This window comes from Ambystoma mexicanum, chromosome 7p, assembly GCF_040938575.1.
Source record: "Ambystoma mexicanum isolate Mex_15411 chromosome 7p, UKY_AmexF1_1, whole genome shotgun sequence".
Taxonomy (NCBI): domain Eukaryota; kingdom Metazoa; phylum Chordata; class Amphibia; order Caudata; family Ambystomatidae; genus Ambystoma; species Ambystoma mexicanum.
Genome location: NC_090939.1, coordinates 662120240 through 663216191, shown reverse-complemented (window position 1 = coordinate 663216191; position 1095952 = coordinate 662120240). Strand labels below are relative to the sequence as shown.

The following is a 1095952-nucleotide window of genomic DNA, read 5'->3' as shown; positions in this document are numbered from 1 at the left end:
GTACCCCAGCACCCCACCCCCTAGCAGTGCAGGGCACCTGCCAGCAGGCCCCACCTCATGTCCCCCTGCATCCCCACCCCTCCAGCAGTGCAGGGCACCTGCCAGCAGGCCCCCACTCCATGTCCCCCCAGCACCCCCACCTCCCAGCAGTGCAGGGCACCTGCCAGCATGCCCCCACTTATGTCCCCTTGCACCCCACCTGCCAGCAGGCCCCCAAACATGTCCCCCAGCACCCCCACCCCCCAGCAGTGCAGGGCACCTGTCAGCAGGCCCCCACTCATGTCCCCTTGCACCCCCACCCCCCAGCAGTGCAGGGCACCTGCCAGCAGGCCCCCAATCATGTCCCCTTGCACCCCCACCCCCTAGCAGTGCAGGGCACCTGCCAGCAGGCCCCCACTCATGTCCCCCAGCACCCCCACCCCCCAGCTGTGGAGGGCACCTGCCAGCAGGCCCCCACTCATGTCCCACTCATGTCCCCTTGCGCCCCCACCCCCCAGCAGTGCAGGGCACTTTCCAGCAGGTCCCCACCTTTGTCCCCTTGCACCCCCACCTGCCAGAAGGCCCCCAAACATGTCCCCCAGCACCCCACCCCCAGCAGTGCAGGGCACCTGTCAGCAGGCCCCCACTCATGTCCCCTTGCACCCCCACCCCCCAGCAGTGCAGGGCACCTGCCAGCAGGTCCCCAATCATGTCCCCCAGCACCCCCATCCCCCAGCACTGAGGGGCACCTGTCAGCAGTCCCCCACTCATGTCCCCCAGCACCCCCCCAGCAGTGCAGGGACCTGCTAGCAGGCCCCACTCATGTCCCCCAGCACCCCCACCCCCAGCAGTCAGGGGTACCTGCCAGCAGGCCCCCACTTATGTCCCCCAGCACCCCCAACCCCCAGCAGTGCAGGGCACCTGCCAGCAGGCCCCCACTCATGTACCCCAGCACCCCCACCCCCCAGCAGTCAGGGGTACCTGCCAGCAGCCTCCCACTTATGTCCCCCAGCACCCCCAACCCCCAGCAGTGCAAGCCACCTGCCAGCAGGCCCCCACTCATGTACCCCAGCACCCCACCCCCTAGCAGTGCAGGGCACCTGCCAGCAGGCCCCACCTCATGTCCCCCTGCATCCCCACCCTCCAGCAGTGCAGGGCACCTGCCAGCAGGCCCCCGCTCATGTCCCCCAGCACCCCCACCCCCAGCAGTGCAGGGCACCTTCCAGCAGACCCCCACTCATGTCCCCCAGCACCCCCACCCCCCAGCAGTGCAGGGCACCTGCCAGCAGGCCCCCACTCATGTCCCCCCAGCACCCCCACCTCCCAGCAGTGCAGGGCACCTGCCAGCATGCCCCCACTTATGTCCCCTTGCACCCCACCTGCCAGCAGGCCCCCAAACATGTCCCCCAGCACCCCCACCCCCCAGCAGTGCAGGGCACCTGTCAGCAGGCCCCCACTCATGTCCCCTTGCACCCCCACCCCCCAGCAGTGCAGGGCACCTGCCAGCAGGCCCCCAATCATGTCCCCTTGCACCTCCACCCTCCCAGCAGTGCAGGGCACCTGCCAGCAGGCCCCCACTCATGTCCCCTTGCACCCCCACCCCCTAGCAGTGCAGGGCACCTGCCATCACCCCCGCCATCACCCCCACCCCCCAGCAGTGCAGGGCACCTGCCAGCAGGTCCCCAATCATGTCCCCCAGCACCCCCATCCCCCAGCACTGAGGGGCACCTGCCAGCAGGCCCCCACTCATGTCCCCCAGCACCCTCCAGCAGTGCAGGGCACCTGCCAGCAGGCCCCCACTCATGTCCCCCAGCACCCCCACCCCCCAGCAGTCAGGGGTACCTGCCAGCAAGCCCCAACTTATGTCCCCCAGCACCCCCACCCCCCAGCAGTGCAGGGCACCTGCCAGCAGGCCCCCACTCATGTCACCCAGCACCCCCAGCAGTGCAGGGCACCTACCAGCAGGCCCCCACTCATGTCCCCCAGCACCCCCACCACCCAGCAGTGCAGGGCACCTGCCAGCAGGCCCCCACTCATGTCCCCCAGCACCGCCACCCCCCAGCAGTGCAGGGCACCAGTCAGCAGGCCCCACTCATGTCCCCCAGCACCCCATCCCCCAGCAGTGCAGGGCACCTGCCAGCAGGCCCCCACTCATGTCCCCCAGCACCCCCACCCCCAGCAGTGCAGGGCACCTGCCAGCAGGCCCCCACTCATGTCCCCCAGGACCCCCACACCCCAGCAGTGCAGGGCACCTGCCAGCAGGCCCCTACTCATGTCCCACTCATGTCCCCCAGCACCCCCACCCTCCAGCAGTGCAGGGCACCTGCCAGCAGGCCCCCACTCATGTCCCCCAGGACCCCCACACCCCAGCAGTGCAGGGCACCTGCCAGCAGGCCCCTACTCATGTCCCACTCATGTCCCCCAGCACCCCCACCCCCCAGCAGTGCAGGGCACCTGCCAGCAGGCCCCCACTCATGTCCCCCAGCACCCCCACCCCCCAGCAGTGCAGGGAACCTGCCAGCAGGCCCCCACTCATGTCCCACTCATGTCCCCTTGCGCCCCCACCCCCCAGCAGTGCAGGGCACTTGCCAGCAGGTCCCCACTTATGTCCCCTTGCACCCCCACCTGCCAGAAGGCCCCCAAACATGTCCCCCAGCACCCCCAACCCCCAGCAGTGCAGGGTACCTGTCAGCAGGCCCCCACTCATGTCCCCTTGCACCCCCACCCCCCAGCAGTGTAGGGCACCTGCCAGCAGGTCCCCAATCATGTCCCCCAGCACCCCCATCCCCCAGCACTGAGGGGCACCTGTCAGCAGTCCCCCACTCATGTCCCCCAGCACCCCCCCAGCAGTGCAGGGACCTGCTAGCAGGCCCCACTCATGTCCCCCAGCACCCCCACCCCCCAGCAGTCAGGGGTACCTGCCAGCAGGCCCCCACTTATGTCCCCCAGCACCCCCAACCCCCAGCAGTGCAGGGCACCTGCCAGCAGGCCCCCACTCATGTACCCCAGCACCCCCACCCCCCAGCAGTCAGGGGTACCTGCCAGCAGCCTCCCACTTATGTCCCCCAGCACCCCCAACCCCCAGCAGTGCAAGCCACCTGCCAGCAGGCCCCCACTCATGTACCCCAGCACCCCACCCCCTAGCAGTGCAGGGCACCTGCCAGCAGGCCCCACCTCATGTCCCCCTGCATCCCCACCCCCCAGCAGTGCAGGGCACCTGCCAGCAGGCCCCCACTCATGTCCCCCAGCACCCCCACCCCCAGCAGTGCAGGGCACCTGCCAGCAGACCCCCACTCATGTCCCCCAGCACCCCCACCCCCCAGCAGTGCAGGGCACCTGCCAGCAGGCCCCCACTCATGTCCCCCAGCACCCCCACCTCCCAGCAGTGCAGGGCACCTGCCAGCAGGCCCCCACTTATGTCCCCTTGCACCCCCACCTGCCAGCATGCCCCCAAACATGTCCCCCAGCACCCCCACCCCCCAGCAGTGCAGGGCACCTGTCAGCAGGCCCCCACTCATGTCCCCTTGCACCCCCACCCCCCAGCAGTGCAGGGCACCTGCCAGCAGGCCCCCAATCATGTCCCCTTGCACCTCCACCCTCCCAGCAGTGCAGGGCACCTGCCAGCAGGCCCCCACTCATGTCCCCTTGCACCCCCACCCCCTAGCAGTGCAGGGCACCTGCCATTACCCCCGCCATCACCCCCACCCCCCAGCAGTGCAGGGCACCTGCCAGCAGGTCCCCAATCATGTCCACCAGCACCCCCATCCCTCAGCACTGAGGGGCACCTGCCAGCAGGCCCCCACTCATGTCCCCCAGCACCCCCCCAGCAGTGCAGGGCACCTGCCAGCAGGCCCCCACTCATGTCCCCCAGCACCCCCCACCCCCCAGCAGTCAGGGGTACCTGCCAGCAGGCCCCCACTTATGTCCCCCAGCACCCCCAACCCACAGCAGTGCAGGGCACCTGCCAGCAGGCCCCCACTCATGTACCCCAGCACCCCCACCCCCCAGCAGTCAGGGGTACCTGCCAGCAGCCCCCCACTTATGTCCACCAGCACCCTCCAACCCCAGGCAGTGCAGGGCACCTGCCAGCAGGCCCCCACTCATGTCCCCCAGCACCCCCACCCCCCAGCAGTCAGGGGTACCTGCCAGCAGGCCCCCACTTATGTCCCCCTGCATCCCCACCCCCCAGCAGTGCAGGGCACCTGCCAGCAGGCCCCCACTCATGTCCCACTCATGTCCCCCAGCACCCCCACACCCCAGCAGTGCAGGGCACCTGCCAGACGGCCCCCACTCATGTTCCCCCACACCCCCACCCCCCAGCAGTGCACAGCACCTGACAGCAGGCCCCCACTCATGTCCCCTAGCACCCCCACCCCCCCAGCAGTGCAGGGCACCTGCCAGCAGGCCCCAACTCATGACCCCTTGCACCCCCAGCCCCCAGCAGTGCAGGGCACCTGCCAGCAGGCCCCCACTCATGTCCCACTTATTTCCCCTTGCACCCCCACCCCCCAGCAGTGCAGGGCCGCACACATGTCCCCCAGTACCCCCACCCCCCAGCAGTGCAGGGCACCTGCCAGCAGCCCCCCACTCATGTCCCCCAGCACCCCCATCCCCCAGCACTGAGGGGCACCTGCCAGCAGACCCCCACCCATGTCCTCCAGCACCCCCACCCCCCAGCAGTGCAGGGCACCTGCCAGCAGGCCCCCACTCATGTCCCCCAGCACCCCCACCCCCAGCAGTGCAGGGCACCTGCAGGAGGCCCCCACTCATGTCCCCCAGCACCCCCAGCAGTGCAGGGCACCTGCCAGCAGGCCCCCACTCATGTCCCCTAGCACCCCCACCCCCCAGCAGTGCAGGGCACCTGCCAGCAGGCCCCCACTCATGTCCCCCAGCACCCCCACCAGTGCAGGGCACCTGCCAGCAGGCCCCCACTCATGTCCCCCAGCACTCCCACCCCCCAGCAGTGCAGGGCACCTGCCAGCAGGCCCCCACTCATGTCCCCCAGAACCCCCAGCAGTGCAGGGCACCTGCCAGCAGGCCCCAACTCATGTCCCCCAGCACCCCCACCCCCCAGCAGTGCAGGGCACCTGCCAGCAGGCTCCCACTCATGTCCCCCAGCACCCCCACCCCCCAGCAGTCAGGGGTACCTGCCAGCAGGCCCCCACTTATGTCCCCCAGCACCCCCAACCCCCAGCAGTGCAGGGCACCTGCCAGCAGGCCCCCACTCATGTACCCCAGCACCCCCACCCCCCAGCAGTCAGGGGTACCTGCCAGTAGCCTCCCACTTATGTCCCCCAGCACCCCAACCCCCAGCAGTGCAAGCCACCTGCCAGCAGGCCCCCACTCATGTACCCCAGCACCCCACCCCCTAGCAGTGCAGGGCACCTGCCAGCAGGCCACACCTCATGTCCCCCTGCATCCCCACCCCCCAGCAGTGCAGGGCACCTGCCAGCAGGCCCCCACTCATGTCCCCCAGCACCCCCACCCCCAGCAGTGCAGGGCACCTGCCAGCAGACCCCCACTCATGTCCCCCAGCACCCCCACCCCCCAGCAGTGCAGGGCACCTGCCAGCAGGCCCCCACTCATGTCCCCCAGCACCCCCACCTCCCAGCAGTGCAGGGCACCTGCCAGCATGCCCCCACTTATGTCCCCTTGCACCCCACCTGCCAGCAGGCCCCCAAACATGTCCCCCAGCACCCCCACCCCCCAGCAGTGCAGGGCACCTGTCAGCAGGCCCCCACTCATGTCCCCTTGCACCCCCACCCCCCAGCAGTGCAGGGCACCTGCCAGCAGGCCCCCAATCATGTCCCCTTGCACCTCCACCCTCCCAGCAGTGCAGGGCACCTGCCAGCAGGCCCCCACTCATGTCCCCTTGCACCCCCACCCCCTAGCAGTGCAGGGCACCTGCCAGCAGGCCCCCACTCTTGTCCCCCAGCACCCCCACCCCCCAGCAGTGGAGGGCACCTGCCAGCAGGCCCCCACTCATGTCCCACTCATGTCCCCTTGCGCCCCCACCCCCCAGCAGTGCAGGGCACTTGCCAGCAGGTCCCCACCTTTGTCCCCTTGCACCCCCACCTGCCAGAAGGCCCCCAAACATGTCCCCCAGCACCCCACCCCCAGCAGTGCAGGGCACCTGTCAGCAGGCCCCCACTCATGTCCCCTTGCACCCCCACCCCCCAGCAGTGCAGGGCACCTGCCAGCAGGTCCCAAATCATGTCCCCCAGCACCCCCATCCCCCAGCACTGAGGGGCACCTGTCAGCAGTCCCCCACTCATGTCCCCCAGCACCCCCCCAGCAGTGCAGGGACCTGCTAGCATGCCCCACTCATGTCCCCCAGCACCCCCACCCCCCAGCAGTCAGGGGTACCTGCCAGCAGGCCCCCACTTATGTCCCCCAGCACCCCCAACCCCCAGCAGTGCAGGGCACCTGCCAGCAGGCCCCCACTCATGTACCCCAGCACCCCCACCCCCCAGCAGTCAGGGGTACCTGCCAGCAGCCTCCCACTTATGTCCCCCAGCACCCCCAACCCCCAGCAGTGCAAGCCACCTGCCAGCAGGCCCCCACTCATGTACCCCAGCACCCCACCCCCTAGCATTGCAGGGCACCTGCCAGCAGGCCCCACCTCATGTCCCCCTGCATCCCCACCCTCCAGCAGTGCAGGGCACCTGCCAGCAGGCCCCCACTCATGTCCCCCAGCACCCCCACCCCCAGCAGTGCAGGGCACCTTCCAGCAGACCCCCACTCATGTCCCCCAGCACCCCCACCCCCCAGCAGTGCAGGGCACCTGCCAGCAGGCCCCCACTCATGTCCCCCAGCACCCCCACCTCCCAGCAGTGCAGGGCACCTGCCAGCATGCCCCCACTTATGTCCCCTTGCACCCCACCTGCCAGCAGGCCCCCAAACATGTCCCCCAGCACCCCCACCCCCCAGCAGTGCAGGGCACCTGTCAGCAGGCCCCCACTCATGTCCCCTTGCACCCCCACCCCCCAGCAGTGCATGGCACCTGCCAGCAGGCCCCCAATCATGTCCCCTTGCACCTCCACCCTCCCAGCAGTGCAGGGCACCTGCCAGCAGGCCCCCACTCATGTCCCCTTGCACCCCCACCCCCTAGCAGTGCAGGGCACCTGCCATCACCCCCGCCATCACCCCCACCCCCCAGCAGTGCAGGGCACCTGCCAGCAGGTCCCCAATCATGTCCCCCAGCACCCCCATCCCCCAGCACTGAGGGGCACCTGCCAGCAGGCCCCCACTCATGTCCCCCAGCACCCTCCAGCAGTGCAGGGCACCTGCCAGCAGGCCCCCACTCATGTCCCCCAGCACCCCCACCCCCCAGCAGTCAGGGGTACCTGCCAGCAGGCCCCAATTTATGTCCCCCAGCACCCCCACCCCCCAGCAGTGCAGGGCACCTGCCAGCAGGCCCCCACTCATGTCACCCAGCACCCCCAGCAGTGCAGGGCACCTACCAGCAGGCCCCCACTCATGTCCCCCAGCACCCCCACCCCCCAGCAGTGCAGGGCACCTGCCAGCAGGCCCCCACTCATGTCCCCCAGCACCGCCACCCCCCAGCAGTGCAGGGCACCAGTCAGCAGGCCCCCACTCATGTCCCCCAGCACCCCCACCCCCCAGCAGTGCAGGGCACCTGCCAGCAGGCCCCCACTCATGTCCCCCAGCACCCCCACCCCCAGCAGTGCAGGGCACCTGCCAGCAGGCCCCCACTCATGTCCCCCAGGACCCCCACACCCCAGCAGTGCAGGGCACCTGCCAGCAGGCCCCTACTCATGTCCCACTCATGTCCCCCAGCACCCCCACCCTCCAGCAGTGCAGGGCACCTGCCAGCAGGCCCCCACTCATGTCCCCCAGCACCCCCACCCCCCAGCAGTGCAGGGCACCTGCCAGCAGGCCCCCACTCATGTCCCCCAGGACCCCCACACCCCAGCAGTGCAGGGCACCTGCCAGCAGGCCCCTACTCATGTCCCACTCATGTCCCCCAGCACCCCCACCCCCCAGCAGTGCAGGGCACCTGCCAGCAGGCCCCCACTCATGTCCCCCAGCACCCCCACCCCCCAGCAGTGCAGGGAACCTGCCAGCAGGCCCCCACTCATGTCCCACTCATGTCCCCTTGCGCCCCCACCCCCCAGCAGTGCAGGGCACTTGCCAGCAGGTCCCCACTTATGTCCCCTTGCACCCCCACCTGCCAGAAGGCCCCCAAACATGTCCCCCAGCACCCCCAACCCCCAGCAGTGCAGGGTACCTGTCAGCAGGCCCCCACTCATGTCCCCTTGCACCCCCACCCCCCAGCAGTGTAGGGCACCTGCCAGCAGGTCCCCAATCATGTCCCCCAGCATCCCCATCCCCCAGCACTGAGGGGCACCTGTCAGCAGTCCCCCACTCATGTCCCCCAGCACCCCCCCCAGCAGTGCAGGGACCTGCTAGCAGGCCCCACTCATGTCCCCCAGCACCCCCACCCCCCAGCAGTCAGGGGTACCTGCCAGCAGGCCCCCACTTATGTCCCCCAGCACCCCCAACCCCCAGCAGTGCAGGGCACCTGCCAGCAGGCCCCCACTCATGTACCCCAGCACCCCCACCCCCCAGCAGTCAGGGGTACCTGCCAGCAGGCCCCCACTTATGTCCCCCAGCACCCCCAACCCCCAGCAGTGCAAGCCACCTGCCAGCAGGCCCCCACTCATGTACCCCAGCACCCCACCCCCTAGCAGTGCAGGGCACCTGCCAGCAGGCCCCACCTCATGTCCCCCTGCATCCCCACCCCCCAGCAGTGCAGGGCACCTGCCAGCAGGCCCCCACTCATGTCCCCCAGCACCCCCACCCCCAGCAGTGCAGGGCACCTGCCAGCAGACCCCCACTCATGTCCCCCAGCACCCCCACCCCCCAGCAGTGCAGGGCACCTGCCAGCAGGCCCCCACTCATGTCCCCCAGCACCCCCACCTCCCAGCAGTGCAGGGCACCTGCCAGCAGGCCCCCACTTATGTCCCCTTGCACCCCCACCTGCCAGCATGCCCCCAAACATGTCCCCCAGCACCCCCACCCCCCAGCAGTGCAGGGCACCTGTCAGCAGGCCCCCACTCATGTCCCCTTGCACCCCCACCCCCCAGCAGTGCAGGGCACCTGACAGCAGGCCCCCAATCATGTCCCCTTGCACCTCCACCCTCCCAGCAGTGCAGGGCACCTGCCAGCAGGCCCCCACTCATGTCCCCTTGCACCCCCACCCCCTAGCAGTGCAGGGCACCTGCCATTACCCCCACCATCACCCCCACCCCCCAGCAGTGCAGGGCACCTGCCAGCAGGTCCCCAATCATGTCCACCAGCACCCCCATCCCTCAGCACTGAGGGGCACCTGCCAGCAGGCCCCCACCCATGTCCCCCAGCACCCCCCCAGCAGTGCAGGGCACCTGCCAGCAGGCCCCCACTCATGTCCCCCAGCACCCCCACCCCCCAGCAGTCAGGGGTACCTGCCAGCAGGCCCCCACTTATGTCCCCCAGCACCCCCAACCCACAGCAGTGCAGGGCACCTGCCAGCAGGCCCCCACTCATGTACCCCAGCACCCCCACCCCCCAGCAGTCAGGGGTACCTGCCAGCAGCCCCCCACTTATGTCCACCAGCACCCTCCAACCCCAGGCAGTGCAGGGCACCTGCCAGCAGGCCCCCACTCATGTCCCCCAGCACCCCCACCCCCCAGCAGTCAGGGGTACCTGCCAGCAGGCCCCCACTTATGTCCCCCTGCATCCCCACCCCCCAGCAGTGCAGGGCACCTGCCAGCAGGCCCCCACTCATGTCCCCCAGCACCCCCACCCCCCAGCAGTGCAGGGCACCTGCCAGCAGGCCCCCACTCATGTCCTCCAGCACCCCCACCTCCCAGCAGTGCAGGGCACCTGCCAGCAGGCCCCCACTCATGTCCCCCAGCACCTCCACTCCCAGCAGTGCAGGGCACCTGCCAGCAGGCCCCCACTCATGTCCCACTCATGTCCCCCAGCACCCCCACACCCCAGCAGTGCAGGGCACCTGCCAGACGGCCCCCACTCATGTTCCCCCACACCCCCACCCCCCAGCAGTGCACAGCACCTGACAGCAGGCCCCCACTCATGTCCCCTAGCACCCCCACCCCCCAGCAGTGCAGGGCACCTGCCAGCAGGCCCCCACTCATGACCCCTTGCACCCCCAGCCCCCAGCAGTGCAGGGCACCTGCCAGCAGGCCCCCACTCATGTCCCACTTATTTCCCCTTGCACCCCCACCCCCTAGCAGTGCAGGGCCGCACACATGTCCCCCAGTACCCCCACCCCCCAGCAGTGCAGGGCACCTGCCAGCAGCCCCCCACTCATGTCCCCCAGCACCCCCATCCCCCAGCACTGAGGGGCACCTGCCAGCAGACCCCCACCCATGTCCTCCAGCACCCCCACCCCCCAGCAGTGCAGGGCACCTGCCAGCAGGCCCCCACTCATGTCCCCCAGCACCCCCACCCCCCAGCAGTGCAGGGCACCTGCCAGGAGGCCCCCACTCATGTCCCCCAGCACCCCCAGCAGTGCAGGGCACCTGCCAGCAGGCCCCCACTCATGTCCCCTAGCACCCCCACCCCCCAGCAGTGCAGGGCACCTGCCAGCAGGCCCCCACTCATGTCCCCCAGCACCCCCACCAGTGCAGGGCACCTGCCAGCAGGCCCCCACTCATGTCCCCCAGCACTCCCACCCCCCAGCAGTGCAGGGCACCTGCCAGCAGGCCCCCACTCATGTCCCCCAGAACCCCCAGCAGTGCAGGGCACCTGCCAGCAGGCCCCAACTCATGTCCCCCAGCACCCCCACCCCCCAGCAGTGCAGGGCACCTGCCAGCAGGCTCCCACTCATGTCCCCCTGCACCCCCACCCCCTAGCAGTGCAGGGCACCTGCCAGCAGGCCCCCATTCATGTCCCCAGGACCCCCAGCAGTGCAGGGCACCTGCCAGCAGGCCCCAACTCATATCCCCCAGCACCCCCACCCCCCAGCAGTGCAGGGCAGCTGCCAGCAGGCCCCCACACATGTCCCCCAGTACCCCACCCCCCAGCAGTGAGGGGCTCCTGCCAGCAGGCCCCCATTCATGTCCTACTCATGTCCCCTTGCACCCCCAACCCCCAGCAGTGCAGGGCACCTGCCCGCAGGCCCCCACTCATGTCCCCTTGCACCCCCAGCCCCCAGCAGTGCAGGGCACCTGCCAGCAGGCCCCCACTCATGTCCCACTCATGTCCCCTTGCATCCCCACCCCCCAGCAGTGCAGGGCACCTGCCAGCAGGCCCCAACTCATGTCCCCTAGCACCCCCACTCCCCAGAAGTGCAGGGCACCTGCCAGCAGCCCCCCACTCATGTCCCCTTGCACCCCCAGCCCCCAGCAGTGCAGGGCACCTGCCAGCAGGCCCCCACTCATGTCCCACTTATTTCCCCTTGCACCCCCACCGCCCAGCAGTGCAGGGCACCTGCCAGCAGGCCCCCACACATGTCCCCCAGTACCCCACCCCCCAGCAGTGCAGGGCACCTGCCAGCAGGCCCCCACTCATGTCCCCCAGCACCCCATCCCCCAGCACTGAGAGGCTCCTGCCAGCAGTCCCCCACCCATGTCCCCCAGCACCCCCACCCCCCAGCAGTGCAGGGCACCTCCCAGCAGGCCCCCACTCATGTCCCCGAGCACCCCCACCTCCCAGCAGTGCAGGGCACCTGCCAGCAGGCCCCCACTCATGTCCCCCAGCACCCCCAGCAGTGCAGGGCACCTACCAGCAGGCCCCCACCAATGTCCCCTAGCACCCCCAGCAGTGCAGGGCACCTGCCAGCAGGCCCCCACTCATGTCCCCCAGCACCCCCACCAGTGCAGGGCACCTGCCAGCAGGCCCCCACTCATGTCCCCCAGCACCCCCACCCCCCAGCAGTGCAGGGTACCTGCCAGCAGGCCCCCACTCATGTCCCCCAGCACCCCCACCCCCCAGCAGTGCAGGGCAACTGCCAGCAGGCTCCCACTCATGTCCCCCTGCACCCCCACCCCCTACCAGGGCAGGGCACCTGCCAGCAGGCCCCCACTCATGTCCCCCAGCACCCCCACCCCCCAGCAGTGCAGGGCACCTGCCAGCAGGCTCCCACTCATGTCCCCCTGCACCCCCACCCCCTAGCAGGGCAGGGCACCTGCCAGCAGGCCCCCACTCATGTCCCCCAGCACCCCCACCCCCCAGCAGTGCAGGGCACCTACCAGCAAGCCCCCATTCATGTCCCCCAGGACCCCCACACCCCAGCAGTGCAGGGCACCTGCCAGCAGGCCCCTACTCATGTCCCACTCATGTCCCCCAGCACCCCCACCCCCCAAGCAGTGCAGGGCACCTCCCAGCAGGCCCCCACTCATGTCCCCTTGCACCCCCACCCCGCAGCAGTGCAGGGCACTTGCCAGCAGGCCCCCACTTATGTCCCCTTGCACCCCCACCTGCCAGCAGGCCCCCAAACATGTCCTCCAGCACCCCCACCCCCCAGCAGTGCAGGGCACCCGTCAGCAGGCCCCCACTCATGTCCCCTTGCACCCCCACCCCCCAGCAGTGCAGGGCACCTGCCAGCAGGCCCCCAATCATGTCCCCTTGCACCTCCACCCCCCAGCAGTGCAGGGCACCTGCCAGCAGGCCCCCACTCATGTCCCACTCATGTCCCCTTGCACCCCCACCCCCTAGCAGTGCAGGACACCTGCCATCACTCCCGCCATCACCCCCAACCCCCAGCAGTGCAGGGCACCTGCCAGCATGCCCCAATCATGTCCCCCAGCACCCCCATCCCCCAGCACTGAGGGGCACCTGCCAGCAGGCCCCCACACATGTCCCCCAGTAACCCCAGCCCCAGCAGTGCAGGGCACCTGCCGGCAGGCCCCCACTCATGTCCCCCAACACCCCCATCCCCAGCAGTGCAGGGCACCTGCCAGCAGGCCCCCACTCATGTCACCCAGCACCCCCAGCAGTGCAGGGCACCTACCAGCAGGCCCCCACTCATGTCCCCCAGCACCCCCACCCCCCAGCAGTGCAGGGCACCTGCCAGCAGGCCCCCACTCATGTCCCCCAGCACCTCCACCCCCCAGCAGTGCAGGGCACCAGCCAGCAGGCCCCCACTCATGTCCCCCAGCACCCCCACCCCCAGCAGTGCAGGGCACCTGCCAGCAGGCCCCCACTCATGTCCCCCAGCACCCCCACCCCCCAGCAGTGCAGGGCACCTGCCAGCAGGCTCCCACTCATGTCCCCCTGCACCCCACCCCCCAGCAGGGCAGGGCACCTGCCAGCAGGCCCCCACTCATGTCCCCCAGCACCCCCACCCCCCAGCAGTGCAGGGCAACTGCCAGCAGGCCCCCACTCATGTCCCTCAGGACCCCCACACCCCAGCAGTACAGGGCACCTGCCAGCAGGCCCCTACTCATGTCCCACTCATGGCCCCCAGCACCCCCTCCCCCCAGCAGTGCAGGGCACCTGCCAGCAGGCCCCCACTCATGTCCCCCAGCACCCCCACCCCCCAGCAGTGCAGGGAACCTTCCAGCAGGCCCCCACTCATGTCCCCTTGCGCCCCCACCCCCCAGCAGTGCAGGGCACTTGCCAGCAGGCCCCCACTTATGTCCCCTTGCACCCCCACCTGCCAGCAGGCCCCCAAACATGTCCCCCAGCACCCCCACCCCCCAGCAGTGCAGGGCACCTGTCAGCAGGCCCCCACTCATGTCCCCTTGCACCCCCACCCCCCAGCAGTGAAGGGCACCTGCCAGCAGGCCCCCAATCATGTCCCCCAGCACCCCCATCCCCCAGCACTGAGGGGCTCCTGCCAGCAGGCCCCCACACATGTCCCACTCATGTCCCCTTGCACCCCCACCCCCTAGCAGTGCAGGGCACCTGCCATCACCCCCGCCATCACCCCCACCCCCCAGCAGTGCAGGGCACCTGCCAGCAGGTCCCCAATCATGTCCCCCAGCACCCCCAGCCCCCAGCACTGAGGGGCACCTGTCAGCAGTCCCCCACTCATGTCCCCCAGCACCCCCCCAGCAGTGCAGGGACCTGCTAGCAGGCCCCACTCATGTCCCCCAGCACCCCCACCCCCCAGCAGTCAGGGCTACCTGCCAGCAGGCCCCCACTTATGTCCCCCAGCACCCCCAACCCCCAGCAGTGCAGGGCACCTGCCAGCAGGCCCCCACTCATGTACCCCAGCATCCCCACCCCCCAGCAGTCAGGGGTACCTGCCAGCAGCCTCCCACTTATGTCCCCCAGCACCCCCAACCCCCAGCAGTGCAAGCCACCTGGCAGCAGGCCCCCACTCATGTACCCCAGCACCCCACCCCCTAGCAGTGCAGGGCACCTGCCAGCAGGCCCAACCTCATGTCCCCCTGCATCCCCACCCCGCAGCAGTGCAGGGCACCTGCCAGCAGGCCCCCACTCATGTCCCCCAGCACCACCACCCCCAGCAGTGCAGGGCACCTGCCAGCAGACCCCCACTCATGTCCCCCAGCACCCCCACCCCCCCAGCAGTGCAGGGCACCTGGCAGCAGGCCCCCACTCATGTCCCCCAGCACCCCCACCTCCCAGCAGTGCAGGGCACCTGCCAGCAGGCCCCCACTTATGTCCCCTTGCACACCCACCTGCCAGCAGGCCCCCAAACATGTCCCCCAGCACCCCCACCCCCCAGCAGTGCAGGGCACCTGTCAGCAGGCCCCCACTCATGTCCCCTTGCACCCCCACCCCCCAGCAGTGCAGGGCACCTGCCAGCAGGCCCCCAATCATGTTCCCTTGCACCTCCACCCTCCCAGCAGTGCAGGGCACCTGCCAGCAGGCCCCCACTCATGTCCCCTTGCACCCCCACCCCCTAGCAGTGCAGGGCACCTGCCATCACCCCCGCCATCACCCCCACCCCCCAGCAGTGCAGGGCACCTGCCAGCAGGTCCCCAATCATGGCCCCCAGCACCCCGATCCCCCAGCACTGAGGGGCACCTGCCAGCAGGACCCCACTTATGTCCCCCAGCACCCCCAACCCCCAGCAGTGCAGGGCACCTGCCAGCAGGCCCCCACTCATGTACCCAGCACCCCCACCCCCCAGCAGTCAGGGGTACCTGCCAGCAGCCCCCCACTTATGTCCCCCAGCACCCCCAACCCACAGCAGTGCAAGCCACCTGCCAGCAGGCCCCCACTCATGTACCCCAGCACCCCACCCCCTAGCAGTGCAGGGCACCTGCCAGCAGGCCCCACCTCATGTCCCCCTGCATCCCCACCCCCCAGCAGTGCAGGGCACCTGCCAGCAGGCCCCCACTCATGTCCCCCAGCACCCCCACCCCCCAGCAGTGCAGGGCACCTGCCAGCAGGCCCCCACTCATGTCCCCCAGCACCCCCACCTCCCAGCAGTGCAGGGCACCTGCCAGCAGGCCCCCACTCATGTCCCCCAGCACCTCCACCCCCAGCAGTGCAGGGCACCTGCCAGCAGGCCCCCACTCATGTCCCACTCATGTCCCCCAGCAACCCCACCCACCAGCAGTGCAGGGCACCTGCCAGACGGCCCCCACTCATGTTCCCCCGCACCCCCACCCCCCAGCAGTGCACAGCACCTGACAGCAGGCCCACACTCATGTCCCCTAGCACCCCCACCCCCCAGCAGTGCAGGGCACCTGCCAGCAGGCCCCCACTCATGACCCCTTGCACCCCCAGCCCTCAGCAGTGCAGGGCACCTGCCAGCAGGCCCCCACTCATGTCCCACTTATTTCCCCTTGCACCCCCACCCCCAGCAGTGCAGGGCACCTACCAGCAGGCCCCCACACATGTCCCCCAGTACCCCCACCCCCCAGCAGTGCAGGGCACCTGCCAGCAGGCCCCCACTCATGTCCCCCAGCACCCCCATCCCCCAGCACTGAGGGGCACCTGCCAGCAGGCCCCCACCCATGTCCCCCAGCACCCCCACCCCCCAGCAGTGCAGGGCACCTGCCAGCAGGCCCCCACTCATGTCCCCCAGCACTCCCACCCCCCAGCAGTGCAGGGCACCTGCCAGGAGGCCCCCACTCATGTCCCCCAGCACCCCCAGCAGTGCAGGGCACCTGCCAGCAGGCCCCCACTCATGTCCCCTAGCACCCCCACCCCCCAGCAGTGCAGGGCACCTGCCCGCAGGCCCCCACTCATGTCCCACTTATTTCCCCTGGCACCCCCACCCCCTAGCAGTGCAGGACACCTGCCAGCAGGCTCCCACTCATGTCCCCCTGCACCCCCACCCCCTAGCAGGGCAGGGCACCTGCCAGCAGGCCCCTACTCATGTCCCCCAGCACCCCCACCCCCCAGCAGTGCAGGGCACCTACCAGCAAGCCCCCATTCATGTCCCCCAGGACCCCCACACCCCAGCAGTGCAGGGCACCTGCCAGCAGGCCCCTACTCATGTCCCACTCATGTCCCCCAGCACCCCCACCCCCCAAGCAGTGCAGGGCACCTCCCAGCAGGCCCCCACTCATGTCCCCTTGCACCCCCACCCCGCAGCAGTGCAGGGCACTTGCCAGCAGGCCCCCACTTATGTCCCCTTGCACCCCCACCTGCCAGCAGGCCCCCAAACATGTCCTCTAGCACCCCCACCCCCCAGCAGTGCAGGGCACCCGTCAGCAGGCCCCCACTCATGTCCCCTTGCACCCCCACCCCCCAGCAGTGCAGGGCACCTGCCAGCAGGCCCCCAATCATGTCCCCTTGCACCTCCACCCCCCAGCAGTGCAGGGCACCTGCCAGCAGGCCCCCACTCATGTCCCACTCATGTCCCCTTGCACCCCCACCCCCTAGCAGTGCAGGACACCTGCCATCACCCCCGCCATCACCCCCAACCCCCAGCAGTGCAGGGCACCTGCCAGCATGCCCCCAATCATGTCCCCCAGCACCCCCATCCCCCAGCACTGAGGGGCACCTGCCAGCAGGCCCCCACACATGTCCCCCAGTAACCCCAGCCCCAGCAGTGCAGGGCACCTGCCGGCAGGCCCCCACTCATGTCCCCCAACACCCCCATCCCCCAGCACTCCCACCCCCCAGCAGTGCAGGGCACCTGCCAGCAGGCCCCCACTCATGTCCCCCAGCACCCCCACCCCCAGCAGTGCAGGGCACCTGCCAGCAGGCCCCCACTCATGTCACCCAGCACCCCCAGCAGTGCAGGGCACCTGCCAGCAGGCCCCCACTCATGTCCCCCAGCACCCCCACCCCCCAGCAGTGCAGGGCACCTGCCAGCAGGCCCCCACTCATGTCCCCCAGCACCTCCACCCCCCAGCAGTGCAGGGCACCAGCCAGCAGGCCCCCACTCATGTCCCCCAGCACCCCCACCCCCAGCAGTGCAGGGCACCTGCCAGCAGGCCCCCACTCATGTCCCCCAGCACCCCCACCCCCCAGCAGTGCAGGGCACCTGCCAGCAGGCTCCCACTCATGTCCCCCTGCACCCCACCCCCCAGCAGGGCAGGGCACCTGCCAGCAGGCCCCCACTCATGTCCCCCAGCACCCCCACCCCCCAGCAGTGCAGGGCAACTGCCAGCAGGCCCCCACTCATGTCCCTCAGGACCCCCACACCCCAGCAGTACAGGGCACCTGCCAGCAGGCCCCTACTCATGTCCCACTCATGGCCCCCAGCACCCCCACCCCCCAGCAGTGCAGGGCACCTGCCAGCAGGCCCCCACTCATGTCCCCCAGCACCCCCACCCCCCAGCAGTGCAGGGAACCTTCCAGCAGGCCCCCACTCATGTCCCCTTGCGCCCCCACCCCCCAGCAGTGCAGGGCACTTGCCAGCAGGCCCCCACTTATGTCCCCTTGCACCCCCACCTGCCAGCAGGCCCCCAAACATGTCCCCCAGCACCCCCACCCCCCAGCAGTGCAGGGCACCTGTCAGCAGGCCCCCACTCATGTCCCCTTGCACCCCCACCCCCCAGCAGTGCAGGGCACCTGCCAGCAGGCCCCCACTCATGTCCCCCAGCACTCCCACCCCCCAGCAGTGCAGGGCACCTGCCAGCAGGCCCCCACTTATGTCCCCTTGCACCCCCACCTGCCAGCAGGCCCCCAAACATGTCCCCCAGCACCCCCACCCCCCAGCAGTGCAGGGCACCTGTCAGCAGGCCCCCACCCATGTCCCCCAGCACCCCCACCCCCAGCAGTGCAGGGCACCTGCCAGCAGGCCCCCACTCATGTCCCCCAGCACTCCCACCCCCCAGCAGTGCAGGGCACCTGCCAGGAGGCCCCCACTCATGTCCCCCAGCACCCCCAGCAGTGCAGGGCACCTGCCAGCAGGCCCCCACTCATGTCCCCTAGCACCCCCACCCCCCAGCAGTGCAGTGCACCTGCCCGCAGGCCCCCACTCATGTCCCACTTATTTCCCCTGGCACCCCCACCCCCCAGCAGTGCAGGGAACCTGCCAGCAGGCCCCCACACATGTCCCCCAGCACCCCCACCCCCAGTAGTGCAGGGCACCTGCCAGCAGGCTCCCACTCATGTCCCCCTGCACCCCCACCCCCTAGCAGGGCAGGGCATCTGCCAGCAGGCCCCCACTCATGTCCCCCAGCACCCCCACCCCCCAGCAGTGCAGGGCACCTGCCAGCAGGCCCCCACTCATGTCCCCCAGGACCCCCACACCCCAGCAGTGCAGGGCACCTGCCAGCAGGCCCCTACTCATGTCCCACTCATGTCCCCCAGCACCCCCACCCCCCAGCAGTGCAGGGCACCTGCCAGCAGGCCCCCACTCATGTCCCCCAGCACCCCCACCCCCCAGCAGTGCAGGGCACCTGCCAGCAGGCCCCCACTCATGTCCCACTCATGTCCCCTTGCGCCCCCACCCCCCAGCAGTGCAGGGCACTTGCCAGCAGGTCCCCACCTATGTCCCCTTGCACCCCCACCTGCCAGAAGCCCCCCAAACATGTCCCCCAGCACCCCCACCCCCAGCAGTGCAGGGCACCTGTCAGCAGGCCCCCACACATGTCCCCTTGCACCCCCACCCCCCAGCAGTGCAGGGCACCTGCCAGCAGGTCCCCAATCATGTCCCCCAGCACCCCCATCCCCCAGCACTGAGGGGCACCTGTCAGCAGTCCCCCACTCATGTCCCCCAGCACCCCCCAGCAGTGCAGGGACCAGCTAGCAGGCCCCACTCATGTCCCCCAGCACCCCCACCCCTCAGCAGTCAGGGGTACCTGCCAGCAGGCCCCCACTTATGTCCCCCAGCACCCCCAACCCCCAGCAGTGCAGGGCACCTGCCAGCAGGCCCCCACTCATGTACCTCAGCACCCCCACCCCCCCAGCAGTCAGGGGTACCTGACAGCAGCCTCCCACTTATGTCCCCCAGCACCCCCAACCCCCAGCAGTGCAAGCCACCTGCCAGCAGGCCCCCACTCATGTACCCCAGCACCCCACCCCCTAGCAGTGCAGGGCACCTGCCAGCAGGCCCCACCTCATGTCCCCCTGCATCCCCACCCCCAGCAGTGCAGGGCACCTGCCAGCAGGCCCCCACTCATGTCCCCCAGCACCCCCACCCCCAGCAGTGCAGGGCACCTGCCAGCAGACCCCCACTCATGTCCCCCAGCACCCCCACCCCCCAGCAGTGCAGGGCACCTGCTAGCAGGCCCCCACTCATGTCCCCCAGCACCCCCACCTCCCAGCAGTGCAGGGCACCTGCCAGCAGGCCCCCACTTATGTCCCCTTGCACCCCCACCTGCCAGCAGGCCCCCAAACATGTCCCCCAGCACCCCCACCCCCCAGCAGTGCAGGGTACCTGTCAGCAGGCCCCCACTCATGTCCCCTTGCACCCCCACCCCCCAGCAGTGCAGTGCAGTGCTGGGGGACATGAGGCCCCCACTCATGTCCCCCAGCACCCCCCCAGCAGTGCAGGGCACCTGCCAGCAGGCCCCCAATCATGTCCCCTTGCACCTCCACCCTCCCAGCAGTGCAGGGCACCTGCCAGCAGGCCCCCACTCATGTCCCCTTGCACCCCACCCCCTAGCAGTGCAGGGCACCTGCCATCACCCCCGCCATCACCCCCACCCCCCAGCAGTGCAGGGCACCTGCCAGCAGGTCCCCAATCATGTCCCCCAGCACCCCCATCCCCCAGCAGTGCAGGGCACCTGCCAGGAGGCCCCCACTCATGTCCCCCAGCACCCCCAGCAGTGCAGGGCACCTGCCAGCAGGCCCCCACTCATGTCCCCTAGCACCCCCACCCCCCAGCAGTGCAGGGCACCTGCCCGCAGGCCCCCACTCATGTCCCACTTATTTCCCCTGGCACCCCCACCCCCCAGCAGTGCAGGGAACCTGCCAGCAGGCCCCCACACGTCCCCCAGCACCCCCACCCCCAGTAGTGCAGGGCACCTGCCAGCAGGCTCCCACTCATGTCCCCCTGCACCCCCACCCCCTAGCAGGGCAGGGCATCTGCCAGCAGGCCCCCACTCATGTCCCCCAGCACCCCCACCCCCCAGCAGTGCAGGGCACCTGCCAGCAGGCCCCCACTCATGTCCCCCAGGACCCCCACACCCCAGCAGTGCAGGGCACCTGCCAGCAGGCCCCTACTCATGTCCCACTCATGTCCCCCAGCACCCCCACCCCCCAGCAGTGCAGGGCACCTGCCAGCAGGCCCCCACTCATGTCCCCCAGCACCCCCACCCCCCAGCAGTGCAGGGCACCTGCCAGCAGGCCCCCACTCATGTCTCACTCATGTCCCCTTGCGCCCCACCCCCCAGCAGTGCAGGGCACTTGCCAGCAGGTCCCCACCTATGTCCCCTTGCACCCCCACCTGCCAGAAGGCCCCCAAACATGTCCCCCAGCACCCCCACCCCCAGCAGTGCAGGGCACCTGTCAGCAGGCCCCCACTCATGTCCCCTTGCACCCCCACCCCCCAGCAGTGCAGGGCACCTGCCAGCAGGTCCCCAATCATGTCCCCCAGCACCCCCATCCCCCAGCACTGAGGGGCACCTGTCAGCAGTCCCCCACTCATGTCCCCCAGCACCCCCCAGCAGTGCAGGGACCAGCTAGCAGGCCCCACTCATGTCCCCCAGCACCCCCACCCCCCAGCAGTCAGGGGTACCTGCCAGCAGGCCCCCACTTATGTCCCCCAGCACCCCCAACCCCCAGCAGTGCAGGGCACCTGCCAGCAGGCCCCCACTCATGTACCCCAGCACCCCCACCCCCCAGCAGTCAGGGGTACCTGACAGCAGCCTCCCACTTATGTCCCCCAGCACCCCACCCCCTAGCAGTGCAGGGCACCTGCCAGCAGGCCCCACCTCATGTCCCCCTGCATCCCCACCCCCCAGCAGTGCAGGGCACCTGCCAGCAGGCCCCCACTCATGTCCCCCAGCACCCCCACCCCAGCAGTGCAGGGCACCTGCCAGCAGACCCCCACTCATGTCCCCCAGCACCCCCACCCCCAGCAGTGCAGGGCACCTGCTAGCAGGCCCCCACTCATGTCCCCCAGCACCCCCACCTCCCAGCAGTGCAGGGCACCTGCCAGCAGGCCCCCACTTATGTCCCCTTGCACCCCCACCTGCCAGCAGGCCCCCAAACATGTCCCCCAGCACCCCCACCCCCCAGCAGTGCAGGGCACCTGTCAGCAGGCCCCCACTCATGTCCCCTTGCACCCCCACCCCCCAGCAGTGCAGTGCAGTGCTGGGGGACATGAGGCCCCCACTCATGTCCCCCAGCACCCCCCAGCAGTGCAGGGCACCTGCCAGCAGGCCCCCAATCATGTCCCCTTGCACCTCCACCCTCCCAGCAGTGGAGGGCACCTGCCAGCAGGCCCCCACTCATGTCCCCTTGCACCCCCACCCCCTAGCAGTGCAGGGCACCTGCCATCACCCCCGCCATCACCCCCACCCCCCAGCAGTGCAGGGCACCTGCCAGCAGGTCCCCAATCATGTCCCCCAGCACCCCCATCCCCCAGCACTGAGGGGCACCTGCCAGCAGGCCCCCACTCATGTCCCCCAGCACCCTCCAGCAGTGCAGGGCACCTGCCAGCAGTCCCCCACTCATGTCCCCCAGCACCCCAACCCCCAGCAGTCAGGGGTACCTGCCAGCAGGCCCCAACTAATGTCCACCAGTACCCCCAGCAGGTCCCCAATCATGTTCCCCAGCACCCCCATCCCCCAGCACTGAGGGGCACCTGCCAGCAGGCCCCCACTCATGTCCCCCAGCACCCTCCAGCAGTGCAGGGCACCTGCCAGCAGTCCCCCACTCATGTCCCCCAGCACCCCCACCCCCCAGCAGTCAGGGGTACCTGCCAGCAGGCCCCAACTTATGTCCCCCAGCACCCCCACCCCCCAGCAGTGCAGGGCACCTGCCAGCAGGCCCCCACTCATGTCACCCAGCACCCCCAGCAGTGCAGGGCACCTACCAGCAGGCCCCCACTCATGTCCCCCAGCACCCCCACCCCCCAGCAGTGCAGGGCACCTGCCAGCAGTCCCCCACTCATGTCCCCCAGCACCCCCACCCCCCAGCAGTCAGGGGTACCTGCCAGCAGGCCCCAACTTATGTCCCCCAGCACCCCCACCCCCCAGCAGTGCAGGGCACCTGCCAGCAGGCCCCCACTCATGTCACCCAGCACCCCCAGCAGTGCAGGGCACCTACCAGCAGGCCCCCACTCATGTCCCCCAGCACCCCCAGCCCCCAGCAGTGCAGGGCACCTGCCAGCAGGCCCCCACTCATGTCCCCCAGCACCCCCACCTCCCAGCAGTGCAGGGCACCTGCCAGCAGGCCCCCACTTATGTCCCCTTGCACCCCCACCTGCCAGCAGGCCCCCAAACATGTCCCCCAGCACCCCTACCCCCCAGCAGTGCAGGGCACCTGTCAGGAGGCCCCCACTCATGTCCCCTTGCACCCCCACCCCCAAGCAGTGCAGGGCACCTGCCAGCAGGCCCCCAATCATGTCCCCTTGCACCTCCACCCTCCCAGCAGTGCAGGGTACCTGCCAGCAGGCCCCCACTCATGTCCCCTTGCACCCCCACCCCCTAGCAGTGCAGGGCACCTGCCATCACCCCCGCCATCACCCCCACCCCCCAGCAGTGCAGGGCACCTGCCAGCAGGTCCCCAATCATGTCCCCCAGCACCCCCATCCCTCAGCACTGAGGGGCACCTGCCAGCAGGCCCCCACTCATGTCCCCCAGCACCCCCCCAGCAGTGCAGGGCACCTGCCAGCAGGCCCCCACTCATGTCCCCCAGCACCCCCACCCCCCAGCAGTCAGGGGTACCTGCCAGCAGGCCCCCACTTATGTCCCCCAGCACCCCCAACCCACAGTAGTGCAGGGCACCTGCCAGCAGGCCCCCACTCATGTACCCCAGCACCCCCCAGCAGTCAGGGGTACCTGCCAGCAGCCCCCCACTTATGTCCACCAGCACCCCCCAACCCCCAGCAGTGCAGGGCACCTGCCAGCAGGCCCCCACTCATGTCCCCCAGCACCCCCACCCCCTAGCAGTCAGGGGTACCTGCCAGCAGGCCCCCACTTATGTCCCCCTGCATCCCCACCCCCCAGCAGCGCAGGGCACCTGCCAGCAGGCCCCCACTCATGTCCCCCAGCACCCCCACCCCCCCAGCAGTGCAGGGCACCTGCCAGCAGGCCCCCACTCATGTCCTCCAGCACCCCCACCTCCCAGCAGTGCAGGGCACCTGCCAGCAGGCCCCCACTCATGTCCCCCAGCACCTCCACTCCCAGCAGTGCAGGGCACCTGCCAGCAGGCCCCCACTCATGTCCCACTCATGTCCCCCAGCACCCCCACACCCCAGCAGTGCAGGGCACCTGCCAGACGGCCCCCACTCATGTTCCCCCGCACCCCCACCCCCCAGCAGTGCACAGCACCTGACAGCAGGCCCCCACTCATGTCCCCTAGCACCCCCACCCCCCAGCAGTGCAGGGCACCTGCCAGCAGGCACCCACTCATGAACCCTTGCACCCCCAGCCCCCAGCAGTGCAGGGCACCTGCCAGCAGGCCCCCACTCATGTCCCACTTATTTCCCCTTGCACCCCCACCCCCCAGCAGTGCAGGGCACCTGCCAGCAGGCCCGCACACATGTCCCCCAGTACCCCCACCCCCCAGCAGTGCAGGGCACCTGCCAGCAGCCCCCCACTCATGTCCCCCAGCACCCCCATCCCCCAGCACTGAGGGGCACCTGCCAGCAGGCCCCCACCCATGTCCTCCAGCACCCCCACCTCCCAGCAGTGCAGGGCACCTGCCAGCAGGCCCCCACTCATGTCCCCCAGCACCCCCACCCCCCAGCAGTGCAGGGCACCTGCCAGGAGGCCCCCACTCATGTCCCCCAGCACCCCCAGCAGTGCAGGGCACCTGCCAGCAGGCCCCCACTCATGTCCCCTAGCACCCCCACCCCCCAGCAGTGAAGGGCACCTGCCAGCAGGCCCCCACTCATGTCCCCCAGCACTCCCACCAGTGCAGGGCACCTGCCAGCAGGCCCCCACTCATGTCCCCAGCACTCCCACCCCCCAGCAGTGCAGGGCACCTGCCAGCAGGCCCCCACTCATGTCCCCCAGAACCCCCAGCAGTGCAGGGCACCTGCCAGCAGGCCCCAACTCATGTCCCCCAGCACCCCCACCCCCCAGCAGTGCAGGGCACCTGCCAGCAGGCTCCCACTCATGTCCCCCTGCACCCCCACCCCCTAGCAGTGCAGGGCACCTGCCAGCAGGCCCCCATTCATGTCCCCAGGACCCCCAGCAGTGCAGGGCACCTGCCAGCAGGCCCCAACTCATATCCCCCAGCACCCCCACCCCCCAGCAGTGCAGGGCACCTGCCAGCAGGCCCCCACACATGTCCCCCAGTACCCCACCCCCCAGCAGTGAGGGGCTCCTGCCAGCAGTCCCCCACCCATGTCCCCCAGCACCCCCACCCCCCAGCAGTGCACGGCACCTCCCAGCAGGCCCCCACTCATGTCCCCCAGCACCCCCATCTCCCAGCAGTGCAGGGCACCTGCCAGCAGGCCCCCACTCATGTCCCCCAGCACCCCCAGCAGTGCAGGGCACCTACCAGCAGGCCCCCACCAATGGCCCCTAGCACCCCCAGCAGTGCAGGGCACCTGCCAGCAGGCCCCCACTCATGTCCCCTTGCACCCCCACCCCCCAGCAGTGCAGGGCACCTGCCAGCAGGCCCCCATTCATGTCCTACTCATGTCCCCTTGCACCCCCACCCCCCAGCAGTGCAGGGCACCTGCCCGCAGGCCCCCACTCATGTCCCCTTGCACCCCCAGCAGTGCAGGGCACCTGCCAGCAGGCCCCCACTCATGTCCCACTCATGTCCCCTTGCATCCCCACCCCCCAGCAGTGCAGGGCACCTGCCAGCAGGCCCCCACTCATGTCCCCTAGCACCCCCACTCCCCAGAAGTGCAGGGCACCTGCCAGCAGCCCCCACTTATGTCCCCTTGCACCCCCAGCCCCCAGCAGTGCAGGGCACCTGCCAGCAGGCCCCCACTCATGTCCCACTTATTTCCCCTTGCACCCCCACCGCCCAGCAGTGCAGGGCACCTGCCAGCAGGCCCCCACACATGTCCCCCAGTACCCCACCCCCCAGCAGTGCAGGGCACCTGCCAGCAGGCCCCCACTCATGTCCCCCAGCACCCCCATCCCCCAGCACTGAGGGGCTCCTGCCAGCAGTCCCCCACCCATGTCCCCCAGCACCCCCACCCCCCAGCAGTGCAGGGCACCTCCCAGCAGGCCCCCACTCATGTCCCCCAGCACCCCCAGCAGTGCAGGGCACCTACCAGCAGGCCCCCACCAATGTCCCCTAGCACCCCCAGCAGTGCAGGGCACCTGCCAGCAGGCCCCCACTCATGTCCCCCAGCACCCCCACCAGTGCAGGGCACCTGCCAGCAGGCCCCCACTCATGTCCCCCAGCACCCCCACCCCCCAGCAGTGCAGGGTACCTGCCAGCAGGCCCCCACTCATGTCCCCCAGCACCCCCACCCCCTAGCAGGGCAGGGCACCTGCCATCAGGCCCCCACTCATGTCCCCCAGCACCCCCACCCCCCAGCAGTGCAGGGCACCTGCCAGCAGGCTCCTATCCATGTCCCCCTGCACCCCCACCCCCTAGCAGGGCAGGGCACCTGCCAGCAGGCCCCCACTCATGTCCCCCAGCACCCCCACCCCCCAGCAGTGCAGGGCACCTACCAGCAAGCCCCCATTCATGTCCCCCAGGACCCCCACACCCCAGCAGTGCAGGGCACCTGCCAGCAGGCCCCTACTCATGTCCCACTCATGTCCCCCAGCACCCCCACCCCCCAAGCAGTGCAGGGCACCTCCCAGCAGGCCCCCACTTATGTCCCCTTGCACCCCCACCTGCCAGCAGGCCCCCAAACATGTCCTCCAGCACCCCCACCCCCCAGCAGTGCAGGGCACCCGTCAGCAGGCCCCCACTCATGTCCCCTTGCACCCCCACCCCCCAACAGTGCAGGGCACCTGCCAGCAGGCCCCCAGTCATGTCCCCTTGCACCTCCACCCCCCAGCAGTGCAGGGCACCTGCCAGCAGGCCCCCACTCATGTCCCACTCATGTCCCCTTGCACCCCCACCCCCTAGCAGTGCAGGACACCTGCCATCACCCCCGCCATCACCCCCACCCCCCAGCAGTGCAGGGCACCTGCCAGCAGGCCCCCACTCATGTCCCCCAGCACCCCCAGCAGTGCAGGGCACCTACCAGCAGGCCCCCACCAATGTCCCCTAGCACCCCCAGCAGTGCAGGGCACCTGCCAGCAGGCCCCCACTCATGTCCCCCAGCACCCCCACCAGTGCAGGGCACCTGCCAGCAGGCCCCCACTCATGTCCCCCAGCACCCCCACCCCCCAGCAGTGCAGGGTACCTGCCAGCAGGCCCCCACTCATGTCCCCCAGCACCCCCACCCCCTAGCAGGGCAGGGCACCTGCCATCAGGCCCCCACTCATGTCCCCCAGCACCCCCACCCCCCAGCAGTGCAGGGCACCTGCCAGCAGGCTCCCACTCATGTCCCCCTGCACCCCCACCCCCTAGCAGGGCAGGGCACCTGCCAGCAGGCCCCCACTCATGTCCCCCAGCACCCCCACCCCCCAGCAGTGCAGGGCACCTACCAGCAAGCCCCCATTCATGTCCCCCAGGACCCCCACACCCCAGCAGTGCAGGGAACCTGCCAGCAGGCCCCTACTCATGTCCCACTCATGTCCCCCAGCACCCCCACCCCCCAAGCAGTGCAGGGCACCTCCCAGCAGGCCCCCACTTATGTCCCCTTGCACCCCCACCTGCCAGCAGGCCCCCAAACATGTCCTCCAGCACCCCCACCCCCCAGCAGTGCAGGGCACCCGTCAGCAGGCCCCCACTCATGTCCCCTTGCACCCCCACCCCCCAACAGTGCAGGGCACCTGCCAGCAGGCCCCCAATCATGTCCCCTTGCACCTCCACCCCCCAGCAGTGCAGGGCACCTGCCAGCAGGCCCCCACTCATGTCCCACTCATGTCCCCTTGCACCCCCACCCCCTAGCAGTGCAGGACACCTGCCATCACCCCCGCCATCACCCCCACCCCCCAGCAGTGCAGGGCACCTGCCAGCATGCCCCCAATCATTTCCCCCAGCACCCCCATCCCCCAGCACTGAGGGGCACCTGCCAGCAGGCCCCCACACATGTCCCCCAGTAACCCCAGCCCCAGCAGTGCAGGGCACCTGCCGGCAGGCCCCCACTCATATCCCCCAGCACCCCCATCCCCCAGCACCCCCACCCCCCAGCAGTGCAGGGTACCTGCCAGCAGGCCCCCACTCATGTCCCCCAGCACCCCCACCCCCAGCAGTGCAGGTCACCTGCCAGCAGGCCCCCACTCATGTCACCCAGCACCCCCAGCAGTGCAGGGCACCTGCCAGCAGGCCCCCACTCATGTCCCCCAGCACCCCCACCCCCCAGCAGTGCAGGGCACCTGGCAGCAGGCCCCCACTCATGTGCCCCAGCACCGCCACCCCCCAGCAGTGCAGGGCACCAGCCAGCAGGCCCCCACTCATGTCCCCCAGCACCCCCACCCCCCAGCAGTGCAGGGCACCTGCCAGCAGGCCCCCACTCATGTCCCCCAGCACCCCCACCCCCCAGCAGTGCAGGGCACCTGCCAGCAGGCCCCCACTCATGTCCCCCAGCACCTCCACCCCCCAGCAGTGCAGGGCACCTGCCAGCAGGCCCCCACTCATGTCCCCCAGAACCCCCACACCCCAGCAGTACAGGGCACCTGCCAGCAGGCCCCTACCCATGTCCCACTCATGGCCCCCAGCACCCCCACCCCCCAGCAGTGCAGGGCACCTGCCAGCAGGCCCCCACTCATGTCCCCCAGCACCCCCACCCCCCAGCAGTGCAGGGAACCTTCCAGCAGGCCCCCACTCATGTCCCCTTGTGCCCCCACCCCCCAGCAGTGCAGGGCACTTGCCAGCAGGCCCCCACTTATGTCCCCTTGCACCCCCACCTGCCAGCAGGCCCCCAAACATGTCCCCCAGCACCCCCACCCCCCAGCAGTGCAGGGCACCTGTCAGCAGGCCCCCACTCATGTCCCCTTGCACCCCCACCCCCCAGCAGTGCAGGGCACCTGCCAGCAGGCCCCCAATCATGTCCCCTTGCACCTCCACCCCCCAGCAGTGCAGGGCACCTGCCAGCAGACCCCCACTCATGTCCCACTCATGTCCCCTTGCACACCCACCCCCTAGCAGTGCAGGGCACCTTCCATCACCCCCGCCATCACCCCCACCCGCCAGCAGTGCAGGGCACCTGCCAGCAGGTCCCCAATCATGTCCCCCAGCACCCCCATCCCCCAGCACTGAGGGGCACCTGTCAGCAGTCCCCCACTCATGTCCCCCAGCATCCCCCCAGCAGTGCAGGGCACCTGCCAGCAGGCCCCACTCATGTCCCCCAGCACCCCACCCCCCAGCAGTCAGGGGTACCTGCCAGCAGGCCCCCACTTATGTCCCCCAGCACCCCCAACCCCCAGCAGTGCAGGGCACCTGCCAGCAGGCCCCCACTCATGTACCCCAGCACCCCCACCCCCCAGCAGTCAGGGGTACCTGCCAGCAGCCTCACACTTATGTCCCCCAGCACCCCCAACCCCCAGCAGTGCAGGGCACCTGCCAGAAGGCCCCCACTCATGTACCCCAGCACCCCCACCCCCCAGCAGTCAGGGGTACCTGCCAGCAGCCTCCCACTTATGTCCCCCAGCACCCCCAACCCCCAGCAGTGCAAGCCACCTGGCAGCAGCCCCCCACTCATGTACCCCAGCACCCCACCCCCTAGCAGTGCAGGGCACCTGCCAGCAGGCCCCACCTCATGTCCCCCTGCATCCCCACCCCGCAGCAGTGCAGGGCACCTGCCAGCAGGCCCCCACTCATGTCCCCCAGCACCACCACCCCCAGCAGTGCAGGGCACCTGCCAGCAGACCCCCACTCATGTCCCCCAGCACCCCCACCCCCCAGCAGTGCAGGGCACCTGGCAGCAGGCCCCCACTCATGTCCCCCAGCACCCCCCCCTCCCAGCAGTGCAGGGCACCTGCCAGCAGGCCCCCACTTATGTCCCCTTGCACACCCACCTGCCAGCAGGCCCCCAAAAATGTCCCCCAACACCCCCACCCCCCAGCAGTGCAGGGCACGTGTCAGCAGGCCCCCACTCATGTCCCCTTGCACCCCCACCCCCCAGCAGTGCAGAGCACCTGCCAGCAGGCCCCCAATCATGTCCCCTTGCACCTCCACCCTCCCAGCAATGCAGGGCACCTGCCAGCAGGCCCCCACTCATTTCCCACTCATGTCCCCTTGCACCCCCACCCCCTAGCAGTGCAGGGCACCTGCCATCACCCCCGCCATCACCCCCACCCCCCAGCAGTGCAGGGCACCTGCCAGCAGGTCCCCAATCATGGCCCCCAGCACCCCCATCCCCCAGCACTGAGGGGCACCTGCCAGCAGGATCCCACTTATGTCCCCCAGCACCCCCAACCCCCAGCAGTGCAGGGCACCTGCCAGCAGGCCCCCACTCATGTAGCCCAGCACCCCCACCCCCCAGCAGTCAGGGGTACCTGCCAGCAGCCTCCCACTTATGTCCCCCAGCACCCCCAACCCACAGCAGTGCAAGCCACCTGCCAGCAGGCCCCCACTCATATACCCCAGCACCCCACCCCCTAGCAGTGCAGGGCACCTGCCAGCAGGCCCCACCTCATGTCCCCCTGCATCCCCACCCCCCAGCAGTGCAGGGCACCGGCCAGCAGGCCCCCACTCATGTCCCCCAGCACCCCCACCCACCAGCAGTGCAGGGCACCTGCCAGCAGGCCCCCACTCATGTCCCCCAGCACCCCCACCTCCCAGCAGTGCAGGGCACCTGCCAGCAGGCCCCCACTCATGTCCCCCAGCACCTCCACCCCCAGCAGTGCAGGGCACCTGCCAGCAGGCCCCCACTCATGTCCCACTCATGTCCCCCAGCAACCCCACCCCCCAGCAGTGCAGGGCACCTGCCAGACGGCCCCCACTCATGTTCCCCCGCACCCCCACCCCCCAGCAGTGCACAGCACCTGACAGCAGGCCCCCACTCATGTCCCCTAGCACCCCCACCCCCCAGCAGTGCAGGGCACCTGCCAGCAGGCCCCCACTCATGACCCCTTGCACCCCCAGCCCCCAGCAGTGCAGGGCACCTGCCAGCAGGCCCCCACTCATGTCCCACTTATTTCCCCTTCACCCCCCCCAGCAGTGCAGGGCACCTACCAGCAGGCCCCCACACATGTCCCCCAGTACCCCCACCCCCCAGCAGTGCAGGGCACCTGCCAGCAGGCCCCCACTCATGTCCCCCAGCACCCCCATCCCCCAGCACTGAGGGGCACCTGCCAGCAGGCCCCCATCCATGTCCCCCAGCACCCCCACCCCCCAGCAGTGCAGGGCACCTGCCAGCAGGCCCCCACTCATGTCCCCTAGCACCCCCACCCCCCAGCAGTGCAGGGCACCTGCCAGCAGGCCCCCACTCATGTCCCCCAGCACCCCCACCCCCCAGCAGTGCAGGGCACCTGTCAGCAGGCCCCCACTCATGTCCCCCAGCACCCCCAGCAGTGCAGGGCACCTGCCAGCAGGCCCCAACTCATGTCCCCCAGCACCCCCACCCCCCAGCAGTGCAGGGCACCTGCCAGCAGGCTCCCACTCATGTCCCCCTGCACCCCCACCCCCTAGCAGTGCAGGGCACCTGCCAGCAGGCCCCCATTCATGTCCCCCAGGACCCCCAGCAGTGCAGGGCACCTGCCAGCAGGCCCCAACTCATGTCCCCCAGCACCCCCACCCCCCAGCAGTGCAGGGCACCTGCCAGCAGGCCCCCACTCATGTCCCCCAGCACCCCCATCCCCCAGCAGTGCAGGGCACCTGCCAGCAGGCCCCCATTCATGTCCCCCAGGGACCCCCAAACCCCAGCAGTGCAGGGCACCTGCCAGCAGGCTCCTACTCATGTCCCACTTATGTCCCCCTGCACCCCCACCCCCCAGCAGTGCAGGGCGCCTGCCAGCAGGCTCCCACTCATGTCCCCCTCCACCCCCACCCCCTAGCAGTGCAGGGCACCTGCCAGCAGGCCCCCATTCATGTCCCCCATGACCCCCAGCAGTGCAGGGCACCTGCCAGCAGGCCCCAACTCATGTCCCCCAGCACCCCCACCCCCCAGCAGTGCAGGGCACCTGCCAGCAGGCCCCCACTCATGTCCCCCAGCACCCCCACCCCCCAGCAGTGCAGGGCACCTGCCAGCAGGCCCCCATTCATGTCCCCCAGGACCTCCACACCCCAGCAGTGCAGGGCACCTGCCAGCAGGCCCCTACTCATGTCCCACTCATGTCCCCCAGCACCACCACCCCCCAGCAGTGCAGGGCACCTGCCAGCAGGCCCCCATTCATGTCCCCCAGGACCCCCACACCCCAGCAGTGCAGGGCACCTGCCAGCAGGCCCCTACTCATGTCCCAATCATGTCCCCTTGCACCGCCACCCCCAGCAGTGCAGTGCACCTGCCAGCAGGCCCCCACTCATGTCCCAATCATGTCCCCTTGCACCCCCACCCCCTAGCAGTGCAGGGCACCTTCCATCACCCCCGCCATCACCCCCACCCCCCAGCAGTGCAGGCCACCTGCCAGCAGGTCCCCAGTCATGTCCCCCAGCACCCCCATCCCCCAGCACTGAAGGGCACCTGCCAGCAGGCCCCCACTCATGTCCCCCAGCACCCCCCCAGCAGTGCAGGGCACCTGCCAGCAGGCCCCCACTCATGTCCCCCATCACCCCCCCAGCAGTGCAGGGCACCTGCCAGCAGGCCCCCACTCATGTCCCCCAGCACCCCCAACCCCCAGCAGTGCAGGGCACCTGCCAGCAGGCCCCCACTCATGTCCCCCAGCACCCCCAACCCCCAGCAGTGCAAGCCACCTGCCAGCAGGCCCCCACTCATGTCCCCCATCACCCCCCCAGCAGTGCAGGGCACCTGCCAGCAGGCCCCCACTCATGTACCCCAGCACCCCACCCCCTAGCAGTGCAGGGCACCTGCCAGCAGGCCCCACCTCATGTCCCCTTGCACCTCCACCCCCCAGCAGTGCAGGGCACCTGCCAGCAGGCCCCTACTCATGTCCCACTCATGTCCCCTTGCACCCCCACCCCCAGCAGTGCAGGGCACCTGCCAGCAGGCCTCCACTCATGTCCCACTCATATCCCCCAGCACCCCCACCCCCCAGCAGTGCAGGGTACCTGCCAGCAGGCCCCCACGCATGTCCCCCAGCACCCCCACCCCCCAGCAGTGCAGGGCACCTGCCATCAGGCCCCCACGCATGTCCCACTCATGTCCCCCAGCACCCCCACCCCCCAGCAGTGCAGGGCACCTGCCAGCAGGCCCCCACGCATGTCCCTCAGCACCCCCACACCCAGCAGTGCAGGGCACCTGCCAGCAGGCCCCTACTCATGTCCCACTCATGTCCCCTTGCACCCCCAGCAGTGCAGGGCACCTGCCCGCAGGCCCCCACTCATGTCCCCTTGCACCCCCAGCCCCCAGCAGTGCAGGGCACCTGCCAGCAGGCCCCCACTCATGTCCCACTCATGTCCCCTTGCATCCCCACCCCCCAGCAGTGCAGGGCACCTGCCAGCAGGCCCCCACTCATGTCCCCTAGCACCCCCACTCCCCAGCAGTGCAGGGCAACTGCCAGCAGCCCCCCACTCATGTCCCCTTGCACCCCCAGCCCCCAGCAGTGCAGGGCACCTGCCAGCAGGCCCCCACTCATGTCCCACTTATTTCCCCTTGCACCCCCACCGCCCAGCAGTGCAGGGCACCTGCCAGCAGGCCCCCACACATGTCCCCCAGTACCCCACCCCCAGCAGTGCAGGGCACCTGCCAGCAGGCCCCCACGCATGTCCCCCAGCACCCCCATCCCCCAGTACTGAGGGGCTCCTGCCAGCAGTCCCCCACCCATGTCCCCCAGCACCCCCACCCCCCAGCAGTGCAGGGCACCTCCCAGCAGGCCCCCACTCATGTCCCCAGCACCCCCACCTCCCAGCAGTGCAGGGCACCTGCCAGCAGGCCCCCACTCATGTCCCCCAGCACCCCCAGCAGTGCAGGGCACCTACCAGCAGGCCCCCACCAATGTCCCCTAGCACCTCCAGCAGTGCAGGGCACCTGCCAGCAGGCCCCCACTCATGTCCCCTTGCACCCCCACCCCCCAGCAGTGCAGGGCACCTGCCAGCAGGCCCCCATTCATGTCCCACTCATGTCCCCTTGCACCCCCACCCCCCAGCAGTGCAGGGCACCTGCCCGCAGGCCCCCACTCATGTCCCCTTGCACCCCCATCCCCCAGCAGTGCAGGGCACCTGCCAGCAGGCCCCCACTCATGTCCCACGCATGTCCCCTTGCTTCCCCACCCCCCAGCAGTGCAGGGCACCTGCCAGCAGGCCCCCACTCATGTACCCTTGCACCTCCACCCCCAGCAGTGCAGTGCACCTGCCAGCAGGCCCCCACTCATGTCCCAATCATGTCCCCTTGCACCCCCACCCCCTAGCAGTGCAGGGCACCTGCCATCACCCCCGCCATCACCCCCACCCCCCAGCAGTGCAGGCCACCTGCCAGCAGGTCCCCAGTCATGTCCCCCAGCACCCCCATCCCCCAGCAGTGCAGGGCACCTGCCAGCAGGCCCCCATTCATGTCCCACTCATGTCCCCTTGCACCCCCACCCCCCAGCAGTGCAGGGCACCTGCCCGCAGGCCCCCATTCATGTCCCACTCATGTCCCCTTGCACCCCCACCCCCCAGCAGTGCAGGGCACCTGCCCGCAGGCCCCCACTCATGTCCCCTTGCACCCCCATCCCCCAGCAGTGCAGGGCACCTGCCAGCAGGCCCCCACTCATGTCCCACGCATGTCCCCTTGCTTCCCCACACCCCAGCAGTGCAGGGCACCTGCCAGCAGGCCCCCACTCATGTCCCCTTGCACCTCCACCCCCAGCAGTGCAGTGCACCTGCCAGCAGGCCCCCACTCATGTCCCAATCATGTCCCCTTGCACCCCCACCCCCTAGCAGTGCAGGGCACCTGCCATCACCCCCGCCATCACCCCCACCCCCCAGCAGTGCAGGCCACCTGCCAGCAGGTCCCCAGTCATGTCCCCCAGCACCCCCATCCCCCAGCACTGAAGGGCACCTGCCAGCAGGCCCCCACTCATGTCCCCCAGCACCCCCCCAGCAGTGCAGGGCACCTGCCAGCAGGCCCCCACTCATGTCCCCCAGCACCCCCCCAGCAGTGCAGGGCACCTGCCAGCAGGCCCCCACTCATGTCCCCCAGCACCCCCAACCCCCAGCAGTGCAGGGCACCTGCCAGCAGGCCCCCACTCATGTCCCCCAGCACCCCCAACCCCCAGCAGTGCAAGCCACCTGCCAGCAGAGCCCCACTCATGTACCCCAGCACCCCACCCCCTAGCAGTGCAGGGCACCTGCCAGCAGGCCCCACCTCATGTCCCCTTGCACCTCCACCCCCCAGCAGTGCAGGGCACCTGCCAGCAGGCCCCTACTCATGTCCCACTCATGTCCCCTTGCACCCCCCACCCCCAGCAGTGCAGGGCACCTGCCAGCAGGCCTTCTCTCATGTCCCACTCATATCCCCCAGCACCCCCACCCCCCAGCAGTGCAGGGTACCTGCCAGCAGGCCCCCACGCATGTCCCCCAGCACCCCCACCCCCCAGCAGTGCAGGGCACCTGCCATCAGGCCCCCACGCATGTCCCACTCATGTCCCCCAGCACCCCCACCCCCCAGCAGTGCAGGGCACCTGCCAGCAGGCCCCCACGCATGTCCCTCAGCACCCCCACACCCAGCAGTGCAGGGCACCTGCCAGCAGGCCCCTACTCATGTCCCACTCATGTCCCCTTGCACCCCCAGCAGTGCAGGGCACCTGCCCGCAGGCCCCCACTCATGTCCCCTTGCACCCCCAGCCCCCAGCAGTGCAGGGCACCTGCCAGCAGGCCCCCACTCATGTCCCACTCATGTCCCCTTGCATCCCCACCCCCCAGCAGTGCAGGGCACCTGCCAGCAGGCCCCCACTCATGTCCCCTAGCACCCCCACTCCCCAGCAGTGCAGGGCACCTGCCAGCAGCCCCCCACTCATGTCCCCTTGCACCCCCAGCCCCCAGCAGTGCAGGGTACCTGCCAGCAGGCCCCCACTCATGTCCCACTTATTTCCCCTTGCACCCCCACAGCCCAGCAGTGCAGGGCACCTGCCAGCAGGCCCCCACACATGTCCCCCAGTACCCCACCCCCAGCAGTGCAGGGCACCTGCCAGCAGGCCCCCACTCATGTCCCCCAGCACCCCCATCCCCCAGTACTGAGGGGCTCCTGCCAGCAGTCCCCCACCCATGTCCCCCAGCACCCCCACCCCCCAGCAGTGCAGGGCACCTCCCAGCAGGCCCCCACTCATGTCCCCAGCACCCCCACCTCCCAGCAGTGCAGGGCACCTGCCAGCAGGCCCCCACTCATGTACCCCAGCACCCCCAGCAGTGCAGGGCACCTACCAGCAGGCCCCCACCAATGTCCCCTAGCACCTCCAGCAGTGCAGGGCACCTGCCAGCAGGCCCCCACTCATGTCCCCTTGCACCCCCACCCCCCAGCAGTGCAGGGCACCTGCCAGCAAGCCCCCATTCATGTCCCACTTATGTCCCCTTGCACCCCCATCCCCCAGCAGTGCAGGGCACCTGCCCGCAGGCCCCCACTCATGTCCCCTTGCACCCCCATCCCCCAGCAGTGCAGGGCACCTGCCAGCAGGCCCCCACTCATGTCCCACTCATGTCCCCTTGTTTCCCCACCCCCCAGCAGTGCAGGGCACCTGCCAGCAGGCCCCCACTCATGTCCCCTAGCACCCCCACTCCCCAGAAGTGCAGGGCACCTGCCAGCAGCTCCCCATCCATGTCCCCTTGCACCCCCAGCCCCCAGCAGTGCAGGGCACCTGCCAGCAGGCCCCCACTCATGTCCCACTTATTTTCCCTTGCACCCCCACCGCCCAGCAGTGCAGGGCACCTGCCAGCAGGCCCCCACACATGTCCCCCAGTACCCCACCCCCCAGCAGTGCAGGGCACCTGCCAGCAGGCCCCCACTCATGTCCCCCAGCACCCCCATCCCCCAGCACTGAGGGGCTCCTGCCAGCAGTCCCCCACCCATGTCCCCCAGCACCCCCACCCCCCAGCAGTGCAGGGCACCTCCCAATAGGCCCCCACTCATGTCCCCCAGCACCCCCACCTCCCAGCAGTGCAGGGCACCTGCCAGCAGGCCCCCACTTATGTCCCTCAGCACCCCCAGCAGTGCAGGGCACCTACCAGCAGGCCCCCACCAATGTCCCCTAGCACCCCCAGCAGTGCAGGGCACCTGCCAGCAGGCCCCCACTCATGTCCCCCAGCACCCCCACCCCCCAGCAGTGCAGGGTACCTGCCAGCAGGCCCCCACTCATGTCCCCCAGCACCCCCACCCCCCAGCAGTGCAGGGCACCTGCCAGCAGGCCCCCACTCATGTCCCCCAGCACCCCCACCAGTGCAGGGCACCTGCCAGCAGGCCCCCACTCATGTCCCCCAGCACCCCCACCCCCCAGCAGTGCAGGGCACCTGCCAGCAGGCTCCCACTCATGTCCCCCTGCACCCCCACCCCCTAGCAGGGCAGGGCATCTGCCAGCAGGCCCCCACTCATGTCCCCCAGCACCCCCACCGCCCAGCAGTGCAGGGCACCTGCCAGCAGGCTCCCACTCATGTCCCCCTGCACCCCCACCCCCTAGCAGGGCAGGGCACCTGCCAGCAGGCCCCACCTCATGTCCCCCTGCATCCCCACCCCCCAGCAGTGCAGGGCACCTGCCAGCAGGCCCCCACTCATGTCCCCCAGCACCCCCACCCCCAGCAGTGCAGGGCACCTGCCAGCAGACCCCCACTCATGTCCCCCAGCACCCCCACCCCCCAGCAGTACAGGGCACCTGCCAGCAGGCCCCCACTCATGTCCCCCAGCACCCCCACCCCCAGCAGTGCAGGGCACCTGCCAGCAGGCCCCCAATCATGTCCCCTTGCACCTCCACCCTCCCAGCAGTGCAGGGCACCTGCCAGCAGGCCCCCACTCATGTCCCCTTGCACCCCCACCCCCTAGCAGTGCAGGGCACCTGCCATCACCCCCGCCATCACCCCCACCCCCCAGCAGTGCAGGGCACCTGCCAGCAGGTCCCCAATCATGTCCCCCAGCACCCCCATCCCTCAGCACTGAGGGGCACCTGCCAGCAGGCCCCCACTCATGTCCCCCAGCACCCCCCCAGCAGTGCAGGGCACCTGCCAGCAGGCCCCCACTCATGTCCCCCAGCACCCCCACCCCCCAGCAGTCAGGGGTACCTGCCAGCAGGCCCCCACTTATGTCCCCCAGCACCCCCAACCCACAGCAGTGCAGGGAACCTGCCAGCAGGCCCCCACTCATGTACCCCAGCACCCCCACCCCCCAGCAGTCAGGGGTACCTGCCAGCAGCCCCCCACTTATGTCCACCAGCACCCCCAACCCCCAGCAGTGCAGGGCACCTGCCAGCAGGCCCCCACTCATGTCCCCCAGCACCCCCACCCCCCAGCAGTCAGGGGTACCTGCCAGCAGGCCCCCACTTATGTCCCCCTGCATCCCCACCCCCCAGCAGCGCAGGGCACCTGCCAGCAGGCCCCCACTCATGTCCCCCAGCACCCCCACCCCCCAGCAGTGCAGGGCACCTGCCAGCAGGCCCCCACTCATGTCCTCCAGCACCCCCACCTCCCAGCAGTGCAGGGCACCTGCCAGCAGGCCCCCACTCATGTCCCCCAGCACCTCCACTCCCAGCAGTGCAGGGCACCTGCCAGCAGGCCCCCACTCATGTCCCACTCATGTCCCCCAGCACCCCCACACCCCAGCAGTGCAGGGCACCTGCCAGACGGCCCCCACTCATGTTCCCCCGCACCCCCACCCCCCAGCAGTGCACAGCACCTGACAGCAGGCCCCCACTCATGTCCCCTAGCACCCCCACCCCCCAGCAGTGCAGGGCACCTGCCAGCAGGCCCCCACTCATGACCCCTTGCACCCCCAGCCCCCAGCAGTGCAGGGCACCTGCCAGCAGGCCCCCACTCATGTCCCACTTATTTCCCCTTGCACCCCCACCCCCCAGCAGTGCAGGTCACCTGCCAGCAGGCCCGCACACATGTCCCCCAGTACCCCCACCCCCCAGCAGTGCAGGGCACCTGCCAGCAGCCCCCCACTCATGTCCCCCAGCACCCCCATCCCCCAGCACTGAGGGGCACCTGCCAGCAGGCCCCCACCCATGTCCTCCAGCACCCCCACCTCCCAGCAGTGCAGGGCATCTGCCAGCAGGCCCCCACTCATGTCCCCCAGCACCCCCACCCCCCAGCAGTGCAGGGCACCTGCCAGGAGTCCCCCACTCATGTCCCCCAGCACCCCCAGCAGTGCAGGGCACCTGCCAGCAGGCCCCCACTCATGTCCCCTAGCACCTCCACCCCCCAGCAGTGCAGGGCACCTGCCAGCAGGCCCCCACTCATGTCCCCCAGCACTCCCACCCCCCAGCAGTGCAGGGCACCTGCCAGCAGGCCCCCACTCATGTCCCCCAGAACCCCCAGCAGTGCAGGGCACCTGCCAGCAGGCCCCAACTCATGTCCCCCAGCACCCCCACCCCCCAGCAGTGCAGGGCACCTGCCAGCAGGCTCCCACTCATGTCCCCCTGCACCCCCACCCCCTAGCAGTGCAGGGCACCTGCCAGCAGGCCCCCATTCATGTCCCCAGGACCCCCAGCAGTGCAGGGCACCTGCCAGCAGGCCCCAACTCATATCCCCCAGCACCCCCACCCCCCAGCAGTGCAGGGCACCTGCCAGCAGGCCCCCACACATGTCCCCCAGTACCCCACCCCCCAGCAGTGAGGGGCTCCTGCCAGCAGTCCCCCACCCATGTCCCCCAGCACCCCCACCCCCCAGCAGTGCACGGCACCTCCCAGCAGGCCCCCACTCATGTCCCCCAGCACCCCCACCTCCCAGCAGTGCAGGGCACCTGCCAGCAGGCCCCCACTCATGTCCCCCAGCACCCCCAGCAGTGCAGGGCACCTACCAGCAGGCCCCCACCAATGGCCCCTAGCACCCCCAGCAGTGCAGGGCACCTGCCAGCAGGCCCCCACTCATGTCCCCTTGCACCCCCACCCCCCAGCAGTGCAGGGCACCTGCCAGCAGACCCCCATTCATGTCCTACTCATGTCCCCTTGCACCCCCACCCCCCAGCAGTGTAGGGCACCTGCCCGCAGGCCCCCACTCATGTCCCCTTGCACCCCCAGCCCCCAGCAGTGCAGGGCACCTGCCAGCAGGCCCCCACTCATGTCCCACTCATGTCCCCTTGCATCCCCACCCCCCAGCAGTGCAGGGCACCTGCCAGCAGGCCCCCACTCATGTCCCCTAGCACCCCCACTCCCCAGAAGTGCAGGGCACCTGCCAGCAGCCCCCCACTCATGTCTCCTTGCACCCCCAGCCCCCAGCAGTGCAGGGCACCTGCCAGCAGGCCCCCACTCATGTCCCACTTATTTCCCCTTGCACCCCCACCGCCCAGCAGTGCAGGGCACCTGCCAGCAGGCCCCCACACATGTCCCCCAGTACCCCACCCCCCAGCAGTGCAGGGCACCTGCCAGCAGGCCCCCACTCATGTCCCCCAGCACCCCCATCCCCCAGCACTGAGGGGCTCCTGCCAGCAGTCCCCCACCCATGTCCCCCAGCACCCCCACCCCCCAGCAGTGCAGGGCACCTCCCAGCAGGCCCCCACTCATGTCCCCCAGCACCCCCAGCAGTGCAGGGCACCTACCAGCAGGCCCCCACCAATGTCCCCTAGCACCCCCAGCAGTGCAGGGCACCTGCCAGCAGGCCCCCACTCATGTCCCCCAGCACCCCCACCAGTGCAGGGCACCTGCCAGCAGGCCCCCACTCATGTCCCCCAGCACCCCCACCCCCCAGCAGTGCAGGGTACCTGCCAGCAGGCCCCCACTCATGTCCCCTAGCACCCCCACACCACAGCAGTGCAGGGCAACTGCCAGCAGGCTCCCACTCATGTCCCCCTGCACCCCCACCCCCTAGCAGGGCAGGGCACCTGCCATCAGGCCCCCACTCATGTCCCCCAGCACCCCCACCCCCCAGCAGTGCAGGGCACCTGCCAGCAGGCTCCCACTCATGTCCCCCTGCACCCCCACCCCTAGCAGGGCAGGGCACCTGCCAGCAGGCCCCCACTCATGTCCCCCAGCACCCCCACCCCCCAGCAGTGCAGGGCACCTACCAGCAAGCCCCCATTCATGTCCCCCAGGACCCCCACACCCCAGCAGTGCAGGGCACCTGCCAGCAGGCCCCTACTCATGTCCCACTCATGTCCCCCAGCACCCCCACCCCCCAAGCAGTGCAGGGCACCTCCCAGCAGGCCCCCACTTATGTCCCCTTGCACCCCCACCTGCCAGCAGGCCCCCAAACATGTCCTCCAGCACCCCCACCCCCCAGCAGTGCAGGGCACCCGTCAGCAGGCCCCCACTCATGTCCCATTGCACCCCCACCCCCCAACAGTGCAGGGCACCTGCCAGCAGGCCCCCAATCATGTCCCCTTGCACCTCCACCCCCCAGCAGTGCAGGGCACCTGCCAGCAGGCCCCCACTCATGTCCCACTCATGTCCCCTTGCACCCCCACCCCCTAGCAGTGCAGGACACCTGCCATCACCCCCGCCATCACCCCCACCCCCCAGCAGTGCAGGGCACCTGCCAGCATGCCCCCAATCATGTCCCCCAGCACCCCCATCCCCCAGCACTGAGGGGCACCTGCCAGCAGGCCCCCACACATGTCCCCCAGTAACCCCAGCCCCAGCAGTGCAGGGCACCTGCCGGCAGGCCCCCACTCATGTCCCCCAGCACCCCCATCCCCCAGCACCCCCACCCCCCAGCAGTGCAGGGTACCTGCCAGCAGGCCCCCACTCATGTCCCCCAGCACCCCCACCCCCAGCAGTGCAGGTCACCTGCCAGCAGGCCCCCACTCATGTCACCCAGCACCCCCAGCAGTGCAGGGCACCTGCCAGCAGGCCCCCACTCATGTGCCCCAGCACCGCCACCCCCCAGCAGTGCAGGGCACCAGCCAGCAGGCCCCCACTCATGTCCCCCAGCACCCCCACCCCCCAGCAGTGCAGGGCACCTGCCAGCAGGCCCCCACTCATGTCCCCCAGCACCCCCACCCCCCAGCAGTGCAGGGCACCTGCCAGCAGGCTCCCACTCATGTCCCCCTGCACCCCACCCCCCAGCAGGGCAGGGCACCTGCCAGCAGGCCCCCACTCATGTCCCCCAGCACCCCCACCCCCCAGCAGTGCAGGGCACCTGCCAGCAGGCCCCCACTCATGTCCCCCAGAACCCCCACACCCCAGCAGTACAGGGCACCTGCCAGCAGGCCCCTACTCATGTCCCACTCATGGCCCCCAGCACCCCCACCCCCCAGCAGTGCAGGGCACCTGCCAGCAGGCCCCCACTCATGTCCCCCAGCACCCCCACCCCCCAGCAGTGCAGGGCACCTGCCAGCAGGCTCCCACTCATGTCCCCCTGCACCCCACCCCCCAGCAGGGCAGGGCACCTGCCAGCAGGCCCCCACTCATGTCCCCCAGCACCCCCACCCCCCAGCAGTGCAGGGCACCTGCCAGCAGGCCCCCACTCATGTCCCCCAGAACCCCCACACCCCAGCAGTACAGGGCACCTGCCAGCAGGCCCCTACTCATGTCCCACTCATGGCCCCCAGCACCCCCACCCCCCAGCAGTGCAGGGCACCTGCCAGCAGGCCCCCACTCATGTCCCCCAGCACCCCCACCCCCCAGCAGTGCAGGGAACCTTCCAGCAGGCCCCCACTCATGTCCCCTTGTGCCCCCACCCCCAGCAGTGCAGGGCACTTGCCAGCAGGCCCCCACTTATGTCCCCTTGCACCCCCACCTGCCAGCAGGCCCCCAAACATGTCCCCCAGCACCCCCACCCCCCAGCAGTGCAGGGCACCTGTCAGCAGGCCCCCACTCATGTCCCCTTGCACCCCCACCCCCCAGCAGTGCAGGGCACCTGCCAGCAGGCCCCCAATCATGTCCCCTTGCACCTCCACCCCCCCAGCAGTGCAGGGCACCTGCCAGCAGACCCCCACTCATGTCCAACTCATGTCCCCTTGCACCCCCACCCCCTAGCAGTGCAGGGCACCTTCCATCACCCCCGCCATCACCCCCACCCGCCAGCAGTGCAGGGCACCTGCCAGCAGGTCCCCAATCATGTCCCCCAGCACCCCCATCCCCCAGCACTGAGGGGCACCTGTCAGCAGTACCCCACTCATGTCCCCCAGCATCCCCCCAGCAGTGCAGGGCACCTGCCAGCAGGCCCCACTCATGTCCTCCAGCACCCCACCCCCCAGCAGTCAGGGGTACCTGCCAGCAGGCCCCCACTTATGTCCCCCAGCACCCCCAACCCCCAGCAGTGCAGGGCACCTGCCAGCAGGCCCCCACTCATGTACCCCAGCACCCCCACCCCCCAGCAGTCAGGGGTACCTGCCAGCAGCCTCCCACTTATGTCCCCCAGCACCCCCAACCCCCAGCAGTGCAAGCCACCGGGCAGCAGGCCCCCACTCATGTACCCCAGCACCCCAGCCCCTAGCAGTGCAGGGCACCTGCCAGCAGGCCCCACCTCATGTCCCCCTGCATCCCCACCCCCCAGCAGTGCAGGGCACCTGCCAGCAGGCCCCCACTCATGTCCCCCAGCACCCCCACCCCCAGCAGTGCAGGGCACCTGCCAGCAGACCCCCACTCATGTCCCCCAGCACCCCCACCCCCCAGCAGTCAGGGGTACCTGCCAGCAGGCCCCCACTCATGTCCCCCAGCACCCCACACCCCAGCAGTGCAGGGCACCTGCCAGCAGGCCCCCACTCATGTCCCCGTGCACCCCCAACCCCCAGCTGTGCAGGGCACTTGCCAGCAGGCCCCCACTCATGTCCCCTTGCACCCCCACCTGCCAGCAGGCCCCCAATAATGTCCCCCAGTATCCCCACCACCAGCAGTGCAAGGCACCTGCCAGCAGGCCCCCACTCATGTCCCCCAGCACCCCCACCCCCCAGCAGTGCAGGGCACCTGCCAGACAGCCCACACGCAGGTCCCCCATAACCCCCACCCGCAAGCAGTGCAGGACACCTGCCAGCAGGCCCCCACTCATGTCCCCTTGCACCCCCACCTCCCATCAGTGCAGGGCACTTGCCAGCAGGCCCCCACTCATGTCCCCTTGCACCCCCACCTGCCAGCAGGCCCCCAATCATGTCCCCCAGCACCCCCACCCCGCAGCAGGGCAGGGCATCTTCCAGCAGGCCACTACTCATGTCCCCAAGCACCCCCACCCCCCAGCAGTGCAGGGTACCTGCCAGATGGCCCCCACTCATGTCCCCCAGCACCCCACCCTCAAGCAGTGCAGGGCGGTGTCCAGTCAACTCGTCGAAAAAAAACTGGTCGACTGCAATTTGGTCGACGCAATTTGGTCGAAAACCATTTCGTCGAAAAAAAAATTTTATTTATATATTTATTTTTTGGGTTTTCGTTTTGTTAAAAAATGGGTTTTTAGAGAAAAAAAGGGGGTTGGGGGGGGACCCCCCCAAAAAAAAAAAAAAAAAGGGTTAAAATAGAAAAAAAAAAAAATTCGACGAAATGGTTTTCGACCAATTTGATTCGACCATTTGTCTGGTCGACCAATTTTTTTCGACGAATTGACTGGCAACCGTGCAGGGCACCTGCCAGCAGGCCCCCACTCATGTCCCCCAGCACCCCCACCCCCCAGCAGTGCAGGGCACCTGCCAGCAGGCCCCACTCATGTCCCCCAGCACCCCCAGCAGTGCAGGGCACCTGCCTGAAGTCCCCCAATCATGTCCCACTCATGTCCCCTTGCACCCCCACCCCCTAGCAGTGCAGGGCACCTGCCAGCACCCCCACCCCCAGCAGTGCAGGGCACCTGCCAGCAGGCCCCCAATCATGTCCCACTCATGTCCCCTTGCGCCTCCACCCCACAGCAGTGCAGGGCACCTGCCAGCAGGCCCCCACTCATGTCCCCCAGCACCCCCACCCCCCAGCAGTGCAGGGCACCTGCCAGACAGCCCACACTCAGGTCCCCCATAACCCCCACCCCCAAGCAGTGCAGGACACCTGCCAGCAGGCCCCCACTCATGTCCTCTTGCACCCCCACCTCCCATCAGTGCAGGGCACTTGCCAGCAGGCCCCCACTCATGTCCCCTTGCACCCCCACCTGCCAGCAGGCCCCCATTCATGTCCCCCAGCACCCCCACACCCCAGCAGTGCAGGGCACCTGCCAGCAGGCCCCTACTCATGTCCCACTCATGTCCCCCAGCACCCCCACCCCCCAAGCAGTGCAGGGCACCTCCCAGCAGGCCCCCACTCATGTCCCCTTGCAACCCCACCCCGCAGCAGTGCAGGGCACTTGCCAGCAGGCCCCCACTTATGTCCCCTTGCACCCCCACCTGCCAGCAGGCCCCCAAACATGTCCTCCAGCACCCCCACCCCCCAGCAGTGCAGGGCACCTGTCAGCAGGCCCCCACTCATGTCCCCTTGCACCCCCACCCCCCAGCAGTGCAGGGCACCTGCCAGCAGGCCCCCAATCATGTCCCCTTGGACCTCCACCCCCCAGCAGTGCAGGGCACCTGCCAGCAGGCCCCCACTCATGTCCCACTCATGTCCCCTTGCACCCCCACCCCCTAGCAGTGCAGGGCACCTGCCATCACCCCCGCCATCACCCGCACCCCCCAGCAGTGCAGGGCACCTGCCAGCAGGCCCCCACCCATGTCCCCCAGCACCCCCCCAGCAATGCAGGGCACCTGCCAGCAGGCCCCCACTCATGTCCCGCAGCACCCCCACACCCCAGCAGTCAGGGGTACCTGCCAGCAGGCCCCCACTTATGTCCCCCAGCGCCCCCAACCCCCAGCAGTGCAGGGCACCTGCCAGCAGGCCCCCACTCATGTACCCCAGCACCCCCACCCCCCAGCAGTCAGGGGTACCTGCCAGCAGGCCCCCACTCATGTCCCCCAGCACCCCACACCCCAGCAGTGCAGGGCACCTGCCAGCAGGCCCACACTCATGTCCCCGTGCACCCCCAACCCCCAGCTGTGCAGGGCACTTGCCAGCAGGCCCCCACTCATGTCCCCTTGCACCCCCACCTGCCAGCAGGCCCCCAATAATGTCCCCCAGTATCCCCACCACCAGCAGTGCAGGGCACCTGCCAGCAGGCCCCCACTCATGTCCCCCAGCACCCCCACCCCCAGCAGTGCAGGGCACCTGCCAGCAGGCCCCACTCATGTCCCCCAGCACCCCCAGCAGTGCAGGGCACCTGCCTGAAGTCCCCCAATCATGTCCCACTCATGTCCCCTTGCACCCCCACCCCCTAGCAGTGCAGGGCACCTGCCAGCACCCCCACCCCCAGCAGTGCAGGGCACCTGCCAGCAGGCCCCCAATCATGTCCCACTCATGTCCCCTTGCGCCTCCACCCCACAGCAGTGCAGGGCACCTGCCAGCAGGCCCCCAAACATGTCCCACTCATGTCCCCCAGCACCCCCATCCCCCAGCACTGAGGGGCACCTGCCAGCAGGCCCCCACTTATGTCCCCCAGCACCCCCAACCCCCAGCAGTACAGGGCACCTGCCAGCAGGCCCCCACATGTAACCCAGCACTCCACCCCCCAGCAGTGCAGGGCAGCTGCCAGCAGGCCCCCACTCATGTCCCCTTGCACCCCCACTCCCCATCAGTGCAGGGCACCTGCCAGCAGGCCCCACTCATGTCCCCCAGTACCCCCACCCCCCAGCAGTCAGGGGCACCTGCCAGCAGGCCCCCACTTATGTCCCCAGCACCCCCACCCCCCAGCAGTGCAGGGCACCTGCCAGCAGGCCCCCACTCATGTCCCACTCATGTCCCCCAGCACCCCCACCCCCCAGCAGTGCAGAGCACCTGCCAGCAGGCCCCCACTCATGTCCCCCAGCACCGCCACCCCCCAGCAGTGCAGGGCACCTGCCAGCAGGCCCCCACTCATGTCCCACTCATGTCCCCTTGCACCCCCACCGCCAGCAGTGCAGGGCACCTGCCAGCAGGCCCCCACTCATGTCCCCTTGCACCCCCAGCAGTGCAGGACACCTGCCAGCACGCCCCCACTCATGTCCCCCAGCACCCCCACCCCCCAGCAGTGCAGGGCACCTGCCAGCAGTCCCCCACTAATGTCCCACTCATGTCTCCCAGCACCCCCACCCCCCCCAGCAGTGCAGGGCACCTGCCAACAGGCCCCCACTCATGTCCCCCAGCACCCCCACCCCCCAGCAGTGCAGGGTACCTGCCAGCAGGCCCCCACTCATGTCCCACTCATGTCCACCAGCACCCCCACCCCCCAGCAGTGCAGGGCACTTGCCAGACGGCCCCCACTCATGTCCCCCAGCACCCCCACCCCCCTGAAGTGCACAGCACCTTACAGCAGGCCCCCACTCATGTCCCCTAGCACCCCCACCCCCCAGCAGTGCAGGGCACCTGCCAGCAGGCCCCCACTCATGTCCCCTTCCACCCCAGCCCCCAGCAGTGCAGGGCTCCTGCCAGCAGGCCCCCATTCATCTCCCACTTATTTCCCCTTGCACCCCCACCCCCCAGCAGTGCAGGGCACCTGCCAGCAGGCCCCCACTCATGTCCCACTCATGTCCCCTTGCACCCCCACCCCCTAGCAGTGCAGGGCACCTGCCATCACCCCCGCCATCACCCCCAACCCCCAGCAGTGCAGGGCACCTGCCAGCAGGTCCCCAATCATGTCCCCCAGCACCCCCATCCCCCAGCACCCCCACCCCCCAGCAGTGCAGGGCACCTGCCAGACGGCCCCCACTCATGTCCCCCAGCACCCCCACCCCCAGCAGTGCACGGCACCTGACAGCAGGCCCCCACTCATGTCCCCTTGCACCCCACCCCCCAGCAGTGCAGGGCACCTGCCAGCAGGCCCCCACTCATGACCCCTTGCACCCCCAGCAGTGCAGGGCACCTGCCAGCAGGCCCCCACTCATGTCCCACTTATGTCCTCTTGCACCCCCACCCCCCAGCTGTGCAGGGCACCTGCCAGCAGGCCCCCACACATGTCCCCCAGTACCCCCACCCCCCAGCAGTGCAGGGCACCTGCCAGCAGGCCCCCACTCATGACCCCCAGCACCCCCACCCCCCAGCACTGAGGGGCACCTGCCAGCAGGCCCCCACCCATGTCCCCCAGCACCCCACCCCCCAGCAGTGCAGGGCACTTGCCAGCAGGCCCCCACTTATGTCCCCTTGCACCCCCACCTGCCAGCAGGCCCCCAAACATGTCCCCCAGCACTCCCACCCCCCAGCAGAGCAGGGCACCTGTCAGCAGGCCCCCACTCATGTCCCCTTGCACCCCCACCCCCCAGCAGTGCGGGGTACCTGCCAGCAGGCCCCCAATCATGTCCCCTTGCACCTCCACCCCCCAGCAGTGCAGGACACCTGCCAGCAGGCCCCAACTCATGTCCCCTTGCACCCCCACCCCCTAGCAGTGCAGGGCACCTGCCATCACCCCCGCCATCACCCCCACCCCCCAGCAGTGCAGGGCACCTGCCAGCAGGCCCCCAATCATGTCCCCCAGCACCCCCATCCCCCAGCACTGAGGGGCACCTGCCAGCAGGCCCCCACTCAGGTCCCCCAGCACCCCCACCCCCCAGCAGTGCAGGGTACCTGCCAGCAGGCCCCCACTCATGTCCCACTCATGTCCCCCAGCACCCCCACCCCCCAGGCGTGCAGGGCACCTGCTAGACGGCCCCCACTCATGTCCCCCAGCACCCCCACCCCCAGCAGTGCACGGCACCTGACAGCAGGCCCCCACTCATGACCCCTTGCACCCCCAGCAGTGCAGGGCACCTGCCAGCAGGCCCCCACTCATGTCCCACTTATGTCCCCTTGCACCCCCACCCCCCAGCTGTGCAGGGCACCTGCCAGCAGGCCCCCACACATGTCCCCCAGTACCCCCACCCCCCAGCAGGGCAGGGCACCTGCCAGCAGGCCCCCACTCATGTCCCCCAGCACCCCCACCCCCCAGCACTGAGGGGCACCTGCCAGCAGGCCCCCACCCATGTCCCCCAGCACCCCAACCCCCAGCAGTGCAGGGCACTTGCCAGCAGGCCCCCACTTATGTCCCCTTGCACCCCCACCTGCCAGCAGGCCCCCAAACATGTCCCCCAGCACCCCCACCCCCCAGCAGAGCAGGGCACCTGTCAGCAGGCCCCCACTCATGTCCCCTTGCACCCCCACCCCCCAGCAGTGCAGGGCACCTGCCAGCAGGCCCCCAATCATGTCCCCTTGCACCTCCACCCCCCAGCAGTGCAGGACACCTGCCAGCAGGCCCCCACTCATGTCCCCTTGCACCCCCACCCCCTAGCAGTGCAGGGCACCTGCCATCACCCCCGCCATCACCCCCACCCCCCAGCAGTGCAGGGCACCTGCCAGCAGGCCCCCAATCATGTCCCCCAGCACCCCCATCCCCCAGCACTGAGGGGCACCTGCCAGCAGGCCCCCACTCATGTCCCCCAACACCCCCCCAGCAGTGCAGGCCACCTGCCAGCATGCCCCCACTCATGTCCCCCAGCACCCCCACCCCCCAGCAGTCAGGGGTACCTGCCAGCAGGCCCCCACTTATGTCCCCCAGCACCCCCAACCCCCAGCAGTGCAGGGCACCTGCCAGCAGGCCCCCACTCATGGACCCCAGCACCCCACCCCCCAGCAGTCAGGGGTACCTGCCAGCAGGCCCCCACTTATGTCCCCCAGCACCCCCAACCCCCAGCAGTGCAGGCCACCTGCCAGCAGGCCCCCACTCATGTCCCCCTGCATCCCCACCCCCCAGCAGTGCAGGGCACCTGCCAGCAGGCCCCCACTCATGTCCACCAGCACCCCCACCCCCAGCAGTGCAGGGCACCTGCCAGCAGGCCCCCACTCATGTCCCCCAGCACCCCCACCCCCCAGCAGTGCAGGGCACCTGCCAGCAGGCTCCCACTCATGTCCCCCAGCACCCCCACCCCCCAGCAGTGCAGGGCACCTACCAGCAGGCCCCCACTCATGTCCCACTCATGTCCCCTTGCACCCCCACCCCCCAGCAGTGCAGGGCACCTGCCAGCAGGCCCCCACTCATGTCTCCCAGTACCCCCACCCCCCAGCAGTGCAGGGTACCTGCCAGCAGACCCCCACTCATTTCCCCTTGCACCCCCACCCCCCCACCCCCCAGCAGTGCAGGGCACCTGCCAGCAGGCCCCCACTCATGTCCCACTCATATCCCCCAGCACCCCCACCCCCCAGCAGTGCAGGGCACCTGCCAGCAGGCCCCCACACATGTCCCCCAGCACCCCCAACCCCCAGCAGTGCAGGGCACCTGCCAGCACTCCCCCACTCATGTCCCACTCATGTCCCCCAGCACCCCCATCCCCCAATAGTACAGGGCACCTGCCAGACCGCCCCCACTCATGTCCTTTTGCATCCCCACCCCCCAGCAGTGCAGGGCACCTGCCAGCAGGCCCCCACTCATGTCCCCCAGCACCCCCACCCCCCAGCAGTCAGGGGCATCTGCCAGCAGGCCCCCACTCATGTCCCCCAGCACCCCCACCCCCCAGCAGTGGAGGGCACCTGCCAGCAGGCACCCACTCATGTCCCCCAGCACCCCCACCCCCCCAGCAGTGCAGGGCACCTGCCAGCAGGCCCCCACTCATGTCCCCCAGCACCCCCACTCCCAAGCAGTGCAGGCACCTGCCAGCAGGCCCCTACTCATGTCCCACTCGTGTCCCCTCACACCCCCACCCCCCAGCAGTGCAGGGCACCTGCCAGCAGGCCCCCACTCATGTCCCACTCATGTCCCCTTGCACCTCCACCCCCCAGGCAGTGCAGGGCACCTGCCAGCAGGCCCCCACACATGTCCCCCAGCACCCCCAACCCCCAGCAGTGCAGGCCACCTGCCAGCAGGCCCCCACTCATGTACCCCAGCACCCCACCCCCTAGCAGTGCAGGGCACCTGCCAGCAGGCCCCACCTCATGTCCCCCTGCATCCCCACCCCCCAGCAGTGCAGGGCACCTGCCAGCAGGCCCCCACTCATGTCCACCAGCACCCCCAGCAGTGCAGGGCACCTGCCAGCAGGCTCCCACTCATGTCCCCCAGCACCCCCACCCCCCAGCAGTGCAGGGCACCTACCAGCAGGCCCCCACTCATGTCCCACTCATGTCCCCTTGCACCCCCACCCCCCAGCAGTGCAGGGCACCTGCCAGCAGGCCCCCACTCATGTCTCCCAGTACCCCCACCCCCCCAGCAGTGCAGGGCACCTGCCAGCAGGCCCCCACTCATGTCCCCCAGCACCCCCACTCCCCAGCAGTGCAGGCACCTGCCAGCAGGCCCCTACTCATGTCCCACTCGTGTCCCCTCACACCCCCACCCCCCAGCAGTGCAGGGCACCTGCCAGCAGGCCCCCACTCATGTCCCACTCATGTCCCCTTGCACCTCCACCCCCCAGGCAGTGCAGGGCACCTGCCAGCAGGCCCCCACACATGTCCCCCAGCACCCCCAACCCCCAGCAGTGCAGGCCACCTGCCAGCAGGCCCCCACTCATGTACCCCAGCACCCCACCCCCTAGCAGTGCAGGGCACCTGCCAGCAGGCCCCACCTCATGTCCCCCTGCATCCCCACCCCCCAGCAGTGCAGGGCACCTGCCAGCAGGCCCCCACTCATGTCCACCAGCACCCCCACCCCCAGCAGTGCAGGGCACCTGCCAGCAGGCCCCCACTCATGTCCCCCAGCACCCCCACCCCCCAGCAGTGCAGGGCACCTGCCAGCAGGCTCCCACTCATGTCCCCCAGCACCCCCACCCCCCAGCAGTGCAGGGCACCTACCAGCAGGCCCCCACTCATGTCCCACTCATGTCCCCTTGCACCCCCACCCCCCAGCAGTGCAGGGCACCTGCCAGCAGGCCCCCACTCATGTCTCCCAGTACCCCCACCCCCCAGCAGTGCAGGGTACCTGCCAGCAGACCCCCACTCATTTCCCCTTGCACCCCCACCCCCCAGCAGTGCAGGGCACCTGCCAGCAGGCCCCCACTCATGTCCCACTCATATCCCCCAGCACCCCCACCCCCCAGCAGTGCAGGGCACCTGCCAGCAGGCCCCCACACATGTCCCCCAGCACCCCCACCCCCCAGCAGTGCAGGGCACCTGCCAGCACTCCCCCACTCATGTCCCACTCATGTCCCCCAGCACCCCCATCCCCCAATAGTACAGGGCACCTGCCAGACCGCCCCCACTCATGTCCTTTTGCATCCCCACCCCCCAGCAGTGCAGGGCACCTGCCAGCAGGCCCCCACTCATGTCCCCCAGCACCCCCACCCCCCAGCAGTCAGGGGCATCTGCCAGCAGGCCCCCACTCATGTCCCCCAGCAACCCCACCCCCCAGCAGTGCAGGGCACCTGCCAGCAGGCACCCACTCATGTCCCCCAGCACCCCCACCCCCCCAGCAGTGCAGGGCACCTGCCAGCAGGCCCCCACTCATGTCCCCCAGCACCCCCACTCCCCAGCAGTGCAGGCACCTGCCAGCAGGCCCCTACTCATGTCCCACTCGTGTCCCCTCACACCCCCACCCCCCAGCAGTGCAGGGCACCTGCCAGCAGGCCCCTACTCAAGTCCCACTCATGGCCCCTTGCACCCCCACTCCCCGGCAGTGATGGGCACCTGCCAGCAGGCCCCCACGCATGTCCCCCAGCACCCCCACCTGCCAGCAGGCCCCCACGCATGTCCCACTCATGTCCCCCAGCACCCCCAGCAGTGCAGGGTACCTGCCAGACGGCACCCACTCATGTCCCCCAGCACCCCCACCCCCCCAGCAGTGCAGGGCACCTGCCAGCAGGCCCCCACTCATGTCCCCCAGCACCCCCTCTCCCCAGCAGTGCAGGCACCTGCCAGCAGGCCCCTACTCATGTCCCACTCGTGTCCCCTCACACCCCCACCCCCCAGCAGTGCAGGGCACCTGCCAGCAGGCCCCCACTCATGTCCCACTCATGTCCCCTTGCACCTCCACCCCCCAGGCAGTGCAGGGCACCTGCCAGCAGGCCCCCACTCATGTCCCCCAGCACCCCCACCCCCAGCAGTGCAGGGCACCTGTCAGCAGGCCCCCACTCATGTCTCCAGCACCCCCACACCCCAGCAGTGCAGGGCACCTGCCAGCAGGCCCCTACTCATGTCCCACTCATGTCCCCTTGCACCCCCACCCCCCAGCAGTGCAGGGCACCTGCCAGCAGGCCCCCACGCATGTCCCCCAGCACCCCCACCTGCCAGCAGGCCCCCACGCATGTCCCACTCATGTCCCCCAGCACCCCCATCCCCCAGCAGTGCAGGATACCTGCCAGATGGCCCCCACTCATGTCCCCCAGTGCCCCCAGCCCCCAGCAGTGCAGGCACCTGCCAGCAGGCCCCCACTCATGTCCCCTTGCACCCCCACCCCCCAGCAGTGCAGGGCACCTGCCAGCAGGTCCCCATTCATGTCCCACTCATGTCCCCTTGCACCCCCACCCCCCAGCAGTGCAGGGCACCTGCCCGCAGGCCCCCACTCATGTCCCCTTGCACCCCCAGCAGTGCAGGGCACCTGCCAGCAGGCCCCCACTCATGTCCCACTCATGTCCCCTTGCACCCCCACCCCCCAGCAGTGCAGGGCACCTGCCAGCAGGCCCCCACTCATGTCCCCTAGCGCCCCCACCCCCCAGCAGTGCAGGGCACCTGCCAGCAGGCCCCCACTCATGTCCCCTTGCATCCCCAGCCCCCAGCAGTGCAGGGCACCTGCCAGCAGGCCCCCACTCATGTCCCACTTATTTCCCCTTGCACCCCCACCGCCCAGCAGCGCAGGGCACCTGCCAGCAGGCCCCCACACATGTCCCCCAGTACCCCCACCCCCCAGCAGTGCAGGGCACCTGCCAGCAGGCCCCCACTCATGTCCCCCAGCACCCCCATCCCCCAGCACTGAGGGGCACCTGCCAGCAGGCCCCCACCCACGTCCCCCAGCACCCCCACCCCCCAGCAGTGCAGAGCACCTGCCAGCAGGCCCCCACTCATGTCCCCCAGCACCCCCACCTCCCGGCAGTGCAGGGCACCTGCCAGCAGGCCCCCACTCATGTCCCCCAGCACCCCCAGCAGTGCAGGGCACCTACCAGCAGGCCCGCACTCATGTCCCCTAGCACCCCCAGCAGTGCAGGGCACCTGCCAGCAGGCCCCCACTCATGTCCACCAGCACCCCCACCCCCAGCAGTGCAGGGCACCTGCCAGCAGGCCCCCACTCATGTCCCCCAGCACCCCCACCCCCCAGCAGTGCAGGGCACCTGCCAGCAGGCTCCCACTCATGTCCCCCAGCACCCCCACCCCCCAGCAGTGCAGGGCACCTACCAGCAGGCCCCCACTCATGTCCCACTCATGTCCCCTTGCACCCCCACCCCCCAGCAGTGCAGGGCACCTGCCAGCAGGCCCCCACTCATGTCTCCCAGTACCCCCACCCCCAGCAGTGCAGGGTACCTGCCAGCAGACCCCCACTCATTTCCCCTTGCACCCCCACCCCCCAGCAGTGCAGGGCACCTGCCAGCAGGCCCCCACGCATGTCCCACTCATATCCCCCAGCACCCCCACCCCCCAGCAGTGCAGGGCACCTGCCAGCAGGCCCCCACACATGTCCCCCAGCACCCCCACCCCCCAGCAGTGCAGGGCACCTGCCAGCACTCCCCCACTCATGTCCCACTCATGTCCCCCAGCACCCCCATCCCCCAATAGTACAGGGCACCTGCCAGACCGCCCCCACTCATGTCCTTTTGCATCCCCACCCCCCAGCAGTGCAGGGCACCTGCCAGCAGGCCCCCACTCATGTCCCCCAGCACCCCCACCCCCCAGCAGTCAGGGGCATCTGCCAGCAGGCCCCCACTCATGTCCCCCAGCACCCCCACCCCCCAGCAGTGCAGGGCACCTGCCAGCAGGCACCCACTCATGTCCCCCAGCACCCCCACCCCCCCAGCAGTGCAGGGCACCTGCCAGCAGGCCCCCACTCATGTCCCCCAGCACCCCCACTCCCCAGCAGTGCAGGCACCTGCCAGCAGGCCCCTACTCAAGTCCCACTCATGGCCCCTTGCACCCCCACTCCCCGGCAGTGATGGGCACCTGCCAGCAGGCCCCCACGCATGTCCCCCAGCAACCCCACCTGCCAGCAGGCCCCCACGCATGTCCCACTCATGTCCCCCAGCACCCCCAGCAGTGCAGGGTACCTGCCAGACGGCACCCACTCATGTCCCCCAGCACCCCCACCCCCCCAGCAGTGCAGGGCACCTGCCAGCAGGCCCCCACTCATGTACCCCAGCACCCCACCCCCTAGCAGTGCAGGGCACCTGCCAGCAGGCCCCACCTCATGTCCCCCTGCATCCCCACCCCCCAGCAGTGCAGGCACCTGCCAGCAGGCCCCTACTCATGTCCCACTCGTGTCCCCTCACACCCCCACCCCCCAGCAGTGCAGGGCACCTGCCAGCAGGCCCCCACTCATGTCCCACTCATGTCCCCTTGCACCTCCACCCCCCAGGCAGTGCAGGGCACCTGCCAGCAGGCCCCCACTCATGTCCCCCAGCACCCCCACCCCCAGCAGTGCAGGGCACCTGCCAGCAGGCCCCCACTCATGTCTCCAGCACCCCCACACCCCAGCAGTGCAGGGCACCTGCCAGCAGGCCCCTACTCATGTCCCACTCATGTCCCCTTGCACCCCCACCCCCCAGCAGTGCAGGGCACCTGCCAGCAGGCCCCCACGCATGTCCCCCAGCACCCCCACCTGCCAGCAGGCCCCCACGCATGTCCCACTCATGTCCCCCAGCACCCCCATCCCCCAGCAGTGCAGGGTACCTGCCAGACGGCCCCCACTCATGTCCCCCAGTGCCCCCAGCCCCCAGCAGTGCAGGCACCTGCCAGCAGGCCCCCACTCATGTCCCCTTGCACCCCCACCCCCCAGCAGTGCAGGGCACCTGCCAGCAGGTCCCCATTCATGTCCCACTCATGTCCCCCAGCACCCCCATCCCCCAGCAGTGCAGGGTACCTGCCAGACGGCCCCCACTCATGTCCCCCAGTGCCCCCAGCCCCCAGCAGTGCAGGCACCTGCCAGCAGGCCCCCACTCATGTCCCCTTGCACCCCCACCCCCCAGCAGTGCAGGCACCTGCCAGCAGGCCCCCACTCATGTCCCCTTGCACCCCCACCCCCCAGCAGTGTAGGGCACCTGCCCGCAGGCCCCCACTCATGTCCCCTTGCACCCCCAGCAGTGCAGGGCACCTGCCAGCAGGCCCCCATTCATGTCCCACTCATGTCCCCTTGCACCCCCACCCCCCAGCAGTGCAGGGCACCTGCCAGCAGGCCCCCACTCATGTCCCCTAGCGCCCCCACCCCCCAGCAGTGCAGGGCACCTGCCAGCAGGCCCCCACTCATGTCCCCTTGCATCCCCAGCCCCCAGCAGTGCAGGGCACCTGCCAGCAGGCCCCCACTCATGTCCCACTTATTTCCCCTTGCACCCCCACCGCCCAGCAGCGCAGGGCACCTGCCAGCAGGCCCCCACACATGTCCCCCAGTACCCCCACCCCCCAGCAGTGCAGGGCACCTGCCAGCAGGCCCCCACTCATGTCCCCCAGCACCCCCATCCCCCAGCACTGAGGGGCACCTGCCAGCAGGCCCCCACCCACGTCCCCCAGCACCCCCACCCCCCAGCAGTGCAGAGCACCTGCCAGCAGGCCCCCACTCATGTCCCCCAGCACCCCCACCTCCCGGCAGTGCAGGGCACCTGCCAGCAGGCCCCCACTCATGTCCCCCAGCACCCCCACCAGCGCAGGGCACCTGCCAGCAGGCCCCCACTCATGTTCCCCAGCACCCCCACCCCCCAGCAGTGCAGGGTACCTGCCAGCAGGCCCCCACTCATGTCCCCCAGCACCCCCACCCCCCAGCAGTGCAGGGCACCTGCCAGCAGGCTCCCACTCATGTCCCCCTGCACCCTCATCCCCTAGCAGGGCAGGGCACCTGCCAGCATGCCCCCACTCATGTCCCCCAGCACCCCCACCCCCCAGCAGTGCAGGGCACCTGCCAGCAAGCCCCCATTCATGTCACCCAGGACCCCCACACCCCAGCAGTGCAGGGCACCTGCCAGCAGGCCCCTACTCATGTCCCACTCATGTCCCCCAGCACCCCCACCCCCAAGCAGTGCAGGGCACCTGCCAGCAGGCCCCCACTCATGTCCCCTTGCACCCCCACCCCCCAGCAGTGCAGGGCACTTGCCAGCAGGCCCCCACTTATGTCCCCTTGCACCCCGACCTGCCAGCAGGCCCCCACTCATGTCCCCTTGCACCCCCACCCCCCAGCAGTGCAGGGCACCTGCCAGCAGGCCCCCACTCATGTCCCCTTGCACCCCCACCCCCTAGCAGTGCAGGGCACCTGCCATCACCCCCACCATCACCCCCACCCCCCAGCAGTGCAGGGCACCTGCCAGCAGGCCCCCAATCATGTCCCCCAGCACCCCCATCCCCCAGCAGTGCAGGGCACCTGCCAGCAGGCCCCCACTCATGTCCCCCAGCACCCCCACCCCCCAGCAGTCAGGGGTACCTGCCAGCAGGCCCACTCTTATGTCCCCCAGCACCCCCAACCCCCAGCAGTGCAGGGCACCTGCCAACCGGCCCCCACTCATGTACCCCAGCACCCCCACCCCCCAGCAGTCAGGGGTACCTGCCAGCAGGCCCCCACTTATGTCCCCAGCACCCCCAACTCCCAGCAGTGCGGGCCACCTGCCAGCAGGCCCCCACTCATGTACCCCAGGACCCCACCCCCTAGCAGTGCAGGGCACCTGTCAGCAGGCCCCACCTCATGTCCCCCTGCATCCCCACCCCCCAGCAGTGCAGGGCACCTGCCAACAGGCCCCCACTCATGTCCCCCAGCACCCCTACCCCCCAGCAGTGCAGGGCACCTGCCAGCAGGCCCCCACTCATGTCCCCCAACACCCCCACCCCCCAGCAGTGCAGGGCACCTACCAGCAGGCCCCCACTCATGTCCCACTCATGTCCCCTTGCACCCCCACCCCCCCAGCAGTGCAGGGCACCTGCCAGCCGGCCCCCACTCATGTCTCCCAGCACCCCCATCCCCCAGCAGTGCAGGGTACCTGCCAGCAGACCCCCAATCATGTCCCCAGCACCCCCACACCCAGCAGTGCAGGGCACCTGCCAGCAGACCCCTACTCATGTCCCACTCATGCCCCCTTGCACCCCCACCCCCCAGCAGTGCAGAGCACCTGCCAGCAGGCCCCCACTCATATCCAACTCATATCCCCCAGCACCCCCACCCCCAGCAGTGCAGGGCACCTGCCAACAGGCCCCCACGCATGTCCCCCAGCACCCCCACCCCCCAGCAGTGCAGGGCACCTGCCAGCAGGCCCCCACTCATGTCCCACAGCACCCACACCCCCCAGCAGTGCAGGGCACCTGCCAGACCGCCCCCACTCATGTACCCTTGCATCCTAACCCCCAGCAGTGCAGGGCACCTGCCAGCAGACCCCCACTCATGTCCCCCAGCACCCCCACCCTCCAGCAGTCAGGGGCACCTGCCAGCAGGCCCCCACTCATTTCCCCCAGCACCCCCACCCCCCAGCAGTGCAGGGCACCTGCCAGCAGGCCCCCACTCATGTCCCCCAGCACCCCAGCAGTGCAAGGCACCTGCCAGCAGGCCCCTACTCATGTCCCCCAGCACCCCTACCCCCAGCAGTGCAGGCACCTGCCAGCAGGCCCCCACTCATGTCCCCTTGCACCCCACCCCCCAGCAGTGCAGGGCACCTGCCAGCATGCCCCCACTCATGTCCCACTCATGTCCCCTTGCACCTCCACCCCCAGCAGTGCAGGGCACCTGCCAGCAGGCCCCCACTCATGTCCCCCAGCACCCCCACCCCCCAGCAGTGCAGGGCATCTGCCAGCAGGCCCCCACTCATGTCCCCAGCACCCCCACACCCCAACAGAGCAGGGCACCTGCCAGCAGGCCCCTACTCATGTCCCACTCATGTCCCCTTGCACCCCCACCCCCCAGCAGTGCAGGGCACTTGCAGCAGGCCCCCACTAATGTCCCACTCATATCCCCCAGCACCCCCACCCCCCAGCAGGGCAGGGCACCTGCCAGCAGGCCCCCACGCATGTCCCCCAGCACCCCCACCCCCCGGCAGTGCAGGGCACCTGCCAGCAGGCCCCCACTAATGTCCCACTCATGTCCCCCAGCACCCCCACCCCCCAGCAGTGCAGGGCACCTGCCAGACGGCCCCTACTCATGTCCCCCAGCACCCCCAGCAGTGCAGGGCACCTGCCAGCAGGCCCCCACATGTCCCACTCATGTCCCCTTGCACCCCCCACCCCCCAGCAGTGCAGGGCACTTGCCAGCAGGCCCCCATTCATGTCCCACTCATGTCCCCTTGCACCCCCATCCCCAAGCAGTGCAGGGCACCTGCCCGCAGGCCCCCACTCATGTCCCCTTGCATTCCCAGCAGTGCAGGGCACCTGCCAGCAGGCCCCCACTCATGTCCCCTTGCACCCCCACCCCCCAGCAGTGCAGGGCACCTGCCAGCAGGCCCCCACTCATGTCCCCCAGCACCCCCACCCCCCAGCAGTGCAGGGCACCTGGCAGCAGGCCCCCACTCAATTCCCCCAGCACCCCCATCCCCCAGCACTGAGGGGCACCTGCCAACGGGCCCCCACTCATGTCCCCCAGCACCCCCACCCCCGAGCAGTGCAGGGCACCTGCCAGCTGGCCCCCACTCATGTCCCCCAGCACCCCCACCCCCCAGCAGTGCAGGACACCTGCCAGCAGGCCCCCACTCATGTCCCCCAGCACCCCCACCCCCCAGCAGTACAGGGCACCTGCCAGCAGGCCCCCACTCGTGTCCCCTTGAACCCCCACCCCCGAGAAGTGCAGGGCACCTGCCAGCAGGCCCCCACTCATGTCCCCCAGCACCCCCACCCCCAGCAGTGCAGGGCACCTGCCAGCAGGCCCCCACTCATGTCCCACTCATGTCCCCTTGCACCCCCACCCCCCAGCAGTGCAGGACATCTGCCAGCAGGCCCCCACTCATGTCCCCTTGCACCCCCACCCCCAGCAGTGCAGGACACCTGCCAGCAGACCCCCACTCATGTCCCACTCATGTCCCCTTGCACCCCCACCACCCAGCCGTGCAGGACACCTGCCAGCAGGCCCCCACTCATGTCCCCTTGCACCCCAGCAGTGCAGGGCACCTGCCAGCAGGCCCCCACTCATGTCCCCCAGCACCACCAGCACTGACGGGCACCTGCCAGCAGGCCCCCACTCATGTCCCCCAGCACCCCCACCCCCCCAGCAGTGCAGGGCACCTGCCAGCAGGCCCCCACTCATGTCCCCTTGTACCCCCACCCCCAGCAGTGAAATGGCGACCTCATGACACAAACCAAAAGTCAGCTATGTACATCAACACATGTTCGCCACACTAAGGCAGGTGGTAGCGTCCCTGCGCATTAAAAAAATGTACGCCTTAACAAAAAGCACGTATATACAGCTCTGATTAATGTCCCATACTGTGGCCCTCTAGGACAAATGACGTGCAAAGAGGTACGCGACGGACACCTGCTGTGTCAAAAATAGCGGGCATTTCGGGGGTGCGCGGGAAGTTACACACCGATTGGGCCTGGGCGAGCGGGGTATGTGTATTTCAGGGGCTCGCAGGAAGTTTTACACGCGATTGGGCCTGGGCGAGCGTGGTACGTTTATTTCAGGGGCTCGTGGGAATTTTCACATGCGATTGGGACTGGGCAAGCCGGGTACGTGTATTACTGGGGTGGGCAGGGAAGTACAGGAGGCAAATGCGCGGCACGCCCACACGCACGCGGCAAAAAAGACACGCTAATCCGGAAACACGTACGCCAGCAGGAAGCAGGTGTACGTGGACCCGTGGAGCATAAAAGTGCGCGCAAACAACATGCAAGCTCAGACGCCAGGATGAACATACTGTTCCTAGCAGAAGTGGTCGTGGGATACCGCAGGAGGAGGAGGATAGTCAGGCCCAGAATTTTCACACCCAGAACCAGCCTTTTTGGGATGCCTGATGACCAGGTGTATGGGAGGTACAGGTTTCCACCTCACATAATACTGAACCTGGTCAGTGAGTGGGAGGATGACCTCACATCACCCACCCTCTGCTCCCAAGCACTCAGCCCCCTGGAGAAGGACCTCAATGTACTGCACTTTTTGGCCACTGGATCATTTCAGCGGACAAGTGCCATAGTGGGGGGGTGGTGTCGCAGTCACGCTGCTTACACCAGGTCTTGGCCATCATGACTGTACAGGGGCCCTTTGGACCGTGTCCTGGCGCCAGGCTCATGAAGGGTTTCAGTCCCGGCGCCATAGGCGCCGGGCTCATATTGATAAACAGTGTAATAATGCTTGGGTGGACTTACCTGAGGCAGACCATGCTGCATATTTACCCAGAACAATCCAGTCTGGTTGAAGTCCCCAGCCATCAGGGCTGGGAGGAACTATTCCCTCCATTCAGGAACTCTTTTCTTACCTGGGTGGAACCGGTGGAAGAACACACACTCGAAGCACTTCTCTGCTATTTAAACCACGCCCGATGGAAAACACGTGCTTCCCGTTATTCTGCAGCAGCAGCAGGACGCTCACCGAGTCGGCTCCTGCATTCCAGGTCCAGAGTCATCTTCAGCTTCCGCGCAGCAACCTGTGGATGAAGAAAGACACAGAACAATACTTACCAGATCCCGGAATCCAGTCACCGGCAAAACCTGCAAAGAATAAACATAAGGTTAGAAAAGTGCAACTCGCTCGCAGCCGCGCCTGCTTACCTGATCCATCCGTGATTGCAACGGAGCTAACCGCGGCCTTCTCTTCAGCAGCTTCTCTGCACCTGAAAGGCAAAGGACATAATTAAAAATGGGTTCGGGTGAAGGCAGTCACATTCATCTGAACTTACCAGTTTTTGCACGCGCAGAAGCGGCCGCATCAACCGCAGCATTCCGGCACCTGAAAACTAGAAAAAGGACATTATTAGAGGTGCCATTAAAAGCGGCCAATGAACATTATACTTACGTGCATCGGCACGTGCAGCGGCAACGGAAAACTACGCCCACAGCATCCCGATGCCTGAAACAAAGGAAAAGGGACATTATTGAGGTGCCCATCTTTTAAAGCCTATAGACTACAGTATACTTACAGGCATCCGCTCGTGCAATAACGGCGGCATCGCTCTTCGGCATCCCAGCACCAGTGCCACAACTAAGGCCGCAAAAGACTTGAGCCTCAACACTGAACTCATCCAGTGACGTAACTGGAATCCACGCACCCCTGCACCAGACGCAGGATGGAGAGCTCAGCATTTATACGCCTAAGGTGAGAGCTCGCCGAGACAAGTAGAAAGCTAGGCTGTGGGAGAAACTGGCGATTGGTGGGAGAAGGAATCCCATCAAACGGTGATTAACCCTTTTTCTTCCACCTGCAGAAAACTTACCCTGCAAGTCAGACATTCGATAAGAGTAAGCCCAGTCCTGAGAGTCGTCCGAGCTCTACGCTTCTCAATTGAAGAAACGATAGCAGCCCAGCCGGGATCAGCGCCTCCGTGGGAATCAGGTGAGCGTTACATCACCTCAGTATATGCCAACTATCCAGGGTCCACCCACGACAGTTTCATTTACAGAATGTCAACCCTAAACCGGGACCTAGAAGCTGGGCGGCATGGCGATACATGGCTGCTTGGTGAGTATAAATGCCACAGCACATGCATGCATGCCAGATACTGAGTAATGTCACAACCTTACTAATGATAACCATCACCACCTCCCCAGGGGACAGTGCCTACCCTCTGAGCACCCACATGCCAATTCGGAACCCCACCACGCCACCCGAGGTAAGATACAACACAGCCCATATTGCAACCCGGGGCATAGTGGAGCGCACATTCGGAGTGCTCAAGTCACGCTTTCGCTCCCTTGACCGTTCTGGCGGGCAGCTGTTATACGCTCCCCCAGTAGTGTGCATAATCATAGTGGCAGCATGTGTCCTGCACAATGTTGCAACACGCCGGGGCCTGTCGGTGGACATGGTGGCGCCCCCGCATCCCCAACCACATGCACGCCTGCTGCGCATGGGAGGGGAAAGGGCACGGGGTGAGGCAGCCCAAACACAGCTGGTGGCTAATTACTTCACTTAGAATCACACCCCTGTGGAGTGCACACAGCCCTGCCACATACCAGCTGACAATCAATGATGACACAAGGGACAGTCAACTGTCACAACCATACCAGCCTGAGATTGGTCACCTGGAAGTGTCACAATGTGTCCATCCCTACCTACAGAAACACCACCAATGCTGTGTCATCAATAGACACATATGCTGTTAAATGCATTACCCCCTTGCAAAATACAACATGAGAACAGTGCCATGTCACCCAACCCCTCCCCAGCACCACCACCCAACACACCATGGCATGTCATGCTATGTGAGAGCAAACAAAGCAATCCCGAAAACCTGACACAAGTGTCACAAAGTACAGTGTCCCTAATGGAAACTGGCCACACACAATATGCTCCCAGTAATGTTGAACAACACACACAACCAAATACTTACCAACAATACAATGCAGCTACACAAGCTCAAACATAACTAAAACATGACAGTACTAAGTTAGAGTAGTCGTAGGCTTACAACCTGAATATGCCACCACATCGCCCCCTTCCAACTGTAGTCTTGCAGGCTTCAAAACATGTCTGTGTACTGCATACAACAAGAACTCCATCTCCAAAGTAGATGGCTTTGTGAAGACATGAGGAATGAACCTGCAAATTTTGAGGGAGACATGGAAGCAGAAGCATAAATAATTACAACATGCAGTGTACAATACAACAACAATATACACAAGGAATGTCTACACAGTATTGACTACAGACTGCCCAAACAGCTCATGGGAGTCCAACGTCACTGTGTAAGTCACTGTCACTTGGTCATACCCTTTGCAAGCCCATGGAAACGGGAAACAGGAGGGGTGTGTGTCTCACGAACCTAAGCATCTAACCCAAACTCAGGACAAACCTGCATGTGCCCAGCCGGAATACAGTGGATGCCCACGGGAGCCACACAAAGCAACACACTAACAAAAATCAAAAATGGCCATGTGGGGGCCAGGGGGGGTGGGGGAGGCCACCCAGGAGGTCCGAGGATAGGATGCACACCAACAGCCACCTGTGTGGATGTTGGGAAAAAAAACACCTCCATGGGCTCATGGCCTGCACGGCTACGCTATCGTGAGAGAATCAGAATCGCTGTGGTCGCTCTCATCACCCTGTGCTGCTGTCGCCACAGGAGATGGTGGTGCTATGGGAGGCAGCCCACGCAGAGCCCTAGTCTGGTCCTCCATGGCAGCAGGCATGCGGGTGTGGAAGGTCTCGTTCTGGAGGCTTATAGTGCGGAGATCCCCATGTACCACCTGACGTGATGCCCGGACCTCCTCCCGAGTTGCCTGCATCTCAGCTGAGAGCGTACGTGTGACCCGCTCCAGCTGCTGTTCAGTCCTCAAGTTTGTGGAAGCCTCAAGGTCAACAAGAGTCTCCCTGAGGTGATGGAGTTCTACCCTCAGGGCTTCCCTGTGGCCCTGGGACTCTATAGAAATGGCTTTCTGCAGAGTCCCCAGTGCCGCCCGTCTGTCCCTGTTGGACGCCAACATGTCCTCCCTGAGTGATTGGCAAATGGAGTCTGTTGCCTGCTGTAGTTGCTCCATCTGCCTTTCAGGGGGGACAATGGAAGTGGCCACCCTCTCCATTGCTTGAGCCATCATCTCAGATGATGCTGCCTGTTGTTTTGCCATACCGTATATGGATTGCTCCCATGCGGTATTGCCTGCTGGCGTACGGCCACCGCGTTGGCGGGCACCACACCTGTCTGGGGCAAGGCGAACTGCGCCTTGCTGTGCCGGCACTGCCTGAGGCTGCAGGACTGCATTCCCCCTCTGATCTGCTGGCCCAGGAACAGGATCATATGTTGCGGAGTGTGACCCTGCATCCGTAACCACCAAAGGCGGACCTACCAACACTGATATCCCCATAGAGGGTTCTACCCCTGCTGCAGGTGGGTTGGACAGAACAGAATCCCTGCCAGGAATAATTACCTGCGACGCCACATAGGTCTCATCATCCGAATCGATACCTGAATAGAGGTCTGGGGAGGTGCACCCAGAGACACCCCTGGAGAGAATGGTCTGCAGCAAGAGTGGGTTCTCACCTGCCACCACACCATGTCCCCCACTGGTGCCTGGTCGTGCCTGAGATCCCTCCTGGGTCTGCACCATCTCCTCAACAGCATCAAGTGCGTCATCCCCTGCAAAAATATGAAAGACAATAAATGGACACAGGCATTAGCACCATGGCACACAATTAGGCCTCACAAGCTACAGAACCAGTACTTGATTGACACATGTCCCACATGACTATAACCCTCCCATGCATGCACTGTCACTGAGTTTGAAGGGGAGGCAAATGGAAGACACTGATGACACCAAGATGGAAGAGCAACACATTAGCTGCATGCTGGCTAGCAGTGCCATCACACATTGGCCTGTGAGTGGCATGTCCAATCCACATAGATGACACATGCTATCACACAGATGGCATGTACCATAGGCATGTCACATATTGTTTGAAAATAGGGCTGAGAAATGCATAGTAAAAGTGGGGGAATTGAAACAATCAGCCTGAATGAACACTGTAAAATATTGAACAATGTTGTTGCAAGATGCCACTTCAAGGGCAACTGGCGTGATGTTGCGCAAAATGTCTACTGTGGGCAGAAGGGATACTGTAATACCCAAATCCAGAGGCGCAGAATGTTTTGGATGAAGCACATGGGTGACCCAAACCACTCAGGCACACACACCCTCACCTGGCACTCAATCCGAACCCCTCACACACACAACATACACATGGATCACACACACATGCATGTGCACTCACCGGACAATGCCTCGTAATCTGGCAGTTCTCCCACACCTTGGATCTGTTCCTCTGTGACGTAGGTCCCAGCAACATACTCATGTACAGTGAGTTCAATGTCCTCTGGTGGAGACCCACCACCAATTTCCAGAGTAGCGGCATGACTTGAGGCCAGATTTTTCTTTGCCCTGCGTTTAAGGTCATTCCAGCGCTTGTAGCAATCACCAGCTGTGCGCCTCACAAATCCAAGGCCACTTATGATGTCCGCGACGGTCTGCCAGTGTGCCTGACGTTGAGCAGGTGTGGTTTTGCACCCTGCAGTTATCAACATTTCACGGTCATGTGCGGACACATACTGCACAAGTGCATCATTGAAGCTAGGCTTCCTTGGCGTGCCAGACGGCGTAGCCGTGTCTGGGGTATCAGCCTGTAGTGGATGAGCACTCTTCCTCTTTTCTTTTGGAAGGTGGTGGGGATCGTGAGTGGCTTACGCCGCTCCGGTCACTAGGGGCAGGAGCAACGGTGGACAGGGTAGTACGAGTGTGTGAATGCACACTGACCATAGGACTTGGTGCAGGCATTGGCTGGAGTGTGATGTTGGCAGGGGGAACGTCAGTATGATGGACCGGGACCGACACTCCCCTGGCTGGGAGAGTCAGAGCTGGGGTGGATGGAGCTGCAGCTGCCCCTGCAGCCTCCCCACCCTGCCTACTCGGGGCAGCAGATGACATAGCTGCCCCAGATCCACGTGGCCTGGTGACACCAACTTGCACTGCCACACGTGGCCTAGACTTGCTGCCCTGGAAGTCAGCCTGGGAGTCTTCCTGTGCCAGGTCAGATGCCATAATGGGCCGGACCAACAAGGGCTGAGCTGGGATGGTGTCAGCCACGTTTCCCTCAACCATGGGGGGGCATGGGTGTCCCTGATTGGTCCTCCACACATGGGAGGATAGGGGCACTCTGCAAATCCCAGCCACGTCCCCTACCGCGCCCACCACGCCCACCTGTTGAAGCTCGGCCACCTTTGCCTCCCTTACCGCTTGCTCGCCTCCCAGCCATGGCACTGATGTTGTTGTGCATATGGGAGTTGCAGTAAACTATTGTCCTGGGCAATTGGGGGTCAAAGGGGTAGGGTACTAGATGGAATTCGTACCCTAGTGCACTAGCAAGGCTGTATGTGACCCCTGGGGGAAGATGACGGGTCATGCAACGTACAGGCACCCCAAAAACAGAAAATAACATGCACGCAACCCCTCGTAGACCACGTGCGTGGAAAAATGAACCCGCACTACGCTGTGGCACCCAGAAACACAAAAATAAGCGTACGCGTGTTACACGCAGCCTACAATGACCTCTGAAGGGGTACGCGACACACGGGGCAGCACAGTTGGTAAATACGTGCGTGACTCTGCCTGGAAAAAGAGCATGAAAAAGACGCGCGTGTGCGCGTTGGCAACACCCCCGCCAAAAGAAGAATTGTACGCTGTCTGAGGAGACAGGACAAAAGAAGAAGTGAATGCTGTTTGAGGAAACAGGCCCAACAGAAAATCAGAAAAAAGCTGTCAGAGGTAACAGTGAGTACAAACTAGAAACGCTGTGAAGTAAATTGCGTGTGAACCGACAAGAAGTACAGAATTCACCCACTCGCTCTCCACGAAAAGCACGTACAAGGAAATGACATCCTACACGTACCTTTTAAACCGGCCCACACATCCAACGTCACTTCCGCGTATATGCGCTAAGGCCCTGTTCCTCAAATTACACGAGCTGACACTCGGACGTGCAGTTCTTGGACGTGTAACATGCACCCATGTTCAGGGAAACACCCGTGCGCGCACGTCACAGACGCGCTTACGCGCTAAGGGCCTTTGGTCCAATGAAATCGCGTACGTGTGCTGATGCGCTTACGCACTAAGGGCCTTTCCTCGAATTACACGCTGACGTGCAAGATTTTCACGTGCCAAATCACTCCGTATCAAGCTGGCCACGCGTTCACACACGGAAGACCACGCTCCTGCCCAGAAGGCCGAATTACTGCCCCCAGAGCCCTGAGCACGCTCCCACCTGCCATCTGCTGCTGCCTGATTGCCTGCTGCCCACGTGCCCTGCCATTTGCTGCCTGCACGTCAGCCAGGGGTGCTGTTGCTGTGACAACCCCTGCTGGAACCGAAGACTCCCGACTGGGATTCCATCACTCCACAGCCCAGCCCCAGGACCCAGTTGCCCACCCACTACTGCCTCTGGGGTTGCCATGTCCAGCACTACACCATCTGGCGGCACTGGCAACCCCCAGCCAGAGGGGCAGAGGGCCAACAGCTTCACTGCCACCGAAGTTGGTGTCCTGGTGGAGCAAGTCCTGGGGCAGTATGATGCCCTCTTCGGAAGGTCGCACGCCAACAAGGAAGGACGGACCAGGATCTGGACGGACATCGTGACTGCCATCAACGCGGAGGTGGTGGCAGTCCGCGAATTCCATCATGTCAAGAAGCGCTGGGAGGACTTCAGGTCCAGGACCCTCAACGAGGCCCGGCGCCTCTTGAAGGCAGCGGATGCTAAGGGGCGCCGGGGCCACCTGTCAGAAGACCAAATGAGGGTCCTGGAATGCGTATGCCCACCGCTCCACGTCCTTGAGAGGCACACCCGTCTGGAGTCCAGCGGTAAGTGTACATTCATACTGATTGGAAGCTGTGCGTGTGGTGGTGTGCCAGTAGTGTGCAGGTTGCACATGTCGTTTTGTAGGGCCATGTATGGATGTGTATGTACAGGGCCGTGAGGCAGCACATGCGAGTCCTTTCATGTGTGAGACACATGAATGGTGTATTTGTAGGTAAGCATGCAGGCCAAATGCAGATGTGTGAGCACACATGTTTGAATGACTGTGTATGTCAGTTGTCTAGGTTGTGGGGTCACACATGAATGTTGGTTCCAGCTGCATGTATCTGCACTGTGAACATGTGCATGTATGTGTATCTGACAAGTGTGCAACTGTCATACAACATGTATTCATGTGAGACTGATATGTAGAAGACTGATTGCCAGATGTGACATTGATGCCGATCTCATCACTGCGACACTTGGTGGAGGTGTACACATGCATGTAAGTGTGGTGGCATGTGCGCATGTCTAGTGCACTCCCTGTGTCTCGTGATGTCTGGCTCACCTTTGCCTGCTCATGCTGTTGTATGTGTATGGATGGTGCTGGCTGTTGCGATATGGCTGTGGAATAGCTCATGTGTGTGATTTGAAATGACATGTGTGTTGGGGATTGTGATGCCATGTCTGAAGTTTGACAATGACACTCGTGGCAACTGTCATGTGTGTATGAGTCCATTGTACAGTGCCCTGATGCCTGTATCCTAGCTCTCCCTGTCTGCAGCGTCGACTGATGAAGAGGGCGAAGAGGGTGCTGTGGAGCACAGCGGCAGGGATCGCACCCGCCAGCCTGAGATGCAAGGCCCGGCTCCCCTCCCAGGTTGTCATCTCGTCGGGGAGTGAGGAGTCCGGTGCTGCGTCCCAGGTCGCAGCTGCCGAGGGGAGGTCCAAGAGGCAGAGGTCAGAGTTGGACTCCTCGGCAGCAGAAGGGGCAGCTGAGACACCACAAGGCCCGACGGAGGAAGATGGCACAGCGTCATCCAGGTTGGTGGGGGGTTTGGTGGAGGAGGAGGCCGTGCAAGGGACAGAGACTGGGTCTGGAGGTGGGGATTCTACTGGTGCTAGTGGTGCAGTGCAGGGGCAGGGACAGGAGGCAGCACAGGCTGCCGCAGAGGTGCCTGTGTGTAATCCTGTCCCCGATCCTGTGACTGCATCATCCTGCACCAGCAGGGATACCTACGTCCAGATTCGTTTTCAGGCAGGGGATGAGCTTACGAGAACTGGCCTTCCTCTGCCTGCGGACGTGGCTATCCAGGACCAGGTTGAGCCTGTCCTGGGTGGTGTGGCGTTGCGTCAACGGGCCATGCGATTCGAAATGCAGTCTTTTCATGGGGAGACTGCATGTCGTCTCGAATGGCTCATTGACCACGTCGACCTACTGGGACAGGTCACCAGGGCCGGATTACTCCGTTTGCTGGGCCTTGTTCCGACCCCCTCCTCAACTGAACCCCTTATGCGCCAGTCGTACTCCGTGCCATCTTCCCACCCATGTGTCACCTGGGTGCCCTGTGGAGCTGCCCCTGACCCTGCGGCCAGGCTGGTGGAGGACACATCCCTGCCACAGTCGGGAGTTGGACGTCCAGCAGGGGTGGCCACCTCAACAACTTCACCCCAGCCAGAGGAGGATGTGCAGGCAGCAAGAGCCAGGGCACGGGCAGAGGCACAGCAGCAGCAGCAACAAGGTGGGAGCCATGATAGCTCGGGGCCTTCGTCATCGGAGGGGCAGGCATCGGCCAGAGGGCAGGAGGACCCAGGACGGGAAGTGTCTTCTGTGTGGCAGCGGTTAGGCCATGCCATAGATGCGGAGCGGCAGCAGGCAGAAGAGGCACGGCTCACGATGGTCAGGGCGGAGAACTCCATGCGGAGGGCCCTGAGGGGGGCCGAGTGCCTCTAGGCAATTCGCAGGGAGTTGGAGGGGAACATGTCGTCGTCCTTGCGAACCCTCGGGCCATGGAAGAGGACCACCTCCGGGACATTGAGCAGGAGTTCGATGATGCCCTGGCCCGGGACATCCAAAAGTGAGCCGTCGGACTAGCCCGCTGCCCTTGTAAATAGTTAGATAGTGTTAGGTTTCCTTTGGTTTTTTCTTTATTTTGGTTGCGCTTGGACAATGCACCACGTTTCTGTATATAGTTTTTCATTAGGTAGTATTTTTGATAGGTTTCATTTCTTCAGTTGGGATCATGGACCCTGGATTGTTCATCTGTATATAGTTCACTATTGGATTCATCTCTTTTTTTTGGATTTCCCCATGGAGCAATGGTTTTCAATTTTATTTTTCCCTTGGATTTGCTTTGTTGGACTGTGACTTTGGACACCTTTCCTTTGGATTATGATTCATGTTGCGTTTAATACATTTTTTTCTTCATACTTCGATGTGTGGTATTATCTCATTGGTTTCGTGCATGTCATAATATGGGTTTTCACATTCACTTGCAACCATTGTTTGTGTGTGACGGACATGTGTTCATTTACATACTTGCCATTGGGGTTGTATCATGTAATTGCCTTTCCTATCTGGGTGGATGCAATACTTGGTTGGGTCTTTGGGCTGGGGAGGCTGGCCATAAGGGCCATGATTGAGGATCGTCATGACCTGGGGGCAGGGGGACATGAGTGGGACATGAGTGGGGGCCTGCTGGCAGGTGCCCTGCACTGCTGGGGGGTGGGGGTGCATGGGGACATGAGGGGGACATGAGTGGGGGCCTGCTGGCAGGTGCCCCACACTGCTGGGGGGTGGGTGTGCAACGGGACATGAGTGGGACATGTGTGGGGGCCTGCTGGCAGGTGCCCCTGACTGCTGGGGGGTGGGGGTGCTGGGGGACATGTGTGGGGGCCTGCTGGCAGGTGCCCCTGACTGCTGGAGAGTGCTGCGGGACATGTCTGGGGGCTGCTGGCAGGTGCCCCTGACTGCTTGGGGGTGGGGGTTCTGGGGGACATGTGTGGGGGCCTCCTGGCAGGTGCCCCACACTGCTGGGGGGTGGGTGTGCAAGGGGACATGGGTGGGGGCCTGCTGGCAGGTGCCCTGCACTGCTGGGGGGTGGGGGTAGAAGGGGACATGAGTGGGGGCCTGCTGGCAGGTGCCCTGCACTGCTGGGGGGTGGGGGTGCTGGGAGACATGAGTTGGTGATCATATTGCAACGTGACATGTGGCTTGGCTGGGGGGCATGCCCATGGTGGATGGGCTGCCTGCGGGACATGGCCAGGGGTGCAGGGTAGTCCCCTGTGGTATGGGCTGCCTGCAGGGGCCGTGGAGGGGGTAGAGGGGACACCTGGGAGGACCCACACTGCCAATTCACGTGTAGGACTCCCCGCGCACCCCTGAAATACACGTAACCAGCCCAATCGCGTGTGAAACTTCCCGCGCACCCCTGAAATACACGTATCCAGGCCAATTGCATGTGAAACTTCCCATGCACCCCTGAAATACACGTAACCAGCCCAATCGCCTCTGAAACTTCCCGCGCACCCCTGAAATACACGTACCTAGGCCAATTGTGTGTGAAACTTCCCATGCACCCCTGAAATACACGTACCCAGGCCAATCGCGTGTGAAACTTCCCGCGCACCCCTGAAATACACATACCCAGGCCAATCATGTGTGAAACTTCCCGCGCACCCCTGAAATACACGTACCTAGGCCAATCACGTGTGAAACTTCCCACACACCCCTGAAATACACGTAACCAGCCCAATCGCGTGTGAAACTTCCCGCGCACCCCTGAAATACACGTACCCAGGCCAATCGTGTGTGAAACTTCCCACGCACCCCTGAAATACACGTTCCCAGGCCAATCGCATGTGAAACTTCCCGCGCACCAACGTAATACACGTACCCCACTCGCACAGGCCCTTTCGCGTGTGAAAGTTCCCACGAACCCCGTAATACACATACCCTGCTGAAATCGCATGTGAAACTTCCCGCGAACCGCAGTAATACACTTACCCCACTCGCACAGGCCCTTTCACGTGTGAAACTTCACGCGCACCCCAGTAATACACGTTCCCCGCTTGGCGTTTGCCGTTTGACAGCCCTGTAACCTGGTCCAGGGTTAGTGCAGCCCTTTGCGCTGAATTGGGAATTATGATGGCTTTTCCTTGCGCAAGAGCGTTCTTGGGGGCGTAACTGGCGCTGCTGCAGGGTCGCTGCGCCACTCTGCTCCACGGCTGGTTTTGGAGGCTAAAATTCATGAATACGCTATGCACGGAAATCGATTTTAGCGCACGCGGCTGGTGCAGACATTCGCACGCGCACACTGTGCGCCAGCCGCGTGCGCCACTTTTGTGAGGAATTCTATGAATTACCCTCAAAATTGGCATTTGGATCAGCTACAATGCTACCTAACTAAAGATAGCATTAAGTCTTAACAAATGAGTTAGAAAGTAGGAACACATTTATACGGGATGGCTAGTCATGTGTTCAATAGTTCTGGAAAACTGCTTTTGATCTGCTGCCAGAACGCAAGAAAACTGTGAAACAGGCCAACTTGTGCAGCTTCAATGTACATAGGCATCTTATATCAAAGGCTGTTGTGGCCTCCAACTCACTAACAGCCCAGAATATGGCAACTCAAGTTGAGCACTGGAGATAGATATGGGGTCCCTCATGTTTGAAATGGAGTCACTTTCCAGTCCCTGGATCATAACATGGACTACTTAATCAGTAAGGTTGAAGAGTCTCTGCATAAAATAACCAAGTTGTGAAGAAGGATGTCGGAAGCAGAGAAATGCATAAGCTATGGGGAGGATGTAATTCACAAACTGGAAAGAAGTATGGCTAAAGTAAAGAAGGCATGGCCCTAGTGTGAGCAACAGAAAAATGAAGACTTGTAATCAAGATTCAGGTGCAACAATATTAGTATTGTGTGTGTATTCCACAACAGTTCATCAAGGGTGTGATGGAGAAAAAAAACATACCCGAGATCTTGGGGCACTTGGTAGTGTTCTGAACACTTTACTTATTTGATAAAGTTCTTTACCTCCAATTTTAAAAGTATTGATTCCCTAAAGCCTCCAACCGCCCGCCTGGGACAAGAAACACACAGGGTTGCCAAGGTGGTCTATTTATTGACCCCTTAGCTGCCAAGGATTCCCCACCCCCAGTGCCAAGGCCTTTTTTGGTGATTTTGGTATGTCGCCATTGATTCCCTTGTAACATTTTTGTTACATGAGATATCTGGCCAAATTTGGCCCTTTTCTTCCCACATGTAGGCGGTCATAACGCCATCAAGGAATCCTAGTTTGCTGTATGGGGGTGAGAGAAAATTACCAGAAAGGGAGCACATTTTGTGTTTTTTTCAGAAAATGCCAATACAATTATGTACAAAGAAGCTTGTGGTTTTTTCCTTGTAAGAGCTAGGAACAAATGGTTTGCTGTGGTGAATTCACCACTTTCCACGCTTTCAAGAACAGGTTGAGTGGAAACCAAAAAAACATTTTTATATGGTTAGCATCTGTTTTGTGAGAGATAGGCGATTTTGCCCTTTTTTCCAATAGGACATGCATGGACGGAATGGAAGAGGAGGGTAGGAAAGCTGAAGGGTAAGACAGAAAGGCATACACTTCTGAAAAGTAGACACAATTCCAAGTTTAGGAAGGGGTGATTTGCACAGGTCAGGTGTTAGGGAGAATCCTCCAAAATGGCTGCTTTCAGTCCCTCAGCAGCTTTGCTGGATTTCTAGGATTTATATTTTCACCTGGTAAGAGTGTGAGCTTTTTTCCCACTCTTACATGTGTTTTTGCTGTGTGTTGTACATTTTCTTGCTCATGGGCTATGGAGTCTCACCTACTCCATAGGCATCATATTTTTAATGTGTGTCACACAGCACCTTTAGTGCAGTGACACAGGGTTGTCTTTTTAGACTTCCCACTTTAAACTCCATTTTCCGGGACTGACTACTGTCTCCCAGAACATGTAAAGTTGCCATTGACTTTACCGGTCTTTTTAAATGTACAGACCCAGTACACCCTATCTTCCAATAGAGTACTGGAAGGGTTAATAGTTATCCCTTTTTGTTTGATTCTCATGGAACATAATTTACTTCATGTTTCTCTAAGATTTGGCTGGTGGCAGTCGTATCTACTATTTTTATTCTACCGCAAGCTATTCAAATAGCCTCGGTAACGTTAGAGGCTATGGTGCTAGCCTCAAACTCTAACCCGCTGGACCCCATTTATTTTTATTTGGTTTCGGTCGGGTTTATTCACCATTTCTTTTTGTAAAGGTCTTTCTTGTGTTTTACTCTGCGTGCCAAACCAGGTTTGGTTCCTTTGTTCACCGTCCTTTGGCAGGCGTAGCTCCGAAGCGCTCATCAGGTGCCTGAGTGTCTGGGTGGACAGGATGTGAGGAGGGGTTTGAGGCCCTCTGCACAGCGTCTCCTTGGTGACCCGAGTCACACTCGAGTTTGATTAGCTAGGTGGCTGTCCTACCAGGACAGCCACCCTGCTTTGTGATTGACAGCCAGGCTGTGTGAATGGGGGAAAACTGCGTAAAAGCAGGTCTCTGGGACTTGGAAGGCAGAGTCGCCACTGGAACGAGAGAACCAACGAGGAGCTGAAGGAAGATGACTGCTGGAACTACTGGACATCCCGGTGAAGCTTTGCTGCAGGTCCGAATCGCCCGAAACTCCGATGACAGAAAATATCTGGAAGGAATCTTTGAGCTTGGTGGGATCAACCAGCTCGCCAAATACCAAACGCTGGCCTCCCTCTCCTGGTCGAATTTGCTGTGCATCACTGCAATGAACCGGATAGCCAGGAGGAACGGAACCTGTTTGGGTTTTAAGGAGCTCACCTTTTATTCAACGCTTTGCTCTGCTGCTGGCTTCTTCCCTGGGCAGTGCAGGACCCTCCAGTCTTCTTCTTGTCACCACGACAGTCACTTCAGGAACCGTGAGCCTACAGGAACTGCCAGGAACAACCGCCTCAGCTACAGCATTCTTCTTCATTTAAGGTCCTGTGCAAATCCGGTCGTTCGTTCTGTCTGACCGCAGTGAAACTGTTTGAAATCTTTCGCCTCTCCGAAGGCTTGTCCTTCTCTACTCTTGAATATTTTTTCCTCTGACCAACTTCGTTTTGAACTCTTGGCAAAGACTTCACCGCGAACTACTTTGAACTGTGTGATCCTCTGCAAAGAGACTGAACCACTAACATTGGCCCAGACCCATTGACTTGAATCCTAGTTGTAGTACCCTTTTCTACATTGCCCTGCCTATCACTTGTTGGTGTTGTTGATTTTGAATAACCTTGTCTTTCCTCCGCTTTTAAATTACTGAAATGCCATTTTGTTCACACTTCCTTTTGAGCTTAACTTGTCCAGAATTGATTGGGTTTTGTTGTAGTGTATTAAGACTGTGATTATCTGCTGCTTTATAATAGTGAACTGTTTTATAACTGATGGTGTAAATAAATGTTTATTCTTTTACTCAGAAACCTTGAATCAGTGTTTGTTTGAACCATAGTAATTGCTGTCCTTTGTGTAACTTCTTGTACTGCTCACTTTACTCTTCAGATAAGTCTGGCTGCTCAGCCATCGCTACCACTTTACCGTGTAGTACAGGCTTGTACCAAAGTTGAAATTGTACTTACACTTGTAGTCTTAATTGTGTGTGGTGTTCCCAAAGGGTACTGCATATGATTCTGCCTAACATCAGGTAACAACCATGTAGGGAAAATTCCCATAGTTTGCGGAAAAATGACAGATAAAAAAGGCATCTGGTGGACATGGTTGCCCCTGTAAGGCAATGGCTTCTGTGAATCTTGAGAATAGCAATGCCCCACTACATTCCCCCGACTCTTCCAGTTAAGAAATCATGAATTTTTCATAATGTTTCACAAAACAAGCATTACCACAAGCCAAAAACGGAGCCGTGGTACACAGGATTTTATGCTTACGGCCTAAACAGACATACTGTGTAAATAAGGAAAACAAATGTGGTGTGGAATGGCAAGCATACATGTTTTGAAAGAGCCCAGACAGACCTTTTGAAGGGTAGGTGACAAGTGTATAGTGCCGAAAGCAGCAACGAAATGTATGTCACATTTGGGAAATTAAAGGGTTGTGTGACAAAGTGCAGCAGCAAACGTATGAAAACTTTATGAAAACCAAGCAAACACAACTAAAAAATGTCCTACTTTTACCGGGTTCCCACAGGTGTCCCGATAAAAACAGTACCTCACATGTTTGAGTGCACCTACCTGGGCACAAAGGGAAAAGGCTAAACCACTGATAACCCCAAGTCTTTTGGCAGAGCAAATTTTGTGGGATTTTGCTCTTGTGGACAACCTACAGATTTGGGCCTGGGGTGTCGCAGCCACCAAGGAAAACAGGGAACTCCATGCATTTCTGAAAAGAGGACTCCCGCGGGAATCCACAGACTGACTTGCACGAATCGCCCCGGGATTTATTACCCACAAACCCTGGCAAATTCCTAATATGGTGAAAACCCCCACCATTTTCATACATTTCCCACCACCAACCCACCGAAACACACAGCCAACAACACATGTCTTACCTTCCCACGTTCCCACAGGTTCCCGACAAAAACGGTACCTCACATGTGTGGGTGCACCTACCTGGACTCAAAGGGAAAAGGCTAAACCACTGCTATCCTCCAAAGGGTTTGGGGAGCCAACCTAGAGATTTGGGCCTGTCCTGTCACAGCCACGACGGAAAACAGGGAACCCCATGCATTTCTGAAAAGAAGACACCCGTGGGAATCCACAGAGGACTGACTTGTGCAAATCGCCTTAGAATGTATTACCCACAAGTCCCGTCAAACTTCCAAATTTAGGAAAAAAACAGATTTTTCAGACATTTCCCACCTGGAAACTACTGAAACACGCCGCCAACACCACATGTCCTACCTTCCCAAGGGTGTCCAGATGAAAAAAGTACCTCACATGTGTGGGTGCACCTACCTGGGTGGAAAAGAAAAGGTGTCGACCATCAACAAGTCCAACTGCAGTCCCAGGGAGCCCTGGAAGGGTCCTCGTCCATTCCCCAAGGGAAATTCTGTAATGCTGCCTAGCCAGAGCTCCAGGATGGTGGTGATGTCCCTGGCCTTGGGTGTCTGTCCCTCATGTTGGTTGACCATCCAAAAGTGAAGCTGCGGTTTCAGGGATCCTCAGCAGGCTCCCCTTCCTTTCCCAGAGGGAGATGGTCTAACGCAACCCAGCCAGAGCTCAGGGATGGTCGGGGTGAAGTCCCAGGCCTTGGGCACCTGCCACCCATGTGGGTCGACCATACCCAAGTCCAGCCTGGATCTCTGGCTAGGCTGCGTCACAGCTTCTCCCTCCGGGAAAGGTTGGGACCCTGCCGGGGCCCCATGGGACTGCCGCTGCACTTAGGGATGATTAACCCACATGGGAGACAGACGCTGAAGGCCAGGGACATCACCCCCGACCATCCTGGAGCACTGTCTGGGCTGCGTTACAGAATTTCCCTCAGGGGAGGGTATGGGACCCTGCCGGGGCTCCCTGGAGCTCTCACTATGCTTGGGGATGGTACACCTACATGATAAACAGATGTCCAAGGCCGGGGACATCACCTGCAACCGTCCTGGAGTTCTGGCTGGCCTGTGTTACAGCTTTTCCCCACCAGGGAGCCACAGCACTGTGTCAATACCTCCACAAAAAGAAAAGCTGTAACGCAGCCCAGCCAGCGTTTCAGGGTGGTCAGCGGTGATGTCCCTGGCCTTGGGCGACTGTCTTCCATGTGGTTTGACCATCCCCAAGCCCAGGAGCGGGTCCAGGAAGCCCTGGCAGGGTCCTTGACCTTCCCCAGAGGGAAAAGCTGTAACGCAGGCCAGCCAGAGCTCCAGGAAAATCAGGGGTAATGTTCCTGGCCTTGGGCGGCTGTCTACCATGTGGGTAAGCTAGTGTAGATACAAAAACAAAAAACACGGACAAGCCGTTGAAATCCTTTCAACCGTTAACAGGACGAATGTGGTATCACAAAAAACAACGGTTTTGTAGGACAAAAGTGACTCAAATGTTCTGTAGATGAAAGAACAAGGTTCTAAACCACTCGAACAGACTGGAGGGTGGAGGGGGAAGAGGGAGAGGGAAGGTTGGGCAGGGGATGATCACCCAACTCAGCGTGCCTGTCTATAAGGAAGGGCACCCTGTCCTTAGCTGGAGTGCCTGTCCCTAGGAAATGTGTGTGGTGGCGCCTGTCTAACAGAGAAAAGAAAGGAGGGCTGCCCCTGATATTCTATACTGGTGACCAACGTATGCAATGGAAGCACCACTCAACGCACGAAAAGCTAAGATTTTTATTGAATCTTCAATCTTGTAGACAGTCTTCAATACTGTAGGCATATCCAATTTTGTTTTTGTACAGCAAATTCCAGAACTGTGGATTAGATTCTGTGGCTGGCTGGGTGTAATTGGAAAAACCTGAGAGCAGGTCAACTGTATGTCTTCCTTCTTCTGTGTTCAATTTTTTATTCTTGTCCATAGGTCGTATAAGAATGAGCCACTATCAGTTCAATAATTGGAAAAGCCCAGGAACAGATATAGGTAAAAAGGCCAGGAGGCCTTGGGGTGTAAAAGAGGGTCTTATAAAAATGTATACACTTTCACCATAAGTGCGCGTAAGAGCAAATGTGTGAAGCAATATCCTTTTCCTCTTGTTGGGGTTATTTGTATTGGGTCATGAGAGCCCTCATGACCTCTGGGGTCGACCGGTTTCAATTGCAAGAGTAGATGGAGCCATCTTCGTCAGGACCGTGATTCCATGTGCGGAGCAAATCCGGGGGTTCAGAGTGACTGAACTGGATCAATCGTCTCCTGCAGGGACACAGAAGGGGAAAGAGCGGAAGCTAGTTAGGGGAGCGTAGGCACAAACGACTGGCCTTACGGCAGGAGGGAAATCTCTCCACTCTGTGGGAGTGGGGTATAAAAAAAAAATAAAATGGTCATGCATTTCAGGAAATTTAAGGTGCCTAGTCACAGGTGCAGTCTAACTCATCATAGGGATGGGGGTGGGGGTGAGAGGGGCTGGGAGAGCGTGGGTAGTGCTGGGTCCCGGCTCCCTTGTGGCATCATGCAGGTAGTGGTAAGGTATTAGAAGACAAAATACCTTTGTGCCTCGATGGGCGATGGAGGAGGTGGTCAGGTCTGGTAATGGCAAACAGTGCTGGTAAAGAGAAAGTGAGTGTCATCACGCTGATAGGCCAACAGAACAAAGTAAAAAGTAAAAATGTGACTGTGGGGCCACAGCGTGTGGCTGCACAACTGCTGGACCATACCTGTTGGAGTATGCTTGCAAGAGCGCCGATCGGCGTTTCCAGGAGCTCAGGAGCGTTGTGCTGCTCCAAAACGCGTTCAATCGCTGAAGATGCCCGATCGCCTATAAAAACATGCGAGCAGCGCGTCAAAATGACATGGACGGCCGTCAAGACAACGCCCGTTGAAAGCGGTGTATGCTGTGGACTGGGGGGTGTGTCCAACTGCCTCTCGAAATAGCGAGAGAGCGCATCAGGGACCACTTGGTGTGCTGTGGGCTGGAAAGTGCGTGCAATCGCCTCACGAAACTGCGAGAGAGCGCGTCGTAGCAGTAAATGCTGTACATGTTATTTGGACCATCAAGAGGTGTTGGTAACACAGTATGAGCATGAAAGGAGGGTACGGGGGGTGGGAGTTGGTGGGGAAAGGAGGAAGGGGAACAGGCAAATGGAGTCGAGGAGAGGCAGAAGGACCTCAGTGGGGATGGCCCTCTGGGGACAATCACCACCTGGGGCCCGCAGAAGGAAAGAAAACCCCTCAGACTCGGTAAAGTTCAGGGGAAGGAAAAATAGAAAGACCCAATGGCTTGGATCAGGGTGCTAAGCAAATGGAACTAAACTGGAGGCAAAATCAAAGGAGCAGTGGCAGCCGAAAAAGGTGGCCAGATGACAGGAGCCGTTTGAAGGCAAAACTCGAGTGAAAATGGTGGAACCTAACAGGAGGGAGCCAAAGATTCCAAGCACAAGAATATTGAGCCAAAGAAATGGCAAAAAAGGCAAATCAAAAAAAGATCAAATCAAAAAGATCAAAAAGGTCAGCAAAAAGGGCCTGGATGGGCCTAGGTGAGCACGGCTAGGTCGTGCCACTGGATGTTTTCATTGAGGCCTTTAGAACAAGTGTTCAGTCTGAAAATCCATTGCTGTTCTCATCTGAAGAGGATGTTGTTGAAGTTGCCCCCTCTGGCAGGCGGTGTGATTCTCTCTATGATGGTCCATTTGAAGGTATCTGCCGTGTGTCCTTCGGCTGAAAAATGTTGTACTAGCGGGGCTGTCAGCTTGTTGGTGCGTATGCAGGAGCGATGTTCGATCATCCGTATGCGGACTGCCCTCATTGTCATGCCTACGTATCTCAGGTTGCACGGGCATGTGATCATGTAGATGACTCCCTTGGAGTTGCAGTTCGTAAATGTGGTCTGTCTTCACGGGTTTTGCCATCCTATGTCTATCTCAATGGTTCTTGCTGTCTGGCCACACATTGAACAATTGCCGCAGGGGGTATGGCCTATAGCAGGTGATGTATTCCAGAGGGTCCGTTGGGTCTGTCCCATTGTGGTTGTGTTCTGTGTCAAGGTTTTGACTATTTTGTCTCTTATGTTGGATCGTCTTTTGAGAGCGAACCGTGGGACCGGTATGTCCGTGTTCCCTGTGTTAAGGATTGGCCATAGTCTTTTCACTTCTCTCTTGGTTTTGTTCAAAAGGGGTGAATAGCTGAATACTGCTGTGAGCCCTGTGATGTTGTCTTGTTTCGTGTTCTGTTGCAGGGCGACAGACCTGGGGATGTTCCTAGCTCTTTTGTAGGTGTCTTTGTTGATCCTGGTGGGATAGCCTCTGTCTGTCAGCTGTTGGCATATCAGCGTGATGACACTCACTTTCTCTTTACCAGCACTGTTTGCCATTACCAGACCTGACCACCTCCTCCATCGCCCATCGAGGCACAAAGGTATTTTGTCTTCTAATACCTTACCACTACCTGCATAATGCCACAAGGGAACGGGGACCCAGCACTTCCCACGCTCTCCCAGCCCCTCTTACCCCAACCCCATCCCTATGATGAGTTAGACTGCACCGGTGACCAGGCACCTTAACATTTCCTGAAATGCATGACCATTTATTTTTTTTTCATCCCCCACTCCCACAGAGTGGAGAGATTTCCCTCCTGCCGTAAGGCCAGCCGTTTGTGCCTACGCTCCCCTAACTAGCTCCCGCTCTTTCCCCTTCTGTGTCCCTGCAGGAGACGATTGATCCAGTTCAGTCACTCTGAACCCCCGGATTTGCTCCGCACATGGAATCACGGTCCTGACGAAGATGGCTCCATCTACTCTTGCCATTGAAACCAGTCGACCCCAGAGGTCATGAGGGCTCTCATGACCCAATACAAATATCCCCAACAAGAGGAAAAGGATATTGCTTCACACAATTGCTCTTAAGCGCACTTATGGTGAAAGTGTATACATTTTTATAAGAGCCTCTTTTACACCCCAAGGCCTCCTGGACTTTTTACCTTTACCTGTTCCCAGGCTTTCCCAATCATTGAATCATTGAACTGCTAGTGTCTCCTTCTTATGCGACCTATGGGCAAGAATAAAATTTGAACACAGAAGAAGGAAGACATACAGTTGACCTGCTCTCAGGTCTTTCCAATTACACCCAGCCAGCCACAGAATCTAATCCACAGTTCTGGACGTTGCTGTACAAAAACGAAATTGGATCTGCCTACAGTATTGAAGACTGTCTACAAGATTGAAGATTCAATAAAAATCTTAGCTTTTCGTGCGTCGAGTGGTGCTTCCATTGCATACGTTGGTCACCAGTATAGAATATCAGAGGCAGCCCTCCTTTCTATTCTCTGTTAGACAGGCGCCACCAAACACGTTTCCTAGGGAGAAGCACTCCAGCTAAGGACAGGGTGCCCTTCCTTATAGACAGGCACGCCGAGTTGGGTGATCATCCCCAGCCCAACCTTCCCTCTCCCCCTTCCCCCTCCACCCTCCAGTCTGTTCGAGTGGTTTAGAACCCTGTTCTCCCATGTGGATTGAGCATCCCCAAGCCCAGCAGTGGATCCAGGTGGCCCGGCAGGGTCCCCGACCTTTCCCATAGGAAGAAGCTGCAACGCAGGCTAGCCAGAGTTTGGTCAGTCCCGCTTACTCGGAGTCCCGGGAATCTTCCAGCAGCTCGGGTCCATCTTAAAAGTGATGCACTCCGTTTGGTGTTCCTCTCCCTGGCACTTCGATTCCAGCAGCAGTGGAAGTACAGCCAGCTCTGAGAGGATGTACAAAAAAGTTCACTTTGGAGTTGATTGGTCCTGCAAACTCAAAGGGAGAAGTCGTCCTTGCAGGGCTTCTCTAGTCGAAAGGAATTCAGAGCTTCAGCCCAGCAGCGGGGCTTCACCGGGCAAACCAATGGTCCAGAAGTTGCAACAGGCGGCTCTTCCAAGTTCTTCTTCGGATTCCATCGTCCAGTAGTCGACTCTGCCTTTCAAGCCAAAAGTCTCGCCTTTTATGCAGGTTTCTCCCATTCATTCCAGCCTAGCTGTCAATCAAACAGCAGAGTGGCTGTCCTTGCAGGCCAATCACCTTTGGGTTCATTCCTGTAACCAAGGGGATTAAGCACAGGGACTTTTGGGCACCTCCCTCACTTCCTGCCCCTGCCAGACATACTGGAGCCACAGGCGGGCTTTACTCGTGAATGCTGCCAAAGACAAAATGAACAAAGGGACCAAACCTAGTTTGGCACGCAGAGTAAATCTCAAGAAGGACCTTTCAAACAAGAAATGGCAAAAAAACAAGATCGGGCCATTTTGACGAAATGGGCACCCATGGGTGTCTTACTGCAGCTGCAATTGCAGCCCACGGTAAAAACACACAATGGTAGTAAAAAGTAAACCACTGCCACCAGCCATTAATTGTAAAAAGGGTAACATACAATTGTTACATGAGAAACTAGACAAAGGGGATAATAAGTAACCCCTCCAGCCCCCTATGTTATGATAGTGTGTGCTGGGTCTAGAAAGTTACACAATTTAAGTAAAGTCAATTTCACTTCACTGCTCTTGAAAACACTAGTTTTACCAATAGAATGTATTTTAACCTTTGGCAAAACTAAGAGACTTCCCTGTGCCACTGCACTGAAGGTGCTGTGTGTTACAATGCAAAGATGATACCTATGGAGTTCCAACGTCAAAAGAAACATAGGGTCCAAATCACAGAAAAATATATGAGAGAGTAGGAAAAAGGTCTCACTCTCTCCAAGTAAGAAATTAAAAATCCCTAAAGTCCAGCAAATGTGCTGGGGTCTCTAAGGTAGAGGTGAACTAGCACATTTCTGAGAATTCTGTGTAACGCCCGTCTAGCATTTCTTTTTCCATTGCATCTATGTGAAAAACCACACATTTTGGGACCGCCCTACAACATTGCCCCCCCCTTCATAAAACCTCACCAGGATCAATCTGACAGGGTCATATACTATACTTTTTCTGCAAAGTTTCATGAGGATTCGTTCGGGGGGGGGGGGGGGGGAGAGAAGTTATAAGCTGGCCAAAAAGTACTCTTCCTATGGGTTGAGCAACTTAACCATAACTACAGGGCCACTACCGCAGGCACTGTAATATATATTTAAAAAAACAGAAAACCATGCAGAAGCATATCACAGATACACTCCTCCACCTCTCAATCAATAACAGGAGCTACTGCATCCAGAACATTGGCACACAGTCCTTCATTAGCGGATCCCTGAACAGGGAAGACACATGAAGCTGGATATTCAGCATTTTGCAACAACCACATTATATATATTTATCAATTATAGAGTGGTGGTTGCCAGCCTATAGTTAAGGTGAGTCGAACTTACATAGGTAACCCAAAAAAATGAATTGCTAATAACATTTGACTGGTACGATGAATTTGATTGAAAGTTTGTATACAATTTTGTATGTGCGGCCTGCCCATTTCCCCCCCACACTGCATATTTTGCAAAAGATTACTTACCAAATAAAGGTTTTAAGAAAAATAAAATGCTGTTTCAGCCTATTCCACGTCCATTTTTCCATAGATGAAAAGGGTCAATTTCTGCTCTCCGAATGTGAAAATCGCTGGACAGATTTGGGCCAGGTTTGAAACAACTTGGGCACGGAGCATTGACTCGCATTCCTTTTGTGGTTTGGGGTTATTCCGTCCAATACTTTTTTCAGTAATTGATGGAGAAGGGGGTGCCTCCTTCTCCAAAATAGATAGCTATATATTCCTGGATACATTGGGTTTCCAGGTGTTTGGGGTATTTACAAAAATGAAAAAGCAGCCATCTTTTTATGTTCTCAATGCAATTGGTAGCCTCGGTTATACCCCATGTTATAGCCGAGGGTGTCGGGCAAGTAAAATGTAGAAAAATGCCATTTGCAGGTGACAAAACATGTAAATGGCATCAGGCTAGAGGTGGGAGGAGGCAAGAGGACACCATGTGAAATTTGGGAGTTGGAGGGGGGCTAGGGACTATGTTTGGAAAACAAGTCTCAAATATTTGTCACATACCCTCTGCTATAACCTGGGGTATAACCGGGGCTACCCGCCGTTACAACTGAAACTGCACCATAGAAACAGGTGTTGTGGGGGGAATGGAAAAGGGCAGAATGGGTGAGAAGGTCTTCAGGGGAGTTGGCAAAGATGTAGGGGCACTTGGTGAGGGGCAGGTAGGAATTTCTTTCTTACTGTTTTCCCCAATACCCGCAACTAAAATGATCACAAAGACTCAGTGTTATTGGTTGCTGGCGTACACACAGGTATTCAGCATAGCCACGTTAATGCACTGCACCACCTTAATGCTTGCAGCTGTTGACACAGCGATGTTGAATAACCGCGCGTACCCTATTGACCAATCGGAATTGCGCGCTGCGTTTATTCGCCTACACATGACACAGCCACAACAACAGGAACAACCAATCAGACTGCGTGACACGTTAACGTGGCTACACCCAGGTACAATGACGTGTTCACGCGTACACCAGCGACCAATCCAATCATGACTTTTGTGGCTGCTGCTACGGGTGGCACACTTTCACTTTTACGTGGATACAGATCACGCTCTCTGATTAGTTGTTTGTAGCCGCGGCTATCTGCCACTCCCAAGGACAACTCCTTTACATTTCGTCATTGCCTTTTATTCTTTTTACTGCTCATGTTCTCAGTCAAGTACAGGATCTTTTCAAAGTCCTCATAGTGAAAGATACCCTAGCAGTAAAACAAACCCCATCATCTATCGGAGATAATGTGGACTCTCTTGCAGTTAAGATTACTATCTCGCCCACTCAACCATTGCTATACATATAGCATAACTTCCGCCATGCCCCCTATCTGACTTCCATGATAACCTAATCCATCTCCTTGGGGAAAATCTGAAAAAACCACCAAGTTCATCCTCTTGGGGGACTTCAATCTGAGCTTCAATGATCACAAAGATAAACAAGCAAAGGCCCTATCCAAAGCTCTCCTCGACTTTGGCTTCCAGCAAAAAGTAATCAATCCCACCCACTGCAAAGGTCACATTTTAGATTGGGTAGCAGACCACAACTGTAGTGTGGACACCAGCTCCAATACACCGTCCCCGTGGACTGACCACCACCTTATCCACTTCTCCAACCCTACCTGCAGTAACTCACCCAAGTCTTGCATTCCTGTCCCACCTGCTCCAGCAAGATGCTCACGAAACCGAACCAAAGACAGGATCCGTCCCTATCTAGAGATTCCAGCTCTGAAAGCCCTGCACTCTTCAGACCCTGCTGTGCTGGCTGAACTCTATAACACCATGCTTAAAACGGCAGTGTACGCCATTGCCCCTCTAGTTAACAAGAAAGCCAAAACAAAAAAACATGCTAACGCCTGGTATACTACTGAACTCAAAGAGCTACGTGCCCTCAAGCGCTGAACAAATGGCAAAGGAACACACAGGACTGCACGCTAACTGCCTATAAAACACTGGGGGAACAATACACAAAAGCCATTGTTCTAGCAAAATCCTCAGCATATAACGATAGGATCTCCAACGCCACTTCGGAATCAAAAGAGTCTTTTGCCATCTTTAAAGAACTGGCCGCACAGTCACGAACACACAGGACGTCGTGAAAGACCTATCCTAGTGCACTATTGTCCAAACAACCATGATCAATTAAATGTAACGACTACAGAAGATCAATGGCTACCACTAAGCCCTATCCAACGAAAATGTGCCTGCGTCCCATACGACCAGAACAGACACCACAGATAAAACACTTTTCTCTTTCAGAGAAGTAACTAAGACAGAGGTACTGGACATCATTCAGAAAATCAAACCGTCCAATTGCAAAGGAGCTGTTTGCCCAGTCAAACTTGTCAAAGAGTGTGCGTTCACATTAGCCCCATTCTTGAAAATGTTCTTTAATGCCTCCTTCAACTCAAACACCGTCCCCACATGCCTTAAAGAGGCGTGGGTTCGCCCTCTACTAAAGAAACCCTCTGTTGACCCAGAGTCACCAAACAACTACAGACCGATCACCACGGTCCCATTCCTTCTTAAAATACTGGACAAAGTAGCATATACTCAAATCCAGCAGTTTTTGTAAATTAATAGCATCCTGGGTAAGAGGCAATCTGGCTTCCGCCCGGACCATGGGACAGAGTCTGCCCTTCTTGACCTAAAGATACAACCTACAAAGGCAAACCAGCACTTCTCCTGCTATTAGATCTGTCGGCTGCCTTTGATCTTGTTGACCAGGATACCTTATACAAACAACTCAAAAATGCCACCCATTTCTCTCCTGAAGCCACTTCCTTAAGGTGAGATGTACGAGAGTCTTCTTGGACCATGCCTGTGCAGCATCCACCACTATTCATTGTGGTGTCCCGCAAAGATCGTGTACCGCACTAACCTTATACAATATCTTTACCCTACCGCTCTTCAATGACTTAGATGATCGCGGCATAGCTTATACAAATTATGCCGACGACACTCAAGTCCTACTCCCTCTCATGGGCTCCTAGGAACAGGACGCAGCTGCCCTAGCTAACCTATACACAGCCATACAGACATGGATGGCAGCGAATGGCCTATATCTCAATGGAGAAAAAAACCGAGCTCCTCTTGATAGGCACCAATGACCCGCTCAATAAACTTCACCCGCAATATAGGACCTTCAACATTGATAATATGCCTATGACACTGTCATTATCAGTTACAATGCTAGGGGTCTTCATTGACTCATCATTATACATGACACACCAAGTCAGTGCCATTGCATCCTCCGCGGCACTCACTACCAAAATCATCAATGCAGTTAAACCTTTTGTGTCTACAAAAAACTGCCTTGCAACAGCCAGGGCTACCATTGGGGCCAAACTTGACTATAATTAATGCCCTTTTCCTGGATACTTCATCCAAAAACATTAAAAAGCTACAAGTCACACAAAAAATGCCCTCAGAGCTGCATTGAGCATCTCTAAAAGGGAACATCTCTCACAAGTAAGAAGAGATGTGCACTGGCTGCCAACCAAGGAGCGCATCCTATTTAAATCCATGGCCATCACACTCAAGTGCCTCTCTCGCACTGCCCCCTCGATCCCCCCCACCTAGCTGACAAAATTATTACTGTCACCTCCCCTAGGCCCATTCGAGTACACCACTCCAACCAGATCCACGTCCCCAATTTCAAAAGAGATAAAGCGGGAGGCTCCAGCTTCCAACACCTAGCTCCCAAGGACTGGAATGTCTTGCCCACATCACTTAGAAACTAAGCCCAGTACACCTTCCTCCGCAAACCTCTCAAGACCAAACTCTTCAACTAGCATATGTGCAGTTTTCCGGAACCACAGTTAGCCTACATCCAAGTACTGCCTGTGCGGCTGATCGGGCTCCTCTGTAACCACGGACCCATCATGCCCTAAACCTGCTACTGCCAATGTAAATCTATTGTTTTCTCATTATTTTCCACTTTGCTTTGTATTCATCCCCACTGCACAAACCACCAAGATATACTTCCACTGTAACTAAGGAACACCTAGCCAACTCCAACATGTAACTTTAATCCTGTTCTGAAGTATTATCCATGATTGTAACATTCTCATTATTGTGTATTCCTTCGCAACTAATTAAGGCTACTGTAACAGCGCCACGATGCCCAAGGGCCGCTTGTGCGCTTTATACATTTTAATAAATAAAATAAAGCAAACTTCCCATCCTTTTTTGCCCTGCTTTGTCCCTATACTTCTTTCCTTTGTCCTGTTATTTGTTGTATTTGTCTATTCTATATTTTAGTTTGACATTTTCTTTGTTTTTCTTTATAAACTTTTTTCCTTTGAAGTGGCAGAGTCCTTTTTGTCGTGTGTTTTGTATTATTACATTTTCCTAATTGGTCAGACATCACTCACCATGTCTGGCCACGGGACTAAAAAGGATTAAAGAAGGAGTCAAGCCTTGATTACAAAAAGCAAATTACTACGGGGTGCCAACATCAGGATGATAAGGAGCTCTACATGCGATGATAAACTCAATAAAACAGGCAGAGAACAAGGACAACGAAAAGATTGCTATCGATATTTTAAAGAAAAAGGTGACCACCTTAAATTTCATAGATTTTTTATAACGTGCTTCATCCTCTAAGTGCGCTACTCGGAGCTATCAGCACTTTGCCCCTCAGCTATCCTCCCGTGCCTTCACTAGAGTTCAGGCTGAATGGGGCTTGACAGTTAAATACGATTATCAGCCTCAAATCTAAACGTTACAAAGTCAATTCGCAATTCCTTCACTGGGCATTAGACTGTACCAAGGTTAACCCACTTAAAGAGACTTGTGTCACATTTGTTTTTCTTTTTAATGTTTTATTGGTTAAACAGATTAAACCTTTAACATTTCTCCATCTTCCATACTGTCGCATCAAATAGATGTCCATTCTTTATTGATAATTATTGATCTTTTCCTGTGTCGGTTTTAAGCGAGGGAGTGCTGTGTGCTCACTGGAATTTCTTCCTCTTCAGATCCATTTTCCTCCAATTCCAATTTTAGGGATTCAACAAATTTTAGGGCATTTAATGTTCTGCCAACTTTTTCAACTGTCAATTGTCTCTCCCAGTATTCCTCCTCCGTCTCCAGTGATATGTTGGTAGTATAGCTTCCCATAGCTACCTGGCGGTTTTCGTGCTGTCACTTCTGTCACAATTGTGCTTTTTCTCAAAGTGAAGGGCAACAGGATAGTTGGAATCCATTTTTGTATTGCCCTGAGGCACTCCAATATCCTCGGTTCAACTATGTATTCTAATCCCTGTGTATACATTTGAAGAAGGACAAATCCAACCATATACTTATAAACTCAGTGTTGCACTTCGTGTCATATTTGATAAAGTGACGCCATTTCACATCCAAGGTTACAAGCTAAATTACCTTTAACGTAATGTTACTGCCATGAGGTTTCTAGGACCCGATACGGCCATGGCAACGTGGGACGCATAGGACGAAAAAGACTCCCTGTTCAGAACGCTCTGCGGTCTTTCACAGCCGGCTGTTTCATCGCTGGAAAACACAGCGGCAGTATCTTCCAGCCCGCGTCCAAAAGGAGAGTATATCGAGTCTGAATTTGGGACCGATGCAGTGCACATCCCGGTGGGGCACTAAGAGACCATCCCTAGATAGGAGCTGGGACTCAACTTTTGTGTTTTAAATGCATAAAGATCTGTACTAGACACAGATGCCCTAAGAAATTCGAGTGCGGGAGGACTCATACATTTATCGAAGTTCAGGAAGTGGTGGTTACTGAAGAACCACTTTTCTGCAAATTAAGAAAGAAGCACAAGCGAGAATAAAGCTGCTGTGCGCTCACGCCTATATGTGAATATAGATGCTATTCTAATATTTGGGGACACAAAAAGCAATTAGCACATTTGGAAGAAATATACCAGTCCTGAAGAAGGCCATAAGACCAAGGGTTCGACAAACACTAGGGATAGTGCCCAACTCTACCCAAAGGCCAAAACATGTCGACTATTGTAGAAGACCAAAAAACAATCTGAGTCTTATATCTAAACTGCTACAATTACATGTGGTGTGTTGTTTTTGTGACAAAAAAAAACCATCACAGATTTAACTGTGTTTTTAACAATGTTTAACTGTACCTGTCAGGAATAATTATTCTGTTTTCATGTATTAAGATATTTTGTAAAGATTGATTAAAAAGTATTTTGTGATAAAGTAAATTGTGGAGAGTGGTCCATCGGGTGTTTCTACCATGGCCTGGGAAGGTATGTGATTTTTATGATACAGTCCAGTGCCTTGAAGAAAGTATGATGTCTTGTAGTGTATAAGTGAAATTCTCACACAACCCTACACATATAGGCGGAGAGAGGGGTAATCTGTTTCTTCTTTTTTGTGATATTTATGAGGTTTCTTGAGCCATTAATCGTTTTCTTGGATACAGAGAAACAACTGTTGTGAAGAATATTTCCTAAATTCCTTCCCCATTTGAAACAGGCACTAGACCTGTCGGCAGCATACACTATGGTGTTAAGTACCCATTCCACAGGCTATATCAGGGGTTGGGGGTAATGGCCCTGAGACATAACCCCCTATTATAGCCTGTGGAACGGGTACTAAACGATATTAGTACCAGTTCCACTGGCTGGAACTGGGCTAATTTGAAGTATTTTCTTTCCGTGAATGCGTTGCCTCATGGCATCACGTTAACAGAAAGAAAATACTATGCCAAGATGGCCGCCCTGGATTGGGAAGGGGGGGCTCCATAAAGAGCCCCTCTTCCATTTCCATAGCAGCCTCACAGAGTGGAGCTGAAGAAGCAGCTGCAGTGGTGGCATTCGCCGCCGCAGGAATGAGGTAAGTGGGGATTGTAAAAAAAAAAAAAGGGAAGGGAAGGGAGGATGGTGGAAAGATGGTAGGCCGGGGAACCGGTCATCAGGTGGCTCGGAATACCAGCTAGATTGGCAGTATCAGCCTGCATTTCTAGCCTCCCGATTGGTTGGCTCCGCCCGAACCCTTTGCAGGGTGCTAATCATATTTTGAAAGACTGAAAACAATAGGCGGTCAGTAATCTTACCACCTCAGTAGTATTGCTCTGCTTATCTTTTCACACACAAAGAATTTCTTGGGATTCCATATTGTATTGCAAACTGGACTACTGATCAAGCCTACTTCTTCTCCTTTCTCCCTCTAGAGAGTCTTCATCTTTGCTATCCACACACTCTACAACCTACCCAGATCCTAACCCATTTCAAATTACGGACAACATGCTGATGGGCTGCTAATGCACAACATCTCCCTTCTCAAATCCCTTCGAGTAGTCTACAAAGCTATCACACATAATTTTATTTGGCAAAAAGCCATAAAAGACAAAGAATAAAACATCAATGACAAAATAGATCGGTTAAATACATTCAGCTTCTTCAGTAGTTAATCAGATATAGAACAAAGAAACTCAAAATGCATGCATACAACAGATTCATATGGGTAATTTCTTTTATTTATTTGCATTTATAAAGCGCACAACAGCCCTTGGGCATCACAGCGCAGCTACAGAAGGCTTACTTGGCTGCATAAGTGCTTTTTGAGAGGATACATGTTGCCTAACCGCATGGTGCAGGGTGGCTTACTTAGTTACAAAGCATACATGTTGTTAGGCAGAATCATATGCAATACCCTTTGGGAACACCACACACAATTAAGATTGAGTGTAAGTGCAAATTCACCTTTGGTACAAGCCTGTACTACACAGTAAAGTGTTAGCGATGGCTGAGCAGCCAGACTTATCTCAAGAGTAAAGTGAGCAGTATCAGAAGTTACACAAAGGACAACAATTACTATGGTTCAAACAAACACTGATTTCAAGGTTTCTGAGTAAAAGAATTTACATTTATCTACACCATCAGTTATAAAACAGTTCACTAATATAAAGCAGCAGAACATCACAATCTTCATACACTACAATAACCCCCAAACAATTCTGGACAAGTTAATCTCAAAATGAAGTGTGAGCAAAATGGCACTCCAGCAATTTAAAAGGGAGAAAAGACAAGGTTATCAACAATAAAGCAGCACCAACAAGTAATAGGCATGGCAATCTAGAAAAGGCTTACTACAACTAGGATTCAAATCAATAGGCCTGGGCCAATGCTAATGGTTCAGAGTCTTTGCAGAGGATCACACAGTTCAGAGTAGTTTGTGGTTAAGTCTTTGCTGAGAGTTCAAAACTAAGTTGGTCGGAAGAAAAGTTATTCAAAGGAGAAGAAAAGGACAAGCCCTCGGATAGGCAAAAGATTTCAAACACTTTCACGGCGGTCGGACGGAAAGAATGACCGGATTTGCACAGTACCTTAAATGAAGAAGAATGCTGTAGCTGAGGCGGTTCTTCCTGGCAGTTCCTGCAGGCTCATGGTTCCTGAAGCGACTGTCGTGGTGACAAGAAGGAGGCAGACTGGAGGGTCCTGCACTGCCGAGGGAAGAAGCCAGCAGCAGAGCAAAGCGTTGAATCAAAGGTGCGCTCCTTAAAACCCAAACCGGTTCTGTTCCTCCTGGCTATCCGGTTCACTGCAGCAATGCACAGCAAATTTGACCAGGAGAGGAAGGCCAGCGTTTGGTGTTTGGCAAGCTGGTTGGTCCCACCAAGCTCAAGGGAAGAAGATTCCTTTCATATCTTCTATGTCGTCGGAGTTTCGGGCGATTCGGACCTGCAACAGGGCTTCAACGGGATGTCCAGTAGTTGCAGCACTCCTTTTCCTTCAGCTCCTCATTGGTTCTCTCGTTCCAGTTGCGACTCTGCCTTCCAAGTCCCAGAGACCTGCTTTTAAGCAGTTTTCCCCCATTCACACAGCCTGGCTGTCAATCACACAGCAGGGTGGCTGTCCCGGCAGGACAGCCACCTAGCCAATCGAACTAGAGTGTGACTTGGGTCTCCAAGGTGACCCTGTGCAGGGGACTTCAAACCCCTCCCTCACATCCTGTCCACCCAGACACTCAGGCGCCCAGGTGTGCAGAAGCCAGCCAAAGGACGGTGAACAAAGGAACCAAACCTGGTTTGCCGCGCAGAGTAAAACATGAGAAATACCTTTACAAAAAGAAATGGCGAATAAACCCGACCGGAACCAAATAAAAATAAAAGGGCTCCAGCGAATTAGAATTTGAGGCTACTACCATAGCCTCTAACAATAACAAGGCTATTTTCGCAGCTCGCGGTAGAATAAGATTGGTAGATACCACTGCCACCAGCCAAATCTTAGAGAAAGGGGAACGAAATAATGTTCCATGAGAATTAGACAAAAGGGATAACTATTAAACCTTCCAGTACTCTATGGGAAGATAGGTTGTACTGGGTCTGAAATTTAAAAAGACTAGTAAAGTCAATGGCAACTTTATATGTTCTGGGAGACAGTAGTCAGACCCAGGAGATGGAGTTTAAAGAGGGAAGTCTAGAAATCCAGCAAAGCTGCTGAGGGAACTCAACAGGTAAGGGAAATTAGCCATTCTGGAGAATTCTCTCTAACACATGTTGCCTAACCCCATGTTGCAGGGGGGCTTACTTAGTTACATAGCATACATGTTGCCTAACCCAATGTTGCAGGGTGGCTTACTTAGTTACATAGGTGCATGAGATGCCCGTTGCCTAGCCCCATGTAGCAGGGCGGCATCGGCACACAAATGTGATCTGTAACAAATGCATACAAAGGACATAAGATGAGGCATGTACAAAAATAGGAAAACTCGGCTCTTGTTATGGGGGCTGCATCTAAATTTCATACATTGGATAAGATAAGAAGTGGCATATACGAGATAGGAAGCTCGCTTCGTGTTATGGGGAGCTGCATCAAAGTAGCATACAGCGAGTAGAACGTGTGCAGTGTCACAGATAACAATAACGACATTAATGATACAAACATAATGAGTACTGGAACAGTGCACCTGGAATGCTATAGGCATTACATCAAAATAAAGCTCTATGATTGATGATGGTGAACAACTTGGGAATGCGGTGTTTGGGATGAATTGATGTGCAGTACAAGAGTTAATAGTTCGTGGCGACGTTGGGTAAGCCCTGCGTGGCGCATGAGCTACCGAGACGTTTGCGGAGAGTTAGAGTAGGTGTGGTTGTATAGGAGGTCCAAAAAGAAGGCGGGCAGACTTAGTACGAGAGAGCGATGCATAGAACGTCAGGGTTGCATACGCATGAACAGTGGATGTAGGGAGGAAGGCTGGAAAGAGGGTTGTGTAAGTTTGGACCAAGCCTAGGTACAAGCAATCAGCAGATTTACAAGGTGCATGTGTGGCAGAGTGTACCACTCACCTGGAGAAGGTGCATGGCGCGCAGCATAGGAGATTAGATGCTAGGAGAGTGCTGAATATTTGCATACGGAGTAGACGATAGTGCTTTGCCAGGTAGCCATGGAAGAGACAGGGCCCTATCCACGTGGGCCTTCGCTACCGGTCCCGGCTTTCCCTCACGGCTCAGCCGAGTCCTGGTATTTGTTGTTGTTAGACCCAGCCGATCAGGCGACTCCATGGGGGGGGTGTACCTCTGCTTCTCCGGGCATCTTGAGAGGCTAGTCACAATTCCTAAAATCTTAAACCATAAAAGAAAATACATCCTTAAATCAAATCTAGGAATGGCAAAGGGCGAGAGAACTCACAGCCTCTACATAATCCAACTACCATGCAATTTCAACACCCCAATGTATTCTACATACTCACTAAGTATGAACCAAATCCACATAACTGTTACAGACAAGATTCCCAGGTTGTTATACTGCTATGCATTTCAATCTCAGCAACCACGCCTGAGGGATATACCTCGCAGTGAGAGGAACAGTATTTCTTGCTGCTAGTACTTCTGCAGAATGCCTAAAGCTTGTACTGCAATTCGGATACTGGAGGCTCAGTGCATTGGTTTTAAATAACAACTTTGGCATGCTTAACCGAGGACATCAAAAAATAAAATCGGTAATTGTTCCCTCCGCTAATCCGCACAAAGGGCTTTTGTCCAGACCTATGCTGTCCCATGAATTAGTGACTGCTCAAACCTTAGGGTGCCCACCCTAAAGCACAAAAACAATGAACGAGCATAAAGGGGGCGGGAGGTTGATTGTGCCAAGGAAGGTTTTGAACCCGAATTCTGGTTTTATTACTTAATAACTAGGACCAATTGTTAGTTTAGTTTTAGCTGGCTTCCTCCATTTTGGTCCTGGAGTGCATAACAAAAGTTCTCCTAATCTTGGTAACCATCATATTATTTCCATCTACTGGGTTCATCCACAATGCGGGTTAAGTTAAGACACTCAATGTGTTACTTGCTTAAGCCAGGGAAGGCTCTTTCCTCCATCCAGAGTCAACAAGTGGGCCAAAGCTTAACGATATTTCTCAAGGCCCTTCGTATGGCAGAGCCTTAACCAATATAGAACCGTTATGAAAGAAGCCCCCCCCCCCCTGTTCAATATGGAACACATCAGTTTCCAAGCGAATAAGCGCATTTGGTGATCCCTGGGGTAGTATTGGTAAACCTTTCAAAACCATTTACAATTGTCGTCAAGTTAGTCGCATTGGCATAGCCCTATAGTTCAACCCCACAAAGAGAAGACATGCTTGCCTGTTTTTTTGTATAAATCCCCAGATCAGGGAATCTGTGCCCCTTCCATGTTTGTTAAAAAAAAAAAAAGCCCTTCCACGCTCCACTGTATTTCTCCAAAGTGGCACTGGCTTTTCCTATTTGGCCAGTCCAAAGAACATTCTCATGGAATCTTATCCCAAGATAATCATAGAGTGCCACTTGTTCAAGGGTACAACCCTCTATTTTCATGTCTACATTAGATCTTTTGGTAAACATGGGCTTGACAACCATGGACTTCTCGGTATTCAGAGTTAATTTCAAATCCCCACATATCTTCAATAATGATGCTTGAGTAGCTCGGAGCCCCTGCAGTGATGTTGCTATAAGTGCGCCGTAATACGCAAAGAACTAGACCAGATATTTTTCTTGTCCCATTTTTGCGGGATCCAAGCACTCCAGGAAGAAAGCGGAGATGACCTCCTGGTATATACAAAACAAAAGAGGGGCAAGGACACAACCCTGCCTCACTCCTTTGTTAACTTGAAACTGCTCCGATACCTCACCAGATAAACCATATCTGACTGCCGCCTTATTCTCAGAGTACAGAGATTGCACAATAGTGATCAACTGAAGGGGCATTTTTTGTTTGCTTAGAATGTGCCAAAGTAGGTTGCGGGGCACCCAGTCAAAAGCAGTCCTGAGATCTACAAAAACAGCATAGAGCTTAGCCTTCATCAAGATGGAATGCTTTTGTATAGTTAGCTACAATTGGAAGGTTTGATCTAGGGTGCTCTTCACCTGTTGGAACCCATCTTGCAGAGAGTGAATGATTTCATTATCATCAACCCATTGTTGCATATACCTCAATGTCAAACAATATTGGCCGATAATTAGCCGGCTCGTCTCTTACCCGTTTTTTATAATATGGAACGATCACAGCTGATCGCCATGATGCAGGAACTGAGTTCGTGTTAATACAGGCATTATAATGTTTACACAAAACTGGAGCCCAAACCAAGGGTTCATACCTCAAGATATCAAAGGGAACTCTATCCGGGACCGGAGTCTTCCCACCTTTCTGTGAATGTATGGCCTCATATACCTCCTTCAATCCTATCTGAATCCCCTTCCCCCATCATCCAGTACTAATCTAATACATTCTTCCTCTCTGCCATCATAGAGTCTAGAAAAATGTCTATACCAGGAATCAGAAGTGACATTACAGTGAATGGCCACATCACCCTTGACCTGGCACCACTATCTTCCAGGAGGCTGCACGGTCATGGTTTTCATGGGCTTCCAAAAGGCGGTTTCAGTCAGGCTTTTAAAAAAAAAATTCTTTGTAGTTCGCTGTACAGAACCGCAAAAGAGCTTTATCCACTGGCGGTCCAGAGGATAAACTGACAACCAATAGTCATTTAGCTCATCTGCAATCCTGGTCATACCAGTTTGCTTTATGAAGCGTATGATCCCTCACAGCCCTCCTAGGACAAGTTACATAAGGAAGGATGCCATTGACCAGGCCACTAAACTCATGTAAAACCGCTTGGTCTGTGCTCCCTTCCATACAAATTCTTTCTATACATGACAGAGCTGTCCCATAAACCCTTGGTTTTGCATCTCACTCCATGAGATTGGCCCATTTAATAGATCGCTGAACATGTCCGATCACAGTAAAGGCCTGCGTGTTATCACTAGCCGTCCTTTGGGCCTCTAAATTACACCAGATGTTAATGGGATTAAGAAGGGTCTATGATCGATTTCGCATTGTTCCACATTCTCAAAATGAGTAACCATTTCCCAATCTCTGACACAAGGTTGTACTCAATGAGTGAGGAACCACTCAAGCAAAATAACGTTCTACCAGTCAGTTGGTCTTTATCGTGCAGCTCAATACAAGCTCTCCGGTCTAAGGGATAAAGGACTCGTGCAGTGTCCATGAAGGTATTTCAAAAGCTTTGTCCTGGTCCTCCCATAACCCCTCCAACTCTTTCAGGGACTCAAATTGAAGATTAAAAAGCTATCAACTTTCTTGCTCCTCAGTACCCGTCTGATTGTATCTCTGTTCTTTCACAATCTTGTTGCCTCTGATTCTCCTCTGCACTTGACCTCACTGTCACATACCCTTCCAGTGTCTACTCATTTCTGCTCTTTCTCCCTACTCACCTAGCTCCACTGGAACTTCCTGCCCATCACAATCAAAGCCAGCCCAACTGTGGCTTTCTTCAAAGCTCGGCTTAAACTTCACTTGCTTGCTAAAGTGGGATATCACTCTGCTCTCGGGGGAGAGGGAAGAGTGATATCCCTCTTTAGCAAGAAAGTGAAGTGATCCTCTCTATCTGACCCCACCCCTCCAGCCAGTGATGCGGGATGTAATTTAGGAGAGACCGCTAGAGGGTGAGGACTTGCATAGCCCCAGAACCTCTGAGTTCCCGCTCCCTCTATAAACATGGAATGATCTAGAGCTTTACAGTTGCACCTGTGATGTGATTGAAATTGGCAATGGGTCCTAGAAGGCAATAGGCTAGTGTGCAACAGAGCCACCCCGAGGACTGGCCATGGAAAGGCAACGCAAGGACTGAGGCCCTTCTAAAGGACAAGACCTAGGGGATGCTGTGGCTCCATTCATTAGGAGTGGCCGAGCACTTAGGAAGGGATGCGGCCAGAGAGGAGCAGCGAGGCCATGGCCTGGCACCCGACCCGGAGCCACCACAGCAGAGAGGAGAGACACGAGCAAGGCACCCGCGTGCTGAGGAAGAAAATATGAGCTGGAGTCAGATTGGCGGCCAGGCTGCATAGGGAGCCTTTGTGCCGGTCCCTTCCTTTGAGCCCTAACGTGAGGGCCTTGGGCCACAGTGACGACTTCTGAAGATTGGAGGTCATTGAAAGGCCACAGGTGGGAGAGGACAAGGGATTGAGTAAATATATACGAGTGACTCAGGTGTAGGGAAGCATTGGAGTGGTGCCTGCAAGCCCCAGGGCAGCACAGTGAGTGAGACACTGGTGACTGTGCCCAGGAAGGTGAGCTGCCGAGTGCTGCTAGTGAGAGTTTGCATGTGAAATACCATTACAAGAGGTGTGGAGGCTGGACTGGACAGTGAGTGCTTGACGGAGTACAAGTGGAGTGTGAGGGGGAGCTTTTGTTGCTAGGGGGGGTTCAACCTATCTGCTGATGAGACCCTGGTTAGGCAGTCTCTGGGGGGCTTGCAGGTGAAGCCAGCTACTGGCCTGGGAGGGGGGACTAAAGGGAATTTTTAAAGTGAGAGGGCTAACAGATGTATGGAGGATCACTCACCCCCAGAAAAGGGCCTATACTTTTTACTCTGCCCATCACAAAACCTTTACTAGGCTTGACTATTTGCTCACGGAACGAACGTCTGGACGTAGGGTGAGCCATTTCGAGATTCGGCCAGTTGAATAGTCAGCCCACAGAGGGAATCCGGATGGCGGTGTAATGATTCACTATGGCATGACCAGCTGTTTTTGGAGCAGCTGGATCAAGAGATCTGAGACTATTTTGAAATCAATGATACAGGCAAAGGGGATAGACGTGTGGTCTGGGAAGCAGGGAAGGCCACGTGGAGGGGCCTTTTGATGAGAGAGGGGGCTTGGAATTAACAGGCTCTAGCTGAAAATGCGCTTAGGAAGGATATCAGCATCCTGGAGCGGAGATTGCACCAAGGACCTAAACAGAGCAGGACAATATAGTCCTCAAGCATAACCATGTAGAGTTGACATCACTGGCAGTAGGGGATACAGTGAGAAAGTTGCAGTTCTCGAAGCAGAGGTTTCACGAAAAAAGGGATAACGCTGACACTCTACTGGCAGTGCGTCCTATGGCACAAAATGCTGAGAGCAGGGTAGAACCTTTGGGGGAAAGGTGAAGGGAGGGACTGTGACACTCCCAACAGCATTGTTGGCTATTTTGCACAGTTCTATGAGAAACTGTATGATAGGGCTGAAGGTAGAATGAGAGGGGAGATGATCAACTACCTGAAGCCTATCCCAGGAAGAAGCATGTTTGGTGGACGCACCAGTCGCGGCTGAAGAAATATAGAAAGCAGTGGATAGGTTACAGACAGGCAGTGCACCGGGTGAGGATGGTTGTATTATAGGTTTTTACAAAAGCTTTGCAGGACTGCTGCTACCACACTTCATTAAACTTTTCAACATCATGGACACGGGATTGCTGCTCTCATGCTTAGTAAGTGATTAATATTGGGGATACCTAAAGAGGCTAGAGACCCAACGATGTGTCAGTCGTATTGTCCAATATCCCTGTTAAAAGTGGATACATTTTCTTTCTTTACCAGAGTCTTGGCCACACGTCTCGATGCCTCATATAATACACCCGGACCAGGTGGGCTTCATTCAGGGAAGACAGGGAGCAGATACACTTGGAAAGACACTGAACCTCATGGAAGCGACAAGGGATGGTGGAGGGGACACGGTACTGTTAGCCCTTGATGCAGAAAAGACATTTCACAGAGTAGACTGGGAGTTTTTGTTTGCGGTCCTACGTTAAGTTGCGCTTCTGAAAGGGGATTTTAAAAGGGATAGCTGCATTGTATATGAATCCAATGGCAAAGGTTGTGGTTAACGGGAAGAGTTCACTGCTATTCCAATTGAAGAGGGGAACTAGGCAAGGCTGTCCTCGGTCGTTATTTTCTATTTCTAGAGCACCATTGGCAGTGAAAGTGCAATGCGAAAAGGGGGTGGATGGGTTGTCAGTGGGGGGGCACAGAAAACAAACAAGGGATGTACGTAGATCATATTCTCCTCCACCTGCGCAATCCGGGGACATCGATCCCAGCAGCCCTGTGCATCATAGCAGAATATGGTAGCCTGTCTGGACTTAAGGTGAACATGAAAAAGTCAACTCGCTTCCCATATGGTAGAGTGCCTGACTACTCAGTAGAAGACATGAGGTCGTTCAATAAGACTATTCAATGAGATCATTTGAAATACCTGAGGGTTACGGGTACCTTAGTGAGGGTTACGCGTACCTTAGGGGAGTTATATGAGACAAAACTATCCCCCGCTGTTGAGAACTCTATACAGGGTTGGAGGAGTGGTCTTGACTGGCTTTCTCCTGGATGGAAAGCCTGAATTCTCTCAAAATTACTGTTTATGTTTGTTTCAAATGCTCCCATCAGTGCCCCAAGGGGGATGTTTTCTGAGCTGAATCCTAGACCCTGCAGTTCCTCTGGCAGTTAAAAGCCTAGGGTGGCGTATGACATGTTCATCATGACTAAGGGACAGGGAGGGGTGGGATCCCCAGATATGAATAATTAACACTGAAGAACTATTGGTCGAGTCCAGCTACTGCTGGTGAATGGTTGTGGGTGCCAAAGGACGTGCCAGGGAGGGTGCTCAACCATGCGATATTAGGCCTCCTTTGTGCTCTCTGGGGGAGGCTTAGTGAGCTGCAAGGAGTAACTACGTGGCCCTCCTCTCCAAGTCATCTTGGGGGCCCCCCAGTTAGAGATGATATAAGAAATCTTCTCTATAAACTCCGATATCAAAATATCTCGGCCTTGAGAAATGATACAAATCCTGCATAGATTAATTCCCTCACTTCAGGTAACAAAATTCTGCTTGTGCATTTTCAATTGATCTTACAACTGCCGCTTGCACCAGCCATGCAACAAAGTTCTTTCTTAAAGTATCCCATCCCAGAGGTAACGTTGAGGGCTATCTGCCGCCTTCTCTGATGCATATCATCCTAGGGGTTTTCACCTACAAATGCAAGTCCCACCTAAGTACCTCATCCTGTTGCCAACAGTCCCCCATGTGCAGCTTACCGTTGCCAAGGCCCGCCAAACCAATTCAGCAGTTTTCCATAATGCCGGCAGCCCTAAGGCAGAGGCCTCATAATAATGTCTGCTAGGGCTACTGCTTTTCTCTAAGGTTATTGTTCATGCTAAAGAGGAAGAATAAAACGAATGATTTAATAGTCCCACTGCCCCCGCGGCCCCTTTTGCGCTTCTTGCAGAGCAACCTTTTTTTTCAAAACTAGCTCATGTATTTAATTCCCAGTTACACTGATGTTTGATTAATGTGAACCAGAACAATGAGGACTGACCCTTATTATTCTCCCATTACAATGACTAGACATTCATTTTCATCAGGCACTTAATTTCAATGTTTAACTCATCTATGTCATCAAGCATAATTATATAGTTAAATTACTTGTGTGTAATGCATTTCAGGATTTTTGGCTGCAGTAAATACAAGAACGGATCCTTCATTAGTACAATGCCCGCAGAAACAATAAAACACTATCGCTATTACTATGAGCATCGTCACCATCGTAGCTCCTTATGAATGAAATGGTGCCTTCATTATTCCTTCTCATGCTACAATATGTCAGAAGCAGTGTACAAAATGGCTGACTGACATGCAGTTGCAAATGCATTCCTTTCAGTATCATTAATAGCTTCTATAATGTCTTTTTGCCTCCATCAGAAATCTTTTGGACTTGGCCCGTAACGTTAAGGAAGTTTAGGAAACACTGTGGGAAAAGATAATAATAATAATAATTTAGCATTTATATAGCGCTATGAACCCTCAGGTATCTGAGCGCTGCTTATTATTACCCACAGCTGCTTAATATTACCCACAGTTTGTGGTGCTCATTTATCGACCTCGGAAGGATGAAAGGCTGAGTTTGGCCCTGGCGGGATTCGAACCTGCGTCATCAGGCTCTGCACAGATGTCAAAGCGAGCGCTCTATTCACTGTGCTATCGGACCAACTAAGTTAAATGGTGTTTCATAATCAAGACTGACCAACCTTTTCCTTTAAGCCGGCCAAAAGATGGTGTGCGTGTTGTATGGGAGGACAGGTCGGTAGGACTCCCCTCACCTATATCGCCCACCTGCGTGAAGAAGATGACTCGTCGGCAGCCCCCCATGCACTTGGGCCCAGGAGGCAGGGCGGCTGCGGATCGACACATGAAGCTGCACGAACAGATAACTTGGTATAGCATAGACACCATTTTGAGATGAGCAAAACTCCATTTTGTTAAAGATGCTAAATCCCAACACAAACAGAACAACTCACACACACAGAGCTGCAGCTTGGCCCCCGCTTGACTGCACACAGAAGAGGCCTGCATGTCCCCCAGCCTCCACCTCATGGCAGATCCGCTGAAGGCCCGTTCTCACGAGCAACCAGACGCAAACAAATAACAAAACAAACACTGTATCATTTACCTTCCGCAGTACATCATTGCCCCAGCTATGACCGAACTCATGGCGAGAGCCTGGAGAGTAACCGAGACCATCCCAGCCCTACTTGGACCGACCCTGCTGTTAACTTCCAGGGCTTGCGATCCATGGAGCCTGTGACCCCCTTGCCCACCCCAAGGCATCGTGCGCTTTGATATGATTACTTAAAAATATGTGTTGTGTTGACTAACGTTTGCTGCTATTGTGAAAAGGCTGGTTAAGAAGCAATAGGTAAAGCACCTGTATATGCTGTGTAAAAACACATGCCTGTAGTACAATCGAACTGATAGGTAAAGCACATTGCTCTCCTTGCTCCTAAGCACATAACCCAACCTAACGCTACCTCATGTTTGTATGTCAACAGCTGATATGTAATGTTTGTGCTAATGACAAATCTTTGGCATTTGTGACTCTACCAATGTAAACACATGCAAATAACCTTAATGTCCCCAGCTTTAACACTCACCCCATATTAGAGGCACGGTGCACAGTCCTGTGCATGAAGACGCACTCAAAGCTGCAAGGCCATTTCCCCCCCCATCTCCCGCCAAGGGCCGCCGGGGCTCGCTGGTGTTCGGACAGCACAGCCTCGCCTCCCCACATTCTTACTGGACCCGTTTCAAGTATTTACCTCCCCCATGTCAGCGGCCGCCACGGCTTGGCCATGTGAATTATGAGCTACCTGATCCTGAATCCCACCACCTCCAGGGCACCAGTTACATGCCCCCCATGATCCACTGCTATTTTTGTTAACCCCAAGTTAATGAGCTTTGGAGTTAAGCATCCCTCCTTATACTAACATATCATAAAACCATCCCCCACTGCATCCATCAGGATAGAGTGACCGCGCAGCCTAGCCTGTGCCCCTTGTTGTGACACCTGGACTCGTGGGATCCTGCCTTTTTTATCAAGGGTGCCATTACAGAAATGTATTACTGACTTTCCAAGTGCATATCAAATGTCTGTCTCCCTTCCTGATCCTAGGCCAATGTATGCAGGGTTTACAGGACACCTGAAATTGTATAGTATAACAAATGATTGTGAGTGTGTGGCCACAAGGGCAAAGTATTAGTACAGCCACCAATCATCAATACAAGTTGTGTCCGGCCTGACAGCTCCACCCCGAAGAGCCCAGCTGACCAGTCTACCCCACGTGGCACCGCACAGACATCCACCAATCCTGGAGCAGCACATGTATACAATGTATATAGCTTAGCCAACGCCACCCAATCCCTTAAGACTATGTGCCCCCTATAGCTTACATCATGGGTGACGTAGTTTTGTAATAAGTAAGACTGTCTTTGCTATTGTCAGACAGAGTGCTCTCGGGGTTTGCAGAGTCCTTTGCATGCCCTATATCGAATTAGATAAAAAACCCTTTTACTTCGCCTGCACTTGGTCGTGGTCTCATTCCCTTCTGGGGTCTGTCCTTTATTGCCTCTCATTAAGGGGGTGCCTGTGGGGGACGTTTACATTCAGTGTCCTAGTGCAATTTTGTAGTGTAAATTCAATGGCTTGGGAATGTATCCATATAAACCAAATGCAGCTCTGTTGGTGCTATAAAACTCTGCTCCCACTTAGGAAACCAAAAACCTACCCCCACTATGCTGATCTGACCTGGTTTTATCGTTCTGATGGTTCCATGTGTTAATATCCCGCATAAATGTTGCCATACAAGAATGGTGCCGTTTTTTGGTGGCAATATCATATGGAACCTGCAGGGGACACTCCTGCAACTTCACCTCCCATTTACCCCATAAATGATCCCAATAAATAATGTCGCCTACGCCATTTCCTGGCAACTATATGTATAGCGACATTATTTATGGGGATATTATTACCTGATATGGTTCTGATGCACTGCAGTTGGGGAGGTTCCAAAGGCTAAGACTGCTTTTACCTCTCCCTCTAATCTACTCCTCTCTGCATAGTTGTGCATTTCAAAATATGATGGGTGATTTTGACATCCTTCAGTCTTCTACTGTACTACAACTACCCTTTGGATCGGGAGACTAGTTTGCTTTCTATGGCATAGCTTGGTCCCGCTCTCCCTCATAAGAACATTTCCTTCAACCTACTGCCACTGAGCTTACCAATATCTTGTAAGGCCACACTAATCTTACCACGAACACCATCATGTCAATATGTACATGCACTACAGATCTACTGCTCCATGGTATAATCTCGGCACAATAGAAGCACTGGGATTGAGGAATGCCATGATCATCAACACTTACACAAGGGAGGTATTGCTAAGGGCCTGTAAGATTCTATGGCTCTTGCTCCTGCCCCCACAACGGCCAAACCCCCAACTATTGCCTTTATCCTTGGGGCGCTGGACTACCACGAATCTCATTGCGGGTGCCAACAGCCTTGCGGTTTAATTAGTCATTCTCCCTCTCCTTTGCCACGTTGCCTCACTACCGTCAGCTTATTATAAAGCGTGGCTGTGTTGGCCTTATGATCTGCAAGGACACCTCAGCAAACCATCTCCCCCTCTGATTTCACCACCACTTCATTTGAGCCATTCTCTGGCCAACTTCTTGTTCCCAGCTTTTACAATCCCACGCATCTACCTCCCACATGGCACTCTCAATCTTTTCTTCTCTGAAGTTTCCCTAATACTCAAATCTGTTCTGACTGAAGTCACCTAGGTTATAGTAGGGTAACAACCTTTCCACTTAACCCCACCAGGTAAGGCTCACCCCGCTCTTTGACCACTCTCTAGTCAATCTATATAACCTTCCAACTCCCAACTGGTAAAATCCCTTGACCTCCTATCGTCCACCCTCAACTCCTCTGTACTTGCCATCAATCCCTCTCCTTCTGATCACTACTATTCATTCACCATCTCGGTTTACCCTCCACTCTCCCCTCAGCATCAATCATGTAAAGTTAGTTTGAGCCGGACTCCATGGCCCCATACCTGGACTAGATGAAGTTGTACCTTCAAGCACTCTTTCCTCCTGTTGCCCCCTCCACCAAACCCTCAATTAGAGTTTTCAGTAATGGTTGTCCATCCTCTCTCCACTGACTACTTTGCCTACTTCCCCCTCCAAAATCAAGATTGGTGGCACGTTGGACTCCCTACCTGTCCCACAAGTCCTCCTTCACTCCACATGCTGTCACTGCCACCTTCTCCTCACCAACACCCTTTTCTGCCCACGTCCCCCTCCAAGCTATTACTCACATATTGGCTAATAACGCTGCCTTTTCTCCCATAAACCAATTTGCACCACAAACAAAATACCCTGGCCCATTTGCATTTGCTCTCTACACCACCTTTCTTGGAAAACTTATCTCACCCTTTGGCTTTCACTACCACCTCTTTGCTGATGAGACAGATTCCCATTTCCCTCCTTCAAACCCTGCTACCTGAGTGAAATACGAGCTGCCTCGCAGCCATATGTTACTGGATGGTTTTACATTGACAGATGCTTAATTGCTCCAGGACAGAAGTAATCTTTCTTCCTGTTTCCACTGCTCACTCCACTCAACTGCCTTACCACATCCCTCTCTCTGGACCCGCTTACTCCTTCACACAATCCTCCAACAGCCCCACTTTCCTCTTTAAAAATGACCCACGACTCCAGCACTTCATCACACCTACTGCCACTTGTACCGGGATCTACCTCCTTGTTCAATGTAAAATCTGCACCCCACCTCACTCGCCATCAAGCCAAATCCCTAATCTGTAGCCCTGCGCTCACCAAACTTGATCAATGTCCAAACCTGCTCCTTGGTCTTCCCCTCTACCCCTGCTCTCTATTCTGAATTTCACCACACCCATTTTGAAGCCTACGAAGATCCTACTCCATGTCTGTATACCAACACTGCATTGGATGGCCCACCGAGCAAAACCGCTCTCAGGAAATTCTCACTCGTCTACAGACCCATCCATGGTGTTGCCCCCAACCATCTTGCACACAGTACTGCCCTCTACTCTTCTCCAGAACCCTACGAGCCCCCACCCCATTTACCTCTCTCACTTCTGCTCATTCTCTCTGCTCACCCCTCCACTGGAATATCCCCAACAACCCACTTGGACATTAAAGGCAGCTCATTAATGGAAGGGCTCAAGGCCACCATAAACTCCACTGACTAATCAAGGAAGGATCCTCTGAATCCCTTACAACCCCTTACCTCATCCCAGCCAATCCCTCCTACAGATGGCGCACGCATTAGCCTAATGTACACCTTTATATTCATCACCTTATGGAAATAGGCCAATTTTGCTGAGCTTTTTTAGGTCTGTCACCAGTCTATGGGCCTCATTACGAGTACGGCGGTAGGGGTTCACTGGCACCAGTAAGGATGCTGGTGCCGTTCACCCCCTACCACCGCATTCCAAGGTCCCTTAGCGGGTCCCACTAGGGCCGGCTGGTTTTACCAGCCCTCATAGCGGGACCCGCTAAGGGACCAGGGAGCTAATAACGGGCCCGCTATTACCGGGCCCGTTATTAGCTCCTTCCCCTTTCCCATTGAGCCCTATGGGAATTGTTTTTAGAATGGGGATTTGCCGGGACCCCCAAGGTTGGAATGACCCGGTAAGTCCCCATTCCGACTAGCCGGATCCGGACACAGGTTTGGAGGCAGCTAATAGCACCATGGCTACCTCCAAACTCGTAATGAGGCCATATGTCCCTGGTTTATGTCTTACGCTGTAACTCCTAAATCAACAGGATTCCTCTCACCCACCCTCTTTCAAAGTTACCCTACCCAGGGAATGTCTGCCATCTGTACTGCTTCCTTTGTAAATCATTTCTGAACGAAATTACACCTCTTATGCACAATAAATACAACATACAGTACAAGCTTTCCTCCATGCCCAGACAAAAAAAATAAAGTGATTGAATGCTAACAAGCCTATTTATAGCAGATCGTGAGGTAGCCCATTAGGACCGAAATATGTGCTAGATAACACTGGAGCAGGCATGATTTTTTTAAATATTCATATAAGGAACTAAATCTATAAGACTAGTAGTTGATTTCGGGTGCTTGAGCACATTATGCAAGTACAGAAAAGAGAAACATACTGGGTTTCTAGGTGTTGCTTCCCTCAATGTGAGCTGGGAATGGAGTAGCACACTGCAGTGAGTGTCGTGCTGTAGCAGTCATGCAGTAAGCTCAATACATTTGGGGAGTCATTAGTCGTGCCAGGAGCCAAAAGTGAAAATGCCACTGCCGTGTCTAGGTTTAAGTCCCGATCCTTCGTTTTACGGGTTTAAAATCTAATGAGTCTCAATGCATAGTATTCCTTTGGTATAACATTAGGCACAATCTTGCTATATTGGCAACTTGTTTGTTGTCCACACAGTCAACTTTCTTTTTGCTACTTTCCGCCATTTTTAACAATGGTGAAGCATGTATTGGCTGAAGTTAGTGGTTTCGTTTTTTGGGCCGCTGTTAAGTTGTGGGGGAATGCATGGTTCGGATTCTTTGGGGGTGATGAGCTTAACCTCTTAAACAGGCTTAACCACTTTGGTCCCTTGTTTTGCATTGCAATCCTGAATAATGAAGCTCATAGTGGTACTTGCGTTCTTCACCCGACAAGGACCCACACTCTTCAACCTACTTAAAGGCCTCAAAGCCGAGATCCTGCTAAATGCCCTACAAAACCAGATCAAGATTTGCATATTTTGGGCATTTTGGCAAAAAGCCTTCGGCAAGGTGTACACATGTTGTGGGCCCAGGAAACACTGGTTAAAGCTAAGACATGTAGAAAGCCACTACAGGGATCAATATCGCTTACCACATAGCTAATGTCCCAAACATTATGTAACTCACTTCATAGGTCTTTTTTAAAACATTTGTTATTAAGGCCATTTGGTTACTTTTATGACCTTTTACACTATTAACATGAAATCCAATAATTTCATGCAACAAATTAATAAAAAAACGATAAAATGAACTTCATTTTGCCCCGTTAGTGCTTCCATATATACCAAAGTTAAAACTCATACAACTAGCTTAAAATTACTCTAGATCTAAAATTTAAAAATCTTTATAACTCAAGTGACAATTTTCTGGATGCCAACTGCCATATATGAAAGGCTTCAGAAGTAATCGCCAGCGAGGCAGTGCCAAAGATTGTGCTCCAAAATTGATGCGAAGCGCGGATAAAAAAAATGTACTATATGCTTTGTCATACTCTGTGCTGAGAGCGTCACATGGTGTCAAAATATGTCGGTGTTTCTACCTGTTTATAGCAAAGTCTACATAGTCTATCGCCCCTAGGGAGTCCCACCCAAGCCCCTGTAATTTCGAAACTGGGGAGGGGGTACAATCGAACCGAGAGAATGAACCTAATCAATGCAGGTAACCAGAGCTTTAGAAGATAAGACTTTGGCGGCCCAAGGAGAACGCTTGCTGCAAATAAATCTCAAACCTATGCAGTTCAGCCAAGCGATCCAGAGCTTGGCCCGCATCATGGAATCTGGCCTTCTCCTCTATTTTTGCTAAGTTAAAGTCCAGACATGGTTCGGGGACTCTATGCAGACCAATTTCAATAAAGTAATCCTTCACCATTACCTCCACATCCTTAAACCATGTACTTTTGGAAAATCTTCTAGAATAAATGATTGCCCGACTAAATAATGCATCATCTCGCAGGCAATCATAATGCAAAACAGAAAAAATGCATTTTAGCCCAAAGCTTGCAGGTGGAGACATCCCAAAGTGATAGGAGGGAAGGAACTCACAGTTCGAGCATCATCGCTTCCACCGGAACCCTGCTAGGTAGACTCAATAATGTTGCTTCAAAGTTTGGTATCCAAGTGATCGCCCTGGCTGGGAAAACCTCCAGGGCATATAATATACCTGGAATAATTGAAGACCTATAGGCAATCATTTTTGCGTCTATAGAGCACCTGCCATATGAGCCTTATAATACTTTTAATTGACAGCCACTTACACCAGACCCTATGTGATATCCATCCTGCCAAGTCAGGTGGGTTGGTGGAAGCTCTAATGCAAATGCCCAAATACTTACACTAAAAAATCTGCTCTAATTTTGCCACACCTATCTTTCAAACAACTGAAGGTGCGCCGTAAACCCCTTTCCCACACGTCATTATTTTGGTTTTTGTAGCGGTACACCTAAAACCATGGTCACAGGCAAAATCATATAGGGCTTGGAGCGAGTGCTGTAGGCCTACTGGTGTACGATCTAAGACCACCATATCATTTGCATATGTCAGGCAGGAAATGGAGTCTCAGCCATACCATGGCAGATTATTATTAACAGACTTCAATGCTAAGGGTAACTCCTATACATAAAGATTAAAAAGCAAGGGTGCTAATGGGCAGCCCTGTTTTCACCCTCGGTTAGTGGTGAAATATCTGGATAACACCCCCTCCTGGGATAGCCTTACCCTGACCCAAGTGTCAGTATGTAGAGCCTCGATGTAATACAGAAGGGCTGTCAAAAGCAGCCGAGTAATCTACGAAGCACTGATCTAACACCTTTCCCGGATAACTGTCAGAGATCATGGTTAAAAGGGTCCAGATTGTGTGGGTGGTCCCACAACCCTTTCTGAATCCTGTCTGATGAAAATTCAGCAGACCCTTCCCCGTAACCCAAGAGGATAGCATCTCCAATAGTACATTTACAAATATCTTGGAGCTGTAATCCAACATTGCTAAGAGCCTATTATTTGAAGGTTGAATGTGTGGCCCTTTCTTATGAACTGGAATTAGGATGGAGGATTTCCAAGAGTAGGGGATACTCCCAATTTCACATATCTGCATAAATAGCTGCTGTAAAAGTGAGGTCCAAAATGCTGGTCGCCCTTGAAGACCATATTGCAAAGTCCATTGGGGCCGGTGGCCGTAGCAGCCTTGAATTTAGCAAAACTGGCCTCTAAATCGGCCTCCCTTATATGCGCATTTACCAATGTATCACACATGGACTTAAATTCGTCACACACACTGGGTTCACCCTCCCGCCCATACACATTCTCTATAAAGAGACCCCACTGCACCTCTGATAAACTGGAGATCTCCTTAGACCGATCGCCTGCCCAATGTCTGCGTATAAGGTACCAAAATGTCAGAGTCATGTCTGTTAATCAAATGGTTTGCACATTTCCAAATGGCATTGTTCGCCGTAAATCTGTACCCCTTCGGCCACCTCCTATATCTTGCCCTGGCAACTATGATTTTGAGTTTCTCCCTCCCAGTTAATGTACAACTTCTCTTGGTTTTCCGCACCACCACATTCAGCTCTTTTCTTTTTAGATATTCCATAATCGAAGATAGCTCCCGGTTTAGCTGAGTGATTGTTCTTGAGTAAATATCTATGGTCCACGAGTCCAAATAAAACCTGGAGCTTCCCCAGATCCCCATTACATTTGCTCACGATTGCCTCTTCATTATAACCACATCGCCCCAGTGAGGCATTACATTTTTCTATTTTGCGTGCTGACCAGCACAGTCTATTCCCTTGAATATTAACCATAGGGTTTATGAATCAATCTGTCACTAGGTTTTGCTTGCAGTGCCAGGTTGTTCATAAACAGCATCACTTGATCATTAGCCATTGTAGCCCCGGTTACAAGCTCAGGATTATATCTGGCGATTTGGGAATTAGTACATTTGAAGTCGATACAGCTATTGTAGAGTCTGTTGGACCACATACTCCGAGCTTCTCCATCATTAACCGCCAAAGGAATAAGCTCACACTCTTTAAGTGCCCTCCTCTATTCCCTGGCCTTATACCCAGCTTTCCATCTCTAATATATTGTCGACTGCATACAGTCGACAGAGTCTCCCGTCCGAAAAATTATACCCATGGGAAACTGTATGCCAAATTCTGAGAGTCTCTACCACTACTTCTAATAACTCTGCTGTCATATCACCGCCCGGAGGATCACATAGGGTTGCCACCAGGATGACCTTCTGGCCACTCCATAACTTATTAATAGAAGCAGACGGGCAGTTCCATGGTAAATACAAGGGAGATATTCAAAGATGTTATGGACCGCTTTGGATCCAATACACAGTCCACCTTCTGGTTGGCCCCAAGTATGGGCGGAATAGTACTGTGTAACCATCCAGATTGAAAGATGATCTTAATCACATCTCCTGTAGACAGAAGTACTGGACCTTCAATAAAACCGCAAGGGACCCAGAGTTAAGAAAAGAATTATAGCCACTGGTGTTCCAGGACAGCAGGCGAATAGTGCCAGCCTCCTCCAAAGGCGCTGGCCAGCGGGATTGCTGAACTACCTGGGACCATTGCCCCTGTTGCCTCGGCAGGTCCTATTCCCCGTCAATTAGTCTTGGCCTCCTTATGGGATTTATAATCTGAGGAACTACATTGGGCAGAAGATTTTGCCTGGTGGAATGAAATACTAAAGTTTAGAATCCCAGTTGATGTTAGGCCTCTGCATTGTTACAGATACGTTCTACTACCAGGAGATCAAAGTTACCAATGACCAATTATCAGCATTCTCAATAGTAGGCAGTTCCAGTTGTTGAATGTCCTTTGACGAAACAGTGCAGAGGTCCGGGATGAGATGCAACAGTTCCAGTAACCATGAGCAGTTCAGAAAGGGGTTAAAGGCTGTGGGATTTATTTCCACAAATGTACCATGCAAAAGATCAGTAAACCATGAGGAGTCCGATTGAAGCCCCATGTTGTCTACGGTTTTAGGTCTTAGTGACTCAACCAATTCAAGCCAAGTCTCCCGTTTAGAAGGCACTTGAGCTTCAGTCATCCAAGTAGCAGCCAGGTGGACTGCCTCCAATGTTCTAACCTTCTTTGTGCCCCCTCGCCATACCCTGTATTTGCCTCAGAGGCAACTTCCGACAATTACACCAAAACGTTTGAGGAGGGGAGGAATGTCCATTCTCTCTTGAATTGGAGGCACACACAAAGGAGGGAGGGGCGTGTTATTATTTAGATCCAGAGAAAGAGCAGGCTGTGGGGATGAAGGCTTGGCCCAGGGTGATGGGAGCCAGACAGCATCCAAGTTAGCGGGAGGCCGCACAGGCCCCGTCCTTGGTTGTAATTCCAGTTCCGAAGCAGGCTGACAAAGCTCCCCATCCAAGCGGCCCTGTAGACAGACCGGCCTCACCTCTCCATTTCCCACACCTTTTGTCACGATCGTGCCCCCCCCCTTTAACAAGCAAGCATGACAAACCCCATTTTCTCCCGTCTGCTCATTCGATTTTTGGATTGCAGCTCCCGATGGTATGTGACCCTCTTCTTACACTGCTTACATTTTCAGATAGGACAAGGACTAGGAGAGCTGTTTAGGTGTGATAATTCGGCACAAATTGCCTCCAATGCCCCGCTCTCGGAATCCGCCACCACATAAGCTTTGCTGGGACCCACCATGCAGTTGCGAGGACATCGCCCTTGAAGAACCCAAACCTGCCGCCCTGCATGACATTTTGGGCTCTTTATTAAGGGGGGCCGGAGGGTTATCCTCAATAAACAAGGCAGCTGTACACCCCATGGGCACAGAATGCTCCGCCCACTGATTATTCGGAGGGTCATGCTCAGAACTGTCATGCAACATTACGTCAATCACTTTGGCCAAACCCTCTAACACACAACTGCGCTGCTGCCATATTTGAGCATAACAGGAAAAGAGCATCCATTTTTGCCTCCCGGCGCCACCATTGAAGCTTCGGCGTGGGTAGATGAATTATGTAACTCATAGGGAGGGGTAATATTCACAGCCAATGACTCCTCCGAGTCGCTATCACTGGCTAGAGACTCAGAATTGGTTAACAGATTTTCCAAATCGGGGGTAGGGGAAATGTTTGATGGCAAGATATTGTACGCGAAATCCACAGTTTCCACCAAATTCCTTTGTATTCCATGGCAGAGCTTTAGAAGCAAGCCACTGTCAATGGAGCTGTCTTTGTCTGTACACACTTCTCACGATTTTCAATAGGAGTGTCCGGTGCCACGTCTCCTTGTGCTGCCGGCAACTGCATTTTCCCCAAAAAGTATTTATTTTAAGTAGGGAATGATCCACTGAGGGCATTGCTTGCCGTATCATATTTCTACTGCCAAGCGAAACGTGAGGTGCAATTGTTACTATGAGCACTCTGTGGACGTTTTCCCCTTGATCTGGTGTCACTACGTAGTGTGGCTCTCTGGGGATCTTTTGAATTCATTAGTCTTTTGAGTGGTATTGCCTGTGCCCGTGTTGAGAACTTACAAACAAGTTGTTAAAAACAAGTAACATCTGGTGTAATGTATATATCAAAGTACTGAGGTGGGGCAGGGGACAAAGGGCAGTAGGCCCCTGATGGCAAGCTCTAGCCACCCGGACCACACAATCGCTCCCCACCTTGCGCTCCAATGATCAGCATATATTATGAACCATTTTGTGACTCACCACTTCAGCAAAGGCTTTGTCCTGTGTATTCTTTCAGTCCATCCAAGATCCTAGGACCACAGCCCCAAAGCACCAAACACTCTGGCTCCACATTTTGCGCATCGCTCGGATTCCGGTCTTTTGAGGGATCTCAGTCTCAAAGGGGCATTGCACCAGCAGATTGCAAGTAGAGTAGATGCGTCCCCCATCAGCAAAAACTCCACACTCTGTGCACTTCAACTAGACTACTATATCCGCTGGAACCCGCACGGAGAAACAGCCCTTGTGCAAATTGAAGAGCCCGCACTTGGGAAGCCAAGATCACTAGCAGTTTAAACCAACAACAGGATTAGAACCTTTGAGGAACCCGACCAGTGAACCACTAACATTAATGCATAGATTACTGCAAGTATCTAAACCATTTAGCAACCAGTTATCCAATTTCACGCGTCTACACCTTGTACAAAACCATGGATCCCAGAAACCAGCAGACCAACCCCAAGCAGGGGACCACGTATTGAATCCACCTTGCCTTGATAAAGACCCACAGGTTGAAACACGTGTTGGTTGTTCTGTTCCTTTGCCAATGTACTGTGCCTGATTATAATTGTAACCTGTCACAAGGACAAGTCAGATACTGACGTGGCACTACTTGTATTTACTGAATGAACAAAATCAAACACTGATGTACTAACTGTAACCATACTCTTAAGTTTTAGCGCCTTGATGCCTCCGTGCTAAGCACGCTGTACAAATGCCAAATATATAAAAGATAAATAAAAAAAAAACCACAACACGAAAACCAACTTTGGTGAAATCTTAACTCACTCACTTTTTGGATTGTTGTTAATGTGTGAATGGGTCAATAGTATTTTGTGTTGAGTTTGCATGTGCGCTTGTTTGTACTTGGCATGTTGTTCGTATTTAATTGGTGTGAAGTGTGGAATGTCGCTATTAAAAAGATAGTGATTTAAGCAATCGTGGGTGTATGTTTTGTGGTCATTTAATAAAAGGTGCTATTGTCGGTTGTTTTGAGGTCACGTATTGCATGGTGTGTATTGTTTTTTATTAATAGAATTGTGCATTTTCAGAGTGTACTACGTGCTTGTTATGGATGCAGCTTTGTTGGTGTACCTTGTAAAGGCATACTTATGTGCTGAGTTTTCTTTCTTACTCCTCTTTTGAGAGGATGAGTTAAGGGTCTAACAATGTTGGTTTTAAGTTTAGTGCTCATGTTGGTTTTATGTTTAATTTTTTTTTTTTTCCTATGGTTTTATGTTTAATTGGTTAAACCTTAATGTGGGCATCCCCAGCAGTTCTACATTTCAACCTTTTATAAACTTTAAAAAGAAAATATCCATCTTTAAGGCGAAGCTGTATTTTTTGTAAAGTTTATTTTAGTTTCCCCCATGTACTAGTTTTACATATAGGTAATTACTAGCTTGCTAACTGACGAGCGCAAGTTCATCTGCTGTTGATTGTGTTCGAGGATTCCCATATTATATGGTGTTTACAAATTGTACATAAGAGCAGGTCATCAGTTAATAAGATACTCACTAGACGAGATGTTTGAGCTGGTAGAGAGGAATTATTATTTTCCTCGGACCCGGTCCTCCTTCATACAGCTATCTGGATTGTTTCCTGTGTTGCTGCTAAGAGCGCTAACAATCTTGCCATGCTTATTAGCCTGTATTTTGCTACGATTATCATTTTTTAAGGTTTGTTTTTTATGCCACAACTACAAGAACCTACCTTTGCATGCAGGCTGTCAAGTTTGTAAATGTAGTTCACCATGCAAGACACCTTATGTAGCAAGTAAACATTGTGTTGTCTAGCTACACACTTATGCATATTGCAATACTCCATGTAAAGTTGGACTGTCGTAGTTCTTTTACAGCTTTGTGCTAGATTTTTAGGTAACCTGTCCATTTTAGATACAAAATGTATTTATTTTTTTGGCTGCATGTTTTAATGGACCACACAATGCCTGTGCCGGCGGGCGTCTATATGAAGTGGACATTTTGTGAAATTTGACCGTAGCTAAAAACAGATCTTTTCGGTTTATGGTTTACAACAGAAAGAGGGACGTTTTTGGTGTGCGTCTCTTATTTTGAGGCTTGACCATTCATTATGGATTGTGTTAGGATGTTTTCAAAAGGTGAGCATGTGATTGGATGATTGGAATGTTCTGGAAATGCACGACTTATTTAATGCTGAGCTGCATGTCAGATGCGTACAAGTTCCCACTCGGTTTGCTTTCCACATTTTTTAGTAGTTGTGCGCAGTTTGTTTTTGATATGTTAGGAGGGTGTCAAACATGTGTTCTAAGGATTGCTGTTGTATGCTCGTGTTTTCTGCATAAGTATTGCATTTGTTTGTATGATGTGGGACTTGTTGCAGTGTTTTGGTTTTTAATTCATCGTGTCCCTTAGACTGTGTTCCTGTGTCATATTGCAAATTATTGAATAGGTTTGTTTATATTGGGGGCTACGGATCGTTGAGTTTTGCAAAATATATTTCATTTCACTCTATATTTTTCATTTGGTTTGGTTCCTCAGAGAGAGTGTTGGGTGCGGCCCATCACCAGGGATAATTTAGATTGGTATTGTATCCTCTACTCCTAGTGCCCATGACTGAATAAGGAGGGTGGGTGAGTATGCAGCAGATATTTGTGCATTTTGCATATTTTTTCACATTCCCTTTTGCTCCAGCATCCCTACTGCCTGGAGTATGGTGCTAGGAAATATTTTCTTTTCACTGCTTTCCTCCCATAGACTTGTATGTGACAACCTTTCTTTTTACTTAGTTTTGAACCCTGTCCTGCTTTTTTTCGAGGCAAGTAAGGCCCCCTGCTATACTTCCCTTGCCCTTCTGTTCGTTATTGCACAAAGCTCCAGAACCTAGATCAATAAGATCCAAGGGAGAGAACAAGCATCACCATCCCCATTTTATACGATAAGTCATTTACAACACGCCTTGTTTCTAGGCGCGACAAGACATGGTAGGGAAACAGAGGGAGGACAAGACAAACAATCTTACTAGGCCTTGCGTCATTCAGATCGTGCAAGTGCGACACTGCAAAGTGCAGGGAGAAGGGAATGGAGAAAAGTGCCAGGCAAAGGGGGAGTGCAACAGGACAGCATTACTCTGAGTAAGTGCAGCTAGGGCAGCGCGGCTCTGGGTAAGTGCAAGGAGGCAGGGGACTGTAGAGGTTACAGTTATAGTCCCCCCCTCCCCAAAAAGCGCAGTAGGCCCGGAGGCAGTGCAGGGAGGACTGGTCAAAGCCTGGTACCTGGCGATACTCGGAGGGTAGTCAAGTGACCAGTCGATGCTGCAGACAGGTCAGCAGGGGAGGGAGAGCGAGAGAAGGCAGAGGTGAAAAAGAAGCTCTTGAGCTGCCTCCGGAACTTCAGGTGATCTGGCTCAAGTTTGAGATGGGCAGAGAGGCCGTTCCAGAGAGAGGCAGCTGCAGAAGAGCGATCTACCACTTATTCTCTGCCTGGAGAAGCGTCCGACAATCAGAGTTGGAGATAGCAGAGCGAAGGGCTCGAGAAGGAAGGTATTTTGGAAGAGAGTTAGAGGTAGTGCGGGCCCTGGCCCCAGAAAGTCTTGTGGATGATGCAGAGGGTCTTGAACTTATCCTTGCAGCCGCAGGGAGCCAGTGGGGAGATTTCCGGGCTGGAGAGATACGGTCCCTGGGCTTGAGGCCAAGGATAAGTCTTGCAGTTATGTTCTGGATCAGTTGCAGTGGGCGGATTGAGGAAGAGGCTTTTGCAATATTCCAGCCTAGAGAGAACCAGGGCTATGGAGACAATGGGCTTCTGGGGGAAAGTGAGAAAAGAAAGAGTACCTCTGAGGAGGTGCAGCTGGTTGTGGGCCTTCTTTCCAATGTTTGTGATGTGCGGAGAGAAGGAGAGTCGAAGAGGACACCAAGGTTTTTTGCCTCATTAGAAGGCAAAGGAAGAGGGCCCGAAGAGGGCCCAAAGCAGGCGGAAATAGCGAGAGAGGGAAAGAGGGAGCAGGGATCCCAATGAGAAGGATCTCTGTCTTACTGACATTGAAGTAAAGATAATTGGAGGCACATCAAACCTGAATCGCAGATAGACAGACAGGCATGAGCGAGAGAGGAGGCTGAGGGGAGCCTGAAAGAGAGCTGAGTGTCATCCGTATAACAATGAAAGCTAGAGGAGAAGGTAGGGATCAGGTGGGCCAAAAGGGCCAAGCAGACATTGAAAAGCCAGGGTGAGTGTAGAACCCTCGGGGCAATGTGGCGGAGAGACAGGATCCAAGTCTGTCCTTTGAGGGTCGGTCCAGGAGAAAGGAGGTCAGCCACTCCAGGGCCTGATCAGTGAAGCCCAGAATTTCACGTAGTAGATTGATTAGTATGGGATTGACTGTATTGAAAGAAGAAGAAAGGTCAAGGAGGATGAGGACAGAAGGAAGCCTGGAGTCCAGATTGGAGAGCAGATCTTCATGGGTGTTCAGGAGAGCAGTTTCCATGCCTCTGCCTGCTCTGAAGCGATACTGACAGTCATGGAGACAACCAACAGATTTAGTATGGAGAGCAAGCTGGGAGATGGCCGAGGGTGCAAGGAGGAGGTAACAGGAGGTGGTATAGCAGCCGGAGTGGAGGGGGGAAAACCAAGGAGGCCGAAAAAGAAGGGTTAGACAGAGGAGCCAAAGAGGTGCTAGTAGGAGTAGCAGGACAGGGAAGAAAGTTTGAGACACTGGAGATGCCCATCAAAAACGAGGTGATTGGGCTGAGGGCCCTGGACCAAGACCGTGCCGTTCAGGTAGACATTAATGATGGTCTAAGAGGAATGAAAGGACTTTGGTGGAACAAGTTTTAATATGTGTACACCCGATCTTTGGAACAATTTACCAACATGTCTTCAAGCATTGCCTAGTGTACTCTGTTTAAGAAGACAGATTTTTTCTTTTTACTCTTATGATTGATTTGTACCCATGGTACTGTTATGATTTTCTGGTTTCCTTATCTTTGCTGCCTGACTTTTTTTGCTGCCTGACTTTTTGTTCATATGGTCTGTCTGTCCTTATATGTGCACACTGATGCCTGCGGGCGAGCTACTCATAGTAATAAATAATTCTTATGGGTAAACTAATCAGTTGCTAAGACTATCAGTGCTGATAGACTGTCTTTGGTAATTTCTTGTATTGTTACAATTGCACACGACCTTAAAGCGAAGTGTGGTTAGACTACTTTTTATCCTCACAATATTTTCTTTATTGGCTTTTTGGTTACTTTTACAATGTGCCTAGAACGAGCTGGTGTCATTAGTTCTTTTTCTACCATGTTTAAGTAATTTTGCTCATGCACTTACCACAAATGGCTACTATGGGTGGCTAGCACGCTAAAATGGCAGTGCCATGAGGTTTTTACAGTGGTCCGTTGGCCATATTGGCTTTCTTCCTGCCTTCTCCGGTCAGGAAATGCCACATATGGAATGCCCTTTCCCAGGGATTTGCAAATTATTTATCTCTGTAATGCTCTTTTTGATTGACATTCCTCCCATGAATTCCTCACCAATACCTCCCAGCGCAGCTGCTCTTCAGAAAACCTTTACATTGCCAGAGGGCACAGCATGGCTCCGTCCTACACCTCCATGTGGCCCAGCACCAAACATGACATCGAGTCAGTATATATAGAGGCTCTGCGCCCTGAGTTCCAACATTTTTCCCTAGCACAGTGAAGCTGAGGGACCACAGAACCAAGATGTACTAGCTTATCCAAGAGGGCTAGGGAGGGTGATGAGGAATCCGTGGGAGGAACGTCCAATGAGAAAGAACATTACCGAGAGTTAAGCGATTTGTCCCTCTGTTGTACTATTCCTTCCCATGGATTCCTCATTTACAATACTCCCAAAGCAGTACAATGACCTGGAGGAGTGAGGGTAGCAAGGACACGACTTAAACCAGAAAACTCTGAAGGACAGCTCTGCCAAAACCAGTATCCTGACCAGGCATAGAATCCAAACAGTAATCCTTAGCAAACATGTGCAACGAAGCCCACGTAGCCATTTGGAAAATATCCAGAACATGCACTCCATGTTACAGAGCCGAGATGGCGGCCAACCCTCTGGTGGCATCAGCCCAGACACCCTCAGGGATCTCCTTGCAGGCCAGATCAGAGAATCCCAAGATCCTATGAATGATTTACAGAGAAAGGGTCTGTTTGGTGACAGCCCTAACAGGTCAGGCACCCGTGTAACCGAGAAAAAGTTGGTCATCTGGTCTAATTGCGCTTGACTTGGAACTTGAGGGCCTGCACCAAATCCAGCGGAAGAACACTCCTCTAGCATGGACGGATGAGGCCGAGGAAAAAGACGAGCTGGTGGATCTTGAGAGAGATGGAAATCTGACACCCCCTTTGTAGGCAGGAGGGTAGAACTCTCAATGTCACCTTTTCCTTGGTGAAAACGAAGTATGGAGGATTAAGAGACAATGACTGGAGCTCACTCAACTGTCTAGCAGAAGTGATGGCAACCAAGAAAATCACCTTAAGGGCAAGCAGTCTTGTTGACCAAAAAAGAAGGGGCTCAAACTGAGCACTCATTAAAACAGGCAACACTAAATTTAAATCCCATGCCGGAACAAACTGGCATGGGGGAAACATATTGGAAAGACCCTTCAGGAATTGAATGACCGTGGGGATCATGAAAAAGGAGTCTTGCCCCGGGGTCCGCTAGAAGACTGAAATGGCCAAAAGATAACGTTTTACTATAACAATCTGCAGGCCCGTCTGAGCATAAAGACAGAAGAAATAACAGAGGGAGTGGAGCAAGTAAAAGGAGCCCGATCCCTCTCCCGGCACCAAGCCAAAACCTTACAACACCTGCAGGCATACATTAATTTGGTGGCAGGTCTAGCTGAGAGGAGCATGTCCAGAATGTGCTCCGGCATATCCCACTCCTTATACCTTAGCCTTTCAGCAGGCAGGCATCAAGGTTCCAGAGACAAGGGCTGGTGGCATGGGAGGTGGTCTGGAGGGCGAGAGGCAAAAGGGAGGCAATATCCCTGCTATATTACCTGTAAGGCCCAGGCGTCTGAAGTGGTAGTTTGTTTTCCATTCCTCAGCAAACAGGGATATTCTATCTCCCACAGAGGATAGATGGCTGAAGTCTACTTCCAAAGGGCTATGTGCCGGGAGCTGCAGAGGGAACAGTGGAGGTGGAAGCACCTTTTTTTTAGCTACACCCCAACCTGTATCCCTGTAGGGACGCAGCTGCCTTGGCCTGCCAGATGGTGCTTGACCTCTACCCTCTTTGGGCACAGGTGGTGAACGGGCAACAACCCCTGCCTGCTTGGCTCCCAGGTTGCTGTACTAATAGGCCCGGTGACTTGGCAGTAGCCTTAGAACTTCTGAAGCAACTGGTCTGCCTTAGATCATGCCATCGAAGGGCATGTCCAGAAGTATCTCTTGGACGTCAGTAGCAAACACTTATGTGCTTAGCCAAGAGAACCTTTGCAAGACTGTGCTAGTGGCCATTGCCCTTGCAATGCAGTCTTCGGTGTGTCCAAACCACATTGCAGTATGGGATGGGAGGCCTCTGCCATCCTTGATGAAGGCTGTAAAACCTTCAGCATCTCCCCTTCGCGGATGTGCTCCGATGCCTCAGCCATGATCGACTATAGGCCAAAGGACAACTTGGCCAGAGCGCAAGGGGAGTCTGTTACCTGTAACTGTATTTCTCCAGCATTGGTAGCTTTCATAGATTCACATGCTTGAATATTCCCAGTTGTCAGACTGGGAATCCTCAGTAATATAAAAATAAATATATATACAATCTTATCCCATTTGAAAAAAAGAAAATTCAGATTGCCCATTAAGCCTCAAAAGGCACTCACTTTTCTAGTCCCTCCACCTCATTTTGGTCCTTTCTGTGTGGCCAATGAGGTGGCAGGGATTAAGTTCCACAGCAGGCAGCCATCTTCAGATTTCTTTGAGCCACAGGCTGCTTGTATGATGACTGACTGGCCTTGGAGCAGCCTCTCTGGGGAGGCGAGTGGGCACATGTGAATCTAGGACAGATACCAATGCTGGAGAAATACAGCTACAGGTAAATAACAGACTTCTCCAGCATTGAATCTTTCATAGATTCACATGCTTGAATAGACTACCAAGCAGTGGAAGCATGCCACTTTATCAATCACTGGAACACACATAGGTTAAACAGCACCACCAAGTATACTTATACCCTATGCATGCTCGTCAACTGATGGGAAGGAGGGACGAACAAGAGCTGCTCCTACCTTATGTAAAGTGGCGACAAAGGACCGCTTGTGTGACCGCTTATTTGTTCTTGGCATCGTCCTCCATACAGTAGGGTTTGGCGAATGTGTGTGGCGTTCCCCAGGTCGCCACTCTGCAGATGTCCATTATCCCCACTCGTGCTTGGAAGGCCGTAGTCGCCTCCCTTCCTCTGGTGGATTTCACTGTGGCCAGACAAGGGAGAGGTTCACACTTAGATTGGTAGAATTGAGTGTTGCCAACCGCCACCCAGCGTGCAAGGCCTAGCTTGGAGATGTTTTGCACCTTGGTGGGCCCTGAGAGGGTGACAGTCTGGAGGAGGTACGAAAACTACTGGTGTATTGCAGGTACAATTTCAAAACTGGAGAAAGGTCTAAGGAATGTAGAGCACGTTCAGTGCTGGAGGAATGCTTTCTGAAGAAAGATGGGAGACCCATGTGTTCTGATAGTGTTGTTTCAGATACCACCTTGATAAGGAAATTCGGGTGTGTCTTAAGTATGCCACGATCTGTATGGAAGACTGTGAAAGGCACCTCTGCAGCGAGCGCTTGCAGTTTGCCGATATGCCGTGCCGACGTTATTACATGGAACTGACCCGTACATGTCAGGGATAATGCATCCCCCAGCAAATTCTTCTCTGGGTAATTGGAAGCAAAACAAGGGCACTTTGCATTTACGTTGGTTGAAAATACGTTGATGGCCCCATTTGTGGAAGATTCGGTTGATCGATCTCTCTTGTATACCTCCCTCTCGTGGGAGAGGCATAAATCCCTGCTCATCTTACCTGCAAGGGCATTGCCCTTCCCTGGGAGGTGTTATGCCCCGATATAAACCTTGTGCTGGAGTGCTCACTGCCAGAGCTTCTGTGCTTCTGCAGAAAGCATTGCCTACCTGGTACCTCCCTGCTTGTTGGTGCAGTTCATGGAGGTAGTGTTGTCCATCTGAATCGTTACCACTTGCCCTGCAAGGACTCTTAAGGATTTCAGTGCCCACATGATGGCTGATTCTAGCACGTTAATGTGCAGTAGACTTTATCTGACCATGTGCCCTTCGTTTGTAGCTCTCCCAGATGCGCTTCCCAGCCTGACAAGGAGGCATCGGTCGTGAGAAATAATGTTGGGGTTTGTGCTTGAAACGGCATACCTTGATCGAGGTTACATTTCTTGCCCTACCACTGCAACGCCATTTGGAAACGAGGTGAGAGATGAACAAGATCTTCTCATAGGCCTGCTTGATCCGAATGCTGATCTAAGGCAGACTGGATTGTTCTCATTTTCAATCTGCAGTTGGGGGATGAGCAATATACAAGAGGAGATCTTGCCTATGAGGTTCTTGAATTGAGGTACCGTGAAGGACTCCGAGAAACCAGCGGACTAGTTTTAACATTGCTGCTATTCGCTCTGTGGAGGGCCACACCCTGGGAATGTGTGTGTTTAGTTCTTCTCCGAGGAATAGAGCGGTTTGCGGGCGGACTTGGCCTTGTTGATGGAGAAACAATTTATTTTTATTTATTTTTAGTGTGTGCTCCATTAGCTTGACGGCTCTGGCTGGTGGTTTCCTTTTATTTGCCTTTATTAGTCAGTTGTCCTGGTACAGAAAAACCTCTATTCCTATGCGCCCGAGATGTGCCGCCGCTGGGGCTAGGTTTTTCGTAAAGACCCTCAGGGCTGAAGTAAGTCCAAAAGGAAGCACGCAGAACTGGAAATGCATGTCCCCCACTGCGAACCTGAGGTGGCATCTGTGAGCTGTGTTTATGGGGACATGGAAAAACGCATCTTCCAGATCGAGTGTAAATCGAGGAAGTTGTGCTTCTTTAGCCACAGTAAAACCGGTTTAAGTGAGGTCATTTTGAATTGTATTCGTCTCTCAAACTTGTTTAGCACCATTATGTCCAATATTGGGCACCACTGTCCGTTTTTTTTCTGACCAGGAAGAAACGGGAATAAAACCCCTTCTCTTTTTCGTTTATGGGCAACATTTCGACGGCAGCCTTTTGGAGAAGCTTGGTCATCTCCGGCTTGAGCTGTGCCAGGGATGTTGGCGGTCAGTCCATAAATTCAATGGTGTGGCCGTTCTTCATGACCTGAAACACCCATTTGTCTGAAGTTACGTTCAGCCCGTGGTGGAAGTGTAGGCTGATCCCTCCCCCCCACCCAGAGGGGGGGGGGGGAGAATCGTGTTCCTGTCAATTATGCTTCAACTGGGCGTTGTATTGGCACAATCCACGCCTGCCTCTGCAAATTGTACCTGGTGCATGACTGTTCATACCGGTTTCCAGACTGGAAGGAAGGGGACCTCTGCATGGTGTATGCTTTGTTATACCCTCTGTACCTTGGGGATGAATCCCAAAAGGAGCGAAATGGACACCACTCTTGATCTTTATCCTTTAGAGAGCTAATGGCCCTGGCTGTGTCCGTCTTTATCCCTTTTAGATAGTCATCTGCTTTTTGCCAAAAAGCTCCCTCTCGTCAAACATATCTAAAACGTGTACCTGTACTTGAAGCCTGAAATTGGTAGCTTTCATCCAGGCCTGCCTTCTTAGGACAGTGCAGTGGGCAATCTGTCTGAAGCCAGACTGCCACATTCACTGCGGTGTCACCATCAGAGATTGCCTTAGCCTCTTGAAACTTTGAGGGGAGGCATTTAGTGAGCTTGAACACCCTGTCCCAAAGTTCCCTGTCGTACTTAGCTGACATAGCCATATCGTTTGCTGCCCTGATGGGAAGATGCTGCAGACGACACCTTTCTGCAGACATCTTCGAGCTTCCTCCCATCTTTATCCGGCGGAGTAGTTAGCAGCAATGCAGGGTTTGCCAGTTTCTTTCTTGCTGCCACAGTTATGACAATCAGGCTTGGAATGCCCCTTGCAAACACAAAGGCGCGCTGTCTAGGCCGTTGCACTTCTTTTCGGGCTGGGCAGCCAAGGCAGGGGTGGAACGTGGGCTAGCCAGTTTTTTCTCCCCAGCGTCCCAGATAGTGTCCAGGATCGGGAAGGTTGTAACAGTCATCCTGCGCATGTCCCTGTGTTCACTTAAGATGTTCTCTACACCGGCTACCTGCAGGTTGAACTACTCATCTGCTTTAGCTACGATTGTGTGGAAAGAAGCTACATCATCAGGAGGTGAGGCACCACGGTGGAGTCACATCTTTGTTTTCCGATGACATACTTATTGCCCATTAATGGGGTAGCCGTGGATTAGAGGTTAGTAGTGGACGAGCAGTGCCCAGTTGACGAGAACTATTTCACCGTGGATGAGGCATTAGTCAACTGGGATCTCTCAGTTGATGGGACTCTTGTCATCGTGCATGTGGCCTTCCCCGTGGACAAGGATATTTTGGAAAAATCAAAAAGCTCCCGCATGGACGGCTTAAGTGTCGACAGTGTCTCATGGTTGGCAGCGTGGAGTATCCTTTCGTCGAGTGGCTTGTAGATGGGGTGCATATTTCCATCGTTTGGGCTGGAGAGGAGCTTGTTGTCCCCCGGTCTGGGGATGAGGACCCCGTGGGCGAGCGTCTCGTGGATGCGGCTTTGGTAAATGGCTCCTTACCTTTGGTTTTTGACCCTTTTGCCTCCAAATGACGACATCAGTGTTCTTTGGATGCCTGCATGCTTGGTTATGCCTCCTTAAGACTCCTTTTCTCTGCCATTGTGGGAGGTAGAGAAGCTCTAAACTGAAGCTCTCCATTTAGGCGCATGCTTCTCAGTGGCCCTGTGTGAGGAAACTGCGGCTCTCTTCACAGATGCCTCGTCTGAAGAAGTGCACTTGCTAGCTAGATGAAGGAGTCGTCTGAGTCTGTCTTTAAGGGTTTTCTGAGAAAAGGTTTGCCAAATCTGACATTTAATATGGTCATGTGGATAGAGGCAGTGGATGCACTCAATATGTGGCTACCTGACAGAAATAAGCCTCTTTCTGCATCTATTGCGGTCCTTAATCATAGCGGTCTTCCCTTTGGAGGTACCTTCAGAGCCTGGGCCTGCGATGAGATACCTTGTGGTGATCTTTCCTCTGACTATTTTAGACCCAGCAAGGAGGGTCTGTGCTAAAAAAACACAGGATGTGTAGAGCAGTTGAAACCCTCTCGAAAAACATTTTCTAAATGACAAAAGACTTGAGACTGGATTCAATTGAAGAAAGCTCAGAGAGCTGATGAGGATTCCCCTATTCTGTAGACTTTGGTGAAATATCAGAAGATGGCTGCCTGGGGTGGTGCTTAAGCCCTGCCACCTCATTGGGTAAGGTCACAAAGGACCAAAATGAGGTGAAGGGACATATATATATATATATATATATATTCGGGGAAGCATCAGCAGAAATGAACAGAGTCAGAGGATACAGGCATGTGCTTTTTAGCCAGGTTGCGGTCCACCAGGAGAACTGAAGCCAGTTTGGCTCTTAGTTCCATCAGTGGCCTCTGCACTGCCTGATTGAAAAGCCAGAAAGTTTCCTTTTTAGGACCCTCGTACAGAATGTCAGTCAGGTCATACTGCACCTTTGGATGCTTCGCCATCAGGTGCTGAAAAGCGGCCGTGGCTTACCAGGTGTTGCAGCAGGGAGCAGGTCTACCTCTGGTGAGGTCTCCAGACCTCATGCAAGCCAGCCGCTGTGTCCACCAAGTAACCCTGTTCCCTGTGAAACAACAACAGGAAGTCTCTCACTTCTCTGGGATGGAAGGCTTCTAGCCCAAAAAGGATCCCCTTCCTCAAACATTAACTAAATGTGTTACTAATTCTCTTCTGGGAGCAGGAGGAACTCTTTCGCAACTCGGGTGTTGGTCAGTGCCACTAGAGAGGGACCTGAAGTCAAGGGACCAACGTCTCGAGATTGAAGGTTGTGCCCCTTTGCTGTGATCTTGTTGCGTCTCATTGTGGAGTCCCTCTGGGTCATGCAAGCGCGGTTGGATCTGTCGGCTTGGCTGAAGCGATCTGTCCCGGGCGAACAGTGCCGATGCCATGGCTGCTGGAGCCAATAGGGTCTTGACGAAGATGTCCAGCATCTTCAGCCTGAACACCTCATTCCTCTGGGGTAAAGGACTGGGTGGAAAAAGGCACCTGTAGGGTCTCTGCCTCTTGGTGTGTCTTTGAGTGGTGGCTCCTTAGAAGACTAAGAAAAATGATGCTCCAAAGAACCACCAGGGAATCTCAACCTCTTGCAGGGTTTCTTCTTCCATTTGTCCTTTCAGAATGGGGACCGTTCCTTGGTGCCGGAGTCGACACCCGGCGACCTAGAACGGATCCGCGTAGCACCGTTTTCCTTGTGGAAAAAGGCGAACATTTTATCTTCATGCTTGCGAAGCGTCTTCAAATGCATTAGCACAACGCGCAGTTCTATGCGTTGTGGCTTTCACCAAGGTAGTAAAGGCAAATGCGGTGCAGATTCCAACACGGACATTTGACGGCCACAATCCATGCAGGGTTTAAACCCCAAAGTCCTTGTCTGTTGATGCATTGCAACCTTGTCTGCTGATGCATTGCAACAAATTCAAAAACATGCAGAAAACATAGAAGAAAATGTTAAACAAGAGCAGTGTTCCTAAAGCGAACACAGTGCGCAGAAAAAAGGAACGGAGGTCACAGGCATGATGCTCCTATATAGATATTGGCCTGTCATGTCCAGCACGAAGAGTCATCCCTGTCGTTGCAAATGTTTTACAAATAGCAGCTGGGCTGGGAGATAGATATCAGATGAGGAATCTGGGGGAAGGAAGGAGTCCATTAGAAAGCTGCTGCTTTCACAGGATAAGGGGTGGTTTGTGTTTTACCCTTGATGTGGTGGCTGCGATGGTCTGGTCCCACAACACAATCAAGTGCATGAATGTCTACTGCTGGTAAATGTCATGATTGGATAGCCACTGCCCGTTTGAATGGTGCAGATCCTTACCATTGCTGGGCTTGGGCATGCTCTCAGCCCCTATCTTAGCTAAAAAGAGGGCTCCTGCAGCCATTCGAAGAGATTGTTCAAGCCAGTTCCTTTACAAAGTACAGTAGCAGGTTGACCAACATTTACTCCGGTGCTGTCCTGGCAAAGCCCTGCTCCTATGCCTGATCTCGGGACAACCCTTCTCAGTGCTTAGACCCCTGGACCGGTGGGAACAACCAGTCTCAACCCCTGTTCGAGGATCCACGCTTTGAACATTCAGACGTATCCCTGGCCCAAACGGTGAACTGACCAGCTCCCTCTCCTGAGCTACCTTGCTGCAGCAGTAGCCATTCCTAGTGCATCCTCAGAACTTTCAGGATTTTCAAAATATGTAACAAGACACCTACTCCTGCATATTCAGTCTTTTACCATCAATGGAAGCTGTGCTGGGTCTGCTACTTTGTTCGCCCATTGAAGATCGCTTGTCGCTGCCCAAATGTGGAGTTTCCCATTACAATACTCCTCCTTTGACCCCTGCAGGTATCCCGAGGTGGCTTTGTGGGAAATAAGCCCGAGTCATCAAATGGGTAGATGAATGGCATTTTTTTCTTGTTCTTTCTCATACCACAATTAATTTGATTGCAGTCTTTTTGTCCTTGACTAGGCTTTTCCCCTGCCAGTCTGCTTCTAGTTCCTTCTTTTAGAACTCTACTCTTCCGATATGGATTCACTCTTTAATATGTCTAGGTGAAATGCTGCTCTTCTCACACCACCTCCTGTGGCAAAGGCTGGCAAAAGAATGAATACAGCCGTAATTACAGGCTGTTCCTTTAAAGCCCCTCCCCCAATTGGGTGATGACCCAGGAAGTTACCTCCACACGTAGAAAAGAGCAGTTCCTGACCCCCTTTTCCCTTTACAAGCAGCCTGTGTGGTTTTGCTGTATGCATTGTCCTGGAAAGAAACACTGTGTATTCTTCCGTTTGAAGTTCCATCTGTGATGCAGGGTATTGGTTTTGGTGGAGGTATTTGGTTTGTGGACCCGACTTCGGGCATATTTGTTGTGCTGTTAAGCAAGTTCGGGCCAGACTGCCTTCCCATCTGTGTGGCGAATGCCTGCGTCTGGTACGGCGTCCCTTCTGCCGAGCCCAGCATCCTCCGCCTTGTGTGTTTTATTTAATATATTGCAGACTTCATTTGAGTCTTCGGAGTCGCTACTCCAATGTTGGTGACATTGTGTCTCCCCCAAGGCTCTGTCAGTAGCCGCTATGGCCGCATCTCCATTTCTATTAATGGGAGATGCTGTACCATTGGCCCGAGACCCGTTGCCGGTGGCCACGTTACTGGCCTTGGCCCGGTCAGCTGCCGGGAATGCAGCGGCAGCTGTAGTTTCCCGGGCTCGGTTGGATGTGGCAGCAGCTGCCATTTCACAACCCCCATCAAGCCCAGACATTGGGGCAGGGGAAAGGAGCAAGACATAAAATCCACCTGAGCCAACCGGTGTCTGAGAACGTGAATTGGGTTAAATGAAAACGGTTGCAAAGACAAACCACTGTAGAATCCTGGGATTTGTGTCCTTATGTCGGGCCAACCAGATCAACGGGGCATGATTGGTAAGGAGCATGAAGTTTCGTCACAGTAGGTAATAATGAAATGACTCCATAGCCCATTTTCTGCGAGAAATTCCTTCTCGATGGTGGCATATCTGGTCTCTTGTGGCAGTAGCTTACAACTGATTAACAAAATGGGCTGCTCGACCTCACCTTGCCCTTGAACGAGCACGGCCCCAGTCCAACAAATGAAGCATCTGTTTGCAGAATAAAGGGTTCAGAGAAGCCTGGGCAATGCAGGATAGCTCAGGTTGTTAGGATGGTGTTCAATGCCTGGAAAGCCGCCCTGGCCTCTCTTTCAAGGCCCACCAGATGAGACCATTTCTTCAGCATATCCTTAAGAAGGGTCACCATAGTGGCAACATGGGGAATAAACCTCCGATAATACCAGACGAATCCCAAAAAGGCTCTCATCTGTCTAGGAGTGGTGGTAAACAGGATGTGATGGATGGTGTCCACCTTATCAGTTTGTGTCCTTACTGTACCATTGGCGACTTGAAACCCCAAGTATTTGGTCTGCAAGGCAGCCACTGTGGTTTTTCTCGGATTGACATGCAGTTCTGCTGACTGTAGGGTTGCCAAGACCAAACTCCAGATGACAGATGCTTGTTCCATGAAGAGCTGTGAATGACTATTGTCTAAATATGCAGCTGCATAGGCACTATGTCCACCTAATAGTTTGTCCATCAGTCTCTGAAAACTTGCTGGGGCTCCGTGTAGACCAAAGAGTAATACTGTGAATTGGTAAAGCCCACTATGGGTGAAAAAAGCAGTCTTCACTTGGTCTTCCTTACTTAATGGTCATCCGGCAATACCCTTTGTTCAGGTCAATGATTGTGAGAAACCAGGCTCGACCTAATCATTCCACGAGATCGATACGTGGCATCGGATAGGCATTGAAGCGAACTATGCTATTCAGAAATCTGAAATCCATGCAAAAGCATATGGAGCCATCAGGTTTAGGAACTATCGCTATGGGATTACACCAGTTATTGGTGGATGGCTCAATTACCCCCAAATCTAACATGGATTTCACTTTGTCTTCCACCACCTGGATTTGTGCCTTGGAATACGGTATGGTCTCTGTTGAATTACCTGATTGGGTATGGTTTGTATCACACGATATGCCTCAGTTGTCTTCCCAGGTTTTGCCGAAATGCATTGGTTACACTTGTACAATAGACTCCAAGTCATCTTGTTGCTTGTCAGCATGGGGGTTTTGTCATGATGCCTACCTCCAAGGAGCCAGGTCCGACCCAGCAACCCCAGAGGCAGGCATAATTTCCCCCAGGGGAGTGCCAGCGGGCCCAAGCTGGGGCCCTTTGGACGCAGTCCTGGCACCTTAGGCGCCAGGCTCATGTTGGACCTTAGGCGCCAGGCTCGTAAAGCTAGACATGTGTTCAAGTGTTTTAATGTGCACTTACCTGATGCAGACCATGCTGCCACATCCAGGCCCTCTTGAGGCCTGAATAGGAACTACTTTACCTGTGGACTACTTTCCACTCAGGTGTGGTCGGGGAAGGATACATACCTGATCGGAGGAAGGATACACACTTGGAACTTCTTCCAAAGCTATTTAAACCACACCCGATCAGCAACTTACGCTTCGCGTTGTTCTGCTCCTCGCAGCTGGACGCTCACCGTGTCAGCTCCTGCATCTGGACTTCAGCCACGCCTGTCAGCATCCTGGGTCACCTGCAAAGGGAGACAAGAGACCTACCAGCTAATCTGCACCACGGAGACATCACCGACGATCCTGAAAGGGAAGACATTTTTAAAAGCATTTCGTTACGATCGCTGCAGCGCTGCATTTCACTCACCTTTCCTGGGTTCCTCCATCTTCAGCAGCGATCATCCGGATACACAGCCACTTCCCAGAGCATAGAGAGAAAGACAAGAATAAGAGGTGAGAAGGAAGGGAATAGGAAAAGCCCAGTTTCCTTCTAAGACTTACCTGTTGGGTCATTCCCATTTCATTTCGGGTCTTGCTGCTTCCAAGCAGGACCCCGGCCCCTATGGGGAAAAAAAGACAAAGACATTAGATGAGCGAATGCAAAAACATCACCCGAGCGCTCATCTAGGACTTACCAGATCTTTACTGGAACTGCACGTTTCACTTCGGGTCGGCGCCATATTTCTGGCATTCCGAACTCCGGCCCGTATGGGGAAAAGACATCAACATCAGCGCTTTGTTGCAAGAAGTCTCCAAAGGAATCTTCATTCATCACCTGAAAAAAGACAATGAACATTATTATTTAAAGCTTGAACTTTTGAACTTGCAACAGAACTTTTACAGCGCCTTACCAGTATAAATCAAGCTTACCTGAACTCCCATCCAACCTCAATCTAGTGAAGTAACTGGGTTCAACGCGCCCCTGCATCAGAAGCAGGATGGAGAGCTCGTCCTTTCAGACCCTAAGGTGAGACTTCACGGGGAATCGTGGAAGGGTATCGTGGAGGGTTGGAAGAAAGTGGGAGGCTTGAGCATAACTCAGTCAGTAGGTAATACTCCCTTTTCACGCACAGGGGAATATTCCTGCGAGCCGGAGAAGCCAGAGTAGAGGGCCCTTCCTGTCCAACTTCAGAGTCCTGCGCTTCACCATTGAAGAAGCATCAGCACTCGAAGCCAGACCTGCGCCTCCGTGGGAATCAGGTGAGCGTTACAGGTTTATATGTAAATCCTGGATACCCTCAGAAGGCTGGGGTGCATCTCACCCGGGTCTGTGGGTTCAGGCATGAATGTTCTCTCTCCTGGAACTTCAGGTACAATGAGAGCCACTACTGGCAGGAGTTCTTGCCATTTTATTTTTTAACTAAATTCACATGGTAGGTTTGAAGAGCAGGATGTGTGTTGTCTTGGCGCAATTGATAAGTGACAGTACCTACGGCCTTTTGTAACACATACCGCCCTTTCATGAGGCCAGAAGTTTGATTTCAGTTGTTGGAAGCAGAACCATTACTTTGTCGCCCGCCTGGAAGGTGCATAGATGCATTTTAAAGTTTAGTACTGCTGGAGTTTGACTCTTTGTAGATTCACCGGAGCGATTACTTGTAGAGATTGAACATGTTTCTCTAGGTTCTCCACATACTTTGTCATCGTTATCGCTTGGGCTGGCTGGTCATCTCATTCTTCTTTGAGTAGGCCAAGCGGGTTGTCTCCCAAATAAAAGTTCCAACAGGGAGAACCCTGTGGAAGATTGTGGTCATTAATATCAAGGGTGCCACTCTGCCACAATCCCGGCAGGTATTGTTCAAAGTTTTTTGCAACATCTTTTTCATTGTCTGGTTGTATCTCTCCACTAGACCATCTGTTTGGGGGTGATAAACAGATGTCTTTAGGTGCGAGATATGCAGGACCTGGCAAACCTGCTGTACTAGGCGTGACGTGAAGTTGATACCTTGATTGGTTACTATTTCCTTGGTTATACCCACCCATGCCATAAAAGGAATAAGGACAGCACACCTTGTGTTGCTGTTATGGTTCATAACAGAAAGGTCTCTGGATATCTGGTAGCATAATCAACGCGCACCAAAAGATGTTTATGGCCCCGGCTGGATGCCTCCAACAAGCACCCAATGTCCATGGTTATCTGCTGGAAGGGTTCTTGTAGAAGGGGCATTAATTGTAGTGGAGCCTTGGGTACAGCGGCTCGATTTTTTCATTGACAATCTGGACACAGTTTACAGAATAAGGAGATTTTGCCATGTGTCCCTGGTCAGTAAAACCTCTGCAAGACCTTTAAGGTGGTTTTCTCGGCTCCTTTGTGTCCTTTCTCCCACTTGATTGTGTGATGTCTCCATTACCATACTCCTTTACTCCAGAGGCATGCAGAGTTGTTTTATTGGCTCCTTGTTGTCTTCTATTGCCACTCTATAGAGATATTTTTCTTTCCAGTAGTGGGCACCTTCGTCTTGTGGTCTATGGGAACCGATGGATTCCAGAGCATGTCAGAACATAGGGTCTTGTTCTTCGGCCATTCAGAAGCCATCTCCTATGCTGTCGATCCTCCAGTCTACGGCAGGTAGACGCATGGTTTTGCTATTCCATTGGTGCTTCTGCCTTCTCTTAGTTTCCTGTTTTCTCTGTTTTTTGGGGGGGTTTATATCCTCTTAGGAAAATGAATCTCTTTCCACCAATCCTCTTACAATTCGTTCACGATGTCCTTAAAGCCTGGGGCATTAGAACAGACTACCAGGGGTTCCGGAAGGAAGGGTAGAACACACGTTTCTCCACTTAACTGTTATGTGAACCCCTTTAAGCAGATATGGTTTAATATTCCCACAAATGCATCTTATAGATTCCGCTTGTTCCCTGAGGTTCATTGGTCCGACCAGCTCACTGCTTACAGAAGTCTGTAGACTTCCAGAGTCTACCATGGTTCGGGTAGGCGGACCATCCACTTTTGCTTCACAGACATAAGGATATTTGTGTATGCCCGTCCTTGTCATTCACTCGGCACGCTTGTCTGGAGGATCATCATAAGCCTATATCCAGGGGTTCTGGCTTCACCTTCTCACAATTCCAAGGTATGTGTCCCCACTCCCTGCATTCACAGCATTGAGGTCTCCGGAGAGAGGGTGGCGGGGAAACTCAAGACAGCATCACCACACTCTCCATGGACCTCTGTTTCCATGCTTCCCCTTCTGCCCTGCAGGCGTATGTCCCGGTAGGTCGGCTTGGCATGGACTTGGAATCACTGCCAGCGACTCTTTGGAGCTTATTTGCGGTCATGAACGTCATTCGCCCAATGCCTGCCTTTTGATAAGCTGAAGCAATGTTGACAGCCTCCATCGGGCTGGGTTGGTGATTTGCTTAACCCAGCGTTGCATAGGGGGAAAGCAGAGCCTCTGAATTGTTCCAAAACGAAACTCTCTGCAATGTCTGCTTTGGAAGAAGTGGCCATTTGTAGCCAACATTCTGCCATGTCCTTTTCTCTATAAAAGAGTTGCCTTGAAGCTTCTACGGGATTCAACCTGGTCTCTCTAAACTTGATTCGATAGATATCTACATCATTGCCCATGCGCTCCAACATCGCTTGCTTTATGTCATTATATGGAGTAAACCCATTTGAATTTGCGGCCTCATATGCACTCTGCATTTCGATCATAAGGGGCACTATAGATTGCCCCCACAAAGCCGCTGACCAAGCTACATTGCGATTAACTTTCAAAATTGACAAAAAATGTGAGGGGTCTTCCCCTGCAGCATAATTCTGTAGCACGGTTGCAGGGGCCTGCGTAGTCTGTCGCTGTGCCGCAGCGTCACTTAGTTGGGCCTGCTGAAATTCCAGGCGGTCTGCATGTGTCTGTTGCCCTTTGCATTTGTAGGGCTTGTTGTAGCTGCTGTTGGACTTCGGTCAAAGCCTTCAGTAAGTTTTCCATGGCGTTAGTCGATTCCACCACTGCCACCACTTGTGGGAATATGGCTTCATAAATAAGCCAATGTCACCAAATGGATAGATGAATGGCGTGTTTTTCTTGTTCGTTCATATACCATAATGAATCTCATTGAAGTCTTTTTGTCCTTGACTAGGCTTTTCCTCTGCCAGTCTGCTTCTAGTTCAGTCTTTCAGAACTCCTCTTCTGATATGGATTCACTCCTGAATATGCCCAAGTGAAATGCTGCTCTTCCCACACCACCTCCTCGGTCAAAGGCTGGCAAAAGAATGAATACATGCATAATTTACAGGTTGCTCCTTTAAAGCCCCTACCCTCCCCTGATTGGGTAATGACCCAAGAGGTTCCCACCCCCTCCACGCATAGAAAATAGCAGTTTGATCCCCTTTTCAAGCTGTCCGTGTGGTTTTGCTGTTTGCATTATCCTGGTAAGAAACTCTCTTTGTATTCTTCTGTTTTAAGTTCCATCTGCGTCTGTTATGCTCATCTGGTCTTTGCGGAGGCGTTGGAGCACATTTGCAGCCCTCCCTGAATTTGAATTACCCCCTTCAGACCTCTCCCTCAGTAGAAAAGCTGTGAGCGGTGGTACGTGGTGATACTGCTCATGCATGGAGATAACAGTGTGAGTGCGCCAATCTGTGATTGGTGTACCGCTCGAACCCTTCACCCCAAAGTACGGTTTCTGTGAGCATACGCCGGCACATAAAGCTCACCTGTGAATTATGGAAGATAAGCTCTCCGTCCTGCTACTTCTGGCAGGGGCGCGTTGAATAGGATCTAGTTCCTTCACTGATCCCTGATAAGGATTAGTCCAGGCCAGCTGCGACTGCTTCTCCTTATGATTGGCAAGTCTTTCTTGAGCTCTAGTGATGCTGTTTATTCTGTTTAATGTCTTTATATGTTGCTCCTATTTACGCCCGCAATAATGTTTCTCTTCTGTTTTCTTCCCTTATATGGAAATGCGGCCTCAATGCAGCTGTGAGACGCGGCCGGATGGAAGATGGATGCTACCGCAATGTTAAACAGCAGGTAAGTGATGGTTTAAGGAAAAGCGTGAAGTATGGCGACGCGCAACCTTAAACTGAATGTTTTTTCAATGTCTAACATTGTCTTCTGTTTTTCCTTGCAGGTGCTGCTGTCAACGATGGAGCGTGCCGTGGTGCCAAGATGAAGATTTCAGCGTTCAGGAAAGTGTAAAGATGAATACTTGGTTTGCCAAAGAGATGTACAGGTAAGTACGCTGGCAGGAAGCAGGATGCCCAGGAAGCAGGATCCTCAAAGGTAAGTCTGACCTCAGGCGACGGTGAGCGTTACGCTGCGTGCAAATGCAGAATAACGCGAAGCGTCTGTCTTGAGGATCGGGGCAGCTTCTATAGCTGAGATTGTGGGCACGCCCATTAGGGCCGGTTTACCAGCCACACCCTGACACTCCTAGAGAGTGAGCATGTTGAAAGGCAATCCATTAGCAGCCACACCCAAGATTACACTTGGGGCTGCTTAATGGATGGAATGTTCAAGGTTAATGCATCTGAAGTGCTATGTCCATAATAAAAGCTTTTTGGTGTTAAATGGATGTTATTGTTTACTTTTGTTTATGAGCCTGACGCCAAAGGCACCCGGACAGTGTCCAGCCAGGTCTCCTGTGCATGCGACCCCTGCATGCCTGTGTCCCTGACTTCATGACCATGACAGCATTGCAGGGTATTGGTTTTGGTGGAGGTCTTGGGTTTGTGGGCCTGACTCATGGAGACTTGTGCTGTTAAGCAAAGTCGGGCCTGACCGCCTTCCCATCAGTGTGGCTAAAGCCTGTGCCTGGTGTGGCGTCCCTGCTGGCAAGCCCCGCATCTTCTGCCTCATGGTTTTTTTATTTAATATATTAGCCGCTATTGCAGACTACATTTGAGCCTCTACTGCGACGTTGCTGGCGTCATGAGCCTGCCTACGCTCTCCATCAGTAGCCGCTACTGCAGCATCTCCCTTTCTATCTGCAGGAGACGCTGTACCATCAGCCACAGTCCTACCTTGGCTCAGTTGGCTTCAGGGAATGCTGTGGTGGCCGCGTTGTCTGACCCTGCTCTGTCGGCTGCAGTGGCAGCTGTCGTTTCCCCAGCCCCTTTGGCTGCGGGGGATGTGGCGGCAGCCGTTTCACAGGTCTGCTCCACAAAAGTCTTCCTTTGGGCGTTCTACTGAAAGCTGTCTGGGATCAATTCCTAAGAACTGCGACCAACCGAAACTAAAACCTACATCCAAAATTGACATCTGCACTTGCGACCCCCAAGCCTTCCTCAATAGAACCAAGCACGGAAGAGTGTTTGCAACGCATCCTGGGAACAACTGTAGTGGCCTCTGGAGACATCAGAGGTGAGGGGGCGAGGCTTGGGGGGAACGGAAACATATCCAAGTCTGTCCCCCTGTCCTCCATAGAGTTCCATGGGTGTAAAGCCTGGTCTCTAAACTCTTTCAGGACTTTGGCCGGAGGGCTGGGTCGAGGATCCTTTCCTTGGGCTATCCTAAGGCCTGGGATTGAGTGAGTTAACTTGGGTGAACTTTAACTTTTTGACTCGGATTAGAGGCGCTATACAAATGAAAAAAACTACTGACATGGTCAATCGCTTACGAAACCTACCTGTGAAGTATATACTTTGGAAATTGTGGCTTTTGGGTCTAAGGCCACAAACCATTTCAGGGTTGGACGTAAGAGCTAGGGAAGCTGATCCATGATTATGCTGAAGATTCCGTCACATTTCAAAATGCATCCGAGTACATATGTGTTTTACACTCATCATTGAAACAAATGCTATTCTATTCCTGATAAGTGTGAATCTATATATATGTTTAGTGTTTGTGTTTCAATATTTCACTAGAGGTTTTACTTGCTTAGTGTGCATTTTAAAGACCTAATAAACGATTGTATACTTTTATGATTACTGTGTTTGGGTAACCTCAGTGTCTTCTCTCTTCCCCACAATAAGGTGGCCCCCCAAAATAATCCTCTTAAGGCTGATTTTTAATTTTTATTTTTAATATTTTTATTTACTTGATTTAATCAAATTAATGATTTTTACAAGACGAAGAAAAGAAAACAAGAAAAGAAGACTAGACAAAAGGAAAATAAGTTTTTTTTTGATGCAGTAAAAACACGCCTTCACTGATTCCCTAATTCTGAAGCATGTCTGGGCTCGCTTGCTGGTTTTAAGGATCTGCTTCAGTTTCTGTGCGGTAGCGATTGTTCAAGTAGTTCTTTCACCGCTGATAAGTCTCTCCCGCCAGGGATAAGGCTGATTTTGGAAAGCAATCTTAAATTGGTGGCAGCAGTTTGATATGGTCGTAGGCACTCCGTGTAGATTCACTGCAGTGATTCCACAGTTCTTGGTACACAGAACTCAAAGCTTTAAAAAGGTTTTAGGCCGGTAAAAGTTAAGTAACCCATATTTCAGTACGGAGACAAACACTAGTGATACTCTTGCAATGCACAAAGTTGAATATCCGAAGTTATGTGCAGAGAAGGGTTTACCCGTCAGTGGTATTAAAGCTGATCTAGTACAGATAGTAATAGATTAGAAGATAGGAAAAATGCTTTACCAGTTGATAGTGATGTAGAAGATACTGGGGCACGGCTAATGGTCCCGTTATGGATAGAGAAGATGGCGCAAGTTAAAATGAAGAGAGTACTTCTCAATCATCTATTACCACATCTGAAGCTGAAGTTATTTTTAATTTAAGAAAGGATGAACCTAGGCACAAGGTAATGGAGATCAAATACAACATAGTAAAGATGGAGTCAAGTTAGATTGAGAAAGAAGGACAGAGCAGATTAAATGGGTCTTCATGCTCCTCCAGAGGGACTGGAAATCGTTCTGGGTCCTCCTCTCATCCAAGATTTCCTAAGGATCTGATTAATATTTTCTTTTAAAACATCTTTTTATTCGTTTTGTCAAAAGACCAAAAATAACACTAAGTCATACACATCAGCTTGATCCCATCTTGCATCACAAACCCATACAACAAAACCCAATTGTCTAACCATGCTTGCCAATACAGCACTACAATGCTCCATCGCACCTTGCATTCAGTGTAACCCTCTGCCACACACTGCTTGAACTACCTATATGCCTGGATCAGTTAATAGGAGGCCTTTCCTCTGCTTTCTTATCCTGCGAGATCCATCCACAAGGGAGCATCTCATCTGAGGGGCAAACATTATTTGTGTCAGCACATTCCAAGCAGATACATCATCGCATACTTCTTTCTGACCTTTGTATACCGCCCTATGCCATACAACTGTTTCAGGCATCGCTGCCGGCCCCTCCACCAGATCTGTTGAACGTTTGAGAAAAAGTACATTATTGATGGATTAACTGCATTGGCGTATGCTTGTGATGTACAAGAGGTGAGTGAGTCTAAAAAGATAGTTTGGCTTTTCAGTAGACTTCCAATAATGGTTGCAGGGCTATTATGGAAATGTCAAAGCCAGAGAGAAAAGATTTTGAAAAATTAAAGCAGGCTCTGCTCCTAAAGCTTGTGAAGACGCCTCCTCCATACTCGGACATTTAGAGACCACAAGAAAAAAAAAAAAACCAAGTGGGTAACTTATTTTCTTTGGATCTTTGAAGAACTGGTGTGATTAGGTTGAAGGTCATAAAGTGTTCACTTTTGAAGGCATGATTAATCTTGTTACGCTTGAACATATTTTTGCTTCCTGTTCCCCCGAGCTGAAACTGAATTTGACAAATTCTAAGGAGTATGATCCAAAGAAACTGGCCATTGCTGCTGATCTATCCTTTTGGGACACCCATAGGAGTGCTTCTCATAATCATGAGTAGGTGAAAAAACAAAAGAGGGTGGGGTCTGCTGAAAAGCCTGTAACCCATAAGGTGCACAACATGTATCATAAGGATAATACACACTTGGAGAGAACGTAAAGGGTAGTGGGACTTACCATTACAAGCAATGTAATGGCCACAGTAATCCTTGCTACAAACAAAGGTTGCCAAGATCTTGTGGAGCAAGAGACATGTAAAGGGGGACTCCAAGTGTAATAAGGTTAAGACCTTGGAAGGTCATCCTGTGAATCTGGCATTCCTTTATAAAGAGGGGGAGATACAAAGGCCCCCTTCTCTTCCGACTCCCTAACCTGTGGTCTGGGATCTGAAGTAGTATTAGTGTCCTGGGAACCCACAGTTGAAGCTTCTGCTTCCATCCTTGAAAATACCAAGTTTTTATTTAAGGATAGTGTGCTGGTTGATAGTGCAGGAACCTCTGCTATCAGGGACACTGGCTGCCAAAGGACTGTGGTGGATTCCACACTAGTAAACTCAGAGGCTCTGACCAGCTCTACTCTGAAGCCCACCAAGTTGGCTGATGCGCGCCCCCCCCCCCACCGTTTGCCTCCCGGTAAGTAATGCTCATCACTCTAGCTGTAAATGGAAGAGTGGTGAGGACTCCTGTAGGTGGTCAGAGCTAAGTTCCAGCTAGAAGTCTGCTGAGAAATGATCAAGGTTTTAGGACTTGTGAGTTATACAGCAGAAAGCGCATGTACAAGGTCTCAAACAAAGAATACTACCTTAGCCAAGCCTAAGGAGAAACCCAGGCAAGGGGAAACCCAAGGCTAAGCGGTCAAAGGTTCCTAAAAAGGGAAATAAAGAGTTCCTCCACTACCTTAACTACAACTGAGGTTGAGGTAACTGACCAGACCGTTGAACATGACAAAGAAGAAGGGTCGTCTTAATTCTTCAATCCCCATGATCACCTGAAACGGCAAAGTTTACTTGCAGAGGCAGGGCCGTCTAGGGATGACTTTAGTCAGGGCCAGAGAGAATGTCCATCTCTGGAAGGCCTTAGGAGACGAGCCTGTTCCCGGTTTGGTGGGTGAATTCCTTGGGAAACCATCTACTGTAAAGGTGGGTTAAGGTATAGTGAACCCATAGAGCCCACCGGAAGAAACCATAGGAGGTTGGTGGTGCTTCAATATGTGAGACACTTCCCACTGCAGGTGGTGCAGGAAGTCCCCCTTGCGGGTCGTCTTGGTATTAAAAGGAGCAATTATCCATGCATTTCTATTGGTCATAGATGGGGGATGAGGGAGGGTGTCCAGCTAGATCACTGCAAGAGTTGCACTGCTCGTCAATTGTCTGGCAAAAGTGGAAGCAGGATGCAGGCTACATTCGTACCACTTCCTGTAGTGCATAGATCTGAGAGGGTAGGGATTAATATTGTTGATACCCTTTATTCTACATCCTCTGGCATCAGGGTTATTCTGGTGGTTGTTGATCATGCCACCAGGTATCCTGATGCCATCCCAATCAAAACAGTGACTACCAAGTCAGTTGCTTGAGCAAAGAAGTTGTGGCTGACAGAGGTGGCTACTTTATGTCCAATTAAATGCAGGCTGTGGGGGCGGAGTGTGGGGTGTCATACATGTTCATCCGCCTACCATCCACAAACCAATGGTCTAGTTGAGAGATTCAACAGAACTTTCAAATGCATGATTGGAGCTTGAGGAGGCCAGAAAAGGGGGAGGGGTGGTCTTATGCTACAATGCTCACCTTTTGCCTACAGAGAGGTACCTCAAGAGGGTTTGGCTTTGGCACCTATGAACACCATCAGGTGACCCTTACCCATAGTGAAGGAAGTATGGGAGTCACCCACTCCCCCTACATCCTTAAATGCGGTGGGGAACGTGCTAGGACTAAGAAAGAGGATGGTCTTTTAATGAATCAGGTCAATGAAAAGTTGAAGGCTGTACAAACACTAGTGAAACATTGGTATGACCAGAACGCTTCATTTTGCCCCAGGACAAGAAATCCTAATCATGATTCCTATAAGGCCTAGACCGCTGGCTGACAAATGGACAGGTCCTTACTGGATAGTTGAGACCAGGTGTGGTGAAATATTTAGACCTTGGAAGACCTAACCAGTCTCTAAGAGGTACATGTAAATAGATTGAAGGTGTCCATCCCTATGGTTGAATTGGGAGCTCTGCTTCTGGATTCAGATAGGGAATAAGAGGAATCTGAACCTTTCCCTGATCTGTTCCAAGGAAGTCCTTCATAGGGCTCCATTTAGGGCGTCAATGTGTCCCCTTAACTAACTCTGCAAAAACAAAGGCGCGGTGCAGATTTTGCTAATGCAGTTTGCCTCCATGTTTTCATCATCCCCAGGCTTGATGCCTTGGTGCCAGCATGACCGATATTGAAGATAGTGTGCCTACCAAAAGTAGGAGTTAAATAATTTCAGACAAGGGGAGACCACACCAAGTCTGAGGTAAACAAGATTTTGGATCTAGGGGCAATAGAGTCCATGGTCGGGTCCATTGGTATTGGTACCAAAGGCAGGCACCTCAGATTTGAGGTTTTGCATGGAATATAGAACTCTAATGCTGTCACCAATACAGGTGCTCATCCCCCCTTTACAAAACTCATGAGTTAGTGGACAAGGTTGGCCCTGCAAAGTATCTCAGTACACTTGACCTTACTGCAGCGTATTGGGAAGTATCTGACAGAAAAAGCCTAAGCGAAAACAGGGTTCAGCATCAGACCTTGACGGGACCAAGCACAGATGATTGTCCCCCAACAGATTCTGGATTACCAGCAGTGGTCTCTGGAGAAAAGCAAGTCAGGGGAAAAGTATACATCCCTGTTTCTGTCCCCCCTGTCCTCCATAGGGTTGCATGGTCAGAACGGCCTGCCCCCAAATTACTCATTCCCGACTCTAGTCGCTGGTGGCCTGGTCAAGCATCCATTCCTAGGGCTATCCCAAGGACTGGGACTGAGTGAGATAACTTAGCTGAACTTTACGTTTTTGGCTCATTTTAGAGATGCTATACAAATGTAAAATCACATCCACTGGCATCACCAATCTCTTACAAAACCTACCTGTGAAGTACAAACTTTGGAAATGGTGACTTTTGGACACAAGGCCCCAAACCATTTTAGGGTTGGATTTAAGACCGAGGTAAGATGTTCCATTATCCCGAAGAGTTCTTTTTATTTGGAAATGCATCAGAGTACTTACCAACGCTATTCTATTCCTTCTAAGGGTGAATGTAAATGTCTGATTTATAGTGTTGGTGTGACAATATGGGATAAGAGGTTTTACTTGCTTAGTGCACATTTTAAAGTCCTAATAAACTATTGTAAGTTTGTATACTTGCCTGTCTAACTGGAAATATTGGTGTTGCTCTGTGTGGACTCTTTGTAACACTAGACCAATCTCGCATCCTTCCTGAGACTAAGCCTTGCCACTCTGCTACCTATCTTGATTATGTTTGGCTAAACTAACTGGCTTTCCTGCTCGCCATAACAGGGTATGCTCCCAAAAATCCTCCCCTCAGGTCGGATTTTGGAACTCCATCTCAACATATGGCCAATCCCATTGTGGGCTGTTCAGTATATTTTTCTTTCGGCATTACATTTTTCATTATGTTTTGTCCCTCCGACTGCCATGTGCATGACTAGTTAGGGGTGTGTATGCTGGTGGTTGGGGATGTTTTTGTGAGTTTGGCAGATGTGTTTTCATTCCATTTGTGCCAGGTTTTAAAAAGAATAGACCTCTTTGGCGTCAGAAAGTAAATCAGTTGCATTTGGGTAATACGATTGTATACATTCTTTTGGCATGCACTGTTCCAAGTCCAAGTCTTAGAAGTATTTTGAGATCACCTGGGCTAAAAAAAAAAAAAAAAGAAAAGTTCCATACACTTGTTTAGCCTGAAAAGGATGAACTCCCCAAATTTGGCACGAATGCTCTGGCCAGATTCGTGGCCTGCCATATTCAGTGACCTTTCAAAGATAGGAACACAAGTTAGTGGAAAACATGTGCACATTCGCTATAGAGTTGCAATTGTGGCCCAATAATATATGTACAGATTGCTTACATGTATGTGCATATAAGGGATCGTGGTCCAACTCTAGTAACCTGGTTCACTTTCCCTTAGTAATCAAAAAAGCACTTTATTAAATTGTGGTGAAAACAGCGGTGTCCCAATTGATCAGATCTGGATAAAATAAACCTATCTAAAATAACGAAGCAATACAAAAACCACAGACAACGCAACAGTTGTGATGAGAGTGAAGTTGGAGGATCTTGATAAAACCCTTGAGAAACATTGCCTTTGAAATATTACAAGGTCATATCCATTGCTGCAAGCAATACACATGCCTTTAATGGTGTGTCACAGTGTGGGCTTAATAGCTAATCAGATTGCAAACACTGAAGTGCTGAAACATATGACATTGGCCGTATTTTGCTTGCTCAAAAGCAGAATAGATTTACAGTAAAGATTTGAAAACTGAACCCTTAAGGGAAGTATAAACAAATGACAATTTTGAGGTCCAGAAAAATTGAAAAAAAATGTCAAGCCAGCAGGCGTCATTTTCTTTTTATTTAAGGAAAAAATGTGGGAAAAACAGAATTTCCATAATACATAAGTTAGATAGCACTGCAACAAATAAAACATAAAAAAAGGTAAAGGCTGGACCTGTTTACATGTCACCAGTCTGCTTTGCAGACCTATAGTTAGTAACTTTAATGCAGTTTGTCATTTCATCATCTTATCAGCAGTGTGTTGGATTATTAATCACAAAATGTATATTACTGATATTAATATGAAAACCAAAATAGAACACAAATCACTTTTTAAAACCCATAAATATGTAATGCGCATTAGTGTAACAAAATTTCTGTAAACATTTTTCCAACATATGTGCATAAGATAAAAAAAACAACACTGCAGTCATACAGTTAGGGTTACTTCAACTTAAAAATACAGAAAATAATAACTAAACCTAGAAACAGATCTCCCTTACAAAAGCATGGTTCTGAAAGAAGTAATTACTTAATGTATAGTGGTTTTCTGTAATACTGTTCTCATTTGTAGTTTTGACACATTGGCACTTCTGCAGATGGGAACAGTTATTGGTCAGTGAAGAGGTTGGCAAGCACTCTTGTCCTGCTCCACCAACAGACCTGAACCTCTGAAAAACGAGGCCATTCCTAAACCATGTAATACGCCCTTGCTTCCAAACCAGTCAGAAAAGGGCTAGATTTCAGCCTATCGATGCACCGAAAGTCTTAAAGAATTCAACTTCGTAGGAATTAATATGAAACGGCTTTATAAAGAAAGGATGTCGTAGGGGGGTGGGAGGGGCAACTATACTTCTCGTTAGACAAGATATATATTATGATCTTTTATGTCCAGCACAAGCAACTCTATGCAAATGTGCATCCACATTGGAGTTCTGTGTTATTGGAAAGTAACAATTTCAGTACAAATAAAGTTTCAAAGTACTTTTAAAGCATATTTGTAAGGCTTTCCCAAGTTGTAGATCTTTTATTTAAGTTTGTGTCTAAGCAAAAGTGTGCCTACACAAATCCTTGCTAAAACAAATCAAATGTTTTAAACACTTGTGTAATTAAACCCATAAGAGTAATTTGCAGTACTAAAGAAATGGATACCCCTAGCCAATTTTTTTCAACCCGCCCCACCCCGCCTCACCGCCCTGCACAGTTTTTGCATTTAAAGAAATGTCCTTTTGGCAATCAAGTATCCATTCAGAAAATTGTCAATTTGATTGAATTCAAAACCGGGGAAAGGTCAATTTCATGCCATGGACATTCGGGAGCAGAAAACCAAGTCTGTACGAGAGAATAAGAGAACGAGATAGAAATGGACACTGTTCACAAAATGAACAGCTTAAGGCAGCTGTCAACAAAGTACCCCACAAAAAATGGCTGACTCTTCAAGACAATGTGCATTATTACATCACCAATAGATTATACACTCAAGGAGTCTCAAGTAATTAACATGTAGCCATTAAACAAAGGTATTATTGTTAAGACATTTATTACAAATGCCCAAACTTTTTCACAAAATTAAAAAAAAGGACCATTTCATTTACGTTTTTATAAAGTCAGACCTGGGATATCCCGTCTAAACACAAGTATGCTGTTTTTTTTTTAATGAATAAGCAGTATTAACTACATTCTTAAAATAGTTTTAGTGCATTGCATTCTTAAAAAGGAAATCCGCCTCGCCCACCTTCCCGCGAACATCCTACAACATTTGCAAGAACCGACCTAGTAGCATAGCGCCTGCCTTGTTGCTCAATCCAAATTTCTTAGAATGAAATTTCCATTTTTTTGTGTTTTTTTATTTCTGGCAAAACGTATCAATCTGCCACTGTTGATATTTTGGTAAGAAAAGGAGGAAAAAAACAGTTCCTTCCCCACTCATGTTCGCATTTTAAGTTCATCGTCTTGTCAATATCTTAAGGCCATTCCACCGTCACAGTGGTCACCCACTTTTCCTGCGCTGTAACAGTCGAGCGCTTCCATCCGGATGATTTGGTTTTAATTAAGATTAGACATTAGTGTTTCCAAGAAACATACAACAAAACCACCTCTTATTTTGTGTGTTAAAAACAATGAGGTAGGCACAAAAAAGAAAAAATACCAACAGGCTAGCCTGGATGTTTTCCCCCACTCACAAGTGCAGACTTTATTTTAAAACGATTGTTGCGCTTTCAGGTTTAAATAAAAATTAAACCATTGACTGAGGCAGTGTTAATACTGTCACAACAAATCCTGGATCTATACAGAATCCTTTTGAAGAGATTCAACAAACATTTTAATCGTCTGCATGTCTTTTAGGCAAAAACTGGTGCAACAGAAAAAAACAAAACAAAAAAAAACACAAAGGCCCAGAGATTTTGACCATGTATTAAAAAAATATACAAAAAGGACACCCACCCTCCCAAAAAATACCTTTCTCCCTCACTCAAAAAAATATGAGTTTTGCAAATCTCTTTCTTTCACATTTTATAAATATCAACTTCTTGACCTGCTCCTTCTGGTTTGTCCACATTATGCCACATCACAGTAGAGAAATGTCCACTGGGTATCCTGTTTAAACAGTACTCCAGATATTCTGCTTACTCCTGCGAGTGTGCTCGTGCACCACCTGCGCTTTCCATCTTCGCTTGCTTTTCCACTCCAATCAAAACATCAGCACGTTCAAGATAAGTTCCTTTGACGGACCGCATGCTTTCCCAAGCTTCCCCTGCTAACCATCAAGTGTCATTCACAGTCTAGAAAATTCCAGAGTTGAGGGGCGGAGGAAAAAACAAAAAAGAAAACCTGTTTTGCTTTGAGTGATTCCAAATCTAAAACATTTGTAGCACCTGACAGTCACATCTCGACAGCACCAGCTGCATTGCAGCCTGAACGATTAAAACCAAAACGAACAAGAAAGGATCCCCGATGGCCAGGTGCATCATTCCGTGAAGGGTAGCATCAGTGCGCAGGTTGCACTCCAGTTGCAAATATTCAAGTTATGAAGATCCTGAGGACTTCGATGTGCCCGCAGCTCCAAATGATATTTACCAACTTAGAAGAGAACTTCGTCCCAAGGTCATGAAATAAACCTGGCTGCTGCCCCCAGACCTTACAGAGGCGAAGAATACCTATAGTGGGAGAGAGAACATTGGTAAATCAAGTGCTCCATTCTGTACAACACATCACTAGACTCAATTCTCCAATTAACACCCATGCCCCCACCGCGTTATCACCATTCACACAAGAAAACAGATGATTTTCTTGTTCTGAGCGCACCATGGAAGGTTTGGGCAGAAATGCATTTCAATGCAGGAACTGGCTGTGCTTTGAACATTGGTAATTAGTATCTGCAAATGGTGTCTTTTCACCAACATGTATATTGGTTCAGTAAACGTTGAACCCACTCAGATTTCTGAGGTCAAAGTAGATGGATTTGGTGGCGGAAAAACACAGGAATGTATAACACATACTTTCCACAGACAAGTTACTAAAAACAATATTCAGAGCACATTCCTATTTAAAGCATGTTGTGGCTCATTGTTCCCACTTCTAAGCACTCCGACAATAGGCGTAATGACCCAATATCTTGGTACTCAAAAGAGGCGTTGATATGTGGGGGGGCCTCAGGGGGCTATAGCCCTGGGTCTTTCGGTTGTAGCCCCAGATAGAAGTTCAGGGCCTCCAACCAAACAGCTAGCTAGCCCATCCCCCCCACCTCCTCCCAACAGTCCCGACATTAGAGTAGTCCGGGATCTTTTCCAGACCTAGCCCTAGCAACACCCCTGGTACTGAATGTGTCTACTTCCAAAGAATGAGGGACAAACCTGACTTTTCCAGCGTCCAAATCAAGGCTCTCCATGGGTGAACAAAGACGTGTGCGCTTAACACGGGTGAAGTACAGTCCCCATAGGTGAACTCTAGCCCTCAATAGTCTGAGATTACAATGCCCGAAGAACCTGCAGATCAAATGCTCCTGCCAAGCAGTTAATGGCAGCCTGATGCACCGAGGGCACATGCTCGGCAGGTTTAATATTTCCTGCCATCATAAAAGAAAAATGCACAACTAGACGCTATTGTTTCCATGAAAAACTTCCCAGGTGTTCCCTTCTACACGGAACAGATGTGCACATAATGTACCAAAGCATTTTATCTGGTAATTGTATTGTGTTTATTGTTGCAAAAAGACACTTCACTCTATACTAATCTGTACTGATCCTTAATGCAAATGCATTTCTAAGTCGGCATCGGCCAAGCCTACAGAACCTCACAAACCACTCCCGTCATATTTAAAAAGTGATGTGAACTGACAATTGTTGGTGGTATTCTGCTTCCCAAGGAGGCAATACTGAAAAAGAAACCCACTGCACCCCTCGGGTGCCATCTGTTCACCAACTACCAACTTTTCAGTGACTTGCACATCAAGTAAACAACCGTAGTAGCGCTATGGCACCACAGAACCCTCTAGAACAACGTTTAACTATTATGCTCCAAAGCATATGGACACACCTATGTACGTTATGGAGATAATTGTTTTCTACCCTGCACCAACGGGATATATGTGTGGGTTTTGGGCAGACAGCTTACCCACCACCCGGCACCCACCCCCCACTCCGTAGCAGATACACACTATGATGGAATGGGACAACAACAAGTACACAGTGCGGATTTTGGAAGCTACCAACAATCACAAGGCCGTCTTACAGTGGAAAAGCTATATTGGCACAGTCATTTCTAAAGTCAAGTATGCAAATTCGCAATTTGTGAAGAGTGGATCAATCAGTTTAATACCCAGTGTTTATCTGACCTACACAGACAAGCTCCTGTGAATCGTTGGCCACCAAAGACAAATATTTAGCTTTTTACATTAAGACAATATGCATAAGGCACAAAACACTTCTGCCTGGGGCTAGACATGCATGAACACGAGGTTCACACTAAACATATTGTTACAACTATGTGGCAAAAATATATGAAGACTTTTCTCTAGGGCAAGCCCACTGATTATTTGAAGACACAAAGTTCTTAACAACGGTGCAGATACTGGTCGCCATCAGTACATAAACATCAGACATCTCATGTTTTTCTGCTGCAGAGGTACGTGTAAAAGGGCGCTGCAAAGAAAAAAGCTGTGCGAGGTAGCAGGCTCTTAATAGTAAATGCTATGTTCAGCCAAGCGAAAGAGTGCCAAGAAAACTGCTTAGGGACACTAATAATGTGATCGCCTGCCACCGCTACTAAACAACCAATTAGGCAGCTGCTGGAGACATTCAGGGTTTTGATTGGTGCTTATTCTGCAAGATTACTGGTGAATTAATATGAATCACAACCCACCAGAACAGCGTCAGAGTATCCTACTTAAACTGGAACATGGAGTATAATTTTCTTTGCAGGGACCACATTGGATTACTTATGGGGACCATTAAAAGGGTCAGCATGATGAATACCAGAGGCCAAAGAACAGCTGGAGCCACATTTTCCTAGTTTAAATGAAAATGTAACACATTAAAATCGATATTGGTGACAAACTTTCCAGGAAAAAGCATACCTTGTCATTCCGTTCACACAAGAACTTCAGTCGTTGTGCCCTTTTGTGCATAAACACACCATCCAAGTGCCCAGTTTCCACTGATCGGATCTCTATGGCCTTTTCGCCCCAGCCCATGATCTGGTTTGATCGAATATAAGCTTAAAAAAACAAAATTAGCAAATTAAATGCAAAATATATACGGATTAACGGGTGCACACACAAGAAAACAACATCCACGGTGGAAAAACCCTACAGCAGGACAAATAAATACTTTGATAGTAATGAAAGTATTACACTTAACACCCACATTCTGAAGGGAAGATTTTAACATTCAAAGTTACTAAAATAAAAAAAATGATTTCTACTATCCACCCTTTTACATACACATGTGAAAGTGTTCTTAGTACCAGATTTGAAACCTGAATATTATATATTTCTGACAGGGAAACTTATTTCAGATCTAGCCACTAATCCTAAATGTACGTGAAATGACGGATGAAACCATACCTGTAGACACCAGTCTTTCATTCATGTATAAAACCTACTGAGCCCTACGCTCCTCTAACTCCTACTCTTTGACTGTCAAACATTTCTCCAAGCAGAGATCGGGGGATGGGGGCGCTGGTCTCTCTCCTCGGCTGGCGCCTCCCTTTGGGACCGGCCCTCTCAGACTTTGGACCTCCTTGAGTTGCAGAAAATGCTGAAAGCTCTGCTGTTCTCTACCTCTTTCCCTCTTGCCTTTCCCTGCTAATTGGCCCACTGCCGCTGTGTCCAGTGGCCTGATCCTCATGAACCTCACAGGATTGCAGGGCCTGCTTCCCAGTCCATACTTGCACCCCCCAACCCCCTGCTGAACTGCCCTTGCCGGCCACGCTTGGCAGCTCTACATCCCACCCTGGGGAGTCGCCTGCACTAGCACTTAGCTTGAGGTTCTCCTCCTTGGCTCCCCTTAGCACTGTCCTCCTGGGCCCTCCACTAGCACTGCCCACTCCTCTGCTCCCCCACTCCTACCTCCCCATCTCCTGCACCTCTCCTCATTGCACTTGCACGTATGAATGCCACAAGGCCTCGTAGGACCATTACTGTATTTAACGGTTGATGCCACAGTTATTTTTTCCCCTGTTCCCTTCCCATTTAGCCTTGTGGCGCTTTGAAACACATTTCTGTTGTATAAGGTGCCTAACAAATGCTCAATAAAATTAATACAAATAACCAGTAACAATTTTTGTAGGATGAAGGGACGGCACTCTAGAAAGTCAGATTCCAGGGAAAAGCGACTAAATTGGGCATATACTCTAATCATGCATGGTCTGTGCGCAGAAAGCGTGTAAACATGTGCATGCCTTTCAAACTTTGGTTGGCAATATAGATCACCACATGAATGCACTACAGGAATCGCACTACATTTCCTCCTCATAGGAGACATGGGTCTGACGGGGGAGCAGGAGAAAGGGGATGCAGGGAACCAGAAGGCTAATGGCATCATAGGCCAGTGTGTGCCTTCTGAATTAATCGCATTTAGTATCAATGCCTACCGCTAGGAAATAGGAATTGGATTTCTTTTGTTTACAACGTTTATTAACTTCTAGAAGGTTAAGGTTTAGCCAAAAGCATGTTGGCATGTGTATAACGCATACATTTCCTTTCTTGGGTACATTCAGGCAGTATGTAAAGTGTATCCCTGTTACAGTTGAACTCCAAAGCGCGCGCACACACAACGTATAATGGATTTGTGCAAAATTCATAGTCAGCTTCACTTTTACAGAAATCTGTAACTGCTAGTGTCACCCTTTGTTAACCATTTTCCGCTTAAATACAAGAGGGAAGATGAGACTTCGAAATCAGTGGTGACCTGTAGGAGAATATAAAGACTTTAGTATTTCTGTGCCCCCATCATGTTCCAAAGCATTGGTCTCAACACGTGTGAAAGGTTCCCTCCCAAAAATCACAATATTTGAAAGTCTAGTGAAGATCGTTAAATGCAAGCATTTCAAAATTTGGGATGGGGGTTTTATGGGACCCCGAACCTCTCCCCAACCCCTCGTGGGTTTTCTGGCATCTTTGACTTTGTGGTCAGAGGAGCTTCCACTGAAGTCCTCCTGCCACTGCAACCGTTTTACTATATTGTCCACAGGTAGCCTATTTGGCCCCTAGGACAGCCCACTGTGGCCATAGGGTGATTATATCTCCATACAATTGTGCTGTGTAGTAGGCTGGTGGCAGCTGTAATTTAGTTTTGGGCACACCACGATTGAAGTCCATTTTACAGTAATAGTAGCCCACTATGTTTGTGATACACAATGGGGAACTAATGTATGTAGTCTCAACACTTGTTTTGGGCGATCTTTATTTGGAGAAACCACAAAGCAGGCTTAAAATGGCTGTTGAGCAAACAAAGGCTCGTCTGTAGCCAAGCCCTGCATCCTCTTAGTGGTTTGCACTGGATTAGACTGGTCCCTTGAGCTAGACAGGTTAATACACCAATAGTGCAGGTGGACGCAGTGTTTGGCAGTGTTAATGGCCAGCTTGATTAGCTGGCCGACAAAACCTCAGTCTCCGACTTTTATGAGATTATAGGGCTGGTTTAGGCCTGCCCGACAGTGAATGTGCATATCTAAGGGAGACCTTGGGCAGTCCTCAAGTCTTATGGGATTCTGCTGGCTTACTTACCGGCATTTCTGGAGGATGGTCACCAGGCTGTGGTGCTGAATTTTTAGACCGAGGCTTAACAAACTAGCTAGGCCAGTGTCCTGAAACTCATCTCACTTATTTTTTGGCTGCTAGATGACGGCTGTTGCTCATCCTCCACCTGGTCTTCAATGGATGGGCTGGCTGTCCTGTGTTAAGACTGTTTCTGGGCTATTTTTTTCACATACTTCATCTTGTATCCTCCCTGTCGTAGCACATCAAGGTATGAAGCCACCATAGCCCAGAAGTAACAAGTTACTTACCTGTAACTGTTCTCCAGCATGGGTCTGGCATGGATTCACATGCTCATGAATATTCCCCATCGTCAGGCTGGGAATCCTCGGTAAAGAAAAAAGAAGTCAGTATCAGTTTTGTTTCTGATCTGTCTTTCATAGTAGTAACCAATCACTGGTCTCTGGGTCATACTGTCCCCAGCCAATGACTGCCCTCTCCATAAGCCCCGCCCCTGGCAGCCATCCTCAGATTTGGTAGCACTTAAAGTGGCAGTATGACCAAGTGAAGAGCCGCAGAGGGGTAGGAGGGAGGGTTCGCATGTGAATCGATTCCAGACCCATGCTGGAGAACAACAGTTACAGGTAAGTGACTTGTTCCTTCTCCAGCATGGGGTCTGGCATGGATTCACATGCTCATGAATACAAGAATACATAGCAGTACACACATGCACAACCACGGGAGGTGGCAAAGGCTCAACATTAAGCATCACATATACTCAACATTGGCATCTCTTACCTCCTCACCAGGCCCACCTTCAGGCGAACAGGTTGCGCAGCACTGCTTGGCCGACTCTGGACTCCTCCCTGGAATCCTGTTCGACGCAGTAGAATCTCGTGAAGGTGTGTGTCGACCTCCACGTAGCAGCCCTGCAGATATCCAGCAGGGGCACACCAGACAAGAACGCCGTGGTAGCAGCGATCGCTCTGGTCGAATGGGCTCTCAGATGGCCGGGCAACGGTCGGTTTGCCAACCAGTGACAGCGCATGATGCAGCCGGAGAGCCATCTTGAAATGGAAGCCTTCGAGAGGGCCTCCCCTTGGTTCACAGGTCCAAAGTTCACAAACAGCTGTGACGTTTTCCGAAAACTCTTTGTGCGGTCCACGTAGAACTTCAGCGCTCTAGCTACATCCAGCGAGTGCAAAGTCCTCTCGGCCGGCGACGAAGGCGACGGGAAGAAAACTGGCAACACCAAGGGCTCGTTGAGATGGAAGTCCGATGGCACCTTGGGCATAAAGGAGGGGTGCATCCTCAGCACCACCCTCGTCTCGTGAAAAGTCAAGTATGGAGGCTTGCAGGATAGGGCCTGGATCTCTCCCACTCGTCGCGCGGAGGTGATGGCCACAAGAAATGCTGTCTTCCACAACAGTAACTTCAACGGTGCCGAATGCAGAGGCTCGAATGGCGCCCCCATGAGCCTGGTCAGCACCACGTTGAGCTCCCACGCCGGGGCCGGAGCCTACACCGGCGGGAACGATCGGAACAGTCCGTTCATAAATTCCTTCACCAGGCGATGAGACCACAGGGATGACCGTCATGTAGTTCTGGTGTATCGGGAAATAGCTGCCAGGTGCATCTTGATGGAAGCATGCGCTAGTCCCGCCTTGGCCAGCGACAGTAGGTACGGTAGCACTTGAGGGGCCGTGATCCGTAGAGGGTTAATCTTCTGTGCACGGCACCAGACAGAGAACCTCTTCCACTTATGTCCGTAGCACTTGAGAGTTGAGGACGCCCTGGCCTTTGCTAGAACCTCTTTGCAGTCCGCCGGGATGTCGTACCCTCCAAACTCTAGTGCTGCAGGAGCCAGGCATTCAAGTTCAGCGACTCCGGGTCGTGATGAAGAATGGCGCCTCCTTCTCTGGAGAGAAGATCTGCGTCCGTTGAAAGTTTGACTGGTGGGGACGCTGACAAGCCCAGAAGGTCCGGGAACCAGATCTGTCTCGGCCACGCCGGTGCGATGAGGATCATCCTGCACCGGGACCTCTTGAGTTGGTTGATGAGTCGGAGCAGCAACTGAGGGAACGCATACAGGAATAGGCCGTCCCAAGGGAACGAGAAAGCATTGCCCATGCTCCTCAGCTGGGGAAACCTGCTGGCAAACCTCTGGCACTTGGAGTTTGTCGCTGTCGTGATCAGGTCGATCTGGGGTTTTCCCCTTCGCTGGAAGAGCGGATCCACTTGATCCTGGCGTAGTTCCCACTCGTGGCACGAGCACAACTCCCTGCTGAGTGAGTCGGCGATGGTGTTTTTTATCCCTGCTAGATGAAAGGGTACCAGAAACATCCCCTGGGCAACGGCCCAATGCCACAGCTCCTGGGCTTCCTTGGATAGGGCTGGGGATCTGGTTCCTCTCGGCTTCCGGATGTAGAACATCCTGGTGGTGTTGTCAGTGAAGATCACCACCACCTTACCCTTGAGGGACGGGAGGAACGACCCGAGGGCCCAGAACACTGCTCGGAGCTCCAGTATGTTAATGTGGAGCAGCCTCTCCTCCAGGAGCCAAAGGCCTCTCGCATGAAGATCTCTGGTGTGCGCTCCCCACCCCTCTAGGGAGGCATCCGTCGTCACCGTCACCTGGTGTGCTGGGGTCTGAAAGTCCATGCCCGCCGCGAGATGCGTGCCGGTGCCCCACCGCAGAATTGCTTGGCGGAAGACCTCATTGAGCGAGATCTTGTCCTCGAAACTGCCTGCCGTTTGCATCCAACGGGTGTTGAGGAACTCCTGTAGAGGACGCATCCGAAGCCTGCACAGGCACACCAGATAGATGCACGAGGACATCATCCGAGAAGGGACTTAATGGACCTCAACTTGGCCATGTCCGTGGCCAGCAGACGCTGCACCTTGCCCAGGGATGGCCTTCGTCCTTTTCTCTGACGGCGAGGCCAATCGCGCGATTCTGTAGCAAGCTTGGCTCCCAGAAACAGTGCGACCTGCGACGGAACCAGGTGGGATTTGGGGAAGTTGATGGAGAATCCCAGGTCCGTGAGCAGCCGGACGGTCTTCGCTGTGTGTTCGACGGCGAGTTCCCTTGTTCTTGCTCGGATGAGCCAATCGACCAGGTAGGGGCAGACGTGGATCTCCTGCAGGCACAGCCGCGCCACCACAGGTGCTAGACACTTGGTGAATACCCTGGGCGCCAACTTCAATCCGAATGGGAGGGCCTTGAAGTGGTATTGCTGTCCCTGGACTATGAATCTGAGGAACTTTCGGTGTCCTTTTAGAATGGGGATGTGCAAGTAAGCATCCTCCAAGTCCAGCGACGATAGGAAGTCGTCCTCCTCCAGCTGTCCCAGCACGTGCTGGAGGGTGACCATCCTGAACTTTTGCGCCTTCATGTATTTAACCGCTGCAGGTCCAGGATGGGGCGCCAACCGCCTGTCTTCTTTTTGACGAGGAAGTACCTTGAGTATACTCCGGAGCCTCTTCGGCACAAGCTCGATGGCACCTTCCTTGAGCATCGCCCTTACTTCTAACAGTAGTTGAGGGATGTGATTTTCCTTCCTGGCCACTGAGGAATGCGGGGGCACTTTTAGAAATTCGAGACTGTGCCCGTGGGCCAGGGCATCCAGCACTCAACAGGCGGTGGAGTTGGACTCCCACACGCTGACGAACTTCACCAGCCGTCCTCCCACCGGGGTGCTCAGGTGGGGGCCCGATGCTACAGCCAGTTCAGTCCTGCTTGGAGGCGGCCTTGCCACCTTGGCGACGAGACCCCCCCCCCTGACTTGCTGCATCCTCTGTAGGCCTCCTGGGATGAGGAGCGGGCTGCCTGGCGGTACGTCGAGGAGCCGCCGGATCCCTTGGAGGCACCTTGTCTGCCTCTGGCGTTCCGAAAGGGCGGCCGTCGTTGCTGCAACACTCCCAAGGCCCGAGCCGCCTGTGTTGGTCTTGATGGCCTGAAGTGATTCATCCACTGTTTTCCCAAACAGATTGTTCCCGTCGAAGGGCATGTCCAAAACTCTGGTTTGAAAGTCCTGGCGGAAATCCCCGGCGACAAAGGCAAACACTGTTGCCCAACTGGCGGAATACGGTGTCAGCGATATCCGTGGCCACCGTTATGGCGTGGTCCGACGCCACCTCACCTTCCTGTAGGATCTCCAGGGCCTCCAACCTCTTGTCGTCCGGTAGGAAGTCCAACAGGGGAGCAACCTTGTACCACAGCTCCCTGTCGTAGCGGGCCACAACCGCTAGGGTGTTGGCCGCCTTAATTGTCGCCGCAGACGAGATGACTCATCCCATGGCGTCCAGCTTCTTTCCCTCGCCATCCGGTGGGGAGGTCGAAGTTGAAGATGACGCCCCAGCTGCCTTCTTTGCCGCCGCCGAGACAACCAAATTCGGGGTTGGCTGTGCCCTACGGCACAAAGGGGCGGAATCGGGGACCCGGCACCACTTCTCTTAACGGTCCCTCTTGGCAGGCGTGGTGGACGGGTTCTTCAGGAGAGCAAGTCCCTCCTCTCAGATGTCGTCAATCAGTGGTACCGCGAGGACAGTCTTCCTCTTGGCCTTGCGCCGCTGATAGTGGAAACCTTCCTTCTGTTCCTCCGGGCAGAGCTGAAAAAGCTCGGATGCCTTGGCAATCATGGCGTGGAAGGAGCCAATTTCGTAGGGCGGGGAGGCCCCAAGGAGTGGTGATGGAAGGCCCATTCCGTCGTCATCATCCGTCCCCGTCGTGGCCGTATCCGTTCCTGTGTCATCCCTAGGCTCAGGGGAAGGAGGTGAAGGCTGAGCGGGCCGCGAGGGCTGGAACGGTGGGGGGGATGGGGGAGGAACTCTCCTCTGCTTGTTTGGAGGGCTTCCTGACGGGCCCGGTTCCGTCGGGTCGTCCGTTGGGGTGAGGGGCAATCTCGTCCATCTCTGTGCATAAGGTTTGGATTGCCATCGAAATGGCCACTGAGTTGTCCTGAGGCTCGGGCACTGGCTGCGGCGGGTGTGACGGTTGCTCCTCCTCCACGGGAGTCTCGTCGGCGCCACTGTCGCTCTCTTCGTCCGCCTCCTCGGGGTTACCCCCCGTGGGACCGGATCTCCTCGAACCTCTTGTTGAGGACCTTCACAACTTCAACCAGCTCCTCCTCAGAGGCTGTATCTGTGTCCGTGACGGCCACCGTCCCCCCCCCCCTTTTTCTACCAGGGTCTTCACAGGGGTCTGATCGATGGGCTGAAAAGAGGATTCCCTCCGTGGTGGCAGGGAAACTCTGGGCCCTGAGGTCGCCTCCACTGGGTTAGCCTCCACAGGCTTCGCCAGGGCCGCCGCAACTCCCTCAAAAGAGGCCTTCACTGGGTGGATCAAGGCCTTCACCACCTTGGGCGCGCTCGAGGCCTTCCCTTGGGGGAGGGGTCACCGTCTCGCTCCCCCTCGGTTGATCCCTTCGAGATAGGCCAGGGCCTCTCCAGAAGCTTAGGATTTTCTCTTGCCCGAGCCAGAGCATTGGCTCATGGTTGATGGCGTCGGTGAGAGTGCGCCCTGCCTGGCAGCCAAGGAGCCCGACCCTTCGGCGCTCCCGGTGCCCACGGACTCGCGTTGCTTTGCCTTCTGTTGGGCCCCCGTCGCCAGGGCGCCCTCACAGGACTTAGACCGCTCTGACTTCTTCTCACCTGCTGAGCCATTCTTCAGCCAGCTGGCAAGGTGGGTCCGACGATCCCTCAGTCCGTTCCGACAGGTTCTTGCAAAATGCACAGTCCTTTTCCACGTGCGTCTTGTCTTCGTGAAGGCAATAGAGATCTCGAATGCTCATCTTCCTTGAAAACATTCTGTAATCCACATCCAGGGCAGTTCCTAAACAGCTTGAATCCGGGTGTCGAGCTTCCCTTGTCCTGGGCCATGTCCACAAGGTAGGCCTCAGATCTTCTGGAATCCTCCAAGAAGCGGAAGTAGAAACGGTGGAGCTTGAGGCTCGATTGACCAAAAAAATTAGATAAAACTCTGAAAAAACGCAAAACGCAGTAAAAGCTCGAGAGCTATAGCACGAGGACTCCCAACACTTGAACGTGCGGTACAAATCTGAGGATGGCTGCCAGGGGCGGGGCTTAGGGAGAGGGCAGTCATTGGCTGGGGGCAGTATGACCTAGAGACCAGTGATTGGTTACTACTAAGAAAGACAGATCAGAAATGAAACTGATACTGATTTTTATTTCTTTACCGAGGATTCCCAGCCTGACGGGGAATATTCATGAGCATGTGAATCCATGCCAGACCCCATGCTGGAGAAACCATCCTAGTCTGCTTGGTCGGGTTCATATGCTTTCTTGCTGCCTTCTCTTTTGTTGCTTCTGCTCCTGGCTGAAGAGTCATCCTACTGGGAAGGCATTCATTTGGGTCGGCAATGGCCCGGGGTTCAACTCCCTAGGTACCGGATCCTTCAACAATGCCATGGAAGAAGCCCTTCTATTTATGGGGTTGTTTCACTGTTCGAGTCAAGTCCTCAAACTGGCACTGTGAGCATTTACTCCTGGGTTGGTGGGCAATTTGTTGGATTTCCTTTCAGGTGGTCTCGGGGTTAGTTGGTGATGGGGTTCTGCTCGTCACACACTATTGCAGTTTGTCATTGACTTATATTGGCCGAAATCCTTTTTTGCTTCCCTTCTTCCTGCAGTATCTGGGTCTCGAACCTAGATCTGGAACTCTTGCAGAATGTCTCCTCTGGTGCTTCCTAGTGTGGGCTTCTGTATTTTCTGCACATGTGGGGTACAACAGACTTACCTGCCTTTTCACATCACTATAGCTGTGCCTATTTGATGTGCCCAGTTTATTCCTATGAGCAACATTTACCAATTCTACAAACTCTTTTAAAGTGACTTCGGAATTTACTTACCTGAACACCAACACTTCTCCTGCGTCCATGGAGTTTTGTACCAACAGATGAATTGTAGCTTCTACCACTGATTTGCCATGCATTTGAAGATAACCATTACATTTCCGACTACTGAACATCACAAAGTTACTTTGCATCACTTTACTTTTGGATCTAACTTCGAATTGTGAAATGAGACCGTATGGTATTTAGAGGCAAATTCTAGCCTGTGTTTTGGTGGCCTTGTGGTGCCTGTTGGCTAAGTGTCAGCTACTTTTCCCTCCTAGGTGCTAGATTTAGGGAGGGCTATACATTTGTATCATTCATTCTCCTATGTACTAGACGTGTGGCGAATTGTTGGGACTAATGTGTTGGCATTCTGTGTCCCGATCATGATTAGGTATATGTGCTTTACTTTCGATTATGGTTCTCTTTCTCCACACTCCATATTCTTAAATGTATTGGGCCTACACTCATGTAGCAGGCATATATTTATCTTGGAAGTGGTCCGGATCTCCCATGATCCTTTACTGTGTTTATACATACACTATTATATTGTCTGTTTAACAAAACATACCTTTCACCTTATAGATACTTGCTATATCATTTCATAATAAACGTCGCATTTTTCAGTATATCTGTGTGGTGTATTCTCTAGGGGAAAATTACTGAAAATAATTGTACTTCACTACCAACTTACACTTGAGCTAAGCAGGTCTGCTTTGCCATAACTACTGTAGGCCCATCTTTCAGATGAAAATCCACGCCTTGCCTTAAGTTTAGATGGCTTACAAATCTCCTTAACAATCACAAAAATGACTGACGTTCAAAACACAACAACCACTCCCCTCTAGCGTTACGCGTTGCATACATACCAACTGATGTTGGCATCTCTCCCCACTGCAGAACCACATCTTTGGTGATCCTCCCATAGGTGTTGACATAAACCCCTTCGTCCTCGTAACAGACTAGCAACTCCATGCCATCTGTATTGGGGAGGATGATGATTGCGTGGGGTTGGATGCTGCTCTGTATCTAGAAAAGGCAAAAGAAAACACTCAGATGTTGCCAGCCATATTTTCCCAAAGCAGGAGTGGGTAAGAACCCATTTATCAGAATATTTTTGCACGCATAATATTCCAATCAATCTCCTCCCTGGATGATGCAATGATGGGGTAATTAGGTTAGTTTGTCACAAACTGTTGAGTTGATGGCTTATGATGTATGTTAGGCAAGATTGTATGTAGTAACCCTGTGGGAGACTACACCAGCCTTGTCCTCTTGGCAATAGGTAACCAACTATTGGTATAAGTCTGTACTACACAAGTTGATAGAGTGACTGAGCAGCCAGACTTGTCTCAAGAGGGGTAAATGTGAACTGTAGAGGTGCAACACTGAGATTCACAGTTACAAGTATTCAAATAACACGTATACTGAAGGTTTTCAAGTAAAACAATTATTTAACGGTTGGTTTTAAATGAGCATTCTCTAGAAAGGTCAACAAGTAACAATACACTTCACAAGACTTCTTCAGATTTAAGTTAAGTAGATACCCCTTTGGGATGTCACACACACACTTCCTACACCAGGAGGTGACTTCAATTACTAGGACACTGTGGATATGTATATATCACTTTTGACACTTGATGCAATACTGAGGCTGTGGAAAAGGTTAGGAAAAAAGGTGAACAGGTTCTCAAAACATGTGACTACTTTGCAATCTTTCCAATGAAGTCTAGGTCAGACCTTTGCCAGCAACACAAGTAACTTCTGCACCATCTATGAGGGACAGTTAAAACCAAAGTCAATGGGTCAGAAGAGTCTGTAGGGAGCCAGGGCAGCCAAAGTCAATTGAACGTCGTCTCGGGGAGCAGATAGCACAAACGTCTTGCACAATGTTATTAGAGTTTGTAGCAAAAAGAATCACTGTAGGACCACAAGCTGTAAGGCTTGTGAAAAGTAAACATGCGAGCAACTCTGCAACGGGCAGCTACTGCAAGTCTCCAGTGTGAACAAGCAAGCTACAGACAAAAGAGGCAAGTACCCCCTTCTGTCAAGACAGTACCTTAGGTTGGAAGAAGATGATTCAGCTGGCTTCTGTTCAGGTTGCAGTCCTGCAGTTCCTGGGCCTCAGTCGTGGACACAAGAGGGAGGACATCTGGAGGACTCCTGAACTGCAGTTTGCATTGCAGCAAGGCTTCACCTGGCAAACCAACGGTCCAGGAGGGTGCAGCACGCTTCTCTGTTTCTTTCTTTCTTTGGATGTTTCGTCCAGTAGTCGACTGCCTTCTATTCAAGAGACCTCCGCTTTTATGCAGGTTTCTTCCATTCATGCACAGCCTAGCGGTCACTCACACAGCAGGGTGGCTGTCCTCCAAGGACAGTCAGCCAGCTAATCATGACTGGGTCCATTCAGGTAACCAAGGAGATTAAGGACAGGGAGTTTCAGGCAACCCCCTCGCTTCCTGCCCTGCCAGACACAGGAGCTGGATTTCAGCACAGAAACCCACCAAAGGCAAAACGAACAAAAGGGTTAAACCTGGTTTTGCGCACAGAGTAAAACCCAAGAAAGGCCTCACAAGCAAGAAATGGTGAAAAAAAGACTGGGGTAATTTTTACAAAAATGGGCATCCATGGGTGCAATACTGCAGCTGAGGATTCAGCCTGCAGTAAAAACGCATAATGGTAGGAAAATTAAACCACGGCCACCAGCCATTAAAAGTAGTGAGGGTAACAAAGAAATCTCACATGAGTAAGTAGGAAAAGGGGCTACTAAGTAACCCCCCCACCCAGTGCTTCCACATAAGATGGGTGTATTGGACTACATAGGAAAAACAGGCAAGTAAAGTCAATTTCATTTTACTACTCTTGGGAACAGCAGTTTACCCAAGAGAAGGTATTTAAACCTTGAGAAATCCAAAGCACTTCTTTGTGACATTGCAATGAAGGAGCTGCGTGTCACAATACAAAAAAGGTGATTACTGGAGTTTGTCAGACTCCAAAACCAAAAGAGAAACAGAGTCCAAATCATAACAAAAATATGAGAGTGAGAAAAATCTCACTCACTCCACGATAAAAATTAAATGTCCTAAAGTCCAGAAAAAGAGCTAGGGGTCTCCAAGGTTGAAGGGAATTAGCACAGAATTGAGAATTCTCCCTAGCACTGCATTATGCCAGTTATGAAGTAGGAACTTGTTACGAGAGAATAGCAACATTTGGCAGCTGCAAAATGATGAAGCAAAAACAAAGTACTTGGAATTGTTGACAGACAATATAAGACAGACAATATAAGAACTCGTTTTCAATTAATTATAAAAATAGACTTCCAATTTGGCCAATTAGTAGATTGTTTGGGACATTTTTCTTTTTGCAGATTTCCAGCCAATGATTTAAAAGGACCCCTAGCAGTGTAATGGCAGTGAAGATGCTGGCAACAGGTAAGATCTACATGTAGCTTTATTGAATATAGGAAATATGCATGGGCAACAGCCCCCCCTCCCCCCAACCTCCTACCATCCCCAAGAGCTTTCTGGATACTTCTCTTTCTCCTGCTCCAACCGCTAGGCTTGGAACCCCTTCAGCTTCCAGAAGCTGAACATCTGCTGGCATTTTACTCAAAAGAACCATACCTCACAGAGCTGACAATATGGCTTTAACAGGTTCACCTATAACACACCTACCCTCCCAAACATGTGACTGAAAGAACTATACCCACTTCCCTTGTGCATGTCTTCCTTGGCATTCCCTTGTTTCATACTTTCCATCTTCGGTGACCACAGCATCCTCAAAATACTCCCAACACCTTTTGCAGCCACCAAACGCTATTAACCTCTTAAAGAACTATGCCACACTTTTTCACACACACCAGTTCTCCTTTATTAAACTCCTCCCTTCAGGTTTCCTTCAGTAAAGCATACATTTTCTTCATCCCTTGTGCTTTACTCCTCAACGCTTCCTTAAGGCACTGCTTGTCCCACTCCACAAAGTGAGCTCACTCCAATCACAGGGGGCACACTGCAGTATGAGGTTTCCATCTCTGCAACACTTTGAAAGGAACTAATCCCATGGTGGCATGCATGGCCAACCTGTAGGAACATATTCTCTTCTATTTGGCCACGGCCTAACTGTGGTCCGCACGGATTGCCATCCAGTCTGCCTGCATGAGGGTATGTTCCATTTTTCTACTACCCCACTACTTCGTTCTTTCCCCATCACACCATCCAGGCTCCTCAGTATGTCAAGAGCAACATTCTCCCATGGTAAACTGGGCAGTTCCAAAAGTTCCCAACCGCTGGACACAGTTCTTCAAACCTTTATCAGACTTATCACAAATTACATTTTTCACCATTTCTTTCACTTCAATGTCCACCTTCAACCACTAATTATTTCCCCCAATCTTTACTTTGGTCTGTCATGGCTATATGTCTTGTGTCCCACCTCCAGTATCCTTTTGCGTACCCCTACTGGGGGGATACTACCATGCCATCTTTAAACGGGTACCCATTGTCCAAACGTAATCTGACCTTGTAGAATTGCCTCAAGGTTTCGCCCACAACAGATTCTCTCCAACCCTGATCGACACACCCCACTACTTCATTCAAAACATTATCTTGTCTCAACGCTTCCTCGCAGTCGTTCTTGCAGATTATGCCTCCACACACCTGAAACACCCGTTTGTTGTTGTCATGCCACTGCTCTTCCCAGTCTTGTTCTTGTCCCTCCAAGCCTGCACAGGATAAGAAATCTGCTACAACATGCTCCTACCCTGGCACATTCTAATTGAGAAATCATGCCCCTGCAACTAGGTGGCCCACCACATTATTCTGCACAAGACCCCTTGTAGCCCTCTAGTCACAAACACCCCCACAAAAGGTTTGCGATCAGTATGAATTAGAAACTCAACCCACAAGAATCCACAAACTTTGACGACAGCCCACACTACCCCAAGAGCCTCCTTCTCAATGACAGAATTTAAGTTCCACACTTCCCAAAGATTCAGCTCGACCACATCCACGATGTGGGGGATCTTGCCATCCTCCTCTTACTTGACCTCTTGGCGGCCTTTGGTTCGATTGACCACGGGATCCTATGAAGCCACCTCACTGCCACCTTTAACCTATCCACCAAAGCGGCTAATTGAATCAAGTCCTTCCTGACTGGACGATCCTCCAGGGTCTTTGCGGGGGCCAAAGCAGCTGACCCCATCCCAGTCTCCTATGGTGTCCCACAAGGATCTGGTCTCTCACTTACACAGTACAACATGTACACCACAACTCTGACTATTGGACAGCCTAAACATCCCCTACACAAACTTTGTAGACGATACGCAGGTTCTCTTCAAACTCACTGGAAATCACAAACTTGATATGGCCAATATTAACCACATTTACAGCATCATCCAGGCCTGGATGGCTACTCACCATCTCTGCCTGAACATTGACAAGACAGAGCTCCTCATTGTTGGCTCTCCACACTACCTCAAACACCTAGACCCCGCCTTTGCCTCTTTCTGCACCGATGCAAACATCACCCCTGTATCAACCCATGATAAAACACTGGGAGTATCTCGGCCCAGAGCTAAACATGTCAAGGCGGTTGCCTCGTCTGCGGCCTATTCAAGGAAACTCAACCTCTTCAGGAAATTCCTTACCACCAGCAACTGCCTCACCCTATCCTAGGCCATCAGAAGTAAATTGGATTACTGCAATGCCATCCTTGCAGGAATCTCTAAAAATAAAAAAATAACCAACAAATTACAACTGATCCAAAATAACACCCTCAGGTCGAAGCACAGTGGCTGCCAGTTAAGGCGCGTATTAAGTTCAAAATCCTGTCCATCAATTATTGCTGCTTTCACAACACTACTCCCGTACCTCACCCATCAAGAATGCCCAAACTACGCAGCTTGCGCTCCTCCTCACCAATTACCCCCAGATACAACTGGTGGATCTAGCTTCGCAATCATTGCCCCCTCCCCCCCTTCCCCACCCTTTGGCACTCCCTACCACCCTGCATCCAAGATAAACCCTCTTACCTAATCTTTTGAATAAAAAGTAAAAACCGCATGGTTTAATATTCCTGAACAGACTGGACGGCCTCACCAGATAGGTGTACCCGTTGTCAAAAATGAAAGACTGCACCAGAATTGTACTGCCTGTAACAAAAAAAACCCGTTAAACTTTGCTACCAGTATTGTAACCTCCCTAGTGCTGCGATACCTCCAGGTCTGGGCGCTACCAACAAATGAAATGACATACATTACTCACCGTAATCTTAATACAAAATAAAGCTCTCGACAGATGCACCACTACTGCATCTACCCAGTTTTGCTTTTGTAGAAGTATGGCCCCCACACCTATCTCGCTCTCATCAGCAATGATCCACGTCTCTCAGTGCGCATCAAAATGGGCCAGGGCAGTGGCATTTGCGATAGTCTTCTTGAAATCCTCAAACTCTTCCTCACAATCTTTCGCCCATTGGAAGTCCCATCATTTCTTTCACAGTTGAAGCATATTCCTACACCTCTTCACAAAGTGATTGACAATTTAAGCAAAGTATTCCACCATTCCTAGGAAGGACATGAACACCTGCGAGTCTTTAGGACTGTCAAGATTCACCATGGCTGCAACTAGGTTTCACTTAGGGTCTACGCCAGCTATGCTCAACTTCCAACCCAAAAACACAATAGACAAAAACATGAAATTACACTTCTCCCTCCGTAAAATCAACCCTACCTACATTTCCAATTCACTTGCCAATCTCTGATCTTTCTCAGTTTTCCACGTGACCAGTATGCCATCTTGAAAACAATTTCCTATCAGTCCTTAAACAGGGTGTGCACTACCAGACCTACCAGAGGTGCTTCATCCCATATAAGACTTTGGCCCATTGACTTTGGCTTAGCCTATTGTATTGAATGACTCTTTCTGGGGGGATCCAAAAGTATTTGCCTGCTTAAGAATATTTGTGATCTCTTGTTTGTTCTAAATAATCTTTTCCTTTGACATCTTCCTCCATGACTCTAAATGCAACAGTGATATATTAATGTCCCCAGCACCCTAGCAATTGAAGTCACCTGAAGGTGTTGGTAGTGTCTGTGGGCCATCTCAAAAGGGCATCTACTGATATAGGGTTATTAAGCGTGTGTATTTCATGAAGTGTATTTGAGTGTTACTATTATATTGCTCCCTTCTGAAGAAGGCTTATTCCAACTAACTGATAAATTAATAATTGTTTATTCAAGAAACCTTGTGTGTAAGAGATTATTTGAATACTTGTAACTATAAATATCTGTGCAACTCCACTACAGCTCACATTGACCCCTCTTGAGATAAGCCTGGCTGCTCAACACGCTACCAAACCTGTGTAGTACAAGCTTATATGAAAGGTTGTGTTTCCTATACCTGTAGCCAGAGTTGTTTGTAGTGTTCCCAGAGGGTACGGCATGCAAACGTTGCCCAACACTGAGCATAACACAAAGTAGCCTTAGGACACTGTGTGTAGTAACTGCCTTCCTGGGAACCATGCTGAAGAAAAGTGCTCGGCATGCAAACCTTTTTCATACTAAAGCCTTGAAAGCGTGCAGGGTCAAACGCTTGGCTGTTTATTCTATGCAGGCCAAAGCGAGCGCAGGGTCACCACCTCGAAATAGGTCAAGGAGTCCATTAACTTGGATGACATCAGCCCAAAACATTCACTGGTAGAGGTTCGGAAAAGAAAATCCTTGCAGACAGCCCTCAGCTACTAACGGTTCGCTTCCGGATGGTTTACTGCTCAGCCTATGTTACGCTGCGAGAGCTTTGAAAAACAGTGTGAAAAGTCCTTGCTCACTACCTAGTTTGGCCTCTCAGAACACACAGGACTGGTTCTGATAATCCCTCCCAACATTGATCTATCATTATAAAAGTAAGTGTGTATCACTGCTAGGTTGAATATTTAGATAAAGGGGTCCAACATGCATTTGAGTCTTGTTCACACAGTAGCAAAAAATAAATGACTCTTCCTAAATCAGGGTTAAGCAAATACAGTTTTTGGAGTTGGAACTAGACTGACAGCTGGACAAATTGATTACACAGGGCAACACCAGCATTCACATTAACACGAGTGGAATGTTCATGTTTTGATGAGGAGTTTTGTACTTTAATCTTTTATTATGCACATAATAAAAGATTAAAGTACAAAACACATCATCCAAACATGAAAATTCCAGTCTTGTTAAAGATAAATGCTGGCATTGCTCTGTGGAGTCAAATTTGTCCAGCAGTGAGTCTAGTTCCCTGCCCCAGTACAGCATTTACTTTAATTCTATTTTGGAGATGATTGACTTTAAAAGACCTAAAAAAAATACATTCTGAGAAAAATATGGAGTTTATTCCTGGCTTTTGTACATTTGAGGTTTCATCAGTTGTGGATGAATTGTTCATGTACAATACCCAAGCCAATAACCAAGCATATACAGAAAGAATATGAAACGTGTACGTTATTTCTCCAAACAGAAACAAAAAATCATGTTATGCTCTTACATGTGTTGGCAGATAAATATCATACACGGCTCCAGAGTCCACATCCACTGCATGGAAGCCAGCACAAGAACCATAGATCACCTTCAGCCTCTGGCCTTCTTCCACTGTAAGATCCACCAGAAGAGGCCTGTGCAACAACTCTCCAAATGACTGCAAGACAAAGAGAAACCAGAATGAGCTTGGTCTGAACACCAAGTACACATTTCAGTACACAATGCTTTCACAAACTTGAAGAAAGAATATGCACGATATGGACTTGCTTAACGATGAAGTGAACTAACAGACTGATGACTGGGCCTTGCATTCCAAAATAAATGTTCAATTTACACCCGAAATTCCACTGCAATTTCAAAGAGGAAGATCTTAATGTAAAGGGCAGCCAAAGAGGCACACTGATTTTGCTTTGGACTGTGCAAAGCTCACATTTACTGAGTCAAGCCTGTCCATTATTGATGGAAAATCCCAGCCATCTGAATCATGGCTAAGGAAATATTCTGTGTACTTAACCATACATAGCTTCAGGCTAGCTCAGATCCACTCAAGCAAAATTGGCTCATCTTTTCTTTTACCAATAAGGTACCCAGCAGCAATGCACCCTTGCTTCGAACCAGGGACTAGTAGAGAAGTTGTTTTACTGCTTTGTTAGTCTCATTCTGCAAAATGTCCAGCATATCTGCTAGCACTTTAGTTTTTTCAGATCTTTTTGTAGCGCGAGGTCCTTTTATACTTTACTTGGCCTTTTCTCTTTGAAGACTCCGATTCTTGGGACATTACTGGTCAGTCTAACGCTGGGAGTACAGGGAGAAGCTAGCCTTCATGATCTACTTTTTTGGTGTAGCAATACTACCTGTAAGGAAGGCATGGTAGCAAACCGTAAAACAGACACAAGTGATCACAATTCAAGGGTGTTCATTGAACTTTCAAGTGCATTGGTAAAACGATCTAATCCCAAATCTAAAGATGGGAGCAAGCTACGAGCATCAAAAAATAACTCAATCCTAGTTGAGTCTGTCAAAATAAAGGGACCTATACTAAGAAACCTATTGCCAATCCTTACCTCTGAATATAAATAGTCTGGGAAACAATGTTATGCAAAAGAAAAGTGTTCAAGAAATGACAGGTCAGGATATCTGAGCCATTGGCTCTCCTTCCCCACGTTTTCAGCGTGGGACAAGGTGCCACACTCGAGCTTAGCACACTCTCTGGTTTCTTTAGAACAAGAATGCAGTTCAAAATCTCAGCATCAGGGCCTTCTGTGCCAAAGTATCTTTGCCATTCAAAGTCTCTTATTTCAGAGGGTCCGATGCGACGAACATTAAAGTTCCTTTCTTCTTAGGATTTCACAGGTACACAATTTCTCAGGTGATTCACCTCGGGTCCCCCTCCACCGTGCTCAGACCCACCTTAACACAAAACCTTCAATTAGTCTCCCTCTGCCGGGCTCGGACCAACTTATCTACTTTCCAAACTTTCTTTACTTTATCAAAATCAAAGACTTTCGACTGTCTGCAGGATCTTTGCTTGACTCGTCGCAGGACCACTTATATTCACAACTCTTCATAGACATAACTCATTCATCTTTCACTTCTGTCACTTCTCAGCTGGATACCTTACAGAGACCTTCGATTGAGCACCCACAGGGTGCCAGACTACTCTGTCAAAGGTATTGAACCTTGGTTTCAAAGTTCAATTGCTCATCAGCAGTTCAAGTTCACTTGCCTCCTTTATCACACATGTTTTAACAATGTTTGCCATACTATGTTGCTGCTTGCAACCTTGGCTTCAACACAGACCGGTCTTGTATCGGTCTCCCCAACTCACCGGCTGTGTTGATTTCACAGACGCTCCTTTGTTCTTGGATCCAAGGACAGTACCACAGTGGCTGGTGATTCTCCCCGCCTGGATTAGTGATGCAGGAAAGCCTGGGTCTCTTGGACACACAATGCAGGATTTTTCATCCTGTTTTCCCGGTCTTATGCTTTTTATTAAGAATTTTGGAAAGCAACGGTTGTTTGTCGAAAAGGTCAAGGGAACCTCCCTCCTTGTGATCCCCTTCGTTTTTGCAGTCTTTCGTCTCTCATTCAGCTGCCGTCTCGAAACTGTTTCCACGCGTGATTTACCTTGCTCAGAATGTGCTGTCATACTTCGCTTTTATCCGTGTGGGGAAGCATAATGGGAGTCAAGTGCGAGATGTCAGTAATTGCCGGACCTCACTTGACCATTGCATTGGGACACGTCAGGTATACTGCTCGGGTGTTCGTCTGTTTTCTCTCATAGGGGGCTGTCCATGAGAAAGTGTTTGTATTGTAAAAGGGGTTGGGGGTAGAGTTTCTAAATATCCTACCTGGTAGGATGGGGTAAAGGTGTTAAATAGAAGGGGATACCAAGTCTCACCATCCAGCATCCACTCCCGGAAGACCCCATTACCCAGTTGATCCTCCCACACTGGTCCACCCCCTGGGACTGTATCCAAAAGTGATGGCAGTGTCCTGGCTGGGTGAGACACCTTCTGGTTTCTCACATACCCTACTTAAGAGTAGGAATGCAGGGGAAACCGATTATCCTTTGTTTTACTGTAAGTGGATTTTACACTTCTACAGTGCGCTCCAACCAAAAAAGTTGGCAGTGTAACCAGATTGATATTACTTTGCACCATTATTTTTACAGCAAAGTTGCCATTTGGCAATTACAGCTAAAATGGCTTCCCCTTTGTTTAAGTACTCTCTGCAAGTTCGCGAAAGGCAGTGGAGTGCGTGGAATTAGTGAGGACAGGTTTAGGGTGTACAAACCATAATCCAGATCCTCAACTTGACTGGCGTGTTGAGTGTCTGAGCTCGTTAACCAAGACCAGATATCCCCTCAGATTGAATGATGCATACTCCCCAATAGATGGGTTTGGGTCACCTCCAGCCCAGGGAGAGAGACAATGAACTGGAGCGGGCACCGCTATTACTTCTTGTTTCTTCAAAAATCGTTTCCAGATACTGCTGTATTTTGGGGTGCAGCCCACTAAATCATGCTACCATGCGTCAGCAGGACAAGAGTGAACTGTGTGAGAAAAAGACCTAGGCAAACTTGCCTGCGGTGTGGGCCGCACCGCCTTAAATCCCAATTGGGTTTCAAAAAGAGTTCAGTGCTCTGTTAGTCAACATTAATGAGTCGTTGATTCTTGAGTTTGGTGGTTTATTTAAAGTGCCAGTAAGCAATCATTTTTGTGATGGGCAACATTACCCAAAAATGGCCAATGCATTTCGGACTCAACAGTCCTTCATCGGGGCCTATCTAATCAAGATTTTTTTGCCAAACATAAGACATAAGTGTCAGTTAAATCAATCGTGCAAAAGCCAGCATAGTCCAAAATTAACCACGTTATAACACATAAAATGAAAAATCAACAGGGTCCCACATACACAGAAACAAAGAAAAACAGAAAAACAGAAGAGAGTCAGCAAAATAATACATAAACATTTTCACATAAACATTGTGTTGTGCATATTCACATTTGACACTGTTTCATGCGATTTTCTGTTATGCCAGTACCTAAATGTCCATTCAATGTTAGAAATACTGATACACCTTGTGTGTTAAATGCTCTACTAACAAGTAATGGCTGTCCTGTGGTATCTAATATTGATTAAACCAGTCAGATTTAGAATTCCCGTTGACCCACTCAAAACGAGTGCTTATGCTCATATTACTGTGTTTAGAATACATGCGTGATGATAAAGTGCCTATATTGTGAACAGATCAAAATTGCTGACCTTTGTTGGCTTATCCAAACTCAAAAAGCTTTTAGTTCAATGAGCGGCGCAGCCGTTCCAGAGCACGTACACAAGTCAGCCTGTATCAAAAAATTACATAAAATCGAGTGTGCCGTCAATCCGTTTGTATCTGCTTTTATACTCTAAACCTTTCTGCAACGTGGATAAGCTAGTCTACCATTTAGAGCTTACCTTGTGTTTAGTGCTGCAGCGCGGTAGACGTGCCTCGCTGAGTCATGATACTCTGTCAAATCACTACCTAAGTAACCACTAAGCTGAGGCTTAGGTTACTATGGTGATGCCTCCTCCAAGATGGAGTCCTGTCTATGTAAAAGACGCCATCTTGCTTGGGGCTAATTCTAACTGTAAACAAGTGGATGCTGCATGCGATTGGACTATTGTGACATGCTGCAGACATAATGTCTGGCAAACAGTAAAAATGATGATTATGTTTACTATATTGGTACCCTTAATTATATTGAAAAATCAAGAAATAAACAAATAAAATTTACATGATAATGAAATTGCTGCAACATGATAAAATAGTCATATAAACATGTGAAAAAACACATTATATAAAGAAACATTACAGAAACACACAACTAATTAGTAAGTCAGCTTGTGCTGATCAGATGTCGGAATATCGTCCGTAGGGAATGTTCTCAACCTCACTTCTGCATGCAGTATGTGCTGGTCCTGCTTGTTCAATCACTAATACCATGGTGTCTACTTATAGAAAACAGTTCAAATCCAATTCATTGTTCATTCCCCTGGGTGATAAACTGTCCAGCCGATCTATCCAGTACGCCTCTCTTTGTTGACCTCTTCTTCGCGGATCGATGCCTGGTTGCTGGTTGCTTAGTAATTCCAATATTGCTGGACTCATTTGGATTCTTACCAGTCCTCCTGATTGAGGGGGAAACTTTTACCACACTCATTCTTTTACTCTTCCTTTGCGATCCTTTTTCAACCCTTTTTGTTGCATCTTTTTGGAGTCATGCTTTCCTCCAACTTTTAAGGCATCTACAATTTTTATTGCATCACTTTCTGTGCAGTGTTGCCTTGAGCTGCCCTTTCACTTTTCGATGCAATAACAGACGTTACCAATGATGGGGGATACCTTTTACCCTACCTACACTTTGCTTTTGTGTGATAGTGCTGAGGGGACACATTGTATCGCTTTTCTCACTTCTCCTGTAACTTTCTAGTTACAGTGACAAGTCTGAGTGGCTAGTGGCAGTGTGCGATTTTCTACTGATTTTGTGAAACTTACCTCGCGGGCTGTATTCACCATTGATCTAAAATGGTACCAGTATTCTTTTTTCACCAACTCACGACTTATCCTGTCTTGATCCTTTTTCTGCCGACCTGGGTGAGGGCAGTGCTGCTCACTCTGGTCTTTGACAGGCTCTGATAGGGAAGCCCACCAAGTGGCGCAGGTGTGTCTGGGAGGACAGGAAGCTGGGAGTACACACACTTCTCAGGTATTTGTCCTCCAGTGTGTCTGCTTGGATCCAGTTCTGACTGGGTGCTTAGCTGTCCCCTTAGGACAGCCACCACCTGAAGTTTAAATGTAGAATGCATGTTGAGTGGCTGTGCTCCTGTATATAAAGGCGAGGGTCTTGATGCAGAAGACAGTCAACCACTGGAAGATACATTCCAAAGCAGAAGAAAAAAAAAAAGGAAGACACCTGCAGCCACCTCCAGCGACTGCCAAAGTAGACTGAGCTCTAGCCTTTTCTGCTGTGTGACAGGGAAGAATCAGACTAGATAAATACCTCCCTTGCAATTGGTGGGCCTAACCAGTTTCGAGACAAGCTAGTTTGAGCCATCCCACGGCGAGCTGCGACATTAAAGGCCTGCAATCTCTTAATACCCTGGGACCTCTAGCACTGTTGCGGTGCATCCTCTCGTGAAGTGCGGTTCCGGCTGCAAATTTGTGGGCATTTGTCTGGGCCTACAGAGACTCCAACCCAATCATAGAACTCCCCTCAGCCGAATCCTGGACCGAGAGAAGGAAGAAAGTCTCGCCGGTTGTCAACTGTCGCTTCTACAAAGCCGGTTTCTAGCTTCCACCACCAAGTGCCAGAAAAGTTAGTCTGCTGGGCATCCCTGTGACAGAGTCGGACGACTGCCTGCTCCCGTCAAATGCTAATTCTTCAGCCACCAAGACCAGAAACCCAAAACCGGGGCTGTTGCTGCACCTTGGGGACCTGACCGGGACATCACTGTTTTCACTGAAGGTACTGTCTCACTCCTGGGTACTTACATCTGGGCAGTTGTGTTGCTGTTTGCTCCTTCTAAGATGAAGTCACCTTCGGTGGACAACCCAACCGGGTTCTCCTGTATCTTAGAACATCAGTCCTAGAGGCAGAAATCCTTCATAGGGCGCACCTAGCCCCCATGAACCCTCAAAAAGCTTCTCCCAGGAATGTATCTGATAAAATGTAAAGTACGTGTGTTGGAGATTGTTCAAGAGATGGAATGCAGCAAAGTTACCGCTAAGTAAAAATGTTTTCTTATCTTTCATGTTACACTGCTCAGGTGCGACTACCAAAAAGCAGGAGAATGGAAGGATACAAAGAGACTTGTTCTCAATGGTATCATGAAGGACATGGGGAGGAAAATGCTTTGCGTTTACTTTCCCAGACTGCGATTATCCCAGAGAACTGGGTGGGTCGACTGGGTGTCACTGGAGGTTGGATTTCCAGTCATTGGTTCTGGCGAGAGGTGCCCAGGAGCTGCAGGTGCAAGAATTCTTCCAGTCGGGCCAAAGAGCAAAGGGCAAAGGGCAACGCTTGGTGACAGAGAAATGCAGAAAGCACAGATGCAGACCTCTTCAGGACACTTCACAGAATGGGGGGAAGGACAGTTCCAATGCTGGTCACTGCGCACACATGATGGCAGGCGTCCTTCCAGATGCGTTGAAGAGGACCTTCAAGAGCAGGATCCCTTGAAGATGGGAGGCTGAAATTCGGCAGAGGGGCAACTTGCACCACTAGCTGGTGACCACCAAAGCTCCGGCTCCAAATGCAGAATGGCAACAGTTTTAGCGAGACAGCCCACTGGAGAGCTGGTCAGTCCAAAAGGTGGTCCAGGGACACATCTGAAGGCTCAGGACGGCTAGATCCTCGAAAATATGTTGAAACTGGTTGGTCCCACCAATTCAAGGGTTGAAGCACTGCACATGTCCTTCGCAGAACAGGTAGTCCAACAGGGCTTCTCCGGACCAGACACAGGAAGGGGTGCTGGGCCTCTTCAGGAGTCGTCTTCGGATCTTCAGTCGGCTGTTCTGCTAAACAGGATTCTTGGATCAAACACTGATCTCCAGAAATGGCTGCAGGAGTCTTCTTATTCAAAGTGCAGCCTGGAAGCAAGTCCAAGCCCACCAATGGTAAGGATCTGCACCATTCAAAAAGCCAATTAGGAAAAAGTTACTTACCTGTAACTGTTCTCCAGCATGGGTCTGGCATGGATTCACATGCTCATGTATATTCCCCGTCGTTCAGCTGGGAATCCTCTTTAAATTTTAAAAAAAAAAAAATCAGTTTAATTTCTGAACTATCTTTCTCCTAACAACCAATCACTGAACTCTGGGTCGTACTGCCCCCAGCTAATGACTGCCCTCTACTCTACCCAAGCCCCTCCTCTGGCAGCCATTTTCAGATATTTGGTAGCACGTAAAGTGGCAGTAGGACCAAGAGATGAGCCGCAGAGGGGTAGGTGGAAGGGTTTGCATGTGAATCCATGCCAGACACATGCTGGAGAACATCAGTTACAGGTAAGTAATGGTGACCTGCGGGGTAGGTTGCCGGAAGGGCTTGCCCAACCGAAGGTTGCAGTCCCTGGACCACCATGTGAGGTTCGGGTGAAGTGATGGGGGAACATTGAGGAACATTGAGGATCTCTGACTGAGCCCTGCTCCTGGTTCCAAGGGGCTGCACAGTGCAGCTGTATCCTCCTAATCTCGAGTCTTGTGTGGGGGCATCCAAGACTGCTGCCCTGAGCCTCAGTAGGTGTTGGTACCACCAGGATGAGGTCACTTCTCTGCTGAGGAAGTGCACAGAGGCCCTCTTGAGGGCTGTGATCTTGTCCTCCGAGGGAAAAACTCGGAGCATGTGTCCCAAATGAGACCCAAGAAGGTCAGTCTCTGCGTGGGCTGCAGCTGCGACTTCTTGAGGATGAGTGAAAAGCCCAACTTGTGCAGTGTGTTCATCATAGCATGGGAAGTATGGTGCACTGCTTCTGGAGATGTAGTCCTGACGAGCCAGTCATCGAGGTACGGATAGATGAGTCCCTGCGACCCGAGGAGGGCCACCACTGTGTTCATCAGTCTGGTAAAGACCCTGGGGGCCCAGTTGAGGCCAATAGGAAGCACTTTGTATTGGAAATGGCAGCCCATGATCATAAATCGTAGAAACGAACGATGAGGCTGCCAGATCGGGATGTGTAGGTACGTGTCCTTGAGATCCAGGGAGAACATCCAGTCTCCCTTGCACAATGTCTCCGCTATCAAAGCTGGCGTAACCATCTTGAATTTTTGTAGAGGTAGGGAGAGGTTGAGGGTGGAAAAGTCCAGCACAACTCTCAGGCGGCCCACCAGGTTCTTTTTCTGAATGGCGAAAATCCTAGAGTAAAAGCCCAAGCCTTGCTCGGAGGCTGGGACTTCCTCCACTGCTTGGTTCTCAACGAGCGACCGGATCTCTGCCAAAAGGGTTGCTGTCCCAACGTGTGGGAGTGGAGGAGGGAGGAGAGGCTGGGATGGGGAGGCGGTACCCCGTGGATACTACGGAGAGGATCCAGGAGTCCGCGAAATTCTGGTGCCAAAAATGTGCATGAGAGCAAGCCTGCCCCCCACTGGAGACACGTGGACCCGGAGGGGCGTGTCATGCCTTCTTTCCCTCTGAGGCTGTTGCGGAGGAGAGGGACTGGAAAAAGCCTTTACTCCCCCTTCCCCATCCCCTTTTTGTGGTTTGCACTGATGTGGAGTTGGCGAACGGTCAGGCTGCCTGGACCTCCGCTCTTGGAAGCCGTGGAACCCTCCATATGTACGCCCCTGGTCGGAGCGCCGCTGCTGTGACTGGGTGTATCTTTTGAGCGTGGTCTTTGTCAGAATGGATAAAGACTTGGCTGTTTGTGAGCTGTTTTTCTTTTTGTCCAGCTCCGCGTCCGTTCTGGGGTGGAAGAGGTCACCCCTTCAAACAGAAGATTTAGGATGTGTTCCTAGACATCTGGGTTGAATTTCGTAGCACGGAGCCAGGCCGTTCTTCTCATGTCCGTGGCAATGCAGATGGCATGGCCAGAGGTGTCTATGTGGGCCAAGGAGGACTCCATGACGTCCTACACCACCATCTCGGCCTCTGCCAATCCTGCCTTGAATCGTGATTGGCTCTGTGCCGGAAGCTCTGGGAGGAAATCTGCAATTTCCCGCCAGAGCCTCTGGTTAACGGCTGCCAGCAGGACATGTGCGTTGACTTGACTAAGGTGCAAGGATGCGTTGGAATACAGATTCTTCCTGTATGCCTTCAAGATCATCTTCTTGCCTAGCAGCGCAGCGGACTAAAAGGCAGAGGACGACTGAGGCGTATAGTGATGCCGCAGGGATCACCAAGGAGTGCGGCTGAGGGTGGGCCGATAGCAACAGTGTATCCCCCTCCATTTGCCTGTACTTTGCGTCCAGGCGTCGATTGACCGGCTGGACAGAGTGGGGCTTGAGCCAGCCCTTTTTGGCAAAGGCCACTACGTCCTTCTGCATCGGGATCCCCGTTCTCGTAGCGCGAGGCCTTCGGTGAGGACCCTCTCTGTTGGTAGCTTGACCTTGGGTTGATGAAGGCCCAAGTATTCTGCCAACCCCGCAAGACATTCATGGAAGGCATTGGTTGATGAGGGTGTGTCGGGGTCGTCCTCATCTGTGTCCACCTGAGGGTCCAGCACCGGTGGAGGGGTGCCGGGAGCCAAAGGCTGGGGTGTGGAGACCGGAGCCGGAGGCTGGTATGGAACTGCCTGCACTATCGGTTGGGGGGCCGGAGCGGGCGGCAGAGGCTGAACAGGGGTCGGTGACGCCTGAAATGGGGCCTGCCGTGCCAGAGCAATTATCGGGAGCACGTCCCTGATGGCGTCCCGGAGGATGACCCCCATCTGAGGAGATTTCATGAGCCAGAGGAACCGCTCGAAGAACCTGTCCTTGCAGGCCGGAGTGGTGGTAGGTGATATTGACGGGGTAGTGAGCGGCTGCTGGAGCCCCTGCGTGCCCTGCCCATATGGGAGCAGCGGGAACCTGCCTTGCGCGAAGAAAGGCTAAGCTGTAGACCACATACCTGGTTGACAACAATCAGACCTTGACATGTTACTCCACCTGCTGCCTTCCACGGAGCGTCGGCCAGATGTCTGGACTTTCTGGCACAGCAGCCATTTTGTCGAGGTGCCTTCCACATGCCTGCATCGTTTTGCTTGGCTCACTGGGTCCTGACACGTCCAGGACTCGAGTGTGGATCATGGGGCCTACCCTGTTCCTCAGGCCGAGGCCTAGCAGAACTGCGTATAGGCACCCCCTCGGACATGTTGCCGGTATTGGGGCGTAGCCACTCGGGTGAAAACCCGGTAAAAGAACCTTCTGGTCCCTCAGCACCATCACCAGGACTGAACACCTCGGCCTGGTTCAGTCTCGGTAAAAGGACCTGGGCGGTCTCTCCCGCACGGGTGAGTCCTTGGGAAGGAGTCCCCCTTGCGGGGTGCAATGGAAAAGAGCAGCCCTACCTTGGGCCTGGATCGATGGAAGACAAAGTTCTTTAGGTCCTTTGGAGGTGATCTCTGGAAGAGCTCCCTACACCTGGCTAGTCTGTTCTTCAGCAACCTCGAGGAAAGTGCGTTGCACGTGGAACAAGCTTGCAGAGGGCGTGGGGGGTCTTTAGTCGGGAAGGGCCCGTCGCAGGATGGACAGCTGCTGAACCCTGTAGAAGTCGACATGAGCCAGGGAGGAGCGTGATGCCTGAGGACCGAGTACCTGAATGATAAAAAGACAAAGACAGAAGAGAAGAAGTATTCGCACGTGGAATTACATGGCGGAAGCCAAACCCAGGAGTGCTGGTGAATTCGGCCCGTTCCCGTCAACACGGAAAAGGGTACTGTGGTGTGGCACCAGAGGGCGGAGTCAGGGCAGCGCCTGCTCCCTGTGCCGTGCCTCTAAATTTAAAGGGGAAGAAGGTTTTTTTGTGGTGAAAAAGGTTTGGTCTCCCGTCCCTTGGAAGAGACGCCCATGCAGTATGGAGGAAAGGGGACTGGACAGAAGAGTATTTCATGAAGGTGTAAGTCGACCTCCACGTCGCAGACCTACAGATGTCCAGCAGGGGCACACCAGACAGGAACGCCGCTGTAGCAGCGATCGCTCTGGCAGAGTGGGCCCTCGGACGGCCAGGCAGCAGTCGGTTTACCAACCGGTGACAATGGGTTATACAGCCGGAGAGCCACCTGGAAATGGAAGCCTTGGACAGGGCCTTTCCATGGTTTACAGGACCAAAGTTCACAAAGAGCTGAGAGGTTTTCCGGAAACTCTTCATGCGGGCCACATAAAACTTCAGCGCTCTAGCCACATCCAGCGAGTGCAACGTCCTTTCAGCCAGCAGCAAAGGCATCGGAAAAAACACAGGTAGCACCAAGGGCTTGTTTAGATGAAAGTGGGACAGCACCTTCGGCATGAAGGAGGGGTGCGTCCGCAGCACCACCCTCGTCCTGTGGAAAGTCAAGTTAGGTGGTTTACAGGAGAGGGCTGGGATCTCCCCCACTCGTTGTGCAGAGGTGATTGCCACGAGAAACTGATGGCCACGAGAAACGCCGTTTTCCACGACAAACTTGAGTGGAGGTCCCATGGGCCTACTAAGCACCACATTGAGCTCCCACGCCGGGGCCAGAGCCTTCACCGGCGGGAACGAGCAGAATAGTCACTACACAAATTCCTTGACCAATCGGTTTCGACCACAAGGATGGTCGTCCTGGGTTTCTATTGTAGCGGGAGATAACCACCAGATGAACCTTGATGGAGGCATGGGCCAGTCCCGATTTGGCCAACAGCAAATATGGAAGTACCCGAGGAGCCTTAACCCTCAGTGGGTTGATCTTCTGGGAACGACAAATAGCAAATCTCTTCCACGTCCGTAGCATTTCAAAGTAGACTATGCTCAAGCCTTGGCGAGAACTTCCTTACAGTCTGCCGGGAGGTCGTAGCCACCGAATTCTAGCGCTGCAGGAGCCAGGCCTTCAGGTTCAGAGACCCTGGATTGTGGTGAAGAATAGCGCCTCCTTCCCGGGCAAGAAGATCCACGACCTCTGGCCGCTTGACTGGTGGTGCTGTCGACATGCTAAGAAGGTCCCGGTACCAGATCTGCCTCGGCCACAACGGGGGCGATGAGGATCATCCGGCACTGACACTGAGTAGATTGATGACTGGTACTTTGCGTTTATCGCCGTCGCAAACAAGTTGAACTGGGGATTGCCCCATTTACTGAACAGATTCTCCACTAGGTCCTGCCGAAGCTCCCACTCATGGCACGAGCGAAGTTCCTTGCTCAGAGAGTCGGCGACCATGTTCTTGACTCCTGCCAGATGAAACAGGATGAGGAACATCCCCCTGAGCGACAGCACAATGACATAAGTCCTGCGCTTCTTTGGAGAGCGCTGGGGACCTGGTGCCCCCTGCTTTCTGATGTAAAACATTGTGGTGGTATTGTTGGTGAAGACCCGCACCACCTTGCCCTTGAGGGACGCCAGGAACGATTTGCGAGCCCAAAACACTGCCTGTAGTTCCAGCACATTGATGTGTAACATCTTCTCTTCCGGCAGCCACAAGCCTCTCGCGTGAAGACTGCCGGTGTGGGCTCCCATCCCTCCATGGAGGCATCCGTCGTTACCGTCTTCTGATGTGGTGGGGTCTGGATATCCATGCCTCCGGTCAGATGAGAGCGAACACCCACCATCTTCTCGCCCGACGGAACCCCTTGTCAAGAGTGATCTTCTCCTGGAAGCTTCCTGACACTTGAATCCAACGGGCATCGAGGAACTCATGCAGTGGCCGCATCCGTAGCCTGCAAAGTCAGATGAGGTAAATGGGTGAGGACATCATACCAAGCAGAGACTTGATGGCCCTCACTGTGGCGATCTTCAGAGCGAGCAGCCGTTACATCTTGCCCAGGATAGCTGCCACTCTCTCCTCCGAAGGTGACGCCCGGCACAACACTGTTGAACCGGTATCCCAGGTACAGCGCGTCCTGCGATGGAGTCAAGCAGGACTTTGCATAATTCACTGAGTACCCCAGATCAGTCAGTAGGTGGACAGTCCTCGCCCTGTGGTTGACGGCAATGCTCCTTGGGCTGGCCTGGATGAGCCAGTCCAAGTAAGGGTAGACCTCCTTGACAGTATCCTAGTCATCGTCACCGACCTCGTCGTAGGGCATGATCCTCCTGGATGGTCTGAAGGTAGACAATCTCCTCCGAGGAGGTATCTGTGCCCTGGAGGACCTCCGCGCGCCTCCCCGCCACCCGTCTTGACGTCCAGAGGGGACTGTCTTGGTGTTTGGGAGAATTCTCATAAATGTGCAAATACCCTTCACCTTAGAGACCACCAGCAACTTTGCTGGATTATGCAGACTTGAATTTTTTTTTACCTGGAAAGAGTGAGCTTCCCCCCCGCCCCCCAACTCATGTATTTTGATGTGCATTTTACTCTTGTGTTCTTTGATTATGGAGTTTTATATAACTCCATAGGCATCATCTTTTCATGTGCGTCACACAGCACTTTCAGTGCAGTGACACAGGGATGTCTTTTAGACTTCCCAAAGGTTAAAATACCTTCTCTGGAATAAACTACTGTTTCTCAGAGAATGTAAGTTGACATTGACTTTACTAGTCTTTTTAAATTCCCAGACCCAGCACACACTATCTTCTTATAGAGTGCTGGAGGGGTTACCTAGTATCCCGTGTCTAGAAACTCACGTAGCTGTCAAATGCTACCCTTTTCGAAATGGCTCGTGGCATTGGTTTTACAACGAACTACCACGATTTTTCCCAACCGCGAACACCTGCAGCTAAAAATCACGGAAGTCATGTTTTTCAAGATGGCACCTAAAGCCCCTTTGTTTAAACAGGTCCTGGTCTTTTTTCGCCATTTCTTTTTGGAAAGGTTCTTCTAGTGTTTGTCTCTGCGCGCCAAACTAGGTTTGGTCCCTTTGTTTCTATGCCTTTGGCGGGCTTCAGGACGGAAGACCGTCCTGGCGCCCGAGTGTCTGGGGTGGGCAGGAAGTGAGGGAGGTGCCCGAAACTCCCTGTGCTTAGTCTCCTAGGAGACCCAAATGCACTCTGGCGTGATTGGCTGTCTGACTGTCCGGCAAGGACAGCCACCCGGCTGGGTGAGTGGCAGCTCTGCTGGAATGAAAGGGAGAAAACTGTTTAAAAGGCAAGTCTCTTGGACTGGAAAGCAGAGTCGACCACTGGAACGAAAGAACCGAAGACGAGCTGGAAGAGGACTGCTGCTGGAACTCCTGGACAATTGGTTTGCCCGGTGAAGCCCTGCTGCAGGTCCGAATTGCCAAGTTCATCTCGACAGAGAAGCCCCTTCAAGGACGACTTCTTCCTTTGAGTTGGTGGGACCAATCAACTCGTAAGCCACCTGGATACCATTTAAGAAGCTGGTTAGGATTAACCAGGGAGAGGGACACCAGCTTGTGTGCTTGAATTACAGCTACTGGAACTGAAGTGACTCCATTTTGTCTGCGTTTTATGACGATCCCGTGCAGTGCAGGAGTCCCCGACGTCCTCCCTTTGGTCCCCACGACAGAGGCTCAGGAACAGTGAGATCTTCAGGAACTGCCAGGAACCAACGTCTTCTGCTGCATCTTGTTCTTCATATTAAGGTACTGTGCCAACCCGATTGAGAGAACTTACCTCTCGCGGTGAAAGTTTGTGGAACTTTGCCAACTTGCAGGCCTAATTAGCTTGTGAAACAACCTATGATTATTTTTCGTACAAACTACTTCTGAGAACGGTATGCAGTAATAAAATTGCGTGCAAAAAAGTCACCTGTGCAAAAAAATGGTGGCAAAAATGATGTGGTTTGACCTGGTAAAGGTGTAACCCGTTACACCATTTAAGGGGAGCAGGGGTTGAGGGGGTGTCCCCCGCATCCTTTACAGGGATTGTGGCGGCAAAACCACACCCTTTTTGCCACGATTTTAACACACAGAACCCTGAGAACTTGGCAAAGACTTTACTGTTTACTTCAAGAACTGCTCTTTCTTATCCAAGACACTAGTCCGTTTACTTTGGCCTAGGCCTATTGAACTGAATCGAGTTCTCTAGTGAAGTAAAACTTTTTGCACTGCCTAAGAAGGTATTTGTGATCTATTCTGCTAATTTGTGCCTTTGTCCTCCTATTTAAAGGGACTGAAATGCCATTTTGATCCTATTTCAGGGGAGCCTAATTTACTTAGAAACGTATTGGTTTGGTACTGAAGTGTATGTGTACGATATTAAGTTGCCTCCTTCTAGTGAATGTTTTCTAAATGACTGTAATAAATTGTTTACCAAGAAACCTTGAGTACAAGTGCCTACTTGAACCACTGATTTTAAGACCTCTGTGTAACCTCTTTTACTACTCACATTCCCTCTTGAGATAATACTGGCTGCTCAGCTCGCTACCACAAACTGTAGTACAGACTTATACCAAAGGTTGGTTTTGCTTACACCTGTAGTCATAATTGTATGTGGTGGTCGCAGAGGGTACTGCATGCAATTCTGCTCAACACTCGGGGAGATGACCGGCATCTTCTCCGGGGTCTTCTCTATGGGCTAGACTCCCTTCTGGCAGGGAGGGACACTCGTTTTTGGTGGTGCGCCCTGCGGGTCTGCCTCCCTAGCCTTCGAGAGGGATGCCACCACCACCTCGATGGAAGGCAGGGCCTTTGCCGGATGTACCTGGGCCTTCACACACAGGACCGGTCTCTTGTTCTGCTTGGCCTTCTCCTTAGGGGGCGGGTCAGAGCCTTGGTCCCCCTTGGCCTTCTCCGGCAGGTTGGTCTCCAGCTTCTCTACCTCGAGTTTGCCCGGCTGGTCCAACTTCCTCTTGGACGACGATCCTGAGCACTCAATGGTGACTGGAGACGTTGGACGTGCCTTGGCCATTGAGGAGCCTGCTGCAACAGCGCTCCCGGTGGCAGTGGACTTGCGTTGCTGAGCCTTTTGTTGGACCCCCGCGGGAGGGGCGGCCTCAAAGGACTTTGAAGCCCACTCAGCCATCTACGCTGATCGTTCATTGTGCGAGTCGAGAGCTCCTTGTGCGTCGGGTACAGGCAGTAAAGACATTGGGAATGTTTATCGTCCATATAAACATTCCGCAGACCGCAGTTGGTACAAAGCTTGAAAAGTGGGGGATTCCTTCTTCTCGTCTGCCATGATGCATGCAATGTAAGCCTTGAAGAATCTTCTGGAAGCCTCTACGAAGAAAGACGAAATTTGCCATTGAGGGGCGCTGAAAAATCAGAAATACGGATCCCTGTTAATCGGAAAGTTGATTGATGGAGCACATGTTTCTGATTGACCGAAAAATAGAGTAAACTTTTATAAAGCGAAAACGCAGAAAAAAGCTTGAGAGCTAAGCACAAGGACTGCCAACACTTGAACGTGCAGTACAAATCTGAAGATGGCTGCCAGAGGAGGGGGTTAGGTAGAGTCAGTCATTGGCTGGGGACAGTATGACCCAGAGCTCAGTGATTGGTTGTTAGGAGAAAGACAGTTCAGAAATTAAACCGATTCTTTTTCTTTTACAGAGGATTCCCAACCTGACGACAGGGAATATTCATGAGCATGTGAATCTATGCCAGACCCAATGCTGGAGAAAGTCAACATCCTTTTGGGAAGCTATGACAAGTCCATCCTTATGTGGAAGGCAAGGCACAATCAATAAACATCATAATTACCTTAAAAGCCATAAATTTGTGGTAGGGCTTTGGGGCCCAAGCATAGACTTCCACAGAGCTCTTCAATGCAATGACCAGGAACTTTATTCTTTCATATTTCACTGAAATGCAAAGGGAAAAAGTACTGAGTAAAAAAAGAAAACACGTTTTTACTGTAACAGTTGAAAATAATTCAAGCATCCATTACCCTGCATAGTTAAATATTCAACACACCTAGCATTACATCAATCCAGCCATAGTATGGAAAAAACAGTCTTATTGAAATCCAAAAACATTTTTTGTATTCCTTAATTGGTTGAAGCCCAGCAGCAAGCTTCTTGGTGGAGATAAAAGGATGAGTCTATGTTGGGGTCCCCAGCAAAGGATAGCGGCACAAGGAACGTGGATGATGTTGCTGAGCTTAAAACAGAACAAGATAGTGGGATGAGTGCTGCTAGTTCCATATCAAAATTTGTACCCTGGGTGGACAATGCACTTCAGGTGGTGTCCCAGCGGTTCAAATGCATGAAAGAAGATTCCGTTCCAGTAGAAAGTTGAGGACACTGACATGAGTCGCAGGCACAGGTAGGCCAGTTAAGTGGCAAGCAAGAGCAATTCAGCAGAGACCTAGAGGTAGGGAACAACTGTGCCTGTCGAGTCAAAAGCACTGGCATTGTTCCCCCTCTGGTCCTAGAATTATGTCCCAGCAGTACTTTGGCATTAAAGTAAAGTTCAGGAGTACCTCCTATTCCTAAAGTAAATTCGTTTTCCAGCTACTTCAGGATGAGAGCCAGTGCTTGACAAATGTATAGTCAGATACTATTATATGGTGTAAGCCTATAGTCTTTGGGGGCTGCATGCACAACCAACCTCCAATCAAGCAAACTATGACATTAAAACATTCCCATTCAGGAATAGTTAACCTGTGCAAACTTTCCAGGGCAAAGGCTCAGGATGTTGATTCAGCAGAGAATCCCAGAACACCCATACAAACATTTGCCAGATCTGGTCGTGGCTACCCTGAGCTCCCAACCTGTGACCCCATGTATGGTCATGACCGTACATCGAATACCCCTTTGGGATTTAAAGTGTTAACTGATCATGGGGTTTCCAGTTTTAAACCCCCAAATCTAAACACTTGTTTTGGAACACCTGAACCTGTGACCATTTGAGTCTGACTTCACAAAACCCTAAACCCAATTCCTAAAATGTTATCTACCTTTCATATACTGTGTTTTTCGCTTTACATAAAATTAAATAAAGACTACATTTGTATATATTGTGTGGTATGTGGCCGTTCCCTTATTGTGTGCCATATCTTAGACCATAGTTCTTCCCAACAACATTAAAGTGTTAACTGCTTGCTAGGCAAGATTGTATGAAGTAACCCTGTGGGAGACTACACCAGCCTTGTCCTCTTGGCAATAGGTAACCCAACCTTTGGTATAGACCTGTACTATAGAAGTTGGTAGAGTGACTGAGCAGTCAGGCTCATCTCAAGAGGGGTCAATGTGAGCTGTAGGGATTGCAACAGAGATTCCAAGTGGCACGTATTCAAATAACCTTATACTCAAGGTTTTGTGATTAAACGAATTATTAATTTAAGTCCGTTTTAAAATAAGCCTTCTTCAGAAGGGGAGCAATTGACAATTAAATACACTTTGAAAAATACACTTTCAGTTTCAGTTAAGTAGATACCCTTTTGGGATGTCACACAAAAACACTTCCTACACCCTGAGGTGACTTCAATAGCTAGGACACTGTGGCCATTGATATATGACTTTACACTTAAAGGCAATACTGGAGTTGTGGAACAAGGTAAAGGTTAGGGAAGAAAACAATGGTTAACAAGTTTCTCCAAATAGGTAAGTACATTACAGTCCCCCCCAATGAAATACAGGTTAACCCTTTCCCAGCTATACAAGTACCGCATGTATGACTTATTGAGGTAAAGATCAACAACGTCAGAGTGTAAGAAGAGTCTACAGGGAGCCAGGACAGCCAATGTCAGTTGAGCAAAGTCTAGGAAAGCTGGAGGCACTTTTTGAAGATAGCGCAAATGTCTTGCAGTGTTAACGAGAGTTTTGTAGCAAAAAAAAAAAATCACTATTGGGCCAGAAGCTGGGGGGCTTGTGAGAAACAAAGATGCAAGAAACTCTGCAAATGCAGGTCTCCTGTGAGAACAAGCAAGCTACACACAACCAGTGATAAGTACCCCTAGTTAAACAGTACCTTGAGTCTCAAGAAAGGGATTCAGCAGGCTTCTGTTCCTGTTGTAGTCCTGCGGATCCTGTTGTTCCTGGGCCTCAGTCGTGGGGACAAGAGAGGGGATGTCTGGGGACTCCTGCACTACGGTTTGAAGGTCGGTGGCAGCAATGGGCACAATTTAGATCAGCGGCACTTCACAGTTTCAGCTGCTCGCAAATAGCACCACCGCGTTCTTGGACACCGTATGGGCTCCCCTTGCTTCTGGGTTCCAGCACTCTGAGGTGGCTAAGGCTTGGGTAGTCCTGCTTCGAGGGAGTACGGAGGATCTTCCTGGAGCTCGGGTATGGCTTAAAAATGATGCACTCGATTCTGGTGTTCCTGTCCCTTGGCACTCGGTTCCAGCAGCAGCGAAAAAGTACAGCCAGCAGGGACAGGGGTTCCAGTCAAGTTCGTCTTGGGGTCAGTTGGTTCCACCAACCCAAGGGAGAAGTTGTTTCCGGGCTTCTCTAATCGATTCTAAATTTGGAGCTTCAGCACTGCAGCAGGGCTTCACCGGGTAAACCAATGGTCCAGGAGGGTGCAGCAAGATTCGCTTAGTTTCTTCTTCGGTTCCTTCGTCCAGTGGTCGACTCTGCTTTCTTTGCAAAAGACTGCGCCTTTTATGCAGGTTTCTTTCTAGCTGTCACTCACAGTGCAGGGTGGCTGTTCTCCAAGGACAGTCAGCCAGCCAATCACCTTTGGGTGCATTCCTGTGACCAAGGAGACTAAGCGCAGGGAGTTTTGGGAACTTCCCTCGGTTCCTGCCCAGCCAGACACACTGGACCCAAGGGCGGGCTTCACCCATGAATTCTGCCAAAGGCAAAATGAACAAAGAGACCAAACCTGGTTTGACGCGCAGAGTAAATCTAAAGAAGGACCTTACAAATAAGAAATGTTGAAAAAAAAATGATTAGGGCCATTTTTACAAAATGGGCACCCATGGGTGCTTTACTGCAGCTGCAATTGCAGCCCGCAGTAGAAACACTCAATGGTAGAAAAAAGTAAACTACTGCCACCAGCCATTAATTGTAGAAAGGCTAACAAGAGCTAGGGGTCTTGGGTAGAATGGAATTAGCACAGAAATGAGAATTCTCCCCAACAGGTAGGAACATTAAACCACTGCCACCAGCCATTACTTGTAGTAAGGGTAACATACAAAAATGTTACATGAAAAGGTAGACAAAGGGGATACTAAGTAACCCCCCAGCACTCAACATAAGATGGTGTGTGCTGGATATATAAAGAGTAAAAAGTAAAGTTGATTTCACTTTACTACTCTTGGAACAGTAGTCTATCCAAGAGAAGGTATTTCAACCTTTGAGAAATCCGAAGGACTTCTCTGTGACACTGCACTGAAGGTGCGGTGTATCATTATACAAGAAAATTATACCTATGGAGTATGAGAGACTCCAAAACCAAAAGTAACAGGGTTCAAATCAAAGAAAAATACGAGAGAGTTAGAAAAAGTCTCTCTCACTCCAGGATAACAATTAAAAGTCCTAAAGTCCAGCAAAAGCGCTGGGGGTCTTTAAGGTAGAAGGGAATTAGCACAGAAATGAGAATTCCCCCCCCAACGCTGCGCTGCCACTTTCACTCACAGGCGAGTTTAGGGAGAAGCCCTGCAACCTTGGCTTTAGTCTTTCCACTTAGGAAAATACTGTTTACTGGGTAAGAGGATAAAAAGCACAAGAAGCAGAATTTTCTGTTTTTGGTGAAACGCAGATGAGCATATATGCTTCCATAAGTGTCAACTAGCAAAAAAAACTTGCCTTTGGGGGGTATAGCTGTCATACAAAGGGCCTGCACATTAACCTGCACGACAAACTTTCCTTACAGAAGTGATTACTAGCTAAAAAGATCACCATTTCAAGTGGCAAGACTGTTTTTCTGAAGTCCAACTAAGGGCTTAGTAAATCCATTCAACTGAGACAGTAAACGACTTCACGCTTAGTATAAGGCTGTACCACCTAAGTATATGGTAATGTAGAGAGAGCAACCAAGCTTATTTTAAGAGGGAGAGAAGGCTGCAGGAAAGTAAACTGAACCTGTAGTACACCAAGGTTTCAATAGAAACACTTACAATCAGAAGCATTATAAAAAATAAATGTTTATTTTAAATACAAGTAGGACAAGTTAAGTCTTGGGGTAAGTAGTGGTCAGAGTCGAACACATTTATAAAAACAAACCACAATGCATGAGGGCACACAGACCGAAGCATAAAACCTTCAGAAAACCAAACAGTAAAGCTAGGGACGTCAGACCTTATCATACATATTTAGTATAGGCCACACGTATTCATGAGGAGTAAACCCATAAGTTACTTTCAGATTACTTTACAGTAATTCAAGGGTAGTAGAGCCTGCCAGTTATGCAGCGACACAGAGGATAAATCACAATCAAACAAACCTGTTACCAGGATACTTTCTGAATCGTGGAACACAGGTTCAAGGAACAGTATATACCTATAACTAATTCAGGATAACCCAGTTATACTAGGTGAGTAAGGCCTTTAGGTGTAATATTCAATTACAGTTGCTTTTCAGCTCAGTGGAACACAGTCTAAAATAAGCAATAACTAACTTATTTTGTAAGGGCACACATCTATATCAAGGTAAGAAAAAGGAACAAGTTACTTACATGTAACTATTGTTCTCCAGCATGGGTCTGGCATGGATTCACATGCTCATGAATATTGCCAGTCTGGCAGGGAACACTCAGTAAAAGAAAAACCAGTTTCACTTTCACTTACAAACTGTTTTTCTCCTCTAAACCAATCGCTGTCCGCTGGGCCATACTTCCCACATCCAATGACAGTCCTTTCCTTAAGCCCCTCCTCTGGCAGCCATCTTCAGATTTGGTAAGCACGTAAAGGGGCAGTATGACCAAGAAGAGCCACAGAGGGGTCGGAGGGAGGGTTTGTAAGTGAATTCATGCCAGAACCATGCTGGAGAACAATAGTTAAAGGTAAATAACTTGTTCCTTCTCCAGCATGGGGCCTGGCATGGATTCACATGCTCATGAATAACAAATACAAAGCAGTACAACATACACAACCACGGGAGTTGTCAAGGCTCAACAGAAGCGATAAACTTACCTCTGGAGCCGACTCACCTCAAACAAACAGGTTACGTAGCACAGCTTGGCGGACACCGACTCCTCCCTGGAATCCCTGTCGACGCAGTAGAACTTTGATGGAGGCATGCACCAGTCCAGCCTTGGCCAATGATAGCAAGTACTGAAGAATCTGCAGGGTTGTGACCCTCAGAGGGGTAATCTTCTGAGACCATTACGACATTGCGTAAAGTTTCCATTTGTGACCCTAGCACTTCAAAGTCGACAACGCCTTGGCAAGGACCTCCCTACAGTCCGCCGGCAACTCATATCCTCCAAACTCTAGGGCTGCAGGTGCCAAGCCCCCAGGTTCAGCGATCCTGGGTTGTGGTGAAGGATTGTACCTCGTTCTCTGGTCAGAAGATCCAGAACCACTGGCAGTTTGACCGGAGGCAATGCCGACAGGCTGAGAAGGTCCCGGTAGCAAATCTGCCTCTACCACGACAGGGTGATGAGTATCATCCTACATAAGCACTGTCCGAGTGTGTTGAGTCAGAGGGCGAGGCAATGGAGGAAACACCTACAGAAAGAGGCCTTCCCACGGGAAGAACGCGTCCCGCAGGCTCCTCGATTGGTTGAATCTGCTGACAAACTTCTGGCATTTGAAGTTTGCTGCCGTCGCAAACGGATGCATTTGGGGCCTGCCCCACTTGACGAAGATGCAGTCCACCTGGTCCTGCCGAAGTTCCCACTCATGGCAGGAGCACAATTCCATGTAGAGGGAGTTTGCAAAGGTCTGCAATGTTGGTCTCGACTCTCGCCAGGTGAAGAGGAACAAGGTCATCCCCGGGCCAATGGCCTAGTGCAACAAGTCCTGCGCCTATTTGGAGAGCGCTGGGTATAGGGTGCCCGCCCTGCTTTCGGATGTAGAAGATTGTGATGTTGTCTGCGAAGATCCTCACCACCTTGCCCTTCAGAGATGGGAGGAATGTATTGAGGGCCCAGAACACTGCCCGTAGCTCTAGGATATTTATATGGAGATCCTTATCCTCCAACCACAGTCCTGCAGACATCTGGTGCGGGCTCCCCAGCCTTCCAGGGAAGCATCCGGGTTACCATCTCCTGGTGTACGGGTTTTTGAAACCCTGTGCCTCGGGCAATGTTGGCGTGAACGCCTCACCACCTTATCGCCCGATGGAACCCCACCAATCGAGCAGGATCTTGTCCGCGAAGCTTCCGGACACCTGTATCCAGTGACCATCTAGGAACTACTGAAGAGGTTGCATCCGTAAGATGCAAAACCGGATAAGGTAGATGCAAGACGACATGCCGAGCAGCGACTTGATGGTCCGTACCAAAGCGGTCTTCATTGACAACAGTCGTTGCACCTTGCCCTGAATGGCTGCTACTCTCCTCCGAGGGCGACGACACGTAGACTGTATGGAGTCTGGCTCCTAGGAACAGCGCGTTCTGCAATGGTGTCCAGCAGGACTTTGGATAATTGATGGAGAATCCCAGATCAGTCAGCAGTTGGACGGTCACCTATATGTCCGGTCAAATCTCGCTAGTGGGACCGGATGAGCCAGTCGTTGAGGTACGGGCCCAGATGTATCCCCCGTAGACGCAGATGGGCCACCACCAGCACCAGGCACTTCGTGAACACCCTGGGGGATGACTTCAAGGCGAAAGAAAGGGCTTTGAACTGGTAGTGCTGTCCCTGCACTATAAAGCATAGAAACTTTAGGTGTTTCGTGTGAATGGGGCAGCGACACCAAGAAGTCCCCTTTTTCCAGTTGGCCGAGCACGTGCTGCAACGTGACCATCCTGAACTTCTGGGACTTGGGGTACTTGTTCAGAGGTCGCAGGTCTAGAACGGGCCTCCAGCCCAAAGTCGTCTTTTTGACTAAAATTATCTGGAATGGACTCCAGAGCCCCAGAGATGTTGGGGAAGGAACAAGTTACTAACCTGTAACTGTTGTTCTCCAGCATGGGTCTGGCATGGATTCACATGCTCATGAATAAAGAATACATAGCAGTACAACAACCAAGGGAGGTGGCAAGGCTCAACAGAAGCAATTACTCTTACCTCCAGAACAGGCTCACCTTCAAGCAAACAAGTTGCGTAGCACTGCTTGGCTGACCCTGGACTCCTCTCGGGAATCCCTGTTGATGCAGTAGAATCATGTGAAGTGTGCGTGGACCTCTACGTAGCAGCCCTGCAGATGTCCAGCAGGGGCACACCAGACGCGAACGCCGTAGACGCAACGATCGCTCTGGTGGAATGGGCTCGCGGATGGCCGGGCAGCAGCAGGTTTGCCAACCGGTGACAGTGCATGATACAGCCAGTGAGCCACCTAGAAATGGAAACCTTGGACAAGGCTTAACCATGTTTCACAGGACCAAAGTTCACAAATAGCTGAGACGTCTCCCGGAAACTCTTCGTGTCTGCCATGTAGAACTTGAGAGCACGCACCACATCCAGTGAGTGCAAAGTCCTTTCAGCCGGTGAAAAGGGTTTTGGAAAAAAAAGACACGCACAACACCAAAGGCTCATTGAGGTGGAATTCCGACAGAAACCTAGGCATGAAGGAGGGGTGCATCCTCAGCACCACTCTTGTGTCGTGAAAATTCAGATAAGGCTGTTTGCAGGACAGGCCCTGGATCTCAACTACCCTCCTGGCAGAGGTGATGACCACGAGAAAAGCGGTTTTCCACAAAAGGAACTTGAGAGGGGCTTGATGCGTAGGCTCAAAGGGGGCCCCCCCCCATGAGACTCGTCAGTACCACATGGAGTTGCTAAACCGGGGCAGGCGCCTTCCAGAGCAGGAACGATCAAAACAGTCTTTGACTAGACAGTGTGACCAAAGAGAAGACGGTCCCGGAGACCTGGTGTAGCGGGAGGTAGCCGCCAGATGCACCTTGATAGAGGCGTGCGCCAGGCCCGAAAAGGACAACAAGTACGGAAAGATCTGCAGGGCTGTGACCACTCATAGGGTTGATCTTCTGGGTTTGGCACCACGTTGGGAAACGTTTCCATTTGTGCCCATAGCACTTAATAGTCAGCGATCTGGGCCTGGCAAGGACCTCCCTGCAGTCCGCCAGCAGCTCGTAGCCTCCGAACTAAGGCCGCAGGAGCCAGGCCTTCAGTTTCTGCGATCCTGGTTCGTGATGTAGGATTGCGCCTCCTTCTCTGGCGAGCAGATCAGCGACCACTGGCAGCATGACCAGAGGTGCCACTGACAGCCTAAGAAGATCTGGATACCAAATCTGCCTCAACGACTAGGATCATCCTGCATCTGCACCGTTTGAGTTGAGTGATGACTCGCAGCAGGAGAGGCAACGGAGGGAACGCGTACATGAAGAGGCCTTAACAGGGGAAGGAAAACGCAGCCTCCATGCTCCTCGGCTGGTGGAACCTGGCTGGCGAATCTCTAATTTGGAACTCATCGCCGTCGCAAAAAGATCGATCTGGGGCCAGCACCATCAGAGGAAGAGGCTGTCCAATTGATCCTGAATAAGTTCCCACTCGTGGGAAGAGCGTAGCTCCCTGCTGAGGTAGTCTGCAATGGGGTTTGACTCTCGCCAGGTGAAAACGAATGAGGAACATCCCCTGGGCGACGGCCCAGTGCCACAAATCCTGCGCCTCTTTGGAGAGCGTTGGGGATCTGGTGCCTTCCCCCCTGCTTCTCAATGTAGAACATTGTGGTGGTTTTGCGATGAATACCCTCACCACCTCGTCCTTGAGGGACGGAAGGAACAACTTGAGGGCCCAGAACACTGCCCGCAGCTCCAGGACATTGATGTGGAGAGGAGTCTCCTGCAGTAGCCACAAGCCTCCGACGTGGAGACATCCGGTGTGGGCTCCCCAGCATACCAGGTCTGGTGAGTCTGCTGGTACGGGGCGCTCTGGAAATCTGTTCCCCCGGCGATGTTAGAGCGCACGCCCCACCATCTTATTGCTCGATGGAACTCCTCGTCAAGAACAATCTTGTCTGCGAAGCTTCCAGACACCTGGATCCACAGCACATCCAGGAATTCCTGAAGGGGTTGCATCAGGTAAATGCACAACATAATGCCGAGCAGCGACTTGATGATCCGCACCGTGGCAATCTTCAGTGCCAACAGCCGTTGCACCTTGACCAGCATGGCCGCTATTCTCTCTTCCGAGGGGGCCACCAAACAGGAGACCGTGTTGAGCCTGGCCCCCACGAACAGCACGTTCTGCAATGGTATCAAGCAGGACTTTAGATAGTTCACAGAGAACCCCAGATCCACCAGCAGCCGGACGGTCCTTTCCGTGTGTTCGACGGCTACTTCCCTTGACTTGGCACAGATGAGCCAGTCGTCGAGGTATTGGTACACATGTATCCCTTGTAGATGCAGATGGGCAGCCACTGGTACCAGGCACTTCGTAAACACCCTAGCCGCCAACTTTAGTCCAAAGGGAAGGGCCTTGAACAGTTAGTGCTTTCCCTATACTATGAAGCGCAGGAACTTCCGATGCTTCTCATGAATGGGGAAGTATGCGTCTTCCAGATCCAGCAACGTCAGGAAGTCTCCTTTCTCCAGTTGGCCGAGCACGTGCTGCTGCGTGACCGTCCGGAATTTTTGGGACTTGATGTACTTGTTGTCTTGCCGCTGGTCGAGAATGGGCCTCCATCCCCCGGTCTTATTTACCAAGAAGTTTCTGGAGTAGACTCCGGAGCCCCGGAGTCGCTTTGGAACCAGCTATATCGCCCCTTTTCTTATGGCCCACGCAGGAGCTGAGGGATGTACTCCTGCCGGGCCACCGGTGGTATCCGCGGACACTTCTGCTGGAATTCTAGAGTGTGTCCCTGGGCAAGAGCGTCCAACACCCATCGTTCGGTGGAGATCTTTTCCCACTCGCTGACGTAGCCTGCCAGCCGGCCTCCCAACAGGGTGCATGGGTGGGGGCCTGACGTCCTGGCCGTTTCAATCCTGCTTTGGGGCCTGTGTGCCGCCTTGGGAGAGACAATGACTTTGGCCACCTCTGAAAGCCTTGGAATGGCCCCTGTAGGCCTCCTGGGTCGTGGAACGGGAGGGCTGGCGGTAAGAGGATGATCCCCCCCAACCAAACCTTTGATGACCTGCTGGGTTTTCCCGTTGAGGCACGAACAGGACAGTGTTGCTGAAGCATGCCAAGGGACTGTCAGCCTTAATGGCTTGCAGAGATTCATTGACAGACTTCCCAAAGAGGTTGTCCCCGTTGTCCAGAACCCTCGTCTGAACTTCCCGACGAAAGTTGGTGGCTTTCAACCAACCACGACGACAGAGGCAGACACTGTCCCCCATTTGTCGGAACCCAGTGTCTGCAATGTCCAGGGCCACAGTGATGGCATGGTCCGATGCCACCTCGCCCTCCTGGAGGATCAAAAGCGCCTCGACATGTTTGTCTTCGGGGAAGAATTCTAGCAGCAGGGCCATCTTATACCACAGCTGTAATGCTCACCTGACTCCCACGGAGGCGCTGGTCTAGTCTGGGTTGCTGTGGCCTCTTCGAGTGTGATGCGCAGAACTCGGAACACCGACTGAACAGGACCCTCAAATCTTGCTTGTCTGGCCCGTAGGAATATCCTTCTGCAGATGAGAAAGGGGATTAACAGTCTGCAGAATAGTGTGCTTGCTCCCACCCCCCCCCCCTTCGTTCTTCTCTAACTTCCTCCGAAATCCCCGGTTGAAGTTCACCTTATGGTTTGAAAGGATGAACTCTCCATCCTGCTTCTGGTGCAGGGGCGCGTGTTTGTCCAGTTACTTCACTGGTTTTCAGAATGGCGCTGGCAAAATCCACTTGAATTTTCCGAGCGGAACGCCGTAAGTATGAAGATTACAAAAGTTCAAGTGTAGAGCCTCCTTTTCTGTTGCCTTCCTAACCTGTGATCTGTCCTTTATTTCAGGTGCAGAATGAAGGCGATGCGCTGAGGGATTGAATTGCCGATGGTAAACTCAGGTGAGTTAGCGATGGGGGCGATCCCTCTTAATGTCTTTATATTCCTCCAGTAATGTCTTTTGTCCTTTCCCCATAGGGGCCCGGGTGCGGTACCTGCTAACGAAGCGGCGCCGACCCGAAATGAGGAATGGTCCACCAACAAAAGACCGGTAAGTGTTATGGCGGAAAATTAGGCTTTCCTCATATGTTCCTTCTGCTCACCTTTTGTCTGTTCTTCTCTCCCCTAGGCACAGAGATGTGGCGACCGGTGCAGACAGTCGCGGTGGAGCCAGAAGAACTCCCGGGGACAGGTGAGTGAAGCGCGGCGCTGCAGCGAGCAACGCGGTGCTTTTAAATGAAAGTCTTCTCAGGAACGCTGGCGTGAAGGTTCCGGATGCAGGTAAGAAGTTTGATAAAATTCTTGGTTTTCACCTTTCTCTTCTCTTTCCTTACAGGTGTTCCAGGATCGAGGTGGGCGTGGCTGGAGACCAGGAGCAGACACGGTGAGCGTGAGCTACTGTCTGGGCGTGTCTTAAATAGCCCCCAAAGTAGTTCCAGGTAAGTATCCTTCCCTGGCCACGCCCGAGTGGCAAAATAGTCCCAATGAAAAAATAGTCCCTTTCAGGTCTCAGGGAGCCCTGAATCTTGCAGCATGGTCTGCATCAGGTAAGTGCACAAACACCTTCCTTTATGAGCCTGGCGCCTATGGCGCCAGGACTGATGTCCAACATGAGCCTGGCGCCAATGGCACCAGGACAGAGTCCAAAGAGCCCCTATAAGGGGCTGCTGGGCTTTTACCCGGGGGCATGATGCCTGCTCCCGGGGGTGCTGGGCCTGGCCTGGTGCTCCGGGGGTAGGCATCATGACAACAGCTCCCTTTCGTAGCTGGCCAGGATCGCAAGAGCATTCACTGCCTTGACTGTGCGCAGAGTAGATCACCTTCCTGCCCAGAGCGTCCAACTTCTTCCCCCCCCTTTCCGGGGTAACGGAGGCTGAAGATGAGGGATTAGAGGACTTATTCCTCACAGCCGCCAAGTGTAAGGGAGAATTCTCAAAAATGGGATAATTCCCTTTGTTAGGGAGAATTCTCACATTGTGCAATTCCTCCCACCTTGGAGCCTTCCAGCTCTTTTGCTAAACTTTGGGACTTTGAACTTTTTAATTCTAATTTGTTTTCTGTGTTTCTTTTTGGTTATGGAGTTTTAGACAACTCCATAGGCATCTTTTCATGTGCATCACACAGCACCCTCAGTGCAGTGGCACAAGGAAACCTTTTCAGGCTTTCCCAAGGTTTAAATAGCTTCTCTGGGATAAACTACTGTTTCCCAGAGTAAGTAAAGTGAAATTGACTTTACTAGTCTTTTCAAATTCCTAGACCAAGCACCCCCTATCTTACTATAGAGTGCTGGAGGGGTTACCTAGTATCCCCTGTGTCTAGAAACTCATGTAGCAGTCAAATGCTACCCTTTCCTCTCAAAATGGCTGGTGGCAGTGGTTTTACAACTACCAATATTTTTCCCGATCGCGAACACCGGTAGCGTTAAATCTCGGGAGCCATGTTTTTCAAGATGGCGTCTGAGCCCCCTTTGTTTAAACAGGTCCCGGTCTTCTTTTTTCACCATTTCTTTGTGGAAAGTTCCTTCTAGAGTTTTGCTCTGCGTGCCAAACCAGGTTTGGTTGCTTTGTTAATTCGCTTTTGTCAGGCTTCAGGACGCCGCCACTGGCGCCCGAGTGTCTAGGGTGGGCAGGAAGTGAGGGAGGTGCCTGAAATTACCTGTGCTTAGTCTCCTAGGAGACCCAAATGCACTCTGGCGTGATTGGTTGGCTGACTGTCTGGCAAGGACAGCCACCCTGCTGTGTGAGTGACAGCTAGGCTGGAATGAATGGGAGAGAACTGAATAAAAGGAGAGTCTCTTGACTTGGAAGGCAGAGTCGACCACTGTAACGAAAGAACCAAGGCATGTGCGGCGGTTGATGAGGTGGCATAGGGTGCCGTTTCCTCTTCTTTGCTGGTGGTGGGCCGGTGCCAGAGGTGCTGTCCGCAACCTCTTCTGGATCTCAGACACCACTTTGTGGAGAGTTGAAAGGAAGTCCAGCAATAAGTTCCTGGAGGTGTCAGAGGGGCAGGCTTGCTGGGCCCAGCGTCCCTGTAGTCTGCATTCCCGTTGTCCCCCTCTGTGTTTCTGTCGTCGCTCCCCATGTCCTCCGGAACCATTTGAACAGACACCAGGTCCTCCTCATCGGAAGAATATCCGTGCCCTGGAGCACAGTTGAGGCCTCCACTCCCCCTGCACACCTTTTTCACATCCCGAGGGGTCAGTCTCGGGCTTAGGGATGGCATCTTCTCTGGCGTTTTCTCCACTGGCTTGGCCGAAGCCTGCTGCCTCGGGGGAGAGCCACTCTGGGCGCCGTCTGGGTCGCCTGGACCAGGTGTCAGTCCCTTACGCCTTCAAGAGGGCAGCCGCCACCAGCTCTATGATCGAGGATGACTTCACCTGGACCACCTCTGCCTCCAGGGGCAGGTCGGACACCTTTCCCTGTGCCTTGGTCTTCTCTAGCTTCTTCCTCAGCTTTCCTGGGTTAGCAGATATCCTCTTTGAGGAGCAGCTGGAGCAATGACTGGAGATACAGGCAGGCAGTGAAGATGAGCGTGCCCTGCTAATCTTGGGGCCCGCTTGCATGGCAACCCAGATGGAAACAGACTTGTGGTGCTTGGCCTGCATTGGGCCCCCACAGGTTGAGCGCCCTTAAAGGACTTCGAAGCCCGTGCCTCCGACTGGCTTGTCCTGGGTGAGGCATGCCCCTGCTTGCCACATGGGTTAGAGGCCTTGGCGTTGAGTCATGCCCCCAACCTACTGTGACGATCCTCGATGTTGCGTTTGGAGAATCCAAGGCAGATTTCACACTCCGCTTCCCTGTGGTCCGGATGGAAACCGAGGCACTGAGTGTTTGTCCTCCACAAACACGTTCCTAAATCTGCAGCTGGAGCAGAGCTTGAAGAGGGAACCTCCCTCCTTTTCCTCAGACATGGACCGCCGGGCGTGCGGTGTAGGCCCGATGGCCTTCTGGAATTTATGATGAAACTAGACGATTCTTGCCCTTAAGCGGCGTTGAGACGCCGACAAACTGCTCCCTGCTTGCTGGACAAAGTAGCGAAAGAGCACACAGGCTCCATTTGACAAAAATAGGAACTTTTTATCGAAAAAGCGCAAAAACGCAGAAAAGCTCTCATAGCAAAACACAAAGACTCACAACACTTGAATGTGCGTTAAAAATCGGAAGATGGCTGCCAGAAGAGGGGCTTAGGGAGAGGGTAGTCGTTGGCTGGGGGGGCAGTATGACCCAGAGCTCAGTGATTGGTTTATACGAGAAGACAATTTGCAAGTGAAAGTTAAAGTTTTCTTTTACCGAGGATTCCCGGCCCAACGACGGGGAATATTCATGAGCATGTGAATCCATGCCAGACCCCATGCTGGAAAACTAGCTCCATCGCCCCTTTGTGCAGCATGGCCCGCACCTCCTCCAAGAGCTGAGGGATGTGCTGCTCCTATTGGGCCACAAGAGGGATCCATAGACACCTGTGCTGTAACTCCAGGGGTATGTCCTTGGGCGAGAGAGTCCAGCACCCATCTGTCGGCGATCTTTTCCCACTTGCTGACAAATTCCATCAGCCGGCCACCCACTGGGGTGGCACAGGTGGGGGCCCGATTTCCTGGCCAGTTCAGGCCTGATTCAGCGCACTGCCTTGTGGGCGACAGCGGCGCTGACCACCTCCACCGCAGGCCTGGGAACAGCCTCTGTAGTCTGAATCGTGGACCTGGAAGGCTAACGGTAGGACGGGGAAAATCCTTTTGATGTCCTGCTCGACTTCCCTCTGGAGGAGTGGAAGGAAGAGCAGTGCTGCTGGAGCGTCCCCAGGGAACGGCCTGTCTCCGTATCAGCCGTGATGGCCTGCAGTCACGTCTGTCGAAAGGCATGTCCAGTAACCTCGCCTGGACCTCCTGGCAGAAAACTTTGGCCTTCAACCAGCCTTGACGACATAGGCAGACAGTTCCCCATCTGCTAGAACCCAGTGTCGGCAATGTCCAACACCACTGTGGTGGTGTGATCCGAGGCTACCTCTCCCTTTTGGAAGAGGGCGATCGCCTCCATCCTCCTGTCGTCGGGGAGGAACTCCAGAATCGGGCCCAGCTTGTACCACAGCTCCCTGTCCTAACTGGCTAGGATGGCCAGTCCGTTGGCCACCTTGATGGTGGAACACTGTAAATTACCTTCCTTGGCGATGGTTGTGAGCTCAGGCACTTGGGTGCAGATTCAGGCACCTGGTACTTTTTCAGCCTATCCCATTGGGCTGGAGCCGTGTAAGGGTACAAGCGGGCCAGGCCCTCCTCCCACACATCGTCCAGAAGGAGCACCGTCATGACAGCCTTCCTCTTGGCCTCGCGCCTCTGGTACAGGAAACCCTCCTCCTTGGTTTCAACGGGCACAAGCTGGAAAAGCTTGGAGGCTCCAACAACCATGGATTGGAACGACCCCACCTCGTTCGGTGGGGACGCATTTGGCTGCGGAGACCCGCCACGACTATATCATCGTCCGTTGTCGCCGTGGGCGTATCCATCCGTGTGTCCACTGGTGGAGAGGGCGCCCGAACCAGATGCGGGGGCATGGTATGACGCTTCCTCTTTGCCGGAGGCTGATCAGGGAACTGGGGGGCCGTAGGAACCAGGCCCTGCGGCATCCTCTTCTGGCTCTCCGACACCCAAGTGTGGAGGGTCGACAGGATGTACAGAGATACATCCCTCGGCTGAGTTGGCATGATCGGAAACACTAGACACTGCACCGCTGTCACTGTCGTCGCCCTCCTCCTCCAGGTCCTAGTCTGTGGACGAGAATTCCATAACCTGGGGCCTCCTTGTCCCACCCCTTTTCTTCCACCTTGAGGGGTCCGAGATGGCATCCTCTTTTCCAGCATGCCAGCAGATGTCGCCAAAGTCACTGCAGCGGTTTCTACCCCGAGAGGCAGGGACACCGCCTGTGCTGTGGGGGCTACCTTACGGAGGAAGCCCTTTTTGCCTTTGTGAGATCAGCCGCCACCAGCTCCATCGTAGACGAAGACTTCTTCTGAGCAGATTGGGCGTTCTTGGGAAGTTCGGATGTCTTCTCCTCTGTCCCTGGTTGCTCAGGCATCTCCCGCATCTTAGCCGGTTTGAATGATTTTCTTTGAGGAGGAGCTCGATTGCCAGCCAGCAATCGAGGTAGATGGTGATGTTGATCGTGCCCCGTTCATCGCGGGACCAGATTGCGCGGTGACCCTGGTGGACCCGAACTTGCGGTGCTTGGCTTGGTCTTTGACCCCCATGGATGATGCGCCCTCAAAAGACTTAGAAGTCTGCTCTTTGGTCCAGCCGGACCTGGGTGAGGCATGACCCTGCTCGGAGCACGGGGCAGACGCCTTGCCGTTCAGCCACGCCGCCAGTCTACTATGCCTATCCTTAGACGTCTTCTTGGAGAGGCTGAGGTAGATCTTGCACACTCCTCCCTTGTGGTCAGGATGAACAAAAATCGAACCTTTTTCCACAAAAAAACAGAAGTAGCTCACAGAAAAAACTTGGACTCCCAACACTGAAGCGTGCGGTAAAAATCTGAAGAAGGCTGACACAGAGAAGCAGCTTAGGGAGGACTGTCATTGCATGGAGGCAGTATGACCCAGAGGACAGTGATTGGTTTAAAGGAGAAATACAGTATGTACGTGAAAGTGAAACTTTTTTCTTTTACCCAGGATTCCCGGCCTGACGAGGGGGAATATTCAGGAGCATGTGGATCCATGTGAGACCCCATGCTGGAGAAGTAAGAGTTTCTTTGGGCTGATGTATTGCTTGGGTCTATTGCACTTCGCTATAGCTCACATACTCTTCATAGGATAAGCCTGGCTGCTCTGCCATTCTACCAATCCTTCGGGTAGTACAGGCTTTTACTACGAGTTGGGGACCAAAATACCAAGGGATAGTTTTATAGAGTCTTACCTCCATGTGGACTTTGTGAAAACTCTCCTAACACCATTCCCAAAAGCTTGAGAAGTGATTGCTATCACCAAAAGGAGTGACCATCGGGAGAGTGCATGATCAGAGACAGAACCATCCAGATACACAGCCACTGAGAATGAAGTAAAGGTGGTGCCGGTCTGGAGCCCCTTCTCACTAGTGTTATGCATGGTTAAGTTGCTCCATCAAAATGCATGTCCTTCTGCAATCCGACGTGTGCACTGTTCAAATTAACACTGCACAATTTGGGCTATGAAACAGTGGGCTTCATTACGAGTAAAGCAATATTTCTGCAGTAAATACCATCATTTACTGTTACAGTCACTCGCTTTGGCAGTAAATTGGCAAAATTACAAGAAGCGGTGTGGGTCACTATTACCCACACAACTCCATTGGGTGTGTAGCATTTACCCTATTTAAATCAACCATTTTACTGGTGGAAAAATCTCAAGTTTAGTGCTGAAGGTTTTCCATCCAAGAAGCCTCAATTGTTGCATTGTGGTATAAGGGGCCCTATTTGTAAAGAGGGCCAATGTTAAAACTGCACATATGTGGGTGACTCACTGATGCTTAGAGACTGATAAATGCATAATGTATAATGAAACTCCATCCCATCATAAAAGATGTAGGGACTTGGATTTCGATCGGCGGGTTATGGTAGTCAATGGTTTAAAAAAAAAAAGACCACCATGTTAGGGAGGATTCTCAGTTTAGTGCTAAATTCGTCCCACCTTAGAGACCCCTAGCTCTTTTGCTGAACTTTGTACTTTTAATTCTATGTGTTCTGTGTTTCTTTTGGTTATGGAGTCTGACAAACTCCATAGGCATCATCTTTATATTGTGACTCATAGCACCTTCAGTGCAGTGGCACAAGCAAAAGTCTTTCAGAAGTCCCAAAGGTTTAAATACCTTCTCTTGGTAAAACTACTGTTTCCAAGAGCAGTGAAGAGAAAATGACTACTTACATTTTTTAACTTTCTAGACCCAGCACACACTAGCTTAACAGAGGGTGTTGGAGTGGCTACTTAGTATCCCCTTTGTCTAGTTTCTCATGTACCATTTTTTATGTTACCCTTTCTACAAATAATAGATGGTGGCAGTGGTTTACTTTTTTACAGCCATTGTGCGTTTTCACCGCGGGCTGCATTCAGAGCTGCAGTAAAGCACCCATGGGTGCCCATTTTGTCAAAAAGGCCCTGGTCATCTTTTTTTGCCATTTCTTGTTGGAAATGTCCTTCTTGAGATTTAGTCTGCGTGCCAAACCAGGTTTGGTCCCTTTGTTTGTTTCGTCTTTGGCGGGATTCACGAGTGAAGCCCGTCTCTGGCTCCAGTATGACTGGCAGGTGCAGGAAGTGAGGGAGGTGCCCAAATCTCCCTGTGCTTAGTCTCCTAGGAGACCTGAATACACTCTGGTGCGATTGGCCGGCTGGCTGTCTGCGGGTTGAGTGCTCGCTGCTGCGATCTGAGCATGATCTGCAGGTTCGAATCCCGGCAAGGCCAACTCAGCCTTTCACCCTTGCGAGGTTGATAAATGAGTACCAACTTCGGTTGGGTGATATTGTATGTAAATAGGTGCACTGTAAAGCGCTTTGGATTAAGGCGCTATATAAATAACACATCATTATCATTATTATTACCCAGCTGTGTGATTGACAGCTAGGCTGGAATGAATGGGAGAAACCAGCATAAAAGGAAAGGCTTATTGGCTTGGAAGACCGAGTCGACCACTGGAAGAAGGAATCTGAAGAAGAACTTGGAAGAGACGCCTGCTGCAACTCCTGGATCGTTGGTTTGCCCGGTGAAGCCCAGCTGCTGTGCTGAAGCTCTGAATTCTCCTCGACTAGAGAAGCCCTGCAAGGATGACTTCTCCCCTTGAGTTGGTGGGCCGAATCGACCCCAAAGTGAACTCGTTTGGACAGCCTCTCGAAGCTGGCTGTACTTCCACTGCTGGAACCGAAGTGCCAGGGAGAGGAACACCAAATCGAGTGGATCGCTTTTAAGTCTGACATAAGCGCTAGGAAGATCCTCTGGACTTCCCCGATGCAGGACGGACCAAGCCTGAGCCACCTCAACAGAGTGCTGGACCCCAGAAGCAAGGAAAGTCTGAAGTGGTATCCGAGAACCGCAGTGTTGCTATTTGCTGTCAGACGCGAGGAGCTGAAACACTGAAGGACCGCTGAATTGAAGTCTGCACATTGCTGCCGCTGACCTTCCCATTGCAGAGTCCCCAGACTTCCTCCCTCTTGTCCCCACGACAGGCTCAGGAACAGCAGGATCTGCACAGCTGTACAGGAACAGAAGCCAGCTGGAACCATTTCTTCTAACCAGACGTACTGTAAAGTCTAAGAGAACATACCTCTTGTTGTGTAGCCTTGCTTGCTCTCAGTTGAGACCGGTCTTAGTTACCTTGCAGAGTTGCTATAGCTTTGCCCCTCACAAGCCTCTGAGCTTGTGGGCCTTCAAGGGTTCCATTTACTACACACATTTCTAAAAACATTGTGCAAGACCTTTTACCTACCTGCAAAGAAGATCTTCAGCTACCCTAGACATTGTGCAATTAACATTGGCTGTCCTGGCTCCCTGGGTGACTCTTCTTACCACCGATTCTGCTTTATCTTCTCCCCAGGAAATAATTAATTTACTGAACATTGGGATTTCAAAAGTACTTGCCGGTTTATGAATTATTTGTTAACCTTTGTTTTATTCCCCTATCTAACCTTTGCAACAAACTCAGTATTGCTCTAAATGTACCAGTGATAAATCAATGTCCACAGTGTGCTAGCTATTTAAGTCACCTGAGGGTGTAGGAAGTGTCTGTGTGCCATCTCCAATGGGTATCATCTGATTTAGAGAAACTAAGTGTGTTCTGAAGCATATTTTAAGCGTTACATGTTTTGTTCCCTTCTGAAGAAGGCTTATACATCTGACTGAAATAAATTGTTTTATCAAGAAACCTTGAGTGTGTATTTGAATAACTGTACTGTGAAACTCTGTCACAACATTACTGCTCACATTGACCCCTCTTGAGATAAGCCTGGCTGCTCAGCCACACTACCAACCTGTGTAGTTCAGACGTATACCAAAGGTTGGGTCCCCATTGCCAGGTGGTCAAGGTTATTGTATTGCACCCAAAGGGTACTACATACAATCTTGCCTAACACCACCATTTTTTTAAAATCTGCATTAGGTATTGTACACATGTCCCATAAAGGTTGTTCTTACTCACCAACTTTATAGTGCACACAACCTTCCAAGTCTCCCACTGTTGTCCAGCCCTGTTTCTTCTCCACTTCTGGGTCATTGCGCAAAATTTTATTTCTCAGCCACGACAAGTAATATACCCGCAACTTGTTCTTCTTGCCTAAAGAGAAAAAGGTTTCGTAAAATGTGCAAAAGCGTAGTATGTTTAAGTAACAATGTCGTCTTCTGACATTTTCGTCAGTTAACATGCATTTGATTGGAGATTCTTGAAAAGATAACTAATCCATTGTCTATAGATCAAGGTACATAACCAGTGTTCAGATTGTATTCAAAAGTAGGTTCTCACTTGGTAACAATAGCACCTCATAGTAAGGTATCCTGCCGAGGTAAAAAAAAAAAAAAATCAACTAACCGCTAGTAAGTAGAAAACAAATGGGTGCCTTATGACTGCCAGAGTTCACCTGAAGGCTTATGTCCAGAAGAATATGGACCTCCTCTTATACCATGGAGCAAAATGGTTCTGCAAACAACCTATCCAAAAGGAGTAAACACTGGAAGGGGCATCAAGGGTAGGGTTTGTGCAAGGTGTGAGGAGATGACCATGTAACAGCTTAAATGATCCATATAATGGCCTCTTGACATGAATGACCTTTAATCCGATACATAAGCAGAAAAACAGTCAAGGGTGAGAACCAGCGAAATTGTAACATTTAACAATACAAAAACCAGCAGGATACGCTCATAAGCAAAACTGTAGAGACAGGCTTTTGGACGTCTAAACTTATTAACAGTTGTCAATCCCTGCCTTTAAACTGTGTGCAAAATAATATTTGAAAGACAAAGCAAGACATTGAGCAAATGAAGGCTCATTTTGCAGAGTACATTTGAGGGCATCCAAAACAGGCCGAATTCTTCAGCTCCTACTTCGAATATAATCAGTTAACAAAAATTGTAAACGGAGAATACTTGCGAAGGACAACAGTGCAGAAAGCGCAAAAGCCAAGCAGTGCACTAGTTCTCGTTGCTGTGACCAAGTGAAGTGTTTAGCGTGGGACAACAGAGCAACTCTACTCTATTTTACACAGAGTGATTGATTACCCAGCCGCATGCACCAATTTGAGGTCATGACAGCTGCACATTGAACACCCAGAAACGTCTATGGTGGTCTGTCAACAAGGGCAGAGTGGTGGGCAGTGTGAACTGGCATTACAAGAGAAAAAAAAGGGGATGGGGTGGAAGGAGTCCACAGCCAAAGGAATTTGGATGAAAATCCATTCACTGTCTCACAAGGTATTACCCCCACCAAAAAACGAGTCCCAAAAGAAATTTCTTTTGGGTCGAATTTCACAGGGATTTTTGTACCCTCACTTAATGAATAGATGGGGAGTGGGGTAAAGGCATAAATAAAAGGTAGGAGAAGCGGGGGGGAATCCCCCCCCATCCCTCAAAATATAAAAAAAAAATGCTAAAGAAAATCTCGGCATTCGACCAAAAAACAGACTTTCGAGACTCGTTATTTTTTGCCGAAAAGTTCAAATGCATTCGTCTCATGAGGGGAGCGGTTGATAGGATGTGAGCTTTTAGGAAGTGTAATGCAGTTGGAGAAATCAGTTCCGAATTCAGATCCAATGGATGTGTATTATCAGGGATTCTGAATATTCCTTGCTGGGAAGAATTGCGAATGTGGGATGCGTGCATAATCACGATAATACACATTTGTACAATAAGCAGGGGGGTGCAGGGTGAAGGGGTAGAGCAAAGGGTTGCAACCTCTGGTTCTCCCAATGTTTGGGCTACAACTCAGATCAGTCCTAGCATGCAAGTCTGAACACGCAGGTCTCAGTCCAAAACATCTGGAGAGCTACAGGCTGCAGTCCCCCTGCTGTGGAAAGAGGTGAGGGGTATCAGTGTGGGGAGTTGGAGGGGGACAGAGCAGGCCACCCACCCCATTCAAAATAATCAAATTCTGCAGATAAGAAATAAGTAGTTTTAAATGTGGGCAGAAATTAATTGCGTTCAAAGGACACTGAATTTGGGACAGAATCACGCCGAACTCAACACTGAGTCTATCGCAACAAACCGGGGAAAAGGAAAGCTAAAGGCCACACCCTGAACAAATCGGTGCCCTCTTACCAACCAGACCTTCGATGAATGGCACTAGAAGAAATGTGGACCCCTTCCAACATTTATAACTAATGGGAAAGCACAGTCTGAACAGATCTTTTAGAATGATTTTTCTAAACCACCACTGGTGGTGGGCGGAGGGGGGGGGGGGTTTAGAGATGCCAATCTATAGTGGATCTGCAGAGGTCCACCACATGTTACACCAACTATCACTGGTAAGTGTTAGGAAATGTTTATTTTTTCAACTTTCCTTCCATAGATTGCTATGGAACCCCATTCATTTTGTTCCGTTTTTGAACCTGCTGTCTTTTTGAGGCAAAGTAAAGCATTCAGCTTGCGTTCCCCTGGGCCAGACTATCATTACTGTGAAACTATTTACCTTTTTACCCTTTACATTTTTGTAACTTCTTAACTTTGCACACCGTATCTTACAATAAAGTGGGGCTACTTTTGTTATCACCCTAGCTTTCTACACTTGGGATTTTGGTTACTTTTATATGTGCCTAAAGACAATCTGGTGGTAGCAGATGTATTTTTACCTTGTTTGCGGTATTTCTAGTGTGCACATTCACTTTGTGTGCATGGCTACTAAATGTGGCTAGCGCCCTGAAATGGATGTGCCAAGAGATTTCCACGTGTTCTTTGGCCACAGGGATGTTGCTAGGTCTGGAAAAGACCCGGGGCTACGCTGTGGTCGGAACTGTCGGGACTGGGGGCTAACTAGCCTTTTGGTTGTAGCTCCTGAGATTCTATCTGGGGCTACAACCAAAAGACCAGGGGCTATAGCCCCCTAAACCCCCCTCTAGCAACGCCTCTGTTTGGCCGTATTATAAATTTCCCCTTCTTCCTGCCTTGCCAGGCAATCCCAGATAAGGTCATGCTCATTTGTGGGCCAGTGTAGCCTGTATGTGTGTGGCCCAGGAAGTGAGTGGTACCGTCTAGTCCCATTACACATCTTGGGGACAGAGTGTAGGTGGGGGACATGAGTGAAAACATTTGTGCCCGATTGTACAAATACTGGCTGTTTGAATATTGCAGATCCATAACTTTTGTCAGCTTTGACTTGCGTCCAGGCTGGATTTTGGTTAATAAGAGAACTCCTGCAGCCCCTTCAGATCAGCGCTGGAGCCAAGAATCCGTTGCAGACGAACAGCCGACTGAAATCCAAAGATGACTCCCGAAGAGGTCTAGCATCCCTTACTGCGTCAGGCCCAGTGAAGCCCTGTTGGATTATCTGATCCACAAAGACCCTGAGCGGTGCTTAAGCCCTTGGACTAGTGGGATCAACTTGTCTTGCCGCCTTAGAGGATCCAGCCATCCTGAGCCGTCCCTGGACCAACCGGTGGACTGACCAGCTTTCTCGTGGTCTACCTCGCCAGAAGCGTTGCCATTCCATAGTAGGCTCTGGTCACTGGCAATCGTCTTGGCTGCGTTTTCTTTATCTTCCTCTTCGGATTCAGCTCCAGTGTTCAACTTGTCAGCAGCTTCCAGGTTCAGATTTTGTATCAGAAACTACAGCACAACTTCTGCATTCTCTTCCTGCATTTTACAGCAAGGGGCGGTCTGGGGATCCAATCAGTACATCCTGCCCCCCACTTGGAGTTTGTTCCTTTCAGGCAAGGTGAAACACAACAGGATGCAGAGTTTTGGACTCCTCCCTCACTTCCTGCATTTCTAGACACGCTGGAGCCTGAGCGGGGAATCCACACGATTCCTGCCAAAGACAAAACAGTCACTGAGGTTGTTCCCGCATAGAATGGCAGGGGAAGACCTCAGAAATAGGACGCACACAATAAATGGTGAAAAAAGAAGGAGCCCACCATTTTAGGAAAATGGTGGCTGTTAGGGAGAATTCTCATTTCTGTGCCAATTCCCTTCAACCTTACAGACCCCAAGCTCTTTTGCTGGACTTTAGGACTTTTTCATTTTAACCCTGCAGTGAGACCTTTTGCTCAGTCTCTCATGTGTTTTGAACCGATTTGGATTATGTGTTTCCTCTGTTTCTGGAGTTTGACAAACCCCATAGGCATCTACTTTTTGTATGGTGACACAGCACCTTCAGTGCAGTGTCAGAGAAATCTTTTAGATTTCTCAAAGTTTAAATAACTTTTGAGTGAAATAATGTTCCCAAGAACAGAAAAGTGAAAATGACTTTACTTACCTTTTTTCTATGTACGTCCAGCACACACCAACTTGTGTATTGCTGGGGGTTACCTAGTAGCCCCTTATCTTACATTTGCATGTAACATTTTTTGTGTTACCCTCACTAATTTAAATGGCTGGTGGCAATGGTTTAATGTTCTTACCATTGTGCTTCTTTACCAGAGGCTGAATCCTCAGCTGCATTATAGCACCCATGGATGACCATTCTGCCCGAAACTCCATGTGCTTAGTCTCCGAGGAGACCCAAATGCACTCTGGCATGATTGGCTAGCTGACTGTCTGACAAGGACAGCCACCCTGCTGGGTGAGTGGCAGCTAGGCTGGAATGAATGGGAGGAAACTGGATAAAAGGCGAGTCTCTTGCCTTAGAAGGCAGAGTCGACAACTGGAACGAAAGAACCGAAGATGAGCTGGAAGAGGACAGCTGCTGCAACTCCTGGACCATTGGTTTGCCCGGCGAAGCCCTGCTGCAGGTCCGAATTGCCAAGTTCATCTCGATAGAGAAGGCCTTCAGGGACGACTTCTCCCTTTGAGTTGGTGGGACCAATCAACTCGTAAGCCACCTGGATACCATTCTCGGAGCTGGTTGTATTTTCCTCAGAGTGCTGCAGGAAACCGAATAGCCAGGGAGAAGGACACCAGTTTGTTTGCTTGACTACAGCTACCGGAATTGATGATTTGCCTTTGCCAGCTTTTTTGACCAGTCCCAGTGCAGGAGTCCCAACATCGTTCCTCTTGTCCCCACGACTGAGGCTCAGGAACAGTGAGATCTGCAGGAAATGCCAGGAACAGATGTCTTCAGCTGCATCTTTTTCTTCATTGTAAGGTACTGTGAAAACCCAACCGAGAGAACCTACCTCTCACTGCGAAAGTGCTTGAAACTTTGGTAACTTGCAGGCCTAGTCAGCTTGTGACCCGACATATGAATCTTTCTTTTACGAACTACTTCTGAGAACTTTGGCAAAGACTTTTCCGTTTAACTTCCTGAAATGCTTTATCCTATATAAGACTTTAGCCCATTGACTTTGGCCTAATCTATTGCATTGAATCAACTCTTCTGGGGAATGCAAACTATTTACACTGCTTAAGAGTAACTAATATCCGTTTTATTAACTTCTGCCTTTTTGCTCCTCCTTCAAATGCTCGGAATGCCATTTTGATCCTCGTTCAAAGTAGTTGAAATGCCACAGAACCTGATATTGTGAAGTACTGAAGTGTATTTTTGTGTGATATAGATTGCCTCCTTCTAGTGAATGTTTTAGAATTGACTGAAATAAATTAATATGCGTTTTACCAAGAAACCTTGGGTATAAGAGTCTATTTGAATACTTCTAATTATAGACCTCTGTGTAACATCCTTACAGCTCACATTCCCTCTTGAGATAAGCCCAATTGCTCAGCAGCGCTACCACAAGACTGTGTAGTATGGACTTATACCAAAGGTTGGTTTTGCTTACACCAGTAGTCCTAGTTGTGTGCAGTGGTCCCAAAGGGTACTGCATACAAACTTTGCCTAACAACGTGTGAATCCCGCCAAAGGCAAAATGAACAATGGGACCAAACCTGGTTTGGCGTGCAGAGTAAATTTCAAGAAGGACCTTTCCACAAAGAAATGGGGAAAAAAGAAGACCGGGGGCATTTTGACAAAAATGTCACCCTTGGGTGCTTTACTGCAGTCGTGAACACAGACCACGGTAAATGCACACCAAAGTACTTAAAACGAAACCACTGCCACCAGCCATTCAGTGAGGAAAGGGTAACATTTTTTTACATGAGAAGCTAGACAAAGGGGATACTAGGTAACCATCCAGCACCCTATTGTAAGATAGTGTGTGCTGGGTCTAGAAAGTTTACAAGTGTACGTAAAGTCAATTTCACTTTACTGCTCTGGGAAAGAGTAGTTTAACTCAGAGAAGGTATTTAAACCTTTGGGAAACCTGAAAGACTTCCACGTGTCACTGCACTGAAGGTTGTGTGACACAATGTAAAAGATTATGCCTATGGAGTTTGTCAGGCTCTATAACCAAAAGAAACACAAAGCTCAGAAATCACATTAAAATACATGAGTGGGGAAAAAGGGCCTCACCCTCTCCAGGTTGAAAAAATCAAGTCCTCAAATTGCAGCAAAGTTGCTGGGGGTCTCTAAGGTGGAGGGAATTAGCACATTTCTGAGAATTCTCCCTAACAGCCCTTTGTTCATTTTGCCTGTCGCCGGCTTCAGCCCTGAAGCCCGCCTCTGGCTCCAGTATGTCTGGAAAGGCAGAATGTGAGGGAGGTTCCCTAAACTCCCCTGTCCTTTGTCTCTAGGAATGCCTGAATGCAACCAGTCGCGATTGGCTAGCTGGCTGTCCTTCAAGGACAGCCACCCTGCTGTGTGATTGACAGCATAGGCTGCGCATGAATGGGAGAACCCTGCTTAAAAGGAGAGGATTTTGGGACTAGAGTCAGAGTCGACCACTGAGCGAAACACACGGAGAAGAAACTAAACGAAGCTAGCTGCATCCTCCTTTGAATTTCCCAGTGAAGCCCTGGTGCTGTGCTGAGACTCCTTTTTCTGATCGACAAGAGGAACTCTGGAAGGGACGACTTCTTCCCTTGGGTTAGTGGGACCAACTAACCCTGAAACGAACTCCATTGGACCATCTTCCCCAACTGGCTGTACTTCGCTGCTGCAAGAACAGAGTGCCAGGGTTCAAAAAATCCATAGTAGAGTGCAACATCTGAAATCGGGCCAGAAGCTCCAGGAGTCAAAGGACCCTCCAGAAGCAGGACGACCAGAGCTCGAGTCCCAACAGAGTCAAGGACCCAAAGAGTGAAAGAAGCCCAACCGGTATCCAAGATCAGCGGTGGTTCTGTTTACCGAGCACTGAAACCGTGAAGTGCTGTAGATCCGAAAAAAAACCTTAGCTGCCATCGACCTCCAAATTGCTGCTGCAGGTGCCCTCCAGACGTCCTCCCTGTTGTCCCCACGACTGAGGCCCAGGAACCCAGGGTCTGCACCGCTGCAACAGGACAGAATCCAGCTGGACCACTCTTCTTCAAACCAGAGGTACTGTTGAGACATGGGGAACTTACCACGTTGTCTCTTTAGCTGTGGTCTTCTCATTTGAGGCTTGCATTGGCTTACTTTTTGGAGTTGATTCCAACTCTGCTTTTCTCAAGTTTAACAGCTAGTGACCATACAAGCGATTTCTACAAAATTCCTTAACTTTGTGCAAGACTTTTTCTAAGAAGTGCCTCTACTCCATAGACTCTGCTCCAAATGACTTTGGCTGGCATGGCTCCCTGCAGACTCTTCTAGCCCATTGACTTTGATATTTCTGTCCCTCAGAGGTGGTAACTTGTTTTAGACCGTTATTGCTGGGAAAGGCTTGTCTAGGCTTCATTGGAATATTAAAGTATACTTGCATGCCCTGCCCGTTTAACCTTTTTCCTTCCTTTAACCTTTGCTTTCGGCAAGCTCAGAATCTGCAAAGTATAACTAGTGATATATACATGCCATTACTGTCCTTATGAATGAAGTTGCCTCCAGGTGTAGGAATTGTGTAAGAAGCATAGCCAAAGAGTCCACTAACTTGTGCCGATTCTGTATTTTTTTAAAGTATATTTGATTGTTACATACCTTGCCCTTTCTAAATAAGACTTATTTAAAAATTGATGTTAAATAAATAACTATAATGGAAACCTTGAGTGCAAGTGTTATTTGGCTACTTTTATTTGGGAATTTCATTGCTACAGCTCTACAGCTCACATTTACGCCCCTTGAGATAAGTCTGGCTGTTCAGTCACACCATCAACTTGTGTAGTACAGACCTATACCAAAAGGTGTGTTACCTAGTACCAAGCAGATAAGTGTTTAGTCTCACATGGTGTTACTACATCAATTCTTACCTAACAGTGGCGCTTCTGTGCATTACCTAGGCTGAATTAAGCGAGGAGGCAGGAAGCGAGGGAGGTGCCCGAAACACCCTACGCTTAGTCTCCTAGGAGAAAGGAATGCACCCAAAGGTGATTGGCTGGCTGCCCTTGGAGGTCAGCCACCCTGCTGTGTGATTGACAGCTAGGCTGCGAATGAATGCGAGAAACCTGCATAAAAGTCAAGGCTTTTCTGCTTGGAAGGCAGAGTCGACCACTGGATGAGGGAATCCGAAGAAGAACTTGGAAGAGATGCTTGCTGCAACTCCTGGACCGTTGGTTTGCCCGGTGAAGCCCTGCAAGCACGACTTCTCCCCTTGAGTGAGTGGGACCAATTAACTCCAAAGTAAGCCACCTGGACATCCTCTTGAAGCTGGTTGCATTTCCACTGCAGTTGCTGCTGGAACCGAAGAGCCAGGGAGAGGAACACCAGATTGTGTGTAAGTCGGACCAGAGCATTAGGAAGATCCTCCGGACTTCCCGGATACAGGACTGACCAAGCCTGAGCCACCTCAACAGAGTGCTGGACCCCAGAAGCAAGGAAATTCTGAAGTGGTATCGGAGAACCGCAATGTTGCCATTTGCTGTCAGACGCGAGGAGCTAAAACACTGAAGAACCGTTGAATTGAAGTTTGCCCACTGCTGCCACTGACCGTCCCATTGCAGAGCAGGAGTCCCCAGACAGCCTCCCTCTTGTCCCCATGACTGAGGCCCAGGAACAACAGGATCTGCAGAGCTGTACAGAAACAGAACCCAGCTGGAACTATTTCTTCTAACCTGAGCTACTGTAAAGTCTAAGATAACTTACCTCTTGTGGTGTATCCTTACTTGCTAACAGTTAAGACCTGTCTTGGTTGCCTTGCAGAGTTGCTAAAGCTTTGCCCTTCACAAGCCTCCCAGCTTGTGGCCCTTCAAGTGTTCTATTTTCAACAAACATTTCCACAAACAGTGTGCAAGACTTTTTACCTACCTGCAAAGAAGATCTTCAGCTCCCCTTCACATTGTGCAATTAACATTGGCTGTCCTGGCTCCCTGGGAGACTCCTCTTTACCTCTGACTTCGTACTTTGGAAGGTGTTCAAAAGTACTTGCCTGTTTTTGAGCCATTTGTTAACCTTTGTTTTATTCCTCTATTATCTTTTTCACCTAACTCAGTATTGCTCTGAATGTACCAGTGATAAATCAATGTCCATCGTGTCCTAGCAATTTAAGTCACCTGAGGGTGGAGGAAGTGTGTGTGCCATGCCCAATGGCTGTCATTTGATTTAGAGAAACCGTGTTTTGAAGTATATTTAAGTGTTACATGTTTTGCTCCGTTTCTGAAAAAGGTTTATATAACGGACTGAAATAAATTAATATCAAGAAACCTGGAGTGTGTTTATTTGGATAACTGTACTGTGAAACTGTCACACCATTTCTGCTCACATTGACCCCTCTTGAGATAAGCCTGGCTGCTCGACCACCCTACCAACCTCTGTAGTTCAGACGTATACCAAAGGTTGGGTCCCTATTGCCAGGCGGTCAAAGTTATTGTAGTGCACCCAAAGGGTACTACATACAATCTTGCCTAACAGTGCCCGTGATATATGAATGTCCACAGTCTCCTAGTTATTTAAGTCACCTCAGGGTGCAGGAAGTGTGTGTGCCATTCCAAATGGGCATCTACTGATTTATTGAAACAGTATTTTTGAAGTATATTATTGTGTTACATATTTTGCTCCCTTCTAAGGAAGTCTTATTCAACTGACAAATAATTGTATAATCAAGAAACCTTGCGTGCAAGTGTTTATTTGGATACTTGTCACTGTGAAACTCTGTTACAACCCTACAGCTCACATTGACCCCTCTTGAGATAAGCCTGGCTGCTCAGTCACTACCAACTTGTGTAATACATGCTTATAGCAAAGGTTGGGGTTAACTATCGCCAAGAGGACAAGGCTGGTGCAGTTTCCCACAAGTTACTGCATACAATCTTGCCTAGTATGAATTTAGCGGCAGCTAGACAGAAATCAGAGAAGAAAGCAGAAAGAGGTGTTCTGTAACAAAATGTAATTATTGAGACCCCCTCTCCACTCTCCCCACTGCAAGGCTGAAGCCTGGTGAAGGCTGCAGCCAGACGTCGAGAAGGAGAAATGTGTTGAAGCCTCAGATGGTAATCAACAGACGTTGGAATATCAATCGTAGAGGCGAATATCAAAATATAAACAATAATAATTATTTGTTTAAATGCAATCTCTCTCTGTAGATAGGCTACGAGCTCAACATATGCGACTGACCACTGTTGGGCAAAGTTTGTATGCAGTACCCTCTGGGTACACTACAATCATGACTACAGGTATAGACAACCCAACCTTTGGTATAAGCTTGTACTAAACCGTTTTGGTAGCGTGTTGAGCAGCCAGGCTCATCTCAAGAGGGGAAATGTGAGCTGTAGTGGAGCTACAAAGATTCACAGTTACAGGTATTCAAATAAACTCAAAGTTTCTTGCATAAACATTTATTAATTTATCAGTCAGTATAAAGCCATCTTTAAAAAGGGAGCAATATACTAGTAACGTACAAATACACTTCAATATTGTACACTCTGAATTTCTGACTCAGACGAGAACCTTTTGGGATGGCCCACAGACAACCTACACCCGCAGGTGACTTCAGTAACAAGGATGCTGGGGACATTAATATCTTGCTGTTGGTATTCAGAACACTCTTAAAATGTTGGTAAAAGGCAAAGGTTATTGGAACACAAGAAATTACAAATTTTCATAAGCAGGGCAAATACTTTCTACGCGCCAAACCAGGTTTGGTTACTTTGGTCATTCGCCTTTAGCAGGCTTCAGGAGTGTCTGGCGTAGGCAGGAAGTGTGGGAGGTGCCCGAATCTCCCTGTGCTTAGTCTCCTAGGTGACCCAAATGCACTCTGTGACGAGTATGGAACAAGTTACTTACCTGTAACTGTTCTCCAGCATGGGTCTGGCATGGATTCACATGCTCATGAATATTCCCTGTCATCAGGCTGGGAATCCTCGGTACAGACAAAAATCAGTATCAGTTTAGTTTCTGATCGGTCTTTCCTAGTAGTAACCAATCACTGATCTCTGGGTCATACTGCCCACAGCCAATGACTGCCCTCTCCCTAAGCCCCGCCTCCGGCAGCCATCCTCATATTTGGTAGCACGTAAAGTGGCAGTATGACCAAGTGAAGAGCCGCAGAGGGGTAGGCGGGAGGGTTCGCATGTGAATCCATTCCAGACCCGTGCTGGAGAACAAGTTACAGGTAAGTGACTTGTTCCTTCTCCAGCATGGGGTCTGGCATGGATTCACATGCTCATGAATATAAGAATACATAGCAGTACACACATGCACAACCACGGGAGGTGGCAAAAGGCTCAACATTAAGCAACTCTTACCTCCTCACCAGGCCCTTCAGGCGAACAGGTTGTGCAGCACTGCTTGGCCGACCCTGGACTTCTCCCTGGAATCCCGATCGACGCAGTAGAATTTCGTGAAGGTGTGCGTCGACCTCCACGTAGCAGCCCTGCAGATGTCCAGCAGGGGCACACCAGACAAGAACGCCGTGGTAGCAGCGATCGCTCTGGTCGGATGGGCTCTCGGACAGCCGGGCAGCAGTTGGTTTGCCAACCGGTGACAGTGCATGATACAGCCGGAGAGCCATCTGGAAATGGAAGCCTTCGAGAGAGCCTTCCCTTGATTCAGAGGTCCAAAGTTCACAAAAAGCTGTGACGTCTTCCGAAAACTCTTCGTGTGGTCCACGTAGAACTTCAGCGCTCTAGCTACATCCAGCGAGTGCAAAGTCCTCTCGGCCGGCGACAAAGGTGACCGGAAGAAAACTGGTAACAAGGGCTCGTTGAGGTGGAAGTCCAACGGCACCTTGGGCATGAAGGAGGGATGCGTCCTGAGCACCACCCTCGTGTCGTGAAAAGTGAAGCATGGAGGCTTGCAAGATAGGGCCTGAATCTCTCCCACGCGCCGTGCGGAGGTGATGGCCACAAGAAAATCTGTTTTCCACGATAGGAACTTCAACTGTGCTGTATGCATAGGCTCGAAAGGGGTCCCCATGAGCCTAGTCAGCACCACGTTGAGCTCCCACGCCGGGGTTGGGGCCTTCACACGCAGGAACGAGCGGAATAGTCCCTTCATAAATTCCTTCACCAGGCGATGAGACCACAAGGACACCCGTCCTGTTGTCCTGGTGTATCTGGAGATGGCAGCCAGATGCATCTTGATGGAGGCGTGAGCTAGTCCAGCCTTGGCCAACGACAGTAGGTACGGCAGTACTTGAGGGGCCGTAATCTGTAGAGGGTTAATCTTCTGTGCCCGGCACCAGACAGAGAACCTCTTCCATTTGTGTCCATAACACTTGAGAGTTGAGGACGCCCTGGTCTTTGCAAGAACCTCTGCAGTCGGCCGGTATATCGTATCCCCCAAACTCTAGTGCTGCAGGAGCCAGGCCTGCAAGTTCAGCGACTTCGGGTCGTGATGAAGAATGACGCCTCCTTCTCTGGAGAGAAGATCCGCATCCACGGGCAGTTTGACTGGTGGGGACGCCGATAAGTCCAGAAGGTCCGGGAACCAGATCTGTCTCGGCCATGCCGGTGCGACGAGGATCATCCTGCACCGGGACTTCTTGAGCTGGTTGACGAGCTGGAGTAGCAGTGGCAACGGCGGGAAAGCATAGAGGAATAGGTTGTCCCAGGGGAACGAGGAAGCATCGCCCATGCCCCTCGGTTGTGGGAACCTGCTGGCGAACCTCTGGCACTTGGAGTTCGTCGCCGTTGCGAAGAGATCGACTTGGGGTCTGCCCCACCGCCTGAAGAGTCAGTCCACTAGATCCTGGCGTAGTTCCCACTCGTGGCACGAGCGCAGCTCCCTGCCGAGTGAGTCGGCGATGGTGTTCTTTATCCCTGCCAGATGAAGGTACCAGAAACATCCCCTGGTCAACGGCCCAGTGCCACAGATCCTGGGATTCCTTGGACAGGGCTGGGGATCTGGTTCCTCCCTGCTTCCTGACATCATGGTGGTGTTGCCGGTGAAGATCCTCACCACCTTGCCCTTGAGGGACGGAAGAAAGTACCTGAGGGCCCAAAACACTGCACGGAGCTCCAGAATGTTGATATGAAGCTGTTTTTCCTCTGGGAGCCAAAGACCTCTTGCGTGGAGATTTCCGGTATGCGCTCCCCACCCTTCCAGGGAGGCATAAGTCGTCAACGTCACCTGGTGAGCTGGGGTCTGAAAGTCTGCGCCCGCAGTCAGATGAGTGCGGGTGCCCACCACCGGATCGCTCGTCGGAAGGTCTCGTTGGGCGGTATCCTGTCCTCGAAGCTGCCCTTCGCCTGGATCCATCGTGCGTCGAGGAACTCTTCAAGTGGACGCATTCGAAGTCTGCACAGGCGTACCAGATAGATCCAGGAGGACATCATCTCGAGAAGGGATTTGATGGATCTTACCCTGGCTACGTCCATGGCTAGCAGGCGTTGCACCTTGCCCAGGATGGCTTTCGTCGGACGGTGAGGCTAGCCGTGCCACTGTGTCGAGCTTGGCTCCCAGAAACAGGACAACCTTCAAAGTGACCAGGTGGGATTTGGGGAAGTTGATGGAGAACCCCAGGTCTGTGAGTAGCTGGACGGTCTTCGCTGTGTGTTCTACGGCGAGCTCCCTTGTCCTTGTTCGGATGAGCCAGTTGTCCAGGTAGGGATAGACGTGGATGCCTTGCAGGCGTAGCCACGCCGCCACCGGTGCTAGGCACTTGGGGAATACCCTGGGTGCCGACTTTTATCCTAACCGGAGGGCCTTGAACTGGTAGTGCCGTCCTTGGACCACGAACCTGAGGAACTTCCGGTGTCATTTTAGAATGGGGATGTGGAAGTAGGCATCCTCCAAGTCCAACGACGACAGGAAGGGTGCGTGCTGGAGGGTGACCATCCGGAACTTCGGAGCCTTGATGTACTTGTTCAGTCGCCGCAGGTCCAGGATGGGACGCCAACCTCCTGTCTTCTTTACGAGAAAGTATCATGAGTAGACCCCGGAACCCCGAAGTCTCTTTGGGACGAGCTCGATGGCACCTTTCTTGAGCATAGCCCTTTGGAGATGGACTCCCACACGCTGACGAACTTCGCCAGCCGGCCTCCCACCGGGGTGCTTCGGTGGGGGCCCAACGCCACGGTCGCTTCAGTCCTGTTTCGAGGCCGCCTTGACCTCCCTGGCGACTACGGCGGGAACCTCCAGACTTGCCCCATCCCTTATAGGCCTCCTACGAGGAGGAACGGGCCGCTTGACGGTAGGGAGGAGCCACTGCCGGAACCTTTGGAGGCCCATTGCTTGCCTCCGGTGTTCCGAAAGGACGGCCGTCATTGCTGGAGAACTCACAGGGCCCGGGCTGTCTCTGTGTCCGTTTTGATGGCTTGCAGGGACTCATCGACCGTCTTCCCAAACAGGTTGTTCCCGTCGAAGGGCATGTCCAACACTTTGGCTTGTACGTCCTGGCGGAAATCCGTAGCCTTAAGCCATCCGCGCCGTCTGAGGCAAACACCGTTGCCCAACTGGCGGAAACCGGTGTCAGCGATGTCCGTCGCCACCGTTATGGGGTGGTCTGACGCCACCTCGACTTCTTGCAGGATTTCCAGGGCTTCTGCCCTCTTGTCGTCCGGCAAGAAGTCCAACAAGGGAGCGATTTTATACCAAAGTTCCCTGTCGTAACGGGCAACGATAGCCAGGGCGTTGGCCGCCTTAATCGTCGTCGCAGCCGACGTGATGACTCATCGTCTCGTCCCATCGAGCTTCTTTCCCTCGCTGTCCGGCAGTGAAGTCGATGTCGATGCCCCCCCGCCTTCTTCCTGGCCGCCAAGACGACTGAATCCGGGGTCGGCTGTGCTCCAAGGCATAGAGGGGCCGCGTCGGGGACCCGGTACTTCTTTTCGTATCGGTCCCTTTTTGCCGGCGTCGTGGACGGGTTCTTGAGGAGGGAGAGCCCCTCGTCCCAGATGTCATCCAGTAGCGGTACCGCGAGGACCGTCTTCCTCTTGGTCTCTCGACGTTGATAGAGGAACCCCTCCTTTTCTTCGGGGCAGAGCTGGAAAAGCTTGGATGCCCTGGAGATCATCGCATGGAAGGATCCAATCTCATCAGGTGAGGAAGCCTGGGGGGGTGGTGTCACGCCGGGAGGTCCACCCGGCCGTCGCTGCCCTCGTCGTCCGTGCCCGGGTCATCCCCGTGGACTGGGAGGAGGGTTGAGCAGGCCTCGAGGGCTGGAAGGGTGCAGGAGGATGTGTTCTCCTCTTGGGTGGTGGACTTCCCGACGGCCCTGCCCCTGGCTCCTCCGTCAGGCCTGGCTCCGGCTCCTCCGTCGGTGGTAAAGGCAATCTAGACCTTATTCCAGAGCATAAGGATTGAATTGCCATCAAAATGGCCGCCGAGTTGTCCTGCGGCACTGGCTGCGACAGGCGAGACGGTTGGTCTGGGGTACCGTCGGCGCTACCGTCGTCCCCCCGGGATGCCTCTCGACGGGCTGGCCCTCTATGCCCGCTTCGTGGCTCTCAGGGACTTCGACAAGTTCCCCCTCGGAGGTTGTGTCTGAATCCACGACGGCCACTGCCCCCCCCCCCCTTTCTCCGCCGGGGGCTTCGTGGGGGTTCTTTCGATGGGCTTGAAAGATGCCTCCCTCCGAGGTGGCAGGGAGACTCTGGGCCCCGAGGCCGCTACCACAGGTGTAACCTCTGCAGGCTGCGCCAGGGTTGCCGCGACCTCCTCGATAGAGGCCTTGGCTGGGTGAATCAAGGCCTTAGTCACCGACTGCGTGCTTGTGGCCTTCACCTTGGGGGAGGGTTCCCCGCCTCGCTCCCCCTCAGCCGAAATCTTCGAGATCGACCAGAGCCTCTCCAGAAGCTTGGCCGGGTTCTCGGATTTCCCCTTACCCAAGCCAGAGCATTGGCTCGTAGTCGATGGCGCCGGGGAGGATGCGCCCTGCCTGGCAGCCGAGGAGCCTGACCGTTGGGCGCTCCCGGTGCCCACGGACTCGCGGTGCTTAGCCTTCTGTTGGGCCCCCGCCGCCGGAGCGCCCTCACAGGACTTAGAAGACAGCTCGGATTTCTTTTTTTTCTTCTCACCTGACGGGCTCTTTCCCTCCAGCCAGTTGGCGAGACGAAGATGGTGGTCCCTCATGGTCCGCTCCGAAATGTTCCCGCAAAACGCACAGTCCTCCTCCACGTGCATTTTGTCCTTGTGAAGACAGTAGAGGCATAAGGAATGCTTGTCTTCCTTGAACACGTTCTGCAGCTGGCATCCAGGGCAGGTCCTGAACAGCTTCCGGGGCGTCGAGCTCCCTTTCTCCTGGGCCATGTCCGGGGTAGGCCTCAGAAACTTCTGGAATCCTCCAAAAGCGTCGTTTGACGAAATCTTCACCCTTGAGGGGCATAGAAACTTCCGAAACGGGTCCCCGTTGATCGGATGTAAAGACGGTGGAGCTTGAGGCTCAATTTAACCGAAAAATGAGAAATTCTCCTTGACAAAGCGTAAAAACGCAGCACAATCTTGAGAGCTATAGCAAGAGGACTCCCAACACTAGAACGCGTGGTAAAAATCTGAGGATGGCTGCCGGAGGCGGGGCTTAGGGAGAGGGCAGTCGTTGGCTGTGGGCAGTATGACCCAGAGATCAGTGATTGGTTACTACTAGGAAATACTGATCAGAAACGAAACTGATACTGATTTTTTTCTGTACCAAGGATTCCCAGCCTGATGACGGGGAATATTCATGAGCATGTGAATCCATGCCAAACCCCATGCTCGAGAAATATACTCGCCTGACAGGACCTAGGCCCCTATATACGGCCTAGGTCCTGTCAGAAGTTGGTGTGCGTTTTAAGACAAGTGGATATGCAGTGTGGGGAGGAGAGAAAGGTTGGAGAAAATGAGGAGAGAGTGGACGAGGTGAAGTTGGGAGAGCAAAAAAGGGACAGAGCAAAAGGAAGAGACAAATAAGATGGAGGTGGTAAAGTAGGATTTTAGGAACACCAGCTTGGGAGCAGTGCTCAGAGGAGTAAGTGCTGAAGAAGAAATTCAGTACTATTCTAGAGGAGAGTAAAGAGGATCTGACTATTGAGATGGGTTTTCGTAATCAACCCTGGGGGTGGATTCCGAGAGGCCACACGAAGAGACCGAAAGAAATCAAGGCAGAGAAGCAAAGTGCAAGACTTTGCCTCAGGAGCGGGTGAGAGCTCTAGGGCTAGAATGAGACAAACCAGTCCAATAATTCAAGTTACACAGAAGACTAACAAAAATATACAATTATTTATTATGCCTTTGAATACACTAAACAATGAAAATGTCAGCATTGTCACAACTATTAAACACATATGCATTCACAATTGGGGGTTCTGCTAACATAACACCAACACTATACCTTTCAAACAGTTCTGCAATAGTTAACTAATGTGAAGAGCAAAACTAAGTAACAGTGTATGGTAAGAAAAGTGAATAGAGAACATGGATTAAAGGCCCCAATTCATTGTATGTCCAGACTTGCTAGGAATTGGGTCCTAGAGTCCAAAGGTCACCAGTTCCATGATATATAGACTTTGTAGGAGGAGGAGATGAAGACCTCCACAAAACAGGCGACCTCCATGATATGAAGGTGGGTAACAGGGGGAGTAGGGGGTCACTACGATCAGGCAGCAACAGGCGATTCTCGTGGAAAGAACAAACTAGTAGGCCATGCACAGCTATTCTCTGTCTAGGAAGGCTGAAATTGCAGGGTCAGGTGACTTTTCCCACACGCTTAAGATGTGTAGAGGTTTCTATGTCATTTCATGAAAGAAATGACTTTGCTGTAATTTACTTTGTGCATATTACTTTGATTTTTGGGGGGCTCCAACCCCATGCCCTCCCTTACTCTTCACTACCCCCCAAAATCCTTTCCACCCCCCCCCCCCCTTAAGCCATGAACCCGCAAATACCTACGAGAATTCAAAGTGATATATATGAAGTAAATTGCTACAAAGTAATTTACTTCATGAAAACAACGGGAGTCCCTGCAGAGTTCAGAGGCCAAACTCTGAACAGCATCTGGCGCAGCAAGGTAGCCAGGAAAGAGCTTGCCAGTCCACTGTGTCGTCCACGGACACTCCCGAAGGCTCAGAAGGCACAGATCCTTGAGCTTGGTTTGGGACAGGTTGTTCCCACCAGTTTAGGAATCAGAGCACCAAACGAGAGCCTTTTGGAGATCACGAGAGGAGCATGGCTTCAGCTGGACTTGCCTGGAGGCAATGCTGGCCAGCTGCAACGTCTCTCCTTGGGTCGTCAGCAGGAGTCCTCCATTGACCCAGGATTTGCCCCCAAGTCCACCAATGGTGATCTGTAAAATAGCTGGGGCTGTCCAATCATGAACAGCTTCTGGCTTACACATCTGCCCAGCACCAGACTGTGGTACAGATGTGGCCTGGGTCCTAACAACTCAACCCCCACATCTGGCTACCCTCAAATACACAACTTTGCCCGGGAAAAGGGGAGCTTTACCCAGGAAATTGCTTTCCATGTTTTCCAGACCAAGAGGCTAGGAAGAAGGCCAAGGCACACAATGGCCAAAGGACAGGTGAACAATGTCATTCACATGGGCATTTTAGAGTATACAGTACACTAAAAGGCATTGTGCAGTAAAATCAAAAAGTGGCTGCTGAAAGTTAAAAAAAACATGGAATAAAATGATCTGCTGCCACCAGCCTATCCCTGGATACATTGTCTGTTGCTCCATTACTGTTAATGACACAAAGTAAGAGGGATACAAAATAGCCCTACCGCACTTCCTATGGTGAGGCGTCCCCAGACAGGTCAGAGTGAAGCAAGGGCCTCAGCGAGGGTTGAGGCCCCATTACCAGCCAGGTACGCGCCCCCCACCCCCTCCCGAGCCCCTTGCCCCAACACCTCTGCGGGTGACTGGTGAGCCCAATCTCCAGTGGGGAAAACCTAAAATAAAATGGCTGCCACCATAGTTAATAGAAAAGAGTCTCAGTTCCTTTTCTATCTCTATGGAGGAAGGACGAGGACGGAAAGGAGCAGCAGTGCTAGGAGACCAAGAAGGTACACTGGATGGAGATGGAGGCGGAGGGTCTTTTGGGGAGGAGTCGGGGTAAGGCGGAGGTGCTGATCGCAAAAGAATAAATGGCAGGCACCTTGGTTGGTTGGTAAAACGCAGGCAGTATACTGGAATTTATCGCCTGCGTTTCCAGCCACCTGATTGGGCTAGCAACTGTTCCTGGATGCAACTACACCTACTTCCTTCGCCAACTAAGGTCCGCTGGAGCCTCCACTAGGCTTACATAGTCTACAGCCCATCCCCTGCGGTCAATAAAAACAGGGGACATTGTATATTAATAGTTTCAAAAAATGCTTAAACCAGAAACTCATCCGATGCCTAACATTCACACTGAATCCTTGTTAACCAGCCAGGACACCAAATGTTAATTTCAAATGGGTAACTTGCAAAACCCATTACAAACATGGCTAGGAATACAGCAGCCAGAACAGAGGTAGATCTCCAAGGTAATGCGTTGAAGAGGACGCCATACCTGATATCGTAACCAAGATATTGAGGCCTTCAAGTACATCCATCTGTTGAAATCTCCTCCTATTAATGAGTGGGTAAACTTTACCCTGGCCACTTCTGTCCAGCAACATTAAGCCACTTTCGGTTCCAACCAACAGATTAACACCTACAAAAAAGAATTAAAAAGAAAAACAAAAAACACATTTGAAAATCTTGTGCAACTTTAATTTCCTACGTTTTCAAAATGGTGTACAAGTTTAAACAGAAAACAATATGTTTGTTATATCCATAACTAGGATCCTGTGGAACCAAAAAGACAATGAAGCCACAGCAGCCAATCTTCCTTCCCAGTTGTAAAAATCTAATGTTGAAAGCTGCCTCAAGGCACAAGTGGTACCTTACCACATGCCACGTGTAGCTATGAGTTCTCTGTAAACACAAAAAACATGACCGCATGCACATGTTCTTTTCAACATGTGTGCTTATTAATAAAGTATCTAGTATCTTTAACTCATTCACGTGGACATTCATGCGAGTATGACTGAATTTCATAGACTACAAAATATATTGCAACATATTAACCGGAAATATGAGCACTAACAAAAAAAAAGTGGGTCAGGGATAAAGTGTTCAGCTGTGACTCAAATGAAGCCCTGGTCATTGCTGCCCCACAATTCTAAAATTTCTTAAGCAGATAGTCCCCCATCCAGGGCCTCACTGGCGATCTAACGTAATGTATGTATCCCTGCAGTGTCTCCCAAAGGTACCCTCAAGTCTGTTTCTCAGAGCAGGTGACCCTGCACGGCCTCTTGTATTAACTCTCTGGCTGGTGGGCAGTACTTTGCTTTTTTAAGAGTCTACCTACTGCCTTGTTCGTAAACAGAAAACAGGAACACAGGCTGGTTTCCTTTTCTGCAGGTCCCCATTAAAACGTTCACAAGGAGGCTGTATTTACCTGGTAAGCATGGAAACAAGTGTTCACTATATGGGCATGGCTGTTCTGAGACTCCAAAGTTTGAAGCTCTGACCTGCCATGAACAGATCTAGCCAAATGTATGAACGAATATCTGGAATTAACTTATGAAACTTCGCCCTGTGAGATTGGGAATAAACCCAGGGTGATTTGAATGTTGCAACCACTCTCGATTGTGTGGCCACCAAATGTTTGAATGGTACAATGTGTCTGACTGGGGGACTGGATGTACAGCCAGCCTCCAAGATCTTAATAGAAATCTGTGTTTTGGCACCACCATTGCCATGCGCTGGGGACTCTGCTCAAAGCAGCTGGTGGAAGAAAGACTCAAGAATCACAAGGCAGAAAACTACTGCTGGAACCTTCATGCCCATACGTTACTTGATTAGAGAAAACCACACTGATGATGGCTTCCCTTGACATGGAGTGATACTCATCTGGACTCTGGGTTCCATGAGAATAGCACTTACATACTTAACACGCACCCAGTGTTAGGGCAGGAGTCCATTTTTGGTGGTCTCTCCGTCCCATTTGTCCAAAATACCTTCAGCTATCCCTCCGCAAATACCTCCCCTCTCGAGCTCTTCGCTCCTCTACCTCCAACTCCCTCAGGGTCAGTTTTTCAAAGAAACAAGCTGGGGGTAGATCTGTGTCTTCGGCTGGGGCCTCCCCCTGGGACAGCCTCCCTGCCACTCTAAAACTTGAGCACCATTTCCGGTTCCGGAAGCACCTCAAGACCTTCCTCTTTTCTTCTGCCTTCGCTCCCCCTCTCCCCTGCTGATCTGTTCTCTTGGCACCATGCACCTGCCCACCCTCTGTCCTTCGGGCCCAGGTACCTGCTCACTCTGCCACCCTCCCGCACTGCCTCCGGGCCACCCCTTGCACTGGGGTCTGTATCTGTACCCATACACCCCCCCCCTTTCTTCCTGAACTTATCAGACCTATCCTGTCTGCTGCCTTAAACCTAGCAATTGCAAATTGCTGGCTGCACTACCAGTTTGTTGCCTCTATTTATTATTATCTGTTTCTCCTCTGCTTCGCACTTTCCATGCCTCCCCCTTCCATGCACCTTTCCTCTCCCATGCACTTGCGCATTCTCAATGTCACTGGGCCTAGTAAGATCGCTGTTTTGTTCTCCCCTGTTTCCCCCTCCCTTGCCTTGTCACGCTCTGAAACACTTGTGTACGAGCGCGATAGAAATACAATATCATATCATATTTAATGGGGCCCCTAGACTGATTTTTCCAACTATGGTTTTCTAAGTTTTGACATTTTTGTCAGAGGGACTTCTACCGAAGTCCTCATGCCACTGCAACCCTTTTTACCATTATGTCCTATGGTAGCTCATATGGCTCATAGTACAAGGGGGATTCAAGCACCCCATTTTGGACCCAGGATGATTATGTACTGGCTGGGTATTGTACAGTTCTTATATATTTGGCTGCTGGGTGCCCTTCCTTGCCTGTTGCTAGCCTTCATCCTGGCCTCTCTCACTGAATGGGTTTGTTGTCCTGTGCTGGGACTGCTTTTCCCGCCGACTTATCTTGTCCACCAGTTTGTACCGCACTGAGGTAGGAAGCTGCTGTCGTCCAGAAGGGTGGTGGAAAACCACTACCCCATTTCTGCTTTCTCTGGGTCCCCTTATGCCCTCACAGGACTGTTTCTCAATGGCTGGCTGCTCAGTCTTGCCCGCCAAGCTATACAGAATCTCTTGGTCAGGTTCTCAAGTCTGCCAGGTGCCTGGTCCGTCTTATAGATGGGTGAGCAAAGAAAACTTTGTCCACATGGTTAGATAACTCACAGGTGACCCTCAAAGAGCTAGTCTGGACAGCAGCAGTGAGGAATCACAATGGCGAACCTTTAACAGATCAGAGGAGGAGCTGGTCAACAAGAGACTGCAGGTCTGAGTGTCAGGATGGTTCCTCAAGGAAGGACAGCTTTTGAAATCCAGTCCAAGGCGTGTTGAGAGCATTTGTGAACAACAGCAGCCTACTTGGCTTCCAGCAGGCACCACCTCTGCCGCAGGTGAGTACACAGTACTGGAGCAGGTTCTAGTTATTCCGTCTGGATCAGAGGGAGTAAGAGCCCAAATCAGGTAGGATGATGGACAGAAGAAAGGTAGAGCTTCCCTCAGGAGTCAGCCACAGAGCTTCTGCAAGTTGTGTCTGGCCATGTCTGCATCACTTCAGCAATTTAGCATTGTTCCAGGTAGATTCTAGCGAATGGGATCCGACACACACACACACACACACACACACACACACACACACACACACACACACACACAGGGTTGTGGGTGACCACAACCCTCCAATAAACAACCACTCATAAAACGTAGCGACAAACACAGAATCTGGCGAGACCAGTAATTCCACTTCTGCAGGCACAAACAAAGTAAACGTGGCCAGAGATGTGTGGAAGACCCACATCCAGCCTAAACAAGACATCTCTTTGGGTGTTCACATACAGAATGGCCAAACGTGGCATGCCTCTTGTAACAGAGCTTAAAGGACCATGACCAGGTACTGGGACAAATATTACATGGTAGCAATATTTCTCCCTTTCAGGAAGCAAGTGCTACTAATACTGTAAAAATGCTAAACTACAGTTCAAACCAAATAACAGTACACCGCTTCAACCGGCCCATGTTGGACCCAAAATGGAGCTCTTTATAGCACCAGTGCCCTGCTTAGCACATGGGGTAGCAAGGGCAGCACATGAACATGCAGTGTCCCTCTTCAGCGAAACGTCTGAAAAAGTGTCACTTGAAACAAGAAGTCAGGACAATGAAAAGCCAACAAAAAGTCTAGTGACCACCAAAGTTAACAAAAGGAAAACCAAAAAAGTATTTTCCTGGTCTAACCACCACCCTGGCAAACGCAGGCATCCACTTGAGTCTTGTGTTTAATACATCACTAAAATAATAAAAAGTGCTGAACTGTACGGCCCACTTCATTTGCAACAATATACTTACAAATCACTTTACTGCAGGCTTCAACTACGATCCAAAAATTCCTCTTAAGTGTATGAAGCAGTGCAAAGGTCAGCTGCAATCCAGACTATCACCTATCAGTCACCCATATACCAACGGTCAACCACACAAACAAATCCTAAAAAAGTGCACCAACCTCTCTCAGACTTGTTAAAATATGTGGTCAGAAGATCCAGCTGTTCCAGTGTTGCAAAATGTAAAGTTTTGTTTTTGAAAAAAATTGTTCAGAAGCAGCCATGACTTCATATAACATACAAAATAAAATGCAACACCAGTCTATGGTAGCATTCTCTAGTACACAATGCAGAGGTCACCTTTCACAGGCACTTCAAACACTGGACATCATTCAGGAAGATATAGCTGAAGTGATAAGAAGTCAAGTGATATAGGGAGAGGAGCTGTGCAGGCAGGCAAGGCAAGAGGCTATTACGTACCCCATAAGGCAGCACATAAAATCTCCGAATTGAATCTCTTTTTGTACTTTCGGATTTCTGGGGTGTCACTTTGTGGCCGTGGATTTGTGGGATTAACATTGACGAATGATCCTTTCCTTGTAGGATCTTGCCTCATAGCATCAGGCCTGAGTGCGTCACCGGAAAATCCCACTAAAATAAAATTAGTATTTTTAAGGTTAGCTTCCAATGTGCGCATGTATGATCCTGAAAGAGATAAGCAACCATCATTAGTTAACAACAGATCTCATATTATTTTCTAGATATAAAGTGGAAAGCAGAGGGAAAAAAGGTGTATGCAACATGTACAACTAATTTCATAACATCATGCAGACATAAATTGAAACAGATACACAGTAAGATGACAGCCACACAAATACGATCTGTAATATTCTAAATGAATCACCAGTTATTCTTTAAGTGCTATTCCCAAATGAATGCCTAGTGGACACTAAGAATCTAGTCCATGCAAGAAATTGGTAGAACATGCTTTTAACCTCAAAATAGCCTACCTGCTCGTTGAGGGATGGTATTGGAGTATTTTCACAAGTCTGATGAGATGTAATGGAAATGAATGTATTTGCATTTATTAATTAAAAATGAAAAGTGCGCTGCCAAGAAGCACTGTTCAAAGGGCATATTGATGAGTGGGTGAGGATTGAGGGTGGTGGGAGGCAGCAAGTCCTACTACTGGGTTCTTTACATTGTCATAATATGATAGTTAATACAAGGGTCATAGGGAACGTGCTGGAAAGAGGAAATGGGACAACCCAACGCAGGGACAGAATTAATCTTCATTATTTTAGTATGTACGACACAGTTATGCAATGGAGAGGTGACTGGGTTGAGGATAGTGGGAGTTTGGGGAAAGAGAAATTAGACTCTGGCACTCCTTCGTAATACAGAATATGGATTTTAAGGAAGAATGCGAGGCAGGTCACCGTTTACAGCATAGAGAACGAAGGGGAAGTACATTAGTAACCATCTTTCTTAAAAAAAATATGAACGGTTAGTGGAGAATTTTTCTTTGACTCACGGAGTCGAACAGATTTGCTTCTCGGCTCGATCATATACAAGTTACATTATTATGAACTCCACCTGGAACGCTGTTTGCCCTTAGAAAGAACATCAAGTTTTAGACATGTGCGCCTTTCTGGATGGAGCTTTCATATAAGGGTTATGGGACTTTCTGAGCAATGTTTTCATGGCGCACAAGGCACATAGGTGTCTGCGCCAACACTTCCAATTTAAAGAGTTGGTTGGCTTGCCTAAAAATACCAGAGCAGCCTGCCTGCTACCAGTACACTGGATGTGAGCACACAAAGTGCATCCATAAAAGTGAATCTAAACGAAGTTTGTTAGAGAGAATTCTCATTTATGTGCAAATTCCCTTCAACCTTGGAGACCCCCAGCTCTTCTGCTGGACTTTAGGACTATAAATGTTATCCCGGAGTGAGACCTTTTTCTCACTTGTGTATTTTTTTAAATCTGATTTGGACTTTGTTTTTGGAGTCTGACAAACTCCATAGGCATCTACCTTTGTATTGTGACACAGCACCTTCAGTGCATTGTCACAGAAAAGTCCCTGGGATTTCTTATAAGGTTTAAATACCTTATCTTGTAGTAAAGTGAAAGACATGTATTACTTACAGTAAAAGTATTAGACGATTGCATCTGCTTAGATTCACATGCTGTGCATATGGTCCGACATCAGTGGTAACCGCGGAGTATTGCATCTTGTCTTTTGAAAATCGAAAGGGGATGTCGACATGGGCGTGCCTGTAACACTATCCCTACGTGACCTGTAGTGTACCCAAGATCCCTCATGAGTCTAGGTCCCTCAGATTGTATTTTTTCTGCCAAGAGGGAGCCTTCGGACCATCGTGCGCGAGTACAGAAAAGAGAGAGAAAGTGGTAAGACGTCTATGTTCCTTCCATCTGAGGAGGAAGGAGGAGGAAGGGTGGGCGCATGTGAATCTAAGCAGATACAATCATCATAAATGCTTTTACGGTAAGTAATTCATGTCTTCTGAGGTTTGTTAATCTGCTTAGAATCACACGCTTTGCATAGACTAGCGATCAGTACCTGGAGTTGGAGGCGGGTTGTGAGAAGGAACAGTAGTAAAAAGATGTCTTAGTACTGCCTGTCCCACCTGAGAATCAGACCTAGAATGTGTGTCTAGACAATAGTGTTTTGTAAAGGTGTGTACAGAACTCCAGGTTGCCGCTTTGCAAATGGATTCAAGGGGAACATTTGCAATGAATGCTATTGACGCCCCAGTGCCTCGAGTGGAATGTGCGCTAGGCTTGGAGGCCAGCTCTCTCTTAGCAAGAGTGTAGCAGAGTGTAATGCATTTAACAATCCACCTAGAAATGGTGGATTTGGAGACTGCGTCTCCTCTTCCTGCTGCCACCGAAACGAAAAACTGATTAGTCTTTGTAAATGGTCGAGTTCTTTCCATGTAGAACAGGACAGCTCTGCGTACATCCAGTGTGTGCAGGGTTCTTTCTCCAAGGCTTGAAGGATTCTGAAAGAACGTTGTTAGTTCGATTGACTGGTTCACATGGAACTTGGAAATTAATTTAGGCGCAAATCTAGGGTGAGTGCGCAGAACCACCTTGTCTTTGTAAACTATTATGAAGGGATCTAGGATCGAGAGCGCTTGTAGTTCACTTACCCTCCTAATGGAGGTAATAGCTATTAAAAAAAGCAGTCTTAAGGGTGAGGTCTTTAAGACTTGCCTTGGTGCATGGGCTCCAAGGGAGCCCCCAAAAGCCTGGTCAATACCACATTTAGGTCCCACCCGGGAGCTCGGTTAGAAATGGGAGGGGGAATTCTTTTCACTCCCTCCATTAAAGCTTTAATAACTGGTATCTTCCACCATGACACATTCTGTTGCGATGTAGTGTAGGCTGAAAGTGCAGCTAAGTGCACCTTGCTGGAGTTGAAGACCAGGCCTGAGTCAAGTAAATGAGTTGAGTATAACACAATGTGTGTGGGAGAGCAGTTAATTGGGTTAATGCTCTTTGAGTTGCACCAGATGACAAACCGTTTCCATTTACTGGAATAGCAGTATCTGGTGTTTGGCTTTCTTGCTTGCCTGAGAATGTCCATACATCTCTGAGGGAGTTGCAGGTGTCCAAACTATGACCTCAGGAGCCAGGCCGCCAAGTTCAATGTCTGCGGGCATGGGTGAAGCTTCTCCCCTCTGTCTTGCGACATGTTGTACGGGCAAGGCAGTTTGACTGGAGCAGATGGGGACATCTCCATAGATGAACGAATCAGGGTTGGCAGGCCCACATGGGGGCCACCAGTATCATTGTGACTGGTTCCTGGTGCATCTTGTGTACAATCTTGTTGAGATGGGGAGTCAGGGGGAAGGGGGTAAAGCGTAGACCAATTTCCGTTACCATGTTATCCAGAGTCCATTCCCATTGGAACGGTTCTGGGGTACCTGGAGGCGTAATCTTGGCATTGAGCGTTCTCCAGAGTTGCGAACAGATCCATCTCTGGGAAGCCCCATTCTGCGAAAACGTTGGAGGTCTGTGTAATCGCCATTCCTACTCCATTGGCAACAGAAAGTCTCTGCTGAGTATATCTGCCAGAAGATTGAGTTCCCCTGGAACATGTTGTGATAACAGGAACATGTTGCGTCTGAGAGCCCACTTCCAAATGTTCTGGGACAGTTTAGACAGCCCTGGAGAATGAGTGCCCCCTTGTTTGTTCAGATAGTACATGGCCGTGGTGCTGTCTGAGGATTTGGATCGTTTTCCCCTGCAGTTGTGTCTGGAAAGCTTTTTAGAGCTTAGAACACTGCAAACAGTTCCAACAGGTTTATGTGGTTGGATGCTATGTCTGACGACCAAACTCTGTGTGTTGTTTGTTGAAGCAGGTGAGCTCCCCAACCTGTAAAACGCGTCTCGTTAGACTGGCTTCCACTGCTGGGGTGGTAAAGGATTTCCCTTTCAAGAGGTTGTCCCTCGACCACCACTGCAGCGAGAGAACGAGGGCTGGCGAAACAACGACTAGATCGTCCCACTGTCCGCTGGCCTGACACCACTGGCTGTTGAGCCACTCTTGCATTGGGCGCATGAGCAGGCGCGCATGAGGAACCAAGTAACTACATGACGCCATCATTCCTAGCAGTCACATAGCCTTGCATACAGTCACCTCTCGACTGGCTACATACTGAGGTATCTGAAACAACATGTTTGGGACCCTCTCGTTGGAGGGGAAGACGAGGCCGCCCTTTGTTCTAATTAGAGCCGCTAGGAAGTGTTTGACCTGATTGGGGTCTAGATTGGATTTCTTCTCGTTGATAGAGAATCCCAGACTGAATAAAAGATCCATCGTCTTTTGGGTATTTGACAGACATTTTTCGTAAGAGTCCCCAGTTATGAGCCAGACGTCAAGGTAAGGATAGACCGGGATGGATTCCCTGCGCAGATGTGCTGCTGCCACCGCTTGTACCTTTGTAAATACCCTGGGTGCAGATGCTATCCCGAAGGGTAGTACTTTGAACTGATCATGTTTGTCCTGTATCATAAATCTGAAGTGTTTTCTGTGCACTAGCAACATTGAAATATGAAAGTATGCATCTTTCATGTCCAGTGTTGCCATGTAATCCCCGTGAGAGCAGTGGAATTACTTCCTGTAGTGTGACCATGCAGAACTTGTGGCTTCACAAACTTGTTCGCTGGGCGGAGATCTAAAAACAGGGCGCATGGTTCGATCCTTTTTGGGTACAAGGAAGTACACTAAATAAATAGCTTCTTTTACCTGAGACAGAGGTACGATTTCTATGACTCCTTTTTTCTGTAGTGTCTCTACTTCCTGCAGAAGAATGCGAAGATTGTCTGGTGTCAGTCATATTGCTCATGGAGGTCTGAATGTTGGGGACCGGTTGAACTCTATACAGTATCCGAGGGTCACGGTCTTTAGCACCCACTGCTCTGTAGTTATTCCCTCCCATGCCTGAAGAAACGATGTTAGCCGGCCCCCGACCGGGGAGGCATGGAAGTGGACCCGAAACGTGGGGTCATTTCGAACCTGAGGCTGGGGAGCCTCTGGGGTAGAGATCCGGCCACTTCCTTTGCCACGGCGTTGACCCCTTTGGGGATACGGGGTGGTGTATCCACTATTTCCCTGTGTAGAATTCCAATACTTTCCCGATGGGTATTGTTGTTGAGGCAAGCGTTGGCCACGAAAAAGCTGTTTGGACCCAGATCATCATCTTGTAGAGGGGTCTTTGTGTAATCTGGTCCAGTGTTTTTAAGGTGTCATGTTCCTTTTTTGCGGTTTCGAGGGTCTCATCGACCGCTTTCCCAGACAGGTTGGATTCTTTCACGGGTTTATTAGTGACGCTTGCATCTCTGGCTTGAATCCAGAGTTCCGTAGCCACGCATGTCTTTTCAGGCGTGTGCCCTGAGCCAAGGATCGACCAGCAGTTTCTGCAGAGTCCAAAGTATTCTTAAGAATGCTCTGGTTCACCTGTCGGCCTTCAGTGACAGTGGTGAGGAGACTAGTATGTAGGGGTTTGGGAACCTCCTGTATGCCTTCCTGTAGTAAAGCCCACTGGGCATCGGCAAACCCCTCACCGCCTTTTTGTTACTTGAACCGATGCTGGGTCAGCGAGCGGTCCGGCTGCCTGGACCTCCGCTCTTGGAAGCCGCGGAACCCTGCTTATGTACACCCCTTTTCCGAGCGCTGCTGTGACTGGGCGTACGTTTTGGCCGTGGTCTTTGAGGATGGATAAAGACTTCGATGTTTGTGAGCCGTTTTTCTTTTTATCCAGCTTCTGGTCTGGAGTGGAGAGGTCATCCCCTTCGAACGGCAGGTCTAAGATGCGTTCCTGGACATCTGGGTTGAATTTCGTAGCACAGAGCCAGGCAGTTCTTCTCATGTCGGTGGCGATGCAGATAGTCCGGCCAGGTGTCAATGTGGGCCACAGTGGACTCCATGATGTCTTGTGCCACCATTTTGGCCTTGGCCAGTCCCGCCTTGAGTCGCGATTGGCTCTGCGCAAGCAGCTGTGGGAGGAAATCCACAATTTCCTGCCAAAGCCTCTGGTTAAAGGCTGCCAGCATGGCATCCGCATTGGCTTGACGAAGATGCAGTGACGCCTTGGAATACAGCTTCTTCCCATACGCCTCCAAGATCTTCTCCCCGTCTAGCAGTGCCGCGGATGACTGAGGCTTGGAGTATAGTGATGCCACAGCGATCAGTGAGGAGTTTGGCTGAGGATGGTCCCATAGAAAGAGTGTATCCCCCCCCCTCCATCTGCCTGTAATTGGCGTCCAGGCGTTGATTGAGTGGTGCTTGAGCCAGTCCTTTTTTGCCAAGGCGACGACGTCCTTCTGCATTGGGATCCTCGATGCAGGATGTAGCGTGAGGACTTCGGCGAGGACCCCCCTGTGATGGTTGCTCGACCTCGGGTTGAGGAAGGCCCAGGAACTCTGCCAGCCCTTCAAAACGTTCATGGAAGGCCTTGGCTGTCCACGGTGTGTTGGGGTCGTCGTCCTCATCTGTGTCCACCTGGGGGTCTGTTTGGTCAGGGAACCGGTGGAGGGGTGCTGTGAGCAGAGGGCTGAAGTGTGGAGACCGGAGCCAGAGGCTACAGCGGAGGCTGGTATGGAACTGCCTGCACCATTGGTTGGTGGGGTCGGAGAGGGCTGAGGTGTGGAGAATGGGCCAGAAGGACGGTAGCCGATATCGACGGGGTAGCGGGTGGCTGCTGGAGCTGTTGCGCTGCCCTGCCCCTACGGATGCAGAGGGAACCTGACCTGTGCAAATGAAGGATAGGCTGTAGGCCACATACCTGGTTGACACCAATCCCACCTTGACACTCGTTCCGCCACTTGCTCGCTTCCTTGGTGCGGTATTGGGCAGGTGTCTAATGTCTGGCACAGTGGCCATCTTGTCGAGCTGCCTTCCACATGCCTGCGTCGTGTTGCTTGGCTCATTGGGACCAGCCTCGTCCAGGACTCTTGAGCATGGATCATGAGGCCTACCCTGCTCTCCAGGCAGAGACTTGGTAGGCGCTTCACCCTCGGTGGATCTGCCTGTAGAGCTGCGTATCTTTCAGAACATGTTGCCGGTACTAGGGCGTGGCCCCTCCGGTGAAGACCTAGTAAAAACCCTTCTGGACTCTTCAGCACTGTTACCAGGAGGATCCACTGACCCCTCGGCCTGCCGGCCGGTAGCTAGCTTAGCCTCGGTACTTGTGCTGGTATGAGAACCTGAGTGGTTCCTCCCACGCAGGTGAGTCCTTGGAAAGGAGTCTCCCTTGCGGGGTGCGCTGGAAAAGAGTGGCCATACCTTGGGCCTGGATCGATGATTGACAAAGTCCTTCAGGTCTTCTGGAGGCCATCTCTGGAAGAGCTCCCTCCACCTGGCTAGTCTGTTCTTCAGAGACCGAGGCAATTGCGTTGCACGTAGTACAAGCTTCCCAGCCGTGGTCTGGGCCAAGGCAACGTAGGCAGAGGGCGTGGGGATCTGAAGTTAGAGCCAGTTGCAGGATGGACACCTGCTGAACCCTGTAGAAGTCGACATGTGCCGGGGAGGAGCATGACGCCTGAGGACCGAGCACCTGAATGATAAAAAGACAGACAGAAGAGAAGAAGTATCCACACGTGGAAGCAAAACCCAGGAACGCTGGTGAGTTCGGCCCATTCCAGTCGATGCAGAAAAGGGGACGGAGGCGTTGCGCCGGAGGGCAGAGTCAGGGCAGCGCATGCTCCCAGGGCCGCATCCTGATGCGCCTCCAAAATTAAAGAGGAAGCAGGTTTTTTCTGGTGAAAAAGGTTCTGTCTCCTGTCTCTAGGAAGGGGCCCCCATGTAGTATGGAGGAAAGGGGACGGGAAGTAAGAGTACCATATATATTCTTTTCAGAATAGTGCAACACACATTCAAAGTAAGAACTTTTGTAGCTGTTCACTCAAGAGTTAGAGTTGCCAACCAACATTTTTTTTTAAAATGTTTATTTTTATGTATTTTTTTTTTGTTTTTTTTTACAAGCAAGGACAAACAGATTGTCTTTGTCGAAGGGCATGTCCAGCACCTTCGCCTGAAAATGTGTAGCCTTCATCCATCCCTGACGATGAAGGCACACTCCGTTTCCCATCTGCTGGCAACCCATGTCAGCGATGTCCACTTGCCACCGTAATGGCATGGTCCGATGCCACCACCCCTTCCTGAAAGAGGACGAGAGCTTCCATCTGGACATCGTGAGGAATTTCAGGATCTCGCCCAGCTTGTAACAAAGTTCTCGGTCATATCGGGCCAAAATGGCTGCCTTGATCGTGGATGCTGCCGTGTAAATCACTCTTTCCCATAGCTGCCATTCTTTCCCTCGCTACCCAGGGGAACTGATGATGAAGCTGGGGTAGCCAAACGTTTCCTTGCGGCAGCTGACACTACCAAGTCTGGCAACGGTTTTGACATCAAGTACTTGGGGCAGAGTCCGGCACCCTATATTTCTTCTCCAGTCTGCCTTGCTTGGAGCCGTGCATGGATTCTTCATGTGGGCTAGGCCTTCCTCCCAAATATCGTCCAGGAAGGGCACCACCATGATAGTCTTCCTCTTAGGCTCTCATCTCTGATACAAGAAGCCCTCTTTCCTGGTTTCTTCAGGCACCAGCTGGGACAGCTCAGAGGCCCTGGAAAACCGAGATGAATGATCCCACCTCGTCTGGTGGAGAGTCTCTAGGAGGGGCGTCCAGGTGCAGTGATTTGTCTGCTACGACAAAGTCCTCATCTTCATTGTTTCCTGTGGCCGTGTCCGTACCAGTGTCCGTGCCCGGGTCTGCTGGTCGAGTCAGGGCCTGGCGTGGTGGAGGCTGATGTGGAGGCGTCGGATGATGCCTTCTCTTTATGTGGAGGATGGTCAGGGGCCTGCGGCACCACAAGTGCTGGGGGCAACCTCTTCTCAACCTCCATCACCCAGGTGTGGAGAGACCTGGATATGTCCAATGGTTGTGAAGGGAGCAATGAATTGATAGGCCCTTCACTGCTATCGTCCTCGTGGACCGTATGGACAGACTCGTGCTTGTCATCGTCCGTGGATGAGATGTCCATCGGTTGAACGTCAACCCTGGAGGGCTGTTTTGAGGCCTCCACACCCCTCCCCCTAAAGGGTTGTGGACCTGGATTTTGGCCGGTTTTCCCTCCCCTCCCCCCAAATGGTGCCTGCAGCCTTCGCTGCTGCCTCGGTGGCCGTGTCGCACCTTGGAGGTTGGGAATCCGTTTGGGCTGTAGGAGCCACCCTAGTAGGGTCAGCACCTTCCGCGGTCATCGCAGCCGCCTAAGTGGCCACTGAGGACTTTGGCTGCGCTGGTTGAGCCTGCTTGGGCTGTGCAGTCTTGTTAGGCAAGATTGTATGCAGTACCCTGTGGGAGACTGCACCAGCCTTGTCCTCTTGGCAATAGTTAACCCAGCCTTTATTAATTTGTCAGTTGAATAAGCCTTCTTTAGAAAGGAGCAAATATATGTAACACAATAATATACCTCAAAACTACACACGCTCAGTTTCAGTACATCAGTAGATACCCATTTGGGATGGCACACCGACACTTCCTACACCCTGAGGTGACAAATAACTAGGACACTGGACATTGACATATCACTGGTACATTTAGAGCAATACTGAGTTTAGTGTCAAAAGGAAAAGAGGGGGATGAAAACAATGGTTAAGAAATATTCTTAAACAGGTAAGTACTTTTTGAACCTTCCAATGCAAAGTAAATTAACCTTTCCTGGGAGCCAGGACAGCCAATGTCAGTGGAACAAAAGTCTAGGTGAGCTGGAGCACTTCTTGCAGGTAATTAAAGTCTTGCACAATGTTTTAGAAATCGTTTTAGAAAATGAAAATCACTGTAGGGCCCCAAGCTGGGAGGCTTGTGAGGGGCAAAGCTGTAAGTAACTCTGCAAAGGCATCCAAGACAAGTCTCAACTGAGAGCTAGCAAGGCTACACAACAAGAGGTAAGTGCCCCTAGTTTTACAGTACCTTTGGTTTGAAGAAAACTGGTTCCAGCTGGCTTCCGTTCCTGTGTAGGTCTGCAGATCCTGTGTTCCTCAGCCTCAGTCATGGGGACAAGAGGGAGGACGTCAGGGGACTCCAGCACTACGAATGGAAGGTCAGCGGCAGCAATGAGCAAACTTCAGATCAGCTGCACTTCCGGTTCCAGCTGCTTGCGGCTCTCGCAAACAGCACCACTGCGGTTCTCAAATGCCTTTATGGACTTTCCTCGCCTCTGGGGTCCAGCTCTCTGTTGAGGTGGCTCAGGCTTGGTCAGTCCTGCTTCATGCGAGTCCGGAGGGTCTTCCTGTAGCTTCGGTCCAACTTAAAAACTATGCACTCGATGTGGTGTTCCTATCCCTGGCAATCGATTCCTGCAGCAGCAATGGAAGTGCAGTCACCTCCGAGAGGATATCCAGACGAGTTTGCTTTGGGGTTGATTGGTCCCACCGACCCAAGGGGAGAAGTCGTCCGTTGCAGGGCTTCTCTAGTCGAGGCGATTTCGGAGCTTCAGCCATGCAGCAGGGCTTCACCAGGCAAACCAATGGTCCAGGAGTTGCAGCAAGCGTCAGTTCTTCTTCGGATGCCTTCATCCAGTGGTCGACTGCCTTCTAAGCAAAAAGCTTTGCCTTTTATGCAGGTGTCTCCCATTCATTCGCAGCCTAGCTGTCACTCACACAGCAGGGATTACGCACAGGGAGTTTTGGGCACCTCCCTCACTTCCTGCCCTGCCAGACACGCGGGAGCCAGAGGCGGGCTACACCAGTGAATCCTGCCAAAGACAAAATGAACAAAGGGCCAAACCTGGTTTGGGGCATGGAGTAAATCTGAAGAAGGACCCTTCCATCAAGAAATTGCGAAAAAAGGAGACCGGGGCCATTTTCACAAAATGAGCACGCATGGGTGTCTTACTGCAGCTGCAATTGCAGCCCGCGGTAAAAACACACAATGGTAGGGAAATGTAAACAACTGCCACCAGCCATTAATTGTAGAAAGGGTAACATAAAAACATTACATGAGAAACTAGACAAAGGGAATACTAAGTAACCCCTCCAGCAACCTATTGTAAAGATAGTGTGTGCTGGGTCTAGAAAGTTACAAAATGTAAGTAAAGTAAATTTCACTTCACTGCTCTTGGACACAATAGTTTCACCAAGAGAAGGTATTTAAACCTTTGGGAAATCTAAGAGACTTCCCCTGTGTCACTGCACTGAAGTTGCTGTGTCTCACGATGTAAATATGATGCCTATGGAGTTTGTCAGACCCCAAAGTCAAAAGAAACACAGGTTCCAAATCACAGAAAAATACATGTGTGTGAAAAAGGTCTCACTCTCTCCAGGTTAGAAATACATTAAAAGTCCTCAAGTCCAGCAAAAAGAGCTGGGGGTCTCCAAGGTAGAAGGGAATAAGCGATTTCTGAGAATTCTCCCTAGCAGGTATTCTTCCCTTCCTCCGGCCTAGGCTCATTTGATTTCTTTCGCAACTTGGCATGGGTGGACGACTTCTTTGAGGAGGAGCTTGATGGCAGGTTGGCTACAGACGCTGAAAGCAATATTGATCACAGCTACCAACCTGGGATCCCCATCAGCGGCGAACCCAGTGGAATCAGACTTATGTTTCTTGGCCTTATTTTGGACCCCCACGGATGGGGTGACCTCAAAGGACTTAGATCTCCTCCCAGAGGGAGACCACTCTTGACCGGCCGGTCATGGGCGAGGCATGACCCTGCTCAGAGCATGGGGGAGAAGCCTTGTTCGAGTTGAGCCATGCTGCCAGCCTGCTATGCCGGTCTTTCGGGGTCTTCTTCAAGAATCCCAGGCATATCTCACACTCTACTGCCTACACCCAGACCACAAGGAGGTAAAGACATTGTAAAGGTTTGTCAACTACAAAGACGTTCCGTAGACCGCATTCGGTACAAGGCCTGAAGAGGGTCCTTCCCTCCTTTTTCTCTTCTGTCATGGTCGGAGGGTGCGAAGTAGGCCCAAGACTGCCTTCCAGAAACTTTGACTAATCTTTGTCCTTGAGGGGGCGCAAAACTTCACGACAACGGGTCCCCGTTGCCGGACGATTAAGAAAGAGCACACAGGCTCTGGTGGAAACAAAAATCAAACTATTTCATGAAAAAACAAGGACTCCCAACACTGAAGCATGCAGTAAAAATCAGAAGATGGCTGCTAGAGGACGGGCTTAGGGAGAGGGCAGTATGACCTAGAGGACAGGGATTGGTTTAGAGGAGAAGAACCGTTTTTAAGTGAAAGTGAAACTTTCTTTTTTTTTTAAACAGAGGATTCCCAGCCTGACGACAGGGAATATTCATGAGCAAGTGAATCCATGCCAGACCCCATGTTGGGGAAGTGCTGCTCGTTCTTGTGTTCCGCCTTGCTCAGTGAGTCTGTAGGTTCTGCCTTTTATCCGTGTGAGGAGAGATAATTGGTATTAGGTGTATGCAATCAAAGTCAAGTGCCTGACTTTGCCTGATCCGATTAACGGGACATGTCCAGTAAAATGTTAGTCTTGTTACTCTCAGAGGGTGGGAGTTGGGACCTCAGACAATCATAAAAAATAAGATGGGTTAGATGAAGAAAAAAGGGGGGGAATACTGTGCCTCACCATCGGCTGCCTTACCCATACCCCCGAAAACTCCTCACCCAGATGATACTCCTGCACTGGTCCAAAGGCTGATGACTGGGCCCTAGCCACGTGAGAGATCCCCGGGGACTAGCTGGTGAGACGCCCTCTGGTTTCTTACAGTACCCATAGCAGTTCCAGAAGGATGATGTGGTTCTGGGCTGTGATCTGTGTCCACCGCTGTGTGGTGAAGGTAATGGGCTCCCCATCCGGAGAGTGAGTCGTCTGTTGTAAGTATCACTTGGATTGGCGGATTGTGAAAGGTTTTCCCTTTAACAGATTTTCCTTTGACCACCAACAAAGTGCTTGTACTAGGGTTAGCAAAACAACCACCAGATCGTCCCACTGACCGCTTGCCAGAGACGATGGTTTAGATGACCACGCCTGCATTGGGCGCATGCACAATTGTGCGTGTGTGAATAGATAAATGCTTGAAGCCATCATCCCAAGCAGGCGCATTGCTTTGCGTACCGTTATTTGGCGACCGGCAAGATAATGAGGTATTTGCAGCAGTATGTTTTGAACTCTTTCGTTTGAGGGGAAGACTTTTGTCTTTATGATAGCTCCTAGGAACTATTTGTTTTGGCTTGGAACAAGACTTCATTTTTTCCCCCCGTGGATTGAAAACCCCAATTGGAACAGGAGGTAGATTCTTCCTTGGGTATTCTGCTTGCAAATTTGAGGGGATTCCCCAGTTATCAGCCAGTAGTCCAGATAAGGGTACACTGGGATAGATGCTCTGTGTAAGTGCGCCGCCACTACCGCCAACTTCTTGGTGAATACCCTAGGTGCTGAGGCTATGCCGAAGGGGAGCACTTTGAATTGGTAGTGTTGATTTGCCATTTTGAAGCGCAAGCATTTTCTGTGCACTGGGAACATTGAAATATGAAAGCATGCATCTTTCATATCCAATGTTGCCACATAGTCCCCCTGTTTTAGCAGTGGGATTACCTCTTGTAGCGTTGTCATGCAGAACTTTTGTGGCTTGACATGTGTTTGCAGGATGCAGGTCTAGCATAGAGCGCACTGTGAGGTCTTTATTTGCCACAAGAAGTACGTTGTATAAATACCCTGGTTTGCCGGGATGATCTCTATAGCGTCCTTTTCCAGCAGTGCTTTGACCTCTTCTACCAGAATGCGTTGCTCCTCCTGCGTTTTGTCTGTCTTGGCAGGTGGTTGGTCTCTGTATGAGTTCTATGCAATAGCCTCCCGCCACGGTGGAAAGTACCCACTTGTCTGACGTGATCCCCCTCTCATGAGTGGGTGAACTGACAAATGCAACCTTCTACTGGAGAGGCATGGGAGGGGACCTGGAGCTGGTGGTCATTGCTTTGGGGGGTGGAGGCTCTGCTTGAGAACGCTCTGCCTCTACTCCTAGATCTTCTGTGCCCCCTTTGAAAATGTTGCTGGGAGGACTGCCTCTGGATGGACTGCAGGAGTGGTATAAACTGTGCTGCAAACCTCTTCTCCCCAAGGATGTCCTCTACAAAAGAATCATTGTTGAATTGTGCTTCTTGGGTATCGCTCTTAAAATGTTCAGTAGCCTTTAAAAGGAGCTCATTATACTGCAGCCGATCATCCACAGGGGAGTCAGCCACGGGTTGGTCATGATGGTCTGGAGATTGTATGATGTAAACGTCATCATAATACTGATCGGTGTCATATAGGCCCCCTTTGTCTGCAATTGAAACAGGATCTTGAGAGCCTGAAGTGTCAATATAGTAGACTTCTTGGGACATGTCCTGCAAAGTACTTGGCTGAGCAATGTCTATTTGTGGTCTTTTGGCAGCAGGTTTGTCTTTAGCTGCATCCCCCTCACAGGCCGTTGGAGTGGACAGTTGATCAGAGTGACTATCAAAGAAGTCAACAAAGCATGACATTCTTCGCATTACTCTGACAAATTTTACAGGGGTCCATTGGATGGAGCTTGGAAAACCTGTGGGAACAGGGGTAGAGTTGCTCTCTGATGTAGAGGGCTGTTTAAGCTGCATGGCTCCTGAAAGGGTGTCACTAGAGGCAGAGGGTTTTTTAGCCTTTAAAATAGGGGATTTAGGGAGTAGAGGCGTCAAAGATTGTGAGTTTTTCGATGCTTTGGACTTGGAGTGCGTCTGGGACATGTTTCTTCATAAACTCCCTCCTATTAGAGTTATTGGAAAGGGGTGTCAAAGCATCTTCTGATGCTTGTTCGCCGGTACCCGAGAGTTTGTATGGTTTATTCGCAGTGTTGGGAACAGACACAGCGTTTGTTTTGTGGGCCTGTCAGTCGCGATGGCCCAAAGGACAGGGATTTTTTGGACCTTCCCTTCGACACTGTGAGGCTTAATGGTCGACGAAGCAGTCGACTGTCTGCCATGAGGGGTGTGCTTTGTGTACCATGCAGTGTGGGTGCTTGAGCCGCCGGTTGTCTCTGTAGCAGAAATGGTGGCCTGCTGATGGATTCTGAGCTCACACGCAGGAAACGGTTGGGTCCTGATTGCCCTTGGCTCCCTATCACTGTCACATGCAACGTCTACGCTGCCATCGCTGGAGGCTCCCTGATCGTCCATACCGGTCTCTGCCTGCATGGCGTGATGGGCCCAACGCTTATTCTCACGGTCCTCTATTGTTTTGGGACAAAAAAAGTTTGCAGAACATGCAATGCTTTTTGTGTGGTCCCTTGGGAGGCAGACGTTACACACCCTGTGCAAGTCCTTCCAGGGAAACTTCCTGTTAGAGGAAGGGCAACACTTAAATGGTGTGTTTTCCATATTATGGAACGATGGCATCCTGGCAATGGAAAAGGAAGAATAGGGAAAAAAGCATCATTTAAAGGAAAAAAGTTATCGCACCCTGTTAGGACAGTTTTTCCTGAGTCCAGTAAAACCATTCAACTCAGGCAGTACATGACTCCACTCTTAGTAGAAGGCTGTACCACCAGAGTGCATGGTAGTTTAGACAGAGCAGCCAGGCTTATCTTAGGAGGGAGAGAGGGCTGTCGAATCAGTACTAATAAAATGTAATACAAATCGTCCAAAGAAACACTGAAACACTGTGTATTTACATAAACACTTTATTTTTACAATACAAATAGGCCCAGGTACATCTTGGGGGAAATAAGTACTATCACAGAACATATAAACACATTATAGAAAAACAAAACACTGTGCTTTAAGGTACACAGACCAAAGCATATAATCTAATTTGGAACACCAAACGGGAGTTCTAGGGAAGTCAAACCAATAGTTACTTTTTAGATTACTTTCAGTAATATAGGAGTAGTAGACCTTAGTTTTACTGCGACTCTCGGCAAGAAATCACTTAGTAAACCAACTGGACAATATACTTTTTGTGAACAGTGGAACACTTATTCTAGGTACAGGAAACACCTATAACTTCTTTTGTGATAACCCACAGTTATACTATGTGAGTAAAACCTAAGGATGTAATATTCTAGGGGTGCTTTTGAGGTCAGTTAAACACAGATTGAGATGAGCAATAACTCAATTTATTTTAGGATAGCAAACAGCTACCTCCAGGTAAGTAAACCCTACACACTTTTTAAAGGAGCCATCAGCAACTGAAAGGAAGGTAAACCTCAGACTGTCTGTCTAAAAGAGACCAGGGAAAGCAAAACCCACTGGGACACTTTATGAATGACTCAAGGTTATTCTAGGTAGGTATGTTAAGGAAAACTTTCATTTCTGTGCCAATTCCCTTTGACCTTAGAGACCCCCAGCTCTTTTGCTGGACCGAGGGTTTATTAATTTTAACTCCTGAGTGGGACTTTTTCTCACCCGCATGTGTTTTTTCTGACTAGGATATTTGTGTTTCTTACTGTTTTATGGAGTCTGGTAAACTCCATAGGCATCTGCTTTTTTCATAGTGACAAGGCACCTTTTGTGCAGTGCCACTGAAGTCCCTTGGACTTCTCTTAATGTTTAACTACATTTTCTTGGGTGAACTACTGTTCCCAAGAATAGTAAGATGACTCCCATCTTACCTTGTCTTTGTGGGTCCAACACACACCACCCTATGTGGAGTGCTGGGGGGCCACATAGTAACTCCTTTATCCCACCTCTCATGTAACATTCTGTTACACAAATTTGAATGGCTGGTGGCAGTGGTTTCTTTTTTACTACCTTATGCCATGCATCTGCAGGCTGATTCTTCAGCAGCAGTACAGCACCCAGGGGTGACAATTCTCTGAAAATAGCCTCAGTCTTCTTTTTTTAGCCATTTCTGGTCTTTTACTCCGTTTGATTCAGGTTTGAGTGCTTTGTGTATTTTGTTTTTGGCGGGCTTCAGCCTTGAAGCCCGCCCAGGCTCCAGTGTGTCTGGAAAGGCAGGCAGTGAGGGAGGGTCCCGAAATTTCACTCTTTGTCTCTAGGTGTGCCTGAGTGAAACCAGTTCTGATTGGCCGGCTGGCTGTCCAGGAGGAAAGCCACCCTGCTGGGTCATTGACAACCTAGTGATGTGAATGAATGGTAACTTGCTTAAAAGGAAAGCTTTGGGGGGCATAGGTAGGCACGCCATCACACAGATGGCTGCCTGTGTCTCTGGAGTCGAGGGGACAGAAAGAAACATCACAGTCCTCTCCTAGCAACCCAAACTGTGTAGGGATTGTTAGGTAAGAATAAGTGCAGTCCAACTGGTGTGGGACTACCCAAGACTTCTCTCCTTGGTATTAGACCCACCTTTTAATATAGGCCTGTACTACACACGTTGTTAGTGTGACTGAGCAGCCAGGCTCATCCTAAGAGGGGTAATGTGAGCTGTAGAGCTGTGCAATGAAACTAGTAAATCCAAGTATTCAATTAAACACTTACCCACTGTTAGGGAGAATTCTCAAATGTGCTAATTCTTCTCTACTTCTTCCCTACGAACAAAGGGACCAAACCTGTCTTGGCGCGCAGAGTAAATCTCAAGAAGGACCTTTCCACAAAGAAAGGGCGAAAAAAGACCACAAAAATGGCACCCTTGGGTGCTTTAGTGCAACTGCGAAAGCAGCACGCGGTAAAAGCACACCACGGTAGTTAAAATTAAACCACTGCCACTAGCCATTCGTCTAGGAAAGGGTAACATAAAATGGTTACATTAGAAGCTAGACAAAAGGGGATACAAAGTAACCCCTACAGCACCCTATTGTAAGATAGTGTGTGCTGGGTCTATAAAGTTAAAAATGGAAATAAAGTCAATTTCACTTTACTGCTCTGGGAAACAGTAGTTTATCCCAGAGAAGGCATTTAAACCTTTGGGAAATCTGAAAGATGTCCCTGTGTCGCTGCACTGAAGATGTTGTGTAACACAATGTAAAAGATGAGGCCTATGGAGTTTGTCAGACTCCACAACCAAAAGAAACACAGAAAACACATGGAATTAAAAGCAAAATGTCCCAAAGTTCAGCAAAAGAACTGGGTCTCTCTAATGCAGGAGTAATTTAGCACTGAACTGAAAATTCTCCCCAACAGTCCCACTCCATCAAGATTACAAATTGCTTGAGTTTCTGGTTCAATGAAAGCCCTTTTCGCTTAAATTTCCATATTCGGTTCCATGCTGGGTTTACCACCAAATTTGTGTGTTGGGATTTTCTATTTGAAATACTGCATTTTCTAAAACATTTTCTAAGAGAGCATCAGCACTTTGAACTAGCTCATTGACTTTGCCTGTCCTGGCTCCCTATAGGTCCCCTTATGAACCTATTGGCTTTGCAGTGCTTGTTCCTGTTAGGCAAAGTTTGAATGCAGTACCCTCTGGGAAGACTACAAACAACTAGGACTACAGGTATAGGCAACCCAACCTTTGGTATAAGTTTGTACTACAGAGTTTGGGTAGCGTATTGAGCAGCCAGGCTTATCTCAAGAGGGCGGTCTACTGCAGTTCAGATTTAATAAATGTGCAGTTAGTGTTATGATACACTTGAGTTTGTAGAACATAGGATATTCAATATTAAAAACATACAAGGTGTAGTACCAGAGTTAAATAAATCAAAAATTTTGAAATACCAACTTCTTTTGCTTTTACATTCTATGAGTTCCTTGGGAAGGAAACTAGAGAACCTAGTGACGTAATAGTCAGGTGGACAGCACAATTGTGCGGAAACAATCTATAGTTGAAACAACAAACAAATAAGTCAACACGACAGTGTTTCGGCCATTTTCAAGATAAGCTTGGTAAGCTATGGTGGTGTAGGCCTTCATCAGGATGGGGCTTTCTTATGGAAGAAGTATCCTATGCGGTCTGTTGAGGTAAACAGACAGAATATGTCAGGAGTCAATTAGTTCTAAAATAGTCTAGCAGTAGAGATGTATCTAAATACATAGAGAGGACAAAAAGATTCCGGTGCTTACCGGATGTAGGTAGCTCAGTGGCTCAAGGCATCTGATTGTCAATGTACACTGAGGCAGATAGGAATTGCCTCTCCATAGACTATGAATTTGCCTGTCAAAAGAGATTATGGAATGCTCAGTAGGGCTATAATTGGCCATATACAATTAATATGATGGTGCCGGTAAGGTATCTTACCTATCGGAAGCCTGTTGAGGAGATCTACTCAAGGTGGCGTATTTAATAAGGTGATTGTTACAGCAGCGGCAGCAAAGGAGGGGAATCCTCACTACGGATACAGTAAAAGAAAATGACTCAATGACGAGCCCAACGTGTCCTACACGGTGATCAGTGCGGTAGTGAAAAGCCTGTGTAGGACTGTGCTCATGCTGTTATAAATGCAGCAGTGGCGTACAGGGCGCTAATCAGTAGGAGTGCTACCAGTGTTTTGGAAAACTAATGGCGCCATTTGTTCAGGATGACTCGTGAAAACAGCGGATGATAGTGGTGGCAATGGTGCCCATGAGGTGCGCGGCTGGGAACCTTGGTGCCTAGTTGTTGGCCGCTATTTCATTACAAAACGTGGTAATAATTGTGCCAACACGAGGTGCACGGCCGGTGACTGTTGGAGTTATCGGGCGTACAATTGAATCCTAACTTTTGGGATTCATGTTAGTAGTAGTTGCTGCTTTTTAAAGATTGTCTAATTCCTTGTCTATATATAAATACATATATATATATATATATATATATATACATACTATAAGTTTCTAAGTGTTTCCTTGGATACCTGTATTTACTATTTTCATTGTACAGCTCTACAGCTCACATTACCCCTCTTAAGATAAACCTGGCTGCTCAGTCACACTACCAACGTGTGTAGTACAGGCCTATATTTAAAGGCGGGTTACCCAATACCAAGAGATAAGTCTTGTAAAGTCCCACACCAGTTGAACTCCCCATATTCTTACCTAACAAGGTAAAACCTAATAGACTTATTCTGGGCAGGCTAACAGCAAGTCAGGGGAAACAAGACCTAGTTGGGAAACGTATACAACTCTTCTGACAGAAATAATTGGTGAAGCCAACAGCATTACTTTTGGGAAAGCGGCACAGCCAATTTACAGGCGAGTAAAATTATCTACTTTCGATCAGAATGGCGAAACACATTCTAAGGAATGAAAGAGGTTACATTTACTTTTCAGAATGGCAGAACATTACTAAGTAATAACCTTACATATACTTTCAGAATGACAGAACATTTCTAAGGTAAGCAATACCTTTGTAACTGTTCACTCAGATTTACAGTTAGCAACCAACTTCTTTTGCAAGTAAGTAACTTTTAAACAGATATTCTCTTTTCTAGGCAAAAGGCCCAATCCTTAGAAGTATTCCCCTTATTCTTGGAACATTAGTGTTCAGTGGCAGAAGGGGGGTCCCTAGGGTTTAGTGTCCAACAGGCAGGTCAGGATAGGTTATTAAGTAGCAAAAGTCAGAGTTCCTAAGGAAGACTGTTAGAATAAGTAAGTATTTTACTTTTAGAGTTAGTTGAGGGTCCAGGGGCTTCAGAGAAGACACCCTAGGAGGATTAGAGCAGGGGCATGGGGGCAATGAACGAGAGGAATCCCAATCACAGAAAACAACCCAAAACTAAACAGGAACCACAAGAGACTTAAGGTAAGTAAATACCCAAGCCAGCACAGAAGATTTTGCAGCAGGACAACTTTAGGATCTACAGCCACAAACTGGAAGGACTTTTGCAGCAAGGATCACAGGGAAGGCTCTAGGCAAGGTTTTCCTCTTGGCTGGATGTGGCACTGTGGATTTGGAGCCTTTTTCAGTAGCACAGAAGACAATATACCGCTGGTCGGATTCTCGTTGTTTGCCGGGTCCAGCACTCTGGTGAGGTGACTTTTCGGACTGGAATCGTGCCGCTGGAGATCCAGCAGGATGGCCATGAAGTGTCTGTGGGATTCAGAATTCCGATGACCCTGCACCACACGATGGCTTGAGGTTGCAGGGTATTGGGGTATTGCAGCCCCGCAAGGTCGCAGCACGATGTGGGATGGCTCAAAATGCAGGTCTTCTTGAGTCTGGTGGGTCTCACCAGGCCCTGGGTGGGGGTTGTCGTTTCGGAGTACTCAGGTCGATTGGAAGGAAGCTGTAACAGGCTCCAGGTTACACAGCAGGCTCTCCGGTTGCTGGAAAACGTTTCAGCCATTAATTCTTCATCTTCCTCTTCGGTTTTGTTCAATCAGCCTTGCAACATTCAAACTTGGGAAGTTGACAGTGCTTTCAGGACAGTCAGCCATGCAGTTTGAACTGGATTCTCGCAATCAGGCGAGAAGACAAAGGTCTGCTGAGTTTTGGATTCCTCCATCGTTTCCTGCCTTCAGACACTCTGGAGCCTGGGAGGGAAATCCACAGGATTCCCGCTGAAGATGAAGTTAACACAAAGGAGTTTCCGCTCTGTATGTCAGGGGAAGGAACAAGAAAGGACAAGGAATGCTGCTGAAATGGTGAACAAAGACGACAGGGACCATTTTGGTAAAATGAGCACACATGGGTGCCTGTGGAAACAGCCCCCGGCAAAGGTGCACCGAATTAATAAAGTTCACTGCCACCAGCCATTAAAGTGTGTCCTTGTAATAGAGGTTGCATTTAAAATGAGACAGGGGATACTCAGTATCCCCCTCCAGCACTCCACATAAGGTGGGGGTGCTGGTATCACCTAATCAAATGTAAAAGGGATCCAAAGATCTTTTCTACACTTGGGAACCGTAGTTCTCACAAGTTAGCCAGGGAAAGTTAAAAGGGGAGCCCCTAGGGCAACCCAGCAACAATGGGCACTTCTTGCCAAAAAGTTGTCAAAGAGGATAACTTTTAGACGACACTATGGAGTGCCTTAAAAATGACACCCATACAAAGACCAAGAGACTGAATGTGGAAAAAGATTCCCACTCACTGAGGAATAGGGAAAAATAATCTGCCAGTCTAGCAAAAAGTTCTGGGGTTGACACAGGTCAGGAAGATTTATCATTAATATAAAAAACGTACCCAACACTCGCCCCACTTTGAAGGGACGAGGCCCGTTGAAGCCTACCTAGGCCTCAGTCAAAGTTTGTCGAGACTGTCCAAGTAGACGTTGTCGACAAATCTGTCCTTGCAAGTATAATCAAAGGCGTTAGCCAGAAAGAAGGAACTCCGCAACTTGCATTGACTATGATGGTGGAAATAAACAATCTGAGGGACCTCAATGCGTGAAGGACCATGTGTACAGTGGACTGTCACACTAGGGAACATATTAATGGAACGCCCTGTCAACGTCCCTTTTCAAGTTTCGAAAACAAATGTAATACTCTGCGACTACCACTAGGATGCATAGCATGTGATCTAAGCAGATACACAAGCCTCAGAAATATATATACATATATATGCGCTTAAACACTTACAAATCTAAATGGTTTTGAACTTGCAGCATCTAAAAGTGCATGCATACATTTATCAACTTTTGATATGCCTACTGGGATCAGAAGACAACAAAATCACACTACCCCAGTGGTCACTAAGCTGCAATGGCTGGCGTTGCAAGCCAGAATTGGATTTAAAACTGCTTGCCCTACTCATAAGGCTGTGTATGCCAAGTGTCCTATCAAAAGGACACAAACAATCAAATTGCTGGTGATTACAGGGATTTCCAAATCAGGATCAGATTGGTCTGAAACGTCTGACATTAAGCACTCCCCATTCTTCACCATTCCTTTTCATGCGCTGAGGTCATGTGTTGAGCACTTTGAATTTTTCTGCAAACTCAGGATCTTTTATTCTTTCAAAGTAAGCTAAAGACCTACCTTTGGTTCCAAGATTTCTGCTAATTTGGTTCTATTTGTTTGGTTCGGGTACTGGTATGTATCCTTCCCCTGTAATACATTCCACGATACCAGCTGCAGTGAAATGCTAGGCATTTCTATGTCACTATTATTTTAAAAATATCTACATACATGAGTCTTCAAACTGGTGGGCTCAAAGGTATTAAGAGGACGTTTTAATATAAAAAGGATTCAAAGGACTGCTTTTAATTGCACGCAGGTGCCATGTTTGCACTCTAGAAAATATTTTACTACAATAAAGACCTCGAGCGGTCCTGCCAGCAGGGCCTATTGATATTTTAAATAGAGGGAAGCTGAGTAGCTATCAGCTATGCATTCTACCAACACACAGGTCGTTAATTGAGGCACCGTTTGCACAAATACTATGTGTGAAGGCAAAGCAAACAGGCAGTGGACAGAAGTACTAGACTCTTCTCCTAAACGCAGTCGATGCAAGTCTCGAGTTTTCAGTCGAACTCTCAAATCCAGAAAACAAGAACTGCTTCGTTAAAATATAGTGCATTGTAAAGGTCTACGATATTAGAAAACAAAATGTAATATTTACAGTTTGGCTTGTTTTTTGTGGAAAAGTTCAACATTAGTGGATGGCTCTTGGAGCATTGATGTGGGACATTTAAGAGTACCAGTGTGTGGCGAGGATGACAAAATACAAAAATGCATCAAAATTCTGGAATGAAAAAGTAGATTTATATACCGAAATGGGTATGGTCAATGAGGTTCCCTGAAGCTGTGCCAAGTTTGCAAAGTTCAATTGCACTGTAGACTAAGGTCTGACTACGATGACATACATTTGGGAAATCACGGAGCAGCCTATGCCCAAACTATGCCTATGCCCAAACTGCACACCTGCCTGCACATCCCAGAAATCCTCTACAGTTACAAAAAAAGCAGGAAGCACTTTGTATTGTAACTGACTTAAATGCAACGATCAGCTAGACAGAGTATCTTGGCATAAATTAGATAAAAAACAAAACTACTGTTCTTGAAAAGGGCTGCCCAGCCATTGCCATTCTAGCTGTGCTAGGCACAGACTTCTCCATGATGCTTACAGGTACACACTTGCCCCTTGTGCCATCCTGTCCCACACGTGATTTACTATGCACCAATTACTATGCACACAGTATCAGGCATGTGTATGCAGATCCCCATGCTTACTGGTTGAAGTTTCCTCTGAGCTTGTGTACAACAGAATTCTATATCAACCCAATGCTTGATCACGCTGTGAAAGGCACACCCCTCCCCCGTACAGCCCTGGCAGAACAGCTGATGGAATACGTTTTAATGACAAAAAGTAATGCAACATTCATGTGTTTGCCTTATTCCTCCATTGACTTACCCACTGAAGTGACAGTCGTGCCACCAGAGATCTGTAGTAATCGGGGGTCAATGAAAGGTGTAAATGAGGAGGAAGATTTGTGTTTCTGAAGAGTACTACTGGCAGATTGTGTCTGTAATGCAAATTAACATTTTGTTAAAACACATCAATTAATAACACAGGGCAATTGTCAATTCATGGGACTGTTAACATGTAAAAGCTACAGAGTTAAAATGCATCTTACATGGGAGTTAGCCCAACCTGTCTGCTTAGCACCGATTACACGAGTCTCAAATCTATTAGGAAACCAGCAAACTACTGATGCCAAACGTGGATTCTGATTTGTATGGCTAGCTGTGAAACCACCTTAAAGATTCCACATTTTAGGTCATGCCACGGCTCACTCTGGCATAGCCTAGCCTGGTCTAATGGAGCACAATTCCCAAACTGGCCCTTACACCAAGCCTCAAACACAATACCCTTGAAATTAAACTCAGCACATCGTTTAATGTCATTGACACTGATCCGAACAGGACAATGTTTCTCTTTCAAAAAATGCACCTTGCTGCCACCTATTGTCACCAGCCACCATAGTAGTAATTACCAGACTACATGCCTCACGCCTTCTATTAAACCAATGGATTCCAGCTGTGTTAGGAAAGACTCCTCCCTGCCACTATTGGCTAATGACCTCAGATCACTGCAAACGATAACTTGCCAAGTCACGAAAGCCTTCCCCTAGCCTGCCATTGTGACATTATCACCAGGTTTATTAAAGGGGAGGAGTTAAGAAAAAACTATTTAAGAGTTAGGACAATTCCCTATTTTGTTTGACGTGGAGATGGTGCTTGCATTTTCCTGCACAAGTATTACGTGTTCTGGAATTTTAAATAAGTTACTGTCTGTGAAATAACTGAGAATGTCCGCCTTGGTTGTACAGGGTTGCAACTCTTAGGATTGGCCTGAACCACAAAGGTTTGGTAGAATGGCTGAGCAGCCAGGCTTAGTATAGGAGGTGAGAAGGGCTGTAGGAAGGTACAAAATTCTGAGCATACACGTATCCAAGAAAACACTAACACACTGAAAGTTATATAACAGAAAAAGGTAAGGCACCCTTAAATATTTGCAAGGTACGCAAGTACTAAAACACAGTAACGCATGTACAACACATTTGCACAATTGTTTCGTAATAGGCCTTAGGTATAGTAACTTTCAGCCTAACTTAAACAGTAACACATCTCTTAGGAAAACCATTTGAAACATATATTCAAACTTTTCAAACTTATGATAAATGTATATAACTGGTCCAACCTGTCTTAGAGTGTCCAACCCTAGCTTACGAGAGTCTCCCAATGTTCAGATGGGCAATAGGCCCCCAGAGGTTAGGAGTTGGGCAGTATAGGAAGGATACAGTATTTAAAAGTGGCAGAGTTCAACACGATTTCTTCTGGACTTGCAGGTAGGTAAAGGTAGGGTTTTCAAGCCAAGGAAACCCAGGGCTTTCCCTGTGAAGTTGTCTCAAGGACAAGTGTCCTAAGGTAGGAGAGAGCACAATGGGTTGTCCACCCCAATGTATCTCTGTGGGAGCCCTGGAGGGGTACGAGATGTACCAGGAATACAGGAGTAGCAAGTAAAGCACTGGGTAGGTTTTACAGGGAGCAGGACAGTATCTTGGGATGAAAAGCATGTTGCTGCAGGACGGTGTTAGGGAGAATTCTCAGGAATGTGCTTATTTCCCTTCACCTTAAAGTCCCCAAGACTGAGGCTCAGGAACAGCAAGACTTGCAGGACCTGCAAGGAACCAACGTCTTTATTTGCTCCACTTTAAGGTACTGTGTCATATGGTTGAGAGATCCAAACTCTCGCAGTGGAAGTTCGTGAATCTTTCCCAACTTGCAGGCCTAATTAGCTTGTGAGTCGACAAATCTTGCTTGATAGTTTAAACTACTTCTAAAAACTTTCACAAAGACTTCTCCATTTGTACCAGAACTGTGCTGTCCTATCCAAGAACACTAGACTATTGACTTTGGCCTGGCCTATTGAATTGAACTGACACTCCTGGTACATTGAACCTTTGCATTATCTGAAATAAGTGTTTTCTAACCCTTTGTACAAACCTATGCTTTTTATTCCTATTTAAAAGTACTGAAGTGCCATTTGGCTCCTTTTTTAGGGTAGCGCAACTGTCTTTATAACTTAGAGTTTGATACTGTAGTATATTGGTGTTTAATAGTGACTTGATTTCTACTAGTGAAAGTTTTCTAAATGACTATAAATAAATGTTTAAGTATTTTTTACCAAGAAACTTTGAATGTAAGTGTCTACTTGAACCACTGTGATTGTGCTACTTCTATGTAACTTCTGCTACTGCTCACATTCCCCCTTGAGATAAGCCTGGCTGCTCAGCTCGCTACCAAATGTGTGTCGTACAGACTTATACCAAAGGTTGGTTTTTGCTTACACCTGTAGTCCTAATTGTGTGTGGTGTTCCCAGAGGGTACTGGCTGCAATTCTGCCTAACAAACGGTTCCAGTGGAGACAGGTCACAGGTTTCTCGGTTTTGGTGGCAGAAGGAGATTTCGGCGGCTCTGGCAACAGCTTTTATGCAGACAGACACGCAGCAACGGATCTTCACGGTTCTGGCTTGTTGGCACCTTTTCCAGTCTTGGGTGAAGGACAGATGTCGACTCTTCTTTTCTCAGTCCTTGTCTCGTGTGAGGTGACTTTGGGTAGCTGGATCAAATCTCTGCAGGTCAGGAAAGATGCCCACAAAGTTCCAAGTGGATTTGTTCTTCAGGCGACTATGCACAGCACAGTGGCACAGGACCCCGGGTATTGGTGAATTGCAGGCAATGGGGACAGCCAGCCACCCAGTCAGAACTGGTTTCCATCAGGCACTCTGCAGGATAAGACTGCAGGATTTCGGTTTACCCTCCCAACTTCCTGTCCTGCCAGCCACTCCAAGACCTTTCAACTGTTTTCCAAGGGAAGCACGTGAAGACAAAGGAATTAGAGGCACCTCCCCCACCAAGATAGGTACAAGATGACCTAAGAAAGGACAAGTCATCTTGTTCAGAAATTTAAAAAGCACAGCCAGCATTTTGGGTCAATGGTGGCCCTTGTGTCCGACCATGGCAGAGATGACAGGCTGTGATAAAAGTTTACAAAAAGTCAAGTAAAAGGTACACTGCCACCATCCTGAAAAGAGGGGCTTGGAACAGTAACCAAAATGGTGGAGAAAAGGGATATAATGTTTGCCCTCAGCATTCCACATAAGGTGGGGTGTGCTGATCTCACAAAAGAAATTACAGGTAGGATAAAAAGTATGCCTCAGCCAAGGTTTTAACGAAGGGAAAATAAAGAAACATAACAGAGGAAGTTCAAGGAGCTTCCAGTAACATTGCACAGAAAGTGCTGTGTGCTTCAGTAAAATGTAGATGCCAGAAAAGATGGAGGAAAGCACTACTCCATATTCCAAAATATACAACAACAAAAAAAAAGAGGTAAAAGGGTCTTCAAGATCAGATTAACAGAATGAGTGAGTGTGGAAAAACTTTCCCAGTCGGGAAAATCAGACTAAAATCCAAGCATCCAGCAAAAAGTGCTGGGGACTCACAGGTGGAGAGAATTTCACTCAAGAAGGAAAACCTACTGCAACAAAATGCCACATATAAAAAGGTATTATGATCGAATCTGTGATAGGCTCCATTTAATACCTAGAACCAATGCATTGGAACTGCTTGCTTCTCCATGGTGGCATCCTCGGAAATGTGTATGGCACCTTCCGGTTGACCAAACAAACCACCAAGGCCTCAAGTCAACAGACTATAAAGATGTAAACTTTGGTAAAATGAAGCACTTCTTTAGGATTTATAAATGAGAACCCCACCTGACATGTGGGACCCTTATATAGAAACTGAACCCTGGAAACAAGAAACTTCCTTAGATGAAATGTGTGTTGACACCCTCCATTCTTTGATTCCAAAGCATGCCAGATTAAGCAAAAAATATAGTAGCAAGCAGATTGTTAGGACGGATTTTCTATACTCTGGCCTGGTGGACAGATTTATAGAAGGCCAATTTATTTGGTGACAGGGACAACTCTGGGAGCTGTAGCCAAACCAGTTCAAGGTAGAAAAGCGAGTGGACTAGGCGAAGTCTCACTAGGTGATGAGATTGTAAGGGGTCCACCAAGAGCACACACAGTGAAATAGTCAAGTATCACTTAGACAATCTGGTATAAAAATGATTCCTTACTTATGGCCAAATAACAGTGAAAAATGACTAACGGGTAATATCACTCAATACTACAAATTAGATCCATATATACAATACTCTTATGTCCCGTTCCCTATCCTCCATACTGCATAGGGTCCCTTCCTAGGGACGGGAGACGGAACCTTTATCACCAGAAAAAAAAAACACCTTCCCCTTTAAATTTAGAGGCGCGCAGGGGTGCGGCCCTGGGAGCATGAGCCACCCTGACTCCGCCCACCGGCGCCACATTTCAGTCCCCTTTTCCGCGTCGACAGGAATGGGCTGATTTCACCAGCGCTCCTGGGTTTGGCTTCGGCCATGTAATACCATGCGCTCTTTCCCAGATTCTCCTTCTGTCTTTGTCTTTTTGTTATTCAGATACTCTGTCCTCTGGCATCACGCTCCTCCCCAGCGCATGTCTACTTAAGCGGGCTTCAGCAGGTGTCCAGCCTACGAGGGGCTCTTCCCTACATCCGACCCCCACGCTCTTCACGTCCGCTGCCTTGGCCCTGACCATGGCTGGGAAGGTTGTACCGCGTGTGACTCACTGACTTTACGTGCTCCGAATAGGCTAGCTAGGTGGAGGGAGCTCTTCGAAAGGTCACCTCCAGAAGACTTCAAGAACTTTGTCAAACATAGATTGAGGCCCAAGGGAGAGCCGCTATTTTCCAATCGCACCCCGTAAGGGTGACTCCTTCCGGAGGAAACGCCCAAGCGGGAGGAGCCTCTCGGGTTCTAGTACCAGCATGCACACCAAGGCTAGTTCAGCTACGGGCCTCACGGCTGAGGGGTCATCAGATCCTTCCGGAATCACTGCTGAGGGACAGCAAGGTTCTTTTACCGGGTGTACACCCGAGGGGCAACACCCTAGTACGGGCTCAATGTCCGAGGGGGCGCCAGCATGCAACACCACCAGCGACAATGCAGAGGGCAATACCCCTTCCAGGCCTAGACCTGAGGAGCAGAGTAGGCCTCATGCTCCACCACCAAGAGTCGTGGAGGAGGCCAGGCCCAGGGAGCCATGCACCACGACTTGGCACGTGGCATGCAGCTCGACAAAATGGCCACCGTGCCAAACATGGCCACTCATCCAATGCCACTCCTAAGAACAGAGAAGGCGGGTGAACAAGTTTTAAGGTGGGACTGGTGTCAACAGTTTACCCATCAGCAGGGCAGGTTTCCCCTGCAATCCAGACAGAGGCGCTCCGGCCCCAGCAGCCCCCAGCCACTCAATGTCATCTTCCACCTCTTCTGCCTCCAAAGACAGGTTCTTCGAAAGGTTCCTGGCGCTGATGTGAACTCCTCCCTCCCTCCCTCCCCCCAGATGAGGGCCATCCTGCGGGATGCAGTCAGGGACTTGCTCCCTCCGGTCACTCCACTGGCGCCCATAGTAATTCCTCCCATGGCTCCGGCGCCGCAGGCCCCAGCCCAGCCCCCGCTGCCCCTTCGATTCCAGCTTCCCTGCCTCCTACAGGCGGTTCCACACCAGCATCTGCAGCAGCCCCCGGCTCCGGTCTCCACACTGCAGCCCATGGTGCCCAGAACCCCTCCACCTGCTCCGGATCAGCCGGACACTGGGGGACACAGATGAGGAGGAGGACCATGCACGCCATCAGCAAAGGCCTTCCACGACCGGCTTGCAGGTTTGGCGGATTATCTGGGCTTTCCTCAACCTGAGGTTGAGCAGCCCGAGGAGGGGGTTTTAGCAGAAGTCCTCACCCTACCACCCACTACCAAAACGGGTATCCCGATGCAGAAGGACATTGTCCCCTTGGCCAAGAAGGGGTGGCTCAAGTCACACTCGGCCCAACCTGTCAATCGGCACCTCGATGCCAAGTAAAGACAGATGGAGGGGGATCCACTCTTTCTGTCGGCGCACCCTCAACCGCACTCTTTGGTGATTGCTGCAGCATCACTTTACTCTAAGCCTCAGTTGTCCTCGGCCACCTCATCCTCGGCGCTGCTAGGCAAGGAAGAGAAGATCTTGGAAGCGTACGGGAAGAAGCTGCACTCCAATGCCTCACTGCACCTGCGTCAATCCAACTCGGATGTCATGCTGGCAGCCGCTAACCAGAGGTTTTGGCGGGAAATAGACTTCCTTCCAGAACCTCCGGTGCAGAGCCAGGCACGCTTCAAATCGGGTCTAGGAGAAGCCAAGCTGGTAGCGCAGGACATCATGGAGTCCACTGTGGCCCACATGGATACCTCTGGCTGGGCCATCTGCATCGCCATGGACATGAGAAGGATGGCCTGGCTTCGGGCTACTAAATTTAACTCTGATGTCCAGGAACACATATTGGACCTTTCCGTTCGAAGGCAGCGACCTCTTTCACTCTACCACTACCGAGGAATTCGATAAAAGAAGAACAGCTCACAAACTGCTAAGTCTATCTATCCTAACTAAGGCCAAGGCGTACACCCAGTCGCAGCAACACTCGGACAAGGGGCGGTAGTTCGGCAGGTTCCGGGGTTCCTATTGCCAGGAAGTCAAGGTTGCTGTAGTCTCCCAAAGGATACTGCACACAATCTTGCCTAACAAGTATCCTCAGGGTACTCCACTCCACTCAATTGGGACGTAAACTATGTTGACGGAGATCCGGTTGCTTGTAGAGAGCCGGCCCTGGCACAAATCCCAGCCTCCCAGAGAGGATTGGGCTTTTAATCCAGGATTTGCGCCATACAAAACTATCCATCCTCAACCTCTCCCTCACTCCCTCCCTCTTCAGAAATTCAAGATGGTAGGCACTGCTGCGCGGATAAGCAAAATGGCCGCTGTCTGAGAAGCTCCGGCCGAGGCACTGACATCCTTATAATTATCCTCGTCTTCTGGGCCCGGATATCCCTCCGGAGATCACAAGCGGCAATATCTACAGATGGGGCGTCTCCTGAACTGGAAATTCTTTTGAAACTGCCTTTGGGGGGTGTGGTGCGAGACACGGTTAAGCTGCGGCCTGCCTGTCCGCGTGTGCTGGCAATCGGACTGGAGATGGGGCAGGCGTTTGCCGCCCGATTCCCAGCTGCTCCCTGCTGCCTTCGCACCCATCTGCAGAGTGAACGGCTGTGCGAACTGCTGGACCTGCGACCGTTCTAGCAATACAGTGCTGGGGCCAGATGGAGCGGTGGGCGCTGCCTCTGCTACGCGGCTGCCGGGGACATCTGCGGTGCAGGGTTGTTGCGGTCCCCCAGCCGCTGAACCCGACATGTGTCTGGACACCTGCGAGCGGAGTACCACGCGGAGGGATTGTGGACCGGGAAGCTGCCCCAGCAACTGTTCATACCGGGCTCCCTGCCTCGCACTCAATATATCTTCACTGGTCTCTAACCCTAAGAGGAGCGGACTCCATTGTAGGGGCGGGGGGCTGGTCTTCACCCCCACCCGAGGGCGCATCAGCGACACCGAACTTTACTTGCCGGGTCCCCCCCATTGTCCCTGCTGAACCACATCTGCAGATCTGATAGCTGCCACAGTGGTGTTTCACAACAGCGCTCTGGTGCGGCTCCCCTGCCTCAAACGTGGGACACAAGAGAGGACCGCAAGGTTGAGACGGTAAGGTGTCTCCTGCTGTTCATAGTGCGAGTAGTGACCTGGCCACAGCATATGCAGGCAAGTCCAGTCTGTCACCGTGTTGCTCTGCAGTGGGGACCCTGACCGGCTGTATTTCTGTGAATGCGGCGCTTCCGGATATTAGCCGCCTCGTACCAAGCTGGCTGCCTCAACCTCAATGCTGATGTTATAACGGGAACTCTCCCTTCTACTTGCACAAGTTCCTGGGGCTCAGATGGGTGGCCAGGTTTGTGCTGTTTGACGGGCCATCTGCGCTGCTGTGCCCAAAGAGTGCGCTGTACAGGACCCCTCTTGTTGAGGCTCGGATTGCCGTCCTCAACATCCTGATCATTATCCTGTGGGCTGCCTGGAGCAGAGACAGGGGATGGTAGAGCTGTGCGTGCGGGAAGTGCTGGCGGAGTTGACTCACCCGAAGACAGCCCATTGAATGAACTTGTTCCTGCCTTCCCAGGCAACTACCCCTGCCTCTTGCATCCGGTTATTCTATGAGCATGGTCGGCTGGAGGGGAGGTGTGGGGCTCCATAACTGAACCGTTCATCCGGCACTTCCTGATCAGGTTCCGGGCACCCCTGCCCTCGCTGGAGTTAGTCCAAGCCTGCACTACAGACTATTGGCTCCTGACTTGGCTGCGTAGCCGGGAAGTAATATAGAGAGTGTCTCGGAGGACCAGCCCATCCAACCACGTGTCCAGCCCGTACAGTTAGCAGACCCAAGGGGTTGACATTAGTGTTCCATCATATCAGTACACGCTTTCCTGCCATGCGCCACTCCAGCGGTCCGGGACGTCTTCCCTAACTTGATAGACGCCACCCCAGCAGCTTATCACCCTGTATGCTACACCACCATGGGTAATCACAAAAAAAACAGGATAAAATGGACCAATTTGCCTGATCTGACCAGCCTTCATCCCCACCTTCACCTTCTTCGAGTCAAGTCAGATGGATGTTACAGCTCTGAACCAAACACACCTAGCTCTCAAAAGCAGCACAGATAACTTGGGTGCCAAAATCGACGCCCTTACATGCAAAGTGGACATTTCCGCTATACAAAATGATAAACTATGCAGACGCATAACAGAAGCTGAACAACGAATAGGGGAGGGGGAAGATAAAGTGGCGGCACTACAGCAAGTCGTTAAAAAGGTGTCAGCAAAGAATGATGACTTGGAAGGGCGTTCCATAAGTAACAATATGCGTATACTTGGAGTTCACCGCCATAGATAACATGGAAAAATTTGCAGAAAATTCTTCTAACTGAAATCCTTGACCACCCTCCGCTGACTCCGATGTTCATGGTGGAGAGGGCCTCAGAGCGCCCGATCATTGCAAAGATCTTCAGTTATCATGACCGGTATATTATCCTCCGCACCGCAAGAGAAAAAGGAGAGCTACGCTGGGGATCCGCTGTCAGACCGTTCCCAGACTTTAGCCCAGCGGTCCAAGACCAACGAAAGACGTTTCAATCTGCTAAGAATGTGCGTCGTAGAAAGGGCGTCAAATATGCAATGCTGTACCCAGCTAAACTCCGGGTGCAGCACAACGGATCCACTGTCTTCTTCACCTCCCTTGAGGCGGCGGAGCACTTTGCCTCGAATCTCCCAGAGCCTGGTGGATCCCCAAGGCATTCACCACAACATGCCTAGAGTGCCTGGACAAGGAAGTTGCCCCCTCTGTGTTCAATTAAGTAACGCACATTGGTGATCTCTGGACCCCTGATGGCAGGTCCCAGAGGCAATTATACACTGCCTCGGCCGCTTGGAGCGCGCTGGCCGCCCTTAGTGCTCGACTCCTGCAGGCTCTGCGGGTCAGTTTGGTTAAGTTTTTGGACAAGTTGTGATAGGGGTGGGATGGGGGAGCCGGTAAATTATGTTTTCTGGCGTGGGTGGGCTCGGGGAGGGAGGAAGGGTGCTGGTTGGGGTCGGGAGTAAGCATGTTTATGGTATGGGAGGGGTCGGGGGGGAGAACATTTCGGATAGCCGTAGTCTCCACAATGCTCTTACTGCCCTTCAAGACTCACTCTATCACATTACTGCCAAGTGATTTATGTTGCTCCATACACCTCCATTCCAGATATTCCGCTGAGCCTATTGTCCAAATTAGAACGACAGGGCGGCTGCAATAAACGGTGAGCATGGGCCGAGTCTGACTGTGCTGACCTGGAATATACGAGGGCTGACCAATCAGAAAAATACTTGCTTGATAGCCAACTTTAGCAGGAACCACAGGGTGAATGTACTATGTTTACAAGAGACATCTGGCCAGGGGTGCTGCTCTTCCTGGGCGGGGCACCCACAGGTACGACTCCTCATATTCATCCCATTCCAGGAGGGTGGCCATCTATATCCACAGGACATTGCAATACAGGTTACATGAACAGATTCAAGATGAAGAGGGTAGATATTTGATCTTGGTCGGTGAAATGCTTGGTCTCAGGCTCCTAATAGTGAATATTTATGCACCGAACACAGATTCCCCTGAGTTTTTTCATCAGTGCGCTAGAGAACTCCATAGATTTACAGGGTATGAGAGGATATGGGCTGGCGACTTCAATTTTGCCCTGACGTTGGCAATGGATAGATCCGCTACGTCACATCTAACCCTCCCACAGGCGGTCAAAGCATGATCTAACATTTCACAGTGCTATGACCTGCATGACATGGTTTATAGTCATAATGTAGAAAAAAAAATGTCGATTTACAAAAATGTAGAAAACAATAATGTTGAAAACCTATACATATAATGAAGAGTCAATTTTTAGAAAAAAAATGTCGAAAAAAATGTCAACTAGCACTATCAATAAAGGTTGCCAGACATTTGGTCGAAAAAAATTGGTCGACCAGACAAATGGTCGAACCAATTTGGTTGAAAACCAAATGGTCGAATTTTTTTTTTTATTATTTTAACCCTTTTTTTAATTTTTTTGGGGGGTCCCCCCAACCCCCTTTTTTTCTCTAAAAACCCCTTTTTTTACTAAACGAAAACCCGAAAAATAAATATATAAATAAAAAAAAAAATTCGACCATTTGGTTTTCGACCAAATTGCGTCGACCAAATTGCAGTCGACCAGTTTTTTTTTCGACCAATTGACTGGACACCATCAATAAATACATAAACAAGAAGAGTATCATTTACTAGGGGGGGCCCTCCCCAACCCCCCTCACCCAACAACCCCCAGCCAACAACCCCCAGCCACCCCCCCACACCCCCACCATCCTCTCACCCCTCATACTCAACACATTTTAATTATATATATATATATATATATTTATTTTCGAACAAATGTAGAAAAAATTCGACATTATTGGTCTGACATTTTTTTTTTATAGAAAACAAAGACATTTTGACTTTCGACATTATTGCATTCTACATTATGACTGACCACCGCATGACATATGACTGAGGCTCCATCCTGCTGAGAAGGATTACACGTTTTTTTCTGGGGTCCATGGTAGCTCCTCAGAATCGATTACGTGGTGGACTATCCTCAGAGCGGTAATAGATGCCACCATCCTTCCTAGGACCCTGTCTGACCATTCTCCAGTATTAGCTGGAATCTGGTCCACAGTGCGTCCCCCCCCCAGCCAGCTTTGCTGGCGTTTCAGAGCCTCCGCCCTGCAGGATGTGGTATTTCGCATGGAAACAGAAAAAGATATACAAACAGATTTTCAAACCAATGTAGGTTCGGTTCCTAATCCGGCCATAATTTGGGAAGCCTTTAAAGTGTACATGCGGGGATGCTGCATCTCAAGGGAGGCGGGCGTATTGAAGGCGCTTAGGGGATCCATGAGGCGGCTGGAGGAGGCCTTACGCGAGGGAGAAAAACAGCAGTGTGTCTTAGACACCCCTGAGCTACGACAAGAGCTTAATATGCATAGGGAGGCACTGCGCGAGCTGGCTAATAATGAGGAAAGATACCTAGGTGATCCAATTCTAGCTGCCCAATATGGAGAGGGGGACAGACCTAGTAAAACCCTGGCTTGGGCCATCAGGAGGGAGCGCCTTTCCACCAGCATAGCTGAAATTGAGGATCGACATGGAACCCGTATAAGAGATCTGAAGGGGATTAACAATTAATTTAGAGTATTTTACGACCAGTTGTACGCCTCGCGTCCCACTCCTGGACATGACATATTGCTACATTATCTAGATGAGGTTGCGTTGGGATGGTTGGACCCCGAACAAGGTAGCGCTCTCAACGACCCCATCACTGAGGATGAAGTATGTAAGGCTATAAACTCGCTCCCCAACGGAAAGGCCCCCTGCCTAGATGTTATTACGGCCTAATCTTATAAGGCTTACGCAGACCTGGTTATCCCCCACCTGCTTATAATGTATGACAGCGCCCCCTCCAGTGGCACCCTCCCGGAATCCACGAGAACGGCATAAATAATGCTTTTATTAAAACCCAGGAAGGATCCCCTACAGCTTTCCTCTTACAGGCCGCTCTCGCTTATAAATACTGATAATAAAATATTGGCTAAAATTCTTGCCGATCGATTACTCCCGCGCATGTCAGCTCTAGTCCTACCAGACCAGGCAGGATTCATCGCCCAGCCACTCCACTCAGAATAACTTACTGCGCCTCTTCACCCTTATACATATCAAACCGGAAATACCAATGGCAGTCGTCGCCCTAGATGCCGAAAAGGCGTTGGACTCTGTTGAGTGGTACTTCCTTTTTGAGGTGCTCCCGCGGCCTGGTCTAGGCTTGATTTATATTAAATGGGTTAAACTTCTATACACGGCACCACAAGCGGCTATATAAACACAAATGGCGTCACTTCTACTCATATATATCCTACATGTGGCACCAGATATGGATGCCCCTTCTTCCCGATTTTATTTGCACTTGCGATTGAACCCCTGGCCTGTCATATTCGAGATCTACATCCGCAGCGAGGGATCCGCACATGCATGCATCTGTCCATCATATCTATATGCAGATGATGTCCTTCTCCATGTTAAATACCCCGCCAAAACCTTCCTCCACTGATGCAAGAGGTGATTAGATTCGGGGGAACTCTCTGGGCTCAGGATCAACTGGAAGAAATCTGAGGTCCTCCCCCTAGCTCCGGCAGTTCAGAGAACTGAAGTGGGCAATACATTTCGATGGTGCCCACAGGGCGTATGCTACCTGGGTATTACAATTTCAACAAGTAGAGAGACGGTGTATAAAACCAACCATTAAACAGTTTGGAACAGAAGGTGGAAGCTTGGATCCTGCTTCCAATATCTCAGGCTGCTCGCTTAGCACTGGCAAAAATGGTAATACTCCCAAAACTTATGTCTATAATAACATTCAGATATGGCCCCCAGTAAGGTATTGGTCTCTGGTCAGGAGAATGTTAACAAGGCTGGTATGGGCGGGTAGACAACCTAGGATTGCATACAACATCCTGGCCCGACCTTTTGAGATGGGTGGTCTTGAATACCCAGATATGTACCTCTACTTCCTGGCCGCTCAAGTGCAATATATATCTGGATGGAGTTCTCCCAGCCCTGACTCCCCCCACGTTCAGATAGCCACAGCCATTGCATATCCGGATGCTTTGTTGGGTATGTTATGGAGCGACAGAGGCTCGGTTCCTAGGGATGAGATCCAACCCACCGCTTTAAGGAGTGGGAAAAGAGAAATCAAATACTCTGAACATCTCCTTTTTTTCTACCAGAGTTGCCAATGTATAATATAGTAGGAATCCCACTCACATACGACAGGTCCTTCAGAGAGCGGTTTCAATCACTGGGGGTGCACACCATGGGGGACCTAGTAAAGGATGGCCGCTTTGTATTAGGGGATGAGCTGAATCCTAGAGGTGAACAGGATGCTGTTACTCTACTTCACTACTACAGATTGCAGTGTACCCTTAGGACCAAATGGCCAGATTTTCCACGTGCCCCATCCCCTCATCCAGCCCAGTGTTACAAAATACACCCTACGTCTTCCAAGAATTTAGTATCCACCATTTATGAACTGGTAAGGGGTGGGAGGGTGGTGCAGAATCATGCATACAGAGCTACGCAGGAGGCATCCTGGGCAAAACATTGAATGAGGAACAGTGGAAATCCATTTGTGTCCAGTCACAATATATTTCCCTTAATTGCTGCTACAGGTTGCTTTACTATAAGTATGTGCACCAAGTTTATTACTCCCCTTTTACATTAAGCAGGTTCTACCCTCAGAGCACTTTCTCTTTTAAAAGGTGCAATGCAGAACGGGCAGACTTCTATCATGTTAGTTGGAGTCGTCCTAACATTAGGGCCTTCTGGGGTAGTGTAGAGGAGGTAAGGTCTGAGATGTTAACCTCAACGTGAACATTTTCACCAGAACCATGGCTATTGGCTTTGATCGAGGAAGGCACCCTCACCGAAAAGAAGCTCCTGGGCATGGCCTCAGTAATTGCCAGGTATTTAGTGGCCAGAGCCTGGGGGAAGGCTAACAATTCACCCCCCCCCCCACACCAACGTTTGCAAGGTGGTTGGAATGTATGGCCCTCTGTGAATGCAGAGAAACTATGTTTGCCTCTACACTTCCGAGCACTAGCTGCCCATTTGACTATTGGCCTCCCTTCCGGCAGTATCAGCTGGATAAAGCACAAGCAGCACTGTCCCCCAGCTCTTTTCCGGGCCGCGTCACCAGGCGATGTGGGCCTGCCTTCAATAGCTAAAGCGGATCAAAAGTGACTTTGTTAGTACTGCTATGGATCTGGCATATGTTTAATTTTGTACTGTGTTTGCTTCTGGAGTGTATATGAACTTTGGCTGTGCAAACGAATATCAGATGTAAATTGTGAGTCTTTTGAGGCGAGTTGGGGGACAGGTGGGAACACGGTTGGGGTAGTTGAATACCCAAGTGGGTAACTATTTAATGCAAACTAATAAATAAAGATTAAAAAAAAAAAGAAATTCAAGATGCTTACGCCAGCACTCATTGCGGAGACACTAGACAAGGACGATTGGATGTGCTCCCTGGATCTGAAGGACACATCTACACGTCCCGATTTGGCAACCACATTGCTCCTTCCTGCGTTTCAGGATCATGGGCTGCCATTTCCAGTACAGGGTGCTACCCTTTGGCCTCGACTCAGCCCCCAGGGTATTTACCAGACTCCTGAATCCAGTGGCAGCTCTCCTTAGGGCCCAGGGCCACCACGTCTACCCGGACGACTGGCTAGTCAGGGCGAGATCTCCAGAGGCGGTTATCCACACTTCCTCTGCACTTCTGAACACACTCCATGACCAGGGGTTTACCATCAACCTCAAGAAGTCTCTGCTGTAGCCCACACAGAGCGTCACCTTCCTGGGCCTCATCTGGGATACAAGCTCTGAGAAGGTCTTTCCCTCGGAGGACAAGATTGCGGCCATCAAGAGGGCCACTATGCACTTCCTTACCAAAGCAGTAACATCGGCCTGGTGGTACCAGCACTTACTGGGTATCATGGCAGCGGTCCTACTGGCCGTGTCACCCACGAGACTCTGGATGAGGAGGTTACAGCTGCACTTCGCATCCTCATTGAATCAGGAAAAGGGCTCCCAAGTGGAGCTAATCAGCATACCTCCATCTCTCCACTCAGACCTCACTTGGTGGTCCAGGGACTGCAACCTGTGGACGGGCAAGCCCTTTCAGCAGCCATCTCTGCAGGTCACCATCACTACGGACTCCTCCCTAGACGGCTGGGGAGCCACTTTAGACAGCCACAGCGTCCATAGAGTCTGGACACAGCAGGAGTCACAACTAGCTGGAACTCGGGGCCATCTGGCTAGCTCTCCGAGATTTCCTTCTGCACATTGGGGGCAAGTCTATCCTTCTCCAGACCAACAACTCCACCAGCATGTACTATGTCAACAAGCATGGTGGTACCAGGTCCCCTCCGCTGTGCACCCTAGCGGTCAGCATGTAGGAATAGGCCCTGAAGAACAACATCTACCTCGTGGAGGTCCACCTTCCGGGGAGGCCAACTTTGAAGCGGACAGGCTCAGCAGACTGGGAGCAGATAATTACGAATGGCAATTGAACGACCAGGTGCTGATGGAGTTCTTCAGCAGATGGGGGCACCATCAGGTGGATCGGTTTGCCTCCTAGAAGGACAGGAAGTGCCATCAGTTTGCGTCGTGATAGGGGCAGGGCCCAGGCTGCCTGGGCGACGCATTACAGATACGGTGGGACGGCATGACGGCCTACGCCTTTCCTTCCACACCCCTGGTAACCAGGGTAATCCGGAAGATAAAGGAAGCTTGTCACCTCTGTATCTTCCCGATAGCTCCCTGGTGGCCAGCGAGACAAAGGTTCTATGAACTGCTCAGCCTCTCGGACAGACCTCCCATTCACCTTCCGCTGGGGCCAGCCCATCTCCTGTCCCAGCAGGGGGGCAGGGTCATATACCCCACCCTGTAGAAGTTAGCCCTCACAGCGTGGTTCCTCAGCAGGTCTCCCTCAGGCACCTGAGCCTATCACAAGTTAACATGGATATCATTCAGGGCGCCAGTGTTAGGCTAAGTTTGTATGCAGTACCCTTTGGGACCACTACACACAACTAGGACTAGAGGTGTAAGCAAAACCAACCTTTGGTATAAGTCTGCACTACAAAGTTTCTGTGGTAGCTTTGCTGAGCAGCTAGGCTCATCTCAAGAGGGGAATGCGAGCTGTAAGGATGTTACACAGAGGTCTACAATCACTAGTATCTAAATAAACTCTTACACTCAAGGTTTCTTGGTAAACACAATGCATTTCACAGTCAGTTATAAAACATTCACTAGAAGGAGGCAATCTATATCACACAAAAATCTACTTCAGCACTTCACACTGTCAGGTTCTGAGGCATTTAAATTACTTTGAAGGAGGAGTAAAATGGCATTCAGAGCATTTGAAGTAGGAGCAAAAAGGCATAGGTTAATAAAAAGATTACAGTTACTCTTAGACAATGCAAATAGTTTGAGGTTGCCAGAGGAGTCAATTCAATGCAATAGGTTAGGCCAAAGTCAATGGGTTAATGTCTTGTATAGGATTGGCAGTTCTGGTAGTTACACTGAAAAGTCTTTGCAAAAGTTCTCAGAAGTAGTTCGTAAAATAAAGATTTGTATGCTGGGTCACAAACTGACTAGGCCTGCAAGTTTCAAGCACTTTCGCAGTGAGTTAAGTTCTCTCGGTCGGGTTTTCACAGTACTTTACAATGAAGAAAAATATGCAGGTGAAGACTTCTGTTCCTGGCAGTTCCTGCAGATCTCGCTGTTCCTGGGCCTCAGTTGTGGGGGCAAGAGGGAGGACGTTGGGGGACTCCTGCACTGCACAGGGACTTGTCAAAAAAGCTGGCAAAGACATCTTCAATTCCGGTAGCTTTAGACAAGCACACACACTGGTGTCCCTCTCCCTGGTTATTCAGTTTCCTGCAGCAATCTGAGGAAAATACAACCAGCTCTGAGAATGGTATCCAGGTGGCTTAAGGGTCGAGTTTATTGGTCCCACCAACTCAAAGGGAGAAGTCGTCCTTGAAGGGCTTCTCGGTCGAGATGAACTTGGCGATTCGGACCTGCAGCAGGGCTTCACCAGGCAAACCAATGGTCCAGGAGTTGTAGCAGCCGTCCTCTTCAAGCTCGTCTTCGGTTCTTTCGTTCGTGGTCGACATTGCCTTGCAGTCCTGGAGACTCACCTTTTAAACAGTTTTCTCCCATTCATTCCAGCCTAGCTGCCACTCACCAAGCAGGGTGGCTGTCCTTGCCCGACAGTCAGCCAGCCAATCGCGACCAAGCACAGTTTCGGGCACCTCACTCATTTCCCGCCCACCCCAGACACTCAGACCCCATGGGCGGACTTCAGTCCTGAAGCCCGCCAAAGGCTCACAAACAAAGGGACTAAACCTGGTTTGGCGCACACAGTTAAACACCAAAGGAACCTTTCCACAAAGAAACAGCGAAAAAAGATGACTGAGCCAGTTTTTACAGAGGGGTCTTGGGTGCCATATTGAAAAACATGGCGGCCCCGATTTTTAGCTACCGGTGTTCGCGGTTGGGAAAAATCATGGTAGTTCGTTATATAACCAATGCAACCAGCCATTTCAATAGGAAAGGGTAGCTTTTGACAGCTACAAGAGTTTTTAGACATAGGAAATACTAAGTAACCCCTCCAGTACTCTATAGGAAGATAGTTTGTGCTGGGTCTATGAATTTAAAAAGACTAGTAAAGTCAATTTAACTTAACATTCTCTGGGAAACGGTAGTTCATCCCGGAGAAGGTATTTAAACCTTGGGGAGTCCAAAGGACACCCCTGTGCCACTGCACTAAAGGTGCTGTGTGACAACAATAAAAAGATGATGCCTATGGGGTTATCTAAAACTCCATAACCAAAAAACATAAGAGTAAAACACACATCAAAATACCTGAGAGAGTGGGGGAAAAGGCTCACACTCTTTCCAGGGGAAAAAAACAAGTCCTCAAAATCCAGCAAAGTTGCTGGGGATCTCTAAGGTGAAGGGAAGTAAGCAAATTTCTGAGAATTCTCCCTAACAGGCACAAGTGGAATTGGCGGACTTCAACGCCATACTCCCCACAGAAAACACTGTGTGCCCAACCGTCGAAGCGCTTGTCGTCCCTATCGGGAGGGATGGCAGGGTACACCGCCTGCCTCGAGGCGGCCGTAGCCGCCTGAACCACAAAACTCTCAGGAGTGGGGTGAGAGGAAAGGTAGCTGGAGTCGCTACCGGAAGGGCAGTATTTTTTAGTTAATGACTGGTTAACTGCCGGAAGAGATTCCGGTGACTGCCAAGCAGCCGCCACCCTTTTCTGCAAGGTCAGATGAATAGGTAAGACTGGATCAGAGGACAGACCTTGATCCAAGATATCCATTAAGTCATCCTGAACAAAAGCTTCAGGAGAACTGGACCTGGCAAGATACACCGTGACTCTAGCTATGAGCCTCCTGTAAGACGACTCAGCATGAGCCCCGGGCTCAGGCCTGGCAAATTCCACCTCTGGAGAAGTGTTCAAGCCACTAGCATCATGAAGAGACTGCCTCAACTCTTCCAATTGACTGTCTCCAGAAAAGACAGGAGCCACATCAGGCTCAACAGGGTCAAGATCGAAGTCTGACATCGCCGCCTCCTCCTCATAGATGTAATTCAGAAGGAGGTAAAAGTCCTGCCTTGGGACAGAAGCGTGTCTGGAGTCCATAACAGGCCTCACAGACTTGGAAGTAGCCTTCCTTGGAGAATCCACAGTAGCCGGGATCTCCAGCGGTAAATTCCGACCAAATGGCCCCGAAGGCATTGAGGGCTTCGATGTCGAAAGGGCCGACTGCTTTGATGTCAACAACTTCGACACCGGTGCCAAGGGCTGGTACGAAGGCAAAGCTTCGACGTTGGTATCCGACAGACACGCCACCGAGCTCGAGCCATTACCAGGCTTCTGCACTCTCGCTTGGGGTGAGGACCGAGACCTGGAAGCACGTCTCTTGCGACCATCCTGAGCCTTGTCCGAATGGGACCTTAAAGGTTCCTGATGAGTTGCACCGAGGAGCCACTGATCGAGACCGTTCCTTGCCGGCTTCTTCCAAAGGCAGCCCATTCCTCTGGAGTCGAGGACTTAGTCGGACATGCCACTTTCCTTGCAGTTCCATCCTCCGAGGACGACGGGGAAGGCGACCGGTGACAGCGCTTCCTGGAATGCCGAGATGAGGACGAATGGCGGGAACCACTCCGGGACGGAGATCCCCGGGACTCCCGACGCGCAGAGTTGCCCCTCGAATCATCGGTGGACATACCCTTAGAAGTTTTACGAGACCTGCTGGGTCTAGAACCCCTACCTACCCGAAGTTTCCCCTTAAACTCCTGCAAGGCCTTAGCAGTCTGACTGGCATTTGGAACAGTCGTCTGTGTCATGACTCTCGCCCAGGCACCACAAACAAATGTGATGCGGGTTGGTGATCGACATTTTAGACTTGCAGTCCCAGCAAGTCTTGAAACCAGACCGCAGAGTTGGAGGGGTCAAAGAAGAAGACATTCACAAGGAATACAGGAGGCGCGCCGAGTCATCAAAGCAACACGTTTGCGGAAAAAACTGAACTGAGGCTAAGGCTAAGGGTGCCGTGCGTCCTATTTATAACATCCAGTAAAGTCGTTCTCAACGGAGGCCTTCGAGGGACATCGACCCAACGCCATTGACGCAGGACGCCCTCGGCGGAAAAAAGTTTCCGAAGTACACAGCTGTGGACATCACATGTCAAACATGTGGAATACGTTGGAGGACACAATCCATTCAAAATTATATGTTACTCAACGTAGTGACTAATGTACTCTTAGTCCCCTTTTCTCCATATGTCGCACCATCCTCCCCCCGAATAATACTGGTGTCATTAGGCAATGTTAAATATTGTCGACGTGTCAATGGGGACTGAGGTGTGGCGCCAGTGGGTGGAGACAGGGTAGCGCCTGCTCCCAGGGCTGCATCCCCATGCGCCTCTAAATTTAAAGGGGTAGAAGGTTTTTTCCAGTGAAAAGGGTTCCGTCTCACGTCCCTAGGAAGGGACGACCATACAGTATGGAAAAAAGGGGACTTTGGATTCCTTCGTCTAGTGGTCGACTCTGCCTTCCAAGCAAAAGACATCACCTTTTATGAAGGTTTCTCCCATTCATTTGCAGCCTAGCTGTCAATCACACAGCAGGGTGTCTGTCCTCCGAGACCTCACAAACAGAAAATAGCAAACAGAAGACAGGGGCCATTTTGACAAAATGATCACCCATTGATGCTGTACTGCAGCTGAAAGTTCAGCCTGCGGTAGAAAAGCACAATGGTAGGAACAATTAAACCACTGCCACCAGCCATTTAAAGTAGTGAGGGTAACATAAAAATGTTGCATGGGAAAGTAGGATAAGGGATACTAGGTAACCCAGCCCACAGCACTCCACATAAGATGTGTGCTGGACCTACAAAGAGAAAAAGGTAAGTGAAGTTCATTTCACTTAACTATTCTTGGGAACTGCAGTTCACACAAGAAAAAGGTATTTAAACCTTATGAGAAATCTAAAGGATTTCTCAGTGACACTGCATTGAAGGCGATGTGTGTGACCACACAAAAAGCAGATGCCTATGGAGTTTGTCAGACTCCAAAAACAGTTAAAACACAGATATATATCCGGTAAAAACACGAGAGGGAGCAATAGGGCTGGGGGTCTCCAAGGTGGGAGGAATGTTGCACAGAAATGTAAATTCTCCCTACAATCAGCAAACAAAGGACAGGGGAGTGTTACACTCCTCCCCAGCTTCCTGCCTTCACAGACACACTTGAGCCTAGGTGGGGACACTGTGTTCCTGACAAAAGGCAAAACACACAGACCTCCCCCTGCCAGAATGGTCGAAGAGCCAAGAAAGGACAACCACACAAGAAATGGCGAAAAATAGGTGATCCCAAAATGCCTAACCGAGGCTGCGAATACAGTCTGCAGTAAAGAAAATAGCACAATCGTTGGTAGAACACATCCACTGCCACCAGCCATAACTTTAGCTTTGTCATGGACTAGAAAGTCACAGGAGCAGAGAGAAGGGGGGTATCCCTTAGCAATCCACATAAGGTGGTGTATGCTAATCTCTCATAAGTAAAGTTTTAGGAAGGATACAAAGTATCCCTCTTTCCTTAAAAACAGTAATTCTAAGGATATATAAAATGCATATAAAAAGGAGACCCCAGAAGGCTCCCAGCAACACTGCACATAGGATGCTGTGTGCTGCAAAAGGGTAACATATGCCTTTAAGAGATATGGAGGAAAGCAGACTCCATAGGATAAGGTAAAACAAGAAAATAGTTTGAAAAAGTGACAGCAAATAGTAATGAATGAGGGGAAGAGGGCTCCCCTCATTCAGAACAGAAAGAAAAAGGTCCAGAAGTCCAGCAAAAAGTGCTGTGGGTCTCACTAGGAGAGGGGAATAAGCATAAAACTGATATATCTCCCCAACTCACCAGCTGAATTCCAAATGCACATATTCAATAGCTGCACTCCCCATAGATCGTGTAACACTAAACAGTGTCATGAATTGAAGACCATGCCACTTAAAATGCAGCTTATTAAGCGAAGAGCAAGTGTTCCAACTACGAGACACATTTTGTTGAATCAAAAGTGCCTGAGCAATACTGCCCCACAATACCTCTCCCAGAAACTCGAGAGCGAACTCCATCAGACCAGTCAGGTCTTGCTATGCTGACCGACTCACCCTTCCAAAAGTGAAAAAAGCAAAAGGAGGTTGGGTAAGCTTCTCGACTGTTGCTGCCAATCATTGGAATGCCCTTCCCCAGAACTAAGATCACAAAACTCCTACTGGTCCTTACGTAAGGCCTTGAAAACATGGCTGTTTGGACATGGGCTGCAATAACCATGATAACCATAAATATGCCATTAACCTGCACGGTTGTTTTTATATGCAGGAACATATCACTTTAATCAATGCCGTTCTTAAGTTATTGTGCGTCGTGTAGCTAGTCTAGTAACAGCGCCCTGGTACCTCAGGATTTGGGTGCTTTACAAATGAAATTAATCAAATAAAAAGGCTACATTTATAGTAAATATATGCATACCATGGTACACCACACTTCGTGAATTGTATCCAATTAAAGGGTTATATTTGTACAGTGAGATGGCATCTTGCTGCACAAACATTTATTAAGTGCTCAAAGGAGCCTTCCGGCATCGTGGCGCTGTTATATGCAGGCTTACTTAGTTACAGGAGCCAAAAAGAAGTACAGCCTGTCTGTGGTTCGTGGTTACAGTGAACCTAATGCCCGACGGGTAACAGGTAAGCGTGAAATGTTTACAGAGGAAGAGGGGCTGTACGGTTCAAGGGTTACAGTAGAACCGGTTACACTAGTACCTTATGAACACAGGTATCAAAGGGGCAAGCCTGGAGGTGTAGAGTGAACTAGTTGAAGAGGCTTGTTTTGAGGGCTTTGCAGAAGCACAGGCGAGAAGTCTCATTCCTTATGGTATTTGGGAGGGCATTCCATTGTTTTGGGGCTATGAAAGGGAAGCTGGTGCTGCCCGCTTTGGCCCGTTTGATAGTGGGGATGTTCAGTTGGTTGGAGTAGTGCGAGCGTTTGGGTCTGGAGGAACTAGCCAAGACTACTTTCTCCGAGATATAAGCAGGGGCTGTGAAGGAGAGGCATTTGTGGGTTAGCGTTAGGGTCTTGAAGATGATGCGTTCTTTAACAGGGAGCCTGTGTGCAGCACGCCTAGCATCGGAGATATGCTCCCTCTTGGGAATGTTTAGGGCTGCTCTGAGCGCATTATTTTGAATAATTTGCAGTCTGTTGAGATTTTTGGTAGATGTACCAGCAAAGAGCACATTGCAGTAGTCCAGTTTTGCACCTATGGTGGCTCTAGCTATTGAGAGACAGTTCTGCGAAGAAAGGCAAGGTTTGACTGCATTGATCAATATCGTTGCGAAAGATGCTGATGAGGCAATAGCGCTAACTTGGCATGTCATGGAGAGTGTGGAGTCGAGGTACACCCCCAAGGTCTTTACTGAGGGTGAGACAGTGATGTTTGTTGCCAATGGTGAAGGAGCTATATTCTTTATGAAGTTTTTTTAGGGTTTGCTTGGGGCCGACTAGGAGGATTTCGGTTTTGTCCCCTTTAAGGCAGAGCCCGTTGGCCGTCATCCAGGCTTGGATGGTGGTATAGGTGTTGTGCAGTGTTTTGGAATCATTTTCGTATGATCCAGAGAGTGGGAAGAGGACTGGAGTGTCGTTGGCATACTTCGTGTATGCTATGCCGAGAGCTTCCAGCTCGTCTAAGAGACGTTCAGTAAATATATTAAACAAGGTTGGTGAGGTACAGGAGCCCTGTGGTTCTACACAGTGAATGGTGGTGGGTGCCAAGCAAGCCTGCTCGGACAACACGTTCATGGCTCTTCCTTCGAGGAAGGAGGTGCTCCAGGTAGTGGCTTTGGGAGTGAATTGAGCTGGTTTAGTGAGATGTCTGCAGAGACTCTTATGGTCCACTGGGTCAAACGCTGCAGATAAATTAAGGAGTGCTGGTTTGCCTTCGTCCATGATTTCAGCGCATTGGTTTTTTAGGCCCAGTAAAGCAGATTCAGTTCCGTGGCCAGGGCGGAAACCTGATTGCCTCTTTCCTAGGATGCTGTTGTTTTCAAGGTAGTGCTGGATTTGGGTGTATGCAGCTTTGTTGAGAACTTTTAGCAGAAATGGGATTGGTGATGGGCCGGTAATTGCTGGGGGAAGAGGCGCAGCTCAGTCTGATGATATTGGCAGGGCAGATATCACCTTTGCATTGGGAGGGTTTTATGTTTTTGAGGAGGGCCAAGACTTTGGTCTCTGAGACGCCTCTGAAGGAGAAGTGTGTCTTGTCATGGGAGAGGGTGATAGAAGCAGGCGAAATTGGCGGGTCGGTATTGGTCAGGGAATTCTGGAGGGATCAAATTTGTTAAGCATAGCTGATTGAATGCCTGCGCACCAGGATTCTTCTTTAACTATGTCTTGGGGCTGGTGTAGCTAGTTCCCTGAATATGGCAAACATCTATTTGGATTCTGATTTGGCATTAGTGATTCTCATGTTGAAGGAGGTGGATTTGGCTAGGATAATGGCTTTTTTGTATTTGGTAGATAGTTTATTGACTTCTTTAGTGGAGTCTTGAGGATTATTTTGCGACTTAGTGAGCGCGATACGCTTGAGGGTGCGTAGTTCCTGAAGTTCTGATGTGTACCAGGAGTTTGCATACCTGGTCATTTTGGCTTTCTTTCTAGAGGAGCTATGGTGTTGACTACATTTTTAAGCGTGCAGTTGTATCCTTCGGCTAGAACTTCAAGGTCATTGGAAAAGGAGGTTTGAAGGCTGGATACTCCAGATAAGTTAGGAGGTTGACTTTGGTTAATTTACGGGCGCTCCTGGCTAGTGCTGGTGGTGAGGGGGTGGTAGGCTTAATGGATGTTGGGATGGAGAAATGAATGAGGTGGTGGTCGGTCCAAGGACATGGAGTGTTGGCGCTGATAGCGGCTGAACAGTTATGGTCAGCTAGCCAGTAGAGGATATGTCCTTTAGTGTGAGTCGGGTTAATGACTCGTTGCACAAATCCCATGTTATGTAGTGGTTTGGCTTGCTCGTCTTTGGGGTCATTAAGGCCTAGGTTTAGGTCACAAAGTATGACATACATACATGTAGGTACGGCAGAATAAGCCCTGGAGTATCATGAATTTTGTGAAGCAACCTTTTACTTTTTCCCTGTAAACAGTGTAAAATACATGTTATTTTTTTTAGGATAAATAGGGGGTGAATCACAGACTACTACTCCTTTTCCTTGTAAAATGTATTGCCAGAAAACTGGTTACAAATTTTTTTAAAAGAAAATCAGTGAAGAAACACTAACCATAACTCCTCCATTGGGGGCTCATTTTGATGTTGCCTGGGTCTCTGGCCTAGTCAATATTTTAAGACTTACTGAAATTAAGAGTGCTTACAAAAGTGTGAAGCAACTTTCTGTATGTGTATGCTTTGCAGCTAGTCTACATATTCCAGTAAAGTATATGCCTGGTCTTAAAACTCAGCCTGCGACTAGTTTCAACTTTAGAAAGAGAAATGCATCAGCATGATGTAATGTTTGAGAAAAATAATATTTCAGAGGTGGGCGATACAGATTTCTTCCACATCGTCTTCTGATAACCCCACTTGAACAACAATGCATTACAGACTGAGTTTTACACAGGATTGTCAATGGAGGGCATGCCTGTGCGTTTACATGACCTAATAAGATGTGAACAGCCCACATATCACATATAATATTGGTTGCCACACATCGAAATATGTAATCTTAAATGCTATATAACTATGGCTATATAAGGGACTAGGCATTGTCCTAGTGTTAAAGCACAGAGCTAAAATGAGCACTTGACTGACAGGGGCTCAGTAACATTGCTTAAAGAACACAGTTCAGACTATTTCACAATTCTTTTAGATTTCCCCTCTAGCATTACATTCCTGTGCTGATCAATGGCTTCAATAGTTAATTATTGACTAGCAGTACCAGAAGCCATAGTGCTCAATAACATTTGCACACAAATAAAGGCCAGGAAAGTCCATGCTCTGGGTGGCAACATCCACCGATGAACTGCAACTGCTTCCAGATTAGCGCGCTCCAATCAATGTTCTCACAGCATCAGCAGAAAAAAACACTAAGGAACAGTTACTTAACTGCCCTCTCATGGTGCTTCAAACTCGTGCTAAAGGTTAGCCAGTGGGGCTTGACGCTTCCAGTAAGAAATGCATTTTTTGGTTAGCTCTACTACAGCAAAACATTAAAAGAACACATGTCACACAAAATAATGAATTAATTTCAATGGTGGCTCTTATAATCAGTTTGGTTTAGAAGACAAAGCCATGCAAGTAATGGGCTACATGAAGAGTAGAAAGAACATGAAATCAGAAAAGCTGGTACAGGTTCAACGTTACAGGTGTCTATGTGGTTAAGGGACTCCTACAGAACAGAAAAGTGTTATTGGGGTGAAGGGACAGTAAAAAGCAGTGACAAAACGACCAGAGGTCCTTTGGAAAGTAGCCAACACTGGTATATTCCTAAGAAAGCCGCCAGTTGTGGTGCGTGACATACCTCATTAGTAGTTAGCTTGTCCTGGGGTGTCTGTGGGGACATGGTGGGTGTCGGCTGGCTTGAGGATGGGGAGGAGGTGGTTGTGGAGGAGGAATGACTTTGCTGCAAGAGATCTGGCAAGAGGTGAATGCGACCGGCAAAGCCATTGCTCTCATGATGGCCGGCACGCTTTTTGTCAACTGTAGTCTGCAGAAAAAACAGGCACACCTGTCTTGCTCAAATGCCTACAAACCCTAATACAGATTTATATATTTACTCAAAACATGTGTCAGGAAAACAAAGGAAATGACGGCCAAAACTGCCCAAATTCACTTCATGACTCGATGCCAGAATTCGAGGTAAAGGGTGCAAAGCCCAAAAACAAAAAGAAAACTTTGGGTATGCACTATTTTTGGCTAGCATTTAATTTTTGATGCAAAGTTTTGCACAAAACTAGCTTATTACATAAAAACTATGCTGACACATTGGGAACAAAATTAAGTTCAAGATTATTTTTTTGCAGGTAGTTTCATGACTGGACAGATGTCAGTCAACCTGATAAGTGAAAAAACCCTTACCTATCTATTTGAACATCAAGCATGAAGTCTTAAAATCCCAAGTTAGCAAGCACTAAAGACTTAATCACGTCAGATTTTGTAAAATGGACCAGACTATTGAAAACAAGTCAATCATTTATAAAGCACCCAGAAAGAGAAGTTAGTGTTAAATGCAAACGGATTCGCTGTCTAATAGAACATCCAAATTACAGAGTTCTCTTGGCTTCTCGTACAAGGTTTGAAAGAGAACAAAGCCTGGACCTTTCGCCAGATTAGATATCTACATATTCTGTCTGCAGGGTTTCCCCAATTGCAACAGACTTTAAGGGACTCTGAAAGTTAGTTTTCTGCAATGGGTAATCATGGCAAGCATGCAAAACAGCTAAGTGACAATTAGGCATGGGTGTCCCTAGACACATGCAATCGCATGTGCTGCTAGCTTCTGTCTGGTTATTACATGGACAATTGTTACAATGCAGTGACAAACAGCAAGGATGAATGAGGGTTAATGATCAAAGAGCATTAGCAAGCAAGAGATCTAAAAAGCTATACCTGCCGGACAATTAACGTGCCCTCCTTGGAAGGGGTCATGGTTGGTTCGCTCTCTACATCATCGTGAACGATCATGGTCTTCACTGACTCAGTCTCCCCATTGCTAAGATTCAACGATGACCTATTGGGCAAGCAAGAAGGCAGGTTCAGGTAAGGTTCGCTTCTGTTAATCACTTCAGCAAAGCTATACTGACTTTAGACTGTTTCAACAATGTTGTTCCATCTTTTCATACAAACCCAAGAAATCCCAACTTTGAGTATTATTCCCAAAACAAACTTGGATCACAAGTAATTTCCGCTCACAGTGCTCGTGTATCCTCTGGCCCAGAGGTGGATTCGTCTGCCCCCTCCTGCTCCAGGTCCTCATCGTCCTCATCAGTAGTTCCAGATTCTTCACTCGATGAGGAATAGTCGGTTACTTTGTGAGGTGGTCGTACATCCTCCACTGCTCGCAGTTCCTTTGCTAATGCAGTCAAATCCTAGGCAATAGGATAACAAAAGTTAAATAGGTCTAGAAGGCAGTACATAAATCAAAGGAAGGAGTGAAAGTAAAATAGGTAACAAAGGAACAAAAAAAACTAACTACTCAACGAAGGCCAATGACCTGAGCAAACCCACAGCACAAACATTTGAAACACACTATGCAGGTTGACAGCTAACCAGAAGGAAATATTTGATAAACACCATTAAAATCTCATTGTTCAGTATCGAATATATTGGAGGAATTAAGAAAGGTTTTCTTCACTTTTGGGTAATACTGTAAGAGTTTAAGGTTTGGTGCCAATCGTACAGCACTGCTCTTTGAACATCATCTCAAAGCAAGTGATAGCATTGGCAGCTGAGAATTTTGGAGCAGTATGTTCTCACATGTAGGACATGGGCAAAATTCAATACAGAGATTGTCATGCAAGCCTGTTATGACAATCTAAAATAAAAATGTAGAAATAAAATCAGCAGCCATCAACTAACATATTAAGAAAATAACGGAGACTTAAAACAATTGGCGTCCACATAATACTATACCACACAACTAGGCGATTAACGACGTAGGTTTTTCAGTAAAGTACAACCATGTCCATCATTGGGACTAAACTAGGATTACACCCAGATGTCTGGCTCACTACATGGTTTTGAGCCAGCAAAAAGGAATTGGCTTCTATAAAACACACAGTATCTTCCCCTTTAAATAATGTGACCCTATAACAGCACTGATGAACACATACATGTCAAACTTGCACCAAAGGATTAGAGCTATTACAATAAGATAGAACGTATATGGTGCCAAGTGCCATTACCTTGCAGCTAAGAATCAAAGCACATACATTTTACTTTACCCAACAATAGCAGACTCAGGATGCAGAAGAATCAATGACTGGTGGTGCACAGGGATTTAAACCTGCAACTTGCACAATTAACTCAGCTCCTGATACTATGAAACCCTTTTTAATTTTATGTTTTTGCAAAATTGACCCAAAAACAGATTCCCCACATGCTGGCAGTAGGGTTACTTTCCAACTTCCCATTTCTGTCTGAAAGTGTGTTTGGGGTCCATTTTTGAGCTGCTTCCATGTGAACAGTCAACGGAAAGGCAAAATGTTTTCTGAGATTCATAAGCACGTCCACTACTTTATAACCAGAGTCTTGGATGTGGTGGTCCACATCATATTGACATGACAACTGTTAAGGAGATTTATCATTTTTATGCTTCATCCCCTCTCCTAATGAACCCCCCCCCCCCCCTCCCCCGCCCAAGCACCTTTTGCTGTACTTCTGGACCTTTTTCTGAAATCCTGAATGAGTGGAGCCCTTTTCCACTCAGTCACTATTATGGGTTCTGCCTTTTGGAACTCTTCTTTGTTTTGTACCGATCCTACAGAGTCTATTTTTCTCCATAACTCTTAAAGGCATCCATATTTTACTATTGCAGCACACAGCTCCTTACGGGCAGTGTTGCTGGGGAACCTTAGGGTCCTCCTTTGGTATTCTTTTTTTTATCCTCGAGTAACTACAGTTCTTTAGTATATCTCCAAAAACCTTATAGTCTGAGAGTTTTGCCGACAACACCTTATGAGGAGTGCAAAAGGGATACCTAGTATCCCCCTTCTCTCTGCTCCTGTGATCTTTTAGTCCCATAGACAATCACCTAGTTATGGCTGGTGGCAGTGGATGTATTCTACCAACTATTGTGTTATTTTTCTACTTCAGGCTATGTCCATAGCCACAGTAGTGCACAATAGGGGCACCCAAGTACCAACTTGGGGCCTCCCTTTGTTGTTCTTTGTCAGCCCATCTACCATTCTGGGAGAGGGAGGCCAGTGTGTTTCTAAAGCTGCGGAACATCAATACCAGGAGACCTTGTTAGGATGAACCCCCAAGCAGGCAGAGCCATGCTATGAGTCTGCGGATGCCGAACTCGTGGAAGGCCTAACTTTTTCCTCTCCCCAAAGGAACGCAAGGTCCACCCAAGTAGCAAGGTGCAATTGAGGTTTATTACAGCCAACAAACCACAGATTACATGCACGGAGGGAAGTCCAGGCACATCTTGCTGCATTCAGGCTCCAGGCCTGTTTTGGTGGCAAGTGGTGTCACGATTTGCGTCACATTATGGGGCCCTTCTCCAAAAACCTACCGCCACTCTGGATAGGTCACAGAGTGGTAGTTCCCCCTATAGGAGCCCATATAGAGGTTATTTCATTGGACCAGTGGCGTCAGTTCGTAGGTTTGGACCATCCCCGAAAACTGACACCATTTGTTACAGTATGAACACAATGATTGGTCAGTGGCTTTAATTACCCACCCCCAGGGCCATGGATTTCGATTGGTCAGGCCGCAGGCCCCCTCAAGCCTGGGACGAACTTGGTTCCCAGTCCGTAAGACACGTTTTCATGGTGCATATGCAATTATGTGTCCGTATAAGTCAGCGTTGCAATCGTGTATAGACTCTTATTGCCATGAGCACGATCCTTTCCCAGCGCACAACTGTAGCCGGAGTGTAACAATTTTGTTGTGACGATTGTCTGGTCCATGAGACGGCTGCTCTTCCCAGCCACCAGATCTTGGCCCAGGGTCAGCTCGGCAGGGTCACTTGTTTGGAAACCGCATTTGTGAGCTCAGAAGCTCTATTTAGTATGTGATACGAAATGGCCTCTTCTGCAGCTGGTGTTACTTTGGTTCAGGATGAAGAATGTCGCTTGCAACATTGTGACCTTGGCTGTGGCATCACTTCCAACGCGGTAGTTCTGTTTGCACAGCCTTCTGTGTGGCTTTGAATTTCTCAAAGACGATCATGGCCTACTGTTAGGACAGTTTCTCAAGTCCAACTAAGGGCTTATTAAAACCACTGAACTGGGGCAATACAAGTCTCCCCTCTTAGTTGAAGGCTGTACCACCAGAGTTCATGGTAGCGGAGACAGAGCAGCCAGGCTCATCTTAGGAGGGAGAGAGGGCTGTAGAATCAGTACAAGTGAAATTGTAATACAAATGATCCAAAGAAACACTGAAACACTTTGTATTGTAAAAATAAAGGATTTATTTAAATACAGGTAGGCCCATATAAATCTAGGGGGAAAGTAAGTACTAACATTATATGAACTCACAATATAAAAACAACACTATACTTAAAGGTACACAGACTACCGAGTACAGACCTTATCTCAAATATCTAATAGTAGTTCTAGGGAAGTCAAAACCTTTTCATACACATTCAGTATAGGTCAAGCCTATTCTCGGGGAGTAAAAACAAATGGTTACTTTTCACAATTACATTCAGTAATGCAAGGACAGTAGACCCTTCCAGTTGTATAATGATTCTCAGAACAAAATCACATAATCAACTGGGAAATATACTTTTGGTGAATAGTGAAACACTTATTCTAGGTGCAGTAAAAACCTATGACCACTTTTGTGATAACACACAGTTATACTAGGTGAGTAAAACCTAAGGATGTAATATACAATTACAGGTGCTTTTGAAATCAGGGAACCCCAGATTGAGTTAAGCAGCAACTCTTGTAACTTATTTTAGGATGGCACAAAGCTAACACAAGGTAAGTCAAACCAACATACTTTTAACCTCACAATGAAGGGGAAAGTAAAATCCAATGTTACACTTTACATGAATGACTCAGTTATTCTAGGTAGGCAACAACCTAATGCAGACTTATTCTGGACAGGCTAGAAGCAAGTCGAGGGAAGCAAGACAAAGTTGAGGGACACTCATCCAATTAATCTGGTGATACCAACATTTTACTTTGGGGAAGAGGCACAACCTAATCACAGGAGAGTAAAATACCTTCACATCTGCTTTCTATTTAGACTGGGAAAACAGCTGCTAAGGAAGAAAAGATGTTAACCATACTTTTAAGAATAGTGCATCACACATTCAAAATCAGTAAGAACTTTTTTTTTAACTGTTCACTCTTAGAATTCCGGTTACCAACCAACTCTTTACAAGTAAGTAACTTTTAAACACTTATTTTCTTTTCTAGGCAGAAGTCCCAATCCCTTGAACACCTTTCCCTTATTCTTGGAGCAGGAGTGTTCTCAGTGGCAGAAGGGGGGTCGTCGCTAGGACTAGTGACCAACAGGCAGTGTCAGAATAGGTTATTTAGTAGCAAAAGAAAACTGGGCAAACAGGTGAGTACTTTAGAGTTAGAAAAGGGTCCAGGGGCTTCGCATAAGACACCCTAGCAGGGGGACTGGGTGCACTGGATGAGAGGCCTCCCCATCACAGAAAACAACCCACAGCTACACAGAAATCCTAACAGGCTTAAGGTAAGTACATACCCAAGACAACACAGTACCTCAGCATTGAACAAGATTTTGCAGCAGGAGGACTTCAGGGTCTGCAGCCAAATACACGGTCAGTGGATTCCTTGTCGTGGTGACTGAAAAAAAAAATACCTCAGTAGGGACTTTGCAGCAGGGATCGATGAAGAAGGCTCTAGGCAAGGTTTCCCTCACGGCTGAATGCGGTTCTGCGGATTTGGCGCCTTTTCAAGGAGCATAGAAGAAGACAGAAAATCATGGTTGAATTCTCATCGTTACAAAGGTCCAGCACCCTGTTGAGGGGACTTTTCGGACTCAATTTGTCTCTCTGGAGATCCGCCAGGATGCTCACGAAGTTTCAGCGAGATTCAGAATTGAAAGTGCACTGCACGATGGCTTGAGGTCCCAGGGTATTGGGGTATTGCAACAGTGCAAGGTCGCAGCAACGCGTGAGATGGCTCAAAATGCAGGTCTTCTTGAGTCTAGTGGGTCTCACCAGGCTCTGGGTCGGGGTCGTCAGTTTTCAGAGTCCCCAGGTCGATTGGAAGGAAGGGCTACAGCAGGCTCCGGTTACACAGAAGGCTCTCCGGTCACTGCAAAGCGTTTTTCATCTTCCTCTTCGGTTTAGGTTCCAGTGGACTTTTCTTCCGCTTCCAGGTTCGCAATATTGATCAGGAATTACAACACAACCTCTGCATTCTCTCCCAGCTTTTTACAAGAAGGACAGCCAGCATCAAGCCACCCCCCTCCCCCCACTGGGATTTGTCCCCATTCAAGCAAGGCATAAGGCAAGGGGCTGGGGAGTTTAGGACTCTTCCATCACTTCTTTCTCTCACAGATAGACTGGAGTCTGGGTGGGGAGTCCATGGAACTCCCCCCGAAGACACAATTCACACAAAGGAATTTCTCGCCCTGGATGTCGGGGGAAGGAACAAGAAACGAAAAGAAACACTAAAATGGTGAAAAAAAGAAGACAGGCCATTTTGGTAAAAATGAGCATCCTTAGGAGCCTTTACTGCAGCTGTGAACACAGCCAGCGGTAAAGGTGCACCATATTAATACAAGGTATCACTGCCACCAGCCATTGAAGGTAAGCTTGTCACTGTACCAGAATTGTTACAGTTTTAATGTGAAAGGGGATACATTCCATCAACCCAGCACTCCACATAAGGTGGGGTGTGCTGGTTTCACTTAAAATGTAAAAGGAATATAAAGATCCTTTCTACCCTTGGTAACTGTAGTTCACTCAAGGTTAGCACAAGAAAGTTAAAGGCGGAGCCCCTAGGGCAACCAAGAAACAACAAGAACGTATTGCCAATACGTTTTTAAAGAGGATCACTTTAAAGAGAGACTATGGAGAGTCTTAAAAATGACATCCATAAAAAGAGTTAAAGATTATGTGAGTGTGGAAAAAGGTTCCCATTCACGGAGGTATTAAATAAAAATATCCCACTAGCAAAGCAAAAAAGTTCTGGGGTTGACCCAGGTCAGGAAGATTTACCAGCTCTGTGCAACTCTTACCTAACACCTACTATGATTTCCTAAGCCATGGTATGGCTTCTACTGCATATGTCCTCTCACGGTATCCATGGGTTAGGGTGTTCTAGCTGGTCAGGTCCCATGGGTGCTCCTGTCATTCCATAAGGTTATTTGCATGTAATCATCTGCAAGCAGTTAGACATGCTCTTCTTGCGTTCCTGTGTTGCTGCGGCAAGCGAATGGAAAAAATAATAAACGTGCAGACAGTATGTATAGGTCACTGTCCTCTAGCTCATAGAACTGTATGCATGTATTCTTCGTGTAGTTGGGTGTGTCTCTCGAAAGTGCGGATGGCACGTGTGCTTCGTGTCTGATGCTGCTATTTTGTCGCAATATCTCTAAAGGCTTGAGGCATGGCTTCTCAGTGCACTAGTCAATCCTGTCCAAATAGCAGTCTCCAGCTCATTCTTGTGCGTCCTCGTCTACTTTGGGTAATGTTCGCACTACTCCAGGGCTGTCAGTTCTAATGAGGGAGGAGACCTCTCGTGGTAGTTGTCCATTGTGGAAGCAGTGGGGAAGGATGTGAGCTTGTACGATCAGCAGTCGTTTTGCCTCTGGTGCTTCTTCCGGTTGGAGGGTCTTCCAAGATGAGGGGCATATTCAGACCTTCCCTCTTCAACATGCTGCCCATTTCGAGTGCATTGTATTGGAAAGGCTGAATATGCCCAAGTCCTTGGTGTGCTTTCAAGGACACTCCAGAGCCAAAATCCAACCTGTCCAGACCCCATCAGAGCGTGGGACTGCAGGAACAGAAAAAGTTTGACCGGAGGAATCGAGTACTTTGTTGGTGCTGCAGAAAAAGGTGCCAAAACCACAGAGTAACCAAAGAAATTGATGAAAGCCATGCCAGAGGTCCTCCCTCGAACCTACTGATGAAAGATCCAGTCCAATGTCCTGCCTTTCATCAGATCAAGGAACCTGGAGGTCGGGTCGAGTGCTGCAACATTGCAGAGCATCCACCACAAACGTTTTCTTCAAAACCTAAGGTACGGTGGGGGAAAAAGGTATTGTTTACCTGATGCCAGAAAGTCGCTCCAGAGTGTTGGAGTGCATGTAGGGGTGCCCAGAGCATACCTTACCTCCGACTCAAGCCACTGCTTGTGTCCCTTTAGTGAGTCCATTAACAGGATCTTTAAGTCTGGTTAAATCTTCTTGTATCTTTTTTCCTTCACACTAGAAAGTATCCACAGGAACCTTTGACTTCCGCTGCGTCTGCGTTCTGCCATATTTCAGAAAACCAATTGCTTACGGATAAAACCTCCTGTATACAAATTTGCTATTGTTAGCCAAGAATTGATGTAGTAACCCTGTGGGAGACTACACAACCGTTGTCCTCTTGGTATTAGGTAACCCACCTAATGGTATAGGTCTATACTACACAAGTTGGTAGTGTGACTGAGCAGCCAGGCTCATCTCAAGAGGGGTCAAGTGTTAAAAGGAAAAGGTTAGAGGAGAAAGCAATGGTAAACATGGTTCTCAACACTGGTAAGTACTTTTTAACCCCTCAATGCAATGTAAATTAACCCCTTCCCAGCTATACAGTAGCAAAGTAAAGAATCTGACTTTTTGGAGGGTGTTAGGCAAGATTGTGTGTAGTATCCTTTGGAAGACTACAGCAACCTTGACCTTCTGGCAATAGGAACCCAACCTTTGGTATAAGTCTGCAGTACACAAATTGATAGTGTGGCTGAGCCTCCAGGCTTATCTCAAGAGAAGTCAATGTGAGCAGTAGTGAGGTTACACGGGGATCCACAGTGACAAGTATGCAAATAAACTCTTACACTCAAGGTTTCTTGATTAAACAATTATTAATTTACCAGTCAGTTATATAAGCCTTTTTCAGAAGGGAGCAAAACATGTAACACTTCAAAGTACACTTAGTTTCTCTAAATCAGATGATACCCACTGGAGATGGCACACAGACACCCTACACCCTCAGGTGACTTAAATAGCTAGGACACTGTGGACATTGATGTATCACTGGTACATGTAGAGCAATACTGAGTTTGGTGCAAAGGTTAGATAGGGGGGAAAAACAAAGGTTAACACATACTTCATAAAACTGGTAAGTACTTTTTCAACCCTCCAATGCAAAGTAAATTAACCTTGTCCTGGCGAAAGGTAAAGACACAAAATCAGAGGTAAGAAGAGTCTCTCAGGGAGCCAGGACAGCCAATGTTAGTTGAGCAAAGTCTAGGGGAGCTGAAGATCTTTGCAGCTAAGTAAAAGTCTTGCAAAGTTTTTAGAAAGTTTTGTAGACATAAAATCACTTGAAGGGCCACAAGCTGGGAGGCTTGTGAGGGGCAAAGATGCAAGTAACTCTGCAAGGTTAACCAAGCGAAGTCTCAAGTGAGAACAAGTAAGGCTACACCATAAAATATAAGTTCTTAGACTTTACAGTACCTTTGGTTAGAAGAAATGGTTCCAGCTGGCTTCTGTTCCTGTACAGTTGTGCCGATACATGTTTTCCTGTGCCTCAGTCGTGGGGACAAGAGGGAGGACGTCTGGGGGCTCCTGCACTGCGAAGGTCGGCTGTAGCAATAGGCAAACTTCAATTCAGTGGCACTTCACGGTTTCAGCTCCTCGCGTCTGACAGCAAATAGCAACACTGCGGTTCTCTGATACTACTTCAGATGTTCCTCGCATCTGGGGTTCAGCACTCTGTAGAGGTGGCTCAGGATTGGTCAGTCCTGCTTCAGGGAAATCTGAAGGATCTTCCTGGCGCTCTGGTCCGACTAAAAAGCGGTCCACTCTATTTGGTGTTCCTCTCCTTGGCACTTCGGTTCCAGCAGCAGAAGTACAGCCAGCTCCGAGCGGATGTCCAAACGAGTTCACTTTAGAGTTGATTGGTCCCACCAACTCAAGGGGAGAAGTCGTCCTTGCAGGGCTTCGCTATTCGAAATGCATTTGGAACTTCAGCACAGCAGCAGGGCTTCACCGGGCAAAACAGTCCAGGAGCTGCAGCAGGCATCTCTTCCAAGTTCTTCTTTCTATTCCTAAGTCCAGTGGTCGACGGCCTTCCAAGCCAAAAACCTTGCTTTTTATGCAGGTTTCTCCCATTCATTCCAGCCTAGCTGTCAATCACACAGCAGGGTGACTGCCCTTGCCGGACAGCCAGCCGGCCAATCACCTTTGGGCACATTCCTGTAACCAATAGGATTAAGCACAGGGAGTTTCGGGCACCTCCCTCACTTCCTGCCCCGGCCAGACATACTGGAGCCAGAGGTGGGCTTCACTTGTGAATCCTGCCAAAGACAAATCAAAAAGGGACCAAACGTTCTTTGGCTTGCAGAATAAATCTCAAGAAGGACCTTTGCAACAAAAAAGACAGCAGCCATTTTGATAAAATGGGCACCCATGGGTGCTTTACTGGGTCTGCAATTGCAGCCTGCGGGTAAAAACACACAATGTTAGTAAACCACTGCCACCTACCATTAACTGTAGAAAGTGTAACATAAAAATGTTACATGAGACACTAGACAAAGGGGATACTAAGTAACCTCTCCAGCACCCTATTGTAAGATAGTGTGTGCTGGGTCTAGAAAGTTACAATGAAAGTAAAGTCAATTTCACTTCACTGCTCTTGGAAACAGTAGTTTAACCAAGAGATGGTATTTAAACCTTTGGGAAATCTGAAAGACTTCCCTGTACCGCTGCACTGAAGGTGCTGTGTGACAATGTAAAAAGATGATGCCTATGGAGTTTGTCAGACTCTAAAACCAAAAGGAATAGAGTTAAAATCACAGAAAAATACATGAGTGAGAAAAACGTCTGTCTCACTCCGGGATAAAAATGAAAACGTCTGAAAGTCCAGCAAAAGTTCTGGGGGCCTCTAAGGTAGAAGGGAATTAGCACATTTCTGGGAATTAACAACTCTGACCCCCCCCACTCTCACTCTCCTGAGAATAGCATGACTGTTCGCCATGTTTACCTTGATTGAGTTTTGGCTAACCTCTCAGAGTTCCCTGTTCACCAACTAGGGTGGCCTGTTAAAATCAGTCGCCAGTACATATTCTAAAAAATCCATCTTAATATCCTCCAATGCAAAAAGTATTCATAAATGGATTCAGAAAATTGCTTGCAGGACCAAGCCAAACAATCCGAAAGCAAGGCCTCAATATCCAACGAGCAGAGGAACTGCAGGGACAAAACTTCATGCCAAAATATATACTCATCACAAATGCAAAGAAAATAAATGACTATCAACTTTACAGTGAGCTTCACTTCTAATAAAGTGAGAGTGCAGTTTTTGCATCAAATCGTTGGGTTTCAAAGGAAACCCCAAGGGCCTTTAGGGGCCAGATATGTTAAAACTGGATACAAAATATTATTTGTTTCTTTAATACATAAAAGCATTGTATTGTAAAATCGGACAGCTTACCACTTCACCCTGGAGAATTGATCAGACAAGTCACATAATGATATTTGTCATCATTGGTCCAGCACATGAGTCACATTTTGCAGAGAAACAAACAAAACAAAAAAAAAAAGATTAAGTCGAGAAATGGTATACAAAGTGCAACCTTTCTTTTAGCTAGTTTACTGCTTGTATATTTGAAAGAAACTACACATGCAGGACCCTGCTCGAAGCTGAACTAATCTTTACATTTCCCACGTGGGAAACCAGTATGCAAAAACATTCAAATAAATCCAGTTACGGGAAGATTACTACCACTCCATTTATCTTACAAACACGGCCTATAAAACCAGTATTTCTCCCAAAACATGCCACTCATTGTCAGAGGATATCACTGAAATGCTAGTGAAGGCAATTTCATAATCTTACAACAGGCTTGATGGGTCTGAAGACTTCCTTCTTCTCTTCTGGTTTTTTGGTTGCATTTTCTAGACGCTGAGACGGCGAGCCTTCGGATTTAGATGATGCTGCAAATAACCGGGCGCCACAAAAAAATAAAGAAAAGGCGATTATGATGCAGGTTCTCTTTTGAAATTCAGTAAATCAAAGCCAGTAATGAAGTGCCCAAAGCTTAAATGAAAATTATAGGTGTTTTCTTCAGTAACCTTTGCCCCACCATTCCAACATCAAGCAAACTCCATCAAGTGTTTCATCAAGAACCCGAGAGGCATCGAGGTGCTAGTATCGGGAACATCCATGTCTTTATCACCTTTTCAGGAATCATTTAAACAAAAATGTCTCGAATTGAAAAAGGGAGAGAGTTCCAGAGTGTCAAGACCTGGACAGCAAATGTGCAGCCACCTTATTTATGTTTTAAATTTGGTGTTAGTCAAAGGTTTAGAAGAGGCAGATCTAAGAGGTCTCCCAGGAACATTGAGAAGGGGTTCCTGGTCCGCGCAGAACCGTTTTGTCATAAGCCTTATGGGTAAGGCTTGTATTGAATCATTTGGCCACTGGTAGCCAAATGCAGAGAGCAAAGAGAGGGCAATGCGGTCACATCTTTTAAAATGAAAGATCAGTCTTGCAGCCACATTTTGAATGCGCTGCAAGTTAGCTAATGATTTTCTACACAGCCCTAAGTAAATTGTGTTGCAGTAGTCAAGGAGACTATAAATTAATGCAATCATTCGCTGTACCTTCTCTGAGAAAGAAAATAGCTCAGGAATTGATGTAGTAACAGAGTACACAACACGTATCTGCTTGGTATTAGGTAACCCACCTTTTGGTATAGGTCTGTATTACACAAGTTGGTAGTGTGACTGAGCAGCCACGCCCCTTAAGAGGGGTAAATGAGCTTTGGAGCAGTAGCAATGGAATTCACAGATACAAGTAGCCAAGTAACACTTACACTCAAGGTTTCAGTTAAAAATAGTTACTTAACTTCAATTTTTAAATAAGTGTTCTTTTAAAAAGGGCAATATAGGTAACAATCCAACATACTTTAAAAAAATACTTTTCCAGAATCAGCACAAGTTTAGTAGATACTCTTTAGAGATGCTTTTTACACACTTCCTACACCCGGAGGTGAATTCATTCACAAGGACATAATGTCATTTATATATCACTAGTTATAGATTCTGAGGTTGCATAAAGGAAAGGTTAAAGGAAGGGAAAGGTTAAAACAGGTTCTCGCAGCATGTGGGTATACTTAAATCTTCCAATGAGGTCTAGACAGGCCTTTCCCAGCAATAACACTCTAAAACCTATGAGGGACAGAAATATCAGTCAGTGGACTAGAAGTGTGCAGGGAGCCTCGACAACCAAAGTTAATTGGAGCACAGTCTATGGAGCAGAGTCACTTAGTTACTCTTTCAAGGACGGCTTCTCCCTTTGAGTTGGTGGGACCAATCAACTCAGCAAACGCCTGGATACCATTCTCGGAGCTGGTCAGAGCTGTTCAAGGTTAACCAGGGGGAAGGACACCAGTTTGTGTTTGGAAGCCACAGCTACTTGAGCTGAAGTGACACCATTTTGTTTGCTCTGGCGACGATACCGTGCAGGAGTCCCGACATCCTCCCTCTTGTCCCCACGACTGAGGCTCAGGAACAGCGAGATCCGCAGGAACTTCCAGGAACCAACATCTTCAGCTGCATCTTTTTGCTCCACTTTAAGGTACTGTGCCATATGGTTAAGAGATGCCAGTTAGTGAAACGTACCCAACTCGCAGGCCTAATCAGCTTGTGAATCGACACATCTTGCTTTATCGTCTGAACTACTTCTAAAAACATTTACAAAGACTTCTCCATTTGTACCACAACTGTGCTGTCCAATCCAAGAACTCTAGACTATTGACTTTGGCCTGGCCTATTGAATTGAACCGGCCCTCCTGGTACATTGAAACTTTGCATTATCTAAAAAATGCAAATAAAAAAAGTGTTTAACCCTTTGTACAAACCTATGCTTTTTAGTCCCATGAAAAGTACTGAAGTGCTATTTGGCTCCTTTTTCAGGGCTGCACAAACTGTCTTTATAACTTAGTTTGTTACTGTAGTATATAGGTGTTTAATATTGAGTTGATTACTACTAGTAAACGTTTTCTAAAACACTGTGTAAATAAATGCAAGTATTTTACACCAACAAACCTTGGTTGCAAGTGTCTACTTAAACCACTGTGATTGTGATACTTCTGTGTAACTTTTTCTATTGCTCACATTCCCTCTTGAGATAAGCCTGGCTGTTCCGCTCGCTACCAAAAGTGTGTGGTACAGACTTATACCAAAGGTTGGTTTTTGCTTACACCTGTGGTCCTAATTGTGTCTGGTGTTCCCAGAGGTTAATGCCTGCAATTCTGCCTAACAATAGCACACAAAGCAAACACCCTGAACACTATAAATAATGCAAATTGAACTCCAAAGACATTTTCACCATTCTCAGAGAATTGGAAAAACCGGTCCCGTCTACCACCCCGATCAATTCTAGCAAAGCTTGGTGTACCACTATACAGAATGCACTTGTTTCAAAAATAGACATGCCCCAAGACAAAATCTTAGCCAAAAGAAAATTACTAGCTAGCAAAAGCTCACCTCCCCCAGTTATGGGCACAGATCGTGAAAGCATAGTATTGCAATTCAGTCTCACAGGTCAGCCAAGACCAGGTTCTGGACACTATAGCCATGTTAAAACTATCCAATTGCAAAGGAGATTGCTTCCCCACCCACCTAGTTAAACTTTGCGCACTCACACCAACACCTAACATTACTAAATTTGTCAATGCTTCCTTTTGCACTAACATTGTCCCTGCTAGCATTAAAGAAGCATGGGTTACCCCACTCCTCAAGAAACCATTGCTGGACCCTACTTTACCTACCAATTACCGCCCATAACCACAGTTCCTTTTCTGCTGAAAATAATCGATAGAATTGCCCACTCTCAAATACGAAACCATCTTGAACAGAACCACCTCCTAGGAGCTAGACAATCTGGCTTCCAGGATAGTCATAGTACCGAAACCGCATTATTGGACATCAAAGTCCAGATTACTCCACAAGAGACTCCGGTAATCTTTGTATCCTACTCAAATCCTTCCTTTCAGAACGTACCTCAAGAGTAACCATTGGAGAGGAAGCCGCAGAGCCCATACCAGTCTCCCCTATGGGTACCGCAAGGCTCATGCCTCTCTCCCTCCCTCTATAATGCTTATACGAAGCTGTTATTTGCAGCCCGTGACGCTATGGGTGTCATTCTACACTAACTTTGCAGATGACACCCAGATTCTCATCCCCATCACTGGCAACCATGAGCAAGACACAATCACTAAACAAAATGTATGCAATAATCCAAAACTGGATGGCCACCAATAGCCTGTCTCTCAACGATGAAAAAAAACAGATTCTCATTGTGGGTTCCCCCGACAAAATCAAATCTCTCCACTCTGATTATTCATCCATCACCATTGAACACACATCCCAGTCCTCAAGCAGGAGTCCACTTGGACACTAACATAACAATGACCAAACATGTAAATGCTCTCTCATCAGTCACTTCTTATACTTCCAAACTTATCGCCTTAAACCGTCAATTCTTGACCCCGCAAAATTGTATCACACTTGCCCGTGCTCTCATTTTGTCTAAATTAGATTACTGCAACGTACTGCTTCTGGGCTCCTCAAACACAAATCTGGCCAAATTCCAACTGTTGCAAAATAAAGCGCTTCACAGCCCTTGGCTTAAAAAAAAAAAAAAAAAAAAAATCTGACCACATCTCCAATACTAGGAGGGAAGCTCACGGGCTCCCTGTTAAAGCAGAATTTTCTTACAAACACTCTGCCTCACCCACAAATGCTTTGCCAAGACTGCTCCCACCTACGTGTTAGGGAGAATTCTCATACATGTGCGAATTCCATTCATCTTAGAGACCTCCAGCAACTTTGCTGGATTTTGAGGACTTGATTTTTCTACCTGGAGAGAGTAAGCCTTTTTTCCCTGCTCTCATGTATTTTGAGGTCTGTTTTACTCTTGTGTTCTTTGATTATGGAGTTTTAGACAACTCCATAGGCATCATCTTTTCAAGTGTGTCACACAGCACCCTCAGTGCAGTGACACAGGGAAGCCTTTTTGCCTGTCCCAAGGTTTAAATACCTTCTCTGGGATAAACTACTGTTTCCCAGAGAATGTAAAGTTAAATTGACTTTACTAGTCTTTTTAAATTCCTAGACGCAAAACACACCATCTTACAATAGAGTGCTGGAGGGGTTACCTAGTATCCCCCCATGTCTAGAAACTCATGTAGCAGTCAAACGCTACCCTTTCCTATCGAAATGGCAGATGGCAGTGGTTTTACAAAGAACTACCATGATTTTTCCCGACCGCGAACACTGGTAGCTAAAAATTACGGGAGCCATGTTTTTCAAGATGGCGTCTCAGCCCCCTTTGTTTAAACAGGTGACGGTCTTTTTTCGCCATTTCTTTTTGGAAAAGTCCTGCTAGAGCGTCTCTGTGTGCCAAACTACGTTTGGTCCCTTTGTTCCTACGCCTTTGGTGGGTTCCAAGAGTGAAGACCTCCTCTAGCACCAGAGTGTCTGGGGTGGGCAGGAAGTGAGGGAGGTGCCCGAAACTCCTTGTGCTCAGTCTCCTAGGAGACCCAAATGCACTCTGGCATGATTGGCTGGCTGACTGTCCAGCAAGGACAGCCACCCTGCTGGGTGAGTGGCAGCTAGGCTGGAATGAATGGGAGAAAACTGTTTAAAAGGCGAGTCTCTTGGACTGAAAGGCAGAGTCGACCACTGGAACAAAAGAACCGAAAACTAGCTGGAAGAGGACGGCTGCAACTACTGGACCGTTGGTTTGTCTGGTGGAGGCCTGCTGCAGGTCCGAATCGCCAAGTTCACCTCGACAGAGAAGCCCCGTCAAGGACTTCTTCCGTTGAGTTGGTAGGACCAATCAACTCGTAAGCCACCTGGATACCATTCTCTGAGCTGGTTAGAATTAACCAGGGAGAAGGACACCAGGTTGTGTGCTTGAAGAACAGCAACCGGAATCAAAGATTTGCCCATTTGCCAGCTTTGTGATCTGTCCCTGTGCAGTGCAATAGTCCTCCCCACGTCCTCTATCTTGTCCCCACGACTGAGGCTCAGGAACAGCGACATCTACAGGAACTGGCAGGAACAGAAGTCTTCAGCTGCATCCTTTTCTTCAATATGAGGTACTGTGAAAACCCGACCAAGAGAACCTACCTCTCACTGCAAACAACTTTGGCAACTTGCAGGCCTGGTCAGCTTGTGACCCGACATACAAAACTTTCTTCCATGAACTACTTCTAAGAACCGTGGCAAAGACTTTTCGTTTTTAATACCAGAACCGTTTTTACTTATACAAGACACTAGTCCATTGACTTTGGCCTACCTATTGCATTGAATCAACTCCTCTGGTGAACTATTTGCACTGTTTTAAAGTAACTAATATTCGTTTTATCAATTTATGCCTTTTTGCTCCTACTTCAATGCTATTTGGCTCCGACTTCAAGTGAGCTAAACTGCTTAGTAATCAGTATTGTATAATTTTGGTGCGATATTGGTTGCCTGCTTTAGTGAATGCTTTCTAAATGATTGTGCAATAAATTGATAATTGTTTTACCAAGAAACCTTGAGTACCAGTGTATCTGAATACTTGCTATTATAGACCTTTGTGTAACACCATTACAAGCTCGCATTCCCTCTTGAGATGAGCCTGGCTGCTCAGCTTGCTACCAAAAAGAGTGTGGTACAAACTTATACTAAAGGTTGGTTTTGCTTACAAGTGTAGTCATAGTTGTGTGTAGTGGTCCCAGAGGGTACTGCATGCAAACTTTGCCTAAAACTACATGAACAATGCCATTACCCACAACAAGGCCACAAGAACACTGAGATCCAACAATAGCACCCAACTCTTTATCCCACGTTTAAAATTCACAAGGGCAGGGGGAAGCAGCTTTCCAGTAATGGCACCCAAAATCTTGAACTTCCTCCCCTCTCATACTAGAATTGAGCCATCCCACCAGAGATTCAAGAAGACATTAAAAATCTGGCTTTTTAATAAATACTAAATCAGTGGAAGGTCCTCTTGACCGACTATCTACACAAGTCTCGGTTAAACATGATTCATCTCCACTTCCCCGACCTATCTGTTCTTTAATTGTATCCGAGGTTTATTCTGCACCGTTAACAAATCTGTTCGAATTGTAACTATATTCCTCACTGTAACCAAATATTCAAGCCTGTAACAAGCTGCGTTTTTGTACATGCAACCCTAACATCTGTATGAAATGTAAATATTTTTCTCACTAATCAGAGATTCAAGCATTCTGTAACCAACACCGTGATACCACCCCTCCCCCCGGGTTTGGGCATTATTACAAATGCAATAAATAAAAATAAATGGCCTTTCACTAATAGTAATAATTAACGTTCAACGTGACTACTAATTGTACCAGATCCTATTCCCATTCCTCATGGAATTGCATGCATATAACAGGAGTTGCTTAAGGGGGGTTATGTTACATGTAGCAACTGCATCTTCAAACTGGCCGCGCAATCATAGCTGTGGACAGAAACTGGAGGTGCAAAGCGCGCCCTCGTTGGGGAATAGATGGCTCCTCCACCTCTGCATGAGGCTCAGCATTTGCATCCTGGTTTCTACTAGGCAATTTAGAAGCAAAAAAAGAAACATTATCTATTGCTCACATCTCACTCTGAACCGTTCTCCAGATCCACTCTGAGACCCTGGATGGGATCCTGGCTGAGACCCAGAGTTGCTTGAACCCGAGGAGCTTCCACTGCCCGGTCTGGGCACAAGCTTTTCTACTCTCTCCCATAGTAGCCGTGGCTCTATATTGCTGTTTTGAGGGGGAGTAAGGGGAAAAAAGTTAGATGGGAATAAATCACATTAGGTCATGTTAGAAAAATTATATGCAATAAACATACATTCTGCTCCTACTCAGTCCATCCTAGAAACCCTAGGTCTGCTGGAATAAAGAAACTGAGTGAGGAGAAGATAAGAGTATGCGAAAGTGGATAATAGATGCTCTGGATACAGGAAGGGATATAGAGGGGGAAGGTTTGTGATAGCATGCATATGCGTGTTAGGGCAATGTTTCTGAACTCAAACTAAGGGCTTAGTAAAACCATTCAACTGATAGAGTACAAGACTCCATTCTTAGTATAAGGCTGTACTACCTGGGTCCATGGTAGCGTAGACAGAGCAGCCAGGCTCATCATAGGAGGGAGAGAAGGCTGTATGAAAGTACACTTAGCTTGTAACACACCAAGGACTACATAGAAACAGTGGCAACCAGAAGCATTATATATAATAAAGGTTTACTTTAAATACAAGTAGGCCAAGTTAAGTGTTGGGGTAAGAACTGGTCATAGAGCCAAACACATTTATAAAAACACACCACAATGCTTGAAGGTACACAGACCAAACCATAAACCCTTCTTCAGAATACCCAATAGTAATTCTAGGGAAGTCAGAGCTTATCATACACACTTAGTACAGGCGACACCTATTAATGGGGAGTAAAACCAATTGTTACTTTTTGATTACTTTCAGTAATACAAGGGTAGTAGCCCTTAGCAGTTGTACTGCAACGCTCAGCAAGAAATCACATTGTAAACCAACTAGACTATATACTTTTCTGAATAGTGGAACACTTATTCTACCAAAAACAATTACCTATAACTGATTCTGAGTCTAAGATCAGTAAGAACATTTTACACTGAGAATTGCACCATGCATATCAAGGTCAGCTACACCTAATGAACACTTTTCAAGAATGGCACAGACCAATTCTAGGCAGGTAAAACCTATATACTTTTAAAAAGGAGCCATCAGCAACTTAAGGATCAGTATAAGCTAAGGCAGACTTATTCTGGTCAGGCTAACAGCAAGTCGAGGGATGCAAGACCCAATTCAGGGCACTGATACATTTATATCCTAACAGGAATAGTACAGTGCAACCAAAAGCATAACATTTTTTTAGAGGGGTATCCAATTCACAGGTGAGTAAATTAACCTATCTACTTTGTTAGAATGGCGAGGCAGTTTAAGAAAAGTAGAATGGTATACTTTTCAGAATGGCAGAACATATTTAAGGTAAGTAAAATAACCTTACATACACTTCTACAAGTGACAAAACACTTCCAAGGTAAGTAAGCTTCTGTGACTGCTCACTCAAGGGCAGGTACAAACAAACTCTTTTACAAGTAAGTAAACTTTTCAACACTTGTTTTACTTTTCGAGGCAGACCCCTTAAAGGTATCCAGCCCTTCCCAATTCTGTTACATGAGCTCTCTCAGAGGCAGAGTTACCCTAGTGGTCTGGGAGCCAGCTGCAGGCAGGCTACAATAGAACTCGGTTGCAGGCAAAGTCAGCGCTCCTGATGAAGACCGTTCAAACAAAAGGTTTATCTTGTTCAATCGCTTCACTTGCATTTCACCAAAAAATGGATTACTTGTGCTGTACACCAGTGCGCATGTATAGCCTTGACATTTTGGACAATGAGGTATGCTAGGGATGTGGGAAGGAGAGGAGGACACTAATTCATATGGTATGGAATTGCTCTAGATAAACTGGTTTGGGGGGGGGAGTGATATATTGACAGCTTGGACACAGTACTATCTATAGACTTCCCGAGGACACCCTTTTCTGCAATTCTCTTGTCCGAGAGGGGAAGATGTGCCATTGCTAGGAGATATAGATGTTGCATTGACACAGCTTTAATGGTGGCAGTGAAACAGATCTTGAGATTGTGGAAGACTAGGAAAAAAAACATAAGTGGAGAACTGGGTTAGCGATGTGCAGTTATCAGATTTTGAGAAATGTATCACAGGAGATATCAGGAACATGTCTACTTAGGTCTTTGGATGCCATTTAATGATCTAAATGGTCCATAGAAATAATTGTATGAATGAAGATCCGAACAAGAAAATGTGAATGCATGTTCATACATTTTGGTGCATGTGTGCAATTTATTTGTTGTTTTTTTCTTTGTTTTTCTCCATTTTCCGGGACTCAGTTAATATACAAGTACAATACATGTGTTCAGACGGTTGGTAGCAGTAGAGTGTTGATAGTTTTGTTAGTTAACTGATAGATATCTATAATTGTTTATGAATTAAACTATTTAAATGATCAATTTATTGTATATGTTAGTATTCAAGTTAGGTTATTGGATACAATGATACAAGTTACTGAATGTTGATGAATATCTGAAAAATTAAGTTTACACACAAAAAAACAAGTATTCTACTTTCAAAATTAGTTGAGGATCCAGGGACTTCAGAGAAGACACGCGGGGCCTGGGTGAATTGGACAAGAGGACTCCCAATCACAAAACACCCCAAAGCTACACAGGAATCACAAGACACTTCAGGTAAGTAATACCCAAGCCAACACAGTACCTGGGCACAGAAGATGAATTGCAACAGGAGGACTTCAGGATCTGCAGTCAAAAACCCAGGCGCTGAATTCCTTATGAAGACTGGACCCTGGAAGGGCTTTTTCAGCAAAGATCTACGCAGAAGGCTACAGGAAAGAGTTTCTTCACTCCTGGATGCGGCTCTGTGGTTTTGGCACCCTTTTCAAAGCCAGAAGACTGAATATCGGCAGTTGGATTCCTGTTGTTTGCAAAGTCAAGCACTGTGGTGAGGGGACTTTTCGGACACTATTCATGCTTCTGGAGGTCCAGCAGGAGACACAAAGTTTCAATAAGATTCAGAAGACCATGCACCGCACAATGGCTCGAAGTGACAGGGTATTGCAGCCCTGAAAGGTCGCAGCACGAGGTGGGATGGCTCAAAACGCAGGTCTTGGTCTGGTTGTTCTCCCCAAGCTCTGGGTCGTCGTTTTTCAGAGTCCCCAGGTTGATTGGAAGGAAGGGTAACAGCAGGCTGCGGTTACACAGCAGGCTCTCCGGTTGCTGGAAATCGCCTCACCAGAGTTTGTCATCGTCCTCTTCGTTTTTGGTTCCAGTGGTTGACTATCTCTTTAGCTTCCAGGATCAGACTTTTATGCAGGAACCCAGCCAATCAAACTGCCTTGCAATATTCAAACTTCGGGGGTTGGCAGTCCTTTCAGGACAGTCAGCCTTTCACTTTGAACTGGATTCTCGCAGTCAGACTGGAAGACAAAGGGCTGCAGAGTTTGACACCTCCATCGCTTCCTGCCTTCTCAGACACTCTGGAGCCTGGGTGGGGAATCCACAGGATTCCCCCGAAGATAAGATTTAAAAAAATTAAAAAATAAAATCAAAGGAATTTCCTTCCCTGGATGTCAGGAGAAGCAACAAGAAAAGCAAAGAATGCTAAAATGGCGAAAAAAGAAGACTGGGGGGCATTTTGGTAAAATGAGCACCCATGTGCGCCTTTAGTGAGGCTGTGCAAACAGCCCGTGGTAAAGGTGCACTGAATTAATAAAAAGTTTAATTGCCACCAGCCATTAAAGTTACGTTTGTCCTTGTAACATAAATGTTACATTTAAAATGAGAAAGGGGATACTCAGCATCTCCCCAGCACTGGTGGGGGGTGCGGTCTCACCTAAAAATGTAAAAGGGATCTAAAGATAGTTTCTACCCTTGGGAACTGTAGTTCTCGCAAGGTTGGCCAGAGAAAGAGGGGAGCCCCTATGGCAACCCAGTAACAATAAGCACTTATTGCCAAAAACTTGTCAACAAGGATAACTTTTAAAAGACACTATGGAGGGTCTTAAAAATGACACCCACTGAGATATAGGAAAATAATCTACCAGTCCAGCAAAAAGTTCTGGGGTTGACACAGGTCAGGAAGATTTAACATTGATATGAAAATCTTACCGAACAGGGTCAATGCCATGGGAGCAGAAAAGAAAGCAAAAACAGTGGTAGTATTCAATGTAGGGATACCACATTGGTCTCTGGGACAGCATTTAGCTTCGGAGGATAGGAGTCTGCTTAAAAACCCCCAAGGAAGAACAAATGTTGAAGAAAGGTTGAAAAGGTCCCACCAGAGAGGAGCCAGAAATGGAAGGACTATGGGAAAGGCAAAGTCAGCAAGGTCTACCCGGCCCTTCCTCTGGCCCTTCTGCGGTCACCCCTCCTCCCTCTTTCTCTGCCTTTCCACCTTTCTCTGCTGACGAGGTTTCCAGACAAGTCCGATCTATGAAAGTCTCGTCTAAACAGGTTCACCCCTGTTCCTCCAAAACTATCAAGGACCACATCGACTCCCTGGCTCCTGCCCTGGCTGACTTTTGCAACCACTCCTTCGCCTCTGGAGTCTTCCCTTCCCCCCTCAAGCACTCCCTTGTGCACCCTCTTCTCAAGAAACCCTCTTCCGACCCCTCCTGCCCGGCTAACTATCGCCCTATCTCCATCACTCCCTTCCTGGGCAAGCTCCTGGAGAAACTGGCCATCTCCCAGCTTAACCTCCATGCTGAATCTGTTGGTAGTCTTCATGACCATCAATCTGGCTTCAGAGCTGCCAGAAGCACGGAAACTGCTCTCCTGAACATCCGTGAAGACCTGCTCTTGAACCTTGATTCCAACACCCCGTGTGTTCTCATTCTGCTCGATCTCTCCTCTGCCTTTGACACTGTCAACCATGCCATCCTGCTCAACCGTCTCCGGGAAAACCTGGGTATCACTGGTCAGGCTCTGGCATGGTTGACCTCTTTCCTTTCAAATCGACCCTCCCAGGTCCAACTGGGGTCCTTCCTCTCCGACATCTTTTTCTCCACCTGTGGTGTCCCCCAGGGATCTAATCTCTCTCCCTGGCTGTTCAACCAGTATCTGGCACTCCTTGCCCACCGCATCGCCGCTCTCTGCCCTAATTTCCAGTGCTATGCGGACGATACCCAGCTCATTTTCAGGCTACCCTCAGCCTCCCCCTCTCCTTCCCTCATCTCTGACTGTCTGCTATCCAAGAATGGTGTGCCGCCAATGACCTCTGCCTTAATGCCAGTAAGACTGAGATTCTACTCATCGGTACTCCCACTCCCTCCTTCCCTGTAGATCTCTGGCCTGCCTCCCTTGGCCCCCTCCCTGCTCCTACCTGCAAGGCAAAAAACCTTGGGGTCATCTTCGACTCCACACTCTCCTTCTCTCCTCATATTTCTGACGTCGCCAAGAGGTCACACTACCAGCTGCACCTCCTCAGAGGTATTCTTCCCTTCCTCTCCTTCCCCCAGAAGCTCACTGTCTCCCGAGCCCTGGTTCTCTCGAAGCTGGACTACTGTAACAGCCTCTATCTTAATCTGCCTGCCTCCACTCTCCGCCCTCTGCAACTCATCCAGAACAGAACTGCGAGACTTGTCCTTGGCCTCAAGCCCGGGGACCGTATCTCTCCAGGACTGAAATCTCTACGCCGCTTCTCGAAGCAACGAGCTGGGGGTAGATCTCTCTCCGCGGCAGGGGCCTCCCTCTGGAACAGCTTTCCTGCCTCCCTGAAACTTGAGGAGAACCATCTCCGGTTCCGGAAGCACCTCAAAACCTTCCTCTTTGCTTCTGCTTTCCCTCTCCCTCTCCCCTGCTGAACTGCTAATTAATTTTCACTGAAACTGCACTGATCCTGCAACTGGACCACTCTAAACGGCCTCGGTCATGGGCCCTGCCACTCTCCACTTGCACTGATGCCCTGGAACCCCTTTGCACTGCGGGACTGTCTCTGTATCCCTACAGCCACCCCCTCCCCCAGCACTTGTTCTGCACTTACCTCACACTAGCCACCAGCTGGTCCTATTTATTTATTACGTACGCCACTTACCTTGTACTGCACTTTTCCCCCTCCCCTTCCCCCTGCACTTTTTCCCACTCCCCTACCCCTGCACTTGCGCGATCTGAATGACACCTGGCCTAGTAGGATCGTTGTCTGTCTCCCCTTGTCCCCCCCCCCTCCCTGCCTCGTCGCGCCTTGAAACACTTGTGTATAGGCGCGTTACAAATACCATATCATATCATAACTGGAAGCACCACAGGCCTCTGGAGCTTCCCAGTTGTGGGGAGGTGAAACCGGGGCAATTGCCCGATGTCCTGGGATGAAGATTACGGGTCAGTTCAACAAAGTATATGGAGACCTGCTAGTAAAGGAGAACCGGAATCGAAGTCTGGCCATACATGCATGGTCAGCAACATCAGTGAGACTAGCCCTTTGAGTAGAAGCTGTGATTCAGTTTTAACCGCTAGATCAGGGGAAAGGTGCACCACTGTGGATTCCTTCAGAGCTTTGGCAATTCTTCGAGCAGGCCTTCCAGGGTGCAAGTTAGAATTCCAGGGACTGACGAGGCAAGTCAACAATATTCTGCTTCATCTCCCTTTGCAAGCAACGAGTCAATACCACACCCAATCACGTAACATCGTTCCAAACCCACTCATGCCAACAGGAAGGGTTCTCACCGGAACTAATGAGTCCACACTGTCCAGACAGGCATTTTATAGCAGTCAGAACTGGTTTCTGGCTGGCTACAGCCCCCACCCCCCTGTCCTCGGTAAGCGGGGTGCACATACAGTGGCCAAAGCCAGCCACATCCGCTAGCATACACAAAGATGTGACCCCCCCCTCAAGTCTTCGAGGCAAACAAATACGACCTCTATTTTAATGAATGGAGAAGGTTTTAAAAAAAAAAAAAACACCCAGAGAGGTAAAATGCATTTTACAAAGGCAAAAAAGCCACAGGCATCCTAGCCACATGGCTAACAGAGTGCTCTCAGGGAGACTAAAGGGTACCTTTGGGGTACCCCAGCCTTAGGAGTCAAAGTTCCTTATGGCAAAGCAAATAAATCAAAGAGCCACTCTCAGTCAGGCTTAGGATTAAGGCTGCCAAGAGAATAAAAAATCCAAAACCGAGTGAATTCAGCAAAACGTACAGGGAGCCAACACATGGGGTAAAAAGTGGACTTTCTATCTAAAATAATGTTTTCAGCTCATCGCCTCTTGGGGCCTCAAGACGCAACTTTGTGCCTGTATTGGGGGCATGGCTTTGTTGCAGACCTCTGCACATGCAGCTTAGAACTGCAGTACTCTGGTTGTTGTCAAAGCTCCTCTATGCAGCCTCCAGTTCAGTGTTGCAGTGGCTCTACTTCAGTAACTGGATCTCCTCAATTGGGTCTCCTCGGTTGTTCTTTGGCCTCCTCTATTCAGTGGACCTTTGTGTGCAGACCTAGGCTGCTTCCTCACACTTGCATTGGGGCCATCGCCACTCCACTCTTTATTGTAAAAGTAAGAACTAACATTTTGGTTGTGAGAATGTGATCGGAGAGGGGCTTGTCACCCTCACTAACGATCCTGCTGGACTGTTGGAATCTGAACATTTTATGGCCTTTAACGGTCCTATTATTTGAAAGGTTTTCCATTACTAAAAAGTACGTTTTTAAAAATCCTTTTCCTTCAATATGTTTTCACTCAATGCTGCCAAGTCAGGCTAGCACTGAATTAAATACTGGAAACAAAGGTTTTATCTAACTCCCTAGCAGTTGGCCTTTCGTCCTAGGTGGGAGACTCTGGACTAGTGGGATTTATTCACTATATTCAAAGGTTTGGTAAGTGTGGTGTTTTTGAGACTCTGGCATTCAGTCTGTTATCAGGACCCCAAATCAACATTTGGTAGCAAGGGAATCTAACGCAACTTGGTGAAGTTGGGTTATCAAATTAAATTCCGGTAACTCGTGTCATTTTTATTCATAATTTGTTTATTAGTATTCTCATTTCGGCATAACCCCAAGGTCCACATCTGTTACAACGCAGTCTCCAAAATATAAGTAGACCAACCCTCAGCTCCCATTATGGGCCACCACCCTACACATTAACAAGCTCAGGCCTCATCACTGAAGAACATGCCATACCAATTTAGCCTCCCTTCAATTGCATCCATTACCATCTTCTAATTAATCCTTACAAATTTCGTACGTTTTTGGACATTCCCTGGGCTGATGAATTTTTTTTTTTGTAAATTCCATATTTGTTCATACACATCACCCATACTTTCACAGTCTGCAGTTCAGGGTTTGTCCATTTGTAGTGGCGATGAAACAAGCAGTTGATACTAACACTTAAGACCTGCACCAGAGTTCGAAATTGATGGAGCCATTTAGCTGCTGCTTCTAGCATAGTAGAGCCTGGTTAGCTTGAACCCAACATACCAGGAGCTACTTTTGGCTCCTAGGGCCAACTGGTGCCTTCCAAACATGTAAATGTGACATTAACTGAGTATTTGAGAATGTTAATAAAGAAGAATTAGACCACATCCAATACATATTTAAACACAATGGTTCATACAAACTGGACAAAACGTTAAAGGCGCATCTCTGGTAGCTCCTACCTACAGGGTGATGCCCAACACCCATGAGCTGTTTTTAGCTTATGCTCATCGAATCTCAATTTTGTACCCTGCCTTCACAATTCTGAACCGCTAATTAAAGCAGGACCTTTTCCAACTCGCCACCCCCACAACCCACCTTACGACTGCGTCTATGCCCTAGAAAAAGCCAGGCAATTCTCCACAAGACCACTAGAGACAATAGCATCCAATTGCACTTCTCACACAGTACACTAAATAGTCTTGATTAGAGATTCTAAAGAGCGTAACCATCATATAATATACCCCGTCATATTTGCACCTGTATGGTTATCACACCTCGCGTGGTAGTAGCATAATCAGCTGCCACTAATGTTCTAAGGTGCTCAATTTTTTTCCTTTTTTCTGCAGAAAGACAAGCTACATGTTCAAATACAACTACTGTAAAAAATTGCCACAACATCAAAAAGTTTACAAGTAAAAGGTCCAGCAGAATCACAAAGTGAGCAAATCGAGGATAGTATAACCTACATCTGGCTTATCACGAATCCAGTGATGGTGAATCAGTTTCTATTGCAGCTAATGAAATGGCACAGCTCTCTAATGAGCCAGTGAGGCCGTAAACTCAGTTTGACTACATTTTTAATATATAATAATTAGTATTGGAAACCAAAATCACTCCAACCAGGTTATAATTATGATGCACTATGGATAAAATGTAAAAGGCAGATTTTAAATGCATACCACTTGGGTTGGCAGAGCAATATTAATCCATTGGTAGTCAGTTAATGAGGGTGCGGGGGGAGGCACATGACCCAAACATCCTAACACTACTGCGAATAAAACCACATAACAGTAGCAAATTATAGAAGACTGTTGGGGAGAAGTTTCATTTCTGTGCCAATTCCCTTTAACCTTAGAGACCCCCAGCTCTTTTGCTGGACTCGGGGCTTTTTCATTTTAACTCCCGAGTGAGTGGGACTTTCTCACTCATGCGTTTCATATGACTAGTATTTTTGCGTTTCTTACCATTTAATGGAGTCTGGTAAGTTCCATAGGCATCTACTTTTTGTATTATGACACACCACCTTTTGTGCAGTGCCACCGAGAGGTCCCTTGGCCTTATCTTAATGTTGAACTACATTTTCTTGGGTGAACTACTGTTCCCAAGAATAGTAAGAGGACTTCTGTCTTACCATTTTCTTTTGTGGGTCCAGCACACACCACCCTATGTGGAGTGGTGGGGGATTTACATAGTAACTCCTTTATCCCACTTCCCATGTAACGTTCTGTTACACTAACTTGAATAGCTCGTGGCAGTGGTTTCTTTTTTACTACCTTGTGTCATGTATCTATACTAATTCCTCAGCTGCAGTACAGCACCCAAGGGTGACTATTTTCTCAAAATGGCCCAGTCTTCTTTGTTTGCCATTTCTTGTCAGTTAGTTCCTTCTGTCTTTTACTCTGTTTGAATCGGGTTTGAGTCCTTTGTGCATTTTGCCTTTGGCAGGCTTCATCCCTGAAGCCCGCCCAGGCTCCAGTGTTTATTGAAAAGGCAGGAAGTGAGGGAGGGCCCCGAAACTTCCTGGTCCTTTGTCTCCAAGTGTGCCTGAGTGAAACCAGTTCTGATTGGCCGGCTGGATGTCCAGAAGGACAGCCACCTTGCTGGGCGATTGACAGCCTAGGACTGTGAATGAATGGGAACTTGCTTAAAAGGTGAGGTTTTGGGGACTGGAGGCAGAGTCGACCACTGGAGGACAATATCCAATGAAGACGTGACGAGACGCCAGCAGCACCCTCCTGGACCGCAAAGTACCCGGTGAAGCCCTGCATCTGTGCTGACCCCGTTTTCGTTTCGACTGGGAAGACCCCCTACGGGACGACTTCCTCCCTTGGGCTGGTGGACCAAATAGCCTTAAGCCAAGCTTCCTTTTGGCACAACACCGACTTGCTGTAACTTTCCAAGGCTGCACAATCCCAATGCCCCGGGGGACCCCTGACCATCATTAAGTGCATTGCCTTCGGAAGTGCGAATCCGGCCAAAACTTTGTGGGCATCCAGAGGACCCTAAACAATCAGGAAATCTTCATCCAGAGTCCAGGACAGAGGGGTCAAGTAACTTCTAACTGGAGCCGTTTGTTTTTTGGCATGGAATAAAGGTGCCAAAACCACAAAAGTCCACTGAATTAAGGCAAATCCATTGCTGCAGAGCCACTCTCTCGAATGCTGCCCCAGAAGCACACCAGATGTCCTCCCTTTCGCAACCACGACGAAGGACCAGGAACAAGGGTCTGCTACACTGAAACAGGAAGACATCCAGCTGGTACAAATTCTTTAGTTTACAGGTACTGTGGGGCTTCGGGTACATAAAGCTTTTGTCAATTGTGGTGCTTCCTCCCTTGGGGAGTGCTATTTTACCCTCTTTAGAGTTAACCTCAATTCTCGTGCACTGGCCTTGCAGCTGGTGCTTCAAGTGGCTCCTCTTGCGTGTCTGATTTTCTCTTTGAACTACTGATTTCCTTAAAAATATTCTAAGAGCGCATCAGAACTTTGAACTAGCCCACTGACTTTGGCTGTTCTGGCTCAATAAATGCCACCTTCTGAACCTATTGGCTTTTGCAGTGCATGTTCCCTTACAGGTTTTAATTTTTGAATTATTGCTGGGATAAAAGACTGCTTATATCACTCTGGGAGAATCTGTTTCAAAGTAAGTTCTGATCCACCTATAACCTTTCCCTCCTTTATTGCAAAGGCGATCATAAATAAGTGTTATTACTGACCTCAAATGACGTCACTCAATGGGCTGGAAAACGTATAACATGAAGTTACTCAACTCCTTCATTGCTCTTGTTAAATTTTAAATTGAATCCATGCTTTTGGGATTAATGTAATTAGTAGTTGCTGCTTTTTAAAGATAGTCTAATTCCTTGTGTATATATAAATAAATGTATACTACAGCTTTAAGTATGTAAGTGTTTACTTGGATACCTGTATATACTGTTTTCATTGTACAGCTCTATATCTCACATTACCCCTCCCAAGATAAGCCTTGCTGCTCAATCACACTACCAACTTGTGTAGTACAGGTCTATATAAAGTCCCACACCAGTTGGACTCTACAAATTCTTACCCAACAAAGAACTGCATCCTTCAGTGGGGCAGGTGCATGGGACAATGGCAAGCTTTCGAAGAATGGGCAGAAGTGTTAGGCAAGATTGTATGCAGTAACCCTCATGGAGACTACACCAGTCTTGTCCTTTTGGTATTTGGTAACCCAACTATTGGTATAGGTCTGTTCTAAATAAATTGGTACAGTGACTGAGCAGCCTGGCATATCTCAAGAGGGGTAAATGTGAGCTGTAGCGGTGTATCATCAAAATCCACACATTTAAGTATCCAAATAACACTTGCACTCAAGGTTTTCTAGCAAAATAATGACTTAATGGTCAGTTTTAAATCAGCCTAAAAGCCAGTAGATATTCGTTAGATATGCTTCATACACACTTCCTACACACTGGGGTTACTCCAATTACTAGGACAGTATTGGCATTTATAGATCACTTTTTGTTCTTGGTAAATTCTGAGGTTATGAAAAAGGCAGGGTTAATGGAAAGAAAAAGGTTAACAGGTTCTCGGAGCATGTGAGCACTTTTGCAATCCCCCAACGAAGTCTAGATAGAAACTTTACCCAACAATAACAGTTTCAAACAAGTTACCACCTATGAGCGACAGTTATAATCAAAGTCAATGGCACAGAAGAGTCTGCAGGGAGCTAGGACAGCCAAAGTCAATTTGAACAATCCCTATGGAGCTGAGAAAGTTCTTAGAGAGCACAAATGTCTTGCAGAGTTAGAGAGGTGTTGTAGAAAATCACTGTTGGGCCACAAGCTGTTACCCTTGTGAAAAGTTAGAGCTAGAATAACTCTAAAAAGGCAGCTACTGCCACACATTTCAGCTCAGATAAGCAAGCTACAGACAGAGAGGCAAGTACCCCTTAGTCAGAACAGTACCTTAGGTTAGAAGAAGAGGATCCAGCTGGCTTCTTTCCTGGTTGCAGACTTGCAGATGCTCTGTTCCTGGGCCTCAGTCGTGGGGACAAGAGGGAGCACGCCTGGAGGACTCTTGCACAGCAGCTCGGAGGTCGGCGGCAGCTACGGGCTCTTTTCAGGTCAGCAGCACTTCGCAGTTTCAGCTACCGGTAAATAGCACCACCACGGATCTTGGACAATTGATCGACTTTCTTTGCTCCTTGAGTCCAGCACTCTGGTGCGGTAACTCGAGCTTGGGTCCTCCCGCTTTGGGAGGGGGTGGGGGGAGGGTCCTCAGGATCTTCCTGGAGCTCTGGTCCGGCTTAAAGACTATGCACTCGACTACAGATCTCTCGACCCCTGGCACTCGGTTCCAGCAGCAGCAAAGAAGTACAGCCAGTTGGGGAAGGTCTTCCAGCAAAGTTAGTCTTGGGGTTAGTTGGTCCCACCAACCCAAGGGAAGAAATCGTCCTTTCCCGAGCTTCACTAGTAAATGCGGAAAAGCAGTCTCCGCACAGCAGCACAGCGTCACCAGGCACCACAAGGGTCTAGGAGGCTGCAGCAAGCTTCTCTTCACGATTCCTTCGTCAGATGTTTCGTCCAGTGGTCGACTGTCTTCTGTTCAAGGAGCCTCGCCTTTTATGCAGGTTTCTCCCATTCATGCACAACCTAGCTGTCAGTCACAAAGTAGGGAGGCCGTCCTGCAAGGACAGCCTGCCAATCACGACTGGGAGCATTCAGGTTACCAAGGAGTCTAGGGACAGGGAGTTTCGGGCACCTCCCTCGCTTCCTGCCTTGCCAGACACAATGGAGACAGAGGTGCGTTTCAGCACTGAAGCCCGCCAAAGGCAAAAGCAACAGCAAACAAAATGGTTAACCCTGGTTTGGTGCGCAGAGTAAAAACCAAGAATGACTTCACTAACAAGAAATGGAGATAAAAAGACAACCAGGGCTATTTTGACACAATGGTCACCCATGGGTGCTATACTGCAGCCGAGGGTTCAGCCTGCGGTAGGAAAGCACAATGGTAGGAACATTAAACCACTGCCACAAGCCATATAAAGTCATGAAGGGAACATACAATAATCTTACATGAGTAAGTAGAAAAAAGGGGCTAATAAGTACCCCCACCCCTCCACATAAGATGGTGTGTGATGGATCTACAGAGGGAAAAGGTAAGTAAAGTCTATTTCACCTTGCTATTCTTGGGAACAGTAGTTCTCACAAGAAAAAGGTATTTCAACCTTAAGAGAAATCTAAAGGATTTCTCTGTGACACTGCACTGAAGGTGCCGTGTGTCACCATAAAAAAAGTAAAAGCCTATGGAGTTGGTCAGCCTCCAAAAACAAATCAAAAACCGAATCCAAATCAGATCAAAAAAATAAATGAGTGAGGAAAAAGGTCTCGCTCAACTCCAGGATAAAAATTAAAAGTCCTAAAGTCCAGCAAAAAGTCTGGGGGTCTCTAACGTTAAAGAGAATTGCACCAAATTGAGAATTCTCCCTAACGGGTAAAATAAGCAAAGCATCAGGGGAAGGATGTTGCACAGTACAGACTCCCTTCCCAGTGAGTAGTGTCTGGCTTCTTGCTCTCCGTGCAGTTAGCGTTATGAATTGTGTACATTTGTCTGGGCATGTTTTAGCTAGATGGTTAACTTTTATCTTCTATTACCATCAGAAGGAGCTAACGACATATGGCCTGAATGTTTTAGTGTCTGCAAAGCACAAAGTACCTGTAGACAACACAAACACCGACAATCAGCACTGATGTGCATACATATGTACCATCTTAAAAACAAAACAAAACGATAAATGTGGGTAGCATTTGTGCGGGAAACGAACATGCAGACATCACAAAAACAAACCTTGTTGAGTTTCTCTGTCCCGCTTGATTGTTTTGCTGCCCGTTACCCTGCAGCGGGGATTCTCGCCGCGATAAGACAGGTGACCGGGAGGTGGTTCTTACAGGAACCTTACACAGAAAAGTCAAAATACATTAAATATTTAGAGATTTTCTTGCAGTTTTAAAGACTTTCCTTCATTGTTCACAATTAACTTTTTAGACTCATTTGTTGGGGTGAAATGTACTCTTGAAATAACACATTTAGTTCATTATACTAGAAATACTCCATTTCTAAACAGTTGAGCACTAAGAAAAGTTGCAAGAATGATTTATGTTAAAGTATACATTTTAAGCAGATTTTAGAGGCAAGTAGGCCTTTCTATCTTCAGATGAATCCATTCCAACCCCACTAATGCAAAGCCTACAGACGTTTGTTGGGCAATATTGTATGCAGTACCCTGTGGGAGACTGCACCAGCCTTGTCCGCTTGGCAATAGTTAACTGAACCTTTGGTTTAAGCATGTACTACACAAGTTGGTAGAGTGAGCAGCCAGGCTCATCTCAGGAGGGGTCAATGTGAGCTGTAGGGTTATAACAGATTCACAGTGACAGGTAGTCAAATTTACACTGAAGGTTTCTTGATTAAACAATCATTTCTTAAACAGTTGTATAAGCATTCTTTAGAAGAGCAAAAACATGTAAAAGATACTTCAAAATACACACTGTTTCAATAAATCAGTAGATACCCTTTTGGGATGGTGCACAGACACTTTCTACACCCTCAGTTGACTTTAGTAACTAGGACACTGTGGACATTAATATATCACTGGTACATTTAGAGCAATACGGACTTTGGTGTCAAAAGGAAAAGGTTAGAGGGAGAAAACAATTAACAAGTTTCTCAAACTGGTAAGTACTTTAGAACCGCCCCCCCCCCCCCCCCGACCTCCAATGCAATGCAGGTTAACCCCTTCCCAGCTATACAATTAAAGAATGTATGACTTTTGGGAGGGACAGATCAAAACACAAATTCAGATGTTAAAAGAGTATCAGGGAGCCAGGACAGTCTGTTACTTGAGCAAAGTCTAGGTGAGCTTATGTTCTTCTTGAAGGTAAGTAAAAAAAAGTCTTGCACAACGTGATAGAAAGTTTGTCGCAAAAGAATTCACTGTTGGGCCACAAGCTGGGAGGCTTGTGAAAGGTAGAGCTGCAAGCAACTCTAGAAAATGCAGTAAGGCAGGTCTCAACTAAGAGCAAACAAACTACACAGTAAGAGGCAAGTACCCCTTAGTTCACAGTACCATAGGTCTGAAGAAATGGGTTACAGCTGGCTTCTGTTCCTGTTGTAGTATGGCAAATCCTGTTGTTCCTGGACCTCAGTCGTGGGGACAAGAGGGAGGATGTCTGGAGGACTCCTGCACTATGATTGGAGGGTCAGCGGTAGCAATGGACAAAGTTCAGATCAGCGGCACTTTGCGGTTTCAGCTTCTCGCGAATAGCACCACTGTGGTTCTTTGACACTGTTTGGGCCTTCCTCGCTTCTGGGGTCCAACACTCTGATAAGGTGGCTCAGGCTTGGTCAGCCTTGATTCTAGGAAGTCTAGAGGAAGAGTTTGTCTTGGGGTCGATTGGTCCCACCAACCCAAGGTGAGAAATCGTCCTTTGCAGGGCTTCTCTAGTAGAGGCGAATTTGGTGCTTCAGCAGGGCTTCACCATGCAAACCAATGGTCAAGGAGTTGCAGCAGGTTTCTCTTGCAAGTTCTTCGAATTCTTTCGTCCAGTGGTCGACTGCCTTCCAAGCAAAAGACCTTGCCTTTTATGCAGGTTTCTCCCAATCATTCCGAGCCTAGCCGTCATTGACAGGAGGGTGGCTGTCCTCCAAGGACAGACAGCCAGCCAGCCAATCACCTTTGGGTGCATTCCTGTAACCAAGGGGATTAAGCACAGGGGGTTTTGGGAACCTCCCTCGCTTCCTGCCCTGTAAGACACGCTGGAGCCAGAGGCGGGCTTCAGCAGTGAACCTCCGCCAAAGACAAAATGAACAAAGGGACCAAACCTGGTTTGGCGCGCAGAGTAAATCTCAAGAAGGACCTTTACAACAAGAAAAGGCGAAAAATGAAGATCGGGCCTTTTTGACAAAATGGGCACCCACGGGTGCTTTACTGTAGCTGCAAATGCAGCCCGTGGTTAAAACACAATGGTAGTAAAAAGTAAACCACTGCTACCAGCCATTAATTGTAGAAAGGGTAACAAAAATGTTACATGAGAAACTAGACAAAGGGGATACAAAGTAACCCCTCCAGCACCCTATTGTAAGATGGTGTGTGCTGGGTCTGGAAAGTTACAAATGTAAATAAAGGCGATTTCACTTCACTGCTCTTGGAACAGTAGTTTAACCAAGAGAAGGTATTTAAACCTTTGGGAAATCTGAAAGACTTCCCTGTGCCACTGCACTGAAGGTGCTGTGGGACAACGTTAAAAGATTATGCCTCTGGAGATTGTCAGACTCCAAAAAGCAAGAGAAACAGTTCAAATCAAAGAAAAATACGAGTGTGGGAAAAAGGTCTCACTCTCTCCAGGATAAAAATTAAAAGTCCTAAAGTCCACCAAAATAGCTGGGGGTCTCTAAGGTAGAAGGGAATTAGCACATTTGAGAATTCTCCCTAACAACGTTCAAAGTGAAAGAAAAGTTTTAAGGTTTTGAACTAGGCCAAGACTTCTTTATTGTGAACAAAATGCATTTTTTGTCAAATATGGCACGAAGGTATAGAATATTTGAGCTATAGTTCCCCATCTTAAATGTCTAAAGAACCACCAGAAAGAAAAAAGTGGTAATACATTTTATGGCTGGGCATATATATTGTTAGCGAGATATTTCTGTCTGTGCTAATTTGCTTTAACCTGAGAGACACCCCAGCACTTTCGCAGGACTCTGAACTTTTTAAAAAAAATTTAACCATTCTTTTTCTCTGACTGGGATTTTTTTATTCTTACTGTTTTAGGGAGTCTGGTAAGCTCCCAATGTTTAATAAAGGCATCTGCTTTTTTGGCGACTCCCAGCACACTTTGCTGTGTCGCTGGGGAGTCCCTTGGACTGTATGTTTAAATACATTTTCTTGTGAGAACTACAGTTCCCAAGCCTAGTAAGATAACTTATCTTACTTATTCTTTTGTGGGTCCAGCACACACACTCCATGTGGGGTGCTGGGGGATTTGCATTTTAACAACTCCTCCCACTCCTCACTTCACATTTTCTTACACTGACCAACTTAAATGATTGGTGGCAGTGGTTGCTTTTTACTACCTTGTGTGCAGGTTACTAGCAGGCTGATTTCTTAGCTGCAGTACAGCACCCATGGGTGACCATTTTCTCAAAATGCCCCCCCCCCCCCCGACTCTGCCCAGTCTTCTTTTTTCGACATTTGTCAGTACCTTCTGGGCTTTTCTTCTATCATTTGGAGTAGATTTTAGTCCTTGTGAGTTTTGCCTTGGGGGCAGGGGCACCTTCGGCCCTGAAGCCCACCCAGGCTCCAGTGTGTCTGGGAAGTGAGGGAGTAACCCTAGACTTCACTGTCCTTTGTCTGTAGGTATGGTTGGCTGAAACCAGTTCTAACTGGGCAGCTGGCTGTCCAGGAGGACAGTCAACCCCAGGTGATTGACAGCTCTACGAGCGTGAATGAATGGGTTCCAGCATATTAGGTGAGGATTTTCGGATTACAGGCAGAGTATTACTGTAACAAGGAATCCGAAGCAGAAGATGAGCAGGGACGCCAGCAGCACCTTCCAGGAACGCGGAAGCACCAGTGAAGTCCTGCAACTGTGCTGACCCGGTTTTGAAATCGACAGGGAAGACCCGCCAAAGAGGACTTCCTCCCTTAGGCTGGTGGGACCAACTAGTCTCAAGACCTTCATTTTTGGCTATCCTGCGACTTTCCCGGGCTGCAGAACACCAATACCCTGGGTACCTGGACTATTATCGAGTGCTTTGTCTTCCGAAGATCAAATCCAGCTGAAACTTTGCAGACATCCGTGTGGACCTCCACAGGCAGAACTGTTCACCAAACACCCCCTCACCGGAGTTCAGACACAATTAATCGAAGAGAATACAACCAGAGATACCTGCTTATAAGGCAAGGGTTTTGGGACTGAAGACAGTCGACCACTGGGAAGAACAACCCAACGAAGAAACTGAACAAAGCTTGCTGCCTCCTCCTGGACCTTTGAACTGCCTGGTGAAGCCCTGCTGCTGTGCAGAAACTTCTTTTTCTGTTCGACAAGAGAAGCTCCAGAAGAGGCTACTTCTTCCCTTGGGTTAGTGGGACCAACTAACCCAGCGACGAACTCCACTAGACCATCGTCCCAAACGGTTTGTACTTCTTTGCTGCTGCAGGAACAGAGTGTCAGGGATTGAGAAATCCATAGTCTAGTGCAACGTCTGCTATGGCCATAAGCTCCAGGAGTCTCCCCAGGACCCTCCAAAAGCAGGACGACCAGAGCTTGAGTCCCCTCACCAGCATGCAGGACTCCAGGAGTGAAGGAAGCCCAACAGGATCCAAGATCCGCAGTGGTGCTGTTTACCACGTGCTGAAACCGTGAAGTGGCACTGATCCGAAAAGAGCCCGTAGCTGCTGCCGACCATCAAATTCCTGCCGCAGGAGTCCCTAGACCACCTCCCTCTTTATCCCCACAACTTAATCTGCATCACTGCAGCCAGACCAAAGTCAGCTGGACCACTCTTCTAACCAAAAGGTACGGTTCTGACTTGGGGCACTTACCTCAGTGTCTGTAGCTTGCTCTTCTCAGTTGAAACTTGCAGTAGCTGCTTTGCTCGAGTTGATTTCAGTGCTAATGTTCACAAGTGTAATCGTTTGTGACACTACAGTGATTTTTCTTCAAGCTACCTTTGTGCAAGACCTTTACTATCTAAAAAGTGCCTCAGCTCCACAGATTTAGCTCCAATTGAATTGATATTTTATTTATATCTTGCTCATACACAAGTGTTTCAGAGCCCGACAAGGCAAGGTAGGGGAATAGGGGAGAACAAAATGATCTTACTAAGCCCAGTGACAATGGACTGGCTTTACTGGCAGCTCCCTGCAGACTCTTCTATTCCATTTGACTTTGATTCTTACTATCCTTCATAGGTGATGCATTGGTTTTAAACTAATATTGCTGGGAAAGGTTTTCATCTAGACTTCATTGGATGATTTAAAGTGCTCACAAGCTCCGAGAACCTGTTTGACCTTTCCTTCTGCCAACCTCTGAATCTACTATAAAGTAGTGATATATAAATGCAATTACTGTCCTAGTTAATGAAGTCACCTTCGGGTGTAGGAAGTGTGTAAGAAGCATCTCTAAAGAGTATCTACTAACTTTGTGTTGATTATGGAAAAGTATTTTAAAGTGTATTTTATTGCTACATATATTGCCCTATTTAAAGAATGCTTATTTAAAAAACGACTGTTAAATCCATTTTTTATTACAAAACTTTGAGTATACATGTTTCTTGGCTACTTGTATTTGCGAATTTCATTGCTACAGCTTTACAGCTCACATTTACCACTCTTCACATAAGCCTGGCTGCTCAGTCACACTACCAACTCGTGTAGTACAGGCCTATACGAATAGGTGGGTTACTTAATATCAAGAGGACAAGGGTTGTCCAGTCTCCCACAGGGTTACCACATCAATTCTTGCTTAACATGTTGCAGAAAGGAAATGTATAAGGAAGGAAAAAGGTTAAACAGGTTCTCAAAATAGGTGAGAGCACAGTTTATGGAGCTGAGGCAGTTCTTAGATAAAAGGTCTTGCGCACAGTTTGTAGAAATCACTTGTAGGGTCACAAGCTCCCGGGAGGATAGCACAGTGGCAACGTTCTCGCCTTGGGAGCAAGACGACACGAAGCAACACAGGTTCGATCGCCGGGTCCGTTCTAAAGACCTCTGGGTATTTAAGCGCATAATAAATACGCAACTAGGACAAAAAGAAAAGCAATTACGCAACTAAAACGAACAATTCCAGTAACAGCGCATCGATACCTGCGGACTGGGTGAGCGCTTTAAAAAAATATGAAATACAAGCCGTGAAGCCTGTGCAAAGCAGAGTTGTAATCAACTATAAAGGTAAGCTAATGCAATTCTCAACTGAGAAAAACACAGCTAAAAAGACACTGAGTTAAGTACCCCAAGTCTTAACATACCTGGTTAGAAGAAGAGTGGTCCAGCTGGATTCTGTCCTGTTGCAGCGATACAGACCCTGGGTTCCTGAGCCTCAGTCATGGGGACAAGAGGGACGTCGTCTGGAGGGCTCTTGCGGCAGCAAATTGGAGGTTGTCGGCAGCTATGGGCTCCTTTTGGTTCAGCGGCACTTTGCGGTTTCAGCGCTCGGTACATAGCACCATCGAGGATCTCGGATACCGGTTGGGCTTCGTTCAATCCTTGGGTTCTGCACTCTGGTGAGGAGACTCCAATTCGGGTCGACCCTCATCTGGAGGGTCCTTAGGAGACTCCTGGAGCTTCTGGCTGCATTTCAGTTGCACTCTACTATTGATTTCTCGACCCCTGGCACTCGGTTCTTGCAGCAGTGAAGAAGTAGCGCCAATCAGGGAAAATTGTCTAGTGGAGTTCGCCTTAGGGTTAGTTGGTCCCACTAACCAAAGGAAAGAAGTCTTCCCTTCCGGAGCTGCTCTGTCGAATTGAAAAAGGAGTTTCAGCACAGCAGCAGGGCTTCACTAGGCAATTCAAAGGTCCAGGAGGATGCAGCAAGCTTCATTCACGGTTTCTTCGTCAGGTGTTTCCCCTAGAGCTGGACTGCCCCTAGTTCCAGAACTCTTTCCTTTTAAGCAGGTTTCTCCCATTCATGCACAGCCTAGGCTGTCAATCACACAGCAGGGTGGCTGTCCTAAAAGGACAGCCAGCCAATCAGGAGTGCTTACAGTCATGCACTCCTAGAGACAAAGGATAGGGGAGTTTCAAGCCTGCCGAGTCATGCGTTTGGAGACAGTGTGTTGGGCTTCTGGAGCTCTGAATGACTAGGAGTAATTATTCACATTTACTGCAACTGGTGTTACTGTACTTCAGGGAATGTAATGTCACTTGTATCTGGTGGCCTTGTCGGCTGGTTAAGTCCCACGCGGTTGCTCTCCTGTTCAGCTTAGCTCTTACCAAGACGCTTGTGGCCTACTCTGATTTTCCTAAGCCATGGCATGGCTTCTACATGTTCGTGTTATTCTACAGTCTCTGTAGGCTAGTTATGCGTGGTTCTGTCAGCTCCCATAGGTGCTCATGGAGCTCCATAAGATGAATTGCATGTAAGCATCTGCAAGCTTCGCTCGGGCTCTCCTGCTTCATGCGGTTTCTGAGTTGCTGCGGTTAAGCGAATGACAAAAAAAATAAAGTCAAAGACAGTATGTATATGTATCTGTCCTCTAACGTATAAAACTGGTCCGCATGTGTTCATGTATTCGGGTGCGTTTTGTGTCTGAATGTGCAGATGGCACAAGTGCTTCCTATCGCTGCTATGTCGTGGTGTCTCAAACAACGTCAAACATCGCTTCTTGCCATTTTAATAAATGTTGTTGATTTGAAGTCTCCCTTGTGGCACCCTGAGGCTCCTTGTCCACGCTAGGTAGCGTTGGCACTGCTCTAGGGCTGTAGGGTTGGCTGAGTGGGTACCTCTCCGCGTATTTGTCCGTCATTGGAGGATTAGGGATAGGTCCGAAATAGTATGGGCGATAGCGGTATCTTCGGTTATTCTTCTGTGCCTTGCATTTTATGAGAGGGGGCGCGCGGGTGGAATTCGTCCATCCCTCTTCAGAGACCATCAACTGCGCACAAAGGCATAGTCAGAAGCCCTACCCTCGTTGATCCATGCCACCGACCTTGTATGATGGTCCCTCCGCGTCAGAGAAAGATAGGCCTAAGCCAAAGTCAATGGGCTAGTGTCTTGGATGGGAAAGAGCAGTTCTTGTAGTTAACAGTAAAGTATTTGCCAATGTTCTTAGAAGTAGTTTGTAGTTTGGGTCACAAGCTGATTAGGCCTGCAAGTTGGGAAAGTTTCACGAACTTCCACCGAGAGAGGCAAGTTCTCTCAATCGGGTTGGCACAGTACCTTAGTATGAAGAAAAAGATGCAGCGGAAGACGTTGGCAAAATGGGAGATCTTTGGTTCGAGTAGCTGTCATCAAGCACAGAAGCTGGTGTCCTTCCCCCTGGTTAATCCTAACACGCTTCGAGAATGGTATCCAAGTGGCTTACGAGTTGATTGGTCCCACCAACTCAAAGGAAGAAATCGTCCTTGAAGGGGCGTCTGTTGAGATGAACTTGGCGATTCCGACCTGCAGCAGGGCTTCACCGGGCAAACCAATGGCCCAGGATTTGCAGCAGCCGTCCTCGTCCAGCTAGTCTTTGCTTCTTTCGTTACAGTGGTCGACTCGGCTTTCCAGTCTAAGAGACTCGCCTTTTAAACCGTTTTCTCCCATTCATTCCAGCCTAGCTGCCACTCACCCAGCAGGGTGGCTGTCCTTGCCTGGACAGTCAGCCAGCCAATCACGCCAGAGTGCATTTGGGTCTCCTAGGAGACTGAGCACAGGGAGTGTCAGGCACCTCCCTCACATCCTGCCCACCCCAGACACCAGAGGCGGTCTTCAGCCTGAAGCCTGCCAAAGGGATAGAAACAAAGGGACCAAACCTAGTTTGGCGCGCAGAGAAACTCTAGAAGGACCTTTCCAAAAAGAAATGGCTAAAAAAAGAAGACCGGGACCCGTTTAAACAAAGGAGCTTAAGGCACCATCTTGAAAAACATGGCTCCCGCGAGTTTTAGCTACAGGTGTTCCCGGTCGGGAAAAATCATGGTAGTTCGTTGTAAAACCACTGCCACCAGCCATTTCTATAGGAAAGGGTAGCATTTGACTGCTACATGAGTTTCTAGACATAGGGGATACTAGCTAGCCCCTCCAGTACTCTATAGGAAGATAGGGTGTGCTGGGACTAGGAATTTAGAAAGACTAGTAAAGTCAATTTAAACTTACATTCTCTGGGAAACAGTTTATCCCAGAGAAGATATTTAAACCTTTGGGAAGTCTAAAAAGGCATCCCTGTGTCACTACACTGAGGGTGCTGTGTAACACACATGAAAAGATGCCTATAGAGTCATCTTAAAACTCCATAATCAAAGAACACAAGAGTAAAACACATCAAAATACATGAGTGGGAAAAAGAGGCTCACATTCTTTCCAGGTAAAAAAAAATCAAGCCCTCAAAATCCAGCAAAGTTGCTGGGGGTCTCCAAGGTGAAGGGCATTAGCACATTCATGAGAATTCTCCCTAACACCCAAGAAGGAATGCGCCCTGCAAGGCCTCGCTGCGCAGATTAATCACAGCCAGGCCATCAGCAGACCTCCAAACCCCCACCCTGCCCTCCAGGAATAATGGCATCCACAACTGACCCAGTACAGGACCCCTGAATTCCGCAATAGGAGGTGATCTCAGACCACCAACCATAAAACCTGTGGTCAAACGATGTGAACGAACACTACCATTTCACCTTATCCCATATTGACACTTTGTAGTATGAGGTACAGGGAGGAATACATTACAGTCCAAAGCAAGGGTTGAAGCCTTGGGTGCAGAGAGTTCGATATGAACTGAGCAAAGAATTTGTGGGCCAGCATGATCGTGTTCATGCCCCTGTGCCAGTCGCCGGGTTTTCCAGGTGCATGCCATAACGAGAGTAGTATTGCATTGCAATAGTATCTCTGTGAGAGGAACACAGCCCAGCTAACACCACATGAAGGAAGACGGCCGAACGAGACTGTAACCAAGTGCAGCCTGGCAGCCCCTATGGAGCAGGGGCATGTATAGGGCCTCACCAACCAGCCGTGCAGATTTTTACTAGACAGTGATGATGATGTGATGCCTTATGAGCTTCTCCTTGTAATGCTTTTCGGAAGACCGTTCGAGCAGCAGAGTTATTTGCTTGCACCCTTTTTTTGTGCGATTAAAACTTGTTATCCTTGCAAGAAATCTCCTGGCCTTTTACCCTAGTGGGTATTTTTTCTGGCGTGAGCATACAGGGGAGTGCCTTCAGATCCCCCAATTGCTGCAAGTCACACAGTGAGTGATGGAATTTTTTTAAAATCAAATCTAACAAGGTCTTCGAAGAGCGAAACTTAAGGACTCCCGACACGAGAACAGAGTAATCATCAGAAGATGGCCACCAGGGATAGAGCCAGGGAGGACGAATGTCAGTGGATGGGGCAATATCACCCAAAGTGACTGCAATAGATGGGACCTGCAGTTTTAGCTTAAGCCAAGTTATTTTTTATTACCGTGGATTCTCAGCCTGACGATGGTAATATTCATGAGCATGTGAATTCATGTACGACCCCATGCTGGAGAAAAGTAGTTTTTAGCAACAGCAGATCATTCAATGTCTATTTACAGAGACCCAACTGTTAGAAAGGATAAGCATGAGGCAGAGGCTGGAAAAAAGCAAGCAAACCACATGCAGGAGAAGCAACTACAAGCAACACTAGATGTTCAAAAAAAGACTAATTTGCGCAAGAGTTATCCAAATGAATCAAAGTTTCACCACTTTAATGGAATTTTGTGAATGTGTTAAATTAGGACATGTTTTAACAGTTAGTAAAATTCGGTAATAGTTCTTCATGACTGTTTGGCAACCTATCACCCACCATTTTTAAAGTTTGAGAATATACAGTATTAAAAAAAGTGATTTACTGGCAAACATGTATGAACATATTACATAACCATAACTAACCAATTACAAATTGATTTGAAACTCCAATTACATAACACCAGAAACAGAGCAATAGATGTGAAACATTACAACATGTAAGTTCCTTGAAATTGCCTCAACCAGTCCAACTCATGAAATATTTTTGAATTATTATAGCAGCTGTTATAATTGGATAAGTAGTTATTTCAGATGATACCATTAGTTTGTAGTATCAGAAAGAATTTAAATAGATGGCCATAATTGCCACCTGTGAAATGTCTAAATTGACATTTTGGCCGTTTGGGAACCCCACTTAGTTCCTGGTGGGCAACCATAATTGCACATTAATTTTCCTCCAGAGCATAAAATCACAGATAAGATCAGGATTGACTACTTATTTTCAGGTTGCCATTTTAAAACAAAAATGAAAGCGATTTCATGTTTTTTTTATTAAATCCACGATGACAACTTTGCATAGGAGATTTTACCATCATTCACATGGACAATTTCACAAGAGGAGTAATTGATCAGCACACTCAAATTTTGCAATTTTATGAAGTGCAAAATTCACATTTGGCCCCATTCCATAATGTAACATTTGCACTACTCTAGAGGTATACTGTGGGTGGGGTGTACATTTTGTGTGATAAAATGTGTGTTAGAGTTTGAGGGGTTGCTAGATTTTGTGGTACATTTACCAGCTTATGGGTGTGGCGGGATGAAGACATGCTCTCACCTTCTTAGTTATCCTTCAACTGCAATTAATGAAGGCCATGTCAACCTGAAAGCCTCCACTGCCAATAATGTGATGAGGTACCAGAAGAAGCACTAGTCCATTCACATGCACTTGAGAGCTACATAGCATGAGCTTCTCCCCATGGAAAATCTTATGCAGTACATTTGTCATCCGAGGGGTCCATATATACGAAAACCAAGTAGGATATTGAACAATTTATAATGAACTAACTTGTCAAACATTAGGGTACGGAGGATTAAACTCAACAGGTCAGCATAGAGGTTTGAAAGAAAAATGCTTGAGGAAGATAGGAATGGTTAATCAGGCGTACAAAACACCAAATTATTAATTGATAGGAAAAGGCACACTTTAACCTACATTGGTAAAGTGAATATTAACAGAAATCCACTGCATCATAACTTTGCATCGAAACGCTCTGTGGGGCAAAGCACTGAGAGGACATAAATGCCCTTTAAAAATCAGCCAACTGACATTCATCTTCTCTAACCCCTCTACTATGAAAATCGCACACACGTCTACTGGGCCACCTAATTGAGGTATACCAGCCAGAGGTGCAGATATAGCAGATGAGACCAAATCCACACACAGTTTGATACGGTGGGTAGGAACCAGAACAACCTTTCCAAATGTCCAGAACACTAAGCTTCTCTTCATCTGCCTAAACGGGTCCGAATTGGAGATCCTCACAGTAGGCTTAGTTATAGATATATCCTTCAAATGGCCCTCCTCACTAGGAACAGTGCCAATACCAACATCCAAGGACATTTCTTTGGATGAACTGTTCAATTTAGAGCTCAGTTTCCAACCACGGATCACTGCACATTTCAAGCTATCCCTACTCGGAAAGAGCCTATACCACCACCTTCCAAAGAATCACCAATTTGAGCTAAACAGATCTCCGGCAATGACTGGCTTGACTATTATAAAGTGGTAGATGCCTTCCTCCTTAAGAAATTGACAGACCCGATTACAAAGAGAAGCATTTCTTGCAATGAACCATAAAAGTTAACTGTTCACATTAAGCGCCCCTCTAGCTGCCTGTAAACTATCACATTGAAACTGGCCCTACCCTAGAACCTTTTCACCCTCATGACCCCCTCACCAGATTATCATATCCCAAAATATCTGCATTTATAAACAATGCATATCATATGATCAAACATCAAAATTGTGAAGGTAAATCCATAGTGGTCTACAGATCTCTAGCGTGAGTACCAGCGCTGAGAAAACAAACTTGTCCAACCTGCAGAAAAATGCTGAAAACAGAGCTGTTAGCTTTGGACTGGCAACATGTTGATGGGATAAATAAAGTATCCTTCAGCTGGAATCTACTCTTAAAACAAGAGACTAATGCCTTTAATCCAGTATATATCCCTCCTTCACCTTGCACCCCTCCCGCCCCCCACCCCCAATTCCTTCCCCTAGCCTCTAGAACGAGTGTTCAGTAAGAATTAGTGCAGTCCAACTGGTGTGGGAGTACACGAGACTTCTCTGGGTATTAGGTAACCCACCTTTAAATATATGCCTGTACTACACAAGTTGGTAATGTGACTGAGCAGACAGGCTTATCTTCAGAAGGGTAGTGTGAGCTGTAGAGCTGTACAATGAAATCAGTAAATATAGGTATCCAATTTAACACTTACATACTAAGTTATATAATAAATTATTTATTTATACACAAGGATATTTAAAGCATTCTTTAAAAAGCAATAATTAGTTGTAACATTAATCCCAAGCTAGGATTCAATTCAACAGTGAACAATAAAGCAGTTAATTCATTCTTATGTTACACATGTTCCAGAACCCTAAGGTGATGTCATTTGAGGTCAGTATCGCATTTATATAGTATCACCTTTGGAATATTGAGTTATCAAGGAAGGAAAGGTTAGGGTTAGACCAGAACAGACTGATAGGTTAAAAGAACAGTTTAGATTCTCCCAGAATTAAAGTGTTCCACATTTAAAACCTGTAAGGGAACAAGCACGGCCAAAGCTAATGGGTTCAGAAGGAGGCATTTGGAGAGCTGGGACAGCCAAAGCCAATGGGCAAAGTCAAAGTTCTGATGATGATCTTAGAAAAATGTTCTTAAATAGTCAGTGTTCAAAGGAGAATTCACAGCAACTCACGAGCCTCCTTTTGAAAGCACAAGCTGTAAGGCCAATGCAGGTAAGTTGAGGTCAACTTAGTGTAGGGTTAAATTGCAGTGTTAGGGAGAAATCTAATTCAAATTTAGAGACCCTGAGCTCCTATTCTGGAGTTTAGGAGTGAGATCTTTTTCCCACTCATGTATTTTTATCTTATTTTGATCATGTATTCTTTGTTTTTGGAGTCTGACAAACTCCATAGGCATCTACATTTCTATGGTGACACAAAGCACCTTCTGTGCAGTGTCAGAGCATTCCTCTGGATTTCTCTTAAGGTTTAAACACCTTCTCTTGGGTGAACTACTGCTCCCAAGAATAGTAAAGTGAAAATGACTTTACTTAACTTTTCTCTCTGTCGACCCAGCACACACCATCTTATGTGGAGTGTTGTGGGGGTTACTTAGTAGCCCATTTTTTCTACTTACTCATGTAACATTTTTTAATGTTACCCTCCCTAGTTTTAATGGCTGGTGGCAGTGGTTTAATGTTCCAACCATTGTGCGTTTTTACTGCACGCTGAACCCTCAGCTGCAGTATAGCAACCATGGGTGCCCATTTGATCAAAATGGCCCCAGTCTTCTTTTTTCACCAGTTCTTGCTTGAGGTCTCTTTTTCCCTTCAATCTTAGAAACCCCCAGCTATTTTGCTGGACTTTGGGACTTTTTGATTTTCTATCCTGGAGTGAGCGAGATCTTTTGCTCACTCGCTCATGTATTTTGTGATCTAATTTGGACTCTGTGTTTTTAGGATTGAGGAGCCTGACTAACTCCATGGGCATCACCTTTTGTTTTGCTACACACAGAACCTTCAGTGCAGTGTCACAGAAGTCCTTTAGATTTCTCTTACGGTTTAAATATCTTCTCTTGGATAAACTACTGTTTCCAAGAGTGGTAAGGTGAAATTGACTTTACTTACCTTTTTCTCTTTGTCGACCCAGCACACACCATCTTATGTGGAGTCCTGGGGGTTACTTAGTAGCCCCTTTGTCTACTTGCTCATGTAACATTTTTATGTTACCTTCACTTCAATTAATCGCTGGTGGCAGTGGTTTAATTTTCCTACCATTGTGCATTTTTACGGCAGGCTGAATCCCCAGCTGCAGTATTGCACCCATTGGTGCCCATTCTGTCGAAATGGCCCCGGTCGTCTTATTTCGCCATTTCTTGCTTGTGAGGTTTTTTGAGTTTTACTCTGCACACGAAACCAGGTTTGGTCCCTTTTGTTCTTTTTGACTTTGGCGGGCTTCAGTGCTGAAACCCGCCTCTGGCTCCTGTGTGTGTGGCATGGACAGCCATGCTGCTGTGTGAGTGACAGCTAGGCTGTGCATGAATAGGAGAAACCTGCATAAAAGGTGAGGTTTCTTGGACTGGAGGCAGAGTCGACCACTGGATGAAGAATCCGAAGAAAAACTGGAAGAGAAGCGCGCTACACCCTCCAGTGAAGCTCTGCTGCAGTGCTGAAGCTCCAAATTTTGCATCGACCAGAGAAGCCCGGACTGGACAACTTCTCCCCTTGGGTTGGTGGGACCAATCAACCCAAGACAAACTTTCCTGGAAAACCTCTCCCTGCTGGCTGTATTTCTTCACAGTTGCTGGAACCGAATGCTAGGGGTCAGAAAAATCAGAATCTAGTGCATCCTCTTGAAGCCGGACCAGGACTCCAGGAAGATCCAGAGGACCCTCCTGAAGCAGAGCTACCCAAGCCCAAGGCACCTCACCAGAGTGCTGCACTCCAGAAGCGAGGGAAGCCCATCAAGTGTTCGAGATACACAGTGGTGCTATTGACTGGTATACACAGTGGTGCTATTGACTGGTAGCTGAAAGCGCAAAGTGCCTCTGAATTGGAAAGAGCCCATTGCTGCCGCCGACCTTCAAACCGCAGTGCAGGAGTCCCTAGACAACGGAGGCCCAGGAACCCAGGATCTGCTCGACTCTATATAACATTATGCAGGACTTGTGCTATCTACAATAAGTGCCTCGGCTCTCCTAGACACTGTTCAATTGACATTGGCTGTCCGGGCTCGCTGCAGACTCTTCTGACCCATTGACTGTGTTTACCTGTCCCTCATAGGTGGTACATATGTTACTTGTATTGCTGGGCAAAAGTTATCCTATACTTCATTGGTGGATTGTAAAGTACTTACCTGTTCAGAGAACCTATTAACCTTAGTTTCCTTACTTAACCTTTTTCCTTTGCCACAAACTCAGTATTGCATTTAAGTGTCAAAAGTGATATATCAATGGCCACAATGTCCTAGCAATTGAAGTCACCTCAGGGTGTAGGAAGTCTGTGCCATCCCAAAAGCGTATCTACTTACTTGAAGTGGAAACTGAGGAACTGTATTTTATTGTTGCACCTTGCCCTTTCTAAAGAAAGCTTATTTTAAAAATGACTGTTCAATAAATCCTTCTTTTATTAGACAACCTCGAGTAGAAGTGTCACTTGGATACTTGTAACTGTGAATCTCTATGTTGCATCTCTACAGCGCACAATTGCCCCTCTTGAGATATGTCTGGCTGCTCAGTCACACTACCAACTTGTGTACAGACCTATACCAATAGTTGGGTATCTATTGCCAAGAGGACAAGGCTGGAGTAGTCTCTTATAGGGTTACTACATACAATCTTGCTTAACAGTTGTTTCCATACATAAAACCATTTTTTAATCTATGGTAAATTCTCGGTTTACCTGGAAATCACATTACTCAGTAAGTGCATTGATAAATAGCACAAAGTGATAGTGACTTCTGAAGGCTCTGCCACTGTCAGTTTGGAAAGTCACTTCACATTCAAGAACACGTCCCCCATGTTAACATTGCAACCTGCAGCAAATGGGTGTACCTGGCAGAATACAGAATCCCGATTATGCAGAAAAATAAAACCATCTGTTAAATGGAGCCAATAGTCATGTGCTGTTCACTGCTTCAGTGCTATGGACATGAGAGTTCACGCTTTTGGCCAGTTTGCTAACTCATACAGAGCATTAGAATCAAATGGTGTACAATTCTTCCTGGGATTAACCAATAGAGGAATTGCTATTATACTATAAAAAAAATGGATTGTATGAAACTCGAGTCTACGAGTATCTATTAAAATTAAAGGATGTTACAAAATTATGTAAGCCATTGGGATTCACTAGGAAAATTAGAGACTGAGTGGTAGTCTCCCATGTAATGATCGGAAAACCTGCCTTTTTTACTGAAAAGGCTCAACCGAAGAAACATTACACCACTGCATCCTTATTTACCAAACTGTTCCTGAATGCCTCTAAAGAGTTACTCATTTTGACTGAGAGGTTTAGCGAACCATGGATGAGGTTAGACATCCATGGACCTTTGTCATTGGAAGCACTAGGTGCATTGTTGTCCTCTGCTGCAGACAAAGGCTTGCTCAGAGACTGCCAGCAAATGCCACACTTCACAGCACATTGGAAGTTTTGTGAAGGTGGTGTCAAGGCTGTGGCAGGGGGCCTGAATTTATTCTCCATTGAAAATCAGATACACAGGTTTGCTCATAAAAGAGGTATGTGTGCAAAGAATTAGGTATTGAATTGTTACCAATTGAAACACTGGTTCACGATCACATTTCTAGGGAAAAACAGCTGACTAAACATCTAGATCTAGGTCTCTGAGGGGATCTCCAGCCCCTGCAAGAACGGCCATGCAATAAAGAGCATTTGCACTGACTACAGAACAACCATTCAAACCTACCCATGACACACCCAAGTGTGTACTCAGTGTCTTCAATCTTTGAATTTAATAATTTCTTACAAATAGTGGAGCATTACAAAACAATGTTCAGAGCAACCAGGAAAGGGAGCTATAGTGGCAACATCCAATAAACTATAGACTCCCTTGTGCACTTAATGAAAGTAGCTTCAGAACACAAAGGTTTAAAAAGAATTACTAAGCTACAATCTGTGCAGCCAGCTCTTTCATTGCAATGGCTTTTCTATAGGGGAATGGAGTTCCCTTTAAAAGAGAAATTCATAATGCAAGGTTTCCTGTGCTTGGGGCTTCTTGTATACTTAAAAAGGTGGCAAATCCACTTAATTCTTTCAAAATGAACAAATGTGTGTCTGCTTCTTACCCTTGGAGGCACCTCCTCACTGTCTGACCGAACCCACACCTTTTGGGTGGGGTCAGGCACCTCGGACCTACATTCAGAGTTCTGACTTAACACCTCGCTGCGTGGAGGTGGCTGTGGGTCCTGAGAGCGCTGCTGGTGTTGTGGAAATTTGGGAGAAGGGTCACTGAAGGAATGGGATCGCGAGACAGGGGAAACATTGTTCTTGAGAGATGCCAGGTGGGCCCACTGTACCTTACAAGAAAACAAAACATAAAACAATCAATGCAATTCTGTGGCACTGGACTCACAATTAATAGCAAATGTACAGGTAGGTGATAGACTAAAACAAAAACCCAAACGCAGGTTACCGTGCAGTGATATTAAGGCTAACAAAGGAGCAAGCAGGGAGACAGGAAGGAAAACACAAGGGCTGGAAAGACGCATTAAACATTGAGAAATTATTGTACAGGCGAGCAGACAAAAAGCAGTTAAATAACAGGTGGCGCTATTCAGTTTAAATGCCACCTTTGGTTATTTCATATTGGTTTTATCCTAAATAAAACCAATATATGACATATGTCTATATAGGTACGTTAAGGTTATAATGCCTCAAGTGACATGCTCTGGCAATTATGGCACTAATACAACAGTAATGCGATGAAAACATGGTGCTCACTTCTGGTGGTTGGGTGTGGTAGAACCAGGTTTAGTTCAAGTTGTTTCAGTATCTTAACTGAACTGTGTCACGATAAAGGCTTTGTAACATCATTGTAAGCTTTCACACTGAATTTCACATTTTTTTTAACAAATCATTCTTCAAAATTTGGTGAGGTTTTGTTTAGTAATTGTTCCAACCAGCTTCCGAAGGTCCCTTTTAGGCTTGAAGGGAAATTGCACTTAGGGACTCCTATGTGACTCAAAGGCATCCCACAACCATCAAGAAACTGGACAGAGCGGGCCAGACATTTAACATTGAAAGTTTGGTGCAGAATGGTCCAGATGGGTTAAAGTTACAGGCCATCATACAGAAACAAGCTACTTAACTCGATTTTGTAGCTTGAAAGCCATTCTAATTTCCAAAGCTGTGCATTAGCCTGCTATCTGGTGGTTGGATTCAAAGATGTTGATAGCATTTCTAATAAAGTACCATATTGCGGGTGTTGATTTAGAGGGTCTATCAATTCCCTCCTAGGACGTAAACCGAAAACTCATAATTAGTCCACTCCTAGCGGACATCTTCAGATTACTTTGCAAGCTAGGCCTCATCCTTCAATAGATTCACTATCCATGTAAGTATTTTAGGACATCCTATGGAGGTTGTTCGGCCGCTGGGAAAATTCCATGCCATGGAATCTTCTTTATATGGATTGTTCTCCCACAAATTCCTCAGCTTGATAAATTCCCTGCAGCGGCAGCGGTTTGTGGAAACCTTCAGTTTGGGAAGTAGAGTAGTAGCTTGGCTGAGTTATATCACCTCAGATGGGCCCCTTCTATGATCCAGGAGCTGGCATTCTTCACATACGCAGAGCAGAAACACAACCCCTGTCCTCAGTTTCCCCCCCCCCCCATGCTCAGCCGCTAAGGAAGTGTCTCAGTAGGGACAATTTAGGAAGTGAAACAAATGTCCTGTATTGTATTTTTTTATCTCCGCTTTTGCAAGAGGGGCAGTGTTAAGACAAACATTTATTTTTGGGGAATTCTTTTGGGTCCCGTTTAGGGTCCCCTAAGCAATTTGCTTTTTTGTTTTTTTTTTGACTTGTGAAAAGTATAGGGTCCCGCTTAAGCACACCCCATTTGTTCCATAGCTGTAATTTACTTTTAGCTTCATCAGGGGTGCAAGCAGATTTACTGCATTGTTAACCAATTCCTGATCTCTATTCAGGGAAACCACGAAGCAGGGCCAAAATGGCCATTGTACACACGTAAGCTCTTTGCAAGTCCATCCAAACAACCTGATGTAGACCAGTTCCTGTACCTGGCCAGATCAGATCATGTTGGGTGGTCTGGGGTGACCAGCGTATTTAGGGTCCTTACCAGATTGGCTGGCCACCTAACCCTTTTCCTTTTCGCCAACTAGTGTTTAATTGGCTGCGATAAGCCTCCCTGTGTGTGGGAATAATTAGGGGAGACCCTGGGCCTACTCCGGTCTAACTGAATTTTCTTGGAAAGAAGATAACTCACTAACCTGCAGAAGATTACAACCTATGCTGCATTTTAAGGACCAGATCTGGTCATATTGTCTGGACCCTGCATGTCCTGGGCTGATCTCTGGTTGTCATTTTCTGCTGCTGAATGACCTTTCTGGGCATCCTCCATCCACCCGGTGGCTTCCCATTTCCATGCTGGGACAGTCTCCTTGCTGTTTTACCACCAGCTTCCTGTGCTACCACTGTAGTCATTCCACCTTGATGTAATTTTGTAGCTGTCGCCTGGAAGGGTGTCGAGGCCACAAACCCCACCCCCTCATCTGCTCTACAGGATAGTCCTGGGTCACCCCCACCTTAGCCTTTGCCCTGGGATATTTTCTCTACTTAGATTATCCTCCTTTGTCGATGTCCTACTCCTGCGAAGGGTTCTTTAAATAGTTTGTTACACTGATCCTCTTGGTTCCAAGGAAACAAAAGCAGATGGAGTTTTAGACCGAGTTTAATATCATTAGCATCCGGGGCAGGGGGGGGGGGGGGCAAAGCCAATCAGGTTCTGCAAAACGCGGACTGAATTCTCTGATCTTAGGCCACGTTCCACGGAACAGCAGGTTGCCTACCCCGCCACGGGCCATCATCTTCCCTATTCGCCCTGCCGTAACTTTTTATTTTTATAAATGCCACCTCCTCTCCCCAGCCTACTCAACTGACTGTTGCGACAGCAGCCCGCCGCGCCAGCTTCCCTTTTCCAGCTGCCATGGTTGTACGGAGCCCCGCCTTCTACAACCATGATGGCCATTTTGTATTTTCCATCTTTTAACAGGACGTGCGCAGCATCCAGTTGAATGAAGGAAAATACTTTTTTTAGCACCACCGTCTACTTCTTTGGTAATCTGAGGTGCTAATGGCGTTAATCCCCTGTTCCAGGGACTGGGGAGAATGAGACAAGGGGGGAGGGGAGGTGCAACAGCCCAGTCCACTCGTTATAGGCCCTTGCTGCACTTGGCCCAATAGTTTGAGCTACCAGGTCGTTACACACACAACCCCCCTCCCCCCATTCCAGCCCTTTTAACATCATATTAATACTTAATTAGTGTAGTTAAATGCAGAATCAATCTGCATGGTGTAGAAAATCCGCTTGAATTCCACAATTTTACTTTTAAAGTGGGCTCAGGCTAGTTTGCATTTAAGAATATTCTCAGTACTATGGATCCTCCGCCAGTGTCTGTTGGTATGGGTTTCTAGAATCTGGCCTGGTCGCCAAATTTTGTGAGGCCTCCCCAGTTATGGTGAGCAGGGAGCTCAGAGTTTAGCAAAAACCCAAGAAAGGTAGCAATGGACGTTAGGATCGTTTTTCTGAAGTCCAGCTAAGGCCTTAGCAAAACCATTCAACTGAGACAGTACATGACTCCACTCCTAGTATAAGGCTACACCACCAGAGTATATGGTAGCGTAGACAGAGCAGCCAGGCTTATTTTAGGAGCGATAGGGCTGCAGGAAAGTACACAGAACCTGTAGTATACCAATGATTCAACAGAAACACTGACAACCAGAAGTATTATAAAAAACTAAAGGTTTATTATAAACACAAGTAGGTCAAGTTAAGTCTTGGGGTAAGGACTTGTTTTAAACACATTATAAAAACACCACAGTGCTTTAAAAAGGTACACAGACCAAAGCATAAAACCTTCTTCAGAATACCAAAGAGTAAATTCTAGGGAAGTGAGACCTTATACACATTTAGTATAGGCAGCACCTATTCAGGGGAGTAAAACCAATAGTTTTTTTTAGATTATTTTCTGTAATACAAGAAATCACATATCAACCAAACCTGTTACCAGGATACTTTTCTGAATAGTGGAACACAGATTCAAGGAACAGTATATACCTATAACTACATTTATGGTAACACAGCTATAACAGGTAAGACCTTTTGGTGTACTATACACTCAACGTTACTTTTCAGCTCAGTGGAGCACAGTGCAAGTTAAGCAAGAACTCTTCACACTAATTTAGGATGCACCAGGCAGACCAAGGTCAGCTACACCTACAGTACATTTTTTAAGAATGCCACACAGCTCTTCTAGGCAGGTGAACAATGTTGTAATCTACTATTACAGTTGTTTTTCAGATCAGTGGAACACAGATTGATGTAAGTAATAACTCACTTATTTTAGAATGGCACAGAGCTATTCAGGGTAAGTAAAACCTATGTACTTTTTTTTTTTTTTTTTTTGATACAACAATTTTTATTGTTTTTTCACACAAAGAAAACACACGTCTCGCACAGCGAGAAAACAGTTACGTTCCTCCCCCACCCACCAACAAACACTTTTCACCTATCCATTACTATAATGCTTCTAGGCGTTGTCAACTGTCTTTATCGTGCCTGTAGCGTGTAACTCTGTAATATCCGTTCATGTCCTTGGGTGCTACCTCCCTGCCGAGCAGGGGGCATCTTTCAGTGTAAGTCTTCCCACTTTTGCCAAATTTTCGGGCCTTTTTCAGGGCATCCCCTGGCCGTGTAGATCCTTTTCTCCATTGCGACACAAATGCTCACGTCCGTGGTCCATTGTTCATATTTTGGTGCTGATTCAGAGCCCCAGAGTTGCGCTATGTTTCTTTTGATTAATGCACTGGCCGTGAACAATAGCACTTTTTCGTACCGTGACAGTTCAATCTCATCATCTATCCCCAATAATAGCAGTTTTGCATTTCTGTGAACCTTTTTGCCCAAAACCCTTGAGAGATCGTTGCAGCACTGCTGCCAATAGTGTCGAATTATGGTGCAGTCCCATAGAATGTGAAAGAAGGTGCCCTCATCTCGTTTGCATCTCAAACACGTGGAAGAGGAAGCCCTACCCCATTTGAAAAGGGCAACTCTCGGATAATATATTCTATGCAGTATCTTTAGTTGTACCAATCTCAATCTGGAGGAGATCGCTATTTCTCTAGGGAACATCAGGGCAGTTACCCAATCCTCAGGGAGCATACTACCTATGTCCCCCTCCCATTTCGTTTTCAGGTTCGTCAGTTCCTCGGTGGCAAATGACGTTATGACACCATACATGGTAGATGTGACTTTACTTTTAATCATGTCTGGGAATAGGTTACGTTCCAAAGGGGTGTATTCCGGCATGTCAAACATCTCAGGAAGATGAGTTTGTATGGCGTGTTTGAGTTGTGTGTAACGATACTGCTCTTTAGTTGTCAGACCGGAGTTGGCGATTAGATTCGCAAGAGGTACCATTTCGTTACCTTGTATTACATCGCCAATTTTGGTGATACCCGCTTGGGTCCAGGAGTGCCATTTTGGAAGTTTGTTCACTTCCGGAAGCAGTTTATTATTCCATAAAGGTTGAGCTGGGGTCAGCTTATTATCCCAACCTAGGTATCTGTGCACGTTCGACCATGTTAGAGATAGGTGTGAAAGCATGGATGGGGGGTAGTGGCTCGATTTTTTCGTCGATAGAGGCATCGAAGTATGGGCCGTTCTTTTTGGGTAGGGTCTGGTTCTCTGTTATGTGGTAGTGTCATGTCTGCGTGGAGTTTGTCGTTTACTATTGCCATTTGACTGGCCCAGTAATAAGTTTGCACTCGGGGCAATCCAATCCCACCTTCCCATACGGATCTTTGTAGCGTGGTTAGTGCTAAGCGCGGATGACCTCCCTTCCATAACAGTTTGCGTAGCGACTGGTCTATTTTCCGAAATTCGTTAGGAGCTATGGGTAGCGGTGCATTTTGAAGTATGTAAAGGAAGCGGGGGAGTGCCAGCATCTTAAACAGTGCGGCTCTGCCTAGTAGTGTCAGTGGTAGGGACATCCAGTGCTGGACGTCTTCTTTGAATCTCGTCATTATTGGATACAGGTTATTGGGCACATAGTCTGTCAGGTTGTTCGTGACTTGTATGCCTAGGTATCTGAACTTCTCCTTCTCCACATAATATGGACAGTCATCCGGTACCGCATTGTCTATGTGTTGCAGTGGAAACAATCTGGATTTATTCCAGTTGACGCGAAGACCGCTGAATGCGCCGTATTTAATTAATAATCGCGTCACTATGGGGCAGGATGTACGTGGGTCTTTCAGGTATACTAACAGATCATCTGCGTAGAGGGATACCTTGTCCTCCCAGTTGTCTGCCCACCTAAAGCCACTCCATGTTTGCGTAGATCGCAGTAGAATTGCTAGGGGCTCAATTGCTATTGCAAAGATTAGGGAAGACAGGGGACACCCTTGTCTCGTGCCTCTGCCTAAATAGAAGGGGTTGGAGACGTGTCCATTTACTTTTGTGGCTGCTTCGGGGCGGTTGTAAAGTAATTTGACCCAGCTCATGAAGTATGGTCCAAAGCCCATGCATTGCATGATCGCCCATATTGCCTCCCAATAGACTGAGTCGAACGCCTTCTCGAAGTCTACAGCGAGTAAAGCCAAAGGATCCTGAATCTCAGGTGTTCTCTCCAGTGCAGTATGCAGCCTGTATATGTTTTGTCTAGTAGACCGCTGTGGCATGAATCCACACTGGTCGGGATGTATGAGTGTGTGTATGACCCGTTGGAGGCGGTTGGCTAGCACCTTGGCCAGCACCTTGGCTTCGCAGTTTATGAGAGAGATGGGCCTATAGGAGCTGCACTTGTCGGGTGGCTTGTCTGCTTTGGGCAGGACCACGATTGTGGCTTTCCTTAGATCAGGGGGGAGACAGCCCTGTGAGTGAGAGTGCTGTAGTGCGCGAAGTAAGTGTGGGGAAATTATGTGTGCACCTATTTTTTTCCATGTTTCAATGGGGAAGCCATTCGGGCCCGGGGTTTTACCTGATTGGATTTCTGACATGGCTTGGGTCAGTTCGCCTTCAGTGACTGTCTGTTCTAACAGGGTAGACTGTTCTGCACTTAAGGTGGGGAGGGCAATCTCCTCTAGGACATTCATCACGGGTGGTGAGGCTGGTGCCCTATATAGCTCAGCATAGTATTTTGCGAAACCCTCCGCTATGTCTGCGTCCTTCACCAATGGGTCTGATTCTCCTGTTGCTAGTTGCCTGACCTGGCTGGATCCCAGGTCTTTGCGTTCCAGCCATGCCAGCATCTTCCCGGCTTTATCCCCCGTTTCGTATATCTTTGCACGCATTGCGGTATGCGCCTGCTTTGCGTTATCTAACGCTATGTGTTGGAGTTGCGCCTGCGCCAGTTGTAGTGCACGGTGCGTTTCCAAGTTGTCATGGGCTAGGTGTTCGGTCTCTGCTTTCTGCACGTTTGCTTCGGCATGGTGTATTGCCTCTGTTTGTTTCTTTTTATGGGCTGTGATCCAGGCTATTATTTCCCCTCTAAGTACTGTCTTGAACGCCTCCCACAAGGTTACCGGGCTATCCACTGAGTTGGTGTTCCTTTCAAAGTATTCTTCAGTGGTCTTTTGGATGTGTTCAACCAGCTCTGGGAAGCCTAAATAGTAACTGTTCAGTCGCCAGCTGGGTGGTGGGATCGAATTGTCGGTATTAAGTGTTGTCACAAGCGGGGAATGGTCTGATATGCCTCTGGGGAGAAAGTATGCCTCACGGACCTCGTGCATGTTGTTCAGTGGCAATAGGAGGTAGTCTAACCTAGACAGCGAGGCATGTGCACCGGAATGGTATGAGTATTCCCTTGTGGCGGGGTGTAGCGTTCTCCACACATCCTGTAGTCCCAGTGCGCCCACAAATGTGGCGAGTTTTGTGCGTGCATTCGGATTTCTAGATCTTCTGTGTGTTCTGTCAAGGTCCACGTCCATTACTTCATTAAAGTCTCCCCCGATCAACGTAAGGTCTGCAAGGTTGTTCATAATTAGAGGCGTAATATCGTTAGTCAGGGGGGTCAATAGGTTAGGAGGTGCATACACCGCCATCATGGTCACTGAACGCTCTCCAATCGTGCCTGTCGTGAGTACAAACCTCCCTCCCGTGTCTTGCGTGGTGGATTTGGGGACAAAGGGAAGTCTTTTATGTATGAGGATCAGTACCCCTCGTGACCCCATGGTGAAACCGGCGTGGAATGCTAGCCTGTAGTTGGTGCGTCTAAAGAATAAGCAGTTGGTACCGGCTAGGTGTGTTTCCGTCAGGAATACTACATCCGGGGAGTGTCTATTCAGCGTTTGCAGCACTAGGCGTCTTTTAATGCAATTGCCGAGCCCATTGACGTTCCAAGTCAACACTCGGATTGTTCTATTTCTGGTCACGTTAGTGATTCCAGCTATTCGTCATGTGTTTCAGCGATAACAGGGTGCACTAGTCCCCCGATAGCACTGTGGCGTTTCATGTTGTAATGAGGACAGTCAGGGTTGAAACCAGGCTGGTGTTTTATCGGGCGTGATTCCATTTGTGATGTGTAGAGTGCTAGCAAGTACGGATTGACAATTGGTGCGTTAAGGGTGGTGTAGTCTTTGGCATTACAGGTGGCGTGGTATCTCGGAACATAACTAACTTGAAACAAATCCCCATCCCCCCTCCCTATACTCCTCCCCAACATGAAGTATCTGTCGCCCTAACTCTACTGGCTACAAACAACTATATCGCCAGATTCAACTTAATGTGAGCTGTTTACACCTTTCTCCCGACTTACTGTTCTTATGCAAGTCTGGTGTTCCAGGTCACAAGTCTCGATCTGAGGGCGTGGCTTTGGCCGATGCAGTGAGTGCCCCCGTGCTTCCCAGGCCGCGTGCCTTACATAGCACGGTGTGATCTAATAGTTCGTTAGGTATGTCGTGGCCGAACAAAATGCCTCATCAGTATCAATGTTTCAGTCCATTTCCTCTTGTTGTGGTGGTTCCTGCACCGGGGGTTGTGGAGCTGGGCGTCCTCTGTCCGGTGGTGGGCGGCGGTTTCTGTTTCTGCCTCTGTTGTTTGCGAGTGTCCAGTCGCCTGCAATGTGCTGCTTTGCCCAATTCCATGCTTCTTTCGGGTCTGAGAAATGTATTGTTGTCCCACCGTGGTAAATTTTGAGCTGGGCCGGATAGAGCAGGCCGTATTTAACGTGTAAGGATTGGAGTTGCCTTTTGAGCTGATCAAAAGATTGCCTGGTTCTCTGGATCTCCCTTGTGTAGTCAGGGAAGAATGTCACTCTGGATCCATTGAAGGTCAGTGTGCCTTTGGCTCGCGCCGTCTGGAGTAGCGCATCTCTATCTCTGTAGTTCAGCAGTCTTGCGACTATGGTGCGTGGCGGGGCGCCGGGTATCGGTTTTCCAGAGGGGACACGATGCGCTCGTTCGATTGAAAAGAACTTCGAGAATGTCTGGGGCTCAAACATGTCGGTGATCCATTGTTCTAGGAACAGTTCCATGGAAGGGCCCTCCGTTTTCTCCGGTACGCCCAGGATGCGCACGTTGTTTCGTCTCGATCGGCCTTCACTGTCCTCGGCCTTCTCCTCCAGTGTTTTCAAACGCGCCACCACTCCGGCCATCCTCTGTTCCATGGTGCGCAGCCCATCTTCATTCCCAGAGATCCGCTGTTCCGCTTCTCCCGTGCGGGAGGACAATTTCTGGAGATCATGACGGAGAAGCGAGACATCTGTACTGATGCTGTCCATCTTTTGTTCCATAGAGGTTCTGGAGTTAGTTATCGCCGCCATGATGTCCTTTAGGGATATGGCTTGTTCTGTTTCTAGCATGGGGTTCGACTGTTCGTGGTCCGTTTGTGCGTTTGCTGCGGCCGTGGTGAATTGATCTATCCTACTTTGGCTGGTCCCTCTTTTTGTTTTGTCCTTCCCCGTAGTGGCCGGCATGGTTTGTGGCGTTTAAACGGTACCGTCCGGGGCAGATGTTTCGTTGGGCAGCGTCGTTCGGGTGCGGTCCGCTGGACACTGTAGTAGGGTTTAATACGCAGTTGGGTCTGTACGGTGTCCAAAGCCGCGGCCACCAATCATCGGTGTCTCGCCGTGAGTAGGTGTGCCGTGAGGTAGTTTCACCTCGTATTCCGTTGTCGACGGTTCTCGGGCAGCGGGAATGGGCAAGGATGTAGATCGGTCCCACGGGGTCCCTGTGCCCCAAAATGGCGGGTTCCCGCTTTCCCTTTATCTCCCTCTCCGTACCGCAGGATAGAGGTGGTAGTCGTCCGGTGACGGGCAGGGGTCCCCTCAGGAGTTCAGTGGTCGCTCCGGTGGCATCTGCAGGCCGCGGCCGCATGTGCGGGAATATTGGTGCGAGGCCGTGTGCCTACTATCACTGACTGTCGACGCCGTGTCCAGGGGCGTATCCCTTCCGTTTCACGATTTATCCTCGAAGTTAGGATCCTTCGTTTGCCGTGCGGTCCGGCCCGGCTTCGACCCCGTCGGCCGCCGGTGTTCAGGCAAAATTCAGTAGTGCTTGTTGGTGACCACGGCACCCTTTGTTCATCCGCGGTTCGCGGCGGCCATCTTGCGAGCTCCGCGGCGCGTCCGCTCGCTTTCAGAAATATCTTACTAAGTGGGTTCCGCGGCACCGATTTCCTCCAGGAACCGGTCGGGACATTCAGCAGAGGTTCCCACGTCGAATAGACGCTTTTTGGTTGTGCAGGAAGCAGGATTGTTTCAGGATACGGCTAGCGGCCCGGGAGCGAAGCGATCTCACGTCCTCATCGCTCGGCTGTTGGCCACGCCCCGCCTTATGTACTTTTTAAAGGAGCTACCAGCAACTTAAAAAAGTATAAAAATACTTTTTAGAATGGCACAACACACATTCAAGGTAAGTAAGAACTTTTGTAACTGTCCACTCTCAGAGGTAAAGTTACCAACTAACTCCTTTACAAGTAAGTACACTTTTAAACACTTGCTCTCTTTTCTAGTCAACAGGCCCAATCCTTAGAACGTCTTTCCCTTATTCTTCGAGCATGAGTGTTCAGACGATCCGAAGCAGAAGACTACCAGAGATGCCTGCAGACCGTTCCAGTAACCATGAAGCAATCACTGCTGTCCTGACCCCGTTTTCATATCAACAGAGGAGCTCCGAAGAGGGCGACTCCTTTCCTTTGGCAGGTGGGACCCACTAGCCTCAAGGCGAACTACAAAGCGAGCCATCTTCTGAGGTCTGTAACTATCCAGGGCTGCAGACCGCCAATACAATAGACCTCCAACCCAATTGCAGTGCAACATCTTGGCGAGGCCAAAGCTGGCCATAACTTTAGTGCGCTCCAGCTGGACCTCCGGAAGGCACAATCCCACTCATCTGAGTCCCCTCACCAGAGTGCAGGACTGCAAAATCAAAGATCGACCAGGCGATAACTGTCCTGTGTTGGCACGGATAAAAGGCGCCAAAACCGCAGACCAACCAAGGAGAGCGAAATGTGTGCCAAGGGTCCTCTCTCTCGAGACAGCTGCAGTGACATCCAATTCAGAGTCTGTCCTTTCGTCACCATATCGAGGAATCAGGAGACAGGGTCTGTCACTGCTGCACGGGAGAGAATCCAGCTATGTTTGCTTCTTCTAACCTAAGGTACTGTGGGGCTGAAGGGAGAACTTGCCTTGAGTCGAAGAGTCGCTCAAGTGTGACTAGGGTACGTTACAAGGTGTCCGGGTGTCCACCCTACCTCTGGCCTAGGCTTGACAACTTGTGTCCTATTAGGGAGTCCTTTGCAGAGTACCCCACTATGTGTTACATTACTAAACATTTCTATTTGTGTGACTAAAACTTTACCTGTTCTGCTGCTATATAATACTTTGGTTCCGCTCCTACAATGACTTTTGGTATAGTTAGGGATTGAAATTTAAAAGCATTAGAATCCTTGAAGTGGCACTACAACGTAAAGATTTGTTAAAAAGTCTATATAACCAACTATTCTCCTTCCAACAAACTTTATTTGATGTGGTTTTACTAAACAAATACAATAACTGTATATGTTGTAAATCAATGTGAGTGCGCAGAAGTACCGATATTACAGTAGAACTGTCAGTGTCATTTTCTGTAACAAATGCAACCACAAGCCACTACTATTGAATCAATCACTCTAAAATGTATTGCTATTCATTCCTATGTGTGAAGTTTTTATCTACAGTCGTTGTGTAAACAAGAACACATGTATATTTTTTAATATAACTTCCTGCGTAAGAGTTTCTTTGGACTATTGTATTTACTGGGTTCAGTGTACTTTGCAGCAGCTCACATCTTCCTCCTATGATAAGCCCTGCTGCTCTGCATTCTACCAAGATCCTTTGGGTAGTACAGACTTACTAAGAGTTGGGGATCTGTATGACAGAGGATAGTTTTATAGAGTTTTAACTCAAGTGGACTTTAGGAAAACTCCCCTAACAGAGCTGGAGGATGGGAATATAGAGGGATAGGCCAAACTTAGCAGTCTCGTTTCCCCAAGTGCCTTGGGCCATCGCTTGGCAGGAACCACACTGCTAGATGACATGATCTATACTGAAGCGCCAGAAAAAATGTTGTGCGGATCCTTGATCGACATCTCAGCACAGTCCCGGCAGAATTCAAAACCAGATGGTTTAGGGGTATCAAGCATGGGTATCAGGTAATATTTATTATCCCCATATATATGGTCGCCGTAAATAATATCGCCGGGAAAAGGTCGTGGCGATATTATATGGGGGACCATATATATGGGGACAGGGGCAAAAATGTACCATGCAATAATGTCGCCACAGAAAAAGGCCATTTTTCTGCGATATTTTTGCATGGCGAGATTTTTGTGGCAACATTACATGGAACCCAGGCATGATGGCACAGTAAAAAAAACGTTTTATCGTTCGAAGAAAAACAGTGTGCAGAAAAAAGGAACAGCGGTCAAGTGGATTAGTGTGCTCTACTTCTATGTGGACTTCAAAAGAGACGCTGCTGAGCTACAGTATGCCCCTGCTGAAAGTTTATAGAATTGAGGTGGAGTGACCTTTGTATGGCTAGTTTGTAACTTGAATTTTGCTCCCTGGCATAGATGACGTTATGTGCTAAGACTACAAAATACTAGCCCTTTTGGAAAGGAGTCAGACAAGAGGTTGAAACGGTATACCCTGCATGTCTCTACTTGGGCACTAGGTCTTGAATTGGAGTACTGATGCATTTGTAACTCTGTGCAAGTGCTCAGCACATCCTATAGACCACTACAGAGAAAAGTAGCTGCTGTGCTTCTAGTAATATGTGCTGTATCCTTACCAGGTGTGTTATCTGCCAACTGGCAGCACAACCGCATAATCAATCTGCCCACACCCAACCAATGGAACAAGAAGTGCTCTTGTCTTTCAGAACTCTTTGCAACCCATGTAATATCTCAATACCCTTCAAACATCCTTTTGGCATTACAGCAGACTGGGGTCTTGGATAATTTCCTGTATGCATATTCCAGCATTGCCATGAGTTCTGCGAACTAATTTTGCATTGGTTATGTTACTAAAATAAACTTTGGTTACAGAGTTTGTGAATTGCCTGTGAAGTTTAAGCATCCAAGGAAAACATGAAAACATGTTTGTGGAACGATTTGGGGGCCTGAATGGTCTAGTCCCAGTTCATATTCTGACCAAATGTCATTTGGTTGCTGGGCAGATGTGGTGGTCACGCCACTGCCAGTTTGAATGATGCAGATCCTTACCATTGGAGGGCTTGTGGCGACTCCCACTTGAACCTGGCATGAAAGGACTCCTGCATCCTTTGAATAGATTGTTATTGGAGCCAAGGCCACTTCGAAGAGAAGCATCCTAATGATGACTCAGAACTTATTATTGCAGACAACCAGCATGGACTACGACCATCTCTGCAAAGCTGTGCTCCTTTAAGGATCACCAAAAGGTATTTCTCAGCTCTTCAACCCCTGGATAGGTGGGCCATCTTCAGCAGCAGTTCTGTCACAAGTCTGGTAAGAATCTCAGGGGAAGGCACAGGTTATTCCATAGATAAAACATTCACACAGAGGCTGGCCTAAGCCAGTCCTGCAGTCACAGCCCAGGTAGAGAAAGTTTGGCAGCAAGTCAAATCAGGATGGCCATAAGGGCTGCCTAACACACCAACCCATTCACACAGCCTGGGTAAGTCTGTAGACCGCACGGCAGTCTAATCAAATGTACACCAGAAACCAAGGGGGCAGGGGTGGGCTCAAAGTTAACCAAAGCCAGCATAAGGCCTGCTTTGTGGTCCGCACAAAGGGATGGTTCGAACCAAAATAGGCAGAAACAGGGCTTGAAATAATACATTAGCACCCCAAAAGCAATCTCTCTGGTGCACTAGGATACTGAGGCAAGAATGACTGCACCCCTAGTGAAGCCAAAACTAAATTACACCAGATCCCCACCATCTTACTACACATCACACACAACTTACGATGATAGAACCACTATGGGACCATAATGGGTTGCTTAAAGGGTTGCTCAGCGCCACAATGCCCAAGGGCTGTTGAGCGCTTTAAAAATGCGAATAAATTATACATTAAAAAGCATCCCCTGCCATGTTAACCACATATATAGTAAAACTAATAAGGGCAGCACACCTCAGAAAAAGGGCTTCAGTGTCAGGGGCACCTCAGCAGAAGCCTGTGGTCGCAACACTTGAAAAACCCAAGAAGCCAGCAAGCGGTTTGAGGGAACTCACCGACTGGATCAACCTCCAAAATGGCCTCCTGCCATAACACCTACCATCCAGGAACCAAATGTCAAGAGGGAAAACTACACTTTAGAGAATATGAATTTAAAGGGGGGGCAAAGTCCTCCTGCACTATTCTCCTTAAGGGAGTAGTAGTCCTAAACAAGGTAAAAAGGGGTCAAGGTTTTCCTGTACTGACAGCTTTAGGGGTGACCAGTGCTTCTCTGAAGAAGAGTTGCAAAGGCAAGTGGGTTGGAAAACACACCTTGCGTGTCAAAAGAGTCTGGGAAAACGAAGACAGCAAATATACTGAGGAGTCTCATAAAATGAAGCTGAAAAGCAGCAAAAAGCTAAATCTTTTCTAACACTAACCATGCAGCAACCATAGTGTGGACAATACCAGGCTATTCTGTTGAAGTGATCTTGTTAGCAGACTAAAGCTAACAAGCCAATGTGCATTTTTCGAGCCTGCTGTAATGTGGTGTGCTGCAAATGCCATGAAAGCATTTGAATAGGATTTGGGTCTAATGAATGCAAATATGTTTGGTTTTGAAAGGATTTTTTGTACCAAACTTCAACAGTTGAGATTTTTTTGTAGATGCAATACTGTGCCGTGCATATGCGGGAATGAATTGCGGAGCGTCAGAAAAAAAAAATGATATGAACATCAAGATGGCTCTCACCCTACGCAGGATGTATGCTGTTGTGCCCCCTCACTTAGGTGTAAGATCAATCAGTTCAAGAGAAAACCTCGACTTCGTAAGCAGCCTTGTAACAAATTCTAGATTTAGCCACAGAAGAATGCCATCATATATCATACAAAAGACATGCTGTAAAAACCTTCAACATTCAACAGCCCCACTACGTGCTCCACGGTCTCTCCCCTGGACAGTCATGCAGCATTGGTACCTGCGGTTCAATCGGCCTCTGCATCGCGGGCTGGACAGGCTCAGAGTTACCATTGGAAAAGGACTCGGAACGCGAAGGCACGGGTGGCTCCAACAATTTGGCCGGTGCTGGTTTCGTCTGCGCTTCAGGGGAGCCTTGATTCGTTTTCCTAAACCTTTCCTCCACCTGCATCCATTTAAAGGAAGGGGCAATTAATAAATGTTCAATATTGGATGAAGGTCACATGCCTATAACGGCCACTTGAGAGCAACATCGGATTAGAACATGCAGAGACTTTGCACATAGCAAACCAAAGCCCTTTTGCAGGGCCTCCTTGTGCCGGGTGACCAGGCCACTCATTCTCTTTCAAACACAACTTTTGAAGTCAAGAGTTCATTTAACAAATATATTCTGGGACTTTTAGTCTTGGTTATAATCAATTAAATGGCAGACTGGATATAAAATTTTGAAACCCATAAAAGTTAGTTTCCAGACAGTCATCTGATTAACCTGTTCATGAAACTCAAATCGCCAATCTGAGCAATATCATTGCAACCCTTTATATTGCATTTCATTACTGGAAAGGCTTCTAATCTGTCATTTCTTGAATTTGGGAAAACGTGGAACATTACATTCCAAACTACATGAGTAGGATTGCTCTGCAATTAAAGAATCACACTTCTGCCACTTACTGCCAACTACTCTTTAGTAAATCAACATATATACCCTTATAGAGCACAGTATGGAGAGGAAGCCTTCTTTAAGCACTGTACTGGGAGATGTTGATTCTTTATATATAAGCCTATCCCAACCCATTCTCCGCAGCTATAAGACGAGCACTACCAAGCAGGATCATATCCTTTATTCACAAAAAGCTTCTCAACTTCAGGCATGGTGGAATTATTTTGTTCAATTTTTCTAGACTGGACCACACCAAGATGTTTACCATACTCAATGTCTAATATCATTCAATTAAGACAGACATATTCAAAGATTACATTTTCATGAGACGAGTGATGGTAACTGAGCAGGAAGCACAAGAATATGAGTCCGACTGCACACAAACATTGACTGGTGGAAATGTCATTGCGTTCAGTATCTATATTTTAAGGGGTGGAAAAGCGCAGAGCCTGGTTCCTAATGGTTTACGCCTTTCTAACTCTCCGGTGTATTCCATTATGCAAGCCCCAAGAGCTTCCCAGGTGGGGAAAGATGAACCAGGACACGTGTGTTTTGTCATCGGATGAAAGCTCTGCATGTAGTGCCTTCAGAGATCGGACAGCAAAGAAGGGAGTCTTGCTTTTGGGTCTGGTTATGCTTGCGTGGTCAGAAGCTTTAGAGATGAGGACTCCAAGCAGGAGCTGTGATCCAGTTGTCAGGGGGAAGGATCACTTTAGTCATTATGGTCTTTTTGTAGAGGCAGGTCTTTGCAGTCTGATTCAGTGAAGCGTGCAAGTATGCAGGTGCAACCATTCAGTCCTTAATGGAGCAGGGCCTTAATAGAATGTAGGTAGTGTTCCAGTTGGAGACTGAGTGGATAAGCGGTCTCTGCTTTTATCCCCCTCAGGAGGCAGTAAGTGAACACCACCTAAATCAGACCAAGAATTATTAAAGGGGTGGTCAGTCAATGGCAGACCATCCCTTCAAACAAATCCATGCACTCTGCAAGTGTTCCCACAAAGGAAGTGAATGTAGGCTATAGCAGACGGGCATCAGTCAGTCAGTCATAAATGGTTTCAGGCCGACTGCAGCCCCAGGTCCTGGGATACCGGCATCCAGTGGCCAACAGTGACCACCACCTCATACACAAACTCTAGAAGGGACTGAAACGGGTACTTACCTGGACTGCGACATGTCACCCTGACCCCTTGGGGAACTCAAGTTTCGTTAATGATTAATATACTTGTAGCACTGCAGTTCACCCCTTGTACATTACTTAGAATATTTTTATGGTAGCAAATGCAGTTGCACGTTTGCTACTGGCCTTAAGGGTAAACCAAGACCCATTTAGGCCTGGCTCTTTAAGCCTTCATTGCCTTGCTAAATGTTGCCCTTTTGGGTTTATTTCCAAAATGTCTAACCCACTTTCCGCCTTCTTTTTTAAAACCAAATAGGTCTAGTGTGTAGTATAGTTTCTCTATACTGGTTTATGGAGTGAATCAGTGTTGGGTAGATTTTTCAGATTGATGCCAAATCTCCTCCACCTGTGAGACCCGCCAGCACTTTATGAGTGGGAACCTTTTCCCCCCACTCACCCCTTCTTTTAATCTGGCTGCGGCAGTCATTTTTGTGTCTCTCCATACTTTATTTCTGGACTCCCGCTTTCCTCCAGCGTTTTAGGATCTGTAATTTACTTTTGCAGCACACAGCGCTATATGTGCAGTGTTGCTGAGGAGCCCTTTGGGCTTCCCTTTTTATTTTATTCTCCTTGTAAAAACACATGTTCCCAAAGGCAGAGGGATACTTTTTATTCTTTCCATTTTGTGCGATCAGCACACACCACCTTTTGTGGAGTACTGAGGGGTTACACTGTATCCCCTTTCTCACTGCTCCTGTAACATTTCTGTTACAGTGACAAGCATACTTAAATGGCTGGTGGCAGTGGACGTGTTCTAGCGATGTGTCATTTTTACTCACAGGCTGTTCTCACAGCTGCAGTAATGCACAGAAGGGTCACACCATTGTCCCAAAATGGTGACAGTTCTTCTTTCACAATTTTTTGGTTGCTTGTCCTTTCTTGGTCCTTCTGCCATGCTGGGTGGGGAAGGTCCTGGTTTGAGTTTTGTCTTCAGCTGGAATCCTTTGTGAAGCCTGCCAAAGGCTCCAGAATATCTGAGGATAGAAAGCAGGGGAGGATCCTGAAACTCTGCTGTTCTTGGTCTTGTTTACTTGTTAGAGGAATTCTCTGGAACTCTATTATTCTACAGCTTCTGCCTTATCCTGTCCCCTGCCGACAACTGCCCACTAATGCCCAGTGTCCCCCTTCTGAATATGAAACAATGTCATACATAGATGGGAGGGACTTGTAAAGCTTAAAGCCTCTCTAAAGAAATGTTCACAAGTTTTTGAAAAGTGCTTTCCTGCTTATGTTGGTCTTGTACATTCATTTTATTCCTGAAACAGAATATTCTACAAAGTTGACTACATAGTGGTTTTTACTTACCTTGAATTGCATACTGCCATTCTAGGAGTCTTTTTACACTGGTTTACGCACCAGAAGTATTGTATTGGTGTTCTATTGCGTTTGCTTATTGCGATAGTACTTGCCTTTCTGAGGATTTCCTTTTGCCTGTGTGTCTGTGTATAGAGTTTGTAAGTGTTTCTTTGGACCTCATGTATTCTACAGGTTCTTTGATCCTTCCTACGGCCCTCTCCCCTCCGAAGATCAGCCTCGCTCCTCTGCCATACTACCAATCCCTTGAGTGGTACAGGCCTATACCAGAAGTTGGCATTCTGTATTGCCAAGTATGGGGTATTATAAAGCCCTAAATAGCTGCACTTCAGAAAAAAGCTAACAATCGGGAACAATGTACACAACTTTGTGTTTCTATACACAAGTTTTTATGGCAAAAGTGTATCTTCTCCCAAAATACTTATTTTACTGCTTTTAATCTTCATATAATACTAAAATGGTAAAAGGTTATTTGTACCGTGCACTATCACCACCGAAGTGGGCCCCAGGCGCTCTGGCGGATCTGACAAGGCGGTGTGAAACAGGGAGGTGTAGTGTACAGACCTAATTGAACTTTTGTATCAGCCCAGCCCCTTCTTAAGAGTAAAGGCTGATTGCTCAGCGCCCCTACCAAATGTGACAGTTGGCACTAGAACACCCTGCTTTTTCACCAAGGATAGCTCTTCCTACATCGCACATCAGAGGTCTGTCGAAAAGCCTTTATAACATCTACAGTAAAGTAAGCCAGGCCTCTCAACTTAACCTTCTATGCAAGGGGTGACCAGCCTCGGACTCCGTTCACCCTCACAAAAAGCCACATACCTTCCATAGACTTGCATGCTCTCCCACCCAGGAAAAATTATCCAGCAAATGTTTCAATTTCTCACCGATTGTAGAGTCCTGGTGCACCAGGGCCACATTTCTGTGCAGTATTGACATTCATTGTTTGTGCACAGTACAATAGGGGTTGGTCTGTTATGTTCTAAGCCGTCATGTGATATCAGTTAAGTGATAAAGAAGCAGGTGATGCACACAAAACAGTCTATTGAGACTGGGGAGGACTTTCACAACCTACTGTTCATGGGCGAGAGACCCATCACATTAGAATGGCATTTCGCAAGAGACACAGGTCTAGAAAACCAGAGGTAAAGCATCCAAAGAAAATCCATATCTGGGTTGGGGGGATGGGGGGGTTGAAGGATAGGAGCAATTCCAAGAAAGCCCTGATGGCTGTCTTGGAAGGAAAAACTTAACAGACTTTATGGAGCACATTGTCTGCGGGGCACTGGTCTGGAATGGGCAAAGGATTTATGCCTAGGACACCTAAAACTGTGGAAACACCAGGACTATAAGGAAACATTGAGGTCTATGATAAGAATGTGAAAGTATATATTTTACAGGTTTACACAATCACTGGGTTATAGCTGCAGCAGTATGTTCAGAGCGGGCATTCTAATGGATTGTTTTATCAGGGGTGTAGAGGGAAACGTCCATAATGGTGTCTCATCTCTTTTGCAGGATTATTTGAGAAAATGATGGGTCTATTTCCTTCACACTGTTCCCTGAAAAGTTTTCAGGAGGTCAGGCAATTCCTGTCCAAGTGAAGTGCTGTAACCACCCACCCTTAAAGAGAGCTGGCTGAGATGGTGATTCTACCCAAAATGCTAAGATGAGTTTTTGAAGTGTTACGTTTTGGGCACACAAGTCTTGTCCATTCTGCTTCAAATTTGGATAGCCTTTCCCACCTACTGGTGGGTAACGGGGGGTGTTGGGAATGAGAAGCCAGAGAGAAGGGTGCATGTGTTTATAGGTAAGGCATGTTTAATTGGAGCTTGTCGCTGTTGGAAGTCAATTCGGTGCAGTCTATGGCCTGAACGGTAGCCCCGTTGTCTAGTTTGGAAAGCTCACTACAGGTACTGGCAAAGGCTGTGCTCAGTATAGGTATAGCATGAGTGATAACTGGGGTATGAACTGAATTAGCTGCATTTGGCAGCATGTACTAAGACTTCCCTAATAGAGCTTATGCACTCTGGAAAAAAACTGTAAATGGGGGTTGTGGGGGGGGACTAGATTTTGTTCTGCTCGTCTCTCCTTTTGTCTTTTCTTACCACATTTTTTGCTTTTTACCTCCTACTTCTTGTTTTTCATGCTCTTTAAGCCCATTTCCTTTAATCAGATTTGTTACTTTTATTTCTATCCTTCGCTCTGCCTGGCTTTCTGTAAATCATATCAATTTCATTAGGGCATTACAGTCAACTTTTCATTTTAGGAGCAAGCAGTGACATCAGATATCGGTACAGATGCCGATGCTGCAAACATTAACAGTGCAGATGTGATGTGGGCCTTTTGCCAGAATCATCATCAGCATCACTGGGACAAAAGACAGGGGTCAATGACGCTTGTAACCTTAATTCCGGTAAAACTAATGCCAGTGACAAATTAGAACAGCCCACTGGTAGAGTGGAAAAGGGATCTCATTGCAATATACACCTACCAGAGGTTGGTTTCAGATGTAGAGGAGAAATCGCTGTTTCAAGGGCAGGTTTTGTACAGAACAACGTTTTTCAGCAAAGGTTTGCTTTTCTTTGGTTTTGCAGAACACTTACAGTCCTGGTCTTTGCGGGGACACTTTGGTAGATTTTAGTTGGGTATGGGTATAAGATTATTCTGTGGTAATGGTCTGAGATTTTTGGCCACTACTCAGACAGCCTACTCACCGGAGCGCATTCAATCTGCCGCAAACCACAATGACCCTCCTCTCTCCCAGCGCAGTCAGGAGTCTAATGCATTTCCACCCTGCAATTGCCTTGAGCACCTAGACAACTTGCCGACTTACAGCACCAGCTTCTACAGCTATAATGTTATGCCCAACCATGCGGACCATTTGGGCCAGGCTGCAGTCTCTTTTCACTGCTGCGAGTTCAAAAGTCACGGATCCCCCAGTAAATCTGCTAACTTCGCCCTCTCACAACTTGTGTCCTCACTACCAGCACTACCGATCCAACATTTGGCCTCCCGACGGCTCTCTCCACAAAAGCATCAGCTGCACGCACTCACTGCCTCCTTGAGAACCCACGATAAGAGCCTCTGCTGCTCGCATGCCGTCCTATCCTCACAACCACCTCCAGAATGCCCTGCAAGCACACAGGCGCTAGTCTCACTACCACCCCCAGAATGCCCTGCAAGCGCACAGGCGCTAGCCTCACTACCACCCCCAAACACCACATCTGGACATAGGCCGTAGGTACGGCGAAACATCCATGCCCCGTAGAATACAGCTATGGCTATGCTCATCCGGTCTAGCAGTGCACATAGCCGTCCACACTGAAACACCTGACGTACCGCAACACCTCTGCCACTAGCATACACCGACTGCCAACGAAAGAAATTCAGTATAGCTGGCCACATTGACTCTTTCAACAATGGCACTCTAACGCAAACCTCCAACAGCACCCACCCACTTGCCTGACCTTTCTAGGCTGCTTAGTCAAGCCTAGCCAGACACCCAAGTCCTAGACCGGTGAAAATGCACACATGCATCTCCGAATCTAAAACTTAGAACCTCCAGCACACCGACTAGAGTCACGGAGGGCGTTCCAACCACAAAGCGCATTGAGGCCATATAAATGGGGAAAGAGTGCTATATAAATAACCGAATACAATACTGACATCCCCGATTTCTCTTCCAGCCTCGTCACCTCCTATTATCCGATTTACCCATCTTCTACACACTCACCTATGCTTTTGCCTCTTCCCCCTACAGCACTTTGAAACGGCCTGACTGGCAGTCTGAAGCTTTATACCAGAAACCTATATACTGTTGTATATTCCCTGTGACTACTTAAGAATACCAGAGGGGAGAGGGTTTGGGGGAAGTCAAAGATTACATGTGGAATCAGGGGCCAACAATTGGTGGGGAGGTAAGGGACGGGTTGAATGTGGGCGGTGCGGCATAGGGGCTGGGATTGGCATGGGGGGCTGGGGAGGGCATGTAACTTGCAACAACAAGGTGCTTTGTCTTGAAGGGGCACAGCATCTGACAAAAACCTAAGTAAGCTGTTATTGAGGAGCGTTGGAAGAGGCAGAGGAAGATCGCACAGGTAGTTGAGATGGCGAGCTTGTAGGGGGACTGGGGAAGGCAACAAAAAAAGAAAAAAAAAGAAAGGGGGAGTGGCAATGGGGTCCCTGATCAGGGAAGGGTTTGGAAGGAGGGCCCACCCCAAGGCCAAGCAGGATTAGTACTGGGAGCCAAGGTTGGGGGGGGCCCTAGGTGGAGGTTGCATGTGGTGGGTGGCTCAAGATGTTGAGTTAGAGTGTGCCCCGGGGCATTGGTGGAAGTTAGAGCAGGCATTGTCCTATGCACGCCACTTTTTTTCAGCGCTAGCAGGTGAATGTTTGCCTTCCCCTGGGCCCTGCTTGATTGCATCCAACCCTTTTCCCCCTTATTTAGCCCTTCAACCCCCCTCCCCCGCCCCCGATCGCGCTCTCCTCTCCTGACCCTCTTCCCGGTCCAACTTCATTGCTTCCCAGCCGCCTCTCAGCTCGTCCCGTCTCCTGATTGGGCATTAGAAACCCACTTGGAGCACACTTCCAGGGCAGCCACTGCCCGTGCAGCCACTGCCCGTGCAGCCCCCGCGGTGAAGGACCCGAGGTAAAGGACAGCAGCTCCTGAAGAAGTAGCTCTAGACCGTGTTGGCCTGTGGTGCCTGCAGCCATCTACCAGCAGCGACCGACAAGGTAGGAGACCCGCACATGCTGCTCCCCAGTAAATTGTCCAAACCCATCGAAATTCAATTTAACCCCACCTGTTGCGTCCTATCACACTTAGATTTAGCCAATAGCCAAACAGCCCCTACTCTTTCCGATTACTGCCGGCCTCTTGAGTTACCGTTGCAACCACTATTGCATTTACTGTTCCCCTGTGTTAGGCCCCTTCATCCTCTATCCAGGTGTCCCAATCCTAGCCGCTGTTATTGCATTTACTGTTCCCCTGTGTTATACCCTTTCTTCCTCTATCCAGGTGTCCCAAACCTAAGTGCTGCTATTGCACTATAGCTCAGTACACTTCCTGCCATCTTATTCATTAGGTGCCATGACCAAGACTACTCGTTCAGTCCTAGCCCTCTGGACGTGCAGCTACTCTCCGACCCCCCACATCACTCAGCTCCTGATCTGCTCCATCCCACAATCATGACCGACCTCCCCTCCCTCCCTGATGGATACCTAGACAACAAAGACCACTGCTGCGCCCCCTCAACCCTGCCCCTTCTGCACCACACCCACCCGCCATAATGCACCGTCCCCAGCGCATGCGTCCCGTACTAGCGCCCTCTTTCAGGAACCCCCACCTCTTTATCCCACATCGACTCACCTCCTCCGACCACTGTACTCGATCGCCGATACTCTGCCCCCCCCACCTCTTGCTCACTTGCTAATCACCATCCCGCAACTGAGATCAGAGGAGCACTCTGGCATGCCAAACCCTGTGCACCTCATACCACATATTTCAGCCCGACCACGCAATTTCTAACTCACAAGCCAGAGTACCTCTCTGGTGCTCCAAACACGTGTCCGACCAAATTACACTGCATAGGTGCACACCCAGGACCTCATCCCCCCCAGAGCAACCCCACCCACCCACCCACCCCAGCACTCCCAGCCCCTGCCAAAGCCCTCTTGGCACCTGCACTAGCACCCACCCACTTGCCTAGTGCTCTACGTCACACCATCAGCGTCAACCCTCCACCAACATGCACTCCATCCACGCCCCCTACATCAGCCCCACTCCTCCTCACCACCTACTCTTCCTCGAAAATGCAGCATCCCCTTGACATAGGCATCACAAAGATAACCGCACTACACAAACTCCGCACAACTCAGAACCCCCACCTCTTTACCTGCATAACCCTCTCGCCCTACCTCCCACACTGCCCTCTCCCCACCCTCAGCTCCCTCACGACCCCCCCACTCACCGACCTCCCCCTTCAAACCCTTTCCTGTCTTTCAAAGTAGCACGTCTTGCCCTTTCTATAACCGTCACCTCATCCCCCTTCCCCTTCCCCTTTGACCCTCTTAACCTCCCCCACACCCCCATGGCAGTCAGACGCAGAAAACACAGAAAAGGTGACCGGCCTTCTCCCTCGACTCTCCATACCTCACCACTTCATCGGTCCAACCGCTCACCCCCCCACCCTCTGCCATCAGGCCCTCCCTTCTCTCCCACTTGAACTCTACCTCCTAAACCCTAAGCACCTGCCAAACAAAGCCCAAACAATATGCACAACCCCACATACCTCACATGCACCACTCTCCACTCCCCACCCCTCCAACATACTTACCACCACACACCTACTCTTCCCGCACATCAACCTGACCCACTCACCCCTGCCCCAAAGAGTACCTATGTCCTAACACCCATTACCACCCCTGTCAGTCAACTAGCCAGGCTAATCCGACTGATCTATGTTCGCCCACCACCACCGTAATTACAAATCAGAGATGCGAAAGGCCAAAAAGGCCCATTACAATAAATGAATTCTGAAATCCGGCAGCAGCAGCAAAGAACTCCACAAGATCATCTCCGAATTCGTGAAACCTAATTGCACCTCTGCCCTAACCATCCTCACGCAAAAGCTCTGCGATTCCCTCTCGCTACACTTCTACAACAGTGCACTTGACAAGACGGCAACCCTTAACACCAAACTCTCCAACCTCACCCCTTGCCCCCACACCTAGACCCTCCCGATCCCATTGCCCCGACGACTGCAATGCCAGCCTTCGACTCTTTCCAACCCATCTCGAGAAACGAGTTCCTAGATAAATCCGGCAGCAGACCCTACGGATCCCACTTGACCCCTGTCCTGGCTCTCTTCTGAAAGATTGTCTCCTCTACTTGGGCAGGAGAACATGCAAGGTCCATACTAAACTACTCACTCACCTCTGGCACCTTTCCAGAGGCCTTTTAAATAGCGCATGTCAAACCGCTTCTAAGAAGCCCTAAGAATTACAGGTCGATACACAACAGATGTCTTGCAAAACTCATTGACTGGGCTGCATACTCCCAGCTCAACCGCTTCGTAGAATCCAACAAACTACTCGACCCTGCGCCATCAGGTTTCAGGCCACGCCATGGAACAGAAACCACTCAGATCTCAATCTGGGATGATCTCAAGGTCGCAGCAGACTGAGGGTTGCGCAACACGGATTCTCCTTCATCTGTTGGCAGCCTTTGACACAGTAAACCATTCTATCCTCATTGACCGTCTCCTCTCCCTAGGAATCTGTGGCTCAGCACTCAAATGGATTGTCTCCTTCCTCAGCAACAGGAAAGACCGCTTTTGTCTCACCTGCTCGCGCTGTGAACAGTGGAGTACACCAAGGCGCCTGCCTCTCTGCTCTCCTTTTCAACCTCTATCTGAACCACCCTACCAGTAATCATACGCGCGCACAACCTCTCCTGTTACAACAACACCGACAATACCCAGATGATCCTAAGAATGCCCAAAACAAGCACCAATGCTCATCCTGACCTTGAAGCTTGCCTCACTGATTGACCGATGGATGACAAGAAACCACCTCCTTCTGAACCGAGATAAAACTGAAATCATGGTGTGCAGCAATACTGCCCTTCTCCCGCACCCACTCCCATTGCCCCCCAAAAACCTTAGCTGCACTATGGACTCTGGCCTAACCCTCTCCAGTCAAATCAATGTATCAAAATCCTGTCACTACCACCTCAAACTCCTTAGACGCATTTTCCTTTACCTCACCTAGCCCAACAGACACGGCGCTGTTATACCGATTGCTATGTCAAGACTTGACTATGCCACCTCCTTATACCTGGGAGCACCGGCATACCAACTTAAACTCCAAAGAACCCAAAACGTTGCCGCCAATCTCCTTCTCGCCCTGGGACACAGACCACATCTCCCCCACTCTCCGCACCCTTCACTGGCTCCCTGTAGGACGAAGAGCCACATTCAAAACCCTATGCATTAGCCACTGAGCAGTGCACAAGACCGGCCCAACATACCTACAAGTGAATATTAAAGCCTACCTCCCATCATGCTTTCCTAAAATCAAGCACTGCCCTCTTACTAGTGATTCCAACTACCAATTCAGTCAGGATTGGAGGATCGGCTTGGCACCAATTCTGTGGAACTCACTGCCCCCACGACTACATGGCCTTCAACAAAGCTCTAAAAACCTGGCTCTTTCCGTAAACCTGAATAAGACCGTCTGAGGCCGCTGAAACCCTACAACATGGACCACAGCCTCAATGACATTACACTGGAAAGTAACCACAGTCTGCGGACAAATGTTCAAGGAGATACCAAGCAATACACCACCGAAAGCGAATAAGTCAAGACAGAATCAGGAAACTTACCATAGATGACAACCTTCGCGTCCTGCAGCCGCTAGATATGACAGCCACTTCCTGAGTCTACTACATATGCCTAGCTGCCTCCTGTCCCATCTCCCTCTGAGCGCCGCTATCGCACTCCAGACACTCACCTCTCCTATCACTATGCTCACTCTCTACTCTACACCAACACAATAGAGCGCAGCTACACCACTATCATTTTCTTTTTTTTAAAACTTTTCTTTATTGGCAAGAAGTAGTAGCCGGCATATCACAAGTTACAATCAAACCAGAACACACTGTTCACATTTAACTCATGGATGAAAAGCACAAACACTACAGAGGGTCATATATAATCTTAGCATAGGTCAAATACAATAGAGGCATTCATCATGTGATGCGATCCAACCCTTGGTCAGGAGAAGGGGGAGATGACAAAAGCTCCAGGTCCACTTCACGGTTCAGATAGCTACAAAACTCCGTCCATATGTTTTTAGGGCGAGCATTACTGGGCAACATGTTAATGTAGTAGTCTTCACAAGATTGCGTCCAGGTGAGGGCTTTCAGCCACATTTCTAGGGAAGGGGGGGGAATCTGCGCTTCCAGCATTGCAGAATGCACTTCTTGGCCACAGCCGCCGCCACATTCAAAAATTTAGCCTCCCGTTTCGCCTCAGCTCCCTCCCAGAGCCCAAACAAAAGAGACAGGGGTTCGGGGTCAACACAGAACCCCACTATTCCGGAGAGGGTCTCAAGCACCGCATTCCAGAACGGGGCCAGTGTCCCATACGACCAGAACATATGGGCGTGGTCCGCATCGTTAAATCTGCATCTTTGACAAGGGTGGGATTGATCCCGGGCAAATTTCCCAATCGCATGGGGAGTGTAGTACAGGCGATTGAGTAGCTTGTATTGAACACATCTAACTCTGGAGTTAAGAGAAACCTTGCGTGTATGCATGCACATTTTGGTCCACATAGCATCCGTGATGTCTAATCCCAGTTACCTGCTCCAGGCATCCCTAGCAGTGCGGGGGGGCTCTGCAGCTCGCTCCATCAACATTTTATAAATGGAGGATACAATGCCCCTACCCCGAGCAGAATTGGAAATGTAGCAGACCTCGGGGGACTCAGGGGGTTCGTCCGGATATGAAGGCCACATGTCTTGGACCGCCGCCCTAAGTCGAAAGTATTGAAGCATCTCCAGAGAGGACTTGGAGTGCCCCGGCTTCCACGTATCTGGGGTGATGAATGTCCCGTCGGGGAACAGGTCGGAGAGTGATCTGTAACCCAAGTCCGACCAGTGACGCATGAGGAGCTTATCTTATCTTGTGTGGGGGTGAGGCCAGGGAAAGACCAGAGGGGGAGCCATTTGTAGTACGGGGGGAGCCAGAGCCAGGCTTCAGAATCTGCCGCCACACCCTTATAGTGGAGGCCACTGGGTCAGCAGGAGCCTCCGAGCGGTACGAGTGGATCAGGATCAATGACATGACATTCACCCCCTCAGTCGCCAGGATTTCAAGCTTAACATGCGGGGGGGGGGTGTCCTGGAGATGGTACCAGTATGTGGCGTGCTGGGCCCGAGCGCGGCTATCCTGGGTGAGATCAGGTGCACTGAAGCCACCCCTCTCATACGGAAGGGTCATATGCTGCCACTTTCTATGCACGGCCCCAGAATGCCATAGAAAACGGGTGCATCCTGCATGCAGGTCTGCAAAGTACTGTTTCCTGGGACATATGTAAAGGAGTTTCGGAACTATGATCATTTTTATTAGGGCCAGTCTCCCTGATAGTGACAGGGGGAGGTTACGCCATCTTTCCATCCTGGCACCGGCATATTGCGCAGCGGCCCCATAGTTATCGGTCAATAATGAGGATTTTGAGAGGGATACCTGGACCCCTAGGTATTTGATGCCCCCCGGTGCCCATTTGAGAGGAAATTTGCATGCAGGTTGGGGGTGTGAGGGGTAGGATTTCTGATTTAGTGTAATTTATGGTGAAGCCCGAGAATGTGCCAATTTTGAAATAATTTGACGCATGATCGGGTCAAGGTGGACTGAGGGGTCTCTAATGTATAGAAGCACGTCTTCAGAGTACAGTGATATAATTTCGGGGGTATCCCGGAGACGAATACCTTTGCGCATGTGGTTGTTTCGTACACTATCCGCCATGGGCTCGATGGCCATCGTAAATAGCAAGGGAGAAAACGGGCACCCCTGTCGAGTTCCCCTGTGGAGGGAGAAGGGAGCCGACAGGTGAGAGTTAACTAGGACCCTGGCCACGGGGCTAGTGTATAGGAGTTTGATGCAGGACAACATGTATGGGCCAATCCCCATCTTCTCGAGCACCGCCCACAGATACTGCCACGAGACCATGTCTAACGCCTTTTGGGCATCCAGCGTCACGGCCACAGCGTTGGCTTGGGGGTCTATTCTAGAGATGACGTTAAATAGTCGCCGTATGTTTAAGGCAGTGGAGCGGGCCAGGACAAAACCACTTTGGTCTGGGTGGATCAGGAATTTCATGATGGGGAGGAACCTATTTGCGATGATTTTGGCGAAGATTTTGGTATCGGTGTTCATGAGTGACAAAAGTCTATAGGACCCACATTCATCCAGCGGCTTACCCGGCTTGGGGAGCACAGTGATAACTGCTTCGTGCAAGGACCGGGGGAGGGCAGCAAGATGCAGCGACTCCTCCCAAACCTCGTGGAGGCGCGGAGCAAGGAGGACCACATGTTCCTGATAAAACTCGGCGGTCAGGCCATCCGGACTGGGGGCTTTACCCTTAGGGAGAGCCGAAATAACAGCAGTGATTTCGTCAAGGGTGAAGGGAACATCTAATTGTTCTTTGGTGGCTAGAGATATAAGGGACATTGGGATGCGGTCTAGGAGATCGTCCAGATCCTGCGGGCTGTGCTCCGGTTGCTGGGCGTAGAGGGTTGCATAGAAATCTGCGAAGGTCTCGAGAATGGGCCTGTCAGACCAGTGACGTACCCCGTTGTTGTCTATGATACTGTCAATTCGAGCTCTACCACCCTCGGCCCGGGTGAGGCGAGCAAGGGTACAGCCCGGCCTCTCTCCTTCACCATACTTCCGGGCCGCAACGGGCCGGGCAAGGTATCTAATCTCACTGCGAGCAAAGGACTCAAATGCGTCCAGTTCGGTTCTTATCTGTGCAAGCTTGGGTGGTGAGGGGTTGGTCGCATAATCACGCTCCAATTCCCCAAGTTTGGACTCTGAGCGGCGCAGGGAATTTCTAATATCTTTCAGGACTCCAGCCTCCCTGGAGATACACATGCCCCTAATGTAAACCTTAAAGGCCTCCCATCTCACCCCATCTGTTGTGTCATGACGTTTATTATCAAAAAACGAGGTGATATCTGCGAGGATGTCAGCCTTGAAGATAATATCATGCAGTGCGATGTCCAGTGTGATCGGGGCGTGATCAGATAGGGTGCACTGCAGAATCTGTGTGGTGAGTGTTTTGCCCATGAGCCCTGCGGAGAGAAGGAAGAGGTCTATCCTGGAGTGACTGTCATGGACAGAGGAGTAGAATGTAAACTCTTTCGACATTGGGTGGAGTTCTCTCCAGGCGTCTACCAGACCGGCAGTGAGCATATGCGCCTGGAGGCGGTGAGCGGCTCTGGACAGCGTTCTTGGTGCAACACCCGATCCATCCAAGTCGGAGTCCAGGGTTAGATTCATGTCCCCCCCAGATAATGGGAACCCCCACATACCCTAGGAGGATGTCAAGGATGTGGTCAAAGAAATCGGGTGCATCAATGCATGGGGCATATGTGTTAACCAGAAGGCACTCTGTATTAGCAAGGAAACAATGGAGAATCACATATCTAACCCGGGCATCAATATGGTTGGTGCGAAGGGAGAACTCCAAGGACTTGTGAATCAGGGTGAAGACTCCTCTGGACTGTGAGGAGAACACTGTGTAGTATCTGTTGGGGCCCCATGCCGGAGCAAGAGAGGCCGAGAGGTGTGCAAGTGCGTGGGTTTCCTGTAAGAAAAGTATTTTGACCCCGTGCCTCTGGACGTCAGCTGTGATCCTACGTGACTTTGTGAAATTGCTGAGCCCTCTAATATTCCATGACATTAGCCTAATGGCCATTCAGTAGGGCTCTAGGGGGGATCAAAGTACTGTGTGCTATAGTTTGTCGAACAATTGCCAGCCACTAAAGCAGTGGCCAGATACATCATACCGGAGGCCACCACTGTCTCACCATTTTTGTTAAAACAGTCCCCAACTGAACCTCCCCCCTCCCTCACTGCCTTCCCCAACACAGCAGTGTCCAAGAACCCACCCAAAGTCTCATGGCTTTCGTGCCACGCCCAACGGGGCTGGCCGAGCCCCCACACCCAACAGGGGAGCAACCAATGAACCAAACAAGCCAAACTCGGCGTTGCAACTGCAGTGGGGGTAGCTGCTGCCGTGAGCCCGACTAAGATAATTGACGGTGGAGTACACCAAATAACTAGCAGCGGTAGCTGAATAAAATTTTCAACGAGACAACATAGTAGAGTACGATGAGTAGGGGGTATACGAGTAGAGAATCACAGCTTAAGTGCAATGAACCGTAGACCCTACGACATCGACCAGCATTGCGTTTCATGAAACTGCACAATGAGTTACAACGATGAGTGAATGCACAAAGGTAAGGATACATGGGATTACAAGAATGCATATGACAAGAGTGGTAACGATACCAGACGGATTCAAGTAATGGGTACAGGGAAAGCCAGTTCAACCCTCATCCACCGGGTCACCCGCCGGCCCAGGGACCGGAATATGGGCCTCAATGAATTTCACCGCCTCCTCTGGGACTGTGAAAAAACACAGTTTGTTGTGGTGGGTGAGCTTCAGCCTTGCAGGGAACAACATGGCGTATTCCACTTTCCTTTCTCTGAGCAATTTCTTCACACCATTGAACTGTCTGCGCTCCATTTGAACACTGATCGAGAAGTCGGGGAAGATGCGGATAGTCTGGGACTCAAATTTCAGTTCCCCTTTTTCGCGGGCCAGACGAAGGATGTGGTCTCTATCCCTGAAGCTGAGGACCTTGGCAATAATTGGTCTGGGGAAATCGCCCGGCTTGGGGCGCGGGGCCAGTGAACGGTGGGCGCGCTCAATAGTGAAAAACGGGGAGAGTTGAGGATCACCCAGGAGGTCTCTAAGAAGGGTCTCGACTGCAAGTTCCATTTTGCCTTTGAGGGCTGTCTCCGGAACCCCAACGATGCGGATATTATTCCTGCGGGACCTGGACTCTAAGTCGTCGCACTTCGCCTTGACCTGCTTCATATCCCGCACCAAGTCAGAGACCGTATTCGGAGCACATGTACCTCATCCTCAGTGGTCCCAATCCTGGTCTCGGCCTCCACCACCTAGTGCCATGCTGATCCAATTTGGTGCGCAGTGAGGCCACATTGGCATTTATGTCATCCAATTTTTCATGGAATGCTGCAAAGTTTTTGGCCATCGACTCCATGAGTGTCGTAAGGTCTGGCTGCGGAGGGCATGAGGATGCATCCAGGTCGTCCTGAGGGAGGGCAGTTCCACTCTGGTCTTGTTTAGCAAGTGATTTAGCAAACTTGTCCATTGCTCTAGCCTTGTTGGCCCCGCATGCTTTGCCAGACATGTTTGGGGTATACACCAAGGATAACAGGGTGTGTAGTGCAGAAAGGCAGTTATGTGGCCCGGGGGGTTTATAAAGGGACCACAGCCCAATCAGCAATGAGGCAATAGCTGCTCGGGGGACAGGAGTGAGGAGCCCTCGCAGGAGGTGTGTTATACGGCACTGGGTTACTCCAAGGGGGAGGCCGGGCGTCGAGGCAGCAGTGCGACCTGGAAGGGACAGTGTCCTGTGGCGCCCGTCCCGGAGCCAGAAGGAACCAGTAATGAAGGGCGGCACCGTCCAAGGCGCCTGGTGCGCCCGGGGCGCAGCAAATAAGTGGACAGTCCGGGGAGAGGAGAGAGGTGCAGCGCCCAGAGCCGCGCCGGCGGAAGAAGAAGGGTTGCGGGGGAGCCTGGTGCAATTGGGGGCCAGAGACACTCGTGGAATGGGGCAAGCGTAGCACGAGGATAAGGCTGAGAAATAGGTGCAACTTGCAGCGCTCCACACCCCCAATCTCCTCACCTCAGAGCTTTGCAGGCCAATATGTGGGCGGTGGTCCAGGCAGGAGCGGGCCCCCACTCATGGTATTGTGCTCCGGGAGGAGCTAGCCCGGAATCAGTAGCTAGAGGCCGAGTCCAGGACGGCTCCAGCACTGCAGCTCAGCCACAGCCACACCACGGGGCCAGCGGTGTCGTTGGCAGCCCACCAGGCAGGCAATTCAGGAAGTTCACTGGATAGCCGTGTTAGTGGTGGTCAGCAGTGCAGGCGGCGGGCCGCTGGGCAGGAATTGCAGGATGTCCGCGGGACCAGCGATGCCGGCGCCTGGCCGCCCGGCAGGAACCGCGGGATGTTATGATTACTGGGGGCCGCTCCGGCGGTCCCCGCGATATTGCGGAGAGATTCGGCCCGCCGAGGGGCCGGCGCCACCCTCGCCGCGCAGGGGCGGGCAGGCGCGGGAAGCAGCGCCGAAGGTCGGGAAGGCCGGGCGCGCCCCCTCCGGGGACAGCAGGGGCGCGAAGGACCACGGCGCTCGGCTGCGCCGGATAGTAGAGTCTGGGGCGGGAGGGCGGAGGAGGGGGGGGGACCCCCAGGCGGTCGTGCCCCGCGCAGGCAGCTGAAGGAGCTGGGCGGCCGGCAGCCGCAATAGAGCGGTTCTCCGAGGGCGAGGGGGGGATGGGCCACCAGGGGATCACGCGGCGTAGGAGGCCTCAGCTGGCGGCAGAGCCGCGAGACCGCTCCGGTTCCGGCCCATACCCGGTCCGGACGGTGCTGAGGCGCTGGGGAGCAAGTGCTCAAGTTCCAAGCTCCAGGGAGTTCATAAAACTGCTGATTGAAGCAGATTAGTTGCAGTCGGGCCGCGGAGCGTTTAGATTAGGCAGCCATCTTGCTGGCTGCTCAACAGCGCCCCCACCATCATCATTTTCGGCCTAACTGCTCGCATATGAACAATACTCCATGAACACCTCAACATCCTACTATAAAACAACTATACCCCACAAAAGAAAACGGCCTGGCTCACACAAGCATCCTACACAGGCCTAATGCCGCCAGAATGCAGTCTCAGAGACCACCACCAGATTGTACACATTCAACTGATCTCTCAATACCACACCTAATGTTAGGATGCAGCTACCATCAGGCAATCGCATCAGCTGCTCACATAATGAGTGCACCCAAGCACCCTATAATACCCTACTCTCTCGACTGACCTGGACTACGGTCTCCAAGGGCATACCCACAAGCGCTTTGAGGTCATACCAATGATCTATAGAGTGCTATATAAATGCCAAATAACATAACATTCCCCACAGAACTCTTCTCAGGCAGGTTAATTTCAGAACTAGACATACTTTATATAGAGCAGGTTGCTCCCATCACACACAAATGTGTTCCTGCTGCTAAGCAAGGTGAGTAAACACCATAAAGCCCCATAAAGTTGTACAAAAGCTCCAAATGAGAACCCCCAAAATTCAAATGAAACAGAAAATATGAAGATCGGTGTTAAGGGTGGAGTTATAGGATCTGCAGGGCTGAGACAGTTGGGATAAAACAAGCCTTACTGGCCTTATAAAATACCCTATATACACTAGTCCATATACATAATGTTCATATGTATTGTAGTGGGTCGGAAGAAGGAAGCGGATGCTTTAAGGACAGTGTGTGTTTTTAAAAAAAAATAATGAGGCCCATCTTTCCCTATTGGTAGAGGGGTTTCGCAGCCTATAATAGCTCCAGGTGCGAATCAGTCCTCCGGAAGTCCAAAATTAAGATCTCTTCCATTCAAAACTAATTCTAACTGACCCTACCACTATTGGACTAACTTAAACTATACTAGGAAAATGTCTCTCCTTGTTTGGTATCCTCTTACAGTAATATCTCTTATTTATTCCTTCGTTCTAGTCGGTAAGGTATCTTCAGATAGTCTCTGGTTACCTTCTGGACAAGATCCTGTAGCTCTTTTAATGCACTTCGGTTTGCTCTCCCCTCTTGGAATAGATATTCCATAAGACTATGTTTCTCTTACCCTCTCACAGGGTATGCCTTTCTGATCTCTGTAGAGCTGGCCTTTTTAAGTTGGCTATCCTTTGTAGCAACACAAGCCTTCCCTTTCCTAACGTGGTTCAGTTTGATCACTCCTCTGCTCTACTTCACTTGACTTCAGTTCCCATTTAGATTCCCACCCTTCCTCCCAGGGTTTATCTCCACTTCTTAACTTCTCTTTCAGGTTTATTCACTATTCTCAGGATCACCTTCATACAGTTCGACTTTACTAGCTTTATTTAGGGACTTGTCACTTTCACTGGGATTAGTTTCTTTGTATCCATTCCTTGATACCTTCTCTCTCGGTGTTAAGGAGAATTCTCAGAATTGTGCCGATTCCCTCTACGATCCCCAGCAACTGTGCTGGATTTTGAGGACTTGATTTTTTTGCCTGGAGAGAGCGAGACCCTTTTTTCCCCCACTCTGTCCTGTATTTTATTGTTGTTTTGAACGCTGTTTCTTTTGGTTCTGGAGTCTGACAAACTCCATAGGCATCCTCTTTTACATTGTTTCACACAGCACCTTCAGTGAAGTGGCACAGGGAAGTCTTTCAGATTGCCCAAAGGTTTAAATACCTTTTCTTGGATAAACTACTGTTTCCAAGAGCAGTAAAATGAAATTGACTTTACTTACAATTGTAACTTTCTAGACCCAGCACACACTATATCTAGGGGTTACTTAGCATGTAGCATTTTTATGTTACCCTTTCCTCACTGAATGGCTGGTGGCAGTGGTTTATTTTTAACTTCCGTGGTGTGCATTTACTGCAAGCTGCGTTCGCAGCTGCAGTAAAGCACCCAAGGGTGCCATTTTTGTCTAAATGGTCAGTGTCTTCTTTTTTCGCCATTACTTTGTGCAAAGGTCCTTCTTGAGATTTACTCTCAAACCAGGTTTGGTCCCTTTGTTCACTTTGCCTTTGCTAGGATTCACGAGTGAAGCCCGCCTCTGGCTCCAGGGTGTCTGGTGGGGGCAGGAAGTGAGGGAGGTGCCCGAAACTACCCCTCCTTAAACTCCTAGGAGACCCAAATGCACTCTGATGATTGGCCGGCTGACTGTCCGGCAAGGACATCCACCCTGCTGGGTGACTGACGGCTAGGCTGAAATGAATGGGAGAAAGCTGCATAAAAGGCAAGGCTTTTTGGCTTGGAAGGCAGAGTCGTCCGCTGGACAAAGGAAACGAAGAAGACCTTGAAGAGGATGCCTGCTGCAACTCCTGGACCGTTGGTTTGCCCGGTGAAGCTCTGCTGCTGTGCTGAAACTCCAGATTTGTATCAGCAGATAAGCCCCTGCAAGGACGACTTCTCCCCTTGAGTTGGTGGGAACAATCAACTCCAGAGTAAACCACCTGGACATCCTCTCGGAGCTGGTTCAATTTCCACATAGTTGCTGATGGAAACCAAAAACGCCAGGGAGACGAACACCATATTGTGTGCGTTGCTTTTAAGCTGGCCAAGAGCTCCAGGAAGAAGGTCTGACCGGGCCTGAGTCACCTGAACAGAGTGCTGGACCCCAGATGCAAGGAAAGTCAATCTCGACAGCCAGAAACTGCAGTGTTGGTATTTGCGGAGGACGCGAGGAGCTGAAACACCAAAGTGCCACTTGTTTGAAGATTGCCGGTTGCGGTCAGTGACCGTCCCATTGCAGTGCAGGAGTCCCTAGAAGTCCTCCCTCGACTGAGGCCCAGGAACATCAAGATATGCAGAGCTGCACAGGAACAGAAGTAATCTGCTTCACTTTTCTTCAACGTAAAGGTACTGTAAGGTCTAAGAGAACTACCTCTTGCCGGGTAACTGCACTTGTTCTCTGTTAGTGAGACTTGTCGTGGTTGCTCTGTAAAGTTGCTGACAGCTTCTTTACCCCACAGGCCTAAACAGCTTGTGGCCCTACTTTGAATTCTTCTATCTACAAAGACGCTTAAAACAGTGCTTCAGTTTCACCTAGACTTTTGCTCAATTGACTTTGGCTTAGCCTGGCTCCCTGAATTACTCTACTTCCCTCTGCAAATGTGTTTGCTCTTCCATCCAGGAAAGGGTTAACCAACTTTGCCTTGTTTGGAGGGGGGGGGGGGGGGGTGGTACAAAAGTCCTTACCTACCTGCTTTGAGAAATATTTGTGAGATCTCGTGTTGTGTCATAATAACCTCTCTTTGACAAACTCTTAAATCTGATTCTAACAGCACCCTAACTATTGAAGTCACCTGAGGGTGTCGGTAGTGTCCGTAGGCCATCCCAAAAAGGTACTTACTGATTTAGAAATATTAAGAATGTGTATTTTTGAAGTGTATTTGAGTGTTACTGTTATATTGCCCCCTTCTGGAGAAGGCTTATTCTAACTGACTGATAAATTAATAATGGTTTATTCAAGAAACCTTGTGTGCAAGTGTTTATTTGAATACTTGTCACTGTGAATCTCTGTAGAACTCCCCTACAGCTCACATTGACCCCTCTTGAGATGAGCCTGGCTGCTCAACACGCTACCAACCTGTGTAGTACAAGCTTAAACCAAAGGTTGGGTCCCTATTGCCAGGATGTCAGGGTTGTTGTAGTGCACCCAAAGGGTACTGCATATAATCGTGCCTAACACTCTGGCTAATTAGTTTTTCTCGTGGTTACATTCATACAGCTTCACTTAACTGGCGTGATTTTCAGTATCTCGTTAGTTCCACTGTTACACTGCCATGCCCCGGTGCCCCCCCCCCCCCCCACTACTCTGTTTTTCCTAGTTAACTCTGCTTGCAGGGGAACACTTTCAGGCTCACCGCTCACTCTGGTTTTCTTCCTCTATTCTCCTCCTAGTTTTCCTCCATGGCGCCGGTATCTCTCACTCGGTTTTCCTCTATGCGACCGTGCCGGACTACTGGTCGCAGGGTCTCTTCTGGACTCAGGGCAGTTTTTCTTCAAGTCACTTATGGTACGACTTTGTAGAACTATCCCCTTTGTATACAGAGCCAAAACCTCTAGTATAAGTCTGTACTGCTCAAGGTTTTGGTAGTATGGCAGAGCAGCCAGTCTTATCTTGACAGATGTGAGCTGTAGTTAAATACAAAGAACATATAATATACATAGGCCCAAAGAAACACTTATAGTTATAACTAGATAGTTATTTATTTTATATGCACAAGGCATAGATAAATCAAATGGGCAAGTACTGTTTCAAAGCTAAAACAATAGAAAAGCAACGCAATAATCCAGGTAGTAAATCGCAGTGTAAAACTCTCCAGATTGATTAAGGCAATTTAAGGTATGTAAGGCCACTATTACAGCAACTTAAAATATTCTGTTGTAGGAATAAAATGTATGGACAACATTAGCAGGTAAGCACTTTACAGAGGCCTTAAGGTATCTAGTTAGGCGTTATTCAAAGTCAGATTGGAGGGAAAGCAGTTCAGGCACAGCTGTAGAAAAGGCAAAGTTCCAGTGGATTCTTCAATTACAAATAAGTAGCAAGCTTTTTTTGTTCAAAAAGAGCTCAGGGACCTCAGGAAAGGCTCCCTGTATGCGCACAAGCTTTAGGCTTGGGCAAACATGTATGAGAAAACACCTAAACACTGGAATAGGCACTCCAACAACGAAGGAGCAACAGAGTGACTCTAGGTAGGTATTACCTAGAGTCCCAAAGTACCTTAGGAGTGATGGAGATGCAGCTGGACTCCTTCATGATACAGCAGCAGTGAACCTGGTCCCTGTTCTTTGGTTGCAGTGATGAAAGGAGGGACACTGGAAGGGATTTGGCAGCAGCAGTCAAGGCAGGGGCTCCCAGCAAATAATTCTTCATGCTACACACCGGCCTGTGGTTTTGGCACCTTTTCACAGACTCCAATGAAGAACGATTCTCGTCTGAATTCACCTTGCTTGCTCAGTCCTACACTCTGGTGAGGGGACTTTGATGAGGAGGATCTTGCCTCTGGAGGTCCGTAGGGACTCCGCTAAAGTTTCGGGAGAGTTTGTTCATGGCAAGACGATGCACTGCACTCAGGCTTCAGATTCCAGGGTATTAGCGGTTTGCACCGCAGGAAGGTCGTACCTCGTCATAGGATGGCTTGAATTGAACGTTGTCTTATAACTGGTCATGTCCACCAGTTCACGGGAGGATGTCCTCTTCGGAGCTTCCATGTCTATTTGAAAATGGGGTCAGAACAGCAGCAGTACTTTAGCAGGGTTCTCTGGTTGCTGGAAGGTGCTGCAGGCGTCTGTCATCTTCTTTGGTTCTTCTGTTGGTTTCTTTTGCCTCAGGATCCACACCAGTTATCCAGGAACCCAGCCAATCAACAGTCATGCAACATTTATACTTTGGGGGCTGGCTGTCCTGTCAGGAGAGCCAGCCTTCCAGTTGGAACCGGTTCCAGGCAGGCATGCCAGAAGACAGAACAGCAGAGGTTTCAAACTCCTCCCTTGCTCCCTGACCTTGCAGACACACTGGAGCCATGGCGGTCTTCACACAGGATTCCCACGAAGACGAAAGTCAAACCAGGTCCTCCCCCCACCCAGGATGGCAGAAGGAGAAGCAGGCAAGGACAAGCACACATGAAAGGGTGCAAATCGAAATGAGCCACCATTTTGGGTCAATGGTGGCCCTTTTGTGCATTACCGCAGCTGTGAACACTGCCAGGGTAGGAAAATACACAAATGTCTGTAGAACACATCCACTGGCAACAGCCCTTCAGGTATGTCATTAACAGAAATGCTATAGAACCAGTGAGAAAGGGGATGTTAGGTAACACCCTCAGCACTCTACCTAAGGTTGTGCGTGCATATTTCACAAAAGAAAAAGTTATGAAGGATAAAAAAAGTACCCCCCCCCCTATCCATGGGAACAGTAGTTCTCACAAGGAACATAAAAACGCCCAGCAACACTGCACAAACAAAAGTACATTGTAGATGTCATTGAAAACATGTAGGAAAACAGGACTCCATACAAATAAAGTACAACACAATAAATAAGGGTCCCCATGGTCAGAGCAGCAGAATAAACGAGTGGGAAAAAGGCTCCCACTCATTCAGGAGAAAAGAAAAAAATTCCAGGAGCCCAGCAAAAAGTGCTGGGGTCTCACAGGTATAGGGGATTTGGCATACATATGCTATATCTCCCTAACAGACTTTTGCTTAGTGGTTCCGGCGCTGCCCACCATGAACTCATTGTCACGCCACCACGGGGAGAAGGCTTCCCTTCTTCGTTGCCCTCTCCTCAGATATGTCAAGCGCCTGTGTGCCAACCCCAAGGGCATCATCTGATTCAGAGAAACAGAGTGCGTTTTGAAGCGTATTTTAATTTTTATACATATTGTTCCCTTCTGAAGAAGGCTTATACAACAGTGAAATAAATCAATAATTGTTATATCAAGCAACCTTGAGTCGAAGTGTTTATTTGAATAACTGCTACTGTGAAACTCTGTCACAACATTACTGTTCACATTGACCCCTCTTGAGATAAGACTGGCTGCTCAGCCACACTAACAAACTGTGTAGTTCAGACTTATACCAAAGGTTGGGTCCCTATTGCCAGGAGGTCAAGATTGTTGTAGTGCACCAAAAGGGCACCGAATACAATCTTGCCTAACAGCTTGGGTGCCCATAGAAACCTTTCTGAATCTCCCAGAAACCTTTTTGACCAACAAAAGCCCTTTACTTACTTGTAATTGAAGAATCCTCTGGAACTTTGCCTTTTCTGCATTTGTGACTTATCTGCTTGAACTCCAATCGGACTTTGAAGAACTCCTACCTAGATAGGGATGGACTGCTAAAGCCTTATGGCCTCTGAAAAGTAATAAAAGTATTTTAAAGTGCTGACCTGCTATTGTTGGTGTTGCTTAACCTTTTTATATGTACAACTGAACATTTTCTGAGTTGTTTAACAAGTGATTTTACTTACCTTTGAACTGTGTTCCATTCTTAACTTATGGTTTACACGTCCGGAAGTATTGCATGGTTTTCTATTGTGTTTATCAGTCTGAAATAGTACTTAGTTACTTCAATATAACTTTACCTTGTGTATATAAAATAAATAACTATTTTACTATAACTACAAGTGTGTAAGTCAAAGCATGTGGCCCCCACACACACACACACACACATACACACACACCACCCCACCCTCCTGTCGGCTCTGGTTAACAGTCATTTACAACAAATGTAACACTGGCATGTACAATATGTACAATTCTCAGATCTTTGGTTTGAGAATATGTACGCCTTGAACCATCAGGCATTGATTTTACCAAAACTTGACTGTATAATATCACCAAATAGATGTATAGAATGATCACCTCTCGCACTCGGTCAGGCGGTTCATAGATGGGTTTCGGTTCAGGAGTGTGAAAACTTGGCTTGGTCCTCTCTGGCTGCGGCTGTGGCACCTGTTGAGGTTGGGGCTGCTGTGATGGCAGTTGCCTGTGGTCGTGCTGCAAAGAGAGAAGATAAGCCTGCTCCTGTTGCAACTGTCTCTGCAGCCGCTCTGCCTGCCGATGCTCCTCCATCTCCCGCCATCGGTATTCCTTCGAGAGAACCGGTGGACACTAAATATACAATGTGTGCAAATGTCTCCATTTAAATTAATTCATCTGGCGGAAGCGAGAATAAGAACATGCCAAATAATACAGAAGAGGTTAGTGTTAGAGTAACAGGCATATTTAAGCAACGGTTAACACTCAAATTGTATTAGAAAGCCTCCAAAAACAAAAAGCCCCATCAATGCAGTATTTGCAGTTTTTAAAAACATTCTACAATTACGCTTTTGAAAAACACAAATCACTGCATCACACAATTTACACAAAATGTGGTTCAGGTTAGTGGGAGGGATTTGTCATGCTCCCTAGCATGGACCAACATCAGATGCAGAAACTTGACCATAAGTGAGTATCCTCACCATGTATGTCAATGCAGTGGCTGTAGGGCTCACAGCCCAGGGACTAAACCGATAGGTCATCTAGCATGAAAGCTTGCCATATACAGCATATATTGTTGGCTAGGCCATCTGTAAAGACTATCTTAGTAGATGGAAAGTGGAAGAGGAGGAGCCAGCCATGCAGAAGACCATGTTTAAGAGGTTCACAGATGTTTTCATGGAGAACCTTCAACCAGATAGGAGACAAAGTGAGTGCATTCTGGATCTTCCAACTATATATATGGTTTAACGTTTAGTTTTAAGAAATCAGGTCTACCCAAAAACAAACTCGTGCGTCAGGTGTCCCAATCTGAAATGTGCTGGATGACCCATTGGCTGGCAGTGTAGACATGCGCTAGTGAAAGTCATATGGCCCCATTTCTGGAGACCTCATAAGCCCACCAGAATAAGAATGACTTGCAGGTGATACTGAGGGCTACTAGAGAACCTGCTGTATGAGCTATTCCAGTAATTGAGTCAACATGACTGAAGACAGTTCATCAATGGCCAGTCTTCTTTTGGAATCCTGGAAGGAGGCCTTTTAAATGTATCTTTTGATCAGACAGTGTCTACAGGTGAAATTTGCTTTGGTGGAGGCAGTCTATGGCCAGCACACTACTGTGACACAAATAAAATAAAACCACTACAATAGATCAACGGACCACGATCGCTAAATTTGGTCTCTTTGTAAGCAGTGTGCTACTTTGGTGCACTGTGCTTATGGCTGCTAGTAGTATGCCCCAGGATCTGGTCCAAGATTATCTGGTTTCTCAAAATTGAAGGAATGAGCTTCAAGAGTAACAAAACAAAATTTTTAAAAAAGGTAAGGAAAAGAAAAGCAGTGCATTCATGCATCTTGTCTGGCTGCCAGTCCACTGATCCAATACATAGCCTTTAAAACCTCACTATTCCTACCGCAAGTGCAGCAATGGCTGACACAGGACAGACTTAAAATTCGCCAGCCACATAAACCCTCCGAGCTACAGGGACAACATAGATAACAGTTTTACCAGTAACATGGCCTGCTCCTGGAGCAGCTGCTGCTGTAGAATTTCCAAGTGCCGCTGCTCTTCTTCCAGCTGCCGTCTGATATACTCCTGTCAAAATTACCCAGCAGTAAATTCCTTTTCAGAAGTACATGGCAGATCAACCTGCACAACACGGGCTCAATTCACTGGATAACTAAAAGGTGTTATATACTTGATAATGCATGACCCCCTTACAGCTTAACAAACCTTTTTTGCTCCAAAAAACCATCCCTCCAATTCCTGTGTCAGCGCTCAAAAATGTAAACTTTAAATCCCACACACATACCCTCAACAAGCATCAAGAAAGGAAATCCAATAATGGTTTTCAGAGGTTCCTAATCAAGGATACTAGTGAAAACATCGCCCACCACCTTCTGCATACTCAAAATCCTCCAGGAAACAATGTTCTGCCCCGCTCCTGCAGCCAACCCCAGGCTGTCAGCGAGCAGAAGAAAACCAAGCCCAGCCAAGTGAACCCCTGTCCTTGCCTCACCCCATTATCACAACAATGCTGAAAAAGATGCAGCAAGTCCTTGCAGTGGGGCGATGTGGTGCAAAGGCAGGGAAGGTTTACAGAAGAGGATGCAAAGGGAGTATAGAAAGGGGATGGTAGGAGTTAGACATGTGTCATGAGTCATAGGCTGACCATCCAAAGTCAAGAGTCTAGAGAACAACTTCCCTTGTTGGGGGTGGTAACCAAAATGAACAAATGGAACCAAGGCCTGGTGACTTAGCTTTATTAAATAATCAAAAAGAAATCAGATTGTGTTGGCTACATTTGAAGCCACGAGGTAGCATGGGGTCTGTGTACAAAACAGGACACATGCTTCAGGCCTGTATGCAGGTCTGAGTGAGAGAGAGTGAGAGAGAGAGTGAGAGAGAGAGTGAGAGAGAGAGTGAGAGAGAGTGTGAGAGAGTGAGAGTGTGAGAGAGTGAGAGAGTGAGAGAGTGAGAGAGTGAGAGAGTGAGAGAGTGAGAGAGTGTGAGTGAGTCTCTACTACCTCGGGATCTTCATCCAGTCTTACTGGACCGAGGACTTGCCTAGAAATACTTCTCCAAAGGCAAAATAATGTTCAGCATACCAGGACCATTCTATGGGTGACCCTGAAGTCTCAAAGCTTTAAATGTTTAGGTAAACAGCCACAACTGGCCTATTCTAAAGAAATGGAAAATGTTAACAGCAAGGTTTATTTGGCGGCACGCAGGATTCCAATCTGTAATCCCTACCATGTATCAACAAAACTATTTTATTCAGTGTCTTCTCATACTTATCCCATAGCCTTAAATGTACCTTTTGGGATAGGATCCATTCCCCCTCTACAAGAACTGTTCCTCTATACTGACCATCGACTCAGTAACGGGGATTGCCAAATAAAGTTCTAAAGTAGCGAACAAAACTCTAATCTTTTGGTGCCATGTATATAACCAGAGTTGCTTTCCTGCTCTAAATGCTATGTGCTTCAGGAAAAGAGTTGAACTCAAAGCCCTCTAAAGAGCTGTTGACTACTGTGTTGAAATGCAACAAGACACACAAAAAAAATAATAGTCTGCATTCTAATTCTGGACCTCACCAAAGAAGCATGTGTGCGCCCTTGCAGACAGTGCATGATGGGCATCAACAGCACAAATCTTTTTCAAAATGGAATGCAATTGATGTGGTCAGTAGAAAATAGATCTCCATCCTCCACCAGGGAGATGTGGGAATTTTTTCACAAGGTGAGTCTGGATTCCAATGAATGTCTTTTAGCCTGACCCAGTTTAAAGCACAGGCAATGCCTTACACTGGGTGCTTCAGAAAATTGTGATATCTAGTAAAATGGGGCTGGGTCAGCATCATTGTGTGAATAAAATCAAGAGGACCGTCCCAATCATTGAATTTAAACATCCCCACCCCTTCACTGTGGCAATTATGCAATGTATGAACACACTTCATTACATATTGGCACTCCTGGACCCACCTGCTCCCTTTCTACTCTTCTCTTCTCCTCCTCTGCTCTCCTTCGCTCTTCTTCCTCTTTTCGTCTTTTTTCCATCTCTTCCATTCTCTTTTTTTCCTCTTGTTCTCTTCTCCTCTGCTCACGTTCTTGCTGCCGTCGAGCTTCCCGTTCTCGTCTTTGTTGCTAAAATGAAAACAAAAGGAAGCTTAGATTTCACAAGACCTATCAGGGCTCGCTTTTTTCTTGGATTGACAAAATTCTGCCCAGCTTTAAATAAAAGTATTCTCCTGGAACCTCTATAATTAGCAAAATGTAAAGAGTATGGATTGCAACTCGCATCAAATGGTTTAGAATGCTCTTTGCAATGTGTTCTCTGTGCAACAAAACCTCCACTCAGACTTGTTTTACAATTTATCTGGCTTCTCAGGAGCAGATTTCTCTTTAGGTACCTCTAAGCCTGCTGATTTTACTACTTCTCAAACCTCTCTCGCATTGCCCCTCTTGTATCAGGAGCTGATGGTGGTGCAGCCATTTTATTTTTCATGGATCCCTCTTCCAGCCCCCCTTTCCAATTTCCCCTTCCTTTGAATATAGTTCTAGTTCTTTATCCATACCTTAGTCTGTGTCTAATTGTCATCTTTCTGTGACTATATTGCTTCTCAATTGACTCCTTCCCTGTGAATCCAATCACCCTCCTTTCTCTTATGTGCCTCCAATCTTCATTCATCCTGCTCCCTTCTTCCCATTGACTCCTTGAACTCATCTCAACTTTCTACCCACTCACATGTTCAATCCCCCCCCTTGATCTAGTCCTTTCTATTCACCCTTCAGATACTATTTGTGCATGTGCCTTTCTTTCCACTATCATCTGTTCAAGTACTACTTTTATACTTCATTACTGCACCTTTACACTAGCACAAATCTTGGACATGGACATATATTCTTACAATTGAAAGTACCAGCATTATGTGGCACAGCCAGCATGAAAGGTGTCCTTACACTGGCAGAATACTGGCATATACTGTGGGCAAAGGCACCATGAAAATATGTTAGAAACTGCTGGAGTGCTGTTTGTGACCTTAAATTACAGATTTTCTCATGTGTAACCCTAAAAAATAACTAACTAAATTGTATGGCTTTATACCAAATTGTTCACAAAATGTTTGCAGTAAAATGCACCATTTCATCCTAACATTTTAGATTGGTTAGTTTGGGGTTCCCAGTTATGCTTGCTCACATGTATGGGAAATGTTTCACCCGTCAAAAACGTTGCTGATGGCTTAAGGTCATCTTTAAAGGGAATAAGAAACACGTTGCTCTTTTGAACTCTATGGTTTTTGCCTTAGCATCTACTGATCGCTCCTAGGTGCTTGGTGTAAATGGCCAAGTGGCCCTGAAACGGGTTCCCTAGCTTAGTCAGTTAAGGAGTTTGCGTTCAAGGACAACACAAGAATCCAAAATACTAGATCTCCCTCTGACCCTACCTTTTTTCTGAGGGGAGCCATCCTCCCCTCCCCCAGGCAGCCTTCTCTCATTCCACATTTAAGCATATGGTAAGCTAGCCATACAAACTAGCTGTGCATTTAGCCCATTCATTTGCCAGCAAGGTTTCCCCATCTCATTTTGTCTACCAACAAATGGTGAAATTGAAGCTTTGCAGCTCACAAGTCGCAAATAACTGCCAATATAACCACTTTTACCTGCTGTGGCAAAAACATTATCTCAGAGGCTGATGAGCCAGGAGGTCTGGCACCTGCAGAATGTTAAGTTGTACAAGTGGTTGTGGAGGATGCAGTTAACACAGCCTAGTCCCAGTACCCCAAGCAAAAAACGCTCCGACTTAGTTTGTGATGGAAAATGGGGCCTTAAATATGGTCAAGCACAAGAGCTATGTTAGGGTTGCTCTAGTTAATGTCAAAGTTGCTGTGTTTAATAATTAGGCAATGCAAAAGGAATGTGGTCACGCATAGGGAGACGTTTAACAAGCAGGAAAGGGAATTTAGGGTTACTGATAGTATTAATACCAGATGACGGTCACCAAAAAAAGTTACAAAAAAGATCCAAGCCGGATCATTCCTTTTTTCAAATAATTGCAATGTAGTTATTTAATCCACATAGTTGGGTTGATGTGGAGCCACATGTCACCTTCTGAAACGTATTTGGAAATCACCTTTGTAAACACTAACCTCAATTGCTAGCCAAAAAAGTTGCCTCGAGTGAATGAACGGTCTGGTTGTGTTACACACCTCTCCATGAGGAATGAAGGGTGATAGGAGACTGCAAGTTATGGATCTGCAACATTTGGCTTTGCACAAGTTTTGGACTACAACTACCATCAGCCGCAAATGTGAAAGTTCATAGAACTCTAGTCCAAAACAGGAGAGCTAAAAGCTGTAGACCCCCCCCCCGTTGCAATCGGAACGGCTATCCAGACAGTTTAATCCAAATACAAGCAATAAAGTAAGATGGAGGAAAGGATATGCTGCTTGAGAAAGAGTAAATTAAATCAAAAGGAGAACTGGGACAGACCGGTGACAAAGGATACTATGTAAGAGACTGGTTAGGATTTCTGTGGAGGGACGCAATACCAATGTAGGACTGCAGGGGTGTAGACGATCTCCCCTGCCAGTTTGTTGCATCTCGAATCTGCAATTAAAGCAGCTAACTAGTGACATGAAGTCCAGTACTCTGCTCATACCAGCATCACCCAAAATACGGATACAACTACTCCGTTTGATGTCTGGTAGGGTTTTAAGATCTGCTTGAATATGGCAAGCACCTGAATGCTTCCGGTTTGGTCAACGAACACCACGAAAACAGACAAGACTTCATTAGCCAATTAGAAATGTAAAATTGTTGTAACTTTACATCTGAGCCCACAACTGCAGGGATGGACAGAAGGGGAGTATCCAGCATTACAAGAGTGAGGGGACGAGCGACGGAAAAAGTGCCTGCAACGTGGTGCTCCGCCCACTGGGCCCGGCCTCGTCCAAGACTTGTGTGTGGATCACAGGCCTAGCCTGCTTCTCGAGCATCTGCCCGGTAGCTGTGACACTTTCGACCCCAGGGGCCGGTAGAGCTGCGTTTAGGCGCCCCCTCTGACATATTGCCAGTATTGGGGCATAGCCCCTCGGACGTATTGCCGGTGTTCGGGCGTAGCCCCTCAGCTATGGTGCCGGTAAAAGGGCGGAGCCCCTCAGGTTTAGACCCGGTACAAGAACCCTCCGGTCCCTCGACACTTTCCCCGGGAGGATCCCTCGACCCGAAGCTGCAGCAGCCTTGGTGCACGTGCCGGTAGAAGGACCTGGCCGGTACCTCCCGCGCGGGATAGTCCCTGGGAAGGAGTCTCCCTTGCGGGGTGCGCTGGAAAATATCGGCCCTACCTTGGGTCTGGTTCGATGCTTCACGAAGTTATTGAGATCCTCTGCAGGCGACCTCTGGAAGAGCTCCCTCCACCTGGCTAGTCTGTTCTTCAGCGCTTTCAATGACAACGTGTCACACGCCGAACATGATTACCAACCGTGGTCTGGGCCAAGGCAACGTAGGCAGAGGGCGTGGGGTGTCCGATGTTGGGAAGAGCCTGTTGCAGGATGGACACCTGCTGAACCCTGTAGAAGTGAACATGCGCCCGGGAGGAGCGCGACGCATGAGGACCGAGCACCTGAATGATAGATATGACAAAAAAGACTTACATGCTGAAGCAACACCCAGGAGCGCTGGTGAATTCGGCCTGTTCCCGTTGATGCGGAAAAGGGGACCGAGGTGCGGCGCCGGAGGGCTGAGTCACCCCCTGCGCATCTCTAAATTTAAAGGGGAAGAACGTTTTTTTTTGTGAAAAAGGTTCCGTCTCCCATCCCGTGGAAGGCATGCCTAGACAGTATGAAGGAAAGGGGACAAAAGTCCCTGCTAATAGCCCCCTCCCTCCCATCAGTGCCTAATGGCTCACATTGGCTCACAGAGCTCCTTTGGAAATTGTCCTGGCAGCGGGACACCTCTCGCGTTCGGAAAGGGTAAGGTGTCCTGCTGCCAGGACAATGAGTTTGCTGAGCAGGAATTGCTCAGCATACATTGTCCTCCCAGCGGGACACCTTTACCGTTGGGCATCCCGATTGAGGTGCCGAACGGCAGAGGTATCTCAGTGACAAAAATCCCGATCAGGCTCTCAAAAGAGCCTGTGGGGGCAGCGTGCACCCCCCCTGCTCCGTAGACCACAGAGCAGGGGGCAATATGTTCACCAATACAAACGCAAAGCGCATTCTGTGCGAAGCAGCACGATTGGGCGCAGATGCTTTGGTGCCGGCAGTTAAGGTAGAGCTGCTTGGGTGCAAACCTTCTTCTGGCAGGGCATGGAACTTAACGCTTTCAATTTTCTTTTTCATTTGTAAGCAACATACGGAAACGGATATTTGGGATTTGGAATAGTTTTATGTCGTTAGAAAGTCATTATGCAATATGTTTAAACCCAACAACCTGAGATTGTCAGCAGGTCTCCTTGGCCGCATCGCACAGCAGGCCTCCTTGGGCTCAGGTCCCCCATTCCCCTCCTACAGCAGGGCCCAGCTTGGGGTACCCCTGCCCAGAATGCGAGACGCCAGCCTCAGGAAGTGGGTGGAAGGGAGGGAAGCCCAAGGTGTAAAAAGGGGCAGTATATGTGGGGGGGGTAGAGGTAGCCCATCACTTTTTAATGTCCTTATGAACTCCTCCCCCTCCCCCCCACACCCCCCCCCCCCCCCAAGGTGAGCAATGCAGCCTCATTCCCGGATCAGCGATAGCAGGAAGAAATACATGTCCTTGTATCCAGTTTCCAGTGAATGACGGAGTGTGTGAAGGGGAGTCGGGGGAAGCTCTAAGAAGCAAGAGTTAAGAGCAGAGGCAGTGACCCGTTGTAACGGCTGGGAGGAATGCGATGCGTTGTATAATTGTATGGTTTTGAGGTTGGTGTTGGAGGACGGTCCGCTGCCGGCGAGTTAAGGGTAAGGTCGCAGTATTGGGGGTAGCGTGCTTATTGGGTGATGCCCAGCCAAGGCTTTGCGCATGATTTAATGGGGTACGAGTAAGGTGGTTGCGGTACAGCAACAGGCAAAGAATAAACACAGGGGTGGGGGAGGGGAGCAAATCTCTGGGCTAATGGCGGGTGGGGGAAGGAGGGAAGGCACAGGCGGCGGTGGGAAGGGGGGGGGCATGGCAGTGCACTAGGAACCATAACATAATGAATGGGGGGTGGGGGGGCTGAGTGCACAGACCAAGGGATAAGGGCGGCCGTTGTTAATCTGTGTGTGCGTGTATGCGGGAGGAACATTAGGTCACTAGGGAGCATGCAGTTGTCAGCCATGGGTAACAGGTTCCACACATGTGGAGGTGCTTGCGAGGTAGTGGTAGGGTGCGCGCGCCAAGGAGTTTGGGTCTGGGGGCAAGGTGAGGGCCTCTCGGACGGTGTTGGGGTAATGGGTTAAAAACGAGTTGGGCTTTCGGCGGTTGGCTTATCAAAGCACATTATGGGTGGAAACAAATGTTCCTCGTGCAGGTTTGGAAGGGTGTGCCGTAGTAGAGGTATTGTGCCATAGATGGATTGTGCCGGCATAGATGGTTTGTGCAGAGCGGGTGTGTTATGGGAAGGCCTGCAGCAAATGGTAGTAGCGCACTTGCCGTGGGATGCCGAATTATCGCAAACGTGTAAGGTATACTGGGTACAAAGATAGGTAGTGGGTGGATCGGCGACAAGCCACGTGGCCAATGACAGCCGGGATAGAGGGAAAAGGGTCAGGTGCGATGGGAATGGTGTCCCTATGGCGGAATAAGTAATGAAAAATGCGATAATGTGCATGGGAATGAGAAGGGCGCACAACATTCTGTGGGTGGGTTGCTGGTATGATAGGGTGCGGGAAGTTGGATGCAAACTTAATTTAAGGGATCACGCAGTGTTGAGCCACAGGCAGCAGAGTAGGCTGAAGAGTGAGTACGGGGCCGGGGGTCGAAGCGTGGGAGGTGTAAGGGTAAACAGCATTGTGTTTTCTATGGTCTGAGGCAGTAACTTAGTAGCAAAGAGGCACATGGTGTTGGGTGATTGGAGGGGATACGTATAGCTACGCAGGAGGGCAGGATGATGCATGGGTCGCAAAATGATGTTGGTTTAAACCGATACAGGCTGTAATAAATTATGTTAAGTGTACACTGGTTATGTAACACGTGTGTTGTGAAGTTATGTTCCATGAAATGAAGTAGGAAATTATGTTATGGTATGTCCAGCGGAATTAAAATGTTTAGTCAGGTTTCAAGGAATGAACGTACGTCCACATGGTGCAGCAGCAGTTCAATGGAGGCTAGAAGGGGTACCCTGGATCTTAATGGGAGTACAGGGAAATGCAGTGGGGTGGGGCAGCATGGTGTGGGTTTTAGTGCCAGGGTGCCTAGTTTTGTCCGTATGCTGACCATGGAACGGGGACACAGCTCGGCTTGGGTGCCGGTGTGGGCCTCGTGTGGTCATGGGGTGGTGGGTGGCACGTGGTGGCCCGCGGACTCGGGCGAGCTGCAGACACAGGGATGTGTAGTTACAGGAAGGTTGGAATGGGCTCTTTGTTAGGGAGAATTCTAATGAATGTGCTAATTCCCTTCACCTTAGAGACCCCCCCAGCAACTTTGCTAGATGTGAGCACTTGATTTTTTTACCTGTAGAGTGTGAGCCTTTTTTCCCCACTCATGTATTTTGATGTGTATTTTACTCGTGTTCTTGGATTATGGAGTTTTAGACAACTCGATAGGCATCTTTTCATGTGGGTCACACAACACCCTCAGTGCAGTGACACAGGGAAAGCCTTTTTAGGCTGTCCCAGGGTTTAAATACCTTCTCTGGGATAAACTACTGTTTCCCAAAGAAAGTAAAGTTAAATTAACTTTACTAGTCTTTTTAAATTCCTACACCCAGCACACCCTATCTTACAATAGCGTGCTGGAGGATTTACCTAGTATCCCCCATGTCTAGAAACTCATGTAGCAGTCAAATGCTACCCCCCTTTCCTCTGGAAATGGCTGGTGGCAGTGGTTTTACAACGTACTACCATGATTTTTCACCTGTACCGTTAAACAGCGGGAGCCATATTTTTCAAGATGGAGTCTCAGCCTCCTTTGTTTAACGTGGTCCCGGTCTTTTTTCATCATTTCTTTTTGGAAAGGTCCTTCTAGAGTCTGTCTGTGTGCCAAACTAGGTTTGGTGCCTTTGTTCCTAAGCCTTTGGCGAGCTTCAGGACTGAGGACTGCCTCTGGCGCCTGAGTGTCTGTGGTGGACCGGAAGCGAGACAGGTGCCGAAACTCCCTGTGCTTAGTCTCCTAGGAGACCCAAATGCACTCTTGCATGATTGGCTGGCTGTCCGGCAAGGACAGGAACCCTCCTGGTGACTGGCAGCTAGGCTGGAATGAATGGGAGAGAGCTGAATAAAAAGTGAGTCTCTTGGATTGGAAGAGAGTCGACCACTGGAACGAAAGAACAGAAGATGAGCTGGAAGAGGACGGCTGCTGCAACTCTTGGACCGTTGGTTTGCCCGGTGAAGCCTTGCTGCAGGTCCGAATCGCCAAGTTCATCTCGACAGAGAAACTCTTCAAGCATAACTTCTTCCTTTGAGTTGGTTGGACCAATCAACTCGTAAGCTACCTGGATACCATTCTCGTAGCTGGTTGTATTTTCCTCAGAGTGATGCAGAAAACATAATAGCCAGGGAGAAGGACACCAGTTTGTGTGCTTGACGACAGCTACCAGAATAGAATATTTGCCGGTTTGCCAGCTTTGTGACCAGTCTCCATACAGTGCAGCAGTACCGACATCCTCCCTCTTGTCCCCACGACTGAGGCTCAGGAACAGCGAGATCTGCAGGAACTGCCAGGAACAGAAGTCCTCAGCTGCATCTTTCTTCAATCCAAGGTACTGTGAAAACCCGACCGAGAGAACTTACCTCTCACTGCGAAAGTGCGTGAAACTTTGGCAACTTGCAGGCCTAGTCAGCTTGTTACCCAACATATGAATCGATCTTCTATGGACTACTTCTGAGAACCGTTGCAAAGACTTTTCCGGTTTAACTACCAGAACCGTTTTACTTATACTAGACTCTAGCCCATTGACTTTGGCCTATTTATTGCATTGGAACAACTCCTCTACTATTTACACTGTTGAAGAGTAACTATATTTGTTTCATTAACTTGAACATTTCCTTTTTGCTCCTACTTCAAATGCTCTGAATGCCATTTTGCTTCCCCTTCAAAATAGTTTAAATGCCTCAGAACCTGATAGTGTGAAGTACTGTAGTATATTTGTGTGCGATATTGATTGCCTCCTTTTAGGGAATGTTTTCTAACTGACTGTGTAATAAATTAAGAAGTGCTTTACCAAGAAACCTTGAGTATAAGAGTCTATTTGAATACTTGTGATTGTAGACCTATGCGTAACCTCATTACAAACTCACATTCCCTCTTGAGATAAGCCTGGCTGCTCAGCTGGCTACCAACAACTGTGTGGTACAGACTTCTACCAAAGGTTGGTTTGGCTTGCACCTGTAGTCATAGTTGTGTGTAGTGGTCCCAGAGGGTACTGCATACAAACTTTGCCCAACACTCTTTTCAGCATAAACATAGTGCAGTGCCAGGGTTTTTCCTTTCACAAGCATGAAAAGATAAGAACGATAAATAGTGAGTAACAAAAGGGAGAAACGATGCTGCATGGACTATATAGATTCGAACAGCAATTCACACGAAGCGTGCTTCGTCCCCAATGGTCATGTTAACTTGCAAGGAATGCAATTCTGTGAGGGTTCTGGTGAACGTCTGACATGAGCCAGACGTTTAGCCTGCGGTGAGTGTGGCCAGCGTCACCATCCCTCCGAAACTTGACCCGGGAACCAAACTTCCGCCCTGAGGTGTTTGCGGTCTGTTTTGTTTGCTGTCTGTCAACAGGGCAAACATGAAACGATTCACGGGGGAGAGAAAGGGAGGTGTGCAGCCGCATGGTTAAGGGATATTATAGTGCAACGGGGCAGGGTCTCACTGCTCGGCGTATAGAAAAGCACGCTAAACAATATTGCTAAAGAGCAGGGAAAAGATAGGTCGGCATGGCGTGAATTGGGTCCTGTTTTTAGGGTAGGACGTTAGCAGACATAACAATAAGTAAGGTGAAGTTGACAGTGGTGCAGTGGGGAGGGCAGCGCATTGTCCGAAATGCCTGCATCCTTTGGCCAGCTATGCAGTAGAGTAGGAGATTGGGGCGGGGTGCAGCATTTGGATTAAGGAGTGGTATCCAGGTACAATGGCAAAGCAGGCTGTGATTCAATACTTCGTGCATCACCGCACTTTGGGAGCAGGGGCGGTTCGGCAAATGGGCAACCTGGGAGGAGGAGGGACTCGACACGTAGGTGCGAGAGCTAACTTTTTCAGAGCATTCCGTTGACCCTCACGCAGACCGATTAGGGATTGGCGCCAGAGTCACGGGCGGAGGTGCAAGGGAGGCGAATCGTTGAAGTGAGCATTGGACAGCAATTGTGTCATAGATCTTAATCATATCCCACTGTCCCTTAGTGGGCCATTGTTGGGGTAACAACAAAGATATTAAAGGGGTTGGTGCATCCGTGAACCCTTGTTACAGCCGGGGGGCTTAGCGGATGTTGCTCGTAGTTACACAGCACCGGGGCAGGCTGCCTAAATACGACAGTAGGCTGCAGGGGCAGCAGGAGGTATGGTGGGCGTGAGGAAAGGGGGCACAGTTGTAGAACCACAAGTTGCTCCACAGGATTAGGAAAAATTAGGTTATGATATGACAGTTCACACCCAATGGTGCATTCACTGAGCATGCGCAGACAGATACACAAAAAAAAGTTTCTGCAAATGTCTCGCTTGATGGCGTCAGAGTAGGCTAGCCGACTTTTTGCAGGACCTATCAGGACATCTGATGCTACAGCTGAACCTTTGTGTTTAGAAAAATGTTCCTTTTTAATGGTTTCAAAGCCTTGTTCTGTGTCAGTCTCCAGAACACTTTCTTGCTCTTCTTAACAGAATGACCCCACCCCCCCACACCTATCTAGATAGTCAGAGGGCTTCGGCAGAGCAGACTTGTCCAGGTCGGGTTGCACCCGAGCTTAATATAACCAATTTAAGGGCTTATAAAAATCGTACTACTGATGAACGCTGACTTCTCAAAAAATAACTACTGGGCAATGTGCTGGTCTTGGAAGCAAGACCACGCAGAGGAACAGTTTTGAATACAGGATCCGCGCTTAGAAACCGAACTCTGCTTTTAAGTGCATTATTTTTAAAAAAGCAATTAAAAATACATACATTTGGGTCAAACTAGATGCAATCTAAATAGCATTGAGCCAATACTACCCCCACAAACCTGTAACAGACCCAGGTATGTTATTTCACCAAAATGCCAAGGGTAGTGGAAGTGACATCACACAACCCTTGACATCTGGCATCACAGAAAGTGATGTCATTTGACCCCACCCCAAGTGACATAACAGGAAGTGGTGGCAAACGACCATCCGATTTTCCAGATGCATATAAGCACCCGTGTCTCCAGGTGCTCTCATTTCAGCGAGATATAAGAACTGAGGCACAGTGGTAGGCGTGATTTGTCCACGATCACACATTTGGGGAATGTAATTTTACAGATTAGACGTGGGGTTTATATGTAAAACATACATAATGCAGTACTCGTAACAGGATAACCAAAATAAATAATTCAGGCTACAGCTAGTGTAGGAAACATCTATAGATCAGTTCTCGGTGGCGTTGCAGTGTTAAACAAGCCAAAAAAGCACTAACCTGGGAGGCGTGTGCTGCTGTCTACCCAGAAGAAAAATGCTGCACGAGCAAGGCCTGAAAATTAAATCATTGACCAGGATTTAGTATCAACAAAAATCCCTGGTTCTAAAAGTATCTATGAGTCAGCTACCACAACGATAGAAGAAACATATTAGACTGGTCTGCATACACACAGAGGAGTGCACCCGATAATGTTATCTTGTTGGAGTATACTACCTTGGAAACGTTCTTTCAATGTACCCAAGACCCCCACAGATTTTAACTAAGCATAATACTGGGTGCCAGAGGACTTTAAAAGCCCCCACCATTTAATGCAATATCATTGCTGCACACAAATCCGTGGCACCAGTTATATTTAATTGAAAACACCCATAAGTTGCTTCCCACCCGGTGACTCACTGGCAGACTTCATGGCGCACACTTCCCCTTTGTCCGACAGAGTGGTGCTCAAAGGCATAGCACAGAATATGGGGGTCTCCCTGCGAGCCGTGCTGTCCCGCCCATTCCCCCAAGCTCCTTAAAGCACAGGGCATGCCACACCCCAGGCCGGCCCGGACAACCACATTTGCGCAGTGTCCATGATGATTATGCCGCTGCAGAGGCATGCACTACTGCAAGTGAAAGAATTATTATTTTTTTAAATCAAAGCTTAAATGTTTCAAGTAGCGTAGAAAGAAGGGGGCAGTGCCGGGTCCACAAACATACCTGCCGCTATGTGGTTGGTGAGTTAAATCTTCTTGATCCCCTGAGCAAATGTTTTGAATAATGGGTTAAAATGGTGCATTGCACAGCACACTTTCTGTGAAAATGTGGGTATAAGGCCAACAATCGGTTTAGTATGGTAAATCATGAAAAAAGTACAATAGCTACAAGTCAACAAAAATGCACAGGGCATTTCCCAATGCACCGTCATGCCGGTCCCTGCAATATATGCCAGTATAAAAAACATTTTCATGCTGGCTTCACCAACATCTGCTAGTATTCCCATATAAGACCACACTCATGTTTGCTTAAAGATTTTTTTTTTTATAGGATCAGTACTGGCACTGGGCACAAAAATGGCTCTGCCAAAATATGCCAGTACTCGTATGTAATAACATAGTCCTGTTGGTTTGGACATTAAAAGTGACATGTCACAATATGAAAACCTGTCCAAACTGGTTCCAATGTAAGCCAGTATAAACCCATAAGAACTCCTAGTCTGCATGATTCATCATAGATGCTCAGTTAATAAAACGTCATGCTTCAGGAAAAAATACACAAAACACTACACCAAAACATCAGTCTAGCGATGTAATACTTATCATGCTTGCTTTTTTAAAGATGCCGAGTAAGAATTGTCATGCCACAGTAAAATAGCTGAACTGACTGCACCAACATGCCAGTCTAGCCAGGTAATGACACGCATGAACTTGGCTCTGCCTGAAAATACCATTAAAACATGCAAAGTCAATAAAGGATGCGGCAAAACTGCTCCAGTGATCGCTATTCTCCCAGGACCACACACACCTTGCACCGACCGGTCACTCACCCATACATCTCCTCTCGCATTCATTAACACTGCATTTACCACACAGGCACACACCCAACACCCACACAGAACATTCAATACACTACCACATTCATACTCTTTCACCCACCAGTCACTGACACCTTCTCTTACATCCACTCATTGCATTCTCTACACAGGAACCCACACACCCAGAACATAAAAAAAATAAAGCACCTTCAAATTCATACTCATTCACCCATACACCTTTTCTTACCTCCACCCATTGCATTCTCTACACAAGCAAGCAAACCGAGAACATTCAAAAAAACTCATACCATTACTTCTCATTCGACATCCATACATCCAACATGTACTTCACACATGCAAAATACACTTTTTGAAAAATCCTTCTTACCTTTTTCTTGCAGCTTCGGTCTGTCCTTTGAGGCCACTCTTGGCTCCTGCGTGCTGCGCACAAATAGGAACCAAGAAACAGGGAAGAGCTTCCGGGTTCATGTATGTGAGCTGTGAGAAAGCAAAGGGAGAAGGGGTTGGAGCTGAACGTGGCATGTGACAGGTGCCACATGTCATGGTCAGCTCTAACGCCAACTCCTACTGAGCGCCTCAACGGCCCAGCCTTCACCCTGGTGGGTGAGGACTAGGCCAGAGACCAACCATACCTGGTGAGATGCGGGGGGGGGGGCTCCCTGCACCGGCCGCAGCTACACCAGGAACTTCCTCTTGAAAGAACATTTCTTTTTTTCAGTTTTAAACATTTGGGGTCGAAAGGGAGTCCTCCCAGGGGTTGCAACTGAATCCTCAGGGGTTGCAGCTGCGTCCACTGGTGACCCCAAAATGATGTCCCTGAACAGACCGCTCTAATCATGTTTCTGGATGGCAACCAAAGCCATTCTAGCGAATAGCGCCTAACGCATTTACACTTCCCACTACACATACCCTCTGTCTATCCCCATATCTTGCCTGAATGACTGCTCTAAAATTTCCTACCACCTTACACTACACAAACGAATCCCTCCCACACAGCAATGGCATGCCTGTCAGATACCACAGTATTATTATAAAAGCTATGACAAAGCTCACTTTAGCTGTATCACACAACTGCCCGCTCCCCCCACTGTTGGTTTTTACCAAGATCCACATGCACTTTATAAGATCTCGGACTACCCCCTCGGAATAAACACCCAAGTGTCACCGCCAAAACTGTTGGAAGAATGGTACTCATGATTAGGATACTTCCGTCCTATATCTATAAACAGCCCAGGTTTTGTAGGTGCCTCTCCCTCCGACAACTCCCCCACCCCCTTCTCACAGGGACACATAGGCTACTGCAATACAGCAGGGAGCTTTACGATATCCATTTTAATTACAAGAAAAGTGCTTTTTCCACTCAATTGTGGGCAACAATGACTTGCCCTCATTATTGACGGTGCAGGAGGACACTGACCATTTAATGTTATCGTGGGGTTTCTTCCCCAACAAGGCAGTGTGTTCCCGACAGCTCATGTTAACATGATTTTTAAATGTTTTAGGTTAACTACTGTGCGCACCTTTGTGTTTTTAAAGCAAGATCACCTCTTCTCTACTAGGCCAAAATGGCGACCTTGTGCGTTGAGCCCAGCTTTTCTACAGGAGAAAGACAAACAAAGACAGTGGTACCCAGAGACAGGAATGGCCACCTATGGTCATGCCTTATCAGAGGCTCAATCCAGGGCCCCAGAGAGCACCTGCCAGCTTTGAACTGGTGTGGACTGGGTTGGGTTTCTAAACACCCTAATCTATATTCTGAGTGATGTAATGGATGGCTCTGAACTGGTTATCCTAGCTTAATACCTTTGCGGTCAAATCATCCTTATTTGCAAAGTTCTGGTCTCCAACTCCTGAAATAGCATCCAATTTGTGGATTTATAATGTCCAGATCCAAATTTATAATGTCTTAGAAATGTTTAACATGGACAGGTATCTCTTGAAATGTATGCGAGACTCCCTGCATGATGGAGCACTCTTTAATATATTAGCAAGCGCCTTGCTTCAGTGCATACCAATTGCTTTGGATATTCAGATAATTTTTACCTTGTGGTTACTTCTATTCCTTTACGAAAGACCCATTTTTTTTCTCCAAATTATTCAGTTGAGGCTATTCACCTTCAACAAGCCCAATGGCAAAGTCTGCAGCAATACCAGCATGAAAATGATCCCTGCGGGGATCTGTGTCAAATAGAATTTAGTTTGTGACCCAAGGCTAGTGTCAGTTAAGTCGATTGATGCCGATTACCCGTCTGTTAGCATTTATATACTTGTAGCTACAATGTTTGACTTTAGGTACAAAGTTCAATGAGGGAGGAGCCCACCTTCCACTGTTTTTGTTTGTGATTTCGCCCACTCTAGAATCTGTATAGTGTATATGCTTGTCAACTGTATAAAACCACCTAATGGTGTGTAACTCATGAAGGTTTACCCAAATATGTATGTATGCAGAAGTTTATTACCTTAGCAGTTTCTAACTTAATGCAACACTTTTAAATATAGTATTTTTGTACTTGCCTCTGTTACTCATTAATCTATTCTGTTAGCAGTACTTCACACCAAACCTACTTCTTCCCAGGTCCTGGCCCAGCTGCTCAGTCAGACTACCATTTGGAGGTGTAAACTTTGTGCACCACAAAGTTGGCTTCTCAGAACCCCTGAGGAGCTAAAGTGTACGCTGGCTGGAGGAGCTGCACAGACAAGGGAGTGTGCAAATATGTGACCAGGTGGAGTTAATGACAGAGGAAATCACCAAAATGTCGCCCTCATAATTCCAACTTGCGAAATCCGACTTTTTTCCCTAACCCCCCCCCTTACACCACATATATATGTGGGGGGTATGGTATATATGTGGGGGGTATGGGCTATTGTTGTATGGGGAACTGCGGGGGTCTCCCCCACATATATATGTGGTGTAAAGGGGGTTGGAGAAATAACAGATCCATGACAAAGCATTTAACCATTACACTAAAGCACGTCGCAGTGCGTGGCTGTGTCACTGCTTTTGGAGCCATTAGGGCTCGAAGGGGTGCCTCTGTCAACCAATACTTAGACCGGTTATTGGTAAAAGCCTGCAAGCTATGGAGGCAAGTGCCACTTTGGACCAGGGGATTTGGTGCCAGTGAAGCAGTGTCTAGGGATGTCATTCACCCTCGTTCGTACTCAATTGCCCGTAGAGCAGGGCCACCGAGTTTACAAGATGTGTGCAACTGAGTCGTCCATAAGTAAACCAGAGTGTTGGTTGTAGAGTGGAGTCCACAGTTGTGACAAGAAAGTATGCGTATTTCAGATTCTCCCTCTTATCTATACATCTCCCAGTGTTATTGTCCACTTTGCTTCTGACCCCATATGCTTGATTCAAGCAATGCTTTTTTTTATTCAGAACAGTTTACTTATGAATGGTTAAAATTTCCCAGACGGCAACACATTAAGTGGAATTGGTCTACTTAAATAAAATGAAAAATACAAGATCAGTTGCCAAGTCACATGTCTCCATCTAACACTCCTCCAAATACAAAGTATGTGCCTACAGTGAGCAAGCTGGGCGAAGATTGCATTTATCATAGTCTGAAATATGAGATCACTATTCTGGAGATTGTGCAATGTAATTGGTCAAATCATAACGTATCATTGAACAATTTCTCCAGAAGTCATTGTTTCTCAGAGCAGTTTAAGGAGTGTATTATGTGTATACTCTAATCATGAGGAGGTGAGACGTAAGATTTGGAACAAGTTACTTACCTGTAACTGTTGTTCTCCAGCATGGGTCTGGCATGGATTCACATGCTCATGAATATTCCCCGTCGTCAGGCTGGGAATCCTCGGTAAAGAAAAAACCAGTATCAGTTTCGTTTCTGATCTGTCTTTCGTAGTAATAACCAATCACTGGTCTCTGCGTCATACTGACCACAGCCAATGACTGCCCTCTACCTAAGCACCGCCTCTGGCAGCCATCTTCAGATTTGGAAGCACGTGAAGTGGCAGTATGACCAAGTGAAGAGCCGCAGAGGGGTAGGCGGGAGGGTTCGCATGTGAATCCATGCCAGACCCATGCTGGAGAACAACAGTTACAGGTAAGTAACTTGTTCCTTCTCCAGCATGGGGTCTGGCATGGATTCACATGCTCATGAATAAAGAATACATAGCAGTACACACATGCACAACCACGGGAGGTGGCAAAGGCTCAACATTAAGCATCACATCAACTCAACATTAAGCATCTTACCTCCTCACCAGGCTCACCTCAGGCGAACAGGTTGCGCAGCACTGCTTGGCCGACCCTGGACTCCTCCCTGGAATCCCGGTCGACGCAGTAGAATTTCGTGAAGGTGTGCGTCGACCTCCACGTAGCAGCCCTGCATATGTCCAGCAGGGGCACACCAGATAGGAACGCCGTGGTAGCTGCGATCGCTCTGGTGGAATGGGCTCTCGGACGGCCAGGCAGCGGTCGGTTTGCCAACCGGTGACAGTACATGATACAGCCGGAGAGCCATCTGGAGATGGAAGCCTTCGAGAGAGCCTTCCCCTGATTGACAGGTCCAAAGTTCACAAAGAGTTGTGACGTCTTCCGAAAACCTTTCGTGCGGTCCACGTAGAACTTCAGCGCTCTAGCTACATCCAGCGAGTGCAAAGTCCTCTCAGCCGGCGACGAAGGCGACGGGAAGAACACAGGTAACACCAAGGGTTCGTTGAGATGAAAGTCCGACGGTACCTTGGGCATGAAGGAGGGGTGCGTCCTGAGCACTACCCTCGTGTCGTGGAAAGTCAAGTACAGTGCCTTGCAGGAAAGGGCCTGGATCTCTCCCACTCGTCGTGCGGAGGTGATGGCCACGAGAAAAGCTGTTTTCCACGATAGAAACTTCAACGGGGCCGAGTGCAGGGGCTCGAACGGAGGTCCCATGAGTTTGGTCAGTACCACGTTGAGCTCCCACGCCGGGGCCGGAGCCTTCACCGGCGGGAACGATCTGAACAGTCCCTTCATGAACTCTTTCACCAGACGATGAGACCACAAGGACGTCCGGCCCGTGGTTCTGGTGTATCGGGAGATCGCAGCAAGATGAATCTTGATGGACGCGTGTGCCAGACCAGCTTTGGCCAGCGTCAGCAGGTACGGCAGCACTTGGGGAGCCGTAATCCGTAGAGGGTTAATCTTCTGTGCGTGGCACCAGACAGAGAACCTCTTCCATTTGTGTCCGTAGCATTTAAGAGTCGAGGACGCCCTGGCCTTTGCAAGAACCTCTCTGCAGTCGGCCGGTATGTCGTATCCTCCAAACTCTAGCGCTGCAGGAGCCAGGCCTGCAAGTTCAGCGACTTCGGGTCGTGGTGGAGGATGGCGCCTCCTTCCCTGGAGAGTAGATCCGCGTCCGCCGGCAGCTTGATTGGCGGGGACGCCGACAAGTCCAGAAGGTCCGGGAACCATATCTGCCTCGGCCACGCAGGTGCGACGAGGATCATCCTGCACCGTGACCTCTTGAGCTGGTTGACGAGCCGGATTAGCAGAGGCAAGGGAGGGAACGCGTAGAGGAACAGGCCCTCCCAGGGGAACGAGAAAGCATCGCCCATGCTCCTCGTCTGGGGAAACCTGCTGGCGAACCTCCGGCACTTGGTGTTCGTCGCCGTCGCGAACAGGTCGATCTGGGGTGTGCCCCACCGTCGGAAGAGGCGATCCACCAGATCCTGCCGTAGTTCCCACTCGTGGCACGAGCGCAGCTCCCTGCTGAGTGAGTCGGCGATGGTGTTTTTTATCCCTGCCAGATGAAACGGCACCAGAAGAATCCCTTGGGCGACGGCCCAATGCCACAGGTCCTGCGCCTCCTTGGACAGCGCTGGGGACCTGGTTCCGCCCTGTTTCCTGATGTAAAACATGGTGGTGGTGTTGTCGGTGAAGATCCTCACCACCTTGCCCTTGAGGGACGGAAGGAAGGACCTGAGGGCCCAAAACACTGCACGGAGCTCCAGGACGTTGATATGCAGGGACTTCTCCGTCGGGAGCCAGAGTCCCCTTGCGTGCAGATTTTCGGTGTGCGCTCCCCACCCTTCTAGGGAGGCATCCGTGGTCACAGTCACCTGGTGGGCTGGGGTCTGGAAGTCCATGCCCGCCGTCAGATGCGCGCGGGTGCCCCACCACCGTATCGCTCGTCGGAAACTCTCGTCGAGCTTGATCCTTTCCTCGAAGCTGCCCGTCGTCTGGATCCAGCGCGCATCCAGGAACTCTTGCAACGGGCGCATCCGGAGCCTGCACATGGGAATGAGGTAGATGCAGGAAGACATCATCCCGAGGAGGGACTTGATGGACCTCACCTTGGCCGCGTCGGCCACCAACATCCGTTGCACCTTGCCCAAGATGGTCCTGGTCCTCTCCTCCGACGGGGAGGCCAGAAGGGACACTGTGTCGAGCCTCGCTCCCAGAAACAGTGCGACTTGCGCGGGCACCAGGTGGGATTTGGCGTAGTTCACGGAGAATCCCAGGTCCGTGAGGAGTTGGACGGTCCTTGCCGTGTGGACCACGGCGAGCTCCCTCGTCTTGGCGCGGATGAGCCAGTCGTCCAGGTAGGGGTAGACGTGAATCCCCTCGCGGCGCAGCTGCGCCGCCACCGGTGCGAGGCACTTGGTGAAAACCCTGGGTGCCGACCGCAGTCCGAAGGGAAGGGCTTTGAACTGGTAATGACGCCCTTGGACCACGAATCTGAGGAATTTTCGGTGCCCCTTTAGGATGGGAATGTGGAAGTAGGCATCCTCCAAATCCAACGACGATAGGAAGTCTCCTTCCTCCAGCTGACCCAGGACGTGCTGGAGGGTGACCATCCGGAACTTCTGCGCCTTGATGAACTTGTTCAGGCGTCGCAGGTCCAGGATGGGGCGCCATCCTCCCGTCTTCTTCTTCACGAGGAAGTAACGCGAGTAGACTCCGGAGCCCCGAAGCCTCTTTGGGACGAGTTCGATGGCGCCCTTTCTGAGCATCGCCTTTACCTCCAGGAGAAGTTGAGGGACGTGAAGTTCTTTCCTGGCCACGGGGGGGACGCGCGGGCACCTTCTTTGAAACTCGAGCGCGTGGCCCCGGGCCAGGGCGTCCAGCACCCAAAGGTCGGTGGAGATGGACTCCCACACGCTGACGAAGCCCGCCAGCCGGCCTCCCACCGGGGTGCTTCGGTGGGGGCCCGACCCCACGGCCGGTTCAATCCTGCTTGGACGCGGCCTTGCCGCCTTGGCCTCCTTGGCGACGACGGCGGGGGCCGCCAGACTTGCCTCGTCCTCTGTAGGCCTCTTGCGACGACGAGCGGGCCGCTTGACGGTAGGAAGCGAAACCGCCGCCGGAACCTTTGGAGGCGCCCTTGCCTCCGCCGCTCCGAAAGGGCGTCCGCCGTTGCTGCAGCACTCCAAGGGCCCGGGCCGTCTCAGTATCCGCCTTGATGGCCTGAAGGGAATCGTCCACTGTCTTCCCAAACAGGTTGTTCCCGTCGAAGGGCATGTCCAGGACCCTGTTCTGGACGTCCTGCCGAAAGTCCGTAGCCTTGAGCCATCCGCGACGTCGAAGGCAAACGCCGTTGCCCATCTGGCGGAACCCAGTGTCGGCGATGTCCGTCGCCACGGTGATGGCGTGGTCCGAGGCCACCTCACCTTCCTGCAGGATCTCAAGGGCCTCCGCCCTCTTGTCGTCCGGCAGAAAATCCAGCAGGGGAGCTATCTTGTACCAGAGTTCCCTGTCGTAGCGGGCCACGATAGCCAAGGCGTTGGCCGCTTTAATCGTCGTCGCCGCCGACGAGATGACTCTGCGTCCCATGGCATCCAATTTCTTTCCCTCGCCGTCCGGCGGGGAAGTCGACGTGGAGGCCGCACCCCCCCCCGCTTTCTTCCTGGCTGCCGCGGAGACGACGGAGTCCGGGGTAGGCTGCGCCCGGAGGCATAGGGGGGCCGAGTCCGGGACCCGGTACTTTTTCTCGTACCGGTCTCTTTTCGCTGGCGTCGTGGAAGGGTTCTTGAGGAGGGAAAGGCCCTCATCCCAAATGTCGTCCAACAGAGGCACTGCGAGGACCGTCTTCCTCTTGGTCTCGCGCCGTTGGTAAAGGAAGCCTTCCTTTTTCTTCTCCTCAGGGCAGAGTTGGAAAAGCTCGGATGCCCTGGCGATCATTGAGTGGAACGATCCAATCTCGTCGGGCGGAGAAGCCCTGGGGGGAGGCGACGACGGAAAATCCTCGTCGTATGCCTCGTCGTCCGTACCCGTCGCTGCCGTGTCAGTCCCCGTATCATCCCCTCGGGTGGACGGGGAGGAGGGCTGGACGGGGCGCGATGGTTGAAAAGGAGGCGGTGGATGGATCCTTCTTTTCTTGGTAGGGGGAACACCAGAAGGTCCCGGTTCTGGATCCCCCGACGGGAGAGGTTCCTCCGTCGGTAACGGTAGTCTCGTCCTTATCTCGGAGCATAAGGACTGTATAGCCAACAAAATGGCCGCTGAGTTGTCTTGCGGCGCTGGCAGAGGGGAATCCGACGGGCGAGCAGGGGCCCCGTCGGTATCCTCGACGATGTCGTCGTCGTCACCTGCGTCGGGGCCCATTCCGACGGGCTGGTCTTGTTCCACGCCTAGGCCGTGGCTTAAGACCTCGATCAGTTCCTCTTCTGAGGTTGAGGCCGAATCTACGACGACGCCCTGCCCCCCCTTCTTCCCCACGGAGGGTTTCACGGGGGTCCTATCGATGGGCACGAAAGAAGACTCCCTCCGAGGAGGCAGGGAGATTCTGGGCCCCGAGGCCGCCACCACTGGTGCAGCCTCCACAGGCTGGGCCAGGGCCGCCGCGACCGTTTCGATAGAGGGCTTGGTCGAATGGATCAAGGCCTTCACCACCTTAGGTGCGCTCACCGCCTTATCCTTGAGGGAGGGGGCACTGCCACGCTCCTCCTCTGCCTTAGAGCTCGACCGGGGTCTCTCCAGGAGCTTCGCCGGGTGCTCGGCCTTCCTCTTACCCGACCCAGAGCGTTGGCTCGTGGTTGATGGTGCCGGGGAGGGTGCGCCCTGCCTGGCGCCCGTAGAGCCCGACCGTTCGGCGCTCCCGGTGCCAGCGGACTCGCGGTGCTTGGCCTTATGTTGGGCCCCCGTCGCCGGGGCGCCCTCAAAGGTCTTAGAAGACCGCTCAGATTTCTTCTTCTTCTCGCCAGACGGGCTCTTACCCTCCAGCCAGCTGGCGAGACGTTGATGGCGGTCCTTCATGGTCCGTTCCGACATGTTGCCGCAAAACGCACAGTCCTTCTCCACGTGCGTCTTGTCCCCATGAAGGCAGTAAAGGCAGAAAGAGTGTTCGTCCTCCTTGAAGACGTTCTGCAGCTGGCATCCAGGGCAGGCCCTGAACAGCTTTCCGGGCGTCGAGCTTCCCTTCTCCTGGGCCATCTCCGAGACCGGGCCTGAGAAGCTTCTGGAGTCCTCCGAAGTGTAGCTCGACGAAATCTTCACCCTTGAGGGGCACAGATGAATCCGACACGGGTCCCCGTTGATCGGATGTAGGATCGGTGGAGCTTGAGGCTCTTTTGACCGAAAGAATCGAAGTTTTTGTGAAAAAGCGCGAAAAAATAGCACTAACGCTCGAGAGCAATAGCACGAGGATCCCAACACATGAACGTGCGGTAAAAATCTGAAGATGGCTGCCAGAGGCGGTGCTTAGGTAGAGGGCAGTCATTGGCTGTGGTCAGTATGACGCAGAGACCAGTGATTGGTTATTACTACGAAAGACAGATCAGAAACGAAACTGATACTGGTTTTTTCTTTACCGAGGATTCCCAGCCTGACGACGGGGAATATTCATGAGCATGTGAATCCATGCCAGACCCCATGCTGGAGAAGAGGATGGCATCAACTCCTGCTCCTCCTCTTGCTTGCCATGTCATGCTACTGACCTTGGTGAAAGTATTCGACATGCAGTCTTGCTCAAAGACATTAAAAGGAGGCCAGTGGTCGGGGAAATTATGACCTAGGTGAAAGAAATTCCTTATGTCTCAAAGAAATTACGTTTTACAAAATGTAATGAGTTTTAATTGTGAGATTGATATTTCTTGGTTTCTGGATTTACTTATCCAAGAAAACAGATCCCAAAAGAAGGAACAATTTACTTACCTGTAACTATTGTTCTCCAGCATGGTTTTGGCATGGATTCACATGCTCATGAATATTCCCCGTCGGGCTTCGAATCCTCTGTAAAAGAAAAAAAAGTTTCACTTACAAACTATTTCTCCTTTAAACTAATCACTGTCCTCTGTGTCATAATGCCCCCATCCAAGGACAGCCCTCTTTAAACCCCTCATCTTGCAGCCTTCTTCAGATATGGTAAGCACTTAAATTGGCAGCATGACCAAGAAGAGCCGCAGAGAGGACAGAGGGCGTGTTTGCATGTGAATCCATGCCAGACCCATGCGGGAGAACAATAGTTACAGGTAAGTAACTTCCTTCTCCAGCATGGGGTCTGGCATGGATTCACATGCTCATGAATAACAAACACATAACAGTACAACATTACACAACCACGGGAGACGGCAAAGCTCAACAGAAGCAATCAACTCTTACCTCTGGAACAGACTTGCCTCAAGCGAACAGGTTGCGTAGCACTGCTTGGCCGTCTCTGGACTCCTCTGGAATCCCTGTCGACGCATTAGAATTTTATGAAAGTATGCGTGGACCTCCACGTAGCTGCCCTGCAGATGTCCAGCAGGCACACAACAGACCGGAACGTCGTTGCAGCGATAGCTCCGGTGGAGTGGGCTCTCGGACGGCTGGGCAGCGGTCGGTTCGCCAACCGATGACTGTGCATGATGCAGCCGGAGATCCACCGTGAGATGGAAGCCTTGGACAAGGCCTTCCCATGGATCACATAACCAAAGTTAAAGAACAGTTGAGAAGTCTTCCGAAAACTTTGTGGGCGTCACGTAGAAATTCCAGGCACGAGAAACTTTCAGCATGTGCAAGGCCCTTCCAGCCGTTTATGAAGGCTTTGGGGAAAAAACAAGTAACACCAAAGGCTCACTGCGGTGTCCGACGGAACCTTCGGCATAAAAGAGGGTCCACAGCACCACCCTTGATTTGTGGAAAGTCAAGGATAGGGCCTGGATCTCACCTACCCTCGTGGCAGAGGTGATGGCCACAAGGAAAGCCTTTTCCATGAGAGGAACTTGAGAGGGGCCTGATGCATAGGCTTGAAGGGGGCCCACATGAGCCTCGTCAGCACCACTTTGTGTTCCCACGCCAGGGCAGGCACCTTCACCGGCAGGAACGATCGGAAATGTCCTTTGAGGAACTCCTTGACAAGTCGATGAGACCAAAGTGAAGATCGTCCTGGAGACCTGGTGTAGCAGGAGATAGCTGCCAGATGTACCTTGAGAGGCGTGCGTCAGTCTGGCCTTGGCCAAGTATAGCAAGTATGGAAGAATCTGCTGGGCCGTGACCCTCAGAGGGGTAATCTTCGGAGACGGCGCCACTTAGCGAAAGACTTCCACTTGTGACCGTAGCACTTCAAAGTCGACGCCCTGGCCTTGGTGAGGACCTCCCTGCAGTCCGCAGGCAACTCGTATCCTCCAAAATCTAGGGCTGTAGGAGCAAAGCCCTCCGGTTCAGTGATCCTGAGTCGTGGTGAAGGATTGCGTCTCCTCTGGTGAGAAGATCCGGAACCACTGGCAGCTTGACCGGAGGCAACACAGGCAGAGGAGGTCCGAATACCAAATCTACCTCGGCCACGCCGGGGCGATGAGTATCATCCTGCATTGGCACTGTCAGAGTGTTAATGACTCATAGCAGGAGAGGCAATGGAAGAAATGCATACAGGAACATCCCTTCCCACAGGAAGGAGAACACATCCCCCCCAGGCTCCTCAGTTGGTGGAATCTGCTGGCAAACTTCTGGCATTTGGAGTTCAGCGCCGTCGCAAACAGACCGATCTGGGGCCTGCACCACTTGGCGAAGATGCAGTCCACCAGGTCCTCCCGCAACTCCCACTCATGGCAGGAGCGCAATTCCCTGCTGAGGGAGTCTACGATGGAGTTCTTGGCTCCCGCTAGGTTAAGAGGGACGAGGAACATCTCTTGTATGAAGGCCCAGCACCACAAGTCCGGCACTTCTTTGGAGCGCGCTGGGGATCGAGTGTTCCCCGTTTCCTGATGTAGAACATGGTGGTGGTGTCTGTCAAGATCCTCACCACCTTGCCAATCAGAGATGGAAGGAACGACAGGGGCCAAAATACTGCCCGTAGCTCCAGAATGTTGATATGGAGATCCTTCTCCAGCAGCCAAAGGCCTCTGGTGTACTAATGGCGGTTATTGATACCCTGTGCCCCCAGCGATGTTGTAGCGGACGCCCCACCACCCCATTGCCCGATGGACCTCCTCATCGAGCTGGGATCTTGTCCGTGAAGTGTCTGGTCACGTGTATCCAGCAAGCGTCCAGGAACTCCTGAAGATTTTGCATCTGCAACCTACAGAGCCAGATGAGCTAAGTGCAGGACGACATCATGCCGAGCAATGACTTGATGGTTCTTACCATGGCGGTCTTTAAACAGCCGCTGCACCTGCCCTTGAATGGCCGCTACGCTCTCCTCCGAGGGCGACGCCAGGCAGGACACCGTATGGAGTCTGGCTTCTAGGAATAGAATGGCCAACTCACACGAGCGGGCCCGGATGAGCCAGTCATCGAGGTACGGGTATAAGTGTATACCTCGTAGACGTAGATAGGCCGCCACTGACACCAGGCATTTTGTTAACACTGTGGACCGACTTGAATCTGAAAGGTAGGGCCTTGAACTGGTAGTGCTGGCCCTGCACCATGAACTGCAGAAACCTTTGATGTTTCTTGTGAGTGGGAACGTGGAAATAGGCATCCTCTAGGTCCATCGACGTCAAAAGTCTCCTTCCTCCAATTGGCAGGGCATGTGCTTCAACCTGGCCACCCTGAACTTTTGGGACTCAAGTATTTGTTGAGACATCGCAGGTCTAGGATGGTCCTCCAGCCCCTGGTCTTCTTTCTGACTAGAAAGTATCTGGAATAGACTGCGTAGCCATTGAGGCATTAGTTCAATCGCCCCTTTTCGCAGCATGGCCCATACCTCTTCTCGGAGCTGAGGCATATACTGCTCCTGATGGGTAACCGGAGGGATCCACGGATGCCTGCGTTGAAACTCCACAGTGTGTCCCTGGGCGAGAGCGTCTATCACCCACCTGTCGGTGGTGATGATCTTCCACTCGTTGACGAACCTCTGCCGGCCGCCCACTAGGGTACACGCGTGGGGGCTCGAAGTCCCGGCCAGTTTAGGCCTGTTTCAGAGCCAGCGTTCTGCACTGCAGGCGACGGCGTCGCTATCCTCCGCTACCGTCGGCCCGAGAACAGCCTCTGTAGGCTTCCTGGGTCATGGATCTGCAAGGCTGATGGTCCGAAGAGGAGAATCCTTTGGAAGACCTGCTCGACTTTCCCCTGAAGGAGCGAAAAGAAGAGCACTGATGTTGGAGTGCCCAAGGAACGGGCCCTCTCTGAATCCGCCTTAATGGCTTGGAGGGACTCGACAACCTTCCCAAACAAGTACTCTCCTTCGAAGGGCATGTCGAACACATTCGCCTGGACCTCCCGACAGAAATTCATGGCCTTCATCCAGCCTAGTCGACGAAGCCAGACACTGTTCCCATTTGCCGTAACCCTGTGTTGCCAATGTCCAACGCCACTAATGGCGTGATCAGACGCAATTTTCCCCCCACCTGGTAAAGAGCGATTGCCTCCATCTCTTATCGTTGGGAGGAACTCCAGAATATGCCCCAGCTTGTACCACACCTCCCAGTCATACCTGGCTAGGATCGTCAGTGCGTTGGCTGCCTCGATAGTGGACGCCACGGTGTAAATCCCTTCCCTTCCCATGGTATCCTTCCCCCTCACTGTCCGGAGGGACCGAAGACGACAGGTTAGCCGACCATTTCCTTGCAGGCGCCGATACCACCAAATCCGGCAATGGCTGCGGCCTCAGGCACTTGGGTGCAGAGTCCGGCACCCAATACTTCTTCTCCAGCCTATCCAGTTTGGCTGTAGCCATGCAAGGGTTCTTCATGAGGGTCAAGTCCTCTTCCCATACGTCGTCCAGACGGGGCACTGCCATGATTGTCTTACTCTTGGCCTTGTGCCTCGGGTACAAGAAAAACTCTCCTTCCTGGTTTCTTCGGGCACATGTTGAAAAAGCTTGGCGGCTCTGGCGATCATGGAGTGGAACTACCCCACCTCGTCCAGTGGGGACACCCTAGGCGGCGCATCCAAACGAGGATACACACCGTCCGCTGCCACGATATCCTCGTCATCTGTAGTCGTGGCCATATCCATTCCCATACCGTGTCTGGGTCTGATGGGGAGAAGGGGCCCGACGTGGAGCCTGATATGGGGGCGTCGGATCACGCTTCCTCTTCGTTGGATGCTCAACAGGGGCCTGGGGGATCACTGGAACCAGGCCTGGTGATCGACAGAATGTCCAGAGACATACCTCAGCTGGCTGGCAGGATCCGAAAACTAGGCCCATACCATAGTCTATGACCTCCTCTTCCATGTCCCCCTGGACTGTGTGCAGGGACTCCTGGATTGGCCATAGCCTGGCAGGGCTGTTTCAGGGCCTCCTCTTCCTCCCCCCCCTTTTCCACCCTGCAGGCTTTAACTGGAGCCTGAGCCGGTTTCCCCCCTTCTGGCGTGCCAGCAGACTTTGCCAAAGTCACTGCAGCGGTGTTGAGCCTTGGGGGCAGGGATACCTTCTGTGCTGCAGGGGCTACCTACCCTTAAGCCCTAGTGAGAGCAGCTGCCACCAACTCTATCGTCGACAAAGTAAACCTGTGCCGATTGGGCCTGCTTGGGTAGTTCGGCCTTCTCTATCCGCGGCTTCTCTGACTTCTCCCGCAGTTTAGCCAGGGTAGATTTCCTTTTTGAGGAGGAGCTTGATTGCCAGCTGGCAATGGAGGCAAAGGGTGATGTCGATCGCACCCTATCCACCTTGGGACCCGCTTCTGCGGCAAACCCGATGGAGGTGTGGTTCTTGGCCTTGTCTTGGGCCCCCACGGATGAGGTGCCCTCAAAGGACTTAGAATACCGGTCCTCAGACCGGCCGGTCCTGTGCGAGGCATGACCCTGCTCGGGGCACGGAGCAGAGGCCTTAGCGTTAAGCCATGCTGCCAGTCTATTGTGCCTGTCCCTCGTCGTAGTCTTGAGTACTAGAGGCATATGTCACACTCCACCTCCTTATGGTCTGGGATAAGGCAGTAGAGGCATTAAAGGTGCTGGTCTTCCACAAACACATTCTGCAGCCCGCACGTGGTGCAGGGCTTGAACGGGGACCTTCCCCTCCTCCTCCGTCATGGTCGGAGGGCGCAAAGTAGGACTGATGGCCTTATGGAATGTTCGACGATCTTCGCCCTTGATGTTGGTATTGTTCTTTATGTCCTATTTCAGGAGCACCTTATATTTAGTCAGCTGCCCTGAGGAGGCCCTTCATTGGTTAAAACACACCTTGGCTGATCCTTTCTTCGATAATTAGTCTCTACCAAATAAAGCAAATTATTTATGAAACAATCCGAAATTGGATGGATTGGTCTTGGAAATATTTATTCAAATTAGATATAAAGTAACTATAATGTGAGCGCAGGTTGATAGAAACTAAACTAAACCATTTCCAATTTTAATTTGGTGACCTAGGGCCAAGGTCACTGCCATCTTTTATTTCAGCAGCTCTCCATTTTCATACATTTAAAAGCTGATTAGCTCGACCCCTGGAATAGCCTCTCCCAACTCCCTCTTTTCAGACAATAAAAGAAAGCTTTTCTGAAAGTCTGGGACACAAACACATGTTAGTTGCTTCTAAGATACTTGCCAACTAAGTGCTCTTCCCATTTTGCCATGTTACCTTATGTGAAGTACTTTCCTGATCATGTTTAAAGAAGATTCTCTATGCTCTTTAGATTAAACCAACTACAAACTTTTACAGTGTCTGTGGAACTTGGGCGGTCCTGGTGTCAAAAGATTCTGTAGGTTGTGCAAAGAGGTCAACTTGGAAACTGCAAATCCTCTATATGGAAATGGTCCAGCTAGAAGCAAATAAAATGTTTTTTTATTTTATTTATTTTTGTAACAATAGCAGTCTGCTGAATATGGAGGTGCTATGACGACAAAGGCAGCTGGGAATGAAACCAACAGTTTGTGTGGTTGAATTCCGGTTGTGACTTAAGATTCGATTGGGAAATAAATTCAATTTACATATACATTGTTTTTATATAGCTTTAAAATCCCAACAATGGTTTATTGTACGAATTATTTATTATTACGATTATAAAGATTTAAGAATACGAAAAGAAAGAGGATTTAGTTTTAAACCAAAACCTCACACTTGATGTTCAGTTATGCAATGACATACATAATTAACTAAATACAAATAAATTAGGTTTTGCAAAAGCATCCTGACAATGTTTTTTTAGGTTTGGGCTCAGAGGTACCACAAAGGAATAATTTGTACAGCAAAAAGCTAAATGGCACGAGCGTCAAGAAGGGGGAAGTTCATTCAGTGCTTTGGCCATATCCTCACCCTTTCCACGAATGGCATACAGACATCTGCCATTGGCGCTTTTAGACTTTTAAAGTACAAGCTATTGAATAAAGCAGTGTTGCCGGAATCCCCCTTCTCCAGTCCGACTCTCATTAACTTGATTTGTGAGCTGCAGAAGTTTTGCAAGTAAACCTTTCTGTATTAATACATTTGCCCATTTATTGCTTCTCTGTAGAGGATTCATTCTTACACTTTATGATCTTTTTATCATTTAGCCTCCAACTATGGTCAGTGTTTATTTAGTAATCACTTATGGAGCAGCTTGTTGGGCGCACGCAAGGTTTGAAGCCTTATGATGCTTGCCAAGTAAACCATACATTTGGACACTTGCCGATCATACGAGAAAGACACTGGTTCCAAATTAAATATATTTTAAGATCATTAGCAACTAACAGTCTGAGCGCATAGTTTGAAAATATTGTTTTGAAATATGGGAGAACAACAAAGTGAGATTTTTTTAACAAATGTGTCCGTTACGTTGGCACGTCTTTGAGTCGATTCTATTAATTTCAGGGACTTTTTGATGGAGAAGTAATGCACACAGGGGAAAGCAAATCGTAATCAGGATTTCCTTATTTAATGTGCCCCTAAAAAGGTCATGTGGCAAGCCCATTTTACAGCTAGTTTACACAGACGCTGGGAAAAGTCAAATGGCTGCACTAGCTCACTGAAGACGGGGTTTACATAAAATATAAGCTCGTTATTTAGTTTATGCGCAATATATTTCATGGAACTCTAATGGATCCAATTGTTGACATGGGTGTCTGTACATCACCCGAATTGCAATAAAGGGAATTGGCAGTCGATGTTATGATCCCAATTTAATTTAAATTTTCAAGGATTACCAGATGGAGGCGGGTGGGGGTGGAGACAACTCAAAATAGCCCTAATTTGTAGATACATATGCTTGGGCTTAATTTCTTTCCACCTCACACAAACTCAAACCAGTCACTCGCTCACGAGCTGCAAAAGGCCCTCCTCTTCCACAGACTGCGAACACCACACAATCTTTACACTTCTTACTCCAAGTACCACTCAGAGCCCCTGGCAGAAGCATGATCACACTACAAGCATGAGTGTGCCCGTCTCGACAGAGCCCTCTAGGATTTCTCCACTTTACAGCTAGATGCCTACAGGCACACCACGCTCAGGGTACTTCCGTTCTCAAAGCACCTCAATCCTGCCTTCAATTCTCCTAACAAACCAAGCCCACAGACTCCCCTTCAGATCCCCCAGAGGGCCCATAGACCATGCACATTTTGCAGCAGTGATCCCAAGAACATGGCACAGCCACATAGTGAAGATAATTTGCATTGAGTAACACATGCTACACATAGTGGACATTAAGTCACTTAAATGCCTACCCATGCCGTAATTGTATATCTAAACTGCTATGGATGATGTTTCATCATTGATCCCCATGCACTGCACCATCCTTTCCTCCCTTCCTCTTCCTTGCTACTCACCATCCCTACTTGCCCTCTGTATAGCAGCGACTGCAAGCACTGTTGGTATTGTAAACATATAGGCATTTAAAACTAGAAACGTGAGATAATGGAACATACACACAAATTAGTTGGCTGGTTGGCAGGCAATGAGATTAGTTTATTCCTCTGGCTTGCTTGGTTAAAATAGAATTATGAAAAAGATTTACATTTGAAAAGTTAAGTATTCGCCATAGATCATAGTGGGGAGGTTATATAGTAATGGGCTCCCCGTAGAACTGCACATGTGTATCTATTTGGAAGTTTTATACAGTGCATTGAGGCATTTGAGACTGCTCGACACACACGAGTCAAAAACTCATTAGCTTTGCCAATGTTTGTTTCATTTGCAAAAAAATGAACTTTCCACGAATCCACTTTTCCCTCCATCCATCTCTGAATTACACAGCCTTCTGGGAGGAGATACCAAGCATGGCCCAACGGCTCCAGTGCAGCTAGGCACTCAGGCTATTCTGAACATTAATTCAGCTTTCTATAAGCCAAGGCTTTAGTACACTGCTTTTCAAGAACTCCAGATTCAGTCTTTCGTCTATTTTCCCTGACTGAAATTTTTGCATTAGGCGTTGTTCCGCAAAATTAACTAAATTAAATATCCGGCGAATTTATTTTGCCTATAGCAGTTGGAATAATGCTGAGCAATCTGTTGTGCGGCTTCTTGCCCATCTTGTTCGCTTACTCTGCAAGGCGATTATTTCTATGCAGAGCATGGTCCCTTGTCTATGCATGGACGTTCAATGCAGACAGAGGCAGGACAAGGTTTCACACTATTCAGAAGCCAAACCTGGGTGTCCCGCTCCATTCACTCCTTGCCCCCTAAACTGCTCATGCACATTAATGAACAGGATGCAGCGGTATGGGAACCTTTCTGCTCATGAAGTGCACTATTCCTGAACATTATTTGACTTTCCCATTACTTTCATTTTTCAGTTTTTTTCCAACATCTTTATGATGCTCCAATTGTCCCAAGAACCTGACAGCCATCAGCAATATACTTTGTTAAAAACAGTTTTGTACAATACAATCATGGCTGAGAGCGTAGGCCACATTGCGAAAGAAGAACCGCACATAAAGGCATACTTATCTGAAGCTAGGAACTCAAGCAAAAGGGAACCTCTCGTCATGGGGTTCTTCCGGAAGTCTTCCAGATGTGCAACCACATCAAAGGGGCCATATCTCACTCATCTTTTGGTTTCCTTTTCCCCTGCAGCGCCACATGGCGAGAGCCACATGTGGGATAACGTGGGTGGAGGGGCCACAAAAGGCACATACTTCCAAAACTATGAGGACACTACACTTCAATTATGACCAACAATCATGATTCCCAAGGGCGTGTACGATGTACAGTGTGCATCATGCTAGGCACTATGCCAAACAAGAATTTTATGTACAGGCCATATGCTATTAAAGCACCACAAGCTGAGCGCTGTTAAGCAGTCGCTGGCAGCACTCTCACCAGTTACACATTTAGTGATATACACAGTTCCCCATGCCAGTCATGTTGGGGGTCGGTCTCAATTGGCTGGACACACCCGCTCCTCAACAGTTGCCACATAGCTTGTTTTGCTTTATTGTTTCCATTTACTAACTAGCAAGTTTACTGCAGAACTTGCATTTAGTTTACTGGTATTTCTGTAGTGCACATCTGTCATTAGTTTGCCTTTGTAGCAGTGTGGGCAGTAGGGAACGTGTGTTTCTCCAGCAGTTTGGGTTTTAATGGGATGAGACTCCAGGAAGTAGAGGTCTGAAGCAGGTGCAGGCTTTTTGAGTGCCTAAAAGCATACATTGTATCACTGTAGCCCTGTAGTGGTCCATGTTGTGAACACGGGGAGAGCCTTCGCCTTGCATGTGTTAATAGTTCACTGTTGATCAGTGGATGCTACTTGACTGCGTGATGCGTGCAAGGGGTTGAGTGCGTCAGTGTATAGAGCGGAATTAGACAGTGAATCCAATTGGTTTGATGCTATTGAATGCCACACAGTTTCATGTTGACCCTCTACAGTCGATAGTGAGCGCATTTTCCCATGGCACTATTTAGGGGCAGTTCTAGTGCTCCATCTAGCGTGTCAGTGGTGTGGATCTGACAGAATATCATCAACGCAATGCAGACTGACTCATGGGTAACATTGCTGCGACCGCTTCACTCTTGGGATGTACAATTAGTAATAGGTTCAGAGGAAATGCAAATAGAGTGAACAGACCTATGAACATAGTACTATGGTGGACTACATTAACAATCCCATTTACTTGCCACCGGGAATGTATGCCCAAATAGAATATTGATCATGCGAGAAAGGGTATCTGCCTGCGCCACCATTCCTCCATTTTCAGCACAACTGGATACTTCCTTTACTGTTCTACGGCAGGCTGGGGCTTGGGGGTCGGTGTGAGTTGCAATGTTTTGGCGAGTTAAGGGTGTGTCTGGAAAGGTAGCTCAAGCTAGGCTTTTCTAGTCCGGGCTTGCACTCACCTTGGTGCTGGCGTCTGTACACCTGAAACGAGAATCAGCCCATGCCCAGCAACCGCACAAGAGGCAGAAAAACAGACAGTAACTAGGGGAACAACAATAGTGAATGTCATTGTTTATTAGGGGAGCCCAGGCGTCTCCAAGTCTGGCTCTCAAGAGCCTCAACCATACCAGATTTTCAGTATATATCATTGGATATAACTGTTTATGGAACTTTTTAGATGCATCTGTTTGAGATTCAACATACCGTGGACAAGCAGAGATGTGTTTCGGCGCTTGTTTTTTGGCATGAGAAAGGAAACACTTTAGGCGCAGTGTCTGTAGTTATTTTGCCCGGCGCTTCTTGATGTTGTTTGTCATGCGGCAATCGAGTAGGCGAGGGCCCAGAGGACAAAGAACACTGAGCCTGAAAGGTGTCTAACACTTTCTTGTGACACTGTGTGGTCATGTTTTTCCGATTAGTCATTGTATGGCTTGAGATTGTGTGCTTAGTGCGAATGTGTGCCTTCATCGCAAAGTGTGGTCTCCATCATAGGACCGCCGGCCTGCTTTTTGGAGGCAGAAACTGGCACTGGGGATTAGGCAGAAACCATGTTGTCTTCAACACCACTCTGCGTGCCATAGCTGCCTTGTTGCCCCTCAAACTCTTCCGCGCCCGTTGGGATATCAATGAAAGCCTCGGTCTGCATGGCATGGGGCTGCCCAACATTTTGTACAGCATGTCTTTTTATTCTTAGATTTAAACCCTGGATCTCCAGCCGGTAGCTCGCATGAGGCTTCCCAGTAACTCCTCGCATCAGACACCCAAATGAGAACCGTTTATTTTTGTGTCTGAAGTCCCTGGGCCTCTTCCCTTGCCCTCACCCTCTCCTCTTCCTGCAAATCAAACAGTCAAAAGTGGTGTGCACAGTGAGGGGAGGGGCTGCGTATCGGCTTGGGGCTATGTCCCAACAAGGGATTAACCATCAATAACAAAAGTAAATGGGAAACGTATTTTGTGGCTATTGCCACCAAGAGGTGCAAATGCCAGCTGATTAGAAAGGGAAGGTGTGAATACATCTGCATGCCATGTGAAACAAAGCTAGGGCACGGATGGTTTCAGTCTCACTGTTTCTTTAGATTTATTTTGGTTAGCATTACTTAGCAAGTTGGTAATTGTAGGCTTTCAATGAGAAAGGGGAACAAAGCTACAGCTGTCATCATTCTTTGCTCAGTGTGTGTGTACAAAAAAAGACAATCCATGAGAGTCCCAGCTTGCAAGAAAAAAGGTAGATCTAGCGTTACGTGTTGCTTTTCATGGTAAAACTGTACTTTTTTTTATTTGAAGATACTGAGCTCTGTTTTCAGGCAGTAGTACCCCAACTATTTTAAAGGTTAAGATGGAATTTGCTGTGATATGGAGGACCCACATCTATTCATATCCCAATACAAGAATTCAAGAGCGAATGACACTTTTACATTTAAGTAAATGTGGAAAACTATTAGCTGTACTGCATTCTGGTGCTTGTCCACTTACATTTATAGAACTAAATTGGAACGTAACATCACGTGTGATCAATGCCAGTACTTAAACATTATTTTAGAGTTCTGTTTCAGCCTATGCTTTACGAATTAAGTAATAAGGTTGAAAAAGTGAGCAGTGGTTTGTATGTATATATTTTGTTATTTATAGGATTAATATAGTTTAAACCTAGTTACTAAGTAACAGCGCACTGTACAAAACAGGGTGGTGCATACAAGGAGTGAACATTGAGGAGAGGCATGGGCTGGGAGAACAATTACTAGGGCTAAACGCCAGGAGAGATTCGTGCAAAATCTGTATGCTAAAGAAATTGAGCAAAAAAAACATAAAATTTACAAGTAATTCTCTAAAAGATGGAATATTTTAGGAGATGCCTGGTCACCAGCAGTACGCGGGATATGCCGCTACTGCCACTGCTAAACACATGTTGATTCCTTTGCAAACAATATGTACCAATTGTCCATTTTAAACCATTTTAGTGAAGCTGCAGCCCTCAATTTGTCTGTGTGATCTGTACATGGCAGTCAGGCATGGCCCATTGGTAACACCAGAATTACCTGCATGATTCCTGCAGGGCAAGACAGCAACCCTGTGTGCTAATGAAGTCACGCCCCTGTACGCTCAAACCAGAATACAGCCCGCCAGGGGAAAAAGGCCCAAGACACGCCTGCAAGTATAACAAGTATTTCTACAAAATAGAAATGCATCAGCAAAGAACTCTGCTGCCGCCGAAAGTTCTGGGTTACGCACGCATGTGCACTACATTGGAAGCACAAAAGATGTGACTAATGACGTTATGACATAGTACAATTCAACATTACGGATTGGAGGGACCCTATACATGTAGGTCCTGCTCCATATGGGATGCCAGGCCATTGATCTTCATCTGTATCTCCTTCCACATGGGCACTGCTGTGCTCGTCATCCGAGGTGAAGTTGGCCTAACAATGAATTAGCTACTAAAACAAACAATGTTATTTTATTATTTTAACAAGCACCTGAGAGATACAGGGTGGGCTTGTGGGGAAAGCTGAAGTCACACCAACTTGCATGCTTCACTCGCTCTCAGACCTGCAACTCCCAAGGTCCTCCACCTTTGTTTTTGGCTATATTTGTTGCCACTCACGTGACCCAGTTGTAAAAGCATGATAGCCTAGTCTTCTGATCTTCGTTATCGAGGGGGTAAATGTTTTATGGTCGGTGATCTGGGTTTGGATCGTCTTGTGGCAGGGGTCTCAGGATAAAAGCATTAAGAAGCTGTGTTTCTTGCGGGGGGATCATTTGATGCAAGAGGGACTTGCCATCTGTCCCGTGGGATGCTACTGCCAAGAGGCACTCTGCTTCCTTATCATGACCTTGCAGGGTGGATGCTTCCAAGGGCACGAGGGCATGAAACATCTAGGAAAATTGAAGATCTTTTAGACTGAGACATGGCAGGTGTGGGGGTGGTGTTCGCGCTCTTGCAAACGATCTAATACTAACACACAAAATGCTGTTCGCCGCGCTTGGGCCTAAATTCTAAGATGGCTGACACTCGCCAAGATGGCATTCACACCTACATCTGCCATATGACTTGTAAAGCATTCATTAAGGCCATTGTGCACCTTCCTTTATGTGCACCCTCCACGCCGCCGCTCTCAGGATGTGCTCTATTAGCGTTTAGTTCTTGTACGGTATCGCTTAGGGGGTGGGAAGGCCCTCTCTCCTTCCCAACATTGTTCTCTGTGATACTGCCTTCTTCATAAAGGGCAGACGAGTGGCAGGCCGCCACACATTATGCAAAAGTAGCCACTTGCTACAACCATACTAGTTGCTCAAAATGTTAATATAATGATTCATTTATCGTATGGTTTGGTGTTCTATGATTTGTGCACGTTTTAAGTCATTGCTGTAAAACTGAATGTTATTTTAGCCCTGTGGTTTACATTGTTTGCATATAACTTGATCAAATGATTTCCAAATGTTCATTTTGTCAGTCATGCCAATTATTTTTACCATGAAAACTTGTAAGGGTAGTCAACAAAGTAGGCTTTGGCTTACTTTTCCTTGGCTGAATTCTGTAACTTGCCATGTGAGCAATGTTAGGCAAGATTGTGTGCAGTACCCTTTGAAAGACTACAGCAACCTTTACTTCCTGGCAATAGGAACCCAACCTTTGGTATAGGTCTGTGCTACACAGGTTGGTAGTGTGGCTGAGCAGCCAGGCTCATTTTAGGATTGGTCAGTGTGAGCAGTAGGTTGTAACAGCGTTTCACAGTGACAGTTATTCAAATAAACACTTACACTCAAGGTTTCTTGATTAAACAATTATTAATTTGTCAGTTATATACGCCTTCATCAGAAGGGAGCAAAACATGTAACAATTATAATATACTTCAAAACACTCTAAATCAGATGACACCCATTGGGGATGGCACACAGACACTTCCTACACCCTCTGGTGACTTAAATAGCTAGGACACTGTGGACATTGATTTATCACTGGTACATTTAAAGCAATACTGAGTTTGGTGCAAAGGTTAGATTGGGTAATAAAACAAAGGTTAACAAATAATTCATAAACAGGTAAGTACTATTTTAAACCTTTCAATGTCAAGTAAATCTTAACCCTTTCCTGGGGGAAAGGTAAAAGGCAGAGCGGTGAGAAGTGTCTCTCAGGGAACCAGGATAGCCAATGTTAGTTGAGCAAAGTCTATGGGAGCTGAAGATTTTCTTTACAGGTAAGTAAACGTCTTGCACAATGTTTTTAGAAAAGGTTGTAGAAAATAAGATTCAGTTGAAGGGTCACAAGCTGGGAGGCTTGTGAGGGGCAAAGCTGCAAGCAACTCTGCAAGGGCAACCAAGACAAGTCTCAGCGGAGAGCAAGTAAGGCTACACAACAAGAGTTAAGTCCTCTCAGGTTTACAGTACCTTTGGTTAGAAGAAATGGTTCCAGCTGGCTTCTGTTCCTGTGTGACTCTGCAGATCCTGTTCCTGGGCCCCAGTCATTGGGACAAGAGGGAGGACGTCTGGGGACTCCTGCAACACAATGGGAAGGTAGGTGGCAGCAATAGGCAAACTTCAATTCAGCAGCACCTTGCGGTTTCAAAGCCCCGCTGGGATGCTGGAAATGCAGCGGAAGGACAGGGCCTCCGTATCCTTGTCCTTTACTGCTTTTTATTGTGTGTTCTGTCGTGTTTTCCGCACAGGAGTTCATGTGGGACTCCTGGCGGTACAGCTCTCTTTTGGTTTGGTGAACGGACCCGTGGGATACCCTTATGGCACCCATGGGTGGGGGGTACAACCCTGTGCCCCTAGTGTATGTTTTTGGGCACCTGTGTGTGGCCCACAGAGCAGGGTATGGGCTGGTGGCAGCTCCATGCTGAATTTGACAGGTGCTCAGAGTATCCTCCATTTTGGGATACCCAAGCCCTGCCATTGGAATCAGTTGATTCCTGATAGGACACAAGATGGCCTCTGTGGCCCCTTGATTTCTATTGCCTGTTACCTTGTTTTCCCGAAGTCCTGGGAGGCCCTGACTCTGTCCTTTCCCCCTGACCGGCTGTTGGGTGGAAGTTCCATATATGGTGTTGTTGTGAAGTCCAGGCCAGACTGGCTGGAGCCTTCCCAGTGACTGTATGTTGTACACCCTGTGGGTGGGACCTGGGTGAAAGGAGTGTGTGATGAATACGCATTCTGTGTTGCGGATGTCTAGTATCTGGTGTTTGACACAATGACGAGACAGCCCTGCCCGAAACTGGTATGAATGTAGTGTGGAGTTTTGAATGGATGGGTACTTGTCCCAATACACACATTGTTGCGAGTGTCTGGAGAGGAGTGAATGGCCTGAATGCACTATGCACCTGATTGGATGCCTGCCTGCATGAATGCCCTTCTGACAGATTGGTTGCCTGAGTGTGACCCAGCAGAATGAATGGGAGATCAACTAGTATATCTGGGGGCCTCTCACTGCTAGAACTTGCGTTCAGAAGCTGAAGAGAAACAAGAGTTGAAACTGAAGCTTAACCTTGAAGCCCTGCTGAAAGAGAAGTGTTGATGCTGCTCTACTTCATCAATCTGAAAGCTGCTGTGTCTCCAAGGACTGACCCAGAGAGGACATGTAAAGGCGCCCTCTTCCCGAGCTACGAGGCACCATCGTGCACCAGCTGATCTTTGCCAAGGCTCCCTGGTAGACAGACCGCTGGTAGACAGACAGGCTGCTGACCGTAGACAGGGACTGCCGCGGAAACCCAAAGAGAGGCGCCCGGACTGTTGTCCGCCACCGCCAACCGCCGTCTCCATCCAGAGCCGACATGCTCCCGTTGCCCAAGAACTTCATTTGATCCAAGGACACTCACGCCTGCACCACTGCCCGCCTTATCCCGTCGGAGAAGGCCAGGCCATCGACGCGTTGAGGAGCATCTGCCGGTGGGTTTCCCACCACCCAAAGACCACAGAGACGCCGACGACTCGACGCCCTTGCTGGGCTACAGTTCTTCAAACTCTTTGCGGTCCAGAACTATCGGCAGCGAGGTGCCCCGCATGCCTTTTCCTTGCAGGACCTCTACGCTTCCCCGTCGACGAGCACTGCTAGGAACAAAGCTGCCACTTCACCGCTGTAGTTCACCGTAGTTCACTGGGTTCATCGCCGGATGTTCGACGACCCGTGGCTCCTGCCTTAAAGGGAGTGCACTCAATAAGTGCCGTTGATTTCCCAACGAGGAACTCTACAACACCAGGTACTTTGGGGTTGCTGAACTATTGGAAAGACGCTTGTGAACAATATATTGTCTGGGCTTGTGATATATCTTTATTCTACAGGTTGCCCATGTTTTGGGGGGGTTGGGGGCGGAGGATCTCCACACAGAGCTGTGTCTAGGTAGCAGGGCCAGTATTCTGCCAATTGTTCTAACCAACTGCTTTCCTCTTATATCTATTGTTGGTTTCCTTTACAAACTGATGTGTGACATTTAACCATAAAGTTGATGCACTTGAAAGATCTAATAGTAATGGTGTACCACGTAGAACTGTATATTTGCCATTATAGATAACCGAGTACAAAGTGAGTTATCGTGATATTGTACATAGCCTTGAATATTAATTATATAAAGGCTGTTTTAACTAATACAGTGTGCGGACATTCCTTTGTGGGTGCTTGGGGACTACACTGTACTTAAGAACCAGCCTGCATCACCTCCTGAGAAGCTAGGAACTTGATTGCTCGACCATGTACCAATAATAGAGAATCTTGGATGGGGTCCTCTGTTCCTCTCCTCTACCATATAGAGAGCAGAAGTACAGACACCCCCCCTCCAGTCTTTACACCTGCGTCTACAGTAAATGGCAACATTGCAGTTCTCGGATACCACTTCAGACTTTCCTCGCATCTGGGTTCCAGCGCTCTGTTGGTGGCTCAGGCTTGGTCAGTTCTGCTTCACGGAAGTCCGGAGGATCTTCCTGGCACTGGGGTCCAACTTAAAAGTGATCCACTCTGTTCGGTGCTCCTCTCCCTGGCACTTCGGTTCCAGCAGCAGCGGAAGTACAGCCAGCTCTGAGAGGATGTCCAAACGAGTTCACTTTGGGGTTGATTGGTCCCACCAATCCAAGGGGAGAAGTCGCCCTTGCAGGGCTTCTCTAGTCTAAACGAATTCGGAGCTTCAGCACAGCAGCAGGGCTTCACCGGGCAAATCAACGGTCCAGGAGTTGCAGCAGGCGTCTCATCGAAGTTCTTCTTCGGATTCCTTTGTGCAGTGGTCGACTCTGCCTTCCAAGCCAAAAAGCCTTGCCTTTTGTGCAGGTTTCTCCCATTCATTCCAGCCTAGCTGTCGATCAAACAGCAGGGTAGCTGTCCTCCAAGGAAAGCTAGCCGGCCAATCACCTTTGGGTGCATTCCTGTAACCAAGGGGATTAAGCACAGGGAGTTGCGGGCACCTCTCTCACTTCCTGCCCCTGCCATACATACTGGAGTCAAAGGCGGGCTTCACTCGTGAATCCTGCCAAAGACAAAACGAACAAAGGCACCAAACCTGGTTTTGCGTGCATCGTAAATCTCAAGAAGGACCTACCCAGCAAGAAATGGGGGAAAAAACAAGACCGGGCCATTTTGACAAAATGGGCACCCATGGGTGCCTTACTGCAGCTGCAAATACAGCCCACGGTAAAGACACACAATGTTAGTAAAAAGTAAACCACTGCCACCAGCCATTATTTGTAGAAAGGGTAACAAAAATGTTACATAAGAAACTAGACACGGGATACTAAGTAGTCCCTCCAGCACCCTATGGTCAGATAGTTTGTGCTGGATCCAGAAAGTGACAAAATGCAAGTAAAGTCAATTTCACTTCACTGATCTTGGAAACAGTAGTTTTGCCAAGAGAAGGTATTTATGCTTTTGGGAAATCTAACAGAGTTCCCTGTGCCACTTCACTGAAGGTGCTGTGTGTCACAATGTAAAGATGATGCCTATGGAGTTTGTCAGACTCCAAAGTCAAAAGAGAAAGAGTCCAAATGACAGAAGAATACACGAGAGAGTGGGAAAAAGGCCTCAATCTCTAAAGGTTAGAAATTAAAAAGTCCCAAAGTCCAGCAAAAGTGCTGGGGGTCTCCAAGGTAGAAGGGAATCAGCACATTTCTGAGAATTCTCCCTCACAAGCAATTTGCATGAATTTGGGATATGCTAAACTGGCAGGGGATTTAATTTGACAAAGCAGAACATGGTATTTGCTGAAAAAACTCCCTTGTTGAAATCCTGTACGCAGATCCACCATCCAACAAAAGGCAAAATATGTACCATTTCCATCCAGAGATGAAGACCAAATTTATTTCTTCCAGCCTCAAATGAAAATGTGCATCTTTAATCTACAGTGTCCAAGTTACAGTGGGGAGAAAAAGTAAAATTGAAAGGGATTTTGCAATAATACACACATTATGAAAATAATGTTCCCAAAGAAATCTGAGATCTTAAAAAGTAGGCAAACTAAATGCTTCAATGCCAATGTTGTTACAGAGGCATCCTTCAAAGTTGCTAATTATTTGATGTAAAACTAATTTACTGTTACAGATGGTGCAATTGTGAAGTGTGCAGTGACTGTTGTAAGAGATTTTAAAAACTGTCCTGAATTAATGTTTGCCATGTTCGGTGGTGCAAACATTATGGCAAGGAGGGTATCTGCACTAGCAGCCAATATTATTGCCTTTCTCTGTAAATCTGGCCTTTTCAGCCATGAACTTCCAGAAATCTTAACTTTGATTCCATCTGACAGCATCTGAATGCCGTTGCCGTTTCAAGGTACGCACCAGATTACTGAGCCTTGGTGGACAGCATGCAGTGTCAGCCTTCACATTGAATATACCAATTGGTTTGCTACATTCCGATTTGCTTTAGCAGTTTTAGCAGTACCAATAAAACATAACAAAAAGATGTTTTTGAAGGTATTAATTTCATGCTAAATGCATATGTTATTCCTTTTTTATATAAAGTGCAAATAAACCTTGGTACAAATTCTCATGGACATCAGCACCATAGTATCTCCTGCCTATTGGCTATGAACTGAAAGTAGCTCTTGTCAACGTAAAGGTTGGAGACCCCTGGTAAACCATGTACACGATTTACAAAGTTTTTCTGAATGATCTCTGGGGAGACCATAATTACACATACGTGTGTCCTTTCAAGGGTATCTATGATTGCAGGATGGGCAACATTTAAAAAGGTTTATTTTCCACTATGTGTGCAAAAGGCGACTAGTGTAAATGGGAGAGGCAATAAAAGAAAGTTTGTGTGAATGCAGTATATGAACACCCCCACTCCCTCTACTGTAACAGGGCAAGGCCTGGTGTGGGCCGAAAGCCAACGGGTCGTTGAAAGCTTTGGATGTTCATCTAAAGCCGCTGAATGAAACAATGAACAGCGGACGTGAACTAAATAGAAGTATAATAAAGTCTATAATAATGGCGTTAGCCAAGGAACTCCACAAACAGTGAGCAGCTTTGATGGCAGAAAAAAACAATCTGAAGGACCTCGACACGTGAAGGACCATGGGTACAGTACATGCCACACAAGAGAGTAATAATAAACAAACCTAGTCAACGTCTTTTCAAATTTCAAAAACAAACCATGCAGTACTCTGCACTACCACTAGATGTCAGCCTATGCACACCATGCGATTCCAAGAGTGGCGGCACTCCTCCAGTTAGTTTGGTAATGATCACCGACTCCTGGAAACTCTGATCAAAGTCCTTTTTTGTACATGATTCGACAAGAATACACGGAAAAAAAACTATGCGGTTCACCCTGGCATGCTTCGTCAGATTGTGCGAATCAGTGTATGTGCAGATCTCTTTACATACATTTGAGAGGCCATTTTCCCTTTCTAATGTCTAGTGCGTATCATGTAGGCTTAACATGAATAACGCTGCATGCCATGTTGGGCTATATTACTCACCATAATCGTATTTCTGATGCTTGTATCTGGTTAAATTCACATTCTATGCATAAGCCGACAGCTAGTGGTAGCCGCAGAGTATCACAATTTTTCTTTTCGAAACTCGAAAAGGGACGTCAACAGGGCGTGCCAGTAATACTATCCCTAGTGTGAAGTCCACTGTACCCATGGTCCTTCACACGTCAGGTCCCTCAGTTTGCTTTGTTTCTGACATGAGGTAGCATGAAGTGTAGGGTAAATACAGATGTAATAAAGCTGATAAGAGTAGATAAGCCAGAAAACATCTATGCACCTTCGACTCCACAGGGGAGGACGGGTGGGCGCATGTGAATCTAAGCAGATACGAGCATCAGAAATATGATTAGATTGAGTAATGTGTCCCTTCTGAGGCTTGTGGATCTGCTTAGATCACTGGCTATGCATAGATTAACAAGCAGTGTCTACAGAAAGTGGTGGGTTGTGAGAAGGTAAAGCGGTAAATGGATGTTTTAGCACCGCTTGTCCCACCTGTGAATCTGCTTTAGAATGTGTGTCAATGCAGTAATGCTAAGTAAAGGTATGAATAGAGCTCCATATAGCTGCTTTGCAAATGGAGTCCAGCGGGACGTTTGCAATGAAGGCCAAAGTAGGTCCTATACCCCTGGTAGAGTGAGCTCTTGGTATTAAAGGCGGAGTTTTGTTTGATAGAGTAGCAGAGCTGTATGCATTTCACTATCCATCTGGAGATGGCGTTCTTTGAAACGTGATCACTTTCCCTGCTGGGTGCTATGGAGACAAATATTTGGTTGGTTTTTCGTAATGGTTTTGTCTTGTTTACATAATAAAGAACCACCCTCCTTACATCTAGTGTATGAAGGTTTTTCTCAGCTGAGCTTCAAGGGTTTTGAAAGAAAACGGGTAGTTCAATGGACTGTTTGACATGGAACTTTGATATGAACTTAAGTGAAAACCTACGGTGTGTTCTTAGTACCAACTTGTCTTTGTGGATAACAAAGAGAAAGGCTTGCACTGACACAGCTTGTAGTTCGTCGACTCTTCTTATGGAGGCGATGGCCACCAGAAAAGCTATTTTATATGTTAGGTGGTTAAGGCTGGATTTGTGCATAGGGTCAAAGGGGGGGTGAGGGGCTATGAGCTTTGCAAGTATCACATTTAGATCCCCACCCTGGAGCGGGTTTGAAAGGGGGGTGATAAAGCCTTTTTACTCATTCAATGAATGCCTTAATGACAAGCACTTTCCACCAGCACACCTTGCTTTGAGAAGTGGTGTACATGGAAAGAGCCGCCAGGTGTACCTGATTTATTGCATTTGATAGCGCCCTAGACCCGGCGGCATCACGGTGCTAGTAGAATTACAGAAAAAAGGTACAGTATAATTTGTTGAACTTTGAGGTTATAGTACGAAACATTGGGTGTATGGTATGAGGTACAAAAATAAATACCATATGAAAGGTGTGGTATCGGGTGGTGACATTTATACATACAATCAGATTACAGTACTTTTATTGAAGCATGTATATATATATATATATCTGAGTCAGTTTATGCATATTTGTTGAACAGGGCAGTTTTCAATTTCTTACGAAAGGTGGAATAGGCGGGTTAGTCTTGGAGGCCTTTGACTGAGCTGAATACTAGACCGGAGTCTAGTAAGTGTAGAATGTAATGAAGAATGTGTGAATGAGTACATTTGATCGGGTTTACATTTTTTTTCACTGGCATCAAATTACACATTTCTTCCATTTTTTAAAATAACAGTGTTTGGTTTGCGTGCCTCCTTGAGGATTTCCATACACCTTTGAGGTAGTTTTAAATGGCCAAACTCCGACTTTAGGAGTCAAGTTAATGGATTGAGGATGTGGGTGTAACGTTGTCCCCCATGCTGGGTGAGCATGTTGAAGGAGCACAGCAGTTTGTTTGGATTGCACATCACCAGTTAGTACAGATGCGGAAACCAAGGTTATCTCGCCCAAATGGGAGCAACCAGGATTAGCGCCATAGGTTCCTGGTGCAGTTTATTCACTATTCGGCTCAGTAGCGGCATTGGAGGGAAAAGCATAGGCAAATTTCCCTGACCAGCTCATCTATAGGGTGCTTCCCTTGGACCCTGGTTGAGGAAACCTGGATGCAAAGTCTGGGCATTGTGTGTATAGGCTGAATGAGTCTGCCAGGGAATTGAGTTCCTTTGAAACAAGTTGCGATACTAGGAACATGTTCGGCTTGAGTGCCCACTTGCAAATTTTCTGTGCTAACCTAGACAGACGGAGAGTGTGCCTCTCTGCTTGTTTTTGGAAAACAGGGCAGTTGTGCCCAAGGGCGTCATTTTACCAAAATGCCTGGGGTAGCGGAAGTGACATCATACGACCGTTGACCTCTGATGACATCACAGGAAGCAACGTCATTTTAAACCCCCCCTTGAAGTGACATGGGAAGCGGTGGAACACAACCTCTAAACCCTTGACAAAACAGGCAGTGACATCACATATTGTTCCCAAGTACACAACGAAAAATATGGTTGTGATATCACTATAATGTTATATACATTTCATACAAGAATGGATTACCATGTGTCACATTAATATCAGTGTGTATAGGCCATATTAAATTACTGTGAATGCAAGCTGACGTCCAAAGTCAAATGATATAGTATGGTATTATACAGCACTTGCGCTCAAGCGCTTTATGTAGAACAAATCTACAATATCACTCAACCTGTGCTGGTACTCATTTATCGACCTCCGAAGGGTGAAAGGCTGAGTTGAGGTGTTTAAGGGCTAAAATCAGCGACTTCCCTCAAGAAGTTTGCCTGGAAATAAACCTTTATGAGTTCATCCATTTTTGGATAGAATTCCAGAAAGAAAAATGATTTGTTATTCTTATTCTTTCTTATTTAGGGTCACTGTTCTAAGTATTACACTTGTGGAACCATCTGTTTTTTAAAAAAGCCTGAACAAGAAAGTAAGAAAGTCAGCCACTTTAAAACTAAAGAGCCACATGACACTGGCCACAGCCCAGGAGTTTGCATTTAAAAATAAAAGGTTATAAAAAAGATTTTTTTCTTCTAGGGGTAGCAAGGGAGACCACAGGGGTAGCAAGGGAGGCGACACCACAAATGACGTTCCTGCCTGTGCCGTCTGTGAGGATTTGTAATATTTGACATGACAGATGCACTTGACGAGTGTAGGGCATTGAGCACTACTAGTAGCTGTAAGAGGTTTATGTGATTTTGGGCTGTGATATGGGTCCACAGGCCATGTGCTGTGTGGTGGAAGTAGTGGGCTCCCCACCCAGTGAGAGATTTTCCTTCGTTCACCAGCATAGCGCTTGAACTAGGGTTAGCAAAACAACCACTAGATCGTCCCACTGACCCCTTACCTGAGACCACTGTTTCGCTAACCACTCTTGCATTGGGCGCAAGCGTAGCTGCACGTGCAGAACCAGGTAAATGCCAGAAGCCATCATCCTGAGCAAACGCATTGCGACCGGCTAGATTACTGAGATATTTGCAGCAGTATGTTTTGCAATCTTTCGCTTGACCGAAAGACTAGACCCTCTTCTGGTGTTAGGACAGCTCCTAAGAACTGTTTAGTCTCGCTTGGAACAAGGCTTGATTTTTTCTATTTGATTGAGAATCCCAATTGGACCAGAAGACTGATTAGTCTTTGGGTATTTTGCTTGCAAATTAGGGGGGAGGGGGAGTTCGCCTGTAGTCAGTCGTCCAAATAAGGGTACATAGGGATTGATTCTATGCATAGGTGCGCTGCCACTACCGCTAGTACCTTGCTGAATACCTTTGGCGCAGGGGCTATGCCAAAGAGTAGTACCTTGAATTGGTAGTGTTGGTTCGCCATCTTGAAGCGCAGGAACTTTGTGCTTTGAGAACATTGAAATATGAAAGTATGCATCTTTCATGTCCAAGGTTGCCATGTAGTCCCCCGTTTTAGCAGTGGGATTACTTCCTGTAGCGTTGTCATGTGGAATTTCCGTAGCTTGACATAGGCGTTTGCAGGGCGCAAGTCTAGGACAGGGCACATTGTTAGGGCTTTCTTTGGCACAAGGAAGTACATTGAATAAATACCCCTGTTTAACTGGGGTGCTGGGACAATTTCAATGGTGTCCTTTAGTAGCTTCTTCTAACATGAGTTTTTCTTCCTGTGTGGTTTGCCTTTGTCTTGGCGGGTGGTTGGCTGGTGTATCAGGTCTATGCAACAGCCACAGTGGAAAATAACTACTTGTCCGTCGTCATCCCCTCCACTCCCATGCGTGGGTGAAGTGTGAAATACAGCCTCATACAGTAGAGGCATGGGAGGGAACCTGTAACGGTTGGTCATTGCTTAAGGGGGCTGGACCTTCTTTGGCCTCTGAAAATTCTGTTAGGAGGACTGGGCCCAGTTAAGAGCCCCAGGACGAACTCTGTCCACCCTGGTTGTAATTGGAGGACCGCTGGGAGTTTTGTCCTCTAAACTGGCAAGTATTTCAAACTCCTAGCTGCCCAAACTGTTTGTTAGTGAGTTGTCCCAGGGATTTGAGGGTGTCGCATTCCTCCTTCACACATTTTTATGCGTCCTCGACCACTTTGCCAAATAATGCATTAGGCTCGATGGGCATGTTTAGAAGAGTAGCCTAGGTCTCCAAGTTGAAATCTGATTGAAATCATGCATGGCGTTTGATGAGTGTACCCTCCGCCACAATTGTCTGCTACATCTAAGTTATTCTTAAGAATGCAGCTTGCTACTTGTCTCCCCTCAGCAATAGTTTCACCTCAGGGTGAAACCAGGTAGGTAGTTGTCCTGACAGCCTTGCAAATGTCTGTCTCGGGTTGATTAAGTTATGTATGAAGTAGCACTGCCCGGTTAGACAAAGAATTTCCTAGAGAAAAAGGTTTCCATTTGAGCTAATTTGCATACCCACAATGCCTTGCTGTTGTGGCACAGTGATTGCTACTAGGTGTCATTGTGCAACTTGGCTCAAATGGATTATAAATCGGGGACTGCGGTAGCAGCCCTGTAGTTGAGGTTAAGTTGGTCTACTCATAGAAAGAGCACTTTTTTGGCGGCTTATAACTCTCACCCCCCCCCCACCCTCCTCAGGCGAATCCTCGCCAAACTGCGCAAAAATAGCATATGGCCCCCTCAGAATGATTTCATGAAGTTCGGTGTGGTTTCGTTCAGGGGAACAGAGGGTAGAGGGGGGGCAAAGTGATGGGGGTCCCAAAATGTGTGGAAATCTTCAGACGCAATGGAAAAACATTTTTGCTTGTGCCTACATCCCAAACAGATGGACGGATTTTCACCAAATTTGTGGCTGAAGTGGCAGTTTGGTCCCGAAAGCGTGCCTTTGTAAATTTGTTGCAAATCAGTCCAGTACTTCTTTAAAAAAAAAAAAACAGCCAAAAAGTAGGCATTAAAAATGTGATAACTGGTTCCGGTCGTGGACTCACTTCCTTATTCGGTCTGTGGACACTCCCATGGACCAATCAGGGGGCGGTGTGATGTCAGCAGACATAGGACGTGCCCGCTGATTGGATGGTGAAAAACATGAGCTGCGTCAGATATTTTTAAACTGTTCCCATGTTGGATTCGCGGACAGTCGCTTTTGTCCATGGACATTGCGTTAAAAACATTTAAAAAACCAACACTGCACTTGTCAAACAATTGGAACAATCTCTGGGGAGGGGAGCAGTGCTTACAATGGGATATGGCGGCAAAAAAAAAAAAAAAGGGGGGGGGGTTTTCATCTCTGAAGTCCACGAACAGTCCAGATGTTGGCGCCACTCAATGAAACTGCAGGTCAATATTATTCTAGACCTGACCCTGAAGGATTCTGCAAAGTTTGGTGCTGTTTTGCCAAGATGGAGCAAAATTAAAGGAGGGTCCCAAAATATTTGAAAGCCTTTTACATTTGGTGCCATTTGACAAATCAGCACAAAGGTTTGCATAAAGATTCTAGACCCATATTTTAATATTTTTTCAAAGTTTGGTGGGATTTTGTCAAGAGGGGGATAAATTAAAGGGGGGGGGGGTCAACATTTTTAGATGGCTTATAACTTTGTTGCCGTTTGACGAATGTGCACAAAAGATTATAGACCGAACCTTGAATGTTTGTGCAAAGTCTGAATGGATGTTGTTAAGTGGGGGCTAAGTTATAGGACTATTTTATGCAAGTACACTTTCAAAAAATAAAACATGGAGGATTTGCAGCAAACTTCTGCAAGCAGCATTGGCAAGGACCTGAAAGCATGGTTTTGCAAATGTGTCAGTTTTACATTTTTTTTAAACAATGTAGGTGTTAAGCAAGATTGAATGCAGTACCCTTAGGGTGCACTACAACAACCCTGATCCATTAACCCAACCTTGGGTATAAGTATGTACTACACAGGTTGGTAGTGTGGACGAGTAGCCAGACTTATCTCTAGAGGGGTCAATGTGAGCTGTAGGGGAGTTAGAGGTTCACAGTGACAAGTATTCAAGCAGACACTTATACACACGGTTTCTTGATAAAAACAATGAATTTATTTACCAGTCAGTTAATATAAGCCTTCTTCAGAAGGCTGCACTGCAAAACACCACACAAATGCACTTCGAAATTACACAACCTCTTAATTTAGAATCAGTAAATACCCATTTGGGATGGCATACAGTAGAGACCTACACCCTCAGGTGACTTCAACTGATAGGGTGCTGTTGACATTAATAGATTACTGTTGGCATTCAGTATTAGTTAAGAGCAAGTAAAAAGGGAAAGATGATTAGAGCAAACAAGATACCACAAATATTTCTTAAGCAGACAAATACTTTCAGATCCCCCAATACGAGTCATTCAGTTAAAACATGTTAAGCCAAAGTCAATAGGCAAGAGTTTATATGGGCTGAAGAACTTCTTTGTAGATGGATAGAAAAGTCTTTCCACAATGTTTCAGAAGTCTTTAAAGAAAACGAGGAATCAATGTAGGGCCACAAGCTGTTAGACTTGTGAGTAGTAGAAGAGGCAAGCACCTCTACAGTAAGAGGCAAGTTCTCAGACTTTGTACTGTACCTTTAAAATGAAGAAACATGCAGCAGATGACTCCTGTGCAGCTCTGCGGATCTCACGGTTCCAGGGCCTCAGTGGAGAGAACAAAAGGGTGGACGCCGGGGGACTCCTGCACTGGGACGGTCAAAACTCACAACTGGCAAACTTCACTTTCAGTGGCTGTTCAGTGTTTCAGCTCCTCGCATCTACCACAAATAGCAACACTGTGGTCCCTGGCTATCGAGATGTACTTTCATTGCTTCTGGGGTCCGCACTCTGTTGAGGGGGCTCAGGCTCGGTCAGTGCTGCTTCCTGGGAATCTGGTGAATCTTCCCAGAGCTAACTTAAATGCAACACACACAAACTTGTGTTCCTCTCCCTGGCTCTACGGATTCCAGCAGCAACTCTGTGGAAATTCAACCAGCTCCGAGGTGGATGTCCAGGTGGCTTACTTTGGAGTTTGTGTTAGCCTAGAAAAATACCCTACCATAGCATAGACGGTATATTATGTTGGCCGAAAACCAACCGCATCATATGCCCAGCACCGCAAGTATAGAATCGTCAGCATAACCATAGAGCGCCCATTTTGTACCAACAGAATTCGCCATTTGCTTTCTCTTGCTTTTCTGTTCAAAAGCTTTGCAAAAATGAATTCTATTTCGTTCTGCCCCTGCACAGAGCAAGGCCACAAGTTACATGTTGAGAGACTAGCCCAGACAGAAATACTTTGCTTTCATTACTCACGAGTCCTTGAAGGCGAGCAGAGAGGCATTTAATCACAAAGCAGGTGCCAGCCAGTCTCGCTAAAACCGCATAAATAGACAGCTAAAGGCCTGAATTAAGCTCTCTTCAGCAGCCCCCCCCTTTACTGATCCCTTTTGGATCAAGCTGACCCCTAGCACACGAATAGAAACTAAAAGATAGCATGCTTTGGAATGTGCCTCTCCTACGAACGCAGCTTGCACACAGAACAAGAGCAATATGCGCTCTGTAACAAAGAATAGTGTCTGCGCTTTCGCAGATAGCAAACTGTTGATGAATAAATGTCTTAGAAGGTGTCATACTCATCATTGTCAACCATCAAACCCCTGCTATAGAACATTTATGGGCGGTTTTGATGTGTCACTAACTGATAATATGCTGATCTTTTTGTATATATGTAACTATTGAATGCTCGCGGTCTCATCTCACGAGGTCTGGGTAACACGTTGTAAGACGTGAGATCCGGTCGGCCAACAGACTTTTTGCTTTGCAATAAACCCTAGATTTTGGATTTGAACCGTGTGTCTGGCGTATCAGTTTGTGTATGGTGATTGTGCCTTGTTTCTATGCACGAGGGTCCCCCAGGGTCCCAGTCAATTATTCCCACCAACACAAAGGGAGAAGTCATCCTTGCAGGGGTTTTTCCATCGATGCGAACTTGGCGTTTCACCACTGCAGCAGGGCTTCACCGGGAAACCAACAGTCCAGGAGTTGCAGCAGGCGTCCTCTTCAAGTTCTTCAGTTCCTTCATCCAGTGGTCGACTCGGCCTTCCAAGCCAAAAGACTCGCCTTTTATACAGTTCTCTCCCTTTCATTCCAGCCTAGCTGTCACTCACCCAGAAGGGTGGCTGTCCTTGCCGGACAGTCAGCCACCCAATCATCAGAGAGTGCATTTGGGTCTCCTATGAGACCAAGCACAGGGAGTTTCGGGCACCTACCTCACTTCCTGCCTACCCTGGAGCCAGAGGTGGGCTTCACTTGTGAATCCCACCAAAGGCAAAATGAACAAAGGGACCAAACCTGGTTTGGCGCGCAGAGTAAGTCTCAAGAAGGACCTTTCCACAAAGAAATGGGGAAAAAAGACGACCAGGGCCATTTTGACAAAAATGGCAACCTTGGGTGCTTTACTGCAGCTGTGAACGCAGCCTGCGGTAAATGCACACCACGGTAGTAAAAATAAACACACTTCCACCAGCCATTCAGTGAGGAAAGGGTAACATAAAATTGTTACCCGAGAGGCTAGACAAAGGGGGTACTAGGTAATCCCTCCAGCACCCTATTATAAGATAGTGTGTGCTGAGTCTAGAAAGTTACAAATGTAAGTAAAGTAAATTTCACTTTACTGCTCAGGGAAACAGTTCAGCCCAGGGAACATAGTCAAACCTTGGGAAATCTAAGACTTCCCTGTATCACTGCACTAAAGGTGCTGTGTGACAATGTAAACGATGATGCACATGGAGTTTGTCAGACTCCACAACCAAAAGAAACAGTGTACAAAAGACCATCACATTAAAATACGAGAGTGGGAAAAAGGGTCTCACTCTCTCCAGGTAAAATAAATCAAGTCCTCAAAATCCAGCACATTTTCTGGGGGTCTCTAAGGTAGAGGAATTGGCACATTTCTGAAAAAATAGTGATATACCTTTGGTGACTGAGGTATAGCCTGTGGCCATGGCAGTGGCCAGATTGTCCGGGTCATGGCCAAAGGCCATGATGCAGCCAATCTGGCTATGGGCCATGACCATGAGGGACCGGCAATGGGGCTTAAGTGTGCATGGCCACCAGGGACCGGCTATGTGGTAAAGATTTTCGAAATCGGGTTAGGTTTAAATGGGAAAAGAAATTCTGCTTGTGGCTCCAGCCAGAAGTACTGGATGGGATTGCAGCAAAAATTTGCGAGGAGCATCAGCAAGGACCTCAAAGCATGGTTTTGCAAATTTGTCCCAGGTTTTATTTTTTCTAAAGTGTCAAAATGCAAGTACAAAAAATAGTTCTATAACTTTGGTGCCTGGGCAATGGGCCTGAGGAAGGAGAAATGTGTACTCCGATTTTCATATTGGGGCATGTGGCATGGCCGAAGCCTAGCTTTGAATGGGAAAACACATTCTGCGTGTGGCTACAGCCTGAATTGCTGCACTGGATTACAACAAACCTGCGCGAGGAGCATCAGCAAGGAACTGAAAGCATGCTTTTTGCAAATCTGGCTTGCGTTTTATTTTTCAAAATTTTCCAAATGCAAGTACAAAAAAATAGTGATAAAACTTTGGTGCATGGACAATCGGCCTGGCCATCAGCAATGACGAATGCCTAATGCCTACTCTGATTTACTTAGTGGGGCATGTGGCATGGCCGAGGCACTAGGTTAAATTGGGAAAGAAAATTCTGCTGGCTGCTGCAGCCTGAAGTGCGGCACAGGATTACAGCAAACATCCGCGAGGAGCATCAGCAAGGACCTGAAAGCATGCTTTTGCAAATTTATCCTGCGTTTTACTTTTTGAAGGGTCAAAAATTAAGTACAAATAAATGTGATATAACTGCTACCTGGCAAGGACAAATGTCTACTCTGCTTTGCCTATTGGGGAATACGGCATGGTCGAAGCCCATGGATTGTGGAAACTGGCCATGGCTGCAAGCATTGAACGCTGGCCATTGGGCACATTATGAGGGTATAGAGGATACTGAACTAGGATGCAAGGTAGGTGCAGTGGATAACTGGGGTGGTTTGATGGGGCTGGGTCATGCTCGAACCTCATGCCCTAGGCAATTCAACCATGACTTGCATCCTGAGCATGCGCTGTTGATAACTACACACAAATCAGTATGCGTTGCAAAAAATATGTTCATTAAAGGAGACTTGCAGTACTTTCATGTATATTAAAAGAGGAATTATTAACGTATATACAGTGATGTAACATGAAAGATTTTAATTCATAAAAACCTATGAAGTTCACAGAAAAAACATTAAGGGACGTTATGGCTACAAGTAAAACCAAAAGGAACGGCAGGAATTCACCAGTTATGCTAAGCAACCATAACTCGTGGCACCATAACACCCCGGACATCAAAGATGACCTCACATATGAAATACATTTTGATGAAGTCCCTACAAGGGGTTGTGACCTATCATGAACTACTTAATATATTAAAGAATGTACTCATCTAAACCAAACATATTGGAGTGTTAATACAGAACCTAAACATACATACACATAGGCAATGGCTGCAGCATGCACCATAGTATTTTTAATCTGGTATTTTAGATAGTAAAATAATGAATGCTACCTTATTAGAGTTTTGAGTAAAGTTCAACATGAAATAAATAGCTAATCATTCAAGACTGTCTACATATTTGTGTTAGTACAAAGCATACATATGAAGACCCACAATGCATACAAATCAGAGGCACATACAAGGAAACTAAAGGAAGAAAGAAACACCACCGGAAAATGTCAATAACATTAAAGTTAATCATCATGTAAACAAATGAATTGTGTATTTGAGGCCTGCTTATTGCCCCATATATGTGCACCCTGAGCCGAGATCAAACCCCAAGGAAAGTACTTCCCCCCCCCCCCGCCCCCATTTCTGGCTATCACTGAACACAACCGCCTGGCTTAGATATGTCAGTGAACAAAAACAAGTGGCCCAGATATGTGATGTCAATGACATTTGTGATGTCATCTTTATGTCCTGGGTGTTAGTCTTAGCAGTGCATGGTGGGTGCTTAGCTTACCCTAACTGACGAATTTCTGAGGGGCGGGAGGGGGTTCGGTTTTAGTTGTAACCAGAACGTCCCTTTAACAATGTTTTTGCACTGAATACACAAGGGATACATTACTCACCGTAATTGTATTTCTGATGCTTGTATCTGCTTAGGTTCACATGCTCTGCATAGTCCGACATCTAGTAGTAGTCGCAGAGCATGAAAAGGTTTGTTTTCGAAAGTCGAAAACAGACGCCGACAGGACGTGTTAGTAATATTATCCTCTAATGTGACGTGTACTGTACCCATGATCAGATGAAATCCATCAACGGAAATGTGAACATTCTAGGCCATAGGACTGACCAGAAAGACATTTTTTATAAATGTAATGTGGCGCCCAAGGCCCTAAAAGCTGGAAAATTGCATGCAAATCTGTGTTATAGTTCAAAAGATCTAAATGGTCAAAGTAAGGGTACGTTTTTAACTTTTCCATTAATATTCCCAAAGGGAAAATGTACAATTTTTGCACGAACAAAGAAAAACAAATCTCTGGAAATTTGTTTGCTGTACTGTAAATCCGTCCAGTGGTTTGTTTAATTTGGTGTACAGCGTGGTGTCCCTGAAAATCTGCCACTACACAATTCAAGATGTCAATTTGTTTTTGGAAAGTGCCCTAAAATGATTTAAGAGATGTAGGTAGGGTAGGTTTGAGGCTAAAGAGCATCTGGGTAGGGTAAGAAAGAATATAAGCTTTGGGACTAGGGGATGGTGATTTTTTAACGTTTTGCAGAGATCTCGAATTTGTTTCGAGTGGCAAAAAAAGGGTAAATGCTTCAAAACTAGTATATATACTGTGATGTGGCGATCACTTACTGACGTAAACGAGTGTTTGATGATGGCATATATAGCATAGCTTCCAACACCTGCAGAATTTAGGAGATTTGTTGCAATTAAACAGAAAAAGGGTTTAGCTTTAAGATTGGGCAGGAAAACTACTTGGCTCAGAAAGCTAACAATTTCTCTCTGCCACATCTTCATAAATCCATTACAATTTCTCTATTATATGTAAAGTACTCTACCTCTTCCAATCGCCTCCTTTGCTCCTTCTGTTGCTCTATACGTTTCTGTCTCTCTGCGAGCAGCTGCCTCTTGTACTCCTCCTGCTCCCTGAGCTGCTGTTCCTGCAACAACTGCTGCCTCCTTAGGGCTTCAGAGCGTTCCTTGTTTTCTTGTTGAAGACGGAGAAAATCCCGGCGAAGGGTAGACTCCCCAGGCACGTTAACTATAGAACTACAAATACAAAATGTTTATAACAATCAATCCAATGCTCTACTCCAAGAAATAAAAGATGCAGCCTGAATATTTATCACAGCTACTTGGCTGTATAGAGACAATCCATTTGAAGTTATTTAATCATCATACAGATACACAAAGCAAGATTGTTCCCTACTCTCACACACACTACAAACCAACTTCCACACAATTGTGTTTATTTTGGTATTCTTTGAGGATGAAGAGATTTGGAAGCTGAAGCCCCCTGCCGCCAAACACATAAATATGAACTTAACCGGTTTACCAGTGAACACCAATCCAGTCTAGATGGCTTACAAGTCTGGAATCAAGGCTCAGAAGATCCTTGGCCTCTCAGCTCTAATGGACAGCAGTGATGTTCTGCAACAGTTCTGTCTGTGTGCAATACAGAATCCTACCCAATGTCTAGAATTCACAAACCGATCTCAACAGGGCCAACATGTGCACTCACCACAAGCCTCTGGCTAGTATGAATAGACTCATGGCGAGTAAGAAAATGTGGTCTGTGTGTATTTGCAGAATTGAAATGATGAGTTAATTAATGCCTAGCTGGTAGCGGTCAACTTGAATGTTGTTGCCCCTACTTCTAAACTACAACAGATTTCCAGCTAGAAGCGGATCAGATTATAAGTCACAGTCAGCAGTGACTCAGCCACCAACATCCCCAGTCCCCTGGAGAATCAAATTTCCCTTTCGCAAATAAGAAACAAATCTGTTGTACAGTTTTAAAGACTGCAACAGGAACATCAAAACGAACCAAAATTGTAACCTCCATGGAATGGGAAAACCTCAAGAGATACACAGTATCAATAAGACTGCTTCAAGATTGCCCAAAAGATTGACTTGCTCTCTGAAAGGCGACCTGGCGACATACAATGGGATAATTGAACCCTCACCAGAAAATCTATGGGGACGTATCTTATGCGAACCAGGGGGCAGGTGTCTTGACATGAGGGGGAGGAGCTTCTTCCTCTGTGCAACTACCTTTTGTTAGGCAAGATGTGATTTAGTAACCCCTGGGAGACTACACAACCCTTGTCCTCTTGGTATTAGGTAACCCACCTTTTGGTATAGGCCTGCACTACACGAGTTGGCAGTGTGACTGAGCAGCCAGGCTTTTCTCAAGAAGGGTAAATGTGAGCTGTAGCCACCAATACAAGTAGCCTAGTAACACCTATACTCAAGGTTTTTGTTATAAATATTTCTTTAACAGTACTTTTTAAATAAGCTTTCTTGAAAATTGACAATATATGCAGAAATGTAATACACTACAAAATACTTTTCCAGAATCAACAAAAAGCTAGTAGATACTCTTTAGAGATGCTTTATACACACTTCCTACACCCTGAAGGGACTTCACTAATTAGGACAGTAATTACATTTATAGAGATCACTAGTAGACTGTGTAGATTGAGGTTAGCAGAAAGGAAAGGTTAGAGGAATGAAAAAGGTTAAACAGGTTCTCAGAGCATGTGAGCACTTTCAATCTTCCAATGAAGTCAAGATAAAAACCTTTCCCAGCAATATTAGTTTAAAGCCAGTGCATCACCTATGAGGGACAGTAAATATCAAAGTCAAATGGAATAGAAGAGTCTGCAGGGAGCCAGGACAGCCAAAGTCAATTGGAGAAAAGTCTATGGAGCCGAGGCACTTCTTAGATGGTAAAAGTCTTGCACAATGTTAGAGAGTTTGTTGAAGAAAAATCACTGTAGGGTCACAAGCTGTTACACTTGTGTAAGCTCGAGCTGAAATCATCTCTTAGCAAAGCAGCTACTGCAAGTCTCAACTGGGAATAACAAGCTACAGACACCGAGGTAAGTACCCCAAGTCAGAACAGTACCTTTGGTTACAAGAGTGGTCCAGCTGGCTTCTGTCTGGTTGCAGCGATGCAGATCCTGTGTTCTTGGACCTCAGTCATGGGGACAAGAGGGAGGACATCCGGGGGCAATGACGTGGCAGCAATTCGAAGGTCGGCGGCAGCTACGGGCTCTTTTTGGATCAGCTGCACTTCGCAGTTTCAGCGCTCGGTAAAGAGCACCACCGCAGATCTTGCATACCGGTTCAGCTTCCTTCACTCAGAGTCCTGCACTCTAGTGAGGAGACTTGAGCTCTGGTGGTCCTGCTTCTGGAGGGTCCTGTGGAGAGTCCTGGAGCTTTTGGCCAGATCACAGATGTTGCACTAGACTACGGATTACTGATTTCTCAAACCCTGGCACTCGGTTCCTGCAGCAGCAAAGAAGTACAGCCACTCGGGGAACGTCTCCCAGTGGCATTCGTCTCAGGGTTATTTGGTCCCACTAACCCAAGCGAAGAAGTCCTCCCTTCCGGCGCTTCTCTAGTCGATTAGAAAAAGGAGGTTCAGCACAGCAGCAGGGCTTCGCGGGGCACTTCAACTGTCAAGGAGGATGCAGCAAGCTCTTCGTCGGGTTGTTCTTCCCAGTGGTTGACCATCCTCAGTCCCAAAACCCTCACCTTTTAAGCAGGTTTCTGCCATTCATGCAAAGCCTAGCTGTCACTCAAACTGCAGGGTGGCTGTCCTGAACCAGCCAGCCAATCAGGACTGGGTGGATTCAGGCATTCCTAATGACAAAGGACAGGGGAGTTTGGGAATCTACCTCACTTCCTGCCTTTCCATACACACTGGATCCAGAGGCGGGTTTCAGTACTGAAGCATGCAAAAGGCAAAAGGAACAAAGGGCTCAAACCTGGCTTTGTGCACAGAGTAAAACCCAAGAAAGACCTCACAAACAGAAAATGGCAAAATAAGAAGATTGTAGCCATTTTGACAGCATGGTCACCCATGCGTGCTTTACTGCAGCGGAGGATTCAGCGTGCGGTGGAAAAGCACAATGGTAGCAACATTAAACCACTGATACAAGCCATTTAAAGTAGTGAGGGTAACAATGTTTTACATGAGTAGGTAGGATAAGGGGCTACCAAGTAACCCCCCCCCCCCCCAACACTCCACATCAGATGGTGTGTGCTAGACCCACAAACGGAAAAGGCAAGTCAATTTCACTTCACTATTCTTGGGAACAGTTCACATAAAAGGTATTTAAACCCTTATGAGAACTGTAAAGGATTTCTCTGCGACACTGCACTGAAGGTGCCGTGTGTCACGATACAAAAAAGTAGATACCTATGTTTGTCAGACTCCAAAAACGAAAGGAAACACATAATCCAAATCAGGTCCAAACACATGAGTGAGAAAAAGGGCTCACTCACTCCAGGGTTAAACTTAAAAAGTCCTAAAGTCCAGCAAAAGAGCTGGGGGTCTCTAAGGTTGAAGGGAATTAGCACAGAAATTAGAATTCTCCTCAACACCTTTCCAATAAAAAGTCATGGGTAAGAGCCAGCTCCCCTTAACAAGGACTAAATGGAACGGATCATGATTGGGACAGGCACGCAGTCGCATTCCATTCAATGGCCACAAATGCCCTCAAATGGGAGAAGCCTCTTTAAAAACAAACAAAAATGTGTGCATGATCTAGGCTTCCTGTAAAACCAGCACATTAAATTGGATCCGCAGGTCAATGCTTTTCTAGGCATCTGAATATTTCAGAACTATCTCCTAAAATTCTCATGATTTTCTTCTATCGAAATACACAACCATCACTGGTGGGCCCATTATCAACTCCAGATATTACTAGGCCAATCCCCTCTAGACCAGTCATCCCAACAGCAACCTCTACAAACTCGAGCATGTGGTTTTAAGACGGGTGAGGGCTATACTATAACGAAGAGCCATGTCTCTGGCTACCAATCAAAGAAAGCATTTTCTTCAAGCGAGCACTTAAGCGAAGTAGGCAAATGGCAGAAATCTAAGCAGTACCCTTTATTGGCATCCACATAATGCAATCCCCAACTTTTCTACCCGCTTTACCAGGCTCTCTCCCCCAAGGTTCTGGAGCCTTTGTCACATTCTGTGTGACATAACTAATCCTACAACACACTTCTTGCATTTTAATGTCTAGAATCTTCCTTCTTGACAGCCAAAGGATCCCTTTCTTACCCCCCGATGATCTCCTTGCACCTCTGGTCAGCCTAGATTGAATACCTCTCACTTTAAACGGAAAAGTAAAGCAAGGAGGTGGTTTGAAGGTTAGAAACCTTGAGACCACCTACCCAGTTTGCTTCGGCACATGAAGGTGCTAACTGGGTTCTGGGAGAATCTTAACCTGTTTCTATTCCAATAAGCAGAGCTGGCAGGACCCCAGCACAAAACACATGTGATCAATGTGTGCTATATAACTGTATCTTACAATGCAATATTACACTAAAGTCTACGATGTATAGCACATCATCCTTAACATACTTTTCCAGAATTCAAATTAATATTCATAAACCTGCCACCTTCCCATCCACCACCATGTATAAACCAATTTAACATGACCCATTGCAAAGCACTCAGTAAGGGAAATGCTCATTACCTCTTGGACTGCGATTCTGATGAAAACACTGTTCTTCAATACACACAAATACAATAGAACCTTTAAGGAGTGCCTTTTAATGAAACACAAATTTGAAAAACCGGGTCACCAACTTTAGAATCTTTTATTCAGGGAGCATCCCAATAACCCGAAATATTCAAATCCAAGCTGGAGCTATACTCCATATTTAGCAATATTCATACACATACAAAGCCAGCTTTCCATTTTGAAAAGCAGAACCAGCACCACAACTTGGCTTGATTTGCAGCAACTGGATATTCCAATGCATAGATATACACACTGATCCGGATAAGATTTTGAAGTGGAAGTATTTTACTCCCTAAAAAAATAATTGCACTCTAAACTTGAAATAGGAAGCCCCATTCAAAATAGTAGTAAAAATAGGTTTTCACTGTAAAACAAAAATGTTTAGAATTAATATATTTCTTTGCACCAAGTTATTCATGCAGATTAAAAGATGCATTTTTACCTCTGAGTTAGGCAGTAAAGATAGTTTCTTCCTGTGGTACTATGCGCACTACTGGCCCAAACACATCCATGGCGCTCTGTGGGTGAAAGCAATGGGACAAGCTCCTATGTGCGTTTCCCATTTTTTCTTGGGAGTATTGTTACTGCCCCTTTTTAGTTTTGGGCGTATCTGCCAGTAAAAGTGGCTGATACATCCCTTATCTGTAGGGCTGGATATAAACTGCAAAGGCAGCCACGGAATTAATGAAATTCTCTAGGTGTCCTAACTCAAGCAGGCTTTCTTGGGCAGATTCTTTGCAGGTTAGACATTTGCAACTTCAGGTGTGAGCAGATTTTGAGTCTTTAGAGAGGCTGGTACATGTTGGTGGGGACATTGCAGATGTGTGTACATCAAGTTAAATTTGGTTCATTAACTGCAACGAGCCTGGCAAGGGAACTTGCGCTGTTCACATTCTCATGCAAGTAGAATTCACAATTGTCATAAGAATCCTTAAAAGCAGTGCAGTGCTTTCAGCATGCTGGATGTGCGTGCGTTATACAACCCCATACTTGCATAATTCCCTAGTGACTAAACATAGCCTCCAATTCAAACTCAAGTAGCAACCAAATCTTCACGCTGCAAACTATTTTAAGGGCTATAATTTGGAGGTTCAGAAAGGGCAACAGATGTGGGAATCTATTGTTAGACCCCAAGTGACACATACAGAGCAGCACATTGTGACCTTTGCAGTTCGGCTTACTGAATGTTTCTGCAAGAGACTAGATTAGTGGATATGTTCATTTCAAATCTCAGAAGTAAAAGAGATGGTCTCTTATTCAAGAGTCAGTCCTGCAGGAGTACGTGGTAAACTAGCTGTCTGACCAATGGGCGACATGTATAGATAGTCCTTCTGACCCAAGGGTAAAACCATAATAGGCCCCAATGTGCCCAAGCGCAGACATTGCACATCACAGTCAGTGGTGTGTGATGGCTAGAAAGCTACCAATCAGAAACCACACCAGTTTGACCGATTGAAAGTTCCACCAGCAGCCCTTCTTACAATTGGACGAGTTGAGAGCTGGCTGCAAGCAGACAAGACGTTGCAGAAGTTATCCAGTCATTTTATCGGAAACTAAAATGAGTGGTACATAAGTGTGACAATAACACAGAAAAACACAAAGATTTAAATAAATATATAAAGGTTAGCGGGGTAAGGGGTAAATTGGGTCAGGTGGGGTGGCTTTAAAAGGGTGGAAAAAAAGGGGGCGCGTTTTGTCCGCGATGAAATGTACCACTCTAATTGTGGTCAGTAAGATCACATAAACGTTGTAGAATGATAGTCTGACTGGTGGATTAGTGATGATGCTCTATGAGGTGGGTTACCTAATACCAAGAGGACAAGGGTTGTGTAGTCTCCCTCCGTGTGACGGGGAGGAATATCTGGGTTTCATAGAGGAGAAGATTTGTGTGGGAGCAAGCACATTCAAAGATATTTTTCTCAGTTAGTTGGGGCTGGAAAATATGAAGACCCTGAGCAGGAACTCGGGTGCAAGATATTGACCCTGCTAGAAGATAACGAGGGGGCTGAAGCTCGCGACTTAAGCAAGGTGAGAGCAATGATAATCCAGATCACATGACAGACCGCTCAATGAGTGTCTGCAGTCAGTCTATTATTTTGAAGAACATTTTAGTAGAGTGTATGGAGGACTCCAGCTGCCATTATCGTTTCTGGTTGGCTGTCAAGACCATCATTTTATTAACGTTTCTTCAGTCGTTTTAGTATCTCCATCCATGAGGTGTGGATACTCAGTCCTACACAATCTCTTTCCTGCAGGCCACACAGAGGAAACCCAGTCATCACCAGTCTGTTCCAACACACAGGATGTTCACAGCTAGACTCTTAACCGTATTTAGCTAGTAGGGATACTGAACAAAGCCAATTCTTTCGCTGGGTTGAAGTGCAAGTCTAATGCACACGAATCCACCCAACGCAGCTCCAGTTTATATGAGGGTAGCATTCCCATGATAACCTTAGAAAAGGAGCCACGTTTCCACACTGGGCATCCTGCACCCTCCTTTTATTGAACCGGAATTTCCAAAAGTAGAATGCGCCAGTTAACATTTGCTCCAATGGGGCAAATGTTACCACAGTTTCATTAATGGCTCGCTTTCAGAGACTCCCTTGGCAATCTGTCTTCATTACTGGACAAGCTGGAGTCACTCGTTGTGGCGACTATTGTACTACTCGCTTTTAGTATGCGTTTTTGGAGATCACTACATCCAAAGGTAATCTCAGAGCCTACCCATTCCTCAGACATACATCCAGTTCAGCGGGAGGCGGGCATAGCAAAGGTCTTTGATCTTTTAGAAATTAGAAGCCTGAAAGAAAGTATTGACTCATCAAACTCAGGATTCAAGCCATCCTCTCCCTCCCAAACTTGCAGATTCAGAAGACCTACAGTAACCTTGTGGCAGGTGGGTTGTATCTAGGAAGAAACTACAACAGAAAACTTGCTACGTGAATTACTATTACACTACCCTTCTCTGTTGATGGGAAGATTAAAAAAATACCTCTATTGTGCAACACCTTCACCCACTAGTTAATAGGAGTGTAAGTGCGACACATGTCAGTGTTTACCTTTAGGCCGCTTGCAGGGCCTGGTTTCTGAAATGTAGATTCCTAGTAAGTAAATAATTTACTGCGTTACACAAGGGTTTTGCAGCACAACAGGGTAAAGCAAAATCAGTTCCAGAAGGTGGGAGGGGTAATCCAATCCAAAGATTGGATGGTCGGGGTATGCAGAGGAGACGGTGATCAAACTATTCTCTAGAGGTTTCTTTCGATGGTGTAAAGCAGAGTTTTCTCCCACTACTTCTGCACCAGAAAGCTAAGTGTCTATGCTAAGCAAGTCAGAGATCCTCCGTTTTATGTAGTGCACAGCCCTCCTCCCTCTACCAGTGCAGGGAAGGGGTCCCCTCCCCATGCTACCACAAATTAATGGCATTGCTGTAAATCATTGGAGACCCAACGCAGACAGTGTTAGGGAGAGAGTTGTGCAACAATCTATCCTGAAGGCAGAACAGGATTTCTCACCAAAATGAAAGACCCAATGGGGTAGCTGCAGCAGAGCAGCCAGATTGCCACAGTTGTATAAAGGAATACTGAAATATATGCACTTAATAAAATCACATCTGCAGAAGGACAATACACATACTATGAACACTACTTAAAAAGGCAGCAACCAGCCTTCCGCACCAGGGCACATACACAAATGTTTTGGCAACGAGCCAATCAGGTTTCCTCATGGTTTCCTGAAACAAAGCTACCCTCCCCACGCCCCAAAGGAATTGCACAGCAGGACTGAAATACATTAGTACCCCAATAGCTACCAAAAGGGTACATTGGGCTACTAATGCAGTAAATAAGCTAGCAACGGTGGTGAAGCCAGAACTAAGCTACAGCTACCACCAGCATACCTCTTTGAAACCAGCGTAGGGTGACCTAATCACCCAAGGCCAAAATGGGGTGTTCTGTTCCACTAGTCATATGGGCTACCATAGGACCATATACTAAAAAGGGAAGGTGTGAAAATGGGATTCTGCCTTAACATACTGTCTAGGATTAATACCTGGCCTCGGCAAGGCGCGTGGGGGCAGCGACTTGTACCCAGGACCGAGTCTGGACAGAGGACTATGTGCTAAAAAGTGGATGTGCTTTCTTGGGCTTCCACTCTTCATCTCAGAAACCTTGGTGTGGTTGTGCCTTACCTATTACCCTTCTTAACACCCAACCATTGTATTTCAACACCAAAGGGATCTGAATGAGGCAGTGCCTACAAATGTTTCTCAATTAGTAATTCCCAATTCCCAATTCCTTCATACAACAGAACACGGCTGAGCCAGCCCCACATGAAACCAATTTGTGATCTCCCAAAGTAGTATGGAAAAACAGCTAGGATTCCCTCAAACTATTACTTCGTCCTAAGGTTATAAATATTCAAGCCAGAAATCCCCTCACATTTCCCTTCATAGGTGTAAGCTGAAATGCAGATCTCCACCAGCGATCTAAACCCAAGTTTAACAGTCGTGATCTCATGCAAGTTACTCGACTTGCCAGTCCAAAAGGATTTTAAAGATTTTTAGAGGCCCTTTGGGGCAGTCCATGTTTCACTTTTGGCTAAGCTACTGTCACAGATGGTCTTAATTCAGTCCCACTGAAATCTTAATGGTTTACATTGTCAAACTAAAGATGTGATTACGTTTATAATGTGCCGATTGTTCACTATTAAAATAGGCAGATTTGTTCAGTGGAACGCACCGGGCTAGTAAAGGGGCAGGGGGCTCGCTAAGGGACATCAATCTTGTTTAGTGTAGGCCATTCCTCAAACCCAGGATAGTGTCTACTGATCAGTAAACCCTACTGTCTAAATTCTGTTGATCTTTGTCGTGATGTCCTAAAGGCAAATACCTCCTCTAATCTCCCGCTGGGAATCATCTAGGTTGAGCCTGCTTAGTGTTCCACAATGAACTTTAAGGAAAGAGTTGTGCCTTCCAGACACTGCGGCCCCACTGGGTCTTATCCTTCTATGCTCGAGTTACTCCTCCCTATGCATCTCTATTGCACTTCCTGAAGTCACCCACCATCTCTCCTCACACTCCGACACTTTGTCTATCACTCTGTTACTCTTTCCCTGTGTTTAACTCCACCGTCTGATGTTACTCACCACTACTCTCCTCTCTCCAATTCTACTACTGCTACTCTCCGGTCTCTGCACCACATTTACTGCCCCATATCCGCACCAGATACTGCCCCACTCATACTGCACCACAACTCCTCCCCCCTCACCGCACCACAACTCCTCCCCCCCTCACCGCACCACAACCCCCCCCCCACCTCCATCATACTAACTCTCACCCAACACCCACTCCTTTTCACTCTACCGATTGCCTTCAATCCCATCTCCCACTTCCACCATCACCTTCAGGAACATTATCTCATTCACTGCTTCATTCTCACAAATTGGCACCACAATCGCTCAAATACCCCACCTTGTACACTGCCAGAGTTATGCACCACCATACTCTGCACCATTCATCCTCCGCCTGGTTCATTGGTCTCATTCAGCCGCCTCCGATTTCACTTGAACAACCCATGTCTTTCATTCTGTCTCCTTATATACGGTGGTTTCGCTGGCTCGGTCTCTGCTTCTTCCTTCTATTGGCTGCATCACTGCCCTGGCCAAGAACCAATCAGCGTCCGTCTTTGAACTGGGCAAAAACTGAGAGGCTTTAAAAAAACCCAAAGCAAGCCCCTCCTACTTTTCCAGCACTGTTTTTGTAACAGTCTAATGGCTGCTCTGCCTTTTCGTTGGCATGCTGTGGGGGGGAGGGGTGCCGGGGGGCTGCACAATCTCTAGTTGTTATTGGTTTACAGTCCTTAGTTGCAGCATTTCAGGTTTTCAGCTAGTTTGCTTCTGGTCCGCCTTTTTTGGCGTTGTGGTCTCGAAATATGCTGGAAGGCATTTTGCGACAGAGTGGCACCATTAACCGGCATGGAAAATGAGGAGGGCGGGGGTCTCAGACTGTGGTGCCATCTGCCACGACCCCACCATCGCCCCCCTTTTCCTTCTGACAGGGTTATGGCCCTGACCCGTTCACGACACTGTCCACTCTACAGTGTAACCACCATGTCAGCCACTCACTTCCTGAATAGGATGACATTACTATAAAATGCAATTTAAAGTCCTACAGCCAAGCCATGTTTTGCTACTCTGCATAGGCAATCACTTTTCACAGCACGACGGCATCTCTAGATGAAGCGGATCTGGTTTAGACTTCATGAGGGTCTCCTAGATGACTCAACCAACATCTGTGAATGTGTGGCTTTGCGTGCGCCCACAGTGGTGACAGTTGAGCTTAAATGGCCAATCCCAAGTGAGTGGTCAATAAAACTTTGAAAGTGCACAGGTGTGGATTTGCTGGGCTAACCCCCAGTTCCTTAATGTGTAAGAACTAGGAGACCCGGTCCATTCTGGAATTACATACCTTTAAGCTTGATGGAAGATGCAGCGTAATTAAAGATTTGGGGCTGGCTCTGCAGCTCACACCTGATCCTCCGGATGAATCCCTGCCTCTGCCGGCCCCTGGAAAGGAGTTTCCTGCTCTCGCTCTTCCATCCAGCGGTAATCACTGGCATCTCTGTGGCATGTGCCTCAGATGGCCCCTGAAACTTCCTGGACGTGTAGTACACAGAGTAGAAGTAGGAGTCTTTGCCATCTTGCTGGTATCAATAGCGTTGTGCTGCTGTTCAAACCCACATGCCTTTTCACAGGATATCTGGTCTTGGGCCACTGCAGCCGCTCCTAGTGGCATCCTACATGCTGCCCTTAACCGTCACATAAGCCTCTGGGGACGTGCTTTAAAAGGTCACTATTGTGATGCCCTGCTTCATCATTGTTGTCCAGTTCCTCATGAGTCATGTGCAACCTGCTCAACATCGTCAGGTTTACCATCCAAATTCAGGGGCCCTGCTTGCAGACCCCGTCACACTAACCACACAGCAACCACAACTTAAGTAGACCAAATCGACCTGAATCCCTGTGACTCCTGGGTTTCCTCGATTGCTTCTAACACTAACAGTTACGTTCCCATTCCCAGAGTCTTCTGACTTTAGATCCATTGCTGGGTTAATCTTCTTGGATGGTGGGGCTTTTCCTGCAGTCCTGTTTCAAGGCAATTGAACACAGCACTTACTGAAAGAAAGCTCTTGCTCCAGTGCAGCAACCCTGCTGTACTTTTATCCCATGCATTACATTAAATTACTTTATAAATGACATGCAATCCGTTGTTTCGGGGCGTCTGGTTGTTTAACATGGGCCTGAAAGTCCTATGCTGGGGTTCAATAGCTTCTCAGGCCAAAGGTTGACTCGTCGGAAGCTACCGAAACACACTAGTAACACCTAGCTTACTTTTCATTATAAGCGTGTCTACAGACTGATCCATTAAACTATATGGACAATCTTTCAGACTAAGTAAAGACTGATTTAATTTACCTGGTAAAATGTACAGAATACCTGTCTTAATAGGGGTTTCTGTTTTGTGGGATACTGTTTAGACATTTCCCTTTGATTTTTTAAAAGACTGGTTTGTTTTTGTTACATTTTCCAACATTTGTAAGACTCATAAAATACCTCATGCATCCTACCCATAAAACTGTGCTACTGTTCGCAAATGTGTCTCAGATGTCGGAGATGTGTACCTTTGTTCTCGATGCATGGCAAGCTCGGAATCCAGGTCTGGGCATACCCTTCCCACTCGAAAGGGTGGGGGGGCTTTGTGGGGTGATATAGCAAAACAAAGATCCAAGAAGATGGGCCTAACAATGGATCGAAATCAGAAGACTCCAGGACAGTTGCCCAAGAGCTATGGCTAATTTGAAACCTTCAAACCATCTCCCCTTTTGTTTTTTCAAAATACGGGCCAGAATCTTGAAGGCTGAAACGAGGTAAGTGGGGCAAAGCTTGAAGAAGTACAAAAAATAAATAAAGAAGAAAGGAGCTACCACAAATAGGAGCACACTCTTTGCTGCCTCTCTTTCAGGGAGAACTAGCACTCTGGCTCCCAGGTTTAGAAGCTTCTGAACCTTTTTATAAATCATCTGTGGAGTACAGGGTGTGTGTGTGCCGGTGGAGGGTGGCTTCGTTTACAAGAACAGCGGTGTGTGCATCCATAAAGGTGGAAGAGTGTGCATAGAGGTGGGCTGATGCGTGTGCAAAGGATGGCGGATGCGCATGGAGGTGGGCGGATGCGCATAGAGGCCTCATACAGGAATAGATGTGTGTTGGCAAATAGAAAGTAAATGGCCCAAATGTACTTTATTCATCAGTATGAGCTCGAACTGTGCATAGACACCACGCCCGACAGAACTGTACACTTTCTTAAAATAAAACAATTGTGACAAAATGTGTTAATAAATTGGACAGCCACATGTTTTTCGGGTTAGAACATTGTAGCATAATCATATGTGCTGGTACACAACGAGACAGAGCATTCATTCAGGTCACTGCTCAGTAACTAGTGTGTGCATTACTACAACCTCCCAATGTGCAGTGGAAAAATATGTTGTGGAAGTTCTATTCCATGTATCTACTTGTGTACACACATTTAAACCAATGTAATTGTTAAAATATTTGTTTAGGTCGTCAATGCATTGCAGTATCCTCCAAGACAGCATGGCATATTCGAAAACTTAAAGAGTCACATTTGGCTTGTACTTGTCCTTTAACTATCCCACCCATCTCATTACACAGTTCCTACAACCTCCCCCGCCCCCCCAGGCACTCAGCCTACCTATGCCCATCAGCCATACTCCGCATTCACCTCACCTCCATAAGGTAGCCATCTTGTAACCAGTCACATCCAGATTAGCATGCACCACATCTAGACAACATTGTGAAGATAATCCTGCATCACATCTGTATAGAATTGTGCAAATTAGCACGCCTCACATCTAGATACTGATGCCACTAAGCAGCCCTACTAAAAATCTCACCCTCTCCATACACCTCTAACTAAACACAACCATGCCTCTAAAGCACAACAAACTGCATGCACTTCACCACAACAACAAAACGGCACAGCCTCGCACAACAGCACATGACAGCGACCAATCGAAAAAAACACCTAAGCTCAGCGAACAGCGTTAACCGAACTGAGGCTGCCAACAGCACATCACAGCTCTCTTGCTCTTTTCCCACTCAGTCCTACTAACCCACCCGACCCTCTTTCCCTCTCAGATCCGCCAGAGTGCCAGGGGACCACGCCAGTGGTAATAGTTTGCAGTATAAATATCCATTAACATCCTTTGAGTAAATTTGATGCCCCAAGCGTGCATCTGTTGCCTTTCAGGTCTCACCCTGTGTGTTTTCGCCTTTCCGCCTGTCCCCCTCTCACCCAATTGGCCAAGCTTCTCATAAGATTCGTATTGCCAAGGCAACCATCTGCCTGTTGCAGCCCCTGTGGCTAGGGGCCCTATGGCAAAGGGCTTCCCCTACAGGCGGTGCCAGCAGGTGTCAGCATGGAAACAAGCTACCTCCCACCAACAAAAAAGATATATGTCAATCGCTGCCACCTAACCCCACCCACATATTCTACCTGAGAACCCACTGTAACCCTTCCCCCCTATGCCCGGACCCCACCCTACACAGAGCTCAAGCAACTGGTAAAGAAGTGCTTGCACCGTACACCGAGCTGCAGTGGCAAACCGCGCCTATTGCCCAAACAGCTGCCAACAAGCGCCCTTACTCCCACCTCGCCTTAACTGGGTGGTTGCCAAAAAATTCCACCAACGCACAGCATAAGCAGCTTCGGATAGTATCCACACGTGCCAAAAGAGGATCATACAGCCGTCAACCAGCATCAACAGACAAGGTAGGGAGAACTACTAGTAGTAATTGCCAGGTTAATGCTCACCCACCCCATCCTAAACCACCTCCTCCTGCAATAAGCACTTCACTAAACACACACCTAGAACACCCTCTGGAGAATCAAGTGTGAACCCAATTTACATGTTTACATTGAAATGTCCATTGTATGGTAAAACCCAGGCCTTCTCTTCCACCATCTAGGAATCTCAAATCTAGCCATATTCTCCCTTTATGAACCATTTTGCGAAACCTAGGCCCTCCCTGAAAGCAAGCCACTACAGCCAGGTCACTGCCCAAGTTAACCAGGAACAAGTCTACTTCCCCATTTCCAACTGCGCTACCCTCCACGAACGCGCAGTATCCCGCCAGCGCCTCGCTTAGACCGTCCATAAATAGATAGAGGAACACCAGAACCTAACCCACAAATTGGACAGCCACCCATAGAGGGCATCCAGCTATCAGAGTGCAAGAGAATAAGACTCGAAATCACCCAAACTAAACAAGGCCATACAGGCAGGCTACTGCCCCAGTTTCCTCAATTCCCAAACCACCCTACTACCAAAGACCACAAAATGCCCTGACACAGAGCTGGACGCGTGCCAAAGAGAATCGGAACAAGAAACAAACTGAACAGACCCACATACTCACCCACCTCCAGTTGAAATTGTCACAAATAGCAAACACACCCCAAACAGCCAACAGAACAAACCTCATGAGAAGAGAAAAATCCCTGCATCTCACACTGTACTTTGCAACAACCGCAGCACCTCGACACTTCAACGCCACTGACATGTCCAGACACACAGAGCCCAAAGGAACCCTGAAAAAAAAGAAAAAAAAAAAAAGGAGGACCCCAGAAGAGAAGGGTATGAAACCTACATCCTCACTCTGTATATCACAAAAACACAAAGGCACTGCCAGCAACCATATCAAAACATAGAAGATGATGAAGCTGAAGAATTCATCTGATGAAGCTGAAGAATTCATCTGATGAAGCTGAAGAATTCATCAAACAGAGTGCCTCAATGATGTAGCAGACTCCACGGATCACCAAATCTGTGACAACACAGAAGCACTCCAACTGAACAGCAGCAAGACAAAACTAGGATCAAAAAACAAACTTAATCATGTCAAAATGATTAATTGCAACCTAATCAACGCTAGATCAATGTCCAAATATGCCACCGAGATCTACAATCTCCTATGCAACGGAGGTATCAACATCTTATTCATAACCGAAACATAGCTAGACGACAATTACAAAAACACTCCACAACGGCCTCCCTGACAACTTCAAATGCTCACAAGCAAACAGGAAAAACAAAAGGGGAGGAGGACTGGGGATAGCATACAAGAAACACCTGAAAATTAAAAATTAAGAACCACTAAACATCGAAAACTGCGGATCCTTAATGAGAAAATAACAGTCTTCCATCCCAAAAGAACGCTCAGATCAAGCAATGATATTCACGTAGAACCAAAACCATACAATAACATTCAGGAGGATTACCTTTCTCTCACTGGGCAGCAATAACCTGGAATGACCTGCCAAAAACATACGCAACACAAGGGATCATCAGGAATTCAGAAAACTATTCAAAACGTGGCTCTTTGCTCAAGAACCAGAGGAAAACTACTGGGAAGCATAAACCCAGCGGGAAACAAGATTCCCAGGCAGGAACCCATGACCTCTAACTTGAGCTTCCCTGACCAGAAGGCGGGGGGTGGGAGGAGGGAACACCCAGACCACTCATGCCCACATACCGCTAGCCCACAGAGGAAACCTAGGTAGGCAAATACCCAACAAGCTGGCCACACTTATTTATTTTATTTATTTTACTGTTGATCCTATGCATTGCACTGCCCCTTCCCCCTCTTACCCTCACAGTTCTCCCTTTCCCCACTCCCCTGCACTTGCGCGAGCTCAATGTCACCTGGCCTAGTAAGATCGCTGTCTTAGTCTTCCCTTTGTTCCCCCTTCCTTGCCTCGTCGTGCATTGAAACACTTGTTAATAGGCGCGTTACAAATGCCATATCACAACACCGGATGGGCAGGGAGGGACAAGAATCCTCCAACCTAAACATCGCCAACCCCAGGGCGGGGGAACATGCCTGCATCAGTCAGGTACACCTACCACTAGAGTAACAGAAAGAACTACCACTACTCAACATGCCTGCCAACTAGGAGAACTACAATACTAAACGCACAGGATAATCACAGATGTTGATCACAGAAACGCAGACAAAGAGGTAAGGAAAACCAGGTAACCCAACTCAAAAACCTATCCACATAAAATTCTCCTACAGAAACTCGCACAGCTACCTCTGCACAGCAATCCGCACATACTTCACCACATTGCAACAGACCAACACCACATAACCCGGCACAACAGCACATGGGAATTTGCACTGACCCAAAAACCACAATTCAGCTCAGCGAACTGTGCAAACCGAACTGAAGCTGCCAATAAGCCATCACAACTCACTCTCCAATTCCCACTAAACCCTAGCACCCCCCTCACTTCCCTCTTTTTTCACACCCTCCTTTTCAGATCCCCCAGAGCGCCTGGGGACCACTCGGGTGGTGACGGTGCGTGGTACAAATACCTTTACATTGAATTGGTTTGAGATTTATAAGCACTTTGCAAATACAAGCCTCACAGTAAGGACACTGAGGGATGAAGGCAACTTTATCAACAAAAAAGAAGGAAATGCTACTTGAAATGTTTTACCTAGGCTCCCCTTCTTGTTCAGGCACTTCTTCCTCCTCTTCCTCGCTTCCGCTGTATTCATATTCCGTTTCATCTATAGAGGGAGAGGGCAGTTACAAGGATTAAACAGCGCTCCAGAATAGACAATGGCATTTAGTACCATCCTATTGAATTACAGGGGACACGCATAGAAGGCAGATCTCTCTCTATTCTTCCCTCTGGCCCAACTCACCCTGCAGGGCACACTCGATGTTCTGATCTCCTCAGACATCCCCCCTCTCTAACCCTCTCACCACGCCTCTCTCCTGGAGTGACCACTTACTCCTCTTATCTCTCACTCTACCGGTCAGGATAATCCTACCCCCACGCAGCCCCCCCCCACCATCTCAGTCATTCGACCCATGAAGCGTGTGTCAGTTGAGGCTTTTGACGGATCTTTCTCTCTCCCGCCTGCACCATCCTGCCGCAGTCTCTACCTGTCCTGTCTCCTCCCAGGCCCTCTGTACGGCCCTGGCTTCTCACTTCATCTCTAAAACCCAGGACATCCTCTCCACTCTTGGCCTCTCCTGCTTCTCCATTCACTCTCTCCTCTTCCTCTGGCCCCCCTGTGGCCACCCCCTTCCCTTCTCTGCCTTTCCTCCCTTCTCCCCCGACGAGGTTTCTAGACAAGTCCGATCTATGAAAACCTCATCAAAACAGGTTCTTCCCTGTTCTTCCAAGACCATCAAGGACCACATTGACACCCTCGCTCCAGCATTGGCTGACTTCTGCAACCACTCTTTCGCCTCTCGAACCTCCCAAACCCCCTCCCCCACCCCCGAAACACTCTTGTGCACTGTCTTCTCAAACCCTCAGCTGACCCCTCCCTTCCGGCTAATTATCGCCCGATCTCCATCACTCTTTTCCTGGGCAAACTCCTGGAAAAGCTGGCCATCTCCCAGCTTAATCGTCACACTAAATCTGTTGGTTGTCCCCATGAATATCAGTCTGGCTTCAGAGCAGCCAGAAGCACGGAAACTGCTCTCCTGAACATCTGTGAAGACCTGCTCTCTAAGCTTTATTCTAATCTCCCCTCTGTCCTCATCCTATTTGATCTCTCTTCTGCCTTTCACACGGTCACCTACGCCATCCTGCTCAACCGGCTCCGTGATAACCTAGGTATCGCTGGTCAGGCTCTGGCCTGGCTGACTTCTATCCTCTTTGATAGACAATCCCAGGTCCAACTTGGGTCCTTCCTCCCTCCTCTCTCCCCACCTGTGGTGTTCCCCAGGGGTCTAACTTTTCTCCCTGGTTGTTCAACCAATACCAGTCACATCTCGCCCACTGGATTGCTGCTCTTTGCTCCAACTTCCAGTGCTATGCGGACGACACCCAGCTTGCTTTCAGGCTCCCCTCTGCCACCTCTTCTCCCCCTCGCATCCTGAATTGTCTAATCCAGGAGTGGTGCGCCACCAATGATCTCTGCCTGAATGCCAGTAAGACTGAGATCCTTCTCATTGGCACACCTGCACCGCTCTTTCCCGCCACTCTTGCCGGCCTCCCTTGGCCCTTTTCCTGCTCCCACCTGTGAGGCCAAGAACCTTGGGGTTATTTTAGACTCCACACTCCTCCTCACATTTCTGACGTCTCTAAGAAGACCAACTACCAACTGCAACACCTCAGAGATATTCTTCCTTTCCTCTCCTTCCCCCAGAAGCTCACCGTCTCCAGAGCTCTGGTTCTCTCTAGACTAGACTACTTTAACAGCATCTTTTAAAATCTGCCTGCCTCTACTCTCCATCCTCTGCAACTGATCCAGACCAGGACTGCAAGACTTGTCCTCAAGTCCAGGGATCGTATCTCTCAAGCACTGAAATCTCTCCATTGGCTCCCAGTGGCTGCAAAGATCAAGTTCAAGACCCGTTGCATTGTCCACAAGGCCTTCTGGGCCCAAAATATCTCCAGCTTACTATTCGGAAGTATCTTCCTACTCGAGCTCTTTGCTCCTCCACCTCCAACTCCTTGAGAGTCAGTTTTTCCAAGGAACGACTTGGGGGAGGGGAGGGACGATCTCTCTTCGGCAGGCGCCTCCCTCTGGAACAGCGTCCCTGCCTCTCTGAAACTTGAGCAGAACCATCTACGGTTCCAGAAGCAGCTCAAGACTTTCCTTTTTGCTTCTGTCTTCTCTCTTCCTCTTCCCTGTTGATCTGTCTGATACTGCACGCACTGGTTACCTGGCTACCATCTGAACCACGGGCCCAGGTCCCTGCCCTCCCAGTTGCACACTTGCACTGCCTCCTGGCAACCCTCCACTTGGGGCTGTAGCTGCAACCCTACAGTCCCCCTACCTGCACTTATCTAACCCTTGTTGTCTGCACCCCTGCACTGCCACCTGCTGGCCGCACTTCTGTTTCAATTTGTTTTGATCCTATGTCTTGCATTTACTCCCCCCCCCCCTCCCCTGGCACTTTTCCACTTCCCTCTTCCCTGCACATGCGCAATCTCTACGTCACCTGGCCTAGTAGGATCGTTGTCTTGTCCTCCCTTTTTTCCCCTCCCTTGCCTCGTCGCAGCTTTAAACACTTGTGTGTAGGTGTGCTATAAATGTCATATCATAATTGCATTGGATACCATTTGTTGTGGGCACTTAATAAGTTATCGATTCCAATCATGTTTGCATGCATAGAGATGTTCCAAAGAAAAAAACCTTCCCTCACCTGGTGCAGACTAACACTTTGTGCTCATCCTTTTTCCATATGAAATCAAATTCTACAAAAACCGTTGATTATACACAGAGTGCCCCTCCACTTTTTACTTGCTTTTAAATGGTGTCCTATATTTCCCCCACTGAAACAAACCAAGACTTGCAGGGTGAGGTTGAAGTGGGGGCATGAAGGGGGGGAGGGGGCTGTAATAACCCCCATGTGTGTAGCCCTAGGGCAGGGGTCAACAACCTTTGGATCGCCGGGTGTTTCCAGACTACAGCTCCCAGTAGTCCTAGCCAGCCTAGTCTATGGTGAAGGATTATGGGAGTTGTAGTCGAAAAAACTGGAAAGCCACAGGTTGCAGACACTGCCCCTAGTGGGGCCCGTATGGGTCCAATGTGGGTGTTACAACAAAGGTGCACTATGGTTTCCCTCAGTTGGTACCCTGAACCAGACAGTTGTACTGGTTTGAGGTAGTTGGCCTCAAAATGCTGGTTCAAGAGATGTAGCAAATTGGGCTCACAGAAAGACATTTAACCCCTTAAGTGCGAAGGACAAGTATGCTGGTCCTTTTTGCATAGGCTTGCATAATAGCCTGGCAGTTTTGCCTATATGGTTATAAAATGCAGCCACTAGTGTTGTGAAATTCACTTACCAGCCATCTACACTGTTGTCCTTGTGTTTTGTCGAAGAGCAGAAATGACCATGTAGGATTGTTTCCATGTTGTGAGCACCAGAAATGGACAACTCAATTTGTGGGGCTACCCACAGTGATGTGGAAGGGTTGGCTACCTGGGGTACCTCATTTAACAAACCCCCGGAATGTGCGCAGGAGAATGCCTGTGAAGGTTTGTGGTGGCCAGCCTAGTTGGCTGACCTCCGGAGTTTATTGTAGCATGTGTAGGGTTGGCGTTGGGTACATCCTCAACCGGTAGAACATAAACGCTGACGCACTGCATCAGGATCTATGTTGTCTGCTGGCATTCGATCCTGCATCCAAGAAACAGGTCTAACCCAAGGACAACTGCAAAAGCTCTGCACTAGTAACTCTTGCGACCTTGAAATTCACACTGCGTAGCGATGCCTCCACGGAACAGAATGTACCGGCTTGTGTGTCTTACCTGTATTTCAGTCAGGACAAATGGATCCTTTCTTCAGGAGGAGTTTTTTGTGCAGACTTTGGTTCACTGGGCCCTTGTATATCTGTCCTCTTAAAGTGGAGATTTCCACCGACGTGGTAAACGGCACTTCTTCCGAACCATGACTTGTGACTTTTGGCCAAAGGGTCGTCTCTGTTGACATCCAGCCTGAAATCACAGTTGCTGTTCCATTGCCTGCATTTCTTCAGTGGGTTCCACAGGCCTCACCTTAGTGTCCAGGTCTGTTTCTCTAGGGTCAGTAGTCTGATGTGCAGGATTTTTAATCTGGCGACATCCATTTCAGGGACACACAATTTTCATTTATTTGATGACGTTTTTTATGAACCTGGGATCCCCCCCAATTTAACAATATTGATTCCCTATAGCCACCCTCTCCTTTCGGAACAAGAAACACAGGATTGCACAGAAGCTCTATTTTATTCAACAAATGGAAATAATGGAATCAATTTCAACACATTATACATCTATGAAATGTCAATGGTGAAGAATGATCAATACACTAGTCACCTCAGTTTTCTATGCTACATTTACATGCAGACTTTGGTAACACGCACACACACCATATACCCATTTTGTTTATCCAGCAGGCACTTAAACAGATAGAAAAATGCATGAGTGTCCAGGATAAAGCTTTCATTTGCTAAAAACCAACTCAGAACATCGCTGCCTATCTAAATCGCTCTACTTTGCCTTTATTGAACATAGATACCGTCCCTTTATTCAGACAGACATGTCACCTTATATACACACCATAGAAGCTATTCCATCAAATATATCATTCCAGAAGCCCATAGACTTCTGAAATATACTCCCACCCATCAGTACTTACAAATGACAGGGCACTGTGTTTAATCAATTTCACTCCCCTAAGGATTATTTCTTTTTTAAATTATACTTTTATACAAATTTCCTTTTAGCTGTCTCAGAAAGGTGGGCACCCTCTTAAGAGCTGGTTCCATTCTCCACTTCTAGGAACTGGTGGGCAGTCATCCAGCAACACGGGGTCCATTTCCCTCCACACCACTTCTGCTGTCTCCTCAACTGAAAGAGGCCTGGGACTTCTAAGCTTCATACAGTGCTCTGCCAATAATAAAAAAATGGGTCCAAAAGGAAAGCAATCTATTCCATTCTCCTTTCTATTATCAATCCTCCCTCCTCTTTCCAATCTGTCAGTGAGTGACCGAGTGTCTGTCCAGAATCTATGGGTTTGAAATTTTATAGCACAGAAACCACACCCCATTAACGTATCCTTTCCCTAACATAATTGGTCAATGTTTGCGATTGGACAGTGTTTGAAAAGGGACATCTCACTAAACCAACCCCTACATATTCCCTGGGTAGATTAATAAAGAGGGCAGTCTGATGGGAGTAACTTCTAAACCAAGTTTCCCTTCCATTTGATAAAATGTCATCTTAGAGAATTCTGCATTAAACTATTGCAACTTCCTAAACCTGTATATTCCACACCTGTATCATATTACTAATAACTTCATCATATTGATCTCGGTTAGGCAAATCAAATAATGCAATTTTCATCTCGACACTACTTATGTTGGATTATTTATACATTTTGGCTTTTTACACCCCAATACTTATACACAAATATTTTTCATCTCAAAGTAACAGGCTTACCAGCACAGACTCTAGGATTTATCAATCCACCCCCTCTGTATGTCCTTTGGCCAACCAGGGCTTGTATTTTGAGAGGCTCATGAACGTTTTGTTTTTTCTAGGGCCGGCTTTTCTGAAAATAAACTAATCTTTGTCGAGTAGGCTTGCCTGCAATTCCAACTTAAAACCTGTACCCCGAAGACATGGGTGGTGTTTTGCTATTGATGCACCAGCAACTTAATGGTCCATTTCCCCTGCACCCAACACATTAATTACAGCACTACATTGATGAGTGAGTCTAGCTCAGCCCACAGTTTTATTATAGCGTGCCATTAATGCTGCAGTCAACAGAAGGTAATTTCCAATATTGTAGGTGGTAGTGAACCACCAGGGAGTCCAGATGCCCTTAGATATATGTAGTGATGGTCCAGATCCAATGCTGCCAAAATGGGGGCCCAAGTAACGTGGCGACGTCACAAGTAACGTGAGGGGTAACATCAGTGGTGAGGCAGTCTGAACGTGGCGCTGCTTCCATAAAATAAACCGTGGAACCCAGCTGTTTGGGTCCAATACATTTGAATTACTTCTCGATTTGTGTACACTTTCTTGGGAATACTTTTTCATCCCGGGGATTACTTTTGACCGAGATCCCCTTGTACATATGCATGTAGTCTGACAGATTGCTTCTATTATTTCTCTACGAGTGGGTTAACAACCTTAGTTGTTGCTGTTCAGAACAGGGAGCCTGGCAAAGCACTGTTGAACATATTTAATAATGAGTATAAGAGAAACTGATTTTTACTCCGCTCTTCAAGAAGGTTCTCTCTAAAATTCATATAATAGTCTGACTGATCCTTGATGCCAAACCTACCCACTACCCTTTTAAGTAGCATGGTATACTCTGATCTTCTGTAGGGGAGGTTGTGCTGGTAGGTTCCAAGTCTTGTGTAGAGTCTAACTGCACTCTCCTTGGTGGCCTAGGTCCTCCACCCTTTGTGTGATTTCTTCCACCAGCTTATCGAGATACTCCTAATAATCTTGTGAATCTACTTCCAGGAGAACAGAATCCATTAGTTAATCCACCTGAACTCGCGTTTTAGTTTGGGCTATTGGGTGGTGCTTATGCCACCTGTAAGTCGAAACAATTGCATTAGGGCACATATAGGGAGAAATGGCATATGCTGAGGAACAGCTTTGCTCACACATTGATTGCCCATGGGCATGCTAAGTGTTCGGAAGGATTTCTCTTTACAGCACATTTCCTTCAACATTTATGGACCCCCCCGCACCCCAAATGTTTTGCTTTCAATTTTCTATTTGGACCTGCTGTTTTTGCATTGCAGTGAAGCATCCAGCTTCACTGCGCTGGCTTTTGCTCATTTGTCATGGGTATACTAACATGTCCTTCAGGCTGTCAGTACTGGGAAAACTTGTTCCCTTAGTATTACTTTGTTGCTACTTTGTGTTACTTATTACTTTGGTAACTGTTTATCATTGTACAATGTAGTACAAAGTACACTTTTTTTTTACCCTAGACTAACACTCAGGCTACTCATACATCCTGTCCCCTTTCCTCCATCCTTGTGGGCAACGCCCCCCCCCCCCCCCAACATGGGGTTGGTACCAGAACCTTTGGCTGCAAAACAAAATAGAGCTTCCGCTTTAAATTTAATACAGCATGTGGAGGCCAAGACCCTGCCCTACGGCAACTTCACATTAGTCCCAGTTTTTTTTCGCACGGACGGTGTCCGATCTGGTAGCTAGGCGCAGGAACTTATTCAGCTTTCTGCATGCTCCCTGTTCTTTCTTTAACTTCACCTCCCTTCAGTGCCTTGCCTCCTCCATTGCATTTCGGCTGCAGGAGGCTTCATGAGATGCGAGACCGCCATGCGCTCTGTCTTGAGTGACTAGGGCCAACCACCGCTGGGAAACGTGCGCGGCTTGCAGCACTCTCGGTCAATGGGCCTTGAATTATCGCCTTTCCAGCTGGAGGAAAATCTTCCATTCGTCTCCTCCAGGTCATCCTAAACAGTTTGTCGCCAGGACCCCACATCAAGACAAAGTAGGTTCTTTGTTTAATAAGGCCCCTCAGCACAGAGACTCCTTCCCAGGGTTTCCACTGGTAAGGGTACCTTGGATTCTGGTTCTAGCAGACCCGAGGCCATTAAGGCTAACGGATTCTAAGCTGAGGAGCCCAGGGGCTCTTCCGAGCATTCTATCGACAGACCCGAGGCCAGCAAGGCTACCGGCTCCCAAGCCTAGGGGCCCAGTTGCTCTTCCGGGCAGTCTACAGAGGGACGATCCAGTTCGTCATCTTCTGCACAGCGTGCAAAGGATCATCGTGTTCTACCTCCAGGCGTCAGTTCGAAAGCACAATCCAAAACGACTACCAATTCCATAGCGGAGGGCACCCAGCCTACCACAGCTACCTCAGAGGTTGCTGTGGAGGGCGATTTGACTACTGGCCAGTGGGCTCCAAGCCTACCAGAGCCATTTCTGAGATTGTCGCTCTTGCTTCAGGGTCTGGGGGCCCTTCTATGTATAAACCAGCATGTGGAAAAGGGTCTACATGTCCGCCCTCCCTCCCAGGGTGTGGCACCAGGCCCAAAGAAGGTTGACAAGCATGTGGCAGAGTCTGTGAGGCCAGCAGCCATCTTTGATTCAGAGCCTCTCCCAGATCCTTCACCCAGGAAGCAGCCTACCCGATGGTGCAGGTGGATCATCCCCGCGGGTTTACATCTACTCCTGGCGGCCTTACGGTTAGACGCATCAGGCTCCTAGACGCTTTGATCAGGAAAGGAGGCCCAGCACTGTGCCCCTCGCGATACGGCAGCCTGCGAGGATCACTTCTTAGAGCGCTTCCTCATCCTCATGTTCTCCTCAAGGGCATTGTCAAGGAAGTGATCCCACAGGTCATGCCTCCTAGGCCTCAGAGCCCTCCTGTGATTCCTCCGGCAGTGCCTGTGCCACAGCCCGTTCCTCGTAGGGTCCAGGCCCTGTCGGCACTTCAGAGCCCTCCTCCTGCACCACCAACACCCCCCCCCCCCACAGTCACCTGTGGATACCCAGCCACCTTTGGGTGCAGGTCAGGGGGGGTGGGATGCCTGCTGCCCCTGGACCCCAGGACCCAGACTGCACTCTGTCTTGGACAAAGGGTGGGGGGGGGATGACGACGACACCGCCGCCCAGGACGAAGAGCCTTCTGCATCAGTGAAGGCGTTTCAGGACAGTCTTCAGGGCCTTGCAGAGTTCTTGGGGATCACCCAGCCAGAGCATGCCCCACAGGAGTCAGGGGTGTTGGTGGAGGTGGTGCCTGGCGTGCCACAAGCCATTTCGGATATTCTCCTCCAGAAAGATGTCCTGAAGGTCTGGCACGCCCAGGGCCAATGCCCAGATGAACAAGAAATTGGACAGCTGGTTCAGGCTATTGGATGGGGCACCAGTCCTCCTGGGCTCCCACCCTCAGACGCATTCAGTTGTGGCAGCGGCTTCCTTGTATTCCTAGCTATTGTCTTAGTCTTGAACCACCTCCAGTTGTCTTTCCAAGGACGACAACGCCCTTGAGTCTTTTGGCAAGCATTGCTAGCTCAACTCTGGGCTGCACTTGCAATAGGCCAAAGCTGACGTTGTCCTAGCTGCGGTGAACCAGAAGCTGCGGCGAGAGATTGGGGATTTCCTGGCCGTCCTCCACCTGGAGAGAGGCCTCCTTCAAAGCCGGGCTGCCTCAGGCCTGTGTGGTTGCGCAGGACCTTGTGGAGTCTTCGGTCTCCCACATTGACACAGAAGACTGTGCCTGGTGGTCAAGATGCAACGGTATAGATGTATGGCACCAATTGGCACTTCTCCTATGATGTGCAGGAGAGGATCCCGGATCTTCCTTTTATGGGGTTGGATCTTTTCCATTCGTCCACGGATGACGAGAGGACAAAAGAGACCTCTAAGCAGACTGCTAAGTCCTTGATCATCTGGACTAAACCAGGGTAGGACCGACTTAAAACCCTGTGCTTTCAGCAGCTTCAACAGGGTTGCAGGACTGTCGTGCGGAGAACAGGCAGGTCTCCCAGCAACCACATAGGAGAAAACAGCGTGGTCTTTTCCGCTCCCACCTCAGATGACAAAAATGCAAAGACACAACGGTCCTGGAACACAGCTCACCTGTAAGGGGCGGCTCGCTCTCCACAGAGAGCTGGACGCTTGTTTCAAGAGTCCTTGGATACTTTCTATGGTCTCCACAGGCTCCAGTCTTCCTCTTCCTTTTCCTCTAGCTTCTTCTCCTGCCCTGCTTTAGATAGCATCCCCAGCCCTTTTACGGGAGATCATCTCTTTTGGAAACGCAGGCAGCGGAGCTGGTTCCTCAGTCAGACAGGGGTTCCGGTTTGTACTCCAGGAATTTCGCAGTACCAAAGAACAGCCAGACTGGCCTGAGAGTAGTCCTGGAACTGTCATTCATCAACCTATCTTTACCGCTCGAACGCATCAAGATTATTACTCCGGCGCATATAGCAGAGTCTCTATGCGCCGGGGACAGATGTGTTCCCTAGACCTCAAGAATGTGCACCTTCATTTCCCCCCATCTTCCAGCCGCATCGCACATTTCTGCGGTTCATGATTATGTCGTGCCACTTCCAGTACAAGGTGCTGCCTTTTGGCAGCAATTCAGCCCCTTGTGTTCACAAAGCTAATGTATGCAGTGGCTGGTCTCCTACGGCTGGAGGGCCATCACTTATATCCCTATTTGGACAACTGGCTGTTAGAGCCAGCTTGCAGACAAGGCAGTGAACTCCTGCCATTCTTCACCAGCTCGTGTCCACACTCAACCGGACGATGTCACAGCCGACTCCTGCCCAGGACCTGGTGTTCCGTGGAGTGCCCGAGGACAGCCGTGCAGCGGGTGTTCCCCACGCCAAGGAGACTCTTGTCCCTCTGCAAGGCGATAGGGCACTTTCTGGCCAATTCAACCTCGGCATGGTGGTTCTAGCACCTTGTGGGCCTGATGGTGTCTTGTGTTCTCACAGTTCAGCACACCCTTCTCAATATGAGGCACCTCCAGCTCCACCTGGCGATCAATTGGGTCCAGGAAACGGGGTTGCAGTCGGACAGATTCCAAATCCCCCGTCCCTCCTCTTCGATCTTCGCTGTTGGCTGGACTGTAACATGGGAGCCCCCTTTATTCTACCAAAGCCCATTCTGGTGGTAACAACGGATTACTAGTTTTCTGGCAGGGGGGGCTACTAGATTCGGTTCCATGTAATTTCATCGCCAGGCTTTTAAACATGCACATTCCATGGAATGTGCTCTTTTTTTGGGGGGGTCCCCCCTAAACTCCCCTTCCGCACCTATTTACTATTGGTCACCCGCCCAAACCCTTATTTGCCCTTTCCCACCCACCCTAAAAAAAAACGATGAGCACATTCGATGGAACGTGCACGTTTAAAAGCCTGGCAATGTAAAAGCAGGTGATGAAAGGACGTCGTACCACTAGATTCATGGTGCATGGCCCAGGGCAGAGGCCCTCCTGCACATCAATCTGCTCGGCTCAAGCTCAGGGCGGTGGACCTGGCTCTTAAGGCCTTACTGCTGCTCATCAGGGTGAAGGCGGTTCTCATCAGGACCAACAATTCCACAACAATGTTTTACTTGAACAAGGAGGGTGGCACTTGTTTCCCCACTCCTGTGCATGGAGGCAGTGTCAATATGGGCATGGATCCTGTCGGGGGATATAGATTTCCTTGGTCCATCTCCCGGGGACAGCAATACAGAAGCAGACCAGCTCAGCCACTTGGGTTCAACACCTACGAATGATCGTTACACATCCATGGTTTGTTGCCCCGGTTCTAGAGATGGGGTGTCTGGATCTGGATTTATTTGCATCTCCTCTGAATTCCAAGTTCCCTCCGTTTGCATCATGGGCAGAAGGGTGGTCCGGTTTTAATTTTTTTCCACAGGTGCTATGTGTTTCCTCCTCCTTGCTACATCAGACCCTCCACAAGGTCCGGCGTCGGTGGGCTTCAGCCTCACCCAGATTGCCCCCCCCCCACTGGCTGTTCTCAGAACTGCTGCAGTTGTGCTGCCAGGGGCCTGTCCACCTTCTGATCCCAGCAGGGGCTTCTTGACGCAGCAGGGCGGGGGAGTGATGCACCCGGACCCAGCCAAGCAGGCCCTAGCAGCCTGGTTCCTGACCAGCCGTGACTGCATCACGCTCAGTTCTCGGAGGACAAATGGGACATTATACAGGAGGCCGTCTACACGATCTCAGTACAAGCGCAAATAGACTAGATTTTGCCACTGGGCTCACGACAAGCAGCTGGAAACCACCACGCCCCTCTCCTGCTCCCTGGACGACGTGCTGGCTTTCTCCGCACATCTGGCTTAGTCCAGTGTTCAGGTCGATAGCTGCCACACCTATCTGGCGGCCATCGGGGCTTACAAGCATTCCCCAGCGCAGGTTTTATCAGCAGTCAACCCGGTAGTTAAGGCCCACGTCAAGAGGTAGTCCAGACCCTTTCCCCTGGTACATAGGCTGCATCTAGTCTTGGACTTTAATGTGGTGGTTGCGGCCTTGCAGCGCAAGCCTATCAAGCCGATGGTCTCAGAGGACATCTGGCTGATGACACTGAAGGCCTTGCTATTGGTGGCACTTGCTTCAGCATGCAAGGTCAGCGAGCTGCATGCTCCTTCGTCATGCGGGCCATTCACCACATTTCATAACAAGGTCATCTTGAGCACTTATCCAAACTTCTTGCACAAGGTGGTCTCCATTCGATTTGATTCAGGAAATCCACCTGCCCGTGTTCTTTCTGAACACGCAGTCGAAGCCCCAGAGGGCTTTGCATTCTTTGGACCTCAAAAGGGAACTCAATTTCTATCTCTCACAAAAAATCCTTCAGGAAGTATGAGGCCTTGTTCATCACCTTTGGAGGCAAAGCTCCCAGCACCTAGGCTTCCAAAGGCAGATGGATGGTCCACGCCATTTCAGAGGTGTATACAGCCATGGGGAAGCCGGTTCCCGTGGGGAATCATGCCCATGCGGTCAGAGATAAAGCCACAGCTGTCACCTTTCAGAGACATACTTCTTGGGATGTCATCAGCAAGGCGGCTACTTGGGCCACACTGAGTCCTGTAAGCACTATTCCTTGGATACCAGCTTCAGGTGGGATGCAGGGTTCTGTGCTTCTTTTGAGCTACAGGGCAGGTTGTCACAGCTCCACCATATGGTCTTGATCAGTGGAATCACCCACAAGGATGGAGGAACGGGGACCGGACGTATGAGTAAAGTTACTCACCGTAGTGACTAGAGTACTCCGTCCTTAGGCCCATTTCCTTCATACGTCCCAACCACCTTCACCCACTTGTATGCCAGGGGCTAAAATATTCAGCATAGCCATGTATTAAAGTGTCCAATGTGTTAAAAGGGTACCGAGGTGGGTGGCTGAGTTTCTGGGGGGGCAGGTGGGTTGTCCCACGACCGGGGCCACAACCCTGAGCGCTGTACTAAATTTAAAGAAGAAGCTCAATTTTTCCACTGCCAAAGGTTACAGTACTGTCCCCATTTTGGGGGACGCCCACAAGGATGGAGGAAAGGGGACCAAGGACTAGGAGTACTCTAGTGACTATGGCGAGCAACGTACATTTTTTGGTTACTTTAGGTGTGCCTAAGGCTCAAGTTGGTGGCAGCAGTTACTTTTTGCTATTTCTTTGTGTAATTTACTTTAGCCTTAGCGTGTTTGGCTACCAAATGTGTCTAGTGTCCAAATTTGGCCGTGCCACAGTTTTCAGTTTGTTCCTTTGCCATCTTGTCACTAACCCTATCTTGTCACTAACCCTTCTTCCTGGCCTACGAGGCCAGGAAAACCTTCATATGGATTTCCAATGCCCGGGAAAGCAGAGGCTTCTTGCAGATCCTGGAAGAAACTGAAGGAGCCAAGTATCCTTTCCAGCTGCAAGAATTGCAAGGAGACTATGGACCCGTTGGAAGAAGGCCTCGCAACCAACTTCTGCTGCTGTCCTGGAAGAGCCCTGTCTTGTTGAAGATCTCCAGCAGTCATGCATCCATTCTCGACGTCAGCTCCGAGTCCTGCGAAGAAAAGCCTTCAGAAGCGCCCCTGGACTGCCCAGTGTCTAAACAGCTCAGAGTTTGGGCTACCATGCTGCAGACATCGCCGCTCCGAGTTGAGGCCTGGAACTTGAGGGAATCGCCAGCTTATGCTTCAAGACTCACCTCTGCCAAATTTCGTGCGTCCAGCATCGATGGGATACGAGACAGGAGGCAAAGTCCTACCATGGCAAGTCCCCGCCCCCCCCCCCCCCGTCGGTGGTTTTGCCATCCTCATGCTCTACATTGGAAGTGTCACTGCACTTTTGTTTTGACAGTTCAACGCTTGTTGGGGAAAATGTCTTTGGATGTTCGGACTGTCGTTTTCAAAGTTAACCCTGATCTTTTAGCGCTCCCTGAGGAGGGTACCGGCTTTATTCTGTTTGGGCTTATAATTTGAAACAGTAATAGTTGTCAGGGGTTTATTATCAGTTCCTCAGTAGGACACTGGCCTTTGGAGCTGGGGTTCGTCTCGAGGATTTCCCATTGGGAATCTATGTGGTACCTGAGGATGGCTCCGACCTTGGCATTTGATCGCTTGACCTTGGTAACCTCACCAGAGGCCAAGGTTTCGCCCTGCGCAGACTGCCTGCATGACATACGCCGCCCAACACTTAATTATTCACTACTTAAGTGTCTAATGTTTCAGGCGCTTGCAATTCAGACACTTGTTCTCACCATATAGCAATGCAAACCAAGAGAATTTCGTGTTGCAACTTAAACAGTGCTCTGCATTGGTTGTCTGCAAATCGAGGACAGCTTCAAGTACAATGAAAACTAGGTTCAAAGGCAATCTAATGGAGATGGACAATGACCCCCCCCCAAACTCGTGCTACAATACACCTCATCAGTGGCAGTGTCCGACAAGCAGTATCAATTATCCATCTCGGGCTCTGACTGATGTGGATGCTGCAGTGTTTTTTGGCTTAAAGGAAGCGGTAAAACAGCTTCCAGTGTATTGTTTTTCTACTCTGCTCCCATGCGACCAACCAATGCAGGAAAGAAACCAATCTGAGGACCACAATGTATGAGGCATCATGGGTACCTGCACATGTAGAGTAACAATAGCATGACTAGAACGCCTCTTGACACCACATTTATGATTCTGAATAAGCAAAGTAATATTCTGAACCAACCACTAGATGGCCTATACAAAACATGCGAATCTAAGCAGATTCCCAAGCCTCAGACATGATAAACATTCCATAACCTGTAATCTTTCGGATTCTTGAATCTGCTAAGATTCAAATGCTTTGCACAGGTTGACATCTAGTGGTTGGTGCAGAATATTACATTATTTCTTTTTGAAGTCAAAAATAGGACATCGATGGGGCATTCCCCTAATACTATCCCTTGTGTGATGTGTACAGTATTCATGATCCATCACATGTCAAGGTCCTCAGATTGTTATTTGTATGGCCTGAGGCTGCATGAAGGGTACAATGAAATGAGTATATGAAACAAACTCCCACGTTGTCTGTGATACCCTAAACTCCAAATATGAGGATGGGCAGGCACATGTGAATCTAAGCAGATACAAGCATCAAAGACGATTACAGGTAGGTTATGTTTGCCTTCTGAGATTTGTGGATCTGCTTAGAAACACATGCTGTGCATAGGTTAGCAAGCAGTGCCCGATGAAAAAACAAAGATGTTTTAACTCTGCCTGTCCCACACGTGAATCATTTCTGGCTTGTGTATCAACACAATAGCATTGTGTGGAAGTGTTCACTGAGCTCTATGTAGCCACATTGCAGATAACCTCGGGTGAATTTGCAATAAAAGCTAGAGTAGCCCCTGTGCTATGTGCATCCTGTGCCTTTGGTGTAAATGGAAGTGACTTGTTTGAAAGGGTATAACGGTTCACCTGGTAATGGGTACCTTTGAGACAGGATCCTTCTCTTGAATGCTCATAGTTCAATGGATGGTTGACAAGAAACTTAGATCTGTACTTTAGTGAAAATCGCGCGTGTGTTCTTAAGACCGCTTTGTTTTGATCTGCTTTGACAAAAGGTTCAGTCACTGATAAAGCCTGAAGCGCACTCATTCTTCGAATAGGCATCACGGCAATAAAGATCGCCAATTTGTAAGTGAAGTCTTTGAGGGATACTTTGTGCATTGCCTCAAAAGGTGGTCCTAACACAGCATTTAAGTCTCAACCCGGTGGTGGATTAGCAACCAGAGGGTACATTGTTTTGCTCCCCTCATAAACGTGTGAACGTCTGAATTTTCCAACACGAAACCGTGTTTTGAGATGTTTATGCAGATATTTCAGCTGGATGGACCTTTAATGAATTTAAAACCAGCCACAAATACAACTAATGTATGAGATAATGCAGTATGTGTGTTGTCTTCAAAAGGCACGTTTAATGTCACTGAGCCACTGGTCTAAATCCAGAGCCATTTACCCCTGCAGGTCTTATAAGGCAAGTCGCTTCAACAGCTATCTCTGCGTCTTCCAGCTGTCTCAGCAGCATCTAGAGTATTTTTAATGACAGCATTAACGGTTTACTTGCCCGCTGCTAAAGCCTTCAGGATTTGCTACCTTAGCTGCTCATGTACGTTGTGAGGGAGATGCTCTATTTGATATTATTGTGCCCTGTTAAAGCCAGCCATAAGGGCTGTATTGCTGGCAATAAGCATTTGGTAAACTGCTGATGTCGCTATCAACGAAGTCTGCATCTTCCTCTGACTCATGAGTTTCTATTTTAAAGAAATCAGCAGCCTTGTTTAGCAGATCATTATGTGTTCATCTAGGGTGACAAAGATATTGGTCATCTAGAATGTCAGAGATGGTAACTGGAAGTCATCAGGGTCGGTGCCTGGTTCTTCAAAAGTGTCTCCCTCATCCGTTAAAATCTCAATTTCAATGGGGTCTTCAAAAATTTGTGTTGGTCCTGTGAGGGGTCAGCAATGCAAGGCGGATAACTGTTTGGCGATTGTTCATAACATGCCATTTCTTGTATTGTGGAATAGAAGCTCAGCCTCCTAAAGACTGACGCAACTGTATCCCTATATACTCTTATTTGTTAGCTTAACGGGAAGCAGTGACTAAAGTGCTTTTCACGGGAAGTTAAATGCACAATAGCAATTCATTTCGTAAAACCACACGAAAAGTTAAATCTGAATAGACTGAGTAGTCTATTTTATCTGTAGCGGCTTGCAAGTTCTTGAATACACCTCAGAACTTGGATTGCTGTGTTCTCTGGCACTTATTGTGCCGCAGGCACACGAGCCCGCACAGCCAGGACTACAAGTCCCAGAGTGCTCTCACGCCCACATATGGAAACGTCAGGCGCTTCAGCGCCGGCGCTTCTGCAACGAAGCCGGTCTACGCCGGTCCACGGCGTCCGACGGCTCACGGCCCGAAAAGCTGCCATTTTCGACATAAGGGCGACACAGCAAGAAGTAAGGTATCGGTCGCCCAAATCTAACTGAGCTACTGTCCCGAAATACAATCTTACAGCAACTAGGATTAGTTCAAAATTATCTCAGACACAGACAAGAGATAACACCCACTAACGCAACATCGACAAGTAGTACTACACCCAAAGCAGCCCTCAACACGAAACCCGACTTGGAAATAGAAGATGACAAAGTTCATCTCAAAATTGCACTATTAAACACCAGGTCCATGCCTAAACATGCACAAGAAATCCATGATTACATCACGGATGAAAACTTAGACATCCTATGCCTTACAGAAACTTGGCTACATGAGCCTGTTGGACCCACGATAGACACAGCAGTACCTACAAACTACAATATCTACACAAAAAATAGAGACACAGGAAAGGGTGGAGGTGTGGCGATCATCGCAAAAAATTCACTCAAACTCTTTGCCTCTCCTATTCAGTGTTCAGGTTGTGAGGTCATTCACCTCAAACTCACACCCACCCCAAATAACTGCATCAATATAATCACTATCTACAGACCCCCATCTTTAGTATCAGATTTTAACGATGAGATCGTGACCCTACTTAACAACCTTAAATCAACCAACACAGAGACCATAATGTTAGGCGACATAAACAGATGGAGGGGGAACATACAGGACCAGCATGCCATTACCCTAGAAGAGGACTTAGAGAACAGCGATTTCACCATCATCAATAAAGAGCCTACCGCAACTACAGGGAATCAACTAGATTGGATCGTCACAAACAACCCCAAAGTAACTATACTCGGCACTTACCCCTGCATATGGTCAGACCATTTCAAAATTGAAATCTCTCTACCACTGAAATTCAATAAGGGAAAACTAACTAACTTACCAAAACCAGTTATGGCCAGAAACCTGAAAAAGATCACGAGTAGTATGCTCTCTGAGGAAATGCAGAAAATCATGAGCTCCACTAAGGACGAAGACCACAGTAAACATATAATCTTGACTTACAACCAAGGCATGTCAAAACTGTTAGACACCCATGCCCCCCTGAAAGAGAAAAAAGTTAGACCCAACCCAAAACACCAAAAATGGTTCACTGCTGAAGCCATTAAGCTTAAAAAGGACAAAAGAATTCTTGAAAGGAAATGGTTAAAAGATCCCTCCGAAACTAATAAAAGCAACTGGAAGACAGCAGACCACTCATAAATTAAAACTAGTGGATTTGAAGAGAAACCACTATAATGATATAATAAGTACCGCGGCAAACTCCACTGGAAAACTCTTCCAAATCCTTAAATCCATAGATAAGCCTACAACACTCACACCACCGTTCCAGCCAACCGAAACAGACAGAATGTTCAGACTGCATTTCAAAACAAAATTACCAAAGCCAGAGAAACTATCATTAACTGCCAGACCACAAACACGCAATTAAAACTTACCTCATAGAACACAACATCGAGACAGAAACCCCTAAATTCCAATTCCGACCCACCACAGTTGATATTATGAAGAAAACGCTATCCACCATGAGGTGTACCTCGTGCTTAGAAAATGTTCTTCCCCCTAAACTTATTCTTGAAAACCCCGATATCTTTGGTCCCTTTCTCACAAGAATGGTAAATGCCTCATTCAGAGACCATACTGTACCCAACATCAAAACAGTCACGGTCACTCCTTTACCAAAAAAACCAGACCTTAACCAACAGGACCCTGCCAACCTCAGGCCCATCACAAATTGCAATTTTCTGTTGAAAATTATGGATAAAATAGCTACTGATCAACTTCAAAGCTTTATAGACGAAAACAACTTACTTCACCCACAACAATCTGGGTTTAGATCCAGCCACAGCACTGAGTCGGCGCTATTAGACCTCCAAACTGAAATGCTCTCCATTCTGGACAGAGGCAAATCAGGGCTACTGATACTACTGGACCTCTCGGTGGCGTTTGATTTGCTACATCATGTCAAACTCCGTGAGGCCCTCAAAAAATCTGGCAATTGCTCAGAAGGAGCCATCGAATGGATTGCCTCATTTCTGCAAAACAGACAATCCAAGATTGTTTGGGGAGACAAAGCATCTAACACCAAATTAGTCGACTGTGGGGTCCCTCAGGGAGCCAGTTTCTCCCCCTTACTTTTTAACCTCTATATGCGATGCCTTTGCACCATGCTATCCCAGATGGGTATATTTTTTGCCAATTTCGCTGACGATACCCAACTGGTATTTGAACTCAGTGGGAACTACCAAATAGACAATGATAAACTTTCTCTCCTATACAACACCATCGAACACTGGATGAAAGAAAACTGGATGTGTCTAAATGGCTCTAAGACTGAGCTCATGATCTTCAGATCTACACAGGCCAGAAAAAAATTGAGCCCTGCCTTTAACTCATTTACCATCAAAAACATCCAGATTCCAATATCAGCAAAAGTAAAGACCCTAGGTGTGTATCTTCAAGCCTCTCTAGGCGCTGAAGCACATACAAGCTACCTTAAAAAAAATGTCAGTACCATCAGATTCTCCTTAAAAAGATCAGGCCATTGCTAGACCAAAAGAACAGCATCATCATCGCTAGGGCCACTATATTGTCTAGATTGGACTACGGAAACTCCCTACTCTTGGGAGCCAATAGTAAGTGCTTGAAAAGATGTCAAACCATCCAAAACAACGCCATCAGAACGATCGCTGGAAAATCATGGAGAGAACACATTTCCGGAGAAAGGAAAGCCCTCCATTGGTTGGCTATGGAGGAGAGAATCTCCTTCAAGTCTCTTACCACGGTACATCGCTGCCTATATGGCGCAGCCCCGGCCTACCTCAAGAAACAGTTTAAATGGTACGAGCCACCCAGGAGCCTCAGATCATCAAATACAGGCAAACTACAAACCATTATAACTAAAAAATAACATGGCCTTGGCAAGGCCTTCCCGACATTAGCCATCGGAAAATGGAATGACCTACCCACCTCATTAAAACTTGAGCCTAACTACCTCACCTTCAGGAAAAAACTGAAAACCTTACTTTTTAAGTAAATCCTGGTAACATACTGAATCCATTTGAGTTAACTTAGGCCTTCTTTCGCCTAGTCCTGTCTCTTTTTCTGTTGTCCAGTCTATATGTAAGCGTTCTGATGCCCGCGGGCTTTAACGCTATATAAACAAATAAATAAAAATTAAAGTATAAATGACATTAAATGCCTCACAATCTGTACTCTGCTGAGTATTTCCCTGCCTAACCAAAATTAAAAGTAAACACTAATACAGGATGTCTGGCCCTCGTACTAAACATCAAATACAAGGAAAAAAATATATGGCAATTCAAATAACCAACAACATTCACATTTTCTTGATAACCTCTCAACGTGGGCGAATTCCCTTCCCCAGGATTCATTGTGAATTCAACTCTAATATTCAACATTAGAAAGACATGTGCCTAATAGCATCACTCTGTCAAAGTTTGAATTTAGAAAGTATGCCAATATCATCGCTGTGCTAAATGCTGAATCTAGAAATCGTGCCCAATAGCTTAACTGTGGTATTGTTAAACTTGAAATTGTGCCTAATGCACGCCCCCCTGTCCTGCTTGATCGCAGGCGCTTTACTGATAACCACCATATCACACTGCTAAGCTTACTCTCCCCTATACACCATCATTCAACTATAACACAGCTGCACTATGACACATTTGGTCTAGCTGTTCTCATAACATGACCCCACATCATCCTAATAAAACACAACTAGCTGAGCACATTTCGGCTAGCTTAAGCATCTCCCCAGGCCTAACACAGCCAGAACTCAGTCTGGGTGTCCACCCTCCAGACTGAACACAACTGATTTCCTAAGCACCACACCTACCGCTAAGAAGAAGCTATCATGCAACATACCACACTCTCTCTCTCTACTGACTGAACTGCGGTTCCTGAGGGCGTTCAACCTACCAGCGCTTTGAGATCATACCAGTGATACTTGGCATTTATATAGCGCCTTATGTAACATAACATAAGTAAATCCCTGTAGGTAAGATGGTCTCAGCTCAGTTCTGAGTGTTGGGGTGAACATTATAAAATAATTCATGTCATATGGAATTGCATTGTATGTTACTGTGTTATGGCAAAACCTATCACTAGCTATGAACCGCTTGATTGTTAATTACTTTAGAAATTTGAATTTGCACCTGATGAAGGGAGGGTTTTCCCGAAATGCACTGTGCCAAAATATAAAGGAATGCCTTTTTATCAAATTGGATTGTGTTTGAATTATATTGTTCAAATATTGTCAAACCAATTTATGACATTTGATTGTAAAACTACAATATCATTGCCTACATTTTGGCTGATTTATTTAGCAATAAGGTGTGCAGGGGATGGGAATGTCCGATAACTTTGGATACTTTTCGTTTGCCGACACTTGTATCTTTGGCAAGGGTAAACTATTAGGCTCACAGTCTGTTAGCTGATTTTCTGGCTTTAAGAAAGGCTGCTTTCAAGCTTATTAGGGAAATCCTCTTGGCTTGAGCAATGCTTGCTCTCTCCAATAGCAGAAAACATTAAATCACTTGACATTTATTTGTAAGCGACTGTATTTTGGCTCACAGTAAAGAATAGACTTTTCTACTACTTCAGTGTTATGTTTTCGGTTTAACAATGGATTCTCAAGTTAACCCCCACTTGAGAATCATTTTAGCCATACGCAACTGCTGCTTCATTAAAAGTACAATGAACCACTTCAGTTCGCTTCTGCTTATACTTGAGTGAAGATAGGACTGGATACTGTTGCCTGCCGTGCTTGCTTAAGGAATCTGAACGCCAGGTTTGACTCACTGGCACTGTGATCGTTGTTCTGCAGGTTGCACGACTTCTGGCACAACGTCTACTGGTTCTAGCTTCACAGAGACCTACAACCTTCCTCGCTGAAGGGGTCTACAGTCCAGCCACCTGACAAAGGAGGCCCCACTCGTTCCCGAGACCCACACGTGCCCGCAGTTTATCGCCTTGGTCTCCTGGGGTGGCGGGGGAGACCCTCACAGAACAATTATGTGAAATCTGCTGTATTAACGTTCCAGCGTCCCTTTGGTTCTCCCACTTCTGCCTGGATTACCAACACTGAATTCTTCTTTCTGCCTCTGCTACTACAGCACGTACTCCAGTCACAGTTCAGCTCCTCCTAATTGCCTTCACCTGAGGGGGCCAATTATGCCCCCCAGGTTCCTTCAGGAGAAGACTGTTGGGCTTAATTGCCTGACTACTGCTACAGAATACCTCTTCAGTCATCTTCCTCGTCCCAGTCCTTAAGGGATTATGGGACTGGTAGTCCTCAACAACAAAATTAGTTTTTAAACTATTCTTAATTTTAAGGGTAGATTTATTTCTCTTAGAACCACTAAAAGATGAACCTTTAGAATTGGTTGTTACAGGGGAAGACAACTGACTCAAGGTAATATTGCTAGATCCTTTTACATTATACCTTTGGGAGTAAGGAGGGTTTTTATCCGGAGATACCTTGAAAGATCTTTTTTTTTTATTAAGGTTTGTTCAGGTTTCATTGTATTTGTGCATACAGCCACAGATTCTATGTGGTTCAGATGAACAAGTTACTTTCTTACCTGGTAACGTTCTTTCGATGGGATGGTCCAACGACGTATTCCATATCTATGACATGTAATCACCACAGCTGTGCTGCTTCGGAAACTTTTTCGGCGTCTGCGTCCTGCGTCGATGACGTCGATGCGCCGCCGTCGAGGACCTCCTCCGACGTCCGACGTCATCCGATGTGATAAGTAGGACGCACGACGCCAGTAGCCTCAGTTGTAGTTTTTTCCCCCCAGAACGTGTGACATTAGTCAACTGCCAGTCCGACACAAAGCCTTGCGGAACGTAAGCTGCAATCGCAACAGAAATTCTGCAGCGGGGAAGGCAGGGTGGGAGCGATATGGAATACGTCGTCGGACCATCCCATCGAAAGAACGTTACCAGGTAAGAAAGTAACTTGTTCTTCGAGGGGATTGGGTCCTCCGACGTATTCCATATCTATGACAGACTCCCAAAGCAGTACCAAATCAAGGAGGAGGGAAAGAATTTAGAAACAAAATTTAGAATAGCCAATCAAATAGAGCAAAGGACCGCCTTGCCAAAGGCCAGATCCTGCCCTCTGATGGAATCGAGGGAATAATGCCGTACAAATGTATGTACTGAAGCCCAGGTGGCAGCATCACAGATGTTGCGAATAGGAACACCCCTCTGCAGGGCAGTAGATGCAGCCACGCCCCTGGTAGAATGGGCCCGCAAGCCAGCCGGTGGGTCCTTACCCGCCAAGCGGTAACACTCCGAGATGGCCAAAATAATCCAGCGTGACAAAGTCTGTTTCGTCACAGCTTGCCCCAAGCGCTTACCAGCGTAACCAATAAAGAGTTGATCGTCCACTCTGACCCGGGACATGCGAGAAACATAAAAGCTCAAAGCTCTCCTAGGATCAAGCCTATGGAGCCTCTCCTCTTCCTTACCAGGATGCGGAGGAGGATAGAATGCCGGAAGAACAATCTTCTGGGCCAAATGAAATACCGTCACTACCTTTGGAAGAAAAGAAGGACGAACTCGAAGGACAACCCTGTCCTTGTGAAACACAGTGAAGGGTGGCTTAACAGAAAGTGCCCGTAACTCACTCACTCTGCGAGCGGAAGTAACCGCAACTAAAAACACAGTTTTCAAAGTCAACAGCCTCAAAGGGCAAGAATGTAAAGGCTCAAACGGAGCACCCATAAGAAACCTAAGAACAAGGTTTAAATCCCAACCGGGCACCAGGAAAGGCGACGGAGGGAACACATTTAGTGAGCCCTTTCAGAAACTGTGAAATTAAAAGGGATTTTAAAGTAAGAACATTCTTCAGATGAGCGCTTAAAGATGGACAGCGCCGCCAGGTAACCTTTAATGGTACCCACTTGCAAGCCCCTGTGGGCCAAAGAAAGCAAAAAGGACAGAACCATGGGGATGTCACATGCAAAAGGATCCACATTCTGAACTCTGCACCAGTCGCAGAACTTACGGCAACGGTACAGAGACTTAGTTGCGGGCCTTCGGGCCGAAAGCAACACCTCCATCACGTCTTCAGGGAGGTCCCAATCCTTCTACCTCAACCTTTCAGAAGCCAAGCGTGAAGGTTGAGGGATCCGACCTCTGGATGGAGAACCTGACCCCCCTCCCGTGAGAGCAGATCGTCTCGGTAGGGAAGACGACGTGGAGGGCAGATGGACAAGTCGAGAAGGTCCGGGTACCACGTCCTCCGAGCCCACGCCGGAGCAATGAGGATCATCCGGGAACCGAACTTCCGTAACCTCCGCAGCACTTGCGGGATGACGGGGACTGGAGGAAACGCGTACAGCAGCGGGAATGACCACTCCACCACAAACGCGTCGCCTAAGGCTCCTTTCGGAGGAAATTCCCGCGAGCAAAACCTCTCGCACTTCCGGTTGACACTGGAGGCGAAGAGATCCACTTGAGGGGTCCCCCAAAGGGTGAAGATCTCCAGGAGAATCTCCTGAGCCAACTCCCACTCGTGAGAGATCGCGCTCTGCCTGCTCAGAGCGTCCGCCGTCACGTTTTCGTCTCCGGCCAGATGAACTGCCGAGATCGAAACTTCCTGCCGGATGGCCCAGAACTCGAGCTGCATCGCCTCCCTGCACAGAGGAAGTGACCCTGCCCCCCCCTTTTTGTTGAGGTAGTGCATGGCCACAGTGTTGTCCGTCATGATCAGGACAGCCTTTCCTCGCACAGTCGGCAGAAAAGCCTTCAGGGCTAGCCTGACGGCCCTCAGCTCCAACAGATTGATATGGAGACTGGACTCCGACGGAGACCAACGACTGCTGACTGTCAGCCCGTTGGCATGAGCTCCCCATCCCGTGAGGGATGCATCCGTCACGATCGTCACCTCCGGCCAGGGTAGCCAAAATGGAGCCCCCTTCATCAAGTTGCCTTCGACGGCCCACCACAGAAGGTCCCGGGCGACCGAGGGCGGCACCTGAACCGGGTCCGACATCCTGCCGGAGGACTGCGACCATTGCGTCTTGAGTGCCCACTGCAAAGATCTCATCCGCAGGCGAGCCTCTGGCACCAGAAGAATGCAGGATGCCATGAGGCCGAGCAACCTCAAGAACTCGAACGCCGGGAGCGTCTGGGCATGCTGAAACTTGTGCACCATCTGCTGAATGTGAAGAGCCCTCACCTGGGGAGGAAAACACTGCCCCAGGGAAGTGTCGAGCACTGCTCCGATGTACTGGAGCCTCTGTGTTGGCGTCAAATGGGACTTCTTTAAATTGAGGGAGAAGCCCAGCCTGTGAAGGGAGTGGCAGGCGACGGACAGATGATCCAGGACTTGCTCGGGAGAGCACCCCCTGATCAACCAATCGTCCAGGTAGGGGTAGACGTGAATCCCCCCTTGCCTGAGATGCGCTGCCACCACCACCATGAGCTTGGTGAAAACCCTCGGGGCGGAGGTCAAACCGAACGGCAGGACCCGAAACTGAAAGTGCGAGTCGCCAACCGCGAACCTCAGGTACTTCTTGTGCTTGGGATGGATCGGCACATGGAAGTAAGCATCCTTGAGGTCGAGTGACACCAACCAGTCCTGAAGCTGAAGGGCCTGGAGGACTTGAGAGAGAGTAACCATCTTGAACTTGTCCTTCCTGAGGAGTTTGTTCAAACCGCGCAAGTCCATGATGGGTCTCAATCCCCCGTCTTTCTTCGAAATCAAAAAATAAGGGGAATACCATCCCTTGTTCCTCTCCGCTACAGGCACCAGTTCTATGGCGCCTTTCTCCAGCAGGGCTTGAATTTCCTGCGCAAGGAGCGGATCCGGACACTTCAAAGAGAGGTTCCCCGGTGGATTGTCGCGAGGCCTGTGCCGAAAGGGAAGACAGTAGCCGTGGGTGATGATCTCCAGAACCCACACATCTGAAGTAATGGCACGCCACTCTACAAGATGCTGCGCCAGCCTTCCCCCAACCGGCGAACCATGGTACATGGCCTCATGACTGAGTAGGAGCAGCTGCGGCGTTACCTGAGGGCAAAGAGGCAACTGCCCGAGCGGCCTTGGCACCACGGGTACCTTGTCGTCCACCTCTGGTACCCCTGCGTTGGCCCCTTTGACTGCCAGCTCCTCTCGCTTTACCAAAGGACGAGTAATAGCGAAAGGAGCCACCCCTCCACTGCTGTCCCCTAGGACGAAAAGGCGGAGGTTGGCGAACTGCAGCGCCCAACGACTTCGCTGCAGCTTTTGAGGTCTGCAACCTCTCAAGGCTCTCGTCAGCCTTGCTGCCAAAAAGATGTTCACCATCAAAGGGCATGTTGAGGAGCCGGGACTGCACATCAGGAGCAAACCCCGACTTCCGCAACCACGCAAACCTGCGTATCAAGGTGCTCGCCGCCATGGACCTACTGACGCATTCAGCTAAGTCCAAACCCGACTGAACGGACTCACACATGGCATCCTTACCATCCTGGACCATAGCAAGGAAACCATCCCGTTCGTCCCCTTCGGGAATATGTTCAGCCGCTAACGCAACACAGTTCCACAGAGTGTGCGTGAAACGCGACAAGGCACAAATGGAGTTGGCCGCCTGAAGCGCCATACCACCAGAAGAAAACACCTTCTTCGCCCAGCCATCAAAACGTTTGTCGTCCCTATCAGGAGGGATGGTAGGGTACGACGCCTGCTTTGCCGGGGCCGTGGCCGCCTGCACCACCAAACTTTCCGGAGTGGGGTGCCTGGACAAGTAGCAGGGGTCGCCACTGGCTGGACGGTATTTTCGCGACAAGGATCTGCCCACTGCCGGGAGACCTTCCGGAGCAGTCCAAGCCGCCGCCACCCTACGCTGTAAAGCCATATGGAACGGCAGTACCGGGTCAGTTGGGGGACCAACATCAAGGATGTCCGTCAGATCATCCTGCACAAACTCCCCTGGGGGAGCAGACCATCCCAGATACTCAGACACCCTAGCCATAAGGCGCCGGTATGAGGAATCGGCACGGGAGCCAGGCTCAGGCCGACCAAATTCCACCTCCGGAGGTGTGTCCAGTCCACTGGCATCATGCAGCGACTGCCTCAAATCGTCAAATTGACTATGGCCCGAGACAATGTCATCCGGCACCTGACTAGGAACCAGGCCATCCGAATCCTCATCCGCCTCTGAAATATAATCCAAGTGGTGGAAAGGCACCCGAGAGTGCCTGCTCTTAACCAGAGCCTTCCTAGGGGGAACACCCGAGACACGGGGCACCTCCGACACGAAAGGCGTCGAGCAAATCGGCGCCGACGTCGAGAAAACCGGCAACGGCGCCGAGAGGATCGGCGTCGACGTCGAGGAAATCGGCGTCGAGGAAATCGGCGTCGACGTCAGATGCAGCGCCTCCAGTATCGGCGGCGTCGACACAGCCCTCGAAGCCGGAGCCCCGAGCGTGTCCCTCGACGACCTGACCGTCGACTTCGACGACTTCCTCGGAGCCGGAGCCTCGAGAAAGCCTGTCGACGCCCTCGACGCCTCAGACGTCGATGTCTTCCTCGAAGACATCACAGGTGCACACGGTCTCGATCGCGTCGAGGACCGGGACCTGGAACGGGTACGGCGAGAACGAGCCCCCTTGTCCGAACGGGACCTCTCCCGTGACTCGCGCCGACCACTCTTGCGAGCGGTGGCTCTCGACCTCTCACGGCCGACCCCACTCGGGGGCGCGGACGGTTGAGTACCCTGCGACTCAAGAATCGCCAACATCTTCTTCCCGAAGGAAGCCCATTCCTCCGGCGTCGCACGGCTGGTGGGGTAACCGACGTGCCGGGCAGAGTCCTCTGAAGAGGACCTGGAAGGCGACCGGTGTCGGCGCTTCCGAGAATGCCTCGAAGAGGCTGAGGAGTGGCGAGACCGACTCCTAGAAGAAGACCGACGAGACTTCCGACGATGACGCGGAGAGTCACCCCTCGAATCATCCGTCGAAAGCCCCGCCGACTTCGACTTCCGGGGCTTGGACACCCGACCTACCGACAATTTCTTCTTACGTTCGCGTAAGGCCTTGGACGTGAGCGACAGGCAGTCGACACAGTCATCCGTGTCATGGGCCTCCCCGAGGCACCAGAGGCAGGCATCGTGCGAGTCAGTCACCGACATCTTGGACCCACACTCCCCGCACTTCTTGAAGCCCGGACGCGGGGTTGAAGACGAAGCGGAAGACATCGTCGAAGGAATATTCACAAACGAACAGGTTCGAAGAACCAGAAAGAACAGAACTCCAATGAGTCGAGGCTAGAACCGAGAAACACGAAGCAACACGTTCGCGGAAAAAACGGAACTGAGGCTACTGGCGTCGTGCGTCCTACTTATCACATCGGATGACGTCGGAGGAGGTCCTCGACGGCGGCGCATCGACGTCATCGACGCAGGACGCAGACGCCGAAAAAGTTTCCGAAGCAGCACAGCTGTGGTGATTACATGTCATAGATATGGAATACGTCGGAGGACCCAATCCCCTCGAAACGGCGTAATGGCAATAAGCCATTACCTGCTTTGGCATGCTTGAAAGGTGTAACGTTTCAATGGACCCATACCGCCTCTAATGTTCAATGTTTTTCTAATAAATCAATAAAGGGGGACATTTTGTCTAGGGTTTGTTCAAAACTTAGTTTTGTCCAAGTAGATGGCATAGTAGGCAAAGGGAAAATATTGTCATCCTCCTGATCTACCTGCTCTTCTGTGTGTTGTTTTTTTTCTTTTTTAATGCCGCTGCTAAAGGGCAAGTACTTTTGGTATGGCTGGCTGTCTGTTTTTCTACAGTCTGTCGAAATAATCTGTGCCTTAATGTTGATTTTGGTGTCAATGTGGTTATTTTCGGCAGCTGTGTCATTTTTGAAACGTGCATGAGTGAGAACCACTTGGTGTTGAGGTTTTTCCTTCTGTCTTGTTTTTCAATTAATGCTGCATATTGGGCATGGAGTGTTTGTGCAGTTTTCCTTGCTTGGATTTACTCAGCATCCCGGTTTCGAGTGACGTCCCTGTCCCATGGGTGTGTTTTATGTGTTTGGCCTAGTCGCCAGTGGAGGCCTCTATAAGAGAGCTGGACACCTGCTGTTAAGAGATAAGGACAGCACATGGGAAAGTAACCTGAAACTATCGGATATCTCCACAGCGTCGCTAGCGAAACAAGGACTGTCTTGCTCTGCCTCAGACTCGGCAATGCCAGCAGGGTGTTCTGCAGATGCCTGAGCCTGCAAAGTGGCCCAGCATTTTGACCGCCGATCATTAAGAGTCTTCTGTTTGAAGAGCCTACCTGCTCAACATCTATCCTCCTGGTGGTCTCTTGGAAGACAAGACAATAGTTACACCCATCTTCAGAGGGGAATTTTTTGTTGCATGCAAGGCAAAATTTGAAAGGGTTATTTTCCATGGTCGAAGATGTTGGACAGTGAGACAGTTGATATTAAATGGGATATATACAGAGACATTCTCCTATAAAATACAGAAGTGTATATGTTTCTCCTCCCCCACACCCCACTCTCCTTACTATGTAGGCTGAGGGACATCGTAGGCCATCGACTGCCAATCATCCTGAACCTCAAGAGCCGAATGTGATCCACTCTGCAAACAGCAGGCTCCATCAAGCGGCTTTCGCAAGGACAGCAGCGATGTATATAGTAAGTATATATAAATAGTAAGTATATTTAAATATAAAGTAACGCTCGATCACAAGTTAATACTATAGTAACTGAACTCTGCGTAATACGACCAACCCAATGGTGGAAATAAAATCTGAGGACCACGATGTGTGAAGGCTTAAGGGTACTGTACATGTCACAGTAGGGATAGTATTACGGGAAAGCCCCATCAGCATCCTATTTTTCGACTTTGAAAGGAAATTGTGTATTACTCTGTACTAACCACTAAATGTCGGCCTATGCAAAGCATGTGATTCTAAGCAGAGCCACAATCCTCAGAAATAGATGCATCTTTTCAGTGTGACTACACAGAAAACCAGATGAGATTTTAACCGCAACATGCACAATACCATCCAGCACTGGAAGTAAATATGTTCTGTTTTCAAAGCAAAGCAGCCATGATATTTTGGTCTACAACCCAAACTAAAGATCGCCCTTCAATTTAAACAGTGGGATTATGAAAATGTAGTGATGCCATCAGGCCTGTATTAATTCCGGTGGCCCAGTCCCTCTTTAGCATATGTCCTCCTTGATTAGTTGACTTATACATATCCTGAAAAGGGACAGGGGTCCTTGTTGGCATGATATTTTAACAAAGTAAATGAACACATATGGCCACTAAGGCTTCATGGGGCCTAAAGTGAACCGAGAGTACAGAGGGCAAAAGAAACAAAACCATGCAATATTAGATGTAAGGTCCCATTGTTCATAAACTACATTACCTACAGTACAGGATCTCCAACTTTGGGATCTTAAATTCTTACACTTTAAATGTTATTATGGAACAAGCAATACCTAAACCCTCAAGCTGAACATTGATGTTGTTTGGCAGCTTCTCTACTATCCCTTCTAAAGTACTATACAATGAGGAAGATGATCAATCCATCACAGTGCACCACCATCCTTTCATAAATGCAATGTGAGCCGATCCTTCTCACACCACAGAAGACATGTGCGGTCCAGTGCACTCATTAAGCATTTTTTATCGATGTCCCTATTCCAAGTCACTTCAACTTCAAGTCCAGTCATCTCAGGGGGTTTGCTATATCATTCATTTCTCTACCAGTGCTAGAAAATATGCAGGACTTCAAAGAGCTTTTTTTTATTATTCTGATTGCAAAACAAATTGGAGATGGTTTGCTGCGTTTATCCAAGTTGAGGAAACTCCAATTATGCAATACACTGGCAACTTCCAGGTGTTTAAGGTGGGTGAGGGGGGACTAGAACATAAGACCTCCATGGCCTCACCAACTGCCATACCTACTGAGCAAAGTAGGGAATATTCCCTAACAGGGTCGGTCTTCTTGACTCCAAAAACGATGGAACTTTATTTATAATGTGCCTTATTCATCCAAAACGTTATCACCAACAAGTTTAAACTTCTTATCATACAAAAGAAGACTGCAGAAGTATCTCCTGCGCTACCATATTTGTTAATTTGTTCAGAGTTCCTGAATACCATTTTTTGCATAGTATATGCCCTAGGGATTACACATACGCACTGAGTCCCAGAAATTCATTCTGAAGTGAAATCTCATGTTCGTAAGTGTTAATGCAATTGTGTCCCAGAGCGGATTGACATGAATGATATAGGTACGGTACAGTAGAAGGTGTAATATGTAGCGTCCATCGAATCCAAAGCATATACTAGTTTTACACGTTGTCAATTACTTGACATGTCAATTCAGATTCCAGACGCATAAAACAGCTCATTATCCCATGTCTCCTATTTGAGGCCAAAAAGAGACCGACAATGATCAAAAACCTAAACCTAGTCTACCGATAGTGTAGCCCTAATGGCTACTGACTCTTTCTGCACAATAAGAGTTTGTGAACTTTAAATTGGCAATATTACAAGAATTGTGCATCATTTAGTTTAATTGAAACTTTTTTAAATATTGTATACCTAAATTACTACTTCTACAAATGGATTAAATAAAATGTGTGGAACTCAACACTTGTGTTTTCACCTTAACACCCCGTCCCTACTTTTCCATCATTGACACTTACATTCTCAACTAAACAGCACAACCCGATTCATCCGCTTCAATTTCCTCTATAAACTAACGTGCTCAGTTAACGAAGGATTAGGATTGCAATCACATCAGATGTGTCGTCACATGGACTTCGGCGACCTGAACAAATGATTTCCCCTTAATATTCCTGAATTGTGTAACTGCCAAACCTAAGGGTTTACTTGGAGAAGTTCTAACAACGCCCTGTGTAAATAAGGACACATGTATTTAAATAATCTAAAAGACTGGACAACCTAATGTCAGAAATGCAACCAACAAAGGTGCCCTATCAATCCAGAGATTTATAATGCATAGTATCCTTTCATAAAACAGATTCTTTTGGATCAACCTTATCTGAATGTTGAGGTTTTCACAAACTAAACATATTAGCACACTGAATAAAATAGCATTATAAGACTAATCCGAAATGATCATATACTTACACATAGAATTGAATACCAACCTCTAGCTGGATTAAAAAATAAAGGTCTCACCTTTCTCACCCCTTTTCTTCCTAGTCCGATCGATATGGTCCTTGAGCTGGATTCGAACCTGTCTTTCGTTTGGCTGATCTCGTATAAACGGATGCTTCAGAAGTTGTTCCGTGGGGGGACGCTGTGTGTAGTTCTTCACTAAACAGCCCTCTATGAAACTAAAGAACTTTTTGGACCTGTGAAAAGATTGGTTTTTAAAGAAAACATTTTACTCTTCAGAGACTGGTGTAAAAGTGTCCTAATGTGGAACCTACAAAAAAAGAATGCAAGGATACTCATGTGGCCAACACAGTTAAATGCACAGGCCATTATGTAAACAAAGATCTATCTAGGTAATGAGCAGCAAAGGAACTGGCGTATGATGGGTTCTCCCACTACTTCTATGTTTAATAGATCTTACCATTCATTTTCAGTTGCTGAATACAAGAAACCTTGAAAAATAAAGCCCTTATGCCATATAAAGTCTACATCCCACCTTCTGACTCCGGTCTTCAAAAATGCTAGTGTAAAAGCCAACTTGTTTACCCTTGCTGCTCCATAAACAGATAGAACCTGGGTACAGGAAAAGGAAATGTTTGAAGAGGTGTTAAATCCTCACTACATACACGTATTATGCTTCACACTCAACTGTAGAGAGGTTGGAGGGTAACGCAAGACTCGGGCCTTCAGGTGCCATTGGCAGACTGCCAGGTCTCCGCCAGCCCTGGAGTGGAATACACCCAGACAGTTGGGTGCCCCAGGAGCTGGGCACTTCTAAACTGGCAGACTGTCTTGCTCTGCCTCTGTTCCACTTTCTTCGATACCTTGCAATGACCAGAGCATCACCTCGCTTAGCTATGCAGAATCATACCTCCTTCCTCCTCTCCAGACTATTACTTTCCTTCAGACTCTTTCTGCATTTATTTCCCTTCTGTGCAGTAATTTTGGAGAAGGTTGGAGATAGTTTATTGGAGAATCCTCTGTTCGGTCTCCTCCAGTTTCAGTAATTCTTCTCCAATATACTCCGGTCTCACCTACCCTTCCTCTTTCTCCGGCTCCAACAACTTTTCTACAATCTCCTCCGAACTTTCCATCTCTCCTTCAGCTCCAGCAACTTTTCTACAATCTCCTCTGAACTTTCCATCTCTCCTTCAGCAACTCTTTTCCGACCTCCTTTCCTCTAGAGGTGAGCAAGACAGACAGGGATTCAGGCTGGTCAAATCGGTGGACTCTTCTTGAGCGGTGAGCCACTGCCTGGCCAAATCACAAGTCGAGTCCAGCCTGCTCACCCTACTGTTGAGAGGTTTTCTTTTTTGTGCATGTTTCTCTGGGATGCAGGTGGAGGTCTCCTGCTGTGGGAGGGCAGAAGGAGATTGGCAGGACAATCATAGGCGTTGTGTGAGGTAGCATGATGGCAGATAGGATTTTTGTGCTATGGGTGGACTGGAGAGGGGAGACGATGCCAGGTTGGGTCTTAAGGAGGGGGCCAATAGGAGCCTTGGCTGTTGGGGAAGGGTTGAAGGCGGAAAAGAGGGGGGAAAGGGGCGGTGGAAGACCAGATATCATCTTGTACTGGGAAGACAGTACGTCAGGTACAGTTCTTCAGCTGCTCAGTTTTCTTTTTGTTTGCACATTCATGGAGTCACGGAACAAGCCTTGATAAGGCCAGTCCGTCACGGTCTATGTCATACTTGTGTTACTGTTGTAGTCCCAGTAGACACATCCAGCTTCCAGGCTCATGGGCGTATGTGACTGACATCAAATAGGACCCTTGGGGTGGGCAAGTACTGTGCCTCTTACCATGATTATGGAATCTCGAGTTGGGTTTCATGCAAGCATGAAACCTACAACTATTAGATGCACACTCAAAAAACCGTCATCTCAATTAATCACCTGACACATTAATCAACAGACAAGGTGAAATATGAACTTGCAGCAATGAATCCATTGGGGCAGATGATGGAACACCAAAGTCCGATTTATTTTCCGCTAGCAAGCTGTGAAGGACTGGGAGTCAACCAGAACTTGTAGGAGAAGTGTTACTTAGGCTAAATAAGAGTCCATTTTACTAAGCCATAAATTTAAGGTCAAAGGAGTAGACAAATATGAAGAAAGAAAACCTTTAAAGTTAGTTGCTTGAATGTAAAAGTATACTATGCAACAAGAAAGTAACATAGCAATGCTAAAGCGTAGTCAAAATAAACAGGTGATAAAAAGCTGTGGTAGGAAACCAAGGACAAAAGGTGTCAATTGGAAATCATTAAAGGGTTGACCAAAACCAAGTTGTAGAAGAGTTAAAGAGGGCAGCTGCAGAAAAGGCGCTGCTATATGAGGCAAAGTCTAAGGAAAAAGAAAAACCTGGTTAGCCTGTAAAAGAAGGTTGAAATTACATAGATAGAATATAGGCTCAAATGTGGCACTGGTACAAAAATAGGAGATTAGCAAATCCTCAAGGCATTCTATCAGCATTTATATAAGGCAGAATTGGCAGCTGAACAAAACACCTAAAGATTGAGTTTTTGGAAATTAAATGGTGGTGGGGAAAGGAGAGCAAATAGTAAAGCTCTGTGTGAAAGGGTGGGGGTAATTGCCTAAGCATGGGTGTCGGACTGTAGAATACAGTTTGTTTTTAGGATCTGGCCATAAGAAATATGGGTTTTCAGTGGTGCCGCATTCTCTGTTGCATCCGAGGTCACTGTCCACCTATCGAGTAGGTCTGGTTTCTTACATGTCCATCTGCTTTGCTGTTTGGTTTTTCATTTTGTTTCTCCCGCAGGAGCAAGGGTGCTTGATAACGTCCATATTTCTAATGTCTCCCTAAAGTGATGGTATAAAGAGCAATTCGCCTTTCCCTCCTCAGACTGGGGTACCTTGCGTATAGTTGGGTCTTTCTACGTTATCAAGTATCCCCTGTACTACTAATGTAGCTGAACTAAAAATCATGGTTATGAGGCACTCGTGTCCTGTTCCATCCTTGGGATAAATAGTCTTGATATCAAATTGATTTTGTAGAGCAAGTCCATTCTTTCTTGCTGTTAAATAGAATGTGTCCAAATATTTGTAGCTAATTTATAACAATTTAGAATTTGTAATTGAGTAATTTTAGAGTTTCCCCTGTGTTGCTGTTTATAAGGGTTTTATCAGTAGCTTTAGACTTCTGTACTTCGTAATGGCAACTTTAATATTTTGGAATTTTGAATTTGTCATTACTCCACTCTTATTCAAGAGCTCTACAGACCCATACTGCTCTAGCAGTTTTTGCAGCCCTACAGATGAGTGGTTTGTCAGCTTCTTACAGCCTTAAATCAGGCACATACTCAAAACAAGAAACAAAAAGGGTGTAGAAATACTCAAACAGGAAACAGGCACACCCTTTCCCACCCACAGCCCCAAACAAAACGTTTGGATCAGTGATAGCAATAATGACATGGGGGAGGGTACAGAAGGTAAAACTGGGCCCTCTTGCAGAGCTTGAAAGGGGTTTGAGGAGGAATGAAGCCACAGTGGGAGCAGGGCAGTGGATGAAGTGGGCCTGCCCGTTACCACAGGAGCCCACAAACAGGCTCATTAGTAATTAACACACTGCAGCTAATGCCTGAGCTGTGCAACAGATCATGGGCCTCAGTAAAGAGGTGGTAAGCCTCCTGCAGCCCAGCAAAGGAGCTCCAGTATAGGTCAGATGAGTTAACTGTGTAAAATGACCTCAACTCCTCAAGGGAAGGACTCTTGGGAAGTGGTAGAAGTGTACCTAAAAAAGTAGTGGAACTGTGGTCTCGGCAGGGGAGAGGGTAGGCGGAAGCATAGCGCAACATGTGACAAGGTGTTTCCGCCAGGGGATTGCAATAGTCTAAGTGACTAGTAACTAAGCTCCCATTACAACTTCATCCTTGCACAGGGACATGAATGGAAAAATCCTTAGAATGACGAATATGGTACAAAAAAAGTAGAGGAATGGTAAACAGAAAAAAATACAAGTAATGGAAAGCTGCTGCTGACCGTTCCCGCTCACTTCGATCACTGCTCTTGCGTGGACTAGGTTTAGTAATTTGGTCAACTGGTTCATGTACTGGAAGTCAGGGAATTGGGCATAGAGACCTCAACAATTTGTAGGTTTAGAAATTCAACTAGACAAACCCGGATTGGCCACTCATGTGGTATGCTCTCATCAATCTTTTCACAAAGAAGTTGGGGGTAGGGGTATTTTTAGATACTCCCTACAGATATTGGCTGAAAGCACTTCTCAGCTCCTGAAAGAGCTTCTTGTGAGTCATCCAGGGAAGGCAACACTTTTTGGGGCAGGATTGTCATGCTAGATGCACCCTTAAGGGGAGCTTCAGGTCTAATAGAATGGAGTCCTAACCCCGCTCCTCCCACTCACAGGCAGAATGTGATGGGAGAACTGTGTAGACCCTCTCTCAGGTAAAGAAAAACTGAAGGGCGTAGTAATGTTGGACAACTGCCAGAACGGATCGCCCAAGTGAGATGCAGGCTGCATGCAAATTCTAATTTGTCTAAACCGTTCTATTTGAGATGCCTAAAATAGATTATACTTCCATCAAACAGGTGAGTATCTTGTAATCCCGAGACGTCCAATGTCATTTGATAATGAACTGTTGCTGTGTATCACTATCCTCTCCTGAGCCCTCTGCAGTAATTAGCAGGTAGGCCCCAAAAGCACTCACTAAACCTTAGTCAATCCATACGAGCTGTGTGTGGTGCTGCCAACATCAAGAGTAGTTAACGCCTACCTTTCAAGAGGGACTACTAACCATCACGGCATGCCTTCACAAATGTTACATTTTAGCCTGGATATTAAAATCCATCTCTTCCAATTACACCAAAGAACCACTGTTTGTATCCACGTCACAAACAGTGCCAATAATAGGATGTCGCTCAGACGCCAGTAAAATGGCTTTCTTTGATTTGCAACCATAATTATGGTACAGTACAGCAAACATTTCAATTGTACTGAACTTTTCAACTGCAACAAAAATGCACACGGTGGCAGTTTCTTTTTTCAGTTGTCAGTCTTGCTATTTTTAGCTCCATTGAGTCAGAGGGTTTTATAGATTTCAGCAGAAGTCAAGGTCTTAAGATGCTTCCACACTGGTGAACGCTCTGCTTCCATTGCATCTCATTTTTCAATATTGGGGGATAAAAAGGATGGAGTGAAAAGTGAAAAAAAGAAAGAAAATCAATAACTCATGTTCTTCTCCCATTCGGGGGCTCAAAGAAATGAATGAAGTAGAGACAATCCAAGATCAATCATTCTACAATTTCACAAAAAAAATCAAGGGAGCACACAGGTCAAGATGATGACTGGTTAGAAAATGGAATACGATGCACTTTACTAAAGTTATGAATGTATTAACTTCTGAAACAAAGATTTGCACCTACCATTTTTTGGATTTGAGTCTGGGTGGCGGGTTCCTTGGGATGAGGAAAAGAGCCCTCATTGGATGCATGTCGCACAGAGCTGGAAAAGTAGTTTGATATGCTCAGTCATTTCATTACATTACGTTATTCTATTAAAACTCCAACATGAACATAAAACTATTTTCAAAAGATTAATTTAAAAATAATCCCCACTCCCTTCCAACCAGTCCCTCCCCTTTAGCACTGGAATAACTTTAAAAAAAAACTTCCTTCTCTAACGTCACATATTGGGAACAAACCTGAATCTGGTCAAACAATTTCTAAATGAAAGGAACGTAGATGCTACGCAAAAGAAAGGTCTCGGTATTCTTTTCTCACACTCTATAAACTGATTCCATACATGTAAACAATTTTAGACTGCTTTTTTGCTTTAAGTGGTGAGTTTCGCCATAGCCAAGACGCGCCAAACGTTCTTTGGCTGCATATCCAGTGAGGGAATATTACTTTCATCAATCGATGAGCAGATTTGCGACAAGTAGCAGGTGCGTGACCAATCGATCATGCCCGATTTGCAAGCCATCTCGCTTTCATATTAGTCACCCAAAATAAAAAACAGCGGTTCCAGAAGAATGGCTAGATCTAGCATCAGCCCAATTTTAGAGCCATTTCCTAACCAAAATGTTTGCACGGCAGGACAGACGTACGAAATATGAAGTAAGGAGCCCTTTTGGCCAATGTTTCCAACAGCACTCCCATGCATAAGAATTATATGCCCGACATTTGTCCGGCACGAGACACCATGACAATATCTTTACCTGGGTTTCTGCCAGTTGTGTACAAAGATGCAGTCTACTCAATTTGTTTTTTCTCACAATGTTCATCTTCAATACTAGAACATACATTCCCCTCCCCCACTCCCCGCAACTTTTCTGTGACCTCCTCTCCGCCTTTGCCTCTCGTCCCTCAGTATAGCAAATAGTTTAGGAACGAGCCTGGTGTTAAGTGGACGATGACTGGAAAAGGGGTACTAGATTGATTGCTAGCAGCATGTTCCTTCAGCAAAGAGCCCAAGACCCAGATTTGCAGCTCGCAATATCTGAATCCATCTAGCTCTGGCAAGCCAAAGTCACTTTTGTATCTTTCCTCAATCTTTAATTCGAAAATAAAGCATTTTCTATAACTATTCCTTCATGGCCGACACTCCCCTAGACACACTGATACGTTTATGAAGAATGTTTACCTTCATAGACCTTGGGTCAAGCTGAATAGAAAATGAGCACTTATTACATAGCAAGTACCATAGAGATACTTGGACAAAAGAAATGTGTATGATGCATTATTTCAGGCACAGAATCCAATTGATGTGCACATAACCAGCTAAAGAGCTATCCTGATGACACCCCAGGAGGGCATAGGGCAAGTGACCTCAGGAGGTGAACTCTAAGTGAGGATGTTTAAGCAAGGTGAATAGAGTAGAATGTTTGTAAAGCGGTGGTAATGGAATTGCAGGTCTACTCTAACGATATGCGCTTTTAGCTACCACTGGACATGGGACTTGGTCGGTAATGGATCCCTTTCCTGGGGGTTGCTTACAATAGGGCCTGGGTCTTCAACCTGGGACAGATGGCAGCTGCATGATTAAGAGGTTTTTTTTTTCTATGAGGAACAAACGTAGTGCAAAGCAAGAGTAATCGCCAGTGAAAGCCAGAACAGCAATGTTGTAGGTAGGCAGCCTCATTTAATGGAGTACCTGGTGATTAACCAGTTCATAAAAAGGCACTGAGAGTTGCCTTCAAGGAATTGCTCCTCCTTTATAACTAGGTGCACACCCTGCACTCCCCCTCCCCCACCCTACCCGAGAGTCTGATCTGCTCCCCACTGTCTTACCCCATGCTGCCAATTGCCCACCCTCCCACGTTTGTTCCCCGCTCTATTTTTCTCTGCTTTGCTCACTGTGTTCTTCCCCCTATGATTGTAAAGCACCCAGTTGATTCTCGAAGTTAGGTCCACACTCAAATACCCTAATAAGGCAAAACCTTTTTCTTAATAGGATTAAGACAACTACCATTTGAGCTGCGTCATGAATGACGAGCTTTCATTAGACCAGCAATGAAGATTAGCTTAGCCTTTTTAGGACTACAGACACTATTTCAACGCATTTCATCTCCACTTTGGGAATCCAATGATGGCACACCATCTCAAGCATTTGTTAAGGGCTTGACTGCAATGGTAGGCAATATTAACAATAATCTTCTCTACGTTCTGCAATCTTGCCATCTGTGGATTCCAGAGAGGCTGTTTGACAGAATCAACAGCCCATAGGCAAGGAACAATTATATGAAAGAAGGAAGATATGAGCAGAGCTTGCACGCAGGGGAGTTGCTAGGTCTGGAAAAGACCCGGGGCTAAGCTGTTGTCGGAACTGTTGGGACTGGGGGATAGCTAGTCTTTTGGCTGTAGATCCTGAGATTCTATCCGGGGCTACAACCAAAAGATCAGGGGCTATAGCCCCCTTAGCCCCCCCCCCTAGCAACGCCTCTGCTGGCACGTATGGAAAATAATCTGCACCTGTTATGTTGTGTCTGGCTGCAAGGCCAATGTTTCTAACTATAGGTCAATAAAAATGTAACTCGCAAATGAGCCTTCCGAGGTCTCCCTCCACCATCCAGGCCCAGCAGAAACCCCTTTACCTGGCTCAGCACAGCGGGACAAATAAAACCGAGATCCCAAGGGTCTGCCACTCCGGCAACTCAGCTAGAGGTGCATAGCATTTCCAGATTCCAAAATGGCACCTCATTAGACAGAAGCAAGGCAAACAATTGGGCTGCCATTGCAAGCGAAAGTGTGGTTATGTCACTTCCTGTTGCAGCACCACAAGAGAAAGAAGATTGCAATCTTAGCAATATTGGAATCACACTGTGCCACACAGATTCGACTGGTCTACACATTGACAGCACCCACAACTCGAAACGGACAACACCAGGAAGATAATACAGCAAGTCATTGGTTAGCTAGAGACCTTCTCCTGGTAACTCACCAGGATCCATTAATCAGGCAATTAAATACTTCACGAATTCAGCGAGGCAAGTGGAACTGACAACTTCAGGCTCTTAGAACATTTAGAAGAGCAAGGAATGGAGTGATGACCATTTGTGGCGCTGGACTTTTCCTGGCCAGAAAACTGAGGCCGGCCTTAACCAAGACCGGTGAAGTGATGTGTGGCGTTGTGGACAACATGCCATTGTGTGCCATTCCCCCTTGTAGCAAGGAAGTTAGACCTGCTGTTCATAGGACCAATCTGGTGATCCTTGGAACGGTTTCAATTCCCCTTACATAAGATCACCATATTTAATGTTGCCAATGGTTTTTCCCGGCGACATTATGTATGGGGACATTACCCGATAAACTTGCCTAGAAAGTTGCCCTTAATCGGCTATAATTTGGTGTAGACAGCAGAAATGGCCTTTTCTGTAACACCCCTCTCGCTCACACAGCACACACATCTCGCCAGAAAAGAGACAATTCCATTCAAGCGTAACCGTGAAAGACAAGCCAATGCGCTGGCCAAGCATCAACACGTCATGAGAAGTGGAAACAGTTACTTACGGGGAGCACCTTCTGCCATTTCGATCGCAGTTATACCACAGGACCAGAGATCACTCTGCAAAACGAAGCAACGCGTGTTAGCAAGAACTCAGCCAGAGAAACTTGTGCTACGTGCATAGACAGCGTTTCAAATCCTCCTCCCCTTTCGAGCAAATTCACACCCAGCAGAATGACTTTCCGTACAAGTTTTATCACAATGACTGCCCTAAAAATTCGGGTAAACATCGTTTATGAGGAAGTACGCTTTGCAGAAGGCTGTTGCCACCATTTTCAGTGCAATCAGCGCTTTTTGAACAGCTCCTTGCTGCCCTCCCCTTGCCTTCATGGATACCTCCTACAGCCCACCGCTCCCCGGTATCCGATTGGGAATGCTCAGGATCACATGAACAGGAATCCCAGGAGGCCCGTACCCCCAACAGGAACGTGCTTGCACTTCCTTCTACAATCCCAAGCCCTCAGCTGCCCGAGGGAATTGCTGTCCCGACCCACTACATAAGGACATAGCTTACTACGTTTTCAGGATAATCCGGCCCAGTCCAGACTCTGCCACGTCAGGTGAGGCACAACAACCCAATTACCACAGACATAGGCTATCCCCAACAAGCCCCAAGCTGCCGCAAGTTTCAACCTGTTTCTACATGGTGGTCCCATATTGCCTCACATCAGTCTCTCCATAGAAAAACCGCTTGCATGGTTGTGTATTGGGCTCTATATTGCTGTTCCCCACTTCGGTACTCTGACAAGCGGAGAGCATGGTCTCTATACTGACCACTAAATTGTCTCGCATCTAGGTACACTTTGGAACTGCATTACATTCTTCTAGAGGATGCCCTATTGTGTCTCAACTAATTATCCCCAGAAAAGCTAACTGCACTATCCACATATTGTGCCCAACAAGGGGTCTCGCACCTGGAGATACTCACAGCAAAGCGCACTGCATTGTTCTATATTGCACTCTATACTGCTTCTCATGCCCAGGCGCCCCTGTGGAAAGCACATTACATTGTTGTACATTGTGCCCTATTCTGTCTCCACTACCTCACACCTAGGCATCTTCAAGAGTGCACATTGCATGGCTCCATAGTGACTTCGATTGTGTTTTCCTATCACGGTAGCATGTTGCATTATGGCTATGCTGTGCTCTATTAATGTTCATATCCAGGTATCACTAAAGTGTATTGCATAGTTCCTTAACAAAGCACATTGCATTGTTCATATGGCCCTTCATTATGTCTAGGCATCCCAAAGAAAGCGCATTGCATGGTTACTATTTGGCGTTTCAATGGTAGTCGCATCTCTAGATTGTGTTATACTGTGTTCACATGCATGTCTCCCTAAGAAAGCGCATTGCTATGCCTGTATATTATGCTATACTGTGTTCACTATTTTTACACTGTACCCCATTGTGTTCACGTTGTGATCCCCAAGAAAACTCATTGCATTATTACAGTGTGCACTTCCTTAGGGATACCTAGAAGTGAAAGATAACGGAGCACATTGTCCCACATTTATTCACATCTAGGATTCACAGTAGGAAGCCCTGCAGTGTTCTATATTCTGCCTTACTGCTTTTCATATCCAGGTAGCACTAAGAAACAACAAAACATTTCAGCCACCCTCCCCAAAGGCAGACTAATCACTCCAAAACTGTACATCTCTCCAATCAACTTGCAAACTTCAGCATCCTACCAAAGCCCCCCCGACAGTCCAAACACTTGATGTCTGCTACCTGGAAACAAAAACACCTAGTGTACAAATCAATACCCACCTACAGAACAGACGCCAATTGCTTCTGGTTTTACACTCACCCGCATTTAAGCACAACTCCATGTCTTTTCACTCTGTCCCTACAAGCCCTCACTTGCTCCTTCAGGTACAGGAGCACCTGGAGACCATGCAAATGGCAGCATTGCACGATAACAATCCAACATCCTAGTAAACAAACCGTGGAGCAATACCAGCAGAACGTGTGTCTAGGTTGCTCAGGTTTTTATTTGTTTAGGTCATCCACTCACCCATCAGAGGAAACCGATGACTAAATTCCTCTTTTGTGCTCGTTTGTGATGGGAAAGGCTAGTGTAGCCGGCTTCCTGATCAGCATGCCCGGCATTAGGGCCTTGCATGCCTCTCAATTGAAATGGGCCCCCACACCTTGGGGGCAGCACTGTGACTCTGCTGACGAAAGCGTAATAGCTGAATGACCATCATTGTTCTGTGCAGTGGCCCAAGAAACCTGCCCTGTAATAATGCGCAGCTATAAACTCTACCATATTTTGCTTTCACTAGGACTTAGTCACATAACGAAGCCATACATTCGGAATGATGGTCTGCACAATCCCTAAGTAAGCATCAATCTTCAAAAACCAAAGGCTGTGTCACGTGAAATGTCTATTTAGCAGCCAAAGACGCCTCTCGCAAAAGCATTCAATATCAGACCTGTTTGCCTCCGATTTCAGCTCTTTGGTATGGAACATGTTGACGAGAAATTAGAAGTTACTCACCATAGCGACTAACGTGTTCTTAGTCCCCCTTTCCTCCATACTGCATAGGCATCCCTTGCGAGGGATTGGAGACGGAACCTTTGACCAGAAAAATCTTCCCCTTTAAATTGATAGGCGGGCATGGGTGCAGCCTTGGGAGCATGCGCTGCCCTGACTCCGCCCTCTGGCGCCACACCTCAGTCCTCAGACGCGTTGACAATAGATTAACATTGCCCAATGACAGCAGTTTTTTGGGGGGATGGTGGGACGTATGTACCAAAGGAGACTAAAAGGTATGTTAATCATTACAGTGAGTAATTTATATTACTCTTGCGTCTTGTCCCTTTCCTCCATACTGCATGGGCGATTACAACTGAGTGTAGCCCCAGGGTGGAGAGGAGACCCTCCTAAGGCAAACAGGTTCCTCAGAACCGCTTGTCCGAAGGCCGCGTCTGATCTAGACCTGGCATCCAAACAATAGTGCTTGCAGAAAGCCAAAGGGGTGACCCATGTGGCCACTCTGCTTATGACTTGCCAGGAGACATGCCGGTGGAAATTGATGGCAGTTGCCTTGGCTCTGAACGCGTGGGCATGCATGTTGGCCAGAAGTGGCTTATGCTGTCCCTCGTAAGCTTCTTTGATGGCCGAGACCATCCAACGTGCTATGGAGTCCTTGGAGTCCTGATACCCCAGTCTTGATCCGCCAAAGATCTGTGGTACTGTCTAAGTAGAATTTCAGGGCACACCAGACATCAAGGCAGTGCAGAACTCTGTGCCTCGTTTTTAGGCTCAGCAAAAAATGTAGGCAGCACTATTTCCCCATTGAGATGGAATGCAGAAGGCACCTTAGGTAGGAATGCTGGGTGTGTCCATAGAACTACCTTGTCCTTGTGAAACGAAGTGTATGGCTCCGAGGTGACCAGCACCTGGCTTTTGCCGATTGTGAGCCGAGGCCGTCTAACAAGGCCATCTTAATGGTGACCAGCCTGATGTCCGCAGACGCCATAGGTTCAAATGGTTTGTGCACCAGAGCACCCAAGACTATGTTGAGGTCCCACACAGGGTGCAGCCTCTTGATGGGCATGTAGAGCCTGGCAAGACCCGTCAAATGTTTGACAATCAGGTTGGAAGAGGAAAAGACCTTAGAGTTGCTGTAAGCCCCAATGGCTGCCAGGTAGGTGCGGCAAGTGTCAACCTGCACGCCTGAGTGGGCAAGGTGCGCCGAGAAGGAGAGCACATCACCCAGGGTACAAGCCAGGGGGTGGATACCCCTAGGGTCTACCCAGTGGCCGAACCTGGTCCACTAGCTCTCATACTGGGCCCTGGTAGACTTGCTCCTGGCGCCCTGTATGATCTCTAGATTAGCCTGGGAGAGGCTGAGGTGACCTAGCGTGATCTGCTCACAAACCACGCTGTGAGGGCTACTCTCTCTGGCGAAGGGGTGGATGACCCTGCCACCCCCCCACCCCCTGCTGCACCAGAAGATGTGCTGGTCCCGTTGGAAGGCGAATGTGCGGCCTCTCAGAGGCCGAGCAGCCCCGAGAAACATGGCCTGGCTGGCCACCATGGAGCTATTAGAATGATGTTGAAGTGGCGCGACTCCTTGATCTTGCATATCACCCTGGGAATCAGCGGTGTGGGCAGAAAGGCGTATGCGGTCATTCCGATCCAGCGGATCTGGAATACATCGCCCTGGGAGACTGGGCTCTGACCCTGCCAGGAGGCAAACCGTTGGCACTTCCTGTTGCCCCAGGAGGCAAAAGAGGTCCACCTGAGGGTGTCCCCATTCGTAAAAGATCTCCTGCAGTTCTAGGGCGTTCAACTGCCACTCATAGTTGTCCGCTCCCAGTCTGCTGAGCCTGTCTGCCTCCAGGTTGGATTCCCCCGGCAGTTGGACAGCCATGAGGTAGATGTTCTCCAGGGCCCACTCCCACATGCTGACTGTCAGCCTGCACAGTGGGGGGGATATTGGGGAGTGGGGACGGGGATCTGGTACCTCCCCGTTTGTTGACATGAACATGCTGGTCAAGTTGTCTGTCTGAAAGAAAACGACCTTGCCCTCGATAATCGGAAGGAAGGCTTTGAGAGCCAGCCAGATGGCCTTCATCTCCAGCCAATTAATGTGGTACTTCTGCTCCTGTCGGGTCCAGGTGCCATGGACGCAGTGGTTGTCCGGGATGGCCACCCAACCCGAGAGAGAGGAATCAGTGGAGATGGTGACCTGTGGGGTAGGTTGCCGGAAAGGCTTGCCCATCCGCAGGTTGCAGTCCCTGGACAGCCATATGAGGTCCGGGTGAAGCAACGGAGGAATGTTGGATCATCTCTGATTGGGAACCTCACTCCTGGTTCCAAGATGCTGCAAAGTGCAGCTGTATCCTCCTCATCCTGTGTCCCGTGTGGGGGACAGCCAAAAGGACTGCTACCATGAGACCCAGTAGGTGTTGGTACCACCAGGCCGAGGTCACTTCTCTGTTGAGGAAGTGTGCTGTGGCCCTCTTGATGGCTGTGATCTTATCCTCTGTGGGGAAAAAATTTCTCTGAGCACGTGTCCCAAATGAGGCCCAAGAAGGTCAGTCTCTGCGTAGGCTGCAGCTGCAACTTCTTGAGGTTGAGTGAAAACCCTAGCTAGTGCAGTGTGTTCATACGAGCGTGGGAGGCGTGGTGCACCGCTTCCGGCGAGGTCGCCCTGACGAGCCAGTCGTCGAGGTATGGGTAGATGTGGTGGCCCTAAGCCCCGAGGAGGGCCGCCACTGTATTCATTAGCCTGGTAAAGACCCTGGGGGCAGAGTTGAGTCCGAAAGGAAGCACCTTGTATTGGAAAGGGTAGCCCATGATTCTGAATCATAGAAAGGAACTATGAGGCTTCCAGATCGGGACGTGCAGATACGCGTCCTTCAGATCCAGGGAACACATCCAGTATCCCTTGCACAATGTCTCCGCTATCAAAGCTGGCGTAACTATCTTGAATTTTTGTAGAGGTAGGGAGAAGTTGAGGGTGGAATGGTCCTGCACAACTCTCAGGCCCGCCTGGTTCTTCTGAATGGTGAGAATCCGGGAATAAAAGCCCAAGCCTCGCTGGGAGGCTGGGACTTCCTCCACTGCCTGGCTCTCGACGAGCGACCGGATCTCTGCCAAGAGAGTTGCTGTCTCAACCTGTCGGAGTGGGGGGGGGGGGGGTGGGAGGAGAGGCAGGGATAGCGAGGCGATACCCCGTGGTGACTACCGAGAGGATCCAGGGTCCGCAAAATTCTGGTGCCAGAAATGTGCATGACGGGCAAGCCTGCCCCTCCCTGGCCCCCCTGTAGACACGTGGATCCGGAGGGGCGTGTCATTATTTCTTTCTCGCTGAGGCTATTGCGGAGGGGGACTGGAAAAAGTCCTTTCCCCTCGGCCCCCTTTTTGTTGTTTGCGCCAATGTTGAGTCAGCGAGCGGTCAGGCTGCCTGGACCTCCGCTCTTGGAAGCCACGGAACCCTTCGTATGTAAGCCCCTTGTCCGAGAGCTGCTGTGACTGGGTGTACGTTTTGGGCATGGTCTTTGTCGAGATGGATAAAGACTTGGCCGTTTGTGAGCCGTTTTTCTTTTGGTCCAGTTCCTCGTCCGTTGTGGAGTGGAAGAGGTCACCCTCTTCGAACTGAAGATCTAAGATGCTTTCCTGGACTTCCGGGTTGAATTTTGTTGCACGTAGCCAGCCCGTTCTTCTCATGTCCATGGCAATGCAGATGGCATGGCCAGAGGTGTCAATGTGGGTCACGGTGGACTCCATGATGTCCTGCGCCATTATCTTGGCCTCTGCCAATCCCGCTTTGAATCGAGATTGGCTCTGTGCCAGAAGCTTTGGGAGGAAATCTGCAATTTCCCACCAGAGCCTCTGGTTGACGGCTGCCAGTATGGCATCCGCGTTGGCTTGACAAAGGTGCAAGGACGCGTTGGAATATAGCTGCTTCCCGTACACCTCCAAGATCTTCTCCTCCTTGCCTAGCAGCGCTGCAGAGTAGAGGGCGGAGAACGACAGGCTTGGAGTATAGTGATGCCGCAGCGATCACTGAGGAGCGTGGCTGAGGGTGAGCCGATAGCAAGAGTGTATCCCCCTCCATCTGCCTGTAATTGGCGTCCAGGCGTTTATTTATTGGCTGTACCGAGTGAGGCTTGAGCCAACCTTTCTTGGCCAAGGCAACTATGTTCTTCTGCTTTGGAATCCCCTCTCTGGCCACGGGACGTAGCGTGAGGACTTCCGCAAGGACCCCCCCTCTGCTGGTTGCTCGGCCTCGGGTTGAGGAAGTCCCAAGTACTCTGCCAGCCCTGCAAGACGTTTGTGGAAGGCTTTGGCTGAAGATGGTGCGTCGGGGTCCTCATCTGGGTCCACCCGAGAGTCTGGTTGGTTCGGCACCGGAGGAGTGTTGGGAGACGAGGGCTGAGGTGTGGAAACCTGAACCGGAGACTGTGGCGGAGGCTGGAGCGAAACCGCCTGCGCAACTTGTTGGGGGCCAGAAGCAGGCTGTTGAGGCTGAACAGGGCCAGGAGGTGCCTATACCGAAGCCTGTGGCGCCAGAGCCATTGCCGGGAGCATGTCCCTGATGGCGTCCCTGAAGAGGACCTGTCCTCACAGGCTGGGTTAGTGGTAGGCGATATTGACGGGGTAGCGAGCGGCTGCTGGAGCCATTGCATGCCCTGCCCATATGGACGCAGTGGGAACCTGCCTTGCGAAGTAAGGGTAAGCTGTAGGCCACATATTTGGTTGACGCCAGTCCCACCTTGGCACATGTTCCTCCACCTGCTGCCTTCTTTGGAGCGGGGTTGGCCGGATGTGTGGATTTTGTCGAGCTGCCTTCCACGTACCTGCGTCGTGTTGCTCTGCTCACTCGGCCCCATCCAGGACTGGATCATGGGGCCTACCGTGTTCCTCAGACCGAGGCCCGGTAGGCATTTCGCCTTTGGCAGATCTGCCGGTAGAACTGCGTATAGGCGACCCTTGGACATGTTGCCGGTACTAGGGCGTAGACCCTCGGGTGAAGACCCGGTAAAAGAACCTTCTGGTCCCTCAGCACGGTCACTGGGAGGATCCACTGAACCCTCGGCCTGTCGGCCGGTAGCTGATTCAGTCTCAGTACTTGTGCTGGTACGAGGACCTGGGTGGATCCTCCCACACAGGCGAGTCTTTGGGAAGGAGTCTCCCTTGCTGGGTGCACTGGAAAAAAACGGCCCTACATCAGGCCTGGATCGATGATCGACAATGTCTTTTAGGTCCTTTGGAGGCGATCTCTGGAAGAGCTCCCTCCACCTGGCTAGTCTGTTCTTTAGCGACCTCGAGAAAAGCATGTCGCACGAACGGTTGATGTGAGGTTGCCTTTGAGTGTGGATGAGGCGAAGGCTGTGGTGGTGAGACGGGTCATGGATGAGTGGCAGGAGAAGTGGGTGAGTGGGGTGAAGGGCAGGTGGATGTTTGGTGTCCGTGGGAAAGTGTCGGTGAAGGTGGATGCGGGAAGTCTGGAATGGGGGAGGAGGTGATGCTGAATCGGTTGGGAATAGGGCATGTGGGGCTGAATGACTATCGAGTGGGGAAGCGCTGGGTGGGTCCGCCCACGCATTCAGTAATTAAGAAGAAGCAGCTTGCCAGTCATGTTCTGGGCCGGTTTATGGTCTTTGCATCGAATATTTTCCATCAAGGGTCTTTTCCACGGAAAAATTTGCATCAAAGCATTTTGATTTTTTTTATTGGGGCCCATACCCTGTGTTTCTTACCCTTTAAAACACCCAAAAAATAAAATTAACCCTTTAAAAACAGGCATTCATTGCTTATTTTTTTATGCAAATTCCTCGATGAAAAGTCCATCGATGGATTCACCAGATACCGCCTGGGCCAAAGCACTGTAGGCAGAGGGCATGGGGGTCTTTAGTCGGGAAGATCCAGTCACAGGATGGACACCTGCTGAACCCTGTAGAAGTCAACATGCACCGGGGAGGAGCGTGACGCATGAGGACCGAGTACCTGAATGATAAAAAGACAAAAAAGACAGAAGAGAAGTATCCGCGCGTGGAATTACATGGCCGAAGCCAAACCCAGGAGCCCTGGTGAATTCGGCCCGTTCCCATCGACACAGAAAGGGGAGTGGGGTGTGGCGCAGGAGGGCGGAATCAGGGCAGCGCATGCTCCCAGGGCTGCACCCCTGCGCGCCTCTAAATTTAAAAGGGAAGAAGATTTTTCTGGTGAATAAGTTTCTGTCTCCCGTCCCTCGCAAGGGACGCCCATGCAGTATGGAGGAAAGGGGACAGGACGTAAGTATAATTAAGTTCAAGCTGTGGCAAATTTTATTCAATCTCAATGACAATGCCAGATTCAGCCATGGCAATTTGTCTCAAGAAATATTCTCCATCACAGCCTGCACCGCACATCAGCATCTCCTGCAACTAACTTATTTTAGCTAGGCTGTCGTGAATTCTCTTCCCATCCCTTATGACATTTCGATCAGGTATGTACGCCAGGGATACAAAACTGCCACAACTAAACCAGCTTGTAAACCCGAAAAAAATGTATTTATGATTTTTCCACTGCCCTGTTCCCACCAGATCAGTACATTTTTGTTTTTAATGTATGCAGACAGCAAGGGGGCCGACAATCTTAAAACGGCCCTGTGACAAATTGACTTCTGCTCTCTAGGACTACAAGGATGAGTAGAGGCTAAACATCCCACTCGGGACTCAAACTTCTACTAACCAAGAACCCACACAATCAAAGATAAAACAGGCCCAATCAAGAGATATACCTCCTTTGCTTTTTGTGGCAACGTCGGCCGAGGGAAGGCTATACTCTTAAGAGGGGTGTGAATGTCATTAAGTAGCAACTCAAACAGCGAAGTATAGCAGTCCAAAACAAATTAATGTCCAATCAAGTTCCTATCAAAATATGCACATTAATTAGGCACACTATGTACAATACTAACTAGAACACACTGAAAATCCACCCCAATGAAACAGAATATGTAGAATAGATTCAACACTAGGTGATGAGACAAGGAGAGAAAGGAGTTGAAAAGACCAATGTTCAAACGGATATATTCTCAAATTGCAAAGAAAGGATAAAAATGACTTAGCCAGTCTTTAGGGCCCAAAGATGGGCCAGGTGGCAGATATCAGTCAAATACCTTCTGCAAATGTCTTAGGGGGCAGGGGGTGATTGACCGCTTCGGACCAGTTCTCAGCATCGACCGCAGTTTCTGCTTGGGCAACAGATGCAGCAGTCAATGGTCCAGCGGCAAGCTGGCGTCTAAGCAGGGTCGAACAGAAGGGAAGCTGCGGTCTCTAAGTGCACACTCGTGCTGTGCGGATCGGGTGGTGACCAGGTCTGGTTTGGCAGTCGAGGATGGAAGCTAGTTTGAGCTGGTACCAAAATGCGCAGGCGAGTTAGTTCAATACAATGGCTCGGAGGTCACAGTCGGGTTGGACGACTCACAGGAGCGGTGTTGAAGAAGCTGGAGTTTCGGATGGTGACTCGAGCAAGGAAGCAGCAGTTTGAGCTGGGGTAATGATGCACGTTTGCTGGTGTGTTATGGCAGCGTACTAGGTCGAACAGCGGTTCGATGGACAATGGACGTCAAGGGGTCCTACCGATCTCTCTGCTTTGGGGCGTGCTCAAATTACGATTCAGAGGGGGTCAACAACAGGGATCTCGGCTTTCAGTATCTAGGAGTCCTGAGGGCCAATGTCAGTACACTTCTCGGGCTCCCAAATATGGGCCATGTTGGCACGCACACACCTTTAGAAGACCTGCAGCACGGTGCGGTCTTAGGCAAAGGGTGGCTGGCAGAGAGGCTGGCGTATGGTCCAGCAGCAGTGTTCACACCCAGTGTTCCCTGGGTATGTTTAGGGAGAAGACCATGTTTCTGCCTTTGGAACATCTACCTCCATCTCACAACTGGAGGACTTCATAGAGAAGTGAATTTCCAGCATGGTCAATTGAAATCTTCAGGATGGGTCAAGAGAAGTCCAGATGGTTCAAAGAAGTTGTAGGAGACCCCTTCTTTTATAGGCAAATGTCCACAGGGGAATGCACTGAAGTTAGCCTGCTCTAGGAGTCCAATCCCTGTTCTTCAAATGAGTGAACTTTGCCCTTATGTCACACCCAAAATGCTTTGCTCCAGAGGAAGTGGAAGGGGTACGAAAGAGAAACAAGCAGAGAATCAAGATGGCAGAGCCCTCCAAATACTGTAAAGACAGACTATGGCTATCATAGCTCTGCCACTCCCTTTCTCAATAGGATCAAAGGGCTTTAGAAACGCAGCACCCTGGTGCGAGGCCTAGCTTTCTGTGAATGGGTGTGCCTCTTGGTTTCTGCACCCATGCCAGCGTCCTGCCTGTGAAGTAGCTTGTCCCAGTGAAAATGGCGTTACCTGCCCTTACAAAGAAACAAAGAGGCCCCCACCAGGCTACCTTCCTGCCAGTAGGGCAGATTCCAATCAATACAAATAGTTCCAAATTGCTGCTTTTATCATTTTTAGGATCCAATCCTTTTTATTCTAGTGTTGGTATCCATAAAGCGGATATCCCTTCAAATGTATCCCATTGTGTACCTGAATGTAAACATCAATACAATTAAAAAATTTGAAAGTAGGGCAGGTTGCAGCCTGTCTCATGGGTTGGAGGGGGGGAATATACAAACCCTCCACAGCTGAACGGGGCCCACAGGGCCGACGCATGTGCTATATCAATTTGATGTGGCTGGGATAACACATGATGGCTTATATTTACAGTTTCATATGCCACCAGGATAACATCTTGAGAGTTAGGTTTCTAAAAGGGTGCATATTTTAAATGCAGCCTGTGCGCTGAAGACTTGGTGTCCCTACACTTGTCTAGAGGGCACCTGTGGCATCTGAACCTGCTCTGTGCCACTGGTAGAGCAGGTGCTGCAAATCAGGATACTGATGCAGCCAGGCACAAGTACACACTAGGCTTTTGGCATGCAGCTTATTAAAAGGGAATTTGATTTGCAGATTTCCCTTCCAGAGACTAATTACCTGCATCATTATTTAATAAAAATCAAAAAAGCCAGTACTCCCACACCCTTGTCAGACGGAAATGAATCATGCTCCCCGTGCATCCGCCAGCCCTGTACATCTGTCGGCCGGGCGGACATTGCAGAGAGCAGAAACACCAGGCTGAGAAGATGACACTAGCCAAATGGCACCGGCTTAATTTCCTCGAAAGATAGCATTATCACACGTGCACACACACACCTTCTCAACCTACTCCCTCAACCTTCTTTACAGCTGACCATCTCAAAAGGCCACACCAAAAAAAAAAGTTTGTGCCACACGTTACTGTATTCACAAGATTACAAGAACCAGTCATCACATTTGTAGCTTCTCATCACTGATGCCAGTCTATAATGGTGCAAAATAGAACCCGCACTCTCAATAACAGTCGCAGAGGAAATCAAATATGGCTGCTTCCAAGTACGAGATACTTTATATCCAACTCGGAAAGAAAATTCAAGGTTTAAGTTATGTACCATACCATTGTATATGCAATCTTCGAACAATGAGAAATAGGTTTTAATTTCAGAAGATCCTCCCATGGATGCAGTATGTTTTGTGTTTGCTAAGCATTACAAACATTGACTGCAGGGAACAAGGAATTTTGAGAATGGAACCTGAAAAATATGGTGGCGAAGAGTATTCCACAAGGCCAATCACCAAATCTGGCATTGGTCTGATGTTCAGAGCCCAATTAGTAGGTTTGGAAAGTCAGGCAATCCATCCTGCCACCTTGAAGATTTTGCAGTTTAGCATTCTCTGAAGTAGGGCAAGGTTTTCAGTACCGGTTGTTGGCAAGATTGGAGCATTACTAACCTTCCATGTAATGTGTACTTAGTGGTATCATTCTTCATATGCGCACAGCTACCCCTTCTCAAACCTTCCTGGTCTCTTCTCTTATTTATGTAGACGGGCATTGGTCATGCTGGAATTCTTAACTTTAGCCTGCGTCGCATCTAGATAGAAATGTGAATGTTAGCATACGCCACACAGGGAATCGTGATCACTAGCCTACATCACATCTAGATAGGATATTTAAGATTAGCAAGTGCCACACTCTGATGGAATAGTGAATGGGTGAGGCATGCCCCTGCTCGGAGCATGGGACAGAGGCCTTGGTGTTCAGCCAGGCCACCAGTCTACTGTGCCAATCCATTGTTTTCTTGGAAAAGCCAAGGCAGATCTCGCACTCCCTTTCCTTGTGGTCCGGATGAAGACAGTAGAGGCATTGGAGGTATTTGTCCTCCACAAACGCATTCCGTAGTCCGCACTTGGTGCAGGGCCGGAAGAGGGACCTTCCTTCCTTCTCCTCCATCATGGTCGAGTGGCGCGAAGTAGACCCAATGGCCTTCTGAAAACTTTGACGATCTTCGTCCTTGAGGGGAGCTGCAATTCACTGACAACTGATCTCTGCTGTCGTTAGTTGGAGAAAAGAGCACACAGGCTTTTTTATTAAAGAACAAAATGGAAAGTTTTTCTTTTGAAAAAACGTAGAAGTTGCTTGCGGAGCAAAACTCGAGGACTCCCGAAACTGAAGCGTGCAGTAAAAATCATGAGCATGTGAATCTATGCCAGACCCCATGCTGCAAATGCCAGCATCCCTACATAACCATAGGGGGTCGAGTTTATGTTTACAACTGGATAATTATTCTTGAATCTCTCTCCAGCGTTAATACTTGGAGTCATTCTCGTCTGGCCTTTCCCACAAGGAAAGTAAACAAATACGGTAGTCAAGTTCCAAATTCAGAAGCAAGGTCTAAAACTAGTAGAGTTTGGGAGCAAAACCTGGTAAGGTAGTAGAGGGCTCAATTTTTTTGATTATCGATTAATCAAGCCGGTCATGATTACATAAATCACAACTGTTGTGCTTAAAAGGACACCCCAAATTAAACCATCAATCGGTAAGTTACTTCGGAAAGTCTCCATTGTACAGAGGAATCCAGGTTTTAGAAGCATTTATTGTCCACATGAATAACTGCAAACAATTCAAAACAATTCCATCGTTAGAGCGAAAGAAAGTAGCAAGGGCAAACTGTTACTTTATCTGATCAGACCACCTGCTTAATCAGGTTATCGTACCTACACTGTCAAAGAGGTAGCGACAGAAGCATCTGATCAACGCTCCAAATTGCCCATCTCGCGGCACTAACATTGTCAACTTCTACACGATACAAAAAACTAAACCGGTCACACAGCATTTTAATCTCTCCCCCAAAAACAACAAACAAAAAAACTGCAATACCCTACAATCAACTTTGATACCAAAGCCTGTGCCAACACATCTCTGCACAATAGCACAAATGGCACCCCTCTTGTTCACAAATGCACTTGACACAGCAAACCTAGAAACTGGCCATTGCATAGGGCTCAGGGTACTTCCGGTCTGCACAATCAAAAAAACAGAAAAGCTAAGCTATCTTACATTTTCCCTCGTCCCCCTAACCAAACCCACCCATACCACTTTCAGATTCATCAGAGAGCTAGGAGAACATGCAAACGTCAGAGGTCACGGTGTAAATTCCAGTAACAAAATAAATGGTTTCCTTTCTTTGAGGTGACCATCATAAGGATGGGTGGACCTACAAAGCTTAATTTGAAATATGGATCCAATCATTTAAATCATGAAACTTTCTATAGAGCCAACACACAAGAGGATTGAAAATGAGCATTAAACTGCTACACACCTAATCGAGCACAAGGTCTATCAATTAAAATTTAATTCAAAGCCAAATATCAGAGTACAATCAAATAAAAGTAAATAAAACCTACATAAAATTCCCACTGAAATCAAAACAAGTTTAATGAACAGAAAAAACGGTCAGAATATCAAACTTTGTCGAGCCACCAGCTACTCTTACCTATAGAGCTGGTCAAATCAAGGCTTCAGTCTTTTGGATGATTTTGTCATTCAACTTAAAATAGTTCCAATGGTTCAAGCCGATATGAACCCCCAATTGTTCAGGTTATGTTTGCGCTCTGCTGCCATTTGCATGGTCTCATCGCACTCAGATCTCCAAGACTTGCAGGTAAGGATTGTCTGGAAGGGTTCCGAGGAGGTTGCTTTACCATTCTGTTAATGCTTCACTGCATCTTGATTTGCCAGGTTGATTCTGATTCAAGTGGTTTGATTTCTAGAAAATACCTCTTTACCGTGTTCCTGTAAATTATTTTAGTAAATCTCGACTCTAGCAGATGTAAACATTTTATGTTAAAAATGGTAATTGCCCATCTTTGAACAAGAATAATTGTTAAGGAAGCATTGTATTTAATACACTGAAATGTTTTGTTTTCCATTAATTGGAAAACCGATTACTATTAGGACAGTATATATTTGTTCATATACGTTTGCTATTAGGTTTAAAGGCATTTTTACACACACACGCTTGGGTAGGTTTCCGTACTCCCCATATGCAATTTATCCTAGTTAGATTGCCCGCTGCTGCCCAAATGGCAAATTGCACATGGGTATGTTTCCATACTCGGCTGATGCAATTTATCATTGTTAGGTTGCCCGCTGCTGCCCAAATGGCGAATTGCACCTCTCTGCTCGCTTTCAATTCAACAGCTATCATTTAAACTAACGGAATGAGCATGGTTCTAAGCATTCACCTTCGACTATCGCAAACATTCGGAATAATATCAAGTTACTTCTTTCCACCCCCACTTCTCTTCACGCAAGGCACAGTGGTTCCACGGTCAATGAACAGTTAACTACTGGCTCAACATTTCAGTCTCCAAAGAGAGACGCTGTAAGACAAATGCCTCCTCGCAAGCTAAAACTGAAAGTAGGTGCTGTAATTATGCTACTAGGCAATCGTATGCCATCACAGGGACTCTACAATTGAACAAGATTGGCAATTCAAAGACATCATAGAGGCCAGTGTAATAGATGGAACTTATGTTCTGATACCGCGCATACCTCTCATTCCATCTGATACAAATAGGCCTTTCAAATTCAAAAGACGACAGTTGCTTATATGTTTAGCCTTTACAATGACCATTAATAAGTCACAGGGACCTATGCCCCTCCGCCCCCTTCATGGAAGCGATAGGTGGTAATTGTGATATTCAAGAAGGGGGACAGAAGTAACCCTATGAATTACCTACCAATATTGACCTTGATATGCTAGAACAGCGTATGTTACACCGGGAATGGCTAGTCATTTATAAAGATGGCATGTATATTTTCTATTCTTTGTTCCTCCCGATGCATTCATCATTTTTTTTCTTGTTGTGTATATATCTTTTTCCATTTCAGAACTTTTGCTACGAGGGTAACAGTTGTAATCACAAACCTCAAATCATTTGTTGTAAGCTTCACCTTTAAAAGACTTCTGGAGAAAGTTGAAACATGCACTTACCCGGTAATCATAGGTGGCATCCGGATTCTCATCACAGGCGATAACTTCAGGTGCCATCCAATAGGGAGTTCCAATGAAGGTGTTCCTCCTGCCAACAGTCCTGTCCAACTGAGCACTGACCCCAAAATCCACTGTTTAAGGGGGAGAAACAAATTAGGAAACCTTTGACAACATCTACTGCATGATGGAAGCCAAGTGTAATGTTTTGAAACCAGACACTGTATGTGCACAAGACCTCTTGCACAGCATACTTTTGTTAACCGGGTGGAGAACATCCCACCCCCGCCCCCCAAATTTGTAGGAATTCATTAAATGATTAGATGGATAAACACTATGTACAACAGTAAGAGTTGGCCTATTTGGCCAGACCAGGTAAACTAAATCAGACAGCAGCAGAAAGGTTAAAACATGGCATCAAGGGTTTCAGACTTAAAATATGTAAATATTGATAATTTAGCCATAGTACTTGGCACTCTAGCTTCAAATTCAATAATTGGATGGCTATGCTTTGAGATAGTTTACATTGTTTTTGATTGTACCACTTTACTACATTGCGCATCCCTACACCACAGAGCAGAGAACTCAGTGATGAGGAAAATGCTCATCAGCCCGCAAAATCATACCAGAATGGAAAATAAAACCGACATTAATGTGATATGTTTTTGGAGGAGGCTTTGAAAAGTCTGCATACTAGTTTAGTTTATTATTTGATAATGCGCTCCAAACCCTAGGGTAGCCGGGCGCAGCGGTAGCAAGAATACTTGAGCTTAGTTACATACAGTGGATACATTACATGTTATTACAGTATTTACAGTACAAATATACGAGCTGTGGTACATCACAACACACAGGAAGAGTAGAGATGGTCTATAGTACATGTTTCAGGATATTACAGGTTTCAGGATATTTACAAGCAGAAATCCAGAGTCCAATGCAGGGGAGCAGTTTGGTGGGCGTCATTGGTCCGGAGCCAACTTTTCACTTTGCATCTGAATCTAGAATAGGGCTGATCCTCTGAGTGCAGTCGGGAGTGCATTCCAGGCGCGGGCAGCTCTAACGGGGAAGCTCGCACCGCCTGATTTTTTTTGTCTAAATCTGGGAATTTCTAGCAGGAGATGGTTAGAAGCTCTGGTGTGGTGACGGGGTGATTTTCTGGTCAATCTAGCTGAAATATATGGTGGTGCAGTATTATTCAGTCCTTTATAGGTGATAGATAGCGTTTTAAGGAGTTTTCTGTCACTAATTTTTAACCAGTGGTGGTTTTTCCTGATATTAGAGATATGCTCTCTTCGGGGTATGTTAAAGTTAAAGGACATTTGTACCGCGCACTATCACCACCGGAGTGGTCCCCTGGCACTCTGGCGGTTATGAAAAAGGAGGGGAGGACGAGTTAGTGGGACGAAGCAGGAAATGTGCAAGCAAGCAGTGATGTGCTGTTGGCAGCCTCAGCCCGGTGGGTCCGTTGGCTGGGCCTGGGGTGTTTGCGGCAGATAGACGTCATGTACTGTTGTGCACGACTATGTGTTTTTGTTTCGTTGTTGCAGTGTAGTGAAGTGTGTGCGGTTTGTTGTGCTGTAGGTTTGGTTGAGTTTGGTTTGGCGTTTGAGAGGTGTATGCAGAAAGGGAAATTGTTAGTAGGGTTGGTTAGTTTGCGTCTCCATCCTGAGTTGAGACGCTCGGTTTGCGTGGTCTCCCCTGATGCAGCTCTGTCCAGATCTGGGTCCGACTGGCATATAAGGTTCATTACTCTTCAGGCCCCCACCTCTAACATGCTCTCAGTGCTCCCCTTATTCTCCTTTAATACTCCTGTAGGAAGTGCATCTGCCAATGTCAACCTCTTAGGTAGTGTGGTGATTGTCAATATCTCGTCAATTCCATATCACTATGGTACTTGGTGGTAACTAAGGGCAGGCGAGGTGTTGGTGGGATTGTCTGGGATAGTTCACTCAGTCTCAGTGCGCGCCGTCTGTGTTTGTCTGTCCGGAGTCACCCGTCCAGGTGTCGTGTGAGTTACCCTCTCGGTCGGGGATGTATGTCTCCTCTCCGGTTTAGTCACCATTTTTTTTGGTTTTGGTTTCCAGATTTAGTCTGTGGTGTTGAAGAGCCAGGTTTTTAGTGATTTCCTGAATTTTAGGTGATCTTCAGTGTTTCTTATTTCGTTTGGGATGTTGTTCCAAGGCTGCTCTAAGACCATTGTTCTGCAGTATTTGCATTTTGTTTATGACTGTTTAATTGGCACCTGTGTATAGGGCGTTACAGTAATCCAATTTAGACATTATTAGGGTGTTGGCTAGTGTGATAGTTAGTTTTGGAAAGGTAGGGTCTACAGGCCCCAATTAATTTGCTGGTGTAAGCTGTAGAAGCAGCCAGGGAGTTGACTTATTTTTTAAGAGCTAGTGTGGATTCTAGGTAGAAACCTAGTGTTTTTACTTCGGTTACCACCTTGATTATATTACCATCTATATTAAAGGCTGTGTAGCTGGTGCTGAGTTTTTTGGGGTTAGAGTCGGAACCCAAGATCAGTATCTGTTTTATCGTCATTCAGGCAGAGGCTGTGGGAGGCCATCCATGCTTGAATGGAGGTGGTAGATCTTATTTACTAGAGCTGTGTCTACGACAAAGTTGCCAGATAGTGGTATGAGGATCTGCGTGTCGTCCGCGTAATTCGTATAGGTTACCCCCAGTCTGTCAAGTTTGTCGAAGAGTGGCTTAGTGAAGATATTGTACATTATAGGGGAGACACAAACCTTGTGGGACACCACAGGTGATTTGTATAGGATCCGCTGAAGCTAAGGGGGAGAACACTCATCGTACGGTTGGCTAGGAAGAATTGTACCCAGGCTATAGCTTCACTTGAGAAATGGGCGGCAGACGCTAGATGCTTGCATAACACTGCATGGTCAACCAGGTCGAAGGCCGCCGATAACTCTAGGAGGAGCAGCATAGCTGTTTTACCTTTATCCTTCAACTCGTCAATTTGAGTCTTGAGGTCAATTAAGGCTGTTTCAGTACCATGTTGTGGTTTGAATCTAGATTGGCGTGATCCTAGTAGTTGGTTTGTCTCCAGATAGTTTTGGATCTGGAGGTAGGCTACTCTCTCAATGATTTTAAGAAGGAACGGGACCGTGGGAATGGGCATATAATTAGTAGGGATAGTTGGGTCAAGGGTCTGTTTTTTAAGGAGAGGCAGTACCCATGATTCTTTAAGGTTCGTGGGCACAGTACTTGTGCTGGGCAACTGTCGCCTTGGCAGTTCGAGGGTTTCAAGGAAGATATAACCTTTTCGGTTTCCAGTATGGATATGTTGGTAAACCTAAATGGTTTGCAGCTATTTAGTACACCTGTACTTGCCGTATCTGTCAGAGGGGTAGTGTGAGTTCCTGTGGAACTTATGGTAGCTTTTTTCTTTGCAATTTTAGACTGTAGCGTGGTTATTTTGTTTGCTAATGCATTTTGGATGCTGGTGCACCACTGTTTGTCCTTGGCGGCGACATCCGTGTGCGCAATTGGGTTTTCCATTTCCCAGAGGATAGAAAATAGTTCTTTAGAATTAGCTTTACTGATTCGCTCATTGAATGTTTTTTTTGGTTTGGATTATTTCTTTCTTGTATTTGTTCGCAAGGTTAGCAAGTAGAGTTTTATTCTCAGCTGATGAGTGCCTGCAGATTGCTTGGAGTTTACGTTTTTGGGTTTGTAATTCTTTGTGATGGGGGGGGTGAACAAGGAATCAGGGTGAGATTCTGGTTTACTTTTGCGTAGTTTGATAGGGGCAATGGTATCCAAGGCTTTGGACATAGTGTTGTTAAAAGTCTCAACTAGAGTGTTTGGGTCAGAGTTGTTAGTGCTAGCAGTGAGAGCTGGAAGGAGGGGGTGGGGGGGTGGAGTAGTTTTTCAGCAGTAATTTCTTTTTTGCTTCTAGTTGTCAAGGGTGATGCTATTTCACGAGTACCTACTTTTAGGGGTTCTAAAGAGGATAAGAAGCAGATAAGGTGGTGGTCAGTCCAGGTTTGTGGTGTAATATTAGAGATGGTGGTAGCGCAGTTCAAGTTGGCTATCCAGTCTAGAGTGCGTCCTTTTATAGGAGTGGGAGCTAATCTAAATCACATTTTGTCTACATAATTAAGATTCCTTTTTTGGTTTTTAATAGTTAGCATTGTACCGCTGGATTTGGGGGTTACAGCCAAACTCATGATGAGGCCCTAAGTCTGTTACAGCGTGATAGTTATCAGTGCTATGCGGACGATACCCAGCTCATTTTCAGGCTACCCTCGGCCTCCTCCCCTCATCTCTGACTGTCTGCTATCCAGGAATGGTGTGCCGCCAATGACCTCTGCTTTAATGCCAGTAAGACTGAGATTCTACTCATCGGCACATCCACTCCCTCCTTCCCTGCAGCTCTCTGGCCAGCCTCTCTTGGCCCTCTTCCTGCAAGGCAAAAAACCTCGGGGTCATCTTCGACTCCACACTATCCTTCTCTCCTCATATATCTGACGTCTCTAAGTAGTCGCACTAACAGCTGCACCTCCTCAGAGGCATTCTTCCCTTCCTCTCCTTCGCCCAGAAGCTCACTGTCTCCCGAGCCCTGGTTCTCTCGAAGCTGGACTACTGTAACAGCCTCTATCTTAATCTGCCTGCCTCCACTCTCCGCCCTCTGCAACTCATCCAGAACAGGACTGCGAGACTTGTCCTTGGCCTCAAGCCCAGGGACCGCATCTCTCCAGGACTGAAATCTCTACACTGGCTCCCAGTGGCTGCGAGGATTAAGTTCAAAACCCTCTGCATTGTCCACAAGGCCTTCTGGGGCCTGGGGCCTAAATACCTTCAACTCTCTTCCTAAATATCTTCCTTCCCGAGCCCTTCGCTCATCTGTCTCCAACTCCCTCAGGGTCAGCCGCTTCTCGAAGCAACGAGCTGGGGGTAGATCTCTCTCCGCGGCAGGGGCCTCCCTCTGGGACAGCCTCCCTGCCTCCCTGAAACTTGAGGAGAACCATCTCTGGTTCTGGAAGCACCTCAAAACCTTCCCCTTTGCTTCTGCTTTCTCTCTCCCCTGCTAAATTCTTCACTGAAACTGAAACTGGGCCACTCTCTCCGACCTCGGTCCTTGGCGGAGCCACTCTCCACTTGCACTGCCTCCCTGGCAACCCCTGCACTGCGGGACTGTCTCTGTATCCCTACAGCCCGCCCCCCAGCAATTGTCTGCACTTACCTTGCACTTGCCACCAGCTGGCCCTATTACTTATTTTTTATTCTACTTACCCTGTACTGCACTCCCCCCCCTCCCCTTCCCCTTGCACTTTTCCCTCCCCCTACCCCTGCACTTGTGCGATCTAAATGACACCTGGCCTAGTGGGATCGTTGTCTGTCTTCCCCTTGTTTCCCCCTCCCTGCCTCGTCGCGCCTTGAAACACTTGTGTATAAGCGCGTTACAAATGCCATATCATATCAATGCCATTTGTTTCCTTCATAATGGATTAGTCTTCCTGGGGAAAATTAAAAATAATTACACAGGAAGTGGGATAGCAGTGGAAAATAAACTATCGATTTTCCTGCATAGAAATCATTGTTAATTTAAATGTCTTGGTTTAGGCAAGAGCACCTTGAGAGAACATGTTCGTAAAAATGATATCCTTGGTTTTCACAACCTCAGCATTGCCAATTGAAAAGAATTTAAAAAAAGGATTCTACAGTCAAAGACACATTGTACATTTCTTTCTAACAAATGTTGCAAAATCGATTCTAAAACATCCCTTTATTTAACTTCAGGCAAAATAGATAGAATGAACAATTGAAGCCATGTGTGCCACTGCATCCCAAAACCACAAAGCATCTCGTTTACAAGAATGGGTATTTCGCTTAATCGGTACAGAAGGGAAAAATATTTTCAGGCAAGACAAAAAAGCATGCAGCCCTTACTTTAGACAGTTTATGCCACATTATTCCTCGTACAACAAAATCAGGACAAAGATTTCTACATACCAAGCTTCACCTCCGCATTTTCTGTAAGCAACACATTCTGCCCCTTAATGTCTCGGTGTATCACATGGTGGGCGTGGAGATGCTGCAAACCCTACACAAAGAAGAATAACCAGATTAAACATTAGCTTATACCCTCCCAAAGGACTAGGTAGCAACTAACTTTCCGGTTGGAGAAAGTCTGTAAATTGTCCTGGATCATTTTTACTGAATGAAGACAACTTGATCGAAAACAGCATGCATGGAGTGTAGCACCCAGTACCCTGGCGATTTGAACCCCTTAAGTGCGGAGGACGAGAGAGCGCGTCTGCCACACTACTCACCTCTGCCCCCCCAGAGGGGACGGATGCTGCCATGCGCTCTCCCCCCACTCTGCCAACCCCAGGCTGTACATTTCGCAGACACGTCTGCTCGGGCGTTTCTAGCACAATTTGCTTTGAGTGAGGGCTCGTTGGAAAGGAGAGACTCTCCCCTTTCCAACGAACCCTCACTCAAGAAGATTGCTGGGTGAGAATCATTCGATCATCGACCAGCAATGCACTAGACGGGCTACTAAACTGTGGTGTGGAAGGTTGCCCACAGCAATGCCAGTGGTTCACATTCATTCAAAACCTTACACCTATCACTTTTGTGGCACTAGACCACCAGGACTGATTGATTTTGGGGGTGGCCCCCCACCGTGCCCAACAGATCCCCTCCACCCATTTTCTTTTTAATTGGCACAATATTTTGCCTCCTTTGGGGGCAGATGGGCGCTGTTTTGTACCCATTTGCCCTAGGCAAAACATTACACTCCACATACAGTGGAATTCATGGGGGTATCAGGGGGCTGGCCCTGTGCATGTGGGCCAGCCCCTCAAACACCATTTTGCCACCCCACGGAAGGACCACTAGAACACCAGGGATATGATCTTATGTGGGGGCATAATGTTTTGCCTTCTTTGGGGGCACGTGTGCAGTTTTGCACCCAAGGAAGGCAAAACATTACACTCCACATTATAGTGGAATTCTTGGGGGTTTCAGGGGTCTGTGGGCCAGCCCGCTTAGTGTTCCCCCTGCTGCCCGCACCCAAGGATGGGCAGACCTTGCTGCTTCCCTCAGGGAGGAAAAATTGGGGTTCTGGCCCTTTTTTGCCACCCTGTCGAAGCAGAAAGATCTACTAGGTCACAAGCGATATGATCTTGGGGGGGGGGCTCTCCGAATGGGCCCCTACCCCGAGGGCAATCCGCCTCACACCCAAAAAATGCCAACTAGATGACAATGTTATTTAGCCTTCTTTGTGGGCAAATTAATACTGTTTTGCACCCATTTGCCCCCAAGGAAGGCAAGACATAGGGCAATTGTGGCAGAGGCACACTTGGGGGCATCAGTGGGCTGGTCCTATGCTTGTAGGGACAGCCCCCTCAGGAATCCCCCATGGAAGGGCAGATCCTTTCCGCTTCCCTGCAGGGGAAAACTTCAGGATCTGGTCCGATTTTGCCAACTGTGGGAAGCAGTAAGAAGCACTAAGCCACCAGGGAAAAGATACTGGGGTTGGGGGACTGTTTCGCCTGTAGCCCGTTGCAGTACCCCCTGCGGTACTGGAGCTCTGGCTGAGCTGCATTACAGCTTTTGCCTCCAGTGAGGGCTGGGGATCTCTGGACCGTTGCTCGACTTGGGGACAGTTAACCCACATAAATGGTAGAAAGGCACCCAAGACCGGGGGCAGCAGTCCCAGCCGTCCTGGAGCTCCTCTTTGCCAGATTCTAGCTTTTCCCTCCGGGGCGGGATGGTGAACCTGCAGGGCTCCATTGGACTGCCACTGGACTTGGGGACGGTTGACACACATGGGAGACAAGCGCCCAAGGACGGGGACATCACCCCGGACAATCCTGGAGTTCCGGCCTGGCTGTTACAGATTTTCCCTCCGGGGAGGCACAAGGACCCTGCCAGGTCGCCCCATGACTGCTGCTGAAATTGGGGCCGGTCAACCCACACAGGCGACCAAGGCCTGAGGCAGTACCCTCCGGCCATACTGGAGCTCAGGCTGCGCTGTATTACAGCCATTTCATCCGGGGTGGGATGTGGTCCTTGCTGGTACTCGCTGGGACTGCCGCTGGGTTTAGGAACAGTCACCCGCATTGGGGACAGGTGCCGAAGGCCGGGGGCAGCACCCCAGGCTATCCTGGTGCTCTGGCTGTGCTGCATTACAAATGTTCTCTCAGGGGAGGGATGGGGACCCTGCTGTGGCTCCCTGGGACCGCTGCTGGACTTTGGGAGTTGATGCCACCTCAGAGATGCCCAAGGCCGGGGTCATGACCCCCAGCTGACCTAGAGCTCTGGTTGGGCTGTGTTACAGCTTTTCCCTGCGGGGAAGGATAGGGACCCTGTTAGGGCTCTGTGGGACCCCCGCTGGACTTTGGGACCGTAAACCCTTTTTCTTTTCCACCCGGTAAGCGCTCCCAGCCATGTGAGGTACTGTTTTCGTCGGTGCACCTGTGGGAACGTCAGAAGGTCGGACATGTGTTGTCGGCATGTTTTGGGGATTTTCTGCTGGCAAATGTCTGAAAATTGAGTCCCCCTGCCCCTATATTTTGGTCTTTGCCGGGTCTTGTGGGTTATAAATTTGTAGGGCGATTTGCGGCTGTCAGACCTCTGGATTTCCACAGGTGTCAACTTTTCAGAAATGTATGGGTTTCAGTTTTCCTTGGTGGCTGCTACACCCCAGGCCCAAACCTGTGGGTTGTCCACAAGCCAAATCCAGTCTTCCCCAGGGTAGTCGATGTATCAGTGGTTCAGCCTTTTCCCTTTGTGCCCAGGTCAGTGCACCCACACATGTGACATACCGTTTTCATCGAGACACCTGTGGGAATGTGGGAAGGTAGGACATTTGTTTTCTCTTGGTTTTGGTAAAGTTTCCATACATTTCCTACTGCACTTTGTCACACAACCCTTTAATTTTCCAAATGTGACCTACATTTAGTTGCTTCTTTTATGCACTATACACTTTTGTAACCTGCACAAGTCACCCATCCTTCAAAAGGTCTGCCTGTGCTCTTACAAAAAAATGAAAGCTTGCCATTCGCCACCACATTTGTTTGCCTGATTTTCAAATACTATGTCAGTTTAAGCCATCAGCACAAACATCCTGTGTACCATGGCTCTGTTTTTGACTTAGTATTGCTTGTTTTGTGAAACCTTACAAAAATGTGTAATTTCTCCACTATTAGAGTGGGGGGAATGTAGTGGTCCATTGCTTTTCTCAATATTCACAGAAGCCATTACCGTACAAGTCCAAACATGTTACGCACATACTTATTTTTCTGTCACTTCCAATTTTTTCACAAACTATGGGAATTTTAGGTACATAGTCATTGCCTGACCTGCGCAAATGACCCCTTCCTGACAGTATGCCTTTCTGTGTTCCCATTGAGCTGTCCTACCCTCCTCTTCCATTCCATCCAAGAATTATGTATTTAAAAAAGGGGGAAAATAGTCTACCTCTCAGAACGGATGGTAACCTTATGAAAAATATATTGTTTCCACTCAACCTGTTCTAAAAAGCTTGAAAATGACAAATTCAGAACTGCAAACCATTTGTTCCTAGCTCTTACAAGACAAAAACCACAGGCTTCTTTGTACATCATTGTATTGCCATTGTCTGAAAAAAGACAAAATGTCACTTTGTTGTTACTTTCTCACACCCCCCTAGAGCAAACTACTAATCCCTGGTGGCGTTAAGACCGCCTACATGTGGCAAGAAAAGGGTGCAAATGTGGCCAGGATATCACTTGTAACAAAAAAGTTAAAAAGGGATTGAAAGCGGCATACCGAAATGTCCAAAGGCTCAGCACAGGAGCGAAAACCCTCTGCAGTTAAGGGGTTAATAAAAGAACCATATGTTCGTTTTTAGAATGAGCGCAAAACAGAGCAATACATCGAAGGATCAATTTGCAAGTCTTGTGCAAAATGTAGTCTAAACTCCACAAGCTGACATTATTAGCCAACGCTTCACAAGATAATCCCCTATGTTTCCCAATTAACCAACTAAGCAGCATCCCCAGCCCCCAAGGACAGTTTGAAAGTGAGCCGGTGACCTGTCCCCTTGCCACAAGAAACCCCCCTTCAACAAGTACCCTCTCCAGAAAAAGATAGCTGGTTTCAAGCCAATGTGGCAGATGCAGCTGGGGTGCGGATCCTGTTCCTGGGCAGACAAAGCGATCCACTGCTTGGAAGTTTACTTTGACTGGTCTTTGCCCGTTGGTACGGGAGATTTTAAGAGGCCATGTTTACCCATCCTGTAATCCCTACTCATAAAAGAAAAAAATGGATTTCCAGATTCTTTGCAGCCCCTTGAAACATAGTTACACACAAACCAACAATTATTGTTGAGCATTGAAAAGGGCATTTGTGGTAGGACACCAATACATTTGCTTCAGCAAGTGAAATAGTAATTCTATTTTCTACTGAACATTTAAATATTCAAGAAACTTGGTAGTTCTTTCCATTTACTCTGCATGAAACGTGTTCCTTGGCTGAAAACTTTGTTTTGCCAATTAGAAGGTCGATGAAAAAGGGATGTCCTGCCATCGCAAAACATGCAGTCTCACAAAGGAAAGCACGATGCACGATTGGTATAGACACAGATCATACAGATCAGGGGTAAGAGCAGAGGAAACGTGTTTGGCTCTTGCTGACATGTCAGAGGAAGAAATCAGAAAAAGGAGGGTGGTTACAGCGTTAATGCCAGAACGATTGAAAAACAATGCCACAATGGGATGGAAGAAGTAAAACCGGTATGGGCGAAGACAATAGGTTCACCTTTGCAAACGTAGAGGGTACGCTTTTGTTCTGTTGAGGCTTTACTCAAAATAAAGCTCTACATTAACATAGCAAACGTATGGCTATGCCTTTGCCTGTTATAACCGTGGCCGTGATAGATTGTAGGTATAGTAAAGATTAATATATATGACTGCCATTCTGGTATGGCTGCATTCTTGGACTTTCACCACAGACATTGACAATCGCCACTGTAAAAAGTAATATACAGAATATAATGCAGCACAAAAGTATAAAACATCAATGTACCAAGCAGCAGGGAACAAAACAGGCTTTTAAAAGATGTCACCATGATGCATCACAGAGCTGGTGAACAACAGGGCCCGTCTCTTCTAGAGCTCTGCCAGAGAAGAACAAGTTACTTACTAACTGGTAACATTCTTTCGATTGGATGTTCCTCCAACATATTCCTCATCTTAGATGTATTCCATCCAGCTTTAGCTGCTTCGGAAAAATGTTCTCGGCAGAGGGCGCCGATGTCGTCGAGTCGATGGTCCCTCAAAGGCCTCAGTCGAGGGTGACGTCAACGGGTATACAAGTAGCACGCGCGGCGCCCGTTGGCCTCAGTTCTGTTTTTTCCCCCCCTCTTGCTCTACTGTGTAGATTGTGCAGGTAGTCAGGTATCAGCCTTGTGAGAGTTGAAGTGGCAATAACCTGGAAAATCTACAGAGGAGTAGGATGGGAGGGGGATGAGGACTACGTTGGAGGAACATCCAATCGAAAGAACGTTACCAGTTGGTAAGTAACTTGTTCTTCGAATGGATTGTGTCCCCCAACGTATTCCTCATCTTAGATAGACTCCCAAAGGAGTATAGAAAAATCTCTGGAGGAGGGAGTAGATTTTTGATACCATTATAAGGTGCAATATAGCACTGCTTTACCAAAAGCAAGCTCCTCACACTGGGAAGCATGCAGACTATAGAATTTTGAAAAAGTGTGCAGCGATGACCAAGTTGCTGCTTCACAAATGGATTTTACGGGAACACCTCTTTGAAGGGCTGTCGAAGAGGCAATGCCTCTGGTGGAATGGGTCCTTGAGCCTTCTGGTGGGTCTTTTCCCACCAATCTGTAGCATTCTGAAATGCAAAGCACAAGCCAACGTGATATGGTTTGTTTTGACACAGATTAACCCAATTTCCTTCCGGTGTAGCCAATGAAAAGTTGATTATCCACTCTAAGCTTGGAATGCCTAAAAATGTAAAAGCTTAAAGCTCCTCTCTGGTCCACCCTGTGCAATCTTTCCTCCTCCTTACTAGGATGAGGTGGAGGGTAGAATGCGGGTAGAACAATTTACTGATTTAAATGAAAAAATCGGACAGAACTTTAGGTAAAAATGAGGGTTTAACCCTTAATACCACTCTGTCCCTATGGAACACAGTATAGGGTGGCACAGAAGACAGTGCCTGCAATTCGCTCACTCTTCTTGCAGATGTTAAAGCAACTAGGAAAGCGGTTTTCAATGTTAGTAATCTTAATGGACAAGTGTGCAGGCGTTCAAAGGGGGCACACATTAAGAATTTTAGAACCAGATTAAGATCCCAAATTGGTACTTGCTAGGGGTAAGGAGGAAACACATTGGTGAGCCTCTTTAAGAATTGTACTATTAAAGGAATTTTGAAATACGAGCATTCTTCCGAAGAGCGCATGGAAATGGAAATCGCTGCAAGATAGCCTATAATGGTCCCAACATTTAGACCTCTATGTGCTAGGGACAAGAGGAAGGACAACACTTCTGAATGGAACATAGAAAAGGATCAACATTCTTTTCCCTGCACCAGTTGCAAAACATTTTCCAACAGCAACGGTAGAGATTTTGTTGCTGGCCTTCTTGCCGAAAGCAACACCTCCACAATGTCATCTGGAAGGTCCCAATCCTTATATATCAGCCTTTCAGATACCAAGCATGAAGGTTGAGAGTCTTGACCTCTGGATGGAGAACCTGGCCCTCGATTTGTGAGAGAAGTTCCTCTTTCTGAGGAAGACATAATGGAGGCACGATGGACATGTCTAGAAGGTCCGGGTACCACGTTCTCCTAGCCCAATCCGGGGCAATTAGGATCATGCGGTTTTCAAACCGTCTCAATCTCCTGATCACCTGAGGAATGACAGGGAACGTATATAATAGTGGGTAGTTCCACTCCACCACGAACGTGTCTCCTAGGGCTCCTCTCCGGGGAAATTCCCTTGAGCAATACTTTTCGCACTTCTGTTTGCGACCGGAATCAACCGGGTCTACTTGAGGGGTTCCCCAAAAGGCAGAGATCTCTTGAATCACTCTGAGCCAGTTCCCACTCGTGGGACACCGTGCTCTTCCTGCTCAAAGCGTCCGCCGTCATATTCTCCTCCCCGGCTTAATGAACTGCTGTTAAGGAGATTCCTTCTTGAATTGCCCAATACCAGAGCCACATTGCCTCTCTGCACAGAGGTAGTGACCCTACACCACCTATTTTGCTCTAAAAGGTTGATGAGTAGTATGGACTCCGATGGAAACCAACGACCGCTGATTGTCAGATTGTTGGCATGAGCTCCCCACCCCATCAGTGAGGCATCTGTCACTACTGTAATCCCTGGCCATGGTTGCCAAAACTGTTGTCCTTTTAGGATATTCTCTGTGCAAGTCCACCACAGAGGATCCTGCCGAACCTTGTTCGGAATCTGAAGAAAATCCGTCATCGGACCTGAGAACTGGGAACATTGAGTCTTTAGAGCCCATTGAAGGGATCTCATCCTCAGGCGTGCCTCTGGTACTAGGAAGATGCAGTATGCCATGAGGCCGAGCAAACTTAAGAAGTCGTAGGCCTGGAGATTTTGGAATTTGGAAACCATCTGAAGAATGTCTTGAGCCCTGGACTCGGGAAGCAAGCTCTTTCCCAAGGATGTGTCTAGTACAGCCCCTATGTATTGTAGCTGTTGGGAAGGTGTCATGTGTGACTTCTTGAAATTGAGGGAGAAGCCCAGTCTGGAGGAAGTGGCAGGTGACTTTCAGATGATCCAGTGCTTGTTCGGCAGAACGTGCCCTGATCAACCAATCGTCCAGGTAGGAGTAGACGTGAATCCCCCCTCTCCTGAGGTGCGCTGCCACTACTACCATTAACTTGGTGAAGACCCTCGGGGCAGAGGTCAATCCGAATGGCAGGACTCAAAACTGATATTGTGATTCGCCAACTACGAACCTCGGGTATTTTCTTTGCTTGAGATGAATTGGCAAATGAAAATAAGCATCCTGGAGGTCCAATGACACCAACCAATCCTGAAGTTGAAAGGCCTGAAGGATCTGAGAAAGAGTAACCATCTTGAACTTGTCCTTCCTGAGGAGCTTGTTCAAGCCTTTTAAGTCCAAGATGGGTCTCAATCCTCTGTCCTTTTTGGGGATTAAAAAGTAAGGGGAGTACCATCCCTGGTTTCTCTCCGCTACAGGTACTGGCTCTATAGCACCTTTCTCCAGCAGGGTTAGAACTTCCTGCTGTAGAAGCGGGTCTGAAAACTTCAAAGGGTGTGTCCCTAGTGGATTGGTTTGAGGTTGCGTTAGAAAAGGAAGGCAGTAACCTTGGGCTATTATTTCTAAAGCCCAAACATCTGAAGTAATGGCTCGCCATTCTTGCAGATGCTGCGACAGCCTGCCTCCCACAGGCGTCTTGTGATGCAAGTCCTCAAAGTGGTTTTGTGGCGGTTGCTGCGGCCACTGATGGCAAAGAGGCTGCAGCTGGAGCTGGCTTTGCACGTTTTCCTCGTCCACCACGAGTGGCCTTTCTCTGACCCCCTTTGACTGGCCATTCCTCTCGCCTTTCCATATGAGGAGTAGTAACGATAGGATCGTCCCCTCCAAGATTGTCCTGACGCACGAAAAGGCTGAGGTTGTCTAATAGCAGCTCCTAAAGATTTGGCAGCTGCTTTTGAGGTCTGCAACCTCAAGGCTCTAGTCAGCCTTGTTGCCAAAAAGGTGAGACCCGTCAAAGGGCATGTTCAGAAGACAGTTTTGCACATCTGGTGCGAAACAGACTTCCGTAACCACGCAAATATGCGCATTACTGTGCTAGTGCCCATGGATCTGCTCACACTATCTGCAGTGTCCTATCCAGACTGAAGGATTCCTGCATGGCCTCTTTTCCATCTTTAACAATGGCTAGGAATCCTTCCCTTTCATCCCCTTCTGGTATGTGCTCCGCCGCCATTGCAATGCACTCCCACAGAGTGTGCGAACATGTTGCCAAGGCACATGTGGAGTTGGACAATTTTAACGCCATACTCCCAGCTGAAAATACCTTGAGTGCCCAACCATCCACACGCTTGTCGTCCCTATCCGGAGGGATAGAAGGGTATGCCACCTTATTTGAAGCTGTGGCTGCCTGCACCACCAGAATCTCGGGAGTGGGGTGTCTAGACAGATAGCCGGGGTTGCTACTGGAAGGGCAGGGTTTTTTGAAGTCAGGATTTTATTTACCGGAGGAATAGAGTCAGGAGTCTCCCAATTTTTAGCCACCCTATTTTGCAAGGCTACATGGAAGGGTAAAATCAGATCTTCGGTGGGACCATGATCCAATAGATCGGTCAGATCACCCTGGATGAATTGAGTTGGTGGTCTAGCCCATCCTAAATAAAAGCGACCACCTTCGTCATCAGTTGATGGTATGAGGGGCTGGCATGTTCCCCTGGTTTTGGCCTGCCAAAATCTGTTTCAGGTGAAGTATCGAAGCCACTTGCGTTATGTAAGGTTTCCACCAGGTCCCTCATCCTGCTTTACTCAGAAACCAGGCATTCTGGGGTATTGAGTGCCATATTCCAGTCTAAAAGGAACATTCTCCTCATCAGATTTTTCCTGTTCTTCAAATATTGAAGTTAAGGATTTGAAAAATTCTTTCCTTGGGAGAGGTTTAAAAACCTTTTCTGGGAGAAGTTGGAGAGGTATCAGTGGAACCTTAAGGCATTACAGCCTTTGCAGCCTTCGCTTTTGCTGTTATTTTTACAGCTTCTGGCTGAGCTGGCTGAACTGGAGCCTTTGGAATATTTGGCACAGAGGGCTTCGTCAACAAAGGCGTCGATGAAATAGTGGTTGACGGAGTGGGCTTCGAGGCACTCTTCGAAGACTTGCCCTTTGAGGTGCGTCGGTGACCTCGAACGGTTGACTCTACTCGAGCGGTCTTTTTCACTCAGTGCCCTGGCTTCCTCCTTCGATCACCCGGGCTCGAGGGCGCACGAGTGTCGGAACGATAACGCTCCGGGCCGGCTTCCGAAGAAGGCGCGGACAGAGGCTTAGCTTTTTCAAACACCTCCATCATTTTTACCCTGAATGCTTCCTACTCGGAGGAAGAATGTTTTGTGGGGCATTTCATCCTTTTTGGGGATTCGTCCAAGGACGAGGTGGAAGGGGCCCAGTGGCGTCTTTTCTGGGACTTTTTCATCAAAGACGAAGAGCGATGAGAATCACTTCAGGACGTAGACCGATGCCTTTCACGTCGAGGAGGTTTCTCCTCAGGGGACCGCGACTCGACGCTAGAGGCTTTTCGGTCGGGTTTACGATCTACCTGCAGTTTTCCCTTCTTCTCTCGGAAGGCCTTCCCCGTCATCGCCCGACACTTCGTACAGGCCTCCATGTCGTGGCCTTCCCCGAGACACCACAGACATTCCCGGTGCGGGTCCGTGATGGACATTTTTGAACCGCAGGATTTGCACATTTTGAATCTCGATCGCGGGGTCATAGTCGGGGTCGACGAGGACATATCGAATATCTTCAATTTAGTGCATCACAGAACTACTCGAGGCACGCCGAGTCTCCGAAGCAACACGTACTGCGGAAAAACAGAACTGAGGCCAACGGGCGCCGCGCGTGCTACTTGTATACCCGATGACGTCACCCTCGACGGAGGCCTTCGAGGGACCATCGACATCGACGCACAGCGCCCTCTGCCGAGAAAAGAATTCCGAAGCAGCTTAAGTTGGACGGAATACATCTAAGATGAGGAATACGTTGGAGGAGACAATCCATTCGAAATAAAGATTTCCCTCGGCAGACAAAAAAAAGTAAAAAAGCGTACAGGTCTTGGGCTTGAGCTGCGCCTGGGATCACCTACCTGCAATCAGAGGGAGCAGAGGATGGAAAAGGTGATCGGAAAAGCAGGTGGTCTTACTCTATAATAGAAGAAATGTTTTGGTTGTTTGGCAAAATGGCTACTTTTTTGCCTACTTTCGCATCAATAAAAAGGATTTTAGGTTCGCAATCTAAAAGACAGCCAAACCATAGGACAGCTTGAAAGCCGATGGTGCCAAAAAATAAATAAATAAATAAAAAACGGCAAGAAGAGAAGGCATACATCTGACACAAAAACCGCATTAAATCATTCAGGCAGCAACATTTTGGTGAACATTTCAACAAGGTGCAGTACATTAAAATCTTTTCGCATTAAGAATAACGTGAACGTAAGAAATAATTAGTCTGAGTGGTAAAATTCAGGTGTGTACCGAACAGAATATTTAGTAATCTGGTAAATAGTTTGTCGAGAATTCTGCTTATGAAACTGAATAGTTGATTTAATAAATCATGTACCAAACTTTAAAAACACTTAAGAAAAAAACGTAAAGCACTATTTGACATATGTTCCTAGGTTTCATTTATTTCTCCTTATTTTAACCAATATTTGAATTAACATTGTATTAATCTAAATTTACTACGCTGACCATAGTCACAAAATAACAGGATTACAAATTCCAATACATTTTATTAATCTTATTCTATTCGCATGGTAACCAAGCATTACCATGTCAATAGAATACAAATCGGGATGCAATTAAGGATTCTACCACATCTAAATGGGCCACTCTCTCAAGTAGTTCACATGGTAAACATCATACAATATTGAGGATGTGGTCTCTCCAGTCAATGTTATTGAATGGATCTAGAATACGAGACCAAAGCTGAAATAGCGAGTTTGGTAGATTCATGGAAGTGCCAGATATATAGAACTCCAAATAGCATCATACCGGATAGTCTCTAGCCTATGAATGGGTTTTCCACAGTAAGCTATTGCAGAGTGCAAACAGGGACATTGGATCAGTAGATGTCTAGTTGGTTATATCGTATGATGTGAGGGGCATAATCTACAAAATCGCTCAGCTCTAGCGATACGAATCTGGAACTATAGCCGATATGTTAGGAGTAAAATAAAATTATGCAATCCGCTATTAATGTGCGTTAACAAACGTTTGTGGAGACAAATTTGAAGCTTTCATTTGCGTAGACTGCCAAGCTTTGCTTGGTGCTTAAGCAGTGGCGTTGCTAGGGGTGGGAGATTGGGGGGCCAGTGCCCCCCCTCTGAAATCATGTGCCCCGTCTTGTCCCCGCCCCCTACCTAAGACGAGCAGTGACAATGTTCTCCGTTTGTGGTGTTATTTGTAACACTCACGGAGGCAAATGCCTGCATATCACACAGCAGGTACTCTCCTTTTGTCTCAAAGCTAGTAGTGATCGAACAGATTGCAGCCCCCCCCATTAGAATGTAGCTTACGAAACTGCTAATGATGGGCCATTAATCACTGAATTGTTTCATGCCTGCATTCCGATGGGAGGGCAGGTGCAGTTGGGTGTGGGTAGTTGGCGTGCACAAAAGCCCCTCTGCAGGAGTGCTTGTGACGTCACATTACCTTTCATATGCGCCCCCCTCCCAGTTTTGTCTGTGTCCCCCCCTACTTTTGTCTTTGGCCACCTCTAAGTTCCTCCTAAATTTGATTCCTGGCGACTCCACTGTGCTTAAGTAGTTCACATTGAGGCCCAATCCCAGAAGAAAGCCTTTTTCTTCAATCTTTAATGAGGGACACCATTCCCTCAAATGGCGCAAGTAAATCAATAGATCCATGAACATCGGAACAAGATTTACCTAATTTAGCTAAAGCATTACCTTAGTTAGTTGGCTGTGTGAGCAGCTTCCCAGGGTATATAATCTTCTCTATCATATAAAAAATCATGAAATATGCAACACTGCGTTTCATCTTTAGAACGATGCTCAAACAAATGAGACCTAGCTCAAGACGTATGGCCTGTATTGGTTATAGGTCAAATGTTCGAAAAAAAAAGGCTTGAATGCCTTTTTTTCGACAGGAAAAGGACCGAAAAAAGGATCGATTTTTTTAATGGGGGGGTGGGGTTCACCCCCCAGCTCCCCGTTTTCTTTTATAAACATTTTTTATACATGCTAAACTAAAAAATATATAAATAAATTTAAAAAATGAAAAATAAAAAAAATAGATCCTTTTTTTCAGTCCTTTTACTGTCGATCAAAAGGATCATTTTGATTCGAAAATTTGACTGGACACCGCCTGTATCAGTATCCCTTGTTGCAGACCTAGAGAAGTCTGCCAGATTACGATACTGGAAGTGCTTTTGGAAGGATAGGGCCGCCGCCTTCTTCTCCTTTCAATTTTCTGGGTGTTTTTCTGCACACGAGTCCAGTTTGGACCCCTGGCAGTGCAGTTCTTCATTTTTACCTTTTTGTGAACAGTACCCATGGGATACTGTTAGGGTGCCCATGGGTAGGGATACACACTCTAGTGTATGTTTTTGGGCACATGTGTGTTGCCCACAGAGCAGGGTATGGGCTGTGCCAGCTTCACGCTGCCTGGACAGTGGCTCTGGGTTTCCTCCATTTTTTGTCTACCCAGGCTACACAAAGGCAAGATGGCATCTGTAGCCTCTTGATTTATTTTGCCTTTAGCCCTTGTGGCTCTGTTCTCTGCCCCCGAATGGCCTCTAAGGTGACCTTCTGTCAGATTGGGTGGAGTCTTTCCAGGGTCTGCTTGTTGTGGGTACACCCTTGGGGTGGGACCTGTATGAATGGGGTATGGAGTCAAATCACATTCTGCGTTGTGGGTGTGCGGTTTTGAGTGAATGGCCTAAATGCCTGTGAGCCAGATTGGGTGCTGCCTGCATGAATGCACTTGGGTGATTGGCTGGCTGAGCCCGGCTCCGCCTCGGGGAATGGGCAGTGTTTTGTATAACAGGAGACCTCACACTCACCTCCTTGTCAGAAGCTGAAACAAGTAACCTGAACCAAGAAGATGAAGTCATCTTAAGGTTGTATACTGGGTCCAGCTGGAGCAATACGTTTGCAGCTGAAACTCCATTGAATCCGAAGGCTGCTGTGCTGACTCAAGCATTGAACCAGAGAGGACCTTGATAGCTGACCCTTTCCTTTAGCTACGAGGTGACATTGTGCAGCTGCTGGCCTGCACCCGAAGTGTCCTGCTAGCCAGTCCTGTGTGCCTGCCGTCCAGAGAAGGGAACTTTGAGGGTCCAGAAGAGGAGTGCCTGGAAATCTTGAAGCCAAGAAGCCCATTTGTGTCGCCCAGGGTCCAGAAGAGTGTTCGTAACAGCTGGAAGCCAAGCTGCCGAGGATCACCTGGAAGAGGGGGTACCCTGGCATAGTGCTGCCCATCACACGGAGCTGCAAAAGCTCCAAATAACTGAAGAATCCTTCAAGTGGCAATGCAGCCATGACATCTATTCACTTTTCTGCGCCAGAGAAGATCCTATTCAGAGGGCGGGAAAGCTTCAGCAGGCACAGCCGAATACTGCAATGAACTGGATCCACTCTGCTGACTGTATTTCCACACTTCTCTTGCTCTTCTACATACGTGTGTAGGAGGTTTTACGTCCTCAGAAGGTGGGCTAGCTTCAGCAGGTACAACCCAATATCGCAATCAACTGGATCCTCTCCGCCAAGTAAGAAGCTGAATGAGAATGGGCAATTCCACCCCCCTGCAGCCCAGCAATATAACCAATATATTATCGTTCTTTAAAGCAAAGTTGCCAGAAAAGAACAGAATAACAAAAATACAGGAACCCAACGTACGGAATGTTAATTTATATGCAAAAATCAGTGCTATTCAAAGTGGCAGGCTTAATGACTGCAAGTGCTAGGTTGCAATGAAGGAAATAGATACTGCAATTCACCACTGCGCATCTCACAACCCAACATATCCTGAAAGTTCTAAGTTAGCTTAGATGGAAGGTAAATTGAATTAGAAAGAACTGGAGCTTAGGTGCTTTTTTCCAACCTTGTACGGACTTCTAAATCACAAACTATAAGCCACTAGAGGGGCGTACAATCAAATTATCTGGAACCTTGTTCTCTCTTTAAGTGGTAGTATTGTGCAGGGTCTTTGATAGAGGTGACAGAATGGCCATTTACCAGGCTACTATAAACTGAACTTTTTACATAAAATGGTGCTGGTAATTGTGCCACTGTGAATCAAACCCCCCTTTCATAAATTGGTCCCCGATAAAAAACATAGTGCACCCATGGTGGTACTGCCCATAGTGGTACTGCCTTCAGACTTTTCCAGCCCTGGCTGCAGTGGCAGCAGGGTAGCGTCAAATGTCATGCGCATTTTTGAGTATAGTCTGCTGGCGTCAAACTAAGCATGTGTGGGATGGTCTTTATAGTCTAATACTCTTCCGCCAAGATGACAAGTCTCAAAAGGGCTCGCAAACTTTAAATGTAAACCCTTGCTGGTATTGCAGGGTGGATTTTGAGAACAATTATAAAGCCACAAAGGAATTTTGGTGTCATATTTGTTAAACTGCCTGAATCACACTCATCCTTGGCAGGACTTTGCTGATTCAGGTTATTCTGGCCTGGAGCCCACCAACACCTCTTCTGGTTAGGAGTGGGTTAGTGTCCCTTTTGATGCTCCTGGGAAGGAATGTCACTGCCTCTCCCAGGACAGAATACCTTCTTAAGGGGTGGGCTGGGATCTCAATTCAAAGACATGCCTGCCAGGATGCAAGAGGCACAGGTTTAGCAGAGAAGATGGGGCAGAGTTAAGACTACCCACGGACAATAGTACAGTTCACTGAGGGGTTCACCACTTTGGATTCCGTTAGGCCCCCGTGAACATCCTGCGTCCGCCTCCCCACTTCCTACAGGCCAACCAACCTGGATATAAAAATCAGAGGGCAACTGATAGTTGTTAAAGCAGCCTTGATTGGATCCCTGACAACAGGCTTGCTTTGGACAAATCGGCTGTAGCATTTGGTCTATAAAAAGAAGGCGAAGCCCTTCCCTACTGATTCATCTTTGTACTCCAAGAAGGATTCACTGGAAATCTGTTGGGAATAAGATCCATTTCAAAGTCCTCTGTCATAGATGTGAAGACAGAAGGATCCAAGACAAAGGCAAGCTCTGCCCCCTAACCGATCACAAGGGCATATTTGGAGTGACCAGTTTGTTGGACCAGGCCTACTGAAACAGACCCCATACCCAGTACCCTGCTCAATGGAAGTGGCAGAACCCAGCAAGTGTGCTCTACACTCTCCTGGCTGGGAGGTGGAGAAATAAATGACTCGCCTGGCCCACAGAGCCTAGAGAGGGCCTTTGAGCAAGCCAGAAGTCAGGGATCAGCTCTGGGCCCAGATTCCCACATTGTACAGCTTGTGAGCTGCACCAACACAAAACGTGCCTGCCCCAAGCTTCTACATGCCACGTACGATTACTGCTCATCAACAGTGCAGTGTGTACAACCCAGTCATCCAGCTCACCAATCGGATGCCAAATGACAGTTCAAAGCACATAGAACCTTGTCTTGAAGCTTTTGAACTGCAAAATCATTACTAAACTATGCTACTTGACTCAGGTTGATTTATCCTCAAGGCTATTCAAGCCTTCGACTTCATATTCTCTCTTACTTCCCATGTGTCTGCTTTTGCTGCAAAATTGTTTCTCTGCTCGGTAGAGATATATTCCCCTAATGACTCAGTCCTTCAAGTATCTCAATCTCCCTCTCTTGTATGCAGATCATTCACATTCATGAAACATTGACGTTATGCTTTTCTCACTTTGTTTCGTCTTTCAGGATACTTTAAGCTTACATTGCCTTACATTTGTACAGTTCAGGGTCAAGGAATTCACATTTCCCCTAGACTCCCCTTCAGGGGATTGTATTGTTTTCTCTCAGTCTGTTAAAGTTCTTTTTCAACAAACTTCCTCACAGCTTTCTCTGCATCACTGAGACAAGCAAGCAAGTTTAAATGTTCCTTCTGAATCTTCCCATGCCTCCCCAGTTTCCAGTTACCTTCCTCTTTATTGGAAACCCTCTCTGGGCTGAGGTTCCCCAGGGGTCTAACCCCCTCACCCTGGCTTTTTAACCAATACCTGGCAACTCTTGCTCATTGCATCGGCATTTACTGCTCCCACGTTCAGTGCTGTGCTGACTACAACAAATGTTCAGGCTTCCCTCTTCCACCGCCTCTCCTTCTCTCATCTCTTGATTGCCTATCTGCCATTCAGGATTGGTGTGCCACCAATGATCTCTGCCTGAATGCCAGCAAGACGGAGATCCTCATCGGCACACCCTCCTTTCCTTCACTGCGTCCGACATCTACTCTTTGTTCATCCGCAAGACTGTATGGTAACTGGGAGCTGTGGCTGCCCAGTGGCGATACCAGTGCTTTTGTATGGGCCTGCTGCCCACCACTATTCTCCTGTGGTCACACCACCACCACGTCACAAAGCCTCCCTCGGTTTGCACCATTTCAGGCACTCTGCTTTGTAAACCCCACTCTGCTTCTTCCTTCTCAACCTTGCAGCTATGCTGGCTTCTCAGCGTTACGTTTGCTGCCTCCCAGCAAATTTGTATCTAGTGGGTTCGGCGTCTCCTTGCAAATCCACCTCCTCTGCATCACATAACCAGGGCACATCCACTGCTTGGCAACTACAACTTCTCTCGCTTCTCATCCCGCTTCATGTCTGGCGAGTCTTCATATTTCAATCCACTCATCTCTGGATTGGATACTTCGGCTTAAAGAGACAGTTCCATTTCCTTCCAAATAATAGCATCTGTTGCCTTCTTCCTCGTCACAGTTTTGATAGATGTTCTGGTTTGACAGTCCCATATAGGCCATCATGTTTTCTGGTGAACGGAGGTCATCACAGGAATGGGAGACCGTGTCCCCCAAGGGGGAATTTTTCACGTTGAGGTCCCACTTGATTCGACCCATCGGAAAGGTGTTGGAGCAGACTCTTCTCCCTAGCCTCACGGGGGGGGGGGGCTTCCATTTTGGGAAGAAGGGACGAATACCCTACCATCACACCTCCCTTGGCTTTAGGGTCCCTCTTTGATCGGCAGGGTTTCATGGCATTGCTGGAAACCCAGGTAATCTCTTGCCTCATGGGTATGATCTATATTTCCTTATACAATGCCAGCAGTGTCCACTCAGACTCCTACATGTGGCCAGAATACTGGCCGTACCTGTAACAGCAGTTAAGAGAGAGGAGCTTGCAGATTTTCAATGTACTGCAACGAGTCAGAAGAAGGGCGTGGACTCTGAGGACCTCTTAAATAGGGTTTTATTAAATAAAAGTCAGAAAGCCTTTGCCATCACTATGGCTATGGGGTGTTCCCTACCGAAAGAATAACTAAGGTGCTCATCCGTCGTCTTTTCATCAATGTCCAAAAAGAATCTATCCACCATCCAAAAATATCTGGCCCATTCACTATCGTAACACAAAAAGGCAGGAGAATGACTCCCTTCTCCTGCTCGGCTTCCAGCACTTGTCTTCTTGGTATAGGTTCTCTTCTTTGGCAACTATCAGTTCCGATAATTCCTTTCTCACATGCAACAATTTGTATTCCACTTTAGGCATGTCGTTGCTTTGTTTAACTGGTTTGCTTGTATAGACCAGGTGGGCCTTTCATTTCTGATATTCTCTCTTTTACTCAGTGTTTACATTCATTAAGGGTGGCCTTGGGCTTCTCTCACTTTTATTCACCCCGCCCGCTTTGGTAACGTTATTCTTTCTGTCATTGTATCAAAAGAGTTCACTTTTAGCAAGCGTATTATATTTCTACTTCCATCCCCTCCAAGTAACAGTCTTGTTCTTTTCACCAAACTGTCACAATTACAATGATAATTCACTTTTATTCAACTCTCCTTCAATGAGCGTTATGGGTTTTGTGTTGGTTTCATCACAGTTCCATTTTAGTAACTTCTTTCTAATTTGTACTGAGGCGAGTAATTTGTTCTATTCTCCGTTATTCTTCTCGTGCCTCCCCCATTACCGTCATTCTGCTTAGGAAACTGTCCATGGACTCTTACAGGTTTGGTGTTGGTTCAATCTCTTTGCTGCACTTGTGAGACGCTCTCCTCAGTATCCCTAGCCTGCGGTCCTCATACTTGTGCTTTCCTTGATATCCCACCGGAGCCACATGCTTGTAGTGGCTTCCCTCGGATGGTCTCAGCATTGTGCGGGTTGGCCGCCCATCCTGGTTCTCTCAGGGTCATGTCACAACCAATTCTTCTATCAGGCACTGGAAATACATAGACCATTCAAGCATTGGTTCTCTGGCTTCCCAACAAGTTTGGAATTTGCAAATTCCACATCCCTGGAATAGCTCTGCCTCTCTCCAGGCCCACATCAGCAAGGAACCTGCGCTGCTTGGAGATCCGCTCCTCCCTCACTCATCCTTTCAGTCTACATGACGAGTGTTCTGCTTTCAATCCACTAATTTCAGCGGATTGGTTACTTTTCCTTAAAGAGAAATGTTCTATACTTGACAAAATTTTTTGGTAGTCCCATGTATGCCATTAAGTTCGCTGGTGTAGTGAGTTCCTCACAGAGTGGGCTCCCCATTGGGGAGAAGGGACAAATTCCTCACAACTCCTAAGTAGCTACCTTTGATATCCCTTTCACTGGCACGGTGGGGTGCATATCAAGAGGGACCTGGAAAGGACACACCCCAGATAGGTGTGTCCTGAAGCAGCCTCCAGGTTAAAGACACGTAGGTGGCTGCAAAGCAGGAGGTAGACAAGGAACAAGGCAGACAAAAATGACTACAAGGCTAGGATGACTGAGCTGAGCTCTGCATTCTACGAAACTGCAAGGATCTAAATTAAGATTAGATAATCAGGAGCTAAAAGCAGCGCCTGGGTATCTGGCATTAAGCAGCAGCTACCAGTGGGTAGCCAGGAGCTTGCTCATAGAGTTCCACAACTCTAACTTCAAAAAACATAACACTGTCTAATATTTATGAGCCCTTATGCTTTAAATGGCATACAAAACACATCATAGTACTCCTTTCAGATCATCCCGAATGCAGAAGGTTAATGTGACATAGGTATGCTTGTCTAGCATCAGTTGGCCTGGGGAGCCAAATTTAGCTCCTGATAGGCTCTTCTAAGCTACAAGCAGAAGCTGAATAGCCCCCAGCTCCCCTCAATTTTGCACCCCGAAACTGTGCAAAAGGATACAGAGTGCCACGATTTTGCAAAGGACAAGATATTGGTGTTTCACAGGCTGGAAGGTGGATTCTGCTTTTCAACCAAGAGAAACTGGTCCATTTCTTCTCTTTGCTATTCTGTGTTCTCGTGATAATCACTAAATCAGTGGCAGCTCTTTTTAAAAAAAAAATATTGCCAACACAACTCATTGGTCATTACATGCTAACATTTCACTATTTTGAAAAAACTGCTTGCCAGGTAAAGAAAGTAACGAACACTAGTTTTCAACCTCCCAAAAAAATCAATAAAGGATTAATATCCTTTCTGGGGTTGTTATTCTTGTCATGGGTTCACCCTCTAAAAAAGGAAAACAATCAACTATTTTATGAGACCAGGGGTATCATATGACTCCAGGGGTATTTTATGACGCCCCTGGAGGTGACACATTTAGGATCACTCAGGATCCTCTAGCCCCTCCCAGTACAACCATCCAGTGCCCAGAAATCACTGCTGCACATCCCGCAAAAGACAATGTCTCATGAGGAGTAAATGAGGGTGCCAACTCATGAGGAAAATTATATTGTGGGGGATGAAACCACAAGAATATTTGTCACAGGAAATGTTTGTTATGATTACATCACATATGGCAAATGGGTAAATAACACCAGGAGTGAACACCAGCACCCAACCGCAGATCCAATATTATAGCAGGTCTCTATACAGAGGGCTCCTGAGATACACAAACCCTGGGACAGCACACCATAACTCCAAGCGTATACACTCAACTTGCATAAGCTCACAGAGAAGAAGAATTAGCAAATAGGTCACACTAAGACAAGTCGGCAGGAGAGATGTCAGAAAAGGGTCTGCTGGAGGCCTCGACTCAGAATCTAGCAGATGCCAAGGAACCCTAAAAAGTGAGCTTGAGAGACTCCTGCGGGGGTGATATGCCAGAGTTGAAGAACACGGACCTGAAGAACCAGACCATAGCCTGTAATCGCCTGAAGCCCAGGAGGGTTATCCAGCATGCCATTAACCTGAAAGTTCTATTAGCAGGCACCTGCCAATGCCGCCAGTACTGTCCCAGTTCATGAAATGCCGGATAGCGTTCTGAGGCTGGATAACCAATATTTCGGATAGCAGAAAGCCATTTTTGCTATGTTTTTCATTCTGCGATCAGGAATACAAAGATTCGGTAATCTGGCGCCCAGGAGACCACATTGATGCCTGATAATCAAGCCTTCGCTGCATGTGTGATTTCTAGTTATAGTTGTATTTTGTAATGTAGTGGTACTATAGTTACTAGAACATTTGACCCTGTTCATCGAATCTCACCAAATTCTAGACAAGCCTAAGTTATGGCACATTAGAATGCACACAAAGTCTGGTGCATTTTCATATTTAAAAAGCAGAGTGATAAACACCCATTAATGTATTGACTGAAGGAACTTTACCTTAGACATGAGGGAGAAAAAAACAATCTAAAAACTCACCACTTTGATTTTTTTAACCTAGATTTCATGGGGAACCAAGGAAAACTAAACTTTGTTTTTAAACTGCAATCTGAACCATCCAATTATATGCATTCAATTTTGAAATTCTCAAAATACATGTACATTTTGAGCATGCACACAACACCTGAAAAATGCACGATAAGAAACACTTTCCAGAGGACTGAAAATAAACCAAATTTTGAAAAATCTGATAAGCTTTCCGAGACCGACAATAACAAAATGTTACAATTTTGAACAATCGTAACATTCTGCAGAAACGTAGGAGTACAAATCTTGAGCACAGCAATAGCGGAAAACCAGTTTCAAGGCACTATACATTAAATAAACAACAATTATACATCACAATGATGAACACATATACTTAATACATCTAAACCACACTGCACAAGCAGAATTATACAATACCAAACATACTAATAAATCCACCCTAAGACTTCAGATCATCCTAATCTATAAAGCGGACTGCATTACTTCAGGATACTCATAGTAGGTGCACATCTTTCACACAGCACTAAAAGTTCTCAGCGGAAGAGGAATCCCCAATATGTAAGGGCAGTCTATTCCCAAGCATCCTTAGAAGCTCCCACCCCCCTTCCCAAGGCACAATCTCTGAAATGTACCCACAGGGAGTAACTTCAGTGCCGTGGATCTAAGCGTTTTCTTACGCACAGGAAAGTCAATGATATTAAACAGGTAGTTTGGAGCAAACACATACAGGATTTTCCACATTTGCAGCATAGCTCTTGCATAAATTATTTAACAAAAAAAAAACAAAAACTTGTATTGCCATTTTTCAACTCAACCGGCACGCAGTGCCAACATTAATAACACCCCCAAGCACACTGGTAAATACAGTACAGGGAATCAGTGTCACATTTTGCTTACATCCACTTAAATTTGTATGCACAATTCCTTAACACCACAGATTATGTTAATGACATGTCACTTCGCCTGAATCCTAGCATCTTGGGCTTTTTGTGTTTCATTTATCATTTTAGGTTCCCTAGTTTCATCAAGGCTGTGATGGGTCCTCGCCAGCCTCTTTAGGATCAGACATCCGGTGGTTAATATACGGTACCCATGTCATTTGTACCAGTCTAAGTGTTTAGTAGACCACTATTTCGCATCCATGTCGTTACAGTACAGGATGTCTGCCCGCCACCGATCTACCCTTGAAGATTGTGTTCTCCCCCTCCCCCACACAATTGCTACTCGTCTCTTAGCCAAAAGTAGAAGCAGTCCTATACATTTCCTTATCCCTTTTTGTAGGAGTCTTGTGTATCCTAGCAGTGCTACCAGCGGACTCCGCTTCAATCCTCATCCAGTATCTACAAAACATGGTCCCAAAAGGACAGAATATGGGGGCGTGCCCATGCTGCATGTAAAAAGTATGTAGTGGCATCTCACGCATTCACTAGAGGCTTCTGGAAAAAAATCTATGGAGTTGATTTGGTGTATAGTAGAATTGGTGCAAGTACTTAAATCGGATTAACTTGTATCTGGCAGTGGCCACTTTCCACGACCCCTCGCGGCAGTACCTCCATGTCTCATCTGAGATCCGACATCCCAGCGAGCGCTCCCATTTTTCCCTGGATGAGAGTTGTCCCACTCGTGACACTGAGGAACATACATGGCAGAGACCACCGTTAATGTGGCCTCCCTGAATCACCTTGTCAAGTATAGGGGCCACCTCCGGCTGTATGGGAAAAGCAGGGTATAGTTGCTGTATGTAGATTCACAGTCTAGTATAAAAACACATCTAAGGCATTAAGCTCTCCCTTTGCCTTCATCTCCATCAGTGTTATGAATTGTCCATTCTGGAAAAGGTCCCTGTAACAGGTTACCTTTAGCCCCTTCATGAGGGTGACAACTTTGTTTGCTAGTCAGAGGGATCCCGGGTGTATATGACCGATCACTCGGGGGAGTACATGCAAATGCTCCCAGTTTTATGTACAATGCGTGTCCACACCCTGCAGGTCAGTTCCACCATAGTCCTAGCACATGCTGCCCTGTCGGGTGCCATTAGTATAGTCAGCCATAACAAAGATGGTGCCGCCATTGCCTGTTCTAACTCCACGTACGTTCTATCCCCCCAACCCCCTCTCGCCGAACCAATAAGAAAGGAAGCTTGCTTGAGCTACATTAAAATACGTCTCAAACTCTGATAATGTTAGGCCCTCTCCCTGTATAGGCGCGGTTTGCCCGCCCCACAAGATTCTGGCCTGCTTCCCCACCCAAATGGACCTCATCGTAGCAGATCTTAGTTCCTTGAAGTATTCACTAGGTAGAGTCAGCGGGACATTGAGAAAAATGTATACAAACGTGGGTAGCACCATTTTAATCAGGGAGACTCTACCATAGAGATTAAGGGGCAGATTCCCCCCATCTATCCATTGCAGATTTGGCTGCTCTAGCACCCTCCGATAGTTGTTCTTGCACAGGTTAACTGGTTCCCAGCGATGTGTACCCCCAGGTATCGGGTATGGTCCATATGCCACTGAAAGCCCAACCCATCTGCGTATTGGCCCACGCTACCCGTTAACGGAAAAAGGATGGATTTTGCAGCATTAACTCAGAGCCCCGAAAAGTCCCCAATAGGAGAACATCACGCATAACTGGGTCTAAATTTTGTTTGGGATAAGTGACAACACCATATTGTCCACGCAGAGGGAGCTCACCATACTGTATAGCTGAGCCCCTCTATGCAGGTGGTTCTCCCATATTCTTTTTGCCAGCAGCTCTATCACCAGCGCAAATAGCAGTGGTGACAAATGACATCCCTGCTGAGTGGTTTTATGTTCGGTGTAACCTGACCATTCACCCTTATCCAAGCCGTCGGTAATGTGTACAGTAATGACACCATTGAGATGAACTGCTCCCCCCATCCTAAATAGCAATGTAAACTGGTAGGGCAATTCCACAGAGTTAAATGCCTTAGCTGCCACCAAAGGTTCATCCTATTGCATTGCGGCCATCAACCTGAACATTCACCGTATTACGCGTGAGGTGGAGCGTCCCGGAATGAACCCAGACTGATCCGCTTTTACCAACTTTTGCATCAGGGGGGCTAATCTAGAGGCCAGGATTTTATTATCCAATGTAATAAGCGATATAGGCCTATAGGAGGAGCAATCATCTGGGGCTTTATCTGGCTTGAGTAACACCACAACCGAATCCCTCGGATTCCGGTAGTTGGCCATCCTGCAGGCTCTGGTGGAACATCCGCAGTAGGTACGGAACAAGCTTCCCCAACTCTGCTGTAAATTTCTCGGGCCCAGGGGATTTCCCAGATGTACGGGATCTCATAGCCCAAAAGCACCTCCTCCAGGGACACGGGGTGACCCAGCCACTCCCTTTATTCTTTTGTGCACCAATACAAGGCCACCTGAGCCAAGTAACCATTCCCCACCTGTTGAGGCCTGGATGTGGGAAGAGTACAGCCAACCATAGTTCAGGCATTCTGTCAGTTCTATCTCCACATCCGCAAACTTCTCTACCCCTCAAGTGTGTGTTATGGATAAAACTTGGTCCTTAAGATTGTCCATCTTTGCGGCGGCTCTTGCCAGTAGTTCACTGGGTTTCCGTCCCTCCCCATGCTGCCATACCGCAGCTTTCCTCAAGAGGAATTTGGCTTCTCTATGCGCCAGTTTATTAAACAATTGTAGATATTGCTTGATCTCTGCCTGTTCCGGAGGTGTCGGTGCTGGTGCATCCGATTGCAGTTCCCTAATGTGGGCCTCAGTGTCAGCTAATTCCTCCCTCATCTGTCTCCGTAGCCACGATTCCCTTGATATGCACTCCCCTCTAATTACGCACTTGAAGCTTTCCCACAGGACCCCAGCTCATTCCAACGATCCATCGTTGATCTCAAAGAACAAGTCAATCCTCCAGATAGACCTTCTCTAAACAGTACGTCCGTCAACCCCTTGCTTTTAAATACCCAGGCCGCTCTCACCCTCCCTTGGTTCATTAGTTCAATCGCTAGTAATACTGGGGCGTGATCTGACAGTGTGCGCACCGAGATTCTCACCTTTGGCACTTTGCCCATTAATGTGTGGGAGATCAAAAAGAAATCCAGCCTTGATGCCGAATTGTGAACCGAGGAATGGCATGTATACCCCAGTGTATCTTGAGTCCTAATTATCCATACAGCATTAACCGCCCATGTTAGACACATACCCTGCAGTTTACCAGTCCCCCTGGGCACCTGACAATGCCCCTGCCCCCCCCCCGATACCCAACCCCTCCACCCAGTGGGATCCCGATCAGGGTCCATGACCAAGTTGAAATCTCCCACCCAGATTATTTCCCCAGGTGTGAGCATTCCCAATAGGTCGATCCAGTCTTTTGTATCTGCAGTATCCTGGTTCGGACCATAGTAGTTGAGCAAGGTGTACCGCTTGCCCTGTATGGTACCCTGTGCTATCAGGCTCCTTCCCTGCGGATCCTTGACTGAGGAGATAATTCGGAACCTAATAGATTTGTGGATGAGGGTACATGCATCCCTGGCATATGAGTAGGAGGAAAATTAACAGTGCCATCCCCATTCTCCCCCAAATTTTGATTCTGCCTCCTGCCCAGATGAGTTTCTTGCAAGAACACTATTCCCACCCGATGTCGCTACACAAGTAATAGGTCTTTGCGACACTTAAGCAATTCAGCCCCCTCACATTGCATGTGATATACCCAAGTGACCCAATCATTACTTTTCCATGTCAGCAGTACTGTGCCTGATTGCTTAGCTTGCAGGACATGTCCGCGTGTGGTATTGCATATCTCAACATTGCAGAATGACACTTGATTCTTCTGTACATCCCCAACCCCTCCACCTTCTCAGTCGGTCAGGGAAGCTACCTGACCTCCAGGTTTCTGTCCCAGCCCATTGCAAAATCCCAACTTCCCCCTCCCTCCACTCCCACTAGCAACTCCAACCTGCCAGTTCCCCCCAATCCCCCTACCACCCTCCCTGCGAACATGCTCACGCTTGGGGATTCACTAGGGCCCAGTCACCCCTACAACCCTACCATAATAACACCCCAGCCACCAACACATATCAAGGACCAATATTATTCTGTTCGGACGTGGCTTTGTAAGTGGTCCTTTTGGGTTGTCCCCCTTAGTCATTGTTACCCCTTCCTCGTGGTGCACTATGTAGGGCCTCAAGAAAAGAGTTTGCCTCCTCTGGTGGAAGGAAAAACTGCACTCTTTCATGCTCAATGAACTTCGATGGGTAAAGCATAGCACACTTTACGCCTCTGTCTCCCAGTCTCCTCTTCAGGTCTATGAAGGTTTTCCTGGACGACTGCACCTTGTCTGAAAAGTCCAGGAACATCTGGATCTGTGCGTCATGGTATCTTAGGGAGCCTTTTTCTCTGGCTTTCTTCAATGCCATATCTCTGTCGCGATAGTTCAACGGTCTGGCTATCAATGGGCAAGCGCGAGCTCCAGGTATCAGTTTCCTCCCACTCGGAATGCGAGGCGCCCGCTCTACAATAAACCCCGCCGAGAAGTCCTCATCACCTAGTACCTCCTTCAGCAGGTTCTCCACCATTTCCTCCATGTTGCGCTGGTCAGCAGCCTCCAGTACCCCCATTATCCGCAGATTGTTACGATGGGATCTGGACTCGAGGTCATCCTGCTTATCTGTAGGTCTTTAACTGCCCTTCTGAGTACTGCCAGGTCCCTCACTGCAGTGGTATCTCCATCGTCCACCATGTATATTTTCCGTTCAGCCTCATCCAGTCGCTCGCCGTGTACATCTAGTCTAACCTGCATATGGTCCACTTTACAAGTCAGGGTGTCTATTTTGCCATCCAAGGACTGGATGCATGCCTGCACCTGACCAAGCATCTTTTTAATGTCACATAGTACCTCGCCTCAGACATTCGTTCAGGTGAGGCTCCCTCCTGGGGAACCCCATCTGGTGTGGGAGTCTTTGGCAGTCTAGTGGACTCAAATTGCAGCTTTGACTTCCGTTTGCCCGATTTTCGTGCTTTGGACATGTGGGCAGTGGATCTTTAGCAGGACATGAGTCAAAGACATGGTGCGGCTCAACGGATGTCAGAACAGATCAGGCTCTAGCGTTTGAATTGTCCCCCAAGACCTCCTTTGCCTCCCCTGCCAGCAAGGACCTGTGGGCTCTGGATCCCTGCGGGTGCGCCCAGTCTTCCACAATCTAAGTCTGCAGCAGGTGCCCCCAAATAAAGGGCCATTCAATGGGCACTGCTACCAGGGCCCTCGGTTGTCTGTTCAGGTGCATCCTCCGTGCCCTATCCATATCAGGCGGCCCTCACCCACACCATCACTGGAACCCACCTTACGAGATCAGTTGTAAGACTTTGTCTGCTAGCTGGTGTGGCTCTGCTGCTTTGATGGTGCCACTGGGCAAGGCTGTGTTGCTCAGTTACTGCTGCCCCTCCCCCAGCAGCAGCAGGTGCCCCTAGATTGAGGACCACTCGTACACAACCACCAGGCCATCAAATTGTATGTTCAGGTGCCTCCCCAAAGCCCTCTCCACATCAGACAACCCTTGCACGCACGCTCCGCCCTTGGCACCCACCTTCCGAGGTTGCTTGCTGGTCAGTGTGCCAGCTGGTGTGGTTCCGCTACTGTAATTGTGCCACAGGGCAACGCTTTATTACTGAGCTACTGTGGGTTCTCCCAGCAGCAGCGTGGCAGGGAGCTGTGTGCTCACCGCTCCGGATTTACCTTCCGAGGGGGTTCCTTGCTTCCTGCATGGAGGAGGATGATCCCGTGTTGTGAGCGGCGAGGGCAGTGTTTCTGCCGTGGGGGAGCTCATGTATGCAGCACAGTGCTTCCTTGCTTCTCTGCATACACCACACCGATCCATCACTCTGTCCTTTACTGTAGCGGCCTAGCAGTGTTCACCTGCATGCCTCCGCAGTGCTGGTTACGGCGATTCTGGCCGCTCCTGGTGCATATGCCCTCTGGCACACCTGGAGAGGATCGCTGGCCTTGCAGCCCCCACCGCAGCTCTGGCTTTCCTTGCCACGCATAGTCCAGCTTGGAAGGCTGGGCTGTCCCTCACGGCATCTGCCATCCCTCGGCTTTAGCTCCTCTCCCCGGGCTTTCCTGATCTCCAGATTCTTCACTTCAATGCAATGGGGTTCCCAAGTCGGTTTGACATTCAGATTACATGTTGCTGTACGGCCGAGGACAGGATAATGACCAGATGATTAGAGGTTGATTAGGCGCTAACGGCCCGCTGCCATTTTGACTGGGCTCTCTAGCACACTCTCCCCTTGCATGAATTTGATACTCAATCGACAACCATCCCAAGGATCGTTGAGGTAGTGATACATGGCCGTGGTTCCTTAGTAACAAAATCACAATAAAAGCTCAAAAGTACTGCCTGCACCATAGTATTGCGGTTGCTCTCTTCTAGCAGATGATTACATGTGAAAATGAGTCACCTTTACCACGGCTTCCAACTGAGGGGAAAGAGAAAGACAACTATCAAATAGAACTCGTAGGTTCTGGACTGACTTCACAGGTTTCAGTAGCGAGCCAAGTGGAGAGCGAAGTGATACAGGCCAATTTAATGGAAAAGCCAGACTAGGAAAAAATCCTGTTAACATTACTTCAGTCTTCGCTCCATTTTGACAGAGGCAGTTGTCTTGCATACATCATGGAACAATCCCAAGACATCCTCCACCCTCTGTGCATCATAAGAGTCTCATGAAGATCAACCAGGAATTGTGCGTCATCAACATAGATCCGACACTCGCACCCAAAGCTTTCCACTAACTGAGCGAGTGGGCGCCTATAGATATTAAAACAAGGGAGAAGATGGTGGAGAACCCTGTGGAACCTCCACAGGAAATCAAGCCACTGGGAGAAATAAAACTGCCTATTCTCACGGACTGCTAACCTTCAGAAATTAAGCAATTCAAGCATGTTCACGACCCTTGATCTTCATATTGTTTTGCAGCTGATAAATTAAGATAGTGTGAATCACAGTATCGAAAGCTGCCAATAGATCCAATAGATTTAGAGTCACCAGCCTTCCTGCATCACTGAGATAAAGACGTTTTTTCCTGGGTAAACAGGGTGGCCGTTTTAGTACTCCTGCCAGCACAGAAACCTGACAGGATGTCCATGAGATGAGGTTCTTTTTCTCCGGATACCCGGATATTTGAGCTGTTACCTAACTTTCTTAAACTTTAATAACAAAAGAAAAAGTTTAGAAATCCATCTAAAATGTGCAGGCATTGAAGTATCTAGATGAGGCTTTTTCAAAAGCGGGGTAAATGGACCGTCATTCAATGGACTCTGGAAAATGCCTCTTTACCGAGTACCATCAATAACATTTAGGTGATCTGCTAAAATCAAAATAAGATTATATTACTTTTCATTACTTTGGCAGGATAAGTATCTAAGAATGAAGAGGCTTTTTGTTTTTGAACCAATTTTATAACACCCAGCCTAGATAAAAATGTAAAAGCAGAGAACCCAGTGGCCAACTCGGATGGTCCTACCACAAGGGTGTCATTTACCCTTAGCTCTGCTGCAATTGACCCCCAAAGGGACCTGAAAGTTCTTGATAATTGTTAAAATGTTCTGCAGAACATGAATGAGCAAAAGAGATAAGAGAAGTAGTTTATTTTGGCAGGCAAAATTGCTTTTTCAATAATTTAAACAATGTTCCATGCATTCCGTTTTATCAGACACTGACAATGAGCTTCTCCATTGCTGCTTTAGCCTTCCACCTTCTCTTCAGTTCCATAAGGTCAGACGTAAACGAACCATTTTGAGAACATGCATTTGATTTTTTTCCTTTTTCTTTTTTAACTGGGACTAATTTGTCTAGAATAGCTGTAATCTTGGAATTAAAAGACGCAAACTGATTATATGGGGATTAAGTTATTTCAGTAATAGTTGGAATGGAAGAGTACCTAGAATTAAACTCCAAATTTATTGAATGACATTTCTGATGTAGAAAAACATGGTTTTAAAACTATTAGGAGATTGGAAGTTTTATCACTCTGCTTAAAACCTTTGAATCTAGTAAAATAAAGTCCTGCACTATGACTGAATTTATATTATAAAGATGCAAGTTTAAATCGCCAAGAATTGGATTCCTGGGAGCAAGGAATTTTAGCTCCTTGCATAGCAATTGAAATAAAAATCAAACAGTTGCTTAAATAAAAACAATCAACTCCTGTCGTTAACTTTAATGTTAGAGGTTCCATGTTGACCAGGTTCGGGTTTGGACTATTGGTCCTTTTAGTTTATTAGAACAGATAAAATCCATCCCTCCTCCCTGTTGCTCAACTAGAGTTTTACAGAAAGGCGAAAAATACTGAGTTAATCCTAATTGTAAATTACTGGACGATAATGTCAGTTCAGGTCCTAGAAATTTAAATAAGGTCACAAAAAGCAAAAACATCTGACTGTTACAAACATGTGGAACATGCATGCCCAGAAACTTTTGAATATTCAGAATACCTTTGCTCCCTAAAAACAGGCATATCCCCCACAACAAAAATTGGAGAGTACAAATGCATTCAAAATATAAAAGGAAACGGACACGAGTCAGTTCATCCTGCTTCCACAGACAGCTCTGTGGATATGTTCGGAGGGCTGTCTGTCAAGGCATCAACAGAACTTGGAGCAAAGGTCACAAGGTTCAATGGTCTTTACTAAACTAAAATGTTTAGGGATTACGCATAACTGGAAAAAAGGTGTGGGAAATCAACAGAAGAATTGGCTTTCTATAGGAAAGTAGTCCTTTCCCACTCTCCCTTAGATTCTGCCAGTTGATGGTCTGAAAGTGACAGTCTTTTGGGATGTAAGTACCCCAGAACGTCTCGACTCTTGTGGTTGAATGCTTGGCTTTCATAGAAGTTATGAGGATGTCCTCCATGTCAAAACTATCATCACCAGACCTCATGATCTGGGTCATCTGGACTTGGGACAACAGATATCCGGTTTCTCTGAATCTCAGCCAAGAAAGTGGTGGGCCTTGAAACTATTAGATTTCATCCCATTGGTGGTGCTTGAAGACCTTGTATTCGGTCCCAGCACTTGGGTCTCAAACAGGCCCTCCCATCTCTCAACATGCTTGTATCTAGGCTCATCCTTTCCCTTTACATGTATTTCCTCAACATCACACTACACTTTGCGCCTTACCATCTCTCTTCAATTCTAGTGGTCACCACAACTGGTTCTCCTCTCCTTTAGATTTCATACCATCACCTGCATGCCATTGTAATACCTGCAGCTGGTAAGATAGCTCAGCGGGTTGTGCGCTCACTGCTTATCGCAGGTTTGAATCCCGGCAAGACCAACACAGCCTTTCATCCTTGCGAGGTCGACAAATGAGTACCAATTTCGGTTGGGTGATATTGTATGTAAATATGTGCTCTGCAAAGCGCTTTGGATCAAGGCGCTATATAAATAACATTATCATTGTCTTCGCCCACCTCCATCTTTGTCCCTTTTTTCAGCTACTCCCTCAGCTTTTCTTGGATATCTGCCAAAGGTTTTTTTTATTCCTTTTCCTTTGCCTCCTTCAACCCCCATCTTCCTGCTTATACATGCTGCTCTCGAACCTCAACTTTCAAGAGGGAAACAGTACTAATTTTCTTATTTTCCTGAACTTATTTCAGGGACATTTTGCTGCCTTTGTTTTTTCTAATGTGGAAACCTTACCACAAATCAGGATAACGTGAACTCTGCATTCCTTCATTGCCTTTTGAGTTGATGGAACGAGATGGCAAAAGACTCTTGCCATGTCCCAGTCAGATGGTGCTCCTCTCCTCCACTGAAATTATGGGAAAAGAAGGCAAGTCCTATCAGAACCAGAGCGATTTCTTTGAGCCAGTGAATGAGCGTCCCTCCACTCCCTTATTTAAAATGAACAAGAACAGATCCTGCAAAATGTTGATAATTTCACCTTCATAATGGATCCTTCCTGGACCACTCATCTCACTGAGGAGTATGCCTTTATCATGTTAGTAATGGACAGGCATCACAATTGCCCCCAAACTCCTTCTACAACGGTTTTTCACTCGCGAATCCAAACGTCACAACTTCACCGTCCTTGATCATAAAGCTCAGTCTTTTTCACAATAGTATCCACTTCTTCCCAGGACACCCTTCCCTTTCAGGCCATCCAAAGAAGCAAAGGTTCAATCTTTTTCTCTAGTCTTAATGCCAAGCACCTTACATGCAATTTCTTTTTACCCTTCACCCAAGTTCAGAAATGCCTTGAGGAAGGAGTTTGTGTCTTGAGGAAGACGACCAATTGGTTCATTTCCAGCGCTAGGACAATTTTTTTACTTCTTCAAACCTTGTTGATCTCTGTGATGGGTCCTAAAATCTGTTCATAGTTTATAATTCTTTCAAGATTCCTCCAATATCTCATTTAGTAGCAGCCATTTCAACCACTTTTTCAACAAAATTTATTTCCTTCACCCTGATTGGGAGGGAGCTCCACCATCTTGTAGCAGCCTTCTTGATTTATTATGGTTTCTCTCCAGCTCTTCCAGCAGTCTGAGCACAGTACTGCCAGTAGGAGGCAGAAACAGATCCAACCACTAAGCTTCCATTCCTTTGCACTGCACTGGTCGCACATCTCTCATATGAAGCAGCCATTGTGTTCAATCTTTTCCTTCGTCCCTCTAAATGTAGTTGCTTGTTTTTATTTGTACACTCTTTGATTTATGTTGTGTTCCAGTTTATTAGTGAACTGGGTTCAGTGAGAGGCGGTCCCCATCAGGCATCACCCAGCGTTGACCGCCCAGTGCGCTCAGGCCACTTCCTTCGTGTTGGTGTACTTTTCTTCAGCAGTCTGGCTGGCCTCAATATCTTTGGCTAGCTCAATTATGAGCTCCGAGAGCACACCGAGACTGCCTTTATTTGAACTATAGGCTGTGGATCATAGCTTTTGCCCACAAAAACACGACCATCGAATACACAAGGTGGGCCATGCAAAGGGCAGGCCACAAAAAGCACCAGATAAAATAGAAACCAACTAAGGGATGCATTTAAATCCAAGCCTGCCCTTTAATTACCTTGTCAGTCTACTTGGACACTGTTCTTGCCACACTCACTGGGCTCCAGTCACAGACAGCAGTGCCAATCATGGGCATTTGTGCATGGCACTCCCCCTTCCCCTGAACAAAAACACACGCGAGCGCGCAAACGCACACTAACACACACTAACACACACTAACACACACTAACACACACTAACACACACTAACACACACTAACACACACTAACACACACTAACACACACATCCAAGTCAGCCTCCAGTAGCCCTGCAGCCTCATAACCGGCTCAACCTATGCCAAAGATTTTCACACCCCAAGCATCGGGGAATGCAGAGGGGCCGATGGGGTAGGGTTGCGCTCAGCACAACAGTGGATGCTCGCGCTGGTCTGCCCTGGTCAACAAGTCTCTGCGATCCAGAAATCCAACGGAGACAATGGGATGGCAGTTCTTTCCCACAACATCATATTACAAGCTGTATTTATTCCACACTTCGTATGGTCACTCTTCCTGGAAACTAGGTTGAGTAGGGGCAGGCGGACCGGGGGGCGGGAGGGGAAGACAACCAACATGCAAACTTTCCTTATGCAGCTTACCTATTTTGTACATTGAGTCCAAGTCGGCTTTTACCGCCATGTTTCCCTGGTTAATGTACATTTGGAAAATGCTCAGAGTTGCATATATTGGTTAATACTTTAAAAACTGATCTTAAACACTAGCTCTCCCTTTATAAGTTACACTCAGCTAGGTAGGATGCCAAGCCAAGTACTGTAACTAGGTCCTGCAATCCATTCAGTACAGCTAGGAATGCTCACCTTTTGTAAATTGTTTCCATAACAAAATCTGGAAACAATATTTGCCAACGTTCATCAATACCGTTTTTTGCACGATGTCTTCTTGATGTTTTGCTTGGAAAATCCAGCAGCCAGGACACCTTCTCCCCCTTCCCACAAGGGCGCTTCTCAAAGACTTTGCCAGAACGGCTCCATTTCCCGTCATTTATCGCCATGCTATCAGAATTGGTGGCATGCAGCAGAGGAAGGCACCACAGGACCATGTTATGGCACCCACCATCTTGCAAGCACTGCCACTCTTCTTTTCATCACCAGTAACTAATACTGTGTATTGATAGTCTCCACGTTACATGGTCATTGTAATTCCTCCTCAGAAGTATCCTTTGCAATATCCACCATCACCACCTTCCCTGGGACAGCGAAATTAGCATTCCTCGAACAATTGAATTGAAACCATGTTGATCAGAAGCCCAAGTGTGCCTGTGAAAATGAGGTAGGTCTTTCAAACAATTGTATTGTAAAAAAAGGGGGGTTTCTACCATCCAACTCTTTCTGAGCTTTTCCTCGCCCTGCTGCTGCCATAATATGCCTTGATCATACCAATTGTACCATTATGCAGTCAGTATGCTATCTTCTTGCACTTTGCGCTCAGCAAACACCCAAACTACAAAAACCTACAGCGCCTGCCTCTTTTTTTGGCCTGAGATATTACGACCACATCAACCCTAAAATCTTTTTATTAGCTCACAAAAGTCGCATCTAAAACCTTCCAGTTACCACACGAAGTTATGCCCAGACATGATCATGCTTAATTCACAAAGCTATCCTTACCCTAACAGCTAACTAGACATTCAAGGTTGGTCTGCCTCAAATGTTTCATTCTACCAATGAGGTACAAACAAAACGTAGGAAGCCCCTTGACACAAAGCTCTCCCCTCAGGAAAGCCATCCAACTAAAGTTTACAATCAAAGCCAACCTCATTAAATATCGCAATGGACTGAGAACTAACCTCCTGCGCTCACCACATTGGCTGGACTTGCATTATCCTCCCCTCAGCAATGGCCAGAGGAACATTTGAGACTGATCAACACGGGGCATGATAAAGACCCTAGCAGGCGAAGGGTTAAATGTCAAAGCACTTGAGGACCAGCTCCCCCTGAGCCATCTTACTATACCTTCTCGAAGGCTAAATATGTTCTACTTACTGGCACTTTAGAGGAGCAGGAAAGGGTTCCGTTTCTAGCTGTGAGAAGCAGGCAATGATACATTTAATGAGAGGATCTTGTGCTGGAGGTGACTCTTTGATAAAGCTATTGTAACAAAATAGGATCGATTTCTTTAAAAGATCAATAACGACATCACCGAAAATTCTCGGGGACTGATCTTTTCATATCAGAAATCTTGGTGCATTGTACATTGCTCAGTTGTTATAAGCAGTGCTCTATAACGGCAATCCCTGAAAATCAGCAGACAAGCAGCATTCTCCTCCGAGTCACTTCCAGGATCAGAAAGTAAAGGATGTCAATCACCTCCGAGATGGTGGGTGAGAGGTTCAGCACAAAAATCCTGCCATAATTCCCCCAATTAAAACCTCAAAATCTTCCATTAGCCACAGCGATACCCCCTCGATTTACTCCAGAATGAAAGATCTGTAATTTCTGCGAATATACAGGTCGCAAATGGATCTGCCAAATATTTTACTCTACAAAGCTGCCGACTGGCCCCATGTAATGAGGGTCCCCTACATTGAATCCAGTTTTGTTTAGCATTTTGCATGATTGGACTCATTGGCCTACACACCCAACAGATAAAATGGGACACCAACAGAAACGGGGCAAAACACAGCTAGACAGCCAGGACAATAACGTTGTGACCATCATGCCATGGAACCAATTGCCAGTAGGTCTCCCTTTCTTCCATGCAGCTGGAATATGACCTTGTAAACATTGTAGCTCCACAGGTATGCATTACCAAAACCCAGGTGTTTACTCACCCTGAGAATCTCACGTGATATATAAGCAATCCAATCTTCTTTCAGAGTGTTTCCCTTTGTGTTTTTCACAAGGTCTGTGATGGAACCAGCACCACAGAACTCCATAACAAGCTGAAAAGTGAAGAGAGAGACACTGAATACCAAGCATCATACAAGAATCAATTCATGTTTTTTAAAGCATTAAAATCCCTATTGCTCAAGGGGCCACCAAACACTATTCGTTTTACTTTCATCTTCTAATGTTCTAAAACCAACATTAGAAGACAGCAGCATAACAAAAGAAAAGGGCATTGAAAGGTGTTCCGAAGAGGGAGAAGCTTGCATGCCTCTAGAACATGGAGCAGAGCATTTCACACAGCATAATCCCCAGTGGCAACTTGTGCACACATGTGGAGGCAGTGGCCAAAAAGACTCAAAACTAAGTTTTCCATTTTTGCAAACAGTGTCCAGTGTCAGCATTTACCATTACAGAAGAATTGTGACTTCATACAGAAAATAGAACTTGTAGAAATTAAGAATTGCCGATCTTGTGTACAGGTTGAAGACTGAAGACCTTCTTTAGACCCATTTCTCCTCCCACCCCACACACCAAGCTCCTTTTACACTCCGAATGTGTGTCACTTCTTTTTTTTTTTTAAGTTCAAGACCATCATCGACAATTGTCAACAAATGCAAGATTAGGATCCTTTCATTAGAGCGAAAAGCAAGACAGGCAGGGACAAAACGAAGAAAGGCAGGTAAGGGCACACGTAGAACAGATATCTTAGCCTGCATCCCGTTTGTAAACTTTATTGCAACAAAAACGGACGTGCATGACCCGAAGCTGGAGTATACATGTAAACAAAATATTTGTAGTGCTGAATCTCAGTTGATAATGGCATAGTACTGCCGGAGGACGGAGAATTCACCAGAAAAGCTTAAGTACATGCACATTTAAATGCATTTCATAGATCAGAGAAGTCCCACCCTCTCCACCCCAATCAGCATCTGAAATTGAGGATTAAGAACTGATAGAACCTCTTGCGTTTCTGAATACCTTTTACAAACATTTGGCTGTACTTGCAGTGCTTAATTTGTGGGGGTGGTTGCTAGGGGTCAGCACCAACACTAATATCCGAGTCCTGCCACTTACCGTCACAAACTCAGTTTGGTGTTTTGGCAACTATTATTTCAACTGTCAGTCGCAGTCAACAGTGTACAATGGCTAGGGTCTCTGCATCCTGGGCCAGCTCATTGTTATTCATGAACCTGACGATTCCGGTGGGGAGGGCAATGCTAGTTAACCATTTCCAGAAAGAACAAGGAGTGGAAAGGTGGCAGTCAAACCTCTGTGCTTGTGCTTGCCATGATCATATAGTGATCCAGTCAACCTGCATAACATTGGTGCACCTACGTAACTAATAACCAGCAGAACTGCCAAAGCACTGTGGGTTGACAACAGGACGGTGGCCATGCCAGCAACACCAACACAGCGGAAAGGACAGGGAAAAGGTCAACTCTGAAGACCAGCGCCGGCCAGGAGACAAAAAAAATAGCTGCAGGGAAGTTAAATTAGTTCAGTTATGATTTTTCCTGAATTTGCTCATCAATTTTCTATAGGAGGGAAGCACAGTTGATCTTTCTCTGTGAATAGTCAACATGTTCCACTTGCCACTTATAAAATCAGAGCCACGTGTTAACAATGATGCGTTTTAAAAAAGCGCTTAAATATTTTTCTTCAAGACACAACTAGCATGTTGAGTTATTTTGTGTTAGATGGACTGATCTCTGTAAAAAGCACATATGCCTTGGATAGTGTAGCCATCAACCCTGATGAGCCGTGAGAGTTACAGCTTTAAGCCCCAACATGCAGATACTGTGGGAGAAGCCCATGGGTGGTGGCAACAGTGGACTGGGAGCTGGCCGCCCCGATGTTTAACAGGCGTGCTCGGAATTATTTGGGCACTGGCACTTATTTTGTTTGCAAATTAAGCACTGGCTGAACATGAGTAGCCCAGGGGCACAACACATTTTTAAATAGCATGTGATGCAGGACCACCTTCGGGCCCGCTACTTTGGTGTAAAGCAATCATGTCATTCATTTTAATCAACTTCACTCACTGTGAAGGCTTGAAAAACCTTAATATGCAAACGTCCTTTATGTCAATTGTCGAAATGCTAAGTGTAGTCGATACATTTCATGGAATAAACTCCACTCACTGCATTACTCTTTAATTTAAATGCCCCAAAGTATTTTCTCTTCTGCTTTCACAAAGCCATTCATTTTAATTGTGCAACCAACATGGACTATCGGATGCTTTCAATCTCATCAATAAAGCACATGAAAATCTTCCCAATTGAGCAAGTCATCTTTAAGGTTGTACCTTTGATGCTTCAATGTAGACTGGGCCAGTGTTCACTCCGACTGCTTCCAGTTATGATTCCACGAGAAATATAGCTCAAATTAAGGATCATGTAATCTTGAATGGCCAAGAATTGGCTCCTAGATAGCCCAAATCTGATTACCTTAAGTACTGCATTTGTGGGGTTTGTATCAGACCATAGCCTGTGTTAACCAACGGTAACTCACGCTGCTGAAAGAATCCCCCAGCATGCTACTGCGGGCCCCCTTTAGATTTGTTTGAAGTCTAGGCCAATACAGTAATCAAAATTGCTTCTTGTTGGATTGTCAGTAACTAAAGAGCTGCTTAACGTGGTCTGTAGAAACAATATAGTGACTTGTAGTATTTTAACACTCTTCAAAGTGAATTAACTCCAGGTGCTTAATATCAAGAGTCGACCGTCAGGATTCCAAGCAGTTCTATTCAGGATACACAGGGCTATGGAGGAGAAGCATTAGCACACTGTGCCAGCTACTAGGAAACCACTGTATAGTAATAATTAGCAGCACTGGTGATGAACTGCTATTGGGCAAGGGTGTAGTAGCTCTGCCTTTTTAATTTTTTATTAAAATTAATAAAATGGTGTGTATAATACCATCTCTGAACGGGAAATCTGCTGATCAGATTCCCCTTTCATAAGCCCAATGCCAAAAGAATAGTGTGTACATGTGTCTTGCTGCATCAGGACCCTGATATTCAGCACCTGCCTTATCAGTGGCTCAGAGCAGGCTTAGAGGTCGCGGGTGGCGATTTGATAGCTACTGTGACAGTCGAGTCTCTGCAGCGCAGTGGCTGCATTAAAGATATGCACCCTTGTTCCAAAACTCTATAATTATGTTTCTACCTCCTGGTGGCAGAATAATCTTTAAATATAAACCATACCAGAGTTAGGGTATGTTGGATGGTGTACTCATAATTCTTACAGTCACATCCAATTTGCAATCGCCCGTCCGCTCCTGTGAGTCAGCTCAGCAGCGTAAAGTGATGTGCATTCTGGCCAGATGGACTGAGCCTGCCAAATGACAGGACAAGAACCTGAATGGCCATGTGAAAGGGTGTCGAAGAAGGAAGCCGACACAAAGGTGGCATGGTGGTGGTAATAATCTTATTTATGGAAAGAAGACCCTCACTATCCCCATCTTCTAAGAGGGGCTTCCCTGCCTCAAACCAATACTAGGTTCCGTCAGAATGTCCGTCAACATCTACCTCCGCCGTCCTGGGTCAGAACCTACTTCTATCCCTTACCCTACAACTAAAGAATAATCCAACAGAAAGTTCCTTCTGCTGATGTACAGATAGTGTTCAAAGAAATGTTCTCTTGCACAAAGGGCGCCAGGAGTAATGACTCCCATCCCCTGGTTTGCAGGTTCCACGCAATCTTTGCACAACTCTATGTTCTGGACCAAGCAAATTACTCCCTTCTTCTGGTATTGGTCCGTACAGTTCACAGTCAGTGCAGGGGGAATGACTCCCTTCGCCGGGCATCTCCAAGTTCCAAGGGCTTTAGATTCTTCTCCAGGTGAAGGACTCTCTTCTCCTAGTGCTTGAACAGTTCTTTTTTTGCATCTTTCCACTTGGCATATATCTTGCCACACTCTCTCGGTATTGGCAAAGTCGCAAACCCTTCTCTGGTGATCCACGGACATGTTTGCGACTCTAGCGAGGAAGTCCTCCTTGGATGCCCCAATTCCTCTATGTAGGAAAAAGGTGTGCATGCACTTCTATCCTCTTATGTGGGTTTCCAGCAACTGGGACCTCGCCTCCGAGCAAGCTAGCCTCACCCTGGGGATTGGCTGAGAGAATACTCTGCCAAAAAATGTACTTTAAATAATTAAATGTCAGAATTGGAAAAAGAAGCCTTTTTGTTGTCCCCAGAATTGTGCGGTGGGGTTGTATGTCAAGGACCATTAAATTAAGGCTTGACCAGTTAGTGGGAACCAATTCAAGATAGTCTATATCTCCTACAATCTAAAAAAAGCCTGATGTTCCTTAGATGCAACAAATCAATCCATGAAATGAGACTGGTGAGTGAGACTTGTATTGATATGCTTTATACTGTGCCAAATCACCACCCTTGGTAGATCCAGAGCGCCTAAGCTGGTCCGTGGCATGGCGTACTATGCCTGCTCGGGGTATCCAACCATTAATCTGCTTGGAGGTTAGAAAATGAGTGTTTAAAATACAATGGTGCCCGCACAACCTGAGACACTTAGAAGTTGTGATGCAGTCAGGTCAGGGGATACTAGTTGTAATGAGGGAAGAAATGTATGATTTTCTGCTGTCCAATGGGGTGGGGGGGGAGAAGGGTTTCTTTGTCATTGTTCATACTGCAAAAACCAATAAATAGAACTAAAAAAAAAGAAAATGAGTCAATGGAATGCAAGAGGATAGGAAAGCAGTAAATAGATGCAGCAAACAGGGCGAAAAGGATGGAAAGGGGGATGAATGGTCTGTGTTTGGTGGATGACCGTTCGGCAAAAAGGAGGAGGCAGATATGTTAAGTTTTGGGATAATTGGGTGGATTTTCAACGCAGATTTGGATAACTGAGTTAGTACACGGTGTAGTACACGGTGTAATGTTTGATGCATGAGGGGCTCTGGTGTATGCCCAGACATTCCCGGAAGTTCATTGCCTTGTTTGCCCAGGCATCTCAATAGGTTGCACCCCAGAATGCATGCTAATTCTGTGATTGACGAGAGTGGCATAGTCCAGAATCGTGTGCGTATAAAGGTGATGGTTGTTGGTAACATGAAATGGAGTGGTGAAACTAGTAGGGTTACATTTTTAAAATCCTAGCCGTTTGATAAAGGTGTTTAAGAGTGTTGCATTTCATATTAGACTATTTCACCTTACAGTTTGACAGGCTGGTGCCTTACTTGGGAGTGGGACTAATACATAGCCATGTTGAGTCAGAAAATATAAACTGAGCAAGCGGTGTCAATAGGCTGTGGGAAAGGCGTAAGTGAATTTGCAACAAGCAAGGTAGGTAGGAAGAGATTGACAAGATGCTAGTTATTCTGTAGGCTGGGACAGCCCAACACCCTTCTATTAGGTGATGTGAGCTTTTTGATAACCTATGACAAGATGTACTGCTAGTACACCGCTTTATGCCACACTAAGCCCACCTTACAGGACTGAAGAAAAGGGGGGGAATTGTATAGGCCGCAAGCCTAACAGCAGTGTGTTCAGAGCTCAGCACTGAAGAGCTCCTCAGCCAGCCAAAGTGTACAGAATAAACATGAATCAGAAGTGGATGTGCTCCAAAACGGGGCCACAGGGAAGGGCAGTGTTGATCTGAGGAGCTTGTACACTTTGAAGCCCTTTTAATTACAGAAGGGAGTGGCAGTATTTCAGAAATATAGCAGAGGCTCAGCACTTCTGTGCGTTAACCTGCATAATCCAAACTAGTCTTCTCAGCCTGGGCTGCAGTTCCCCTTTTCTGTTAGGGGGCGCTTGAAGCTCTTGGGTTCATGCAGCCTACATTTGCATGCGTCTATGTCACGCTTTATGGCCACTTTCATACACTGAATGCTGCTTCGGTCTTAGGTTTGGGAGTGCTGCCTGCCACCTTATAGATGCTGTGTGTGCGACAACGGACACTCATGTGAAACCGCATAGAAATATGACAACACCATTTCTGCTGAACCCATGACGATGTTCTGAGGTGGTATGAAATGTACGTTTTGATTTACCACAGAAGACATCATGTGCCTTGCCTCTTTTTCCCCTCTCCTTCTCTCCACCCTTTCCCCTCCACTGTCCTGTAACAGTGCGTAGATTTATCGCTAATTGATTTTCTTTAAACTGTTTCATTAGAAATTGCTAATGAGTCTAAGAGCTAAGAGCAACAGTTGTATTGTTACACTCGTTAAAAGGAAGTCCCGACACAAGGAGATTAACCAGCTTTAATCCTATATGCTTGTTTGTTATTGAAGTATAATTTTTGTGATCCGAAATTTCATTAAAAGAACTTTGAGAAAAAAAAAAAGAAATATGACAAACAACCCAACCAGGTAGTAGAACTAATCCGGCATTCTGTCACAGAAAATAAAAAGGGGTAAACAATGAAAGTGAAAAATGAGCACTTCTCCTAAAAACCAAGAAATTTAAATTCGATTACAATATCACAATTGGGAAGGGAGACAGGCTATGCCAACATGCTTAGAAATGCCTTTTGGGACACAATCAAAAATAAAACCATGTAGCAAGTCTACTGCTAGAAAAAGCCGGGTCTAGTCAGACTGTCGTCAACAGCAGAAATCAGCAAAGCATTTAGGAACTTTGCAATACATCTTTGGAGTAATAAATCGTCATAGAAGGAATCCAATTTGAGACAAGTTTGCATATTCATAGGTTCCACTGAGCCCGACTTGCTGTGAAACTCGGGGGCCATCAGCGAGGGCCCCCTTGGCCTGCATGATGGTCTACACGTTGCCAAAAAAGGATTTCAATATTTGCACATTTTCTATTTCCAAGAAAGAGCCACTAACTTGGCAAAATACAACCTTTCGTTCATTATTTGAGGTAATTAGTAGCTGCGATTACCAAATGAGGGTCGGGTTTAACACCCAGGTTAATGCTGGAAACGACTGATGCCTTTATACAAAACACTACAAAACCCGCCGATCGCCCCAGGACTTGGTGTCCCTGAATGAATGATCCGGTCTCTCTGCAACCCCCTTTCTCCCCCCCCCCCCCCCCCCCCCCCCCAGCTAACATGCAAGCCTGCCACGGCCACATCTTTTAATTAACTGAAAGAAATTCCATTCATCACCCATCAAGTCACAAGGCAGAAGAATGGCTTAAAGGCCACCAAGTCACACGCCGGGTGAATGCAGCCCGCGGTGATTCACTGCCCGAACGCGTTGCACACACGATTCTTTCATCTTCGCGTAGTGCACTTGTCTGCATCCACGTGAACAGTGATACCAACTTGAAACAAAGATACGCTTTATGTCCAGGGTTCAAAGGCATTCCAGGGGACTAAGGCTAGGAACCTTATACTTCGCCAGACACCTCGACCACACAGCAACGCACCATAAACCAGTAGATCTTGACACGTGTAATACTACACGACATGGGCGAGTAAGCGCTAATCTAAGATTATATTACAAATTCATTAAAACAAAAACGTTAGTGTAACATAGGTTTCGTCTATAAAATTAGTGGCCAAGTCGATTCGTCGCAATTAGGGATCCTTGGAAGGAAAGAAAGAAGGCGACAAAAGGAATGAAAAGGCAAGCGCGTTAGTGGACAGGCCCACGCCTGCAGCAAGCAGTCAGGTGATACCACAAGTTCACACCTCAAAATCACAGTTTGCCGTCCAGAAGCATTTTTTAATTGATTTTTGCATTTATTTACAGCGCACATAACCCATAGTTATATAGGTGCTAGTTTCATTGTTGAAGGGTGGGCTAGGTATAACGCGCTTTTTTTCTCTCCCAACTGCGGTCCGGGATTCAAACCTGTGTTTACTCAGCGTGGTCTTGCTTCCAAGACCCGCTGTTGCCACAGAGCTTTCCTCCCAGCATTGAAGTCCGGGAGAGTTGTGTGGATCCGTTACTCAGCAGGTGAACGAGCACTGTCAGGAATACAGTTTGGCCTTCCTTCAAATGTGCGACTGATGAATTTGCCACTCTTGGGTCCTCGAAACACAAAGTAGCCACTCAAAAAGCATGAGGCTCTGAAACATAGCATGTCCAACCCGGACAAGCAAAAACTGCAATGAAGTTCAGAAATAGTGTGCCAAAAAGACCAGCACACCACCATGCTGCTCCGCGGAAGAGGTCTTAAATCTTCAAAGGGGCTTTTTAAACTAACAGCAGGAAGAGCAATGGCTTCAGTTGGGGACCATTCTGACAAGTCTAGTAGTCCATTGCTGGTAGCAGTGAAAGCTGCTTCAGAGACTACCTCCTGACCACAGAAAACCACCAAATCATTTTTGTAGTTCCTGTACAAAAAAAAAAACGGATGCAGTCACAAACTTCTTAAGTTCCTATTTTAAACAGGGTCTTGAGGATTAAGAATGATAGCCAGAATTGGCCATCACCCATCCCTCCAAGGCTGAATCCCATGGATGGCAACCTCTATGTGCTGATGGCCAGAGGTGATTAAGAGGGGAAGGGATCATAAGGAAGAGCGGTGACAGGGGTACAAGTAGTCACTGAAGTAACATTGCATGTTACTCACCGTAGTGATTCACGTACTCCTAGTCCGTAGTCCCCTACTGTATGGGCGTCCCTCGATAGGGACGAGAAACAGTATCCTTTTCACAAGAAAAAATTGTCTTCCATTTAAATTTAGATGTGCGCGGGGGCGTGGCCCTGGGACTATGCGCTCCCTGACTCTGCCCACCGGCCCCACTCCTCAGTCCCCTTTGTTGCGTCGACAATATTACAATTGCCCAATGACACTGGTTTATTACGGGGGGGGGGGGATGATGGTGGAACGTATGGAGGAAAGGGGACTGGACTTGGAGTACATTTGTCACTACGGTGTGTAACAATAACTCCTACGTCCCCTTTCCTCCATACTGTATGGGTGATTACAACCAAATGCAGCCATTGGGAGGAGCTTTGCCCGCCTAAGAAAACAATTTTCTTAAAACTGCCTGGCCAAATTCTGCATCCGATCTGGTGCAGGCATCCAAGCAGTAGTGTTTGCAAAAGGCTGATGGGGAATCCCAAGTAGCCCCCATGCTGATCGTCTTCCATGGAGCGGGTCTGATACAATTTCTCCAACAAACAGGTGTGGCCTAGGATCTGATAGGGGTGGGCATCCATGTTTGTGGCAAAGACCTATGCTGCCCCTCATACGCCTCCTTGATGGCCATCACCATCCACCTTGCTATTGAAGCCTTGGAGGCTTGAAATCCTGGTTTTGACCTGCCAAAAGCGATGACCAAGGCATCCGATGCAGAGAAGCTTTGTCCTGTCCAGGTAAAATCTTAGAGCACACCTGACATCCAGACAGTGCAATACTTTGAGCCTCATCCTTTAGATCTGCAAAGAGTGTTGGAAGTATTAGCTCCTTGTTAAGGTGAAGGTATGTCACGACCTTCGGGAGAAATGCAGGATGCGTCCTAAGCACAACCTTGCACCGGTGAAATGTGGTATAGGGCTCTGAAGCCACCAGCGCCTGAATTTCACTGATGCAGGGTGCTGTGATAAGGCCAACCAGTAGGGCAGTCTTTATAGTAACCAGCCCGATGTTTGCTGACGCCATGGGTTCGAAGGGTTTGTGGGCCACGGCGCCCAGCACAAAGTTGATGTCCCAGACCGGATGCGGGTGCTTGACCGGAGGATACAATCTGGTCAGGCCCTGAGGAGAACATGTTATCTCCAGAGTTCTTCTGGGCCCCTATGTCTGCTAGATATGTACAACAGGTGTCTACCTGCACACCAGAGTGAGCCAGATGCACAGAGAAGGATAGCACATCGTCCAATGAGCAGGTCAGCAGATCTATCTTGTTGGTCTTGGCACAGTGACAGAACCTCGTCCACTTGCTCTTGTACGGACTCCTGGTGGAGTTGGCTCTTGCCCCCTGGATGATCGCAAGGTTGTCCAGTGACAGGTGTAGATGCTCCAGGGTGACCTGCTCAGGAACCAGGCAGCCAGGGCTAACTTCTGCAGAGCCGGGGGAACCACTGTGCCCTCTTGCTGGGAGAGTAGGTGGGCTGGACCCAACAGGAGGTGTACCTGAGGCCGATACCCAAGTCGGAGGAGTTTGAGAACTGAGGCCTGGCTGGCCACCATGGCACTATCAAGATGAGTCAAAGGCTCTGTGACTTCCTGACCTTGCATATGACCCTGTGAATCAGCATAGTAGGGGGAAAAGCGTATGCATTCATGTCGTTCCACGTGATCTTCAATGCGTCCCCCAGTGAACCCCTGCCTCGCCCCATCCAAGAAGCAAACTGGCAGCAACTGCTGTTGCTTGTGGTGGCGAATAGGTCTACCTGTGTGTGGACCTAATCGTTCAACTGCCACACCTCCCTGCTTGTTGATGTAATACATGCAAGTGTGGCTGACTGTTTAGATGCAGACTGACTTGCTGCCGACTATGGGGAGGAAGGCTTTGAGCGCAAGCCAGGAGGCCATAATCTCAAGCCAACTGATGTGTTCCAGTTGTTCCTGCCGTGAGCAGACTCCATGGACACTGGTTGTCCAGTGTACCCCACATCCCTCTAGGTAAAATGGTAATGGTGATCTCCAGTAGGGGCTGCCTGAACGGCCTGCCCGCTAACAGGTTGGTCACTGCACTCCACCACAAAAAATCCTGGTGAAGTTGCAGTGGTATGCAGACTAGAGCTGCTTGGGTGCCAGTCTCCTGATTCCAAGAGGCTGAGAAGTGTAGCTGCAGTCTCCTCATTTTGAGTCGTGTGAGTGGAACAGCCAGGAGACAAGCTGCCATTATTCTGAGCAGGTGCTAGTATTGAATTGATATTTTATTTCTATCGCGCCAATACACAATTTTTCAGAGCAAGGGAAGGGGAACAGGGGAGAACAAAACAATCTTACTAGGCACAGAGAACGCGCACTTGCTAGGGGGAGGAGAGAAGTGCATGGAAGGGGGAGAAAAGGGAGAAAAGGAAAGTGCGGAACAAGGAGAAAACAGATCTGGATAAGTTGCAAAGGGCGGAGAGTAGAGGCAGGTAGATTTAGAAAGAGGCTGTTGCAATATTCCAACCTAGACTGAACCAGAGCTTGGGAGACAGTGAGCTTCTGGGGGTAGGAGGAAAGGAATACCACCTCTGAGGAGGTGCGGTAGGAAGTTTAACTTTGAGACATCAGCGAAGTGGGCGGGAAAGAAAGTGTGGAATCAAAGTTGACCCCGAGGTTCTTAGCCTCGCAGGTGGGTATAGAGGGAGGGCCATGGGAGGCCAGCCAGAGAGTGAGTGGAAAGGATGGTGAGCCGATGAGGAGGATCTCAGTCATGCTGGCATTCAGACAAAGATAGTTGGCGGCACATCAATTTTGAATGGCAGTTAGGCAATCTGAAACGAGAGGTAGCGGAGGTGGCAGAGGGCAGCCTGAAAAGGAGTTGAGCGATACCGCATAGCACTGGTTGTTTGAGCAGAAAATGGCAATGCAGTGGGCGTGAATTGCCAGGTATTGGTTGAAAAGCCAGGGCGAGAGGTTAGACCCCTGCGGAACACAACAGGTGGAGGAAGACAGGTGAAAGGAAGGAGCCAAGTTGGACCTGGGAGGGTCAATCAGAGAGGAAAGAGGTCAGCTAGGCCAGAGCCTGATCAGTGATACCCAGGTTATCACAGACAGTTAAGCAGGATGGTATGGTTGACAGTGTCGAAGACAGAGGAGAGATTGAGTAGGATGAGGACAGAGGGAATGCTAGAGTCAAGGTTGGAGAGCAGATCCTCATGGATGTTCAGGAGAGCAGTTTCCGTGCTTCTGCCAGCTCTGAAGCCAGACTGATGGTCATGGAGTAAGCCAACAGATCGGAATGAAGATTAAGCTGAGAGATGGCCAGCTTTTCCAGGGGTTTGCCCAGGAAGAGTAATGGAAATTGGGCAATAGTTGGTTGGACAAGAAGGATCAGCTGTGGGTTTCCTGAGAAGTGGATGCACAAAGGAGTGCTTAAGAGGGGAGGGGAAGGATCCTGAGGCAAAGGAGTGGTTGCAAAAATCGGCAAGGGCCGGAGCGAGGATATCAATGCGGTCCTTGATAGTGTGATGAACAGGGATAGACCTGTTTTGATGAGGCTTTCATAGATCGGACTTGTCTAGCGACCTCATCACGGGAGAAAAGAGCAAAGGAAAGAGAAGGAGGGTGGGGGGGATGGCTAAAGGAGGGTCAGCAAGTACAGACGGAGCAGGGAGAGGAGATGAAGTGGAAGAGAGGGTGGACAGAATGTCCTGGGTTTTTGTGATCAAGTGAGAGGCAAGGGTATTGCAAAGAGCCTGAGGCAAGAGGAGGGGTAGAGACTGCAGCAGGGTTGCCAAGCTCCTTGCAGATTTTAAAGAGTTTGGACGAGTTGTTAGATGCTGCAGAGACACAGGCTTGAATGTGGACTCTTCTTGGTAGGGACAGAGTCGGTATTGCCTTTGCAGTAGGCGACAGGCCAGTTTGTCAGAGGATGAGCAGGAATCCCTCAATTTTCTCTCAGCCGCCCTACACTTCCGTTTAAGTGTAGCTAGGTCGGAGTCATACCAGGAATTGCACTTGGCTTTGGACTTCAAGCGGATCCTCATGACAGGGGCAAGAGTATCAGAAATAGAAGAGTAGAGAAGAGACAGGGCTGTGGCAAGGTGCGAGTCAGCCAGAGGATGGGGGCAGGGAGGAGACGGTGGCAGTGAAGGCCTCAAATGACACGCTTCATGGGCCGGGCGGATCTGGGTGCAGCGGGGATCTTATAGCCATCAGGAAGGAGTGTGTCAAAGCTCGTGACAGAGCTGGCTGTGAACCAGGTCTCCATAAAACCAAGAACATCAAGGTCCAGTTCTTCACAGAGGTGCCAAATGTCAGAGGAGTGTTTGACAGCAGAGCGAGTTGAGAGTGGCAAGATCAAGGTTGCCAGCCTTAAAGACCTTCCGGGTAGGGGTACAAATCAGAGGTACACCCTGCGGAGGCAGACCAAAGTGGGGCAGAGGAAAAGGGAAGAATGGGTAAGGTAGCCAAGGAGTGGGAGGAGGGGACAGCCGGAGATGATAGAAAGTTGATAGGGCGAGGGAACAGCCTAAGAGGAGGAGATTGGCCTGGGGACCTTGGACCATGACAGTGCCATTTAGGTAGACATGAAGGATGACTATGGAGTAGTCGAAGGAATCCATGAAGACTTCCCAGCAAGTGCCACCATTAATGGGAGATGAGGAGACAGGACAGAGCACAGAGGTATGCGGGGTCCATAGATCCGGCGAAGGGGCGACAAAGAGGATATCGGTGAAGGCCTGTCTGGAAGAGGCACTGGAATAGGTATCAGCGATAAGGAGACCTGGGTTGGAGGCCAAGATATCCTTTTTAAACTTCTTTCCAGACTTTGTGAGAAGGGAAGGATAGTTGATAAAGAAGCAGTTGGAATAGATGGGGGAAACAGAAGGCGCAATGGGTGGGAAGAGGAGGCAGAGGGAGGAGTATGCAAGTAAAGTGGAATGGAACAGTCACTGGGCTAGCAGGTTACAATCAATGGCCAAAGTCAAATGCAAAATACACCCAAGTTTCACTTTCAAAGTTAAATAGAAGGCCAAGTAGTTATGGAAATGAAGTGGGAATCCAATGTTAGAGGCGAGTACAGAAAAATGACATTCATTTGAGTACATAACAGGGAGAGCTGAGAGTACAAGCAGAGAAGGGAGTACAGGAGCCAAGGGTAAAAAGGGCAATCAGAGGGAGGGAACTAACCCATGGTGCATGAGGTAGGAGAGTCCTGCTAGTCCAGTAGTCCAGGGATAGCAACCTCAAGGAGGGTTGGGTTGTGGGAGAAGTCTCAAGAAGCGGCCTGTCAGCGGACAGGGAAGCAGACAGGGGCCTTTGTGTGGGCCTTGGTGCACTGGGCAGGCTCCCGCCTCCCGGTTGCTGCGATTGGTCAATGTCGACCAGTGAAACCAATAGGAGGGGAAGACAGTGGCAAGCCCAACGCAGCTTACAATTGAAAGGATGTTGCGCTATCTTGGAAGCAGGAAAACACCAAAAATGGAGCACTTAACCTGTTCGAAGCACTAATGATGGTGAAATACCACCATGCAGAGGTTACTGGTCGGCTGAGAAAATGCCCTGTGGCCTTGTTGATTGCTGTGAACTTGTCCTCCGAGGGAGAAGATCCTCTCTACCCTCAGATCCTAAATTAGCCCCAGGAATGTTGAGGCCTGCGTGGGAAGTAACTAACTTCTTGAATTTGATTGAGAACCCCAAATCGTCTAGTATGTGCATAAGTGCCGAAGCTGTGCGTTGTACTCCCTCGGGCGACTACACTCAGACGAGCTAGTCATCAAAGTATGCATAAAGGTGGTGGCCCTCTGCCCTGAGCAGGGCCGCTACCTTGTGAAGACCCTCTGAGCCGAAGTGAGGCAAAAAAGGAGGACTTTGTATTGCAAATGAAAGGCCATGATCCTGAACCGTAGGACGGAACGATGGGCCTCCCAAATCGGGATGTGTAGGTATGCATCCTTCAGGTCCAGGGAGCACATCCAGTGTCCCCCAGACAGTATCTCCGCATTGAGTACTGGAGTAACCATCTTCAACTTTTAAACGGGTAGGGAAAGGTTCAAGGAAGAAAGGTCTAGAACTCCTCCCAGGCAAGCCGGTTTTTTTTGTGTATGGTGAATATGCGAGAATAGAAGACCATGACTCACTGTGAGGCTGGAACCTCCTCCACTGCCCGACTCACAATGAGCAATCAGATTTCCGCCAGAAGAGTTGCTGTCCCAATCTGTGGTAGTGTAGGCGAGGAAAGGAAATTGAGTGATCGGCAGACGGATGCCCATGGAAACTACCGCGAGAATCCACGGTCTGCGAACCTTGCCTGCCAGGAATGGATGTGAAGGGCGAGCCTGCCACATACCGGAGACTTTTGGGATCTGAATGGCCCAGTCACAGTTTTTCCTTCTGAGGATGGTGCCTGGGAGGTGGACTGGGAATACAACTTGCGAGAATTTTTGTGTTGCTTGAGCCTGTGTTGGCTGGGTGACCTGTCAGGCTATCTAGCATGGCGCTCTGAAAACCCCTGAAGCCACCGAAGATAGGACCTCTGTTGCAGACTTTGGCTATAGGCCTTGGGCGCAGATTTAGTCAAGATTGACAATGACTTATTCGTAGGCTGCGTGGAATGCGGCTTTACCCAGCCCTTCTTGGCCAAGGATTTGACATCCTTGTGTAGAGGAATGCCAGTTCTTGTGGAGGGGCGGATGGACAGTACCTCTGCCAAGACCCCCCCCCGCCTCAGGTTGTTCAGTTTGGGGCCGGGGGATTCCCCAAATACTCTGTCACCCCCGCCAGCTCCTCGTGGAAGGCTTTACCTGAGGGAGTATCCTGATCCTCCTCTTTGCCCGTGTCACCAGCTGTCTTTTGCAGGTCAGGAGCTACTGATGAGTGCTGGGTGCAGGCAGCTGCGACGTGCTGACCGACAGTGCGGAAGGCTGCAGAGGGGCCATGATTACTTGCAGCTGTGGAAGCGCGGCAAACCTGGACCTGCACAAGAGCCGGCGTCTGAACCACTGTCGGCGCTTGAGGTGGTACCAGAGGGAACGTCATTGATGACCCCTCCCCCCAACCCACCAGAGCATGTTGCCCATCTGAGTAGACTTGATGAGGGTGATGAACTTTTTTTAAAAAAGATCCTCACATGCTGGTGAGGGGTTTGGTTGCGCTGAAACCGGTCTCTGAAGCTGTGCCTGCTGTGCTCTTGCCGCACTAAGTCGGTGTCTGTGAAGGCTTCATTGTTCCAGTTTAGCCTGTGATTTCATAGCTAACCTTATAATCCCCGTCATGCTCCGAGACACGCACTATGTAACTTCTATACGTTGGCAGATGCCATTAAGAAGCAACCAATTTACCAACCCATTCCCCCTTGCTGCGCCTCCAACATAACCACTACATTTGACTAGGGGCTAGCCACACTACACAAACACCAACAATCTAAGGCTCACACCCCACCATCTCAGATTCTGGAAGCAAATTTAGAAGGAACTCCCCGGCACCGTCCATAAATCCATCAACACTACACAAATCCACACCAGAACAATAGATATCCATACACCTAACAGCCATACGAGACTGTGGACCCCTTATGGCTACAGCAGCTAACCAGTGCGCACAACCACAATCCACCGAACATCACACGACACACCAACACAAACACTAGCACACATCCAAGGCACCGAGTACTACCCATACGGTTACAACGCACAGGGCCTCCCAAACCAATTCCCACAAGCAAAACAATGCTCACAGGTGCCAGTTCCTCCTGGTTCTAAACCTATCCTATCAACCTATCCCCACTCACACACCAAGCACTCCCCTCTTGCAGAGCCAGGTGAGCCCCTGGAGACTGCCCTTGGGTGGTAGCAGTGCATGGTACAAATCAACATAACTTTGCATAGCAGGATGAGTTGAATGAGATGGACCTGGTGGGCTGGAAAATGCACTGCACCTCGATAGACTGTTTGGGGGAGGAATTGTATCACACCCAGATGGAATACATACGGGTGAGGAATGTCGTATCAGGATGGATTGCAGGGGAGGAGAGATGCGCCACACGTGTAACAAGCAAAGGGCAAATATGTCATTGGGACGTCAAGCCGCCTGCTGTAAGGCTAGTCTCCGCTGCCGATTTGTCACTTTTTGGCAGATGCGCCGAATCATGAGCCGAGGGTGTAAGGAGTTTGTGTGCCAGCGCCTTGAGGGGCGCCATCCCCTCCTTGTGCTCTTGTCACCAGAAAAACCCTCCATATCAGTGTGGGATGCCTGCCTTCCGGAGCTGGGGACGAGCACTCTGGAGTCGTCAGTCTCCTGTCTCTCCAGTGTCACTTATGGCAAGAGGACTGTTTTGTTCAGCCTTTGACTCCTCCACGCTGGCGGGGCATTCCGACGATGCTTCACCTGCATGGGAAATTTTCAGTTGAAAGGTGGCCAAAATTTAAATGGAGTTTTTTCCATTATGTGCTCTGAAGAAAGCGAGATGGAAAGGTTAAACGAAGGGCAATGTGAATGGAGGCATTCTCCAAATTATAGTGTAAATGGTATTGCCCCCACTGTCCCTACACTGCAGGCTGAAGCCTGAAGGAAGGCCGAAGTCTGGACGTCTGGCAACTTTGAGCTCTGCTGCAGTTGAACGAAAGCGCAGGAACTAGCAGCAAGTGATATGCTATAAATAATAAATAAGACTTGGCGACTAATACAACTATAGCAAGGAACTCCGCGAAATGTGACAAACGCTGATGGCAAAAAAAAAACCTGGACACGTGAAGGAGCAGGAGTACAGTACACAGCACAGTATGGATAGTATTAAGCAAACACCCCATCGACACCCCTTTCTGATTTAGAACACAAGTCATGTAATACTCTGCACCAACCACTAGATGTCGGCCTAGGCAAAGCATGCGATTCTAAACAGATCCACAACCCTCAGAAATGTAGAGGTGATCTTATTTACTGCAACAAAACCCTTGAAATTCAGCGGATGTGGGGAGTGAACATAACTCGGCACTCCCCTATTGAAGACCCCCTAGGATCTAATGATGTTTTATTAATATAGTGCTTACGCCGAAGCGTTTTACATAGAAGACATACATACAAGATCGCCCAACTGGAGTTGGTACTCATTTATCAATCTCGGAAGGATGAAAGGGTGATTTGGCTTTGCCGGGATCCAAACCTGTGACCTGTAGATCAAACAGATCTCAACCGCGAGCGCTCAAACCACCACGCTATCTTGACGGCCTCTTATTTGTCATTGTGAATCCCATCTGTTATGCATATGCGCATGGGCTTTGCAACAGGGGGACACCCTCAACTTTCTTCACAGCTCCACCCCAGAGACGTCTCTGGGGTGGAGCAAACTCAATGCTCCAACTCCTGGGCCGCAGCCTGGCTCGCATGGCAAGGGAGGGTTTCAGAAAGGCCTATATCACCGGCCACAAAGCGGGCCAACTGAGGGCATGGCCAAGCAGCTGATTCAGGCTGCCCCCTCACATGGCCTGGGCTGGTCGCCATATCTTCTGCCTGGGTAGATCTACATATGCTGCCCAGGACCTTGAATACTCCTGGGCTCGTCCGGTCTAGTCCACTGGCAGGCAGACACCCATCACAGCCCTGTGGGATGCCGAACTGCCCTTACCAAGCAGCTCAGCCTCACGGTTATGTAGAAATGTGGAAATAGTCTCAGCAAGTGGATGCCTATGATGTTTGATATATGTTACTTGTATTTTAATGCATTGCATGACTTTTCATTTCTACAAATGGATTTTAATTGCTGCATTTCAATGTATTCAATGCTTACCACCCCAGGCTCATCTAACAGCTGCCAGTTTTACAACCAGTGAATCACCTCTTCCTGAAGAAATCCTGCCCAGTCCCTGCATGCATACCCAGCTGCCCCCATTCTGTGACCTCCCCCTCGGCTGTTGCATGGAATTTCCTGCTCCCCCAGGGGGACTACCTATGCTACACTCCGATTCCTGCCCCTTTCAACCTGGACTCATGAGAAAAGATGTCACCACAGGGGTGGTTGAGGGGAGCCCTTCCATCTAGTTCCTTTGCTGTTGTCCCATGACGTTTGCCGCCTCCGTCATGTTCCCGCCACTTCCTCCTTGGTCGCACCATCCCCTTCGTGGGGCAGCTGTTGAGGGGGCTGTGCACACATGTGTCACGCTAACCCCCCCCCCCCCCCATTCCCCCTGGCCCCTGTGAAGCAACACCCTTTTTCCTTTCACTTGGACCCTGTGAAATATTTTTACCTCCCGGGAAACTTCTCCCTTATGGAAGGTGGAGTGGGAGTGTGACAGCTGTGGAGGGGGACCTGTGCTTCAATGTGTCGCCCTACACCCAGTCATAATCCTGCCTACTTCCTCCTTGGATCCTGTGGGCAGGCTCTGCAGGGGTGGAGCAACAGCCTTGCAAGTAGAAAGAGAACCAGGGCTGGGGTCTTTCTTGGCTGCAGTGGTGGGCGTGCGGGTGGGTGCAGGGGAGCTAGAGAGACCCAAGCAGGTACACTTTGCCCAATATGGCATACTCACTTTCCATCCTTGTCTGCCTGTGCCCCACTCTCCTTCTGGGTGTGCAAAGCCAGTATTCCTCTCATCGATGCCCCTCATTCTGCCCACAGACCCATACAGACCATCCATGTCTAGTGTGCCTAACTTACTCTGCTCGCAATGAGCCTACTTCCTAGTCTGTAATAAATGCATTTCCCGATTTCTGCAGAGACCTTGGTGCCTTCTTTTATGTTGTCACTTTCTTGGGTAGCCTGCCTGTTCTTGCCAGAGGGGGGACCCAGTCCACATCCACAACGCACCTCTCACCGGGGTCTGTCAATTCTCACCCAAAACTGTGCTCTGCCTGGGGTGGGAGGGTACCGCTTGAGGCAGCACCCCTCACAGTCAAGTGTTTACCCTCCATCCGTACTCTGTTGCCTCGCTCCTCCCCTTATTTCATCTTTTCAACTGTCTTAGCGGTTTTCTTTTTCAAAAAGCATTAGGATTCCTCTCTCCCCTGCCAAGCCCATTCTTGTGCAGGTGTTTCTATTCCATTGTTTGCCTTTATATTTTTTCTTAACATTCCATGCATCCCCATGATGGCCTGGATGGGTAATCCAAAACAAAAAACACATTCAACACCTGCAGGTCACATTTAATACAATACTTTTATAAACCCCAGCGTCTGTCTTTCTTTCTAGTTTTTCCCCTGAAGGAACAAGTATGCAGCCCTTACTAGCCAGGCCGCTTATAGGCCACGGGCTACACATCTTTGACTGCACCAAGCAGGGCCTAGTCATACGTCACTTGATGGCTAGAATTGTTTGTGCCTCATTGCTTTGCGGAGTCATAAAACTCACATTCATGAGTCGTTTTTCCCAGTTGAAATTTCCTTAGGCGACACATTCATTCTGCATCATTTCTAATGGAGAAATGGGATGGGTTGAGTCCCAGGGAATTCGAGATGAGGCAATTCAGAGCGCTGCACTGCCATGCCCTGCTGCAGTGTGCATTACTCACAGTCGGGTGCATGCTGAGGCAAGTAAAACAGGGATTTGCAGGGGGAGGAACATAAAACGGGTTCCAAAAAACGTATTTTCATAGGAAAAAACAGCAATGTACAGCAAAGAAAAGTCACAAATCTTACATGACCATGGAAACAATGTCACCTGCGCACAAATTCCTAGAGGGGTCTACTGAAATCCAAGACCACGAGCACAAATCCTTTCACAGATGGTAAATGGGAACTTGGTGCAAGCACCATGTAGGGTAGCAGTAACTTTTTCGTTTTGAGATTCTGCTTTTAGCAGGATTAATTATCAGACCAATAATCACATCTAGAAAGTTAGAGAACAAAGGGTTTGCATCTTGAAAATCAAACCTGTGCATAAATAGGGTAGATAATTTGACAAAGCTATAGCATGAAGCTGGCAATCAAATAAAATACAATTTAATGAATCCATAACACTTAAAACAAACATCTACATTCTACTAGTAGAAACCCCAGTAGTGGTAGAGAAAGCAGCAGCATTATAGGGGATCTAAGTGAAAATGTCCCCTCGGAAAGTGTCGCCAGATAGGTGATTTTTTTCCCCCTGCAGCTCTAAAAGCTGCCCCCCCCCCGCCCACAAATATTTTAGGACTGGTAGAATTTTCTATTTTAACTCCAGTCGCAGAATATTTGGAGAAAGTGCTTGATTTCACAGGCATGCGCATTTGGGGAAATGTCCCCTGGCGAATTTTTTCCAGGCGACTATAATTGGATACCCATAATAGCCAGCCTGTGACATCATTCTGAATTTAAAGGCACATCCATACACTGGGACAATGTGTATGGTCCCCTAGAGCTTTGACAATACATCTAAACTACAGACTCACCAATACATTACTACTAATCAGCTGAATAAGAACAAGGTACCCACCCTTTCCTTTTATCCCACCACAGCCCGTGACCACCACCCAAAGCGAAAGTAAAATCTATCGTTCTCAGAGCACGAGGACGAGTGCACTGGGCATGCTTACCCAGAGCTGGTCATCGTGACCCGGGGGACTTTTCTTAATGAAAGCGCCATAGTACGTTGCGATGTTTCGATGATGAGAATATTTCTTCAGCATATTGATTTCCAGTTTGATTTCTTCCTCTTCATCCTTTATAAGAAAAGACAAGCATTCATTTAGTTTTAGGCCTAAAAGCGAATGTGTTACAAATATGTTTTTACAAACCAGCATTAAAAATGCACATCAACATTATTAAAGTTCCAAATGTCAGGTTGCAGACTGAGGTAATCCAGTCTGCACATGAAAAAGGTAATATCATAATAAACCATGTATGCATGAGCAAAAACCAAGTGATCTATGGAGTCCTGGCCCTGCCCCCACACTTTATGGAATATATGCAGAGGCACCAATTGCAGTGATTTTTCATTAAGACAGACTTGCGCATATGTCTACTTTTTTGCAGGATGTTAAATACATACAGAAAGCAGTTTTTTTTTAAAGGATTGTAAATATGACACAAGATAAGTTGTTTCCTCGGTTTTGTAGCGTTTGTCAAGTGCAAAATTCCCTGTTTGCATGACTTTTTGGCACTCGCTACTGTCTGAGTACAGGGGTTATTTTGCTAGGGGTGGTTTTCCAACAGGGATGGTTTGCCCAGGGAAGAAGCCCTGCTACGCCCCTGCAACCCCCTTTCGACATCTAGAGTATGCCTTTGCTTCAAGGGTTATCTGGACTGGAGGCATTTGATGCTCGAGTGGCAGTGTGGATGGTCTGAAATAATGCAGAAGAGACGAGAGTTAATGCCCTTCTACTCACTCCCTAAACCGCGAAATGAGAAAAGGCTAAGCGGGAACCGCAGGCACTCTTCAACGACAGTGGTCCTTGTATTCATTTAGTTGTTTTTCATACCAGCAAACAAACCACCTTACCAGCCTCATGGGAGCACCTACATCTGAGAGAGATAGTTGATTATGGCTTGGGGAGGCACGGGGTGTCACAAGTAGAAAACTTACACTGATGAGTAGCATAAATTCGAATCATGATTGGCAAGGCTATAAGATCACCAGACGATTACTTTCTGCAGAAATGCAGCTTTGTTTGCTCTTGTTGCTTCATATTGAAAAGCTCACATTGTTGTAACATATTAATGAGGTGTTTGGGGAGAGCTGTGTAAATGATGCCACATGCCTGGGCTCTGGTCCACTACAATAGCCCTATTCAGGGCAGCAAATTACTGTTTTCATGTAAACTGTTGGAAGTCCGTGTCTTTGGCATGATCCTTCCTCCCGACAGTTAATGCTGTAGTTCAACACAAATACCATAGTTGCTTCTATTTAGGACTGCGATAGCAGCTTCAAGTGCATGGGATCAGTTGGCATGCATTGCTGCATCCTAGCCTCTGCATCCCCCATTCGCGAGACCTGTTTTGACCCACTTGAGACAATTCTAGTTTTACTTCATCTGCTAATAGCAGGGACCAAAGCATTCCATAATATCTTACTCATTTGGGATATCTGATCAGGGTGAGGAATTGCTAGGAAACTTTGGAGCGGCACCCTCCTATACAATATGAATAGCGCACCACTCCAATCACATGGTGGAACAAAAACATGCAGTATTAAACCATCTCCACAGCACATACAATCAAGGTGTACAGACGTTGTGGCTAGGCCCATTTTCTCATGGACAAGTCGTCTTTTATCTTCAAGCTTGATGCTGACCGCCTGGGTGTACTGTAAAATGTTGTCTAGATGAAGAAAGGGCATGGTGTAATAATTCATTCAATTCCATTCATCTAGAAACAGATACCTGGTTCCTCATCACTACGTTTCATCCTCGGCTTGAAGCAGAAGGGCAAATCACTTGTGCACCAAAGCAGTTGCATTAACTGTGGGTCAAGAAAAGAACAGGCATCAACACACTGGGCCTCAATACGAGTTAGCCAGTCCCTATTTAACGGTGCCGGTAAAAATCGTACCGGCACAATTTTCCGGACGGGCTAACTCCGAGTTATGTGGCGTGTGGTGTTACACCCACCAGGTCTGGCCTGGCGGCGTAACGCCACCGGCCGCACACGGACGTGGAAACACCGGCACCATTACCGCATGGTGCCGGTGTTTCCACTGCCCCCATTCCCGTCGAGTCCTATGCTCCAGAATTACCAGACCACCGGGACTGTAACACCCTGGTGATTCCAGCAAGTCCGGAGCCTGTAAATCCCCACAAGTCCAGCGGCAGCCTGACTGTCTTACCTGCACGGCTACCGCCAGAACCGTAATGAGGCCCTCTGTCTTTTTCACAAGTCTCCATATGGGGTCGTCCGAGAAAAACGATTTTTTTCATGCAAACGTAGGCCGAACGTCAGACCCTCAAAATAAGTTAACATCTCCAACTGGTATTGGTGCAATACCCTGGCTTCGGAGGAAGGGAATAATTCAAGACTTGCCCTTTTAAGCCCTCAATCTAAATACTGGCTAGAATGTGCAGCGAAGGATGGACAGCGCAGCTCTTGCCCCAAGAGTTCAGAACTGTCCGACGTTAAATTCTCCTGGCATTGCGTCTGCAGCATTCTCTGTATGCCCCCTCAATCACCATCTTGTTGTGGGAGCGAATTTTAATGATCGGTCAGGCAGCGAGAGCACAATATAAAAACAAAATAAAGTAATAAAATGGCAGCGGTCAAAACCTTCATCATGACTGACCAGAAAATTGCTGCCAGCGCACCCGCTTGTGTCTTGCAGTCCACCCACCGCTCTTGGACTGCATGAAGTGTTACCCTGTAACATCTGGACCCATTGTCAGAAACTGCAAACCTGTAAATAAATCCCTGAGAGCAGCATGGGCTATTAACAGATTTTAATTTTATTTTCCAAGACATCAATCTCGTGAATGTCGGTTTACACTGGCACCCTGCTTGCAACCTGAACATGCCACATTCAAACCTGTACTAATTAGGGGCTTGGCCACCTTCACAGGTAGGGGGCATATGCCACGAGTCTCATGTATACATGTTCCTTGCTAGTAGATTTTTCAGATTGCGGTGTCGGAAAACAGTATAAAACAGTTTAGCTTTATTTAGCAATTTCGAAACAAATCGAAATAGCTGCTTAAACCCATACACAGTGGTTAGCATGCACTTTGGTTCAACTAGGTTTCTTTTCCTAAGCAATGGAAGAAATGTGATTTTCAATGGAATAAAAAACTTAATCTCTGGAAAGAGCAACAACTGAACATAAAACATTATGCAGTTCTTTGTTGGGTTATGCGGTCTAGGCGGGGCACTTGTCTGAACCAGCATGTTCCGGGTTGCAAGATCACCTCAATGAGCACCCCTTCCCTGTGGGCTCCACTCTGCAAGCAAAGTTGGGCAAATCGGGACTATAACCAGAAGTAAAAATGTCAAGTGACAAAGCAAGTTTCTTAATTGCCGAAAATGAATATCACTCGTTAAAGGTTCAATGGGGGCCGAGGGGTGGGGAAATGGAGGCCTTCCTTATAGTGCAAGTTAAGTCCGATCCAGCATCCCACTGATACATACCAGCCTCTGAAAAAGCTAACTGAAGCAATATACACAAACGAAAACAAGGTGTTTTCCTTCCAAACTGATGCCAATTAGACTTGATCCTGCCACTTCTTGCCTACGTGGATGAAGCACTGGCTCCACATCCCAATTTGGCTGCAGAACTGAAAACACCCAAGATTGTAACGGTTGCAGATATATAATACATGTATATAGCCATTTACATTACGTAAATATACAGATATATGCAAATTATCAGTAACTTAAAGATGCAAGTGATTTATGTCACATATTGGCACTATGAATTTCAGAGGAAATTGTGACCAAAGGCACACCACAATACTCTAAGGACATTTGTGAATGTTTGGGGCAGCATGCAGCAGATGAGCGCAAATGTCTCCTGGCTGGATGGACGAGCTGTGACAAGAACCAAGACTGGACAGGATACAGAGGGACATGAAAGTAAAAGGAACCGCAGAGGATATAGGGAGCTGAAGGGGGAGCCTATAGCCTGTCTGAATCACTTTATTTCACAATTTGGATTACTTACCTAATATTGGATTTTAAAAAAAAAATTAGCATTAGTGCCCGATGGGTATTTGGATTTTAGTTGTCCCCAGAAAAGCCCGAAGGGCACAAGCATAACATATCAAACACAGTTGTTAGAACCGTGCACAAAAAGAGAAAAGTGGGACCAGTGAGGGTGTAAACTTATCCTTCCAGCTTACAACACCCCCCCAAAGCTTACCTAACCGTGCATGCCTCGCTGGGATCCTCACAGCACCCCTCGTGTCTCCCATATCCTCCTGCATTTCTTAAGTTCAGGGCAGCTGGGTTGCATTCTGTTCAGGCCGCTCAGCTTTGGCTTGGAACATCGAGATACTGTTGCTTCCGGGGTACTTCCAGGCTCCAAGTAGTTCCAGATATTCAAAATACCCCTATTCCCAACAGCATCTTCAAAGCACTTGGCATGCCAGAGTGTCGCAGAGCTCCAGATGCGTGTTGCATAAGCAGTTAACGACAGCCCAGGCACTGACACTGTACTATTCCAGTCATCTCCCATCCACTTAACTCACTACTCTGATTCCCAGCTCAACTGCAGTATTTTCCAGACTGCACCAACATTTTAACACAGGCTTCCATTATGGTCCACTGTTTTTGCAATGTTGTCCAAACGTTTCCCCTATTCTAAGGTGGCTCACTTGTTAGCCTCCTGTACCAGGACTTGCATACCCAAGATGGCTTCTTTCCTCCAACATTATACTAATCCTCTGCGGTCATAACAAGGTGGCTGCTCATTGCTGTGGGGTAAATATACCAGCCCAACAGAAATCCCCTGCATCACAAAACTGCATTTTAGCAGTTACAAAAATAATGGCTGCGCTGTGCCTGCTGAGCACATATGGGGCGAGATGGAACAAACACCCCGAGAATGGCTCCATTTTATTTTCTTCATGTGAATCCAAAGAGAAGAATTCAAAGGCAGAATGGCTCAGCGCTGCTGTGCTGTCATCTCAAAAAATTAAAACTGCACAAGAAAATGTCCTGTATTTAAAACGACCTTGCACTGGTGCCAATTATCTTTAAACAAACATCACACAGTTTTGTTCTAGTAAAAACAGCCATGTCCATCTATTTCAGGTTGAACGCCATCAAATGAAGGCCAACCCTCCCTGAACGACATTGTTTTGTCAAATAAAGTTGTGAAGAGCAGGTAATTTCATTTCATTCCGCATGGCTAGCATCCACTTTGGAAACAAATCAATCCACACAAGGTACTTCAAAAGAAACCTCTCTTCCTATATGTCAATTACACAGAATCCATTTTCCAAGCATATCCCAGTGTACAGAAATTGACCTGATCTGTAAAAGCCTTTCAGAAAATAAATGCCCAAAGAACTGTTTTGTGAAATGTACATGAGCTAAGAAACACTTGTAAACCCGCTTTTGCAAAGCAGCGAAATGACACTTCGAAAGCTAAAAGTGAAATCATCCCAAATACTTGCATAGAAACATTATAATGTGTGGGACTGGGGTAGTTTAAATGTATATTATATGTATTTACAAAAAGACTTGGGTTCTGGGGAAGAAAGAGAGAAAGAAAATAAAAATGTTTGAAAACAGCAGAACCAGTTTGGCAAGACAGGCATTCCAACGGTACCAGCCCCCATGGGAAAGGAAGCCCCTTTACAAATGTGAAGGGCCATGGTGTGGAAAGTCGCGACCTCATCAGACTGGCCGGCATTTCTGCTGCAAGGGACAATGGACCAAGGAAAACTAGCCCTGTCACAGAAGTGTGAATTCCTTTGACAGCTCTCTTCAGCTTCAACTGCTTAAGATCAAAGGGTGCTATGGTAACCCTGTTCAGAATTGACACAGAGGGGGCAGGCTGGCTGTGAAGATTTGAAGGACCGCCGTCCTACACTGACAAATGCCATCCATAGACTTGAAAGAATTTTTTACATCAAGACATTTCAATACTCTGAATAAGCAGAAATGTGAAATTATGACAGTTTTTATGGGATTTTTAGATACACAGAATGAGACTGGGTGTGTCTTTGTAGCCCCTGGAGAACTGGAATGGCAGAATTGTATTTCGGTGCGACTCAAATGGTACAGACATGAAACTTGAGGAAAATATGCCCAATTATAATATGAATGTATGGAGCAGTGGCAGAATTTTAGGTGTTTTGTTTCCCTGGAAAAACAGTGAAATTGCGCCGATAGGGCAAAGCAGCATCGCACAGAATCTGTTTGTACCGGCATATTCCTTGTGAAACATGGCAGTTGCCCGATTTTTATAATGGTGACTATTGTAAATATAAAGTTATATTCCATAACTCCTTTTTGTGAAAAATGTGGCTTGTGGGACAAAATTAGTCATAAAACACACACACACAAACGGATCTCACTTCCCTGAAACCAATCCGCCTACAGTGAGGTGGTGACATCCACAGCCTGACCTATCCCATCCAAGAGATCTGTCCAGGTTACTTCTGCCCACATAGTAAACATTCTCTGATGTCATCCTGCTTATATAAGAGGGAAGCATAGGGAGATCCAGACATTAAACATTCAAAAATCCACCCTGCAAGATTCCAAGATCCAGAACCACATATCGTGATCCAGATCCAGGCAGAACCACCGATCCAGAACAAAACCCTACAAAAATCCCAATAATTCAGGGAGAAAGGAGGAAAGACTGCTGATCCCTTTGGGAGAATCCAGTAACTAGACCCTCTGTCCAGCTGATGCATCCCGCTATACACAGTAACCAGACCACTGTTGCCCCGCTGTTCCCTTAAAGGAGAGCCCAGCCACTGCCCAGGTGACCAGATCCTTGTCCCGCTGTCCAGAGACCCGGCTGGCTGTCCAAACTTCCCAACTCAAAACAAAGCACTCGAGCATCACCCTCCCCAGTACCAATAACTGCATACCCTGCTCTGTTCCCTTGCATTCTGTCCCAATCCTATAAAAGAAATCCTATAAGAAAACTATTAATTTACCAAATTATCAGCATCCTTGGTGTATCCTGTCCTTAGAAGAATCTATGTTAGTTTCCATGTGTTCGCATAATTCTTTTCAAATCACTTCAGTCTTTTGTGAAAATCCCTAGTACCAGTTTTGAAATGAATGGATTTCCCACAAGGATGAACGTGGCACGAATTGGTTAACATTGCAAATTAACCTCCTTGGGTGCAGTGTCGTTCTTTAATAATCTAGCCACTAAACTATAGTCTCGGTAGAACTAATCATTTTGTTAACAAAAGTTTGGCCATAAAATTGTTTCCATTCTAAAGTCCGATTTTCCTTTCCTGTAAAGAATCCCATATTGGCACCCATAAAAAGTCATCCTTCCACTTCAGTATCATATCGTTTATGTGCCTTTGTATCTCATCAGAAAAACGGATTGACTGTTTAGTTAATTTCTTTTGCCGTTTTAAATCCCTGAAAATTAAGAAATTGCAATTTTGCCACGTGTGATTTTTGCTGCACTGCTTTCCTTCCCAAAGTCGATTTTCTCACCTGTATTCATGTTGTTTAGTACCTTGCCTTGTAGCTTGCAAACTTTGCCTCTTTAGCCCAGCCACACAAATTCATGTCTTATCCATTCTACCGCACATGTAAACTGACCTAACTATCCAGTGAATTCAGAGTGCCATTTTGCTCATTTTTCAAGGGTTTTCATTTAGTTTTGGCCTCCCATTCTAGGGTGGTAGACAGAATTTAAAATCCGATTTTTCCCTCTTATTTATGACACCTTGCTACCCCTTTCCACCAACACAGTTTAGTCAGCAGGGGTTTTGGGGTGGGATTGTTGCAGGGGGAGTACCAAACCGGTGTGCCATCTAGAAGTATGACCAAAAATTCATCTTGCTTCCATTCATATTTGCATTGATGTATCTGATGTCAGAAAGTTAAATTAAGTGCATCATATAATTTTGCTGTGTGATTATCACCACACTGGTGATTGCTGCCCTGCATTAGATCCGTTTGATTTTAATTTTAGTTTAAAAATAAATATTTCATTGTTGCACACCGGCCTGGTTCATGGTCCATTGTGACAAGGGGTGTTTGTCAAGGGGGGGTGTGAGACAGGTTGGCTGCCTTCTCAAAGCAGAATCCAAAATTAATAAATTTTGGAAAGCATTTTTGTTGTGCGCCACATCCCTTACCAGTGGAAAGAGTCCTGGTTGAGTGTGCTGTGTCTTTAAATCTGTTACATTGTGCTTGCCCCTCAATTTGTTTAGGTACCTATATTGGCTTACCCATCCCAAGGCTGATTTTTTCCTACCATGCTTTACCACCACTGATTTCTAAAATAATTCTGTTTTCTTCTGTCCACTGGATAGTCACATAGCTTGCACATACATAGACAACTCTGTTTTCCCCCCTGGCACCAGTCACTTTTCCTCTTGTCAAAATCGATTCTCAACCATCTGGTTTCGATTCTTCCACTTACCCTGGCTACAAGTCTCATCTTTATTCAGTGAGAGTGAAAGTGGGAAAAACACTGCCAACCTTGCGTTCAAGGAAAGAAAGGACACCAGGCACACCCTGCTATTCCCAGCAATAGAGGTGTGGTAACCATGAGAGCGCTATACAAGAGCAGTGCATCAGAGGTTGCAAGGGAAGTAGTCCGTCTTGAGATTAAGAAAACTTGCTGTGCCTCAGTTCAACCACAGGAACATTGTTCTGGCTGTTAAGAGGATACAAGAAGTATCCGGGCAGGTGAAGGAAAAGTTCTAAACCAACACAGGGAATATAGGAGTACTTGTTAATGTTTAAGGTGAATAGATTTCCTGCAAAGCTAAACTACTACAGAATAGACCTAAATATTGGCCATGTACAAACTAATTTGAATCTAATATATAAAGCTGAAGGTATGCTTGTCTGGCTATACAAATCCACACTGTTGAACCCACGTCTACAAAATTTTGCATTGATTTCTCATTTGTCTGGGGCAAGATTGTAGTCTATGTTTGGATGCAAAAAATGCACTCCGTAGACACCCTCATTTACTGATGCTCACCCCGATTCACTACATTATCTACTAGAAGGAGGCAAGATTTGTAAAAGTGAAGCAAAATGTTTGATATGTTGGTTATTCCCTTGAAATGTATTACTACTGTATATAGTTCGAAAGTGTTTATTGGAGCATTTTTAAATATGGGAAATTGCAAGGCTACAGTTTACTTAAGTTCATTCACGAGAAGAGAGCACAATCTTTCTTGGACATTTTCTCAAATGTGCTGAAGCCATTGAGTGACAAACATGCTGCCCAAAAAACGATCACCACCTGGAAAAGCTTCATCTGATGCAAGCAAAAATCAATAAGGCTATACCATGTCAGCTAAAGACCCTGGCAATGCCGGGCGGTACCACTATAGTTCTATAACCAAATCATATTTCTTTTGGATATGTAGCATATTTATGTTAAGCTTTATATAATTTTCTAGCCTTGTTTAAATTTGTAAATAACAGTTTCCCGCTGTTGCAAAATAGGCTAATGGCCTATAGAGCCAACACAAGGTTTTCCTGCTCGCTGGCAAATGAAGGCATTCTACTGTTTTTATATGAAAAAAAACCGGCAACGTACTAACTCTGTAGATCATGGGTGCACAACTAACAGCCCGCGGGCCAGTTGCGGCTCGCCATGCTGTTTAGTCCGGCCCGCCAGCAACAAAGACTTTCCTAATGGAGGGCTGCCTGCAAGCAGCATCGGCCGCCCTCTATTAGGAAAAGTCTTGGTCATCTTCCGGACCGGACAAAACACTGGCCCTCATTGGCTCAGTGCACACGCACCATGTAGCTCCTACGAGCCAATGGAGGGCTAGCACTACGGCTGGCGTGGTCAATAAGGCTTGATGCCGGAAGGCATTTCAGCCTTGCCTCGCCAGCCGTACCACCAGTCCTTGCCAGCGTTCCAGCTAACCTGCCTTCCAGCACATCCGGTAAGTACAGATTATTTTTGCGGGCGGAGGGGTGGTTGTGTACGTCGGGCCTTTGTCCTGCTTGTATGTTGATACGGGTGTGGGGTGTGCGTCGGGTCTGCTCGATTGTGTTTGTATGCAGTGTATGTTGAGATGCAGGGGGGGGCAGGGAGGTTGTCGGGTCTGCTTGAATGTTTGTTGTGTGCACGTTCAGTGTATGTTGAGGTTGTGGTCTGGGTAACAATGGGTGCATTGTTGTGAGTTTGCTTGGTGAGTTGGGGTGTTCGGGTCTGTATGGGTGCATGGTGTATGGGCCGGGGTGGGGGGTTCGGGCCTGTATGGGCGAATAGTGTATTGGTGTATGCTTGTGAGTGTGCTGGGGTGGGGAGGGGGGGGGGTTGGGTCTGAATGGGTGCATAGTGTATTGGTGTATGCTTGTGCGTTTGTGTGCTGAGTTAGGGGCTCGGGTTTGTATGGGTGTATGGTGTATGCTTGCGTGTTTCTATGCTGAGTTGGGGTGGGGTGGTTGGGGTCTGTATGAGTATATGTATGCATGGTGCATGCTTGGTGGCATGGGGCATGGTGTTGGGGCTATGTGGCATAGTGTTGGTTGAGGGGTCGGTGTCATGGGGCATAGGGTTTGCTTGAGGGGTGGGTGTCATGGGGCATAGGGTTTGCTTGAGGGGTGGGTGCCATGGGGCATAGTGTTTGCTTGAGGGGTGGGTGCCATGGGGCATAGTGTTTAGTTGGGGTGGGCGCCATGGGGCATAGTGTTGCACTCCAAGAGTGAACCCATGCACTGTTAGGAGATGTACATCATTTGCTTTTTGTGGAAACCTGACTCAAGGCCATACTCCTCTAGGGCAACCCAAACAGCAAAGTATAGCAGTCCAAAATAACGGAATGTCCAATCAAGGGTCAATAAAAAATATATAATTTAATTAAACAGACGATATGCAATAACTAAATAGAAATAAATGACAATGGAAAATGTGCAGTACAAAATGTAAGTCTGAAATACAAATAAAAATCGTTACACCTCAAAAGCGTATTCTTTTTCCATGTGTTTAATAAAAAAAAATAAAAAAAAAAATCGGTTTGAAAAAGCACCTGCCACGCCCCACCACGCCTACCGCCCCACCCACATTTACTTTTCGGCCCACTATAGCCCTCATGCAAGGTACTTTCGGGCCTCTGTCAAAATCAGTTGTACACCCCTGCTGTAGACAATAATGCTGTTTTATGCACAAATTAACCATATTTCCCACAGCTGCTGAGTTTTTCCAGCTAATAACCCAGCCGAACAGTCTTCAGGAAACAGTTCAAAATGTACCATTTACCGTCATTGAGCCACTAGTAAACAGGTCTGCTGAAAAGCACACACACGACGCTTGGCTGAAGCAAGGCGACTTGCAGCATGTCCTCAAATAACATTCTACCAAATAACAATGTCTATCAGTTTCCCTCATGCACAGCCTTTCCATTGTGTGAAAAGTTAAAAGGTGCACCTGAATTAGTGCAGTGCCAGAGAGTAAATTCGTGAAATCGTCTGCCCAGAAGGTCCTTCCAAACAGCTGTACACAATCAGAAAATAATGCGTCTTTAGAGGGTGCCCCCCTCCGACAGAACGGAACGGAACACTCATTAGTACTCGCCGGGGTAAAGTGGAGGCATTCCGTTAGCCGGGCTGACTGCAATCCAAGGCTGCCGATTTCATCAGGAATGTTCCCGGGAGAGTTCCTGTCTAGAATCCGGCCATTCTAACAGGATCCTGATCAAATCGCCCAAGGATTGTCTGGAGCACACATCTTGACTGGCACGGCTTACACCGGTATCCTTTCAACAACACGTCCGCATTTTCGCTCACATTCCGGTTCTCAAAATGAATTCCCGGTTTGAGGACGTAGGCCTCGCGTATCCTCGTGCAAATGCTATGGAGGACAATAAAGAGCTTTTCGCTCACGTGAATGGGTCTGGTGGCGTGATCAGCACGTTTGTGTCCCTAGTAAGCAAGTTGATCCACATCAATGGTTACTCAAGAGTCAATCAAGTACCCCAAATACATCAGAAAATATTAAAAAGGACTGGATTATGCTTCTAGGGGGTTCAGTGCTCTGCCAGCTGAGCCATCTTGCTCAAGTTGGATGAGCCTTTAAACAGCTGGTGGCATGTCCATCTCTGCAGCAGGCCCCTTGACATGCACACCTCTGACTGGGATTGAAATCCAACTACTGCAGCTCTCTCACTTGGTTACCGAAGGTGATTTGTATAAAGGGCACAGTCCTCTATTTTGCTTGGGCTCAAGGGCTGCTGTTTGCCAGCATTCTATGCAGTGCGCCAGAGAAGCAATGGAGCTGCCAGCTAAAATAGTAAGTTTGAAGTACCGACCTCCCTTGAGGCTGTTGCCAGGTGATATGACCATCTATGCTGGCTCTTTCTTTTCCAACCTGTAAAGTACAAATGTCCGACATGTGAACCTTGGGGCATGGTATTTGTGAAACCCTTTCAAACTTCACAAATGCTGAAATTGATTTTTAAATAACTGAAAACTCGTAGTGCATATGGCGGCACAGCTGATGCAACTGACTATGAAGTCGGCCTCTGCAGAGCCCCTGTGTTTGCAATGAATGGTGTCACTTCTACAGCACCTCTTTGGAACGCATATATTGGCCAGATCTCCACGATGAGCACCAGATAATTCATTGGCACAGGTGGCCCCAAAGAACCCCACTATTCGCATGGCGTGCTGCAGCTCTCAAGAAGTTCAGCACACAATCCAGAAAGTGGTCTGGCAGTACAATAATTTCATAAGAAAGCTTTGTTGGCTGAATCCAAGCGAGATTCTAAACCAAAAGCCAAGATGCACAAAAGCGTCGTACAACAGTTGGCTACCAAGTGTTAAAACTGTCTCTGCAAACGGGATGCACCAAATCGGGCTGCTTCTTGGGTTAGTAGGCAACTGGCCAGGGCACTGGCACTTTGGGAATTGCCGATGCTGTGCCCTCAGTCGGTGTTCGGAAACTCATTTACGAACCTATTTCTCATTCGCTGCGTTTTCTCTTTTCCAAGTAGAAATAAAGAAAAAGGACAGCAGTCTGCAGACAACCGACATATTGAAAAAATACTCCGTTTATTAAACGGGGGTCTGGGGGAGTGATTAGTGACATGAATACAACACCGTGTGCAGTTATATGATACAATGTGTCATTTATAACGTATACACAAGTGTTGAGAGGCAACACAAAGTAGGGAAGACAGAGGGAGGACAAGAGAAACGATCTTACAAGGCCTTGTGGCATTCAGGTCATGCAAGTGCGAAAGGGGGCATTGCCAGGGAGAGGGAAGTGGAAAGTGCATCAGGGCAGCATTGCTCCGAGTACATGCAGCCAGGTTAGCGCGGCTCTGGGTAAGTACCAGGAGGCAGGGGACTGTAGAGGTTAGTTACAGCCCTTAAGTGCGCGGGAGGCCTGGATGAAGTGCAGTGGAGACTGATCAGGAGCCTGGTACCCAGTGAGGCTCGGATGGTAGCAAGGAAACCAGTTGACGCGCAGATTGGTAGGTCAGCCGGGGAGGGAGAGAGAAAGCAGAGGAGAAAGGGAAGGTCTTGAGCTGCTTCCGTAACTTCAGGTGGTCCGGCTCAAGTTTGAGAGGGGCAGGAATAGCATTCCTGAGGGAGGCACCTGCAGAGGAGAGAGCGATCTACCCGCACAATCTGTCTGGAGAAGCGTCTGACCATTAGAGAGTTGGAGGTAGCTGTGTGAAGCGCTCAGGAAGTAATTTATTTTGGAAGAGAGTTGAATCTAATGCGGGCCCCATCCCAAGAAAGCCTTGTGGACGATGCAGAAGGTTTTAAAATTGATCCGTTACGCCACCGGCGGGTAGTGTAAAGATTTCAGGGCTGCAGAGATACAGTCCCTGGGACTTGAGGCCAGGGAGAAGTCTTGCAGTCCTGTTGTGGATTAGTTGGAGAGTAGAGGAAAGTGGATTGAGAAAGAGGCCTTTGCACTTGTCCAGCCTAGAGTGAACCAGAGGGCTGTGGAGACAATGAGCTTCTGGGGGAAGTGAGAAAAGGAAGAATACCTCTGAAGAGGTGCAGCTGGTAGTGGCCCTTCTTGGCGAGGTCCGTGATATGGGGAGAGGAGGAGAGTGAGGAGTCTAAGAGGACACCAGAGGGAGGTCCCTTAAGTGCAAATATTTTGTGATTGACGCTTTGGAGGAAGTTGTATGATTTAGGATGTACCACTACCTTAATTAATAGTTAGACACCTTCATACGGATACTCAAATGCAAATTCACTAGAGTATGAAAGGGGAGAGGTCAGATGGAGTTCCTACCTTTAGAGGTTAGAGGCAGGAATGTGTCCCAACGCCAGCTCTTTTCAACATCTAGATCTCAGACCTGGTTAATGGGTGGCCATTGCGCTTCTTTCCCCCAAGAATAGGTCATGTTCCCATACAACATTAGGCTATGAAGACGACATTCTTTAACTCTACCAAACACCAGTGGGTTACAAAGATCATTGAATTTTCTACCTACCTATTTAAAAGACTTGGATGTAGATTCTGTCAGTTTGCTAATGAAATGGGCACATAGCAAAGATAGCTATTTAAGTTGCCCACTTCAATGAAAGCACAGCTCAACCTGCATTACTCTTGCCCTCTGTGCTCTCTTCCCCCTCCTTTTTCTGTTCACATCAAGTCTTAACTGAGAGAAAGTGCAGAAGTAACCCATCTCCTCCACTCAAGTGCCAAAGGAATGCATGGGAGTGCTAGGTAAGCATTTATTTTTATTTTTCAGATATATGCAAACCAGAAATAAAATCGGGATGCTACTTTTATTCAGCTTTCTATATTCTGTCTGGCAAAGACCAGTGTCAAATTTATTTATATTTTTAAAAAAGACCGTTATGCAATTCCATTCCTAAATTGTAGGTGGTTAAATAATGCATAATTGGATTATTGATACTGTAACACACTGCAACATCGCCATGCTTTACAGCAAAGTTTAGGTAGTGTATCTAAATTTCATTATGTAACCTATATTTCATTTTTTGGGGAACATGCATCATATTGATGGGGGGAGCACTTTTGAAAATGTACATGATCACATGATCAAATGCTTTTGATGGCCAACCTAATTTGGTAACCTGCGGGTTACATACATCTTGCAACTGGTGCTCAACCCATGAGCTAATCTATACTCCTTGACATTTTATATTATCACCCAGTTGATTTATACGAGGTTCCCTGAAATTGAGATGACCACAAACTACAATATTCCATCTAGTTTGCCCAGTTCTCTGCCTGCTACGCAATCCACTCTGCTTAGTCTCCTTCTTTCCACTTACATAATGAATACACAAAGTGACCTTGATACTTACACAAAGTAGTGATCAATAGTTGCATCCAATCATGTACATCTACAGATCTGCTGCAATACCAAACACTGTAGTTAGCCTCCAGAGCTCGCTTTTCTTTATGAGAATTGCATTATATATTACCACCTGCAGGATACAGCTGGCCAAACTGTTTTCAGAGCCTTTTCATCATATGTATTTGTGTCCATTCATGCAGCTAACCTTTTACAGACACTCAGCTGTGGCTCGCAAAATCTTTTCAACCACTCACATAGTCTAGTACATTTTATCAAAAGTGAGTAGCATTTGCAAGAAATTTTTGAAACTTTTATGTAACATGTACTTTGTTTGCAGTAAATGTCAAACAAACGTTCCATTGTGCATGGCCGGCCTGTGGGTGGCAGCACCCTAGGTGTGCCAAACAAAGCAGGTTTGTTGCGACATGCACCATTGTACACAAATCGCATTTTAAATTTGTTGTCCTCCATTGCTATGGGTCGAGTGCATTTCTCTTAGGTTGGGCCTGGCTCCTCTAATGTCTTATTTCAGTGGTATGCAAAACTGCTTTATTATTATTGCTCATTTCATGTCTTGGGTACAAATAACTTCTGGTGACATTACCAATATTAGTACAAAATTGTATTCAAATGGGTGTCCTAATCAAAAGAATGTTTATTAACAAACTCTGCTATCAATTTTTGAAAACTAATTAATGCCTTGTACATGGGTGCATTGATGAACAAAGCCTGCAGCATCTTCATTAAATTACCTGAGTGTTGGGGCGTGGCCAAGATGGCCGACAGCGTAGATGCCTGAAAGGCAACTGGCACCTATACCCAGATGGCCCATTAACCTGACTTTTTTCAGTCTTCCACGGGCTTCAAAATCCATCTGTGAAACATTGAAGAGAGCAACCGTTGTTGGAGGCATCCCGTGGCACTGGCGGTGATCCGACGAGGGACACAAGCAACACCTGATCGCAAGATGGCGGACGCAACGCTGAATTAACGGAAAATGGCGGCCCACCGATACAAAGGGGCTCCAGCGTCTCTTTAAGGATACAGCTTGCATAGTACCCGTGGCTCGGTGAGGCAGGGATGCCTAATCCTGCCCCCCCCTTCACCCCTGCGCTCCATGAGGCTATACTGGTGAACTCTGGCATGGCGGGTAACAGCACACCACAACGCATCCCATATGAAGCCTACTTGGAGGTGAGAAGTGTGCCACCCCAGCGATGAGCTAAGGTGGCGGAGAGGGCGCGGAGTGAAGCCCGGCGACATGGGGAGAGCAAAGCCTTACAACCTGTGCCACCACAGCCCATCGCACGAAGCGAGCCAGGGACGAGAGGGGGCATGAAGATTCCTAAAATATGGAGGCAATGCTCGCACAGGGGCCTTGAGAAGATAACTGGTATCTAAACCTCCTACTACATCGACAATGCCACAAAAGGAGGTGGTTTACTCCTGCAATATGGGGACAGAATCCAGACAGGATCCGTAGGAAAACCGGAAGCAGAGATGTGCTCATCTGTCAGAGGACAACCAGGATCACAACCTGGATTGGATGTGGAGAGCCTTTCACATAAGCAACACGTTTGGGGGTTGTGGGAGGGAGGCACATCTTTTGAACAACAGCATAACCAAATCAAATAAGCACACGAAAACCTCCTTGAAGAGCAATGAGGCAAAAGGAGTACCTCTGGAGGAGAATTGGACTCGGATCCGCTGATGAGGGGCATGATGGCCTCCATGATCAGGGATCTCAAGGAAGATTTATCTGTTCTTCTCACAACAGAAGTCTCATCAATCAAGGCAGAACATTCCAAAGCAATCAACAACAAGGAGGACATCAATGAGCTGGGGAAAATGATATCCTGTAACGAAGCAGCACTCACTTCACTGAATAGCATTACATCCCACATCAGCAAAGAGATCCAGACCCTAACTGCAACATTTTGCAGAACAGATGCAATGATCTACAAAACGGATCTCAAAGGGATAATCTCAGGATAAAAAAACTGAAGTAAGGAGTGGAGGCGAACGATATCAGGCTTCATCAGCGGTCTCAATTCTTCCTAGATGACTCCTCAAATATACCAGTGAACATTGACAGACCATAAGGTGGGAATCAAAAGCAGTGAAGCCTGACAGTCCCAGAGACAACATAGCAAAGCTGCACGACATCACTGTCAAGGAGGACATATTGAAGGAGGAGAGAAAGCGTGGGCCTATCAACTTTAAGGGTAGCAAGGTTCAAATCTTTAAAGATTTGAAACAGCTCACCCTAGAAAAGAAAGAGAATTAAACCCATCACTGAGGCACTGACTAAGAAAGAGGGAAGATACTGATGGACATTCTTTCAAGCTGCAATTCAAACGGAAGGACAAGGCAGTCACGATCTTCAATGCCAAACAGGGGGCATTCCTCGTAGGACTCGAGAGGACACCCACGATGGACACAGAGGAGGTAGAGCCAAGCACTATCAGCAAGATGGTCAGCACATGGGGGAGACAGCCCAAAGAAAGACAGTTCTGAGAACTATTAACTGTGAGAAATTGATCATGAAGGCAGGATAAAGGTTCATGGGCGGGGGAGGGGGTAAAGAGTATTCACAGGAATGGGGGCTGATGTATATAATAGAGTTATAAGCAAGATATAGGGGAGGAAATACCTTGTATAACCATTGTTCATAAGTGGGAGGACAACATGTGTGCGGAAGGGTTGAGTATATGTGGTTCTCAATCAGCAAGGGGAGGGGGGGGGGGGGGGGGTTACATTATTTGGGTTTATGGCTACACGCCTGCTGGGGTAGAGGTAGGAACAGGAAACGTACAGGCAGGTCACATTAGAAAGCCTAAAATGTCAGACTAATATGTTCAGCTTATTGTTGAGCACTGAGCAAGGCCTCAATACCTCCAACAAGAGGTTCCAGCTGACAAGGGCTGAGGTTGTGGTGCTGCAAGAGACCCACTTAACATAGAACCCCATCAGATTGAAAAACAAAATTCCCCATTTAAGGGCAATCTAGCGTGACATCCAAGCGGGCCGGGGTTGCCATTGTGATCCACAGGAAGGTGAATTTTACATTCAGGGAGACAAGGATTGAGGGAGACAAGGATAGGGAAGGGATTATATTCGAAAGGGGGGAACCTCGCATTTCCCCTGATCTCTCCAGGTATTAATGCATCACAGACAAAACCTATCCAGGCGAGTCTGGATACATAGAGACCCATTCAAACTCTATCTCCATAACTTGCAGTAAATGATACGGATATACAATTCATGTGTCAAAAGTCAATTTTTGAGAGTACAACAAAACAAAACGAGGCATAGAGAATACTCGTGAATCCAGGGTAGGCACTGGCTTTGCATCATGGAATTCTGCATCCACTCCTTGAAGGTGGGTGCAGTTAATGTCTTTGCGCTCTGCACCCTAGGGTATGCTAGGGTATGTTAGGAAGATATACTGTGCCAAATCAACAGAGCTTCAAAGCATGTCTGGAGGATGGTGCCTTGTACCCCTGCCCAGTGTACTGTGACAAATCTAGCAATGTCATCACTGACTCTCTGGAGGGGAGCTGTGGCCAGGGCAAGGCAGAAGCTACCCGACTGACCTGGGGTTGAGGGGGGATGTGCCCATCTGCAGTAGGACCACATAGGGGGGGGGGGGGGAAGACCAACCCCAGAGGTATGAAAACATTGTACCAAAATAACCTTACAGCCCCAATTCCACTTGACACCCAGGTGCCTATACAACATACCTGTATGGCCTATTTTGCCATAGATTTTCCAGGTTTTCCCAACCAATTACCCCATTTATCCCCCCCCCCTCCATTTTAGTACGGAGATGAGGAATAGTGCAATGAAGATGACTAGAAGCAGGAAGCCGACACCACGTTCTAGTCTTTGGAAATCCTTGACCAATGCCGGAAAGTTGAAAGTTGCCACAGCTGATCCGCGTGAGAGCGATCGGCAGAGTCAATAGCTGTATACAACTTGTTCTGATGCCAGTCGGGCCGCCAGAGAAGAGACAATCTTAAGAAGCAGCACAGAGGCAGATACAAACTGTGCGCAAGAGAGGACCGTGAGCCGCTGGAGCCACCAGGAGTGAAGGAAAAAAAAGGGAAAGCTCACCGGCTGACGGGATGTATGCCCAGTCAGTGGATCGACTGAAAAAAGATGAGACGCAAAAGCCGTCAAAGCTGCCTGGTAAGCCCAGGGAGAACAGATGGGTTGCAGGGGCATATGAAGGTGGAAATGAGGATTACAAAAAAAAATAACGGTGCATTGTAAAATGTTTCAAATCTAATGGTCTGTCTACATGAGGCAATTTCCAAAACCAAAATAACCAGGTTACTCACCGTAGTGACCACCTTACTCCTAAGTCCATTGTGCCCTTTCCTCCATACTTATGGGACATTCCTCCGTCCTGCGGGACGGGACCGGAGCACTTTGTAAAAAGCATCCAACAAAAATTGCAAACATTGTAGTCCTTCCTCTCTTTCTATGCAGGGTACTGCACATGGCCGTAACCCCGCCCATCTTGGCTCCGCCCCGCGCATCGCCCATCAGTCCTTTTCTATCGCCAAGTCACAGACCAGTAAGCAATAATAGAGGAACCTTATTAGAGGGGACGGCGGGTGGGCGTATGGAGGAAAGGGGACTATGGACTAGGAGTAAGGTGGTCACTACGGTGAGTAACCTGGTTATACTCCTACGTCCCATCCCCTTTCCTCCATACTTATGGGAGATTCCCAAGCACTCCTTACAGGATCTACAGGTGGATGGAAAACCCTTATTGAAAAAGGTTCTTCAGCACAGCCTGGCTAAACTGAGCATCAGCTCTAGAGCTCAAGTCTAGACAATAAGGTTTACAAAAAGCCGATGGGGAGGCCCAAGTAGCTGCTTTTGCGATGGTCTCCCAGGGGACATTTTTGAAAGGCAGCTGCAGCTGCCTTGCCCCGCACCAGGTGTACATGAATACCTTTAGGAGGCTGCAGTCCTTGGACAGTGTAAGACTCTGTAATACAGGCAGCGATCCATCTGGAGATAGTCGCCTTAGAGGACTGTTTACCTTGTGGATTACCAAAGGCCACCAACAGTTGAGAAGAGTTCCTAAATTCAGATATACTGTCTAGATAGAACTTAAGAGCCCTTCTCACATCCAAACAATGCAGAACCCTTTCCGCTTCTGAAGCAGGGTTCGGAAAGAAGACCGGTAGGGAGATCGATTGGTTCAGATGGAAATCAGAGACCACCTTCGGCAGGAAAGAAGGATTTGTCCGTAGGACCACCTTATCCTTGTGGAAAACGAAGAAGGGATGCTCCACCAATAAAGCTTGGAGTTCACTCACACGCCTTGCTGAAGTAACAGCAACCAAAAGACACCTTCCACGAACGGTCCTTGAGGTCCACCGTGGCCATTTGTTCGAAAGGTTTAGGACACAATGCCGCAAGAATCACATTCAAATCCCACGCCTGGTGCGGCTTGCGAACCGGGGGGTAAAGGCGCGTCAAACCTGCGAAATGTCTCCTAACCACTGGATTAGACAGAGTAAGAGCATTGGTCCGTGGATAGGTAGGCGGATACCACTGAGAGATAAGTTCTGCAAGACATACCGTGAATGCCCGACTCTGCTAGGTGGGATACGAAAGACAACAGTGTCAATCGTAGCCACCCTTGGGTCCAGCTGTTTGTCCAAGCACCAATGACAAAACCTAAGCCATTTGCTTCTATACTGAGACCTTGTCAGGGCTTTACTGGCTGCCTTAATAATGCGCATGTTATCTGCAGACAGGTTGAGATGTTCTAATGACTTGCACTCAAGCTGCACGATTGTGGGGAGGTATTCCACAGCTGTGGATCCTGGTGAAGCAGATCGGGATTCACCGGTAGCCTGATCGGTGGATACACCAACAGGTGTTGAAGTTCTGAGAACCAGAACCTGGCCGGCCACCACAGGGCTATGAGCAGAAGAGAACAGTTCACCGTGTTCTTCAGCTTGCAAATCGTCCGATGAATCAGAGGTAGAGGCGGGAAGGCATAGGCCCTCATGTTGTGCCAGGGAATCTCGAGAGCATCCCCCAGAGAGGAGGCTCCCAGCCCATTTCTGGAGGCATACAGAGGAAGTTTCTTGTTTGCCGCTGTCGCGAAGAGGTCCACTTTCGGAGTGCCCCAAGGCAGGAAAATCCAGGAGACTATCTCCGCCTTCAATTCCCACTCGTAGCTGACCATCGTCCACCGACTGAGGGCATCTGCTGTGACATTCAGCTGGCCAGGAATGTGTACTGCGACGAGCCAGATGCCATGACGAACCGCCCACTCCCGAATCTGGTTGGACAGGTCCACGAGAGGGGGAGACTTGGTGCCCCCTTGCTTGTTGATGTAATACATTGACACCACATTGTCCGTGCGGATACGGAACACCTTGTTGGCAATGATCGGTCTGAACGCCTTAAGCGCTAGGAAAAAGCTCCAGATTTATGTGGAGGAGCTTGTCCTAATGTGACCAAAGATCCGAGGCCTGAAGGTCCAACGTTGCACCCCACCCCAGAAGGGAAGAGCCAGTCGTGACTTACCATAGGAACTGGGTTCTGAAACCCTGCACCCGACGACAGGTTGCTGAGAGACGACCACCATTCCAGGTCCGTTCTCATGGAACCCGGAATCAAGATCACTTTGGAGTCCGGATCCAGAGCCTGACGCCAAGAACTCTGAAGAGCCATCTGAGTGCGCCTCATCTTGAGACGAGCAAGAGGAAGAGCCAACACGCAGGAGGCCATGAGGCCCAGAAGCCTCTGGAACCACCAGGCAGACATGCTCTCTGACTGCACAAACATCTGACACATGGCCAACAGATCTGCCATTCTGTCCCGGGTCAGGTACACCCTGCAGTAGATAGTGTTCCAGCAAAAACCCAGGAAAATCAAGTCCTGCGAGACCATCATGGAAGATTTCCGCCAGTTCACCGACAGCCCAAGATGGAACAGGAGCTGATGAAGAGACTGAAGATTGCACACAGCTTTTAGCGGGCAAGGGCTGCGTAAGAGACAGTCGTCCAAATACGGATATACATGGATACCCTGCAGACGAAGATAGGCCGCAATCACCAACAACATCTTCGTGAAGACACACGGCGCCGAGCTGAGGTCAAAAGGAAGCACCCGAAACTGGAAGTGCTCCTCTCCCACAGACAAAGGGAGATATCTCCTGTGTGGATTCCAGATCAGAATATGCATGTATGCATGCATCCTGAAGGTCCACCAGGCTGAGCCAATCGCCCATCTGCAAAGAGGACCGAATCTGGCTGGGCGTAATCTTGAATTTCTCTTGGGGTAGGAAAAGATTTAACTGGAAAGGTCTAGGATGGTGCGCAGGCCAGCCTGGTTGGGTTTGGGCACCGTAAACGGCCTGGAGTAGAAGCCCTCCCCTCATACCCCAAGGGGAACGGGTTCCACAGCTCTGAGGTCCAGCAGTTTCTGAACCTCGGCTATTAGGGAGGACGAACCAGACTGTTGGAAAGCAGGGTTGAAGGGCGGGGTAGGGGGTAAGGGTAAGCGGAAGCCCACCCGAGCGACTGACAAGACCCACCGGTCCTCGGTGATGGTCTGCCACTCCTCCCAATGAGTCGCAATGCGTCCTCCCAATGGGGTCGCGTGTAAGCGCGGAGGACCCTCATTTGGCAGGCTTTTCGGTAGTGTTAGCACCTGAACCTGAGGAAGAGGCTGAGGAGCTGGAGACAAACTGGTTTCAGAGGGTTTCTAGATCGGAAATCTGAGGACAGGCTTTGCGACGACGGACTCTGGGTTTTAAAAGGAGTTTTAACCAGGACGGACAAGGACTTAGCTGTCTTGAGTGCTGTCCTTCGTTGGTCAGTTTCATATCCGTTGTGGAATGGAAAAGCTCCTTACCATCAAACGGCAGGTCCAATAACTTGTCCTGCACCTCCTTTGAGAACTTGGTGGCATGCAACCACGCTTGTCGAGAGGTATCAACTCCCAGCATAAGGCCCCAAGCCGAAGTGTGGACGTGATGAGCCGCGGCCTCCAGGAGATCCTGGGCCAAGACCCTGGCATCGGACAAACCCGTCTTAAAGTCCTCCAGCTTCTCGACCGGAATGAATTCCTCGAACTCCGACAGACCTTTCCACATTTTCATATTCGCCCCCGCGAACACCAATTCTGCATTGGCCTACCGGAGCGGTAGGGCCGAGTTAGCAAAAACCTTCCTCCCGAGGGAGTCGAGGAGCTTGTCCTCCTTCCCCGGGACCCGAGTAGCCATCGTAGAAGAGGATGCTGCAGGCCTCAGCTGCAAAGTGGCCGCAGCCACCAGCGTGGAGGACAGGGGTGGACAAGACGCAAGGGCCACCTCTTCGAAAGAATGCAGCCTGTATCGCGCGTCTATTTTCTTATTGACGAAAAGTCCAGAGTGTGGCTTCTCCCAGACTCTACGGACCTCGGCCAGAATGTCCTTCTGCAAGAACAGGCCGGTACGCTCCGAAGGAGATAAGGTGAACGCCCCCGAAAGCACACCCTGCTGCAGAGCGGGTGCCTCGGGCACTGGGACATCCAATAGACACATGTCCAGTACCCGGTCGTGGAAAGCTCGAATAGAGCAGGGCTGGTCTTCGCTGTCCTGATCGCCCTGCGCATCATTCGACATGTCAGGGTCTTGCTAAGCTGCGTCGAGCACCGTCTTGTCCACCAGGGACAACGGGGGAAAGGGTGGAAGGGTTGGGGAAGGAACCGCAGGCAAAGGCGGCGCCGGCGGAACCACCGGGAGCGCGGGTGGAGCCGGAGGCGCAGGCAGGCATATTTCTCTAAAAAGACCCTTAAAATACTCCCTCATGGGGTCGGTACACACGAGTGTGTAAATCTTGCCAAAAAAAGCGTCCTACGCAGAAGGCTTTGGAGCTGCGGAGGACGCAGAGGGGAGGGTTGCCAAACAGGCCCATCCCCAGAAGTGTCCACATAAATCAAGGGTGCTGAACCCACAGGCAGCGAGATGTTGTGCGGAATAGGCATCCGAGGGTTCCAGTCGTAAACTGGACGAAAAGGATGCGCACAAGGACTCTTATGTTCACCCAAAGGACCAAACCCTACACCTGCGGCCGATGGAGTAGTTTTAGGGGGAAGCATCCAAAATGGCCGCCGTGGTTGTGGCGGGAACGCCCGCCATTTTGCCATCACCTGAGAGAAACTGCGGCACGAGTGGAAGTGAAGCAGGAGTCCCCCCCGATGTATCAGGCGTCTTCATTTTAGCCTTTACACAAAACCTCGGCCGAGCCGGTACTATGCAGCCTGGAATGTTTCCGCGACATGCCAATAGCCAAACTAGCCTTCACAGGAATGGCCTCGGCACTGCCAGTAAAGGAGGAACTACGCTCACCCCTTGCCCCCTCAACAGTTCTGGTGTCACCGCAAGAGGGACTGGTGAGAAAGACCTTTCACCGATAAAGCCTCCTCAGGCTTCTCAGAACTGTTGGTTACCTTAGCCTCTTTAGGAGGGACCTCGGACCAGAGTCCGGTCGAAGCCTCTTCACAGCAGCCTCCAAACATACGTTCGGGATTAGCAAGCCCAGCCGAGGCTTCGGGGCACACCCCGGTACTTTTGAGGGAAGCCGATAAGGAGACCTTGGAGCAAGCTACGGTACCCCACGACTCAGTAGAACTAGGTCTACACGCAGCCCCCACATGAGGGGCCTCGGATTGTAATCCGGTGTCCACAGGACCCTCGGAGAAAACTCTGGTTAACTTTTTAGGCCCAGAAGGCCCCTCAGGGTAAGCCCCGGTGACAGAGCGGTCGATGCTCCTCCGGGTCCGGGAAGACCCCGGGAAGGGGTCCCCCGGCCAGGGTGCTCTGAAAAGTAAACCTCACTGGGCGTTTCTTCTTTTCATCAATGAAGGATTGAAAATGCGTAGGAGGAGTGCTTTGAAACCTCCTCCCACCACTCTAACCGACGTTGAAGGGCCCGGACTGAAAGGGAATCACAATAGAAACAGGAGTCCCAATGGTGATCGGGACCCAAGCACTCTAAACCGAGAGGATGGAGGTCCGCCCTCGCGAAGCGTCGCTGACACGAGTTACAATTTGGAAAATCTAGTTTAAACGACAGACTACTACGCAATTGCTAGCGAGAGCCAGAGAGGAGAAAAAAAGGAAGAAATTCTTCCGCAGGTGCAAGTGCGTCCAGTCCCGAACAAGCAGAGAAAAGGACTGATGGGCGATGCGCGGGTTGGAGCCAAGGTGGCTGGGGTTACTGCCACGTGCCGTACCCCGCGTAGAAAGAGAGGAAGGACTCAACTTTTTCTAAAATTTGAGTGTTGCTTTTTACAAAGTGCTCTGGTCCCGTCCCACAGGACGGAGGAATGTCCTACAAGTATGGTGGAAAGGGGACAGGATGTAGGAGTAAGGTCATTCTCTTTACTCACCCCCTGCTGACCTGCCTTCTCTCTCATCTTTCGAGTATCAGTACTCCTCCTGCAAGGTACCTTTTTCTGTGGCTTCCTCCTGACCTACCATCTCCATGGCACGGTCGATTCAAGTCTATTCATTCTGTGATGATCTTAATGCACTTCTTTCTGTCCTTCACCCCTTAGATGTTACCCTTATTTTTCAAGGTGATTTCAAACTTAATCTTTCTTCATCTCACTCTAGTGTCCCTTATCTCTCTTACCATTACATCATCCCACATCTATGGACTTTTTTCTACTCTGCTTTCTACTACCTCATTCTCTGCTCTCCCAATCTATTCCTCTGATCATCATCATCATCTTTCTCCATCATTCCTGTTCCCACTTACTCTGCCCCCCTACATTCTGTCCCCCACCAATTCTTCTGTGTCTATGACACCCACTCCGTTTCCTTCTGCACTTCTCTGCCCATCAGATTTTGTTTCTCCCTCAGCTGATTCTGCTGCTTCCACCCTCGCCTCTTCTCCTCTAGGAGTCTCTACTCCTTATACTGCGCCTCTCTTCTCACCCACTCTAAAGTCACACCCTCAGCGCAACCTCTGCTGGGCCGAACGCTGCTGGCGTATGTCTCTTGCTCCTTTTGCTGTCCTCTCCCCTTCATTCTGCTTTTGATACTGCTCTTCTCCGTCAAACAACCTTACTATTCTGATCTTCACTCCTAATTGTCTCATCTTCGTCTCTTCCAAACAGTCTCGTATCCTCTCTCCCCATCTCCTGCTGCCTCATCACCACTTCATGCCGGCGACCTAGCTTTGTACTTTTCTTCTAAGGTCGCCCTCGTGCTATTACACCTTCTCTATCTTGCCAATCTTCCTCTTTGCCTCTTAGTCTCCACCGTCTTCCTTTAACCCTCTCTCTGTTAAGCGACTTCAATTCAGCAATCCCACTAAGTCAGTGCCTCATCTGGGACGCCCAAGGGAAGCCCTTATTTATATATTTTTATGACAAGTTATACTCTGGATGATAAACCCTTATATAACGCCCCTCTCTTATAATCCCCCTGACCCCACTGAGCCAAGAAGTAGGTTTGTTTTGCAAATTGAAAAGGTTTATTTGAAAAATTAAATAGATATATATCACTTTTATAATAAATTAATATTTGATATCACACTTAGACATATGACAGTGAGTGATCAACAATGGATGATGTGATACTAGCACACTGGGTAATTACTTAGTAGTATAGAGGATAAGGTAGCTGAGAATGCTTTATATGGTACAAGGAAATGCAAGGTGGGAAAAGCAGCACAGGAATAAACTTGATATGATTTCAGCAAAACATAACATAATCACTTTTCCCCTTTTGGCAATTCACCCCCCTCTATGCAATATAAGGAGGTGGAAGTAACACACAGTCGTCAGGAATACAATAACAGTACAATACGAATTCACTTCCCCCCTAGCAAGCTTAGAGAAACATGGATGATTTTAAACACAGGCAAAGTACTTTAAAGGTGGTATGCAAAGAAGGAATAAATATGCTAAAAATGATTTTAATTCCCTCTAGAGGTTCAGGGTGAGGAGAGATACTTTAAATCAGTTCAGGCCAGCCCCATCAATGATTCAGGGCTGGTTACCAGGTTGAAAACGGAATTCCGTAATGGAAGCAAAAGACATTTTTACACGTGGCTGAAATAAAACAAAATGTCAAATCGCAGCAATTTAGTCGCGTGCGTCGAGCGCAATTACGAAGGAACTATAAGGAGTAGCAAGTCGATTTTGTGAAGGTAGAAATAAAAGTAAAGCTCAGAATGACAGATGACAGTTTCGCAGCTTTGAATCAACAGGACACAATTCTATGATGTAGTTCTAGATAGGTTAAAATAGTTTGAATTAGATTATTTTAAACTAAGATTGGCTTTTGCACAGTTCTGGCTGAGTTCTCACACTATAATTTGGACAGGAATGCGACTTCGTCACGGATCGGGTCAGGATTGGTTGCGGTTCTCTCGCCACTGGGTACTGGTTCTGCGCACAGCGATCTGGGTCAGCTCTCAGCAATCTGGTCTGGGTCTGGTCTCTCTCTGGATCTCTGGTCTCTGGTCTCTGGATACAGCGCGGCTTTCTGGGTCTGCTACCGGTTCTGGCAAAAGTTCTTGCCAAAGAATTCAAACAGCTCGCCTGGCTGTTGAATAGTTTGCAAATGATTTTGAGGCCTGCTGAGAATACTTTTGCTTGCAGTAGGCCTTCTTGGTTCAAAATTCTGCAGTCTCTGGAGATTGGTGGATTTGAAGTCTGGAGTCTCCCGGCAAAGCATCCCGTGAGAAAGTGGAAAGTGAATCTCCCTGCCTGGGTTCCAGTGGATCTTTTTATGTCCTTTGAAAATGGGTGTGGATGCTAACTTTCTTTGCCCAATCCACTCACGATTTGATAGGTCAAGGATTTCTCTTTGACCTGATTTGAGAAGGGAACAGTGAGTCAGAGTGATGAGGTAGGCTTATGGTCAGAGGATCCTCCCTTTGTCAAATTGCACACAAATCCATTTCTGATCCAAATACCCATTTATCTATGTACCATGTTTCTAATATTATATGTCCAGTTAACATTTTCTGTAGCACCAAACCATCCGATCACTGTCTTTGTAAGATGTTGCGTCCACTTATGACAGCATTCTGCCCTTTTCATCCAGATAACGACCTCTAAACTTTTCCAGATTTTACACAAATGTGCACAAGGGATATGGGTTTCAGATGATAAAGTGTCAGATTTTTAACATTCATACATTTGGAGTAACAACCTTATTTTCCGCTACTACTCCCCCGAACATACCACAGAGTCCTGACACCTCTTAAAATGTGCACAGAAAAATCACCAGAATGATGATTATTTATATAATTTTTACAAGTCCGCACTATGAATTATCCATCTTTTTAAAATTATGCTCTGGCCCCAAAGGGGTGTGGTTTTCCAAAGCACATGGTGGAATTTCTGGTTTTTCCACTTCCCCCAAGCTCAGGTTGCTCACAGAGGCACTTCCCCTCCCACTTCTCCCAAGAGGAAGCTATTTTACGACCCCCCCCCCCAATATAACATTTGCCTGAGCCCAAGACAGTGCTTTGTTCAGTTTCCTGCAGTCCCCAGGTGCCACTCCCCTAATTCAATCAGAGAGGTGTCATCTCCTTTTCTCCTTTTGGCAGGGGCAGCAGAATGCAACCAGGCCTGGGAACACAGCTGCTGATCAAGTTTCAACTCCTGTCGGGGGTAGTTGTCAGGCAGAATTCAATCTCTTTAAGCCAGGCTTCAGCTAAATGTCACTTTGGTTCCCAGTTTTCTACATTCAAACCAAACTTGCAATTTTTACACATGCAGCTAGAACACTGATTCCAAGTTCAAAACTATGACATTTAAACAATTGCAACCCATGTGAAACTCATAAGTAGGTCACTCATTTATTCTAAACATTTCGATTTTAGTGGCTTTAAACCCAAATTCACTTAAGCTGCTGACATCCCCAGCTATTTTCAATACATACATTAGACAATTACTTCCTTCAAGTCATTTCAGAATATAGTTTTACATTGTATCCACCTCTTAGTAAGTCTTTCTTTGGCCTGGTTTGGTTAATTTGTTCAGTTTTACACAAGTGTCTGGTGGTTTTAAAACGCCGGCTTTCTGGTAGTGGTGAGCACCAGTATTTCACCCATTTTTGACATTAATAACAGATTTTGAACAGCACCATATTCCTTAGCACTGATTTCGCTCAAGGCGCTTCTGGCCCCTCACGCTCACACTGGTGGGTGGCAGGTCAGGCGACCATTTTGTTGTGCGCCAAACTGCGCGGTTTTCGTGGATTCTGGCGCAACGTGGGCTTTTTGGCCATCTTGGATTTTCTAAGCCCACAGCACCAACTGTTGAGCATAATAGTCCAAACGTGGGTCAGGACACCCAACATCTGAGACACCAACAACACTGGCCTACTGAATGAGACAGACCCCACTTCTCTTCTTGATTCTCTCCCATCTACTCATTCAAAAAGTCCTCTTCCTTTTCTTACTGCTCTGTTTAACACCTCTCTCTACAGGTCTTTCCTTTGTCTTTCAAACGTGCTACTTTTCTCCCCATCTTGAAAAAACACTTTGAAACCTTCTTCCATCTACCTTTCGTCCGATTTCAGTTCTTCCCTACCTTTCTAAGCTCTTGGAGCATGCCATCTACTCAAGTGTGATCTTTTATTACTTCCAAATCACTGCTTCCGCGTTTCTATCTGGCTTTCGTGCTCATTCTACTGAAACTGCTTTGCTTTCAATTTGTAATTCTTCCTGGGTCCCCTTCTCTCTTCACATCTGTTCCTTTGTGGCCATTATCTCTCCCTTCGGACTAACCCACCATTTCCATGTCAATGACATCCAGCTTTTTCTATCCTTTTCCTCATTCTTCCAAGATGCGTGATCATTTCAGGCTTCCTGGCCCTACTTTTCTATATGATGGTAAAACGAGTAAGTAGGTCTCGGTTGTGTCCTACCTGCATTTAACAGAAGGTGAGTGGACACTAGAGGAAGGAAAGTTCAACTCTTCTCCTTCATTGTTTTCAAAGAGATGGATACTGTGTTTGTGCATCCTGGTTGCTAGGTCAAAGTGTCCTTGTATCATGGTTGCTTGGCCAAGGAGGATTTGGTCATTGAGTCTATACAAATTATGAAAATTACCCCTCAACCCACACCTACACAGATCAAATATTAGGCAGAAAACAAAATGTGAGCATGTGAATCCAGGTGCATTATATACCAAATTGATTCTTTTCTTGGCATTCAGTGTTAGGTTTTCATCAAATTAAATTTGTATTGTGTAGATTTGATCACTTGTGTCAAAAGGGTGGCATCAGAGCAAGTCTACTGAATGGATTAATATTTAAAAACAAATTAAGAGTACTGCTATCTCAACCTCTAGCAGGTGGACCCACTACAACTTGAAAGGTAACTTTTCTCTCTCCTGCCCCACCACAAACAGATGCGCCCTTACTAAGGTTGCATATTCTAAAAAAACTTCGATAACTTGATGGCCCCACTCATGTCATGCAGGTCAGCACCATGAAGTACCCCAGGCCTTGAGTGCTCTGCTCAGCATTTTTTCACATTCTAGAAAGGTAAAAAGTTAAGAGTATTTTGCTTACATTCTAATCCAGCAGCAGTGATTTAAAATCTGTGCAACATGACAGGGTCAGTAGTCTGACCCAGTCAAGAGGGGATGGGGATCCGCTTCTCGGCCTCGGGTGGGAGGCCTACCAGGGTAGAAGCTCTACCAGGGGGGAAGCTAGAGCCAATCCTACCCCAGAGGGAGAAGGTGGCAGTTGAGAAGGCCGCAGTCCCTGTCTCTTTGTGCCTGCATGAAGGTGAAGAAGTACATCTTTTCATGCCCAACACCGGACCAAGATGGTGGCCAGTTTTTTTCTCCATTCCAGAGGGAAATTTTAGAACCAACAGGCAGAGAGTCAGCAGCACCAAAACTAGTTCCACTTGTGTCCATCAATTATACTTCCACGGTACTAGAGTAGTGGTGGTGGTGTGAGGGGTTGGGGGGCTTTGGAAAGCCACTTATCCCACACCCAACAATTAAACTTCCCTTGGGCCCCAACTGTCCTGCACTCTATAATTTCAACTCCCCTGACCTAAGAATCACACACAATACCTGAAAAGGTGTGTCCGGCTCTGCATCCCGTCTTCCCTAGAAACCAAACAAAGCTTGTCCTGGCACCAGCCAAACAAACACTTGCCTGGGTGAGAGGCCAGCCCTTGAGTGGGCGGTAGCAACAACCTTATAGAAGTCTGTGGAGAAAGGACTGGGCTCTCTTTCTTGGTTGCTGGCGGTGTTGTGCGGGGGTCAGCAAAGCTCATGAGGCCCATTACAGGGGTATCCTTGTTGCCCCTCAACATCCTTCCCCCTCCTTTCCTCCTCAACCTGCTCTATATTTCCACCAGTAGGGCTCTTGGCCTGCCTGTCTCCCCACACTCTGTTTCTCCCTGCGTCTTTGTGGCTGCCCTACCCTCTCTTCCTGTGTGTCAGTCTCCCTCTCTATGCGCCCCAGTCTCCATCCCTCCCTGTGTTTGTGCCTCTCTGCTCATGCCTCTCGCTTTTCCCCCGCCATCTCTACAGCCCCCTGCTCCACCTCACTCTCCAACCCTTCCCTTTCTCCTTTAGTCCCCCTTTCCCACTAGCACTCAAGGGTACTCCTCAGGCCCCGGGTTCCATGCCAGTGGGTGTGCCTCGTTAGTCCAGTGTGTCTAATTTATCCTGCTGGGAATGAGTTTACTCCTCTTCCTGTAATAAATCTGCTCCTGGTTTCTACAAAGACTTTTGTGCCTTCATTGTGTTCCCACTTTTCAGTGCAGCCTGCCTGTTCTTGCCAGAGGGGGGACCCAGTCTGTCTGCATGCACAACGCACCTCCACTCTGTCTGTTGACTCCCAGGTCCAAAACTGTGGCCCGACAGGGGTCTCCCACACGGCCTCTCCCATTTTGGCATACCTCCAACTTGCACACTAGGAAACCTAGCATGGGAATAACAGCACTAGATAGGTTTGTACATGCCCATGTTACTACTTGCTTTAATTTTACTGGGCACTCCCAGACAACAATTAAATACAAAATCCAAACGCCCATAATTGCACATTTTGGGTACAGTTTGAATATTTAGCTTAATCACTATAGTTTTCTAAATCAACCTGGTTTTGCCTATGAGCATTACTAAATGTATTTCAAAGGTGCCCTGCCTAGTGCTAAAGGGGAATAATTAAGATGTATAGAGCAGAGCAGGCTGTTGCGCAGTCATCTGAAAAAACATGAATGTTTAAAGGGTTTCCTGTGATTCATCCATGGAGAGAAGGCACAACCCTTCAAAAACAATTGCACTCCTTTCAAAGTAATGCGATCAAGTCCTTCATCAGCCAAAACGATGCGAGGACACGATAAGAAGTAGGCATTCAGGGTCCCCAATCAAAGGTGTACAGCAGCGAGTAAGCTTGGCAACAAAGTTACACACCAAACCATGCTCTCCTTGAAAATACAAAAGGCATGTTGGCAGTGGTCGAGAGGTTATAGCACCAACATGAGAACCCTACAAGACTAACCAGCTAGAATATCAAAGTCTGACTAACCGGTCATTGCACTATGATCATAGGAGCCTGCCATATAGACAGATGCCTCAAGTGCTCTCAACACAAACCACATAAAAAAGCCCACAAATGGCACCCTGGAACTTTCGAACTGCAAATGTAACTGGCACTTTCTGCTCTCCCACCTCCCCCCAATCAACCCCAGTCCCCCTCTTTTGAAAATCCAACACAATGCCAAGAGAGCATGAACAGAGCACAGAATTTTTTTTTAAAAAAGCACCAGGATAATAGGAGTTATGGATAACTGATTGATTAGTTTGTTACCGAATTGGAAAATTGGAGCCAGAACTTTGGTTCACAACAATCCGTCACAATATTCTAAAACCTTTCAATTGCTAAATATTAGGAAATGCGCAATTAAAGGGACAACTTCACAGACTCGCACAGATCCAGAGTAAACATTTGTAGTTCTGATGCAAAAGTTATTTTGCTTTGTTGTAAAGTAAAACCTGACAAGTACCAAGGCTTTAGGAACAAACAAAAGACAAGCCAATGTCATTTCCTTTCAAATAAATATTTGTAACTAAGCTGCTCATTTTTCTATTCACTACAAAAGCGGTTTCATGTATCCTATTCTTAAAAACTCCTCCACTGGTTCCGATTAGAATAGAGGAATGTTACAAGGAAACCCTCTACGAAACCAGAAAGCAAAGTGATTTTTTGGTTGAGCCTATGCAAGCGTGAACTACACATCACTTAAACTTCACTTTCACATTTCATGACAGCCAAAAAGTTCCCATACTGCACAATTGATCTTTTCAGGCATAAATTGAGAGTCAAAAGTTGTGAAAGCTACAGCATAATGCTTGGAATACTGGAAATCACATTTAATGTTTGTGTGTCAAGACACCATAAGAATGTAAAATACAACAATTTAAGTTTACAGATGTAGAGTGAAAACAATCGAGGGTAGCAGCAGAGCCGGGGAAACTCCAGGATGACTGAAAGGGGTTGAAAGAAAAGTGGGAAAGACTGGAAAAGCAGAGAATGGAAAAGAAAAAAGAAAAACAAGAATGAGAAAAAGAAGAGATGGTAAAAAACAACCAAAGAAACCGAAAAGTTAAGATAAAATGAAGAAAAGGCTAAAGAACAGAGTGATTGAAGATGGCAAAAAGAAAACCATTAAAATGAAACCAGGAGAAGGACAACGGAAAAAGACAGTAGGCAAAAGTATGGCGGGAAAAAGACATACAGTTAGGCGGACAAGGAGCCAACAGAAGTGATCAGGCACTGAAGCAATGAAAAAAGCATTGGCAAAGCCAACAGTTGGGTCTTGTGCTAGGCATTACCGAGTCACTGATGTAAAAGGTACCTTGCCATAACATTACAAATCTGGCTTTGTCATTGCTTTTTTTTTTACAGGATCCCAGTGCATGGAGAGATATAAATCAAGTGGCTGAAGGCAAACTTGGTCAAGGCATAATTAGATCAGTAACAATTTACAGCTGCAATTAAGCAATAAACTCTCAGTAGGCTGCTTAGAAAAAACACTGGCACCCTAATGGTTGATATTACTGCTGATGGAGCAAGCTCAAAGAGATCCCAGAGGGCGAGGGTGGAGGGGCAAGTAGTGGGTGGAAACGGCATACTAATTAGCAGGGGCAGTCAATGGGTGGGTAAATAACCAAAACATCAAAAAGTTGTGTCCCTCACATGTCAACTTCCGACCTGTTCTTCAATGCAATGGTTTCGGCGTATAGGTGGCACTTAAACTAAAAGTGGGGGAGAAGTTCTGAGTAAAACAGAAATAGGGAGATCAGTGAGAAACATATCTCCATAGATTATGAAGCAGCAACAGATGTTTTTGGGGCAGCAAAATCTCGCAGAGTGCCCTTCATTTAGACAATTAAACAGGAGATGGAAAATGAATTGCCGTTTATAATATTGTTATGTACATTGTCTACTTACTAATTTAAACAAAAGTGAATACAACTAATGTTATTGGACTTTTGTGGTATGGGAGCACGGCATGGGAGAAAGGGAGGGAGTCGGGGGAGGGGATGCATGTCAGTGTTTCGCCATGGGCAACATATGGTTTAGAAAATGCTCCGAATATGGCCAACTGCTGTGGGTATATAAATCCATGCAGCTTTGTGTAGCCAAATATCTATAAATCCCCGTTTTGTGAGGATTACTTACTCAGTAATCATATTTCTGTGGCATGCATCTGCTTAAAGCCACATGCTTTTCATAGGCTGCCATCTAATGATTGCTCTGGAGTACTAGAGGGTTTCTTTGAAAATGAAAAGGGTGCAGACAAGGGCACTCCTGTTATGTTATGTTATTTTGCACTTATATAGCGCCTTATATACCATTGGTATGGTCTGAAGGCGCTGGTAGGTTGAACGCCCTTGGGAACCGAAGTTCAGATCAGTAGAGAGAGTAGAGAGAGTCAAAGAGGTGCGTTGAGCACCGGATATGTGTGCAGCTCGTGCGGTATTCGTGTGATAGCTGCTTCTTAGCGATAGGTGTGGTGGTTGAGAGATCAGGAGAATCTGTTCGTTCTGGCAGGATTTATCCAGAACGGATGTGGCTGCGTTAGGCCTGAGGAGAACGCCTGGCTGGGGGGTGTGAAACCAGCAGTGTTTACTTAGAGTGATGTGGAGTAAGCGGCCGATGTTGGTATGAGAACAGTTATACCGAATGGTGTCATAGTATCTCTGCGTTCTAGTTGGGTGGTGATGTAAAGGAGAGAGTAAGCGTGGTGGTGTGATAGGATGGGTTATATGCTCTTTCGAAACATTCTCTGCATTCCAGATTGTACTATATACGCTCCAGATACTTTGTTTATTTTCTAAATCCACACATAGGTTATTGGGTACACTTCCAAATGCAACTTTCTCAGAGAGGATATTGTGCACAACTTCTAAATATACACATAGGCTATTGGGCACAGCTTCTAAATGCAACTTCTAAATATACACATTGGCTAGTGGGTACACTTCTAAATGCAACTTTTCTCAGAGCGGCTATTGAGCACAACTTCTAAATGCAACTTTTCTCAGAGAGGCTATTGGGCACAACTTCTGAATGCAACTTCAAAATATACATATTGGCTAGTGGGTACACTTCTAAATGCAACTTTTCCTGAGGGAGGCTATTGGGCACAACTTCTAAATGCAGCTTTTCTCTGAGGCGTTATTGGGCATAGCTTCTAAATGTACACACTGGCTATTGGGTATACTTCTAAATGCAACTTTTCTCAGAGAGGCTAGTGGGCACAACTTCTAAATGCAACTTTTCTCAGAGAGGCTAGTGGGCACAACTTCTAAATGCAACTTTTCTCAGAGAGGCTAGTGGGCACAACTTCTAAATGCAACTTTTCTCAGAGAGGCTAGTGGGCACAACTTCTAAATGCAACTTTTCTCAGAGAGGCTATTGGGCACAACTTCAGTATGTCATACTATATCTATTCTACGTGTACAGGAAACCATCTTTGTTCACATCGACATACTCAGATTATTTTTCCAACATGCACAATGAGAGACTGTTTCAGCTTCCCCATGTGAGGCTGGGTAGGTGCATAGGATTAAGTAGAAGCAAGCCACAAAAAGATTACTGGTCGCCTTTTGATGCTTGTGAATAGGGTTAGATTCACATGTTTTGCATAGACTAGTGCCACCTGAATGTTGAAATAAAGTAGTATTGCTTGTCCCAACAGCGAGTCTTCTCCCACTTGTGCATCTACAGAATAGTGGTGTACTGAGCTTCACGTTGCTGCTTTGCAAATTGAGTTTAAATAGATTTTTGTTTAATGAAAACTAAATTTGCTCCCTTATTTTGTGTACATTAACCTTTGGGGGTGCAAGGAAAAGCAGGGTTCGAAATTGAGGGGAGTTGAGCTAGTTAGCTCCTGCTTCTAGCCAAGTAGAGCCTCGTTCGCTTAAAAACAGTTAACACTAGCTAGTGTTGGCTCCTCAGCCCAATTGATGCCTTACATCCATATGCGACATTAACCGAGTATTTGGGAACGCTAATACAGAAGTATTAGGACACATCTAGTGCACATTTAAACATAATGAATCATGCAAAACAGACAGAATGTTCAAGTATGTATCTCATGCGGAAGTTAGATTTGCCTTGTGCTGAGCTGCATACTCTTACTGGTCACCCCACCCCATCCCTCCCTGAGGAGGACCCTGCCTGCCAGGCAGTTCCCAACACTCACCCCTATCGGACATTTTTCCTCCATGAAAATAGGCAAATCCTCCCAAAAAATAAAAACTGAGCAAAAATACCCACAACAAAAATTAGGAAACTGACAAGTAGGACGCTACGCCCCTGCTTTTACTAGCAGCTACATGAATAGTTTTGAACCAGAAATGCAAGTATTACCACGGGAAGGACCGGTTATTACTGCATGATCAGAATAAGTAAACATGCATATTTTAATATGCATGAATAACTAGGTGGAAATAAATAATTTTGCAAACATTTCGGTTTCCAGTTAAAACATTTACTAGCTCATAAAATTCTCCCATTAGGAATCAGACTTTTTACATACTAAAAAAATCATTTTACTCCCAACTTAAAAAAAATATGGAGTAAAATGCTCACTTCAAAATCTTATATGGAGCACTGCTCTACACCCAGAAACTGGCGTTAGCTCCTGCTCATCTCATCTCAATTTTGAACCCTGAAAAGGGTTGTGTGCCAATGTGCAACAGTCATATAGAACAAACAATCCGCCTCCCAATGGTGGATTTAGTGGCTGGGCCTCGGTCTTCGGCAAAAGCCAAAACTGATTTGCTTTTCATAGTGCTTTGGTCTTGTTTGGATAGGACATTGCTGCTCTGATAAAGTCAGTCAATAGTGTGCAGTGCTCCTTGACCCATTTAAAAATAAAATCTGGACGGATAGTAGTAATTCTATTAACATACACAAAATAAACATTTTATTGGGTGAGAACTGTAGATGTGCTCCAAAAAGCACTGTTTGTGAATTGTCACAAATGGCTTATCCACTGAAAGCACTTAAAATTAGCGTTAACGTCTGATAGAAGTTATGGCAATGAGGAAGGCTACCTTACACTCAAGTTCTTTAGGCGAAAGTGTGTGCATGGGTTGAAAGAGTGGCCCATAAACCTATGCCGGACTGTAGTTTAATCCCATCCAGGTGGAGAGAGTGCCGCTGGTAGGTAACATGTGCTTTACTCCTTCCATATAGGCTTTGACCACAGATACTTTCCACCAAGATAGCTGTGCTGAGAGATGGTGTAAGCCATCAGTGCTGCTAAGTGTACTCGAAGAGAACTAAGACTTAGCCAAGGAGAAAGGCAAGTTATAATGTCTGCATATGAACACATGTATTGCATTGTTCTGTGTTCTTGTATACCATGTTACAAATTGTTTCCACTCACTGAAGTAGCAATGCCTTGTATATTGTTTCCTAGCCTGGCATAGTATTACCGTAGGGCGCTGAGGCAGGTGTAAGGGACCAAACTAGGAACCCAGGAACTTGGCTGTCCACTTCATAGTATCTGTATTTGGGTGGGTTATTTGCTCATGTTGTTGTGTCAGTAGGTTATGTAATGAACATAACCATAACTTGATCGTTGGGGGCCTCAATATGTGTAGCAGGTAAGGATGCCACACCAGTTGTGCTCACATTGGAGCAATGGCCATCAGTGTCAATATCTGCTGTAGCAGCTCGTGAATTATTTTGTGAAGAGGGGTGGGGGGAAGTTAGGGTAAGTGTATGCAAATATCCCCGACTAACTCATCCAAAATGTGTTGCCAGGAAAGGCCTGTAGTGGGTACCTGGAGGTGAAGAATAGCCATTTCACATTGGTTTCTGTAATAACCAAGTCTGTAGGATGACACCATGCACTGAAGATCTGTAGGTTCATTTTCACCTCATTCTTGATCCGACACAGGGTTTAGGCCGTCTTGAGAGGCTGCTGTGCAACCCAGATACGTGCTGCGCTTAATAGACTTGGCTGTTCATACACCAATGCCATGTTTCTTGTACAAGAAGCAACAATGGGAGTCTGCATCTTGTTTATGTAAAACATGACTGCTGTGTTGTTGGTATTTATGAGGATGCTCCTGTTGTCGAGTAGACATTTAAACATGTGTAGTGCCAATTTTACAGCTGATAATTCTAACACTATGTGCTGAGATGCTTTTTGGGCCAAGCACCTGTCTTGTGCCTTTAGCTCTTGGCAGTGTGCAGCCACCAGATTTGTAATGCATCTGTTGCAATTGCCACTTGCACAGGCGGGTTCACGAAAGGTTTTCCATTAACATATTCACGTTGGACCACCACTTTAGAGCTTTTGCCATTTCTTGAGACACTAGATTGACTTGTGAGCCATTATTGATTGGATAAATATCGATGTGCGCAAACTGAGAAACGCGCATGGTGCCATCATTCCTAGTAGTTTCATTGCAAGGTGGCAATGTATGTTTCTGATATCTGGAAAAAATAGCCCAATACGGATCATGCATCCTGCCTCATGAGGCACTATGAAGCCATTCCTGCAAGTGACTTCGGTGTTCAGTCTGGAACCTAGGAGTAAGAGCGTATTGTGCTCAGCTGATCTCCTTCACAGGTTTGATGTTGGGCTGGAGTCAATTTGGGGGCCGCAGTATGAGGGGATTGGGGGAGGGCCAGGAAGGGGTGCAGTTGGCGGCTGGTAGAGTCCTGCGTGCTCGGCTCTTCCTCACTTGCAGTTGGGCCGTGTAAAGCAGCGTGGCTAGCGAAGATGCAGTGAATGTGTGATCTATGGAGTGTCTTACTCCTTCAGCCCCTCCCAGGACGGCTGCAGCTTGCCAACTTCCTTACAATGACATGTCCCAGGTCTCCTGATTTACACCTTCGAAAACACCATTCAAAAGCGGACAGCTCTTGAGCAGCGCACCACACCCTAGACTCCAGCTGTAAGGGGCACTCGTGGGCTGTTCATTGTTTTTGCACCAACCTTTCCTGTTTCATAACCGGGATCACCCAAATTAGCTAAAGTGAGCACCGCATGTGAGGGGATCAAAGCCAACAGAGCAACCGAGGGGACAAGCGGTGGAAAGGTGCAATACCCATTTATCTACCTCTGAAGGATGAAAGGTTGAGTCGGTCTTGCCGGCATAGGAACCTGCATATCTCACACACATCCCCTTGTCACTTGCTTTTGTTAGCAATGCTTATGTCACATAGGTCGCCAATGCCACCACATGCCCCAAAAACAGGACAGGCTTGAGGTATCGCAAAAGGAAGTGGGAAACTTAGCAGCAATGGAGTAGGCATAATGGAAAACGTTCCTGAAAATGATTACACTGCACAGTGCTGCATGTACATGAGTCACCTTTAATTTGAGTACAAAAGTGGTTCACTGGAAAGTCATGGTGACACAGAAGAGTGAACAGGCTGTAAAAATGGGTGTTGTAATGTGATTCCAATGATTGACTGCAACTACTGTGCATTCATAGAATGCCCCCAATCAGTAATGCACCTCTGAGAAAAACATCGGAGCCAAAGTGGGAGTCCAGGTTGCACCTTCTGGGTGGACATGTGAAACAGCTGTGGGCAGAGCGACTTCTTGTTTAGAGACTGTCATTTTGAGGCTATATTTTGCAAAGTTAAAAAGATATGTAGACAAACTGCGGCACACACTGTGTGGACATGTGCACTGCGGCGCATGTATGGTTCATTTAGTCATGCAGCTGGATTAAAGGCAGATGTAAGCGCCTTTTTTTTTATATATATATATAATTCGAAGGAGTGGGCGAGCACCCCATTCACCCCCAAAGGGTTGTAATGTGGAGGGGGGGCATCGCTGCAAAGGCACGTCCTGCTTCCCCAACATTAACCCTCCTCCTGAACAAGAGTTACTACCTGTTTTTTTTTTTTTTTTAAGTGAAGGGAGCACATGGGGATTCAGATTTCTGGCGGCGCTTTGTGGACCTAAAGATTCATGCCTTTCTGAACCACTGCCACTTCACTTAAGAGAAGCGTCAAGTGCCCATTTAGCGACCACTTCTAAGCCCGAATCCTTGTTGCACATCGTAAGGGGGTGAAAGACTCCTCCGAGTACAGAGTCCGGCGGACTGTGCAGGATGGGCATGAAGGTGGGGCCGGTGGGGAGGACTGGGCCATCAGGGGCTTAATGGTATGTTATGTGCTCTGGCAAAGTGCAACTTATGCTATGTTGGTGGCCTCGTGTGGCTACATTCTGAAATGGATAGGCAAGATTTTAAAAAGCATTGAAAGCACAAGCATTAAATGTTTTAATAGGGAGCTTAGAGTATGTGCATTTTTGAGGGAAGCCCTAGGGTTCATAGCCTGCTGTATCCACTGCCAAATGGGTGTGGGGTGGGCTGGTCCAGAGTTATCAAGAGTTCTCAGCTGGGGGTTGTGTGAACAGGAGCAAGTAATTAGCGTGTATTTCACTACAATGTGGCAGGGCAGAGTGCATTTGTGTGTAGTTTAAGATGAAAAGAAGAATGGTAAGCAAGTTTGATGGATATTGGAATCATCTTGGATTGAAGTTTAACAGTCCTGAAGGTCAGCACTGTCCTATGTGTATTCTTTGGAATCATCTTGGATTGAAGTTTAACAGTCCTGAAGGTCAGCACTGTCCTATGTGTATTCTTTTGGCGATTGTAGAGGGTGAAATTGCAGACATTTTCTAGATGTCCTACCTAAGACGACCATGAGTAGCATAGCATTGAGTGCCAGTGGAGGTGGAGGTGCACTACCCTTTACTGAAGTTAAACTGGGAGGCAGTTCCCAGATGTCGGGTAACTAGCTATAGTAGAAGGCAATGTGTAAGCCTGGGCAAACGTCATATGGGCACGTTGGCAAGCCTGGTCTGATAGGATCCAGCCTCCAGATGGTGAATGAATGCTATTTTCCTTCATGTAGCATGGTAAAAGATCTATTTCCTGAAGCTCTGAAAGTCCTTCAGCATGCATAGTCGCCTGGGTATGAAGTTCCCTAGATTGGGCACCACTTGCCATTTCATGGTGAACCATGGAACTGTTACTACAGATGCATTTCCAGTTCAAAGCACTGCAAGGGAAAATAAAGGGAATAGAAACGGCCTGATTCTAAAAGGAGATGCAGCAGAACAATGCCTCGCTAAATTCATAACTTGTTTTTCATCAGCTACCATGATAAGGGTGTATCTTGAATGCATGTAGTTATCGCCCCCCCTGGAAAAGAGCACCGGGCATATGGCCGTTTCCCCACACACCAGGAACATTTATTCGAACTGTATACAAAACTAACAGCAAGTTATGTAGAAAGCCTTTTGGTAGGATATCCGCAGTCATCTAGAATGGTGCCTTGCTGCACTGGAACAATATACTGAATGCCAAAAACGACCAGCAGCATTTGGTCACAACCCAGTTTTCCAAACTCCTAGCTTCAAAGCTGGAATGCACTTTAAGCGTCACCTCTTCACTTTGGCTAAGGCAATGAAGCACAACAGATGCCCAGTAATAGAAGATTCATTTGAATGATCTAATCCTGTATCAGAAATGCATTGAAAACTTTTGTATATAAAATCACAACCATATTATATAGAATCAAAATGAAGGTGTTGCAACTGTGAGATCCTCCTTATCAAACGTAGGATTAATAATTGATAAAAATCAGACATTGGTCACTCATATCCCATCACACATTCATGTCAGGAATCCCTGCATTCATTAGCACCAGGGGAAACCAGAAATCCATTTCATCCATGGGTCCTGTGCCAACAATTAAATATGGAATACAACTTATTTTGAATTCAAAGGAGTCCTGACCAGAGCAGGCAGCCCCAAGCTTTTCGCACGTAGTGAAAATATGATCAAAGTACTGGGGTCCCTGCTGGCACTATGCCTTAAATAACTATTCAAAGGCGAGTATGAATGTTCCCCAAATGTAATTTGACATAGCAGAGAAACGTTTCCAGAGGGCCTAAGTCCCAGGAGCCGGAGGACTAGGGAGAATAAATCCAAATAGAACATGTTGATGCTTTAGTGTGAAATGCAGCATTGTTCTCTCACCATCTTTAAAGCCAAGTGGGACGATTTATTGTAGAAAATATAGCATTTTACTGTGAACAGAGCACAGGGGCTGATAAATTACAAACAGAATGAGAATAGGATACTCTAGTTTACTAGTGCTACATATATCCCGCTTGGAACATAAAGCCAAGGGAAGATTAATTCAAACTGGAACCCAATTGCATTTCTGCATAGGGGTGGCAGTCACTTGCAACCAAAGCCATGTAAATTAGAATCCTGTGGTTTTGCAAAAGGTATAGTCAACAAATGAGGCTCTGGACTGGTGTGTGTGCTTCACAGTCCGACAGACATTTAATACATAAAGACCTGAGCCACAGTTATTTAAAAAGACAATTTTATTTTAATGGAAAGAATGCACACTAAAATATCACCAATGATCTTGTGTTTAAGTGAGAGGACCCCTGCCTAAATACATACAAATCATTGAAGGGACTTTGCGACGGAATACTTGCACTGAGAGAACATCATATCCATGGGTGGGTACATATAGTAGATAATTCCACGCTGTGCATTTTAAATGGGTAGCATTGTGTCCCTAAAGACATGCCTGTAGATCCTAATAAAACCTACCAACATGCATATTATTTAAATTGCAAACAAAAGGAAAACATACGCTGGGTGCAGTTTAAGGGTATTAAAAAAAGATGATGGTCTGCAAAAGTGAACAACAAAGTATTTAGAAAGGGTAACAAAGGCAAGAAAGGAAAACAATTACAGTACAAAGTGTAGGCAAAATTAAGATATATAGCAATTAAAAAAGTAGGTGCGAGTGGATATGGAAAAATGACTTGCATCACTGCTGTGTGAAGACTAGGGTTGTTAAGGCATCTCGGTATGATGGTATTTGTACCATGAAGGTCTTGTTATCAACAATAACCTTGATTTACTTTATACCAGTTCATCATCCGTTACCTCCTTTTCCTATCAAAGGGCAACGATTTGCTGTAAAGGTTCAAAGCCAAGACCGCAGTGCGAATGCACTGTAGGAATGTTAGCAAAATGTGTTCACTAGAAAAGGAAACATTGCAGGCCTTCTCAAAACAGCGAGCTGGAGATGCATCTGCCTGCATTTTCTGCTCGCAATTGCGACTTTTGAAAATGTAGAAGCAAGCACACAGTGACATGTTTTACTTCCCGGATTATCCAATTACAAGTCATCTTTTCAAGAGCAAGTAATGTCATTCACCAACATAACGCTTTCAAAATAAAGGAACCCAGGAATCCAAGTTCTACTAATTCACTATTTTGTTCTACATTTACTTTTTGTAAACCACGGTTTGCTAAATGATGTTTTTAATCTACAATATCTTCGCAGTGCTGGATAGCATTGGCAACCGGACATCCATTCTTCATGCTATTTTGTACAGTTCCAAATGCAGTTCAGTCACCTCCCAGTGCTATTAGTATGGTTTCAAGATTGGGGCTAGTCAAGCATTCTGGAGCAAAAAGGTTAGTGGTAAGTGGCTTAGGAATGTGTTCAAAATAAACTGACTATTGGTTACATTTATAAAACATGCCATTTTCGATTTTGTAATTATGACATTGCTTGGCACAAGCACAGTGGCCAAATAAAGCTGCAAAGTGGTGCAATGCCCGTCTTGAATGCTACAATAGTGGATCAAAGCCGGAATGAAATACCTCTCGGGCCACAACCTTTACGCACAGCAAAACTATGACAAAATGGGTTACTTGGTTTTGCATTTCACATACTATTGATACGAGTGTCAGGATGAGTGTTGCATTTTTCTTAACTAATTAGCACCATGTGATCTTGAACGCACAATATATTCAGTGCGTTTATGTTCATGAGAAGGAAAGCAAGGTAATCAGCACTGGTAAGTTAAATGAGTCGCCGAGGTGCAGACTTGAGGTGCTTTACTTAAGAAAGAGGACACCAGATGTCGCTGGTCCAGGATCCCATATATCTTGCTAAAGGAAAGCCACTGATATGTTCCCTTACCTTTCTACAAGGCACCTCAAATAAAGTCCCTCTTGAGTTGGTTAATCCAAACCGCTTATATTTGCAATGCCAGGGGGAAAGAAGCTACTCCAGCAATGTTTCAAGCAGTGCTGGTAATTCGGGTTGCAGCAGAGTTAAAATTTCGGGTTCGGAAGCACAAACTATATAACTTTCCCTAAACTGAATTTCCTGAAGTCAGCCTCCACAAATGGAGGAGTCAAAAGAGCGAGACATGCGAGTAGGGGTGACTGGGAGTAGGACGCTCACGGTTTTATCCAAGGGGTAATCATTTAATCGACACCTACCCCGCACCCTTGCTATACAGAAATGTTTCAGATTTGTGCAAAAGTTAATTGCTGGGTTAGTCCAGTTTTTAAAAACATGTACAATTATTTTGTATGCCTTTCATTGGACTCATTGAAATTATTATGCTGAACTGGAATAGTGCACGAGCTTTGAAAGTCAAATAGATCAGACGAAAACTCGTTAATGTTTCGTTCCACATGAATTTGCCTTTTACCGTCGGATGATTTATGGGATTTAGAAAGATCATGCATCATTTCATCTCAGTCGAATTTTTTTACTGGGGCAAATTAAAGTGTTAAATGTCCAACTTTTGTGACTCATTGTAAAGTTCAACTCATGTGCTCTGTGAACTAACTCCCGGGGAATGTCTGGCACAGGAAGCGGTTCTCTGCGGTTAGGGGCGGAACCCGTTCTTGTATTCCATCATATGGTGTTCAAGGTGGTCTAGCTTACTCGTTATTTGATTAAACCGATACTGCGCTTCAAATCAACATTGGAGCTGGCATGTCCACGATGCTGGTCGCTCTTCTTCCTCGTTGTATGGAAGGTGTTTGGTGCCCAATTATGCGAAAGGCGTTCCTGTAGTTTCCAGCAGTAGACGAGCGCTGTGGCTTCGTTTTTGGTGTCAATTCTGTCATTTATGCAGCTCCGAGAAGCGTGAGCGCCGACAATGGAACCAGCAACAGGGCACTAATGTGCTCTTACCCAATGTCAAGTCACACGACTGCTAAACATACACGAGCTGCACGGTCGGCAAATTACACGAGCTCCAAGACCCACTCTCAGGCGTGAAACACAACTGCAAAAGAAAGTGAGGCCTCCTCACCCTCACACTCGAGGCCGGAGTGCTAGACTCCAAGCTGCTGCAGCAGCAAGATCCAAGGGAAAGGAGTGCGCATGTACTGCCAGTAGCTGGACAGCCACTCAACCACACTGCATCCGCTTGTCAGAGAATGGCGGCGAGTGGGTCCGGTTGCCAGTGCACAGGGCAGGGATCTCAAGAAGAGAATAATGGGTATGTGGATCTACCAGAGATCCCATCTCCCTCCGTGGATGAGAACCGCCTGACAGTCAAAGTGTGGGAGTGCCACAGCTGACTCACAAGATGTGGCATTACCAATGCCCAGCCGTACATGCCAACCCCAGGACTACCACGAAGAGCATCCGCTTCTGCTCCGCCTTTTAGGTTTAGCATGTATGAACTGAAATTGCCAACTGATTAAGGTTGAAAAGGATGCGTTTTATACTGCATCAAACCAGATCGCTCCAGCTTCTACTATGTAATAACAGGTGTTATTATCCCATATTTTAATGGTTCTCGATGTATCGACTGTGGAAGAATAAAAGGCTTTTCGAACTTTCGAAGTGTAACTGCCCATTTAGCAGAGGGGCTTTCCTTGTGAGCGTATCCACCCAGATTTCTGCCCTTGCAGTTTATCACCACAATACCAGGAGATTAACGCAGATTCTCCCTCTTAGGGCAGCGACATACATAGGCACTAGTTACTCAGGATGTAGGAAGCTATGGGTGGAATGTAGATTGGGTACATTTCCAGCCATACTGGCCAAACATGGAGATTAAGGAGGGGGCAAACATGAATTCTGCACGATCAAGGGTAGCAGGTGGGAGTGGTCTGAACCTTTATTCCGCTCCACTGTACGACAGCAGGGCTTTCTACCAAGTTCTATGCTCAATTATATTTGACATCTTTTTTTAAGCTGTGTTCTTAAACTCATAGGGTGGGTTCCCATCAAAAGGTAGGCAGAGGTGTGCTCAAGCTTTGTTCAGTGGTTGTGCATACTGGTTTAAAAGGGTAGTCGCATGTACCATTCTCCTTTGCAGGCTGCTCCAAGCAGTTGGCACTAGATCATGATGTCATGTGACAGAATATAAATAATTTGACAAAGTGCTAAACCTACACAATTTTGATATGCAACTATTCCTACCAAACTGACATTGGTACTCATTTATCGACCTCATAAGGATTAACCGCCGAGTTGGCCATGCCGAGATTCAAACCTGCAGATCACACAGATCTCAGCAGCAAGATCCCGTAAAGATACACAAGAGTTCAGTTTTCTTTTATTGTGTTAGCTAATGATAATATAAAAAGTGTTGCTCCAAAGGAAAAAAAAAAAAAGTATACCTTAGTTCGGCTAACAGTCATTTATTTGCAAGCTTTCTTTTGTAATCTTCAAATTACTTCATCAGGCATAGGAAGAGAGTGAGGCTTGGAGTACCTGGGCAACTCAAGGATTCACCTATAGAATGTCTTATCTGCTTGCGTCTGCTATTGATTGGTTTCCTTCACAAAGAGCCTTACACGTCAAAAGTTCTGCCCACACATTCCTCTCACAAAGATTTAAATGGGCACTGAAAACGACATGCAGGCAAGAGAAAACAAATAAATAATAAAAAAAACAGTGCTGTGCTGCTCAGAGGCATGAAGGAATGGGGTAGTGTCAGTCATAGCATGTGCAAACCTACTGAAAGCGGGCATGTTTAAGACAGTCATTTGCGTGCCCATCTCCACTAAGCCTGTGGCCCACCATGCCCACCTACGTTTAAGCTTGGGATAGGAAATGCAAATCACTTGTTAGCCTGAATAATTTTCTAAATCCAACTATCTGTTGGTCCCATTTTCAGTATCGTCCTCCTACAAGGGCAATAAGGAGAGGGCATCACAAGTAATCTTTTGGGCCTTTGGATTGTGAGGGGCGTGGGGGGGGGGGTGAGGGGTGTGAAAAGGATACGGACATATTGAGTGTGCTTCTGTACATTCGGGCCATCTGGGAGGGGGAATAAAAATAAATTAAATCTTTTGCACTGAACCAGAGCACTAAATGACCTGTGGGAAGCTTGGAGCTTGTAGGGCTTGGGCAGAAGTGAGTCCAGCGACATAACATTGACACATCCCCAGCCTCGTCTGCTTCTCTGATGCAGTCAAGTGTCATTAAAGAGCCATAGAAAATGTTACAAAGATAGGTCTGTTTTGACTTCTGGTTCTCTCTGCGTGCAAAGGATGGGACTGTGTTATTCGGAATAGTGACTCAAATCGACAATGTCCATTTAAACCATTTTCAAGAGTATTGAAAGTATGCAGACAATACAGTGTAATTCTGCCAACAAAACCTGCCTGCAGTGCAGCTGCATGCTGGCAAAGAGGATGATCCTGTGCGCCTGGAAATCTCCACAGTGCTCCTGTATTGAGGACTTGGTCAATGAACTGCTGACCCTCTTGACCTTTGAGAAGGCCAATTTTAAACATAAGCGTGAACTGGACAAGTTTGAGATCTCGGGACAGTTCCTGGACATATGTGGAGTGGTTACTTCTATTTTGCTTAGACCACGGGTACCTATAGTCGCTGTAATCACATTTAATTATTACTATGGTTTGTTACACTTAATGTGTTTCTCTTTTTGTCTTATTATTTACCTTTCATACTCCGATATTTAGACTTTATATTCACTTTTTTTTAAAGGTTAGGTTTCTAATGCAAAAGCATCTTTCTTTGCTTTTTTTATGCAACCCAAAATATGTTTTGAACATTGCGTTCTCTGAATGTATTAAATAAGAATAAGACGTGGTAGCCAATGGCTCACTACTTCTGCTGGCCTCATTGTCACTCCCCCCCCTCCCCCGCTAAAGAATTGCTCCAATGAAGTGTATTGGCTTCAGGGCCCCTGTGCTCCTCATTCTGTCCCTGTGCTGCTTCAGCGGTTTCTTCCTCTTGTGCGTCACAATGTGAATCTTTGAGAGCAGTGGACGTATCCTATTGGTTACCCTTTGCCCGGGGTATGAAAGCAGCGCGTGTTCCTCGGGACAAGGCTCCTCCTGTTCCTTGCTGTGAGCATGGAGCCTTCCTTTTCCACAGCCACCCATGAACGTGTTTCAAACATGGGCGCAGCTTGTGGCGTGAAGGTGCGTTTGCTTACGAGTTCTTAGTTTCCCCATCTTCAACTTTTAACATGGTCTTTCAACGTGCACATTTTTCTTGGGTTTTCTTTTAGTTGCTAGTGGCATGCCGCATTCCTATCGACCGTCGGGGTTGGCCTGGTAGGGAGGCCTCTGCCAGAGGCATGTTTATAATGAATACAGGGTTGTTCGTGACGCCATGAGAAATCTGCAGAGCACTGAAGACGGCCCCCTCGAATCCCCCTCATGTGCTCTTCTAAACACTGCTTTCCCAAAATGTTTACTTCATTACTGTTGGCCCTAAGCCATCATGGGGTGAGGAGTTTATGAGAAATGTCTAGTCTGAACAGGAATGCAAGTCAGCGCTTTTAAAAGGCAGCCCACTGTCCAACCATAATTACTCTGGTATTCCATGTGCCACGAACAGCCCTTCCAGCGCGGGGTGACCACATGCACGGCTGTCCTCTGGCTATATTTCACCTCTGGGTACGGGGAGTTTGTCAATCGCCTCCATGGAACGTGTTTCTCTCAGCTTTGGGCTGAAAGCCAGGAGGACTGCGGGCTACAGATTCAAGTTCTTGACAGAGGGGTCATCTAAGGCTGTCGCCTCAGTCTTGTAGTCTGGCTACATATGAAGCCTTTTCTCATGGCATCAATGCATTTTTCCATCTGTGAGAACCAGATCTTTTCCCTCAGGCCTCGGTCAGTTGGGACAGTCTATGGAGCAGATGGATACAGGGTAGGCTTGGTAATACTGGGTCGGAACTTACATGGGCTGCCATTCCTCACTACCAGACCATGGTGATGCATTTTGCATCCTTGTTTAACTATGTCAGTGCATCACTACAAAGCATCACATGTGCGTGCTGCTTCACTACAAAGCATCATTCATGTTGCACATTCTTGACCACCTGCAACAAAGCCTAGTTTCCTCAAGCTTTGAGATGGCGCGGATTACACTTGTTTCTGGTTTGCATTTATAATAGCCTTGTATTAAACATTGTATGTTTCTAACTTATTGAAATGCATTGTTTTACAGAAGATATCCCCAAATGCATACCATTAGCCTTTCAATTGAACTTGATACTGAAAATGTACCAGCTTTGTGACAACGCAAATGTTGTACTTAATCTGAGCCCGATTTGTTATGCAGGCAAGAACCTCAGGGATCCATTCTGCAGTTTGGGTTAATTTTGAACCCGGAGGACTAGAATATAGGTAACAAAACAAACTACACCTTCCAAGTCTCCTTTCTACTTCTTGACCAGAAGTTAGAACGGTCACCTTTCAAAAGTTTCACAATTTGCCAAATTGAAAATCTCGACACTGATCCATTGTGTTCTGCTGGACCATTGATAAAAGAATAAGTAGCCCTGGCAGGAAACGCAGCCACCACACTATGCGCCTACATAACAAATCCCACGATGACCAGAAATGCCCTTTACGTAGGGAACGAACCTGCCAGAAGAAAAGGAATGCAGCGAGTGCTCAACTCTTGCTTAACTCTTGGCCATGTATCAAGCAGAACCTGGACTGAACCCAACACAGGCATGGTTGATGACATTTTGATGAATGGTAATGCGGTGCTAAGAACAAGTAGCCAACTGAGTGCTCTGCCAACACAACACACAGATCCAGCAATGGGTGCTAATCTCGAGCTATCCAGGACTGCACGTTATTCAGATCGGAGCCAACAGTTACTTCATTCTGCAGCACAAAAATACTCACCCAAATCTCATGGAACGACAGACTCCAATAACCAAATGAAGACGTTCTTGCTTGCAGCCATCAACCAGTTAATAGTGCATGGTGTTGCTCCCCCTCTACATGGAGCAGGGTCCCATCTTCCACTGCACTCCAACTCTGTCACTTCAATGCTTTTTCTCCCTCACTTCCAATGCCTTAGGCTGCGAGCTATCCTCCAGAAGGCTTCTCCCAGCTGTACTATGGCAATACAGACTGTTTTTCTTCTGGCACCCAAACTATCAAGCTACTCTTCAGACACTTTGTGGACATCAGATAATAAAGCGTGTTCATTTCAGTGGTCTTTGTGTACTGTGCTCACAAATTCCTGCACAGTGAGCAAATGACTACACTTGCTTTCAAGAATAGACTTCACACCTCCAAGCGTTCGTGCTTTAAAAGACTGTTCCACTCACCGAGTCACCACTGCAGCTCCCACCAACACCTCGGCCCGGACACTTGGAATGCGTTCAAGAGCATTACTCTAGTAATCCCCCCCACCCGCTGCATTCGGGGGTGGACTTGGGCAGTAACACCTAGCCAGCCCAAGTCTGTAGTAGACCCAAGCGTTACCAACCCTGACTACCCACCCAGATGAGGGTGATCACTATTCTCATGCAGGGGCTCCCTGCAGGTTTTTAACAGGAAATTGGCTCCCCGTGTATTGCACAGGCCCCATTTCCCATTTAAAAACATCCATGCATAAAAGAAAAGGGGAGTACTCCCTTATCCATTTCCGGGGTGGCAAGGGGACAAACCCCGCTTGCCACAACGTACATTTGTTGCCGCCTGCTCTAGGCTTTTTGCTGCATGAGCAGGAGGGCCTGTGAGAGCGGCAATAAAACACCTGGGCACGAGAAATTACTGCACTAGAGGCCAGGAGTGAACGCGGACAGTGACGGCGGATTCAGGTCCAGGCTCCCCGTCTCCTGATCAGCAGGCGCCTCACCTTGGTGCAAATGAAGGCTAATCTCGATAGGCTGTGATTCTTAACGCAGAACTTTCCTTCTCCACTGCTCAGCCAGCCAGCGCGCCAGCCTCAGTCCTACTCTTCAATCGGAAGATTGAAAGGAACACACTATCTAAAACCTACATTCTTTTTGCTGTTCAGACCCATGCAGTCTTACATGCATTAGAACTACTTTGTTCTTGTTGGACGGATGCCACCCTCGATTCCGCGACGGAAGTCAGACTGGCCCAACGTTGCCAGCTGCTCCCTACTTTTATGAAGCTAGGCTGCATGCTGGCATCTCCCCCATGCTATGGAACCTTTGGTTTGCAGGTAAGGCTGCATGCTGTGCTTCTTCTAGCCCTCTCGTTTTACTGAACATTCAGGTCTCTTGCCGATTGCTCACTTCAGGATAGTAAGCTCAAAAATGGACTAGAACTCCGGGTAGTAGTAATTAAGTCATTTATGGGGACCACAAGCATCACTTTGTGTTACAAACACTGAATAATATCTTTTCTAAAGTGTTCAACTCCTTGCTTTCAGCCCAGGGGCGTTGCTAGGGGGGGGGGCTGAGGGGGCTATAGCCCCTGATCTTTTGGTTGTAGCCCCGGATAGAATCTCAGGAGCTACAGCCAAAAGACTAGCTACCCCCCAGTCCCAACAGTTCCGACATCAGCTTAGCCCGGGGTCTTTTCCAGACCTAGCAACTCCCCTGTTTCAGCCAATGTGTCATTTTCTCAATTTCTGATGTTTTCCCTCATCAGCACCACTCCCTTCTGGTTTCACTAACCATACCCCTCAAGCGACCCCCTGTTGAGAATCTCGGCACCAACGAAACGCTGGCCTTTTCACTCTTCGTGTTTGAACGACCTTGTGCAAATACATAAACAATTTTCACCGAGGTCCCGAGCGGGGGGTGCGCTGTGTTTTCATTGTCTGGGACCTCAAATACTGCCATTTAAAATGTAGAATACATCATAATATTCTAAGGAATCATTGGGGAATCATCTGCTGTGGATCTAAACACATTGCGTCATCCTGCTCTGCAAAGCGTAAGCAGCACAGGCACCAAAAGGATTGTGATAACTGAGTCAGGAATGATACTGGGACACAAGTTAGCCCTTCCGCGGCCGTATCTAAAGTCCTGCACTCCCAGCGACCCAGGCCGACACACTGCAAAGTCGCCTACCATGAGGCTAAGGCCCTCCAAGTTGGCTGATCGCCGATCTTGAGACCTACAGCATTCTAGATCCGCCAGCTGCACCAACACGGCCACCTATCGGCCGCCGCACCGTGCTTCGATTCCAATGAGAGCCAGCCTCCATACAAAGGCTCCCCTGTCTTGAGCCTGTACGGAGCTGTAGGAGCCTGGGGCTAGCACCTCTGCCCTTCCTGCTCCAGGTAAGCTGCTACTGCTACCGTGCTGCACTATCGACTTTCAAGTTGGAACTCTATACCTCTGTGTACCCACACATAGTCACTCCCCTAGTAAAGTATGATCCTCAGATCGTAATATAATGCTATTTCTCACCATGCTAACTAAAATCAAATTTAGGTGACCCATTGCCTGTGCACCCTGCTAGTGACCTATGCTTTTGTGCCCTGTTTGAAAAAATCGAATTTAGGTGACCCATTGCCTGTGCACCCTACTAGCTACCCCGGCTGATGCTGTGACTGCATTAGTGCACTGCCTGCACTGGATTATTGCACCCAGCCCATGTGCCTAAATAGTTCATTGAATTCTCTCTGCCCACTCAGCCCCCATCAATATAATGCTGGCGCTCCTCACCATTATGTTTGTATAGTCCCTAATGCTACACCATGCACCAGAGGACATTTCATCAAGGTTGGCGAAGGATTAGCTACACTAGGCTGTCCACGCCACTTCCCCATCCCCTGCCCCACCGCTTTCCTCCACACACACACCCCTCTTTCCCCATACCATTTCCTCAATCCCACATTACACCTACCACCATCAAGAATGTAGCAACCTCAGACATCCCGAGCCTTAGTCCCAACCCGTCTATATACAAACACACCACACCTATTAGCATTAATGATAGGACCACACCCATCCTGGGTATTGAAAGACTCAACAGACTCCTGTCTAGAACTAAAATTTCCCTACGAGCTACCTCACTCACCACCACACCCAATACACCGACCAAATTAAACACCACGCCCACTAATTTCCAACAATAAAGCCTCCACAACGCACCACTCAAACACCAAACCAATAACAAAACCACTGATTCTTCCCCCAGTTCAGGTAACACACCACCTCTTGCCCCCACCTCCACCCTCAAAAGTGCACTCATCAATGCCCGCTGACTAGGTGCCCATGCTATAGATATCCATGACCTCATTGAGGACCATCACCTTGATATGCTGGTGGTCACTGAAACCTGGCTTCACCCAGCAGCAGGACCATTTCTAGCCCTTGCCATTCCCCCAGGATTCAGCATCCTTAGAACAGACAGGACAAATACCCAAGGAGGTGGAGTTGCCATAATAAATAAAACCACTCTGGAAATCAGAGCTTGCCCAATAGAACAGATACAAGGTTATGAACTCCTACTAGTTAAGTATACTTCCAACCCCAAAACCACTACTAATTTACTAGTGATGTACAGATCACCCAATAAAAATACCCACCCCGACTTGGACATCCCACTACTCCCAACGCCCCTCATCAAGCCTAAAACTAAATGCATAGTCCTCGGTGACTTTAACCTAGGATACAATGACCCCCTGGACTCAGAAGCATCTACATTCTACACAGCCATGTCAGAAATGAACTTTGTACAACTGATAGATAAACCCACCTACTCAAAAGGAAGAACCTTAGACTGGCTTCTCACTCTTAACTCTCTAGTCACCATTGACTCCATCCTCCCAGTCAATTGGTCAGATCACTATGTAATTAACTTCACTATAGACAATGCCAGTACAGAGCACATCACCCCTAAAAAAACAAACATTTGAAACTAGAAATATCAAAAAGCTCTCCTCCGACAAACTCATTCCAGCCCTGAGTGCTGCCCTTGCCCATACGGCTCTAGGCACCAACAACCCCTCCTATCTAGCAGAACAATACCAACAATGCCTTACCCAAACTATTGACCTACTTGCTCCCATCACCACTAAAACCCGTAGACCTGACAAACGCTCCTGTTTTTGGTTTAATGAGGAACTTGTAGCCTTAAGACGCACAAAAAGATCACTTGAACACCTCCATAAGAAAAACAATGCCCCAGAATCGGCATTAGCCTTCGCTGAAGCCAACAAAATGTATAAATCAGCAATAATCACCCAAAAAGCCAATGCCCTCAACCTCCGCATTACTAATGCGTCCTCAGACAGCAAAGAACTGTTTACCATCCTTCGAGAGCTCAAAAACCCTTGTAAAACCACAGCGCCCTCTAACGCTAGCAAAGACTAGTGCACCACTATTCAAAACGCACTCTCATCGAAAATCCTCCTACTGCAAAATAAAATCGATAGTAAAAAAACACTCCTAGCTGACAAAACTCCACCCACCATATCAATGACCACATCAAATTCCACTACTGGCCCCCCATTTCAATTCACACCAGTGACTAACAAAGAAGTATTTGACACCATAATGAAACAAAGCTTCCAACTGTAAAGAAGACCAATTACCCTCTCATCTAGTGAAACTATGTGCCCCCACCCTCACACCCATCATCACCGAATTCATCAATGCCTCTTTCCTCACAAACACAGTCCCCACCAGTATCAAAAAAGCTTGGGTGACACCACTTCTAAAAAAAGAACATCCCTGGACCAAACAATACCCACTAATTACCGACCTATTACAACGGTCCCATTTCTCCTAAAAATAATTGACAAAATAGCCTACTGCCAAATTCAGAACCATTTGGAACAACATCAATTACTAGGAGACCGCCAGTCAGGATTCCGTCCCAACCTTAGCACAGAGACAGCCCTCCTTGATCTGAAGATCCAAATGGATGCCACTAGAGAAGCAGGCAAACTGTCTACTGATGCTCCTGGATATCTCAGCGGGCTTCGATCTGGTCGACCACGATAAACTCTGTAACACTCTAGCAAAAATTTCAACCTAGCTCAGAACGCTACCAACTAGATCAAATCATTCTTGGCTGATAGGACTTCCAGAGTATCCATCGGCAAAGAATCAGCAGACCCAGTGCCTGTCCCTGCAGGTGTGCCGCAAGGTTCCTGCCTATCCCCCACTCTGTATAATGCCTACACCAAGCTATTTGCAGCGTTGGATGCCATGGGTGTCATCTATACCAACTTCGCCGATGACACCCAAATCCTCATTCCTCTCTCAGGCAATCATGAACAAGACTCCCTCCTGGTTAACCAAATCTACTCACTCATCCAAAACTGGATGGCTAATAACAGCCTTTGTCTCAACGACAAAACCGAGCTCCTCATACTAGGCTCCTCCAGTAAAATCAACACCCTTGAGCCAGCTTTCAAATCATTCACCATTGATGGAACCATAATCCCTGTTATTAAAGAAGTCAAGACCCTTGGCGTCTACTTAGATGCAACACTATCCATGTCTAAACAAGTAAACACATTAGCCTCGGCCACTTCCTACACCTCCAAACTCATTTCCCTCAGCCAACAACTGTGTTACTCTAGCCAGAGCACTCATACTCTCTAAGCTAGACTATTGCAATATCCTATTCCTTGGCACTTCCAAAGCCAACATAGCCAAACTTCAACTCATGCAGCACAAAGCCCTCAGAGCAGCTCTAGGCATCAAAAAATCCGAACATATCTCTAACACCAGAAGAGACCACCACTGGCTCCCCATCCAAGCCAGAATTCTATTTAAAACCCTGAGCATCACCCAAAAATGCAGGGCTAACAAAGCTCCCAAATACCTCAACAACACAGTCATGATGAAGCCCCAGACCAGACTCCTCAGGTCCAACAAAAACGCATACCTTGAAACCCCCAGATACAAAAGAGAAAAAGCAGGGGGTAGTAGCTTCAAAACACTGGCCCCCAGACACTGGAATGCGCTACCTTCCCACATTATGAATGAAACCTCCTTCCCTAAATTCAAATGCTTCTTGAAGACTTGGCTCTTCAATAAGTTCTAACTGAACCAGAGCACTAAGCCCCTCCAATTAACTGTTTATACCTGACTGCTTTGTATATTATTGTATATTATTGATTCCTGACTGCTTTGTATATTATTGTATATTATTGATTGCTATTCCTGTGGACCTCTGTTCTTTCTAAGATTGCATTCTCCCATTGTCCAACTACGCCGGGATACCCCCGAGTCTGGGCGTATAACAAATGTAATAAAATAAATAAAATAAAATGGGGGCCTTCATTATTTTACTGAAGAGGGAAAATCAGACTATGCCTTCCATCCTGAAAGACCCCCCACCCCAACCGGAAGAAGCACCAACGACAAGGCTGCTGGTCCTATGAGCTCACGTCAATTCCCACTGCTCCCACTATGGACAACTACCACGAAAGGTACCCTGCCAGCGGACTATGCAACCCAGCAGCAATACGCACTCTGCCCAGAGTGGACGAAGAGAGACGACAGAGCTGGAAACAGCTACATTGACAGACTCGACTAAAGCACCAAGAAGCCATGCCTCAAGTCGTTAGAGACATCACAACGACATATCTACGTCAGACACGAAGCACATGTGCAATCCGCACATTCAGGACACACCCAACTACATGAAGAACACGTGCATACAGCTCTGAGTTAGAGGACAGTTATACTGTCTGCACATTCATTATTTTGCCATTAGGCTCATCGCAGCAACGCAAGATGAGCTTGGGTATATGCTTGCAGATGCTTACATGCAAATAACCCCATTGTATGGCAGGAGCACTCGAGGGACCTGGCAGCCATGACCCACTAACCTACGGACACTATGGAAGACAGACTAGGCCTTAGGAAATTTATGAGGCCATGATCGTCTCAAGATGCTGTGCAAACAGAACTACTGCGGCATGGGCGAGTGTACTACCAGAATTCGCTGAGACGTGCATGGACTTCCCTCCACGCATATTATCCCTGTGTGTTTGTTGGCTGTAATAAACCGCAGTGACACCTTGCTACTTGTGTGGACCTAAAGTTCTTTGGGACAAGGGAAGGAGTAATGCCTTCCACCAGCTGGTGTCCGTGGACTCCTAGCACAGCTCTGCCTGCCTGGGGGTCTACCCTAACATGCCCACTTTCAAACCTTTATTCTATATGCCTTACACTTGCATGAGATTGTGTTACGGTTAGCATAAACAGAACTGTCACTTTAGGGTGAACTTGGATGGATCAAGTAGCATGCGTTACAGTAAAACAAAATAAGTGAAAGTATACTTTTAAGTTGACAAGATCCAATCAAAAAAAAAAAATCAAGAGTCTGGGGAGGGGGGGATCAAGTAGTCCGACTGTCCATCAGGCTAAAGGGTAGAGAAAGGCTTGCACAGCCTGCAGCAGAAAGAGGCATTTCCAGGTTTGGCTCAACTACGATCAGTACCGGGGATGCATGACAGCCCTGATAGGAGCAATTATGAAGGATGCTCAGCCTCACAGCAAGAGGAGTAGCTGCCCAGACACTAGACATGCTGCTCTCTATAGGTCACTAATGGGGAAAACCTCAGAGAAACTAAGAGGAATTCTGTCCCTGCTCAGAAATACCCGAGACGCCATTCGCTGCCTGACTGGTGTTGACACCACTGATAACTGTCCCAGCAGACCCACTGAGCAGAATATCTGGGCAAGTTAGAGGGGTTGGGCCTTCACCAAGCCTGCCAACCAACATACTAAGTAAGGTGAAATGGGAACCTGGGCTTTTCACAACTCGGGCAATCTTTGTTCTGAACCAAATATTCATGCCTCCCTTATAACTCCATTTATGCTGACTGGAGCCTCCACACACCCCTCATCCTTGTTTCACATTGGGTCAATGCATCTATTTGCGAGAGTTTGTGTGGGAGGAGAGTGGAGAAAAAGCAAAAGTGTTAGAGCAAAATTGTAACAGGAGCAGTCTGCAGAGAATTATGGTAGGAGTGCAGGGAGGAGACGAGGTTGTTTTGCGATATTAGGCATTGTTGGGTATTTTGCATGCCTTGTAATGACTTCTCATGCTTTATGCTTTTTTGCTCGGCCATGTTTTGATTGGTTACATGTGGCTTCAAAATGATCTACGCCCCTCAACACTTGAAATCGCCTATGACCGATACCCACATTAAACGCGGTCACATTCTACATTCAACACACAATATGCATACCATCTAAGGCACCCACACATGACTATTGCAGTACTATCCCAACAGATCTCAAAGATCACAAAATCATACCTCTACAACAAACTTACATGAAACATCCCCAGCCATCGTAGCCGAGCACTACATGTGCAAGAGGCACCCCCAATGGAGGACAATGCCTCTATGCTTTCAACACCGAACTAGAAAGAAACTGCATGCAGAGCTCATAGAATTCCAGTCTCCATTTCTCAATGCATGTATGCATGCATGTACATCCTGCATGTTCTGCCTCTCCCCACTAACCTAACATCCAGCCCCCACTGTTTCATAATCGTCAGAGCAACTGGAGACCAAGAAAATGGCAGTAGAGTGCAGTATAAATCCTTGTAACATAAATAAAGCCACCTTGCCGATTCCCATTTGTGGCAGTCTCAACACTAACAAATATGGAGTAATTTACTTGCTATTTTGCCGAATTAGGAGTAAAAGGATTTTTTAGGGCATAATACGGATTATCAGCAGCCCTCTATGAAAAAAATTAAAGGACCACAAAGCCCTGTAGCATATATGCTCATAGCAAACAGCTTCAGGGCTCTTTACTGCCATAGCCTGCTTCTTTGATTAGGTTGGTAAGTACTCATTAAAATCCCCACTTTGACATCCAAAAATAGGCTTATCTTGGTAAAACAGATAAATACCATTAAGTGAACTTCAGTTTACAGTTGGGGCACTGGTGGGAGTAGGAGGTAGATCATTTAAAATCTGTTCTAGGTTTCATCTAAATCTAAACCCCATTAAAAAATTGTATGTGGCAAATTGTCAGTTGCATTTTATCTTTTCATTTTACAAGATGGGTACCTCCTCTCCTCCACCACCCTGACCCCAACCTGCCAAATCCATTCAGGCAATGTATTCCTTTAAGAGCCAGAGAACTCAACCCCATGCCTGAAGCATGCCCCCAACTTCCTCCCCTCACGAGTGCCCCACCTCCTGAGTTGTCTTGCAGCTTAGACCACAAATGTTTTGGCACATTGAAGGGATGGATAGATCTTACAGGGAAAGAAGACTGGACTAGGACTACATTAACCAATATGGAGTAATTATTAAAGTTACTCACGCAGTGACTAGAGTACTCCTAATCCTTAGCCCCCTTTCCTCCATCCTTGTGGGGGTCCCCCAACATGGCAGGACGGGTGCCTCCCTACTTGTTCAGGTAAAACATTGTGGTCGAATTGTCTGTTCTGACCAGAAACAACCTGTCCCTCATAAAGGGCAAAAACACCCTGAGGGCCAGGCCCACCGCCCGGAGCTTGAGCAGATTTATATGCAGGAGAGCTTACGCCCTGGACCATGCTCCATGAATGCCATAGCCCTCCAGAGTAGCCCCCCTGCCTGAAAGGCAGACGTCTGTTCCCACTAGGGGAAGTTATGGTCGGATGAAGGGGGGTTTCCCACTGAAACATTGCCATCCATCAGCCACCAGCAAAGATAGGGCAGTAGGAGCAGTGGTACAGGGACCCTGTCCGATTGTGACCCAGTCTCCTGATCCGAACTGGCCGCCAGGTGGAGCTCAAGGCGCCTCATCTTGAGACCATCAGGCCTAGAATGTGCTGGGACCCCCCATGCCGAGGTGGTCGAATTTGCCAGAAAGTGCCCCACCGCCTTGCGGAGGGACAGAAGCCTCTCAGGCGTAGGGAACACACGCTGAACTGTAGTGTTCCAACGCACCCCTAGGAAGACCAGTTCCTGAGATGGGCACAACTGACTTCCTCTGCTTGAGGGAGAACCCCAGGTGATGAAGGATATCCACCCGCACACACTGAAACGTCTCAGCACATGCAGCTTTTTGTGTAAAGAGCTGTGCTTCCAACAACTCAGATTTAGTAACTTGGTGAAGTAGTCATGGTGCACCCTGCGGCCAACTTTTAATATATGGAGATAACTGCAACACAAGGAGAGAATTTGGGAAGGTGTGGCATATTCTAAGAACTCCCATAAGAGCCTAGAAATGATTTATGCTGTGTCTGACTTCACAAAATGACAGGAACACCAAAAGGAACAAGCATTGACGAAGCCTGCAGTTTTGGCAGGTGTGAGTATGGAATTGTCATTCACCAGGTACTGCCATACTATTACTACCAGCTACCAGGCCCTAAATCATCTAGAAAGTTCCTAAGGGCTTTTTTTTGGAGACAAAAGGAGGTGTCACTCATTAGCTATTGGTCATTGGTAAACTCTGATCCAGGCCTGACAACCTCAATGATTGAAGCTGTAGAGCAAATCTCTATTTTTACAGTGGGAAGCTCCCTATAGGAAGACGGACAGACTAATGCGTCGACCTCAAGCCCTAATAAAAAGTTAGAGGAAAGGAATGGAATGCTGGGGGGTGGGTGGGGCAACGGTTAAAAAAAACAAATTATAAAAAGCCAATGGAACGGGCGCAAGCGAAAGACAGGTTCTTGAAAACATGCAATTTGGAATCTTTTCCACTGATGACAGGAGCAACAACCACAGCATGTCAAACATCGACTAATGAGATATGGAAGTGGAATACACCTGGGGATGCCAACTTGAGAGGACACGCGAGAAGGGACGACCAGCAAACCCAGAATCCTTTCTTGAGGGGAGCCCCATTATGCCTAATGATGGGCCCATGGAGGCATGTTGCCAGACTACCTTACTGAGAGACCTCGAGCAGCAATCCCCATCAGAGCTCAGGCAGAAAAGAAGGGAGATCAGCCTGAGTCAAGTCAAAGGCATGTTGACAGTAAAACATCCATGCCACTTGGGCAAGATCAGGGAATGGCCCACATAGAAAGTTCCTATAGAAATAACAATGGGGCATGGTAGGAATGGTGCGGTGGAAAAGGGGTTGCCTAATGAAGCTTCATTCAGAGATCAAAGTGGTACCAGGTTGATGTTAGAATATCTGTTTGAAGTTGGTGGTCCATGTGTGTTGAATAGAGCCAGGGTGTTCGAGCTACTATACAAGATACCTAGCCTATGCCTCATCCAATGACATTGACCAGGTCGATTTCATAGATAGTAACTGTTGATCAAGTGGTATTGACCATCCCATCATGCCTGGTATATAATGCTTTGTTGGATGGAACTGGCAGTCTGAGGCAATTGGATGCCGACCCATGAAGCGAGGGGCATGGCAGGTGAGGGTGGTCAGAGAGCAATCACCCCGGTTAAGATGCAGTATTAAAGAGGGTGGTAAAAGGCCGAAAGATCTCTCAGCTGCTTATCCAGTAATTCAAGAGGCCACAAGCACCCAATGAGTAATCTCCTCTGTAAGAGCATATTTAAGAACTCTATTGTTCTCCTACCGGAGGTCTGGCTGACTTCATCTCCAGTAGATCTCCAATAGGGGCCTCTTGGCAAAGGGCCTAAAGAACGGGTGTAGTGGCAGAAAATATCTTTATCATCAATATTTACTAGCATAAGGCACATTGTGGTCTCAACGTTTCTATTCAGTCTGGCAGAAACCCTGTAGGGGTGGCTTACACGAGTTCCGGGAGGATTGGTTATGCTAGCTGGGGATATCTATTCTCTTTGTGCGCAGCGAGTGAATGGGCCGAGTCTATGTAATAATAAACGAGTGCACAGGGATGAATTGTAGTGACTATTTGCAGAGGATTGGGGTCTGTAGGTGTTGAGTGAAAAAATTAGTGCCCCGATGTGGCACAGAGGCCAATCTAGCACAACCATCGACTTTATTTTTGTATCTCGCAGTTTGTTGGACAAATGGATCTCTTATGATTGAGGCAACGGATCTTAGTGATCAAAGTATGTTGATTGCTGAAATCGTGTGCCCAAATCAAAAAAGAAATAACGTACCAACACATGTTGATTGTAAACCACGCTGGCAACAGGAGCAAATGGAATGACCATAATATTGGGGTCATTAATAGTGAGATCAGCCCTTTAATGATGAATACCAACATGCAGCAAAAGTCTGAAATGTTAACAGTCAGGAATATGGTTTCTATATTAGATATGCTCTGAGGGAAATTGACACAAAGCTGCTTCTCTATACCTTTTAAGAAACGTAGTCCTAGAATGGATGGGGTAGTTGCTGAACAAAGCAACGTGCAAAGCTTCATTCGGCACATGTAAAAAGTAGGTAAAGAGGTCTGTGCAGAACAGGTCAGGAAGAGGCAGATATACAAACTTTCTGATTAACCATAGACCACATTATTTCTCCATCTTGTTGAAATAGATATATCCATGTTGCTACAAAAGCAAAATTCGAATTTTTGGTTGATCGTCAATAGCTTAGAGCTGAATCAAGAAAATGTGCAAGATATGCCAACAATGGAGGAGGTATGGTCGAAAAATAAATGCAATTGTATGGATATAAGAAAGGAAATGATGACGTAGGTGGTGCCAAATAAAGACAGGCCATGGCAATTTATCCATGGTGGACGATATAGAAAGAGCGATTAGGAAGACTAGCAATTCGAGAGCTGGGGGACCGAATCAGTTTGCGCACAAACTCTTCAAAAGGGACCCATAGATGCTAGCTGGGGCCCGGTCTTTACTGTTCTGACATAATGGAGAAAATAAAAAGGACCCCGGTATCATGGAAAAATCCCTGGTTCATACCAACTTATAACAAAGGCAGTCGAATAGAGCTGCTTAATTATCACCCAATAGCACTTTTGGATGCGGCTGGCAAGATTTTCGCTGCACCAATATTAAAAGATCTGGAAGCCTGGATTAACCAAAATGGCATCCTAAACATAAATCAAACAGGCTTCAGAAGGGGGATCAGGACAAATGGCAATGGGCTCAAAGTCTTGCATACAAAGATCTGCCAGGCAAAAGAATGCAACTCCTACATTTGTTGCATCATTAGATCCATCTATGGCCTATGACGTGGCCAATAGAAATGTGTTGTGGTCCAAATTAGAGCCATGGGGAATTGAGCAGGGTTTATTAAGAATATTAGTCTATCGCCATTAGAACACCATGATACAGGTTAGATTACACGGTGAGGGCCATCTATCTGGTAAAATCGAAACCTCCCTAAGAGTGAGACATGGATGTGTGTTGGCCCCGTCCATTTAACCAGTAGGTGGCTGAAATAGGGGTCCACCTCGATAGGGCCTCCTTTATTGCTCCGCACATTGGGATTCTTACAATAATATGGCTCTCTTACACAGATGACTTCATCCTATTTGAGGACTCCCTCAGGACTACGACTGCTGACAGCATTTGAAGGTCGTATACAAACTATTCGTTTTACAACTGTTCGAATGACAATTGACCTTTTCACAATTGACAGAATTGTGAAGGTCAATTGTACCATATATTTTGGGGGGAACCCCCCCACAACGCCAAACCACCAAAAACCCATAGATTGGAAGAAGTAGATTGTTTGGTTTATCTTTGTTTCTCGGTTATGGCCTCCCCAGTGAATCAAACTTACGAGAGATTTTGAAATTAAAAGCCAATAAGTTAGCCACGGAGATAGCGTTTATAAACAGTTATGTCAAGTTCTCCTTGGACCCCATACTGAAATTATATAATGGAAAAGTGGTTCCAAAACCTATATGGGATGGAGGTGAGGCCGAACTGGCAACTGGATGAACTAGATAGCCTGGAGGCTCGGATTTGTAAAATAGTACTGTATTTTTTACCAAAATGTACTCAACAGATGGCGCTTTGTTGGGAACTAGGTCTCTAACCATTGAAAAGCAGAGTGGTCGGGCTTCAATTAGCATTGTTTCGAAAATTAAGAACCGCAAAAGAAAATCTGATGTACTTCCACCTGGGTAAAGAATGTGAGCTGGGCAGTGGATCAACCCTGAATGACTGGCAGTCATTGTAAAACCCAGCTAGAACTTCTGTCTGAGGACACTATTGATAAATCCGGGCAGGGTGAAGGTAATTATTTGTCTGAATGACTGGATCAACACAGGCGAAGGCTTAAGTATCGCCTTTATGATCATGTAAAAGCGATACCTAAAAAAGCAAGAAGAGTGGAATCCTATGCCCACTGCTTCCCTGACAACACGTATAGGACTGACTTTATAAGGTTCTGGCTAAACTCATTGGGCACAAAAGAAATACAGGGCATTAGCAATGGCCTTGACCAAGAGAACCGTGTCAATTCTGTTAACTCCCCAGGCATGACTGAGAGCCCAAAACATGTTAGTCCAGTGCACTAGTGTGATGAGCCATCGCACTAGGATATTTGCAAAATGTGTGTCTTGTGTGGAAAGAGTAGATGGAGATCTATTGTGGTTGTCTATGTTTAATGGGGCCTCCAATGCCATGATATAGAGGTACTAAGACGTTTATAATTCTGTAAATTATGTTGATAATGGAGTGATTCAATATTTTATTAGGCACCCAGCATTAGAGGGGAATGTATACCTGTATGGGCGTTGTTGGTGTAATTTAATAAAAATTACGTTTTTTCTTCACTTATTCTTTGGATCGGTTCTGTAATTAACTGTACAATTATAAAGGTTCGAGTTTTTTAAAATAATTTTTAAAAAATGACTACTTAGCCAGAATATGGCAAAAACTGGAACAAGGTATGAATGCCTGTATATATGATTAAGTGCAGGGCAAATTTCCATGTAATACATCTACACACGCCAAACTACTAGCTTTGCCAAAACTTTTTTTTGGACTTAAGCGCAAGGAACAGATTTAAAAATCAATCTGAAGGCACACTGGGTAAGACTTTTATTGCATCAGTGATGCATTTACAGCTGCAATTAAGTAGTTTACACTCAGAAGACTGCTTATAAATAACACTGGCAGGAACAACTTTTGATGTTAATGCTTGATCAAACTAGTTCATGCTGCGCCAAACCTAATCGCACAGTACTACAGCTGCCCATTACTAAGAAGCAACCAATAGTCCTAAAAAGATTGGGTGTAAATTTCACAGGATTTGAATTTTAGAGAATTTTAAATAAAAAGTGACAAGATTGAGAAATGCCTGTTGGTATGTCCCAATCAAGATGAAAATAACTCATCTTAATATGATCAATTAAATCCTTGTAGGTCAATAAGGTGCATTTTAATTGCATTGGGGCTCCTACCACTTAGGTTACAGTAATGACTACTACAAACATACGCCAGGAAGATGTGCTTGAGGCCGGCCACCCAGGGGATGGGAATGACCATAAGCATGGCCAGGGGCAGTCAATGGTTGAGCAAACAACCAAACACGCACAAGCTGTGTCCCCCCTCGCACGTCACCTCTTTCCCATCTGTACTCCTTGCTTTAGGTGCAGCCTAAAGCAAGGCATGGTAAGCAGGGTTGCCGAAAAAGCGGGTCCAGAACAGTGGACTTCGATAGGAACTTACAAATCAAATCCCACCTGTTGCCCTCTGGGCCATCCAACTATTCTGCCTTAATTCAAGGCTGTTTGGGGCCTTTAGTGGCCTGGGGACGCTAGCATAGTTTGTGGTGAACTGGGGATACTTTGTTTACTGCGGCTATCTGAAACGTGCTTCATCCTCGCAGGGGCAGTTTTTCTCTAGTGTCAGAAGTTGCTGCGAAAGACATGTAAGCGCAATATAAAACCCCAAAGTAAAGAAAAGCATGCAACGTGGCGGTGGAGGGCTTTTACTCGATCGCGCAGCCAGCTTGATGTCTGTACAAATCCCAGATAAAAACGCAACCGTGTCATTATAAGGCAACCCAACTTCTTCCCCTAAGACGAGGCCTTAAGATTTAATGGGAGTGCTGGCCACCTCAACCAATGTAAATAAGTAAGCCAAGAGCACACGATATAGTAATTGGTTATGTATATATGAATGTTTTTATTAAGCGTCTTTGCCTCCAAAGTGCAACCCTTTCATCGGGTACCTGGAGTGGTGGGGGGTGGGGGGTGCGAGAGAAGCACTCGAGCAAAATAACAGGCTTTGTGATGGCCATTTATTTCTAAAATTATGACTGCCAAAGACGGGGAGAAAACGAGGCTGACATTTTTTAATGGGGCACTTTAAAGCCTAGTAAAACACCGCTAGGTTCCACAGGTTAGGGAAAGATGAGATGTTAGAAAACCAAAGCTGCTCTCAGTGAGCTACTGCAGAAGATCCCATTAAAATGAAAGTTTCCTACGTCGTATTACATGCTTAAGAGATTCAAGCTCAATATTTGCCCAGCCAATGTACGCCAAATGCCATTTAAAACCAACGTGTACTTTTGCCATCAGCATTATTTCATATGCCGCAATGTATGCAACAGTACCCAGAAGTGGCATGAACTAAGGTTTAAAGGCCTGTTCTGACGGCCCTATCAGGCCCGAGCGCAGCAAGGACGTTTATGTATGAGGGTGCAACACCTGATGCGGCCCTCGGGCTGGGTGTTGTGCAATCACAAGATCCCTCGTGCTTGACGTTTCCAGTAACTGTTTTATCCTTTAAATACAATTAACTATTTACAGGGGACGATTGCCCCACTATCCTTTTTGTCCATGCACAGCTTGGCTGCTGGCTGTTCGCTTTAGCCGATAGGGCAAGCTATGCTCCGAGAATTCTCTTCAGCTCATAACCCACGATATGTCTCAACATGAGGAGGAACGCCGGGGAGACACTGGTTGCCGCACCGCCGCTTCTCACTCCACTCTCTGCTGCTAGGCGCATTCATGCTCTCGCGCATGCGCTTTGGAGTCGTGCGATGCTGCTCGCCTGGCCCTCTTGCGAAACTGTCTCCACGCTGGGTCTATAAAACTACTGTAACCCATCCACTTCGGTATTAATTCAAAAAATGCATCACCAGGACAAATAGTAGATACAAGTAATACCTTCACATAAGTCAATTTAACAGCAGGCTCTACCCAGGGGCAATTGCCACTGCTCTTTTGGAATGGTTATCTAGATTGACATGGACAATGAAGAGGCCGGTTGGCATACACATCTGCCCTGGCCGACATGGGGAATTGGTTGCGAGTACTCTCCACGTTGCCGGTAGGTTTGGAAAGTGGTATGCTTAATCTGCAGGTTACACCAGTTTGTTTAGACTGCAGATTGTACAACGGTAAAATGCAGTCTAGTAATATTCTCTATACAGAATTGGGGCCAATAACACTCCAGTTATGTCAGAGGATTGTGCCCTTCAAAAAGTGTGTGCGTGCACTGGCCTGCTGAGCTTAAAAAAAATAAAAGAAATAAAAAGAAATGGCCATCATAACCGCAGAGAGGTTCACGGGCTGCCCATTGGTGCTTTAAAAACGTATGGCATAAAAAGCCTTCGATTCAGTAAAGTCACTGTGGTCAAACATCCCGTTAGTCCAGGCAGGCCGCCATTAAAAGTGAACCATATCCAAGAACAATGCCCTGGTGGCCATTTTCAGGAAACTGAATAACAGGATTGCGTAAGAATCGGTCCCTGCATATCCCATACATTAGTGACCCAGTTGTGACCGACGACTAGTTGACTTTCCCTACATAGGTCTTGGGAAAATTGTTGCTTCAAAGGTCAGCCCCGTTTGAGAAGAGGGGAAGACGGCCTATCTTGGGAACAAACTGATAGCAGATGGTACGACTGCACAGATTTGTCCTTTGGGAGTAAGTACTTGATTTGTGCCATTGTTTTCCTTCATTTGTTCCAAGCCAAAGAGAAATGTGCTTTTGGCAGACAGGCAAATATCGCAAGAGGGTTGAGGTCGCTTCGGCAGACCCACGTTTTTGCCAAAGTATTCTTATCGCACAGATCTCACGGGAGAAGCTTGGCCACAGGATGCTGGGGGTGGGGAGAGGCCCTTTAGAATTTAGGACTATTAAAAATTAGCTTTTGTTTGCTTTGTGATAAAAAAAACATGACTGCTTGAAACCATTAGAAAATCGCTACACAGTGATTTTATAAAACCATATTGAGAACGTTATTTTGATTACAAACTTGTCCACCAGATATTGGCTTCTGTTAGGGAGATTTATCATTTGTATGCTTCATCCTCTCTACCAGTGACACCGCAAGCACTTTTTGCTGGACTTCTGGAGCTTTTTCTTTATATCCTGGATGAGTATATCCTGGATGAGTGGAGCCTTTTTCCACTCATTCATTCTTATGGGCTCTGTCTTTTGGAACTCTGTTCTCTGCGTTTTACCTTTACCATGCAGTCTACTTCCCTCCATATCTCTTTTAAGGCAGCTGTGTAACATTTGAAGCAGAGCCCCTTATGGGCAGTGTTGCTGGGAACCCTTTGGGTACTCCTTCAACATTCCTTCCTATTCCTTACTACTGTTATTTAGGAAAGAGGCATACTTTGTATGCCACTAAAACGTTATACTCAGATTGGCAACACCACCTTATGTGGAGTGCCAAGGGGATACCTAGTATCTCCCTTCTCTCTGCTCCTGTGAATTTTTCGTCTTGGAACCCACTCGCGGTCAGTAAATGACATCAGTGTGTAGCAGACAGTCAATTTGGGCAGTCTACAGAAAGGCGGTCAGCAAGAGTTTATACTACGACAGTCTATATCAAAGGTTCTCATTTACACCCAATTCGGCCCAGCCTCTAAAATGTTGCTTCCGATTCACTGGTCTTCCTGACCGCATCAATTTAGTCAACTCCTATCTTGCACGAACACCGATTGCTGTCATATTTCAAACATAAATATTCGCCATAGGGTAGTATCAGCTACTCACCATTCGTGTATAGTTCACGTTGATAAAGAGGTAGTCTAAAATCCATCCATCCGTGAAGCAGCATTTTAGAGGCTGGGAGGAATTGGGTGTAAATGAGAACCTCCGATATAGACTCTGTCGTAGTATAAACTCTTGCGGACACCATCTTTCTGTAGACTGCCCAAATTGACTGTCTGCTACACACTGATGTCATTTAAGGACCGCGAGTGGGCTCCAAGAGTGGCTCTCCCAGATTCATCTAGACGCACTTGATAATAAACGCAAGGTAAGCATAGCGTTTATAAATTCATAAAGTATAGTCTCCCCTGTACTAAAAGTGTAGCACATGTAGATTTAATGGGCTTAATTTAAACTATAGCATGTATTATTTTGCTTGACAGACAACACGCATCTCCTTTCAAAGAGATTCTCCCGAAACCACTATACACAGAGAAAGTCAATTTCAGTTAATTTGAATATCTGGACCAACTGAAACGACACAGTATATTAAATAATTAATCTTTACTGCTAACCCTGCAGGCAAGCACACATCACACAAGTGGACATTTGTAAGAAAGCAAAAGGTTTAGAGTTTTCCAACAGAACTTGTAATCTTATACAATTTATATGCATCTCCTAGACTGACCGGTCCCATTTTTGTGGACGACATTTTGACGAAGGAATCTTCAAGATCCCCATCCTGTCTCAAAGACTACAGCCACTCATAAGGAGAAGTAATGATTGCTTCTTTATCTCAGCCCTAAGCAGATATTAATGCAGATATGTTAAATAGCAGTAATAACTGACACCTATTTTTATGTTTTTTTCAACAGGCATCAAGTTTTTAAGCACTACCTATTGTGTAACAGGGAAGACCATTAGAAGATCTCCCTTAAAGTAATAGTGACTCCACTATTCTCCTGAAGGTTCCCCATTCAAGTAGAGAACCGACACATGTCGAGATTAAATCTAGTGAATTGTGTGTACTAGATCAATATTTGTAACCACAGTTGAATAATATATTAACTATCTATCCTGAGGTATTTATGTTATATCTTTATGTTTAAAAGAAAATGTATAACCTGACGACAGCCTTTTTTGGTCACCAACACTTTATTTTAAAGTCTTATCTTATGTTTCATTATATGGGATGCATATTTCTTCTGTCTTAACTATGTGTTTTTTTAAAGTTTTGAATAAATTGACATTTTTTCTAAATCATTTACTATTATGGATGCACTGTTGAGATTTGTTTCTACATTCTTTTGAAATTTACTCTACACCCCCCCAGGTTGAGGTAGAGATTTCATTATCTTTATAGTGAGCTTTAGGATTTCCTTTAATCATATGTGCTCAAGTGTTGGTACATAAAAATGTCATGGCTCGAGTTGACAGAAGAAAACTAACACGCTCAACCTCTCTATCCCCTTAGCTTGCCCGCAACAAAAAACCAGGTAAAGGTTTAAAGTTGCCAAAAAAACAAAGGAAAACTAAACCGGTTTAAACATTTGCTGACACTCACAACCCCACACGCACACTGCTCAAACAAAGGCTTTTAATTGTTTTCATGCGGTTAGGTTTTCAGAACCACTAGTTGCATATGATTTTGGAAAGTCAACATTAGTAGACCTGTAAAGTTCTGACAATCGTGTAACACATGCTGGCTTTTAAGCCAAGACTTACGAGATTAGACGTTTGGTGGAAAGAACAGTTAAACCAGAGCTTGACGAGCAATAGATAGTCCATACAGTTGAGTATAATAAAATACTATTTAGCAACACATTAAAGAAAATACACTAAACGGTAAGTAAAAGCAATGTATACATTCATGTAATTAGTTTTGTTTCCCAATTTGAATACTCCAATCTGGAATTCACAGCTAAAATACCTGTTCAAAACATAACCTAATGTAGGGGCCGGGGGAGGGGGGTAAGGGGAAGCTTACAAATCGTGCATAGGCCTTGCAAGGTTATAAAAGACAACACTACGCTTTCTTAGTCCGATCCCTATCCTGAGATGGAAGGGACAACAAGGTCTGAGGAAAGTAACCCGGGTTTGATTTCTTTGAAGATACTTTATTCCTTAAAGGAGAAATGAGTTGTTTACGAAGGCTTGATGAAGTGGCAATACTAGAATGCAATACATTTGTATTACATGCAAGTTAAGTTCCCAAGGAAGAGAAACGGGGAAGCTACCCGCCTTATTTTCTAAATGCTCTTTGGTGCACTAACCCAAGATATTGGAAGGACCTCTTGCGTGTATCGCGCACACAATGTCACTGAGGAAGTGCTCTATTCACTCAATACACTTTTGAACTTAAGTATACATTTGAGACCATACTATTCACATTCAACTATTTATGTCAAACATTAACAGACTCATTCATAAAAAGAGATTCTTTAATCCAAAAGGCACAGGCAAATATTGATCCAATACATTTCGGTTTTGACCATCTTCAGGCATCGTGATCTACAAAAGTAAATAAATATAATAATTTCTCCATTTAATTCTGATCTCACAAAAATGTAGTGGGAGAGAAGCTGCAGGTTGCAGACCCATGCTCTACAGATAGGAAAGTGTCTGACTCTTCCAACAAACCCGTCACACCTGGGTACTTCCAGTTCAACATCCAAGTCCATGTCACAAGTGGCCGTTCACGATTTATGTCCATGTCACAAGTGGCCGTTCACGATTTATTTACAAAATATACAGGATAATCTTCAAGTATATATATGTGCAGACAGGATTTCAAATACTAAACCGAGGGCGTTTGCCAAGTAGCTGCTGCTTTGTGCCATGTCTGGGCAAAATATCTAACATGACAAAAGTAAAAAAAAAAAAAGAAGAAGATCAGCATAGGAGAAGCTGTGCAGGACGTGGTTAAACCGAAAAACAGCCACTTTACCTGCAAATGAAAACGAGACCAAGGGAAGAGCAGAAAGCTAGTCTGCCAAGATGTGGACGCCATTCCCACACTAAGACTTCGCCGCAGCGACATGCACGAGGTCGGAAACGCCAAGAGACCCCAGTGAGTTGACCCAGACATCGTGGGAACCCTGGGGCGTACAGACAAGCACACGTACACTTGAAAGTGCATTTTGAATACCGACCAAGTAAATTAAAAAGACTGAATTTGCATAATTCCTCATGCATGAAATATCAACATGGGGAAAGCTGGAGCAAATGCGATTATACGCAGATGAAAGTTAATGAAGCTGAAAGACAAGAATTGCACAAGTCTCCATATAAGAATTTTATACGGGGAAAGTTGGGGCAAGCATTGCCATAAGCAAATAAGTACTGGTTAAGAAACAGAACAAGTCTTCACATGAGAGGTCCATTTGGGGAAGCTTGGGACAAGGTAAATCCAGAGTCAATGAAGGGTAGAGAACAGAGTACATGAGTACAACTGTGCTATACCAGGAAATAAAGAGAACATTGAAAGACCACGGGAATAAAGGGGAGACATCAGTCAGTGAGCCGTTTGGGTGAAATATACCTGGCAGGAGATTATACTAGGAAGTCCACTCAAAGTGTATGAAAGAAAGAAACTGTACAAAGATACCCAACAGGAGAGTACACCAGGGGATATGAAGAAACTAAAGACACTTGTGCCATACTTGAAACAGTTCTCTAAGAGACACTTTTGCTAGTTGGGAAACTGTTACATGGAAGAGGCATTCTTGCCCTCCTTAAACATTATTTGGGAAACAACATTGTTGCCATTCTTCCTCAAATAATCCAGGGTAAGGGCACTACATTTTGGATCCAAGGACGTTTCTTCTGGAGAAACCATTACATTGGATTTATTTGTTTCACCTTTCAACATTTTGGTTAAATGTAAGTCAGTAACACCCTTTCCTTAAACTTAGTTGTTCATTTGTTGTGTGAGGGCCAGATTTGTTTTGGACACAAGGACAGGTTATATAATTTTGACAACAAGACAGACTGATCTTTAATTTTAGTTTCCTAGGCAGGAAAACTTCCTTTGGGATAGGGACAGAGACCTTTACCCTGCCCTTTTCGTTTAATAAAGATGTCTGATGTTGGAAATACTACAACTTTGTGTCCATCTCTCATTTCCGACCCCTCACAGGGAGGAGCTGGAGAATTTTGACAAAGTGGCAGGACTGAAAGTAAATATGCAGAAATCAGATTTTAAATTCATCTTGGAACCCAAGCAGAGGGAGCGTAATCAACGTCGCTTACCGTTCAGATGGTCCAAGTGGGGGAATTAAGTATTTGGGATTAGCTGTCAAAGTCGTTGAATCAGTTATACGAGGCAAACCTCCCAGCTCCCTTACAAAAATAGAAAGCAGACGCGCTAAAATGGAATCCCCTTGCCCTAACATGGTTAGGTCGAATGGCTTAGATAAAAATGGTGATCCTGCCCAGGGCGTTATATTATTTTGAGGCACTTCTCATCCCCCTTGCCCAACTCTTTCTTCAGGTCCCCAAATACCATCTTGGTGTTCTTTTGGCAGAACAAGCGGTCCAGAGTAGCGATTAGAACACTGAAGGCAGCAGGAGGTGGACTGAGGCCTGAGGGTACCTAACATTTTGAAGTATTATGAGGCTGCCCAATTAAGGGGGAATCAGGAAGTGGCTCACGGAGGACATGTTCAAAATCTGGGTACGCATGGGTAGGGCAGAAGCTGCGGCGCCGCTGCTGGGTGCCTTAGGGTTGAACAGGGCTGATACACCATCCAATATGCACATCAGTCGTATTTTGTCAACAGTGGTTGACGTTTGGGACTCTTTGGTGGTGTGTGGAGCACTGTCAACCAATCCATCTCCCCATACCCTATTATTCTGGGACCCACAGTTTTCACGGGAATGGAGTCCGGAGCCTTTTAACAGTGGAAGAAGGTGAAGTGTTTAAAACCTGGAGACATTAACATATGAAAAAAGTAAAGAACATTTTGAACAGAAGGCGATGACCCAGGTATTTTCAATTACGGCACTGGTGGGCCAACACAGCGTTTAGAGTGGCTGCGGTTAGATCGCTTACTCCCTTTAACAAATTGATATCTACCCACAATGGTTTGAAAAACCGAATCTCCTCCCTTTATAAACTGGTGTTGGATGATCCTACACATCGATGGTGGTCCTACAGCTGTAAAGGACCCTGCTGAGGCAGTCATTCCAGACTGAGGGGGTCCAAGCTGATCTCAAAAACAAGAAGCCACATTTAAAATATAATCATAGAAACCCCAATATAGAACTCCAAATTGCCCATAGGGCTGTCCTTGCTAATGTTATAGGTTTTTATACTGCGGACTAATGCCACTTGTGTGGCCTCCAGGCACTCATGCGGATCTGTAATACAAGGAGGGAGGGTGGTTTGGGACGAGCAGAAAAAGCGCAAAAGAGCTATGATGTCCTGTTGGCAGCTTCAGTTTGGAAACACTGTTCACGGAGCATAAATGCGATTTTCAGAAGTTGGCCACCATGTGCTGTTGTGCGAGATTATGTGTGCTTTTTTTGTTGTGGTGGTGGTGTTGTGAAGTACGTGCGGACTGGTGCTGTAGAGGTCTGGTTATGTTGAGTCCAGAGTTTGAGAGGTGTATGCAGAGGAGTGAGTTTATTAGTACGGATTTGCACCACATCTCCCACCCCAGCAATCAATCCAAGTGCATCACACACACCCTAAAAAAACAAAAAAAACACTAAAAAATAAAAATTCTAGTGCACCACTCCCCCTCCACCTCAGGAATCCATCCAAGTGTGTCACAACACCCACCCACCCCCGGGCATTAAATTCCCTAACCCTGACATCCAAGTGCATCACAATTCCCACCCCGGAAATTCATCCAACTGCGTCACCTGTGGCAGTTGTGATCTTGGTTCCCCCCCCCATCCCTAGTTGCCCTTTCTGGGTTTCACCTTAATTGTCACGTCAGTGGTCATGATTCCAATGCTTCTCCAGAATTCGTTAAGCTGTCTGATTTCTTAGTAAAAGCCCCATTTCTAGCTAGGTGATGTGTTCACTGGCCTAAGGGGAATCCATAGGGAACGGTTAGTCTCCTTCCTCGATACCCTATGGGCGTTGTCTATCATTTATTGGGGAATGTCTGGTGGATTACTCCTTTTCTCTGGTTGGGTCCTCAGTGGGGGGTACAGTTAGGCTGAGAGTCTCCCTTCCCCAATTTCAATCCCGCCCAGTTTACCTAGAGCCTTCTTCCCTAGCCTAATCGTATTTGACCTACCAGCTTCTCCCGTTTCTAAATAGTCCTTTAGAGGGTGGGGCGGGTGTCTCAGTTTAAGGTCTTTTCACAGTCCTATCCCTCATTCCTCCATTGTTTTCAGGTTACTTTCCTTTTTTCAGTACGTGGCCTGTTGCGAGGTGTGCGGGCACTGTACAGTATGTTCCACTGTGTTCAGAGTTGAAGAGCCAGATTTTAAGAAGTTCTTGAATTTTCTATGGTCTTCCATTTCCATAGTTCGTATTTCCCTGGGAAAGGAGTTCCATAGTTCTACAGCTAAGCAGGAGAATGCTAATCCACCCAGTTTTCTCTTTGTGTATTGTTTGGGTTCGAAGCAGATGTTGCAGGAACTCAGGGTTCGGGTTGGTTTGTAGATGGAAAGTTTATTTTGAATACATTCTGCTACCTGCCAGTGTATTGCTATGTGTGTTATGCATATGGTATTGAAAGTGATTCTTTTTTGACCGGCAGCCAATCTAACATCTTAAGAGCTGGTGTGATGTGATCTCTTCTGTTGAGTTTAAGGACCAGTCTGGCTGCCGCGTTTTATAGTCGTTGCAGTTTTCTTAGTAGGTAGTCTGGCATTTCAAGGTATATGCAATTAGCATAATCTATCCTGGACATGAGGGATATGAAGACCAGTGTTTTGTGTGTGAATGAGTAACAATAGAATGTTTGTAATCGAAGCACTTCTGGATTATTGTATTAACTTGGGGTTCTAGTGTTAACTGTTTGTCCATGAGGATTCCAAGGTTCCTTACAGCTGCAGATGGCGTCAGTGGGTTTCCCAGTTGTATGGGCCATGGGATCCACCGATTGTTTCCTCTGTCTTCAGGTGTAATCATGAATTCAGTTTTGTCTGGGTTAATTTTGAGTTTGTTGATGTTCATCCATCGGTAGAGCTCCTTGAAACACTAATAGGGGTGCATTCTCTTCTTTTAGGTCACTGTATTTGAAGAGGATTTGTTTAGCATTTCAGAAGTTGTAGCAGGTTAGTCTGTTTTTTGAGGAGGTGGATTAGTGGGGTCATGTAGATGCTGAGGAGTAGCAGTGTTACCAGTGAGCCTTGGGGTACTCAACAGGTGGTGTCCCATGGTGTGGACTTGAAAGGTTTTAACTAAACTGTTTGTTCTTTCTGAGAGGAAAGATTTGATACAGAGCAGCGCTGTGTCAGTGAGCCCTATTTTTTCCCAGTCTTTTTATTAGGATGTAGTAGTTGGCTGCATCAAAGGCAGCCGAGCGATGCAGTTATATCAGTGCTGATTTGGTGTTGGAGGCTGCGTTCATATTTAGATCATCCCATATAAAGACTAGTGCCATCTCCGGTCCTCTTGAGGGTCTGAAGTCTACTTGTGCCTGGTCCAGTAGATAGTTATTTTCAAAGTACTCCAGTAGTTTGTTTATTTTGGATTTGTAAAGTGCACTACAACCCTTGGGCAACGAGGCGCTGTAAGAATATGAAAGTAGGCTTACTTCTGGGTTACAGGTGAGCGGTCCCAGTTGGAGGACAATTGCTTAGTTACAAAGAGTCCGTAGACCCAGCACAGGTTACATTTTGTTGTACAGTACATGGTATGAGAACAACAGAGTGCAAGGGCACGAACCGGTAACTAAGGGAGGCTGTCAGATAAAGAGGCTGGTTTTTAGTGCCTTACGGAAGGCTGCATGAGATTTGATCAGTCTGATTTGGGTTGTGAGGGTGTTCCAGTATGTCGCTGCCATGGTTGGGAAGCTGGAGCCACCAGCTTGCACGCTACGTGTGGGAGGGACAATGATGCGTTTGGCATAGGCAGTCCTGGACGGTCTAGAGGCAGTTTGTCTGATGATCCTTTGAGCTAGATAAGGGGAGGGGGGGCTAGTCCATGAAGATATTTATGTGTGAGAGCCAGTGTTTTAAAGACAACCCTTTCTTTAACAGGAAGCCAGTGCACTTGTCTTCTGATACCAGAGATATGATCCCTACGTGCGATACCAGTTGCAGCCCTGAGGGCGTTCTATGCCAGCTGGAGTTTAGCCAGGTTCTTTTGGGATGTTAAAACAAAAAGGGCATTACAATAATCAAGCCTAGGTCCAATGATAGCCCTTGCAATGGTGAGGCAGTTGTCTTGTGATACAAATGGCCCGACTGCATTGATTAGTTTTGAATGATAGGCTGCTGAGGACGCAATGGCATTAACTTGTCTTTCCATGGACCGGCTAGGTTCAAGGTATACGGCCAGTGTTTTGATTGCTTGAGACAGTGATAGGAATGTTGTCAATTGTGAATGAGCAGTATTGCTTGTCCATTTTGCCCAGCGTTGCTGTGGATGCAATTAGCAACAGTTCAGTTTTTTCATTGTTGAGACAGAGCCAGTTTTCAGCCATCCATGATTGAATTGTAGAGTAGATGAGGTTGAGGGTGTTCATGTTAGAGGGAAAGTCACCGGTCAGGGGTATGAGCACCTGGGTGTCATCTGCATAATTGGTATATGAGATGCCCATGGCATCAAGGATTTGGAATAGGGGCCTTGTGAAGAGGTTGTAGAGAGTTGGGACTATGCAGGATCCTTGTGGGACACCACAATTGATTGGACTGGGGTTAGTGTTCGAGGAGTCCGGAAAAAACTTCATCACTCTTCCTTTGAGGAAAGAAGATATCCATTGACAGGCCGTTGGGGAGAAGTTGGCTGTGGATGACAGGTGATGAGTGTTTTATGATCAACCAGGTCAACGGCCGCTGATAGATCTACAAGAAGGCAGAGAGCCGGCTTACCTATGTCCCGTAGGTCATCCATTTGGTTTTTAAGATCAAGTAATGCCGACTCAGTGCTATGACGTGGACGGAATCCAGACTGGCGTAGTCCCAAGAGTTGGTGGTGTTCCAAGAATTTCTGAACTTGCAGGTACGCTGCTTTGTCCAATAGCTTTAGCAGGAAGGGGACAGTGGTGATAGGTCTAATTCCCCGGGACCAGGGGGTCAAGAGATTTTTTTTAAATTTTTCTTTTTTTTTTGTTTAGGAGTGGCCGGACCCAAGTCTCCTTAAGTGATGTTGGGACCTGAGCAGTGCGGAAGGATGAGTTAATGAAGGCGGTGATGAAAGGTGCGAGGGCAGGAGCACAGTCCTTAATTATGTGTGCAGGGCAGGCATCTCCTTTGCAATTGGAGGATTTGATGGACCTGATAAGGGCAATGACTTCCGATTCGCTCATGTCTGAGAATTCAAATGTTGGTGTCTCATTAAATGCAGATGCAGTGCAAGTGCAGGGTGGACTGGGACAAGAGTGTAGAAGAGTGGATATGGCTTTTTGGGGAGATAGAATTTTGGATTGCTGTCCAATTTGTCTTGCATGGCATTTTGAATAGAGTTACACCATGACTCTTCCTTTGGGAGGGTGGATGGAGGCGTGGTGGGAGTTTCTATTTCCCTGAAGCTAGCAAAGATTCCCTTCGTCCCAGACTGAGCGTTGTTGATCCTAGTATTGAAGGATGCAGCTTTGGCCTGCGAGATGGCTGCTTTATAGTCTCTAGCGATGGCCTGGAATGCTGCTTTATTTATTTCAGTGGAGTTCTTTCTCCAAGTGGCGAGAGAGCCCCTTTTGTTAGAGCGCATAAGCATTAGTTCCTGAGTAAACCATGTATTGGAGTGTTTTTTTTAGCCTTTTTAAGGGTAAGAGTTGCTATGGTGTCAACTGCAAGAGTGATGACTTGATTAAAGGAGTTAGCCAGGAAGGTGGGGTCATTTGAGACTGGTGGCTGGAGTGCAGGTGTTAGGTGTGGGAGAAGATTCTCTTTGGTGAGCTTCCGTGAGCTTCTGGATAGTGCAGCTGGCAGTGTGATGTTGGATTTGGTGGGGCCAGAGGTGGTGGTGGTGATGTCTAGTTTGATGCCGAAGTGGTCTAGTTGTTCATCGACATAGGTTTCTAACAGTTTTGCCAGGTATGGGATGTTTGAGATTGGTCTAAAGTTTGGAGGTCTTACACAGCCAGTTGTGTCCTTAAGCAGAGGTTTAATGTAGGCCAATTTGAATGCTCTCTGTACTCTCCCTGCTGTAAGTGATTGATTGAAAAGGTTTAGGTAGTATTCCAATGGTGTGTACTGTGCGAGGATGGATTTATAGATGTCTGCAGGGCAGGGGTCCATGGGGAACCTGCCTTGTTACTCTTTTAAACCAGGCTTAGTAGTTTGTCGCTTGACATCTGTTGGAAGCAGCACATTTAGTTTTGTAGTTCTGGGGCTTGTGGTAGCTGGTGCACTGTTTGGTCGATTGGTCTGCTTTGTACGACTCAGTGTATGTTAGTCATTTTGTTCAAGTGATCTGCGAGATCGTTGCATAGATTTTGGGAGGGTACTGGAGAGTTGTTGCATCTGGGTGGGTTTCTCATCTCATTTACGATCTTGAATAAGTCTTTGGATGTTGGTGGCTTTTCTTATCCGGTCATCCAGTAGAGCTTTTCTGCTTCGAGAATTTCCGGTTTGTATGATCTAATTTGTAGTCCGTATTTTACTGTTGTGTTGGTCGTCATTTTTCCTCCAATCATGTTCTAGTTTACGATTAGTTATTTTCATTGCTTTTAGGCGAGAGGGTGAACCATCTAGCCACAGCTTGCTTTGTTGTTGGGATGAGGTGCTTTTCCGGGCAGATGGCATCTATTGTTTCTGCAATCCATTTCTGGATCATGTTTGCTTTTCCGTCTAAGTCTGTCGCAGCCAATGATATGGCTTACTGTTCTTGATGGTTTTCCAGTTTCTTTTCCAAATTGGTGGGTATTTATTTTATGCTGGTTTTTGGATGGGTTTGATGGGATTTGGTTCACAAAAGGGATGATGAGGTGGTCACTCCATAGTGTTTGGTTTGGCGGTGACGTTGTGATCAGGGTTTTTTGACGAAGATTGCATCCAGGGTGTGTCCTACTGTGTGCGTCGCTCCTTTCTGTCAAAGGTTTATGGTCTTAAGTTGCTCGATTAAGGTTTTCTGCGAGTTGGGGTTCTCTTCTTTGAACCATATGTTGAAGTCCCTGAGAATGATCATATTTGATGGCTAGCTTAGTGACCGCTTTTATGAAGCGGTCTGAAGGTGAAATTGTAGGCCTCTAGACTAGTATGAATGTAAGGTTTGATTGTGGGCCTGGGGTAAGGTGAAGGATGAGGGATTCTCAATTCTGGATGTTTAAAGGCTCTGCAGTTTTAATTTTGAGGCATTCTTTGTACACTACTGCAAGTCTCCCCCCCCCCCCCCATCTTTCCTTTTTTTGTTCGCCTGTTTGCATTTGAAGTCATCAGGTAGGCAGCTGTGTAGTAGGACTTTGTAGTTTTCAGCTAGCCAGGTTTCTGTGATGAATAGGTTGTCAATTCCCCCGTGGCAGAGTAGGTTGTAGATCTCTGTTGCGTGTTTGGACATCTATCTGGCGTTGATTAGGTTGCAGGGAATTTTTTTCTTTTCCTTTGTAGTCAATTTATTTGTTCTGGTTTGCAACTTTGGGTGCTTTTGTTGGTGGTTCTCATCACCTTTCGGTTGTCGAGTGTTGCGTTATTCTTGTTTCGTTGTTGAATAGGTCGGTTAGGTTTCTAATTGGGTTCATGGCCATTTCGGGCTCATCTCCCAATTCAGGATGTGTTCTCTTTGGGTTTGGTCATGTAGCGAGTGAAGGGTGAAGCTTCTCATTCTTCCAGTTTCTGCCTTTTTCCTTTGGGGTCCCGATATCCTGTCCTCGGGTATGGGCATCTGTTCTGTTGATCCAGTTGTTGCGAGGTATGGTCTGAGGTATAATGATTTTAGTCTTATTTTCGGAGTGGCTCTTATTCCTGTGGTCACGGCTGCACGTTCTGTAGTTTGTCGGAGTAGGGTTCTGTTGTGGTTCCCTTTTGAATATCCAGTGTTGCTTTCTCTCGCATCGGCCGATTCTCTGATGTGGCATGGTGTCGTCTTCCAGTATTTTTCAGGTTGCCTCACTGTTGCTAGTGGCTTCCTGTGATCAGGGGTTATTTGGATCTACAGGGGCATAGGCCCTCCTGTGTTAATTATTCGGTAGTGCCGTTTGACTTGTGGTTTTCTGCTTTGCTGGTTTTGGGTTGCTTCCTTTCAGTGGGGGTTTCGTAACAAGTTTCCTTTCCGTGGGAAGAGTAGGGGGGCTGTTGATAGTGGCCGAATCAGGCCGGTGGTCTCACACAATGTGCAGCCTTGATGAGGTGGCTCGGGTAGTTGTGTGGAGAGATGGCAGATGATGGGAAGGACATTGTAGGGGTCCTAGATTCTCCCCTTGCAGTAGTCTTACCAATTAGTCTGCTTCTGGCTTCGGTCTCACAGTCGAGGTTCCTGGTGGGATTGCCCATCTTTCTATAATTGTTAAAAGTTTGCTTCCTGCCTTTCACCTGGGTGTGCAATATCGCCAACTAAAGCAGTTGGTCTAAATTCAAGTAGGACTAGAACACAAAGCACCCAAGTGTGAGATAAGGCTAGCTAACAGTTGGTCCAAAATCAAATAGGACTAGAATACAATACGCCGAAGTGTGAGATATGGCTAATTAGCACAATACGCCTAACTGTAGTAACACCTAAATTTGGCACACCTGGATGGAGGTAGAACGATCTAAAATGGGGGCACAACAGTAAAAGCAATAGCGCTTAAAACGTATGGTTTACAAAGCAATCAGGCTAAATGCGAGATTTGGCTAACTAGACACAAACAGGCTAAATGCAAGGTAAGATTACTATACAAACTTTGGGGTGAGCGCATCAGACAACCAGCTAATAAAGAATAAGAAAGACAGGTACAGGGTGGGTCCATTTAGTGGGGAGCAGTGATGGCTGCATCCCCTGCCCGGAACCTCATTTACCTGGTCAGTAGCTGCTGGTTGACAGCTTCAGGCCAACACTGTCTGGAGCTGCTTCTTTGGGAGCTGCCCTTTGTCTTGGGCCCTTAGCTGGAGAAGGCTGCAACGGGCAGTGGGGCTGTCCTGGTGAGTCGTGTAATATGGGTGGAATTGACCAATCAGGTTGGAGGGGGAAGGGACAGGGATGCGGGATTAGGGACCGGGACGTCCACACAAGGTGGCACTGAGCACCACGGCTAAGGGAAGAGCAAAATTAATACAAAGTGGAAAACAACTTCAAAAATGGCAGATTGCAGGGGCAGAGTCTCACCTGTAGCCTGGGACCGGAAGTGGCTGAGGGAAGCTGCCGAGTGTCGGTTCTAAACCCACACTTTGTTGCTGCTAAGTGGGATTGACCAATCATGTCGGGGCGGGCAGGGGTGCCTGATTGGGATTCTGGATTAGGTACCAGGAAGTCCACACATGGTGCCAAGCACCGGGGCTAATGGAAGGGCAACATTTACAATATAAAGTGGAAAATACCTTCAAAATGGCACAGATTGCAGGGGCAGAACCACACATCTTTCCAGGGACTGAATAAACTAACGTTATGGTAAAATAACTTAAACAAAGCAGCTGGGAGCCAAGGGGATGCTAATCTGTCAGGGACACAGGTGCAGTATTAAATAAAATGCCACTTGCCGGGAGTTAAGTCATTAGAGGTTTGTGCAACAGAAGTTAGCACAGAGAATCTATCCTATTCACAGGAAAATTGTGCAAAGCATCAAACACTTTAAGTCAATATATCTTTAAGTTGCCAGACAGACCTATGTGTAATGTCAAAATGCAACGATGCTTTAACACAGTACCTTAGGTACCATCTCCAGCCCAAAAACATGCAGAGCTGAAGGTAAACGAATAGCAATAGATTGAAAACGTCACACATTCAGACGATTGCATGTACATGTACGAATCCCCTGCACCACATTAATGTAGATAAAGCATTCTATCTGTAAATGAGGGTGTCTGAGGAAAACTAAGTATTTTTTGATTACATTAAACAGCAATATGTCTTGTGTTGAAAGGTGTTAGTGAAGTTAACAATGACAAGCAATAGAAGTGCTTAGAATGCCTACAACCTTCACAGTATAACAGGGTTCGAAATTGAGGGGAGCTGGGAGCCATTTAGCTCCTGCTTGGAGTCTAGAAAAGTCTGGATAGCTTAATACCAACAGCTACCAGGAGCTACTTTCTGCTCCTCAGGCCAACTGATGCCGAACAAACACAGCTATGTGAATTTAAATCTGGGCATCTCGGGCAATCTATATATAGACATTAGGCCACATCTATACAACATTTAGAGCATATGGAGTCATACATAGTCGACAAAAAAAATATGTTTGCATCTTACATGGAAGTTAGACATGCAAAACGCTATGTACCATCTCCTCGTTCCCTAGAGGTAGCTCCTGATCGCTGGCTAATGCTAGATACCGAGGCGCTGCTTTTAGCTCCTACTTATGCCATCTTAATTTCGATCCCTGTAATATATACCTAGAATTGAATATTGAAATGAATGCTTGTGTGAACTGATTCATGTAGGCAGGTACAAATCTTGTGTTATTGAACAATTCTTTTTGCACATGTAATATTGTGATAATTTGCTTGGCATAAAGCTGGAGAATACCTTTGTTCAGATGGACTTAAATACATTTCGAGTTTTGAGAAACAGTCTATTTTTCTTAACCAGAATTGTGGTGTGTGACTGTATATCAGGGATATGAAATTAGTCATGTCAACCTAAAGGGAACCTATAATTTAAACAAAAAAAAATATATATATACACCTTTCACAAACCTGGCGTTTGTTGCTAGAAGTCGAAACCTTGGACTCATCCATCCTCTTAACGCTGTGTGAAGAGTGTTAAGACGTCAGCTTGACACGACTACTGTCACATTTGTTTTCGCATAGAGTGAGACAAATGTGTTTTAGAATGGATGCCGTCCATTTTGGTTTTTGAATCTAGAAACATCGACTACTTTGGATGCACCTAGTGTTTCCATTTTACTAAAGACTGTCCAGCCTGTGTGTCATGAGGTGTGATCTCCACAGCAAGATTCAACAACATCTGCCCTAGGGCTGGGGACTGGCTGTAAGAAAACAGTTTACTCAGAATATTGGTCTTCAGTTATACTTTTGGAACGTACACAAATTTCTTCAGCACCCAAGTCAACCATGGTAGCGGTTGACTCGCCCTGTGTGCTTTGCAGCTGCATCGCATATCAGCCCAGCGCTTCATTCTTTTAGTGTCTTGGGCTTGAATTGTTGAAATGCACTACACTTTTCCTCTGTATAGTCTGGAGGGAGACAACTGTTGCACACCCAGTGTGCGTCAACCCATGGTAATTTTGACTTGCAGGATGGGCAGAATTTAAACAGTGTTTTTCAATGGGCACAGAGCTCATCGGGGAGGCTCACATTTTAGGAAATTGGAGGCATTCTAATATGCCTAAGGCGTGATATTTTAAAACAGTTTCCCCCACTTGCGCTACTGTAGGATTTCTGCGTTGAGAGTTTTGCTTGCAATTTCAGGGTCAAGAATGGTTGTTTAAGCAACTCAGTGTGAACACGTGAAGGGGCATACGAAACTGGACATATAGGCTATGGATGCCGTTACAGGAACGCACCTATTGATACCATTTGCAAATAAAAAAACAGAGCCAGATCAAACACTCCACACCAACCACTGGATGTCAGCCTAGAAGTATAGAATGCGAATCTACGCTAATTCACAAGCCTCACAGACCCAATATTATTAACTGGTCACAACTTAAATAAATCCAGGTAATAGTCCTGATAAGTTTCCTGTTGCCTTTTTTAGTAGAATGGCTGGGAAAAAATAAAAAGAACTGCAAGAGAGGAAGGTGTGGCAGCGTAAGGTGCGATTGAAGGCCTGCCTTCTCTAGCATGCTTCGGCCTTACCTTTTAGTCCCCCAAGAAGAAGCGTAAGGCCGAAGGTTCAAAGAATAGGACAGCCAGCTTGGTCAAGTCCTTCACCTAGGTGAAACTGAACATATTTTACACTTGAATCACAAAGAACAAATCAGGCTTCACTTTGAGCATCCGTTGCACCAAGAAAATCCAACCTGCGAAGCAAGAAGTTTCCTGCTGTCAGCATGTTTTTATTTTGTTTTACATTTTTCCAGGTATGTGCCATAATATTGGAGCAGTATCAGGTCCAGCCTTTTCCCAGAGCTCTGTAAACCCATCTGTGGTAATGCAACACTGAAGACTGCACAGGAGGCTTACGCATCCGAGTACCAATTTCGGTTGGGTGATATTGTATGTAAATATGTGCTCTGGAAAGCGCTTTGGATAAAGGCGCTATATAAATAACACATTATCTGGGGAAGCTGCAGCACCTAATGGCCGCCTCCTCTTGGTTCAGAAGGGGATTGTGTCCCGGGCACTGTTGCCAAAACACCAGGCTTTAGTCACTTGCAAATCGCTTTGCAACACCTCTGTGTATTTGAATGGGAAGTGCTTCATCATGGCAAGGCACTTTCATGGGAGTTACCCATCGTGTGTGGTCAATCCAACTAATTTAGCATGAATAATTCAGTGATCAGGAATGATAGTCCATTGCATCTGAAAGCCCCCACACAGCTCCCGTTTCTTATGCTCCCTTGGGAGAAAACAGATTTAGATCGCTGACACACGCACAAGTGTGTCTTCACTTTCTTTACGTCGTGCACAATTACATTTACTGCAAGCTGGTGACCATCTCAGTTTCGTTTGTTGTGGGTGTAGGACTTGAAAGTACGCTTTAACCCCGGGTGAGATTTGTTGTTAGGCATTCTGGTACTTTAGCATGTAGAGCTACAATCATGCTGCATTTCTGAAATGATTTACAGGTTTGACAGGCTCGTTTATTATATACGTTTACCAACGAGAACCGAGATGATCAGGGATCAAGGAACTTAAATGCAATTGCGTTCAGCCCAGCTTTACCACCTGAAGTGTGTGGCCTTTTCACTGGGCCTCATTTACCAAAATGGTCTGTAGAAGTGATTTAGTTATTTAAAGAAAAAAAAACTTAAACACTATTGTGTTTCTCCATATAAAAATAATGGCCATTCTCAGATCGCACATAAAAGCCATTTGTCACTTTCCAAGAATTTCCAATAAAAAACTTCCCATGATGTTCCATTATAAAGCTCGAAGCTACTACCTGTGACATGTATGTAACATCTTTCAGTAAGGTTAATACACATACCAATTAGGGGTGCGGCACATCTTTTTCCACAGTGGCCCAGTCGACATTCATACTATTCTAATGGTAGTCAATTTCTGCAAGTCGTCTCCTCTTCCTCGTCCAGCAATACCTTCTCCCTCACACACTCGTTTCCTTCTTTACCCATGAGATACTCACCGTTAAATTACAGTTCTCATTACTTGCAAAGAGCTCTGTTACCCTTGTGGTGAATCCTGGGATCTACTACACTTCTGAAGGTGGCTCAGTAGTCTCAGATTGAGAGGGGGAGGTGTCAGGGGGCGCTTAAAATGACAATGCACACACTGCTAGAGTCACAATTGCATACCTGCTCCCTCAACCAACACCCTCATAACTATGCAGCTGCTAGACTGTTTTTAATCCTACTACTGCCTTTTCCATTTCCTTTCATACACAGACCACGGTCTAGTTACCCTGGTTGGGTGTGGATAATCTACTTTACAAACCCTGGTGCTGTAAAACCGCCATGGTGACGAGCAACTCAGTACAAAAGCCTATCAACCCAGTGCCATAATTGTGCCAGATTTGGTCTCATTCAGAATCTGAGAAATTGTGACTGGCTACACAAATCTGAGAAAACCAAAATCCCATCCTGAGCTGCCATACAACACAGCATCCGCAGTAATCTGCTGTTTGTAGTGATCCAACTCTTGGCTGCGGGCCTTAGAAAAGCACTGCTCCAGTTTGTCTTGATAATTATAGTTTTTTTATATAGCGCCTTAATCCAAAGCGCTTTACAGAGCACATTTTTACATACAATATCATGTAAGCACAATACATTTTAGATTTGTGCGGGCGTTGCAGTGTGTGGGGAGCAGATCTGGTCTGTGGCATGCCCCTTAAGCAGTGAATGGTAAGGAATTAGAAATTGGGAGGGGTGCATAAAGCTCCATGCTATAGGGAACATTGGCTAGAAGCTGGTGATCGCATGATGCATTTTCTTGAACTGCGTGCTGGCAAATGTTGGCTCCCATTCAGGTGGGTGTGAGCGAATAAAGCTTCAATTATATACTTTTTGCTCTAGATGTCATTATCACAATTCATATAATTTGTCGGGCTGGTTTAATATGCAATTTGATCACTTCGAGCTCTATTGTATTATTTTAGCTCCTTCACTTTTTACAAACCTAGCACTTGTCATGACTCTACACCTAGTCCCGTACACTACACTCCACCAATTTCCACCCACCGCTACAGGTGGATTCCCCTAGTGACGATTTCCATTTCCAGCATATACTGTTACTACAATGTCTGCATTAATTTGTTAGACCACCAAGGGTCACTTAAACCTATGCAACCATAAATATTTATGGTGTGTGCCACTTCATGTCAGATTTCTCCCACTTCGAACCATTGTAAAAGGTGAAATTTAGGCACAACTCTGATGCATGCACTTACTTGACTGAACTCTCTCAATAGGAACGTGTTAGGCCGAGTGATCTAATGGCTGTGTTTAAGCTTCAACACAATAGACATAGATCAGCATGGAGGGAGCAAATGCCAAGAAAGGAAGCCAGCAATTACTTTTGCAGAGCCCTGTACACTCCCAAAATAGAAGAAAAGCTCCCCATACATGCACACACTGCACTTTAGTAGAGTCAACAAAAAAACGACCATCATAAACGTTTCCGCTTATCCTTAAAAAGCGGTAATATGCCTCAAGTATTTTTTTAACCTTAGTTACACCTTCCCAATAGAATTGGGCAACGTGGCGAGAACTCCCTACTTCTTTTGGCCAACAGTCTCCTGGCAACTAAGGATTGGATGGACTCCAATTTCTTGAAAAATCAACCACAACAAGACCGAGGTACCTTTTATAAAACCCTAAACCTTTTTCTCAGTCATTCTGGCCGGACAGTTTTGGTAATTGTCCAGAACCCCACCAAGAGGTCAGGAACCTACCAGATCTGTTACTCCGTCTTCAGAGAAGATAAACCACAGCAGCCAGAACTCTTCTATAATTAAGACGAGGTGACCACATCATTCCCGGCTTAGGATCATTGGCTCCCGGTTAGAAAATCATTGTGTTGAAGAGTAAATTAAATTTCATGTGTCAAACAGCCAAATCAGATCAACCAGCTGGACATTCCCCTCCTATTTGAGGAAAAGGATAGGTGGCTGATCTTTCACGGTTCAGGTAGCTAAGAGCTGGAACTTCTTATCGGTATCCTGGTGCTAAGAGACAACCTTACTCTCTTTTAGGAAGTAACTCAAAATATTTCCCTTTAATTGGCCAAGACATTTTGGCCCTGCATTGTGACAGGACAGTGAAATGTGTGCTTTATCAAAAGCAACATAACTACTAAATCATCTGTGCACTGGACGCTGCTGACAATTCATTTTACCCTCAAACTTGCATGCACAACATTTGCAAACCGCAGTTTCAAAAACTTCCCCAGTACCTGTGCATATTGCTTTGTGGTTCCCTTTTGGACCAATCCCCAGGATCTTTCCAACTTACTGAAAACTTCAAGCTCAGAATGATCATGCTTTCAAAGTCCAAATCCCACACTTCATGCGGAATGAGATGCAGCCGTGAACGGACACTCTAGGCTGTAACGTGTTACCTAACACTAACTACTGCTCATTTTGTCAAATATTGGGGTGTGGTGTTGGTTTATGCAGTGTCCGACGGGTTGGGGATAGTCTCGGAGGTGTATGTGGGGGGGGGCGTGTTGAAGAAAGTGTCCAAGTGTATAGTGGAGTGCACGGATAGGCAGGTGTGTGTGATGTGACAGTTGTGTGCGATTGTTCTTTAGCCGTCTACTTCAAAGCGGTTTGTGTATGCATGAAGGCACAAGGCAGGACATTTTTGAGTAAGTCAGAAATTACATATGTTAACCTTCTGCGCTTCCAGCTTCATACATGCCAACATGCCCCATTGTATTCATGAGATGCCAATTGTCATTGCTTCAACTTTGTATTCTGGAACATGTAGCCCCGGATTTCTTCATTTCAAACTGAACCAAGTCCCAGAAACAAAGTTAAAAACAAAACGGCTGGAATGGTGTCTGTATGCTTTAGTTTGATACCTCAAAATGCAATACCACAGTGAGCACACCGACCGTATTGCAGGGGACATTAGGGTCATGCCAACCTCTGCATGAAAATCATTCACCACTTTTGGCATACGACTAGTCATCCACTGAACGTGATAGAGTTCCCCTTCAATCATGCATACATCTCTCCCACAACTCTTTACCCCATCTATGTTCAAAACCTCCATACACCATTTTGGCCAATAACATGAAAATGGGCTCATCAGTTAACTGACTTCTATTTCTGAAGAGAGCACCACAACAAAGCATGGTCGCATGCGCCCACTGACTGACATCCATTCTTCCTGCTCTCAATGACGTTCCTGCAACTTCTCTAGTGCCACAGATTACGCCATTATGACTGCGCCAATCTGTAATCATTGTATTTACTGCATTTCACAAATAAGGGTGTTTACACATCGCAATTGACAGTCAGATCATAAAAACACACATTAAGATGAACTTTTTTGACTAGTAATACAAAAATACATAATGGGTTGTGAGATATAATCTAACAATGCCATGTTGTTGTTCTGGTGACATTTAGAAAGTACTCCGTATTCAACATGGACCATACTTTGAAAACATTGCATTGTGTATTGAGGTGCTGGTGAGCGCGACTCTGCAAACTAAGATGTGTGTGGAGCATGGCAAGCAACATTTGCACAGGCCATAACAGTACATGAAAAAGTGCAGTATAAATGGTCTGGTGCTTTAACTTTTGAATCGCAACACTGACGTTTTAAACTTCATGTTAATTTCACTGTACACAAATTTCAATTTTCAACGTTTTTCTGAAAGATACTGTTAGACGAAAAGCAGCTGTCCCCCCCCACCCCCCCAAGCAGTTTTTGCCAGCTTCTTCTCTGAAGAAGAAAACAATAGGTATGTTTTCCAGAAAGACCAACCGCATTTAAAACTCCTGTTCCGGATGTCGGGGCCAACAATTAACTTTTATAGTACATAATTGTGGTTTGCCAAAAATAAAGACCTTGGCCATCACGGGAGGTAATGATAAAAAAATGGTGGTATTTAAAATAATACAAGTAACACAAGTTTCTGAAACAATACCCAGCTATGAGTTAGGAGGGCATGGGATATTCAAAGCAAGGATCCACGGTCGAAAGACCTCAACCTTGGCTCGGCAAGGAGTCTCCAATCTTTTTGCTTACCCTGAACAGCTCAAGGGCCCTTGTCCCTCATCTAGGGCTCAATAAGGATGTAACTTTAACGAGGGCTCACCGATAGGTCTTTGCCGCTCAGCTGGTGTCTCAAATAGTACCCTGTGTTACCAAGGGCAGTAAATCGGCCTAGTCAGCTGTTAACATGGACAATAGTGTCAGTAAAGAATCATGGCACGTCATCCAAGCAAGTCATTTTGCCTTGGGGAACCAAACTGCTCTGGCATGGTGTCACTATGTTGTGTGCTTGCATAAACATTTTGGAAGTAATTTCCACATCACGGTTTCATTGTATGAAAGGCAATATTTTCCCAGGTGTACAGAGGCAACCTTGAGCCCAGGAAGACCGGGCCTCAGGCAGCCAAAACCAGGTCTGGCGAATATTTGTGAAGGCTGTCAGATTAAAGGGTTAATCGTCTTTATTGCCACATAGCAAGCCCAGAAAGGTTTGAATGTGAGAACCCCAAGTGGTTGAGCGGCCACCAAATTATCTAATTTATGTTTGAAGGTTGAGTTTGCACTCCTTTCCAATATTCCTATAAGATTGGGGAAACTTGCTGAGAAAGGCCTTCCTGGCAAGAGAAGGAAATCTGCTGTGAGTGGCATTTAATGGAGACATCTGCTTATTGCTTGCTGTCATAATTAAAAGGACACTTGTCAGGCTGCACAATTGCCCATCATGCCCAAAGAAGAATGCCATTGGATATTTTCTGTCAGTCATGTGTGAATTCCTGAGCATAAAAAGTCAAGGATAATATATATTAAATGCATAATGAAATACGAAGATGCAAGGGCCTAGTGCCGCTTTAAGCAAAGCAAACTGCAATATTTAACGTGGCTGCCTTTGTTCCAAAGAATAAACCATGCTACATTTGAAAGAGGTTCGGAACGGACAGTTATTTCTCAGTTAATGCAACAAACCATGGAATGAAAACCTTAACAAAATTGGATTTCTTCTAACGCGATAGCATGTGCTAAAATGTCCTTACTGCAAAGTTGTATTCCCATTCAAAATTATGAATCAAAATGTAATGTGCTCCTTTATTCTGCCATATTATTTATTTTATTTATTTATTTTACATTTTATAAAGCACTCAGCCCGCAGGCATCGAGGCGCTGTTACAAGAATGGTTTGTTTTTCTTTGTTGCGTAATTGTGTTTTTTTTTGTCTTGGTTACGTATTTATAACGCGCTTAAACACCCAGAGGTTTCTAAGCGCGGACCCGGGGATCGAACCTGGTGTTGCTTTGTGTCGTCTTGCTTCCAAGACGCGCACGCTGCCGCTGAGCTATCCTCCCGGGATACACTATAGTGTTAAAACTTGAATCGAACTGAAAATGCTCCGGAGGTCTTGTTTTACTGTGTCATTTATATTGAAACGGCGGGTCATTGTTACTAAAATTGATAAATTAAACCCAGAGGGGCTGAAATGAAAGAAAATAATCAAAATAGAATGTAGGTTGCAGAGCATGCTGAAGAACCCACTAGGGCTCCCATCCGACTGGAACCTGTTTGACTGTTATGGTCCGGCCAGACGGTTTTTAAGCCACCCTGAAATGCTCCTCTATTGTATGCAAGGCTGGTTAGCAAACAAGACAAGCACAATACATTTACTTCAGTCATTCACTGACATGGTTTGTACGTCACAGAAGGTCTGTCACATGCTTTCCTTCACATGACCTCATAAGAATGCATTAGCCATAAGAGGTCCACAGAAAGATGAATGGCATTCAGATGACTGAACAGACATCTGATTTGAAATATAAAGATGAAAGGTCATCGACAATATGCACACCAAGAACATTTACTTTAAATAGTGATAACATGGAAATCGAATATTTAGGCCATCTATCATCTTTGAACTCAAAATAAAAAATCCAAATTCATTTACATGAATAAAATCTCACATTAAATGTGCATTCCCAAAATGAATCAATGCATTGCCATGATCGCTCCAATTGACTTTTAAATTGAACCATTTGTAGATAAGTGTAATATCTATCAGAACCGTTGAAGAAAAATTTACGTTGCTCTGTTAACACCTAAAATCGTTAAAAACATATCAAATTGCAAAATGTCAACAGTTGCCCCGACTCACCGAATCAGAAAATATTAGTTCCATTAGTCTAGCATATTTTAATCAGAAGTTGCATTATAAAAACGAAATTAGTATTTCTTCAAAAAGGGCAAGCTCCCTCCCACTTTTCTAGTCGGGCAGGAAAACCACACATCTGACAAAGTCAGATGTGGGATTCGAGGGAAATATAAAATGGCATATACAGAGATAATTATGGAATACTGGCCGAGAAAGGGGAAAACATGATTGGGAAGTATGTAGCCCTTTTGCTCTCCAGGGGGCAGATAAGTCCATTGACCCAAGTAGAGAGGAGAACAACCTATAGAAGGAAGACGGGTCTGCACCTGCCGATTGATTTCCAAATAGGCCACCTAAACTGAGGGTTTGCTGACAGAATGATTTCTTGCTGACTGGGTCGGTTGCTGGTGCTCCCAAAATCCAAGTGACATCTTTGAAGCTAACAAACCCAGACCCAAATTGACACATTTTAATCAAGATAAAATCTGTGAACACCGGTGCGAATATCCCCATGTTTTGTGGTCCTCATATCAAATACAAAGTGAGATATTAGTCTTACAGCTCTAACTGGGTTTGTATTGAAAAACAATATCGGTCCATCTATATGTCAAGTGGCCTCTAGCCAGTAAATTCCTTCAGCATCTCGCGCCTGCATAGGAGTGGTTGGTGGAGTGTAAAAGCCTCTTGTTAGATTTGCATTAACTTTCTCTGGTACAATTCTGGTCTTGATTCTGGGGGAAATGTTTGATCATAATAGCATTATGTGTAATGGTTTTAGTTGTGTTATAAACAAGCCAATGCCAAGTAGCATGACAAGTGTCTTTTAGAGTATCATAATATTTAGAGGACAACTGATTTAAAGTGGATGCCTATGTGGACTTCTATAGTGAGATTCAGAGAGGTAGGTAGACTTTCTTATTCGTTTCGGATATATACCCTTCTCCAGGGTAAAGATGATCTGAAATTGAACTCTTCAATAAATGTCTATTTTTGAATACCTCACTGTCTTTGACCTGAATTGTGGGATGAGACTATAAATGGCAACATTAGATTGGCATATCACATCTGAGTGAACCACTATAGCCAAAACAAAAAAATACTCGCATTTGATGTTGAAGGTGCCGCGATGTAAAGAGGCAAAGACGGGGTGCAAAATGAGGTGTAGAAATTTGCGGAATTGAAGGAGCAAAAGGTTGCATTGGACAAGGAGAAAAGCTCAAGGTTGGAGATCAATGCAGGAGGGGGAGGAGAAAAAGTGAAGAGGTGAAGAACAGCCAAGGAGATGGAATAAGGAGGGTGGAAGAATACTGAAGAGGCTGTTGAGGGAGGTGCAAGAAATTAAGATCTTGAAGTGCAATGTTTTCTCTCTGTTCATCTTTCCAGGCCTCAACTGTACATTGTTTGGCCACCTCTGCCGAGCCATGTATCCTGCCCCCGGGAGGTCCCCGACTAAGCAGCTCCACTCCGTTTGACCGTGTTCGCCTGGAGACACCCGACACAGATAACCTACAGCGACAGATAAGGCATATGTAGTGTGGGCAGGGAGTACAGCCATTACTGCATTCCACTAAAACCCCACCACTCTTATTGCCTATTTCCATTTTACCATATTGGTCACGCCGCCTAAGCGTGTAATACAGCTATACTCTTCATTGTGCCCAAATTACATAAGGTAGCCTTTGCATATGAAATGTTGGTATAGGATAGTTATACTGCCTGGACGCACGCTGAGAAAGAACTGTGCTAAACCCTATAGTTAGCCATTGTGTTGAACTGTGGAAGGAAATATATTGCACCTAGTTATGTATGTTAGGGGGCAGATGCTGGATCGATTTGAGTGCATTTGCGGGAAAGGACATTTATTGCACCCAGATGTACCATGGAGGCAGGAATTCTGTACTTGAATGCATTGTGCGGGTAGAAAACCTATTATAATAGACTTATTGTGAAGATTAGACACGGGTCACCTTAAATAGAATTTTGAAGATTAAACAATAGTCAACTTCAGATACAATTGTGAAGGTTAGCCATGCGCCCCTTTTGGATAGAATTGTCAAGGATATCCTCCATGTGTCACATTTATCTAGAATTATGAATATTAGTTGAACAGAAGAACTTTGAGTACCCAATGTACTAACCACCCTGCTCCTCTCCAACACACTTACCAAGTACTAGACAGAGACAGCCAACACAAGTAAAACTTGCATAGAGCAGAAAATTCCAGGCATTGGACCATACCCGTACAGATACAACAAGCCAGTGCGCTCATCCACAACCTCAAAAGCAAGCTAATCCACACACAAACCACACAAACCCACTCCCAACATAAACATACAACAAACTACCCAGGCATTGGGCTGCACCCTTACGGATACAACAAGCCAGTGCACACAATCAATCCCATCTGCAAGCCAACACACTCAGATGGCAGTTTGTCCTGGTTCTGTACCTATTCTATCATACTATCCTCACTAACCCACCCCGCCCTCTTTTCTTGCAGAGGCAACAAAAGCACCTGGAGACTGCCCCTGGGTAGTAGCGGGGCGTGTTATACATCAATTTAACATAAGAATGTGAGGTATGTATGTTACTCCTTATTGGGGAAAGTTGGGTGTTCAACGATTTTCAGCCAGTAAAAATGCAGTTCTCATTCCTGACTGGCATATACAGGAAAAACAAATATTTGCATTTTTCTTAAAATACACACGCTTCTTGGCTAACAATTACTGTTAATTTAAAAAGGGGGCATTTTTGATCATGTAGGCCATCTCCACAAGGAGAAAATTAGAAGGTTCTTTTTTTATCCTTTGACGTTCTCCAGGGGTCTTCTGGTGACTACTTCAATGTTTCATAAAACTGGTTAGTGAGACCCTGCCCCTTTAAGTGTTGACACAAGTTTAGGGAGGTCTGCTCATGCACCAGACAGAGTTCAGTTAAACGGACAAACTTTCATACATAACCTGTCCTTTGCTAAATCATACCAAAAGACCGAACAAAAGACATGCGAACATGAACACATTTTGCCAAGCTCTTAAATTGTTAAACAATTAACCTACACCAATTTTAACAGTTTACACGTTTTGTTTAAAAAATATATATACATTTAAAATTTCTATTTTAGCACTACAGGCTGCGCATATGTGATCTGCGTATTATCCCAAGCTCAGAAGGTGGAGGGCGTGGAGAAGCAATAGCGAGGGCAGGCAAAATAGCGTTGGTTTGCACATCTCCGTGATTACTCCCGCCGCACGCGGTTATTTTGTTCCCAGCATCAGGGCTGGGGGCTTCGTGCTGGACTCCAACATGCAGCTTCCGAAAGCCCAGGTTAGCGCAGGCGACCTCTGGCAGCTACTTCCGACTCCACGACAACCAAACTGCCCATGTGACACGTCAGTGTTGGTAATTCCGGATGCCCGTAAACATGAATCGTAATTATACCTAGAATTAGGATTTTTTTTTTTTTTAAAACGGGCAGATTATACACAGTGTTTGTAGTAGATCTAAGTTAGCTTGTGTGCTTTGCGAAATTCACAATACCCCAAAATCAGCCATAATCCCATGTTATAATACTGAGCGATGCACACTCAGTTTTTACTGTGCATGTTCTTTGAGGCCTGGATTACTACATTCGGAGGCCTCGCTAATTTACTCCAAAGCATGAAGTGCAGAAGTGTCACGGGGGAGTGGATTCTCATGTACGCTTATTCTGCTGTAGCTCTTTGCTATCCAGAAGCAGGGGTCCTCTAAACCAGTGTTACTCAACAAATATCCTGATGGCACTGTTCAAAACCGCAGGAAATGGCAGTACCCATAGGTCACTTGTTTACTGTGGGTTTTCATTTTATCAATGTATTGGGTGACTCAAATTTGCCAAATATATTTCCCACCTTGCACTGCAGATGACTATATTCACTGTACTATTTATGCTAGGGGGGTGACCCTGCCTTGCTAGTTTCTGACATTGGGTTTAGTCTAGTCGGTTTCCTGCACCTGGGGTATGTGGGGGGTTAGGTGGAATTCCTCCAGCCTTGGGAAAGGACTCCAAAAACCAGTTAAACCTGTTCACCGACCAGCTACCAGAATTTCATGGCTAACAATCTGGCCTGACTTTGTTACCCACTTGTCCCACCATATAATTTCAATCTCCCCTTTGTTTTGGCATGAAGCCTCCGAGCCCTGCAAAACTAGTTCCACTGGTGTCCATTATGGAGGGGGAGGGAGCTCTGGAAAGCCACTTGTCCCCACCCAACAATTAGCCTACCCTTTGGCCATAACTGTCCTGCACTGTAGAATTTCCTTTCCCCATACCCTACATTTGACATCCCCTCTGGGCTCAAACGGCCAACTCCCTAATCTGGGAATCACACAGAATACCTGAAAGTGCGCGTCACACTCTGCATCCCATCTACCCTGGAAACAAACCTGGCAATACTTGCCCAAAAAAACACTTGCCTTGGTGAGGCGGGCTGGCCCTGGAATGGGTGGAGCAATAGCATTATTAAAAGACTGTAGAGAGGATTCAGGGTCTCTTTGTTGGCTGCTGGTGGTGTGTGCTGACCGTCGGTGTTGAGGGCAGAGGCCTGCTACCTAAGGTAGTCTTGTGCACGTGGGTGTGCTCGTCTCTCCCTGTGGGTGGGGGTGTCTGTGCGTGTGTGGGGTCTGGGTGTCTATGCCTGGGAGGGGGAATGGGGGTCTCCTCTTTCTGTTTCTCCCTCATGTGCGCTCTCTCAGTGGGCACCGCCTTTCTCATTGGGTGCCCCTCTCTCGCTTCCTCTTTTGTCCTCCCGATCTCAGCTCTGACTCACCAACACCCTTCCCCCACTCCAACCCTTCCCTTCCCTTCCCTTCCAGTCCAGTCCAGTCCTGGCTCCCCTGTGCATCCAAGGATACTTCCCGGGCCCACAGTTTCCATGCCAGTGGTTGTGCCTGCCATCAATGCCCTGTCTTGTGCCCACAGACCAGTGCAGGCAATCACCTGTGTCCAGTGTGTAATTTATCATGCCTGCAACGAGTTTACTCCTTTTCCTGTAATACACCAGATCCTGGTTTCTACAAAGTGCCTTCATCGTGTTCCCACTTTTCAGTGTAGCCTGCCTGTTATTGCCAGGGGGTGGGGTCGGACCCTAAGTCTGTCCGCATACACAACGCACACCCACTGGGTCCGTCGACTCCCTTGTCCAAAACCGTGGCCCTGCCTGGGGTCTCCCACACTGCCTCCCCCATTTTGGGCCAGCCTTCAACTTCTATACGTTCCCCAAGGCACCTACCTGTGGCAAATGGAAGACGGAATATAGTGTTTATAGTGAACTTCGATTGAGTTTTATTCACCCAAAACAGAAATTCAAACCAATAGATCAAAAATACAAACAGCTCCCTTCTGAGCAGTAATAAATGAAGCAAAGTAAGAAACCCTGCCCTCTCCCAATTTGGCTTTTAAAACTGCCCCTCTCTGCATAGTTTGGATTTCAGCCATCTTCGCAACACAATCTCTTTTACAATAGAAAGACATTGTCATTTAAAAAAATGTCAAGTCCAGAAGGTGGGATTGTACAATTTTCCCCAAAAACCTTCAACACTTTACAGCAACTATGAATAGGCATCGACAAGGCACATAGGTTTGGCATTCTGCTTATCGTGGAAACACTTTGGTGCACAGAGCTCAAACGTGTGCCTTATTTGTGTTGGATTATGGCTCATTTACAGAACAGTGAAAGGAGGTTGTGTGCGACAGAAGGAACAGAAGAACTTGAGTCAGGTCAAGCATCCTACAAAATCATCCGTGACCATGAGCTTCAGTCTCCGCCTTTAAAATGCGAGCTGGAGAAACGTGATGCACCTCATCTGCCACCAATGCCTACTTAGCGATGTATATCACCATAGACAGCTGCGATGTTCCAGCAAATGTCGTCTCAGTATTCTGTATTCTACAGAGAGATCAGAATTTAAATAAATTCTGAAAAGCGGGTGCTAAAATGTAGATCCTGGTTATAGGACATCACGTAGTGAGCAGGAGCTACTTCTGGTGAGCAGGAGCTAGCCATTTGTGAAAATCTATATACCAGGGATCAAATTGCATCTTTCATGCACAGGAGCAGCACATAGCTCCTGCTCCTCTCCCATCGCTCACTGAGCAGGCACTTCTTCTGGGGAATGAGGCGCTAATACTCAGTGTGCAGCCAGTGTAACTACCACACAAGGTGCAAACTATGACAGTCTATTACTAATGCCCCATCAGGAAACCTCTAGAAAGCCAGTAAAGCTGAACGTACCTTTGTGCACAATAGAGTTAATTTTACACACCGATATTTGGATGTTCCCAGTTGAACTCAGAAATAAAAAGTAGTTCCTGGTCAAGTTGACTGGTCTCTTCTAGGGTACTGGAAAACAGCTCAACTCCCAGTAATTTCAATACTGTGATATTATGAAGCAAATTTAACTTCAACAGGAGATCACAACAGTGTAACTTTCTCCATTCAGTACTATAAAAGTGTCATGGTTTGCAGTAACTTCAGCAGGGCTCAGAATGCTATGCAAAAATGAAGGGATTTCTATCCAAACCAATGCTTCAAATTATGGATTGGAAAAATGTGAAACGTGCCTGTCCACTGACATGCCTAGCTTCAACACTTGACTTGGGGGGGATTGTACATTTGAAGGGAAAAAAAAAGAAAAAAAATCACATGGTTAACTACGTTTTATTTCACATAATTAAAAAGTAACAAAGTGCTTAACATATTTATCAAATATAAAAAGTGGGTCAATAAAAGTTTGTATTTTCAGTGCACTGAACAAAAAAAATCCAATGCACTAAATTAGGTGCAATAGGAAAGAAAAAAAGCTACTTTAATGCATTTTTTTACATTATACAATATGGTGACAATTGGAGTTCAACACTGCTATAGACACATATAAACTATTTCTTAACATGTATTACAGGGTTTGGCCATGTACTATAATTAAAATATCCCCTACAATATGTAAAAAGGATATAGAAAGTCACCTCAGAGTTCTTTAACTTTATAAAGGAACTGTGCCTTTGATTTTATTCCTCTATTTGGGCACAGAACTCCACTTGCAATATACGGTAGGAGGTGCTTTGTCACATGTAGATGTCACCGAGCAGTCTACAGAGGCCACCGCTTGACGTGCTTGGCACAATTATAAAAAATAAAAAAAAAAAACAGACCAAGAAACTCATTTATACCGCACTGACAAATCTCCGAGGTTACTTTTGGGCTGATGGCATACCAAGAGACACCAAAATGCTATTTGGAACAGGTCCATTTTTATTTTTGATTACAAATAGGTTTCTAGTAACCATTCAAAGGTAAAAGGCCATCCTCCCTGCAAGTTCACACTTGGACCGGTATTATTTGCACTCTATACAAACAGATCCGTGCACACAAGTATATGTTTATGCTATTTCTTGACGAACTTTGATCTCATCAGGACTGTAAAGAAAGCCAATCCTTATAAATTAGGGGGATGTGTGTTGAAGACAATAGAGCACTTCTACGGTTTGGAAAGATGCCTCGTGAAAACGTGCTCTCATTCCCCTGCACGTCAATGACGTGGAAATGACACATCTCTTGCATAAAGGTCAACCTTCTTCTACAAGGGCATTCCGAGCAGAAGGATGGGAAGATCTACAAGCGAAGAAGAAACTGCCAGCTCTGCTGTCCAGCAGCGAGTTCAGGGGCCAGGCAAATAATGGATGGATGGATGGTGGGTTTTATTTTTAGCACAATGTCATCGGCTGTTCGCCAGAGAATCCACGTCCTAACAACGGGCAATCATTAGATCACATCGAGGCCGAATTGCTTGAAGACACGCTCCTTTATGGGGACGAGGTTTAATTCCGTTTGTAACAATTCAGCTGAAACAGTATTAATTGTGAGGAGAAAAAAGCATTTGGCCAGGTGCCACTGCTCACGTGATCCTCATTCTGGAATTTCACAAATCATTCTCGGAGAGCAACTGAACCCTATATCTTTGACCTAAAAAACGTCCCTGTTAGGTGGTTTCACCAATAACGATGCAACACTACTGGTAGTTTCATAGGTTCATTTGTAGAGAAGTCCCTCACAGCATATCTGATTCTTACTGGTCTTCTTGTGTGGTTCTCAAACTAGGTTCTGAAACCACACAAGATGAACACTCTTAGCAGAATATAGAACGTATGCACATGAATAACATTCTAACATATGTAGATTAGTATTCTACATTATAACAGTCCCTTCAGAAAAAAGTGACTGCAGATTTCACTGACATCACAATCGCTGTTGTCGCTGGCATGCCGGCCCCATCCATGCATCCTATTACCCGACTAGACCCACAGTTTCACTTCATCCCACCATGGTACTTGCTGATGACCAGTCTATAATACAGCAGCCTGAAATAACCATATAAAAGAAAGCAAATAATATTCTTATTAAAGACTAGTTAGGACATTTACAGACCAGTAATCAGTCATAGTTGGTTTGTGAGATAACAATGCTGGCTGCTTGAGCCAGCACAGCAGCATTCCAGCTGCCAGTACATCACGAAACATAAGCTTTTCCAATTCCTTTCATATATAAAAGCTCCCTGTGCTATATATTACAGCCTCAACTGCAGAAAGAACCGTTTATAGCATTATGCTCATTTTTATTGTTGCACTGCTTCAGTTGGATTACCTTGTTTAAAGCACTACACAGAAACCGCTTTTAAATGCATTTTATGAAACTGCTTAAAATATTTTCTGGAACACATTAAAAGCTGCATGTTCATTTGTTTTCACCCGAAACAGATTCTACATTGATTATACATCTCAAAACTGGAAGAGCTCTTAAATGAGATAAAGCAATTGGCTAGTTATTAAAGGGGATGTCATTGCAGGGTCATGTTTTCTAAGAAAAAAAAATAGTGTACGTGTAAAAAGGAAATGGCAAGTTACGTCAGTTTAGTGACCATGTAAAGGAACTCTACCTTTAATCTTGTTCCTCCATTTACACTATCTTTATAACATACGGTAGGGGGTGCTTTATTGCATGTATTACATCATTTTATAGAACTGAATAACTGCATAAGTATTCCATAGCCATCCTTTACAGCAAGCACCTTGTAAGGAGTTTACAGCCAGTTTGCTGTCCTTTTGGAGATATTTGTGTGTGTTTTTAGTGTAATTTCCAATCAGTTTTTTGTGCGGGATTGCTTCTACAGGGCACTGCTTTTCCTCTCTCCTCCAACTCTCCATTTCCTATGCCCAGCTCCCAGGGCAGCTTTGCACAGGCAAAGGGCACCTCCATCCCCAGTTTGCCCGTTCACCCTGGGCGGCCTAGCCAGGCCTCTAAAGCTGCCTGCAGCAACTTCCAGGTAAGAGACAACTATTTTGTTACACAGCCATTGCTGTGTTTGCGATTTCCTGACACTCTTGTATTGACCTGATCTATAGTTTCACTACAGGTTCACTCTTGATGCGCGCTTTATTTTGCCACTGTGCTGAATTTAGCTGCTTTTTGCGAATAGCCTCTGTTCTACTTGGCAGGATTTGGAGCATAGTCACCATGTAGAAGTTAGCTTTGATTCTTGCCACTGTTAAATTTAGCTGGATTTTTGTTAGTATAGCCAGAGTGTAGAATTTTGCCTCGCTTAGAAATTGCCCCCTTTTATACCTGTCTTTTGAAAATACCCACTGTGCTGAATGTCGCGGCATTTTGAGTATAGCCTCTGTGTAGAATTTAGACCCACTTAGAATTCCCCCCCCCTTTAAATCGAATTGCATTTTGCATATTGGCCTGTGCTGAATTTTGCTGCATTTTGCGTATAAGCAATGCATTAGATTTTGCAACTTTTTGAGTATGGCCACTGTATAGAATTTAGCCGCGCTTTGAACTCGCCTCCTTCTAATCTAGTTGCATTGTAATTATAGCTCTGTTTTAAATTCAGCTCTATTCTGGAACTCAGCCACTGTTATATTTAGCTGCGTTTTAAGTATAGCCACTGTGTAGATTTATCCAAGCTTTCAATTCGCCCCCTTCTAAATTCAGCTGCATCTACGAAACCAAGAAACCAGCTGGGACACATGGGTATGTATCACACTCCATGCTTATGGAAAATAGCTGAACGCACGGCCACCCACCCGCACACAATGGCTATCATACACTACTTTAAGATGCATCGCACAACACCTCTGCCATAAAAATGCAGCTATCCCCCACAACGAAAATTCAGTCTAGCTGAATACAGTCGATCTCCTGCCCTCACATACTCTCCAGACTACCTCACAATTTCCATCCACATGCCCGCTCGACATGGGTAGCTAGCAGGGACTTGGCCAACCCTTTCTACCTTTGCATTGGCTAAAATGTACACACATTCTAAGCTCCTCTGATCAACCTCCCATACCTTGGACTTCATTCCCCCCGAGGGAGTTCCCCTACAGCGATTTGAGGGGCTTTACAAATGACAATTACATTACATAGTTATACTCCCAGTGTCACAAAGAAAGTCTGCAGAGGCCAAAAGGTGACATGCTTGACGGGATAAAAAAGAACTCACTGAAACCAAGCAATTCATTTATACTGCACTGAACTCTACTAGGCTATTTCTGGGCTGATGAAATGTCAGGACACCCCACAATTAAAAAAGGGGAACAAGCTGCTATTTGACACAGGTCTATTGTTATTCTTAAATATGAATATAGTTTTTATGGTAACCATTCAAATGCAAATGGTCATCCTCCCTGCAAGTTCACACTTGGTCCGGGATACTTAGCACTTTATACAAACGGAGCCATGCACACATTAGTATAAGTTTTTGCCATTTTCTGACAAACTTCAAATATTTGATAGGGGGGAGGGGCCGCGATAAATGATGCCCGAACACAGTGGTCTTCAAACTGTGGGGCTGACCCCCTCAAGAGGCCTGAAGGGTGTCCGGGTGGGTGAGGGGACCCAAAGCTATATAAAGGGAAGTGTTTAATGAAAACCATGTCACCGGCATTGAAAATATATGCAGTCGTAGCTTGTATGGGGGGTGGGGTGGCAGGGATCAAAGGGGGGCTGTGCTCGAAATTTGTTTTGGTGCAGGCTAGCCCTAATCAGCTGCCTTTTTTTATAATAAAGAAACAATGGAACTATTGCATGGCCAATGCTCCAAGGTTCTTCAATGCCGTTTTCCTGAATTATGACACTCTGCCAAACTGTAGCAGGCGCCAGTAGGGAAAGGACCCTTGGTTCTCACTAGAATGCAATTTGGGCAGGAGGTTGAATCTAAAATAGAGTTACACTAATAAAAATCAGGTGTGTTGCAAGGTCTTCATAGGTAGAAGTTGTTTAGACTGGTTTTCTATACTCTGACCTGATGGGCAGATGTTTAGGAGACCACTCTGATTGGTACAGAAACAACAGAGGAATAGCCAAACCGGTTCAAGGTAGCAAGGAGAGTGGTCAAGCCTAAGTCTAAGGAAGGGTGAGCTTGGTAAGGGGTCTACAATGAGTCCAAAAAGGTAAGCACACAAGAGTAAGCCCTAGACAGTTATAAAAATAACAATTAAATGGCCAAACACAGACAATCAAAAATGACTATCTGCAGGTAGTTACTATCACACAAGTCAATATAAAACACAAATATACAGCAACATACAGGGCAATAATTCCCGAAATACTACCAAACACCTGAAGTCATAACAAGGTCAGGACCCAGTAATCACAAAACTAACTTCAGACGTCCAGCCCTATGTTGAAAAGGGCCTAATGCCCAAAAGTTAGGCACATTTCCAAGGAAGTTTGTGAAGCAGGGAAAAAAATAGGGTAGGGGTCCTGGGGAACTAGGAATTGTTACGAGAGTTAGAGGTTACTCTGTTGCAGTCAACAGAACTGTTCCCGACTTTAGGAATACTTGCACAAGCACACAATGGCAAATACAAACTGTTGTAAAACTTTCTTAAAGTTGCACCATTTTTAAAAAGGGGGAGATCGGCGTCAGGTAAGTACCACTAACACACCACCTGAACTCTGATTCTTAGAAATTGGGAGGTCACAAGGTCGTGTTTCCAGCCATAAGCTCTGGTCCTCGATGCCCAGGGGTTGCAGGTTCGAGCACTTTTCTGATCAGCAACTGTTGCTGGTGCAAGGTCTTCAGGATGTAGAATGCAGAAGAACTATGCAAGGGCCCCCTTAGCACAGGAATGGATGAAGGAATGCAATTTTGGACCACACCCAACGATACAAGGCAACACAGGGGGACACACTTGTCAAGATAAGACTTTGCCTACTATCTCGGGTCCCTTCGATGCCGGTGCCATGACAAGCTGCCAATCCCCAATCCTCAAGCTAGTCAGCCACAGATTGGCTCTGGTACGCAGGATACCAAGTAGATGTCTGGAATGGATGTTCACTCCACTCCCAGGGTCGAAGGACTCCTAAAGAGGCTTTGGCAGACAGGGCTCTTCCAGGACAGCAGCAGAAGTGGATAGTCAGGCCTTCTTTGGACAGGTCCACAGTCTCTTCACTTGTTTTCAGCAATGCAGGATACTTGACAACAAGCAAGATTTCTTCCAGGATGTCTGGGGTATGGCTATAGGAAGACTCCTCTTATACAAAGTCAACTGAGTGCTCAGACTCAGCTCTCCATGGCAAAATCTGCCCCACTCCTACACACCAGCAGTGGTCCAACCAGAGATCACTGTTGCTCATGCCAGCATGCACACCAGACATTCAGGCACCAGTGTGTGCACTGAGGCCAGACAGTCCCAGCCAATTTCCACAACACATTTTTAAAAAAAATAAATAAAAACACACACCCCTCCACTCAACCCCTGCACTAGCAAGCAAAAGCCAAGGGCAAGTGTATGACCTTAAAAGGAATTTCCTGCAGGATGGTCAGAACAAGATGGCCAAAAGAAAAAGCAAAAATCTTGTGGCACAGGCATGTTGGAACACTAGCCACAGTACAAAGCCAAACGTGGTAGGGCTAAAGAAAGGTATCGCAAAAATAGTAAAAATGCAACTGCTGTAGGCACATCAAAGTTAACGAAAACATTCTCTGTTAGCCTAGGTCATATACAAATAACCACAATGCACTGCATTGAAATATGCATTCTGCAATGATACAAAGTCATCCCAAAAAAATAGATCACTTGTAGCCAACTAAGGGATCCCAGTACGGACAGCCTTAAGGACTATTCCGTTCCCCATGACAAAAGCGAGCAAAATGTCAGTGAATTGAAGCAGAGGGCTTCACTTCACTGGAAGAAAGTCAGGTCAGAGTTAATGGAAATGGAGGGAAAGTTGCATAAAATAAATCTTTCCTAACTGAAGTGAATGTGTGAGCAGTGGGTCTTTGGGCTGAAACGCTCATCCACCACCAACCCACAACAATATGCTACACATTCCCGTTCCGAGGACAACAGCCTAGAAAGTGATACGAGAAAATCCTGATTAAACTAGATCAATCAGGGAGTGCATGGAGTAAACTAAGAAAAGGAACAATGCGGCAAAACCTGCAGAGGCAAATCAGGCGGCCCAAGGCATAAAATAAGCAGTGTCGCAAAGCAATTTGCTATAAAATTTTGTTGCTTTGCTACTTAAATTGACACTTGTGTAGCACAACTAGCTATTTAAATTGAGTATTAGGTCAATAGACCTTAAAAAAAAAGAATTAAAAAAAAAAATGATTTACAAGACCGCTCTGTGACTGCACCGAGCGGTCTTTCTAAATCGAACTGTCAGTCCCTGCGATGCACATGAGTGCGTGCAGCGGCTAACAAGCACGCCATGACCCGGAAGCAGCCACGACAGAAAACAGGTAAGTGTGTGCGTTGCGTATGTGTATTTTCGGGGCGTGTGTGGGGATGCGGGTTTCAGGAATGAAACCCCCCAATTTTGAGCAAATTCCTTATGCAGGGTGAGGCAATTTTTTTGCTTTTTGCACGCCGCCCAAAATCAGCCAAAAAAAAAAAAAAGCGTCTTTTTATTGGCCGACCTACAAAAAGTGAAATTATCACATGCAACCTTAAATTGTCCTATTCAATGAAGGCACACGTCATCATGCATTCCTTTCTTGACCACAGGGTTCTCTACATCCTCCTTTCTCTGTTCACTGAAAGTTCAAAGAATTCTAATGGACAGGGAGAGTGCAGCAGTTATCTACTCTAATCTCAAAAGTGCCAAAGGACATCCGAGTGCTAAGCAAGACGAGAAAGGTTAGTGCTTTTTAAAAAATAATTGCAAACCAGAAGTATTCGGAATGATACTTTTTGTTAAACAAACTTTTTTTTAAAAGACCGTAGTGCAATTCCATTCTTAATGTAAGTTGTTGCATAATGCAAGATTAAACTACTTCTACTGTAAAACATTGGATTTTCTCCATGTTTTTTCAGTAATTTTAGGTTAGTGCATCTAAATCTCAGTGTCAACTATATTTCATTTTGTTTGGGTAAATGCATCATATTGACGAGGGAACACTTTTGAAAATGTACATGATCCCGCTGCCAAATCTATAACTTATCACCCTGTTGCTTTATATATCAGCTACCCTGAAAGTGAGTTGGCCACAAATGACAATAATCCATCTAGTTTGACTAGTTCTCTGCCTGCTACGCCATCCACTCTTAGTCTCTTCCTTTCTTTTCTCTTACATAATGAATACACAAAGCTAACTAGATGTTTACACAAAGCAGTGATCAATATTTTCATCCAGTCTGTAAATCTATAGATCTACTGCAACATCATAAACTGTGGTTGGCCTCAAGAGCTTGCTTTGCTCTAAGATTGATTGCATTATATATTAGCACCTGTGGGAGAGTGCTGGCCAATCCAGAATCTGCAGGTAGCCGCCCACATTTCACCCCGGCCCACTGCACCTCTCCCCAGCCTTCACCCTGTCCCTGGAGGCAGTACACCAGGCCGAATCTCCAATGGAGTTCCACACCTAGACTCCCTTTCCACTCACCTGTGCACCTCCTGGCTCCCTTTCAAGTCCTGGAAATATTTATTTCCAATCATAAACGTATGTGTAATTTCTTTTTAAGGGAAACATGAATTGCACAAATCCTGGTTCTCTTAAAAAAAACAAAAAAAGTATTTACACCACAGATAGCGGCTCATAGTGCTCATAGTAATAAATACCTCTTTCATGGCCATGCAGGGCTGGAATGCTGCACTTGGGCCTACCTGGCTCGGACTGGAGACGTCGGGAGGCCCTGCCCGACACTGAATGTGGTATTTAATGCTATAATGAAAACAGTTGCTATCAGTGACCGGCAAAGGACCTTTTGTCAACCTGAAGTTGGCCATTTCCATGCCTGCTGCAACACCATACTACGTTCCTAGTCTTAGGCTATGACTTTTCCTTCAACATTTTTGTTTTGAATTTATGAAACTAGCAAATGATGGGTCAGCTTACAATATACGAGACACTGCCCTGTGCAAGACCTACTGCACACACCTGCACCGAGCCTTGCACTGAAAACTGTTTTCGGAGAGTCTTATCATATCTATTTATTTCCATTAATCCAGCTAACCTTTACATTTCACAGACACTCCTCCCATTAATGTCTTACTTCAGATGTACACAGAAATGCTGTATTGTTCCTATTATGTCTTGGCTTCTGGCGACATTAAAACGATTAGTACCACATTGCTAATCAAATGGGTTTGTTTGCTAATCAAGAACATTTTACTTTGCAAACTCTGCTAATCAATTCTTGAAAACTAATTTATGCATTGCGGCAGAATGATTATAACTAAAGGTAGTCACAAACACTTCAAAATATCAATCGCAACTCAAGCACTGAAAGGGGGACTTTGCTAAACGGATAATTTTCCATGAGGTTTTAACTTTCTGTACAACTCGACCGAGAAGATATTTTCAGCTCAAGTAACCCCAACAGTTAGATACAAACCGTAATTTGCAACTACAAAAATCATTATGTGATTTCATATTTCACCTTCTACCTTTGCATTCACAGTGGTTTCAGCACTTTGCAAACCCCATCACCTCAACTCTTGCCCTGAGCGGTGTCTCTTAATGGTTTTGCAAGAGTCAGAAAAGCATAAGCCTGGAAGACGAATCCAATATAGATTTTTCCCTCAACTGTCACATGTAAGAGGATTCAATTCAGCACTACAGCCAAATTAACACCTAGTCTATAATACTGAATGAAAACCCTTATTGATATATCTTTAGGTCCAGTTCATGCGTTCTGGATGACTACCCTTGTATGACACCCCTCTCTTGGAATCCCCCTGACCCCACTGAGCCAAGAAGTAGTTCTGTTTTGCAAGTTTAAAAGGTTTATTTGATAAATTAAAATATAGATATCACACTTTATAATAAATTAATAATTGAATATCACACTTAATCTGATATGGGAAATATTAACAACGGAGAATCTGGCACTAGCACACTTCTTTATAATGACTAATGAGTTAACATGAAATGGATAAGGTAGCACACTGGGAAATAGGAACAAAAGTATACTGTGGTAGAGGATGCTTTATGTAGCTCAGGTGGATGCAATATTCACTGAATGCAATACAGAAAATACTCAATGTGATTTCAACCCAACAATGTAATCACTTTCCTCTGGCAATCCCCTCCCCCCCCTTGATGCAAGGCAAGGAAATGGAAGGAAAACACACAGTTCTCAGAAATGCAATCAACTGTAATTCAGTTCAATCCAGCAAGCTTTAGACGACAGAAAACAGATAGGAGTTTTTGAAATCACAGGCCCAAATTCTTTGATCTGTGCTAGCAATGGATGAGAAATATGCTGGAAACGCTTTTAATTCCCTATTAGAGGTTCAGGGTGAGTGGTATCTAGTTAATATTAGTCCAGGCTCACACTAGCAATGATGCAGGGATAGTTAGCAGGTTAAACGAATTTCTGGCCAATGGAAAGCAAAACTGCTGTCTTTTTACACGTGAAGAAATTTGCAAATCGCGGCAAATTCGCGGATGCGCCGAGCGCTATTACAAAGGAACCGCAAGGACTATCTCTACCGTTTTGGGGTCCTAGAAAAGCCTGGGATCTCAGCTTCCAAATGAAAGTTATTGCAAGTCTCTAGCCCAAACGGTTGCGGAGATATGAGTAATTTAGTAAAGGTCGTTTTTGGTTTTGTAAATTTTAAACGCACACTTTTTCAAAATGACAAGTGACAAATTTTTGCAGCTAGAATGACAGGTGACAGCTAGGAGGCAGTTCTACTTAGGTTAAATAGATTGAATTAGATGAATTTAAACTAAGAGATGTGTTCTGAGTTTTGCTAAGTACTCACAAGAGATTTTGAACAGGAAAGCGACTTGGTCACGGACTTCAGTCTGGTCAGGTCTTTCCGGGTTCTGCTCACAGCGCCTGGCCTCTGGAACTGCTCACAGGGGTCTGGTCTCTGCTAGGCACCGGTTCTTTGGGTCTCTCTGCTCTGGATAGATTGAAGTCTCTAGTTTGGCTTTCTGGAGTTTGATGGAGGTAAGTATGGATTTTTCCGGCAGAGCTTTCAGCGGCAGATGAAAAATGAATCTCTCTATGTGTCCTGACTCTCTGCTTTTTATCTGTTTCTTGAGAATGGGTGTGTGTGTTGCATCACTAGACTTGCCCCTCTCAATCGTCATTGGTCAGCTTTCATTCGTCCCCTTGATTGGGGGAATGAAATGAAGTGTCATCATGATGAGGTCTGTTTATGATACAGAGAACCCACCCCTGTCAACTTTACACACAATCTATATCTGACCTAAAAACATATTTGCACAGGTACACATTTGTTTAAAATTACATATACATGGTGTGGCTGAATTTAGCCATGTCTCTGTCCAAATGTGCTTTTCCTAGGAGCTTGCATTCAAAAACGGCCACTTCTAGCACTTTTTCATGTGCTGCACAACATTGGATCTTCATTAAATTTTATACAACTGTTCCTCACATATCTACCCACATACCAATGCATTTTCGTTTGTCTAGCTGAAACAGGGAGTCTGTAATATTAATAAACAATGGGGTTTTGCCCCAGAACATCACACAAATTCGAATTTGGCCTTGAATTAAAGGTACATTTTTTAAATTAAAGCTCTCAAAGTTATACATTTCTGTCATTTGATTACAAAGAGTTATCAGTGTTTTTGTAAAATATATATTTTACTTCCAATTCAATCCTCAGAGTGTTGAGGTCCGCCTCCAAGACTTGGGTGGGTCAGTCCTCTGGGCAGGCAGGGCTTTGTTGACATTAAACAGACAAAATTAACATCTTCCTTTCAGAGGAAAGGGTCCTTTGTGTGGTCTCTGGGAAGCTCCCAGCCAGTCTGCCTTCTATCAATCAAGAGGTCATGTGAGATTCTAACTCCTGGTGTGAAGCTCTTGAGGTGATAGGGTTTCCCAGGCTTCAGGCCTCTGGGAACAGCATGTGGCTAATTTTTAATTAAAATGCAGCCTTTGAAGTCAGCTAAGTCAAATCCCTTTGTACAGCAACTGCACTCAGTTCTCCAGTCAGAGTTTAGACCGCTAGTGCCGCCTAGAGGATTTTGTTGGCACTGCATGCAACTTTGGGATTTTCTTGGATTAATGCATTCTAAACAGGAATGGTTCTTACATGGTAGTAAATCCTTGCTTAACATTGTTTTGATGGGGCTCCTTACAGTAAGATGGTTATGTGGAACCCCACAAAAAGGGTTGAATCTTTAAAGTGGTCCAATGAGTCACGATTTCAGCAACTTTTTGACATCAGTAAAAGTGGATTTTGTCAACAAAGACCTTTCTTTACACTGGTGAATGGCAAGTTAGGTAACTATTTTGGTGTGCGCACAACTGCGCAGCTCTCCTGGATTCTGGGATGAAATGATGGGCGGCGACAGCGCATCCCCATCTTTACCCACTCCAATTATTTATTTTTGTTCTGGGGCAAAATGATGGGCAGCGACAGCTTAATCCCCATATTTACCCCGTCTAATGATTCCACATGGGTCAAAACAATGGTTTCAGACTACTGTGCGGGTAGTCCAATGGTGGTTTTAGGCAGCGTCCTTCTGTGCCCATAACATCGGCAAAAATGGGTGGCAGCCTATTCTTCCTGCATTTCCCGGTGCATTTTCTGGGAAGCTCTGGTCATCATGATGTTTTCATGTCAGTACTGCACAGTTTTGAGGTAGGGCTAGGATGCATGGGTAAATACATCCCACAAGCCCCCCTCTTGCGATGGCCATCCTATTTCACGAATGGGACTCGCAAGATCTGGGATGTTTCCTCATCTTCTTCCAATAGATGGCATAGTTCAGCATCTTTTCCTCCATCCGGTACTGATCGATCGGTTCTCCTCGCCGGTCCTGATGGGAATATTGGGCGGTACCCCGAGCCCGTTGCGTCTCAGCTCCCGGTCTCCGGATCGTCCTCCTTGGCCCGTCTCAAGGTTTTCTTTCTCCTAGGACGACAAAGGAAGAGCGGCAATACCTACTCATAGACGTTTTTCCACCACTGTTGAGATGGTGGGACAGCATATGCATTTCATCATGACAAAACATTACATTCTTATTTTGAAAAAATAAAAACAGTATAACTAAGAGACAGTTTCATGCAAATCACAATATTTTAGAGACTAGATGTGGTATGTTTTATGATTGGAACTGAATTAGTCTGATACAGTACCCGCTAGGATTCCAGAGGATTCCTCCAGTTGTTGCAGAGTGTGCCTGGGATGGCAACATTTCAACTGGTTTATGTGGACCCACTTGTCTTCCCCCCCTGCCGAACCGCCTTTGGGGATGCGGATCTTGTAGGCCACAGGGGAGATCTTATCGACGATCTCAAAGGGTCCCTTCCATGTAGGCAAAAATTTGCGCTGCTTGGCCTGGTTCCTTTGGAAGTTGTATAGATAGACCCGGTCTCCCACCTGATATTCCTTCCTGGAAGTTTTCAGGTCATAATGGGTCTTCATGCTATCAGTCGATCTTTCTAGATTCCGCTGAGCATAAGCAAAAGCATGTTGGAGGTGTTTCCTTAAATTCTCTACATACTCATGAGTAGTGGAGGCATTTATCAGTGTCTGCTCTTGGGTCCTATAGAGCAGATGCTGCGGAAGCACCATCTTGCGCCCAGTCATCAACTCAAATGGTGACATTTTGGTTGCAGATGAAGGGGTAGATCTGATGGCCATTAGGACCAGAGGTAATCGGATATCCCAACTTGGCCCAGAATCTGCCACAAACTTCTTTAATATGCTCACAATTGTCCGGTTATATCTCTCTACTGCCCCAGAAGAAGCTGGTCTATAAGCAATATGCAGCTTTCTCTTGACCCCCAGTATCTCCCACATCTTTGTCATTACTTCACTGGTGAAGTGGCTACCTCTGTCTGACTCAATCCTTTGAGGTAGACCAAAACGGGAAAAGATGTGGTTAATCATCAAGGCAGCTGCAGTTTCTGCCTTGCAATTTGGGGCTGGGAGACATTCCACCCACTTGGTAAACAAGCATGTCACAGTCAACATGTACTTATTCCCCCTAGCCGAGCGAATCACAGGGCCTACAAAGTCGATCTGTAAATCTGACCATGGCAGTGTCATTCCCCTCTTTTGTAAAGGCGCCCGGTGTGTGAGGGATGATGGCTGAAATTGTGCACACACAAGGCAACCCTTCAGGTACTGGTCGAGGTCCTGCCCCATGTGTGGCCAGTATGCAACCTCTCTTAAGATTTCCAATGTTGTGTGAAACCCCCTATGACCGGCGGTGGCCGCATCATGGGCGTGACTTAACATCAGGCTTCGGAATGAGGTAGGAACCACCCACTGATCGTGGCCAGCTTTGGATTTCCTTACCAGCAAACCGTCTTGGATTCGGAACATTTTTGGACATTTCATCAACACTCTTAGGTCCTCTTTCCCAATGTAATCGGTATCCGTCAGGGGAAAGTTCTCAGGGTCCTCCAGGTGCTGGTAAAATTTACCAATAATTGGATCCCCCTTCTGAGCGGTAATCAAATCAGCATCAGGGGTCTCCTTACTCCATTGTGCAATTGAAAGGTCGTTGTGAGCATTTGTCTGGGACCTAGTGATGGCAGTGACCTGGATTTCCCCCAACAGGGACTCAATCTCAATTAGATCCCCTTGGATGGCTCCGGTTTTGGCCAGCTGATCAGCTAAGTCGTTTCCAGTTTTGTCTGGTCCCTCTACTTTGGAATGACCCTTGATCTTTTTCCAATAGATGGTCATCCCATTCGATGTGACCAGATCATCAATGTTTTGGATCAACTTCCCATGTTTCAAGGGTTTGTTGTTAGCACATAACATGCCTCTGGTTTTCCAATTAACCAGGTGCTCCACGAACCCGTTCCGTACATAATCCGAATCTGTGATTATGACCAGTTCGTGGAGTTGATGCTGGACAGCAGTGAGGATGGCCTGATGCACAGCCATCAATTCTGCCACCTGACTACTTCGGGGACCAATTTTGTATCCAGCGGAGGGTTCTGGGGACTCATTCACCCATGCATTCCCTACGCCGGCCACCAGTTCTTTCTCCCCGTTGTTGTCGACATGGTAAGAGCATCCATCCACATACACAGTGGGCATTCCCTCACACTTGTCTTCTTCAAAGACTTTGTGGGGGGAATTAAGGTATGCCTCCATGTTGTCCTTTATTTTTAGACTTTCGTCCTCGAGACAGTTTTCTCTGGCACAATCATGCAAGTCAGCCAGACCTTGCGCGAGGGGACTCTTCTTGTTTTGGCCATATCTGACCTCCACAGGAAAGCCTTGCATTGACAGAATCCAGGAAGTAATTCGGGAATTACTCACATTTCCGGCCCGGATTCTGTCACTTTGGAGATATTGCAGAGGCTGGTGTGGAGTCTCCACTATGATGTGTTCCCCCTGGATAAACGGGCGGTAATTCTTCAATGCCCACACCGTTGCCAGGAGTGCCTTCTCACAATCGTTGAATTTTTCCTCCACAGAGGATAAAGTTTTGCTCGCATAGGAGATTACTTTATTGACCTTGTCATGCTTTTGGTATAATACTGCCGTCAAGCACGTATTAGAGAACCCCGTCTCCAGGAAGAACTCCTTGTTTCTGACCGGGTAAGCTAGGCAAGGCGCTTGTGAGAGGCGTCTTTTGAGTTGTTTTACTGCCTCGGATTGTTCTGGACCCCATTCCCACTTGACCCCCCCCTTCAGGAGATGAATCAGGGGTCTGGTGATCTCTGCGTAGCCCTCAATGAACTTTCTGCTGTAATTAGTCAGTCCAAGGAGGCTCCTTAGTTCCCGCAGCGTTGTGGGGTCTTTCAGTTTCTGAAGTGCTTCCACTTTCTTTTCCTGGGGACAGAGACCCTGAGGAGTAATCTCATGCCCCAAGAAGTTAACACGGGTTTTACACCACTGTGCTTTCTGAAAGGAAAGTTTTGCTCCGGCGGCCCTCAACTGTGTCAGAACATAACGGATCTCCGCTATGTGTTCCTCAACAGTTGAGCTTTTGATGAGGACATCATCTACATAAGCCAGGTTACCCCTTGCACCCAAGTCGGGCATGGCCTTGTGTAGAAAAATGTTGAATTCATTGCCGGAGTTGAGGTATCCGAAGGGAGTCCGGGTCCATGTGTACTGCTGGCCCCCAAAGGTAAAAGCCAGCTTGTATTGGTCCTCCCTACTGACAGGCACGGTCCAGTATCCATTGGTCAGGTCTATTGCAGTGAATACCTGTGACCCCTGGATCTGGGCCAGCCCTTGGTCAATGTAGGGCAGAGGCCATCGGGAAGTATGGACCCGTTTGTTGAGCTCCCTGAGGTCGGCACAGAGTCTCCACTGGCCGTTTGGCTTCAATATTCCCAGCACCGGATTATTGAAGGTGCTGTGGACTGGACGGATTATTCCCCGGGACTCAAGGTTCTTAATTATTTCAGTAAGGGACTCCATTGATGCGAGAGGCAAACGATATTGCTTCACAAATACAGGAGTCATGCCAGGGTCCGTGGGGATTGTTGTTGTGTGGATGTCAGTGCGACCACAGTCATATGAGTCTACCGCAAAGAGATCTTGGAAATCCAAGAAAACTTGTTTCAACTTTTGCTTTTGTTCCAGAGTCACACAGGCATCAGCTAGGTTGACTCTCTCTTCCACCATCTGCCTGAAGCCTGGAAAGACTTCTGGTTTGGCTATTTCAGCGGCCTCCTCCAGCTGGGTGGAGAAGTCCCTGGTCAGAGTGCTGATTTGGACCGGAGGCTTCAGGTGGGAAAGGCAGCCCTCATGGACCTGGAAAATCACCTCATCCCTCCTGAAGTCACAAGTCACATCTTCCTTACCATAGGGGCAGGAAGTGTACACCAGGAAGTTCCCCCCATGCCGGGTAAAGATCCTGTCTGGTGTTGTATTGTCCTCACTGTCACCGTCAACACAGTCCTTGGGGATTGGTCCTAACAGTTCATTTACAAGATCAATGGAGAAATGTCGGTCATCAACCGCCATTCCAATAATGGTGCCTGCGGCTAGAGTAATACTCTTTAAGTCGCTGTTATCCACCTCTATTGGAATGGTGTCATGTTCTATGTTGACTAATGGAGTTGGGTTTACCCCTAACCCTTGCTGTTGGAGAGAAGCATTTAGATGTATGTAGGCATCAGGGTTTTTCAACTCTTGTCCCCTTTTAACTTTCACTTCCAGGGAGAATTGTCGGGTCCTTTCTGGGATGGTGACTTCCTCTTTAACCTGAATTTCAACTGCATAAGGTAGCAATTGAGCTGACCTAAATGCTTTTTCTGGATCATCAAAGCCCATAGGATTATCCGCTAATCGGGACCAAGCTTTGAAGTTTATTAGGTCCAAACTAATGGCGAAGCGATTGAGAATGTCACTGCCTAAGTAAAAGGCGGCAGGGACGTCTCGCACGACCCAACAATTGTGGACTATGCTCTTGTTGCCAATGGAGATTTTGAGCATACACCTGCTTGGCAGGAGATGTTTGGAATTAGGTGCTTCCAGGTCCATTTCCCATTTGTCTATCAGTTTGAAGGTGGGAATGGCTGGATCTTTTGGGAGTTGGCGGAACATGGCTTCGCTGATGAAGCTCTTACCGTTGTTCACACACACTCGAGCGAGAACAGAGTCCTTCCCATCATTTAACTGAACAGGGATGAACAACTGCTCTCCAATTTGCTGAATATCAGCCAGGCTCTGAGCTGATTTCACATCTTTCTGGACTATAGGAGTGGGAGTTTCAGATTGTGGATTGGTATAGAATTTCAGAGTGTTTCCTTCCAGCGTGGAGTACCACTTTAGACTGGAAGGAAGGTTGATTTTCAGAAATAGAGAGGACCCCCCATCACCAGTCTGTTGTCCTACTGCTATTACTGTCACGTCTGGAATTTGGCTATTCTGGAAGTGAAATTCTACTTGGTCAGATTTTTGTTCAACCATGTGGCATGTGCCGTTTAAACTAACATGGTTGGCACTCTGTTTTAATTTTATTGGTCGGCTAGTCTGGGTCCAGAGGACCTTGTTTACGCAATCTATTAGGGGTGACAACCTTCTCAGGAGGTCATTCCCTAGTAAACAAGGGGTGCCCTCTGGGGTCACAACTATGACCGGGTGTTTCAACTTGTGTCGCCCGATCTTAATGTCCAAGTCTGCCGTCCCCTCGACGGGAATTTCCTTCCCGTCAAAGTTCTGCAGTTGTCCAGGAAGAGAGGTGAGAGGAATTTGGTAATTCTCTCCCCTTCCTGCATTCAGTTCGTCAAAGGCCCTTCTGGACAGAAGGGTAGCTTGAGATCCAGTGTCCACCAGTGCTGAGATTGTACCCTGCCCCTGTACTTGTACCGGGGCATAATATCTTCCCTCCTTCTCCTCAAGGGGGCACAGATAATGTACATTTTTGGACAACTGGTGGGCTAATTTTCTGGTTTTGGACATCGCTAGCGAGGAGATTTGGGCAGAATTCTGTGGAGAGTCTTGGGAATCTGAAAGAAAAAATTTGCAACTGGAGATCAGAGCCATTGTGGGTTCCCCTGGCTCCGTTTCTGGGCCGCCCCCCCTTTTTTGGAGGCAGTCGCCAGGATGGGTTTGAACCAGGGGATTTTCTTGCTGTTGGTTCTGGGATGAGATGGTGGGCGGCGGTAGCTCAGTCTCCACATCTCCCCAGTCTGGATTTGCATCCCTAGGGACCCATTTTTCTTTGGGAGGAGTTCCCCCCTCTCTGAAGGAGAAGATCCTTTTCCCAGGATCCTCTGAGGATCCCTCTCCCTCAAATTGGAAGATCTGTACCTCCTCCTCAAACTGAGTCTGTTTGGGTCTTTTGTTTCTCCTACCCCCCCTCTGCTCCTTAGGAGGCAGACTTTCAGGGGCAAGAGATTTTGTTTCCGGTTCCTGGGTTTCCAGGGGCTGTTTACAAGTGAGGAAGGAAGCTTCCTCCAAGGCTTTACACCCCCCTTCCCTTTGTGCCTCCTCCCTGGGAACCGGTGATTTATCGGGGTGCTGCCCCCGTCATTGTTCTGGAGCACCAGGTCCAGAGTTGGGTGCGTTCTGCGCCGGCATGCTGATCTGAGGGTTCTGCTGTGCCCTCAGTATATGACCCATATCCCGCGCCATGTTTTGAACCTGGCGCTCTAACTGGGAAACCCGCTCAGGCTGATACGGGGCCCTGTTTTCTCCCCTGGGCTGATCCCGGGAAGGGTAGCTGTCCCTCCTCTGGTAGTACCCCTGGTTGGGAAGATTTTGGGTACCCCTCCACCCTTGGCCTCCCCTCTCCCGGATTCAGTGGTCTGGGCTCAGGGAATTGGGGAAAGAAGGATGGATGGTTTTGGGGCTGAAAGTTGGGTGGATACCTGGGGAAAAAGTTCTGCCCAGGATTTGGAGAGTTTCTGCCCTCCTGTGGGAAGTTTGGAGGGAAGTTCCCTGGGTTAGGTGCTTGTCTGGATCCCCCCCCTTGGGCTGGAGGAGTCCACACATAACCCAGGATGGGTCTGTTACCTTTGTAGCGAGGACTTACATAGTCAGGAGAGCGAGGGACCCCATTTGTGGGGCTGCCTCCCTGGCTCCCTGTCTGTGACTGGCCCGAGGACCTTCTGGGCCTAGCATTATTAGGTGCAGGTAGGTTTTTAGGCCCCCCCATCTCCAAATCCAAAACGGGGGTGACCTTTACCTCTGCCACCTTGGCAGCAGCAGGGGTGCTGTTGGCTTTGGGGTTTTTCTGGGCATTGCTTTTATTTTCTATGGGCTTCTGCACCTCATAGATCCGGGTAGCCTGTTCAATGACCCAGTCTAAAGATCTTTTCTCATGAAAATCCCTCACAAGCTGGGTCATGATATATTTGGGCAAGGCATGGAAAAATGTATTGACAAACTCTCTACTATCTGTGCGCACCCTTCTGGTGGTTTGCGCAAAAGCACGCTTTAACTCCTGCACAAATTCTCGTGGGGCCTGATCCTCCCCACATTGCAAATGGTAGGCCGCCTTGCGAGCCTCTTGAGGATTTCTGTGAACAGAAAAATGTTTCAGGATGGCCGCCTTATAGGTGGACCATCTTAAATGATTTTGGTCCTCCAGCCCCGCAAAGAAACTGGAGTATTCCGGGGAGAAGGTCCACTTTACATATTGAATGCAGCTTTGGCTGTCCTTCAAATGGAAAGTCTCCATCATTTGTTCAAACAACTCTAAGTGCTCCCAAACAGAATACTTAGCGTTCTTATGGTAAGGCGTGATGACGCTCCTGATCGCCTTAATCTGCTTTAAGGGGTCCTTGAGCAAGGCCCTTTTTGCCTTATTGGCCTTTTTGGTTCGGGTAACCCTTGTCCATTCTTCGTCGGACTCAGAGGCACTGCTCCCAGAGGTTCCCGTCTGTTCTTCCAGGTTTTCCCGGATTCTGCGAGCCTGGGAATGGCTGGCAGAATGTGGGGACCTGGTCTCCTGTGTCCTGCGCAGTTCAGAGGAGTCTTCAGATTCCTCCTTGCTGTCAGGATTTGATGGGTACCCCCTCCACTGACCTAACTGGGCAGAGGTTTTCAGGATGCCCTTAATGGGCCTACTCTCCTGGGGTTCCCCATTGAACTGTACTGTACTTGGGTGCGCATACCCGGATGCCCACCCCTCCATTCCTGAGTGGTACTGGCCTATGAGCCCCATACTTTTAGCTGGATAGTAATCTGCCATCCCTGTGGCCCTGTGCTCATGTGCACCAGGGGACATGGGGGTGGCAGAGTCCAGGGACTGAGAAGTATGAGGGCCTCTGGTACTAGGGCTCCTGAGGTTATGCTCCGGAGTTTCCATTTCCCAGCGAACCTCATCTCTATCCGCCCCTGCTCCCTGTTGCAATGCAAGAGCCTGCATTTGTGCTTTCAGTTCCTCTGTTAAGGCCTTACTCGACTCTATCAGTTTCTCCTGCATCGCTACCTGCTGTTGGAGCCTATCATTGTGCTGGCAGAGGGCCTCATTTTGCCTCTGTGCTTCCTGGTTGGTCCTGGAGAACTGGGCCAGTCTTTGCTGCAGGAGGTTTACCTCCTGGGCAATGTCCCTATTGGCCTGCTCCTTTCTTGCTAGAGCATCCTCCACCCTTCTGGTGTGCTCTACCAAGTTCTGGTTTTCTTTTTGGAGGTCACCCAGTCCCTGGTGGGCCAGGTGATTTTCTTCCATTTTTCTTTTTAAATGGCAGACTTCCTGGCCTAAGGCGTCTCTTTCCTGACTAAGAGCCTGCATTTGTGCCGCCAGGTCGTCCCTTTGCCTTTGGAAGGCACCAGCATTCTGGCGCTCCTGATCAAACTCCGCCTGGGTATCCAGGTCTTTCAGAATTAGTTTGTTGCTCTCTGCCTTCACTCTATCTAGGTGGCCTTGCAGGGTGACTACCTGCTCAGCACATACCCTGTTGAAGTCCAGTTGTTGCTCCAGCTTTTTCTGGCTTTGCAGTAGGGAGTCCAAACCTTCTTGGTGTTCCTTCTGCAAGGCCAGAAATCTGGTATCCTGTTCTGACTTTTCCTTTTGCAGCACATCCATATCCTCCTTTATTTTAGTGATGTACAGTCTGCTGTCATTTTCTGACTCCTGGCTTCTGTGCAGCCTTTGCTCAGAAGAGTCCAGATCAGATTGGGCCTTCTCTAACGCCATCTGTTGCCTTTTTGCCAGATCATGGCCTTCAGCACATTTATTCTGTATGGCTCCCATGTATAAATATAAATATGCCGCTATCCTAACAATCTTGTCGTGCTCATCTTTGGCCTTAGGAGCCATATATAGTTCACTCAGGGCCACGTGTAATGGACCCTGATCTCTATATATATCTGACCCTGTTTCCGTGACCTGTTGCATGATGGCCTGCAACCAGACTGTTTGGTCCTGGTGAGTCCACTCACCTCTCACAAATAACTTATGTAAGAAGTGCTCTCTGGCTATTTTCATATCTACCAAGGTCGTCATTCTAGAGATTGGTCTCTGTCCTGACTTACAGAAGTTAGTATTTTAGTTTTGCAGAACAGAACTTTTCTTGGAGTGTCCCTTTTGAGGAATGCTTCACAGCGTAATGCAGCGTGGTGATCCGACTGGATGTATGTATCCCGTCAGTTAGCACACTGTATTAAGCTGCACAAGTGGTATTCTAACCCAGAATCCCGGATACGAGCCCCCACTTTGTAAGAGGATTCAATTCAGCACTACAGCCAAATTAACACCTAGTCTATAATACTGAATGAAAACCCTTATTGATATATCTTTAGGTCCAGTTCATGCGTTCTGGATGACTACCCTTGTATGACACCCCTCTCTTGGAATCCCCCTGACCCCACTGAGCCAAGAAGTAGTTCTGTTTTGCAAGTTTAAAAGGTTTATTTGATAAATTAAAATATAGATATCACACTTTATAATAAATTAATAATTGAATATCACACTTAATCTGATATGGGAAATATTAACAACGGAGAATCTGGCACTAGCACACTTCTTTATAATGACTAATGAGTTAACATGAAATGGATAAGGTAGCACACTGGGAAATAGGAACAAAAGTATACTGTGGTAGAGGATGCTTTATGTAGCTCAGGTGGATGCAATATTCACTGAATGCAATACAGAAAATACTCAATGTGATTTCAACCCAACAATGTAATCACTTTCCTCTGGCAATCCCCTCCCCCCCCTTGATGCAAGGCAAGGAAATGGAAGGAAAACACACAGTTCTCAGAAATGCAATCAACTGTAATTCAGTTCAATCCAGCAAGCTTTAGACGACAGAAAACAGATAGGAGTTTTTGAAATCACAGGCCCAAATTCTTTGATCTGTGCTAGCAATGGATGAGAAATATGCTGGAAACGCTTTTAATTCCCTATTAGAGGTTCAGGGTGAGTGGTATCTAGTTATTAGTCCAGGCTCACACTAGCAATGATGCAGGGATAGTTAGCAGGTTAAACGAATTTCTGGCCAATGGAAAGCAAAACTGCTGTCTTTTTACACGTGAAGAAATTTGCAAATCGCGGCAAATTCGCGGATGCGCCGAGCGCTATTACAAAGGAACCGCAAGGACTATCTCTACCGTTTTGGGGTCCTAGAAAAGCCTGGGATCTCAGCTTCCAAATGAAAGTTATTGCAAGTCTCTAGCCCAAACGGTTGCGGAGATATGAGTAATTTAGTAAAGGTCGTTTTTGGTTTTGTAAATTTTAAACGCACACTTTTTCAAAATGACAAGTGACAAATTTTTGCAGCTAGAATGACAGGTGACAGCTAGGAGGCAGTTCTACTTAGGTTAAATAGATTGAATTAGATGAATTTAAACTAAGAGATGTGTTCTGAGTTTTGCTAAGTACTCACAAGAGATTTTGAACAGGAAAGCGACTTGGTCACGGACTTCAGTCTGGTCAGGTCTTTCCGGGTTCTGCTCACAGCGCCTGGCCTCTGGAACTGCTCACAGGGGTCTGGTCTCTGCTAGGCACCGGTTCTTTGGGTCTCTCTGCTCTGGATAGATTGAAGTCTCTAGTTTGGCTTTCTGGAGTTTGATGGAGGTAAGTATGGATTTTTCCGGCAGAGCTTTCAGCGGCAGATGAAAAATGAATCTCTCTATGTGTCCTGACTCTCTGCTTTTTATCTGTTTCTTGAGAATGGGTGTGTGTGTTGCATCACTAGACTTGCCCCTCTCAATCGTCATTGGTCAGCTTTCATTCGTCCCCTTGATTGGGGGAATGAAATGAAGTGTCATCATGATGAGGTCTGTTTATGATACAGAGAACCCACCCCTGTCAACTTTACACACAATCTATATCTGACCTAAAAACATATTTGCACAGGTACACATTTGTTTAAAATTACATATACATGGTGTGGCTGAATTTAGCCATGTCTCTGTCCAAATGTGCTTTTCCTAGGAGCTTGCATTCAAAAACGGCCACTTCTAGCACTTTTTCATGTGCTGCACAACATTGGATCTTCATTAAATTTTATACAACTGTTCCTCACATATCTACCCACATACCAATGCATTTTCGTTTGTCTAGCTGAAACAGGGAGTCTGTAATATTAATAAACAATGGGGTTTTGCCCCAGAACATCACACGAATTCGAATTTGGCCTTGAATTAAAGGTACATTTTTTAAATTAAAGCTCTCAAAGTTATACATTTCTGTCATTTGATTACAAAGAGTTATCAGTGTTTTTGTAAAATATATATTTTACTTCCAATTCAATCCTCAGAGTGTTGAGGTCCGCCTCCAAGACTTGGGTGGGTCAGTCCTCTGGGCAGGCAGGGCTTTGTTGACATTAAACAGACAAAATTAACATCTTCCTTTCAGAGGAAAGGGTCCTTTGTGTGGTCTCTGGGAAGCTCCCAGCCAGTCTGCCTTCTATCAATCAAGAGGTCATGTGAGATTCTAACTCCTGGTGTGAAGCTCTTGAGGTGATAGGGTTTCCCAGGCTTCAGGCCTCTGGGAACAGCATGTGGCTAATTTTTAATTAAAATGCAGCCTTTGAAGTCAGCTAAGTCAAATCCCTTTGTACAGCAACTGCACTCAGTTCTCCAGTCAGAGTTTAGACCGCTAGTGCCGCCTAGAGGATTTTGTTGGCACTGCATGCAACTTTGGGATTTTCTTGGATTAATGCATTCTAAACAGGAATGGTTCTTACATGGTAGTAAATCCTTGCTTAACATTGTTTTGATGGGGCTCCTTACAGTAAGATGGTTATGTGGAACCCCACAAAAAGGGTTGAATCTTTAAAGTGGTCCAATGAGTCACGATTTCAGCAACTTTTTGACATCAGTAAAAGTGGATTTTGTCAACAAAGACCTTTCTTTACACTGGTGAATGGCAAGTTAGGTAACTATTTTGGTGTGCGCACAACTGCGCAGCTCTCCTGGATTCTGGGATGAAATGATGGGCGGCGACAGCGCATCCCCATCTTTACCCACTCCAATTATTTATTTTTGTTCTGGGGCAAAATGATGGGCAGCGACAGCTTAATCCCCATATTTACCCCGTCTAATGATTCCACATGGGTCAAAACAATGGTTTCAGACTACTGTGCGGGTAGTCCAATGGTGGTTTTAGGCAGCGTCCTTCTGTGCCCATAACATCGGCAAAAATGGGTGGCAGCCTATTCTTCCTGCATTTCCCGGTGCATTTTCTGGGAAGCTCTGGTCATCATGATGTTTTCATGTCAGTACTGCACAGTTTTGAGGTAGGGCTAGGATGCATGGGTAAATACATCCCACACACAATAATGAGATGCAAGGCTCCATCTATCCTTCACAGGAACTCTGTGTGCTGACGAAAGTGAGCACTTAAAAAAACGAAAGGCGAGACCAAAACGAGCACGAATAGTGCCAGCATGTCTGTACCCATTTCAGCGTTTGGAGTCCAAAGCGACATACAGGCACGCTAGGTGGAAATGCTGGCACCTTACTGTACCCAGATTTTGCTTGTGCTACACAGTCATTTATTCAAACGCTCCTGAGGGAGGGGGCGTGAGGGGGGCGATGGGCGGGGTCCAATCAGCACCATTAAATATTGATGGGGTCCCCGGACTAACACCTAAATGCTTTAAGAGGCAAAAGGTTGGTGATGGCACTGTCGCACATGGGTTTCTGAAGAGAAACTCAATCACGCCTGATACGCTGAAGTGTCTATGCTTGGAGCAGAGTTCTGCAATTGACAGAGGATGTCACACATTTGAGGGATCTAGCCATCATGTGTACGAGGCAGGGCAGAACCATAGCTTCTTCAAAGAGTTGAATGCCAGTGCAAGGGGCCAGAAGCGATCAGGAAAAACAAGACGAAGAATTATTGCTTCTGGAAAATCAGCAAAGTGTGTGTAGAGAGGTCAGGGTAGTTCAGCTAGGCATTACAAACTGAAATGCCGTTCACCCTACTGCAGGCCAGATTATACGGCCATTTTGGTGGCACACAACAACATTCTATTCATAAACAATGATCTGGTTTGCAATTATCCTGTAACGTGTGCATCATATTACCAAAGGCAACATGCTCCTCCTGTGATGAGCAAGCCATAAAAGGTTCAAAGAGCAAAACTGCTTCAACAGAGACTGGACCTCCATGGAGGTGGTTCTGCTATAGCTAGTTATGATATACTTTGAACTTCAGTTGTGGAGAAAACAATGCAATGGGAGCTTCTGGATCTGAAAAATTAAAGAAAGAGGGAAGTGTAGCAAGTGCATGATCTTTGGAGTTTCGCATGAGAGAAGCAGCAGAAAGGAGTTGTATTAAGGTACGCCACTGCGTTTCAGAAGGCATGGATACGCACAAACCACTGCAGAGCTGCTGCAAAATGATGCAATTGCAAGGATTGTAAATTCTATGGCAAACGCGGACTAAAAGGCATACAACAAAGCAAGCATAATCTTTATGTTACACATTGGACTACATGATCAAGTGTCCTATAACATAACTGAATGTTTAACTCGTCCCTCTGCTGCATAACCACCACCCCTTGCTCTTGGAATCCATACATCATGGTGTACATGTCGTGGATAGAAAAAATGAGAGTTCTGCCTTTGTGTAAAAGTACACCCAGGGCCACCTTATGGATCCTTCATGGACTCAAACATTTTCACCAATGCACTCATGGCAGATTATTTCATTGGAAATCAGCCCTACCAATGCTCCAAGGAAAACTTGGAGAAGGAGAAGGGGCTGCAAGAAACCACTGATTACACAATAAAATCAGTGACTCCCAAAAAACAAATCTACAAATACTCGCTACAAAAAAGGAACAACATGTGTATGAACAATATTGGATAAAGTGAATTGTTCGAACTAAGTTGCTTTGGATCAGCCATTCAGAGCAGTTCTGCATCCAATTGCCGTGAAAGAAAGGACCCTAATTCCAGTAGCTCCCAGTAAAATCCAAGCCTCAAAGACAGCAATGGATTAGATCTAGGCATCACAAAAATAACCAATAGGCGGCAAGCAACAAAACTGCAGTCAGACTGCCACATTTTAAATAGGGGTGTATCGAACTTCGGCTTCGAGTAAGTATTCGGACAAAGTTTTTCTGAAAAGCAGGTATTCGGTTTCGGCCGAATACTCACTCTGATCCTTACACGAAGCCGAAGTTACACGCCTATGAACAAGGCTTTGTATTAGACCACTACGAGGCTGAGGGTGCCTGTCTGAACCGTGGGGCTGCCTGTCAGGGAGCTGTGATCTGCAGTCAGACACCCAGGGTTTCCAGATCTGCCCGAGCCCAAACGTGTGCTCTAATCACAGCAACCTCACAAGCACTCCGACAGCCATCGCATCCTCTCATCAAGCTATTCCCATTAATTTACCGCCACAGAACACAGGACTCGGAGGGTGAGACTTCCTGATTGAAAGTGTCAACCCATCCTTTTTCACAACATACCTGGCAAACAAAGTGTGTGTTCCTGTAGAAAAACGCATATAGCAATGTTTGCTAGTTATGTAGAACTTTTATCCAGGCACTGTATGTTCCACAAGCACAAGGTGACCAACAATGCCTGATCAGTGTTCCACGCTATTCATCATTTATGGAGTCACTAAATGCCCTTTCACACTATTAATAAACCGAACGTGCGTCTCTCATTGGAAGTCGATGTGTGAACAGAGTGCCACAGGGCATTGCAGTGCACACGTGGCACATCACAATTTGCCATTTGAAATAGTTTCTCTGCTTTATTGACAGTTTTGCAGTGAGTCACCCAGTTCTGCCTTCGGTAGTAGAGTGGGTTTTGAACTGCACAGTCACTGCGCACGCAAACTTCAATCTTCTCTGCTAGGCGGCGCTGGAGCTCTTCTGCGGCTCCAGCCTGATGTTGCGAACCTGCTTAACATGTCCACCATGTTCGCATACTACATGCACACATTCTAACTGGTCAATCTTGCATTAAGCTCCCTGGACTTTCCAACGTTTTGGTAATGTTCATGTGACCATGAACAAGGATGGATGTAGTGCATTGCAGTCATGCCTGCGCTGGTCCCTCCTGGGTTGGTGCGAGGGCATACACAGTCTTCGCGCAGAGCTGAATGTTGCATTCCGTACTCTGTAGGGCAGCCGTGCAGACACCTCCCGTAAGGAGGGAGAGAGACGTGCGCTGGGCATGTAATTGTGATCTTTTGTGCAGCTTACATACACCAGAGCAGTTGTCAACACACCTCTGAGTGCTTGGCGTGCACCTTATGGTACAGAGACCACTCTGCACGTATTCCTAGATGGACCTTCATGGGGTCCATGTGGTGAAAATAAAGTGCTTTTACTGAACAGGACTGCAATGCAAAAGATTGCAGCTTTCCATGAAATAAGTACTTGTGTTTACACTTCGTGTTCTGGCTGCAAATGCCATGTTCCCTGGAATCTAAACCAAAGCGAAATTCATGACAATAAGTCCTCAATATGTGCCTTTTCATCGCGCAGCAATTGTGTACATCAGCGCTGCACTGACTGGAAATGTGGGCGCACGCAGTTTGCTGTCTCCACTCTTTGCCAGAACTCAAAACCTTAATTCCGAGCAATAAGGCACGCGGCAGGGGGATTTGTAACTGGAAGGGGAGCTGAAATCAGCACTCTCCACCTCCTCTCTCCACCACCTAGAGTACCCATAATGTCTCCTTCAGTGACTTTTCTCACAAGTGTGATTTATCTGCCCTCAGCCCAGCTCCTTTTGTGAATGTGCTTCACAAAAACGTTAGAAGGGGCTGGCACAGCACTGAAAGCAGGGCTCTCTTCAGTCTCAACCACCCGCAATGCCCATAATGTCTCCTTTAGGGCCCACCCTGCAGAATAAAATGAGACAAGCATGCATCTACGGTGCCTCAGCACACTAGGTGTTTCGCTAAGTGGGCTTCACCTTTTACTTGATGTAGTTTGTACTGATTTGGAAAGACAAGTTATTTACCTGTGAAAACTTTCGACTGGATGTTCCTCCCATGTATTTCTCACCTTACGATATCTCCATATCCAGCTTTAGCTGCTTTGGAATTTTTTTGCAGCAGGGGGCGCTGTGCGTTGATGCCTGTCGACTATGTCCCTCGAGGGCCTCCGTCTCAGTGTCGACGTCATTGATGGTATATGGCACACGCAGCGACCGTTGGCTTCAGTTCCGATTGCGTTTGTGAGTTTATCCTACGCACGACAGCTACTCACCTTGAAAGCATAAACTGAAATAACATGGAAATCCAACAGCAGGGTAAGGCTGGAGTAGCGATGAGGAATACGTAGGAAGACTATCCAGTCAAAAGATTGTTACCATGGGTAAGTAACTTGTTCTTCAAATGGATTACATCCCACGTATTCCTCATTTTATGATCGACTCCCAGAGCAGTATTTGTATTTCTGGTGGAGGAAGTCAGAATTTTCAGTTTCAAATAACAATTTGGGAGTGCCTATTGGCTTGTGTATACAGAGTGTAACACTGCCTTCCCAAAAAAATCTTCTCAGCCTGTGGAAGAGTCCAGACTATAGTGCTTGGTGAATGTGTGGACTGAGGACCACGTTGCCACAGCGCAAATATCCTTAATTGGATCTCTACTGTAAGGCAGAGGAAGTAGCCATGCCCACGGTCGAATGTGCTCCGAGTCCCTCAGGGGGGATCTTTTCCAGCTAACCTGTAGCATTCAGAGATTGCAAGGACGATCCACCTATTTAAAGGTTTGTTTTGAAACCACCATAGCCAACATATGGCCTGTATATTCAATAAAAAGTGGATTGTCTGGTCTCAATGAAGACATCCTGGAAATATAGAAAGTGCAGGTTTTGGGTCAAGCCTGTGTAGCCTCCCAGCTTCCTTTCCAGGATGAGGTCTGGGCCAGAAAGAAGGTAAAATGATCTTTGAGTTAGATGAAACTTTTAGGTTAAAATGTGGGTTTGACCTTAAGGACTACATCCTTAAAGAAGGCTGTAAGGAGGCTTGCAGGACAAGCCTCAAGTTCACTCACCCTACGGGCTGATGTAAGGGCCTCTAAAAGAATGGTCTCTAAAGTCAACAACCTTAAAGGACAGGAGTGGATAGGCTCGAATGGAGCACACATTAGGAATTTCTTAATTAGGTTGAGATCCCAAACCAGGACTTTAAAATGGACCAGAGGAAAGCTTTGTCAATCCTTTTAAGAACTGTATAACCAGTGTGATCTTTAAGATGCCTCTTAAGGGGAATGCTTAAAAATAAATAGCAGTGCCAGATAACCTTTAATTGTGCCAATACGGAGCCCCAGATTAGCCAAATGTAATAAGAACAATAACACCATAGGTGTGCCCCAAGTAAGTGTCCACATTCTTTTCACTGCACCAGCTGCAGAACTTGTTCCAACAGCAGCAGTACAAGGACTTTGTTGCTGGTTTTCTGGCTGAAAGCAAAATCTCCATTACGTCATCCAGGAGGTCCCAATCCTTATATATCTCAACCTCTCAGAAACCATGCATGAAGGTGGAGTGTCTTGACCTCTGGATGGAGAACCTGACCCTCCTCATGAGAGAAGGTCCTCTCTTTGTGGAAGATGTATTGGAGGGCAAATGGACATATCCAGAAGGTCCCGGTACCACATCCCCCTGGCCCAATCTAGAGCAATTAGGATCATGGGTTTCCCAAACTTTCACAACCTCCCGATGACTTGAGAAATGACGGGGACTGGAGGAAACGCATACAGGAGTGGCTACTCCCAGTCCACTACAAGCAGGTCCCCTAGAGCTTCTCTTGGGGTAAATTCCCCTGCAGCAGTAGTTAGCACTTTCGGTTGACGCTGGCCATGAACAGATCCACTTGACTGGTTCCCCCAACGGTGAAGATCTCTTAAAGGACTTCCTGAGCTAGTTCCCACTTGTGAGCGACTCTGTTCTGCCTGCTCAGAGCCTCCACCGCCCTATTCTCCTCCCCAGCTAGGTAAACTGCAAATAGAAGATTCCTTCTTGAATTTCCCAATACCAGAGCTGCATTGCTTCTCTGCACAGTGTTAGTGACTCTAGGCCTTCTCTCTTGAGGTAGGTGGCCACTGTGTTTTTCCATCATTATCAGGACATTCTTTCCCGCACAGAGGGCAGAAAGGCCTTCCACGCTAGTCTGATAGCCATGAGCGCCAAAAGATTGATGTGTAGTTTGTACTTTGATGGAGACCAACAACCACCAATTGTCAGATCGTTGGTGTGGGCTCCTCACTCCATGAGCGAGGCGTCCGTCACTACTATTACCTCCGGGCATGGTTGCCAAAAAGGTTCTCCCGTCAAAAGGTTTTCTTGGAAGGTCCACCACAGAAGATCTTGTGCTATTCTACCTGGAACCTGAAGGAGGTCTGACATTTTGCATGAGAATTGTTACCATAGAGTCTTGAGAGCCCATTGGAAGGATCTCATTCTCAAACAAGCCTCGGGAGCAACCTCAGAAAATCGAAGGCTGGAAGACTCTGGGCATTTTGGAATTTGTTGAACATCTGCAGAATGTCTTGAGCCCTCACCTCGGGTGGCGAGGCTTTTCCCAAGAATGCGTCCAGGACAGCCCTGATGAATTGGAGCCTTTGAGATGGTTTCATGTGGGCCTTATTGAAGTTGAGGGAGAAGCCCAGTCTGTGGAGGGAGTGGCAGGTTATGCTGAGATGTTGCAGGGCCTGTTCAGGAGAACGAGCCCTGATCAGCCAATCGTACAGGTAGGAGTAGACATGTACCCCCCCTCTCCTAAAACTCGCTGCCACTACCGCCATCAACTTGGTGAAAACCCTCGGGCGGAGGTCAGCCTAAAAGGCAGAACTCAAAATTGACCCCGAGAACCACCAACAGCGAACCTCAGGTACTCTGTGCTTAACATGAATTGGCACATGAAAGTAAGCATCCTGAAGGTCCAATGATCACATCCAGTCCTGAAGTTGGAGAACGAAGGATCTGAGAAAGTGTGACCATCTTGAACTTGTCCTTCCAGAGGAACTTATTCAAATCAGTCCAAGATGCGTCTCAATCCTCCATCCTTCATGGGGATTAGGAAGTAAGGGGAGTACAAAACCTTGTTCCTCTCCACTACAGGTACTGGCGCTATAGCACCTCTCCTAGCAGGGTTAAAATTTCCTGCATAAGGAGCAGATCTGGAACTCTAAAAGAGCTGCTCCCCGATGTATGATCTGGAGGCCTTTTTAGAAAGGGAAGGCAATAACCCTGGGCTATAATTTTCAGTGCCCGTGCATCTGAAGTAAAACCCTGACATTCTTTCAGATGCAGCGAGTCTCTTCCTCCCACTGGGGTCTTGTGGAGCAAGGCCTAAGACATTTTGAGGCGGCTGATGCAGCGGCTAAGGGTAAAGCACAGCCCCTGTCTGGGGGGGTCTTAGCACCTCTTCCCGGTCAACCACGGGAGAATTGTTTGACCTCTTTGATTCGACAGTCCTCTCCTTCTTCGAACGGAGGAGTAATAGCAAAAGGACCTACCCCTCCAAGCTGTACCAGGGGGGCAAGTAGGTGGCTGATTGCTGTGCCAAGTGCAGCTTCAGCTGGTTGCAGCTTTGGAGGTCTGCCGCTTCTCTAGGCCCTCGTCAACCTTGCTGCAAATATACTGTCCACGAAGTCGAGACCAGTTAGAAGGGATTTGCACATCGCATCTTTCCCATCCTTGACGATGTTTAAAAAGAAGTCTTGTCTTTCCCCTTCGGGGATATGTTCAGCCACGATCGCTATACAATCCCATAATGTGAAAGGGAACTTGGCCACTGCACACGTGGCATTTGCGGATTTAAGGGCCATACTACCCGCAGAGAAAACCTTTCTAGCCCAAGCGTCATAAAGCTTGTCCTCTGTCCATGGGGGTGGCTTGGTATGCTTGTTGTCTGGATGTAGACGTGGTAGCCTGAAATACCAAGCTTTCAGGAGTTGGGCGTTTTGTTAGATAGTATGGGTCACTACCTGATGTATAGTACTTGCTGGTTAGTTTTTGTTCAGAGATGGAAGTAACTCGGGGGGTCTCCCAGTTGGCATTAACTCTTTCGCAAAGCTACATAGAAGAGTAGAATAGGGTTTCCCTGGGGTCCCATGTCTAAAATATCAGTTGGGTCATCCTGCTCAAATAGTCGTGCAGGCCTACCCCATCACAGATATTCTATCACTCTAGACATCAATGTCTAAGATCCATCGGCATGGATCGGAGGGATCCGACCTGCCAAATTCTATTTCTGGGGATGTGTCCAATCCACTTGCAGGCGGTCATGTAGGTGCCTTAATTTTGAATCCCCGGAAATGAAGACCTCTAACATTGTGTCCCATACTGCAATCCAAATGGCAAGATTAACTGAAGGTGGCTCATTATCCTCATAATTGTGGAAAGGGATTTGAAAAAAAATCCTTCGTTGGCAGTGGAGTGCATATTTTCTCAACATCCGTTGAGGATTTTAGTATTTGCGTTGACAACTGCGTCGTCTTCGACTCCTTTGAGAAAGGGGACATCGATGGCTTCAATGGTTGTTGAGTCTAAGGTTTCTTATGACTCGACGAGTCTAGATCTTGAGTCTTTTCCTTTGAGGGAAAAGGAGGGTTCAAGGAATCTTCTCCTGGACACTTCGAGCATCTTTAGTCGGAATTTCTCCCACTTGTCCGGTGAGGCAGATTTGGTCAGGCACGAGACCCGTTCCAGGAAGGAACTCTACAACGAAGACTGCAACCTGTGGTGCTTTTTCTACGCACGCCGAGACAAAGAGGACAATTGGTTTGAGCCACTGCATGATCGGGACCTTTCAGCTTTCTTCTGACGATGAGCCATCTCTCGACCCTGATTATCGACCTTTTCTACAGGGTTGAAGGGGATTTATGGGACCTACTTTGCACCAGTTTGCCTTTACGCTCTTTCAGGGCCTTTGCTGTCATCAATAGGCAAGACCCACACTCAAACATTAAGCAAGAGGATCCCAGGCACCATAGACACACCGAAGGGGGTCTAAGGACATTTTTGCCCCACAGGCATGGCACTTCTTGAACCCTAATCTCAGAGTAGATGATGCCATGTCACTAAAACGAAAGGCTTGTCAAAGAACCGAAGCGCACCATTAATATGAAAAGTTAGCTCTCGCGGAAAAACAAAACTGAAGCCAACGGTTGCTGCGCACGCCATTTACCATTCATGACGTGGACACTGAGACAGAGGCCCTCGAGGGGCATCGAGTCAGCAGGCATCGATGTGCAGCGCCCCCTGCTGGAAAAGAATTTCCGAAGCAGCTAATGCTGGATATGGAAATACCACAAGTTGAGGAATAGGTGGGTGGACACTATCCATTCGAATGGGAAATTACTTTAAGTTGTTTGTTATTAAAAGGGCCTAGTCTAAGTAATTGGAGTTGTGATGACTCCTTTCAGTGCCCTGCTAGAGCCAGAAGGCTAAAGATGGGCAGGCACAAACAAAATTTGAAAGTACAAGTAGACATATCCTAGTCTCCCCTCAAAGTGATTGCATACATGCATACCTTTTGGGCTAGTCTTAATTACTTGGGCCGTGCCGAACAAGCAATACCTATTAATACACAAAAATACAAACTGTGCTGTTAATGAACAGGTTTTTTTCTGAAAATGTATTCCTTTCAGAGCTTATACTAACATCTTTTGTAGACAAAAAAGAAAAGAAATGCAATAAAGAATGGATATACATATTTTACAGCGTTTTTAATTTACAAAGCAGTTTGTGTCTACATAACTATTAAAAATTTAACTATTCGCCCCGGCCGTATACTTGTCCAACTATTCGGTATTCGGCCGAATACTTAATTCTACAATTCGGCCTGGGGAGGGGAGGCTTTTGTTCAATATCATAGCACCAGAAAACAAACCCAACCAACCAGACCATTCACTTAATGCGCACTTTGATACAGGTCGGTCCTAAGAGATTATAGCGAATACAAAAACAGGTATTTTATAACAAAACCTTTACAACTAAGATACCCATTTTTTTTTATTTGGGGAGGTGTCCCCCCCCCTGAAACCTCCTGTTTCCCTAGGTTTGTAACCCCAACCCAACCCCCTCCACACCCGTTTTAACCCCTTACCCCACCCCCATTTATTTATTGAATTAAAAAAATCAGGTATTTTTTCATTGTAAATGTTTAACTTATTAATACCTCTTGTTTTTTATTCGATATAAATCACTGGATACTGTCCAGGTCGACCACACTCGGGCCTCACATTTCTTGTTCCAGTAAATTCACAATTCTTTTTCTGCATATGAGCTTGTCACTTCTAGGTCTCAAACAATAAGGATTTGTGACAAAAAAACTTTTTTTTTTTTTTTTTTTTAAAAGGCACGATCCACCAATTCCAACGACCTTCTGTGCAACGGTAGCCCAACTGCCCCCAGAAGTACAGCACATGGAGACCGTTTGCTGTACAAATATGTTCACTCATTCATTAGCATAAAGAATGTGCTCAAAAAGGTGGAGAGAGCCTTTAAAACAACTATAGTCCTTAATGTAACAGGGAGAAGTGACAATGAAAGCAAGTTAGCAAACAATACCAATGGTCCAGGGAGGGCCAAGGCAAATTAAGTGCAAAAAATGCCAGAGAACAGGAAGGGTGAATGTGTCGAATACATTTCAAGAGATGGGCGAGGACAAGGAAAACACATCTAACGCCCTTGAAGCAGCAGACCGTCAACATCGAGACAAACCGTCGAAACACGAGGAATGTTAATCCCAGCAGTGCCCAGGGTGCAACAAGCAAAGGGTGTGCCCTTGTCCTTCTGATGCTCCATCTGAAGGCTCCCTGATGTCCATGATCTGCAGGGGTCACGCTGCAAGAGAAGGGGGTTCCAAGTAGCCAAAAAATGGGTTTTAAACCAGACTAAGTACAGTGCAGGGGAGAACCAAAAAAACATTCTAGGTGCCGTCCTTATTGGGTCACTGGCGCATTACCAACATAAGTGTTACTCTCTACAGCGCTTTACTTTTAATTTGGAAGCGTACATGGGCTGGGACGCTCACACCAATGCATGTAATCCACACAGCCGCCTCAGGCAGTATGAGACTCCTAAGCATGGTGGCAATCGCTACTTTGGAAATGGGCAAGCCGATTAAACCCCGTAACATTAGAATTCATTAGCTATTAACATGCAAATGATTCAAACATTCAACAATAATCACTATCATTAACAAAGTGTACACTGTACGCGAAATACAATAAAAATGAATATCAAAACAGAATCGCCTAAAATGGTGAGAATGTCAGGGTTTCGGACTGAAATGAAAGCATACTCTGCAGGCAATTCATGTCGCAGTGGCACATTAAGCATGCTGAATATTCTGTAGATGTTTCACTCTGCGTTATGGTGTTCTGGGCCTTTGCGTTTGCCAGATCCAAATGTGTTTCTGCTTGCATGGGCAGAACTGCACTGTGCCCAGCATGCGATATTCTGGCTAAGAAACTGTGCAATACCCGGGAGTAGTGTTCCTCTGCCAGTAACTTCGCATACCTAGACAGTGGGCAGCAGGATACTGTGCCACCCTGTCCTGTCTGAGCTGCACGCTGGCCACTGTGCAGCTCCGTATATGTACCCCGACCTCCGACAAGACACGCAACGTGTGACCTACCTGAGCATGTCCCCAAACATTATCACTTTTAACGGCATTCGGCATTCATCACTATCAGTTTTAGAAAGGATGGCAGCTTCAAAGGGCTGCACCGGGGGACCCAAAAAACATTGTTGCATTCTTTTTTTCCAGCACGTGCAGAGTAATTCCCTACAGTATAAAGGAAATTAAACTTAGTATAAAAATCCACCTTTTCTCCAAAGCAGAAAAAAATGCAAATTAAAGCTAGACAGTACTCGCACCCCTCCCATCCCTTCCCCTCCCAGCATCTCCCCTCCCTCCACCCCCAAACGGCCTCCCCCAGATCCTGCAGTGGCCTTGGAAGAAAATTGGGCCCTTCTAATGCTAAATCCACGTTTATTAGTATAGCTGTTAAAAAAAAGTTCTCATGCAAAACCATTCAACAGATTACAAAGAACGTGAGGACTGATTGGTAATCGATTTCCTTCCAACGCTAATTCCAATGTTACTCCTGTGAGCTGCAGGAGCTCACTAGGCGACTCCATGTGGTTATTCTACTGTGAGGAAAGGCGCCAGACATCACTGAGACAGGAAGACTGATCCCAAACACAGAAAGGATGGAATGAGAGGTCAGACCTGAAAACTTGCACGATTGGTGGGTGTCATCTTCACTCACCAGTCAAGACCTCAAAATAGGAATCATCTTCAAAAAACAAAACCTCCGTTTTAACTCACCTTGGCAACTGAAAAGTTTGAGAGGGACGAGATTTAATGGAGATCGAGGGTTTGACATTCTGCGTGAAAGTGGGTAGCAGGCCTTTGCAGGTGTCTTCCTGCGATTCGTTTCTAAAACTCTAAAACCTGCCAATCAGCTAAGGAGACCTTCCTTCAGAACTCTTGGAAACCTAAAACATCACCTGACCTCCTGTAATCGCTGTATTTTGCCCCTGTGCAAACAAACCTTTTTTACCAGAACTAAAAAAAGATGATTTACAGTGTAGGGCCGCTTGCCTCCTGGGGAAGCCAGAATGATCGTGGGATTCACCTGCGCCATCGTATCTGTAATACGCAGGTGGTTTTAATGGCATAGGGGTTAGCTCGTGACAGAACAACGATGCAGTGGAGCCCTGTAGTGGTGACTGGAGGGCGTGGTGAATAACAGGCAGGCAGTTGGTTAAGTGGGCCGAGGCACAGCCCCAGCAAGCTTCTACAATTGTGTCTCAGACAGGGCGTCCTAATGTTGCCTGCTAACCCTAACCCAGTAGAAGAAAGGGCTTTTTTCTAAACCCTGAAGCACTCGTGTATACGCAAGAGCTTCAGTCTTCAGAAAAAAAGTCACCTGCCTTCCCATTGCAGCACCGACCCTCTGCAAGGCACCCCCCTTCATTAGAAAGGCTGGGATCATCACCCTCACGCCCCAGGTTAGAGGGGGATGGTCAATGCAAACTGGTGCCTGGCAGGGTAGTGCGTCAGAAGGTTGGTGCCACAGTTAGGCAGCAACACTTATCTGATTTGAATGCCTCCTGCTAAACCACAGCCCTTTTGAAAAAAATCGAGCCAGGGCTCTTACGGGGCAGGGCTTAGCAGGCAGCATTCAGCTGAGCCAAGTGTCGCATCTTAATTGTGGCGCTGACCATGCAATGTTCTTTTTCGGCCACAGCCCCTACCCCATCCCGCCCCCCCACCCTCCCAAGAGCACCAGCTCAATTTGGCAGGCCACTTAAACCACTCATTAAGTCTGCAGCTCAAAACAGTCAAGTTGGCTCAAAGAGGTCAAACAATGCGATTTTTCTTCAATGGCAATTTGCTCATAAATTGCTGGAGTGCAGGCAGGTGAAAGAATTGTGTTCAAAACCCTTGTACTCACCCACAAATGCCTCCATGACCTTGCACCCCCTGACCTGGCCCAAAGGATCACCATGCACACCGCCACAAGACCTCTGAGGAAGGGTTACTGCAACATGATTCTCACCACCAGGGCTCAAAGTCCGAGCGGGAGGATCCAGCTTTCCAACACTGGCTGCTACCCATTGGAATGCGTTACCGAGTCACCTAAGATTGATAGAGTCTCACCAAGCATTCCACAAAGCAATCAAAACCAAGCTTTTTGTCTCAAAGTAAAATGTACATGACCTCCTTACCAGTATGCAACTGTATTAACTCTGTATGTAATCCTTACCTTTCCTGTACTGCATACAGGGTTGACTTGTAACCATGAGACCTCTGGTCACGGTCTTTCAAATGAATCACAATTGCGTAAAATCTCTTGTAACAACGCCTCAATGCCTCTGGGCTGCAAGTGCACTTCACAAATGAGAATAAATAAATGAGTCACGTCAGTGACTTGACGGTGGATTGAAAAGAACCAAGTGTCAAAGTAAGCTCTGGGTGCTTGCAGCGACTCAAGATTCCCTGAGACGATTGAGCCTGCTTGAAAACGGATAAAAGCCGGAAAAGAGGGGAGGCTGAATGGTCTCCTTGGATCTGCAGGATGCCCATTACCTTGTGCCCATTCACCCAAAGCACCTGCAGCTCCTCAGGTTCTCTGTTGGGGGATGTGTGGGGGCATTAACAGTTCTGGGTCCTTCCCTTTGGGTTGAAATCCGCTCCAAGGGTCTGTACGAAGGTGGTGGCCGATTTGCATATGAAGGGGCTCAAGATGTTCCCATACCTGGACGGCTGGCTGGTCAAGGCTGATCTCTGCTGCACTGTTCAATCTCACCTACTTGCCTGTCAGCCACTACAGGGGTGAGCTTCCTGATCAACTGGGAGAAGTCTCACTTGGCCCCTTCCCAGGACCTGGTGTTCATCAGGGCTCGGATCTGTACCAAGGTGGGAACGTTTTTCTGCACAGGGCCAGGGCTCTTTGGTTTCAGTCGCTCCCTTCAATGTCTCTGGGCCTCTGCATGGGAGCTCCTGGTGGTTGTGGAGCACATGGCTTCTTGCGTTTTTCTGGTCCCCTGGGCCTGCCTCCATCTTCGTCCCCTGGTGGTACATCTGCTTCACTGGTCCGCCTCCTCACAGTCTCTCGGGCTATGGGTCCCGATTTTGAGAGACCTGTGGGTTTCTCTGGGTTGGTTTTTTTTAATTAATATTTTATGCCTATCGCGCTCATACACGTGTTTCAGAGCACGGCAAGGGAGGGGAGCAGGGGAGAACAAAACAGCGATCTTACTAGGCCCAGTGACATCATGGAGAATGCACAAATGCATGGGAGGGGGGGGTTTGAAGTGCATGGAAGAGGGGAGAGGTGGAAAGTGTGAAGCAGAGGGGAAACAGATAAATACATAATAAAGGCAACAAACAGTGGTAATGCAGCCAGCAATTTGCAAATGCTAGGTTTAAGGCAGCAGGCAGGGTAGGTCTGATAAGAGCAGGAAAAAAAAGGGGTGGCTGTATGGGTACAGATACAGACCCCAGTGCAAGGGGTGGCCCGGAGGCAGTGCGGGAGGGTGGCAGGATGAGCAGGTACCTGGGCCCAAAAGACAGAGGGTGGTCGGGTGCACAGTGCCAAGAGAGAACAGATCAGCAGGGGAGAGGGGGAGCAAAGGCAGAAGAAAAGCGGAAGGTCTTGAGGTGCTTCCGGAACCGGAGATGGTTCTCCTCAAGTTTTAGAGTGGCAGGGAGGCTGTTCCAGAGGGAAGCCTCCCTACTGAGGGGGGCAGAGTTGGATCATGCCCCTTGTGTAGTTGATCACCAACGCCAGCGGCTTAGGGTGGGGGTCTTCCTGGGGTCTCTTTCTGCTGAGTAGTAGTGGGGCATGGATGGGCTCCAACAATGGTCAATTTGGAGCGAGTTGGCAGCCATTCATCGGACTCTGTCATTTGCTCCCCTCTTGCAGGACCGGGCTGTGTTAATTCAGACCGACAATTCCTCTGCCATGGCCTCTGTTAACAACTAAGAAGGTGCAGGGGGAAGGGTCCAGGGCCCTGAATTCTCTTGCAGGGTTCATCTGGGTTTGGGCCAAGATGCATTTGTTTTCCCTGGAGGCGGTACACATTTAAGGGGGTGGAGAAAGTGGTTGCGGATCGTCTGGAGTTTTCCCAGTCTGCCCAGAGTTGATATTGTCCAATCTGGTGTTTGCAGGTGTGTCACCAGTTCGGGACGTTGGTGATTGATCGGTTTGCTTCCCCTTCCTCGGCCAAGGTTCACAAGTTTTGCTCACAGTTCCCATCAGCAGGGGCATGGGGGTGGATGCCTTGAACGTCCAGTAGCCTCAGGTTCTCCTATATGCCCTCCCTCCTCTTGCTCTCATTTCCCAGGTGGTGCAGAAAATCTGCCAAATTCTTCTATGGTAGTCATGGTGGTTCCCTTTTGGTCTCACAAGGGGTGGTTCCCATTGCTCATGGATCCCTGGGTACGGTAGTTCTTGAGAATTCCCTGATGGCCTTGCCCTATTCAGGGGAGTTCCAGTGGCAGGGTTGCCTGTGATCCGCTGGTCAACTTGGCTTCTGAGAGGGCAAGGTTGACTTCGATTCCACCACCTTAGCCGAGAAACCCATTTTCCAGTCCAGGCGTCCTAGTTCCTTTAAGGCCTATGATCAGCATTTGGCCCATTTTCTCAGTTGGTGTGGTGGAATTTCCCCCCCCCATGGTTGTGGTGTTGCAGTTTTTGCAGGATGGTTTTGATAAGGGGTTGGCAGTGGCCACTTTTCAGGCTCGGTTGGCTGCATTGAAAACCCTATTGGAGGGTTACGGTATTCCTCTGGTGGATTTGGGTCTGGTAAGCCGGTTCCTTAGGAGCCTGGCTTCTTATAGGTTTGGGTTCACCTTCCTTAGGAGCTGCCCCTTGTTTTGCGTTTTCTTCCATCGGCTCCCTTTGAAACTATTAGCCTGGTTGATATTAAGCACCTTACGCTCAAGATGGCTTTTGTGGTTGCCATCACCTCTGCACGGCATCTGGGGGAGATTGAGGCTCTACTTTGCCATCCTCCTTTTCTTCATGTTTTGCCCGACTGCTTGGTGTGGTGATGTGATCCCCAGTTCTTGCCTAAAGTAGCCTCTATGTTTCATCTGTCACAGTAAGTGGTCCTCCTGGCCTTTTTAATGACCCTCGGTCCCTGCAGGTGTTGTAGCACTCCCTTGATGTGCGTCTGACAGTCCTGGAGTATCTGGCCCAGACGGAACCTGTTCGGCATTCAAATAGTCTTCTGCGACCTAGTGTGGCTGGTGCGGTGAGGAAGGCTTGCGTTGCTTGCATTAGTCGCTGGATTAAATCAGGGATTTCAATGGCATATTTGGCCCCCCATCTTAGTCCCTTTGGGTGTGCAGGGTCGTTCTACTAAGGGTATGGCTGCTTCTTGGATGGATGTCGAGGGTGTTCAGATGCATGAGATTTGCAGGCCCGCTACCTAGGCAGACGCCAATACCTTTATTACATATTGCAGGCTTAATGTGGGCAGTTCTAGGGATGGTTCCATTGGTGTGGGGGTGCTGTCCGTGGCCCAGCTGTGATGTTTGGTTTGTTCAATTGCTCAATAACCTTGGTGTTTTTGCATTGATTCTTGGGTGTCCTCTTGCTTTCCCGCTTCCTTTGGGCCCTTCCACTTGGTTTGGCTTGGGTATACCTCATAGGCGAGTACAGTGACAAGAATGACAAGAATGACATGAATGTAATGCTCAAATTACTTCTCATTAATCTTAATTATGGCTAGCCCTACACTCTCACCACAGTACTGCTGTCCGTCTGCACCCTCCCGTGGTGTGGAAGGCGCTGGTTTCTTTCCAAGCTTGCCATGTACTGATGTCTTGTGGTGAAGGAGGTTTATACCTCGGAGAAAAAAGTTCATGTATGGGAGGTGGGGCCTCATCGAGGAGTACAGCGACAAGGAAGGGTGGGATTACGAGTAATTAAGATTATCAGTAAGTAATCTGAGCAGTAACGGTTGCTTCTTTGTCGCTATCTGAATGTACTTTTAGACAACAACCCAAACACACTAGCCTGCCCGCTTGCCGGTAATTTATTCAGTTTTCTTGAAGTGTTACTTGTTGACATTCCTAACCTCGAGAGGGGAATTATCGAGTGTCGAGGAGGCGGCGTGCAACATTGGGGCATTTAAAACTATACCACACACACACACACACACACACACACACACACACACTATTAAATGTTTTACAATGCACCAGAAGGGGGAGACCGCAGCCCTTTGGATATTCCCGTGATGTGCCCCTTTGCTATGCACCCTACATGGGGTGCTGCTTCTTCTCTTTACCAATACTTCTTAAAGCGTATTCCCATAAGAGTAGCAGTCCACAGAAACTGCTAAGGGGTTTGGACTACAGAATTCATGTTTACGACCACTCAAAAAATACCTTTTCCAAAAAACAGGCTGAGGAGCACCCTCTGCTGGACCTCTGCTGCACTGCCCTGTAAAGGACATCTTCAGCTTCAACTGCACTTCTCTGTACTCCACAAAGAACTAACCCACATTACCAGAGCTCTAAAGTGTTGCCTGGCCATACAGCCGATTGTCATCCAGTCCATTTGTTTTCGTTTAAATCCTGGGGTTTGTTTACCACATTTGTAATGGGAAAGCAAAGAAACTAGAAATCCTAGAATTCGGAGAAAAAGCAGGAAAGAAGTACTCGCGCGCATGGCACGGGGAAGCTCACTAGAGCTCGGCCGTTTTGGACAAAGCACAGATTAGGACCACACCGATTTGTTACCAAGAATATGGAAGTTCAGGACTACAGAAAGTAAAAAATGATTGCCTGACCCACAAACCTCCGGAACGTGCAGGCAATTGCCAATAACTTAAAAGTCAGTGGCCCTTATCGTTCAACGTTTCCGTTCTGGGTCCAGTAGCTTTGACATCAGCACCCAGAAAGAAAAACACAAAATATGGTTAACAATGTTCACAGGATCGCAATTCGTACACAAGAAGCAACTTTAGATTTTTTTTATTTCAATTTAGAATGTTTAACTTTTGCTTTTGTACAGAGCGTCTTGTGTGGTAGCGGTGCACCGTATAATCTACGTAACACAAATCTGGCATCTGAAGAAAGCAAAAGGTACAATATTGTTTTATATAATTTTCTCGTGGATAATTTGTATGCACTTAATATTGAACGTTTTTGTAGGTAGCGTGAGAGGCTTGATTTAAACGGATATACATTTAATACCTAAAATAAAATGCCAGTGCTATAGTGCGATCACAGACGCACCCCAGTGGCAGAGGCGTACACAGGGTAGGGCCTGAGCGTGCAAGGCCCACCCAAACTATGAAAATGCCCACTCAGCAGTGCTGTGTGGGCATTTACAGATGTTCATGCCGGGCATTTACAGATGTTCATGCAACTGCGATGAGCCCAACTGCATTAGCTTCAGGACCCACTTGTTAGACAATCCTAGCTACGCCTCTGCCCAGTGGCAGCAAGTTGACTCCGCTGCGTGCCGTGCTTCAATTGACACAATGTCCCAGACTCGTGAGGAATTGTGTGCTAATCCAAGTCGTCTCACTAAGGTAGCCTCTCCACCATGATGACTCCAGCACTATTCCAAGGCAGCTCGTCCCTCACAGCTGGTCCCAGCCTACTCCCCACGTCCAGACTTAGTCGCATCATATAGATTTTGATCCCCGGCAGATCCCCGCGCTTCATCCTTTCCAGCCAAGCAGGGACTCTGATATCCCGCTTCTCCAGTTCTATATAGGGATAACATATGTGGAAGGGAAATTGCAACGGTAATGGGACCCGATGGGGTCTTGAAATCTTATCCTTTGGCTTTATTACATTCTTCTCTTGATCATCAACTCTGGGACACTGGTTAGGTTTTACTCGCCGCAGAGTTTTCTTCCAAGCCTCACTCAATTTTGCTTGCCCATCACTTTGGAAGAAAAGGTTTCCCCTCCTCCTTGGTCAGCTCCCAAGCTGAGCAAGGGGCGAGTTCAAGGAGACATTGTTCCTTCTTTCAGGCCGAGACTGTCAAAATTGGCAGGAGTTTGCAAAGTTGTCAGCGAAGCATGTACCGAACCGTCACCCTTGCTCGGAGTTGGGTACAATCCACACTCAGTGTGCTGCGTTATGTTTAACGCATGCTTCACATCCCACTATAACAGTGGGGTGCAGTGTTTTATTAAAACAAAGCTTCTAGAGAAAGATTTTACTGCAAATTCACAGATTATTTCATGGATCTTCTGTGTCCTCAAATAATTATGCCCGACGCCAGACTAAATCCCCAGATTAGAAGTGACCTAATTACAGAGCGTGTGAACACCATCTCTAATAATTACGTCACATTGCATACGCTTTAACCCCACCCCTACATATCTACCCATCCTCAGCACAAACCAGGAGGTGCATACGGACCACGCCCTATTGGCAAACCCATAACTGCAACCGTATTCCTGGTTGTATGCCTCATCCAGTCTATTCCAAGTCTATGCCAGGACCACCTGCTGCCCAATGTTCCAAGGACAGCTTGAATGCAGGGCACAGCACCCTGTCCATTCAAGACAATCCCTGGCCCATTACGTTTTGGTATATTGACACCACCCCCGTGCCAAATGTACCCAACTGCCCTCCGAAAGTATGTGTAGCGCCATACAAAATTGGACTAAGCTCTGCACTCTTAAAATCGTGGGCATGTCCCTGCTCCCAGTGACTCTGCTTCCAAATTCGCAAGTTAATGCCTCGTTTTTTTAACATAATTTATTGGTTTTACAGCGAAAATAAACTTACATGTCATACAGTCAACATAAATGGAATGTAACCGCACAGGTAAAAATATAGACAGCGCCGTCATGAAAGTACGTACCAAGTATAACCGATCTTGCATCCAGTAAAATGTCATTCTAAGACATTGTATGACAACAGATTTATCTATGTAAATAAAGCATACGGATCAGTAAGAAAGTTAACAATAAGCCGTCTCCTTTCAAAGACCGCAGCTGTACATGTCTCAAACTGAAAGGGGACGAGGTACCGCTTGGGCATCCCTGTAATGTTCAGGTAAGTGCACCCGTAGGAGAAGGGGCGATTCTTGATGCTAGGTAAGGTGGTCACTGGATTTCAGGGTGGGTACTCAGCCAGGGACACAGCATTCCCATGCAAAAGCAAATTAAATTGAAACGCCTCATGTTCTTCTGTAGTCCAAATGATTATTTCCAATGTCCAGTGTCCCAATGTTGGTGCAGAAAACCATCCACCTTGTAGAAACCAGGCGCACAGTGAAAGGGAAAACGACTTACCTAAATAAATATATAGTTTAGACTATCACAACGAGACAATTGGAGGATGGAAGGAGGGTGTCGAACTCGGCAAATACTGGCAATAACCAGCCTTTTTCACAATTTCTCAATTTTTGCCATGCCTGGAGCCGCAAATCCAGGAAAACTCTGTGCAATACAACAAGCTGAAAAAGTACCCTCGGTTTTTAGCATTTACGACATTCTGGACCCAGTGTAAATATTCAATAGCAGCTGTTGAAACCCATGTAACTTCTTGCACCCCAGAACCCACCGTGTACGCAAGAAATCTACGCAGCTCTTCCCTTCAAGTAACCACATTTTAGTTGAGCAATTTTGGTCTCCAGAACTCGATCTATTGAGCAGTGACACTGCACCAAGCGCCATTACCAAGAGTTGGCCAACGCTTCTTTATATTCCCAGCCACCACCAACAGACCAGGAACAGCCAGAAGCCATTAGGGGACCTTTCCTACCCTAAGACCAAGTAGCAGAAAGTAGCCCTGGAGTCACATGTTACATAAACTGCAGGAGATTAAAGCTGCTATTAGAACATGTAGGTCCACCGTTCGTTTGGAGGATTTGCAATGAGTGATGACTGCTAGGAAAAGTAGCCCAATTCATGGTAATGGTGCTTGGGAGCACAGTGTATTGTGGTATCAACCTCTGCAGACCATTGAGTAAAGGAACCACGATTGGCAGTTGTCTAGAAAATCCATAGGTCAAATTAAAAGATTGCAAAAGGGACCTTCACTGACAGTTACCCATTCATCGACAATATGGTGGAAACCATTTGCCCCAACTGCCTCTGGTAGAAACATTAACTTACCATACACGTGCAAAATCCTCTTTGGAACACAAGGGCAGACAGACGCCACGAGCTGCCTGAGCAGTTACGAGTGTAGCCCAGTTGCAAAACTCAAACACTTATGTTACTGGGGTTTGGAACAAGTTACTTACCTGTAACTGTTGTTCTCCAGCATGGGTCTGGCATGGATTCACATGCTCATGAATATTCCCCGTCGTCAGGCTGGGAATCCTCGGTAAGGAAAAAAAATCAGAATCAGTTTCGTTTCTGATCTGTCTTTCTTAGTAGTAACCAATCACTGATCTCTGGGTCATACTGCCCCCAGCCAATGACTGCCCTCTCCCTAAGCCCCGCCTCCAGCAGCCATCCTCAGATTTGGTAGCACGCCAAGTGGCAGTATGACCAAGTGAAGAGCCGCAGAGGGGGTAGGAGGGAGGGTTCACATGTGAATCCATGCCAGACCCATGCTGGAGAACAACAGTTACAGGGAAGTAACTTGTTCCTTCTCAAGCATGGTGTCTGGCATGGATGCACATGCTCATGAATAAAAGAATACATAGCGGTATGCACAACCACGGGAGGTGGCAACAGGCTCAACATTAAGCAATACAACAACTCAACATTAAGCATCTCTTATCTTATCACCAGGCTCACCTTAAGCCAACAGGCTGCGCAGCACTGCTTGGCCGACCCTGGCCTCCTCCCTGGAGTCACGATCGACGCAGTAGAATCTTGTGAAGGTGTGCGTCGACCTCCACGTAGCAGCCCTGCAGATGTCCAGCAGGGGTACACCAGACCGGAACGCCGTGGTAGCAGCGATCGCTCTGGTCGAATGGGCTCTCGGACGGCCGGGCAGTGGTCGGTTTGCCAACCGGTGACAATGCATGATGCAGCCGGAGAGCCATCTGGAAATGGAAGTCTTCGAGAGAGCCTTCCCTTGATTCACAGACCCAAAGTTCACAAATAGCTGTGACGTCTTCCGAAAACTCTTTGTGCGGTCCACGTAGAACTTCAGCGCTCTGGCTACATCCAGCGAGTGCAAAGTCCTCTCGGCCGGCATCGAAGGCGACGGGAAGAAACTGGTAACACCAAGGGCTCGTTGAGGTGGAAGTCCGACGGCACCTTGGTCATGAAGGAGGGGTGTGTCCTAAGCACTACCCTTGTGTCATGAAAAGTCAAGTATGGAGGCTTGCAAGATAGGGACTGAATCTCTTCCACTCGTTGTGCAGAGGTGATGGCCACAAGGAACGCTGTCTTCCATGACAGGAACTTCAAGGGCGCCGAAGGCATAGGCTCGAATGGGGCTCCCCTGAGCCTGGTCAGCACCGCATTAAGTTCCCACACCGGGGCAGGAGCCTTCACCGGGGGGAATGAACGGAATAGTCCCTTCATAAATTCCTTTCCAGGCGATGAGACCACAAGGACGCCCGTCCCGTAGTCCTGGTATATGGGGAGATGGCAGCCAGATGACAAAGCATTACTTACCGTAAAAGCATTTCTGATGGTTGTATCTGCTTAGATTCACATGCTGTGCATAGGTCCGACATCCAGTGGTCACTGCAGAGTATTGCATTTTGTTTTTCGTAGTCGAAAAAGGGGACGTCGACAAGGCGTGTCTGTAACACTATCACTATAGTGACGTGCGTTGTACCCACAATCCCTCATGCATTGAGGTCCCTCTGTTTGTATTTTTCTGCCCTGAGGGAGCCTTCTAGACGTGAGTACAGAAAAGAGAGAAATATAGAAAAGGATGTCTATGTTCCTTCCATCCGAGCGGGGAGGAAGGGTGGGCGCATGTGAATCTAAGCAGATACAACCATCAGAAATGCTTTTACGGTAAGTAATGCATTGTCTTCTGATGTTTGTTAATCTGCTTAGAATCACATGCTGTGCATAGACTAGCGAGCAGTACCCGGAGTTGGCGGTGGGTTATGAGAAGGAACAGTAGAGAAAAGATGTCTTAATACTGCCTGTCCCACCTGGGAGTCAGATCTAGAGTGTGCATCTAGACAGTAGTGTTTTGTAAAGGTGTGCACAGAACTCCAGGTAGCCGCTTTGCAGATGGACTCAAGGGGAACATTCGCAATGAACGCTATGGAAGCCCCAGTGCCTCGAGTGGAATGTGCTCTTGGCTTGAAGGGTAGTTCTCTCTTAGCAAGAGTGTAACAGAGAGTGATGCATTGAACAATCCATCTAGATATAGTGGACTTTGAAACTGCATCTCCTTCTCTTCCTGCTGCCACAGAGACAAAGAACTGATTAGTCTTTCTCAGTGGTCTGGTTCTTTCCATGTAGAACATGACAGCTCTGCGTACATCTAGTGTATGCAGACTTTTTTCTCCCAAGCTGGAAGGGTTTTGAAAGAACGTTGGTAGTTCTATTGACTGGTTTACATGAAATTTCGAGATTAATTTTGGTGCAAACCTTGGGTGTGTGCGTAGAACCACCTTATCCTTGTGAACTGTTACGAAGGGGTCTTGTACAGAAAGAGCCTGTAGTTCACTTACTCTCCTAATGGAGGTGATAGCTATTAGGAAAACAGTCTTAAGAGTGAGGTCTTTAAGAGTTGCCTTGTGCATGGGTTCGAAAGGAGGGCCCATGAGTCTAGAAAGTACCACATTTAAGTCCCATCCGGGAGCTGGGTTAGCTATCGGAGGGTGTATTCTCTTTACCCCCTCCATGAAGGCCTTGATAACTGGTATCTTCCACCGCGACACTTTAAGTTGGGAAGTGGTGTATGCAGAAAGTGCCGCTAGGTGGACTTTAATGGAATTGAACACTAGACCTGAATCCAGTAAATGGGTCAAGTACAGAACAATGTTAGGGGGAGAGCAGTCAACCGGGTTGATGCTCTTACCTCTACACAGATGACAAATCTTTTCCACTTGCTAGAATAGCAGTGGCGAGTATTAGGTTTTCTGGCTTCCCTGAGGATGTCCATACATCTCTGCGGGAGTTGTAAATGTCCAAATTCTATGATCTCAGGAGCCAGGCTGCTAAGTTCATGGTCTGAGGGCATGGATGCAGTGTCCTGCTCTTGTCCTGTGACAGCATGTTGTACGGGCAGGGAAGTTTCACTGGGGGAGATGGGGACATCTCCATCAAGTGAGCGAACCATGGCTGCCGGGCCCACATTGGGGCCACTAGTATCATGGTAACCTGCTCCTGGTGCATCTTGTGCACCACTTTGTTGAGAAGGGGAGTCGGGGGAAATGCGTAAACAAATTTCCCTGACCAGTGAATCGACAGACCATTCCCCTTGGACTGGTTCTGGGGGTACCTGGAGGCGTAACTTTGGCATTGTGAGCTCTCCAGAGTTACGAACAGGTCTATTTCCGGGGAACCCCCATTGGGTGAAGCCATCTAAAACGATGTCTTCGTGCAATTGCCATTCGTACTCTTCGGGCAGGGGGAAGTCTCTGCTGAGTTTGTCTGCTAGCAGATTGAGTTCCCCTGGTACATGTTGTGATAGTAGGAACATGTTGTGTTTGAGAGCCCACTTCCATATATTCTGGGACAGCTTGGACAGTCCTGGAGAGTGAGTGCCCCCTTGCTTGTTGAGGTAGTACATGGCTGTGGTGCTGTCTGTGAGGACCATCACTGTCTTTCCTTGTAGGTTTTCCTGAAAGGCTTTCAGTGCTTTGAACACCGCTAGTAGTTCCAGCAGGTTTATATGCTTGGATGCTAAGCTCGGAGTCCACGCTCCGTGAGCAGTCTGATGAGATAGGTGAGCCCCCCCATCCTGTAAGGGATGCGTCTTTGGTTAGAATGGCTTCCACTGCGGGTGTGGCAAATGTTTTCCCTAATAGGTTTTCTTTTGTCCACCACCGTAGCGAGAGAACCAAGGCCTGCGAGACCACCGCTAGATCGTCCCATTGTCCGCTGGCCTGACACCACTGGCTGTAGAGCCACTCTTGCATTGGGCGCAGGCGCGCGTGAGGTACCAAATAAATACATGACGCCATCATCCCTAGCAAGCGCATTGCTTTGCGTACCGTCACCTCTCGACCTGCCACATAATGGGGGATCTGAAACAGCATGTTTTGGACCCTCTCGTTGGAGGGGAAGACGAGGCCGTCCTTTGTTCGAATTAGAGCCCCTAGGAATTGTTTGATTTGGCTGGGGTCTAAGCTGGACTTCTTTTCGTTGATGGAGAAGCCCAGTTGGGACAAAAGGTCTACGGTCTTTTGGGTATTGGAGAAGCATGTTTCGTAAGAATCCCCTGTTATGAGCCAGTCGTCGAGGTAAGGGTATACCGGGATGGATAACCTGCGCAGGTGGGCCACTGCCAGTACTTTCGTGAATACCCTTGGTGCAGATGCTATCCCAAAGGGTAGTACTCTGAACTGGTAGTGTTTGTTCTCTATCTTGAACCTGAGGTATTTTCTGTGCGCTGCAACATTAAAATATGAAAATATGCATCTTTCATGTCTAGTGTTGTCATGTAATCCCCTTGTGATAACAGTGGGATTACTTCCTGCAAGGTCACCATACGAAACTTTTGGGGTTTGACAAAACTTGTTTGCTGGGCGCAGATCTAATACAGGGCGCATGGTTAAGTCCTTTTTGGGGTACAAGGAAGTACACTGAATAAATACCTTCTGTTACCTGAGATAAGGGGACAGCCTCTATAGCCTCTTTTTTCAGTAGCTCTTCTACTTCTTGAAGAAGAATGGTGAGGTGTTCCGGTGTCATGCGTCGGTTCCGTGGGGGTCTGTACTTCGGGGAACTGTTGAATTCGATGCAGTATCCGTGGGCTATGGTGGATAATACCCAGCGGTCTGACGATATTCCCTCCCATGCTGAAAGGAACGATGTTAGCCGGCCCCCGACCGGTGATGCATGGGAGGGGACCCGAATCTTCGGGTCATTTGTTGGTATTGGGCGTGGAACCTTTGGGGCTGGAGCCGCGACCTCTTCCTTTGCCACGGCGTTGGCCTCTTTGACTGAACTGGGTGTTGTTACCCTGGTTAGAGGGCCAGGTGGTAGCAGAGTAAAATTGCTGTTGGTTTTGCTGCTGGCGTTGGCCACGAAAGGAGCGTCTATTGCCATAGCTGCGTCTGTTAGGGGGCCTAGAAATTTGGTCAAGAGTCTTGATGGTATCAAACTCTTTCTTCGCATGTTCTAGGGCCTCATCAACTGCTTTCCCATACAGATGTTTGTTTTATGGTCTTATTTATCAGGGAAGCCTGGGTTTCCGGCTTAAATCCCGAATTGCGCAGCCAGACATGGCGTTTGAGAAGTATTCCCTGAACCAGGGAACGGCCAGCCGTCTCTGCGGCATCTAAGGAGTTCTTTACGATGCCCTGGTTTACAAGAGTTCCCTCTGAGATTATAGCTAACAGGCGTGAACGCAGGGGTTCTGGTGCGTCCTCTGCTTCGCTGCGCAGCTTGCTCCACTGTGCATCTGCGTAGCTAGCTAGTAGGGAATTGTTATTTGCAATCCTAGTTGAGAAGGCGGCGGAGGTCGTGATTCTCTTCCCAAGTGCATAGAGCTTCTTTCCCTCTTTGTCAGGTGGTGCCTCACTAGTTGATAGTGGTACCCCCGCTCTTTTTCTTGTATTAGTAACTACGAGGGAGTCCGGAATAGAATGTCCTCTGATGTACAAAGGGTCAGAGGACGAAGGGCTGAAGAGCTTTTCTATCCGAGGGTTGACCCCTCTGACTAAGGCAGGATTGGAAAGGGAAGGAGTTATTCTTCTCTTTATGGAAGCCAGGAGCGGAATAGACTGACTAATAGGGGCTTTTTCTTTAATAACTTTCTCTACAAAGTCTATGTCAGGAAGAGTCTCCCCTGTGTCTATTTCAAAATGCGCTGCTGCCTTGCGCAATAGTGCATTAAGTGAAGGTTGGTCATCTATGGGAGAGGTGTTTCCAATAGGTGAATCCTTGGGAGGAGAAGGGTGAAAGACATCAGGGTCTGAGTGCACTGATGGGGATTGCCAAGGCTGCACTGATGGGGATTGCCAGGGCTGCGAGGTAGCTGTATCTTCTTCAAAAGCTCCTGCACTAGTGTAAGGATCTTCTTCAAACCCCTCTTCCTCATGTTCTTCCTCTCCACCCCAACACTCCTCATCTTCCTGGAGGTATTGCTCCTCTTCAGTGAGGTCATATGCGTCTGTAGAAGGGGGAAACAGCCTAGGAATCTTGACCCTAGGGTCATCCTGGGGCCATTCTCTTGGTCTTTTGGGTGTGGGTGGGTTTTGGCTTCCCAAAAACCTTTCCATTTTCTCCATACAAGAATGGAGTCTTTCAAGGGTCTCATGGGGGACCCCTGAATAGTCTAGAGGGGGGAAATCAGTGTCTTCACCTTCAAAACGCTTAGAACGCTTAGAACGCTCCCACAACGTCGAAGAAAGGTTTCCGTCGCCCTCTGAAAAGCCCTCCGGTAGTTCAGAAGTGCCCTTAGATGAAGGGGGCAGTTCCTGGCTACTCTTGCGCTTTTTCGGCGTTTCCATAGCTTTTTGTACGGTATTCGTCGTCCGCTTACGTTCGTCTTCGGAAACAATTCTCGCCAGGCTCTCGACAACGAGTTTGTCAGTAGAAGGCTCTGGTGTCGACGTTGCTTGCGTTACGCGTTGTTCCTCGACGGCCGCTCTATGGAGCGTTACGTCGGATGATTTTGAGGTAGCGCCAGTGTTTGATGAAAGCCCAATCGCTGGTCGCGGCTGCGTTTGCGGGTGGGGCTTGAGACCCTTACGGTCTGAGGTAGACGCCAGAGTGCCCTGCGTCCCCTTCGGCGCTGATGGATCCTTCGTCTTCGAAGAAGAGCCGTGGGTTGTGTGCTTAGGCCTATGGGGTCTATGTGCGTCCTTGTCGCCGGGGTGTTCATCCCCATAAGCAGGGCTTGAGCCGAGCCCGTCGGGGCCGGGGACGGACGTCGAGGAGCGCGAGCGCTCCTTCTGGGGGTTAATGACTTCCGTAACGGACGTTGAGTTATCACCCTCCTCGTCACTTTCTGTAACAGCGGTGGCGGGTGAGGAAACTGACTTCAACATAGCGTAGTCCGCCCACCTCTTAACTTTTCGTTCTTTAAGAGTTCTTGGTTTCAAGAGCATACAGGCCGCGCAGCTGTCCTCCTTATGATCGAGGGGCAAGCAACGATTACAGAGCTTGTGTTTGTCCTTCCAAGTGTATTTGCCCCTACAGCGTGGGCAAAACTTAAAAGGTGTCCTCTCCATAGCTGAGGGAATAATAACTGGTGATATCAAACACAAGGGAAAGATAGGGGAGAAAGAAAGACATTCTCAAAGAGAAGATAAAAGTTCCAACCCCCACTCTCCCTACTGTATGTTGGCCGGCGAGGCCAGGCCACGTGTTCGGCAGCGCCGAAGGATCTCCTCAGTCTCTTCCCCTCCGTCGAAAACTTGCTCGGCGGAGAAACAGCTTCACAGCTAACGTCGAGGGGAGGGATCTTTAACAATATAATAAGTATAATTAAGGACCGAGGTCCGTAGTAAGTATTTGCAATGTCTCTCTAGGAGCTCCGCGTAAGGCGACCAGAAGCTGGGCGGAAAAAAAACAATCTGAGGGACCTCGACGCCTGAGGGATTGTGGGTACAGCGCACGTCACTATAGGGATAGTGTTACAGACACGCCTTGTCGACGTCCCCTTTTTTGACTACGAAAAACAAAATGCAATACTCCGCAGTGACCACTGGATGTCGGACCTATGCACAGCATGTGATTCTAAGCAGATTAACAAACATCAGAAATATTTTTATGGAGGCGTGAGCCAGTCCAGCTTTGGCCAGCGACAGTAAGTACGGCAGCACTTGAGGGGCTGTAATCCGCACAGGGTTAATCTTCTGTGCACAGCACCAGACAGAGAACCTCTTCCATTTATGGCCGTAACACTTGAGAGTTGAGGACGCCCTGGCCTTTGCAAGAACCTCTCTGCAATCAGCCGGGATATCGTACCCTTCAAACTCTAGCGCTTGCAGAGCCAGGCCTGCAAGTTTAGCGACTGTGGGTCGTGGTGTAGAATGGTGCCTCCTTCTCTGGAGAGAAGATCCACGTCCGCCGGCAGCCTGACTGGGACACTGACAAGTCCAGAAGGTCCGGGAACCAGATCTGCCTTGGCCACGCCGGTGCGACTAGGATCATCCTGCACCTGGACATATTGAGCTGGCCGATGAGGCGGAGCAGCAACGGAGGGAACGTGTATAGAAACAGGCTGTCCCAAGGGAACGAGAAAGCATCGCCCATGCTCCTCGGCTGTGGGAACCTGCTGGCAATCCTCTGGCACTTGGAGTTCGTCGCCGTCGTGAACAGGTCGATCTGGGGTTTGCCCCATCGTTGGAAGAGTCGATCCACTTGATCCTGGCGTAGTTCCCACTCGTGGCATGAGTGCAGCTCCCTGCTGAGTGAGTCGGCAATGGTGTTTTTTATTCCTGCCAGGTGGAAGGGAACAAGAAACATCCCCTGGGCGACGACCCAGTGCCACAGATCCTGGGCCTCCTTGGTTAGGGCTGGGGATCTGATGCCTCCCTGCTTCCGTATGTAGAACATCGTGGTGGTGTTGTCGGTGAAGATCCTCACCACCTTGTCCTTGAGGGACGGGAGGAAGGACTTTAGCGCCCAGAACACTGCACGGCGCTCCAAGATGTTGATGTGAAGAGACCTCTCCTGCGGGAGCCAAAGGCCTCTTGCGTGGAGATCTCCGGTGTGAGCCCCCCCCCAACCCTCCAGAGAGGCATCTGTAGTCACCGTCTCCTGAAATGCCGGGGTTTGAAAGTCTGTGCCCGTCGTGAGGTGAGCCCGGGTGCCCCACCATAGGATCGCCCGACGGAACTCCTCGTCGAGGGGGATCCTGTCCTCGAAGCAGCCCCCCGCCTGAACTCAGTGGGCGTCGAGGAACTCCTGTAGCGGACGCATCCGCAGTCTGCAACGGGGTACAAGGTAGATGCATGAGGACATCATCCAGAGAAGGGAATTGATGGACCTCACCCTGGCCACGTCCGTGGCTAACAATCGCCGTACCTTGCCCAGGATGGTTTTGGTCCTCTCCTCTGAAGGGCAGGCCAATTGCTCCACTTTATCGAGCTTCGCCCCCAAAAACAGTGCTACTTGTGACGGAACCAGGTGGGATTTGGGGTAGTTGGAGAACCCCAGCTCTGTGAGCAACCGGACGGTCCTCGCCGTATAATCGACGGCGAGTTCCCTTGACCTTGCCCGGATTAGCCAGTCATCCAGGTAGGGGTAGACGTGGATCCCCTGCAGGCGCAGCCGCGCCGCCACTGGTGCCAGGCACTTAGTGAAAACCCTGGGTGCCGACTTTAATCCGAACGGTAGGGCTCTGAACTGGTAGTGGCGTCCTTGAACCACGAACCTGAGGAACTTCCTGTGCCTTTCTAGAATGGGGATGTGGAAGTAGGCATCCTCCAGGTCCAGCGACGATAGGAAGTCACCTTCCTCCAGCTGTCCCAGTACGTGCTGGAGGGTGACCATCCTGAATTTCTGCACCTTGATGTATTTGTTTAACCGACGCAGGTCTAGGATGGGGCGCCAACCACCTGTCTTCTTCCTGACGAGGAAGTACCTTGAGTACACTCTGGAGCCCTGGAGCCTCCTGGGGACGAGCTGGATGGCACTCTTGAGCATCGCCGTTACCTACAACAGCAATTGAGGGACGCGATTCTCCTTCCTGGCCACGGGAGGAATGCGAGGGCACTTATTTAGGAATTCTAGTGAGTGCCCGTTGGCCAGGGTGTCCAACACCCAACGATCGGTGGAGATGGACTCCCACACCCTGACGAACTTCGTCAGTCGGCCTCCCACTGAGGTGATCGGTGGGGGCCGGACCACCCAGCCGGGTCAGTCTTGCTTGGACGTGGCCTTGCCGCGTTGGCCTCCTTGGCAACGACAGCGGGAACCCCCTTGCTTCCCACGACCTCTGTAGGCTTCCTGGGAAGAGGAGCGGGCCGCCTGGCGGTAGGAGGAGCCACCGCTGGATCCTTTGGAGGCACCCTGTCTGCCTCCAGCGCTCCGAAAGGGCCGTCGCTGCTGAAGCACTCCAAGGGCCCGGGCCGTCTCCGAGTCGGTCTTGATGGCCTGTAGAGACTCATCCACCGCCTTACCAAAGAGGTTGTTGCCGTCGAACAGCATGTCCAACACTCTGGTCTGGACGTCCTGGTGAAAGTCTGTTGCCTTGAGCCATCCTAGTCGTGGGAGGCAAACTCCGTTGCCCAGTTGGCGAAACCCGGTATCGGCAATGTCCATTGCCACCGTAATGGTGTGATCGAACGCCATCTCGCCCTCCTGCAGAATTTCTAGGGCCTCTGCCCTTTTGTCATCAGGCAGGAAATCTAGCAGGGGAGCTATCTTGAACCAGAGCTCCCTGTCGTAGAGGGCCACGATCGCTAAGGCATTGGCTGCCTTAATCGTCGTCTCCGTCGATGAGATGACCCGTCGTCCCATGGAGTCCAAGTTAGCCGCTGCCGAGACGACCGAGTCTGGCGTGGGCTGGGCCCTGAGGCACAAGGGGGCAGCATCGGGGACTCGGTACTTCTTCTCGTTCCGGTCCCTCTTGGCGGGTGTCGTGGCAGGGTTCTTGAGGACGGCAAGCCCCTCGTCCCAGAGTCGAGTAAAGGCACCGCGAGGAGCATCTTCCTCTTAGCCTCTCGTCGTTGGTACAGAAACCCCTCCTTTTTCTGTTCTTCAGGGCAAATCTGGAAGAGCTTGGATGCCCTGGTTATCATGGCGTGGAAAGAGCCAACCTCGTCGGCTGGGGACGCCCACGAGGGGGGGTGGCGACGGGATGTCTGCTGTGTCATCGCCGCCGTCATCGTCCGTCGCCGTATCCTCTCCCGGCGAGGGGGATGAGGGGTCCACCGGCCTCGCCGGCACGAAGGGCGGAGAGGGGTGGACTCTCCTCCGCTTGTTCGGAGGGTTTCCCCGACGGGCCTGGTTCTGGATCCTCCGGCAGGGTCCGTGGTAATCTCGTCCTTATCTCGGGACATAAGGATTGGATTGCCAACAAAATGGCCGCCAAGCTATCCTGAGGCTCGGGCAATGGCTGCGACGGACAGGAAGGCCGTTACACTGGGCCCTGTTCGAAGATAGCGACAAGGAGGACGATCACATCAGCAGGGACCGTCCCCAGAGATCGAAGCCTTCTCTAACCTCTCGTTGAGATTTATGGACCTTTCGTTGAGGCCCCTCTCGGTCTCCACCAGTTCCTCCTCAGAGGCTGATTCCGAGTCTGTAGCGGCCACCGTTCCCCCCCCCCCCCCTCTTTTTCAGCCGGGGGCTTCACGGGGGTCTTAGCGGTGGGCTGGAAAGAGGATTCCCTCCACGGCGGCAGGGATACTCTGGGCCCAGAGGCCGTTTCCATTGGCGTAGTCTCAGCCGGCTCCGACAGGGTCGCAGAGACCACTCCGGTAGAGGCCTTAGCCGGGTCGATCAAGGCCCTCACCACCTTAGGTGTGTCCGGGGCCTTCGCCTTGAGGGGATGGTCAACGCCTCGCTCCCCCTTCGAGATCGACCGGGTCCGCTCCAGCGGCCTACCTGGGTTCTCGGACTTCCTCTTCCCCGAACCAGAGCGCTGGCTCGTGGTCGAACGTGCCGGGGAAGTAGCGCCCTGTTTGGCAACCGAAGAGCCCGACCTTTCGGCGCTCCCGGAGCCCGCGGACTCGTGGTACTTGGCCTTCTGTTGGGCCCCGTCACCGGGGCGTCCTCAAAGGACTTAGAAGCCCGCTCAACCTTCTTCTTCGCCTTCTCACTTGCTGTGCCCTTCTCCAGCCAGGAGGCGAGGCGGGAACGACGATCTTGTTTGGTCCGTTCCGAAAGGTTCTTGCAGAACGCACAGTCCTTCTCCACGTGCGTCTTGTCCCCATGGAGGCAGTAGACATCGCGAATGCTCGTCCTCCTTGAAAACGTTATATAATCCACATCCAGGGCAGTTCCTTAACAGCTTGGATCCGGGCGTCGAGCTTCCTTTGTCCTGGGCCATGTCCGTTGAGGTAGGCCGCAGATCTTCCGGAATCCTCCAAGAAGTGTAAACTCGACGAAAACTTCACCCTTGAGAGACGTAGAAGAATTCCGAAACGGGTCCCCGTTATCGGAAGTAGAAACGGTGGAGCTTGAGGCTCGATTAAACCTAAAAAATGAGAACATCTCCTGAAAAAGCGTGAAAACGCAGTAAAAAACTCGAGAGCTAAACACGAGGACTCCCAACACTTGAGCGTGCGGTAAAAATCTGAGGATGGCTGCCGGAGGCGGGGCTTAGGGAGAGGGCAGTCATTGGCTGGGGGCAGTATGACCCAGAGATCAGTGATTGGTTACTACTAAGAAAGACAGATCAGAAACGAAACTGATACTGATTTTTTCTTTACCGAGGATTCCCAGCCTGACGATGGGGAATATTCATGAGCATGTGAATCCATGCCAGACCCCATGCTGGAGAAATACCACACCCACTCTGGGTGCTCTGGTGCATCTGAAGGAGTTGGAATGGTGAGGTTAGTGGGGACAGAGTGAACATTCCAGATGGCTTTGCTGTTGTGTTGATGCAATTCAGAAGTTGTGTGTAGGTCTTCTGTTGGGTGCTGTGCGTCAAGGGCAGCAAGGCAGTTGTGTCCCAAGCTGAGCCTTCTGTACTCGGCCCGGGACCGATCTAAGTTGGAAAGGTGTTGCATTAATTGTGCAGTCTGCTGGGAGGGATGTTCTAGTGCATGCGAGTTGGTCAATGTGTATGTATATAGTATGTTTTAATCTAGCTGTTCAATGTTGGTGTGGGGAGAGGTTAGTCTCCAGCCTGCATGGCCGTGGCACACCCTCTCGGGGTTGCCCCTTCGGTAATGTCTTGGTAGAGGAGCCATTCACATAAGGTAAACAGGAGGTGACGCCCTAAGGCACCGGAATGTGGGCTGGTGGCATGGCAGCCAACAGTTTCCAGTGACTGCCCATTTTCCCCACACTGATTTTAGGACCAAAGACCTACAGAGCATGCCTCTGTAGGCAACAGGTAAACAGTCAGTGAACTAATTCCAAAGGAGACTCCACGTTGGTCTGGTTGCAGGTGTAATGTGTTGGGGCCAATTACACAAATAAGAGTGTAACATCTAAGAGTTGAATAAGGCACAAATAACATTGAGATACCCGGGAACAGGATACCACTACGGGTAGAATGACTGTAGGACCTCTCTTGCACTGGTTCTGAGAATCCACCCTCTTGTAAGACTGTCCACAGGCTAGATGCTATGCCCAGCTTCAATGGGTGTGCTGCTGAATTGGCGATTGCTTGGTATGTAGGCAGTACGGAAAAAGCAAACTGTCTGGTGCTAAACCCTACCCGTTTAGTGGCCTGCCATCATCTCAGCTCCTCAGCGTGATGTATACTCTAGTGGACATGCGGTCGATGTGCGGCATGTGGCGGTACCTGCCTTGGTATGCAGTGCTGTGGATACAGGCCAGTGAGTGCGGCAGTGCTGGAATTGGAAGGCAGAGTCTGGTGTGCGGTCTCTATGATTTGCTGCTCTTTCCGTCTTGTGCCGCTGTGCTGCCATGATGATGGCACCTTGGTGTGCAGTTCACTCAGAATTTAAAGGTGGACTTTGTGCACAAAGGCAAGCCTTAACCAGCCAAATTCAGAACAAAACAGCAGTCTGCATGGGCCATGGTAAAAACAAACAAACGGATCATAGTTTGTTTGTATACAGTGCTCGCTACCCTGCTTCAGTCATTAGTGTTACATCAACCTCAAAAATGGAAAACTGATTTAGCCCTTCTCGGTCTTATACCTGTCCCTCTCATTGTGAACACACTTCACAGAAAGCACTTAACACACTGAGCTATCTGACCAGTAGCTGAACATGAAAGGCAGCTAGAGAACAGGCATCTTTTTACAGTGATAGTACGCAGCGCTGTGGTTATTTTAGATCTGTCCATGACCTGCCACGCTCTTGTATTGTCTTGGACGAGGCAGCCCTTAGCGTAATGTAGAAGGGTGAAGGGTACAGACCACTTGCCGTGAGGCAGCCCTTAACCAGGAAACCAGTTCTGAGACAGATGGCCTAGGCCAGCCAGATGAACGTCTGCTCAGTTTAATGGCCAATTCGCCACTGTTGGAAGAACAATCCCTAGAAAGGGGCATCTCGGGAAGTAGCAGGGTGTCTTTTCCTGCTAAGACTCAAGAGTACGCATAATCAACCTACTCTAACTGCTGGGATTAACATTTGAAGATGCAAGATACTAAAAGGCAAAGAGTCACTTGCTAACTCAATTCTATAAATCCAGACAGTACACTGTTTCCTACTTGCCAAGAGTCAATGTTCACTAGCCAATGGCTAGTAGCGAGTACAAATAAATTGTAGGCCCTGCTAACTTGTAAGCCCTTTGCTTGTATTGAGAGCTTCTCTGTGACCTGCTGGACCAGTGACTGCTCCGTACCGTTCTACTTGTTTTACTCCTACCCGCTGTCCCTCTCGGTCTACTCACTCATAGCACTTTGTTTCTCCCATCTTATCCAACTGCTTCTCAATTGACTATCCTTCCCTTCTCACTATGTCTAGTAGGAAGAAGTTCTAAAAGGATATCTTGTCCTCCAACCCTGGTCTTCCCATCGCCGACACATTCCAGCGCCTGCTCCAGACAGACCCTCAGCGACATCCTCGGTCGTTCCTTTGCCAGATCTATGGACTCTTCATGTGATCTGTGCTCTGTCCTCTCCCATTAATGGTGGCACCCGCTGGGAAGCCCTTATGGCCCCCTTCAACTCCTCTAAGGTCATCATTAATATCTACCTCAATGGCACCGTCATGGTCCAAGGCCCTCAGGCCAATTTCCTCCTCTTTGATAGGCGCTTCCCTCGCCTCAACTTCCTTTCATCTCCTGCTGTCCCCTTGCCCCCCCCCCTGGCTACCTTGCCCTCTCCGCCCTCCTCTGCCCCCCCCTGGCTTCTTCTTGACCTCTGCAGGGTGTACCTCTGATTTGTACCCCTCCCGGAAGGCCTGTAAGGCTGGAAACCTCCATCTTGCCAGTCCGAACGCTCGCTCTGCTGTCAAACACTCCTCTGACATCTGTCACCTCCTGGAAGAACTTGACCTTGATGTCCTTAGTCTCACCTTAGTGATGTCCTTAGTCTCACCGCCAGCTCTTTCACAAGCTTTGACGCTCTCCTTCCTGACGGCTACAAGATCCACCTGTCTGGAGGGGGTGTAGCCCTGATCTTCCCTGAGTGGATTCCTGCCTCTATCATTCACACACAGTCCTACTCCTCTTTTGAATGCATGTCTGCAGGCTTTCTCCCTCTCCTTGCCACTCTTACCGTGGCTACCATCTATCGGCCTCCTGGTCAGATCACCTCCTTTCTCCGAGTGGGCGGACCTCTCCTCCCTCCTGGCCTCAACCACTCAACTCCTACGTGGTGACCCCAAAATCCATCTAAACTCCTTGTTCCTCTGCTGTACTCTTCCGCGACCTGAGATTCCCTCTCCCTTTCTACCCTCCCCTCTGGCCAGACTCACTCTGCAGGGCACACGCTTATGTTTTGATCTCCTCTCCCTCCCCCTCTCCATCCCCCCTTACCTCTCCTCTCTCCTAGAACGATCACTCCCTCTCCTATCTCTCCCTCTCTACCCCCCAAAACAAGCCATCCCCATACTGCCACCTACCTTCTCGGACATCCGTCCCATGAAGCGTGTGTCAGTTGAGGCTTTCGCTGCCACCTTCTTCGCCCCTCCACTCCGCCCCTCTGCCTTTGGCTGACTCACACCCCGACAGCCCTTCCCATGCTCTACTCTTCTATCTCTGAAACTCTTGATGCTCTTGCCCGTCATGAGGATCCGTTTGAAGCCCAAAGCCAAGTGCAATTCTGGTTATGACTCTGAGCTAACTACCCTCAAACTTAAGTGCAAGGTGGCTGGGAGGCAATGTAGGGCTTCCTGTTCATCCTCTGATAAACTGGCCTGCCGCCTGCTCCAAAGGCAATACCGACTCTGTCCATACTAAAATGAGAGCACACTTCCAAGCCTGTGTCTCTGCGGCATCTAACAACTCGGACAAACTCTTCAAAATCTGCAAGGAGCTGGCCAACCCTGCTGCAGTCTACCTTTCCTGTCGCCTCCCAGGACCTTTGCACAGCCCTTGCCCCTCACTTCATCTAAAAAAACCCAGGACATCCTGTCCACCGTCTTCCCCTCTGCCTCCCCCTCTCCCTCTCCCTTCTGCGAACGCTGGCCTCCTGTAGCCGCCCCCCCACCCTCCTCTTCCTTTCCCCTGACAAGATCTCTAGACAAGTCCAATTTATGAAAGTCTCGCCAAAACAGGTTCTTCCATGTTCCTCTAAAACCATCAAGGAACACATGGAAACCCTTGCTCCGGCCCTGGTCGATTTCTGCAACCTCTCCTTTGCCTCGGGAGCTTTCCCCTCCCCTCTGAAGCACTCCCTTGTGCACCCTCTTTTCAAAAAAACGCACAGCTGACCCTTCTTGCCCAGCAAACTATCCCCCTTTCGCTTTCACTCCCTTCTTGGGCAAACTCCTGTAAAAGCTTGCCATCTCACAGCTTAACCTTCACTCTGATTCTGTTGGCTGTCTCCATGACCATCAGTCTGGCTTTTGAGCCACCAGAAGCATGGAAACCGCTCTCCTGAACATCCGTGAAGATCTGCTCTCCAAGCTGGACTTGAACATACCCTCTGTCCTCATCCTACTCTACCTCTCTTCTGCCTTTGACCCCATCAACCATACCATCCTGCTCACCGTCTCCGTGACAACCTGGGTATCATTGATCAGGCACTAGCCGAGCTGACCTCTTTCCTCTCCGATAGACCGTCCCAGGTCCAACTTGGGTCTGTCCTTTTCTCCATCTGCCTCTCTACCTATGGCGTTCCCCAGTGGTCCAACCTTTCACTCTGGCTGTTCAAACAATACCTGGCAACTCTCCTCCATCGCATTGCAGTTTTCTGCTCCAAGTTTCAGTGCTATGCGGATGACTCATCACCTCTCAGGTTTAACCCAGCGAGCAGTGCAAAACTTTCCTTACGTGCCCAGAGAACACTACTAACGTAGTGGACGCCCCTGGAAGCAGGGGAATCGTTTTTTCTCCTCAAGCTATCTATGCCAACTGGTTTCCCCCCCCAATTGATAAGCCACACTATGCCAGGGTAAGATAGGCAGGGACAAGTAGAGGACTCTTTACTTTACCCAGCATCACAAGTTATGCTGTGGAAGGAGGAAGAGGCGAACAGTCTGTTGCTTTACCCAGTCTGAAGCTAGGTGGGGGGCCCAGGACATCTGATCTTTCATCTTTGTGGATTCGCACACGAAATACACGGATGCCTCTTGTAGTAGTGTGGCAGCATCTCCTTGCGCTCTTCACTGAGGCAGCTATGGAAGCACATTTTAGCAGTTAGTTCCCAGCATGGGCCTAGCAGGAGGCCTAAGCAGCATGGCAAGTGTGTTCTGGTTTCCTGTTCATCATGCAACGAGCACAAACAGGAAAGCTCTTCCTTTCTACCCCATGGGACCGAGCAAACATGGAGGAACACTAGCAGAAATCAGTATATTTTGATGACGCAGATTCAGTAGTGGTTTGGTGCTCAGATCATGGCTGGACGAAGTGAGGCGTAGGGGTGCAGGATGCAGCAGCGCTCACCTCAGTCTCTGTAGCAGTGGGGGTCACAATGCAGCATCCAATCACACTACGTGGGCTACAATAGCAGTCTTTACTTTGTTTCTTCTCCCCTCGCGCCGTGTGGCCGAACGGCCCCGTTATTAGAGTCAAGGTCCTTCAGATTTCTTGAATGGAGGCAGTCTGGCGTGACCACCATGGTCCGGGTCATCAGAAGGCACGAGTGGTCACCTGACAGGTTATCCCAGAACCGTCTAGTGCCCCACTACTGCAAGCAAGCCGTCCAAAAGGCAGCCATTAGGTGACAAATTGTCAATTTGGCAACTGATGGAGAATTAAACCTCACTCATTAAGCATCGCCTCAGTCCTACTCCCTTTCTAACTATACTCAGTAAGGTCCACCGGTCAGACATGGTTTCCGTCCACTACCTCCCACCCCAAGGTGATTTCTCTACCCACATCCCCATTCCCCCACATTTCTTAGTTCGCACTCCAATTCCCGTGAACCCTTACTAGTCCCTCGTCGTCCTCTTCCACTGCGAGGCTATAAAGCTCCCTGAAGGTGGTTTTGCATCTTCGTACAATAAAATGTGGCAGTAGGGTGATGCAGATTTTTCTGCTAGAGTTCAACTGTTGCACAGGAATGGCGCCAGGAAAGTCTATGTACAAGTAGAGGATTATCTGACGAGCCTAGCACAGACTTGCGAGCGTCCATGCCCTCACACCACCCCTGGTGCCCCAAAATAAAACTAGTTTGTACACTCTGAAACCTACCCCTCCCGAGAGTGCATCCTCGGGGCCATCGGACCAACTAGCCAAGAAAACGTGGCTCTTAAGAGCCCACTAGGAGGGCATCGCAAGAGTCCTACAGCCCAGGCCCTGTGATGCACTAATATTCCTTATGTTTATTGTGACCGTCTGAACCTTGCCTTTTTCTGGCAGTGTGGCATGCGGGCCGGCCTCAAAGCAGCCATAACCCGCGTGTGTGCCATGTAAACTGCCTAAAACAAATATCATCCGCCTTGATTCTACATAACAAAGTCGGAGGGTAGGTCTTTCACAGCACAAGGAGGATAAGCCTATTTAATTCATTACGGAGCATACACTGAAGTCGGCAGGACAGGCGCGCTTTTCTATGCTTGCCTACTTCCGGTCTCATAATACTCTGCTGTTTGCCGGCACTAATTGCGTAAAACCTCAATGCATGTCAAAGAACTGAACAGCTGCGCCATTACGAGAACCCATGAATACAAAAAAAAAAAAGATGCAAATGCACAGCCCGATCTACTCCGTGATTTCACATCTGTTTCACCCGAACAAAAAGGTAACGGTACCCATTCTCTGCCGCTCAGCGGTGCCTCTTGCATGATGGACCCCCTTCGACCATGAACAGGGTGCCCGTTCTGCCATGGTCTTGTGAAATACACGACCTGGTGAAAAAGTAGTGCTCGTCGTCAGTGCTTAGCATTTTTTCTGGTGGTCTTCATTTACGTTAAGATTGATTTTCATAAGGCCCACCTAGCACAGCAGCCCTGTTCAACGGACTGTATGGGATCCTCAGCACGCCATGCGCTTCTATTACAAGTGAATCCGTCACACCCCGATGAGTCATTCGCCCTCTCTGGGGAGGTAATTCATTTAAAAAGCGAAATTCAAAATAAAAACACAGGAAAGAAGCCTGCCTCAACTGGAGAGCGACGTGTTCCATCACTACTTGTTGGTTAAACATTTTATTCAAACCCTTTAAGTGCTCTTGGCAGGGGCCGAGCCAGACTGAAACTTTGGGGGGGGGGGGGGGTAGATTGGTGCTGGATTGCAGTTTTGAAAGCCTGTAGGAGTGTGGCCATTAAACCAATTGCCCTGTTGACCCTCCCCCTTCCTTTGAGCCCAGGAGGCTGAATGACAAAGTTACTCACCGTAGTGACTAGTTTACTACCAAGTCCATAGTCCCCTTTCCTCCATATTTGTGGGACAATCCGTCCATCGGAACTGGACCAAAGCGCTTTTAAAGCATCAAAAAATCAACTTTTTTGTCCGTTTATTTTTAAAGGGGGGCACCACACGCGACCGCAGACCCACTTTCCTGAGCTCTTCCCCGCCCATCAGTCCTTTTCTATCGCCAGGTCCAGGACCACTTAGCAACAATAAACCACACTTATTAGAGGGGACGGCGGGCGGATGAAGGAAGGAAAGGGGACTACAACTAGGAGTAAGGTAGTCACCACGGTGACTAACTGTCATACTCCTACATCCCATCCCCTTTCCTCCATACTGATCAAGGAAATAACGGGTGGATGTAAATGTCCCTTATTGACACAAATTCTTAAGGACTGCCTGGCCAAACTGGGCATCAGCCCTCGAGCTCAAAACAATGTCTGCAAAAAGCTGAAAGGGAAGCCCACGTAGTAGCATTGGTTATGGATTCCCAAGCGACATATTTTTGGAAGGCAACAGCAGTCGCTTTACCACAGAACAAATGTGCACAAATGCCCTTTGAGGGGAGAGTGGGGGGGGGGGGGCTGAGGGGAAGGAGAACTGTGGGGGGGGCTCGGGGGAGGAGACAGGGGTGGCCTCGAATTTTTTAGGCCTAAATAAATATATTAAGCTATCCAACGAGAGATGCTTTCGAGGCTGGTTTCCCTTTTGAGTCATCAAACGTAGCAGAGTTGTGAAGAACTACTAAGTTCACTCGTTCTGTCGGGGTAAAACTTTAGTGCTCATCTGACATCTAGGTTGGGTGAAACCCTCTCGGATCGGAGGCTGCGTTCGAAAAGAAATCCGGTAAAGATATTGACTGGTGTAAGTGGAATTCAGAAACAACTTTGGGAAGGAAAGAAAGGCGAGTGCGAAGCACAACCTTATCCTTGTGGAAAGTTAGGAACAGATGTTCAACAGAGCTTGAAGCTCACTTATTCGTCTCGCAGATGTTACCGCAATCAAGAAGGCCACCTTCCAAGAAAGGTACTTGAGCTCGGTAGTCACCATAGGTTCAAAAGGCTTATGACAGGGCGGTGAGGACCACATTCAGATCCTATTTGGGATGAGAGGCACGAACCGGCGGAAAAAGATGAAGACCTGGAAAATGCCCATTGATGACTGGGTTTGCCAGTGAAAAAGAGTAACTATCCATGGACAGCTAAGACGCAATGGCGGATAAGTATGTCCTGCATGGTAAGACATGGATGCTATAGGCTGAAAGGTCTGAAACAAAAGACAAGACAGTCAATCGAAGCCTGTCAGCAATCCAGCTGTTTAGCTAGACATCAATGACCAAATCTGAGCCATTTGCTCCTATACTGAGCCCTTGTAGAAGGTTTACGTGCCGCTTGAATTATGCGCATGTTATTCTCAGAGAGGATGAACTGTGCTAATGATTGGAACTCTGGTACCAGGCCGCCAAGCTGAAGGATTGTGGGGAGGGGTGACACAACTGGCAATTGCTTTGGTGAAGAAGGTAGAGGATCTATGGTAACCTGATCGGGGAACACACCGGCAGGTGCTGCAGTTCTGAAAACCAGAAGCTGGCTGGCCTGAGGTGCAGGGTAGATCTCATGCTCTACTGCCAAGAGTCCTAGAGGAGGCTGAGACCAGTGAGCCAAGCACCATGACTTCAGCACATAGCATGCACCTCGACAAGATGGCCGTCGCGCCAGACAAGACGGCCACTTGTCCGATGCCGGCCCGAGGGACGGAGCAGGTGGGAGAACGAGTTACAAGGTGGGACTGGTGTCAACCAGGTACGTCGCCTGCAGCTCATCTATCAGCAGAGAAGGCAGGTTTACCCCGCAAACAGCTAGCCAGTACGCACAAGCCCGAGCAGCCGGGCGCCACCCCATCAATATCACCTGCCACCACACCGGCCTGCGCGGACAGGTTCCTTGAAAAGTTCCTCACGCTCATGAAATCTCAGATGGGGGCCATCCTTAGGGATGTGATCAGGGACATGTACCCTCTGACCCCCTCTGCCTGCACCTATAGTCATTCCTCCTATGGCTCCAGCACCACAGGCCCTGGTGCAGACCCTGCTGCCCATGCCGGCTTCGATTCCAGCTCCCCTGCATCCACACAGTTCAGGCGTTTCCGGACCAGCCTCCGATCTCCACACCTGAGCCCTGGGCGCCCAGTACCCCTCCCCTGGACCAGCCGGAGCAGCGGGACCCCCTGGTGGATACAGACGAGGAAGAAGACCCTGACACTCATCAGCCAAGGCCTTTCACGAACGACTCGCAGGTCTGGCAGAGCACCAGAGGTGGGGGCACTTGCAGAGGTTCTCACACTACGCCCTATGGCTAGAACAGGGATCCCGATTCAGAAAGACGTCGCCTTGGCCAAATATCAGTGGGTCAAACCCCACTCGGCCCAGTCTGTCAATCGGCACCTCAACGGCAAGTATAGGCAAATGGAGGGGGATCCACTCTTGCTGTCGGCCCACCCTGAACCATACTCTTCGGCGATTGCTGCAGTATCACTCTACTCAAAGCCTCAATCGTCTTCGACACTGCTAGGCAAGGAGGAGAAGATCTTGGCGGTGTACGGGATGAAAGTTTATTCCTACGCTTCGTTGCATCTTCGTCAATCCAACGCAGATGCCATACTGGCAGCCATTAACCAGAGGCTTTGGCGGGAAATAGACTACTTACTTCCAGAACTTCCGGTCCAAAGACAGTCACGTTTCAAGGCAGGACTGGCAGAGGCTAAAATGGTGCTGCAAGACATCATGAAGTCCACCGTGGCCCACATTGACACCTCTGGCCAGGCCATATGCATCGCCACAGACATGAAAAGGACTGACTGGCTTCGGGCTACTAAATTCAACCCAGACATCCAGGAACGCATATTGGACCTTCCATTCGAGGGTGGTGGCCTCTTTCACTCCACCACCGATGAGGAGCTAGATAAAAAGAATTTGTTCACAAACTGCAAAGTCTTTATCTATCCTTAGGAAGGCCACCCCCAATACGTACACCCAGTCACATCAACATTCCGACAATGAGCGGACGTTCTGAGGGTTCCGCGGCTTACAAGAACAGAGGTCCTGGCAGCCTGACCGTTTGCAGAGTCAACACCGGCGCAAACAAGGGGGAGGAGGGGGAATAAGAGCTTTTTTTCGGTCCCGCTCCTCTGCAGCAGCCTCAGAGGGAAAGAAGGCATGATGTGTCTCTTCTGGTCCACGTGTCTACGGTGGGGGGCAGGCTTGTCCATCACGCAGTTTTGGCATCAGATGTTTGCGGACCCCTGGATCCTCTTGGTAGTATCCACGGGTTACCGCACTCCACTAGATTGGGACAGCAACTCTGTTGCTGGAAATTCGGTCACTTGTCGAGGGCCAGGTAGTGGAGGAAGTCCAGCCCCCCCAGAGAGGATTGGGCTTCTACTCCACAGAACCAGGCTGGCCTGAGAGTTGTGTTGGACCTTTCAACCCTCAACCTCTCCCCCCCCCCTTCAAAAATTCAAGATGGTTACGCCAGCACTCATAGCGGAGACATTGTGCTGGGGAGACTGGATGTGTTCTCCGCGTTGGACGCTTTAAACGTCCCAAATTGGCAGCCGCATTACTCCTTTCTGCGATTGAGGATCATGGGCTGCCATTTCCAATACAAGGTACTCCCCTTTGACCTCAACTCGGCCCCCAGGGCGTTTACCACACTCATGAATGCAGTGGCGGCCCCCTCAGGATCCAGGGCCACCATGGCTACCCGTACCTGGACGACTGGCTCGTCAGGGCGAGATCTTCGGAGGAGGTTCACCCCACTTCCTCCAGCCCTTACGATCGTACTCCACAAGTTGGGATTTTCACTCAACCTCAAGAAGTCTCAGCTGCAGCCTATGCAGAGACTGACCTTCCTGGGTCTCATCTGGAACACAAGCTCCAAGAGAGTTTTTCCCCTTCGGAGGACAAGATCACGGCCATCAAGAGGGCCACTACTCACTTCCTCACCCGAGAGGTGACATCGGCATGGTGGTACCAACATTTATTAGGTATCATGGCAGCGGTCCCACTGGCTGTACCCCACACCAGACTCAAGGAGGAGATTACAGCTGCACTTTGCAGCCTCATGGAATCAGGAGCGGGCGCCCAAGCGGAGCTTGTCAACATTCCTCACTCTCCCCACTCGGACCTTACATTGTGGTTCAGGGACTGCACCCGGTGGACGGCAAGCCCTTCCGGCAGCCGGCACTGCAGGTCACCATCACAACAGACTCTCTCTCAAGGGCTAGGGGGTGGAGGGGTGGTGGGGGGAGTATGGCCAAGCTTGACAACCAGTGTCCATGGAGTCTGGACCCGGCAGGAGTAGGATTCTCATATCAACTGGCTGGAGCTGAAAGCCATCTAGCTAGCTCTCAAAGCTTTCCTTCCACTCTTGGGGCCAAGGTTGTCCTCATCCAGACCGACAATTCCACCAGCATGTACCATGTCAACAAGCAGGGGGGGGGGGGGGTCCCAGGTCCCCTCCACTGTGCAGGCTAGCTGTCAGCATGTGGGATTGGGCCCTGGAGAACAACATCTACCTCACGGCCGTCCACCTTTCGGAGGACTACAACTAGAAGGTGGACAGGCGCAGCAGTTCGCGTCCTGGCAGGTGCAAGACCCCGGCTCCTTGGGCGACGCATTCCAGATAGTGTGGAACAGCATGACAGCGTATGCCTTCCCTCCCACACTCCTGATCCACAGGGTGATCTGCAAGATAAAGGAATCTTGTCACCTCAGCATCATTCTGATAACTCTGGTGACCATGGTTCTCAGAGCTTTTCAGACTCTCAGACAGCCCACCCATTTACCTTCGGATGGGCCCAGCAGGGGGGGCAGGGTCATCAAGCCCACTCCACAGAAATGAGCCCTTGCAGCGGGGTTCCTGAGCAGGTCACGCTGAAGCACCTGAGCCTATCACAAGCTAACCTAGAAATCATTCAGGATGATTGAAGGCTAATCGGAGCCAGTGGACAAGTAAATGTTCGGTCACTGGGCGGACTCTAAGGAGATCGAATCCCTTCCGTGCACGTTGTATGATGTGCTCTTTCTCTGCTCACCTTGCTCACTCAGGCGTGTAAGTGGACATATGCCTCACTTATTTGGGAGCCATAGGCGGCTTCAGAAATTCTATGGATGAGGTCTTCTCTTCCAACCCAGTAGTCAAGACATTTGGCGGGCCTCTCCAGGCTCTACCCGCCCCTCAAGAAACCACACCCAATGTGGGACCTCAATGTAGTGTGGGCACCTTGGCGCACAAGCCCTTCGAGCGAATGGCGTACATGGACATAAGGCTGGTCACCATTAAGACAGCTCTGTTAGTGGGCCTCACCTCGGTTCGCAGTCAGCCAGATCCAGAATCTGGTGGCTTCAGAACCCTATACTACTTTTCATAGGGATAAGGTGGTCCCGAGGACACACCCCGTGTTACTACCTAAGGTGCCATCCGCTTTACAGTTCAACAAGGAAATAGTCTTGCCTATGTTTTTTGCCGACCCCAAGGACAAGGCTCAGAGGTTTTTGCACTGTCTGGACGTCTGACGCGCTCTGAAATTAAATCTGGACAGGACCAAGGGCTTCCGCAAGTCAGATGCACCGTTTGCAACCTTCGCACGGCAGGGGGTGGGTGGGCGTCAGTCAAGGCCCGGGTGTCAGGCATCCAAGGCCTCCATAGCACAGTGAATGGTTTCGGCAATCAAGGAGGCCTATGAGTGGCAGGAAAAGCCACTTCGAGCTAACACGCACGCCCACGCCATCAGAGCAAAGGCCAGGGCCATTGCATTCCAATGACAGGTCATCAGCAGAGAGGCCACCTGGGCCACCACTTAGTGCCAGCGTCCCAACAGTAATGCTTACAGAAAGTCAGACGCGGCTTTCAGACAGGCGGTTCTAAGGAACCAGTTTACTTAAGGAGGGTCTCCTCTCCACCCTGGAGCTACATTCAGTTGTAATAGTCCATGCAGTATGGGGGAAAAGGGGCGGCATGTAAGAGTAATTAATAGTTACTCACTGTAGTGACTAACCTACTCTTAGTCCACAGTCCCACTATCCTGCCCCCCAATACTGGTGTCATTGGGCAATGTTCAATATTGCCGACGCGTCAATGGGGACTGAGGAATGGCGCTGCTGGGTGTAGTCAGGTGAGCACATGCGCCCAGGGCCACGACCCCACGCGCCTCTAAATTTAACAAGGGGTAGAAGGTTTTTTTCCTGGTGAAAAAGGTTCTGTCTCCCGTCCCTAGCGAGGGACGCCCATGCAGTATGGAGGAAAGGGGACTATTAAGAGTATGTTAGTCACTACAGTGAGTAACTATTAAAGTCTTCAAGCTTCTCAGGAAGAATACATTCCTGAAACTAGGCAAGCTCTTTCCACAGCTTGAGATTAGCAGCCGCCTGGATGACCTTAGTATTAGCCTGATGCAGCTGGAGGGTCGAATTGGAAAATACTTTTCCAATGGCGTCAAGAAGCTTGTCCTCCTTGGAAAAGACTTGGAACGCTACAGTGGAGGGTGCAGAGGATGGATTGGACTGGAGCGCAGCTACTGCCACCACCATCGGTGAGTGGAGTGGACATGCAGTCAAGGTTATGTCTTTAGACGCTTGTAGCAAGCTTCAATTTTCTTTTTTAGGTGTGGCCCGGAGAGAGACTTTTCCCGGACCTTGCGGGCTTTGCCCAGAACATCCTTTGGAAGGAATAGGCCGATGCGCTCCTGCGTCGACAGAGTAAAGGCTCCCGAAAGTACACATTCTTGAGCCACAGGCTCAGGTATTGGCATGCCCAGCAACGCCATCATATCCACTACCCGGTCGTGAAAAGCTCTAATAGAGTTGGGTGGGTCGTTGCCATCCTGATCCGTTTGATCTTCATCCAGAGCGGCGGGAACAGAATCCTGATCCGCAGCATGTGGCACCTCAGACACCATGAGCAGACTTGACTGTGCAATGGGAGCTTTTAGCACAGGTGAAAGTGGAGGCAGGGGAGGTGGCGGCCCCGATGCAGGTGCGGGGGGGGGGGGTGGCACTACTGGGACCTGCAGAGGAGTTCAGGTGGCTTAGGATAAAGTTCCCTGAAAAGTTCCTTAAAGTATGCCTTCATTGGATCAGACTACATAAGCGTCTGAAACTTGCCAAAATGCATCGAGAATGGTTGGCCCTCTGCCAACTGGATTCACGTAAACCAAGGGAGCAGATGTAGGAGGGAGTGAAACTCTGGCAGTGGAAAATTAGCACGCCAATCCATCGGAAGGTGGAACGGATTCTTATTATCCACATTACATGGAAAACGCTGCTCCATCCCAAAAACAGGCCCCGCGAAACCAGCCGTTGAAAATGTTGGAGTGAGTGGTAGTCAAAATGGCTGCCGAAGACCGGGGGGGTTGGACTGCCATTTTATTACTCCCTAAGGTGAGCTGCGTCACAGGAATCAGGATGTCGTCACCACAGCGGTATCGGGGGACTTATGTTCCATTTTAGCCCTGTGACCTGTATCCTCGGCAGAGCCAGTGCAATCAGATGTAGAGCGCTTCTGCAACCCCTTAGAATTTGGTGAATTAGCCGTCTATGAGAGAACCTAGGCAGCACTGGTGCTTTTTGACTTGGGGTGTTAAACCTCCTTTGCCCTCTCAGCAGAATTGGTTCAACCAAAGGCTTGTGTGTGGGAAGGCTTACGGTCACCCCCAGTAGCCAGAGCCTTCCGAGGAGGCCCTTCGAACTTGCCGGTCTTAAATATAGCCCCAAGTTGGGGATTCTCGGGGGTAACTCTGGTGCATTTAGTCGCCTTAACGGGAACCGAGGGGAGTCTCAGTGCACTTAGTTCCAGATTTGGAAACCTCAGGAGCTACCCCGGTGAAAACAGCCCCAGAAGTACTGGGGTTAACCTTAGACCCTAGGTGAGGAACCTCGGATGAAGATCCGGTCCTGGTAGCCCCCTTACAGGAAACCTCAGAGGAAACTGAGTCCAGATTAGAGCCCTTTAGGGACATCTCCGAAACCAGAAGACCCCGGGAAGGAGTCCACTGGCCGGGGTGCCCTGAAAATGAAGTAACTTACCGGCATCTTCCTTTATTCTTCAATGGACTGCTGTGAATGTCAAGGAGGAATTTGCTAGAACAGCTCCTCCCACCTGACAAGTCAGCACTCGAGTGCCTGGACAGAGAGGAAGTTGCAGTAGAATCAAGAATCCCGCCAGTGTTCCCAGCCCAAGCACTCCAGACAGTGGGGATCCGGCCTTGCGAAACGACATTCGCACGAAGCACAGGAAACGAATCCCAGACGCTCCGACAAAGAAGACCACCATGAAACCGGAGCAGGAAAATGAAGGACAAAGGAACAAAAAGAATACATTCCCTCAGATGCAAGTGCATCCGACCCAGACTGCGCAGAGAAAACTGAAGGGTGATGCGCGGGGCAGAACTCAGGAAGGCGGGCTGTGGTCACGTGCAGTGGCCCCGCATAAAAATGAAAGGCCAAAAATGTGTGATGCTTCAAAAGTGCTCCGGTCCCGATGGACAGAATAACCCACAAGTATGGAGGAAAGGGGATGGCATGTAGGAGTATAGCTTTTTCAACTTCCTTTGGCCCATTAGATGCAGGTTTCCCCCCAATTCAGAGGCTATTTATTTTCACAAGCAGTTTAGCCTTTAGCTTCATCATAGGGCAGTAGTCTTCACACTTTTAAGTCAACACTCCCTTGAATAAACATTTTTACAGGTCCTCCTACCCACCCAAAAAACGAACTTATCCCTGGGTCATGGAGATAGAAGGCCTGTGGACAGGGTGGTGTGTGGTATGCCAGGCAACCCCTTAGTCAGGGTTTGGCTGTGGGTGATGACATGGCAAGATGCCATCTTCACCCACTTAAATGCATACTACTAAACCTATAAAAGCTTGGACATTTTTGAGGGGTATCCTTTGGAGGTCCAAATGACACTGGTTTGCTAGGAGAGGGGGCGTTTGTACCAAAGAGGACACCACCATGTGAATTGAATAGCATACTGCTGCAGCAATATGACTGAGGAGGGGTTGAAGCCAGCTCATGGTACCAATTGTCGCAGATCGTTTCATTGCAGGTGGGTGGGAGTGGGTGCATGTTTCCAATGTAAAAGATCCAAAGACTGATCACCAAGGATGGAATTTACACAGCATGAAACGGGCTCGCTCTGACCATCTAGGTCTCGTTTTGGATTCTTAATTTACTCTGCCTTCTATTCCCCCCTAATCACTCGCCTTCCCCTGCTCACTATCTCTAAATTCTTCACTCTCCTCTGTTCTTTCTGTCCCCCTTGCCCCTCTCCCTACTGTGCAAGTCCTGTTTGTACTCTTACTCTTTCACACTCCCTTTTGTGTTCTTGCATTCCTCTTGTATACTTGATCAATTTTCTCAATTTGCTGAGTATTTAGCGTACTTTGCCTCGGTCACTCCTTCCTGTTCCTTCTGTATCACTTTTCCTTCCATCCTGACTTTACACTTAGTTTTTTCCCTTAACGCCTACTATTCTCTTTGCTCTCCCTCTCGTGCAGTCTCCTGGTTTTCCCTCACTTCCATTCTTGTTGGGGAGAATTCTCTGTTAAGGCTCATTTCCCAAAACTAGTAAGTCCCCCAGCAGCTTTGCTGGATTTTTTGGGGTTTATTTTTTTTCTCCTGCTAAGAGAGTTTTTCTCCCACTCTTAGGCATGATTTGAGAATGTCCTTTGACTATGTAATGTGCTTTATGGGCTATGGGGTCTGGTATGTGTTACACAGCACCCTCAGTGCAGTAAAACAGGGGTGTCATAGTGACACCCAAACATAGACTCCATACCCTGGGACTGACTACTGTCAGTCTCCCAGGGCATGTAAAGTCACCATTGGCTTTACTAGTCTCAAATTGTGAACAGAACCAGTACAAACCATCATATTGTGGAAGTACTGGTAGGGGTAATTCGATTGCCCCTGGGTCTGTTTTCCAAGGGGGCACTGTGCAGTCCCCCTTGTCGAGTTTCTGGCTGGTGGCAGTGGATACCACGCGAAATATTCCACCGGAATCCTATGGGATTTTCCCATTCATTTTAAACGCACCACTTTTTGGTGTTATGTTAAAGATACCGCCGGGTTATTTATTTAATATTTATTCCCCGGTTGGGTCTTTTTGCCAGGACTCGGTTTTAAAATGGCGTTTGTGTTCGCCTCTGAAACTCTAACCAAAGTCGAGCCCTTCGTTCCACTTTTTGGAGAAGCCCTCCAAAGGGTGCCACTCTGTCTGGGGTCAACAGGATGTGTGGGAGGGGGATTAGGCACCCTGGACTGAGTTGCCTTGGCAACTCAAGTCTCACTCTTGTGCGATTGGCCCAGAGGTGAGCCGCCCTGCTCACCACTTAGCATGTTCGAGTGACAGCTAGACTGATGAATGGGGTTTTGCTCCATAAAAGCAGGGCTTTGGGGACTGGAACTTCAGAAGTCACCACAGGACCTAAAGAATCCGAAGAGGGGAGAAGCTGAGCCATCTACAACGACACCACCGGTGGAGCCCTGCTGGACGAAACTCACCACTTTCCCGACGACAGAGGAGATCTTCTTCCAGGAGAGTCTTCTTCCCCTTGAGCTGGTGGGACCAACCAGTTCTCCTTTTTCACCTTCCTAGATCGTCTCGTAGTCGATTCGCCCGTGCCAAGCACCCCGGTGGCTGGATAGCCACGCTTCACCACTACCGCGAATAAAAGGGTAGTACCTTTTAACCGGGAAACTCCACGGTTGGTTTCTTCCCTGGCAGTGCAACGACCTCCAGCTTTCCTCCACGTCAAGATCATCTCTTCCCCTGGACGACGCCCGGACTTGCACCCACTGCCAGGAACTGCCACCGCTGGAGCTCTCTCACCATTTCAGGTACTGTGTTCCGCCTGGTCTCCCTTGCAACAGACTGTCCAAGGTGTCCCATAAATCCTTGACTCTCTATCCTGGGTTGACCTCGGACCTGTTAACTTTACCTTTCTGAACTGATCCAACCTCTTGACTTTTCTGCAAAGACTGAGTGCATTTCCACTGTGTGATCTTGGGCATATTCCGCCTTGCTCTCTCCAAGAGTGGGCCTGGCCTATGAACTTTTTGCTCTACAGTAGACCTGCCTTTCTTGACTTACTGTGGTTTCTTAAAAGTGTTGGTACTCTGTTATTTTCCTATTCGGCCTTTTCTCTCCCTTTTTAAACAAATTATTGGAGTGCCATCTAGGGTTACGCGCTCACCTCTGTTTTTGCTAAATAAGTGGTGTCTTAACCTAGACTTGTCGAATAATTAACTAGGGAGGTGTATATACTTATAGTGACTGTTTGAACTTGATTGACATATTAGTGCCAGTGTATTTTTTTACAAGTGTGTTTTTAAATAATAATATGTTATTATACCAAAGCTCTGGTCAGTGTTTGCTTGTGCTACTGTATTTTTAGCCCTATTGTGTATATTCTATATACTGCCTAACTCTGCTTGAGAGAAGTCCGACTGCTCAGCCACAGCTACCAGGTAAATCTGGGTGGTGCAGACTGCTAGCAGTTGGGTTTACTGCTTACTCCTGTAGTCTAACTTTTTGCAGTGGTCCCTAAGGGAACCGCACAGGTTTCTGCCTAACAATTCTGTCTACACTTTATTTTGTTCACTCACTTGGATCATCCCCCTCACATTTTCTTATCCTCCTGTTCTCTTTCACTCCCTTTTAATCTCTTCTCTCCCTCCCATTCAGTCTTTCCTTTGGCCTCCTTTTGGTCTGCTCCATTTTCACCTCAAATTATGTCGTCGATATCTCTTCCCTTATCCAGAGGACTGACGTTGCCACATGTCATCCATGAGTAGGTTATCCAGTCTGTTTCCTTCTCAGAAAGGCAAACTCCCAGTATGCAAAAGCCTGGACGACCCAATTATGTACCGCATGGGAAAATTCTATAGCCGTGTGTCCGTCTCTCGCTACCTCTCTAATCATTGATCCGGTTATATGCCTCTTTCTCCTTTCCCCTCATCTCCCCTTCTTGCTCCTCTTCACTCATTCAGTCTCTAGCTTCCCTCTCACATTCTCTTGCCTTGTGCTTGCTCTTACTAATATCTCCTCTATCCGTTAGATCTCACATTTTCAGTTTCATCTGCCTGCGTGCCCCCCTCACTCACTCCTTGCTTAGTGTGGCTCTGTATTTTATTATTGTTTTATGGTTAAAAAATATAAATAAAAATAGGTCCATATATACATTTCTTAAAACAAAAATCATACTTGTTCAGATCCTTGAACAGCAAAGAACAAAAAGCACTAAAACCACAGTTTCTACCCCACCGCATCACTACACAAATTGTAACCCAAAATGAACTCTCATAATGCTAGTATACGAGAGCCAATAGCCAATTTCAAGGTATATCATTCGAATGTTCAAGCCTCAGATTACTGCCACTAATGTTGATGTAGTTGGTCCTGCCAGGAAGCATTTCCAAACCATTGCTTCCTCTCCCAGTTTGAACAACCCGAGAACATTGTCAGGCGATGCCACCTCCAGATCAGCACCTCAAGCGTAAACAAAGAATCTAGGGTGGCTAAGGTGTACACTTCAATCCCATATAATCTTGGGGATAATGCTCCCGTCATAGTACCGAAGGCATGGTAACAATGAACATTTTCCATATCTCATATCAAACCCTACTTTAGTTAATTAGCAAGGGCTGTAGCATGACACTTCAACCACTTCTGTGACTGTGATTTTGCATAATTTAGAAGTAATCAAAAGCCCAGATACAGGAGGCTGTCCAGAGTCTCCACCTACACAGTCTGAATCCACCAAGGAAAGTTTGGAACTTCTGTCTAGAGCACTGCATCACTTTGGTTGAGATAATCTTAAGGGAATGTAAATCAACAAATTTGGAAACTACATTAATTAGGCGTTCTAATCTGAGTGCAGCCAAAGATTAAAAAGGAATGGACGTAAACCATCCGGAGCAGCCTCATGTTGTACAGTTTAGAATTTACGAAAGCTACTGGCTCCAAGTAATCACCTATGTCTGCCATGTAAAGATTGAAAATGCCGGGAGCTAATACGCAACCCTGCCTAACTCCACGAAAGGGATTTGGCGTGACAATAGTACATTATGATTTAATCAAACTTGGATGTTAGAGTTCTCAAAGACCAGTTGTCAACTGCAGAAGACCGTTCAGGATTACCCACGTACTAAGTTTAGACGACAACATGTTAAGGTCCATGGCATCGAATGTGGCCGTAATGTCTATGGATGAGATGTAAATGATGGAGTCGAACCTCCCCGCCAACCCACCACCACCACCCGCCCCCAAGCTAGATTCTGTATGCACTTTAGCAGAAGGATTCAGTACTTACCACATTTTCAAAAAGGAAAGTCAGTTGTGGCCCTTCTACCGGATCTCCCTTGAATAGAAAGTTTGTTTGTTCAAGCTGGGGAATGAGACGAACTGATCTCATCTAATACATCCAATACACTCTCAAAGTTGATGTTTAAATCGCAACTCTTGGATAAGAGGTTTTATAATTTGACACAAACCCTCCCTTCAGGTAGAGCAGTAAAACACTCAATCTTTCTCAGACACTCAGTTTATCTGTTGAGCAGGCTGAGCAACGTCAATTTCATTAATTAGCCTCTAGAAAACCAGTCTTTGCAGTGCAGGGTCAACAGCAAAGCTTCAGTCTCATCTTAGCTCCTTTTTGTTCGACTACCACAAAGCCAGTTCCGATAAGATTGTTGAGCCTGTTTGATCAGTCCCACTTTCTCATTCGATGTTAAATCAAGGCTAACCTTCGTTATTCTTATAGCCTCCCTCATATCTTTTTTCCTAGAGACTACCTCCTCATAGGCGTGAAGATGTTTCGGAGTTCTGAATTCCCCAACTGATCTCCTTAAACTCAAACTCAAGCTAATCAAGCCACTCACAACCCCCTCAAATGTGTCCACCGTGAAACCAGTTATATTTCCAATCATAAGTTGAAGCCAGGTAATTAACCAGAGTATCATTCACCTGAAGGACCAATCCTGGATTGCATGATATCCCATTGCTTATTATATTAAAACTAACATCTGTAGGGCCCTACTCACCCTGAACGCCATTTATCAGCTTACATCGAACTGCACCTCAAGCATGAATTGATCACTATAGGAAGGAGAGAATTTTCACCAAGACATTTCCCAAACAATCACTTCCCAGTAAATTTGTAACAATGGTCGATTGAATGACTCAGTTTGACCAGGTATGATGGCTCGGGACATCAGGGATAGTGCCATTCAGTCAAGACAAGCCCAGGCACGTAGTCCAAATGCTCCCATTATGATCTTAAGTTGGTTCCCAGACGTGCCACTGTCATCCAACAGCTCAGAATCAATACAATCCGAATTTAAATCAACTGTTAGGTGGCCACATCATTCTAAATGAGCCTCGCTCCAATCATTGACACACAACATGATGCCATCTAAGGCATTCTCCAGATACCAGCATGATGATACACATTTAGTATCGACAGATTCAAGCGGTTTCTCTCAATAGTTTGAACATGGGTGGCCATGATGCCAAAGCATACATCGGTACTTCCACACCACTTTGACTTCTTTACATGACCTTGTAAGAGTTAACAGACCGCTGTTGGGGCGTCTCATCTCCCCACATCAGGCTGCCTGAAAGCATGTCACATATCCATCAATTTAGGGGCTACTCCTCAACCAGGTCTGTTGCAATGACACGATTACATAACCCTAGCTTTTTGCCAACGCTTTCATTGTTAAGCAAATCAGTGACCATAAGTGTTTCATTATAGGAGTGTGAGATGACCAACCAAACTCGCAAAAGTGGGCAGAGGCTGTAGTTTATCCTCGATTTGTCAACACTCAACAGCCAGGACCAATCCTGGTCATGTTCCGAGGCTTGCATCTTTCTCTTTAGTGCTAGGATTTCCTCCCCAATTGCCCCCTGCATGGTCCATTAACCTTTCATTGTTACTGATGGGCAGACTCAGGTTCTCACTCAGTGTTACATGAAGTCTTGTTTGCCCAGCGTAGTGTGCAAGGTCAAATCCAAAAGCCCTGTGGTGTTCTCGTTACTTAAGGATGTCAGACATTTTTGGCATTGATATGACAGAGCGGTCCGTCCTATACATATTTATGAAATGAACTTCAACGATCACTTGTAGATGTGCTGGTCAGATTGAGAATTTCATCCAAGACACAGAATATTTGTGCTATTTAACACTACAGATCTATTATCTGGCAGAACACTTTCTATTAGAATTTTGAATGGCCGTTTGACAAATTTCATTCCGTCTCATTCCAATATCCGGGTAATTAACATTCTGGGAAGCTTTGGGATCCAGTGGCATGCGCTCAAAAAGGTACCACCATCCCAGTGTCCCATCTCAAGGGTTTGTCTCAAGTAACTGAGGGCGTCAGTTATGTGTGCCCAATTAAATTGCTGATCCATATGGCCCATATTGTGGTTAACATAGGTACCCTGATGAAAGGAGATCCCCCACGGTACGACGTGCCAAGTCAGGAAACAAAAACGCTGCCCCAGTTGCCAGATTTGCAGATGTAAGTTGCCTCCTTGATTAGTTGTGGCCAAATTATCACTTTCCTCATTAGTGCAAGCCAATGAGTTTGCCATCAGCGGCACCCCCTTCAATTGAGCTGCCCCTACCTTACGTACAGGCACCACACTCTTTGGTGGCTTCTTGATTAACATTAGGAATACTAACACTTAAGGTAGGCTCTATAATAATTACCCCATTGGGTTCCACCAGTGTTAATTCTACAGACGACCGGGCCAAAGCCACTTTTACAGTGGGTTGTGAGAACAAGGCACGATGAAACTTGAAAGACGCTCGTTTATTCATGCGTTGAATTTGACGATTTAGGTTTTTTTTAGCTGAACTGCCCGATTTTTCCTGCCAAGGGGTATTTTCGGGTTGCATTGTTCACCCTTTTTCTGCAGGCCATTACTTTGAATTTGCGGATTAGTAAAGTCCACACAAATGACTTCGAGGGGAGGAGTTGGCCCATCTTTTAATGCAAACCACCTCATTGTTATGTACTGAAGCTGTTGAAGACCATGTAGGTGCTATAAGCACTGGTGTTTCAAAAGTCACCAAATTATCAGTGTCACAGTGGTAGCTTCATCCAGACTGTTGGTTTAAACAGGTGCCTCCCAATTGGGTCCGAGCGGATTTCAACCCCACTTCCTTCTGCACAATTCAAACTTAATTTCCCCTACTCTTTGACTTCTCCAGGGCGAAGTCTACGGGTAAACAGGAATTCATTTGCTGTGGTGTGCAGATCAATCTTCTTAAGGATTCCAACAAAAACGGAGTGAGTCTTAGTTTCCACTTCGAGTCCCTCAAAGTGAAACAAGAATACATACCACTTGGTTAATTTCCGCCAAAAATCTCTATCTTGTGGTTGCCCCTTTCTCTGATCCATTCTTCGCATTACTGATGACGGCCTTCTGGGAGGCAGAGAGGCCAGTGTGATTTTCACTCAAGATAGAGGAGTCAAAGTCAAGCTATATTCTCTGAGCCAGTTCAGGTGGGGTATCCACAAGACTCAAGTCATTTGTATTGTCATGACTCCGTAGTGGGGAGACTTGAGCACCCTGTCCATCCAGACCCACCCCACCCCCCAATCTACTGCTCCAAACAAGGAGTCTCAATGCAGGTGTTGTCAGCCGAGTATTCACATCCAATGTCTGCAACACTCGATCCCCAGCTACTTTCAATGCAACCAGAAGATCGGTGCAAAAAAGGTGGGCTTTTCTTTGTGAGTTGATTGCTTATATTCTTAATGGGGAGGGATCGAATCAGACCCCCTTGTACAAAGTTCTCATCCGCGAGCGAGAGGCCCACTTCCCTAACATGCACAGAGGTCGGTGAACCCCTCCACCGGGAAACGTGAAAGTAGCAGATTGATTGCCGCAAGCATTTCGGCGTCAGAAATGTGTGCACGGTTTGCAACCTTCGTCATTTTATGACCACTTCTTAAGTCGCACAAATACAATTGCATTGTAAAAGCAATAAAGATGGGAAATGGACGTTCAAGTCCGTAGTGAGCCCCCAAAAGTGCACAGTTCGAAAAAAGCAAAAAAATAATTGCTGTGCACTCACCTACTGTGAATGCAAAAAGTCCTCCTTTCACAGTTGCCAGGGGAGTGTGGTAGGTGGTTGACCCACTTCACACAACGCCAAGTGCCAACTCCAAGGGCACACAGACACCTTTACACTGGGTAAGCAGTCTTTTCGACCCTTCTGGTGAAGCTGTCCACCTGGCCTTCCTGCGCAGACTGCAACTCAGCACCAACTCCGTGCCACTCCGCGGTATAATGGAGTTTAAGTAGTTGAACTCCCTCTCATGTGAACGCTCAAACAAATTAGGAATGGAGGAAATACTTCTAGCAGCTCTTTGACACCTCATCCCGTCTCTTCCCCTCTGTCTCGATCTCTCTCACTCATGCCCTTCGCCCCTTACATGTATGTGGCTGTCGTGTTCCCCCCTTTTGGTTCCGTTTTTCCCTTCAGCTCTGTATGTGCCACTTAGTGCTTTAAGTCTTTAAGTGGCATGTGAAATCAAGAGGGGGCTGTGAACGGGGCCGTGGCATGAATAGTGCTGTTTGAGGAAGACCTGCATCATGCACACTAGACTTGGTGCAGATTTCATTTGTCCCAACACTCGATCAAGCCGTGAAAGGTTTGCAAACAATTAGCCATATAAACTAATTTGGCCAGCTTCATCAATTGTTTGAGGCATGGGCTGTCCTAGGTGAACAGAGGATCACTTCTAGTTTCCCTAAATGGTTCCTTTCATTGGTTGGAAGTGTTTGCTTGTTTGCGCTTTCACACTTATATAACCTTCACTCTGGTAAATGGCACGTTCCTGCTTTCACTGCTTCAGGACCAGCAAACCAATTTTCTTTTGTTGAGATTGGTTAAAAAAATACTTAACTTAGTACCAGAAAAACCAATGATTAACAATGTGGGCTTTGACTGCTCAGATAAAAGTTATGCGTCTCTATTGTTGCTATTAAACTCTTAGGAAAAGATGTGGTAGATGTTAAGTAGTAGATCCTAGTCAGTTATAGTGCCCAAGATCAAATATATGTTCAAGCCAGACAGCCACATGGGCATTTCCACAGACAGACTAATAGCATCACCCTGACATTATACAACATTAAACAGGTTGGTGTCTGGATACACAGCTGCACTTCATGTAAGAATAGATGTTGCTATAGTTAGTTACTTGGGGTAGAGACGGTTTGAAGAAAGGTTAGTTTCCCCAGAGGAGCGCCTCTGCTTCTCACCAGCGGCTCATGAGTTTGTTTAGTAGGCATTAAAGACACAAGCAACCATCACCCTCCTTTTATAGGTATTGCATCTAAAGTGCGTCAAGGGCATAAGTCATGCTGGTGACTACCCAAAAATACTAGGATAGCTGTTTGATGATCTAAAAGTTGCAATAGTGGTAAACAAATAACTAACCCTGGTGTGCTCAAACAATTTAGGCAGATCCTGCACTTTAATTACTAAAATACTTGATTGTGTCTCCAAAAGATTAAATTCCTCTACTAGCCTACTTGCCCAAAACTGTGATCCTGGTCGTGCACATTTCACAACAGGTTTAAAGCCAACACAGAGCTCTGAAGTAATCTATATAACTAAAATGTCCATCAGAACAAATTATAGCAGTGCCTTCTTATCCACTTAAATTGCAGTGTAGCTTTTTATTTGAATGGCTTTAAAAGAAAGCATCACACTTTAAAGTTGCGTTTTACAATGTAAATGAACAAGTAGTTATGACCGAATTAACAAATATTGAAGTTTCGCGTTACCCCCAGGAACAAAAGATTCTCTGAAACCAGAACGTGAATTAAAGCAGATCCCAAATGCTGGCTTTTTATTCTTCCCACTTCGTAAATCACTGCACAAACCGATGTCAGATACATTCGATATAAACACAGACATTTGCAAACCCTGGACACTGCTCACAGAGAGCCCATCAGTACTCTGTGAGATCTGTACTGGGGGTCCTTTTCCCTTCGGAAACATCGTTCGCTGTGCATCTCTTCCTGAGCAGAGTCTGAGCCGAGCTTCTCCAAGCAGATCTTGCAAGAGGGCAATAAGAAGGCACAGATCTGACTGCTAGCCGGTGAGAAAAAGACAAATGGGGACAGGAATAGGATTAGCTGTGTAGACCATTTTGTCACAGCACAAAACTTGCTCCACACCCTCCTTTTCTAATTACACATCATTCACACTTCCCTTCAATGCTGTGTCTGGAGCAATTGAAAACGAACAACTGGTTTTAAATATTTTGCTGATGGTACCTCATTGCCCTAGAAACACAAAGGGCACAAAACAGGTCATTAGGAGCACTGGCTGTGAACAGCTAGATGCAGCACCTTTACCGTTCACCAGCCTCAAGCTTGTTTTGCGCCAGAGGGGGTTAAAACTGTAGAGAAGAGGTGTTGGGCGCCAACAGCAGTTTTTTCTGCTGCCAGCTCTCAAGGGGTTTTTGGAGGTAGACGTCTGTCCTTCCATTTCAGGACTGCATAGGAACCCACTATTGTACAGGTTTTTATTTACTGACCCGTGTCTCACATTTTCCTGGTAGTGGGGCCAGAGGAGCACACCACAGTTGTCGCAGGCAGCGTGCCCCTTTCAGTGGACTCTGCTGTCGACTTCAGTAACTGAGAAATAAACACCCTGAAACTTTCAGCCTGTGCTCATTTCCATTATTGTGTGGAGTGCTAAGTGTTTGGTGGCGAGGGGCAGGATAACCCCGTCTGAAGCAGTTTCTACAACTTAGTTTTCCAGTTCTATAACCTTGCGTTACTGGCCCTTTAAGAATTCTCTACAAATTAACAGACAGGAGCGAAGTGCTGGCCAAGTGTTTGGTGCTCCGTGATCGCTATTCGATGCACGGTTGGGGGGGAGGGGGGTGTGTAGGGGGGGGGCACGGGTGGTCGGCTAGAAGTTTCCTTTCTGGCTGAGGTAAGGATCATTGATCGGAGCCCTCGACCAAAACACTGCCGCTTACTGCTTCATGATTGAAACTGACGAATACAAATTAGTGGACCATTCATGCACTGCACCTTGTCAGGCCAACGCATGTTCTTGAATACAATAGACCAGTTGAGTATGCTGCATACAGGTGTAGGTTTCCCGTTAAAGACTTTTGTAGGCAACAAGCATACACATTGTGGCCAAGTAGGGCGCGTGTGGGGTGTCTGCGGGTCCTGGAGACCTTGGAGTCTCTGCACAACGGCGCCTTGCTATTTTTGTACAAATTTGGCAGCAACTTTATTCCATGAGGTCTAGGGCGTTTGTAAGGCGACTGTTGGCTCGCCACTTTTGAGCCTCATTAAACCGCTTTTACTAACAACGTCTTATAACTGGCAACATCCAAACTTGTATTAGTATTTGACTTTAAGGACTTTGTGTGTGAGGTGATTGCGAGTCTTGGTACCTATTGCTCCAGGAGTTTTTCAAGCATTGCACTTGGATCTAATTTTAAAGATTTTTTTTTACTTGCTGTGCTATGGTGGCTGTGCTGTGAAGCAAAGTAAGCCAACAGTCGGGAGAATTTGAACCTAAACAAATGGTAGACTTACCATTTGACCCACGTGATGTGGGTGACGTTGAATGTGGTGCCTTCCAGATTGTTGATCATTTGCAAAATTCAAATGTGGCAAACCAGTGATTGAGTAATACTCATAACTGTCATAAGTGAAGATGCATCTCCCATGAGAAGAGGGAAGTCTTGGCTGTGGGCGCAAGGGAGGGGTACAGAGGATAAGGGTACAAATGCAGCAACAACAAAAAATTACTAATGAAAGGAATGGTGGGTGTGTCTCCCACATATATGGAGGAAACTCGGTATGTAGCAATAATGGATGGATCACTCACCGAGAGATTAACAAAGCAGATCTGATATTTGAGGTTTCAATACTGGCTCCAGTAATGTCGCATGAATTGGGAGAGTATGATTTTCATTGGATTTCGAACCAGTGGAGCTTAACAGACACTTGAGTCAGATGAGTTGACTGAAACCTTGTTACATCGTCAGTATCACTGGGTGAAGTAGTATGTTCACAGATAAGTCAAACAATAAATGTCTCATCTGACAACATGGGTTTTTCAAGTGGGCTAAAAAAGGTTGAAAGGAATGATGCAGTTGATATTAACGAGAAATTGCTCTAGGCTGTGAAGGGTGCTCTGCAGGAGAGTGCCTGCTTGGAAAATGCCCATGGGTTTACAGCCATAGACAAATTATCATTTCCAGCGTTATGACACAATGGACACAGGGTATGATACCCCTAAGACAATAGGGGCAAGCATATTTCCAGTTTGAAGCAGTAGTATGGTAGAACTGCCAGTTCCAGTTCAGATGCCAACAGTAATGAAAAAAAAAAAGAACAGTACGTTTCAAAAGAAACCCTAAAATTGCAAAGTCCACGAAAGCAATAAAATAATGGGTCAAGAAAATGTTTGTGCCAATTGCGGTTCAAGTTGAACGATACCATTGGGAAACTAGCTGTTTTAATGAGAATTGCAAAGACACTCTTGAAATTAAAAATAAAAGATCAAGTAAGTGGCCGAACAAGGGACACTCCATTCTGGTTGTTTGTTGAAAGACCAGGGCATCATTACACAATATATGAACATTATAGGGGGGCGGGGGGATTATTCCCTGGACTTTAGTAATATCTGTGTACTCAGGTTTTGGAGACTCCGGTGATCATGACCAGAGACAAAAATTGTGCGAGGTTAAGGAAGATTAAAGTTGGGTAAAGGAAAATGTCGGAGTTTAACGATTTACACCGTAAAGTACAGCTGAAGAGTGTTACGTGCCACTGCCACCTCGTTTAAACAGAGGGAAAAAATCCCAGTTGAACCCCAGAAGGTTTACCCTATGTTTATGACATTGGAGGAAAAGAGAAAGATGCCTATAGGGAACTTGCACATTAGGGGTAACAATTTAGGTATAAATATCCTGCAACATCAGGTAAACCAAAGAGTTAGAAAGCCTGCTGTCGAGTAAGGGAAGAGGAAACAAAAAAGCAGGCAAGGGAAGAGGGATGGTGTAGCTCACTGTTTATATTGGAGTTGTCTATTTGAAAGACGAGAAAAGAACCCCTTAAAACATCAGTATATTTTATCCCTTTTCTTTGAAGTTCCAAGCCTGTGTTTAGTAAACTAACGATATCCAGCAGTTTGAGTTTGTTTACAAAAATGGCATAGATGTGGTGAAAGTTTGCTCGTGCTCAGATGATCAAACACGCAATCTTGGCTGAATGTGAAGCATTATCACTAGGGTATGAAGTGTTTGAAAATCTGGGGCTGGTTACCCCCTCCCCCAAAATCCTCATATAAGTGCCGCAAGGTAAGGTTGGAAGAGGAGACAACTAAAAAACATCTGACGGTCAGGTTGTCTAATGAGAGGGGGTAAAAAAGCAAAAACGAATTAAAAAAGGTGAGCTATGACTGCCCTACGATTGTTGACACTGCGCATAACAATGCAAGACAACGAGCAGTAAGCATGAGATTCCCTAATGTAGATACTATCCTGTAATTCAAGGGGGTTTACAAACCTAGTCAAAAACAAAGGAAACTGGGAATTCTTTACTATTGTGTGCTTGCAGGAAACCCTTATGACAAACCAACCCATAATGGATGGGTATGAGGCGGATGCTAATCGAGCTAAGCAAGGCTTAAAGGGTTGCCCATACGAAGGGCTGCTTACTGCCGAGAAGCATAATCAGGGTATTGTTGTGAGATAGATTTCAGCTGAAAGTAGAAATATGCTGGTAATAATGTTAACATGGAAAGACCCACTATCAAAAATGCCTCAAATGTCTTATGTTCAACATGCATTTTAACCCTAGCAGTGTTCCATTAGATGAGTTTCTAGCTGAATTTGCATGCCTTCTGCTTGGTGAAAGCCCTGAAGGAGTGTACACAATAGTAGTTGGGGCTTTAATCACTGAATGCCTGGTTGAGTGATAAAGTAAACCAGAAAGGGTGCGTCTCCCTAGTAATAAGAGCCAATGTTCATTCAATAAGGGAAAGAACTAGCTTCCTGGGACCTGGTTCTCCTGAATGGTGCAGCACAGGGAGATATTCCACAAATGTTCTCCTGTATTAATAATCAGTGGGGATCTACTCTGGATTATGTGTTTGTATCATCGGACAGCAAGCCAGAGGAGGCAGCCTTGAGATATTACGAACAGCCTCAAGGAACCATTGTATGTTGGTATATGCTGCTCCAATAACTGGACTCCAAACAAATGTAATTAACTTAAATGTGGCGATTAATCCTAGGGATCACAATGTGAGATGGTGTCAGAAAATTGCAACGCCATTTAATGAGCTAATTGAGGCTCAGTATAATAGCACTGAAAAACTATTATGTAACCATATGGAATTTGAGACCATTATTCGATCCATCTTGGGAGTATTAACGTCTCCCAGGATCTTGCTGAAAGGGGCATCTGGTCAACCACACACAAACAGTTTTGATGTTGAGGTACAGAAGCGTAAGAATTCCGTATTAATACAAGAGCTCCGCAAAGAAAAAGGCAACTACCAACGGCTGAGACAAAACTTGAAAGCCAACTTTAAAAATTGGATACGAGGACAGATTTGTGATGTTGATTAATGATGCTGAAAGGATGTTGAGTTGTGTTTTGGGGAATCATCCTGACAAATTTTGAAATCCGATTAAGTCAGCAGGAATCAACTCCTTTTGCAAAGTCATCCGATAAACGGAGGCGATTTGGATCAACCAATTGAAGGAATTATACACTGCTGTTGAAGTGAGGGATTAGTTAGGATATAGGGGTCATAGTTGGTTTGGGTCAATTCATTGGGACCGGTAGGATAATAAACTTAGTCAAACGCAGTAAACATGCCAAGGCCACAAACAAGAACCCCTTAAACCATCAGTATATGATTAAGGGGGGTGGGGTGGGGGGGTAGAGGGGAGATCTTTAAACTGGACCATAGCAGTTTTCCCCAGCTCTACTTCCTCACCACATAACTGCACTGCTTGAAAGTGGTCAAGGCCAGATGTGCTGGCGACTGGCCAATCACATTATGCTCCTCTTCTCTACTAGTGTAGTATAATGCCAACCAATAGCATGTTGGACTCAAATGCATCACTTGCAGAAGATTGAACCTAGGAGGAGTTAATAGTTGTAGGAGAGCCAATTAAAACAGATTTGCATATAAATAACTATATGTTCCATACTCCAACAACAAATCGAGTACGAGACTAGACGTATAGGATTAGATTAACTGACGTCAGCTATGACCATTTTCTTCCTTATAAAAATTGTTGATCGTTAAACCATTTTGAGATGGTCTTTTGTATGCTCTCCCAACGGCTATTCGTTCTGGAATAAAGCTGGGTTTTCTCGTGCACCTGAAGTTACTGTTATTGAGTTATTCCCTTTATTTGTAAATTTTGGCCCAACAGCAGTAATGTCCCTTCCCCAAAAAATAATGCACTGCTGATGTATTTTCAGACCACGGTCTACGGAACCTAAAACGCTGCAAGGCCATGACAAGTGCAGGCAAGCACTGTATAAATATAAAACCACATTTTCTTCACATTAAGGTAATGAAGATGCTTCATAAATCTGTTATCACAATATTCAAATAGAGTGAAAATCAGCAAGCCACAAACCAATAGAGAACGGCCACAACACTGAAATCTAAAAGAAGCGTTTCCTCGCCACCCTCAGGAGCAACAGCAGCTCAAATTAGCTCTACTGCTAATTTTTCCATTCCGATAACTGAGTAAACAAGGGCGTGTCTTCTCTTACCTCTGTAACATCCATAACCTTGATAGCTGCCAGCTGACCAGTCTTGACATGGCGACCCTAGAATATAGAAAAGCAGGAGAGCTAGATGACCAATATGTACCAAAAAAGAATGATGCCACAAAACTCATGTTCAACAATCAAAGCATTCCATAAATGCAACCTCCGCCACCCTCCATGGCGTCTACCAACTCTTCATCTGGACGTCAAAAAAACATTGCAGCGCTCCAACAGGAAGTCAAGTTTAACTCAATCTCATCTCACTGAAATCACTCAGGCTAGAAAGGGGCAGAGTTTTACCCGTTTCCAACAGCCCTCAGGTGAGAGGTGGGTGGGTCGGTGTTACAGCAGTTGTGCCTTAGGGTGGAGCAGGCACACTTTGCTGTGAGGATGAACGTTTCGAGAGGTGAGGGTGGATGGCCAGGGTGTCCATTCTGCTCTAAACAGTGCTCTAATCAGTATGTTCATCCTTTGGGCACAGCTTTAGGGTGAATTGATCAGACCTGTGGAGAGTAGGTTGTTCGCTGGTACAGCTGGACTGATTTATTTACCCCCCCCTCCTTCCCCATAATTCTTAAGAGGACCTGAATCAAGAATGCACGCAACTGCAGTGAACTGCATTACTGCATACAGTTATCCATTTCATATACATCATTTGATTCCTTTGGGCGCTATGACACTGCATGCTGATAAGGACCAGCAGCACTGCGCTTGGGTACTGGAGTATGATCCATCTACGCAGAGTGTGGACATTAAACTGCTTTAGTGGCACCATTTGCATGTGCTGATGCTTGCCAATAATGATTAGATCATATTTGGCAACCGGCTGCTATTAACAGCGAGACTCCTTATAGGTCAGATCAGTACATTTTTACATATCTCGACTGACCAATGGAAGGGGGTAGGCCGCAATAGAGGAGGCATGAACTACAGCTGAAGCCAGTCTCCTCTCTTAAACAGCCTTAAGAAAGCTCTTGCATGCAAACATGCTGCAAAGCGACAAGATTACTTTGCACTGCTCTGTAAATTAGAAGTATTCCTGTCCTCGCAAACAATTTGGCGTATTAAAGCAATTCTTTTAATTCTTTGGAGCCCATCATTACAGGGAAAACCTGAGTTATGTCTCGTTCACAAGAACATTAAGTGTCGGGGTGGAGTGGGCGGGCGGTGGTTGGTGGGGAGGGGGTGGGGGATAGAGATGCAGGGAGTCCCCGACACACTAATTGGGAAGTGACATTAAGTGAACAGAACCGGACAAAAATGTATTTTTCATTCAATTTGTGCACAGACCAAATCAGTATTTCCCAAGAGATACTCTTTTCTAATAACACTGCCGGCTAATTACAGAAGGCACTCTTGCACCTTTTAAATTTAAGAATCTTCAACAAAACATGTAATTTATATAAGTCCGTTGCCTCCCACCAATACGGCCTGGGCTGGAAGCCTGGCTGCTCATTGTGCACACCAAGGCAACCATGCACAGAAATGCTATTTTCAAAAAACTCGATACACAGATTGCGTCCGCCTTAAAGAGAAAAAAAACCAAGTGGCCTGACGCGTCAACCCTCGACTTGAGTCCTGCTAGGGTCGATGAGGTTTGCCAGCAGCTGCACCAGTCTCTGCTGACGCTTTTGAGTAAATAGATCCTACTGTTAAAAAAACAAAAAAAAACAAATGTGCTTTCACAAAAACGTCCCACGCAACTAAATGAACCCCATTAGAGACAAAGCGCACTGTGGTGTGCAAAAAAAAAAAATACTCCAGTGCACTGCAAAGCATCAAACCATTATTGGAACCCCAAAGCCACTGAAATAATGCATCTAGGAATAGATACCATTTGTAGGTCCTGCTATAATGGTCTTGTCATATATGTGCAGTGTGGCAACTATGTTCGTGTGTAAGTATTGGAGGAAAAAACATTGACATGGCTATAGTACCATTCCGTTTGCATAGATTAAAAACACATTTCACTGCCCCATCTCTATCCGGTTCCATTACTGAAAAGATGAGAAGGACAACATACAAACTCGTCATCACATTTATTGCTGCATTTTAACGTCATCGCTTGGTTTAAGGCAAGAATGTCGATACACGCAATTCGAGACGCCTGCAACTTCTCGGAAGCAGTTAGCATTCGCCACCCGTTGTGCACTCGGGAGGTTGCAACAAAAGGACGGACTGTTTGGTTTATCTGCCTCAAATCCCATATGTCTGAAAGATGTGGCGTTTGCTTGTCCAGCAAAACAAAGCTAATTAATTCCCCATTCACTCATGCAGAAGCCTCTCTAAACGGCAGACATTTAATGGGTCATAAGCCTTTAAAACAAGCTGTCAGAAAAGGTTTTATTGGACAAAAAAAATGGCTGCCATTAAAGTCAACAGCAGAAAACAAACGGTGGGCGCTGGGCTAATTGAAAACAAGATAAGAGGGGGAGGAGGCGGGGGTCTTGGACAATGCAGCCAACATAAAAAGTGCACGCTCAGATGAACTAGTAAATCAGCCTGCCGCGCATGCACCACGAGAAGTTAGACCTTGAAACGTTGTTCATTTATTATGAAGCTGGCTCAAATAATTTAAGAAAAACCATGTATTATTTCTAGGTGATGTATAAAAACGGTGTATCAACTGAGATATAAGTGACGGAAGTAAAGGTGTGTTGGAAAGATTGCTAGCGTTGCCAATGCTAGTCTCCTCACAGTTTTGGCTGTGGCGTAGGAATGTGCCAGGCACTGCTGTAATGGTACTGTCCATTAATGGTAACAGCTGGCAAATGGCGCAAGTACCTGGGCATACTCTGTCCAAAACTAGCTTTGCCAATACTCCATTTTAAACGGGACTTCAGTGAAGGCCATGGATGGTGCTTATAAATCAAGCGTCTGAAGGTACACTTGGTTACGAATTTTTTTTATTACACAAGTAGTGTTTACAGCTCCGACTAATCTATCAACTCTCAAAAAAGACAGCTTTGATATAACTCTGACAGACACTTGGAGCACAAAGTTACTACTTAATGAATGTAGCTCAAAGAGATCCCCTAGGACAAGGAGTCAGTACAGTTTGTAGCAGAGTTTACATGGGTGACAGCGAAGAATGGGGATTAGATTACTGAAGTAGGATGCTTTGGCAGAGTCGAGGCCTGTGTTGAAGGAGATCAGGCTATAATTGTAGACTTGGGTTATCAGAGGGGTGCATTTTTGCATATCTGCTTTAAAGAGACGCAGGGGTGACCAAAGACTCGAGGTTAGAGGGGCCAAAGGTAAAATAAGGTTAATGTAGCTCGATGGGTGATGGAAAAGCAAGGTTAAAAATCAGATGAGGCTAGTTCAATGGAGAATCCCTGGGGAAGAGAAAGGGAGAATAATCAATACCTGACTTGCAAGATTTGTATTGGCCTTTGGAACTAGCGAGTACAAGAGGGGGTGTGAGGAGGAGGTATTTGCATGGGGGACAGCATTGTTGAAGAAAGGAAAGTGGTAAAACATCAAAAGGAGGAAGCGTCAGCAGGGTGGGCCTTGGTGACCAATAGGCCAACTCAAACCTCTACTGAAAGAGTTGGAGGAGCAAGGGAAGATTCACTGTGTGAAGAGCAGCAGAAGTAGCAGAGTCAATGGGGGTGATCCATGTAGTAATGGCCATGACTGCCAGTGTGATGTTATGAGACTCTGGTCAATGATGAATTAAGTTATTACAGATGGATTGTCATTCTTAACCAGAGGGGTAAGAGTAGTAGGAGTAGGTGGGGGAACAGGAGGAACTACAGGGGAGAAGACTAAGGGGGGGGGGTAGATGACAGAGAAAGCAGGTCGACCAAGATGCCATTTGTGGGTTGCTCAAAGGGCAGGGGTGTGATGGGAAGAGGTGGAGAACATGAGATTCGAGGACTAGGCAAGGGGGCTAGGATCCATAAGGAGTGTGAGAAAGGTAGAGATGGTAGCATTAAGCGAACTGGGGAGTGCATTTTGTAAGGAGTCAGGGGGCAAGAGAAGCAGCGAGTGATAAAGGGATGCAGGGCAAGACCAGCAGTGGTGAGGGGGTAATGCAGAGCAAGTGCAGATCGCTATGGTTGAGTGTACGATGGTTGTGCAGGAGAAGATTAAAAAGTGTTACTCTTGATCCTGTTTTTTTAAAATATTCAAATACACGTACACAGGGGCAAAGTGCAATGTACATGAAAAAGAACTTTAGTCTTGTGTTGGGCTACAGTGGGGAGCTAAGAGGAATCACAGATAGGTTGATATTAGTCAAAGTGCAGGAAACGAGATGGTGACTCGCGTAGTACTGGAATGGCAGGAAGTACTGAGTTCAGCAGTAGGATGAAGAATTAGGAAGGATTAGAGTTCCTGCCCTTCGATTAATCACCATTTGCTGAGGCTTCCAGGTGATGGGGATACCTATTGGTCGAACTAAGCAAAAAGGCACATGGTATACATCTGTCCAATCCAGGTTACGCCTGACCCGCAGGTTCCTTCTCCGTTGACAAGAGCAGACCCTTTGGAGGGAGACACAATGGAGGTCACATGAATGTGGGGCCCAAACCCCCGATAATGAGGGAGCACCAGCCATGGCTTTGTTAAGCGCAGGTCCAGCCATCTCAGTCTTCGCGGCTGGTGCTTCAGGTAAGGTCCTACAAGGTCCTTAGTCACATGGAAGCATGCGCTACACTACAGAACAGAATGAGAATATGATTGGATAGGAAAAATAACTCGCCAATGGTTTGTGCTTCGATGCCTGGACTTGGTAATGGAAAACGAATGGGGTTAGCAAACCTATCCCCAAACCCCAGATAGTCGTTGCCAATTGTCATTTTACGGTATTTCCTGAGGGGAAGAGGAAGGTTTTGGGCCAAGGGTCTTACCACCATTAGTAGGCTGCACTTCCATCTTTTTCCACCCCTTGTATTTTTTTTAAATAAAGGCGTCCTAACCTCTACACTAAACGCAATGTTGAAGCAACAAGCAACAAAAATGGCTTGATCTCAAGAGTCGAAATATTCCAGATTCAAAGAGTTTGCATTTAAAGTACCGAAAATGAGAACTCCTACAAGCATATTTGCAAGCAAAGATTGCAATGTGTTTGCATCAGTATCCCCATGTTTTAAGATTTTACTCCCACTCTCAATATTAGTAATCCCATCTTCGGTGAGCATGTTTTGACACTGTACGAAAAGAAAGTAATTTTAGAGTCTTTTACCTGCCATCAACATCGAATGTCACTTCTTTCCCAAACGGGAACATGGGTACGAGTGATAAAAATATTGTTGGTTTCCAGGCGAATTGTAAACCAGGAAAAATAGCAAATAATCGCCACGTACAGGGACAGTTTCATTTTTATTGTCAAACGAAACAAAGCAGGGGCGCTGGCGGCAGTTACAGTGCCGGTGTAAAGTGCAGCGACAACATCTTCAATAAGCATTACAGTGGCAGAGATAAAACGTTCAGGAAATTGCTAGTGTGTGAATACACAGAAGAAATGCAATGCAAGGAGGCTGCAGCTAGTATTGTACTGGTGATAAAGTGTGAGCTTTATCATATTGTATTCAAGTAAAATGTCTGATGAGCACAGCCGTCCATGCCCTTCGAGAACAACGACAAAGCATGTATATTATAGACGACGCATGCCTGACGAGAGTATTCATACTCGTTATGGTATTTTCTCTAAAATCGTGGTGCTAGGGCAATTCCCGCTACAGCACCAAAGGGCTGTACATAATCCCTGATCGTCAAGGATTTTAAAGGGGGTTACCTTTTGTTGGTGGGGGGGCACTGAAAATACAGGTATATTTGGTGAATATGCCCTACAGAAGTAACAGTTCTTGCCTTAGGATAGGGTGTGGCGCGCTGCACAATAGTTCTATGGAAGTTCACTGATAACTATCTCCCCTCATATAATCCCCTCCAGCTTCTAAACCCCATAATTGTATATAATTGTATCCAATTGAATATATATACATACACTTAAAAAGGACTAAGGGCGGAATCAGATCTCACGTCGCAAGGAATGGCTGAGCATCAATCTGCCAGGGTTCGAACCTGTGACTAAGTATATACGCACGCACGCACGCGCCAGGTAGTTAACCCACCAAGTCCACTAAATAAATTGAGTAACAAACCCAGCAACCCCTCAAAAAGGAGTAAACCAGGCAACGCGGAACGGTTGGATGCCAATGGGGTCCGTGGTGCATTGCTACAGCAACTACATTATGGGCAATATGGTTACTCGTTTGGTTTGTGTTGAACTATTTGCAGGCCTAAATAAGCCGCTGCTGCAAGCCAAACCACAGACCGCAAAGTAGAATTCTGAAGAGTTCAGGAGAAAATCAAAACACTTCCATGGATGCATGCACACATGATCAAATGGGGAGGTTCCATACATGACTATGTACAGTGCCCGCCCGAGGAACTGCTGAACTGAAGGTTTCGTGTAATGCCTCGCACAGGCATATGAGATTTATGCATCGGTCAGCATGCAAATAAACGATGACATCACTTGCTACAGCCTCAATGAAAACCTAAGAGGCCAAGTGACTGGGTCTGCGGCATGCTAGTCACTTTAAAGCGTTCATATTTCTTCTTCTGGGCCAGGTTCCTTCTTTGAAATCAGGTTATCGTGGAATTAACAAAATTTCCTCTCTGGCATAACCGGTACATTTGGAACTTGGCACTATAGGACAGATGCAATTGCTTATTGAATATGCAGGTCCTAAAACTTGACAATGAAAGCCTCTTTCTTGCCTCGTGCTCCCACCGCCGCCCCCCCCCCCCCAAATCACCAATGTGGGTCCAATGCAAGTTGCATTGGCATCTCCAAGAGGAAACACTGCCCCATTTTCACACCCATGACCCTGAATTTCCATTGTGTTTTCTCGGTCTCAAAATTGTGCAACCCCTATGTTCCTTTGACATCTTCTTTGCCCCCAAACTAATCCAACACCCCAGACGCACTACCTGCTCCTACCTCTGCCTCCCAACTCTTGCCTCCAGGATCATCCCAACCTGATAAAACATAGAACTGTCCTTCCCCATCATCAAAAGATCCTCTGCTGTCGCTTCTTGAGCCGTCTGCTAACCATCACTGGATGCCTCGCCTGGGCCTCAGTATTCTCCAACCCCGGATTACCCCCCCCCCCATCCTTACATGGCTCTCCCCCACTCATCCCCCCCCATCTCATTCCCCTTCCCCTTCATTTGCTTATGTCTTAACCCCACCACTCGTCCCAAAAAAATGCTTGCACCTTCCAGCTTTTCTTGGAAAACCATCTCAAATGTCTGCATTACTCCAACTGCACAGCGGCTAGGTCGAAACACTTGAAGGTCTAGAAAATCTAACCACCCCTTAGCGACAACTCCAACACCGTAATGTCAACCCTGAGGGGAAGGTTTACACAGCGACAGCACAGGAGCTGGAGGGTAGGGGCACTAGGGACATCACAAAACTAGAGGGCTGGGCTCACAGCGACTGGACATGGGGCCAGAAGGATACATAGCGACTGGAGGGATGGGTTTACAGTGACGGGGCGGGGGCCAAGGAGGCAGGGTACAAGCGACACAGGCTTTGTGGGGAATCCAGTGACATCACAGGACACGAGGCGGTGGGATACTACAGAGGGATATATAGCGATATCACGGGAACAGGAGGGCAGGGAAACAGCGGCAAACGGGGACACAGCGGCAGAGGGCATAGCCCAGTTCTGGTCAAACGCACTGTAGCTCTAAAAGGAATCCATTCCTGGCAATTTGCATCTAAGCAAAGAGCACTTTGGGAAACAAAACTGACCACAATGTTAGATTGGAAATATACGGCAGTGATCCGGCACAAAACTCTTCTGATCAAGTAATGGAACGTGTGCTCTGCTCATTTGCCGCAATTCTAGCCCTAATTTGAAACGCTTCTAAATCGCAAGACCTGCAACCATATGAATGTTTAATGCACGAGCTCTGCAGAAATAGGCCACACTTCACACCCTGTGCACATTGTTCCTAGTCCAAGCATCCTGAAGCGCTGCTTTTGCGTGCAAGCTCCATGTCCTGTCAAGGGAGCACATTCTGCGAGTACTGGGTTAGCCTCAGGAAGGAATGGCGTTACGTCAAGACAAACTTTGCCAGAACACAGTTCCATCTCGTCCTGGCCCATTTTCTACCCTTGTTGCGGTAGCTGCTCATTGCTTTGGGATCTTTCTGCGAGTTCACCAAAAATGTGTAGCAGACTTTCAGCTCCATAATGGATACAGAATAAAGCCAGTCAATGTCTTACTTTGCTTGGTCAGAATGGACGGCCTTGGCCAAGGGCATTGAATCCTACTGAATTTTAAAACCAGCCTGAAAATAGAACTCGCAACTTCAAATATGAAAGCATTTTCCATTTAAAAGTCTGCTGTACAAATGTGTTACTGACGGAACAATTCGTTCAACGCGATATTGTGCGACATAACGATCTGAAAACGGTCAGGTGTTCGGGCTCTAAAAAGCAATATTTTACATTGGTTGTGGAGCCACCTTGAAGTAGCAACAGGCATGCTCCCTGAAACAATCTTTCCCCAACCCTCCCCACCGCATAACTGTCCCCGCCCAACTAAATTACACTACAGCATTCAGTGTCCAGGGTGCCAAAAACCGCCGGGGCTCGGCATAAGGAGCCATTTCACGTGCAGTTCCTGATGGGCTGCCAGCACTTGCATAAAGCCTCCTTTTTGGGCCTTCCCAAAAACCTTAACCACGTTTAACGGGGCTGCTTGACGGAGCTCTCTCGGACGGTTGAAGTTAGTTATTCACTTGCTGACTGGGAAACTATAAAACGTTAATTTCTCCATCCCCCCTCCCCCCCGAATGTCACAATAGGAGGCGGCCTTTGCTGGAACCCCCCGCTCGCGGCAAGCCTCGCCGGGACCATGTGTGGGGCTGTCGCGAGCCATCGCCAGGATGGGAAGGCGCAAGAGGGGCGGGGTGCAGCAGCTGCGGGGCTTCAGCGCGCGCAGTCACCGTTGGCTGATCCCATCTGCTGGGCACCGCGAGCCTCCGTGGCAGAGAAATCCATTCTCTGCCCTCCTTCAAACATCTTGCGATGGAAAGGAGCCCCGAGCCAGGTGCAGCTTCCGCCGACAGCTCAGCCACCCGCAAACCATGCCCGCCGGCATGGCCGTACCCCGTGTCGGAGGGGCATGAACTAGTGTACAAAACACCAGGTTAATCCTGTGGTATGGTGGATTAAAAAAAACCAACCATGCTTCGTTTCCAGTAGAAGTAATGATTTTGCATAATGAATCCCATCTCGAAAATGAATGGCCATTCTGTGGTGCTGTGACCCTCCGAGCCCCAAAACACCCAAATCACACATTCGTGTAGGATTTAATCTATGCAGATTATATAGTAACTCTGGCGCAGTTTAGCTCCGATTTAATTGGTGGCAATGTTATACAGGTCTCAAAGTGTTCCTTCCAATTGGCGTGGGCGGGGACGAAAATGGACCAGAAATACAGGGCCGTTAGGGTGTGCAGCCGAAGAGCTCGTTAGGATGGCTGCAGCTTTAAAATCCCTGCAAAGGAGCCTGGAGCACCATGCCGTTTGGTCGGAAACCAATTGTCTGGTAGGCAAGGAAGGAACATTCGAGAGTCGAACCACCTCAATTAGAAGTTGCAGATTGGCAAATTTCATCTTAAACTCAGAATTAAGACTGCCTGCTAAAATTAAATCAACGTGCTCTCAGTTTTGGTTGGGGCATTAGACCAGCATTTTCCAGGCACGGACATATATGCCAATGAGAACACTATTTTCCAGCCGTTGTCATACACTTCCTACACAAAAGGCCACAACTGTTGGCTTGCCAATGCTGGTTTAACTTCCATTGCTATGGATATAAGTAAAACGAGCATTGGCAAGCCAACAGTTGAGGCTTTTCAGGAAGCAGGGGATAGATATCGTGTGTGTGTTTTGGGGTCGTTTGGATTATGAAATTAGCAGATTTTGTATTTTTTCCTTGAAACTTTGCGAAAGGGCTCAAAGCATGAATGCATCAATTTGATTGACTTGAAAGAAAGGGCCAAACCAAATCCAGAACCATTAACCACGGTACAAAGGGTCGACACCGAGATAAGTCTCCTTGTGGCAAATAGTTTGGTTACAGGATATTTATGCAAGAAGGAATTTAATGCCAGTGAGCTGTATCCCGATTGGTGGGATATTAGCAACAGGTTGTTCCTACTAAAACTTGGTCTGGGTATTTAGCGGGTTGGGCATTTCCCTTTCAAATGGGGGCACAATACGTTTATGTATCGTACTGATCGCAAAATAGTTGATGAAGCAGTTTTGCACTTTATTTGCCCTTCATATAAAAACCTGAGGTCTCATTGGCTGAAGGCGCCATTGAAAGTCAGCTACTTACCTATATGAGAAGGGCCCGGAAAAAGTATTGCATATATGATGAACATGTAAGCCTATCTTTTATGAACAAAGTTTTTTTCACCACCTTTAATTGCAAAATACCTGTCCAGATTCAATAAAATTGGTTATTTTTTAACCAAACTAATTATAAGTGCATTATGCTACAATACAATACAGACTGTTAAGTATTCTTTAACGCCCTTCTAGGATTGGGTACCGTATATTGGTGACCAATGCTCTATGGTAATTATACATTTGATAGGATTGGTTTAGAACATTATTGTGCTGGAATTTTAAAGTCATTAAGCACACTGCACATTAGCCTTCTGGTCAGAGTTGCTGAATCAACTTATTCAGCTACTTTATATTCATTTTAATCTATGCAAGAGGTTTTTGTTTAAAAATAAATAAAATGGTCTTATGTATTTATATAGTAGCATACTGGAGAATTTGTATATACCTTGTGCTATATGAAAGTTACCATACTGACTAGAGTTCTCAGTCCATAGTCCCCTTTCCTCCATCCTTGTGGGTGTCACCCAACGTGGGGACGGTACTGGAACCTTTGCCAGTGAAAAACTGAGCTTGCCCTTTAAATTTAGTATAGCGTGGGCCGCAGCCTCAGGCATGGGGAGCAACGCCAAGGCCCCGCCCTTCCGGCGCCTCACCTCAGCCCCCTTTGAACACAGACGCTTCGATACCTGACTATTCTCCGTACATATTAGCCCTTTGGCATACCAGCTGGGAAAGGTGGGTGGTACGTATGGAGGAAAGGGGAATAAGGACTATGTGTACTCTAGTCACTACGGTGAGTAACTTTACATACGTCCCGTCCCCTTTCCTGCATCCCTCTGGGCGATTCCACCGAACAAGACCATAGGGTGGAGCTGTGACGACCTGCCTCATATCTAAGACAAAGCAAAAAAGGTTCTTCAAAACCGCATGACCAAACTGCATAGCATCTGGAGCTTGTGTCCAGGGAGTAGTGCCTACATAAGGCCGATGAAGTGGCCCAAGTAGCTGCCTTGCTGATGCCATCCCAAGAAGCATGTCCACGAACTGCAACAACCATGGCCTTAGCTCTGACCGCATGGGCATGAATCCCGGCACCAACACGTTTGCCCATGGCCGTGTACACCTGTGAAATGGCCCAAACCATCCAAGGGACGATGGATGCCTTGGAAGCCTCATAGCCGGGGAGGAGCCCCCAAAAGTCAAACAATGCCTCAGACTTCCTGAAGAATTTTGTCTGCGAGGTAAAACTTTACCCTCTTGAGGTCCAAAGAATGCAGGGACTGCTCTGCCTCCGACTGCAGGTTCAGGAAGAAAACCGGCAGGCAAATCTCTTGATTCAGATGAAATGGAGAGACCACCTTGGGCAAGAGATGTGGGCGAGTGCACAAGATGACCTTATTGTGAAACGTGGTGAAGGACTTGCACGAAGACAACGCCTGCAGCTCACTAACCCTGCGCACAGAGGTGAGAGCCGCCAGGAAAACTGTCTTCAGTGTCACCTAGCGGATGACCACCGGCTCAAAAGCCCTTGTCTCAAAAGGCTTGCGCTGCAAAGCTGCAAGAACCACATTGAGTTCCCAGAATGAGTGCGGCCCATGCACTGGCGGAAAAAGCCTAGACAACACCTTAAGGTGGTCCTTAACCACTGGGCTGGCTGCAGAAAACATGCTCAGGGGAACTCTTGTTAGCACAAGTGGCTGCTAAATAAGTGTGGAAAGTATCCACCTGAACATCAGAACGAGCCAGGTGTACTGAAAAAACCTGAGACAGGTGACAGGGTCCAGACCCTTGTCACGAGCTCAATGGCAGAACCTAGTCCATTTACTCTTATAAAATGGGTCTGAGTCGAGGGCGTCCTGGCCTGCCGAGTGTCAGTTGTCCAAAATTGAGCATGCTGAAGCCTCAGGTGGTCAGGAACCAGACCGCCAGTGCCAGCTTGGGTGGGTTGGGACGTTCCACTGTCTCGTCCTGCTGCATCATGAATCCCCTGTTAGATAGCTGAAGGTGGATGGGACCCTGGGAGCACATCTGCAGCAGATCCAAAAACAGGGTCTCGCTGGCCAGTGTCGGGGAGGGTGTGGGGGGCCAGGGGGCAATCAGGATGAGGCTGCAACCCACGAAGCCCAAAACGTACGGAGGGTACATTTGAGCAGACGGGTGGGCGAGAACACATAGCACCTGCATCTGTGCCAACAGATCTGGAATCTCCCAGAGACCCCCTGACCCTGTCCTGCCCATGAAGCAAACTGGGGTTGGCAAACAAATCAATCCAGGTCCACGAAACCCAAACGCTGGAACACCAGAAGGTTTTCAACCCCCCAAGCGGCTCAGCTGGTCTGCTTCTGCATCGCAAACCCCCCGGGAGGTGGACTGCTGAAATTCAACCCCCCCCCCCTCCTCCAGGGCCCAATCCCAGATCAATACTGCCTCCATGCAGAGAAGTGGAGTGGGCAGGTGCCACCCTACTTATTCAGGTAAAGCATCGTAGTGGCATTGTCCATCCTGAGCAGAACATGCTGTCCTTGATCAGGGGCAAAAAAGCCTTGACGACCAGGCCTACTGCCCGCAGCTCGAGCAAATTGATATGCAGGATGGCCTCCGACCTGGACCATGCTCCGCGAATCGCGCAGCCCTCCAGGAGTAGCCCCACCAGCCAAAAGAGAAAAGTATCGCCAGCACCAGGGTAGGCTCTGGTCAGGCAAAGGGGGCTTCCACTGAAACATTGCCATCCACCAGCGGAGATCAGGCAGTAGGAGCGGTGGTACTGGGTCCGTGTCTGAGAAATACGGATCCCAATAGGCCGCCAGATGGAGCTGGAGGTGCCTCATCTTGAGTCGAGTGCTCTACAGTGAGCAGGCAGGAGGCGATCAGGCCCAGAATATGCTGGAACCACCATGCTGAGGTGGTTAGGTTGGCCGGAAAATGTCCCACTGCCTTGCTGAGGGACAGGAGCCTCTTGGGCATAGGGAACACCCGCTGAATCATAGTGTCCCAGCGCACCCCTAGGAAGGCCAGAGCCTGAGATGGGCACAACCGACTTCCTCTGGTTGAGGGAAAACTTCAGCTGATGAAGGCTATCTGCCAGTCTCTCACAGGAGTGCAACATCCCCTCGGTTGACCCCGCCCTCACCAGCCAATCATCCAAATAAGGGTACAAATAATGAAGGCCCGCTACTGCGTTCATGAACTTCGTGAAGACACAATGGGCCCAGTTCAGGTCAAAGGGCAGCACCTTGTACTGGAAGTGTTACGACAATCGTGAACCGCAGACACTTCTGATGCACGCACCCATCTACCAGCCGCAGGTACGCATCCATGAGCTCCAGGAAACACTTCCAATCCACTGCACACGGAGACTCTGCCATGTGCGCGGGAGTAATCTTCTTTTAAGTGTTCCCGCAGTAAAGATAGATTTAGAAATGACAGGTCCAGGACAACCCTCAGGCCAGCCTGGTTTTTGGGTGCCGCAAAAATCCTAAAATAGCACCCAAAGCCACGGTTTGAAAGGAACCAGTTCCATCGCCTGCATCTCTAAGAGAGAAAGTACTTCCCGTAAAAGAGCCAAGGACCCAACCTGGCAAAGAGGAGGAGAGGATGGTAAAGGAAGGAAAAGGAAGACTGAAGCCCATGGAGACTACAGGTCGGATCCATGGGTTGCTTAAAAGATGCTTCCAGGTGCCCTGGAAAAGAGCCAAATGGCCCCCCACAGCCGAGCTGCGTTCCTCGATCCTGGCGTCAGAGGCAGGGGCAGAGGAGGGGGGGGGCAAAGTCCTCGCTGCTTCCTCCTGTGCGACCGGTCAGGCCTCTGTGTGCGCCTTTGTCCAGAAACCCCTTGAAGCCAGAAAAAGCACAGGGTTTGAACTCAGTCCTGCCCTGTGACTGAGGGGAGGATTTCTGTCCATGCTTTGTCAGGATGGCCAAGGATTTGGCAGTTTGAGTGGAGGTTTTCTCCATCAACCCACCATCGGTTGACTAATAAAAAAAGGTCCATGCCCTTTAAGGACAGATCTAGGATCCACTCCTGCATGTCAGATGAACTTCGTGGTGTGCATCAATGCCATCTCATCAGTTATGCAGAATTACATGCAATACCCTTTGGGAACACTACACACAATTAAGACTACAGGTGTAAGCACAATCTCACCTTTGGTATAAGTCTGTACTATACAGTTTTGTGGTATCAGGGCTGAGCAGCCAGGCTTATCTCAAGAGGGATGTGAGCAGTACAAGGTGACACAAAGGACTTGCAATCACAGTGGTTCAAACAAACACTTACTCAAGGTTTCTTGGTAAAACCATATTAATTCATTTACACACTTAGAAAACATTCCACTAGCAATAAGCAGCTCAATATCACACTATAATACACTCCAGTACCAAACCAATAAGTTTCTGAACAAGTTAGGCTCCCCAGAAGTGGGAGAAAAATGGTACTTCAGTAACTTTAAACGGGAGTAAAAGACGCAAGTTATAAGAATTAAAAACAAATACTTTCTTAGGCAGGGCAAATAGTTTCAGTTCACTACAAGAGGCAGTTCAATTCAATAGGCCTGGTCCAAAGTCAATGGATCAGTGTCTTGGATAGGATGGCACAGTTCTGGTAGTAAACGTCTTTGCCAATGTTCTTTGAAGTAGTTTGCACGAAAAAGAGCTATATGTCGAATTAGGAGCGAACAAGACTCCAAAGTGGAGAAAGTTTCACGAAGATTCACTGCGGCAGAGTGGATTTCTCAAACACGTTTGCACAGTACCTTGGTAATTAAGAAAAGCTGTAGCTGAGACAACTTTTCCTGGCAGTTCCTGCAGATCTCGCTGTTCCTGGGCCTCAGCCGTGGGGACAAGAGGGAGGAAGTCTGAAGATTTCTGCACTGCACTGGGACAGATCCACAAGCATGGCAAAACGTCGGTTTAAGGTGCGAGTGCCTTAAAGTCCACAAGCTGGTATCCTTCTCACTGGCTATCCGGTATTCAACAGCACTCTGAAGAAAATTCGACTAGTATGGAGATGGTTTCCAGGTGGCTTGCGAGTTGGTTGTTCCCACCAGCTCAAGGGAAGTCGTCCTTGAAGGGGCTTCTCTGTCGAGGGAGTTTCAGGCCTGCAGCAGGGCTTCATCAGGCTAACCAATGGTCCAGAAGTTGCAGCAGCCTTCTTCCTTCAGCTGGTCTTCGGTTCTTTCATGCCAGTGGTCGACTCTGCCTTTCAAGTCCTAGAGACCTGCCTTTTAAACTATTATCTTCCATTCATTCCAGCCTAGCTGCCACTCACCCAGCAGGGTGGCTGTCCTTGCCGGACAGTCAGCCAGCCAATCATGCCTAAGTGCATTCAGGTCTCCTAGGAGACTAAGCACAGGGAGTTTTGGGAACCTACCTCACTTCCTGTCCACACCCGACACCCAGGCGCCAGAGGGGGGGCTTCAGTACAGAAGCCACTAAAGGCAAACTAACAAAGGGACCAAACCTGGTTTGGTGCGCAGAGAAACACTAGGACCGTTCCAAAAGGAAATGGCGAAAAAAGTCGATCGGAACCCGTTTTTACAGAGGGGGCTCAGACGCCATCTTGAAAAACATGGCTCTGGTGGCTTTTAGCTACGGGAGCTTTTAAACGGGTCGCGGTCGGGAAAATCATGGTAATAAGACTGCAACCAGTCTTTCCGAGAGGAAAGGGTAGCATTTGGGTGCTACATGAGTTTTCTAGGCATAAGGAATACCAGGTATTCCCTCCAGCACTCTGCTGTAAGGCACTGTGTGCTGGGTCTAGCAATTTAAAAAGACTAGCAAAGTCAATTCAACTTTACATTCACTGGGAGACAGTAGTCAGTCCCAGGGAAGGTATTTAAAACTTGGGAAGTCTGAAAGACATCCCTGTGCCACTGCAATGAGGGTGCTCTGTGACAAGAAACGATGATGCCTATGGAGTTGTCTAAAACTCCATATCAAAAGAACACGAAAGTAAAACACTTTGAAAATAAAAAGTTCAAAGTCCCAAAATATAGCAAAAGAGCTGGAGGGCTCCAAGGTAGAGGGAATTAGCACTTTGGTGGGAATTCTCCCTAACATCTCTACACCAAGGCACAGCCCTCTACTCGCTGTGTCGATATGGGGGACAGAAGACTCCTTGAGGTCTTGCACAATGGCTGGACATGGGCCAGACCAGCCTTAAAGGATGCTTGTTTGTCCAAGCTCCTGCCACAGCTTCTGGTTAGCCGAAGCCAAGAGGGAGTCTACATTGGCTTGCCGCAGTTGCAGTCCTGAGATGGAAGAACAGCAATTTCTTAAGACTCGAGGTCCTTGTCCTCCTTGGAGAGACAACTGGAGGTGGCTCCCGTAGAGGAAGATAACAAAGACAATGGTTTAGAGTATAAAGGAGGCCGCAGCCACTACTGAAGAATGCGGGTGAGAGGCCAGGAGGATTGGCTCCCAAAACGTTAGCCTGAACTGCAGTCCAACTTCTTGTTCATCTGGGAGTTGGCCCTGGGCTTCTCCCAGACCTTACAAGCCACCTGCAGGACATCCCTCTGGAAAGGGGTGACAGACCGGATCGTGGTGAGCTTCCCTAAGACATCTGCTAGCAATCTGACATCTGGGGTGCTTCCTCGGGCAGAGGGACCACCATGAACTGCCAGGCTCTGAAGGTGGCCATGACCGGCCTTACCGGATGCGAGGGGTAATTTTCCTCATAGTCGTTATCGTTGCGCCCACCCTTTTTACAGACTGAGGGTAGTCCGGGCCCTGGAACATGTGCTGCCACCCACCCCCCTTCCCTCCCCTGCAAGTCCGGAGCTGAAGACTGGTCAAACGGCTGCAGAGGGGGGAGGCATTGGTGGTACAGGAGGAGGTGGAGGGGTCTAAACAGGTATGGCCTGGACCGGGGGGAGGAACCAGCAATGCTGGAGTAACGGGAAGCATCGGGGAAGGCGCCGCCTGTTGGATGACTTCCTTCACAATATCCCTCAGGAGCCCCTTCATCTGAGGGGAACGCATGAGGAATAGGAAGTGGAAGTTCTAGAAGAAGCAGTCTTTGCTCGCCGCCGGGTCCCTAAGGGCCAAAGCATCGAGGCGCTTGGAGCTTGTAGCGATAAGGCTGCAAAGGGTAGATGTATCCCTGAGGAGACAATAAGCCTGTACACCATACAATCAGCTGCCACTTCCAGGGGGAAGGGGACTGGGATCATCCTGCATAGCCTATTCTATGGGTGAAAGCATGAGCGGGCCCCGAGTTGGATGCAAGATGGCCACCTGGCAGGCTCTGCCATGTGCCTCTCTGCCATTTTGAGGCCCTGTGCCATGCCCTGGGAGGGCATAAAGGCCGGGAGCCACAAGAGTCCTCAGACATTGGAGGATCCACCTTGGGTCTTGCACCAGAATCAGAAGCGTGGACCTCAGATCAATAGGCGCAAACTCACAACCTCAGAGCAAGCTCCGGTAGGCAGGAAACCCTCAAGCACCTGTGCCGGTAGTAGTGCTGGATCGTGCCGTGGACAGACTCCTGGAGGTGGCACTCTATCCTTTACCCCTTGGGGTGGAAGAAAATGACGAACTTGATCGCCCTCTGAGGATAGCCCGGTAGGGACCATGAGCTCCTCCACTAGCGAGCCGGTAGCCTTAGAGGCCTCTAGCCTGCCAGAACATGAATCCGAGGAACCTATATCCGTGTGTATCCCGGAGAAGGAGTCCAGGATTTTGACATCAGCATGGATGAAGTCATGCTGAGGTCAATGGTTTGCGTTATTTGTGGGATAAGTGAGATTTTTAGAATCAAGGTGATCCAGGCTTGTTCCAGAGATCCTGGCTTTCCCACCCCCCCTCCAGCTTATGCTCCAATTTAATTAAATTATAACAAGTACAGGCAAAGGGATGTTCTCGAAAATGCTATAAAATCCCACTAACAATCCATTCAGTACCAGAGTTTTACTGCGCTTCATATGTTGCAATGAATGCGTCATTTCTTAATGCCTCACAGCCATATCCAAGTACAGGCTTGCGTCCACTTACAGGGTAGGCAAGCAGAATCTGGAGACAGGATGCCAGCTCTGCATCCTGTGAGCGTCGGCTATACAGTTCTTCCAAAAAACAATCTTTATCTCAGATCATGGTATATTGATACTGTTCCATCTTTAATTATCAGGGATCGGACATTCAGTACTTGACTCCATCTCTGAGTCTCACCGCAAGCAATTTCCCTGCCTGTTCCGCATTCCCAGTAAGCTTGGGGAGGTGAAAGAAACCACCCTTTCAGTCTACTGGGTAATCAAATATTTGGTGCACTCCGCTCCCTGAAGAACCTAAAGCAATTGGGGGCTTTACTTTAAAAGGAAGCACATTTCTAGAGTGGCATCTGCATGGTCTGAGATCACTATGTCCCGGATAGAAAAGCTTCTAGCAGTCTTTAAGTTCCCAAGAAATCCAACCTTGAATGACTTCAGTGGGGTGAAGAGAAGAACACGTTACTTACCCCTGGTTAATGTTCTTTTGACTGGAGGATCCTCCCACATATTTCATCTTACATGTCCTCTTCCAGCGCCAGCTGCCTCTATTTTGCAGTAGGGCGCACCGTGCGTGGTTGTCCCCTTTGACCCTCAATGGCATCCATCCCCTCTCGAGGTAGACTACATTGACAGTACATATAGCATGCAGTGCGCCCCGTTAGTTCAGTTCCCAGTTTTCACCTCTGCTGCCAGAATTCTCTGCATTTGTGAGGTCAGAGGGGCCAGGCACTCAAACAAAAATGGTTAATGCAAGGAAATTCTACTGAGGTGTAGACTGGGAGGGGCGATGAGGAATGCATGGGAGGAACAGCCAGTCAGAAGAAAGGGGTAACTAACTTGTTCTTCAAATGGATGGTGTCCTCCCACGTATTCCTGATCTTATGCTAGCCTCCCAAAGCAGTACGGTATTGGAAGATAGAGTGATCATTTTCAAGGTTTGTCATGAACGCTGTGACGCCCAGCTTTTCCAAACACTGCCTCTTGTACCGAGACACAGTCTAGACAATGTTTTGTAAAAGCGTGTACAGATCACAAAGTGGCCGTCGCACTGATGTCCTGTATCAACAGCCCCCTTTGCAAGGCAGATAAAGTGGCCATGCCCCTTGTGGAATGAGCCCGCATGCCAACAGGATTATCCTTACCAGCTAGTCTATAACACTGGGTAATGCATAAAATTATCCAACAGGATAAAGTCTGCTTTGTAACTGCAAAACCCAATTTATGCCTGGTGTATCCAACAGACAACTGCTCATCTTGTCTCAGTTTAGCCAAATATAAAAGCTTAAGGCTCTTTTGGGGTCAAGCCTGTGAAGCCTTTCCTCCTCCTTACCAGGATACGGTGGAGGATATAAAGTCGGTAATACAATTTTCTGGGATAGATGAAATTCCGAAACCACCTTCGATAGAAAACTAAGTTGAACACTTAATACCATGGCTCTGCTAACACTATCGGCATAGTCCAAACTTAACTGGAGGGATTTGCACATTGCGTTATTTCAGTCTTTCACAATATTCATGAAGCCTTTACTCTCCTTCAGGGATATGCTCCACTGCCATTCCAACACAGTCCCACACAGTGAGGGTAAATTTATCCTGGGCGCAAGTGGCACTGATGGACTTTAAAGCCATAGTACTGGCTAAGAAATCTTGTTTAGCTATTGCGTCAAAATGCTTGTCATCACTACGTGGAGGGATGACAGACTAAGCCGTCTGTCTTTATGTGGAGGTAGCAACCAACACTACAAGGCTTTCCGGGGTAGGGTGCCTTAAAAAGGTGTTTAGGATCAATGCTTGAAGGCTTATTTTTTTTTTAGAGTCTTACTGTCGGCAGTGCTTGCGTCCCGGGACCCCCCAAGTTAGCCATGGCCCTTTTTTGCAAAGCGTTATGAAATGGCAAAACAGGTTTTTTTTGTGGACCCTTATCAAGAAAATCTGTCAAGCGATCTTGAACATAGGCTGCAGATGATCTCCCCCAAAGTATTCAGTTACTCTATTCATGAGTTGTCTGTTTGACATTTCAGCGTGCTCAGACAGGTCAGAATTATCAAAATCAATTTATGGAGAAGTGTCCAGGCCACTTGCATCCTGAAGGTTCTCATACAAGTTTTGCATTCTTGACTCCTCAGACACTAATCCCTCTGGAACATTAGGTGTTCCATAATGCAAGTCAAAGGGCATCCTGGTCTGAGGGTTCAGCTTCCTCAAAATAGAGACGACTTTAAAATAGGTAAAGGTTTGAAAAATGTTCTCGATTTCCTTTGAGGGCGCTGAAGGTTTTGATGCCTTCAGCATTGACAGCACTGGCCCTGACAAGCACAACCCGGGAGTCTTCGATGGATGAGGAACGTGCCTCTCCTAGACTCAAGGCCTCTCGGACTCTTGGGGGTGTGGGGGGGGGGGGGGGGGTTTATAGATTTTCACCCAGGCTTGAGGGTGTGAGTTTTAGCCTCCTTGGATTTTTTTTAAAAAAAAAAGGTTTTTAATTTTTTTAATTGGCCTCGATAGGCGCGACAGGGTTGGGACACTGCCATCTTTTCTTACGAAGGGGCCGGGGGTCGCCTTTTCGAAGATCTTTAACATTTGAAGCGTGAAAGCCTTCCATTCAACTTTCAAAGCCGACTTACCTGGGCAGGCTACCCTGCGTTCATGAGAGGCGTCGCAGGATGAAGACCTATTATGCCGCTTCTATTTCTTTCTCAATTACAAAGAGGAATAGCAGGAACTGATTCAGGAAAGTTTCTTCAAACGTTTTTATGTCTTCTGGAAGGTTCCATGGAAGGGGATTTGTGAGGGGGGGGTCCCACCTGCAGCAAGATTCCCCTTCCCCCGTGCCCCCCTCCGTGGAATACGTGGGAGGACAATCCATTTGAAATTAGTCTACAGTCTCATGGGAGTTCAAAGTGCTCCAGGGATATATAAAATTGTGTTTGCAATGAACCGTAAATCATTTAATCCCCTTTGTACATTAATGTACTGTGGAGCAAGTAGGATTTCCGGGTTTTATTTTCATCAATGAAGGTTCAACCAACAGCGCGCGCGTTGGTAACAGAATTATGGTAAAAGGCGCTATACAATGACAAAAGGAATGAATGAGCCAGTTTAAGTCATAACCCCTCACCTCCAAGAATAACGCAATCACTTACCAAGGTCAGCAGCATGTCAGCTAATGTATTAAAGAATTCACTCTGTAGTGGCGAGTTTGGGGCATACATATTATGGACAATATCTACATTTATTTTTTAATACACAGATCCCCTTGGGATCACGTGACTCTTCCCAATGTATACCTTTTTAAAAGAAATTACAAATACAGCTACTCCAAGTTTGTGGAATAGCAACTAGTCACCATTGGTCTTATTTAGCACATCTTTTGGTTTGCTAGTATGTGCACATCTGCACCTTACCCATCATCCATGGGGGGGAATCAAGGGGTGGTGTGTGAGTGAGAGAGATGGGTAGTTACCTAGTATATGTGCATGGCTTCCTTCTCTCCCTGTACTCCCCAAGTAGCTGGGTTGTCCATGAAGCAGAATCACTCACAGCGTCTTCTAGAGTGTAGGGCCAGCATTACAGGTAGGGCCCGAGGAGACATTCCGTAAATATCCAATCCTATACTTCACCATGTTATAAATTCATCTGCCCCCCCCCCCCATGCCTCCCCACGTCCTCAGACAGTTTGCGAGTTGCCATGAATATAGGGTAGTCTTTACATCCACTCTTTAGTGGCTGGACTACCTCTTGCCCTACCTTCCATCCCCTCTACCTCCCAGCAAACCACCAAATTAGAACTCAAAATAATACAATCAGCAACCCAAATACTCTGTATCAGATTTATGTAGCATTACCATGTAAAAGACTAAAGCCTCTCTTTGTGAATGCATCCTACTGTTATCATGGAAACGTACAGGAGAGAAATTGGAGAGCAATTTCTAATAGAATTATGAATCCAGAATGTTAAGTTGAGGGATGTATATTAAGGTGGGGTTGCATTAAACGCATAATGTAGCCTAAAAAGATAAGCAGATTCCAATAAGGCTCTGCATCTGACTGTAGGGCCAGCGCTAGGCATGGGGATTCCAAGCATTCGTCCAAGGCCAAGCTTGATCGGAGCCACTCAGGAAACCCCTTCCACCCACCTCTGGGGCCTTCTATTGGCAGGCCATTTAAACGGGAAGCTCTTGTTTAGTGAAAAATAAAAATAAAATACATTTTAAAAAAACACAACTCCCTTATTTTGATCATGTGTACGTGATACAAAAGGTTTGCTAGGCATTTCTCACATCTGATAACGCACAGCATGCCCGTGACCAACAGTTCCCCTTTTTACATTCTTACAAATGCACTTTCAAGAGTTCTAAGCCAGGACAACTTGTTTGGCTTTACCTTACTTGCATTGAGATACATATAGTCCTTCCCTCAAGATGGTGGAGCTACAATCTTTTTTGCTTAACAGGTTTTTAAGGATTTATATATTGGTTAGACGGTTTACAGTTTCTTGAAAAGTGTACATTATAATAAAAATAGAGCCTACTAAAAGTGCAATGTTTCTAACTGGAGCTAGGACGATATACACTCAGTGCCTTAAAGCGCAGGCTTGCTCGGGACCACACAAATTGAGAAGTCGGGGGTTGAGACCAAGAATTCTCATGGCGCTTTATGTGCTAAAACTTAAATTCCTCAGAAAGGAGTTCACACTGTGCACCATTGGAGAAATAACTCGCTCTTCGTCTTGGCCCATGTAAAACGGCGAGTGACCCGTCAGATATTGTGCACCACAAAGTTGGTCTCTTGGCAACTTCCCGTGATCCCCTAAATTATTACATGTTGTCATTCCCTTGGTCTTCATTTTCTGTGGGGTTTTTCTGGCGTGATCTATATACGAATAAGGAATAGGAGGACCCTGCACGACTTTAACAAAAAGAGACTCGCAATCGCTAGAATAACCGAGTGCCAGGTCGAAAGAACAACGCATTAGAGACCTAAATGAAACCTCAGGGCTGCAGTTTCTCGTAATCTCTTGTTTAGACCGGCTGTATCCGCAAGCAGTCATGGTTTTCAAAAGAGCACAATTCTCATGGGAAACCTCTGTGCCAGAGTGAGATGGCTGAAGCGAGAGAATTCCTTTCTCACACACGTAGAAGATTCCGGGGTTTACCCTAGAAATAAAAGACACAGCTAAACTCCGATGCGGACAGCGTTAGCTCACCACTGTGCAGAGCGGAGCTGCTGCACACTTAAAAAAAAAAATACTTAGTGTGCAGGAGGTACTCTGCATTTCCACGACAAACGGGACTGGGGACTGGAGGGAAATTCAATGTACCATCAACACATGCCGCCGCTTAGTCCTAGAAAGCAACTTGGCAAGAAACGAAAGCCGTCCAAGGGGCCCCGTGACTTACTCATAGGGTGGCTGATTTAAGGCAAAGGGCCCTGTGGGCAAAAATTAGAAGGCCCCCAAGTGGGCGGGTCCTGGAGGCGGATACATATGGTCGTCGGGAACGGCCATAGGCGATATTTTTGGTGGGGATAATTTATGGGGTAAATGGGTGGGGGGTTGCGGGGGTGTCCCCCGCTCCCTTTAAAAATATATAGAGGTTACGGGGGTGTCCCCCGCAGGTTCCATGGGGTAATATCGCCGCAAAAATATGGCAACATTTTTGTATGGCGATATTTGCACGGTTCCATGTGATAATATCCCTGCAAAGACATCCAGCACTGAACTAATATTACAACAAGTAGAATTCAGGTCTGCTTAAATCTGCATTATTACTTAACTATAATACATTAAACACTTGCTAGAGCAGAGGAGCTTGCGTTTCTGGAGAGGGGATACGGCGAGAAGTAAACTGCCCAGTCAGAGCACCCTGGACCGAGCTGCAGCGAACAACTGGGAAGTGATTAACAGTAATAGTGGGCATTGTGCACAGAGTAATAGTGGGCATTGTGCACAGAGTAATAGTGGGCATCGTGCACAGAGTAATAGTGGGCATTGTGCACTGCGCGGCAGGCGTTTAACGCCCATTAATAGATTAATTGCCTCCATTACAGTGTGCTGTGACCATCTGCTGAAGTTCGGGTCTGACTGCAACGTGTGTCTCAGATCTGTCTCGGCCACGCCAGTGCGACGAGGATCATCCTGCACCGGGACCTCTTGAGCTGGTAGATGAGCCGGAGCAGCAACGGCAGTGGAGGGAACGCATAAAGAAATAGGCCGTCCCAGGGGAACGAGAAAGCATCGCCCATGCTCCTCGGCTGGGGGAACCTGCTGGCGAACCTCCGGCACTTGGAATTCATCGCCGTTGCGAAGAGATCGATTTGAGGTTCGCCCCATCGTCGGAAGAGTCGATCCACTTGATCCTGGCGTAGTTCCCACTCGTGGCACGAGCGCAGCTCCCTGCCGAGTGAGTCGGCGATCGTGTTTTTTATTCCTGCCAGATGAAGAGACACCAGAAACATCCCTTGGGTGACTGCCCAATGCCACAGATCCTGGGCTTCCTTGGATAGGGCCGGGGACCTCGTTCCGCCCTACTTCCGGATGTAGAACATCGTGGTGGTGTGGTCGGTGAATATCCTCACCACCTTGCCCTTGAGGGACAGAAGAAAGGACCCGAGGGACAAGAACACTGCGCGGAGCTCCAAGATGTTGATGTGGAGTGACTTCTCCTCTGGGAGCCAAAGGCCTCTTGCGTGAAGATCTCCGGAGTGCGCTCCCCAACCTTCCAGGGAGGCGTCCGTCGTCACCGTCACCTGGTGAGCTGGGATCTGAAAGTCCGTGCCCGCCGACATATGGGAGCGGGTACCCACCACCGGATTGCCTGACAGAACATCTCGGAGAGGGATCCTGTCCTCGAAGCTGCCCGTCGACTGGACCCAGTGGGCGTCGAGGAACTCTTGTAAGGGGCGCATCCGCAGCCTGCAAAGGCGCACCAGATAAATGCAGGACATCATCCCGAGGAGGGATTTGATAGATCTTACCCTGGCCATGTCCGTAGCCAGCAGACGCTGTACCTTGCCCAGAATGGTCCTGGTCCTTTCCTCCGACGGCGAGGCCAGCCGCGCCACTGTGTCAAGCTTGGCTCCCAGAAACAGGGCGACTTGCGACGGAATCAGGTGGGATTTTGGAAAGTTGATGGAGAATCCCAGGTCTGTGAGCAGCTGGAGGGCCTTCGCAGTGTGCTCCACGGCGAGCTCCCTTGTCCTTGCCCGGATGAGCCAGTCGTCCAGGTAGGGGTAGACGTGGATCCCCTGTAGGCGAAGCCGCGCCGCCACCGGTGTGAGGCACTTGGTGAACACCCTGGGTGCCGACTTCAATCCGAGCGGGAGGGCCTTGAACTGGTAGTGCCGCCCTTGGACCACGAACCTGAGGAACATTCAGTGTCTTTTTAGAATGGGGATGTGGAAGTACTGTCCCAGCACGTGCTGGAGGGTGACCATACGGAACTTCTGTGCCTTGATGTACTTATTCAGTCGTCACAGGTCCAGGATGGGGCGCCATCCTCCTGTCCTTTTTTACGACGAAGTACCTTGAGTAAACTCCGGAGCCCCGAAGCCTCTTTGGGACGAGCTCGATGGCACCCTTCTTGAGCATCGCCCTTACTTCCAACAGTAGTTGAGGGACGTGATTTTCCTTCCTGGCCACGGGTGGAACGCGAGGGCACTTCTTCTCAAACTCGAGGGCGTGCACTTGGGCCAGGGCGTCCAGCACCCAACCGTCGGTGGAGATGGACTCCCACACACTGACAAACTTCGCCAGCCGGCCTCCCACCGGGGTGCTTCGGCGGGGGCCCGACCCCACGGTCGGTTCAATCTTGTTTGGAGGCCGCCTTGCCTCCTTGACCTCCCTGTCAACGACGACGGGCACCACCTAACTTGCCGCGTCCCCTGTAGGCTTCCTGGGACGAAGATCTTGCCGCTTGGCGGTACGTGGAGGAGCCACTGCCGGATCCCTTGGACGCACCTTGTCTGCCTCCGGAGCTCCGAAAGGACGGCCATCGTTGTTGGAGCACTCCCAGTGCCCGGGCAGTGTCTGTGTCTGTCTTGATGGCCTGAAGGGACTCATCAACCGCCTTCCCAAACAGGTTGTTCCCGTCAAAGGGCATGTCCAAAACCTTGGTTTGTACGTCCTGGCGGAAATCTGTGGCCTTGAGCCATCCTCGTAGTCTCAAGCAAACGCTGTTGCCCAACTGACGGAAACCGGTGTCGGCGATGTCAGTTGCCACCGTGATGGCGTGGTCCGAAGCAATCACCTTCCTGTAGGATTTCAAGGGCCTCAGCCTTTTGGCGTCCGGAAGGAAGTCCAACAGAGGGGCAATTTTGAACCACAACTCCCTGTCGTAGCGGGCTACGATAGCCAGGGCGTTGGCCGCCTTGATAGTCGTTGCTGCAGATGAGATGATCCGTCATCCCATCGTGTCCAGCTTCCTGCCCTCGCCGTCCGGCGGCGAAGTTGATGTCGAGGCCGATGGGGCCCCCCCCCCCCCCCCCAGCTTTCTTCTTTGCTGCCGCCCAGACGACTGAATCCGGGGTAGGTTGCGCCCGAAGGCACAAGGGGGCAGCGTCGGGGACCCGGTACTTCTCGTAGCGGTCCCTCTTTGCCGGCGCCGTGGCAGGGTTCTTGAGGAGGGCGAGCCCCTCATCCCAGATGTCATCAAGAAGCAGTACAGCGAGGACCGTCTTCCTTTTAGCCTCGCGCCGTTTGTAAAGGAACCCTTCCTTCTCTTCTGGGCAGAGCTGGAAGAGCTCGGATGCCCTGGAAATCATGGCATGAAAGGATCCAACCTCGTCGGGCGGGGACGCCCGAGCCCGGGGGCGACGGGGGACACGTCCTGTCGCCTCCGTCGTCATCTGTACCTGTCGTAGCCGTGTCCGTGCCTGTATCATCCCCGTGGGTAGTAGACTGGGGGAAGGCAGAGCAGGCCGCAGAGGTGGCGTAGGATGCATCGTCCTCTTATGCAGTGGACTTTCCGAAGGTCCTGGCTCCGGTTCCCCCATCGGGTCTGGCTCAGGTACCTCTGTCGGGGGGGGAGGGGCAACCTTGTCCTTATCTCCGAGCATAAGTACTGAATCGCTGACAAAATAGCCGCCGAAGTGTCCTGCGGCGCCAAAAACGACGGGCGCGAGGGCTCTTGAGGAGCCTCGTCGGCGACACCGTCGCTCTCGTCGTCGCCCTCGTCGGGATCCCTCCCGATGGGCTGGGCCTCTTCCACGACTTCGATGAGCTCTTCAGAGGTCGTGTCCGTATCTACGATGGCCACCAGCCCCTCCCCCACCTTTTCCAACGAGGACTTCGTGGGGGTCTTCTCAATAGGCCTGAAAGATGACTCCCTCCGCGGTGGCAGGGAGACTCTGGGTCCTGAGGTCGCCTCCACTGGTGTAGCCTCCACAGGCTGAGCCAGGGCCGCAGGGACATTCTCAATCGAGGTCTTAGCAGGGTGAATTAAGGCCATTGTCACCTTCTGTACGCCTGGGGCCTTCACCTTGGGGGGAGGGTCCGAGCCTCGCTCCCCCTCTGCCGGAATATTCGAGATCGACCGGGGCCTCTCCAGAAGCTTCTCCGGGTTCTCAGGCTTCCTCTTACCCGAGCCAGAGCGTTGGCTCGTGGTTGATGGCGCCGGGGAGGATGCGCCCTGCCTGGCAGCCAAGGAGGCCGACCGTTCGGCGCTCCCGGTGCCCGCGGACTCGCGGTGCTTCGCCTTTTGTTGGGCCCCCGTCGCCGGGGCGCCCTCACAGGACTTAGAAGACCGCTCGGACTTCTTTTTCTTCTTCTCGCCTGACGGTCTCTTCCCTTCCAGCCAGTTGACGGGACAGAGGTGGCGATCCTTCATGGTCCACTCCGACATGTTCCCACAAAACGCACAGTCCTTCTCTGTGTGCGTCTTGTCCTCATGGAAACAGTAGAAGCATAACAAATGCTCGTCCTCCTTGAAGACATTCTGAAGCTGGCATCCAGGGCAGGTCCTGAACAGCTTCCCGGGCGTCGAGCTTCCTTTCTCCTGGGCCATGTCCGGGGTAGGCCTCAGAACTTCTGGAATCCTCCAAAAGCGTAACTCGACAAAATCTTCACCCTTGAGGGGCGTAGAAAACTCCGAAACGGATCCCCGTTGATCGGATGTAGAAACGATGGAGCTTGAGGCTCTATTGAACCGAAAAATGAGAAAAATCTCCTGAAAAAAGCGCGAAAATGCAGCAAAAGCTCGAGAGTTACAGCACGAGGACTCCCAACACTTGAACGTGCGGTAAAAATCTGAGGATGGCTGCCAGAGGCAGGGCTTAGGGAGAGGGCAGTTATTGGCTGGGGGCAGTATGACCCAGAGACCAGTGATTGGTTACTGCTAAGAAAGACCGATCAGAAACGAAAATGATACTGATTTTTTTCTATACCGAGGATTCCCGGCCTGACGGGGAATATTCATGAGCATGTAAATCCATGCCAGACCCCATGCTGGAGAAATAAAAGATACTTCATATATACCTGTATCCTCACAGTACTGCAACCGTTGCACCTCAGATGCTTTGAACTACAACTCCAAACATTAGCCGGCCTAGTGAATAGTGAACGGTCAAGTTAGTCCAACATACTAGAGAGCTAAAGCTAAAAGGTTGCAGGCCCCTGTTCTAGGATTATCACTCATGTTTAAGACAGATATGGGTCACCCGAAGTCAAACCCATACACTTGTGCCAAACCAGTCTCTCATCACCCTATTCAGGCAACTCAGAGACAGCATCACTGTTTGGCAATGCCTTTACCAGGATGAAAAAGGTAGCTTATCCCTAAACCATTACAAAAAGAGGCGCGGCATAAGAAAAGATACTCCATTTTGTGGTATTTTTGTTAAACTTCATTATATGAGCAACAACCAGGTCTACTGTACAGATCAGAACTTTTGCCCGTACACATTAAATATTCCCAAAGTTCTTATTACAAACCCCGTTCCGTATCAAGCCAACTAAATGAGGGACAGAAAGGTCAAGTTCGCCTCAGTCCACAAACTTGCCATGGTCGCCAAACACTATGGAGGGTCTGAGCCAGTGGTAGGTTAAGCTTTTGGGGGGAGAGGCTGAGGGGGAAGGCAAGCTAGCACCCACGTAAATAAACATCAGCAACGCTGAGTGGGCATGTCTGCCAAAGGTCATACAATTTCAGTGATGTTGGGATAGGGTGACCAGATTTCTTTTTTTTAAACCGTGATAGGCAATCGACACAGAAGTAGGACTAAAGCGAACCTAAATAAAACTGTAGTCCTACATCTATGTCGCTGGCCTGTTGCGGGGCGGGGAAAGGGCCGTCTCACAAGCAAACTCCTCTCATTGGAGAGAGGCGGGGGAGGAAATGGGTGCTTTTAACGCATTCACGCCTCCATTTGCACAGGAAGAGTCGCGACAGGCCAGATTTCGATATCCCGAAATTGGTCCCAGCAAAAACCGGGACTGTAGCCACCCACCATTGAAAACCCGGGATGGAGTTTTTTAAATGAAAGTCCTAGGGCACCGGGACGGAGGGCAATTTCCCAATACTGTCCCGGGAAACCCGGGACGTCTGGTCACCCTATGTTCGGAAGCCGAGACCATTTTACTGGTCCTAAATTTCGCATATTCTGTTTCCAAAGAATGAGGGGATGTAAAATGCCTGTGGAAGAAACTGCAGAGGAGCACACGCAGGCAAAGATGAAAGACAGATATTTTTATCTGTACTGTAGGGCAGACCCAGAGATTCAATGTTAAAAACACAACCCATTGAAAACTTTCATCAAATGTTATAGCAAAAACGAAAAAAAGAACTTGATAGGACTTTGAAAACCATTCCAATTCAAAATGGTTTCAATTCAGTGTTAGTCGGCAGTAAAATATTCGAAAGTAACAGAGGAATTGCTTTTTGTCTTATTGCGGGTGTGCCTAGGAGGCTTCTCGCTGCAAGCTTGATTGCTCAACCACAGTCCCGGAGCTGCAGCAAACCACAGAAGCAGGTGAAAGGGGAACCTGAAGACTACAGCTGCCATCTCTGATCCTGCCTGAAAAACAGATCCAGGGGGCTTTTTGTATCTATACATGGTGTGGAACTCAAGAGGCCCCAAGCCCACAAAGCTCTGCTGTGAAGTGATTTTTATTTTAGCCAGCAGTTGATGGAAAACAAATTACCAGCTTACAGGGGATCAGTTAACAGATCCATAAATCATGTTAAAGATTCCACTTTTGAAAAAACTTAACTGGTCCAACTTTCTAGAAATCCAGATCTGAATGAAGAATACTGAATGTGTTAGAAAAAAGGGAAAGCGTGCCAAAGTCGCACTTGAAATAGCTGCATTTTCGGATACATGTAAGGAGATTCAAGTCCAGTGCGGCTTTTGTCTCTGCATTCTGGGACTAGTTGCTGATTTTGCGGCCCCTCCACCCTCCCCCCCCCCCCATTATAAATAAAGAGCTACAACTTCCAAGATGGAAAGAAAAAAAAAAACAGAACAGAGGAAACACCTGAATGAAATGATACGTGTTGACATGTATCTTTACACTTCGTTGAAAGGAACTGGCTTGGACTTCAGGATATTTTAATCTGGCGACAACTCGTTTCAGGGAATTTTACACCCACCCCATTCAGGCCGGCAAAATGTGTATTTAAGAAAGTTCTGTATGACGCTGGAAACCCCAATTTAACAATAATTATTTGGGGACTAATTGTCGGGACTTTTGGGACAAGAAACCGGGTTGAACAGAATATCCATTTATTAATAAAAAATAAATCATTTAATCAATTTAAATATAAACAAGTCGTACATTATGAAATTCCAATGTCAATGGAGACTCCCATGAAGCATGATCAATCACCTCATTCAATGCTAAATTTATCGGTAAAGAGACTTTCGTAGCACATTGCCTTATGTACCTCCCCTCTACCCAACAGAGGTGTGAGCATCTCAAACAGAATTACACAAACTCAATTTAAAAGACAGGCCACTTAACACTCCTACATGTAAATTGCTTACAAAAAGGAAAATATATGTTTAATATGTATGTTAGATTCCATTCAATGGTACGTTTTTTGCATCACCATATAAAAGTGTACATTTATCGTTTTCAAAATGGACAACTTAATGGGAAAATGGGTAGCGGCTAATCGCCCTTTGTCTGAAGTGGTTCAGTAACAGAACTCAGCTTGCTGATGCAACCCGGAAAGGACTTCATTTACAATGTATGTAAACAGTATGATCTCCTTTTCACTCGCGGAATACTTTCTGTTCTTGATCATTACACAGGTAACGAGGCAGGGGCTCTCCCAGTATGCACAACATAAAACCTCTTCTATCTCATCAGAAATTCAATGAGCACATACACTTTTACAATACACATTTTTCGGGATGTATAGACAATTTATATACTCCAGTATTTGTGCTAATAAAAAGGGCTGGGATTTGATCTATTCTCCTTTATAGTATCGCAACACTCAGAATTATTTCCCCCACATATTATACTAACATAGGAATTCCTTTTGGCTCTCAGACAGGTGGGCACCCTCTTATTGACTGGTTCAATTCTCCCCCTCTGGGAATGCGACAGACATCAGTCAGCAAGATGGTGGCTGCTTCCCTCCACATCCTGGTTGCCTTCTTTCTGTACTGGGCCAGTCTGTTTCTTCGACTGAAGGCCTGGGTGTGTAACTCCAGGGAGGCTTCACACTTGCAGTGCTCTGGTAAGAATACAAAAAAGGAAACCAATCTCTTTCGTCCTTTCTTTTGTCAATTTTTCCATCTCTCCTCCTTCTCATCAATCAGTCATTAAATGTGCAAGCAAAATTGAATTTGGGCCCGCTTTCTTCAGTTAATTTTCTTACAGGATTAAGAATCAGCATTACAAAACCTACAAATACTCAAAAATGTAAAATTTTGAAAGGGGGTTGATTGCAAAGATATTTTATGATTTCCTGTTTTGTGGAAATATAAAAGCAATGGGGAACAGAAAGGTTGCTCGGATCAACGTTGAAAGACTATTGGAAAAGCTTGTTACAAACTAGCAGAGACGTTGCTCGCATTTTCTAACTCCAGATTTTCCAAATGTGCCTTTCTGTCCCCTGTTTTAAACACCACCCTTACAACCTCCGCAGCCCATAATGCTTAACTAGGGGATCAAGGGACACCCCCACACCCCTTGTTCGGCATTATGAGTATTTTTTTTATTTAATTCATTTTTTTTTTTTTTTTTTTTTTTAAATCGAGCTAAATGCGCACTGAAAGCTTATTCAGCTTTTTATTTACAAGCGTTGGGCCCAAACGTTTTAGCTCCTACTAGCATAGGAGAGCCTGGTTAGCTTGAAACAAACGGCTAAAAAGTAGCTACTTTTGGCTCTCCAGGCCAACTGGCGATTTAAAAACGTACATATGCGACATTGAGTATTTGTGAATGTTAACAGAAAATAATTTGGACACATCTAGTACACATTTAAACGATGACAAACACAAGGATAAAAAGGGTTCAGTTTTCCTCTCCTGTGGAAGTTAGATTTGCTGTGTGTAGTTTACTCGCTCCTGGTTCGCCAGCAGTAACTCATGCCTTCTGGTTGATGCCAGATACCCAAAGCCTCCGGCTCCTTCAATCTTAATTTCAAACCCTGCACTCTGAGGTACTAAAGCTTTATGGATAGCCAGGAACTGCCAACCAATAACTAAATGCAATTGGTGGCCATGCACAGAAGAGGCAAATCCAAGAAAGCATGGCATGTAAAAAAATAAAAAAACATTCTAAAAAAATGGCCTGCCTACTGCTTAACTGCGAGGTCTTCAAACATAAAAATCCCCAATATCATTGATGTACTTGCGGTACATAATTCCCATGAGTTTTAAAGGACCAGTGAATAAATGCCTCAAAGTATTTACACATTTTGTGAGTGTTAACGATGAACTGTTTAAAGTGCAAATAAGACCACCTTTGTGAGGTCTGCAGGGGTGAATTGCTCGTCATGAGCTATAGCTATCCCACGACCTAAAATGCAACCCGAGAACAATATCTAAACTAGGCGGGAGGCGTTAGTAAATGTGTTCTTGGAGTGGGTACCAGGTTAAAACAAGCTAAATGCATTGCAGATCATCGCACACCTGTCCCAAAATCTTCATGTTACCCAGACTGTCAAGTCTACTGTACTGACAGACTGAGCTTAATAGCTTACAACGGCCGAACATACCATGCTCGGCCCATGGGTGTGGCCTTCTACTGGTCACCATCATAAACTTATATGGTGCAATGTAGGAGAATTGTTTGTACACTCGTTTGATACATGCTCAGTTTTCCCAGGCAGAAAAAGTGGAACAGAACAGTATTTTTAACAAATACAGCGCTTGGGTAATACTTCACATTTTTAATATGTGAAGACAAAATCAAAACTAATGGCAATCCCATGCCCCAGTATCATACATGCACCCACTTCCAGGTGCCACTTCCTAGCGTTGCCTGATGCAAAGTAGGAAGGGCAGTCAAATGTCGCTTCAAATAGGGCAGGAAAAATGATAGCACCAGCCGTCGTTTGTGGTGCCATACAAAACTCGACATCATGCACAATGTGATAGCTGCAAGGCCCAGCACAAGAACCTAAGCCTTTTTCTTTCAAGGGCAGAGTCCCAGCTGGGGCTGGTCAAAGCAAGCCCTACGGCGAGATTGCCTGCGCAAAAGCCCCTGCAGCTCGGCCATGTCTTAGTACCAACCCCTTCTGGGACAGCAAGAAGAGAAGATTCACAGCTCAGTACTTCCTATGATGCATTAGTCACGTTTTCTGCACAAACTATCGGAATTGTAATGTCTTCTAATTGCTGGTGTTGCATGAAAACCAGTCACAGACTATCTGGCCTTTAGAACGAATTGCCAACTAGGAGGCAATATAGGCAAGCATGAAGAGAAAAAAATAAATACATGTTTTAAAAAAAGGGTCATCCTCTTCTGGCCCCTTACAGTAGTAACAGTGAGTACTCGGTCCCACGCTACCACTTTTCTCTTCTGTCAGACAAGGACAGGTGCTATGCCAACCTTGTATTTTGTTTTTCTAAAATCTGAAAAAACTAGTCCAGGGACGTCATTTAGGAGTCGCCTGTGGTCTCTCTTGCGACCTCTGTGGTCTCTCTTGCGACCTCTGTGGTCTCTCTTGCGACCTCTGTGGTCTCTCTTGCGACCTCTAAAAAATAAATAAAAAAACTTTTTTTTTTTTGTGTAATTCAAGCTCCTGGGCTGTGGCCAGCACCATGTGGCTCTTTATTTCTAGAGTGGCTAGCTTTCTTCTTCAGGCCCCTTACAAAAAAAGGAGAAAAATAAGAACAGCCACAAGTCTAACACTTTCAGCACTGACCCTAAATAAGAAAGAAGAGGAATACCAAATAATGTGTTTCTGGAATTCTATACAATAATTGCTAGACTCATTAAAGGTTTATTTCGGGGACACTTCAGGGGGTGAGTCACTGATTTAGTCTGTTCCTAAACACCTCAACTCAGCCTTTCATCCTTCTGAGGTCGATAAATGAGTACCAACACAGGTTGGGTATATATATATATATTTTTTTTTTTTGTTTAGATATAAAGTGCTTAAGCGCAAGTGCTATATAATAAACACATCATCATCATTTGGTCATGGACGTCTGCTTGCATTCACAGTAATTTGGTAATATGGGCCTATACACACTGATCTTAACTATATATATGGCGATCCATTCTTTTATAAAATGTACATCGCATTATAGTGCCATCGTAACCATATTTTTCATAGTGTACAATGCTATGTGAGGCCACTTCCTGTTTTGTCAACAGGAGAAAGGTAGTGTTCCAATGCTTCCCGCGATATCACTTCAGGGTGGGGTCAAATGACATCACTTCCTGTGATGTCATCAGGGGGGGTCAAGGGTTGGGTGATGTCACTTCCGCTACCCCAGGCATTTTGGTGAAATGACGTCCCTGAACGAGTCAAAAGACTGAAGCAATAGGATGTTGCCTGCTACAACCGACAATCATGCGCCTACACAAGTCCACTTTTCCCCCATGCCCCAAATTCATGCCAAAGGACATGAGACATTTGATGGACACGCGATGGGGACAACTGCACCGGTTTGGTTGTTAGATCAAGACATCTCAGGAGGTGCCCTCCTGTCGGGTTCTCATAGTTATGAAGTGCTCCCAGTCAATGAGCATTAACTGTGCCCTTCCACGGAGAACGGAAATCTAGGACCTCCCACCCCCCACTCCCAATGGCAAGGATGCCTCTTCATAAAGTAGAAAGATGTGCCCAAGGTGTCGGTAGGACAACCAAAGACTTCAAATCCAGACTTGGCAATTCGATCATCACCTGTGTGCCTCTGCCAAAATGGAGACACTGCATAACAAAAATACACTCAAAAGGGAACTGGTTAACTGCACATATAAAGGACGTAAGCAGTATGTGGTGCAGCGTGGGGCAACTGAATTTCACCGCTACTAGCGTGATTCTTTAACCTAGCTATGGTGGGCAGGTTCAGAAAATAAATGGCACACTTGAAAAAAGGAAGGAACGAACATCAGGATACACCAAGCCAGGGTACAAGGCACAAGCTTCCAGACAAGCCTCAGCAGTTCAAATGTTTATACTACACCACTCACCACAGTAGTAGCTTCAAGCATACCAGGTTATGTTACATGACAGTTCTAAAGCGCAGATACATCGGGTAAGCAGGTTTCATGGAGCGGAGGCCAGGCTAAGATTGCGATAACGTCTGTAAGACCACATGCGATCAGTGAAACAAAGTGCACATCTTGAGGAGATGTTCCAAGAAAGAGGGTCCTCCCCAGGGGCCAAAGTGTACGAAAAGTAGTAGTGGAACTGTGTTCACTGCTAGCCTGCCCAGCCCCCGCTCCCCACGAACCCCATCCGCACACCACCTCACATGCACAATTCAAACTTGGAGGCACATGTATCGCCACTTCATCCACATTTTCGGAATCCACACAGTTTGACTCATTTCAATCTGACCTGGTAGAGGGACAGTCTGTTCTTAACTCGGTGATTGATGACCTTATGCGTCTTGTCGACCAGGGCGGTGTTGGAGCAGTCCTGCTTTTAGATCGGTCGGCTGCGTTCGACACCGCCGATCATTCTCTTCTTATTTCACGGCTCTCTGAGGCCAGAATCTCAGGTCAAGTCCTCAATTGGTTTATAGCCTTTCTTACTAATCGCTCACAGTCAGTCTTGCTTTCTCCTTTCTACTCTGCTCCTGTTTCCCTCTCTTGTGGTGTCCCTCAGGGCTCAGCGCTTTCCCCTATTCTGTTCAACATCTATACAAGGTATCTGCTGTTCCTTATTGAGTCTCATGGGTTTCGTTTCTATTAATATGCAGATGTTACCCAGCTATTGGTCCGTCTTGACCTAACAAAACTTGAAACAGCCTACAGATTTAAAAAAGTGTCTGGATAACTTGTTCTATGGATGACGCTGAACTGGCTGGCTCAAGCTAAAAACGGCACAAAAACTGAAGTCTTGGTCGTGGGTACTTCTACCCCTCATGTGTTCTGGACGGCCGACTTCTGGCCCTCGTCACTGGGCCCACTTCCTATACCCATATCATCAGTTAGAAACCTTGGAGTTAGTTTCTCGGCTACCGTGACCATGGATGAGCAAGTCGGAGCAGTTTGCAAATCAGGCCATTTCAAACTTAGGGTTCTTTGAAAAGTCCTCTCTTTCATCCCCTCTGCCAGTCAGGCCCCGGTTGTGGCTGCCTTGGTCCTTAGTGTCCTTGACTACTGCAACTCACTTTATCTGGCACAACCTGCCTACCCGATTGGCCGGTTGCAGCTGCTTCAAAACGCTGCAGCTCGTTCCATCATCCGTCCTCCTTTTGGAGCCCACATGACCCCAATATTGCGACTTCACTGGCTCCCTGTTGCTCAGCGTATTCAGTTTAAGTCTATGTGCATAGTACACCGGGCGTTTTACGGATCTGGAGCAGAATATCTGCAAAGAAAATTCGCTCCCTATCAGCCCTCCCGCACTCTCCGTTCTCGTTCCACCCGACGTGTGTTCGTACCTTATTTTAAGCTGGCCCGTAAGAGTGGCCATGCCCTCTGTCGCTGCGGCTAGAATGTGGAATGACCTTCCACTCCCATTACGCAACACCACCAATCATCTTGCTTTTCATAGAGGATTAAAAAGCCTGTTTTTCTAGCTTCATTCCTTCTGCCCGCCTCCTCAGCGCCAAGATGGCTTCGGGTGTACGTGCGCTTTAGAAGTGCTGCTAACATAACATAAAAACACCTGCTGTTCAAGGGAATGTTGAGGGCAGCGCATTGAGGTGCAAGTTTCTACTTCATCCTACAATTATTTTAAAATTAAACCATCCCATAACAGTTTTTTTCAAATAAAAATATAGGAATAGTACAACTTAAAAAAATATTTTTTGTTTAAAAGTAGGCTAGCACTGCTCCCGCCCTCTTCGAACACTGGTCCTCCCAGATATTACAGCACACCAAGAACCGCTTCATTGAGAAAACGGATGTGGTGTCCCTCACTAAGTCCCAGGTGGATTCCACTGCAACATTTCGAAAGTGGACAGCACTCATCCTGCTAAATTTGAAAGCAGGGAATGGATGGGATGCAAACTGGAATCTGAGGGGGTACCCCAGCAACATGCACAAGTCACATGTACAGCAGGGTGGCATATGCCATGAGGTCAGGGCTTTAAGTGGGCTGGGGCTAGTAGGGCAGAGCCCCGGGAGTTTCCGAAAAATGTCTGCTAGATGGGGCGCTGCCAGGCCTCCCTAAAGTCCATGGTAGATGCAGCTGATGAGCCAAGGCATTTTTTTTCTAAAACCTTATGCTCATCTGGGAGAGCTCCGAGTTTAAGGAAAAAAGGCCAGCCTTTTCTTCCATAAAGGTGGTGCTGGCCTTCTCCAGGCATCCCTTAACTAAGAGGTGCAGTGTTCACCAGGGGGTCGCTGCATCTCTTAAAGGGATGCCTGGCGAGGTTCAGCACCACCATTAAGTAACAAAATGGGGGCTGCTGACCCACGTCAGGCATCCCTTTAACAAGAGATGCAAGGATCAGCACCCTCTCCCCGGGGGTATGAGGGTCATGATGCCTGCATTTCAGTTACAAAAGGATGCCTGGTGGGGGTTCAGCGCCGCATTTAAGGGCAAAAAGGTGTAGTGCAGACCCCAGTGAGGCATCCCTTTAGCTAAGAAATGCAGGGTTCATTAGCCTTGCAACCCAGGAGAGGGTGATTGCTGCAAAGGGCGCCTCGGCAGGGGTGAACTCCCGGCTGTTTATTTTATTTGTTTTAATGTTTGTAGAACCACGCACACGTGGCCTGAGGGCGCACGTGGCCTGTTCGGCAACACCCTGGCTCCATTTCCCATGCCTCTTAAGGCTCTGCATGAAGTCATGCCCGCCCAATGCCTCATAAGGAAGCTTTTAAGGTCAAGCAGTTTCAGCAAGGCAATTGACGCACTGTATGGTGTACATTCCTAGTGCGCTGGCAGATGCAGACATCGAAAAAGAAACCTAATTGATGGAAACGCTTGCACCAATTCTTCTAATCACCATTTAGCTCGTGCTCGCCTATTTCGGGACTGGTCCAAGAATAGTTCTTCCATCTTTCCATTTGTATAACCTTTGAAACCGGTGTGCCAACGCATACAGCAAATATAATTTTAGGTCGCAAACACATTTTCAAGGTGTTAAGCGGGACCTACCAGGATCGGAATATTTACAGTTAATCCCAAAACATGCATTCTTCATTATTAAGGGATAAAAAGCCTGTACAACAGCACTTCAATTTCACATTTCTGTGGATGGATATGTGGCCGGATGCATCAAAAAAAGCTTCAGCAAAACCAGCAATTTCGTTTCTGCATAGTAAAATCTACCTTTTGTGCTGCCTGGCATTTCTAGCTACTGACATCGGGTTTTGCCTTAAAATGGCATATACTCATGCAAAGTACTGTCAGCTATTGCCATCCAAAGTCAAGTCTTTGCATCATATGCCAGGCATATCAATGAACAGCCAAGATACTTAAATCACATTGCAGATGGATGCCATCGCTCAAAAAGGCACCCATTACAAATTAAGCAAAGAGCACATTTAGTGAGACGTTGACACAGCCTCAACTCAATTGCCTCACGTGGAACCATCAAAGAGCAAACACTACAGTAGAGGGTCATTTCCCACTCGTACGCTGCCGATTGGCTAGCGCCAGCGAGACGCAAGCAAAAGATGTCTTCATCTGAGAACGTGGTCTATCGCATCATGGTATAGATCCCTTGTTGAAAGGACGATTGTGCTGTGGTGGCTGGCCCTCGAGATCACTTGTCCTGGAGCCTGAGCCCACACGGCCAAGTGCTCTTGTGGCCAGCCCCCCCCCCCCCCTCTCCCACATTGGACATTTTCCTTTTCATCATTCCTTCCTTCAACGCCCTGACTGTGCCCTTGGAAAGCTGGAAAAGCGCCGCCCCTCCCATCTGCCAAGCGCAGCGCCGCCACCTGAACCATCTCCAGATCTGCAGATTGGGAGGCTGTTCTGCAGGCTCAGCGCTCGCAGGCAACTTGTAACTCTAGCCAGCAAAGCGCAAGAAAGAAAAAAAAATACAATACTATCCTGTTTCAGCAAACAAAGTCATAGCTCATTTTCCCCATAAATTGCTTTGGAAACGGAAACCAGAATCAAAGAGCTGTCGTCCTTGAGATCACAAGTACACCCCGCGCACCCTCCTCCTATCCCCAAAAAACAGGCTTTAAAAAAGGCATTTCAGTAAAAGTAAAGCGACTTACACCAGGATGCGAGCCCTAAAGTGGCTGAAAACAAGTTGACTTCCGATTTAAATTGGAAATAAATTTCCATTATATAATTAGATTTCTTAGTAACGAGGGAAGCGCACAAATCAACAAAGTAGCACTTTGTATTGGGATGTCTCAACCGGAAATGAAGAGGATTGTGGGGTGGAGGGGCAGGGAACGGTGCGAGATGCATCACCCCTGCCCAACCAACAATCAACGCATACTTTCATCACCACAGCGGGGGGCGAGGGGGTGGCACGGAGCCGTCCTGTGCAGCACAAAAAGGAATTTATTGCAGCATTTTTGCTGGGGATCTTAATCAGACAAAAATGGCAAAATAAATGCTATTTTTGTGCTCCAAAACGTGCATTTTTAAATCATGCTAAATATATCATGCAGCAATATCCCAGAGGGTCTGTAATATAATGTTCATTCAATCTCCAGTACCACCACATTTTGGGTATTCTCAATATCAAGGTCACTCAACCTAAATAAGCAAACGTGACAAGGTCAGCATCTTGACCTTGACAATGAGGAATGGGAACCCCTCTGGCTTGGGTGGGAGGCCTACCTGGGAGAAATGAGAAATATGGAATCAGTCCTACACAAGAGGGGCGAGGGGAGTGGTGGCAGCTGGGAGGGCCACACATCCAGTACCATATACCATGTGTGTTCGTACATGTGCAGTACTTTATTTCATCACCCCATGTCTATGACCCCAAATGCTGGGTGAGGTTCCTTCTAATTTCAAAGAAACATATCGGGAAGAAGAACACCCACAAAGCAGGAAACCAGGCGTACCCCACCAAGGGGGTTCCAAAACACTCTGGAGGACAACGAACACCAAAAAAAAAAAAGACAAGAGGCACAGTTTCCCAATCAGAAAACCAATGCATGCAGTACCGCCGTGGGAGGGGAAGCAAAAGTCAGGAGCAAGAGCAGGTACACAACAGTCCCTAACGCAGTACACTGCATGCCAGTGTCTTGACAGGAGGAGGGCAGGGCAGCACGCCGAGACAACCAGGGACTTTAAGCAGATCAGCTCCAACAGAGTAGGCTTAACATAAGGGGAACCAGGCCTTGGTCCCCTAACGAACGTCAACACTTTACAGCACAGGCCACCATTCCTACAGCACGGCAACCCTGCACGGAGAAATGGGGCGAGGCTCAACCTACAATTTCAAAACACACTCACTCTCATCCAGAGCGAGCAGGGAAGACTAGGCCCTATAGAAAAGGTTCAGAAAACCAATCAGTGGGTAGAGAGGCAGCAGGAATCAGGAAGTTGTGGGTTGTTCAGGTGAGACCAAAGGAGGAGGCAGATCAGAGCAAAGAGGAAGGTAGTATGGAGGCAGTTTTTGTAACAGGTGAAGCATTGGGCACCAAGTGCGCGTGGTACTGCATAATGAGTGTGTGTGTGTGAAAGAGTGGCAAGTGTGTTTAGGACAAATGTAAGGAGTGAAGTGATTGAAAGGAGGGTGATTGTGTAGAATGTGGTGTGGAGAAGTATCAGTGTGAAGGAGGGAGCAGTAATGTCAGTGTCTTTGAGCCATGTGTGAGACCACTGTCAAAAGCCTATGTGACTCGACGACTACACACATTCGTTCTAAAGCCCTCATATCATCCTTCATGTGCCTGCTCTGACCTATAGCAACCCCCCCACCCCACCCAAATAATCTTTATTACTACTACTACTCCTCCTCTGAGGTTCCTAGTCAACTCCTGACTCTTACCAAGTCAACTCACTCTACCTCACCGTTAAAATTCCTGTTGTCACAGGATCTTGATCAAGGCAACAAGACTGGTACTTTGCTCTCCCACACCTGGAGTAGCCCTCCACTGGTTTCCTAGCACCCAAGTCACCATGGATACCCTCTACTTCACACACGCATCCATCTAAAAGGATGCCCCGAAATATGACACTACACCCCCAACTCTACCTGGAGTTTAATATCCCACCTAATACACCTAGCAAAAATACAAACTTTGCCGTTTGAGCTCCTGGCTACAGAACCAGTTTCCTGTACAGTTAACACCACCAAAAGAGAACCACTTTGCCTTCTAAAAACATACCTCAAAAGTAATTTTCTGAAACCTCTGCTCGCAATCCAAGAGAAAGTGCCTTAAGGCGACTCCTTTTACGGGCGTTTTATGTAAATATTCGTTCACCAATGCCAGATTTTCAAGAGTTATCACACCACAGGGTTCGAAATTGAGGGGAGTTGGAGCCATTTAGCTCCTGCTTGTAGCCTAGAAGATCCAGGTTAAATTGAAATGAACAGCAACCAGGAGCTACTTTTGGCTCCCCAGGCGAGCTGGTGCCTTACTAACATGTATGTGTGACAGTAACTTTGGAGTATTTGAGAATGTTAATAAAGAAGTACTAGAACATATTCAGTACACGTTTACACATAATGGGCAAAAGGTTAAAGTGGGCAGCTCATAAGGAAGTTATATTTACGGTGCACAGTGTACTCGCCCCAAGTTCCTCAGCAATAGCTCCTGCTCATCAATTCTTAATTTCGAACCCTGCACCACCATGAAGTCGTCTAGTTCTCCAAATACCTCCATCTGTACTTTAGCACATGCATCACCCAAGTGACCCATTTACTCAGAATATAGTCACTATTATTAGGGAGTTTAATGAGTGCAGGCCTAGTTTCTGGAAGCAATGAAACTATTTACAAGTCGAAGGGAAGTGCACAGAGAGGAGCAGATAGCAAGGGATCCATACAAGGGGGCTGTTACCTGATGGGTAAGGGAGGGCAATTTGTCAGTAAGAGCTACAAGAACACATGGGAGAGCTCCAAGGCCTAGTCAGCAGATCTGAATACGTTTGCTGGGATGAAGGGCTTGATTTTCTGCCAAAGGGAAAGTTGGTACAAAACACGTTTGTACTTTCCTTGCTATGTGCTCCTTAAAGAGGTATGTCGATGTAGAACTTGGGGCAAGTCGGCAGGGTGTGCAGCCCTGGAGGTTCATAGCAGAAATCCAGGTCTGGATGTCAGGGTGTTCGTGTTGGTCAGTCAAAGAAATTTGGTCTCGACAGTTTGAGCTTCAGGTAAGCACTGAACATCCACTGCTGTATGAACTTGAGGCAGACCAGAAGCCTGTGGATGTCTTCAGTGGAGGAGATCTTTAGATAGAGCTCCGTCATGTCTGCCTTTTGGATTTTGTGTGGCACAGGAGGGTTTGCGACTGGTTCCATGTGAAGGTTAAAGATAAAGAGGGGGGGGGGGGGGAATGGATCCTTGGGGGGACTCCTCAGGTGATGAGTTGGTGATCTGGAGGAATCGCTACCGAACAAGAACAGAATTGAAAACCGGTGAGCTTATGGGCAGTTGTGCTGCTTGCTATCATGGCAACAAAACTGGTGTCCACTGGGGTGCCTTCGGAAGTAAGCTGTGAACTGTTTTCTCGAAGATGCTATGTGCTCAGCTCTGTCAGGGCCCAGAGGGGTCTTGTCGCCTCCCATACAACGTGAACCAAAAGTGGAGGGACACAAATGTACAGGTCGCACCCTCTTTTCTCTTAGGATTATTTAATAATTGAAAAGTAGACTGTGATGTTTCTTCAGTAATGTGGGTACCTGAATTTAAAATTGTAGACCCCGTCATAGAAGCCCAATTGCAGTTGCCTTCACATGAACATGAATTCTTAGCAGTTTGATCATCTTAATTATGCCCCCTTAGAAGCTTCTCTGCAGTGGCGGGTGGCAGAGAAGGTGCGGTTATGAGCCACTCCTATTTTTAATGGTCTCCCTTAAATCTGTAAATAGATGCGCATGCTGGATTGAGGCACTCCCAGTGGCACCACTCCAGCTCAGCTAAAGTTTTCAACTTCAATAAGATCTGTCTGAATAAAATGTCACAAAAAAGTTTCAACTGTTCTAGATCCACCTTGGGCATGCAGGATGTAGCTCATGTCGAAGCAACTTAAATATCAGAAAGGTAAACACTGTTAATTCGGCCATTTTAAAACTGTTACCATACATCTTTGAAAAAGTACTGCAAAATTGTTTGAAGAATTATATTACTTCCTCTTTTTGCTGTCTTCCCCACGGCAACAGACATGCCAAAAATCAGTTTTATGTAGTTATAAAGTCAGTGCATCTGGGTTCCATAGCCCTCTGCAAGCCAAGAAGCAAACGGGTTCTTCTCTCTGCCATCAAGTACGTCAATGGCAAATCCTGCTGGACCACGAAAGCAGTATATACAATGGCAGGGTTACTTATATTTAAAAGCCGAATGTAACCCAATCAACATAAATGACACTTGATCCATCAACTTAATTTGAAGTAGATTTTTAAATTGCAAGTTTCTAACCCCAAATACCTGCTGGTTTGTTGTTCTTCAATTCTAAGTACATAAGAGTATTCATTACTTACCCAGGGTTCGAAATTCAGGGGTGCTGGCAGCGATTTGACTCCTGCTTCTGGCCTAGAAGAGCCTGGTTAGTTTGTCACCAACAGAGTTACTTTCGGCTCCTAAAGTCAACTAACGTAGAACCAACAAAGCTATGAATTTAGCTCTGCATTTGGGACAATCTATAAATAAACATTAGGACACATCTATGGGACATTTAAACCAGAAGGGTTCATAAATAAAACACAAAATTATGTTTGCATCAAATGCAAGAGTTAGATTTGTGGAATGCTATGTACTAGCTCCTTGTTCCCAAGTGTTAGCTCCTGGTCTCTTGTTAATGCTCCATACCCAGTAGCTACTTTTGGCTCCTGCTTATCCAATCCTAATTTTCGATCCCTGCTTACTGTACGTTTGTAGTCTTCCTTGGACATGGCACTAGGGCTACTTGTACAGGCAAACAAAATGTCCCTGCCTTCCCCTCCCCCCCATAAGTTTTCTTCCGTTGCAACCCACAAGACGATGTGCTATGCTCTTTTACTTTCAGACTTGCAAACAAGTCGATTCGGCGGGGAGGAGATCATCACGATGTGGTCATTATGACAAGTCCTTTTCAACAATATCCCATTGGCCACATGGCGCGCCACCCCACAAGGCCTGCTCACCCCAACGTTCCATTTTGACACCAACCCCTGCTGTTCCCACTTACGTCAAGGTTCCACCTCCAGACTGTTGGATGCAGTGACTTGCACATGGACGAGCCCTCTCGCCACCAGTTCAGGGACGTCTTTTGTCTCCCTTGCTACCCGTGTGGTCTCCCTTGCCATCAATAATACATATGGTGATCCATTCTTGTATAAATGTCCATCACTTTACAGTGATATTGTAAGCATATTTTTCGTAGTGTACTTGGAAACAATGTAATATGATGCCACTTCCTGTTTTGTCATGGTGTGAAAGGTCTTGTTCCATCACGTCCTGTGATGTCACTTTGTGGTGAGGTCAAATTACATCACTTCCAGTGGTGTATCAGAGTTCATGTGATGTCACTACCTATGGCATTTTGGGAAAATGACACCCCTGCACCAGTTCCTGGTCAGTGTGCAGCTAGACAACTGTAAATTAAGAAGCAGTGTTGCTCAAGTAACTTCACTCAGGCAGATGCACAGTAACACAGAACCCTTGAATTGGCTTGCAGAAATTCCATTGACAATTTAACTTCTCTTTCGATTGTAGAATCAAAGGGGTTTTTAAGGAATCTTCAATCCAGAACATTTGCAATTCTATTCGGTCACCCACCCCTGAGCAAGTGCGGACGTCCTCCAGAAACAAATGCAGCCTGCAGGTGATCCAAGAGGTAGGGATAAGGGCAGACTTCATGAGGCTGTATGGCCAAAGGCGGTAGGCCGACCCCGTCGATAACGTCCCGCCACCCAAGTTAAAGGCCTTCGCGAAGCCATTAGCACCCGTGTAGTTTCCCTAGACCGGTGCCAATGTTTAAAAAAAAAAAAAACGAAAAAAAACATTAAAAAAAAAATACACACCTTTAGCCCACGGCTTGGCTCCGCGTACTGCTGCTTGTCAGGCGAGTGTTTTCAATGTTGATGACCGACGTCATCTACATGAAAACGGACTTCCATGACAAGCAGCGGTGCGTGGCGTGGGATTAAGGTAAGTTTTTTTTTTTAAAGCCCACCTTTAGCACCCGTGTAAGAAACTAAACTGGTGCTAAGCGGTGAAGGGGGAGTGGGGAAGTGGTCACGGGCTGCCCAGGCAGCTCAGAACGCAGGCTTGCAGCATACAGCAGAGCCCGTGTTCAGAGCCTCCTGATTGGCTAGCGCCCACAACCACGGGGCCAATGGACGGGTTGGTCGTCCTTTTACATCACTCGCCATGGGCATAGAGCAGCATTCGGTCAATAGCAGACAGGCTTTTCTAGCTCAATCAAGAGGTTTCAAACAGTTGAACTTCCGATGCAAGTCATTTATTCTTGAAATTAAGGTACTGTTAGGCCTGCATTTACAATAGGAAAAGCAAAGTTCAGAGAAGCAGACTTTTTTAAACCGTACTGGTGACAATCACTCGAAAAATTCTGACAGCTGAACTCTATCCAGCAACGCAGGATGCACAGACAAACCCCCATTTTACTGCAGTATGTTATTCGCTACACATCTTCCCCGTCACTGTCGTCACACTGCATCCCAAGGTGGGATCCTGCTTGGAAAACAAATAGCCAAACAAGGATACCTTCACCCTAACACGTGACATTTCGGAAGGAACGATATTGGCTCTTGTGTAGATTGGAAGGGGGAGGAGTGGGGGCAGCAAGGGTGGATAGGTGGACAGAACAAACACTGAGAACTTCCACTAAGGGCAGACTCATTTAAAGGCCATTTGGGGGCAGGAAATAAAAATGCAGAATGACTTTCATGGGGAGTGAAAGAAGAAACTGATGGGCTCATCCTAAACAAGCAGTGACCAAGTCAAAAGGTTTGTCTTTTCATAGTGTAAATCTACAGTGAGGGAGACTAAGTGCTGAGCAAAGAGGGGTGAAGGGAGGGGGCTATTGCACGTGTTGCACTTTCATTGCAGTGGACAGAATTGCATTGCCCTGTATGCCACTGAACAGTAGTGCATGTCAGTGCATTGCCCTGGGAAGGGTAAAGTACGAACGCGAGGCGAGGCCTTCCCTTTACATTTGGAGCAGATCTAAAACTCGGCACGCGTGGCAGGCAGTCATTTCGTACACCCAGTACTCGCACTGGAAGGCTCAATTCTGGCATTGCACCACTTTGCAAAGGCAGCCCCCACCTGGAATTAGGCTGCACACTTAGCATTTGCGCAGGCAAGCTAACACTGCTTATAATCTGGCATTGCCACCAACCCACCCGAAGGTTATCATGGCATGCAGCTAGTACTCGCATGGACTCCATCAAGCTCTGCACCGCTTGCACTCATAGCGGAGGGTTGTATGCATTTGGCAGAGCCTCCCTGAAACAAATCTATCCAGGGTTGAGCCTTAACAAGTAATCTGTAGGAGCACTGCAACCAAAGCGAGGAGACCTCCCCCTTGCAGTAACCGCCCCCGAAACAAGGGCATGAAGGAGACTACCACAGAGCCTGATCCTCGCCCACAGTTGCCCTATATGGACGAGTATGCAAATCCTGGACACAAGAGCAGGTAGGCAGTCCAAGGCAGAGGGCCACCACTGGAATGAGGCGCGGGAAATCGCCAGGAGCAAAGCGGTTGCAACCTGCAGTGCTAATCCGGGCAGAAAAGCAGCAAGGTTTTCAAATCAGTATGGGCAGGGGTTTGGATCAAGTGCAGTGATTGGTGGGTGGGGGCGCACTGGGTCAGAGCACAGGAAAGGGCGTATGTGATAAAGCCAGCATATGGACTCAAGGTACCAAAGGGGAGCTGGCAGTGGCCACCCCTCAAAGATGAAATATTTAACAAGAAACAAAATGAGGGCCATCACGCTCTTCAGATTTCCCCCCCCCTCTAATTCCCACGAAGGGGAACAGCCTCACTGAGGCATCCAGTGCCTCTGGTTGCAAGCCATGAATGAACCTGGAAATCAACTCTTACTGTCTCCAACAGTGCATTATTCAGATACAAACTAGTTTTCTCACAAAACGTTTTTACAGGATTTTAAGTGTCTCCAGGTTCTGGGATCGGTAGGAAAGTAGACCAGCTATGTAGGCCTGCAGGTCTGTGAGGACTATGGGTATCTACGAAGAACAATTGCTATCGCAACACAGCTGGCCTGGTACCCATTAGCACAAGCCTCATCCAATATGGACCCCCGCCTCTACCACCCATCAAGCTGCAGACATGAAAAGGCGGAGAAAGCAGCTGTCAGGGGTGGGAGGGGGATTTTTCCCATTAAATCCCTTAGATTTACATTACAACATAATCTGGTGGATTACGAAAAACTACCTTGAAACGAAGGGCTTTTTTAGTTTACTTAACTCAAGCGAGAACAAAAAGGTAAACTTTACAAATGCGGTCACCTTAAATGTATGCATATGCCCATTCTCCAATTTCAAAAAACACTCTGCATTCCGAGCAACGCTTTCAGCCAGACCCACAATCAATTTGACATTTTGTGGTTCGTTACAGCGAGAAACTGCACAATCTGATCTTACATATGGTACCCTTACACAACACTGGGTGACCCGCCTAAATCCATTGCTGTACACGAGCTCAGAGTGGAAGTACACCCAGGCATAAATCATTTTAATGTGCTGTGTTTGACACCGCACCCCCAGAACCGTCCAAGAGTTCGCTGGAGGTCCCACAATAGAAACAGTCCTCAAAGTATGAAATAACAGTGAGCTCACCGCCTTCTCAAACATTAGCTGCCTAGCACGCTGCTCGGCCCAGTTGTATCCATTACTAGCTTTATTAATATTTATACTTTCTCAATCTTCCAGACGATTTGACATTTTAGGGAGATTATTTTTCTCTTGCTGCGGTCAAAAAGCAAGCTTCATCCTAACAACTCAGATCGCGCATTTAGCGCTTATCCGTACCACAACTCTGAAGGCGCAAAACCAAAGCGCCCAGCAAAACCAATGCGCCCAAAGCGCACAGCAAAACCAGAGAGGGACTACTCTGGGGAAAAAAAAAAAAAAAAAGGATTGAATGTGTCAACGGGTTTCTAGGAAACTGGTGGTGGCGCCCATCAGGAGGAAAAGGTAAGGTATTTGGTATTCAGTTACAGTAACGCAAAAGATTACCAAAAACAACTTCAAGCACACATCGAGTATGAAATTCATCACAAGCTTCCAAGTCTAGCAGTAATTGGGAACTGAGACTACAGTCAACATGCACACCAATCCAAACTACTATGCAAACCCTTCATGGCAGCAATCTGCAACAAATCCACCACTCTAGCGAAGTCTGTCCTCAACTGGCACAGCCCTCAAACACACTGCCACAGACATAGTGGTGGTGGTGATAATGTTGGCCTTGGATTACTCAAACGTGGTCTTTATCATTTTTCCATCTGTTCACTGGCATTACCATTGGTTATAGTAACCCATCACATAAAGTCCTGTTCTACTCATATCACAGAGCCCACTAGCACACATTTTGTAATTTGGTCTTTTGGGATTTTGGCCGTTTGTGCCCCGCACTGCCTATAATGTATGTGGGGGACACCACTGCGCCCCTGTTCGATATTATGGGCTTAATCTTTTCTACGATGCCGAATGTGCTCTCAACGCGATTTCTGCATTTTAGATACGATTATTTCGTGCAATCCCCATAGTCCCTACTCCTCGATCTACTTTCTGCTTCTCGTATAGTCTATTTACTCAACTATTTGAAATGTATAGTGCGATATTGCCAGTGTGAGTATATCCTGTGTGGCCATTCTGTGTCGAACCCAGTCCATATAACAAATTGAGATTTCACAAGCTCCCACATGGAAACACTAATGTAATTACTCCATTCTCTGAAACAATCACACCTTTTAACATTGCTCAAGAGAAGGGCTTGTTATTCACCCGCTATCCCTCACCCCAAATAGTCTAGGACTGAAGTTTATTTTTCTCACTTTATAGCCTTCAACATAATTTAGGACCAGAATACATGAAAAATGCTCTACTTTAACATTGGTGGAGGTCAAGTAGAAACATTGTTTTCATACAGATCCCATTCCCTGCCTTCTTCCTCATGTAAAGTGCTTATGATTAGAGCACTCTTGTTCAATAAATACAAAATTCAGTGCAGTTAGGTTTACACCGCATTGTTCAATTGAGTAGTCCCTTTAGACCTCCACAAAGCTATCAAACCCTTTGATAAAGAGCACAAAGTAAATCCTAAATAACTTTAGACAAATTGAGTCTCACCTCACCCACAGCGCAAGCATTTGAGACCACCGTCACATTACATCTCTCTGCCCATTTAAAACTCCACCACCAATTAACTTTGCAACAGACGTCAAACCGCTCATATCAAAATCATAGACAAGCTGCTCGCTGCCCGAGAACAGGACTAATGTGCGCAATTCTACTCGATATCTCTGACTTTCAATGTGGTGGACCATAGCACCCTGCCACACGGTCTCAAAACAACCTGCAGTACATTCAGTATCGCCTAGTAGTGGGTGTATCACATGGGGTCAATTGGTATTCCTACCACTTAGTTTGTCAGACAACCCATGTGTGGTGTCGGGGTTCTGCACTGTGGTTGACCCCTTTACATGGCACACCTTGCATGCAGCCTCGGCCGTCACAATGCTTCTACATCCATGTGGGTGACTGACTGATTGACATCAAAAATCTGAAGAATCAGAAAAACATCAGCATGTAATGTATTGCGTCAAGTTCAACATCTGATGCACAGAACGCAGCTCCACGTTAACTGCTTCAACACAGACATGTCGCCCTGTGCTAGTGACGCAGTCGTCGATCAGAGGTTTTTGGCACACTCTCCCAATCAACGCTCCAAAACCCGCCCTGGTGTGCCGAGATATATATTTCAGGTTGATCTGTGTCTCTCCAGATGTCTCGGACAACAATTCCCATGATATCTGGCCATTGGCTATGCTGGTTAGGGATGATGGAAGTTGCAGTCCAAAACATTTGTAGAGCCACAGGTTGCAGACCCCTGATCTAAAGTAACAAAACAGGGGATTGTAAAACCAAAGCTGCTAAGGGAAACCAACAGGTAAGGTGGGGCGGGGGAGCGGAAATCAGCAGAGGTCATAGTGGCCTGGGGTAGAGTTTAGGATGGGAGGTGTTCAGATAGCACATGCCCCAGTGCACTATTAAAGAAACGAAGGAGGTGTACGAATGGGTAAATTAACCAATTCAGTAAAAAGGGGCATGGGTGCACTGCCAAGAAAAACGTGGATGTCGGAACTACGTATTCTAATATAACTTTCAGGTTGAGGATTAACGAATAGGTCATGGGGCAGTACAAGATCAAGATAAGTCTAGCACAAACTGGGACCTAAAAAAGGTAGAAAATCTGTATCAAGGCCTCAAGCTGGAAACAGAAACTCGACAGCTGCATGCTGATGAACTCTACACCATTGTTGTTTGGGTGCAAGGACAAGAGTGGCAGCTGTTCTCGAACAGCTCATGCATGAACTTCAGCACTTAGGACGTTTCATGGTTCACATAGCTTCCAAGTTTCAAAAACAGGACCAAACATTTAAAAATAATAAAGCAGCACTATGGAACGTTACAGCCATCCCATTAAAGTTCAGATTTTCTCCCCTCTTGGGTGTGCCTCAAAATGCCCGCACAAGCTCTGCTGCTTTGCCTCCTATTTCAAAATAATCTAAAATAACGTGGTTTAACTTCTAGAAAAAGCTACTCCTTTTATGGGAAAACTTTACAAGATTAGAAAGTTAAGAGGTAAAGAGTAATTCTTCCCCCCAATAATACATTTTTAAAAAGAAAAACGGGCAAACAGAAAAGTAGATTATAATGTATAGGCTAATTCACGACAAAGGAAGATTAAACATTAGGTTTCATCCTACATTACCTTTTCCTCTGCAACTCGAGGAAATACCGTAATATAACCGCATTCGTGAAAAGTACGAAGTGTTTGCAGGTTTTCACCGAGGGTTCATTTCTAAAGAGCTTAAAAAAATATCTATATATCATTAAGTCGTCTGGACACTCGCACCAATGTTTTTCCCCTGGTTAATTGTAAATGGCAGAATCCCATAGCCTCCAAAGTCCCTCATTAGTTACAAATCGCACTAACCCTCACCCTGTAGCCATTCCTACTCCCTCTTTAAGCCCATTCCTTACCCTGTGTTCAACCAAAGGAGCAGCATGAAAATGCTCAGGTAGCGTTATTGGCCCCAAGGGAACATAATCAGGAAATAACACTGGAGGAATTGAGTAGAACCCAAGGATACACCGTTCTACAGATGAACACAGGTTTGTAGAGTAGGCAAGAGTAGTCAAAATATCTTGGTAGACAAGTAAACTAATCATCTTCATCAACATGAGGTCAGTCGACTGCGCATGCGCGAGCAACGCATGCGGACCTAAACTCTCCGGCTCCCGCTGCAATTATCCTTTAAAATATACCCTCTTTTTCTGATATCAGGAACCACATCTCCCTAAGACCGTTGGTGAATGCACCTGAGCAACGATCGACGCACTGCTGGGCCAAATCGGACCCGTGGAACCCCAACGCCGACTCGAAAACCATCAGCCGGCTGGCAGGCACACCACGGCCCGCGCGGCGTGACTGGAGACGGCTCCTCACCCCTCCCCCCCTCGGGGCACGCCAACGCTTCGCAGCCGTGATACGCGCTGGAGGGGCGCCCACGAGACAATGAAACACTTCCTTGGGAGCTCCGCTGAGATCACCGGAGTGTCGCCAGAGGAGTACGCGGGAAGCGCTCCGACGCCTCCTCGCCTGGACCCGCCATAAGCCTCTCATCGGCGGTCTCTCCCCCCCCCCCCCCCATCAGCGAGACTGCATGCACCACCCAGGGTTGAGCTGCCGCACACCGGGGACGATCTAGTGCCGCGCTCCCCATCCGGAAGGCATCACGGCGACGGGGACCGGAACACGGCCAGGGGGGGGTGTGAGTCAGCCCCAGGTGCCACCCTGCTTCTTCCCCCCCTCCTGTTCCCCACACGACCCCTTATAATCCTGATCAGGTGCCAGGGCCCGGGCAGCCTGAGACCAGAACGTTTGTGGCCCGCAACAGCAGTGTGAGTGGAGGCGGCTCCTCACCCCTCCCCCCCCGGGACACGCCAACGCTTCACAGCCGTGATACGCACTGGAGGGGCGCCCACGAGACAACGAAACACTCCCTGGGGAGCTCCGCTGAGATCACCGGAGTGCCGCCGGAGAATTACGCGGGAAGCGCCCAGACGCCTCCTCGCCTGCACCTGCCACAAGCCTCCCATCGGTGGTCTCTCCCCTCTCCTACCAACCCCGCCCCCCCCCCCATCAGCGAGACTGCACCACCCAGGGTTGAGCTGCGGCACACCGGGGAAGATCTAGTGCCGCGCTCCCCATCCGGAAGACATCACGTCGGCGGGGACCTGAATACGGCCAGGTAGGGGTGTGAGTGAGCCCCAGGTGCCAACCCTGCTTCTTCTCCCCGTTCCCCACACGACCCCTTATAACCCTGGTCCAGCGACAAGGCCCGGGCAGCCTGTGACCAGAACTCTCGTGGACCGTAACAGGCAATAACTGCCCTGGGAACTTTATAGGGGCACGACCCCGCACTCCCTCCAAGACATCTCCCTTGGATCAGGGTCTTACCACACCGGATCTGCGATGGGGGCACGGATGTGAGGGTCGACCTGCGAGACAGCTCCCCAGGACACCGCAATTACGCGGGGAGCTCCCCCCCACCGGCCTGGCCCGCCAGTCGGTGCGAGAGACCCACACCCCAGAGACATACGCCCCGCTCTCCTTGAGGCCTGAATGCACCAGGGTCCCCTCGTGTCACTCCTGGCCCAACTTCGTATTATACCCGTGCCGGTTGCCATACTGGGTTTGCCACCTACGACATGGGGAAAGAAAAATCCAAACGCCAAACTCTCCAAAGTAAGATGGACTTTTACACAACAGGGCCCCGCCAGGGAGCGCAGACTTCGGAAGAAGATATTGCCAGTGAGCAGACTCAGGATCCCCCAATTTCTCTCTCCGATCTCATGAAGGCGATTGGGGACTCGAGAACGTCGCTGGAACTCAAAATTGGCGGCCTGTCCTCAGAGGTCTCCCTTATCCGACAGGATCTACGCAACCTCTCCACCAGGGTGGGCGAGGCGGAACAAAGGGTGTCACAGAAGACACCGTCCATCGCCTGGAACAACACCTCGCCGCAATTGCTCAGAAAGTCTCCCAACTGGAATACCGTGCTGAGGACAATGAGGGGAGAGCGCGGCGCAATAACCTGAGGATCCTCGGAATACCGGAGAAAGAGGAGGGCCCCTGTGCCGAACTGTTCCTGGAGGACTGGCTGACCCACGTCTTTGCTCCTAAAAAGCTATCCAAATTTTTCTCCATAGAAAGAGCACACAGGGTGCCCACCGGCCCACCTACCCCTGGAGCCCCACCCAGAACAATGATCGCAAGGCTGCTCAATTACCGGGACCGCAATACGATCCTGCAAACGGCCAGGGCCTCCGGCCCGATCACCTACAATGGATACAAGGTTGGATTCTATCCCAATTACACCAAGGAAGTCCAAAAGGCCCGCCAGTCGTTCGACTCGGTTAAGAAGAAACTCCAGTCATTATCAGTCAAATACGCCTTGTTCTTCCCGGCACTACTCAAAGTCTACTACGAGGGCACCACCTACCTCTTCCACAACCCCAGGGAGGCATGGGACTGGCTTGAAACTCAAATCCTCTCGGGCCCTGGAGCGAGGCACACACCACTGGGCCCGCCCATACAGAAACCCCGGCCCGAGCGGCCCTCTATCCCCGACTAATGCAGGCGACGGCACGGCTGGAAACCCTACAGAGAAGGGATAAACTCTACGCAATGTGGGGACGATTCTGCAACACGTTAATATGGGAACGCTCACTTAGCGGCCGCCACACCGAGTGCGTTGCAAGCGCTATCGCAGTCCGGGGGACCCCGAAGAAGTTCAATAAGTTATAAGTTTGATGTTTGGGCGACAGGTGCTCCCAGTTTGGGGGGTAGGGGGGAGTACAGGGAGGGGGGCGTTTTAGGCATATAAGGAATCCGATTTATGGATCGAGAAGGCATGACACCGACGGGCACTGGCGAGGGGGGCGCGCACAGCCTCCGGGCGAAATGGCTAATAACACTACTGCTCTCCAAGCGACTGGCGGGTCGTCATGGAGCGACCCACTGGCGTCTCCTCTGCGGGAGCACCCCTGCGCTGCCTTGAACATTATGCACCTGCCATTGATCTGTCCAGATGACGAGCCACAGCACCCACGCAGATAGGATGACCTCCAACAAGATTTCCTTACTATCCTGGAATGTTAATGGACTGGGCTCCTGCATAAAGCGAAGACTGGTGCTCCAATATCTTAATCGCTACTCGCCGGACATAGCTCTTTTAAACGAAACACACCTGATCGGTACGAACTCCAATTTTTTCAAAAGGTCCAACTACCCACACTCCTACCAGGCCGGATTCACGAAAGGCGCCAGGGGCACGATGATCCTCGTTCACAAACGCGTCCTCCTACAGGTTAGGAAGGTCAGAGCTGACCCCCGGGGCCGCTATGTGTTGCTGCTCGCCGTTTTCTGGGGCGAAAAATGGGGCCTCGCAGCAATTTATGCCCCTCCCACGCTCACGAAGGAACTACTGTCTGAACTGTGACATGTCCTCCTGGATGAAGAGGCCGATCTGTGGGTGATAGGAGGGGACTTTAACGAGGTCATGGACACTGATCTTGATAGATCTCATAGGAGATCCAGAGGCCCCCCCGCCTCTACGCCACTCGTCTTGTTTGCCAAAGCCCTGGGAACGACGGACACATGGCGTTCACTCCATGGCGACGAGGCCGGTTTTTCATTCTTCTCTGGCGCGCACAAATCGTTCTCCAGGATCGATTATGCCTTCATTCCCAGTAGCATAAACCACAGACTCCTGGCGGCTGAGTTCCTAGCAAGGGGCGTTTCGGACCACTCTCCACTCCTCTTGACCCTAAAGAGCGCCTGCCCAGGTCCGGATCGCAACTGGCGTCTGAACACATACCATCTGCGGCTCCCCGAGATAGCGGAGGAACTGGAAAAAAAAGACAACAGTTTTTCGACCTCAATGAGGGCTCAGTGGACTGCCCGATCGCGATGTGGGAGGCATATAAGACAGTTCTTCGGGGAGAGGCTATCTCGGCGGTTTCTGCCCACCAAAGAAGACAAGCCCAGAAGATCAGAGGCAGAGGCATATGTCCTGGAGTGTGAAAGACAGACTCTGGAGCGCAACGACCGAGAGACGAAGGATGCCCTGACCACGGCACAAGATGCCCTCAGTAACCTAGCTCTGGACACAGCACGAACGGCCCACCAGCTCGTCCGGAGCCAAATTTATGAACGCGGCGATAAAGCAAATAAGACACTGGCCTGGCTGGAGAGGCGGCAACAAAACAGGGGACATGTGCGCGCCATCAAGTCACCGGATGGCACACTACTCACGGACGACCCTGACATTGTCGAAGCATTTGCCGCCTACTATGAGAAGCTCTATACCCCACCCGCCGAGAGTTCGCCAGCCCCACCCTCCCATTACCTCGACCGGATCGAGGTCCCGAAACTCTCACGACGCCAGTCGGAACTCCTGAACGCGGAACTCACAGAGACCGAGGTGCAAGAGGCGCTAACACAGCTCCAACCCGGGAAAACCCGGGCCCCAACGGCTTCCCCACAGAAACATGGAAATACCTCGGAGGTGGGCTATCGACCCATATGCACCGCATGTTCCTACGTAGCAAAGAACTCTGGGCGCTCCCCCCGGACCTCAGGATGGCATGCATCATAGTTATACATAAACCTGGGAAACCTCCGGAGGAATGTGCCTCCTATCGCCCCATCTCATTAATTAATGGAGAAGCCAAGGTCCTCGCCAGAGCACTCGCCAACGGGCTCCTGAAAGTAATAGAGACCCTTATTCATCCGGACCAGTGTGGATTTATGCCCAACAAGTCCACTCGTATGAACCTACGCAGGGTCCAGCTGGTGCTGTGCAGAGCCAAAGAGATACCGGTCCCACTAGCCCTCCTGGCGGTGGACTTTGAAAAGGCATTTGACTCGGTGGGGTGGGACGCTCTGTGGGCGTTCATGGACCGGATGAACCTGGGACACGCATTCATATCATGGGTCAGGCTGCTCTATGCATTCCCGGAGGCCACGGTAAGGGTAAACGGCAGATCCTCTAAATCATTCCCACTGGGTAGGGGTACGAGACAGGGGTGCCCGCTGTCTCCGCTTCTCTTCCTCCTGGCGATCGAACCACTTGCTATTGAGCTCAGAGCTAACACCAACTGGTCTGGGTTCGCCTGGCCGGGGGGGGGGGGGGGTGAAGACCGCCTTTCGCTATATGCGGACAACCTCCTCGTCTATCTTAGTAACCCATGCATCTCATGCCCTATTGTTTCCCACATCCTTAGGGAATATCAGAACTTTGCGGGTCTGAAAGTGAATGAAATCAAAACTATTTATTTCCCAGTCCAGGGTGGTGATTCCGCGATCCCCGAGTCCTGCCCATACCACATCTCTATCAGGGAATTTACATATTTAGGCATACGACTCGACCCGACACTTGAAAGGTTTCCCCAACTGAACCTACAACCTGTGCTTGAGCGGTTCAACAGAGACACTTCCTACTGGCAATCACTCCCCCTGTCGCTGTTGGGTAGAGCCGCACTATTTAAGATGATGACCCTCCCCAGACTCCTCCACGTCCTCCAGAACGCCCCATTCACCATCTCCAAGGAAATCTTTGCACTTATCGATAGGAATCTCCGCACACTATTATGGGCAGGGAAGCAATCCAGAATTGCCCTTGATACGCTCCAAAGATCGGTCTGGGAGGGGGGTATCGGCTTGCCCTGCATACGTACATACTACCTTGCAACACAGATCGGTGTGGTAAACGATTGGATGCATGCAGACCCCACACTACCGCACATCCGTATCGAGCTGGAGACTATGGCCCCGCTATCCCCACTCCAGACATTGTATGCCACCCACAGCCATCTCCCGAGGCTTCCCAAGATGATTCACCACGTCCGCCGAGCTTGGCGGGAGGCACACAAACTGGTCGGCTGGAAGGGAATCCCAACACTGTCCCAACCGATATGGCACAACGCACTCCTCCCAGAAGTAGTGAAAATGGGTGCTTTCGCTCACTGGCACGCAAAAGGGATACACACACTGGCACATGTAATACAGGGGGGCGCCTCCTAGACTTTGAGACTATGCAAGTGCAGTTTGGTCTGACGCCCATGGACCGGTTTCGACATGCGCAGCTGGCCCACGCCATCCACGCCCGATTCCCAGACATGACAGACATATCCCCATGCTCTCCCATTGAGACCAATATCCTCCCCCAAGGCATCCCTTCAAAGGTCACCTCCACTCTCTACCAGGCCCTCAATTCTTTTGGGACTACGCAGCTTGATGGGCTCAAGGCGAAGTGGGAAAGGGATGTGGGTCAACTGGAGCGGGAGGACTGGGTAGATGCGTTGATGTCCCCCAGGGAAATTGGGATAGAAAATAAACTCGGACTAATACAATTGAGAATTCTCCACCGCTCGTATCACTCACGGGCTGCGATGGCCAGATGGGGGGACTAGATGATGGGACATGTATCAGATGCAAAATTGAGCCCGCCACCTTCTACCATATGATATGGGAATGCCCAGTGTTACAGCTCTTCTGGGGGGAATGTATTAATATGATCTCGGCCGCCATGGGAACACCAATCCCTAGGGACCCCAAAATGGTACTTCTGGACATCTGGGGGGAAGTAGACCTGACAAAACATGGGAAAATGTTCCTGTCAATAGCGTTTGGGGCTGGCAAGAGACTTATCGCGGCTAAATGGGGTTCCGCTGACCCACTGTGCCTGAACCGATGGAGGAATGACATGGACAGGTGTGCGGCTTCGGAACGTCGGATCTACAATGCACGGGGTTGCCCCCGCAAACTCAGGAAAATATGGGGAAAATGGCTCGATGCGCAGTAAGCCCCGCCGGTCGATACAACTCAACATCTTGATTAACTTTTCCTGCCTGCCTTGACATGCAACTGTCCTTGGCCCCTGGCCCTGTGGTGCCCCTCTTGCCTTTGATATTGTCTTTGTTGCTGCTACGCTATGCCTTTCTCATTTGTTGAATGCCGATGATTCACGTTTCTTGTTATGTTGTTATGCTTTAAAACTCAATAAACAGAGTTATTAAAAAAAAAAAAACATGGTCAGTCCAACTTCATTCAAGTTAAGGGTACCCCACTTGGGGTTAGGGGTGGAAGGAGGGGTGTCAAGCTCTAGATAAAGTTCTCCCTGAACAACAGAGCTGCCCACCTCTCCTGACTGACTTAAGGTGCTCCCGCTCACATACTCAATGTTCGTGGGAGGTCCTCGACTATGGTTCTGGGGGCAGACCGACCATCACAAAAAAGGTCCAACACTTTGATGTGGATCATTTAGCACTCATGAGCAAAGAGCTGTCCTAATTTTAGGAGAGGACATTCCAGAGAAGCCCTGGTATTAACAGAGGAGCCATGGGACTTAACATTAAGGGTATGGTGATCGATATCCCCCAGCACTATGCGCTTAAACAGATAAAACAAGCAGTTAAAGGCTTGGCATTCATGCCACTAGGCAAATAAATGTGCTGCCACGAGTGCATTACAATCACGATTCACCGGAACAGGTTTTTGTGGCAAGAGCAAATGAGTATTAACTGTGACCCACTCCCCTCCCCACCATACTGTTTAAGGGCTCTCTAATGTTAATGTGGCACAGACTGCAGCGGTCAAACAGTAACATCAGCGAACACCCAACGGTGTGCAGGGCGAGAAACCAGAAGGTGTCTTACCCAGTAGTACCTGGGGACCGGTCATCGAGGTGCCCAGGACACTGCCATCGCTTCTGGATCCAGTTCCTGGGGGTGGACCAGACAGAAGGATCACCTGGGTGAGGACTCTTAGGGGAGTGGGAGACTGGATGGTGAGACGGGGTATCCCCTTCCCTGTAACACCTTTACCACATCCTACGAGGTAGGATACTTAGGAACTCAACCCACGCCCCTTTAACAACACTAACACTTTCTCACAGACAGCCTACTATGAAAGAAAACAGACTAACACCTGAGATGTGTATCCGACGTGTCCAAGTACAATGGTCAGGTAATTACTGATCATCACACAACCCCTGACTTCCATTACACTCCCCCACCCGGATAAAAGGTGGACCACGAGAGCACACTGAGCGAGGAAAAGCATCCGAGGAAACATCAGTTCCAAGATGGCAGTTTAACAAGAGGAGAAAGACGGCAAAACAGAAGGGGATTGCAAGGAGGGAAGTTTGCTTGAGTTTTTCATCAAAGAACCTTTGCTTTCATGAGCCCACAAGACTGGAAAGCGTAAGACCAGGAAAACAAGCTGAAGAATCCTGCATTGTGTGTCGGGGATACACAGGACTCTCCCGTGTCAAGAATCAAGGCGGGATAATCTCCAACTGCTGTGGTACTGTCCTTGGCTCCAACAAAGCAATGCCATAGCGAAACCGACACAGCCAGTGAGTTGGGGAGACCGATACAAGACCGGTCTTTGTTGAAGCCAAGATTGCAAGCAGCAACAGTGTATGGCAAACACTGGAACGAACACTGTTTGAAGCATGTGTGATAACCGATGTGAGTAAAGTTGAGCTGCAGATGAGTGATTGAACTTTGAATCTAAGATACCATACATTTGAGAGAGTGGTCCGCCACTGTGTGCGCTCATTCGAAGGACTCCAAGGTATCCAGCCGAGGGGTGGAAAAAGTAAAAGGCAAAGAATTGTGAATCAAAGTGGTCCCGCGACGGGTCAAGTAAAATCCTATACACAATCGAAAGTCTTCGATGTTGATACAGTCAAGTTAGTTTATGGCAAAGTAGTTAATGTTGGTCCAAGCCCAGCAGAGGGAGACTGACTGAAGATTTTGTGTTGAAGTGGATAGGAACCCGGATGAGGGGGGTCCGATTTGAATAGTAAATTACCTAAGAAAATTGTGTATGTGAAATACAAAAGGAAAGGAACTTCATTTATTGCAACAGACCCTCTGAAAGAAGAGACTTTGGCACAGAAGGCCATGATGAAGTTTTGAACTGCACCCTCGTGCTAGAGAAGCCAGAGACTATCAAGCTTGAGTTTGCCGCCTTGTACGGTGCCGAAAACATGAGGAAGGGAAGCCAACGGCTTGAATATCCTGACATATCATTTCTTGAACACTTTTCTTTTACATAATATTGTTTCCCACACTATTTCTATTTAGAGGTAAGTATTGACAATATCTTTATCAGCATAGGCCCTTTTATTTTGACAAGACACCACTAGGAATGTGTTATTTGAGGGTCGTAGCTTGTTCCCATCTTTAGATTTAGAATTAGATGGGCGTTTTTCAAACCCTTATTGAAGTTCAGGAAACACCCTTGACTGTGGTCACTTGTGTCCGTTTTACTGTTGATACCATGCCTTCCTTACAGTACTCATCCACCTTTATGAGTTATCTGGAAGGCATAGGCATAACAATGTGCCCATAGCACAAACACACTCAGTCTACTTCCTAAAGAGTAAAGGGCATAACTGTATATGATATGTGCAGACACATTAAGACAACCAGGAAACCACCACTTTTCATCCCTAGTTTTCCAAAGAAAGGTTAGGGTGCAGGCTGGGTCATGAAGCAAAAAATGTCTTCAATAGATCAGAGCAAGTAAAATGGCCTCTAAGAAAACAAACTGCACTGGGCCCTCACACTGGGCACCCCCCCTCACTGGTCGCCCCATCTCACCCCTTCTCTTTCTGTCCCCCACTCTCAGCCCTCTGTTTCTATCATACCCCTCTACTCCCTTTCCTCTGCATCCCTTCTGGTCCCCGCCCTGTCCCCTGCATCCAAGAGTACTCCCTGGGCCCACAGTTTCCATGCCAGAGGGTGTGCATAGCTAGTATGCCTGCCATCAATGCACCACCTTGTGCCTGCAGCCCAGTGAAGACAATCTCCTGTGTCCAATGTGTCTATTGTGTACTGCTGGCAATGAGTTTACTCCTCTTCCTGTAATAAATCTGCTCCTGGTTTCTACAAAGATTTTTGGTGCCTCGTGTTCCCACTTTTCAGTGCAGCCTGCCTGTTATTGCCAGTCTGTCAGCGTACGCAACGCACCCCCACTGTCGGTTAACTCCCTGGTCCAAAACTGTGCCCCAACTGGGGTCTCCCACACTGCCTCCCCATTTTGGCCCGATTCACTTCCACACAAAGGCAGTGAAACCAGGGCTGGTCGATATAGACCAAAAGTCATATCTCAATATCTTTTAGTTGAATGGCTATATACGTTATCTCGCTATGGTTTATGTAGGGTAAATGCTCAGTTGTAAGCCGCCAACTACATGCGAGCTGTCACAAACATCTATTTATAAGACATTGATCAAAATAAAGTGCAAATACAGGGTTCCTGTTTGAGAATACACAGCTGTGTAAATCTCAAAATGTAAATACAAGAAGTGTAGTACATGTAATGTGCATGGCATACATTACTGTAATTGTATTTCTGATGCTTGTATCTGCTTAGATTCACATGCTTTCAAAGTTCGAAAAGGGACGTCAACTTGGTGGGAGTTTGTACATTTATCCCTAATTTGACGTCAACTGTACCCATGATTCCTCACACGTCAAGGTCCCTCAGATTGTTCAATTTCTGACATGAGGGAGTATGGAGGGTATGCGTGGAGAATAGGTAAGTTGTGATGAGGTGTGAAACATCTATGATTTGCCCTAGAACCTACAACTTCAAGAGGGGAGGGTCGGTGCATGTGAATCTAAGCAGATACAAGAATCAGAAATCCGATTACAGTTGAGTAATGTTTGCTATCTGAGGCTTGTGGATCTGCTTAGAATCACACGATTTGCATAGATTAAATGAGCAGTACTTGGAGAAGGTGTTATTTTGTTTGAAGTTAGAAAGGCAAAAAGATGTTTTAACACCATCTGACCCATCCATGTATCACCCTTATTTATAACAGTAGTGTGTTAAGGTATGAACAGAACCCCAAGTGGCAGCTTTGCAAATGGCATCTATGTGGACTTTTGCAATGAAAGCTAGAATAGCTGCTTTGCCCAGAGTTTAGTGTGTTCTGGGGCTTGAAGGGCAATGTTCTCTTGGCAAGTGAATAACAAAGTTGGATGAATCTGACAATCCATTTTGAGAGAGCCTATTTAGAGATCAGATCGTAATCTCTCCCTGCAGCTAGAGATACAAATGGTATGTAGACTTCTCTCTGCAGCATTATTTTGGAATAAAGTAGGAAGTTCTATGGACCGATTTACTTGGAACATTTAGATGAATTTTTGAGAAAAATGTGGATTTTGCCTAGCACCACCTTGTCTTTGTGAATAATGACAAACGGATGTTGCACTGAAAGGGTGTGAGTTCAACAACTGTCCTTATTGATGTGATAGCGGCAATGAAAACAGTTTTATATGCAAGATGCTTAAGACCGTCATTGTGTATTGGCTCGAAGGAAGCCCCCATGAGCTTCGTAAGCAAAACATTGAAGTCCCAGCCTGGAGTTGGATTTGAAATTGGTGGGTATAGTTTAAGACCCTCCATTAATGCTTTCACGACAGGCACTTTCCACCAGGAAACTTTGCTTTGTGATGTGGTGTAGGCTGGGAGAGCCACAAGGTGCACTACTAAGGAAATAAAGACAGGAATTAGAGAGATAGTAAATAGTGTACTATATGCGACGGTGAACAGTGAATTGGGTTGATGGTACTTGCTTTACACCATAAGTTCCTTTGTTAAAATAGCAATGTCTCGTATTAGGCTTGTGGGCTTCCTTTGAAATATCCATACACCTTTGGTTTAGGGTTAAATGACCAAACTATGACCTCGGGAGCCAAGATGCTAAGTTCAGCGTCCGAGGGCATGGCTGGAGTGTTGTCCTTTGGTTCTGTCACATGTTCTATGGACACGGCAATTTCATTGGAGGAAATGGACATTTTGAGCAGGTGTGAAAACCATGTTGGTCAGGCCCACATAGGAGCCATCAGAATTAAGGTTCCTGGTATAACTTGACGACTATCCTGTTAAGTGGAGTTGGAGAAAAACCTACACAAATCTCCCCGATCACTTTATTAACCGTGCATTTCCCTTGGAGTTTGTTTGGAAACCCGGATGCGTAATTGTGGCATTGTGCATTCTATTGTGTAGCAAAGAGATCTAGGTCTAAAAAACCCCAGTTTGTGAAGACGTCATGTAGGATAATGGCATTCAACTGCTACTCATGTTCTGACAGGAGTTTTGCACTTCTGCTTACTAAGTATGCTAGAGAATTGTGTTCCCCTGGAACATGTGCTAGGAGAAACATGCTGCGTTTTAGTGCCCACAGCCAAAAGGTTCTGGACTTGTTTGGCCAGCCCTGGAGAGCGTTCCCCCCTGCTTGTTTATATAGGACATGGCTAGGGTGCCGTCTGTCAGTATGAGCACAGTCTTCTTGAATAGCTATTAGAGCTTTGAAGACTGCTAGCAGTTATAGAAGGTTGATATGCATTTTGGTTAATGCTTGTGTCCACACCCCGTGCACAGTTTGATAGAGAAAATGAGCTCCCCACACTGTTAGCGATGAGTCTGTAGTGAGAGTGGCTTTGATTGCTGGGGTGTTGAATGGCTTGCCCTTTAAAAGTTTTCCTTTGTCCACCATTGCAGAGATCGAACCAGAGGATGCAAAACCACCACTAGATCATCCCACAGACTACTTACTTGCGACCATTGTTTCGTTAGCCACTCTTGCATAGGATGCATGTGCAACTGGGCGTGCAGCACAAGGTAAACGCAGGAAGTCATTCCCAGAAGGTGAATGGTCTTTCCCACGGTTATCTGACGACCGACTATAGTGGGATTTGAATTAGTGCCCCTAGAAATTGTTTTACATGACTTTTCGTTAATGGCGTAGCCTAACTGGAACATCAGATTGAGTATTCTGCTGCTGACACAACTGAGGTGTGTCTCCTGTTATTAGCCAGTCGCCTAGGTAGAGGTACACTGGAATGGACTGCCTCGTAGGTGTGCGGCCACCACAGCAAGGACCTTTGTAAACACTTGTGGTGCTGCAGCTATGCCAAATGGTAGCACTTTGAATTATGCAAAGAGGGGTAGGAGCTTGTATGAAGGTGGGACCCCTGTGCTGATCTGTTAGGTTGGTGGATGAGATGTTCTTAATCCTGCAGCCATTTCTAAGGTTCCAGCGGGACAGAGCTCCTGAAGTCCCAATGTTGGTGAATGGTGAAGAGTGGGTTGGAAACCTAGCTGATGAGGCTATTGCCATGAGGTAGGGGTCTACCCAGGTGAAAGCTCAAACACTGCTGGACACAATTCAAGTGTTCAAACTGATAGTTTCATTAGTTGGTTGAAAGGGCACGATGTTGCCCAGGTATTGCAAATAACTGGTACATTTGCATGTCAAGGAGGAAGCCAACACGTATTTCGACCTAGGGTCTTCGTCAAGGTGTGAATTGTTTGGCATGGTGAATACTGGAGATATTGGCTGAGTAGCTTCTAAGAGCCCAGCGGGGCTTCTGTCTTGAACGTCTCACAACAATCCAGACAATCTACCTGCGTAGACCCTTACCTCATGGCAATAGCCTCATCCAGCGCCTCATCAGCTAGGGTTCCAACCCCCACGGTTCACTTTGAATTGTAAGGAACAAGTTACTTACCTGTAACTGTTGTTCTTCAGCATGGGTCTGGCATGGATTCACATGCTCAAGAATATTCCCCGTCAGGCCGGGAATCCCCGGTATAGATCAGTTTTGTTTCTGATCTGTATTTCTTAGTAGTAACCAATCACTGGTCTCTGGGTCATACTGCCCCCAGCCAATGACTGCCCTCTCCCTAAGCCCCGCCTCTGGCAGCCATCCTCAGATTTGGTAGCACGTAAAGTGGCAGTATGACCAAGTGAAGAGCCGCAGAGGGTTAGGCGGGAGGGTTCGCATGTGAATCCATGCCAGACCCATGCTGGAGAACAACAGTTACAGGTAAGTAACTTGTTCTTTCTCCAGCATGGGGTCTGGCATGGATTCACATGCTCATGAATATAAGAATACATAGCAGTATACACATGCACAACCACGGGAGGTGGCAACAGGCTCAACATTAAGCAATACAAAAACCTCAACATTAAGCATCTCTTACCTCCTCATCAGTCTCACCTTAAGCGAACAGGTTGTGCAGCACTGCTTGGCCGACCCTGGACTCCTCCCTGGAGTCACGATCGACGCAGTAGAATCTCGTGAAGGTGTGCGTCGACCTCCACGTCGCAGCCCTGCAGATGTCGAGCAGGGGCACACCAGACAGGAACGTCGTGGTAGCAGCGATCGCTCTGGTCGAGTGGGCTCTCGACGGCCGGGCAGTGGTCGAGTTGCCAACCGGTGACAGTGCATGATGCAGCCGGAGAGCCATCTGGAAATGGAAGCCTTCGAGAGAGCCTTCCCTTGATTCACAGGTCCAAAGTTAACACAGGTCCAAAGTTAACAAACAGCTGTGATGTCTTCCGAAAAGTCTTTGTGCGGTCCACGTAGAACTTCAGCGCTCTAGCTACGTCCAGCAAGTGCAGAGTCCTCTCAGCCGACGACGAAGGCGACGGGAAGAAAACTGGCAGTAGGTGCGGCAATACTTAAGGGGCTGTAATCCGTAGAGGGTTAATCTTCTGTGCACGGCACCAGACAGAGGACCTCTTCCATTTATGTCCGTAGCACTTGAGGACGCCCTGGCCTTTGCAAGAACCTCTCTGCAGTCGGCTGGGATGTCGTACCCTCCAAACTCTAGTGCTGCAGGAGCCAGGCCTGCAAGTTCAGCGACTCTGGGTTGTGATGAAGAATGGCGCCTCCTTCTCTGGAGAGAAGATCCACGTCTGACGGCAGCTTGACTGGTGTGGACGCGGACAAGGCCAGAACGTCCGGGAACCAGATCTGTCTCGGCCACGCTGGTGCGACGAGGATCATCCTGCACCGGGACCTCTTGAGCTGGTTGATGAGCCGGAGCAGCAACGGCAACGGAGGGAACGCATAAAGAAATAGGCTTTCCCAGGGGAACGAGAAAGCATCGCCCATGCTCCTCAGCTGGGGGAACCTGCTGGTGAACCTCCGGCAATTGGAGTTCGTCGATGTCGCGAAGAGATCGATCTGGGGTTCGCCCCCTCGTCGAAAGAGTCGATCCACTTGATCCTGGCGTAGTTCCCACTCGTGGCACGAGTGCAGCTCTCTGCTGAGTGAGTCAGCGATGGTGTTTTTCATTCCTGCCAGATGAAAAGGCACCAGCCCAATGCCACAGATCCTGGGCTTCCTTTGGGACAAGCTCGATGGCACCTTTCTTGAGCATCGCCCTTACTTCCAACAGTAGTTGAGGGACGTGATTTTCCTTCCTGGCCACGGGTGGAACGCGAGGGAACTTCTGGGACTCGAGGGCGTGCCCTTGGGCCAGGGCGTCCAGCATCCAACGGTCAGTGGAGATGGACTCCCACACGCTGACGAACCTCGCCAGTCGGCCTCCCACCGGGGTGCTTCAGCAGGGGCCCACGGTCGGTTCAATCTTGTTTGGAGGCCGCCTTGCCTCCTTGACCTCCCGGTCGACGACGGGCACCACCTGACTTGCCACGTCCTCTGTAGGCCTCCTGAGACAAAGATCTTGCCGCTTGGCGGTACGTCGAGGAGCCACTGCCGGATCCCTTCGAGGCACCTTGTCTGCCTCTGACGCTCCGAAAGGACGGCCATCGCTGTTAGAGCACTCCCAGTGCCCGGGCGGTCTCTGAGTCTGTCTTGATAGCCTGAAGGGACTCATCAACCGCCTTTCCAAACAGGTTGTTCCCGTTGAAGGGCATGTCCAAAACTTTGGTTTGTACGTCCTGGCGGAAATTCGTCACCTTGAGCCTTCCTCGTCGTCTCAGGCAAACGCTCTTGCCCAACTGACGGAAACCCATGTTGGCGATGTCCGTTGCCACCGTGATGGCGTGGTCCGAAGCAATCTCACCTTCCTGTAAGATTTCAAGGGCCTCAGTCCTTTTGGCGTCTGGAAGGAAATCCAATAGAGATGCGATTTTTAACCACAACTCTGTCGTAGCGGGCTACGATACCCAGGGCGTTGGCCGCCTTGATAGTCGTCGCTGCGGATGAGATGACCCGTCGTCCCATCGTGTCCAGCTTCCTGCCCTCACCGTCCGGCGGGGAAGTTGATGTCTAGGCCGGTGCCCCCAGCTTTCTTCTTTGCGGCTGCCGAGACGACCGAATCCTGGGTAGGTTGTGTCCGAAGGCACAAGAGGGCAGCATCGGGGACCTGGTACTTCTTCTCGTACCGGTCCCTCTTTGCAGGGGTTCTTGAGGAGGGAGAGCCCCTCATCCCAGATGTCATCCAGAAGTGGTACAGCGAGGACCGTCTTCCTTTTAGCCTCGCGCCATTGGTAAAGGAACCCTTCCTTTTTCTTCTCTTCGGGGCAAAGCTGGAAGAGCTCGGATGCCCTGGAAATCATGGCATAGAAGGATCCAATCTCGTCGGGCGGGGACGCCCGAGCAGGGGGCGACGGGGGACACGTCCAGTCGTTGCCTCCGTCGTCATCTGTACCCGTCAGCAGTGTCTGTGCCTGTATCATCCCCGTGGGTAGTTGACTGGGGTGGGGGGGGGGGGGGGCAGAGCGGGCCGCAGAGGTGCGAGAGGTGGCGGAGGATGAGTCCTCTTATGCGGTGGACTTTCCAAAGGTCCCGGCTCCGGTTCCCCCGTCGGGTCTGGCTCAGGTACCTCCATCGGGGGGAGGGGCAACCTTGTCCTTATCTCCTAGCATAAGGACTGAATTGCTGACAAAATGGCCGTCGAAGTGTCCTGCAGCACTGGAAATGACGGGCGCGAGGGCTCTTGAGGAGCCTCGTCTGCGTCACCGTCGCCCTCGTCGGGATCCCTCCCGATGGGCTGGGCCTCTCCTCCACGACTTCGATGAGCTTCTTCAGAGGTCGTGTCCATATCCACGATGGCCACCTGCCCCTCCCCCTCCTTTTCCAATGGGGACTTCGTGGGGGTCTTCTCGATGGGCCTGAAAGACGACTCCCTCCGCGGTGGCAGGGAAACTCTGGATCCTGAGGTCGCCTCCACTGGCGTAGCCTCCACAGGCTGAGCAGGGCCGCTGCAACATCCTCAATCGAGGTTTTAGCAGGGTGAATTAAGGCCATCATCACCTTCTGCACGCCTGGGGCCTTCACCTTGGGGGGAGGGTCCGAGCCTCGCTCCCCCTCTGCCGGAATCTTCGAGATCGACCGGGACCTCTCCAGAAGCTTCGCCGGGTTCTCGGACTTCCTCTTACCCGAGCCAGAGCATTGGCTCGTGGTTGATGGCGCCGGGGAGGATGCGCCCTGCCTGGCAGCCAAGGAGCCCGACCGTTCGGCGCTCCTGGTGCCCGCGGACTCGCTGTGCTTGGCCTTTTGTTGGGCCCCCCCCCATTGCCGGGGCGCCCTCACAGGACTTAGAAGACCGCTCAGACTTATTCTCGCCTGACGGGCTCTTACCTTCCAGCCAGTTGGCGAGACGGAGGTGGCAATCCTTCATGGTCCGCTCTGACATGTTCCCACAAAACGCACAGTCCTTCTCCACGTGCGTCTTGTCCTCGTGGAGACAGTAGAGGCATAACGAATGCTCGTCCTCCTTGAACACGTTCTGAAGCAGGCATCCAGGGCAGGTCCTGAACAGCTTCCCGGGCGTCGAGCTTCCTTTCTCCTGGGCCATGTCCGGGGTAGGCCTCGGAACGTCTGGAATCCTCCAAAAGCGTAACTCAATGAAATCTTCACCCTTGAGGGGCGTAGAAAACTCCAAACGGGTCCCCGTTGATCGGATGTAGAAACGGTGGAGCTTGAGGCTCTTTTTAACCAAAAAATGAGAAAAATCTGAAAAAGCGTGAAAACGCAGCAAAAGCTCGAGAGCTACAGCACAAGGACTCCCAACACTTGAACGTGCGGTAAAAATCTGAGGATGGCTGCCAGAGGCGGGGCTTAGGGAGAGGGCAGTCATTGGCTGGGGGCAGTATGACCCAGAGACCAGTGATTGGTTACTACTAAGAAAGACAGATCAGAAACGAAACTGATACTGATTTTTTCTATACCGAGGATTCCCGGCCTGACGACGGGGAATATTCATGAGCATGTGAATCCATGCCAGACCCCATGCTGGAGAATCCTCGTTTCCCCACTTTGAATCTTAGATTTTCTGGCAACATTGAAATATGACAGTATGCAACTTTCATGTCCAATGTTGCCATGTAATACCCCCGATTTAGTAGAGGAATTACTTCCTGCAGCGTTGTCATGCTACATTTTTGTGGCTTGACATACATGTTTGCAGGGCGCAGATCTAAGACTGGGCTTATTGTTTAATCTTTCTTTGGAACAAGGAAGTCCACTGAATAAATACCTTGGTTTTCTTCCACAGGTGGAAGAAGCTCCATCGCTCCCTTTTGTAGTAGTGTTAAAACCTCTTGTAAAATATCCGGATCACCTTGATCGAGGAGGATTTATTCATATTTGTAACGCGCGTAGCAGCCCGTGGGCATCGTGGCGCTTGTTACAGAGAGTCATCAGAACTTAGTTACATAGAAGAAACATTCAGGCATCATTATTGTACAGTTTGCATGGAACATTTTGTAAAGCATGTAGATCTGGGTAGGGGAGGAGTGGGAAGGAAGCGAGCGGTTATTTAAAGAGCAGTTTCAAGGTTTTTTCGAAAGGGAGGGAGAGAAGTTCCTGCTCTGAGTGCAGTGATGAGCGCATTCCAGGGCTTCAGTGCTAAATATGGGAAGCCTTTTCCTCCTGCTTTGCCCTGTTAATGCGCGGTACAGTGGGTTGGTTTGAGTAGCATGTTCTAGTGGGCCTGGTTGAGATGGATCTGGATAGGGTGTCCGAAAGATAGGGCGGTGCTGTAAGGTTAATGCATTTGTGTGTAGTCGTGAGAATTTTGAATGTGATGTGGTCTTTGACTGGGAGCCAGTGAACAGACTTTCTTGCTTGTGAAATGTGGTCTCTTTTTGGAATGCTTAAGGCTGCTCTTAGTGAGTTATTTTGGGTGATTTGGAGTCTTAAGTTTTTTTTAATGGAGGTGCCGGCTAAGAGTGCATTGCAGTAGTCAAGCTTGGCCCCTATGGTGGCTCTGGCTATTGAGAGACAGTTTTCCTTAGTTAGGAAGGGATTTATGGCGTTAAATGAGTTTAGTACTTAAGGCGGAGGCAGAAACAATAGTGCCGACTTGCTTGTTCATAGACAATTTAGCATCAATGTGGACCCCTAAAGTCTTAACAGAGGATAGGACTGGGATGGTGCAGTTGTCAATATTAAGTTGGAGTAAAGACAGTCTAGCTTGGCTAGAGTGGCCTTTTGGCCAAGAATAAGAATCTCAGTCTTGCCTCCGTTAAGGCATAAGCCGTTTGTGACCATCCACGATTTGATAGTGCAGTAGATTTGCCTTAGGGATGTAGTGTCTTGGTGATATGAGCCAGTTAAAGGAAGGAGCACCTGGGTATCATCAGCATAGTTTGTGCATGTGATCCCAAGTGCATCAAGTTTATCAAAAATGGGCTTTGTGAAGAAATTGTATAGCGTAGGAGCAGTACAGGATCCTTGTGGGACACTGCAGTGGATGATGGTGGTAGCTGCATTAGCTATGTTTGAAAAGACTCATTGCTCTTCCTGCTAAAATGGTGATCCAGGAAGCTGCTTGCTCGGAAAAGTGTGCTGCATGCGCGAGGTGGGAAGGGAGGGTTTTATAGTCCACAAGATCGAACGCTGCTGAGAGGTCTAGGAGGAGGGCTGGCTTACCATTGTCCAGGATTTGAGTGATTAGATTTTTTTCGTTCCGTGCCCTTTGCGTAATCCTACTATCTTTTTCCTAAGATGGTGTTAGTTTCTAGGTAGAGTTGGATCTGGCTGTGAGCAGCCTTATCTAGTATTTTTATAAGAAACGGGGTGGTTGTTATAGGCCGGTAGTTATTAGGCTGTGAAGGGTCTAGCGTTGGCTTTTTTAAAAGGGGACGCACCCAAGCCTCATGAAGGCTGTCTGGGACAGTGCGTGTTCAGGTCAGGAGCGGAGCAAGTGGCTTGGCACACGCCTTGATGATCTTGGGGGTATACATCGCCTTTACATCGCAATGGCTTCAAGTGTTTGAGGATATCTTTGACTTCTGTTTCTGAGATGTCTTTAAATGCGAATGTAGGGAGTTGAAAGTTTTGCTGATGGGCAGGTTCTGTATTGGCTGGTTCTGGTTCAGTAGGGCATTGTAATGGTCTAGAATTTTGTTTTGTAGAAGGTCGCATGGCAGCTTGAATGCTAGCGCACCAAGCTTCATCTTTAACAATCTCGTCAGTGGAGATAGGAGGATCTGTGAGTTCATTAAAGATGGTAAAGAGTTCTTTGGATTGAGAGTTGGCGTCAGATATTCAGCGATTATACGCTTCAGATTTGGCATTGAATGCCAAGGATGGTGGCCAGTTTTATAGGAATTCTACTGAATAACCTTTGTCCACTGTCGGCACCCAGCAATCGGATATCTGCTCCTCCCACATGTGGGTGAAAGACAGCATGCAACCCCCCTAATGGGGAAGCATGGGAGGGTACCTTGACTGGCACATCATTTGTTGGAGGGTGCAGTAGAGCTCTAGAGGGTGCAACTCTACCCCCACCTTTACCTCTCCTGAACCCTCTTTGCTGACAGCTTTGAAAAGAGGATTGGCTTTGGGGATTCTACTGAGAAGACGAGGAGGCTCCAAAGCCAGAGTGCAAGGCCCTTAAGAAAACCTGGCTCCGAAATGAATGCAGAGTATTGAAGGTGCCTTGATGGATAAGGGGTTTATTAGAAATTTGCTCTAGTGTTTTGGGTTTCATGCTCCTTTTGGTGGTCTCCATCTGGTTGTCTACTTCCTTGCCAAAAAGGACGGAATCTTGAATAGTCATCTATTAAAGTTGCTGGAGTTTTGGGTTTGAACCCTAAATCCCAAAGCCATGAATGGCTTTTGAGCACGGTGCCCGCAGCCACCACTCTACCAGAAGTGTCTGCTGAATTTAGAGTTTTTAAAATATTCTGGGCTACTTGTTGCCCTTCTGTAGAGATTTTGAGTAGGTGGGACCTAATGGTTCGGGGACGGAATCCAGTTTATGTAATTCCTCCAACTGGGTATTATTACCCAACTCGGGGGAGTGGGGGGGTAGCTCAGGGGCAACGTGCTCTCCTTGGAAGCAAGACGACACGAAGCAACACAGCTTCGATCACCGGGCCGCGCTTAGAAACCTCTGGGTATTAAGCGCATTATAAATAACCTATCATATCATATTATAACTTGCAGGCAAAGTAGTATTGTTTGCGATGAGTCAGATATGCCCCAGAGGCGTTCAATCTTGCCCAAGATATATAATCTTTTAGACTCTTCACTGGGTGGTGCTTCAGCACTACACAGCGGCACACCCGCACATTTTCTAGTGGTGGCGACAACTAGTGAATCAAGCTTTACATGACCTTTAACGTAAGGAGGGTCTGAAGTGGATAGCTTAAAAAATAAAAATCTATCCTGGGATTGACTGCACGAGTAAGTGAAGGTGTAGTTGGAGATGGGGAAATTCCCTTTTTTATAGACTGCAAGAGAGGAATAGCCTGGCTGATGGCTTTCCACTAATTAAAATATCTACAAAATCAGTGTCCTCCACAGTTTTCAGAGTTTGATTATTAAAATGATGAGCAGCCCTTTTCAGCAAGTCATTGAATAAAAGCCGATCATCAATGGGGAAAAACGTGACCACTCTTGGGTGTAACATCAGGAGGGTCTATAATGGTGACGTCGGGGTCATCCTGATCATTATCGGGATCATCTCGGTCATCATACTACACATCTTGATCTTCCTCCCCCTGATCTTGTTCAGTCATGAACGGCTTGAGTGTCAAGATAAGGTTGCTCCGTATGGCCCACAATAGTATGTGGATTTAGCTAAAGGCTGCCCTATTGTAAGTCTACGTTTCTTTGCCTAATTTGGTACTTTTACATGAATGTTACAAAAGAGGAGACCTTGTTCATATTGTCCTCAAAACATTCTCTAAATCAGGTACCCATCTTGGGTGTTTCAGGTAGAGGAACACAATAGCTTCAGGGACCACCCTGGGCCTTTCATTTCAAGAGACTGATAATGGGGAAGTAGCCCCAGTATATTCTAGCACCTTTTGTGGTACAGTTTGTGTGTGTAAAATGTGTGCAAGACTTTCCATGGTGTTTTTCCTTGCAAAAATTTGTTGTGTGATTTTGATGCGCGTTTCAGTGTTTAGGAAACATCCATTGAGGGACTATGTTGCACGTCCACTGGCGCCTGTTCAGTATTTTTGCCTCCAGCTAGATGCAGAAGCAAGAGGTGTCTTCCACCGGCGTGTGACCTTTTGAAGCATCCGACGAACAGCTTGGGTTTGTGTGCTTTATATGTGTGTGTATATATAAATGTCTGGCGCCAATAGTCTTCCCCATAGCAGCGCACTGCAACTGCCTTTCAGGACCAACACGTGGAAGCCGGACGGTTCCCTTGAAATGTCTTTGACTTCCGAAACTGAGCCGTCGCTGCCTTGGCCTTCCGGATCCAACTCAAAGGTGCCGCATGGGGTCTCAGACTCTGCCCTCATGGCGTAGGCCACACACTTTTTGTTGCATCGTTCTTTAAGAGTTTTGGGCCTGAACAACTTGCACAACGCCCATTTGGGTGGTTTCTGCAAAGGCAGTGTTTGAACACTTGATGGGTGTCTTTCCACAGGTACTTTCTTTTGCAAGATGGGCAGAATTTACAAAGGAGTTCTCTCCATTACTAAATTTGAGTGAAAAGGCAGCTTGACAGAAGAAGTATATGTGGGAAGTAGAAGTATGCATTCGCTAATAAAGATACATGGTCCCCTCACTGAAGGGCCTAAACCAGGTTTAGACATAAGCAAATGGCTCATCAGATTCCGGCGTCGGAAGGTCTTCAGAATGTTCGTCGAAACATGTGTCAAACTGACCGTCGAAAGAAGTTAAAAGTATAATTACTCTAACAAGTAGCAGCGCTAAAGACTTCACTTAACAAGTACGGCCACACTGGCAGCAAAAAACTATCCGATGACCTCGATGTGTGAGGGATCATGGGTACAGTCCACACCACACTAGGGATATTACAAACACGCCCAGTCGACTTCCCCTTTCGAACTTCGAAAGCATGTGCAATACTTTGCACCTACCACTAGATGTAGACCTATGCATAGCATGTGATTCTAAACAGATCCACAAGCCTCCGATATAGATATATATATATATAGATATATATATATATATCTCATGTGACAATGCACTTTTCCATTCCAGACCCTTAGGATACTTGTCAACAGGATCAAATACTGTTTTACCAGTTTTAATGCAAGACCAGCATATGCCTTTGTTGCCGCATTTTTAGGTGTATGGGAAGATTTATGCAGCATTGCGCGGCCAATTAAGGGAGATGCACACAATGTGTAGCTTGAAGTGCATCCATAGCCAATTTCATAATCCACCTTTTAGGAAACAAGAAGTGGGAAAGTTAAAGGGCAAAAGGGTTAAAGGCTGAATATGAGACCTTGAGCAAATAAGAGTACAAAAAAAGTAATCACTAGTTTGGCAATTCTCACCATTTCTTAATTTCCCAGCTAGACAAAGAATGGCACGACCCTCCAAAAAAAAGGCACTTGATTGCATGGGAGGTTTATGGCTCAATTAGCCCATCAACCCGTGTACAATTGGCCTCCAATTGAATACTAAAGATAACCAGATTTGCAGGGCCTTCAGGGTATCAGCCACATTGTAAAACGTTCAAATAAAACCACCAAAAGAACCCAGGTCTGCAGTAGGCAAGGAAACGATCGTGCTACAGTCGTTCAGCATTAGCCTCTGGGTATTGTACTGCATAGACCAATTCTGCCTGAGTTTTAGAAGCAGACAAGCATTCAGGATTACAATGAATAGGTATTAAAATAAAAACTTTCAGATCATGAATTTCGGTTTTGATAATGGGTATTTTTTGGTTATATCCTGAAAATTCGACTGGATTTTACCATTTGAGGGTCCACGGACCACCCCATACTGAATTCTCATTCACACACCTACACAGTCATTAGATATCGTAGCACAAATTTGAACATTTTGCAGCAGGAATTTTTTTTTTTAAAAAGCAAGTCGCACTAAAACTTTGCACTGCAGAATACAAATACGTGAGAATAGTGATATTCTATACAATTCCAGTGCTTGGCCAGCCTTCCAGTTAAGTGGCACACCAGTCAGTTTAACTAACTACAATCCCCATACAGAAATAAATCAATTTTCATTTATGATATGTACTTGGCACAAAAACATGTTGACAAAGCTACCCATGTTTTTATTAAAATGTGTTTACACTTGCCCAGCAGAGATTATTGCATATGCAACAAGAAAAAGGCACAATTGCGAATTTTGTGATTTGTAGAGGTATATCCAAAAGGGGAAATTTTTAAAATAAACTGCCTAAAATGTATATAAACTGGAGGAGCAGAGTAATGGGTACTACACTAAACCTGTATTTAAAACACGCGTTATAAAGAGCGAGCCTGACTTTTTTCCTTAATTGCGTCACTCCGTTCCCAAAGGATTAGCTATTCTGCAGGGATGGGTAGAGGAGGAGCAGTGGGGGCTGGAGGTGGCTGTAGAGGTGGGGTGCAGAGGGGAACATTATTGAGTGGTGCCATCAGTAAAATGCTGTGAATAAAGAGGGCATTCAGGTCTTTTGTTAAGTATAAATGGAGGGGGCAGGCTGCTTTGCATTGGTAACTTGTTTTAGAGGCAGGGAGTGTAGCAGTAAAACGCCAATTTCACAGAAGGTGTCCCCCCCCCCCTGCATTTCTTGGCTTTCCTCTAGCAATGTTATTTTGTGTATTTATTTCTAACGCGCTGGAGCCCGCAGGCATCAGGGCGCCACATGTACACGCAGAGTCACATTATACAAACAAGTCAAGGGACAACATAAATCTATGGATTTTCAGGCGGGTTTTAGCTCAGATTAAGGGGGTTATCTAACCAAGTGGATCTCGAGTTTCTTTCGGAAGGTAATGTATGAGAGCTCCAGTCTTATTTGTGGTGGGAGGTTATTCCATAAGGTCGCAGCTTTGGGGTGAAAGGCTTTGCCGAGTCCGCTGCTTTTCCTGAAACTGGTGGTTGAGGTTTTAAGGGATGAATTAACCTCCAGAGAGGAGTTTCTTGGCCAGGAAGAGTTGTGTCTTGGTTGCGACTGCTTTTTAGGTGATGCAGGCTGGCTTATAAAATTCTTCTCTGGTGCTTCATCTCTAGTCTGCTTGGACTTTAACATTAGTCTCCCTTAACCCCATCATAAGCACTTGATGCCACCAATGGCTAGGGAGAACTACATAAATAGATCTTTAAAAAAAAAACAGTAATACGCTGCTTATTAATGTTCATCTGAACTCACTCGCCCCTTGGAAGAATTTTTGTAGTACTGACTGGATGGGAGCTCGCGTTGGAAGTGTATTCAGACATCCGTGGGAATTAACACCTAATGGGGCATTATGAACCGTTCAATGGGCAACACCAGGGCGGGTGGGGAGGGGGTAATGGCCTGCTGCCCTAGTTAACAGGCTGAGTGAAGCGAGGACCATTAACATGGGCCCAGGGCCGTTACTCCCCGGTATTTCCCATGGAACATAAGGCCATTATAACTCTGGGTTACCAAAGCGTTAACCTGTGGTGCTAAAAAAAATAAATAAAATAAAAAAGGATTTTCCTTCCTACAACAGGACTCTGCATGCTTCCTGTTGTAGGAAGGAAAATCCTTTACCAGCATGGCCACCATGGAAAGAGAAAGAGGGGCTCAGTATGGAGCCCCTCCTCACTTTCCATGGCAGCCATGGGAAGCCAAGACGACGGAGCGGCTGCAAAGGCACAGGGCCCCCGCAGTCAAAATAAGGTTAGAGGGAGGATGGGGGGTTAAAGAAATGAAAAACGCAGATGGAGGGTGGGGGATTGGGAGGCGGGGGAGGAGATGGCAGCGGGGAGAGCCGGTCGTCGGCAGATTGGAACATGGGCGTGTACCAGCGGTTCAAGCCTGCGCTCCTAACCACTTGATTGGCTGGCTCCCCCACCCATGGCGCTAATGTCAATTTCAACCATGTTCTTTCCATCAGATTTATGTCAAGCAAAGCAGTACCACACAACCGAAGTGCAATCCCAACAACCCAGAACTACAGAAATTGATGACGTGCATATAAACTGCAGAATCTTCACTGGGGATTTTTTGGGGCGTGGGGGTGCAGGAGAGCAAAACAGGAGAACGGGATGGACCAAAGGACAAAAAGAGCTTGGGAATTACAGAACGCGAACAGGGGCAACAGAATGAACAAGTGAACAGGTCACTAGTGAACCCTGAATGGTTCAATTAGCATAGAAGTCTATTTGGTCCTGCCTTTCCCAAACATCCTCTTGGTTTGTGTCTTTTTCCTCTCAGAGTTCCAAACTGTCGAGCTGGGAGAGCTGTAAGTCAGGTTTCCATTTCTGCCTGGTTCTAGTCTTCCATACTCTTAGTATTAATCAATACATGCAATTTCCCTCAAAATGCATTATTTTACTTCCAGGGTGCAAACCACATACAATGAGCCCAGAACCCATCAATGAAGGGTCAGCCGGCAGACAATCTTGTGGGATTCAGTGAAGGCCTTCAAGATATTATGCAAGTCATTTATAACGTGCCTGTACACACTTGTTTCCAGGGGCGGCAGACAAGGGTAGCAAGAGGACAAAGCAAACTCTTACTAGGCCTTGTGTCAGATTGTGCAAGTGCGAGCGGTAGCGTTAATGCCTGCACTTCTAGTAAGAAACAATGGGTTAACAGGGTGTCCAAACGGAGGGCAGCTGGAAGCTATTTAGCTGCTGCTTGTAGCCTAGAAGAGCCTGGTTAGCTTGGCATCAACAGCTACCAGGAGCTACTTTTGGCTCGCCAGGCCAACTGATGCCAAACAGCTATGTGATTTTAACTGTGCACTTGGGACAATCTATAAATAAGCATTAGAACACATCTGTATGACATTTAAAGCATAAGGGTTCATAAAAAAATAAGCAAAACGTAACGTTTGCATCTTATGTTGAAGTTCAATATGATAGGTTATTTATAACATGCTCAATACCCAGAGGTTTCTAAGCGCAGAGCCAGGGATCGAACCTGTGTTTCTCCGTGTCATCTTGCTTCTAAGGAGAGCACATTGCCCCTGATCTATCCTCCCGAGAACATGCGCAACACTATGCACTAGCTCCTGGTTCCCTACTGGTAGCTCCTGCTCACTGGTTAATGCCAGCTACCCAGGAGCTGCTTTTAGTTTCTGCTTATCCAATCTTAATTTCGGCCCCTGCGTTAAAGAGTTGCAAAATAACAAACAAGGCAGTGAATCTCCTGCATCTCACTAGCCAGATACACGAACTCTCTCTGCATCCAAAACTAATCCCCCCCTGCACTCCCCAATGCTTCATGCGAGAAATAAAACGGCAGAAGATGTGGGAAAGGAAACTAGATCCATCTTTACAAACCACAGGGTCAGCATGCAAGTCTCAAAATGCCCCACAAAAAATATAGCTATCCCTTGAAGCATGAACTGTGACTGGAAAACAAGGTCATGAAAATATCTTCCTGAGGTCCCATGACCCACACTGAAGTATCAACTGTCTACTCGGCAAACATTGTAAAGAAAACAATGGTTTATGTTACCAAGTCCGTCAGACGTTTATCGTGTCAAAGAAAAACAATGCCGCCTAAAAAATTAAAAAAAAAAAAAAAAATAAGCCATTCGAGAGCCGGCAGTACTTTAGGCTGGGTTACTTCTAAAAGAACACCATGATGCATACCAGGTTTATGTTGGATTCTCACTTATACTCCCCTACCTGGGAGCTTTAATTTTCTTCCCCCTCAGGTCATTAAGCAAGTAATGTTTTGGAAACTGAAATGTGCAGTTTGAGCTGTTTTGCAGTAGGCCACAGACGGAAATTAGAAATGGCACATTTGGTGGCAATTCCAAGGTATCTGTAATAGTCACACATACAGTTCACACAAATCACTAAAAACTGTGCAAAGATTAAACAATGCTCAGATGTGAGTGCTAAGAGGGAGGGTGCACGCAAGACATCACATTTATCTCAAAGATAGTTTGGAGAAAGACCCGAGACTCCGAACAAGAGCTAGGCAACGAGTACAGAAGTAGCCATTTCAGTGCTCAGGCACTCTGCAAGTGCCTTTTAAAATACCGGCAGCTCCTACTTCTGGAGAAAGGTGCCTACCTAGCCCCCCCCGCCCCGCCCCGCACCATTTCACTGAACTATGAGGAGTTTCCCGATGGCGGCGCACACACTAACAACTCATGAGGCCTTAACTACAGGAGCAACACAACTGCATTGAAGGAGCATGTCTGAGGAATAATGCCGCAGGGAGCTTTGGCCTACGTTAAGCATCGTATTGCAGAGATGCCAAGGTCAAGACCATTTTTCGGGCGGTTTTGCCTGGCTCCAACTGCAACCCCCTCCACCCCACCCAAGAAAAAAAAACATGATTTTCGAGGTTTTAAAAAAAAAAATAAAAAAAAAAAGGGAAATGCACCATTTTATATCCTTTAACATGATCATCTCATTTGAAGTGGCCCTGGCTTCTCGACCAGGATGGTCGAAGCGAATAGCCGAATGCACTGTCAGTTCAACAAATAACATGCTTGCTGCAAAAAAGGTATGTAGTGCTTTATATTGGAGGGAACTATATTTCTCAAATAGAAAACAGATTCATTGTAGTTTTAAGTGAGTCCTTTAAAACAAATGGATGTCAGTAATCTAAGATCCCCGTTTATCGTTTCTAGGAAAGTAGGCCCAGAGTCAGAACGTTAAAGCAACATATACATTTTCTATATCTCTTTGGCAGGTTGTCCGGGCAGAAATCCTTTTCACCAGTTTTTCTATTGGAGCACAATTGCAGTAGCTGACCATGCAGCAGCCCCATTTCGTTAGATGTTTGATGACAGCAACATTACTAAATACGGCTGTGCCAGGACTAAAACCTCACGTGTCCTCAATGATGCGATTGCTCCAGAGTGTACAATGTTGTTCAGCAAATAAAAACATGTCCATTTATTCTTTGTATTGATGAAAGCTGTGATCAGGATCTAGAGAAAATGTACCTTTTATCAGTCCGGCTCCATGACCCAAAGAACAGTTGCATAAAACCAACGTTTTAGGACATGTCATCGGTTTCCACTGCAGAGGCTATTTTTGAGAAAGTATATGACTAATTTGTTGGGTATGATATTGGAGTAATTATGTTGGGATTTTAGTGGCCAATACCTCAACCTGGGCAAACATATGCCAATGATCTCGGCCTTAATGCCAGTAAGACAGAGACCATTCACATTGGGACGCCTGCTCCCGTTTCTCCCTCCCCTCCCGCGCGCGCCCCAATCTCCGGTCAGACTCCCTGCATCCTCCCCTCACACACTTCAGGCAAAAAACCATGGGATCATTTTTGACTCTTCGTCTCCCTCTTTCTCTCCACACATCATGGACCTTGCCAAGAAGTCCCATGTTCAGTTGCATCTCCTCAGTGGCATTCTACCTTACTCCAGAAGCTCAATTTCTCCAGGGGTCTGGTTCTCTCTAGGCTTGACTACTGCAACTGCCTCTTCCTCAACTTGCCCCTTTATTTCCTCCCTTGCCCGGTTCAACTAATCCAGAATAGCACTGAAAGACTCCCTCATCATGTTCTTGCATGGTAGGTTTGTCACAAGGCCAATATAACAATTTTAGCTGTTTTACTTTTTTGCTTCCCATGTCCTCCCTCATCTGGTCGGGTGGCACCTGGAAACACCAGTGTATAGGCACCATACAAATGACTAAAATCAAAAAAGAGTTCAATTATGGCCAGGTTGTTGGTAAATAAAATTCTAATGTGCATTTCATTGGTAGCCCTCGCTGTATAGTTCACAATTCTGCCAGCCATTTGTGCAAAGAATGTGCAACTATAGTTTTGATTTGCATTTTTAAAGCGCTCACACAGCCGTGGGCATCAGGTGCTGTTACAGGAATTTTATCAATTGCTTAATTATTTTTTTTCCTTTTTCTCTTAGTTGCGTATTTATAACGCGCTTAAATACCCAAAGGTTTCGAACCTGTGTTGCTTCATGTCGTCTTGCTTGCAAGACGAACACGTTGCCACTGAGCTACCATCCCGGGATAGTTAAGTTGCATGTTGAAGACTTGAGTGTAGATTATACTGGTTCGAAAACTCCACAAAGCGTAAACTTGCTCTGCGGGAATTCTGCACGTTTGGTGATGTCCCATACAGGCTAATCTTAAAACAGATTAGTATTGATTGGGGAGCCTAGAGGCTGCAGTGAATCGCACACTAAGACAACATGAAGCCTTCAAATCCTATATCATGTTAGTAATTGTCTATTTCATGGTTTTGAAGATCCCTCAAAGAAGTGTATTTGTTGTTTTATCAGGCTACTCTGCCAATATTCACCAGATTCAACATGTTACAGCGAGAAACGCCATGCATATTTCTCTTAAAGGACAATATGTTTCGATATGCTGAGTAAGGTTTTTGTAAATTTGTCCAGACAGAAGCAATCGCCCATGCTGACTCCCTCTTGAAAGTAAATTTTTCTGAAGAAAATCAGCTCTCCCATTCTGAAATTTGTATTGGCTTTGAGACAGTGATCGTTGCGTAGAATTGAAAATGTTATCAGCCCACATAAAGTACGAACATTTTATCAGGCTGCAAGGGCATTCTTCAGGAAGGCAGTCAAGTACATGCTAGGCCAAAAAAAAATTATTTCCATTTCTCGAAGTGCGTTTGTCAATGTGGAAAAACGATTAGGTGCAAAGAAGGCATCAGTTGAATACTTTATAAGTCATTAACCACATTTCTTTGACCTTAATTTAGAAAACACTGGCCATCATCTCCCTCATGTCCAAGATAGACTACGCCAACGGCGTACACCTCAGAATGCTGGATTTACCGAAGAAACTGCAAAGTATACAGTACGCAGCTGCCAGACTTCGGCAAACTCACAAAGGGACCACAGCACTAAAGCTGCTATATTGGCTCCCAGTCAAAAAACGAACCCCCTTCAAAACAATGTGCATAACACACAGCAATCCACGGCCTTCAGCAGAATTCATCCAAAAGAAAATCATCTACCAGCCGTCTAGAACACTACGATCCAGCAACGACATCTGCCTGGAGCCTAAACCAAACAAGGAAAAAACGTGGTTGATCGGCATTCTCTTGCTTAGACGCAAAACTCTGGAACTCCTTCCCCAGAGAAATACGAACCATCAACGACCATCTAAAAATCAGAAAACCTCTTGAGCCAGATTTTTATAATGGGACAACAACGAACACAACCAATGCCCCATTAAAAAAGGAACACAACTGAAAAGGAATTGGGTTTGGGCCAGACCGGAGTGAAGTGCAGGGAAGTAGAAGTGCCTGAAAGAGGGAGACCCAGGTGTACCTGCCCCCATAGAGGGTTAAACCAGAAACAGGGGAGAGGGATATGGTCCAACCTTTGGACCACAGATAGAGGGCCTTGGATGAAAAAGTGAAACGGTGTGCAGAACTCAGAACCGAAGGACCACTGGGTAAAGGAAGCACATTGCCAACCCCCTCAGGGTGGTGGTGATGGTGGTTGCTGCGCATAGTGGTGCAGGGGGGAGTCAGGGGATGTGTAGCAATTAAGTCAGAACACGGGGGGGTGGAGAGGGTGCTGACACAGAAAAGCACTGGTGAGTAACCACACCGCTGCACACAACTGAATAGTGTCAAGTGTACCACACCAGAATCTACAACAGGGGAAGGGATATGCACCACAGGCAGTCAAAACGGAGGGGGTAGGATAGGGTACTGCCACCAACCACTCTACAAAAAAATAAAAATAATCTCATCCTTCTGCAAATAACTAGCAAACTCTGAACAAAACACAACCATACCTCTACAGCACAACAAACCTCATGCACTTCACTACACCACACGTAGCCTCACACAACAGCACATAGCGGCTACCAACCAAATGGTTGGAACCTAGCTGAAGCTGCCAACAGCACATCACAGAGCTCTTGCTCTTTTCTCCCACTCGGTACTACTAAATTATCCGACCCCCATTGCTTTGCAGATCCACCAGAGCGCCAAGAAACCACGTAGGTGGCAACAGTACGCGGGACAAGAACCTTTAACAAAACATGAGCTGGTGCATTATAAACTGCTCGACATTCCTGATCATGTTATAAAGAGTGCATGTTACACTGAGGGGGGGATGTACATCTATGCAAATGGATATAGTGCAGGCACACGTTGCAAATTTAATGATTGATTTCAAGGCTCATCTGCCTATACCGTCTGCAACTGCAAAACTGGTTTTAAGCATGCCACGCAGCAATGCTGATGAAGAAAGGCTTTTCAGCATTGTAAATAAAAACAAGACCGAATTCAGGCTAAATCTTTCCATTGATAAAACTCGCACTTTGATTCTGAAACGTAAGGTAAATGTAAGTAAAATCACATGCTTTGGGTTTAAACCCAGCAAACAACTGTTGGGCACAGCCAACAAAAAAACCTGGAAGTATAAAAGGGGCACAGCAGTAAATGGCAGTACGTAGAGTTGATCAAGCTACATACCGGTCTGTGAAATCAATGCAAATATCACCATACCACAACTTTACCAAAATCCTAATGAATCAAATAAATAACAAAGTTGAGCAGGTCTCGATTTAGTTGCCAGCTCTCCATCTCGATAGACTGACCGTTGTGTGAATATTGTGAATCTTTTGTTGGATACATACGTTTTGTACCATCGATATGTGAATTCTGCGACAGTTTTCTGTCTCTGTTCTTTTGGCTCACACGCAGTGTTTTATGGACATTTTTGGTAAGGCTACGATTTCTGTTTGTAAATGTGTATTTGATGAGGTTATTGAAATATGTGCACGAATATTAAAAACTGCAGTTGCATCATATGGTCGTTATTTTCTTACTAAGCCCTGTGTTGAATCAGTGTGTGATCCTTCTAAATAGGATCTGGTTGATTGAGGTGGTTGAATGCTTCGTCTCAGGTTATCCAGTATTAACCCACAGACTGCCATCATCTCTTCTCTGTGGATGCCCATATTCCGTGCCCAGCATCCCTTCCCTGTAGATTGCCACGTTCCAGGTCCCACCCACTGCCCCCAATAGCTCCTGCGTAGTTTCCTAGGTTCCATGCTCAGCAACCATTCCTGTACATTCTGACATTCCATGCCCAGCATTTCTTCACACGTACTTCTTTTCAATAACCGGCATCTTTTCTCTGTAGATTCCCAGGTGCTATGCCCAGCAGCTGTACTTCATTCCCAGCATCTCTTCTCTGCAGATTCCCCGGTTCCGTGGCCAGCATCTCTTCACCATGTATTCCTGTTCCATGTCCAGCATCTTATCCCCAAAAACGTGAGGTTCTCCTCCATGGGCTTTCAGGTTCCACACCAACATCTATTTTACACAGAACCTAATGTTTCAACATAGTGCATCTATTGCACAGATCCTAATGTTCCCCCACCCTCCCTGGCCACTTTTCACCATGGAGCCTGATGTCCATCTTCACGTCCCAAACAGGTCATATATGGGATGGCAGAAGGGCAATGTATGAAATGTTGTAAAATGCATATATGCAGCTAATTATGCCCTTGGACACATGCATTTGGCTATAGCTTGATAACTCATAACATTTCCCTGGAGGGTGGGTGCAAAGGGGCGCAGGCTAAGTAAGGGGTTTGCAGATGATGGGAGGAAAAACCTCCAGAAAAATGAAGTCTTGACCTTGGCATCTCTGAAAAATGATGCTTAACGTAGGTCAGTGCTCCCTGTGACATTCTGCCAGGCAGAGGGAGGCAGGCACATTTCCAAAATGTGCACATTGAAGCCAACGTCACCCCACTTTCTAAGAGTCTTATGCAAATAAAGGTCTCCCTGAAACTAGTAAGCAACCTCAAACCCCCTAAACCTGTGAAGTTATTTACACCCGGAGCCAGCATACACCTCTTAATCTCTGGACAGGTCCAAATTAGAGATACATTTCACTGTGGATGGAAAAAAAAGTCCAACTCCAATAGCTGAATCCTATGTATAGGCAGACCACCCGCACTGAGATTTTTTAACATCTTAACTTTTAGTCTTTTTAATTATTTCCAAATGATCCCCCCCGAAAAAAATTAACATTATTCCTGGTCAAACATTTTACAAAGCAATGACACATTATTCTAACACTGTTGTACACAAGACAATCCGAGACCAGCAAAATAATATAATTCCATGCTGTGCCCCCGAAAGCTGAATTTCTTAGAAATAGTGGCTGGGGAAACGCTTGGTTTAGACGATGCAACAAACCAGCAGCTACAACGCCTTTGCATGCATAAATGACCTACACAATGCCCAGCCAACATAACAGCGGGTTGGAGACAATATAGCCCTCTTGTAAGGGCCAAATTAGAACTAATCAAAAGATAAGTGATTGACATAAAAGGCAGGATAAACAAAGCACTGCATTCTTCCCAAAACGCTGCAACCCACATACAGTATTCTATGCTATTTGTTTTTGCTCAAAGGTGTTGCTGAAGCAAAACCCATGGGGCATCTCCAAAAAAATAAAAATCAAGAATTACTTTGGAGAAAAAGGTAAAAAGGCAGAGCGGAGACCAAGGTGGTAGGGGGAGGATGCAATGCAGTGAAAAATCTGGTGGAATCGATAAATTTATCAGGCGTTGTCACCAGCAGCAATTTTACATTATACTTGTGATGATCAAAAACGTGCCCCACTGGTTGGTTCAAATAAGAACTGTTCTTTCATAATCATAAAGTAAACCTGCATGATCACAGTCACAACTTCTCCAACTGGAACTGATAAAGAACAAGTTACTTACCCATGGTAACGTTCTTTTGACTGGATGTTCCTCCCACGTATTTCTCATCTTATGCTATTTCCATATCCAGCTTCATAACTGTTTTCAGCAGAGGGCGCTGCGCTTTGATGCCCGTCGACTCCCAGTCCACTAGTGTTCTCCTCTCCAGCTAGGTGAATTGCAGATAGGGAGATTACTTCTTGAATTGCCCAGAACCAGAGCTGCATTGCCTCTCTGCACAGTGGTAGTGACCCTACACCTCTTACATGACCACTGTGTTGTCCTGATAATGACAGTTTTGTCCCTCGCACAGAGGGCAGAAAGGCCTTCAGCACTAGGTCCAATTTCCCACAGCTCCAACAGGTGGATATGTAGTTTGGAATCCGATGGAGACCGCCAATTATCAGGCCGTTGGTATGCGCACCCCAACCTGTGAGTGAGGCGTCCGTTACTACTTTCATCTCCAGCCATGGTTGCCAAAAAGGTTTCCCCCTTTAAAATATGGTCCATGCACGCCCACCACAGGAGATCCTGAGAAACTCTGTTTGCGACTTGAAGGAGATCCGACATCCTGCCTGAGAATTGAGACCTTGGAGATCTCATTCTTAGGTGCACCTCTGGCACCAAACAAAGCAGGATGCCATGAGGCAGAGCAACCTCAAAGTCGAAGGCCGGGAGAAGCTGGGTATGTTAGAATTTGATGACCATCTGCAGAGCTCTAGAGCCCTCACCTCTGGTGGTGAGTTTTTTCCCCCAGGGCTGCTCCAATGAATAGGAGCTTCTCATGTGAGACTTCTTGAAGTTGAGGGAGAAGTCCAGTCTGTGAAGGGAGTGACTGGTGGAGCTGAGATGTTCCAGGGCATGTTCGGGGGCACGCGCCCTGATCAGCCAATCGTCTAGATACGAGTAGATGCGAGTCCCCCCTCTCCCGAGACTCACTGCCAGCACCGCCATTAACTTGGTGAAACCCCTCTGGGGCGGAGGTCAGCCCAAATGGCAGAACTCGAAACGGATAATGAGAACTGCTAACAGCGAACCTCAGGTACCTTCTGTGCTTGTGATGGATTGGCACATGAAAGTAAGCATCCTAAAGATCCAACAACAGCATCCAGTCCTGAAGCTGGAGGGCCTGAAGGATCTGATAAAGGGTAAGCCTCTTGACGTGTCCTTCCTGAGGAATTTGCTTAAGTCCAAGATGGGTCTCAATCCTCTGTCCTTTTTGAAATTAGAAAGTACGGAGTGTAGCAACCCTTGTTCCTATCCTCTACATGTACTGGTTCTATAGCACCTTCCTCCAGCAGGGTTAATATTTCCCGCATAAGGAGCGGATTTGGAACTTTGAAAGAGCTGTTCACCGGTGGATGACAGAGGCTTTTTTAGAAAGGGAAGGCAGTAACTCTGGGCAACTGTTTCCAATGCCCTTGCATCTGAAGTAATGCCTCACCATTCTTTCAGATGCAGTGAGAGTCTGCCTCACACTGGGTTCTGTGAACTAAGACCACAGATGTATTGAGGAGGCTGGGGCAGTGGCTGATGGTAAAGCAGCCGCTGCATGGACAGTTCTAGTACCTCTTCCCTGTGCACAACAGGGGAATCTTTTCAGACCTCTGATTGGACAGTCCTCTCCCCCTTCCAACTGAGGAATACAAGCAAAAGGACCTACCCCTGCAAGGGGTGCCGGTTTTGCATCTGTCGAATAGCAGCACCAAGGGACATTGCTGCTGCTTTAGAAGTCTGTAATTTCTCCAGGTTCTCGTCAGCCTTACTACCAAATAAATGTGTGCCATCAAAGGGCATGTTAAGTAATCAGGATTGCACATCTGGAGCAAAACCAGATTTTAACCAGGCAAATCTGCACATAAATGTACTAGCCGCCATTGACCTGCTGATGCGGTCAGCAGCGTTGAGACCTGTCTGGAGGGATTCGCACATAGCATCTTTCCCATCTTTGACTAGATTTAAAAATCTGTCCCTTTCCTCCCCTTTGGGGATATGATCAGCCGCCATTGCTACACATTCTCAAATAGTGTGAGTGAATCTGGTCAACGTGTGTGCGTAGCATTTTCTGACTTTAGGGCCATACTTCCCGCAGAGGAACCCTTCTTGGCCCAAGCGTCGTAACGCTCGTCCTCTGTCTGGGGGAATATTCGGGTATGCGTTCTGTTTAGAGGATGTGGCAGCTTTTACCACTAAAATTTCAGGGATGGGATGTTTTGTCAAGTAACTGAGGTCTCTACTGGATGCCCTGTATTTTGATGTTAATTTTTTTGTATTTACTGCCAGAGTAAATTCTGGTGTCTCCCAATTAGTTCTCACTCTCCTTTGAAATGCCACATGAAAAGGAAGAATAGTGTCCTCCTGGAGTCCCTTGCCTAGGATGTCAGTTACATCATCCTGTTCATATATTGGTGTTGGTATTTTTCCACCCCATATACTCTATCACCCTAGAAATTAATGGTCTATAAGACGCTTCAGCATGGTCAGTAGGGCCTGGTCTCCCAAACTAATTCTGGGGACATTCCTAGTCCACTTGCATTCTGCAAACACTCCTGCTCGCTTTTTAGCTTAGCCTCGATTCCTCTGGGATCGAGGGCTCAGGGATGCCAGGTGTTCCATATTGGAGAGCAAAAGGTTGTGAATCGTCTGAAGAATGTTCCACTTCCTCGTAAATTGAAGAAAGTGAAAAATCTTCTCTTGATAAAATGTGTATATACCTTCTGTGATCCTTGATGGTGGCACAGTCTACGTCAAGAGCTTCGACACAGTCAACATCGAGGCCTTGTCACGGTCCGGTGAGCAGTCTCTCGGCGCCAATGACTTCTTTGAACAGGCATGGCTTTCATGAGTTTGAGGGAGGGTCAAGGACACATTTTCAAAAACTTGCATAATTTTAACTCTGAACTTCTCCCACTCAGCTGGAGAGGCTGATTTCGATGGGCATTTAACCCGTTCTGGGGAGGAACTCTACGACGAGGACGGCGACCTATGGTGCCTTTTCCTCAACCATTTGTGAAGAGGAGTGGTGGGAACGATTGCATGATCTCGACCTGTCTTTTTACGACTAGGAGAAAATGTTCACCTCTTCTGAAGACACTTGACAGGGTTGAAGGAGATTTTTGAGTTACCTGCCACTAATTTTCCTCTTCGCTCTTTCAGGGCTTTCGGCGTCATCGCTAGGCAGGCCTTCCAGTCAACGGTAGCGTGATTGAAACCAAGACACCACAGACCCACCCAATGGGACTCCATAAAGGGACATCTTAGCCACACTATCTTCTTAAACCCTGATCTCGGAGTCGAAGACGCAGATGATTATGCATTTTTCTACAATATTTTCGATGATTCGATATGGAACCGAAGCGTACCATATACAAAGCGATAACTTTCACGGAAAAACAGAAATGAAGCCAACAGTCGCTGCGCATGCTTTATACCATCAATGACGTAGACATCGAGATGGAGGACTTTAAGGTAAATCTAGTAGACAGGCATTGACGCGCAGCGCCTCTGCTGAAAAGATTTCCGAAGCAGCTGGATATGGAAATATAAGATGAGGAATATGTAGGAGGACAAAAGCCATTTCAAAAGGACAATTAGTAGTGTGGCATGTGATTGATGAGAGTTTGTGCAATTATTCTTTACAGTTGAACGGTGTCTGGTTTCACTGTGTTTACAAGCAGATCAACAAATTGCATTATCCTGAGAAAATCAATGAGTGCGAAGGGCCACAGTTTTGGACCAGGGAGTCAACAGACCCGTTGGGGGTGCGTTGTGTACGCAGACTGTCTGGGTCACCTCCCCTCTGGCAATAACAGGCAGGCTGCACTGAAAAGTGGTAATAACAATGTAGGCACGTCTCTGTAGAAACCAGGAACAGGTTTATTACAGGAAGAGGCGTAACCTCATAGCCAGCAGCATACATTACATACACCGACACAGGTGGTTGCCTGCACTGGTCTGCGGGTACATGGTGGGGCATTGATGGCAGGCAAACAAGCTAGGCACATCCACTGGCATGGAACTCGGGGGCCTGGGTAGTACCAATGAATGCAAGGCTGGGGGGGCGAGACAGGGCTCCAAGGGAGAAAGAAGCTTTGGAGAGGGAGTTGGAGGCGGGAGCCGGTAGAGATGGTGGGGAGAGGGGTAGGGAGGCACGGGGAGACAGAGGGAGGGAGGCAGGAAGGGAGGGGCACAGAGGGGCAGGCAGGGGGCAGACAGGCCAGGAGCCCTACCAGTGGAAATATAAAGCAGCTTAAAAAGGAAAGGAGGGGATGGATAAAGACTAAGACTAGGGTACCACTGGTAGGGGCCTTCTGAGCTCTGCTGCCCGCCCTCAGTCAGCACACCACTGCCAGTAACCAAGAAAGAGCATTTTCTCTCCATAGATCTTGAACAAGGTTGTCGCTCCAACCCAGGAACACAACACATGGTTGCCAGGGATATTGCGTGGTCTCCAAGGAACGGGAGACCAGGCAACTGGTTTGTTTGGTTGTTGCCAGGTACAAGTAGTGCAGGGCAGTTGGAGCCAAAGGGGGAGGTTAATTACAGGACTGGGGAATGGAGGAGGTTCCCAGAAAAGGGTGCAAGAGGTCAGGGGCTAGCTTGGTGACTCAGGATAATTACAAGGTATGGAAATGTGGCTTTCCAGAGCCCACGCACCCCCAGGATGGACACAAGTGGAACTTGTTCTGCAGGGCTCAGTGTAGGACAAGCGGGTAAAATCGGTCAGGCCAGATGGTTAGCTCTGGAATTCTGGTAGCTGGCCGCGGAAAAAGTTTAACTGTTTTTTGCAGTCCTTTCTCAGGGCTGGAGGAATTCCACAAACCTCCCCTCCCACAAATACCACAGGTGCAGGGGACAGGCAACTGGAACATGCAACTACTTGACAGAAATAAACAGCAAGCATAAACAGTTCAGCGAATATACAGTCATATGCAGTTCAAGGTGGAAAATACATTTGGGAAACATGAAAGTCACGCAATACATTGGAAAAATGAAAACCCACTGGAAACAGCAAGTGAAATATGGATACTGCCATTTCCACAGAAACCCCAAAGACGATAATCTGGCCAACTCAAGATAAATTGGTCAAATGTTATGCTATTTGGCATTTTTATAGCGCTCTATATATCATTGGTATGACCTCAAAGCGCTGGTATGTAGAATGCCCTCAGGGACCGTAGTCCAGGTCAGTAGAGAGAGTAAGGCGTCATAGGGTGCTCCTAGCATTAGGTGTGGCGGTATTTGATATCAGTTGAATGTGTGCAGTCTGAAGGATGGATACCAAGTCTGGGTTCTGGCTGCGTTAGACCAGTTTAAAACGCTTAAGTGTGCAGATAGGCTGGTTTTCGTGGGCTGTAGATGCATTTTATTAGAATGAGGTGTTCGTGGAGTAATGTTCGTATGTGAGCAGCTATGCCAAAATTGATCGAGGGGTGTAGCTGCACTCTAATTGTATGTTGGTGTAGAGTAGAAAGTAAGCATAGTGAGTTGGGAGGTGAGTGTTTAGATGGAGTTATAGTATAAGGAGCTTGCTATTCCGGATTTCATGCGTGTGTTTGCTTAGTAGTGACTTAAGTGTATTCAGGGGCTTCACTGATTGGGATCTCATTGAGCTTTTGTCATCGGGTTGCAGGTCTTAGTTGCCTCAGATTGTCATAGTCGGCATTACGGAAAGACCCACGTTTTTAGAGCTTTACGGAAGGTCATATAGTCCTGGGTCTGTCGAATATATGTGTGTGGGGGGGGGGGAGTGAGTTCCACAGAGTTGGGGCCAAGGTTGAGAAGGAGGATCCTCCGATCCTGACCGAGTTAGAGGTTGGAATCACTAGGAGAGCAGTGCTTGATCTTACAGTGCGAGATGGGAGGTTGAGTTTTATCTTCTCTTTTAAGTACGTTGGCCGGTCTTGTGCGCTGCTCAGTGAGTGATGCATAGGGTCTTGAAAGAGGCCCTTCTTCCAAATGGGAGCCAGTGGAGGGTTCGGAGAGTGGGTGAGATGTGGTCTCTATGTCCCAGGGTCAGGAGCATTTGTCCCTATCACACTATTTGGCCAAGTGGAAAAGTTAATGGTGGCAATTTGCCAAAGAACTCAACATTTGGTGAAATAGTTCTAAGTCAGCCAGCCCTGGTGCAATACGGGCCTGTGACCTGCAGGTTAAAACAACGGTCCATGCAGCGAGCAAAGTAAGATCTTTGGCTGGTATTGCGAACAATGGCCCACAGGTGCTTAGATATTGGGAGAAGATGGCTTAAATGGCTTCCCTACGTTATGGTGAGGCCTGTGCTGGAGATGGAAAGCTTTGATGTAACCCTCACCATTGGCAATTACAATTTCTAATGGTGTCATTTTTGTTTTTTTCACACCATTAAAGAAGGGACAGGCCATAACCAAATCACTTGGACCTGACCGAAGTGAAGTAGTCTAGGCATGCCCCCCCCCCTCCAGCATAAGAGGACAAGCAACTTTTGGTCAGGTGCAGAGAGTAAAAAACGAGTTGTTTTGGCAAGTGTATACCCTTATGTGGGTCCCCTGCTTGCCCTGCCTAAACAATCAAGCTTCAGCTATTTGATGCAACACAACAATCCGAGTGGTTGCTTGTGCTCCCATGTTGAGGGGGCATAAGTCTGACAGCATGGCAGTTGGGTGTGGATTTAGCTCAGAGGTAACTGTCTAGCCTCCTGCTCCGTCACCCTCACCCCACTTTCCCTGCATCCGATTACTTTTTCTGCTGGCAGGCATCGCAGAGCCTCTAGGATCAATCCTAGACTTTCACAAATCCAAAAAACGTAAGTCACTAATTTCCTGCTGCTGCACTTTGTGTGAATCCCTAAGCGCAAAGAGTACCTCCTGTGAGGGAGACAAGAATTACAAAATGTAAAACCCAGATGCAGAGGACCAACCAGATGGTCTACATGCCTAGCTAGGCTGCTGAGGAGAAGAATCCATGCAAACTAGCTTTTTATGCAGACCTAATGGATAGCAAACGCTCACAAGATAGGCCTAACGATCTGGCAAGGTGACACCAATAATTGGAAAAGGAACAGGCTGTTTTGGCAGCAGTACCACACTCTACTGCTTTTAAAAAAATATATAAAATAAATAAAGTGTGCCGAGGGGTTTCCATTTCCTCCTGGGGCCTTGCAACTTCATTTCCTACAACTGTCGACTCTGTATTATATCAGGGGATTTGTTTGGACATATTTCAGAAGGATAACCTTACATGTAACAGTAAAGTTATGGGCAAAATTAGCAATCATAAGGCTGACTGAGGGCGCTTCGCCAGCATTGAGAGGAACCAATAGAGACAGTTTGGATGGTAGGTTTGGGGAGATTAGAATGCCAGGGTGGGGACCATCACTGTATTTTTGTTCAGACTGGTAGAAATGTGAAACAATGTATGGAGCACTGCAGGGAAAACTTTTTTTTGAATTATTTGCATTTGGATTAAAAAACATTTTACAAAAAGAAAAGCAACAATTTCAACAAAACAAAAATGTGTTCCCCCATGTCATCAAAACTTCGAAGAATTTGACCAAAGAGAAATAAAATAAAACAAAGTTATACAATCGTTAAAACAGCAGTAAGAACCACAAAAAGAAAAAACAAAGACCAAAACCAAGTTTAAATTAAAAAAAAAAACAATCAAGAAGACAACCATCAGAAACAATTAAAATTTCTTAAGAAACAAAACAAATCACATTCCATGGATAAAATTGGATCAGTTTCAATGAGGGTCACTTCTTTCCTACTTCTCCCCAAATTATTCACTTGATTCATAATCATATTTCGTAATCAAGGAATTACGAACAAAAAAAACAACGAAGAGGAGAACGAGGAGTGTAATGTGTGGCTTTTTAGAACACAATATTGCATTTTTCCAAAACCTTGCTCGCAGCTATTGTCAAAGCCTATGAGTGACCAGATATCAACCTTTCCCAGAATGCTTCCGGAATATAGTATTTGGATCCAAATCCAAATCTTTCAAAGAGCCTGGATCTCTCCTGCCAAGTGCCCTTGCAGTCCATGAGTGAAGGCTCAATGGACTGTTCTACTGGAATTTTACAGATTTCACACAGTTGAATGGCAGAATCTCCTTTCCCCCCTTTTTGCCAGAACTTCTCCTGTGTGGATTAAGTTTAAACATAATCTCAAGAACTTTCTCCTTATGATCCCATCTGGGAATTTCACCAGATATTTATTTAGGTGCCCCAACTTTTTATCAGCCTTCAGCATTGGATTCAGGTTTGCCCCTGCCCGTACTGCCTCACTTGTGTGAATCCAGTCCATCTCGTCCCATTGTGTTTTGCCTTCCCTGGGTTCTTTAGTAGGGTTTCAATTTTAATGTCCGCCTTGTCTAGCCATTCTGTTACAAGATGTAAGTGTGTTAACATTTTGGATCTATTTTTCGCCAGATGTGCCTTTATATCCGAGTGTAGTGACCCTTCTTGGGCTATTGATATCAGCCGGAAGAGGGACATTAGCTTTCAACCCATTTGAGATTGTAAAGATCTTAAACCCAGTTCAAATCTAACGTTTGATGTTGGTAAACACATTGGTAGCCCCAGGACATTTTTCCATAGCGGGCCCTCCCAATTCATAGAATGGGCTTTGCTTCCACACCATATAAAGCGATTGGTATAACCTCCGCCTGATAATATTTGATGAGTGGTAAAATGGAAACTGCAATATCTCATCAGAATTTTCTTCATCTGGGCAGTCAGTTGTGACAATTCCATACTGAGATCTTGTTCCACTTTACAAATTGCCGGGATGCATAGATTTAATACCTCAAATATAACAACTCCTCACCCTTTCAATGTTTTGACCTCCAATTCCCCACAGGCGATAGACAAACTTTTTTTTCTTGTGTCTTAAATACCATTATCTTCGACTTGTTGGGATTCAGAGATAGGCCGTTTTCTTCTGCATAACAGTGTAGCTTGTTTAAGAGGCTGCAGAGCGACTGCCGTCTTGTCAAGAAATACTACATCGGCCGTGTATGCGAGACAGTGGATTTTAACCCCATTTATCACCAGACTTGCCAATGCCGCTGGAGCCAGGAACTCCTCCATATCTGCCAAGTAGAAGTTGAAAAAGAGGGGAGCCCCCAAGCAACCCTGACGCACCCCCTTTTCCACCACTACCGAATACGAGAGATGACCCTCGTCATCAAGTCGAACTCTTACTGGAGGTTTTTTTTTATGTAGTTCTATTAGCATCCCCAAGATTCCTTCTGGGATACCCCATGCTCTCAACTTCCACCACAGCCAGTTTCTGGCCACTTGGTGAAAGGTTTTAGAGAAGTCTACCCAAACTCCATAAAGCTGTTTCTCTCCCCTACTACCTGTAGTTGCGCTGCAGATAAAACGTCCATGGACACCTGAATACTTGCAATTTGATACCCAGATTCTCTGCGAGTACTGCATGCTCACCTTGTAGGTCAAAGTGACCTTTGTTTCCAGTTGTACAACAAATATTAAATGATTTCTGCAAAGAATCGTGACGAATCGACTACAATACGTCCCACTTACCTGGCCTGGGCCCTTCTCATGTGGCCAGGGAAAGGCAGATGCTTCCTGGTCCCGGCCCTGGGGGTTGTGTTCTGCGGGAGGATCACATAGGGTAGAGAGGAAATTGGGTGTGGCAGACCGAGATATCCCCTTATATAACTTTCCCCGTAATCCCACATTATTAATGGCATCTTGCCAAATACAAGTGGTGAGCCAAACTCCGTGCCTGTGTGTTGGGACCATAGGCAGCTTGCTGAGAGAAGTGGGCCCCATCAAGAAAACACCCATAGTAGAAGCCATGCAGCCTGTGGCGGAGACCAATGAGCCGGTGAGTTTCTGCACGTTCCCAAGTCTTCAGGCAGTGCAGGTGGGCAACTATTTGCTTTTCACTCATGAGGGAGTGAAATTGAATGAAGCGGACTGGAGCGTGTCAGGCAATGGAGTGCAGCAATTGTAGCCCTTGCGTAGAAACGAATGCACTGTGGATGGAAGTGTCGAAGATCGCAAGTTATAAAAACAGCTTTAACGTTAATGATGGACGCATGCACCTAAAAGTGACTAACACAGAGACCAAGGCTCGGTAAGGTCATGATGACATTGTATCCTGTGAAAAAGTATTAAACCTCAGTATTGTAAACCAAAGAGAACAAACAAGAATTACCTTAAGCACAGAGTTGAACAAGCATTGCCCAAAGCCAAACGAGACTAAAGTAACGGTTTCTTTGGGAATAACTTTCTACCAGAGGAAAAGGGGCTGATATTCATTTACAAAATCTACCTTTAAAGAAGTTATGACTATGGAGTGGAAGAATCCGCAATTAGTCATGAACTCATATTGCCAAAGCCAATAGAGGTTAAATAGAAAATACCTGGTTGGTGGCTTGACAAAAAAAACGACAAGAGTGGCTGAAAAGCAACCCTAGAAGAAAATTGATATAAAAACATGGTCTATCAAGGACATTGATGTTAATATCGTCTTCGCTACAACGTTGTGAAGAGATGACTGGGTGTGGATTACCCCATAAGTAGAATCTGTAAAAGAAGTTTGCGTTTCATGGTGCCAAGGGAAATGCCCTGTGAAGAAAAATGTAGATCTATATTGCAACAGAAATAATCCTGACCAAGAACCCTTTTGTACTGTAAAAGACCATTTGAACTATACATCTTTCCTGGAGGAAAATGATCTTTTCTATGTTATACTGTGTAGCATTGGAAGTTCTCTTTTACAAACTGACTATCAAAAATGTGTTTTGGAACTCTGTTTCACCCCAGTTTTTCTTGCTGTTTTGGGTTATTCAATGGAACAGACTGACCTAAAACATGGCGAAGAGGAGGTAGCTCAGGTTACAAAGTCTTTGAAGGGGTTCATGTACAAGTGTGAGGGCCAGAATGTTCTGTTCGAATATTTTTCCTTAGTGTATTTAGGCAGGGAAATCCCCATTAGAGTAGGGCAAATCAGGTGTTGGATTTTTAATAAAATGGTAATGTTTGAAAAATCCTCTAAATGTGTCCAACTCACATTTGACCCCTGAGAATGCAGAAACGATCAAGTGATATTAACACTATCAACATAATAATTCAATGGTTTAATGTGCATAAAAAGCGAGGATGACAGATGTGACTAGCCAATGCATTTCGGACGTCATCAGTCCATCAGGGCCGTATAAACTATGGCTATTTACATCAGGCATCCTCGCTTTTTAATGCACTTACATTAAACCATCATTAGGTTGTTCGTGTTAATATCATTTGGTCTTTCTGCATTATCTGATGCAATGGTTCCGTAAAATTTGTTGTGCAAATGCAACCCATTAAGATAATCACTTCCCACATGCACTGAATTTCTGAATTAAGGGTTTTGTTGCGTTAAATCTGATCGCCTGAACTAAAAAGTGCTTTCAATTAATGTATTCTGACACAGTCACCCTCAAGAAATGAGCTCACCATGTGCCTTTAGACAGCTGGAAGCAAAAACCTTGAAAAAAATCCATCAGGATGATCTCATCCAGTCTCTGCAATCTTCAGCTCTTTTTGGCATCAGACAAATAAAGGACCTCAACTCGGGCATGCTGCATGTAAGAAGGGCCTTATGCATGACAGCACCAAAGTTACCGTAACTCAATGTGTAGTGGGACTATAAAGGAAGCGTGGACCACACTCGCCTGTTCTAGGCTGATGCTCCTAAGCTATACATTTTCCACCCGAAAAGCAAAAAACAACTGCATAGCAGCAATCATACAAGAACCAAAGCCCGACATGCTGAAAAGCACTTTGGCAAAATAAACCTACAATCTGACTGGCCTCGAAGCACTTATTAGCAAAATAGGCTCAGTGCCCTAAGAAAACCAGTGATTCACAAATCCTATGCATATCAGTGGCAAATACACCTGACGAGTACCTGCACATGCAGCAGAAGGGTAAAATCAATAGTGGTTGGCTGCAAACTGAGTAACGTAAGTTTGACACAGCTAAGAAGGAGATCACACGCTTGTAAAGACTGACTAGTCTTCGTATATACAGCAACATTAATCCAGAGTGCAAAGGTTAGCCACTGGTGAACGTACCTGGGTATGATGTCTCACAGAAACAAAGCGTCTCCCAATTGGTATATTGCTTCTCTTCATCCGGCTCTCCCAATTGGACAGTGTGTGCTAACCGCTTCTGGTGCAGCCACTAATGGCCAGATAGCACCATTCCCTACTGGAGAAAATGTCAACGATAGTACTTGGTTATGTGCTGCCTGCCTGACCTGGCAACTAACCTAGGCCCGCTCACCCAAACCTTTTCGGACTGGCCTTTTCAGACTGAGTCCATCTGGGGAATAAATCAAGGGAGACAGATGTTCTTGGGATTTGGGGGTTGCGGAGGGAGAGGGAGTTTAAGCCATTGTGTTTAGGAACAAGCCAATCACCAGTAACCAGCTACAGTAAAATGAGGGAGAGCCCCGGCAATATGCATTCATGGGTAAATTTGAAAGATCTTAGTAGATAAACTACCAGTTTACACACAGAGCCCATGAAGCTTGTGTAACAGCTCCGGAGACAGGAGCACACAAAGGAAATATGCACAAATTATTTATGCTTGAAACAAGCCTGCTAAATTAAATGTGACATTTGACCAATGGTCTAGAGGAGTAATTCTGGGATTCTTCCATCACTGAATAGTGTGCCTCCCAATGTTCTGAGGCAAGCGGGTTTCAGACCTTGGCAAGGGCTCTCAGTTACACCACAGAACTGCTTCACTGTAGGTCCCGCACCCTGAAACGGATCCTCATCCAGTCACCAAAGGAACGGATTAGCAGACACTTCAAACAGCAGCTAGAAAGTGTAAACTGCTCCTTGCCTGGAAAATGGCATGTGGCAAAGGGAATGTATTGTCCTTTATCTGTGAATGGGAAATGTCCAGCCATTTCAGGTCCTTTGGTGCTATGCTTACTGCTTGTACATTGTGGAGCTAAGCAGGATCCATAACTTCAGACGATAACACAGCCACTCGCTAAGAAGCCATTGGAAACAAATGTTCTTTGGTTGAGTTTACAGTAGTCATGGCAATCGGACGCGAGCGAATTCTTGTATAGAACACGCAGTACATGTGGAATTAGCATTGTAGTTTGAGTCTCAGTTTTTGTTGAGGAACTAGAGTTAATTCAGGCATGAAAGAGTGAAGGATCAGTTTGGTAGTGGTGTTCCACGTGGATGGTGATGGCACAGTGCAATTCAGGTAAGGCGGATTAACAGAGCACACCTGCACATGTGGTGGGAAATTGGGCAAGAGGGTGGGGTAAATTGCATTTTTGATAGTGAGCGAGCAATCTTAAGTTGAATTTGTTTGGTCAGGTTGTGAAGGGCAGGAAGAAAGTGAAGGGGATGCAGGGAGGGGTGGGTGAGGGGGGTTGGGGGGAGGGGAGTGACAGATAAATGCAAAAAGGACCAGTTGAGGTTGATGGCAGGTGCCAATGGTGGATCAGAAAAGCTGAGGTCCATAGAGTTGCCACAGCCCTCCATCAGTACTAGACTGTAAGGCGCAGCCAGGGAGTGTTTGAATCCAGGCCCTAGTAATTGGTGATTTATGAGAGGTTAGAGTCTCAAGAAATGGGTCCCTAACCAGGACAGAATTTACATGTTAGTAATGTAAACACAGGCTTTGTAAATTGAGGCGATTGGTCATTAACCGTCGTGCAAATGTGCATTGCTTACCTGTGTAGTAACTATGCTACTACAACTTCCAACAGCAGACTCAACACTGACAAAATACTTGCTGTCATGGATTGCTCCAGTTATCCAGATAGGGAGTAAAATGCTCCCATTTCAAAATCTTATAATGGAGGGTTTTCTTTTCCCTTTTTTAGACAGTAAAGTAATTCACATTCCCAATGAGGGATTTTCTTTTAGGTTCTTGAAAGTCTATTTGGGTTCCATGTCATTTCACAGACCGCAATTACTTTGTGGTAATTTATCACCAAGTAATAACATTTTTAAATTTGCCCTTTCTTACTGCCCCACGCCCCAACCCCTTTTATTCCCTACCCACAAATACCTATATTTTTTCCGAATTAAATTTCGAAGTAATTACTTCCTGGTAAATTAACAGGCAGTAATTACCATCGGCGAAACAACGGGATATGGCATATTTCAACTCAAACATGTTTTGCCATCCAAACTTCTTAGCAACTGGTAATGCATGAAAATATGCATTTTTATCATACCAGGCAGTAAAAATAGTATGTTCCTTTCAGAGGCGTTGCTCTACACGTTTCGCTGACCATTACACACATGAAAAGCTGTGGGTGGAAGGAACCAGAGGGGTAGGCTCCAATCTGTAGACCACTTGCTATTTTGTGTTAACCCCCCTCCCGTTTGCTTCCTTTTGCCCATTCTTTGTGGGTAAACGGGGCTGATCATTCTCGTCGGGGTAATCCATACATCCAAACACAACTCCAATATTGTTCTGAATTGCGGAGCAGGTGATGAAACAAAAAGCCCTCTGTAGATCCTGCCTCTCTAGCCTTTTCCTTGCACTTAAACGCAAAAGACTAGATTGTGATGCCTTGTGCAAAACAAATAAAAAAAATGTTAAAAAAAAAGATACAAAAACCCACACAAGGGTTTACAACTCATACACCATTTTATTGCGCCAAAACATATGCATTTTAAACTGACCGTGAAATAAAGCCCAGTGGAAGTTAAATGTTAAAGGTATTTGTACCGTGCACCGTCACCAACGGAATTGGTCCGAGGCGTTCTGGCGGATCTGTAAATAAGGTGGGATGGGTTAGTAAGGTTAAGAGGGAGTAGAATAGTGAGAGGAGTGGTGTTCTGTTGGCAACTTCTGCTCGGTATACACCAAATACTGAGCTTTGGTGCGGGTATTGGCTCAGTGTCAGTCCGCATGTGCTGTTGCTCCGGCTTATGTCTTGTTGCAGTGTTGTGAAGTGCGTGCGGCTTGTTGTGCGAGAGATGGTTGTGTGAGTTTTTTGAGTGAGGTAAGTATGGAGAGTTTGAGCTTGTATTGGTTAGTGGGTTTCCTGACTTTTAGCATGCTAACATTTACAGTTCTATCCAAGTCTGGACATGCTAGTAATCACAATTCTATCTAAGTGTGGACATGCCTGCTAGTAATCACAATTCTATCTAAGTGTGGACATGCCAATATTCAAAATTCCATCCAAGTCTGGACATGCTAGTATTCACAATTCTATCCAAGTGTGGGCATGCCAATATTCAAACTCCTATCCAGATGCGACGCAGGCCAACATTCACAACTCTATCCAAGTCTGGACACGCCAATACTCACAACTCTATCCAAGTCTGGACACGCCAATACTCACAATTCTATCCAAGTCTGGACACGCCAGTATTCACAATTCCATTCAAGTGCAGACATTGACAATTTTATCCAAGTCTAGGCATGCTAATATTCACAATTCTAAGTGTGGGCATGCTAATATTGAAATTTCATCTAAGTGCGGCGCTTGTTGACCTTGACAAGTAAGTTAGTATGTAATGCAAGTCAACTATGACAATCCTGTCATGACTAAGTTCAGTCTGGTGGTCGCAAATCTTTCTAAGTGTACCTGGTGTGAGTCTATGGCAGTTTGTTACTGGGAGGTAAGATAGAGTGGCAGGGGTCATCTGGAGTAGAGTGATTGCTCCACTCCCCACCCATGCCACACAGTTTTTGTTGGTGTCTGTTGGCTGCTGGCTTCACTGGCTTCCCCTGCGGACACCTGCAGACACATCTTGGAGCCGCCAATGTCAGAGCCGCCTTTGGCCTTCGGGCCCTTTGCTGCAGGGGCTGCCGGGCAGAGGGCTGCCCTGAAGTGTCCTTGATGTGGGGGAGGCAGACCAATCAGGGCCAGTGGGAGGGTTCTGAGGCGGGGAATGAAGCCCCATGAAGCAGTACGGCTGTGGGGGAGAGCCTGCAACGCCCTCCCGCCACGTGCTTTGTAAAGCACCAATTTCGTTGTTTTTGGCCTGAGGGGCGGGAGGTGGGGGGGGGGGGGACAGGGCAGCACTCGCATGGCATGGGGATTTTGTAGAATGACCAATGGGGGGTGACCAATAGGGCTGCGGGGGAGGGTCGGGAGGCGGGATTGTGCAGGGCAAGGAATGGGACATGGGGAATGAGCATGCAGCGCCGAGCGCGCTGGATCTCCATTTTTAAACACTTTTTACAGTGTTTCTGGCTGTTTGGGGGCAGTTGGGCAAGGCGCTGGTCCAAACTCACCTTAGTCTGCCAATCTTTTTAAAGGATGTGTGTACTACAACACGTAACCGAGGCACCTCGCTCATTTGGAAAATGCATCAAATAAGCACCCGAGTCAATATCTTCTCCCTCGTACACATTAATGTCATCCCCGTAAACATGATTGCCTTGGTCTGTGAAGTTATCGTCATAGTGGGCCAAGAAAAAGCATGTTTTGGTGATTTTCTTGTGCGGACTGTGGACTCAGTAATGGCCAACGAGACCATCCGTTCACTGGGCCACTCATGCGAGGAGCGGACACAAGTCTTCTGCAATACCGTACAGGGTGCCATACATTTACTGCATTTGAGGATATCAGAAACAGAGGCCTAGTGTTGCCCCTGAACTACTCAAGGTGCCTTTTTTTGGGCCAATTCCCAGCCCGAATACAAGGTTGCTTTATTTGTCAAGGTGAAGTCTGAGAACCCCATACATCACAATCTTTATAATGTTAGAAGTGAAGGGCATGCCAGTAGAGGGATGCCCTTCAAATATCACAAATATCATGCAAATGTAATAACAAAATATCCTTCTAATAAAAAATAATTTGGCATTTAGATAACGCTACGACCCCTGAGGTATCTGAGCGCTGCTCATTATTACCCACGATGTGTGGTGCTCATTTATCGACCTCGGAAGGATGAAAGGCTGAGTTTGGCCCTGCCGGGATTCGAACCTGCTAGCAGGCTCTGCACGATGTCAAAGCGAGTGCTCTACTCGCTGTGCCATTTGACCGGCTATTCTGAAGCCCCTTTAAAACAAATAGTTTGTTGGGGAACAAAACCAATACCAGTCTATAAACACAGCAAGACATTTATTTCGGTGAATAAATTATGTCCGACAGCAAACAAGGTTCTACTGCGTGACCAATTGGATATTACCACTGTGAGCAGGGATTTGCACACAGGTCAGTGTGGGCATGCACTCAAGAGCACAGGTGCACCCTTTGAGTGAAGTCTCCTCCCCCGCCCCCAGCTCTGCAGTAGGTATGCAGCTGCCTTGGCACAGGGTCTGTGTTATGGCGCGCTATATGGTATGGTGTGAGCACCTTAACCTTTTTGATTTTTATTAATAAAATGATGCAGGTAATTCTGTTTCTGGTAGGGCGGTCTGCTAATCGGACCCCACCATTTCATAATGCTCCATGCCAAAATGATGTTACAACCACATGCCTTTGCCGATAGTCACGTGACACCACCAACAGCACTGCAGTGGCAGCAGGGCCGGTCCAAATGTTACTTACATGAGGATTCCTGAATCAACGTACAGGAGGTGGCTTTTAAATTTTCTTCACCTACGATTACAAACATAATTGTGAGCCTGATGGCACTGTAAATGTAAGCCATGCCTGGTTATGCCATGCTGGCTATGGTCATACTAATGATATCAAATGCTGTGGCTGTCCAGTTGTGTCAGCTCGGTGACCAGTTCTGTGCCCCGAAAGGCCCGATGTGTAGCCATCTGGCATTGATGTCCCCACAAACAGCCATGTGGCACACTACCCAAAAAGCTGCTCTTTTGATGCCGGTGAGGAGGTCGTCACCTTCCTCGAGGTTCCCTGGAGATTGGGGCTTCAAAAGGCAGTCCCGACAAACACTAGCCCTACAGTGCAGATCACACGAGTCATTTTGAGTCTTCAACCTCAGGAAGGGGTGGAGCTAGAGTACCCCAAGAAGGCTAGGAAAAGGAAGGGTTCTGCCATCTTGGTTTCTGCTAGAGTTAATTACAACTTCCTGCCCTTCCCACTTCCTGTAGACAAAGCACTGAGTATAATGTCAGAAGGCAAAGGCCATTTGCTAAAGCAGCCTGTATTAGAGCCTCCACCCCTCAGCCGCTCTCTCCATAACAGTCCTGCTTTGGACCAATTTCCTTTAACATTTTGCCTTAAGGGAGGAAACCCCTTCTCTTAGTGGGTTCATCTTCGGATAGACTGAACTCCTTAGAGTTCCAGTGAATCCTTCTGAGAGACCAATGCCCTCTGCCAGAGAAGTCCCAAGAAGAAGCAAGCTCTGCTCCCCAACCATTCTCAGTGAACAGTTTGGGTGACATCGTTGTGGACCATGGCCTTTTGGCTGCCTGCGCATTCAAACTCGATCCTGCATACTGGAGTTAAAGGACCCTCCAGCCTGTTTGTGGGAGACAACGTTCTGAAGTCTAAGTGCCGAATAAAGGACCGTTTGTCCTTGGGGACCCTGGATTGGGCCTCCCAGCAACCAAGAAGTCCAGAAGCAACTCCGACCCCGTTTTAGCACCTCAAGACCTTGTTGAGCCAACTCAACCATGCTCTAGTCAAGCTGCTGCAGGACCCGCAATGCTGCTTTTGGGCTCCACGCTCTTGGAACAGTTTACTGTCCTTCGAACCCTTAAACGCTGGCTCAGCTGATTGAAGTAGTCCGTCTTGTATTGATCCAATCTCTGGCTCAAACTGTTGTAAGCCATCGACTCAACCTTCTCGTCGAGTTGATGCAGACTCAATCCAACAAAGGTCTGCACCGCAAACAGGTTCCTTCGTTCTCATTGGCGAGTCGAAAATCTCAACACTGGATCAACCGCAGTAGAGCACCTAGAAGCCTGGCTCAATACTGTGGAGCCCCAAAGACAACAAAAAGGTTGTTGAAGAGGCCAGTTCAGTCTGGTCCGCCTTAAAAGACCATTGCTTTTGCCTGAAGACTCATCAACCCAGAGGGCTTGTTCTCAAAGTCTACATTCTCGGTTTCAATTACAGAGGTGGGTTTTATTAGTGGTGTCCATGGTTTTTATTGAACTCATTTTTATAAGACAGTGATTGGCCATTTTCATCTCAGTACTGTTGCAACTGTATCAGCTCGCACCTCCTTAAGGTCCAGCCCACATTACCAAAATAGGTAATTTTAGTATACATGTCGAGATGTGCCTGCATCGCCCTTTATGACTGGGAACCCTTCTGGCTTACTAGTAGTGTGGAGCACTTGTGTTTTAGCCACTACTCATCCCTGAACTCCTGCAGAGCAGTAATGTCACGCTAGGAGCTACAGAGCCCCAGAGAACAGAACATAAGCATTTAAGTGCCCATCCTGGCTGGAAACTGCTGCAGGCAGTGGCACACACTTAGATCCTTCCCACAGACCAAACAGGTAAAAATAGTGCAGGGCTCAAGTTGAACTACATACTGCATGATCGATATTCCATATGTTCTAGCACCGGTTCTGTAATCTGCACACACCAACCATGGATTGCTTCGTTTGCATAGGGAACACCCAACAAAGTGGAATAAATCCACTGTTTTGTTAGCATTCTGCATAATTTATGTAATAAAGACCCAAGTCTAATTTGAGATCGCTCATTGCGACCAAGAGCTTTAGAGGAACTTTGGTCGAAAAGAACATTTAGGAACTTAGTAAGTGTACCCTTGTGTTTCTGCATTTTTCACCCCTAAAATGAATAAGCACATCACATGAAAACAAAGACGTCAAGACTGAATCCAGGCTTCACGTCCTGGCATCAAGGCGAGTGTTGGGGTGACCGAGCTAGGCCCCACCACGCACTGGGGCATCTTCCCCTCAACACCCTTACAAAATCAGAGGCAGGAGACCACCCCATCAATTCTACTCCTGCCGCTGGCCTTTTAAATCTTCTGAACTGTGCCAGAGGCGGTCACTGCAGCCTATTCCTATGGATATTGACCAGTGAGTGAGTAGGTCAAGATTACCAACTCAGATGTGCAACATTGTTTTGTTCCCACAGCTGCCACAGACCACATCAAAGTGGTCTGCAATGCCAGCGCTCCAACACATGCTTCATGAATGTGTGACAACATGAAAGCACGCGACAGAAAAATCAAAGATGGTGGGGATGGGAAAGATGTTAAACGGCCGATTCCTCATAGCATAACTAAAAACCCCAAGCATGGGAGTAATTACCAAACAAGTGCAATTCATAAAATCGAGCTCAGCCAGAGCGAAGACTACCCCTTCTATACAAACCGATTAGAAGGTGGTGGTATTTGGAGTAGCAAAGCAAAAAAAGTGGAAGATACAGGATGAAGTATTCAGAGCACTGAATGTTCAGGAGGATGGGGGAGATACGGAGGGGTGGGGGGGAGACACCCTTGAGACCAGGTCAAGGAACAGAAACGAGAATGCAGGAGGGGAGGTGAGAAGGTGAAGGAGAAGGGGGCAACGTTCTTCATACCAGGGCCTGAAGGGAAGCAGGTGTGGCCACAGAGCAGTGAAGAAAGCCTGAATGACGTCTGTGCACTCGAGAGTGGTAAGTGAGTGCAAGAGCCTCACCACAGAAGCGCAAACCAGACCGGAGAAGCTGGAGAGAACTTGTGAGTCAACCTGAAGCCAGTGGGGATTCCCCTGGGTGTCCAGACGACCACGCCAACGACACTCTGAATATGATAACCTTGCTAAAACTCAAATAAGAAGTTTGTTTGAATGCAGAAAAGGCAAGTACAGATTTAAATCCCAGTGAGCTACAGATGTCTTGGGGGCAAGGTTTGTCCGAACATTACTGCAGACATATACACCAAACCAAGCACACACAATGTTGGTGATACAAAGGAACTGTGAAAAGCATAAGTAGTCCTGGCAAAGGAATGGCAGGCAATTGAAACGCATAAGTCGTCCTGGCGGGGGAGTACACCATGTAGTGAAGTCACAAGAGAAGACCTGGCAGGAGAGTACACACAAGGCTGTTGTAATTGAATGACAAATCCAGGCAGTAGAGTAGAACAGAAAATTGGAATAGCATAAAGAGACCTGGCAGGGGGATTATACCAGGCCATTTGCAAAGCTACCAGAAATAATAAAGGACAGTGTTTTCTAAACAGAGGAGAAACGTGCGTTAAAGAAAGGGTTACAGAATTATTTGTCTAAACAGGAACCTTCTGAATCAAGGAGAGCCACAAAGGAACTGTTAGTAAAAAACAATTGCCATCGTACTTAAGAATCCAGGGGGAGGGGGAACACCTTCTGGATCCAAGGTCTTTCCATCTTGGAGAACATTTTTGTTGGAGCCATTCTTATTTTCAGTTGTAAACACTATTTGCCAATATCAGGTTGAAGACCTTTCCTTGCACCCTTTGTTTGGTTTATAATGTGGGGGTCAGGATAGGACTTTTTGGACACAAGGACGGTTGTTCATGTATTGACATCCCAATACAGACAGAGCCTTAGTTTTGCTTTTTAGGTAGAGAAAATCCTCTTTATCATTGGGTCAGGCATTTTCCCAACACATTTTCATTTATTTAAAGTCTTAAGCCACAAAATGACAACCTGTCCGACTCTCATTGCAGACACCACTCAGAGCAGTGAGCTTGACCAACAGATAGTTTGACGTTTGGCACCAAGACCTAGAGACTCGTCCACGGATACGAGGGAGCTTTGGTTCAGTGAGGAGGAAATTGAGACAGGCTTGGGTTGTAGGATCAGGCTTCCAGGGTCAAGGATGCTACCCAGCCGGTTGCCTGAGGCAGCAACACACGGAAATTAGGAAGTCTTCCAAACCCACGGAGTCGTGTGCAAGTGACTGAATGACACGAGAAACCCAAAGAGATTTTTGGGGACACCATCTGAAACAGGAAGACTTTGTTGGTTAACTTTTAGACTCGGGTGGCAGTTTTGAAACATGCACCATTTGGGTCACAATACCAGAGAATGATTCAGGGTACGAAAAGCTGCAGTCGAGGTGCACATGAAACTGACGAAAAACTATCCACCAAGTTGAATGTTCCTATGCTGAGCCCAGATAAAGTCATCAAGCACAATGACATCTCGTACACCAACATATTAATACAACAAAAATGACGATATAAAAATTCCCAACAAACTAAAGTCTAGCTGATCTTGGCAAAATATGCAGTTGGTCTCGAAAGCAGTGTTTGACCATTTACTAAGAATATATATTTTTTTCTTAAGTAGGTTCTGGTCAGAAGGTTGTCCTTTATATATAGGATTTATTTTTCAGCTGCCTATTACACATACTTTATGAAAATTAGTACAAACTGCCAAAATGTTTAGCTTTAAGATCTACCAGACCGAACAATAACATAAAATGCATCATAAAACCACTGACCACACAACTTAGTTCACAGCATTCCTGAACAATACACTCATGGTTGCACACAATTATATGAGATCACCATTTCAGTAATCTCTTTGATAAGGTGTTTTTGTTGGGGACTAGGCACTAATGGTTGCCGCCCTCTGCGGAGGATACCATCTCGATAAAGGACAATGAGACTCTCAGAATTCCGAGACTGGTAAATTAAGGAGCCGCCTTGCCCCGTCGGGTTTTGTTTTCCACACTTCTTCCTCTGCTTGTGGGGCTCTATGCAACCCACGAGTCATATCATGGCAAAACTGGAAGTGAGGAAATATGCCACAGATTTCCCATCAAACAGTTAAAAGAATACTCTGGTTGAATGATGTTTTTCTAGGTGTGGGTTGGTGTGGTGGCATAGATGTTTCAAAGAATAACCCCAGGAAAAGTCCCTTGTCGGTCAGGACATGCATTCAACACACCTGACCTCTGTCGGTACTTCAAGACCTGGGAGCAATTAGATATTTTTTTTAAAAGAGGTGGGCTTGTATGTTACACTAAAGCGGAAATATTAGACAAGCACGTTTAACATTCTCACGGTCACATGTGAGATGGCACCACAAGACGCTGCCTCCTGCAGAATTATACAATATAGTCCAGCAGAGAATTTAGTCTTCAACAAGACTGCTAGGGGCTAGGCAAAATTGGGCTCCAGGACCAAACCCTCCATGCTGTGCGACGCCCAAGGGCCTCCAGACACTTCGGGATACTCGTGGTAGGCGAGGAGGACGGAGCGATTTACAAGCTCAGAAAACATTTCAGGAAATCAGATATCCTCAGCTCCTGCCGACCAGCACAAGCCTCAAAGTCCCCAGTGAGGAACTGTCGAAATGAGTATGATATGGTGTGTGGTTTGCAGACACGTTACCGTTAGGATGAGAATTGTTACAAACGAAATGAGCAGAGCCCAGCTCATAAGGGTTTCATGATTGAATCACTTCCACAGATCCATTTAAATAAAGTACTTTGTTTTTCTGCAAATTGACTGAACCGCATTGGTGCATGTGTCCACCCCCTCCCTTTTCCCCATAGGTCAGGGGGCAAAAATTAAAGTTCCAAGCTACTTGCCAGCCATAAAAAAAAAAAAAAAAAAATTAAAAAAAAATCACTTGCCACCTCAGTCCTATACAAACAGCACATCATTTCTTACTCGCCAAGAGTTAAATATCACTAGCCAGCGGGGAGTGCAAATTGTGCAAACCGCCACTGGGAGGTTATTTACAGAAGAAGGGTAATCTTAATGATTGATTTACAACCCCCAGAGAAATTAACGTACAATTAATGTACAATTTTCAGCCTAATGGCAAACAATGCTACCCGATTCCATGCAGAGTAACACAAAGTACAGGTTTGCAGGATCTGATGGAGGAGTATTGTTTGGGTCAGGCAGCACCCCCTTTAGGCCATCTCAACACGATTTAGGCTACAGCCAACATTAGGGCCACGTCACTTTGTTAGAGTTCCACCCACTTTGCTTACCCAGCCCACTTAAAGTAATGTATGGCAGGGTGCAAAATGTGCACTCGCCACTAGCCATTCGCTAGTGATAATAGACTCTTGGAGAGTAAGAAATGGTGGGCTATCTGTATGTATACAACAGAGGTCGCTTGTGAGTATGGCTTGATAGTAGCTTGCAAGGGTCTTGGGGAAGGCTCATCTGTAAAAAATGGCAGACGGGCAGTGTGTGCACGCTGACCCGAGTTTTGACAATTTAAGAAATGAAGGGCATCCACTGTTGGTCTAGCTGCTGCACTAACTATGGGCCCTGTGCAAAGAACAAGGCCACCACGACCTGGTCCTGCCGCTGACATCACAATGGCATACGGGCAGTGCTACATTTATGCTACTGGTCGTGGCCAACCTTGGGTTGGGTGCAGGGAAGAGCTCCACCAGTCTGGCCCTCCTGAGGTTGCAGTTATCGAGACTCCATGATGCAGGCCGTCCTGCAGGTGCCCTCATTGTCCCCTACGACGCAGGCCCTCTTGCAAGTGTGTGCACCCCAAATAGAATGGATTTGTTTCCTTGAGGAAATTTGGCGCTGCTCGACCTGAAACTGATCTCAGTCCCTCAGCCCCAGTTACATTCCTGACCGCTCTCCTTCTACAGATGTGCATTTTATATTTTGCCACCACGTATTCACCCTACCATCCAAACTATAGATGTTCCAGCAAGTGTCGCCATGTTATGTACACCATATTGCTGCCACTGTAAATTGATGCTCAGTCCATTTATCCTGATTGACCAACAAGAAAAATCTGTTGAATTTATAGCATTGTAAAAGCCCAACATTGTGGCTCCACTCCATACATAAGGTTTGAGCACACAAGTTCACAGTAACACAGACACTGTAGAGGTGGGACTGCGATAAACTGAAATACTAAGAGCTAAACGGAGCCCAATAGAGATTATAAAAAATAAAGTACTATTCATTTCTCAGTGCAAGACTAACACCACCACATCCAAGTATCAAGAAATGAGACCTGCACAGAGGAAAGGGAATGCAGAGTCTTGAAGAGATGCAGGAAACAGTTAATTGGAAAAAGCCTCAGCAAATAAAGGAGGAGCAAAATACCAAATAAGCAACGGCAATGCTGGAGGCCATAAAGAGGAGACGGTAAACCACAGTAGTTTTAGAGCACCTAGGCTAGTGCGTAAAGAGTGGCATACTAAGCCCCCCAACAATGGTAAGCAGAACCTAGTCTCCTAGTTCAAGGAAAATGACCAGGGAGGAAGACAAGTGAATAGGAAAGCAGGGAAAGGATGCTACAAACAGAGGGATGTTTTCCGATAGCAAAGATGCAGGTCAGTCCTGCTAGGTGGACTATAGATCTGCAAAGTGAAAGGACGGAAGCGCATATATCCTAAAGTGTAGTGATAATTGGACCGTGTGCTCCCAGGGCAGATTTGGACAATTTTATATCGGTACACACCTTTGTTGGATGCATGAGGAGGGGGTCGGAGGGTGCTTGGGCCATCCCAGTAGTTTGGTGCCTTATTTTTTCCAGGCATCTGTACGTTGTACCCCCAGGTTAAACACCAGAATGTTAAGTTTAACTGCCAAGCCGAGCCCAGAGTGCCATTGTCAAGAATAAACTATATAAAAAATGTATAGTGTACGTAGATAATAGTAAGATGTATAGTGTAGGCAATAGAGTTGTCAAAGTAGAATGATAATATTGACCACCTTTGTCAAATAGGTGAGTTTGTTCCGTCTCTTCAGGCTGGACTATTTTAGTTTGTGGTGAAACAGCCTTACTTTAGAGCAGGCTATCAAAGTAATAAAAAAAACATCTATAGTGAAAACTTAGATCTTGAGCACTCTATGCAGGCGGTGTTCATTAGAGCATGAAAGGTGGATGTGTGCCAAACAGGGTAGGGAAAGAAAGACGGGGTAGATGCCCGTCATCCTGTTTGCAGTGACAGTCTGGCACCCTTCTGTTATCTTACTCAGTTTTAACTAGTACGATAGGGCGGGGACATGTTTTGTTGCTTGTGCCACGCAATAAGCCCCAAAAGGGCCACCTCGCTCCATAGGACCCGGGAGGTAATGTTTCAGGTGCAATCCAACAACCTACCAGTGCAGACAGATCAACACAAAGGGCCCCTCAGCCAGCCCACTTAAAGTGGAGAGAGTGGGCATTACACCGAATGAAAAGGGTTCAAAGCGAATCAAAGGCAAGATAAATGGTGATCTGCACAACTTGAAAACCTGGAATACCTTATGATAACAGTCAGGAGTGGTTGTTTGTGTGAAATGAGTTTGCCATTTGACACTCCCTGAAAAATGTCCAGTTTTCATTTTGATAAAGTGGTGTACAGAGTGGGACACTGTTAGCCACACTCTAGTGGCTGGAATCTACACAATCCAACCACATTGATCTCTGGGAAACAGCGCAGCTGAGCAGACAGGCTTGTGGGGGCTGAGCGGCTTTGGCCAGTGTAGTGGAGAAGGAGAGGTGATGCTTCTTCACATATTGAATCTCTACTGTGCTTCCCAGACACTAGAACTGCCAAAGACGTATTGAAGAGTGTGGCGTGCAAGAAGAGCCTTGTCCTATCAATACTTCCCACACCTTCAATATTTCACACTCCGCTGTACACTGTTTTGGTAACGGATTAAACCTTGCCCTGGTATGCTCACACTGAGACAAAGTAAGTAGTATACCATCTCTAAATATACGTTTTAAAGTCTGGTCTTTATTTAGGGTGAAAACAAAATGTTAAGAGGTAACTAATGCACATTAGAGAGGTAACTCTCCTTTGAAGTATTTTCTGTAAAATTGGGGGTGGAGGCTACAACCTGCACAAAAATGTTGGGGTTGGAGGAGTGTTTTACTAGTTACAACTGAAATTGACGAAATCCCTCACTCCTCAACTTCATAAGAGCCAATAACGCCCATGATTGGTTAGATGTTGAAAGATGAAAGATGTGGGGAAAGGAGAAATAATTAAATGGACAGAACTGGAGAACACAAACAAAGCACACTATTTTAAGACTATGGCCTAAAGTAAAAGTGATCACAGATTGAGAACTTGCAGGTATTAGTTGGTAACGTTCATGGTATGGACACTTCACGAATGTTGACATGTACAGTAGATACAGGTAACCAAGGATAACTTGTTACTACAAACACTTAATTTTAGAACAGGAACAGATTAATTTTGAACCAGAACTGAGGCTTAATAAATCCTCAGTATAGCCAGGGAATCGTGGTTATGATCAAGAAATTACCGATTTAGAAAGCCAAAAATTAGATGAAAGCTGAACGGCTCAAGCACAAGTTTATCAAGCTCTGCGTTTGAAAACTTCTAAATGCATGACTCGGGGGCCTCCTTTGGGAGCAGCGCCCACTTATCTTCTCCTTGGTTACATTATATGATGGGTTAGTCAAAGGAGGGTCTTCACACAGACCTTTTGAAGACCTACTTGTTGCATGTAGAAACATGGAATCATTGACAAAACCAATAGAAAGCCTAGCTAGGAGTGTGAGGTGGGATGGATATCACCCGTAATATCAATGAACGAATGGAAACTTTTAGAAGGCGACAATCTACTTAGTGTCCCGACTCAGGCTTGTGGAGGAATTAGAAATAGACCAGACCCACCTGTCTGTTATTAGTGTTGATTCTTTGGAACAGTATGGGCAACTAGATAAATGCAGATAATTGTCCCTCACATTCCATATCTTATAGAAACCCCTAAATAATGGTCATGAATGGGATTGTTAAAAGAAGAGTTTGCCCTTTTAAAAAGAAAACAGGGAAGTGAAAATAAGAAAGCTGAGAGGTCAATGGACATAGTCCTAATTTCTAACACTAAGGTCTCTAGATAAGAAGTTTTAATCCTTAAAGACAACATGGAGGGCAAACTAAAAAATAAAAAAAGTGTTTTGGTAATTGATAAGGGGAGGGAAGGGCCACTGACATTAGAAAACGTTTCCAATATAATAAGAAACTGAATAAGTCATTAGAGATTGTAGAGTCCACATGTAATCAACCAACTACTTGTGAGCAAACCGTTTTTGTTGACAATATGGGGGATGGCTGATAAGGCCTTAATTATTCAAAGCCATTGGACAGTAAGGGAGAACGTAAGCTGCTGAGAAAGCTACAGAGTTGTTTGGGCAGATTACGGGGAGGGGATGTAGTTATCCAAAATCAGAGAAATTTTGAGGTCAAAGAAAGTGATCCTTTGAGTGCGAGTAAAGGGGAATAACAAGTTTAGGGATATATAAAATTGCCCTTTGGTGTTTCATATAGAACCTGAGAATCGGAGACCGCACAGAATCATCAATTAGAGATTTCATTTAAATATCTAACCATGGTGCTTTAAAAATGACATTACATTGGAGTAGAATTTGTTGACCATGTTTGTGTTTCATCTACTAATGTGTATGTAAGAAATCGGGCACGTTTGAAACCTTTTTTTCAGAGGTAGAATCAAATTGATGGGGTACAATCTCTCTACCTTTAAGAACTGTAGTTACTCAAGAATATAGTAAAATAATCGTAAGGAGGGGCCCTAAAGGTCCCCGGCAACACTGCCCATAAGGATTTCTGTGCTGCAGTAGCAAAACACAGATGCCTTTAAGAGCTATGGAGCAGACAGACTCCAAAGTGCAGGTAGAAGGTTTAGGACAATTTTCCCCGACTTAAAAGGTTCGCATGAACCTTTTGTTCTAAAAATGCTATCACGAAAGGTTCGAACAACAAAAGTTCGAACATTTGGTGGTAGCATTATAAAAAAAATGGGGGCTGCAGGGGTGTCCCCCGCATCGCCCCGCTCACTATACTTTATGGTATAGTGAGCGGGAGCCACCCCCGCAGCCTTCAGTTTTAAAAAAAACTGAGAAAAAAGAAGAAAAAAATTAAAAGGACCCTGCAGCGCCGGTTCCAGTTCAAGGAAATGAAATGGTACTGGCGCTGCAGGAACCAGCGTGAAGACAAGGTAAGTGTGGTTTGTTGGGGGAGTGTTATTGGTGTGTTGTGTGTGTTTGTATGTGTGTTCGCATGAAAAAGGTGCAAACTTTTGGTAGTTCGCGCCTTTCTCATGTGAACGATTTGCCCGCTATAATTTCAGCTGCGGGCAAATCACTCGGATTCCAGGTAGAATACAAAGAATAGAGTTCCAATGGGAAAAGGCTTCACTCATTCAGGATTTAAAGAAAAAGGTCAAGAAGGCCAGCAAAAAGTGCTAGGGGTCTAATTAGGAGAGGGGATGAAGCATACAAATGATAAATATCCCCAACAGTGTGCTAATGGATTAAAATCGATATCTTGGTTGCACAAGTGGGGCCACAGGGTTTAGGTCGAAATTACCTAAGAATGGTCGCATTGACCAAAAGTTCTAAAAATGCTACCACCAAAGGTTCGAACACCGAAAACAGGGGCTGCGGGGGTATCCCCAGCCCCGCTCACCATACTTCATGGTATGGTGAGCGGGGGTCACCCCCGCAGCCCTCTGTTTAAAAAAAGAAATAAAAGAAAAGTAAAGGAACCTGTGGCCCCGGTTCCCGATCACGGAAGTGAAAGGGAACTGGCGCTGCAGGGAACCAGCGTGAAGATGAAGGTAAGTGGGGTTTGTTTATGTTGGGGGGGGTGTTATGGATGTATGCGTGTTCGCATGAGAAAGGTGCGAACATTTGGTAGTTCGCACCTTTCTCATGCAAACGATTTACCCGCGATACTTTCAGCCGCGGGCAAATCACTCTGATTCGGGCCACAGATCAGCTACTGCACTCTTCGGGATAGCGGGGGGGGGGGGCTTGGGGAGGGGTCGGGTAGTACACTTGTGGAGCCTCAATGTAGTTCAACTACAGATTATTTTTGTTTTCCGGCTGCCTATTGGCATCTGACTATAAAGAGGAAGATGTAATGAGCAATGATCTATCCATCGTACTGAAGTTTGAATCCCCCTCCTTAGAAATGCAAGTGCTGGGTTTTTGCACCTGGATGGAAAGTCACCTTAGAGGGCAACTTAAACCCTAAAATGGAATATAGTGGAGGATTGCGAGCTGCAGGGTAAACCAATGACAAAGAATCTAAATCTGCTCACTTCAATCCTATCAGGAAAGTTGGATTTGATCAAGGTCCTAGCACCACTCAATGATCTGAAGCAATATGTCATGCGCATTTCAGGTCCCAATGCCGAATAGTTGCTCAAGCTAGAGTAAAGGGGTGGGTCAATGTAGATTGTACTCTGGCTAAACAACTCCTTACAGATCTACTTAGAAATCCTTTAAAACGATGATCTGAAATTGTTGTGGCAAGAGCCAAATACAAACTGTCTCTTCAATCTCGCAAAAAAGAACTAGAAAATCAGGCATTTCCACCAAAAAATAATACACACACTTAACTTGAACACTGGCCATAAAAACGTGTACATTTAGAAAGGTCCATGAATTGCCGTTCTCGTTCCTGCCTGTGGGGTGGGGGTAGGAGGGACGTGAGGGCGTGCATTTCTTTTCCATGCTGCGCTGTTAAAGTAACCCTGGTTGATCTTTGGGACCGTGCCCACTGTCCGTTTCTGCCAAGACCGAGCACTTCGCTATTGTTCCGAGCTCAGAAGTAAGAGCAGCTTACAGCCGCAGCCTGGGGAAAATGCTGACTTGCCAACTGTAATCCTCAGCCGTGTCTTTCGGTTTCAGAAGGGGAATGCATCAAGACAGCGAGGTCGTAGTACATGCCAGTGCTTAAACACGTATTAAATGCCCGTTTCCATCCACGCAGCGCCTGGGTTTCTTAACCATTTCAACGAGTTTCGTGGTTTACAGCTGTGTTTGTTGTGTTGGCACCAACTCCGTTTTTGGTGCAGAAGCCTCAAAGGGGATAAAAGTCATTCTGCGTAAAAGCCGAAGTCGACTTGACCTCGGAGCGGCAGGCAGGCATCGTCTCCCACGCTGCACGCCGAGGTAATCGGAGGAGCCAGGACAGAGTGGCTGCAAAGCAGCTCGCGGGAAAGGTAACGCGAAACTTTGGCACGATGCGAACAATGCTTCCCTCAATCCACAAGACATGGAGGACACAGAAAACGGGTGCAAAGGTCACCCTAGGGGGCAGATGAAAGCGCTGCCCCATATAGTGGCGAATTTCCGAGCCCTATGGAGCGGCTTAAACAGTACATTTTCTCTCTCGGTCCCCCACATTTCTAACAACTACACCAAATAAGCAGTGGCAAAGCCAAGAGTTTGTGTGAGGAACATGCTCCTCTAATACTTGGAGACAATACAAAACTGCTGGCTTTGTATTACTGGTTACTTACAAGGCTTCAGTATACAAATGTATTCGGTATTGCCCCAAAAGAACGAGAGAAAAAAACCAAATGCACATTTACGACACATTTGGCGTTAACACAAATGCCGACTCCCAGAATATCGAACAAGTGTGCCCCGAGGATAAGTTGTAGGGGTAGCAACAAAGAAAATGGCTTGTCAAGCACTCGGCAAACACAATTTTGGCAGTGTAAGGGGAAAGGGTGACTACTAAATGTCCATGTAGGTTTATCACCAATGGCCGAGAATATTGGAATGAGCTTTACATTTAAAATGGTGCAACTGAGGAAAATCTGCCCCAACAAAAGTCAATGCGAAAATGTAGCTAATAGCACTGCTGAACATTTAGGCAATAGCATGCACATGTTAAAAATGTATAGTAACCACATATTGTTTAGGGGGGGGGGGGGGAGTATAGCAACTGGCATGACCCCCCCCACCCCACACACCCTTGAGACTCTAAACATTAAAACAGCTAGCAGTATATCGAAAAGCCTTGACAAGTCATCGGATTGTCAAAAAGAAGCAGTGCAAAATGTAAATGTACATTATAGTAGAAGGGTGGAAAAGGTAGAATCCATAATCGAGAAGTTAGAGGAGCTAGCTGGGATTATGGAGTATTTGTTGAAGGCGTCACTGTACTGGTTTCCACCATTAGTAACTTTTGTTAACTTCTCGATGCTTACACCTTGAATCCCTAGGTAACGCACTGGCGAGTCAAAGGTGTAGTACCTTCAGACATACAGCAGCTCTAGTACAGCCAAAAACGCCCCTCCCCACCTTCATCACAACCATCCCATCTTGCTCAGCAGCACTTGATTCAAACAGCATCCTGGGTTCTCAGGTGTGCATTATAATATCAGGAAAAAATATGGTAGGGTAAACTGCATTTTGGGTGCACTTGGCCAACAGGTAATATTATTGGCTGTATGCGGCCGAGTCGGAAAAGCTGGGTCCTACCCTAGACCCAGTGTAATATATGTTTGGCCAGACCAACTGTCTGCGCTCCCCAAGAAATGTTATGTTAACCAGGGTTTTGAAATAGCCCACTAGCGGCATTCATTCATACTCCGTGTTGAGTCCGTCATCAGTTACACCAAAATAGAACATAACAATGATGAAATGCAATATTGCTCTCATGAGGATACTTTTTTATTGGAATATCCACAGTCCAATCGACACGCGTTTCAACCGATGGTCTTCCTCATGGCTGGTAATCAATGTCAAATGCATTTTACATGTCAAAAGGAATATTTGATGGCGAAATGGGAGGCTTTCCTCAACCTGTCTATATTTCCACCAGTAGGGCTCCTGGCCCATCTTTCGCCTCCTTCATCCTGTGTCTGTGCCTGCCCCCCCCTTCCCAGTGTCTGTGTATGACTCCCTCCCTGTGTGTCTGCTTTTCTGCACCTGCCGCTCCGCCCCCTCCCCATCTCTACCGCCCCCCCCCCCATCCTCGAACCCTTCTCTTCCTCCCAGTCTTCCCCTTGCATCCAGGGGTACTCCCCAGGCCCCAGGTTCCATACCATTGGTTGTGTGTGGCTGATCCAGTGCGTCTAATCTATCCTACTGGCAATGAATTTACTCCTCTTGCTGTAATAAATCGGTTCCTGGTTTCTACAATGACTTTGGTGCTAGTGTGTTCCCACTTTTCAGTGTAGCCTGACTGTTATAGCCAGGGGGGGGGTGGGCGGGGTGCAGTACAGCTGCATACACAACGCACCCCACTGGGCCGGCTGACTCCCTGGTCCAAAACTGCAGCCCTGTCGGGGGTCTCCTTCATGGCCTCCCCCATTTTGGCCTGCCTCCTACTTCCACAATACTTTGTCTCAAAGTCGGAAATATTTCACATGGTATGTGGATTTTAAGATGTCGGAGCTACCTGGTGATCGAAATGCAGCAGTCAAAAGCATATGCAGGGATAGGCAGCGGAATCCGCAATTCCATAAGCAACATTTAGTTTGTTAAGTGGCACTACGGGTTCAAAATATACCTATGTGATATAAACTGTTTGGAAATGCATGTGAAGAACCTTAGAGCACATCTAGGGGACATTTTAAACATAATGGATCATACATGAGAAAAAATGGTTTGTCCAAAACAAAGCCCACTAAATACTGGAAAAAGCAGGTTTCCTCAATTGTTGAAGCAATGTTATAGGCCACCAGGCCTCAAGAAGAACAAGTTACTTTCTTACCTGGTAACGTTCTTTCGATGGGATGGTCCGACGACGTATTCTATATCTATGACAGGTAATGTCCACAGCTGTGCTGCTTCGGAAAATCTTCGGCGTCTGCGTCGATGACGTCGATGCGGCGTCCACGAGGACCTCCTCCGACGGCCGACATCACCCGATGTGATAAGTAGGACGCACGACGCCCATAGCCTCAGTTATAGTTTTTTCCCCCAGAACGTGTGCCACCAGTTTTTTGCAAGTCAGACAAACAAGGCCTTGCGGATCGCAAGCTGCAATCGCAAAAGAAATTCTGCAGCGGGGAAGGTAGGGAGGGAGCGATATGGAATACGTTGTCGGACCATCCCATCGAAAGAACGTTACCAGGTAAGAAAGCAACTTGTTCTTCGAGGGGATTGGGTCCTCCAACATATTCCATGTCTATGACAGACTCCCAAAGCAGTACCAAGCAAGGAGGTGGGAAAAGAATTTAGAACACAAATTTAGCATGCCCAATCAAATTACGGAATATAGGACTGCCTTGCCAAAGGCCAGATCCTGCCCTCTGATGGAATCGGGGGAGTAGTGACGTACAAAAGTATGTACTGAAGCCAGGGTGGCTGCATCACAGATGTGACGAATAGGAACACCCCTCTGCAGGGCAGTAGATGCAGCTACTCCCCTGGAAGAATGGGCCCACAAGCCAGCCGGAGGGTCCTTAACCGCCAAGCGGTAACACTCGGAGATAGATAAAATAATCCAACGAGAAAGTGTTTCGTCACAGCTTGTCCCAAACGCTTTCCAGCGTAACCAATGAAAAGTTGATCGTCCACTCTGACCCGGGACATGCGCGAAATATAAAAGCTCAACGCTCTCCTAGGATCAAGCCTATGGAGCCTCTCCTCTTCGTTACCAGGATGTGGAGGAGGATAGAACGCTGGAAGAACAACCTTCTGGCTCAAATGAAATTCCGAAACCACCTTCGGAAGAAAAGAAGGACGCACTAGGACAACCCTGTCCTTATGAAACAGTGAAGGGTGGCTTAACCGAAAGTGCCTATAAAACTCACTCACTCTGCGAGCGGAAGTAACCGCAACCAAAAACACAGTTTTAAGAGTTAGCAGTCTCAAAGGGCAAGAATGTAAAGGCTCAAACGGAGCACCCATAAGAAACTTAAGAACAAGGTTCAAATCCCAACCGGGCACCAGAAAAGGTGACGGAGGGAACACATTAGTGAGCCCTTTCAAAAACGGAGAAATTAAAGGAATCTTAAAATAGAACACTCTTCAGACGAGCGCTTAAATATGGACAGCGCCGCCAGGTAACCTTTAATGGTCCCCACTTGCAAGCCCCTGTGGGCCAAAGAAAGCAAAAAAGACAGAACCATGGGAATGTCACATTCAAAAAGGATCCACATTCTTAACTCTGCACCAGTCGCAGAACCTTCTCCAACGGCAACGGTACATCGACTTTGTTGCCGGCCGCCTGGCCGAGAGCAACAACCCCCCCATCACGTCTTCAGGGAGGTTCCAATCCTTATACCTCAACCTTTAAGAAGCCAAGCGTGAAGGTTGAGGGATCTGACCTCTGGATGGAGAACCTGACCCCCCCCCCCCCTCCCGTGAGAGCAGATCGTCTCGGTAGGGAAGACGACGTGGAGGGCAGATGGACAAGTCGAGAAGGTCCGGGTACCACGTCTTCCGGGCCCACGCCGGAGCAATGAGGATCATCCGGGAACCGAACCTCCGTAACCTCCGCAGTACTTGCAGGATGACGGGGACTCGAGGAAACGCGTACAGCAGTGGGAATGGCCACTCCACCACGAACGCGTCTCCTAAGGCTCCTTTTGGAGGAAATTCCCGCGAGCAAAACCTGGAGGCGAAGAGATCTACTTGAGGGGTCCCCCAAAGGGCGAAGATCTCCAGGAGAATCTCCTGAGCCAGCTCCCACTCGTGAGAGATCGTGCTCTGCCTGCTCAGAGCATCCGCTGTCTCGTTGTCTCCAGCCAGATGAACAGCTGAGATCGAAACTTCCTGCTGGATGGCCCAGAACTCGAGCTGCATCGCCTCCCTGCACAGAGGAACTGACCCTACCCCCCCTTTTTGTTGAGGTAGTGCATGGCCACCGTGTTGTCCGTTAGAATCGGGACACTCCTCGCACAGTCGGCAGAAAAGCCTTCAGGGCAAGCCTGACGGCCCTCAGCTCCAACAGATTGATATGGAGTCTGGACTCCGACGGAGACCAACGACCGCTGACTGTCAACTCGTTGGCATGAGCTCACCATCCAATGAGGGATGCGTCCGTCACGATCGTCACCTCTGGCCAGGGCAGCCAAAATGGGGCCCCCTTCATCAGATTGCCTTCGACGAACCACCACAGAAGGTCCTGGGCGACCGAGGGCGGCACCTAAACAGGGTCCGACAGCCTGCCGGAGGACTGAGACCACTGGAGCTTGAGTGCCCACTGCAAAGATCTCATCTGCAGACGAGCCTCTGGCACCAGAAGAATGCAGGATGCCATGAGGCCGAGCAGTCTCAAGAACTCGGACGCTGGGAGATTCTGGGCAAGTTGAAACTTGTGCACCATCTGCTGAATGTTAAGAGCCCTCACCTGGGGAGGAAAACCCTGCCCCCAGGGACGTATCGAGCACTGCTCCGATGTATTGGAGCCGCTGCATTGGTGTCAAATGGGACTTCTTTAAATTGAGGGAGAAGCCCAGCTTGTGAAGGGAGTGGCAGGTGACGGACAGATGATCCAGAACTTGCTCGGGAGAGCTCCCCCTGATCAACCAATCGTCCAGGTAGGGGTAGACGCGAATCCCCCCTTTCCTGAGATGCGCTGCCACCGCCACCATGAGCTTGGTGAAAACCCTCGGGGCTGAGGTCAATCCGAATGGCAGGACCCGAAACTGAAAATGCGAGTCGCCAACCGCGAACCTCAGGTACTTGTGCTTGGGATGGATCGGCACATGGAAGTAAGCATCCTTAAGGTCGAGCGACACCAACCAGTCCTGAAGTTGAAGGGCCTGGAGGACTTGAGAGAGAGTAACCATCTTGAACTTGTCCTTCCTGAAGAGTTTGTTCAAACCGCGCAAGTCCATGATGGGTCTCAATCCCCAGTCTTTCTTCGAAATAAAAAAATAAGGGGAATACCATCCCTTGTTCCTCTCCGCTACAGGCACCAGTTCTACGGCGCCTTTCTCCAGCAGGGCTGGAATTTCCTGCGCAAGGAGCGGATCCGGACTCTTCAAAGAGGTTCCCAGGTGGATTGTCGCAAGGCCTCTGCCGAAAAGGAAGACAGTAGCCGTGGGTTATGATCTCCAGAACCCACACATCTGATGTAATGGCTCGCCACTCTACAAGATGCTGCGCCAGTCTTCCCCCAACCGGCGAACCATGGGACCTGGCCTCATGACTGAGTGGTAGCGGCTGCGGCGTTGCCTGAGGACAAAGAGGCAACTGCCTGAGCGGCCTTGGCACCTCGAGTACCCTTGTTTCCACCTCTGGCACTCTTACGGTGGCCTCTGACTGCTAGCTCCTCTCGCTTTACTGAAGGACGAGTAACAGCGAAGGAACCTCCCCTCCACTGCTGTCCCCTAGGACGAAAAGGCGGAGGTTGGCGAACTGCAGCACCCAACGACTTCGCTGCAGCTTTGGCGGTCTGCAACCTCTCAGGGCTCTCGTCAGCCTTGCTGCCAAAAAGATGTTCACTGAATGCACATCAGGAGCGAACCCAGACTTCCGCAACCACGCAAACCTGCGTATTACGGTGCTCGCCGCCATGGACCGGCTGACACAATCTGCCATGTCCAAACCCGACTGAACGGCCTCACAGATGGCATCCTTGCCATCCTGAACCATAGCAAGGAAACCATCCCATTCGTCCCCTTCGGGAATACGTTCAGCCGCTAAGGCAACACAGTTCCACAGAGTGTGTGTGAAACTAGACAAGGCACATATGGAGTTGGCCGCCTGAAGCGCCATGCCCCCTGAAGAAAACACTTTCTTCGCCCAGCCGTCAAAACGTTTGTCCCTATCCGGAGGGATGGTAGGATACAACGCCTGCTTTGCCGGGGCCGTAGCCGCCTGCATCGCCAAACTCTCCGGAGTGGGTGCCTGGACAAGTAGCAGGGGTCGCTACTGGCTGGAAGGTATTTTCGCGACAAAGACTTGCCCACTGCCGGGAGACTCTCCGGAGCAGTCCAAGTTGCCGCCACCCTTCTCTGCAGAGCCATATGAAACGGCAAAACCGGGTAAGTGGGGCGGACCGAGAATGTCCGTGAGATCATCCTGAACGAACTCCCCTGGGGGAGCTGACCAACCAAGTACTCGGTGACCCGAGACATAGGGCGCCGATATGAAGAATCGGCATGAGTGCCAGGCTCCGGCCTACAAAACTCCACCTCCAGAGAGGTGTCCAGTCCACTGGCATCATGCAGTGACTGCCTCAGGTCATCAAACTGGTTCTGGCCCGAGATAAACTCATCTGGTACCGTAACCAGAACCAAGCCGTCAGAGCCTTCATCACCCTCTGACATGTACTCCAGGCGGGGAGAGGAAGACATCTGGGGACCAAAGCAGTGCCTGACCTTGGCCAGAGCCTTTCTAGGGGCCAACCCCGTGCCACGGGGCCCCTCCAACACCACCGCCTCAAAAGGCGTCGAGGGCACCGAACGAGTCTGCGCCGGTGTCTACAGAAACGGCCTCGATGTCAGCTGCAGCGCCGCCAGCATCGACACAGGCCTCGAAGCGGGAGCTCGGAGCTTGTCTCTCGACGACCTAGGCGGAGCCTCGAGAGAAATCGTCGACGACCTCAGCACCACAGGCGTCGACGTCTTCTTCGAAGACGGCACAGGAACGCGCGGTCTCGAGCGCATCGAGGACTGGGACCTGGAACGGGCATGGCGAGAACGGCTACCCTTGTCAGAGCGGGATCTCTCGAGCCATGCCGACCACCCGAGCCCGAAAGCGTACGAGTGGTGTCTCGACCGGTGCGGACCGACCCCACTCTGAGGCACGGACGGACCGGTGCCCTGCGATTCAAGAATCGCTAGCATCTGCTTACCAAAGGAAGCCCATTCCGCCGGCGTCGCTTGCATGGAGGGATAAGCGACCCGCGACGGGCGGAGTCCTCGGAAGAGGACGGGGAAGGCGACCAATGCCGGCGCTTCCGGGAAGGCCTCGAAGAGGTGGAGGAGTGGCGAGACCGACTCCTGGAAGGAGACCCACTGGACTTCTGACGATGAAACGGAGAGTCGCCCCTCGAGTCATCCGTCGAAAGCCCTGCAGACCTCGACTTCCGGGGCTTAGACCACGACCTACAGACAGCTTCTTCTTGCGTTCCTGCAAGGCCTTTGCCGTGAGCGACTGGCAGTCGACAGTCTTCCGTATCGTGGGCCTCCCCGAGGCACCAGAGGCAGGTGTTGTGAGAGTCCGTGACCGACATCTTGGACCCACAGTCCCCGCATTTCTTGAAGCCCAGACGCGGGGTTGAAGACGAAGTAGATATCGCCACGAACAGGTCTTCACAAAAAACCGAACAGGTTCAACGAACCGAGAAGAAAACAGCAAACTCCAAAGAGTCGAGGCGTACCGAGATTCACAAAGCGAACACGTTCGTGGAAAAAACAGAACCGGGGCTATGGGCGTTGTGCGTCCTACTTATCACATCGGGTGACGTCGGCCGTCGGAGGAGGTCCTCGGGGACGGCGCATCGACGCAGACGCCGAAGATTTTCCGAAGCAGCACAGCTGTGGACATTACCCGTCATAGATATGGAATACGTCAGAGGACCCAATCCCCTCGAAGGCAGCTTTATTTACTAATGAAATACATGAAGAAGGGTGGAAATCCAGACTGACTTCAGGGCCCTTTTTTTTTTAAATCAAAAGACTCTTACCCCTTACAAAGGACAGAGGTAGGTCTAAAGCGGCAGGTCCGTTGCTAGCATACGCAAACAAAGCAGATTTTCTTTTCATGGCAACAACTTGGTCAGAGAACTGGGAAAACGCAGACTCCCCATCATCATCACCCCCCCAGCCCATAAACCTTTAGCCAAGAACCAAGTAACAATTTTACAGCACACTACTAGCGCCTCCTAAACAGGACCTTAAAACAGGAAAAATTAAAAAAAATAGTGCAATATTGTTGCTTCAGCACATGCTGACAAAAAGCTTCTGACTGTAGAAGGCTGGAACAAAACTGCACCCGCAGCAAGCAAAGCACATACTGGGAGCATCAGAGTGGATACACCACCTTAACGAGGCAACGATTGGCTATGGCCAGGAGCCAAGCAGCTGGAGGTGTGCGTTTTACAGATAAGTTGATCAAAAGGGGATATGTGCCTCCTTATGTTCCAGTCAAACTGATGACAAAGAATTTGGCGCTAAATGAGGGAATAGCAGAGGACAAACAGTTTACCATTTAAGTAGAAACTAGCAAAAACAAAAAAATACATTGCCATTTCCACTTCATGGAGTGTGCAGGGAGAATCTTATTCGAGTGCTCGCCCACCGACAAACAACAAGATTGTCATCACAAAGTAGCAACGCGCAGAACATCAACAGAAAAAACAAGCAAGACTGCTCTGTCCAAAGGTACAGTATGCTCTCGGCGGAGCAGTCTAATTGGCAGAGACGGCACCAGAGCCTTTTTATCTTTTCAGGTGAAATGGGCCTCGAGCTGCAGGCGCCTCCACGCACCTCCTCACATTGCTGCCCCCATGTTAGTAGTCTTATATCAAAGCAAAATAAGTCTCTCAGACCATTAAAGGTGTGCTTTTCATCACACATTACAGACTGCCTTTTCTTGTGCCCTCGGGCCACCACCTTCCTTGGGCCTCCTGCAGTATCCAGGAGGGTTCATTTCATCTCCTTGCCCTTTTACTCCAGTTTCGACATTAGCACCTGGCTGAGAGTGTAATAGACTGCCAGTGGTCATTTGGTGTTTTAAGCTCACTGCTGGCAGCCGGTCATGTGATAGTCAGAGGTGTTCCTGGTCATAGGTGTTTCTAATGTAATTAAAGCTTAATAAAAAAATAAGGCGTGCCATATAGATTTGCATCAGAGAACTATGAATGTGAAAAGTTCATGAAGAGGGAGCATCCCACAAAGGACTTGAATAAGGAGCGAGGCAAAGTAAAGAAAACGATATACCAAACCGTGAATGACTTGTCAGATGTATCGACAGGTCATACATATTTGATCATGATGTAACAGAATATACAAAAAGTAATTCATCCAATGCATATACATAATAAACAATAGAACACAATAGGCGTAACATTCACAACAAACAACTAATATAGAAGTTCGTTCTTGGAATTAGTCCAGTTTCAAGACTTCGGGTATAGCTACAGGAGTGGTGTTTGTATCCATTATTTTGGGCATTCATTTGAAGAGTCTGAGGCTAAGAAGTCCCCGATTGTCAGGGTCTACGTACGCTTTTGATGGGCCAAGTACATTTCAGCAATTGTCAGTGTATCACCTTCATCAGGACAGTTGCATAGCTAAAGACGGTTATATAATGAAGAGTTGAATCCGTACCACGTTACAGGTTGTTACCCTACGCCAAGAAATATGAACAGTATGTCAGCAATCTTAATAAGGTGTCTGTAGCTATACGCATGAAGACAAAGGTCCGGGCCCATAGATAGGTTTTTAACAAAGATTGTTACAGTGAGGAACAGTATATATTGTTGGAGAAGTGTACCTCTAGCTCATTTTGTTTGATCATTTAATAGTAAGCAATATTGAATTAGTCAGAGTACATGTTATTACAATGATTTATATGCCAACAAGTTGTTTGATGCAGGCGATACACTGACTAGCAGAGTATGTTTCGCCTAATCAAAAGCGAACTTTGACCATGATCATTGGGGACTTATTAAAAAACCAAAATGGTAGGATGCACACCTGAAGTAGATATGTTAGTCAAACATTTCTAACAATGAAGGGTGCAAGGGAGAAAGACAAACCTGGCACTGGGTTGAGCACAACATGAACATACAAAAGTGTCCACAGTCTCTGGGACACTCGCGTCCCATGCACACCTGTAACAACTGGGGGCTTATTAGCCTCAGACGCTGCAAAGGGTCGTCCAAAATAATGGATACTAGTACTGACACTAAACCCCACGTCTTGAAAATTGACTAAAACATCTTCTTCACTTTGTCTCGCTCCTTATCCAATTAAGATTCCTTTATACAGCATTCATTGTTCTCTGATGCCAATGGAAATTGCACATGTCCAAGTTTTATTAACAAGCTTTAATTTGCATTAAAAAACATGACCAAACACCTATCCCATAAGGATAGCCTGAGTTTCCAGTCATAATACGGACAACCTTATGTTGACAGCCATTACCACCCCCCCCCCTCTTAATTCCCCTTTATCTCTCCATTAGAACCTATACATCCCACAGGTGCCTCAGCATGGTTTTCCCCAGTTGTAGACAAGAAGGGCCCCAAACATTTCGAAATGTGCTGCAACGAACCCGGACTCATCAAAGCCATTCCCAGTCTACTGCTGCCTGGTGGCAGGTCCCCATAACTCTGATAAAAATGGGTCAATATCCAACACAAAAGGAGCACATGCACACCTTTTCAAACTAAAGGCTTTTAATTTTGCTACACCTTTAGCTTCGAGATTAGTTTCTCTGTTCAACCAGCAAAGAAGGATCCTGAAAGATTCTTTATTCCGCAATCCTTTCAGGATACGTTTCTCAAGGTCTACTACTTGCTAAATGGGCTTCCCAATATTATGTAGTCCTTATGGTGTCAGCAGTGAAATCTTCCAAGTTTGCACAGGAGTTTTTACTTTTCTCAAACCATTCCCGATTTCGTGTTACTGCCAGGTAGTTGCAAAAAGGGTGTGTTAGAAGAAATCCCTTTACTAGGCCAAGTGTGGTGTGGGTGCGGAGTACAGCCATTACTCTACTCCAGTACAGCCCCACCACTCCGATTACCCATTATCTAGCCTAATTGTGTAAGGTAGCCATACTCTACATGGAGTATAGTAGCCATGCATCCAAACTGTCAGTATAGCCTTGTTATATTCCCCTGCTGCGCTCTGATATAACTGTGCGACGCCCCATAGTTGCCCATTGTTTTCTGCACTATAGCCACGTCCTAGCCATCTTCAGGCAAGACGGACGGAAAGCACAACCATACCTGTGCTCCAGAAACCCAGCCACTCTTACACTGCTAGTACTACAACGTGAACGCTGCCAACAGTTATCCTCAGAGTTGAATTGTGCTACCCTCCATAGTCAGCCATTGTGATATGCTTCATAGTTCACCATTCTACTGAATTGTGAAGGGAAATGTTCTGCACCTACATGTATACTAGGGGGCAGACGTTATGCAGGATTTAGATGCATTTTGCAGGAAATTAAAGGTGTTGCACCCAAATGTATTGTGGGTGCAGGAAAGGTTGTAGCGATGCGTCACATTTATTTCTTGATATTTTTATTTCTTGATATTTTATTTCTATCGCGCTCATACACAAGTGTTTCAGAGCGCGGGAAGGGAAGGGGAATAGGGGAGAACAAAAACAACGATCTTACTAGGCCCAGTGACATTGAGAATGTGCAAGTGCAGGGTAGAGGGGGAAGGGGGAGAAGTGCATGGAAGGGGGAACAAAAGGAGAGTGCGGAGCGAGAAGGAAAAAAACAAAAATAATAAATAAGGCAACAAATAATGGGAGTGCAGCCAGCAAGTGGCAAGTGCTGGGTTTATGGCAGCAAGCCATGTAGGTCTGAAAGTGCAGGAAGAAAAGGGGAGGGCTGTATGGGTACAGATACAGACCCCAGTGCAGGGGATGGCCCGGAGGCAGTGCATGAGGGTGGCAAGATGAGAAGGTACCTGGGCCCGGAGGACAGAGGGTGGCCAGGTGCATGGTGCCGAGGGAGAGTAGAATCAACAGAGGAGAGGAGCAGGCAGAACCAAAGAGGAAGGTTTTGAGGTGCTTCCGGAAGCAGCGATGGTTCTCAAGTTTTAGAGTGGCAGGGAGGCTGTTCCAGAGGGAGGCCCCAGCCGAAGACAGATCCACCCCCAGCTCGTTTCTTTGAGAAACGACTGACCCTGAGGGAGTTAGAGGTAGAGGAGCGGAGTGCTTGAGATGGGAGGTATTTGCAGAGGGATAGCTGAAGGTATGTTGGACCCAGGCCCCAGAAAGCCTTGTGGACAATGCAGAGGGTTTTGAATTTAATCCTTGCATCCACTGGGAGCCAATAAAGAGATTTCAGAGCCGGAGAGAAACGATCCCAGGGCTTGAGGCCAAGGACAAGTCTTGCAGTCCTGTTCTGGATAAGTTGCAAAGGGCAGAGAGTAGAGGCAGGTAGATTAAGAAAGAGGCTGTTGCAATAATCCAACTTAGAGAGAACCACAGCTTGGGAGACAGTGAGCTTCTGGGGGAATGAGAGGAAAGGAAGAATACCTCTGAGGAGGTGCAGTAGGATGTTTGACTTTGATACATCAGCGATGTGGGTGGAGAAGGAGAGTGTGGAATCAAAGGTGACACCAAGGTTCTTGGCCTCGCAGGTGGGGATAGGAGGAGGGCCAAGGGAGGCCGGCCAGAGAGTGAGGGGGAAATTTAGATTAATTTGTGAAAATTAGCCACTGAGAACTTTGAGAGTGCCCAATGTACCAACCACCCCACCACACCCTCAATCCTGCTCCCCTCCTACACACATCGCTTGTACTATACACGCCCATGGGCTAGCCAAACTATATGCAAACACAGACAACATAACTAACACTTGCATACAACAATACCAGGCACAGGACCTTACCCCTATGGACACAAGCCAGTGTGCACAACCATAACCTTAAACACCAGCTAATTTACACAAAAACGCACAAACCCAGCATAACAGACATTCACATACAACAAACAACCCAGACATTGAGCCTCACCCTTACGGACACAACAAGCCAATGCACGCAATCAACCCATCTGCAACCCCAACACAGACACAGACACAGACGCAGACGCCAGTTTCTCCTGGCTCTAGACCAATCACATCCCTCTGCCCTCACTAACCAGCCCAGTCTTTCTTTCAGAGCCACATGAGCGCCTGGAGACTGCCCCTGGGGGGTAGCAGTGCGCGGTATAAGTCAACATAACATCAGAAACCTGAATGCATTGCCCGTCTCAGTTTGAACCTCAAGTGCATGTTCTCCCTTTTGTCAATGCACTGCATAACTAGTCAGTTACAGACAATGAAACCCGCTACAATCAGGAGGTATGCAACAAATCCAGTGCTGCACCTCAGTCTCATTTATTTTATTTATATGAAAGGCGCCGGAAGCCTGTGGGCATTGGGCGCCCCCAACAATCACAGCAGCAAGACCATCAAGGAATAGGACAAAATGCAGAGCGCAGTCTGGAGGGGACGGGCAAATCACAAAAAGATAATTTTAAGGCTTTTCTGTAAGTTCCTAGTGCCTCTTCCGACCTCAAGGTAATGGGGAGAGCATTCCAAAAGATTGCTGCCTCTACTGGAACGGAACTGCCAAATCCATTAGTAAATCCATGATCAGAGGAGATAATCTGCTTCTTACCACTACAGCGCAGATCTCTTGGCAGACAGTATTGTGCAATTGATGATTTTAAATAAACACATAATGAGCTAGTACTATGCCATAGTCGCGCTTAGCAAACTAATGACTTGTGAATTGGTGCTCAACAGGTGCCCTTCAGACACTGTCTCTTTACCAGTATGATACTGGACATTGGAAATACTTTGTGAATGTATGGAATGTGCAATTATGATGAACTATGTAGCTTCTATTTCTGCATTCACCTTCTTTCGCAAACACTATGCATTTATACTTCACCATCTGTAATACATTCTTGTTATACTGGATTTTATGGTTCTGAAAAACATACTTATGGGAATTATTTTTATTTTCCTTTATTAAAAAAGAAATGCTCCTCAGTTCAATTAGGCTCAAGAAAAAGAGGAGAAAACCTCAAAAAGCGTCAGCCAAGTATACTGAACGTTTGGATGTTTTCTTTTGCATTATCGTCAATATGCCTATACTTGAAATTTTCTTTTTGATTAAATATCTTTAACCTTACAAAATGATACTGTTGAGCATAATTGAACGTTCTTACCTGTTTAATTTTGATTTAATTATTGACTGTCTTTGGACAGTACACTATAGTGTACTGGGGACGGGAGGGTTCCAAATTTGGATCCACTTATTCCATTCATTTGGTCCACTGGTGTCCCGGACCCAGGTCTCAGAGGGAAACAAGAAGTCAAGTTGACTGTCCAGGATCAGATCATGGATGTCTTGGCCATGACTAATCAGTGATTTGGTTCAAAAGGGCAGCTTTAAGACAGCACCCACTTGTTCCTGCGTTAGATGGAAATCGTCAAGTGCGGTCACCAAGGGTGTACATCTAGGATCCTTGGAGAGGTTGTTGGTGTGAATATACTTAAGTGCCGTATGGTTGTCACTTATCTGATTAGATCCGGTGGGTCGAAACATCAGTTCTAGCAGGCTCAACAGCAGAAACTTCAAGCTGCATGTCAATCTCATTGGCGATGTTCAGACAAGGTGTGAGACGCTCATTTGGTCCTCCAACCGTAACATGCGTCTCACTGAGTTTATGGTTATTAGCGTTTGGTAGACACAGATCTATGTGGTCTAATTTAGAGCATTTTAATTTATCAGCGCAGTGCGGCTAGCTCGTAAGTGGGCCAGAGATAGTTATTCTCTAGAGGGAAACCTCATGTTGTATAGTAAAGGAAAACCTTTGGCCTAGCAATGTTCTATAAAAGGGCACTGAACATATTCCTCCACATCCAGTAAAATACTGTGACTAACTGCCAGAACTAAAGCAAACTACATGAAACCTCTCAGAGCTGCCGATGAAATCAAGAAGACTTGGACTACAGAAGTCCAGCAATCCCTCACCAAAGAATATGATGGCTAGGGCTGATGGAATTTCTAGTTCGACATCCGAGAGCCAAAGGTTGCAGGCACCTGTAAGTGATCCGATTCAGGCACTGGTAAGATCACAGCTCTACAGCACAAATAGGTCTACGTTGCTCAGCTTCCGGGAAGATTAAACAGTCTGCTCAATGAATGCAAGGTCTAGCTTTTGAGTAAGGGCTGCTCAGCCTTCCACCACGTACTTCTGCATTGTCAAAGTGTTACCAATGAATCCTAGTATTCTAGGACTTAGACAAGGGTCTCCATAAATTCTGTAAAGACAGCCTATTTTGCAGTCTTTCCCATGCATATAAGTTGGTACAACTAAAAAGGGCCACTTGGTCCTTATATGAGAATCCTAGGCAGGAGGAGACTAAGTTCCCAGTAGTAGATACAAGACCATGCAAAGATCCTGAAATGATTTAGAGGCACGCTGGCCGGGCCAAAGATTACATAATCTATTAAATATTTTTGCCATCGAAAGCTGGGGATAAGGAAAGTCTTCAGATAAGCTCCCCAGTATGGAACTTGCTTGCTCAACTGCTAAGACCAGTGTTCCACCACAGGTTGCCCCTTTAAAGGAGGCTCTTCCCCACTCACCCTGAAAAGCTTTTTCCGCCCAGTAAAGCCATTGCAACAATTGTGAAGGCACACTAACATGTTTTACCAAAACACCCTGTCCTCGTGGGATAAATCAGATAAACTACATTCAGACAAAGTCTTTCACAGACTGAATCCTGGGTCACCTACAGTGACTCTTGAACCAAAAGCTATTGTCTTAACAGGAACACACTGTTAGTCTACCTGTTACTCATGCCCGCTCCCAGTACATCTCCACTAGGGTTTCTATGTAGTGCAGCAAAGAAATCACCCCTTCAAATAACAGAGGTATTGTTTGACACTCATTCAGGCCTCGAAATTGGGGATTTGGCATGTGTGAACATAGTCCTTTTTATATAAATGCAAGGCAGGATCGAACTACTCTACTCTTGTTCTATTCAGTGATATTTTCATAGTGCATAAGTAATGCATATTTGCTGGCCTACCCCGCTGACTCAGAACAGAAAAATCACAAGGAACAGGTAATCGGTACACAACACACAACAAAACCAACCTAGGGGCACTTTAAAATATGGCATTTCTGACAAGGGTCATCCAGTTTTGTAGTAGCGGGGTTTGCACCACATTAACACCAACTCTGGATCAGGGGGTTGTGGCAGCACAAGGTGGGAGCAGTTGCAAGCAGTGCAGTCGCCTGCAGCACAGCACTTACCTTGTGAGGCAACATGCTCAAAGGTCGCCGTCAGTACACTTGCTACTTACTTCTCAGCTCCACCCAGACCATAACATTAAGTGCTTCGACTGCCTGTCCTGACCAAGCCAATCAATGAGTGGCTTCAGATGCCATTAAATGAGGAGACTACTTTAAATCTTTACCATCAGCCTTATGGAGGCACGGGCCTAGTTGGCATGACGGAAAGCTGCAAGATTAGGAGCATACTAGACCTATTCTAAAAATGGTAAATGCTGCCAACAGAAAAATGGGGAGCAGAAATATACAATGAAAACACAGGACCCGGCACCCATCCACACAGTTCCACAGATATGTCAGATAAGTTGTCCCAGCACAGCAATACCTCAAGGAGCTCCATTTTAATAAATAGTAATGCATGTAAATATGTCCTATGTAAAGCGCTTTAGATTAAAGCACTATAAAAAACGAATTACTGCAGATGGGAAGATTAACTTTAAGCACAACAACGCACTTTTTAACTTGCCTGAATTATTAGCTGCAAATAAGTGTATTACAAAAAAAAAGAAAATCTATTTGTACTGGCCCTTAAACCCTATTTGAAATGGGAATTACTTCACTAAAAAAAAAGAAAAAGAAAAAAAAAAAAAGTGTTTCATCGTAATTAAAAAATAAGAAAATAAGATTCGTCACAAAAATACAAAATAAAAAGATGGAGAAAAACTCCCTTCCACTCATCTGGTGCCCTGGTTAAGGTCTTTATAAAGAATTAGCACAACTCATCTTTAGCTAAGAAAATGGCAGATGCTGCCTTTGGCCAAAGCCAACTATGGAACCACACAGATGCCTCAGCTCCTCTTGGAAAAACAAGCATTCATTATTCCGATATCCTACATTTGCTCAAGAGGAGGAAATACACCACCTAAACATGGCACATGCTCCCCCAACTGATCCAGTAAGACTTCTTCAGTAGCAAACAAGCACTGGCGTCGCCACAGAAGCGGATTTATGAGCCGTTACGAAGCACGTTTATAGTGGCAGGAGCTTCAGGCTGACTTGATGCCAAGGAATTCCAAATAGTGCCTGGTGGGATGAATGCGCACATTCAAGTAGAAACACTTCAGGACCAAGCAACCTGTGCATCTTCCTTGGGACATACAGCACTGACAGGTAGGCCCAGTGCCAGGGACTTGCAAACTTTTCAATTAAAATGAGCCACCACACCTTGGGGACCAATATATGACAACTTTAAAAAAGCTTTTATTTACTATGCTATTTAGTGTGTCAGGTGCCCACTGGCAGCCCTTCGTTCTGCTGTAAATGGGTCAATAAACCGATCCTGCGATGGTCTGAAGCTACTCACTCCTTCCTCCCATTGGTTCATCTAGGACTTTGCCACAGAATTAAGCAGCTAGGTAGTTTTTCCCTGCTTTCATTTCAGGGATTTGGTGTGGGGCAGGGCACGAATATATGCTTGAGGTTAACGAATTTCAAGTTGAGCTCACATTATGCAAACTCAATAATAAAACCATGTAAATCACCAAATGGATTTTGCAAAAGGAAATTTATCCATTATAATCTCTGCACCACACAACTTTCCCAGCTATAAGCAAATAGCCCCAAACGTCACTCTGAAATGGGTGTTATCAAGCAAGCCCCGACGCATCTTCAGCTGGCCCTGCGTTCCTTACAAAAAGATAATTCATTGTATCTGCTACATGGTTGATCCTTGACAAAATACAGTAAATAAAAAGTTCAGAGGAGAAATGTAATGTTTGTAAGTGGGAACAACAATCAAAGCAAAAGTAACGTTAATGTCTTTAATGGAATAGTCCTTATTTTCTGTCACTTTAACACAATTAGGACAACAAAAATCCTGATAGAATACATGGATCGTGTACCAAAACCACTTTTAGATTTATAAAACATTCAGTATGGACAAACCGGATTCATCCACACCAGTTCATAGGTAAATTTACAACAAGGCCGAATAGGCCCAGGCCTACGGCGGCATATTATCAGAGCAGTGTCATTTTATTTTCAGATTACTGGTCATTGTTTAAATATAAAGCAAATTTTCTCTCTCAGTCTTGTTGATACACAACACTAATTTTGAGCTGTTAGCCGGCATTCCACTCTAACAGCTAAAGTCTTTCGATGGGCAAACGTGTATATATGCTTTCCATTTACAAACGTTTTGTTAGGGTGTTTACCAAACCCAGCGTGCTTTAGGTATTTAGTGATTCAGTCATACAACTCGCAGACATGACAGATAAAGCTCTTTGGCATACACACACAGTATTAAGCCATCACTTCTATTCAAATACAAGACATGCATGTTTTAAACCATCGCAAAAATTAGGGTTTTCCCCTTCAGAATAGTAAAGGTTAAAAATGATGCAACATTTTACAATATTAAACGCATGCCTAGGCTTAAGTCAAGCATAGAGTTGCCGCAGGTGACCCTAAAATGATGTTCAGAAGCAAGCACTAATTTCACTCCTCTGCCCCACATTTCGGAGGTCTGTGGCCACCCAAAAGGTGCAAGCATGAACTAGACCATAGAGAAGTAAAAATTGCGAAGTTTAAACCTAAATGTGCAAGTGCATCAAGGAACCTGTGAAATGATGCCCAAAGTCATAGAATGGTAAGAACAAAAACTGTACCAAAACATACACACTGTTTCACAACTGTAAAGGGGTCCCGTAAAGATAATGATTCAGCCATCTTTACAGAAGCTGCTCAAAGCTAAACAGGCAAAATGCATCCCTGCTGAGTTTATCGTATGTCTTTGATGACAGTCTGCTGCATTCTCAGTTCTACCAGGAGAACCAACTGAACTAAATACAAGGTAGGGCTCTGTTTCAGAGTACATCAAAAGACAGCAGGACATCTATATACCGAAAAAAAAACCTCAAAATGTTCCTATGTATTGTATAGTCCAACCAACTTTACAGAGCTAAACATTTTAAATAACCTTAAACACAAGCTGGCAAGACCCATAGCCTAAACCACACCAACAAAGGTAATATTGTGCTGGAACGCCGGATGTAGGATTTCACTGAATCCATTTCTCGCAATGGTGAAATCTTCAATTTTCTTTTTCAACTGTTTTATTATGCAGAGACCCCAGCCCCCACTTCCCCTTACCTTAACACATACCCTTACCACACCTACATCTATGACACATGGCATTTATAACACCTTTAGACAAGTGTTTTTAGGTGCAATTTTTAGGTTTTAAAATTTAACCACTTACCCAACCAAATTCAAAGAAAAAAAAACAAAGATCTCATTTTCGGGGAAATGGTATTCAGTGAAATGTAAGTATTCGGGAACGCCAGAGCCATTACTCAATTTAGTTTTGGGTATTTGTGTAATTGCACAAACAGCAGTGATGTAAACAGTTTGTAACACTTAATTTGTTATAAAAGGTGGCTGCATTGTGCAGCTACGGGGAATGCTGTTGCTTCCCACACATTAATGTTCAGGGTCACCCTTATACATTACTCCACTGTGAGAATGCACAGCCAAAGATTCCAAGAACCCTCTCCAACTGTCTTTATTGGGTGCTTATGCCCAAGCAGAGTTTACAAACTTCACTTGCATTTTTGCAATATTTTAATGGCGTTTCAGCCGAAGCAATTGGAGGTACATCGGCTGCAGCAGGTAGCTTTCCTTATTTTCATTGTGCCCCCTGCTAACACCAGAGCTGTGACCATGAGAAGGGGGTTGAGTTCTTTCTAGTCAACATTTTTATAAGATGTGCCTGTATAACTTGGATATATTTCATTTGTAAACTTTACCATTTGATGTAAGAATTAAGTCATGTTGCATTAATATTCTAGACCAGTCTCGGTGCTTCTCAGAGTGACAGCAGGCAATTTGTGAGAGAAACCAGATACTATCATTGAAACCAAAATTCTTTGTTCCAACCTTCTCTCACTTGTGTCCAGTTGCCAGACAGCATATGTTCTAATCGCTTCCACTAAAAAATTGTTTTCGGCCCCAACCAAAAGTAGAGAATTAGCTGTAAAAATGACCTCTAGTGCATGTGACTGTAGAACACGCTGCCTTCTCCAAAGCTTGGGCCGCAGAGATCTGAAAACGCTTTCGACTAACAGAACATAAATGTGGCAGGCTTGAATTGACAGGCTTGAATTAATTGAAAGGAAGAAATAACTTTCTGATCCCGGCAACCTTAAAAAGGTCCTTATGTTATGGGGACAAAATGGGGATGAGGAGGTGTAGTTTTGGGCAACGCAGACAGTTTGTTGAAGGGGCAGAATCTGGTGAAGGTGGAGAGTCTGGCAGAGGTTAAGTAAATTTGGGGAGGCGCATGCACTTATTTGGCAGAAATCCTAAATACATGACTGCACCCTTTATTTTAGCCTGCACAGTGAAGCATTATGGTATTGTGCCGTGGGACACGAAAGGGCCGCGGGCTGGGAGGTAGAGGTTGCAGTTAACTAAGCCTGTGTGTTCAGGTAGGGAGAAGGGCGAGTGGCATAACAAGGCAGGTGGCCAACAGGTCGCCACTTCCCCTGCCACCAACACCTATGTGCCTGGTTTTAGGGGAAACAAAAAAAAGATAGCAGACACTTGGGCGCCCGAGCAAAGTCGTTGGGGCACCAGCTGGGACAGGTACCTGCCAGTAACACAAGTTTAGAAGAACAAAGAAGACCACCAACTGGTCAGGTTGGAGCCTCCCGTCTAATCAGTTGGCCACTGTGGTGTCTTTCTGCCCTCAGGCATCTTTTGGGCTATAAGGAGATGGGCAAGAACAGCCCAGTCATTGTTTTTTTCCCCCTCTGCACGGAAAGGGAACACGAGAATGCAAAAGGAAATCGAAACACCCACCCTTCCTGCCCGATAAGAGGACATTGTGTCAATAAAAACAAAGGACAACAAGCACACGACACAAGTGCAAGGAGAATGGGAGAAAAAGCAGCACAACATTGCACAGCAAGCGTAGGCTGACGGCGGCATGGATCAGCTTTGAGTTGGTTGTTCACTGGAGTTAGCAGCGGTTTTGGGCCCCTGTTCACCTGATCCCATGATGCCCAAAAGCACATCCCGAGTTATGACAATTTTTGGCTTTTTTGTTGTATAATAAAGCCTACAGCCTTATATTTTCCCCACATAGATCACTCTGTGTGGTTATAACAAATATGTTATCATGGGGTTATCTGTAGATTATGGCTAACACGAGTAGGTTTGGGTGATTTTTCCATACCCCTGCATTAGGACACTTCCAGGCTTTTGTGCTGTAGAATCGGAAGCCTGTCAAGGCAGGCTTGTTTGGTGGTAACTTAGACCGTCTCTTCCTAGCGTTCACACTTCAGTGGCGGTATGTTAGACAAACATCTCAGACAGGATGCAAAGTGGGTCTAAGACAATTAAAGGATTGGCAGTTGAGCCATTAATTGCCTCTGCGGATCTACGGCACTCTTGTGGATTCTGTGCCTGGCCCTCGACCTTCTCCTCATTTAAGCAAACGCTTTCTCGGTTTGACAGAAGTTTCGTTTTGTGCGCATTAGCAATGAGAAATACGACCAGCAAACAAACGGCGACTCGGCCAACCTTCTTAGAGCACCGTCTCACCTGATCGACCAGTGCGGATGTGCACAACCCAACACAGCTCGCCACAAGAGCAATCCTCGAGATTTCCTAATCGTATTGTTTTTAAATATGGTCTGCAGGTAATCTGCAGGCTCCGACACATTCCCGCCCATGACAAGGCCTTCAACACTTCAGCTTGCTGGAGTCTGAAGGACAACGCAGAACTTCTGCTTTTGATTGGCGATGGAAACGTTCAAAATAAACCCCCCCCCCCCCAGGTAGTATTGATCGCATATAAAATTACCATTTTACAAGTGCACCAATCACTAGCTTCTGACCAAGCTCTGGTCAGGCACCCAGGAAAATCAGAATTTTCCACTTCAAACCTGCCATGAGCAGAGCCAGAAGGTAAATGATTTCAGACCCAATGCTCTCTCTTTGGTCATATCCTCCTACAGTTACGTTATTCCCCTTCTTATATAGCCCAAGTCCTTTAGACCAAGTACAAACGAATACTGTAAGACCAATGAGTTCAACAACTATAAAAAGAGCACAAAGTCACAAGCAGTGTGCCTTTAGAGGAACTGAGGCGACAGTATCTTTTAAAGTTTGTTGTCCTTCACTCATGCACGTCTCGGACAAAAGCTACCATGCTCCCCCCTCCACCATCCTACCTCACTGTGACCTCCCCCGCTGCCCACCACCCAATTTATGCCTCTTACCTACCACTCAATAGCCCCTCTCCACACCCTCCTTCTGCCTTCACATTTTATCTTGGCTCATCCTTTACATGCCTAGACCCTCAGCCCCTGACCCCCCCCCCACCAAATCGACTCCGTACTGGCCAGTCTGTTGCCTACTCATCAAATCTTACCCACCTTGCGCCTTCTGATGCGTTTGACTGGAAGGGTTGTGTGGGACAACATACGGAAACCTATACTTCTGCTCCCAATATCTTACTACCCTCCACCTCAAACACCCCCTTAAATTGACATCAGTTCCGAAGCAAAGCTCAGAGCCATGCCCAGTCTCCCTAGATACAGAATGAAACCCAGCAACCAGCCAGGTGCAGGGCCAAAGCGACACTGCAACCAGAAAATACTTATTTTTTATTTTATTTATTTGGATTTGTAGAGCGCACTACAGCCCGCAGGCATCGAGGCGCTATATCAGAGCTTAAGAAGGCTTGATTAAGGGTTACAAAGAAGCCGCCCAACGAAAGACTTGTTACGGTGCAGAGTCAATATTTAAATAGTAGTATAAAATACATGTTATACAGTCAGACAAAGACTTGTTTTGATGGCCTTGCGAAAGGCGGAGTGTGATTCAATAAGCCACTTGGTGAGTGCAGAGGTGCAGGATATACTCTGTTGGTATCAAGATCAATGTGCAACAACGAAATTGAAACGGGAAAAAAAAGTGGATGGCACTCATTGAACATTAATGCGCCTCGTGGTTTAAGCACTGCAAGAGTTAGTTGTGTTTAGCTAGAGCTACACCACAGTATATGCACAGTAGTTCTCAAATCGAGTTAACGTCAGTAGTGGCCTTCAACCTTAGTGCAGATGGCTTTATCCATTTGGTAAAAAATCTCTGCTCACGAGCATCTGTACAGACAAGTTGGCAGCCGAGGGAAAAAAAAAACACTAGTTCTCCCTTTCAAAAAGGAGGCACCCAGGACGGACACTGAATAGCGGACACATTAGGTGACCCTGCTGGGCTTGCCAAGGGTGCCGGGCTGGAAATGAACAAGCTGCCACCTATTTGAAACAGCGCAATACAATCATTGTGCTTAATATGGGAAATGGTTGAACAAACGAACCCAGAGCAGCGTGAGGGGACCACTAACCAACAGGCGCACATCAATCAATCGTCACACTAACTCGCAAGGACCCCAGTACTCGAGCAAACAGCCAGGAATATCTAATAAATACAAATATACTACATCTAAAAAAAGCAGGGAAAGTGCAGGTTGCACACATGGAACCACGACAGATCAAGTTTCAAAAGGCAAATTACAGACTGAGGTTCCATTGGTACCAAAGCTTGAATAGAAGTGTTAAACGATGTTTGATGGTCCATTTGATGTTTTATTAGGAGGGTAATACACTATGTGCAGTTTGTGTCAGTTTTACGTAAAGCCATTGTGACAATGTATTTTGACCCGATTTGGATTACATGTTTCCAATGTTTTTGGAGTTTGTCAAACTCCATAGGCATCTACTTTTTGTATGTTGATACCCAGAACCTTTAGTGTAGTGCCACAGTAATCCTTTAGATTTTGCATACAGTTTAAATACCTTTTCTTGTGTGAACTACAGTTTCCAAGAATAGTAAAGTGAAATTGACTTTACTTGCCCTTTCTCTTTGTGGGTCCAGCACACACCACCTTATGTGGAGTGCTGGGGATTAGGGGGGGGTTACCTAGTAGCCCCTCATCCTGCATTCTAACTTTTCTTATGTTACCCTCACTACTTTAAATTGCTGGTGGCAGTGGTTAACATTTTCCTACCATTGTGGTTTTCTACCGCAGGCTGACTCCTCAGCTGCAGTATAGCACCCATGGGTGACAATTTGTCAAAATGGCCTCGGTCGTCTTTTCGCCATTTTCGGTTTGTGAGGTCTCTTGGGTTTTACTCTGCACTCTGGGCCAGGTTTGAGCCCTTTGCTCATTTTGCCTTTGGCAGGCTTCAGTCCTGAAACCCGCCTCTGGCTCCAGTGTGTCTGGAATGGCAGGATGTGAGGGAGGTTCCTGAAACTCCGTCGTTGGTCTCTAGGAATGACTGAATGCAACCAATCCCAATTGGCTGGCTGTCCTTTCAGGACAGCCACCCAGCTGTGTGATCGACAGCCTAGGACGTGCATGAATGGGAGAAACCTGCTTAAAAGGTGAGGTTTTTGGGACTAGAATCAGAGTCGACCACTGGGAGAAACACCAGATGAAAACGGGAACAATGTTTGCTGCATCCTCCTGGACCTTTTGAATGGCCTGGTGAAGCCCTGCTGCTGTGCTGAAACTTTTTCTGATCAACAAGAGAAGCTCCAGAAGGGACTACTTTTTCCTGTGGGTTAGTGGGACCAACTAACCCTGAGAGACTCCACTGGACCACCCTCTGATTGGCTGTATTTCTTCGCTGCTGCAAGACTGAAGTGCCAGGGGTCGAAAATCCATAGTCTGGTACAACGTCTGCAATCCGGCCAGAAGATCCAGTGTCTCTCAAGGACCCTCCAGAAGCAGGATGACCAGAGCTCGAGTCCACTCACTAGAGTGCAGGACTCGAGGACTGAAGGAAGCCCAACCGGTATCTGAGATTTGTGGTGGTGCCGTTTACTGCGCTCTGAAATCGTGAAGTGCTGCTGATCCGAAAAGAGCCTGTAGCTGCCAACGACCTCTATATTGCTGCCGCAGGCATCCTCCCTCTTGTCCCCATGCTTGAGGCTCAGGAGCCCAGGCTCTGCATCGCTGCAACAGGACAGAATCCAGCTGGACCACTCTTCTTCAAACCAGAGGTACTGTTTAGACTTGGGGTACTTACCTCAGTGTCTTTAGCTGCGCTCCTCAGTTGAGACTTGCATTGGCTACTTTTGTTGAAGTGGATTCCAACTCTGCTTTTCACAAGTGTAACATCTTGTGACCCTACAAGTGATTTCTACAAAACTCCAACTTTGTGCAAGACTTTTATTAACTAAGCAGTGCCTCCACTCCATGGACTGTGCTCCTGCAGACTCTTCTAGTCCATTGACTTAGCTATTTCTGTCCCTCATAGGTGGTAACTTGTTTTAGACCGTTATTGCTCGGAAAGGCTTTTCTAGACTTCATTGGAAGATGCAAGTATACGTGCATGCCCCGAGAACCCGTTTAATCTTTTTGCTTCCTTTAACCTTTCCTTTCTGCAAACGCAGAATCTGCAAAGTAGAACTAGTGATATATAAATGCCATTACTGTCCTTGTGAAGGCAGTAACCCGCGGGTGTAGGAAGTGTGTAATAAGCATATCCAAAGAGTATCCACTAAACTTGTGCCAATTCTGCAAAAATATTTTAAAGAAAGCTTATTTCAAAATGTGTTAAATATTTATAAATGAAACCTTGAGTGCAAGTGTTACTTGGTTACTTGTATTTGCGAATTTCATTGCTACAGCTCTAATGTACCCCTCTTGAGATAGGCCTGGCCGCTCAGTCACACTACCAACTTGTGTAGTTCAGACCTATACCAAAAGGTGGGTTACCTAATAGCAAGCATATAAGTGTTGGGTAGTCTCACACGGTGTTACTACATTAATTCTTACCCAATTTGTGGTTGTGGTTTATGTATTTGCTTGCGTTTCCAATTTGTTCGGAATCCCTTCCGGTGGAACGACATTCATCCCTGGACCACTGGTGCCCCGGAAGTTGATTTGTCACATTAATGAGCCAATAATACACAATCTAATTTGCTGCACAATGCCACAAATAATATAGGTCCAATAAAGAGTATTTAATACTAGAACACCCTAGTGATGTTTCAAACTAAACTGATAGCGAGGCTCTCGTTAAAGGGCATCGCTACGCTCAAGCTTTCTACTCGGTCTTCAGGGACCATAACGCCCGGTACAGCCCTCGATGCAGGTCTATAAAGCTATATTACAGTTGTTTTCACTTGGCACAAAAAAGGTCTTCTGAACAAATACACCCAACTCCAACATTTAAATGCCATCAACCAGCATAAGTACAGAAGCCATTAACGTGTTCAGCCAACAAGAACAAATGAAGACAGCTGCTTTCATTAGAGGCTCTAGACATGAGCACATTTATTAAACTGCAGCACATTCTCCTCGGGGCTACGCCCAGTCAAAGAGTTCTGCAATCTAAGCTCTCTCCAGCAGAGTAGACGCCAAGGACCTCTCACTTAAATGCAAGGTGACAACAGTAGTAACTAGTCAGAAGAATATTAATACCACAAAAATCAAAACAGAACCTCAACACCACCTTTTCATTCACTGAATGTTCCCTTTGCTGGTTTCTCTGTTACGAGCAAGAAACTTTACAGTACCCAACCCATAAAGACGAGTCATTGGGCCTCTAAAATAAGACTTCAGGAATTAGAATGTTTAGGTTCTTCGTTGACGCTAAAACACACATTTTCTGGAACATGGGTTGGAAAGACAATTTTAAGGACATAATCCGTTAATCTGCCTGTAGGCCATTGTTCAAACACAAGGAGGTATTATGAAATAAATCCATGTAAAAAGATTTACTACAAATCGGGTCCTTTCTAGGATATACTAGGAAGATATGGATGGAAATAGCATTGCTGGATTTACATGGCAAATCAATCCAATCTCAGATGCCAGTTTGAGAGAAGCACAACTTTAAACCTCCCAAGAAATCCTTCTAGACATATAGGCATTGGACTCAACTCCTCAGATGTGTAATCATTTATATGATTTGGGCATACTGCAAGCCTTCAAAAGCTACTGAGAGCGGTACAGCAGAGACTAGAGCAACATGAGAAGGCATCTGGGAACATAGGTCAGGTTTTTCTTCTGTTGTAACAAACAGTGAAAAGTATGCAAAGGGACAGCAAAAATGCTTTTAATACAAGTGTTTTATGCTGTCTGGTTGGCTCCTAAAAGGATTATGGGGCACCCAGCAACAGACTGCAGCCTTGACGGTCGGAATCCATGGGAAGGTGGTCGCAGACGGGATCATGGGAGCGGTAGTGCTCATCCACTTCCTATTTCGGCATGGTGCATGTACCGGGTTTCTCCACCTCTTCCACTTGCAGATCATACTGACGCACAGGCATCAATCGCTGACACGTATTCAGTCCATGGTGAATGCTCCATCGAGGTCTCACGGTTACAACACTGTACGCGGTTCCCTGCAGGAATTTGGCTGTGTGTTACCATTTTGCCCAGAGCAAGACGAGTAGGGAGCCACAGTGTTGTCAGTGAGTGGGGAGGAAAGAAGTTTCTGAAAGTTAGATGTAACCCTCGGTCAGGGGATAAAGGAAAGGATCCCCGTTGTGGGAAGCCGCTCCATTCAGCGCGTGTAGCCGCCACTGCCTGGGCCCTGTAAGCACACCCCTTCTAGGCAGTGGAGTGCCGTAATCACTGCTGCTGCCACCCCCTCTCCCCCAACCTCCCAGGTGGCCACATTCCTGGGCAGTTATAATTACTGCCACTCCCCCTAGCAGGGGAGCGCCTAATGTGCGTTTAGCCCTTCTGGTCTCTATATAAGCAAAGGGACCAGCCCCAGAGTCAGCTGGCCCACCTGGACTACCGGGTCTGCCTGGGCCACACCTGGGAGATGTGGCCCAGGTTGAGAAGTGCTGTGGGGGGGCTCCCCAGGCTGCCTCCAAGTGCTGGGCTGCATTGGACGTATGTCAGCCCAGCTCATATAAGACTTTTTCACCTGCCAAAGGAGAGCATCCACAGTGAGGGAGAAACGTTGAGACCAGCAGCAAGACCAGGTTGTCTTACAAGTAAGGTCATTATAAAAATGATTTTAATATAGTACACTGTATATACTTTGTATATATTTTTTTAAGACATTTTATATATTTGTGTTTTTTAGTAATGCAGCTGCTAAATTTATTGTAATCTGTATATAGTGCCTTTTGTAAAAAAAATTACAAAAAAAAAAATCACAACCGTGCTGATGTACAGGAAACATAAAAGAAAGCTTAAAACAACTCAAAATAACTGTACACCAGCATTTCTTTTGTCTACCTCTCCTTGTGTGCTCCCGTTACTCTTTTTCCTCCTTACGAGTATTCGGAGAACCTACCTGCCCTAACCCCTTATCTTTCCTACCCTTACCTTCTTCTGATAAAAGTACACCAGTTATCTCGAACCCAGGAGAGTGAGGTTTGGAGACAGGCAAGAGGTGGGTCAAGTTATAAGTGAAGGGTTAAGTAGTATATTGCGTGCCCACCTACACCCATCTCCCTATAAAGGTGCGTTGGAAGATCCCCCCCCCCGCCCCGCTACAGAGTAGAATGTGCTGAGCTATAGTCAGGACCAGGAGTGGGGCATTGCCAAGTGAGCGCATCACATGGCCAGCTGCTCAAAGGGGGCATACCGGGGAGGCATACAAAGCACAAAGGGCATGGAGGCCATGGGTGACCTGGAGCCATGGTGTCCCCCACTTCAGTGTTATAGATTGATACTTCCCTTACTGCTGGAGCTTTGTACCACCCACTCAAATCATGAACACCAGACTATGGGGGTAGAGGGCTGGGGCACATTTGCCGGATAGAGAGCCCAAACTAAGACGCTCTGGGAAATTTAAGTCACAGGGCTGGCAATCTCCATCCCATGCTTGTAGCTCAAAGTAGTCCAAACACCACAGGCTGTTAGGCAAAAAAGAGGGGTTTGCAAAATACCAGGGGTCCTGCTGAGCTTGCAGAAGGATAGTCACCCCCCCCCCCCGATATGGGTGTTCATTCTTACCACCGCTTTTGGCACAGTTTTCCTTTGGAGTTTCCCCTCACTGTCCTGTTCCTCCCCCCCTCTCCGAATTCATTCCCACCAATGTAACGACTTTCTCCAATGGATCGATAACCCAAATCCTGGAAGGGATGCTCATACTAGAATGGCTGCGCCCTACAACCACATTTTGTTTCCCCCACCAAGTTTTGGCTCAGCACGAGAACAGACCTCTAGTTCAAACTTCATTTGAACTCCTGTCCTATTCTGAAATGTGCCAGGACTGAAAACCGTACCCATATGGAATCACCACCTTAGAGGCCCTCATCTCCCTCTGTCAAACTCTGGACTAAGTCAGCAATTCTGTTGTGCATGCCTAGTGCTCTATTCCCACCCACTGCTCCGTACCAGACGTTTTCTCGTCCATCTTTGAATTCTGATGCTCAACCCTGATATTTTCTCTGTTTACTGGATTATTGCCAATCTAGATATATACTTCCCAACTCTGGAGCTATACTGCAAAACCCTTTGTTTTTCTCTGCCTGAGGTTTCATTGTTCGATACGGACAGCTCATATACCGCCCACCACCTTAATCACTGGACTGGTCGCCGAACCCTCTTCTAGTACTGCTCTTAACTCATTCCCAATGCAGGTTTTGCCTAAACGGGTTAGTTAATCCTGCGATTTGAGATACACTTAAATGTACATGCTCATATTTAGCCTTTGAGAGACCCCATTCCCTTCCCTAGGTTTGAGAGTAAGGGAACAAGAACAATGTTACAGAGACCAGTTGCCCGAATGCAAATCCTCCCCTGGACCTTGATTGCAGAAATGGACTGCACAAGAGGCATCAATTCAGACCACCTTGCACTGGCCATCAATCTCTCAAGTTTCCATTTTAAGATGCTCTATAGGATCTACAATAGAATCAAACTATCTAAATACTTGCATATGTAAAATCTCCCATCGGTCAACACACACACACACACACACACACACACACACACACACACACACACAGTCTAAAGCACCAGCTCAGAAGAATGGGGGCCACTGCTTCACTGGGGGAGCGCAATGCATCAATCCACTTTCAACAAGACAACACAAGTAAAGGCAATTAGGTCATCACAGTTCTTCTGCTGTAGAGCATAACCATCGAGCTGCGCCCCCCTCCCACCTCCATCTCAAGACACCAGAACTGAAAAGACTAGGTAGGAGCAGCACAATAGCAATTTAAAGAACAATTGAAGGCAAAATATAGTTAATACTTCACAATGAAATGTAAAAAGGTATTCACACAATGATTGCAATCACCTCAGATGGAATCATTTTAAAAAACAGAATGAATTGCAAAGGTTGGAACTAGTTTGGTGTTCAAAGTTGATTTGAAAGGCCGACGTGGTCCATATCTACACCGCATTGGCTTTCCTACATGATTCAAAAGTTTCTGCCATTAGAGGGCTACCCATTAAACCCATTTGACACAGAATTCATTTTACAGGAGCCTTCCGGAAATCATGCCTTTGCATTCAATTGTTTCTCTCGCCAATTAGCAGTTGGTAAAAACCTATGGTGATGTGGCCGAAACTATTTGTCATCAGCCACCTATGTAGTTTGTCATAGAATGTCAAAAAGTAAGCCAAAGAATTGCATGCATTCCTTTTTACTTAAATTTGGCTTTTATTTATTTCATCAAAACCAGTCAGTATTTCCCATTTTGTCAATATTTCGCCTACTTATTGTCGCCATGTACACATTATGCTTTTCCATATTTGTCTGTCCCACTCGTATCAGGCAGTTTGGAGGGGGGCGGGGGGGTAGGGTTAACTGCTACAATGGGGAGATGTGGTGAATGGGGTATTCTATTGCCCCTTCACCCCACGTTTTTGTTGCACCACCGTATGATATGCGCCTCGCAAGTCACCGCACTGCCTGCCCTCCGGCCAGAGCATTGTAAGGATCACCTGTAGGATAGTGGGAAAACTTTTTATTACTATGGCATAAAACGTAAACCGTCAGTCTGCAACCCCCGACTTCGGGCCAGGAATGGAGGCAGCTAGATTCAACCGATGGACCAAAGGAGGCCTGCAAACCCTCTCCCAACTCTACGCTTGATATCGAACTTTCTGGGCCCCCAAAGCCCAGACGGGTCGCCAACTCACCAGAGCATCATAGACTAAAGGGGCGACAGAGGAAGGACCATGGGAGGTGGGAATGGGCCTGCTACATGCATAGCAGCTGCTAAGGGAATCACAATAACTCATGTAATGCTAAGGTAAAGCTGTAACCATAATAAAGTTGTTAAAAAAAAACGAAACCGTAAGGGCCCTGCTCCCTGGGGATGGCGAGGCAGGAGTTTGGAATTGGCTGTATTCCCAACCAAAGTCAATGAATCCTTGTCTCGAGAGTCAAAGAAGGAGTTCAAGAAAGAGGGGGTTTTGTCTTCCTTATGAAAGCAAAATTCACAGGGGATGAATCCGAAAGCAGGCATGCTGTAAGAGGTCCAAACCAGGGCTTTGTAACAAGTGACCCTTGCCTTCGGACGTCATACCGAGAGCAGTGTCTTGCAGGAAACGTTTGGGGGGGGGGGTCGGGGGGCAGGAGGGGGAGAAAGTTGTAGAGCACCCAATCAGAAACCAAGATGGTGGGACCCCTCCATCAGCGTCCCTCCATCCCCCCCCGGCTACTGTGAGAAACCAGAAGGTGTCTCGCCCGCTGGACCCTGGGTATCCGTCATCCAGGTGGCCAGGACACAGCATTGCTTTTGGATCCTGTTCCTGGGTGTGGACCAGTGTAGGGGGATCACCTGGGTGGGGGTCTTTGGGGAGTGGGAGAACGACACCGGATGGTGAGAGGCGGTATCCCTAACATCTTTTCCCCATCCTACCAGGTAGGATACACAAACTCACCCCCCCCCCCCCCCACTTTTTCTGACAAACACTTTCTCACGGACAGCTCACTGAGAGAAAATGGACTAACACTCGAGCCGTATATCTGACATGTCCTAACACAAAGGTCAGGCAGAGTCAGGCAATAACACACTCTTGACTTCGACCACACTCCCCCTCCCTCCCCCCCACCCCCCAACACGGATAAAAGGCGGAGCATGAAAGCACACTCAAAGCAAGGCAAAACACACAAGGAAGCAGCAATTCCAAGATGGCAGTTTAATACGAGGAGAAAGACAGCAAGACCAGAGAGGGTTGCAAAGAGGGAAGTGCCCTTGACCTTTTTGGAGGAAGACCGCTACTTTCACTAGCCTTGGAGTATAAGAAACATAAGACCCGGCATTAAAGCTGAAGAAAGGTACATTGTGTGTCAGAGGTACTTGGGGCTCTCATGAGTCTATAGCCAAGGCAGGGAGCGATTGCTGCCGTAGTACTGTCCTTGGCTCCTACAACAAAGCAACGCCAGTAAATTCAGCACAGCTAGTGAGTCAGGGAGACTCATAGCAGACCAGTCTGTGTTGGAACCAAGGTTGGAGGCAGCATCTTTGTATGAAGCAATCTGAAGAAACAACATGTGGATCAACACGAATATAATTGAACATCCAAGGAGTCACTGAACTTTTTGAAGCCACGATAGATACCATATACGGAGTGGTCCTGCACAGCGTGGGTGCTCATTCGAAGGTCTGAACTGCTTCCAGAACCAGAGATGGTTCTGCTCAAGTTGCAGCAAGGCCGTACCAGAAGGAGGTGCCAGCCAAAGAGAGCTGCCCCAAAGTTGTTGCTTGGAAAAACAACTGACCCTCAAGGAGATGGAGGGAGAGGAGCGAAGTGCTCGAGTAGGAAGATAATTCAGAAGAGAAAGCTGGAGATATTTGGGTCCCAGGCCCCAGTAGGCCTTGTGGACAATGCAAAGGGCCTTGAACTTGATCCTTGCAGCCACAGTGAGCCAATGGAGAGATTTCAGTGCAGGGGAGATACGGTCCCTGGGCTTGAGGCCAAGTGCAAGTCTTGCAGTCCTGTTCTGGATGAGTTGCAGAGGACTGGGACTAGAGGCAGGAAGGAGGCTGTCACAGAGCCGATATTTTAAAAAATAACAACGCTGTAGCTGTACAATTGTGACCTTAATAGCCAACATGCCACAGCCACACATGGCTTTCATTTGAAGATTAACGTGCCACGAGGTTGACACTTGTACACAATCTAACGCTCAGGCTTTCAAGCCTTCGCCAGATGGCCATGCTGTCAAAACTACATTGTTTTTTTTGCTGCCAGGACATACAAATCAAGTAGATTGAAACATTAAAGCACATTTTGCTTTTTTGCACATAATTCTTAGGCTTGAGAACTTGCCTTTTAGGGGAACCAATTTAAAATGCACCTATTCTAACTGCCGAGGAATGATAGTTATTACTTGTAAAAGGAGCATTTTGGTTTTTAGCGTTAAGCTTTTTAGAAGCATTTTTTTTAAAAAAAGGATATAGTTAAGAAATGGAAGAGTAAACGTTGCATATGAATTGATTAAGGTGTGTATTATTGTGATGAGTTGGTATTTGAAGCACTGCTATTTTTAGATAAAGGTATTGTTTTGGGTGGGGTTTTTAAACAAATGCTATTTAATTCCATCTATGAATTGTAATTTGATTTTGTGAACATGTAATGTGTTGGTAGAGAGAATATAATCCAAACATCTTAATAAATAAAATGTACAAAGCTAGATCTAGGTTTGCCAATACTGTTTGAGGTATGAAAGGGTTAACTTAAAGATCAGAGAGGTGCATGTAATACGGATGTAGCGAGATGTCAGAACCGCGGGCGTTAAGAGTCCGCACCTCATGCAGGAAATGCCTGCAGCCACCACTGCAATCTACCGAGGTGACTCAGGTGAAAGTGACTCGAAGGCAATGAGTCAGGCATCTCACAAAGGCCCGTTCCCAGGCGACATTCACAGGAGTGACGTGCACAGGAAATGGGATAGTGAAGCGATGCAATAGTCCTATCAGCGGCTGTGTTCATCTTCCGGCAGGAGTGTTGTTGCTGGCTTCCGTCAGGCTATTGTAGAGATGCACGGAAACCCGCTTGGAGTTAGCGCTACAGTGTGAGGAAAAGGAAAAACTGAATTCGCGAATCAATCACTCGTAACGGTACAGTGACCTTTTTTCGGTCACGCGAAGTTACCCTTTTGGAGAAATACCAATTAAATTGTGCAAATACTGTGGCTTTAAGGAAATGTGCTCATGCGCACAGCACTTCGCCCACCATTTCCCCACTGTGGGCAAAACACAAACGTTCCCCTCAGATCGAGTGAAGGCTTCCAGCCATCTCATTATTCGACAAAGCCTTGTACAATTCGGATGTGGTACAAGTAGTCTAGTTTAACAGCTACTATTCACAACACAGTATGCAAAAAACATCGTAAACCTGCGCTAACTTGTCCGTGTTCTAATGAAAAGCAATACCCCAAACACCATTGGTGTCATCAATAAACAGATGTCATATTAAAAAAAAAAAAACCAGGAACATTGCATGGAGGCAGCATAAATTATCACAGCCCCTCATTACAAGATCAGGGTGTTATTTACATGGCATCGCCAATTCGCCATTTATGGGAGAACTACTGGCGTTATGTTGCATTGCAACGATTTACGTGTAGTTGTAAATACTGCACCACTAAATGCCTAGTGCATGGTGCTTATTTTAACAAAGTAGAAGGCAGACGAGATTCGGACATGAAATTCTCAGACTATCCATTCATAGCAGATTACAGAGGAAAGACTGCGCAGAAGAAACTCATGGAATTAGTAATGGAGGGATAATGGAATGGCATCTCCCCAACCAGTGATGCAAGTGGAAAAAAAGGAACTAGTGGTAGTCTGGATGCATCCAAAAAGAGGGGGAGTGGGATGGTGAGACAGATGGCGATGGTGGGGAGGGGAGCAGGGTATGTGTGTCGAGTAGGGGGAGGGGAGGACCAGTATCACAAACTTTGGTTCAAAATGTTGAATTTGAAGGTCTACAGTAATGTCTTATAGAGTTTACTTACAAAAACACAAATCGCATAATACAGCCACATGACAACATGCAAATCCTTATAGCAACATATTAAGCCAAAAGAATATAATTGTGTTCACATCTGAATGGTAAACTATAAATTCCAGAATGCAAGGTAATGCCAACCTGAAAAAGCTAGTTAACCGCTCTGTACTTTAAGTGATTTAAGGCATGCAATAAAAGAAGTTGTGTAAAACCAAAGATAGATATGCAGATTCTTTGTCACAAACTTCCAGCTCGTTATTCAGGATGTTGAAAAAATTAGATTCGTGACTTCAAGCAACTTAATTTTTTTGCCAGTCAAGATATGGCTATAAACATCTATAAATGGGTGCTTTGTGTTGCTCACTTTAACTATCACAGATTTGCAAAGTAACTGTGCTTTGAAAGCTCCTAGTTGGAAATGTTCCATCATGCATATGAAAGGCTGTGCCACTGATAAAGTGTTTGCAACCTGAGCACTTTAACGACCTGCAGAGCCACAGGTGCTGTGTGTGTCTGCCTAGCCAAGTTCGGCCTGAGCCAATTCTAGAACTGGCTCAGGAGAAGAAAAAACATCCAAACGCGTTTGAGCCTTTGAACTAAAAGTACGCTCTGTAAAAATTAAAAAATAGTGGTACGGCGTACCAATGATTTATAATACACTTCCATCTCTGTCCCAAACACAGAATGTATCACCAACGGAGTGGTCCCCTGGCGCTCTGGCAGCTCTGAAAGAGGGAGGGAGGATGGGTTAGTGGGTGGAGGCTGGAAAAGTGCAAGATTGCAGTGATGTGCTGTTGGCAGCCTCAGCCCGGTGGTTCCGTCGGCTGGGCCTGGGGTGTATGCGGCCGGTAGTCGTCGTGTGCTGATGTGCGAGTCTGTGTGTTTTTGTTTTGTTGTTGCAGTGTAGTGAAGTTCGTGCGGTTTGCTGCGCTAGAGGTTTGTGGTTGTGTTTGGTTTGAGAGGTGTATGCAGAGAAGGAAATTGTTAATGGTATTCGTTAGTCAGCTCTATCCTGGACTGAACCGGTTGGGCTCTTGTAATCTTACCCGACGGGAAGCTTGTACACCCTGAGCCTCAGGAGGTACGTGCCCGTTTTTTCATTCGAGGCCGTTTGAGGATCTAGCTGTCCCCTCCGCCCGCTCCCTTAATAACCTTGCATGCTCCTCACCCCCTCCACATGACTAGCGCCGCTGCTAGTGTCCATACACCCGGTTGTGTGGTGATTGGTGGTATCTTTTCTGTTCCACAGCCTCGTGGAACCTAGTTGTGGCTGTACGGGCGGTGGGGGATGGTAAGGGTTGGCTGGAGTAGTTGTATCCGTTTCTCTGGGTCTCGCGGGTGGACCCCTGTGTCCAGCGTCAGCCCTACTGGTGCCCAGGGTACTTCTGTCGGTTCTAGGGGTTTGTCAATGTCCTTTTTTGATGAGTCGTTTGTCTTATTTTTGTTTCGGTTTTAGTCTCCGGTGTTGAAGAGGCAGGTTTTTAGTAATTTTCTGAATTTAAGGTGATCTTTGGTGTTCCTGATTACTTTTGGGATGTTGTTCCAGGTTTTCGCAGCTAAGTGGTAGAAAGCGGTGCCTCCAAGTTTCTTCTTGATGTAAGTTTTTTGTTCCAGTCGGATTTCGTTGGTTGACCCGAGCGGTCTCGTTGGCTTGTAGATTGTTATTTTTGTTTTGTAGGAATTCTGCTCCTTGTCCGCTGATTGCCCTGTGCGTTATGCACATTGTTTTGAAGATGATGCATTTTACTGGGAGCCAGTGTAGTGTTTTTAGGGCCGGGGTGATGTGGTCTCTTCTGGATAGTTTGAGGAGTAGTCTGGCTGCAGTGTTTTGGATCCGTTGAAGCTTCTTCAGTAGGTATTCCGGTATACCGAGGTAGAGGCTGTTTGCATAGTCGATACTTGACATGATGAGGCCGACGATGGTGAGTGTTTTGTGTGTGAAGGAGAAGAAAGGTAGTATTTTTCTTGCCATGTGGAGGAGGAAGAAGCATTTCTTGACTGTTGCGTTTATTTGCGGTTCTAAGGTTAGGGTGTTGTCCATCAGGACTCCCAGATTTTTTACTACCTTAAATGGTGATGTGTAGATCCCATTTCCGTTGGCCACGGGATGGCGGTTTCCTTCTCTTGGTCTTTGGATATGATCATGATTTCGGTTTTTTCCTGGGTTGATTTTCAGGTTGTTGGCATTCATCCAGTTGTAGACTTCTGTTAGACAGTCGGTTAAGTTTGAATGATCGGCTTGGGTGTCTCCGATCTGGTAGATGATTTGAGTGTCGTCTGCATAGTTGTAGCATTTGATGTTGTGTTTCTTGAAGATTCGGATTACTGGGGTTTGGTAGATGTTGAAGTACAGTGGAGATAGTGAGGATCCTTGTGGTACTCCACAGTCGTTGACTCGTGGGGTGGATTTGAAGGGTTTGATCCAGACAGTTTCAGTTCTGTCTGCTAGGAATTATTTAGTCCAGCGTAGCGCTGTGTCTGTTATGCCTATGTCTTCTAGTCTTTTGGTTAGGGTGTCATGGCTAACTGTGTCAAAGGCTGCAGAGAGGTCGAGCAGGATAAGGGCAGATGTTGTGTTGGAGTCTGCGTTTGTTTTTAGGTCATCCCAGATGGATAGTAGTGCTGTTTCTGTACCTCTTGTGGGTCTGAAGCCGACTTGAGCTTGGTCTAGCAGGTGGTGTTCTTCAACGTATTCTTGGGTTAGTTTGTATACGTAGGTTTCGAGGAGTTTGGCCGGGTAGGGGATGTTGGAGATTGGTCTGTAGTTGGAGGTCATCTACGTCCCTGCTTGTGTTTTTCAGAAGTGGTTTGATGTAAGCCGATTTGAAGATCCTTGGTACTGTTCCTCTTGCCAGTGATAGATTTAGAAGGTTTCTGAAGTATTCTGCTGGTGTTCCTTGTCGGAGGATTGATTTGTAGATGTCTGGGGGGCAGGGATCCATTGGTGAGCCCGCTTTCTTGCTGTGTTTTATCAGCATTGCGAATGCCTCTGCTGATATTTGAGGGTAGTTATTGAGTTTGTGCTGCAGTTCTGATTTAGGTTCGTTTGGTTGTGAGTCGCTGCTGGTTGGTCTCTGCTGGATGGTTTGTCGGATGTCATTGATTTTCTTTTTGAAGTGGTCTGCAAGGTTGTTGCATAGTTTCTCCGAGGGGGTTGGGGTGTTGTCACAGCCTGGTGGGTTTCTCATTTCTTTAATGATACGGAACATTTCTTTTTGTGTGTTGGTGGCATTTGTGATTCTGTCATCATAATGCCTTCTCTTTGCCTTTTGAATTTCCTTCTTGTATGCGCGAATGTGCTTCTGGAACATTGTTTTTTTGTCTGGATCGTAATCTTTCCTCCATTCCGTTTCCATCTTTTTGTTTTCTTTTTTCATGGTGCTTAGTAGTGGGGTAAACCATTTTGCCATTGCTCTTTTTTTGATGGTGTGAATGGTTTTTCTGGGGCCATCTTGTTGATTGTATCTGCAATCCATTTGTGTAGTATCTCCGCTTTCCCGTCTTGGTCAGCTACGTCTAGTTCTGTTGTTGAGGGCTTGGTTAACTCCAGTTGTTCGAATAGGTTGCCTTTTTTGACGTCTTTCCAGTTTCTTTTTGTGGTGGCTGTGAGTTTGGGAGGTTGGATGTAGACTTGAGTAGGCAGAGTGATTACGAATGGGATGATGAGATGGTCACTCCACAGTATTTGTATCGGCGGTGCCATGTGATGAGTTTTTCCTCTGCGAATATTGCGTCCAAGGTGTGTCCTGCCGAGTGAGTTGCCCCTTTTACTAGTTGTCGTAGTTTCATGGTGGCGAGTTGTTCAATCAGTGAGTTTTGGGAGTTGGCATGACTGTCTTTGAACCAGATGTTGAAATCCCCCAGTATGATTAGGTGTTCGTGGTTGATGGCTATGTTGGTTATGGCTTCTATGAAGTTGTCGACGAAGGATGCATCATAAATTGGGGGTCTGTACACCAGGATGAAAGTGATGTTGGTTTTTGGGCTAGTTGTTAGGTGTACGACCATGGACTCGCAGTTGGGGATGTTGAGTGGTTCGTCTGTTCTTATTTTCAGCTGCTCTTTAAATGCTATTGTGATGCCTCCTCTTTTGTTTTTCCTGTTTATTTGAAGGCATTTAAAGTTTGCTGGAAGGCAGCTTTGGAGTGTGATTTTGTAGTTGTCGTCCAGCCAAGTTTCTGTGATGCGTCAACGTGCCACGGGAAAATAAGCCCAAAAGGCCCACATTGAAATGTCCTGCTTCGATCACGAACTAGCATTGCTTCTCTAGGTCAACTGGTGCTTTACAAACATCTTTGTAACATGACATTTGTATTTGGGGGCATCGCAGGATATGAATGAACGAGAGTTGGACGACACTTCGAAGACCGCTACAGGATAATGGATCATACAAAAATAAGCATTGGCCAAGTCTACAGTTCTGGCTTTTGTGTAGGCATGCGATAGGCATTTGCCAGCCGCTGGCAGAAATGGTTTTACCCGTGCATAAAAAAGCAACAGCTGGAAAATGGTAGGAGTAACTGGGCATATGATGGTAGTGTCTGGAAAATACATATGTAATGACTATAAAATATTCTAAACTGCTGGCTTTGCCAGTGCATGTTTTAACAGGAATTCAATGCAAGGAACAAAGGTGATGTCCCATTGTCTAAATATAAAGTGGACAAAGACCCACTGATGAGAAATCTTTTATTAAGCAAGGAGCCGATTAGCTGTTCAGAAAAGTAATGGTTTATTGAACATTTGCAAAGAACAATGGTGCGCCATAAAAGTCCACAGTTTGATCCTGATGCATGACAAGAGACCCCAGAAGGGTGCATGAAGGGACTGGTAATGGGCAGGAATCGCCATTGGATATAGCAGTCATGGGCAGTCAATGCATGGGTACACAAAGTCAAAAATCCCCAGGCACCCCTACCCTGCTCCTTCACAATCCATCTACACTACTATGCCAATCCTGTTGACTTTACTGAAGGCGCTAAATCATCACCTAGCATGCGTCTCATGTGGAAGTTAGATATGTGGCCTAGCTCCACTTTCCACAAAGGTAGCTCCTACTTACTGGGAAACTCCGGATACCCAGAAGCTGTAATTAGCCCTTGCTCGACGTTCACTTCAATCCCTGCCCAAGGGTTCTACCATTAGAATTAATTAAAGGTCAAGACATGCGCTCTAGGGGATTTCAAAGAGTTTGCAGATCTTTGCCTTTAAACTTAGAACCAGAATATAAACAACCTTAAAAAAGCAGCGAAAGCGAATATGATCTGCCTGAATTTAAAAAGCACAGTAATCTAAGAAATCGCCTATAATTTGTCAGGGCTCAGTCTGCGATATTAGTTTCCTAGATCAATACACAGAATGCACAACATTGGACCAGTTTTCAGATCGAAAAAGCAGATCACCCTAACTGTAGGGCAATTACCGTTAGGCGTCTTGTTTGTAGGTTGTACAGTCTGCATATTTAGTCTGAAACCAATCGCAAAATGCTTTCAGAAGGTACACTACTAGCAATGGGACATTTTTAGCATTCTAAGTGAAAAAAAAAGTATGTGGGATTAAACACCTAATCATGCACACACGTGACAACGCAATTGCTTTAAACAATGAGTGGCCAGATCTGTTCATCTGCCCCGGTCATCCTGCCTGGGCCTGAACCTAGCCAGTCAGCGCCTGGTGGGGTAATCCGGCAGAGGCAAGTTTTTCAACGCAACCTAATCCTTATCCTTCACTGTGGACCTGTGCATTGTAATATTATGGACTGGCGAAATGTGTCACTCTCGCAAGAGCTGCGAAGCAAACCCCACCACTATTGGGTTTCCGAACACTATTGTCTTCCAAATCCGCTGTTTATAAAAGCTATTTCGAATGAATAAAAATATATATTTAATAGGTCCCGTTTTAAACCTGTGCATAAATACGGTTTATTGAAACTTATATCAAAATAACGCAAATCAAGATAACATAGGTGCAAGCTAACAGTGGTAACCCTTAGGTATAGAATGGCATAACCTAGGTGTCATCCAATACAATGAACTGAAAGTGACACTAGCAAGAAACAAATAAGATATTGAAATAGCAAAACGAAGAGCAAAGTGCTGGAACTTTTATAGTAATTTAACCCAAAAAAAAAAACAAATGTTAAAAAGGACCGCACCTCATGTGCTCTATGTTGTGTGCCAGGATTATCAATTTGATTCACAAAATTAACAGTGTTCCCATCCTACAAAAAAATTGCAACATTTCCCCTTTAATGGCGGCATCAATATTCAGCATCGTCACTACGTACCATATTTTCACCCACTATTTCAATATGCCTGGTGCGGTCACAGACTTCCAATTCCTAGCCACAACTATCCAAGAAGCAACCACAAAGATGGGTCGTCAGCTTAGAGGATTTAGCCAATAACTTATACGGACCCTGTGGATCCTGATCTCCATACAGCAAGGGGCTCTGCGACCAAATCGGCAATACATATTTTCATTTGTGCCAGTACTTCCTTCCAATACCCCCGAATGTGAGTTCATGTCCACCACATATGAAAGAAAGTCCCTAGAGAATCCATGCATCTCCAACAAGTTGGGAGAATTGACAAATGAACTTATTCAGTCTTGCAAGGGTTAGATACCACGGATACATTAATTTGTAACCATTCCCCTTCAATTGTATACATTTAGAAGATTTCCAAGCTCTCGACCAGTTATACCAGGATAGTTCATCAATTGGTGCGCCTACATCCTCGTCCCATTTAGTCGTGTGAGGAGGTTTAAACCTACTGGCATTAAGCACTGTATAGAGTGCGGAAACCTTAACAGGTGGAGAATTCCCAAGAAATCTTGAAAATGGGACGTTTCTCTTTGCTTGATTCACCGCCTTTACATTAGCGGACCAATAAAGTAGCATTTAGCCAAATCTGTCTTCTCTACTATAAAAAAACAAGTGTCTACATTGGTCAAGGGTTGACTATTCTCAAACAATTAGCCTAATCTCAGTAGCCTTCCATCTATCCAATGCGCAAACCTCTTGGTTTCTCGCCACAGAGGGGTTGTAGGGGGGGGGGGCTCCGTTGCTCCATATAAAATTCAGGGGGAAAGGAAATGTAGTCACCACCTACTTGCAGGCTGCCTTATCCCAGTAATTGAACATAGCTCTGGACAAAAGGGAACAGATGGACTACTTTTTTCCCTCATTGCCGGGGAGCATCAGCACCAAACATGAAAAGGCATGCCAATCTCATTCTACTCAATATCCACCCAGTGCTAAGGAATTCGGTCAGCTGTATGACCTAGCACGGGAACTATTCCCGCTGCATAGGATATTTCAAACCGCAAAACCTCCTTTATCTGTTGCCGCCAAGAGTGTACGCCTAGCAACTCCAGGGAATATTTTAATCCATACAAACCTAAAAATGTGAGAATGGAGATCTTCAATTGCTGCTCTTGGAATCCATATCAGGAGAGCCTGAAAAACATACAACAGCGAGGTAATGGAGTCAATTTAATAACGGCCATTCTCCCCAGCCAAGAGATATCAGACTTAACCCACCTAGTCAAGTCCCGTTTAGCTGACAAAAGAAGCTCTGGAATATTAGCAGAATACAAATAGATCCTATCTCGCAGTAAGGTGAACCCCGAAATATTTCAGAGCACTCGAGGACCATTGGAATGCAAAAGCCTTCTTATAACGACAAACCATCTTGGGTGTCAGATATATTAAGTATAATAGATTTTGTAAAGTTAATTTTGAAAACAAATAATCTTTCTACTAGCAAGACTGTGCAGCAACTTTTTTTGTACAACACATAAAAGAGAAGCTTGTCCGCATATAGTGTCATTTTATGTTGGTACCCTGCTATTTCCAATCCACTGATTTCAGCAGATCAAAAACGCCAAGGGTTCCATGGATAAAGCAAATGGCAGCAATGGACAACCTTGTCACATACCACTCTGCAGATTCAATGAATGCACTAAAGCTCCATTTAATTTGATTCGAGTGGTTGATGTACAAAATTGGCCAATATCCTTTTAATTAAAACGTGGCCCAAATCCGAACCCCTGAAGTACTGCTGAAAGAATCACCCCGTCTATCCTATTGAATGTTTTTCGGCGTCAGATAGAATGGCTAATTCCCACTTCCTATGATTCGCCCATTCTATCACATCAGTAGTTCTGCAAATGTGTGTCCGGTGCCTGGGAATGAATTCAGCTTGATCTGTTCCTACAACACCCGACAGAAAACCAGCTAATTGAGCAGCCAATATCTTTGAATATGTATGAGAATCATAATTGATAACCGCTATATGTCTACAGGAAGGGCTTTGGGTGAGCTCTTTGCCTTGTTTGCCCATCAATGAAAGTATTGATTCCCCATAGTATGTGTAATCGTCCCAGTTTCTGTAAAAGTATTGACAAGAAACAAGAGGATTCAGACAGCTACTGTAAACCTTGTTCAACATCCAATGGTTTTAGGAATACTAGGTTTAGATATTTGTAAATGAAAATGTAAAAACATTTTGCAAAGGTTTATATTAAACCAAAAACAAATTTTAAAAAAGAAATAATTTAACAAGGTAAGAAGACAACACCATCAAAAACGTTTTATAAATAGAGGGGAGAAGCCATCTGGGCATGGAGCCTTATTCGTGAGCTAGTGAATATCAAAGGAAAACGCTTCCGCAGTCAAAGGATTCTCCAATATTAGTTTATCGACCTACTTCGTGAAAAAAATCCAGTTGACAGGCCCTATCCAGCATATCTACTTAAAATAGCTTTGTGTAATATTGTGAACCTGCATTTTGGTGGGCTCGTCATGCAAGCGACTCGACTCCTCCTGTAATCAAACTATATTATTACTATTTCTTTGGGCTCTCAACTTGTAGGGCAAAATGTGTGTAGCTTTATTGGTAGTACTAAAATAAAAGTGTTTGGTACGAAGCATTTTATGAGTGATCATCCGTCCAAATCGCTTTTAGTTCTGCTTCAATTACTTGCAAATGTCTATACGTATTCCACAACCCATTTTTCTTGTATTGAAACGCCCAATCCTGTACCTTATGTTCAGCTTCTAACCTTTGGGCTGCTAGCATAAGCTTTCTTGCGGAGGCTAAACTTAGGCGATCACAACCTAAGGTGGCATTGAAAGCATCTCAAATGGTCTTCAGCGTGGTGTCCTCTAAAGTATCTTGAAAATATTGGGTGATCCTTTCTGAAATAGTGCAGTAAACTATATCCTCCAGCGAAGCATCTTTCAATTGCCACAAGATCCTTCTTAAATCCAAGCATAGGTATCAATCTGAAGTGTGCTAGGAGAATGGTCTGATGCAAATTTTAGATTTACTGAATTAATGCATGAAGGGAGCGAGAGACCAGGCAATCAACTAGCCTTGAAAAACGACAGTGAACATGTGAAAAACGGGTAAAGTCTTGTGTGCGGGTGAAAACTTCTCCACACATATACCAAATTTAGATCAGTCACTTTAAGAGACACTGACTTCGCACCATCTGCCTCAGTAGGAGCCCCTGACCTATCTAGTCCCCCATCAAGTACCGCATTGACATCACCACCCACAGTAAGGTCCCCTTTCTGAAAGTGAAAAAAAATCTGTGGAAAGAACCCATTGTGGTGTCAGGTCCCTGCCTCCTATTCGACTGTGGAGACCCAAATATCTCTACTGATCACTCATCTTTTCAAATCGAAGAGCGGCATTACCAGGATCGTAACACCTGCCTTCTTCTGAGAAGAGGCAAAATATTGATGCTGAAACCATTTAGACCAGAGTCTCAGCCAATCTCTCCTTGGCAGGTGCATCTCCTGAAGCAGGGCTACATCAGCCTTTAATTCAATTAGCTTGTAAAGGGCAGTTTCCTCAGGGAGTTAATACCGTGCACATTTAATCGATATAATGTTAAGGCCACCCATTGCACACATCTCCATACTATATGTAGTCTCAGGCCCCACTGTCACCGAAGCAAACCGTCTGACCCCATCGAATGTTCCATTAACAACACACCATGTACGAATAACACTCAAAGTGTTCAACATCCACCACCTCATTTTAAAAAAAACACTAAAAATCGCAACAAAAAAAACACCAAAAAGAAGTTACCCCCTTTGGGGCATACATCAGGGCAAACACTCCTAATGTCCTATCTGCTCGTGAACAAATTCAAAATCACAGATCTATGGAACTTAAAATAGGAGAAACAATCCAACACTCCAACTATGCGCAAACCCCAGTCTTCTTTGTATAGCAAGCCAAAATACCCCTTAGTGAAAGGCCTAGCATTGTCCCAATACATCAGGCAGCAGCCTCCGAATCTCCACTCCTCTAACACCATCGAGGGTCATCTGCGCCCTATTTGCCTACTTCAAGCGTGCCCTAGACCTCACTCGAGAGGGCCTCACGTATAATGTCCTCAGCTGCAATTCCCTGTGCAGCCATGTTGAAAGCACCAATGGCCGTTGGCAGGCAAACAAATTGGCGCCAAAACCCTAGAATATGAAACAAATTCCAAACTAGTACCCCCCATTTATATGGGATACTTTTGCTCAGTCAGTCATTGGGTCAAAGGTTTCATCTGCCAACGTTTTTGAATAGTTCCTTGTGCCAGGTCCTGAAACACCCCTAAACTACACTCCTCTCCGAGTTCTGGTTTTCTGAAAGAGGAGTTCTTTACTTTAAAAAAAAAAAAAAAATGAACCCTCGTCAAATCAGGTAGGAGATTCTGGCGTTTCTGAAAGTTTATAGAGTAAAATAACTGTCTGATCTAACGCAAGATCTGCATCTTTTTCTTCCAAGTTTTCAAGGAAAAGATCCCAGAGGGAAGATTCAAATTCTTGGTCTGCAACGTCTCAGGGAATCCCTCGAATGCAAACATTTAATTGTGACCGATTCTCCGCATCTCCTTGCTTTTCATCAGAAGAGGCCGTAGCTCAAGTGCATTGACCCTCTGTTCCAACTGATCATAAGGATTGGCTTGATCCCAAAAGGCTGCTGCCTAACCCATGTTCAATTCGCTGAACAGTGTGGGCTAACTCCTGGAAAGAACTTTAAGTCCTGTAGGGTTGTGACCATCTCCTTTTGGAAAGATTGGAGCAAACACCTGATGTCACTTGCAGGTTGCATATACAAATTCGGGCTAGAAGCAGAGTCAGGATTCAGGGGCCAACTTGGAGTCACTTTGGTTTGATAGAGCATAACCTTGATGGAGGTTGTTGGCTTATCCTCATTTTACTGGCCTTTGTGATATAACCGCTTATGATATAGGCACACATGTACCAGTATACTGTTGATCACCAGCTCCTATATTGGATATACCAGCTTGGTCCTGGATGAGCAAGAAGGGGGACTGATGAAATGCCAAACCTATGGAACCATTTCCTGCGGTACTCGATGCAGGTTCTGCGTCAGTCACGACAAGTTGCAAGCTTCACCTGGAATTGTTTTAACATGGGAGAGTGCAGGGATTTCTATACCCTACGAAACTATGAAGTGGCTGCACCTCTTCTCGGCACCTGAAACCACCGGAGGACAGAGGTCATCTTCCCTGGGTCTCACTCTAGAAATAAGCCCCTAAAAGACTCCTCACAATGCAGCAACCTGCAAGTTCTGTAGCGCCCACTTCTTTGGGAATGCCTAATATTTCCGTAGTGTATTTCTCTGCTTGGGTTTCCACAGAACCTGGCTCGCATAACGATCAGGCCTCCATGCTGCAGAAGCGTTCACCAATTCAATCTGCAACTGTTGTTCTGTATCACCCAACCGGGAAAAGTCTGCAAGCCACTACTTCATTCTGAAGACAAATGCACCCTCAGGACGTGACTGCTGGTGTCGGGCTCACCGCATCCAGCTACGCTTGCTCCAGAGATGACTCGCCACAAGCTGCTGGGGGCGCTTCAGTCACAGGGATCTCCATCAGGACGAACAGGGAACCTCCCATGGAAACAGACTGCTGCAGTCCGCCAGACGCAGGAATCACTGCAAGCAGCCGCCCGGTGCACCAGAGGGGGCAATGCGATGTTGCAGAGGTACTTTTCCGTAGGCTTGCTCGAGCGGGCAGTTTAACCAGCTATGTCGCCTCTGGTCCGCCAAAATGCCACAGTAGACTCTCCACTCCGAGAAGCCAGCGTCGCGCAGTCTGGGCACCAGTTTTTCAAAAGCCAAACCTTGCCAGCTCAGTCTCAAGGACCACCAACATCGGCATTCAGGCTGTAGAGTACACAAGAATGAAAAATAAACTCCACTGTGTTGTATTTCTGGTATTAAGCATGCAGAGCTTGTGGGTCTTTTGACTCCATTCGTCTACAGCAAGGCCACGCCCCCCGAGCAGCACATCTTAAAGTTATCTCCACATTCTAACCAGTCGGGGCCTAGAAAATAAGAATATTGCTGCTACTAAACTCCATGCGGCACCTGCGTGTTGACAGTGAGTGAGCAGTCATTGTACTGGTTAACCCCACAGTGACAATATTTCACACAGCGCATGTCTGGTGCACGTGCACTGCAGAGCATGGAGTGGCTGCACTCCTTTCAGTATAATCAGCAACAGGGTTTACTTTACAGCAATTCTGGTTATGCGCTAATGAAAAGGCTGCAGGAAGAGTAACTGGTCGGTCAAGGCACTAGATTCCAAGCTTCAATTAAAAAGCCGGGGTATAAAAAAAAAAAAATCAAAAAAAAAAAAGAGTTTAATGAACGTATGCCGTATTTCATGTTTTAAAAGATAATAGGGTATATTCAACAGCTCAAATCTTTACACCACTTTGGGGTTCACGTTACTACAAACACCTAGAAGCACGTTTTGTTTCACTTCTGCGCACCAAATGCTTGTAAACACCATGTATAACTCTTGCATGGCTTGGCCTTTAACCTTTAAAGCAGTTTGCCGAGAGAATAACCGAAAACGTTAAGGACAACCGAGCAGTTAGTGGAAAATACGCCAATGGAGTTGAGTTGCAAAAACTCTGCCCCACTCCATCCACCACGGTCAAAGTAAACGAAGAAACGCCTTGGTTAAAAGGATTCCAACTTCAGGGAGTAAACGGTAAAGGTTAGTGATGCAACGGTAGGGTGGGGAGAATTGCTCTAGGTATGCACTGCAAATGTATTGTACACATCTGGTTATGCACGCAGGGGTGGCTACTCACTTGCACAACTGTGTTACATGCATGCACAAAGCATTTTTGCTTTAAGACCTTTTTAAAATCCTCCATCTTGCACAACATTTTTCCAAGGAAGGGTTGGGGGATAACTATGACATGCTTTGAAGCAGTCGGGGAGGGCGGGAGGTGAGGCGACTCGTTTAAGAAGGGTAGTCCAATATGGTTTAAAAAAATAACTAAAAACTGTTCAGAGGTATATATATATTTTTTTTGGTGTGCGCGCAGTGTGGTGGGCTAACGTAAGCTGAAAGGAACTGGGCCAATATTTCTTCTACTAGCATTGTAAAGAAAAAACTGAAGGTTGGACCCAGCAGTTATAGTGGTACCACTTTCAGTTAACACAACTGGTTAAATTAGGACCTGTGCGACATGACGATGTGGCTCAGTTTCATTTAAATGCTTCATGGGTAATGGTAAGGTTGGGTGCTTCATAGACATGCGGCAGGCGCAGATAAACAGTTGACTGAGCCATATACGAGTTAGACAACTTGCAAGGGAACGGGGGAAGCAGTTGGTGAATAGTGTCCCCTCTAACCTCAACTCCTGCAAGGATCCGTCCTCTCTCCCAATCTCGTCAATCTTTGTATAGAACCACTTGGAACGCTCCTCGCTCCACACAACACCAACCAGTAAGCAGATGACCTGCAGCTCTACCTCAAGATATCTCCATTTGTTGACGTCAACAAGCTCGGTACCTGCCTCCGATTCAAATATCTAGTGCCTACCTGAAGTTCAAGACCTCAAAGACCGAATTCCTACTACTAACCAACATTGAAAACCTGGATATTCAGACCTGGCTCTCTACTGTGCACCTCGAGGGCTTCACACCACAGCTGGCCACCTACGCCAAATTCCTTGGGTTGGAGATGGAGACAGCTCTCCTTAAAACAGCAAATAGCAAGAAAGATGCAAACAGCTTGTACCAACTTTCTCTTGCGTAGTGGAAGAAGGCACGGCAAGCGGCCCATTGTTATTAAATGCGCCATGGCACATTAACAAAAATAGGGTGCTAATGCAAAAGCATCAGCACCCCATTGAGATGATTACTTCTCCACTCCGACGCAGAAGCAGGCGGTTTGGATTAGAATAGAGCATCATGCATTACTAAGGGGGGGGGGATTTGCCACATTTTTCTTAAATCTAACAGGGCACTGCCACCACCAAGAGCAGACTACGGTCTTGCTTCCCCCAGTCGGGACATAATACACTATAAACCAGGAACTGCACTTGCAAACTATAGACTGAGGCTAAGAACCTTGGTGTCATTTTCGACTCCACCCTCTCCTCACATCGGAGGTCTCCAAGAAGTCAAACGATCAGCTGCAAATCCTCAGCGGTATTCTGCCTTTTCTCACTTGCCCCCAGAAGCTCACTGTCTCCAGAGCCCTGGTCCGCTCTAGGCTGATCTTTAACAGCCTCTTTCTAAATCTGAATGTCTCTACTCTTCGAGCTTTACAACTGTTCCCGAATAGGACTGCGAGACTGGTCTGTGGCCTCAAGGTCAGGGATTGCATCTCTCCAGCTCTGAAATCTCTTCACTGGCTCCCTTTGGCTGCAAAGATCAAGTTGAAGACCATTTGCATCGTCCACAAGGCTTTCTGGGGCCTGGGACTGCACTACCACCAACATTCTCTTCCTAAACATCTTCCTTCACGAGCTCTCCGCTCATCCACCTGCAACTCTGAGGGTCAGGCACTTCTCCAAGCAGAGCTTGTGTTGCAGGGGGTGGAGAGGGGGGAGGGCAGATCCCTTTCCTCTGCTGGGGCCTCCCTCTGGAACAGCCTCCCTGCCTATCTCAAACTTGAGCAGAACCCCCACCCCCCTCCTCCGGTTCCAGAAGCAACTCTAGACCTTCATTTTCTCTTCCGCTTTCTTCCTCTCCCCTGCGAATGTCCCCGACTGCTCCACGCACTGGTCACCTGGACAAAGCTCCTACATGTCCAGTTGTCCTCACACTGCCTCCGGGCTCCCCCAACACTTAAGGGTCTGTATCTGTAGCCCTACAGTCCCTTCTCTCTGCACTTCTGAGCCACCCTACGGCAGCACTTATTGAGTTACCTGCACTTCTCCCCTCCCTCTTCCCAGCACTTGCGCGATCTGAATGACAAGCCCTAGTAAGATAGTTTTTTCCTCCTTCGTTCCCCCACCCCTTGGCTAGTCGCGCATAGAAACACTTGTGTACAGGCGCGTTCTAAGACTTCTCATATCATAGCAGTGGCGATTCAGCATGTTACACAAGCATAGTAGCATAACAAGCTGTGCTTGAGCTGCAGTTTTGCACCTTAGGTATTCCGTTTTAACATGTCTCCAAATGGTGTTTTAGAAGCCATCGTGGGACTTGTGGCCGAGCAGTTAGAGTTCCAGCAGCAGGTGTTAAAGTTGGGAGCAAGGTCACATAATCAGCACTTCTGCCTCCCAATTCACACTCCAAGCAAATTGATCATCTTGTAGGTAAAAGGACCATTTTAATAAAATAAAAAATTAGTTCGATTTAAAAATAGATCTGTGAAAACACGTCATAGGCTAATTTTTCTTATTCAACTAGGTTTGGAGACCGGGTCGTTGGGGCAGGTGGGAGGTGTGGGCTAGGTTTGGGGACAGGGTCTACGGGGCAGGTGGGAGGTGTGGGCTGGATAGGGAGAACGTAAGTGCTCTACTTGGAGGGAGTCAAGCTTCAGTTAAGGAGGCTTTATCTCAACATTAGTCCCCGTTTTGTTTGCAGGTTTAAACTGGAGTTGCTGGCTATAGCGCAAATCCATCATCTCACGCAAATGCCTGTGGTGTTAATCCCCGTTTGGTGTATAAACAGACTTTCATTCACAAAGTAGTTTCCAGGAAGATAACTATGTTTCGAAGGTGAGCATGAATACTGCACACATCTATTAACGCACTAACAGGGCAGACCAACTGCAAGAGATGCCTTTCCTAAACTACGCCAAGACGGGCAATCTTCACAAAACATGCAACGTGAGGATGTTGCATGTTTTGCTTTGAGAGGCCTCGAATAATCTTTGAAATCCCGTCAGACCAGCTGGGTGAATAACTGCTAAACTACTCTAAGAGAAACGCGATCTATCTGTGAACTGAGGGGGGTGGGAGGAAGGGTCTTTTTTTTAATTGCAGCGAGCATGGTTCATAAACATAAAACCACAAGTGTTCCCAGATACGTCCATCTTCATAGGATATACTCCCAATCAAAGGGGGGTGGTGGGAGATCTACACATGCCTTCTGGAAACCCTTCATTTGGTAGTATACAGCTCAGTGGTGGGTCCCCGCTCTTCAGGTCTGCAAGTTAAATTTGCAATGAATGAACCCAAACATTCCCTCCATTGTGCTTGCTGCACCTTCCCACAATTCACCTGCGCTATGGATCAGACTGCACAGGTAACGTTCCAGGAACCAACGACAAGCATTAAACAAATCCAACAGTTTGGGATTTTGTTTAGACAAAACGTGGTTGTATTGGCATCATTTGCCAGCAGGTGTGGTGGTTCCCCCCCACCTCCAGCTTCAGCCTGCCAGCAGAGGAGTGTGAGAAGCAGGTTTTCCCTGCTACTCGCTCTCGGGCTACCTGGCAAAGCTACAAAGGAAGCAGTGATTGGGAGGGCAAGATGAGACCAGTGGTTACTTTGAGCCAGAGAACAGCATCCTGCCCCTTCCACCGACTCCCTCCTACTCTCCAGCACCCCGCAGCCGACAGAAGAGAAAATTACAGAGAGTAGCAGCCCTTGCCACTCTAGCAGAGCCCACACCCGATGCAGCATGAGCCGTGGGAGAAACTCTGCGTGCAAAGATGTGTATGAAGCTACGGTCCTCTTTCCATTAAATTATGGAAAAGGGAAGTGGTGGCCTTGGGTAATCATTCATGTAAGACAAGTCAAATAAAGATACACACTTCGTTATGTGGCAACACAAGGGAATCTACAGTGCACTGTGAGACAAGTTTTGGATTCCATAGGAACAACGAAGGGAACCTCTAGAATTTCCAGCACCAGTCCTCATCTTCTGCTCTTTAACCCCGTTTGAACTACTCAAACCTGGTGAGACACTAAATGGGCACCCTGCGTACCCATTTGCTGCCCACAACTCCAGAAATGCCATGAGGTAGGTGCCACTGAGTGCTATGGGGTGACCATAAATGCTAAAAGGAAGAGAACTGCAGTCTAAAGTCCTGCTTGGTGGCACGAAACCCCCTACGAGGAGTTGCCACCGAGGTGTGGCGCTATGTTTAATAATTGATGCTTAGGCCGATTGAACTATATTACAAGATCCTGGTAGGTGGCATGCAAGTCTCAGGCACAGTCCCTGAAAAAAAAAAAAAAAAAAAAAAAAAATATATAAATATATATATATATATATATATATATATATATATATATATATATATATATATATATATATATATATATATATATATATATATATATATATATATATATATATATATATATATATATATATATATATATATATATATATATATATATATATATATATATATATATATATATATATATATATATATATATATATATATATATATATATATCCCTCCACTTTCAAATCACAAAACTAATCTCACTGCACTTTAAGGAGTAGCTGCATGGGATTTACATTCACACTTTAGGGTAGACTGGATTCCTTTAAAACTTGCAACTTCACACAGTACACACATTATCAAACATCTCTTATTAGGCTCAGCTATGGACACATTTTTATATCAGCACAATGTTAATTATGTTCTTGAAAACACAATCCAATTTAATGATTTTTTTAATAAGAGTGGTGCACAGAAGAGCCATCAGTTTGACACTATATTAAAAGCACAGTGCAATCAGTTTTCTCAAAAACAAATCTCACTTGTGTGATGGGGCGGCCCGCCACAAATAACCAAGCTGAAAAGTCCAAGGGTGTTGATTTGTAAACTTAATGGTCAGAATGGCTGCTTCTGTTCTTGATTCTTTAGAGTTCGAAGGGACTGGGTATGAGCAGAGCTAAATCTGTCCCTTTCCTCTATCAACTCCATGGGCCAATGATAGGTGGAAGTTCCCTAGGGAGACAGGTAGCCAACGTTTTAGGGAAAGCACCTATAGCCATAGTTAGAACAGAGCGGCGTTACTGATTTGTAGTGATTAACAGCCTGATGGGGACGTCAGGGCTATTAGTCACTACAGATCAGGAACACCCATCTGTTCTTCCAACTATGGCTATAGGCGCCCCCCCCAAGACGCTGGCTAGCTGTCTCCCTAAGGGACTTCTAACTTACCCTCTCCTATTATTGGTTAGCCGCTCCAGGAAAAGGGAACGGTGCCTTTTAACCAGCGTCATGCTCCCACCTTTCACAACCTCTCACACTGACCCTTTCTTGTACTGATCCCTTAATCTATTCTCCTCACACCACGTTAGTCACTCCAATCTCACTCTGCCTTCCTACCTCCACTCTTTGATCTTACTTCCTTCTCCCACTTGTTTTCTTAATACAACTTACACCTCCTCCTCTACCTCTGTTCCATCTTTTCCCTCCTTCCTCTCACTCTACTTCTCCACATCCTACTGTTCCTCTAATACCAACTCGTATTTTACTCTATACCAATATCTACTCCTATTCTCCCACTCACTGTTCCTCCCACTCTGCTACCACCACTACACCTCTCTCTACCACCTTCCAATTCACTCAAGCATATGGTCCCCTGCACACCTCGGTCACAGTTACAGAACCTGGGAATAAGGTGCCCTGCTCACCCTCTACTAGCCCCTGTTGAACCCGCAGAGACCTCCAGGGATATGGTGCCCTGCTCAACCTTCTACTACTAACTCCCACTCTACAACTAATGTCCTTTGCTCGCTACTCCCACCACCTACTACCTACTACCTTTACTCCCAACATCATCTACTGCTACATCGGCACCTACTACTACTCCTACTCTATCTCCAATACTCACACTCTCACAGACCTCCACCTTAACAATAGCCTCTGCACTCCAGTCACTCACCTCCTCTCGGTTCTTGAACGTCATCAATCTCCTGCCCTCACCCAACCAACACCCCCGGACACCTCATTAAATACCATACCCTCTCCAAGGATTAGCCACTCACCCTGTCCAATCACTTAACTGGCTCAAGCAAGAGGGTGGGGGGGGTTAGGGAGGCTTCAAAAGGGGCTTGTAAGCCCTGCCCCCGTTAACTGGAAGCATCTCTGGCAAGGAAAGTGGAGGAGTTTGAGGAGCTGGAGTGCCTGTTCCATAAAGCCTTCAATCTAAATCTCTGGCAAACTGGTAGGAGCCTCATTAATAAGGCCCCCTTTTCTGAATGGTGTGTAGATTTCTGGAAACTTTGTTACACCGTTTTCTCGCGTGGATGCTGTTAGGCTTCCACATGTCTGCTGTGAGGAAGTGCAAACTGATGCTGTGTGGTGGCTTCCCACTGCTGCCTCCCGCTGCAGATACCCCCCACTCCCCGCCTCATCCCAGTCAGTGTTCGTCCATAAGATGGGGATCATTTGATTTCGCTGATTTTTCTATTACTTGAGGGTAATTCTTTTAGTTCAAAGCAGCATCAGTTAGCATCTGGTCCCCACTTGCACATGTGAATTCATCACCACAAGCTGTTGTCTCCCTCCAGGACAAGGCTCCCACTTTCCAGATATTCCCAGCTCAGCACTCTTCCAGGTGGGCAGACAGCTGGTTAATAAAGGAGAGGCTTTCCAGCAGCGTTTTCTAATGTCCCCCATTGTTCTCATTAAATCAGTTTATGAGAGAGCAGGTTCAAGGGTACCAGTTAATGTATACATTTACTTTGAGGCTGTTGTGTTGATGTTGAGGCATCGGTTCACTAGATTCGAAGTATTTTTCCAACATACTAACCTGGAAGTCTCCCAAAGGTGGAGCGCTAGCTGGCTCAGATTTAAAACCCAAAACTTGAAGTCAGCACAAGATCAGGTCGACTCAAACCAACAGGACATAATTACTGCTTTTTTATACTTTAGGATATATTATTTAAGTCCCCTATATTATTATGAACTTGTACAATAATTTTACGGTTGTTGGAGAATGAAAACATTACATTAAAAGACTATGAATAAAGATTGCTTTCCTTCATTTGATGTACAGTAAGAAATGCCCAAGCAAGCCATTCAGAACACGTGCCAACATGCTACCACTAGAATTTGAAATGGTTTAAGTGTCTGCAACAGTCCATGCTCTCCAGTTAAAATGATATTTGACACATTCAGGCCTCCTCTCCCTTTTAGAAAGGAAAGTTCAATTTTAACCCTGCACTTTCAGTAACTCCAGTTCCTTGCCATTGGTTTTAATAATAAAAAAAAATAAAATAGTCTTTGGATGGAATGTACTCAAAAGGCCCAATATGTCAAGTGTTCCCTCAGGTTTACATGTGATTACCTGCATTCTGCAGGTGCACGTTCGTTGTGGTGGCGAGTAAGAGGTGGAAATCATAACTAATTATTAATTTTCACAGCGCCTCTCACTTAAACTTGATATAGTCTCCATTGTCCTTTGATTCTCCCTACACAGTCATCTACCTCACACTTAAAGGAGCAGGATATTTTGCAGCCTTTCAGGCATCAGTTTGCCTTGGGGAAATAGTCTTATGTTCCATTTATGTTAACCACCCAGACCAAGAACTATGCTCCACAGGTTTCCCCACTCCCTAAAGCAGTGGTACGGAAACTCTTATACCGTGCCCCCTTTTGGTAAACATTTTGTTGCTGGGCCCCTCAGATCGCATATCTCCTTATATTTTCTATTAAAAAGCAGTCGCTGCGCTTGTCTCACTTCGCCCCCCCACCCCAGACATCCTTCAAATCTCCTCCCCATTTTGAAGACCACTTCTCTATAGCGAAGTAAAATTGCCAGCACACCTACCCACTTCCGATTTTGTTGCAGTCGGAGGCTTGATTCCCCCCCCCCTATGTATTTGTCAGCTTTTAACAACTGCATAAAGCAGGCAGAATTAATTGAGGTTCATTGTAACGAACAGCGGCCATGTTCATACATTGCGTTGACATTACCAATCAAACACTGTGGTGACTCGTTCATATAGATTGCTAAGCACACTGAGGGTTGTCTGCATTACCATAAGCAGTTTTGTTTTGCTAGCAATTGTGGCAGACAAAAGTTGATTAAATGTTACACCAAAGTAGCCCTATTGATTTAAACTATAAACCTTGATTTTGTGAACACATCTCAGTTATTTTATTTATATGAAATCCATAAACATTTAATTTTTTAGTTGAGACTTACTGCATCTTTTGCTAGTGTGCCTAGGAGACCGAGAAAGTTTAGCCAAACATCAAACAGTTTTTGTTTAGACAAGTTTTTAGTGATTAACCAAACCACTGCCATGTGTGGTATAGGTTTAGCAGGCACACGATACATATTGCAAGCAGGTCACAATGAAACTTAAGTGCCCGCCCATAGCAGGTCCAGAATGTGGAGGGCAAAGGTTTTGCCCAGGGGCTAAAAAGTGGGTTGGAGGCAGGGGGGATGGGGTGTATGGCAGAGGGTGGAGCAGACAACGCTTACTGCTCCACCCAAATAATGTAAGATCGATAGGTGCATCCGAAGGGCAAAATGAAGCCACTGTTTTAAGACTTACACACGCCTAAAGCCCCCCTGCTCAGGCTTTGAATGAGAAGTCCTTTTGTTCATTCTTGGGTAATGGGTATACTTTTATTGGGTCTTCGAGACCTCAAGATACAAGAGTGCTTTCCAGGTGTAACCTGCTGCTTGCAGCAAAAGTCAGCTTTAACCAAATTTCTGCATGGTGTGACACTGCAGTTAGATCTATTGACAAGTGAGACGGACCAAGAGCGAGCTCCAAAGTGAGAGATTTTAAATGAGGCCACACACCAAGATACAGGTGTAACAGCCAGTGAGTGCTCCAGATAAGAATTTGAAGCATGAGTATTTTACTCTATTTTTTAAAAGTTTGGAGTAAAATGATTTGTTTAGAGAGTAAAAAAAATACAAGTGTCATTCATAATGAGAGTATTTTCTTAGCAAGCAATACAAATACTTTCTGGAAGATAGAAAATGTGTTTATAATAAATATTTCTTTGCACCGATTAAAAGATACATTTTTACCTCTTCAGATCATGCAGTGAGAATAGCCGTTACTTCCTGTGGCCGATGTACTACTATTCCAAACACATCCATGGAGCAGTGTGGGTGAAAGCAGGGGGCAGGAGTTTTTGCTGGGAGTAATTTTACTCCGTTTTTCTTCTCTGGGAGTTTTTAGGAAGCAAATGTTGCTGATACAACCCTTATCTGGAGGGCTGTTAACAGCTAAGGTGTGAGACTAAAGGTGTCCAATGTCGGCGATGTACATATTTAATGAATATGTCCCGACTAGAGACCCTAGATGCCTGAATGACATTCTAGTGGCAGCCCTACGTCCGATGTACAGTACAGAACAAGATTCATATTTGTACTCTATTTTCGAGGCAAAAGGGGGGGACCGTCTGCCGTTAACACGCCTTATCCTAGCGAGACCGACAAAATTGGTCTGCTGTGGCTAAAAAGGTAAACGTCGATAGAATGACTGCCTCTGTTCTGGACCCGCTAATCAACCTCCTCCAAGACCAAGTTCTGGGTCGCGTCACAACTCGATCTACCTCCACTCGCAGACCTCTCAGTAATCCACAGATTAATATTTTATCAAAACAAGTTCAAATATTTCGGGAAATGCTCCTGCATAGAAAAGAAAGTTCTCAAAGACCGATAAAAAGAAGAACATTCCTCTCCTCACTCACTTCCAACCCACCCCTGCACATTTTGTGCCAAAAGGGACTAGGCGAATTTGGAACTATTTTTTGCAGGTGCATGCACACACCAGTAAACCAATTCACAAAAGGTGGGACGATTTGCAGTGTTTCGGCCGATTCTTCTTTTTTTTTTTTATCTGTGACCAAGAAAGTCCCTTTTTAAGCCTTACAGTAGGTGAAGCATTGTGGTCGGCTGGTCGGGCTATTTTGTTAGCTTGAACCACAAGGTTTGTTCCAGACAATACTCTTTTTTTTTTTTTTTAACAAAGGACTTCACCAACAAGGTTCTCTGCATATAATGAAGCACACTAGTACCAGCTCTTGCATGTAATATTGTGTGCAGTTTCATACAAAAGACAACACTAGCTGTGAAGCAACATAGCCATGTACAATCTTATTCTAAACGTAAGAAAGTAGTAGTCTAATAAATGTTATTTTATCAACATGCATGCAAGGCCAACATTTCTCAAAATGTTTGAATTGTGTGTTTTTTCACCTTCACATCCCATCGCCTGGGAGGCAAATGTCTGAACAAGATCAAGAAGCAGCTGTTCACATTGTACACAACTACGAAACCACGATTATTGCAATATTTGTGGTTGGTATCATTTAACACCCGAGGCCACCAGTCCTCTTTCTAACAATGGGGGTGGGGGCGGAATAACCAGGAAGTTATTTAGCTCCTGCTTTTAGCCTAGGAAAGCCTGGTTAACTTGAAAGTTACATCTACCAGGAGCTACCCTAAGGCAAACTGGTGCCTTACAAACTTGCATACATGCAATTAACTTTTGAGTATTTGAGAATGCTAATAAATTAGAACACATCTAGTACACATTACAAAATAATTAAGGATTCATAATGGACAAAATGTTAGTGAGCATCTCATATGGAAGATAGATATGCGGCGCGCGGAGTGCGCGCTCTGGGTTCTCCTCCAGTGGCTCCAACCTACTAAGTGATGCTCGACACCCACAAGCTGATTTTAGCTCCAGCTCATCGGATCTTAATTTCTAACTCTGATAATGTGGAAAACCTTTCAAAAGTGTTCAAGAAGGATATTATAATCAATCAGTATAAAATATTATGTAAGGCGAAAAGACATGGGTCAAACTCAATTCAGGAAGCAAGAAAGGAAACCAAAAAAAAAAAAAAAGTCCTTAAAGCAGCAGAACTCTTAAGAAATGTTTTTCAAAAAAGTCTAAATGAATAATAGATTTTTTTAGTTTAAACTCATTTGGCCAGCGCCAGCACAAAGGCAAATCCAGGCGTACTTGAAAGTTATGCGTTTGCGGTGGGCTACTCTCCTTCCGAACCACAGAATACAAATTGTAACCGGCCTCTGAGAACACACCTTGCAGCAAGTTCTGACAGAAAAGAACACTGACGTCAGCGCCCCAAATCTCATGTAGGTGGGCGGACAGACACCTGCACTTCGCAACATGCCAGGGTTTTCTTGCTGACTCTGCAGCTCAGTCAGGGAAATGCTGCCCAACTTAGGAGACAGCGAACCCTACCTGCTTCTGAAGTTAGAGATGAGAGTGTTTTCTTATTCCAATTTTACAATGTTGTCCCAAGCAGTTGCAATATTTAGGGAATCTGAGTAACAAAGCCATTTAAAGCTTTTTTCCGGGCATAAACCTTTTCTTAGCTTTTGCACATTCGAAGAAATTTTAACGGAAAACACTCACCATACCTGCTGAAGGCCTTTCAATGAGTTTTGAACTCCAGTGTATGCCATGCCTAGTGACGGTTTAGCAGGAGGAGCTCCGAGTGGGGGTGCAGAGTGCACTACCACCCATAGGGTTGGATCAGCCATTAAAAACCAACCCACAAAGAGCTCCATATGTGGAAGAGGCAGTTTTTGGTGACAAGGGGCAGACGAAATCTCCCGACGGGTCACCAAGATGTCAAATGATTCATTGGTGAGCACTCATAGCTGGTGAAGGTGTTTTAGTAGAAGGGCTTAAATATTTCCTCAAATTAGCTCAAGTAACTGGGCGTAGCGAGGGAGCCTCAAATAACCAAGAGGGCCCCCCATTACCCCCTAAAAGTTTTGGGGGGGGAATATTCTGCTGAAACAATGCTGCAAACAGTAAAAAGCCATACAATTTACAAAGGGCAACAGCTGGGCACAGTGACAGCACAGAGCACCAGAAGGAGGGAAGCCAGGATGCAAGCGCATCCCAGAAGGACTTAAAGGACCGGGCCGCTGGCACTAAGCGGTTGATAGCCATGGTTGAAAAGCAACCATTTATGAGGGGGATGTATGTGCCACGCTTGTATTTCTTTAAAATTAAAATATATGGCTGGTGCCCAGTCAGTGCCAGCCCCGAAGGAGGCATGGGGGCAAACAGTACCAAGAATGAGCCAAATCTCATGATACCCGTTCTGCCGCCCCGCGCCCCACTCCCCTCTGCTTCTACTTTACAGCGTTGGGGAGGAGGCAGCTGGATCCACTTCACCTCAAAACAAGAGGCAGAATCAGTGGTCGGGAGCAGTGGTGTTCTACTTTTTAAATTTTTTTATTAAGTGTTACTATTCCTATACTTTTATTGTAAAAATAAACCGTTTCCAGAAAGGTTTCGTTTTAAAATGAAAGTGTAAGAAGAAGTTGAAATGTGCACTTCAGTGCACTGCAGTGAACGTTCCCTCAAACAGCGGGCGCATGTGTTTGGAGGAGGGGGGGTTGTATTGTGCGTGTGAGGTGGTGTGGTAATGGGCTTTGTGGGGAGCGGGGACACACCAGCAGGGAACATAGTTCCACTACTTCTTTTCGTACACTGGTCAGAATCGACTGCTGTTTCACATTCAATAAGTACCGGATACACCTGCTCCCCAACCTTCGGAACCCCCCCCCCCCTTCACTGTCTCCCACAAGTATTTTGAAAACAAGGGTGCTGCAAACAAATGCAAGGCAGAGAAACTGGCTTGAAGGTAACCTTAGCTATGGTCATGCTCTGTTAAAGCCGGTTCATGGTAATGGGGCAGCATGCGAGAGACAAGGAAGCCATCAGATTAAGGCAAAGCTGCAATTAGCAGGTGAAAGCGCCAATCTTTCAATTGAGACGAACTCTCTCCGGTGTCTGGCCTGAGGGAGTGGAGATAAGAAAGGCAGGGTCTGTTCTTTGCCAACACACACAGGAACTCTTAGGCAAAAAAAACCTGCCCCCAATTGAGATGCACAATCCAGCTACCACTTGGGAGAAAACGCTACATAACTCTTGAATATTACAAGTCGGGTCTTTTCTCAGCACGCACCGTATGGTAACAGGAACACCCACAACTGTTGGCCAGCAATGCATTACCAATGAGATTGCACCAAGCAATATCTAAAAAAAAAAGGATGCAACCTTTTAAAGGATATTGTAAATAGTATTACAATTCTAAATAGCATGCATCATAAGCATGGCAAGCGATCCCTTACACATGACCATATTTGAAGGGTTCTATTCAACAGAAAGTAATCAATTTTGGTTTTCCAATCAAATAAGGGAATATCCAGACAAATCTTTCTTTTATTGGTTGGTCCTCTATTCCCTCTCAGAGTAGATCACTTCGGGACAGATGAAACGGAGTATTAACCCTGGTGGAGTTTTGTCATAGTCTCACCAACACTACAGGCCAATGGGGTGGAGTGTTTGGTGGCCTTGGGAGTCACCAGCAGCGTAGGGTACAGCCTCAGGATGTGGTGCCTTGGCCCGAGAGACTGCTTCCCTTGGCATCCTAGCAAGGGCAACCTCTTTCATACCCTAATGTACTTACCGTACCGGCCTACAGAAATTAAGGCATGTGCACTATGAATGCATCCATCAGGAAGAGATCACGGGAACAGGGAAAGCTAGGCTGCGAACAGTGTTATCCGAAGAGCATTGCATGTCTGGGAGCAGTGTAAAAAGACGAGTGTATCAGAACACTGCAAAAAGTAACGTGCATAATAAAGCACATAAAAGCAGAAAAACGTTTAAAAAACCTACAGGTATAGTAAAGAAGATACACTTAAAAGGAAAACTATAATTGATCCAGCATACGAGAATTCTATAACACAACAGCTGCTCCACAAAAGGTCTCTAGGAAGAAGTTAATTTGGGAGTCTACAGTAGAAGAATCTGCCTCCAAAAAAATATATATGTATTGACTGATGATTGGGTGCTACACTAAATAACCTAAATAGTATAGTGGAATTCAAAGACTGCCATTATAAGTGTTTCAAGATAGGTTATTGTCGGGATAGGTTTGACACAATTTCCCTATCTGCGAGGGTGATCAACCAAGACAGAATTTCTAAAATCAATCCAAAAAAAAAAAAAAAAAAAAACTTTACTGAAAGATGAAAACAAGATGCATAAAAAAATATTTACTGGCCTTCAATAAATGAAAAATGAGCAACTGTCAAAGAATTGACATAAGAAGCGACAGACCTAAAAGAAAGCTGAAGGATTTTGCCTAAGAAACACATTCCAAAGTAGATCCAGGGGAAAATTAAAAAAAAGAAAATCCAAGACCAGCGAGAAGCCCATGGATCAGAGTAAGTAAAAATAAATTCCATCTTGGATGGGTTTGGTTTAAAATAAAATGAACAAAAAAAAGTTATGCCATCAATAGTAGATCCCTTGAAAGCAGTCTTGAGATCATTGACCTCAGATAAAATCTTCAGGTACAGCTGGATGTAATAAGCATAGGGATTACCCAACATGCAACCAAGTCCCTCCCCCTCCACCCACAACCACAGTACTGCATATATAGACTGATGAAACACCAAGGATAGGATTAACCCTCTGGAGCACCTCAAATGCAACAGAGTGGGCCAAAATTGAGAACATCCCTACTTGAGCAATTGCAAGCAAATGGCCTGGAATGAGCCCAACCACCCAATGCCCAGAACTCAATGCCCATCCAGAGTTAAATCATATCAAGGCTCGCCCGAAGGTTGATCTCATCAAATGGTGCCATGAGATCTAGAAACACTAACAGCTGGGTGCCCTCCAACCCACCACCATCCCTGCCCACGCTCAACATCAATCAATTGCAGGGTGGCGGTCACTGTGCTGCAGCAAGGATGAAACCGTGACTGCAAGGAGCCAGAAGATGGTCCCCCATTTCACTATTCAATTGACCGCAAAAAACTTTCTAAAGGTGCACCCAAAATAAAGCGAGATAAGTGTACCAAAAAATAAAATCCTGATTTGTCTAAAGTGTTACATGAGGTCTTATGCAGGTCAGGAAAACAACTTAACTGGATGATAAATTGAAGAAAACTAAAAGGAGCAAATCAGCTAAAGCACTCAAACTATACAAAAGATCTCTGTACTCTCAAAGTTGGCCTTGTACAGCAGAACTGAAAATAGATCTAAATTCAAAGGATCAAGTTTAACCCAAGTGGTAGACGTTTCACTTCTCCAAACTTCAGAAACATAGCTTCAAGCAATGTTCATTCGAATGTTCGAGATTTTAGGGAAAAGGCGAACACATTCCTGACATATTCGACCCGATCTGTAGAGCAGAAAAAATGGGATTAAGAAAGTTGAAAAGAAAAAAAATGCTGGTTTGATTGAAAAGACTCCATCTTGCAATAACACGTTTTTCAAAGCTCTAATGTTGCTGGAATTACAGGCACGTGCATCTTTCAGGACCAAGTGTTTCACACTGGAGTTAAAGATCACAATCCATTTGCACTCAGAATCCCTTCACAGATGAAAACCGAGGAGACACTTCAATTGTAGAGGGCCATTAAAATGCCAGAGTTTAAGAGACCGAGCCGAACAGCAGGAAACATACAAAGATGACCACCCTCGGTCAGAATCGACACTGAAGGGGCATGGGAAAAGGGTTGCCTAATAACTTGTAGTTTTCTTAGTGTCCAGAATAAGCAACTGTTTACTTGAAATGTGGGTTTCCGGCAGATCTGACCAATCAGAATTAGACAATAGGTGAATAACGTTAGCTAGCCCAATTACACAACCTAAAAATATTACCCTTCTGTGTAGGAGATATATGGGTCTGAAGAGTCCAACTAATGAAACTGCCAAATTAAGCCAAATGACAGGCACGGTCCTACAAATGCATTTTAAGAAAAAAATAATGCACGATTTTGAGTTTGCATTATTCAAAATCCATTTATTCTGGCAATAATGTAGCCCCGCTCCAAGGAACAGGGTAGATAAAGATATTTATCCAAGTTTTCAGCCCAGAGAACTTAACTTAAATCTGCATTTGTAAACAGATTACATTTTAACCTCCTGATGTTATAATTCGACTGCAAATCAATAAAAAGTTAGTCCTGCAACTGCCCGAAGCCTTTATTATCAAATGCCCGCACCATAAAAAAAATAAAAATAAAAAAAAACCTTTTCCAAAGTGAAGGTCGTCATTGTTGAGGCAGGACTTCAGTGGAATATTTTATAGGCCAATCTAATGCGAAGAATCAACCATCCTCCCATAATTGCAAGCCAACATGCAGGTCTTCCACACCGGAAGCTCTTGAATGTCAAATCCCACCTCAAAGACACTGCACATTCACGTAGGCAGCCCCAGCTTTCAAAAACGAAATCGTCAACTTTCCTGTGCCTCAACTTGTATTTCCTACCAAAAGCCCCCATGTGTGTAGGTTTAGTGCCAAGTTAAGAGTGGCTTAAAAGGGTGTCGCTGTGTGGTAGAGGCACTATTAAAATTGAATTTAAAATCTCAAATTCACAAAATAATTTCCAATTATTTACCATGGGTAACTGGACAATGATTTCAGTCTTTCAAGCAGGGCTCAAGTCAAGGGTCCACGCGGGTGGACAGTGTCTACCCACTTTTTAAAGAGGGTAAACTAAGCCCCCAGCTAATTGAATGTCCTCTTTGAATTCATCCATTAAAGCTGACCTGGGGATCGAACCCCACTCGTCAGGTTTGCAGGCCATACACTTTACTACTGGACTATGTACACTGATGAAAAATACCTAACAACTAAAGGTGAAATGTCCCATTTCAGTACTGCAAGTTACAGGGAACACATTTATATTGGTTTTTGGAGTTTATAACATGCACACCTTTTACGTTTCCAAAAAACATTACTAGAAGAACATGTCCTCTTTTGGTTTTGTGTGTGTTGATTTTATGAACGGCAAATGCCATTTGTCCTGTTCAATTTTGGTGGTTATGCAAAGCCAATTTAATGAAATGTGCATATTTCACCTTAATAGGCTAATTTTCAGCGAGGTCACATCCCATTGCGTTTCTTGACGAGTCCCCCCCCACATGGCCTTGACCCCTGCTTTTAAGTGATATCGATCTAAAGGGTGGTCTGTGCTTTGAAAATGTAATTAGAAGATTATGACCAAAAACAAAAAATGTAAAAAAATTATTTGCTGTTGCATTTGTCATTGCAGTGAGCTCTTCAGAAAACCAAATAGCTCCCCTTCAACCGACTCCCAATTACCAATACACCACTTCAGCCTCACTCTGCCAAGTACGATCATCCTGAGGGCTTTAAGGGGGTTAAGAAATTGAGGGGGTGGAGAGGCCCTCATGAGGGGGTGGAGAGGCCCTCATTTGGGGGCGTGGCTTGCATGATGGGCATGGCATGAAAAGTACAAAGCATAGTGCAGTATGCAAACCAATATATAAATGTATGTAAGCATCCCTTACTTCATAATAATAGTAAGGGATGCTACTATCTATTCTATTGAATAGTAATTCAAAGTACACAACTCAATCCCTCTTTCATAAAGCTTTGCTGACAAAGTCAGAGGCATCTTTGTCCAGCGATGAAGCTTTACAAAATCCAGAACTCCAGGTCTAACAACGTTTTTTTAAATGAAAAAAATACATACAGCAAAGGCAGGACAACACAGGGACTGAGTCCTGTATGTTATATATTCACAGCTTGCGCTACATACAAATGGAGCCAACAGCAGGGCTCGAGCCAAGTGGCTGATTCGAGACTAACTAGTCAAGCCACTCGCACCCTGAAATCAAGACAGCCCCCACCTTCTAGCTTTATCCATAAAATGACCACTAATCGAGAACGATTGTTACCCAATGTTGACACTGGGAGAGGTTTCCATTTAGGGCCCATTTCGTGCGACGGCTGCATTATGAAAGATAGCCCCACCCTGCTACACTCCTTTCATAGGGTGCAACGACTCTGGAGGCAAGTACAGCTGTGCAGCCCCCAGCAGACCGGCTGTGAGATAGGGGCGAGAGTTTCATTTATGTGTCGCCTTGAGAGAGCTAGCGACTATACCAAGCTAGCAGCATGCAAATTAAAATGTTTACCCCAGTAATTCAAACTCCTCATGCATGCATTTCCCTCCAATATTAAATCTGAAAAAAATATACTTTTCAAACAGTGAGACCTTTCTACCACATTCAGAACCCAGCTCGAGTTCAGCGTAAGAAACGTGAAAAGGCGGCCCAGCTGCAAAGATTTCCCAAACTAGAACTACTGAAGGAACGAAAACCATGCTATGCAGGAGCTGGACGCCCCAGCAAAGAGTTTAGATTTGAAGTAATGAGTGTTTTAAACTTCGGAAAAAGATCATGCAGCCATCACTCCCCAGATCCCATGCAGAACAAGAGTTTCTCTTGCAATGGAACAGCAATGGACATGCCCGAGTGTGCTGGAGTCTTCTTGCCAGGCACAAGCTTGGGGAGGATGGGGGTGGCATGTGCTACCCCTGGAATCTGATTGGCCATCCCAGGTTCCACCCATTATCCTAAACTATCATTAGGTGTGTGTGCGCGCAAGCTCGTACTTCATGCCACCCCTGCATAAGTCAGTGGCCCACTTGGGCCACCCCAGTCAAGAATCTGGGCATGCCAGTGGGCACAAGGTCACGACTTGCCCTCCAGGCCGCTAGTATACTCCAATGCAGAGATCTCCGCCTCACAGTACCCCACTCAGCCCCCGTACAGTGTCCTCATCCAGGAATTACATTGCCTCGCCAAGCGGATTTGAAAAACAAAACCAATACATGCAAAGGTTTGTGCGTAAGAGCCCCTCATTTGCTGAAATTAACAAACACAATGTTACTCGCTGGAACCACAAGGGCACGGTTTTAAGTGTGAAACATAGGAAATGTACATTCCAGACGACTCTGGTCTGTTCTTGAAAGTATTCGTGCCTTCCGGTCGTGGGCAGTGTAGAGAAGTAGACTTGCGGACACAAATAACTACCTCTACAGAATGTCTACAAAAAAAAGGCCCACCGCAGGCAACTACAGCAAATAAAAAAACTTGACAGGGAGAAACGACTGACACTTTCGTTCGATTGGCCTACAGACGTCATAGCGTGAACAAAAACAAAAGTACGAGGCACCACAGACACTAGTAGGGGTGCATGCTAAGCGGGAGATGGCTAAATATACCAATTACTACTAGCATACGGATATTATTGGTGCTTCAGCCAATTTGAATGTTGGAGTGCAGTCAACTACCGGTTCATTGCATGCTGTACATTCAGACTTCATACGCAGACAGATACGACGCAATTCCCAGCCAAGATTTTTTAACAAGACGACGTTCCCCTTCTGGAAGAATCTTTTTGTGGCACCAGATAAAAAAGGTAAAACAAAGTAAAAGGAGTTCACTTTCTTTTATATAGAAAAACGGTTTACCTTTACACCTATGAATGGTCTCTTAAACCGGTTCCACTTCAACCAAGTTTGCAATTAAGATGCTTAAAACAACCTTGTTATTTAAACACTATAAACCATAACCATTTAATTTACTAACTTAATTTGTCAATTTCCTTGACTAACCACCAAAGTCCAAAACACATAATGCGAATACCACTATATACATTATAGGGTAGTCTGGTTTCGTCAACCACACTTACCTCATCGACTTAGTTCCACTCCTGTTTGTTGTATGACAGATACATTAGAGTGTGGGGGACGGGGGTGGGTGGGGTTATGGTCACTCCACCCCCCCCCATTAAATAAGAGAAGAAAAATACACCCAAAAAAGGTACGAGCGACAAAGCGGGTGGGGTGTAGTCAAGAGGCTCGAACAAAAAGTCGAGGTAAATGCAGTGGATTAAACCACATAGAACCTTTTATAGACCCCAGAGGGATTATTATCGCTTTGAGTGATCACCCTTCCAACGTACGGCCCGAGGCAATGCAGAGGGACATAACTTGGGAGCATATCACCCTGGTAGCAAAAACGTACTCCAACACAAGGTTATTTCCAAATGTCGCTAGCATAAGCCAGAATTTGCATAAGACAGCCGTTAATACACCCCTATGCACGTTCAGTCTTACGCCCACATCTCCCTTCTTGGGCATTCCAGCTGAGCAGCCCGATAGAACCCCCCCCCCCCCCATTTACCTTTACAGACCTTCATGCCAGTCTGATAGCGAGCTCTAGACCAGGTCACCGAAACTACATAGCCTTGCGCTTCCTGATGCAGGCTTTTGTGCATCAGGGGTTTTAGGACTTGTCTGGAGGCTGCAGTTGCCAACGCATATGTGCCAGGTTAACAAATATGTAACCCTCGCCCCATGCCCCCTTCAATGTACTAATTCTTTCAGTTTAAAACACGGGAATGTCAATTTCCACATTGCCAAGCCAGTTTCAAGCTACCCCAGTGAATAACATTAATGTTATGGCCGTTTCAACAGGGCCATGCATGCCAGTGTTGCCACAATTAAACATTATCACGCTGACAGCAACACTGCTCATAGAAAACGACTTCAGGTTCAAAACCATTCCATGTCAATCTACCATTGCCCCAGAACATTACGATCCCAGTGCCAAAACGGACATGCAAGTCAAGCACATTAAACATTAATCTGGCATTCACATCCGTTGTCTCAGGTTACCCTCATTGCCTCAAACATGGTTTGATGCCCCTTTGCTCTCTGAAATGCCTCACAGCACTCCCATTGCTATAGGATCCATTTCACGGCACCCCGATTTTCAATGTGAAAATTTGCATCCAGAACTGTCCAAAGTCATACCGTATTGCCATGGAAGTGCCCCACAGCACTACATTTCCTCCAGCATTTCCCATGTCATGTCTCGTTAACCCCTCGATTTGTCATAACTCAAATTGCACCCAGGAATGGTAATATCACATACTTTGTCCCAAGAACTACCAGTGCCATCCAACTAGCTCCCAGAGCAGGTGCATAGCTCCCAGAACTAAACAGGTCCATACCCTGCTGCCCATCTGCAGTCCTTTTCCCACAGAGCGGTCCTTTGCCATGTTGATTGTTCACAGGACTGCGAAAAACCACTTCAGTAACCCCGAACTGCCTAAAACACAACCATTACATCCAGAATTAGCCCCAACATGTCCATTGTTAAGAACGATTTCTAGAACCTGGCCTGGCGGACAGATTTCAGGAGGCCACCCTAGTTGTAGTGAACAGGGAACATCAGAGTTTAGCCAAACCTCAACCAAGTTAAGTTGGAGAGAACATTATTCCCAGGAAAGTGTGAGTGGGTTCACAATGAGTCCACACAATCATTCAATTTACACAGGAATGTATAAAATACAAATATTTTATTCTCAGCCTTAAAAACGAAAAATAAAAAATTAAACCAACGGGTGATACTATCGCACAATACTATATAACAAACATGCATACATACACCATGGCTTCTTAAAATGCATTCAGTGACTTAAATCAGCACAGGATGCAAGTAAAATGTTGCAGTAAAGATGGAACCAAGTCACAAGTGATATTCCCCAACTCCAGGAGTCCGATCCCCAAGAGTGGGGCCCTTGTACCCAAAAGTCACATGAGTCAATGCTTCTCCGCAGAATGCATCTGTAGTAGGTAGGCTAATTGTGCTGATGATTGTTCCAAAGAAGAGATGTAGTACCCGTGTTCGATGACTAAAAGGCAGTAAAATGGAATGGCAGGATACAAAGGGACTGGTTCTTGATGTTATACAATGTAGAGGGTGGGTGAGGGGTATAAATGCGTTGTGTTTACTTACACACACCCCCCCCACCGACTGATATTTTCCCAGATGACTTGATGGGTCAACTGGGTTATCACTGGAGGTTGGATTTCCTGCTGTTGGTTCCTGTGAGAGGTGTCCAAAACCTGCTAATCAGATCTTCCGTCCATAAACTTCATGTCAGAAGCATAGCATAGCATACACATTTGCCCTGCTGAATTAATATCCTGATCTGCAGAACATTCTCTCCAGTTGCACAGAGCAGGTTCAGGGGACGCAGGAGCCCATTTGACAGCTGCTTTGACAGGCAAGGTATTGCAGCAGAGGCTGCATTTAAGGCACACACCAATGTTCCAAAATCTACATAACTATTAGAGTTGGTAACCTGGTGGCATGTTTTGGCATGTTAAAATAACTAGAAGCCAACCTGTTCTATCGTGCTTGCTATGCATGTATGATCTGAGAGAATGTTGATGTGCTGCTGTGGAATGTTTGGGTGTGAGTGTGTCAAGGTTCCAGCTTTAGTCGGTTGGTGAAAAGTCAGCGTGGGTGATGGTACCCAATAAAGCTCACCTGAAGGAACCTAAGAGTGTCTAAGAAAGCAGCTTTATTACACCCATTACACTGGCGACAAAGGTAGGATTCGAACCCACGTTTGCGAAGCACAATGGATTAGGTTCCTTCAGTTAAGCTTTATTGCAAGTCATTTATGCGAAAAAGAAGTCATGAAAGGACAGTAGTCCCTCCATATTTTAGTGAAGTTAAAAGGATGTAACGTTGACGTGGGTTATCCACTTCCGGTCATGAAGGGTGTGAGGTATGTGGGTCGGTGTCTCACAAATAATTGGATGCTTGCGCTTTCCGATTATGCAAGAGTGTTTTGAGTTGACAAGGTGTCTCACAAGTACGGAGGGTAGCGCCTTCCAAGTAGCAGAGCAGCGTTTTATTAGTCCTTAAGTATGGGAGTTATTCTGGTTTAAGTGACGAGTATGGTTAGGATACTAGTTGGTAAGGTCATGACAATCGTGGCTTTGGTATTTTGTCGTATGGATGGTGACTTAGCTGAGCGAACACATGTAGTTTATTCAATTCAGATGGGGTGGATGTCACACACGCTAATCTTGGCGTGGTTAGGGTGGGTAGGGATGCCTGCCGGCCAACTTGCGTGTGTGGGCATGCAAGATGTTTCATGACTGATGTTCGGGGTTTTAAAGTCAGGAGTTGGATCTTCTTGATTTTTGGGGGAATTTGAATCAACTGCACTACCATATTTTTATGGGTTTGTAGGTGCAGTGTGATCCGTGTGACTCGGTTCCATCTGCCAATTGGGTGCGTGGGTTGGTAGTCATTTTTGATGTATTCATGGTCTCAATGGTGCCTGGCCAGCATATTGAGGTTGTGTGTGTAGAATGTGTGCCTTTTTGGCGCAGTCAGTGTGTGTGTGAGTGCGTATGAGATTGAGGTTTATCCCTCTGTGTCATTACTTCCGGTCTGCCGGAGTTGGTGTTAATTGTATTCGTTAGTACAGTTTCTTGGTGATACAGATGTGGCAGCGTATTGGCCTATTTAGAGGCTTGGCAGTGCTCCGGACTGGCAGTCAGGAGGTCCGTCTGTGGCAGGGATGGATGGACGGTGTTCTGTTTTTGGCTAAGTGGCAGAGGAATGTAGTTTGGTAGCCCATCAAGGGGCAGGTTTGTACTCTAGGGTGGCAAGCTAGATGTCCATTTGTGGCAGGAATGGACGGGAGGAGTCTTGTTTTTTGTTACAAGGGGTTTTATATAGTTATGTAGTGTATGGGTTTAGTTGCCATATTGTGTAGGAAGTTGGTTACGCTTGATTAGGTGCATCTGTTCTCTGGTGGAGTTTTCGGGGAGGTATGAGAGGCACCTGACTGGTGTTTGCTAGTCAGTAGTGTGACTGTTCAATATTGTTCATCTGTAACGGAACAAGATGTGTTGTATCGTGCTTGCTATGTATGAGCTGAGCGAATGTTGATGTGCTACTGTGGAATGTTTGGATGAGAGTGTCTGTCAAGGTTCCAGCTTTAGTCAGTTAGGGACAAGTCAGCCTGGGTGATGGACCCAGTGGTTCTCTCTGTACCACCTTAAAGAGACTTACAATAAAGCTTAACTGAAGGAACCTAAGAGAGTGTCTAAGAAAGCAGCTTTATTACACATACCTTGGTTTAAAGGTGTGGTGGCTAGTATCTCTCCAATATCCAGGCCACAACAATTTGATATCACATGCGTCAGCCCTGGGAGTCCAGCTCAGCTGTGGGAGGGTATGTTTATTCCCACTCAAGTCAGGACGTCTCTGCTCCTACCAGCAAGACTGTAGCCCCAGGGGTTATTGCTTTGTTTCACTGGGGGGTAGGGCATTTTCTACCCTCAGAAAGGATCAGTCACTCCACAGGAACCTGTGCGGGGGAACAGGATTCAAAGGGCACACCCTTCACAAAAGAACTAACCTTACACCAGGGTTCTGCATACCAAAATGGTCTTTGATGCTATACTGGGAAAGGGGGCGGGGTTTGTGAAGACAGAGGTATCTCAGACAAGTAGCTTACCCTGTTTTCTCCCTTAGTCTCTGCCTTCCTGTCCCTGTCACTTTACCACAAAGCACTTTTGTGTGGGATGTCAGAAGGAAATGTCCATCTGTTCCAATAACAAGAATTGGACCCTGAAAGCAGGTTGGCTTTTGTCCAATCCCATGTAGACTAATCTTATAAGAAGAGGTCTACCGGGCGGAGCGGGCTCCGAGCCCGCGGTGACGGTGGAGCGAGAGCTCCCGAGCCTGTGCCCCTCCTGGCCCATGAGGTAGACGGCAAAGCTCCGGCATCCAGAGACCGGGACGGTGGGGGCTGCAGCTGGGGTCCCCGAACCCCTGGAGGTGAGAGCGCTGCAGCGGGGCCCTGGGGGTGCCAAATCCTCCGCTATCATCTGGGGCGTGGATTCTGCTCGGCTCTTCGAGCCCTGCTCTGCCAAGCACCTCACCCCTTCTCCTCTGCTCCAACTTCCAGGGGCGCCACGGCCCATTCTCCCCCTAAGCCAAACACATCAGCGACAGCACCACGCAGGGATCCCCCTTCTCTCCCCAATTCTTCCAGCCCCCCCCCACCATCTGGTGGATTCCTGGGGCGCCCCTGCCCATTGCTCCCCGCTGCCCCTGGAGAGCTCCGGAATCATCAGCTCCCGAGGGGCTTCACCGGAGGGCTGGCCCGCTCTCCTTCATCCTGCTGGAATCTTTCTGCCTGGCTCTCGCCAGTTCACTGCCAACGATCAGCTTAGGAGCTTCTATTAGTGTGAAGGTTCTCTACGGTCTAGCTGGCCCGGGCAACCCCGGCTCCACTTGCCCAGGAAGCTATCATTCACTCCCATTCAGAATGTCGAAGCTGCCTAAAGCCAGCAAATCCTCAGACATTTCCGTCATGTTACTAGCAACAGATAAGTCAAAGAAGCCGGACCCCACCGCGAAGCTGACCCCACAGAAGTCCCCAGGGGCCCAGGGATCCCTAGCCACGAAAGAAGACATCCAGGCCTTCATGCAAGATATTAAAGCGGAGTTCCGATCATGCATGACGGAGCTGTCCACTCGACTGTTTCAAACAACGACTTACGGAGGCGGAGCAGAGGTTGGGGGGGGGGGGGGTGGAGGCTCTAACTCAGAGCCACGAGGCCGCACTATCAGAGCTGAGACGCGACCTCCAGGTCTTGCAGAGCAGAAATGAGGTGCTCGAGTTTAAACAGGAGGACCTAGAAAATAGGGCCCGAAGAAATAATCTGCATATTCGAGGGGTCCCAGTGTCGATCCAAGATAAAGAACTGCCAGAGTACGTAGGCAACTTCTTCCAAGCGCTCCTCCCACATATGGATAAAACCCAGCTCATTCTGGACCGAACGCACAGATTGCGCCCTAGAAGAGGCGTTGATACTGACGCCCCTCCAGATGTAATCACCAGAGTCCATTTTTATGTGACTAAAGAGGCCATCTCAGCGATAAGCCGCACTAAGGACGAGCTCTCGTTCATGAGCACCCAGCTTCAGATATATCAAGACCTCTCGCCGATGACCCTGCAGAAAAGAAGAGCCCTGAAGCCCTTAACCTTGTTCCTGCAGAACCAGCAGATACGTTATCGCTGGTTGTTCCCGTCTACCTTGCAATTCACATTCCAGGGAGTCCAGCACAAAATAAGTCATCGAGGATGCAGAATCGATCCTGCGCACGAACTCCCCAGAGTCCCCAGCGGCCCAGAATCCCCTGCATCCTCAGATTTGGAGCAACTGCCTCAGACAGCAACAGCAACCCTGGTCCAGAGCACAGACGCCAGAAAGTAAAATTACCTCACCAATTATGACATCGCCGACCCTACAGCTACTAGAAATTGTCAATGAAGCCGCAGGCCCCGAGTGGCCCATGCTCCACTCCAAGGAGTATGACATCGACCCACCTTTGGAGACTAACCCTGCTAACGCTGTTAGTTCTGGCCCTAGCCCTGTTGGCTGGGGGTACGGTTATGGCCCTGTTGGCCTTGGGTGGGGTGGTGCTGGATATCCCGGCCTCCCGCCTCACCGAAAAGTTACCCTCCCATTGGAGGATGCATAAAACGCAACCACAGGAATTCCATGCGAATTTGAAGTCTCCAGATGATGGCTAAGCACGACCGCTTCCCCCTACCTGGACCAGCCGCCTCTCCCGGGAGGGCCGCGGGAAGCCCCGCCGCCGCACCAGAAACTGAAATTCCTAACAATGAATGTCAGAGGCCTCAACGCCCCACAGTAGAGGAAAGTGATCTTGAGGCTCCTGCAGAATCACGGGGCTTCCGTTGTCTTCCTCCAGGAGACCCATCTGCTTCCGACCGACTTCAAGAGGTTGCACGACCAGCAATTCCACGCTTCAAATGGAACAAAGAAGGGCGGCTCGGCGGTTCTCTTTGCCAGGGGCCTCAGACCACAAATCCTAGACTCCAAGCTCTGCCCGGAGGGCCGCTTTGTGGCGATCAAATGTCAAATCTTTGGCCAACTTTATACTCTGATCTCGGTGTATGCTCCTAATGAGGGGCAGGAGGAATTCTACTCCGGTTTAGAAGCCTCCCTCCTGCCGTTTGCAGAGGGCTACACCATTGTCGGAGGAGATTTTAACGGAGTCCCTGACCCATCGACCGACAAGTCACATCCCCCGACTCGTAGACACTTTGGCATTGCAACGGCGATCCTCAAACTATTCAGAACTCTGGAGGTGGTAGACGCCTGGAGAGTCCTCCATCCTGAGGAACGGGACTACTCATTTTATTCCGGCGTACATAGAACGTACTCACGCATCGACCTCCTCCTAGCCTCTCCCCAGCTTTTAGCATTCACGGACGAAGTCTCCATAGGGCAGAGAATCCTCTCAGATCATGCCCCATTAACCCCAACGCTCAGAGCCCACGATCCTGACCCGGCTCCGCAACGCAGATGGGCTCTTTATGACCCAATATTAGGCGATATGTCAACTAGAGACGTAGTGGCCAAAACTATAAAGGAATTCTTTGAAATGAACAGAAGCGAAGATACCTCTCCAGCGAACACGTGGGATGCAATGAAGGCAGCGATGAGAGGGGTATTGATCTCCCGAGGAGCAGCCTACCATAAACGTAAGCTTCAACTCCGCCGTGACCTGGAGAGCGAGGTACAAAAAGCAGAGGCGGCATGTAAGGCTAAAAATTGGTCCCCTTGAGTCTATCGAGTCCTGCAGGCAGCCCGGTAGAAGCTGGAGGCTCACTATGCAGAGGACACCGCCCAGCTCCTGGCCAAAACAAAGCAAAGCTACTCTGCTAGGGGGAATAAAGCTAACAGATTCTTGGTGGAGAAGCTGGCGAGAGTCAAGCGTAGGAACACAATCATAGGGCTCCGGGACCCTCAGAACTCGATACAGTTCGCTGACCGGGATGAATTACGGATTGCAGAGTCCCACATTGCGGAGACACTGTCCGCGACCCCGAGATTAAAGGAAGAACAGCGGGCCTACCTGCAGGGAGCATCCATTCCTCACGTCTCCACAGCAAGAAGAGAGGAGCTGGAAGCCCCGATCCCCAGCAAGGAGGTCGACGAGGCCATTAAAAGCCTGAAAGCAAGGGCCCCGGGCCCAGATGGGTTCTCACCGCGATTCTTTAAACTTTTCCGGCCCCAGCTATTGGCCCCCATGACGACTCTTTAATTCTTTCAAAGCCTCGGGATCTGTTACAGCATCAATGCAAGATTCAATCACGATACTGGCTCTCAGGCCAGGAAAAGACCCTAGAGACATCACGGCTTATAGACCTATCTCGCTACTAAACCTAGATGCAAACATCGACTCGAAGGTCCTGGCGAACCGCCTGGCGAAGGTCCTCCCAGAGATCATTGATCCAGATCAGACAGGCTTTGTGATGAATAGGGCGACCACAGATGACACCCGTAGGGTCCTTAACCTTGTCGAAATAGCCAAGCGAGACTCACGAAAACTGGCCCTGCTGGCCCTGGACGCAACCAAGGCCTTTGATAAAGTGGACTGGGGGTTTCTCCGTTTCACCTTGGAATCCTTCGGACTTGGACCGCTCTTCTCAAAACTCGTCCTAGCGAATTACCAAGCTCCAAAGACCCGTCTCCGCGTGAATGGCCTGTTCTCTGGCTCGATCCCTCTAACATGCGGCACGAGGCAGGGGTGCCCCCTTTCTCCCCTGCTCTTTGCCCTGGTGATGGAGCCCCTGGCTCAGAGGATCCTCTGTAATTCTAGAATTAAAGGCCTCCAAGTAGGACTGACCCAACATAAATTTGCGCTCTACGCGGACGATGTGATGTTAACAATTGCGGATACTTCCTAGTCGTTGCGAGTCGCCTTGGCAGAAGTCCACAGGTTTGGAAGGGTCTCGGGGTTGGCTATAAACTTTACAAAAATCGGCAGCCTTGGGAACAGGCTTGGCACGGGAGGGCAGGGAATCCTTTGGAGCCCATTGCTCCATTCCATTGAGCGAGAAATCAATCCCCTAGCTGGGTGTTCAGATCCCGGCCTGTCCCGAGGACACCTACCGGATAAACTTCCCGGCCCCGTTTAAGACCTTGGAGGATGATCTACAACGCTGGCGCTCACAGGAGATCTTGTTAATTGGTCGCATCGCAGCCTGTAAGATGAATCTCCTACCAAGGTTCCTCTATACCTGCTCTGCCCTTCCCACGGTCATCTCCCACCCCCCCGCTGCTACGGCTACAGAGGAAGATCTTTAGCTTCATTTGGAGGGGGGAAAAAAATCCCGCGGAGAACCATGATGTGCGCTCCAACCCAGGGAGGCCTTGGGGTCCCTGACCTACAAAGATATCAGATTGCAGCCCAGATAGCTCATACTCGAGCTTGGACCATCTCGTCAGAGCAGCCCAAGTGGACGGAGGCAGAACAATCTCGATTGCCCCTTCCCCTCCGTTTCTTGCTACACCTCCCTGCCCCATGGCGACGGACATGGCCATCTCTCCTGTCGTCAACCAAACAAACGCTAAAGGCTTGGGATTGAGCGTGCAAATCTAGAGGTATCCCAAGAGACCTGAGCCCGCTCTCCCCAGTCTTCCATAACCCGGCTTTTTCGCCTGGGTCCTCTCCCTCGAACTTTAAAAGCTGGATCGCTGGAGGCCTTAGTACCCTAAGTCAGCTATTCGAAAACTATCAGCCGCTGACGTTTACCCAATGTAAGAGCACCTTTGGCTTGGCCAAGTCTGACAGATTCTCCTACATCCAAGTCAGACACTGGTGTTCGCAACCACAGACTCGCACAGCGGCCACTCGAGATTTGGATGCCCTCGAACAGCCGTTGATCCCCCGGGCCGAGGGCGAATTTCCACGCTATACAAACTAATGCAGCCGAATCTGCTCTCGACCAAAGCCACCTACATGTCGCAATGGGAAACAGAACTAGGACAGCCGATCCGAGACCAATCATGGTCCGACATCTGGGCACGTACCCAATCGTCTTCTTTCTGCCTGACCAACCGAGAACGTGCACATAAGCTACTGCTCAGATGGTACTACCCTCCCCTGCGACTACACCGCTTTAATCAGCCTTTGAGCCCCCTATGCTGGCGCAGTTGTGGCATGGAGGGCTCCTATTTGCTTATGTGGTGGTCATGCCCGGTGGTGGCGAACTTTTGGCCCCAGTGTATTGCCACCATTACAGACATCAGATTATCTTGCCGCTAGAGCCTGAAACAATCCTACTAGGGATCCCAATCCCAGACATATACCCGAGGTCGGGCAGGCGGGCAACCCTCATAACGCAACTGCTACTGGCCACAAAGATCACGGTTGCCCGAACCTGGAAGTCCCCGGAGGGCCCCCTATTGATCCTAAGGTGGCTTAAGCTTTGGGACACATTCATTGCGGAAAAAATAATGGCTGCAAATAAAGGACTCCTTCACTGCTTCACAAACATTTGGTCGCCATTGATAGAGTATGACCAGCGTGTCCCAGCCCTAACATACAAACCTCACCTAGTGTCGAACGCCCAGAGGGCTATGGACAGAGACCTGGCACAATCGTTGGAGGGACAGGACCCGGAGGAGGGACGGAGCAAGGGGGAGGGGGTCGGAGACAGAGGGGAAGATTTAGAAGACTGGAAATAGAGTGAGCTTGATATGATTGTAAAGTAATGCTTTCCTGTGCGTTGCCTGAAAAATAAACAAGTTAAAAAAAAAAATAAAAAAAAAAATGAAAAAAGAAGGGGTCTACAACTCCAAGATTCACTTCGGTACAAACACCCAAGTATGAATTAATTTGACCTCTGTTGGGAGTTTGAGGTGAAGACTCTGTCAAAGACAGGGGCAAGATCTGCTCCCCAACCATACCCAGGGAACATTGGGGGTGGTCTGCTGCTGGAACAAGACCTGCATCTCTACTAGCCACACTGCTGCCTAGGACTGCACCCTGTTAAAGACCCTTGGAAGTGTGTGCCAGCCTTCCCTGTGGAGGGAGCCACAGAACAAGCACCAAACCTATCCTTGAACCCCTGGATTGGACTTGCAGCAACCTAAAATCAAGACAGCCAGGGCCCTTGTGTTTACTACTGTCAGCCGGGATTGGAGCAGTTCTAACAGGACAATCCACAGTTGCCTTTGGCACTCGACAGATCTTTGAAGTGCTGTTCTGCACCCTTTAACCAGTTTGTCATTTTACCTTGTCAGCTAAGCAAGTCGTTGCCCGGGCTCCAACTTTAAGATCATCATTCACACGCCTCCTTCGAATCTTTAGAACTGCCAGAATCTTTGCTGCTGATCTTCTACTGGCAACCAGACCCTGGGGATCCTTCAAACGCTGCACCAGAGCCGCCAGACTCGAAATGGGCATCCAGTCATCAGCATCTTCAACGTCGAGCCGACACTGGTGGCCCTCACAATGTGCACTTTGCTGAACATAGCTTTGAGCTACCAGCATCTTTGTTGCGATAGACATCACCAGTCAAATCGACACCGGTGGCCGCACCGAGCCACAATCCTCAACGCTGCATGGGACCACCCATCTCAAACTACGCACCCAGTTGCCAGCACCTTCTCCATCTAAATAACTGCCGAACAGACCATGGTTGCCCTCAAGATCCACACATCGAACTTCAGTTTGACGCTGGCTAGGAAAGTGCTCCCGTCTGGAACTACGCGAACAATGCATTAGAGCTTCATTGGAACTGCATGAACAGTACAGAGAAGCCAGGTTTGACATCGTTGAACCGACAGGAACTGCAGAAAAGGTATTATTGCCAACTAACTGCCCCATTGGTCCACAGAAACTGGTTAGGTCACCTATAATCCCTTTTTGCGGACAAAAACATTAAAAGAACATTGTGGTTACTTGCCTTTCATCTTTGATTCACTACCCAGAGTGCTGCATATTTCTACCATTGCATATTGCCTGTTCTTTTATCAGGCATGGGTTTTGTGTAGCTTTTTTCTAGTTTGTTACTATTGTACATGATGTGCTGGATTAAAGTATTTATATTATTATTATTTAATGGCACCTCAATTGGACATTTCTTTATTTTGGACTGTTATACTTTGCTGTTCGGGTCGCTGCTGAATCATTTTAACACCCCTCGTAAGAGCATAGCCTTCCCTTGGCTCATATTACCACAAAAGGCGAATTAGGTATCTCTCTTAACTGTGCCTGTTTATGATTGGGATCACTCTTGGTTTGTAATCGGGAGGATAGCTCAGTGGCAACATGCTCACCTTGGAAGCAAGACGACCCGGAGCAACACAGGTTCGATCCCCAGGTACGCGCTTGAAAACCTCTGGGTATTAAGCGTGTTATAAATAACCCATCATATCAATAGTTGGAGGGCAGAGAAAGCTCTTTAGCCACTACTCACCCGCGTACTCCTCTGGGGCAGAAGTTGATGCATCACACCTGGCTAAAGTGGGTAGCCGACCACAAAGCACAGGAGGAGGAGGAAATATGTTGCAGTGGAAGCTACATGCAAGCAACGGTCAAATGCCAGCAAGCGAAGAGTGACCCATCGCTCCTCCATATGGCAGCCTGAAAAACCAGATAAGGAGTGACTTCTTAAAAACTCCACTCCACCTCCATTAGGACACCCATTTTGAGGTACCCTGCCCGTGGTGAGGACGCCCACCCAAAATCCCGCCCAAAATCCTGCCCTCAGACAGCAAGATTTCACTATAAATATATATAGAGGCTAGCATTTTAGCACCTGAGGGAATGAAGTTCCTGTCTTTCAAGAGAAAGTCCAAGCTTACACAAGGAGGCTAGAGCATCTGGCGGATTTGAGCTCCACAGGCCAGAGGGGCATGCAGACACAAGTATGGATGACAAAATGATTTTAGGAATTACCCAAGATAACGTGTAGCACCTACTGTCGTATAGAAGTCGGTCTATAGCCAGATCTAGTATCGAAGCCAGATGAAAACCAGAACAAGTCCCACTACAAAAGAAAACCATAATGGGCTCTTGCACTGAGAACTTACAAGAAAATCCATAACGTTCACACGTACCACAGCATTCTACTGTGAACTACATCAAATATACTTTTTCGCACTTTTGTAGACACCCTTGTTTTGCGTCTGTCAGAGTGACCTACTGGCAGCATCAAGTCAGTTGTGAGTTCCAGGCAGGAAATCTAGGTCTGATAAGAGACCAGAGGTTAAATAATTAACTGGAATGGAGAGCATTCAGTTAAAGACTACAGTCCAGAGGGCCAATCCCTCGAGAGAACCATTTTCTGCTGCACAGATAAACTTGGGCTCCCCAGAAATACAAAGTTTAATTGATGCACCAAACCGGGGCAAGAAAAACCTTACGCTTGTGGTAATAGGCCTGCGGCAATCATGGCGCAATGCACTTTGTTTCCACCATATGTGGGATTTATTAGTTTTACTCTGCAGGGCCACCCAGCTTTTCTTGAACTAGCCAACATGGCTCACTGTGCCATGAAGAATTGCGGAGAATGGCATTTAAACACTCCTTGCAGCAGTGCTTTAAAAATCGGAGAAACCAAAACCGTCACCTTAAAAAAATAATTAAAAAAAAGTTTTCAATAAGAGTCTATCCCCCACCGCGACATGATCTGGGGACCCCCGCGGGGGACGGTGGGTAGGGGGGGGGGGGGGTCGAAGGGTGGGAGGTGTAGGTCCCAGTTTGAAGACCACTGCAAGGCGTCATGGAGTAATGTATAGGCGGGTGTTTAGACAATAGTGTGGCATGGGAAACCCAAGTAGTTCGACGAAACTTTAAAAGACGTGGTGCTCATTTAAATTAAAGGTGCAGAATAAAAGATATGGGTGAAGTTTTCATACTTGGAATGAAAGGGAGTCAATCTATTTTTAAAAAGGTGTGGGAATATAATGAATGTGCAATCAAAAAAGAAAAGTTATAAAAATTGAAATCAAAATGGCTCAATGCGTGTTTCAATTCATTCCTCACTTTCGAGCACTTCATCCATGATTTTTACTAATTGTATTACATCATTCTAATAATTAGAATAAAGTTCCATATATTGCAAAAAAATAAAACCATGCATTCTATATGTTCTACTTTGTTTCCCAAAACTGAAGGAAATGATCCAATTCCAAAGCTCTCAAAGGTTTGATGAGATTCAAACATGGCTGATCAAGACCTATCCTACGCATCCTTTCAGATCAAAGACACACCTATACCAGTATTAGGCAAGGTCAAAACCCTCGGTATGATGCTTGAAGCATCCTTAGGGGCAGAGGCCCAAGCACAATACGTTAAGAAAAACTGCTTACCACCTCCGTCTAATAAAAGCCATCAGACCCTTCTTATCAGAGGAAAATTGCGCGACCATAGCTAGAGCCACCATCTTGTCGCGCCTCGACTATGGCAATGCCTTACTTCTGGGTGCCTCCAAACGGTGCCTACAAAGCTACCAAGTTGTACAGAACAACGCAGTAAGAACTGTGAAGTTTAAATCTAGAACAGAGCACATCAGCGACTCCAGAAGGGAGCTTCACTGGCTAAAAATTGAAGATAGGGTGCACTTCAAGACCCTAACTATTGTCCATAAATGCATTCACGGAAAAGCACCAACATACCTAAAAACGAGAATCAGACCATACGTTCCAAATAGAACACTGAGATCATCTCAACTCGGCAAAATTGCAATAGCCCCACATAAACTTAAAAGGGGCCTAGGCAGAGCCTTTCCGTCCCTCGCAGCCAATCTCTGGAACAACCTCCCGGACCACCTAAGAATAGAGCCTAATTACATCCGCTTCCGCAAATCGCTAAAAACCCACATCTTCAAATAAATTACCATACGTCCAAATTCCAGCTGGAGTAATCTCTGCATGTTTCTGTCCCGTCTCTGCTGTTTGTTCTTGTCCGTCTGTCTATCGTGTTCTTGTCTCTGCGCCCCGAGGCTCGCGAGATACCGGCGCAATACAAATATTAAATACATTTTTTTTTTAAAAAAAGACATCTACAGGGGTAGATCAATGTCACTCTGATTTTAGTTTACTTTTGCACACTAGGAAATCAAGGCGTGGAGCCCCAGTTTGAGGGGCGACTGCTGGGATGGAGCCTCAGCCCACTTAAAGCTCTGCTTTGTAGCAGTACAAAAATGCGGTCTGGCAAAATATTCCCCTTTTTATAACGGTTTCAGTGCACAACAAAGGGATCAGTTTGCGCTTTAAAAAATAGCTACTGTTGTCAAGGGTAGACCGGAAATAGAAATAACGTCTGGTTAGAACAAACCTTGGCAGCCCCAATACAATATCAAGAATGCCATGCCTCCAAAAAGATCAATAGGCCAGTCACTCAGTCTGTTAAAGGGGAGGTAGGCCATCAATGACTGGCAATCCCCATACAAGAGTTTTGACTGCATTTGCAAATCAGAGCTTAGAAGTAAAACCAAGCCGTTGGGCGACTTAGTGCCTTTCCTACTTTGAAAACATTGCCACAAAATGCAGGAGCTGGACCCTACCTGCTATGGAAAACAAATAACCCACGCACTGCCCCGTCCAAAATCTGTCAGAGTTAAGACCCAAACAGACTTACTTAGCAATAGTGCCTTGGCAAATACTTCTTATAAGAGGCAGCCAAAATGGCAAAGAGCGCACTTCATAATGAGCACATTACATTCAGTCTCATCGTAAACAGTTTCCCACGATCTCCTGTCATCCACTTTAAGAGCGTCCTGTTTAAATGCGCTGCTAAGGACCCACCATCCTATTACGCGTCAGCATTTGATGAGAAGAAATGAACAGGCACATCCGTTTGAAGCAAACCCACTCCCACAGTTCTCGTCAACTACCCAATATAAACCTTTCATGACAAGTCAGTCACAAAAGTTCCCCCACCGCTGCGCCATCACCTTTAAGCACTCTAGTTAATTTCCATGAGGTCTGCTGTTTATAAGGTTTCTTTGAGGATCTGCACAGCATGCAGAACTGCATGAAACAAGGACGACAAGCAGGCAAACTGATCCTGAGAAAATCCTTTTATCTCAATGTGACAGATCTGCAAAAATTAGGACACCAGATATGGGTTGTGTCAAGGCGATGTAGGGGACGATGTACGGATCATGTGTTTTAGGGGCATAGGGAGGCATGGTATAGGTATTTTGATGGCTCAGTTTCGATCGTTTCATGTGTAATTGAGCACCGGAGTTTGGGATTGTGTTGAAATGCCACCTGTGAGGCTGTAATAGCCTGAGTTTTATGGATTTCTTTTTTAACAAAATGATGCACGTAAATCGGTTTTCTGGAAGTTATATCTGCTAAATTAGCTCCCACTGAGATTTTTCAATGCCAAAAAGCTCAATACATATATGCACTTTGCTGGGAGCATCCAATCTAAAATTTACCACAGGTTTGGTTTTGACATGGTGGGTATTAAGATAACAAACGTATACAGAAACAAGCGTTTGGATTTTGATGTCAGCTTGGGATAAGTGACTCCTTCATGAAGGGGCAAGGTGCATCTTAGCTGTCTGGTGTGGGTGTACCCATAAGAACCATATGGGACCCAGCCCAGGAAGCCTTCTTGGATTCCCTCTCCCCACCCAGAGGAGAGTCAACACCTACTAGGTAACAAGAACCCTTTCCCAGGAACTATAGGGCTGATTACTGAAGTCCATTTGGAGGACAAAGAAAGGGGGTGGATGTAGAGTACAACAGAGGAAAGGTTCAGACCACAGAGGGGCATCTTGTATTCGCTAGGGGTCCTCATATTTCCTGCCCCCCTCCCTGCAGACAAGGCACTGTGGTTATGACATCAATTGGCTATTACGGCAGCCAGGATTAGACCCCCAACAGGAATGCTGTGGACCAATCTGCTGTAGCATTTCCCCTATAAAAATGGTGGGGGGGGGGGGGGTTCTCCCCTTAGTTGATGCATCGTCGACTAGAACACAAGAAGAATCCACTTGCTACTATTTTGGTGATGTAGTCCAAACTCCTCTGTCCGATGAAGACAGAAGGCTCAAAGGAAAAGAACATTTCTTCTCCCTACCCATCCCAAGGGCACACTTCGGGTGAAACGTCTGTTTTGACATGGCCTACTGGTACCCAGGGTCCCACCACTTGCATCACCCTGGCTGGAAAGGGCACAAGAAAATACTCGCCTTGAACCCTGCAACCCCACACCCTGATCAGAAGGGTTCCCAGCCACTGCAAAGTCCAGGAAGAAGCCCAAAGCCAATTTTCCTCCTTGAGGCACTTTGAGTCAGGTCGACCATGGTTAACTCACTTCAGAAATTCCTGTAGCAGCTTGGAGTTGCCTTTGACACTCCAAATATTTCAAACTGCTTACCTGCTCTTGTGCCTCCCAAACACAGATCGCATACGTTGAAGTAGATTACCTCAAACTGATTGCAGATCTCTCTCATAGAAGCAGCCAACTCAATCTAATAGAAGAATCATCTTGCTGCAGACTCGAGGCGCTGGAAGACAACTCAACCCACCTCAACTCAATTCACTGGAAGCCTGTGCCTCAAACAGTCTAGACATTGACTCTCTTCAAAAAGCACGATCCAAATGCTGCCTCATCACCAGCTTCACTGCAGTAAAACACCTAGAAGACCGTTTTAACACAGAATCGTACCAAAATGTCGCCCTCAAAATAACTGCTGAAAATGCAGACTTTTTGCCCCCCCCCTTTACACCACATATATTTGTGGGGTGGTATAGAAAATAATATTAATGTGGGGGAGGGGCTGCGTCTCCCCCCCGCCTATATATGTGGTGTAAAGGTTTTTTTTTAAAAAAAATAAAAATCTGCATTTTCAGGCATCGCAATAATCACATAGATCTGTTTAACACTATTGAGCCACAAAGGCAAGAAACTAAAAAAAGGTATTCGAAGAAACCTGTCTCTGATCCATCTTAAAAAGGATCTTAGTGACTCAAGTCCCCTCTTTGCCTATTGAACGACAGCCATAAAACATTCACATTTTGCTGCTTAGATCTTTGCCTCAGCACTCAATCTACGAACCCAGAGTGCCTTTTTATTTTAAAGCCCGTTTCCTCCATGCTTTACCTTACAAGAGTCGGGTAGTAGTGATTTTAGGAGTTGTGTGCGTTTGTGCTAGTTTAAGATCTTTTTCATGGAACCTTGGTTAGATCAGCTTTTATTTTGATACCATCATACTATTGTTTGTGTTGCATCTGTTCCAGCTCACCCCCTTACTGGAGTAAAGCCTGCCCTCAGCCGACTTTAGAAAAAGTGGTAAACGAGGTATACCAGTCAGGCTCTGCCCGTTTCACCTTTAGGATTGGAACCACTGCTGGTTTAGTGGCATTGTGGGGAAAAGTAGGTACTTTAGCCACTATTCAATGTACTCTTGCAGAGCAGTAGCCAGTTCATCACAGGGATTCTCCACTTAACCTACTCCGGTCTAACAGTGAATTCTCTGGCTCCCCTACCTGTATAAAGCAGCGAGGACCAGGGTTATGTGATGGAAGACTCCGTAGATGGGTAGCATTTGAAGCAGCAAGGAACAGAGCGACCAACCCATTTTGGACTGGACTCAAACAAAATATCAGTAGGCACACATTACAGAAGGGGAAAGCCAGAGATCTGGCAACTACCAAACCTTTCTCAAGCGAAGGATGGTTATGAATTGGCTTCCAGCAAGAAAATAGACTATTCATGGTGAAGGAGAGACATGGGTGAAGAGAGGGATGGACTAGGTTGCAAAGCTATGGTAAGAAAAGACAAAGGAAAAGGCAAGACTTGACATGCTGTAAGGATATATAAAATTGATCATCATGCCTGGGGGGCAGAGGGAGTGACTTGAGCCTTGCAACTTGAAATTGAAGGAAAAAAGGAGAAGGCAATTTTGGTACTGGAAAACTGTGGCAAAGTGTAAAGGCAAAAACGCCAATAGTTCAAAGGACAATCGGACACTGGGGCCAAAACAAACCAAAGAGAACACTGCAAAATGTATACATTCAAGAGGTAAGAGCAAGAAGTGTCAGAAAAATAAGGAAATGCAGGAGTTTACCATAGTCACAAACATGATCTAGCCAACACTGGCTTTTTTGAATGAAATCTATAAAAGCGTTCATCAATTCAGCCACAGTGGTTGAGGACAGGGCGGGTTTCACAGTCGGCAAGAATAATGAATCTGAGAGGCTTTGCAAATCACAGGTCAAGCTCCTTTGCCAGTAGCTCAGGTGGCTCCTACAGATTCAATATGGAGGCAAGAGAGGAGTGAAAAACAATATCAAAGCCTGCTCCTGAAAGTAGTAACCGTCACAGATTATTGCAGTACCTCTTGATTATGTATGTGTGCATGAGATTTACATAGTAAAAAGGAAACGCAGAAACCCTTAGCAGCCCAGAGACACTGGAGAGCAACAATGGCGTAGAAGGTGCAATACCCTTCTTGTGCCCATCTTACTCTGCTCTCCCAGATCCCTTAACGTCTGTGTCGGTCTCCCCATCTTTCTGCCCATCCATCTATCTCCTCTCCCCTGTCTCCCTTCCTTCGTCGGTCCATCCCTCACTCTGTATGGTCCCACTCACCACCAGCGATGCATCACTGGGAGGCCGGGAACGTGCATGGTGTTCATGGGACGTGGAGGGTTGGAGCCCAGCAAGTATAACGTTAGGAGTGGTAGCATTATCCAAGGTATGCAGGCAAAGCAGAGGACTTGCAAAGTGACTACTGCTCAGTGCTCGTATGTCATATCATTGTAAACTCATACAAATACAGGTAAAAGGTGTATGTGTCATGTGTCTGCGTCTCACCTCCCTCCTGTGTACAATATTAGCCCTCTCTGGAGATCCCACGGTGCCCTCCCAACCTCCACGTTTCTTAAATGTGTCCTGCTTCTACTCTGATGCAGGTATGAGTCAGGTAGCACAGAGCTCAAATATGACCCCTCACACCCAGGGCAGAGCCTAGAAAGCAGGGGGAGAATTGGGCCAGAACAAGATGGAGCTACACTCCAGCAAAATGGGTCTTGGCGTAACGCCGTTCCATGAAAGTCAGGGGCTCCAATCCCCCTGGACCTCAGCCACATTTTACTAGCATACTTCCAGTCTGCATGGTGGTCCTTCTGTCAGATTTTAGAAGAATATCTGAAGACAGCACTACAAGAGGGGACTAAGTGATTAAGGTATCAGTAGAAAAAACCGAATCAAAAGATTGAGGTAGAAGTTACTTAGTGGAGGTCGGCCACCAGGGGGTGCAGGGATGTTGAAACTCCTCTGCATCGCTCATGACGAACCAGGTCTTTGTAGTTCGAGCCTCCACTATAACCCTCCCTCCCCCCCAAGATAGAGATTCCACCGAAGTTGGTGTGGATTGGTGAAGGGAGGCCAGACTTGCGTCCATGTGACGGGCCTCTGTTGTAGCTAACAGTGCAGATCCCCAGCACAGCTCCACCCGACTTCCCAGTGTCGGCGGGAGGAAGGATTGGGCTGAGCGGACCACGGAGACACCAAGGAGACCCACCCCCCCCCCCCCGCTCAGAGCCAAACACAAGCAAAGACAGCCAGTGAAGGGCCTGGAGCTAGCCCCAAAAGGTGGGGGGGGGTAAGGAGACCGCAGGGCCCCAGAATGTGGGCTCAAACTAGGTAAGCAACTCACACACAACCAGCAGCGACATCAGCAGACAGCACGTGACCTACCCAGAGGGGTGAAGCAGCCACAGTTGCAGCGAACGGAGCAGCCACCCGGTGCGGCCCGGCAGAGAATCAGGCGGGAACCAATGCTGATGGAATAATTGCGCTGGCTGGGACCAAGTGGTACAGAACTATACCGCCCCTCCCCAATACCTCCAAGCTCATAGCAGGAGGCGACTCCCTGGGTGTGATACGGTGCACTCCACCCACAGGAGTAACCCAGGAACCAGGGCCAACATGCGAGAACCCTGCGGAAACGGCTGCTCCGGAGCGGGGTGCCACAGGCAAAGCTCTACGCCTCCAGTACCATTCCTCTAGCCCTGGCGAGACATACGCCCGGCCAGCCTCATGTCTCCCTGGTGGAGTTCAATGATTGAAGCTCACAGTGGGCCTACTGATTGACTGTGGGCAGTGGTGCCCAATTGGGGAAGTAGAGGGGAGCCGGCAATGTTCGCTTGTGGCCCACTCGGTGTGGCTCTGTGGGGTGCATATTCCCCCATCCCACATCAGTAGTTTCAGCCAATACCATACAGTGGGCAGGACAGGGGGAATCAGGAATAGCGGCCCCTTGGAAGAGGCAGAAGGTATCACAGGGACAATTCACAGGGCCAGGAGATTTCCACCCCCCCCCCCCCACCCGCAGAAAATACTGGAGGGGTTGATCCTTGCGAGGGTGTGGAGGGCAAGCAGACGGGAGAACAAGGTGCCCCCCCCCCGTCCTCCCTATGATCCGATAGGAGTGCATGGAGATTAAATTAATTTTGTGGCCTGTGTCACTTTAAGGATTATCCCCACATTGTGAAGTGTGCACGGACCCCATGTGACGCTGTCCTTTGGGCCCGTGGTTGAGGATTTGGAAACAAACCTTGCAACAGTTCCAATACAATGCCCACCTCCATCAGACACAATGTCCACGAAGAGGGATATAGCAGCATTAAATCGAGGAAATCAGGTGCATCAGGACGGATCAGCTGGACAAGTTTGATTGGCGGGTGGACAGTGTGGAAGATAGAATTCAGGGGCTGGAATCCAACCAATCGTCTGTAGACATTTTGGAAGCACAGTATGATAAAAACGGCTTTCTGAGATGGAGAGACGTGACGAAGACACAGCCCTCAAGTTGGATGACATCGAAAATAGAGCATGAAGGAACAACATCAGGTTCTTTGGGTTTCCCCCGAGAACGAAGGGGAGACTGAGAGTGATATAGTTTGAGCGGTAAAGGATGTGATCAAACGGTTTGGCTCTGTGAGCTTTATCAAATCGTAGGTTCCTCGATGTCCTACTCCCCAGAGGGTTTCGAAGGTGATCACCTTCGATATTGGTCCGGTTCCATCATTAGGCAGAAAAAGAAAGAATTCTTGACAAGTCACAGAAAGCAGATTCCGTCTCCTACAATGGGGCCTTGATCACAATTTACCAAGATCTCTCCACGCTCACAAGACGCTGAATGTGCTCCCACTTGCCATGTTGGCCAAGAGAGAACGGGGCGAGATACGGCTGCGGTTTCCAGTTTTCCCTGGCCTTCAGATATGGAGGCCATAGCTTTAAACTGGTGACAGAAGATATCTGAAGGGCAAAAGAGGAACTATTGGGCAGCAACGGACAGGTCCTGGTCCTGACTCCGACGTGAACGCGAGAGAGGAGCAGAAGAACTGGAGACATTTTCCATGTTTCAGGAAATTCAAGAGCCTAAACACCCCCGGTGGGCGGAGCATGATCCTGTCCCACAGAAGGGAGTTTAGTGCCCTTGGCTACATGGGATTTGGTTTAGGTCCAGGGGCTTTTGGAAATGGATGGTGAGGCGGGGGAAAGTCATGCGGGAGGAGAATGTTTTGGAGTCTTTGGAGAGGGGACATAAGACCTTGAAGGATAGTGGTGTGCCTGGGGGGTGAGCAGAGGGCATGACGAAATATACCTTGGTTGGGGGGTGGGGGGGGGGGAGGGAGGTGGGGAAAAAGTGTAGGAAGGGGCGGGGGTTCTCGGCTGGACGTGGGGCGGGAGGGGGACAGGATTGGGGTGTGGTTGGATATTGGGATTGGAGACGGAGGGTCGCAGTGAGTGGTATGATGGAGTCAGTTGTGTGTTAGGGGGTGTTGGGGTTCGTCGTTTTGGTGGTTTCATACATTTGGCAAGGTTCATGCGTTGGCACTCTGGAGGAAGTTGACAGATTTTGGGCCGAGTGCATAAGTTCTAGTGCGTACATGAAGATGTCTTCCAAGTCCCAATGGCTAGTTCATTACCAGCCCTGGTAGTAGACTCCCTGAACCATAGAGGTGTTAACTCTCCAACAAAAAGGTTGCTCCTGGCCCGAGAATTCTCCCATGCTAAGCTCGACATGCTCTTCCTTCAGGAAACGCATTGGGTGAGGGGAAAAGAAACAAGCCTTTGTGGGAGAGAATTTGGGGAAGTCTACCAGGCTTCATTCATATCAAAAAAGAGAGGGGTGGCGATCATAATGTCCAATTGTCTGGGGTTTGAGGTGGACGCAACCCTTAGGAATCCGAAGGGCTACTATTTGTCAGAGGTTGTAGTCAGGGGAACCTGTTGAACCCTGTGGTAGTGTACTGCCCGAAAGAAGGTCAGATATCATTTTGGGAGAGGGTGAGAGACAAGCTTCAACTCTTCGTGGGGGGCTCCCTTATAGTAGGGGGAGACTTCAATATGGTCCTGGACCCTTCTAAAGACAGGAGAAGGGTGGGCGCACAGAGGGTGCCCCAGGTGGACGAGGCCACGTCAAGGAATTTCGCAAGATTAACCAGGACCTGGGCTTGGTGGACTCCGACTCCCCTGGTTTCAGGAGACCCCTCCCCCATTTACATTTTACACATAAGCCCAAGAATCCTTCTCGAGGATTGGCTATACGCTGATAGAGAGCTGTTTGGACATGTGGGGGATTCCCGTGTGGACCAGGTACCGTGGAGAGATCATGACCTACTGCGCATAACAAGAGGGTTGGGGTTACCGCGTAAAGGGAGGTGGAAATGTAACAACATTCTTTTGAAAGATAAGGAGATTGCCTGCTCGTTGAGAAGAGAATATTTCAAATTGAACAACTGAGCTGGGACCGCACACCGTATGGGATGCATTCAAAGCCACAATAGCCTAGCCACAAAGGTTTTATCTCCCTAGACCAGACAAGGCCACTCAGGAGTGGTAACTAAAAGCTTTCTACATTTTAATACCTACGCCTGAAGGGGATACTTAGCAACTAGAAATGGGGTGGCAATCTGAAGCGCCCAACCACGCCATTTGAGAAGGTACTTAACGGCTCAGAGAAGAGAAGGGCATCCTGTCCAGAATGTATACGGTCCTGATAGTAACTGATAAAGATAAACAGACTTTAAAATACTGGAACAAGTTAGAGGGTGAGAAAATTACAGATGAGGTCTGGGGGAAGGTTTACAAAATTATGTTCACAGAAACTGCAGCATAACTTTAAAGGGTTGCAAGGGTGGCAGAGACCCATTGAAAATCTCCTGCATATTCGCTGGGTCTTCCCTGCTTGGCCCGTGGGGGCGGGGGGTGTGGCCTAGTAGGATGTTGAGCACATGCGGTGGCATTGCCCGCAAGTTCAATTGTACTGGAGGGATCCTCTCGCTGGATCCACTCCAAATGCTACTACCCCCTACACCACCATCCCCCACTGCGGGATTCAGACATCTGTAGATTACCGAGAACGTGGGGAGCGATGTTCAGGGCAGGAAGGGTGGCGCTGGCACAGAAATGGACGAGCTCAGCACTACCTGACAAGGATGATTGGTTACTGAAACCAAGAGATATGTATTTAATGGGCAAGTTGACGGCAATGGTTGGTAAATTATCAGATGGGCTCATTTAGGGAGGAATGGGATCCAGTGATCTGAAGCTGGGGATTGGACGTGCACTAGAGGGCTTGGTGTAGTCCAGCAATATCGGTTGACGCATGGTTGGAGGGGGGCGGGGGGGAATGAGGAGAACTAGAGACATGTAAGGGGAGAAAGGCAGTCGAGAGCAGTAAGCCCATGGTACATGCGAGGACATAATTGGTCAGATGGAATGCCACTCTGTGGCCAAATGAACTCAAGCTGATGCGGAGGTTGATTATAATCACTGTATTCAGTGCTCAAGCCGAGCCAATTGGCCATTAGGTTGTTACTGCATGGAATCACCCATTATTGTTGGGGAGGGTGGGGGTAGAGGGTGTTGAATTTGAAGACCCAGAAATGCTTTGTGGCAACCTGTAAAATGGGTACCTTCAATAAAAATGTTTACTTTTTTTTATAAAAGTGTTTTCTGGCCACATTTTTTCAAAATCTTTGCACATTATTGGAAAATAGATGGGGGTGGGGTAAAGGTATAACATAAGTATTGGGAGGTGCGTTGGGTCTCCACACAATTTTTATTTTTTGATATTTTTTTTTTAAGTACAAAATGTCAAAAGAAAGGTTTGAAATTCGGCCAAAACTCCTCAGTCTTTTCTACTTCTCATTTTTTTTTTGTCCCTGAATGCTTTCACGGAAATCCAGGAATTCATCCACAAGATCCGTGCGAAACACCAACCCAAACCTCCCACAAGTAACCAAGTGCTGTCCAAATGAGTATACAAGTCTTGTGGTTTACAGACATTTTTCTGTTAGGGGGAGTATGTCAAAGAAGAGCGCACAATTACCACTATTTGCTCAGAAGGCCTTCATGCTTTAATCACCATCTCCGATATACAATTCGGTGCTCATTCTTATGAGCCCAAAATTCTCTTTGCTTTTATGCAAACTAACAGGACCCAGCCCTTGCGGCAGACCCCAGACCCCCAAGCCAACCACCACCACCCCGCCTACACAAGAAGGGGTTGCGTGGGGGTGGGGGGGGGGGTTGGCGCACAAGCGCATTTGTCCATTTCCAGTACTGCCAGAAAATACATATTGTATGAAGTCCATGCTGGTGTGGAGTTGAAAGGTGAAGCGCGCAAGGATGAAATTGGGACCCTGCATGTACAGAAGCCCCTCCCATTAAGTTTACAAGGGGAGGACTACCTTTTTGAGACCCTGCCATTTCGAAACAAAGCCTCATGCTATTCTAAAGGAACTTAATAAACCAAGAACTTGAAAGCGTATATGGTCAGGTGGTGCAGCAGTTTATCGTTTGATAGTCCCTTCCACAGTTCCACTACTAGGATGGGAACACTTGCCTCCAGTGCCCTTCTTGCTTCCCCCCCAACCCCCCTCCATTAGTTGGGGTTGCATTTCGCCGTTAGCCTCTCCTTGAAGACTTCCCTTGCGTAGAAAGGCACAGCAATCAACAGGGAGCCAAAGGAGGCTTAAGCTGGAGAAAAACTCGAGGAAGGTCTAGCAGAAATTTGAGGACCATATTTTGAAGCTTCCAATGGTGCCGGGTATAGTAGGCCTGGGAGAGCGAGGCTGGTATAATAGATTGCTGGCGTAATCCTACATGGATATGGCACCAGAATAATAATAATAATAATGGGTTGCTGCTTTCTTTCATGGAACTGCAATAATGAACAGTGACGTTTGAGGAGTGAGGCTTATTTCACACTGATGGTTAACCAGGGAGCAGTAATGCTGGTTGGCAAAACCAATTTGTTAAAACTTACTTTTGCATTTCTCGTCTGCAGAGCACAGTAAAAACAGCAGCAGCGTGTAGAACGATACACCGCCACAGGTCTGCAACTTGATGCTCTAGTGAATTTAGACTGCAATTTCTCCATGGGTGCTAATAAGCAGAGTAAATGGTGACGTTTATTTGAATCACAGTCCTTCGCCCAAAACATCTGGAGTTTTGCACAAGGTTAAGCAGAAACGCAGAAAGCAGCAGTACCTCGGGTGAAAGCCTGTGAAAGAACAACATCTCAGCAGTGCAATAAAAACACAATTACAGTTCAGAAGGGAAGTGTGTTCGGCAAACTTCTCTGCCCAAATCTCTTGCTGCTGCTTGGACCACTCTCATCCCCAAGCTGGGGAAAGTTGGATAAAATGCAGTGCATTTGCTCAGCATGAGGAAGAAGGCTCCAAACTACCATTTAGCAATGAATAGCATGGTAAAAGCAAGACACATACCTGCGACTTTGAAGCTCGGGATTAGGAAGGCAACCACCTACATTTCAGGAAGAAGTCGCAAGACAAAGTTGTAGGGATCTTGTTCTTCAGAAATGGACCCTGTACCCAGGAAAGCAGTACCAAAATATTGGTGCAAGTGAACTCAACCTATGGATAGGTAGTGAACATATCTTAAAGCTAAATATGCACGTTTCAATCAACTGCCCTTGCCTAATCGAAGAAAATGCATAGGAGAAATGCACATTTTCCTTTCAGAAAATCAATTAACACCCAAAAAAATAACCAGAGGGAGGAGAGACTTTTAGAATGTTGCTGGCAGAGTATAAAAAAGGTGCACACCTTTTCTACCCAATAACCCTAATTGAATCCCAATAGGAGACATTTTACACGCGCTTTGAGTACACTTCTCATGCAGTCTTATGGCCAGGTATTTTGCCTAAGAACCGGACCGCAAGTTTGAATCTCTGCTCAAAGGCCAAACCCACTAAAACATTACTCCAATGAAAAGCACGTTTTGGGGCTGCCTCAAAAGTGCCACGGGTGACTTCTTCCCACTTTATTTCAGAATGCGGATGACCAAGTCCAGCCGTCTGCATCCTCTACTTGGCTTGTGCCTTGCCTGTACCACAAAAGGCACGGCGGCTTTAAGAGGCTGTAAACTGTTGCAACCTCTGCAGTAGGGGAGGGTGTAATGGACGAAATTTGCTCTGCTGTGAAATTGGAGAATTCTGTCAAAAATTGTCAATTTTGCCTTTGGACTGAAATTGTCGTTTTGATATTTTCCTGCCCAAAGTTCGCCCCAAAATTATTATTTTTTGCATAGTACGGGGCGACAAAAGGTTTCCACGAAACAGCATTTGTGGCCAAAAAAATGTCATCCGCCTCCAAATTGGAGAAACACACATTACCACTAGTGTAACGAAATTGGAGCTAAATTTCACCCTTTCATTTTGTCTGCTATAACTTTTAATCAGCTGCGACAACAAAATACAGTTCGAGCAAACAGTAGGCTCTAGCCACAAAATCGCTGTCTATTTAACACCCTTGACGACAAAAGGCACTGAAACCCTAATAAAAAGGTGGAATTGAAGCTGTGCCACTTGGCATCAAAGGGCATGTCCAGAGATCAGTTTGCTGTGACGATGGTCCTCACTGCCTAGAAAACGAAGGGAATCATTCTGAACCACCACCTACTGCCGACTGCCATGAACCTACAGACACAAAGGACTCCAACTCGACCTCTCAGCCCACGTATTTAAAAGGACAAACTGGTCAGCAGAGAAGGCTTCCAAATTAGCAGGATTAACCAATCAGCACCGATTTTAGCATTCCGACTAAGTTAATCTTGCATTTACTGCAATTATTTTAAGGTTACATTTCTTAAGTAAAAATGTGTTACGTCTTGAGCTTTCACATTCCTGCCGTCTGTGCCACCAACTGCCTTTTAAAACTTTACATGGGTAAGCTCTCTAGACGAGTGCTACAGTTTTGTACCAACGACTGCGCTGACAGATTCCTTGTCATGTGGTCATGTTAATTATAGGGGATGTTTTGATCCAGAAGAGAAATTATACTGTCACGCTCTGAAGAACCTTCAAAGTCTCAAACAGAGGCCAACATAGAATGAAGAAAGCGAACTCCTCTAACGTTAACAGGAAAGCTAAAACTGGCTGAACAAATTACAATAGCCCACTTGCCTGCAGACGCTCCCCCGCCTGTCGCACTCCCAAATTCAATTTTGGTTACCTTTATCCAGTGGCTTATGTACCCTTGGCCACGTGCCCCGACAGCCCACAATACACCATCACACATCTCCCACCTCATTTAAAGATATAACCACACTGCAACCAGTCCTCCTTCCAGCCAAGATGGCACTCAAACGTCAATAGGAACCTCCAAAATAGAACCTAGGGAAACGTTCAAACACAAAAATAATCCCAATTCTAAACGAGGTCATTGGAGTACATTCTTCCCAGTGCAATTTCACCTTTGGTTGTGCTACAGAGTCCCCGTGCTCACTTCCAGCAAGCCACTAAGACCGCCCTGAGAATGCGTCCTCGTGACAACAGGAGACAAGGTGGGGTGTGCACCTGGGGACCCAGGAGCTTGAAGAAACCGGCGTGGAAACAGAGGGTACAGAGGCCAAATGTGAGTTGGCAGGGAGATTCCTTGGCACAGGAGTAAAGAGCCTGAACGGAGCAGTAGACGGGGACAGTTCATCTGATGAACACTGCGATTACATAAAAATGTGTGAAGAGGAAGGGGACCAGGCACCGTGAAGAGCCAAAAGTTTAACAGATTGAATAAGGCTACGAGTTACAGATAGAAACACCCGCCTAAATCCGGTGCCTGAATGAGGGGGAAAAAAAGCCAATGTGTCATGTAAATAAAGACGCAGCGTTCTTCCCCCACAAAACCTACATAAAAGCTTCAACGAAGTTCAATCATTAAAAGGAATGAAAACAAAATAAAAAACCACCTGCCAAAAACCAAGCAGGACTGTTGGGTCACTCCACATAACACATTCAAATATTTGACATGCCATCAGAACAACTGTATGCAAAACATGTTGCGTCAATGGATCTTATAAAGTGGCCGGTTATCTTTTTTCTGTTTTTTTTTTTTTAAACAGAAGAAAGATGGGCGCAATCGCGCAGAGAGCAATACTGCACTCTGAGGCAGTAGTGGCCCCTGCGGTGCAGCGTCTGCGCATGCCATTTTGCAGGTACTGTTGGCTATAGAAATGGACCCGCAGAAGCGGAGGCAACAGTAGCGGTTGCAGCCATGTGCTTGCCATGGGCACAAGCAACCAAGGCGAGGACTTTATATTGCCCATATCTGGTCATTCACCGCAACAGAAAAGCGATTGGCCAGAGGAAGAGAAGTCACTTGTCCTAGTATCTGCAAATAAAAAATAAAGAAGTGGTTATTCCGCTGCATGGGCTAGATGGGATTCCTGGTGTCTCGAAGGACTCGTGAATCCCAAATCCTCCCCTCCAGAAGTAGTAGTATTTGCAATTTATTTTATTCATGGAAGGGAAGGCCTACAGAACAATTGATGCCTTCTGGTCAGCTTATTCAGTGGGACATTTTCTAGTGAAAGGAGAAACGGTGGGTAGAGATTTTCTGGATTTTCTGGTTCAAAGGATCAAAGCTCCTCCTAAGGTCAAGTGCTCATTTTTTTGTGATGTGAACTTTTTGTTTTATTGGTTTCATTCATAGGCTGATAATTGCCTCTTTTCAACAATAAGTGTGCTAAACTGACCATGTTGCAGTATGATTTCTATTAAACGAGTAGTGTCTGCTGTTCGAGCCTTAGACGTGAATAAAATCTACGTTTCATATCCATATTTTAAAAAGGAGACTCAAAGCTTTATGTAGATTATTGTATGGAATATTATAAACCGAAAACATTTGGCTAGAACGCCTATAACTTCTCAGCTGTTTTTACCTCATATCAAACCCCGGTCTCATGGGTTAAATGGGTAAGGCATGAAGCGGGAACTGAACCTTCACTCTTTAGAATCGCTCTACTGGGGGAGCTATGGCTTTTAAAAAAATGTTTTTAAATGGTCAGTTTTGGTAGGTAAATTGTAACATTCTCAAAGCGGACTGGTCCAGGCAATCCATGTTCAGAGAATTTTACCTTAAAAAAATAAATAGAACATTTAGCTTTGAATGGTTTGCAAGTGCTTTCAACTTGCATATTAAGAAGCCTCCCGTCTTCCAGGAGAATGGCTAATACCCTCTCACCAACGAGAGCCGGGGTTAGGTTCTACTCTAAACAGAGGCAAATATTAGCCCGCCCACCCCATGCTTCAGTTTCTCAATTTTTTGCAGTTTCGGTTTGAAGATTCGAGATCCAGTAAATTATCAGTTGCAAGAGTCCATGTTCTGTTCTATGACAGACTGGGCTGGATTTTTCTGTGGCTTTACAATAATGGAATGCAGTTCAACACGCCAGGCTGCTTTCCTAACATATTTCTGTTTGTGCACCCCCCACCCCAGTCCACAGTGGAGGCTGGGGGACCAAGGGATGTCAGGTAAATCGCATAGTGCTCAGTGCACAAAGGGGCCTGAACAATAGTGAGAATTCAATCCAAGTTCGAGAGATTCAAGTCATCCTGCAGTTTAGCGCGCGCGCCCACATCCTGGTAAGCAAAGGGCCAGGTAACGACAAGTACACAACAAACAGTAACTGCGGCACGGCAAACTGCTTTATAAAAAAAAAAAATTACTGGAAGAGGCAGTTTACTTCTTCACTACATTTCTCTTCACAAAAATGGGTCTTTCCCCAAATAAATTTCACAGGACAAATCCACATTCGTCTGGTGCAAAATTAATCGTGAACACCCCAAAAAGAGGAGCACACCATTTGAAACAAAAAATCTGGCGAAATCCTAATGCTATATGTTTCAAGAACAGACCTACACGTGTTCTTGTGGGCGAGTGTATTGCCCTTAATCTGGACATATATTAGCTGATTTGAAGCAGGCCGAACAAAGTCCCTTAATCAGAAGTCAAAGTGGGCGGGAACTAAATGACATTCCCTTACTGTCATCGCTTTCTTGTTTATGCAACAGGGAACACTGTTCTAGGACATCAGCGTAAGCCACCTTTTTATTTTTTTTATGTTTCACCAGCTGGGGATTCGAATCGGAGACCTGCTATTGACGATCCACCATCACTTGCGCCCTCTCCCAGGCACTGGGATCCCTCTATTTGAATAGACTGCTTAGGGCATAACTAAAGCCCATTCCAAGGCGCCAAAGAGTCCAGTTTGGCAGAGATCTGTCATTGAATTGCTAACGTCTTGGGGTGGCGTGTAGGCAAGGAAGGACCCAGGTACATGATTTGGAAGGGGGTGGGGGGGGGTAAATGGGAGTGGCAGTGAGTATGGGGTCTGTGTGGGGAGGAAGAGGGCAGGGAAGAGGGAACATCTGAAGGTACGCATACATATGTAATGTTGTGCTCACACTTGGAGTTTGTACTAATCACCATATGTGTTAAAAGAATGTACCCTTTGTTAAAAGAAGAGGCCTTCTCTTTATACAGCGACATTTAAGACCTGCTGACCTGGCAAGAACTTGTTTTTAACAGAAGAATTGTGTTTGGTCACTGTATGTCGAAGCATGTTGAGCCTGCTAAAACTATCTGCAGATTACGGGTGGGGAAGGAATGAGTAAGCACAGCCTCGTGCACAGAGATACACAGAGGGGCACGAGAGAGAGCGAATAACAGATAACAGGAAACCACAATAGCAGATGTTGAACTGTTGACCGTTGATGCAAAGTCATGACTGGGAGGAACCGCCTTGTGGTGGACATAATCTATGTGCAGCAATGTATGACAATGTAAAACAGATGGGTATAAAAGGACCACGATGTGCAGGGCAAAGCGCGGCACTTTGACGACTTGCTTTGCGAGACGTTTGAACTTGCTGCCCATTCGCGAATGCTTGTGCATTAATAAAGTAATGTTAACTTGGCTCTTTTCTGTCTGAGTTATTGCAGGGTCCCTCTTGTACTGGTTATGGACGGCGAGACATCGCACCCACAATTTTGGTGTCAGAAGTGGGACGCGAAGGAGCGACAGTCCGTCACTGGGTGAGGAACGCCGCGGCGGAACCGGAGAAGGAATTGATCACGGGGCCCCAACAACTGAATCCGCACCTTTGATTGCAACCAACGCGTCATCCTTGTTTTTCCGGCTCCGTTGGCGGTGGAACAGCAGGCTGTCGCCCTTCGGGTCCGGAACACTCTGGCGGGACCCTTAAGATAAGTGGTATGGACGGATGCATGATGGAATAAGGAAATAATGATTCAGGGTTTGTGAAGAGGACGGTGGTAAGTCCGTCTATGAAGAAGTAATGTTGAAATGATGATATGATATGTTAGATACGCCAGGAGGATGTATTATTATTGTTAACCAATAGGTGCATATTTGGGAAAGGTGAGTGTTTTAGGCAATTGCGGTATACCAACAAAATGGGTCAAGCGGCTTCCAGCAAGAGTGGTATAGGCAAGAGACACTATGCCCCTCTTGAAGGAACCCCTGCATTTGATATGTTGATTAAACATGGATTGAATTCAACATTGTTCTTAAAAGAATGGTCCGAATACACAAAAGATTTGATTGAGCATAAATGGCCAGACACCGGGTCCTTTGATGTGGACCACATATCCAAAGTAGAAATAGAATTAGTAAAAGACGGGTCAGACCCGCACAGTTTGAGGCTATACGACTATGGAGGGTAGAAGCAATGCGCAGGCGCAATGCTCAGAACAAACAAAAAGCAAAGGAGCAGAAGAGAACGGTAAATCAAAAATTACATGATCTAGAGATAAAAGAGAAGGGCGAGAGGCTAGATCAGTTGGATAGACATATGATGATTAAGAACAGTGGGGGTATGTATCCTGCCGTGCCGGTGCCTCGATATGAAGATGTGATAGGGCTAGAAGCAGAACAAACAACGACTGAATTATTGTTTCCAGGAGCTACAGCTCCACCGGCAGACAGTGAGGGTGAAAGGGTGGAATTCCCAATGAAGTATGGGGACCCAGATAGGTTGATAGACCATAGGAGAACGACTACTGTAGAAAAGGATAGAGATGGAGACTTGCAAATCCTTATGACCGGGCTGTATGGCACACCCCTCAATGACAGCCTACGGGACCAATTGGGGTGTTTGACACCTTTGGAATTTAGGACAGTGGCCACTAAACTATATACCTTTTATGAGGGTAACTGTAAATTGAGAGGACAGAGTACTGCGGATCTGCCCTCAGCATATCAGGACGCTGTCGCGTTACTACCAGTGACTGCGTCCAGTGTTCAGTTATGGGGATGTATGTCCGACATAATAGCGGAAGTCATAAGGGGCGGTGTTGAATGGGAGAAGGAAAAGAGGGCATGGGAAAGAGAGGTGAGGGAAAGAGAGGCTAAACTCAAAGATGCAGACCAGGCGGGCCAAAACGTAGCTAATCGTATGATAGCATCCATACACTCGCAGTCCATGTCCACCCTGGTGAGTCTGATGGAGGGCCTTGGCTGGCCTATACAAGTAAACGTAATTAAATATCTTCTTATTAGGGTGGATGATATAGAAGAGGAAAAGGAGCCTAGATATGTGTCCCAGTGGAATAGGATTAGGACGGAATTGGATAAGAAACTGCTATCTAATATAAGAGTGGATGATTCAGGGGCGGAAGAATGGAGGATGGCTAAGGTGGAGAAACTATTAAAAGATTATAAAAAAATAAAAGAGAAAGCTCTTAGTCATCAATCCTCTGTTTCGCCACCAGCGCAGGCCCCTGTGAGTGAACAAACAAATACGGAAAAGTTACTATTAATGCCAATGAGAGAGTGCCAACCCACCATAGAGGCAGCCACTGGTAACATGATGCGCACCTATGTGTATGTCCCTTTATCCCGAATTGAATTAATGCATATCACCAAGTCCATCCCCGACCCCCGTATAGACCCGGCAGGATTCTACAAAGAAGTGGGAAAGTTATTCAGACCAGGGTTATTTACCGTAGAGGATGTAGATAACATATTGTTAGCCATTGTCCCAGAAGAAATATGGACCCCCTTTCGTGCCAAAGACAATGAAACAATAAAATGGAAAGATGTAATGGATGCGAGCAAAAATAGAAAACTGCATGAGGAATATCCTGAACCCCTAAGGGGGCATGGCATGGCAGTCCTGAGGGCTCTAGAAAAGGTGTTACCCCCATTTGATGTGAATGTGGAGAAACTGTCCGCTGTGATACAGGGTGCAAGTGAGGAGGTAGCACAGTACTTTCTGCGTTATGAAGCAGCATTCAAAGCGCACAGTGGGCTAGAGATAGGGTCTGAAACGGGCCAACGGTACTTTGCCACAAACTTTGTAGAGGGGCTCCACGGGCCAATTCAGGAGAACATTAGGAGGGCAGAAAGTACATGGATGACTAGGAACCCCCGGGATCTCCTCGAAATGGCTAGGTATTACGAAAGAGGGGAAAGAGTGAAGGGACAACAAAAGGCACGACAAGAGAAGGATTTAAAAACCAAAGTGTTGATGCAACAGTTGCATCAAGGGCCCCAAGGCAGGTATAACTACAATTATAACGGCCCGTCACAGGGCTATAGCAGCAACATGATAGGGGGCCAAGGGACAGGAAGAGGTACAGTGCAAGGAGGTGCGCTATATGGGAGGAGTGATGGGCTACCCCAAGATGTATGTGCCTTCTGCAAGAGACCCGGACACTGGAAATCCCAGTGTCCCCAGAGTGGTGGGAGAGGAAGGGGCGTACGGCCCCCTTCACAGACAACATTTGCCCCAGGAAATAGGACTGGTGGGTACGGCAACCAAGACAATAGAATGTTTAAACCCCCTCAACCCAATGCCTTTGACGGACAAGCAAGAGGGGATGTTCCCTGGCCGGCCCCGCCTCCCCCCAATCTACTGTATCAGCCACAACAAACGACACAAGTACAAGGTGTATGCCAGGGTGAAGAATGTGGAGAAGGGGTATACTATAACAATGATTTTCAGGATAACACAAGCGATATGTCCTGAGGATGCCGGAATGAGATAGCGGGAGTGGTGCAGGTTCCTATAGACCAAAGGGGGCCTTATGCCTCTATTAGGATCGGCCCCCACCGAAACTTGAGATGTCTGGTAGACACGGGAGCTGGAAACAGGCACACCTGATTATACTAAGAGATTTTGCCTTTTTGTTGATGAACAGGAAGGTTGCGCTGTGTCAGTCTTGACACAGGAACAAGGGGGTAAACAGAGACCATGTGCATATTTTTCTAGCACTCTGGACTCAGTAGCTCGAGGCCTACCCCCATGCATGAGAGCAGTAGTTGCAGCAGCGACAGCCCTAAAACAAAGTGCAGGTTTCATCCTAGGGAGTGAAGTAACAGTAAAGGTTCCACATACGGTAGATGTTCTTCTGAATAGAGTGCATACACAGCATTTGACTACAGCTAGACTCACACAGTATGAGATGATCCTGTTTGCCAGTAATGTAAAAATTGAACGGTGTAACACTTTGAATCCAGCGACACTGCTTCCTTTGCCCACCTCACCTGATGACATTAGGCATGATTGTGTGATTCAAATGGAAGAACACACTAAGGGTAGAGCAGACCTGCAAGACACCCCGCTGGTTGATAATGAGGGTATATTATTCTGTGATGGTTCCTGTTTCAAACTGCCAAATGGGGAGACAACAGCAGGGTATGCAGTAACTACAGGGGAACGGTTGATTGAGAGTGGGAAAGTGTGTGAAAAATCGGCCCAGGCAGCAGAATTAATTGCGCTAACGAGAGCATTAGTGTTAAGCAGCGGTATGAAAGTGACAATTTATACTGATTCAGCCTACGCTCATGGGGTGGTTTCCAGTTTTGGTAAACTCTGGGGAGAGCGTGGGTTTTTAACCTCCCAAGGTGATACTATTAAACATGCCCGATTGATTGCTGAATTATTGCAAGCCCTTACGCTGCCCAAAATGGTGGCCGTAGTGAAGTGCTCAGCGCATAAAAAAACACTGGATTATGTCACGCAGGGAAATTCTTTGGCTGACCAGATGGCTAAACTAGCTGCCACAAGGGACACTCGGTGGGAAGCCCGACAGCTCATAGTGGGGAGGGATGTGACTATGGAAGGGACGAAGGAGCGCGTAAAGGAAATCCAAGCAGATGCAACCATTGAAGAAAGACTATCTTGGCACAAGGATGATCAATATGAGGAGACGGTAGATGGGCTATGGGCACATACCAAAACGAACACCTGGGTACTACCTGACGCATACTTACCTGTGATAGTGAGCGTGGCTCATGGTCCAACCCACGTTAACGCAAGAACTATGGAAGAAGTTTTAAGTACTGTGTGGTACAACAAAAGATTGGGAATGTATTGTCGCCAATGGGCAAAACAATGTGAAATATGTGTTTTATATAATGTGGGGAAAGGTGTACCGGCCCCGGCGGGCCACAGTAAGTTACCCACCTGCCCTTTTGAGGTGGTGTATATGGACTTTATACAGCTGGAGCCTGTAAATAAACATTCCTACTGTTTGGTGATGAAATGTGGGTTCTCAGGATGGGTGGAAGCATATCCCCTGCGGGACAATAGTGCCACCTCCACAGCACAATGCATATTGAAACACTGGATGCCCTTGACTGAAATGGCCGGATGCATTGTCTATTGCATTATTGAGTATGCGTACTATGCCTAAGCGTACACATGGTTTATCTCCTTTCGAAATTGTTATGGGGCGCCCACCAAGTATTGGGACCCCCAAATCACCTAAGAGATTGTCTGAGCAAGCATGGCCTGCATTACAACAGTACTGTATTGGGTTAACTAATAGACTGATTTCTATTAATGCACAGGTGAACGCAGTAGCTCCATCTCCTCTGATAGGAGAAGGTCACGACGTGCAGCCCGGTGACTGGGTTGTTATAAAAGCCTTCGATCACACCAGCGGACTGCAACCCAGATGGAGGGGCCCGTTTCAGGTTCTCCTCGCAACACAAACTGCGGTAAAAGTTGATGGCAAATCGCACTGGTACCACGTGAATCCAGAAAAGGGAACCGACAAACCGCAGGTTGCAAGTGTACTGCCAGATGCCAGTGACAGGTGTGCCCATCGCCTCCGATCCCGTGACGTGTATGTGCCAAGCAACGTGTAAGGACACTGTTTTGAACTTTGATCATTAGGGAGATGAACATTTGGACTCTCTTGTTGGTTTTAGCAGAATTGTGCCTTACTGAAGACGACGGGCTTGTAGCCTGAAGGGCCTTCGGCGTTCCCCTCCTGGGACAGGCACTGCGAGACGTGGGACAGATCGGATGAAGGTTTTCAGTGAGACCTACCACTACTAGAGTAATAAGGACACTGGTGCTTTAAATAGGGGATATTGCTATATCGCTAGGTTGCAACTGATATACGCTGTATACTGAGCCATATACTGAACTATGTCTACACCCGTGTATGCTGGTTTAGTCCCTGAACGGATAAGTGTATGCTCCTCAAACACAGAAGGTAAGAGGAAAATACCAGTTTGTACCACAAGAGGCAAAATTTTGTTTTCTGTATGCACGATAGTAGTACTAATAGCATTTGCCATAATATTCTGGTATCTGGAACATCCATCTAGATATGAATTAAAGAACCTGTTGCCCGAGTCAAATGAAACAGGGAGAACAGATTGGGTCAAGAGCAGGAATCGAGATGCCTATGACCAACACGACCCGGAAGACTATGCCAAAAATGAATACGTGAAGATAATAAACACAACATATGGGGTAGTGAATAAAACTGATTGCTGGATCTGCACCCACATGCCCCGACATAGCAGTGAAGGCATCCCAGTGTACGCATCGCCAGTTACTGAGGATGCCGGGTGTACATTAATTTACATGAGAATAGTGTCAGCACAGCAATACATGATACCGAATACCGCTTGTTATGTTAGAGGAGAGAACAAAACCCTTCTAAAGGAAAAGATACGCTATAAAATCAAAACTGAGGGAATCGGGCTTGCACCTGCTATGGTACAGATAGTAAGAGAACCTCCTCCCCCTATCACCATCACACAAGAGTTTAGGCCAAAGAATATATGTTTTAAGAGGAGCGCAAGAGGTAATCAAAGAATGATCTCGGGGTGCAGTCAAATGGTGAATCTAAATAACTACACAAAGGGATTGTTACAGATTGAAGGACATGCCTACGTCTGTAACAAGAGGGCTTATTTGTGGTTAGCCAAAGATTTTGTTGGGGTATGTTACATAGCCAGAATAATGCCGGCTGTGATGGTATATGCCCCGTCTACTCTGCATAAAGAAATACACAGCAGAAATAAACGAGCAGTAAACCCAAAAATTCCTACGTATCAACCTACAGGATGGGAAACGTTTATAGATCTGATGGGGGTCCTGGTTCCTCCAGCGGGCATCTTTATGAACAGTCAAGAAATCCAAAAGCTAAGCAGGGCCCTTGAGTTCGTAATCGAAGAATCTGCAGACCTAATGGAAAACATTACTTATGAAATGAAAGCAATTCGGCTAGTGGCTCTCCAAAATAGGTATGTCTTAGACATACTCACTGCAGAAAGGGGCGGAGTCTGTTTTTTGGTGGGATCCCAATGCTGTGTTTACATACCAGAAGGGAGTACAGGAATCCTGGATGGAGTAAACAAACTGCATAAAGTGGCGGATAGCATCCACCAGGAGGAAGGGTCAGGAGATAGCTGGTGGATGAAGCTCCTGAAAGAAATTGGATGGCAACTTCTTACGCCTATACTGGTTCTAGCGGCAATAGTTGTAGGAATTTGTCTCTGCATCCAATGTTTCCCGGTATGTGTGTCGTGCTGTGTTTCCATGTGTTCTTCCAGCATAACGCGCCTAAATCCAATGGATAAAAGCCATGTACAACAGGAATTTTTTGACATGGGAGGCCTGGAGAAGATTATGGTACATACAGTATGTGATGATGTTGCTTTCCTGCCATCTGCTTATGCTAGGACTGTTTAGATTGATGCTCAAGTGTGAGCAAAGGGTGGATTGAAGGTACGCATACATATGTAATGTTGTGCTCACACTTGGAGTTTGTACTAATCACCATATGTGTTAAAAGAATGTACCCTTTGTTAAAAGAAGAGGCCTTCTCTTTATACAGCGACATTTAAGACCTGCTGACCTGGCAAGAACTTGTTTTTAACAGAAGAATTGTGTTTGGTCACTGTATGTCGAAGCATGTTGAGCCTGCTAAAACTATCTGCAGATTACGGGTGGGGAAGGAATGAGTAAGCACAGCCTCGTGCACAGAGATACACAGAGGGGCACGAGAGAGAGCGAATAACAGATAACAGGAAACCACAATAGCAGATGTTGAACTGTTGACCGTTGATGCAAAGTCATGACTGGGAGGAACCGCCTTGTGGTGGACATAATCTATGTGCAGCAATGTATGACAATGTAAAACAGATGGGTATAAAAGGACCACGATGTGCAGGGCAAAGCGCGGCACTTTGACGACTTGCTTTGCGAGACGTTTGAACTTGCTGCCCATTCGCGAATGCTTGTGCATTAATAAAGTAATGTTAACTTGGCTCTTTTCTGTCTGAGTTATTGCAGGGTCCCTCTTGTACTGGTTATGGACGGCGAGACATCGCACCCACACATCCTACCTTGAATTTATTTTTACACTCCGATCCCAGTGCAGGAAATGAGTCGGAACAAGCCAGAGAGCACGGTCCTCCAGAACCAGGGGCTCCCAGACTGTGCCTCCTCCAGCAGATCGCTTTCAGAAGACTCAGCGTACGTGCCGAGTCTTCTGAAAGCAGACTGCTCCCGCTTCACAACCCATTCAACAAACGTTGAGAGCACAGGAGGACTGTAGCCTGCCTACAGAAACTGAAGACTCTCAAACAGTTTTTCTGCTGTTCAAACATATACATATATACATATACGTCCTGCATTTTACACACATCTCTTTAGGAGGGTGAATATTGCAACCAATTTAAACAGAATAGTCCATTATTAGCTTAAAAGGTTTTCTTAATGAATCACTATAAGACATGTTAAACATTTAAAATTGTGGACATGTTGTTCCCATAATACCCTTTCTTTTATGCAAACCACCAGGATTGAGTTCTATATAGAGATACTGTTGCCGCCCCCTCCTTCCCACAGCACAGTCCCTCCTAAGAAGTGACGATGCACCCAATAAATGTTTTCCATTCCAGCACAGTCTGACCCCTGAACCTAATTAAAGAGCAATGTTTTGGTTCCATTTTTTTTTAATTCCTCAAGAGTGTGGGACAAAGTTTACCCTCTGAAAAAAGTGGTGATCACCGTCTGCCCTGCAAACCAATATGCACACGGGAAATCGAGCTGCTGACTCGAGATCAACACACAGCCTCAGTAAAGATCAGTGCTTCCTCCAAGTAGGCTCTCTGCTAAAAGCACACTCCACTGCAAGGATCAAAGGGCTCAGACTTCAAGTCACGCAGTGGGTGACTTAAACTGGAGGCCTAAATTGTACTCACAAATTGGCTCAAGCAAGCACAAACATTGAGGGTTGGGAGGAGGGCAAGTACGTCGTAAAAAAATAATACAACACACCCTATTGATTCTCTAGAGAGAAAACATAAGTAACTCCAATAGAGGCCAGGAGCATTTTGCAAATCCTAATCATCCTGGCTGTGCTCAGAAAAATCTTGACTCCTGCCCCAACAATATTGCCATTTGCTTTTAAAATGGTTGTGCCCAAAGCAGATCACGGAGCCGTCAACACAGGAACCTATTATGCAAGCCCTACCCCGCTTTGTTTTTTTTTTTGGGGAAACATATGCCAGAATTCCTATGTAAAGCACGCTTTCATGCTGAAGGTACCGATCAACACGCCAGCAACGGCCTGTAAAACAGGTTTTCGTTCCGGTTAGGTTACACACTCCTCCCAAGGATCAAAATCCACAGAGGAGAGAACTTTTCAGTTGCCAATTCAAAGCAAGGTTGATGACCGAAGATGGCGCCTCCTTTCCGGTAGGATCCGGCAGCCTCTTTGGACCAGAAGTTACAGGTTGGTGAGCAAGAGTGTTTATGGAAATGGAGGGGGGGGGGGGGGGAGAAGAGGAGGCTGTATCCGTAGCGCAGCTGGCAGCAGGGTGTTCTCACTTCCAAAGTACTGTGAGGGACAGAGAATCTCTTTCTGGGAAAGGACGTAGTCGTCGTCCAGCTTCACAGAACGCATTATCCCAGGATTAGAATCAAGATTCACCATTTTCCATGTTTACACAACTAAACGGAAATCGCTTTCCCTTTCAGAATCTCTTTGGGGAAAAAGGGAAATGCAGGTCTCTTGGTTGGGTCTTCTATGCACTGCAGCTCAATTTGTTTTCAAATTAACATAATAGACACGTTGAAAGGGGATTTGTATTCATTTTAAACAACTTAAAAAAAGGATGCAGACATGCAGCACTTGATATGTAGATATGAGCACAAATCTAGGGCATCCAAGAGCAAATGTTTTCCCTGTAAATAAATGTAGAAAAAAAAATACTAGTAAAACATCTTTACATAGCAAAAAAAGAAACGTGGATAAATACAGACAGAAAACCACGAGCCTTACAATGTAGCCATTGTGGACATTATTCCAGTAAATTCCATTCATGGGGGCATGCTGTTGGATGAATACAACAGACTTGGAGGATATTCGGTATGTTAGTTCCTCTGCAACTCTATGCCCGACAAAGCGCACACCTGCCTTATGAGGGCATTGGCTTCCCTTGTAGTTCTAATTTGGGGGGGGGGAGCACTCCAAATGGAAAGAGTTCTTGTGCGCATCAACTGGTTCTACGAGTGGGTTTTGCATTTTACCTGGCCACAATTCTAAAACCTCTGCACCAAAGTAGAGCAAGCTTGTGGGGCGTAACAGCCTGTACAGTTTATTTATTGAGCATTTGTTAGGCGCCTATACAACCAAATAGTGTTTCCAGGAGCCACGAGGCAAAGTGGGGCGGGAACAGGGGAGTAATTAGTAATGGCAAAAAAGACTTTCAATCGTGGTACGACTAGACCTTGTGACATTCGGACGAGCAAGTGCAATGAAGAAAAGTGCGGGAGGTGGGGTTGAAGAGGGAGCAAGGAAGGAAAGTGCTGGTTTGAGCCCGGAGTGGAAGTGCCAAAAGGTCATAGGGGAGGAGGCCGCTGGCTAAGTGCAGGGGCAATGGAATCCCAAGGGCGGGATGCACAGTCGCCAGGTAGGGGGTCCACAAGGGCAGTGCAGTGGAGTGGGGCGAGGGTGCTGGTCTCAACTAGGCAGGGGCCTGGTTACCTGTGAGATTCAGGAAGACCCTAGGCCACTAGTCTCAGCGGCAGTGGGGTGATTAACAGGGAAAGCGGTAGAGAAAAATGCAGTTTTGAGAGGTTTACAGAATTTAAGGAGGTCCGGCTCAAGGCTGAGAGGGGCAGGGAAACTGTTCCAGAAAGAGAAACCGCTGCAGAGAGAGACCCGCTTCGCACTCTGCTTGTAAAAGCGTTTGACAAGCAGAGAGTTGGAGTTAGAGGAGCGGATGGCTCTAGCAGGGAAGTATTTAGGGAAAAAAAGTTGGAGATAGCGTGGTCCCAGGCCCCAGAAAGCCTTGTGGATGATTCAGAGCGTCTTGAATTTGATCTTTGCAGCCACCGGGAGACAGTGGAGAGATTTTAGGGCTGGAGAGATATGGTGCCTGGGCTTGAGGCAAAGGGTAAGTCTTGCAGCCCTATTCTGGATTAGCTAAAGGGGGCGTAGGAAAGAAACGGGGCGATTGAGCAAAAGGATGTTGCGGTAGTCTAGCCTAGAGAGGACCAGAGTTCTGGAGACATTGAGCTTCTAGGGAAAGGTGAGAATGCCTCGAGAAGGTGAAGCTGTGGTGTGAAGGTGGGAAGGCTTCCACCCTCCCACCCCCCCCAGCACTTCTGCAAACTCCCCTCCAATGAGAAACCTGCACTAGGCCGACCATACTGCATCCCCCCCAAACCCAAGATGCAAGCCAGCACTAAAGCTGTGCAAATGGCATCCACGCCTTTTGAAAATACTGTTCAATACCACAAAACTCTTGTCAGAGGAAGACAGAAAATGTGCATTAAAACTGCTTTGATGGTTTCGGGTCTACATTTGTACAAGCCGAGATACCAGAACTACACCATTAATTGAATCATCTCAATGCCACTCCAAGCTAAATGAATACTTTTGGTCTGGCCGGCGTGTGCTCAACTCTCTGCCAGAACTCCTGCAACAGTATGAAGACACCCTGGCATCAACCAGCTGCTCCTAGACGCAGACTGAGCTTTTCAGTGCACCACTGCATATACATCAAAACAGTAGTTCACACGAGCAATCATGCAGAGGTCGAACACACCACCGGACAATGCTATTTTAAGTGTGCTAATTTCCTTATTCAGTGTGCGCTTTAATGGGTCCAGAATTGTTGGAACCATTTAGTTCACGTTTCTAGCATTGAGCTTCCTAGTTAGCTTGACATCAGCTGCAAGAGCTTCACGGGCCAACCAGTTTCACAATGTACCCATGTGGCTAGTAGCACTGTTTAAGAATGCTTATAAACGAGGATTAGATTTAAAGTATTATGGGCCATATGCAATGGTAGAGAGGTATAGCTTGCACTGCATGTGGGAGTTACATTTTCTGAACGCTTTGTACTAGCTCACATCCCCAGTTTTCGCACCCGATCATTGGCTGATGGCAGATACCTGGGAAATGTTTCTGCCTCCTAGCCATCAAATCTGTCCTTGCAAACATGAGCTTTCCTCGTGTGCGGGAACCGAGCGGTAGCAGGCAACGATACATTATAGTATGCGAGAACATTTTCGCGTTTGTAAGCTTGCACAATTCACTGGTGCGCAACACACATCCCGCAGGCAAGGGCATATCCTAGGACGCTCTGGGTCAGTGGAGCTTTGCAACCGAGACGGGTACGTTTTTGGTGGTTTGAGCTCTACATTTCAGCAGTAACATACCCAAAAAGATACAAAACAAGGTCCTTGTAAATACACAGCAAGTCATATGTACACTAAAAATGCAAACACAATTGCATGAACATAGCTTTATAGAAAACTAACCACTTCCCCCACGCACAAAAATCATTCAAATGACACTTGCTGCTGTAGTTCTGAAACTGCATGACAGCATTTGACTTACCCAATAGAATGCCAGACTGCAATCTTAACTAAAGCCCTCCCAAAATTATTTTAAAAAAAGAAAGTTAGTGGTCTCCCTTGCGACCTATGTGGTCTCCCTTACGACCTATGTGGTCTTCATTGCGACCTCTGGTTAAAAAAATAAAAACCTTTTTTTTAATGCAGCCTCTTGAGCTGTGGCCAGCACCATGTGGCTCTTTACTTGGAGTGGCTGGCTCTTTTTCAGGCCCCTTAAAAAAAAAAAAGAATAAGAACAGGAGTGCCACAAGACTAACACTTTCAGCACTGGCCCTAAATAAGCAAGAATAGGAATACCAAATAATGTGTCTTTCTGGAATTCTATACAATAATTGCTAGACTCTTTAAAGGTTTATTTCAGGCACACTTCATGGGGTGAGTCACTAATTTAGTCTGGTAAACGCCTCAACTCAGCCTTTCATCCTTCCAAGGTTGATAAATGAGTACCAACACAGGTTGGGTGAAATTGGGTGTATATTTTTCTATATAAAGCGCTTAAGAGTAAGTGCTATATAATAGCTTATCATTTGGTCATGGACGTCTGCTTGCATTCACAGTAATTTGGTAATATGGGCCTATACACGCTGATATTAATGATACATATGGCCATCCATTCTTCTATGAAAGGTACATCACATTATAGTAATATTGTAACAAAATTTTTCATAGTGTACAATGCTATGTGATGCCACTCCATGTTCTGTCAATGGATGAAAGGTTGTGTTCCATAGCTTCCCGCGATCACACTTCGGGGTGGGTCAAATGACATCACTTCCTGTGATGTCATCAGGGGGTCAATGGTCGTGTGATGTCACTTCCGCTACCCCTGGCATTTTGGTGAAATGACGTCCCTGATTATGGTTAGGGCTGATGGTTATTAGCAGTTACTATACTTTGCACAAAATGATGTCTAAAGGCGTATGCAAAACTATAGCCAGGTCTCAACCAGCTATTTGGACTACAACTCCAACAGCCCTAACCAGCAGAGTCAATGATGAAGGCTCAATAACTATTAGTTACTAGTTTCAAATCATAATTTTTGGGGAGGAAGGATAGCCCAGAGGCAACATGTTTGTCTTGGAAGCAAGGCAACACAGCGTAACACAGGTTTGAGTACCGATCCCATGCTTAGAAACCACTTGTTGGTATTAAGCTGGTTATAAAAGAACAATTAAAATGACCAAGAGTAGGTAGTAGACCATTTCTGCCTCCAGCCACCAGTCATTTTCCCAAGAGCAGGAGGAAGGATGCAGTGCCTATTTCGCTCATGAATTCATCATAAAGCTTTTAAACTGCACACATCGCCACTGTAGTGGTTTTACGGCACTGGGGCTTGTCCAGAAAAGGGCCGCGTTTCCCCTGCCATGGGTAAGTGGGCCATGGCCTTGGGAACAAAGGAAGAGAATAGAAAAAGTGGGTGGGGAGGGCCCACAAATACTAACAAGTGGGAAAGGCCGAGGGGATTGAGACGGAGTGCGAGATTGTATAAGTAAGAGGGACTGGGAAGTGTTTAACAGGGCATCAGATGGAATCAGCCATCCAAGAGCTGGTGGGATGGACATGTGATCTGCTCAAGCGGATCCTTGAAGAGTGGAGGCTGGTCACGTAACACTTTTGGAGGCACCCCTGGAATTAATCTGACACTGCCAAGCCAAACGTCAAAGTGACAGGAGCAAGAATTAGATGCATAAACATGAATGTCGGAAGCACAAAGAGGTAGCAAACCGGGAAGAGGGTAAACCAGAGCTGCATGGCCTCTCAACAAGTGCAAGTCCAGAACTCCAGGAGGCACACATCCACGGCCTCTGAACAAGTGCAAGTCCAGAGCTCCAGGAGGCACACATCCACGGCCTCTCAATGAGTGCAAGTCCACCACTGAGAACTACAGGATATTCTAACAATTTGCCTCCAGCTCTAGGATGGTTCATAATAATAATAATAATAATTTGGCATTTATATAGCGCTACGAACCCTCAGGTATCTGAGCGCTGCTTATTATTACCCACGGTGTGTGGTGCTCATTTATCGACCTCGGAAGGATGAAACGCTGAGTTTGGCGCTGCCGGGATTCGAACCTGCGTTCGCAGGCTCTGCACTGATGTCAAAGCGAGCGCTCTACTCGCTGTGCCACTTGACCGGCATAAGTGTTTTCTCGTTGGCCTCGACTTTCAAGAGACAAATCGGTTCCAGTTTCAATTCATCTATGAAGGGCTGTACTGCATTATTCAGGCCAGATTGCAGAAGACGCAGAATGTTCTTAAAGCTGGTATTGTCCCGGGTACCCAGCAAAGAATTATTTAAGAATCCCCATAGTCCAGCACCATGTCTTGCTAGTGCTTTAGGTTTAATTTTACAGATCCTTCCTAATGCCTCAATTGAAGGGGCTTTATATATTTTTGCAAAGCAAGAAATGGCCCAAAGGGAGTGCGGCATCCTCGCACCTTGTTTTTCGACATGCTTATCCTCGTTACGATTTGAAGAAAACGTACACCCAAGTAATTGTAAAATCTACCACATGCAATTTTTGGTCTTTTACCTATGGTATGAGAAAGACCCGGGCCACACATCACGGTGGCGGATTGCTTGACATTAGGGATCAGATCAAGTCTCTGCATAAAATCCAAGTAAGCCGAGTGGATCTCTCAGGGGCATCGCCTTTGCCCTGCAAGCAAAGGGGCAACGAAGTGCAACACAAATACGAATCCTGGTCCCGCGCTCAGAGACTGGTCTCCGGTATTACGCACATTATAAAAGAATTAATTAAGCATCAATTAGTTGTAAAGACGGATGTATTCGCGCCAAAAGAACTGCATCATCAGCGCTGCCAGCACTGGTATAAACATAAAGGCCAATAGGGGGAACGGCAGCTGCAGCATTTTGATAGTCTCCATACACCATTAATATAAAGCGAGAAGTGCAGGGGTGCCAACACAGTCAGACTGTAAACCAGTGAGTACAATGGATGTACGCTGCAGACCCAATGCATGCTTCTTCCCCTTTTGTAGACAAACTAAAAAAGTGCCATCAAGTCGTTCGGACCATTCAGATCTACCAACAGCTGCCATAGTTTAGATCTTTTAACATGAACAAAAGCTATGAAGATCCACAAAAGTAAGATTTCTTTTAATTTTTTATACAATCAGAATTAGAAATAAGATTTTAAAATTTAGATATGCTCTTTAGTGCCCAAGCCTCCTCAAAAACCCAATTGTGTATCGCTTAATTTATTTTCTTTGTCACACCATTCTTGAAGGCAAGCCACCACTACCATCCTAAAGATGGTCAACTAATAATGAAGCAGCGAGATGGGGTATTAAAAAGGAAAAAAAAAAAAAAAAAAGCCGCCAATGTTTCTCTGCTGCCTTTAAAAAAAAATAAAAAAGAATAGGGTAGATTATGGCTTCCTGCCAGGATATGGGAAACGTGGTTTGTGCAATCATAGGATTAAACAAATAGTAAAAAGGGTGCCCTGAAATCTACTTCATATTTTTAGAGATCTGCTGGCATTGCTTCCGGGCCTAGGCTCTTCCCTGCTACCTTGTGGCCATTATAAGAAGTTCATTTTAACATCCTAATCAGTCATTCATTGTCAATGATTTTTCAAACTTCTCCATTGCGTTTTGCCATGCACCCCCTTCCACGTTAAATACTCCATATTTTATCTAACCAGAAATGAGCCCATAGACATTTTTATTGGTTTACAGTCTTGTAAAATGGAAAGCTGTATTAATGTCCCTACCCCATGGTACATGTAGCTGGAGACTACCTAGAATTCACCGGTCCCTCCTAGAGCCCTAGACACATCATAAGATAGGAGGCCCTAATAAGGCGCCAAATTATTCTATTCAAAGTGGTTTTGCCACTAAAGCACTGCCAGGAGGCTGGTCATGTAGAACTTCAAACAGACCAGTCACATCCATCAAGTATAGTACCCTCATACATCAATTTAGCTGTAATTGACTGCTTATCTGATCCCAGTGAAAAGCAAAAGAAATCTTACCATATATTCATAATTGGAAGGAGAATGTTATGTTATATTACTTTGCATTTATATAGCGCCTTATGTACCATTGGTATGGTCTCAAGGCGCTGGTAGGTTGAAAGGCATCGGGAACCGAAGTTCAAGTCAGTAGCGAGAAAGACAAAAGTGCGTGTGAGCACCGTATGTGTGTGCAGCTGGTGTGGCATTCATGTTATAGCTGCTTCTTAGCATTAGGTGTGCTGGTTGGGAGATCAGGAGTATGTGTTCATTCTAGGTTTATCCAGATCAATTATGGCTGCGTTAGGCCTGAGGAGAACGCATGGCTGGGGGGTGTGTAACCAGCGGTGTTTGGTTAGAGTGATGTGGAGTATGAGGCGGATGGTGTTATGAGAACAGCTATACCGAATGGTGCCTTAGTATCTCTGTGTTCTAGTTGAGTGGTGGTGTAAACAAGAGAGTGGGCGTGGTGATGTGATATGATTGTTTATGTGCTCTTTCAAACGTTCCATGTACTCTAAACCATTCCATGTATGTCGCATACTACTATGCGCTCCAATCGATCCCACGCACTCCAGCATGTTCCATGCTCTCAAATTCGTTTCATGCCCTTAAGTCTGTTCCATGTACTCCGATCGGGTCAGTGTATTCCAGGTTGATTTATGCACTCCATCCACATTTTTCACCAGTACCTTTCACATATTATAACTTTCCACATACTTCCTTCGTTCCCTCCACACACGTCACCCGGTCTATCCACACACATCACTTATTCCATCCACATACTTCATGTTCCATCATTCGCGCATTCATCCTCTCTAGGCGGTCGTCCGCTAGAAGCACTTGTTCTTTCTGTGCACCCTCACGCTCTACTCACTCACCCGCTTCACGCACTCACCCGCTCTACATCAAGAGAGACTGTCGCTGTCAAACTATAGATAAAAGTTACGGGTGTATATTTCAACCACAAAATTTAAAAGTGTGCGTGCAGTGTGCTGTTTTTGCCAGAGTCTGCTGGAGCTGCTTCCTGGATTCCAGTCTGCCTTTGCCATCTACCCCATAGGAGGCGGTATAATTTCAAATTCTTATGTGCAGTCTCAGATGTTTGTTTGGGAATTTTGGCTGACCCAGGGTCGTCTCCCAATGACCTAATTGAAAATCCAGTTAACGTAAAAAAAAATAAATAAAAAAAAAATAGACAAAAAAAAAAGCTTATTTAGGCAGGATTGGGTGTCAACGTCCGACTCTTTACTCATATCAATCTTTGTACCATCTAAGATTTGAAAGCTGCTGGGGTAATTACGCCCTATTTGACCATCTATCCCCATCCCTCAGCCCGACTACCATTTATCAGATTTAGATGAACCTCATCCCCAACTAGGGAGGTACAGACCCATTACAATCTGGTACCAACACCAATTACCTTAATAGTCCTACTCTGGTTGAGACGCTTGAACATTTATGCACAGCCTGCCCTGCACTTACGGGCAAATGTGAGGCATACTTTACGAGATTCGCCTCACTGTTTGCCCTGGACACCTCCCATAACACATTTAGCATGAATGTTTGGCAGGCCACACAACCTCTCTGGTTCCAATAGTCTCCGGCTATTTAAGAGCACTGAACTGGAGTAAATATTTAAGCCGTCTAACTTTTTAGTGCAACTTTTACCCCTATCAACGGAGATCTAATGAGATTTTATGATAATGATTCATGATATTAATTGTAGTTTAGCAAACTGCTTCTCTGTATTTATACGCATACACTTATTCACAGTTTTATCATGTTTTTTTATCTCAGCATTTGTGCCATTCACAAAATGTTGAGAACGATAGTATAATTGTCTATTTTGTTAAATATAGTAACCATATGACAACAGAAAAAAAATCATAAAGGAAGCTTTTAGAAGCACAAGACCAACTGCAAGTCGTAGTAATTTTTTTTAACGACATTGCAAGATTTGAATCCTTCCCTCCTGGTGTGTACATTTCATTGATCCATATTTTATTAAACTAGCATATGTTAATCCAAAGTTACTGCAATTAAACAAAATGCCTCTCCATTACATGAAAAGGGAAACTCCCCGTCACAGTTATGCCACTTAAGGGGGAACGAGCCCCCCCTTCCAAATTCACAAGATGTGGGAGGGAGGAGCCACAATTAGAAGACAGCTTGCACACAGAATTGAGCGATCATTATGAATATCGGGAAATTAATGCTGAACAATATTTGAGGATACAACTGGAGAGGTGGCCGGGGGAGGTAGGGGGTGGGGAGCAGGGCCGAAACCATTTGGATGACTATGCTAGGCAGACTGAAGACAGAAGCCCTTCCAGAGAGGTGACCAGCCCATATTGAAAACTGGGTTCCAGACAGCCAGCTGAAATGTACCTTGCTGATGCAGCAGCTACAGATTAAAAACAAAAGTCTAAACTGTGTCCCCAAAATGTCAAGCCACATTTAAAATGGAATTGGCAACCTCATAACTCCAAACTAGGTCTACAGACTGTCCATAAATCCAGGGAAAGAAGGGCTGGGAGCCAAGGGGAAAGCTAGTGTGAAAGATACAGATGCAGTATCAAATATGGTGCCCTGCCTCTCCCATTCATATGGAGTACAAAGTGAGAGGTCATTTATTTAAAACCCAATGTAATTTTGTATTGAGAGGCGCAACTGAAAACAGAGTATTTTTTGCACTTGAATGCACATTGCTTTTGTAGAATTATATCTAGTAAAAATGTGATCCTTGGTTAGTGCCCCTGTAGAATCATCCAGGTCAGTTTCCTCAAAATGCTATTGCCTAACCTGAGACATATTTGTGGCCAGTGTGACTCTAGTACATGTTCACACACTAAAAAGGAGTACAGAGAATTAAATAGATTCACAGAAAATCGTGCAAAATGTGACACCTCTGAAGTCCCTCACCTTGAATTGCACAAGCAGACCTAGGTGTAATGTAAAGGGAAAGGGTGCAGGATTTTAATCGGTTGACATCAGGTTCAGGGGAATTTTCCACCCACTCCAAATGGAGTGCATACAGTTTTTATTTATTAAACAAAAGGTTAATGAACCTGGAACACACCAGATAACAGCACCAATTCCCTACAATCTCCCTCCCCTGTCAGGACAGGAAACTCAGGTTTTCACGGAAGGGCCATTTATTAATGAAATACAAATAATCAGACCAATCTAAAATAAACAAATTGTACATCTTTTTCATTCTCTATGAAATCTCAATGTCAAATGATTACGACAAAGATGAATGATCATGTACTGCCTAATTGAATTGTCAAAGCTGCATCCAACTTCAAATGTAGACTTTTTTTAAAGCACACACACCACCATATGTACATTTGATTTAACTCGAGTGCACATTCGCCATGGGTTGAAAAGTGAATGATGATTCAAGGCAAAGCTTTCCTTTTAAAAACAGAACAAAGTTATATCAGACCACTCCTGCCTATCTAAATCGCCACAAATTCACATTTATTGAAAATAAACACGTCCTCTTTACTCAATGGACATGTCAGTAATTCAAACCTCATTCGATAATTATCAAATTAGAAACACTAACATTACGGCATGTTAATCGCTTGCAAACATTTTTTTTTTTAAATTAAAAAAAAAAAAGAACAAAAAATACACACACAGTTTTGATAGGTTGCCTTGAATGGTGTTTCTATTGCACTAATGTGTAAAACTGCACATTTATTATTTTCAATGGGCAACTTTAAGTGGAAAAATGGGTGCCAGTTTTAAAAAAAAACAAAAGAAAAACAAAAGAAAAACAAAAGAAAAACAAAAGAAAAACAAAAGAAAAACAAAAGAAAAACAAAAGAAAAACAAAAGAAAAACAAAAGAAAAACAAAAGAAAAACAAAAGAAAAACAAAAGAAAAACAAAAGAAAAACAAAAGAAAAACAAAAGAAAAACAAAAGAAAAACAAAAGAAAAACAACAGAAAAACCTTTTTCCTTGTGTAGCTCGGAGCAAATAACTGGACGCTGCTCAGTGTTATAACCAGGGTTTTACTTAAATTACGTTCTTTTTCTGTTCAAAGTGAGATATTATATTGGTCAAATTCTGTACTTGGCCATTACACAAAAAAGGAGTCTGCTATCTCCCAATATGAACACCACTTGTGTCCATTTTATCAAAGCAAGAGTTTCCAGAAGCACTTATTTACTAATATCACCATGATGTACAGTTAATCTACATATATGTATAGGGAGAAGAACCCCTACTGTACTCATGGGAACCCTACAACAAAAGCGAAGACTATTTTATCAATTCCTGCATCTATTATAAACCACAATCATCTGCAAAAAAAAAAAAAATAACTCATATCGCATGATACAGTCCATATATTTAATTTAAAAATGTAGAGTTTTCCTTTGCAGCCTTTCCTGTTGAGTAGATTGGCATACAATGGTACCATTTAAATGGAGAATATTAAATCTCCTACTCGAAATAGATATGGCATTTATAATGCGCCTATACACAAGTGTTTCAAGGCACGACAAGGCAAGGGAGGGGAACAGAGGGAAGACAGACAACGAACTTACTAGGCTTGGTGACATCGAGATCGCGCAAGCGCAAGGTGGGGGGGAGGGAAGTGCGAGGGGGGAAGTGCAGCACATAGGATAAAAAGTAAATAATAAAACTAAGAAATATGAAGTGCTGACAGCTGGTGGCAGGGGCAAGTGCAGACAAGAGGTGTCAAGTGCTGGCAGGGGGCTGTAGGGATACAGAAACAGCCCTAGAGTGCATGGGGTCCCAGGGGAACAGTGCAGGGAGCAACTGGCGGGAGTTCAGCAGGGGAGAGAAGGAAAAAAAGAAGCAAAGAGGATGGAAGACGACACGTATAATGAAAGGTACACATAGATTGAACATTACACACACATGTTCAGAGAAAGCTGCACATGCATAGTCTGAAAGCTGTTCACAGAAGACTGCACCATCCAGTAGAGGATCACTATTCCCAATCCAACCTTGTAGGAGTCTGATGTAATCTATCTTTGCCTAGATTTAAATAACCAGCGCATCCAATCCTTCACCCCCCACCACCATTATACAAGAAAACTAGGTAATGGAATATACGTTTATAAATGACATGCGCTCTTAAACCACACTAGATTTGATACTGGAGAAAATTAGTTTTGAAGAGTTTTAAAATCTTTCTATGTGATCATACTAGCAGAAAAGACAGAAGCAATCATAGGAGCTTAGGGAAATTCATATAGGCAGAGCGAATTTGGTTTGATTTACAGTCTATAACCCTGCAGTGATTTTCTTGGTATGAAGCGGAGACTACCTTGGTTTGAAGAAGACTACACCGTTTTCTTACACATAATTGTGCGATTGTACATCAGTAAAATAAAGCTGGTTTTGCCGCCCTAGTTGACAGATATTGTACACCCCCTTAATGTTGTAGAAATAAAAAGATGAAGTATTATGCATAAAATAGCAAGGGTACACTTGTAAGAACATGGAGAGAAGCCAAAGAATAAATGTTTTGGGAGGCATAGGCGACGCTTTATTAGTTGGCGAATCTTCTGCAGTGCTCCGAGTTGTTGGAGTTTCAAACCAACAATGGCACCATCCTAACGGCACTGTTGCATCACTACGGCAGCATTAGTACGCTGGTAAGATAGCTCAGCTGCAGGTCGCCGGTTCGAATCCCGGCAAAGCCAACGCAGCAATTTCATCCTTCCGAGGTCGATAAATGAGTACCAATTTCGGTTGGGTGATATTGCATATAAATAAATATGTGCTATGTAAAGTGCTTTGGGTTAAGGCGCTATATAAATAACCATCAACATCATTAGAAATTCTGTCTGGCGACTTCAAAAATGAACAAAACTACTTCATATCCACGGCCACAGCGGGAGGCTAGCCAAGTAAGGGCTGTGGGCCAACACTAGGCGGCATGATCGCGAGTTCACCAACACATTCTGTATTTTCTAATTGTAAAGTCTAAATAAAGCCAACAGAAAGAAAGCTGCCTGCACACAATTAGAATTAACATACATGGTTCGTTGTAAACACACATTAAACTTGGACACAGTCATTTCAAACATGGGTAGCAAGGGTCAAAAAGTCCAACAAATAGAAGGACTCGACCGAGATCCGAAATCGATTCTCCTTTGTTAGACAGTGTCCTTCCTGCATGCTACGTGGAACGTCGGGTTTCACATTCCAGAATTACGCTGCTCTGCGAGGGGCCAGGGTTATCTTGCTAGGACGGATGAAAGGCTAGGGCGGCCTTGCGTAGATTGAACCCTGACCCTTGTGCTTTGCACAGGATCTGCAGCTGGCATCCCCGACAGCTGAGCTACCTTACTGAACCCGGGGAGCTCAGCTAATTGTATTTAATCGCGTTTAACATTTGGGAGTTGCCAACAAACAGGTTACCAACAGACAGGCCATGTCGAAGGAGACTGCAGGGTTAATGCAATTACTAGCATTCCAGTATACTACAGATCAATTATGTGCACAGACGCCGACCCAACTCAGCCCCCACTTGGGAGTATGGGGAATACAATGTACTTTATATGTTCGTGGGGGCAGCTGGGTTTGGGGGCGGGTGAGAGGCATCCGTGCGATCCATTTCAACTACTAGCGCGACAGATCTGAGCAAACCCTTTTCTTCATACTTCACACATAACCTAACATTTTGGGTAAGGATACAACAAATTGTTATTGCTGCTTGCATAACAAGCCATGAAGAACACATGACCACCCCTTCAAGTGTAAAAGGTTATTGTGCTGGAGACAAAGTCAGTTTGCTCTATTGTTTTCTAAATCATCAAAATGGTGAACAATGCCTTCGATGTAATTTTGTTTAAAAAAAAATAATTATATATATATATATATCTTAAGAAAGAAAACACAAGTTAAATGATTTTGTAAGCAGTATCAGTTGTAGGCTCCAGCCACCCACACTCAATGGCCCTCTTTAAACTACGGGTATGGGTGCGAGTGTTAGCATTGAAGTCAGCTTCCTCTAGCTACAGCAGCTGCTGGAATAGACCAGCTAAAATCTAAGGGCGCAGAGGGACGAGAACCCTGAAGTACCCCTTTTGGATAGAGAAGAGGAAGGCGGTGGCCTGGATGGGGTGAGAAAGGGAGAAACATTAAAGGTTAAAGTCCTTGAAATCGTTTACAGACTTAGAATTGTGAAGGCAGAGTGTTTATAGATTAGGCAAGCCACAAGAATATCCAGAATAAGGCCAGGTTTCATTTTCAATGGATGGCTTGCAGTTAAGGCTCAATCTATCCGAATAAGGCCCCCCATCAGGGATCTTTGCACATGTGCATCGTTCAAACTCCGTAGCTTTGGCATAACTTAGTGTAATAAAAAAAGCATCTGGGCCATATTGAGGAGGTGGCGAGATGAGACGCACCCAGATATAAACATTAGCTATAGGCAGGGACTGATCACTTAAAATAATGCAGAACCTATTACACCAGACTGTTGAGCCCCACAGAGCAGGGTATGGGCTGACGGCAGCTCCATGCTGAATTTGACAGGTGCTCAGAGTATCCTCCATTTTGGGATATCGAGGCCCTGCCATTGGAAACAGTGGATTCCTGATAGGAAAAAAGATGGCCCCGTGGCCTCATGCTTTGTATTGCCCGTTACCTTGTTTTCCCAAAGTCCTGGGAAGCCCCGACTCTGCCCCTTCCACCCGACTTGCTGTTGGGTGGAAGTTCCATATATGGTGTTGTTGTGAAGTCAAGGCCAGACTGGCTGGAGCCTTCCCAGTGACTGTATGTTGTGGGTACACCCTGTGGGTGGGACCTGGGTGAATGGAGTGTGTGACCAATAGGCACTTCTTGTTGTGGATGTCTGGTTTCTGGTGTATGACAATGACAGACAGCCCTGCCCGAAACTGGTATGAATGCAGTGTGGAGTGTTGAATGGCTGGGGACTTGTCCCAATAAACATTCCTTGTTGCGAGTGTCTGAGAGGGAGACGCATGGCCTGAATGCACTGTATGCCTGATTGGCTGACTGCATGAATGCCGTTATGTATGACTGGCTTCTGAGTGTGACCCAGCAGTGTGGATGAGAGACAGAATAGTATATCTGGGGACCTCTAACCACTGGAAATTGTTCAGAAGCTGAGTTGACTCTTGAAGAGTAACTGGAACTGCTTATCCTTGACAGACCGCTGGAAGAAGAACTGCTGCTGCCTTGGTCTCGACCAGATCCGAAAGCTGTAGAGTTCATCAAGGACTGATCCGAGAGAGGACCTGTTTAGGCGCCCTCTTCCCGTGCTCCGAGGGGCCATCGAGCACCGCTAACCTTCGCCGAAGCTCCCTGGAAGTCAGACCCTCGAAAGGCTGCTGACCGGAGACGGGGACCGCCGAGGAGAACGAAGTAAAGCACCGGGACATCGACACCTTCGAAGTCCATTGCCTCCAACCTGGGTTCGGAGTATCGCCGTAACTGCTGGAGGCCCGTCGAAGCCGGGTACCCAGAAGAGGGGACCGATCGACGCTGTGCCGCCGACTACCGGAGCCGCAAACTCATCTGCCTAAGACTTTTGATTCAAGGACGCCCTTGTCTGCACCGCCGCATGCCTTATCCTGCCGGAGAAGGCCAGGCCGTCGACGCGCAGAGGAGAATCCACCGGTGGGTTTCCCGTCACCCAAAGACCACAAAGACTTCGACGACTCGACGCCCTTGTCGGGCCACAGTTCTTCAGAAACTTTTTGCGGTCCTGAACTATCAAACACTGAGGTGCCCCGCACACCTCATCCTCGCAGGACGTCGCCGACGAGCAGCGCCTGGATCGACGCCGTGGTCTCGGCACCATCAAACTTTTCATTGATGCCGTCAACGCCAAGTTCACCTTCTTTGACGCCTCTTGACGATCCGTGGCTATGGCTTTAAAGAGAATCACTCAAGAAGGATCCATCGACGCCTCATCGAAGAACACTGCTCTACTTGGTACATTGGGGGTTTGGGGGGGTAGAAGCCTTATGAAGGAAATCAGACTTCTAGAACAGTATATGGACTGGGCTTGTGATCCATCTTTAATTTACAGGTTGCCCAGGTGGGGGACGGGCGGGGTCCCTACAGAATTGTGCCTAGTTGGTAGGGGTCAATATTATGCCCATTGTTCTAACCAACTGCTTTCCTCCTATATCTATTGTTGGTTACTTTTATTCCTTGATCTGTGTGACATTTGACCAGAGTATAGTTGATGCACATTAGAGATCTGATAATTGTGGTACCACTTTAGAACTGTATATATTTGCCATTGTGGCTTTTCTGAGCACAAAGTGAGTTATTTTGATCGTGTATTTATCCTTGAATATTAATGATATAAAGACTGTTTTAACTAATACAGTGTGTGGACATTTCCTTTGTGGGGGCTTGGGGACTACACTGTACATAAGAACCAGCCTGCATCACCTCCTGATTGAGAAGCTAGACCTTGATTGCTCGACCAGCGCTACCCTATAAAGAATCTTGGCTGGGGTCCTCTGTGCTTCTCCTCTGAAATATAGAAAGCAGGATACAGACGCCCCCCTCCAGTCTTTACAAGGAGGTAGGAGCGTGAGTGGGCCACCTAGAGCAACCTAAACTGCTGGAGTGGGCGGAACCTACAATGATTGCTTATGGAAAATCAGGACAAACCAACACAAAGCAGTTATCTGGCAGCTATTATATGGATAAAAAAATAAAAAAATAAAAAAATAAAAGCAAACCCTGAACGCATCAATACATATGCATTCCGGATGTGGTCCAGGGGTCACGATACATTGAAGAAGAATCATCATCATCATCATCATCATCCGGGGTGTAGCAGCGTTCGTAACCTGAATGTGCAGCACCGTCCTGGGAAACAGAGGAGTCTGGGGACTGTTGGACACTAGAGGTCTTGAGAGAATCGTCAGTGTGGACCTAAGCTCTTTTGCCTGTAAGAGGGACCTGAATAGCTGAAGGACCCCATGTTCTAGGAAACAGACGGCAAGAGGCCTTTTTTTCTAGGCTGATCCCAGCAGGTGAGTGCAGACTCGAGGAAGGGGATACTCCCTGCACCAGGCAGTAGCAGAGGTGAGTGAGACAGGACAGCAGTTCAACTTTAAATCTCTGGCTTTTGGGTGCTGCAGTGTACCCCTATAAACTGCAACTGTTCAGAATAGATACTGTGGACAAGGAAGGGCATCGGATTCAGGGTGGTTGTCACAATTGGGCACACAAAAAGCATTGTACCCATATACAGCTTGGCCACTCCCTCTGTGGAGTTGGACAAGCAGAGAGGCGCAAATGCTGGAAAAAAGTATATGGCTCCTACTAAAAAACAGCAGTGTGGCAACTCATTGTTGCCGAATGACACTATTCTAGAGGCAGCACGAGTGACAGACAGCAGGGAGCGTGTCCGTGTACATTCTTAATCTCTGCACAACCTGATTGAGAGCATCTATGGTTCCCAGCAAGAGAGGTACTGTACCATAGATGATAGGACAAACTGCAACAGTTAAGCCACCAATAAAAACAAAATAAAAAATACAAATTTAAAACGGTAAGGCATGTGCAGCTAGACAATAGCTGGGGAAGCAGGGACATTACAAAACTGACAACCAAACTTCTGGAATCCTACTCCTTGGATATACTTCAAGTAATAAAAATGGAGAGACGCTGAACCACAGAATTGGGAGGTTGATATAAATTTGATGCTAAAATGATTTACCCAAAGATCTATGAAATTAACATAGATGGAGAGGTAAGTACCCACCCAGGATGAACCAGTCAGACTTCCAAAGTAAAGTGATGGGGATAAAGAAGAGAAGAAAACTGGAAGTGTAATCAGAACCTGGAGGGGCTACTAATCCAGGGAGCACCACCTATGGACATCCCAGAACCGGAGGATGTGCAGCAGAGCTGTAATTCCTGGAAAGGGTGTACCTTAGCAATGTCAGGGCCTCAGAGCGCACTGCTGCCCCGAGGAGGACCACACCAAGCACTTTAACAGCCTAGTTTCTAAACTTTAAAGCCATATACGTAAAGGGGGTTTGTCCTGGCAGGTAAGGAGCTAAAAAGCTCAGTGTCTCTTCATATTATTTCAAGGTTGTCTCTATGGTACAGGAATCCAAGAGTATTGTGGCTAGCCTCCAGTGGGAGTGTATATTTACCACCCAGTGGGGTATCCTAACGCAGGGTCCTTGTCAAATAAATTAAGCAACTCCTAAATATGTGTTCAATATTTACACATCTCTCTCTTTCTATAGGAAATAATTCCTTGAAGTCCAAGGTTACAACTACGTTTAGTTCAATTAGAGCATTTCAAAAACAAGATAAATTTGTTTTTTATTGTTAATAAATGAGGTGTAAAAGCTTCCAATATCAAATTATCTATACATACATAGTAAACATTCAGACCAAAGCATAAACATTGTGTATCATCTAAGAACATCAGTGAAAAAAGGGCATTTTATACACAATTATCATGCGCAGTTCCTGCACGTATTTACAAATGAAAAAAATCAAATTGACAAACATGGATTTACATAATTTCCCACGTAATTACACAACATTACAGGTGAAATAAATCAAGCTCATGCCAATTAATGTCACATGATATACATATCAAGCCTAAATCTGTTACCATCTCGGTGGTGTCTGGGAGGAGCCTTTTTTAATAGCAACTCTACTCCAGTTTCAATTCTGCTAGGAGTTTCAAGAAAAAGGTTCAACCATTATATTCCAATCAAAATCATATGCAAGGAGTTCAAGGTCAGCTGGAATATCAAACTTGGTTCAATTAAACCTTTTTTATGCATTCAACCAGTCATGTGTCCAAAAAGGGGGTCCATGGATACCTAAACTAGAGATCCGAGGCCCATGGATACCTAAACTAGGGGTCTATGTATAACACCGGGAGATATTCTTAAACAGTGCTCCAAACGTACAGGACCGGATGAGGGGGTACGCTTGGTCTACGTTTTGGCAGATAGAACAATTGTCCGCCTTCCTCAGGACCAGTAATAGATGTGACCACTTTATAGAATAACTGCGTTCAGTGCCCAATGTGTGCTGGGGCATGTTTGATTTAAATGCTGTCATTACTTTTGAACAGATGCTCTCTTACTATGTTGTAGGCTATTATAACTGGAGCTAGTTGAAATTGGCATTAGAACAATGCTCGGAGCCACTCGTGTCAATCGGCAGCTTCAATTGCAGAGTCAAAGGGCATGAATGGAGGAATCACATCGTGTGTATCCGGGGTAAGTGTTCCAGAGATGGAGTGCTGGCCAGTCGTACCTTGGCTGTGACTCTCCGTTGTTGTGGCGACAAAAAAAAAAAATCTTTAAAGGGCAACCCTCAAAACGTGTGCTAACCACCAGTCGCTGAGTAGTGACAATTGACGCTCTGCACTTTAATTGTTTTCTCTTCTCGCAGTGTGAAAAGGGAGAATTAAGGGGTAGGGGAGTGGCTTCCTTTATGCCTGGCTAATAGTTGCAACTTTAAATTTTAGCCCTGAAGATAGGATGCCACCCAGAGATTCTCCAAGACCGAGAGTCCCATCCAACTTTTCAGTATTGCCCCATTAGGAATTCGTTGAAATGCCACTTTCAGCAAAGGAGTTCTGTTATATGCTATTCTACACTAAATTAGTCACTGCCGAGTCCTAATACCATTTCATTGAAACTCCTACTGAAGCTGAAAAGGGGCTGAAAGGCAGTCACAGTATGGAGAGATGCAAGAAAAAGGTTCCAGCATAGAGGAGCAGGGAGGAGACCGTTAACACAGTGACATACTAAAGGGGTCATTCCATTCTCACTGCAGTTCCCCCTTCCCTGATCTGGATCAACTCACTTCACAGGTCTTGGTGCCAGAAACAGAAACAGAGGGATGAGAAAGGATACAAGCATGGAACACAATGTGCATCCCCCAAGTTTAGAGTTCAAGAGATGCATCTGGCTCAGAATCACATTTCACTACTAGCCTAATGAGGAGCCAAGGACCTTTGGTTGGCCTATGGGACACAAAGGGTTTGCTCACCTGGATTGCACGTGGGACAGCTTTTATGGTGGACAGGGACATCTAGACAATGAAGGAAGGTCTTGGTGGTTTCTGGCATCCAAGACTGCCACATCGTCTTCATCATACATTCTAACATACCTAATGTAGATATTGGCAACTTTCCCTAATGCAAATTTCAAGATTATGATCTGAACTCCCACCTGGAAATTGGGGGATGTAGGAAAGACAACAATTATAAACTTTACTCTAGGTTTGGCTTGGCAGGTGAAGAGATCACCTCAGACAATCCCCATTAAACCCAAACAGGGTGGGAAAGGGTTGAATGCCTTCCACGCCAGACAACACAGATCATCACCATGTACGCCTTGTTAGCATGTATAGTTGGAAGTGTGTTGGATACAAAGTCTATGCAAGTAGATTCACTTCAAGAGGAGCCCCCATCATCAGATAGTGGGCTGAGGCTGTCAATGTCTTCATTGAGCATAGCATGGCCATCGCGGTGCACAGTTGTATTCTCTGGGAATCCTTTAATGCAGTAATATACCTTCAAGAGCCCCATATGCTCATGGCACTGTGGCTTACTTAAACAGAATGCAGAACGGGAAGATCAGTTGACTAGACTAAAAGCTACATTTATTGGAGGTGCAGGCTTGGTGGAATAATTTCAACCATATTGCTTATGTGATAAAGTAGGATCTGGGCGATTACTGCGAATATAAAATCCCGAAAACGAAAATGTCGAGGTTTTTCTCACTAAACGCAAATTTCAATGCAATTATATGTGGGGGAGACCCCCTCAACCGCGACTCCCCCCACATTACCCTATCCCCCTCCCACGTATACAATTTTATTGATATTTTTCTGAAAAAAAAACTCATTATCATCTTCTGTATTTTTTGCTGCTCAATAAAAGTGATTGCGATAGGACAGAAAGGAGACCGCTTAGTAGATACGCCAAAAGCACATATCCACCATGGTCACACACACAACTGGGTTGATGGCTCGGTACTGCTGAATTCACGCATATAAGGGCATAAAACAAATCCTTCCAGCAGTATTCCCCATTATGTCTCAAGCTGATGTAGTTCATGTCTAGTTCAGATTGCAGATGTGGCTATTCACAGTACCCAATAATGCCCTCAATAGTGCCTTGGATGTTGTGGGCATACTCTAGCAGATCTTATTCTTTTAGGTTAAAAAAAAAATTGAAGAGCGTACACGGGAAAAAAAAAAAAAAAAAAGCTGGATATACTATATACATCAGGGGAGGCTATTGTAGGGAAACATGTGACTGCATCCCTCCAAACCAGAATGTCTGGTGTCACCCTACCCAAGGGCATTGGCACAGCTGGTGTGTTTATGGTGAATGCTCATCCCCAGGTATTTCCCCTATTAAAGGGTATTGCAGAAGGATTTCATTTTCGGCATCTGCAGGAATAAGAGAAAAATAATCTTCAGAAAATGTTGAAGAAACGGAGCATCAAATACTTGTATTGTGTTACGTGGAATCTTGCTTAGGTTTCAACTAATGCGGTATGCGATGACGACCTGAAGTTTGAATGGGGAAGAGGGAGAAACTAGCTATAAAAATAGCTAGCTTTTTTCATATACGCCTTAGCCACAAATGTGCAATGGAAGGCACAGCAAGAGCAATTGGGAACTCCCCAACAAGCTCAAACATGTGAAAGCGGTGTCCAGAAAGGCGAGGTGCTACTGCAGATTAGAGGCATTTCGAAGAATTCCTTTTCTGATCATTTCGGCCCATGTCACGCACACCATTTAAAAAAGAAACGGCCTGCCTCTCTCAATTTCCTTAGGTGAGAGGAGAATCAAGAGATTTGCTGGCAAAAACACTATACCCATTGAAGGAAAACAATTAACGCTACCTCGCAACAAGAGGTTGACAGTGAACTAGATCAGTAGGTGAAAGAAGGCACTCTGCCAGAGGTTGGAAAGAGTCTCCCTTTGTAAGGAACTCGTAAACCAGACCGTCCGGTCACAGTTTTCGCAACATGCCAGCTCAGCAAGACCACAATCAACTTGCCCAGCACACTGCGTCAATACAGCAGTGGCTTTTATGCTTTTCTTAGCTTGAGATGGGGGTGTGGGGGAAAGACGTTTGCGCAAAGCTGCCACATAGGGTGTACATTCCATCTGCCCCAGTACCACCAGCAATCTATTGCTAATATGTTATCAAAGTGTTGTTTCTCTTACCAATATCCCAAGGCATTGTTGTATTGTACAATTTTGCATAACTGAGCAAATACAGGCAGCACTACACAACAATATTTGATTTGGCAGTAGAGTATTATTACTGCGCTTCAAGACAAACATGGTTAGATATGCAGGGTGCGCATATGCAGGTTTCTCGTATAGAGATTAGAGGATTTCGGGGGGGGGGGGCGAAATAAGACTGGGAAATTAAGTGGGATGGCGGGGCAAAAAGCAGGAGGCAAGGTTGGGAGAAAAACCAGGAACTGAAATTGACAAGTCCTCCTTACCCCCATAATCCTATATATATATGAATATGAAAAGCACAGTCCTGTAACAGGGACGGTAGTCTGGGAGAACAAGCCCACCAGGATTAAAAGGCAGCAACCCTTGCATGGGTGCCAAAAGACAGGCTCCTCCATCTACTTGGCCTAGTGTGGCTGGCCTAGTCTCAGACTTCACCCAAATATTGTTTAGAGGGGCTGCTACATTGCAACTCCACCGACAATGCCCAGTGAGGCATGTACCCGAAATGGAATTTAGTACTGTGTCAGCATTTCCCTCATCCCGCAGCACTTCCTGATCTAAGCGCCCACCTCCACCCCCGATTGGCTGATCCTCCTGGTCATAACTGCCCTCCAGGGCAGCACTCTTCTCGGCAGCCCCTTCGGCTAAGGGCACCAAGGCAAAGGGTGGCTCCAGAAAGTGTCAGCAGGTGTCCGCAGGGGAAGACAGTGAAGCCAGTGACCAGCCGTCAACCAGCAAACAACCAAGGACCAGTAAGTTAGGAGTGGCCTAGGGTGAGGGGGTGGAGCAATAACCACCCTGGAAGCCTAACCACCTAGCAAATCTATCTGAAACACCTTAGGTGAACAGCTCTTCCCCCGCCTCCTCAACTTCACGCTATTAAACCAAACTATGCCCATTACTACACCCTTTAGGTGTTAGGCGTAGGCCTCTCTCCCACTATACGGGACTCTCTAATCTAGATGGGTTTAATCTAGAAAAAGTGTGCCCAATATCATCACTGTGCTAAAGTTTGGTGGCTATATCTCTGTAGCTCCCATTTATGCTATGTACCTGTATCCCCCGCCGCCATGTTATCTGTAGCACGTTTACCCTATCCATCCTGTTGCCTTATATACGTATGCCGCCATGTACGCCCCCTGTCCTGCTCTCGTGCTTGGTCGCAGGCGCTTTACTGACAACCACCAGATCACACTTCTACACTTACTCTCGACTATACACCATCATTCAACTAGAACACCGCTATGCTACAACATATTCGGCCTAGCTGTACTAACATGACCCCACAAACACATCCTAATAAAACACAGCTAGCTGAGCACATACTTGCTAGTTTAGGCGTCTCCTCAGGCCTAACACGCCAGAACTCAGTCTGGGTGTCCGCCCTCCAGAATGAACACATCCAACTGATTTCATCAGCACCACACCTACTGCTAAGAAGCAGCTATCATGCAACAACCATACCAGCTGCACACATATCCGGTGCGCCCACGCACCATATGACACTCTCTCTCTACTGACTTGAACTGCGGTTCCTGAGGCCGTTCAACCTACCAGCGCTTTAAGGTCATACCAATGATAATTAAGGCACTATATAAATGCCAAGTAACATAACATTAGGGATGCGTGAAAGGTGCAGAACGCCGCCATTTTGCTCAGGTGTAAGCTGCAACTGTGAAAAGGAGGAGGCAGCAAAGTGAGAGTGCAACCGAGGCTGCCACCCGTAACTTGGGGGCAGGATAGCGTAGTATATAGTGCGAGTCCCAGGGATCCCTGGCTTTAACAGGCATCACATTCATTCATTCATTCATGAACTGGCAGTCTGCAATAGCAGTACAAACATAATAAAAAGCAAGGGCACAGTGCTATCATGTGCACAGACAAACGCCAATGCGACTTTGAAAACATAAATTAGAACATACGTGAAGGTTTAGTTGTTTACACTTAGCGCTCAATTGCCAGAAGCATTTTATAATCGCAAACGTCATTAGAAAACGTTCTGTGAATCAGGGCCTTAATGTTAATCGAATAAACCAAAAGCAGAAGACACAGATGCGTGGGTGCTTGCCAGAAGTGCTTATTGTCCCAACACCCCCTCAGCTAAGGGGCCTTTATCTGGCAGAAAAGGCAAGTCAATTGTTTGTGCATTTTTGAGCTGAAAACAAAGGCATTACTAACAAAAAAGCAAGCCAAAAGACCAATATCTCAATGAAATGTGAAGCATTATTGGTGCTAGCCATCGATTCTCTACATTAAATAGCTCACATAGACAAACAGAATACTGTAACCCCGTTGATTGTCCGAGGTATGCACTTTTTTGGTTGATAACCATCGGCAAGTCATTATTGCCATTTGTTACCCCAAGACCCACACAAACAGTTTCATGCTTCACCATACAACACCAAGGTGCTAAAATGTATTGTTTGATACAACATTTGTCACCTGTAACAGTTGAAGTGAAACACGAGTAGAGGGAAATTCCAAAATGTGCCGGATGAGTGATTGGTTTAATTTCATACTTCCTTAGAGGGACAGGTAGTTTTCTTTCAGCCTCACAACAGCCATGGATGCACTGCACTCCCCAATTAAAAAAAGGGGACTATCATGTAGGTGAAATAACAGAGCACATACTAACGGGCCTTTAGCAAATTATTGCTAGGACCAACCCTCTGATCTTAAGATAGTTGAAAAGCAGAAGATCTAAACACGCACATCAATCAGGTTAAAAAAAACACTGAGCGAGGTGAGAAAGGTTCCCTGTGTTTATTTGCGATAGTTGTTGGATCAATGCGTTTTCATGCTCAAGCAGAATGCACAGCTGCTCCTAAATTACAGAAATTCTACTTTTTGTGCTAGCTGCAAGGCACGCGGACAATGGTTCATGGTAAGTGAATGGTCAGCACCCAGGATTTGGGGGTATGCTAGAGGGAGGACAGCCTGCAAAGCAGGAAGCCCCTCTGCACCACACTCCCCCTAAGAAACTGAACGCCTCTGAGGGAGGATGTTAATCGGCGCTGATCGGGAGGAGGGTGCTTCCAACGGATTGAGGTAGCTATGGAGTTGAAGGAGTGTCCGCAACACCAGAGACCTCAGGTTGACCGGTGCCTCAAGCCATATTTGACAATTAGGGCTGCAACGCTCTCTGTAATTTTTCTAAGTACATCTGTATAAGGGGGCGGGGGACTCCCCCGCAACACCCCCTCACCCCATTTTTAATGTGATTGAGAAGGTCCCAGACAGTGTGGCAAGATCCGGGTCCAGGCGTGGTGCAGCGGGCTTCGCAATGAGTGTGCATTATCGCCTGTATAGACGCCATAGTCCCAGCAAGATCTCCACAACATTGTGGTCTGTGTTGGGCCAAGGCTGCGGTTGCGGTTTCCGGGTCTTGGTGTTTGAGTGCACTAGGGTGGTGGCCTGGGTGGCAAGCTGCAGCAAGTTGATTTGTGCAGCTCCTGTGTCAGTATTTGGGGGGGCCCGGGCTGTAACGGAAGTCCCTGGGGTGGGGGAGGCGGCCAGCAGGAGGATGAATGGACAGATGTTTCTGCTGCGTGGTAAGATTAGGGCCTGCATGGATTTTTGGGAGGTAAATGAGGCAGCCTACAAAAAAATGATTCAATGTGCACCGTATTGTTGGCGCGGGCTTCCCCCGAACAGCCGCTGCCTTCCTCCCCCCAACGGTTTTGATTTGCATTGTTTTGGGGAGGTTTTTTTTTTTTTTTTTAACTGCCGGTTGCTTCATTGGTTGGGAGGGTGGTGTGGCACGTTTTCAAAAGGTCTTTCATTTTGCTTTGTTTTGTTTTGGGTGCGTTTTGTTCCATGCAAAACGCATCCACACGTTGTCTTTTGGCGCAGCATCCACTGCTTGTATTGCGTGGCACGGACAGGGGACGGGGAGGGAGTGTAGCTCACACGCAGCTTGGATCCCTTTGTGCATAGCGTGTGCAGTATTAGCATTTTGGTTTTGCTGGGTTTATCGCATGCACACTGGTGCAAGTGTTTTGATACGCATCCTTTATGTTACAGGTATGTTTATTGCGTTACTGGGCCAGCACCTGGAGCATTTGAAGTACGAGGGTGTACATCCAACCGACAAAGGGCAAGTCATTTTTCTCGTACAAGTTTTAATTGCGTCATTGAGAAAGGTTGAGTGTAAATAGGTTCCTAGTTGAGAATGACCTGATCTTGGGGGGGCAGCGGCGAAGTCACCTCCAAAGCACGGCAGGGTTACAGGGCAGTCCTAGCAGGAGAGGAGATTTTTGCTGCAATGTTGGCAGCGAGCCGTACCCAATGGCCGCGCTCGAACCAGGTTGGGGGTTTGACGGGCACCGACCCCCTTATGGACAGTGTAGTCTCCATGTCAACTGAATGCAGTGGTCCCGGGTTCATTCGCTCCAAACTAGGGCATGGGACCTACTGCCTGGCAGTTGGTAACCAGAGGTGGACATCCTTTACTTTATAAACCGAAATGACATACTGTTGAAAGCCCGGGAAATTAAAAGGGCCACCTTAAAGGTGCTGTAGGACATTGTGCTAAAGGAGGTTGGCACCGCCCCCATTAAATTTGCTGACTCCAATAAATGTGCTCCGTGTCCAAAAAGTATAAATGGGCTCTGTGGTTCATTATTTTGAAAGCACTTCTTGCCTCAAGGGTCTGGGGTGGGTGCTTCAAAGTAAGGGGATGGCCCCGCTATGCATTTCTAGCAGATCTCAATTCAGTCTCCGTTTACAGCATCTAGGGGCCGGCTGGCATCACACCTCTACCCAGTGCATTATCTGGGTATTTTTGTTGTCCAGGCAGAAATGCGTGCATGCTGCCACATACTGCTAAAAGTGTGTTCTCTTGCAACCGGTTTCCAGGGACGCACTTAGACTTTTAGTCAGATGGATGAACAGCCGAGGAAATTAAAAGAACATCTAAGTCAAGCTTCATTGCATTTAATGCTATAAATAAAAAGACAGAAGGAAATCACGTAGTGCAACTAACCCTTTCCTACCACACTCTTCGATGTGCAAAACTATCATTATTGAAGCACGTACAAAAATCTGTACAACGGCTAGCACACAGCCCCGCAGTCTAGCAAGCAACATTGCACTACTGTCTGCTGCAGATGAAAGTAAGGTCACACGTTTATTAGTGGCGAGAGGTCTGGGCCACAATGCTCAATACACATCCCACTTTGAGCACGTCAGCAGCACGTTGTACAGTAACTAATGATATACAGCACTATCAATTTCATGGAAAGGCACAAGGAAATGCAATTAAGAGACTCTCTGCAGCTGCATTATTGTTTGAACCCACTTAGCCACTACAGCGTCAGCTCCCTGGAGGGGCGGCTCACATTATCAATTTAAGTGTTCTGCCACTCGGCATGCCAACACTAAATGAATGGGCGAAAAACACGCTGTAACGGGCACTTGAACATATTGGGAGGTAAGGGGTGTACATAGAAGACTTGTGGGTTCTGCACTACAGGACTTCATACCTTTCAGCCCTCCACATGGCTGTCAAATCAACATGAGCGTTGTGATCAAGTGCTACCTGGAAGTTGTTTGATACTACCCCCCAAAAAAGCTCAAACTTTCTGCTTTCTTAAATCACTCAAAAACCTCACCCAACCACCTCTCGCACTGCAAGCCACATGTACTTCACCACACCGCAACAACACATAAGCCGCACTAACAGAACACGAGGGCTGACATCCGATACATGCACCAAAGCTCAGCGCACGTTGTATACCGAGATGAAGCAGCCAACAGACCACCACTCCTCCCACTATCCTACTGCCTCTTCACCCTACTAACCCACCCTGCCTTCTTGTTTGCAGATCCGCCAGAGCGCCTGGGGATCAACACTGTTGGTGACGGTGTGCGGTACAAATACCTTTAACATTTAACTACCAATAGCCACCGACACCATGGTGAACAGCGCATCTCCATAAAGTAGCCTTGCCGGTATCCCAGGGCTGGTAGTCTAAAACTGGACTCCATGCGTAAAGGAAACCAGAAATGTAACTGATGTTTCAAGATAATATTCCCTTGAATCGAGGGTCGGGGGGCATGACGTAGGAAATAAATAGAACAAGCAACCTCAAATAATGCTGGGAAAATGAGGAGCCAAAACTGGGTAAGCCAATCAATAGAAAGAATTGATTATTTTATTGTGATGTAGAGCGACCTCTTCAGAGCCCAAATGTAAATTGCGTTTGTGGAGGTGCGGTGGGCAGAGGTGGGAGACTTCAAAGGGAGTTCTGCAACCTAGGCTCTGTAGTCTCATTCTACGTTTTATGACACGAGTAAAAACCGCCCTATCAGCCACAAATTGTACCGATAAGGGGGGCTTCAAAGATAAATGTGTAGACGGACAAGAGACCCATGGTAAACATTTAGGGCTTTCAAGGGCATTGCCTGGTCATCCGGCAGCATAATCGCATTTAATCAAGGTTCCATTGCTACATGCTTTATAAAAGAGCCAAGTGCAGAGCAAAAACTTAGAATCAACCGCAGACTACATGGGACTTTCTGCGCAGGGAAGTCGCTTCGGTCTTATTGATGTTTTGTTTATGTAACAGAGGCAATCGGAGGTCTATAATGAAGTTACGCATAACTCGATTCACTGAAAAATGTGTTGTTAAAAGGGACGTTATGGTTGCAAGGTAAAATTGAAAAACCAAACAAATGCTAAGCTATTCAACCATAACTTGCATAACTGTCATGCCCTACTAACCCAGGTCAAAAAGGAGACTACAAATGGCATCGATGACATCAGATTTCCGGGCCGTTTTTGTTCAGTGACAGTACAAGTTTTCTGCAGCGGACTATCTGGTCCTACTGCATTGAAAACATGATGCACATACTCTAGTGCTGTATATGTAGACCTTAAGCTTGTGCTATGTTCTTAAGGTTCTTTCCTTAGTGTTTGGCCTGAGCTCATGGTGCACATACAAGTAGGCTCCCAGACAGACAATACCATTTTTGTACATGATGAACTCTAATCTTAGTCATTTTCTGGTCCTGGTTTGCTCCTTAGTAAAGTTTCCCTGTATGTGCCTCCGATTTGTATGCATTGATGATCTCCATGTATATTTTGTGTACCAAAGGGTGTGTAGTCATTCTTGTATTGCTGTCTGTTAACTCCAACATTAGTGAAGATTCTGACAGTCATCGACTTCAGATTCTACAGGCCAAACATACCTTATTAGAAATATGCTACTTCTATAGTCCATGCTGAAGCCATTGACTAGGTGTATGTATTATATTGCTGTATTAACAAAACGTCAGTAGAAGATTTCTTTTTCAATAAGTACATTCTATGATACATGGAGTAGTTCATAAGAGGCCTCCCGATCACCCTTCATGTATTGCTAGCAACACTTTAAACGGAACTCCTTGTAGGGACTTTCCATCAGGAATGATTTCATATGCAATGTCATCTTTGATGTCCTAGGGGTTAGTCTTGGCAGCGCATGACTGAAGCAAGTTATGGTTGCATAGCTTACCATACAGGCAAATGTCTTTGTTTTTTTCAATTTTACCTTGCAACGAAAAGGTCCCTTTAGCAAAGATTGCTCACTGCATTTCAAAGTTTCATAATGTTATAGCACTTTATACAAGATATTAATAATTCCTCTTAACATACATGAAGTGACTATAAACCTCCCGTAAACATAATTTTTGCTGCGCAAGCTGATGTGTGTCTTTCAGCATCGCATGCACGTCATGGTTGAATTGTCGAAGACATGAGACTCAACCATGGCCCCACCAAACCACCCCCATTATCCTCTGTACCTAGCCTGCATCCTGGTCCAGTGTGCACCATTTCCCCATATTTTGACCAATTGCCAGTGTTCATGGCTTGCAACCATGGCCGTACATAATCTATGGGGCATGGGTTTTGGCCGTGCCACAGGTGCCAATAAGCAAATAGAGCAAGGAGCAAGGCCCACTGCCCTGGCACCAAAGTTAGATCACTATTTTTGTTGGGCCTAGATTCTGATACTTGGAAAAAATCATTTGCAAAAACATGCTTTCTGTTCCTTGCCAGTGCTCTGCACGCTAGTTTGCTGCAAATTCACCCAGAACTTCGGGCTGTAGCTGCAGAGCAGAATCTCTTTTCCCCCATTCAAGTCTATCCTGATACAAATGATAGGATCCCTTTACAATTGTGCCCCCTTTTGACAAAATCCCTTCTAATTGTGCACACACATTCAAATGTTTGGTGCCGTTTGCACCAAAGTTATAAGCCATCCAAACATTTTGGGACCCCTCTAAATTTGCACCCCTTGACAAAACGGCACCAAACTTTGCAACTAAATTCACAAAAGTGTCTACATTGTTATTCCATAATTTTGTGCAGTTTTGTTGAATAGCGCCAAAGTTATAAGCCATCTAGTAATCGCTCTTTACAGAACCTGTAATGCACACATATACATGGACGTCTTTGAACATTTGTCAACCTCGCAAACATAGCAATGCCCCTGAACATCTGAGATGTATGCGGACATCAGAAGAAAAAACAGATTTTGGGCTTTTTCTGCACATCTTCATCACCCTTCACCAGAAGTGCAATGTTTTGTTTTTGAATGTTTTTACTGCGATGTTCGCAGACTATGGGTGCAGTTTGCAAATTCAAGATGATAACAGTTTCAAAAGTGTTGAGGCAGTTAGTTTTAATTGACCAGTCAGTGGCCACATACAATGTATGTGAATGTTACCTGGCTCCGATTGGCCCAGAGGCGTCCCCGGACACCAAATCAGGAAGTGAGTTCACGGACCGGACAGAGATGTCACAATTTTTTTTAAACCTACTCAATCTACTGGACGGATTATCACCAAATTTGCAACAGCAAGCTTTTGGGACCAGGCCGCTGCCCCTCGCACAAATTTGATGTAAATCCAACCAGCGATTTGGGCTGTAGCCACAAGCAACATATCATGTCTAACCAGATTTCAAATATTTTGGGACCCCGCCCCTTACACATTTCCCTCCCTTTGATGGATTTGCATGAAATGTTGCAGAATAATGAAGAGGTGGCAGTATACTTTTTGGAATGTTTCCTGAGAATTTGAATGGCATCAAAGTTATAAGCTGTTCAGAAACTGCAAATGGGTTGAGCAACTAAACCATAGCTACAGGATCGCTACCGCAGACCCTGTTATACAATTTGCACTGCTACAGATTTGCAAAAGTGCCTGACATTTTTTCCATGGTAGTTGTGCTACAACAAATCAACAAACGAACAAAAGGTTCTCTGTGCAATGAACACACTGGAACTGAGTTCACCAGAACAGTCACTGGAAATACTACCTTAAAAACTAACAGCTAACCGATTAGATTTCAGTTACCACGTCCCTTGCTCAGGATGGAAAGTAAAAACAAAATGCACACACGCCGCTTATAGAATAAATATCCCACCCCCGCAACAAACACACACACACACACACACACACACACACACACAAACTCTAGCCCCACTTTCAAACAGTTGGGATACTGACCTTTGCAGAAATTACTTAGTGGTTTGCCCCTTTCCTGGGAAACAGAGTGCCTAGTGTTCGATCAGCACATTTGAGTTTCAGCCAGAGATATTGACTTGTGGGGTGCATAGGAGTCCTCCCTTGCCCCCCATTTTTCGTGAAACATTGTCACTGAAGTAAATCAAATAAATAATTGGTCAATGAAAGTGGAGTGCAAAAGTGAAGACATCACTAGAGTAACACCAAAAATCTAATTCAATATGACGTAAAAAGTCGAGTTTCACAGAGTGCTTCCCAACAAAATCTCGTTAAGTATATATCCCTCATAAAATTGGTCCGATTCGAGTCGGATATAGACGGTCAGCTTTTAATAGCATGTTTGCCAGTGAATATTCCAAATGTACATAAAGAATAGTATATACACTGTATTAAACAACATAAATGTGTTAACTAGTAATACTGAAAACGTACAAGCCTAGGAGCAAATAAACACACAAACCTGCAAAATCACGTGGAAAGATCTTCCTCATATTAGTTTGGCAGTTCCTGGCAGCAATGTAAGGTGTATGGGGATCAGATATGAAAGTGTATGCGTGTGCTAGGGTTATGCAAAAGCAGAAGGTGATATATGAAATGATGCATTCATCTTGATTGCGCCACAATTTATGCTCATCACTCCTGTGCCAAGCAATCCAGAAAAAACATTGCAAGCAAATAGAGTGAATGTAGTCACTCCATGAGTTGAGAAAAGTAAATTCTTCATCTTGAACATAAATCATCCTCTCATACAGGGAGGAATATCTCAAGTTGCAAGCTACTAACCAAGCATGAAAAGTTACTCGCCACATCAATTCGACAAATACACACACCATTTCTTACTTGCCACAAATCAATTCTCACTAGCTAATGGCTACTGGCAAGTGCACATTTTGAGCCCGGCTTTCATAGGAGGCTAATTATGACATTCATGTTTATTATGGTGGATCTTACTCATAACCCAAAAATGCAATCTGGCCACCACAGGCAGTTACTACACATGTGTGTCAAGGTCGCTATCCAGACCAATTATGTAACAAAAGAGGTTGGTGTGTCAGGGAGTCCAATACATTGCTGATGTGTGTAGGTTATGCCGAAAAGAAATCTATGCATTAAATAGCCTATAAACATGTCCGATATTGCCACCATTTCCTTGACACACCTCCAACGTCTTCCCGAAACTTTCAACTTTAGGAAATTCATGTGGAATCCAATTCCAGTGAAGCCGCGTTTTACACTGCATGAATTTCAGACGTGTGTGGAAGAACTATATCATGGCTAAATACATGATTCTGCTGCCCCTCCATAAAAGATACAATCCAGTTCCACCCAGCCCCCCCTCCCCATTTACTTTACAGAGTGCAGGAGAGCGAATTATGGTTGATCGTGTGTCGGAAGGTCCAGTATGGGGGTGCTGCAATGCTTTCCATCTCCCCACTGCAAGAACAGGTCTGCTAATGCAAAACTATGCGTTACTTTCCAAGGCAGCATTTCAATTGTAATTATTGGCAATTGGGGTGCAGTTGGAGGACAGTGTATTGAAAGGACAACATTGTTCTTATGGTCCGATTCCATTTGTCATGTATACAACTCCTTCCCAATAGCCCACAACCAGGGCAGGAAGAAGAAGAAAAAAAAAATAAATAAAGCATCCTCTGCTTTTCTGGACCACTAGTTGTTCGAAATTGGGGGCAGCTGGGAGATATTTAGCTCCTGCTTGTAGCCTAAAAGGGCCTGTTAACTTGAAACCAGCCTCTACCAGGAGCTACCTTTAGCTCTCCCAAGGCCAACTGATGCCAAACAAACACCTATGAATGTAACTGTCTGCGTTTCGTTTGGGACAATCTATAAGGCATAAAGGGTCATAAATGGATAAAATGATAACTTTGCATCTTACGTGGAAGACTGGCAGAACGCTGTGTACCAGCTCCTCATTACCCAGTGGTAGATCCTGCTGGATACCCAGAAGCTGACCTTAGCTCTTGCTTCTCCAAGCTGAATTTCGATATCTGTAAGATTACATCTTCGAGATGCAAATATGTGCAAGCTCAGACAGCATATCCTCCTTCAGCTGCATCTAATGCACTGCATGATGGGATTATCGTGTAGTAGTAGCTTCTCGATTTTAATGCAGATAATCACTCAGCGTGGTGCGATATAGTGTTTACTATATGATCAACCAGGTAGTTGTGTTGTGCGTTGTATATGCATTAAACGAGGGAGAGATCTGGACGGCCACAGTGTACAATTCTATCCAAGATCAGATTCTGAGTGTAACTTCCGAACATCAAGTCTGAGATGGGTGTTGCACCACAGTTTTTAAATGTCGCTTTCCACCGTCATCAACCATTTCTAACTTGTTGTAATTTTGCATGGTTCAAAACATAATGTAATTGCAGAACACAGTCACTCATTTTGACCACTTGGATATCACTGCACACAGATTACCTTACCTAGTTGCATCCAGACAAATCTGAATGTTCTGGAAGGGATTAAAATGTCAGACAACGCATCCTGTAGTCCTAAATTCTACCGTATCCCAAAGTATTTTAGCCCTTTGGGCAGCGACTGAAATTGGAGGTGGTCTGTCTTTGAAATGGGTAATGCTCTGTATTTCTGCCAGTTCACCTTAAACCGAAGATGCTTGAAGAGTGGTATAATAACGTCACAATACAGTAAGCAGTTCTTGAGTGTTAAAGGAATTTTTTGGACGCATAACATTACCATTGTGATTCAAGAAGGCGTTTGTACCCCTTCAAATCACTAAGTGCTTGTATCGAGTGGTACAAGGGTCTAAATAAACAGCAGGGGGGTGGCAAAGATGGTCCGAATCCTTGACTAGCACCCAGACTGTCCTACATTTTTCAGACATAAGCCAGTTGCATTCAACTCTGGCAGAGGAACTAGCATACAAAATCTGAATTGTGTCGCCTCTCGGCCAAATCGGGATACTTCTCTGAACAGATATCCTCACTCTACCCTATTGAAAGATTTCTCGGCATCTAAGGACAGTACCAGAGCAGGGCAACCACTTGTCTCTCCTGCCAAAGAATATGCATATGTTCTGAGAGAACACCCCTTACATCCTACCAGGCACATATGCCAGTTAAAACATCCTTACCAAGTGAGGAAGGAGCTTTTTCATCTTAACTGCCATTGATATTAAAGCTCAATGATACAGGTTGGACATCACAAGGATCGAAATTCAGAGTCCATGCACAAGAGCCAAAATCTAGCTCCCGTTTCTCAGCCCCTTAGGGAACCAGGAGCCAGTACATACTGTGCTGCATATGCAACGTACATGAAAGCGAATTACCATTTCGTAAATTGTATACACTTCCTTATGCTTGAATGTTTTCTAGATATCCTTTGTGGTCCTTTATACACAATCCAGGATACAGAAGGCCAATGGCACATAGGCTTGTTTGTATGGCGCATGTTTGCCTCAAAAATCAAAAGTAGCTCCTGGTAGCCATTGCTATTCAAGCTAAGCAGGCTCTCCTGGGTAGACGCAGAAGCTAAATAGCGCTCAGCAATTTTGAACCATGAAAATAGAGCATTTGCGCAAGACAGGAATCAACGCTCAAATTCTACCGATCAGTCACCTTTTGAACTAGCTTCATTACACTTTTGCCCGAGGGGTACTAGAAGAGTGTCACATGTTTTATGAAACTAAAGAGGAAACTCGTCCCATGAACCCTTGAGTCTTCTCAGGGACCATATCTTCGATAAGTTTACTTCAGTTGCTGTTACACGAACCCCTACAAAATAATGTCTGATCGCTGTAAGATTTGCTAGACCCAGGTGAGTCAAAGTAGTTTTCAATATGCAGATAGGTTGGCGCGTCTAATGTGCACAGCCAAGCACAGAAGGCTGTAAATGAGCTTAGCCCATCTAAAGGATGGGACACAGGTGACCGCCATTAGACAGGGAGCTGTGTTTAAAAACAGGCCTTAAAAAAGTTACAGGAAAAACTCAATGTTTTGGCTCCTTGCTTGGAATCAGCATATTCAGCTTTTTTTGTTAAGTGATTTAGATTGTACCACGCTTCAATCAACTTGTATAAAACCGAGTCGGAGAGAAATGGTAGATATTGAGAGGTCAAGTTTCTAAATTGTTGATTCTAGAGTTACCAGTGTTGGGGCACCTCTCTTCGGAGGCAGTTAATGTTAAGCTAGGCTTTTGCAGAGGTCCAAAAGAGCGAAGTTGACCTTAAAGAACTGTCTAATCCCTGAAAATTCTTTCAAGGCATTCTATAGAATGTTTTTTTCTGCTGGGCCTCTGTACATTCACATCTTCATTCTCCATCTTGTAAAGATGGCTTCTACATCAACATCTCAATGTCTATTGAAATCTGTACATGGTCGGTGAGGCCTTGCATTTGCCAGTTTAATCTATTAACTCAGGAAATGATCAAATAAATCAGATCTTGCACGAGTGATGAGCAAGGTGTGAAGTGTGAAGAGCACACAAGAAGTGAAAGCATAGTCCCCATCATTATGGTGTTGGCTACACTTCCAACTGATCCTGTAATACATGTATACAAATTCCATTTTGTAGTCGGACTGTCTGGTCATAATGAGCAGTCAATTACTGAGTTGCTTACAATATACCAGTCTCCTCTCGATATGGTAGGGAGCGATGCAACCGGTTAACATACAGGTAGCCCAATTAGGAAACATTTAGAGAACCAACTATTAGTTTAATGGTACCTAGACTTGCCTCTGCTAATATTATGCTTCCTTGCGTCTCTAATTATGTGGCTTGCTTTGATGTGGGAGGAGTCTCCTCTGACTTCTAGGTCTGGCTTCTGACTTCATACTGCAATACTTTTTCCTCTTGACAAAGCTTGCGAGACCATTGACATGAACAGATAGGACTTAAATCCCATCAACCAGGTGAAACCATGATCTTACTACCGAGAGGGGAAGGGTGTGGGAAGGCTGGAAAAGCAGAGTGTGTGTAGGAGGGAATAGACTCACCATTTTATTGACTGGCAAGAATTACTCTGCAGCATCTCTATGCAGTTTCCTACTGTGCAGATTTCAGTAGTTGGGGTTGGAGTGGAGGGGCTGCTCTGGACATCTTACATGCTCTGCCACCGTTTGGGAAGAAGATAACTGGTTGCGAGGGGCAATCTTTGTGTGCTTGTTAATTTCTAACCTGTTCTCCGTATCTTTAGTATTCTCTAGTATTACAATTCGTTTATCCATTTCAGTCATTCTCCAGTATTGCAATTTCAAGTCACCTTTTACAGTTTTGAAGGATGCGTGTGAATAGCTGTTGAGGTTATCAATGGACTTGACAGTTGCTTGCAATGCCTCCATTTGTAGCAGCAATCTTTGCAGCAGTGATTTTTCTATAGAGCTATGCTGGGTGCCATTAAAATCCAAAGTGTTTCATCTCAGGATATGGAATCTTTTAGACGCGTGGGTGATGAGGCATCCATTATGTGAATAAGTGCGAATATTCGCCATAAAACAAATACGTTGGCTGACCACTGTCACAGTTAGAAGATATAACAGTGAGATGAAAGAAAAAGATGAAACAAAGTATGAATCGTTCAAATAACAGAGCTAGGAAGTTAAACTCAAATAAGGGTCGAACTATAAATTGCAGACTACACATTTTAGTACTGTAGGATGATTTATCTTAGAAACCAAATAGAAGCAAATCGTCTAAACTGAAGTAGGTTTAGTGCAAGTAGGTTATTAAAGAGTCAATTAATTTCTCTCCAATGTGGCCACTCGTAGACCTCTTCATCTTGTATTCGCACATACTATCCTTTCAGGAGTATAGCTACTAAGCGGGTTCATAGCCTCTCGTCCATACCAGAGCCAGTCGCCAAAGATGCCCGACGTGGTCCCAAAAACACAGGACAGTACCTCCATGAATTGAAACCAGGATAACCCAGACTGTCCTTACGCATCTGTGCTCCCGGCCCACCAGCTCAGACATTCGTGGTATAGCACCACAGCCCAGCCGGTGGCAGAACTTTACGCACAAACTAAACTACTGCTCCAGAATGTATACGCGCTAATACAGTCATCTGCATGATCCACTGATGTTTATAAACATTACTTACACAATGTTGAGAGATGGGGGTTGGGGCAGTGAGAAATTGGCTTGCTCCAAGGTAGGAGAAAACAGATCCAGATGGCTTCCGCCACTTAAGAGCCGCCCAAGCAAATACAATTATACCCAAGCATCACCTATACCCAAGCATCACCACATTTGGCAATCAGGTCGAAAACACTAGGGTCTTCTTTTATTCTACGGATTTGGAAGTGAAAACAGTATTACAAGCTCTGCTATTAAGAAAGCTAAAGTTAAGAGTCCACTGTGCAACCATTACCCAAGCCATCACTGGAACACAGCTAAACTACTGGAATGCCCTTTATTCCCGAAGCCAACCACAGCACATGCCATCACCTCAAAGTTCCTCAGAATGCACCTGTCAAAACCGTCTGCAGTAGACCGAGACAGGGACATCTATTAATACTACCCAGTAGGCTTCGTTGACTCCCCTTAAAAGTTAGAGTTGCTTGAAGTCCTTGACTGTTGTGCATAAACCCCTATACAGCGAGGTTCCACTGTCTGAGATAAAAGAAAAAATAATGCACATAAACGGCACATAGCCACCCATTCACACAGAGCTTGGACTGTCACACTATGGGCATTCTTTTTTTACTAAAGCTGGACAAATCTTTTACTATGCCATCTTCCAAACAATGGTATGCATTACCAAAAGGAGATCCGCCATAGTGAGGATCTTCACTTACTCTGAAAGAAGAAGACTCTACTCTTTTAGATTTGCTCATCTTGTCCGTACATGCCTGTTCCCATGCTGAAATGTCCTTCACTCGCAAGTGCACCACAAAACATCGAAAAGTGTCTAATACTTCTTTAGTGGCCAAATATAGGGTTTGGGGTGGGTTCTTATAACAAAGGCAAAATCCAAAGTTATCCATGGGACAAAACCAAAAAGAAAGCTTCCGGGTGGTGGGGGGAGGGGGGGAACGCTGCTGCGGTCAAAAACGAGGTTTCGGACAGCTATGTCCAGTGCTTTTTTGTGTGCCACATAAACAGAAAAACGAGTGGTTATGGGGCCGCGGGTAATCAGAATCCATCAAGCAACAGAGGATAAGCAGGCAGTGACCCCAGCCACAGAGGACTCCTGCAGGACCCTGCACAAGGACAATGGCTTTTTAAGACCAGAACCATAAGATGGACAGGATGAGCTACTTTGGTATCTGGGATTAAGGTCTTGGTGGCCCAGTGGTTCAAAAAAGGCAAGTTGCCATCTAGGGCAGACTTTGCTGTGAGGACTGGTAGGTAAGATCTGTGACCAAACTCAAGGTTCCAGGCACGATGTGAGCAGTGCAGGGTTCAGAAGGTGCTATTCAACAGGCATCAAGATTCCAGGGTAAGCAAACTAGATGTTCTTGCCAAGTTAAGGGAGAAACAATATGGTTCCCTCTGGCCATATGAAAAGAAGTCTGAATTGCACAACAATAATTCACCTTCATATTGTAGAGTTAGAGCAGATGCTTTAGCAGAGCATTGGTCTTCGGGTAAGTTCTTCTTGCAGTATTTCAGAAGGAATACAACCAATTGACAATAAGTCATGGTGCAGAAAACCCCTTTCTTATATAGTGCTTCAGATCATAATGCACATTGTGCTTCAATTTAAATTAGGTAAACTGCATCATTCAAAACAATTGGAAGAGACCCAATCGGGGATGGTCAACACATTAAAATATTCCCAAGCAAATACTCTAGATTTGGACTCGGCAGTGCATCTCAGACACATTCCTGCAGCTGCCCAGATTCAATCAGAGCAATTCAGAGCTCCCAACTTGGACTCTGGAAGGTCATGATTTTTTAAGGCTATGCAGTAGTTTCCCTGCCTACAAAGTAAACATACCCTCTTTGTGGAACTCACCAGACATCTAAACCCAGATCAGCATTTTTATGGGGACCTGTATGGAACAAGTATAAGCTTCCTGGAAAGTAAAATTGCACAGGGCCACGCAACCTTCCAATAATCACAGGAGGAGGATACATCAACCAGTTAAACCCTCAAGGAGCAAAGCAAGGTGATCTGCTTGGGGCAATGGACTATTGGGAGCCTTTGAGGAACCTTACCTCAGACAGCTCATAAACCCCGAAGGCCACAATGCACAGAGTTCTATCACTAACGAGACGTGTGTGGAGAGGGGTGGGAAAAGATGGTGAACCATTAGGTAAAAAAGGTCAGTGGTCTTACCGAGTCAAGCATCCAATCTAGCAAGGACACTAACAATGTAACCCTGCATAAGTAACAAACATGCCCCCCCCTTACACAAGAAAAATAATGGCGCCGCAAAACGCATGAAACCATTTGAAATCAATGCACTATATTCTGAGCTGGCATGTGGGGGTCTACCGGTGGGTCACTGGATTAAAGGGCAGTGGCGTTTGTTTTAATAAATTAGTTCTCATTCAGATGATCTTACGGCTTTTGAGAGAACATTGGAGGTTGTAATTTGGGATCAAGTAGCATCTTTCTAAAGAGACAGAACTAATGTTGAGCATGTGCACATACTGGTTAGACCCTTCACACAAAGATTTTTTTTTTTTTTTTTTTTTTTTTTTTTTAACGGGTAGAATAGTCCCCCAGCGATAAGCTTTCTCAATCGCAAACTTGAAAATCAAAGAGCTCTAACAAGAAACTAAAGCGGGTCACTCACACATCTTGGATTTTAAGACAAGTTCTAGCAGGCAATGCCGCACCAAAGCACAGATTTCCTGGATATTATCTGAATCTCAGCACAGACAGTGGTCTAGTTCGCTCGTTTGAGTGGGGTGGGAAATAACTCACTTCAATTCACTTGCCACTAGGCGTTCTGGTTGGAAGGTCATCAGATAGAAAAGGAATTCTACAACACCCCAATAAACCGCAATTAAAGCTTGTTGATCTAAACACAGGTTTGCCTCATTTAGAAACACAGCCAGGTGACATCGCTAGTAATCGCATGAAACTGAAATGTACACAAAAAGCCTGGCTGCTACAGAATCCTACCATCAGTTGTTAGAACATGCTGGGAAACACATTTACCACTCAACTGCATGCCATTGGTCTAGTTTAGTATGTTTCAAAGCGGCCTATAGAGGAGTTGCATTTTATGGTGTTAGTCGGACATACCTTGTAACGATTATAAAATACCACTGTAAAGTCTAAGATCCAGCACCAAGCACTTCACACCATGTGACATTATCCAAGGTGAAAGATCGCCTTCTGTCCCCTCAGACAGATCTTGTAACCATTTGACACTGTTGAAGTGTTGTTTTTTAAATCTGCAGTAATGAAGTCTACTAAAAATAAAGTAATTTACGAACAAACGCAAAAAAAAGAAAACTGGGTTGAGATTTTATTCTAAATATTGAAACGTTTTTTTTAGAGTTGCTCAACCCTCCCGACGCCCACGGTGCAAAGTGGAACTATGCATTTAAGAGTGGGTGAGCTGGCTATTGTATGCAGATCTACAAAACCAAAAAAGTGGGAATCCCCTTCTTCGTTGGCATCTGAGGATTAACCAATTAACCAGACACAAAAAGGATGCCTAACGGAACCTCTGTAGATTCTAAATTATTCTAAGAGCAAGGACCATAGGCCACAAAGGAGGGAACTAGGAGCGAAAAAATCAAAATGGGCTATTTGTGTATCCACATTAATTCAATAAAGAATTTGGTAATAATTTGATCAAATCAGACACTTATTAGAACTGTAAATACCACAGCATTAAACATCGCTTTCTATTTCATTAAAAAGTGGAGCATATATCAATGAAGATCATCAAAAAACATTCTGCATGAGATCAATCCCTACTCAGTGCAAAAGAGCATGTGCAAAAAAAATTGGAATCGATGAAAAACGCCATACAACCATCAATTCATGGGTTGCACTGCTAGAACCAGCTTATGTTCACAAATGTAAAAAACATTCCATTAGAGGAAACACACCATACAAGAAATAGCCACCTATATGCGTTTGTGGAAGATTCTGCCAGCTAGCGTCTTCCTCCCTATATTTTCAACAAACAGCCCTCAACTATAGTTCGACGATACACCATCTAGATGCCCGCAAGCGGGTACCGAAGGTTGTCTTCTTCTGGACTTTATAGAGACAGAAGTATTTCTTCCCATAGGGTAGCTTGACACATTTTACTAAAATAAGACAATAAAAACAAGTTTCTTATTAAAAGTTTTTTTAGCCCCATTATGATTTCTCGCTCACAGTTCTACCCAATTGACCATTTGGTTCCTATTTATTTTCTTAATTGAGGAACAATTACCTAATTTGTGTTCAACTCAGCATCTGGATGGATCCATATTTCTTTAATCAGATGCCCATTTTCCAGAAGTAATCCAAGTATACACTAAAAGCCAAAAAGCAAAAGATAAATCTTTACTCTTTATCTAAAACTGTATAGGGGATACATAATGGCGCAATGGGCTAAACCCTCAGCTTATCATGAAGCTAATTATATGGTTTTACTGGATCAGACCCCCATGGGCCTTCAATGACTGCTCATTGCCTTGAGCAATTACGCAGAGGAGAAAGATAAGTCGAAGTTGATGCCCAGGTTAGAAAAACAGAATGCAAATTTTACCTGGTTTTATTAAAAAATCACCCTGGAGAGGGTTCCTTCATTTATATACTTGGCTTTTTGCCTCAGGAGTAATAGTAATGATGCACCATGTCATGATCTTTGAAAGCACAAGGTAGCGGCATCAGCTGCCCAAGACACCAGATTGAATACTACATTTGGTAGATTCTGTGGTAGCCTTAGTTCAGATTTAGAAGGTGAAAGTCGTTCCTCCCATTACATAAGGCCCCAAGATCGCTTTTACATCCATCCCAAATATATGGGTGGCTTTAGAGGGACTATTTTGGAGGAAAGTTCTGAGGCTACTGTGGGGGTACAGGTAGATTGCATTTGGGACTGCTATTCTTGAAAGCCATGGTCGAGTTGTTACTTCATAGGAACTGTGTAGTCCCGGAAAGGAATTCCCTCTTTGGATTTGTATACTTCGCCCTCAGGGGAAAAAAAATAAAAAAGAGACATTGTTAAATGGAGTGGGAGGAGCGTTGCCTAAAAATCTTCAAATGCCAATAAAGAGCTGTTGATCGAGAACATGTTGGCGCTGAAGCAAAAATGAAGGTGGAAGGACTGGATCGACACATGGTGGGAATGCAAACAGTATAAACTATTTTATCATTTTAATTGTGAAACGAAACCCTTGACTAGTACCCAACTATTTGAAATGCTTCCCAAATGGCAGCTTGCGAAAACATTTTAGGAGTACGTTTGAATCTCTACCTTAAACAAAGGAGGTGCCCGGTCCTCGTCTCAATTTAGAAAGCAATGCAAGTTTGTCAATTCTGAAAAGAACAGTCAATCATAGAATTGCTACGACATCTAATCATTTTTTGCCCACGTTAGTGTTAGGATGCACACTCATTTCCCAGTCCCTCCCAAACGATTCCCAAGAGTGTTAATGCACAGGCAATATACATAAGTGGGTACTGATGGTAGTGGGCAGACTTGCGGGTATAGGTGAATACTACAGGTAGAATATAGGACCTAATAAGACAAATAATTAAAGCTTTATATAATGCTGGGTGGATACATTGCATGTGCACGATATGTTGAATATCATATTCAGGGGTAGGCCTAAATCCTTGCAGGCTGTGTTGGGCGCACAAAACAACGAGGCCTCCTTTTTTGAATAACACACACACACACACACACACACACACACCCCCCACCCCATCCACCCCCCCCCCCCCGGGCGAGGTAGAAAACAACCACACACACCCACACAAATATACATATATCTTGGTTGAGCTTGCGAAGTTAAAAAGGAATGTGAGCGGCCCACTGAGTGTAAGGGCTGCAGCTGGTTGTGAAGGACAAACCCATGGGAGTAAGAGCAGAGGTCTTGGGCTGCCAAAACACAAGTTGATATTTAGGACACTAGCACCCCCCAGGAGAATGTCATCCCATTTATAATACCAGATGCCCATGCGTAACACTCCTAAATCCTTCATTATTTGGATAGATTAGTGGGACCTGCATCAAACAGGTCTGTGGTCCCCCTCCCCTCTGGGAGGAGTAGCCGATAGAGAAGCAGGGTGGAGTGGGGGGGCCGGACAGAAAACAAAGTCTGATTTGTACTGGGGAGAGCAAAGAAGGATGACAAATCTTGGAAGATGGACGGGGAGGCATGATGGGGCGACCAAGTGTCTAGGATGAGAAAAGGGATGCTTTATTCACAAGGACCAGACAGACCTCGAAGTTATTCACTGAGCTCATGTTGCAGGTCAGGTTCACATCACTTGATTAGTCCTCAAGGCAGTGTTTTCAGAAACATAACCAATCATTTTACAGTGACACAAGGTGAAGAGATAGTCACCCATGTGCGAAGACGGAGTCAAGAGAAGAAGCGACCAATCGGCATGTGATTATTAGCATGTAAATAAGCCATAGCTAATGAGGGTGGGGGACAACTGTATATTGTACATGTCATGAATGACAACTTTTGCAGTTATATCGTGCCGTTTGCTGAGAAGAGCTCTACGGCAGTGGACTTCTAAATACCCTGTCGCGTCTTTTCCTTTTTGTATACAAAATAAAAGCTCTTGTTCTTCTCACAAAAGGGCGCACCAAGGAGACTTTTCCTAGAGGGTTTTCCTTCGGTCTGGTTTTAGAGAGGTTACTTTACATTAGCCCATTTGAGACGTGTGCATTTTGGAGTGTTTTTGGTCAAATGTAGCACCTATAGACCAGATGATTGGTGCGCCACGGTCTGTAGGACTTAAGATTTAACCATTTTTAAAAGTGGTATGTTTCAGCAGGAAATGTGATTATAAAAATGCAAAATTATATAACTTCCTGAACTGTTTTACATTGTACTTTGTATCACAATGATATGGATGGTGAAGAGATTTTATGTAAAGCCAGATAGCCTATAAATACATTTAAAACAAATATACAGAAAGCTCTTAGTAAAAGAAAGGACATTCAGTTATTACCTTTTTAATGAATTACATCTCTTTTTCATTTCACATTAGTTAATTTTACATTCAATCTCGAGACATGTTCAGTCCGGCTTATTCAAAGGTACAACACTACAAATGTCTACAGTAAATCACTAGAATTAAAGTGACCTTCGTTTGGCATTTAATTAAAAATACTCAATATTTTAAGATCACGACTTAAGAAAATACTATTTTTAAAAGACGGAAAGCGTTTCTGGACCAAAACAGCATAAGGTACGGCCAAAAGAAACCCAGTGGAGTTTACATTGTCGAGGTAATTCCGAAGGTTGGGCCGCTTTGCACGGCCATAAACTGAACTGCATCCTGCCAAATGAATGTGCTCTGTATTTCCCGCCAATGAATAAAGCTGCCAGCTCCAGCTCCACTCCATCGCCGGGATAGAAGTGCCACTGTCTCAAGGACTAAGGGCTACTGTACTAGAAGCCCTCCTTGTGTCAAGAGGCAGCGCTTTTTCACCATCGCATGCTAACAAAGACCACCATTTCTCTTCAAAACTGCCTCACCACAAAGCCAGCTACAGAGGCTCTCTCTCGGAAAGCTCATTAACATACGAAACTAAACACAGCGCCTCCCCCAGCGCGCCAATAAACGTCACTTAAGATTCAGGAACACTGAGAAGGGCGGAGATATGACAACTGCAGTCATCGCAATTGCCAAAACCCAAGTACCCTAAACATTACATCATCATCATGCTAAAGGGACAAGTCTGCACATGTCCCTCCTTGGAGGCGAAACGGCATGTCGAACTGAACCCGTTGAACAGACTCCAGCTCACAAAAGAAAAGGGTGGGATCCGTGACACAAATGTTTACATACGTTGAGTATGTAACACCGATGACGCCTAATCGATCCAAAAGTGGTGCGAAAAGTAAAGCCTTAATGCAGCTCTTGCACGGCATTTGTTTTGCCAGAACGCAAATTAGAAGCTCGGACGATGGTCCTCCCTCACACAATCCAAAAAACAACGATTTGCACTGCTCGACTTCTTGCCTCAATGAACCCTTGCGCATAAAACAAACGGTGTCCCAGTGTAGCCCCAAAGCAGCAAAAAGAATAAAGGAGGGCTCCCCAAAAGCGCACACGTCAAAGAACTAAGAGTTGGCGCCAATGAGTCCACCGCACACAGCTCTGCAGTTTCCCCAATGTGACTTTTATTCATGTGGTTATTTATATAGCGCTCATAGCACAAAGGCATCTATTCCCAGCTGGAGGTAAATTAAAGTACTTTATTAGTTCATGAAACCAGAGAGGAATCAGTGTGCAGCACAAAATAACACTACAATGGCGACGGAGAAAGACCTGTACACGCAAGGCCTTTTCTAAAGGGGAGTCTCTCAATGCCACTCGAGGAACCACATTGTGATAACGTCCTTAGATGAAGGGTGCCGAGATGCCATGTAGGGCATCTTCCCCACTGCATCACACAGACGGCAGGTAGCCCCTCCTGAACCAGGACTAAAGTCAGGGATGGAGTCAAGGCCTGTCAACCATTTCAAATGAAAGGGGCCTCGCCCCCAGCAACTGCCCCAATGGCGCCAGTCGCAGTATTGTAACAGCAATATATTCGGTTCTGCATTTTCGTTCTGCGGCTTAAAATGCAGGCTTTGCAGAGCTCGCATTACAAGCTGTGCTTTCTCTTCCCACATGATGTACAGAAGTGTTATCACCTCATGGACTTCCAACGCTGGTTCCTCCACATCAGCCACTTGTTGAAAAAAGGGTTTAGAGCTCTTTGGTGGATATTTAGGGCCTGATTCACAGAAGTGTTTTATAATGGTGCAATCCCATAGGAAAACACTGTGCGAATCAGGCCCAAAGTGTTTAAGTTACCGATTGGCTGGCTGTCTCGTGATATCGGCTACTATTAAACTTATCTTTGTCACCACTGTTATGTATGCACCCCATGAGTGCCTCAGACTGTTTTCACTCCAAGCCGCCCTCCGCAACCATCAAGTTGAAATAGGACTCACATCTTCAGCCGGGCCTGGCCTCAGTCATTATACATCAGAGAAAATGCCATAGAAGCATATTTCGGAGACTCAATAAAGCTCCGTTCTACAGTGCCTTAGAGACAGGAGGCTATTTTAGCTGAGACCAGTGTTGAGAAGACACAGATGGCTTTGCCATAGCAAATGCAGCGAACTACCAATAGAAGACTAACCTTTTACATGAAAGGCAACTTTTATACTAGACTGACCATCCAATACTTCATCAACTCTTTTCAAACAAGCATTTGGCGTTTACTGTTCTTTGCATTTGTAGGCACCAGGGTGCAAGGAAGAGAGTGCCAAGTTTTAAAGGAGGATGCAATAAGGTGTGCAAGTGTGAAATGGCATGAGGAGTTGAATAGACCAATGGAGGATTGGGATGATGAGCAAGAGGAAATAGGAGCGAGAAAGTGAGAGAGAGTAAGATAAAAAGTGAGAGGAAGGATGAGAGAAAAAAGTAAGGGCGGAGAGCAAAGGTGAGAGAGAGAAGAAGGAATATGGTGCTCACAATGTTGACTTCCGACACCATGGCGATGCTGGTGATGTTATATGATGTGGCATTTATAAGGCGCCTGTATACAAGTGTTTCTAGGCGCGACAAGACAAGGAGGGGGAAATAAAGGCAAGACAAAATAATGATCTTACTAGGCCTTGTGTCATTCAGATTGTGCAAGTGCAGGGAAGAGAAGTGCCGGGGGGTTAGGGGGTAGGGAAGAAGTGTAGTTAATTCAAGTGCAGCCAGCGGGTTGCTCATAAGTGCAGAGAGAAGGGACTGTAGGGTTGCAGATAAAGAAATGTAAGTGCTGGGGAGCCCAGAGGCAGCGTGAGGACAACTGGACATGCAGGAGCCTGGGCCAGAGTTCAGAGGGTGACTAGGTGACCAGTGCGTGGAGCAGTCGGGTGCATCAGTAGGGGAGAGGAAGAGAGAAAGTGGAAGCGAAAAGGAAGGTCTTCAGTTGCTTCCGGAAGCAGAGGTGGTTCTGCTCAAGTTTGAGAGAGGCGGTTCCAGAGGGATGCCCCAGCCAAGGAGATGGCTCTGCCCCAAGCACTCTGCTTGGAGAAGCGTCTGACCCTCTGGGAGTTGGAGGTGGATGAGCAAAGAGCTCAAGAAGGAAGAGGTTTTGGGTAGAGAAAGTTGGAGGTAGAACGGTCCCAGGCCCCAGAAAGCCTTGTGGACAGTCAGAGTCTTGAAGTTGATCGTTCCAGCCACGGGGAGCCAGTGAAGAGATTTCAGAGCTGGAGAGATACGATCCCTGGGCTTGAGGCCAAAGACAAGTCTTACAGTCCTGTTCTGGATAAGTTGGAAAGGTCAAAGAGTAGAGGCCAGAAGGGAGAGAATCACAGGTTGCAAAAGAGTCCTGAAGAGGGGCTGGGAGCATCCACGTGGATGTTCAAGTCTGAGGAGGAGAAGTTGAGAGGTAGCGGTCAGTCCACTCAGAGGAAGCGGGCGACCTGGCCATTCGGCCTGTAGATAGTGGCCACAGTGAGAGAGGCCAGGAGAGTTTGAGAGCCTGCAGACCAGGCATTCGAAAGGAGTAGTGCTGCAATGGAATGATAGAAGCAGGGATCCACTCCGGAAAGAAAAATAAAAAAAAAAAGTTACTCCAAGGCTATGCCACCACCGGGACGGTTGGTTCTGGGTTCAGAGAGGATCTTGTAGCCATCGGGAAGGAGTGTGTCAACACTCGTGACAGAGCTGGCTGCGAGACCGACAACATAGAAATCAAGCTCTTCCAGGAGATGGCAGAGGAGCGTTTGACAGCTGAACAAGAGTTCAGAGAATCGATGTGGAGCAGGTTGCCACATTTGAAGGACTTACGGGGAGGGGTACAGGCCAGAGGTAAGGACTTTCGGGGATGGGTGGAGGCCAGAAGTACACCCTGCAGACGTGTTGGAGGTGCCAGAGGATGGGCAGAGGAGGAAGGAAACAAGGCAGGGTAGGAGTGCCAGAGGAGCCCGAGAATTGGTTACAGACCACCATTGCCTACCCACTACTGCAGACTGTATGCAGTGACTGGCCAAAAATGTATACTTTCATAGTTGGGCTTATGAAATGCCTACGACCAAATCGTTTTGCATCATTAATCAAAACACCTTTCAACTCACGAGAATGCTCTTTATCCTGTCCACTGTGCATAGAAATTCAAGAGGAAGATCACAGATTTGCTGAGAAACAGGTCAGTGGGGTGGTTTCAGATCAGTAGGGACGCACAGCGATACCGATTAGGAGCCATGCCAGATAACATGCATTATTTTTGGTGCAGAATGTGTGTGGGAATTCGTCCCTCCTCCCCAAGGTGGAGCCTCACCCACTCCATAGGGGTTTGGGCAAGCAAGAACTCACTGGAAGCTGGTCTCCCTTTGGGGGCGAGGACTCCCCGGCTGTAAGAAAATTCCTTGTGCAATCTGTACTCTCTGCCTATATTGGGGCCACATAAGTTAATAATGTGAAGGCCCTTTTGTTTGGTTTGACAGACACCACTGCTGAACTTCGCCTCAGGAACACATTACCTCTTGTCACAGAGACTCCTATAAAAACACTGAAGTACTCGGTTGGGGGGAGGGGGAGGGAGATTCACCAACGTTGACTCGAAAGGCAGGGGAGGAGAAGGGCAGTGCGGATGCTGACACTGAAGGGCGGAATGGATACGGCCTAAAAGGCGGGACCACACAGAGGACGTGGTGGGCCCAGAGCCTGCGAAATGCAACAGAATCTAGGAACGCCAGGGGACAAAGGTTATTCAGCTCCCATACCGAGAGCCACACGAGAGAAGACGAGTACCGACGAGGCCCTGAGAAGGCCCCCAGAGTGAGAAGCGTAATGCTGCAGATGACGAACACCACGAAATCAGAATCAGCAATGCTCCTTGGCAGAAGTGCAGGTATGGGGCTACTCGGGAAGGGAGGCAGGTGGTTAAATTCTGCAGGGAAGCCCAAACCATCCCTTCACCGAGAAAAGTCCTTCACCGACTAATGAGCATGTGAACACCACAAGGACCGTAGTGTCCAGCGTCAAAGAAACTGCTAAGAATTCTGAAGGCCGAAAGAGCCACATTGAAAATTCCCATCGGGGGGAAAGATGCAAAACCCACTGGAGACAAGTAAGAGAAACCCAGGGGTCAGAGAAACCACGAGCAGCCTGCACAATGGCCCAGGGACACGAGATCCAACACCAATGCTGAAAACCATAGAAATGGATTGAGAAACCGAACACCCATGCTACTCAGGAGTGTGAAGGCTAGAGTGAGGTCTTCAGATATAGCAATCTTGAAAGGGACCAAGTTGAGACCCCACTTGATAAAAGCCTGGAGACTTTTGTTGAACCAAGTTATTTTTCTTTTGAAAACCGTTCCTGAACTGAGTGACTTTGCAATTAGAGAAATTGAGATAGACTCCAATTTGACCCCTTTCATTTCTTCGTTTGAAAGCTGTGGTGACGACCCAAGCCAGGAACCGTGTCCTGCGACGAATATTTGATTTTAAATAATATCTATAGAAGAGGGGTCAGCCAGGAGGCACAGACTACCTCAGTTGTGAAACACGTTCCCTCATTTTTGTTTCCTTTCCTCCCATAATCTAGAGGTAGGGCTAGTTATTTGGACAGGTTAGGTCAGAGGACTGATATTTGTGTTACTTGATCGTGCCAAGCAGCTTATTTTATGTTGGTAGGAAGGGAAACCCCTTTTAGCATTATGGCTAGAGAAGTTTATTTTGTTTTTAATAAAAGTGGAGTAAAACCATGTCCTCTGGTCCGAGTCCTACTTCTGATTCGCCAATGCAACTTTCCACAGCGGTGCATAGAATACACTATTGTCAGAGAAAGAGATAGCCCCAGGGATGAGCTTGACGACAGCAAAGCTACTCCCCAGGCCACGGCGGAGGATTGATGGACGGTTCATGGATATGAAGTAGTACACACATTTCTGGTGGGGTGGGAAGCAACACTCGTTTCTGTGGAGACAGGATATGGATGGGGCTATAGCAGCTTGGGAAATCCGGAGCAGGGAAGAAGTCTTCACCATTCCTGAACTACCAGAAAGCTTGGTTTCTTTAATGCAGCGACCCCGAGAGCATAACACTCTGGGAAAAGCTCCAATAGCAGAGGCACAATCCAGAATGGGGAAGACCCCATAGAACCCTACCGGGTGGCTTGGAAGTCACAGATCTGCTGCTAGAATGAAAGTATGAATGAGCAAGAGTGCGACTACTATTGGAGTTTGCCAGGACCCAAAAGCCTGATCCCAGAGAAGAAGAGTTAGTTGATCAGAAGAGGGATCAGAAACCCTTCCCTTCATTCATGGACACCAGCTGGAAGCATTTGGCGCTTTCCTGCTACCCAAGACCAGAGGGCAGAAACACCTAGGTACCCAAAGGGTCACAGTGTCCCCTGGGGGTGTGGAGAGGGGGGGGTGGGGGGGCCCCCCCAAGTTACCTTCAGTCTGCAAAAAAGAAAAGAAATCTAAGCTCCAGCTCATGTAGTTGTCTGGAAGTTGACCCTCCGCTTCCCAAAGTCCGGAAGTATTGCTTTTGGCAACTGTGGTTGTTCGGAAGAGCACCCAGGACTCTGAGCCACTGAACCAGCACTACTTCAAAGCAGCAATCCACCGACTGAGCTATGGATTTCTTCTTGTCCAGTCGAGGCAACAGATACGGCCATGGAGTGGAGCCATCTCGCAAATCTCAAACCAGAAACCAAGCCTCCAGATATACACCATAGAGACTGCAGCCTCAAAGTCTTTGCTGCAGTGCCCATGTGAAGTTGAGCCATCCGATCTGTAAACACAGTGTAGTTAATAAAATACAATTTTTCTCAAGCCAACTTGAAGCTGCCAATCCCATGCAAAGCAACAAGACCACCAGCTCAAAAGTGCTGTTGAGCCACCAAACAAGAACTAAGGTAGCATACTTGTGAACTAGTGGTCATACCCAGAACATAAAGTCCCCAACTGCTGGGCCTTACCTTGGGCATAAGAGACTGGTTAGGTTCCCTTCTGCTATCTGAAGGTACGCATGCATATGTAACGTTGTGCTCACACTTGGAGTTTGTACTAATCACCATATGCGTTAAATGAATGTACTTTTTGCTAAAAGAAGAGGCCTTCTCTTTTATACGGCGGCGTTTAAGACCTGCTGACCCGGCAAGAACTTGTTTTTAACAGAAGAATTGTGTTTGGTCACTGTATGTCGAAGCATGCTGAGCCTGCTAAAACTATCTGCAGAATACGGGTGGGGGGAAGGAATGAGTAAGCATGGCCTCGAGCACAGAGATACGGGCACAAAGGGGCACGAAAGAATGTGAAGACCGGGATAACAGGAAACCACGATAGACCACGATAGCAAATGTGCAATGGTTGTTCGTTAAACTCCAACTGGATACTTCAGATAAACTCCAACTGGAGATCCGCCCTGGGGTGGACGTGTGCTATGTGCAAGGCAATGTAAACAGAAAAGTATAAAAGAGCACGATGTGTAGAGGAAGGCGCAGCACTTCGACGACTTGCTTAGCGAGACGTTTGAACTTGCGGCCCATTCGCGAATGCTTGTGCATTAATAAAGTAATGTTTACTTGGCTCTTTTCTGTCTGAGTTATTGCAGGGTCCCTCATTGTACTGGTTATGGTGACGGCGAGAAATCGCACCCACATATCTTGGCCAAAAGGTATTCAAAAGAATATTTTGATGCTTTTTTCTTCTCTAACCAATTTCTTATTTATGTTGGCCTGTACAACAGTACAATTCCTGATTACTCAAACTTCATTTGAGTTACATAATCAGCCATGTATTTGTTTTTCTCATACAGGCGTGGGTGTAACCAACACAACACTAAAGACTGCTATTTGTATAGATAGAGCCTTGCTGGCACATTACTTTTATTTTAGTACTTGCAGTATTGTTTGGAGGCACCTGCATCTGCCCTGCCTCTCTGTGAAGCATAGACTGCCTAGGTTCACGGCTACCAGAGATAAAGGAAATCTAGCACACAACCCCTATGCCAAGTTCTAATACGTGTTTGGACATGACACAGAAACCTTTGCTCCCCGTGCACTTATATAGTTCTTATAGACAGGGTTCACAATTGAGGGCAGCTGGGAGCCATTTAGCTGAGGCTTGTAGCCTAGAAGAGCCTGGTTAGCTTGACACAACAGCTATCAGGAGCTACTTTGGGCTCCCCAGACCAACTGATGGCGAACAAACACCTATATAGATGAAACTCTGTTTGGTACACTATGAATAAACATAAGGGCACATATAAACGACATTTAAAGCATAAGGAGTCATAAATGGACGAAATGAAACGTCTGCACCTTATATGAAAGTTAGATTTGAAGAATGCTATGTGCAAGTTTCCTGTTCCTCAATGGTAGCTCCTGGTCACTGGTTAATGCTGAACGCATAGGAGCTTCATTTACCTCCCGCTTATAGAATCTAAATTTCGAACCCTGGTGTAGGATTTCACCACAGCACGCTTTTCTACTATTTTTCTGGGTGGGATGGCTCTAGTTAATTGCTGTGAATTAATGAATTTTGGGATTTCAGAAAGCACATCAAAATCAGCAGCGCCCGGAGGGGTTGCGGAGTACCACACCTGCCGTTCTACACAGATGGCCTTTCTTTCCCTCCACACCCCTATGTGGTGGCTTTCATTGACTAGGGGTGGGGAGTTCTACTTTGGGGCTGCAGGGGGGGCTTACAGACCATGGTATTCGGCACTCACTAACTACCAGATCTCCGGACCAGTACATTTCCCTCGTTTGTTATTGTGTGGGATGTGACTAAGGATACTGTGAAAACTGCTGCAGGCAGATAGCCTGAACAATTAGGAGTAGAAACTCACCCCTCCCTGTGCAACATCACACTTTCCTCAAAGCCAGTGCCCCTCTAAAATCATCCACCTTCGCTTCCTGGCGTGCAAGCACCACCATCCTTTTAAACAGGGATGGCTTGCTTTTTTTGGTTGGGTTAGCTGCTAAATCAGAATAAGGGCACTCAACAGGTCGGCCGAATATGGGGACCATTCCAGGGACCGCTGCATGATTACTTGCTTCCCATTTTACATGATAAAACGCAGGACTACAAGTCCCAGAATACATGCACACTATGGGCTACATCTACCTGACACGGACCACGTGGAGATGGCTACATCATCACTACCCACATTGTCGTCATCAACTTTATTTATTAGTAAGAGTTCCGCATGCAGCAAGAGAATGGCCTGCGCGCGCTTCTTCAGAAGCAGTCCACACAGGAAGGTGGGCACAGGGAGGTCTTCACGGGTTGCAGATATTTCGGAAGGCAGAGCCAGCCAGACTGAAACGAGCAGTTTCACTCTCCCAAACAGACCTTTAATATCATATCTATACTGCGCGCATTCCCTTCTGTTTGAGGGTCGTGAGCATCTCCGGTTTAACTTTGGTTGCCATGCAAGAGTGCGCGCTGCACTCAAAAGCGGACATCTTCATTTTTCTAAGGGCCTTCAAAGCGCAAGGAGCCTGGGTCAAACCATCGTCCTAACTCCATTCTTTGCAACCCGGACATGGATGGGAACTTGCAGCTCCCATACTCTGGGCCTTGATCGTTAATCATCCACTAATTATTTTCTTATAAATAATTTTAAAAAAAAGTAAAAGGCTTAACTAGTTCATGCCCGCTTGCACGTGCATGAGGCTGCTGCGCTCTGCTTCTAGAGACTCCATACCTTTTAAAAAAAGGCACGTAGTGCAGCACCCGCATCAAACCGAATATGCTCATGAGACACCCATACGGCCGTCCTTTTCAAGAGAGAAAGCAACTTTGGCTCGAGCAAGCTGAAAGCACACAGAGCAGCCCCAGCAACAAAGGCAGCAGAGAAAAGCGTCCCCTCCCCGCCATCCACAAAGAAAGATACACTGCTTGCTGGCAGGCAAGCAGCCTTCACGGTGATGAATGCGCATATTTGAGATAAGTATGGCATGTTTATCCTTGCACACATAGTCTGCATACTTCTCAGCACCCGTGGCCCTGCAGTCCTCATTTCAGGGTCGCCGCTGACACTCAGCCAAGGAGAGCTACCTTGAAATAAGGTTTCAGTCCGTATTTAGAGGCTTCCCAGCAGTGAATGGGCTCCAGGCTTGGAGCAAGGTTCTTTACTCATGAGTATTGCACTATGAATAGGCACTGGTTTAGGGCCCCGTTAGTCAATAGTAGGAGAGTTAGCGTACCTGGCCCAGTAACCTTCCTGGTTGCGGGAAAATGGATTCGTCAAGAGCGGTTGTAAAACCAGTTGGTAAGCATGCAACGACAGTTTTAATTAAGTTATTTGCGTTTGAAGAACATGGATATTGTCAGTCCCTTTGCAACTTGTGCTCCTGGGACCGATATTATTGTTGCAGGCCACGAACGCCAGTGCTTCAGTTGCAGTGCAGGGGAGCCTCCAGACACGGTTGGTGCCGTTGCTTCCCGCACTCACCAGCCATTTTACACCAACACTTATTTTACAAACAGTGCTGCCAGCCTGAAGTCACCAGGTGCACACTTCAGAGCGAAGGGCAGGACGTGATGGGTGGAACACAGTTGCCTACGGTCCTCCAACTTCAAGGGAGAGGCCAGGAAAGCACAAGCAACAGCGATATGAAGGTACACAGAAATGCGACAGAGTAAAGAGGCCAAGCTTTAACAATGCAGCCAAAGCCAAAACCACAGTTGAAATGCCCAAACAGAGCTGGGGTCAACTTTCAGGTTAAAAAATAGAGGCCGACTGTGGCCTCGGGCACGTCACAACGTTAAACTGGATCTCAACGTTGCGGACTGGGTCACTACGCAACCAGAGATACATTTCCACAAACTTGTTTTCCTTGCCAACTAGGTCGTCCACTGAAATGATCACCAAGCCAACCATGCAACCCTGAAACTTTTGAAAACAGAATCAGGCATACGTTTCATAACCACCTATTCAAAACTTGGCTCCAAATGCATAGGCACGATGCTATGAATGCACAACCTAAAACCTCATCCAGTGCCAGTCATTCATGCATCTTTGAGGACAACTTTAATACCACCACTAAGGACAAACAAGACCCATCAAATCGCCCCCTGCAGTGCAGGCTAGAGCCCCAACTACACCTGTAGGTCATAAGGCACAATACAAAATCTAAGGCTGCGATTGGCAATGAAGACTGCACCTCAATGAAGAAATTGCTCATGAAAATTGGAAAGCAGATCTTAACACGCATACATTCATGGCACAGCTTCCATCATTTGGGTACCACCCAATGCTGCTGAATAACAACGCATGCGTCAATTGGAGAACATTGAAGGTTGGAGACCAGCAGACAAGCACCAATTTCCTGGCCTGATCACAATGGCTACCAACCTTTCCAAAGTCTGCCCGCCTGCCAGACATGCCGACTGAAGCGGCCACACAGCAATATGTAGCAATCAATTACAACAAAGACGGTGGGGGAGAATGCCTAGCTATGGTGGTTATTGCAAGATGTTCGGCAATGAAATAGAATCCCAATAAAATAACACACACACACACACACACACCAAAAAGAGGCGCACTGTTCCATCCCTGCTGTTCCCGAATAACAGTGTGAGCCAATATTCATCTGACCAGCTTGGGTTCCCTCCGAGAGGCTAGTCGACGAGGAAACCCATTTTTTGCAGCACAAGGGCAGAGAGGGAAAAAAAAAATCATTACTCAAACGGGTTAGTTTGAGGAGAGGTCAAAGGTCGTCTTGAAACATGGGGTTTATCCCAGCACAATTCAGGAGTCTCAGACTTTTATGCGATTACGGGATGAGGAGCGCAGGAGGCCGTCAGTCGGGTAAACACACACCACCCAAGTCTCGTTTTCCATTCTAGGAACCCTGAGAGGCCATTAAAAAAAAATATATATATATATATATACACATACATACATATACAGAACTGGAGTGCCACAGTCCATCCACCATAAGAATTGCCCACTGCAATGAGGCGGCTCATTAACAAGTCCTCCCTCCTCCTGCTGCTGCTCTTCAGCTTGAGCAGGCGACACATGTGCTTTTATAAAAGCAATCCTGTTTTGACACACAAATTCGATTATGTGCAGGGGTTCGATAACCAACCTGTACAATAATATCGCCAACCATTTTTCACGAGTCTTGAGGCTATTGCTAAAACAAGATTTCGTGAAAGAAGTAGTTAGGTATTAGGTGTTCATAAACATCTACAAGTAATAGGCGTGTAGGCACGCGGAGAATGTAAGCCACCAAATGAAAACCCGGAGGCGTTCAATATTTGAAGAGCAGAGAAAAGACATTTGACAACCCAGGAATACCCATCATTTACAGTGCTACGAACCGGAAATACGTCTATTTTGCAACAGAGTCAGAAAAGCAGAAACTATATACACTACACCTTTTGTAACCAGCAATCCACTTTATAGCATACAACACACACAAATGCGCACTTCAACGGCATGCTCGCCTCCCTCCGTGAAAGGAGGTCAAGCCAAAAGCATTTAATTCGGCTGGAATAGTACGGAGTCAGTGAGGTTCCAATAGTGCTGGAAAAAGAAATGTAGAAGGTAACGCAAGAACAATGCCACCGTTTGTGCTCTATGCACGCACCCCATAAAGAGCTACCTGCACTAAAGGGAGCACGTCACTTCACAGAGGGGACGTGTATTAAGTGGAGACCCGGGCCAGGTATGGTTCGGGCCAAGTGGCTGGCACAAGTTCAACTCTAGTTTCAAGCCAGCTGGCTCTGAAAAACATGAGCCGAGAAGAACCGGCACATCGTGTCAAATAAAGTGAATGAAACACCTATCCTGGCTGGACAGCATCCGCCTGATGTCCTGGCCCCTTCACTACCTACACCACACAGCCTGACACCTCGAGGAGCTGGCAAATTTCAAAGCCCTAGCATGCCTCAGGAGAAGAATGCCAGCAAGGGTCACAAAGCATCTTGCATTACCTCCCAAAAGCCATTTTCACTGCCCTTTAAGTTATCAGCTGTGCTTTTAAAATGGGAAGCACGTTAGCAGCACACAATAATGGGTGGGCGGATCGTGGTCTGTGCACTAAGCCCTCCTAGCAGGCCTACAGATAAGTTGTCTATCAGCCACTTTGACTCCGTAAAAAAATAGGCACATCCTCCCCAAAAATATAAATAGGGAATACAAATACTCCCAACAAAAAAAATAGGAAACCAATGCGTAGCACCTCCTGCCCCTTCTTTCACCCAAACAGCACCACAGACAAGAGGTGCATGTAGTAGAAGTGAAAACGATTACTATTACCCGATTAAAAGCTACAGGTTTACTTCTTCCAATGAACATGGATAACTAGGTGCATGGAATGATTATATATATTTTTTTATAAATAAACTCCCATTAGGAAATGGACTTAGATTTTTTTTCTCTCAAGAAAATCATTTTACTCCCAGTAAAAAACTTCCACTTCAATATCTTAACTGGAGCACTGCCTCCAAGTGTAAACGTTATGTGATAAAGGGGTTGGGCATCGGTGTACCTGCAAGCACCACCTACCCACAGCTAGACTACCCAATCTATGCCCCCTTACAAGCCAGGCAGTCACACAATAAACAGCATTTTTAAACTGCCGGAGAACGGGTTGGATTTTGTTGAACTACACATTGTTCAGATCATACATAATGATGCATACCTATATCGAACAATGACTACAAGCACCATATCATATCATGCTGGTCAAGTCTTGAAAGCACAGTTACAGAACGCACAGCTAATTTAAGCTAACATTACACTACATATCCTGAATGTTACACAATGCACACCCATGTATGATTAACTCAGATTGGTATTGATATGTTACTTATAGCGTGCCTGTACACAAGTGTTTCTAGGTGCGACAAGGAGGGGGGAAACAGGAGGAAAAAAACAAGGATCTTACTAGGCCTTGTGTCATTCAGATCACGCAAGTGCGGGAAAGAGGGAGGGGAAAAGGGTAGTAACTAATAAGTGTTGCCAGAGGGTGGCTCATAAGTGATAAGTGCAGAGAGAAGGGACGGTAGGGTTGCAGATACAGACCTTTAAGTGCTGGGGGGCCGAAGGCAATGCAAGGGCAACTGGACATGTAGGAGCCTGGGCCCGAGTTCAATGGGTGGCCAGGTGGCCAGGTGACCAGTGCAAGGAGCAGTCAGGATCATCAACAGGGGAGAGGAAGGCCTTTTGCTTACAGAACCCAAGGTGGTTCTGCTCAAGTTTGAGAGAGGCATGGAGGGTATTCCAGAGGGAGGCCCAGCCGAGGAAAGGTATCTGCCCACACTCTGCTTGGAGAAACGTCTGACCCTCGGAGAGCTCGAGAAGGAAGATGTTTAGGAAGAGAGAGAGTTGCGTTTATTCTTAAGAATAAAAAGGTAAATCGTATAGAATAGAATTAAATCTTTAAAAAGGTGTGGGGGGAGAACAACAAAAAAAAAAGAACAAAAACAAAAACACGCCACAGACTGACAACAGTAACAAAAGCGAAAAGTGGCCAAAATTAGGTATTCCCCTGCACACTTTCACAGTCCAACCAATCAGCCAAGAACTTAAAGTTTCCATGGAAACAATCATCATGCTTGCTGTAATGGCTCAATGTCCTCAGTTATTACAATTAATCTTGTAAATTAACTATATTTCAATGAAACTCAAAACCCAATACTTAATTCAGAAAAATGAATAATAATGCATGTCAAGTCTCCCACTCTTCATCAGGGGTCTGGACTAGTTGATACTTCTGCAAAAAATAATAAGTAGACTTATGTAGGTGTGGCCCTTAATGTTCCTTTACGCAATGAACATAGTATCTGAATTTACACTTACATATTTTCTAAGACTCATTTTTTAAATATATCATTCCCAATTAGAATCTCATATGGATAAAAACGTCTACCTTAACAATTCCATGGTCCCAATGGTACCATATGTTCTACGTGGTAGAATTATAGGGGCTTGCCGATTCAGATATAGGGCATTCTGTTCCGAATGATAAGAGCCTGCTATTGTGGTTTCCCAATGAAATTACAGATCATAAATCTGTTAAAGTAAAGAAAAATATGTCTCACCTCTGATCTGGCCCACAGGGACTCCCAGTTTCTTCTAAAATACAATATAAAGTAGGTAGTCACCGTCACATGCTATTTGTCAAATAATGTTCTCCTCCTATCAATAAAATGTATGTAATTAACTCAACAGTGCCAATTCATCCGAATGTCTCAACTATGTAAGAACTTGGTAGGTCCTGAAAAAGTTGGATTTTGCAATTCACTCAGTCTTATGTGTAGAATGCTGTAAACTGAGTGGTAGTCGCTGGACTACGGATAAATACATGGAGATAATAATCTGACCTGTAAAGCAAAAAGGTCACCGAATGAGCTACAGACATTGCTTCAGGCAGAGGCGTTGGTAGGGGGGGGGTTAAGGGGGCTATTGCCCCTGGTCTTTTGGTTGTAGCCCCAGATAGAATCTCAGGAGCTACAGCCAAAAGGCTAGCTAGCCCCCAGTCGTGACAGTTCCGACATTAGCGTAGCCCCGGGTCTTTTCCAGACCTAGCAACACCCCTGGCTTCAGGTATCAGAGTATATCAAAAGTTCCTCATGACTTTGCATATGTATATAAATTAAGTCGTGGACTCATCCCATTATAGGAGGTATGTGTGAAGTACAGTCCAAGGGATAATTGTTCACTGTATGTAGTGGTCACGAACAACACCCTGTCATCTATCAACAAGTATGTCGCATTGCATTAGCTTCAAGATAAAGGTCATCAGCATAACTAAACTGTATGGCGTCTAATGGTAAAAATAAACACAGATTTCGAGTGTTTACCAGAATATAATGGATTCCCAATTCAAACACCAGGATCGGCCCTCCACAAGTAAGCTGCTGGGAGGTGAAAAAAAAACCAAAATGGGCACTATGTAAAGCGACATGCAGCTAATGCACTATGACGTCAACCTGCTATAGTGGGGGTCACGTCATTGTTATAAACAGACAGTTCGGGTAGAATTGGCGTGCGGATATCAATAAATGAAACACATCCGCTACAAGTTATCTTGGTCTCAAAAAAGGTCCAATATTATGTAAATACAAGGATGGCGGGTTGATGAAGATTATATCATACTATACAGAATCCAATATGGGTCACACCCATTGTAAAGTGGTTCTATAGGGTGTTAAGAGGCTTGTACAAGAGCAGTCCATTAAAAAAATAAACAGATTAACGATGAAGAAAGTCCATGCAGACAATTAGTATATTTTGAAGGAATGTAGAAAACCCCCTAAAGGGGTCCCAGTCAAGTATCATAACAGTTCCGTTCAGATACTTCTAGGAAGTGTTCACCTAACCTGCACTAATGCAAATGCAATGATCAAGGGTGGCATGCATAATCATACAACCAGTTGTTTATGTATTTGCTCATCCCTCTCGGGGGCATACAATCTGGCTCTCTAGAGGGTATTCCACAGTGAAAGGTAATCCCTATTGTATTAAGGTAACACTTTGCATGTCTTGCTACTCACTCTGTGCAGCACGTTATCATTTGACCATGATCAAACATTTTCTGGATGATATCCAAATATGTGCCAAAGTACAGTGATTACGTTCCGGTTCTAATAGACATCCAGAGTTCTCTCCAGACAACTTGGATTGGCTAACTCCAGGGAGCATGCAATCTACACCCCTATTCTGTTCAGAAATATACAATGTATTTAATGCTGGAGACCAATAACTAATGCATTAGCTGTCAACCAGACATAGTTGGCATCGATTATTCCAACCATACAATAAAATAAGTAGTGTTGTTATACCAGTTAGCGGATACTGGATGCTCTAACCTTCAGTCTTCTACAGTTATGGCCCTAAATAGAACTCCTTGTTCATTCCTAAAGGGGTCATAGCATCAAGGAAGGAAAAGAAAAAAAAAAAAAGCGATGTACCTCCTCCAGCTGTGCTAGCTTCTTAGCCAGATCGCCTCATCTTGGGAGGGGATGGATGCACAATTTCTGTTGTATGCTGATCATCCTGAACATTTCTATACAATGGTGACTTGAGGTTAGCTGCTCTGAGATTGGACCTATGTTCTGTCCATCTATCCTTGGCTCTACATGTAGTATGACGCACGTAATATTTACTTCAGGGGCATCTCAATGCATAGATGACTTTCTTGCTGCCGCACCTGGCGTAATTACATAGTTTGATCTTTTTACCAGTATTAGGGTGTCTTATGTGATCTCCTTTGATGATACTGGCGCAGTGCGCAGTGTTAGCTGTTAAAATTAGCAAATGTGCCTAGTTTAGGTTTGTGTAGCGTTCCTTGTATGGATTTGTTAGGCCTTTCTGCCCCGACCAACATGTCCTTCAAATTTCTCCCTCTCTTGTATGCCGTCAAGAGGGGAAGGGATCAGCAAACAACCGGTGTAGGGTGGGGTCCAATTTAATCAAATCCCAATTTTTCTTGATCACTCTGCTGACTTGATGACTGTGTAGAAAAACTTAGGGTGTAAATCATCCTGGTACTTTTAGGACCGGTTTTTCGGGGGTCTTCCCTATGCAATGCCGATCTAGATACTGCTTTTTCAAGAATATCAATAGGATAACTGCAATCTTTAAATCCGTCTTTATCAAGTCATATCGTCTCTGCAGGGTGTCTGTGTTAGAGACTATAATTTTTAATGTTAAAAAAAATGGACTACATGGTAGACTCTCATGCAAGTGTTTAGGATTAAAAACATTGAATGCGTTGTTGTTAACATTGTGCACAGTTCACCTGTGAGTGACCAGTACATCTAAAAAATGAATGTCTGGTTCTCCTACTTCTAGGGTGAATTTGATGTGTTCATGACAATTATTCAAAGAATTATGTCAGTTCTACTTGGTGCCTTTCCAGATGACTAAAACGTCATCGATGTACCTTCACCAAAATAGAAATGGACGACCTGGGCTGCATCACTAAAATTTATGTTTTCGGAAAATGAAACATACAAATGTTAGCATACGTTGGTGCTATGCTGCCAAGGAGCCCATAGACGTCCTGGATAGCTGGAGGTAAACTTGCCAATCGTACCTGAAATAGTAGTTGTACATCAAATGTATTAATTCCATGGTAAAGATCTTATGGACCTGCACGTTTTCATGTTCCAGCAGGAACCATTCCATAGCCTCGATTCCTTCCCCATGGGGGATGGAGGTGTAGATGCTATTGACATCTAAAGAGAAAAGAATGAGGTCTGAGTTAGATGTAGTGCACTCAATAGATGTAAGAAATGGTAAGTGTCCTTGAAGTATGTCAAAGTCTGTTGGACTAACGGTTGTAGGGCTGTGTCCAAGTAGATTGCCAAGGGGTCAAATACACTCAGTTCCTGCCACTATGTGTCGGAACAGGGGATTAGCTGAGATTATATGCACTTTAGGAAGTGCATAGATAACTACTGCGGTCAATGGAATTTTCTTTTCTTTTTTATTTAAATCAGGACATCCACTATGCGTGTAATTATCCAATCAGATTCATTGGCTTTAAGACTAGTCCCTTCCATCAAGGTCTTTATCATGCTAGTCGGGTCATTACCCAATGTCAAATAGGTCCTGGGATCCTTTAACAGTCCCAGGCAACCCTGATGGTAAAGTGAAGTACCCCCCCCTTGTCTGCTGGTTTCATCACTATGGATGTATCCTCTGCCAATTCCTTCAGAAGCTTCAACTGACGCCTTCTGATGTTGCCTTTTTGGAACAGACTCTAATTGATCTTTTTAAAGGTACCTCGTGGTTTTAAGCTTGAACATATCAATTAATGGGTGATTAATTCAGTGGATGAAACAAGCTTTTGGATTTCATTTCTAGGTAATCAAAAGCTACTGATCTTTCCTGCACTTTACATAGCGGGCATTTTGGTTTTTTCACCTCCAGGCAGCTTGCTTGTGGAGGACAGACCCTGGTGTTCGAAATGGGAATCCATTATATTCTGGTAAACACTCGAAATCTGTGTTTATCTTTACCATTAGACACCATGCAATTTAGTTATACTGATGAACTTTAACTTGAGGCTAATGCACTGCGGCATACTTTTGTTGACAGACAGGGGATTGCGTTTGTGACCACTGCATCTAATCGACAGTGAACATTTATACCTTGGACTGTACTTCAAACATACCTCGATAATGGGGCAAGTCCACGTCTTAAATTTATATAAATAAGTAAACTCATGAGGAACTTTGGATATACTACGACACCTGAAACAATGTCTGTAGCTCATACCTTTTGCTTCACAGGTCAGATGTTTTTTTTTAATCTCCCTGACTCAGTGAATATCACTCAGTTTACAGCGTTCTACTGGGTGAGTTACTAAATCAAACTTTTACAGGACCTGCCAAGTTCTTACATAGTTGAAATGTTCTGATGAATTAGCACTCTTAAGAGTTCATTACATACATTTTATTGATAGGAGAACATTATTTGACAAAAAGCATGCGACAGTGAAGACTTCCACCTACTTATATTGCATTTTAGAAGAAACAGGGAGTGTCTATGGGTCATATCAGAGGGGAGACATCTCCTTTACTTCACAGATTTGTGATCTGTAATTTCATTGAAAAACCACAATAGCAGGCTATCTGGTTATGTTTCGTCATTAGGAACAGAATGCCCCATATCTGAATTCACAAGCCCCGACAATTCTACCACGTAGAACAAATGGTACCATGGAATTGTTAAGGTAGATCCTTTGATCCATATAATGAGAGTCTAAATTGGAAATTTATCTATTTTAGAAAATGATCATTTGAAAACATGTACCTGCATATTAAGTTGATTGTTTAAAGTAACATTAAGGACCACACCTCCTTAAGACTATTTTATCGTTTGTAGATTATTGTTTGTAGAAGTCTAACTAGTCAAGACCCTTGATGAAGAGTGGAAAACTCGAAAAGTGTTGGGTCATATTAATACATTAATTTTTCTGAATTTACACCAGCTTTGAGTATAGGAGATTTTGAATTTTATTAAAATATAATCTACGAGATTCATTGTAATATTTGAGACATTGAATCATTAAAACAAGCATAAGGATTGTCCACGAAAACGTTTTGTTAAGTTCTTGGCTGATTAGCTGGCCTGTGAAAGTGTGCAGGGGACAGGAGTTTTTTGAAAACTTGGACATAACACTACATTCTGGTTACTTGTAATACTCCATTCTGGATGGGGAAAACCTGACTACTATGTAAAATCTTGAAGTAGGAGTAAAACTTTTTTGTAGAGCTTTAAACATTTTTTTTTAAGTGGTCTTTTATTTAGGCAAGTAAAAACATTCACTCTAGAAATGAAAATCTTCCTGCAGCACATTCTACTTGGCACCTAGCAATTTATTGCATGGAAGTGAAACTTCACAGTCATGGACCTGGGAGAAACTCTGGCTTTTGGAAGGTTTCATGTGGAGGTGAAGACTGAAATTACCAAATTGTATTCCAATTGTTCTTATTAGATACGATTTGGGACTGTTATCTCTCCAAGCATCTTTGTCCATATGCTAAATTTCATAAACCATTAGCCCGGTCCCTCTATGATAGGGCAATTAATCAATCCATGTTATCTGGCCTAGGCTTGAATGAGGAAGACATGCATGTCAGGCCAGGTTTTGTAAAGCACTCAGCATACCACGCCGATTGGATTGCTACTATTGCGAATATGCATAGGTATGCCTTACTTACCCCCCTTACAAAAAGAGCACACACAGAATTGGGTATCACCGCATCATACCCATTGCGCTGTCTGAACAGGTATGTGAGAAACCCACTCATGCATTTTAGGTTTAACATTCTACAGACCCGGGAAATTATGGCCTGTATAGGGATTATACTAAAGGAAGCCTCTCAGTGTGGGCATTGTGGTGTTCAGCCTTAACTCGAGACGTGGAACCACTTGCTTTTGCATGGTCCGGCACTCCTGGTCTTTAGAATAGTGCTATTCACAATGAAGTTCTTTGGAAAATGTTAACAAGCCAGTCTTAAAGTTGTCACAAAATGTAATTGTTGGATGAACCAGTCTAGTTTTAAAGGAATGGAAAAGTAGGTTTACATAAAATGTGTAGGGTTTTTATTAATTGGCTTAGAGTTCGTATAAAATTCGTTTGAAGGGTGAACTGAATAAATTTGAAGGAATTAAAATAATGTTCATATAAAAATTGGACTGATGGATGAATTAATTCAGGTTTTAATGAATGAGAAATTAATGATTTTTTAATATTAGGAATAAAAGTCATCACACATCGCTATGAGGAATGATGTGGGAAGAAATGTCTTGTATGCTATGGAGCTTTCTATGCATAGGGATTTGTTCATGTGATTTTATGTACTCCTTTCTTTTGCTTTTCCTTTTGAGATTCGACATATTGTGAAGATTAAAATATTGTATTTAGTCATATACAAAACACAAAAAATGTAAAAAGGAATTTTTTACCTTAAGGTTCATCTAGCACTCAAGCAGCAACACTATTAGATATAAGGGCAGTGGTGCCACTCAGTGGAGTTGTATGGATGGAAGCAGAGGGCGAACCCCTAGGCTAGGCATCTCTAGTATCCAATTTTTTTTGACTACTTTAGGAAGTAAAAAGTGGTTGATGCGCCACCCATCTGTCAGGTTGAAAAAAAGCTCAAACCCATACTGTTCCTGCTCGACAGAAGGATTTATATATTCATCAAGTTGATAAATAATGTGACGTGCACATTTAAAGTCATGTCTATAAAACAGTGTATTGTTTTAGCCACACTTGATATCAGATGTCGAGAGGATACATGATCATGTGCAGACTGGGATCAAAGCCCAGATTCACCTCTTAGCAAGAGCACGTGCTCCTGGCTAACAGCATGCGTCTTTGTGTTGTGGCATGACGCTAGGTATGGGTTGTGTGTGGAAGTGTGGATGTAGGACTACAGGTAAGGGTCTTCTGATGTTCGTGTTTGCCTGCAAGAGCCAAGCCACATCCTCTGGCATGACTGTAACCGGTAATTCTCTGGCTCCTCTACTGCACAGACAGCAATTTCTTCAAAGAGCAGTTTGTTTTCATGGGGCATTTAGCCGAACTGGCTTTGCGTTTAAAAAAGAATGAAAAACAACAAAGATCAAAACACGTCACGCACGACTGATAAGCACGGATTTCTTTAGGGTCCGGGTACCCATGCAGCTGCACAACGTCAGAGGTCAGTGCACTTCATGTTTAGGACATCACCGGTCAATGACAGGCAAGCTATGTAAACAGAGCAGTCTGCCTCTCTCTCCCTTAACATATTAACCAAGGTAGCCAACATACCACTGGACCAACAACAAAGCGTTATGTAATCCAACATTCGTGCCTATATCACAAATGCAGGCGCAAAGGCGCAGCACACAAATGTACCCTCCCTCGCAATCCCTTATCTTTGCAAAGGTCAGGTCGTTTGTAATCCTAGCCCAGCTGTACCCATCCAGTCCCCCACAGAGGACTGTATGGTTACAGCTGGCAGCATTTGCCTCTGCACGAACAAGCCTTGCCACTGACCGACGAACAAGAAGGTGCCTAGCACAACACATATGCAGAATATAAAATAATCTTAAAGTGAACAAGAGCGCATTTGGCCAGAGAGGAGGGGGGCACGACTGACGCAAACATGAACAAAGGGGAGTCCCCCCCCCACCCTCAACACCTCCAAAAAAAAAAAAAAATAAATAAACTATAGCGAGACTGCTATTGAAAAACAGGAAACGCAAGCCACCAGTGGCCTACAACCCTCAGCACTGCGACACTAGTAAACCTTGGGTTTCTGTGTACAAGCTCTACAATGTAGATAAACGAACATACAAGCCCTAAAATACTGAGAAAGAAAAACATGGCATGGCCAGGATTTTAACAGAGAAACCTGCATCCCATGATTATTCTATAGATCCATTGCACTTGCCTCAATGCACTGCCTGGTTGGATCAAGCATGGGACAGATGCAGCAGAAGCGAAGTGGCATGCGGTTTTGTAAAGACTAGGGCCCCAATTCATGGAATTATTTGTGCGGTAAAATCAAGACATCGCGTGCCAAACCGCACACGCAACTCAGTTTGTCGATTCATGGAATCGTCTGCGCAGGACTTTCATACTCTGCAGGCTCGTCACGAGTCTGCAAGCAGCCGAGTGCCTTGCACGAGACACCTCGCAGAGCATGGCCTGCGCAGAGACCGGAATTAGGGGCGTAACAAGCAAAATGTTGAAGAACAAGGGAACATGTGGGCACTATGAGGGACAGCCTTCAGGCAGTCCATCGCACACTCCCTATTGCGTGACCGAACGATACGTATTCATGGATGCAACAGCGCAACCTCTCGGCAGGAAAATTGCCACACAATGCAGTCGAACTATCCGCCACCTGAAGGCGGGTGTACAGACGCTTGCGCATAGGAATCACCACGCAGAGGTAAGATCTCATGTTGGATTTAGGGGTGTGTGCACGCAGTCAGGGTTGGGGGGTGCTCATAAGCGGTGTGGTGCAGGAACTGTTTTTGGGGGTTCCCACGCATGTGTACCGGAAAATGTCGATTTTTAACGATACATGATACGCATTTTGAGGGGTGCTGGGAATAGTTCCGGTGGACCCCACGCAATCCCACCAGGGTGCTGGCCTGGTTGGAGGGCTGCGTAGGCTGTTTTTCCAGGGTGCATTTCTACGCACGCAAGTAGTGCACAAAGGTCTGTTTACATGGCTGGAATGGCTCTGCAGGTCGTGGGCGTTCAGGCTGCAACTTGCACATAGGGTTACTTTGCGTGGACAATTCCATGACTACGCATGGTGCGCAGATTTTCTTATGCACGACAGGCCATGCAGGTTTATTCACGGGATGCAGGCTTTGTGGGATCTATGCACACTTTGCCATGAATCGGGCCCTAGATAGTTGGGTCATCGCAAATGGCATTCAGGCGCATGGGCCTCAGCAGAGGAAGCCCTTGGGCAGCAAAGCACCCGTTTCTTTCAGGATACCATCAGAATCGCAGGATCTGTTCTTGACACTTACCCAGGGATGGATGCATAGGCGAGGGACGGTCTAAAAAGGCAAGGCTGGGGCTTACGTGAAGGCAGTGTGGGGATGTCTGGATCAGTGGCATGGCATGCACGTCAACTTTAAAGCAACAGGCCACATAGCATACAAAAAAAAGGTATGACACTCCCTCCCTTTGATGGCCAGGGTTTTTTCTCGGGTGGACAGCGTTAATTTGGACAGTTTTGCAGCGTGAGAGGATTTTACTGAATGGCGTTAAGGTTTGTCAGCTACTTGCGATAGGCACAGGCAAACGAGAAAACAACCAGCTGGGGAGGAGGTTGATGGACAGGTGGGAAGCAGGCTTAGTTTTGAAGAGGGGCAGCCTCGCTGTAGGACAGGCTGGTTAACACGGACAGGGTTGGGTATATTCCTAACAAAAATAGCACCAAGAATATGGCTTTTAGGCTCAGATGAGGCATAGTAGATGCTTGAATGGTGGAAGGCTATATCCCAAAGCAAAGGCCGTTTGGCTGACTTGGAAGAAGCAAGCGGGCATGCTGTAAACTCTAGGCTGTTGGTCGCTGATGGGGTGTGCACTGTGCAGCGAGCAATTGACTATTGATTAGTTAGCCATGCTAGACTATGCAGTGTTGAAGGTGATGAGGCCAGGGTATTGAACATCATAAGACCAAGCCTCTCCACAGGCAAGGGCCGAAATCATACTTAGGGCTGCACACTGGCTACTGCACACTACTCTGTCAGGGATGCTGCATATCAGGATAACTGGGAAAGTATAGAAACCAGGACACTTCAACAAACGAGGGAGAACGTTGGTGGAGCAGTCTTTCAATTAAGATGGCATGGCTTGGCCATGAGCAAGTGCCATCATTACCATTCAAGATGCTCACATTTTGTAGAAAAGCTGTCCAAGCTAAACGTGTTTTCATCGTCATAGAAGTCCTCTATATAGTGAGTTCTCTTGGGAACCACAGACAGAATCATAATACATTTATTGTGAATTAGTTCAAAATTTGAACTTTACACACAATACAAATACATAGCTTTAAAAACACACATAAATAGGTCATGGTTCCGCTGAAGCCGGCTGGTTGGGTAATATGCTTTTAACTAACCCAAACCCTATATAGTGCCAGCTGTGTCCTAATTGAGTCCGAGTTTAAACAGTAATCCCAGAAGGACTCACCCTTGATGGTCTCATAATTATTAACCAATTTACCTAGCAGACACATATACAGTGGACCCAAACGGGGGCACATAGTCAAAACATGCCTGGTGGTTTCTAGAGGTTCTCCCTTCTCAAAGATACGACAACACCTGTCCTTTAGTGAGATACCCAACCGTGGCCCAGTAACCGCCAATACCTGAAGCTGATTCGTCCGCAGCCTTAACATAAATTGACGGACCTCCGGATCTGGGCATAACAAGTATGGTTGAGGCTTCCTGTATCTGTGGATTACATGTATTACAGCATCGTACCCCTTAAGGGTCGACAGATGGCTATAATTCTGTGTTCAATCCCATCTGTTCATTTTTTGTATGAAGGATTTTTTTTTGGTGAATGAATGGCATTAGCCACTTCTTGTCATGGGACCAATCTATCTCAACAAAGAGAGACTCGTTTAGCTGCTTATAGCTATTGGCTTGGGGTGACTTTTCATTACCATAATTAGTACCAGCCAAACTGAGCAATTTACATGATGGAGGAAGTAGCTTTCAGATATAACACACCTCGAACTCGTAAAGCCATGCCTTTCAATGAGGTTAAACCCAGTTCTAACCTAAGATACTGAACAGAACAAACCGGTCACAGGAAAAGAAAATGCAACATGCTTAAATACACCTTTTTTAATTTATTTGTGTATAGTTCAGAGAACTTTTACAAACACAACATTAAATCACAAACAAATGACAATATATAAAATTAAATCCAATAAAAATACAAAATGCGGATACAGAATACCCGATTCAGATACAAATACGTACCCAGTAGACAGGTCATAACACACTGCAGGGTCTACGCCTTTTATAATTTACACTTCATAAATTCCAAGTGCTTTACCGTCGAGCCAAGGACCTTTACTCTGGGCCACTTTATCCACAGTTACCTGACCTCAGCGTGCCCCCTTACAATACATACCAGAAGTACATTGACAAGGGTGGGAACCAACCTCTTGGATACACCCAATTAAAACAGCCAATATCAAATCTCATCTAATCGTTGAGATGTGCAATAAGAACAGCGAGGACCCCCCAAAGTGGACTCTCAATAAATACATAAACATTAAATAGAACGCGGGGCATCCAAGTGTAGTAACCACACTTGGTCAATTATAACCGCCTACCCATTAGTACCTCATTCAGGACACCCGGTCTACATTTCATTAGAGGATCTTCCACCGTCTGCTTTAGCAAGACTTTTAACCACCACACACCAGAGGGGAAATAAGCAAACTAAACTTTCTCAGATTCTGAGTTTATTATACACTCATTCCAGAAGTCATTGTCTTTTATCGCTTCATATTCATGCATGAAGCTCCCCAGAATCGTCATATATGCATCTCACTACTTTTTGCACTGTTCTAAGGAGGTGCTGAGGGGTTTGTAATGACCAAAGTACCTCACAAATACGACATACCTTGCCCTCTTCCGGAATCTTACAACTGGCACCAAGGAAAATCAGCAAGGGAAATTGGTTTGTTTGGAATTTCAAAAGAAAAGACGGCACACAGTGCGGGCCGGGCATTGCCTAGGTATCTATGGTTTTGTAGGCAAGTATGGGCCACATTTGCTACATACGTATCATTGGTATGGATCAACAAATGCGAATAATTGTCCGTCCAATCCCACTTATTTTGTTTTTAAACATTTGGTCCAATAAGTGGACCCTCGTCCCTCGCTTAAAATCAGGGCGCCATCCTATCCACTCATACAAACTAGCCATTAGGTTGCCATATTAAGTTTTGCTCTGTCTAAAAAGACAGCCTTCCAACTAACTCACTATAATACACCTTTCCGATCTCACTGTGCACAAGACAGAAACCATCCTCGAGACAGACCCCCAGTTTCCCTGAAATGCCTTCCCTTTTGGGGTGACTCTTTACTCCCAGAAACAGAAAACAGGTCATGGAGTGACCCACTAAAGTAGCCTGGTGAAAGAACAGACAGCACGATTAAAAGCGGGTGGAGGGGGAAACAAATCATAACAACTGAATTCTAATTAAAGAAGAGCACTTCAGCCAGAATTGCACGTCCGCTGGCTATGGCTTAATTTAGCCTCAGGACGCCAATTAACTGTAGAGATAATGTCCAAATAAGAGCCCCGCCCTCCAACGTCCCATTAAAGTTCACAGGCCTGTAATGCCAGGGAGCATCAGAAACATGTCTATCAAGGGCATAGAAATAGTAACCACGTGGGGGCCCCCCCAAAGGCCCTGGGACAGTCGCTGTCAGGATCCCCTGATGCAGCACAAAAATATCACCTAATAGAGCCGACGGTGTGGTGTGTCTCCTGGAGTGGGCCATATCTGCAAGCCGACATGTGCACAGACAGTTCATCTGGGGCAGCAACACCACAACAATTAACACATATAGAATAGTGTAGGCGTGTGTGTTTAGACGTTTTTTAAACTATAGTACGCCGCAGCGTACATTTCTCTTGTTCAGTGTAAACAGAGGCACGTTTGAGGAAACACAAAAAGGAGGGTATTGCAAAATCTCCAATCCCCATAGCTGGCCCCCACCCCCAGGAAATGCACTGAATAATCGCAATTAGTCACGACTTAGTCAGGCATGCACCGTGTCTTTTCCGATGCAGACATCTCCAATTTAGTAAGAGGTTGGAGCTGGTGCATTAAGTTTTCCACAGTAACCGTACTTAATGACAATGGGGGGTTGAAGAAAAGTTGCCAAACTGGTTGCTCTTGCTTTTCTGGCGGGGCTCTTCCAAGGTTGGCATGCACTCCCTCGCAGTGACACTTCACTGTGACCCCTGCTCAGAGAGGCCAACACAGACAGGAGGCGGGGTTGGGGCATTTCCTGTCTGTTCTGGAGCTGGACAATCCTCCCCCCCCAACCCTCCCCCGCGCTGCCTACCCCAGCTACTAGACAGGTTTACTTGCCCAAGAGCTGCCCTGCGCTCACTGTACACCCCACTCACCACCCCCTCCCAATGCGCAACTGGCAGATAACTCGTCTGTGGAAACAAAAGACTTGAGCCCGCGTGCATCTCTCAGAGACACAAAAGCGGAGCGTAGAGGGAGCCCGTGCTGCCAATGCACGGTTTCTGAATACGATTACAACATTATTTTGCAGACACGCCAGTCACCAACCCCATCGAAGAGCTCAGTCTGACTAAAGTCACTTGAAAGCTGGATAGCACCGCAACTTCACCCCTCCTCAATGGAGGTCCTGGCGGTCTCTGCACCGCAAGTCTGACCTCCTCGGGTGAGACTGCCAGTCACCTTGGTGCACAGTCTCAATGGCACTTTTACACGGAATGCAGACACAAAGCTGGGATGCACTTATTAATCATATACACACATACGTCACTCCATAACCCAGAAGTGTGCAACCACTTATTTGGCTGTCAGTAACTGCTGAAGCCACCAATGTCAACAAAGATCAGCACATGTAGCCCTGTAACCCCCACCCCCCAGCCCCTCCCCTTTTCTGTTCTGGTACTTCCAGTTAAGCATAACTACAAGTACCACAGCTCAACAAAGAACACGATTAGGTGAGCTGCTTACATCCAGCCTTATCCAACTCAAGATATATGGATACAAGAATCACTGCAATGTCAAGCAAAAACAAGGATCGCGAAGTACACTTAAAGTCCCACCCCTTGGGGGGGCCTGCTCTAGGCCAGTCTGAATGGAGGCATTGAACCCAGTGCAGTCTCACGCATAAGAACAATATACATCTCTCAGTTCAAACATTTAACAGGAAGTTTGACGCACTGGCACCTTATCCCATTGGGACTTTCTGGGTCTCTAAGATTCAAGTGCACTCGCTCCCTTGGCCATTATAGGCATGTCAAAAGGGTTCAGCCTTGACAGTCACAAAATGTAAAACAAAAAGCAGGAAAAAACAATCAATCACCCACCTTATAGACCTGCCCATAGGTGCCATTTCCAACCACTTCCACCAGCTCAAAGATCCCCGCCGGATCCTGGAAAAGAGAGGGTTAACAACCATCACTGGGCTGCAAGGGAGGGTCGCAGAGCAAAACCGGGAGGGTGGGCGGTGTCTGGACGAGGGGCTCCTGCGGGCAGCTGTTGCTCCCCATTAGTTGTGTCTAAGCTGCCTGCCACAACCACAGAACATTCACACGAGGAGAGACGGGTGTTGTCCCCTGCCGAGCTATACATGAAAAAACGTGCAGGCAACCATGTGTCTGGTTTTTAAACAAAAAAAACAGCCACAGGCTCACTCGCGGTGAATGTTTATTTAAAAATAACATGTGACGACAAAGTATGCTGTGGGAAGAGAGGAGAAAAATTGGCAGCTCTCCCCTTGACTGCATGTATGCAAACAAAGGGAGAAGGAAACGTCTGAACTCCCAACAACCACCAGGAGAAAATATCCCGGGCCCCATGGACAGGGCAGCCTTCAAACGGGATTGCCACCGCCCTGTGAGCTCCCCCACTGACACGAGGGTGCATCTAAAGCACAGGGGCTCACCCCTCCCACCCCATCCATTCCCCCCTTTGCCAGTCAACCCCATCCTGCTGCTTTTGTCTCCCAAGACCCCCCCACACTCACCCGCAACGAGGCGAGGTCTATTTCCACAAGACTTTTCGCAGGGGAGTCGTTCGCCATAATCCCCGATTCAGTTCCAACAAGAAACACCCCCAAAATAAGCGTCCAGAGCAGCAGAGCTCCCTCGCCCTGCTTCACAGCCCCTAACTCCTCATTGGCGGCGACAAGTCCGAAAACGCTGCTCTTTTTGCTCCTTCCTTTCTCCGTTTAGACCATAGCCCAGCGCGAGAGGCAGCAGGCGCTGGGCTTCCTCCCTCTGCTCCTGCTTCCAGTCTCCCTTCCCCTCCAGGAAACATAGACACACACCGAGGAGGAGAAGGGAAAAAAAAAAATAGAAAGAAAGAAACGCCAGCCACTCCCCAATCTCTGCACTGGAATAGAAAGCAGACTGGAATGGCACAGCCAGCCCCTGGAGCCGAGGCAGCGTCAGTGCCATCTTAGAACGACGAAAGAAAGAAATGTGTGAGCTGAACTCTCGCAGTCCATTGTCGCTGTTTGTTTTGTCATCGTGAATGCATTGTAGTTTTGGATAATGCGATATACATACCCGGTGAAAAAAACACGCGAGCTTTACTCGATGCAAAATTCAGTTTGAAAAAAATATACACCATTATGCTCTAATAACCAGAGCCCTTAATCTGCATCACGCTGCTTATCCATTCTTTTTTTTAACCTTGCATTCTGAGACTTGCAGTTATGTATTTATAATGATAAATGCAGATCTGCAATGCAATATAAAAGGAAGAATAGCATGTTTTTATTTATCTAGCACTTCATGGTGCCTTATTTCCAGTCATAAGCACTGCAGTAATAGACTGCTAGGTAGGTTTTTTTAAATCTTGCATTCTGGGACTTGCAGTTATGTATTTATAATATAATGTTTGCTGTATTGACAATGCTACCTAGGTGAAATACTTAGCTGTGAAATTTAAAGGGGATGTTAAATGCTAATGAGAGCCCCGAGTCACCTCCGTAGTTGGGCCCCCTGTCCTCCGTACCTGCAATAACACACAGAGACAGGTCTGCTCGCTACAGAGTCCCGGCTGCAACTGGCGGCAGAGGCTCCCTTTATTTCACAGCGCATGCGCTGCCTCATTATGGCACGCGCACATTACTTAGTAACATCCCTCCTTTTTCATAACAAACAAAACAAACTCAAACAGTGAGATAACCTGAGAAATGTCAACGTGACACACACAGTGCTAATCATTACACACAACTTGGATGAGGCCCGACTAGGGCCATTACCCTCCCCTATGGCCCGTTAGGTAGTTGGGTCCAGAATATAGTCCTTGAAATGGGCCGGGCATCCCCGACCTTCCCGGTGGGGATATCGACCTTCCTCTCTGCTCACCTCCTGGGACGGCTCCACCGGTACTGGGCCCCCAGTGTCCTCTTCTAGCCCAGGCGCCGTTCTGGAGGCACGAGTGGACACCCCACCGCCACGAGGTTCGTCAGGGTTGTCTCTGATGTCAACCTTCTTGAAGAAGCTAGAGTTTCTCGTAACTGTTCCGCTCTGGTCCGACGCCATCACCATGGAGCCTTTGACGTGGGACACCCCCATGGGCTTGGGCTCGTAGATGAGGGACAGTTTCCACTCTGGATGCTGGTTGCGTACGTGGACTGTGTCCCCTACTTCGATGTTCACCAGATTGAGATTCCTCCGGACGTTCTCACTTTCATTTCGCTCCCTTCTTGCCTCCAGGGTCTCCTGGTTATCGATGACCCCAGAGGTCCGACCTCCCAGCCCTGGCAGTAGGCCACGTGGGCACTGGCTGAACAAGGCTTCGGCTGGAGCCACCCCTGTGGACTGGTGGGGTTTGGCTCGATACTCCCGAAGGAACTGGTATAGATTTCTCTGCAGTTCCCCCCCCTTGACCTTGGATGATCTGAAACACCTTGTTGAGGGTCCGCTTGAAACGTTCCACCTCCCTGTTGGCCAGCAGCCACCCAGGGGTGACCTTCCCGGTGGGTGACGCTGCATTCCTCCATGTCTGCTGCAAACTCACAGCCCTTTAATGGGGGACCTTTGTCCGAACATAGTTCTTGCGGAAACCCATGGGTGGCGAAGATTTTCTCCAGTGCCTGGATGGTGTGATCGCTGGATGTCGACTCGACCAGTTACACCTCTGGGTAACGGGACCACTGATCCATGATGACAAGGAAGTGCATGCCCCTCCCGGTGGACCCAAAGTCTGCATGCACCGTCCCCCAGGGCTGGTCACTCCTGGCCATCGACTCAATGCAGGGCTCCCTGGACACGGGAGCGGCTGCTTGACACCAGAAACACTGTTGTACATGTTCATCCACCCTTTTTTCCAGGACCGGGAACCAGACTTTGGCTCTCAGGCGTGCCTTCGTCTTGGCCGTGCCCTGGTGGCCGCTATAAGCAAATTCTACTACGCGGCCCACCAACATCCGCAGAACCACAATCTGCCTTTTCCTCAATAGTAGCCCTTCTTCGGATGCCGATAGTTTGTGACGCATTCACCACAGCGCCTGCAGGTCACGCTGCGCCTCTGTTCCTTTCGGGACAGGTCCGCGAGAAGCCTCTTCCAGTCCCTACTGCCCATGGCGGACTGAACCAGCTGGAAACACTCATCGGCTCCCGAGGCTTCCACCACCTCCAGCAGTGTCAGCGCAATGGGCATGGCTGCCTCAACCACTTGCCGAACCACCTCAGCACAGTCCCCTCCTGACTGTCCTGTCTGTACATTGCTCCCCCTTGGATGACGGAACAGATAGTCTGCTGGGTTGTTCATGCCCGGCCTGTACTGCAGCTTGACCCCATATTCCATGACGGTCAGCATCCGCCTCTCAATCCCCGGGGCGGTTTGGATGACGCCCCTGTCATGAAGGGAATCAGGGGCTTGTGGTCCGTGATAACCGAAACGGGCTTTCCCAGTATGTACAATCGAAAATGCTTGCAGCCGCACAAGATGTCCAGTGCTTCCCTCTCTATCTGCGAGTACCATTTCTCAGTATCTGTGAGAGCTTTGCTGGCATAGGCTATGGGTCGCATCCAGGGTCGGACTGGGACAAGAAATAGGCCCGGACAACAAAAAAAAAGTGGCCCACCCCTCGCCTCGAAAAAGTGGCCCACCCCTCGAAAAAGTGGCCCACCCCTCGCCTCAAAAAAGTGGCCCACCCCTCGCCTCAAAAAAAGTTGCCCTCAAACCATCATCCGTGAATCACGTCAATTCATGACTTTTACAGAAAATGCTACATATTGAGGTCCACAGCTCCGAGGCACAGGAGTGGCATGAACCAACCACCCCACTGCGGTTTTGGGACCTGCTGCAAGTCAATGCTTATACAGGGCTCCGCAACCCCAGCAGGGAAGGAGGGTGGGGGTGACGATGGTTGGATAGATGGGGAGGTGGGTAGGGAAACCGGAATGAGGTTTAGGGAGAGGTCAGAAAATGCTACGTATGGAGGCTTCATGTGTCTGTTACATTACAACACAACTCATAAAATAACATTACTTTGCATACAGTTCTGTGGGCTTGTATGAATTTGTTGCCCTGGTGTAATGGATGTGCCAGTGGTTTTTGCTCTTGGCACCCTATTTTAATTGTGTGCCCCAACAATTCACGTCCAATCACACTCTTCGAAGAACAACTACTGCATCTCACAGAGTAACATCAGACCCCTCCCTCCAGACAGCGCCTCTACAGCCAACTTACACATCACCGCCTATCCCTGGCCCCTTTCGGGATACCAATGCCCCTATGCCCTCGACAAAGACACTGTGGGGTGCTTCCGAACTGCCCACAGTCAGCAACAAAGGCTAGCTATCAACCGGGGTCAGACTGGGCCATGCAATTGTCTCAGGCACCAAAGAAAAAGTGGCCCGCACTTGCAAATGGCTTTTCATTCCTTTTGTGATACTGTTTGAATAGTACCCGGGGGGAGCTTTTTTGATAAAGTGACATGCAAATTGTATATTTTAAAGAATATTTATTCAGCAACACTGGTCAAAACTACTAGTCGCAGTGTGAATTAACTCATCAAACTGGCCCACATGGGCCAATAAGGGTCCCACTTTGGCCAAAAAAACGGTCCCACACCAGCATTTTGTGGTTTTGGTTGGCCCTGGGCCTATTGTCCTACAGGCCAGTCCGAGGCTGCTCCCAGCTCAACTGACTTTTCAGTACTGACACTTTTTCTCTCATCTTTTCCCCCAGTTGCAACCCCTCCCCACAGAAAAAAAGTCATGTTTTACCATGGGCAGGTCCACAATCCATCTCTATCAAGGAGAGCAATGTAGCAGCATGCAATACTCTTTACCTAACTATTCATGCCAATGAACAGGTACAGCCAGCTTCCAAAACGGATACGGTTACATTTCGCTCATGCCCACATTGCCCAGTAACAAATACAACCAGCTCTGATGCCCAAGGGGCCGTACAGCATAACTGGTACAGCTTGCTCCCAGCTCTGGTAAAGCCAGCTCAAACACAATTGGCTCCTGATCATTCTCTGTGACCGTTGATGTACCCATTTAGTAACAGGTAGAGGAGCGAATTCCCACATATGTCAGGCAATAGATAGCGCAAGGTAACACCATTTCCAGTAACAGGGACAGGGAGCTACTGCTCACGTCCAGTAGCTTTTACAACCCAAACTCCTCGCACTCATCACCGGAACTATTAAAAGCTATAGCCTTCAACATGCCCAGCCCCACCCCACCCCCCTTAGCTCACAATGTCCATACTATAGGCTCCGTTTCGAAAGGCATGTAACACTGGAAACTGAATGCGTAAAGGTAGGGAGACTAAGCATGACAGCATGGCAGTAGGGCAATACATTGGCCCATGGCTGTGACACCTAATTCTGACTGCTGCCCTCACCAAGAACAGCTGAGCTCAGTCTTGCAATAGACCAGTGAAAACATTATGACATACTTGTCGGATGGTGGAAAAATGAAGCTTGTAACTGGATCAGCCCCAGACAGGTCCTCAGAGGCATAGGCCCCTCTGGAGTGTTCCCAAGTTCCTTATGGGCCAGTCTGCCACTGTCATCCTCACTATAAGTATGGTGGTAACAGGTGGCATTCCAGAGTAGCGCCTATCTTGCTGAAACACACGATAATGGCCTTTGCAGCCCATGCATATGCTGCCTGCTTGTTGCCTCATCTTCAATGGAGGTCTTGCCCCATGCAGTATTACCACATGTCCCCAATGCAGTTTAATTGGCCTCAAAAGCGGGCAATAACTTGTACTTGGCACCAACCCTAAATCAGTTGTAGTATTATCGTAGCCGCATGCAGTAAGAAGAATTCAGTTGAGCGGTATTACCATAGTTGATACGCCAAACTTACAATGTGGCGCAGAATTACAGAAACGGCTTGTCTCATGATGGAAACAGAGTGTAAACATAGCGGAGTCCATGCTGGACACACACAAACATACACAACATTTGAGGTGCACAGAGATGGAGCCTGGGGCACGAGAGAGACCAACAAGGGCAGGAACACAGAGGGAGCCTGGGGAGGTGGGCTGGAGAAAGAGAGGCCAACAAGGGCAGGGACAGAGATGGAGCCTGTGGAGGTGGGCTGGGGCACGGGAGACCAACCAGGGCAGGAGGAGAGATGGAGCCTGCGAGGTGGGCTGGAGCAAGAGAGGCCAACAAGGGCAGCAAGAGAGATGGAGCCTGGGGAGGTGGGCTGGGGCACGAGAGACCAACCAGGGCAGCAAGAGAGATGGAGCCTGGGGAGGTCGGCTGGGCCAAGGCAGGCCAATAAGGGCAGAACCTGAGATGCAGCCTGGGGAGGAAGGTAAGTTCTAGAGGGGCAAACAAATGCAAAAAGAGCGATTGATGGGCCCTGGTGAGGGCTGGGGAAGAACACAGGTATGCTTTTGGTACTCAGGCAGGAGGCAAAAAGAGAGTGGGTGTATGCAGGCAGAGGAAGTGTACGGTAAGGGTGGGGTCTAAAGAAAAATAAGTTTGGACTATGGAGTAGGGATATACACAATGAAAGGAAAATGAAATCAGAAACAAACACTTGGTGACTTAGCAGGGTAGGACAATAGTTTGAAATGGATAAATATTAACACAAAAGAGAAGGTAAAAGTCGAAAAATAAACGGAAACAGAAGTTTGCAAGATAGGTTAAGGACAAAAAAAGGTGAGTCTGAAGAGAGAGAAATTAAAAGACGATGGAAACTATAAAAGGCAGGTGTGCAGAGGAAACTGAGTAACATTTGAAGAGAGAAAAGGAAGAATATTGAACATTTTAAAACAAATGGACAGAAAGCCTTCGGTCAAAGAAGAAGGAAAGATGGAAAGACTTGAGCTGGAATTGGGACCAGGACTGGGGAATTACCGGACTCGGGAAGATTCGACTCATTTGTTCGGTGAGAGGGTAATAGAGAGAGAGGGGGAAGGGAACAAGGAGGAAAGGAGGGCTCCGGTGTCGGGGAGAGCCCCTGGGGCAGAGGTACCACCTCGTGTCAGGCTGCAGGGGTCTACTGTCTACAGAAGGTATACACGCGTGAAGCGAGGGAAGGAAAGGGTTTGAGAAAGGGGGGCTCAGAATATGGGGCGAGCCCAAGGGTCTGGGGGAGCCCCATCCGGCACTTCAAGGTAACGTTGTGCACCATTGAAAGGAATGCGTCGCTTACGCCTACACATATAATGGAATGGTGACTAAAGGTTTGTGAATCCCAGGCTAAATATTAAGCTATAGATCTGGGCGCTATGCGTTGCAATGTGTTTGAAAAATAAGTTGGAGCTGGCACAGTGGCACCCAGCAAGCAGATGCAGCCGCAGAACACACCACACTGGGGCAGTACAAGCTGCTCAAGCGGGGGTGCATCACATCATTCCTGCATTTGGGATTCATAAGCCAATCAGAAACCTGTGTTATATCTTGTTGTACTGAGTTAATGGGATCCATGTGATCGCATGATAACGTTTGCCTTTGGTGCCACAGAGAGGTTAGCTGCCTTTCTGCAGAGGGCTTCACTGTCTGTCATAACGCACATCAGTATTTAATAATTATTAAATGGCGTAGATGCACATCTTTTAGGGAGTGCTAGTGGCCTATAGCAGCTGTGGTAGAGTGCCATTTTGGCAGGGATTGGCAACTGACCATTGACCAACATGTTGGAAGTTTTGAATTGGTTCTCCAATTGCTTTGATTCTCTGTCCAAACCGGAGGCCGCTATTATGCATTAATCTCCGTGGCACGAGGGTAATGAGGGATGGGTCTGAGCGGGATGTGCGAGTGCTGAGTGCGTGTGCGCATCACTGGCACAGCAGACCTGCACGGTAAACCCAGGATCAGAGGATCAGAGGCAGCAGAAGTGGGCAGCAGCAGTGCCTCTGCACCCCCACCCCAGGCACACTCACATGGCATGGGGCACATTTACAGTGCCCAGTGAACACCCCTTTGGCATGCGGCGGCAACATAGCGCCCAGAAGCTCAGAAAATGAGAAAAGAGCCAATGAGTTCCGTGGCACGAGGGTAATGAGAGATGGGTCAGAGCGGGATGTGCGAGTGCGTGTGCGCATCACTGGCACAGCAGACCTGCATGGTAAGCCCAGGATCAGAGGTTCAGAGGCAGCAGAAGTGGGCAGCACTAGTGCCTCTGCACCCCCACCCCAGGCACACTCACTGACTCACATGGCATGGGGCACATTTACAGTGCCCAGTAGTGAACACCCCTTTGGCATGCGGCAACAAAGCGCCCAGAGGCTCAGACAATGAGAAAGGAGCCAATGAGTTCCGTGGGACCGTGGCACGGGCCAGTATCATGAAGATCATTGTGTTGGAGCTCACGGACATCCAAATGGGGGGGTTCGGGAGCCGAGGGGGGTCTCAGCATCAACCCCCCAAATAAGCAGCCGATTCCTCCCCCTCCACTTTTCTATGCCTTGCCTTGCCTAGCAATCCGCAGGAACCTGGAGGCCCCCCGGCCCCGACCCTCCCTCCCCCTTCCCCTCTCTTCCCCTAAAAAAATCCACAATCCTTGACAGCAGAAAGGGGGCGCAGGATGCCCGGGTCTCCCTTCTCGATCGCTACCTCTCTCTGCTCTGGGAACAACGGTCTCCCCTCCCTCGCAAGCTACCTCGCTCTCGCTCCCTCAATTCCTTGCTACCCCTCCCTCCAGAAAGAACGAGGGAAAAAAAGAGAAGCGGGCAGGTACTCCCCCCAGCCCCCTCCTTTATTTCCCCGGCAGAAGGTGCGAAAATACAAAAGCTCCCCTCTTCCCCCCTTTTCTGCAGCAGCCTGGAATGGACACTTCTCGCCACCAACTTCTCTCGCCGCTTGCAAAGTGCATTAATAATTCAACCCCCACCCCCTTCCTGCTCAGAAACTCGAACCCTGCTTCTTCGCTGCAGCCTCGCGCCAAAGGAGCCCCCTACTCCTTTTCTCTGCCCCGGGTTTGGCCCCCACCCTCTAATTACATAAAAAATAACATTGGGTGAAAATACCACCGCAGGAAATCGGAAAAAAAAAATCAATGCATCATTTTCAAAGAAAAAGTCACCAACCCATGGGTAGGTGCCAATCGACGCCCGCCCCCTGCCCACCCCCAGGGAAAATAAACCGCGAAATTAATGCAGATGTGCCAGGAAGGGCTCGGGTGGGGCTGGGGGGTGGGGGTAGTATTCATCCCCTGCTCCGTTTGTATTGCTCCAAGTGAGGGCTGTGCCGCGGGTGGGGGGGCGAGGGGGCATTTCGCGCTCTTCCTTTTTGGTGACAGTGCAATTTCAGTTTGGCTCATGCGCCACGCATCACTGCGAGGACACGGTATGCTATAGCTGGCAACTCGGACTCACGAGGGTAATGAGGGATGGGTCTGAGCGGGATGTGCCGTGCGTGTGCGCATCACTGGCACAGCAGACCTGCACGGTAAGCCCAGGATCAGAGGTCAGAGGCAGCAAGTGGGCAGCAGCAGTGCCTCTCACCTTAGCAGTTGCTCAGTGTAGCCAGCAGTGTGTGCGCTGCGCACTGCGCATCACTGGCACTGTGGCACACAGCTGCAGACCTGAACCCCCACCCCAGGCACACTCACATGGCATGGGGCACATTTACAGTGCCCAGTGAACACCCCTTTGGCGTGCTTCAACATAGCGCCCAGAGGCTCAGAAAATGAGAAAGGAGCCATTCCAATGAGTTCAGTGGCACGAGGGTAATGAGGGATGGGTCTGAGCGGGATGTGCGAGTGCGTGTGCGCATCACTGGCACTGTGGGCACAGCAGACCTGCATGCACCCTCACCCCAGGCACACTCACATTGCATGGCATGGCAGGGAAATCCCCTGAAAAGGGACGGTGTGGCTGAGACACAGGCACTTGTTATGCATGTTTTTCCTCAGGCTCTGCCCTAATGTTTACGTTGCTCACAGTAGTCCCACTCCACTCCTTACCTCAGTGACTGGCTGGCTGTTGGCTGGGCTGCTGTCTGTGGGCTGTGTGGCCGGCACTGGCACTGGGCACTCCACTGTCTGCTGGCCGCCTCAGTGCTGCCTTGTGGTCCTCCTGTCCTGTGTGGGCTGTGGGCACTGGTACTGTCGGTCTCGAGGTCCACTGCAGACGGTGCGTGCTTGGGTGGGGGCTCATATAGCAGCAGCCAGCAGCATAATGTATGCATTGGCGATTTGGCGGCAAATTGGGTGGGCAGGCACTGCCTGCCCAGCCGAATTTTCATTGGGTCCAGTTATTCAACTTATTCGTCCACTGCGCCGTCGGCCCCGGGGCCCAGCCCAGCCCCCAGGCACAAGTTGAAGACAGTTGCTTTCAACTTTGCAAAGAAGTGTTACTTACTTCCTGCAGCAAAGTTGAAAGCAAGTGTGAAATGTGTCACTGTGTTCTTACAGTGCCGGCCCCAGCTCAGCAGAGCCCTCAGTCAGCCCTGCAGGCAGGCTGGAGGCTCCACCCCCCCAGGGTCAGGAGGACTCGGAGGGGAGGGAGGCAGGTGTTACAATTGCTTTGGTGTGTGTTTGCAATTGCTTCAGCCTGCCTCCCTCCCACAGATTAAACAAGTCGTTCTCTCTGGCCGCCGCAGCCGCAGGCCAGAGGCTCGTGAGCTGGTGAGCACACACACGGCAGGCACACTGGCCCCCTGAAGTGGCACTGGCGGCACAGCCGCCGGCCTGGTGGTGGCCCAGGCCCACCGACGCGACGCCGTGAATGAATTATGCACATGCATCTGCATCTATCTGCATGCATCATAAATTATGATGCATGCATGATGCAGATGCAATCATCAAAGCAAGGTAACATCTAGTGACTAGTGTTACCTTGCTATGATGATTGTGCAGACTCTCACTCAGATAGTGTGCCGCCGGCGCGCGGCGCCTCCCCCTCCTGGCTCCTGCCTCCATGCCCTGCCTCACTGACTGGCTGGCTCACCCAGCCCAGGCGGCTCACTCACCCCCCCCCCATCTCCATCTGACTTGGCCGCGGCCCGCGAATACTCGCGACGCGGCTCAGCGCACTGCAGCGCACACACACACACTAGGCCGGGCCCGGGGGCCTGCCAATAAAAAAAAAAAAAAAAAAATTTGAATTTTTTTTTTTTTTTTTTTTACAAAAAAAAAACGGCCCAGAGGTGGCTGCCGGAAAACCGGCCCCAGGGGACCCCAAAGTCGTTCGGCCACGGGCCGAAAGACCGAAAGGGCCAGTCCGACCCTGGTCGCATCTGCCCTTGAGGGTCCTTCTGAAGGAGTACCGCCCCCAGTCTCACTGGGCTGGCATCCACGACCAACCCTGATTCCTTTTTGGGGTCAAATAATGCCATTGTTTCCTCCCCAGTGAGTGCCACTTTGATGGTGTCAAACGTCATCTGCTCTTCCATTGACCACGTCCAAACAACGTCCTTCTTTGTGAGGGCCCTGAGGGGTTCAGAGAGGTAGGCAAGGTTCTTGATGAACCTCCCGCAGTAGTTAACCATCCCCAGAAAACTGTGCACCTCGGACGGAATGTCTGGGGCCCTGGCCTCCTGAATGTCCTTAACCTTTTGTGGGTCAGGTGATATCCCATCGGCATAAAAAATTAACCCAAAGAATTCAATACTATTCTTCAAGAATTTGCATTTCTTACGATGCAAGGTTAGTCCGAGGTCGCAAATCCTGTCCAACGGTTTCTCCAGCCTGGCCAAATGCTCTCTTTCTGTGGAGGCACATACTAAGATGTCATCACTCAGGTTGATCACCCCAGCCAGTACGGCCAAGGAACCCCTGATCACATTTTGAAATACTTCTGCGACTGAGGAGATTCCAAAACTCAGCCTCTTGTATTGATACAGGCTCTTGTGGGTGGTAAAGGTGGTAATATACCGGGAGTCTGGATGGAGTTCGAGCTGGTGGTAACCTGAGCGCAGGTCTAGCTTTGAGAACACCATGGCACCCTGCAGCTCCCCCACCACATCGTCCAGCGTTGGCATCAGGTGTCGCTCGCTTTTGATGGCAAGGTTAGGCAACCTCATGTTCACACAGATGCTCACAGCCTCAGGCTGTTTGGGCTTCATTGCCACCACTATCGGAGACACCCACGGGGCAGGGCCTTCCACCTTCTCAATGATGTCCAGGCCAATGAGATTCTGAAGCTCTTGTTCTACCTGCGCCCTTAGATGAAAAGGAATGCGTCAGTGTTTGAGCGCCGTCGGCCTCACAGAGTTATCGATGTGCACGCGTATCAGTTCTCCTTTAAGCTTGCCTATGCCCTCAAACAGTCCAGCAAACCGCTCGGTGAGGCCATGGATGTCTGACTAGTAAACGGATAGTGCGAAGTGCACTATATCCAGGGCTTCTGACGCTGCGCAGCTCAGAAGGGAGTGTGGGCTCATGTCAGCCATGAAGAACTTGGCCTTGATGGATCAGTTGGCATGCCTGACTGACATTGTGAAAACATGGGTGTAGGACATGGGGGGGGGTGTTGGGAGGGACAAATCCCCCCTACAATTTTAAGTGGGGGGGGATATAATAGCTTTTATCCTCCCAGAATGTGTTTCTCTAGCGCCTTCACCTCAATGCCACGTGTGTGTGTTTCATTCCTGCGGCAGGGTTGGATTGGCGGCAGGGTTGAATTGGCCCCTTTGCCTCTCGGCCCATGGCTGGGCCAAAATCGTCCCTGGGGAATGGGGGCCGGTTTCTGGCATGCCTGGGCCTGTTTGAAAAAAAAAAAAAGATTTAGAAAAAAACTATTCTTTTGCAGATGATTTTAACTGGTCTGCTGTTAAATCTCAGTTACCAGTTTAATGGTATCCACTACAGAATGCTCATTTTACTATAGCTGATATAATAGCTCAGTGGGTTAAGCGCTCGCTGCTGAGATGTATGTGTGATCTGTAGATTTGAATCCCAGCAAGGCCATCTCAGCCTTTGATCCTTCTTAGGTCGATAAATGAGTACCAACACAGGTTGGGTGATATGGTATGCATATTTGTTCTATAAAAAAGAGCTTAAATGTAAATGCTATACAATAACATATTATCATTTGGCCTTGGATGTCTGCTTGCATTCACAGTAATTTGACAATATGGATGTATACACACATATATTAATGATACATATGGTGATCCATTCTTGTATGAAATGTATATCACAACCATGTAAATCATAAACATATTTTTCATAGTGTACTTAAGAACAATGCTATTTGATGCCACTTCCTGTTTTGTCAAGGGGTGTCAAGGGGTGAAAGGTCATGTTTCATCGCTTCCCGGAATGTCACTTTGGGGTGGGGTCAAATAACATCACTTCTGGATCAGAGGTCAAGGGTTGTGAGGCGAGGGGTGTAACACTTTTTTGAGGTGAGGGGTGGGCCACTTTTTTTTGGGTGTCCGGGCCTATTTCTTGTTCTAGTCCGACCCTGTCCTGCGGTGCCATAAAACACCTCACTGGGTCCAGGACCAGAAGTCCCCCGCCCCTCGCCCGCAGTGACAGAGCACGCCGGGTGTTCTCTCTGCTGCCCAGTACACAAAGTGCCAGAGCACACACACCTTTTCATCCGGTGTCTTTGTCTCTATAGTCCTGGGTTAAGGGCTGTGGTGAGGAAGGGGGGAGCATTGCTGACTGCCCCCGTTCACAATCACTTTATCTTCCTTGCTCACATGCAGTGGCAGACCACACCATATTTTTACCACTGCATTCAGTGCCCCAACAAAACCCACCTTTCTTTCCACAATGCATGCAGTGCCAGCAAACACACCATATAACGTTCTTCCCTCAATGCATGCATTGTTAGATCACGCGCACTCCCCAACATAATGCATGCAACGCCTAAAGAAAGCACCCCCAGAACACAGGCACCCTAGCTCCCTTTAACACTTGAATGCAGTGACGAAACACAGCCCATCTACATACTTGCCACCCCTACGGATTTAGGCGGTAGACTACCGCTATTTAAGCAGTCCTACCGCCTACCGATTGTTCCTGTCAAACTACGGATTTATGGGCCTGCCTGCCTAAGGCCATGAGCAGAGCACTGCAGCGTCCTCCAAGGTGGGCGTGACATGTTAATGGCCCTTCATGTTGATTGTTGCCTGGCTGACCTGAAACAGACACGCAGACTCTGCTCTGCGTAGCCCATGTCCAGGCAGTGTGAGTCAGAGCGTCAGCGTGACGCTGCCATGGGATCCCGTGCCTCTATCTGAGCAGAGCTGCCTGCAGACTGCTGTGAGCTCGGAGCCGGTGCAGTCTCTAATCTAAACATTCCTCTGTGTTCCTCAGCTCTGCTGTGCATTATACAGCTGGCTACTGCAAACGCAGGTTGTCACCAATCTATGTAGGTAAAATTACTGTCACTTGTTTGAGGGCAGGCCAGGGTTGTGTGCACTTGACTTCATGTGTCAGCTTTCAGCTCTAAAGTATCCCATCTTGAAAGAATTAGCCTATGCTTAGTTTCATTAAAGCCTTGTAATTATGGTGAGTAAACGTGCGCCCAGTTGCTTGTGGCATTTGATGGTATGCATATTGTGGTGGAGGTGTTCACACACAGGCCGTGCAAGTGTTGCCAACGGTGAATAAACAGGCCTAAAACAATGAGGCGACTGTTTGGTGGCAGACACCTTGCTAGAGAAAACTGAAAATTGGTTGTTATAAAAAAAACTTCTTGTTCTGGTTATTCGTTTTTACATCAATGTGGTTTTGTTTGATATAGTCTACTTTGAGAGGTTAAGTAAGTAACAAAACCATCTCCCTGGAATCCGAAAGTGCATGGCACGATGCCCATACCCGTTTTGATATTGCTTGGCATTTCCAGAAGCCCTTATTTTCGGAGACGCCTAAAGAAAATGAACTGCACATTTCAGTTCCCAGGTTTAAATATTGCAATCGGGAATAGTAACAGTCAGTGTGTGCATCGAGGGAGCTCAGCTGAAAGGAATACCCATGTGATTTAACAAAAGCTCCAGTCTTTTTGTTACGGCACCGCAAAGGCTCTTACCTGAACTATCGCTGAAGCATTTTTAGGCTGGTTGCTTTCTTTATGAACTCCCCACGCACAGTCCAAGCTCACTAGCCTTCCCTATGTCAGACACAAGGAGCTTTGTGCCATACATAACACCCCGAACAATGCCTTGCCTACCACCAAGCCAATGTCTTCAGCCCCTGCAGCGGCGCACACTAATCATGGAGCCATCCTCGCCCCAGTGCACGCGCTCCTTGCAGACATCGCATCACTCAGCATGTGGGCTGCTGAGCTCAGTGCTGTGGAGTATAATACCACTAAACCTAAGGACAGCGAAGTAAATGGCAGAAACTCCGGACTGCAAAGAATATCAGCAGCGGGTTTAAAAGGTAGTAGTGTGGCCGCGTGTGTTGATTTTGTAACAAACACACGCATTTGCAAGCACGCAGAATAAACTTACTTTGGTGGGCAGAATGTACAGCTCCCTGAAGCCCTCCCTAAGCGCTGATGCCATCACCCAAGCTCTTTTGGTGCTTGACATGCGCAGCTCTTGAGCAAGGGTCCAGGAAAAGCGAGCACTTTATTGGGACGTGTTCATTCTCAGGGGGACCGTTTCCTTTGTCGTTGTAAACACCACAAAACAGTTGGGTTGGCGCTCATATCTTTCACAATATGCTTGAGGAATTGATGATGAAACTGAGTTTGTCCTCAAAGTCGTGTGCAATCTTAGTTTTGAACAGGAAGTGTGGCAGTGCCAGTTACCATGATGCTTTTGCATGGTTCCTATGCAATGAAAAAGCAATTCTGCGTGAATAGCATTGTAACACAGCACCATTTACCCAATTATTCCAAATCCCTGACAAAGTCACCAGCCTCCAACTGTACAAAGAATGCTGCTTTAAACGCCACAGCCAACTCATATCCGAGGCCCTGTCATTTCCTCACTTGGGTGTGGGGGGGGCAGCAGTGCACTTACTCCACACACCGTTTGCAACTACTGCAGTAGTTCCTAAGAGAACATTGCACTTGCTCCTTGGAAGGTTGGGGTGACTGCTGCTGCATGCTACGTTTTGGGGCCACACTGTTTCCTTTGCTGGCTGTGTGCAGACCATTCCTGGTTTCAGGGCGCTTGCTAAGCAAAATGCTCTAGGGCACCCCTACGCGGCACCTGCTATTGACACGGTTTAAGACGCTGTTGCACCTGCTCCAGATGTGTTAAGGTGCAGGTACACACAACCTTCTGATGTTTTATGGCACAGCTGCATTTCCTCTTCAGATGTTTGGGGGTACAGTGGCACAGATGCATTTAATTTTCAGATGTTTTGGGGAACAGCTGCACACCAACTCCTCAGATGTCACTTGCGCGTCAACTAATGGATGGTTTACCACCTCCTTTAGCTTCCCAGGAGATTTTCTGGTATATGACAGGCAGAGCAAGGGCACAGAACTAAAAGTCCAACACTCCTACACCCATATTTTTCTCTCTATATTACTTTCGTTCTGGGGCTTTAAATGTGCGCTTTGCAGCGCTCACCTCACAAGCTGCATTTGCGGGAGTCGTTGCGGCCATTTCTTTTCTTGGGGCATACAGAAGTGCTATCACCTCATTGTATGTTTGAAGAGGAAAATGTGTTAATGAGGAAGAAGCTGGTCACAGTTCTCACAGGTCACTCATGTGGTAAATTCCTTTCTCATGATGGGTCAGAGGACATGCAGTCCTTTCCTACGATCTCTTCAAGGCCATATGCCAAGTGGATTCACTTCCTGTGATCTCATAAGGTCAAAGTTCTCGTGACATAATTTATTGTGATGTCGTCCTGTCATGTCATTGGATCAAGTTATGACATTTCCTGTGATGTCATTATTATGCTAATTACTATGTTTGAAATGTTAAGATTCCTACAGATTTTTGGCCACAAAATGTTGGCATGTATGCATCTATTTCACTGCACCCCCCACTACACGCACTATGTGAAGACACACCCTTTCTCTCCCCCATCAAGCACATGTAATGCCAGAACACAGACCCCTCCTACTCCTTTCACCCTAATGCGGCAATGTCCCATTGCCGGACCTGCACCCTCCCTTCACCCCTTGGCCACAATGCATGCACTGCCACACAAGGTGCCTCACCGACTGCTCCCGCTGTATGCAGTGCCACAGCGGCACCCATGCGCCCTCCACCGCCCTTCCACTGCAGTGGTGCCACCCTTGGCCCTCCCCGGGCGCTCCATCGCCTCTGCACGGAGAGCTGCGCGTGCCACTGGCACGGATGACCCCACTCCCTCGGCCTGTCAATGGTGGAGGAGGGTTGTATACTATTGAAATGCATGCATTTCTTTTGCTGTCGTTGAAAGGCAGAGCTGGGGGAGTAGAGGCAGTCACATGTCAGGTCAGGTGGGTTGGGTGCGTCCATGTATCTTTCTGCAGGCAGTAAAAGAAAAACTCATTTATAATATTCCAGAAGTATTATAGATGCTGGTACTTCCGAGACTGTGCTAGGGCTGAGGCAGTTACTTGTTGGGTGTACCTACATAACCTTCTGTTCTTCTGACGGCCATCAAATGTCTGCCACGGAATTGTGTAATGTATGAATGCATGGGTTTTATAAGTCATAAACCTATGTGGAAAGCAGCCCCGTACATAGACGGTGCACCCAAGTGGCCATTATTAAACACAGGTCCCTCTTAAAGACCAGTAGAGAAGAGGAGGAGTCAATCACATGTAATGTGTGCCCAAGAGAGCCCTTTATTTCACTTAGTACAGTAAAATGAGAGACACTGAAATTGGGAAGATTAACATGTGCAGGCTTCCTACAAGGTAGTACTGAAGGCCATTCTCAAATGGTGCCGACTGGAATGGCTTAATTGCGCCCCTGACAAACTGGTCAAAATATAATAAAGATTTCTCCAAAATGTGTTTACGTAAAGCGCAAAATGTAAGCACCACACCTCTCACATCAAGCTCGTTTGAGGGGTGCCAGTGGCACCCTCCTTGGGATCAGCTTCAGCCTCACGAAAAGCCAAAGATTTTTCATAATCTAGAAAGGGGTGGGCGGACTAGTAATCCCTCATTACTGCCAGAATATATGTGATCTAATTTTCTTTTAACGGGATCACCACTACCAACATCTGAATTCGGCCATCTTGAAGGGACGTGTGGTTTAGTTGGCCCTGGAACACCAGACAAGTATCTGCAGCATGTAAAATATGATGTCAGCTTGCAAACGTTAAAAGTAGACTGTCTGCAACTTCTGCTGAGGTGCCCAGCGCATGCGCATAATGAACGTGCCCTGGCTGTACGTACCCTGCCTGCGCAGTGCACTGCTGCGCAGCCTCAGCCTTCCTTTTTTCAGAATGAAGGAGAAGCCAGGCAGCGACCCGTGCTCCAGTGAGTCTGGGAGAACGTGTGTTATCGAGGGAGACAGAGTGAGACAGACTCCGAGTCCGACTGCGACTCGACCTCCACCTAAGACCTCAGCTACGATAAGGTAAATCAAGTGGCGTGGCCCCCCTATCCTAGGTGCAGGGCGACATGGGAAGGGAGGATTTATTAAAGGGAATGTGCCAACGTCAGATAGACAGTTTCTAAACACATGCAGTGCGTTGCAAAACTGATGGGAATCCTGGCCTCTTACTGTTTCATGATGAAACTTTAAGAGGCCAGGATTCCCTGATCAGTTTGCAATGCACCGCGCGTGTTTAGAAACTGTATATCTGATGTTGGCACACTTTCATGAATTGAAAAACCTGAGGCCCTGCCGCCGTCAGGTTTTTCAATTCATGAAAGGGTGTCCCTGCCAAAGAGGAACATCACATTGGAACAGCTCTTTGTTCGTTCCTTGCTGTTGGGCAGCCAGGGCTTACATTTAAGCTCCAAGCATTGGCCAACACAGGCTTGCAAGGCTGCACAAACAAAATATGGAGGCCATTCACTGATACAGCGGAGGATCAAGGGTGCACAATGGGAGCTGGTATTTGTTAAGATGGATTTCTGAACTCTGACCTGGTGGGCAGAGGTTCCGGAGGCCAACCTAGTTTCTTGGAACAGGGTAACCTTCTGGATAAGCCAGACCAATCAAGGTAGCTTGGCGGAGATCAAGACTAGGTCCTAGGAGGTGGACCCAATGGGAGATCTGCTCACATTCAGACATTCCATACGTGGACCAATCATGGACCACGGTGGTCCCAGGCATTCACAGCACTCCAGACTCTCTGGCACCCAGGATGTGTATTGGGGACAGGCACCCCAGCATACATCCTGGAGGCACACACACAAGGCATGCAGAAGCCTGCGAAAGCTTGGCGTTTCGTGGGAGAATGCATGCCCAAATAAGGACTGACCCGGGTCGGCTCGACCTGGGGAAGGCGAAGGGGCAAGATGGCCAAAGGACAGGACAAAGAACCTTGTGGCATGGCCATTTTGGAGCCAGGCCACCTATTTGTGCCAAACGCAGTTATCGCAGTTTACCTGGCAGGAAAGGGTTGAAATTATATGAAAAGGTAAGCTGCCACCAGCCCTGTCAGTGACACATCTGCACATCTCCTAAAAAATCCTTGGAGAGCATCTAGGGCCTTTGGAAATGACTAAGAGAACCAAGTGAACTGTACTGGAAGGTACATTGTGTACTTGTTACATGTTGCAGAAAAGTTGCAACAAGTCAGACTATGGTGTTAAACAGCAGCAAAAAGCTGGGGGGTACACAACTGGAGGGAAAATTACACATAAATGAAAATCTTTCCTAACAGTATTGACACGTACATGTAGTTTCTATACAAATGCCAGGTACAACACCGTTTAATATATTATGCATTGCCTTTTTTAAGGAGAAGGGCGTGATGATTATTTTTGCTGCTTACACTAGTGCCCCTAAACTGTCAGGTTACTTTGAGATAGTTTCTAGTTTATTTCCTTAGAGTTGGATCACGCTGACTGCACCTGACATGTTTCTCTGCAAAAAAACATTACAACTTCCATGAATTTATCTATAACTGCTTCCCAAAATGAGACCCGGTGCCCCAGCTGGAGGTGACATCTCTTGCTGTGACACTTTGTCCCTCTTCGCACTCACTCAACATGCTTAGCATACGTGGAGCAACAAGAAACTCTGTTAGAACATTTACGATTGAGGCATTTCGTTATAGTGTACACTGCCAACTGAGTCACGTCTAGGTTATCCCAAGTAAACCTATAGAGATTCGCCCAGGATCACACAATCTGGCAAAGACTGGATTTTCTCAAAGATGTCCCAGTACCCCAGGCCCGGCTTGCAAAGTGAAGACATTGCCTGAGACATCAGCCTGACATTGTATTCGAAATCCTCATGAAACCATATAAAGTAAAAGAAGGATGAGCCAATCTCAAGAGGGGCCGCTATGTGGGATGTGTACTCTTTTCCATAGTAGTGCCTAAGGTAGGCAAGGGAAAACATTTGATGTATACTCTAAAATCAGTTGGATTTAAGGCACACCCCTCCACCTCTTCCCACCAACTAACACCTGCTTGAGGTTTGGATGGTACCACACCTAAAGCTTGGTCTCTGACATGAGGGCTACCTGCATTTCGCTAGTTCAAACCCAGCAGCAGCCGGGTCCACTTAACCTTTCATAAATTCAGTACTGTTCAAATGAGGATAATAATACCTGCTATTACATTGCCTAGAAGCTGAAAGCATCTAGCATGAAGCGCTCTGACCAAAGTGTTATTATATTCCATAAAACAAACTATTACCAGCCCAGACCTGAACTCTGTCCCTGCCCAAAATAAACCATTTTTTGGTGCCCATCCTGTGCATTTCTCAAATGAAATCAAGCGCTAATCTTCTGAAGGTCGTGGCTAAGCTTCACCGATGGGAACAAGAACAGAGTGCAGAGATAGGGATGGTTTGCAGCATGGGGTGATCAGTGTGTTGTTCTGGGGAGAGAGGGGTCTAGGAAAGACCAGAACACAGGGAGAGTGGTTTAGGGCAGAAATGGCACTTGAGGTTCTTCGGGTTTTGCAAATGAGAGTGAAGTACAGACAAGTGAGAAAGTGCAGAGGGCAGTGTGTCAGAGGAGTGTCCTGGTGTGGGGTGCAGGAAGGGACTTGGGAGAAAAGGGTGTACAGCAGACAAGAATGTGGAGTAGAGAAGTGTACAGAGGGGAGATTTGTACAAGCAAGAATGGTGGCTTGCCTCAATTTCCCAGATAAAGGGTGCAGTCATGAATGCGTCTTCTTCTAACGCTTGATCCATGCTCACGAGGCCTGCACGAGGATGATTAGAAGTCGTTTGTTGAAATAATTGCACATATATACAGTACACCATATCTGTCTGCGCATTCATTGAGCCTGATAATACACACAGTGGCCCCCCTCTCCAAGGTGCGGGCCAGCATGGGGAAGATTTATTAGAGGGAACGTGGGAGCTCAGGCTCGGCGCTCTCCCAATGCCCCAGTGTCATCTGCACTCCTGTCTGGTTCCTCTCCAGGAAGAGACAGTCAGAGCAGGCTGTTCCTGCATCAACTCCCTTTTCACTCAATCCTACCTGCAGCCTAGATCTGAAGTCAGGACTAACCTTAAATGAGGTATATATTCACCTATTATTATTATTATTATTATTATTATGACCTGTCCTGTAGTGGGAGCTGGTGCCAGGGTGCGTGGCATCTTGCCTTGTGACACAGCAGCATGTTATTTGGGCTATCTTAGCAACCTTCATGGGTTTTTGGTGTATGGGTGCCACGCAGGCCGCAGACTCATTTTACGCCATAACCTATTCCTTTAAAAAAACACTAGAATGATCTATAAAGGGCACATAAAGTGCCAGTTCTGGTTTAGATAAAGCCACTGACTTAGGGATGTTTGCTACAAAGCTCTGTGTAGTTAATAACTCCATTGGAGCTGGGAACATACTACTGGTGTAATACAAATGTCTTATCCAGGGATGCCTTCAGCCACTTTATTAGCACTGTGCATTTCCTTCACTGAAGTCCTGCTAAAAACCAGCAATGGCAAGCGTTTGCTTGTGTATACGTATTGGGCAATTGACAAGCACTTCTATTAAATGTCCAGGTACTTGCACCATTTTGCAGCTGCCACCATCAGTGGGTACCTAATACCACTATGGTGGTGCTTGGTAAGTGCCTTTTTCATGCCTACATTAAAGCCCAAATGGTTGATGTTGCCAACGCTTGTTTTAAAATAGGGATGCAACTGCATGTTTGGTACCCACCACCAGCTGTATAATGAGTTGTAGACAAGTTTTAATAGAGGCCACCATAAGCCATCTGTGTGACCCAGAAAAAAATAAAGCAGCTAAGCAGCCTTGAGATCCACAACAGCACTTGTTCCTCTATCCATGTAAATCCAGTGAATACCCTGGTGCCGAGGTATGATTGCAGCCCATACACTGCTGTAAAGGGGCACACTCATTTTCGAACATTGAGCGCTCAAGTGGAATAGGATAGGAGGGGTTGGCGAAACTCCATAAAGCATCTGCACTTAAAGCACAGGGTAGAGTATTATAGAAGATCTCTCTAAATGTCCATCGCTGGGAGGATTTTATACTCTGAACTGCTTTTCTTTTTCTTCATTTTCTTCTGTTTTCTTTACTTCTTTTCTCTTGTTTTATACAGTGATGATATATGTCATTTAATACGTACTGCTATTTTAATGTTGTGAAAAGTCAAGTTCTTTGACTAAAACACAATAAATAAATAAATAAATAAAGCAAAGTCCCCAAGGTGTCCCCTGTCCCCCCCAGATTGTATGGGTCTCCTACGCCCCTGTGTGAAAACCCCTCCTCGGGGAACTGGATGATCTCCCCCAAATGAGTATATTTTGTCCTTGGCCAATGCTGCCGGTCCTGGCAGTGCCTCATAGTGTCGCAAGGCCATCACACACACTGACGCGCATGTGTCTATGAAGACCGGGGTGAGAGTCTCACAAATGTCGACCTCACACATGGGCTGTCGGCGCTTCTTCGCAATGGCATCAATGTTCGAGATGAAAAAAAACTCTTCTTCCTCCTCCTCCGCAATGTCCAGCTCTTTGAGATCTTGCTCGACAGTGGCCACGCTCTTCTGCTTGTGCGGGTACCCACTGGTCGTTCTACTTTGGCCCCTCGAGACAGCCACTGCGTTTGCCACCTGGCACATTCTGGCAAAATGGCCGGCGGTGCTGCATCAACCACACACCCTTGTCAATCGCCGGAATGTGGGAGATCATATCCACACTTCTGACATTGTTGGGGCACATTGCTCTTCTGCAGTGGCTCGAATTTCTTTTGAGTCCACCTTGGTCACTGCGGCGCAGAGTTTGCATTGCGCCCGACAGCATACGCCTCCTCACTTCTTCCGGCCTTGACAGCTGCATCCATTCTAGAGCCACGACTGTCAGCTAGCTCTTATGCTCTCCCCATTTCCAAAATCTGAGTCAGAGTGAGCCCTGGCTCACGGAGCACTTGGCGTCACAGTTTGCCTGAACTACAACCTTGAATGAGCACATTTCTAACCATGCCTTTCTCAATTCTCCCACTGGCACGTGCTTGCCAGGTGTTGCAGTCTCCAGCAGAAACTGTCCAATGACTTCTCCTCATGCTGCTTCTCCCCACACATCACAAAGCGGTCAAAGATCTGGTTGGCCAGGGGAAGAAAGTATTCTTTGAGGGCATCTTTGGCAGCCTGGTGCATGGCAGTCAGAGGGTTTAGCGATTCGTATATCCGATGGACGTTGGAACCGGCAGCATACAATACGGTGGCTACTTTCGCATTGTCCTCCGTTTCACCGGTGGCCCTAAAATACATCTCCAACTTCTTAACCCGCAGGGGCTACGTGGGGCCCAGCTTCGATGGAGGTCCAGACATGTCAAATTCCGGCAAGGGTGCCAGTGTGCTTTGATGTCGAGGCACAGGTCTGACAGGGGGCTGCACCCCAGGAGCAAGCGGTGCAACCGCCCCTTGACCACCATCGTTGTCCTTCCTGGATGCAGACCACACAGGCACCGCCAGAGGCCGCAAGTCAGCGCCAGCAACGTAGCACAGGTCCAGTACGAGGCATGCTCATCCTTCAATGGGATGCTCTAGGGCAATGGCGCCAGAATAATTGACCCCCAATGAGGTCAGTGAGCTGTCACAGGCTTCCATGCAGGTTTTCCAGCAGAGTTGGGCAAGGATGGGAACACTGTTCATGCCCAGATGTAGCATCAGAAAGACAACAAAACCTCAACCTCCCACCTGCTAGTCCAGGCTCAAAACACTCAGAAATGTCCACCCCACAGCAGGATGTTCTCGAAGATGGCTGTATAAGTGGACCAAAAACACCACAAATTGTCCAAAACTGTATAAAACCATGACTTGAAACACAGCCAGTAGACAATAATAGCTGTGAGTGCTCCAAAAAATGCAAAACACACAGCAGTGTCCACCCCACAGCAGGATGTTCTTGAAGATGGCTGTAGAAGTGGACGACCACATCAAAATTGTCCAAAATAGTTCAAAATTGTGAATATAAACACAGCCATTGGTAACTAACAGCTGTGAGGGTTCCAAAAATTAAAATGTACGGCACACAAGCACCCCATGAGGGGCCACTACCGTTCCAGCACACAAAATGGCGGCCGCACGTGCACCGCATGGGTGACACGTCTAGTGAGCACCGAGAAAATGTTCAGGAATCGAATGATCGATCCCGAGATTCTCTCCCCAGGCAGGCACGTCCTCGTCGCCAGTGTTAAATGCTAATGAGAGCCCCGGGTCACCTCTGTAGTTGGGCCCCCGGCTCCCCGTATCTGCAATAACACATGGAGACAGGTCTGCTCGCTACGGAGTCCCAGCTGCAACTGGCGGCACGGGCTCCCTTTATTCCACAGTGCATGCCCTCATTACGGCACGCGCATTCGCACATTACTTCGTAATAGGGAAGATTATGATCGTAGATAAGAAGCCTATCAAAAATCTGTCAATAAATCAGGAATATGTAAGAGCTATAATAATGAAATTAAAAACATCAAGAGCTCCCGGATTAAAGAAAATGCGGAAGTCTGGGCAGATCTCCTAATGACCATCTACCAGCAGGTTTTAGATACTAGGGTAATTCCTGAATCCTGGAAGACCGCTAATACTATTCCCATTTTTAAGAATGGAAACAGGAATTTTCCTGACAATTATCACCTGCTGGCACTTACAGATGTCTCAAGTAAGATATTCTGTACTTTTGTTCTCCATGAAATTAATGAGTGGATAGCCGAAAATAATATTCTGAACAGGGCCCAAACTGGCTTTCGCAAAGGTTATGCTACTTCCGATAATATTCTCATTAATACCCTCATTGACCAGGCCTTTGTATATCCTTTCTGTGGATATTACATCTGCATTGGATATGGTTAATAGAGGGATGCTCTGGGAAAAACTAGAGCATATGGATATGCCACCTCACTTTCTATATATCTGTAAGCTAATGTACGAAGACAATAGTACCAGGGTTAGATTGAACAATGCAGGCCTTATGTCTGACTGGATGCCTGTCAAGATGGGAATACGCTAGGGGTGCGCTTTGGCCCCTATGTTTTTCAATTTGCTTTTGGCTGATATTGGAGAAATCTTCATGGAAAAAATCAATGCTTCGTGGAAAAAATGAATGATTTATATGGATAAGGTGGGCTGGATCAGCTATGCTGATGATATTGTTATTTTTGATAATACATATAGTGGCATTTGTAATAGTGCTAAGGCCATATGTGAATATGCGCACAAAAATGGTCTGAAAATAAATCTCATAAAGACACAATTCTTCACTGTTGGAAAAAGTCAGTGTAGGAAGAGCATTATACACTGCCCGATAGCAGACATAAAAAAGGTGATGATATCCAAATATCTTGGATATGAAGTCAGTGTAGGAAAATCCGGTGTAAATGCAGCTGTACAGACTAATAAAAGAGCTAAGGTCCTGGCCACCATGGGTGCGGTGCTTGACTTTTCTAAGCGAATGGCAGGATATAGCCTCTATGGAATTCACACTATATATAAGCAGAAATTATCTGTGGCATTCTTCTATGCTCTGGAAGCTTCATACACAGACTGGTCGGCCGGGGCAGACAAAATTGAAGGTCTCATCTGGCAGAGCATTTTGGGCCTTAGTAACTATACGCTGATGGAGGCGATCAGACTGGAGATGGGTTTAATATCTTTTTTTTGTAAAACTGTAGAGGATATAAACATGCATGCTAACTGAGTGTTCAGGGGCATGCGTATTGGACTATCTTACAACATGCAATAGTTAACAATATATTTCATAATGGTATTTCACAATTCAAGCTTTCGCTTCTATGGTTCTGCATTGGTGCCAGTTTTGGACCCGAGCACATGATTTATCACGGTACTCACAACCCAACTTTTCCAATTCCTTCCTTTCCCATTTACTTGATGTCAGTTTGAAGATTTATTTAGACATACAATTGTGTATTTCAACAAATACTCTTCCTAATCATATGTTTTTTGTTTTTTCTTCTTCCCTTTTCCCTCCCTTTTTAATTGTTTGGCGTTTGATGCATTACTACATGGTTGGTCAATGCTTTTGTTTGTATACAACTAATATTTTTTGTTTGTTTAAATGTTTGTTGGTATTTTTGTAATTTATTCCAATCTTCGCATTATTTTGGGTTCATGATTTTCTCCTAACCTGTTATGTGTCAATGACACGGCATGAATTGGATGCAATGTTATTGTAGGACCTACCTTGAGAAAGACCGAAGACGGTCGAAACACGTATTGGCTTAAATTGGGCATTTACTTTGAACGAATAAACAATCTAGTGTTTATGAAAAGATGTGTTAAAGCACATTTGAATTTTATTCATCTATGTTTGACTTTTGATGATTTTCATTTAAAACAAACAGTTGGACAGCGCATATCCGGAGATTTAAATTCTGGTTGACTTTTAATGCATAGGTCTGGGGAGACCTATCATCTCATAGGATTGCAGCAGTCCTTGGTCATTTTCAGTTTTGGCTTGTTTTTGAACCATTCTTCTGAGCGCCCTATTACCTGGTTACTCACCATTGTGTTTTTGTTCCTGTCTAATGCAGCTAAGTCATCATGACGTTTCTAACGAATTGCAGCATGGCTTGTGGAGGTGTCAGTCGATTCGGTCCATATAATCACCTCCAGCTCAGTCTTGTTCATCCTCGCTTGCTTTGGGTAGAATTTGTACCACCGCAGGGTTGTATGGTCGGGTGACCTGATACCGCTCGTAGTACATGCCTATGGTGGAAGCGGTGGGGACCGATGCAAACTCATATGGTCGGTGGTTATTCTGTCAGGGGTACTTCTTCCAGTTGGGGGGGCCTTTCGGGGGGGAAGGGACATTCGGATTTTCCCTCTTCAGTCCCCCCTCTGGTTGACTTGTCACCACAAAATGATTGCTCCTTTTGTCATCTCTCAGGCACCACACCTTTGTTATCCCGGCCAGATGTCTGTAGTGATTTACATGATCTTCAAATGACCAGTACATATACACACATCCTCCCCCAGGCTTGCAGTAAACCCACTTTCCGACATATATTTTCGGATTACTTGGATTTTCTAATTTCATTGATGGTGGATACATGTCAGATTCCATTAACTGTTGCCGTAGTCTCTCACGTTCCATACGTATGACATCCGTCTGCTGGTCATCATCTGCAGGCAGGAGTAAGTTCATTCTGATCAATTCCTCAGCTGTCGTCTTGGATTTTGCCATGCACGCTTTTACCCCAAATAGTGAGGCCATCCCCAGGATCAGACCACCTGCTAGTATTTTTAGGCCATTCAATAGCCAGGACGGCATCCAGGACCAAAGGTATGAAAAGCAGCTTCCATCCTTCTTTGTGCCTTTGGATTCTCCTTCCATTTTAGCGTGCATTTTTGCTAATGGTGATACTGCTTCTGATAACGTCGCATTGTCTTCATCGTTTGCCGGTATGAACGTGCAACAGGAAATTCCAATCTTTGCGCTCCTCCTTCCATTACTGTGAGGAGGTCCAAGACATACCTGTTTTGTAAGGCCACCAATCGTATTCCTCAGAGCTCTTCTTTTATTGCATTGAATCCATTCACTGTTGAGTTTATGGTCATCATTAGTTCCCATCTGGTGATTTGAAGCCATTTGGCATTGGCGTATGTTTGAAATCCTGGATGTATCAGTGCTGAGAAAAACATGGCAGTCCTGCTGAAGAGCCTGTGCGACAGTGATACTTCGTTGATGGTCGTTTCAGACTTTCCCCAGAAGTAATTTCCTTGTCGTTTTACTCTCCCCAGTCTTCCATTCTTGGCAGTGATGTTACTTGTAGGGCGTTCTGTTGGTGATATCGATCTTTTCTTTCTGCTGCTGCCTTCATCCATTTTCGGAAAGTCATCTATTTTCATGTGTTTCTTTGGTACCACCAGTGAAGGTACATTGACGTGTGCTAGGGAGCATTTCCCTCACCGATTTGGTGGTAGCTTGCCGTATGTCTTTGAACCACATGCCCAATAGTGGTACATGAGCACCGCCATACCTGTTTCCGTCTCAGCAAGTTTCTCAGTTCTTTTGCACCCCTCATTGGTCTCCACTTCAATATCCCTGTTGTGTTGGTAGCACAGTGGTGGTGTAGTTAGGGGTATTATTGTCAGTGGTCCATCTTCTTTATCCAACCCTGTCAGCAGGCTTGCGCTTCTGGCCCATTCCTTAAGACACTTGTCGTTTTCTTCCTGAACTTTATTCACAGCAGCTTTTGTCAAAGTCAATGGTTTGTTCCCCACCACTCCATCCACCCATCCATCCTTAGAGTATACCTTTCCAAAGATCAATATCTGTGGTCGCTCCCAGCAGCCAGGTTCTCCGCCTATCTCCTTGGCGCTCCACTTGCACGGCAGGTAGTCCAACGTTACTTCCTTTGTTTCTCCTTTTTCTGGTCTGTTTGTTATATATATCGTATGCTTCAGTATGTTGCCAGTAATTATTGAACATGGGTAGTGTTTTAATGAAACTATCTTCATAAGAGTATGTTGCCTTGGATCTCCATCTGAGTGTTGCTGTTTTCCCCTGGAACCTTCCTCACGTTTGGAACGGTGCGAGATACAAGAGGCACTGTGCTGTTGTTGCTGGTACATCTGTGGCTACAAAGGTCCTTGAGGCACTCATGGCATGTGGGATCAGGGAGCAAACATATCAGCTGCCACTTGTTGTGTCCTTACCAATTTTAGACATGTGTTTATACCACATGTTCTTTGTTATGTGTGCAGTGCCGGTGAGATATGTGTTAACTCCATTAACATTAGTTCCAGCACTATGCTACCTCTCCTTACCTTCTCAGCAGTGTTGCCCATACCGTCTAACACAGTACTCCTTGCAGCTTGGGTGGGGGAGATGTTAGTATTGGGAGTTGCACAGACAAGCAAAGCTGTGTATAACTGCCTAAAGACAGCAGCTAGCAACCCAGTGGACAGCGATAACCACACAATGGTGAAAACAACTTTTATTATTAGAGCCATCACTTACAACTTAATCCGCCATCCAGCCATTGATGAGGTGATAAAGTTGCCCGCCTGAAAATCGCGATAAGAAGCATTATTGTTTCAGTATTTGTAAGTACTTTAAGCCCCGTATAATAAGTAGTCGTTTAATTACCATGCAAACATTTCCTCCCGGATTTTGCGTATGGATCTATGTCTAATTGTGGGCAGGAGGTGATGGGGCTGTGGGTACGTTTGAGCTATGTATTCTATAAATGTGTTGTAATATACTCGTGGTGGTCTTGGTCTGGAGTGTACAGGCCTTTGTATAGCATAGATATGTTGGTGAGACAGTGCTTCAGGGTGTTCGATATTTCAGCCTATTTCTAACATTCATTTATGTACATTTAGCGGATGCAGAACCCTGCATGTGCGAATAAAAAGAATGTTAAAACAGTGTTAGCATAGTGTAGTCCTGCTGAGATTGTGCATGCTGTATGGCCATCTCTACATTATGGCATTCTTTATCAGTCCAGTGAGCTTTTCCTGTACAGTTCTATATCTATTGGTAGCGACGTATATACTACTAATTTATTTCTATCAGGGTTGCCATAGGGACATCAGCAGCTTGTGAGCGTCTAACCATTGGGTGATTGGTACACTCTCGTTCACTCGTGTTCAGGGAATGATCAGCTATGGGAGGAGTTGTTGAGAGTGGAATACTACTACTGTCTTGTGTGTCGGTTGTTGCTGTAGCGTTGGCCCTGTCGATGGAGCGTGGTGGCAAGGCCAATGCTCTGAAGGGCTTGATGTCATGGAGATGATACCAAATTGCTCTATTTTCAGGTTTTACTGCCCTTTCCATAACCTCCTCAACTGTGTGAGGACCGGTAAATCAGGGTGAGTTCCACCTCCTCAAATAATTCTTCAGGAGCACCTTGTCTCCCTTTTGAATAGGCCATTTTTTGTGGCCTCCTGAGTGTCGTCAATTAATTGTATGTTGTTCTCCGACCTCCCCTGTGTCTGTCGAATCTGTTGAGAGATAAAAAGAGGCGCTAGAAACAAGTGAACTAACATACGCATGTATTTCTGTACCAAATATTTCAGCAGTCCCTTATTGCCCTTGTGGGTGGAGATAACAGGAGTTGCATCTGGCATCGGTCACCACCTTGTGGGGCATGACGTGGTGATCTGACCCAGGCTTGTTGTGTTATTCGAACAGAGCCAAAGGCAGGCAGTGCAGCCAATTTTTCTTTGTGCTTTGTTGTGTTTTAGCTGTGCTTTGTTTCAGAAGTCCGTTGAGGTGTTCGCAAACACCATTCGCTTGTGGGTGATATACACATGAGAATTTGTGCTTCATCCCTAGCAGTGTGGTTATATGCTGGAATAATTCATTTGCGAAGTGAGGACCGTGGTCAGACTGCAGGACCTCGCAGACGCCCCACCTTGGGAATACTTCTCTAATCAGAGAAGTTTGCTGCCCTTATTGCGTCAGCATGGGAGCACGGGCCAGCCTCTATCCACCTTGAGAAGGGGCAGACCACCATGATCATGTAGCGGTAGCGTTGACATACGTTGATCATGTCGACATAGTCGATGTGAAGGTACAGAAATGGAGCTTCGGGCCTGGGTATGACTCTTCTTATCATTCTTAGTGTGTAGCCGGCAGTGAATTGTTGGCATGTTAGGCAGTTACTGATAAAGTCGGACACATGGGAGTTTAACTCAGGACAGAACCATGATTCTCCAATGCATGCTGTGATCACTTATTTTCCTGTATGTGTAGGATGGTGTAGTTATGTTAAGACTATTTCTAATAGTGCAACGGGCATTACTACCTTTCCTGTGTTGTTTTGCCTCCACAGGGCATCTTTAGGGGACATTGAGCACCCTCTTTTTACCCAGAGTTCCTTTTCTGCCATTGGTGCTGCTGCCTGTATTTCCATAACTTGAGTGTCCGGTAGGTGGTTATAGCCTTCTTTCATTAGCATTTGTCTCACCCTTACCCTTTCTTCTTGTTTTTTTTAAGGTCCCACATTTGCCCAAAATAGGAGGCATATTTTGCGTAAAAATCTGCTGCTTCATTCCCTTTTGATATTAGGTCTTCCCCATTAGTATGTGCTTGGCACTTTACTAATGAGAGTTCTGTCGGGTATGTTACAACCTCTATTAATTCTCCCAACAAGAGGGTATGCTGTACTGGGGTCCCATCCACTCTTCTGAACCCTCTTCTTAACCACCTTGCTAGGCCGGAATGTACCGTTGAATTTACGTAGGCACTGTCTGAATATATAGTAACCCTTTTCCCTTTGCTTTCTCTGAGGGCTAATATCAGTGCCACTAGTTCTGCTGCTTGTGCTGAATACTGAGGGGGTAATTTGACACTTCGTACTGCCTCGATTTTCCAATCCTCTTTCAATCTCACCACTGCCACCCCTGTTCTCCTCAACTCATCTCTTTGATCGATTGTTGATGAACCGTCAATGTCAATGTAGAGCACCTCTCCCCCTCAAGCGCATCTTCCTTTACTTTGCGTGTCTCTCTGTAGTATTCAATGGCTTTTGTGCAATCATGGACATATTCTCCTATTTCATATTCTTCTGCCAGGAAGTGTGCTGGGTTCACTGTCTTGCATCTTACTATCTTTAGTTCGGACTGTGACAGGATGATTTCATGTCCTGTGGGTTTCTGTGTTGTTAGTGTGTTTTTTAGCTTGTGCAGGATCGCAAAGAGGGCATGTTCCACATAAAGTGTGGTGGGGCACCCCATGGATATCGATGATGCTTTTTCTACAGCAAAAGCTGCAGCAGCCAAATGTTGCTCGCAAGGGAAGTGCCCTGTCATTACTGGGTCTAGTTGTCCACTGTAGTATGCAATTGGTTTGTGACCCATGCTGTTTTTTGTGTAAGTACTGCCTTCAAGACCACCCTATCAGAATGTGAGAAGATGAAGAACTCTTTTTTGTAATCTGGGGTACCCAGGACCAGGGCCATTGATATTGCCTCCTTTAGCTCATGGAATGCACCTGTCATTTCCCGTGTCCATCCCAGTTTTTTCCCACCCCTTTGTGCTTCCTTGAGGGCTTTAAGTAGGGGACATGTGTATGTGATGTAGTCGAATACCCAGGTTCTACAATAATTGCATAGACCAAGGAACTATTGTAACTCTTGTACTGTTTTTGGCTGGGGAGTGTTGAGTAGTGCCTGTGCTCTCTTTGGTGCTATGTGCCTGCCCTTTTGAGATATTAGTTGGCCTATGTACAATACTTCCTCCTGGCAATATTCTAACGCTGCCTTGTCTACTTTGTATCCTTTTTCTGCTGATATAGTGAGCATTTTAATCGAGTCCTTCCGGCACTCTGTCTCAGTTGTGCTGCAGATGAGAATGTTGTCCACATATTGAAGAATCGTACTCTCTGCCTCAATATTTCCTATGTCCATCTGGATCACCCTGTTGAAAATGGATGGTGATTCACAGTGCCCTTGGGGCAGTCTAGTGTTTTTCCACTTTGTGTTGCATTACGTGAAGCTTGTTAGATCTTGTGAGTCTGGGTGCAAAGGTATTGAGAAGAAGGCATTTTTGAGGTCAATCACGGTGAGCCGTGTAGCCTCAGCTGGAATGCCGCAAAATATTGTGGCCGGGTTAGCCACTACTGGGTACTCTGCTTCTACAATGTGTTTGAGCGGTCGTAAATCTTGGATAAAACACCACAAACCCCCATTTGCCTTGCAGATGGGGTACACAGCAGTGTTGCTGCGGGATAATGATGGCACTAAGATACCTCTTTCTATGAGGGCACTTATTGTCTCAAAAAGGCCCTTGTCTGCTTCTTTTGACAGGGGATATTGGGCCTCATTACACGGTAGGTGGTGAACCATGGCGCAATTAGCGCCATGGTTCATGCCGGTAAAATACCGGCACCGCCTTGGTGGAAAGGGGAATTACTGCCCCATTCCAAGGTTGGAGGGGTGGTAATTCCCCCTTCCACCATTGCCCTTCCCCATTCCCATTTTTGCCCCATAGGGCATAATGGGAATGGGGAAGGCGCTAATTACGGCACCGCAAATTGCGGTACCGTAATTAGCTCCCTGGGTCCCTTTGCGGGTTGGTTTTTAATGCCTGCAAAAAGCAGGCGTTAAATCCCCAACCCGCAAAGGGACCTCGTAGTAAGGCGGTAAACCCTTACCGCCTACCATGTAATGAGGCCCATTGTCTTAATCTGGACAGAATTGCTCAGTTTTTCTGTTTTATTTTCACTCCTCCTATGCTTTTGATACACCCTACATCATAGGGACTTGTGGTCCATAGTGAGTTGGGTACTTTTGCCAAATCTTCCTCGCAGAAGGGAGGTGGTGCAGGGAGGGGCGCTTCCAGTGCCATTGCCATTTTCTGGGCCACATCTCTGTATGGCAAGCGTAGCCAAACATACACACTCATCCCCAACATCCCTCCAACATCATCTCACTCTCCCCCTTTCTTGCGAGAAAAGTTCCTAATCTGATACTTGTGTTAATCTACACCCTCCATGCTTTTCCTTCATCGTCTAGGGCGTGAGCAGCAATCCAATCTTCCCTTGCCACAATTCTTTTTATGTCTATGGACAGGAATGTTCCTTCCTTTTCGCTCGTTGGTGTTTCTGGCCTAAAGAGGTACTCAGATCACTTTTCCAACTACAATGGTCTTGTACATTAATTGCACTTTAAAAATTCAAAAATTAAAAATGTTAGCCATGACTTTTTACAGGTTTTATCATACATATATTGCTGTTTGGTATTTGTGTAGGGATGTATGATGGCTGTATGTGAACGAATGAGTAAATGTTTGATTGTCATATGGTTGAATTGTATCTAACTGTATATTCTTAATTTTCCT

At 47.8% G+C, this 1095952-nt stretch overlaps 1 protein-coding gene and 1 long non-coding RNA gene across 5 annotated transcripts; one reads left to right on the top strand and one right to left on the bottom strand.

Moving 5' to 3' along the window:
* Positions 1-144771: 144771 nt before the first annotated feature.
* Positions 144772-1062617, bottom strand: MAP4K4 (mitogen-activated protein kinase kinase kinase kinase 4). Of its 4 annotated transcripts, XM_069636727.1 has the most exons (33): positions 1062273-1062617; positions 1061614-1061679; positions 759881-759937; positions 569412-569537; positions 548362-548472; positions 512020-512110; positions 506044-506174; positions 490172-490226; positions 486587-486665; positions 481211-481386; positions 449091-449163; positions 431803-432013; positions 376441-376602; positions 374465-374551; positions 372838-373065; positions 346898-347062; positions 331350-331580; positions 313647-313753; positions 299177-299328; positions 292389-292486; positions 291984-291992; positions 281600-281775; positions 281297-281417; positions 280209-280394; positions 253813-253924; positions 229618-229788; positions 225241-225384; positions 205493-205627; positions 185002-185102; positions 168279-168428; positions 160632-160791; positions 150287-150426; positions 144772-147869 (listed from the first exon to the last, which is right to left on the bottom strand). In XM_069636727.1, the coding sequence occupies exons 1-33, from the start codon at positions 1062327-1062329 to the stop codon at positions 147786-147788; spliced, it is 4152 nt and encodes a 1383-aa protein (XP_069492828.1). In that variant the 5' UTR covers positions 1062330-1062617; the 3' UTR covers positions 144772-147785. The 4 variants fall into 4 exon arrangements, with proteins under 4 accessions (XP_069492828.1, XP_069492829.1, XP_069492830.1 ...); XM_069636728.1 differs by lacking the exon at positions 280209-280394 and having other exon boundaries at positions 1062273-1062616; XM_069636729.1 differs by lacking the exon at positions 331350-331580 and having other exon boundaries at positions 1062273-1062616.
* On the top strand, positions 977852-986089 carry LOC138526240 (uncharacterized). The gene is made up of 2 exons (XR_011283527.1): positions 977852-978453; positions 983370-986089. It is a non-coding gene; the product is annotated as an uncharacterized lncRNA (long non-coding RNA).
* Positions 1062618-1095952: the final 33335 nt, after the last annotated feature.

What these genes read in the sequence shown, in the direction of transcription:
- MAP4K4 (XM_069636727.1), bottom strand. Translation starts at nt 1,062,329, where the DNA reads ATGGCGAACGACTCCCCTGCGAAAAGTCTTGTGGAAATAGACCTCGCC. An exon ending in GTCACGATGACCAGCTCTGG is followed by an intron (nt 548,473 to 569,411) that starts GTAAGCATGCCC and finishes TTCACTTTTCAG; the next exon opens with CTTGTTATGGAGTTCTGTGG. An exon ending in AATGGCAGAAGGTGCTCCCC is followed by an intron (nt 486,666 to 490,171) that starts GTAAGTAACTGT and finishes CTACTTTTCCAG; the next exon opens with CTCTGTGCGACATGCATCCA.